Here is a 1,153,433-nt window from a genome sequence, read left to right as displayed (position 1 = left end):
TGCTGTTTTGGAGATGCTCTCTTTAGTCAGGTAATGGAAATAAATTTACTCTTTGTGCTCTACTCACAATCTTATGGTTGTTTTGGCTGCTTGCCTGCATTGACTTGCACACTTGACAAACCTGACTGCTTTCTGTGAGGAAACAACTATCTCGATGGATGATGACAAGACAACACAGGGTATTTTCTACCTCAACTTCAAGCAAGGCTTTCAACACTGTCTCTCACAACACCCAAACTCAGGAAGTGTGGACAGGATGAGTGGACAATGAGGTGGATTGAGAACTGGCTGAACAGAGGATTCCAGAGGATCTTAATCAGTGGCATAGGGTCCAGTTGGAGACGTGTCTACAGTGGTGCCTCCCAAGTTCCAGTAGTGGGCTGAGGTGTGTTCAACTTATCCATCAATGACTTGGATGAAGGGGCAGAGGTCTCCTCCACAATTTCACTGACAATACCAAGCTGGGAACAGTGGCTGATACCCCAGAGGGTGTGCAGCCCTTCAGAAGGACCTCAGCAGGCTGGAGAGATGGGCAAAGAGGAACCTTCTGGAATTCAGCAAAGGCAAATGCAGGGTGCTGCACCTGGGGAGGAACAACCCCAGGTACCAGCACAGGCTGGGGGTGACCTGCTGGAAAGTGGCTCTGTGAAGAAGAAGCTGGGGGTCAAGGTGGACAACAAGCTGCCCCTGAACCAACAGTGTGTCCTGGGGACCAAGAGACTGATTGGATCCTGGGTGCATTAGGAAAAGCATCGCCTTAGTTGCATTAGGAAGACATTGAAGTTTGAGGGAGGTGATTCTGCCCCTCTGGTCAGCCACAGAGAGGCAAATCTGGAGCACTGTGTTCAATTTTGGGGTCCTCAACACAAGATACACATGGATCTACTGGACCAATCCCAGTAGAGGTTAACATAGGTTAGGGTACAAGTACACCTCACTTACGAGGAATGGCTGAGGGAGCTGAAACTGTGCAGCTCTGAGAAGAGATGACTCAGAGGGGACGTTATCATTGTCTCTAAGTATCTGAAGGAAGGTGCTAAAGACCCAGGCTCTTCTCCGTGGTGCTGAGCAATAGGACTAGAGGCAATGGGCAGAAACTGATGCACAGGAAGTTCCACCTGAGCACGAGGAAGAATTTTACAATGTGAATGACTGAGCACTAGAGGGGATGTAGAGTCTTCTTCACTGATATTCAGATATATTCAGGACTGTCTGGATGCAGTCCTGTGCCATATAGTGTAGGATGACCCTGCTTGAACAGGAATGTTGGGCCAGTTAACTCACTGTGGTCCCTTTCAACCCTACCCATTCTGTGAATCTGAGATTCTGTGGATGAAATTCAATTGCTGATTTCATTTTTTTCCTTAGCATTTGCATGTCTTGAATTCTGAGGCTGCACTATTTTTCTAACCCCTCCTGAATGCAGTAAGAAGGGAATACCAAAATCAGTTGCTTCCCAGTTCCCTCTCAATAAAGGTAAAATTACATAAAGACTCTGTCAGTGTCATAGGAAATGTTAAATGGGAAAGACAAACTTCCACAAATATGGAGACGAACATGAGTTCCTTAATGGTTAATGTCAGTGAGTGGCACAAATTACTCATATTAAAAGTGAAGACGTCACATTAGTTCTTTTATAATTCAAAGTTTCACTATTAATTAAAATTTTACAAAACTCATCTATTTTATGCTTGGGTTTGTGCTCAAAGGAGAAAATGGCTCATGCACTAGAGGGTGACAATATCTAATTGTGTTCCTTCTACAGCTGACATACCAAGTTTAATTGCAATGGAGCAGTAGTGAAGTTAATACTGTGCTATTGGCACTAGCAGTTCAAGGCATGGTACAAATCCAGATGTCTGTTTTGCCCCTTTTGTCTGATATATTTAATGGAAATTGTGCCAAGAAGTTTCTCTTTTTTAGATAACTGTCTCTTACCCATGGAGGAAAGTTTTAATTTTTTCTTGAAACTTATGCTTGAATATGGTTTTCACAAATGAATAAAATGAATCTTGTAAAATGGTACTAAGGAACAAGAATTTAACTTAATTTTACTGATGCATATGACTATAAGCAGTTAATATCCTTATATATTTTACAACTATATAAAAATATTACTTAGCATTTTTGAAACCTTAGATCAGCAAGTATTCCTATAAACACTGTGGGTGATGTAGGCTTGGTCAGGACTGTTCATGTGATGAGATTTAAAAACTTCAGAGAACAAGTGTGGCAAATTACAGAAAATCTTTATTTTTCTCAACTCATTGTCTCTGCACCTAGAGATGCATCAATGTAAGATCCTGTACTGATGTGGAAGAGGAGGATATGAAGTAGCTATGAAGGACCTGGGAAAAAGATCACTGAGAAAAATTAACAGGGAGCCATGTACAGGCACAGTTTGCCAGGCTCTGTCAGCTTCTCATCCCACAGGGGCTAGAGAGAGAAGCAGTGTGAGGAGGCACGTGAGCAGTTTGTAATGAGATTGCAGCCAGAGCTTGTGGTAAAGCAGCAAAGGCTGATCAAGAGCCCTGTGCCCAGGGGCACAAGTAACAGAAAAGGGGAAGAGTACTGTCAGGATATCTTCACTGCAGAATGAGCTTTCACTACACTAATTCTGGTCTGCCTCCAGAGGGCTGAGCTCAATTTGCCTAGCTTGAACAAATAACACAGTGTACTTGTAGGGATTAATTTTATCTATTGCATGCATTGTAATAAAAGCCCCACTGGGCAGTTACATATCAAATTACAAAACGTGTATGCAGTCTTATTCCTTTTTCCCCAACTTTCCTGCTTCTTGTAAAGCTAAAGATTAATTGCTATTTGAACTGCCTTGGAGGATGGGAAAGGAATTAAATGGGGAAAAAAATTATACACTAAAATGAAACCCATGATATATCCTCTTTTTTTAAAAAAAATAAACGTGTGCATTGAGAGTTTCAATTGATTTTGCTTAAAAAAGAAAACACAAAAGTCTGTCACATTTCCTGTAGAGGATATTGTGATAACTCTTTCTACATGTATCTTCTGTACCATTAGTTACATCTCAAGAGTCAATCTTAAGTTGCTTAAATTTTAGTGTAATTAAGTTTTAATCACACACAAAAAAAAGGTTCTTAATTTTTTTTAACTTTGAAATAGCTATTCATCTTGGGAGATGGTGAGTGAGAACCATAGTGATTTCTGCTAATTTTTAATAGGCTGTTTGTTTTCTTTATTTTCTTTTTTTTCCAGTTCTCACAAAGGGTTTTTACCTTCAGTGACTTGCCTGTTTTCACAGGAGCTATTTATGACTACTGTACATTTAATTTTCTTCTCCTAAATCTCTGAAACTTTTTCAGTATTTATTTTTCTCACATTAATGCATTAAGGAGAGCTTCAGGGGGTTTTGTTTTTTTTCCCCTTAGAGTGTACTTTGTTGTTTCATGTTCTATGATTCACTCTTATTCTCATCTAAAATGTCAGGTGATATATTGCTCTTGTTTTGTCACTACCAGGGATTTTGTTTTACTGAAGGTTTGCTTTGCTGCCTACAGATCAGTAAATATGACTGGAACAGTACTCCTCCAGATTCTAGTTTGTTTTCACCTCAACTGAAGGCTAATGCACCAAATTTTTTTTTACTTTTTTTTTTCCTCTGAGTCCACTCCAATCCCTGTTTCTTAGAATCACAGGTTTCAAGGAAGACTTCAATGACATGACGAGGTCACTATTCTATTTTTAGAGTTGGCTTTTCATTATGCTATAAAAAGAATTTCTGTAACTTCCAAACATTTTTTCTACCCAATTGTCTATTAGAATTGATATTATTGTTCAAGAAAAAGATTATACTGACATTACTCATCAGGCTGGAAAATACAGTAAAGTACTAGCTTGTCAGCTATCTTTCAGAGATCTTAAAATCCTGTGGTTTTTATATCCAAGATGAAATAACTAGTAAGCTTTTTTATTTTACAGAAATGTGTATATATTTTCTTTATCATTATCTAGAATTATTTCAGCAAGCTTCTGTATTGGTCAATATCATTTGGTACTTAGTTTTGCATTTTTTCTCAGCCTTTCTCTGGTAGCTTCCCTGGCACTTGCCTAACTACCTGTGGTCAAATTGAGTTTATATGTCCGGTAGCCATCACTACCTCTCTCCAGCTAGTGCCACTGTACTGAAATTTGGGCTAGCCAAAATGTATGGTATTATCTCTAATGGCCCTTCAGCTAACTTTCCTAGAAGTTACTTCCAGTAAAGGTTTGCTCTGAACTTCAGTAATCACATCTGCGTGTGCTCAGGGAAAATGTTTATTGGGATCAGCAGGAGCAACCCTAGCTTGCATGTGTTCTTTGAATAGATACTGACTGTGACAAATGGCTTTTGTATCAAACTGCTTCTTGTATGGGTGTTTACTTCTTGTATCCTGGGTGTAGCTTTGCTACTAAAAATCAGATGATTTGACAGTTGCCCTTGTTCCTTACATGCTCTAGTTTGAGTGTTTTGCCATCTCTCTTGGTCCATCAGCCCTCCATCTATTGTGGGACTAGACTTATTTAGTTCACTATGTTCTCCCTGACTCCATGGAAACAATTATAGTTTTTGCTTGCTTATTTATTTCTAGTGTCTGTGTAATTTATTCCTTCCTATCTGGTCTTATTTTGGAGCAATGACAGGAACAGTATTGCATTTTACAGATGGAGCAATTAACGGGCATTTTCACCCAGGCCTGGTTAAACAAACCACCTTTCCCCACCTGAAGTATACACATCCCTAAAGAAAATCCATTCTCTCTGTCAGTTATGTGGAAAATGATGCAACCCACTAACTTAATGTGCCAAGTTGTGTTACAAGTGGATGAGTCACTGCACTATAGTGGAAAGAACTGGGCTGTACAGCTTCACACAAAAAAAAATTCAGTAGTGTTTTCCAAAAGAGCTAGAAGATTATAAACTCCAGATAAGTGGTAAAGTCAATATGAGAAACTTTGTGCATCAAGCTGATGAACTTCAAAGTTTTTTCCACAGTGTTTGTAGAAAAAGCACAGATTCTGTGTTCTGTCCAGGAATGTGTAAAAAGCCCATCAGCCAAAAAATGCTACAGCTTTATTCAAAGCTGTGTATGGTAGATAAATTAGGTCAATAGGTGTGTGCAGAACATTCTTGAAAATCACAGAATTAATCCAGCTGGGGATTTTTGTGGATTTGAGTCTAAACAGAAAAAAGCCTTACTTTTTGCTTTTTAAGACATATTCTCTCAGAATAATGAAAGGGATTTTCTCCCTTTCTAAAATTGATCTACTAAACTCACTTGTGGTGTAAAGTTTTGTATTTTATTTCTAACTCATTAAAGAAAACAAATAAATAAACAAACAAACAAAGAAAAAACAGGACAGTTTCAGTGTCTGAGTCAGTAGCTTGTAATGCTCGGTCACTGGAACAGCAGTAAGCTGGACGTGTCTGTCTGCAGTGAAGGAGCATTTTTTCTGCTGCCATTAAAAATGGTATTAAGTAATAAATGCTTTCTATGATAACAAATACTTTTTGTTAGGACAAAAAGAGTTTTTGTCCTAACAACAATGCAAGTATCCAGACATGGGCAGAGGTTTATCTTCTCTTGACTCTGATTTCTTGTAGACCCACTATTGCGCAAACCAGTCTTCTAGTGCTTTTGACTGGTGGTAAAGGATAGCCCCTGGCAGGAAAAACAGGTAGAGGCCACTGGCTGCATAAGGAAGCCCTGTAAAGAAAAATTATCTCATAATATTCTTTCTCTCAACCTAGGTATCTTTGGGTAGCTGTAGAAATGGGCCTCAACAGCAAAAGTGTTAAAGGAATTCACTGAATGCTTCTAATATCAGCAATAAAGCTAGAGAAGAGATAACTGGTGGACAGCTGATATAAGTGGAAGAATTGACAGATAAAAGATTTCAATGCAAAAATGTCAAATTCTAGTTTTAAATCTTGCCTACATTAAAGTAAAATACATAATCCTGAGAGATCTCATTGTCCAAGCAGAACTAGACAACACATTTAATATTTACAGAATTTCAGTTTTTTATTCTCTGAAAAGTTCCAGTGTCAGAGTCATTAGCAGAAATTATTTAGTGAAGAATTTTGCATAATGAACATTTACAGTAGTGGTTAATATGGAAAGCAAAATTTTGGAATGACTGAGGAGAGTTGTAGATATAGCACTCTTCCCATTTCTTTCTCTCTACCTGGCTGTAAACTGCTTAGTTGCAACTTGGCACATTTTAATTTACTCAGAGACCAATAAAACTTGCACCAAGTGCAAATGCCATTTGCACAAAATATACAAAAAAGTTATCTATAGACATTTTGGGCATGTAGTTCCTGAGTGAAAATGAGGACTCAGGTTGTAGTCTAACACACTATTCTGCATGTTTTTAAAAAATGTAGGTGGAATTTCCATATAAAGAGGAAAATAGTATTTGTCAACATTTCAAGTACTGAAATGTGACATTAAAGTAAATGTACATATATATATTTGTCATACATGCGTGCAAAAATTCCTAATCTTTTTAGTATTAAATTATTTTCCAAAAAGTTAAGACAAAAACTTGCAAATTTCTGAACCACCTTGGAGAGAGATTTTTCATCCATTCATAGGACAGAAGATAAATTAATAGGCTGAATGACATCTGAATTTCAAATACACAAGTGAAATGTAAAAGGGTCTTAGAAAGCAAAGTCTCTGTTCTTTCTATAACTTGGATAGATTTGTGCCTCTTTCCTATATTATCTGAGTAGATTTTCCATCTGGTGGAATTAAGAACTTATGAGTTTTACTGAAAATGCTCCTTGATCTCTAGATGTAGGGTGTTTCAGGCGGTCTGTGACAGACAAGTTACAAGACCTGAGAGATAATGAGTAAGAATGTATTGGCAGGAGAAAAATGAATATAACTTTTTTATTTTGAATTCTTCTGAAAAATGAGTCAAATTCCTTCTGTGAAGGGATGGCCTAAAGGGCAAAGACAAATGCATACCTGTCACAGAAATAACTACAGTAATTTCACGAATACAAGCCGCAGCAATTTGACAAAAATTTTGGTGGAAACCCGGAAGTGCGGCTAATAGTCGGGTGCGGCTAATATGTTAATAATTTTCTGACATTTACAACCCCAGACGTGCCAGCTAGAGTGCCGAGCCAAGCACCGGCCAGTAAAAGCCGGCATTTAGCGATTGTTACAGTGTTACCGTGTTGCCCTGGCTCCCTGCAGGCAGCACGGGGGGCGGGGAGAGAGGCGGGAGAGTTCTCTTCTTCCCTCCTCTGCTGCAGCCCAAGGGAGGAGGGGAGGAGGGGGGGGGGGGGGGTGCCGCCATTGCCACGGCCCAGGGAGGACGGGGAGGACGGGGGGGGGCGGGGGGCGCCGCCATTGCCGTGGTCTGGGGAGGAGGGGGGGGGCCGCGCCACCATTGCCGTGGCCCGGGGAGCCGACGGGGAGGGGGGGCGCCGCCATTGTCGCAGCTCCGGGAGCCGACGGGAGCCCTGCGCAGCCATTGCCGCGGCCCGGGGAGCCAACGGGGGGGGGGTGCCGCCATTGTCGCGGCTCCGGGAGCCGGCGGGAGCCCCACACAGCCATTGCTGTGGCCCGGGGAGGGGGGGGGGAAGTGCGCACCGCCATTGCCGCGGCCCGGGGAGGAGGCGGGGTGCTTTGTCCGTGCCCGCCACCGGCGCCACGGGCGTGGGAAATCTCCGTCTCCGCCCGCCGCCACTGCCGTAGGAGCGGGGGAAGCTCCGTCCCTGCCTGCCACCTCGGGGCAGCGCCGACCCGGGGTGACCGAGCCCAGTGGCAGAGGGGGGTGGCCCCGAGCGGCAGCACCGGGCTGGGCCACCTGGCCCCGTCAGCGGCCCCTAGCGGGCCGAGCCTGCACAGCCTTAGCTCAGCCAGTAAACCCCGCCCTCCCGCAGTTCTGTTACTAATTGCACGTGGGTCCTCGCTGCGAACGACAGAGCGGCTTATATTCCGGTGCGGCTTATCTATGGACAAAAACCGAAATATTTGCCAACACCCAGAGATGCGGCTTATACTCAGTGCGGCTTGTATTCGTGAATTTACTGTAGTCTGCGGCAAATTGCCAATAGAGTTTACTTAATTAAAGATTACATCATATCAGTTAGCTTTTCAAATCAATATTAGTTCTCATCTAGAAAAAGACAAGTAAAAGACAATATTGAAAACAATTTTTTGTTTTTTCAAAAAACTTCCTGAAACTCAAAGCTGCAGGAGCATAAAACAAGCAAGAAAACCTTATGCAGTACAAAAAAAAAATCCCAAAACAACAAAGCAAAGCTACATAGTCTTCTGTCATTACTGAGCAGCAAATGGGAAAAGACAGTATTCAGTATTTAATGAATTCTCCTAAAAGAGATAAAAATATCACATACCTGCAAGTTTTTGTTTCCCTAGTGCTATGACCTATGTGTGATGTCAGGACATTTCTTTCAATTATATTCTAATTCAAATACACACACCTATACTTGTTTTTCAAAATAGGGAAGATATCACTATCAACCTGAAAATCATAAAGGAAGGATGATAAAAGGAAAATCCTGATTCTGCTCACATATTATCAATTTAGACATTTAATCAAGAAAAGCTCAGATTGGAACTCCCAATATCAGAAAATATTCTTCACAGTGTTATTGCATGCACTAAATAGCAATTCCATATTTTACACAGGTTTGCAGAACTGTTTATCACCAATTTCTCACCTATCGCCTATTTCCCTCCAAGCTGCAAAGGTGCAGACAAGGTTAGTGCTCTTGATTTGCTATAGGATATCTGGAAGCTGGCACTCTTATGTAGATTGCAGTGGGTTTTGAACCAACTCAGATTCCAGACTACTGATGTGAAGTCTTAGTAAGTATTGTCAGAAGAAATAGCTGAAGCACTCAGAACCTCTCTTTTTTACCCTTTTCTTCTTTTTGAAAAAATTATTTTATATTTACTACTTGAATTGCTCTAAAGTGTTCTACTGGATGCAAAATACTAATTGATTCTAAACCAGGCATTTGTGAAGACTTATGTTTTCAAGATTAGGTTGGGAAGATCAAGATCATTCTACTATGACAAACTAGGAACCTGAAGAACATACTCTACTGTTTTTCAGAGTATACAACCAAAGGAACTTCCTGAAGCGAAGTGTAAGTGAGATAAATAAAACTGATATCAAATTAAAGGCCAGAGATCAATTATTGATTTTATATTGTCCTTGTCTGTGAATTTAAAAAAATCTGGATTTTTTTTTACCCCACGTATTGAATACTTAGAAGTTACCTAGATCCTTTAAGTTTTACACTAAGTATTTCAGAGAGAGAAAGAGGATTTTTCTGAACAACTTGCTGCTTGCTGGTTAACTTAGCTGAGTGTGGAGTTTTCTTTGTGTCTGTGGAACTTGTACATGGCTTTCTGAGTAAAAAGAGGAAGAAGAGGATGAACTGTAATTCAGGAATTTGCATCTGACAGCAGTGCCAGTGATCCTGAGCTGAGAAAGAGTTTTATTCAGGTGACAATTAAGATTGCTTTTTTTCCAGACCTATAGGCACAGCCACATATACAGCTTTTCCTAAGTCCAGGCAGCCTCAATCAGTCTGGCAGAAATAAACCAGTGAGGATTGTAGTGGTTGAGATGGTAGAGCAATGATGGGAGAATTCTTGTTCAAGGGATTGTGGTCTTCCAACTGAGCTATCATTAGAACAATACATACTCTTGTGGCCTGGCCTACAGTCTCTCTTGGAATGTGCACCCTTTCTGTTCTCTCTTCAAAAGCAAGACTAAGTGATAGTCTGCTTCAGAGGCAGTAAGAGCTATCTGATCTTTCTTTGCTGTGTGGAGCACTAAGATGGAAGCTTAGGGGTAGCAGAGGAGGAACATATCTCTCATTGCTGTCCTTCCTTCTGTTTCATCTCTTCCTCAGTTTCCCTTAAATACTCTTTTTGCCTTTGTTTGAAAGAAGTAAATTAAAGGAAGGCATTGCAAGCATCTTTCCTCTTGCTTGCCCTTATGATTTTGACCATCTATCTAAGTAGCTTGTTAGGCTTCAGGCAGTGTGAAATTGTATCCTCTAACAGGTGCAATAAAGTAGTGTAGTTCTTCTTTCATTTTTTTTCCCCAGATACCTGCTTTTATTTTGGTCTAATGGAGAAAAAGGTGATTTTCCTGTAAGCTTGTAATTTGTTACTAGTCAACTTCTAATGCACACCTTGGAAGGCTTTTAGAAAGTTAATATAAGTACTCTGTAACATAGTATCCACAATGTCCTTGTTCTTCTGGTGAGTGCTCCATTAATCAGTTGTAATGGGTTGATGACCCCAAGTTGATAAAATTTTGACCCTTGCATCTCAGGAAAGACAAACTTTAAGGCAGGCACATGCACCTGTCATTATCTATTTTCACATAAGAAGGAAAATGCACCAATGTCGTTATTATTATTTCTTCAGTCACACAGTTGATGCCTCTGTTGGGGTGATAAAGCCACAGAGAAAAAGAAAATTGAGATTCAAAAAATAACCAGGCAAGATGAAGAGAAACTAACAAACAAAATACAAGGAAGAAAAAGGGGAATGAAAGACAAAAAGGAAGAGAGAGAAAAATAAAAAAGACAGGAAGAGAGGAGAGGAGAGGAGAGGAGAGGAGAGGAGAGGAGAGGAGAGGAGAGGAGAGGAGAGGAGAGGAGAGGAGAGGAGAGGAGAGGAGAGGAGAGGAGAGGAGAGGAGAGGAGAGGAGAGGAGAGGAGAGGAGAGGAGAGGAGAGGAGAGGAGAGGAGAGGAGAGGAGAGGAGAGGAGAGGAGAGGAGAGGAGAGGAGAGGAGAGGAGAGGAGAGGAGAGGAGAGGAGAGGAGAGGAGAGGAGAGGAGAGGAGAGGAGAGGAGAGGAGAGGAGAGGAGAGGAGAGGAGAGGAGAGGAGAGGAGAGGAGAGGAGAGGAGAGGAGAGGAGAGAAGAGAAGAGAAGAGAAGAGAAGAGAAGAGAAGAGAAGAGAAGAGAAGAGAAGAGAAGAGAAGAGAAGAGAAGAGAAGAGAAGAGAAGAGAAGAGAAGAGAAGAGAAGAGAAGAGAAGAGAAGAGAAGAGAAGAGAAGAGAAGAGAAGAGAAGAGAGAAGAGAAGAGAAGAGAAGAGAAGAGAAGAGAAGAGAAGAGAAGAGAAGAGAAGAGAAGAGAAGAGAAGAGAAGAGAAGAGAAGAGAAGAGAAGAGAAGAGAAGAGAAGAGAAGAGAAGAGAAGAGAAGAGAAGAGAAGAGAAGAGAAGAAGAGAATTTTGCAGATCACAGAATCGCTAGGCTGGAAGAGACATCCAAAGTCATCGAGTCAACCCATGCCCTATCACCCCAATTAACCATGGCAACAAGTGCCACATCCAATCTTTTTTTGAAACACATCTAGGGTTGGTGACTCCACCACCTCCCTGGGCAGACAATTCCAGTATTGATCACTATTTCCGTAAAAGCCTTTTTCCTAATATCCAACCTTTGAGACTGCGTCCTCTGGTTCTGTCAGCTGCTGCCTGGTGAAAGAGACCAACCCCCACTTGACTAAAACCACCTTTCAAGGAGTTGTAGAGAGTGATAAGGTCATCCCTGAGTCTCCTTTTCTCCAGGCTGAGCAACCCCAGCTCCCTCAGTTGTTCCTCACAGGGGTTGTGTTCCAAGCCCCTCACCAGCCTTGTTGGCTCCTCTGGATGCGCTCAAGCATCTCAACATCCTTCTTAAACTGAAGGGCCAGAACTGGACACAACACTCAAGGTGTGGCCTCACCAGTGCTGAGCAGAGAGGAAGAATGACCTCCCTGTTCCTGCTGGCCACACTGTTCCTGATACAGGCCAGGGGCCATTTGCCTTCTTGGCCACCAGAGCACACTGCTGGCTCATGTTCAGCTGGCCATTAACCAGTACCCCCAGATCCCTTCTTGCCTGAGCGCTGTCCAGCCATACCTTCCATAGCCTGCAGGGGGTTATTGTGGACAAAATGCAGGACTCAATATTTGGACTTACTAAACTTCATCTTTTTGGACTCTGCCATCCATCCAACCATTCCAGGTCTCTCTGCAGACCCCTCCTACCTTCCAACAGATTGACACATGCTCCCAGTTTAGTGTCATCTGCAGATTTACTAATGAAAGACTCAGTACCCTCATCCATGTCATCAATACAAATATTGAACAGAACAGGCCCCAGCACAAACCCCTGGGGGACACCACTGGTGACTGATCCCCAGCTGGATGCAGCACCGTTCACCTCCACTCTCTGGGTCTGGCCATCCAGCCAGTTCCTAACCCAGAACAGAGTGCTCCTGTCCAAGCCGTGGGCTGCCAGCTTTTCCAGGAGTGTGCTGTGGGAGAGAGGCAGTGCCAAAGGCCTTGCTGAAGTCCAGGTACACAGCATCCAGAGCCTTTCCTGCATCCACCGGGCAGGTCACCTTGTCATAAAAGGAGATCAGGTTGGTCAAACATGACCCACCCTTCCTAAACCCATGCTGGCTGGGTCTGATACCCTGGTCATCCTCTAAGTGCTGTGTGATGCCACTCACTGTAAACTGTTCTATTACCTTACTGTGTACTAAGGTCAGGCTAACTGACCTATAGTTACCAGGATCCTCCTTCCACCCTTTTTGTGAGTAGGAGTCACACTGGCCAGCTTCCAGTTATCTGGAGCCTCTCCAGTGAGCCAGGACTATTGGTAAATGATGGAAAGTGGCTTCACAAGCTCATCTGCCATTTCCCTCATCACCCTGGTACGAATCCCATCTTGTCCCATAGATTTATGCACATCTAAGGCACTCAACAGTTCTCTGACTGCCTCCACCTGGATAATAGAGGGACCATTCTGCTCCCTGACACCATCCACCAGCCCAGGAGGACAGCTGTCCTGAGGACAAGCCACCTTCCCACTAAACACTGAGGTAAAGAAGGGGTTAAGCACTTCTGCCTTCTCCTTATCTGCAGTTACTGAGTTCCCTTCCTCATCCAGTAGAGAACAAAGGTTGGTCTTGCCCTTCCTTTTGTCATTAATATATTTGTAAAAACATTTTTTATTGTTCTTTACAAAAGTTGCCAAATTAAGTTTGAACTGAACTTTTTTTCCTACATGCCCTAGCAGCCCCCTTAAACATGTCCTGAGAGACCCGATCCTCCTTCCAAAGATGATACATCCTCTTATTTCTAAGTTCCTTCAAAACCTCATTGTCCATCCAGGCTGGACTTTTGACTCATGTTTTGGCACACAGGGACAGACTACTACTGTGTCCTCAATATCTCTGTTTTGAAGCATACCCACCTTTCCTGGACTCCTTTGTTTTCAAGGGCTGCTTCCCAAGGAACTCTCTGAATAAGTCCCCTGAACAGGCCAAAGTCTGCCCTCCAGAAGTCAAATCTAAAAGTCTTATTGATGTGGCCTCCAGATTTTGCCAAATATTGAGAACTCTATAATTTCATGCTCACTATGCCCCAAGTGACCTCCAACCACCACATCTCCCACCAGCCCATCTCTATTTGCAAACAACAGATCTAACACAGTCCTTCCCCTGGTGGGCTCACCCACCAGGTGCGACAAAATATTATCCTCCACACACTCTAAAAACTTCCTGGACTGTCTCTTTTCTGCTGTATTAAATTCCCAGCAGATGTCTGGTAGGTTAAAATCACCTATGAGAACAAGGGCTGGTGATCCTGAAACATTCTCCAGCTGCTTATAGAATAAATTGTGCACCTCTTCTTCCTGATCGGGTGAACAATGACAGTCTCCCAGTAGGATGTTAGCCTTGTTGACCTTCCCCTTAATTCTTACCCATAGAGACTCGACTTTATAATTAGTTTCAATACCTGTGGTATCACAAGCCTCCCTCATATAGATGCCACCCCTCCATGTGTTCTCCCTTTCCTGTCTCTTCTGAAGAGCAGCACCCCAGCTGTGTGAGTCATCTCACCACATTTCTGTGATGGTGACTACATCACAGGTCTGCTGTTGCACCACGGCCTCCAGGTCCTCCTGTTTGTTACCCGTGCTGCGTGTATTGGTATACATGGACCTCAGTTGGGTTACTGATTTCACCCCCAGCTCAGGCTCACCACCCCTGGGCCTGCTTCCAGACAGCCCAGCTGCATCCCCTACCCCTTCAAATCTAGTTTAAAGCCCTCTCAATGAGTTCTGCCATTTCATGAGCTAAAATCCTTCTGCCCTTAAAAGAGGTACAGCCATCCAGTTCCGGCAGGGCAGGTGCCATAGAAGTTGCCTCATGATCAAAGAACTCAAAATTCTGCTGATGACACCAAACTTTGAGCTACTTGTTGACAATGTGGTCTCTCCTATTCCTTTCACCATTTTTCTCTGCCACCAAAAGGACTAAGCAGAACACTTTTAATAGCCTTGATGTGTTACTTTCTAATCTTATCACTGCCAGCCTGGTTACCAGCAGTGGGTAATAACGAGAGCGCTGGACCAGTCCAGCAAGTCTCTCAGTGATATCCCGTACCCAGGCCTCCTGTGGGAGTAAACCTCTCTGTGGGATGGGTCTGGTCAACATATGGGGCCTTCTGTTCTCCTCAGAAGGGAGTCAACCACCATGACTACCCTTCTCTTCATTTTGATGTCAGAAGTAGTTATCCATCTAACAGGTGAAGTGTAATTGGGCCCACCGGGCAGATCATTTTCTTCTAAATCATCTGTCTCACCCTCTAGATCCAGGGCTTCATACTTCCAGAGTGGCACTTCAGTAGGTGATGTGGGTTGGGAGGAATATTTTTTACCTCCCTGAGTAGGGACCCATTTCCACTCTCCTTCATCTAGCAGGTGTTCTGCTATTGCCTGACAATGGGAGGCATGGTAGTCCTCTGACTCCTGATGGGCCTCCCTCAAAGACAGAAGGATGAAACTGTAGCAGTGGGGAAAAAATCGACAGAGACCCCCTCATGCACCCGAAGGAGATAACTTTATTGTAAAAATCTTGATTTTTTATACGTTTAATCCCTGCTTGACATAATTGAAACCACATTGAGGCCTCAAGGAACTTAACAGAAAGAGGCCACCCATTGGCTGGTACAGCTGCAGTGCTGCTGTCCATGTGTTGTACCATCCAATCAGCTTCCTGCTCATACCCTGTCCTCATGTTCTTCCATCCAATCAGTTTCCTGCTCATACACTGTCCCCGTGTTCCACCATCCAATCAGCTTCCTGCTCATTCTCTGTCCGCTCTCTCCTCCAGCCAATCACAACCTCATTCCCAGCTGTCACTCACTGACTCTCCCCTCACTCACAGCTGCCTCTCACCCCTCGGCGGATTTCCAACCTCCAGTCTGTGGCTGCGCCTTCCCACAGGGCCTTTTGGTGAGCACAAGCCTTAACCAACGTAACAATTATCACCCCATATCCTACACAGAGCTCCACCGATCTATTTCCCTGGACAGATGCATCCTTTTTGGATGGTTCTATTTGGTTGTATACACTTGTACTAACTGCAGATTTTGATTGCATAAAAAACATTACTATAAAATAGAAAAACTCAAAACCAACCAACCAACCAACAAAAAAACCAAGAAGCTAAAAACCCCATTAGCAGGAGGAAAACTGTAACTCTACCTTCTTGTCCTGCACACCTGAACTGCTGCGCAAACTGCTGTGCCATGCCCTCAGGGACGTACCGTGCCCCTGTTTGCCTGCTCCTGCTCACCACACTCCCTGGAGGCCTCTTTTAATTACCCCACTGCTCACTGGAGGAAAACATTGCCCTGCGCTGGCATGGGTAACTAAGAACCAGCAAACAAATTCCATCTTCTGGAATTACAGGTTAACAACCACAATACAAAAGCACCCAAGAACTAATGAACCCTGAGGATAGGAGTATTTCAAACCCATATTTGGAACAACATCATACACCTCAAGAGGTATTCCAAGAGCCAGCAACATGCATTGTTCACTGGAGGCAATTAAAGTATTGCTTCTAGGAAGATGCAGTCTTTTTTCTTTGTTTCAGTAGCTCCTGGGAAGACAAGGTAAGGAGAAGGAAACTGTTTTCTGTCTCTGTTTCACCCTCTTTTTTGACACTGTAGGAACTGTAAAATTGGTGCAAATGGACATATACAGTAGTTTCACGAATACAAGCCGCACGGATTATAAGCCGCACTTCCAGTGCCTCGACAATGTTGCTGTCTTTGTCAATAGATAAGCCGCACCCCGAATATTAGCCGCACTTTCGTTCGTCGCGAGAATCCGTGCGCAGCTTTCACAAATTGGCCAATTAGTAACAGGATCGCGGCATAGCGGGCTTTACTGGCTCGGGGCGGGGCCAGGCAGGCTCGGTCCGCTCATGGTTGCTGACGGGGCCGGCCGGGTGGTGCTGCAGCCGCCGCCGGGCTCACTGGCCCCCCTCTCCCGTCAGCACCGCCCCGCCGCTGCGTTTACGTACTCGCCCTGCCGGCGGGCCAGCCGCTGCCGCCGCCTGGCTCGCCGGCCGCGCCGCGTTCCCTAGCCCTGCCGGTGGGCTGCCGCCGCCGCCGCCCGGCTCGCCGGCCACGCGGCGTTCCCTAGCCCTGCCGGTGGGCTGCCGCCACCCGGTTCGCCGGCCGCGCCGCGTTCCCTAGCCCTGCCGGCGGGCTGCCGCCGCCCGGCTCACCGGCCGCACCGCGCCGCGTTCCCTAGCCCTGCCGGGTGGTGCTGCCGCCACCCGGCTCGCCGGCCACGCCGCGCCGCATTCCCTAGCCCTGCCCGCCGCCGCCTGGCTCGCCGGCCGCGCCACGCCGCGTTCCCTAGCCCTGCCCGCCACCGCCCGGCTCGCCGGCCGCTCTGCGCCGCGTTCCCTAGCCCTGCCGGCTGGCTGCCGCCGCCGCCGCCGGGCTCGCCGGCCACCCCCTCCCGTCTGCACCGCCGCCGCGTTTCCTCGCCCTGGCCGGCACTGCAGGCCCCCGCACCGCCGGGCTCCCCCATGCTGCTGGCCCCGATTCTGCTGGGCTTCCCCCGCTGCCAGGCAGCCCCACCCGCCGGCCTTCCTGCTTCTGCCATGCTCCCCTGCACTGCTAGCCCCAGCTCTCCCGGGCTCCCCCGCCCTGCTGACCCGGCTCTGCCGCCCCCCTGCCCCGCCCTGCTGGCTCAGGCTCTGCTGCCCGCCCCCACACTGCTGGCCCCACCTCTGCCGGGGCCAGCCGGGCTCCAGCTTGGCTTGGGGCTGCCGCGGGCTCTCACTTCCGTGTTGGCAGCTTTTAGAATTTTGTTAATGTATTAGCCGCCCCGGAATATTAGCCGCACTTCCGGGTTTCCACCAAAATTTTGGTCAAATTGGTGCGGCTTGTATTCGTGAAATTACTGTACACAAGTGACAAAATCTACAAAAACCTTTGAGATACCACTATAAGCCTTCTGTAGTTCAAGTATCTCAAATTTCATTTGTGTCCTGAAGGCCTTTAGCTGTTTTACTGAAGGTACAGTAATTTCACGAATACAAGCTGCACCATTTTGACTTAGATTTTGCTCTCAAACCGGAAATGCGGCCAATATTCAGGAGCGGCTAATACGTGAATAATTTTCTGACATTTACAACCCCAGAAGTGCCAGCCAGGGTGCCAAGCCAAGCACCTGCCAGTAATACCCAGGATTTCGTGATTGTTACAAATTGGATACTGTGTTGCGCGGCAGGTTGGGTCAGCACAGCGCCGGCAGCGTGGGGGGAGGGAGGGAGGCAGGGGAGTTCCCTACTTCAGGCTGGGGAGAGGCTGTGCTGACATCCCCACAGCTCAGGGAGGAGGTGGGGGGCTCCACCCCCGCTCTCCGCCACTGCGGCAAGAGTAGGGGGCGCTCCGCGCTCGCCTGCCGCCAGCGCGGCGGGAGCAGGCCGGGGCGAGCGACCCCAGAGGCGGCGGCCAGCCCCAAGAGGCCCCGCCGAGCAGCACCACCGAGCTGGGCCACCTGGCCCCATCAGCAGCCCCTAGCGGGCCGAGCCTGCACAGCCCGAGCCAAGTCAGTAAACCCCGCCCCTCTGCGGTTCCGTTACTATTTGGGCAACTTTGTTGCACACGGGTCCTCGCTGCGAACGACAGAGGGGCTTATATTCAGGTGCGGCTTATTTATGGACAAAAAACGAAATATTTGCCAACACCCAGAGATGCAGCTTATACTCAGTGTGGCTTGTATTCTTGAAATCACTGTATATTTTCTTCCTCTAGCTGACATTTAGGTGGGCCAGGAATTTTGCCTACTATGAATGTAGTGGAGGTGAATTACATTATGAGTACTCTACTGAAAATGAATTCACGTAAATGTTGGTTTTAACTAAAAATTATGTTAGGGTGACTTATTCTACTGTACTAGCATTTAGTGGTTGTTTTTATTAACACAGTCCCTCCAGCTTATTTTTTTTACAATCATAGGTTTTTTAAATGATTTTATGTTACAGAGATAATACTTTTTTTTTGTAGTTAGCACTAGGTGAATAACTTGTAATGTTTATCTCTTCTCCCTCTTTTCTTGTATCTCCTTTGTTTCACCTCTTGCTTCTATTTTTTGCTCCTTTTCCTATCTTAGCTGAAGTCCTTCTTTTCATCCTATCTAAGCAGCTGTTTTATATTGTTTAAATATTCATTTTTTCTATTTCTGTCTCTCTTCTTAACCTTCTATACAGACTACTTACTGTCTAGATACTTTCTGTGTAATTTCTCACAAAATGCTAGTAGTGAGAGAAATGAAAAAAACAAGTAGAGATCTGCCTTTTAATTCTTCCAATTACTCAGAGAAGATTTAGAAACCGTGTATTTTAAGGTCAGATTTACCTTCACTTTTTGAGGTAGAAAGAAATTGTATGTATGTACGGGAATAAATTAAATATGGGAATGAAACATAAAACAGTTTAGAAACAGGATTGTTAATGATTTGTAGACTTCAAATCAGAGACCAGACAAAAATATATAGTTTTGGCATTTCCAAATCCATGGTATGGGGCAATTTCAAAGGTCATTCCTTCTCCCAAGAATGGTTAACAGTTCGAGGCACTGTATTAATAGGTGGGCAGTCTCATTCATTGGCTTCTGTTGATGTCTAAAGAGACTGACCTGGAACAGAGGCTAGACAGTGTTGGAGGAACAAAGTAGGTGTTTATTTAAAGGCCTTCAAAGGATACAGCTTGGGCAGTTCAAGAGCCTAGCCATGGCTCTACTGAAGATGGACCCAAGATGAACTGCATGTCACGAATTTTCACCCTTTTATAAGCTTTGGTCCATTTACATGTGGGGGCAAATTGTCCAATTACAGCTTCAGGTTATGAAGTCTCATTCTCCTAGATTGCTCTCCTCACCTTGCTGCTGTTTGTACTTTTTGTGTTCTCAGGCTGGAAAATGATTATTTTGTCTAACTAAACTCTGAAGAGAACTTGTTAACACTTTATATGGAGTTTAGAGCTGCACACTAAGACGGTACAGAATCTGAAAAATATGAATGCTAAAACTTAAGGCATCACTATGTCTGGAGATCTTTTGTCAAGCAAGCCGCATATGCAAGTTAGAAGATCGTTGCCTAAAAAGTGAAGATGAAAAGCTCACTTCTTGCTTTGACTTCTCCAGGAAAAACATTGCCTAACAGAATTTCACTCTCAGATACACAGCAATGAAATGTCTGGTTTGCAAAATATTAGGAGAGTAAATGCTATTTTGCTGACAAGGCACTGAAACAGATAATTTGGTTAGACTTTTGGTCTAGAAATTCAGACTACACAACTGGGATTGATATGCCTTTATTCCAAGAGCAACATTCTACTTTTTCACTTAAATTTTTTTAAGGACTTGTCAGATATTATCTGCCATTTATAGGGAACCAAGAAATTTATCAGATTTTTTTTCTTACTCTTTTTAAGGTTGAAAAAAGCAAAGGAAAAATTTCAGTATTGATTCAGATACTGTGAATTTGGAGCCATGTAACTTGGGGATTTGGTAGATCTCTGAGTTACAAAATTATCTTGGTGAAATTAATATGCTTTTCTGTGATGAATTTGTTCATTGAAATCAGAAAAAAATATTAATGCTTGAAATAACTGAATTCAAGATTAAATAAAGGTTGATTTTACTAACTAATGCTATTGAGCAAAGACTGCAGGAAATTAGGTTGGCCTTCCATTGACCTCTTATTAAAACTGTAAGGAAGTAACCTTCATCTTATTGTTCATTTGATTTCTAGCTAATGAGATTGGCCTTGGAGCTGGAGCTGCCCTTTTGAGTAGCTATATTTGAAAAAAATAATTTTTGTTATTTCTGAAATCTAAAATGATACATTCCCATCATTTACATTTTTAGGAGCTATTATAGTGTTATCTTCAACAATAAGCTCATCAGCTACATCAGAGAAATTCTCATTGACTATAGGCTTTTTTATCTATCACAGGTTTAATTTTCTATCCATGTACGAGTTTGAAGTTGAGTTTGAAGGTTTATAGCTAAAAGCTAGAATGTCATAGTGTCTTACTATCAGAGATGTTATTATTAATTCACCTTGGAAATTTCTACTACTGACAGATCTGAAACCCCTTACATTTTTCACTTCCACAAACTAGCAAGATATTTAGGGTAAGAAGAGAGGAACGTGAGACAAGACAGAGAGATTCATCTTGTTTGGGAATCTCTTTGATAGGACCCTCTGGAAACTGTCATGGAAGGAAGAAGATGCCAACCATCACAGCCCATGAACAATCCACAATCAGTGGGCGGAAAAATCAATAAAAATTGGGATTACCATGGGCTCAGACAAAACAAATGCATTCATAGGTGGAACTGGAGATGAGAAACATCTCAACAGTTCTATGAGTGGCCCAAGAAAGCAATGTTTTGAGCATCTCCCCCTGTCAAAATAGTCCAAAACTCAACTGAAGCTTAAATAAGCAAAGAATGTCAACCAGGTGGATTTTCATTAGTAGCAAAGATGAGGCTGAGGAAAAGGTGAACTTGTGACACACTGGAACAGGGGCCTACTAACAAGGAACTTACAGAATACTCAGTGCCTTTTAACTGCCAAGAGCTGCCCTCCACCACCCCAGTCTCTGAGCCTCCAGTTGAAGGCAGTGTTTATATGAAAGGGAAGTCAAGGCAGAGAGCACTAAGGTCACTAAGACACACATAGATCCATGGGACCACAGAGGATACACCCTAGGATGATGAAAGAGGTGTCTGACGTCATTGTGAGAATGCTTTCTAAAAGGTTGTGGCAACACAATTGGAAAAAGATAACTTCATATTCAAAAAGGGCAAGAGCCAAAAGTTTATCAACCTCTTCTCAACCCCATCCAGGGAAGAAATGAAAAAAAAAAAAAATCCTCCTAAAGGCAACTTCCAAACCCAGGAATACACTGTTAGGAACAACCACTGATTTTATCAAACCTGAATCTTGCCTGACCAACTTGATTAGTCACAGAGCTGAGATGACTGATTGTATTGATATAGGGGAACTGTTGATGTCATATATCCTTCACAAGGCCTCCAGCATGGTCTGTTTACAGTTGGTAGTCTTTTAGGAGGACTGTGTCAGATGGATCTCCTCTAAGTAGCACAAAGATGGAAAAAAATGTTCCAAAAATTGTGGGATCTGATGAGGAAGGAGGTACAGCATGAGATCAGAGCATGAATAACATCCAAGAGTGCACTAGTAATGATGGAGTGGCTGACCAGGTTCAAAGAAGACTGAGCCACTTCCTGAAAACTGCAGAACTGTAGTGTTTTGTGGGAGCATGTATTTTAGATTATAGATTCTGAATATATTATACAGCATATATATACGATATATTTGAAGAGAATATATACTCTTAGCATCACATAATTAGGTAATTTCTATGACATGGAAATTGAGGAAGTTTTTGAAGTCGTCCTTGGTTTCTTCTTGTGGGTCACCATACAGAAATGCTCAACGCAGGGCAGGGAGATTCTTCCTTACTTCTAATATCATATCCTGGTTCTGAAAAGCCCAGTTTTAAAATCAGCAGAATCACTTTACTCTCTGTAACCAAACGTCTTCAGAGGGAATCCGAAAGGCCTTTGAAATCATTAGAATTTCATTTGAATTGTGAAAATAAGAAAACTGTGTTAGTTGTAACAGACTAGGTTTAGCTTTAGTATTCTGGAGAATTTCTGCTGTCCTGATCTAGTTCATGTGGGACTGCTGCAGTTTCCTATCCCCAGTGAGGTAAAAGTGAGACTGGCTCCAAACAGCAGACTCACACCTACAAAAAAATACACAATGTCAGCCACAAAATGGATAGGTGTAGTTTTATCAGTGTCCATGTAAACATGAACTGTATGGATGACATTGGCCATGATTCTTGTCTAATCATTGGTAAGAATTCTCAACTGCTTTTTTCGAAGACATAAAAATATAATTTTCCCAGTCAAAACAAATCCAAAAACCTAAAACCAAAACAAGCCAACGAAACAACAAAAACCATTTATAAATTGAACATAACTAATTTAAACAGCAAGAATCATCTTTGATTTAATATTTCCGTTCCTGGTTTTTATTTGCCACTCAAAGCAGACAATGAACTGGCATAAAGAATTCCACTTTATATTTACTAGTCAAATGAGTGATCTCTTTAATTTTATAGTGTAAAGTATTCCTGGAATATATCAACAGATGGGAAATGAGACAGAAAACAGCATCTAGAAATTGTATTTTTCCAAAAAAAAGGGAACACAGCTTTACTTCAATACACTTTTTGGAACAGAATAAAGGTATTGCTTTTGTTTTCCTTGGTCTTTCCTGATAAGAATGTCTATAAGACAACGTTTAACAAAGCCAGGACCCTGAGACTGGAGGGGAAATCTGGAACAGGGAAGAGCTTTGTAGAGGAAATATAAAAATGTCAGATATGTTTAGGTAAATGAGAGGGTCACAAATGTGGGCTTTCTTGGTCTGAGAAAGAGATTGCTTAGAGGAATTTTATGGTGGAAGTCAAGAAAGTGGAGTCAGGCTCCTCTCAGTGAGGCCCAGTGATAAGACAAGAGGTAATGTGTACAACCTGAAAAGGAGAAAATCTTTTTAAAGTGATAAAACACTCACAATTTGCCAAGATGAGTTCTAGAGTCTCCACACCTGGAAATGCTCAGATTCAGATTGGACATTGGCCTGGGCAACCTGCTCATGGGGACCCTCTTCTAGGCATGGAGGACTGGACCAGATGAATTTGAAAGGTATCTTCCAGTCTTGACCATTCCATGGCAGAATAACTGTTTCATATTATAATGACTTTTAAACGTCTGTTGCATTGCGGAAACATTTTCTTTGCAGATATATGGCTAAAAATCACATCATAGTGAACAGTTATAGTTGTTTGGAATTTCTACCCTTACTCACATGAAGCAGAATCTCAAATGAATTAAATTTGTACTTCTAATGGTATTTTTGTAATAGAAGTAGAAATGGGAAAATATCCATGGTAGATCCAGTTTTATTTCAGTTCCTATCATTATGTTTTCTGCTCAAAATGCAAGTTCAGTTCATTCCATAAATCAGTAGCAGCTCTCAATTTATCCCTTCTTGAATTCGACCTGCACAGGTAATCTACAAGTTGTATGTACCTTTACTGGTACAATATTAAATATAAGAGGAAATATTAAAAATAAGAAGAAAAACTAGATTGATAATTATTTTGTTTGTCATATTAAAAAATGACTTCCAAAAACTGCAGATGTGTAATCAGTCGAACATTTTATATGTGTGGAACTACAATATTTTAATGGAGACATGTATCTATGCAATTAGTCTTGCATGCATTATTTCCCTTTTGTTTTGTTTGCTTTTCAGAAATATTTCTTCAGATGAAAGATTACTCTTTTGGAATGGTTTATTCAAATAGAAGAATACTTACAACAAACGTTTTGGGAGAAAATGAAGTTTAATCTGTTCACTGAGTCTCTGAGTCTCACTGGTACAGGTTTCTCAGAGATCTGGAATCTCCTTTCTTGGAGATGTTAAAAAGCCATCTGAACACAGTGCTTGAGCAGGGGAATTACACAAGATGACCTTTAGAGCTGACTTCCAAATTCAAGCATTCCATAAACAGGGAATAAATTGAACATGATAAATTCCCATCTTATTATATATTTACAGATCTACTTTCCACATAGTCTTTGGTTCCACCGAATATAGTGAAAAATAATTTGTGATATATCATAATTTCTGATAGAAATTACAAGACCACTAGTAACTAAGAAATGTGTATATATATATATACGCCATGTATATGTACACACACACACACACATACATATAACTGTGTATATACATATTTACAGACATGTGGATATTACATACGTATACATACATATATATCTCTATTATAATGTCTATATATAGATATTTTATAAATGTCTATATATATGCCAATTAAAACCATGATGTTCTTGGCAATATCTAAGACAACCAATTCTAACTATCATGGTTATTGACTATGGATGTGTTCCATGACACATGTGATTTTCTGTTCACTTGTTTCCTGTCTTTTGGCTTACCAAGTCCTTCTAGGTGTATGGACATGGAAATTTACTGTGCAGAGGCACTAATTTTTCTTTACAGTACCATCTCAATGAAATCCAAATACTAGTTGAGAGTCTCTATTAAAAAAAAAAACAAACAAAACTAACTACAAGAACAATCATCCTTCTGCAGTAATGGATGTGGTTTTTTTCTAATGTAATTTCAGTAGCCAGAGGAAACTTGACCTGCTGGTCAGTAGAAGGAAAGTGAAGTTGTTAAAAAGAAATTTGTTAAGTGTACAAATCTGGAGAAGTTTACAAGAAAGCACTAAGAAAGCAATTTTTTTTTATACAAAACTTTTTCTTATTTATTTTCAATAACTTTTAATCTTTTTGTGCCTTTTTTTTTTCTTTTTTTTTCTTTCTGGCTAGGACTAGTAGGTTTTTTTTGATTAACACATTATTAATGTTAAGAAATTTGAACATCTGTCTGGCAACTGTAAAACTTTTCTTCTGTCTGTGTTATTATAAAGAAAAGAGATACTTCCTTCTCTTTAAGAAACCCTAAAATGTGCAGAAGACTCTTCTATATACTAAATCCAAACAAAGGTAATTTGGTATCTAGACTCTCATATGACTCTCCTTAAAATCTGGAGAACAAGAATTTCATCTGTAAAATAAATCTACCTTTTTTAACAAATGCTGGCCCAAATCAGAAATACAGCAGTGCCCATAAGTACATTGGTGCAAAAATTTGAAGATAACTATATGCTTTAGGCTTATTCTGAGTTAGGAATAAGAAAATGCTTTGTGTGGAAGTTCTGAGTCTCTGAATTTCGTAAGTCAAAGTGCAGTGGAAAAATCATGACCTTTCATAGAGTCTTAGACTGCTCAGAGCTGGAAAGGACCCACAACGGTCATTGAAGTCCAGCTCCTGACCCTGCACATGATTCCCAAGACCCATTCATTGTGCCATGTGAGAGTATTGTCCAGATGCTACTTGAACTCTTTCAAGTTGGTTTCATGACCACTTCCTTGGGAAGCCTGTTCCAGTGCCCAATGCACTCTCTGGTAAAGAACTTTACCCTAATATCCAACCTAAGCCTCTCCTGACAGATATTTATGCCATTTCCTTAAGTTCTGTCACTGGTCACAAGAGTGGAGAGAACAGTGCCTGCCCCTCCTCTTACCCTCACAAGGAAGTTGCAACTTGCAATGAGGTCTCTTCAGTTTCCTTGTCTCCAGACTGAACAGACCAAGTGATCTCAGCTGCTTGTCGAAGATACTTCCCATAGATGTTTACCATCTAGACCTTTCAACATTTTCCTAGCCCTCCTTTGGACACTCTCTAATAATTTTATATCTTCCTTATACTGTGACACCCAAAACTTTCCCCAGCACTTGAGGTGATGCTGCCCCAGTGCATAGCAGAGTGGGACAATCTCTCCCTTGCCTGACTGATGATGCCTGATGCACCCTCCTGGTCAATTAGGACAGAATCAGAACAATACCCCCGAGGAAAAAAAGTTAATAATTTATTAAAATAATTAATTAATTCAATTAATGAATGTCCATATTGCTTTGAAGACATTGTTAACACTTAGAGGGAAAAAAAAAAAAGATCATATTTAATACTGTTGATGCCTTGGAGTGGCTACCTAGAACAGAATAAAAAGAGTAAAGTAAGTATTTATTAAAAGCCTTCAATAGATACCTTCGGCAGTGCAAGAGCCAAGATGGATGATAGTCATGAATTTCTCAGACAAATTAAGGTTTGGTCTATTTGCATATCAGAGGTTCATTGTCCAGATATAGCTTCAGGTAATGAACTAATAGTCTCCTGGTTTACTTCTTCCCCTCGATTCATTTTGTTGATACTTTTCATGGGAACTGAGGCAGATGGTGTCCTTGGTTCTGAGGCCTGGGAGGATTATTTTGTTTAACCAAAATGTGGAATAAGCTTACTGACACTCTATATGGAGTTCAGAGTTGTACAATAATACAGTACAGGATCTGAAAAATACAAAAGCCGAAAATTAAGGTATCACTATTTACTTAAAAACAGGTAACAAAGGTAACTTGGAAAGATTTCCAAAACAAGGATATTTAGGAAAAGAAATGTGTAGTCGGACTTTTTTAAAAGTGTTGTTTTTTTTTTTATCTTGACAATTTTAACTTTCCTAGTTTTTATTGACCACAAATGAATATGGAATTTTTAGTATTGAGCTGTCTTCTTTTTTTTTTTTTTTTTTTTTAATTTCTGCCCTAGTTTGGCAAATATTTGTTTGCAATCTCTATAAAGATATCTCTTCCCCAATAATATACAGATTATGTTAATTCATTCCTTGTTAATAAGAACGTCGCTGTAATGAGACTCAAGTGAAAATTCATTGTGCCTGCAGTAGTTAGCACATAAAATATTGTGAAGTTGTGAAGTTTTTATTTCTTCAGGCCAGGATGAACAAAAGTTCATTTCTCCATTGCCTTTACCACTAGCAGAATGTCCTTTTCTGGGTCTGTACAGTTTTTTGGTTTTTGAGTTATAAGTAAATTTCTTGGTTATTTTATCTATGTAATACTTTTTCCTTACTTTGTTCCTTGTGTTGCACATTATAAATTGTAGATCAGCAGTAAAACACTTTCAAAAGTCTAGCAGCATTGCATTTACCGGATTGGCCAAATCAGTGAAAGGTTTAGGCCAAGATGAAAAAGCGGAGTTGTACCTCAGTTTAGTGTGGGTACCTCCTTCAATTTAAACTGCTAGCTAGACCTACTTACAAGTAAACTATTATTTCAACAGGGTTTCCTCTCCTACATGTGCAAAATCCATGCCTTAAACTTGCCTAAATATGTTTTCCTCCCAAGTGTAAGTGTTTGGAGAAGATAATTAGCTGAGAAATATTTACAGTGGAAGGAAAAGTTTAGTATACAGTGACAAGAAAATATTGAATTTTTATACTCATTAACTCAGATTGCTAAACAATTATGTCTTTGCGGCATACTGTGCCAAGCAACATAAATTTGTAGCAATAATTATTAATTATACATAGGAATGGATAATAAACTCTTCAATCTAGATCTACTTCTATTGTGTCACATATCATCCAGTGGACTGTATTGAAGAACTAGACAAGTGATTACATTTAAAAAATTGCTTTGTGTGTGTCTGTTACTTGTTTTTGTAAATATTGCAAAGAGTGATACTGCACAATTCTATGTATTGATCAAGATTTCTAGAGGAAATGGATTTTGAGACGAATACTTTTCTAGTCCATTAAAGGCAATTATAATAAAAGAAAAATTGAGAAAAAGCAGCAAAAAACCCATCAAGATACTGCAGTTTCATACCAACTTTTTTACGGACATAGTATTTCTTAACTGCATTTTACCAACTGAAAATAGAAGGACTGAATGTATGGAAAGGTTGCCTCTGCTACTGTATTTTGTTAATTGTATTATTCAAGATCAGTGAATAGCATTAATTCTGCTTGGGGATAGTATAATATATAATTTGGAACATTAGATAGGGTAATATAAAATATTATATGATATTTTAAATCAAAACAAAAAACTAATTTCTTTTAAGGAAGTTTATATCTTTGAGTGCCTCTAACTGAACAACAAATAACAATCATGTGAAGTGGAAATAACAGAGAATTTTACCTTACAGTCCATAAAAAGTCCATAATTCCCTATAATATCAATAATTTTAAAGCTTTTAAATATGTTTCAGCCATACCTTTAAAATAACACACATATTAGCAATGAATCCAATTATCTATTAAATACTAAAAAAATATTGACTTTCTGTGGATTATTTCTTAGATTTTTTCCCATTGTAAGCCAAGCTTCAATTTTCTTTATTTTCCCCCTCTTATTTGCTGCTGTTTGATATTCCACAGTTGGGGATCACAATCCTACTGGGTGACAGAGTGTAAAATGTACTGATTCATAAATAATAGACTAGAATTAATAATCAGATGAGACCAGGGAAGAAAATTACTTATATACTTTGAAACTGTAGGTTAGGAAAATACTGCTGTACTCGTCTTCTGCCTAGAGACTTTGATCATTATCTTTCTGCATCTGCTAAGATAAATTTCCCATTGAATAAATGGAACAATTGTTTTAATTAAGGGTACAAAATTTGGTTGTTTCAGTGCAAATCAAAATGTTTCAAAGTTTGGGTTTGGATCCCATTTCTGAAAATTTTAGGTGTAGATGAACAGAAATATTGACAATATTTGGATGATTTATGTAAATGTATAATAAGATAGAAATTGCATCATGTTCACTCACATGAAGGGTATTTAGTGACATAAGATAGTAGATAACGTTTCAGCTATGCATTTTAAATCACGAAGGGGCCATTGTCTTTGAAGGGAAAATAAACTGATAGGTAAGGATATTGAGGTCATAAGTTTGCATTGTTGAAATCAAGCTATCAGTGGTCAAAGTTTAAAAGGTTTTTTTAGGAAGCTGGAATTTAGGTGACTTCTCCTTTTTACATATTGACCTTCACTGGAAGGCAAGCAGCAGTTTGTTGAATGAGATTTTTTTCAAGTCTCCTTTATCTTTGTGAAACTAAATCCCATTTAAATTCTTGGCTATGTATCTGTATCATTCAGCTGTTTTGTTTAGAACCAGAAGTAGACACAGATGTGCATTGCTTTAATGAGATTGCAACCAGATCTGCCATTATATTCTGTTTCATCCTTTTATGGTAATTTCTTTATCAAACTTATAGCATAGATTTAAAACAGATTATTTGCTTGCATAACTCCAATGAAGTAGTTAAAATTTTAAATGGAATTTAGAGCTTCATAGTTGATATCACCAAACATCAAATAAACAAAATTTGCATTACAAAAAAAATAATACATCTGGTGCAGTGAAAGAATTGGAAGAGGATAGAGTGAAGAGAATTACTAAATAGGTGGGGTCTAAATAGGTGTTTGCTGTGCTGATTCAAAGTGACTTCTCTGTCCTTGCTGATTTGGCCTTTTCTTGTGATAGAAAAGCACTCATTGAAATCCAGTCGGCTGTTATCATCCCACTTTTTCTTTTCCTATGCAACATATGAAGTTGGTGAAGAGATAGTTTTAGCAGGACTCTGCCAGCATCATTGTAGAGGCTGTGGCCTATAGAATGCCATCTACTTTGCTTAGCTTATGGTGAGAACTATCTAGTAAGGCTGACATAAATCAGCTTTTACTCTTGTCATACAGCATTTTCTTTGTTATATTTATTCATATGAGCTGAGCTTTGAAGAGGACACAAAGATCTTTGTGCCAACTTCAGGAAGAAGTCTTCACCACAAAGAATAAAAATCTATTTTTTGCAGCTCTGGGTGTAGTGTTTCTGTTGTGACTCCATAAATTTTAGAAAAGGAAATGTGTTACACTTAGGAAGAGATAGGAACCAAAAACCAAAAGCTGGAATGAGTTGTGAGAAGTACATCAGGTTATACTAAGTGAAATATGAAAAAAATTTTCCATGTCATAAATTGTTGCAAAAGAAACAATGTCAGCTGGAGTTTTGTAACTATATATTTATGCTTTATCATTCCAGCAAACTCCTCCAAAATATCTGAAACTGTTTAGGATAAAATTCATGCAAGTACTCTAGCTGCAAGTTTGCATTTAAACTGCAAGCACCTTTATTTTTGTTAAATCTCCCCTTTATTTCAACCACAATGTTAACCAGAGTATATTCTTCTGTATTAGACCCTCAGGAAATAATGGACAGGATAGAGTGAATGACACTCTAACTTCATTCAGGTTTTATGAAATAGAGCACGTTCTGTAACCTTCTATTGGAGAGAATTATGTTCTGAATTTGATGATATCAAATATTTACAAAACCTGAAAGAGGCAAAAAAAAAATCCTTATTCTATCTGCAGTATTGATTACAAAATATAATTTTCAGCAATGATTATGTCATTTTATTGTTTTTGGTTGCCCATTTGGGATCTTAGCATAAGCAGTTGTATGGAACTCTGCAGTTTTTCCATGTAGTAGTAGAAGAAAATTTTGAGGAAACTTTGTGTAGATTAACTTCTTTGTCACATAATACTGTTCTTCAGCTCTGAGAAGATCATCTCTGTGTTATTTTCTGCCACACTTAGCCAGCTTTGTGCATGGCTCATATGGCCAAAAGAAATGGCAAGGTGAGAAAAAAAAAAATCCCTATTTACCAAGACCTAAAGACAGCTCCTCAACCCTTTTCCTCGTTCTCAGTGTCTTCCTCTCCTGTCAGTCTCTGAAGGGAAGAAGGTGCACCTTTCATTGACTTATGCAAAGGAAGAGGAAAATGTGAAGATGAACCAGAGTAATTAAGACAAATACCTTAGCTCTGATGTTAAGGAAGTGTTTTCAGTTAGGAGTAGGTGGGACATGATCTGTCTCTTAGCTGTTTGGCTTTTTTCTCTCTCATGTGCAGTTGCTTTACTGTAGGGCTTTATTGGTTTATTTCATTCCCTAAGAGAATAAAGGGACATAAAATTTAAGTAGTAACTAAGACACAGATATGTAAACCACAATGAAGATAAAGCCAGCTGTGAAAGATGAAGTTCTAGGACAACTTGTGGAATAAAAGTCTCAGGCTATAGTGTGATACACTTGTTTTTTCCCCAATATAGTATTTTATATAAATATTTTTTTGTCTACTTCACAAAAAGTTATGTAGAGAAAAGCAGAAGTATATACTGTTAAGTCAATTTGCTTGCCATTAGTATTTCCATGCTTTTTTTCTCTTCTCACTCAATTTTGTGCGTTGCTTTTTCTCCTGCAGTTACTAGCATTATGTTGAGTGACTTACATTAAGGGTACTACTGCTTATTCCTAGAATAAGTTCCAAGAACCTGATGCACAGTTCTGGAAAATGCTAATATACTTCAATAAAAATAATTTTAAGAACATAGAGGTAGGTATATTGTCTATTTAATGATGAGTGATGGGGTTTTTTAAGGAACAGAACAAATAGCATACATTGCAGGCTCTTATGGAGAAACTACAGTAATTGCACGATTACAAGCCGCACCTGATTATAAGCCGCACGTCCGGGTGTCGGCAACGTTTAGGTCTTCATCCATATATAAGCTGCACCTGATTATAAACCGCGCTTTCATTTGCACCGAGCATGCTTGCACAGCTTTTAGAAAGTTGCCAATTAGTAACAGAATCATGGGAGCTCAAGCTGTCTGCTTGTCTGTATTCCAGAGAGCAGCAAACTAGTACCCACTACCAAATTCTACACATAAGTCTGCGTGTTCTGTAGCCCTGCTAATACCCCACCAATGCATTTTATGATCTGCGATAAAAATTGCATCTGCACCACAGGCAGAGTTAGTGTGGAGCTGGTGGGGGAGCCTAAATAGTCCTATTCCCAGCTGCTGTCAGGCATCACAGGAGCTGTCAGCCTAACAAACACTCTCCACAAGCATTAATGGGCCCACGGGTCACTACCCATGGCAAGAAGAGGTACCCCAATAGTTTAACCAAGGGAATGAGCTTCTGTCTCTGTCTCCCCAGGCTTTCCTAGGATTGCTCCAGACCCATGTGAAGGGCACAATTATTCCAGGTCAATCACGAGCAGTAACATTGTCAGGTGACATCCAGAGTGTCACAGGGTCAGGGGCAGGAGATCATGTTGTGAAATACAGGGGAAGACTATTTCAGAATTGAACAGGGTTGATTATAGGACAGTTTCAGGAAGAACCAAAGCAGGGTACAGAGAAGTATCTATATTGCCTGTGGAGAAACAAACATGGGAAAATAGAAAGGGGAAAGAGTTAAAATGGTCAGGCTGTATGTGGACAGTATTTGCCAGTGTTTATATGTATATACATATATGTGTTCATGTTCACTTAACAGATCTCCATCCTCCTCAAAAAGAGAGAAATAGGATGAGGTCACTTGTGTTGTGTGTCTTCATGTAAGCATTACATCAGTGTCAGCTTGTGCTGAATTGTCTGGTCAGCAATACATACATGTGCATATGTGGTATAAACAGAAGTGCATGTGTCTACTGATAAATGTGTGGTAAGGCTTGCCACTAGCTGGACCTGTACTCGGGGCCGTCTCAGCCTCATCTCTGGTGGGCTGCTAGATTTGGTCTCCTCCTACTGCTGTCTTTTGATACCACTGAAGACAACAGCTTAGACAAAATTGAAGAGTTTTCCCTTTGCCAAATGGCATGCTTCTGTATTTGAAGTGTAAAGAGTTTGATGTCTGTCTCAAACAGTAGGCGAAATAATTTGGTGAACGTCTATAGTCAAAGAAGCCCTCTGTTTTATGCATCTGGGACAGATTACATATCAGGTTTCACAGATAAGAAGTATTACCAGAAGCATTCATACTATAAAAATATTTAATGATTGTGGGAGTCATTGTGCTTTATTGTGACACCCCATTTACCTCCCAAGTTTTGTTTTAAATCATTTTAATAATAGCTAGGAAATGTTAGGAAAAAAGTTGCCTCTCCCATTGTTTCACCAATAGCAATAACTCCACTCTAGGCATGCTAGAAATATTTTTCTGTTTGTCAATTGTGTTCCAAAGCCCTCAGATTGCTATTACAAGTGCAAGACTCAGTGACTCGGTACCAGGTTCCAAGCAACTGAGTCTCTGAAAAGCAAATACTGCTTCAGAATTTAATGCTTTAATTTCAGACCTTTTTCACACATCTTTTCTGACTACATTGTGCTGTAGTTTAACTCCAGTGAGCTGTACACACTCAGTGGAATGGGGACAATATCAGAAGGGGGAAAGTCCAAAACCCCCCGAGCTGGCAAAAAGGCAGTGTCGCAGGTGAAGCCAAGCTGAAACACAAGGAAAATTAATCTAAGAATTCCACTGCTTCCCAGGAGCAGGCAGGCTCATTGCACCAAACAATTACTTGGAAAGACAAACATCATTATCTCTGCAAACATACCCCCTTTCTCCTTCTATCCCTGGGTTCCTATGCAAAGCATGGCCCCATGTATGGGATATCCCTTGGGCCAGTTGAGGTCAGCTGTCCTACCTCTGCCCCCTCTCAACTCCTTGTTGGTGCAGTGGGGTAGGGAGTAGCAAAGGCCTTGGCTCTGTGTAATCAATCCCTGTGTTACCAGCCCTGTTTCCAGCACAAATCCAAAACACAGCCTCATAATAGCTGCTATGAAGAACCCAGCCACAGCCAGTACATCACTCTAGGTCTTTTTTTGCCAACTATCAGATGTTTCCTTAAAGATTTGCCCTGAAACGGAAGTTTTGTAGGAAGAGCAGTGACCTGTAATAAACCAAGATCTATATGCACTTTGATTTTAGTGTAAAGTTATTGTCAGGCAAGTTAGCATTGCATTAAATTGGCTGAAATGTCTATTTGTTAGCTCAAGATGTCAAGTAAGTGTTCATATTTATTTTTAATTGATTTTTTGAAAAGTACTGAGATAGCAATTTCTGAGTAGAGTTAACATTCATTAACATTTTCTTTCAGAGGAAAAAATGGGGAGGACGCCATTTCACAATCATCTTGTCGTCAGTGATGACTACTTTCTTCATCTGAAACAGCCACAACAGCTACTCATCCAAATCTATGTTCAGAGCATGGTGTTTGCACAAACCTGTTTACAGACGGTAAAGAAATATCTTGTAAACCAGTAAAGTTAACAAATATTAAATGAATGACTAGCTTTCATGTCACTAAAGGTGCTAATACAATTAATTGTTTTCTCCAATTTTTGTAAAGTGTTTGAACTTAAAAATTATTAGGAAAGGCAAATAGAACAAACAAATTGATATATTTCCTCAGCTATATCTAAAAATACGCCTTTGCTAGTCCAGGAATACAAGCAAAACCCTTTGAAAGCTGTATTCATTTTGTGCGTATTTGACAGCAAAAGCTTTAAAACTGAATTTTATTGTCTAAAAGGCAGGAAAGCAAACAAAAAATATTATCATTTTCTGCCAAGAAATAAGTGCAGTGGTCTCCAGTGAAGTAGAACTTGATATAAAAATTCAGGAAGAAGAGAGAATAATATGTACAGTAAATAAACGAATACAAGCCGCACTGAGTATAAGCCGCATCTCTGGGTGTGGGCAAATATTTTGTTTTTTGTCCATGAATAAGCCACACCTGAGTATAAGCCGCTCTGTCGTTCGCAGCGAGGACCCGCGTGCAACAAAGTTGCCAATTAGTAACAGAACCGTGGCAGGGCGGGGTTTGCTGGCTCAGCTAAGGCTGTGGAGGCTCAGCCCGCTAGGGACTGCTGACTGGGCCAGGTAGCCCAGCCCGGCGCTGCCGCTCGGCGGGGCCACTGGGGGCCAGCCGCCGCTGCCACTGGGCTCGGTCACCATGGCCCAGCGCCGCCCTGTGGTGGCAGGCAGGGACGGAGCCCCCCTCGCTCCCATGGTGGAGGTGGCGGGCAGGGACGGAGCCCCCCGCCGCCTCCCAGATCCGCGGTGGTGGCGGCCTGGGTCCCCCGCCGCCTCCCAGAGCCGCGGCGGTGGCGGCCCGGGTCCCCCGCCGCCTCCCAGAGCCGCGGCAATGGCGGCGCGGGGCCCCCCGATCTTTCCCCCGGGCTGTAGTAGAGAGCTCTCCCGCCTCTCTCCCCGCCCCCCATGCTGCCTGCAGGGAGCCAGGCTGCACCCGTGGTGCAACAGAGTAGCAATTTGTAACAATTGCAAAATGACGACTTTGCAGCAGCTCGGCTCGGCACTCTGGCTGGCACTTCTGAGGTTGTAAATGTCAGAAAATTATTCACATATTAGCCGCTCCTGAATATTAGCCGCATTTCCTGTTTAGGAGCAAAATCTTAGTCAAATTGGTGTGGCTTGTATTCGTGAAATTACTGTATCTGCATTTGGTTTTATCAGATCAGGTGATGTGCAACACAGCTTGTTGAATAATTGTGGCTGTTTACTACAGGAGGGAAAAGAACAACAACTAGAAGAAGATTGATTTTTAACTTTTATTTTATTCAGAATTACAGAAATTATAAATTTTTTGAGCATAGGTGTACATGATATAGGATGAAGTATTTCTTAATTTAATGTGTATATGAGTACACTTACTAGCATATACTTGTCTCCCTCTTGAAAGTTTTCATGAGAGATTATAGAAAAATACAGGTAGGAAAGCATGAAGTAAATCAGGATAAAGTTTAGATTACATAGGTGCAATAACAGATTAAAGATATTAGTACTGGATATGCCCACTGTATATACTGTGTGAGAAGATCTGAAGGTTTATTTGTTCTTCAATGCCTTAAATTACTTTTTGTTAGGTTTCAGAGTGTGGAGGGTAGTTTTCTTCAGAAAGAATATTCCAATTGGCACACACCCAATTTATTTGTGTAATATCATTGATTTTCTAACTGAATAGCTTTTAGGGATTTGGGATTTTTTTTCTCTCTCTAGTTTGCACTTCACATGCAGACAGAAGTCTGAGTCAATCATTGCTTTGGATAACTGATAAAGACCACCCCAGACTTAGGCCTGCCCCCATTTTTAAATGGTTTTGAATTAAACTAAACCAAACGACTCCTTTATTTGAGTTAAATGAAATTGTTTAAACATTTTGAACAGAGAAAGAATAAAATGAGGGAAAAAACCTAACCATAAATAGATGTTTATTTACCTCTCTCCATCTTTGCATGGTAGTTCTTACATCCAGTCTTCATTTTAGTCAAATCAATTATTCTTTTCTGAAGCTCAAAAACCTCTGTATTCTACTATGTTCCTTCCACAGCATTTTGTTTTTCTTCCTTTGAGGTAGAGTTGTCATTTCCAGTGTGAGTTGTAGCCTCTGGAACTGCACTCTCTCTTGCCCACAGTATGCAGTGGGTTTTGTGATCCTTGTTCCCAAAGCCAGTTGAGTTGCTCACCATACCTGCCTTTAGTCTTCTCCCTTCATGCCATTTGGCCATTCTAGTGACTGTCAGGAAACACAGCACAGTGGGGAATATTTTGTTTTTTAAAAGGAAATACTGTTGTTAAGTAAGTCACTTACTAAAAAAGTGAACTTTAATTTTAAGACACTTCATTTTATTTCACATTTATTGTTCCAATCTCCCATATTTTTTATTGGATTGCTGATACATTTCAGCCTTGTAAGATGAGAACATGTCACTAATTGGCACTATGGGTAGAAATGTAAATGCTGAACAGACACATCTCAACTAATTTTTGAGGCAATTGACCTGTAACCTCCCACTAATTTGGTACTACTGTTTTTATTGCTGTCTATTCTTAGGTTCCTTTAGCTACCTCCTAGCCTATGTATTTGCTAATACTAGGATTCATCCAACATTTCCCATTATGTTTTGTATCATTTACAACATTGTTCATAAAACTTTACCAATGTCCTGAATTTAGACTAGGCCTTTTTTGCCCAAGTTAAATATCATTTCACCAAAGATAGCACTTTTGTTTTGTTTGGTTTAGATAATCTCATGATTTTTTTTTTTTTTCTCCCTCAGGGCATGTTTTCTGCCATTATCATGGAGCTGGAGTGTGGAGAAGTAGAGTGGAAAAAGAGACATGAAGGAATCTAAATGAAATTATATCACAAAAGAGTATTTCCTTTAAGAAAGCACTTAGCTTCAACATGATAAACAATGAGTTTCAGCAGAAGATCTAAGAAAACAGTTCTTCCATTATAACCAAGGAAAATGAAAATTACAAATTCAGTGCTTCATTCATTTTTTTCTAGATAATCCAGTTTCAAACAGAGATTTGGGACTTTTTATATAAGATATCAGGATTTTGTGGGGTTTTTTTGCTATATTTGAATTTCTACTACTCTGACAATTATGACAGAGCAAAAGTCATATATCTCTGTAAATAAAGAGTGACAATGTAATTTTTAGAAAGAAATACATACTTGCTTTATATAAAAGGATTCCCAAGATCCAATTAAATTATGTTAAATTATTCATTGTAATTATGCTTCATTTCAGGACCTACAATTGCAGGAGGTAATACTGATAAGGTTTCATTTATACAATTTAGAAAATATATCAGCAGTTTTGATATAACTGTGCAACCTCTCTACATGACATTCCAGTGCTGAGAAAAAAATTTAATCCTCAGAGACAGGAAATTACTCAGCAGTGGTTACAGGTATTGATTGCTTATAATTGCAAAATGCATATAGAGTCTTATGCTATGACAAGTAAAGCTTCAAATTCCCTTTGTAACATTTAAATAACTCTAACAAGAAACTAGCTTGATTTGGTTTTGGTTTTTTGTTTTGTTGTTGTTGTTTTGATGGTGCAAGAATATCCCTAATTTTTGTTTGCAAAATCATTTTCTGTCTAGAAGTCTGAAGTTTATCTGCAATGAAATCTTTCTTCCTCAGTTTTTTTAAAAAGAAATGTCATAAAATTATTTATGAACACCATCTGAAGTTATCTATGGAGCAGCATCCGTTTTTACCTAACAATGAGACTGGAACATGAGTTGTCTGATGTGTGGAAAGAAGCTGAGGACTTTAGGCAGGTTGGTGTATTGCAAACTGCAGGTTATTGTAACCACATCCCACTACATTTTAAATGTGATTGTGTTAATAATTAGCTGTACCACTACTCTGCATTTCATTCGAGAGCAACAATAATGTAACTGTGGATCTTGAATAAAATTTTACTACAGTAGCTTCAATCTGTTCAAAGATAGCTGGAAATGCACTGCTGCTAAAGATAATATTAATAATGTAATTTCTTTTCCAGGAGCTCTTTTCTCACGATGTAACATGTAGATTACACTATTCTACTATAGTTAAATGGCTAAAATTAATTAATAGGCTTGAAATATGTGAAAGAGTAGAAGGAAGAATAAACTAAGTGAAGTATGGGCTTTGGGGTGATTATCTGAATATCATTATCAGTTATATTCCTACGTGTCTTATAAATTATGGGGTGTAGTAAGGGAACAGAATGGAGCTACCAAGGCCTCCTCAGTTACCTTGTGGCTCCTCGAACCCCTGTCTTGGGTTACAATACAAGGTGTGATAAAAGGTATGTATTCTATCACCATCTGTTGAGGGTGGGGGCAGTGATCCTTATCTCCATGAGAGATGTTCTGCCAATGGGTCGTCCATTGAAGCCAGGTGAGGCATTGTTCTTTATCTTTTCACAACTCATCCTTCCTCCAGCGAGTCATTTTCTGCTAATGGCCCATTGAGTCCCACTGTGTGACTGATAAAATTACTTCATCTCATTGGAAGTTGCTCCAGCCAGGGGGAACAGCCCAACATTTCTTACCAAGATCAAACAGAGGTTTTGGGACGCTGAGGGAGCCTCTTTCTCCACTGGACTCCAGAAGGAAGCTGGATTTCTCCACATCACCACTGGACCTCCGGAGGGAAACTGTACCTTCTACAGGACCACTGCTTCAACTGAATCACATCTGTCACTGCAGGAGGATGCAGCCACCATTTAATGGGACTGCTACCAGCACCCTGCCTGACAGGGTGTCAGGTTGTACTCTGACTTTGTAAGGGCTTGGGGTCTGTTTCTTTGTAGTATTGTATTTTTATTTTGATTTCCCTAGTAAAGAACTGTTATTCCTAATTCCCATATCTTTGCCTGAAAACCGTTTGATTTCAAAATTATAATAATTTAGAAGGAGGGGTTTTACATTCACCATTTCAAAGAGAAGCTCCTGCCTTTCTTAGAAGACACCTGTCCTCCAAACTAGGACAACTCCTTTCATCAAACAACTATAGCCACCCAATATAGCTAAGGGAAAAATTTACTGCCTCAGCATAACATGCCTGGTGTCTTGCCCTATGCTCTTACATCAACCTCAAAACAAAAATTGTTAAATTATTTATGTATCAATAAATTACAACTGTGACAGTTGTAATTTATTGATACATTGATGTATATGGTTCTTAAGCTGCATGATGCAAAGCATAGGTTGATTGAAACAACTTGGGTGGGTCAGCTTTTTACTGGCAGGACTAATTCACTGCAGCTGACACGAACCCAGTATCAATTCAGTTATGTGTTTTAACTTTAGAAGTACTAATAAAACCAGGGAGTTGATGTATGCAGTAGGGTATAATTCCTGTGTTTATAGATAGCAGTCAGGAGGTCTGATAAAGGCAACAGTGTTAGGATTACCAAACTTAGACTAAGTGTTAAAGTACTTTGAGAAATACACCCGAACAGATGAAGTTATAACTGAGACACCTTCTACCCATAGAAAAAGTATAAAAACTAGAGAAGCTGGAGACAATGAAAAGTTTTTCTTTTGCTAGAATAGCTGGGGAGCATGACAGGGGCCCATGGCAATGGTGTCATCTCCTTGGAGAGTTTCCTGACCTGCAGGATGGAGCCCTAAGCAGTCTGAGCTGAGTCCACAGCTGAGCCTTCTCTAGGCAAGAGATTGAACTGGTCAGTAGAGTTTCTTGGTTCTTGAACTCTGTGGTGAAAGGTATCTTGTGTTTAGATGTGTCCAAGCACTGCTAAATAAGAGGTTGGTGGAGGTAAAGGGTCCCTCAGAAGCCCTAGCTTAGCTGTAGGGAAAACTTACATAAACTACTTTTGTTCAGGGCTATTATAGTCTCTTCAACTTAGTTATTTGAAGATATCAATTATGGACCAAAAAAAAGCCCTTTTTTCAGCTGTTTTAGTTGTTTCTCAATTTTCATGCTAGTATAGAAATTGTGTTTTCCCATACAAATTTCTGAGACTATACCTATTGTCACAGTATCCAGTAGCTTCTAGTTCCTTTCTCAGGATCTTTTCTCAAAGTTTGGAGTCTCCAACTCCTTTAATATTTGATCCACAGTTCCTATTTTATATATATGTAATGTGTCTTCTATTTTGCAATTTGAAATAGACTGAAATGAGATCTACAGTTTTCATCACTTCTGCTTTTTAGACTCTCTCCTTTTTTTGAATTTTTTTCTCCCTTTCACATGCTGTTGTGTGCTCTCAGTGGCAGCCATTGAAAGCAGAGGTGACTAGCTGATTGTAGAAACAGGTTATCTGGGAGAGCTCACTGAATTACTGCACTGCTTGGAGACTGTAACTGTAGCATATAAAAGAATTTGCATGTTAGCTTTACCCTTTACATAAATTTTTAACAAAGGTTTTTTATAGTGTAAAGTTATTTGAGACTACCAGAATTCATGTACATCTTAAAGTATACAATTATTTATCAAATATCTCTCCATTTTTTGTGAAAAGAATCAAAGAAATCTTCTAATAAGAAACAAGTGAAGCTTTTTTATTTTCTTTTTTTTTAAATGCAAGTTCTTAAGTTAAAGTTGTTTGATGTAGCTAGAAACGGTAGTGTTCTTTTACCAAATAAACACTTTGTTTTGCTATGAATTTTTTTCTTGCAATTCGTTTTCCTTTTGTTTTGGTATTGCTCTACACATATGACCTGCAATATAAACTGAAAATAAAATTTCTATCAAAAGCTACCAACTATGTTTTCCTTATATCTTCTACTTCTAGAGTGTTACATTTAAATTGTGAAGAATTTCTAGTGTTGCTGAAGAAGTGCTCAGGTGTCAGTGCTACATGTATGTGATTCCAGGACACAGTTTCTTAGCCCCAATCTACTTTTGGGATATGGCATTAAACTTTGCTCTGCATTTAGGTTCTTTAGCATACTAAGAGAAGAGTGTTGGGGTTTAGGAACAGTACTCCCCAGTTCTGTGCCCCCACTGAGACTTTCCCTCACCTTTCCCTCACCCTTCCCTCACCTTTCCCTCACCTTCCTACTGCAGCAGGATGAAGTTGAGAACTGGAGGCACAAAAGGCAAAGATCACAGGTTGAGATAAGAGCAATTTACTGGAAACAGCAGTGTGAGAAGGAAATTAACAGTAACAGCAACATTATTAATAACAAAAATATACAAAAGTGTAAAAAAAATACAAAATAGAAAAAAAAGTACCAACAGCAGCATTAATAATAAAATTATACAAAAGACCAGGTGATTCACATACAAAAATAGACCGGAGACAATGAAAAATGGCTTTGTCCCCCTCCCACTGCATTTTTACAACTGGAAACCACACCTTTTGTCTCCAAAGTGAGTGTCCCTTACTCCTGCCCCTGGCAATGCCTTGAGGTGGTATAGAATAATGTACAATAATGTCCTAGCCATGCCTGCTTAGCAACATCCTCCTTCCAGCTACTGCAAAAACTTAACTCTGTCCTGGTCAGAACCAGGACATAGAAATAGTAATTTGGAGGCTCTGTTGTTTTAAAAGATATTTTTCCTTTTATTGTACAATACTGCAACAAATTTAAGGCAAGACTGTGAAAAGAAACTATTTATTATTTGATAATTTTTTTTCAATAACTAAAACAACGTGAAAAATGTAAAAAACCCCACAAAAATACAAAACCATTTTATACTAAACATAGTATTGTTTTTGTTTCTTAGACAGCTAGTTCACCTGCTTCTTAGAGTTCTGACTATAAGCACTATATTTATTTCTTACTTCCCGATATGAATAAAAAATGTACAATTGCTATCTTGTAGAAGGAAATCAGTAAAACTGAAGCTTTGTTGATTTCTCTCAGAATTGAAATCACATTTCTAAATCAAGACCTCACTCCTCAGCTCCTAGCCCCACTTGAAGGGCAAAGCGAGAGTCAGACAGGCCAAATACTTTGCTTCATGCTCTCGCTTTCTTTTTCTTACCCCTGCTTTATTAACGACTGTGATTACATCTCTTAAATAAGTGTACTTTTATTGTCACATAGAAGTGTAAATAAGAGTAACATGTCATATCTTTTCAGGGACAGTATTATCTGAGAATGTAGCTGATTTTCTAAATTATTCCTGAAAATTCTGTCAGACGTGTTTGGTAGTAGGACTATATAACACCTCTGCTACTGAATGTAATGTGAGAAAATCAATTTATTGTGTTATAGCTTTTGTTTCCACTACTTTTGATTAATAGTGAAGCAACAAACAAATAAAATATTATTTGACAGTTTCACTGCATTGAAAATAAACAGCGGAAGTAATTATGGTCCTGATTTCTACCTACCTAGAGATGTATTCACTGCTTGTCTGCTATTTAATATGGTCAACCTCCAGCTCACTTTCCATCTATCCTGCAGAATGGCCCACTGAGGTCAAACCAGGGAAGAAACAGTCACTGCAAGAGTTGCACTATATATTTAAAGAGCTTGGTAAAGGAAAACTTTTAATAGAGAGGATGCAGAGAACTATCTCCCTTTTGAGGTTTCCAAGAGTTTGCACTCTGCCTAAAGATGCTTGAACCTTGGTGGTATTGGTACATATGAAGCCTGAATAATCAAAAGGCTGCTCATATGCCCATCTGCACAGTATGGCTAAGTGTGGTAGAGGCACAATTGCTAAGTTTTTGACAACCCAGCTCAATATTGGTATATTTATCTTTTTAACATGATCAGAAGGTAAAGTTTCATTGAGCAGGGCACAGGTAGTGCAAGCTACAAAAGCTGAAAAAGGAGTAAAAGGCATTATGGTGCAAATTTGTAAGAATGACTGCACATCTTTCCCCCCACTGCTGTTTGTCTCCACATGAAGTTATGAAATTGTCAGTTATGAAACTGAAAAACAGTTTCCACACAAGTCTGACTGCTCTACTGATTGTTAAATCCTGGTAATTGGAGACATTTAATTATTCCTAAAGAGTGAAGTCTATTTCAGGCACTGTTCACCACCAAAGCTGAATCACTTGTGCACTAAATTTTACCTCAAAATGTGTTTTCACTCTGAGACCACCAAGCATATCTTATCGATTCTGAATGTGTTGCTCTTCTTTCCCCTCCCTGTCTCTTTGTTCCATCTTTAAAGGGTTTATTTGCATCATGTCTTGTTTCTAACATGCAGTGCCAGCAAAACAGGAGTCAGACCTGCATTTTGCCCTATCTGCCTGAACAAGTATCACCCTCTCTTCGAGTAGCATTTTACTTTTGAGAAATGCTGGGAAAGAAGGGAAGTATGAGTCTTCATACTATAAGATGCTGCACATGAGCAGAGTATGGGAAGTACTTATTTCAAGTCTGTCATAAACCTTTTTTCTATTTCTGTTAAGTGGGAGCAGAAGCTTTCTGTACTTTTGAGAATAAAACTCACACACACAATAGGTGTGATTTTCAAAAGAAGGACAGGGAGAGAAGAAAGGAAAAAGTAATTCATGCTAGGCACAAAGTGCTCCCTTTTACTTGAGCTGAAATTTACTCACTTTTTACTGCTACATAGAAAACATATTGAAATCTTGTTCCATTACCTTTCTAAACCTCAAGAATATTTTTCCTGAAGCTTGTTCCAGCTCTCAACATATAAACTCATGCCTTTCTGGTTTTGACTTTGAGTTCCAAATTACTTCTGAAAAATGCAGTTCATGACATGTCTTACACTGCCAGAGACCCTCAAAATAACCATTCATCTGTTTCTATTGCAATGACCAAGCAATGAATGCTGAAAAAATTTTATGAAACAAAAATGTGATACAACATAACAATCAACTGTGTGCTTCTATGGTTGCTGAAGGCTTTCACTTTTCTCTGTAAATAATCTATCTTAAATGTACATGGATTTCCATCAATTTTCCTATTATGCCATTTATTGCAGTCATATTTTACGTATGAAAAGATGTATAGCTGGAGAAATACCTTTTTCAATTTTTCCCTGATCTTTCACAGAAGAAAATTGAATATTTATTTTACCCAAAGTTTTCTGAAGTTATGTACTAAAGACAGACTTATCGAATCATACTCTGCATTCATGCTGCTATGATTTTATTTTGAAAACATACTAAAAGTAGCTATTAGTAGTTTAAGCAGGCAAAGTACTGTCCTAATGGTTTGAGCTTGTATTGATTTTCCTTTGAAAACTCATGTAAGATTAATATTGCCATTGTTCTCTTAATTCAGTTTGTCTGACCTATACTGAGGAAATAACTTAGACTAAACAATGAAAAAACATCTATAGAACACAGATTGCATAGGCTAAAGATTCTTTTTTACTATAGTGGACTGAAAACTGCCCGAACAGCAGATCCCAGAGTCATAATTAGTGGCACATGCTCTAGTTGGAGGCCTGTCTGTGGTGTTTCCTCCCAAGGTCCAATCGTGGGCCCAGAACTGTTTAACTTATCCATGAGTGACTTGGATGAAGGGGCAGAGGCCTCCTCAACGATTTCACTGGCAGGACAAAGCTGGGAGGAGTGACTGAGACCCCAGAGGGTGTGCAGCCCTTCAGAAGGACCTTGAAATAATGATGTGCTTTTGTCATGGGGGAACAGACTGTGAAATGAACAGTATAAACTTATGTGGCTTATGCTAAATCACAGGAAATGTTATTATTCAAGTGAACTGCAGAAGCAATGAGTGCTGTTGGCCCAGCAAAAAAGTCATGTAGGAGTCCTGCTTATGAAAATTTGAGGTCCTGAAAAACGATTTTCAAATTTTTATTTATTATCTGCTCAGATACACAGAATGATTTATACCAACCTTCTTCTGAAGCTGTGGAGTGAGAAATACAATTGAAATTGGTGCAGACAATACTCTACTTGATCCCAGGAACTGACAGAGCAGAGAAGTCTTCCCTGTCAAGAAAGATGGAAAAAAGGTGCTGTAGAAATAATGGCATTTTCTGGAGCACAATAAACAGAGCATTAATGTTGGCTTTTTTTTAGCAAGCAACCCTTGGGGTTAGCAAAAAGGGAATCAAGACTAGAATTCATGAGCCATGAAGAATGAAAACCTATTTTAAACAGAAAAGGTTGGAATATTAGAGTTAAAAGCAAAACTGTTGGAAAAGGACAAGAAACATTTAATAGATTGTATTAAACACAATATTTTTGTCCCTATAATGTTACAGAAATTATTTACTTTAGCCAGATTTGTTTCCCCATGTATTTATTTTTCCTCTCTTCAGTTTCATAGGAAATCACACAGGATCAGGTAAGAACCTATTTCACATCATTCATCTGTGCTTTGAACTCTGTTAAATTTGTTTCTTGCAAATGAATTCAATTATTACTTAGGGTGTTCTTTTTCACTAAAATAATACACTTTCTTTGACATTTTAATAATTTTCACCAAACTTACAAAATCTGGTCGGTGTTTATTGGCTCATAGATCTGTTAACCCAACAATACATAGAGTGATGCAATACAATCAACCCAATGTTAATGATTTAACTGGAAGCACTTTGTGAAATGAGTTGTGGCAATTTTTAAGACTTGAAATTTATGACAACACATGGAGGAAATTTAACCTGTGTCACTCTATTACAAGCAGAATTTATTCATTGGCCTGTACCCCCTGTTTTGCATTCTGGACAGTTAAGAAAATATTGTGAATTAGGGAAAGATCTGATGTGGAACTATGCTGAGATGACGGTAGAAATATTTTATTCTTCTAGTAGACAAAGAGAAAGTTCTTCCCTTGACGGTTCTACCCACATCCCTTATCCCCTCACCACACCTCCTCTAGAGACAACTTGATTTTCTTCACATTACCTGTTTAGTTACATGAAAAGTGAATGATGACTTTTGAGGAATTCTTCACACTTTCAACAATATCTTTTGGACTTTTAGGATACAGCCTTGTGACAAGAAAAAAAGAAAAAACTTCATTTGAATTCAAGATGTCTGAGGAGACAAAATGATTATTTCCTCCATCCTATGTTCATCCCTGATCACGTTATCCTACCTAGTTTATATTAAATAAACTGAAAGAGGAAGGATGAAGAGTTCAATCATTTTTTTGTGCTTTTTTAAAACATAGCTATTCTTTGGGTTTGTGAAATAAAGGATGCTTTCCTGTGAAAAAATAATGTCAGACTGTTGCTGTTGGTATCTCCTCACACAGGGCATCAATTGACAGTGGACACATAACTGACACTAGAAATGGTGGCAAATATCATCACTTTATTATGCCCCAGCAGAACTTTTATACCCTTTTCCCTTACGTGCAAAACAACTGCATGCCCTTTTACTCTTTTGTGGTTGGTCAATACATATCAGCATTCCACACTTCTTCGCTTCAATGCTGTTCACCTGTCTTGTAGAGTTGCACCCCGTTGGGGATGAGGTTCATCTGCAGCCCCATACCTAATTTCCCACAATCTATTATTTCTCCAGGGAAAAGTAAATCGTGATCTAAGAAAAAAAAAATACTTTGAACATTTGAATGCTTTAAACAGTTTTCTACACTAAAGAATGTATTTAACATTCGTTGTAACAGAACAGATGATTTTTTTTATCCATCAGTCTTATTTCCTGATTATTTAGGGGTTGCTTTGTAAAATAAAGTTCCAAATTTAGTTTCACTTTCCCTCAGCTGTGAGGTTTCTTGAAATGAAAAATAGTTTAAAGAAAACTGGAATTTGGAAAATTTTTAAATTATAGAAGCAGAACTTTTAAAAAAGAAAGCAAGGACAAAAATTAACCCTTTCTGCAGCATTGTAAAATTCTGACTAGGCGTAATCAGTGTGTCATTTAAAATAAGAATACTGTAATGAACTGTGGCTGATTTTCATGAAGACATAGGGGTACACAGGTTGCAATCAGGAGCTGACAGTTGACTTTGATTTAAGCAAATATATATGCACAATAAAGAAGAGAATCATCTATCTATGAGCAAAAATGGATGCTAAGATTTGATTTTTTTAAGTTATTTGTTTCTCTAATTATACCCTGACTTCTGTCAAAAAAAAATGTTAGAGGATAAAACTGTATCTTTCCACTGACTCTTATGATGTCTTTGCTTGTCAAATCATTATTTATGTTAAATAAGCTTCAATGAGAAATGTAGAGATATAATTTAAATAAAACCTTAGGTATTTAACCTTAAGAAAATATTTTGTCCAAGTAAAAAAAATATCTAATGTCTAAGTAATAAAAGCTTTTTTGTTATTTTGGTTACTAAAGCCTTTTTAAAAACGTTTATTCTTCAAATTACCTTTGGGCTAAAAAATAAATGTACCTTATGAGATAACATGTTATTTAAACCTTTCCTCAGAGTCGATGGATATAATAAGAGAAATCCTTTATCCGTGATACTTCATAAGAGTGACTGATAAATCTAATTTTTGCCATTTGAAAATGACTTAAAAAGCAAGCAGTGATTTAAGGATATTTTTATTTTTATTTTTAAAAACTACCTGTAAGAGATAATTTCCTCTATGTTCTTGCATCTGTTTGATTTTGTGCACTTTTGGAATACTACTGGTAAGACAAATATTGTGGACTAAATTGTAACTGAATTGAATAAAATTTTTAAAGAAGAATTTGGGTGTGTGGGATTGTTTTCTAAGACCGTAGTATTCTAGATGCATTGACACACTGTAGTGTAATTTCCTGACAATCGTTTTAACCAATTCAATTTTGAAGGACATATATGAAAAAAGGTAAATATCATGGGTTTATTACATTTCTTTAATATTCTGTGCACAAAATGACAGAAGTAGACACAACAATAGGAAGTGGTGTTCATACTGAAATGCAAAGAGGTCCAGCTGATTATGGAGATGTTCTAATTAAATACATACAGTGAGAACAATCAATTTTCTGATAATCATTTCAAGCACACTACAAGATGATTTTCTTGTACACTTCTCGTTGTTTGGGGTTTGGTTGTTCTGGTTCTGCTTTTTGTAGGAGCAGATTATGTTCTCCCTGCCATCAGACCACAAAAGAAGGGCTATTAACATCAGTCCAGAAGGTCTGTCAGCGAAACATTTGCAGGTGGAAACCAAACGGGCCAGAACAAATACTCTGAAAGAAGAGAGGATGATCCCCTTTACAGCAGGTGTGCTGCAAAGGGCAAAAATAATCATGGCCACCATGATCCTGTGGGGTTCCTGCAGGACACGTGCACTTCCCTTCCAAAGTACAGTCACGCCAGCTAACTAACTAACCATGTGTTATTGAGACTAAAGGCTGTTTTGCAGCTCATCACTGCATCATTTTGTAAATCTACATGGTGCTCTGTGAAGCAGAAGCACACTGCAGTGGCGCACTAGTGGTTTATGAATCTACAGACTGGGAAAATGAAAACGAGGAGAGGGTGGCAGGTACATGATGATGCAGAGGTGGGGCCACACAGGCTGGCCATGCAATGAAGCTGTGTGGAAACAGATTTATTTTACAGGAAGACAGTGACTAGGATGCAGGACAAAAACACAGATGTTATACAATAATAGACACTCTCCTTTTTGAGTAGGAGGAACCTACTATAAATCTCAACCCACAATCTACTGCAGTTTTGAAAACCAGATGCATAGAAAGCCAGAAGGGCATTTCTATGCAATGTGCTGAATTGTGCTGCACACGAGACACTTCATTAAGAGCCAAATGAGAATGACTCAGGGAAGATAATGTTTCTAAATGGTTAAACTGATTTCTGAATGTTTAGCTAGCCAGTCACATATCCCCAGGTGACACCCCTGTACATAAATAACTGGTAATCCGAATACCTAAACTTGAAAGCATTCAAGATTAAAATCTAGCAAGAAAGCCAAACAGAAAAAAGATAATATTCTTTTCCAAGGTCCCTGGTCAGAAATTAAAGTGATACAGACCTGACTGCTAGAATACATCACACATATTGTACTTCTCCTTATTGGACAGCAAAGATTAGAATTGGCTAAAGTACTCCCTTTAGTTTATAGTTTCTTTTTTTCCTAAGTGGGATTTTTCTGTTGCTAGAAAACATATATCATACTAAAAACACGCATCCAGTGAGTGTGTTAATGTCCACAGTAAAACATCATTAGTATTCTGGCCTTGTAAACATTGATGGTTGATGACAGCAATCCCTTAGTGTAAGCTGGTTTATAGAGTTGTATAATATTATTGATGTTAGTAAGGGAACAAGAAGCAGGTGGATATACCATCTGTCATTGCTACCTAATTGATAATTTACAGAAAAAAAATTAGAACAGTTTGGTTCAGTACAAAAGAAAGAAACTGTAAATTTGGGAGGAAAAAATGTTAATATGCAACAGTTCTTTCTCTGTTGGTTTGTCTTTGTGCTAGTTTGTATGCTTGATGAATATGAAGGAAGAACGATGAAAAATATATAGACTCTTTATGTATTATTTCAGGATTTAGGGTCCAATCCTAGTGTTTCTTCTTGCAGTAATATTAATATCTGTACAGTACAAATTTGGAGAAAACAACTGATTGCACAGTGAAGGAGAACAGGATTGACGCAGGGATGTATACATACTGACTTCCTGTACAGAGATTTTCTTGTGAAGGAAAGTAAGGAAGGGTGATGGAGCAGAAAATGTGTTGTCTAAAAAGTCTTTAGCTTTGGTATCTTGGGAAACAGAACCATAGGGAGAAGTATAAGGCATAGCTACCATGTTTTCATAGACACATACTGACAAAATATAAACTTACTTATTATAGCTCTCATTCGACATTTAAAGACATTGAGTCAAATTTACGATAGATACATATCAACATTATGATATCCATTATGCAAGTTACAGGTCTGGCTCCTTCTATGCAATATACCTCCCTGTAAAATCAGTGATAAATGCTTTTTACTCTTAAATGCTGATTATTGTTCCCAAAACCAAATTAAAACTTAAATTTTGCTATATTCATGCTTGTTCCAAATCTGTGTTCTTAAAAGCAAGAGCCCTTTGCTCTTTTGTGACATTCATTAATATTCAATTAAAAAAAAGAAAAAGATTAAAAGAGCTGAAAGCAAAGAAATGTAATAGTGTGTCAGTAACAATAAAAAGACACAATAAAAACAATAAAATGAAGACACAACATAAGTAAATGGAAGATAAGGGGGAATCTAATATTATTTAAATCCTGAATATGTTTGGCTTTAAGGAAAAACTTTAAAAGCTTTCATTTTAATGTGCTCCCTTTCTTTTTTGACCTGTGATTTTGCACAAGCAGGTTGTGAAATCTTTGAATATTTTGTGTGTATAATGACCACATTAGTAGAGTCCAGTTTGAAATCTGGTGACAGTTGTTAATTGCAACAACTGCAGTTGCCAGTGAGAAAAAACTAGTAAGTTATTGACCATAAAATTTTCGTAAGACTGTTTGTATAAGAAACCCATGCACTGTATCATTTATGAGATTACCAATTCTTTTAATTCTACACATAGTCTAATTATACTTTTTCCCTGATAATTCAAAATTCGGCCAAACTTCCAGGAGGAGCAATGAAACTCTAGTTGTCTGTTACTATTTATTGGCATAAACAAATATTTTCCTTTTCACCTACCATTTCTGCACTTTTTGGAGTGAAGATTAAAGCTCATATACAGGTTAAAGCAAATGATTAAAAACAAAGTGAGAGAAAGTAGTAGAATTTCTGAGCAATTCCTTTAATGAAGATGCTGAATTCTGCACTGTCAGAGTGAACCTTGGAAAGATTCTCACAGAGCATGCAGAATTCACTGGGTTGTTCTCTTCAGTTAAGATTTTTCCGCTAGCGAAGAGATTTTTCCGCTGTACTGGTCATTGACTAGCAAGTTCCTGCAGGATGCCATTTGTCTTTCCTACCATTCTTGAGGTCTTGGCAGACTGCTTATTGGGATTCATAATCAAAACCAGGTGCATTTCTGAAATACAGAAACTAATTTTTCAAGAGCTGAACTTTGAAAAAATATGAAGAGGCAGTTTTCTTGTTTCAAATTATTACTCTGAATTGTTATAAGCATGCAATTGGTTCTTTAAAAAATAATAAATAAAATATGTCAGGTATTTCCTAAAATACAAGCGTGTTATAATCTTGAACCAATTTTCTGTGCCACATGTCTTGTGCCTAACTCTATAGGAAGCAAGGCTTTCAACATTTCTCAATATAGAGGTTTTTGTCTTACCAATCAAAGTTTGTGTCAAATAGCTTTTGGTTTATTTGCATGGCAGTCTTAAAAACAAAACGAAATAAAAGGAAACCTGTTCCCACAGAGTATGTGTTTTCCTAAAAAAATTAACAATATTTCCTAGAAGAATATCCCTTCCAGTTACTTCCTCATCTATAAAAAGATCGTGACACAACCAAAAGAGATGTTGTGCTTATCTTTCCTTATCATGCTAGGGATTTAAGTGGTGTAAATGAGCAGGGAAAATAAAGATTAAAATGAATTTTGGAAATAAATATGTCATATGTGAAACTTTCCCTGCCATCCTCAGATTTTTAATGAAAACCTGGAAAAGTATATTCTGAATAGTGGATTTGTACTCAAAAATTGTCATATATCTCCAGAATACAAATTATATTGTCAAAATATGCAGTAACCTATAGTACAAAGGAGCCTACAAATAGATGAAAACTACTGAGATAGTGCCAAGTTGAAATAATATATGCAAAGTAAATTTTCATGTGTTGTAAAAAAATCAGAGCCCTCTCATAGGACAAGGGCTGCCCTTGAAGATGGTCGAGCAGGGAAGAAAAGATCAGTCTTTTTTTGTTTTTATGACATGGTGAAAGTTGTATTTGTTTAATAATAGGAAGAGCTGTGTAGGAAATACGGTTAATTTATAAGGAAAAGGATGTTCTAATTTTGCATGATTTGAAGCAATTATTAACTCTGACTGTCTATCGAGAGGGAATTTTCTGGTGTATATCATGCAATTTCCATTTTGTCATAAAGACTAAAGTGCTAATTAAGAATAAACTGCTGCTTAGTCAAATGAGTAGAGAAGGAATATAGAGCAATAGTCAGTGTCCATATAAAGCTCAACACGGAAAGTGCTGGTTTATGCAGCTTGGGACAGGTCAACCCCAGATGTACATACTAGTCTGGGGACAAAGCAGCTGGAGAGCAGCACCACTGGAAGCAGGCTGGGGTCCTTGTCTGTGGCAATTTGAACATGAGCCAGCAGTGCCAGGAGAGCCCACCCTGTCCTGGGAGCATCAGGCATAACATCACAGCAAGGGAGGGTATTGTCCTGCTCTGCTCTGAGGTGGAGTGGCCCCATGACCTCACCTGGAGTGCTGGGGGCAGGTCTGGGTGACACAGAATAAGAAGGACTTAGAACCATTAGAGAGTGTCCATAAAGGGGATCATGAAGATGGTGAAGAGCCTTGAGGGAAATTCATATAAGGAGCAGTTGAAGTCACTTGGTCTGTTCAGCCTGGAGTAGACTGAGGGGAGACCTCACTGCAGATACAGTTTCCTGTGAGGGGAACAGGAGGGGCAGGCACTGATCCCTGCTCTGTGGTGACAGTGACAGGACCCAAGGGAATGGCGTGGAGTTGTGTCAGCGGAGGTTTAGGCTGGATATCAGGAAAAGGTTCTTCACCCAAAGTGGGGCTGGGCACTGGAACAGGCTCCCCAGGGAAGTGGTAGCAGCACCAAGCCTGGAAAAGGGTTTGGAAAAAGCTCTCAGGTATGTGCCGTGACTCTTGGGGAAGACTTGTGAAGGGCAGTGAGTTCTTCTCGAATCTTGTGAGTCCCTTTCAACTCAGGGTATTCTGGTTCTATGAGTCTAGAGTCCTGCCTTAAGGCAGAGCAGAAATTTTGTGGTCCTTCAGGAAGGGCCTGTACTGAGCTACAATCACAACAAGCCTCTGAAACAGCGTGCCCCCAGCCTGTCACATAATCTGTTTTCTAGAAAAGCTTGTACCTGGGAATGTGGACTCCCTCATTCTCGGTGTGCTTCTAGAGGATACTTGCACTAAGTCAGTGCATTTTCTGAAGGAAAATACGGGTTTAGCAAGCAGATGAGCTGCAGAGCCCTGGTATCTGAGTCATGTCAGGCGTGTTGGGCAGCCTGCAGACCAAGCTGGCAGTGAGGCAGGGAACTGAGATGTGCTGCAGCCTCCAGAAAGCTGACCTGTGTGTGTGAGGCAAAATTGTGTGCCTGGCTACACATCTGCACCGCAGGGGCAATGGGAGAGCTCTTCTGCTCTACTCGTATTTGTCACCTGCAGGTCTGGGAAGAGACTCAACTTAAAATCCTAGAAAAAATTAGTGAAAGCTTGGCATTTGAGGTAGTAGATTTAAGCCCTCAAGTGTAAAGAGTTGTTTATATTGACCAGTTTTCTCCTCCGCTCATACTGAAGTGGGATTTTTTTTATTAAACTGGGAAAAATCCAAACTCACCAAAGCAAAAGTGTTACTGGTAATTATGTTGATTTTGACAGGTCCGTCTTGGAATTCTAATTATACTGTTATCATTGCACAACAGTAAAAATAGAATTAAGCAGTTTGGAAATCACAAGGGATTTGTAGATACTTTATGAATTAATTAAGGAAAAAAAATGAAGAAAATCAGTGGCAATGGCTAAACCAAGAAAATTTTTGCTTTTTACAGCTCATTAATTGACAGTGATAATAAGACCCAGAGGTGATCCTTACTGGTGTCAACAGTGATAATAGAAACTTTACTTAAGCATGAGTATGCATGTTCTGCTCTAAACCCTGTGTACTTCTTGCACTCTCATCTTTTTCTGGTAAAGACAATTAAAAAAATCTAATGGAAAATATTTTATAACTTTTTTTTTTCCAATAGGACATGTTAATATTTGTAAGGATGCCTTGGATGTGTGCAACAATTGCCTGAGAGCTGCTGGGCTAGTAACTGAAAAAATTAGTTAGGATTTTTCATGGTCAGCAATGATTTTCTATTCTTTCATCTAACTTTTCAGTATTTGCAGATGGTTGTTATTCTATTATCTGTTACAACTTTTACAGGCTTTGTTTTTATTGGGTTTTGCTCAGAAGCTTTCATCCTGCTACTTTTTCATTTTACACTTTCATCACATTTTCTTGCATAACAGGGTTTCTCCTTCTGTGGAATAAAAGCCTTTCTGAGAATACACATCTTAAATAAGATCATTAGTAAATCTTCAGTATTAGAGACTGTTATAATCAATAATATTCAATGCCTAATTATCCGCTGGAAAAATTCTTTTGCTAACTAGGCCTTAGTTTCACTCATTAATTGTACATTTAAAATAATTTTGGTTCAACTACGTGCTTGAAGTGAATACCCATAATTAAAATGTTACTGAACCACATTGTTGGAACTGTCTAGATCTGTCAAAAATGTTGACTTTTTTTCTTAGAAAATTTCCTATGTACTCTACTGCTGAGAGCCTGCAAATTGTACTTCTGGATTAGGACAAAATGGAATGAAATGTAGAAAATGCAAGTCTACCAAAAGAGGAGAAAACCCAATATTTTTTCAATTTTAATTGGAAAATTGCACTAGGGAAATACACTGAGAATAAAGCTCTCCTATACGTTGGTGGAACCTTTCACGTCATGTTTTCACATGTATATATAGACAAGCATAATTTAAGCTAATACAATAAATATCTACTTAAAGCAGTCAACATCATATTGTCATATACATTTTAGTGTGTTTTGCCAGTGGATAATATCCAGTTTTGCCATCATAATATAAAGATAATTAATGGGGAGGACTTCACTTAACAATAAGCACTTACCTTTCATCTTCTGCTGTTGATATTATCTGCGTACCAAGTATTTTTCGGTTCAGTTCCTTGATAAGTGCAGGAAAAAAGACTGAATGAAATGAAATATTTTTACTTACTCATGATACTGTATAGTTGAAAAATCATTTACAATTCATAGTTAATATTATAACGTATTTTTAGTGAAAACTAAAAATTTAAGATATAGCCTCCATCCTTCTCTTTCCTCCCCACAAGTTCAGCTCGTATACCTCTAATACCCATGCAGAAAATTGTGCACAATAGAGCAACTAGTGACCAAGCACTTACTGTAATTTCATGCCTATAAGGTGGACCGGATTATAAGGTGCACTTCCGGGTATTGGCAAATTTCTGAACTTTGTCCATATATAAAGTGCACCGGATTATAAGGCGCACTTTTTTTTTTGCAACGAGGAACCATGCACAACAAAGTAACAAATTAGTAATAAAATCTTGTGATAGTGAGGTTTACTGGCAGGTGCTCAATTTGCAAATATTTTTCATGGATTGGTGTAGCCTTTAAACGCAGCCCCAGGCACCCTCCCCGTGCCGCATGTCCTGGCACCCCCGCCCACCCCCGGCGCTGGCTGGTGCAGCTTTCGCAGCTGGTGCAGGTCTCACAGCGCGTGGCTCTGTACGGATCAGAGTGGCGCATGGCTCGGCGCAGCTCTGCACAGTTCGGCTCAGCGCAGCAGGCAGGTCTGCACGGCTCATAGCTCCCAGCTCCCGGCTCCCGGTTCCTGGCTCACACTTCTGGGTTGTTGGCAAATTTCCCAACTTTGTCCATATATAAGGCGCACCGGATTATAAAGTGCACCTCCAGGTTTCAATCAAAATTTTAGTCAAAAGGGTACGCCTTATAGTCGTCAAATTACTGTAATTTGGAAATTTAATTAAATTGAGAAATGTTTTTTTCCCCATAAATATTCTAATCACTCGTTACATACAATTATTCAGAATTACTGTGGACATTAACAAGCTGCTTTTTACAACCTCTTAGAACCTTGAAGATGATGCTTTAAAATTAAAGTCTGTCTGAAAAAGGCCAGACTATTTGAGTTAGCATTTTTATCTGTATAAAAAAATGCCCTATTTACATTTTTTTCCCCTTGCAGTTAACATAAATTAACAAAAAAACAAGTGAAAAATTGCTTTCTAGGAGCTAGCTACCTTCTATTCACATCTTCCATCTATTTATTCACATCTTCCATCTTCTCTAGGACTGCCCAAGCAAACCAGAAATGCAACGTTGCTTGTCTGCACGAATAATACAGAGCAGTAATAGCAGAATTTTTTGAGTTATTCCTTTTTGCCAATACTATTTGCAGGAAATGTCTGTTCTGTGCCTGTAGCTGATAACAGATGAACCATGGAAAGCCTTGTACAGCATTGAAGACCAGTCTATTCCATTTAAAGACAGAAAGAGGGGTTTAATATGCTGAAGGTAGGCTATTAAGAAGTGATAGTGATCTTGATGAAAATTCTGATATGCAGTCTCCTAAACCTGCTAAAACTGGGGTTATTATCTGTTCTATAAGCAAAAAAAGAGGTGTAAAAATGTCAGTACAGTGTGAAAATCTGAAGAATCATTTTAACATGTCTTTTAGTAGGAACATCCACCAGTGCAAAAAGGTTTTTCCAGTATGAAATAACTGATTTAATACTCCTGATTTCATACCCTGTTCCAAATTGAATGGAGGGAATACTGTTAGCATCATATTCAGAATGCTCCAACATTTTTTGATCTAAAAAATACTATAGTCCAAATTCTTCCCTGGCAAAATTATCTTAAATTTAGTGAAGGTGCTGTTTGTTAGCAGAGCTGTGATTTGTACGTTAGGAAAAAAAACAAAAAGGAGGAAAAGGGCGAACTCTCCAATTCTTTTGTGTTAGGGTAGCTCAAAGATGTCCCTTTCCTTTCTATATTAGCACAAGTGTCTTTCTCCAAAAAAAGATAGAACAGGCTGTGTCTTGGGTACATGCAGCTTGACCAGCAACAATCTACATTCTCTGGCAAGTACTACATGAAACAGAGGAGTGTTGGTGTGAATTTTCCTATGGACACCAAGCACAAAATGTCAAAGATTGTCCATTGAGAGCAATTTCAAGATTGCTCCATTTCTGGAAATAAAGTTTAAAAGTAATTATTCAGAAGTGATTGTTTCCAACACAAAAAAAAAAAAAAAATAAAAACAGCCCTATTGATTCTAAGGTGGAGTACAAGGGCAAAATATATATTTTCTAAGACAGTTTAATTCTGTTGTATCTTCAGGTCTTCCATCCAGTTTGCTCTGGCATTTTCAGATATTTGGTGTCAGTGAATTAGCTGACATATGAGTCAAACTCCTGTACAGATAATAGGCAATCTGACACCCAGGGAAATGAAACTCATTATCTGATTCTGTATCAGAGCTATATGACACAAGAGAATTGTGATTTTCAAAATATTCCCTACTGAAAAAAAATGTACTGCTCAAAATTTCAGTGGCCTGTTTGGACTTGAGGTTAGCAGTAAAACAACAAAAGAGAAAAAGTCACTTATTTCCTCATTCTTTTGCAAATGGTAGAGTTTGTAGCATTAACATACTTAATTAAAATCAGATTTCCTTTTTTAGTTCCATATTTTTGACAGAAACATGAAAAAACAAGCTATTTTTCTTCAGCTTGTAAATGTCTGCAACTGCAGATGTTTCGCAGATGGCTCTTGCACAGATGCTCTGGGAACACCTATTTAGGCAGCTGATAGGCAGCAATGCAGCAAATAAAGGCAACTTATAGAGATTTTGGCAGTTAGCAAGGACACCTGTTTGCTTTCATGGTGTTCCTTCTTCACACGTTTTTTTTTTTTTTTTTTTTTTCTGGCTGACATTTTGTATCATGATAGCTATTTTGCCAAATGACTGGATAGGTCCCTCTTTTTTCACTATTTCTTTTGGAGGTGTCTTTTTCTATTCAACTTCCAGTGTTTTCTTACGGTTTCTTTTTATCTTTTACTCTCTGTTTCATGGTAGTTTGTCTTTTTTTGCAAGTTTTTGCTATTTGTCACATATTTTTATTGATGATGATCTGTGGGGTTTTCTTCCCTCTAGTTGGTCTTAGAAAGAATTGTTTGTGAGTTTGGGAACTTTCTGTTGGTGATATATCAGTTTTGCTGTATCTTTCATGGTGGAGGGGTGATACCAGGAACAGACTAAAAAATACAAAACAAGAAATAAGAAACATTTTTTAATGAGCTCTGATTGCACATACAAATGATTTCTACCGTGTCCTGGTTCAAGCCAGAGGGTTAATTTTTGCATTGACCAGGAGGGGTTAAGACCATGTCACAGAGGCTATTCTATAGTACCTCACATCACTATCTGGCATTGGGGGAAGGACTGTCTTTCAGGGAACATAGGGTGACAGAGGGAGACATCAGGTATTATTGTTTCTGTGTGAATCATTTGCATCTTTCTTGTACCTTCTGTCATTAGCATTGTTGTTGCTTCTGTTCATTTTCTCATTGCTGTTTCCAGTAAATTGTTCTTACCTTGGCTCAGAATCTTCACCTTTTGTACCTCCAATTCTCCTCTCCATCCTGCTGCAGAGAAAGGGTGTGTGGGGGACAGAATGAGCAGCAGTGTGGTTTGAAGAGTCTCAGTGGCTGAACCAAATTGGGGAGTAACACTCCTATGCCATGACATAACATTAATGGATTCTGAACATTATGCAGCTGCCTTTGCAATCTGGAAGATTTTAAAAGCTACTCTAATCTGACATGCTTAGTTTACTTACTGCTGGCTTATTTTTTTTTTGCTATTATTGTTTAACCTTAAAATCAATAATGTTAGGGATCTGTCGTTTTAATAAAATATATTTTGAGGTTTATATATTTTAAGGAGGAACTACTTTGTGGTGAGCAATAACTGTAACAATGTCATTTTAGGACTCTGCAGTTAGTTTTTAGCCAATATCCTTATCAGATTTGAATTTCACTAACAAAATAATTATTTTACTCTGTCTCCTGATCTCTTCAACAATCAATCCTGTAAGTCAACTTGAGATTAAGAAATTCCGTGAGGAAATGCATTTACTTCTTTTGCTTTCTTCTTCATCACCTGAAAGACAAAGCTAAATTCTCCTGAATGCATTACTTTAATCCTCTGAAGATGTAAACATCACTGCCGTTATGTTTTCATGGTGTTGTTATCCATAATCCATTATATTCATTGGTCCTGTTATATTTATTGTTTTGGCGAGATCAGATATGAAGCAGGTCTCTTCTTGTCTCAAACACTTCCTGAACTTATCAGAAGTTTTCATAGGCAGATGGTAAATGCAGATGGTGCTGTTCATTATGTCTAGCAACATAGACATAGAGGCTGTAATCTTCTGGCAGCCACAGTTCATAATGAGACACAGTCTGAGAAAATCATGGAATCCTGCTCCTGCAATACTGAAAACTCTGTACTCAGTTAAGCAGAAAGAAAGTGGATGTAAAATTCTGTTGTCCTAGAACCTTTTGAGCGCAGAAATGAGCTATGTTTAAGGTGTCTGTACAGAGAAAATACTACCTGTGATACTATTATTTAAAAAAATTTTAAAAAGCATTTGTATCTGAGGCCAAATTGGCTTAGATTGTTGAAGCTAATTGGTAATTGCAAGATTGCAGGGTAAAGGTCAAAACCTGAAATTTGGCCTTTCAAGCAGAAGATAACGGCCAAAGAAGTAGGGGTTGGTTGTAAATTTTTATGATGCCCAAATTAATCTAAAATATCCATATTGGGTTTTCATGGCAAGATTTTGGTGGCAGGGTGGATGCAGTAGTGAATTATGCCAGAAGAAGCCAGAAATTGCCCGCGTGTCTGAGGGAGTCAATGCCAGCTGACTGCAAGACAACATTGCTGCAGGGCAAGGGCAAGCTACTCGGCAATAGTGGTAGCGCATGTGGGATGACAGATTTAAGAAGACAAGGACAAAACTGCTCTACAAAAACTGCTGGAGGAAAGAGGAGTAGCTCTGCAGACACCAAGGTTAGTGGAGAAGGAGGGTCAGGAGGTGCTTCAGTAGCTGAGTCAGATTCCTCTGCAGTCTGTAGTGCAGACCATGGTGAAGCATCTGTGTCCCCACAGCCCCTGGTGAAGCATGGGGCAGCAGAGATATGCCTGCAGCTGGTGAATGACCCCACATTAGAACCAGTGGATGTCCAAGGGAGTCTGAGATTTTATGCAAGCCTTCATTGGAGCAGTCTGTTCCTGAGGGACTACACCCCATGAAATAGAGCCATGCTGAGGCAGTTGTAAAGAAATGCAACCATTGGGAAGGACTCACATTGGAGAAGTTAATAGAGGACCGTATCCTGCGGAAGGAATCCACATGGGAACAGAGGGAAAACGTGAATAGTCCTTCCCCTAGGGAGGAAGAATCAGCATGGTTGAACTGACCACAGTGCTCATTCTCCATCCCTTGTACTGCTGCAGGGTTAGGTAGAAAAGCAAGGAGTGAAGTTTAAGAAAAGAAGAAGGGAGGAGTGGAGGGAAGGTGATTTTATGGTTTGGCTTTATTTTTCATTACCTTACACTGATTTTCTTGACAGTAAATTGAATTGGTTTCACAAAATTGAGTCTCTTTTGCCCATAATAGTAACTAGTGAGTGATTCCTCCCTGTCCCTATCTCCACCCATGAGACAAGCCTTTCATTATATTTTCTTTCCTCTGTTCCACTGAGAAGAGGAATGAATAAGATCTATATATTTGTCTTTCAGCTGTACTTTACCTGTTCAAGACCAAGGAAAAATAAGTGAGAGAGTCTCTATAAGATGGTGAAATGTGTGTCCATTGCTTGAAAACAAGGTTTACAAACAAAACCATGTGCTATTATATTACAGACACCATTTTGACAAGGCAGGACAGTTAAAACTGAACTCTGCAGCTGAAAAGATTGTAAATCAGAGAGAGATCACGACCTTTTATAAATCAATTCAAAATCTGAAGTTTTGGAACTCTGACACTACATCACTAGCTTAATGATTTAAAAGTTGTAGCTGGTCTTTTTTAAGTGTTATCTCACTATGCTTTTTATGTTCCATGCAACATTAACCACATTAGTGTGTTTCTAAAAGTAATTCACATACACTTCAGGTATCAGGATATCTGGAAAATATGCTTTTTGTTTGGAAAGACAAAGTAAATAAAAAGAGGTTTTGAACTGAGAAATTATTCAAAGTATTTTCTTTTTACTTTAAAACAATTTATTTTTTTCACCATCACTATTGTATTTCAAGGATATTGAAGCAAATGAAGTAAAGTTCTACCAATGCCTCCCGCAAAATAGAAAATTAATTAAGAGAAAATAAGCTGTATCTAAAATTCCCATATGTACTAAAATGTCAGATGTTTGATTTCTGCTTTAATGATTTACACTATTATATTTTGATTTCAATTAATTCAACTAAAATAAAATAAAATAAAATCCTAATTGAGACTATTTTTTACAATTTAAAAAAACATACATCTTTTTTAAGTCATAGATGAAAGTTCACTTTTCGTTGAATTTAAATTACTTCTAAACATTTTAATTTGTATTAGAATTCAAAAGTTCACAAGAAAGAGTAATAATTTGGAAGTCCATGATTGCATGGTAATTCACAGAGTTTCCATGTACTTTTCACAGTTCTGACTTCAACATATTATGACAGAATTTGGACCTTAAAATACTTCAGTTTCATTTTGCTTTAAAAATTATAATGGACAACTGGTACTTAGCACTTACTGAAACACCAGTTCAATTTAATTCTTTTTAGTTTAATACAATGAAACCATGTCAGTCTGGAAAAAAATCATTAAGGAAAAAAAGAAATTAAGGGTACAATCTTGTTTTTAAAATTTCTTCACAGAAGTAGGCTTCATGAAAGTGGGAATTTTATTTATTATGTTCTCATTTGCAATAACATATTTTTAATATGTCATCAGTGGTAGGCCTTTAGTAATGCCAAAGTATATAGAGCCTTCTACATTTGAAATATTAGCCAAAAAATTATGAAATAAATTTTAATAGTATTTACAAATTTAAGGAAATGAAATGAAAGGAAATAAATAAAATAAAATAAAATAAAATAAAATAAAATAAAATAAAATAAAATAAAATAAAATAAAATAAAATAAAATAAAATAAAATAAAATAAAATAATAAAATAAAGGAGTTTGAGGAATGGCTTAAGAAAATGTGAGAGACTGAAATGTTATGTTTAATGGAGAAGATCTCATGCGACATTACTGGCTCAACTTCACTGAATGTTAGAATTAACTGTCATGTCTTAGAAGGTGTCATAAAAATTGAAAACCTCCATAGTTCCCCTGGACCCATTGCTGAGGCCTTGAACCAGAGAACTCCACCTAGTCCAAAAACATTACAACAGATCAAGAGTGTCTTCCAAGGGACAGAGTAAAACTTCCTCTCACACAGAGGAGGTGCCTGTGTCTTCCTGCTGAACTTCAGTGTATTTTAAACCTTTGGACTTCCTATTTCTTGCCTATTTCTTTCCCCAATGGATCAAGAACATCAAGGACAGAAAGCTAAATTGTGACTATCTAGTCATGTTGAAAGGTTTCTCTTCTCTTTCTTACTTTTCCCTAATACCATATCTTATGCAATATTTTAACTGTGCATATATATATTTTATGTATGTGTTTATATTTATAAACAGTAGTCATTCAGTGTCGTTCCGCTCGAATTTGCCCTATGGTATAGATTAACAAGAACCTTCAGTGGGAAGGAAGGAAGGAAGGAAGGAAGGAAGGAAGGAAGGAAGGAAGGAAGGAAGGAAGGAAGGAAGGAAGGAAGGAAGGAAGGAAGGAAGGAAGGAAGGAAGGAAGGAAGGAAGGAAGGAAGGAAGGAAGGAAGGAAGGAAGGAAGGAAGGAAGGAAGGAAGGAAGGAAGGAAGGAAGGAAGGAAGGAAGGAAGGAAGGAAGGAAGGAAGGAAGGAAGGAAGGAAGGAAGGAAGGAAGGAAGGAAGGAAGGAAGGAAGGAATTCTAATTAATTATCTGTGAAAATTAGCTATTTTAAGAATTGCTCTAATTTTCATTTGATGGTTATAATCTGTAATTTTAATAATATTTGATACATTCAATTTTAAATGCAAGGCCAAATTATTAAAGTGCTAACTATTTTTTTTTCCAAAAGAAGTAGTGTCTGGAAAAGTAAAAAGCAAAAAAAGGTTGATTAATTGACTCCTCTAAAAACTTGGTCAATTTATTTCTTACTTGGTCCAAATGTAAACATTCATTAAAAATCAGCATAAAGATTACTGTAATTCAAAAAAAACACTCTTCTGTTTTAGTTTTCACCTTCATTACATACTATGAAGTTCAGCTTCCAACTGGTTCAATTTAATTTCAGGGAGAAAGCAAGTATACTTTGACTCTTTTGCTGTGGTAATGAGAGTATATACTCCATAATGTGAGCTCATAATTGCACAATTTGAAAAATGCCTTCCAGCTCCTGTGCATGTGTGATACTGTGCTTTGTATCAAAATGACACATTATGGTCACCTGTCACCTAAGAAAAGGGACACCTGAGTAATTCCTGCCTTTTTTCTTCCTTTTTGTTATATTTTTTAATTTCCATAGTTTCTTGTTGTGGGTTGGTTTTTTTGTTTATTTTTTTTTTCTTAGAATGTAATGTAGATCTGTTTGAAATAAGTTGCATATTTCCAAGCTTAATTGGAAACATACATCAAAGGAGGAATTGTTTGAACTTTCTCAGAAACTGTATAATAATTGTATACATGTGTTTTTAATTCTGGAAAGCTTTTTTAAAATTTTAGCTGCAGAACTACTAGATGGAAGAAATATTACTCAATTAAATATAAAAACATAAGAAAAAAAAATTGTTGACCTAGTATAATTTTTTTAAATATTTATTTTCATTTTTGCTAAGTTTTGATGAAAAATAACTTCTTATTTCTGGTAGATCATGCACTAGATATACGGAGGGCTAAAATCCAGAGTTGCACAGAGGAAGATCAGTGTCTGCTACTTGCCAATACCCTGACAATAGTAATTAGCTTTTTAACCTGTAAGATCAGAGGGATAATATAGTTCCTTGAAAAATGCTGTTAAGGATTTGGAGACAAAAGTATATATTCTTTTGAAATATGTCCTTAAAGACTCATTTTAATGAAAGCATTCAATAAAATTAGGTTTAGTAGGAAATAGCTCATTTTAGTATGTTTACCAAGAAAATGAAATATATTGGAGGCTTGGTTTAGAAATAACTCAGTTCTAATATCAGTAACTACTCAGTTCGCTACTAACATGTAAGAAGCAAACAAGGTTAGTGTGATTTTTTTTTTTTCCTGGAAACATCTCTTTGTCTCTGAGATGAGCAATGTATAACACCCAGGCTCATGACTCTGCATTCTTGTCTCCTGAAAATTTCTCCCAAAGACATCTGTGTTAAAAATTAAGAAGTAACAGGTGAATGCAAGACTAAGATTCAGAATTTAATTTAAAGTCTTCATAAATAAGTCTAGGAAACACAGATAAAAACATAATAAAATAAGCCTGGCTTTTAATTTGAGAAATTATAAATATCCTATAAATATGATGGGCAATTAAGCCTCAGTTTGTGCTTGAAAAAGTGGCAGGGAACATAAAATTATTAAAATTTTCTCACCACATTTTCAGAAGCAATCCCAAAATAAGTGTTTTGCTGCTTTCTGATGTGCCAGTTTGACATTCTGTTAAACCCAGCAGATGCCATATATTGGTTCTCTCTTCAAAAAATATTTCAGCACTGGTCATAAAAATTATGACTCCTGGAATGTAATAGAAAGAGTCTAACATAACAGCTTTGTGATATAAAAATATTGCTTTGTGTGCCACTCTAGTTTTCAGGGTGTCTGCAGTCTGATTGCATAAGCAGAAGCAATTTTGCCAGACAGCAGAGTCTGTTACAGAAACATTTCTTTCCACTGTCCCTTTCAAGGGAGACTATTCTTCCAATTCCTTTTTGCTTCATTCCTGCAGGTGAAAATGCATCTATCACATCTGATTGCTCTTTATGACTTGAAAACTCATGAACAGTTCAGAAGGGCACAAATGCCATGACGAACCAGAAAATTAGTCATGATTCCACAATTAATTGAGTCCAGAATGACTTTTCTACAGGCTCTTACAAATATGTAACTCAGTTTTTCTGTTTTAAAGTGATAGCTTGAAAAACTTATTGTGGAATAATAGACTGGTCTGAATTTGAAAGAAATTATAAAGGCTGTGTAGTTGTGACTCCCCTACTGCGGGCAGGATCACCTTCCACTAATCCAAGTTGCTCAAAACCCTTGAACTCTTGGTCTTGAATTCTTCCAGGGATGGGACATTCGCAACTTCTCTGGAAAATTTCTTCCAGTGTTTTAGGGTTTCTTAATATCTGATATAAACCTACCCTTTGTCGGTTTATAAAACCATTCCCACCTTCATGCCCTTTAAAAAACTTCCTCTCCAACTTTCCTGTAGGCCCTGTTAAGGTATTGGAAGATGCTGTAAAGGTCTCCCTGGAACCTTCGCTACTCCAGGCTAAATCAGTTTGTTTCATTGTTGTGCTCCAGCCCCCAGGAAAGCACCCGTAACATGAGCATTTGTTCCTTCTTTCTTGTTTTAACTTAGTATGTTCATCAACAACTTTTTGTCTCTTCTATCAATAATAATCTCTGTTTTACTACTAGGACTGTTTGACAATAAAAGAGTAATGCATGGAAAAACTTCTTTCACCACAATTAACTGACAGCCACCCAAGCCACTGAACATTTAACTGTTTTCTATAAAATAGAACAAATTTGAGAGAAAGTGGATCTCAGTCATCTCCTTTTCATTTCTCAGAGAAAGACACAAGACACTGATCAGAAATGGTGAAATAAGGAACTTGATTTGCTATAAAGTGTGCATGTTTGAAGCTAGTATAATTTCTTACTTGAAAAAAGGTACTGAATTTATAATAATACAACTCTAGACCTGAAGCAACTGCAGTAAATCACTGTGTCTACATTTGCTGTGATAGAGTTACAATCACTTGAACATCCATCTCTGAAAACTCCAGTACCATGAGCATTTGACTGATACAAAAGAAAATTTCTAAAGCTGAAGTTCATGCATATACATAGTGCTAATATCTGCACGTTGTTGATCAGGATTACTAAGAGAGGAAATGTAGAAGCTTAATATAAAAACGTTAAATGGTTGAAGTACTGAAGTTGTGGTTTGAAATAAATGATTTTTATCATGTGAATCAATCCATGGATTTAAACTGCTAGATGTGAAGCTGGAAATATTTTAGGTAGAGATAATTGATCATTTAGAAACCATCTGAGAGTTACTTTTCAAATTAATATGTCTCTATCTGTTGACATCTCTATTTTACGGAATCACAGAATATACTGAGCTGGAAGGGACCCATCGAGTCATAGAGCTCAGGTCTTGCCATGGAACACTGTCATCCCCAAGAGTCATACCATGTGCCTGAGAGTATTGTTCAAAAGCTTCTCAAGCTCTGTCAGGCTTGGTGCTGTGAGCACTTCCCTGGGGAGCCTGTTCCAGAGCCCAAACACCCTCCAGGTAAAGAATCTTTTCCTGACATCCAACCTAAACCTCCTCTGACACAACTTCATGCTGTTCCCTCAGGTCCTGTCAGCAGAAAGAAAGAGATCAGTGCCTGCCCCTCCTGTTCCCCTCACAGGAAGCTGTAACAGCAGTGACGTCTCCCCTCAGTCTCCTCCAGGCTGAGCAACCAAGTGACCTCAGCCACTCCTCTTACAGCTTCATCTCAAGGCCAGCTAAGGCCCTGTTTGTGTAGGCAGAGGAGGGACAGTACTGATGCCTGTGAGCATGTTGATTCTTCTTTAAAATAAAAGAGAGAGTTGCAAGAACTGCATGATTTGAGTATTATAAACTTTAGACGCTGAGTGCCTTCCTGTGAAATAGGATGGTGAATAACATTTTGTGATGGGGCAAGGCAGGGTCTAGAACGGAGCATGAAATAAAAACTAAATACTTGTCAGGAGTCTGGGTTCCTGAACAGTTAGTAGGCAAATTTATGTACAAAAAATTGAAATAAGAGAATATTGGCTGGTGTTTCAGGTCACCTAAGTAATGTTGTTCTTGTTCCATTACTTTAAATAAATACTGAAGAATGGCCATTATTCAATATGGTTTTGTGCAGTACCACTGAAGATTCTTTTCCCCATCCGTAAAAGACACACTTCCAGTGGATAAGCTGACAACCTTTGGCATACCAGATATTTGAAGCAGATCAGTTATTGCCAGCTTGTGCATACCTTTTCCCTAACAAGCACTGACGCTGCCCTGTCTGCTAATGAGAGCGCCCTGGGACCAGGAAACAAATTCATTGAATCCATTTTGTCTCACTCTCCTTCAGGAGAAATATTATTTTCACTGAACACTTGCACCTCAGTTTTGACCTTATATTTTAGTTTATTTCCACAATATTTATATGTACTGTGACGTTGTACACTTAGAATATTTTTAAAAAGGTGTGTGCATGCAAATTTAAATGCTATTTGTGGCTTTTAGGGATTTGATAGGAAATATTGGAAATAACATTTGATTTATGCAAGACAAAAGACTCTGGTGTTCTGCAGAAGATGAAGCAACAGCAGAACCAATAAAATAATTAATTGGTCTTTCATTTATTTATGTTATAATGTGAGAGATTTGTAAGCTCAGGAAAATTAGATTAAAATTAATGAAGAAATATTAGAAAGTAAAATAATATGCAGGTCATAAGAAGAGTAGAGTCCACTCAATACATTCTCCGGGTTTTGGTTCAGATAACATTTTTGAAAGAAATTTCCTTTTTTTTTCTTCACTCTGTTAGTTGAGTTGATTAATTGTCCATTGGTATTAGAACAACCCTAAGGATAATCATATTTCTTATTTTGCAAACTTTTTTAAAAATAGGGATGACACAGAATGGAAAGAAGATAATCACCTAATCTTGTAATTTATTGTCATTTCCTTGTTCTAGGCTATGCAAGAGAAGCAGAAAATGTGATGGTAAGTAAAAGTACATTTCTAAAAGTTTCCTTGTCATTCTGATTACATTGTCATTGATGTTAGATGTGTCATAGATTTCAGGAGAAACGTTAAAATAGCATTAAAAAATTTTGTAATTCTATCAATAAGATTTCTTATTTCTGAGAGACACTTTTCATTCATCAATGATGAGGTTACATGTGAGTAATGCTACCTGTATGCTAACAGAAGAGTACAAATATGGGTTTTTATGCAATTTTCTCTATCCTAAGGATTTGTATACCTGGATTTGACAGATTTGACCTATTTTAAAAGCACCCCACAACCAAAGTATTGTTTGAAAGATTTAAAGTATACTAACATTATTTATTCTAATTTGAATTTTTGCCTCTTCTTGTAAAGTTCAGTGCCTCCACAGACAATATTAAGAAAATCAAAGTCCATCTGCTGCTTCAGTTGAGGAAGAAGATCAAGTTAAGGAGTGCATGAGCAAACTGGAGATATACAAGCCCATGAGAGTGGGCAAGTTGCACTCCCAAGTGCTGAAGGACCTGGTTTATATCATCGCAATTACTGGTGAAAAGTCATGGATATGGGGAGCTTTCCCAAGATTGAAACATGGTAAATGTCACCTTTATGTTTAAAAAGGTTAACAAGCAACTGGAGAATTGTAAATTCATCAGCCTGCATTGGTTTAATCCTACCTGGCTGCTAGAGTGTCATGCGGCCACTCACTCACTCCACAAGTCTCCATCAGTGGGATGGGGAAGAGAATAGGAAAAACAAAACTTTTGGCTGAGATAAAAACAGTTTAATAATTTAAATTATTAATTCAATGCATCAGTATTAATAATTAATAATATATTAATTTAACAATGGCAGTAATAGCTGTTGTTGTTATTGCTATTATTTTAAAAAGGAAAAAGAGGGAATGTAATAAAAGTTGAGAGAATATAGATGATGCACTATATAATATACCATCGACTGACCCATGTCCTGGCCACCTCCCTCCAGTCTAGATGTTGGACATGACTTTCTGTGCTGTGGAATAATCCTTTGGTCTTTTGAGTCCGTCATCCTGGCCGTGCTCTGTCTTGGTTTTATGTGCACCTGCTCACTGGCAGAGCATGGGAGACTGAAGAGTCATTGACTCGGAATAACCACTCCTGAGCAACAGCCAAAACATCAGTGTGCTACAAACATTACTCTCACACTGAATCCAAAACACAGCACTATACCTGCTGCAGAGAAGAATATTATCTATATCCCAGCCAAAACCAGGACACAGACTCGCTTCAGCTGTGATGTGGGTAATGGAGCAAATAAATCTGTATGCCATTTGCAAGCACATTAAGGACATGAAGGTGATTGGAAGTAGTCAACACAGATTTGTGAAGATGAGAACCTGGTAGCTGTCTGTGATGAGATACGGTTCATGCATGAGTGGGGAATAGCGGATATTATTTACCTTGTCTTTTCAAAGGTTTTGAGACTGTACATCCTGAACATCCCCAAGGACATAGCATTTGAGTATGTGAAATATGGGTAGACAGTGGTGTGGCCTGGAAACTTACAGAACTATAAGACATGTTTTCAAATACTAATGGGCTGAAATGGTTGTGATGAGTGGCATGAAGTTCATTCAGACCATTCACCAGTATTGTGCCCTAGGGATAGATACAGTCTCCACTATATTTTAAATATTTGTTAATGATCTGAATGATGAGACAGAGTGCGCCCACAGCAAGTTTATGTGTGACACAAAATTGAAATGTTTCGTTGACATAGCAGATGTTTTTCCTGCCATTCAGAGAAACCTCACAGAGTGAAGTAGAAACAGTCAGAAAGCTCATAATACAGGGAAATGCCAATTCCTGGCATAGATGTTGAAAGGTTCTAGGGGCATGCTGGGGGCTAATCAATGGGAAAGTAGCTCTGCAAAGAAAGATCTGGGTGTTGTATCTCTTCCTCCTGAGCACAGTACTCCTACTGTAAAAACAACGGCCGTTTGGTCTGTAGAAGAAGGATTCTTACCACCAAATTAAAGGAGCAAGTCCTTCCTTATTTAATTCTGGTGAGACACATCTGTAATTCTGGACCCAGTTGTGCACTCCTGGCAAGGAAGACATGAACTTACAGCAGAGGGTTCAGTGAAGGGCCTTAAAGTTGGTGAAGTGACCTCTCTTATGAAGAAAGTCTGAGAGCTGACATTGTTCATATTACAGAAGAGAATGCTCCAGAAGATTTTGCCATTTATATAAATACTTTATAGGAGAGTGAAAAGAACATGTAGACAAGCTCTTCTCAGTCATGGCCAGTGACAGGACAATAAGTAAGTAATTTCACGATTATAAGCTGCACCATTTTGACTAAAATTTTGCTCAAAACCCGGAAGTGCAGCCGATATATTGATGAGGTTCAGAAATTTGCCAACCTGGAAGTGCGAGCCCGCACGGCTCCGAGCTGAGCCGGACCCCGCCCAGCTCCAGTGGGGGAAAAGAGGGGCCGATCCCATCCCACACAACCCCAGCCTGCCCGACCCCAGCAGGGGAAATGCGGGGCCAATCTGAGCCTGCATGACCCCCTGCAGGGGAAAAGCGGGACAAATCCGAGCCCGCACGGCCCCAGTGGAGTGGGCAACGGGGCCAATCCAAGCCCACCCGGCTCCAGCAGGGGAAAAGCAGGGCTGATCCGAGCCTGCACAGCACGAACCGAGCCAGTAAACTCCGCAATCCCGCGATTCTGTTACTAATTGGGAACTTTGTGAAAGTTGTGCAAGCATCCTCGCTGCGAACGAAAGTGCGGCTTATAATCAGGTGCGGTTTATATATTTATGAAGACCTATACTTTGCCAATACCCAGATGTGCAGCTTATAATCAGGTGCAGTTTATAATCATGAAATTACTGTAAATGGAAGAAATACTACTCAGGTGTTGCTGTGATTTGTTTGGCCACTGGAAGACATTTCACAGAGAGTTTGTGAAGCTTTCTTGTTCAAGATGTTAAAATACTGACTAGATACACACCTGAGCAATGTAGTCTAGGAGCTCTTGAGGGTTGTAAGACTTGATGACCCGACCAAGGTCCTATAAATGTCCCTTCCACCCTCATCAATTTTGTGATTTTAGGAATAATTTATGGGCATTTATTTTTATCATTAGGATTATTTTCAAATAAATGAATTGTCTGAAGCTACTGAGTTTTAACTCTTAAAAGGTATTCTTAATGTGACAGTTACAAAATATAGTCAAACCTTGCTGTGCATCTTTCCTCCAAGCCTCACGCCTACATCCCATAGGCAATATGATTTGTCCTATGACAAGTACACCAGGTGGAAATTGTTCTGAGTTAAGAAAAGAAGTTGGGAATTGCAGAAGGAATTTTCTTAATGCTTGCATAATTGATGCATCCCAGAGGTGGAGAAGTTGTGATGATTACAGTTGGGTCTGGTACACATTGGCCTGAAAAATGGTATTTAATGCTGCTGGAAACTGGGACAGTCGGACAAACTGGTCTCCCAAGATTGCAGGCAGCTTCCAAGTAAATCTCCACTCCCACTCCAACAGACACATCTTCAGGGGTGGATCATGGATCCCAAGACAGGAACTCTCACTTTTGAATAGGTGAATAAAAGCAGTAAGGTCTGGTCACACATGGAGACAAAATACTAAAGTAGTTCCATAGGTGGTTTACTGTTTGCAATTGTGTGTTCTGGAAGGTCAAGGACTCTAAACTGGTATGTTTCTAGCTAAACTTGCTTATACCATGACCCTTTAGACCTATTTATGTTTTACATCTCATTGATTCATTGGTACATACTTAATTAATATTTGATAATATATTGGCAACAAATCTAATCAGAGTTATCCACATCATAAATATCATATTTCTCTCACTTGGCCAAAAGTCTTCTCTCTACAACTCTTCTGCACACAATTTGGTTACCTCACCTGCTCTCTTTCAGTTAGAAGTGCATGGTAGGCTAATTTAGCACATATATTTTCAAAACAAGATCATGTTAAACTGTACAACAAGCTGCTGATATCACAATCATACAACGCATACCTTTTACATAATTTTCATAAGAAATTCTGACTTTTAGTTCAGGAAAAGGCCTCAGAAGTCAGAATCCCAAGTCTGGGTATACTGTAAGGCATCTTTTCCTTGAAGGAAACTCTTGTGAAAAAGTAAATTTAAGTGAAAAATGTTTATTTAAACCACTTCAACTATATTTACATTTGAACCAACAGTTTATGTCTTTCAATTTTATGTTTATGCCTTGTCTGCAAGAGACAGCTATTTTTGTCTCATGAAGAATTGTACATGCATTAAGTACTGAACTGATAAGGTAAAAAACACTTGGAGAAATGGCACATGTGATCCTGAATGGTGTTGATTAGAAGGGATGACTCAGCTCAGATCTCTCTGTTTTCTACCCTATATTGACAGAGTGCCTATGGGGATGTACATTTTTGCATTGTTTTCAAATGACTAGAATACATAATAACTTTGTTAGGTGTTCTTGAGTCTTTCCAAGTCTCTAATTTTGTTGCATAAAGGAGTCCCACAGGATGCTTCATTTTGACTTAGCAGTTTCATTTGCATAACAATCCCTTGCCTTGAATATGAGAATATCCTCCACATATGCTGTAGGTTATCCCTGACTGTACACCGATTTTAAAATTCATCTTCCAGTGGGGGGTTGACCCAGTCTAGACATCTCTTGGATACATGTAAATTGCTGTTTTTCTATTTCTATATAAGCCTCACTATTGAAGAAACCACAATTACCATGTAGAAAGTTCTTTATTCCCAAATCTGAGCTCATATGTTCATGCCTGGATGATATTCTATCCTATGGGTTTTTTATACTGAAAAATGGAGACTGAAACATGTTATGTTCCAAAAGATATGTGTTTCTAACTACTGAAAATTACATCACAAACCAAAATATTTGCATAACATTTCTTTGGTATTGAAATATGGCTTGTATGTATACACAGACAGCAGGTCTTCAGAAATGTGCCAATTAAGTGCTGTATTTATGTCATGCATTAACCAAGATCTACCCCAAAAATGCAACAATTGACCTATAAAGGTAACAAGATTAAAACATTTTAGATTTAATTAAGAATATTGAAAAGATTTAGAATAATGGGCCTGATAATTTTTGGGTTTCTCCATTGTTATGAAAATACTTCAGATTTTTTAACCATCACTACTTCATGTTCAGTACCTCACATTCAATATCATTTCAACTAGACCATTTAATCCATTTTCTAGAACTGACCTAGGCCACAAGTTCTTTCTTATCTTTTTCATTCACTCATATTAATTTTTTTATTAAATGTTTTTATTCTAATACAAACCTTTAACCAACTTTCTTTGAAAGAAAATATTTACCAATAATGATTTTAGCAATTACTTATTACAGTTAAAAATTGTGAAAACCTTACTAGGCCTGTAGTTTATTCCACCTTTGGGATAAACCTAGACAAGAGGTAAACAATTCAGCCTCTCATGAATCCTATCCTAACTACTGCATCATTTGGATTATGCTACTAGCTCAGTGCAGTGATCACCTTTGAAAATTCCAGGACCATAGATAAATTTCTTTGCAGTCAGCTTCCTTAAGGGACTGCTGAACGGCACAGAAATACCATTGTCACAGGTCAGTTATAGTAACATTTCTTTTCTTTGGTGTTCATTGTGTGAGTTCTACGCATAACTTCTGATTTAACTGTTCTTTTCAACGGGGTGCTATGGAGAGTTTTCTTCTTACACCTGCCTACATGTCTTCTCATGCTTTTCTTTTACCAGTATCATTCTCTTAGATCCACAGTAAATTATCAATTTTACTTCAGAATTCTGACAGATTCAAGATAATTTGTGGGCTTCCTGACCATGTCCCGTTTTCTGTTCTTTCCTGTCTTCTCTTCATCTTTCTTCCAGAAGGAACAGAAGTTATAAATAAAATCACACACCCCTTTGCTGGAAGTTAATTTCCTTAACTTTTAGCAATTTTGTATATATATTAAAAAACCTGGATTCTTTAAAACAAGTATTTTCTGTAAGCATTTTTTTCTTGTGTTTTTTTATTTTGTGTTCTTTTTTTTAATTAGTTCTTGCCAAATGAGTTGAGGTCTAAGAACTGAGCTCAATAGCAGACTGTTAACAGCTCTATTCAGAGTATCCCTTTACTGTACAATTTCAAATACAGACTAGGAGCTCTGGTGGGCATGTACCTGACAGCATGACTATTTCTCTGTTCCTTTTTAAATGTGATACTTGCTTTCTTTTTATACACATCAAGAAATTAACCTGAAAACTACCCATCCATTGCTATAAGACACATCTCTGTCTTATAAGAGAGTTTCATATTAGTTTTCTGCTCAATTGTCTCAGGAATTATTTATGTGGATACCATGCATTAAGGCATTCTTCTCTTTCCTGACTTTTTTTTTGTTTTGTTTGTTTTAGTGTTTTTCAGATTGGTACTCAGGTTTGAGATCCAGAATTTTAAAACTCAGTAAGTTCTATTAATCCCGAGAAACACTAATATTTGCACTACTTTAAAACAAAACAAAAACAAAACCAAACAAAAATAAAAGAAAAAAACAAAACCAAACAAAAATAAAACAAACAAAAAAACCAAAAAAACCCACTACAAAACTAAACTAAACCGAAAAATCCCCAAACATTTCTCTCTAACCATTTTTTAAATTATATAATATTCATTTAGCATAATGATATTAAAATACTATATAATAATATAGTTTTAATTTCAGCTAAGAGAATTATGATAGAGCTAACATTTATCTTTTTTTTTTTTTTTTTTCTTACAGGTATGTCTTACATTCTTTATACTGGCCTGAAGGCTAGTGCTACATATTTCATGCCCAGCTCTGAACCTTGAAGCTGTATCCCCTATCTTACAAGAGACTTTTTAGAAAGCCATTGTCTTTAGAAATCTCTTTAACTTAAACATTTGAATTTAGAACAGTGTCTCAATCTAAATGTGGAAACTCTGAAAGGTATCCAGGTATATGACACAGGATCTGAGGAACTAGATGACAAAGAGGTCAAGAATAAGTCTATGTGTTTAGACATAAAAAATTTGGTGTGGCTTAAAAAGATTTAATCAAAACATGCCAGGAAAGATACAAAACTGAATTAAATACAAGAGTAATATAGTGCATTAACAAGATTCCAGGCAGTCTTCAAAATGTACTTTAATCTTACAAGAAGACACAAAACAAACAGATAAGGAAACCTTCTGTGAATGATGATTGTTTTGTCTTTAAGAAAAAAAAAACAAAAAACAAAACCAGCAAGGGCTAAACTATTGCTTTTTCCATACACTAGGACATTATGTTGCAATATTTGTATATTTTTGTTTACAAATATTTAATATATGCATAAAAGATGCTTCAGCAGTTTTTCTTGTTTTGCTTCACTTTTAGTCAAAATAAACAAATTTACAATGACTTGAATTCAGAATACTGTTTTTTTCCCCCAAAAGATTTAAAAACCAACATAACATTTTTCTACAGTGCATGCTTTCTCACCTGTTTCTAGGTTTTATGTCTGATAGTCAAAAGTAAACTCCTCTTCTGGAAAAAGAATGTTTTTACTTATTTATTGGCTGTAGATTTTCAGAGAACAACTGAATTTTTCTTTTTTTTTTTTTTAATGTTCGATTTATTTAACTAGACCACAATATTTATCCACTTTTTTTGCTGTGATACGTATTTGTCATTTCAAAATGTTAGAAATACCACTTGATTAGACCTAATCAGAACCACTTGTTCTGATATGACCTTCTTTCTAAAGATAATGTATCTGTTCAGAGGTGAAGAGGAATCTAATTAAATCCTTTTGAACTGTTTCCTCTCTTTTTAGATGAAAATAATACAAAGAAAAAAATGTTAATGCATACTACCTAGAAAAAAACCCAAAAACCACCCTAAACTTGACCACTTTCAAAATACTGATGATCTAGATTTAACATACTGTACTCTTATTGAATATCTAAGCTACAATTATAACCCAGTGAAGTGATTTAAATGATTTTACTTTTAATTCAGTACCTGTTAGAAAAAAACAAAAATATTTTGTTTTTCAAATTTTCTACTGCATCTTTACTTGTCAGTATTTGCCATAACAATGCTTAAAAGTAATCTCAGCTTTTTGGTAGATTTAATTATAAAAAACTTTTTAAAACCCAAACTTTTACTGGAGGAAACAACTAAAATACCCTGTGAACATAACTAGCAAAATAAAATTCCTGTCCATATCACTGAAGTACTAAGTAAACACCATTTATGAGCAGAAGAGAATCTTTTCATCTCTGTAAGTTGTAGTAATTTTAACTGTGCATTTGACTCCTTCAAGAGAAGGCAAGTGCTTGTATACCTGAGAATAACATGTGGTCAATCTCTAATGCAGACTTTTTGTTGGAATGTTCTCTCAAACTGTTTCCAGAAATAAGGAAAAGGACCATGGATAGTATCATTGCATTGTATCTGTCTAATACCATTTAAGTTTGCTGCCTAGTCAGAAAAGCACTTACAGTAATTTCACAATTATAAGCCACACCTGATTATAAGCCACATGTCTGGGTGTCGGCAACTTTTCTTTCTTTGTCCATATATAAACCACACCGGATTATAAACTGCACTTTCATTCACAGTGAGGATCTGCATGCAATCTTCACAAAATTGCCAGTTAGTAACAGAATCACGGGATCGAGGGGTTTACTGGCTCAGCACTACCCTGCCGCAGGGGCTGGGCAGGCTCAGGCTTGGCTCGGGGCTGCTGCAGGCTCGCACTTCTGGGTTGGGAATTTGTGAACTTCATTCATATATTGGCCACACCTGATTATAAGCCACTTTTCCAGGTTCAGACCAAAAGTTTAGCCAAAATGATGCGGCTTATAATCATAAAATTACTGTAATTGGCTGCTTTTTTCAAAATGCAATTTTTGGTCAACAAAGTGATAAACTGAAGAAGTGAAAGCCTATGTCTTTAAAACAGGGAAAAGAAATAGCTTTCTACACATGTATGAAATCAACTTGTGAAACTAATTTGTTTGCACTAGTGATCACTGTTGTTGACAGCGTATTGGGATCAAAATCAAAGACTGTAAATCCTTTTAGAGATGAAAACATCAACAGTTGCACTAATTTGAATGGGTTAGGGAGATCAGAGAAATTCAGAACTGTTTTACTTGAGGGTGATGAATTCCAGCAGTGCTGAGGTATCCATGCAGCTGTAACCAGTATTTCCATAAGCACTGCCCTGTACTTCTTCAATCCCATCCAAAACACTGCTCTCAGAGGTATCATACTCGTTTATCTTTATCTTGAATATTATCTGAAGAAGCAATTTCTATTTTTCTATTTTCACAAGTTCTTCCTTTGTAGTTATGCTAATTAATTTCTTGTTATATAAAACTTGCAGGATTTCAAATTACTAATTCAACTCCATGTTTCAGAAATACAACATACCTCTTGTTCTTTATAGGAAAGTTAAACATATCTCCTAGAATTTTCTTCTTATTCTCAGTGATAAGTGAAAATGTAAGATTAATATAGACCCTCAAAGTAAGGAGAATTAAATTTTGGAGCTGTGTCCATAGTTTGTCTCTGAAAATTACCCTTTGAAAACCTTTCAATCTTGCTTGCTCTGTTTAACACAATTAGCACACTGTAATTAGGTTTTTTAGTTCAATAGAATGAGGCTAATGGACCACCTCTAACATTTTCTCCCCTTTTGTTCTCCTTTTATGACATACCACAAGTTACTTGAAATAGAAACTTACCTGTACTTTTTTAACCAAGTTGTCAAACAGGGGATATTCACTTATTATGAAAAGCATTCTGAATTTCCTTTATTGAGATATCTATATTTGAAATGCAGTGTTTTTAATGATTAAGTTTTTTTCTGACTGTAACATACAGCTGAACTCTAACTCTGAGCTTTTACAAGGACTTTATGGCTAATTTTATGATTTTGTGACTCAAAAACACTAGTAAAAAAATCTTGGATCCATGTTAAGTTCTTTCGGAATTTCATTTGTATAACCCTGAAACTATCTATGCTAGTCACTTTTGTGCTAAATTTCTAATCTTTAAAGTATTAATATACATGGTTTCATTAGCCCATGCATGCTAAATTTCCATACATTAGTGCTGCACTACAAAGCATGAAGTCTTTAATTTTATCATACCAATGAGTATGACACCAAGTCAAATATTAGTAACAGCAAATTAGAATATTCTAGAAAATAGTTATGTGTTAATTAGGTTAATATGGTACTAATGTGCTTACAGGTGTTAATAATACCTGCAATTTAAATACAGTAATTTCACAATTATAAGCCGCACCATTTTAACTAAAATTTTGGTCCAAACCTGGAAGTGCGGCTTATAATCAGGTGCGGCTTATATATGGACGAAGAATGAAAAGTTGCTGTTTTAGTTTGGAGGACAGGTGTCTGTTGAGAAACGCAGGAGTTTCTCTTTGTAACAGAGAATGTAAACCCCCTCCCTCCAAATTATTATAAATTTGAAATCAAGGGGGTCTCAGACAAAGATATGGGAATTAAGAATAACAGTTCTTTACTAGGGAAATTAAAATAGAAATACAGTACTACACAGAAATCCCAAACCCTGACAAAATCAGAGTACAACCTGACATCCCGTCAGGCAGGGTGTTGGTAACAGTTTGATTAAATGATGGTTGCAGTCCTCTTGCAGTGACAGATGTGATTCAGCTGGAGCAGTGTTCCTGCAGAAGGTGCAGTTTCCCTCTGGAGGTCCAGTGGTGATGTGGAGAAATCCAGTTTTCCTCTGGAGTCCAGTGGAGAAAGGGGCTCCCTTAGTGTCCCAAAACCTCTGTTTGATCTTGGTAAGAAATGTTGGGCTCTTCCCCCTGGCTGGAGCAACTTCCAATGGGATGAAGTAATTTTATCAGTGACACAGTGGGACTCAATGGGCCATTAGCAGAAAATGACTCCCTGGAGGAAGGATGAGTTGTGAAAAGATAAAGAACAATTCCCTGCCTGGTTTCAATGGATGGCCCATTGGCAGAATATCTCCTGCATAGATAAGGATCACTGCCCCCACCCTCAACAGATGGTGATAGAATAGATACCTTTTATCACACTCTGTATTGTAACCCAAGACAGTTGCTGACACCCGGACGTGAGGTCTATAATCAGGTGTGGCTTATATATGGACAAAGAATGAAAAGTTGCTGACACCTGGAAGTGCGGTTTATAATGAGGTGTGGCTTATAATCGTGAAATTACTGTATAATAAAAGCAATATAAATATGAAAATACAAATGTCAAAATTTTGGTTCTATATGTTGTATCTGCTGATTGACAAAATATATTTTAAAATTTCTTTCTAATTCTAGGGGAGAAAAATGATGACATAGATAACAGCATAATAATATGCTTTTGATGTTTTTTGTTCCTACTTTGATAGAAAAAAATTAAAGATCCATTACATTGGTCATGTTTGGAATGATTAACTTGTATTTATAGATAAGTAAAAATTTAATTTTATCTTCAAATCCGGGATTTGGAAATTTTTTTTTTCTTACTCAGTGCTAATATATTATAAGGCATACTTATACCAGAAATATGAAGATTTGTATAGCTGTTAAATATTTCTGATAAATGTTTCCATTTTTAATTTTTGAGTACCGAGTTCCAGATTGATGTGAAAGCCTTTTATGTGCAGCTTTGTGACATTATTTTGTTAAACTACTTTTGTTAATTGTTTTAACAGGGGTTTTTTTAATGCTAAATGTTCCAATTTGATCAGTTCCAAGTACTATCAAAAATTTAACAAAAATATAAAAATCTCTAATGGTTAACCTTCATACACTGAATAGTTCCTATGGTTTTGCTATACAAGTTTCAAACCAGCCAAGTACAGCACTGCTTGCAGGTTCCTTAGAAGTAATAGTCTACTTTTTCATCAAAGCTTGGTTTTCCTCTTTTCTCCTCATCCGTTTCATGATACTATTTCTTCCAGGCATCTTATTCTCTCTGTAGTTGTTGCCTGTGTGGAGCTGCAGTGATGTATCTATGTTTATGGTAAATAGTGCCTGTTTCAGCTACTTCATTACATAGACAGTGCACACATATTTCCTGGGGAAGAGTCTCACTCATACCAGTTTGGGTCCATGTTACAGCTCTCACTTGGATTTGACATGCTCCTACCACTGTTAAGGAAATCATTAACTTGCCTTCTCTGCGCCTGCCTCCAATGCTCAATAAAAAAAACCTTTGAGTAATACAAGTTCTTATGATGTGTTAGAGATTCATATTTTCAATACCTTACTGAAAAATCGTCATATTTGCACATATGCTGATCCCGTTTTAAACTCATCACAGCAAATGCCAAACACTTATGGTTTCCCTGTTTTCTATTGAAAAATACTGCAATATTCTTTCTAATTCCAAACAGCAATTGAGCACCCTCTGAGATGGTATAACAAGATGCACAATTCATCAGAAGAAAATAATGGAAGTGCATCAATATGAGTAGATTTTTTTTCAGTACAAATCCTCCAAAGTACATTTTTTTAATGATTTTTACAATTCTGTAATTTTACAATTGTCTAATTCATTGATTTAAAATCATGCTTTTCTTCTGTAGAGAAAATCATCTCCCATTGCAGTACATCAAAAACATTATGACTCATCCGTGCTCCCCAAATTATCCCTTACAGTATTTTACAGAGCCACAGGAAGACTCACATTTACAGCTTCTAAAAACCTAATAGATGAGTCTAATATGCCTTTGTCCTGGCTATTTAAAAAGTAAACTACAACTGTAAATTGTGTAAATTGTAAAAGCCCTCTGTCATAGGGCTTTTTTTCCTTTGTGTCATTTTTCAGGAAGACAGTTTCACTCTAGAAAGCTCATAATGCCTAACTTGTTCATTACTTGAATTTTCCCTAATAATAGTTGTGGAGTTTAAATCTAGTCATCACTCTATGAAGAAAATTCAGTTATAATATCATCAAGCAAAGACACTGCAGGTAAAGAACATGTTATTTGTTTTGTCACTGGGAAAAGTCCCTCTAAAACTACTGGTAGTTTTCCATCTCCTTCCATGTTCAGAGAATTTTTTGTGCCAAGAAAAGCAATTTCACAGAGCTTTCCATTTTCTACCTGTCCTTTGTATGCCTTTCTCTAAATCTAATCTTCTAATTAGGCTCTGTATGACAATAAGATAGCTTTTGAAGACTGTGACTACTGCTTTTTTATGTAGTCTCTGATACAGTCTTGTCTGGAATTCTCAGCTTTCAAACATTTTGGCATTAATCACGAAGGTTAAATGTTTAAAATGTATTGCTGTGAGATAGAGGAATTACAGGTCACTATATTTCTTTTCGTTTTGAGACAGCATCTCTGAGACACCATAAATAAACAGACGTGTAAACTCTAGAGAGTTTTATTCAAGCATCGAACATATGCAATAATCTACCTCTTCCTGTTTAGCAAATGCATTTCTTTTTCCAGTCATTCTAAACTCCAGAACATTTCTTCAGTTCTAAAATACTCTGACATTTCCATCTGGTTCACTGAAAAATTAATGCATCTCCTAATGATTTTTGGTTTCATATTCTGCAACACAATGAAAGTTAACATGAAAACACAGTTGTATTTCAGAATTATAGCATGATTCTTTCTACTTTCTCATTCTCATTTAGAATTATTTAAAGGAAAAAAATTAACATAGGTTTAGAAAAGCTTTTCTGGTCTTTTGTGTATTCTAAGCATGTTGAAACGTGGGTTAATGTAGACATATGGCTCAAAGCTGGTCAAGCATTTTTGTAGACACACAACCCAGGTAAAAACCCTCAAATCTCTTAATATTCAAGATTTTGCAGTTTAGACCACAACAGAATTGAGACGGGAAAGGAAAAGGGCAAAAAAAACTAGAAGAGGAAAGAGAAAAGCAGGGAAAGAGGAGCAGGTAGGGGAGAAAAGGGGCTAGTAATACATGAAGCATAAATTATTTGTAAGGATTATTAAGACTATTTTTGAACATGTCTTTTAATGGTACCTAAATTGATAAAATCATATGTGAGACCTCACAGTTTTCCCACTAGGTGCAGTAATTTCATGACTATTAGACGCATTGGATTATAAGGCGTATCTCCCGGAGTCAGTAAATTTTGCAACTTTGTATATTATATAAGGCGCACCAGACTATAAGGTGCACTTTTTTTTTTTGCAGTGAAGATTCCATGCTAGGCTCAACAAAGTAATGAATTAGTAATGGAATCCCGCGGTCATGGAGTTTACTGGCAGGTGCTCAATTTGCAAACATTTTTCACAGATTGCTGTAGCTTTTAAACGCAGCACCAAGCGTCCTCCCTGTGCATGGGCCCTGGCTCGGCTGGCAAGGCGGGGCTCGGGACTGTCGCGCCTTGGGGCGGCCATGGCTCACACCTTGGAGTTGCTGCAGTTCAGGGTGGCTCAGGCCTGCCACAGCACACGGCAGCTTGGGGCTGCCCGTGTTTTGGGATGACGCAGGGCAGCCCGTGGCTCGGGGTGGTGTGGGACCACCCAAGATTCAGGGCCACCCACTGCTCGGGGTGGCACGGGGCTGCCCATGGTGTGGGGCAGTGTAGGGCTGCCTGTGTCACGGGGCTGCCCATGACTTGGGGTGGTGGGGGGCTACCCATGGCTTGGGGCGTTGGGGGACCGCCTGCGGCTCAGGGCCACCCGCGGTTTGGGGCTGCCTGTGTTTCAGGGCGGCGTGGGTCCGCCCACTCCCTCCCTTCCTGTGTGGTTCCTGCTGGTTGGGGGCTGCCTGCGGCTGCCTGGTCCCACCCACCCTGCATGGCTCCTACCGGCCGTGGCTGCCCGCTCCTGCCCCACCTCATGGCTCGCCTCGCAGCTCGCACTTCCAGGTTGACAATTTTCCCAACTTTGCATATTATATAAGGCGCACCGGACTATAAGGTGCATTTCTGGTTTCGGACCAAAATTTTAGTCAAAAGGGTGCGCCTTATAGTCATGAAATTACTGTATATCTTTGCTTAACATTCCTATGTTTCTACAGTAATTAAGACAGGTGTCAAAGCTTAAAAGAATCTGAAGAGATATATTCTTTTTGCATCTTTTGCAAATGATTCTGGCATAGGTGGGTGAGGAAGGAGTGAAGACTGGAGGATAAAGGAAGTTGAAACAAAAGGAGTTTTTGTTTTCCTTTTAAATGTCAGTGAAGTGCTATTAAAGACTGAATAAATATGGCACTGGAATTCTTAGATAACATGTACCATTTAGGCTACCTGCTTCTACAAGTTTTCAGCTATAATTCCACTTCCTATTCATTCAACCATATAAATCAAGTCTCCCCAAAAGAGTTGTGTATAAATATCAATTGAATTTGTTGATTTTTTGGCAGTAGAATTACTTCAGATCTTCTGGAAGTTCCAGCCTAAATTTCAAATTGGTTTGTTTGTTTGGGGGATTTTTTTGTTTTGTTTTTGGATTTTTGGTTGTTGTTGGTTTTTTTATTTTAGTTTTCATTTTTTTTTTTGTAACTTTTAGAATATTTTGTTTATTGAACCATACAAGAAGTGGACCCAGAGCTGTCATCTTCTCTGAGTGTTTAAATGGATTGTTGTTCACTTCGTGAACAGACCATAGAGGATACTTATTACAAAAGAAGATTCTAGCAAAAAGAACAGTTCAATTTTTCCACACTGATATTATTGTATGGTACTCCAGGTCAAAACTGCCTTGGGAGTGGTGTGGACTGTTCATTATATCCGTGTTGGGTAAGTCAGAAAAGGAAGAAAGGGTTTACTGAAACCAACAATGTGGGATTGGATATATTGACAATAAATCAGTAGCTTTTTCAGACATAAATTTGGCAGTAAAATGAAACATAAATGCTATAGTTCCTTTACAAAAATCATTCAGATACGTACAAATTAATTTTGTTAAAAAGAGCCAAGTAGGTTGAAGTTTGGCATAGCATTATTTTATGAGTGTTGGACTGAAAGATAACAGGTGTCATGAATGGTATAATTGGGTATTTTCTGACACCTGCCAGATGAACAACAGGTGAAAAAAAGAGCACAGAAGACAAAACCCACAAATTATTATTATTATTATTATTATTATTATTATTACTACTATTACTGTTACTGCTACTATTACTGTTTACTGTTGTTTCTACTGTTACTACCGTTACTACTGTTACTATTATTAATATAATGTTGTGTTTTAATTATTGTTATTATTCGCTGATGATGATGATGATGAAGATGGTGGTGATGTTGTCAATTATGTTGGAATTTCTTCTGTTATTTGAAACCAAAAAACTCTAGTATGCTTCACTAACCATAGACAGAAGTGAAATTTGAATCATCCTTTCTGGTCTGAAGTCTTCACAGCAAACAGCCTGAAGTTGAATATCTAAAGAGGTGTTCTAATCGCATCACTATTTATGTACAGATGTTTTGAGAAGGAAAGTCTGCAAGTAAATCCTGATTAAGGAAAGATATTTATGAAAGATATTGCTTTAGAACTCCAAAATCTATAAAAGGACATAACTTTGCAAACAAATAAGGAGTAATTATATTTTTCAGCTGTCTTATTACCCGATTTTTACAAAACATCAAAAAATGTAATGAATGCAAGGAAAATAGTAGTTTCTGTATTATTTCTATTAATGACTGTATTACTCAACTCCAATAACAGCATTTGCCTGAGAAGCAGTTGTTTTTGCCTCAGAGTTATTAAGTAGTCTTCACACATTAGGTGAGGACAGGTATATTTAATTTACTGTATTTTAGGGAACCAACTCACCAAGATTCAAAACGCACCACAATGTTCCACTATTATAAATATTTTTGCAGCAGCACATTTTGCCAAGATTTTTCTGCTTTTCTGGTGAACATGTTATTAGCCATGCCCTACATTTATTGTAGCCAAAAAAACAACTAATTCAAATAATGTATTATAAACGAAACTAAAAAATTCTTTTAAATATTTTTTCTTGCATGAAGTATACTGCCACCTCTCTTTTTAATACTCTTTCATTAGTCTCTAATTGCTTCCATAACATGCATGTCTTTTCCTGCTCTAGAGATTACAGCCATGAGCAAATTAGAAAATGTCTGTGGTTTATTACAGTACGAGGGTTATTGTAACTAAGTTATGTGTTAAAAGTACAGTAGTTTCACGAATACAAGCCGCACGGATTACAAGCCGCACTTCCGGTGCCTCGACAATGTTGCTGTCTTTGTCAATAGATAAGCCGCACCCCGAATATTAGCCGCACTTTCGTTCATCGCGAGAATCCGTGCGCAGCTTTCACAAATTGGCCAATTAGTAACAGGATCGCGGCATAGCGGGCTTTACTGGCTCGGGGCGGGGCCAGGAAGTCTCGGCCCGCTCATGGTTGCCGACGGGGAGGGTGGCCCAGCTCAGCGCCACGGCTCGGCGGGGCTGGCCGGGTGGTGTTGCCGCCGCCGCCGGGCTCGCTGGCCCCCCTCTCCCGTCAGCACCACCCCGCTGCCGCGTTCGCTCGCCCGGCCGGCGGGCTGCCGCCGCCGCCGCCGGGCTCGCCGGCCACCCCGCGCCGCGTTTGCTAGCCCTGCCGGCAGGGCTGCCGCCGCCGCCGCTGGGCTCGCCGGCTGCCCCCTCCCGTCTGCACCGCCGCCGCGTTTCCTCGCCCTGGCCCGCACTGCAGGCCCCCGCACCGCCGGGCTCCCCCACGCTGCTGGCCCCGATTCTGCTGGGCTTCCCCCGCTGCCAGGCAGCCCCACCCGCAGGCCTTCCTGCTTCTGCCATGCTCCCCTGCACTGCTAGCCCCAGTTCTCCCAGGCTCCCCCGCCCTGCTGGCCCGGGCTCTGCCACCCCCCTGCCCCGCCCTGCTGGCTCAGGCTCTGCCGCCCGCCCCCCACACTGCTGGCCCCGCCTCTGCCAGGCTTTCCCACCTCTGCCGGGGCCGGCCGGGCTCCAGCTTGGCTTGGGGCTACCGCGGGCTCTCACTTCCGTGTTGGCAGCTTTTAGAATTTTGTTAATGTATTAGCCACCCCGGAATATTGGCCGCACTTCCGGGTTTCCACCAAAATTTTGGTCAAATTGGTGCGGCTTGTATTCGTGAAATTACTGTACAAAATATTTTCTATGCTACAGAAAAAGTATGAAAATTCCCTTAATTTATCCTAAGGCGGACAAAGATTCTCTTAAGTACAAAAACTTAAGATTTATTGGTGTACTAAAAAATTACAACTTGACTGAGTTTACTGAAACAAGTACAGTAATTTCATAACTATAAGGCACACTGGATTATAAGGTGCACTTAGTGGTGTCGGCAAATTTCTAAACTTTTTTCATATATAAGGTGCACCGGATTATAAGGTGCACTTCCGGGTGTCGGCGAATTTTCAAACTTTCTTCATATATAAGGCACACTGGACTATAAGGAGCACTTTTTTTTTTGCAGCGAGGATCTGTGCGCAACAAAGTAACGAACTATTAATGGAAGGGAGCTATCATGAGATTTAGTGGCTGGTGCTCAATTTGCAAATATTTTTCATGGATCAGCGTAGCCTTTAAACACAGCCTATAAAGAATCAAAACACTAAAAAAACCCAGAGAAAAATCACTCACTTTTATTAAACCTACCGGCTCTGGTCTCGCACAGGTGAGGGGAGGGCACAGCCCAGTGGGGCGAGGGCGGATGGAAAGTTTCCTGACGAGTGGCGGAGCCCCCCGAGTGCCGCACTGGCTCACCCTGGTAATGGGGTGGCCCAGGTGCCCAGGGCTGCAGGATGCTTGGTGCTGCTGCCCCTCACCCCAGGTAACATTCCTGGGTGCCATGGGCCCGGCACCATTCAGTAGCTGTTCTCCTGCACCCTGCAGTCACCCCCGGCACCTAGCGTACCCCGCTGCTGTAGCAGTGCTGGGGTGCAGGGCAGATCCGACCGCAGAGAAAAAAGGAAGGAAAAAAAAGGAAACGATGACCATCCACCCCGACCACCCAAACTCCCCCGCAGCGATTGAGACATCGAAAGCACCCACCCATCTCTTTTGTCTAGAGCAATTAAAGCTAAGGGACTGCCCTGCCCTGTTAGCATGATAATGGGAAAAATTTCTCCACAGAGGAAAAAAGTAAAAACCCTCCAATCCCCAACACATGTGCTCCGCCTTCTCATGGTCATCTGATTGTGAGCTTCATGTTTGTTGCTGCACAATGTGAAACAGAAATTGTTTTGAGATCCCTTCAATACTCAAACTTTTTCCATATATAAGGTGCACCGGATTTTAAGGTGCACTTCCGGGTTTAGATCAACATTTTAGGCTTTAAGGTGCGCCTTATAGTCATGAAATTACTGCACTTTTATTATCTTTATGCCAGTGTTAACTTATTTATGCAATCTTTCACAACAAAGGTTCTGTTACTTGTGAAATTCTTGTCTACTTTTAATTTCCTTTTAACCTTCATACTCTACTACAGGGCTCTGTAACAGCAGAAAACCTGATAATAAATGCTTTCATGAGCAAAAGTAGTTATATGCTCTCTTTCATGTAGAAAGCCAACATGCAGGACCACCCCAAGTTTGCATGTACGAGATGTATGAAAGGGTTGAAAAGAAGGAGTGCTTTAAGGCATAAGTGAACTGAGCTACTTTGTGTTCAATGTATTATCAGGATCTAATTGTGTCCTAATTTACTAACTTTTTCTGCTTCCTGACTCTGATTGCTAAAACTGAAGAACATCTGGAAGTACACAGGTGTTTGTGAAGCCTCATTGCCCAAACTAGGGTTTGCCAAGGCTCAGCTAGTGGACAGGAAAAAAGAAGAAAAGCAATGTGTGAGGGTTATCTTCAAGCCTTCACCATGTTCTGGCAAAGGCTCTTGTCACCTGGGTTTCTCTGCTAACAGGAGTTTTTCTCCAAAGTATGTGTACTAGCTATGATGTAATGGAGGCATGGACTCATGCCTTCTTGCCTCTGCCTGCTGGAACTGAGACAAGAGTGAGTACTTTCCATGCTCAGGGAATTCTTTACTGATCTCCCTAAATATCAGTGTGTTGTAGAGATACTCAGAGAAGGGAACTTAAACAGAGATAGTTTTTCATTATATTTTAATTTGTATCAGCAAGAAACTGATGGGTAAGAGGATTAAGAGGTTTAGGATTCAGTAGATAGATGGATATCTTATGATTATACAGGAACTTTAAAAGTATGCTTGTTGTTAGAGATCTGATCAATTATCTCATCATGATAGAAAACTTCTACATCAAAAACAGTCAAGGAAGAATATAGTGGTTTTTACAGAAGCACAGAATGGATCATGGTGGAAGGGGCCCAGTGGGTCACCTGCTCCAACCTCCCTGCTCAAGCAGCGTCATCCCAGAGCACTTGACACAGGATTTCAGACAGACTTCTTAAATGCCTCCAGCAGGGAGGTGCAACAATCTCTCTGGGTAGCCTGTTTAAATGCATGGTCACCTTCGCATGAAAAAGTCCTTCCTCATGTTCAGGTGGAGCTTCCTGCACAGGTGTTTGCTCATTGCCTCTTGTCCTGTTGCTTAGCCCCCAGAGCCTGGCTCCACCCTCTTGGCACTTCTCTTTGAGATATCTGTGGACATTGATGAGGTCCCTTTTCAGTTGTCTCTTTTTTTAAAGAACCAGTCCTGATACTTTGGTAATTTTTGGTTAATTGTCAGCATTAGCTAAAGGAAAATGGGACTGGAATGATGTCCCTGTCACCTTTTGCACTTTGCTGGAAGTCTGTAGAAATATCTACTAATGCCAATTCTATGAAAATTTTCTTATGCTTCAGGAGCCTGACTTTGTAAAAAACATTGATGTATACATATACGTTGTTTAAAGAATAATTATCTGTAAATGTATTGAGGTAATTTTTTACTCCATCAGATATTTTTGATGCAGTATTTTTAGGATAACCGCTCACATCATTGTAGCAACATCTGTTTCTCTCTGTTCAATACAGGTCTAGTCCAGCCCAAGCTTTCCAAAGTGAAAGTAAAAGGTCTTACTCATAGAAAAGGAATCAATGAATACAGTAATTTCACGACTGTAAGGCACACCCTTTTGACTAAAATTTTGGTCCGAACCCGGAAGTGCGCTGTTGTAACCCAATACCTTACTGTTTTGGGAATGGTATATCCCTTTAGCCCTGTGACCCCTGCAGGACCGGTGGACTGGCCCCTGTGGTGGGATTGGCCTGAGGCCGGGGCTGACCCCTCCCCTTTCCTGACCCTTAAAAACCTGTGCCCCGGTTTGGAACTTCCTCTTTTTATCCTACTCTCCCGCTCTGACCACATGGAAGCCTAAGAATAAAACAGGATACCAACCCTGGGATAAAGAGCCTCTAATATCCTTCTGTTCTACATGAAACAGCATCCCAGGCCAGCTCTGCAAGGTATTTGGGGAGCAGGGCAGGCCCATAGGGTGCAGTTTCAGTGCACCTTATAGTCTGGTGTGCCTTATATGATGTACAAAGTTGCGACATTTACCACCCCGGAAGTATGAGCCGCAAGAGGGGTGCTGGAGCGCCAAGTCGCGAGGAGGGGCGGGAGCAGGCAGCCATAGCTGGCAAGAGAAGTGCAGGGAGGGAGGGAGCCAGTGCTGACCCCGGCCCCGGCATGGGGGAGCGAAGAGCCACCAGCTGTGGGAGGAGCGAACAGCTGCTGGGCGTCGTCAGCCACGAGGGGAGTGAAGAGCCGCCAACCGCAGGGGAACGAGGAGCCGCCGGCCACGGGGGGAGCAAAGCGCCGCCAGGTGCCGCCAGCTGCAGGGGGAGTGAAGCACAGCCGGGCATGGGGGGAGTGAAGTGCCGCCAGCCGCAGGAAAGTGGTGAGAATCGGTGGTGCCGCTGAGCTGAGCAAGGGACGGGCAGCAGGGCAGCTGTGCTGCTGAGCTGAGCAAGGGAGCAGCACGGCAGGAGCGCCGAGCCAAGCGAGGGAATGGCACGGTGGCTCCACAGAGCCGCAAGGGAGAATAGTATTGCAGCAGCACGGAGCCACAAGGGGGAGGCAGCCCCGTGGCCTCCCCGAGCCATACCTGCTGGCACTGGGGCGGGGCGGGATTGCCAGGGCCCACTGCTCAGGGAGGGTGCCTGGGGCTGCCTTTGAAAGCCTACGCCCATCTGTGAAAATGTTTTCAAATTGTGCACCTGCCAGTAAACTCCAGGATCGTGGATTTCTGTTACTAATTTGTTACTTTGTTGCGCGTGGCACGGATCTTGGTGGCAAATAAAAAGTGTGTCTTATAGTGTGGTGTGCCTTATATGATCTACAAAGTTGCAAATTTTGCCCACTCATGGGGGGTGTGCCTTATAGTCTGGTGCGCCTTATGGTCATGAAATTACTGTACTTTATATATTTTTCAATACTGGTTATATTATCTTTTCTGTCATAATACAAGGATTTGTTTACCTTTTTAAAAAAGTCCATGACCAGCTCAGGAGACCAGATACTTCCTTTACATATTATTCTAACATTAGGTTTTTTGACAAAAATTTATTTCTACTGCTTTTCAACAGTTTTTTTTTACAAGATGACAGAAATAGTACCATAAAACAACATTTATAAAGGGAGAGAAATATAGAATAAGATGATATTTAAAGGCAAAACTAATTTCATAAACATTTTTTTCTAATACAAAGAGATCCTGACACATAGTTTCACATCTGATGTAGGTTTTTTTTATACACTCTTGCATTTGATTTAATACATAACAATTAGTGATTTTACTGTGAGTGTTAGTATAAGTTTAGGTAGAATTAAAAGCAGTTATTCCATGCTGTATTATAAGTAGAGTTACCTGAAGTTGACTGGTTCTGTTCTAAAGCTTCAGTTATTAAGGTATATTCTTCTCATGCTCTGCTGTATCGACTACACAGCGTGAGAAAAAAGGGAAATCCTATTCATTCCATTGCTATTTCACAGTAACATTTTATTTTTTATATATTGCATGTGCATGTACAGGGAGGATTTATCTTCTTTTCCTGACGTGTATCTGAAGCTGGAAGACTTCAGTATTGTTTCAGAGTCTCCTGCAGGCTTGCAGTAAGGCTTGAAGTAAGGTTCTCCGTAAAAGTTACATTTCTGATACTGTAGCCCAGGGACAACTGGTGCTGTTAAATGGCTTCTAGTGTTAATTCCTTTTCTTTACGTTAATACTTGAAGCTCTTCATATAGAAGACACTATATATTTTCAAAAGTAAACATCAAAGTATCTGGGAAAGATAGGAATAACTTTTTCTATCTCTATCTTACAGAAAAAAAAAAAAAAGAATAGTAATTTATGATGCTATAAAAGAACACCAAACAATGGAAAAAGTTGCAAATAACTTACAATTAATGGCTGTAATAGTTACAGAGAGCAGATATTAGTGAAAGAAGTTGTTCCTGACCCCATTTTAGATGTTTCATTGCTTTGAAACAAAGACCTTATGTTCAGAAAGTCCAGGTTCACTGTTTTGTCTAATGTCCTTTTTTATATACTTGTGTGCTTACCTACAATCTTTCATTTTTACATTCCTGTGCTTGGAATAATAGTGTGCAGAATAGGACCTCTGAGGGAATTCAGACCAAGCATCTCTGTTGTCCTGTGTCCTGCTCTGAAGGGATACTTCAGGATTGCAATTTTCCCTGGTAAAATTCAATCCTCACTTTTAAATATTCCTCTGAAATTTCCTTAAGTGCAGAAATCTTGGTTATATCATCTGCACAAGACTTCTTTGGCATGGTTTTCACATGTCCTGTATCAAAAATAAGAGGCCATCCCTACTCTTCCAACTTGAGTCCAAATCGTGCTTTGAAATGACAGACCTATTTCACAAGAAATGGTTGGGTATGGGGAGGGAGATACTCCATGTCTGTGAAGAAAGTTTTGCCAGGTTTGATCTCAGCTGCTGGATTTTTGGAAGGAGGAAATATTTCAGCTTCTGGGAATTGTTGATGGAAGATGTAAAACAGTACATATAATCAGATACCTACAGCTGTGTAAAAACATTAAAAGCATATTATTCTAACTCCTATAATTTGTAGCTCAGTTTACCAACTTAATATGTTAACAGTAATTACTAAGTAACTTTTGTTCTATTTTCTTTTGAATGCACAAATGTTTTGCATCCTAAACATACTCAAATGAAGAGATGTAAGCATCAATTGTCACCGGAAGAGAATAAAATTTTTGTCTTTATTTAATAATGATGTACTAAGTTTGGGATTTTTCATGGGTTAGTGCTAAAGTAGTTTGAAAATTACATTTCTTTCTTGCTGGCTGCTACTTATTATTTACTTATCATTATTTCAGGCTGTCCCTGAAAGCCATTACCTGTTAAGGCTCTCCATTTCTGATATTGTTTCTGCAGAATATGCTTAGTTGTCAGTACACCGAGTCAGTAGCAGCAACACAGAACTGATTACAAAATGTTGGCAATGTGATTATTTAATTTCATCACTCTATCTGATTTTTAAATCACAAGATCTGAGTTTCTTGATCAGAGGTGTGACCTACTTTTCAGAATCATCCTGTTCATTTTGACAAAAAAGTGTGCTTTTTGTGTATTTTCAATTTTTTAAAAATAAGAATATCCTTTGCAGGATAACTTCCTACCGAACTGCAATCAAAATAAAGTCAAACTTCAATCTGTATATCAACACAACTGACAAATATAATATTCAGTCTTACTGGCACAGCAGCTTTAAGTAGATGGTACATTTAATAAGACCATTGTGCAAAAGTTAAACCTTGTATAAATCCTGCCATTTTATGAAGATAGCATAAGCACAGCTTCTTAAATTATCATACTGGGATCTAAAAAGTACTTTCTTTTATGCTTTTCTTTGTTTGTATTTCATTTGTCTATAAAAAGTCGACAGGAATGGTTTTTGCAGCTAAGAGGGGATTTCTGTTGTACTTCTGTAGCAATTTGCCCCCTGTGGGACAATGTGCTTTATTCTCACTATGGATCCTCCTCTTGAACCAAAGCCCTAGAGGAAAACTGGCAGACAAGGAGTGAGATCAGAAACATTCCTGAGTGTAAATGATACACTTTTGTGAACTCTTAATCCATTCACAAACATTATTCCCTTTTACCTAGAAGGGCTGACTGGGAAAAAAAACCAAAAACCTGCATGCACCATTGCTGAAGCTGCTTTTCTGACAGTAGTCTGAGTCTCATTCTGGTTTCACTTAGAGCATTGGTAGCCAGCAGTTTTGCTGCAACAGCTGTAGATAAGTCCATTTATAGTTTCTTTTTGCAAGCTGGTTTGTTTAGCTTAACTTCTCCCTTTGACTATTCCTTTTTGCAAACTGTAATAATGTTAATCTATACTTTTTTAAAGAGTCTTTCTTGTAACACCCCAAAAACCTTGCAATTATTGCTTTCTTTACTTATTATTAGATACAGAGTCAGCTGTCCTTTTCTGCCTTGCTTAATTAAGCAGGGGAAGGAAATAGATGTTCTTGCAAATGGAAGGAAAAGATAAAAAATAAAAAAGATATAAAAGTGAGGAAGAAATTTCATCTCCAAATGTCTCTTGCAGAGAAAATTTTAATAGACTTCCTCATGATTTTTCCTCTACAACTGTTTAAATGGATGTTTTATCTTTAAGGTTCAGAGGTGCAGGAGCAACTTTTTAGTTGTTAGCTAAATGCAGAAGGTTTTTAAGTTTTTTGTAAATTGTCACATTAACAATAATTAAATATTGTGCATATTCCTATTTTTACATTCTCATGTAATTAACATTTGCTATTGTTTGTAAATAAAGTCAATGAAGGCAGCCGTGCAACTTAAGTTCACTAAGTTCAGATCTACTAGTCAAACTGTTATTTAGTACAAAAGCACTTCCACAATCAAATAACTGAAGAAGCCTTAAATGTGGAACAGTGATTTTATGACTGTTAATTCCTCTCTGGTGCAGATAAGAAAGTATTTGGAGAGTAGCTGGAAGACAGAGGGTGCTTAACCAACAATACCACTGCTCTTAAAAATTAATATACTTTATATCTACTACATAGGACTGATGGAGGGGAACACTTACCCTAGGATATCTTGTTGAGGAAAGCATTCAGTGCAGGAAACTCAGGTGCAGCAGTGCTGGGAGCTGCAGGTTCAGTTCTGGGTGGAGCCCGAGGAAAGAGGCGAGGAGCTACCAACCCTTGGCACAGGAAAGGGCACAGGGACCAGCCTGGGGACCAGACACTGAGAGACAGCAGGAGCTGATGGCTCAGGAGGAGCAGCAATAGTTTTGCCCTTAGACTGTGAGGGTGTAAAAGCCCAGGGGTTCCTTTGTTGGGGGTCCCTCCTTGCAGGCACCAGCTCGAGCTGTTTCTGTGACACTGCACCCTGAATAAATTGCTTTATAGAATAAGACATCTGAGGCTCTTCTAAGGGAAACCTGGTGCCAAGATGGTAAGGAAACCTTGTCTGACCACGTGAGGGGGGGGTGTGAGGGAGTCAAAGGAAGTGCCCTTTGGCTCATCAGAGTTGTCCACTATGAAAGGGCTTCAGTGCCAACTGTGACAGTCTCTGGTGTTGGGACTATGGCTGCTAGGAAGTCCTGTCAGTGGTCAAACAGAAATTTTCTTAACAGCTTTCTTTGAGGACCATGCTCTGTGCCAGGTCTCATGGTTGAAATCTGTGAAGCTTAGCAACATCTGTATTATCTTGAAATCTCCTTTCTTTCAAAGATATTTTAGAGTAATTAGGGAATTTACTTCTGAGACCTATAATAGAATGCTTACTATGTATATTCCTTTTAAATTCTCACCTAAATTATCCTGCTGTTCTTGAGACTATGAAATGTTTGCTTGCTTATTACTGTCTCTGTCTCTCACAGACTACACGTATGATGTACTTCAAGCTAACCTTACCACTTTTTCTTTCTCTGTTCACTTTCTTTCACACAGCTCAAGACCAGGTGCTCTTTGTTAGCATGAATTAACCATCATACTACTACTACTACTAGTAGTAGTAGTCATAGTAACAGTAATAATAATAGCAATAATAATAATAATAATAATAATAATAATAATAATAATAATAATAATAGTGTTTACAGCTAGTTTGAAGAGCTAGATATCTTTGCCTGAGGCTGTAGGCTAGTCATGATCTTTTTTTAATGTTTCTTTGCAAGAGTTTTAACATAGTACAAAAACTCAAAAAAAACCATAGCTATATTTTTTTTTGTGGTGCCATAGTATTTCAGCCTAAGTGTCTTTGTTCCTCTTACTCCCTTTTTTGCTATAGTCCTACAAAAGCCCATTGTGTCTTCTGAATATCTGTTTCTGTAGGACCCTTCATAAGACTCATTTCAACTTCGAGTTATTTAGATAGGTCACTTTTTGTAAACCTTTTACCCCCCCAAGGGCTGATTTATTTGAATAAGGGACATCTAGATATATTATTTCAAATATTTGTATATTTCATTTATCACACAACGAGTGATAAATGAAAAAAATTTTGTACTTCATTCTGTCTCCTGGATTTGTTTCTACGAAATTTTGCAATCATATGCCCCAGAATTAATGTCATAAAAGGTTTAGTTGTTTCAGCATTATTTACAAGCTATTTTACATTTATTGAACTTTAGTTTTAATATTGCAAAGCTTATCTAATTGTAGACAAAGTTATCTTCTGAGAGTTAAAAATCGTCTATCAATTCTAACAGTTGCTATGCTCTCTTAGGCTCACACTATGAATTGGAAATCATTACCATTAATGCACTTTTAGTTGCAGTATCTTCTGAAACTAGGCTGGATATTAAATATGAATCATAACAAATGTTTTCTGTAAGTGTTCTTTATTGAAAAGGAATTTTTAGGGTTTTTATTTAACTATAATTTCCTGTCAAGATTTTTTTTTCTTTTGCTAACTACTCAACAACAGTGAGAAGGAAAAAAGAATAGGGTTCTTGCTACTCAGAGATAATTCACTGGAGCTGCTCGAGACATTTCCTTTTTAACTCCCTTTTCAGAAATTTAAAATCGCTTTTTTCATTCTAAGAGATAGAATGATTTTGTAATGTGTGTGGATTATATGAAGCAACACATAGAAAATCATTGGACTTCTACCTTTTTTCAACCATTTTACCATATTTTTTTTATCATTCTGAGCAATATTTTCAGAAAATATTGTTATATAAATTCTCAGTAGGTTTGTAGTGAAAATGTCTGAAACAATTTTAGGCTTTTTTCTAATTATTGCTGGGATGGCAGCTCATCTACAGTGCTGGCCTGAATTTGGTAAGAAGAAGAAGAAACAGTTATACAGCTGCAAAAATTTCTGTCTTTTTCCTCATCACAGAAAAGTCTATATTTTGATTGCATAACTCACACATAGCCAGCTAAACCTAAGATCTAAACCATCAGTGATCACTGTTGAATCACTTTTAGAGGAGCACACATCAACAGAAGTGAATGATAAAGGTATGTCTGCAAATGAACAAATGGGAAACTAAACCTGTGTTCTTCATCAGTTCCCAGAATCATGCTGGAATTTATTTACCAATATCAACAAACAGAAACATGCTGAAATGCATCTAAAAAGTGTGAGAAAACAAAAAGTGGCAAGTAACACAGTGTTGCAAAGAGCATAAAGGTGAATCTGATTTTTTTTTCTGTGACAAAATAACATATTTCATGCATAGGGGAGAATCAGAAGAAGTAATATCTTCACTCATGTAAGGATTTTACCAGTCACTTATGTAAGGGTTTTACCAGTTTCAGATTTTACATTTTGACAGATCACCTTGGCGAACACAGTAGAAAATACATTATGGATTACACTGGCTATAATCTCTTCGCAGAGACTAATTATCAGTGGTTCATAATCAAAACAGAAGTGTGTAGTGGGTACTGATATTCGATATTTTTCATTAGTACTCTGAAAGATAAAATGCAGGCTGTTCATTACATTCACAGATCAAGCTATACTGTGGAAGATAACCAGCTCAGGTAATGTTTCAGGCTCTGTAACCAATTACAAAGTGTTGCTTAGTTAAGGAAACACAAACATGGGAGGGGGAGCCAGACAGTAATAGCCATTTTACAGAGGATACCTAAGTGATTTAAACAAAACAGAACACCAACATGAACCAGAGGTGATGTGCTGTTGCAGAGCACCTGGCTGCACTTAGAAATTCATATATAGTGTCTCTAAAACAGAGCAAGCTATTTTTTCATCTTTTACTTTGATGTGGTGCAAGCTGAAGTACTATGTGAAGTTTCAGGTTTTACAGTTTAAGAAGGATGCTAAATAAAGGTGGAGAATCTGAAAAAGATACTGAAAATTAATTAAACACTAAGGAAGTCCAGTGATAACACAACAATTTTCAAAAATATCATGGATGGCTGCAAAAAAAATCCCAAAAAACCATGATAATTAGGCATCTCACTCTTAAAAGTACAGGTACCTTTCTACCAGCTTATGTGGATGATGCAAGAACTAAAGTACAGTAATTTCACGATTATAAGACACACCATTTTGACTAAAATTTTGGTCTCAACCTGGAAGTGTGGCTTGTGCTCTGGAGCAGCCAATATATGCACGAAGTTCTGAGATTTCCCAACCCAAAAGTGTGAACCGTGGTGCCAACCCGAGCTCGCGAATTGAGCACCTGCCAGTAAAACCTGCAATTGTGTGATTGTTACAAATTGGTTTCTCTGTTGTGCAGTGGGGGGAGGCGGGCTCCTGCTGGTGATGCAGCAGCAAGCCAGGGATCCCACTGGCACCATGGCAAGCCGGGGATCCCACTGGCACGGCGGGGGAAGTTGAGCTCGCGAACTGAGCACCTGCTAGTAAAACCCACGATCGCATGATTGTTAAAAATTGGTTACTTTGTTGCACGAGCATCCTCACTGTGAACGAAAGTGCGGCTAATAATACAGTGTGGCTTATATATGGACGAAGACCTAAACGTTGCCGACACTCGGACGTGCAACTTGCAATCAGGTGCAGCTTATAATCGTGAAATTGCTGTACTAAAGCAAGATGTAAACCTTTAGCTAACTCACTCACCTTCCTTAAACATGAGTTATTTTAGAACTGTGTAGATTTTTACTTGGGAAGAGAAATATATATTGCTAAATTAAATAACATGAAATTACACTGTTTTTAAAAAATATTTTTGTAAAAGAAAAGAGAACTATTTTTCTCATTTTGGTCAATGGAAGCTCTTGTCTGACTTTTAGTTTGGCAACATTGCAGAGAGCACAGCCTATGCTTGATTTCACAGAAGTATAGTGTATCTTTATAGATGTTTAGTGTTGTTAACTGTTGTAACCCACTACCCAAGATGTATTAAGAATGGTATGTCTCTTGAATCCTGTGACCCCTGTAATACCTGTGGACTGACCCTATCTCCTATGCTTTACCCTATTGGCAGGATGTCACTTCTCCCTCCCCTTTCCTGACTGTAGAAAAGATCACTGTTCTTGGGAAACTTCCTCTTTGCCCCCTGGAAGCCATGAAGAAATAAACCAAGGAACGCCTGGGAGAAAAGAGCCTCTTTGTATCTTTTACCTCTGTTCATGCTATTAGTCCCAGGCTTGCCCTGCTACAGAATTGCCAGGGTGCAGGGTGAGCCTTGGATAGAAGTAACAGTTAACCACGTGCAGATTGGATCCATTCATGTTCATTTTATAGCAGGAAAAGTGCGTATTCCAGCCATTCTGAATGATAAGGATCCTAACCAATGTGCATGAAATAAAGGTGTGTGTGATGGAAATTTTAATCCCCAGAGTGACATGGAATAAATGTGTGTGGCCCTTTGGGGGACATCATACAGACTAAAAATCTAAAGAGCAGTTGGTAGTTATGGTTACATGGGAGATGAAAATAATCTGCCTAAAACTTGCCACCACTTTTCCATTTTTTTGCCATTGCAAATATATGAGACAAAACTATGCTTTCCTTTACAGCGATGTGTTAAAAGTTCCTTCATAATTTGTGTGATTTAGCTTAAAATGTACTTTACTAGTGATTGGATGAGGAAGTGCAAATAAGTTTCAGGGAGAAGGTTTTTATATTTTACCTCATTTTTGTGTGAGAATTGCACCTGAACTCAGATTGTAATCTACTGTAAATTTTGTAAGTATAAAAGAAGATTTTTTTTTCCCCCTGCAATAGAAATATCCTCTGTTGTTGAAGTTTCGTTTATAATTTTCTTCTAACCATAAAAACAACAACAACAAAAAAGGATTTGTGATAAGAATATGAGGCTATTTTAAATAACTAAATAAATATGTAGACAGATTGTGAAATCAAATAATTATTTTTGGTTCTGATTTTGGTTTCTGTTCAGTTTGGACATGGTTTATATTTTCTACACTAATGGAGTTAGTCGATAGAGGTGTCTTCATTACCATGCCAAATTCCACTGTGTATATCACTGATGAAGACTTTAAACTGTCCTGGTCTCAATGTGCTCCCTGAGGAGCACCATTCGTCACTGAATTCCATGCACACATTAAACCACTTGGTCAAAACTGTCTGGATGAGACCACCCCAACAACTCCACATCCATCAAATATTCTGTTCACCAAATCCATCTCTCTCCAACTTAGAGGAGAGGGATCATGTCAAAGACCATCTATCTTACAGATGTTGATATAGATGACATCCCTTCCCTTGCCCACTGATAGAGTCACTCCTTTACAGAAGACCACTAAGTCGGTTAGGCAGGACACGACCTTGGTGAAACCATGCTTGCTGTCTCCCTTTCCATCACATGCCTAAGCAGAGCTTCTAAGTTCTTTTCAATGGTCTTTGAAGACACAGAAGGAAGATTGACAGGGTCCTTCTTTCTACCCCTTTCAAAAATGGAGACAATTTTTCCCTTTTTCCAGTCGTCTGGGACTTGATCTGACAGCTATGACTATTCAAATCGCAGGGAGAGTTGCTTGGCAACTATATCAGCCAAACCTTCCAGACTCTGAGATGCATTTCATTAGGTCCCACAGGCTTGTGTAAATTCAGGTTCCTCAGGTGTTCTTAATCCTGATCTTCTACAGTGGAAAGGACTTTGCTCCTCCAGTCCATCCACTCAGGAGGTGGGGGGAAAGAAAGAGTTTGACAGCGTTTTGTAAATTTGTTGTTACCATTTTGCTGGTTCACCTCTTCAGTGAGGGAATATGATTTCTTTGACCTCTTTCTGGCTAAAGAAACCTTTTACCTAAAGAACCCTATCTTCCTGTGTCTCTTGCCAAGTTCCTCTCCAGGCAGATCACATCCCTACCCAATTGGGCAGTGTCCCTATATTCTTGCCTGGAAATCTGTCCCCCAGGCTATTGGAATGCTATAGATACCATCCTGTATGTCTCATTAAAGTCAAAGGAAGCAATTTCCACTTCTTTCCCCATATACTGAGCGGGACATCTCATCTTGAAACTATATCAGCTTCCTCAGGTACAATTACCTCTATAAAATCACAGTGGCTGTTCTGTAACATTTCCTAGTCCTTAAGAAGCCTAGATGTGGATTTTAGGTGGATTTCCTCAGTGGTCATCCCAGACTCTAAGACAAAGTAGTACTGACTGGCCAATAGCTCCCCGGTTATGCCTTCTTGAAGTTGAGTTGCTGTTTTCTGGTCATTGGGATCATCTTTCAGTTGCCATTATATTAAAAAAAGTAATAGTTTGGCTTTGCAGTGTCATCAGTTGTTTCCTTTGGCACTTTTTCAGCCTCGTTGCTTATGCATGTCCAATTTAATTATGTAGTCACAATGTCAACATTTCTGCAACCTGGATAATGCTTTCCTAGCTGTCAAAGCTGTGATATAGTCTGAAACAGTGAACTCTGAGAGGTGGCAGACAGTCAAGGGTGAGGAGAATGAAAGGCAATGAATATCTGTGATGTATATTTTGAACTCTCCAAACACAAACCTTGCTAGCTAAAACCAGCATAGAATGCTGGTAAATTTTGAAAACTGGAATAACGAAAAGTGGCACATCCAGATTAAGAGACATGAAACAGAACTGTAGTTGGGAGATTGACCTTGAGCTGTACTTCAGCACAATGAGTGTTTAGATCGAGAAACCCAGGGGCTACAAATAAGAATTTCCAGAAAATAAGTGAAGATTGGAAGGAGAAAGTGGTCTTAGAAAGAGGGAATCTCAGGCAGAGATGGGTAAACACCCTGTCTGGAGAAAAGGTGTTGGCAGGGGTAATGATCCTAGAAAAGAGTGAGCTATGTGAGGGCAAGATCCACGAATGGCCAGAGACAATAAACAGTTTCACTTGAATTGATGCCTGTGGGCAGCTGTACAGTAAAAGTCCCGTGTCTTTCTACCAAAACTCCTTGTGCCAGCAGTGATTTCTCTTAGGGAATGGGCATTAAGAATCTTGATGCAAAAATGATTTTTGCTTTCATACATTCTTCATATATATTTGTAGCTCTGTAGGCTAGTACTGTATAGTTGTACAGTTTTCTAACTCCAGCACTGTTATGGATCAAGCAAGCATTAGACAAGCTCTGCTTTAGATTCAGACTTCTAGTTGCAGCTTAAATTCACCTGACCTGCACCTAAACTGCCCTGGGTCACAAGTTGTTAAAAATGGCAAATCTGGTCTGTTATAAAATGAGTTATTGAATAGACAGAAGATTAACAGACTAAAGATCTTAAACATTGTTATTTACTACAACAGGTTAAAATAATCCTACTTGTACGTTTGCATAAAACAGTGCATGATATAGATGTACCTACATTATAGCTAACAAATAAATAGTATAGATTAGAATTTACCACTGAATTGATGATGGGGTACACATAGAGTTCTTTCACTCAACATCCAGAAGAGTAATCACCAAGCAGGAGTCCCAACTTAAGGGAAGAGCTCTATACATTTCCAGGGAATGTGCAGAAGACATCTTGTGAAAGTTTTGTTCAGCTTTTAGTCTGTAGAATGAAATAGTCTATACAGAGAAATATCTGTCAGTCAGAAACTCAAGGCTTCTCTTCAATTTGTTCCTGAGGCATAGTGTATATTGTCATCTGGGAATGCCAGCTCCACGGTGCCAGAAATGACACTCTACCATACTGTCTGGCTTGGGTTATCTCACTGATTCATATAAGGGAGGAGATGGAACAGATAAGTTCTTCTGTGGCAGAGGAGAATGTCCTGTCACAAGTGCTTTTCCTGTTTGCAAAACAAAATTTCTGAAGGCCTAATCTAATCTTTTTATGGAAATCAAGGACAAGACACCTTCCCAAGACACTTTCCCATAACTACAGTAATTTCACGAATACAAGCCGCACCAATTTGACCAAAAGTTTGGTGGAAACCCGGAAATGCGGCTAATATTTGAGGGCGGCTAATACATTAACAAAATTCTAAAAGCTGCCAACATGGAAGTGAGAGCCCGCGGCAACCCCAAGCCAAGCTGGAGCCCGACCGGCCCCGGCTGAGGTGGGAAAGCCTGACAGAGGCGAGGCCAGCAGTGTGGGGTGCGGGCGGTAGAGCCCAGGCCAGCAGGGCGGGGGAGCCTGGGAGAACTGGGGCTAGCAGTGCAGGGGAGCATGGCAGAAGCAGGAAGCCTGGCAGCGGCGGCGGCGGCGGCGGCTGGCCTGCCGGCAGGGTGAGTAAACACAGCAGCGGGGTGACCGGCGTGCCTGGCAGCGGCGGTGGCTGGCCCGCCGGCAGGACGAGCAAACGCGGCAGCGAGGCGGTGCTGATGGGAGAGGGGGGCCAGTGAGCCCGGCAGCGGCTGCCGCACCACCCGACCAGCCCCGTCGGCAACCATGAGCGGGCCGAGCCTTCCTGGCCCCGCCCCAAGCCAGTAAACCCCGCTATGCCGCGATCCTGTTACTAATTGGCCAATTTGTGAAAGCTGCGCATGGATTCTCGCTACGAACGAAAGTGCGGCTAATATTCGGGGTGCAACTTATCTATTGACAAAGACAGCAACATTGTCGAGGCACCGGAAGTGCGGCTTATACTCCGTGCGGCTTGTATTCGTGAAACTACTGTACTAGCAAGATGGGGGGCTTCAGAAGGGGTTCAACCAAAAGGAAGAATTTCTTCATTATCTGTGTTTCTAATTAGGTGATCTTATCATTTATGCTAATTTTCTAAACTTATAAAACTGGATATGCCCTGTGTCACAAGTGTATCTTTCTAGCATTTTCAGCTTGCATGTCAGCGTGTCGCGCACCCTTCATTAAATGGTGACCACATTTTATCACCTAACCTTGTTTGGGTCATGATTTTAGGGCTCAAAAGGTAACAGCATGGCTAATTGAGGCTGCTGGAGACAGGGAGCAAGTGGAAAACTGGAAGGTGAAGTGCAAGTTTTATTCTTGTTGGATTTAAATGGTCCCAAATCCACTACAGGTTGGGCTGTGCTCAGTCTCCTCTGTGATGTTACCACTGGCTGCAGGAACCTGGGGATCCTAGAGGCAGTCTTCTACAAAAGAAACTGGAATACAACCACAAGTTAATTTTAGAACTTCCCAGATTGGTCATAGTTTCCTGTCCCACTAAATAGTGTTTTTCCATTTACTTCAGAGTTTCTTTTGCAGACAATGTACTTACATGCATCCTTGTCTTTGTCCTTCACATCCCTCGCTAGTTTCAGCTCCAACTGTGCTTTGGTTTTCCTAATTCCAGCCTTGAAAACACAAATAATGTGTGTTCCCTGGGTCAACTCTTTCTTTGTATCTCATCGTAGATCTTGAAATACAGTTTATCTAGACAGCTACTTGCTGTGATTGCTCATCTTTCCATATCTGTGGTTGGAGGAGCCTCTCTGTAAAAATGACCAGCTATCCTGTGCTTTTTTGTCATCCAGGACCATCTTCCTTGAGAAAGTGCAAACTATGCTGCTCAGCAAGAAATATGCTCTGGCATTCTCTACAGAGATTTTAATATTTGCTTTGTTCATTTCCTGTGAGATCTTATACTCTGTTGTCTCATGGTCACTACTGCCAAGGCTACCCTACATATTCCCTTTGTTAATCACTTCTTCTTCTATAAAGGAGCAAGCCAGTTGGCTCTTTGATCACTTATTTGAAGAAATTTTCTTCAACACATCTACAAACTTCTGTACTGCCTGCAGTTATCCCTCTGTTATCCCAAGATATTTCAAGAGGTTAAAATTCCCATAACTACCAGAGAAGACATGAGACATGGGGTTTATTTCAGCTGACTAGACAAAACCTAATTTATTTGCCTTTGGGGTGAACTGATGTGTAAAAAATACTTACCTTGTGATCTTTTTCCCTTGGTTCTTGACTTACTTGCCATACCTGTAAGTCACATGTCTCCTTTCTTTCCTGGTCTTTCTCTTCTAAAAAACCTTTGTGCATAACTCACAGCTTCAGAACTTCAGTCATATGGACAGTACTGCTGAATCTCTGCAATTCCAATGAGACTGTACCTGTGCAAATACGTCAGCAAACTCATTCTTCCAGAGTGTTTTCCATGTTATGTGAACTCATACCTAAGCACTGGAGGCGAACGCCCCTCACCACAATGTGGTATCACTTTCACAAAAAAAAAGTACAAGAGCTTTCTCAGTCGGGACACTTCATTGATGTCCTCAGTGCCTCAATTTTTCCTCTGAATTCTACTACTGTCTCTTGAGAATTAGTTTGGAGGCCTCAGCAGGTTGGTAATACTGTTCTTGCCCTGCTTTAGTATATGGATTAAAGAATTAATGCTTACAATAATTCAGATGAAGTAATCTGAAGTAACTGTCTGTGCTGAAAACTGATTTGATTTCATCTGATGTTTTAAAACGGTAGGTAATGTATTAGATCAGAATTTGGTATCATACGTGTCAGTGAATGGATGTCTGAAGGTCTGTAGTCAGACAGACTAATAGTCTGTAGTTAAAATATCTCTTTTAGCATCTACACATTTGCTCACTGGGATTGCATAGAAAGCTTGGTGCTCTCATGCATCTGAGAAATGTTCCATGAAAACAGATATGTGTTTTCTGAAAACTTATAGCATATCTTTACTCTGTACTTCATGAAATTAACTTGAATTACTTTGATCACATTAGTATTTCAATCTTTAGCAGGATGCCACTGTAGAAAAAAAAGTCAACAATTAATATGAGAAAATATTTTTCCTCCACTATTTCTATTCTTTACAGTGAAATCTCTTTGGAGCATTTATATTTTAAATCTCACGTGTTCAGACAAAATTACATTTGACCCACTGCAGAAAAGACTTTTTAGCGACCAGATATTGCGCTGAATTTCTTTTTTTCAGAAACTGGACTTAAATATAATGTCTTTTGCCTTGCTGGAAAAAAATAAGGAGAGCAAAGAGCTTTTATAAGAGCTTTTATATAGTATTTCTTGATATCATGAATCATGTCCTGTTACAACCAGCATTTAGAATGCATAGTTCTAATGGAAGAATAAGGGAATTCTACATATGCTAAAAAAATTAGTCTCAATTACCTTGAGACAACTGTGTGTAAATATATTAGTAAACTCTCCGGCTAGCACATTGCTGAGGGGTATAGTTAACATGATATGAAAGATTAAGGCTTTTATCTTATTCAAACAAAAATGTCTACGTATTTCAGAATCAGAACACTGTGAATTGAGTGTAGTTTTAATACATTTTAGTACATACTAAACATTTTTAGTCATCCCAAAAGAGCTTTCAGGTGAATTCAAAGGGAATGTTGAACATAAATATGGAAAATTAAGAACCTCAAAATATCTGTTTCATGTTTTACAGAACATAATGATTTTGTGCATATGTCTGTGCCTGTGTATGTTTAAAAATTAGGGGTTAAGGGATGTTCCACTCATTTGAACTTCTTTTTACTTATTTTCCAGACTGCTTCTTGTCAGTGACTTAATGGTTTCTTTTTCTATTTTTCAAAACTTTTATGAGCACCTTCAATTGAAATTATTTGAAATCTTTCCCTAGTGCTTGCTAATATGAAGTCAGAACAGGAAATCAGAGAACTGTGAAGGAAAATTTATGTCTCTTGGAAGGTAATTCCTCTTAAGGAGGTTTTTGTAATATAAAGGCACTATTAAATGTCTACAGTACATTTTGAAATGACTTACAGACATGGGAGATGTTGGTCTGTAACTGAACCAATTTACAGCAGAAATGATAGCAGATACCAGATACCAAAGATCATATTTTCAAAAGTCAGTATACCATCCTTCATGCAAAATTTTAGCATTTCACTCTAGATTAATATTGTTGTGGGTTAAAATACATTAATACAGTAATTCATGATTACATAATACAGTGTGTAAGACTGAGGACATTCTTGAATGGCATTTTTAGTTTTATGGGTACTAGCATTGTACTGAAATTATTAACAATTTCTGATAAAAATGTATTTTAATATGAATAATGGTCAGTGTCTCAGCAAGACGTAGCAGGAGAGAATGCATAGCACAGACTCTGTGCGAAAAGATACTTTTTAGAATGAAAAAACCCAGAGTGCCAGGTGAAAATAAGTTTTTTCTTTAGTTAATAAATTTTAGAAATCTTTACCTTGATAAAATTAGTCTGTGTGATGCAGCCATGTGAAACTTTTAAAAAATGTTACATCAGTCTGTCTGTGTTATAGCCTAGGACAATTCCCTTTGTCTCTAATATCTGATAATTTTTTTGATATTTTTTGACCATATAAACTAAGTTTTTCTCTTGAATATAATTATATTAAAATGTAATTGACTGAAAAATAAGATATTTTCATGGTTTGACTTTTACTTTCCCCCTTCCTGCTCTACTGATGGTGCTGTGCCTTCATCAAGCAAATCTAGAGCCAAGTACAGAGAAGTTGGATTATCCTTGGAACAAATGTGGAGGTTCTCTATTCAGTGAACTCACTCTTTTCTTTGTATTACACTTACCAACAAAATTACTCAGTGCATACTCGGATGTGAGCCTGCAAATATTTATTGCCTTTGGAGAGTAAGTCTACAGTCCACATGTTCACATACTATCCCATATAAAAAATGGACTTGAGCTGCAGCCTGTTTTCTAGAGGAGTGCCTGTTAAGTATCTGATTCCTACATGTCACAAGGGGTAGAAGTGAGAAAGGATAAAATAAGATACAAACTATGTATTTTCCAACAATGAAGATTAGAGAAAAGTGTCACGAGTCTATTTGCATTGTTCTGAACATCTTTGCAGAAATTATTTCCATAAATAATTTTCATCTAAGTCACTTACTTCTACTGGAAATTCCAGTGGTATTTTGCCTTTTTCCCTGTAAATCCATTTGATAGCGGTTAAATTAGATTTTGAAGACAAAACACTAGCATGAGAAAAATTATGAATTTAGCAATGTAAAAGTCCCCTCATAGCCGTGTCAGGTGCACTGGGCTTTTGATCTGGTTCACAACCTGTCAGACAAATAATTATGTGCAAATACAGTTAACTGGGAATAATTCTAATTATAGAAGTTATAATTGGTAGCGACAGCTATAGTAAGTTAGGACCCTTATTCTAATATATTCCAATCAACATAATAATACCTATGGGGGTAACTGACCACATATTAAAGGATAATTATGATCCTTTAAAGTCTTTGTTAGAGATGTACATTATGTCCTTTCACATTCATTTGGTTTTGTAATTTTCCTTCTGTGTTTGTCTCATGCTATTTTTACATGCATATTTAGCACATTCTGAAGACGAACAAAAACCACTTTCTATACTCTAGTCGTAATGACTAGAAGATCAAACAAAAGCTTTTCAAAGATTAAAAACATAAACTCTTCTGAGTGAATAAGGAGGCCTGGGGTATGTTTTCAAACATGGGCTACTCACATCTCATTATAAAAAAAATTAAAATTTAAAAATTATTTGAGAAATTTTATAATAATACAAATTCTAAAGTCTGTTTAAATCATTAAACCCTTTCAAATATATTACTCACTAAGATTTTATTTTGCTTTCACTCTCAAATTTTCTTGAACATTGAAGTATTTTCTTCAGGATGACTTCACAGAAATCTTGTCAGTTACTTTTCGATCTGCTATCTTTAATTCTGTAGAAAGTAAGGAAACTTTGGGACACTTACATGCTAAAGGTCACTGGATCACTGTAAGCTCATATTCAGGTGACTCTAAGTTTGTAACCACAAAAAAAATCACACATTTCAGTCTGAACTTTTCACTTCACTGAGTAGCTTCTTTATTCTTTAACAAATTCAGGTAAACAATCCTCCCCACCCTCCCTTCCACCCAAGAACTGAGGCTTTTCACCAGGTAGTAGCTGTGTTTCTCTTTCCCCGTTTTAAATATCATCCATGGTCCCATTTTTCAAACCTCATTACCAAATTTTCTTTCAGGAAATTTAGAGAATTCATATTTTTTGTTTCATTCTTTCAGAGGCTGCTAGAGAGGGCTTGTATGCGCACAGAAAACATAAATATCGTTCTGAAAGGTACAAATCATGTTATTCTATTTTATTTAAGATTGTTCACTGTAAGTTTCCACTGAGATTAGTTTTGAATAATGAAAGAACTAAAGCGTCATTTTGAAATAACTTATGTTTAAATCATGCTGAGAGTTAGCTGAAGGGACTTACGGAGCAAACAGAAGTTTCTGTTAGAAAGGTCCAGGGAGCAGCAGGGGAGAGCAACAAAAAACCCAAACATGGTAAAGGGTAGCAACATAATTAAGCTTCAGACTGCAAGATTTGTTCAGTGAAGTTCTTTGCTCGTGTATAAGCTATCTCCATATCAGTCAAACCCTTTTATATGGAGACTGTGCAAAGTTTTAAAAAACTGAAGAAATTTAAATACTATTTTTAACTTGGAGATCAGAAGGGAAATTACTAAACGATTCAGTAAATAGGCATAAATTCTAGTAATTTAGAAAAAAATGTCATGTAGGAAAATAAAAGAAAAAAACAGAAACAAAACAACCTAGACTCTTGATGACGTGAAGATGAGTTTATTTTGACCTTTTTTAATAATGAATTTATTACTATTATTATGTAGGAATTCTGTGATAGTTCTATCTTCTGAGGATGTGAGAGTGATTTCTGTCTCTCATCTTCTAAACAGAGCAAAGAGTTCTGGTCTTTGATATAGTACCCTTTATATTACAATCCTTAACATTTATGTTAAATCATTATATGTATAATTTAAAAATTCAATTGTTTTCAGTTCCAGAGAAGGAACTCCACAGATTCTATCAGCAGACCTTTCCAGGACTTGCTTCTGTAAAGAATTTTTTCCTCATAGTCAACTGGACCTTCCCATGTTTCAGGTGTGGCCATTGTCCCTTGTACTGTCACTGGGCACCAATGAAAAGAACCCGACTCAAACACCTTGACACCTATCCTTAAGCTTTAGGCATTTATAACATGCTGTCTCATTCTCCTCTTTTCCAGGCTGCTCATTCATTCTTATCCCATAGGAGAAATGCTTTAGTCTTCTTCTCCTTTACACAGCCCTTCAGGAGTCTACACCTGGACACAGTGCTCCACATGCAGCCTCATCAGGGATGAGTAGGAGGGAGGATCATCTTCCTTTACCTCCTGTCCCCATTCTTTTTAATGCATCCAGGACACCATTTGTCTTTTTGGCCTCAAGGAGACACTGGTTGTGGACTGCTCATGGTCCACCAGGACCCCCTGGCCCTTCTCCGCCGAGTTGCTTTCCAGCAGGTTGGTGAGAGAGGCTGAAAGGGTAATGGTTAATGACTCAAACCATTGGCCACTTATCAAAGAAGTGGGTGCTTTGCTGAGGCCAAGCTTGCACCCGTCAACTTAAAGGGAAGAGGACAGGTTTTGGGTGTGTGATAGGGAAGCCTCTGATCTGAGTGAGAACAGTTCAGGTGCAGAGGGTTGCACACCCACCACTGGAGGATGACCATGCAAACTGATCATTGTTTTAAGCATGACCTGGAGTTTGAGCCAGATAAAGGAAAAGGCTCATAAGAAGCAGAACCTGAACACTAGGGTAATGCTTTTTATCATGCCAATTTACTCATTTGAGAAACTGTAATGTAAAAATCCTCCAGACACACGGACACACATCACACACACCCCCACCCCCCTCTCCTTAAAAACATCAAGTGCATGGTGTTATACTTTCCCAGGTGTAGCATCCTGCATATGCCTGTGTTGAACTTAATTATATTCCTCCCTGTACAGCTCTTCAGCATCTCCAGTTCTCACCAAATGGCAGCACATGGAATTATCTTTCCTGACATTCAACCTGAGTTTCCTGAGATTAAGCTTTTTGATATTGTTTCATGTCACACTGGCTGGAACTAGCAAGAACATTTTACCTCCATTGTCTTTATAGCTGGTTTATGGACAGAGATGTAGAGTCAAGGGATGTGGAGATAAACCTGTGTACTTAGCTGTATTGCAGGTAGTCTCTAACTTGGGACTAAGTAGGTCTAAGGACAATACCCTGAAGCAGAGCTCAAATTTGGGTTTTCAAGCTAATGTCATTTACAAAAGGTGAAATACTGTGTTCAAGTAACGTGTACTTATTTTCATTCTTTTTTTTAAACAATAAGGAATGTACTTTCAATTTGAGACTATTTTTCACTATTATCCTTAAAACACTTGCTGAACAAGTGTTATTGTAGAAGTCTTAATTGCACATGACAAATTTACTTCAGACTCTATATCAAATCACTATAAAAGAACAAGTGAAGTAAACAAATCTTGAGAGTGGTGTGTGTACTGTGCTTTTTTCCCCACCAACCTAGCATTTTTAACACTGAGTGATTACTCTGTTGTCAAGGCAGACCAAATTGATTAATCTCCTTGGGATCTGAGGCTAAAAGCTGTGAAAACTTTCACCTAATATTACTCTTCCTTAGTTTCTCATTCATTTCCTTCAACTGACTATTTCTGGCTATCCAGTGTTCTATTAAAAAAGTGTTAGTCTCAGTACAACAATAAAAGCAATGCAAAGCAAACACAGTTTAATGACCAGCCTACTTTGACATGACTTCATTTCCCTGACCTTTTTCGTCTCTCTTGTGAGTCATTATGCCTGGAGGTGTTTGAAGCATGTGTAGATGTGGCACTTAAGAACATGGTTTAGTGGTGGACTTGGCTGTGCTGGGTCAAGAGTGGAACTCAATGATTTTGTTGTTCTATTATTCAGTCAATTAAATACTTAGTGAAGGTGAAAAAAACTATCTTGGAGCATGAACAAGCAACCGTGAGGGAAAAAATGGCAGTACCTCATGATGGATTGGTGGATTTAGAAAATCATGAGTTCATTTCAGTCTGTTTTATTTGTTACAAATATGTTCCTGGAAGGGGTAAAGTTCAAGAATACTACTGAATATAGAATATAAAGTTGTTTTCTCCCACCTCTCGGAAGTTAAAGCTATATTCATAAGACATTTACAAGACATTAAAAAAATCCAAAAAACAAAAAACAAAAACAAACAACAGGTGTGAAGCATTTTGACTTATCCCTATTCCTATGACAAATAATTAATCTGAGTTTCATAAATGTAATTTGTCAACACAAGTAATTCTTACAAATTTTTTATATGTGTGTGTTCATATTTCAAGAAAATCGAAAATTCAGTTAAACAATTTTTGCTTTTATTTATGGTTTTGATGAGTTTAATAAAATATCTTGAAAATATTTCATGTTTTAAGGGTCTCTCACTTCCCTTTCTAACATATGGTTTCACTATTCATGCTTTTCTACATTCTCCTGTGTAAATACCAAACACGTGTGTAAACACTAGAAACACCACACCTGTGTTTCTAGTTTATATGAAAACAAAATAAATTGAAAATAAATTAGTTGAATTATGTCAGATATATTTATTTCCTAAATCTCTTCTGTTAATTTACGTCTGATTCTCGAAAGAGGTTCTGTGGAGAAGAGTTAAAGCTTTGATCATGCCTACCACCATCTTTTTTTTTTTTCTGTTGCTTATCTAGAAGAGCATCAACACTTTTTTCCTATAGGAATCAGTCAACTTTATCTTTCCAGGGGAAAAAAAATCAGCAAAAGCTGCTATTTTCCAAAGCAGATAAACAGTTCTTCTGTGAGCAAAAAGAGTATGATAATAGAAGAATTTCCAAACCTCTTTGGGCTTTGGTCAGTATTCTGAGCTTTTTAAGAAACATGCTTGCAAATCCTTGAAATACCTGGCTTTGCAAAGCCAAATGAGAAAACTAGTACAAGGGTCTATGCCTCATGCATCAAATATTACTGGCTACATCTGTTTAAATCCAGGGTTACAACAGAAACAAAATTGTTAAATATTTGCCTGACGTGTACTCTTTTTTTTTTTTCTGCAGGTCATGAAATTTTATGTCAACAGGCTTGTTTTAAAGATCAGGTAAGATTTAGAAACTATTTAGGACAATACAATAAGAGTTTGCTTGAACATCCTGGAACAGAAAGAGCAATTCTGCCTCAGATAAAATAAAACAGGGTAAAAATGTATGGTTACATTTGGGAATAACTTGCAGATTAACTCTAAAGAAATTTGAAAAATTGTATTTACCCATTAAATATTAAAAAAGGAAATAATTTCTGACTTCTGACTTCACCTTAATTACGCAACTAATATCTCTGCTTTCAAGAATGGTCTATTACTGGTTAATTTGTCACCATCCATATGAGTGTGACTTGAACTTTTAACAGTTCTACTGTTTTTCATGGTCAGTATCAGTAAGATCATCCTTTTGATCTTAACTGATACTCTAAACATTAGCCTTTCTTTCTGGTAGCACTGTAAAAAGAAAATTATACTCATCAACACTGTATAAATGTAAGGAATAATGATCCAGTTTTTTAGTGTAATTTTGTTGCTATAATCTGTTGTTTATCTCAGTGAGAGAAATCAGTGTAATCGTCCCTATAGAGATAACAGGCTTTCTGTTTGGCAAAAGCAAAAAGCATTTCTGTAGAAAGATGCCTGGAAAGGTTAACAGGAAAGGCTCTTTTGTCAGGAGTGTCTGCAGAAGGGGACCATCAGTGAGCTGTCATATGCTAGGATTATTACTCCCGTGAAAAAGTCTAAGAGTGTAAATCTAACTCATATGAATGAGATCAAATGTTCTATTTCTGCTAGTGGATTGTAGTGAATATTTAAAGAAAAATTATAAAAGTCATGAGGTGTATAGAGTGATTTTGTTTTTGCCATTCTCTGCCAGTTTTTGGATACATAAGGTTTACTGACTCACTCTTTCTGACTCCCTCCAGACTATTTTACCTAATTATTCTATCTTCTGTGAGCTTGCCTAAGCTGTTTTCTGAAATCCTTATATATTCTTTTGGTTTCCATGGCATTGTAGGAAAAATAGTTTTGGAGTCTATTATACAGTATGGGAAAACATACACCTCAGTGTTTTCTCTAATTGGTGGTTTCACACACTGTCTCCTATTTCTTCTTTTGACTTCTGAAGGAGAGGAGTACAAGCATTTTTTATCAGGATGGTAGTCATCAGCAAATAAAACAAACTAGTAAGGGCGGTCTTTTATATGCAGGTTCTAAAAACAGAGCACACAAATATTGGTATTGTAAAAATGGACTAGCAGAAGTGACATAGGAGTTTGTCATGGAATGGGTTTTTTTAAACCATTCATTCTACAACATTCTGCACTCTAAGTAAGCCCTGCGGAAGTTGCGGGCAACATCCACTTAATAAGGTTGAAAGCATGAATATGAAGTATCTCTCAATGTAGTTCAACACTTTTACCTCTTTTAATTCACCGAATATATAAAAAACACTATTCAAAAATACTTGATGCACAACCATGTGTTTGTCTTTGCTGTAAATTAGTGATTGTGTGATCAAGGAGGGATCTTGTCCCACCTATATGCAGTGTCTAAGGATAAATCTACCCATTTCTGATGTCTATGGGCATTCTGGCAGCAGAACCAGTGGTACATCTTCAATCAATCCAAGAAGACCAGTTATTTCACTACAGAAAATAGTCTGATGTCTAGTGTAATGTCAGCTAAAAATGATGTTTGGTCTACTTGGACTACTTTTTAATGGGTGCCAGAGTTAACAACAGCACACTTATCTTCAGGAAAACTAGAACGCCTAAGTTTTTGTTAACACAACTCATAAATATGGAAGACAATTTAGCACAACTTAACATGCAATACTTATGATTCATGATAAAACAATTGTTGAGCTAATCTGTAGCCATTTCAGCTGAAATTTGGGGTTCAGTGAATTATGCCTACTTGGGGCTTTTTCTCATTAATTGGCACTGTCAAGCATCATAGCAAAAAGGTTGCACTGGCCAGGCTGCTACTAGGTAGAAGAACCACTGACACAAATTTCTCTTTCTCATCTCTGTTTCCATCTACACAAACATTTAATTTCATGGAACATGATAAAGAAATTCCCAGCCCTATGAATCAGTTGGTGAAATTAATCAGTGGAGTTTTTCACATTTATTTTTTTACTTATATGTACCTGTTCTTGTTTTCCACAAAAAAAAAAAAAAAAGAAAAAAAGAAAAAAAGAAAAAAGAATATTTGTTGAACTGTAAAATAAATTTTAAAGTTCTATTTTACAATTTATTCAATTTAGTAATAAGTAAATCATTACAGCATGGTAATTGATGTTTGTTATAAAAATATATACATGAAAAGCTTTAAACAACAAATATTTATCTATAACTGTGAAAACTGCAATAAAACCATTTGAAGTATGCTTAGTCATCCATTTAGCAGGGTTAGCCTTCTCTTTCCTCTAATCCTCAAGACTTTTTAAAGGAACATAGAAATCAATTCCATCTGTGGCTTTGTGGGAAGTAAAAAAGATGTTTATTTTCATCTATCTGAACATGACTTGTATTTCTTGTCACATATGAAAGAAACCTTTATACTTGTGAATTGGACAGTACAAAGTTATTGGGAGATGTATGGTGAGTGCCAATTTCTTTCTGTATCCACTTGTGTTAATTGAAAGTGATGCCTTGGGAATTGAAACAATAGAGGTTGTAAACAGCTGCTTGTTTCAAATGTATATTTTAATGAACCAATGTAATTAGAAACACTAAATCATTGTTACTTGAAAAAGGTGTTAAAGGATCATGGGCAGTGAGGCTTGCTTAAACAAATACATATGATTAGAAAGTGGAACAAATACATAGGTTTCAGACTGGATCTTGACACCTTTTATCGTGTTTTTCAGATTTACCTTGTTGTATGACTACCCGCAGTTTCCAGAAGAGGCTGTGGTTGCAAATTAATTTCTAAATCCTCCTCTTTCTTTATTTACCCTTATACTCTATTGCACAACATTTCACTTAGTCATTTATGTACTAATGTTTTCTTTGTGTTAACATACAGAAATTTTCTGGACATCACATGGTACTTAGTTTGCTAGTTTTTTATTAAAACTGCAATTAATTAGAGAAATATTTATTGTAATTTTTGATGCAGTTTCACTGAGCTGTGGCTCATTTATTTTTGATGGTGAAGCCATGCGAATCATTGTCATGTCTCAAAACATCAGTGCTCAAGCACATTATTCAGAAAGCCCTACATACATCTGCCATTCCAAAACTTAATATGTGTTCACATAAGCTTGATATATACATTGTTATGAGGTCCTTATGAAATTTGGGAATAGATTTTTACAGCAGATAAATGGAATTATTACTTTCTCAGCAGCATAATCTCATTTTTATTTGAATATAAAAAACCACTTACATTTTGAATTGGATTTCTTGGCAGCACTCTTTTCAATTTTTAACAAAATATATGTGTTTTCATGAATTAAGGTGAGATTTCAATGTCACCGTTTTACAGTTATGGAACAGTGTCTGAGAGGACAAGCTGTAGAGATTTTCATAGATTGTGCTCAATGAAAGCAGTAAGTATCACTCAGAATATTAGTTTTACCATCTATTTGTTTAAAAAGAAAGCTAATAGGTAATTTAAAATATCAGAGTAATAATGAGATGGTGAGGAAAGAAACTGCAGTTAATGAGAAAAAAAGAAGAAAAATACCCATGGTCATTTTTTCTATTAAAAAATATTTATAGTTGAATAATAAAGAATTTCACTGTGCCTTTCACTGTACATTAAAGAATACCACACATTTATCATAGACCAGCCAACAGAGAAATATCACAGCTTTCTTTTGTCACCAGTTGTATAATTACAAAATAATTCACAATACTTTTCTCTGAATATTTAATATAGACTTTTAAACCTTGTTACAAATTAGGTCAATGTTGTCTCTGCACCGAACTGTTGTTGGTGATCCCTATTCCAAAGAAATGAACCAGATCATATAGAAAATTGTAAGTAGTAGAAGAGAAGATGGAATGAAATAGTACTGCACATACTGTGATCCTTGAAGACTTTAATCTTCCATAATATCATCAAATATAAGGATTCAGGCTTTCTGGGGGAAAAACAGATAAATTGGGTCTAGAATAGAAACAAAGGCTTGACAGCTTCAAACTTAGAGTTGAAATTAAATAAAAGTCAATAACTATAATAAATAAAAGACATTTTTCATGAAAAGTGACATTTGGGTACACAAACAATGGTATTCCTATAGTTATATCATTGGCTAGTTTGTTTTTCTGGTTTTTTTTTATTTCTCTGCATAAAATGCCTTCCAAGAAAAAGTAATGTGCCTTGTGACTGTTTAGCATTAATCTACTCAAAGTCACTTGGTTTTCAGCATGTGATGTGAGTAATCTTACATTGTGCCAAAATACGCTGGGAATGGATGAAAAATTTAATGACAGTTGACAACAAAGTCTACAATTATGTTTTGGATATACAAACTGGAAGATTATATTCCCTTTACTTGTGGGCATAGCATCTGATAATGTAACCTATCACCATTCCAGCCCTACTTTAGATGTATATCTGACTTCTTAATGTGGCATTTAAGGTCTCACACTGAGTACTCCACACAAAAACAAAATAATTTGTATCTTAAATTTATAAAAATGAGGATGCAATCATTATTCTGCTGAAGCATCACCTGAAAACTGACAACATCCTTCACATAATCTAAACATGAGCTTAAAAATCAGGTTGGATCAGGAATGTTTTTCTATGTGAGCCTCTTGGTCATCCCACCTACTCTGGTGTGGGCCATGTCATAGAGTGATGCTGGTATGTAGACACTGGAGGAGTTCAACTAAACTCGAGGACATAATTTTGTTCACTCCAGTTGCTATTGGATATTCAATACAGATGATCAGTTCTGAAGCCTGAAGTCTGGCTTACTGCTTACAAATGTAAAATTAGCCTTGGTTTGGTTTTATTGTTTGTTTTCAAATAAAGTGCAATGCATGTTAAAGAAGAGTGAATCTCCGTGGCTCTACTGGAATGTTTTTCTTGAGAACTTAAAAAAAATAATATGCTAAAGGCAGTGTGATTACTGTCTCCATCCTGAGTGATAATTAGGAATTATACAGTTATTCCTCATTAAGCTTTCTCTTTTTTTTGTTTGATGTCCTTTTTTGTACAACCTGAATGTTACCTCAGAACCATACTTAATATAACTTAATCTCAGTGAGAGAATATTATACTTGGAAAACTCTTGAAATCTCTTTCTTTTGTTTTTTTTACTTCCTTCCCCATTTCCTTCCCCCCCCCATCTCTACTTCTTCATATTTAGTTACTCTATCAGTGAAAAAAAGTCAATTGCTTATATAAAATATAAATATTTCTGAAGAACTCTGGAAAACATGCAAACAAAAGCTGACCAGTTCATTCTGGAAATGAACAATTTATATCTTTTTATGCATAAAGGTTAATTTGTATAGTGGAGGATTTTCTCCATTTAGAAAACACTGATGAAAGTTGGCTAGAAAATGAAAGTAATGAAAGATTGTGTTATGCATTAATGTACCAGTAAAGCCATTGTCATTATGTTCACTCAATAATGGTTTACATATAAATAAACAATTAAGACTGAAAAAATACAATCTTTTGGGCTTCATCTAAGTAAGGAACATTCTGTGAAGTCAAACATCAAAAATGAAAAAATGGTATTTGAAGCAGAAAAAAGCAACTGTGGGAATGTTTTCAAAGATGTTGCTAAATCTTAACAGTTCAGAGGTCTGAAATATGAATCAAGATGGTTAAAACACTGAAAATGCTAGTGAACTACCAATAGCAATTGTTTCTCTTTTCTCACTCCTTAACTATTGATTTCCAATAGCAATAGGATATTTTGCTAAGAAGTCAAAATTTTTGGAAACTGATATTCCTGAGTTTTCTGCTTTGTATTAGTGTCATAGCCTTATATGATACGTACTCTAAGTTTATTGTGAGATACAGTTAATATCTGTGCAACATTTCAAGTACTTCTGAGCTGGTAATTAAGACTGCTTATATAGGACCAGACAATAGTATACAAACGGCCTTAGAGACTGTCATTCTGAGCACGTGTGCTTTTGCTCTCTAGAAAACTCCAGGAACACCAAAATTGCAGTCATCAGGTAATTACCAAGCCAATATTTAGTCTGTTTCCGGTTGAAACATGAATGAATAACATTTTAGTGAATTAATCATGTTTCGGTAAAAGTGCTCTTGGTTGGCATAATCCATGTGCCCCTGTGGTGACTGCTAATATATTATTCCTTATTTATGCTATATGTCTCAGCTTGCATCTTGTTACATTCTAAATTGTAATATTTCCTTTTGCTTTGATGTTTTCAAGTGTAAAGGAGAATTTTGCACTCCCTTGAGTGTTGCTCAGCTGCCAATAAAGAATTTCACAGCTACTGGTAGTGTCAATTTGAGCAAATTATGAGATCATTGACCTGCCTTGGCACTAATTTACCTCACATAATTTCAATCATGAAAACTAGCTCTACTGAACATCTCATTTAGGAATGTCATTCTTGAATAAATCTTCATACAGCAGTGGATCAGTTTTGATGATTCACCAAGAAGCATGAAGAAAAAGTACTTTTTCTAATAATTGTAATATAATCTCATTATGCTATTTTGTTTTATTTTCTGAGAAAGAGGAATCAAATGCAACACCAAGAATATTTAATATTGAAAGCAGAAAATTATAAATGAAAAATTTAAAATGTAAGATTGTCATGCCCTGCCCCTGTTTTGATAGAACAAGCATTTTCTGATGCCTGTATGCATGACTGACAAATATAGCAAAATACAATAGAGAGGAAAGACCAGGAGAAAATGGGAAGGTGAGTCAGAACAAAGACTTTGGTTTTACTGTTCCTATAACACATGCTTGGGAGTGGAGGGGTTATTGTCAGAAAGGATAAAAAATCTTAGTGTGTAAATCATTGCTATTCTCTTTATGCCCATTTAATAGGATCCTGCACACATATGAATCAACTCTAAGACTTTAGAAGACCTGCTGATCAGGATGACTCAGTCTGAACTGCATAAAATATTAGTTCTCCTTCAGACCAGGTTCTTTATTTACTGTTTACTTACTCAAGAGCTTATATTCTGTATATTATTTTTTTCCTGAAATATGCTACATAGAACCATCCTATTGTGATCATGTAAGAAATACTGTCCTGAAGAAAGAGTGAAATAAAGATTTTCTTTAACAACATTTGGTTTTATTTAGTATAAAAAATAATGTAATATGTATCCAGATTAAATATTAGGATTATTTTAAGAATACAAGTAGAAGAGGTTTGTTTAGATTTAATGAAAGGCTTTGAAGTGGAGATTTATTTAAGTGGAGATTTAAAATATCCTTTATACTGAAGGATAGTATTCTTTGTAGAATACCTTGAAATTTCAGACTATGAAATGTTTCACTTAACGCACATACTTCAAATTTGTTTGGATATGAGTTAATTTCTTTTTACAGATTTGTGTTCCTGTTTTTCTTTCCACAGTTGAAGTTTCCCAATTCATAAAGCATTTATTTCTTTGACTCCTTTTTCTATGTTTTCCCTGGGAATATGAAAATAAAACCTGCAGTTTTCAAATGAGTTTACTTTTACTTCAAACTCTGCACATGGACATAAGGAGTTCTCGTGTTCAGTTTCAAAAAACAAACAGCTAAAGACTGTATATCTTTAAAAAGAACACTTATATGACAGAGTATTATTTTCCAGATTGCACAACATACAACCTTCCTAGTGGGTTAAATGACAAAATGGCTCTAGAGAATGCTGTAGAGAAAAACCTGTACCTCGAGTGTATTTCATTAAGGATTCATGCTCAGGTATGCTTCCAGTGGGAAACTCAGAAACTCAAAGCATTACTGAAATATTCTGTCCATGAATTTTATACCATTTTTCCTGGGATTTAACAGCAAAGATTTCTTCTTACTCAGAACTCACAATTTTGACAGGACAGAAGACAGAAAATGCTTTCTGAATTTTAAAGACCATCTCCTTCATTTCTAGTGCTGGGACTGTGGTTCTTTGAAAAACTTGGTGCAAAAACAGATGAAAAACCCTTTAAATTATAATTTTACCTTCTGTTTTAAAATTTTTATGAGTTCAGATGACTATTAAACTTATTTCTCACCTGATTTAAGAAATGAAAGACAAAGGTGCAAAAAATAATCTGTCAAAATAACCATTAAGAAAAACCCCGACTTCATTGTCTCAGATATATCAAGGAAATAACCTGCACCCTGAATTAACTTAGAGGTATTTAAACTAATATAAAGCAAAGAAGAGAAGCACCTTTTTTTTTTTTTTTAATTATAAAAGAGAGAGAGAGAGAGTGCTAGGTTATTGTTACAGTTTCAAAAATGCATGCTTCCTTACCTTTCAGAATCTGAGAAGATTTTTCAGAACTGCTTAGAGCATATCTTTGAAGTACAAAACTTAACATTCATCATGTTATGATGGAGAGTTAGTTGTTACTCTGCCACTAAAAATGGTTCACAACCCACAAAAAATCTGAAAGGGTAAATAGTGTTGTGAAAAAGGAAAACTTAAATATGGATGCACAAATAAGGTGAAGAGTCTAGGTCTGAAGGGTAGCAAGTAGGGCTTATTTAAGTATGCCAATAACATATGAAGGAAAACAGGGACCTGCTGCTGACTAGTTTGGGGGTGACCCTCAAAAAGGACACAAAAGAGTCCTTGACTGGTCTGTCCTGGTAAAGCCGTTCCTCAGGAAACTCCACTTCCACAGGACAGATCTGGAGTGAAAAAGGTTTATCTTTGGTGGAGGAGGATCAAATTGGTAAAATCTCATTGAAGGGACAAAGCCAGATCCATCTGAAGTGGTAGACTAGTCACCTCAAGGCCTCTCAATTATTTATGAGAGGTTGTAGCTGCTGGTGAAAGTTCTTGAACACTGGAAGAACGAGTTATCTCTAGAGTCTTCAAGAAGGACAAGGAGGCAGGATCCCTGGCATGAAAGGTATATCAGATTTACTTACAATTACTTTACATGAATTTTGAAGAATTCTCTAAACCATTTCTGGTTTTAACTCTTACATTTGTTTATCAGGGAAGGGAAGGGGAAAGAGAAGGTGACGTTAAATCCCAAGACTTTAACAGTTCAATAGAATTACAGACCCAACAGATTTTAAAAAATAAGATTTGAATGATAATTAATTATGTATTTGTTACATAACTGAAGACTTTCAATTGCATACAGAGTTGATTATCTTAAGTTAATTATTAAAAAAAATAAAAAACAGAGTCCTCCCCTTTTAGTTGTCTTTTTATCTACAATCTCATATTCACTTGGGCTTTCACATTGCCATCAAAATGAATTTTGTCACCTTTTAAATATTCTTGTTACTACTTGCTACCTCTGAGTTTTGCATTACTGTAGAAGTCCCAGATTTACTCGGCCATAATCCCTGGCAGCCTGAACAAATCTAAGTGTCCCAGCTTGGAGGACAGGTGTCTGCTAAGAAGGGAAGGAGCTTCTCTTTGAAATGGAGAATGTAACTCCCACTCCCTCCAAATTATTATAAATTTGAAATCAAATGGCTCTCAGGCAAAGTTATGGGAATTAGGAATAACAGTTCTTTCCCAGGGAAATTAAAATAGAAATACAATACTACAAAGAAACAAACCCCAAACCCTGACAAAGTCAGAGTACAACCTGACACCCTGTCAGGCAGGGTGTTGGTAGCAGTCCCATTAAATGGTGGCTGCATCCTCCTGCAGTGACAGATGTGATTCAGTTGAAGCAGTGTTCCTGCAGAAGGTGCAGTTTCCCTCCAGAGGTCCAGTGGTGATGTGTAGAAATCTGGTTTTCCTCTGGAGTCCAGTGGAGAAAGGGGTTCCCTTAGTGTCCCAAAACCTCTGTTTTTATCTTGGTAAGAAATGGGCTGTTCCCCCTGGCTGGAGCAACTTCCAATGGGATGCAGTAATTTTATCAGTCACACAGTGGGACTCAATGGGCCATTAGCAGAAAATGCCTCACTGGAGTAAGGATGGGTTGTGAAAAGATAAAGAACAATGCCGTACCTGGTTTCAATTGATGGCCCATTAGCAGAATATCTCCCACAGAGATAAGGATCACTGCCCCCACCCTCAAGAGATGGTGATAGAATCGATACCTTTTTTCACATCCTTTATTGTAACCCAAGACACTAAGTAAGGTATTTCCTCCTAATTTTTAAAGTACATACAAGTTTTACTCCTTCTACTTTACAGGACTCCACAAATTAAAACTTTGCATTTAACTATATTACCATTTTTTTCCATCTTGCTAGCCTATAATGATTTCTCACATCCTAATTTGACTAAATTATTTTAAACTTGTTTCTTCTACATTTATTTCCTCTGCCTTAAAATATTTGTTCATAATGTTGGCCTTAAGATGACCTTTTCCCCCTCCTCCATTCACTTCATTTATATGATGAATCAAACATTTGTTTCTTGATTTACAGCATCAAACTGCTTATTTTGATCTCAGAGTTCTATATGTTTCCTATGACAGATATCACAGATCTTCTTTTATCCCTCTTCCCTTCATTCTCATTTTTCATATATTTTTTATCTAGCTTTCCCCATCTGTTTGCTTTTTTTTTTCTGTTTTCAGTTTGACTGGTGTGCATTATTTTTGCCTTTGAACATTGTCTGCATATAGAGTTGTTTTGTTTGCAATAATGTTAATTTCCATTTCAAAATAAGGTTTTTTCATAATCCGACAAGCAGTTTATTCATCCTTTGCATTTGAGGTGTCTGCAACCTAAGGATGTAGGAAGTGAATTAGATTTTACGTGTCTAAAAAGATATAAATTTACCACTCTATGGTAAACCAAGTGTATGTTCCCTTGATGAGGTTGCTTTCAAAAATACAATATTAACATACCCCGTTTACATGTCCTCCCATGTAGCTTTCAGCTTATTTGTGAAAAGAGATTTTTTAATGTTTGCTACATAAATGGCTGCTACCATTTTAGGAATCCTTGAATTTTATTTTGGTCTTTAATAACCCACAAACCCATCAACTTCCTTTAACAGATGGATGATCTAATCTAGTATTTTACTTTTGCAATGGTTCTTAGAAGCAAGTGAATCTTTTAAATATGTGGAAATGTAATTTTGATTCAGACAGCAACACTTTTCTATCCAAAAATACATTAAAAAGCTTTTTGCAAACAGAAAGGTGGAATAAAAATTGGTGTAAAAGGTTCCATGAAATTGGAAAAAGATTCTATAGTTAAAGCATTATGAAAAGATGAAGAATTGCTGTTAACATCTGGGGGTACATCACGACTGTCAACCAAACCAAATCACATTAGGTAGCATCAGTAGTAACATCAAGAGATCTTTCTGAGCATAAAGAGTTGGTCTGCCAAAAAGAGCCTTTGATGGTGACATCTTTTTAATATCTGAATGAATATTTATTTTTTCTCAGAGCACTTTGGATTTTTAAAAAGTATTTTAATTCCAAATCAGAAGAGAAATTCAAAGCCTGCTTTATGTTGTGAGGAAAACTGGAAAAGAAAACAGCACCATTTTTATTCCACTTACAGATCTCCTAACAGTCCATACTGAATTTTAGGGCTCATATTTTCTCCTCTGAGCAGAGTTCCTGAAGTACTGTAATAGTTTTAAGTTGTGTATCCTTGTTTCACATGAATCAACTTAAATTCTAGTTGAATCTTTTCTCATATCTATATTTCTCTTACTCTGCCGTATGTGCCTGTATCATATAATCCACATAAACATTTAACACATAGACATAAACATCCTTAGACATATAGCAATCCTGTAAATGAGAAGTCTTCATTCTAACATAATTGGATGAGTTTATGTTTATGTATTATATATATTGTATATTATATATAAACATTTAAGCATCTTTGTACAGAAGTTATATTTAGCTATTATTATTTAGTTAATATGTCATCTGTATTTCGGTCAATACTGTAAAGCATCCCTTAGTGTCTGGGGAATGAGGACTCTAGATTTTCCATCCTGAGACCAAAACAACTTGCCTATGCAATATGTTTCATTGTGATGATGTTGTGGGAAAAACCAGCTGCCTTTGAGACCTATAGTTGTTTAACTTCTGTCTAAATTTCTTCCCAGGACTTCTATTATATATATGTTTACAAGAGAACCTGTTAAGCATGATTTCAGAGCTGGAGAAATATAATACGTTAAAGAAAGTAATTAGTAGTTGCATTATTTCTGAAAATTATCTCCTTCTGCAGGGTCTTGGAGAGCACCTGAATTTAGCAGAACGCTGATCCAAGCTTCCCAACTTTTATTATAAAATCCAAGCCCACATCATAGCTGCACATCTTATTAAAAAGATGAAAAGTCTTCAAAAATGGCTTGCAAATTTGGCACTTCATCCATACCAAATATTTCTAAAGTTTTAAAGAAAGAAAGACTTTAGTTTTTCTGTAAGATCATAATTTCTACTGGCTTATGCATAAGTGTACCTTCTCCTTCCAACTCAAAAGTCATAATTTTTAAAAGTGAAAGAGAAAAAAATTATTAAATTGTATACACTATCTCTTATATTTAAACTATCTTATAGTATTTTTTTAAAAAGTGAAAGTGGTCAATATGTTTTGGCAGAATTTTGAATCTGTGACCTTAACTGGTTTAACATTTTAGTGATTTTTGGATGAGACATTTTGATCACGGAGAGGTTTGTAGAATGACAAGACCCTAGAATAATTCCAGATTTTTGGATATTCATCCAGTGCCTCCTCTTGCCCAAAGCAGGATCAGCTATGAAGTCACACCAGGTAGCTTAGTCTGGTATTCACTGATTGCTCACTTTATGTTTTCACCTATGTTCTCTGAATCCACTGCAGTAGATATCTCTAAGTGTGACACTTGCTTAATTTGGGTGATTTTGTGTTGTCATGAAGATGATCTTCTCACATAAGCAGCCATATGTACCTCCAAACCTTTCCTGTTTTGGAGTTACTGCCTGATTCTTTGAAATTAGTCCTGTATTAATAATAAAAAATAATACTGTAAGTACTGTTTGGGGTTTTTTGGTTTGTTTTGGAGTTTGTTTTGTTTTGTTCTGTTTTGTTTTGCAGGATTTTTGGTGGAGTTTTTTTGGGGTTTTTTGTTGTTGTTGTTGTCATTTTTATTGTTGTTGTTTTGGTTTGTTTGGGGGGCAGGTTGGGGGGTTTTTTTGATTGTTTTTGTTTTCAGGAAGAGCCTTGGTATTTAACATCTGACCTGGAGTCCCAAGTGGAGAGAAAGGAATTAATAATTGATGAGAATTTGAATAAAGGGATTAAGAACTAAGAAGGACCAGATTGGGAGAAGTGATGAAGCATGTGGTGAGGATGAAGATGAGGACAAACAGGTGTTCCAGTGTCAGTACTGACAAGTATGTGTGTGGGAACAGGATTGAAAGAAATTGTTTTAGCTACAACTTCTGCGGTTTCCTAAAGGAGGAAGACAAGAATGGCACATGGAGTGGGATAAAAAAGATCCTGTTGGACAAAACTGTGTTTGAAACAAGTTTGATGTGCATAATTGCAAATGTTGGGACACCATGCATTGTTGTTAATTGGTGTTGACATGAAGATGAGAAGTACTGAAAATTCAAATGGCAACCCACCCCTGTCATACATTTTCAAGAACTTACACATAAAAAAAAACTAACAAAATCAGGTGAGAAGTGCTAAAATAGGATAGAAGGTGACAAGAATAGTGGTTGAAAAAGAGTCTGGTTACTAAGGAACAATTTATGTTTTATCATATGTTGTAGTATATTGCATTATATTATATTACATTACTACATTACATTGATAACTAGAAGGTAAGTATTAGTAAATTAAAGACTTTCAAAGCTGAAATTGTTTGTGCATTAGCAGAAAAAAAATAACAACATCTTTATTCCATAGCCTGGAATAAATGGAGGTTTGATGTTTCCAAATAAATAGTAGGAAATAATGTTTAAGTATCTTTGGATACTTATGTGTAGCTAGTACATAAAAAACACAACTAAATGACAGTTTCAGGCAGTTGAACTCTTGGGCACATCAGTATGATGTGTTTCTATACTGGCTTAACTTGGATATTGGTCCTCTATGTCATTTCGAACACCTTTTCTACCACCCTAATGAGTTTTGCCAATGCTTTGAATCGATGTGATCAATTAGCTATTTTATAAAGTAACTTTATATGATGTGCATCTATTGTATGGGTACACAGGTTTTTTTTTAAGGCATCTGCATTTATGATATCCTATTTTCCACTAAAGTGTTTCATTATGGTGCATGACCTAAACCCCATAGCACTATGAAAGAAAAAAACTGGCATAATGTTTTTGGAAAAAAAAGAAAAAATAAACAGGTGAATCTTTAAAATTATTTATTTTGTCCATTAAACTTTACAAAGATTTATTTGAACCTGTAGAAAAGGGTTTTTTTTTTTCTCTTTCCCAAAGCAATATGATCTTAGTGAGACCATATTTAATGTTCTTATAAAAATATAATGCAATAGCCTTCCTTTGCTATTTATACGAAACTGAAAAAAAAATTGTTTCCAGCTAGCTGGGTTATCTTAAATACAAATGAAATTTGGACAGCTGACAAAATATCCTTGGAGAGCTCAGACACTTGCCAATAGGATTAAAGAAAATCTGTTTTTCTCAGAAACATAGTGAAGAAGATAGTAGGAAACTAGAAGTCTGAAAATCAAAAATGGACTCCGTTGGGGAAAAAAAAGTCTGTTAGCTTCTATTATTTCACCCACATATTACATTAATAGGGACTTATTTCAGGAAAATCTTTAATCAAATATTTTAATATTGTGGAAGACATAAGTATGAGAAGCATCATGGGTCCAAGAGAAAAAGGCTCAGACTACACTTTATAACCTAACCATCTTCATCTAAAGGCAGTTTGCTTTGAAGTCTAGATCCTGACTACTCATATATTGAGTTATTAAAGGATGACTTTTTCCCTTCTGTCTGTGGTATGTGAAATAACTGGTTGAACTACACATATTTTTCCTTTTAGTACAATTAATTGCCAGAGTTAATCAGGAAATTATTCAATTTGAATGATACTATTTCCGAATTCTGTTACTTTGATTAGGTAGATTAACCTTAATAATGTCACTGTTTCCAGCATTACTTGAGAATCAAAAGCAATGACAGCCATCTCAGTCACATATTGTGAATAGACAGATCTCTTTCAGTGTCTGTGAAGAACATTGTCCTCTGTTTTCACTTTGTTGTATTACTGTTAGGAACACCATATGCTTGAAAGCCTGAATGAAATATCAAGAGAAAAAAAACATCTACTCTATAGAACCATCCTCTGTTTTGTCTCCATTTGTTTCATCTTCCTGAGGACAAGTGATAAATCCACTTTTTTGATGGATGCACTGGATGATTCAAACAGCACTATGAAACAAGGAGAACTTGAGTGCTATAGGAGACCAGATCGATTTCTTCAGGTTTTGCAGATTGCACAGTGAGCACTTCAAAATGTAGGTGGAAAAACATGCTTTTGCTTTACACAGGATGAAGAAACAGGTGAATCCTCCTTTCATCATTCTGGTCTGATGATTGCCTATAAAGGGAGAGCTGCATAGCTTTTTCTCCAGTGGCATGTGACTTCTATATTGACTCAGAACACACAATGCAGTTTAAAGTATATTTAGGATTTGGAGAAATGCTACATCAGTAAAAGGTGTATATAGTCTTGTCTTTTCTTGACGAGAAATAGGGAAAAGTTATGATTTCTATGAGATTTAGCTCTTCTTTGATCCTTTTTGTAAATGGTACAAAGGTTAACAACCAGGAAAAACAAGTAAGAAATTTTTTTTTAAGAAGAATGCAAATAGTCATAAATATGCTATTGCCCCAGAATTCATCGACAAAATAATAGGCTTAGGTTTTTATAAAACATTTCATTTATTTGAGTAGAATATTGTGTTTACAAATACTTAGATTTTACAGGATAAATATATTAAAGCAGAAAATGTACTTCAGTATTGTACTTCCTTGTAGTACTTCAATATAGTGTAATTACTGCAGAGATCAGTGCTAAATCTTGGTTTAGTTTAGTTTCCCTATCAGTGGTCTAAGAGTAAATGTGAGTCTAAAAACAGTTACAATGATGCAAATTTTTGACAGGTAAATAAACATTTTTTTCTCAATCACATAATGCAGTCAATATAGCAAAAGAACAACAGGGAAGATGTCCTGATTTCAGCTGGGATAGGGTTCATTTTTCTCTCAGTGGTAGGCACAGCTTTGTGTTTTGAGTATAACATGAGACTAATGTTGATAAGACACTGATGTTTTTGCTGCTGCTGACCAGGGCTTACCCAGAATCAAAGACTGTCCAGGGTCTCAAGTTTTACCAGTGAGCAGGTGCAAAAGAATCTGCTAAGGAGCACAGCCAAGACATCTGATATGAGCTGGTCAAGGGGTATTCCACACCATGGAACACCATGTGCAGCATGTAAACTGGGGGGATTTGGCCAGGACAGATGGATCACTGCTAAAGGATGAGCTGGGCACCAGTCGGCAGGGGCATGAACATCACTTGTCTTTCTTGCGCTTGATCTCTTTCTCATTCTCTAATATTACTATTACTATTACTACTAGTATTAATAGGTAGTAGTAGTCGTAGTAGTAGCTATAGCAGTAGCTATGGTAGTAGTGGTGGTATTACTACTGCTATTATTATTACTATTACTATTATTGTCTTTAACTTCTCTTACCTAATAAACTGTTTTTAGCTAGACCCAGGAGTTTAACTTTTTTTTCCTTTACTCTTCTCCCCTTCCCAGCAGAGGTGAGAGAAGAGAAAAAATGACTGTGTGGTACTTAGTTGCCAGCTGGTGTTAAGCCACAATAGAGGACCAAGAAGTCCTTTGCAATCTGATTAGAGGTACTGGAAATATGGAAGAAACTGTAACTGTCTAACAGTATAAAGTGTACTCACCTCTGGCACGTACTGCTTGAGAAGCACACTGGAAAATTAAGGTGACTCTAATTAACAGTTGCGAAATCACTTGAAAGCTAGAAAAACTATAATTTAAAGCAAGATGTTTGATGTTTGACTGCAGTGTGTCTCTGTCCTCACTTTAGAAGGGCAGAGATTTATTTGTTTAGTTAGTATTCCAAACGCAGTAGCAGCAGGTGGCCTGATGATTAGCCAAGATAAAAAGCGCTGCTGAGTAAAACAAAATATAGCCTAACACTGAGCATCATATTAATGCAACCGTATATTCATGAGTGTTAAATTTTATTTCCCTATCTTTTATTTACAGTACTATAAATAGTTAGGTGAAAGAGTATCTCAGAAATCAGATGGTCTGAACATGTCTCAACGTGTGCATCCAGGGTTCTGCTTGCTTTCTGAAATCTTGCTGTAAAGGATGATAGCCAGCTCGATCTACAAATAGGTAGCTCATGAGAACTTCAAAGAAAATGTTTTCATTTAAATGTGACAGTCAACATTTGCTGAAGAATTACATAAGTAACTTAGAGAATGACATATCACTTTTCTGAAGAATCCTGCTTTTTAGGATGAGTCAGTTGATGAGGTACATAGTAATAGCAGTAATAGCAGTGACAACCACAGTAAATTATGGGACAGAACACCTGAAGAAACTAGGCAGGGAATCTCTGGAGTCAGTGATGTCCAAGACAGACCTGTCAGGATCCAGCAGCTCTAATGGGCAAGGCTAACATGATCACAGTCTTGCCAGAGAAACTGGGGGACATAGTACAAGAAGATTTCCTAGGCTTATTTCAGCCCTCTGTTTATTGTCCATGCAGGTCAGCAGAGATGAGGCTGAGGACAGAAGTTCCAGGGCAAGGAAAAAGGACCCAGGATACTAGGAAGATTGGTTGAAGGGGAGCACAGGTGGTGTTTTCCTCAATCCCTTTGATAAGAGGGAAGAATGCTAAAAGAAACAGGAGAACTCACCTGATCAACCCACGGTTTAAAAACTGTTGTCATAATTGAAATCTTGGGTTTTCAGTTATGAGGTGATTTACATGATAGCAGGCCTGCTTGAGACCGGTTGGGTTTGCCTGTCTAAAAGGGATAAAAGGATTCCAGGCATGAGAAGACAGATCTGATTGAGAGTTCCTTAAAATGAATTAGAAGGGGGAAGTGGATAAGGCCAGGTTCAATAGAGATGAGTCTGGGGGTGACATGGTAGATTTGGGGGTGCAATAGACAGCCCAGCTGAAGTGCACCTACACCAATGCACACAGTATGGATAACAAACAGGAGCTGGAAACCAACCACTGTGCAGCAGGAAAACTACAAAGTATTTACAATTACAGAAATGTGGTGGGATGACTGCCATGTCTGGAGTGCTGCAGGGATGGTTAGAAGCTCTTCCTGTACATTAGGGAGGATTTTGACTGTGCAGAGCTCAAGGGCAGTGATTATAAGGTTGGGTGCCTGTGGGTAAGGATCAGGGAAAGGCAACAAGGCAGGCATCCCATGGGGAGTCTGTCACAGACCACCCAGACAGGATAAAGGGACAGCCTCTCTATAAGAGGTTGGCTGACTTTTCACTATTGCTAGTCCTTGTTCTTTTAGGAAGTTTTGACTTGCAGGATATCTGCTGGAAACTCAAAAATATGGAAAGAAAACAGTTTAGGAGGTTCCGGGAGTTTGTGGAAAAGGGCCTCCTGACATGGCAGGTAGGACCAGTGCCCTTCTAGATTTGCTGTATACAAACAGAGAAGGGCTGGTGGGAGATGTGGTAGTCATCCTCTTGGCAGAGTGACAATGAAATGACAGAGCTTTCAATCCTTGGTAAAGTAAGGAAGGGGATCAACCAAATCGTATCTAGGATTTCAAGAGGGTGATGTTTGGCATGTTCAGGATACTGGTTCAAACAATCTCTTGGGAAACAGTCCTTAATAAAAAAGGTGTTGAGAAAAGCTAAGAAGGAAATTTAAAGGCACAGGAGCAGGCTGTCCCTATGTGCTGAAAGGCAAATCATAGAAGACCAGCCTGGCTGAACAAGGAGTTTTCACTGAGAGTTCACAATACTTGGAATAAGGGCACAAATCTCAGGGAGAGTACAAAAATGTTGTAGGCTATGTAGAGAGAAAATTAGAAAGGCTGCAGCTCAGCTAAAAGTCAATCTGGCCACTGCTATAAATAAAATTTTAAAGAATATTTTCAATAAATACATTAACAACAAAAGGCAGTCCAAAGAAAAACTTCATTCCTTTATTGGATGGATATAGAGGTGTTGGGGGTAGGGTTTCTTTCTTTTTACTACAGCTTTTTTTTTCCCATAAGTTGCTAGTAAACTAAATACTGGTACTTCCAGGTACTTAAGAAAAACAAAAGAGTGGCTAAGGTGGAGGAGAGGAATGTAGCATATGAATGCATTTCTTTTTTCTCTGGGAGTTTCTCTCCCAGAGACAGAGATACCAGGAGGCGGGGTTAGCTGCTCGCTCTCTTGCTTTGGGCTTGGAAGGATGACGGTCGGGCTGTTGCCTGGGGAGAGGAGTTTGCTGTCACCACCACCCCAGCCAGAGCTGCTTTTCTTCTGCTGCTGGGCCTCACACTCCCTGTCCGACCGGGCTGTCCTGCAGTTCCAACTACTGCTGTGGAGCTTCTGACACATCCATCCACTGCCCTGGGATTTCTGCTCATTCCTGCTGTCCCAACTTGGTGCTCTTCAGAGTCTTGCTGGAGCACCAGGACCAACACTGCCCCAGGGTTTATGAACCAAAACCTCTCCTCCATCCCCTCCCGTCCGGGCCCAGCCACCATTCCCGTGCGCTCCCCGAGCCCGCCCCACAGCGCCCCCTGCAGCCGCACGGGATCATCGCACCGGCCCTGCCTGCCGGGAGCCACCAGCGCCCCTGCTGGCTGTGACGGGAACTGTAACAAGGGAAAAGTGCCCGCGGCCGAGAGGGCTGAACTGGGTTCCTGTTCTGGGTGGGGTTAGTGCTGCAGTTGTTGTTTTGCTTGTGTTATTACACACAGTAGTAAAGAACTGTTATTGCTATCCTCATATTTTTGTCTGAGAATCCCTTTATTTCAAAATTATTATAATTTGGAGGGAGGAGATTTATATTTTCCATTCCAAGGGAGGCTCCTCCCTTCCTTAGAAAAGACCTGTGTTTCAAACCAAGACAGGAAGGGAACATTATCAACAAGGATGAAGAAAGTGCTGAACATCTTTACTCAGTCTTTAACAGAAAGACCAGTTATCCTTGGGGAAACCAGACCCTGAGCTGGTACACAGGGACAGGGACCAGCACTGACCTCCTATAATTCAGGAGGAAGTAGTGACCTGCTGAGGCGTTAGACTCAAGCCCATGCGACCAGAAGGGATTCACCCAATGGCACTGGGGAAACTGGTGGAAGAATTCAAAAAGCAACTCTCCATCATTTTTCATCAGTCCTGGATAACCAGGAAGGTCTGGGGCAACTGGAGGTTGGCCAAAGTAGTGTCCATCCTCAAGAAGGGTCAAAAGGGGGATCCTGAGAACTACAGGCCTGTCAGCATGATCTGATCTTGATCCATGGAAAGGTTATGGAAAAATTCATCTTGAGTGAGATCACAACATGTACAAGAAAACAAGGGAATCAGGTCCAGCCAACATGCATTTAAGAAAAACAGGTTATGCCTAACCCACATGGTTTCCTTTCATGACCAGGCAACGTGTCTAGTGGATGGATGAAGGAAGAGCTGTGGATGTAATCTACCTAGACTCCATCAAAGCCTTTCATGGAACCCTCCTGGGTGCACTTAACCTGGGTTAAGAACTGGCTGCATGACCAGACCCAGAGAGTGAAGGTGAATGGTACTGCTTCCAGCTGGGGGCTGACCACTAGTGGAGACCCCCAGGGATCAGTGTTGGGGTTGGCCCTGTTCAGTATCTTTATTGGTGATGTGGACAGCCAGGTCAAGTGCACCCTCGGTAGGTTCACAGATGACACTAATTGAATGGATGTGTTGACCTGCTGAAGAGCAGGAAAGCTCTGCAGAGGCATCTAGACAGCCTGGATCAATGGGCTGCATGAGGTTCAATAAGGCCAAGTATCCGATCTTGCACCTGAGTCACAACAACCTTGAGCAGTGCTATAGGCTGAGGGAAGACTGGCAGGAAAACAACCAGGCAGAAAATAACCTGGGTGTGCAGGTTAACAAGAGCTGAACATGAGTCAGAAGTGTGGGGGGCAGAATACCAGTGGTGTCCTGGCCTGCATCAGCAATAGTGGGGTCAGCAGGGCCAGGGCAGGAATTGTCCCCCTGTATTTGGCACTAGTGAGGCCTCACCTAGAGTGCTGTGATCTATTTGAATCCCTCACTGCAAGAAGGACATTGTGGGGCTGGAACATGTCCAGAGAACAATAACAGAGCTGGTGACAGGTGTAGAGGAAAAGTCATACAAGGAGCAACTGAGGGAGCTGGGATATTTATTGTGGAGAAAAAGAGTCTCAGAGAAGACCTTATCACTCTCTGTAATTCCCTGAAAGAGGGTTCTAGTCAGATGATGATGAGGCTCTTCTCCTAGGTGACTACTGATAGGATAAGAGGACATAGCCTCAAGTTGGCTGAGGCCAACCATGGCCTCACAGGAGGCTGAAGTTGAATATCAAGAGGAATTTATTTACTGAAAAGGTAAAAGCCTGGGAATGAACTGCCCAGGGAAGCAGTGGAGTTACCATCCCTGGAGGTGTGTGAGAAAAGACTGGTCATGACACTTAGTTCTATGGTTTAATTACCACTAATGTTGGAATGGTGGTCATCAGTGACTCCATGATTTTGGAGGACTTTTCCACCCTTAGTAATTCTACGATTTTATGATCCAGACTCAGTTGTGCCAACTTCAGATAGATTTGTTTTAAGCTGTGCACAGCTGCTTTTTTTGGATTTCATATCAGGTTTTAAATCAGTCTGTATGTTCTAATAAGTAAATAAAACTCAGAAGAATGTTAGTGATTAAAGGATTATGGTTTCATTGTGCTAATTAATTTGACTCGTAATATATCATTGCGTCCTGAACTCACTTATTCCCTTAATGGCTATGTTCATTTAAAAGATTTATTAATAAAACGATTATCTTCAAATCCTAGCTTATTTTTCTAAAATTCAGAGAAGGTCCCTGAAGGTACATGGATTATAAAACCAGAGAGAAAAATTCTGAAACAAGTTACCCATATGGCACAAACCTTCAGCTGCTCTGAGTCACTAGATGTTTCCTAGACCTCTTCACAGTAATTCTTTAACTGACAGATTAGAGTGATTATTCCATTAATTGTTTTTCAGAAGCTTCCCCAATTCTGAACTTGGAGTAGGTGATCTGCAACAGACATTCTGAGTTTTACATTCTGAATTTATTCTATCAGCCTGGACTTGTTCAAGGGAAGAAAAAAACAGGGTTTTATTGAGAAAACATATCTTTCACATTCATCTACATACTTCAGAGATATGACAACAGGTAAAAATAGAATCCCCTACACGTCTTACTACTGAGACAGAATTTTTTTCTTTTTTCTGGTATTGTAACACGTGCTTCTTCAAATAGCAAGTAGTTGGGACATTTTGCATGAAAGATTTCAGTCCTTTCCCCAGTTAGAGAAGTGAATCTTCTCAGGCAGTGTTCACTTCTTTTGCTACAAAAAGTGGCCTGCCACAGAGATTACAGAAACTTAGAGAGTCTCTGATGGGAGAAGTAGATTTTAAACTCCTTTGGCTGTTCTCAGAAGTCTCTGTAGGAAAGCTTTTAATATAAATGCATCATTACCTGCCTAAATCATGAATTTTTTTCTGTCTTTGTCCATTATTGAGACAGATGTCTGTGCACAGAATAGATTTTATTGACATTTCACTTCCATTCTCCCATTTGCCAGTGGGAAATTTTAATTGAAGAACTTTTTGCTGTATCCCCAGACATCTTTATCTTCTTGTGGTGATGAGTTCATCCCAACACATCCTCAGGAGCAGTAATAATATCAGGTAAGTAAATTATTCTGCCTTTACAGAACTCTCTAAAACACCTCAGTTTGTGAAGCTGTGGAAAGAAATAAAAACAAGAAAAAGTAAGTATCCTAGTATGTGCTAGTATATTACAAAAAGAAAGTAGACAGAGTAGCTCAGAGAGGGAGGGGATGAAATCCATATGAAGACAGCTCCCATTGAAAGATATATTCAAATCCTGGTGTGGGACTAGGTATTGAATAAAATGACCTGATATAGAGTAGGACAAAAGAAAGCATCAAAAAAAGCAATGAATTTGCAGTCTCAATCTGAAAGTAATTGTATTAGTTGTGGGAGCTTATGCAAAACTATCTGAAGCATATGAAAAATAAAAGTTTACCTCATATCACTTCATATTTCTCACTAATATCCTTAATACAAATATAATTAGTATATGTTCATTTATTTGCCTGGATCTGGACATGCAGCTCACATCTGTGAAGTCAGTTATTTCTTTTAAAACCTGGAACTGTAAAGCAAATATCTTATGGTTTCTGGGGGGCTGGTTTTTTTTTTTTTTTTCATGTGTGCTGTATAATCATAAATTCTTTATATCTATGCAGGATAAGAGTCTTTGAGCAGGCAGGCAAGATGTTCTGTCATGGAATTTTGCTACAGTACACAATTTACACATTCTGATAAATTTTAACTTCAGAATGTGTTACAAACTCAGTCAAATTATGTTTAGGAACAGTTTCAGATGTCTTTGACTTTTAAACATCCTGACGATGTTGAAAATAATTATTTTTGTACAGTCTTCTGCTTTACTGGTGTTGGGGGTTGGGGGAGTTTTAGAAATTTTTCCCATTATTATGTTAAGCTGGCTGGGGAGGCTCCCCTTTAGCTGTTAAGTGCTCAAGACAAAGGGATGGTGGAGTGCTACTTTGTCCGTCTTGGCAGGGGGACACTCACTCTCTCCAACCCAAACTTGGGGAGAGAGGTTGCTTTTCTTCGTGGTGGGACCAGGCCCCTGCACTCCGACTGCTAAAGCTTCCTGCTTCTGAGAACACGCCGAGAAACCACGGGACGCCCATGGTGAGCAGAGCTCTTTCCTCACCCTTCTCCTACCTGGGACGGCGCTGCCACCTCACACCCCTGCTCCCACAGCAGCCACATCTGAGAGGCTGCCCTGCCCTGCTCCATCGGGACTGTGCGGAGGAGAAGGGTATCTGTGACTGGAGAAAGGGACTGAGACTGAGTTTTGTTCTGTTCTGTCACTGTTTTTATTTTTCTCATAACTGATGTTGGTTTTGTTTGTCTTGTAGATATATCAGTAAGGAACTGTTATTCCAAACTCATACCTTTTGCCTGAGAGTTCCTGAATTTCCAAATTATAGTAAACTGGGAGGGAGGGGATTTTCACTATCCATTTCTTGAAAAAAACTCATGCCTTTCCCTTTTCCTGGTAATACTGTCCCTTTAAACCAGGACAGATCTTGACGGCCAACGTGGGGCTCGAGGTTAAGGAATAACAGTTCTTCAGTTGCCTGGGATTGTCTTTTTGTGTGCTAGCAACATGTGGTCCAGTTTAATCTGGTTTGGGCTGCATGTGTTCATACATGTATCTCTCCCGTTTGCAAACCCCTATCTAAACATGGGCCCTATAACTAAGGCTACTGTGACTGTTATCCAGTTTGCTTTATGGGTTGATAAGGTGAGGAATTCATGGATTTTTAACATCCTTTGGAAAGCGGGTACATAGATTCAGAGATACCACACACTAACTGTATGTTTTTGGGGTTACCTTAATAATGGCACCTACTGTGAGGGAATAACACCAGGGGAAATTTTCTCCCAACCCTTCACCCAGATTTTTGGGTCTACCCCACCAGTTTTTGAAGGGTTCAGATTTCCTCTGAATGCTAATGATATTATACAGTGGCTGATGTTACTGATAGTCTTGTTCTATTTAACATTAAGAGATAACGGGGGATTGAGCTGGATAACAACTCTGATACCTACTCCAGGAAATAGGGGTGCTGCCACAGAGCCTGACCCTGCCCCAGAGACTAGGGATGCGGCCACAGAGACTGACCCTGCCCCAGAGACTAGGGACGCGGCCACAGAGACTGACCCTGCCCCAGAGACTAGGGATGCTGCCACAGAGCCTGACCCTGCCCCAGAGACTAGGGATGCTGCCCCAGAGCCTGACCCTGCCCCACAGCCCATCTCAGAAAGAAACCACCTGGAGTGGATGGGGGTTCAAGTTTTCAATTGTGTTTCCATTGTGTTTCTCATACTGGTTTTATACTGACCCTAAACGACCACACAAATGCAAACAAATCTCTGATAAATCATAGCTTTGTGCCCAATATTTACTCAAGCCAAAATGTGTGTAATCTTAAAATCCAGTTTTACCACAGGAAACATCTTCTCCTTTTGTCATCTTGCATATCTGTACTAGTTTTGAGTTAATTTCTCCTGAGTTAATTTCTGTTGAGGTAATATTAGATTTTATTGGGCTGTGTTTCTGATTTGTGCTGGAAGCAGGATTGATAACACAGGGATGTTTTAGTTCTGCTGAGCAGGGCTTACACAGAGCCGAGGTCTTTGCTGCTCCTCACCCACCCCACCGGTGAGGAGACTGGGGGTGTGCAGGAAGCTGGGAGGGGACATAGCTGGGACAGCTGATCCCAGCTGACCCAGGAGATTTCACACACTGGGGCATCACACTCAGTATATAAAAGTGAAAGAAGGGAGTGACAGAGAGATGGTTCTTGTCTGCCCAAATCACTAGTAGACGTGGAGTCCTGCTTTCCTGGGGGTGGCTGAAAACCTGATGCCTGCCCATGTTTGCTTTGCTTGGGTCTGTAAAGTTTATTGTGCCTGTTAAACTATCCTTGCCTCAACCCATGAGTTTTCTCGCTTTTATTCTTCTGATTCTCTCCCTCATGTCAGTGGGGGAGACTGAGACAGTGGGGTGCTTAGTTGTTGTCTAGGGTTAAATCACAACTAAATCTTATCTGTTCTTATTTCAGTTTTATCTTTAAGAGGTACTGAAATATAATTTGACTGTTATTTTTTAAAAAGCAATATCTTTCTTGTTTATTGTGTGTAACTCAATATAACAACCTCAAAGGTAAGATTTTGAAGTGGTTCGTTGAGCTGAGCTTTTGTGTTCGTACAGACACAACATGTAAACAAGAACCTCATGTAAAATGTACCAGAGGCCTTCCACTCCATACAAGCTAGCAATGGTTGCTTTTTTTTTGTTTTGTTTTTTTGTTTGTTTGTTTTGTTTTGTTTTGTTTTGTTTTTGTTGAGCATCTAAGAAAATTACTGAAGGTCTTTAAATGCAAATTTCCTATCTTTAGAGAAAACATTGTGTATTGTGTATTTATTAGTGATGGTAACATATTCTAAAGTTCAACTACTTTCAGAAACTTTTCCCTAAAGATTATTTTAGCATAGTCAGGTCCATGTGCATTACCTCTTTTTTTTTCCATTAGTGACATCTAGGAAATGAAGTCATAGATGAGTATTCTTTCCAATTAGTAGCCCATCAAGTTTAACCTCTGAACTGAAAATTAAACTGTTGTCCTCTGCATCTCAGGTAATCACTTGTGAGGAAAATCCGGGATTCCAAAAAGGCAGAAATACAATTTTATTTAAAAACATTTTTTTTTACTAGTGATTAAATTTAGTTAGTTATTAGAATTACTGTATTCCAAATTGGTTCCAAAATTAAAACCTGGGTTTGCTTTCATTATTCCCATTGTGACCTTTTCAGAGAATCATACAATGCAATGTATTATGAGACATGGAGGTCATCTTACTACCAGCTTATCAACTGAAAGATTACAAAAGGGGAACTCTGCATGTCATGAATTAGATTTATAAAGGGATTTTAGGCTCTGAAAATAATCCAGGAATAAGTAGGTTTTATCCTCAGCACTCAAGTCATTTGGTTATTTGCAGGAAGGATTCATTCTTGGTAAAAATATGTGTGTGGAAGCACAAACATTCTATTAGGAGTGAGAAGATGGCTTACAATGCCAGCATCGTGATTTATGTCTCCCGTCTTACTAACATGCAGTTTTTTCTCACTGAAATGGATACTGAAAAAGGATGGGATACATCTGACAATATTGTGCAAGGATATATTCACAATCAAACACAAAAACGGAAGTGTGGGAGGGGCTTCTCTCCTCAGAGGAGAAGCAAGAACTCAAGGATGTGTCCAGGAGACAGCATGATCAGAGCGGGTGTCATACACCAACTGCGAAGGCTACAGGACCATCTCAAGTGTTTACACACAATAGAGGAGGCTCTGGGAAGGAGAGGAAGCCTTCACAGTGTGTGCAGAAGTGAGTGAGCTGTGAGTTCAGAGGGATAAGAGTGACACAATGGCAGCACTCTCAACACCTGCAGACATATGGTGCAGAGGTGCTCCAGGAATAGCAGGGTTTTCAAGGGGTAATCTATGCAAAGGGGTAGCTAAGAAGCATGGAACTTACTACCTGGGAAAGGTTAGCCTGGGGTAAGGGTCACGGGACAGAACTGAATCAGTGATGCAGAGACAGACAAATGCAAGCAACTCAAGGGTAAATTCTTGACCCAGACGGCTGACAGATTAGACAGGAAGATGTTGAAGCTGGTCCTCACAATGCATCAGTGTTGAATGTATCAAGATTGAAGGCAGCCTTTAATGTGGCAACCGTAAGGCTCTGGAGCAATATAACCTGAGAGAAGTGACCAAAACGAACAGCAGAATTTCACAAAGGCAAACACTCTGATTTTGAGACAGGCAGTCTTTTGACCTGCTCAAATACTTGCTTGGAAACTGCCCTTAGAGGAAAATTGCCTTAGAGGCAAAGGCACTGAAGAGAACTGAACTCATGCCTGATACAAGACAGACTGAGGCTGATTATTGAGTTCTGCAGAAAAGGTCTGGGGACCATGGGACCAGCAATTTATCAGGACACAGCAGTGAACCCAGATGGTTAAACAGCCTTTGAACTTGGGACTGCACACCCAGGGGAAGGCTCTTGACCCATTGTTAGGCATTGGTAAGATAGTCCAGGCTTGAGTTCCTGCCACAGGATGGACCCTGACATAAGGGAGTGAGTGTCCAGTGAAGAGTTCTCATGGCAGTGCAATAGAACAAATGTCAACATGCATAAGCTGGAATTTAAGAAAATGTGAGGAGATATGGTTTGGATTTGTTTGGGGTTTTTTTTGTTTTTCTTTTTTAGCAGAAGAGTGATCAAGTACTGGAATGGATCACTGGAGGAACTGTGGCATCTCTGCAGTTTAAGGTGGACACGCCACTGAGCAATCTGGTCTAATCATACATGCTTCGAGCAGACAAGATGTTCAAGATGTTTAGCAGTCCTTTGCATGCTAAATTACACAACCATGTGGTACTCTGGTGGTACTGAAAAGACCAGCTAACAAGTTGAACAATTCATACAAAAGTTATTTGAAAGGGAGTTGTATTTCATAGCTGCCAATTATGTATACTTCATATTATGCTTTGGTTAATAATAGTACTGTGCATTGTACTCAAGTGACAAAGTCTTTAAAAAAAAATCTACTTTAGATAAATGAAATTACAAGATATATTAAGAGTACATAAAAATAATTATTTCTACCTTGTTCAATCTTTTGAACATAAATGAGCTTACTGTATGTTTTCAGTTAACAATGTGGCTCTCTTCAGTAAGAAACTAAAGGTATTGTTAGTTACTAAAGGCATTTCAGAGCTACAGTCACATTGCTAATATCACAAAAAGCAGTGAAATCCTGGGCAACATGAAGTTAGTAATGGCTATTTGGTTTCCCTTATGACACATCTAAAACTACCATGGTCTTGGGTGTTCAGAAAAGGAAGCTTGCAAGACTGATTTCCCTCTGTATACATCACCACAAAACTCTGCTGGCCCAGAAGACCTTATGCCCTTGCTTTGATATTAAATTTTTTTCAGTCAGGAACAGTCTGATGCTCCATTATCAGTCTGATATAAAGGATAAGGCCTGATAAATAAGAAGCATCCTTTGAACAAAATGTTAGGAGCATTGTTTACGCCTTCTCCTCACCTGTCTCTTCTTTTATATGAAATAGAAGTTTCCTTGATTTCCCAGCTGGCAAATGCTCTGTCACAGTGCTCATCTTAACAAATGCCCTGCTCCAGTCCTGTGTGTGCACGTGCTCTGAGCCCACATTCTCCCCTTTCCATACTCTGAATGTCTGGTTGGGCTGTCAGGATGCAACAAATTGCCAGAGCAACTTGTGCTCCTTGTAAGCTGCCTGTGTAGATGCTCTGGAGGGAACAGGCAGAAGACAGACTGGTTACTCTCTATGTTGTTAACACCATAACTGGTTGTGCAGTTCCATGACAGTTTGCATTAACACCTCGATAGTGTTATAACAAGGAATCCACCTCTGGGAGAGCTGTTACAGTATTTAAATGTGGTCAAACAGTCAGACTTCATCATTATATTGCAATGCCAGAGTGCCTTCTTTTAGAGTATATTACAAGCATGGGTTGCAACATTGCCAGGTTTGCAGCACATGTGTCTGCCTCACCATAGTTCTAGCTAAAAATTGTAAACCACCTATCAAAAGATATATAAAAGTGGTCTCTCATTATGAGATATTGCTGCCTGCAACCTGGAGTTTGTAAAACACTTCCTTAATTTTAATTTTTGCTCTTGGTTGGGGAGGTGTGTTGGTTTTGACCATTTTATTGGGATTTTTTATACCAGAATGTTGTGATATGAAAGGACAAGCAGATCAGACAGAAGATGCTTGCATTCTGACTAGTGCTAAAAATTAGACAAATAACAGGATGGGATGATTTCCTGTATCAACTGGAGTTGATAATTTAATACTTTCAATTTGGAAGATGACAGTCTCAATCTTCTTGTCAGTATTGTCCCAATGTTCACTATTACAGTTCTCGTGATCAAGTAAACTTAGACGAAAAGTTGCATTGGGGAACTGCAGAAATGTTTCCACCGAAAAATCAGTAGCAGAAGCAATTACACTTTATCAAAACAGTGAATACTGAAGGAAATATGCTATGCTCAGTCAAGTCTCACAGACATTTATTAAAATCAGAACGTGAATCTTTTTCAGTGCAAACCCTAGGTTCTGAAAAAACAGTTTCAGTTTGTAATGTTTTGTTAAAAACAAAAAAGGATAATAGAATTTCTTTTTTTTTTAAATGCTACAATTTTAGCAGAAGAGATTCTGCCGATTTTTCTCCAGAGGGAAGGAGAATATATCTTATAAAGGACAGAATATATCTTATAAAGGACATGCTAAGTAAAAAATATGCAGCTGAAAAAAATAAAAAGGTGAGGAATCATTGAATTTTTGTCCTTTCATTTAGAAGTTGCTTAATAACCAGTGCAATATAGCATCAATGGCACCCTTATCAATGTGTCAGCATGGCATTCCAGGAAATAAAATTAAACCTACCTTCCCCTTTCCTGACTTGATGCAACTCTTAGGAGTTATCTACATGTTTTCCTCTTCAAGGACAAAAGCAGAGCCATTATATGGAAAGACATATACTACTTATTTAGCTGGTGTTACTGTTAATTCTACTAAGTATGCTAGGAATTTTCTGTCCTATACTATCTTACTAGAAATTTTGAAGTACACACACACACACACACCTACCTCAATCAATGTATCGTAATGTTTGAAAATTCCTTTTATTTTTTCCATAAGGTGATGGGAAGATCATGTGAAAATGTTTCAAATGTTGAATTAAATTTACTTAAGTATATCCTAAATTATTCTGGGTTCTTCTCCAGGTGACAGCTCATTTTTCATATGGTACAAACACATAGATACTTGCAACTCCTTAAAACTGTATCAACATCAGCACTAAAATGAAAATGATAGCATCAAAAGGATTACTTTGAAGCCAAGTTCTCTCTCAAAAGCTTATTTTTACATGTCTCCAATGGTTTTTATTGATTTAGGTGGGGGGGTTGTGTTTTCTTTTTTTTGTTGTTGCTTTTTTTGTTGTTGTTGTTTGATTTGTTTTGTTTTTATTTTGTTGAGGTTCTTTTTTCTGTGGAGAGAGACTTTTACATTCAATATTTTCATAAAATAATTTACATACCATTTAATGAAATGTTTTCTAATTTTTTGAGCCCATTCTTAATTCTGAAATAGTTTTCATTTTTAAAAATATTGCAAAATATTAAAAAAGGAAACATTATGTTTGCATTCTGACTTCCTATTTGAGAACTATTTCTCTGCTAATTAATTTGAGCAAAATAATTATATCACAAGTATATTTATATCTCTTTTCTGGAAATTTTATAATGGACCATATAAGTTTACAGGCAAAATCAAAATCTCATGCCATCAGTGGGTTCTTAATAGAACTATCTGAATTATCACAGTTCCCAAAATGTACTATACCCTAATATTATCTTCTTACAACTTAAATAACTAAGAGATGGATGTCAGAGTGTTTCCTAGTCTATGAAATCTCTGTTTACAAATACTTGGCTTAAGAAGTCACAATTGTAATCCTATTCTGCTTTTACAGGTAGTTTTCCAGTAACATTCAGAATTTAAATGTCTCACTGGAAAAAAAATCTTTCAGATAATTAAACTCATTTCTTCTTTTCATTTCTTTTACTTTTTTACTGATGTTTATCATTCATATTTTTTAAATGAGCTGCAGGATACCAACTATTCTGAAGTTTTATATGATTTTTCTCCAGTGTGCTTTTCCTTCGAATAAGAAGGTACTCAAGCATAGAAAGAAAGATGCAAAGTGCCTGGAAACATTTCTACTGATTTTTAAATGTTTTAATCATTTCATCTTTTTTTAGGATGAGGGAAATATTAAAAAAAATATATGTATATATAATAAAAGATTAAAATATTAGTTTCCCCTGTAACAAGAAGAGTTTCATTGTCTGTCCAGGTCACATCTGAAAAACCCTTATAATGCATTTTCCAGTCGTGTTGTCCACTCAGACATTTAGGAAAGTGCTGGCAAGGAAGCTCTTCCAGAAATCTGCAATGTAGGGAAGTCTCCCATTTCATGCTGACAGGCAGGGAAATGTCAGAGCAGCAAGTTATTGAGTGGAATATACATCTGACTCTTGGAACAACAGGCCAGATACATCTGGGGTCTCTTGCAGGTCTCAGATAAACTGGTAGGGAGCCTCTAGAGCCCTGGGTAGTGTTTTCCCATTAGCCCACTCTCTGCTGAGATACTTTCTTTACAACAAATAATTTCCAAAGGGAAATGCTTTGGCCAAGCTGCAGCAACCAAAAGTAAGTTCCTGACTTGAAGTCTCAGTTCACATCCTGGGTTGACCACTTCACTAAACTCAAGAGGACTGGTAGAGCCAAACTGCTGCTTCTTGACATCCCCTGACAAGAACAAAGCCACACAGTGGAAAGAACAAAATTATTAAAGCAGAGCTATGCACAGACCCTCTTTTCTTCTGGAAATAAAACCCCAAACCTGCATGGACATTAAATCTCTGAAGATGCTTTAAGTGTTCAATCACATGCAATATCACGTCATAGAATCCAATCCTCAGAACAAATCCTCTGCATAAACATGTCAACTGGGTCATGGGTAGAAATTAATTTGATTTGAATAGTTCTATAATAAAAAAAGGCCCACCATTTTTCATAATGTGTTGTCTCAATGATTAGACTTTCTCAATATGAAAAGTATTGCCTTCCTTTTATGCAGTTCAACTGACTGTAAAACTTCTTGCCTTGATCCTTGAAGTTTAGATTTTTAGTTCGAATTTTTTTTGAAGTATCTTTTCTTCAGTATTACTATCTTTAAATATTTTAATGTTCCTACCAGTTGGCAAAAACAATGGAAAAAATAGTATTTTGTATTGAAACTGGAGGAAGTAAAAACACAAATGTGAAGGAAAGGGGGGAAAAATATTTCACATCTTTGAATTTCTTCATAATTTAACACATATGTGACACCACATGAAAAGAAATAATTAACATTCTATAGCAAAATTTAGTTTTTTCCTCTTGGAAAATATGAATAATATTTTAAAGGTTGATGCTTCTTCAACCTGTTTCTCATTAAAATCTTCTCTATAAAATATTGTTTACACTTCCAAGAATAAACATACTTTTTTATTCTCCACTAGTTGTGTTATCTTTTAGTTCCACATATCTTTTTTTGATAAGAAGGCAGAGAAGAAAAGCTGATAAAAATTTGATCCCTTATTTCAAAGAGGACAGATTTTACCTTCTATGGGATATTATTTTTTATTTATATTGTTAGGGTTTTTTTTTAATAAATGAATCTTGGGAAAGAAGCTGTAATAGGAAATTAACTTTTATCCTCTTTTTAAATTCTTGAGAAATTGCGGTATTTGCTATTTGAAACTAGTTTTAGGACTGAAAGCCTAATGTTTTGACATCCTCAAACTGATGCTTGTCATAACAATTCATCTTTCGACAAACTTCTAGAAAAAGTTATTATGGGTAAGTTTAATAAATTATTTGTTTGATCTCAATTATGCTGCTTAAGATATTTTAGCTCTGTATTATAAGGGCTAACATATCTAAAGAGAGTTCAATACATGGATTATATGACTCATTCATAGAAACACTGAAATCACTATTGTGCTAATGTTGCTACTGAATGAGTATGCAAATATAATTTATATCTATATGTACAAATAAATATGAATACTGAGAAGTTTGTTCATAACATATCAGAGGATCAGGGCATAATGTGATGGGAGTGTTTAGGAGAATAACAAATCTGTCCAATTTTAAGCTTTGAAACTGCTTAATTCACAGAGCAGTTTATTGCTGTCTTACACAGTAAGGGCTGTTGATTGAGTGAGAGGTGGAGCACATCTGTCCTCGCTTTCTCTGCCATCCTGCACTGAGCTCTGATGGGGTCATGCCATTGCTCCCCCCAGCAAGAGGGCATCCTTGGTTAATATTTATTTTGTTATCTTTCATCTTGACCTGAAGTCACTCTTCCAGTGCGTTCAGTAGGATGTTCCATCTGTTTTGGAATCTCCTCTGTGTATCTGGGAACTTTTTAGCTTGGTTATATTTTAAATGCAATTACATCAGTCTTTGTTTGTCCCTTTGGTGACTTCACTGTGTGCAAATTTATGTGAAATGCTTGTGCGTGGTGTCTGACTATACTGTCATAGTGATAAAATGGGTTTTTTTTAGCCACATTATTTGAATAGGTTTGTGTTCATTTTCAAGGCAAAGTAATATTAGTTATAGGCATATATACAAGCTATGCTCTCAGAGTTTCCTAATGTCACGAGCCTCTGCTTTGGTGCAATATTTCTGAACCTCAGTTACCTATGGTAGTGAGCATTTTTTATACTTAGAAATTCTAAGACAAAGAAGTCCTCAGTGCTCTTAAGTGAGATTAAGCTCTGAAACTTTGATAGCTCCTAGAACTCTGAGCAAGACAATTTCTGTGTGTAAGCAATAGACAACTTCTACACTCAGGTACTTAGTTGCTCTTTATAGAATTATAGAAAATGTTTGAAAATGCTTATTTATCAACTACCTACCAGGTTTGTAGCAGCTGTCTGTGATACAACAACCCTCTCTATGTCACATTCACTGAGATCCTGGCTGCCAAAGCATTATAAACATTCAACTAGAAACTGGGTTTCTATGCCAGAATGGAAAATAAGCACTAATCATTTTGAATTAAATGAGTTTGGTATTGAACTCTCCACTGCGGGTGTAGGTACTTAGGATGGGTTAAGATTTACCATAAACTGTATTTGACACACAAATCAAGGAAGAAATGAAGGGATATAGCTTAAGTTTTATTTATTCTCAGAACTTCACACATAGCCTCCACCCTACCTCTGCTGCTGAGGTCAAAAGCAGAGATGGCTCATGTGAAAAGCTGCTGAAAACAGGTCTGGTAGAACCAGTTCCTGGGAGCACAGAGACGGTTGTGCCACCGGTTAAGACTAGGCCAATTAGAAATGGCAGCAATGCCTCTGTGAAAACATATTTAAAAAGAAGAAAAAATAAAGTTATTGTGCATTTGTGCTTGCATCCAGAGAAGAGCAGGGTGAGCCATGTGAGAGGACCAAAGTTGCAGACACCAAAGTCTGCCGAGAAGGAGGGGCAGGAACTGCTGCAGGCACTGGAGCTGAGATTCCCCTGCAGCCCATGGTACAGACAGAACACAGTGAGGCAACTGTGCCCCTGCAGCCCATGGGGATCCATGGGGGATGCAGAGAAACACCAACAGCCAATACAGGAGCCCCACAGGAGAGCAGATGGACCCCTGAGAGGAGGCTGTGACACAATGGGAGCCTCATGCTAGACCAGGCTCCTGGTAGGGACCTGCAGATCCATGGAGACATGAGTTCATTCTGGAGCAGGTTTCCTTGTAGGACCGGTGATCCTGTGGGCGGCTCTCATTGATGCATCTGGTCCTTGAAGGATTGTTAGGTCACAGACTGGACTCGATTATTTCCATCTAGTTAATTCTGGAAACTCTGTGACTGCAGTCCACGGAAGAATGATCCAAGCTGCAGTGGCTTGCGGAGAACTGTAGCTCATGAAATGAACTCACATTGGTGAACTTATTGGAAAATTGTCTCATGTGGGAGTGACCACATGCTGGTGTAGAGGAAAGAGTCCTCTTCATAAAAAGCAGGAGAAATAGCATATGAAGAACTGACCATAATCTCCATTTCCTCTCTCCCTGCACTGCTAGGGGAGGAGGTAGAGATGGGAAGCAGGAAGAGGTGGGGGGAGAGTATTTTTAAGATCTGTTTTTACTTCAGATTATCCTCCTCTGATTTTGTTAGTAATAAATTCAATTAATACCTCTAATTTCTTCTTTCCCTGTGGTGATATTTGGTGAGTGATCTTTCCCCATCCTTATTTCAGCTTTCAAAACATTTTTATAATTTTCCCTCCCCTGTACAGCTGGGGAGGGAGTGAGAGAGAGGCTTTGTTGGGTGCCTGACATCTAACCAGGGCCAACCCATTACAGTATTTTATATAAAACCTCACAGATACAATGTAAAATTATGAAGTATTATTTTCTTGAGGTGTTTCTAAAGACTTTGTTTTATACCAAACTGTTAGAGAGATCAAATTTTGGTACAATATACCACTACATATCATTCATAAATGTGAGTGAAATTGAACATCCTAGCTTTATTTTCATATTGAGTTATTTCCTGGAAGTTTTCTGAGGAATTTCTCTTTCCAAATCAAGAAATCTGAAAACATAAGTATTCTTACTTTTTGCTACTGAATTAGGTGTGAAGAACTAAACAGGTAGCTTTCAGAACCCTGAGTTCCACTGATATGAAGTAAACTTATATACAAACAATAACACACAGTAAAAACTTATACATGCCTGTAAAACTGAGGTAATCCAACACAAAGAACCAGCAACTCACACTAACAAGTGTTTAAAATCACAGAATTAAAGAATGGTAAAGGTTACAAGAGAGTACTGAAGGCTATTTAATCCAACCTTCCTGCTCAAGTAGACTCTTTTAAAGAATATGAATCAAGTTTGTGTCCAGATGGTTCTTGAACATCTTCAGTGAAGGAGACTCCACAGCCTCTCTAGGCAGCCTGCTCCAGTGCTCAGTCACCAACACTGACTGTAAGGAAGTTCTTTCTCATACTCAGATGGAACTTTCTCTGCATCATTTTCTTCCCATTGCCTCTTGTCTTGCAATGTGGCATCACTGAGAAAAGCCTGATCCATCCTCTCAACATCAATACAAATTATTTCCACAAAATTATTTTTTATGGCTTAATGGTATGCAATGGCTAAATAATGCTTTTACTCAATTTATAGTATGGTACACTTGGATCCTGGAAGTTTTCCAAAGATGAAGCATTTCAGTTTCTCATAAAAACAAAAAATTTGATTAGAATAGGTCTGTCATTATGACACGTCCTTTCATTGCAATTTTTTACTCTTCAGGGTAATAATTAAAAACTATTCTGATGCTCACACTCTGTTTTCCAAATGTTACATTGTTACTCTGTGTAGTTCTGCATCTTTTAAGGAAATGGCAGACATGAAGATTATTTACACCTTTTTAGATTCTTTACATTCTTTAGAAAAAATATTCCATGAAATTATGTCACCTACTTCTTTACTTGTATGATATAGTTACTTCAGCACAAGTAGCCAATTTCTGTGATTATTTTAATAAATTATATGAAACAAAGAAGAGATACTTCCAATAAATTTCTTTTTATAGACTTCTTTATTTTTTCTAAGAAAAAAATCTATAAAGTAAGACTGAATATATAAAGCAGAGCTGAATGAAACGAAGTTGCTAATTAAAGCACTTCACTTTTGTCAACAGTAAGAAAATAATAGGAGGAATTATGGTACTTTAACAACATTTAACTGAAGTCCACATTTTGTGTCTCACTAAAAAAGTACCAGAATACAACCTGGAAAATATGCCCATTTAGTGAAGTTCACAGACATAGTTCGTTTACCAAACTAGCTTTATTTGCACGTCATCTGACGTACACTCCTACAATAATTTATTATTGCATAGATCTCTTTATTTATACATATATATGTATGTATGTATATACATCTGTATGCCTATTTTTAAAAACTGTTTAGTGCACAATCTTTATAAAATGCCTCTTCTTTTTCCTGCTCGAATGCGAAGAGTCTTTGTGATCAGCCCCACAATGGGTGAAGGTCAGAAGTCAACCATGCACAAATTCCTGTACTTGGAGCAGCTGCAATAGGTGCAGGCTTCACCTTTGGATAACATCCTTTCCCACCTGCTTTTCAGAGTGCCCTCCACACACTTCTTCCAACTGTATGGGGCGACATCTGCCTTGGTGCCCTCTGGCTTTGGGTGTCTGACACATTGCTTCAGATGATATCAGTGAGGAGAACATCTGGCCTCTCACCTTTCTGGGATTATAGCTCAGAGCACTCTCCAACCTTTCAGATGCCATTTGTTGACAGATTATTTCTATGTTTCAGGTGATTGCAAACTTGAAAACCTGCCAAGTGCAGAGAATGAGTTCAAACTTTTTTTTCAGCCTTAAGTGCAAATGTTATGACATTTCTCATCTTCAAACAAAATTTTAATAAAGCTATTGTGTGTTAAAGTTGGATATCCTTTATTTTTCTTTCACTTTGAGGGAGATGGAGGAGCACACAAATTGTTTTGCCCAACTCAAGAAACCCCTCCAAAATTTACAAAATTCATTACAAGAGCCACTTATTCATCTTTGCCTGTTTGCCTTGTGCCTTTGCACTTGCATATGTCTTGAGTATGCCTGGGCAGAAATTTGCCTGCTGGATGGCTTCCTGAGTGATTTAATTGAAGAAGAATATACACCATTTGTCTATATTTTATCTTGTTTAAGGCGTTTGCATCTTTTGCCATAGGTCAGGCATGAAATGGAAAAAGTAAGAAATAGAAAATAATATAAATTTTAGTTTTGGTGGTAACAGAAAAATGATATGATGGAAATTATTTTGAGTTTATTATTGTAGTGGGGTCACAGGGTGTGGGAAAATTTATTGTAGAATATAAACTAGGGTTTCTTATTTAGGCATAGGATACATTTTCTTCTTTGTTCAGTTAACTTGAAGTAATTCCAAGTATTTTCTCTATGTGATTCCAATCACTCTTGAATCACACACACAACAAATATTTATCTCCACTGACTTGGAATTATAAAACACCTTATCTTTTTTTGTGGACACCTGGAGACTAATGCTGAACATCCCCACTTCTGACCCTCAAATCTGAGATACCTTTTTTGCTGCCTCATTGTTGGATATATAGAAGTTTGGATAAGTCAGATATAAAATGGTCTTGTATGGATCAAGTATAAAGACTACTTATCTACATTGATTTCTTATGTAATTACTAAGACTAAACTTAAAAATGTGAGTCATGATCCAGACTAATAGTGTCATAGAGAGAAAAGAGATCATTCTGTCCAGAAATCTTTATGAATGAACAAGATATTTTGGCAGAATAGATCAAGATTGGTAATAATTATTTTTTCGTATGGTATGATGCAGTATTGCTATAATAAGTCTAGCTGTGAAAATTTTGGGAAAAAATGAGTCTAATATGCTGAAGTAAGAATTTCATGCAAACAAAAATCTTCCATCTCTTTGACTTCTGGAATTACAGTCTAACAACAGTATTTCATGAAATTCAGTTAGTTAAACCTCATCTCTATCCTATAAAATATTGAATTAACTTTTCAGGTAAGCTACAACATTTATCTTTTTATATTCAAGAATTTCAGTATAATTAATGCACTCTAGGGTTTGTTTCTTCCATCGATGGTTTTGGGGTTGCATTTTTATTTTTCAGAAACTAATGGTTTTCAAATGTTCAGTGTCTACTTATTGAATAAGGAAATTGAAAATTGGCAAATGCCTCCCTGAAGATATTTTGGGCTGTAGATTACATTAATACAGTATAGCATGGTGATGTATTATGTTACAGAATTTTGCAGAGACTGGTGCAGAGTATGCCTGTAAAACAACTTCTACAGACATGACAGCTTAGTGTATCTTCTCTGAGTTTACATAAAAGACCAATAGTATATAAATGTTTAAATTCATAATCAGAGATGAAAAAAATTGTTGGCATTCCCAGAAGCTGTGAGAATTCTCTGAATTACGTTATATGATTAACAAATCTTATTTGTTGAGGTTTTTTGCTTTTCATTAGTTTTTGTGACAAGAAAATAACATAGGATGACTGCATTTTGGGGCATGCTTTTGGGTAATTGTATTATTATAAACACTGATGCCTGGAGCCACTGGAGTCTTCTTATACTTGGGTACAACAGCTTTGAGAGTAAAAAATATTGAACAGCTTGAAGACACTATCTAAATTACACATATATGTAAAAACAATTACATTGTCCCAGCTCCAAATTGCACAGCTTATAGTCTTCTGTCTATAGTCTGGAACCTGGTGTGCTGTCTTTGGAAGGTGTTGTTTGAGCTTATTAAAGAAAAATCAAGAAAATTTGAAGTATTCCAAGTCAACCTGAGAGGTTTTCTTAGGGTTTATTTTCTTTTGGTTTTATTTCTCTGTAGAAAAGAAACTTTTCATTGAGTTCTTTTTACATTATTATTTGCAGAACTTTTTTTCATTATTTTTATGAATCTCAACTAGATTCCAGCTGATTTTGGAGGGCCTTTTTTTGTTTGTTTGGTTGGTTTTTGTGGGTTTTTAAAATTTTTTAAATTATTATTCAGAGGTAATAATTAAATCTTTTTATTTTGAAAGCAATAGTGAAAATAAATTATCTGATTTTTCGCTCATTTTCAGCAACAAAGACAACAAGTCCTGAGAAAAAATTATTTTCTCAAAACCAGTCTGTTCTAGCATTTATAAAAGTCAATAAAAGTAGTTCCCTTTGGATTCAGACCAGGATTTTGTGTTGCAGATTCCAGTTTAATAATTCTAGCATCTTTCAAAGTCCCTTATGGTTTAAACTATCTGCAACTTATTATTAGTCTATTCTTTCTCTACTGGATTCTCCTATAGCAAAACATGTATCTCCCATTGATTACTATCCAGAGCACAAGCACAGTAAATATGAGAATATATTTATCCAATTGTAATTAAACATCATGGTAAGACCAGATATCATTGAAGACCAGAAAGTTCGAAAAACAGCTTCACTAGCTTGTATTCTGAACACCAAATCCAGATCCCTTTTTTCTCCTAGATGGAACATGAAGGACGGGATTCAGAATCTTCATTTCTCCATGGAAGCATACATAGGCTTAGATGAACACTCTATTAAAAAACATCAGCTAATAGCTGGTACAAATTGCTGCCAGTCTTGAAAGCTAGATTTTCAAAGGATATGTTATCTATTTTTCATAATTTTTACTGTTTTCTTACATTTTTTTCTTTAAAATAATAAGTAATTCAGAAATGCAGCAGTTTGTGTTGTTTCCTAATATTTGATTTTGGTTGCAAATCTCCTATTTGTACTTCATAAAGACATCTTTTTGCCTAAGTTTTTTGGTCTTCTATAATTTTAAAATTGCAGAAATTCTTTTTATAGATATTGAACCATGGCATCCACAATTAATAACAATGTCATCTCTTTGGTATGTGTTTATGAGTTTAATATATTTGGCAATACCAATGATACCTATTGGGGAAAAGAGGTATCTTTTGCCAAGACATTGCATAAAAAGATTTCTGCGACAAGAGCCCAACACTTTGAGACGGAGCTACTTCAGTGTTTCTTTCAAGCAAGAACATCAACATATTAAAAAGTTTTCAGTTTTTAGAGCTATATTTCATTAGAGAAACAAAGTAATATTAGATAAGGAAAATTGTAACACAGAATTTAGTCTTTAGGATGAGTCAAAGCAAATTCATGCCTCAGAACAAAATCATATTTTGTCTTCACTCTAACTGTGCAGAGGAAAAGGAGAAACAAAAGTTTGACTTCTCTCCATTCTGGCTTCACAGTTGAGCAGCACTCTACAACTCCTGAATCATCCCCCTGTGGACAGCAGAAAAGTTGACTTTTGACACGCACCTCTGGGACATAATTGAGCTTGGTCTCAGCTGCAGGTAGATTTTTCGGAGCTTCCTGCTTTCCTTCCTCATTGCAAATGGATTTGCTTGGTTTCTGATCTCTTACTCACTCATTCAAATTATGGGAGGTTCTCCAATCTGATTATTTTGGTTAATCTGGAAGAATTAATTAATTTCTACCTTCCAGATAGTCCAGTCTGACTCTGTGTTATGTGCAAAGTCAGTACACATTTATATTCTTCTTTACCAAAGCATCACTGGATACTTACAGAAGGTGGAGAGCTAGAAACCTTAGGATTAGAAAAGCCAAAGAGTTATTGTCTGTTAGACTGTGCAGTTGCATGACAGAGTAACATAGCACCCTAAGCTTTTATAAGAAATTACTATTGCTCTACTGCTACTGTAGCAACAGATTGTAAAAACCTTTCAGTTAAAACGATAAATCCAGAACAATAGAAATGGAAGCCCATGTGCCACCTGAAACCTGAAATTTACTAGACTGCTAACTAAAACACTTCTCATTCCTTCTAGTCTGTAACAGATCATTTAAATACAATCCTCAGTGTGCAGGTTCACTTGATCAAGCCATCACAGAATTTGGCACCAGTTCATGTGTGTGCAAAGTGAACACTGAAGAAGAGAAGCAATTTCATCATATTAAAACATTAACTACAAGTATCAGATGTCTCAAAGCAAAATCACTGTATTTAATCAGTAGCTCTGCCTTGATCTATTGCTAAATATTTTCTCTTTGGTCATTTCTGCAGAATTTGGTGACCAAGAAGATACCCCTCAAGTATTTTTTTAAACTTACAGAGACGACTTGCAACCTCAAACCTTGTACATTTCAAAGGACAGTTTTAAACTACAGATTCTGACATCTGAGAGGTTTGAAGTACAACGCTCCACACTGCATTTTGAAAAATGGACGACAAATCTGCCATAGACAGATTGCTATGTTGAAGTAATGTTTTTACAGAAGTGGAGACCTTAGTTCTGGTTCATAGGATAAAGGATGATAGTTATTCACAGAAGAGACCATGTGTTTCACAGTTTTTCTGGAGATTTTCACTCATCACTCCAGAAATCACAATCTAAAGGGTAGGTACTCTCTCACTCTTGCTTAAGCAAGACATCCCAGGTGAAGTTACAGCAATCCAAACCACATTGCAAGGGATCACACCCGAGCATAAACAGATAGGCAGGTGCAGGTTCTGGAGGTTTTAGCTGTGTCATCCTGCTGCACTGAAGGTCAGGGCAGCCCAGATGGGCTGAGGAAAACACTTAACTGTGCTTGCTATTCAAGAGGGATTTAACTGAAAATACTCCTTACATGAAATGACAACTAAAAATAAGTCTTGCAAGCAAAATTGGATCTAGTGCCCTGGAGATAACTTCAAAACAGAAAGTGACGGTTTTAGGTTGCATTTAGAGTTTTAGAGACATAAGGTACCAGCAATTTCCTCTCCTGATTGCTCCTGAGAACTGCAGGTATTTGAAAGCACATGTAACTCAGTGTGTTGAGAACAGCTCAGGTGATGTTAGTAGGGCTTCCTTGCAGTGTGTGGAGGTATCAGGTGCATAGTTCTGACCCTCCAAAAGGTCAGAGAGAGCGTTTCCTGCTCTCTCTACAAACCCAAAGAGAGCTAATCCGTGTCCTGAGTGCCAAAAAGTATTACCTAAGTAGTGTTAGGCAGTAAATGGTGATAATTTTATAAAAAGAATCCTAAAGGAAAACAGTTTACTTGAAATTGATATACTCAGGGAAATTCAGGATTACTGTAAAATAGTGTTAATACTGGAAAACTACACTACTTTTAATTGTGCAATTTGAAATCTGTATTTCATTAACATTCATGATCTCAGATGAGGCTGAAAGTTTTTTGGATGGGTTTTCTTCTCTCACATATTCTGAATATGTGTGATAGTCAGAAATTTAAGAACACATTTAAGGCAGCTGTCTACACAGGATACAGTAAAAATTGCAAGGAGAAGGAAAAAAAAAATCAAATTGGTATGGCTTCCCCCCACTCCCCACCCCAAATCTAGTGCATTTATTTTTTCTCTTCAGTTGTTTTTGTACCTCTGGCTATAGCTATTTTTACTTTAAGCATGAACTTTTCAGTCCAAAATAACTCATAATGTCATCTTATAATTTCAGGTCATGACCCAGGACTAATTTGAATATCTATAGCAGGCAGTAAGTATCAATGAAATATTTTTTATTTGCTTTTTCTCTTTTTGGGCATAGAGTGTGCACTTAGAAATCTATATACTGAACTGTATAAAAGATGCATTTCATTTAAGGTTCTGACTGCATCATTGACAAATATTTCTGAAAAGAAAAACAATACAGCAATATTTTTGTATTAATTAACTTTGAGACATGCAATTAATCTGTCATTTTATTTCTTTTTCGCTTATAATCCTTCCACTGTTAGAGTAAGGTAATGTTTTTACTGACTTGAAATTAGTTTCTGCCCACTATTGACTGCTTTGCACTCTTCAGCACTGTGAAACAGCTGTGAAATCAAAGCAGACCAAATACAGAATGGCAAGGTCCTCGAGAGACCTAAATGCATCACAGCTTCTTTGTTTCTCTCCTTCCACTGACTTGTGCAATCACAAAGGTGGAAATTTCCCAACCCATGAAAATGCTTTTTTTTGAGCAGCCTCTGACTGTTGGCCTTCACGGAGATGGGAGAGGAAGAAAATTAGCAGGATTTCAAGGCCAGTAAAATTAAAGGATTTTCCTTTTTTTCCTCTTTTTGTTTTTGTTTGTTTGTTTGTTTGTTTATTGGGTTTTTTTGTTGCTTTTTTTTTGTTTGTTTGGTTTTGCTTCGTTTAGTTTTTGTTATTTTTCTACTTTGATGAGAATATTGGAACTGCAGCAAATTATGGATCTTTGATTAATTAAATCAGAAGTAGAATACTATGCATTCCTTTCAAAATAGGACACAATTTTATTTACTTCAGCTGAAGTTCTGGCCTTGTATATTTACAGATTCCTTCTTGGTAATGTAATTTCTGTGACTAACAACCTGCTTTCAAAATAATTTTAATTGTGTATTCACACATATATAATATTCCCTTGCTAATGAGGAAACACTATATCAAATATAAGTGTCCTTTGGTATGTGCTTTTTTCTCCCATCAAAGTACAAGACTGATACAATAGGACAAATTGTTTACTGCTCTACATGTGCGTATTATGGAAGTATTACTTGTGATCAAGCTCAATGGATGCAGAACAATTGTTTGAACTTGCCTTAGATGAAAATTAAGTTTTAGCACATACCATTGTGCTGAAACTGTTCTGCTTTTGCTGTATATGATCCTATTACTGTAAGAGCTAAATGTTCTGAATTAGAATTTTAAATTCTGATTGAATTTGCTTATTTGTTTCAAGGTAAGTTCTGTCCCAAGTGCAGTAACTTTTTGCACATTAAAAAATACAATGTCAGTGGTTGTGTTAACTTCTTTCTCTGATATTTCATCACATTAAGTATTTATTCCTAAATTTATTAATGTGTACAGAAGTACTGTAACAACTTTATTTTCAGTAACAAAGTATGAATGTAAAGTGATGTAAAGTAACATTCTTGCTGAGCTTTCTTTCTTTGTACTTAAAGATATTGAATAAAATCTTCCTGCTGAATGTATTAAATGGTGCGCTATTTCTATGTATGAACCTGCACAATGTTACTGTGTATGAATGGCATTACCAGATGAACATGAAATGCATGAATTATGAACCTATGGATACAAATCCCCATAAAAATAACAATCAGTATTTTAGGTTGCATCTCAGAAACTCTGATATCAAACTGTGTAATTTCGTATTGTTATCATAATAATATATGCATTCAGGAAACTGTTCCAATTAGAGTAACTGCTTATAAAATGCAATGTCTTTTGTGATGAAAATCTCCATGATCAACAAAGACCATTTTCTCAAAGATTAAATCATACATAGAGTTAAAAAAATTTGCAAGAATGTTGATAATTGCACCATCTGGTGACTGGCAAGAGATTTCATTTCCCATTCATTTACTAATCCATCCAAGAGAAAGTGTTACTTTCACTTAGTCTTTCTTTCTGCGTTGCATAAATGGCTAAAAGCCACAGTTAACATTATTGCTTTATTTTTACTCCTAATGCTAGGTTAAGCATCCTTAGAAAAAGAAAGCTTGGTTAGAAAAGAGTTAAGAACAAGCACAAAAATGACCTAACACTTATGATTGATTTTTTTTAGATAAAAGATTTTCTTTTGTCATGCATGAGTTAGTTTAAATAAGTAATACCTGAGCTTTAACCTCAATGTCAGATCACATAATATCTGAATTCCTCTGCTTTGTATGTACTGTTAGTGTAGGTCAGAGTCAGCTGTACTGGGAGCTGTACATGCTGTGTGGAGGCTCAGCTTTTGCCTGGAGGGATTTCCCATTTTAGTATTCAAAAGACTTTTACAGATAGTGCTGGAAAGAAATTCCAGTTTGCATGTGTGAAGCACAGAAAGGATAAGAATTGTCTTAGTTATACTGTAAGGAGTCTGGCACAAAGAGAGTATTCCCCATGAAACTCACTTAATACGATAATCGTGGAATAAACCTTAATGTTTACTTTCTCTTGGGTTTCTTCCAGAGACACTCAGGGCTCTCCACCCTCACTATCTTGGTATGGTGAGGAAAAATCCACTAGCCTCCCCTACTCACTAAGATACTTCAAATAGATATTCCTGACTTCTAGCCAACCACTTCCAAATTATTGTTTGGATAGAGGACAGAGTCCTCTGAGCCAAATCATACAGCTTTGGAGATTCATCTACCACTATTTCTTGTTAATTTTTGTTCAATAGCTGGAGTAATCAAGAATTAAGGTATTTTGTCTGAAAAAAATATCTGTGATGAGAGAGAAAATCTTGAAAAAACGTGTTTAGGTAGTAAAACAACTGATATGAATTTATGGTGGTTTAAACCACTATGCGTGGAACAAGTGTAGAATGAAGAATAACAGAACTGGGACCATTCATTTTAGATAATTTGAATGCAAGTGGGTTGGACTTGTTCAGTCATGTGCAACGTTATTCTCCTAACTGGCAGTCCATTTTATAATGGTGTCTCAGCTGTAAATGCATTTACTAGCATACAAACTAGAGATCTCCCTCCTGTGTGAAATTTTCAGCCAAGAAATTAAATGCTTGCTTATGGATGATAGGGTTTTTTCCCTGCTGTTTGCAATCTGGCCATGTACGGGAACAGACGCAGTTGAAGACACCAAACAGTTTACACTGAAATATAAATCAGTTAAACAAAATGATGAGCACATTCCAGAGCTGTGACAGATGACTCTATTGTTGCTGATACTGTAAGCAAGAATATGATGATTTGTGGCCCCTGTGGTGACATCTCTGATACCAAGTGAAACAGTGCTAGGGAGTGCTTGCTGACACTGAGCCCAGCTGGTGCCAAAAGGCTGGAATCTGAATCAACCCCGAGTCATCAAACCCTTCTAGAACTGCAAAAGAGGGCCTGACACAGTCAGGATGGGTCTCAAGTGCTATAATGGTGTCAAGGGATTGCTGGAGAGACTGATGGCTGACCCAGGCTGACTACCTGCCAGCATTCTACCAAATGAAAAATACGTGTAAACATGATACTTGGAAAATATTTCCTATCAACGGTTAATTTACTAGTGCAGCTTAAGTCAGCTTTTTTTTTTGGTCTGGACTTTCAAGCAACCATTTTGATGAGGGACTGAAACCTGCTTCTGATATTCACATAGAAATTAAGTATCAGCCAATTATGAGTTTGGAGCATCTTTCCTGAATGGTATTGCCCAAACAAATTTTGATAACTGGGCATTTGTTTTACAGGACAATTCTGATGGCCCAGGAAGGTCAAGGCTTTGTTTTCCTCAGAGCTGTGCAAATACATAATAAGGAACAGCTTCTCTATTGAATATGTTGTAGTTTTATTCTATTATGTGAAAACCATCAGGTTTAACTCTGAGATGATGTGATAATGGTTGTCATTTACTATAGGAAATTCTGAACTTTCAAGCCCCAAATCCTGAGTGCACCATCTCAGCAATGTACCATCCAACTGTGGCTTTTCATACATAAGAAAACAAAAATTCATCAGATAATGAAACTCCATTTGGAAATGTATTAGTAAGAGTCATATAAATGCACTAGATGAATAGGTGTGCTAGATCTAATGCAAGTTGCTATAATGTCAATCAGATATTTTATAAACCTAAAACAAAAAAACAAAAAACAAATAAACAAAAAAAGAAAGACAAGTATTTTTAGCCTATCTTCTGGCCAACATGTATTTTCATTAAAAGCTTTTCTAAGATTTGGGTCTCTATTATGCTAATACGAATGTCACAGGAAAGGCAATTCTCAAGAATGACATCTTTACTTTTCCCACATGTCACTGAATATTCCGCACATGGAAGGACAGGGATTTGAGATTTGTGTCTTTTCTCAAAGTGAACTTCCAAATTCAGATATTCAGTCATAAAGGAATAAACCCCTCTATACAATGTGAGACGGTAATTGCATTTTTAAACCCTCTGCAAGCAGGAAAAGTAAATTATGTCTTTGCTGGCACTGGCTTTGAGCATGTTACTGTCTGCCTGTGTAATATGGAGAACAGACTGTTTAAGTTCTTTAAGCTTTTTTGTGGTAGTTTAATGTTTGATTTCCCCTCCCCACCACTCCCCATTTTGACTTACAGGTCAAGCCTGTCCAGCAGAAGAGAAGGCCTTGATGTGAGAGTGTGGATTATTGGGAATTACTGGACTAGGCAGGGATGTCTTCATCCTGGGGACACACAGACTGCCTGTTTTGAGCCACATGCTGACGGTGCTCCCGCGTAAGCTCCACTGCTTTATGCACAGCAGCTGCCAGCAGCTGCACCAGATTTTATGTGCCTTCATCTGTCTTTGGCAGAAATTTGCCAAGGATATATGAACCATTGGGGGAGTAAATAAAGATAATTTTGTCTCATAACAGATGCTTCATAGAACAATAAAAAGGAGAGATGTTGCCAATTATAAACAGAAAATTTCAGGTGTGAGCGGTTTAGGACACATCATTTCCTTTCATGCAGTTTTGAATGAAGAGGAAAAAATAGTAATGTAATTCTGTAAAAAAACTAATTAACTAGATGGGAAGACCATCATTTTAAATAAGTCATGAGACTACACAGTATTTTGTTTGAGAAGTAGATATAAGGTTTTATAAATGCAAGCTGAGATTCCATAATGGAAATTTACGAAAGGATTCAGTCATAACAAAAAAACAGAAAAAAAACATGGCACAGTATCTGGTCAAGGAAGAAAAATGAGTAGTTTGTTAATTCTCTAAATCTCTGAATCCTTTAGAACTAATATAAATTTCTTGTTGTCAATCATCGAAGGGACTTGATAGGAAATATTTTCTCATTGATGACAAAATGTGACCTAACTTCACTGTGATTGACAGTAGTACCATTTTATCACTTTCCCACCTGTTGAATGTTAATATACTGATATCTTTTCCCACAGTAATGACAGGGAGAAAAACAGTGTGTCAGAAGTGGAAATGAACACACAGAAAGTAGTCTTGTCCCTCTTTTCCCTTTCAGGATCAGCTGTTTCAGATTGCTCAAGTTCTCTAGAGGAAGCTTGAGAATCTCTTCTCATCTTATTCCTTAGCATTCTCCACTGCAAATGAAAGTGTCATTTTTCATAATATTTGTAATTTTCTGCAGTTATGTTGCCTGAAAATACAATATTAAAAAAAGTAAAAATTGTGTGTCAATACAGTATGGCTTGGTTTTAAATGACTCAGCAAAGAACACATGACACCACATTAAAGAAAAAGCTATTTCATAGTATTTGATGATTTTTATAATGTGATGAAAGAAGATAGTAGATTAAAAAACCTCTTGCTAAATCAGACTGCTCTATTTGCGGATAGAAATTACCAGAAAGTTTTTGTCCCCAAAAGGATTATGAAGTAATTTTAAAAATATTTGGCAATTGGTTTTGTTTCTTATCAGTTGGGTGACAATTTGGATTCTCTAAAGGAGAAAAAAAAATCAAAAAGGGGAAGAAACATTCTATATTATTGTTAGTGTGTGCATTCTTATATGTCACGTTGTATGATACAAAGTAAGGAAAGGCACATCTGGATCTATATTAACTATTTGGATTTTATCAAATTCTTGGTTTAAAGATCTGTATGTGAAACAAACTTCCATGTACTGTGAAGCTGAATTGCATATTTGTGTAAAATATAATTTATTAAATTAATGAAATCAATTGAATTTGGGCTTACAAAATCTGGTAATAATGATATCCTGTAATCATTATTTTTTGTAATTTTATTTTTCTTCAGATTTCAATGTTTTTAAAGATTTTTTACCCAGCTGGGGGTTGTAAAGTAATACGAGGTCGTATGGAAGGCAAATACTATTTGCAAGGAGTGAATATGAAGTCCTAAAAATTATCTCTTCTCATTCTGTTTCTTGCTAGAAAATGAAACTACATGACATCTACTACTACCTATGAAGATAAAGGGTGATTTCAAGGTGTTACATCAGACAAAAATGTCTATAATGCCCTGGATCTTCTTAGAGTCAAATTATACCTTTACATTTTTAAGACATTTTTTGAGGCAACTGATCTCACAGTTCCTGAAATAGTTAGAATTAAATGTGTTGCGCTGTCAGACTGCTACAGCTTGGCAATAAAGGTACGTGCTGCATATTCTTGCATGGCATTGGCACATGCTGAAGCAATCTTTGAAGGACTGTTACAGGTAGCTAGAATCAAGATGTTCTGATCAAGTTTTAAACTGAGTTGTCTCACAGGACTTGAATTTGTACTTGCAGGGAGTTAGATGGCACAACTGATGCTGTGTGAGAGTTGAAGGGAAGGAGATTTGTCTTTATGAAACCAAAAGGGTTATCTATGTCATATTTTAGGGTTTTTTTTCCTGTAAACTAGTCGTATAGTGGTCTTAAAAACACCCCCAAAGAAAAGAAAAGTAAAACAAAGCAAAACACCCCTACAGATCTTTTGTATGAAGCAAAACTAGGGAGTCTGGTCCTTAAAACACTATATTTTTCAATATTGCGTTTGAGTTACAATTTACCAGAATAAAATGCTCCTATAGACTTTGTGATGACCAAACCTCCCTGTGCAAAGAAATTAATGAGTTAAGTTGTAGTCTATAAAAACATGTAATTGTGTGTAATTTTGCAGTCATTTCATCACAGTTTTCTCTAGATGTAATGCATTTTTGCTTTGCCTTTGAACAGGGAAAAACAGTAGCATTTATCACTCTATTTAAAATAGACAGTTATATACATAACAGTTAATCATATTCCAGTGCTGCCCTAGTTGTTTTTGTTCAGTCAGTAATTAAGCAATTGCTCATATGATTAGTAGACAGATTATTTCTTCAGATGTCATTTTCTAAATACCACTATGCTGCAATAGCAGTCAGTTACCACAGGTTTCTTCAGCTTTACAGAGTTACTTTTTCCACGTCTGTGATAGCAGTTAAAAATAATGGTGTTTAGAGACTTGTGGATATAATTAATTAATTATTTCTGCAATTTGGTTTCTTTTGTGTAGTTAAATAAAAGCTTGAGGCCTGAAAACATACACAAAATTTTCAGATTTTTTTCATTTCCAAGAATAATGAAGCTTTCAAATCCCTTATTGAAATCAAATACATGTTGATCAAACTAAAAAAATCCCCTTCTTATTTATTAAATTCATTAAAAATTTCTTCTTATAGTCCAAACACTGTTAAACTATATATTTTATGTAGAGTTGTACACTGAAAGAATTATAATTGCATGATAGTCTGTGGTGGAAGTTCCTAGAACTACTTTTCTCATGATACAATTATTAACATCCAATTTTCTTTGCAAATCCATTAGGTTAAAGTTATGTTTCATGATGTGAAATTATGTGTAATTGGAGATTAGCTGACATTTGAAGAAAATGAGTATCTGAATACCTGCTTCCAGGAAGGAATGGATCATATTAGGGGAATTCAGCTGAATTTTAGCTGAACTGAAATTCAGCATTTTCGCCTTGTTCCAATACAGAAATATTACAGCTTTCTGATAGCTTGTCAATTTCCTAACATACTAAATACATAAATAAAAGTTTTTTTAAATTTGCCTACAAACCTCCTAGTAATTAATATTTAAAAGGAGAACAGAGTTAGATAAATCGTAAATATTATAAAAATATTGCTAGTCAGGTTACACATGCTATGGTTGCAGCTGAGCACTTGGAAGGTCAAAATCCATCTTCCACACAGTGGATGCTTTTCAAGTAAAACTAGATTTATTACAAGTCAAATATTACATTAAGAAAATAATTGAGCTCTTGGATTTTCTGTTGGTTAATATTTATTCATGAAATTTAATTAGTCTTGCCACAAGGCCAGTGACTACCTTTAAATCTACACTAATTTTACTTTAACAAGACCTTACTGATATATATTCATTTGATACTGATCTTAATATCTCATTTGAATTACTGTAACCTAAGTTTGAGTTTTTAACTTTGTGTTAAGAAAAACTGCCATTATCTGCAATGTAGACTTCTTTCTTTTTCTATAAAGCAGTGGGAGCAGCATGTTTGGGTGAGCAACATACTACCTGTCTGGGAACATTAGAGATATTATTGAAAAGCAATTTCTATATGCTTCTGTACATGAAAATGCAGATAAAACAATTTTTGGTGAAATGAAAGATCTAACTCATCACATCTGTAAATGGCCAGCAGAGAATGGTTAAAGAAAAGAATGAGCAACAGCAAAACTGGAGGTAATAAGAAAACAAAAGTTATGATCAATGCAGAATTAATGTACTTTCCAAAACGGAAGAACTGTCATTTCAGTAAAGAAAAAAGGAACATTTGATTTTAGAATGTCACTGTATTCATTGCAATTGAATTTCTGAAGTATTTTGAAGTCCCACATTTGGGAGATTCCTGGTATTCAAATAACTTGGAAATTCATCTGTTTTAATTCCTTGTTCAGAAATCACAGCCTAAAAGTTCCAAGGCCACTCAGTTCCAGTAAATAACTGTATAGGTGAAGGCATCATCTGCTTTACACAATTACCTGTTATTTTATGTTATCTACCATATCTCTCAATCTATGAAATTATATTTGAAGAAGTTTTCTGAAAGAAAAATATTCAGCTGCTTTTGTCTTTCTTTCTGTCTGAAATTTGAAAATGGAAAGAAACACGAAATTTCAAGTGCAGCAGTGATGGATTCCACTACGTTGTTGCACGGCATACAAATCAATGAGGTGTTAATTTCTAGGTTTCCTAAATTACAAGCTATAGGAGATTTGAAAGATGAGTAGAGGGCTTTTGATGAGGTAAATATTACTGGCTCCATGAGAGGCTTTGAAATGGTAATTCCAGCTTGTTTGTTCCCTTGGGCAACATTTACTGCAAAGGGACAGCCTAGAATAAAGGGAAAACCATCCTAGCCCTCGTTAGCCTTGTGTTTATGATCAGTGGTCATCAACATCAACACCATGCAGAAAACCATGCCTTTAACTGACCATGCATCCACTACACCCTGGTTGGCTACAATAGGCTGACTTTAGGCTTCTGAGTATTTCTAGCTGGCATGGTAGACTTCCAATGGTTGTGAAAGACAAGCAAAGAGTTTACAGCACACATTACTGTCACCCACACTGCCGTCTTGGTAGGTGCTGTTGGAAATATGCATGGTTACAGAGGGAAAGAGGATCTTGACTCTAAATATCACAGTTCTCTGACAATTTTTCATTATGGCATTTGAGCTGTCAAAGCTTTGTTTGAGGGCTCAGAAACCTCCATTCAAGTATGGGTAGTTGAAAGCTTACTAAATTCCAATTGTGATAGCATACAACTGTAAACTTATTTAGCATGCATGATGCTAACACAGCTGCTTTTAAGTGAAGAACTATGATAAATTCCTCTATGCACTGTCCAAGAAAAAAATCACTTAGTGATTATTTTCATTCTGCTTGGGAGAGGGAAAAAAAACCAAAACAAACAACTGAGAATTGCCATTGATCTCAAAATACATCTGTTACATACCATGATGGTTACAAATCCTTTTGGTTCAGATATTCCTTTGCCTAACAAAAACATTTCTAAAACAAAAATTAAATATTGTTCATATTTTAAAAAAAAGTACAAAAGGAAGTGATACTACTTATACATATTACATACAAATAATAGTCAAATTACACAAAATCACATTATTTAACACTCAGATATTTCATCAACAGAGAATAATCAAAATCCTTTTGGAGTAATTTTGTATTTGTCTATGATCCCAGATTTTGTGAAAATAGCACAAACAATGGTCTGCTGGTAGAGGAGACGACAGGATGAAAGACACATTTTATAATTTAATTAGATGAATCTTGAATGATGATTTAATAACCTTTGAACTAGTTTGGATCTGCTTCCAACATCAAATTGATGAGGACAAATAAGCATGACACATTCTTATTTGATATTTGCAGATAGCCAGATAGGATCAAAACACGGCCTAGTATTTATGCCAATGAAGAGGAAAGACTGCCTGCTTCTATCTTGCTTCTGTATTTAATCCAAGGACAGCTATTTTGCAGCTATTTCTTCTCTACAGTAATTGCTTTATTACTATTATTGGACATAATCCAAGCTTAAAGATCTCAAAAGACAATATTTCGTGGTCTCTGTACTCTGCACATGTGCTTATGCTCATGCTGTTGTGTCCAGAAAATTCCATTGTCTCTTGCCGCATATCAATGGAAATCACTGTCTGACCTAAGGTTTTTTGAGGCTTTTTGTTTTAATTTTGTTTTAGGGTATTTTTGGAAATACATGTGGTTTCACTATTCCTTAACAGATGTGTATGCAACATCCAGCTGCATTTAATCTTGGCTGCACTCAGTGTTTCAAAGAAAAATTTCTATATCCAATATGCATGGCAGTGTACCTCAGAATTTCTGTCTTAGATAATATTTTATAGGAAATGGTGTGCCGCAGCCATTTTTGTTTGAGTTTAATCTTAGTGCTTGTAACACTTCCCATTAGAACATGAAATGTGGATTTAAAGAATAAAAACAACATACCCCTAGAAATATGGAACATTTTTTAACATAGAAAAAAACTCCAAACCAGCAATATACAAGGTAAAATAGAAGTTGAATTTGGAATTGTTCTGATAATATTTATCATCAAAGTGGTTTGGGTTAATTTTTCTTCTGCCTGTATTTCTTAAAATTATATTATTGTTCTTAAACATAAGATACTGCCTTTGCTCATTGACTTTGTCACAGTTACAAGCGACAACAGTAATACTGTAACATAAGCAGAAGAAATCTGAATTACAGACCAGTTTTGGCTCTATCGCAACAAGTGTATCACAGTTACATTAAAGCTCATTACTGATACCGGTGCATATGGAACTTCAAGTTGGTTGGTTTCAATTCAAGCTCTGGTTCTGTCACTGGAAGGCTCACACAGCCCACCCCAGGACACGGAAGCCAGATCCCCATGCTGGGGTACCCCTTGACATGCACCTACACAGTATCATAGGCCAGAGAGGAATCGGCTCCCAACTCCCACCAGGAAGTCAAATTCCCTCAGTAACCCATCAGATGCAAAAAGACCCTGGGATCTTACTTTCTTTGCTTTTTTTTTTTTTTTTTTTTTTTTTTCATATAAAATCTACCAGCAGCTGCTCACTCTTGAATTGATGACATTTTATTTTTCCCTGTCTATTAGAGCAGCTTGTTTACTGTATTGCCAAAATGGGATGGATGAGATAGCATAGAAGAAAATTATCACATTAGAATCATTTAACATTATTATCTACACATCATTTCTCCCCTGTAGATTATAACCTTCCAGTTATTGAACTTTATTTAACATGTTTAGTAATAAATTTTAGAATGTGAACAGTTTGCTGGGGTTATCATAAAAATAACAGAAAACATCAATTTTAAGTGATTCCTAAGTGGGGAACAATGGCAATAAAAAAATAAAGCTTGCAATATGTGCATTTAATAATGTGTACAGGGGATTGTAAGGTCTTACATACCTGCACTGAAGTTTTCCCAGTCCCCTTTAATTTTTAAACAAATGTGTAACAGATTTCATTGCATGTGAGGAGAGGGAACAGAGAGGAAAAGAAGACAAGGAAAGGCAAGGCAAAGCAAAGCAAGATGAGGAAATTTCTTGACCAAAAGAAACAGTCAGCCAAAAAACATCAGAAAAAACATGTACATGATCTTCAGAATTTAAGAATTTGAAGCAATAAGACTTAACAAATATTGTCGTAATACTTTTTTTTTTTTTTAATAGTTATTAAGAATGCTAAGGACCTTATGTCTAAGTACTCAGAAAGTGGTAAATGTGTTCATGACTTTGCAAATTAAATTGTATTTACCTGTGCCAATTTCATATCTATCTCAAGACCTTGTACAATTTTTATTGAGTTTTTGATAGAATCCATTTATCTCCATGGAAACAATCAAATTTGTTGATAGTATGTTATCTTCCAGTGATGAAATTAGCTGATGTTTATAAGTCACTTTTGCTTATAGGTGATCTCTATAGTAACAGCAGTAACCCTCAGGATATCAGATTTCACACCTTGTTGGTAGTGCTGGTAAGTGAAGAACATCTAGGATGATATCTGTTCAGAAATACACAGTTATGGTTGTCTGTATTAGTTTCTTCAGTTGCAATTTGAATTCACAAGTTGCCAAATTTGACAAATGGCAAGGCCTGACCCACTTCTTATATATGTCTGTTGCCTTCACAGGGTCCAGGCTAAAGCTGGACTCAGAGAATTGCAGAGAATGGAGTTATATGAGGCTGATGGCCTGGGTCCTTCAGGGCTTGAATTTAGGGCCAGTACTCTTCAGTGTGTTTATAAATTATCAGGTCACAGGAATCAAATACACTGTGAAGGAGTTTGTTGATGATACTAGGACAAGCTGTGGACTCCTTGGGGTCAAGAGCCTTACAGAAACATCTGGATAGACTAGAAAGCTGGATGATCACCAATTGAAAGTCACGTATGAATTACATGAAATTTAATGAGACCAAATGCTGGGTTCTCCGAGATGAAATAAAATTGGTAATGCTTACAAACTGAGGGTATGAGGCTAGAGAGAAACCCTGCGGAAAGAGGTCTCACAGATAATTTCAATAGCCAGCAGTGCCCTGGTAGCCAGGATGGCCACCTGTGTCCTGGGGTGCATCAGGCACAGCATCACAGCCAGGCAAGGGAGGGGATTGTCCTGCTCTGCTCTGAGCTGGGCCAACCTCAGCTCCAGTGCTGTTTTATCATCAGGACGACAAACTATAAGAGTGTGTCCAGAGGAGGGCACCAAGATGGTGAAAGGCAAGAGTTAGGAGGAATGGTAGAGGTCTCTGGGTTGTTCAGCCTGGGGAAGAGAAGTCTGAGGAGTGACCTCACTGCCGTCTTCACCTTCCTCAAGGGAGGTAGCAGAGGGGGAGGTGGTGATCTTATTCTCTCTGGTGATTAGCCACAGGAGAAAACAAACAGGCAAAAGGAGAACAAAGAAAATTCAAATTAGACATTTGGAAAAGGCTTTTCAGTAAAAGGCTGGGTGGTTGCTGGAACTGAATACAGAGGGAAGTGCGCAAGACACCAAACTTGTCGAAGTTCAAGGACCCTCTGGATGGTTGTCTTAGTTATATAGATTATTTTTAGGCAGTCCTGTGTGCAGCAGGAAATTGGAATCAATGTCCCCAATGGGCCCCTTGCAACTTCAGATATTCTGTGATTCTAGGATTCTAAAGCTAAAATTAAAAAAAAATTAATCTGAAGACAAGCAAATTACCTGACTCTTACTAACTTACGTAAAAAAAAATTGATATTGTGAACGTTGAAAAGGAGGATATTGTCTCAGCTTCTTTTGTCTTTAAGGAAATATATGAGAGAAAGATAGAGATCCTGCTTTTTCGCAGAAAAAGGGGATTTATTTTCTTCTCAATATTTGCATTACTAGCTCTGTTTCCCATGTAAGGATGTTTTGCAGATTTTTTAGTATGACATGTAAACACTGATTCTGTTTCACATGGATCTGTTTAGAAAAGACAATAATTGCACAAATGCATTTGCGAAAAGATTTCCTCCAAACTACTTGCTAATAACAATAATAACAACAAAAGTAGCAGCTAAAAGCCCTTTGAAAAGCAGAAAAGTTTCAAGTGTTTTTGAGACTGGTAGACAAATATGTTTGTTTTCTTATCTGTTCTTGTAATTTTAAACCGCACTGCGAAATATTCATTAAAGGAACCTTTTCTTCACATATTCTTTAAAACTGATAAAAGCTCTTTCTACTACTTGGTGCTCTAGTTTTCTGTGATATCAAGTCAAAAGAATGACCAATTTTTAAAACACATATATTTTAAAGAAATACAATTAAATATTGAAAAATACCAATAATCTGCTTTAATGAAGCCTATGCTTTCCGAAGCTAAAAATTCTGCCATAGTGAGGACAATATTTTGCATCTTTTGAATTTTGATTTTTTATTACCCTTTCAAAGCTGCACATGAAAAAGTAATTTTATAAAAGAATAGTTTGAGATCTGGTTATGCATTACACTTTAGCTTTTAAAAATACTTTTTACAAAACATTCTCCTATGCGTGTATTATTATTACTAATATATGATATATATATCATGTTATAAAATAGAAAAAAAGATTACGTAGTTTGAGAGTATCAAAAGCAATTGGGTGTGAAATAATATTTTTGTCACTATCTATTCCATATTTCTAATGAGGAACTTCCTTGTAAGTTTCCTTCACAAATGAACACTGAGAACCTAATAATCTTTCCCCCAAATTAAAAAGTTCCATTTTATTCTTTAAGCTATTTGTAGCTTTAAAGTCGGAGGTTCTTATTCACACCACAGTTTTCTTCCTTTCCTACTGCATAACTAAGTTAATTTAGCAACGATAATTTCTAGAGATAAGGATAGAAATGGATAAGTAAATATAGATATGCCTATAGATAGCTATTTATATAAATGGCATAGATAGATTATATAGACTGTATAGGTAGATGTAGAAAACAGATTATTTCAGCTGGAAGGGACCTATCCACATTGATCCACTCCAAATGCCTGGCCTATTTAGGTCTGACCAGGATTTACAGTAATTTCATGACTATAAGGCGCACCCTTTTGACTAAAATTTTCCCCTGAACCCGGAAGTGCGTTTTATAGTCCGGTGTGCCTTATATAATGGACAAAGATGCAAAAAATGCCAACCCGGAAGTGTGAGCCGCAATGGTGGGGCAGTGAAGCAGGAGCGTTGAGTCGCGAGATGGGGTGGGAGAGACCAACCCCCGACCAGTAGCAGTCGCACAGGGAGAGAGGGAGAGGGCAGCACTGCGCCGCCTCAAGCCGCAAATGGTCCCGAGCCGTGGCAGCCCCGAGCCGCCCTGAACCGCAGCAACCCCGAGGTGTGAGCCGTGGCCGCCCCGAACTGCGACACCCATGAGCTGCGGCCACCCCGAGCCCAGTTTTGCCAGCCAGGGGTGGGCGGGAGTGCTGGGCCCCGCGCACGGGGAGGGTACTTGGGGCTGTGTTTAAAGGCTACACCAATCTGTGAAAAATGTTTGCAAATTGAGCACCTACCAGTAAACTCCAAGATCACGGGACTCCGTTACTAATTCGTTACTTTGTTACGTGTGGCACGGATCTTCACATCAAAAAAAAAGTGCGTCTTACAGTTCGGTGCGCCTTATATAATGTACAAAGTTGCGAAATTTGCCGACTCCGGGAGGTGTGCGTTATAGTCCGGTACATCTTATGGTCGTGAAATTACTGTAATGCTATTATAGAGGAATATTTCTTGATGTCAGGTCAAACCTTGCCAGATGCAGCTTTGATCCATTCCCTTGCACCCTGTGCTCTGCTCCCAGGCTGGAACAACCTGTCCTTGGAGGACTGTACGCTATGGAAGAGTAATCCACACCACAGCAGTTTTGGAATGTTGCAGTAGTTATGTAGTTGTCGAGACTGACACAACTGGTACCACCACCAGTCCCTTACTAAAAACTTTTCATGCCTTCTCTCAGGCAACTCCACACAGCTCTGACTCCTTCCCTCCTTCTCTTCTCTCTACAAGTTTTCTTCTGCCTTCTGCATGGCTGCCTAAATCCAAAGCTGCCCCTTGCCTGGCCACCTAACCCTGTCTGTCCCTCACACAGCACCTTCTTACCTTATCTGTCCCTTGCACAACCACATGTCCCTTACCTTCTCACAGCACAGCCAGCAGCCTCCATCTCAAGCTACAGCAGACTCTCAGTCTCAAGCTCCACCTCCAACTGACCCTCAAGTAGCTGCAGCACTCTTTTATAACACCCATCTCATTGGGCAGGCAAGGCTGCCTCCACTTCTCGGCAATCAGTACAGGTGTAATTCAAGGAAAACTGCCTTCTTCACTATTCTTACAAACTATCTTCCCACAAATTCCCCCTTTTTAATTTAATTTAATTGACATTATGACATGCTTACATACTTAACTTCAGACTAACAGTTAAACAATGGTTTGGGTAACACATCATAATAAGGACATATGCTTCAAATGCTAGTTCTCAAATAGCCCAAGCAGTTTACCTAACTTTTCTTTATGATAGTTTCTTTCAACAAGCTCTTATATAAGAGGTAATTGTCCTCATGCTGAAGATTATCATAGAGTTCTTTTAAATTGATTAGATATTTACTTTTCCTCAGAGCCAAGAGTCTTATTAATTAAGGTTCTCCTCGCATATAACCAATTTATTCCAATTTCATTATTTAAAGTGAACGTTTACAGTAGCATGACAACCACATCCAATTTGTTACAATTAATTCTTCTTCATTCTTCTCTCATTGATTGTTAACTTTCTCTTTCTGTCTGCTTTGGTTTAGTTTGGCTTTTATCATTACAGAACATCAACCTAAGAATTCTTTCTTAGCTCTGAAAGGCATTTGTGAATTAAGTTTGATACATTACCCAGATTCACACAATACGTACCATTAGAGCTCAAGAATCAGAAAACTACAATTAATAAATACGATATATATGTTTCAGTATTAAATAGGCACATTACTTTGAGCAATAGAACCACTGTCTCCAGCTTCTCCTGTATCTTGTGGCTTTAATTACTTCAGTTGTTCCTTCTGCAGCTTTGTTGCTTTTGTAAAGTTATTTCAGCCAACTACTGTGCAGGAGTAGCATATTTTGACTTGGCACTTAAATCAGGTAGCTGCTGCACAGAGGAGGGATATACAGGATTAAGTTAGTCTTTTGGGGATGTAGAAGCAGCTCCACCAGGCTCTACTTCAGGGACAGGTATATCCTCAAGTTCAACCTCATTTTTCTGTTGTTTCCCGTTGGCTTCAATTCCTTACTTTGATTCTTCTACCACTTCCTGCTCGCTCTCATCCTGCTATGTTTTCTATTTTTTAAAGTCTCAGAGCAATCTCCAGGAGGCAGTCAAATTTGCAGCTGCCTTGTTCCCTTTGAACATCATGTCCCATAGTCTTTCTCCAGCTTCTTTCCATAGGCTAACATTAAAGTACTTGCATTAGTCTCAGGATCTTGTGACTTAGCCCATAATAACACATTATGAAGGGCATAATTAGAGGCCTTAATGACCTTTTCTTTTTCCAAAGTTTTTTATATAGATAAAACAGTCTGTACCCAGTGGTTCACCTGGATAACCATTCCTCCTGGTGTCAAAATAAGCTTGGTTCAGACCTAGCAGCTTCCCCGTTGCTCTCAGCTTCACTGGGCTTCGTCTCTGGCTGTACCTCACCCTACAGCCCAAATCCCAATCATGCCAGGCTCACCATTTTGTTGCAGTAATTATGTAGTTGTTGAGACAGACATGACTGGTACCATCACCAGTCTCTTATTAAAAACTTCTTATGCCTTCTTTCAGGCAGCTCCACGCAGCTCTGACTCCTTCCTTCCTTCTTCCCTCCCTACAAGTTTTCTTCTTCCTTCTGCATGACTGGCTAAACCAAATCTGTCCCTTACCCGGCTACCTAACCCTGTCTGTCCCTCGCACAGTATCTTCTCACCTTATCTGTCCCTTGCATGACTGTACGTCCCTTACGTCCTCACAGCACAGCCAGTAGACTCTGGTCCTCAAGATGCAACTCTATCTAACTCTCGATCAGCTAACGCAATCTTTTATAACACCCATCCTCAATGGGCAGGCAAGCCTGTCTTCACTTCCAGCAATCAGTACCTAATTCATTGAGGAAAATTGCCTTCTGCACTATCCTTACAAACTATCTTCCCATGCTGGGAGGACTGTCTGCCCGTGTGAGGGATTCATATTGCAGCAATTTTGGGAAGACTGCTGCTCCTGAGATTTGGACCGACTCTAAAGAAGTTCATGGAGAGTTGTCTTCTGAGGGAGGGACCCCAGGGCCTCAAAGGGAAGGTTTCCTCTCCATGAGCAGTGGAAGAAAACCTCAGGTGATGAATTGACGAAACTCCCAGGGTCCTGTCTCCCTGAACCGTCAGTGGGAAGGAGGGAGGGGTTGAGGGGGAAAATGGTGTTTTAAGGGCTTATTTTATTTCTCATTATTCTCTTCTTATTCTGTTAGTCATAAATTCACTTTGCAACCTTAAAGTTAAACCTGTTTTACCCTTGAAATGTTTCCCTCCATCCTTATCTCACTCATTAAGTTTTCCTTATTTTTTTCCCTCTCTGTTGCCCAACTGTGGCAGGGGAGGGCAAGCAACTCATGGGTGCCTGGTGTTGGACCAGTATCAAATCATGACATACCTCTCCCTTATTTTTTTGGGACTCATTTTAATGGTATTGTTTAAATTTCATAAATATGAGCTTTTCAGAGTCGTCAAGTCAAAGGAAATAATAATGCATGGGTTAACTTGTAATGACCACAGTCTGTGTGACATGGTCTGGAAATGATTACTTCTCCAAACTTTAGAAAGCAGAAGAAATAAAACATTAAGACTGCAAATATTCTTTATCAGTTTTCCATTTTCTTTTCCTCAACACATGTATTTATTCTTGTCTACAAAACAAGAATTTTCTAAAGTTGGCAATTGCATGACTTTATATCAAAATAGTAGTTCAGCAAATTGCAAATGAATTTTGAAAAAGTAATACCAAGTTAATGTTAGATTTTATACATGCTAATCCTATAATCATTACAATGAGGATCTCCAAAACGTCTCACTGGAATCAATAGAATTCCTTTAGACTATTCACCATCTCAGGACTCCTTTGTCCTTTTACCCCTCTTAGAATGTTTTGTTCTCATTCTTCACTACAGAAGTGTAAGGTCTGAATTTCTCAGGAAGTCTTGGAAAATCTTGAAATACAATGCTGTGGTTTCTTCCCCAACATTACTGAGAACTCTGATACTAAGTTGTTTTTTTATTTATTTTTTTTAATATTAATCTGTAATATAATACTTCTCTTTTTGCTAGCAGTATACTCCATCCAAAGTGTGTAATAAATTATCCATCTCTACTGTGATATCTTCTTGGAAGTATGTCTGAAGCATTTCGTCGTTATGTAAACTAGTAATCTGAAAAATTGTCATTATTTTAGAGAAGAGCAATTTTAAAAAATTATGTAGGGATTGCATGTTCTTATTGGTTCTTTTAAAATTATGACTTTTCAAAAGAAGTCTTAAAAGCATTTACAGGAGTAGAGAATGAATGGGGGGGAGTGTGTGGAATGCTTTCAGTAAGGAAAAGTTCCCTTAGTTTGATAGTATTAACTAGATCCAACAATTTCTGGCTTTACAGCTTCTCTCTGGCAACTTTCATCATTTCTTGATCATTTTCATTCCCATTCTTGTAACTGCCCCTCTTAAGATTATTATATAGAATGTAATACAGCTTTATCAAATGGCTTGTCATGCAAGTCAAACATAAAAAGAACAGAATAAAGAACAAAAAGAGAAAAGAATATGTGAGAATATATGGCAGCATGAAAGAGATTTGGATTGAAAGCTGGCTTTGACAATTTGCTGTGATCAAAATATTGCAACTGTATCATCCATGAAAGCACCTATAAAAATATGAGAGTAAAATAACTACATTGCAATGAACTAATTGCTGAAGCCTTACTTCAGACCAGGAAATCAGAACAACACAGCCATAAACAAGAAATGTTGTTTTGCAAAACTAAAAATTAAGTATTTGTGCAAGTTTCTGTGAATCCTATAGTATGATTGTACCAAATGCTGCAAGAGATGAAACATGTCTAAATTCTTTTCAATATCGTATTGATTATTATGACTCAGCTCCCAGCACTGGACTTATAAGTTGTTGCTTTTTACTTCTGAGACCCTGTTGACTTAGAGCAGATGGTAAGCTCTACTAGTAAAAAAATTAAATGTTCATTTATTTGATTTAAAAATATCCAAGGGATATTTCAGAAACACTTTGTCCACTATCTTTATTGTAATGCCTTTGTTGCACAATTTTCATGTATTGCTCCTTATGATAGCAATTTAGTTCAGTGTTGAAAGGAAGTAAAACTATTATTAACCTATTTATTAAATGGAAAAATATATTTCCATATCCACAGGGTAAATAGAAAAGTAACCCTTAATAGAAAAGGGCTTCGGATAAGTTGTTTTCATCTCAGTTCAGTATTTTACAAATTGGAGAAGTCTGCCACTATAAACGCTTAAGCAGAAATCACTAATGTATTTTGAGATGAGGATATAAGAGCTTCATATCATTTTAGGTAATGTCTTCAAATGAGTGTCTGACATAAAATGATGAGCCCTGAGTACTTTTAAATTACTATTAAAATTGCCTGTGGGCTGATCATATGTGGTTTGTGCCAGGAAAGCTATGCCATCCAACCCAGGTAATCAGTTTTTTTTTCAAAGTGTGTTGATTCCATCATAAATATTTAATTCAGTCTTACTAAGTGCATATATCATGTGAGCTTTTGTTATTTTTGTTTTATCACAGAAAATTACTTCCTCTCTTCTCTCCCTCATTGTTTTGTTTTTTGTTTCTTTGCTTTTTGGGGATCTTTGGGGTAATTTTGGAGGGTGAGATTTTTATTGATTTGGTTTGGTTTGTGTTGTTCTGATTTTTTTTTTTTCACATATTCTGTGCATAGGCTGCATAATTTATTCATAGGTTGTGTAGTTATTTTCCCAGAGTAAATAAGCAAATATACCAATTGTATTTGGGATAGAGTTCATAGAAGTCTGTGAGAAATTACTGGAATCTGGTGGTATCCTCTCAAGTAGATTTAACAATTTAACGAAACCACCTTTAAGTCCCTTAAACTTGTTTGAAAATCCTAGGCATAAGATCAAATATAATTTTTTAAAAAATTTAATAAAACAATGTCATTTTCAGGTTTCAGCAGGCAACATTTGTAGCGCAGTATTGTCTACAGCTATGACTATTGAGCAACAGTAACATGCAGTAAGCAGCCCAGAACAGTGCCCTAAAATGGATGGAAATGAAAATGTTTTCTGAATGACCCAGATGAAGAAGCAACATTTTAGGGTGCATATACACAGGCTAATATTCTTATACTAATAACTTAAAGAAAAATTATTTGGAACATTTCTGGAGCATAATAAATTTTAGATCTCGTTAAAGAGGTTCATACCAATGTTTTCTTGACTGTCCCGTTCTTTATGCTATCTTGATCATTAGAACTGCCTTAGAATTGAATTGTAAAATAAATTCATTACCTATGACAGTTGTAGATTTAATGATCACATAATGCATCACTGAATTTTTATAGATCCAGAAGGTATTCTCACTTAGCAATGAAAGTTATTTATGTGATTAGTATTTGACCCTTTTTATGTCATGGAATGATAATACATCATATCCAAATATTCAGACTTATAAAAAATGAGCATCAAATTTTCAAAGGAAATTCAAGGATTAACATGCAAGAGGAAATCAGAGAATGAAATTATAAAATACAAAAATGTAAAATTTGAAAGCATGCTTAGCTATGTGGCATTGGATGTGATAAAACAAATTTCTGGGAGACAAAGAATAACCTCAATAACAAATAAACCACAACATGGATGCAGAGGTTCTAGTTGTCCCTGGATCTCAGTACTTAACTTTTAAACTAGCTCATTTTATCTCTTTATTCCTCTACTTTTCTGTACCTGTTTCTCCCTAAATGGTCTAGATTCCTCTCTTCGCCACCTTTGTCTGATCCACAAATCATCCCATCATCCCTGTACAATCAAAAAATCCCTTATCTTCTGCATCCCAAAGTGCATCTCCAACCTCTTGTAGTACTATCCCGTGTATGAGAAGCACATGCACAACCCAGTGAAGCTCTTGAGAACTTTTCTCCCATCTTGAATGGGCCTTTAAGCAACGATTTTAAAATGTAAGGAAGAAAACGCTTCATATTCTGAGACTATAGAGTATGGCAAGTTACAACCTAAAGGGAAATTTTGCATTCAGATAAGTTTGTAATAGAAACCCCAGCTAGGCAAAATGTCATATATTTTATTATAATGCTGGAGGGCCACTAACTGTGAGTGGCATGGCTCTAATGTTATACTACTTATTGGTGTGCTGGAGTGGGAATATAAAAATACACTAAAGTAATTGAATAAACTGAATGTAATCAAATCACTGAGTTACAATTACAGGTTTCTACAATATGTGTGCTGTGTTTCAAAATATGATGCTTTGAATTTTTATTTTCCTCAGTCCCCTAGCAAAGTAGAATAAAACCAGTAAAAACACAAAATTTATTTAGTTGTGAGCATTTGTTTTATATTTTTAAAAAAGAAAAATACTTTAAAATTTAAAAATTGTCTAGAAAAAACAGTTAACATGACAAAAGCAGATAACATGACATTTCTTTAAACTTCCAATAGGATTATTTAACAAAATTTTTATAGTCTAGAAATTATTTTTATATTTTTGGATGTGGGGTTTTGGGGAGTAACTTAAGCAAATTCACTTTGAAAATTCACTATCAATCTTGCATACCAAAAAGGAAAAAAATGGAAATGTGGATGCAAAAAAGGCTGTCTTGAAATATATCTGTCTAGCAATGAAAAAAATTATTAATGATTAAATTCACATACATTACTTTACTATGGCAACTCAGGCAGGATGACAGAACAGGATTTATGCCTTGCATGACTAGGTGTAAACTAAGCAGTTGATGTTGACCAACCTACCATTACTCAGCAATGCTTATATTTTTTAAAATGCTATTCAGGTGTTACGTAAAAAAAATTCTGCTTGTTTCAAGTTATGTAGCAAAAATTCTTTGATTCTTTCACCTTTTAATGATGTAGTCTGTCATTTCTTAAGAATAGAAACAAAACAACAAACACAAACATAAGGTTTTCTTAAAGCTGTTGTCTTCTCTTTTTGCAGTCTTTCAATAATGAACATCTTTGTACATAGATGGTGGTAAATTTAGTTCATAAAATATGGCAGGATTTTTTTCCAGATATTTTTTCTGTATGTGCTTCAAAGTGCAAAGTGTTAATGTAGACTTCTGGTAGAAATAGGAGTACCAAGAATTTTTAAAAAACTTTTTGTGTAATGAGACATTAATTTCGGTTTGGGCTAAAAAATTCAGTAATGATAAACTATTTGAAATCTCTGTTCCAAGATTATTTATACTCAGCTTAGCATTTAGCTTAGCTGACTACCACTCTACCTCAAAAAGCTAAAATCCCTACACTTTTCATTCCTTGACTGAATGATATTCTCTTTTACAATTTCATGTGTGAAAGCATTTTTACTAAGAAGAGAAAAAACTGTCATCTTCTTCCTTGAATCTTGATATGATTATTTGTTCACAGTGACAGTTTTGGTTTGTTTGGTTTTTGGTTTTTTGGGGTTTCTCATTTCTCTTTTTAACTGTCAGCATAAAAAAAAATGAAGTATATGCTTCCTTCTCTAAGTGGATTTGAAGTTGGATCTTGTATGTTGTTTTAGAAGGAAATAATTCTTAAGATTATTAATAAATCTCATGATGTTTGTTGAAAAGTGAAACTTTTGTAAATTAAATAATGCAGGGGAAGAATTTCCTCATAAATATCTTACAAAGTACCATTTAAGTTCATATTCACTGATCTTCAACTCTTTCTCCTGGCAGACAGGAAAAAAAAGAAGAAGGGTGTGAGTGATTGATAACAACTCTCCTCTCAAAATCTTTCACTATGCCATCAATACTCAAGTACATGTATGCTTGTTCTGTGCCTGTTGGTTTTGCATTATTGAGTACCGCTGTCAGTGGAGTTAAATTGACTAGAACTTCAGAAATTTCAACTCAAGCCACAACAAAAATCAAGCTCTATGCTACACTAACAATCCTTGAAAGAGGGATGGCAGGCACTGAGGAGAGTAAGAACACAGCTGACTCTGGTTTTATTTTGGGGTTTGGGTTAATATTCGAACAAAAGGATTTCACTGCCACATAGCAGGCATCAGGTTCAATAGTTCAGATCATCGAAAGCCAAAATATTTTCATTACAATCTTTAATTGCAAGGTGAGTAACTGATATTTGCTTCCCTCCCAGGAGCCATAAATTAACCTTGGAAGCTTCACACATGACACTTGCTCAGTTTACTCCAGTGATTTTAACTCTTTACCATCTGAGTCATACACTCAGCTTCTTTGTGTCCTGACATGTTAATATTGAGTGCTGCGCTCCCCTTTCTATTAGGAATGTTTATTGTTGATGAGAACCTACTGAAATCCAAATTTTTGGGCCATTATTACGTCTGCATTGGTCTGTAGGACCATTATTATGTCTTAGATTATGTCTGCAGGATTCCACTTGCTGGATTTCAATATCACTTGATTTATGGCCGTAATGTTTTTGCAAATCAGCCACATGAATTGGAATCTGTGCAATGCTGGGTGAATTGTCAGCTTGTTTAAACATTATCTCTACCTTTTCTTTCATTTTTTTCTCCTTTTCTTCTATAACTGCTTTCCCAGCTGCTCAATATTCAATAACAGTAATAATTCAGCTATTTTTTTCAGACTTTATCCTTTTGATCCCTGAGAAAACATTAAAAAGTAGCGAAAGGCTTGTGTTAACATAAATCATGGTCTTTGACATTTGACTTCCTGTCAGATGTTGCAGTAAAGAAAAATCCTTCAACTTACAAAGATCTCCCCACATTATTTTGCAAAATTTTGACAGCATGATCACATTAATAGTCAAGTATTCTGGACTCTGTACCCTCCAACATCTACAGTGCATTTTCCAGAGAAATGTTAAAGTTTAACCTTTTGCATCTGATTTTTCTTTTATGTGTGTAGCATTTTTCACTTGTCTTTGCTATTTCGTATTAGTGATTTCAAAGAGTTTTGGAAATTTATTGAGATCAGTTTCAACTGCAATATTTCTTTCTAAATCTTTGCAAACAATTCTAATGCAAATTACCTAGATAGATAGATAGATTAGATAGATAGATAGATAGATAGATAGATAGATAGATAGATAGATAGATAGATAGATAGATAGACAGAGATAGATGATAGAAAGATAGATAGATAGATAGATAGATAGATAGATAGATAGATAGATAGATAGACAGATAGAGTTGATGAGTTGATATAGATGTAGATATAGATATAGACGTTATAGATATAAATATAGGTAGAATTGCAGGTGTAGATAGAGATAGAAATGTAGATAGAAATGTAGTAGATATATATATATATAATAGACACACTATTTTCTGTCATCCAAACCACTAACTACAAACTGCGTGCATTTGTATGAGACTAATCAATGTTACTCAGATGTTCATTGAACTGGGTTCAGTAATATGGATTGTACAATAGGTACTTTTGTTCCATATTTCCCAAATTCACTTCACACAAAGATTAATGTTTCTTTGTTTGTATAGAGACATGAAACAGTTCAAAAAGTTTAACTTTTTCTGTGCCACCTTCTTCCCTTCAGAAAAGCCTCAACCAAACAAAAAACAAAAAAACCCCACGAAACCAGACAGAGCTACCTGGTGGTACCAGATGATTAGTAGGTAAGCTACTATAGATTCTCAGGCGGAAAAATTGAGGCAGGAAGAGGTTTAGGTCAGGGAAGGCAAACAAAGTGGACATATCTAAGCCTATAGGCTGTTACAGAACTCTCCCACAGGTCGTATGAGAGCTGGAATGTGCCACTCACTGCAAGGTCTCACTTGGGAGTATTTAGCTGATCATGGTGACTATTAAAATGCTCAAAGACCGGAGGGAGCAAAACATGAGCTCCCTTCAAGAAGGTTGAGGCAGGACCCAAGGTGCAAAAGGCCAATCAGCCTCACCTTGGACTCTGTGAAGCTGAGTAAAGCCACTTTTAAGGACATACAGGAGTTAAGATGCAGTAACCAAGGAGAAGTCATGCTTGATCTACTTGACAAATTCCTTGGTGGAAGTCACTGTCTGTTGCTGTAACTCTGTCTGCTACTGTCTGCTTGGACTTGGCTGAGGTTTGTGAAACTGTCTCCCATAGTATCATCACAGAGAAGCTGTTGATGTACAGGATGGATAAATGAGGGAAAACTGATGAATGAGCAGGCCCGAATGACCTGAATAACTGATCACTGGCAAAGAGTCTTGTTGGAGAGTGGAGACTAGCTGTATGCCTTAGTGGACAAGTAGAATCCAGTCCTGTTAAATATATTTACAAGCAACCTGGATGATAGGGTAGGGTGTACTCCCAGCAGGCAACACCAAGCTGGGAGGAGTAGAGGGCTGATAGACCCAGGAGTTGTACCCCTGCCATACAGAGACACATTCACAGACTGGAGAAATTGACTGACATGACAGGATGCCATGAAGTTCAGCAAATGGAAGTGGGGAGGATGAGCCCTATGTACCACCATGTGCTGCAGGCAGGCCAGGTGGAAAGAAACTGCAAAGAAAAGTATCTGGGATTCTGGAGATTATCAGGTTGAACATGATCTGGACATGTGCCCTTGTCACAAAAAAAGAAAAATTATATTCTCAGCTACAGTAGAAGAAGTATTTTCAATCGGTCTGAGGAAGGTCTGGTACTTTCCCTTTCTTCAGCACCTGGAGTGCTGCATCCAGCAGGTCTGGACTCTTCCTGCTGGACATATGAAAGTTAAATGAAGAACCACAAGGATAAATAAGGGGCTGTAAGACCTCTCCTATGAGGAAAGACTGAAAGAGCTCTAATATTTAGTCTAGGGAACAGAAGCCTCAAGGGTTGTATTGTTATTGTTTCTAAATACCTGGTAGGGGATGTGTGAAGAAAAAAAAGGCCAGACTTTTTGCAGGGGTGCTCAGGGATAAGAAAAGAGATGATGGGAATACACGGGAACAAAATATTCTATCTGACCATTAGGAAACTCTTGTTTGCTGTGAGGGTGTCTGAAGTAGAATCTTCTAGGTTGCAGAAGTTGCAGAGTCTCCATCTTCAGCCATACTAAAAAGTTACCTACACATGATTCTGGGCACCAGGATCCAGGTGTCCCTGTTTAACAAGATGAACACACTTCCCAAGATCCCCTCCAACATTAACATTAATAATAACCTTTCCGTATAATTCTGGCACATAGTTGCAGAGAAACAACTTTTGTTGAATTAGAAAAACAGATTTTGCCAGGAAATTTTTTAATTCTCTGTCATGGATAATTGTGTGTATGTAAGCATCTTAGGATACAAAGAGTAATCCTGTCTCTAGAAGCTGGGATGAACTTGTTTCCTATTTTCTACATATAGGTGAAATACATGAATTCTCCAATTCCCTTTGCTACATCAAGACTGTAAACTGACTTTGAAGGTTTTGATGTAACTGGCTGGTTTCCCTGCAGAAAAAGTTACATGATCAAAACAGAAAATCCCTAAACACCTTCCCACCAAGACCGACCAACCAAACAACCAGGATAAAACCAAATTAAAAAACCAAACACACAACAACTGACAAAAACCCCAACAACAAAGACCCCAAATAAACAAACAAAACCCAACCAACCAAACAAAAAAAACCAATAAAAAAACCACAAACACATACACAAACCTATTAAATATGTATAGGATTATAATAAATAATATTTATAAGTGGTGGGGAAAGTGCTACTTAGTGACATCACTGCTGTGCATTTATATACCTATTGCTTTTGTTCTGTTTCATTTTGTGCCTTGGGATAAGATTTAAAGTTGCAGAGACCTATAGCTGTACTCATGCAAAAATTGCATCATAAACTCCGTCTGACTATTGTATATATTTTTTTAAAGTATATTGTCAAGTTCTGAGTTTTTCTCCTGGCCCTTTCTTCTTGTTATTTACAGTCTCAAGAGTGCTGATGTGCCTTTTTGCAATGCAAAATGCTACGTGAAGTCTTGAATAGGCTTCTGTTAACAGTCAGACCTAGTTTATTGTTTTGGAACTAGATTAAATTTAGCTATGCAAAGTTACTAAAAAAATGTCTACATATAAAGTATGTATGTTCAAATATAACATGCATGCATACCAATCATTTTTCCTCTTTTTTCTCTTCTACATTCTGCCATCCTGAAGCTTTGTAATGCTGTCAAATTTCATATAGTCTAAATGTGAAATATTCCCAGAAGTAGATTATAGTGGTAAATTGTGTCAGTTTAATAAGATGAAGTTCAACTCAAGGGAGGAAAAATATAGGATAAAATTGTTTCACTTGTTTGAAAGCCAAACTCAAACTGCATATGTCATATTGGCATATTTTTAAATAGAAGATGAGTGAAAAATATATATATATGGCACAATAAATTTACATCCTTCTTTATAGTGAATAAAAATAAGTATTTACTACCCTTGACAGTTTGCCCTGTCAAACCTGTATTTGAGATACACCAAAGGATTATAGATATCAGAGGAGAGACTTATAAGTACTGTGCAGTATACATGACTATGCTGGTGGACCTAAATCTATTTCTAATGACAAATGTTACCTACTCACTGAGTGCCACTTACTGAATGCTATTAATAAATTCCTCAGTTATTTCTCAGGATGAATGAGACTTTCAAAATCAAGGGTGCAGAGTCTCAGACTCCATGCTAGTTATTCATTTACATAATGCACACATTTTAGTGAGCCACTGTGGGCACTTACTACTGTTAAAGAGAAAAATATTAAACCACAAAACAAAGATATTGGATACAACATGAAGCATACAAAACCAGGTATTAAACAAACAAGACAGTTTCAGTAGTACAATGTGGTAGTCAAATACAATTAAAAAAAATCTCATAATCTTGAAGACATACCCATAACCTTTGAAATAATGAGTAATACAAGATTTTGGGAACTTCCAAACTATACTGAAGATTTCTACAGGACTTGACTGATTTTTTTTTTTTCCCTGGCAAAAGTTGCCATGAAGAAAAGTCCTAGACAGGACCTACTTTCAAGTATGCTTAACCTATGTCCTCATATTTTCTCAATTTATCATGTGTCATCACCTGTGAAGCTACATGACACCTTATTATTAGACACTGACAAGAAATTCAACTAACAAAGTGGATAAGTTTTCTTCTATTTGGAGTTTCTTTACTGACCACAACACTCAGGAGAAATGCAGCACCTGTAATGCAAACAGCAACTCCATTAAGAGTCTGAGAGAAGTAAAGGGTCACTGTAGGGCTTGCTTAATGGGGAAACTTTTAAAACTATGTTGCCGCAGCATGGCTGTTACTTGTCCTACATACCTCAGGTCTCCAAAAGGCACTGAATCTACATGGGTTTCCTGCTGGTACAGGCTGCTGTCACTCTTCACCTGCTTGGCTACAGAGCTGTAAGTCTGAACAGCAAGGATTAATAACAGAAAAAGGTGCTGTCCGAGAAATCATTGTATATAATTCAAGGAATATAAAATTCTATGGAAAATGATGGTGAGCAAACAACAAAAAGAAAAGTGGGGATTGACTCTTATGCTAATAGGAAGAAATGCAATGCTCTTTTGAAGACAGTCCTTATCACCTCTCCATCTAACTGAGTTTCAGTTTTTACCTGCCATTCCCACATTGATTCTATCCTTACAGCTTAATGTAGGTATACCTGCTACTGTTAGAAACAGCCTTTGGAAACCAGATCAGTACAGAAATTGTTGTCTCATGTTTACTTCATGGTATCCTTGTTTTAAGTCTTTGAAAGTCTGTTTAGTCACTGTGCATCTATGATTGCTGAGGTCATTCTCACAAATACCAGCAATTACTGTTTTTAAAGGATGTGAGTATTTTTCCCTGAATTCTGGACAACAACATCCAACCAACCAACCAAACAAACAAATGCAAAATGGAAAACTGGGAATTATATCAACTAATTATAATAGTTTTAGTATTTTGAATCAGGTTCCTGAATGACCTAAATGCATTAAAGTTGTCTTTTTCTACAATATGACATTCCAGAGATTTCACTTTTAACTTGCAGTAGATTCACAAGGACATTTGCAAGATATTTTATCTCTCTTCAATGTCTGTTTTATTGCAGCAATACTTTGATACATTTGCTTAGGGCTGAAATTTTCCCATGGATCTCTACTGCTGTATTCTACTAACAGCCCAGAGGTGCACAAAGGAAGCAGAGTTTCATTTAGCTTTCAGAGTGTCTCTGTCTATAACTTCATGCAAAATCCCTCTACTTTTTAATTAGGACTTCCAATCCCAGCACTATTGTGTAGCTTTGTCTGGATTAGATCTCATTTCAAATCAGAAGATGACATATTTCTCTGTGCTATGGGATTGTAGTATACATCTATTTGTTGTTAAAAATTCATTTTTTGGTACTATTCAACTACCAGATGCAGTGCTGATGGGCAGTTCACTTTGAACTTAGTCTAATGAACTTGGTGAAAAACCTTAAATTTTTCCAGGCTGCTTTTTCTCTCTGTTTCAGTGACTGTGAACATGAGACAGCACAGAAACCAGGAATCCAAAACACATCTAAGTTGCTTACTTAATTAACAGCATCTAATTTCTCTGATTCTGCTACTATTTCATCGCAGCCTTGGGACTGTATCTTTGTTCCAAAACACTGTGAATTCAGGGTAGACGCTGCAGAATGAGCTATCATATAATACTATATCACTTCCCTCAAAGTGAACAGAAAAAAACATTATCTACCAGGAAGATAATTCAGGGACCTTATGCTACTTCCCATGTTAGTTCTGCTAAGCCTTGTACAATCCTTGTACAAGAAATGCAGAAGAATTCACTGTGAAGTGCAAAAGCTGACTGTAATAGCAGAATGAGTCCTGGATTGATCTCTTTAAAAAAATTTTTCTTAATATACTTTTAAGGATCTGTTTTGATATGCTGATGATAACAATTAGTCAGAGTAGCTTTGTAAGAACTGTTTATTTGATACTGAAATGCAGCATTTAGATTTCTCATATAGGCAGAAAAATTGTCAAAGTCTGACAATAATTTCTTAGTGGCTCCAGCCATATATTGGATAGTTAAATATCTGTTGTGGAAAGAGGTTATTTAAAAAGCTACATGTTTTAGGAGCATCTTATAGAAAAACACGGCTTCCTTTATCATGGATCGAATGGCCTGTGTGGCAAATTATGCAAACGTGTTCAGTGTTTAATGCAAACTGTGACACTGGGTTGATTTGCAATAACAGTAGGTACAAGATGAAGTGTGCACATGATTTCTCTGCTAAAAGTTTATGCATCAGTTTTCCCACAGAGTCGAAGAGTAAGAAGTAGTCAAAGACAGTCCTATTTAATTTCTAAAAAAAACATATTATTCAATTCATAGATTTTTTTTCTCTGCTATAGCTACAGGCCACACTTCAGTTTGATTTTAAGATCAAAGGTTAGGCTAGTGATTGATAGGCTACTAGAAATTATTGTCTTTCCCAGAAATGCAGGAACTTAATAGCCCTGACCTTTTGACTCAAACAGCTGAATTCAGATGAGAAGTCATTGATGTGACACAAGTACATTCTTGCTGCATTTATTCTCCTCCTCTTCTCAAAACTTCCTAAGGGGTCACAATCCCTGAATGCTGCAAAAGTGAGTAAAGATGATGAAAATCTCTTCTCCAGAAATACTGGTTTCCTTTTCAGGGTGATTTAAGCCCAGGAAGAGTTTACTTCTTATTTCTAGTCCAGATTTTTCTTTTGTCTAGTTTGGAGAGCAGGAGGTTGGAGGGTGACCTCATTACTCTCTGCAGGTTTCTGAGGAGGACATGGAGAGGGAGCTTCCAAGCTCCTTTCCCTAAGATTCAGTGATAAGATGCATGGGAATGAGCCAAGGCTGCATCCAGGGAGGTTCTTAGCATTAGGAAGCACGTTTATTTTAACAACAGTGTTATCAGATGCTGGAACAAGGCTCCTAGAGAGGTAGTTGATGCCCCAAATCAGTCAGTGTTTAGTGGGCATTTGGACAATGTTTTTAATAACATGCCTTACCTTTTGGTCAGCCCTGAAGTGGTCAGGTAGTTAGATTGGATGATGGTTGAAACATCCTTTCCAATGGAAGTATTCTGTTTTTATGTATTCTGTTCTAATATGCTCTATTCTATTCTAATATGCTCTATTCTATTCTTTTCAGAATTGTACTGAAAATTTCTGTTAATGCCTTTCTGCCATAAATATATGTTGAGAGAAGTTGCAAGATCTTAAAACACGATTGGTTTGTTCCTTGGCATAAACTCCATATTCTAGTAATCTGTAGCACCAATATTTAAGTCTATCCAAAACGTACAGATTTGGCAGTAAAATTAATTTGATTGGGTTGCCTTACAGTAGCAATATGCATTCTGTGCATTTTAGGAGGAAAAAGACCTCTTCCAAATACTTTTTAAAAGCATTTTGTAAGTTTAGCTGCTAATGTCAAATTCAGGCTGTTTAACTTGCAAATTTGAATGTACCTATACATTCAGTAAAAAATTCCTTGCAATTTCAAGCTTGAAATAATTTAGATGTATAAGATTGTCTATTCTGTATATACCTGCCCCCCTAAAAATATTTATACATTTGTGTGTATACACAAGAAAAGATGAAACAATGTATAGAAATAAATGTGCATATGTATATTATTAGTCAGGTCATCAGTATTTCACCAATTGACTGAGTTTATTTACTTCTTAAACTTTAATAAAGTAAAAATTTAATCTGACATAATTTAATCTGTAGAAGGTAATGAAAGAGCTATGGCAATATGCTGAAGGAGACACCAAGATTAAGTACATATTTCAGAATTTATTACGCTCAAAAATATTAGCTGTATTCTGTAATTTTGTAGGCAGGATTTATTTAGACCAACAACCAGGCTCAGACTGAGAACCTCTCTGCCATGAGTTACATTTTGTGATCCTGTTCTATGGTGTTTAAATCATCTTAAACCAGTGCACAGCTCAGGTATGGCTGATCACATTGGAAATCATCCTTGTTGAGGGAAAATCCAATTCTGGTGGCCAAGCTTGGATCTTCAAATGCTTGCAGAAATTTCTGGCTGATTTGACTGTCTATAACTTCACCTCAGGGATAAACTGAGGTGGAAAGGCTTTCTAGGGCAACATGAAAAATCACATTAGATCTGGCGAACTTTATCCCACAAAAGGTGTCATGGGACAGTCACTACTGTAGTTTTTTTGGCTTTTTGGTCAGTCCTGGAGCTCATGAAAGGATTTTGTTTTCCAACGCAGTTGCATGAAGCAGTGTCTTTTAATGCTAAATTATTGGTTAAATAACTCAGTCTTTTAGGCTGTCAGGTATACCTATTCTGGTGGTATTCACAGTCAGCATGAAATCAGAAAGATCTGAAATATGAAAGACCTTGATGTCCTGGGGTTTCCAGAACATAGTCATATAACCTTCAGGTCAGACCTCCATGATGCCCACCTGCATGCAGAACTGACCATTCTAGGATAAGTACTGATAAATCCTCATAGATCTTGAAAGTTTCATGGTTATTTTAGAATTCAATTGTGCTTCAATTCAAATTTAGGCCAGTATCTGTTGTTTCAGTATAGTACCACTTAATGCATATACAGTATTGGAGACCAGAAAGATTGTAATTTTGTCAGTCTTTTCACATGGAAACTACAGCGAGTGTTATCCTCAAGATTTTCTTTGTAATGTCCAGTGTTTCAACAATCAAAAAAAAATTTAGGAATTCTGACATGAAGCTTACATTTTCTTAACACCATCTGTTGGAACCACATGATCATGGATGAATGTAAATAGACAAAAACCCCAAGGTATTTTCAGGTATTACAGTATTTTCAGAGACCTTACTGCTTACATACATACATGTATTAAAGTATTAGCATTCTGAATTAAACAAAATGCTTTCACATCCAGGACTCTTTCGCTGAGGTATAGCAAAATATATACATTCTTTGGTTGAATTCAGTCTAAATAAGAGCAAATCTTGTTCTCATATCTTAAACAAATAATAAATTAAAAAAGAAAATAAACAAACAAGAATCCAAAGAACCAAAGAACCCAGAAAAACCCCGAACACTGTTGTAAAGACAACAATCTTTGAAAGGAAAATATTTAAGTTGCATAAACAGATAATCAGATTAAATGTTTAGGATAATAACTTTCAGGTTCAGTCTCAGCCAATTTAGAAACCAAAAATTTGTTAGCAACTCTCCCTCTTGCAAAGGCATTATCATAATCTGTTCTATAACAACACTGTTAGCAGTGTAATTATTTTGTTTCTACTAACGTATCTGCCTCCTTTGTTGAATGCTGGAAACCATCATCAGTTACTTGTGGGATATCCTGTTTTAAATTGTACTTTTGGATTAGGAGTCCAAAAGGAGTCTTTTGGATTAGAATTACAGCAAAAATAATTAATTGATTGTCAAAAGGTTTTCTAACTGGAGCAAAAATACTAAAGAGAACTTTAATTTGTAATGCAAGAGATGAAATTATTTTCCTGATGTTTTAAATGGTGGTTTAGAAGGCAATTGAATCTATTTCTGTTCCACATCTCTGAGACTTTCAACAGTGATTGTTACTACAGAGACTACAGATGTGATATGATATAGGTATGCCATAATCTTAATAGAAGAGGTTTCCTGCTAAGTAAGGGAGGCAATTGGATCTTGTAGAAACAATAATATTTCAGAAGAGAATAGTCAGTCTGTATAGACACCCTCACTTTCTTAGTGTACTGTGGGTAGTATGCTATCCTGAAGCCTCTACTAATTACGGAGATATTTAAGGCCAAATTGCCATACAATATCCCTTGTGTAACAGCCAAATATCTTATGTTGATGTTGGTATTCTGAGTAGTGCTGGAAGAGGAGAAGCAGGGGTGTTCAGGCTCAAGTGGGAGAACTATACTGTCTTTGCAAAATGCAGGTTGGAGTTCACTGTCACAACCAGGCTGGTCAGGGTCACAGAGAGGCAGGTCAGGGACACAGGGAGCAGGGTAGATGCAAGGGTGAGCAAGAGCCAGCAAGACAGGAGAGCCAAAAGGCAGGCCCGAAAAGAGTCAAAATGGAAGGGACAGAAGAGCTGCCCAGAGCTTCTGGCTCAGGTACTTTTTGTGCCCCCAGCTCCTCCCAAAGTGTGCCTGCTGACAGGAGACCACTGGCCCAGTCCAATGCCCTACTGCAGTCCAGTGGCAGAGAAGAGACCTTTTGCCATCTGACTGCAGAGTGTCTCTGGGGTACAGTGTCTACAGTGTTCCCCTGCTGACTACCTGTCCCATGTGAAACATGAACTGGTGGCCAGGCAAGGTGACCTTACAGACAAGGCTTTCCATCTTCTCCTGGTTGCCTCCTGGATGTGGCACATTCCCCCACATGCCTCTGACTACCATTGTTGAGGCATAACAAAACTGAATGGGCTCCTCACATGAAAGATAAAGCTGTGTAAACAATCATCTCAGTGAGACTTGGTATTCCATCTCAAATGAGAGTGGACCCTGTTCATGTGGTCATGCTTGGTGTTCCTTGATTATTTCAATTCATCCACCAGGTTCAATATCAAATTGAACACTTTAAACTTTGTGCTCCTTCTGATCTCTCAGTGCCATTGCTACTGGAAATTTTAGTTTTTCAATAGAAAACTTCATTCATGCTTTTGAACATTGACATTTGCACATTTGCTTTCTGGGAGCTTAGTGAATGAGGAGTTTGGCTGCTTAAAGAAACTCCATCAGAGATTTGGCAAAAACGGGTTTTGGTAGAAAATTGTGAAAATATGATGTAACAGAGGTGGATGGCAAGGTTCTCTCTATTACTTACTACAAATGTTAGAGCGTACAATGGAATATCAAGCTGGAAGAAATTGGAAATATGTTACAGAGAAGTTGGGAATGAGAAAGGAATTAAGAGTGCAAAGGATATAAATGCAAAGACAAGGATGCGAAAGAGTTTAGCAGTACTTAATAATTGAGTACTTTAACACTTACAAAGCAATTTGACAGGGCTCACTACAATTATAACAATGACTTACTAATGTGGGCTGGGGGTTTATGCACAGAAGCACAAACAGGGAGGGGCTGCTGTGGAATGCATCTCAAGCTGCTTTATTACAGTAATTTCATGATTATAAGCTGCACCATTTTGACTAAAAATTTGCTCCCAACCTGGAAGTGCGGCTTACACTCAGGAGCAGCCAATATATGAACAAATTTTGGAAATTTCCCAACCCAGAAGTCTGAGCCCTCAGCAGCCCCAAGCCGAGCTGGAGCTCGCCCGGCCCCAGGCAGTGTGGCAGCAGTGGTGCAGAGGCAGCGCTGCCTGGCCCCAGGAGGTGGGGTGGCAGCGGCACTGCCCGGCCCTGGGAAGTGAAGCAGCAGCAGTGTTACCCGGCCCTGGGAAACGTGGCAGTGGCAGCGTTACACGGCCCCGGGAAGTGTGGTGGCAGCTGTGGCCAGGGACGCCGCTCCCCCGCTTCCCAGAGGCACTGGCCAGGCATGCTGCACCCCCACTTCCTAGCAGCAGAGGCTGGGAACACTGCTCCCCCTTCCCAAAGGCAGCAGCGAGCAGGGCTGGAGGCCACTCCCTGGTGGCTGCCCCAAGCGGGGCCGAGCCAGTAAACCCTGTGATCACACTATTCTGCTACTAATTGGCAACTTTATGAAAGTTGCACACGGATCATTGCTGTGAACGAAAGTGTGGCTAATAATCAGGTGCGGTTTATATATGGACAAAGACCTAAATGTTGCCGACACCCGGAACTGCAGCTTATAATCAGGTACGACTCGTAACCATGAAATTACTATATATTCTTTCCTCCAAGCATCAGAACGGGAAGATGCCAGCAGCTCATGTCCTTAGCAGCAGTCTGAGAATGTGAGGTTTCAATACACTTTGAAATGTTTTGGCCAATCACAAGAAGCAAAAGCATATTGACAGTAGTTCTATGCAACCACTATAAGTACATGTACCTTTTGTTAAAACAACACTTGCTTATTTCTAATACGATACCTACTTGTAAACCTTAAAATATAATGTGCAGAACTCCATTATTAAACGTAGACCTTCCTAATATCTTGCTAGATGTACTTTTCTGAAGCTTAGAGAGTTATTTTAGCCAAGTGTTAATACACAGACTATTGTTCTATTTGTCCTTGCTTTCTACATGTCATATAACTTTTCTGTTGACTACTGCTTAGCTCTAATTGCAGTTCTGCTGTCTCTGAGGCCTGCTTTTTTGCAGGTTTCCAAAAACCCTCTGATTTTAAGGATTCCCACTAGAAGGGATCTCTGAAAGTCATCTTGCCCAAGCATTCATCACAAGCAGGATCTCCTAGATCAGGTCTCCCAGGATCACGTGCAGTAATTTTTAAAAGTATCTTTAGGGATAGAGACTTCAAAAAAATTCTGGGAAACTTGTTGCTGTCCTCAGTCTACTTCACAGCAAAAAGTTTTTTAGGATAGTATCAGAGACAGTGTTGAAAGTCAAGATGTGAATTATCCTATTCTCCTCTCAGATACCAAGACAGTCACCTTACTGTAGGAGGTTATCAGTTTGATTGATATCACATCCCCTTGGTGAAGCCATGCTGACTACTGCTGGCCACCTTCTCATCCTTCATGTGCATAGAAATGGTTTCAAGAATTAGTGGAATCCTAACCTTCCCACAAATGGAGATGAAGCAGACACCTGCAGTTCCTTGGGTAGCACCCTGGTCCTACCCTTCTAGAAGTCAAGAGTGACATTTTTTTTCCTCCAATTCTCAAAATTTCCATGATTTGGATTGCATTTTACATGAAAGTTTATTGAGAGTGGGCTTGAAATTATTTAAGCCGATTCCTTTGGCACTTATGGCTGCATCAAAATTTGCAAATGTCCAATTTGTTTCAGTATCCCCTAATCTGGTTCTCCACACCAAGCATAAGCTTCCTTGCTCCAGTATTTTGTGCTGGCCCAACCTGACTTGAACACTTCCAGGGATACGGCAACCACAACTTCTCTGGAAAATCTGTCTGACTACCATCATGTTTTTAAAAAAATCTTCCTTATACCTAATCAAAATTGACCGTCCTTCTGTTTAAAACCTTTATGATAGCACAACAGGCCCTGCTAAAATGCTTGTTCTCATCTTTCTTATGAGCCCCCTTCAAATATCAGAAAGCCACATTAAGGTGTCCCCAGAACCTTCTCTTCACCAGACAGAATAAACCCACTTTCTCAGACTTTCCTCATGGAAGAGGTGGAGTAGAGGAGCAGAACTATCTCCCTGGACCTTCTGGCCATGCTTTTTTTTGATGCAGCCTAGGATTTAGCTGACTGTCTGGGCTGCAAGAGCATATTGGAGGTTCATGTCCAGCGTCTCATCCACCAGCACTCTCAAGTCATTCTCAGCTCTCAATCCATTCATCCCCCAACCTGTTTTCCTACTAGGGGTTGCTATGATCCAGATGCACTACCTTATACTTGACTGTGTTGCACCACACAAGGTTCCCATGGACCCACTCCTTGAAGATTTTGAGGTCACTGTGGGTGGGATCTCACCCTTCATCACACAGCTTTGTTTTGTCTGCAAACTTGCTGAGGGTGCACTCAATCCCACTGTCTACATCACTGATGAAGTCATTAAACAGCACTTGTCCCAATAAGGACCTCTGAGGAACACCACAGCAACATAAGTGCAGACATATGCAGTCTACTTAAAAATTTAACACTCAAGAGGCAGTGCTTTCACAGAGAAAGATTTCTACTCCTGGGACAGAAAACTGTTATTGGAAGTTATTATAATTAAGCCTTGCAAAGTCCTGGCCTTTTTTTTTTTCTCCCAGACCTACTTTCTATGTTCCTTCTTAAACACTTTATTTGTTCTATCCTTTGCAATAAGAAAGCTAAGATAAGAGAAGGATATTTTTGGTTTCTCTATCAGAAGCTTTATATAAGAAGACTAGTGGTTTGCCTAGAAATACAATAAGTGATTTGTTGTGACTTTTAAAACCTGTTCCTGAAGTGGATTAAACAGACCCAATGGGAGGTGGATGGTGTGGAAAGCTGGATCTTTGCTGACAACCTGTGGAACATTTTTACTATAATAATGTAATGAATAAATAATAAGAAATGTGACACTCGGTTGCCAAGGTTTATTGCGACATACTATTCATGCAGTTAGAAAAAGGTAACCTCTAGTACAAGCATTCGTTCTATCACCAGGGTACTTCTTCCATTCCAGAGGTCCTGACCTTATATTCAAAAGTAGATAAAAGCACGGGAAAGGTAACATTATGTGAGACCTATTTTTCAAGTAACAGAATTTAACAGAATTCATTTCTTTGGGCAGAGAGTAAGGCAGGGGAGAGGAGGAAAGGGGGGAAAAAAAGAGAAATAGGATTCTCAGATGATGCAATGGGTGCAGTATATTATGGGTGCATATGGGTACTACTAAGGACCTTTCAGGGCAGCACAGGGAAAGCGAAACTTGATAATTTTTTCTTATAGGAAGATTAATTGAGCTATTTGATACTGTTTGATTTAAATCAGTGTTCATTCATCTTTTCTGATTTCTTTTTGGTGACTGTTTAGTTGCTTAGTTTCCATGAACACGGCTACAGTGCTGGGGTTTGCCCTTTTGGCCAGGTGTCTCCTGTCAGTTTGGGCTTGTTTTTTTACTGACAGAAGATACAATTTATTTTACTGCCTCCCACTTTTGCTCAATGTAATTTTCCTTTGAAAATTATTTGTTATCCACGACTCATTACTTCATCAGTAATTTTATTTACCTTCCCTAAAGCTGCAATTTTGCACTGTATACAACTGTATACAATATGGTTTTGTCCATGAAACCCACTGAAAAAATCAGCCTATGCTTTCATATATTGGATATATCTTCCCTGTTCATGTCCTTTAGCAGCTGTTCATTAATGTCTGGGAGCTGGTAATGACCAAAGGAGAGAGGAAATTACTCAATTTATGCCTCTCATACAGTGAAAAGTAAAATGCACTGCAATCATTTTACTAGCAGAATGAACCTGAAACTTTCAGTGTTTTCCAAAAACTTTTTAACTTCTCATATAAATCTTCATTGGTAGTAGGCAGAATTGAGATAGTAGTGCCTTCTGCTAGTCACTAATATTGGAAAAAAAATATACATGACAGCACCATTATTAGATGTTAAAAAAGAGTCAGTTATATTCATATGTATATATTTAGGTGCTTATTTTTACCATTGTCAGTTCCTGGACAGTTTCTGTTAAATTAAAATTTGTTAACAGACACACAGTCTTCTTAATTCTGTTCATTTAGAAAAACATAGGTAGCAAATAAATCATACTTAGTATAGAATATTTAAGAAAGTCAGAGTTAGGTTTTGATCTTGGTGTATACAATACAGTAACAGGATGGGTTTGCCAAGAGTCTTATCAGCTGAGTAATAAGGCATAGCCATCCCTCAGATTTGGTAATGTGGAGGGATTACCCTAAGAACTGTCTTATTCCTGAGGTCCTATTTCTCTTTTGCACTCCAGAGTCTCATCAGAACATTAAATCTTGATAGTTTTTGGACATTGCAAATTAAACCACCTGTTAATTAAGGTGAGGTTTTTTTCTCTTTTCACTTACAATAAATTTCACTCCTATGAGCAGAAAACAGAATAACATCTAATAATGTGAAATGTGAGACGAAGGCATCCGGAGTTGTACAGCATTTTTTATAACAGAGTGAGAACAAAGGCTTCATTTAAAACAATTTTTATGGGTTTGAACATTCAGATTTCAAAGCAATTTTACAATATCAGAGTTGGTTATTTTCTTTATTTGCTTTTGTGATTTACAAAGTTTTAAGTAGCACTGGGATGTTCTATGTGTTAGAGTATTATTTTATTTTTGTCTAAATATCCCCTTTTCTATAAGTGATTTTCACAACTGGACAGTTGCTTGCAGAAAATATTGCATTAGATAAAATTATGTCATTTCTTAATATTCCACATATCTGTGGGGGAAAATATTGATACCTCTAAATGAGATTTGTTCTCTATGCATGCAAGCATTCCACGGTATTAATGAAATTTGGATATAAGTTAAAAAATAAAACAAAAATAAAATGGCTGTTTCAAAGACAAAATGTTTTCAGGATGCGTTTTGTGAAAAACAGGTGCTTCTTAAGGAATGGAAAGGAAACAATCAACAGTTAAATCTTGGTTATGTGTTGATTTTATTTTGGTCAAAACTTACTAACATATCTTTTTCTTAATATGTTAACACAGATTTCTACCAGATGCTTGTGGGTCCTATCCAGACATTCTCCTCCTTGGTATGAATAGTAACTAACAGAACAAAGGCTCACTTTAAAAAAAGATTTGAAAAGAAGTTAAACTATAGAGCCAGGGAAAAAGTAATCACAATACAGCTATACCTTTTCTTAAGAAGGAATTCAGAAAAAATAATAGTGCTTTCTCAGGTTTTGTCAGTTTAACAAACACACTTGAGGACATCTTGTGCAAACCGTAGAAACATTTTAGTTTTCTAAACCTGGATTAGTGGATTTTCTAAAGCAAAATATATTGATAAATGCAGATGAAAATTTAGGTGGAAGTGTGAATGGGAGCATTTACAATGCTCAGAGGAGCACTGAGGTTTTAGGAACAGATCTGAATTTTGCACACAGTTTACACGCATCTGTACACTGCTATATGTAGTATGAGAAAGAAACAGGATGAGCTGGGAGCATCAAAGAGTTCTCAGTGCTATGATATCTTTGCCGTTAGGAAGACTTTATGGTATAAATCCCATGACTGGAGTGCTGGCATGGAGGGCTACCAGCTATTTTGGAGTGATAGATAAGGAAGCCAAGGTGAAGGAGTTTCATTGAATGAAAAGGAGAGATTTGACGTTGCAGCCTCATGATTAGTGATGATATGGCTGAGAGAGTCAGGGTTAGAGGGATAGTAAAAAGAGGAGCTATTGTAGTGGTTGTCTCATACCAATTGGATAGGTTATTTTTCAGGCAGAAATCTCTGAATCAGTAGTCCTTGTCTTGAGATTTCAACTTCCAAGACATCAACTTGGAATATGATACAGTTGTGACAAGTTGTGAAAAACCTGAACTCTGTCAAGATGATTTCTGGTCAATATTACTCAATGAGCCAATTAGAGAATATTGTCTTCTAGAGTTATTAATGTGGAAACAGAAGCATTTGTGACTCAATCCAAACTGTCTTCCCTAAAATGTATTGTATATGCACCGAGGCAATTTTATCCCCTTCTACAATATGTGAAGAATTTGATTGGACAGGGACAGTTTGATGGGTACATGTCTTAGGCTGCAATACAGGATGTAACCAAAAGTATCTATTCTATCACCATCTTTTGAGACCAGGTGGGGCAGTGATCTTTATCTCTGCAGGAGATATTCTGCTAATGGGCCATCCATTAAAACCAGGTGGGGCATTGTTCTTTATCTTTTCACAGCCCATCCTTCCTCCCGGGAGGTATCTTCTGCTAATGACTCATTGAATCCCACTGTGTGACTGATAAAATTACTTTATTCCATTGGAAGATGCTCCAGCCAGGCGGAAGAACCAAGCCTTTCCTACCAAGATAAAAACTGAGATTTGGGACACCAAGGGAGCCCTTTTTCCACTGGATTCCAGAAGAAAACTGGGCTTCTTCTGCATCATCACTGGACTTTCAGAAGGAAACTGCACCTTCTACAAGACCACTGCTTCAACTGAACCACATCTGTCACTGCAAGGGGGCTGTAGCCACCATCTAATGGAACTGCTACCAACACCCTGCCTGACAGGGTGTCAGGCTGTATTCTGACTTTGTCAGTATTTGGGGTTTGTTCTTTGTAGCACTGTATTTCTATTTCAATTTTCCTAGTAAAGGACTGTTATTCCTAATTCCCATATCTTTGCCTGAGAGTCCCTTAATTTCAAAATTATAATAATTTGGAGGGAGGGGGCTTACATTCTCCATTTCAAAGAGAGGGTCCTGCCTTTCTTAGCGCACACTTGTCCTACAAACCAGGACTGTATGGCATCTGGTAACTCTGGACACCAATACGAACTGGGAGAGTGGTGGTTGAAGATCAACCTTGCAGAACAGGATCTGGGGTTTCTGGTTGGCAGCAGGCTCACAATGAGCCAGCAGTATTCCTGGGCAGCCAAGAGGACAAAGAGCAGTAGAACTAGGCAGCCAAGAGCAGAGATTATCTTTCAAGCAATTCCCCTTTCAACAAATTCATGGGGAATCTGATTCAAGAAAACAAATACTGTATGCTGTTTAGATGTAGATACTCATGATGAATGGTGGCAAACCATTTGTTTAAAAGGACAATATAGAAGTAAATATAAATTGTGTCAGAAACGACAATGTGTATACAGAACCAAAATATTTAATTCTTGTAACTGTCTATAAGTTATTGGATTTCCTGGAAATAGCCTTGTGGAAGACAAAAACCTTTTAGTCACAAGACTGTGTTCCTACTATTCTTCTACTGTTGTTTATTTAGTGCCAATGTATTAGAAATCAATAGTAAGACATTGTGATATTTTGTTGACACTTGGTGAAATCTTTCAAAGTACATCGAGTAAGATGTTTTCTTTTATGAATAATATGATAAGAAATTCTGATCTCACTTATTGTAATTTTGCTTTACTGTAAACAATAATGGACACTGAGAAGAAGATACTCAAGATGATACGGTAAAAAAAAAGTGAAATTATTATTTTATGATCTATGAAGTGGATCATTGGTTACTATTGAAATATGTTTTTATAAAGAAATTTTACTCATGGAGAATGAATACTGGTAAAGGAGAGAATAATTTGCTTATAGAACAGATTGGTTCTAAAATTCATAAGGCTATTAATTGACAAGAGATTGTAAGAGGTTTTTTCCAATCAGTTTTTTTAACTATGTTTTGCCATGCGTATGGAATACTGACTCCAAATTGTGGCTGTGCTAGAAAGATAACAGCATGAAAAATTAAAAGGTATAACAGAGAGCAAAGAGAGGTACAAGATATACAACTTAAAACAACGTTGCTTAGCAGTTGGACTAACATAGAAACATGGCAAATAACAGAAACAAGCAAGAGTGTAATAGAAGTAGAAATTAACATGAATTTCTGGTCAAGACAAGAATTACAAGGGCAGTAATTAGGGGTACAAACTAGCAAAATTAGGATCTATAAGGAAAGAAAAAATGTATTAAACCTGTCTCAAAGAAACAGTTGTAGAGATTGAAGAAAACTTGAAACATGAAAAAAGGGACTGTAGAAATGGCAAAGTTTGGGTTTCCCCTGAAGTTGTGTTATTTCTGATCTGTGCTTCAGAAGAGAAGAATAATCCTGTCCCTGTGACTATGCTTCAGTTTGAATCACTTCTGCAGTCAGGAAACTCCTGGAGGTTATGAAGTACTTGGAAATGTTTTGAAGGCAGTGATGGAGCATCCTGACTGTTTAGGATCACATATATTCTCTGTATTTGTCTTTGTATAGGGCAAATTTGGGAGGAATCTTTCAAAAGGGTCCCTCTAGAAAGCGGACTGAAGTGGCACCTCCTCCAACTGGTTTGGGAAAATATTTGCTTGGAGAAAAGTGGAAAAAACCTGTTTATTTAAGAAGTAAAATATTCACAAGCTTAAAAAATGAATAATATTAAACTATAAAGCCTCTTGCTGTTCTGAAGAGATGGCAGATTCAGAAAGTCCTTCCTGAGGTGTGTAGCTCAGTTCACTCAGTCTCTTATCTGTCCCTCCAGCACTGGAAAATATCACGTCCTGGGCCCTGGTGGGTCACAGGTGTGAGCCCCCAGTGTTTCTGGGTTTTCTGTCCAGAGTAGGTATGAACAGTTTCTAGAAAAAGAAAAGCCAGTCTGAGGAACTTCTCTGCCTCAGTTAGATAAAAAAAAACTAACAAAAAACAAAGGAGGGCTCTCTCATGATGTCTGTCCATGCTGCAGACAACGCAGTCAGTGAGAAAGAAAGCTGAAGCTCTTATCTATATATTTTGAAAATAACCGCTTCAGACATTCCACCACTTCTCCTTCTCCCCTGCTTCACTCTCAGATCTAGTTTTAAAGGTGCATAATTTATTTCTGGGCTAAACAGATGAATGGGGATGCAATTCAGCATCATAAAGTCATCCCAAGACAGCATTCTACAAGCATTATTGTACCTTACTAGAACCATCTACATTTTTAAACAGCGTGAAGATTTTCAGCCTCCATCTTCTTCCTATGGCATGAATGTCTTTAACATATAGGGTTTTGTCTCCCCAGCACTTTTATGGGAATGGTAGCAAGATTTACCCAAACAAGTGGAAATATCAATATTTTACTGTTATAATTTAACTGTGTTGCAGAGGAATATCTATACCTTCAGATTTTGAACTAAAGCTTCAAATTATTTGAGAATGCAATAATTTTTGTAAGAATTATACAGTTCATGGAAAGAAAGTAACAGCAGCAAAAACCACCAAACAACCCACAGTTTTTCTGCAAAACATACTCACAGCACTGAATTTGACAGATATTTACACCAGACTAGACTTGTCTTTTACTTTGATAAAGCATCTGATACCATCTCAGTATCAAAAAATCACAGAGGCATGATAATTTAGATGCAACAAAGTGTTTAATTATGGTCTTAGTTTAATTTGTCTTCTGGACAATTTAATTCAGAATACAACTAATTAGGTTACCTTTGGAAATTTCTCAGCTAAAAAGTTATTTGAAAATAGTTTTTACCCTCTGGAGGGCATTACAGCAGTTCATGTGAGCAAGTGTCAACCTGTTTCTCGCAATAAATGTTGCTCTCTTAGAAAGAATATCTCTATCATAATTTTAACCAAAAGGAAATGGATAGTGCTGTATTCTGTATTTTCATTCTGTTGTGGTTTTTTTATTCCCTCCCTGCAAGGTACAGTGAAAAAAAGAAAGTGGTAAAACCTTATACATGCCATTTCTACTGTCTTCTGGGGATGGGGTGGAAATGAAATGGTGTAGCTTAAAGTTGTGTAGTTTTGGTTCCATTCCTTTGTTCTTAATATTTGACCATGTCTTTACCAGCCTGTGGTTTGAGGACATGCACATAGAACTCCTAACTCTACCTAGTAATTCCAGTCCTACTGAGCAGACTAGGTATAATTCTAGTCAGTTGCATTTGCTGAATGAACATTGTTAAGTTGTTTCAGGATGCAAAGTTGCCACCTCCATCCTTTTCTGAGGCTTCCTTTGCATTTTAAAGTAGTGAGGAATAAGCAATCTTTCTCTGCTTCAGTTTCTTTCCTATGAACTCTTCTTAAATTTCTGTCTCTTTGTTTTCAGACATTGTTTCAGAAAGCGGATGACTTTGTTTCTTGTATTTTTTCAGAAGCAAGTTTTTAGTGGGTTTCTTCTAGACTTGAAATAGTACCTGGATTGTATCTCTAATAATGAAAAGTGTCTTCAATGTGTACCCCTCATCGAACTATTACTTTGGTCATGATGCATTCTAATTAAGGGTCTCAGACCTTTTATCTGTGATTTTTTTTTTTTTTTTTTAATTTGCAGATAATTATATATGAGGAAAGCATGTTTGGATGGGAAAATTATGAACGATTTTCAGGCAGATCATGGGCAGTCCTCAGCACATCTCTGAATAACCTACCAGCTTACTTTTGTTCAAAATTGCATCAATCCTTTACAATTGGATCATTTTGGCACCAATCTGTCTATTCTCTAAGAGAACAGATAATTTTTGACTATCATACCTTTCATTCATACTTCCTAAGGTATATTGACTGAATTGAGAAAGAAATACTTTGCGCTCCAGCCTTATCAGATTAAACAGTTTATGCTTTGAAAGAAAGAAACTTTCAGTAAATGCTACTTTTCCAAAATCGATAGCAACAACAGTGGTAGCAAACAGAGTAATTGGAAATAAGGTCCTAATTTGGTAGTAAACTAATAGTCTTTTGGACAGGGATGTGTCCATTTTTGTAATTAAAAAAAAAAAAAAAGAGAAAATTACAAATCCCAAGTGTGAACTGCTCATGAGTTGTTTGTATTTCTCAGTACACATTATGTTTATGCTACAAAGACTGATGAATGATAACACAGATGTACCAGAATAAAGGAAAAAAATGTTTTTCCTTGTCACATAGTTCAATTAAGTTGAAGATTATGGTATATTTTACACCATTACTGTGACTGAGGATTATAAAAGAGGGAAATTTTGCCTTATTGTTTAATCTCTAAACAACTCATAGCATGAATCCCCAGTGCAAACCTGGATTGAAAGGCTAAAGTTTTCATACGATGTCTGCACTGTTTGATTCTGATGGATTTTTTCCTAATTGAGAGAGTAGAAAACAGAATTGATTTTTCAATTGCTGCCTAATTCAAATCAGAAACAAGCATCAACTTCCATTTCTTTTTCACTAGAGCAACTATATAATGGCTCCTGCTTGTAGAACAAAGGTACCACAATCTTTCCTCAATATAATAGGTTGCTGTGCACATTGCAACATAGAGTTATTGCTTATTTATTTTGTCTCAAGACAGAAATAATATTAGATTAAAAATATATTTTACGTGCTTTCCTTCTCCAATGACCCTCTCAACTTTATGTTAAGAAACAGTAATTTTTGACTTATAAAAAAATATAACAATGAAAAAAATGTAAGCTCTTATTTTTCCTTTTTTTTCTTTGCATTTTTTCCCGTTATCTCTAGACCTTACCTGTCTATGTAGCACCAACAAGTATCTGCACCCTGTAACTGCTGGGCATTTAATTGGCGTCTTCATCTAATTAATAGCTTTAAATCCATGCAAATTTTACATTAGGAAGCTTTTTCAACTACCTTTGGGCATAACCTATGTATGAACGTGCTGTGAAAAATTATCTCTAAATTATCACTAGATATTAAAATTTCATATTTGAGAAATATATGGAAAAGACTAAATTTTCAATACAAGAATAACTAATAAACATTAATCAAATTAGTCACTCGGTGACTAACCTGAGCTTGAAGAAATTAACTCTTCTTAAGAATATTCCAGCAATAAAATCGTCAACATTATTTCTTCTCAAATTACCTGTGAAACACTAGTATTTTCCAAATGAATTATTTAATTTGTGAATCAATTTGAGCAGCTGTGATTATAAGTGGATAAGGAAGTTGGGTTTTTTTCTGCTTGCAGTCAAAAAAGTATGTTGTAGTGCTCTACACATGATCATAAGAAGTTACAACAGGAGATGAACTGTTTTATTAAGAAGAATGACCTTATATGCCCTACTATACAAATCAAATGTATCCTTATTTCTTCAATTAAATTTCTTCTTAGAGAATTGTCATAATTTTTTTTTTTTAATTTCAATGAAAATGGGTACAGTAATTTCACGACCAGCGCACCGGACTATAAGGCGCACTTCCGGGTTCAAGGGAAAGTTTTAGTCAAAAGGGTGCACCTTATAGTCGTGAAATCACTGTAGTTATCTCCAGGTAATTATCTTTTTGCTTCAAAGAATACATTTGTATCCCTGAGTGTCTGTGTTGCTGAAGTTTCCATTTTTATTTGTATAAAAATTGGAAGCACAGCTAGCCGAGGGAGCCAGGAGAAACAGGGCTTTGTGCAGCAGTTTCTATGCCCTGCGTTGGGATCTTTTAGATGAGCTGTTAATGGGCCAGGAGACAGCTGAGGACATATGGCTCAGGGCTAAGAAGGCAGATGAACATGGTTGGTGTTGTTAATGTCTGCCATGACCTCCTAATCTAGAAGCAGGTGAAGCTTTCTTGATATAACTAGAAGACACAGTCACTTCTCAGGACCTAGTCCTCACTGATGGGGTGAAGGACTTAACAAGAACAGTCGCCTGTCTCAAACACTGCTAAAGCAACAGAGGGACTCTGACAGGAAACAAGCACAGAAGGATGGTGTTAACTCCAGTCCTGGCAGAGATGAAGTCTGGTTAACGCATCCTTCCAGGTAATACTTCCAGATAATTCCCACTCTGGTAAACTGTGTAAAGAAGAAACTGCTCACAGTAATATCACTGATTAAAGATCACCTCAAGTGAAGGTAGAGATGGCATTTGTGACAGCCAACCACTGAAGCCCTCCTCTTCCCCCACACCAAACATGCCTCCATGGTTACCTGGAAAATTACATCCTACAGTGGGATCTTGAGGTAAGAAAGAAGTGGTATTGTTGTCCAGGTGTTATGCGTGGGGGTAGGATGACCAATATGGAAAGGACAACGCATAACTGATAATAGACACAAAGATTACAGAATTTACAGGCTTTTACAAAGAAAACTAACTCATTAAATGTTTTGAAATCAAAGCACAGGTACTGTGTCCATGTGGATAAAAGCTAATTCCAGTGGAAGAGATTGTGGTGCAAAGCCCACCCACCCAAGAAACTCCCCAAATCAAAAGTAGAGATAGACTGAGCATGTGAACTAATTACATTAGAAGCAAGGAGATTCTTCAGCTGTGCTAATCATGAGCTGGTGGAGTGCAACTTTCTGAAAGGAAGAGAGGCAGGGTAAAATGCAAGATCACAATCCCAGGCTGCAGAGAACCAGACTTAGGCAGGGAATCACTTAGAAGAATCCAGTGGGAAACGTGAGTGGAGTGTTTCAGGAGAAATTGTTTGAATTCCAATGAGCATGTCCTTCAAAATTAATATTACAGTAATTTCACGAATACAAGCCGCAGCAATTTGACAAAAATTTTGGTGGAAATCCGTAAGTGCGGCTAATACTCGGGGGCGGCTAATATGTGAATAATTTTCTGACATTTACAGCCCCAGACATACCAGCCAGGGCGCCGAGCCAAGCACCTGCCAGTAAAACCCGGCATTTCACGATTGTTACAAAGTGTTACTCCGTTGCCCTGGCTCCCTGCAGGCAGCAAGGGGGGCGGGGAGAGAGGCAGGAGGGCTCTCTTCTTCCCTCCTCTGCCACAGCCCGGGGAAGAGACAGGGGGACCCCGCGCTGCCATTGCCGTGGCTCAGGGAGGAGGCGGGGAGCCCGCACCGCCATTGCCGTGGCTTGGGGAGGAGGGGGGGAGCCCGCGCTGCCATTGCCACGGCTCGGGGAGGGGGGGGGGGGGCTCTGCCGCCGTGGCGGGAGCAGGGGGTACTCTGTACCTGGCCGGTGCCACAGCGTGAGCGGGGCGCGTTCTCCATGCCCGGCCGGCACCGCGGCGGGAGCGGGGCCGGGGCGAGCGAACCCAGAGGCGGCGGCCAGCCCCGAGCGGTAGAGCCGGGCTGGGCCACCTGGCCCCGTTAGCAGCCCCTAGCGGGTCGAACCTGCACAGCCTTAGTTGAGCCAGTAAACACCCCGCCATGCTGCGGTTCTCTTAGTATTTGGCAACTTTGTTGCATGTGGGTCCTCGCTGCGAACGACAGAGTGGCTTATATTCAGGTGCTGCTTATTTATGGACAAAGAACAAAATATTTACCAACACCCAGAGATGCGGCTTATACTCAGTGTGGCTTGTATTCGTGAATTTACTGTAATCTACTCTATTCTTGAGCTTGAATGGGAAAATTCAGTAGATTAAAAAAGGTAGCAGGAGGTCTGTGTGGATGACCAAGAATCTGCTGACAAAATTCTGACAAAAAAATGAGTCATATGAGATTAAGAAGCAGGATAAGATGACCCAGGAGAAATACAGGTATTGCTCAAAGATGCAGAGAGGGACATAAGAAAGACAAATGTCATCCAATTTAGATTGGGTGAGGAAAATAAGGCAACAAGAGAGGCTTCTGTAAGTACATCAGCAACCAAAGAAAGATGAATTCTCAAGAAAATGTTGAAGGTCAGTTGAACAGAAAGGAGTTCTTCAGAAAAGGACTGGAGGTTTATTTTAAGGGCAGGAACAAGTAAGGTGCCCTTGCAGCAAAGACAGCCTCCTGTTCTTCATTAGAACCACCACTATCAGCAGGTAGACATCATCCTTCCCTTCTGTCCAGCACTGGTGAGGCCACTCCTGCAGCGCTGTGTCCAGTTCCAGGCTTCCCAGTAGAGGAGACATGAACGTACTGAAATAAATCCACCAGTCACAAAGATGACGAAGGGAATGGAACGTCTCTGTTATGAGCTCAGACTGAGAGGTCTGGGTCTGTTTGGCTTGGAGAAGAGAAGGTTCAGAGGGAGAACTTATCCATTTGTGTAAGTACTTGAAGGATGGGCATATATAAGGCAATGCCAGGCTTTCCTCAAGGGTTAAGGATTAGAGGTATTAGATAAATATTGAAATATAAGTAATTGTACTTAAATATGAAAATGTTTTTCCTCTGGAGCTGTTTCAGCACTAGTGAAGTTTACCTAGAGAGGTTGTGGAGTCTCCATCTCTAGACATATTCAAAATGCTGTTCAAGACAACTTAGTACAGCGACCTTTCTTGACTAGATGATCTCCATGGTGTGCCATCCTCAGAGATGGAAGCTCTGTGATACATCTCAGTTCTGCGAGAAGGAAATAGATTGGTTGACAATATTGGAAGGCTATGAGGAGACAGAAGTTTGCTTTAAATGCTTAAATTATACATTTAAATGCTTTAAATTTGCTTTAAAAACTATTTCAGTATAGCTCAGATTAATTCAGTGAAATGACACTGATTTACTCCTGGAAGAGTTTGACCCTAAACATTGAAGTGCTTGGGAATTTTGAAATTGTATCCATCTCTATAAATTCTGCAAAATGTCAATATTCCTTTTATCTCCTGTTGAACATTCTCTTCTTGGTTGCAGCTTGATTCCTGCACCTTTCTTAAACTCTCAGTACTTCTGAAGCTAGCCTAATTTCCTCTATCTTTAACCAGACTTTTTAAAAGGTAAAATTTTTATTGTCTACTAAAGACAAACTATGCATACTCACTTCTCTATCTGATATTTTCTACACCTATTTGTATTATTTTATAGGACATGATCTCAACCCATCAAGTATTTTGAGATAATAATGTGAGTAATTTATAGATTTTTTAACAAATGTGCAAATATTTGCACAGCACAACTTTCCAATGATATTTAAAGTAATATACCACTGTAAGAAATTTCTATAAGATACTCTATAATTTATGATATTACATATGGCCAGGCAAAATTAAATTTAAAAATTATAAGATAAATAATTTGGAATGCTGACTTAAATTCTACTATAAAGGAAAAAAAGATACCTAATGCTAAAACTCTTAAAACGACATGGATACACTCTCATCCACTTGAGGAAACAACTGTAGATAAAATAAAGAATATGAGATATAATAAACTTGTGTCAGACTCTGGTAGCAACATAATAGGCACATAATTTTTTCCCAAACTTTTTTGATAAAATGTAAATTTATATAAATTTTCTAATCTATTAAATAACAAAGATTCCTTTTCATTTTATTAAGAGTCTTATAAATGGCTCTCCTTTAAAAACAGAGACAATAACTAGGAAAATAGGATTTGTTGATTATGAAACTGATTATTACAGTGCATGAACTAATGATGATTGACTAGTGAATTAATTAATACAGCTTTTGATAAAGTTTTGCATCATATTATTATATTACTATCTCTCAAAAATGGTGTTGTGTTTTTTTTCCCCAAAGCACTATTGCAAAGAAAATTCTCTACCCATATAAATCACCTTAACCTCTATGGGGTTAGTTTATAAATAATAGTTGACATTATAAAACCCTCTTTTGTATATTAATTGTGTGTAGACTAGTTGCAAAAGGCCAGTCTTTTCTAAACAGGTAGATATTATTTTTACTTCTACAAACTATAGACCAGAATTATGATTTTCCAAATCACTGGGAAATATTTCTAGTCATACCACCTGGTATAAATTAACTGGATTGGTTTGCTTGCTCCTGTGTAATGTTACTAGGATATGCATTTCTTGCTCATTCTAATGTGGATTTGATAATTTCTGACTATTAATTCACAGAGCCACCCTTTAGAAAATATTGAACAATATTTTTTCAACTACCTAAATGCATAAAATTCACACACTGATGTTTATGTCAGACTCCTAATGTGTACTATCCCTTCAGAGATCCATAGAACATGAATATTTTAAAGGTCTGTAAACATGGGTGATTTGAAGCAACTGAGCATGAAAAACCTTGAAACTGCAACCTCTTAAAACTCTAATGAGCAGCATATCCTTTCTTATAATTTTGTAGACTGTTTCCTTTCCAAATAAGTCTACTCTGAATTTTTAAGTCTCAAACCGCTATTCTCAGGTGCCACAATCTGCATCAGAGAACAACCTTGAAAATCTTGTAAATTATTTGTGCACCTCATATGACTTTTTATTTCTCAAGATAAAGGGCAAAAGTTCCAAGTGTTGCTGGATAACATAGAATAGTAATAGTTGCAATTTTTATTTATTTATTTAATCTGTGGTTTTAAAGCAGCATGAGATAACACCTAATTTATAAAAAGATGGAGGAGGTATCTGTGAGCTGCAATGATATCTCACTGTGCTGTGTAACTTCTCCAAGAAAACATGTAGGAGACTGAAACTTTAATGAAATTTAATAAGAGATTTTAGCAGACTGCTGTGATTGTTTTTATTATATTGTTCCTATGTGACCAGACACTTTTGCTTATTGGACAATTACAAGGGAAAAACACTAGAACAAGAACAAGCCTCAAGGTATTGCTTAGGAACTCAGGATTTAGAAGTAATTAAACCACCCCCCTTTTTTTGTGTGTGGGTTTGGTTTTTTTGGGTTTTTTTTTTGTTGTTGTTGTTTATGCCTTTGGATTTCTTTTGATTTTGGTTTTTGTTGTTGTCATTGTTGTTTTGTTTTTGTGCTTTTTAAATTCTAAATGAAAGGGAATTAACTGATTGAAATTTTAATGATGTCAAAAAAGACCTCCAAAGAGCTCAGGTAAAGCCAAGCTGGCTTTGTTGTTCTAGACAAGTTAAATAAATGCAACCTTTTTTGTGTTAAGGCCCTACATCATTCTTAAATTGGTTAAAAGACTTCCTCACACCATCAGCCAAATAACATGTGTTTATCAATTACTTCAAGATTAATATGAATTATGTTTGACTTGCTTACTGTGTTCATGGTAGCATTTGGGTTTGCAGCGGTCAAACAGAGTAGTCCCCGTCCACGTGTGGCTTAGGTCTGGCACTTCGCATGTCCATGGGATCAAGAAACAGAATGGCTGCTCGTTTGTTTGTCAGAAGGTAGCAGCAGTGCCCTCCTCTCCCTCATCTCCACAGACGTACTTTTTCTTTTTTTTTCAATCACTGACTTTTAGGTTAGGGGAGGAGGAGGAATACTGAGGGACATACCTCTTCATAGCTGTGATATGTTTTGTGTCTGCTCTGTTTAGTATAAATTTTGTTGCCTCTGTTTTCCTTTATTTCATTGCATTGATGATCTCTGATAATTATAATTTCCAGGTTTGAAATTGTTGAAAGAAAAAAGAGCAGTGAGATGAGATTAATAATTGCTCAGGTGGGTTGGAAAGATTCTCTGGATGTTTTATGGCAGTTAAAAAGATTTAAATATATCTGTGTAAGTATTTCACTATTGTCTTCAATAACCTTGTTTGCATTGTAAAGGAAAGAAACTAGGCGTATCTTTTATGAAAGAGGCACAAATTTTATAAGTAATGAGACTGGAAAGTGAATAAATCCTCCAATTTTAAGTGACATTACCAAATACGTTATACTGATGTTTTGGTAATCACCAAAGAGAGAGAAATACTTTAAATTATGAATGTGCTCTTAGATCTGTTGAAGACCACTGTAAGGATCTGCAAGGTTGTTGGGCCACAGTTCTCCTGCACAATCAATCAACCAAGTAACAACTTTATCCTTGTGCAAATTTTTGTATACTCCGTATATTACTGCAACATGTTGCTATTCTGTTTGGAGATTCTGTTGCTCAAAAGAGTTATACAAACATAAGAGACAGGGTAACTCAAAGACTGTTTTCTCACTGAAAATTTTGTCTCCTTCTTAGACAGGCTATCCATTCTAATAATGAGCTGTTTACACTGTATTTCATACTCCAAACCCTTCCCACAACCCCTTTTTTTCTTTTACAGGGCCAGAAGGCCACCAGTATCACTGAGATTAAACCCATCTTTCCTCAACTGTAACTGGGAAATAGAAATACCCAGCTGAAGTAATATCAGAGCTGCTCCAGTTTCACCAGTCAGATATTTCTTATTGACAAAGTACGTCTTCACAGAGACATCTTCAAATAGACTATAAAACTCTGCAGCCTTTAGATACATATTTTGTCATAGACTTTGGTAAGTGAAATTCTTTCAAAAGCAAAATATGTATTATCTAAAAACGTGCATCTAACAATATTTCCATCAGCATAACTTTCGCTGGAAACACATATTGAAACACATAAGGATGGAAAAAATACGAATTTCATCTAGCAGTACAGCAGGGTCTTGATAATCTGAGATCTGTCACCAGTCCCAAAATAATTTGACAAGTGACACAGAGGCTGCTGATGTTGTTATTTACTAACTTATGTAATGTAAATTATAAGGGAAATAAACTCTCTACTATTTTAGAACTGCATTGTAGAACTCATATTTTACTGGCAGAATTTCTCTAATTTTGATTTGGTGGGGAAGCAAGAGAATCCAGAGTGATCTAGAGGGCATGATAACATTGGAAATTGAGTTTTTTGGCTTTCAACTCAGTTTTTTTGAAGATGAGTGAAAGCAAAAAACCCTTGGTTTGATAAGGTCTGAATATTGCAGTTTGAAATCCTGCAAGATGCATTTTCAGGCTACCCTTGCTTTTTGCATTCTGGACAGCTCAAACCATTTGCATTTATTTCCCATCACAATTTACAAATAACAGATTGTAGAAGGGAAAAAGTTATTGTACTATAGTATCTGTAGACACAGGGAAGAGAAATGAAACATAAAATGACCATGTGCTTTAACAATCATTCCTCATATGAGTTTTTTACTCTTAAATTTTCTAGATTTTCCTTTTACAATGAATTGGATATATAAATACAGCAGTGTGTTCATTCTCTGTGAGCTGACAGGAGATTTACAAGTTTTTTGCTAAAGCAAATGTAAACATCATGGCCTGGGGAAGGAAAATAAAAAATGACAGAGTGAAACACTCAATATGAAAAGTTTTTTACTAATTTGTTTTTGAACTTGAACTTGTAAGATAGTTTTTTTATTGAATATATTTTTTCCTGTAATCACTACCCATTTATGTGTACATAAAAGTTTTTGGTTTTTTTTTCTTGTAAAAGCATAAAATGTCAAAAGAAAAATCTGCTATTGTTTTAAAGAAAACAATAGTTTGAAGCAGAATGTTTTAGTGTTCAAGTAGTATATTACTGTAGAAATATGAATTTAATGGGTTTTTTTACTATTCTCTTTGAATTAATAGTATGATTTGGTGTTTGGGTTTGGTTTTTTTTTTCTTTTTCTTTCCAATTATGTTCAGTAAGAAATTAATTGAAATTTTAACTGTAAAAACATTATTTTATAGTTGTCTTTGAGTTTAGAGCATACTTGCAGGTCTATGAAGATAAAAACCCCAATATTGTTAGAAATCCTACAATGTTAGAAAGACTGCACTACTAGTTTTTCAAACACTTAGAATAAACACAACTCCTTTCCCCTATCACTTTTGTACATTCTCCAGCTAAATCATAACAACTAAGTTACTATTACTGATTTATTATCTTATACAACAATATGAGCATGAAGACAAACCACAATAGAAACCATATGTTTTCTTAAACCATTTGTTTGTCCTGTTGGTTTCAACAGTAAATTACAGAAACTTTCAGACTTATCTACTGCTTAAGTACAGGTGGCTGAAGAGCTATCTATGCTCACTAAAAATCATTGTTATTTAATCTTATGTTTCAGAAAAGCTGACAATTACCTTCCACATCTCCAGAAGTCCAGAAATGCATTTTCAAAATAAGTCTCTTATTCACAGGCAAGCTCTGACAGTTCTCTGAAGATGACAAAGAATCTGATCACCTCAAAAATGAAGTTGGTAGGCTTACGTATGCTGAAATGTAGACTGTCTTTTAAGTACATCCTTCAAAAGTATTTTTCCAGACATGCATACTGTCATGTATCTTTTTCATTCCACTAGAGATTGACACTTCTGAGCCTTCTCTTTAGGAGGATAATGCCCTCACTACAATTCTCTTCACCCATCTCATAAGAGCTGTGCCCTTCATCAGCTTCATTGCTCTTCTTTGGATATACATCAGCAACCCAATGTGTTTTTATTGCAACAGTTCACTGCTTCTTGTATGTCCCTGGACAGATGGAGTTTTGATCTATCTCAAAAACTCAATTAACTAAGATACCTTCTTCAATCCAGTTGGAAGAAATGAAAGGAGAAACACTGCTTTAAGTATTAATTAAATATATAATTTTCTGTACAAAAAATATGTAAGTAGGCTGTATGCAGGTCTTCTCAGACTGAGTTTGCTAACAGCATTGAGCAACACTTATTGTAATTACCTGTGTTTTGGTTAATGATACTTTATTTTCAGTGAGTAGTGTTAATGATCTTTATTTCACTTGGAACACAGCAAAACAATGTTCCTGAACAGATCTCAGGCCTATGAAGGGAGTAAATTGCAATATAAACAAAGAGAGCAGGCGTGGTACCCATCTTATTTTTTCTGTTCTTTGAGAAAGAAAAAGAAGGAAGGAAAGGAAGAAAGGAAGAAAGAAAGAAAAAGTTTAAAACAAGAAAATTCCTTCGACAAAAATGAAATGTGGAAATGCTTACACAGTCTATACTCATTAGTACTGTTTTAATTTCAGCCTTTTTTTTTTCTGGTTAACTTATGAAGAGATGCTTTAGCTCTACTTCAGGGCATCTCAATGATGAAAATTTGCAAACTTAAGTAGGCCAGAAGAGATGCAAAATTTATGTTAAAAAATATCAATGTTTAGAAATGTCCTGCATTTCTCATGGAACAGATCATATCTAATATTCACTGAAGGGCTAAATGCAACTACAAACTTGTAGGCTCTCACTTGCACAATTCCAGGATTCTGGGAAATTCCAGAATTCAATAAAATGGGAATGTTGAAAATTAATCATAAAAGAAAAATGTTCTTAATTTTTCCAGTGTATAGTCAGTCTAATGAAATGCAAAATTATGCAATGCTGATGATCTACTGTTGAAGGAAATCTATTCCAGTTATATGATTTACTTTAACACAGCTCATGCCCTTTTTATTCCTAAACAATCTGGAAACTTTGGATAATACCTTCAGGTATTGCAGAAGACATCTAGAGCTTTTTAACAGCATATCTTAACTGGATTAAAATAAAATAACAGAAGCACAACTCACACAAAACAGAAAAGAAACTTCTTACTCTTAATGTAACAATTGCTGCTCTTTTCTGAGTATTTTGTTGGAGGTCAGCATAGATGAAGGTCACTGATACCTCTGCCCTTACATCTGAGTCATGAAAATTTACACAGAGTTGCACCAGTCACTGTAGATCACTTACATTTAATCTTGAAATTGGAAGCTAAATACAAAAGCATATTTCTGTTTTCTCACGTTTGAATCTTTAAAAAAAAGATGGGTGTTCCTGTAGCACAGACAGGGAAAAATATTGTTACTACAAAGCTTACTCTTCTGTGTTTTATGTTTTACATAAGGTTAGCCTAGATCAGGATAACTGTTTATTCTTCCCTTAGAATCTATTAGTCTTTTAATTTTCCCTAAAGTGCATATATATGACAGACATTATTGATTATTAATATTTTACTCTTGATAACAGAAAAAAAAAAGTGGAAAACTAAAAAAATCTGGAAAGTAGCCTGCTTTGTGAAAAGCTTTACCTTTTTTCAAGTGATTCAGAAAAGATTCACCATTCTGATAATAAAACTGAAGACCTGGAAAACAGGTCACTATGTTCACATCTGAAGAATTACAGCTATTACAGAAGAAAACAAAAGTGAAGAATGATTGGATTTATAACCACTCTCATAATCAGAGTAATCAGGGGATGCATTTTCCCACACAAATTGGAAATTACATCACCACATGGATTCATTAATCTGAAACACAGGGAACAGGGCAAACTATGTGTTACTTTTATTAAAATGATGTCACTTGAAAGAAAATATTAAAAATTTTCTTGTGCATCAAGGAAAATGTAGAATTAATCTCAACATTTTTATTGTGGTTTCATAAACAAAAACTTAGAGAAGAGTGAAAACAAAGGAAATCTCCTGGAGAGAGCACATACTGCTTCTTAAATTACAGAAAAAAAAGAGATGGATTCAGTGTGAAGAAGAATCTGCACATAGCACATACATGTAAATTCTAGGTGAAGAGCAAGAGAGGAAAACCAAACATTTTGCTCAGTGTAGATACCTTTCTAAATTCCTTGACATAAATAGACTTGCAGTATGTTTGTAGCTGTTTGACAGAACTGGTTCCAGGGTGTGTGGTAAAATGGTCTAATTTGTACCTGGATTTCTAAGACAGTTGTTTTTGACAAGGAAGTAAAACATGACACAACAACTTCACAAAACAAACAAACAAACAAACAAACAAAAAACAACCTCACAGAATCCTAGAATATGCTGACCCCTCAGGATCATTGACTCTGAGACAATTTCATTGTCTTCTGTCTGATAATCTTTGAAATGAAATTTGAGATTATTTTCAAGTGTTTAGAATGTGACTTCTGCCTTGTAAGCAACAATAATAAAAACAATGTCAAATCATTATTTTCTGAGCATTTCTCTGAGAATTAAATCAAGTGACTGCAATTATTTTATTCCTTCTAAAATTAAAATATCTTCCTTAACATTCCTTCTTATTTGCTAAAAGAACTTTAGAAACAACAAAAAAAAATTATCTTTATTGTTCATAATTAAAACAAACACAAAAGTACTTGGTCCACTATTATCATATAAATTCATATTAATAAAATTATATTGTCAGTTTATAACCTATCAATTCGGTAACAAAAACATTAGATGATCCATGTTGATTAAAAAACTTAAAACACCAGGGAAACTACATTATATCCTTAAATTTTCCTGACTTCTGCATTGTTGATAGAGTGATTTGTTCCATTGTTTTTTGGTTTTTTTTTATTTCACGTTTTAAGGATATTCCCAAAGTAGTGAGAAAAAAACACGACAAATGGTACCATGAATTTTGATGAAGCCTTTGTGTGCAGCCATCAATGACAGACTGTCACTAGGTTTTTCATAGAGTTGCTATGGGATGTACAACAGCTGTAATTAATTTTCTAAGATAATGATGTAACTTAGGTTTCAAAATATTGTATTTTTTAAAAAATAACGCATCAATTTTTTTTTTTTTAAAACCTTCAGTTTTCCCCTGTGACAACTTTGTCTTGAAGTTTTTTTTTAAGTTAATATAAGATGGACTTAATTACTCCTTGCATGAAACTTCCTTTCTAATTTGTAAGAGAATAACAAAAGTGATTAATTTGTGCTTTCTAACATAAGTATGAAATGATGAAAAGCTGTTTGTTTCATATGCAAAACAAAGATTGTTGTATTCAATAGTCTCATGGATCTTACAAATATGATAATGAAAAGCTTTGCTTAGTAGAGGGTTGGAAAAGACAAAGCGCTGCCAAGCGGTGGCTCAGTTTTCCAAGTTCAAAGAAATTTAGACATAATTCAAAGTCCCTTCCACAATAAAATAAAATTACCATGAGAAAATTCTCTCTGTACAATCTGCTAATATTGTACTTATCTCTCTTTTGAGAGATGGAATTGACAGATATTTTCTTCATTTGTGAAGCATTTATTTTATATATATACATGTGATGGTACATGTGTTCCCCATGGTTAAGTCATAACTACCAGTGGGGGTTGTGATGGCCCTGTCCAGGTTACTCTAGACTTTGAGGGATGGAAGGCAATGTGGTAGTCAAGCACTGACTCCAAGTGTGCCTCACATTTCTTGTTAATAAGCACTTAAGGCTCTAAGTGAATCATCTCACTTCGTAAATAGTGGAATTCCCAGGCCCCATTGTTCTCACTTTATGGTAGTTGGCTCCCTTGAGTGGGGTCAAAGTTACTTCTCAAGGTTATATATCAATGTTGAAAGATTGCTTTCCACAACATATTCTTGGTCAGTGATGATTAACATGCTTGACTTCCAAATCTTAGGTGACTGATAAAAAGGATTGATTGCACATACATAATTCTTGATATATAAATATATAATATAAATCATTGACCAAGTCTGGGATTAGGCATGGAACCAACCACTCCTAGACCCATATGTGAGAAAGAGTTTAGAAAGTAAACCTTTCAAAAAGCAGTCCTTTCTGAAGCTCATGTCTCTGGGTGGGGGGGCCTCCCTGGCAGTTTGCCTGTCTCTGTCTTCTGTGCAGTAACTGAATGAAGTGTACCTTGACATTGAATCTTGTTAGAACACTGTGGCATTTACCGTTGTGTTTTTTAAATTCAATAGATCTTTAAAAGTTGCTTCTATCTTACAAATGGAGCACATAACTCCATCCTTTACAGTATATCATCATTTTTTTCTTTGCAATACACATAAATTTTATAATTTTCCAATAGGTGACAAAACTGACAGCACATGGATCTTTAAAATACATCGAAGGTCCTCTTCTGGTCAAGTGTCTGTTATGAAAATAACCTTCATGAATGCCTTGGGCCATGCTTGAGAGGTGGTCAGTGCAGACTATAAATGAAGTTTCAGGTTAGTTATTGTGATGCCAGAGGAAAAACATCCAATTTTATCTCTGCCAATATTGTTTCATTGCATAAATTGCACACATTGCAGGATTTGACATGTGAATGTATATTTACAAAGGTAATGACAGAACTATCTGTGTTAGCAGCAGAGATGGCAGTGGTGACCATTTCCATTGACAGTGCAGAATCCTCCAACATGGGACTTCTCTACAGTAGCAAACACTAGGAAACATCTGTACAACCCATAAAAGAACAGAGGAAAAATCAACATGAGAATATCCTGTCTTCTCATCCATTTCTGTGCAACTGGATTTGATATCTTTCAGAGTTCATTTTTCTCTCCTGCAGACAGAATCTGTTTGCATTTCTATGAAAGAAAATATGACTCCATAGCCAATTTTTCCCTCTAAGTTTTATCATCCTATGGATACCACCTTATGTCAGAAAAGAGCCTGAGCCTATCAAAGACGGGTGCTACTGTTTCCTCGATCTCAAATATAGAAGTAAAACTTCAATTGTTTTGAAGAAAGCTGAAAGTGAGTATATAGGACTTTATTCCACATTACCACGTTACTCCAGATAAGCTAGGTGTGCAGTTAACTGACATTTTAAGAATAAATAAAACTAAATAAATACAATAATTTTTTAAAAGTCAAAACAATATTTTAAAACCCCATCATTAATGCAACAAAGCAACTACCAGTTTTACTCTGCTTATGTGAAGGAATAGAATGCCAGCACCTTGCCTGGAAGCCATAGAGAGGTATCCAAGGCATCATGTACCTTCCTGACCCGCAACACCTACCTTAGGGTGATGCAAGTATTTATTATTCTGCAATATTCTGAATAACAGTGATTGATTAGGATATACAAATAACCTTTAAGTACTTCTGGAGGAGAACAAGGAATAGGGTCACACAGCAGGCTTATTTGTTTCTTTTTCATCCACAGAGAATTATTCCAAATAAGCCAGCCTCACATGGTTCCTGAATATCCAACCACTAGACAGGGACTTAGGGAAACTTCCTAGTTTTCAAAAAAACAACACTAGGGCAGTTGGATTAGATGATCAGTTTATGTATCTTCAAATGGAATTATTCTTTAATATTTTTTCTATACTATGAGAAAGGAGAGTGGAATTTCCTAGGGACAAACTGGGAAATGTCCTCTGAAAATATATCACTTGCTTTGGTAAAACCTTGTGAAGCAAAGTGATGTCAATGAAAACTCTTTAATAAAAGGGACTTTTGTCCAGCCTTGGAGAGTTGAGGGATGCATTCACAAACACTGGAATGGCCCAAGGCACAGAGTATAAAAACAGCAATGTACAGAGAAGTGAATAATCAGGAAAATGGACTAATTTGGACAAAGTATTTTTTCTGTGAGGCAAAAATCTAAAGTTTCACCTTCCATATTTCTATAACGCCCTTTTGAAATATTACTTTTAAGGTATATTTTGGGGTCCAAGGAATTGCATGCAGTCTGTAACAACTAGCAGAATGTCTCTGAAATTACTCCCTCACACACCTCAGCCATTTATTCTGAGCCACCAGACTGAAGTTCATCAACAATTTATACACAAATGCTAGCATGTTATTGCCTATGCATGTTGCTTTTATCTTTTCTGCTGTTGTTGTTTTAAAAGTCTCCTAGAGAGCGTTCAACTGCAGTCCTTTTTGGACAATTTAATTTCTGTTCTGCTAAATTCTTGATATTTCAGCTGATGTTTCATGTTGTTGTGCACTTTGCTGGCTATCAAGACCCTATCAGTGCATTACTGCATTGTTTGTGCTAACTAATATGCTTTCCCAAGGTCTGCATTATCTTCTCAAAGTACCCTACATTACTTGATTTGGAGAATTCCTGTATCTCTAAATGGCCCTTTGTCAAATTTATTGGTCCTTCATTATATAGAATCACAGATTTTTCTATCAGATTTACATAAAGCACTATGCAAAATTTGTTTCAAAATTTAAAAGCTGTTCCAACCTGCAAAAAATTATTGCCAGCAGCAAACTAAATCCACTTGGTTACTCTCAGTTTGAAACCAGATGTTTACCCACTTGTATTTTTTTCATTTTTGTGTTTCATTTTGTATTTCGTTGAGTTACACCATTGTTATATCACACCAAAAGAAGCTAGAACATGTTTAAAGCTCAGCTGCCACAATTGCCCCTTGTCAAATTACAGCTAATGCAGCAGGCCTAAATAAGTAATTCTGAATCAAGATTAGGTCCATGAAATGCCTTTAGGCAGACCAGTCTTCAGAAAGACGAATCACTGTCTCAGACTTAAAGTTCAAAAATGCTGTGACAGTCAGAGCAGATTGAAATAGAAGAAGCTTAAACTGGAGCATAGAAAATCCATGGGATGAAATCAAATAGATGATGCTGGGATCTGGCTGTCAAGTATTTCAAAAGAAATGTTTCATAAGGACTATTTGGTGACATTAAAAATATTTTATGGTTTATTCTTAAGGAAATATTACTTGCAAAGAGAAGGGGAAGGAGCTGTAGCTCCCTAAAATATCTTGAAGACCAGCCATCAATTTGCATTAAATATCTGAAAATCTAAAATATCATGAGTATGAGACATGGTTTTGTAATGCTGTGTTTTTTTCAAAATTGTTTTCAAGATTTAACATTACTTTATGTCTTTAAAGTGTTCTTTATGAATGCACTTCATCTGGCACAACACAACTTATGAATATTTTGTTATTATATTCTTAATGCTAATATATTATTATACATGGGATAAGAGAAAGTGTTTAACACACAGACAGGGAAGTCAAAAATTTCCTGATTCTTACTGCACTTACCTATGCTGGACAACGTCTCTGAGGCTGTAACTGCATGGAAAGGCAGTCCTTCACCTGGACTTGGGAAAAAGACAGATAATGCATTAAAGCCTTGTAACATATGTTTTTCATAGGTACTTTTCTCTTAAAGAACCTTCTGCATGGACTTCTAAAAGATTCCTATTGTATTTGTTTTCTCCTTTCTAATAAACATTTTCTTAACACAGAAAAAATAGTAACTCTCTTTCTCAAGAGCTTAAACTTTCCCCAAAGCTTAAATTTTCTACTCTCCTTACTCATCTACTCCTTTGTATATTTTTCCCAAGAAAAATATAAAAGATGACTAAGGCAGCAGTGTATAACCATATGTCAATCAGACTTCAGGACAAATCTGCAACCTGAATGCATGACAGGGAAATTTCTTCAGAAAGCATTGAAGCTTTCTCACTGAAGTTGCCTGTTGCATTGCAGTGACTTGCATCACTGAGTGAGTGAAAGCTCCCACCTCCTTTACTTGTTTATCCATCTTAAGGCTGCCCAGCACACAAGTAACTGTCTACTGCCTGAATGGTAGGGATCTTCAAAAAGAAATAAATGAAAATGCAGATGTTGATTTCAGTATACAGAAGGATCCACAGAAAGTAGAATTGTCTGTGTCTGTAGTGAATGCTAAATCACAGACTTCAAAACAAAATAAAACAAGAACATAAACAACTTAATACAGCAAGTAGCCTTTGGGCAAGGCAAAGCAAGAAGTTTTCTGCTACAGCTCTGCTGAGACAAGTGATTTGTACAAAATCAAATGGAATTCTGGATTCTAGTGTAGAAATTGGGCCTTCTCCTGCTTCCTTTGCATCAAGTGAGGTACATATACCCTCTATAAAAGGTAGGAGTTTCTCCTGCATATCTATTCACAAGTTTCAGCAGGGCATCTGCTTGTCCAGAGTTAGCAAAGAGTTCAAAGAACAATGGTGTCACATTCTAATTACATTTTACTCTCTAGAATCAAACACTGAAAATAAATTATCAGAACCACATCATAATGAAGGTTACATTAACATAATTTTTGCCATTTCAGCGCAACACATATTATGTTAATCCTTGATCTTCTTAAACAGAAAAAGAGTGGAAGCAATTTCTGTATATTCTGTGCTTCCAGAAGCGAGACACTGTTATTTGTAGATTGCCTGGAACATCTCTATAGGCAAGGTGATGTACAGTGATATCAGAACTGGATTTTAAATAATCTCCACAATATGAAATTATGCTCTGTAATAGCAACCCAATTTCACCTGAGAATAGATGCTGAGCACAACTGTGAAGCAAAATCTGAGATAAATCCTCAGAGTGGGAATTAGCAATAAGATATAACACAGCTCAGGTAATTCTAAGTGAGCTTGTAATATTCACTCTTTTCTTTGTTTACTTGTCTGAAAGTTGGTTTTAAGAGGTAAAACTTGACACAAAATTAATGTCAATCTTGGAAGTGATTTGTTTAGGAAATCTCATAGAATATCTGTAGGAAATAGACAGCTACCATATTGCAACACAGCAGAAAGTGAAATTTTAGTATCATATGAGAGCTTAATATAACACTTATTTGCTAATATCTATCAAAGACATTTGACATGTATGTATATAACACTCATGTTCTGTACTGTCACATTAATTATAACAATCCTCTAAGTAAATTTCTAATGTACTTGCCATTGCTACCTACCAGCTAACCTTCAGAAACCTTTGTATAGAAAAGAACTTCCTTTATTATCACTTTCTGAATCATAGACAAGATCAAAAATTTACTTTGAACCACAACTTCTCTTTACTTTCTGGTCTCTTAGAAAGTGTCTTGCCTCTCACTTGCCAACTGCTTGAGATACTGTCAAACCAAAAGTAAAGACAAAAGAGTCCCAAACAAGCTAATTTAAAACCAAACACCTCTGGCACATTCAAGTTTTCTAAAAAAGCTTACTGCTATGTTAAGTTCTGTATTGCACCTCCAGAACATTATATTCTGAGCTACCACCACATTAATGATTGAATATCCAGTGTTATGCAATTTATTGTGCTACAAATCCAAGAGTTAATATAGGCACATAGCAGAGTGGTGAAAAACTGGTAAAAATGCTAGAGAGTTGGCTGTGGCAAACCAGAATAAACATATTGAGCTGGGAAAAACTCCTTTCTTTTAAAATCAACTTTTATTTTCAATAACACACCAAGACCTACTTTCACTGCCAGGAGTGACTGACATGTTTTGCTAGGATTTGCAAACACAGCTGTTCTTGCAAAACTTCCCAACAGAATTTATGTGCCAGATAAGTACCTTTACTTTGCCTACATCATTCACATCAAGTACCCAAAAGAAATAATATGTGGAGTGATTTTTCTTTGTACCATTAATCAAAATACCAGTGCTGTTAGAACTTCAAGACACAAAACTTGAAGCATTTCTGCTTGGATTCCCAAGCTGAGTATTTATGAATTGTCATCCATAGTTGAGATTTTTCCAGGCCACAGCACAGCCTGAAACCTACACTTTAAACTGAGGTAAGATTTGTAAGACATCTTTTAGTCTTTTGCCCAAGATTTGGCAATCATAAAGCTCTTTGCTCTACCACAGATTTCCTATCAGCCTACCAACACATCTTTTTTTTTTAATTTCTTTAACATAGGAAGAGTAAGTTCAAAGAACAACTTTATCAGTAGTTTTCTAATTCCAATATACTTTTAAACATATACTTTTTGGCAAGGTTTGGCCAACTTCATGTTCACAGGCACATGCTAGTGACTATTAATAATAAACTGAAAAGATGAGTCAAAATTCATTTAAACCTTTACCATCCTGCACAGTCCTGCAAAAAGACTTTGTGTTCCTCTTCATGCCCTGATGAATGCAATACCTACTCATTTTACACTGCTCTCAAGGACTGCTGTGCAGCCTTGCAGTCTTTCAGACACTTTGAAAAAACACACAAAACCAATCATTAAATCTGATGCACATAAAGTCATCAAGGCCTGTAAGACACAAAAGACTAAATTCACTATCATGCTGACATGGTTTTCCCACAGTTCAGTTTCACAGACAAAAAAGTACTAGATACTGTCCTACTTAGAGATGTAGATTTAACTAATCTGTTCCACTTTCCTATGTGTAACAAGGGGATAAAGCTTTCTAACCTCAGAGTCTTTATGCGAAGATATGTCAATTTTAGGTCTTCAAATGTTTCAATAACATACAAGTGTCCTTTCTGTAAGAATTTGTAATTCTCAAATTTAATGCATGTCTTCTATAAAATCACCCATTTAGAAAATGTTCCCTTGCTAATTTATTTAACAAGAATACTTGTGCATGATAAGTAGAAGCACAACATCAACTAATTTATGCAAATTCATTCAAGTGATCAGGTGAATATTTACAACATTGAAAAATACTGTTCTGAACCACTGACTGTGCTATAACACACTTATATAATCAAAGCTTTTTCTTCCAGAATAAGTAGGTTTCTGTAAATGTTAAAAGAATGAGTACAAGAACAACGAAGACTATGTGGGAAGCTGTTTTAAACAGGTTTGGACTAGGAAGAAAACGTGAAATTAAAAGAAGGTTTGCGCAGACAGAGAGTAAAGGATAAGCATCAAAATCAAGATAGCATGTTGCTATGGAGAGCTTGGATTTAAAGCAAAAACATAAATTACGTAGTATACAGATTTAAGAGTAAAGAGAAAGGAAAAAAATATGAACCAATGATCTGAATAAAATAAAAAGAGGTATAGCAATAAATATATTATTAATCCAGAGGAAAATTATATTAAAATGTGGATTGGAATTTCTGTTATTTTTATAATTCAATTTTCCTTAGCATGATCAAATTTAAATTCTATACCTACATGTAGAATATATTTTGCATATAAAAATTATTATCTTATAAGAACAGCTCAAAGAAGATATTTGAGGAAACAGCTGAGGAAGTAGTAGGTTCTTATTCCTTGGACAAATTCAATACCCATCTGGATACCTCTCTTAGCAATCTGCCAAAGGGGACCCCTCTTGAATATGGGTTTGGCTGCCAGTCTTGTTGATTTTGTGATTTTATCAACTGTAGAAAACAGAATAAACATATTTTATCAGATAGTCCCAACTACTATGTTTCATATGTATCTTTTTTTAAATAAGTTTAATGTAAACAATGGATGAGATCCATTTTAAGATTAAAACAAATATTGAGGATTTGAACAGTTTGAGATTTGAAAGGTACAGATTCTTCTCAAAATAGCCCATTATTTCCTGCTTTACTTCTGAAAATTACTTCCTGCACTTCTGCACACCAGAAAAGAAAAAAAAAACCAAAACACCAGAAATCCCAAAGAAGAAAAAATCATCAATCTACAAAATTATGGTAATTCAAGCAAAGACCAGTGAAGTTTCTTTTTATCCAATTGTAGTATGACTTTTTAGGTTATTTCAAATAGATGACATTTTTTACATGTGTATAATAATTTAACAGTTAAAATAATGAAATAAGAACAAAGTCAGACCAACCTCTATTTGAAGTGAAAAGTAAGCAGCATATTCATATTCATATCAGTAAATTCTCACAAAACAGAAATTTCTCTATTTTTGACAGTACTAAAAATATTAAAAATAAATTTATCTACAGATGATAAGATTTTGAGAGTGAAAATCAAAAAGTATAAATCATTTCCAATGACAGAAAGATGCTATTTGCAAGTGGTACAGATTGATTTTTTTAATGATATGGTCATGTGGTAAAAGGCACCACAGACATGAGTTACCATGTATTTCAGAAAAAAATAAAATTGTAAATTTTGTAAAATTACTGTAAATTAAATTTGAGTCTACCTTATCATTCCAAAATTATGGTTTGGTTTCATTCTCAGAAGGTGTATTGTATACATCAATATGACAAGACCTGTTGTTACTAAGTAGTTGCTGTTTTTAAGATCTGGAAGGAGACTTTCTCCTATCTTTAGATAATAAGAAGATCATAACTCATATCTTCTCCAAAGAAGAATGTAGTCAACTGTGGTCATTGCCAAATTACTTTTGGAAAAAAAAGATGCCATATGAAATATAATTTACTACAAGTGGAGACAGGTTCAGGAATTCAGGTTCTAATGCAATGTTTTTATTTCCCTTTGGCTTATTCTGGCTTTCTTATAATTTGATTCCCTATTTTTGGTGAGTACTTTTCCTTAGAGTTTAGGTGTAGCGTACAAGATTGAAACCAGAATTTCCTTTGAATGTCTTCAGTGTGAGAAGTTCAGGATCTGGGTTCTTCACACAAAACAATTATCTATTTCAACATTACAACTGCAAAACTGGAGTTCAGTTTTCTGGAAATTCCAGAATAGAATAAAACAAAGCTTGATCCATGTAGTCCTCAAAAAAACCTTTATTTCAAGAGTGAATTTTGATTGATGTACAGTAATTTCATGAATACAAGCCGCACAGACTATAAGCCGCATCTCCGGGTGTTGGCAAACATTTCGTTCTTTGTCCATAAATAAACCGTACCCAATTATAAGCCGCTCTGTCATTCGCAGCGAGGACCCGTGTGCAACAAAGTTGCCAAATAGTAACAGAATCACGGTATGGCGGGGTTTACTGGCTCAGCTCGGGCTGTGCAGGCTCGGCCCGCTCGGGGCTGCTGATGGGGCCAGGTGGCCCAGCTCGGCAGGGCCACTCAGGGCCAGTTGCCACTGCCACTGGGCTCGCTCACCCTGGCCTGGCACTGCCCCGTGGTGGCAGGAAGGGACGGAGCCCGCCGGCATCGGCGGTGGCGGCGGTGGCGGGCGGGGACAGAGCCCCCCCGCTCCCGCAGCGGCGAAGGCAGGAGGGGAAGGAGCACCCCTGCTCCCGCCGTGGTGGCAGCAGGCGGAGGCGGAGCCTGCCTGCTCCTGCCACAGCAGGCGGGGGCAGGAGCCCCCCACTTACCCCACAGGCTACGGGAATGGCAGCACGGAGCCCCCACCTCCTCCCTGAGCCGTGGGGATGTCAGCACAGAGACCCGCGCCTCTCGCCTGCCTGAAGAAGGGAGTTCCACTGCCTCCCTCCCCACCCCCGCGCTACCGGCACTGAGCTGGCCCCACCCGCCATGCAACACAGTAACCAATTTGTAACAATCGCGAAATCCTGGATTTTACTAGCAGGTGCGTGGCTTGGCACCTGGCTGGCGCTTCCAGGGTTGTAAATGTCAGAAAATTATTCGCATATTAGCCGCTTCTGAGTGTAAGCCACATTTCCGGTGTGGGAGCAAAATTTTAGTCAAAATGGTACAGCTTGTATTCGTGAAATTACTGTATTTTCCTTTCCATGGACACTGCAATTTACTCGGAAACACTCATTTTTATGATTTTGACAAGTGAAACCCTTATTTTTTAAAATACCAGCATTTGAAAACAGTGTCTAAACAAGATCATACAAGATTGGATGAGGACAATATTTGAAGTCAGACATAGGGGACTACTTCAGAAAGAGAGAAAGCTCAAGGAAAACTAAGCATGATGGAGAAAGGTAGAAAAGAGCACTCATTTGTGATGCTGTGTTCTCTGTGTAATATGGACTACTGAATAAAACACCAATACTCATTTTCACACTATTCATAAAAGTACAGGAACCCTTGCTGTTGCACAAGTTAATGTCACAGACCACTTGTTCTTTTACAGATGGCACTGTTTTCCTGTTGCAGTGCTGCTTAAAGTAGAGATATTAAAGATATTTCATGATATTTTTGGCGTTACTAGTTCTAAGCAACAGCTCTGACATACTTGAATAAATATTACATTATGTGGCCTCTTCTTGGAATGGTTTTGGAAACCAAATCCCTTTTGTACTAATGTTCAGAGGAAACACAGACTGTGAAGGAGAAAGAAAACCCATACATTTTATTTTAGTGAACACGGTAAAAAAAGTTCTTTTTCCCATTAAATTAAATTATTTTAAAGGGAATTAAAGATTGTGGATAAAACTCTATTATATGGAGACAAAAAGATTGTTTGTGCCTGTGTTTTCCTAAGTTCTTCCTTGGTACCAGAAAAAACCTGTTGCTTACAAAGACCAATTTTCAAGTCCATACTTGAGAACCTATTTTCTCAACAAAGCTGAAAGCTGCAGTTGATACCTTCTTCATGTATTTTTGTTTTGTTTGAACACTGTTGGATTTTAATGAAGTTAGGATCTTGATGACAGGAAAGAATAAACCACAACTTTAAGTAAACTATGATATCTAGCTATGAATTCAATGTATTCATATGAATGGATGTGAACTAAAGTGAAAGAATGACAGTAGCTGAAGCCTTGAAAGGATAGAAACCCTGTCAAGGGTAGAAACCCTTCATGGTAGAAACCCTGTCAAAGGAGCAAAGACCTATTGTGAAACAAGCTAGGAGAAACAAGCTAGAGATTCAGCTGCAAGCATCAGACTAACAAACAAAAACAGTATTGAACTAGAGTAAGTTAGTTCAGAGGATGAGAAAAAAGAGGAGAAAAAATTGTCATGCAATAGGAAGTTTCTTTGTTTAGTCTGTATTTCGAAAGACAAAAGTAAAAAGAGACCACAAGGACTACTCCTAGTAAAATATTACTGTAGAAATAGTTAGGAAAAAGACAGGAATATTTATATCCAGGAAAGTTTTAAAAAAATTAAGCTTTGGGAAAACTCACCAACAGGAATAGCAGAACACTTTTTTTTAAACCAGATGTGAAATTAGGTGAGTTAACCATGGTTTTGAAATTTCTCAGTTGAGTTTTGTACTGCTTTATCTCAAATGTCCTTCAGCAGATAAAGAACAGTGATAACAATAATGGTGCTGTCATTTCAAATCCCAGACCTGCAAGTGTGATAACAGAACTTCGGTTTAAACAGGAATTCACCTTATAGTCTGTAGAATTTCTATAAGGATTCAAATATAAAGATTCAGCCTTTAATATTGATTAATATAATTAAATACAGAAAGGGAGGATTGAGGAAGTTCTGATTTTCATATAATCAGTTTTTCTTTTCTATGTACTGTAGATCAAGTCTGATAGCTGGAAAGAAACAAGATTTGTAAGCATTGTAAATAGTTGTCACAGGCCATGTGTAGGACCCTGCCAAATAGTAATTTCTTCCCCTTTATACCTGTGCCATGTTACATTTAGCTTGCAATCTGTACAATATCATGCAGCATCATATTAAAACCTTCTCTTTATAGAGAAGAGTGGACCCTGGCTTGACCTGCTTGATATCTCTGGATACCTTTGGTCACCTCCAACCACTGCAATGTTTTAGTAGCTTTCAGTTTTCTCTGATGCAGCTAGCACACCTTGCTATGGTAATAACTGCACCCGCTAAAGAAATTATCATATTCAATTAAACCTATTACTGTGTATCTGCAGAGACTCTTCATGCTAACTTCTAGAACTTGTAAATTTCTGAGATTTTCATGCAATTCTAAACTACCTAGTTTTCATTAAGGCTAACTGGGAAGCATACATCAACCCTGAGGTTTTGGTATTTGCCATAAAATGAAAAAAACATAAAACTGTTAAGGTTGTTACTATTGACAGGAAGCATAGCCAGAGTAGAAAAATTACATCTGCTGCAATGATTGCAAAGCAATTATTCAGAAAGATTTATTGTGTTTTCAAATGGGTGGAATTATTATTGATCACTTAATCTACATATAAACATGAAATTTAATAATATTGCATATTTAATTAACAATAAGAAAAATACGTCTATTTTAACTAATATAACTGCAAGTATTCTTAAGTGAAGATAATGTGTTGATTAGAGGAATAACAGATTTATTTTAAAAATTTTATATGAGTTGAGAGAGAAATTAAACTGTCGTCCTTCCTCTACCTCTCTATATCCCTGTTCCACAGAAATATCTGTGATTTATTCAAAGTAATAAAGTTATCCTATAGATATTGAATGTTAACACCTTAGATTTGGGTCCTGTACCACTATCACCAACCATTATTTCCATTTTTCACTCAATTGAAATACCTGTTAACAAACTTAAGAGGTAAAAATAAGGAAAAATGTCTTTCATTGGACCTTACAAAATTTCAGTTAGGTTTCTTGTTGAAACATCCACTCCAAGATGTAGTGATTTTGGCAATATCAGCAAATTATATGAGTCATAGCTCTTGATTTGAAGGAGTTCGTACTGGACCTAAAACAGGATGGTCTCTTATGTAGTCATGTGCCATTTTGGAAGCTAGGTATTCTCTAATTAGGAAAAGGAAGTAAAGATTCAGACAATAAAAGGCCTTTCCAGAGATTTATTTCATTGCAAACATGACATAAAAGTCACTCCTTGAAACTTAGGTACCATTCCTATGGGATTTTCTAGGTTTGCTAAGGAGAAGACACACCATTCTTCGTTACCTTCTTGGTTTTCCTTCCCTTAACAGCCTCAAAAGGCCAAAAAAATCAGAGATTGAATGGTCTCACCCCTTGAAAACATTTCAATTGCGAACACACAGGAATAGATTTATTCTCTCTTTGTGGACACCTGCTGATATTTACCCTGTGCTCAACAAAGGTGGTAGTCCCTGGCAGAGAATGGAGCTGGTACATAAGTGATCGTTAAAAAAAGAGATATCCAAATCATCTGTGTGGATCTTCTACATGAGAAGAGAAAGTTTTGACATGCATAAAATCATGTAGTGGAAATCACAGGGGAAGGGAATAGTTTTCTTCCCTTCAGCTCTGATTAGTTAAAAGCTCAGATAGTTAGGATAAGTTTGTATGCTTGGGCAAATTACACCTTCTTTAGAGTTTATTCACAATTAATTTTACATTTCAAAACTTTCTCAACACTTTAATGAGCATAATAATTGATAGTAGCACAGACTGATGACATAAGCTCAATCTTTTTATTATTTTTCAGGGAAGAACTAAGCAGATAGGTGGTTTGTGAGGTTTCACGTGTCTAACTTTTTTTTGTTTAAGTTTTGTCATCATTATGGCTTGTGTAAATCCCTTATTTTAGTATGTCCCACTGAAAAAATTAAAATAATGAAGAAAAAATGAGATCTTATGAATGTATTACCTTTTCCTCTGTATTAAATATGCAATGTTCCATTTCATGTCACGCTAATGTCATAAAATACAGTTTTTATATACATAACCATTTGAAGATCGGTTATTTTGGCAGTAAGAGTGGTTAAAATTAATGTAAGAGGGCCACATGTTTTTTTGGTGTTTGTTTTTTAAAAATTACTAAATATTTTATAGACTTTTCCATTTTCCAGGGGAAGGAATAAATAAAACAGTGTTTTGAATCATCTTCTAAGAACTGATGTCATCATGTCACAATTATTTTCATGTCAACAGAACTAATTGTATATCTTGAGATTTAAACAACCAAAAAATACCCCAAACCAGGGATCACAGACTTGATTATTTCTTTTCTGTAAAATTAATCTTCTGAAAGTTGCTTGTTTCTTGTGAACAGATCAAAGGGAGTGGTAAGAAGAATTACAGAATCATAGAACATTCTGAGTTGGAAGGCACCCATGAAGATCACCAAGTCTGAATCCTGTCAGTTCACAGGACATCCCCAAGATCTACATCAGGTGCCTGAGATATCATGAGTTTCTTGAACTTTGTCAGGCTTGGTACTGTGATCTCTTCCTTGGGAACCCTGTCCCAGTGCCCCTGATATCCAGCCTAAACCTCCTCTGACTCAGCTTCAGCCCTTTCCTTGAGCCCTGTCTCTGGTCACAAGAGTCTAGAGGACAGTGCCTGCTCCTCCTGTTCCCCTCACAGGAAGCTGTAACTGCGGTGAGGTCTCCCCTCAGGCTGAACAGACCAAAGGACCTGCTGCTCCTCATATGGTTTCTCCTCAGGAACCTTTCTGTGGAGCTGCTCTCCACTCTCTCATTCCCCAGTCTATACACACATCCAGGGTTGCCCCATCCCAGGTGCAGAATTCAGCATTTTCCTTTATTGGGCTTCATATTGTTGGTGATTGCCCAACCCTCTAATTTGCTGAGTTGCCTCCCCACCCCTGAGAGAGTCAAAAGCTCCTACCACCTTTTGGTAACATTCCTCTGAGTCTAGCATCATCTGGTTAATGAAGATGCTGAAGAGCACAGGGCTGAGGCTGCAGCCCTGCGGAACCCCACCAGTGACAGGTCACCAGTCTGATGTCACCCATTCACTGTAACCTTTATGCCTGATCCTGAGCCAACTGCTCACACGAGTCCAGCTGTGAGCTGGATATTTTGTCCAGAAGGATACTGTGAGACACAGTATCAAAAGCTTCGGTGAAGTTCAAAAAGATAACATCAACTGGGTTTCCTTGGTCAGCTAGGCTGGCTATCCTGACAAAGAAGTGAAGCAAGTTTGATAAGCAGGGCTTTGCCCTCATGAAGCCATGCTGACTGTGACCAAAGACTGTGCTGTCTTGCAAATGATTTTTCAGATGATTTTCAATACCTCACAGGTAATCTTTTCTGTTATTTTACCAGGCACTGACAGGTCTGCAGTTTGCATGATCCTCCTTCTTTGCATGCTCAGAAAATGGCGACAACATTTACCAACTTCCAGTCAGTTAGGACCTCTCTGGGCTCCCTAGTCCACTCAAAAATCATCTTGTGATGACATCAGCCAGTTCTCTAAGGATTCTCTGATGAACCAGGCCCCTTAGATTTTTATGGCCACAGAAGGAACAGGAGATCCTGTGCCTGTTCAGGGTCAGCTGTGAGTTTATAATTCTTGGCAGTCATAGTCCTTCAGCTGAGACCACGACCCTCCTCAGTATTGCCACATGTTTTACTAATAGCTGAAACAGCTCCAATACTGTGTGGGGAAAGGGCATAAATTCACATGTGTTTTGACTGTAATTTTTGATTTGCTTTTCTGTCTCTCTATATGACTCCTACTTATTAAGTCCCCACAAAAAATGCACCAGTAGAATCTATGATACAGACAGCTAATCAGAGTTAAAATATAAAACTCACAATGATGAGAACTTTGCTGCCTTTCATTTTTGTTTGGTAGTTTCACTTAAAAAGTAAAATGAGTGTGTTTCTGAGCACTTTAGGAAAGTATGCATGGATATTAAGAAAACATGAATGGATTTTTTCAGAGTGTGGGAAATGTAAATTGCATGAAAGCTATTCAAAGGTGGGAACAAAGATAACTTTCTAAGCAGCCCTGAACTATTTATCTTCTCACATAAAAGGTTACATCCTAATCCCAAGGTAAATGGTCTGACTATTGCATTTTGGGCAGATTTGCACCAGTCTAACTGAGATAAGATCTGTATATATGTGTTTATCCTAGAAAAAAAATTGTCCTTTTTTTTCTATTCATCCATCAAAAGATCAATCTTCAAGAAAGATTGTTCTATAAAGTGAAGTAAGCAAATCTGAACTTCTCTATCAGTCTTATTGCATATCACAGCAATTACTCTTGCTGTCATGAGAAATAAAGTCTGATATCCTTTGAGTTTACATGTGTCAAATGTAGACCTCCAAATGTAATACAACTTCAGACTCTTGAAAGTAGAATTCAGGTTGAAATTTTCAGCTGCCGCTGGGATGTGTAGTCATCTGGCTTTCAGCTTCCACAGGAAGTGGGGAAGTGCTATAAATACGCCACACATCACTGCAGAAAGAGGAAAGTCAAGCTAGGCATGAGAGAGAGAATATTATCTTGTATGTCCTGGCCACATGCACAAAACAAGAAGACATACCCACCTGTTTGATATTTTCCACTGTCAGGACTTGCATAGCTGTTTATTAAAGGTGTCTTCTCTCCACAGTTAACTCCTTCAGTGGTTTAGTTGCCTTCACCTAAGTCTTCTGTGTTTATATTTTCAGAAAGGTTTTATGAATCTGACTTGAACAGCTTATGCCATTGGAAAACTGCAAATGTTTCCTCATCTAGTCTCTCTTAATTTGGGGCTGCCCCCTTCCTCCAAGAAGCACAATGTGAAAGACAACAAATGTCAGATAAAACAGTAAAAATGCAGTCTCTTCAGCACTTGCTTTTATTTATACTGATTTTCATTTTTTCTTATTTTTTTTTTAAATTCCAACACAAGAAAAGATAAGTGCTAAATTTTAAGATGGTGCTTAAAGTGCTAAATATAGAGGTGGTTTTCAAAGCATATTGAAAGAAAAAGTGAACATCTCTGGCCATATAAAGGAAGTTTTAGGTTTTCTGTTTCCTTCTCTACAGTTGTAGGTTCATTAAAGATCTATTTTCTAGTTCACAAGTCAGTGGCCTACTTTAGTGCAGATAAACAGATCAAGCATAGAAGTTTTATCACACTTTCAGTAGTGTGTAGTGGCATGACTATTCTGCTTTCCAGTTCTACAAAGACCAAAGCAGAATGATAGCCTCTAAATAAAAATCATAGATTTCATCACAGATGCTTACATTATGTTGAATAAACAGACCTTACAAAAAGAAAAGAAATAAAGACAGCAAAGCAATGGGCAAGTCCAATATCTGTTTAAATCACTAAAGTATTTTTCAGACACTGATGAGCTCAAAAATACAATCTGTCTCTAGTTAGATGAAATGAAAAATAATTACATGTTTAGGTTTTGAAGAGTATAACCTTTTCCTTTTAAACTATAGTGTTAGCTGTATTACAGTAGAAAAATAGTTTTCATAAGTTACCTGTTAAAATCAAATTAAAGCAGCAAGATTGTAGGCGTTCAACAATGAAAAAAAATGTTTAGAGACATCAATTTAATATGAAGTTAATATTTCTGATTTTCCAAAATGTTTTGTAATAATGATCACTGAAGTATTCATTAAATTATAAAAGCTTCTGATCACTTATTATTTTTCTGAGAAGAAATGTCTAAAGAATACTGCGTGGGCTATTTTGAAGAAACTAAAAGAAGGAACAAACTATTATTGCTGTTCAAATTCTAGTCTCCCACATGCTTTATGACTGTCTTAATGTTGTTTCACTTATGGTCAAATTGGCTCAAATTTGCAGTAAATATGCCTAGCATCTTGGTAAGCATGGTGATTTCGATCATCATTTCGGTGTACATATATAGATATATATACATGTATGCTGTACAGATATATATACTTATATGCTGTATCAAAATGGTATAATTAGATCAAGACCTGTTGGATTCAGTGAGACAAGAGTCTGGCTGAATCTTTCAGGCCGAAGCCGGAGTGCAGGAATTGAATTAAAGCCCTTGGATAGATTGAAACATGTTAAGCCACCCACACATAGGAAGGGAGTTTAAGTTAAAGAATAAGATGGAGTATAAGTTTAGATGTAAGTTTGAGTTTTAGGATAAATAAGTAAGTCAGTAAGTAGGTCTCAGTGAGAGCTGCAGTGTTTTTTAGTAAGTAAAAGGCGCAGATACAAGAATAGAAGAACAAGTTCTAGTGAAGGTTATTAAACACACAAATGTTTTCTGTAGAGGCTCCAGAAGCTCCTTCTTGGACACTACTTAGATAAAATAGAACTTCAGTGAGAATATTGCTTACATTTTTTAGATAGAACAAGATAGATGGTATACATAGTTTGTACGCATCCTAGTGTGCTAAGAAATTAGAATTTTCATAGGTTGAGAAGCAGTGGTTTGAATTTGCATGTTAGCTTGTTGGGAAAACCCTATATATGATTATGTATTGGGGAGAGTTAGTGCTACTGCTTTTGCTATTGCCTTTGCTTTTTGCCTTTTGCCATCACTTTGCCCTGCCTATCAGCATCTCCAACATCCAAAAAGAAGATCGGGGCTCCGGCAGCAACACCAGCCCTCTCCAAGAACCATAGGGACGGCTCCCGCTTTTGTTCGGGACTTTATGCTAAAACTTAGCATGGACTTCACTGTCTATGACTGTGCCTTTGAAAACTGATGCGTTTTTACAGTAAATAACCCTTTTAGCAACTACTATCTGCTTCAATCCTTTAGAGCTAACCCGGCACGAAGGGTGCATCAAGAGCACTGAGGGGGAGGGATAACCCCACAGGTACCCTTAATTATTAGATGGGTTTCAGATTTTTTGGAATATAAATAGTATCATTAAAAATAAAACAAAAATCTCTGAAACAGAGACCAAACTGGTGTGCAAACATCTCAATTAACATTTTTTATTACTTGCATGTATTATTTTTCTTGATAACATTATTTTATGTGTAGCAGTCAAACCTTTCTTTGTTCCCAGGAGCAAAACTGGGCAGACAACTGGGAGAGCAGAGCAGGGCATATATATCTGAATAGCAGAGAAAGCAAGTGGAACAACAATTTCAGCTCCCAAGATCAAGAATTAGACAAAGTGTTAAAAATCAGTTTACCTTTGTGGAGAAAAAAAAAAATAATTATATCCCATTTATACTCCTGCATTGGTTTTGTCTGGGATAGAGTTCTTTTTACTTCATGATAGCTTATATGGTTCTATGCTTTAGATTTCTGATTCTCCACAGAGAGTGGACAATTGATGTTCTGGGATTTGACTGCCTACAAACTTTCAACCACAACAACTCCCTAAATAACACAGTAAATTCTTAAAAAGTTCTTTTTTTCTTCTTCTTCTTTTTTTTTTTTTCTTTTTTTTTTTAACCTTTCCTGTTTTGTTTAGGTTTTGGTTTGGGGGTGGTGGTGGTGAGGTTGTTTGTTTGGGTTATTGGAGTGTTTTTTTAATGTTTGTTTAGGGTCTTTGTTCAAGTTTTTATTTGGTTTTGATTTTGTTTAGATATTGCTTCTTTGTTTTCTTTCTTGGGTTTTGGTTTTTTTTTGAGTTTTGTTGTTTTTTTACTCTGTAAAGGAGAGCATATCTTGCTCAAAATCTTTTTGCAGCTAGTTGTTTCTGTTTTAAGTCTCAAATTAGAAAAATAAACTTTGTGTCTTGTCTAAGGGTAATTTACCGTCTGCTAGGCATAGAGAATTTAAAATGATTGCTAGACTCATCTTCAGTCAACACAACCAAACCCTGGTATATTAAACCTAGGGTACTGGATTTTAGGGTTCACCTTCTGTCGTTGATCTCTGCACTCAGACCAAGCAAGCAGTATTCAAATCAGTGCATAAGTGGCTACTGACCAGATACACATCTATGCTCCAAATTTTTCAGGTAACTGGGACACAGAGACACAGAACATGCTTAACAAACTCACAGTGATATTTCTTGGTCTTTCTGATGTAAAGTTTGGGAACAGTGATCTGAGGAAGAAGGCTAGTGGTTAGGGTAACAGAGCTTAGAATTGCTTTATTCCCTCTGACAGATGCAGAGTTTGCCTCCTGTCCAATTTTTTCATATGGTTAAATGAACACTTTGTTGTCACAAGTGCAGAGAGTCATGGTAAATTTGAGAAGGAAAAGAGAACTGAACTGAATTGCATTCTCCTCAAAATCCTGGTCCTCCACAAGTTACACTTCTCTTATAAACCCTTACCAGCTTCTAATGCTAGATGTGACTACACTCACACAGTTTGTCATAGCATACCTTTCTTCTCAGAAAAACATACTGCCTTGAGCTTGCTGGAGCTTTATCTCCAGTAAATCAGCCCAATTTTTTCATTACAGTGTCTTTTATAGGTTTTCAAAGTTATTCAAATGGCTGATATTGATCATCTCATTTTAAAGCAGCACAGTTTGTGAAATTATACTATTGTGTTTTTATTTTTAATAGAAAATTTTAAAACTAACTTTCTACAGAAAACACTTGAAAATTTTCAGCTAACAATATTTAATGAAAAGATGATTTTTCAAATTTGAAATATAAATTCTGGAAGACTTCATTTGACATTTAACAAAAACCTTAGCAGAACTAAAACATATTGTTTTATTCCAATCTAACTCTTATGTTGCTAGGATATCAGAGTTTAAACATTCTGACTAACTTGATTCAACAGAAGTACAAGTTTTAATCACAGACACACTTTAAACTTAATATATATATATACAGCAGCTTACTGGATTTATTCCTAAATACTTAAGGACATCTTAAGCTTTAAACATGGTTAGAAAAATGTTGTCATATTTATCTGTGTATTAACTCTTTCAATAAAGCTACTTGACAGAAGTTTTTGAACGATGTAGGTCTTAGTTAATTATTAATGTTTAAGAGTCTGTAGATTGGTAATGATTTTTCTAGATCTGGCTTTAACCATCATGCTAGTCTTGTGTTTGTGAACTATTCTAAATCACCAAAATACACCTAGATTATATCATGGTGTAATTAAAATTTAGATATGAGAATGTCTTATAATCTTCCTTTGTAAAAGCACACAGTGTAGCACTTCTTAATATTGATATTCTCTGAATAAATAGGAATAATGAGCAAATTAGTTTTATCATCCCTCTCCTTCCTATTTCAATTACTGTATCTATTTTGCTATTCTGTCCTGAGAGAAGGAGTAATCACTTTCATTTTATGTACCTCTCTGCTCCTTTCTTCTGCAGTATTTGTGATCAACCATAACTCCCTCATCATTTACCAGAAGCCTGTGCTGCTAAAAAAGGGTTCAATCCCCTAAGAGGGGAAATGGAGGCAGTCAAAAGTTTCAAGGAAACTGCTTGCTCTGCTATTTTCCTGTCTGTATCTTATGGCCATTTTTCAGGAATATTTTTGGTTTTGTTGTGTTGGTATTGTGTATTGTGACAGGAAGCAAGCATTTGGATCACACATGGAAATAGTCTGTCACATGAAAGAGTACCCCACTTAGACCTTGGACCCTTTCAAAAAGCAATCTGTCCGTTAATGTGACAAAACTGCAACTTTGCAGCAGGAAAATAAATACACTCCCAAGAATGAATCAAACAAAGCCTGTGGTACCTAGGAAAGAACAGGCTTTAAATGGTCAGACTGTGCCCTTGTCACTTTCCATCTATTGATGTTCCTTGAGTGCTCAAAAGCTTCAATGCCGGTCATTCTAATCCTTCCACCTCTGAAAATAGAGCAGTAGCAAGAAACACTTTGGAATATAACTGCAGAGACAGAGGACATCAATTAAAAAATTATCTGTGAATTATTTTCTCATCTGCAGCCCAAAACAATCTGTTCCTGCTGATAGTCCTGATGCTACCACATCTGTTAATCCAAGAATGGTTTCTTTGACATCTATATATCAGTGTCATTTATTAATGATGGATTCTATTACATTTCCATAAAGACCCTTATTTATCATTTTTCTCTGATACCAAGGACAATAATTGGAACAGAAACTGAACTAATTTGGTACTATACTAGGGGTTGGGCCTCTAAGCACTGAAAATCTTTTGCTACTGATAAAATGAAATATTAAGCAGGTATTTGGTAGGCCTCAGTAAAGACTAGAAAAATAATAATTTCTATTGTAAGTTAGATGTCTCATTTTCAAATTGATATTTTTAAATATAATTTCATGTATGACATTGGAGTTAAAATAGATTCAGTAAACCTAAAATTTTTAGGGCAAGGTTCCCACAGATTTAGTCAAAAAGAGAATCCCCATGGAAAACGTCCCCAAACCTTTGCTGAAAATCTTCCTTCAAGAATTCATTTCACTAAGGACAAATATTATCAGGATAAAATATATTGATTTATGAAATCTTTTTGGTTCAAAGGTTCCTAGGAGTTCATAATCTTATGGTTTAATTATCTCTACTTTGAGAATTTTCAACTGAGTGACAGCTTTTTTGGATGTTCTACATGCACTGAGATTCATTTACCTCAGAGAAATGTTAAGAGAATTACAAGAAAATCCTGGTGTATGGCAATACTTGTGCACAGCACACCTGCAATTTCGTATTCATTTGAATCACAAAGCTTAATGAACCTGTGCAGGTTTGAGAAAATCAAACATGGCTTCTATTAAGTTGAAGGGTTTGCTGTAAATAATATCATATATTTAACATTATATTGCCAATATACATTTTGCTAACAAGGAATTGCAAATTCCATTTTAAGGATGTGACCACATTAAAGGAAACTGCCATGAAAGGATTTCTTCAGCTGGTCAGAATCTTACACTAACATATTTCTCCAATAGGACAACATAAGAGGATATGAAAGGTAAAGGAGCAAATTTTATTATGGATTTTTCTTCAGAGTCATGTCTGTGTTAATTACCATCCTGCTTCTTCCATGTTGACTTGTAATAAATAATGAATCTTCATTTTAGCAAAGTTATTACTTTTGACGCTGTCTTTCAACTAAGACAGTCTGAAATTCCATATGTTTCATAACGACCAATTGGAAGGGAAAAAAGCCTCAAATATCAGAAATCTTATTTCGATATTCAGTGGAGCAGTAACTACAGTGATGAAGAAATTTCCATTGACTTTGATCATTCATACCCTGAACAAATACATCAAATGTTTCAAAACTAATAAAGCTTTGGTTTTTTATTTTTAAAGTCATGTTTACGAAATTTGGTTTTATTTTGGTTTTTGAATTTTATGTTTTCAAAATAGCCATATTAAAAATTAAAACAAAGCTCTACTGGTCTGTGATGTTCATAAAGTAGCATCAAAGACTTCCAAAGTTCTAACTAGAACTACAATTAAGTAATTTCTTTCAGGAACAAAAGCTCAATGCATTTCTTAAGGATGATAAATTTACTGCTACAAAGACTAAAGGGAAAAGTACCTCTGTTGTTCCCAGGTATTCCACTTTTTTCAAGTTAGTTTCATACTCCTTGGACATCTCAAGTATGTATGCGGCAGCAATAATAATGCTATTTCACTGTATGAGAAGTGACCATAAGCAAGCACAAAATTACCTTGGCCCACTTCATGTCACTGATGAGACCATTCCCACAGTTTTGTCTCAAGACTTCTTTTTCTCTGTGCACTCAAGAAACAAACATAGCTTAATTTTTGCTTTTACAAAGTTTAAAATATTATACCAACTACAAAAAGAATTCTTATCTACCTACCCATGCATCTACCAGCCTGACTCTTTGCACCAGAAATGCTGTCTGATTTGAAGTACTCATCTGACTGTGAATGCACACTGAATCTTTCTATGGAATAATGAAGTCCGTAGTGTAACGCTTCAAAGAGGTGCTAAAAACTTATTTGGAAGATCAAGACTATCTTATATATACTTTTCTGTATTATGTCAGATAGTCAAACAGGTTAATACCTTCTTCAGCTCTCCTTTTTGCACTCAAAACTGCTTTTTCAGACATCAGTGTTGCCAATGTTCTTTGTTAAACATTAGGAGTTTACCAAATAACACACCACAGTGGTTTTTCAGAACCTTTCTCTAGTGGAATGGTGTGATCACACTGAAAATACATATTCCTAGAATAAAGAAAGTATTTGATTGAATACTGAACATACTTTGAATCTACCTACCTGAAATATTCCTGCTTTTAAGCATTTTCTTTAAAACAAACTCCCATTTTGAACTATTTTGTTTTTCCTATACATCATATTTTGAGTTTCTGAGTTTTTCCTATGGTGTTTTTCAAACTTAACGTCTTAAAAAGACATGTGTTTGGGTTATAAAGGACTTCCTTAGTTGTCTCCCTAGGTACTGTTTTATCTCTGATGAAGTCAACGGGGAAAAGAATTTTCTGAAATGGTTGTACACAGCTCCTTTGAAACTAAGTGTGTGTCAAATCATAAATCCAGAAACTGAATTTCTTATTGTAAGGTTCAAAACCTTCCTTTTCAGACCTTTTATTTTTCTGGCTGAAAACAAGGAGCCAAGAGACAAATTCTAAACCCCCAAAACCTGTGACTTCTGGTTTAAAGACATATGGCTTTAACTTGACCATTATCTTTCTTTCTCTCTTATCAATATAAAGCTAGATCAAATGTCAGTCCAAGAAAAAGTGCTAAACATCTCTTATCCATATCAATATAAAGAGGGAGATCCACTTATGTTGGCTGTAAGAGTGCACAGCTCCTCTGGGATTTGAACTGATATATGTGTGCCAGCAATACCTTCTTATGCTGATGTAGATACATACATACAAGTCTGATAAATGCTAGGAATAGGTGGATTGCAAATCACCTGATGCCTACATTTTTTCATATTTAACTGACTCAAATGTTTCTGAGATTTCTCTCAAAAATCTAATGGCATTTATTCAAGTTAACATTTTTCATGCTCGAAAATGTCTGTAATAGGTGATGTGTTTATTAAAAAATCCTGTTTTGAAGACCTTTGCATAACAGAAGGTTAAGGTCAACGAGACTCCAAAAACAAGGTCTCTGAATGCAAATAGACTTTCTATACGTCTAACCTTAAGCAATAAGTCTAAATGCAGTTTAGAATTATCCCTTTTTCATAAAACTTCATCTTGAATCTGTGTATTGGCTTAAATGAAAATATGAGATTATATATAAGATTATTTATTTATATAATTGCATAGATAAATAAGAAAATACAAATTACATATCATATATATGTACGTATACATCATGTAAGAATTGTTTGTGTTTAAACCTCATCTAGTACAATCCCCAAATCTCTATAATCTCATGAGAAAATATTTTTTATAATTTTATTATTTTTTTATTATTCTCTTAGAATAATTTCCTTTAAAAAATAAACACAATCTATAGCAGACCCAGTGCTAACTTCATTACCTCATATCACTTATATTATCTTAAAATCTGGAGGAGCAATATGTCCTGTATAGAAGATGTTTCTGCTAGAAGGAGTTACTTCAGGACAAACTATTTACTTTGAAGTAATGACAAAAGAGTCATTCACTGTCACAGTTGAGAAGTTCTTGGACTTCATATGAATTAAGTTCAGTAGCGCATTTTTGTCAAGGTTTTTTGAAGGCAAGATGAAATAAGCCAAGATGGGAATATACTTGATGGTTTGCCATGTTTTTGCAATTATTCTATATTTTGCTGATTTCATAGAGATCTTGAGAAAAAAATCTGCATGCTCAAGTTATTCTGCCAAAATTACAACTGTAATTTCTGATTTTTTGTTTGCTTGGTTCGGTTTGGTTCAGTTTGGTTTTTGGCACCTGTCTTTGTACCTCACTTCAGGGAACATACAGATATACTACATTTCACTTTTTGATAAACCAAGTTAGCTGGTAGGAATCTGCTTTTTGAACTAGAAAAGTACTCTGAAATGATAAAATAAAAACTATTTGCGAGTTAACCTTTTGGCAGGATGCAAAGAGTGTTCACGCCTATAGCTGTGACAGGTAATATTTTAAAACATATTTTAAATCTGTTTATATTTTTAAACAACCTTTCCTTTCCTTTCCTTTCCTTTCCTTTCCTTTCCTTTCCTTTCCTTTCCTTTCCTTTCCTTTCCTTTCCTTTCCTTTCCTTTCCTTTCCTTTCCTTTCCTTTCCTTTCCTTTCCTTTCCTTTCCTTTCCTTTCCTTTCCTTTCCTTTCCTTTCCTTTCCTTTCCTTTCCTTTCCTTTCCTTTCCTTTCCTTTCCTTTCCTTTCCTTTCCTTTCCTTTCCTTTCCTTTCCTTTCCTTTCCTTTCCTTTCCTTTCCTTTCCTTTCCTTTCCTTTCCTTTCCTTTCCTTTCCCTTCCCTTCCCTTCCCTTCCCTTCCCTTCCCTTCCCTTCCCTTCCCTTCCCTTCCCTTCCCTTCCCTTCCCTTCCCTTCCCTTCCCTTCCCTTCCCTTCCCTTCCCTTCCCTTCCCTTCCCTTCCCTTCCCTTCCCTTCCCTTCCCTTCCCTTCCCTTCCCTTCCCTTCCCTTCCCTTCCCTTCCCTTCCCTTCCCTCTCCCTCTCCCTCTCCCTCTCCCATTACTTTCCTGAACTTTCCTTTCCTGAACTTTCCTGAACTTTCCTGAACTTTCCTGAACTTTCCTCTCTTTCTGTTGTAAACCTGAAACACTTCTGGCTGGGCTATCTGAGACCTTGTGGAAGAGGTATTTCTCTCTTCAGGATTAAAACTGAGTGTATGCACGGAAAGAAAGTTTTAAAGAATCTTTAAGACAACGAGATCGACACATTTACCGCTGACCAAAGAAACTTCTGTCCAAAGGTAAGTAGAGAAATTATATAGATGAGCAGACCAGCTATAGACTTTGTGGAGAACATCAGTCAGCATTTACAACAAGCCAGATGCAGAGATATAATCAAACCTGGTAGAAGTACAAGAACATAGTGGATGAAGAATTAATTTTGTTGTTGTTGTTGTTGTTGTTGTAAAATACTTTTATCTTCTCTGAGGACATCACTACCACCACATGAGAAGAAAATCTAGACAGCTCTTAAATGTCTTGTTTATGACATGTCCAATCACAGTATCTTGTGAATTTTCTATGAGTTTCATTGTTGATTCAAGCATGTTTCATTCCGCATTATTAAAACAAAAACTGAGATATTAGAAACATTTGTGAAAGACAGATCTTTAGTATTCTATTAAAGTATGGGAAAACTCTACTTGAAGGCATATCTCAAAGCTGGTTTATACATCAGATATGGTTATCGTGATGACAAATGCAAATGAGGTCATCTAGGAAAACCATAGGAGACAGCAGTCTGATTTCATACTGTGCTCACTACATAAAGGAAGAGTTCATTATTTCTCCTTAAAGAGAACTTCAAAGGGAGGTTAGGTCACTGCCAGATAAAAAAAGAGCTCTACTCACTAAATATGATTTGATTGAAGAAGAGGTTAAAACAACATGTACTACTGTGTATTGAAGAATGCTATGCTTAATTCCCTTATGACTGAAAAGGTGCTTGTGAGTATACTTCCTGCCAGCAGGTGAATTAGCATTGCTTAATAATTTTATTGTGATACAGTCGTGAAAGAATAAGCTGAAACCACAACTAACATTTGCATCCTGTAGATCTAATAAATACTTAATTATTTCTGCAAACCTAGGCTTATGTGCCATAAATAAACATTTTTAATGATCAATTTTCTTCCTGGAAATTAAAAAAAAAAAAAGACAATTTAAAAAACCATAAACCTGCTTAGAAAAATTTCAAATTGCTTAATTTTATGATGAGGATCCCTGTGCCTGACCCTAAGAGAAGACTCTCTACAGCAATTCACTATAGCCCTTCACAGTCATTCCACCCTTCCCTCCAGCCGTTTTCGTTTTAAATTTAAAACACACCTTACATTTTTTTCCCAAAAAAGTGTTTAACAAGTGGTGTCTCATCAATATCTTTTAACTATTTGCTAATAGCAAGTATTATGAAAAATATCAATATGCCTTGAAGATAGGAACACAGTACACAGTGGATTGACTTTTGGGTCGCAGCTAAGTTTGTGCTGTGGTGAAACACTTGTGAGGTTTTAACACTCGTCAGGAATGATGGCCCTCATTGTGTCATCCAGCTTTTAGAGGTACTTCCACAATAATCTCACACTCTGCCACTGTATATTTTTCATATGATAATTTCATGTTAGACTTAATTTAACTATTTCATTTGGCTGGTTGGTTGGGGGTGTTTTTAAGTTTGGAATGCATGTTAAGTTAAAAGTGTTGTAACTTTGTGAGTTATGTATTAGGTAATTATTCTGCCAGATGGGAATTCACTTGTTTCCCATTCTTCTTTGGCTAACCTTGTTTTTCTATTTATATTTAGTGGTCTATAGCATAGTAGTAGTCTATACTGCATTTATATATAGTAGTTTATAGTATAGTAGTCATAGTACAGTAAATTCACGAATACAAGCCGCACTGAGTATAAGCCGCATCTCTGGATGTTGGCAAATATTTCGGTTTTTGTCCATAAATAAGCCACACCCAAATATAAGCTGCTCTGTCGTTCGCAGCGAGGACCCACGTGCAATTAGTAACAGAACCTCAGGAGGGCGGGGTTTACTGGCTGAGCTAAGGCTGTGCAGGGTCGGCCCGCTAGGGGCTGCTGACGGGGCCAGGTGGCCCAGCCCGGTGCTGCCACTCGGGGCCGGCTGCCGCTGCCACTGGGCTCAGTCACCCCGGGTCAGCGCTGCCCCGCGGTGGCAGGCAGGGACGGAGCTTCCCCCGCTCCTACGGCAGTGGCGGCGGGCGCGGATGGAGCTTTCCCGTGCCAGTGGTGCCGGCGGCGGGCGCGGACAGAGCACCCCACCTCCTCCCCGAGCCGCGGCAATGGCGGTGCGCACTTCCCCCCACCTCCCCGGGACGTGGCAATGGCGGTGTGCACTTCCTCCCCCCTCCCCGGGACGCGGCAATGGCTGCGCGGGGCTCCCGTCGGCTCCCGGAGCCGCGGCAATGGCGGCGCCCCCCCCCATCCTCCCCGGGCTGCGACAGAGGAGGGAAGAAGAGAGCTCTCCCGCCTCTCTCCCCGCCCCCCGTGCTGCCTGCAGGGAGCCAGGGCAACACAGTAACACTGTAACAATCACAGAATACCGGCTTTTACTGGCAGGTGCTTGGCTCGGCGCCCTGGCTGGCACGTCTGGGGTTGTAAATGTCAGAAAATTATTCACATATTAGCCGCCCCCGAGTATTAGCCGCACTTCCGGGTTTCCACCAAAATTTTTGTCAAATTGCTGCGGCTTATATTCGTGAAATTACTGTATATATGTAGTATACAATATACTGTATATAATACTATTTATGTAGTATTGTTATCTAGACCCAAACTCTCAAGTAGGCCTGAGGCTAGACTGTTTACAATGTGCAGGAAATATGTTCATTGAATAAAAGGGAATCTGTAGTAATCTACTTAATTTATTTATTCATTCTTAACATTTCATTATTCTTATCACTAAATATTTTTTGCATTATCAGAGTGACAAAGTAATAATTTTGGATATATATACTTTTCCCACTTGTGCACATTTTTAGCAGGAGAATGAAGAATTTAAGCCCCCTTGTCATCAAAATATCCATGGTAAATATATGGGATTATTTTTTAAAGTGTGAATGGAAGTGAGGAGGGAGGGTAGTGAGGTTTTAGCACTAGTTATTACAGAGCAGAGGGAACATGAGCACAGAAGAGCAGATGCCTTCTAAAACAGTGTAAATTACTGACCCAAATTTTCTCATAAGCAGGCATATTAATATGTATTGATATGCTTACCATCCAAATGCAGCTTTTCTGCTATGTACAACTGACCAGTAATACAGTATATTGGTAGCAGATGTAAACATATAAGAAGTGGGAGACTGAAATGGTTTTCTTTTCTAAATCAAGGGTAATATATTCACAACCCTGGCCTCCATCAGTCATATATATTGCTTTCATCAACTTCCTTCCTCAGGGTCTCCTGCAGTGCTTGAGGAGTCTGGCCAGCTGCTTTGGGATTCACCACAGAATGTGGTCAAAACAAGACTTTCCAAATAATAAGCAAAAGTTCACCAAAAACCATATTTCCAAAGCAGTTTTGCACCAACTACACTTCTAGCTATAGGTAGCAGAAATAATTTCCTTGTGCAAAATGCTCACAGTGGTAGCAATAAAGCAACATTTTTATGGAAAGTAATGTGGGCTTTTACAGCAAGCTGAGCAATTTACCAGCCAAAAACCAAAAGGTTTAATAATCCTGTATTCTAAATGGCATTTGTAGCATCTGTGATTATTTTTATAAAGGTTCCAAAGTAATTTAGAACATAAAGATTAAAGATTCTTCCATCTGTGAGCAAGAAAAGATTGGGGAAAAAAAAAAGGAGCTATTTCTCCTGTATTTCAGCAGCAGCTAAAGTACTAAGGTTCTAATTGTTAGCTCACAGTCATTTATTTTGCAGAATACTTTCCAAAGTTCCTTTTATCTTCCTACAGTTTCATTAAGTTAATTCCACACATTGTCATGGATTAGTTTATTCTTCAGCTGGAAATAGGACTTTTCTGAGAGGGGTCAAAAGCCACCAGATGTAGTGTCAAAGAGAGAATGATAAAGACTGCTCTAACAGAGCATTTGGTCTGAAATCTTATCATCAATTTTGAATGACATTTCTACTAGGAACACTGCAAATCACATTGACTCCTTCACTGAGTGTCCTATTGACTTAGTTTGTTGTAGTGTGCTCTGGTTGGTGTGCATTGATGCATATTTGAAAGCCTCTTCATCTCAGCTACAATATATTATTTAAAAATGTCAAACTTATTTTGCTGTTCCTGGAAAATAAATGATTCTCTCTTAGCTCCTAACAAGTGCACAGAATCTTCTCTCACTAATTTTCTTAAATTATGTATTTCATTGCTGTCTGCTGCAGATATAGGGTGACTGTGTAATTTTCTTCTAGCCCACTATTTCCATATCCACATTTCCTCATTTAACTTTTTGGTAGGGGTATATGTATATATATGGGTTATATTTGGATGTACATACATATATCTATGTATCTATATCTATATCTATATAATCTAATCTATACATCTATATATAGATACAGCTTTTAAACTATACATCAATTATCTATAGATATAGATACAGATATAGATATAGATATAGATGATATAGATATAGATAGATAGATAGATATAGATAGATATAGATATAGATATATTTGGGAGATATATATGAATCCACACACACACACCGTTTGATGCTGGCATCCTTACGATGGTATTTTCGAACCTAGGACTCCCTGGTATTTTTTGGTGTAGTTCAGGATCCTGAATGTATTTCTTTCCAAAAAAGTTGGACTGTAAGCTTCAAACTTTGGCAATTAGTTTTCATTGTTACTAGTTCAGAATGAAAAATCTTCTGTCTTGTGTTTGGTTCCTGACACCTTTAATTCATGACTCACTGTACTAAAATTGACAGTGAACAGCTGATTTCTCCCCAGGCATTCTACCTTTCTGTAGAAATCTGATATGTCTCCCTACTTATCAACAAGTTACCCCATTTTCCTGTCTGGAGAGTTCTAGCTTATTTGTTCATTACTCATGCATAAGCAGTTCTGAACTTTTTCATCATACACTGTTAGTAGATATTTTACTGCTCTGAACTCCTACAGACCTCTAGTCTTGCTATTGTCTGGATCTGCCAAAAATTTTGGCTATTCCGTTTGTCATATATTGCTTAACGTGTGCTGTCATTTCATTCACAGATATGTTCTTTGACAAACTCCAATGGAAAACTGTTTCTTGATTGTGAGATTTTATTTGCACACAGGACTTTAATGTGAAAAATACATTAAGTTTCACTGCAAAGTTCTTATCTTCTCTAAATGTTTCCTTTACATCCAGATAGTCAATTGGGTCTGCAGACTCTCTGACAGGCTTCCATGTTTTTGGGGATGGATTTAATATTACCTTTATTTTGTTAGTTCTTAATTTTCTAAATTTATTTTTACTTAATTTGAAAGATTTTATTACCCTTTTTATTTCTTCTTTTTTTTTAGTAAATATGTTCAGTCTTTTGAAGGGTGTCTTCTTGCTTCATATTAGCTCCCTTTACCTTGCATTGGAAGCCATGTGATCTTCAGTGTGTCTTGTCTCAAACCTTTATTATAAGCTGATATTTATTAGACCAAGACCTTCTATAGGGATTGCTATGAGGTGTTTTTAAATATTCTAGAAATTTTCTTAAAGATTTTGACTTATTGAATTCTTTTAACAAGCTTCCTGCTTTTATTGTTAATTTTCCTTGAGTTTTATTGTTTGTTTTTGTTTTTGTTTTTCTTTTTTGTTTAGTTTTGGAGTTTTGGGTTTTGTTCATTTGTTTGGGTTTGGGGTTTTGTTGGTGATTTTTGGTTGTTTTTTTGTTGTTTTGGGGTTTTTTTGTTTGGTTTGGGTTTTTTGTTTTGTTTTCTTTTGTGTGTTCGGGGTTTTTTTTGTTTTTTGGGTTTTTTTGTCAACATTTTTAATGATCCAGTCTGTGATGGTTTTTAAACAGTACATCAGTTAGTATTTCCAGCCTAATCAGCAGATAAGTATGAAAGGTGAATGCTCTTTTTTTCTCCCAGGTCCTTTACTATCCAGGAATTATCTGTGATTTACTGATGCAGTCTCTTTGGTCTTGATCTAAAGATTGCATGAATACAGAAAATTACTAAAAAAACCGTAGCATGATCTATTTTGAAGATTCTTATATTTTTTAGCGCTTTACTGAAGTAGCACAACAATTACAGTAATTTCACGATTACAAGCCGCACCTGATTATAAGCCGCACTTCCGGGTGTCGGCAACATTTCGTTCTTTGTCCATATATAAGCCGCACCAGATTATTAGCCCCACTTTCATTCGCAGTGAGGATCCATGCACAACTTTCACAAAGTTGCCAATTAGTAAAAGAATGGCGGGATCGCAGGGTTTACTGGCTCGGCTTGGTGGTACTGCCGTACAGCTGGGGCCGGGCGGACTCCGGCTCGGCTTGGAGCTGCTGTGGGCTCACACAGCAAATTTGGGTTGGCAAATTTGTGAACTTCATCCATATATTGGCCCCTCCAGACTATAAGTCGCACTTCGGGGTTCGCACCAAAATTTTAGTCAAAAGGGTGTGGCTTATACTTGTGAAATTACTGTACTTTCCTTCCATCATTTTTTAGTGTGCCTAATGTGTTTAATTCAGGATGATTAATGCTCCTGTACATTATTTTGACATGATGCAGTACATCTGTAGAACCAAAAGTACCACCAATTTGGTTTCCATGTAAATGTAATAGACCTTTTCTCTTTTCTTACATTTCTCATCAGCTTCTGTTGTTTATGCTATCCATTATCTGAGGTCAAAACAAAATGAAACTAAAATCTCAAAGAAAAACAAACAACACCCTCCAACTTCTATTTTTGCCTACATTGGAAGCATCATCCCAAACCAAGTCACATTCTTCAAAGTTGTCCATCCTGTACTTCTGCCTCTGTAATTGCACCACTGATCTTGGAAAACATATGAAACATGAAAGCAGAGAAAGCACCATCTTTACATTGCATCAGCCAATAGTTTTGAGACCTCTTTCAAAATGTAGAGAGGAGGCAATGCAATTATGGAGTCATGCTGGAAACACAAGGCTGAAGAGTACAGTAATTTCATGACCATAAGGCGCACTGGACTATAAGGCGCATCCCCTGGGAGTCGGCAAAATTCGCAACTTTGTAGATCATATAAGGTTCACCGGACTATAGGGAGCACGTGTTTTTTTGCAGCGAGGCTCCTCCCCCAGCTCCCCCCCGCACGGTTGCTGGCTGAGGCCCCGCCTCAACCTGGCAGCCATTGACTCCTGGGCCCATCTCCACCCAGCAGGGGCAGCACCGTGGGCCCCCTGGCCCGCCTCAACCCAGTAGCCATGGGACCCCAGGATTACCTGGACCCGGGAGGGGGGGGTGCTGTGGGCCCCCTGGACCATCTGGACCTGGGAGGGGCGGTGCCGCGGGCCCCCTGGCCCACATTCACCGGGCAACCATGGGCCCCCAGGCCCTCCTCCACCCGGTAGGGGCAGTGCTGCGGGCCTCCGGGCCCACCTCCACCCGGCTGCCGTGGCACTGCTGGCTTCCCCCACGGCTCACGCTCACACTTCCGGTTTGGCAAATTTCGCAACTTTGTACATCGTATAAGGCGCACCGTACTATAAGGCGCACTTCCGGGTTCGAGGGAAAATTTAATCACAAGGGTGCGCCTTATAGTCGTGAAATTACTGTAATTTCAGAAAAGTAGAATTTCTAAAGTACATGAAATGCTTTAGGAAAGAAAATATGAAAAAATGAAGAATTGATCAGGTCACTAGAGATCTGGTAGCTCAAATCCAGGTGAAAGGAATTGTAGGAGAGACCATCAATATAAAAGGCAGTGGAAGACCTTGTGTGAAGTGAGGGAGAAGTTAGGATATCATCCAAATATTTTCTACAGCTGTAGCTGCTATTCTCTCCTTCCATCTGGTAGGTTTCCTTGGCCATAGAGACTTTGAGGTCTTTCTCTGTCTCCAGATCTGTCAGAGATCTGCAATATTACTGAGGAAAGGAGAATGCTATATGCAAATTATGTTATATAAATTACATTGCTAAACTTCTCTTGCCCTATTTGTTTTAATTAATTTCACAATTTTAGAGGTCTGTGAAGGCACATCTCTCTTACAGTTCAGTGAGAAAGTTCATTTGCCATCTACTCACCCCCACAAGGACACTTTTCAGTACATTTTATATTTCCTAATATGTCTTGAATTTCTCCTATTTCTTAGCTTCTGTCGGTCATCCTGTGCTTTAAAATTCAAAACATGGAAAAACTTTTGCAATGTGCCAGATTTCTCATAATCTTGTAAATAAAGACATATGGTAGTTGCAGAAAAGATTTTTTACCTGCCACTGTTTTTTAAACTGTCAAATAGGACACAATTGAAGCAGAACATTCTGATATAAGTACAAGATTTCACAAATTCTGAAGTCTTAAATACATTATTTTGCAACAAAAGTCCTTGGAAAAGTACTCTTTTGGTCTAAGCACACTTATCTGTTAAATGATTTTTTTAGAAGAATGTTTGAAACAATTAAATAAATAGGAGTTATCACATTTTATTTTCCTGCATATCTCTTCCTGGAAGCATTCTGTGAGGACATGAAAAATTGGGTAAATATGACTCTACATATTCTCATGATCATGTCTTCTACCACTTCTCAGGAAAATACAAAATTTCACAGGTTTATATTGCAATTTAAAAATTGGATGATTTAATTTGAAGTTGACTTCCTGAGTCACGTACAGGTATGTATTTCAGTGGGCTCAGAAAGCCACAATCACTAATTCCTCTGTCCTCAACACTCTTCCTCTTCATGAGTTTTCCTTCTCTTACCTTGTACAGGGTACTTAACTGGAGCCAAGGTAACTCAATGTCAAAAAAATTCTTGATACAAGCTTATTCTCCAGCCTCATTTATTAAAATATTTTTAATCCACTTCTATATGATTGTTACAGGGATACTGAGGATAAAATTATGTTCAGACAAAAGATTTGAGATACATAAATATATTTTAAAAATTGAAAGGGCCCAACTGTAAGCACCACATTTTATTTCCTTCATGATATAAAAAACAATTTTCTATAGCAGATCCAAAATTTCTTATTGAAATTGAGATCTAGTTAAATAAAACTGTCCACTCAGGTCATCCTTGTGAAAAGACAGAGTTCCCTGGATCCATTTCTGAATCCGGAGTATAAAAATTTTGATTCTTTAACTTGTGTCATGAATACATTTATCAAAATCGTTTAGCATTGAGATGAAGTAAATATTTTAATGGCATTCTGGCAGTTTTCATGCATGCAGTCTTCACAAATTTCAAGCCAAAATTGTTTCATTTGTGCTTTCTTGAATTATTAGCTTAGGTTGGTTTTTTTTAGATTTATTTGCATGAAGCTAGTCAACAACTTAAATGAAATTTTCAATTACTGTCAAGTAATTTAGTGCTCTAGGTACTTTCTCACCAGTGGGTGAATTAAATTATGAATAAATGTAACTACTCACTGTTTGTTTTGACTATATAGACTTTAAATATTAGTATCACAGTTTTAAAACTTCAGACATGGATAAAAATATTTGACATCTGAAGAGCTGTCTTCTCCTCAGAGGAAAACAGATCACTGGTCTCATGAATCACCATACAGTTGCTTATTATCTGTATCCTCTCTTACAAATAGTGAAACTAAGTTAAACTTCTCTGATAAACAGCAAAATTGAAGTCCTGTTGCATGCATAATTTCAAGAGTTGAAAATGTATATGCATATTTTATTTTCGTTGATCTAATTTTTTTATATTTCCATTACTCCAGATCTTATTCTACATAAATTCCTCCAAATGCTTAGTCAAAGGTAAAGATTGGAAATTTTCACCTGTGAATTTATTTCAGTATCAATTGCCATATCTCAGTTGAACATATATTTTGTTGTTAGAAGCTTTCTTCATGCTACTATTGAAGAAAAATAAAGTTAATCACAGAAAATAAAATGCTACCATGGAAAAGTAAATTTTTATTAAATAGCAGAAAGGCTGAAATTTTGCAAATGCTATAGACAAAAATGAATTGGCATGGAGATTCAGCTGCATCTGTCCACTGGACTTCAGAGGTTAAATAAAACTGCTTGATTTAATCCATCTGCTCCCTAGAATGATTGCAGTGTTAGTAGCACTGTTGTCATCCTACACCACTGCATATTTTCAGAGAGTTTCTGTTTTAAATTTTTTCTACTAATAATATTTTTCAAAACTATCTTTTCAAAAGGCAGATATAATTAATTTTATTATTTTAAAATAATTCTGGGAGAAGACTTGCACGACTTGCACAATAAGTCCATTGTATTAGCATCGTATTTTTAATGTCAATTTGCTATTATAAATTACATATTATAAAAAGGTGGAACAAATGTCCTTGCTTGATATAACACAATATATGTTTAGTATTAAGGATTATGAAATCTGGACTATTTTGACAATGCAGAATTTAACTAATAAAGTATATTCATTCATTCAAAGCTAAAATATTTTCTTCTACATTATTTTTAAGCCAGACATATATTATATTAAGGATTTTTCTGTAAGCATACAGAATTGCAGAGGAATAATACTAGAGAACAGAGTCAATAATTCAAGCTTTATTCCAGTTTCGGACCAATATATACTCCCAATTCACCCAGAGGTAAAGATAGGTTTATTCATTTTATGCTAAAATAAAACATATTTTTATACCAATTTCTCCTCCTACAATTTCTCAGATAATTAATTATAACCAACGTTTACAGTCAGTGAGTTACACGCACTGTGTGCTTCAAGTCTGGCCAGAGGCGATTTGAAGAAATTTCAGAAAAATCAGGGTAAACTATTAGTATTCTAGGCCAAAAGGTAACAAACCATTAACAAGTGATAATTTAACAAGTAATGATTTTACTTCAACTTTTCCTGATCAGATTTAAGAAAACTAAAAAACAAATAAGCAAAAAACCCCTCAAAATGCAAACCAAAAAATCTCAAGATAAAACCAACCCACCAACCAACCAACCAACCAGTCAACCAACCAAGCCTAAAAAACCCCACCCCAAAAAAAACCAACCAATGAACCAACACCCCAACCAAAGGCAGCAAATGAAAAATTATCTGGTATATTTTTTGAAAGTTGAAAGCAACATAAACCCATGGGAAATGGAAACTACTATGCATCCATAATTACAGACACATCTCTTACTGTATAGAAATATTTCATTTAAAAAACAAGTTAAAATATTATTGAGGTGGCAGACAGAAGTACTCAGAAATAAGAAGGTTTTAAGTTTAACTTTTGTCATTATAACTTCAGCTTCATATCTTCTTGATTTATTTGAAAATGATTTAAAATTGAATCAGCCGTTTACATAGAAAGTATCTTTAAATACACAATTTTAATCCCATCATCTTGTGCACAAGAATGATTCCTTGACCACCTTACTTCTGAACACAGGTACTCTATAACACATATCATATGATACATCTTCCCTTATATTAAATGCAAGCTCTTTTTTGTTCAGGAAGGTACTTCAGAACTTTGTATAAGCTTCAATATGTTGTGAGATTTTTAATTAAAAGAAGAATCTGAAATTTGAAAATAATTTTTGTTATGATAAAAAAAAAAAGAATGCACATAGCACATTTGCCAACCTTTCAAGATATAAAAGACTCTTTAGAATCAAAACTAAAACATTTTCAGAGAAAGTACTTATAAGTATAACTCTTTAAGGTTGATTTTCTTGTACTTGCTACAAAATCCATCCTTGTAATTTTATTTTCCTGGATGTCGGAGTGGATGTTGATTTGTGTTTTTGGAGAAGAAATAACTTTTTGATCTTTTCTTTAGCTGGCAAAGTTTCTTAAGAGACAGTTATTTCAGAGAAGTGATTTGGTAGCACTTGATCACATTTTTCATTTATGTCATGCATTTGGTTCCAGGAATAAAATTACTCGGAAATTTGAAGAATACAGGTAATTTGTATTATATTGCTCTGTATGTCTCTGAGTACATGCATCCTTATATTTTCAAGTCTGAAATTTAAATTCTATGACAATGCTATTTTGCAAAGTGGAGAAGTTAATTTCACAGGAACATAATTTCATTATATTTCTTTTGTGCAGGAAGACCTTTACGTAAAGGTTCTTTTTTCCCTAAGAAAACCATTAAGCAGCAGCAACTGTTTAGGATAAATTTGTTAAGTACTGTCATTTTACCTCTTCAAATGCTTCCATATGATTAACTCAACTCTGACATAATTTCTTTTGTCTGCCTACTAAAGGTAATGTGTTACTGAGTCTCAGGGTGCATATATATTAGTGGCTGATATGGATCCAGTCTTCCAGTCTTTATGTCATTAGACTTACTTTGCATATCCTGGTTACTTTTTGGGTGCTCTTCATGCATGTCTTATCTCTGGGTTTTTTCATGTGCTTGTTTATAGCTCTTTCATATTCTCTCCTACTTTTGATTACTTAAAATTCAAGAAACAGTGCAGTTTCCGAATATTAATCTGTATAGATTTTAACCCACAAGAGGTTAGTTCTCTTTTTCATTAATTTTACAATACTTTTAGAACATAAAACTAATATTTAGATATTTTACAGATAATGCAATATCTCCAGATCACTGTAAAATTTTTTGTGTATTTGTTGGCTACGGTTTCCTAAAACTTATTAAATTAAGGAATTCATGTTGACTTTTCTAAAAAAACTGAAAAATATCATTAGAACTAGGTTTTAAATGCAGTCTCTACTTATTTAAAGGTTTGAGTCTTTTTTTCCCATGGGTTTTTTGATTTTACTAGTTTTTCCAAAGGTAGTTCTGGTCTTATTGGCTTTCTGAGTCCTGATTCCAGAAGTTAAGACATGCATTGCCTAAAAAAACCCCAAAAAAACAACAAAACAAAACAAAACAAAAAAAACAGAGAGAAAAAATTATCAATTATCAATTATGACTAGATGCAAATATATGATTTAGATAAGAAAAATAAAATATAATCATTATTGGGCTTTTGATTTTTACAAACTCATTAATTTTTTATATACTTCATCAGAACACAATTTATTTGGATCTACATAACAATAAGAAAAGCATGCACACTGCAATCATCCGAAATAAAGGCATCAACAAATACACAAAACCCCATCCATTTCAGTTTGGCATGTAGCAGTTTTCAGTGCGGTGGGAGATGCCTACATACCACTGCCATGAACTGCAGTCCTTCCTTGTGTGCTCATGCAATATTTGGTGAATGTAACCTCTGTCTCCTTATGCATGCCGCAGTTTCATGACAGCCCGTTGTCGTGGTACCTCCAGGACAGAAACTGAATGATTATGAACCTTTGGTAAATCTCCTCCCACAGGTAGGTGGTAGAATCTTGCAGCTTACAATGTTCACCCCTAACTGAGTGTGCACAACAATTATGGAAAAAAAAGGTTAATGTAATGAGAAGTTAGTCAGAAAAAAGAACCTGAAGAAATGAAGTCAACACAAGTTGATTACCTGTCTTCAGATCAAGAAAGGGACAGAAAAAAAGGTGAAGGAAGTTACTCTGTGAGTATTTTCCATGGTATTTTAAAGACCAGGGTTAAGGCCAGGCCTTGTAAGTATACTGATTTCTTGATTTGCATTATATGAACTAAAACTTTAAAAACAAACTACACAGATCTGCTGCTGAAACTGAAGATCATATGCAGCCTCCTAGCCACCATTTAATGAATTGTTTGATTCTGTCAGCTTATAGATTTTGTATGACAGCAACCCAGGTTTTTAAAAGGAGAATTGTGCCAGGAACAATGCTACCAAAAATCCAAACAAGCAAACCCCCACCTCCCACTATGTATTTTCCCAAAGAATTAATCAAGGATTGTATTTTGTTTTTCTCTAACTATTTCTCCAACAAAATAGGCAATCAAACAGCAGTATGTAGTAAATTAAGACTGATACCATGCTGAGAAAGAATATAGAATATATTTAATAAAATTATATAATGTGTATATTGTTGTTACTGAAAAATATTAGAACAATAAAACATACAAAAAAAGCTTATGAAAGAGTCAACCCACATAAAAATGGCTAACAGAGAAAACTCTTTTAAATCATTTCTCTGAGGCAGTGCTGAAAGATAAGTTCGGACATCAAAAGAAGGGATAGGGATAAAAAAGAAACATTCTTTGGCAAGATGAGATGAAAGATATTGACTGAGAAAGACAAAAGTAGCAATGGTCTAAAAGCCTGTAGCACTTTAGCACCGTGTGTTTTGGCCAAAGCAGAGATAAAGCATGACAAACCAACTTCTGAGGCCTGTTCCAAAGATTGCAACATTTGACTTTGTGTAGACAAAGGGTCTGAACCATTCGTCACTGCACAATGCTTCAACCACATAACTTGGACATTTCTGGAGTATTCCTTGTGTGCTTGAGCAAAAACGTCAATTCATACTGTCTCTGTCTTGGGTGACATTGAATTAACTTTGGCAATGACATCAGCAAGCACCATGTGAGAGGCTAAAATGTGATAGTTAACAGCCTAAACATTGTTAAGAAGGACTTTTTGCCCATTATGGCAAAACTCTGTGAGGAAGCTGCATCCACCAAAGGCCACCCCTCCCTGAATATGCCTCCTGAGGGGAACTTTGGAAGTTAAGCCACCTAAGGAAACTTGAGATAAGATAAAGGTGATGCTATTGTCCAATTATCTCAGGTCTAAGGACAAGTGAACAAGCCTGAGGGAGAATAATATATCTGTAAGAAAGACAAATCCAGTAGCAGTGCTGAAAATTAGCTCTGACTGTGTTCAGAGTGCCAACACAGGCCCACAGGCTCATAAAATACACAGAGCAGAGATCTAAAAAGGTGAGCTGTTTATCACCATAATATATTTGCAAAAACATTACTGTGAAATTATATTTTAGTAACTGTGGCCAGGCTTTATTTCATCTTTAAGCCTGTAAATTGGAGAAACTCGTATTTTCTATACAATCAAACTTATTAAAGAGAAAAACAAAGAGTTTAATGAGTAGGGACTAGGTGAAATTTTTCACTGAGCAAATAGCTGATATTTTTTTCCTTTCTCCATTTTTCTTTTGTTTAACCACACCTGGGCTATGGGTTCCAACTTGGACTACTTGACATGCCAAAGAGAGTTCAGTCTATATATTTCAAGGGTTTTTTTCACTTACCTTAGGCACGTACGTTCTCGGGTGAAAACTGAGTTTTAGGAAAATTTTCTATTTTTCATGATACACAGACCTTTTTCTTAAAACAAAAAATGAAGTGGTTGTGGATTTCTGTTTTTATTTAGATTTAATCACCAATGAAGAACAACTTATAATTAAAGTATTTTTAAAACATACAAAAAGTTGAATGTGTTACACATCTTGAACCTAAATTGGCTAGTGACATTAGGAAGCTGCTTGTTCATTGTAATGGAAAGAAAAGTAGACTTGTGAGGGGTTTTGAGATGCTTTTCACATTTTTTGCTGCTTTTTTTTTACCAAGTAGACACTGTTGATTAAACTGTGTTCAAAATTCCTGTCTTGTCTTATAACTATTACTGGAAATAGCCATTTTCATTCACAAACCAGTCAAACAGCCAAAAAAATAAACAAATAAAAGTGAAAAAACCCTAGTTACAACTCTTTCGTAGATGTCTATCCTGGACTCCCTGAATACATATCTGTAGAAAGTTCTAAATAGTGGAATAGCTAAGAACAGGTATGTGTTCCAAATATTATTGCCAGACACTATTGTAAAATTTATAGGGAAAGTTTCTACAATTAATCAACTCTGAATTTTGAAGCTGTCTCTTGAAATGTAAAAGGGAGGATCAGTTGTCAAAGTGCCCTTAGTCTACGACTGTCAGGAGTCACTGTCCTTTAAATGACAAAATAGCTTTGGAGTTATAAAGAGCAAAAGCCTTATTAGGGTTATATTTTGATTGATGAGTTACATTATGACTGTTATTATAGTAGAGACCTGGAAAACTATAGTAATTAGCCTGTCAGTTCAATTGTTACTCTTCATTAAAAATGAATGTGAGGGAGCAATTAATCTCACGTCTTTAGCATCATTACACTGTTCTGTTACTGCAGTTGTGTGCAGTTCAATATGTCAATTAATCTTCAGAACAATATTATTTTCTAATTTAAGTCTTTCCTTATTTTGATGTTGCACTCACAGAGCAACATTAAAGTTTGAACATCCTAGAAAAATAAAATTGTTGAAACGGAACCAGAGTTGAAAATTCCACTTCAAAGTGTAAAATTAAAAATGGATGTCACTATTAGCCCTCAAACCAGGCCTTGCACAGCTTATTACTTCTCTGCAAGCACTAAAAAGCCAGAAGATAATTGGTGATGCAGAAGGAGCCTAGGTTTACGCCAGCAAAGGAGCAACTGGGCTACTGTGTATCTTTCTCTGCCTTCCTTATATTTAACTTCATAATTGAGCCAAGTGGCAATGGAAGAAGTTTTGCAAACCCAGAAAACTCAAACCTAAATTTGAATACATAAAACCATGCCGAGTTGTGGTCATGAGATACTGGAACTCAGGAGCCTGCATGGATAAAGCAAAGTAGCAAGCAGGACCAGAACCCTGATTTTCCTGAGAGTTGTTTTCGGCCTCTTCAGAGACTTCCTTGGAGGTATCCCAAGGGACAGGACTCTGAAAGTTCTGGTCCATATTCAAACATCCTTTCCTCCAAGCTCAAGACCAGACTACCCCCATGATGAAAAATTGGACAAAGGGGGCTGAAAATCTGCATGGATGAGCAAGGAGCTTCTAGGAAATCCCAGCTGGAAGGAAGATATTTATGGGATGTGAAAAGTGGACAGGACACATGGAAGAACTTTAATATACTATGATCACAATATGCAGAGATGTGACAAAGGCCAAGACCTACTTGGAATTGGGTCTGACAAGGGACATCAAGGACAAGAAGAAGAGCTGTTACAAGTACATCAGCAGCTAAAGGAATACCAGGGAAAAGATGGAACCACTGCTGAATTTAGTGTGTGTCCTGGTAATGGAAGGCACAGAGAAGCTATTGATTAAATATTTAATACTCCTCTTTGTATATAGTACACACTGACCAAAGCACATTTCAGAAGTATGTCAATGGGGAATCACTAACACCAAACTAAAATTTTAGTAAATAATTTTTGAAATGTCAAAAGACATGAAGTTCAACTGACATGTTAAACTTTGATATTCGTTCAACTCAGAAGTGCATTCTGATTTTAGTTCATGAGGAAGAGAAGAAATCAATTCATCTTTTCTATCAGATAAGAAATATCTGTAAAGAAACTAACAGGTATTGTTTCTAGTGCTCAACAGGAGACACTTTCCATATGCGTAATATTATAAATATCTGAAGAGTTGTTGAAGAACATAGAAGATTTTACTGTGACTGTATACACTAATCTTTTGCTCCCATGTCTACTTGCAAAGTGAGCTGATTAAAACAGAGCCAAACTTCCTTGGCAGAACTGTGAAACACTTCATTTTCATCCAGATGAGACACCAGATAGATTTAAACTATCAAATTCAAGACTTTTCAAGTCTGTTGCTCTTTCAAATACTTTAACATACATATGTGTATATATATATATACATATATGTGTGTATATATATATAAGAAAACTTGTTTCAGATGTGTATGCAATTTTTTTTCATAAAAAACCCTCATCTGTGCAGTACAGATGCTAGCATTTTTTGCCCTAAAGTTTTCAAATATGCTATGTTTATTAACAGATACAGATGTTCCAAATTAGATCCCTTGAATAAAGAATTCGAAGTTGTCTGCTGAAAGGAGATGCAAAACAAAATTAATTTTTCAATTAAGTTCAGGTGGAATGGCATTTATTAGTTCATGTAGATGATTAAATTTAATAAGATAGCCCTTCTTTTAGGAACTTTATTCTGGTAGACCCCAAATGGAGCATGAAAGCAGCAGATCAAAATTGCCTGATGGGCTTACCTTTGTAGGGCACTTTTGAATCTGTGTGGAATATGGAGTAGATCTCTGAGAGGGCTTTCATTCGATAAAATCAATGGAGTGAAGAAAATATTAACAATATATGAAGCAAAATTCCCAAAACCATAGGTGATGATACAGTAAACCAGACTTGGTGAACACTTCCACCAGTAGTATATTGAAAACATTGTTGCTTCATGCTTATTATAAAAAAAGGAAGGTAATGACCTTGCAGAGAATAAGTTAAATTTGTAAAATTGACAACATATTCAACATGTTTCTCAGCTGTGAATTAGTGGAATCACACCACAATATTTGGAGATACAAGATAGCAGTACCAGTATCAAAGGACATATGGGGGCATGATAATGCAGATTAGGAGAGGTAGCACAGAAAAGTTATTTCATTTCTGCATGTAGGACCTGAGAGAAAATAAGGTAACACAGGATACTACGTAATTCAAAATACTTGGGTCACAATTGTTGAATCTAAAACTAAATAAGTGAGTCTGTGCTCTTGATACCAGAGCCTGAAAAAATATTAATGTAGGAAAAGAACCAATAATAAACTGAAAATCATATTCTTATCTTTTTCTTATCTTTTTCTTTCTCTCATGAGGCAACCAATAGGTCTACAAAGCTGGGTTTGAAATGGCTTTTTATCTGGGTAAAAATCAAAAACTTTTCTGGTATCAGATAACAATTTTTAAAAACAAAGTAATCAAAATGGAAAGACAAAAATACTTTTTGCTTAAGTAAAAATAGAAATGTAAATTGCAAATCTCCACCTCATAGTTAATGACTATGCAGGATTATACATTTTGTGCTGCTTATTTAGGAACAAACTAGTAGGAGGCTGATTTTTCAGAAAGGAATCACAGATTATTTTCTTTGACAAGTATTTTTAGCCTGGATAACATACATATTTATTGAATGTACATTGTTTGTCTGTGAATCATAAAATATACTCACTTTGAAGTAGTTTTTCTTAATAGTAAGGAAATATTTTCTGTTAATGCAATTTTAACAGGGACACAGTAAATATTTTGCTAAACTGTATTTTCTTTATGACACAGATCTTACAGTTTTGCCCTTTTGTTTTTTAAGTCATAGACATAGCAATTCAAATAATTAAAAATAATCCTAACTAAGCACATAAGCCCAGTGTTCAATTTATTGTTTGGGAAATAATTTTTAAAGCAGTTGAAATTTGAATTAATTTTGTGTTATGTCTTCATATTTCAATAAATTTGGAGTGTTTATATTCGTTCATGTGGTTCAGACTTTCTCTAACTTGCCTTCCACAGGTGTCCTGGGGCTGGGGGAAGTTTTAAGGACATAAACTACTACCCTTACTTTCTGAGAGCCGGTAAAGACAAAAATTATTAATGTATCCACTTTTTATTCCTAATATTTTACAGATCTGTTGAAGAGGTTGCGAGGATTTTATGTGAAGAAATATGTAATTATTTCTTTTGTCTTAATTTGCCTTTCATCCACCTTCTGTCTTTTTAAAGAGGTGTGCAAAATGACAATGAATTCCACATGAAAGGCTTGGCAGCCAGTGAAATTGATTTGCATGCACTGTCAAGTGAGTATGAAAAATGAAAGTTGAAAATGAAAGTGGTGATACATCAGCAACAAGTTCACTGAGAGTTAAATCTTTCATAATGCTATAGTGATGCAGACAGATGACTATATAAGAGTTAAAAACAGGCTATTCTTTGCTTTCTCATTTATTTCTAATTCCTAGCACAGTAAGAAATACAGTATCGAGGTTAGATGTGTATAGGAGCTATATTCTTAAATACTTACTTCTAAGTAATGCTCACGACTAATTCATAATTTAACCATACTCTGATTTCTTGAACATTTTGTCTGTTTTCTTGTTGAACCACTGAGATAAACATGATAATAAAATTATTTTATGTACTTTTATGCTTGTTAAATGTGAGAGACAAACGAATAAATGTTGGTTTCTCTATAATAATAAATACTACAATGCTATTTGTGAACTATAAGAGATTGGATTAGTGTCAGTCTTATTAGAGCATCACTATTCAAGCTTTAAAATGTATTGTTATGGGATTTGTCCATTTGACATCAAATACACAACCTGTGTCAACAGTGCACGGTAAAGGAGATTTTAAAATAAAGCAGGAATTAAGAATGCATTTTCACCTAATCTACAAACATGTCTTTACACCTATATGTACTGCTTCATTAAAAAGTGAGAAGATTTGGGTTACTCTGGGAGTTTTTCTCTCGATTTAGCAATTCATATCTAGGTTCATATTAATTCTGACAGTCTCTTGATGGCAGAGTGATGCTGAAAGTGTCACTGCTGAAGTCAACCTTTTAAATGAAAAGAAAATCAGATTTGCTCCTCAGAAAACAGACTGGGTTTTTTTAGCTATATGTTTTCAGCTTTTGGAGTTGTTGTTTGTTTGTTTGTTTGTTTGGGTTTTTAAAAATATTACTACACTAGCTAATCATAATCTCTTTCTGACATCAAGGTACTTTTTCAGAGTGATTAAGCACAGTTTTTTAATGTTTCATTTTCCTCACTCACAAACAAGATTGTGTGTATCCTCTGAAGCAATTGAAGCAATTGTTCAGAAAAGGTACCGGAGGGTAGAAGTAAACTTGCAAATGGGGAAAACAGGCTTTAGGCATAATAGGTGAAGGGACATGTACAGAGCAAAAATAAAAATAATGGGAACTAAAATGAGGTAAAAGGAAATTAAAGAGACACAAAGATTGGGCTGTATTAAAAGTTATTTACTTCTGCAAAGAATATAATACTAATTTTCAATTTTATTTTTTTCCAAGAAACAGACAACCCAAAAGTACATAAACACAGTGTATTTAACAGCTAGTGAAAGACTGTTGAGGTGTTCAGCCAAATCCAGCTTCCCTTGTGCACAGGACGGCTCCAGAGAATAATAAAATACATTTAGTAATAAGATGTATTTATGAATGCGATCCATTAAGATTAATCCAAATAATCTATCTGAAGAATCTAATAATACTCTATTAAATTAGAAAAACCTTAGTCTTTTATATTTGTAGCAATGTTTTTTAAAAAGCTTATTTAAAAAGCCTTGTTTAAGTCTTTTGTTCCATTCAAAAAGGAAACAGCTCTTTTCATGCAGAAGGAAAGCTACTAAAGCATCTGCTTTTACATAATTAAGACATGGGTGCAAAACTATGGATAAGGGAGAAAAATAAAATTAGTTCCCATATTAATAAACTACTTTTTAAAAATTATTTATTGGTAAATGCATGCAGAATTAAACTCAATTTAGAAATGTTATATGGGATGTCAACAATATTTGTGTATTTTTGTTCCAGTTTTTACTCCAAAAATTTTCTCAAATCTAAACTCTTGTATCTCCCTCTAATTTATCACCCTTAGGAATCAGAATTGTAGATTAGGATGCTAAAGTATTTCTTCTTTCCTCTTATCCCAGTTATAAATGAAAGCAAAATAAGAAATACTGGGTGGTCACCCTTTTAGTTCCTAAAAGTCTGCTTTTGACTGCTGAACTCACAGGCTAGTCACACACAGCGAGCTGCCATGGATTTTCCTCTCTAAACAACATATAAGGAGTGTGACACCTAGTACAATTGTTTTTAGCTTGATTTTGGAGTTTTTTTGAGTAAAGAGGATATAAAGAAAATTACAAAACATACATGTATCACTCTTTTGCAAACTAAAAGGATAATTTGTCACCTGCATGGTGAAAAGAACATTAATAGTTTAAATGTAACCTGAACACACACCTTAAAAGTCAAAGACAATTGGGTCTTGTTTAAGCCCTGAATATGATTCCAGTCCTCTGGGGAGCAGGTGTAGCTTCAAGAGACTGCAGAGTTGGCATTCAAATAGCTCACTGAATCATGGTATGATGGGTGATGGTCACACTACAATCTAAAGGTCCATTACATAAAGATATTTCCTTGTGGACATACTTTATGAGTGCCGTCATTCTAGTATGTTGAAAATGTACTTGAGTCATTAAAAGTCACTTTCACCTTCAGATTTGTCTTGCTAAAATGTAATATCTTGTTGTCAACAGTCGCTTGTTAAAGAACAGTTAAAGACTGTAAAAAATGAACTTCTGACAAGTGCATTTGCAAGCAATCTGCATCTTTGCAGTAGAACCCTGCCTTTAACGTCAATCTACATTTTGGTTGATTCCTATGCACTTTTCAAGACACTTAGGCAATATTCCTCTTGGCAATTTTAAAATATGTTTCTCAAAACCAAAGGAAAAAAAAACCTAATAAATACTAATTGCTAGATTCTTTGTGTCATCATTGAATCACAGAAGGGATCTGTCGCTTATGAAATGGAGAAACTTCAGTTATTAGGGGACTTTCTTTTTAGGTATAGATGGGCCAGTTTATGACAATTCAAGATTGCAACTTAGATGAGGCTCTGATGTAGTGATGTAGGCAGAGAAGTCTACTGAGCTCTCTGCCTGTTTTGACATAACCCAGGGGCAGGCACAAATTGATGACTGGACTTGCCAAAGTGAGGGGAAGGTCTGATGCTGGCACCTGGGAGGGCAGTTATGTGAGCACAGAAAAGCTGTGGTTTTAACTCTTCTCACTGCAATGTGTCAGAATTCTTGGCTAGTGGCATAAAAAAAAGTATTTACTTGGTTATGGTCGGGGTAAGATTTATTTCCTGCATTGATAATTACTGTAGATAAAAGTTTCCTTTTGAGGCTGACCAAAAGCATAATTCATCCCTGAGCTGGGGAGGAGAAATATACTGAACAAGAATAAACTTCATTTCTGAGATCTGAAAGCAGAGTCTGCTGCATACCTTCTTTTTTAATTGTTTCCTGCACACAAAGTTCCCTAAAACTGAGAAACAAGATTCTTAAATGTTGTTTCACTCTTTTCCATTTCCTAATTTTCCTTAATATTTTCTACTTTGTCACGTGAATGCTGTCTGATCCATCTTCTCTTACAATTTGCTAGTTATGGCTGTGTCCAACTTTATGGAACATTTCATCTGTGCAACTTTGTTGTATTGTGAAGAGCTTATGCTCCTGATTTGAATGTAGAATACAGTATTAACAATAAAATCTCTCTGAGCACCTTGAAAAAGAAAAGAAACAAGGAGTGAAAGAACCAAATTTCAAAACCAAAGTTATGTTGGTTTGGTAACATGCTATAAATATAGTGGTTGTTTACTAGGACCCTCAGGAAGGAAAGAATTGCTTTTTACTCTGAGAGATTTTACCCTGAGACTTTTTTATCCCCTTAAAGTGTCTGTGTAAAAAGTAATATAAAACTAAAATGCAGTCTGAAAATATCACAGGACATAATGAAAGACTCACAAAAACCTGTTGGCATAAAAGTTTATTGCAAAACTTTGGAAGGCTATTTTCTTTCAAATGTATATATTGTATATCATGTATATATCAATTGAGTTAATAACAATTAAAAAGTTGTTATATGTTTCATTATTTGCTGTTGCAGTCTGGGTCCCTGAAACCTGGAGCGCAGTGTGACCTCCTGTGAGAGAGAGGTATCAAACAGCAGAATAGATCTTTATACTTGATGTGAGAAGGGGAAACAGAAATGCAGGGTAAAGTCCCTGCATGCATTAAGTTAGCCCATATTCACTTTACCACTACCCCTTTTAATAAGTGCATCTTCCTTAAATATATTAGTGATATTTAATCTGTGATATCACTCAGGAATGAAGGATTTAATTTCTTTCTCAGCATTTCTTAGATAGTTGACTTCTCAGATGAATAGTAGGCAACTACAGGATGACCATTTAGGACTGTATCTGAAGATGTCTGTTGCATACTTTTGTTTTGTGGAAATTGCATTCCCATTACATTTTTGTGTTTCTTCCTTTGCTATCTTGACCGTGGAATCTGGCAGCCGAAATTACGTTTCCTTCAGTAATAGTGATCTGCATTCAACTGGAAGTACCAAAACTCCCCAAAAATGTGCTTGTTTATTTTTTGAGATTTTGGACTATTTCTTCCTGAAGCATCCAAACCATTAGATTTTAGTTTACTGCAACTCTGTTAAAGTTTTTAGATCAGTTAACTAGTAATTTTCATTTTCCTTTGCTGCATGAGTTTCTTCTTTGTAAAATGAATTTGAAGTTGCCAGCAACTTCACTATCTTCACCATGTGGTTTGGCGCCTAGATACTGACAATAAGATTAACTTCTGTGTATCTCTGCTTGCTAAGGAGGTCTGTTCTGTGCAGTGGTAGTATTCTGAGAAAATACTATCATATAACTTTCATTTGCTTAGCAGTCATTGCTTCACAAACCCTTCTGAAATCTGTTGCTAAATCTTTGCACTATGAAAGTAGCACTGTGGATTTGCGTGTTCTATGGACATAATCATATTGGTACAACAAAAACAAACGGGAAAAAGTTGGATCTTATTTAGAGTTTGTGAAACTTCCTAGATTTAGGATAGAGAGTGAGGGATCATTTTATATGCAGAGAACAAGCCACTGCTGCAGAATGTATGTTCTTTGAACTTACCATTCTACTTTGTCTATTTCAGCACAGCTTTTGCTCTACAATTGGCATTTAATGACTAGAAGTATAAATAAAAAAATCCATATGTTCTTCTACTTTTAAATCAGAAAAATACCCGTGTTCGGTACAAAACCAGTACAACATAATTTAGAAATATTAATTTCATAAAGGAATTTTGTATGGAGTAAACTAGCGGTAATTTCTTAAATATCAATTCATAGAAATCTTAGCAGAGAAAGTGCTTACATACTATCAGGAAAAAAAAAGAAGAAATGAGAAAATTAAAAAAAAATATATATGGAGGATGAAAGTGAGACAATGGATAAATGGAGCAAATTCGCTTTTGTCTTATGTCTCTGCATCTTGAAGCAACTGTATTGGAGAGTGCTCTGTTGATGAGCCAAGCTACCATTATTCTTGAGCAGGTGCACAGCAGAACTAAATGCTTGTGAGAGTAGTTTCTCTGCCTAGGAAATCCTTCTGGTAGCTTGAATCGCCATAGCAAGTCTATGGTTTTCCTCCAAGACCTGCAAAATGCATAGTCCTAGAACTATGTTTACACATGAGAATAAAATGTTTGTATTTTAAAAATTGTAAAATAGAAAAAAAAATGTATAAAAATGTGCAAAAGTCAGTGTTTCTTCCACAGGATCTATTAACTAAAATCCAATTATAAGAATTGAGTTTTATATTTAAGCAATTAATAGACTATTTGTCCTTTCATTCACTCACAGCATTAAATCAGCATATCAACTTGTTTATCTCCACCATTTTTCTTTGCACTTTTCTCCTCCTAACCTTCACAAATAAGGATCATTAGGTGGGGAAAAAAGACTGAGAGGAAAATTAAAGGAAAATGGAACATTGCATTTTAACAGAAAAAAATTTTGGTCAGCATACCCCCACAGAATGAATGCTAAGGGGGGATGAAACTGAGTGGAAATTTATGGACGCAATATGAAGATTTATAATTATAACATTATGGAAATTAGGGAGAAATGTGGTTGCTACTCCTGGGATGAAATCCAGCCAGCATGCCCAGTTGGTAAGGTGGGATGGAAACAAACTGGATGGAAGGCTCTGTGTCCAGGCTCTCTTCAAATCCTTGGAGAGGAGGGAGTTTGTTGGTGCCTTGTAGCTGATTAACTGCATAGCAGCTGTCAAACAAGGGATGTCAATGTCTTCATGTTGAACCAGCAACTGTGGTGAAATCACTCTCCTCAGAGGAAATTCTGATCCATCCCAAATCTACCTGCCCCAAGGTACAGTTAGGTCTCATGGAATAACCTTAATTGGATGTCTAAGTAAGAAGTTCATTACAGTACTTAAACACATTAGTAAAAAATTACTCTGAAGAAAATGTTCCTATATTTTTCAATAACAATTTGAAACTAATTTTATAACTTTTTAAAAATTAATTTTATAAATAATTTTTAGAAAACTAGGAATTGCCAAACTAAATGTTAAGCCATTTTTATGGTTTAATATTAACACTGTAAACAAATGCCTCTTGACAAGACAAGGAAGAGTATACTTTTTTGTAATTCTATTCTAAATTTAACATTATATCTGAGATATTCTTCATAATATACTGTCTATTGACATTAAAAGAAGATGATTTGCTGGTATCATGTAGCACTGAGCAAAATGTAAACACGATGGCAGATTGTTTATTTGCAAAACTGTCTTCCAGAAAAAAAAAAATTTGAAAAATTGTATAGCATTTTAATGACTTCCCCGATCAGTATTCACTTTGTTAACAGCAAAAACGTTTTCAAAATTATGTCAGTTCTCTTGCACCTGCTACTATATGTAACACATATACATTTTCTGCTTTCACTTTCAATGTATTAGGCAAAAATGCATTCAGTAAAGAATATATATTTTCCTGAAGACAATATGAATTCATGTCAAAATTTATCTTACAATAATAAGTTCTGCTTTGGTTCACAGATCAAGGCATAACTCTGGGGATGAAATTGCCATTTTAAAGTATTTCAGAAGGACATGCATCTTTTTTTCAGTGATATGTTTAGTATATTAATGTAGATGTTCACAGTTTTACACTAAATTTCTTCATTTTTCATTGGTTTTGACTCCACTGTTGGAAGTCTTTGTGACCCGACTCATTGTATGCTTCTACAAAACTGAAATTCCCATATTAAATGCTTTTATTATTTTGTTTATGATATGTAAAAATCTTTGATGCTTCAAAATTTTACTGTTTCTTCTGACTGCAACTTCTTAATGATGTCAGTTATTATCTTTTACAACTTGAAAGAAGGGGAGTGGTTCATGAAAGTGTATTTTACACCTTTTTGAAATATTTGCAAAAACAATTATTCAAGAAAAAGCAGGCTAAAGAGAACAGAATATAGGTCTTCACAGTAGTGACTTCAGCCAAAAGACTAAAATAGTTGTCTTCAAGCAATTTAATCTTGTATTAATTTCTTTTTCTGGGTTTAACTTGGTTTACAGCTTTGAAAAGCACATTATTACCCATTTAATTTTAATACAAAATATTTCATTACATGACTTAACAAAAAACCTTCAAAAAACCTGAAAATTTATTATGCATGGTTTTACAATTTAGTCTCCTCTTGACTGGTGTTAATTTAAGTATACAAAAGATCTAAGTAAATATGTACAGATGCTTACAGTTAGAAAACTAACATCAGTTTTTAATGCAGAGTAATGGAATGAAATTACAGTAATTCAAGCTATTTGAACTGTTATTGCGTTTTTACAGAGGACAGTGTCCTGTCACAATATACCCAGCCAAGGTACCTGGTATGTTAATTTCCTTTCAAAAAAAAACCCCATGAACCATTAAATACATTAAAGAAGTAGTACAAATTGAACCATTATTACACCATAGGTCTTCGGCATCCCAGTGAAATGCCTCATTTTATCAGCCACACATAGCTGTGACTTCCACACTAACCAGTAACAATCATACCTGGAAATAAACCAAGTGAAGACAATGTGAAATTTAGTCTGAATAAAGGTACACAGGCAACTAAAACTTAGGTTTTGACTTGTGATGAAGCTTCATAATGATGAACGCATAAAACATTACAAAGTTGTTTCTGGATTACATGTGTATTTAGCATCCCCATCATTAATAAAATTTGCATAAGTGTCAAATACACCATCACACTTAAACAAAGAAACAAACAAGAAAATATCCCCAAGCTCCAAACCTATCTCACCTTTCAAGGTCTTTCCACAGGTTTTATAACAAATGACAAAGGAGATAGAATCAGACAACTGCTGCAACAGATAGGAAACTCACAAATGTTCTCATCATTTTTTAAATTCATTTTAACCATAAGCTGTATGATCTGTTTCAGAGAAACGAAATAGTAAATATCTTTTGTTTGGCAAATATTTAAAAAAACCCCAAAACCTCCATAAACCCATTTGTAACTCCTATGTGGCAACCATAAAATTATCTGTAGAAGGAAAACAGACTATGGAGCAATGAATGAACATGATACAGGAATACGTTTGGTCAAGTATTATATCTGCATCAATGCTCTTCTGACAATGACAACCCTGAAGACAGAATTTGATCTTAGATCAGCTTAGACACCTGACCTGTGATTTCTGTGACATATGACCCAGTATGTTTGCCCCTCTGATATCGTTCCAGTGCAGAAATCTGTTAAACAAAGGCAGTTCAAGGCAAACCTCTAATGGAAAAGCCTGGTTTCTTCATCATGTTTACTTTTGTAAATTTTCTCTACCTCTGGTGAAGCATAGAGATACCCAGGCAAGCTATATAAAGGGTAGCTCAAACAGCCTAGCTAAAGCAGCATTGTCTTCCAGAGGAAGCATGGGTCCCATGCTAGCTGGATTTCCCCTAAGCCTTCGGCAACCACAAAATAAACCCAGCCCAAACATTTCTACTTGAGCATTGACAGGTACAAATGGGGGAGCAGAATATGCAGGAATGCACTGTGTCCTCCTCCACAGTGTCTTTGACAGCAGCAGTGGCAGTAAGGGGTGGCAGCAATGTGTGGTTGTACCATGGTCAGCAAGGTAGCTCCACCTCAACACCAAAAATGAGGAAGCTCTGCAGCCTCTGGATACAATGCAGTGGTACATACAGGGAATAGCCATGCTTTACAGCCAACAGTAATGCAGTAAGACTTAAAAAAGATGGCAAAATATTTGGTTACTTAACATCTGAGCAACTTGCTTTATTGAATTTAAGTATGTTTCTACATGTAAAATTACATGACAATAAAACTTGTTTAAAAAAAATAAAATTTGCGATTGAAATAATTATTTTTCTAAAAATGGTTAGTGTTAACTTCTACTGTATTTCTGTGCAATGTTTCCCTTATTAATCTTTCTGTAAGTAGGGGACCTTTTTCTCAGAAAGTCATGCTTTAAAGTACCCAAACTATAAGAGCAGGCATAAATATCTCAAACTTCTTTGCACTTCAGAGAAAAGACTCCTCCTCCTCCATCAGACTAACCCTAATGAGAAATATTTTAGGAGGCTAGTAAACCATTGAAGAAGATATGACTTCTTTTCTCCGCCACTTCTTTACACATAAAAAGGCCTTGCTTTTGAACTGGATTTCTAGAGAAGAATTTATATTTTTAATCTTAGCATTAATTACTTTAATACCTTTTATTACCAACACTAACAACAAAAACATTAAAAATGTGTTGAATTTTCCAAGTTCTTCGTTATATTAAAATAGGCATTCAAGTGTGGTTACATCTGTAAAAATTTTCAGTTGGATTTCTGTCTGTGATAACTTGGTCTGATTTTCTTCTCTAGAACGGTTGATATCAAAATATTTTACTGTTAAATTTGTAAATGAAAAAATCCAACTAAACAATTCTTTATTCAAATACATAATGCAAATACTAGCATGTATATTTTTATACCTTCAGAACTTTCCCTCCAAAAAGTAAGCTAAAAATTTGAGGTGAATATGCTTTATATGGTACCTTAGTTTAGGTGTATTTACACAAATAATTATTATAAATTTATGTAAATGCAGTAACCCTTCCCTGTATCCCATAATTTACAAATACACATTAGAAATTTCGTTTGTAACCATATTTTAAAATAAAAAGCATTTTTAGAGCCATTTTCTGTGAATGTTATTAAGTAGAAAGCGAAGACAGAATTTCATCTTCAGATGCATTATATTACAGATACTTAAAAAAAATATTGGAAAACGGTGAGAGAGGAAGGAGAAGTTATGATATTATTTTGTGAAACAACTTTGTGCAACTTGTAAACAGTATAATCTCCCAGAATTCTTGTCTAACCATATTTATGGATTGCAGTATCAGTTATAGATTTTAAAATTTTTGGTTATTACTGAACAATACTGGAAGTTACTTGTTCTTATTTCCTGACAAATAATGAGAATGGTTTTTCATATGGCATCGGCTACTTCATAACTTCTAAGATACGAAGTACTTTTAATTTTCAACCAGTCACAATGAGACCCTTTCAGTGCCAATATGACATCATTTTGTTATGCTGTGAAAATATTTTATTTTTATGTTCTTCCATGTTCACCACATTGTAAGAAGGGGGAGTTTGACATTTAAAAAGACTCTGTTTTCCCATTGCATGTATCTCATTTTGTCTCTTTCTTAGTCAATGCATAAGGGAGAATTGTAGGTGATCAGACATTTAATATTTGACTAGTTCGATCATTCACTGCAAAATTTCCATGAAAATGAGTCCTTTGTTACAGAAAAAAATAATTTCTCTTTCTATGTTTGGCCACATATACTATATTTTCCTTGTGTCCGTTTCAGCATTAAAAGAGAAACAAAATTGCTTGAGAAAGATTCTTTACTTAGGAGATGATCTGAGAAGTTGAGGGGCAAGTTCTTGATCATTACCTACAGAAGAAAGAGTGAATTAAAATGCCATTCTGTGATACTGCCTCTTCTCTGGCACTGAAAATGAGGTGCTTTCCTCTCTGACTAAAGTGGCACCGGGAGCAAAAAACTTTCACCTGAATGCACTGAAATCATGGGTCTTTAATTTAGTTTTGCTACTGTTGAGATATATATTTTCTCATCAAGTTGAAAAATCCAGAAAAAAATATTCTGCAAAAACTAAAAGGTCAATGCAAGAGGCCAGGACTCAAAAAAGGAAAAAGAAAAAAACCAACCAACCAACCAATAAACAAACAAACACACACAAAAAAAAATAACCCAAAAAACAAAAAAACAAGCTTTCCTTGTAGATATCATAATTTATTTGGCATACAACTACTACAACTGTGTTACAGTGTATAAAAATAGAGATGAGGACAGAGTTTTGCCAAAACAGAGGTCACAGACTCTTGACTGGAGACATTGGCTTGGTTTTAAATTCTAGTATCATTTAACTTGTAAAAGTCAGTAGTGTCTATCCTAGAAATCACTCCCTGTTATTCCTGAAAATGAACAATCCAATCTTCTCATTCAGAAGAAGATATCAATAGTTTTAGGGTTTTTTGGTTTTGTTTCTTAAGCAATAATGTTATGGGGAAAACAAATACCTTTACACACTGCTCCTAATTCAGTAACTTACTGCTTCTGTTGATCAGTAGCTTACTGGAGTAAAGTAGAAGTCAGAGCAAAAAAGTATGAAATCACTGCTATCACTTACATCTGACTTACCTCACTAGAAAGGACATGATATGTGAACTAACTCTTGGGAAATAACAGTAGTTCATAATAATGCCAAGATGTGGGTTGTTTTGAAAGAGTGGTGAAAGTTTTATAGAGCACTAGAACAGTTACATTGGTTAGGTTCTTGGTTCATAGCTCAGGATATTTGTCTATAAAAAGCTCAGGTGCCTACAGAGGGTAACAAAAAGAAAGCCAGCACTATATCAGATTTCACTTGAACTCTCTCCTGACAATTATGTGATGGGAACTACCTGGTTCTGGGGTGATTTCCATGGGATCCATTCTTCCATGCATGGTCTTTCTTCTGTAATAAATTTTCTAGTATTTTATTATGAATACCAGAATTTGTCAAAATTCAAGATTAATCTTCCATGTCAATGTCTGTTCTAGTTTTAAGACATTTTTGTTAAATCAGAGTGGAAGGGGTAAGTTCCCTGATGCTGATGTCAAAGATGAAAATGATTGTTAAAATCTAATAATCATTATACAAAAAATGAAGATTATATGAGTTTAGAACATTTGAAAAACACATCTAGTTTTGAGGTGGTATAATGATTACTATTACTACTGCTAATAATAAAATTTTTCTTCATCGTCATTATTATTATTATTGATTGTAGAAGTAGCAGCAGCAGCATTTTTAATCATCGCCAGCTTCTCCAATTTTGCTCTCCCAGAAGATTTGATTTGGAAATTTCAATAATTTCTAGTAAAAAAATTGCAAAAAGGACATTTTTTTCTTTCCAGTACCATAGTACATTGCCTCAGCTTTAAGAACATGAATGTTCTTGTACACATTTATTCTGCCTTTAGGCAAGCACTATTTCAAATGAGTGTAATTTAGTCTCAGCTTGAATGAGGGCTAGAGATCTCAAAGGTGGTGCCATTTCAATGAGTCATTTTCCCCTCCAGGAGAGGGGAAACAACACATTGTCCAGTAAAGAAGAGAGTGACACGTGATGTCAATCATGCTATGAGGTAGCAGAGACTCCTCCTGAGGAAGAAAGAAAGAAAGAGAATCCAAGTCTTTACCTGCCAATAACAGCAAAAGACTCTATTCTGTTCCAATTGAAGTTTCAACACTCGATCTTCATTTTCTAGTTAAGGTGACTGGCACTTTATGCCTCACCAATACCTATTTAAATCAGATTTTCTCTATCAAAAGTAAACCAAATACCCTTGTGTTTTGCAGTTCTAGTGAGCCTTTCATCAGTTTAAGGTAACAGCAAGAAAAATATTTTAATTTCTTGTGTTCTCATGTTAGATATTTGTTCATAATTTTCAGGGCATCACCACTATTAAATATGATTTCTTTTAAAATCCAGGTTATTGAATAAGCAAGGCCACTATGCAAAAGCTGTATAACTCAAATATTATTTTATATGCAGATAAATTTATTAGCTATTCTTGATTTTCATTTTTCCCTACAGTGCTTACACTAACAATACAACTGCTAGTACTGTAAATTCTTGATAAAACAATGGCAAAATGAAATTTCAAACACAAAAGCAGGAATGTAAGAAAAAAATTACCAGCAGTTAATAGCTAGAGAAAACCCCACCATCAGAAAACTTATTTGCAATTCAAATTTGGGCAGCTTTATTTTAAATGAATATTTTTTGGACAGTATCTAAACAAAGGCTTAAAGGTTTATGATAACAATAGTATTTTGTCTAATCATTCCACATCTAGGATTATTAGATTATTAAAAACATAAATAAACTTGTGGTGTCATAATTAGAGGTAAAATAAAATAAGCAAAAAACATACAGTAAATTCACTAATACAAACCGCACTGAGTATAAGCCGCATCTCTGGGTATTGGCAAATATTTAGTTCTTTGTCCATAAATAAGCCACACCTGAATATAAGCTGCTCTGTGGTTTGCAGTGAGGACCCGTGTGCAACAAAGTTGCCAAATACTAACAGAACCGCGGCATGGCGGGGGGTTTACTGGTTCAACTAAGGCTGTGCAGGCTCAGCCCGCTAGGGGCTGCTGACAGAGCCAGGTGGCCCAGCCCGGCGGTGCCACTCGGGGCTGGCCGCCGCCTCTGGGCTCGCTCACCCCAGCCCCGCTCCCGCTGTGGCGCCGGCCGGGCACGGAGAGAGTGCCCCGCTCGTGGTGCGGCGCCGGCCGGGCACGGAGCACCCCCTGCTCCCCGCCATTGCCGCGGGGCCCCACCTCCTCCCCGAGCCGCAGCAATGGCAGCACGGGCTCCCCCCCCTCCCCGGGCCGCGGCAATGACGGCGCGGGGTCCCCCGTCTCTTCCCTGGGTTGCGGCAGAGGAGGGAAGAGAGCTCTCCCACCTCTCTCCCTGCCCCCCGTGCTGCCTGTAGGGAGCCAGGGCAACAGAGTAACACTGTAACAATCGCGGAATGCCGGCTTTTACTGGCAGGTGCTTGGCTCGGCGCCCTGGCTGGCATGTTTGGGGTTGTAAACGTCAGAAAATTATTCACATATTAGCCACCCCCGAGTATTAACCGCACTTACGGATTTCCACCAAAATTTTTGTCAAATTACTGCGGCTTGTATTCATGAAATTACTGTACTCCTTATTCTCAGGGAAAAAAAAAAATACAAACCTCACCAAAACATTCCTAGAGAGGAATCATTCCTTAGATTACTTAACTCGTTTATAGTAGGTAGTAATATATTCCTGGTACAATGCCTTGAGGGCAAACTCAGGGATAATTGGAGGAGTATAATGTGCAAGAGCTGAGGTTTCAGACCACACAGCCATGAGGTGAAACTGATCACCTACTCCTGGCATTTCTCTACTTAAGACTTCTTTGGTGCTGCAGACCCAAACTTGCAAATTTGGTAAAATTAACCAACTTCCCAAAATGTCCACTTCAAAATGTATGTTGACTAAAAATATTAGCAATGTCCAGTCAAAACTGTTTTCTGCTTAAGTGCAATAATGAAGAAGTCATTTTTTGAGGCTGGTGTCTGCTGAAACTGCATAATCTGCAGTTATTAAATCTGCAAGAAAACTGTAGCACCAAGTCTACCTTGGGTGACTTTAAAATTTCATGCTTGTGCTGTCACATTTGTGTTGTCATGGTATGTAGGACCTAAGTCAATTTTAAGGTCTTCTGCAAGATAATGTGTCTAGCCTAAGTAGGCATATTCTGTAAAACAATTTTTAACCACAGCAGTGTCAGCTGAGGTTACCTACACTACAGTTAGGAAAAGAACACCCTCCCAGCTTCAGTTTCAGTTTACCAGATGCCTCTATAAACAGTGTAAGAGTCTTCTGTGTACATGTGAAATCTCTTAAGCTTGCTTTTGACAAACCAGTAGCTTTTACAGTACTCAATGATTAGTTTAGGAAAGTTTTAGGACAATGGCTGTCACTGCTCACAAGCATTGTTAAGGAGGTAATATTTGCAACTGTCATGAGACACAACTTTCAAAAATTTATAATTCTCTACAGGATGACAGTGATAACATATCTCAAATATCTAAAAAAATCATGTTAGGGACAGCATTTTGTATTGTTATAGCTCAAGTAAATACTGTTGGTCAAAAGAGAGGTTTGTATTATTTTGGGGTTTTTTTGTGAAAATCTTCATACATTTCATAAGTAACATGACTCAAATATATGTCTTACTCTACCCATTACTTTAAGGGAAAGGGGGATAATTTTCAGATGAAAAACTTTCCCTATTTTAAAGTTGCTGCTGAATGATATTCAAACCTTACCCACTGTACACCCTGAAGGTACAATAAAATTCGTCATTCTTCTTACACCCCAGGAAAAGCAACAAGGTAACTGACTGTCTGCTACAGATTTCAGATGTTATCCAGTCATTAAGTTTAGCCTCATAATGCAATTGCATTACATTTAAAGCCAAATTAAAATAACACACCATAAACAGGGCTAGATGGAATCTGATGGAACAAATCATTTCCTAAATAAGAGAGAGAGCCAAAAACAGTGCTTTGGTTTTTAACCTTTTTCACATCATAAAGAAACAAAGTAAACCACTCAGTCAAAACTGTCATTTGGAGTTTGAAAGTACATTTCCTCTAGCCCCCATCCTATGCAGAAATACATGCAACAGTAAGAATGCCACTGGATGTGATAAACAATTAAATTCTTAAATTGCAGCTATGAGCATACTAGGCCCCAAGAGTAACTTTGTCACATGTGTGTGAGTTTATTGCATTGTTACTCCCCCTTGTTTGAAGGATTACATCTGTGAGAGGTTAAAGCCTGCATTGCCCTCCATCCTACACTATGGTCCATGAAGTCAACATGCACACCCCAGTGTAATGTTATTTCTCTCAAAACCAAGCAGATGAGTTCTTGAAAGCTTCAAATATGCACTAAACAGTGCTCTGCAGCAGGAGAATGCTTGATTTTTTTTTTTTTCCCCTGCAGGTGGGAGAATGAGTTTACACATAGATCATCTTTTTCTCATTCACATGTGAGTGATAGTTTCACAAATCAGATTTAGGATTTCCCAGTCACAGTGAAGCCTGGAGTGCAGACAACGTCTCAGTTGCAATGGTCTAACAGGCTAACATGTTTGAATGCAAAGAACAGAGTCAGATCAGTCAGCCTGGATTCCCAGAAACTTCTTTATTTCAGCAAATTGGTGTAGAAATTAATGTTAAACTGGGTAGATTGTTTGAAGATCTTAATCTGGGTCTGTTGTCCAGTCTGACCTCTCCTTAAAAATCTCAAGTCATTTGGAAATGAAGCTCAGACTCCAGTAGGAAGGTGAGAAAAAAAATTAACTATCTCTTTCTTTCTGAGATGCAACAAATCACAAGCTTTGATTACCAAGAAAGACATGATGATTTTGAAACTTCCTGCATTAACATTATTTAAAATTGTCACCCATTGCCATGACATGTCTGAATTTTCTGCCAAAAATTGGTACAGAGCAGAAGCTCTTTCTATACTGATTTAGACATTTAATATTTCTCAACTACTGAGTCATAGACCTGCATCTTCCACAATTCAGTGGGGAAAAAAAAGTATAAGTGTTCAGAAAAAGGTAAAAATGAAACTGCCTTATTACAAAATGCTGATAAACAATGGTCTAAAATAAGATATTTGATCATAGCCATTGTAAGAAACATTATAAATAAACCATGAAGAGTGGAAACAGCAGGTAGAAATTAAGTGAGTTAGTTACTGGTGGAGGGAAAGGAAGGTGGGTAGAATTAGTGAAGAAGGGACAATGAGTGGAAGTGTGTCTCACCTGAAAGATGCCACATTTAGTGATTGAACACAGGCAGTAATAGATCAGAAGAAAAAAAGTGCAGAATGCTAAAGTAGCACAGTGAGAAACGGGAACACAGACACAATTTTCATCACGGTTCAGAAAACATCACTCAGAGCAGTTGTTCCCTTCTACAATGTCAGGAAGGTGGCAGATGGCAAAGCTCTAACTGTAGCAGAAGGCTTTAAGAAACACTAGGGAGAAAGGAAAATAAGTTATAAACATTTGGTGACAATCCAGGATCGAGGCTAATGTGTTAATGCTGGGAGAAGAGAGGCCTTCAACTCTTGTGGTGAAGAAATTAGAAATACAATGGGGGGGGGGGGGGGGAAATTTAAGCTACAAGATGCTCTTAATGAAGGTAGTATTGTGGCTGTGTTCATAAAGTAGACTGACAACTGTGCAGTTAGAATGTTTTCAAAAAACTTATCCATGCGAAAGAAAGAGGATGTCGGCCTCTGAAGACTAACAAATCAATCCAAACTGAAGGAAACCTCAAGTCAGAGTGTGAGATCTGAAACACAGACCCAATTTCTTCATCATATCTTTTGCTTCTGCAATTAGTGTATGTCACCTTAAACTACACCTTATTCTGGATGAAGTTCTCTCCAGCTTATTTGTGGCAACATCGTAAGACCAATAGAAGAAATCGGGATTGGGGGACACCACTCAATGCTATACCCTCCTGGAGAATATTTCTGAGTAGAAGGCCAAAAAGCAATTCAACCATGCTCCCTGTGCATCACTGATTTTCAGATGCATTTCCTATTTCTTTAGGTAAAGTTTGCAAGTGGTGAAGTGGCTGATGATACTTTCTGAGGTGTTTCCTTACCCCCTTTGTCTCTCTGGTTTTAATGAATCACAATCTTCTAAATTTGCAGCCTGAATTCCCTCCTCATGTATTTTAACTACTTGGGACTGCAGCCCCAAGCTAGCAGGGGAACAACATGCAGATACTCAGATCAGAAAGCTGAATCCCCTGACCACTCAGCATTGTATCTCAGCCTGTGAAATTTCCTTTCAGTACTCCTTCACAGGTTTGTTTCAACTTGTGTCAATATGTCCACACATATCTACTGTTAGCTTAACAAAAAAAAAGTTTAGTTATGAAAGTGCGAGTTGTTACACAAAGGATGAGCACAGCTTATCAGTGAAGTTCTAGCTAACTTCAACCTTGTGATGGCACAACATTTAATGAAAGTAGTGTGAAGAAAATTAGCTGAAAACACTAGGAATTAGGGGACTGCTTTATGGATGTTTTTCCTGAGCAATTCTGCCGATCTGGCAGCATGCTATCTGCACAAATACTGATGGAGGGTTCATCTTTCAGTAGTATAAAGACCCACAGTTTTGGCAGATGCACTCAGTAATGTACAGAAGCTAGCTATGGTCATGAGAGCAGCAGAGATACCATAGAATGAACCTTATGACAGACCACACACCCACATAATCTCAGATTTATTTTGCAAATTATTTCATCACCGCTACAGGGCTATTATCAGAGGCAGAACAGGTTAATATGAAAGATGAAAAAGGTTTCCACAAGACAGAGAGATTCTTCTAAATTGTAGGAAAAGAAATATTTTGGATGGGTACCAAAATTTGCTTGCAATAGCTTTTGATAACTTTTTCAGTTTTTAGCAGAACATTTAGAGACGCCATAATTATTGCCACAAGGGAAAGGACAGTGTGCCTGGAGAACTGGACAATGTAGAAGAGAGATTTGAATCAGGCAGGCAGTGTGAAGAAATCTTTATTTCTGCTTCTGCTCTTACTAGCAAAGACCATTAGCATACGCTGGCAATTTCTGCTAGCTAGGAATTAACCCTTTTCACAGTTGTGCTCCTTCCTCCATTTCCTCTCAGTGTTTGATTACCAATAAAAGAAAAAAAGAAAAATCAGAAATTACAAAGAGGTTTAGCAGCAGCATTATCTTATTAAAAAAAAATAATAATTTGGAATAGGAAAATTTAAAGAGAAATGCATGAACTGATTGACTTGTTCTAAAAGATGCAGGATGAGAGGATGAGATTGGAGGAAGAATGGGAATGGCTGCTTCATAACTCCCTTTAGAAAGAAGTTAGGTCACATTTAAAATCATAGTAACACAAGGCTGTTTAAAACAGTAATTTAACATAAAATAATAGAATTTTATTGAAATGTTTGTTGGATGAAATGGATAAGGTTTTTAAATATTACAAATATTTCACACAAATAATTTTCCATTGTAGCCTTTTTTGACAAATCTTAGCTTTACAAACAGATGATTTTTTTATTTTGGTGGATTTATATTTCCTATGGATGTATATCTCCTGTGATAAACATTTTTGTCTTCCCCTTTATTCTGCCTATTGCCTTAATCTGTCTTTAACAAAAAACACAATTCCACATACTTTATGAATTTTCTTGTATTTCTGATTTACTAAATCCCATGCTAAAGGAAAAGTAGTCATCAGATTTGATTACGCCAACATTTCAGCTGTTTTGTGCAGATTTTCTCAATAGAGGTCTTTATACGCCACTTTAGTTAACCTAGGTAATGCAGGCACTTCTGTATCTTCAAAAACTTTGGGTCTGGAGAGCTTCAAACTCTCATATTTGCATAGAAATTAATTTTGATATTAAGACCATAATTGGGACCTGTGTAGAAAATCAGGACCTACTATGAATTCCCTTCAGTTAATTTTTTTTACTTATAAAATATGATGGAAAATATAAGACTTAATTTTCCATAAAGGGATGCATTAAATAGTTGCTACCTTTAATTATATCATTGGTTTTGGAGATTCAATCTTTTTTCAAAAATTAGTAGCAATCATAGACAAAATTCTTTTAGAGTCACAAAAACTTGTGAAGAAATTCAAATACACAAATTAAATATATGGCTTGAAAGTCAGTCTTTATTGGGTTGTGTAAAACATGACTATATTATAACCATTGGTGCCTTCATTTTGAGTTATGTGTCTAGTTTGACATTTATGCTACCTGTGGTCATCAAAAACAGATTTTGCACAAACTTTATTAGAGTAGTATGTTAAATATTTGCAGGTAAAGTACACTTAACACCAACACACTTCAAGAAATATCGGATTTATGTGCCTTTTAATAACACTAGGAATTTCTTTGAATGGAATATAACCTTCGAGTTTCTGTGTTCGCAAGTGGTATGTTCACTTCTGCAGATTTTGAATATTTATTGCACTGCTTTTCTGCCAATGGCCAAAATGAGGTCTTTTCCTTTACTGAAGAAGCTGAGAACTTCTTAAGCCTTACCCTTCCAAATGTTTTCTTTGCTTTTTATTTGACTTTTCAAAATAAATTGGTGATGAAACCTAGAGACAGCACTAATATGTTAACAAAATGAATACAATTCTAATTTCTCTTGCAAAGTGTATTTTTTAAAATGTATTATCAAGATCAAACATTTTAAGTATGATCAACGTACCTTTATTGCAATTTACAGTGAATCTAAGAAACAGGTGCAAAAGCTTTGATGAATAATGGAAATGCACCCCAGAGACTCCTACGTACTCTGTGTTGGGTCATGGCAGTGCAATTTGTCATGCTGTTCATTTTCAGGAGTGAATCAGAAGTAAAGGTAATGTTTTAAAATGTGATATTATGTAATTGTCACATTTTATTGGTTTGTCAGCATAAAGATATTTTCCAATAAGTAACTTCAATACAAGAAATGCTTTGTAAAACTGCAAAGACTGAAAGATTACCATGAAAATCTATATCATTCTTACACAGTTGACTGAGGACATTTCCAGTAGTTTACAAGTATTCTAAGAGAATCTTGAGGTTTTAGAGGGGCTGTTCATTTTTAGAGGCGTTGTTCATTTTAGAGGAGTTTTTCATATTTCTTTGCTGTATGCTACAGGAAAATTTTTGTGTTATTAAAAAAATGGTTTGGTAGTTATTCCACTTTTATGGAAAATTTTACATATGTATATTGCATATCAAAAACGGAGGTGCTGACCTCTGCTTTGCTTGTAGCTGTGGGAACTGACACTGTGCCTAGCACCAAAAGTATTAACTGCTTAATCTAATATGCATATTAGATGTCAACAAATAGCAAAGCAAGCCTTGTTTATTTCTGTAAGTTTATTTTTATTATATTACAGAGAGAAGCAGACAATGATTTATCCTACATCAAAAAACATCAATGAATTATCAACATAATTGCAACAAGCGAATCCAAGCTTCCTGTATCGTTACTAAAAACAGAATTCTGATGTGGTAAAGTAAGAACTCTGAATACGAGTTTATAATTACAATGAGATGGGTTAAAAAGAAGTATTTGAGGAAAATTAATATGAGGAAGAGAGAAGGATCTGTGTGTCATTTCTGGGGTGTTAACCAGCTAGTAAAAAAGCTGATCATAATCAATGGGTTCCAAGACTTGATGTTTCAACCTAATCCCCTACACATCTCTTAAAGAAAAATTTCTTAAACAATTACAGTCATGTGTTTAATAATATCAATCCATTTTTCAAGTACCGCATTTATAGGAATAATTTCAGTGAAATCTACAGAAATATCTAAAAATAATTAAAGTATTTGTGATTATTTATGAGTCACAAGATCTCTTGACTAGATCACAAACTTTCATTTTTCCTTTAGGACATTTTGAAACAGCAGAGTGCTTTTTATTTTTTTTTTTTTTTTCTTTTTAAGACCATTACCACAAATTCCTGACTCTAGTGCGAACCAATTCATTCAAAGGGTAGAATTTATCAAAAGGCCAGTTTTCTACTCTAATCTTCACAATGCATGCTTGCTGATAAATTTGAAAGTCTTCACGATATGCATTGCTATTAGTAAGTTCAGTCAGAAATTCTTAATCGGACAGTAAATATAACTGTTTCCACTATAAACAGAACAACATCCAAGGCTCTCCTACAACTCATGGTTACATTTCTTAAATTGCCAAAAGAAGAAATGAACCTTTGGAAAGTCCTCTATTTTAAGTGCTCCTGAAGCTACCACAGTAAACAAAGCAGTATTTTCATATTGTTGTGAACCATAAGCATTATCTGTTGAAGTGCTGTCTGCATGTGTTTGGATCCCTGCTAAGACATGCAGATTATCTCCTAATACCCTGGAAAAAGTACTGGTGAACAATCAGACATGCACTTGAGATCATGGGATAACTCTTTTCAGTTTCAAACAGCAATTTCTTGTCCTTTTTTTTTGTGAGGGAAAGAAAAGAGTGAAGTAGTTAACGCTCTTGGACAAAGCATGTTTTAACTACTTCTTTTACGAAGAGCAGTTACTCAATAGGATGGACACCTTAACTCAGAGGAGACCTCTAGGACAAGATGTAAACCTGCTTTAGGAGAGAGGCACTAATGTTGGTCCTCCTGTTTCTAGCCAAAGGATGTGCTTGAGAAAAATGTCTTGATTTGACTGTCCCAGTGTTTACCACAACCTGATTTATTAAGATAGAAACCTATAGCAGCATTTGCTCACCAGACTTTTTACAACTAGAGAAGTGAAAAAGCTTTAGCAGCTAAGAACCTGCACATCACGCAGAGGCACAAGGTCTAATTAGAGTGTTAATCATCCAGCAGGATGCTCCTCTGATTTCTCCCCCAAACATCTGCATTTGTGCTCCAGCAGCTGAGTACCCCCACCAGTAGTGAGTGTGTTTTGGTTGTAATTATAATAAGAAGCTGTAATATAGTATAAACAAAAGCATAACAATAAACACTAATTCCACTATATAATGTGACATAAAAGATTCAGATGAGAAGCTTCTCAACATAAATGTAATATTTATTTTTCTGATTATCACTCAGTACTGGAGGCCTTTTTACAGATCATATTTTACAGATCATTTTTAAAGATCATCTTTTTTGCCTTGTAGTGGGATCTGTAACATACAGTATGAAAAATCCAAAGTTTCTGAAAAAAATATGAAGTGGAAGTAATGAAACAATGGTTATATTATCCTTTATTACATACTAGGCCTATTTGCAGTTTAAAGCCTATGGGTTTAAGATTCCAAAGTTAAAGTAAAATCTAATTAGATATTTTTGCTTTTGTTTAACTCACTAACCCTTAAAGCATGTTTCCTTTCACAAACTAAGCAACAGTTTCAGGATTCCTAAAAATATCATTACTTCTACTATTTTTTTTTCTGCCATGCATTTTCTAGGACTACTGTATATTGAATTTTTTTTCAAAAGTCACAATACCAATATGCACCTTTCTGTAAAGATTTCGACATTTGTTACTCCTTGACAACAACTGAGCTAAAATTATACAAAAAGGGCATTATAAAAATCAATTTAATATTTATAAAACTCCTATTAAATCTCTCTCCAAACTTTGTTTCACAAGTTTATTCTATACAATTTTTTTTCTAAACTAGAGAGGGAAAATGGAAGTTAAATACAATAAATAAAATTCATTATTTTATGTGAAAAAATAGTAAATTTTTGCAAATTAAGTCTACTGCTATGGTCCACACTGCTTTTTTTCTAGAAGATTTTTAAAATAATATAAACTTATATATAATAAAGGGTTGGAGACCCTTTTCTGTGTAGACAGGCTGAGAAAGTTGGGGCTGTTCAGCCTGGGGTGGAGAAGGCTGCACTGTTAGTTTAAGGCAGCTTTCTGTACCCAAAGGAGCCACAAAAGAGCTGCAGAGAGGCTTTTGACAAGGTCACGTAGTGGTATAACATCATGGAATGGCTTTAAGATGAAGGAGGGTAGGATAGAATTAGATACCATTCTAAATGCTGGTGAGGTTCTGGAACAGGTTTCCTAGAGAAACTATGGGTGTTCCATACCTAGAAGTGTTCAAGGCCAGGTTGGATGCAGCTCTGAGTAACCTGGACTGGCGGAAGGTGTCCCTGCCCATGGCAAGGGATTTGGAAAAAGATATTTTTTAAGGTCTCTTCAAAACTAAACCATTATATTACTCTACGTAAATGATGAAAATAAAACATAGAAATAATATTTATATTATAAAGGGAAAACATAACCCCTAATCCTGAAAACACATCAAAATGGATTTAAACTTCATAAAATATGAGCCAGAGTACTTTGGTACTTACTTGCTATCACAGTTATTGAAACGGGTAATATTTAAGTCCACAGTTAAAATATAACCTTATATATATGTGAGGTAATTGCCTGTTCCCAAAACCATTTTTATATATCACAGTACTCCGATAAGAGGAAAAGCTGCTTCCCTACCCTGCTCATGATTGTTATTGAAAAAATAGGTCTCTTTTATGATCCAAATAATTGCTCTGTCAGCTATTGGGGGGGTTGTCCATGGGTAGATTATTATCTCTGCCTTCCCAAGACTTTCCTTATAACTTAATTTTTTACTTAAAATATGTCCTTTTGCATGGATAGATAAAAGGATGTTTTCAACAAATACTTGTTAGAAAAGGCTAGATGCTGTAATTATTATTAATTGTATACATATAATATAATATAATATAATATAATATAATATAATATAATATAATATAATATAATATAATATAATATAATATAGTATAGTATAGTATAGTATAGTATAATATAATATAATATAATATAATATAATATAATATAATATAATATAATATAATATAATATAATATAATATAATATAATATCCAACGGTGATAATGAAAGGGTTTTTGTATAACAATGCAGCATAAAACTGTTGAAATGCTATTGTTCAGCTTTGCCTTTGAAGAACTACATAGGCTCCACCTCTGCCAACATTAGATGACTCTTATTTGATAAACTTTTTTTGGCATGATACTGTGATAGGAAAGTATTTTGTATCCCATGTTCTATTTTAAATAAAATTTGCATAAAAAATGAACACTTGCTAATCGTTGATGAGTATGATTTGATACCTGAGTCTAATTCTGTTCAAATGTGTGTTATTTCATACCAGGTGAAATGCAGCCACAGTTTAATATACTATGAGACTGCAGAAACAACAAAAAAACATACAATTATTTACCGTTACAATTTTATGAGATCTTAATCTGTCAATATTTTTTATAAAATTTACTTTAAAGCTTCTGTTAATTATGCTTTACTTTTGCAAATTGGTCCAGTGTTGACAACAAAAAAAACCTCAACATTCTCTCTTTGATAAAATGAAGGGAACAAAATCATTGGACTCCAAATATATATCAACTTTAAAATGAGTATAAAATTATTTAAAGTAAAAGTACAATGGGAGAAGTATACCTATCAGCAGTCTATCATGAAGCCATCTCTAATAATTTAGGATGATTACTTACAACGAGTAAATAAGTGGCCTAGTATGATAGCTCGTCATGCAGTTGCACTTCTGCAGCATGAACTGCTAACAAAAATATTGCAATTTTAATTGTTATCTTTCATTAAATGCAGTTCAGAAAATTCACAGCTTGTGTGTACATTTTCAGCATCAGGAGGAGATACCAACAAGGTCCTACCTCATTGCCTCCATCAGCTCAAATAATTTTGCAGGATCAGTGTTACCACCTCCATAATGTCGTTTCTGACCAGAGAAAATTTGCCACTGACAATAATTTAACTATTGGGTAATTCACATGACTGTTTGGGACCTGAGGAAGCTTATTTACTTCAGGACTTCCCACATTCCTATATTTTTCAAAAAGAAGCCAACAATCCCTGATCTTATTCAACTGGTAGCTTCAGAGAGAAGTCAAAAGACCTTCTCAGCTGGTTTGTGGTGATAATGGTTTCTCATTATGGGAAATAACCATTAGAAAAATGTGTGTCTCGGTTGCTTCTCTCTTTGAATTTCTGGCAAGAAAAATTGTATAGAGCTTTATATGGCTTTTAATAGATTGTAGGATTTATTTATGGAAATTTTCAGAGGAGTTTTCAGTTGGCTGGCCACATTTGATGGACTTCGCTAGCACAACTAATCTGTGATTCCTCAGTGAGTACAAAAGTTTAGTTAAGTATTAATGTCCTTTGGTTTTGAAGTATTTTCCACATTCTTTTTCATTAAATTATTACAAAAGCATTCCCAGTAACCATGTAATTTGGGTATCATACATATATATAACAATCCCATTTTAGCTGACACAATTTTATTTTTCCCTTTTGTTTATGGATTAGTACATTTCTTGTTTTAAATTACTTTCCTAGAAACTTATCAAAGAGGACAAAGCTGTATCCCTTGTCTGCCTCTGATATATGTTGTAGAAATTAACATTACATTTCACAGGAATTTGAATTTGTTGAATTTGTTTATGAAGATAATTATGAACATGAATCTGAGTTTTAAAGGTAGATAATAGGCAGATAGTATCCACTGACACAAGGAAAAACATACATACACATTCCATTCTATGGAATGCTTTGAATGGCTCAACAATAATCATTTCTTAAGTAGACCAGTATCAGTGAGAAAATAGGTGTCTTTTGTTCATGGGTCATAGTCAACATGGGATATACATGGGATACAAAAGCCGGGTTTCACCCATAAGGTGAATTTTTCGAAGAACTTGGCTTCATATGGTAGCACCAGAAGGCATGGGTGGGTATTTCATTATTGCTTCTCTAGTTGTATCTGTGGTATGACAAGCTGGTGCTCTGAGCTAGACCAAAGGAATAGGAAGTGCCCATGCCAATCTGAACTTGTTTAGTATTGCTTTGAAGAAGGAGCAATATCAGGTCCTGTTGCTGCATTAGGACTGCTATTTTCTTTTTAGTTTGCTTGCAAAAGAAAAATGGCAGCAATTGTATTTTTCTCTGAAGGCAAATATCACAAGGTTTTTACAGTAATACAGGCAGGCTGAGTATTCTCAAAGGTCTGTGAAGGAAGAAAGGGATTTTACTATTCAATTAACAGTTTGGATTTTTTTTTTAAGCCTAATTACCTGCAGAACCACAAACCCACAAAACTAGCACAGGCTCAGAGACTGACTAATGACTATGAGCTCACATAAAGAATGACCTCAACACACGGACCTTTTTGAAGTACATTAAAGAAATAATAAGAGAGGAGTACAGCCTCTCCTCCATCAGTGTGCAGAACTCACTGAGAACTGGATGATAGCAGCTGACCAGTGGGATGTAAACCCCCGGTAACAGTAAAAGAAGATGAGATTTCCAGGCTCCATCATTATAGCATGGGTGGAATTAGCTGAGCATTCCACTGATTTCAGCCACCTTTTTTCAACAATGGTGTGCTGGTGCAGGCCAGGGGTAGAGTTCATTTTCTTCATGATGACTGGTATGGTACTGTGTTTTGCATTTTGGCTAAAACAATAATGATAATACAGAGATGTTTTTGCAACTGGTAATCCGGTTTTACAGACTGGCAAGGCCTTTTCTGCTCTCCATCCCACCAGTCAGGAGACTGGGAGTTCACAGGGATTTGAAGGAATGCAGTCAGGAAAGCTGATCCCACATGACTGAAAGGGACATCCCATATCATATGATGTCATGGTTAACATATAAAATGCGGGGGGTGGGAAAGGAGGAAGTTATTGAACTTTGTAGGAACAGTGTTTGTCTTCCCAAGTCATCATTATGCATGATGGCACCCTGGTGTCCCAAAGACAGCTGAACCCCTCTTCATAACGGGAAATAGCGGATAACTGGATTGTATTGTTTTGCTAGAATGCATGGCTTTTCCTTTAACTCTTAAAATATTTTTCTCAGTCCTGAAAGTGTTTTTTTCATTTTTGCTTTTCCAACCCTCTCTCTGATCCCTCAGTGGCGGGGAGAAGTAAGACATTGCATGATATTTAGTTGTTGTCTGGGATTAAACTGCAACAATCATTTTTGGCACCCAGTGTGGGGCTTAAGGCTCCAAGATAATGACAGGTTTGGTTGAGGTGTTCTACGTTGAATTTATGTCTGTTATTCAGTTTAGCAGTAAATCAGCAAGCTCCTGTCCTTGCTATGGGGTTCACTTACCTGGCTGCACACTGGACTCTAGTACTTGTTAGCTGCTTTCTGCTTTCTGCAGTCACTGCGGGCCGTGCTGCTGATCACCTCCCTGTGCTGAGCCTGGGAATGCTCTGATAACAGCCACGGCAACGAGCCTGGGCTGGCAGGTGGCCAGAGCATGGCTGCTGTCCCTGTGCTGCTGTACTGAACAGCCTGCAATTCCAGTGTGAATTTGAGTTGGTGTCCCCTGGATAAGCCCACGGTGGAGCACACATCCACCTACAGCCCAAGGAGGATCCATGCTGGAGCAGGTGGATACAGCTGAGGGGGGCTGTGAACTGGGGACCCTGCAGTGGAGCAAGTTGCTGGCAGGGCCTGTAGACCTCTGGGGAAGGAAGTCCTGCTGGAACAGGTTTGTGACCCCATGGGGATCCCATGCTGGAGCAGTCTGTTCCTGAGGGACTTGGCCCCAAGGAAGGGACTCACACCAGGGTAGTTAGTGAATAGCTGCAGCCTATGAAAAAATTCAAGAAGGACTGTCTTCTGTGGGGCAGACCCCACAGTGGAGCAGGGAAAGAAGAGATTCTCCTGCAGCCCATGATGAATACCCTGGTGAGACAGGCTGTCCCTCTGAAGACCATGGAAGTTTGTGGTGGACTGTAGCAGGAACCCTTTGATGGTAACCAAGGTAGGGACAAGGGGAGGAGTTCACTGCATTGTCAAACATGATGGTCTGGCCCAAAGGGACCAGAGGTGCAAATTATAATAAATATGTCTTTAAATCAGTGTTTAAGGCCAGGTTGGACAAGACCTTGACCAGTCTGGTCAAGTGAGAAGTATCCCTTCCTGTGACAAGAAGGGTTGAAGCTAGATGATCTTTAAGGTGTCTTCCAACACATCATAATTCTGTGGTTCTGTGATTCTAGTTGTTGTCACCCATGACTTGAGCTGCAAATTATAGGAACTTTTTTATAGGAACTGCTTTAATGGGAACCACCTGATCCAAGGATTGGGGGAGACTTACACAAAGCCGTGCAACAGTGAACTAACCTGAGATGGCACTGGTGCCCAGTAACTCCACACAACGCATCAACTCTCCTGTCCCGAGTGACTGCACTACCTGACATCCCAGAGGCAAATCCATGCACTAGGGTATCACAAAGTTGAATACTAAACTGTCCACAACCTCCTTGTTTGAACTACTTTCACTTTGATACTTGCAGCGATCATTTATTTTGAAAATACAACAAAAAATCCCAACTGCTGCAACAGACACTGAGACGCACAAAGCCTGATTTCTTGTATTCCACTGATGGGCATGTTCTGCAAGCTAGAATGAATTTTTGTCCCACAGGAATTAGAGCATTTTCAGGATTTTAAGCAACGTGAAAACTGAAATACTATACATTTCCGTATGAATTATTACTGATCTTTTCTTCTTTGCTAATAAGGCTGTGCTACAGCTTATGTAACTCAAACCAAATGTTACAAACCAAAACTGAAGGAAAATTTTAGTCTTTTAGAATACATAGTAAGCACTGAAATGCAGAGAAGTAAAGTATATGGGAAAATTTCTGCTTTGCATGCAGTTATATAGAAGAATAACATGTTAAACCATCCTTTCCTTGTAAATTCCCTGAAAAGGACAAGCGCTGCTATGATCACTGATAATGTATTCTTCTGTACTGTCATCCCACACTGGCACCCATTCAGCTTTCCCAGTGAAACAGTATAGTATTACAGCTCCATTTTCTTTGTAATTAAGACAGTAGTCAGGATGTCACTCATACAACATCATTACCTCCTTCGGGCGAAAAGACAAGCCTTACAATGCTATATTCAGAAATGTCAGAATCAAGTTATTAGCCATAAAAATTAACTATGGTAACCTGTCTTAATCTTTGCACACATATGCACACACTTTTTACACAGCTACATAATGGCAGAGGAAATATACAGAAGACTAGCAAAGCTTCATTCTATGCTACCTTGAATCACAGCACAGAGCAAACCTTGCAAATTTAACTGATGCAGACCTGCTTCTGCTGGAGGTAGGACTTTTTAAACTGACGTAGTATTGGATACTCCTACTAGAGAGAATAGAAGCCCCTTAAAGATGGCTCATGTTATAATATTATAAAGCTGAGGAAGAATGGCAGTGTGATGAGAATGTATAATTACACCCATTTCCTCCTTGACCATTGACCATCCTGTCTCCAACAGTTTAATTCAACTCTGTATCTTGCTCAGTGCTGGATGAGAGGGGAAGCATGGCAGGTGGTAGCAACAGTTAAAAAATCCAATACTGACAATTACAGCTCTTCTGTAGGACAAAACTAGCGTAGATGTTTCCAAAATTTACATTCTATACAGTGTAATTCTTTAAAAGACAAACCCCAGAGAGAACCATCTTGCCGTAATCCACTAAAGGTAGGGGACACAGTCATTTCTCATGGCTATTATGAAAACCAGCAAAAGTTACAGGAAAAATATTTCACTGATACTCTTGACTGTCAGTAATTTTTATGGACTGCATTTGTTCCAACGACTTCAACATAAAAAACTCATTGCTCCAGTACTTCCTTGGCATTATACTGAACAATTCAGGACATATTTTGTCTCAAGATATTCTTTAGAGGATGTTTCTGGATCAACAACTTGATTCTACATCCTGTTGCAGAAAAAAACAAGCTCTTAAATCACCTGTGAGAAACACATGGTAGTTCTAGTCCATCTCTATTCATTTACCACCCTTTCAGTAGCCTTGTAATTAAGTGCTACCCTGAAGAGATTTCCTTTTCATGAAGTAAAGCTGTTAAGAACAATATGAGAACTTTTGATATGGATTAAGTGTTTCTTGCGAAACTCATGTTGCTTTAATTTTAAATTCTACCATTTGATCACTTAATCAGACACTAGCAGATTAAAAAAAAATCAAATAATTTCCTTTTCACTTCTCCTCTCTTGTTTTATCTTTAATCAAATGTGAACAATAGTAATAATTTTCTGCATATTTTTTTCATTTTTTCATCTAAGAGTGTTAAGTCACATTGTTTAGGAAAGACACGAAATTTCACTCTGAAGTTTGCTAGTCAGATTGTGATTAATTCCATAGCTTGTCAAATATCCACTTGAAATGAAATTGTGTGATATTACAAATGTGGGCTGATTGCACCATCATCTACACATCCTCTAGACACTTGATCTTGATTCTCCATCACTTTGTACCTTGAGTCATCACCCCTTGACATTGAAAGCCAAAAGTGTATAAATACACTGCTCTGGAGGACACCCAGAATTTCCATCATTCCCTCCTCTGAGGTGTATAAAGAAATCAGAAAAAGTGGTCTGCCAGTCATAATTATCTGGAAAAGAGCAGAGGGGATTGAAAGAGAAAGCATATAGGGGTTTCCAACGGAAACCTTTCACAGAATGTGTCTGTGTAGCCTGCTTCTCACCCTTATGACAAAGATATGAAGATTCTGGTTTGGAATGAATAGTAGCATGCTTACACAAAATCATCATGAATATTGATTAACCTTTGAAAAGTTTTTCATTACTTTTTTCTCTGGTTTTGATGGAAACTTCACAAGTTCTCTATCCCATATCAACTATGACAATATAAATTATACTTCTTTGTATTAGAAAAAAAAGAGTATAGATCAGAATGATCAAATGATGTACTCTGTATGTAGTGACTAAGGTACAAGGTTTGGGAGCAATTATATGTCTGTATGATTTTATTTCATATTTCTGTATATATAAACTACAGTGAAAAAATTCAGTAAAAAATATTATTCACTTCCTTCAGCCCTAAGAATTTTCAAATCAGTATGCATAAGTGTTTGCATTTATGTGTCTAAATGGAGTTTGATGTATTTGATTTGTTGATATGCAGCTATATATTGTGTTGTATATATAGTTCATATTATGATATTATTATATATCTACATATTCTATAATGATAATAGTTAACAGACAATAGATAATAGACAATAGCTAATAGATAATAGATATTAGTGCAAATATTATTTGTGTATATAGTGCTTCTTAAAGCGAACAAATATTTTCTCTATGTCTCATTGTTTTTTTAAAGTTTTATTTTTATTTTTAATCAGAGAAAGTAGAAATTCCTCATTAGGCCCATAAGATGCACAAAATTTATAGATTAATTTAACTCTTTTCATGACTCTATAAATAGACTCTGCCAGAAAGGTAAAAGAAATCAAATAGAAGGAATCACGGCAGAGTGCTGTCCTTTTTCCAAGAGGCTGTCACACTGGAAGTGGATTTGCCTGCACCTCTTCCCTGTGCTTATGATGAGCCAACTTTATGTCAAATCTCTTCATGTACCTGTAGACCTGCAGGCCAAGACGTACATCACCAATTTCTGTGTGGCGGCAGTATTCTGATAATTTCACCCCTATGGATTTCTGAGAACAAGTTAAGTTGGTCCAAACATAAAATATCAGAAAATGAACGTCTAGTTCTCTTCCAATATTGCAACAAGTCTGCTGTTAACAAGAAGGAGGAATGAACTATTTCATACTAGTTAATAGGATGGATTATTCAATCATTAAATATTTCTAGGTTTCTTCTCACATAACCTCAGAAAAAAACCCAAAACACATTTCTTTCATGGTTTCCTTAGCTTTGTGACTTGTTTTGTACCAGGAAAGCATTCAGCAATCCAAAGCCTGAACACTGAAAAATTACATGTCAGGGAAATATTGCTGCTGCTTTAAGCTCACAGAATTGAGGTAAACATTGATTTGAGAGAATACCTTCAGTCAGGTCATCATGGTATATTCTTACAAGCCCAGATTTTAACAATCTTTATTTTAATTTCAACTAACTGCATTTACATATTGAGTATATATTTGTATAGCATAGTGTGAGGATAGAGTACATGGTGAGGGGTGTTTCTTATATCAAAGTAGATACAAATTTCATTTGAAACACAGTAAAATTTGAAACAAAATCTATTGATCCAGGGTCTGTTAATTTTATAAGATAAGAAGGATAACTTTTAGGATTTCCTTATGAAATTTTAGACTTTAATATTGAACAGAGGAAAAAATGAATAAAGGATAATGCAGCAGAATTTGTAACAAAACAAGGAAGAAAGATGATTATACAAGCCTGGTGAAGAGCACAGATTGTGCTGGAATTTAGATCACATTGCTCTGACTTGATGCATATATACTTTTATAGTTGCTTGGCTATTATACGGTCTTATTCAAACACTGTATAAGCAGAGGCTGGGATGTTTTTCTTTTCTTTTCTTGGTTGTGGACTTCATATCTTTAATCACTATCCTACTAGGAAGTACATACTTCAACTCCGAGGTAGCAACAGCTTACTCAGATGGTTTGCTGACAAAAATGCCTGTCTAATATTTACACTTTCTTTAAATGAGTAAACATTTGCAGCAAGTATATTGCTAGAGTAAATCAGGGAAAGCAAATCTGATCATAGTAGTTTTAAAATTTTAACCTTCTCAAGAGGGTAAACCTGAATCTAATATCAGTGACACACACCTACTGTGAGTTTTTTATAATATTTGGGTATAAATTTGAAATGCTGGACTCAGTCATTTTGATGTCAATTTGAACTATAGGAGCAGGTTTCTCGCATAAGATTAGAACAATATATGGTGCAACTTGAATCTGAAGCTCAGGGCCCTCTCTTCCTTATTCAAGATGCCTTAGCATTTTGCCTTGTACTTCCAATGACATTTCTTGAAAAGGCACACAAATAACTTGTCTCATAGGACTTGAAGGTAGCTTCAATATTTGGTTCTAAAGCACCACTGTTTACATTTCTTCAGCACCTTCAAAGCCATTCACAGAGTTCAGACTGAAGTCAAAGTCTGGTTCATCACTGTCATAACAATTTTCTAGAACTTCGAAAAACATGGACTTCTAAGGACTGTACCATGACTCCTGTCATTCTGACAACAGATTAATTAAAATTCCAGGTATGTTGCTGGACTAAGCATTTGCAGATTAGTGCTTCTACTGAAATAAGGTATTTACTGGTACAACCATGAAAAGGAAAGGCTGCTTGAAGCATTACTTGCAATACACTGTCACAGCACCAGTGAAGTGGACCAAAAATGCCATATATTTGGCATCTGACCTCTGAGAATTTTACTGTACTAGAAGCTGTAGATGGACAGGCACTTAAGTACTTATATCATGACAAATACCAGTGGTACTATACAATCAAGGAAATTTTTCTTGAGCTGAGCTTTTCCCTCTTTGTATCCCAAATGGATTTCAAAAAAAGTCCCAAGAATTCTATTTTCTTCATTTCTATTTGTAGTATAAGCTCATGCAGGTGCACTACAGAAAGGTCACAGAAATATAGGTTTGGAAGATATTTTCTTTTGCAATGCATGCTGCAAGCAAATTGCTTTCTCTTAATTAATACTTATACAATATTACACACCACTGTCATATGAGCAACTCATCATCTCCCCCAAGTGGATCACTACATAATATCACTCATAGAATGTTCTAGGCCCAGTACAATTTTTATTATTTATTCTATGTTATGATCTAATACGAAACTTGCATTGATGAAATTGCTACATGTCAAACACAAATAATCAAAAAATGAAAATGAATTTATCACTAAAGTGAAAGTGCTTCATCTGCAGCTTTTTTCCATACAGCAAACTTTACCTATAGTCATTCCATATTTGATAGAAATTAAAAGGTTGCAAGGGAACGAGCAAGGTTAATTCTACATCTGAAATTTTACTTTATAAAATTCCTTTGCTTTTGATGTGATCAAACACAAGAAGAGGCATAATGCTCCTGAAACACAGGAGACTACTTCAGAATACGAAGCAGAACTTCATACTTTCAGGGTGACTGAGTACTGGCACAGTTTTTGACACAGAGGTTATGGCGTCTCCACCCCTGAAGATATTCAAAGGTTGTCTGGATATGGCTCTGGGTGGCCCTGCTTGAGCAGGGACCCTGGATCAGATGGCCTCCAGTGGTCTCTTCCATCCTTGATCATTCTCTTATCCTTTGATTCTATGAATGCTCATCCCAGTTTTTTCAGCTTATAATATATATAGTTGATAACAAAAGGATACATCACTGTTAATAAAAACCAGCATAGTCTTAACTGTATCACATTAACACATCATTCCTCTGTCTTTCTCTAAGAGCTACCAAAACAACTTTTCCAGCATACCCTTTCTGATATTTCTTTCTTCACGTCAGAATTTTTGGGTTGGAAAGTGTTAGCAGGAGCTGCTGTAATATATTCTCTTCGTTATTCTTCAGAATATTTTTCTGGATGTTCTCAGAGGAAATCAATATGTATATCTTTTTCATTGCATGAGAATGAGACTGGGAAGGCAGAAGAAGAATACAGGTAAGATGGCAATTGAGACATAAAATAGAAATTAACCATGTAGAACCCCTCTGTAATTAGCCGGCATATGGACATAACTTTCAGGTGTAAGGATTAAACAGTTACAACACCAGGCCTTTTCTTTCAAGTAATGATATTGCAGTGATTAAGAACCTTCTAAAGAGATCTTATATGTATAGGCAAACCTGTTCTTTGTGTAAGTTTAAAATTGTGTTTAACTGTAAGTATTATTGTCATGTGACAATGACACAGGAAAATATTAGCTTGAAATTTAGTGGAACTTTTGAAATATTAATCCTGTAAAATGGTGGCAAAGAGGAAGCAAAATATTGGAGCAGATGTTAACTATTTTAGCAATAGACAAAAATCTATAGGTAGTACACAGAAACTATGAGTGTTGCAGCTAAATCCTGTTCAAGTGCTTGAAGAAAAAAGAATTCTACTTCAGTTTTAGATCAGATTAGATTAGATTAGATCAGATTAGATTAGATTAGATTAGATTAGATTAGATTAGATTAGATTAGATTGTTGTATGTATGTTCTGGAGAAAAATTCAATGTCCTAAAATTGAAGCACCTCTCACACACTTACAAGTGGACCTTAAAGGCATAAACTGAAAGTGGGTCTTAAACACTGTGGAAAATCTTGTGCTACTTCACTCTATGTATTACATTTTTTTCCAAAGTGGCAATCTAGTTCTTTTTCCATGGTTTCATATTCATATGTAATTTTCTTTTGAAGAGGGGACTTGGAATAGAAAATAACAATTTGGAGCAGCAGAGCTCACTTGTGCTTTGCTCAGCTGTAAATGATCATGTGAGGCAGCAAAAACTTAAAAGATTGAATACTACTGAAAAAAGGAAAGGAATATAGTCCTGATTTTTGCGTATGACTAGTGGAAATGAATTATTATGTAAATTAAACCTTGCTTCCCTAGCCTATAAAAAGCAAGCAAATTACATTTGCTTCTTTAAGTTACTAAAAAGCTTTTTCATCTCTGTCAGACAAGGAATTCCCAGTTCAGTTTCTTAAAAGCTTTTTGTTTCACTGCAGTTAGGAAATGTGAGTGATCAGGTGAAAGCTTTCCTTTTGCTCTTTCTTGAGCAAAAGGCACTATTGTCTCAGTGGGTTCAACAGGATACAGAGAGAGAAAAGAGGTTTAGTGGATTTCTATCTCATGTGAAAGCACCCTTGTTCATCTCCTAGTACTGAGCATTATCATCAGTTTCACAGGAATATTAGATACAGCAGACTGAGAGCCGGAAAGAATAAATCTATGCCAGTGTTTCAATTTGGGTATCTGGCTTAATTAAGTAGCTCATGGAAATGGATATCTCTAGATGACATTACAGATATGGCAGGAGATGGAAAATTGACAAAGGCTCTATATTCCTTACAGCAAGTCCAGGAGTCTCTCATGTTCATATTTATTCTATTATTAGTTATACAATGATCAATTCATTCACTAAGAAAAAGTATCAAAATTAGCGATTTGCATTCACACTGCAGTGCATTATGGTGGCTGTGGTTCATTTTCCTGAAGCCCCACCCTTACAGTCTCCAAATTCTGTTTACCAGAGCATAAGGATTTCTTCCTTCTCAGCATAGCAAGGTATGTTTGCTCAGTTAAAATAAATAGTTCCAGAGACAGCCAAAAATGAGCAAATTTTTGGACAACTGCTTTGAAGTAAAATACATGGATTTCTGGGTACAACAGTTATTCAGTGATATACTAGAAAACACTCATACAATACAGATATATAGTAGAAAGATTACTAGAGTAGATTATTTTTTTAAAAAACTTGTTTTTCATCCAAGTACTGCTGATTAAGAAGAGAAAAAAAACCAACCTAACCTAGTATCACATATTTAAGACCACTTTTAAAAAGCACTGTTCAAGCATTAAATGTTAAAAACTAATATTTCATTTTTTTAAGGTTAAAAAGACGGCCAGCACATTATTTGCTTTTAAACAGAGCCAAAAGTATTATCCTATCTGTATTCACGACCAAATGAAGATAAAAGTCAAACTCATAGTTTTGGGGACTTTTTTCTTTTCCACTTATAATGTCATTCCATCTGTCAGACATATAAAATGGAATATTTTCATGAGCTCTTTACTTCCATAAAGGATAGCTTTCATAGCATTCAGAATTTTTTAAAGGTCAGAATGACATGGTTGCTGTGGTCAGAAAAGAAACAATGACACTTCTGTGTGGAACAGATTGACTCTTCATGTTAAATCTTCCTTCAGGGAAAATTTATGTAGTTGACTTATATCAGGTTATATTGGTTTACATCACTGTTAGGCTCTCTCCATATTCAAACTATATAAATCTCTTTTACTGATAAAATCAAATGTACTTTGTAGACTACAAAATAAAGCTGGACTTAAAATTATGCATGTGATGCTGAAAATCATTACAAATTTTGTAATTAACCTACTTTTCCTAACAAGATAAGGCTGAAAGACCTTGAATTTATTTTCTGAGCAGAGAGAAAGGAGAAATGGGCCAGGCTTTCCTACAGCTGAAACAATAGTTCATGCATCAACAGAATTGCACAGGGATTTCTGAATGAGGTTTAAATTTCTTTGTTTTTTGAACAATGTTGCAGTTATTTTAAAACTATGACAGGTGTTCCTGCTACAGAAGACAGGTTTTCACTAATTTGACAATATGCACATACATACATAGAAATATATGAATAAGCTACAGTATCACCTGTACTGCAAAAAACACAGAGGAGAAATGTACAACTGGAAATAATCAAGTAAGATGCTGAGAAATTTATCTGGCATCAGTATTAACAGTATTTTTTAAAATTCCGTATCTATAAAATATTTGTGTATGAAAAGTAAATGAAATATTATGTAAAAGCTAAAAAAATTGTTTGGTTTTTTTCTGGAATCAATATGCAATCATAACAACATTATCATGAAAACATGTATCAATATATTTCTAACTTCATTTGGTATTCAAAGTTATTTCCTTACTTTCATATTAGGAAACTTCTTTCCATCATCTAAAATAAAATGCAGGAAAACAAAGACTACTTTTCACTGTGAAAATCAAATTAATCTTCTATTCTTTAATTTTAAATCAGTAGCAACAATACAGCAGACAACAGAGTTGTGTCATGATAAACCAAATGTTGCACAGACTATCTTACAGTAGTGAAAAGTTAAATGCCAATATAGAAGCAGTTTTGATAAAAGATGCATCTTAATGCAAGTAGAAGCTTGCACTGTTCTCTCATGTTGCGCATGGTCTGTTTTGGGAGGAAATATAGTTTTATGCAATTTTTCAAGAATTTCTGCCACAGTGGAATTGATCGCAATATATGAACCCCTCAAGATTTGAGTCAAAGTTAGAAATTGGTGTTTTTATCATTGTTAATCAGTAATTGTAGCTGGACAATTACAATTAAGCAATTGTAGTGTGAATGCTATATTCTTGGCTAACATTTTTTTCAAGGGCAAGGGAAGATTCTCAAGATGAATGGGCTGTCTGGATGAGAGCCACCACGAGTGAAGTCAGGACTGAGCAGTAACTGGGGAAGAGGTAATTCCATCAGTGGGAGATCACAACCACCAACTCAGTGACCACCTACTCCAGACAGACCTCAGAGTCAGAGGGAGGGAAGAACTACACCTGAGGACTAATTAGCACGAGAAGTGAAATATAATGAGTAAACAGGGGATTTGAGTACTAACTGATGAAAAAGCTGTGGAAACAGTGACCAATGTTGATGCCTTTGTTTGTTAAAATATATAAACAGTATAAAGCTTAGATGATCAGGGAGCCAGGCTTTTATGTGCTACCACCCAGCTGCCTCCTTTGTGCACTCTAGGACAAAACACAGAAATATTTCACCTGGGTGTGTGGGTTGCTACTGCACCAGGTAATAGACCTGCGCTCAGCATAACAATGGGGCTCCTTTGAATTATGGTGAAATGCATGTTCACACTTCCAAAGGAATTTGATCCAAACTTTGAAACAAGGTATGTTCTAGGTGGCAAAAATAGTCTGAAAGATTTCCATGAATGCCGCTCATATTGTTTGCCTCCAAGAAAACTCAGAAGACTTATTTTGCTAAGCTGCTTGACAGTAGCTTTGGAGAAAACACTTCTCTGTTCCATTGCAATTCTTCTTGAAATATTTTTAGTTCATTTCCTTTTTCCCCACCCAAGTCCTATGCAGGATGGTCATAAAAGCCTCCTTTTTCCACTGCTTATTTTGTGGAAATAGAAAAGGCTTTGTGTATAAGAAATACATATTGAAATAGCTTTTCTTTAGGGAGTACGTAATATAATGACTTATTGCAATAGGCTCCAGTGGTCTGGAAGCAGTATGACACAAGTATCCAAATTGTTTCCTAAAATATTTCATTCAGTGATAGACAGAGAAGTAAAGAGTAGAAGCATAATAGATTCCAGGAATAGATTTAAAATCTCAAATTTTGAAAGAGCAAATACATATTTTTCTTTTTCACTCTTTCTGTTTTACAAACAGTTGTGGTTTGACTGGCCCAACACCAAGCAGCCACAGAAATCTCTCACTCACTCTCTCCTGCCGCAGCTGGGCAGAGAAGAAAAGAAAAATTAAAAGAAGGCTGCACAGGTTGAGATAAGGACTAAGAGAAAAGACTCCAATGAAAAAACAGGCTCACTTAGACATACAAAATGAGTTTATTACTAACAAAATCAGAGTGGGATAATGAGAAGTAAAATAAGCCCTTAAAAACAACTTTTATTTTGCCGACCCCTGCCCCCTTTCCCCCAACAGGGAAGGGAGTGGACGGAGATAGGGAATGGGTCTTTGATCAGTTCATCACCCGAGATCTCCCACTGCTCTTAATATCTGATTATAGCAACCAGTTTTTACACTGTCATGGAAATTCATCACAAAGTATGCTTCCTTATGAAGTTGCTATGTGTAATGTGGTATCTGCTATTCCAAGCATGGTTTTTATTGACTGTTGAAGCAAATATATTTGAAACATAAAACACACATAAAATGCACATAAAATGACTGTGTGTGCACTCCCATTGGGTTTTTTCACTTTTTTTTTTTTTTTTTTTTTAACATGTACTCATTCACAAACTGGTTTACTTGACATAATATTGGTAATTTTAAAGTTCATTTTCTTGAAATTCTACATATCCTTTTTTTTTCCTAATCTATCAGGAGTTTTTATTGTATCATTCTGGGATGTCCTGAGAAGATTTTGTTCTCTTGCTGATTTTATTTTTAATCTGTAAGTCCTACGTCCAGATAAAGTTCCTTTAGGACTTCAGAAATTAAATAGTTCTGTTTTGTGAAATAAAGAGCAATCAGGTGTTGGTGAGGCCAAAAGTAAAGGATTATACAATGAATTGTTAACATATGCAGTGCTGATAAATTTGAAATTGCCTAGTAGGAAGTTTCAAGAGCTGAGTAAGTGTACTTTTCTCAGAACACTGTTGCAGAAGGACAGAACTTTTAAACATTACTGCATTGGACACTGAACAGGTTTAGTGATTAGAAAAGTGAGTGGTAAAGGAAAGCTAGATTTTAAGTAAAAGTTTCAAAGTTAAAGTTTCAAGCAGAAGGTTCATATTGAGGTCCTTCATTGCTTCTTCTGACAACCTACGTGAAAATATGACAAGTTTGTTCTCCTTTCATTAGAAACAATGCAAAAATATTAGGTATATTTATAATATGGTACAACCAGAAGATTACATTAGACCAAGGCGCAAAACAAAGAGAATAAGCTACAAGAACTCGGAGGTAAAAAATAATGTTACAACCGGGCACAGACCTAACATTTAAATAAATAAATGGGAAAATCAAGAAAATAACAAGATACAACTAGAAGACTAGAAAAGACTAGAGCTACCAAGAAAGGCATACCTATGAATTATGCTGGTTTTGAAATTTTGTTATATAGTGTTGATAAATCTAGTCTGAAAATTTTATGTTACATTTTGGTAAATGAATGTTTTAAAACTTTCTAATGCTGTTTTGCAGCTCAGGGAGATGTCTTCCAGATGATTCTTGGTTTAACAACAAATGGGGACTTTAAATATATTAACCTAGTTTACTTACAAAATATTTGATAAAACTGCTTTTTGAAAATTTATTTCACTCTCAGCTACTTAGCCTTTAAATATTTCCATTTCTAGGGTAAGATAACAGAGTATGAATGGTTTGTGGTAGAAATTCAACTGCTAATAATTTTTTTTTTTTTAATTTTTTTTTTCTGTCTTCAATTGGTTTTCTGAGGGAAAATTAATCTCGTGCTGTATGGTTAGGTGTACCACAAAGAGTAAGAAGCAATCATGGTACCAAAGTTAGCTTTCAAGGTCCTAGTTCCTCAGAAGTGCCTGCCTTGGCCCACTTGCTTTACAATTCTTGACCATTAATATCTCAATGGATGCTAGAGGGCCTCCAGTGCCTTTTCCCATCCAGCTTGTGACAGCAATGAAAATAGTCGTGTCTTTAGCCACACATATATGCTCTCTCCCTTGCAATTTTCTCTGATGGGCAATATGATTGGCCAGATAAATGCTGACAATGTCATGTGGGTCTTGTCCAAAGGTAAGATAACTGGCCTCCCATTACAATTAGATTTATTGCCAATGCAGTATCTAAAGTCTGCCAAAGCAGTATATAATACAAGCAGTTCTAAATGATGCCGTACGGTACAATGTGATATGATTGATATGAGGCAGGTTCCTCTCCTACATACCACTTTACAGTCTTTGGCCTTGCAGAATGCACAACTGCAAAGCAACAGAGGACCCACGGAGCTAGTTTAGGATTTTCTCTCTCAGTATGACCAGATCTGCTGGGCCCTCCGTCTAGAAGCTGCTTACCTTTTGCCCAGTCAACCCAGTCTCCAGCAGCATTTTCTATCCTTTTGCAAGCTGATGTAACAAAGTCAACGTCAATCATCAAGGCTACCATAGCTCTTCCTGCAATTCCTTGTGTTCTTATCTTAGGGCAAATTGTGCTGCCCATCAGTTGAACTTAAAGGGTGTGCACTGGAGGGGAGAATGAATGTGAAGACCTGCGGCATTTGCATTATCAAATTTGTAATCTGTAGTCACTCTCAAGACCTTTGATAGACATTTCTACTTTAGTGATTGATTGCCGACAGAAGGCAAAAAATGAGCAAATATTGCACTTCAGAATCATCAAACATCATATGCAACAGTGCAGCTTTTAAGACAGTGATACATACATGCTTCTGACCACGGTGTGGATTATTCTAATTGAAATTACCTGGCTTGTGACCAAGGAGGAGAAATCATTCTCCAGAGATTATATACTACTAGCTTTTTGCTGCCTAATTTTATCAAAGTTTTGCTTACAAGATCGAATTTTTTGTTAATGTATGAATGAAGCTCTCCTCAGCAATGGATAGAAGTATACACATGAGTACAAGGCACTTAACAGAGAGAATATTTTCATTTGATTGATAATTTGTTTGTTTATTTTTGTAAAGTGAGATATAATTTGAATGAAAATACTTTAGGGAAAACACTAAACATATTTATAAAGAATAAAATAAAATCAATAAATTTATAAATAATAAAATAACTTCAAGCCTGAACTATTAGAGTAACTTTCATTGAAATTGCAGATTTTTCTCTTTTCCGTATGAGGAAACATGCATCAAGGCAGAGATTTTGATTCATAATATGTAGGTGTGTGCATGTGCAGGAAAGGGGAAAGCAATTGATGATCAACTTTTGACTCTTGGTTGTTCAGCAATAATTGATAATTCCTGGCATGGTTTCCAAAAACAAGTCTTACCATTAAGGCTTATTTTTTATTGGCCAGCTAAATAAATTGGAACACATTTCACATATTTTTTCTATGGATAATTCATTCATTCATACAATACCCATTTATTCCTACTCTTCAGAGTTTTAATCACAGCACTACAGTGACATAGACAAAAACAGAAAACCCTCTCAATGTGAAATTACGTGTCTGAACAAAACAAGGAAGGCAGGCTAATAAACAAAACATCACATAATAATTAAAAATATTTTGATTGTAGCTGAAAAAATGACACAAGACATGACAATTTTAATTTCTTATAAAAATAATTTAAGATGGTGGTTCACCTATATTTATGGTCTTTGTGTCAAAGACCCAGAATAATATTTAAAATAAAAAAGTAATATTAATTAATCAGATATTGATAAAATTTCCTGAGTGTGAATGCCATATATTAAGATAAAAATTTTAAAATAGATGACTTTGTGAGCTTCTTAATTTTTGTATTTGTACCAAAACTTGAGTTTCAAGTATGTCTTTTATGCAACTTACATGACAGTAGCTTCTTACCTTCTTTGCATAATAAAATATATGATTGATTCTTCAACTTGATCTTCAACCCTCTCTATGTTATGTGCCCTCTATAATTTATAATTTTGGATAGAAGTTACTAGAGGTACATTATTGTCTATTCTTTTTGGTATTTGCATTTCAATCCTACCAATTTGTCTAATCTTTTCCAAAGCTTTTGACATTGAGCTTTCTCCCTTCACAGAATCCAGTCCAAAAGTTTACAAGTTCATTTTTCACCATAAAAACAAAACTGTTATTTTCTCTTTAATGCAATTCCATATTTCAGTAAGTGCTACATCATTCTAACTTTGTGGAATTTGGTGAATAACAATGATGCCTTCAGCTGTATCACAGCTTTTGTGATTTTATTTTTTTTTTTAATGGTTCCTCAGTGAGATTGCACTTGTTTGCAAGTAGACTGATGAATTACTGAGAAGCTCATTAGTGATAAACTGAAGAACATTATTGTCAACTAGTGAGATTTCCTTTACTTATGTAACTGTAATTACTACAATTAATAGGTATTTTCTCCCTCAACAAAGTCAAAGGGGAAATTTACAGTCATTATTGCTAAAGGTGACAAAGAATCATAGAATCTCAGAGTATCCTCAGGTGGAAGGCTCACAAGGTTCACAGAAATTCAACTTCTGTCCCTGCACAGGACAGCATCATGTGCCCAAGAGTGTGTCCAAATGCACAAAGATGTTAGTTGACACTCACTTTAAAGCAGAGCAGGAGACACTGATGAGAAGTTAGGCCCTGTCTGCTTCTCTGTTGTGTTTGATTTCAAACCTCCATGCAGAAAGGACACGAAAGAGGATAGTCACATTTAGCAGCCTAAAAGAGAACAGGTGACTGTTCCATGTTCTGCAGAATTATTATGGCTACTAGCAAGTCTTCCATTGTTAACAACATGCTTTTTTTATATATACGTTTGTCATACTGTGGTGCTGAGTCGATTCAATTCTGAAAAAATTTCATACTGCAAACCTGTTTATATTTCTGTAGGCATCAGTTATGTTCATTGTTTCAATTCTTTAGTATGAGTAGAATTTCTGCTGCAAATGTCCTTGCAGTTTTTTTAAAATAATGCCACCAAAATAACATGGAAACCTATCTTTGGTTCTGGTACCCTCCACTACAAAACTATTGGACTATCGGTGAAAATGTTTCCTTCACAGTTACTTCTATTAAGAAATCATCATATAGGAAGTTTTGTGAGAGTGGTGATAGAAAAGGTAAAGATGTAAAAGCTAAACAATCTGTGGGTATCTTGCCTCCTTGCTGTCAACCAGCAGACATTTCAAATTCAGAGTCTACCCAGTGACTGAAGATTAGTCAATACCTAAAAAGAAAAATTAATGCCTGAGAAATGCTGTGTTTTGTATCTTTTCCAATCTTTTAATCAAATTATTATTATTACTTCTCAGTTTTCACTTCCTTTCACATAGTATTTTGTATATATACCCCAAAACAGTTGGTTTGGTTGTGAAAATGAGTTTGTCATCTCACACATATGGTTGTTAATAGGCAAAAGACAGAGGAGATGATGGGTACTATGATTGTAAGAATGATATTCAAACACACGCATGCTTGAATTTTTATTGTAACCTCTATGAAAAGCACAGGTACTCATGCTGTAAATCTTTGCCCAATTTTGCCAGCATCTTGGACAAACACAGACAGGGAAGTAATTTTTATAATTATTGGTGGAACTCTGTACCCCAGATTGCGGTACATAATTTAGGGGATAAAAGTACATAACAATCACCAGATTTTTAGTATACAGTAATTTGCTTTGGCTCTTCATAAAAGCTTGACTCATAGAACCATAATCACTCATCCATAAGGCATCATATTCTGTTACTCCTGAGGTTTGTGAATTTAAGTACTTTCTAAAAATGGAAATATGTTGCTCACAGAGTTCAAGCTCTGTGCCCTCTGTATGTGAATTAAGTCCCCATGTAAAACATATGCAATATGAAAACTCTAGTGATTAAATTGCAATATAAATTGCAAGAAAACAGTTTCAAATTGAATCATCTTGCTTTTTGATTGCTTAGAGTCAGCTACAGCAGGATATCTGACAAGATAATCTCTTTCTCTTCTTTGGATCATGCAAAATGTATTTTTGCTGCCTGAATTTAGATATTTTGTCATTTTACCTGGAGAAATTTTTCTTTCTCAAATGACCAAAAATTCTTCAGTGTTGGAGTGTCTAGGTAATACTTCTTTGAAATAAAAAACCTTTAAAAAGTAGATATTTGTTTATGCTTGAGAGACTCCAAAACTAAACTCTTGCTAGGTCATTATTTCCCACTGAGTATACTAAGAAGACCTTTTTATTTTAAAGGATCTTTCATCAAATTGAATTGCATCCCAAGTGTAAAGTGCACTTGCATAACTGAAGTACTAGACTCACAGTTTATAAAAAATGCTTCATTGGTTTTTCTTAATTTATAACATGTGTACTTTATCATTTCCTAAACAGAGCTAAGCAATATTCTGTTGACACTGTATTTGTTCTGCCAGTAAGCTTCTGTCAAACATTTGTAAAGAGACACTCGCAAGTAATGAGATTTCATTATTAAAGCTCTATTTTATTTTTTTTTTGGTTGGGTGTTTGTTTGGGGTTTTTTTGGGTTTTGTTTTGTTTTGTACTGTTTTTTGTGCTGAGAGGTATCATCTATGGAAACCTGAAAATGTTTATTTATGTATGAGGTAATTATATTCATGTCAGCAGTCCCATTGAGTTAATGAGATTATTAACAGAAGAAAAGTTGCTCCTATTTTGGTGTTTTCAGAATTAGACCATGTGTTCTGTTTCTATGTTTTCAAAATGTTAGAAGCTGTTTAAGCATCTCTTTCCCCGCTAGATTTGTTCAATCCTAATTGTCAAACTTATATGCTACAGAGCAATGATACCCAAGTCCTTTAAGCAGCTTTAAAGATCTAAGCCTAATATATTTGTTAGGTGCCTATGCTAATGTCATCACTTTTCCCAGTCTCTGTGCTGATTTTCATAAGCATTGCTAATCAGTATGACAGAACAATATGATTTCTTTTCTTAATCTCAGTTCTTAGCCTGTCTTATATGTGGTCCCACATTGTAAAACATAAAAACCCCACACGATTATCTTCCTTCTTTCACAAAGGGTGTTTTCTGTATGTGAATGATTTTTCTTAGGCTGCTGCTGACAGAAGTGGGATTGTGTGGATCCTGCTGTGATACAATACAAATTCTTTTATTCTCATACTTTTTAAGGAGATCTTCAATTTCCAAACTAGTCTGAAATGTGTTCCTTTTGTGGTCTGGATACACAACCAGCAAAATACACCTTAATTATGAATTCAAAGTGAAATTACATCAAAATGGATTTGCAAATTGGAAATAATAACCAACAGTCTTCTCTTACTGCACTGAGGAACATCTAGGTTTCAAAGACCCACAGGAATCCTGAAAATTATGCTTTTATTATTGGTAATAAATTAGTGGGCTTTTTTCCCAAGCAGAAAATTTGCACATGATTGCAAGCTTATACAACCAATAAGAGAATGATGTTTCACAATGATAGATTAGCTTTTGTCCCTCCATGCTTTAAAGATCAATATTGGCTGTTCTCTTATTTACTACTTACATATAGACACTTTGGTATTTTATGCTGTCTTGCCCTCTGACAGCACAGAACTCCTTTCCCATTTTCTCTTCACCAGCAAAGCTTCCCAAGCCTTTTTTCTAAAGGCAGGTTTCAAAAACAACAATCAGTGCTGGACAAGATGCTGTTTATAACTCATCTGAAGAAACTCAATCCATAAAGTTTCATGGGACCTGGTGGGCTATGTCTAAAGATGCACAGATAATGTCTTTGAAAGGCTGCACTGATTTGTCTTTGAAAGGCCATGGAGATTCTAGGCAATCTGTAACAACTGAAGAAAGGGAAATGTCACATCCATATTCAAAAAAAGTCCAAAAGGATCATACTGGAAAGTGCAGACCAGTCAGCTTCACTTGGATGCAAAATGGAGTAAGTTCTCTAGGAGCACATTCCTGGAAACATGGAGTCAGAATTTGATGAGAGAGTCAGTGTGGGCTACTGAGGGTGTATCTTGCAATAAAATGGCAGAATCTGGGAATGAAACAGGTAGATATCCGGGATATCCTAGGATCCTAGATATCCTCTATCAGCTTGGGATGTCATGTTGTAGGTGTGTGGACGAAAAGAAGACACAAAATTAGCTAGGCCATTGTAGTAGTTACTAGTTAATTTTCATGTAGGGGGTGGTTACAGGTGATATTCCTCAAGGGTCTGTCCTGAAATATATGCTGTTTAAAGCACTGTGAATAAGCTGAAAGAGTACACACTCACCAAGTTAATTTATAACTTCAACCCAGGAGCACAAGTTAACACACACTGGAGGGCAAGATGGTCATTCAGAGGAACCTGACAGAAAACAGTGAACAGACCAACAGGAAGCCTGTGAAATTCAACAAGGACAAATGCATAATCATGCACTTAAGATGGAATAATCATGCCTTCTGGTATGATACAGACATGGGGCTCATCAGCCAGGGAGCAGCTCTGCAACTCTGCAGTAAGGAAATATCAGCTAGCAGTGTTTCTGGGAAACAGCTAATTCTTGGTCTGTATGAACAACACACTTGGGAAAATAATTATACCCCTTTGCTCAAGATTTGTTAGTCTCTATGCAGTTACCAAACTCAGTTTACAGTCTCCCAGCATGACAATGATGCTTGCAATTTAGAGGAGCTCAGGGATGGTCACTGGACAGTGGGAGCACTCACCCTATGAGGAGGTGCTAGGGGCCAGGACTTGGAGCAGAGACAGCTTCAGGGCACCTGACAGTAATCCGATGCCTCTGGGGAAAGCATCAAGGGGATGGAATCTTCACAAAGGTGCCTGCAGACATGAAGAGCAGCAATAGATATAAATAAAAATGAGGAAGATCCCAAGTAAACACATGGAAAAATTAACTTTAAATATAATGAAGTTAGAAGGAGGTTTCCAAGAGAGATGACAGACTGTTTTTTAAGATTGCCAGGAATGGATGCACCCGGAATCCTGAGTGCCTTGGTCTGAATTTTCACTGCTGACTTTTATTTAAGCAAGAGACTTTCCCAACGACAGATTCTGATTCTCTGATTAAATAAACTTGTGGGGTGAAGAGGGGAGAAAATAGATTACTCTTAGTGGAAAAATCATATGACAGAACATAACATTCTGCGTTATTGTTGGCTGATTTATTGATATACAATCAGCATACCATAAAATAGAATAGTGTACATTGGGAGAGATTTCTGGAGTTCAAAGTTCAAACCTTAGTTCAAAGTACAACTAGATTAAGTTGCTCAGGATATTTTTGAGCAATAAAATTGACTGAGACAAGATGTCAAATACGTATTTTAAACTATGAAAACTCTACCCCTACCTACCTATGCTAAAAATTAAATAAAATTTTTGACTGCAGATTATAACAGTGAGTTATCATGGCTCATTTTTTATTTTGAGAACCATCATTTGAGTCATAATGAGTCTGCATAGAATGCACCAAAATCAGCTCATCAGTCATAACTTGGCCTTTGCCACCTATTAGACATAGCCATTAAAATGGCCAACCACATACAGGGCTAAAGTAAAACTCAGCTTGGAAGCATACCTCTCCTTTCTGCTCAGGAAAGAAATGACCTTTATGAGACTGTGGGAAAGATCTAGTCCAGGTGTCATGGAAAAGCCAGACAAAGGATCTTACTTTAAAAGCAACATTAAAAAAGCAAATGCTTCCTAAAGAAATGTTCAAGAAATCAAGTTGCCTTGCATCACCTGCACAAGAAAATGTTTTCAAAGATCAGTATTTCTTCCACAGTATTCAATGCACGTTTACACTGCATAGTAAGAAATTTGAACTTTTCATGGATATAAACTAGTGTCTTTATGATGTATAACATGCTTTCTGAGCTAGTTTCTATGTATTTAACTCTATGCTGCATTGCATATTTTAAATTTAGCCTCACTTATAATTGGTCTACTGAGATCAGACTACTGCTACTGCCTGGCTACCTTCCATCACTGCTTTTTAGTTTTCTGTTATCCTCAAATATCTACAAGGGGTTACTCAAGACAGCATTGTGCAACACTACAGGAACTGATTGCTTGGGCTGCTTTAGAAACAATGTGTGAAAGATTTCCCCAAAGCCTGTGGTTTTTCAGTTTGAAGCCTGGAAGAACAGAACCACTGCTGTGAAGTGATGAGGACTGAATGAAAAGACACTCTAGAAGTGCCAGTCTCTCTTGAAGCAACTTCTGATTCCCACTCAGCAATTAAATTTTTCAGCTGCATGTGTCTGGAAATTGTAGCATTATCCTACTGTCTGATTTATCAATTATGAGAGAAAAAAAGAAATTAGGATAATTATCAAAGTTGAGCTGTTGGGTTGTGTTGCCGTTTTTTTTAATTTTGTGGTATGAAGCTCACTACCAGTATTTAAATCCTTTTCTGTTACCTAGTTTTGTATGTAGTTTTAGGAAAATAAGCAAACAAACAAAAAAACTCACTAAAAAAACCTCTAAACCAAAATGAATCAGAAATGGGTCTTTAGAAAAGGTACTTGAAAAATAAAACTCCTAAGTGTTCTGTGTGATTCACTATCCAAAAATCAAACATTCCTGCAATTTATTCCTTCAACTTCATGCCTGTTTCTGTTGAGGGCCTTCTCTAAATATTGCAGACCTTGGATGCCCACCAAGTCAACTTTTCCCTAGGAAGCATCAATTTCTAAATGGTTATTTGCATCTTTGCCAGATATTAATAATTATGTGTTAAAAAATAGGGCAGGTTACTTCACTCTAGAAATCTCTAATGAAAAAAATTTTTTCTAATCCTCCCACTACAAAAGAGATTCTGACAAGCAATTTAAAAAATCATCTGCTCCTGAAGATTGATGTACAGTCCAAATTGATTATTTTGCCTTTCCCTAACATCTCTCCAAGCAAGCCCAGCTAAACAGCAAAGTAGGGAATTGAAGTCCAAGTTGAATGTAAACAGTATCTTCTCTTACACTTCTCTAAAGAGTGAGTAACCTTGCCAGTGATTTATGCCAAATTTATTGGTGGGGTATGGTGATAGGCCCAAACCAATAGTGATTATCAGCCTGGTTTACTCTGATGATAACATGAAGGATGAGGAGAACAAGAAGGTCACAGCACAAGTATGAAAAGATGAAAAGAAATAGCAGTAGAGGGCTAGGGATTAAGCTTTCCTGAAAAGGAAGGTATAAAAGAAAAAGTGCAAATTTATGACAATAAATCACTAATTGCAGAAGTCTGCCAAGTCTGTAGGATGTTTGAGGTCCATTAATTTAACAGAACTTCAAGATGTGTTTGAAGAGGTTTTGTCATTTCTTATGACTGCAAGACTTGCAGGTCTCGTTTGTGTGCTTAGGTTAGTATGCTTTTTGTAGCTACATCTGTAGGTCTGACAGTAGATTATCAGGTCTTAAAATCTGCTACAAATGCTTCAAGGCCTACAGATATCATGATTTTGCCTTTTTTTTCAGGAGTGACAAAAGAGTCATGGCTCGCATTTTTTTCACGACAAAAAATTCTGTGGAATTTCAAAATTATGTCTTAAATACTGGAGTGAAAATGTTACAGTGAACATATTTAGTTTTATCGGGCCTTTCTTTAAGGAAAGAAAAAAAAGTTTGCGCAGAGTTCTACTTTCTCCATCCTAAGTCTTGTGGACCACCACAAAAACCTGAAATTTACCCTTCGTGTTTTCATTGACAAGAAATTTGCAATAAGTTATCTATTTTTTAAAGTTTCGGGGAGAAGTAGTTGTGCATTCAACCTCCAAAATTAGTATCTCTATTGTTACTAGCAGTAAGGTAGGAGGTGCTTAGCAAAAAACAAGGGACAAAAATTAAAACCATATCTTCTTCGTGACCTGGTAAGGGCAGGTCTGACACGAAGGAAAAGATGCTATCAGTCCAATTTATTACCTCTGGTGTACTTGGTAAGATTTCCCTCCTTTCCCTTTTGGAGCAGTGTGTCACCAGCCACAGGTAGAAGTGTACACAAACACACACACACACACACACACACACAGAAACATGGGAACCTCCAACAACATGTGATATGAGTAACAGGCTCCTGTTTCTTCAGCCTTTCCTCTATATTCACTAATAATGCTGCTGAGCTGTGTAGTCTGCTCTCCTGTTGCCACTTATTTCCAGCACTCTGCTCACCACTGCTGCAGCAATTTCAAGTCTGTGATGTTTCTACTGTGTTTTTCTTTGCTTCCTGAACAGGACAGAGAGAGAAGTTCATTGAAGATTGTCATACAACACATCAGAAGGCAAAAGCATTTACCCGTATCTCTTTTTACTTTGCAAGGGACAATAACTCCTAGAGGTGAAGAATCTAAATAAAATTTATATTGCTGCAAAAATGCAGTCCAGCTTTCTCTTCCTTCTTCTTCCCCCACTGTCAGATTAGGTGAGCTTCTCCACTTTCATACATGCAGTATGTTGAATGTAGAAAGAAAGTCGTCCTATTTAAAAGAATTAGAATTCGAATGAAAATAAGTCTGCCATCGTGTCATCCATCATCTATGTGCCCTTGGCAATTTTGTTTAGTCATATGTCAAAACCAAGTGAACCAGAAGCAAACTGAGCTGAACAAATAATAAACGGGAATGAGAATGAAAAAACAAAATAAAGAAAAAAACCCAAATGAACAATCCAACCTAAAAGCTCAGTAAAACATGTGTCAGTCTTCTTTTTCCTCAATAAATTGTTCTAGTGTCACTCTACTGTTTCTAATATGACTATTTCTCTATTCACTTCTTTTAGGTCTGCTTGTTGTTGAAATATTCTGAAAATGTCTAGATCACAGCACCAGCCCTAGTTTCACTTTAGTAGTTGTAAACATAGGAGATTGTAGATACAGTGAAATTGCCCACAACAAGAACCAGTATCAAAGCTGAGTTTTCAGGAACTCATCATGCGTAATTAAAGGTTAGATCAACTAAAATGCTGCTTCTCCTTCATTTTGCATGAGTACATGGAGAGGTTTGAGAGTACAAAAGGCAAAAGATACAGCTGTCCTAGGCACTTTTTTTTCCCCCCAGAATTTCTCTACTTCTTGTGGAGAAAAAACAGAAAAGGAAAATCTCTGAATCACTCATCATTTTGTCTAATAGCTCTAGATTTCCAGAGCATCTTTCTTCTTCTTGCTTTGATCTTGAAAGATGAATTTGGGAATCAGATCACCAGAGCTGTCTAATCACACAGGATCTCAAGGATAATCACCTCTTCATTGAAAGATTCATGCACTCTTACTATTCCCTCTTTACTGCTGCCTACAGATGTTTATATCAATTCTGTTTTGTTGAAGAATACAATCTCTTCTGGTACTGATGTCAGACTCTCACAGTTGTGTCTAATCCCAGATTGGTCCTTGTTTAGGAGTAAGAGCCTTTAGGGTCTCTCATAGTGCAAGAGAAAATCCTCCTTGAGAGAGAAAAATACTTGTCCTATTCTTTCCTGATGTCCTGATGGAGAGTCACTTATTAGCCAGGGTACAGCCTAACCCCCCTCCACTACAGAAATCAGGTAGGGCTGCCACCCTGTCTTGCAATGACCTCAAAAGAGGAGTAGTCTTCCAAATCTGGAAACTTCATGGCTCTGATTAACTACTGTGTGTGGTTCTTGAGCTGTCTTCTCTTTCTGGTCCTTAATTAGTAAGTAGGGTATCTTGATGATTAAGACCCTTCTGAGAAGGCTTAAATTTGGGAAATGCAGACATTTCACTCTGGCTTTCCTGTGGCAGCTGGTGTTTGTTACTGAAATAGTGGATTAGACCAGTGATGATGGCAGGAGGTGGGAATCCAGTCATCAGACCGAAAGGTAGTCCTGTTGAAGTCTCTCACTAACTCCTCACACCTTCAGTGTAACATCTAATTTTGTGTGTGTGTTTCTCTTCTGAGGATGTTCAGATGGCTAATCAGAGGTCTTTTTCCATGTGATTATTGGAATCCTACTTCACTGATACCTGATGTATTCTTTCCTTAATGAATGAACTAATAAATAAAAATAAATATCTGAGTTAAAAAGAGTCCTTAAAAGCAGTAACTGAGGAATTCAAGAATTGGCATAAAAGGTATTAGAAGTGCAACAGGTATGAAATCTCTTCCAGTCGAAGCTATGGAGAACTGAGAATCTTGTTTTAGCCTGTACTCTGACAGAGAACCCGTAACAATCTGAATATACCAAGGATTTTCCTAGGACCAAGGAAAAAGATGTTATGTAGCTCTCCACCTGTACTACTCTTATTTCAAATTATTTGGAAAAGGTCTGACCACATGTCTGCATGCTGCTCAGAACAATTGGATACTGGTCTATATTTGCCTGCAGACATTACCAACATTTCAAGTATTTCTATTTTTTTATTATTATCTTAAAGCTATGAATTCACTTAAGGGAATTGATATTGTTCTAGTGTTTCTCTTTCCTATTATGGCTCATTCTTAATTCCCTTGAGTTTCACTCCCATAAGTATCACATTTAAAGCCACAAATAATTACACCTAATAATTATGTCCTCTTTTGCCCATTGTTTTCCTGTTTATTTATTTATTTATTTATTTAAAGACTCTGTGCTTGTGTCAAAGAAACTATTAACTAGAAGTCCATGGCTGTTAGCAGGAGATATGAACCTACCCTTCTCTGCAATAAGGGAAAACAATTTATCTGTGTTAACTGTTGCCTAGTGACTTTTATGTTTGTAGCTCACAGCACTCTGGAGCCTGTAAGTAAATAGATTTACATATTGTTGTGTCAGGTTATGGGATTCTTAGTTTTCTCTGCCTGAAGATGGAAAATAGAAAATAGGAAATGATAATTTGGCCAATGAGCCCCAAAACATATGTGATCTTTGCACAGAAATTATCTTTCTCTCCATATATACAAAGAAAGTATAGTCATAATAATAACAACGCATTTTATGTGAAGTGATATGTGGTTTTCATGGAGACCTGTAAGCAGCAGCACACCTGCTTTGCCTCTGGAGCACCAGATGGGACTGAGCTCAGGATCGGTAGCTGACTCAAGAGTTTCTGGTGTGGTACTTCCAGTTGCTAGGTTAACACAAACCTCGAGTAAGGGGGTATATGCTCACTGAGATTAGTCCCTTGCAACAGATCATACAAGGTAAGCCGCCCACACAAGGTCTGGCATGTTTTTAAGGTTTAGACAGTGAATATGTAGAATTCAGAGCAGCCTAGGAGCAAAATAGAAGAGAATCATACCTGAAATCCAAGAGCTGAAATCTCTTCCTGAGGTGTTAGGAGGGTTTCTGTAGTCTACAGATGCCATGTTTCAGATGAATAAACACAAATGCTGTCAACAGGGCCTTAGAGATGGAGCTTTCACTTCCAGTCATTCTGGTTTTAACTGAGCACCTGATGTGAGACAGTCTGATCCATGCAGGAGACACAGGACCTCATGTGCATCCACTTGCACTGGCAAGGCAGGGCTGCTTCTGCACCCAGCAGGATGCAAAGGGTACCTGGGGTACATTTCTTCAGACCCTTGCTTAGCTGCTAAAACTAATTCCTAATGTTCAGAAATGGGACACACTCTGCAAGTCTCTCTTCCCTGAACAAATACAGAAGTTCTCTTGGGATTTGACTAAGACAAAAGTTTCCAGAGTTTGTCTTGTGAGAGCAGAAGCTGGTAGTGGTGATGGGGACCACCTTCTGCAATGTTTGGTTTCCTCGCTGTATTATATACCTTTTCAGTCATTCAGAATGTTCTTGTACATAATTTTAAATGCTTGCCAGATACAGAGAGAAACTATTGCTTAAAAGTATTACAAGACACAAGTGGTGGTTATTTCTCACCCTGCTTATCTATAATTTTCACAGGTTATCACAAGCCACCAGGTAATTCAAACTCCATGGCACTTATGAGGAGATTAATATCCCACTTTCATTACGTATGTGCAATTACTTCTTTAGCAGGATTGTGTGTATTATTTCTTATACATCTATACTTCCTATTAGCATGCTTACTCCAAATTAAAAGCCATCACTTACCAGATTAATAATGTGGGTACTGAAGTATAATTTGTAATATATTGATGATTACTTTGTTTGGGGAGGTAGGACAAACTAGCCAAAGGGATGAACAATAAGGATAAGTTACAGCCTGTTAAGGTTTCATGTGAATTCCCTCATTCAGAAGCAAAGCAACCATCTCCAGCCTATTCTCTAAGAAATTTCATTCAGCTCTACTGGACTGAAGCCATGTGACATATAAATTATAGTATCCACATAGGGATTCAATAAATGCCTGCAGTGCAATTAACCTCTGGTGAAATAAAGCATTAACTTCACTTTTTCTGGAGGATCTCTATGTAGAAAACCTTTCTTATAATTGTAAATGAAACCAAATACAAAAGCAGAATTAGAGTTTCAAATAACTGCTTACATAAATGTGGTCAGACCCTGTCAGTTAGCAAAATGACAAGGTATCCTAGTTCTCCATTTCTAATTTTTCTAAAGTTTGTGTTTCTACAGAAAATGTAACTCAGAAAAGAGGGCTTTACATTCTTAAAATGACTAAGTTAAATTAAACTGAAACCATTTGAAAATTATTTTGGCAGTTTTTGTGTATCTATGTGGAATGAAGCCACAAATATGGCAGAGGTCTGATCTCTTGAACATGTAAGAGAAAGAAGATAAAAATCTCAAAACCATAGGAGCAGAGACAAAAATGTACAAACTCCATGATTTATAAAAGCGCTTGTGCATAGGTGTAATATTGCAAGTATTTGCATCACAATTTAAAATATAAACTAGAAGCAATGCAAGTAGAAAATAGAATAAATACCAGTAACTGACTCGGTGACTGAAGTATGAAGCTGCTGAAAATTATGTAGATTGTTGCAGCTTCTAATTGATAAAAAATCTGCACATTCCAAAATAAAGTATACTAGGAATTTATTAGGTGCAAATTTATTAACAGGAGTTGGTTTTGAAAGTGAAATAACTACAGTCCAGACTGAATAAAAAATAAGTACACTTTCTAACGAGATGCAGTGTAGTCACTCCTCAGACCCATTGTCAATGTGTGGTCTTCAGGTATTTGTTTAGAGAAGATGATTTTTGTTCTTCATGAGTGCAAATTAAAAAGGTGTTTATCCATATATTTATACATATAAATAAAGTATCTGAAATTAAAACTCTTTAAAACAACAGAAGCTTTCTTTTGTCATCCAGATGCATGGTATAGCAAAAATAAAAACGTTAAAAAACAACTCCAAACAAAAACCTGTGCAAAGCAACATATTTTATACAGTCTTTCTATTAACACATAAAATCAAGCCAAAAGATTCTGCAAACTACCAAAAGAGAATTACTTTTGCCTCATTTGCTTAGTAATGTATAATATTGGGATATCCCAGGGTGCTTTTTCCATTGTAAGAAACTTTGGAAATAGGTATGCTTTCAGACTGATTTAGCTATGAAATGTAAGCAGCAACATGTCTCACAAAGCGATCAGGTAACACGAAGGATCATTTTAAGAACAGCTTGTTTTATTACGGTTGTTAATGTTAATGTCATTGAGTTTATATGTGCAGTACTTCAACTTTGTTTAGGTAAATCAAAATATATTTCAGGCAGGTCATCTCCTAAATATACAAGACAAATATTTTGTTTGATTTTGTGGGTTTTCTGGTTTGGGGTGGTTATTTTTCAATTTAAAACTATTGAATTTGAACGCGAACTTTCTCATAAAATTGTGAATGTACTAGTTTCATTTAGAGCATCTGCAACCCAAAATATGGATTTTTTTGACTACTCAAACAAAAATACAGTTGATATATCAAAAGCCCTTTACGATGACACATCCATAAATTACTAACTATGGGAGTCCAAGCAGGAATCTGCAATGATTTGCATACAACTCTGCTATCCTAGCCTGTTCAGAAAGCCAGGGAAAATAATGAGCCATTGGCAAGACCATAAAACCTGGTGGTCTGTGACAGAGATGCCAGTACATCCATTTCACACACCTGTGTGTTGAAACTGCAGAATGCCAGGAGGAGAGAGAATGGCCCCAGCTATGAAATCACTCACCACGCATTGCATGTCTCCCTACAGATGCTTCAAGAAGCCTGCAGTTCATTTTGGCACAAACAAATTTATGTCATCAGCTAACCGTATGGAACTTGAGTACAGTCAGTTATTTTTGCACTGCCCGGCACCACTCCAAACGGAGATTCTCTGCCCATCTGGGGCCAATCTGGTGGCAGAAAGCAAGAAGTTAGAGCCCCAAAACATCATTCACATGATAAACAGTGCTTGGATGTCCCACCAGCACAGCTGCTCTGCTTTCACAGAACTGGGGAAGGATTTCCGTGCAGCACCTACCAGCCACATCCAGAATCATCTTGTCTTCAGTTAGCTGGGTGATTTCTGTGTCAAATCCCATCTTTCAGGAGTCACCTGTGACAGCACTTCCCAGAGCCTTATAGTTCATGCAGTCATGAATGACACCAGACAGGTTGATAGCCCAAAATCTGCCCTCTATCCCTGAAGCTAGGCTCAGTAAGAAGCGTAGGAGACCTGCAGTACCATCAATTGACCTCTGGGTTGTTGTTGGGACAGGTATCATGTACTTCCTGGTGCTTCTGCTTTGCTCTTTGTCCTGCTAGTTTGTAACTTTTCAAGTAATGAGCTTTAGAAACAGTTACTTTTACACACAGCAAGCTCCACCTTTTTCTGACAGTAATGTTTTCCTGCACAGTTAATAGAAAAGGTAAGAAGTGGGAAATTATGAGCTAAAATATGTGAAAATACAGATTGTTGCAGTCAAGAGGAAGAGATGAATGTGATTTGATTCAAATGCATATGTATACTAATTTTCAGTCAATTTACTTTGTTGTACAGAGATCAACATATGGGAAATTTAGCTACAACTCAGCAGCTCAGATTGTATGGCCAGTTGTCAAGTCAGTGTTACCAATCCTATCAGTATATCTATTCAAATGCTTCCTTTAATTATAAGTGTATTTACATTCCGGAACTATCCAAGATTTTAGTGATTGTTCTGATAACTTAGGCCTGCATCGTACTTAAAACTCATAAATCTGAATGGTAATTGGACAAAGTAAGAAAGAATGAACATCCAGGTCAAGCTTTCAAAAGAAAAAGCTTGTAATTTTAAAAGTACGTTGGTGGGCCCTCTTTATTTATCCAACAAGAAGGCTGAGCAGGTAAGGCAGGACCATATATCAAAATAAGACCTAGCTGGATTTTTAAAACCTAATTAAAACCTAATGCTCTACACCTCATAACACTCTAATATTGTTAGAAGTTAATATTGAAATGTGTAAAAGAATGTGTTTCCCTTAAACCTGTCAGTCAAAAATCATAAAAAAGATGTGCTACTATTGTTTCAACTGCTAAAGTTCTCCAAATTTTCTTTGTTTAATTTTTGGATGATTAGTTGAGTCCCTTGAAGTTTGGACATTTTTACTACTGATCCTATTGTAACCCGTAGGTTTATTTTTGTAAGGGTTGGACTTGCTTCCTGTAGAGTATGGTAAATAAAAATTCTAATGCAATGCTGTAACTTTGGCTCTTACAGTAAAGTATTTGCAGATTTTTCTTGTCTACGGAAATTTGAGCACAACTTAAGCTAAGAAATTTATACTTTTTATATGTGTCTCAGTGAGGAATCTCCTCCCTCCTTTGTAAAACCTTGAAAATAATAAAAACAAAACAAAACAAAAGGCTTCCTGTTTTCCAATCAAATCCCAGAATTTAGACAATTAAGCTGTGTGTGACTGTACTGTATTGTGCTCATTATTAAAACAACCTGAAGAATAAAGTACAATTTAGATGATGTGTACAGAGAAGTCACGTTCTTCAAAAAAGAAGGTATCCATAGTAGTATTTTGGCCATCAACAACATAAAAGCCAGTCTAATAAAAAAGAATCCAATAAATATCTTCTTTTTATGTTCAAAGAGGATCAAATCCTAAAATGAATGAAGCTTGTGTCCTTTATATTGTCACCTTCATGTATTGAAGACTTCACCAGGAAGAGCCATATCACACTAATGTTCATTGAATAACCTCTATGAAGCTTAGTATGAAAAGAATTTTCATCATCAGACCTGATTGTTTGCCGCCTGAGCACAGAATTATGTGTCTTAGCATTTCATGGAATAAATACAATGAACCTTGAATCTTGAGGACAGTACTAGAAATAAACTGCTTTAGACACAGTTTCACTGACAAAATGAGGCTAAACTGGGTCTGTTGGAGGAGCAACCAAGATACAAGGAGATGAATCATCTATTAACAGTCTTACAAGAAAAACTGCTTGGGGCAGAAAATTAACTACAGTGTAATATATGATATGACAACAATTCATAAGAGAAACTGAAAGGCCGATAAGTATTGTTGCATTGGCATTTAGCACTTTCCATGAGATAAATACTATTAATTGATTTGGCTTTTATATGGTCATTAACATGTAGCCTAATTCTACTTTTACATCACTACTAATCAGGATTAAATCTAGTCAAGTTTGTAGCTCCACTTGGCATTTTCAGGTTCCCAAATATCAAATTAAAAAGGTGGAAAAATTAATGTGAAAAAAAGAGGTAAACTTCATTTCTACTGTTGGAGCCTCTGTCCAGAATAACATGAAATGTGTGAAACACCTCTTGCATATGGATGCTTCAAATGAAGGGATAGGCACTTGTTATTGAAAATAGAAGAAGTGAAAGCTTCTGCAGAAGCTGCCATGGACTACACTTTAGTTCTGCAGCCAAGAATGCAATTTTAATACCACATTTTTCTTTAGAGGGATGGAGTACCTCTCTATGAGGATTGAGAATGAGAATTGGGGCTGTCCACTCTGGATAAGAGAATGATTTTGGCTGACCTTACTGCACTCTTCTAGCACCTGAAGAGAGCCTACAAACAGGTGAAGAGAGACTATTTACAAGAGTATGCAATGACAGAACAAGGGGAAAACTCCAAACTGAAAGACAACTGGTTTAGATCAGATATTACAAAGAAATTCTTTATTGTGAGGCTGGAGAGGAAGTGGAATGCATTCCCCAGGGAAGTTGTGGCTGCTCCATCCCTGGGACTGTGTGCAGATGAGGTTTGAATGAGGCTCTGATAAACCTGCTCTAGTGGAAGGAGTCCTGATCATGGTAGGGAGCTTGGAACTAGATGGTCTTTAAGAAACCTTCCAATCCAAAGCATTCTATGACTCCGTGATTCTATATGCCACATAAAATCACAGTGGAAAAATGCATGAATTTGATATGTTGTGGTTTAAGGCATAGTCAGTATCAAATTGATATAAATTATCTTCAAGTTTTTCTCATTTGGGATTACTCTAGATTTTGCTTTTCAAAATGTATAATTGTTTTTCTAAGTTAGGAGAGTGGGGAATATATATGAAGGGTACGATTTGATTTCCATTTGACTAATGAAGCTGGCTGCTATTTTAAGCAGAAACTTTTTAGATTGATATTACATGAGGCTGAGGGAGGTTGTGAAAATTAAGAAAAATATGAGAAATAATTATCATGAGATGTCAGACTTAACAAATCATTTGGACAGATAAAATGGGCGAATTTCGTGAACCTTTAGGCCATTTGACATACAGGCTTTGAAGTCTGATTATGTGCATTCTGCATTTTTCTGGGTTGGGGAGAAGCACTTGTAAAACAAACCAGTTTTTACTGGAATATTTTTTGCTATAAAACCAAACTAATGCCTCCCAAGAAGGGAATGATAGAAGAGATAGATATGACTATAGATGTCTCTTTCCCATTGTTACAGACCCAGTTATCATCTCTCAACATGTAGGGTTTTACATGAGGAATTCTGCTGATGCTCATTGTTACCGAGGATCAGTAGCAGAATTCAGATGAGATTAACACATGAGGCAAAATCCAGGGGAGAGGAGGTTATGGGAAAACTTAGTAAATTCATAAAGTGCATAACATTAAACACATACATGGTTTAGGAATTTTAGAAATATTGATTTCACCAGCATGGTAAAGAGTGCTGTATTCTCCAAGTTGCACATTCTGACCTTACTCTAATAGTCAGAAAGCAAATATACCAGAAATATTTATGAATAATACTACAAAAACAAGTATATCATGATAATCTAATACAACTGTTTTTAAACTTTCTGCTCCCTTTTTTCTCCTCTAAGTTTCACCTTTTCAGCAAGAATTCACAAAAAGACATATCACTGCAGTATATCTGTGTTTTCTATACCACATAATTTCAAAGCCACTAAATACGGCCATACTTAGGGAAAATGCCTGTGATTTGGTGGTTTGTGGGGGGTTTTATTATTTTATATAATCTTCCAACAGATTTTTACTATATTTGACATATTGATGCAAGCAGTTTTGGTTTTCTACTTCAAGCAACAAGCTGTTCAATTTCTCGCTGTTAAGCATATTGTTTATATTTCAGCAGTTGCCTGATAGGAGGGTAGCCAGAGATATATTTTGGTTCTAGTTCTATAAGTGTGTTTTACTACCTTTTAGTAGAGAACACTGGATATCTGTAAATTTCCCGTGGGACAGCTTGCTTGCATAGTCTGGAATTGCATTAACATTCAGCATTCCTGGCCAGCTTGCAGCTTATCAACTGCGTGTTTAGTTATACCTTGAGTCCCTGTAGGACTGCTTGTCTCTGGTCTTGTGAAACAAAGTAGTGATGGCTGATGTCTGCAGCAGATTTCAATGTATCTGAATGAGTCTCGTGAATGGGGTAGTTTGAGAAAAGCAGCAATGTGGAAGCATGATCCACTTGTCTCTCTCTCCTGCCTAAGTTTCTTTGTATTACAGAGACAATAAATGCTTTGGTTCTGAGCAGCCCATTTTCACTGGTGTTTGTGAGTTGCTTGTCATGTTGTGGGGTGGTTGTGAATCATGTTTTCATAATCACCCGTGCTGCCTTCACCTTTATTCCTAGAGACACTGTGAAACTCTCAGCAAGAGACTGGGGAATGCATCAGGACTTTCTAATATCTGGGCATGAGTAACTCTGGGCTCCCCACATGGCTCCACGGGACTTTTCCAGCACACTGCTGCACACTGCTGCTGTCACCTACAGCCACCAGCGAGTAACCCTTCTGCCTCATACTCTTCAGCCTAAGCACCATTACCAGACCTGAGGGGTTAAGTGAACTACTCCTGTGGCACAATGCCCATTTCCGACTGGACATCTCTAGGCCTACAAAGGGATCTTCTAAAGACATTGATTATGCAGAAGTTCATAATTGAACCTGGTGCTGTCTCATATCCATTTAGCCTTGAGCTTGGATGTGCATCTCTTTCATGTTTTCTCACCTACCAGACCTACCAACCCTTTCCTCCTTCTACACTGCTATTACTACTGACTACTAGGAATAAATCTGTAAGCTGATGATGTAGGTGCCTGGCCAGACATGGTTTCAGAGCACTTGGATGTTTTATATCATACACAGAAGCAATTAATCATCACCCTCATCTAGTGGTGTGTACTTTGCTTTTCTGGATCCAACAGTCTGTTACCTTTGCAGTCACTGTTTTTCCTAATGAGCAAAAGAACCTACGGTCTGAACGTGCAGATACAAAGGTGCATATAGAAAGGAGGAGAGTTAAACAGAAGGATTTTCATTTTAGTGAACTGTGTAGTCTGCAATGCACAATGATGTGTTACCACATGTGTTCCTTAAAGATCTTTTCAAGCAATGCCATGTTGGGACTCAGCAGTGTCTGGGTAGTTAGGGGTGACTTGGCTGATTGCTGGAAACAAAAAGCAGCAAAAGACATGGGTCAAGCTTTGCCCCATGGATGACCCTTATATTACTAATCTATTTTATTGCTCTTTTACTAGTGTAAGTGTTGTGTTGCCTGTATTTTACCTTCTTGTTGTTTAGTTTGGCTTTTGTATTTTCAGTTGAAAAACAGCATCTTGAAGTAGGGGATCTGTTCAGGAAGAAATCTCAATTTCCAGTGTGTTTACACAGTAAACTTGTAAGAGCAATTTGCAAAGGTGAGCCAAGGATAAATTAGAAAAGGGAATATACTTGGGCCCTACTTTACTCTCTGAGTGACTGTTACTGTCACTCATGAAGATCAATACACTTGGATTGGTAGTGCTCTTGCTGTTGGCTCTTCAGAGAGTAGTTCTGCTGCAAAAGATGTTTCCTTCTGTTGTGAGTGTTGCCAGTCCTGGGTCCACAGCCTCCTTGTCCCAGCTTTGACAATTTGGGGGAACAGAGGGTATCATTGATGCATGATGAGAGGGCTGCATGGCTGAATGCAAGAAATCAACTGCTGCTCGTTTGTAAGAGTTGTTAAAAAAATGTCCTACAACTGAAGGAAAGGTCAACAGATGTCTCCTGATGCTTGCTTTTACAGCCTATCTCTCACAAACGACTACTTTCTCTCAATCAAATAACAAAGTTTTGCTTTGGAATCTGAAATGTCAGATCATTGTAGAGATGTGTCTTCCTCTGTGTGAGATAAGATGTTAGTGGCCAAATTCAATAATTTCAGAAAATGTGTGCTTTGAACATAAAAGAATTGTCTGCACTATTAAGTAAACAGAGGGTACTCTCTCTTAAGTGTTGAATAGCTTTTTTTTGGTCTGGATTTCAATGAATGATTTAAGTTTCATCCTGTCACCACACTGTTCTACTTTCATTTGTTAGTGGATATGATTCAATTGCCAGTTCACCAATGACAGGCACTCCTGTTAGGTCTTTCCATGGTTTGTGTAGTACCAAGAGACGTAAAGTTTTGAGTCTGATCAGGTATTAGGCTAATTCTCTGGTAAAATTCTGAATAAAATAATGTCAAAGGCTCTACTAGTAAAGTCCAGGTAAAGAACATCCACACAGCTTTTCCCTCATCCACTAAACAGGTCAACTTGTTGTGGAAGCAGATCAAGTTGGTCAAGCTGTACCTAGCCTTTCCTAAACCTCTGCTTACTGGACTTGATACCATGATTGACCATGATTGTATGTGCTGCATGCACACCCTGTAAATGAAATCATCCAGCTCATTTGTTTTCAACCAAGTCATTCATACATCAAACCCATTCCTCTTCATTTTAGAGGCAAGAACATTGTGCACAACAGTATCAAATGCACTGAACAAGTATAGGAAGATGTCATCAGTCACTCTTTCCTTTTCCACAAATGCTGTAATACAACACTGAATGATAATAAATTTGTGAGGCATGATTTGTCCTAAGTGAACCCACACTGGTCGTCACTAATCACCTTCCTATTTTCCATGTCCCTTAGCATAGGCACCAGAAAGATCTGCAATCAGCCCCATTTTTGACACAAGGGGCACCTCTCTGTCTGTCCCTTCAGAATATTTTGTAGTTGTCAGACAAAGCATGGAGTCTTGATTCTCCTTCCTGTGTCTCTCTTCCAGCTCAGGCAACTGAGTGCCCCCAGAACACTAGGTCTTATTATTAAAGATTGAAGCAAAGAAGGACTTAAGTACTCTTAATTTTCTTATTCCTTGTCACTATGTTTCCTTCTGCATCCAATACTGGATGGAGGTTCTCCTAACTCTCCTTTTATATAAACATGTCTTATTTCCTTTTAGGGCCTTAGTGAGATTGAGTTCTAGTTGGGCTTCAGGACAGACTGTCAGACAACTCTTTTAACCAGGTTCCTAAAGACGCCAAATTTGATCTTCAGAAGTCCATAAAACTTTAATAAAACCATCACAGGTACAGAAATTGTTTTGTCAGCTGTTCTGTGAAGGATCATGGTTAAAGGGAGCAATGGGTACAAATCCATAATTCTGTCTGCTGGTCTTAACTTCATTTTTTTAATGCTTTCTTCTTCATTGCCTATATTATGTGCATTTCACTTAGGCTTTAATACAGTCTATTTTAGAAAAAAGAGCTGAAGAAATACTGTTGCCAATGGTTTTCTCTTACCTGGTACAAGTTTCATGATTATGAACTACAGAAGAAATTTTTGTTTTCTATAGAAGCACTATTTTTATGCATAGTTATAACAACAGTAATTATAAAGGAAAACAGAACTCTTAATTTCAACAGTCAAGAGAGTGCCTCACTGAAGTCTTGAAGAAATACTTAATGAAATTGCAGAAGAAAAAAATCACATCATTCAAGTGCTTCAAGTAGGAAGTTTTTACAGTAAACCAGGTAAACGTCTATGATATAGTATTCAAGTTTGCACATCATTCTTTTCTTAATTAGAAAAAGGTACATATTTGATCCTCATGTAAGGAAACTATTTTCTGAAACAGAGAGTGAAGTACAGTTACATAATCTATTAGTTCTGTGAATCTCTTCTTTTAAACCAAAGCTTTTGGTCTTCATTCTGTAGAAAGTAGCTTTCCAGAATTCAAAAGTACATATATAGGTTTCAATTTCCAAGATATACACATTTTAATAAGAACAAGTCTTGAGCTTGAGTAGGTATCATGAACCAAAAATGGAAGAATGAAATTAGAACTTTTTTTACACTGCTATGTTAATCCACATATGGGTATACAGTACTTCTCTTCAAATATGCTTTAATGAACTTTAAACTGCAAGATGAAAAGCTATAAAATACAAGAAGTACACATTTCTATTTAGATTCAATAATGTAAAAGCTAAAATACTCTTTTAAAAAATATCCTAAAAATGTTTCAATCACCATTTAAGTAAAGTTTCAATGTTTTAAATTGCCATTTAAAATACATCATCTTTCAAATCTCTGTGTGTACACCAATATCATGACAGGTGTTCCACCTGTTAAAATGTTGTCTCAGACGCAATACCACTGATAAGAGATAATATTTGAATTAAAGTACTGCATAATGATGTCTTCCTTTGCTACTCTTGTACAAACTGAAAATATTTTTTGCAAAATATTTGCTACAGAACTGACAACCATGAAAATCATCTATTAATACCCTAGTATTGTGCTTGGTAGGTGTAGGTATTGGGTTATTATGCATCATCCATGTGGTGATCAGTGACAAATCTCCATTGACTCCAGTAATTAGGGTGACTCTCTGCAGAAGCTACAGGGCACAACTAATTCCTCTGACCTAATCTCATATAGAGTCATATTCTCTGAGCAGTCCTACCAGCATAACCAGATTCTGCATCACTACATGGCATACAGATTTATCACTTACAGTGTTCTTCTACAGTAACTGGAGACTGGAAAGCATCTGCTAAAATCTTGCTGTAGCTACAAAATACTTGGTGATAATCACAGTAGCATGGTGTGCAGTATTGTCTAGTTTAGGGCTTTTGCCTTGAGAAAACTCTAAAAGTGCCATATCTTTGCAAGTTCTAATTTAATTACACTTTGCATAAAGAAGTCCTTTCTGGAGTATTTATATGATAATCACTTCCTCAATGCTAATAACAATATTGTTTTTTAACTAACTGTTCTATATAAAATTTCGTATTTTCTAGTATATCTTTTTGGGTTTAGTTTCCTCTGTATCTGATAAGCAGGTCATGTCTTTTTGCTTTTTAACTTATTTTTTAAGTAAATTTTGCTCTTTTAAGCTTCATTTCTTCTTCATATGTCATGAAATTACACAAAAAGCATATATGTATTTGTGTATTGTATTTGCTAAAAGTTTAAATTTTAATATTAAATTCTAATTGAAATCTAGAGTACTACTGAAAACCTAAAGGATAAACATCCAGTGCTAACATATTGTCCAATTAAAACATATCTCAGCTGCATTACCAGCTCAAACACAGACAGTGTAATTCATTAAATGAAGTGAATCTCATCCCTAATTGAGAAAACTGGAAAACCCAAAACTTACATGGGTGTTCCTGTTAACAGTTTTATAGCTGTCAGGCACTATCATAGAATAGCAGTGTGAGGCAGCTGACAAGATCATGTGTAAATTTAGTTACCATTTCACTGAATGTTTGTGTTGAAGGAAAATTGTAAATGGAAGAGCAAAATGACAAACTTTTCAGAATGATGCAAGCATTGGAAGGAAAGCTTTATCTATGGGAGTTGCCATATAGAAAAAGATCATATTTTCAATAAGCTTATATATTTACATAGCCTTTCTCTTTTTCCTTTGGATACCTCTTCTCTCTGATTCTTTAGTTCTAGCTAAATCATGCTGTACTTTAACAGGATTTTGCATCTGTCTATTGCAGTGGTTGCTCCTGAAAGAGAATTAGTGCAGTAAGGCCCACACAATCTAACTGGCATTGATGATGAAATACAGCCTCTGGCAATCTGAATGGATCAAAAGTACAATTAGCCCAGGGACTCTGATATGTGCACTTCCATAATTGCAGCTTGTGGAGAAAAGAAGAAATTAACATCTCCACTTTCTCGTCTGCAAAAGAAAGATAGCAGTGTTATACACCTGTTTCTCTAGGGATATTGCTGATGGAATATGATAATCTAATTAATTTGCAGTAGTGTATATTGTGAGGTATAGCTTTTTTCAAAGCTTTCTATAAAATATCAGTCTGCCTCTTCATTCAAAAAACCTGTAGTTAATAATACTGTATTACAGGAATTTTCATATGAACAGTCGACTGAAGCTGCAGGCTTGCACAAAAAATACTACTAGAAGATTCAAGTCTATTTTTCATAGCCTTGAGAGTCATGAGTCTCCTCCATGCTTTAAAGAGAGGGGAAAATGATTTTATCTTTAAAAAGTACATTTGATATCATGTGATTATCTTAGAAAGTGGTACACAAATATTTTTCCATTAGAGGTTTTTTTTATCTCTAGAGAATCACTTGTATTACCCTTAATCATTATTTATTAATTAATTAATCATTAATGACAAGGCAAAAGTGCTGTTTACTGCATTTAAAAGCCTCATTCAGTAACCATCTTCCAGAGATGTTCTATGCCTGTACTACTTCATGAATATTTTATATTTGAAGGTGTATTGAAGAATTAAAACAGAACTAAAATTGGCCTCAGTTAAGAACATAGAATATATTATAAAATCTTGTAAAGAGACAGAAGTAAGAATTAGTATCTCTGCTTGGTAGAAACTTGAAAAAATGAAACATGACCAAATTACCCCAAGAAAAAGGGGGATTTGGAATCCTGACACATAGAAATTAGTTTTGCAAAGCTATTGTTCAAAAACAAGACTACTGCATCCTTATGCATTAAAGGGAATGCATAGTGAATCAAGAATGATGGATTACCATGACATGGATGTTCTCAGAGTTGTGGAGTTAATGATTGCTATTTTTTTCCCTAGTACTTGCCTGTAATTTCATGTAGACTTTCTATCCTTGCTTTGATTAAGTCTATTATTTCTATGAGGTTGAAAACTTTTGCTGTGACCAAAATCTTTAAGACATTTTTAATGGAATATAAGCATGTGAGAGTGCCAAAATGCCTGGATCACACTAGTCTCCTGTGGCTGTTATGAAAGACTCAGTCTGAATTTACAGTAATTTCACAAATACAAGCCGCACTGACTATAAGCCACACCTCTGGGTTTTGGCAAATATTTCGTTCTTTGTCCATAAATAAGCCGTACCTGAGTATAAGCCACTCTGTCATTCGCAGCGAGGACCCGCATGCAACACAGTCGCCAAATAGTAACAGAACCGCGGCATGGTGGGGTTTACCGGCTCAACTAAGGCTGTGCAGGCTCGGCCTGCTCGGGGCTGCTGACGGGGCCAGGTGGCCCAGCTCAGTGGGGTCGCTCAGCGGGGCCACTTGGGGTTGGCCGCCGCCTCTGGGCTTGCTCGCCCCGGCCCCGCTCCCACCGCGGTGGCGGCAGGCGGGCACAGAGCACACGCCCCGCTCTCGCTGCGGCAGTGTCGGGTAGGCACGGAGCACCCCCTGCTCCCGCCGCGGCGGCAGAGGGTGGGGGCGGAGCCCTCTGCCTCCTCCCCAAGCCGTGGGGATATCAGCACAGAGCCCCCTGCCTCTCCCCCGCCTGAAGTAGGGAACTCCCCTGCCTCCCTCCCTCCCCCCGTGCTGCCGGCCCCACTCGCCGTGCAACACAGTAACCAATTTGTAACAATACTGAAATCCTGGGTTTTACTGGCAAGTGCTCGGCTCGGCACCCTGGCTGGCACTTCTGGGGTTGTAAATGTCAGAAAATTATTCACATATTAGCCGCTCCTGAGTATAAGCCGCATTTCCGGTTTGGGAGCAAAATCTTAGTCAAAATGGTGCGGCTTGTATTCGTGAAATTACTTATTTCTACCACAGTGTTATTTAGCTGGACCACTTCTTATCCTACACCTGGCAGTAAAATCTCAGCATCTATAGAATGCTGATATAACTGTATCTATAGATGTTTCCAAATTAACAATACTTTACTTTAGGTAAGGAAGAAGGCAAGAAGTCATATGTAAAAATTGCTAGAATGTAGTCCATGGACTCAAATGTTGCTGACAAGACAGTCACAACTGCAGCCTTGTGCCCATGTGTGGCTTTTCCTTTTTTGGTCCCTGGTGGTATTTGCCAGAGAATGCTAACATGTAGCTATAACTCAGAAAAGCTCACATTTAGCCAGCAGAGAAAAACCAGAGGCCTTACTTGACGAGTTCCACAAGAATCATTACTTCATGCGAAGGGTGGTCAAGCAGGGATCTCTCAGAACAAAGGGCAGACAGCCATATTTATAGGTTCAGGGAGGATTCAAACTACAACCAATAAAAGTTTATACAAGGAACAGCATCCAATCTACATGAGAAGTTCTAAAGGTAAACTGACCAATTACACAGACTAATTTCTAACCAACTATCTTCCAAAGTGTTAGGAGAGTGACCAAATTCTTAAGGAATTTGGCTCAACCTTGGTATCTAGGATACCTTATCTATTATAGCAAGTTCCAGGGACCAGGGGAAGATGACTTTGGAGGAATTGTATCATCCACACCCATGCTTATATGCTATTTACATTTCAGAAATCTTGCATTACCTTGAAGATGTCTATCTGGTTTTGCTTGGGTATTGTTGTCTTGTGAAAACTTAATCTTGTGATCAATTTGTGACCATTTGTCTGCAGAATATGCAAATTGAACACTCAAGGAAACAGAACAGTTTTAGGGTTCCCAAGCCTGAATTTTACTACAGTAATTTCACGATTACAAGCTGCACCTGATTATATGCCGCACGTCCGGGTGTCGGCAACGTTTATGTCTTTGTCCATACATAACCCGCACCTGAGTATAAGTCGCACTTTCATTCACGGCGAGGACCAGCGTGCAACAAAGTAACAAATTAGTAATGAAATCGCGGGATCGCAGGGTTTACTGGCCCAGCTCGGTGTTGCCGCTTGGTGGGGCTGTTTGGGCCTGGTCGCTGCTGCTGCCGCCGCCGGGCTCGCTCGCCCCTGCCCACTTCCTGCACTGCCGCTGCCGGACTCCTTTGTCCCGGTACGGCGCTGCCCCGCAGTGCCAGCAGAACCCCACCCGCACCTGCAGTGGGAGGTGGGGACAGAGTCCACCCGCACCCGCGGTGTTGACGGGAGGCGGGGACAGAGTCCATTTGCACCCGCGGCAGCGGTGGAAGGGAGGCACGGAGTCCCCTGCCTCCCCCTACTGCCACTGGGCCAGCAGGAGGGAGCCCCCCGCCTCCCCCCGGGCCATGGGGTTGGCAGGAGGGAGCCCCCTACCTCCCCCCACCCCCTGCGCTGGAACCCACCTCCACCCGCCTCACAACTAATTTGTGAGTAACCAATTTGTAAAAATCATGCAATCCCAGGTTTTACTGGCAGGTGCTTGGCTCAGCACCTCAGCTGGCCCTTCCGGGTTGGGAAATTTCTGAACTTTTTTCATATATTGGCCACTCCTGAGTGTAAGCCGCATTTCCGGGTTGGGATAAAAATTTTAGTCAAAATGGTGCGGCTTATAATCGTGAAATTACTGTACATTTATGAAGAAACATTGAAACTTAGTTCACCAGTATGCAGCCCAGAGACAAGTGGTTTCCTAAATCCAAAACATAACTTATGAAATATTGTTCTGTATTTTCTACAAATCAATCTTTAATTCACAAGTGTGTTTGTACAGCTAAAGCACAGATGGAAATTATGAACTAGTAAATTTAGGGCATGATTCAGGAGGCTGGAGAAAACATTTTAAAAAACTAATCTGCAGTTCATGTGTTGGCTTAACTATCATGATTATTTCCTCGATGTCACTATATCCATGTATAAAATATTTCTATCCCTGTTCAGAGGGAGACTACATTGAATTCATTACATGAGTCATTTAACTGGAACACCTGTAAGTGCATCCTTTAATGAAATAAAAACTGAATAAAATCTGCTTAGAGTTCTGCAGGGGGTAAGGAAATGCCCTCTGCACCTTTGGCTACTTATCCTAAGCTGAAAGTAAAATGGTCCAAAAATTCCTGGTCCCATTCAAAACTCCATCCTGTAATTTCATAATAATCAGTTATTGTGGCTGAAATTAAATCCAGGCTGATCCAGCTAGACAACCTCCTCTCTATATGTATACGAGCATGTCTTATAAACCTTCAACTGCAAAGGATGAATGATGCTCTCCAATTCTGTAGTGATCAAATTTGTAAATGGAGATGGTGGCGTAACTCGCCCTTCAGTGTCCATATACTCAGGCTAGACCTCAAAATTTTAAAGGAATAAAAATGCCAGTTTTAAACACATACCAAAAAAATAATATAGAATCCCCCCAAAACACTGGAAGTCTGTGATTTCTACATTTTAGATGGTTTCTTTTTGCATTTGTGTTTGTTCAATGGATAGGTAAGTGATCATCTGAGGTTGTTGAAATGTAGCCTCTAAAATACAATTTACTATACAATGACATGCTGGTTCACTTCTACTGCGCTTTGAAATACAAGTTAAAGGCACAGAAAATTTTCACAGTGGCACTAAAATTATGATTTCTTTAGCTACCAACATTGCAATGTCAGGACAATTAATTCTACTTCAAACATCATCATCCACAGCATGGATTTTTGTGGCTGTTACTAAGGTAACATAATTGTTGATGTGTATCCACAGCGGAGTCCAATATGTATCCCATGCCTCTGCTCTTAAAATCTTCCACAGAAATAGTTTGAATTTGCTTATGTCAGGGAAATAAGTATTACTAAATGCAAAGTATTGCTGTGCTGCCTTACTTCTTAGACATCTAGGGCCTCCTGTGTGTAATGTTGCATGTAACAGATTCAAAATGAAGGTTGCATACAAAACTTCAGCACACTTGAGATCTGTCTCTTCTGTAGAAAACTTAGTTTATGATATGCTTCTCTATACTGAAGTTCTGACATAAAACTCAATATGCTTCTATTTCTTTCACTATTATTAACTCTTATTTCTCCAAAGTTTTGCTTTCCCTCATACAAGGAAAAGCCAACTAAAGAGTATATAAAAATATTTAAATTATTTTAAAATTCAAGTAACTGTTCTTTCTAGCTTCAAAAATCTATTTTAACTCAGACTTTTCTCTTATAGTTATTTTTTTTAATAACACAACTTTTTAAAATTTCATTAACCTGATGCCTCACTGAAACAAGTAGCGAAGTAAAACTGAAAAATGTACAATATTTTTTCCCCATGCTATGTTGTTGTAAGACATAACCTGCACAGTATTAGAGCTCTTAGAGAAAATATAAAAGTCATTATTCTAGACGGTCTCCTATGAGACCAGTCTCCTCTTTAAGTCAAAGAACTGAAATTAAAAAAGTGTTTGAGTGATTTCTATGCTTTTGCTGTGATAGATACTTTTCACTGATAAGTCAGTCAGGTTCCTCAAAAGAAACTTTTGATAATATGTCGTTTGTGATTTTGGTGTTTTGGTTTGGTGGCTTGGGTATGTTTTTTGAGTAAGTGGCATCTCAAATACTGTCTGTTTTATTCAAAACTTTTCCAGATGCAGGACTTGGCCCCACAACCATTCCTTCTCATCTTGTGAAGTTTTCTTTTACGCAGTGCAGTCTGATATTAGTTTATTCAGTCTTCCTGTTAAGCATAGAGATTGCAAATTTCTGTCAAAAGCTGTTAGAAGCTAACTTGCCAAGCAGGATTGCTTACTGCCTTGATTATGATTTCAGTGATATTTACCACACATTTTACTTAACGGAATTTCCTTGTTCTCATCTTTTAAAAGTAATTCTGTATTCAGCTGAGATCCTTTGAGGTTGTCAGAAGACCTACGATTTGACAACTTCTTGATCAAATGCTCATCCATATACCCAGTGCCCAGTGTTCCCATTCATGCTGTGAACACTTGTGTGCTAAAAGTCTGTTGCTGCCTGACTGTTTTGCAGTGAATGTGAGCAATAAAAATAGTATGGTAATTTAAACTCATGGTTATAAATTACCATTAAAAATGGTCTCTTGGCAAATGAGCAGGAACACATCGCACCTCTGTAAAGAAAAGTATGCATAATAATGAGTGCACACCTATTTAAATTGCTTGGTTATCCTTTGACTGAGCGGAATCATTTCAGTTACAGCAGAAAAAACTGAAGCAGAAGGTTTTTTTGATAAAATATGGAAAAAGCAAAGAAAATTTATGAAATTATATCTAGTGACATTCAAAGGCAGTATCAGTAATTAACATCTTTTTGTAAACTTAACCAAAAAAATCATATTTGAGGAAAAAAGGAGTCTAAATACTGAAATTTTATATTATGGATTTTCTTTTGTTAAAAGTGTCCCTTAATTACAAAATAATGCAAGTTAATAAAAAAGATTTCAGAATTGGAACACTTTGAGAAAATATAAGGTTTTTTCCCAGTGGAAAAGATGTTAACATCTCCTAGAAGTGCCGCATCCTTCTAAAGAAAACATAATAACATCTTAGAGTAACCAGATTTTGAAAGTTTAAAATTACAGTAATTTCACGATTATAAGCCACACCATTTTGACTAAAATTTTGGTCCCAACCTGGAAGTGCGGCTTACACTCAGGAGTGGCCAATATATGAACAAAGTTCAGAAATTTCCCAACCCGGAAGTGCAAGCCATGGGCCAATCTGAGTTCGTGAATTGAGCACCTGCCAGTAAAACCTGCGATCATCTGATTGTTACAAATTGGTTACTCTGTTGCATGGTGGGGGGAGGCGGACTCCTGCCAGCAGCACAAGGGAAGGTGGGGGCTCCATCCTGCCAGTACTGTGGTGTGGGGAAAAGTGGGGTCTCACTCCTGCCAGCACCTCAGGGCAGCGCCGACCCGGGGCAAGCGAGCCGAATGGCAGTGGTGCAGGCAGCGGGCCGGGGCACCACTCTCCCGCTCCCCGGTGGCAGCAGGCAGTGGCGCTGCTCTCCCGCTCCCCAGTGGTAGTGGATAGCGGTTCTGATCTCCTGCTTCCCAGTGGCAGTGGCGAGTGGGGCCGGGGCCACTCCTTGACAGCCGCCTCAAGCGGGGCGGAGCCACTAAACCCCGCTATGGCGCGATTGTTACAAATTGGTTACTTTATTGTGCACGGATCCTCACTGGGAATGAAAGTGCGGCTTATAATCAGATGCAGCTTATAATCGTGAAATTACTGTACTTGAAAATATTGGTCCGGAAACTTAGTTTGATCTTACATTTACATGATCTTTGCAGCAAGTTCCATATTAAAATAAATTGCATTAGTTAATAATACTGCTCTAATGCAGGTAAAAATCTTTCTCAAGAACTCAGTGTCTACCTCTACACAAATGTCCTAACTTGTCTTTTTTCCCTGAATGCCAGCGAAAAAAGCAGTTTTCGCAATATTAAAATTCCCTTGCAGCCAGAGAGTAGATTGTCTAGTCCCTACATTTTCCTCTCTTATGTCTTTTTACTATGATGAAAATTCCCAAAAACAATATCTCACCCTGTATTTAAAAAATATGCAAGCATATAGCCAAACTGCTGTTGTGTAGCAAAAAGCTCTGGTCTGTCTATCAGGATAGGGAGAAGTCCACAAGCATCTGATGGATACATTTATCAATGTAAACCTGTTTAGCTCTACTGTTTCCAGAACTTCCTGTAGATATATTTGAAGAACAGATGGTATCCCAAACTAATTCTTTATTAACCTAGATGCAGCTAGGAATAAACAAAACTCATATTCTCTCAACTACTTAGTGCAGCAGAAGTGCCAGGTAGAGTATGGGAATACATTCCAAGTTAGTTTTCCATGGACTGACCATCCACTCTGCCTGGTATGTATTAGTATGATACGAAATAAAATGGGATTTTGAACACAAATATCCTACCAAAAGATCAACAGTAAACAGAATGACCGTTTCCCAGATTATTGTAATATTTGTGCCTATTGAGAGAGATTAGTGCAAGTCCTGGTGTTCATCTCTCCAGTCAAAAAGAGGAGGTGTACACACTAGTTACTGAACTCACAGGCAGAAAAAAGCCAGTTCTACTAAAGTAGATTGTTTTGTAGTGGTCAAATGGATGATCAAGATGTCAATACTCTTCTATATATTGAGTCCTTGCAACCTCTGATGATTACAGGCAAAATATTAATGTTAAAATGCCAATCTAAAACACTTCAAATTTTTTTAGTATTTCAGGAAAACTAAACTTATGCTCTCTTCTCCCAAGTATTATTTTTTAATTTGTTTTTTAAGCTCTCAAATCCTACTGAAAGGAGTTTCAAAACACCTGGTATGATAGTCAATTATTTTTCCATAAATCTCAGGTCTTGGCAACTTGAAGAAGTCAATGTGTGATAACGCTCTGAATTTACAGTCTTGCACCACACTAAAGCACTTAAAGCAACCTTAATTTGCAGGAAGAATGTGACTAAGAAGAAAGTATATGAACTTGGAGCTGGGAGTCCAAGAAGAACAAGCTCATGGACCTCATGTAGAGCACTGAAAATTCATGTATCATCAATCTCCCTGGCAAGTAACATCATTTAGGAGACAGTGACTGCTGAAGCTAGGATTCTATACTGTTTATGTTCTTTCTTTCCTGTCTTTCCAAATGTTTGTCAAAATTATCCTTTTTATTTCACTTTCGTCTTGACCCCATTTTTGTCGTCTCAAAAATTCAAGTCTGTTTTTGCTGTTTTGCAAAGATGCTCTAGGTGTTTCTACATGGACTAAGACTATGGAGCCGCACTGTGGCGGTATTCTCTACAAGCTAATCAGTTCTGTTAAAAAGCTGATTGCTTTAACTCTGCCTGTGCTAACGTGGGTGTCCTTGTTGTGAGACCACAGATATTTATTGGTTCATTAGAGATTTGCACTGAAGCCTCACACACATGCAACAAAGCATAGACATATCTTGAGTGCCTGTCACAGAACAGAAGCTCTAAAATGCTGTAAGGAAATACTGGGAAAGCCCACCTTTTTTTCCCCAATAGCTTTCCATTTGGTCTGACAATGCTGAAGTGGTGTGAAGAATTTTAACTGCAGTCTTTCTTTGTTTTCAGGTTCTTTAGAAAATGCAGTCTTACTACAAAGAGCTGTCACATTGATTTTGATATTAAATTCAGTAGACATAGATAAAACGTGCTTTTCTACCAGGCTTTCTTTACTGCCACCTTTTTCAAGAGCTTTTATGCAATAGTCTGTTTCTCAGTGAACAGAAGGCTATGTTGATCTCCTAATGCCTTTTAACATGTGCCTGCCTGCAAATGTCTGAAGTATTTGCAAGTAGCTCATTGCTACAGACTACGGCAAGAGGTAAAATATCCTCATACTACTTGTCCAGGAATTTCTTTCAAAGTTGATGCTGACTGGTTCCATATGTGATTTATCCTTGCCTTTTGCAAATCTGCTACTTCAGGAAATTAAGAAGTATCATGTAAGTAATGTTGAAGAGAAGTCACACAAATAGCACCAAATAAGAACTAGCATCTTTATCTAATAGGAAATACTAGATAATAGTGGTCTCTAAAATGCCCCTGTGTGAAGCAAATAATTCTCTTCCATTCCCCAGAAAATTTTAGCTAAGAAAACAGAGAAAGAAATGGAAAGTTAACAAAAAATGCATCAGACACTGGTTTTTTAGCTCTTCAGAGCCTATGATATCGTATGTTTTGCTGTGGTGGCATAACTTTTACTATAAAATATTAAAAAAAAAAAAAAATTACTAGGCTAAAGCGTGCTAAAGTAGAAAACCCCACAGTCAAACCCAGAAAGAGCCACTACATCCTTAATTTCTGCCTAACTTACAGCATTATATAAAATATTCTGGTTTTAATATTGTGTATGCCAATATCAATATTATTTTTTTTCCTAGATTTTAGCTTCTAGTACCAGATTCTAAATAATGTCTATCTTTCTTTCCTTTTTGTATCTGTATTCTCAAATTCTTTTAGAATTTGAATCTTGGACAACAATTGGGAGGAAATATTCTACTACTCACACTTTTCCACTTGACACTCCTTTAAGAAAAGAAAATACAGATTAAATTTTTTCCCAGTAACACAGGTATTGCTTTTGACGAGAGTAAAAATGCCTAGAAGGTGCTAAGAAGAGTCTTGATTTTAGATGCTAATTATTAGCCCTTTACCTCTATTAGTAAATTATAATGACAAGCCGAAATTAGTTGATCCTAGTTATCACTCATGTGAATGATGTGACCCTAAAACTACAATACTGTGAGTCTTGGTGTTTTGATGTTGCTTATAGGAATTATTGACACAGGAAAAATCTCTCTACTAGGAATATACACCAGCACACATATAGATGTGAGAAGAGAGAGAAAAAAATGCTTGTGTATTGAGATCAATAATCTGAATTATAAATATGATGGACACTGCAATTTTTAAAGAATTACACAATATGTACACCAAAGACCTAATTTAAATAATCTAAGAATTCAGTCATTCAGATAATCTTCTCAACTACAAAAAAAAATAGGTTTAACTTTGGTCTAGAACTCCAGATGTTTCTAAGAAGATCATCTGTCTTTCTCAGAACCTTCAGGTACAGCTTCTGCTGGGATAGCATGCAGGTGATTTGAAGAATTTTTGTCATATTTTGCAGAACAAAAGGTGATAACTATTTCATACACTGAATGATCATAATGGGATTTAGTTGGTTTATAAATTTAAAAAATATAGTCCTTTAAGTTCTTTTGGGCTATTCACATGTGAAATCTTAGTTCAAGATTAAGTTGCAAATTCTGTAACTTTGAAGTTACATTTTCTTTCTGATTATAACTCATTTCAGTTTCTGGATCAGTTATGGATCAGTGTATGACTTGTCCTGCCGTATACTTCACACAAAAAAAAAAAATGAACAGGTAGGTAAATTTTATATGTGGCACATACATATTCTCATTATGAAAACCAAAGTTTAATACTATTAGGCCTTGAACTGGGATAAGACTAAAATAATCCCTTCTCAAATCAGTATATATTCTCCTTAAGCTCCCCTTGCCTTTACTCTGGTTCTGACACAGAAGTATTCGAATTTGCCCTGACTACAAAGCAACAATTACCAGGAAAGTAAGGAAAGATTTCCTCAGCATGTACTTGTATCAGTCAGACAATGAATGCTTGACCTACCAGGTTATTTGTTCGGGTTAAACTCTTGGGGGAGGAGGTCAAGGACACTCTCTGGCCAGAGTGCTCTCTTTGCCGTGAGTCTGCCCAGCAGACAAATTTGTGGCCCACAGAGCTGGATCCAGCAAACAAAAGAGCTCTTTTTGAAAACAAACTCTGAGAAACCCTGGCAGCCAGAAGCCAGTCAGGTTTTGAAAACTATGAAAAAATCTTTTGGATTACCAGAAAAGACTGGCCAGAGGTTGTTCCCACTTAGGAAGGTGGGTCATATTGAATCAACCTTGAAAGAATAAATCTGCAAGGGAGGGCTAAGGGGATAGGAGGAAGATTATGAATAAATATTTTCCTTTTGACCAAGTCAACGTGTCTTTTGTCTGTGTAAGGGCTGTGTCAAAAAATGGCCTTCAGACTTAAAAAGCCTTTCAATCTGCTCTGGAAAATTCACCACAGAAAACATGAGCTCACCTGTGGGTTTCGGATAATTTGAACATTATTTTTTTCATAGTATTTTATTAACCTATTCACAAAACCACTCCCAAATCTGCATCAGCTGCATGTCCTGTGCGTAGCACTCTAGCACTTTGAAGCAGGAAAGTCTTTGAGCCAAAGGTCATCATTTTTTGTTTTCATAATTTATTCTTCGCTGACAGAAAGTCTCTGAGAATACATGTGGCACTGCATAAGTAACAACAAAATTTTCATACCTTTCCATAAATTTGTCTGACCTCTTGTTCAAACGTTCTCTGCGGCTCTGTTGAATGTGAATGTATGTCTGTAAGGAACAATACAGCAAGAGCCTCATATAAGTGGAATATCTGCACTTTCATTTGTTTGCAAAGCATCATGAATCACCTGCTATTATAAATTAAGGTACTATAGCTGGCTCTGGAACAACTGCAGCAAAATTCCTTGGTGGAAAGTCATGTTCTTAATATTTAAAGAAAGAAGATGCTGTTCTTAAGCATTCTTGGAGGATTTTAAAAATTACTTTTTCCTTCCTTTGTAAAATCCAACAAAATTCAATGTTTAACACTACTGGTTATCTGAATAAAACAAGAATAGAAATTTACATTGCTTTACTCCTTCTCCATATAACAAGAGTTTACGGTCATTCTCCAAAATATAACAACCTGTTATCCCCATCTACATGCAGAAGTAATCCCACGTGTCCACGTGTGTCATGGTGAGAGTCTATATACGCACACAAAACGTCAATAATTGTGGTACATCTAATTGTTATCTGATAACTTGGCATTTTGATGCTCCATTAAGACAGCTGTGCTTCTTCAGGCATGGAGAGCCAGGACCTATGGCAGTCACAGTGGCCACTGTGTCCCCCCCAGCATGCAGTTCTGAGGGTGAGAAATGGGGTTGCTGAGACCAGGTTGGTGGCAGGTTCCATGGGAGGCTGGCAAAATTCACGAAGGCTTGTGTGCGCTTACCCTGAGAAGATGACCTTCTTTTGATACCTCTGAAATAACGGAACCATAATAGCAATTAGGTAATGGTGCTCTTTCTGCTCAAGGAAAAATTTTAGATTAAGTTAACAATGCACTATTTTGCCATGTTCGTTCTTATTGTGAGGTTGATGGTGTGATAGCTGGGACATGTGGACTCACAAGTGAGGGGAAAACTGGAAATATATACAATTTCAGGTTTGTTTTCTTTAATTACACACCACACAGCTAAATTTCTGTTCAGATGGAGAGGGTCAGGACTTAAAGGGATGGATTTAGGTTTTGTAGCTATTAAATGACAAAGAAAATCTTCCACCAAGATAAGAGAAGACTGCATATTTTTAGCCAGAGGTTGAGCAGTAGAGTTATGACAAAAGAGGACAAAGGAATTTGAAGTGCCCAGGTCCACAGCTTAGGTGACCAGTAATCTGGCAGATCACTGAAGTCTTGAGAATATTGGGCAAGGGTACATGGTTCTGACAATACTGATAATACTGATTCTTCTGTATACAAAGCTTCATGTCTGAGTTTGAAGCTCTACCTTTAGAATTTCCTATGATGTTGTGGTTGTAAAACAGTATTATCCAGTTTCCACTAACACAAGTGAAGATGTACCAGGGCTATTGTGGCACAGGAATAGAACTACTTAAGTATTTAGGCAGAGTTGTATATCTGGTGTTTAGCTACTGCGCACTCTCTTGAAAAATTAACAGTATAAGATTTTTTAAAATCATGGCTAGCTGTGAAAGTACATTTTTTCTCTTGTTTTTATTGGAGGACACAACAGTTATTTTTATCTGGAAAAATACTTGCCTCAAACTCTAGGTTCAGTTGTCTACATTTTGTTTAGCTTATTTGACATTTCTGAGAGTGACCCATCTCCAAAGGGTGAATTCAGCAGACCACAGAAGCAAGCACTAATAATGGATATGACATGGAAATGATTTAAGATGAAAGGTGTTCTTGAATTTGTAGGAAACCAGAATAACCTAAGAATCAGAATTTGCTCATGCTTTACTTATAGAAAAGCCCATGGTTACCACTGAAGACAAGATTTTCCAGAGACTGAAGAGGTTTCTTTTTCCTGGCGCTCAATTAATTTTACTTCTTCAGTCTTTCCTTTCAAAAACAACAACAAAAAATTCAGCTTCAATTTGTCCTGTAGATCAAACACACAGAGTTTAATTTTTTTGACTATAGCATGCTGGGTTTTTATAATTTTATGAATGAGGGTGCCATTATTTTTATGTCTAAAACAAGAAATTTACCGTTTTGGAAGCCTGACTGCCACTGTAACTGCTCAGCTCTTCAGCAATTCTTACTCTGTGGGAATAACCTGAATATTCTCAGCTCTGGAAAAAGCCCCAAAAATAATAATGCCTACAGAGACCATTTACAGAATTGCTCTTACACACTTTTTCCCCCTTTTGTATGTGTTCCCAGAGATCTGGGAGCTCTTCAAATTCCAGAAAGCTAAACATTTCCAGGTACATTTTTTGTATTAGCATAGCTCTCAGGGGAAAAAAAAAAAAAAAAAAAAAAAAAAGCGAAAAGGAAGAAAAAAAGAAAAATAAGAGAAAAAAAATCTCTTAATATTTCCTATGACAAATGCACAAAAAATCTAAGGCCAACAGAGGAAAAGCTGGGGTTCAAGGCATCTGTTAAAGCCTGGACTGCTTCAGGCATGACAGTGCACTCTTGCTGGATCAATTAACTGGACTAGCCATGTGAAAATAGTTGGTAGGATGTACACAGATGAATAAGTTCTTTAATTTTTCATACAGCTACAAGCAGAAAAATAGTCATAAGAGACAGAGTATACAGTCAAGCTTGGCTACATAGCAGACGTTAAGAAGAACAAAAGTTTCTGCCAAACCAAGTAGAGATGCTACAGAAAAGAGAAAATCTGCAGACACTACTCCAGTTTTGTTCTGCTTCACTTCACCAAAATGATTCATCCTTGAGTTTACTCCATGTTCTGCACAAGGGCCCGTAGACCAGAAGAAGCTGGATCAACCAATCTTGGACAGGCAAAGATTCATTTACTCTGAAGATGTCTGGGTCCTTTCCCTCAAAGTCAGCTTTTCTACGTAAGCTGGCAGAAGGCACACATATTTCATCAGAAATTTATTTAAATAGTAAGACAGGGGAGTGATTTTAATAAACCTGCTTGTATAGAATGCTTCAGATTATTTGGGTGTGTTTCTTGTTTTTTTGCCTGTTTCCATTGCTGGTGTAAGAAACAAAACTCTTGTTACCATCTCACACCTAAGACCTTTTGAATGTGGTTACAGATCTCTGGTGCTTCAAATGCTTACTATACGATCCACAGATATCAAAGGCCTGTTTTTAAAGTGTTTTTTTTTTTTTTTTTTTTGTGAAGCTTTTTTTCTTTGCTTAGCATTCTCATATTGTGAATGCTCTGCATCTCGATAAGTCAGACCACGGATAATCCTATGCAAAATCTGAAGTACCAAGAGTCAATTGACTTTCTTAAACACTGTCTGTGAAGGCAATGCACAGGATTGTACAGCGAGTTAGGGCCAACAGGTTTTTGAGAAACTGGGAGAGCCTTCAGAGTTTCCTTTGGAAGAGGGAATTGGATATATGGCTGCTTGGCTAAAGGGATAACACGTACATGGAAAGGCATATTTAATGTCACAGCCTATACATATGTGATGCCAAAGCAGCAGTAGCTTTTTCACTCCTACTGCAAAGATAAAACAATTATATTACTGGATTTTTAATGCTCATTGTATACAAAAGATGCTGACACCATACATGCTACTCTGATTCATCTTCTGAACATGAGATGTTCATCAACAAAAATAAGTTCTGACCAACACAGTTCTGGGTATATTGTTAATTAATGTACAAACACCATGACAGAACTACTTTGAGGGTAGTTTTTCAAAAATGTTTTCAGGTGCTATACAATTTCATTTTCAGCATGACATTAATTTCTATGATTCTGAGTCTTGCAGATAGAAAAACATTTTAATAATGTGAATTTCAGAATTTCAAGGGTGGAATAGCACTTGGCATTTATTTATTCTTATCTAGCACCATAATTCTCAAAAACAAAATGCAGGGGGAACAGGGAACTGTATATAAAAAGAAAAGGAGCCTGCTCTGAAAGAAGCAGAAAGAAGCAACAAAGGCTGTTTCATGGGAGTCTGGGGAACTTTTCATTGCATGATGGAAAACTGGTGGCATAGCTAATGAAAAGGAAAAAGGTGAACCCACATTCTATTGCAATGGTTTGAGTGTTAGATTGGGTCTAGATATCTGAGCCATTGCTTGAATGACTGACGTGGAACTGTTCTGATCCTGTGTTACTTTGTTGTAAAGGTGACCCTACCATTAGCATGTCCCAGACTGAGGAAAGACATTTGGAGTTCAGCCACATCCCCACACCTAGATACATCTGAATTTTTGAATTTTAATTAAAACCAATATAAAGCTAATACAAGTTCAGTGGATGTCTGAGGGGGTGAAAACAACAGTCATAAGATTTTTGCATTTGAAACTGAACACTGAAATTTATATTATTTAATTTAATGTAAATCAGCTTTGCAAATCAGTTTTGTTTAACTGATGTAGTTGCATCAAGAGGGAAGCATGAGATTTATACAGTATTTGTATAAATGTTCAAAGCTTTTATTTGAATGCTATATGTACAGACATAAATATTTAAAGAGTAAAAATGTTTTACCTCTTAAAGAAAAAAACAATACATAAGCCAAATTTAACTCAAAGAAAAATGAGATTTAAGTTCCATGCAAATATATGAATTGTTACACAAAAGACTTTTATGCCTATTAAATGTTTGATGGTATATTTTCAGATGTATTATTTTGAGGGAACATATCATGCACTCAGCTATTAATATCAGCTTGAAAGGTTGCACTTTCTACTTGAATACACTTTTATGTTATGCTTACAGGAATTCTGTAGATTGTAGAATTTCTTAATAAGAGAGATCCTTACCTGTTACAAATTAAAAAATACCATCTGTTTCTTTGGAAGTCTGCTGTGACTCAGGCCTCACCTACAGTGCAATGAAATTAGATTACTGTTCACCCTTCCTTCCCTCCTACTTCAAACTATGAATCAAAAGGGTTTTTGAGTGAGTTCTGATACAAGAAGGATGCACACAAATCAGAAGGTTTGTAAGTCTTCCCATGGAGGGTAACAGTGGCCTTCAAATTGTACTGATTCCTCAAATTTAGGCATTTTGCTGGAGACATGTGGCTTAGATGAAACATCACTGTTGACTGAATAGGACTTGCAACTTAATGTTGACCCAAAGGAAGAGAAACAGAGGAATGTCCCACAGGTATAGAATCAGAAATGGGACCTGTAGGTTTGGTGGTGAGATCTGATCATGTAGATGAAAATTTATTGCAGTGGTGCCACCTCCTGAAGCTATGAGGTCTCACAAGAGGTTGAAAACATAGATAATGAGACAGAAAAGTGACTAGGATTCTTTGAAAGGAGGATGGGCTCCAGCAGTAATAGAAACACAGAGATGGAGCCAGGGCTCACCACTGGAACCAGTACGATGTTGTCAGCACTCTCCAGTGACTGTCACAGTTGAATTTTGGTGTTATATTCCAGAAAAGCAAATAAGTTGAGCCTGCAGAAAGCTGAGGATGCAAGTCATACTAAGTAACAGCTCAAGAAAAAGGGCCAAACAGTCCTGTTCATTGTCCTGAGAAAAATCCAGTAAGAGAATGAAGGGGCAGAAGGAGCAGGGAAATTGAGACTGCGACACTCATGCCTACAGTGATGGAGATAACTGCCCCTTCAGTTCAGTTCAGTTGCCATTGCAAGTGGTGTCCAGTCATTTCAGCATGTGCTACACTTCCCTAAATGTTGCAATAAATCAGAAATATTGTGTACAGGTTCTGCAGTATTTTCTCTTAGAAATTCTGCAGTGTATATCCAGAAAAAAAGGGTACAAATATTGTACTGAGGACAATCCATGCACTCAGTAATACTATGGCATCACTATTTGCAGACTCATGAAACTTTCGTGAAAACCACATTACGATAGGTAACTGGAGAAAGATACTTTGGATTATTAACCTTTTAAACAGGCATGTGCCCAAATTTTATTCCTAGAAAAAATCTGAACTCCTGAGAAAAATATTAACTAAGATGTTAGATTATTTGACATTCTCCATCTGTTAACTTTACAATACTGTGATATTCCACAAGTGGTAATTACACAAAACATTTGAGGATTTAAAGCCTAGTCTAAATAAGCCTTATTAAATATGATGTCCAAAATGGAACAGATTGTCCATGTAGATACAACAAGTAGTTTGGATATATTTGGCCAGATGGAGTTTGCTTGAGTGTGGGGTGTGATCATTACTGTAATGGAGGGGAGGGACTCATTCATCCCCAGATACTAATGGCTGATCACAAATCAAACAAATTATTTGAGTAGTGACTGTGTTGTGTTTTAGATCTTGAATCTCAAGATTCTGCATGCTAAATTTCTGGATTTATGTTTGTTTTTTGTTCTTTTAAAGCAAGTTTTATAAAGAAAGTTTTACAAAGTTTACCTAGGAATCTTTCAGTTCTATATAAGGAATCCATTCCTGAATGCTCTGTGGTTTATATTTTTATTTAAATTTTAGTTTTTCAGTCCATATATAATGAAGCTCTGAGATCTGATATTTGCTCACAGTATTCTTTTATGCGCCTTTAGCATGAAATTCACCCTTACAGTTCTCACAGAGGCAGTAACAGTTTGACATCATCCTTCCATGACGAATTAACCTTACGCTTTTCTCTGTAAAGTTTCCATTTCAAATATGCAAAACAGCAAGTAGTAACAGATATGTTAAACTTGGAATTATTTTTGGAACAAATGAAACCATCTAGCACAGAAAAGTATAAAAAATGTTTTGCAAACTGTGTTGCTTGTGGAAGTCTGTAATTACTCTGTTAACATGATGTGTTTATAAGTCAGTTGCAGCACAAGCACATCATTCTGTCTGTGTGGAAATCCGCCAACTGAAATACAGACTACTGTTGGCAGCAAAACTACTGCACTCTAAAGACAGAAATTTGTCAACTTAAACACGTGCTGTAGCCTGTGACCTTGACATCTAGTTTATACTCTGTCAGGTGTATTAGATTTCGTGGGCAAAGTGTGTATATAGACCAGCTGGCTTCTTATAACACCCTAAATGAGCTCCAGCTCTTAAAAGGCAGGTATTTTGTTCTTAAACACAAACAAATAAAATTGCACCTATTGTCTCTATTATCTTTTTGTATGTGTAAACTCCTTTTTTTTATTTCTGAGTAGACTGAAAAAAGGACATTTCTGAAACGCATTGATTATAGGGACACTTTCCACTTAAGGATACACCACAGCTGCTGCAAGAAGAGTACACAGAAGGCCTTCATGTTCCTCTATACCACATACTGAAATCACATGTGATTATCACTATTACTTTTCTTGCATCTGGATTCCTGAGAAGAGATTAAATTAACTCTGTCCTGTTTTTTGGGACAATAGACTGATAATCATACAGACAGAAAAGCTGCCAATCTGCCAAACTATTTTCATGATGCTGAATTCCTAACTGATTTGGTTGAACTCTTTAAATGTAGTCAGTCTTTCTAAGCTGAGAGTGCTATCAGTAACCTCTAAGTTAGTAGATTTGGATGCTGCCATGACTGGGAATGAGTGGCTGGACAGAAAGAAACCTCCCATGCTATTTTTTTTTCCTCCTTCAAGCAGTTCATTAGCTAATAAGTGAGATATTGAGACAATAAAGCAGTAATCAATGCAGGTAATTTTTACTAAATAGTGAGACTATAGCAAAGAATCAAGCCAACAAAATAAGATCCTCAAGTTCCTCTTTTAAGAATTTTAAATCTAGATGTGGAATGTAGACATGAAGAAATGACGGAAAAGGGACATTTTCCTGTCGACTAAGATGATCGAGTGTCTTGCCTGCGAATACATTCATTCACGTCTTTCCTCACAAATTGTTAATCCTTCAAGGAATTATTAAAAAAAAACCCCTCAAACATATTCAATAACATCATTGATGTTTTACATATGCATTTACATCCAAAACATAAATTATAGTTTTCTGGATATTTTATGTGGACATGCTGCACACTGATTCCAGGACTGCTGAAAAGACCACATACCGCCAGTTTTACATGAATAGCCTCCTTTTACACTAAAAATAATATATGAGAAATGCAATAACAAGAAAACTGCAATTTGTGATAAAAGAAGAAATTCAGCAGTGAGATGCCAATGGTTTGTCATTTAATCTAACCTTCACACTACAGTTACTTTGTTTTTCATGACTCAGTTGCTGTTTAAGTCATAATGGCTGGCTAAAAGCTATTTAAGTGGGACAGAAAAGCCGACCATTAAAATAGCATTTTGAGGAATATACTGGGAGAGTGGCTGATGACCTGTGTCAAAATCTGCTGTGTGGAAGGAATCTTTCATGACAAAAGAAGTGTGGATATTTGCTGAATATTAATTTGCTCTGTGCCTAACAGCTAAGCAAAACTAGCTGCGACTTTTAATCATTCCTTTGATTGAAAAAATTAAAGATTAATTATGCCTCTTCCTGAAATCTCCCTCAATCTATTTGCCACATGATCTATTCACCATACAAATATAGGGTTCAATATTTTAACATTTTCATATTATATGAAGGATAAAGTCTAGGATGCTGAGATTGTTTATGCTGAGAGTTGGACTTACACCATAGTTTTTCAGTCCTTCTCTCATTTAGGATCTGTCACTCAAGCAAAGAATTGACAAAATTGTTGCTCTTCTTACAGTCCCAGGTGCCAAATGAAACAGTATTTGTGCGTTGGCAGGTAACTGCTCCCTAGGTTTATCCCATGCCTGCACCCATTTGCCATAGGATTAATGATCTGGGGCTTTTTAACACGCAAGTAGCTCTTTCCAAGTGCTTAACATTATTGCAGAGATGTTGAGTAAACATCATTCCACATCTACATTGAACTGATGAAAAGCACACTGTTTTTACCAGTTTAAGTGGGAACCTCATTCTTTTTTCTCACCAGAGCTGAAAAATCTTTCACATGTAAACCATGGCAGGAACCATTCTTCTGTGTAGCACCCCAACAGAATGAATCTTCACAAAATTATTTTATGAAGGTCAGTCTTTAAGAACAGAAACATTCACTCTCAAATTTAGTGTGTACTTTACAGTGGCTTAAATCCTTTGCAGACCCCACTAGTCAAGAAATATAAATCAGCACAAACTAACGGAGTCAGCACAAATTAATTAACAAAGCAGTAAAGCAGTATTTGTGAAAATATGCTACTTCCTAGGGGCTACTTCCTACTGATTCTTCTTTATTTGAATGCCTGGAGTCTTGAGAACTAAACCACATGCCACTCCTTTTTATCGCAATGTACTATAGTCCTCCTTATCTGACAGGGTATGGTGAAGAACAGACTGTACATCCAAGGGGTACGTAAACCCTGCAACTCTACAATAGCTATAGTAATAAACTGCTCCTGCTCTGACCTCAGCTAAATTGAATTCCCATTATTTCTGTGTCTGTATGATGATAGAAAATTCTCTCTTTGAAACTTAAAATCAATCCATATTTTATAAATGGCAGGTTTTACTGTTTTCCTCAGGTAAATCTCCTGAAACAAGTTTAATGAACATTTAGCCCGAAGACTATGTACCCTAAGACTCCAGCAAGTTTCTTATAATGATGCTAGTTTTGTTAGAATAAATTAATGGCTGTGTAAGGATCTGAATGATAGATGTAAAATATCAATTTATCTGTCTTCAGTTCCCAAAGAGTTATGTCATGATTCAAAACAATTCCAGTTTCAGAAAATTCAAGTTTTTTACAGAAAATATGGATACTGTCTTACTTGTCTCTTACCGGCATTGTGTGATGAAAAACTGTGACACTTCAATTCCATGTTATTTTACTTTTTGTGATCAATTTTCTGTAAATAGTCATTTATTTAAAAGAAAACAAAGACACTTCACACCGTCATAGTCTCATTAATCTTCCCTATTTACCTAAAGTTAAGTTTTGGATAGTTAAGGATACTTAGAGGTTGCAGTTCTGCTTCTTTCCTTTCTTCTAACTTTTCTATTTTTAGTAAGAGAGAGAAGGAGGTTAAATCTATCCCAGTGTTTGTGAAACACTCATACAGCCCAATGGGAATTACATATATCCAGATAAGCATCTGTGGCACAGTAATAACTGGGATTGTCTTCTAACATGCAGCGTGCTTCCTTCCTGAGTGAATCCGTAAGCCAAAGTTGTCAGTCAGAATATTTCAGTCCCTGTGGGAAAACCTGATTTCCCACCACTAATGCAGTACTACCCAGCAACTCTAAAAATTTCCATTCACTAAACAGTAGCAAAGATCCATTATTTTCCTCTTTGTTCTCATTATAAAAATGTAGCTCACATATGGTGTGGGAGGGAAATGCTACAGAGTGCACTTAGAGGACATATATTGTTGAATTAGAATTGCCACTAAAATTACATTTTAAAAGTCACTGAAAACAGAATAAACCTCTATCAACTATGCATTAGATAGTGATCTAGTCTGATTCACACACACAAATCTAAGTCACAAGTACAGATAAAATATTCTTGGTGTATCTTAATTTTTTTTCTTTGTAAACACAGTTGTGAATGTATTTTTTCTGATTATCTGTAGTAACACCAGAATCCAGCCTCTACTGTTGAATATCAAGATTTTCCAAGTGCTATGAGAGGTAGTTTTCTAAGGTTTATTTTGCCAGTTTCCTCTTCCTGTGTGGACTGCCATTTGATGCACACCACCAGGCAACTTGAATTTCAATCAGAGATTGTTGTAGTCCCTCCTTGTCCTTCTTGCTACACAGTTATAAATTCATAACTGTTGAGAAGACCAGCATTTGAACTCTTTATTTTTTTAATGCAAAATTTTAGGTATGATTTTTAAAAATTTATTTGCATGTAAGATAAACTCATAATACTTTCCAGGATATGTCATAGGATTTCTATTTCTGTGGATAAGAAATTCATAGGGTATCCCTCTGGAGAGTAAAGTAGAATAACAAAATTGCACTGCTTAAAATGTAAAGTCCTTTAAATAAACATACATGTAAACTGTATTTCTAGACACTGTGTTCTGAAGATTTTTCAACATAAAAAAGCTATCCTTGACTCAAGGGTTGTCTTTGAATATGAAAGAGATGTGGTTTTGCATTTGACATTGACCTGCTGTACCTGAAAAATATGTTGTAATCAGCATAAAAAAGTGTTGATTTCGGTCAGAGATTACAGATAGAAAATTTCTCTTTGCACAGTTTTATTTCATATACTGCTCTTTGATTTTTTTAAATGATCTCTTAGTAATGCTTAGAGTGATGGAATCTTTACTTCATTTGAGCAAATGCCTTAACTATCTGCTTTTCTCTCTTCTCCTCACTAAGTTTCAGAGGAATGGCAGGTATTTATCAAGTCTCTGTGTGAAGGCCAAATAGTTCTTGGTCACTTAAAAATCACTCTTCCCCTGTGTGGTGTATCGCTCCCAGTTATTCCAAACACTGAATTCTGGCAACAGAAAAAGTCATCCTGCCCTATCAAGTGTTACTTGAAGTGATGGCTTACTTGTATCCTTTTACCCTTAAAATCAACTGTGGAGTCAGAAACCATCCCTAGTGATGGGACAGTTGCTTTCTGAAAGACAGGATTCATATGTTCAGATACGAATGTTTGTCCATAGTGCGTACCTGGTCACATATATATCTGTGTGCGTGTGTGTGTTCTGTACATGTGCTCTCTATGTGTGTGCCTAATGTGAATGCATCTTGAGCCAAGCTGCTCACTGGACCAGGAGGAACAGATGCATCTCACCACACCCACTATACGCCATTAAAATATGGCTGTTTAAAATGTTCTTTCGAGTTCTTTGTGCATTTGCATTAGTATGGAGATAATAAAGGCCAGTTCAGTTTACCAAATATAGTTCATCTTCACTTTTTCATAAGTGGTTACCCTGATACAGAGTCAAAATGTACATAACTCTTACCTATAAGAAATTCTGTGGAAGATAAACCTAGTACTTATGAGCAGTATTTCAACAGTAATTACTGCTATATGGGTCACCACTGTTCCAACTCCATCCAGGCAGCAAAACTCAAAATAAGGAGTATTTATTTTTCACTGTCTTTAAGGAGTTTTAGGAAGAATATGATTTATCATGTATTAAGGCTGAAAAACAAAAAAAAAGGGCAAACCATGCCCCAACAACAACATCAACAACAAACAAAAAACTCCAAACAACCAGGTTTTGCCTTACTTAAACTTTTAGCAGGAAGAGACAGATATTTGATCATAAGTTCATGAACTTGTCTCTAAATGTGCATTTCAACTACATAAGTCACATCTGAATACATTAAAGTTGCAGATTTAGCATTGGCCAAATCATCACCCACTAGAATTATTTACTCATTCGCTGCTGTGAGATGGGATTAGGACAAAGGTAAAGTAGGCTCAAACTCTAAAGACTGCAAAGAAAAACTTTATTACGAGAAATTATTGAAAAAAATAATAACAATCTGAATAAAACTTTAAGAACACCTCTCCTTCCTTCATGTCCTACTTTGGAGGACAGGTTTCTGCTAAGAAAGGCAGGAGCCTCTCTTTGAAAGGGAGAATGTAAACCCCCTCCTTCCAAATTATTATAATTTTGAAATCAAGGGGCTTTCAGGCAAAGATATGGGAATTAGGAATAACAGTTCTTTTCCAGGGAAATTAAAATAGAAATACAGTACTACAAAGAAACAAACCCCAAACCCTGACAAAGTCAGAGTAAAACCTGACACCCCGTCAGGCAGGGTGTTGGTAGCAGTCCCATTAAATGGTGGCTGCTGTCCTCTTGCAGTAACAGATGTGGTTCAGTTGAAGCCGTGCTCCTGTAGAAGGTGCAGTTTCTCTCCGGAGGTTCAGTGGTAATGTGGAAGAATCCCATTTCCCTCTGGACCCCAGCAGAGAAAGGGCTACCTTAGTGCCCTAAAACCTCTGTTTTTATCTTAGTAAAAAATGTTGGGCTCTTCCCCCTGCCTGGAGCAACTTCCAATGGGTAGATGTAATTTTATTAGTCATACAGTGGGACTCAGTGGGCCATTAGCAGAAAATAACTCCCTGAAGGAAGGATGGGTTGTGAAAAGATAAAGAACAATGCCCTGCCTGGTTTCAATGGATGGCCCATTAGCAGAATATCTCCCACAGAGATAAGGATCGCTGCCCTCACCCTCAAGAGAAGGTGATAGAATAGATGCCTTTTATCACATCCCAAGATATTGTAACCCAAGACACTTCACAACTTCTTTTCTTTCGCACTGACAATGCACAGAAAAAAATCAGTCAGTTTACCATTTCTAAAAATAGTCTTTCAACAATTTGCTTGAGAGAGGAGACTTCTCTTCAGTCTATGGAAATAGTTTTCCACAAGAAACAGTTTTCTTGTGGCTTAGATGTCACAGTGAATCAGCTGCCCAGGAGAATGGAAAACTAATCACTGGTTAAAATTCCTTCCTTGACTTACAGTCTTCCCACTGCTATTATTGAGAACTACTGAGGGCTTCTTCCTTTTGTCTGACCTCAGTGTTTTCATGGTGTTTCTGTATGTATCTTCACCTTTTCTTTCACTTAGGAGAGAGAACAAAGTGTCTGCAAATCTCATTCTGGGCCATGAAACAGTGAATATCTTGCCTAGGCAGCAGTTGGAGCAGTTGATGTCGAGTATTTCAGACTGTGCAGGAGGCTGGGACAAGATAGCTGGAGCCCAGCAAGAAACTGTGGTGGCTGGTTTGGCTGCATGACTATTGTTATATATGTTATAAAGTAACTCGGGTTTTATGAAAGACAAATCATGTTTGTATAAATAAAGAAATTAATGAAGTAACTTTAGGAACAGCAAGAGGGAAAGATTGCTTCATATAATTCCAGCACTGTAGCCGCTGACAAAGCCACAATTAGCAAGTTAATAGAACCAGCCACAACGTAGGTGACTCCTTTTAAGCCAGTCCAGGAAACTCCCCGGCCATGACTACCGTCAATCAAGATAACCAGGGTCTTCATGAAAACCTACATTTCAATACCCAGTTCCCATAAACCAAAATCTCCACACATCAAAATTCATCGCTGCCCAGAAACTGTTTTGGCCAGTTCACTGTGGAGAAAGGAGATTACATGAATATGGGAATCCACGACAGGAAAAGAAGACTTTGTGAACACAGGGGGATCTGATGCAATAGAGGTCAGATCAGCGTGTGTATTCACTCAGCACCGAACCCGGGCTCACTGTTGTCCTTTTTGATTGTGGCTATTGAGGACCGTGTTTCAGTCACAAAAAAATAAAAATTGCTTCCTGAATCTTTTCAATTTTACTTGATTTGTTTATTATCTATAACAGCTATTTTCTGGCATTTGCTACATTCAATTCCAGCCACAGGCTGATGGTCCTCCCTCCCCCTGCCCGGCAGGCAAGGGTTGTGGGGCCTTGCCAAAGGAGGGCCCAGCTGTCTCTCCCCAGGCCGTGAGGGCACCATGGCGGGCCGGCCCAGCCGCACAAAGCTGCTCTCCCAGGGCCCCACGGACCCCCTGGCTCAGCCCGGGCTGACGGCAGGGCAGGGTTTTAATGTCAGCTAGATGTTCAGCTGAGCCGCAGGCTCCCACGCTAGGGTGGGGAAGAGGAGGGGCAGCTAGGATCTTAGCAGCCGAGCGGGCCTCCTCTCCTTCTTCCTATCGGGACCCTGGCCGAAAATGGAGCCCAGGGAACTTCCCAAGCCCCGTGTCAGGGCCTTCCCGGTTGTGCCCGGCCCGGCCCGGGCTGCACAGAGGGGCCTAGTCGGTGTTACCTTCCAAGGGTCCTGAATCGGGATTCCCAGGTTTTTTTCGTCTTTACATGTGTATTTCACAAAGGCGCATAAACTTTCTCATTGGTGTAATAATGTATCAGTATTAAAAATCAGACACGAATGGGTCCTTGCCAGGTCCAAAGGAGTCTACCCAGGTCCTGACAGGAACTATTTCAGAAAATTTATGCAAACCACCACAGTAGCTGATGAAGATCAGTCTTTGTATGTGCAGATTGCCTGACAGTTTATGCAACCTCAAGTTCTCATCATGGCCTATTCTCTTCATAAGTTACTTGTAGGTAAGTTAGGAGTGAATGGGAATTCACACATGTCCCTCTTTTCCGCACCTCCCAATTGAATCAGAAGACTTCTGCTTGGGGAAGGCTTGTAGAGAAACACTATACCCTTTCACTGGATTCAGTCTTGGTGGTTTCGTGTGACTTTTTTTCACGTGTCTTTGCCAATCATCATCTGCGTGCCCAAGTCAATGTTGCTTTGATACATCCCTAAATTTTGAATCAGGTATGCTTCTTTTGCTAAGGGCAGGTCTACTCACCTTATTCATGAATTACACAACTTTCTCTTTCAAATTTAGACCATGAACTAATATATTTGAATAACTAAATATTGTACATTATTATTTATTGAAATTGAAAGTGGATGCACATCAAAAATATTTCTCATCCTCATCAAACAGTTTACTTTTAAAATGTTCTCTTTTTTTTGTTCTAAATGCTTTGCATGCTGAGCACATCATGTGACTTCAGCAATTTAAGTTAAGGTTACTCAAATAACTGAAGGAGCTCTTTTGAGGTAGGAATATTCTTTGTGTCTTCACTTAAAACATTAGCTAGCACAGCCCCTCTGCAACACAGAAACAATGAAATCTAGCAACTAGTTCTTGCCCAAGTGAGGGTGAATTTCATCCCAGGTCCTGGAATGCACAGGATTGCAACAAGTCAGACACCAGAGCTTTAATTTTAGTTTTTTTAACAGTACAAAATAAAATTAAAATTAAATCATAGGGCACAGTTTTTAGTGCATTTGTAGCATTTTGTAAATAGCTAGATTTGTAGATAAATGTATGTAATGTTGATACCCTTTCAGTGAATAGGAACAACATTGATCATTTCACAAAAGCAGTTAATTATCTGTATGTCCTTAAGTTGCAATTTTATTTATGGAAATTAACATAATTCTAATTAATAAACAAAACTTTTTTCTATTTTTGTTTCTTTTGTCTCACTACCTGCCTGCCAATTTCAACTTTTGTTTAACATCTACAGTCATTGTATTACTTTGGTGAAGTAATCACATACGACTGGTGAAAATGTCCTTGTGCAAAAGGAACTGAATCAGTAAACTCAAATAAGTTTTCATAGGAGAGTTTCTTACAATAATTGTCAAAGCAATTTCTGTTAAATCTGGCAGCTATGTACATTATGTTCTAAAATTACTCTCAAAATTGTTTAGCAAATAATTGTCATTCACGTATGTTGGCCTGTTTACAGGTATTTAGAGATAAAATTTCAGTTTTCATTACATTAAAAGTGAAAGTACATTTCTCCTTGGGGACCAGTTATTTCTCGGCTTAAATCCATTTAATTCAAGTAATATCGAGGATTTTTGTCCCCATGTAAAATACAAACTTGTTTTTAGTTGAAGAGATTCAGATATATATATTCTGACAAAAACTGTATTTAAAATTGCACCTTAATTATTGTTGTACTATACTTTAAAAGTAAAATGTTTGCTAGTGTTTGCACCTGTTGCAGTTTCAGAAATTTTTGTTCCAAAAATGCATGACAAAATATGAGTAATGTCTGAACAGATGCATTTTCAGTTAGATAGCAATAGCTGGAAATCTGAGGCGGAGCAGGGCAGTGATGTATTATTGTTTTTTCTCTATCAGCCTTAGTATCACCATCTGGCTTTCGATTATGGAACTGCAACAAAGTCTATTTTTTCTTTATCACCATCTGGTACCACAGTCAAGTGACAGAGTCACAGAACAAATTTAACCAAAGGTTTTAAGAATTTCAGCCATTCAGCTTGTAAGGTAAACAGAAGCTGAAGTGCTGCATATGAAGTACTAAAATAAGCAGGCTAAGGATACAGGCAGTGAACTTGGTCAGCTTAACCTCCAGAGAGAAGAGACTGCAAAATGGCCTGGTTTTGGGCTGCGTCAACCAGCAACATTCTGAATGGTTTCTGGGACCACACAGAGATTTTGATAGTAGGAGTGTGGACAGGCCATTTATTTGCCATGTAATCCACAGAACAACCCACAGGACTATTTAATACATTAGAACAAGAGTCCTGCTGTTTAGAAAAAGTGATGCTATTGTTTGTACCCATCCAAAATGTGAGGAGGACTGAAACCAGATTGTGCTTTTGTTTACCAAGTGACTGGAGTCTTGCAGTTGCTAGCATGGGATTACTATGTAATACACGGATGGTTTTGAAATATTTCTATCTCTGTGTGGAGAATCTTGATGATGGCAGAAATGGCTCCGTGTTAAACTGTTTTGAATGCATGACAGTTTAGTTAAAATTAATATCTTCAATACTACTGAGTGAATACTGCCAAAAAATGGCTGTTTAGTTAAATATGAATTATTTCAGGTATAACTACATGATGGTTTGGCTGGGATAGAGTTAATTTTCTTCAGAGTAGCTGCTATGAGGTTATGTTTATGTTTGTGAACAGTGTTGATAACACTGGGAATTTATGTTATTGCTGAGCAGGGCTTAGACAGAACTAAGGCCTTTGTTGCTCCTCACCCACCCCGCCGGCGAGGAGGCTGGGGGTGTGCAGGGAGCTGGGAGGGGACACAGCTGGGACAGCTGACTCCAACTGGGATATCCCACAGCATATGGCATTGTGTTCAGCATATGAAGATGGGGGAAGAAGGAGGAAGTGGTGGATGTTCATAGTGAAGATATTTGTCACCAGTCACCAGTACCTGAGGTGGAGCCCAACTATCCTAGAGGTGGTGAACACCTACCCAAGGATGGGAAGCAGTGAATAAATGCCTTGTTTTGCCTTGCTTGTGTGCATGGCTTTTGTTTACCCTCCAAACAGTCCTTATCTCAACCCACAATTTTTCTCAACATCTACTCTTACAATTCTCTCCCAAAATTACTCTGGGGGAGTGAATAAGTAGCTGTGTGGTACTTACTTGCTGGCTTGGCTTAAATCACAGCACACTCAAAATAAATTGTGTTTATTCATTACAGCATCTGTAAATTCTTGGCACGAGCCCTTGTTTCTATGATATTAGAAACAGACCTAGTTATTTATCAACTACCGTCATACTTAGGACTTTCATGCAGGCACAAGGCACATTCGATTAGCTTTTGTTCACAACATGCTTTCTTGCATGTACGTCGTGTTCAAATTGTATACATGCATGCATATATTGATAGGATAACTGATAGCTATGTCAATATTTAAAAAATAAGTTATCATAAGATGTTAAATGCTGGAAGTAATGATATATAAAATTGGCGTTAGACTGGCACTTAAATTGCCTTTCTTCAAGACACGACAAGCAAAGTCAAATTTTTTTTTATCATCTGTCAACAAAACTATTGCTCCTCCTGCTTTACATGTATGACAAGTACTAGAACTTTGGTCAATTAGCCCTAAATAACATTTTATGATTTAGAGCAGCTTTTGAACAGCAACAATAGCTACATCCTGTTCTTTAGAAGAGTATGAATGTTCTATAGCTGAGAGAAATTGCTGAGAGAAAATGTTAATTTTGAAAATTCAGGTTGGCTTCACCTGTGAGATACTCCTATTTTATGCTGGTAAATTACATCCTCTTAATGCTATTGACATCATACTTATCATAGAAATTGGAGCAAAGTAACAGTGAATAAGATCCAAGAAAACAATTTAAGAAAATGATAAGCTAGTTTTCTTTAAGCTAGATTTCATATGATTGTGATTTAAGAACAGTTCAGTGCATTTCTTGAAGTCTTTCTACCACCAACACTCATGCAATCCTCAAATGGAAGTACATAATGCCTCTCCATGTCCATATTCTATAATATTGGTGAATAAGAATGCATCATATCTTTACTTTTGTGAGAGTTTATGTTTACTACAGACCTGCTTCTGACCAAAGAAAGAAAAGGAAGATAATTAATCACAAAAGACAATGTATCATTTTCTGCTCAAAGATGTATCTAATTCTGGCCGTTTCAACTTTTAAGACAGGAAAAAATGCGTATCTTCCATCTGTTGAGAGCTGAATGTGTAGCAGTTGTGCACTAGAGTTAAACTGCAATCTTTCTACTGGTATTTAAAAAGGATTGTTTCTTTTTCAGAATTATGTGGTGTCCTCTAAAAATTAATTTTCTGATTTGTAGTTTCTAAAGACACAATTCATATTTGCAGAATACTTTTTAACATAATGGAGGCACTTTATAGGTGATTAGAATAAATATTAATAAATATAATTAATATTTAAATTAAATATTGAATAATTAGGTATTATTTATTGCATCTGAACTTAGTAACAATAAGTGTGATATATACATATGTATTTTATGAAACCTCTTTCCCAGTGAGTGATGCTTGGGGCAAGTGGGTGGTCTACTGCAGCAAAAACCTGTATGGTTAGGAAGAACTCAGGGATTCCCACTGAGGAGCTACTGCAACATTTACAAAAGCTATGCAGAGCTGCAGGATAGTAATATTTTTGTAAATATCATGATTTGAACTCAGAGATATGTGATCTTGATGATTCTCCCACAGCACATCTCATGCCACTAAATTCTAAATTGCGTCTATTTTGGCACAAAAACGGGGTTACCCTTCATGCAGCAACTGTACTTCCAGCACAGGTCCCTTTCTCAGCCAGCAAACTAAGAATATCACCTTTGGCATGGATGGTAACAGTCCCACCTCCACCACCTGCTAGGCAACACACCTTGTCCACAGTTAGAAGAGCGACACAAAACATGGTTCCCACCCCTTGACTCTGGATATTTATCCACTGTTTGCAGGTTTCACCCTACAGCCAGAGACACTGCAAGTACAGGCTTTAAAGGAATGAAGCAGGATCTCTTTATAATCCACTGACTATATTTAATGTAGCAGAAGATTTGTTGATTCCACCAGGTGAGCTACGAAGGTATTAGATCTTGAATGAAACTGGTGGCAGTGTAAGAAGTAGACATGGGAAAAGAATCTTTATTTTTTTGAGTTCTCTTTCAGGGTCAGGAATAATTTCATATTTTAAAAGGAATATTAATTTTTCAAAATATCATTTTTTCACAAGCAGTTGTAAAGTAGTATGTAAGCAGCATTTAAAAAATACATACATTTTGAAAATGCTTAAAATTTGAATTTTTAAGTTCATTTATCATTGAACACACTTTCAGGAAACTTTAAACCATATACTGATATGTGTATGTGTATGTTAAATAATTTCTTCTTCTTTTTATTTTTCTATAACGTATTTATTTCTCTTTATAGATTGAGATACAAATAATGATAAGGTCCAAACCATGATTCAACCTATGATTTCATCTTAGCTAGATGCCAAATAACATGCTAGATACTGGGGTAAAAACACCCGTGAGAACATCATTGTGAGCCTAGCTCTTCAGAGATTCATAAGGCTAAGCATTGCCAAAAATCTGAAAAAAAACTTATTGTAGATACCAAACCCAAAAAGAACAACACTGTTTGAATTCTTTCTACAGAAATCTCTGAGGGCCAGAACAGTGACTGAAGGAAATCTTTACGAGACAACTAAAAATAGCTGAAGCATTTTGATACATTTGATATTTCATGTAAAATTTTCAGTGATTCAAAGATTATTTAATTTCATTTGAAGGGGTACTGTAATCTTTACTTACAATACAGTTGCAGGTAAAGGCATAATCATTCTTGTATCTATAGGAACTACTTTTTCAGAGTTAATTACAAAGAAAGTGTGGTTATGATCTTATTTTTCCTTCCTTTTCCAGACCTTATGGCAAAATAGAAGTACAACATCCCTTCAAAGTCCCTTTCCAATTAAGAGCTAATGGCCACTTTTGAAAATGCTTTTAGGTTGGGTTACGCACATGCCTCATGAGAGGAAAGAAAAAGTCTCATCAGCTTTGTTTTTTATGTGGAGGCCTGACTGAATGGCCAACAGAAACATTTGATTTTTTGCTCTGCAGTGTTGTTTCATCTCTTCTGAAAGCCACATACCTACAAGTGAAAGAAAATGGCAGGCTTCTCAAGCTTCACTAAGGTTGGGCATTTTATTGCAAAAGTTCATTTTGCGATTTATAAAAATATGCACAATACCTTGAACTGCGCATCACAACTGAGATTTGAAGGGAGGCACAGGAGTGGTGTTAAAGCTTTCTATTGCTATATTGTTTAATCAAGTTCCCTTTGGTTATCCCTTCTGCTTAAGTTTCAGTCTTTAATTTTTTGCAGATCTCACCTGTAGCATCTCCTTTCTTCAAGAGCAACTCCAAGGGCCTCAGTAATAACCTTAGCATTTTCCTGTTTCTATTTTGAGTTTGTAGTAATTCAGTCTTTGTGTACAGATATCCTGCTTTGTTTTCCACTTAGAGCAACACTGTAAAGGTGGCAGTACTTAGAAGAGACTCTCATTTCTTATTGTCAGTACACTTCTTGGAGTAGATATAGTACTTTATCTTGCTGTTTATGTATCTTTAGAAAAAAAAGTCACTGAACTAGCAAATTTTAGAAACTTTTATATGCAATATAAAAATTCTACTGGGTATCAATGAATTTTCCTCAGAATAGCTGTGTTACTAGTACTCAAATCACAGCAATTTTTTTTTTAACTAACTGCTGTTCAACAGCTGGGACTCAGCCTTCATTAATGTCTTTGGGAACTCAATTTGAGCACAGTTCAAGGAACGTTGCATTATGCTGTCAGTGCTTTATAAAAATGGGTTAATTCAAAGAAATCTGTGAGTTAATCACTTTTGAATCCAGATAACAGGATGTTTATTTTATGAAAAATAAAACCAGGTAACATTTTACTGTGTTCTGCCAACTTTGTAGGAACTCTCAATCATTTCATTATGGATCATTCATTCTTGCTGTTTCTATCACACAGTGCAAACTATAGTTCTCCTGTGCAGATGTTTAGCATGATTCTGGATTAACAGTGCTTAATTTTATCGATGAGTGCATTATGCGTATTGTACATGTTGGACCAACGTCAACATACTGCTCTTTAACTTCATATTTATCAATGTAAATGGCTGGCCCTTGGTTTGTCTCCCTATTTGGATGGTTTATGCCTCAGAAGGAGCCAAGAGGAAACAGAAAGTCTTGATAAGACTGAAATTAACCCTGAAGCTGACTTAAGAAGCTAAATGGAAAAGCTTCTGGTGTAAAGACAACAATTTTCTGAAGGATGGCTAGCTACCAGGGCTAGTGCTTGGGGATCCTGGTTGGAAAAAAAACAAACAAGCAAAAAGCCCAAACATATAACCTTGGACATTGGTGGCAAAATAATAAAGGACAATGTTACATTTGTGTTAGTTTCCTTTATTCTAAGTCTTCCAACACTGCATGTCTCGTTTGTCTATGTTTTCATCTACCTCACACCCTGTTATGTCAGCAAAAAGCTGTGCAAACAGTGTATGTGCACACACTCAAACATTTATGAAACTAAATGAATGAAACTGAAGGAAGAATGCAAAATACTGCACAACTCACAGTCACTATTTGATTCTTTGTAACTTTCATGTCACTGCTCCTACTGGTAAGTGAAATTCCTCAATTGTATCAATTTTTCATCCGTTTTAGAACATGCTGTTTTCTGAGGATTGCAGTGTCCAGACAGCTTTCCATGGACAGGAGTGTGACAGTGATACGATTTGCTGCCAGTTAAAAAAAAACGAAAAACCAAAAAGACAAAACCAAACCAAAACAACAACAAGAAGAAAAAATTAAAAACCAAAAGCCAAATAAAAAAACCAAAAACAAACAAAAAAACACCACCAAAAAAACGAACAGATCATTCTTAGGATCATCTTAGGGATCTGGTATTGCTGTTCCTGAATTGCTCAATGTAAACCCGACACTCCACGTACTCCACTAGAAAATGTGTTAAATCCAAACTATTTCAAAGTGTACAGAGAACGCAGAGTGAGGTACGGATCTGCAAACCCCATGCAGCACTAACTTCTTCAAGTGCAGGGAGGAACTGGGCCAGCAACAGCTCTTCCATCAACAAGCGCAAGCCAAGCAAGCGAGGAGGAGGCTGGAGACGCCCTCACACCGCCGACGCGGCCCAGCGTCCTCTCCGCAGCACGATCTCGGGGATGCCTCGGACGCGGCCGCCTGCAGAACACAAGCCCGACGGCGACGGTCGTCGCTCCGCAGCCGCACCGCCGTCCTACCATGCCCGTCGCCGCGCCAGAACCCAACCAGTCCTCGCCCGCGGGCCCTCCCCACGGCCCCCTTCACCCCGCCGGACCGTGCTCTCCTCTTTCCCGGAGCAGCCCCGAGCGGTGCCGTCGGGCGCGCAGCGGGATGGTCCCAGCGCGAGCCGCGGGTCCCGCAGCCGCCAGCCCGCGCCCCCTCACCGCGCCGCCCTTGAAATGGCCGCCCGGCAGCGCGGGTCTCCCCTCCTCCGCGCACCCCCCCGCTCCCGGGGGAGACACACCCCCGAACCGCAGCACCCTGCGGAGCTCGGGACGCTCCGACCTCCGCGCCGCGGAGCCGCCTTGTTCTCCTCGGAGCGCGGCGGGGCGGGAGCAAGGGTGGAAGAGGGGGGATCAGCCGCGCCGCCGCCCGCGTCGGGGAGGCGGGGGCACCGCGCCTTGCGGGGCTGCGGGGGAGCCGCACGCGCTCCGTCCTCACGGCGGGGAGGGCTAATAAAGGCCGGCGGCCGCTTGCCCGCGGCGCGGCCACGGCCGGGGGCGCCTCTCCGCGGCCCGGCGGTCACCGGGATAGCGGCGGCTCGCCGCCCGCCCGCTCGCCACTCCGCGAACCGCTCTGCCTCCCCGAGGTGCCGCCGCTGCCTCGGCGGGACTCGCCGGCGTGTGAGCCGCCGCGCGGAAGGAGCCGCTCCGCCTCCGACAGAGACGCGCCCCCTCCTCCCCTCGCCACCGCCCGCCCGCCCTCACCTCGAGCTGGCGCTACCTCCCCGCTCTGCCGCCGCCGCCTCGCCCGCTCGCCACTGCGCCCCGCTGCTGTCCCCCTGGCGCCTGGCCCCGCCGAGGGGCAGGTGGCCAGCCCAGCCCTCTCCCCCGCTGCCCTGCTGCGGCTGCAGCGTCGCTCCATCCCCGCTGCAGGGAAGTCGCAGCGGCGATTGCCAAGCGGGAGGAGAGGACACGAGAGGAGTGGAGCCGCCGGCGGCTCGGGCAGCGCGCTGCGTCTGGGTCTCCGGGGATGGACTGGGCTTCGTCCTGCGCCTCAGCCTGCGCGCGGAGAGGAGAGCGGTGATCGTCCGCCCAGCCCAACAGGCAGGAGAGGCACCCCGGTTAAATGTCACGGCTCCCCGTCCGCTCCCCGCCGCCACCCCGCGCATCGCTCACCTCGGGAGGGGGCTGTGAAGGTGGCGGCAGAGGCAGTCCGGGCTGCGGCGCGCCCCGCCGCCGCTCGCCGTGAGGGAGCGCCCCGGCAGCCGCCAGGTAAGCGACCGGCACCCTCCGGTGCCGTCGGGGGTGGCGGCCGCGGGGAGCCTGCCCGTGAAGGCAGAATAAGTTTCGCGTGGGGCGGGGGTCTGGAGGGGAAGATGATCCCCGCGTCGCGGGGTTCTGCGCCTCCCGGTGTGGGGGCTGCGGGGGGCGACAGTCGGCGGGACGCTGCGCAGAAGAGCCCTCCACTGCCGCCCGCCCGGGCTGGCCTCGTCCCTGGCCCCCCCGAGGGCTCTTAGAAGAGCGCGGACGGCGCTGCCCGCCCGGCAGCGGGGGGTGGTGAAGGAGGGATGTCGGGCTGCCCCTGTGGCGGGCTGGGGGGGCGGGACGCCGTGCCCAGCATCACACCTTCCCTGGGGAAGAGCTTTTCCCACCGGGCGGGGAGCCGTGCGATGGGAACAGGAGTCCTCCGGGGCTCCGAGCGACGTGCCACAAACACAATAGTCCTTTGTCACCAGCGAAGAGATGCTTCTACACCTGCGTCCGCTGCTGTGGTGGATGTGCTCGCTGGAGTACGTGCATCAGTAAAGTGGGTCTTGGGGAGTGATGGTGGTGGTGCACTGTGAAGGCACTGTTTTACCTTCTGCACAGCAAATCCAGAATAGCCCCCCCTTTTAGGGAGCAGCTCGAAGTACATGCAGGTGCTTCTGAACATACCTGGAAGAAAAATAACGGCAGGAAAAATCTTCTACTGATTCATCATTTGTCCAGTCTCTTGAGCCTAAAACATAAGGTTTTGCAAGTCCTGTTCTATAGTTGCTGGAGTAAACAGCAATGCTTCGAATGTTCTTAAGCATATTCCCCTCTAGCTTTCATTGCCAAGCAAAGAACCGCAGTGTGTTTTTATTACACGCTGCTATTCTAAAATACCGTTCTTTCAAAAGATTTTCCCATTTAAAAAGAAAAACCTCTTATATAGAAAGGAAAACACCAAACACTGAATGCTTCAAAAATAAATCAGACCTGAACTTGCATTGCTTGCCAAGTGCTGGGTGGTGGTAGTGGGGGCAGAAAGAAGCACACAGCTTTTCTGTGCCTTTGTCATGAAAATGAGCCATGCAGTCTTTATTTCAGTCAAAACTACAGCACTAAGGTAATGGAAGTGAAAATTAGTTTGCGTAGTGTTCATGGAGGTAAGCCATAACCTGTAAAGCATGAACACAGTAATTCTGAAACCTTACTCCACTTTTTACACATCTGGAATCGACAGATCTGCAATGTAAAGTATGTGGAAGATTTCACCTCAAACTAATGTATATACCCTATAATAATTTTATAGCGTTTAACTTATTCCTCAGAACTACAACAGCTGCCTCCACATGGGAAAAAAAAAAAAAAAAAAAAAAAAAAGGAGGTAGAATAAAAGGATATGCTTTCCTGAGCTTCTACCTTCCAGTGAAAAACCCACAATTAAAAGACATGGTCTCTGCTCCTTCTGTATGCTATCAAGGCACCAGCAGTTCCTTTGGAGGCTACACCCTTTCCAGGAAGTGTTTCATTGTAGAGTTGGAGCTGCTGTGTGATCTACTTCGCTACATAATGGGGCACACAGATGAGTGCACTAACATATTCCTTCTCCTACTATGTATATATACATGTAAATATCCCAGTCAAAATGGGATTTGGGATTTTTTTCTTCAGATCAGCACTAAAAATGATTGACTCCTCAGCTACTGTGCCACCTCCTTATTTTTCTTGAAAAGTAGTGATTTTGACAGTAGCTAATATATGTGCATCAGAACAGCGATACTATTCCTTTTAGGTAAACAGAATATCCCTGGGAGCAGTTTTTATTCCTCTGAATTCCCTCTTCAGAGAGTAGGAATAACACCTACATAGACTGAACAACACAAGGTGTGATCAGCTACATAGGAACAACGTGGTTTGGTACTATAACAGGTATCAGATCTTTTGTTACAGTTCTAGAATCCAGACATTCTGTGAAAGGGCTCTAGGAAGAAATGTTATCCTGTGTAGTAGCAGCAAGAGGGGAAAAAATACAAAGTATTGGAGAAGCTTGTTAGCTTAAGCAACTGTCCACAAGTACTGTGATTAATACTCTGTTGGCATGCTACTGTGAACTAATACCAGGATTTGGGTATCCAGCAGTTAAGAAAAAAGACCAAAGTAACTTGCCTTTTGTAGTTCTGAAGCTGTATTGCTTTTCTCCAACACAGACAGTTAAAGAGGTCTGAAGATTGGAATATTAGCGGCCCTGTGCCAAGTTTAACAATGTAAGCCTATGCTAGTGCCTTTTTCCATATATTGTATTAAGACTCAATAACGTAAACACACAGTGGGTGTGGTTATTGGAGAGGGAGGGTATTGATAAGGATTCTAGGATTTTTTTAAAGTCATGCTGATATGACTGTTGCTAGTTTATAGAGATTTTATTTTTTTGTTTGTATACCTTTTGGCTGTCCAAACCTTAGTGAATAAAGAGTGGGGGAAAGGTTAAGGAGTTCTGAAGGCTCTGTATGTAGCTGTCTGCTGGTTCATTGGCTTGTCCTTTGTGAGAAGGTGGATTTGCTTATAGCTTTTGCTGGTAATTAAAAATCCAGATGATGGACAAGTGGAGAGATAAGTGGATCAATTTCAGTAAATTTATATGATACTAGGAATGTGTATTGCTGCATTCTCCTACTGCAAAGGAGCTTATTTGACTATGAGTGGTATGGTACATTATGCTGAGTACATTCTAATTCTCTGTGCTTTCTCTCCGTTTTTTGTACAGATACTCAGGAAATTTAAGAAAATTCTGTTTCTAATTCATCACTGATTGACATGCCTGTGTCATAAGGCTGATTTGGCTGTGTCTGATTATGAATCTTTATAAATTATTGCTCATTTCTAATTAGTAGTGACTAGTTTAACTGTTGATTTTCCAAAATGTTTTAATCTCATGTATTTTCAGCCACATTAATTTTTCACCTAATTTGAAAGCATGAAATTAAGATTTTTCTTCTTTTCTGGAGAGTGTGGCCTTTCTGTTACCTTAGAAAAACATTAAAATAGATGAGATAACTCTGTAAAGAATGGGATTGGAATATTTGAAATTTATAGTCATTGGTCCTCAAGATATGCAATATACCAATCAATGCTTCTGTGCTGAAATATCGATATTATTCCCATGAGATATGCTGAGTAGAATTCATATTTGTACTGCTTCCCATCTCATAAGCCTTTTGATTCCTGGGGACAATTACATTTCTTAATGATGAAAATGTATGGAGGGAGGAAACAGAGAAGATAAACTGCCATCAGTGTTGTATAATGACATTTTGGTGGCCCATTTTCTGTTGATAAAATGCAAATCATGATTTTTTTTTTCCCCTCAACAACTATTCTATGAAGCAGTGGTTCACGAGAGTATTTATAAATCTACCGATCAAAATTGTTATTTGATTAAAGTCTAATTTCTCATTCCCCTTGAAACTGGAAGTAGATATTTGTATCAGTATGTTGTAGGCAAGTCTTGTTGTATATTGATCTATTGTTAATGTTGTCATTGTTGTATATGATATATGTTATATAATTATGATATATTATTAGAATATATAACTCTGATATATTGTAAATGTTTCAGATTGATTGTTATTATAAAAGTCCTGTTAAGTCAGTGTGGATATTTAGTGAACATTTCTTCTCCGTGGTGGAATTAGTGGACCATTTAAATCAACCTTCAGAAATACTCCTAATTACATGCAAATAGAAATAAGAGTGAATTGCAATTAATATTTTATTGAAGGCGGAAATATTTTAAACTGTTTCTTACTATTGATTTACACTTCTGCTAGTAGTTTTCTTATTCCTTTCATAGTAGGCAAGGGTTGCAAGGAAATGCCAAAATCCTACCTGAGTTGGTGTATTTTAAATGGCATAGTCAAAGTAGGTGATTCTTAAAAAAAAAAAAAATTCAGAAGAATATATTTGTCTGAAGGAAACGGATATCTGGATTTTCATCTAATGGTCCTATTACATTTCCTAAAAACAAAGAAAACTGAGATTTGGTTTTAGTTGGACAAATAAAGTGATATACCTTATTAGCTGTCAATCTCAAAATTCAAGTTGCAATGGAAGGAAAAAAAATAGATTATTTGCAAACTTTTGTCATATTTGGAAATAAAACTATAATGTATTTGAATGGAGTAAATAGAATCATCTTCAGCAGAAATATTTGTCTCTATAAAAATATTTCTCTATTGTGGGTTTTGTTTGATTTACTGCAAAATGCCTGTCCTTTGGTCAGATTAAGGAAGAATATATATTCTACAGTCTTATTTCTTTTTGTTTAGCTAGTATTTATACAACAGTACTATGAATAATATTTCATAATTTTTAATAAACACATGGTCTAGTTCTGCTTTTTTAAAATAAAATTTGTATGGCTTCTTAAAAGCATTATTCTTTTTGTGAAGACAGATTACTTTAAGTGGTAAAAACCCCAGCTATATCCCTAAAAACTATAGGTAAGAAATCTTAACCCTTACTTTTTTTTTTTTAATATTTGAGCTTATACTTTAGAAAATTGTTTTTGTTCTGACATTCATGCTTAATGCCCACGACTGACCAGTGGTCACTAGTTAAGATTATAGGAATTCAAGAGCACTCTACACTCCTTACTTCTCCCTATTCTTCAGCCCCCAGTAATTTTAAGTACACCAGTCTTCAGTGTTGAATATTTATAAGAGCTGTGGTGTGGCATATAATGAGGCAGGCCAAACACTATCACTGAGCTGTACAAATGCAGATCCCCTCTCTGGCATTTTTTGTGTAGCTAAGAGTGTAATATGGGGAATCATATCACTAGAGAAACCAAATAGGTTGGTCTTAGAACAGGACAACTACTTAGACTGTCATCCTCTCTTTACTTTCCAACTTGCAGGTTACCCTTTCATTCCATTATTTCCTTCACTTTATCTTGTTTCTGAGAAAACACAAACTTTTCTTCAAGTGGTATTAATTTCTCAATTGTTGAAACTCATAAACTGCATTTCAGCTCATGTTTTGGTGAAGTATTTGCGGAATAGCAGCAGATGCTGGCTGGGAAGTTTCATAAGAGAGGATTTCTTGAAGAAAAGTTCAGTTTAGCATCTTCAGGATTCTGCTTCCTTTAATGCAGAAAGGTTTGTGTTTCTCTGCAACAAGTCATCAAGTAGATTCCCATTCACTGCAATGAGCCTCAGCACTGATATTTTCTCATGGCTGCCCTACACCTTTTGCAGATCAACACGTACCAAAGTCAATTAAAATCATTACAACTCCACCATATCTGGAATGCATCAGTTATATAGGAAGGTACCATGTGGGGAGAACACATACAAACACCCAAGAGAGCCATACTCCTTGGGAAGAAGAAATTGTGCTTCCCTTTAGGCCCTGGAGAATAAAAAGGAGGCAGAGATTTCAAGATTGTGAGATTTTACAATTTTGCAGATGTTTAGTTAGAATAGATAACACCTTTCACCCTAGTAAAGAAGAAGAGTTTGTGGCTGTTTGTGACAAAATCTCATGCTTCAGAAGTGGAAAGGACTAGGGAAGACTGAAGCTGGGACAGTGTGGTTCGACTGGGTGTGAGAGAGCCGGACAAGCCTGAGGTCTTTCAGCATTGCCTGGCTGTTCTCAGAAGTAACCAACTACACTTATGCTTATACACTGTGATTCAATTTTCCAGGCATAGCAATAATTGTCCTGAAAGAAGAGACTGTACTGCTATTTCTTTAATGGGTGCTAGAAAGTCCTGGCATTCTGAAAACCACTCATCTTCAATGGCCCCATGTGAGTACAAGACTTGCTTTAGATGTACCTCTGAATGGCCCCAGTGTTGTAACTATCACAGCCAGAAAAAAAAATATACAGAAGAAAAAAAGAGATTTACCATTATATTAAATAGAAGGTATTACTTTGACCAGTAGTAACTGGAATAGATTTTTGATTTGAAAGCTAGGAAAAATATAAGGTTAATAATGTATATGAGAGAAAGCATTGTGGAAATGGGTTGCTTATGGCAGTACATGAGGTAGTCTGCAAGAACATGCAGAATTCTACATTAGCCAATGACTTTATGGTTCTTTTGAATGTCCTTTGTTTGTTTGTTTTAGTTTGGTTTTGGGTGTCATTTTTGTTTTTATTTTAACTACTGAACGGGACCAACCAAACCTATTGAAAAAATAGCTGTCTCGTGCCAGCTTTTGACTGCTCCATTCCCAGTGTAAACTGACACATACTGCAATGAAAAAGAAGCACTATAGGAAACTTGAAAACAGACTATATTCCCTTATTGCAGTCTGGGTAGCAAAAGCCTTCAAAGAGTGAGTGGACCAGTTTAATTTGAGATAAAATTTCTCTGTGCTCACAACGTAAACAAGCCCTAGTGCAAAGAAGAATTCATTTCAGTTGGGAATGGATTGAGTTTGTTGAAATAGGTTATAAAGTAGGTAAGTAGATTCACATAAGCTTAAACCCCAAGAAATTCTTGTTTCTGTTGTCTCCACAGACAATGAAGAGGAAGTAATTAGAGTTATTACCAAGGTAGTGAAAAGACATATCAAGATAAAGGCAGTGGAACAATTGTAGAAATTAAACTGCAGTAAATCATAAGGTTGCAATAACTGGCTTCCTAGATTTCTGAAGGAAATGTATAACTGAGCAACTGAGTGATTTGTGAATCTATAATTTATTTTTAAATGCTATGATCTGGAGGATAGCCACTTATTAGGAAGAAAAAATATGACAGGAATTACTAAGTAGTAGTCAAACCCGAAGGAAGTAATTGAGAAAAATAAATGAAGTCAACATCTCAAAACATCTAGATGAACATATCAGGACGATATGATTACTGCCCACTTTAAGGAGACAAGTATACTAATCTGCTAGGATAGCAGTCCTGTCCAACTTCATTCTCTCTGCCAGGGTGCCTTAAAGTGAGTGTACAATTGTATTCTTATTATAAAACACTTTTGTTACTGATAACATGTTTCCTTAAGCTGTTCATATACTCTTATAAAAAGCTGGATTGAAGGAACAAAGTTGCATGTGTGTTCTTAAGAAAGGAAAAAGACTGTAAATAGGTTTTTTATTATTCTTTGCAACAAATGCTTCTCTGTTTTTCTCAGATGCTATTCTGAAAATGGAAGTTGCGTTGAGCCATTAGGTCTTTCCTGTTCTTTTAGGGATAGAGTTTTCAGAACAGGAGTCATTTAGGGCTTTGAAAAAACTAGCTAATGTAAGAAATATATATAATTTCTACTTTGACATAGAAGTAATTAAGTAGTGGGCACTGTTATGCATTGGGGACTGCAAAATAAGACAGAAATCTTGCTTAGATCTATTCAGTAATTATTATTATTAATAATAATAATAATTTATAATAATAATTTGTAATAATAATTGGTACTTTTCCTTTGTGAACTGTTTTTTGTACTTTTGATAACAGACAAATGTAAAGAAGAAAAAAATCACTATGATGTGTTGATAATTAACATATGTGTACTTTAAGATAAACATGCTAAATCTTCCAAATGGAAAAAATAGACATATAGGTATATAATAAGAAATATTCTAGTTTATATGATGTTTTTTCCACTTTAGACAAACAAAAATTTATGTGATGGATAAAGAAATTTGAATTACTATGTTAAAATTACAGTAATTTCACAATTATAAGCCACACCATTTTGACTAAAATTTTGGTCCGAACCCAAAGTGCGGCTTATAATCAGGTGTGGCTTATATATGGACAAAGAATGAAAAGTTGCTGTTTTAGTTTGGAAGACAGATGTCTGCTGAGAAAGGCAGGAGCTTCTCTTTGAAATGGAGAATGTAAACCCCCTCTCTCCAAATTATTATAATTTTGAAATCAAGGGGCTTTCAGGCAAAAATATGGAAATTAGGAATAACAGTTCTTTTCTAGGGAAATCAAAATAGAAATACAGTACTACAAAGAACCAAACTCCAAACCCTGACAAAGTCAGAGTACAACCTGACACCCCGTCAGGCAGGGTGTTGGTAGCAGTCCCATTAAATGGTGGCTGCATCCTCCTGCAGTGACAGATGTGGTTCAGTTGGAGCAGTGCTCCTGTAGAAGGTGCAGTTTCCCTCTGGAGGTCCAGTGGTGATGTGGAGAAATCCGGTTTTCCTCTGGAGTCCAGTGGAGAAAGGGGCTACCTTATTGTCCCAAAACCTCTGTTTTTATCTTGGTGAGAAATGTTGGGTTCTTCCCCCTGGCTGGAGCAACTTCCAATGGGATGCAGTAATTTTATCAGTCACACAGTGGGACTCAATGGGCCATTAGCAGAGAATTACTCCCTGGAGGAAGGATGGCTTGTGAAAAGATAAAGAACAATGCCCTGCCTGGTTTCAATGGATGGCCCATTAGCAGATTATCTGCCATTGAGATAAGGATCACTGTCCCCACCCTCAACAGATGGTGATAGAACAGATACCTTTTATCACACTCTGTATTGTAACATGTGGCTTATAATCAGGTGCGGCTTATATATGGACAAAAAACCAAAAAGTTGCTGAAACCCAGAAGTGCGGCTTATACTCAGTGCGGCTTATATTCGTGAAATTACTGTAATAGTCCATTAACCAAATAGTATTGAGTAAGAATTTCAGGATTTGTTTTCCCCCAAAACTACAGAGGTGTTACAGCCAAGCAAAATTTTTTTAAACAGCAATACAAGAACAAAACAAGATTCAAAAAAATTTAAAAGACTGCATGCTCTGAATATCATAAAAAAATCTTTTGCACTATGCCATGTTGCATGATTGCTTCCCTGGATTTGGAAGGCTTATCTTTTCCTGTGGGGCTTTGACTGTTCAGCTGAAGCTATGTACATTGCTCAAAAGGAAGGGTACCAGGGAGTAGGAGCCATCAATTTAATTGTTGGTCCACTGGTTACTGCACCACTAACCAACTTAATTTACATGGCTGTTTGAGTCTTGCTTAAAAACAGATCAGTTTGCAGTGTGGGTAGATAGTAGCCTTCAAATAGTTACGTGAACATCTTGTTGCAATCATGTAGTGTGTTACAGCAATACACCATCTTGATATTAGATTGTTAGATTAGATTATTAGACAACAACCACATTTGAGTTTTTACTTCTACTTATTATTGATTGATTTTACTTTGAAGCAGCTTGTTATAAGTATTTGAGGTTTTCTCTTTTGTTTAAATATACATCAGGTGAGAGTTGTGAAAAAGTGAATATGGTTAGATTTAACAGCCAGCAGGCTCAAATAGTTCGTTACTCGCTCATTCAGTTAGGGTAACAGTCCTGAATATTTGGTGCATCTAAAGATAATGGCCTTTTTTCACTATTGCCTTTTATAAAGCAATGAAGCTACTGCTTAGTCTGCAGTTCAGAGACACTTGTTTAGATAGAAAATGGAGTTTTACTGGAAGTAAGGAAGTGTTTCATATAGAGGAACCAATCTTCATCATTGTAGATGTTCTGTATGAGGAATCTGTATCATGCTTGATTATACACTGGAATTTACACTTAAATATGTAATCAAGGTCACAGTTATATTTTATTTCCATTCTAGCACAGTTTTATTGGTATATGGAAGGATAATAAATGGGTGCCTGTAATATATCAAGAGACTAAATTTCTGCTTTAATTACATCCATCCTAACTGTATGGTGCTTCTGTTGGTACTGGTCACGGGTCATATTTTTTTATGCTTTCTGGACACATGAAAAAAACCAGTGGGCCAGAATGGTAGAGAAGAGGACATGCATTTTTAAAATTTTCCAATTTTGATTAAAAGAGACATCATTATTGCTGTCTTCAAGTTCTTTCACTCCAGACATCTCCTTGGGTCAGCGCAGAGATAAAAAAAGAGAACAGATACTGAAAGCTGACATAGCTAGAAATTCCTAAAACGCCTTCAAATGTGGATGCAGACATCCAAAGTCAGTTTGGAGTATATAATAGATATGCTTTCTTCAGCAACTGTCAAAATATAATGTGTTCTGCTGTTACATTTTATTTCAAGGCAATATGATCATATCTCTGATTTGAAATTTTGAATACCTCTGAAAATTAGGTAATGGCTTTGGGTCCATTACAAGTTACCAGTACATTCTGTTTCATATAGGCTTTGCATCTAACAAAACTTTATAATTTACTGTTTGTTCAGTATTTCTGAAGCAAAAAGAAAACTGCAGAAAGTAATCTTGTGATATATATATAATAGTGTGGTCCTCTCTGTTGATCTACACTAACGCAATTATATTTTAAACTCATCAGAAGGATTTACGCTCACTGAAATTTAGAGTAAGCAGCATAACTTCAAGTTCTTTTGAAACTTCTGCTCTATGTTCACATATACAGAAATGATTTGTAACTCTTCTCACAACACAGACTGATGTCTATATAAAAGTTTGGTACATGTTTTTTTCATACAGTTTTATGCAAACTTGAAATCTGAGTGAGTTCCAAAATAATATTTCAATGACTTTTAGTTGTTAGGTAGATACCCTATGAGAAACATACTAAACATATGGTCAGGGTGTTCACTTAGGGTACAATAAGACCATTTTCTGCAACTGTCAGGAAAATAATTTAGACCTGTGTATGAACTACGTAGCTTTCTCTTTTTCCTGCAGTTTAATTCCAGTTAATATTTACCAGTACGTCCTTCAAAGGTAGCAACAGAACTACTGCTCACTAATACTTATTCTGTGCTATTTGTAAGCACTGAAAATATTTAATCCTTCTCTAATACTGTATTGTGATGGTGGATTCTTCCTTTGAATCTGCTACCAGTAGCATTTTTACTTTGAAATGCAAATGCTGAGCTCTCTTGAAGTGGTAAGTGCATGACCTCTAATATACCTCATTATTACCCTTACAGCTTGTTCCACAAAGGTTTGCCTGAGAAAAGAATCAAGCTCAGTTACTGATAATACTCACTCTGTTTGCATCACATATTAATGCAAACTTTTTTTTTATTTATGGTGGCAATCACTAGATGGCACTGCTCTATGTTCTTTTTAAGATGTTTCGTTTTCTTTTTCTTAAAATAATCATCTTCTTCTCTGATATATGGCATAATGAATTTTTACTGGTTTTGTGGTGTTATTTACCTGGAATTTGTGACAAATGGCAAAAAATTTGAATAAATATTTTTTTCGGGAAGGTTAAATCCCTGAACATGATGTTTTGTTTAGGTGTTTGGTATGAGGAGAAACATGCTGCTTGCTAATCTCTGTTCCACGACTAGTAAAAATAGAAAATGTTAGGAAAAAAGCAACAATGAGAACACTCTTCAATTTCTGTGTTTGTTATTATCTTCGCCAGTTGTAAATCAGCATGTTAAGTGTATCTTTTACTTCTTGGCAGGAGGGTGATTGTATAATCCTGAGCTTACTAGTTGGCAATTCTAGCTTTTTCAATCTTCAATTGCTCAGTTTTCAATGCAGTCAATGCAGTATTTAGCCAAATGCATAAGTAGCAACAAGGTAGGAGACAAGGTAATCCCTTCTGTCACTGGAGTGTTAGCACAGTGTATGGCTGATGCTTTTAGTTCAACACACTTCTGTGAATAGATTACTCTATCTGTGACCCCTAGGTCACAAATGTACTTAGGACATCAGCACTACAGCAACACTGTTACTTGACAGCAGCTACAAAATTAAAGGGTCTCATAGACCTAAAACCATTAGCAGCAACACCCTGTCAAGAAAAGGAAGTAGGAGCAGTTGTTTGTGTGTGGCATCTTTTCGAAGTTCAGGGTATCATTGCTGACTCTGCTACTAAAGTTAAATATGAAGTGGTAACAAGTTGTTTAGGACTTCTGTAGAGGGGAGTGCCTTAAAAGTCCTTATGTATTCTATGTATTCATCTGTTTACTCCTGTTTTTTGTTTTTTGGGTTTTTTTTTTTTTTTTTTTTTTTTTTTTTTTTTTGAAATTATGGCACTGAGGCACACTGTGGCTCCAGGCTTGTGTGGTTCCTTAATTATTTGAAGAACAGTATAAAAGAGTACATGTGTCTAATGGCTGCATATGAATGGAACTTCTTTTGATCTCCAGTAAATCTGTCTCAGGAGTGTTTTCAGTTCTGGCTGGAAGAACTGCAACAAATTTTTTAACCAGAAAGTGACTGAGATTCTCCTAATATCAAACTCACTGTGGGATTCTTTCAAGAGTAGGTGCCAATACTGTCAGTAATGACAGCCAGTAGGCATTCTCTGTTGTCTAATTTTGAATGATTAAAGAGTCAGACACTAATTTTTGAGTTTGACATTTGCAGAGAATTCTACCCTTTGGAATTAGGATGGTTGTTGTACCTGTGCACGTGATTTTAGGGGTCTATTTCCAGAGACAGGATTTACCAGTCCAGCTTTTGATGAAAATTAAATTTATACCCCATGTGTTCATACTGAATAACATAATGAAGGAGAAGCTTTAAATGAAAGGCTTTTTATAGCTTGCTAATTTTAGATGCTTAAAATGTAGTGACTATCCTTTCAAAAATGCATTCCCAAAAAGGCAACAGTAGTTACCTTGAGACTTTCAGAAAATATTTTTCAAAGACAAGACTATAGATACTTTGACAGAACATGTTGAAGTTCTTACATGGATTGCTTTTCAACAATTGACTTTTTTAATATCAAAAATAAAATTAAATTATTTTTCTTAAATTACTTCCAAAAATGGAAATGTAAATTTCATTGTCATTGATGATGGTCATTTGCCTTAGAGAGGGCTAGATGAAAATAAAGTTTGCAGGAGTTATCTGTTAAAAATTTTGGAATTTCATGAAGAAAAAGTGGCAAAAAGACAAAGAAATCAATAAAATCTTTTTTCATAATTTTTTTTCATGATCAATTGTTTTTGATGTGAAGGTTCTGGGGACCTGAGTTTGGTGTTGGCGTGGTAATGCCCCACTCAAGAGGGTGTCAGTTTACATATGAATTTAATTAGCATTTTTGGGTTAAAGTGGAATGCAGGATGAGGCAGTGATGATGCTAGCTCTGTATTGGAAGAATCTAGGCTGAAGAATTATTTGTCCCAGTTAATGAGACTGTTGTTGATATCTCCATGCTGCAACCAAGTGTTTGATAAAGGCGTATTAGTACAAAAATACTCACTGACTTTTATCACTTGCTGGTTTTTATAACAATATGCTTGTATCTGATTTCCAAGTTTGCTGTTTCATTTTAAATAATGACATTTGTGGACTTCGTCAATGTTGCAGTGGGGAAACCATCTCTTCACCAGGATCCAAGTAAGCAGCCCTGTTTATGAGTATTTTTCACCAGTGGCTGGAATCTGAACTTCATTCTGTATTAATTTCAGAGTACAGTTCACTGAATTGGTGAGTATCTTAAGAAAGACTGGATGAAGTGTGACTGAATTATACAAGAAATATCATATAGACTGCACTGTAACAAGAGAAATGTCTTAAAATGAGTCACTTTCTTATGCTGCTAGGAAAGTGATTTTAGTAACACAGGATAGCATTGCTATGCCTAAGGCTGTTCTGTCTTACTTGAGTCAAACTAAAATCTTCTTCTCCTACTCTTCTCACTGCCTTGCTTTCAGTTCAAGCCATAAAGAAGCAGACACACATTTTTGTACTCTGCTTGGCAGGAGGATGGGGCTGCTGTATTTCTTTCTTTGTTTCCTTGTAGAAAATTTAATGATAAGGATCCTCTTTTAGTAAAAGTTGGAGGGAAAAATCCTCTATTATAAAAGTATAAACTTTTTTTTTCCTTGGGAAATGACCTTTTCGTTGTTCTTTGATTAAGTAGTAATCCAGATACTTAGAAAACATTCAATAGTGGTTTATTCACAACATCTAAGAAAACTGTGAAAGTTTCAGATATTTCTTCATTTTTATTTCAAAGTTACTGAAAATAGGCCACTTTGTTTCATAATTGGTATTAGGATTTAAAAACAGGGAAAAAAAGTCTGATTCACTTCTGAACATATGCACAGTTATGAAACTATTACTTTGCATGAAAGTAGCAAACAATTTATTCGTGAGGGTAGCAAATGTTTTTATACATAAAATTCTGATTTTTTAAAAATATTTTATATATATAAAATCAGATTCTTTATAAGTGTTGTGAGCAGAAAGGGAGCCTCAGAGAGACCCTACCATTGAGGCATAAGGTTCAGAATGAACCACTTTTCTTTCTTAACACCTTCTCAGAAAGATGTCTAAGTGCATCTGGGGCCAATCCCAGTGAGACTTGGTCAATGGTTTAGGTCTAAAGGCAACCCTAATATATTTATAAGCATAAAATAAATAATTTATTTCAATAGATGATGATCATGGTAATTATTAGACTAAAAGAATTCAGAATTTTTAACTACAGAATATAGGTAGTTATAACTATTATAGTGCAATATTTTCAAAACTATATTGAAGTAATTATATTAAAAACTAGCAAAATAATCATGTGCAGATTGACATTACTCACCCATATCAATGAGTACACTCCAAAATGGGGGTGTGTATTAGAAGACCCTGCCATTAAAAAGTCTTATGGAGCTTTTCCAGTATAAAATAGTTGACTATCAGTCATACCTCCTGGCTGTCTCAACTCATCAGCTTTACGTAAAGTCATAACTGCTATCACTTCTTTGTTCTCTTACCAAAAAAATTGCCACACATTGACTGGTGCCAGTTTTCTTCAAGAAAGACATTGTTCTTACTGTCCTCAGAATATGTGGCTTTGAGATTGAGGAGTCACTGTGCTCTCAGCCTTCTTCAATACCAAAAGCAGTACAACTCTCCTTCCTCTGTCCACCACGGATAATTTTTGCAAAATAGGGTAAAGTGCAAACTGTTTTATCTTTTACCCTTATGGAGGCAGAGCATTCTGCTACACTGCATCCAATGACTACAGTCAATCTAAAAATATTTACAGTTTTATATTACTGTGGTTACAGCTAGATAGCTTAACAAAAGCGCATTTATCAAATCTTTTGAGTTATCATGGACAGTTACTGCTTTATAGAATGTAACATATTAAGAAACTATAGAAAACACTGAAGCTTTGTTATAAATGCAAAATATAAATGCTTCTAATGGTGAACTATATGAAAAGCAAGAGCATTGAAAAAAAGTCTTAGAGATGTCTGACTAGCTTTCCTGTAGGCTGTATTTGTTAGTACATTGCACAATAAGTTAAAATTTCAAACATGGTTAATTTATGCTTACAATATCACATGAGTTAGTCCAGCTAATGAAGCTGTGTTTTGTATAAGTCTCAGGGGCTTAACTGAATTGTCTCAAATGAGTAGTCCAAATTGTACTGAATAAGCACATTGGTTTTGTATTGTACAATATGGTGGCTTTTTTGTTGTAGTAATAATTTATGGAATATCTCAACAGATGCTTTGTCAATACTGAATCTTTGACAGTAAAATCAGTAAAATCTGTTGACAGTACCTTTTAAAGGGGGAGTATTTACTGTATTCATTTTTGAAAAGGCATGTGCTACAGGCTGCACATCTAGCTTTTGTTGCTTTGTCAGAGTATTTTTTAAACAGCAAGGGGTAACATTACACCTCTTTCGCAGGATGATCTCAAAGACCTCAGAAACGAGGTAAAAATTAGACCAAAGACTTCTCTCCATAGATATTTTAGGAAAAGGATATTCTTCCAGTGGAACAGCCAGACTTCATGAGATTGTCCATCAGTGGGTCTTCTCTTAAGTAGTATGTGTAAAAAACTGTGGAATAGTGGGTATGTAAACTCAACACTTACAGGTTGTATTAGAAGGAAACAAATACAGAACGTCCTAAGTGGGATTGTCTTCCTCTTTCAGATTAAAATAAGACACTGTTATCTTAATTATACTTGAATAATCTATCTATCCTTTCTTTAAGTTATGGTACAACAGTTTATAGTTTTTAGCAAGCACATGTATACATATTCATAGAGAACATTCTCTCATTTTTGTTAAGAAATTGAATATTTCTTGGAAAAGTTTGATTTTTATTTTAAGAACATGAAAAAATTTTTACTGCTGTCATAACAAGTTTTTTGTGGCTTCTGTGGCTAAGAAAGAAAAATGGATATTTCTTTCATATAAATAACAACTCTTATTGAACAATGACTATAACAATGGTTGTCTTTTAGTTATTTGACTTTTAACAATGAGCATCACAATCATGTATTGGACTGAAAAATATTTATGCAAGTTTTCTAATTAGGCACAATGCAAAGAATTCCACAAACTACTCCTAGCTGAAAGATATCTATTGCCTAATGATTGCTGAAGGAAGTCCTCTGAAGGAGGTCGGCCCATATTTAAGATTGGTAGATAAATACACAGAGTGTAAGTAGTAGGAACTTTCCAAGTGGTGGCTGAATTAATTCTCCTCTCTTCCCCTCCTATCCTCCCTTCCTCTCCTGTCCCCTCTCCTCCCCTACCGTCTCATCAAAAAGTTTTAAAAAGGACTTTGTAATGCTGCCATGTCTTTTTTTAATTTTACTACATAGACCAACTATGTATTAAAATGCCACTGTAATTCAGTTGGACTTTCACGGCCATTCAAGTGGTACAAACTATTGTATCTTGTAAACCACTTCAAGATTTACTCAATTGTTTGATAGCAATCTTGCTTTAATTTAACGTGAGAACTTGTTCATATTGTTACTGGAAAAGCCATGAAACAACTTAAGAAAATATGCAATCATTTTAAAAAAGCATTGCACATGATTTTTAGCTCTTTTTTGAACTTTAAATCACTGATGAATTTTTTTGTCTTTTGCTTCCCTTTAAGCCTCCCTGTTTTATCTTCGAGTTACTTCCTTTTGTTCTGATGTTACCCAAATTATGTAAAGGTTACAAATTTTCTGGGGTGAATTTTCATATTCTTTTTCAGGAAAAATGTAGGTATTCATACACGAAGCAAGGCTAACACAAACCAAAATTTTAAAATTGGTTCTTCTTACTAGTAAACATAATGAAAGTATGACTGCTTAGCCTCTTATTTCGCAACATTTTTTAACCAATACGTTCTTTGAACTACTTCACATTTTTGTTTTTCAGTAGAGTTATTAAGCAGGAGGCTCTGTAACTTTTTCTTACCACAAAAGGCTGATTTGGAAAGACATGTCTTTCCTTTCTCTAGATCTCTGCAAGAGGGACTGGTTTGAAAACTGTCATGCCAGTAAAATTATGCTCTTTATTCAGTGCAGTTTTCAATTCAGTAAGAAGCATGCCATCTGGTGAAAGTGACTGAGTCACTGTTACTTCTGCCCAAGGGAGCAAAATGTGTATCAGGTTAAAACAAACAAACAAAAAAAATAGGTGTAGGTCTAGAAGTTTGCCATAAGTGACGATGATGTGATTCCTCTGAGGAAAAAAAAAAAATAAAGTGAAATTCTTTGTAGGGTATTATGAACATTTGATCAATGTTCATTTCCACTATGTAAGAATCATATAAAATTGTGTTTCTTTGTCACATTACATGACACTGCTTTTTATCTTATATTTGAATAAAATTTCTCAGAAAAAATAATTTATTTACCCCAAATACAGATTGTGTTGAGTTCAGCTAATGGTTTTGAATTTGTGTCCAAAAGAGCTCCAGCATTTTGTCTGAATACTATTCAAATAAAACACTGTCTTTTGTCTTCAAAAAGAGATTTTGAAATCAATTTTTTTCATTTAATGTAGATTTTAATAAGGTGATCAGGAAAAAAATATAAATTTGCTCAAAGATCTTTGTAAATGGAGCTTATCAGTGGTTAGTGTTAGTCACAAAAGTCATTCAAGGCTGTTCCAGAATTGATCATTATTTTCTCTTGGAAATTAAAGGAACTAAAATACAAAAGGCAATTTCAACATAGCATTCAAGTGAAGGAATAAGTCTTTATCTCCTCCTTGCCATTAAGAGAACGTGTCTGTGATGCTGGTGATTGCTCAAATATCTTAAGAGATTCTGAGTAATAGTGTTATCATTAGATTCTGGGTACTGAGGAAGATGTGTGGCTTCCAGATAAGTGCAGTTGAAATCAATAATGGATGTAGTTGAATTTATGAAAAGCCAGTAAACATGGACATATTTTGACAAATTGGACTTCTTAGGTTGATACAGTGACTCTTGTGTGTAAATAATTTTGTTCTTAAGCTCTTCCTTGGCATGACAGATTTAACAGGCTTGTATCAGAATGACAGATATTTGAAGGCAATTTCCTGTGGGTTTCTTTCACAGTATTCTTGATACAAAAGCTTACTTTCAGCAGTCTTTTTCTCACAGTTACCTTCTTTGCTCCTGTTTAAATATAATCTGATATTTCAACTTGTTTCCAGCTTCTTTTACATGGATAGGTCAAGAAGTGGTCACGAAGACCGTCAGTATTTGAGCGTTGAGGTTTCTGAGCTACGGATCATGAGTCTAAGTTATACAGAAGGCAGATAAATACCTGGTTTATAGGTATTTGGGTCTTGAAGACTGCCATGAACTACTCTAAGAAGAAACTAAATAATACTGTTGTCATATCAGAGATGGATACCAGGACTTTTCAGTGTTGGATGTTTAAACTACAAACAGCATGTTACTTCGATATGTCACTGTAGAAGAAACAGTGAATATTTTACTGGGGAAAGCCCTCCTAAGATCATTGAGTCCAGCCATTAACTGAGCACTGCTATGTCTCAAAGTGCTGCATCTACACTGGTTTTAAATACCTCCAGGGATGGTGAATCAACCACTTTCATGAGCACCCTGGTCCAGAAAATCCTTTCAGTGAACAAATTTTCCTAATAACCTATCTAAACCTTACCTGAGGCATCTTGAGGCCATCTCCTCCAAGAGAGATATTTGACCAGTAACTACCCTTTTATTGACAAAAGGGCCAAAAATGTTTTCCTTCTTTGAAGCTGAAATGTTTAAAGTACAGTAATTCACGATTATAAGCCGCACTTTCGTTCGCAGTGAGGATTTGCGTGCAACTTTCACGAAGTTGCCAATTAGTAACAGAATCGTGGGATTGCGGGGTTTACTGACTCAGCTTGGGGCCAGGTGGGCTTGGCTCGGTGCTGCCCCGCTGCCGCTGGGGCTGGGAGGCTCCGGCTCAGCTCAGGGCTACTGCAGGCTCACATTTCTGGGTTGGCAAATTTCTGAACTTTGTTCATATAATGGCCACTCTGGAGTATAAGCTGCACTTCTGGGTTCGGACCAAAATTTTAGTCAAAATGGTGCAGCTTATAATAGTGAAATTACTGTACTCTTCTTTGTTTGACTTTGATTCCTGAAATTTCTGACCTGTCACTTCATATGGTACCTACTTCCCTTTTTCATTAATTTGTGTAGTGTGTAGTGTCAGAAATGAGATTCCCTATTCCAAAGATCAGAAAGGAAATTAAGATTTTTACACATCATATAAGAGGATTTTCCTGAGAGATTTAGTACCAGTCCCACTTCTCAAAGACTTTACTAACTGTCAAAACTGCAGTGATTTGGATTAAGCATCCATTTCCTTAGATTTACCATGCTACTTCCAGCAACTAAATAGCTTTGTTTTTTCAAAGTGCAGAAAATCAGAAGAGAAAGTCTAAAAGTAACAGATAAATGCACTCATATCATATTCACCTTGAGTGAATTGACCTAATGTAAAATAAATATTCTAATTCACATCTCCTGTAATTAGTCCTCACGGGCATACTTTTCTGATCAATCAAAGCTCGATTGATCTGAATGAAAAAGATAAATGTTTTTGTTTAAATTTATTTCATTTTCAAGTCGGCCAAGTGTTTGGTATTGTTGATCATGAGGCTGTTTAAGCATTATTGTAGATGCAAATGAGGTAATGCATCATTCATGTAACATTACAGAGTTGGAATGACTTAAACGAAACTGGGACAGATGATTCTTGGAACCATGAGTGCGGTGGGCAAGGACTTAGCATTCAGAACTGATATTTGCTAATGGTGTTCTATGTGTCTAGAGCCATATGCTTTTTCTTTGTAAAGGTTTGTTGGTTCGTTTTGTTGTTGTTTTTTGGTTGGTTGGTTGGTGTGTTTTTTTCTTTTCTTTTCTATTTTCTGTTTCTTCTTCCCATAATTCAAGTAAGTGATATTGATAAGTGATATTGACAATATTCCTGTTCTGGATCACCCAGTACAGATAGCAAATCTTGACTTGACCTGGACAGTATGAAAATAAATTGCAGTAAATTCACGAATACAAGCCGCACTGAGTATAAGCCGCATCGCCGGGTGTTGGCAAACATTTTGTTTTTTGTCCATAAATAAGCCACACCTGAGTATAAGCTGCTCTGTCGTTCGCAGAGAGGACCCGTGTGCAACAAAGTTGCCAAATAGTAGCAGAACCACGGCAGGGCGGGGTTTACTGGCTCGGCTCGGGCCATGAGGGCTGGGTGGCCGCTTGATGGGGCCACTCGGGGCGGGCCGCTGCTGCCACTGGGCTCGGTCACCCCGACCCGGCACTACCCCGTGGCGGCAGGGGGAGCACAGAGCCCGCTGGCACCTGCGGCAGCGATGGGAGGCGGGGATGGAGCCTGCCTGCTCCTGCGGCGGCGGCACGCGGGGACGGGAGCCCCCCGGGCTGCGGGGCCAAGCAGGAGAGAGCCCCTGCTTCCCCCTAGCTGCAGGGCTAAGCAGGAGAGAACTACTCCTGCCTTCCCCACCCCCTGTGCTGCCTGCACTGAGCAGCTCCACCCGCCGTGCAACAGAGTAACCAATTTGTAACAACCGCATAAATGCAGGGTTTTACTGGCAGGAGCTCGACTTTGCAATTTGCACTGACTCGGTTTGCACTCCCGGGGTTGAAAACGTCAGAAAATTATTCGCATATTGGCCACTCCTGAGTATTAGCCGCATTTCCGGTATGGGAGCAAAATTTTGGTCAAAACAGTGCGGCTTGTATTAGTGAAATTATTGTACACAAAAATTCATCAAAATCAAAATACCAAAACCCCCGTCACCTGAAATATTATATGTATTTGTTATCACTTAGAATTCAATAGCTGCAAGTCAAAATTCTGAATATAGATAATCAATTATATTTTAGAATATTTTAAATTCTTTTTTACCATCTATGATGGAGCAACCAGACTTGGAAAGCCTAAAATATTTAGCAAAGAATGTCAAAGTTTAAAATGTGGAAAAGATAGGCTGAGCAGAATGAAGAGCCTTTGGAGAGAAGAGAAGTAAAGATGTAAACATAGATTTTGCTTAGATTTGTGGCAGATCAGACAATTGGTTGTTACCAAGCTAGTACTAAGATTTATTTGCGCAATTAAAGTTGAACAAATCATTATAAAACTATGCCCTCAAGCTTTTTTGCAGGGGAAGCAAATGAGAATGGAGTGATTATTCCACTATGTGCAAGGTGGGAGACATTGACAGTTGATCATGAGTGTACATTATCTGCTGAGAAAGGAGACCATCTCAGATTCTTGAAGGCAAATGGAGTGTAAATACATTTGTAACTGGCTGCAAGATATGCCACTTCCAAGAATTTGTTGAAGTTGTATCTTAATTTTGAAATTTAGTTTCTTTTGCATAGTACTATGCATATAAGTGTTTAGTTTCAGTTTTAACTTTTCAGTTTTAATTTCTTCTGAAAATTTCAACTGTATTATTGAAATGGAAACACAAAATCCATGATTAATGAACATAATGTTTTCTCTACATGCCCTGTTATTAAAAAAAAAAAAAGAAATCAGAACCAGAGGAAACCTGACTTAGAAAGTAAAACAATTAGAAAATAATTTGTAACTGTTTAAAAACCAAATGTGTGAGAATTTGACTTGAGAGTTAAAATAAATTTGCATCTTTACCAATGTTTGTTGTCCATATCCACAGACAAAGGAATAGATAATAATAATATATAGAGGAGAAGAGGAGATACGCTGTGATGGCTGGAATAAGCTGTCACATCTTTGTTGTTTGATAATGGAAAATAGACAGTCATTCCGTTTTGCAATTAGAGTCACTTAGGTTATTTTGTAATCCATGTTAGGAATATGAAGCTGAAGACCAGATTCTGAATTATGATTTGCAGCAATGTGAATGCAGTGGAAGAGGAAGACATTGGGGTTTGGTTTTAAGACTTCTAGTCTTAAGCAATAATATTTCATGGCTCCTTTCCTTAAGAAAAAGACATCAAAACAAATTCAAAGATGTAATTCCTAGTTTGCATAGACATTTGGAAAGTAAGATCTGCTTCTGCTTCTTGCTAGACATGGGTTTCTTGGTACTAAGTGAAAGAGTGTGCTCTAGGAGACATAATGCTCACTCTTTGCTTTTACATTCAGCTTTACCATCCAGTAATGCTTCAAGACTATATTTCTATTGCATGGTTTTAAATTTAGAGAACTGATTTCCTTCCAGATAAATCCATGTTTTCTCAATTTGTTATTTTTCAGAGGACAACTAAAAATGAAGCAATAGCAGTTGATCTGAAATATTTTGTGTTTTGTTTCTATTTCATCTTCCTGTTTTCATGTGTCATTTAAATATATATTAATATAAACAGATTTTGAAAGGAGACGTAATCTGGAAGCAGAATAATTTTGACATTGTCAGAACATATTTTCTTTTTATCTCCAAAGTAAACCTCCCAATTGAAAACTAGATTCTAACAAATGTATCTTGTGATGGAATATATATGATGGAATATAGTTGTAGTTCAGTATTTTTTTCTAGTTTGCTTTATTTTTTGCTTCAATTCTGTCATGTTTTATGTCAGGACTATGTAAAAATGTCCAGACTATGTGAAAAGAAGAACAATACAATAGATTGGGCTGGGGGCATAGGCAGGAGAGGGGTGAGGAGGGGAGTTTTGAAAAAATGGTTTAATAGTAAATGAGAAAAAAGTAAAAGCTCCCTGAGATTCAACATTTAACAAGAATGTACTGTCATGTACATCCGTACATCATTGCCTACTGCATAAATGAAGCTTCAGTTAATCTGAAACCTCAGTGTTTTTGTACAGTATTTTGCAGCGGAAGATTTTGATGTACATAAAAATGTGTAATGGTAGTGATACCTGTCAGGAAATCTCCTTTGTGATCACTTTATATAGTATTTATTTTAGTTGAATCAGAGCGTTTTTTTGGTTTTGTTTGTTTGGTTGTTTTTTTAATTTGTTCGATTGTTTTAAGAATTATCTTTGTGTATATGCTGTTCCTTAAAGAATGCTTGAGATTCATCCTTTGTGTTGAAAATTTTTAGACTGCTGTAATATGGTGTTCCTTTGATAGAGAAAAATACATTAACTAATTTGAAACATTTCCTACGGTTATTTGTCCATTGTCTATGTGAGCAGATTTCGTTCTCAGGTTTTAAAAGTAAGAATAGCTGCTTTGAATTCTTTGAAGTTTGCACAGTTATGTGGCTCACCTGTTTGAAGAGAGGCAATGACATCAGTGCTGCATGTTATGACCATAACATCTTATGATTATACCTGTTCTTGTGTCACTGAATATTATGGGATGGTCTGAACCACTTAAAAGCAGATAAATTGTATATGTTGCATGACTAATTTGATACACAGACTGATTTTGAAGGATAAATCCAGACACGTTAATGTGCAGATCCTCTTTATCAGAAGATCTATTACTATTCTTGAGATTTCTGCAGATGAGCATGGCTTATGATACGGAGAAAACACATAATTTGTACAGCAGAAAAGGGACATCTTAAAATGAGCGTTCGTTTTTCTATTGTATTAAATTCACACCTCTGAACATTTTACTATTCATGGGTGAAGTACATTATTTCAGCTATAATAATTAGTCCTGAAATGAGTTCAGAAAACCAAGAATTGTTTATTAGGCACATATGTGACAAAAAATAATGATTTGACTTACAACAATTAAAACTAAATGGTGGAAAAAGCAGGGCAAATTAAGATACAAAATCTGAAAGGATTTTTTTCTCCTTTGTGTTGCGCATTAATTTCTTAAAAGGTCTGATCAAAAATTTCATTGAGTGGGATAAATATGAAGACATTAAAGGAAACTTGTGTTAGCTACTCTACTATTTCATTATTGCCTTAAATTATAAATGAGATTCACCTTTGGATGTGTGGAGCTGCACTAGGCAGCTCCAATTTCTGCTCAATATGTGGTAATTCTCTTTTCATTATTGTGCTATTAGCAGTAGTTTTAGTAGAATCTCTAAATTGGCAATTAAGGATGTTTTTAGGGACCTTACTTTGTAGTAGTTGTTTTAATTTTTACAAGATTCCTTTATTTTGTTGGCAGGGAAATAAAATGTTCAGTATTTTCTTTTAGAAGTAGTTGCCTTAGAGGTAACAACAACACAAAATTGGGAAATTGGCCATCCTTCTTTATCCTGGCATTAATATAAAATCAGTACTCTCATAGTAGACCATCACCTCTTTACTAGTCTTTACCCATTGTTAAAATTATCCGCTCGTTTCTGGGCACAGGCTTTTCAAAAATATACTGAAGAACTTACTTCTCTACCTGACTGTACTGTTTCTGTGAAAGCTATAAGGAAAGTGATATTTTGAAATGTTAAGTATTCATTGTTTGAAGTGAAATTGTGGCTTATTACTACTGATTTACTGTACATAGCTCCATAAATACTCCCATCTAGTTCTAACTAAAATAGATTAATTATTTTATGTACCTTTATCTTCACTAATTCTGAATCACAGTGCCTTCATGCAGACGTCGGCTGCTTTGCCAGTTCTTAAACAATTACTGTGATAAAACAATTTCATGTCTTTGTTTTATATAGAACCATTGATTAATTTCTTCCTTTAAAAATTTGCTTAGGTAGAGTTTATTTAGATTCTGAACATGGATTACTAGCCATGACTCCATATACAGTCAGTCCAAATCCACTTCCCTCCATAAACCTATGATCCAGGAGTATTTTTTTTTTTAAAGATTGATGCACCCATAATTTTGTCCTTGTTACAATTCCTTTAATGTGTATGTTCTTGATGGTTGGTTCTACTTTAGAATGTCTTGAGTTGGAAGATACCTGTGCCTGTCTAATTCACTACTTGGCCTGTCTTCATTCCAAGGTTTCCTTAGAAAAGGTTCCTAGTTACTTGCCATCTGCTGGCATGATCCTGCACTTCCAGTTTCTCTACCAGGCTCACAGTGTTCTCTAACAGTCATAGATGGCAAAGTACAGTAGGTTGATTTTATATCTTCTCTGTTAGTAATATCACTCCATTGTCTATAAAATTGCGACCCATCAAGATTATTTCTCACCTGAATTTTTTTTTTTTTTTAATGTTAGTTCCTTTTCATTTGGTCACTAGGAGAGCCATTATCCCTGTCTGGTCTGTAGTAATCACTAGTTAGATATCAAAGTTCCGTTTCTGTTGAGACTACAAAATGTTTTTTTTCTATTTAAAATAAAAGGCTTGTTCTCTGATTCAGTTAGGATAAGTTGTTTCTCATTACACCTTTTTATCATGAATTTATGTAATTTGATTTGCTAAAAGAATCTTCTTTCCTATTGTTGTTTAACTCCAGATAGCAATGCTGACTCACTTCCTCCTACTAGAATGGGGGAGAGAACCAGGAGGGAAAAAATGGAAAAAACTTGTATTTTAAGATCAGGACAGATTCTAGGTAAAGCAAAGCCATACCCACAAGCAAAGCAAAACAAAGAATTCATTTACTGGTTTCATGAACAGACAGGAGTTCACTTTCTATGGAAAAGCTGGGCTTTGCCATGTGTACTGTTTATTTGTGAAGAAAAATACCGGAAATCCAAATGTTCCTTCTTTCTCCTTCTTCCTATCTTTTCATTGACCATGGTGCTGTGCGGTAATGGGATACTTTGGGGGTCAGTTGAGGTCAGGTATGTCTTCTCCCAGCTTGTGTTTTGCATCCTCAACCCTACTTGCTTTCAGGACAGTGTGAGAAACAGAAATGTCTATGATGTTGTGCAGACATTGTATATTTTTCAGCAATAACTGCAACATGGGTCTGTACCAGCACTGCTTTTGGCACATATCCAAAACATGACACCCTGAAGCTACCGTGGAGAAAACTACAGTAATTTCACGATTATAAGCCGCACTGAGTATAAGCCGCACTTCTGGGTTTCAGCAGCTTTTTGGTTTTTAGTCCATATATAAGCCGCACCTGATTATAAGCCGCATGTTACAATACAGAGTGTGATAAAAGACATCTATTCTATCACCATCTGTTGAGGGTGGGGACAGTGATCCTTATCTCAATGGCAGATAATCTGCTAATGGGCCATCCATTGAAACCAGGCAGGGCATTGTTCTTTATCTTTTCACACCCCATCCTTCCTCCAGGGAGTAATTGTCTGCTAATATGGCCCATTGAGTCCCACTGTGTGACTGATAAAATTACTGTATCCCATTGGAAGTTGCTCCAGCCAGGGGGAAGAGCCCAACATTTCTTACCAAGATAAAAACAGAGGTTTTGGGACACTAAGGTAGCCACTTTCTCCACTGGACTCCAGAGGAAAACCGGATTTTTCCACATCACCACTGGACCTCCAGAGGGAAAGTGCACCTTGTACAGGAGCACTGCTCCAACTGAGCCACATCTGTCACTGCAGGAGGATGCAGCCACCATTTAATGGGGCTGCTACCAACACCCTGCCTGACGGGGTGTCAGGTTGTACTCTGACTTTGTCAGGGTTTGGAGTTTGGTTCTTTGTAGTACTCTATTTCTATTTTGATTTCCCTAGAAAAGAACTGTTATTCCTAATTTCCATATTTTTGCCTGAAAGCCCCTTGATTTCCAAATTATAATAATTTGGAGAGAGGGGGTTTACATTCTCCATTTCAAAGAGAAGTTCCTGCCTTTCTCAGCAGACACCTGTCCTCCAAACTAAAACAGCAACTTTTTGTTCTTTGTCTGTATATAAGCCACACCTGATTATAAGCTGCACTTTGGGTTCGGATCAAAATTTTAGTCAAAATGGTGCGGCTTATAATCGTGAAATTACTGTAATTGTACTGCAGGCAAAACCAGTATACCTACACCTGACAAAGGATAACTGGTTATTCTCTGTTTAAATTTCTCCTTTTAAAGTCTATAACTTAGACTTCTTTTGGGGAGAATTTTTTCTTTTGAGATTTGGGACACAGATGTTTCTGAAATTTTACTGTTTTCTACAAACTGGTTGGTTGGCTTCTGTGTTGCTTGGTCATCATTGTCTCACTGAGCTCACCCACTTCAGACACTGTATCTGAATCTTTATAAAGAACATAGGAGCATTGATAAAATAAATGAGGTGAATAAGATGTAAACTATCTGCTCCATCCTTAAAGAAAAAGAGTAAATCACATGAATAAAATTAACCCTTTTGTGCAAAGGTTTTACTTCACAAGTCCTATAAGTTCCTACAAGTAAACAAAACAAAATATTATATTAATTCCTAAAATTTGTTTCTATACTACCTATTCTGAGCATTGGAAAATTTTTATTATTTAAGAAAACAAAAAATAAACCTTCCATCATGATTAATAACTAGATTTTTACCATTTTGTATTTAATCTAAGAACCAATGTGTGAGTATTTTCTGGATCATGCACTGCAAAAAGCAGTTATGTATATGTGGCCTGTTTGCAGGCACAGACTCCACTTCTACAGCAGTTTGAAAAATTACAGGAAGTTTAGTGAAAGAGGAACTGTGGGGGATTTTTTCTTCCAAGATCTATGATTAACCCTGTGTGCTAATACTGTTAGAGCTCTCAACTGAATAATGGCATATCAGTATCTCACAAAATTTAGCACAGAAGTTGAAAGTCTCTGAACTGTCCAGAAAAAAAGTGAAAAGGAAGATGAACACAGAAGGGAAGAACTGTGTCCGAAGTTCTGCAGAGCAAAAAATGACACTTGTTGATTTTGGATTATCGTTTCATATCACTTGAACAGATACTAGGTAATAGAAAAGTTTATCCCATAGGCTGAAAGTTTACAATGTTCAAGCATTAGAATAGTTTTTACATATTCTAATCAAATGTTTTACTGATCATACTAGATTTTTTTTTTTTTTAAGTAATGACATGCAGTATGAATTCTCCTTTCCATTTCTTTGGTCTCCACTTTATACTAAATATCTGTGCCAAAAAGTGACCTAGTGATTCTAGTGAGACAGTATTTTAGATAATCACATGGAAACTATACAGGGCTTTCTTGTTAGTTTGCAGTTACTTTTTTCCTAAATCACTTTTTCGTATCTTGTCAGATGAATTACTGGTGTCAACATCTTGTGTTGTATTCCTACTGTTACTCTTCATAGTCCTTCTGTTTCTCAGTGCCATGGTCTGCAGAGCACAGCAAGAAATGAAGGAGGTAGAAAACAGCACAACTTAAAAAGAGCAGAAGTTTCAGCAGTCATTGTCCCTGTATTTGGATCGTTGTTTGGGAGAGCTCTAGGGTATAAATTCACTGCCTTTGCTGATTGAAACATCATGCATCTTGCTTCCCTGAAAGTGATGCTACCAACTGAATAGTTAAGAATTAATTTGTCAAGTTTTATTAGCTAAGAATAAAGTGATACCTGGTGTAGTCTTAGACTTGCTGCACTGCACAGCAGAGTAGCCATCCCTGTGGCAATGTGCTTAATGTTGTCCTGCTCCATTAATACCTACTAATGAGTAGACTACTGGTTCAGTGTATGCAAGTCATTCATTCAGTACTCAGTCCAGGAGTTCTCTTAATTTCAGTGTTTTCTCTATTATAAGTACTATTGCTACTGCTAATTGATAAGTTCAAGCCTATGCATTAGGTAGGTCTGGAAGAAAGACAGCAGGTCAAAAGACGATTGAAAATTAAATTATGCCTCAAAGGGCAATGTTAGGGCCCATTTATTGGCACATCACCACAGTAAACTGTGATTTCCAAATCACATAACCTCAGATATTTGAAGAGACAGAATTAAATCTACATGCATTAATGGATGACTTACTAGAGGGAAACAGAACTGAATAGCTTTCAAATCATTTCAGGATAACTGGAAGTCTAGTTTACATCAAACAGCAATGGTGTTTCATTTGTGTTCTGTTGTTCTTTCCATTCTTTTTTTTCTGTAGATTCGGAAAAAATAATGAAAAACTTCTAGTTTTAACTAAAGGACCACCATAAATATGCAAAATATTCTGAAATTTTCTGTGTATTCTAATCTGACAGGATATGAAATCAGTCATGGATTCACTTTAACAAAAGGCTTGCATTAAACACAAATATTTAGTGAAAGAGAGGAAATAACAAACATGCACAAAAAGTTATGGTTCTATTATATCATCTGCTGGAGATCTTAATTTCCAAGAACAGTGCCCAGATACACAAAAGATTTCAGTACCTTTCTTTGGGTTCCTTTTTGCCAAATAAATTAGTTAAACCTTCATTTTGTTAGCAGTACAAGGAAGTTTAAACAGGTAATGTGTTTAATAAGGGTATACTGTTTTAGAAAAGATATTTTTTTCTATGAGAACTCACAGATGATTCTTCTAATTTATGAAGGTGTGGCTCTCATTTCAGAGACGTTGTAGATAATGTCTTTTGTTTCACTGGGATATACCAAATGGCATATCCCCTCTCTTAAAAAATAGAAGAGGCATGCCCCATTTTGTATTATAAATTGCAGCTGTTTACTCTCTACTTTGCAGTATTAATTCAGCTCTACAGTTGAATTTTATTCAATTATTGCCTGATCAGAATCTATGTTTTGCCTGGAGACCTTGTCAAATAAATTGTCGTTTCTCAGCATCATCAGATAATTTCTACAGGGAGGGCAGTAAGTCCTTTGGGCCGGACTTCCAAAAAGAGAAAGAAAAAATAAAAAGAGGGGGAAAGGGAAAGAAAAGAAAGTTCAGGAAAGGAAAGGTCAGGAAAGGAAAGGAAAGTTCAGGAAAGAAAAGTTCAGGAAAGGAAAGTTCGGGAAAGGAAAGGAAAGCTCAGGAAAGGAAAGTTCAGGAAAGTACAGGAAAGGAAAGTTCAGGAAAGTTCAGGAAAGGAAAGTTCAGGAAAGTTCAGGAAAGGAAAGTTCAGGAAAGGAAAGTTCAGGAAAGTTCAGGAAAGTTCAGGAAAGGAAAGTTCAGGAAAGTTCAGGAAAGTTCAGGAAAGTTCAGGAAAGGAAAGGCAAGTGCAGGAAAGGCAAGTGCAGGAAAGGCAAGTGCAGGAAAGGCAAGTGCAGGAAAGGAAAGGCAAGTGCAGGAAAGGAAAGGCAAGTGCAGGAAAGGCAAGTGCAGGAAAGGCAAGTGCAGGAAAGGAAAGGAAAGGCAAGTGCAGGAAAGGAAAGGCAAGTGCAGGAAAGGCAAGTGCAGGAAAGGCAAGTGCAGGAAAGGCAAGGAAAGGCAAGTGCAGGAAAGGAAAGGCAAGTGCAGGAAAGGCAAGTGCAGGAAAGGCAAGTGCAGGAAAGGAAAGGCAAGTGCAGGAAAGGCAAGTGCAGGAAAGGCAAGGAAAGGCAAGGAAAGGCAAGGAAAGGCAAGGAAAGGCAAGGAAAGGCAAGGAAAGGCAAGGAAAGGCAAGGAAAGGCAAGGAAAGGCAAGGAAAGGCAAGGAAAGGCAAGGAAAGGCAAGGAAAGGAAAGGAAAGGAAAGGAAAGGAAAGGAAAGGAAAGGAAAGGAAAGGAAAGGAAAGGAAAGGAAAGGAAAGGAAAGGAAAGGAAAGGAAAGGAAAGGAAAGGAAAGGAAAGGAAAGGAAAGGAAAGGAAAGGAAAGGAAAGGAAAGGAAAGGAAAGTTCAGGAAAGTTCAGGAAAGTTCAGGAAAGGAAAGTTCAGGAAAGTTCAGGAAAGTTCAGGAAAGTTCAGGAAAGTTCAGGAAAGGAAAGGCAAGTGCAGGAAAGGCAAGTGCAGGAAAGGCAAGTGCAGGAAAGGAAAGGCAAGTGCAGGAAAGGAAAGGCAATGCAGGAAAGGAAAGGCAAGTGCAGGAAAGGCAAGTGCAGGAAAGGCAAGTGCAGGAAAGGAAAGGAAAGGCAAGTGCAGGAAAGGAAAGGCAAGTGCAGGAAAGGCAAGTGCAGGAAAGGCAAGTGCAGGAAAGGCAAGGAAAGGCAAGTGCAGGAAAGGCAAGGAAAGGCAAGTGCAGGAAAGGAAAGGCAAGTGCAGGAAAGGAAAGGAAAGGAAAGGCAAGTGCAGGAAAGGCAAGTGCAGGAAAGGCAAGTGCAGGAAAGGCAAGGAAAGGCAAGGAAAGGCAAGGAAAGGCAAGGAAAGGCAAGGAAAGGCAAGGAAAGGCAAGGAAAGGCAAGGAAAGGCAAGGAAAGGCAAGGAAAGGCAAGGAAAGGCAAGGAAAGGCAAGGCAAGGCAAGGCAAGGCAAGGCAAGGCAAGGCAAGGAAAGGAAAGGAAAGGAAAGGAAAGGAAAGGAAAGGAAAGGAAAGGAAAGGAAAGGAAAGGAAAGGAAAGGAAAGGAAAGGAAAGGAAAGGAAAGGAAAGGAAAGGAAAGGAAAGGAAAGGAAAGGAAAGGAAAGGAAAGGAAAGGAAAGGAAAGGAAAGGAAAGGAAAGTGCAGGAAAGGAAAGGCAAGTGCAGGAAAGGAAAGGAAAGGAAAGGCAAGTGCAGGAAAGGCAAGTGCAGGAAAGGCAAGGAAAGGCAAGGAAAGGCAAGGAAAGGCAAGGAAAGGCAAGTGCAGGAAAGGCAAGTGCAGGAAAGGCAAGGAAAGGCAAGGAAAGGCAAGGCAAGGCAAGGCAAGGCAAGGCAAGGCAAGGCAAGGCAAGGCAAGGGAAAGGAAAGGAAAGGAAAGGAAAGGAAAGGAAAGGAAAGGAAAGGAAAGGAAAGGAAAGGAAAGGAAAGGAAAGGAAAGGAAAGGAAAGGAAAGGAAAGGAAAGGAAAGGAAAGGAAAGGAAAGGAAAGGAAAGGAAAGGAAAGGAAAGGAAAGGAAAGGAAAGGAAAGGGAAAGGAAAGGAAAGGAAAGGAAAGGAAAGGAAAGGAAAGGAAAGGAAAGGAAAGGAAAGGAAAGGAAAGGAAAGGAAAGGAAAGGAAAGGAAAGGAAAGGAAAGGAAAGGAAAGGAAAGGAAAGGAAAGGAAAGGAAAGGAAAGGAAAGGAAAGGAAAGGAAAGGAAAGGAAAGGAAAGGAAAGGAAAGGAAAGGAAAGGAAAGGAAAGGAAAGGAAAGGGGAAAGGTCAAAACAAATGTTTTACTTGTACAGTTGGAACACCATCATCTTTTTATGGAGGCAATTTCTAATCAATATATCAATGAATTCGGTGCTGAGCTTTGCTTCTCCCTCATATTCTGTATTTGTATTTCCCCCCGTTTTTTTTTTTTTAAAAAACCAGCTGTCTTAGCTTCCTCTTTCCCACAAACCAAACCCACCTCTACCTCTAGCCCCCAGATTTTGCATGTATTTCTACAGTTATAATGGAAGTCTCTATCAGTTCTCCATTAAAATTCAATTATAATTTTAACTTAATCTAAATTTATTAGATTCTACTATTTGCATTTATTGTAGTACCAAGCCATTACCAAACTCCATAGGAATTTCCTGGATTTATAGAATTCAAACCAATTCATTGAAACCTTTTTTCAATGCTGATTTTTTTTAAAATCAATTTTGTTAAAAATGTTTTAGAAATTTATAGGTTTAGGGTGTAATATTAACACTCTCAGTTCCAACTCTGAGTGTGAATGCTGAGCAATTGGGCAGTAAAACTGATAAAAATATTAAGTATAAGTGATAACCATGAAGACCATGATTTCCTTTCAGACCGATTCTGTATACATTACTAATATATGCAGTCCTAGTACTGTGAACTTTGAAGCTATTTTTAACTTCCAAAATATACAGAGAAATTTGATTTAAAAATTTAAATTATTTATGATGTTCAATAGGCATAAAACACTGTAGATACTATAGAAATAGTTTTGGGGTTTTTTACCATTCAAAAAGATAAACACCATTGGGGAATATATACAGCTAAAACTGCAGTATTTTTATTTTGCAAATTAATTTCTGTGCCTGCTGTGTTGAAATGTGTTGCCATAAAATGTACATAGACATAATCATAATCTGACTGTACAGATTTGGCGTAAATGAATATAAAATACATGATCAAAAACAGGAATGTACTTTTGGACAGAAATTTACCGGTTTAAAATGTGTACAAAGGCAGTGATGACAAACAAATTCAAACCTTTATTGCTTTCAGAATACGTACAAAATATCTTAATACAACAGCATACTGTTCAGCCAGCAAAAGCTGAATTGAAATATATTTCTAAATTTTATATGTGGGTATTTTGGTACAAGGATAAATCTTCTCTGCAATTAATACACAATTTAAAAAAATAATGAATGTAATATAGTGAATTCTGCTTTCCCATTCCCTACACAAAACAGGGATAAATTTTTACTACCTTATGTATAAGCTCTTTGGAAATAAATTAAATAGGTCCAAAAGGGATGACTTGGGAACTGTAGATTGCAACCCCATCACTGGATGTGGCACAACAGTCCACTGTCCACAGTCTATAAACCTGCACAGTTTTTGTTTAGATGTGTTATAATAATTTTATGTTTTTTTATGATGAGAAAATTTTTATTTTAGCTTACATACTCTGACTTCTCCTTTTCAGTGTTGCACAAAAATTAAGGAGGAGTCAGTAGGTAGGTTACCCACCCAAAAGGCTCATTTAAAAGCTAAACTAACCATAGCTGTGTATTTAAGTGTCTGAGTCACTAAAATGTGAATGATGAAAAAAGGCAGCGAACATCTGGGTATGCTAGTTATGTCACGTAGTTTAATCTTTCTCTAGAATATGCCAGTTTGGTGCAAAACTTCTAGTCTGATTTCCATTATTATGAGGATTCTTCTGCCTTTCATATTGTCTTTAAATGTGGGACTGGCAAGAGATGCTTGTTTTCCTTTTCATAATATAAAATGTACTCCAATAAACCAATGGAATAAAGCAAGTAGGGTGTCCAACCCCTTGCATTTTTGTTTGGTTGATTTTTTTTTTTTTCTCTTTTTCTATGTTTGAAATTCTACTGTTTTGGAAAAAATCATATGCAAAAAGCTGGAATATTTTTCTTATTATTAATTTGAGACTTGGTAAATATGGATACTATTCTGCACACAGTTGTTATTTTCTTTAGCATTTTTCTTTCCCGCAGAAGAAATAGTACATTTCTTGACTGTTCTAATGTTGATCTCTGTATAAAAAAATTGTATTTTAAAATGTTTTAGGGACAATTTGCATGCAATAGCAACTTGAAGGACTATTATGAAAGCAGTGCCAAACCCTGCTGAGCATTTCTTTTAGATGTAGTCTCACTGATAATTTTAGACACAACACATAAAAGTGGTAACTTTTCACTGTTATTGGAGTGGCATCTGGTGAAAGATTTCTGTAACAAAACATTAACTTTTAGTGTAATTTCATTACTCTAAACTAAATTCAGGTACATAAAATAACTGGCCTGCATGTCAAAAGGAGGGCATACTGAAGGAGTAGGTTGCAATGACTGGCCGTGGTCCTTCAGAAGAGATCACATTATTTTTTTCTGATCTATCATTTAACTCTTTCTTAGAAAAAGACATTATCTTGGAATGATAAAAGCATCAGTAGGTATTAAAAGATTATATTGGTAGTTTTGACTTAAAACCAACTTAGAGCTGCTTCAATATGTACACTCACCTGTTGTGATACAGGTGATTAGTCAGCATCATTGTACTTGATCTGAATATGAAATTAGAGCTAAATCAGAATAAAGTAAAATATGTGGTCTTGCTATGATAATGTATCCTTTTCTTCAACTTCCTGCAATGAAGAAATAGTCATTCTACTGCATATTTAGTACAAGAAGAAAAATTGTTCTTGTTCCTCAATGGTTTCTTCACATGTAAGGTAGACTGATCTAGTGATTTTACATGAAACCTTGAAATGCAGAAAAAGAGATTTGGTTTAAATATATTTTTAGACTTATTCAAGGTCTTTATCTGCCAGTTTTTGAGTTAATAATAATCTCTTGAGCCTAGTTGCAAATACTTGGGTGTAGAGAACAAGCACTTCCTTTCCTTTCATCATTAAAATAGATTTTCTCATTTTACTTTGATGATACAATACTTCCTTAGTTTGCTTTCATAAAACATTTTGTTGTTTTTGGTTATTTCCAGTTTCTCTGATTTTCTTTGTTTCCATTAGATTAAAATTACAGATAAAGAAAGCCATTTTTATAAAGTTATTTTTTAAGTTAAGATAATGCAAATACCTTGAAAAATTTAAGTTTAATGTATCTTTCTATTATCTACCTGCTTTCGATGCAGGATTGCGATAAAAAATATGTCAGGTACTGCTCAGGCATATATGTATATGCTTCATCAAAATGATCTTTAAAGTAGGAATACTCTGTTTTTGCTGTCAGGTGCGTATGAGTTCTTACACAATGCAAACCATCTGTAGAATTTTGTTATTCTACATTTCCAGCATTGTAAAAAGTATGTGGTTTTTTTAGAAAATACAAAAAGAGAAATAAAATTAAACAAAATTTAAATAATGCTGTTTGATTATCAAGTGCTTCTAGCCTCCCACAGAGTAATAATTTTCTAAATATTTATTATAGAATTCTTACTAAAGTGGTTTAGTTAAAATCTAGGATGTCAATGTGTCTGTTATAAGTGGTACTGTTTTTGTCTGATTTATACTTTGACACAAAGGCTTTTATGGGAAACCAATACATTCTGTTGCTATACTGTGTGACAGAATGCATATAAACACACATTGCCTGTTTGCAGTTTATATGGAAAATCCGTGCCTAGCTTTTCTTAAAACAGTGAATAACGTTTCTTCTACAAATCATTCAAAAAGAACTAGAATGGAGTTCAAATTTCATGAATGTTGTATTTTTACCTGCCACTGATTCTGAACAAATGTAGTTCTCTGTCTAATGTAGATGCTACACAGAAACAGCTTTTTTCCTCTTCTTGAGGAATATGATCTTTAAATGAGCTCCCCATTTGGGAGAAGCTTTTATAGGTTGTTGCATCACACCTCAGTATTTCATAAACTCTGGATAAATTTGGTCTATGTAATAGCTTGTTTTCAGGAGCAGAATACTGTATTTTTCAGTGATGTGTTTGCTGCCAGTGTTCTGAAAACCATGTGACAGTTCGTAAACACATTTGCGCTGGATACTAGTTTCTATGGACAGTGTGTCTTCATGCTCCTACTCATAGCGGGGAGAGCAGAGCTAGATGGTCTTAAGGTCCCTTCCAACACAAACCATTCTATGATTATTGCATAGTATTTGACCTTGGAATACTTTACATTTCTTTATATCAGAATTTTTCTTTGGACTAGGATCAGTACTTAGTTTTGCCTTCTGTCACCATGGGGTGCTTCTGTCCTGATTCAACTGTTTGGATTTGAAGTGTGATTGTTTTTTTTGAAGCAAATCTCATGGCTGTTTCCAGTTACCATTCTTTGCTTCATTGTTTGTTGTACACAAGACTCTCAGGAGAGATGGACGACTGTTTTAGGACTTCTACATAGTCTGATTCTTGGGTCAAGTGAACCCCACGTCTGAAGTGCAGTTTCCTGAAATATAGGACATGTGGATTGTCCTGCACAACTACTATTCAACTACTTGTTAAAGTAGAACAGGCAGTGTGTACAAGTCACAGATAGCTTGTTAATGCCCCTGACATTGATGATCTCTGGAGATTTTTATAGCATATTTGATTCAAAAGATAAACTCATAAAGATAGGTTCTATGAAGTTCTATGAAGTAGCATTGTGTTTTGGTTAAACATACCAAGTGTCAGTAACTATTGTGTTGCTATTCAGTTCTTCTGTGTTCAAAGAATTGACTAATTCATCCTTAACTCATTTTTACTTTCAAGATTACCTGAAAATTTACGTTTTTGTAAACTCCTTGAAAATCATGATTACAGTAATTTCATGACCATAAGGCGCACCGGACTATAAGGTGCACTTTTTTTTTTGCAGCGAGGAGCCGCGCGGCATGAAACAAAGTAACGAATTGCTCGCAGGTACTCAATTTGCAAACATTTTTCAAAGATCGGTGTAGCCTTTAAATGCAACCCCAGGCGCCCTCCCCATGCAGCGGGCCCCAGCACTCCCACCCGCCCCCGGCGCCGGCTGGCATGGCTCACGGCACCCAGCTCCCACCGCGCGACGGTGCTGCGTCCCGGCTTCCCTGCGGCCGGCAGCGGCGGTGCTTCCCGTTGCTTCCCCGCGGCTGCGCCGCTTCTCTCCACTTCCCCGGGGCTGCGCCACTTGTCGCCGCTTCTCGGCGGCCGCGGGGGCTTCCCTGCCGCCACTTCTCGGCGCCTAGAGGGGTTTCCCCACCGCCGCTTCTCGGCGCCCGCACGGGCTTTCCCACCACCGCTTCTCGGCGTCCACAGGGGCTCAGCTAGCGCTGGGATGCGGTGGCCGCGGGGGCTTCCCCACCGCTGCTTCGCCGCTGCCACTTTTCGGCGGCCACAGGGGCTTCGCCGCCGCCGCTTTTTGGCGGCTGTAGCGGCTCGGCCGGCACCGCCTTTTGGCAGCCACAGGGGCTTTGCTGCTCCTGCTTCAATGCCGCCTCCAGGCGGGTTCTGCTCGGGGCTGTTGTGGGCTCGCACTTCTCGTTCCCTCTGCGCCCGGGTCAGGGCCGCCCGGGTTCTCGTTTCCCCCTTGCCCAGGCCAGGGCCAGCACTGCCTGGCTTCTTGTTCCCCCAGGCCCAGGGCCGGTGCTGGCTCCCTCCCTCCCCTCTTGGCTCCTGCTGGCTGTGGCCATCCGCTCCCGCCCCCTCCTCGTGACTCGACACTCCCGCGGCACCGCCCCCCCATTGCGGCTCGCACTTCCAGTTTGGCAAATTTTGCAACTTTGTCCATCAGATAAGGTGCACCGGACTATAAGGCGCACTTCCGGTTTCGGGGGAAAAATTTAGTCAAAAGGGTGGGCCTTATAGTCGTGAAATTACTGTAGTTGTTTTTTGTTTTGGTTTGTTTGTTTGATTTTTACCTCTTTTTTTAAAAATATGGAATGTGGAATTTGGTAAAACTGATGCCAAAAAAGGTGTTTTAAGACTGGAAGTACAACAGAATTACTTTTCTTGTCATCTCATTTATTGTACCATGGCAAGCAGTACCTAATAGATAAGGGTTAAAGTGTGTTGAGGAAACAAGAAAGGTATATCACTGAAATAACGCTTCCTCTTATGGAGACCTTTCTCTAAGTTAGACAGATGGGCTCTACCCACCTTCAGCTGAAAGTCATGATTCATCTGTGAACAGCAAAGCTCATCCTACACAGAATCTCATAAATATATAAAACAACTGTTAAAGACTACATGATTCAGCACTCTTTTAGATGAAAAATTGTCAAGGACAGTAATAAGCCTGTGGAAGTGTTCATTATAGAGGATGTATCAAAATCTGCAAATACAATTTAAAAAGCCCATAAATTTAATAAACCTTTCCATTAATTCCTCTGTTTCATTGGCCAATGATACAAATCAAATGTTTTAAACCCATTTCATGTGGCTAAACTGACTTGGCTAAACATGCAAGTAATAAAGGATGTCTGAAATAATTTTGAGGATTCATGTTTACTCCAAGGCCTTGGATCAATACCTAGTAGCTGGTAAAATGGAAATTAGGTCTAGTAAAACAGATATTAGTTCTAGTAAAAAAAAAAATACACTCTTATAATCCAACAACTTTAGTATTTTCTCTTTAAGGAATATTATTGGCAAGCTGCCAACAAATAGAAAAATTAGGATAATTCTTAATTAGTTTCCAATTTGTTGTAGATATACTACTTAGCCAAGGATACAAATGAGTGTAGAAATACATTATCATGGATAAGTTCAGTGTTCAATCTACTTTTACCACTTACTTCAAATGGAGGAAGGTGCAAGCTTAAATTAAAGCCATTTGTTTTATCTCCTGTTTGCCTAAATTTAAGACTGACAGTTATATGAAACAGAGGATATGTAAAAATGCTTTTTAATTAGTGCATTCTGATGTATATAAATCTTATTTTGTCTTACCAGTCCACCAAGGACACCTGACTAATTCTTAATCTCTTTGACAGTTTTGATAATTAACCTGTCATGGGGAGGTCTAGCATTGTGGAGCTGTATTTCAAGATTGGTTCATGACATAATATGTTATTATATTGTGTGTTTACAAAAACAATTTACAGACATACTAAACTGGTGAAACTGCATTTAAAAATGTGGTTTCTAAGCCACGATATTCAATCAAGATTTTTAAAAGAAGCATCAAAATATGTGTTGGATAAATTAGCCCTTAAGATTATATTTGTGCCTCACTGCCCACTTACTGTGCTCTTAATTAGGCATTGACTGTGTATTTGGTAAGATAGTAATGAAATAAACAATGAAAAAGTTATTTATACTATTTTACATCCTTGAGATGACAGTGCAAACAATCAGTGATTCCTTCTCAAGTGGGAGAGGGTTCACTGATATAAGGGGTTTGTTGCAGTGTTGAGAACCTGGGTCTTTTGAGATTTAGGCATTGCTTGAAACAAGTGGGTTTAAATTATTTCTTTCAATAGTGGTTGAACAATGTGAATGAAGAAATAAAAGAGGAAAAGCATTTCTTTTTCCTTGCATCACCTTTCCATGAAAATGAACAATTATGGTTCCAGCCATATCTGAAAACCTTAATTTCTATTGGATTCTGTTTTTTATGTTATCATTTTTATGTTATCATCTTCTATTCTTTCTCAGTTTTGGCACCTTAGTACAAGACAACAAGACTCATCTTTATAATTTTTTTTCCAGAATCCCATTAAAGAAAACAACTGCCAAAAAGATGTCAACGTAGAATACAAAAAGCATTCTAAAATAACGTATCCAAATAATTTATGTTGTAAAATTATAAAACTGTCTATCTCCCTTATTTATTTCCATCTTCTAATAGGCTTTGAGAATTGATGAAATTGAAGAGGTGCAAATGAAATCTAAAGATATCATTTAGTTAGTAGGTGTGGTGAGACTATATGGGAAAAGGCAAGGAGGACTGAAAGCATGTTTTCTAAATCAACATCAGATTCAGTTTCCTGATTGAAATCTTTCATGGGAAAATAATCTGGGTTAAATTTAAAAACTCTGCTGGAAGAGTAGTACAAATAGAAGAAGACTGGAGTAGTCTTGGATTTTTATTACACCTCCAATGATGCTATGAAGAACTACACAGGAACTGTATAGTGCCTTAGTGTCAAAATGGAATCTGAATAGTCAAAAAAAACCCCTTTCAAAGCTTGGAATTTGTGTCTACTCTGTGTCCTAAAAACATTATTTATAAATAAAAGATTAAGGTACAGTTTACCAACAGTAGCTTGTAGTTTTGGTGGATTTAAAAAAAAATTTGGTATTGTATTATGTAACTAACTGATTGTTCATTTTTTAGTACTTTTGACTGTTCTAGGAATATAATCTGATTCAATTAATAAATCTGATAACTAGAAAACTAGACCAGTCATTGATTACCTTGTTTAAAAAGTAATCCAGAAAATCATAGAATTAATAAAGTGTACAATATGAAATCTGTGAGACACAAGATAAAATTTTAATAGTTTCTTACCATTTTGCACTTTTTATTCCCAAATGAATTTGCATAGAAATACTTCAAATATATTAAAGTGAATAATAGAAATTGAATCACAATAATTCTTGGAATTTAATTCTGGAGAAATGCACAGGATTCAATATCATTATTCTGTTTTCTAGCACAAGAAGAAGGCCATTCTGTCAATTTTTTTCTTAAACATTTTTGTTTAGTTGGTAAGGTTTTTTTGTTGTTTGTTTTGGGATTTTTTGTTATTTGTTTGGGGTCTTTTTTGCCTGTTGTAGTGAGGGTAGAAAGTTAAGAAATTATCCTTTTTGTGAGTGCTGGAATCACAGTTAAGGGTTTGATATTCTTACCCCATATACTGATATTTAATCTGCACTTGTTTGAAGTTTTGGGCTGGAATTACAGATCTTATTAATAACCAAATTTTTCAGGGCAAAAAAAAAACCAAACCAAAACAAACCAAAACAACAAAACGGAAAAATGTACGAAGAAAAACCAACATACAAACAAACAAACAAAAAAAAAAAAAAACAAAAGAAATTGACATATAAAAATGAAACAAAACAAAACAAAAAAAAAAAACCCAAAAAAAAACCCCACCCCAACCAACCCCCCCAAAAGCACCTCTAAACATAAGTTATCTTTCCTTTAATGCACATACAGAAGTTCTGGTCTTTGAAATGTAACCTGATTTTCCTTGTCCTAAACTATCAGTTCCATTTTACAGTGAATGAGACACAATTATTTAATTTTGAAACATAGCTTGTGATGTTTTTTTAAGTAGCTTTTAGTATTTCTAACTTTGATAAACCTTATTAAAGGTTAAGAGCAATTTTATAAAGCTTTCTTATGACACAAAACATAAAAATTACATAAATCTTTCATTTTACCCTAGATTTCTGCTGAACTATTTCAGAATGCATTTTTGATTCTACCTTTAAATTTTGGACAATTGTACTGTATGCCACGGAATGCTGAAAGAAAAGTCTTAAAATCATCTTTCATTTTTATTTCATATGTCTTTTACTTGTCCTGTGTAAAGAAGGAGAAGGAGGATAGAGAATTTTTATGTGTCTGATAACACAGCTTAGAAACTTCGATGGCATTGCAGTATATCTAAGCCATCTATAAAATCTTGCAGACATTTAAACCTTTCATGATATTTCTTCTTTTTCCCCTGAAGGTGTAACATTTGAAATATTGATCCAAATTTTGAGAAAAGAAGAACATCACAGTTTCATTCTTCTTTGCAATACCAAGTAGATGCCAAGATTAATATGTACTGATTTGTCATCTCCATTGAACACGAAAAGTTCAGGGAAAGTTATCTTGTACTTTTCTGCTAAGATTCTTTATTGAACTGAGAGGAAATACCATGAGACTATGCTATTGAAAATACCAACTATGCATCAAAAATAGATATGAATTTCAAGAAAAATATATATCGGCTTCTGGTAGTAGCAATCATTTCCATCACAGAAGATATTAAAACCCCATTGTGCCCCAGAGAAAAAGAAAAAATGCTTGAATTGTCTTTAAACAGAGCTTTTTTGAATAAATAGTGCTATCAAAATTGTATCTATCAATGTCCTTTTTATATGGCTTCTTTTGGAATCTCTTGTTTTTTACTGATAGTCACAGTATTAACATTCACAGGCAACTCATTTGTAGAGATGCAAGATATAAAAATGCAGATTTAAAAATGAGTACAGTAATTTCACGAATACAAGCCGCAGCAATTTGACAAAAATTTTGGTGGAAACCCGGAAGTGCGGCTAATAGTCGGGTGCGGCTAATATATTAATAATTTTCTGACATTTACAACCCCAGACGTACCAGCCAGAGTGCTGAGCCAAGCATCGGCCAGTAAAAGCCGGCATTTCGCAATTGTTACAGTGTTACCGTGTTGCCCTGGCTCCCTGCAGGCAGCACGGGGGGCGGGGAGAGAGGCGGGAGAGCTCTCTTTCCTCCTCTGCTGCAGCCCAGGGGAGGAGGGGGGGGGCGCCGCCATTGCCGCGGCCCGGGGAGGAGAGGTGGGGGGGGGGGGGGGGCGGGGGGCGCCGCCATTGCCGCGACCCGGGGAGCCGACGGGGGGGGGGCGGGCGCCGCCATTGCCGCGGCTCCGGGAGCCGACGGGAGCCCTGCGCAGCCATTGCCGCGGCCCAGGGAGGGGGGGGGAAGTGCGCGCTGCCATTGCCGCGTCTCGGGGAGCCGGCGGGAGCCCCGCGCCGCCATTGCCGCGGCCCGGGGGGGGGGCGGGAAGTGCGCGCCGCCATTGCCGCGGCTCGGGGAGGAGGCGGGGTGCTTTGTCCGCGCCCGCCGCCGGCGCCACGGGCGTGGGAAAGCTCCGTCCCTGCCCGCCGCCACTGCCGTAGGAGCGGGGGAAGCTCCGTCCCTGCCTGCCACCGCGGGGCAGCGCCGACCCGGGGTGACCGAGCCCAGGGGCAGCGGCGGCCGGCCCCGAGCTGCAGCACCGGGCTGGGCCACCTGGCCCTGTCAGTGGCCCCTAGCGGGCCGAGCCTGCACAGCCTTAGCTCAGCCAGTAAACCCCGCCCTCCCGCGGTTCTGTTGCTAATTGCACGCCGGTCCTCGCTGCGAACGACAGAGCGGCTTATATTCGTGTGTGGCTTATCTATGGACAAAAACCGAAATATTTGCCAACACCCAGAGATGCGGCTTATACTCAGTGCGGCTTGTATTCGTGAATTTACTGTACTATGCTTTGCAAGAATCTTTTAAATCTTTTAAATCTTTGAATCTTTTAAATTCTATGTTAATTTTATTGGACTATTTATTCTTAGTGTTTCTGTCTTCTCACAGTTTATGATTTTTAAAAAGACTGTTTAAGGAAACTAGTGAAAAGAAATACAGTTTTTTTGAGCTCAAAAATGAAGTGCTGGTATTGCCTTTTTTTTGAGGTACTTATGGATCTATTTTCTTGGATTTGAAGGGAATTAATGAGTGAGGTTCTCCACAAAGATATTAAGAAATGTCTCTTTTGGTGTCTGCATAATTTATTCTCTGGGTAGAATTAAAAAGACAGAATAAAATTGAAGATTACAACCAAGAATTTTTATTCAGAAGAGTTTGTAATTTTTACAAAATAATTATGAGCACTTTCCTTGTGTTTTAGGAATATGACAAATAACTGTAAAGACTAAAATTATAATGCAGTTGATCTAACCTCATGCAACCTTGATGCATTTTCTTAATCCAGTTTCCAGCGGTACTAACTAGTACAAAAGATAAGAAGTTTTTTTTTTTCCCTCAAACTTTGCTCATGTCGAAGTTGTGATATAAAATTGAATACCACAATAAGTAAAATAATTCTGGGTATGAACTCAGATAAATGAACATGTGTCATAATTTTGAGGAATGTTTTATTAGGGCAACATGAACTCTTTAACAGTATTGTGCATAAGATGGCCCAGTCAGCAGGGAAGATATATTTCAAATCAGTCACAATCAATCAAATTTTTTTTGTGAAAATACAGTTGATTTTTGAGGCAGGAGCAAGAAGCACAACTGATTAATGTTCCATTTTCTCTTTCTTTGGGTTCCTGACCCCAGGTTTCAGTTTAAGAGGGGAAAAAAAAAGAAGAAAAAATAAAAGAAAAAAAAGAAAAAAAAGAAAAAAGAAAAGAAAAAAAAAAAAAAAGAGAAGCTCTGGATATTTCAAGTGTTTCAGGTTTTATTTAGCTAGTTTTCATTCCTATAAGGCAAGAGTGAAATGTATTTTTCTCTTTAGACCTTTCACTTGCTTATTCCTCAAAATTATTTTACTTTATTCTCTGAACTTTATTGTTCCTCTTCTCTGTCCAAAGTATTTCTTACACCAAGTAGCATACAACTCATTGTCAGCTTTCACTAGGTTTGCCCAGCTCAGCAGTGAAGGAATTAGGTATGGTTAAAAAGTAGGAATTTAAGAATTTAATTTTTTTTTTCCTGTAGATAATCCTGCACATAAGAAATCTATGAAAAATCATCAAAGGATCTGGATGACAATTTGAGTCTTTTACCTAGATATAAAAATGACCTTGTGTTACTGTATGTTAAATGTAAATAGCTATTCCCATCTAAATTTAAGGCAACATTATCACAACCTTTCTCAAGTGCGATTTTTTAATGTGTTCACCATCTGAAATTGGCACTTTCTGAATCTGTAGATGGCAAGAAGATGGGAAATACTGCAGGTGTGCTGGGATTAGATTTCCACCTGTTTTCAAGAAGTTGCTAGAAAAGGAAAATTTTGACAGAGATGACTACAATATACTGCACTTAGTCAAGAAGAACCAGCTATACAAACAAAACAAGGGCCAATGCTTTAGAAAAGAGCCATAGTGAATCACAAACTTGAACAAAATTAATTAAGAAATTCTAATTCTGCTTATTCTGATCAATAAGCAGAAAAGTAACCTACTAGTTATATAAGTAATCTTTCTTTCCTCAACCTACATAACCATTTCAGGATGTGATGTGCTGGTTTTGGGAGAAACACATTAAAGAACAGAGATTTAAGGAAGCGCTGTAATAGTTTGCCAGGGGAGGCCATAGTATTCTTGATAATAGGTGTGATCATAAGTGATCTGCCTTATAGGGAGGAGAAGGGGACATGCCTCCTTGAAAGGTTTTTTCCAGTCTAAAATTTTTAAGTGTCAATCATATCATCCTTAGTAACAAGTTTTCTGTAATCTTGGAATCTGTTCTCCCAGGATCCTTTCACAGAGCTTCTTTTTTTCTTTACTTCATCTTTTTGTAAAGTAAAAAAATCTTCTTTTCCCCTAATGTTATGTTTGTGCTAAAGTTGTTTTAAAGACTGCATTTGCACTGGAGGTGTTAAGCACATTTGGTTGCATGACTGAGAGGGTTTTGCAAGTCCCACACAGAATAGTATAAAAGTTCAAAAAAGTAGATAAAAGTAGCACTTTGTAATATTGAGAGGTCTTTTGCTTAAATGCAGAATGGATGACTCTACCCTACTTCTACAGGGGACATTCTGACTTATAGAACAATGGGTCACAGGAAGAATAAGATTAGGAGACTTGCAGATGGTGGAGTATCTGCTTTGTGGATGGAGATGTAATTAAGTACTCCTCTATTGTGGAATAAAAACCAAATATGTTCCTGAAGTGAAAATAGAACATAACATGAACAAAGCATAAACTTGCAGAGTTTCAGATAATTTTATTTTCCTAATGATTTATTCCAATAATTTTTTTTGTAGAAGCAAAATAGTATGTTAGCTTTTTAAAGAAGAAGATTCATCAGTAAAAAAGGCTAAGATAGAGTGAATGGACTGCCTGGAATTTAGATTCTTTTTCAAGGTCGTTATGGTGTCCAAAGACCTTGGTTTAAAAATGAAAGGCTAGAGTAAGGTAAGGGACTTCACAAATTTAAAAGGAGGCTTGTGGTCTTATTAAGATCAGGGGTGTGCTATATGGGCAGAGCAATGGCAGCTAGTCCATAACTGTGTGACTTTTAAGATATGCATGTATTTAGATGAAGTATGGGTGCTTTTATATGAGTGGTAGTGGTAATTTGTCATCTAAATACTGAGATGGGAAAAGTACTAGAGCAAGAGCCAATTTTAGTTACTGTAATCATACCTTCCTCTGGGCACTTAATTTACACAACTGATAGGAAAGTTTCAAATGATGTTTCAGATGTGCATGAAGATTTACACTGTGCCAGGTTCAATGCCTGTCTATTGTCTGTTGAGACAAATGCTGTATGTGTTTTCTGTCTCAATACCTTTTTTGTTTGGAAATGCTTGTGGGCATACACTCAAATTATTTCAAATCCTTGGCTAAAACTCTTTTTTGACATACACTTGTATGTCAAAAAGTAATCTGGTAGGACCTAAAGCTGAAGTTATCTTGGCTGACATTGTTTTTCATTGCAATTGTCAATTGTAACTTTTAACCTTTTTCCTACAGAATCCTGTATCCAGAGGGTAAGAAAAATAATGTAGGTTTTTTTTCTAAAATCTTTAAAGATATCTTTAGACCCCTCTATAGTTGTCAACTCTGATCAGTAATACTGATTCCTTCCCATTCTCTTTTATATCTAGATTTATATTTCAAGCCTAAATCTTGTATAATTGCTTTCATGATAGTATTGCTTGAATCACACAGGGGCTTTCTTTATTTTACCTCATGGATTATTATTTAGTTTATCCTAATATTTTTGTTTCTATTTTTCACCCTCTGCACTACTGTTGTGTGAATTACTGCCTCTTCTGTTACTGCCTCTTTCTCTCTTGCCTCTACTATAATAAAGAAAATAATTGCCTAGAGCCTTTCTGTACAATATAGTTGTACTGGAGAGCTCTTTGTTTTCATTTGAAGAGTGCTTTATTTTTAAACCATTTGCAGTTTCACTTCAGTTGTTGAAATCTGTTCAATCAAGCCTCAAAACAGTTTAAAAAGTAAATCTATGAATAAGATATAGCTGATACAATCTACCTGGACATCAGAAAAATGTTATACTTAATACATATGTTGCTTTATATGTGATTTGTCAAAACAAGTTTTTCTTTTCTTTTTTAAACATCAAAAATACATGTTTATAGTGAAACTATAAGAGCTACTTGTTGCCAGTTTAAATACCAGATTTACCCAAAAAACAAATAATGTTTGTTGTAATTATTAAAAAAAAAGGAAGTAATTGTTTCTGCTCAAAAATGAAACATCTTCTTTCTGAGACTTTTTTGTTACTGTATATCTCCATATCTAAAATTAGTTTTGATACCCTCTATCTACACTATCTTCCATCTTCCATTGTAGAAGTCTATTGTAGAAGTGATGCATGGATTAGACTAAATTCAGTTTTTTTTTTTTTTTAGAGGATTCAGCTTTTGATATTGATACCACAGAAAGGAAAATATGCATCTATTCTTGAATAACTTCCACTTAAAAATTGAAACTGAGCCCCAAGATCTACTTAAAAATTGAAACTGAACCCCAAGATCTATGATGATGTAAAGGAACACCCAAAGAGTTTAGCTGTCTATCTAATGCTAACAGCTCCAATTTTAATAATGAACACATAAAGCAGGCAGAAATTACTTAAACACACTTATAAGGGCTTTGAATTGTTTGTATTCAATAGCAATTTTTTGCCCCTGGAAATGTGGATGGAGACTTCTCAAGATCAACACAATCAAATTTTCTGGAACTCTGAAAGGAAATTTCTTGTAAAGACATTTTCAAAGAATATTGATATTAGTAAGCATAACAAGGAAAAAAGTTTCATTTTGTGTATTAGATATACACCAAAATATACTGCTGGACAGGTGTAATGAATTAGAAGTCAAAGCTGTAAAGCTGTGCTGGTGTTTGATAGTCAAAATGTTTCTTTTAAAGGCGTCAGACTTCGCAGTGCAGACCTCCTATGTAGCTTTCATGGGAATAGTTAAGTGTAAAGTTTGAGTTTGAGCTTGAAAAATCTCTTCTGCCCCTTCAGCTGACATGCTGCTGGGAGGCTTTCTGTACTTGCAGGCCCCAGGGTGTCAGATATTACCCATTCTCAGTGGACCATTTTTAGCTTTTATCTCCAGTCTTCCTTTGAGACCTCTAGATGCTCTGGAATGTGTGTTTTTCTCTGAAGCAAATTTACCTTTCTGATCTTGGAGACAGTCTGGCCATTCAGCACAATAAGTATTACTGCACTTTCTTGGAAGTGCAAAATTCCCTTTATTTGACCAAGTCTCATTTAGGTGCTTTTCTGTTCACTCATTTATTCCTTTGCTTACTGTCCTTCTTCATCTCAGCAGATGTGGATGTGGTTGGGTAACATACCTCAGCAATTTACAGGGTAGTGGCCCTGAAAGCCTTAGCTTTGAGTAGCAGGGTGAGATGAATCAGGGCAGTGAATTAGGCAAAGATTGACCCGGTTCTTTCTGCAGTTAAGATGAGCAGCACTCTGGTAAGTTAGCTTTGTAAAATTGTTTGCTCTGGGTTCTAACATAAAGTGGTAAAGCAGAACAGTAGGATGTAAAGGACAAGAAGGCAGAAATCAGAAAGATACTTATTGCCGCAAATATATAGGGTGTCTGTTTCTCTCTTACCACTTAAGGCAAACGCTTAGCATGTTTGTTGCAGTGTATCTCTTGAGACCAATCTCATATTTTGCTTTGACAGTCACGCTAAAATCTAAATAAAACAAGCATGTATAGAGTATACCTGTTCTGAAGGTAAGGCGGCACATGATGGTTTAAAGATGGGTAATAAGGAAGAATTTTTTGTTGTTTAAAGAGACTATACTGCTACATTCCTCTATATACATTTTTTATTGTGAAATTACTTAACTCCTGATAATCTGCAAATTTGAAAGTTATTCACGGAAGTTTGAAAAAAAAAAATTCCTAGTTCATCAAAATGTAGTGTTGATTTTGTACTGTACAGGCCACATTTTACCCAGAGTGTATATTGCTCTTAATTTACTGTTACCAAGGGAATGGTAAAATGTGTGTAGGTGTTAGACACCTTCTGCAGTAAAGCACAATGTTACAGTAGTAATTTATATCCTCCCTAGAATTATAATCAGTGCCATTATGAGTGCAAAAAACCTAAAATTTATGTAGCTGTGTTGTACTTCATGGATGTCAGTCTTGAAATGTTGCCTGCCCTGGGCTTGGTAAGCAGTCATTTCAACTTGTGATGTATTAAGTTTAACATACTCGTTTCTAAACATGACCTTCATTGCATTGAGTAAGAGGAATGTTATCTACAGGATTTAAATTTCTGTTTACAATGGTTTTTAATCAATATATGACACAGCCATATTATGTATGACAGACTACTGATTCTTAGATTAGAAAGAAGAAAAAAAGAGGGGGAATGTTGCTGAAAGATTCAACATTAGATGAGCACTGTTCGTTGTTTGTTAAAATGTTAATCTTCCCAGTCTCTATACTTTGTCTACAGTTTAAAGGAAAATTTGAAACATTATTCTTCAGCAAATCCTGGAGACAGGGAACCCTGGAATTCTCCTTTTTGTTTAGAACCACCATTTAATGCATGAGGGAATTGGGCTTCCTTTCGGATGGGACACTTCCAAAAGTAGCTGTAGCTTATCCTGAATTGTAGTTCCCTCTTGGGAGAAAAGTCTCCCCTTTTTCCTCTCAAAGGGGTTTCCTGCATCTGAACAATGCACAGAATTAATTTCTGATGACTGCACCACAATGCCTAAAATTGTCATTTTCATCATAGTCAACTGACTTAACTTGATTTTGCTGATAGCACATGTTAGGACCATATGTGCCATACTTAAACTTTAAAAATCTTGTCCCCGTGACAGTAGCAAGGAAAGATCTGTTAGCCAGGACTGTCCAATCACCTCATCAGGGAGTAGGACAGCTCAAGCCCTGGGCAGTGGGTATTTTCTGAGGGATGGAAACAAGTAGCCACATCCTGACTGTAAGTCATAATCTCAGTCTTTACACAATTTTTCTTATCCCTCCTGAAAGGAAATAAAGTATACATCTAAAATGTATATATATCTAAAATAAGAGATAGCTGTAAAATACATAAGAGATTTTGAATCTTATTAGAATATTTTAGACTATGGTAGCAAAGGAAACACCTCCTCTGAGAGCTCTTATTCATGTTTTGACAGATGACGAAGCATTTGAATAAGAAGAAAGTTGCGAAATCCTTATATGTATTTTGCCAGTCTGTTTTACATGCTGCCATGTCAGTGATTGCTGAATCACATTTCTAAATGGGAGACATGATGTCAGGGAGTGTTAATAAGAGGATCCCAAGGTACAAGAGAAAACTCGTGTGTGTGTGTGTGTAAGATAAGTCATGTCCACATGCACAGATTTGTTTAACCTGGCATAATTTATTGCTTAAGAAGTTGTGATATTCAGTTGCCTCTATACAGGTAGAAAAAACTCAGAATTTGTCAATTCTGTATTTTGAACCAAGCTAACATGCTAGTCTGCAGCTAACATGTGGCCTACACCTACTCTGGACATGATCAGAAGTCCTTTCTTTGCTTTGGAAATCCAGCCAATAACTGGAATATAAAATTGTAGTTTAATAGAGTTTTTCTACTATTATCAGATTCTAGGTAGTAACTTTTTAAAGTAACATTCAGCACTAATTTCTGTCTGAATTATATACACACACAAACTAGGAACATAGGTACATTATAATGATGAAAAGATTTTATTTCTTCAGAAATTGGGAAAATATTTCTAATGACGATATTTATATAGCTATCAGGAAGTAAACTGTATGTTTCGAAGTTTGAAAGAGTTTGAAAGAGTTTGAAAGAACGAATTACACTTAGTTGAGGTCTATTACTTGAATATACCAAGGAGCACAGCTTAAATATTGAGTCTCATAAGAGACTTTGACATACTGAAACCATTGTCTGACAAGCATAAGGTGGAGAAGAATTTAGCCACATGTGAATGTCACTTATTTAATTAATCAGACTAATTAAAAATCTGATTAAATATCAATCAATATTACAACTTCATAAAGAGACTAATAATTCAGAAACAGTGTAAAATTACAGTAATCTCATGAGTATAAGCTGCATCCTTTTGACTAAAATTTTGGTCTCAACCTGGAAGTGTGGCCTATACTCCGGAGTGGCCAATATATGGGTGAAGTTCTGAAATTTGCCAACCCGGAAGTGCGAGCCACGAGAGCTGCAGAGCCCCAGCAGCCACGGAGCCCCACTGACCCTGACATCCCTTGCACCACCCACTGTGTCGCCTCCCAGCCTGCACTTGGGGTCATGCGGCGCTGTGGGCATGCCGAGGCCCCTGACCCTGCTCTCAGCCCCCGGCGTGGCGCTGTGCTCACCACGGCTGTGGACACCGGCGGTCCCGGGCTCCGTGCTCCCGCCCGCTACCAAGCAGCACCTGGGGTAGGGCACCGACCTGACCAGTGAGCAGCGGGGCCCGCCCAGCACCAGGGTCACCCTGGCACCAGGGCAGGCGAGCACGTCGCTTGGGGAGGCTCCACTGCTCACCAGGAAACTTTCCCACCTGTGGCCCCTGCCACCTCCAACAGCTCGGGGCAGCAGGTCCCCAGCCTGCCCGACCCCGCTGCCCTCAACCCCTGGGCCGTGCCCTCCCCTCACCTGGGCGAGAGCAGAGCCAGCAGGTTTAATAAAAGTGAGTGATTTTTCTCTGTATTTTTTTTAGTTTTTACGCTGCATTTAAAAGCTACCCCAATCCATGAAAAATGTTTGCAAATTGAGCACCTGCCAGTAAACCCTGCGATCATGCAGTTGTTACAAATTGGTAACTTTGTTGCGTGAGCATCCTCGCTGCAAACAAAAATGTGGTTTATAATCATGTGCGGCTTATATATGACCAAAGAACAAAATGTTGCCGACACCCGGAAGTACGGCTTATAATCAGGTGTGGCTTATATTCGTGAACTTGCTGTACTAATTTCTTTTAAGTTGATCAAAATATTTTCTGATGTTCTTCAACAGCCTGTATACAATAAGTGGAAGCATAATTGTTTGATTAAAGTCTCATTTCTGCTCTCTGGTAATGTTATGAAAACATACATGTTTGGACTACTAAATAAATAATAAGTTTCAATTTTTGCCTCCTTGAAACTGAATAGCAGGTTGGAAATCCTTGTGTTTACAGTTGCAATTTGGAAGGTATTCCAGAATGTATGTGCTTTCTCTCTTTATCTCTCTTTCTTACTTCCCCTGCAATACATTGCTTGTGTGGCATTTAAACCGTGACTAATTTCACTTCAGGTACTGGTGGGCATGAGACAACTGCAGAAACAAAACAGTGGTGGGAATTGCCATGTATAAGGGAAGCAGCATATACATAAAGCCAAGGGAATTTTGGAATGGTTTCTTGAGCAGTGTCTCCAAAACAACTGATTCTTGAACTGCTGTTTCTCAGTTCTCCCTCTTGAATATATGAGAGTATACAGGTACACAACACAATATATCTTAAAATATAGGTGTTGTCTGTCACTGTAAGAAGGGACTCAAAATATAATTTTTGGTCAGGACTTCAAAAGATAGCTACATTTTTTCCTTGAAGTTACTGCCATTTCTTTAATTGTTTATTTAGGTAATAACAACAGTGGCAGGTGAAAGCGTGGTGGCTTCACCCCATGCATTTTTAATGATGAAAATGTTATGTATGATGTTAACTTCTGCAAAATTTGTAACTATAATTCTGGCCCTTAAACAGAGAAAGTTGTTTAGCTCTCATGGTAAATATGCCATATACAACTGGTTGGCTTCTTCAGTACTCAATTGAAAATCATGATATGATAGCTTTAAATTAATTTATATGGGTTATTATGAGTAATGATGTAATGTGTAATGCCTGACCTAGGCTGGCCACTAGACCCCCACCCAGCAGAGGGAAGGGGAGAAAATAAATTTCAAAACTTGTAGGTTGAAATAAGGAGAGGAAGATCCCTAAATTATTACAGTCATGGACAAAGCAGACTCATCTTAAGGAAAATTAATATAGTTTATTGCCAGTTAAAATATGTTTGAATATTGAAAAGCAAAGACAAGATTTAAAACCCACCTCCTACCACTTCTCCACTCCTTTTACCCAAGATCCCCTTTACTCCCTCATTCCCAAATCATCTCTCTGCTCCTCAGCAATGTCCTGAGCAGGAGACAGGGACAGGTAATCCATGCTGTGGTCAGTATGTATCCTCTCTGCTGCTCCCTCCTTCTCACCCTGATACCCTGCTCCAGTGGGACTAATGTGTTCTTCCCACAAACTTCAGGAAGTATTCCATGCTCTTCACCTGGCTGTTGTATGGCCTGTAGGTAATTTCCACTCTGGTAACCTAGAGAGACAGAGGAGGTAGGACCATGGTTAGAGGGACCACACAAAAAAGGGGAAACACAGCACTTTTGTAAACTATTAAAAATACAAGAGACATTTAGGCACTGAAAAACCAAATACATTTTAATAAACACTTTGTCTTTAATAACCAGAGAAATGTAAGCTAATTGATATTTCTTTTGTCAATCCAGATGGTGAATTAAATGTTTCAAAACATTTTGCTTTTATTAGGCTTTTGTTATTTCATTACTGCTCAGATGAAAAAGAGAGGGAATTACTTGAAACAAATCAATGACTAAAATGTTGAGTTTGAAATGTAGTGTTACATTCTCAGATTTAGTAAATTCACATTCACTTGCTGAGAAAAGTTTTGTAGTTGATTTCTGTACTTGAGCTGATGCTTTTAAAAGATCAACTTTTGTCCAGAGTGAAAGAGTGACACTATGGACTCAACTGAAGTTGTATCAGTGAAAAGATAAAAAGTATTTGCTAAAACTCTGCAGAGTAACCTTCTTGTCTTCTGCTGTGGTTGATAAATTCAACATCTTCTCTGATTTCTCAGCTCCCTAATTATTTTCTATGGAAATTCAACACTATTCAGGTATCTGTTTTGAGACCTAGGAATATTCCTACTTCTTTGTTTGAAGAACCATGTTCAATTGAGATCATATTTAACTTTATGCTTGTATAAACATAGTTTTTCTTCAACTTAAAAAACATTTACGTGTACACTACTTTAGCAATTTTTATTATATTTGCCCGGACACATGCACAGGTAACAGAAATTATTTTAAAAGAAACAGACAGAAAAGAAGAAAAGATTGTGAAATTTAATTTTCAATCTACTTTCCCTCTGCTTCCTTGCCTTTTTTTCCCCCCCTTCTTTACAAAAAGCAGACAAGTTGCACTAATGTGGGAGATGAACCAGTTGATTCTTGGCAAATATTACTGACATTATGCTACTGAAATTTCCCTAGGAGATGCAAAATTTTTTCAAATCATCACTTGTAATGATCATAACTTTAGTTTAAACAGGATACTATCTGCCAAAATATCCTTGAAATAGTTATTTGGGTGTTTTGTTGTTTTGTTTTGTTTTATTTTGTTTAGTTTTGGGTTTTTTGTTTGGTTGGGGTTTTTTTGTGGTTTTTTGTTTGTTTTGAGGTTTTTTTGTTTGGTTGGTTTTTTAGGTGGTGGTGGGTTTTTTTCTTTTGATTTTTACTGAGGAAATGTCACCTTTAAACTTACTGCTGATCATACAGGATTTCATTTCATTTTTAATTTGGTATGAACACTATCTCAAAGAGCTGCTAATAGACAGGCTTCTCAGATGGAAAAATTGTGGAGGTTTTGTTAGGACACAATGTTTTATCTTTTTAGAATCATAGACTTGCTTTCAGATATTTAAGGTGAATTTTGAATTTTGAGTGCAAATAGAATGCCATATTAGTAGTAATGCCACATCAATAGTTATATCATCTTCATTAGTAACTGGAGATACCTGAAAAGGTCTGATTAATTTTTTGTTTATGATGGCAATATTAACTCTTCATTTACTGCTAAAATCATCCTCAAAACCATCCTAAAACGACAATCAAAACCATCATATATATTTAAAATTAAACTTGGAATGAAAATGGGAATCTCAAAACTTTGAATTTAAACAGTAGGAATATAGTAATTAAATACTTAAGGAAAAATGGAAAATTAAAATATGAAATTACCATTAGATATTTCTCTGTATATTGATATTCGTGCATTCATTTCCTTAAATGAGTGAGATACTGCATATCAATAAATTGAGGAGAGTCAGTTCTAGGATATAAACACCACTGACTGAAATAATCAAAGAAACAATCAAAAAAAGGATAGATTTTATGTTAACTTCTTTATCAGTTTATTCAAGAGAAAATGTGATTTTTAATCTGTAATGTCATTTTCATTGGAGTGCTTTTCCTAAGCTCCTGCTCTAAGCTATATATTGGAAAATATATTCATTTGCTAGGGCTGACTGAATATTGCTTACAGAGGTTGAGATTGGTCCATCACTGCAGTTTGTAAGAACAGGCACAACAAATATCTTGTGATGGATTCTGAATTACATACATAGCTGATTTTGCCCTGAGCTAAAGGTGGGGTGTCTTACTGAAGTACATTCTGAGTTTCTGTGGTTATATTATGTTCATGAGCTACTTACAAATTACAACAAAAAAAGGTGGTGCGCGTGGGAGAATAGGGAGAATGAAATACCTGAATTATTGTATTGTGAAAGAGTGAATGTGGCGTATCTGTCTTCAGATATGTTTGATTATGTCAGATAAGGTTGTTTCAACTCTTCCTTTCCTTTTCATGGCAAAGCAAATATGCTTATCTTGTTTTTGTTGGTTTTTTTTTTCTTACTGCATTTTTACTAAATAGATATGCACTGTGTTTTCTAATTCAATATAGCATTTAAGAAACAAAGAAATAAGTCTCCAGTGATTTTAAGGAATTACGTAATTTCCAAGTTAAAAATTCTGGTTAAAGTTGTTTCTCAACTAAACTAAGGCTTTAATTAAAGGAAAATGTGGGAGTGTTTGTTTAAAGGATTCTCTTCAATGTGCCAAAAGAGCAAAAGATGCTGCCTTCTAGCAGCTGAATTTTTGTGTTCACAGAATAGGGCAACCAGAAGCAGGCAGAACATTAGTGCTGCATCACCCTTCTCTGCACACTTTGCAGATGACATGGCAAATCATACAGCATAAGAACACAATCGTTTTCTATTAGAGAGAAATTACAAATTTTCAGGTGCAAATCACAGTGAATGGATTTGAAGATATGCAGCACTACCAATTTAATTTTATGTGATGGCTTTTCATAGGTACATCCTGAATATAGTACAGAAAAAAATCTTAGTTTCTTTCTGCTGTTAGGATTTGCTAGAGTGAATTGGACACCTCCTATTATTCAGTGCATAACTGAGTGATTATGCAAAGAAAATTCATTGACTGTAAAAGATCAAGGATGTCTTTCTGCCTAATGAATAATTTGTTCTTGGTAGTGAAGGACACAATGTATTTTGTGTTTGGCACAAAAGTACATTGGAGTTTCTGTCTTTACTAGACAGAATTGCACAGGGCGGAATGCAAAATAAAGATGAGAGAAAAAATGCAACGATATTTAGGATATGACTGGAATAGCCATTGTAGCCCTCACATACAGTAATTTCATGACTATAAGGCGCACCCTTTTGACTAAAATTTTCCCCCGAACCCGGAAGTGCACCTTATAGTTCGGTACGCCTTATATGATGGACAAAGTTGCAAAATTTGCAAACCCGGAAGTGTGAGCCGCAATGGGGGGCGGTGCCGCGGGAGCACTGAGTCACGAGGTGGGGCAGGAGCGGACGGCCACGGCCAGCAGGAGCTGTGCGGGGAGGGAGGGAACTGCCCCCCGCCCCTGCAGCGGTGCGAGGAGGGCACCTGGGGCTGCATTTAAAGGCTACGCCAGTCTGTGAAAAATGTTTGCAAACTGCCAGTACCTCGTTACTTTATTGCAAGTGGCTCATCTCCTTGCTGCAAAAAAAAGTGCGAGCTGCTGCCAGTAATTCGTTAGTTTGTTGCATGCGGCTCGGCTCCTCACTGCAAAAAAAAGAAGGGCAAGCTGTGAGCCCAACCATGAGGTGGGGCAGGAGCGGCCAGCCCGCGGCCAGCAGCGGCCACGCGGGCTGGGCAACATTGGTCAGCCCCCACTCCCAGCCCCCACCGGCCACATGGACTGAGAGGCACCGCCCAGCCCCCCGTCCCAGCTCCTGCCGGCCGCGCAGGCTGAGAGGCCCCGCCCAGCACCCGGCCAGCGGCAACTGCACAGGGAGAGAGGGAGCAGGCAGTACCACTCTGCCCCGAGCCACGGACGGTCCCAAGCCGCCCTGAACTACAGGAATTCTGAGGTGTGAGCGTGGCCGCCCTGAACCGCGGCAACTACGAGCCCCCCTTGCCAGCCGGGGATAGGCGGGAGTGCCGGGCCCCGCGCACGGGGAGGGCGCTTGGGGCTGCATTTAAAGGCTACACCAATCTGTTAAAATGTTTCCAATTTGAGCACATGCCAGTAAACTCGATGATTGCGTTACTAATTCGTTACTTTGTTGCGTGCGGCAGGGATCTTCTCGGCAAAAAAAAAAAGTGCACCTTATAGTCCTGTGTGTCTTATACGATCTACAAAGTTGCGAAATTTGCCAATTCCTGGAGGATGCACCTTATAGTCCTGTGCGCGTTATGGTCGTGAAATTACTGTACATATGTTTTCTGAGTATTTGTGAATGAAACGGAAGTTGGAGACACATAACATAGTTCTTCTAATTATTTTCCTTCCTACCATGACTATTGATTGTTTCAAGTTCCCTGGCCCTAAGTTAGTAAAGCATAATCTGAAGTTTGAATTTAGGAGTAAGCTTATTTTTTTTTAAGTGATCTACTTCTGGAACAGAAGCACAGAAATAAAATAATTTTTGCAGCACACTTATTGACACTCTCACAGCTGTGAAAAGACTCTCATAAATGCTGCATAGAATTGGAAGCAGAGGCATAAGAAAGGGAAAGATTAACCATTTCTTGTACAATAAAACCTGATGATAGGCTGCTAATAATTTTGCAGTATCTAGTTTAACTTTGCTGGTAGAATTTATATATTTGTAGCTGTATAACAATTTTCTTAATAACTGTATTGGTATTGCAATTTATAGTTCTGAGCAACTTAAATTTGCTCTATTTCTGGCTCTCCACAAAAGGAACTCTTTATTGTAGAACTCTTTTTTTAAATAACAATAAATTATATTTCTCAAATTATTTTGTTAATTTTGAGTATTTTTTAAAATTATTAAATATATTAGCTAAAAACAAAAATTTAGAAATATTTAGTATTATTAGAAGACTATGTGTATTTTCCTTTGGACCATTTCTACAGAAGAATTTCCAGAACTTTACTGCTCTTTTAGCATTGTTTTCTTTACATTGTACAGATTTAATACCCAGGACATATATTTGAAGGAGGTAAAGGAAAATATTTTTTGTAAATTATAATAATGCCAGCCTATTCTGTCTGCAGTGAATAAAGTTTCATGGTATAAGGTGCCTGTCTGCTAAAGGAAAAAGCAATAGTTTTCCATCTCTAGAACTCCCTCTTTTTCTTTGAAAGCAGCGTGAACTTAGCAATGGGACAAACATCTACACTTGTGATTATGCAGGTGTACTGTTTCCAAATTATGAGGTTTAAGAAAAGATAGCAACTTCTTTAATAGTCTCTTGTTATTCAGCAGGTCAAGGGCTTCTGTTTATTGTTAAGGTCTCCCTTTTATAGATATGAAAGAGACTACATTCCAAAGCACACCTTGTGTTCAGTACATCCTTGGCATATGTTGACTTATATAGCAGTTAATAAACTAATTATATTGTTTAATATTTTCTGAAACTGTTTTACATTAAACTCTCAAAGTTCACAGTACATTGAACTGTGAGAGGATAGAGAGGTTTTGATGACAGAAATTATATTTAGACACCTAAATGGTGTAAGACAGAAAGTTTACCTCTGATTGGATGTCATTCACCTCTGTTAACATGTTAGTGCTGAAGTCTGTTAAGGTTTACACGGTGGCATTATAGAATCCCAGAAAGGCTGATGTCAGACTCCTCTGAAAGTCAGCTGTTTCAAGTTCCTGGATCAGAGCATACTAAATAAGAGTAAGTTGTCCAGGCTGTGTGCAGTTCAATATTGTCTGTCTCAAAGGGTGGGGAGTCCACAGACTCTGAGCAATTAGTTCAGTGTCCAACCACGCTTATGCTAAAAAGTATTTTTGCTTTTTTTGTATCAAATTTCTGCAACAGTCTGTGCCTGTTGCTTTCTGTCCTGTCACTGGATTTGCTAGCTGTCTGGGGATCTTAGTTCTGTCTTCTTATCATTTTTCCATGCAGCTGAGATTGCTGAGTTCTCTAGTATGAACAGTCCCAGCTTTTTTAGTTTCTCCTCCTTGGTTTTTGTTGTCTTTGTAACTCTTCACTGCACTCATTTCAGAATGTCCATGTGTCTCCTGCAGTGCCAACACTCCAGCAGTGCCTCACTAGGGCTGGTTAGAGGGGAAGGATTAAATCCTTCTACCTGCTGACGGCACTTCTAATGGAGCACAGGAGACTGAAGGCACACTGCTGGTTAATATTCAATTTGTGATTAGCTTTCAACTGTTTCTGGGTGTCATTCTCCTCCAGGCAGATCTTCGCAATTCCCACTCTTAATGTCATAACCTGTTTCAGTTTCCCACTGACACTCACCCGAAGTGTGGTGTAACCAATCTGACCTATCAATCACTCCTGTGTATTTTCTATTTCTTAGCAGATGTGCTGAGAGTGCACTTTGCCCATCATCTACGCTAATAATGAAAATATTGAACAGTATTCTCCTCAACATGCACTCCTGGAGTTCAGCAGTAAAGAATGACCTACAGCTAGACTTTCTGCAACTGATTGCCTGTTTCTTTTAATTGCACTCCAAAATTTCTTCATTTACCCTTGGTTTCACTCAAAAAACACAGCTTGGGATAACACTAATATTGGGAGTTAACAAAATTGCTCATATTTAAACAACATTTGAGTTACCCCATGAAAAGTTTATATTTGGAAGGCCGGATATGATGGAAAAGTGATAGTAACAAAAATTGATAATAGCAAACCAATTAGAATTAGAAATTAAATATTACCATATACAGGGAAATAGTTTCTTTATAAGAACATTGTTGGAAAAAATCACCTATGAAAGGGCAAGGTGCAGTAAGGGTTATGTTTTGACACTGAGAAGGGCTTCTCTTGCTCTCTTTAAAATAGCAAGATTCATTTCATTCCCCAAGCTGAGTCAAATTGACTTTGACACATAGTTCAAAGAAGGTTAAAACATTTTTACATTCCATTAAATTTTGGTATAATAGGTGTTCAAGGTGAGCTTTTCATATTGGTCTGTTGCAATTCAACTAGACACAGAACTGAGCAGTTAAAGAGTGATTATAATTACTGGAAATACAAAAGTTTTATCCATGTACTATTCCCAAAATGAAAGCCTTTCTTTTTAAGGGAGCACCTTTGATGAATAAATCTGCTTTATTTAAGACTGCTTTGCTTTCTGAAATGTGAGAGTACTGAAAATGAATACCATAAGCATTGTGATAAAATATCTCTTTATTCTCTTTTGCAATTGAAATTCTATAAGATAAGTGAAAAAAAACCTATAGTCATTACATTTTCATGCTCCAAGATATTAATCAGACTTCATGTTTACCAAATGCCTATGGAAAATTCTTCCATTTTTTGTAGAAAACAAGTCTTGAGTATTTACAAAAGTACTTTGGTCCTTTCCTAATGTCCACAGTTTACTGTCTGAATATGGCGAACAGAATTTTCTTGACTGCAACTCCATTTGTGACCATAGACTATGGAAGTCAACACCCCAGATCTGATCTTGGTTATTTCTTTCTACAGAATATATATACATAATTTTCTTTCATCATTCTACCTCTACTATTCACATATATAATGATTTTTATTATGCATTTTATTTATTAGAATAAATTTGACTTTTCCATTATAGGCAATGTATAAAATTAATTTTGAGAAATATTTCACAGAGATGAACAGAATTGTATTCTCTGTAATTTTGTAACAGAAAACCTTTATAATTGGAGACAAAAAGCTAGGTGATCTCTTACAACATATAAAGCCTGAAATCATATTTTTGGGAAATAACAGAGAACCAAAACCTGTCCTGAACTATTTATTTGTTGCTTAATATTTAAGGATCTTCTGTGGGGTTTTTTTGGGATTTGGTGATTTTGGGGGAGGTTTGTTGTTTTTTCTTGATTTGTTGCTTTTGGTTTGGTTTGGGTGTTTTTTTTGGTTTTTTTTCCTCCTTTCTTTTAATAACCTATATTATAACACTGATTAGATGACAAATATTTTCTTATCTACAAATAGGTTGTGGAAGACTAAGGAAATAAAATGGTGACATTTGTTTTAATCACCCAATCGACCCAATATTTTCATCAATTTAATATACCTTTAAAAACAATTGTCAAAACTCCCAAATAAGCTTTTAAAGATAATTGTCAAACTATCATTAAACTATCATTAATATTATGAAGGTTTTCATTCACATCAATTTTTAGATAAAGTTGTTTAAAAAGGAAACATTATATTTTTATACACTCCGAAGTTAATGACCTAACCTGTATGTAAAAATATACACTGAATTTAGTTATTTGGTTCCTCAGTGTTCATTATGCCTAATTGTTTTTTGGGTTTTTTTTTCTGGATTTTGACTGTTTATTTTTACAAAGCATACAGGCAAATAAAAGTTATGAAGAAAAATATATTTAAATTAAAGCCTAAAATGTTTTTTCTTCACTTTCAGATTTCCATACAAATGATTAATTTTTTTTTCTGTAAAAATGTCACTTCAAGCCTTAAAATATCTGCAGGTCTTTGATGCTTACATATGATTCTCAGTGTGGTTTTTTGCTATATTTTTCTCCATTTCTTCTTTTCTAAAAATTTTTGTGGTATATTTTTTACTGAGATAGTGTCAGAGTAGTCTTTCCAACCATATGATGATGCTATGAATTTGCAGTGGCAGCAGCAGACTACAGAATCTCTGATTCATTCTAGAAAATGGTGCTAATTAGTGGTCCTGATTCTGTAAAGTGCTGAATACTTGCTCAACTTGCTGTCAGAATAGTTATATTTATCATTTCTTTGTTCAATTCCAGTCACTCCTTCTCTCACTCCCAAAATGCTCTTAAAATGAGACTGCTATGAAATTAACCAAGTAAATGTTTTAGGACTGGTTGTTTCTGCCTAAGTCTTATGTCATTGGAGCCTTGAGGGCCAGGACATGACCAGAAGCAACAGCTGACAGCCAGCTGTTCCGTGTAGTTGCATCTGGTGATATCAACTCCAGAAAGACACTGAAAAAGGTGAAGGAAGGTAATTGCTAACGTGAACATACAGATTCTGGTTTTATCTTTACACTTTTGATCTGTAAAGACCGTATCCCACTGCTGAGAAAATAGGCATAATGTTAGGTCAGGGGCTTGTATGCAATTCAGTTCTTACAGAAAACTAAAGTTTCCTTTTTAGGAAGATAAAAATTGACCATTCATTATAAGTTTTGGAAACAGATTTGGGAATAGATGGTTTTAGCAAAAAGATTGCTTGTGAAGATTTGAACAGATTGTTTTGAGATAGACTCATAGAACAGAATAATAGAATGATTAGATTAGATTAGATTAGATTAGATTAGATTAGATTAGATTAGATTAGATTAGATTAGATTAGATTAGATTAGAAAACCTCCAAGATCATCAAGTCCAACCTTTGGTCAAACACCACCATACCAATTGAACCATAGCACTAGGTGCCTCATCCAATCATTTCTTGAACACTTTCAGGGATAGTGACTCCATCACTTTCCTGGACATCCTGTTTCAATGCTTGACAGCCCCTTCAGTGAAGAAATCTTTCCTGATATCCAACCTGAAGTGTCCCTGCTGCTGCTTGAGGCCATTTCTTTTATCCTGTCTCTGGTTTTCTGGGAGGAGGCCAGCCCTCACCTCGTACAATCTCCTCTGAGGTGGCTGCAGAGAGCAGTAAAGCCCTCCAAGTCTCCTTTTCCCCAGGCTAAAGAACCCCAACTCCCTTAGTTGTACCTCATATGATTTATTCTCTGGACCCTTCATCATCTCCATCACCTTTCTCTGGGCATGCTCCAGCACCTCAATGCCCTTCCTGTCACGAGGGCCCAGAACTGGACACAGAACTTGAGGTTCTGTCTCACCAGTGCTGAATACAGAGGGGAAATCATTGCCCTGGTCCAGCCGGCCACACTACTGCTTATATAGGCCAGGATGCCAAGGACCTTCTTGGCCACCTGGGAATACACTGCCTCGTGTTCAGCCATATGTCAACCAGCATTCCCTAGTTCTTTTCTGCTGTTCTGCTTTCCAGCCGCTCTTCCTCCAGTGATGCATGGGGTTGAAAACATTGAATCCTAGGAAAATTTGAATCAACTTTGGTAAAACACTAGGAAAACTGAACTAAATAGTTATGAATACGAGGAAATTCAGAGAATTTTTCTTGTTTTCATTATGAATGCCAAAAAATCTCTGCATGATCCATTTGAGTATTATGAACATGTTAAATGTAGCCAAACCTATTGAGTCTGCTGAGACACACACAGATTACTGGATTTTGAGTCGGACACAGGTGGGTTCTTATATTTATTGAATGATGAATCATACTCTTATTTCTTTTCTGACCAAAATTAGGACTATGCAGACTGATTATAGGTTGCTCTGTACACCTGCTACTCTTTCCAAAGTGAATTTTCAGTGAGGTTGTTAAGAATTGTTGGTAATTGACATGGCTTGTGTTGAGGCTGAAAGGTACATTTTCTTTCTTTCCTCCACTGAAAAGGAAAAACTTAATAGAAATTTGCTGTCCATATAATTTGACTACTTATTTTTTAAAATATTTTAGAGGATAACAATTGTTTCTGTGATATTACAAGGCTTTTTTTTTTTAGTTAAAATAAAGACATTATGACATTTGAAGGTCTGAATTGAAATACAGTGCAATTTCTGAAAAAAAAAAAACCAAAACACTCAAATATTCTCCAACACAGTCTAAGCCACCAACAGTGACCCGAAGCATTTTTTCCCCTTTCTCTGGTTGAATTTTAATTACAAAATGGACTGAGAAGAGCACATAAATTACTAGTTAAAAACTTTGCTGCACAGTGAAGCATATTCCCATTCTTTTATTCCAAAGCACAAATCCTTATGACCATATTTTCAGGAAGACACTAACCTAACTAGAAGGCTGAGGTTCTCTTGCAGTTTCTACTGATTGATTTGTACAGTACCTTTATCTTCAGTTATATTATTGATCATATTTTTAACAGTCTATTGTGATGCATTTTTTCTTCTTCTTTTTCAGTAATTATTAAAGGATACAGAAGTACCCAGAATAAATAAAATTAATGATTATAGGGCAATGTAGCAATTGTCATTTCTTTGTAGAGTTTTCTTTGCTGCCTGTTCTTAAGGGGGTTTTTTTTCGTTTTTTTTGTTTGTTTGTTTGTTTGTTTTTTTGGTTTGTTTTTTTAAGTGGCTTACTGACGGAGCATCAAATTCGGATGCTAAGGCTGAGGAAATGAGAAAATTATCTTTATTACATTATCCTGTATGATTAATGTCCAGCACATAGATGGTCATGTCATTAGAAAATGGACAAGTGAAGACACTTGTACCCTGTAGTGCACTGTAGTGCATTAGGATGAATTACTCTCCTGCTTTAGAAATCTAAGGTGCTTTGCTCCTCCACTTATTTTGCTATGAATTTTTTCTTTTCAAATATTAAAGCTGGCCTTTTGCATGGGGATTGTACTTACTTAAGTTTTGTTATTTTCACTATTGCATAACATTACTTTTCAGTGACTTACTCTCACTTTAAAAATTCACCTTGTCACTTACCAGCCTATATTTTGTTAATATAAGTGTCAAATGCTGCCAGGTCTTTTATTTTCACTACATACCTCTACCACTTTAGAAACCTTTGAAATCTGAGTCATCTCAGTCATTCTGGCCTGATCTGATTATACATTTAGGATATTTTAGGATTTTATTGAATGTAGAGGTTTTCATAAGTAAATCAGGAGTATACTAATTAAAAGTGAATAATTCTCAAACTAATCTGAGAAAGTGGTGAAAACATTCATGCTTATAGATTTAATTTAGGTGTTTTTTATGTTTCACTTATGTTCTGTTTGTTTTAATTTCCTTAATTTCATGAAATAGACAAAAGAAATAATTAATTTGAAGATTTAGGCTGCTTTTCAAATTTGAGGATTTAATATAGTTTTTTAGTTGTAAAATTCTATGAATATAAAAGTATATGAATGTGTTAAAAAAAAAAAGAGAGAAAAAGTAATATCATATAAGGGGGTTGATCTAATATATTTTTCCTAAAACAGTAGTTTAATCTTACGCATTTTCAATTATACATTTATTTCTGTATTTGGTTGTAATGCAGAAATTTATTTCCTTCAATCATAAGGAACCAAATTCCAGAATATATCACTGCCCTGTAATTTCCAAATGTGTTTGTAGGAAATGCTTGATGCTGGACTGAACTCCCTTTCCTTTCATATTAAAATTTAAAAGAAAGAATATAATTTCTAAATTCATTATTTTTGTATTTGTCAAAGAATTCTGAGTTCTTAGGTGGTATCAACTGAATCTTGTGGGTAATGACTGATAGAGTGTCATTGGATGAAATTTGTGCGTCTATCTTGGTTTGGTCCTAAGTCCTTGTGTTAATAGACTGTGAAAAAATAATGTTTCTACTTTTTTTGCCATCTGTTAAATGTGATGCATTGTCAGGTACAACATAAAGAACATTATGCATTAGTGTTTTTCTTTCCTAGTCACCTAATTTTCTAATGCTAATTACTAGTTATCATCATCATCAGCTTTTGTTTGTACAATTACAAATACAATGATTTTTGTTGAGTGGCAGTCAGCATATCTGTTACAGCAACTTGTTTCTGTTAATCTAAGAATATACCGCGGTGGAAGAAATAAGCAAATTTTAAAACCTAAGTGAAAGGTTAGTCTGGCTACAGAGCTGAGATTTATATTCAATTCAGTGTGTTTGTAAAAGGTCTGTTCGCATGTGGAGCTGAATGAGCAGCTCTGTTCATTCAGGAAATGTCTTCATTCAATGTAAGGAAAGCTTAGTGAAAATCAAACCCTCTGTGTTTATACAAAATTCACTGTCTTAGATTCAAGCCTTCTCATAAATGTCTCTAAGCAAACAAATTGAAGGCAAATTAAAATCAGACCCACCGCTTGCTTGCACTGTTTAGTTCTGTGTGACTAACAAAGCAGAATAGACTGAATTTAGAATGATCCTTTATGATTTTAGCATTTTTCCATTAATGTGCTTCCTATATGTGAGGAAATACATAGTTTGTTTCAGTGCGTCTTCTATCTTTCTTACAGTGAATAATTTGGGCATATTATTATCCCTATTTCCTGTAGACTAGAATTTCATGACTAATGTTTTAGAGCTAAACCCCTCAGTTTCCCCATTCTAGAACTTAAATGGACAAAACAATCCAGATTAGCTCTGTGCTTAAAATATGTTGTGGATAGTATGGATAACTCTAGCCTTTTGTGCTGATACCATAAATATTTTAACATTCTGCTTTCACTGTGGATAATTTATAATTTAAAAAAACCTATTTAACAGATATTTGTCTAGCATAGAGTGTGTTTGCGTAAAAGTTTTTTGCAACAGAGATCTTTGTGTTTTGTTGTCTTCTTTTTGTTGCTGAAAATACTTTTTGATGCAGTTTACTAGGAAAACAGTTTCCTATTGATCTTTAATCAGAGTTAATCAATCCACAGAAAATACATTACTAAAAAATTAATTTTAAAATCCAAAATTAAATCCCACTAAGAATTGTTAATCTATAAAGTGCTTATATTGTGTATTCTGTAACCAATAAGAGATTTTGATTAAATGCTTCTTGAATAGAATCATGCACATTTGACATATACAAGACATATTTATTTTGTTTTCTGACTACCTTTACCTGTGCCTATACTTGAATAGTTCATATATGTTATGTGCACTCTACATAGTGTGGTTACATAGTACAGGCTTGACCTAAATATGTTTGAAACCTTTCTACCCTTTAGGTCATTTCAGAGAATGAATGAGGAATATGAAGAAAAAGATGGTGTGCACCCTAATGAACTATTAAAACTGTCATGATGAATACAGGGGATACATTATTTGGAATGTAGTAAACTAATAAATGTTCTCCTATATTTATTTCGTCCCCTGATTTCAAGCAGGCAGCATAGAATGGCATGGACTTTGTGGTGAGGGAAAAAAACAAACAAAATAAACAAAAACCAGATATTACTGAAACCTGAAGCCATCAAAATGCAGGTGGGAACTTCTGGAAGAAAACTCCGATCCTCCAGAATACTACACAGCAAAACGATCTAGAATCCAAATGGTAATTTAAAGTGAGAGAAAAAACAAATTTATTTCATAGCAATAGTTAGAAGCTCCATACTTGATGTGAAATTTGATTGCATGACCATAAGACAATTATACCAGTATGAGCAAAAGACAGGACTCCTATGTAAAAGCAACTTGTGGTAGTTTCAGCTTTCCACTTAATTTTTCTGAAGTTCAAGTGTGTTATTGCTATAATCTAGTCAACATGCGGGTGATGTCTTAACCTAATCTTGCAGTAATTGAACTGGGAAATCCTTTGTTCCTCAATCCACTTAGCTTTGCAGGTACAAATTTTGAAGCTTAATTGAGACGGTTTAAATGCAAGTGCATTTAAAGGTGTCATTAGGGTAAGACATTATATTTTTCCTCTTTTTTTAAAGAAATGGGAAAGATTTTTTCTGAAGAAACAGTTCAACATAGCGTTTGATTTCAAAATGAACACACCAAAATGAACCTAACATAACAACTAAATAAATGTAAATTTCAAAGTGAAAAACACTACATTAAGGAAAAATTATATAAATGTATGATGCAGACACAGCTTTACAAGAAAGACACTATAATTGTATAGTGTTAAGATAATTAGTTTAACAGATTTGAATTCCATTAGAAATGGGAACATTTACTCTCAAAAAAAAAATACTATGGGGTTAGGAACTTTTTTTTCAGAAAAAATAATTAAATATTAAATAATAAATATTAATTTAAAAATTCATTAATATGAATAGTGACTGAAAAATTACCAGGTTTTGATACTGCTTTTATGGTGTATCCCTTAGATGTAGGTTTTGATATCTGCAATAGTTGTGAGTAACTGTTGTCAAGATGTATTTTGCTGACTGTGATGAAGATAATGCACTGTAATGAACTACCACAGACTTTTGGTCTTAATCTCTAGGTATGAACTCCTGGTCTTCTCAGGAAACTTGCTGACATGAAGTTGTACATGAAACTGCAGGTTGACCCACCTGGATCAGAAGAGACTTGAATCATTACCTAAGGACTTATTTTAGATCAACTGCTGACCCTTTGCCCTCCAATCAAAGTGAATTCACATCAGCACAGTTCAATCCCAGTACAGAGATTGCTGGAAGTAGATGTAAAATTTCTACTACAGTAATTTCATGACTATAAGGTGCACCCTTTTGACTAAAATTCTGACCCGAACCCAGAAGTGCGCCTTATATAATGGACAAAGTCAGGAAATTTTCTAACCCAGAAGGGGGAGCTGCGACAGGGGGTGGCGTCGCAGGAGTGCCGAACCATGAAGAGGGGGCGGGAGCGGGCAGCCCCGGCCCGGCAGGAGCCACGAGGTGGGGCAGGGAGCTGGCTGCCCCGGCCTGGCAGGAACCGCATGGGGGGCAGGGAATGGGGGCCACAGAAGCTGCGAGCCGTGGCCACCCCAAGCCAACCTGGAAGTGCAAGCTGCGGCCATGCCATGGCAGCCCTGGGCTGCCCCGAACTGCTGTGAACTGTGGCCAGCCTGAACTGTGCTTCGCCAGCTGGTGCCAGGTTCGGGCAGGAGTGCTGAGGCCTGCAGCACGGGGAGTACTGTTTAAAGGTTACACCAGTCTATGAAAAATGTTTGCAAATTGAGTGCCTGCCAGTAAACCCTGCGATCGCTCGATTCCGTTACTAATTTGTTACTTTGTTGTGCGCAGCGCAGCTCCTCGCTGCAAAAAAAGAAGTGCACCTTATAGTCCGGTGCACCTTATATAATGTACAAAATTACAAAATTTGCCGACGCCCAGAGGTGCGCCTCATAATCTGGTGCACTTTATAGCCATGAAATTACTGTAATTTTATTTACTCACTTAAAAAAATACGACATTCCTATCGAATTTTGATTGAAAGTCCTGAAGATCTGTGATTGGTTTGGCATTGTGCAGCTCTAAACCAGAAAGACCTGTCTTGTGATTATATTAATGACTCAAACATTGGATTGCCAGCATCTTTGATTAAAAAAATAGCTTTTTCTCTTACATGAAAGAACTCTTGCACTAATCCAGATATGTGTATACACATAATATGCACAGATTTGTTGTTTCATTAGTTCTATGCTTACATCACTATTTCAGTTTGACCCTGCAAAAGAAAGTCTAGAAAGGAAAAGCTTACATTTAATGTATTGAAGTGAGGGCAGAAAAAATTGAGCCTTTTAGCAGAACGTATGGAATCTCGTTTGAAAATATATATGGAATAACAGAAAGGTATTACAGAGGAAATGTATTTATTGCAATGGTTATCCAAGTATCACTATGCAAGAGAAGGCTGGCTAATATGTCATAAAAGAAGGCAGTCTTCACTGATTGTTGGTGATATTTGAAGTGAACTTGGAACAAATAAAACTAAAATTATTGAGGACAGGTGCCATGCTGAAAGACAGTGCTAGTTTTGGTGTGGAGAAAGTAAAATATTTCTGACCAAAGTGTTAATTTGGACAGTTCGTATCTTTGAAGGCTTTTTGACACTGCAAAACTACTGTTGAAAATTTAACATAAGCATTTATTTCTAAATGCTCTTCTAAATATGAAGATATTTTGAAATGTACATTTTCAGAAATAATTAGAGTACAGTAAATTCACGAATACAAGCCGCACTGAATATAAACCTCATCTCTGGGTGTTGGCAAATATTTCGTTTTTTGTCCATAAATAAGCCACACCCGAGTATAAGCCGCTCTGTTGTTCGCAGCGAGGACCCGCATGCAACAAAGTTGCCAAATAGTAACAGAATGGCGGCAGGGCAGGGTTTACTGGCCCGGCTTGGGCTGTGCAGGCTCGACCCGCTCGGGGCTGCCGACGGGGCCAGGTAACCCAGCCCGGCTCTGCCCTGTGGTGGCAGGCAGGGACGGAGCCCCCCACCGCCTCCCCGAGCCGCGGCAGTGGTCCCCCGCCGCCCCCTAGAGCCGCGGTAGTGGCGGTCCAGGTCCCCCCCTCCTCCCCGAGCCGTGGCAATGGTGGCGCGGGTCCCCCCCCTTCTCCCCTGGGCTGTGGCAGAGGAGGGAAGGAGAGAGCTCTCCCTCCTCTCTCCCCGCCCCCTGTGCTGCCTGCAGGCAGCCTGGCTCCACTCGTGGTGCAACAGAGTAACAATTTGTAACAATTGCGAAATGCCAACTTTGCAGCTGCTCAGCTCGGCACTCTGGCTGGCACTTCTGAGGTTTTAAATGTCAGAAAATTATTCACATATTAGCCGCTCCTGAGTATTAGCCGCATTTCCGGTGTGGGAACAAAATCTTACTCAGATTGATGCGGCTTGTATTCGTGAAATTACTGTATTTGGGAAGTCAGTGAGATTTTGAAGAATGTTCCATCAGTCCTATTATGTTTGCAGTAGGCATTGCAGAGCAGAATAAAACCAAAATAACCCATTTCAGATATTATTTGAGAAATATTTGTTATTATTTTTCATCAAAGCACTGACTTTTAAAAGATGCTATGAATGAAGAGGTGTTTATGTTTTAAAAACTTTCTGGTACTAATGCATTCAGACAGAGGAACACAAAAATCTGATTTGCATAATGTAGATCAATGTAGTCTCTTTTTTTCAGTTTAACTTGCAGTCCTCTGCCATGTCTTATTAATGCTTATCAGAGAGCTAAACTTTATCAATATGTTATGAATGATTGACATTTCAAACCACCTAAAGTGATAAATTGGCAACTCTGTCATCCAGAGATAAAGCTCAGAAATGTGGGAAATGTTTTGGTAGTGGTGCCTTTTTGTGCTTTTTTCCCAGTACTGACATGTGGATTCTCATCTGGCTTTCTGGCACATCTCCTGTTGTTTCTGCTGGTCTGATTGCACTGCTACCTGAAACACTCTCTATAAAGCTGCCTGTGAGGCTGGCATATATCTGTTGCTAACCATCTTTGCATGCCATCGGTTTTCGGTTCCCTTGCAGCAGGAAGGAACTCTGCCAAACTGCAATGCCTAGCGCAATGCTAGGAGAGCATTCCACAAAGAGCTTTCCAAGAGGATAGGAAGAACATGAACTCCTCAATGTAGTTGATTTCATTTCCCCTATAGTAGAAAAGAATGTCAGATGCTGTGAGCAGCATGGTAGTACCACAGTAATGGAGAAGATAAGCTTCTAGTATAGTTAAGGAATGTTCTATAGTAGGACAAGAAAAATCAAACAAACAAAAAAATCCTACATAGGGACAGTGCACCTGGAGCTTAATTCAAACCTGGAATGGTTTTATCTAGAGCTATTAGTCCACATTTGTCAATAATTTCATGGAATGCTTTTGAAGTAAAACGTGATAGGTAATAAATAAAATAGAGTAGGAGTTTGATCTCTTTTGCTTAGTTGGTTGATTACTTGGGGGTTTTTGTGGTTTTTACACTGGTTTTTTTTAGGTTTCTTGGTGGGTTTGGGTTTTGGTCAAGTTTTGGATTTGTTTGAGGGATTTTTTGTTTGGTTGGTTTTTTGTTTTCTTTTATTTGGTTTTGGGTTTTGCTGGTTTGTTTTGTTTTGTTTTGTTGTTTTGTTTTATTTTTTTTCAAGACCTTTATAAAAAGAATAATCTAATATATTAATATATTATCTAACGAAGTTGCTCAAAGCGCCTGCCAGCTTTCCACTTATCAAGTAATACCACTTGCTCTGTTACAGATTTCTAGTATTAAAATGAGCTGTCGGTAGTATACATTCTGTCAAGAAACAATTCATTTATATGTGAGCTTGTAATTATTATACTTTTGCACTTTTCTCATTTTAAAAGCAATTTGGCTATAAATAAATCTTCACAAAAAATGTTTTTCATTTTCATCACCTGGTAGCTTCCCACACATCCTGTGAAATATCTCCGCCTCTCACTGTAAGAGAATTTCACAGAATTTACAAATACACCTTTATAATAATTTCTTTTCAGTTACTAGAAACAAAGTGTTAGAATAAATAATTTGCACATTTGCAGCTTAAGTACCAGCAAAATCTCCAAAGTAATGCATAACTTAATACAATAAATTATGTGTTAACAAGAACCTGCTAGCTGCTGCTGATAATGCAGGAAAATCAAATTTAGTTCTGGTAATTTTTGGTTTCAGGTGATATTTTGTCATTCCCGTGAGTAGTAGAAGTGTTTTTTTAGAATAAATATTAGGTATGGCAGAAGCAGTATTCTAGCAAGAATATTAAAAAAATTTTCTTCCCACTTTCCTGAAAAGTTCCTTTTCAGAATCATTTAAATCATGTAATGCAGATGAGTTCTCTCATACTACCTTTAACATTTGCTGACAAATCTAATATGATCACATGCTTGTCTACACACCAAGAGTCATAGGGCATTAATGACAGGAAAAGACTTTACTACATTTTAATTTCAGAACAGTATTAAATTTTTTGTTATTTTTTGACAGTATAACCAATGTTGACAATTAGAAGCATTAATTGTGTAATAGTTGGCATGGTATTCAGAGAATCATAGAGTGGACATTGTTGGAAGGTATCTAGTATCTAGTTCCAATCAACCTGCCTTGTACAGAGGCATCCTTCACCAGAGCAGGCTGGTCAGGCTTCATTCAGCCTGGTCTGGAGCATTCACAGCACTGGGGCATCCACTGCTTTGGGGTCTTTTTCAAGAGCATGTAAAAAGTCCTCCTCCTCTCTTTTGGGGTCCCTTCATGTACTAGAAGGCTGCAATTAGACCACCCTGAAGTCTTCTGTTTTCCAGACTGAACAATCCCAATTGTCTTAGCCTCTCATAGGAGAGATGCTCCATACCTCTAATCCTATTTTATCCATTTGGAGGACCCTCTCCTTAGGCTCAATTTTGTGGAGATTTACATTCCGTCATCAGTCTCAGACTTCTAATTCCTGTTACTGATTTCTGCATTCATCTTGTGACCTCTTATATTTTGCCATAACCCTCTTGAACATGTCATATCTGGAAAAAGTAATATTAGTCCTTGCAGATATTTTGTCATAAGGGACAGAAAAGTGTTTTTCACTACCTGACAAATACCTCATGTTCTTAGCTGGTATCAGCAACAGAAACCCTCCTCCACGAAAGCTGACAATAGCCAAGCAAGAAAAAATTTGTGTGAACTCGTGTCTGTTCATAGCCATCCATCTCAGGATCCAGACTCAACTGAAAAAATAGAATAATCCAGTGTAGCTTTTATATTTGAGAAAAAACTGAATGCAAATACTTTGCCTGAATCTTCAATGGCAACCTATCTTCCCTCATGCCTCAAGTGGATGGAGTGGGAGATGAGGGCAAGGCTAGGAAAGTCCCGTCCACTGTGTATCCTGCTGCACCCAAAGCAGCATGGCCAGCAGGGTGATGGAGGGGATTCTGCCCATCTGCTCTCCCCGCTCTGGGATCCTCAGCACAAGAAGGACATGAACCTGTTAGAGTGAGTCCAGAGAAGGTCCACCAAGAGTATTAGTTTACCAAACAATATGCTGCTCAGGAAATTTGAGAATTAATGAGAAAATAGCTTACACAAAGTTCCACAAGAAAAGTATAAATCAATATAAATAACTGTATATGTGCTTGAAATATACAGACGCATAAATTTATTCAGAAACACTGGATGATGATCCAGTGTAAGGAATTTTGTCCCTGTACCGGAAGCATATGTTACATGAATTCTCATCACCAAAGGACTAGGGAAAGAAACTATGGGAGAAGGGTGTTGAAACAAAACCGTATGAGGAATGGCTGAGGCCATTTGGTCTGTTCAGCCTGGAGGAGACTGAGGACAGACCTCACTGCAGTTACAGCTTCCTTGTGAGGGGAACAGGAGGGACAGGCACTGATCCCTGCTCTGTGATGACAGTGACAGGACCCAAGGGAAGCTGTGTTCAGGGGAAGTTTTGGTTGGATATCAGGAGAAGGTTCTTCACCCAGAGGGTGGCTGGGCACTGGAAGAGGCTCCCTAGGGAAGTGGTCACAGCACCAAGCCTGACAGAGCTCAGGAAGTGTTAGGACAAAACTCTCAGGCACATGGTGTCACTCTTGGGGGCATCCTGGGCAGGGCTAAGAGCTGGACTTGATGATCCTAATGCATTCCTTCCAACTAAGATATCCTGTGACTCTGTGTTTTTATTTTATGTGCCTGAATTTGTCAATGAGATGAATTGGCTTGAGAACAAGGCCAGTCCAATTCAGATTATGCAGAGTTAGTTTGTTTGGGAATATCAAACCTATAGCATTTTCGATCAATTTTAAAGGTACAAGCAGTATTCAAAGTATCTCAGTCTTACTAGTCATCTAAATGTGGTTCAAGAAACAACTTTATTTTGTAGATTAAACTTCATGGACCATTTCTCCATCCGGTTTTATCTTATATTTGTCCTCAAAATTTTAATTATATTTATACTGTACATATCCATTGTGTAAATAATTTAGTAGCATTAGATGTTGTATCTCTTATATTTTTGACATTACATGTTCTTGGTTTAGCACAGGCTTATTAATTTGCTAAGGCTTGCTTTGCAGATGGGTAACCGATATTTTAAACAATAACTGAAAATTGACTGTTTGGTTTTTGAAGAAGAAATTGAGATGAGTTTAACACTGCAAGGTTATAAAGGACATAACTGAATTGTTTGTATATTTAAATGGATTCTTTTGAAAGAGGTACAGTGAATGCTGCATTTGACACTGTCTGGGGAATCTGTCTTCCCTTATACTCAGGGCTATGTTTATGGGTGAGGTGTTTAACCTTGCCAAATAGATTTCATATTTTGAGGGACAAATTAAAGTGAATAGCAGTACATTCATGTAGAATGATTTAATGACAAGTGTTCATCCCTGGCAAACTGGGCTAAATTCTGGTCTTCAGTGTGCTAAGATAACAAAATAATTCCTGTCAAAATAATGCTGCTACATCTGTGCCTTAACAGTGACAGAGACCAGATGTCATTCTTCTCTAGTTACATGGGGTCTTTTGCATGGATGCCATGAGAATCCATAGTGCTTACTATGGATTACATAGTGTAAGTCTGATTGCTGTCAGTTCCACAATCAGGGAAGTAATGCCCCTGATTAGAAAGATAAGTCAGATCTATGATCACTTTGGAGAAATCTCTTTTTGTGTATTATCCATTTGAAAGATTTTTAGTGTTTCCTTGAATAATTAAAGGTAGGCATCATGAAAAAAATAGTTGTTTTTCAAGAGAAAAACCTGTCATTTGTGCATTATTTCGTTAAAATGGGTCATTAGAGTGACAAATAGAAGAGCAAAACCCTTTTGAGAATGGTATTGATAGTCTTATGTTGTTGGAAATACTTTATTGAATATAATTTTGATGCACCAGAGACTAATGACATGGCTGCAGATATTTATTTTTTCCTAATGTTTGAGGTTTTTTCATTACTTTCTTGTCACAAAAAAATGCTTGTTGGTATGCTAAGACAATTTCTGCCATCCAGACAATCAAAATATGCAAGTAGTAGCTTAAAATTTAAACAGAAATCAACAAAAATACGGCTAAGCTATCACATTTTTTGAAAGAAGTTATTGATCTCTATGGACTCCACTGTGCTAAATTACTTTTCATAAGTATGGCACTTAGGTACTTGACTTGTATGTAAAATTATGTAAATTGACATCATTACCTTTTGTAAGTTTTGGATTTTAAAACTTAGGATGATCAACAGATCTAATTATTTCAAGAGGAAATTATAGACTTATAAATGCAAATTTTTTAATGTTTCTTTCCCAATTTTTGAAATTCAAATATGAGTTTTTAACTTAGTTCCTAGAACAACAACTGATAAATTCAGTGTCTGATTCATTGCCTGCAGTATATTCTAGGCATTCATTATACAGCAACAAATTGCCACCAGATTGCTGCTATCACACCTAGCACGAGCTGTTGCATTACTTAGCTCTTTTTATCTTCAGAGGACTTCTTCCTCAGTTTTCTCAGTGGACAGCTGGTACAGTCGTGCAGCTTGCACGCTAATGTTCTTTCCAGAGAGATTACTCTTTTTTCTTCAGGTGAGGGTGGGAGCTTGGATTAAACAAATTTCAGAAGTTGTGTTGAACAAGACCAATCAGTGGTACTTCAGTGGTGGCACTATGGACCCCGAAAGCTTCTTATGCCAAATGAACTGGAATTTTGAATAATCTGTGTGAAATTAGTTGAAGACTCAGGTTTACCTTTCCGGGAGTTGAAATTTTCTGAGCCCTTTACACTTCATAAAAATGTAAAGGATTAGTTGTGCCTTCCATACTGCTACCAGTGTTATCCATTCTGTGACTGAATTACTCCTCTTTCTTACCATTATTTACTCATTATTTACTCCTTCTTTGCTTATAAGTCTTTGAATTTTTCATTGACATGTAGCATGGAAGTCAGATATTTTCTGTACCCACATTGTTCATTTAGGAAAAATTATGTGGTAGTTTATAAGAGATTATAACACTTCTCTAAAAATTCGGGAAAACAACCATTCTATATGTTTTATTTTTTGGAAATAGATAAGTTATTTTTCATGCCAAGATTGCCAATTGCTGTCATTGCAAAATAACACAGCAAACATTGTGTATGTTTTATCAAAGTTCACTCATGATTTTTTATGTTAAATTTTCAGTGGGAATGGGTTGGAAGACAGGGTCTCCACTGTCTACTGGAACCTGAAAGCGTTGGGAATATGCTGTGGTCCAAGTATGACAAACTTCTCACACCATTGTTCTGGGGAGTATCTAGGGTGTGCAGTGGTTTTTTGGTTTGGTTTTGGGTTTTTTGCTTGTTTAGGGTTTTTCTTGGCTTTTTATTTGGTTTGCTTTTACTTAATGTAGACTGGGACGCACAGTTCCTTGGGAATGCAGTGTTTACCCGAGTCATTTTACAGAAACTGCTCTTTAAGCTGTTACACTAGCTTGCAGCTCATTGTCTCTTACTTGAAAACACTAGTGAACTTCAGGTTTAAAATAACATCATTTTTCTTGCTTATTTCATCTACATCTTAGTCTTTTAGAGTTATCACCATTTCTTCACCCAGAATAAATGACTTTGGGAGAAAAACCAAAATGCACATCAGGAGAGGTCTCTGAATGCTAGTTTTTACATGGTTATCTGAGCCCTCTGGAGTATGATGGGACTATAAACCTGTATTGGTATAACATTTTGAAGCCTTTCAGCAATTTCGTCATTCTAGTAGATGTTGCTATTTGGTTTTGTTTTCCTTGTTTCTGAAAATTGTCAGAGTTTAAAAACTCTTTGCAGAAGAAAGAATAGAAAGAGGAGAGACAACTTTGGGATATCATATGTGGTGAACTGATCACTGTTTGAGAGCATTGGGATGCATTTTCTAGAGAAATGCATTGTATCTACTCAAGAAGAGAAGCAGAGAATCAAATAAGCTTCCTCCCATCTGTAGCATTAAACAGGGCAACAACATCCTACAGTCTACAGTATTTAATTTAATATATAGTCCAGTATTTAACTGAGTCACTCTCTCCTAGCCATTTTAATTTCAGTTTTCTGGATCATTACAGTACTTTTTACATAATAACTTTATATAATAATGAACAATTACCTCGTGTTTTCTGTGATGTTATCCTCATGTCTACTTAGTATCTGGTAACTGACAGATGGTGGAACATGTCCCAACACTACCAGGTGTTTGCAGCTGTTCTGTGGTCATTGTCACGGGTAATGCACTATTTGGCACTAATGCAAATAAATTATTTGTATGTCATAAGCCTGGAGTTCTTAGGTAGACATTTTCTGTTTAAAAAAAAAAACACAACCAAAAACCTACAAAAACCCAAACACTTTTTTATTGTTCCATTGCCTGTTACCCTATTATTTAGCAGCACTGAGAAGAACCCGGAGCCAAAGTGAAGATGTTTCATTCTGCTTTTCTCCTTTGATCTCTGAATCTATAGTACATCAACCATAATGCAGACCTTTGTAATTACCACATTTAAACCTGAAGCCACTTTTCTGAGGCTTGATTTAATTTAATTTTTCCTATAGCTATGAAGTCTTATTATTTAATTTCCAGATCTAATCACCCCTTTTTTTTAGTGTAAAAAATGAATGCAATAGAGATGAGTCATAACATTGTTATTAAACTAAAAATTTATAGTTATGAGGTGTTCTCTTTAATTTGTTGTGAGTTCCATCAATGCACATGTAGTCCCCACATATGCTGTATTATGCTTCCACTGTAAACCAGTAGTCATCCCCATTCTTGTCTCTGCTGAGGAGATGGAGGTCTCTGTTGTACAATAGAATTGGATCAATTATTAGAGGCAGTGGGATTCTGTGATTAGACAATGATTTTTCTCAACTTTTCTTTTTGCTTTGTCCTCAGTTTGCTTTTTAATAAAAGATTTATAACTGTGGTAATCATTAAGGTACTGGATATTTTATATTCAAAACTGAGGTGTATCAAGTAATTCTGACTGATCATAAAAATCATTTAATGTTTTCAAGTCATTAAAAGTCAGGCTCTGTAGTCTCTATGTCATCATTCTAAATAATGAATTCCCTCCAGTGTTGCTTTTATAGATGATAAACAAAGATAAATTGTGGCGGCCGTTGGTGCAGTCATATATGGTAGGGTACAACACAGGCCTCCTGCTGTGTTGTTGCCATATGGCCACATGAATTTAGATAGCCTTTGTCCCACCTACCAGAGCCCGACTGCAGAGCTAGTGGATGGATGGATACTAACGAAACTGAAGGAGGAGATTTCAACTTGGGTAAAATTAGAACACCAGGGAATCCGTTGTGGCTGTGAATCTCTGGTGGGAAATGGCACTTTGAAAGATGGCTAATATATGATAATATTTAAAAAACAGTTTAAAATTATTTGTTTCCTGCTTGTGCACCATATGTTATGCTCCAACCCCTTGCCATAATCCAAGGGTGAGACTAAGATTACCAGTGCCCTGAGAGTCAAAAAATCTGGCTGCTGCTACAACTTCAAGGCATATAAATAAAATGTATATAAGTATATATAAATATATTTATTAATTTATTTATTTTCAGGGGCTAGTCAGCATCTGAGTAAAAAGTTGGAATTTAGAATTCATCCTGACCCACTGTGCATGTTCATCTCTTTAACCCTGTGGATTCTGTGATCTAATCCTTGTCAGACACTCTGAGCTCCCTGCATGTAGTATCTCTAACAAGAATCTCATCCATTGCACACAATTACATTCTTAGTATAATTATACACTCTACTGCCAGTTCATCAATAAAACTTCTACTTGCTGAAAAGCAGTATGAAAGAGACCAGCTTCTTAAATCAGTCCACTAACTATTTGTGACCTCTTTTTTGTTACCTCACTGCTGGTTTGAAACCTGTTTTAATTTTTAGAGGGGGTGGAGAGGGAAGGGAGGGAGGGAGGGTGTTTCATACATAATGAAGGAAATTATCTAGCTGTTTTTATGTTTTAACATTGAAAAACATTTACAGAAGTTGTTGCTTCTGACTGGTTTATTGTGGTCATGGAATGAAAGCCTGACCACAGTAGATTTGATATGTAGTTTGTGTACTTCTCATCAGATTTCATTATTTCAGTTTCATTATTGCTTGGTATTTATTCTTTAATGTAAAGTGAGATAGAGCAAAAAAGTGTTTTAATCTCCAATTCAACTTTTTGATCTCCTTTGAAATTCAGTTTGCTTTGTGGCACAGTCCTATAGTAGTGCTGGACAGGAAACCTGCAAGTTGCTTTGTCTTTCATATGCTGCTCTTTACATCAAATGATTTCCTTGACTGCACCAGCATTTTGAAACCTGCACATTTGTACATATTCCTTCCAAAGACAGCATAGATGCCCGTAGGTAACAAACAGAATCCAAAAGCAAACAAAAGAGCTCAAACCTGCAAAGCTACTCTTGGGATTGAAAGTATGAACACATGCACAAAAAAGTACCTCATAGCAAAAAAAACCCCAAAAAAACCACAGAGGGCAGAATGAACAAATGGGAAGACTGAGTTATCGTGCCTGAGGCACCAGTGTTAGTGGAGTGGTTTTTGTGTGTGAAAGGACATAATTTCAGAGGTCATTCCACATCAACCATGGATCATTTAAGCATTATTGCTACTGTTGAATTTTTGCAATCAAAAGAAAGTGTATAAAGAGGATCTTCTGCGAGATGCAAGCCGTGTATTTTTTGATGTGGATGGCAGATGATGGTTTAACAGTACATGCAGCATTTTTTTTTTTTCCAAATGTCACAATTCACATAGCTTTGCATCTTCACAGGGTGGCACAGTGACCTACTGCTCATGCTAGTCATGAAGCCAGAGCAGATGTGTCCACCTAAGTATCACTATCACCAGTGTTTTTCAAGTTTCTGTGAACCACAGAACTCTGCTGAAAAAATAAAAATAACAATACAATGCCCTCCCTCAAAATATTAATGTTAAGTTCATTTGAGCAGGTTCTATTTGACACTGTGATGTGTAAGCAAAGCTGTCTTGCTTAACTAGCAGGGTTCAAAGCTATTTATTTGCTAGAGACTGTTTAAGAATGCCTAAAGTTGATTGGAATCAAGAATTGAAAAGAAATGTGACTTGCTATTAGATGTCAATGACAGTAAAATATGTTAATGATGGAAAAAGCAGTTTGTTGCTTTGCTTTTTCAATAAAGCTAGAATCCTTGAATCATCAAAATGTGACCAAAATTGTAGAACATAAGAGTATTTAACTGTGAGAATTACAGCAATGACAGATGGTGTGGCATTCTTTCAATTATGCCTGGAGTTTTTAAAATATGCTGGGTAATGTGGCTGTACTGATTAGTGCAATGGTTTAATATATTCATATAAAGTTCATTACTTTGGTAATATGTGTAAATAACTTGGACTGATAGGAATAGCTCCTCAAGAGGTAATTTAATGTAAATGTTTGTGATTGAAAATGTAGCAATCACTTTTTGTTGTAGTAAAAAAGTACTAATTTTTGCAATATTTTTCCAGGCAGATTCTGCTCAGATTTCAGAAAGACATCTTTATTTCAATTATGTATCCAGAAATATTGAAAAAGAAGAATGCCGACCTAGACCCACTGAAACCTAAAGTAAGATTTTATAAGATGAGTTAAATTGCAATTTGGGCTGAGGCTAGTCAATAAGGCTCCATTATGAAAAGAACTATAGCTGCTATTCCAGAGGCATCCTGAGGAACTCAAGGCTTTATTGTTGGAAAAGAAATTAATATGGAGGAAGGTTTATCCAAGATAAATAGTTGAAAAAAATCCCAGTATATTATTAAATCCCATTATATTATTAAAATCTTCGACTACAGTGTTTTTGAGAATAGGTATACTTTTATTTATATGGATATTTTTTCTCCTAGGGACATACAGATATATACCTATATACATACATATCTTCCATGTACAGAGTCTACAGGTATTTATTTATATATACGTGTATATATATATACATGAAAGTATATATTTTCACATAAAAACTGCCAAACTTTTGGAGAATTGACTCAGAGCAACTCTGCTGAAACCATACTAAGCTCTGCTGCTTCTCTTCGATGTTGTGGGAGACACATATGCATATATTTGTTTAATTTGTGGAATTATATGTGCATTTAATTTTTAATTGTGTAACCGTGTGATATGTTTTGAATTTGCTTTTAAATTTTGAGAATGAAAGTGAAGAAAAAACCAAAAGAGAACACCATATTTCATAGGAGAGATTTTAACTTTGTAAGTTTCTGTTAGGTTTTCTCAGTTTTGCCATAGTGACAGACAAGGGGTCCTAGACTAAGGCTCCCTCTGTTGAGACATAAAACACAACAGCAATGATGTTCCATCCCATCAAAAATTCACTTAAACAAAATGTTATTTTCTCCTGGAAACAGTGATTTGACTAAAACAATTTCTAAATGCCCTACACATCATAAAACTGTTTGAAATTTCTCTAGTATGTCTTTACAATTTAATAAACAATCATCATGTATCTGTTAATTCTATGTCCCCTTACTCCTGAGTCTGAGGAAATTTGTCTTTTGTCTGCTTCATTATCAGGAAAAGAAATCACTTATTTTCATAAATGGCAATGTAGCTGTAGTTTTGAATACTGATATTGAATATTTTAATATTTTGCAAATTCAATGAAGCTTTGACTTTCTTTTATCACTATGCGTGATACAAGGAGGTGTCGTCAGAATTTATGCGTTGTAGCTACAGAACTATGTAAATATAACATTCAGTGACTCAAAAAGTTATATTTATTTATTAATCAAGAAGAATATGATTACTATTTTAAAAGTTTTAAGATTTCTATCCAAAATAAATATATCCACTGGGCATACTCACAAAAGACAGGATTCCCTAGCTCCTCCGCAGAGGAGGATGTCCACTCTGACTACCTTTGTATTATCAGTAGATCAGTATCTGTTGAAAAGCAAGTTGCATGGTTGCAGTTAGGGTGATGTTAATGCAGCAGAGGTAACACAGAATCACACAGAGTCGCTGGGTTTTATGTTCTGTACTACTCTTCTGTAGTACAGAACACACAGCCCAACCCCCCCAGTATAGCAGGTTTAACTACAGCAGGTTCCACAGTATTGTGTCCAGGCAAGTATAGAACATTTCCAGAGAAGAAGATTTTACAGCCTCTCCGTGCACCCTGTTCCAGGGTTCTGTTACCCTCAAAGAAGCTTATTCTCCTATTTAAATAGAACCATGTGTTTCAGTGTGTTCCTATTGTCCTTTGTACCATCATTGTGCATCACACTGGGCATCTGAAAAGAGGCTGGCACCACTCTCTTGACACCCACCCTTAAGATATCTCTTGGCTTTTCCAAGATCTCTTCTCCAGAGTAAACAGGCCGAGGTCCAAAGCTTTCCTCATAAGAGACAATCTGGTCTGCTCATCATCCTTGTAGTACTTCTTTCTGTTAGTTTCTTATCTTTCCTGAACTGTGGAGCCCAGAACTGGACACAGCAATCCAGGTGCAACCTCACTAGGGTTGACCAGATACCTCTTGTAACTTGCTGGCAGTGCTTTTCCTAATATCCCCCTGGATACCATTGGCCTGCCTTGCCCCTAGAGCACACTACTGGCTCACAGCTTGTTGTCCACCAGCCCCCCTAGGCTGGTTCTCCACAGACCTGCTTCCCAGCAGGTCAGCCCCCAGTCTGTACTGGTGCGTGGCAATATTCCAGCCCAGGTGCAGAATGCTGCTTTGCCTTTGTTGAACTTCCTTAGGTTCTTCTCCACCCAGCTCTAAGAGTGTTTATCAATAGCACAGTGTAAAGCAGTCCGCAAGTTTTTCAGGCTAATAACAGAAATTAGCAAAACCTATACTTTCTGCCTATAAAGCACTCATTACATTGCAGAGAGCTATTATCCTATCTGTTCTATTTGGAGAAAGAACCAGGGAATCATTAAGGTTGGAAAAGATCTCCATAATCAGTGAGTCCAGCCATTAACCTAAACCTCCCATATCCATCACTAAAGTTTGTCTCTAAGCATCACATCTACACACTTTGAACATTTTCAGGAATTGTGATTCCACTACCATGAGAAGGCACTTCCAAAAGGGTATTTGTTTTTAATTTGGTTCTTTGAAAGAATGAGGTAAATAAATCCCCTGTCAAGTTGGTACTTTTTCCTGAAACATTTGTCATCTTTTAAGTTCAAACTAGCTACATTACCTTAGCAAACTTATGATTTCAGAACTTTATAAAGTACTTCATATAACTGCATCTCTTTCAATGTACTAGGTTGAAGAGGTTTAAAGGCCATGATTATTGTTCAGTGTTAAGATGCAAGCCTGAAAGTTTCTTATGGAAAATATAATATGGTTTGGATGAGCAGGTGGTTCCCATGCCAATCTCTTTTACAGGATATGGACTGCTACCATTTAGCACATATATATATCTGCAAGCTGAGAATACATTTTTTTCATTTTAATTGCTACCATATGGAAGTTGCACAGTCAAATAATTCATCTCCATCATCAATTTTTCTAGCAAAGAAAAGTCTAGGAAAATAGAGGAAAGAAAGAGGTCATCATATAAAACAAATGAATGCATTGTATAAAGTGTAAGAGGGGTTTAAAAGAGGAAAGTGGATTGAAATTGAAGTTTGTAAGTCTCATTCTATTTTCATAATCAGAAATTCTAATTTCCTCTTGAATTTTTGATCTATTAAGTAATCAATATAATTTTTTTATGGTACTGTTTTGTAGCATCCTGGATCTGGAAAATTTTCTTTTTCTTTATTCTGAAGGCATCATTGTCATATTAAGTTATGTGATGGAATATAAAACAAATATGCAGTATAAAATATGTGAAATATGAGAAGTTGATAATCATTTTATCATTCGTTGTTTAACAGAGTTCCTGCAAGCTTAAGTAAAGGTCAGAAGACACAGTGGTGCATTTAAATTTAGAAATGTAAGCATACGCTTTCTTTCTTCACAATTCTACATGGAGAGATGTTATTTTACTACTGCAAGCACAAAGTTCAAAATTCAAAAATTAAGCTAAAATACTGATGGGTTTGCAATCTTAAAGCACTAAAATGTTATTTCCTCATGTCAGTTCTTTCTTCTACTGCATCAGCTTATAAAAATTGCCTGTGCAAAATGAAGGTCTTTATGTATGTGGTATCATTCCTTGCTCATTGGAAAATGTTTTTTTCTTTTTTTTTAAAAAACTCTTGGATATTTTTACTCTTTTTGTCCCTTTACTGTTTTTTCAACCAAAGATAAGGTAAAAATGTTGTACAATAAAGATGCTTTTGAGATAATTACGTTGTTTTAGAGCATTACATAAATATTATTTCTAAATTTAGAATCAATTAAACATTGCACCAAAAGAAAATAAAAATGTGTTACTTGCTTATGCCAAGCTCTGAACATATTTTCTAACATTCTGTCTGAATAATCTATGTTTAAAATAAAATCCTTAGATTTTATGCAGTTGCTGAAGTGCATTTTTTGAGAAGGGAAGTTGGACAGTGTTAGAGCTGAGATTACGTTTGTAGTCTTTAAATGGTGTCAGGCACTTTCCTATTTTGTGACCTAATAATTATCAGCTGTATTGCATGTTGACAGTGCATCAGTAAGATTTCTGTCACTATAAAGGCGTTTTGACTGCCCAAGCCCAGATTTTTCTATTCCCAAGACAGACACATGCTAATGGCCTTTGCATGCCACCCTCGAATTCCCAAAAAACCCCACCTGCATGTTCTTGTGCCACCTGAAGAAGGGGACCATAAACTGAAGTTCTTCACCCCCATCTGTTAAGTGACAAGGTCCCAGGTAAATTTAAAGCTGTAAGATCATCTTTCTGTGCAATGATCAGCTGATAACTATAAGCATTTTGGAAGGCGTTTCTCTGCACTTAGAAATTAGGAATTTAACAGAGTTATGGGACAATTATCTCACAAGTATTTGCTATAACAACTTTGGAGCATGTAAATGAAGCGATGATTTTTAAAAATGTTTTGTAGAATTTGTTATTTGCGTTAATTAGTACATATAATATGTGAAGAAATACATTCTAAGAAGACTTTTTAAAAACAGAGAAGACAAAGAGTAGAACGTTTTTTTTAAATCTTGTTCCTGAACTGTGTTTTAGTAGGCATGCTTGCACTAGCTGTCTTACTCACGTGAGTAACATTTTTAATTATCCAAGCAATACTCAGTTAATTCTGTAGTAAAGGTAGATCACACAAGGACTTCTTTAGATTAAATGTTTGTTTGTTCAGATTAAAATAGTAATTTCCCTTAATTAGTAACTGCATGATGCATACACACTGAAATTTAATGGGAATGCATTTAGACACAATTCACTGATATGACTGATTATTAATTATTGCTTAGCAAACCCAAATGTCATGTTTTATAAAATGTTCTGCTTTAATTGAGCAATCCATAAATATGTTGCAAAGCAGAAAAATATTAATGCAATGCTTAATGAAAAGTATTTTTTTCTGGGATAGTGCACATAACATAGAGACAGAATTAATCTGTGACACCAAGCCTGAGTTTTCTGTGGGGCTCTTGTCACTGAGAAAGACAAAGGTGGCAGAAACGGGGTTTTTTCCCGCTTCCATTTGATAGTCAATCAGCCTGATTATTTCTTCTATAAATGTTTATTATAGTGTAATTCTGGATTCAAACATCTGTCAGCAGTGCTTCCTGTTTCGTCTCAGACTACATTTCAAGGCAAGCCATTAGAAGGATATTTTCCTCTTTCGAGCACTCCTTGGCTGCATTGTTGCGCTGTGGTCAGAACATTACTGGAAAATGTGTCTGTTTTGTGCTAGATGACAGTTTTTGCATCAAACTTTTGTAGACAAGTAATTCAAACTCTTCCCATGTAGGTGTGGTGTACCTATTTTTGAATCCATCTTCCCAAGATTGTGCTGTTGATCTAAACCAAATTTTGGTTTTAGAAAAGAAGGAGGCATGTTAGATGCTGTAACTTGTGTGGGGGAAGAAAGTGAATGGCTGGAAAGAGACGGGATTGCAGGATTTGGTATGCCTTTGAAACAAGTTCAAGTACAAAATTATTGAAAAAAGGTACTGCTGTTGAGCTCATAGGAAGGTAGAATGATAAGTGTAGGTTCTCTTCCATTATACACATCCAGACTTAATAAGCTGTAAATACCAGTTCTTCTTAAGTTGGCATTCTGGTTAGAAGTGGGTTTTGTGTGTCAATGCATATAAAAGGCTACAGTATTTTATTATAATGGTGTTCTTTTCCTTTAGAGGTACAGAGCTGTAAAGAGGGTCTCAGGCATAAAAGGACCTTTTCTAACCATTTGGTATTTGAAAACTTGTCAGCAGCTGCTTTGTTGTGGGGCCTGTAAAGTGTTACTGGATTTCAAGGTAGTAACCTTGCTACTTAGTTCTAAATATTTGCTATTATTGTTTAAAATTGTTTAAAACAAGAAGGAAATTCTGTCAATTTTTTAATCTCCTTTTCAGTTTGTTGTTCCCAATCACAATTTATAGACAGATTTTATACTTTTCCTTGATCCTAGGATCTGAATCGTGATTAGTCATAGCCTTTTATTGGGGAAGGAAAAGAAAGGAAGGATTGTTTGGTGGAAAGGGACCTGTAACGATCATCCCATCCCTGCCTGAGCTCTTCAAGGCTGAGCAAACATGAAAACCTCAAAATAGGGTCATTGTCCAAATGCCTCTCAAACACTGACAGATACAGATCATTGAGCATGTAGGAAGTCTGTTTCGATGTTTGAACGTAACCTCTGTATAGAAATGTCTCCTACTGTCAATCTGAATCTCCCCTGATGCAGCACTGAGCCATTTCTATGTCTCCTGTCACTGAATTTCAGGGAAAAGAGGTCAACACCTCCCTCTCCACTTCTCCTCAGAAAGCTGTTGAGAGAAATGAGCTGATATCCCCCATCTCCTCTTTTCCAAACTGGACAAACCCAGGTTTATCAGGCGTTCGTCACAGAAGCAGCAGATTTGTTGTCCTTCTTTAGACACATTTGAGAACCTCCACGTCCTCTTATAGATTGTGCAGCCCAGCACTGCACATAGGACTCAGACCACACCAGTGCTGAATACATCAGAATCATCACCTCTCTTCACCATGTGGCTGTGCTGTGTTTGATGTCTCCAGGATGCAGTTTACCCTCTTGGCTATCCAGGCACACTGCTGGCTCACTGTGATCCTGATGCCAGCCAGATTCCCAGATCCCCACTGCAGGATGAATTTCCAGCCACTCTTCTGGTTCATAACTGTGTTGAGTTACTCCATCAGAGGTGCAGAATTCAGTGTTAAATTTCATGCCACTGATGATTGCCCAGTGTTCAGTCTATCTAAATAGCTCTGCAAGGCCTTTTTTGCTTCAACACCACATCCCAGAGTGGCATTATCAGCATAATTGCTAATGGGATATTCAACTCCTGAATCTTGATCATTGATAGAAATCTTGACCAGAATTTGCCCTAGAACTGAGCTCTGAAGAACATCAGTTGGTGACAATTACCAACCTCTTTCACTACAACCCTTTGTGTCTATCCTTCAACCAGTTCTTAACCCATCATCATAAACCTACTGCGCAGCAGGTGGATAACCTGTTCAGAAAGTTGATAATGGGGGCAGTGTCAAAAACCTTACTAAAATCCAGCCTTACTGCATTCATCACCTTCCCTTCATCCACGAGGCAGGTATGTAGAAGGAGATAAATTAGTTAAACCTTTCCGTGTGTGAGCCCATGTTGACTCTGCCTGATGATTGCATTGTCATTTTGATGCCTTTCAACAGGATTCAGTATCATCTTCTCCATTATTTTTCCAGGTGCTGAGATTCAACTCACCAGTCTGTAGTTTCCTAGATCTTCATTCTCACTCTTCATTTAAATTGAAATAACATTGGTTAGCTTCCAGGTATCAAGGACCTTCCCAGAGTCATTCTTCTCACAAAGAAACCAAAAAAGGGTAATTGAAAAGTCATTGTACACAAACAATTTTAAGTGTTGTGTACATTTTTATAAAACTTAGTAACTGGGAAATAAAGAAACTATACTTGCTTATAAATTATTTGCAGGGGGAAAGGTAACTGAACCATGATTTTCAATTATTAGGAGCTTAAGGTACTGTGTAAATAGCAGCAGTAGGAGGAAGGGAATGAAAAAAAAAACCTAGCTTTGATTGTTTGCTTGTTTGATTGCTTCTCATTTGGTTTTCATTTTAACCAATCATGCTAAGTCTATGCATAAATAATGTTCCATATTCATTTTAGATTAAAAAATACATAGAAATGACTGCATAGGAAAGAGCACAGTAATACTTTCAGCATTGTGATGGAGATTAAGAAACAAGAAAAAACTTTTCTTGAAGTCTGAATTAAGAAGTATCTAGGCTAATCAGCAATTTCAGATTTTATTTTCAGTCAGTATGGATTTAGTGGGAGGACACAAAGGGATAGATTAAAATAGAGAAATGGAAAGAAAATCAATTTCTGGACAATGTGTAAATTGGCTAGCATTTGCATTGAAGTTTATGTCTTTCATGCCATTGGTTCCTGGGTCTCTTGCAATTGTTATGATTTTATGCTTTGAGTTCTCTGAAAGTTTAATACTTTTCTTCATCTCAGAGAGCTTTTGGTCCAATGCTAAGTTCTGTTTCTCAGACTGGGATGCATACGAGCATCTTTCAAAATGAGAAAACCACAAGGAGAGGTATCTAGTAGCTTTTCAGCCATAAGGACTCTCAAAGAAACATGAGACCTTTCTACCATGAGACCTTTCTACCATGAGTACAGGCTGATGCGAGTTGTGAAACTTACACCATGACCATGGCCATGTATTAATTACTTCTTTTAGAGACAAGATCTCAAGGTAGTGTAGATTAAGCAGGATCCTAAATCCAATCTTCTCTTTCTTCAAAACTGTTACACTCTTCCCAGCAGGCGTTTTTTAGTCAGCTGAGTTGCTATCCTTGATTCTATTTTGCAATTTATCCTGTGGAAATGTCACATAGTGGGATTTGCAATTACTTGTGGTATTTTCCAGCTCTGTATCTACTCGCAGATTATCCTTTGAAGCTTTCCCCACTGAATACTGTGACTAGATTCTCTGATTAAACATATTTTTACCTGTCCAGAATTAGTTTAGCTTTTGATTTTTTCTTATAAAATAGGAAAAGCTTTGCCAAGTAGTCCTTCTATTAAGCAGAGGATTTGATGATGAAAACGCACAAGGTTTCAAAATTGAATTTGTGGTATCATACAATCGCTGATGGCTTTTTGAGTCCAGTGCAGGAAAAAGTTAATGAGCAGTGCTTGATTTCTTATTTTTCTGTCTCTTGGAGAAGCCAAACTGCTCCAGGCTTACTGAAATGTTAAAAGATGACAAAAGACTGTACAGCAGCCATGCAGGGAGGGGACAAGCAGAGGCAGCTATGTTGCACAGTTTAAGTAAAAGTATGTCAGGTTAGCAGCCACTACAGAAATGCCCCCTTGAATTCCCAGGACCAGCACAAGATAATATGTTTGTTCTGATGTCTGTGAAAGATGTACACAGAAGATTCCAGAGTCTTAAACTTATTTTGAGTTTGGCAGCTGGATTTTGCAGCAGAGTCCCACTGACTCTAATAGGCCTTCCATTTGGATAATGCAGACAAAAAATCCTGACTACCTTTAAGGAGGAACTTGATCCTCATGAAAAGAGATATATTAGAGATAAGTGTGCCTCAACAAAGGATAGACACTGGGTCAGAAGATCCCATAGAGTCCAGTTTCCTAATATAAAGGGAAAATGGAATTGAGCTGCCTTCTCTGCTGCAGTTGGAGTTGGTGCATGGTATCTTTTGAGTAGGCTTTGCCAGTGGTATTGCCTTAGCTGAACTTCACTGGTTCTAAAGGACTTTCTTTAATATGCTTTTGTCTGTGCAATTTAACTTTTTATAACATTTCTAATGAATTTTTTTTGCCCTTAGCTTTATGGAGAATCTGAAATGCCAGAGGAAAAAAAGTAATTAAGTAGAGTAATGGTCTTAAATGCAGTTCATAGTTCTTTGTCGATACATTTTACAGAATGCTTTCTGCAGAGCAAAATCTCACAGGATAATTAATGTGCTCCAAAGAATAATACCTATACTATTTTATTACTTTAGAAGAAATCAAAAAGAGGGAAATTTGGGGATGTTGGTCATATAACAAGGCTGAAGGAAGTATTAGATTTATCTTTGCCATCTCTTTGCTGTCTCTTTTACAGCGATATTTTCTTAAAAACCAACAGTTTTGTCTTGAGTCTAAAGAGAAATTTGTGTGAAGAGAAAATATATGTGCATTTCAGTCACTTCATTCTCAAACTGCAGTCCCCAAATTTCATGTCCAACGGCCACCTAGTTATGGGCATGACTTATATTTGTGGACACCTCAGCTTCTCAGGGTGAAGTTTCCTTATGGTCTCAGATTTTATGGGCATCCACCAGTGCTTCAGGTTCCGATTTCACCGTGGAGCCTACAAAAACAATATAAAGCAACACATGACGATTTTCTGAAGTCAATGCATCTAAAATCATCTGCACCTTTTCCTTTACTCGGAACTGGAACTAGGATATGTATTCTTGTTCTGCATGTTTCTGTTTTCCAGTCTGGTTCTTCAGCCATCCTTCTTTCTGGGTGAAGAAGTTAGAGGCTAAAAGAGTATCGCAAAAATGCCCAAAACGTGTCACAGCTCGAACATATATTAGAGAGAGGATTGACACAATTACTGGAGCACAAATAGGAAATCATCCTTCTTTCTTCATTACTGGTTTTGGCTGGTATTATTGTATTTGCTTGGACTGTCTGCAGTGCATTCAGTTTCCTTTTTTTTTGCAGAATGAAACAGTTTTAGCAGGAAATGGCACCTGTGCTCCTGCTGAGAAGCAGAGAGCAGAAATTGACTCCCATGAGGTTACTGAACTATGTGTTCCTTGTTCATGCACGTGAAAACAAGGAAGGTGACAATGAAGGTCCATGAAAATACAAAGTACATCTTTGTAATTTTACAGGTAGAAGGGTATTTGCATATAAACACAGTAACAGATTGTCTTACCTTTTTCTGCAATACTGTGACTCCCAAATGCAGATTAATTTTAAACATTTTAAAACTGCATTTTATGCAAGAATGAATCCATACACAGAAGTCTTCTATGGAAACATATGTAAAATATGTGCTTTTAGACATTTAGAAAATAGGCAAAGATTCAAAATCTTCATATTTTTCATTTCATGATTAGAACTTTTGCCAAAGAACCCTATCTACTCTGCGTGAAAACACAACATTTCTTAAAATACAAGCAAACACAGGGAATTGTTTTCTGCTGGTAACTTTTGTGTCATACAATTATGTTTCCAGGATACAAAAGACAAGTCTGCAACTGTGCTTTCTAACTTAAGCACTAACCATCACCTAACTAGCCATAGAGACTGTTGGTTATAACCAAGACAGAGAATAGTATACCTTAAAGGGTCCTTCAGAAATCTCCATGAATTTCCAATGACATTAAAAGTCTGATTTACACAACTGGACGATGATTTTTCTAGGTCTGTTCAGATATGGCTGATTTTCAAAGAAAAAAAAGGTTGAAGAAATATGATAAGAAATGGAAAGTGTTGGGAGAAATGCCTAGTTATGTCTTAAGAAATACATCATGTAAGACAGTTATACAATAAAAAAAATAGTTATCAAAGCAAAAATAAGTCATGCACTTTTTTTTTTCAAGTACATTGAAAAGGTATTGTGTAGCCTACATACTCTTAATAATATTTTATTATTACTTATTGTTAATTTATTACTATTATTAATTATTATTAACTTCTTTATATAAAATGCACAAAAATATTGTGTGATCTGTCATATGGTTGCTTATGAAGCAAATTAAGTTTCAGAATAAGGATTTGTACATTCTCACAAATAAACTCATATATTTGCCAACTGAACTACTTCATTAACAGACATGTCTCCCTTATGACCATCAGGTTGCAAGTTCACTTCATAGGGGAATGCAGTCATGCCTTTTTTCCTTATCTAGTCTAAATTTTTTAATAGGCAATATGATAACTGCTGCCTCTCTATTGAATTTTTTTTAATGGCTAAAATTTTATTTACATAAATCCATTTATATAATTGATTATTGTTTTGTCTAATGCTCGTGATGAACTAGAACCATACTATTTCAGTCTTCTGTTGCTTTGAAATTTTAATATACACATAAATTTAACATTGCATTACTAATCATAACTATTTATTTTTCCTCCATTTAAATTATAGAAGAACATTTCAGCTTTTAATTATTTAATTTTCTAATAATTTAGAGTTTCATTGACAATTCTCTCATTTGATGATGGGAAAAGTATGCGGTTCTCCTTTTCCATGCAAGTTCATGCATCATGGCAATGCTGACACAACTGAGAAGCCAGGTTGAAAATATTTTGTTCTCCTACTTCCCTACATGCAAATGAGAGTAGAATGCAGAATTTGTGGGTCATTGCAAATAGAGTACTATGAGATCCCTCTGTATAAAACACCTCCCAGCCATCCCTTAAATAGTCCACCCACCAAAGTTCCTGTAAGCCTTCCAAATGGAAGAGGTTTGATCAGGAATTTATGTTTCACAAATCTTGACAACTGGCTTAGTGACAAGTTTTGTTTGTCAAAAACTGGGAGCTTCTGAATCCAAAATCACACCTCTTATGTTGTGCGTAGTTTAGCGGGAGTTCTGGATCTTTCCTCAGCAGATTGGGGACCCAATCCTATCTCCAGCAGAGGCAAGATTTATTTCCAACCAGACCAGATATTTCTGATATCCAGTTCCCAGTGAGTTGGGAAGTTAGAGGAAGTATCTGTTCATAGCCCAGCTCAACTTTTGAGCTCAGCTTTTGAATATTTGTTCCTGCTGTGTATTAAATTAAAGTTTAACCCTTGAGTTTGATCATGTTCTCTGTTTTGGTCGATAGCAGTGATCAACATGTTTTTTCTTCCTTTATTAGTCAAATGGCTTTAATTTTTTTTTTTTTTGGGTAAAAACTTCATCTCTTGGCAAGCCCATGTTGTTATCTATTATATTTGCTCTGTTTTCTCAGTCATGTCATGTGGAATATTGCTGAGAAACTTGGACAAATCTATAATAAGAGAATTACACATTTTGCTTTTTAAAAATGTAACTATACACAATAGTTTCACAGATAAAATTTTGTACTGGTATAGTTGCTTTGGTATTCAGGTTTCTCTGCATAGGAAAATTCCAGAAGTTTTCACCATAAACTGGCTAGAATATTTTCCCATATAGACACAATTTTAGGCTTTTATTTTTAGTTTGGAACAGATTTTGGAGTGATTGTCAAGGCTTCTGTGAAGTTCTCATAGAAAGGCGATGATCAAGATCAACAACAAGACTGACTGAAAGCAACACAAGGTTTAGTAAGTGAAAGGCAGCCTTGGTGCATTTGGTTTCATCGGAAAAATGTTGATTTAAAAGTCATTCCTTGTATAATGATGGGTACAAACACAGTTATTTCACACCACCATCATCAAAATCCCTGTGGGGCAGCATGGGGAGTTTCAATAAATTGGGAAGGGTTTCAGAATCTTCCTTAACTGAACAGTACAGACTTCAGATATAATCATGACCAAAAAGGTGTAAACATAGTTTTTTGTTTTGTAGAATTACCCATCAACATTTGATGATAATTCAGTATTTATTGAAACACTGCTAGGAATACACTTATTTATAGAAAGCATTTTATACATTCATTCATTGAAGAAAGACTGTAAAAAATATAGTGTTCAACAGCAAGTAGAGAAGTTCCTCCTAAGAAGTTATAAGAGTAAAGAAAAAAGTGAAATGATAATGGAGATACTTGGTAGTCACCTCTGTAATAGCAGTTGTGCCAGGAAGTGCAGTGAGCATTTACTTTGCATTATTTTTTATTTCTCTAACCTAGTATATATATTATTGGTTTATTGTTAGTTAGCGATGAAAAATTTATTCCACACCATGTGTTATAGGCAAACTTCTGGCATCATTACTTTGTTCTTTATTTAAGTGCAGTATGTTTCTTATAACAAGACACTGAGTTCGAGGAATAATAAGATATCCTAAAAATGTGGAAAAGAGGAAAAAGTGTGCATTTTTTGAGCCATTTTCTTTTTCTTTCCTGCTTTTGAATACAAAAAGTTCAACAAAAGATTACTATAATTCGCAGTAAATTGCATAAAATTACTTGTTGTTAACTATCAGCATGTTTATTTACATAGCTTGCATAGAAACACTTTATGAAAAAGTGGAAATAAAGTTGATACATTTGAAATAGACTCAACATGCAAGCAGAAATTGTCTTTGAAATCATTTTATGGCATATTAGTTCTCTTCATTTAAGAAGTACTTAACCTATAGGTAATTACTCTTTTGTAACCTCGAACAAAAATATTTTATGGCTCTGGGAAGGGTATTTAGAGAGCTGTGTGAAATTTCAGAGGGAGTACTTTGTCATATAATTTTGAACAAATGTTTTTACTATTAATTCTCTTCCTCTTTGTTAAAAGATGAATGTTCTATTTGACTTTCTTTTCTACAAGTATTTAATCTTCCAACTGAAACAAACAATCTTCTGTATAAATCTACTGAGATATTTTGTACATATACTTGATTTTTTTGTGTTGCAATATTTGCACTGACATTATTTAATTTTAAAGATGAAAAGCGTAAGCATGGCTTCCAAGTTGCTTCTCCCAAAATCAGTCTCTCATTATGTGATTCAAGCCATCTCCATGGTTTTCTGAGTTGCATATCAAAGTCCTAGACTTCTTCATTCAATTAGAATTGCGAATCTATCTCCTTAGCCCAAAGAAAGTAATGGATTTTTTCAGAATTAATAAGTAATGATGCCATGATTTCAGTGAGAATTAGATGATACCAGAAACCTTCTTGACACAACTTGAGATATTATAATTTATCTGTCCAAAACTCTGATTAGAGTTACAATATATTTTCATCCCTATTTACGCAGTGGACAACTTGGTCCAGTTTCAGCAAACCATTTGAGAAAAAGTTTTCAAGTAGGTGGGTCTTTGGCTCTTGCTGAATTCCTCCTTCTCAGCTCTCAAGCTATTTATCTCTGTTGTGAATTTGGTGAATTTGGTTTTTGTTACCAGGATGGTGTGCCTGTTCTCAGTCACCAGTGCTTCAGTAATGTATACCTCTAACGTGTAAGAACCGTATTACCTGAGAAAATTTCATGGACAAGAAAGCAATCTTATTGGAGACAGAGTATAAGTGAAACTCACAGTACCTTCCATGTAACATTTATTTAAATAAGTCTGCATAATTTTCTTGTCATATAACCATAGATTTTCCTGAGTTAAAAGGGCTTCAAAGCCCAACTCCTGGGAATTGATGATGATTAACAAAATTCTCTCTGAAATAAATTTAGAGCCAGAGTATCACTTTCAGTCCTTCAATAAATCTATTTTATGGAAAATGGTTTTCTTCATGTTTTAGCATTTCTCCAGTTTTTCTCAGTTGTTTGTACAAGTTGTCTTTTAGGAAGTCTTCCTCCTAGCCAGCTGTGACTGCATTCCCAATTCCATGTTCCATTCATGCAATGACACAAAGGGGAAGGCCCATTAACATTAATGCTGATGTAATGATTTACTGCCAATCAAGTCGTGTGATCGTCTGCAAATGGACTGAACAGCAGTTGATTCCTCTGTTAATTTCTCCACCATTGTCCATTTTCTGTTTGCTTTTTTGTACATTGTTAGCTGACAACTGTCTTTGTGGCAAACCTAGAAGAGACAGCAGACTGCTTAAATACTTTAAGGAAGCCTCACTTTCATTTTTTTTAATATGCACTCCTAAGTTAATCCTTTCGGTTGTGTTCTACCTTGTCTTATTTTGTTTCTCACCATTTTAACTTTTTACTCTTTTCCTACGAGTCATGCCTATGACATATCAATCCCAATATTTCTCGTGCTTCCTTCCCTTCTTTTCACAGATTTGGTCATTAACACTTCCTATGGTTCTTGGTGCTTGTCTTCTTTTCCATGTTTATCCCTCTCACCTGTTTCAGTGTTGTGTTTACTTCTTTTGAGTAGCCTTCCAGACAGTTTCCAAGCAGACATTCTTCCTTCATGATCTCTCTCCTATCGTCTTGTCTCTTCTAGAAATTTAGGCCAACAGCTGCTGCCTAGCATTTCTCAGACCTATTTTAACCAAGCTGTCTCAGTCACATACATTTACAATGCTCTGTCTTGCACAAGAAATGAGGACTGAATCTTCTTCCAAGTCAGGGTGATGTGTCTACAGTCCTTACCTTCATAGCAAACATAGTGCCTTCATGGCCTCTCTTTTTCTGGCCATGTTACCTGTTATGTCCCCAAGGCTTGTCTTTACTCCTCCTGGATCTTTCATTCCATATGTTTTAGAATGTTTTATCTCATTTTCACTTGTTCTGCCCTTCTTGTATGTATATGCTGCCACCTTCTTCAGTCATTGTCTCTGGTAGAAACTGTGTTCAATCTTTTTGCAATTTCCCTATCCTCCTGCCCTCAAATGCAGATTTTACCCTATCCCATCACTGGAAGCTTCTACAGTCTTATTAAGTAACCTCTTTGCAGGTAGTTTGCAGGATATCTGCAAAAAATCCTTGACAAGTTTCTTCCGTCTCAAAATCTTGTTTCCAGAATGTTTTCTCTCAGTAGTTTCTCTCAGAGTGTTTCTCTCAGTAGTTACTGCCATGGCTCATATACAGTAATTTCACGAATACAAGCCGCAGCAAGAAGACTAAAATTTTGGTGGAAACCCGGAAATGCGGCCAATATTCCGGTGCGGCTAATCTATGGACAAAAATGTGATATCTGCCCTTACCTAGTATCATGCTGGTCCAGTCCCGAGCCAAAACAGTCTGAAATCCATGGTTTCCCGTTGTTCCGACGATGAACCAATCAGAGAACAGCTTATTGCCTGCCTGTGGATGGTGGCGTTACTGAGGGGCGGGGGTTGTTATCGGGGTGAGTTACCTCGGCAGTTCGATAAAAGTGTGTGATATTTCTCTGTACTTTTTAAAGTGTTTTCAGTCTTGTGCGGCTACGGGGCTGACTGGGCTCGCAGGGAGAGGGCTGGGGGAGCCTCTCTCCCCTCAGGGAGAGGGGTAGAACGACCACTCGGCTCGCAGGGAGAGGGCTACAATGGCCACTTCCCCCCACGGGCTGCGAGGGCTAAAACGGCCGCTCCCCCCGTGGACTGCGAGGGCTAAAACGGCCGCTCCCCCCGCCCGGCTGCGAGGGCTAAAACGGCCACTCCCCCCATGGGCTGCGAGGGCTACAACGGCCGCTCCCCCCGCCCGGCTGCGAGGGCTACAATGGCCGCTCGCCCCGCGGGCTGCGAGGGCTAAAACGGCCACTCCCCCCGCCCGGCTGCGAGGGCTACAACGGCCGCTTCCCCCCGCCCGGCTGCGGGGGCTACAACGGCCCCTCCCCCCGCGGGCTGCGAGGGCTACAACAGCCGCTCCCCCCGCCCGGCTGCGAGGGCTACAACGGCCGCTTCCCCCCGCCCGGCTGCGAGGGCTACAACGGCCGCTCCCCCCGTGGACTGCGAGAGCTAAAACGGCCGCTCCCCCCACCCGGCTGCGAGGGCTAAAACGGCCGCTCCCCCCGCCCGGCTGCGAGGGCTACAATGGCCGCTCGCCCCGCGGGCTGCGAGGGCCACAACGGCCGCTTCCCCCGCCCGACTGCGAGGGCTAAAACGGCCGCTTCCCCCCGCCCGGCTGCGAGGGCCACAACGGCCGCTTCCCCCGCCCGGCTGCGGGGGCTAAAACGGCCGCTTCCCCCCGCCCGGCTGCGGGGGCTACAACGGCCGCTCCCCCCGCGGGCTGCAAGGGCTACAACGGCCACTCCCCCCGTGGACTGCGAGGGCTACAACGGCCGCTCCTGTGCCAGCACGGAGATGTGGCTCCGCTCGGAGCTCAGCTGCCTGCCTGCGTGGCTAAGTGGCTGTTTAAAGGCAACACGGATCCATTGGGAATGCTCGCAAAATGACCACACTATTGTTCCTGTCTTTTTCGGCTTGTAAATAAAGGGTGTGTCTTTTTTCACTTGGAAACAATGTTTCCAAGGTCGGCAGTAAGCCAGTAAGTCCCGGCAATCCCGCGATTGTGTTACTAAATGACGACTTTGTGAAAGTTCGCTGCAAACTAAAGTGCGGCTAATATTCCGGGTGCGGCTTATCTATTAACAAAGGCAACAATGTTGCCAACACACCAGCAGTGCGGCTTATATTCCGTGCGGCTTGTATTCGTGAATTTACTGTAAGTTTTGTTTTGTTTTGTTTTGTTTTCCTATTTCTCATCATCTCTGTGGGATGTTATTACCATATCCATTTGTGGAACTCTAAACTGGATTCAGGCAAATGCTGTAGAACGGCATCACTTCTCCCCATTATGACTTCCAGCAGATCATTCAATTTTTTACTTTTACAGGGAAGCAAGAATGAGATCATTCTTAGAGCTCACAAAGGAGGGAAAGATGCCTTCACTTTTGGGCAGTGACATAGAATGCGAAGTATTCACGATTTCAAGCCGCACCCTTTTGACTAAAATTTTGGTCCCAACCCAGAAGTGCGGCTTACACTCAGGAGCAGCCATTATGTGGATGAAGTTACGAATTTTGCTAACCCGGAAGTGTGAGCCCGCAGCAGCCCCGAGCCGATCCGGAACCCGCCTGGCCCTGGTGGCAGAACAGTGGGGCCGATCCAAGCCCACACGGCCCGAGCCGAGCCAGTAAACCCTGCAATCCAGTGATTCTGTAACTAATTGGCAAGTTTGTGAAAGTTGCACGAACATCCTCACTGTGAACAAAAGTGCGGCTTATAATCCAGTGTGGTTTATATATGGGTCTGGTTTATGTATGGACAAAGAAGGAAATGTTGCCGACAGCCAGAAGTGTGGCTTGTAATCAGGTGTGGTTTATAATCATGAAATTACTGTACTTTTCTTCTCAGTGGACACGTTGTTGAACAGATCTTCTAAAAGGAGGAGTATTTTCTTATAGTCTTGTACTGTATATTTTACCAAATCAGCAGAGGAAAACTGAAAGTGGACCTTGTTACCTAATGTGAGGAGAAATAGCTTACTCAAAAGTGTGTACTTCACATGCCTGCTATCTTACATACTTCATAGTTTACTGAAGCTTTGTAGTCTGGCAAAATAATTTAATGAAGCCTCAGGCTCTGGAAAAGAAAAGTGCTTAGCTCAGGTGCCATGTCACAGGCAATTATTTGGGATAGGAACTAGAACAAAGGTGTAGGCATGCAGAGGCAAATGGCATGTCTGAAGCTAAAATTCTGTTTCTCTGTGTGCTCATTCATCAGTGGCATTGCAGTTTAGCGGGTTGTCTAATCAGGTGTAATCAGCAGCCTGTTGATGAGCATAGCACTCAGTTTAGATTTATTGCAGCACTAATGAATGAACATTCTCATGCTTACACTGACCATAAGATCATAGTAATTATATGTTATTTCACATGCAGCCATTATTATGTTATAAGGTTCCTGCCTGAGGTTTTAAATAAATTTAGTCTGCACAAACCTGAAATGCCTGCCTTGGACTGTGGTTGAAGTACATCAGATGTGCTATTCTTAATGCTAGCACAAAAACTAAACACAAAAATGTCAAGTGAAGCTAATTTGTTTTTCTTAAAATTTAGTAAGAATCTGAAAAAAGTCAGCTATCCTGAATTCAGGATATCTGAAAAAATAATTTAACTGCCACTTGAGTGGCTTAATTCTCACATTTCTAACCCTAACACATTTCTAATCTAGTTGCAGTTCTGCCATTTCTTTATAGCTGACTCCCTAAAAATGGTGAACAGGAAGTGGAAGAACATGTGTTCTTTTACACAAGCTTTTCTGTGATGCCAGAATGCATGTTGGCATCCTAAAGAAAAGTGATAATACAAACTCCTTGTAGCACAGCTATATTTTCTGCAGTGAAGAGGGTAAAGCATCAAAGGTAAACATGATGTAAGTGGAGACAGTTTTCACAGAAGGAAGTAGTGAAAGACTGTCAGCATGTGATACATACTGACTTTGGCCTGTGGGTTTTAGCTGTGGTTGGCAACGATCTGTGGTATTGCTGGCATCAGTTATCATCATTTATCTCAGTGGGAGGCGCTTTTGAGGTAAGCCAAAGCTGCAATGCAGCTACTATGTCAGGACTAGCAGCTGTGTCCTGAGATCATCTCTGCAGCTCAGCTGTTCAGAAAAATGTTTTAATATCCCTGAAGGTTTGAATCTTCCTGTTTGTTACCAGGTAAAGATATTTTCCTTGTGAGTAAGGTAAGAACACAGGGCTTCATCTGTGATGCTATTGTTTTCTGCACAGATTACATTGACTTGTTTTTAAACTTGGACAACAGTCGAAATCATCATCAGAACCCTGATAGTTATCTATGCGAATAAAGGGTTTATAAGCACATCATTTTAGAAGAGCAGTGTCTTTTAGATTTCTATGTGGCATCTTTCCAATTGTCATACATTTCTAAGGAACCATGCATTTGGCAGCTCTGTTCCCACAGGCCATTTTTAGACAATGGCAGTTATACCATATTGCATAACTGCATCCCAAGATGCACCCAAGCTGCTTCCCCTTTGATGAAGGAGAATGATGATATATATGTATATGTATATGTATATGTATATGTATATGTATATGTATCTATATCATCTATATCTATCTATATCTAAGTCTATATCTATATCTATATCTATATCTATATCTATATCTATATCTATATCTATCTATATCTATATCTATATCTATATCTATATCTATATCATCTATATCTATATCTATATCGTCTATATCATCTATATCTATCTATCTATATCTATATCTATCTATATAATCTATATCTATATCTATATCATCTATATCTATCTATCTATCTATCTATATCCATATCTATCTATATTTATATCATCTATATCTATATCTATCTATCTATATAATTTATATCTATCTCTATCTCTATCTCTATCTCTATCATCTATATCTATCTATATCTATATCTATATCTATATCTATATCTATATCTATATCTATATCTATATCTATCTATCTATATCTATATATCTATAGCTATATCTAATCTATATCGATATCTATATAATCAATATCTATCTGTATATATGTGCGTGGGTTTATAGATATATGTATAATACATATGTATATATGCATGTGTATATATATATGTATGTATGCGTATATATATATATATATATTTACTAGGTAGGGTTTGTGTCTTCATATCACATCTCAAGAGCTAATTAGTTTCCCAAGTTTGGGAATATCAGGAAATACAGCATATCACAGATTGTCATTGCAAGTATTTTTCTAGAAGTCCTTATGAAGCACGTGGGTTTGGATATAGATGAGGATGTTAAAAATTGCAGGCCAGATGATTACTGCTACTGTGACTTGAAGAGTTTCAGAGTCTTCCGTGAACTTCATTAGGGCTGTTTTCCTTTCGGGAATGGTTCAGAATAGGCTGACACACAAACACTTTATCTTTGGCCTATTTTCATGGGAATTTCATATTGCATATTGAGACCAAATGCACAGAAACTCGTGCTGTTTTTCATATGCTAGAGACCCATATTCCCTTAGCCCATAATCTCCCAGAAAGAGACTCAAAATCCATGTGTTGGACTTTCCTCTGTTACCTACTATCATTACAGATGCCATCAAAGAAAAAAAGAAGAAAATATGATGCTCAGCATTTTTCAACTGTCCCAAATATTTGCCTAGCCACTAGAAAGGTTGTTTGGAGGTGGAAGATAATATCCTTATTCCAATGTTGTATCATCTTTTAGAGCTTTTGTTCTTAAAAATCTCAGATGGTCTTCTTCTCCTCCTCTTTATTTTCCAAACATAATTTGTTAACAGAGCGAAAAAAAGAAGAGGTAAAAATATCTAGGGGAAGAATAGCAAGGCAGTTGATTGCTCCAGAACAGTAAAAAAAAAGTGTAAATATTGCAGATGTTATTCTTCCTTACTAGTTTCCCAAAACAACCTTTTTTAAAAGTCACTTTATTTTGTTGAAAGCATTTTTGTTTAAAACAATAACTTTTCTTTGTGGCTTCTCTGTTTTTTACTGTCACAAGCTGGTACAAGGATTAATCCCTATAGCAGCACAAAAAAATTGAAATTGATTGTTATCACAGCAGTCAAGTATTCTTAGTAGGATAGGTTTGCAAGATGACTTCCTAAAATTGTAAATGAACAGAATAAAACCTTATGCTTCAGCTCTTGAAATTCTTAATTATGGGCGTTCCATCTTATTTAAATAGCAGTAAGAAAATAATTTTGCAAGAATGTCTTGCAACTAAGCAGAACTGCTGGTTTCTATAAAGGCATAGAGCAGCTATAGTTTCCTGGCGGAGTGTTACCATTCTGAAGTCTTGATAGAAATTTTCAGTGTATTTTCTTAGAAAATATCAGCAGGATGATAAGTTAGTTTGCATATTAATGAGTAAATTGGGAAGCATTATTTCTAGAGATGATTAAGCATTAATAATCCCTTTGAGAAATTATTGTTTGGAGATGCCTCTAGTGGAGAAAATTTCAGCTTTGACATTTGATTTCAAGCTTCACATACTTTATTGGACTGAGGGTATAAACTATTTCCAACCTTGCCAGCTATTACTTTGGCTTCTTTGGAAAGTGAAGTATATTGTGATTGTAATAAATAAATGCTAAATATAATTTGATTTCTTTTCGAGTAATTTGGCGTTACCTTACTTCTAATTACATTACCAGGTAATTAGGGAAATAGAAAATGAAATTATGGAAGCTGACCTGAGACATTGTTAGCATCAGTATTTTAATATTGACTACATTATAGCATGCTTGATAAAATTATATGTTCAAACAGCATTTGTAGATAGAAGTATGGAAAGGTCTTCTGTCTTGAAAAACATTTTGCACATACTATTCTGAGAGTTTTCTGAAGAGATAACAGAAAAAATACATTTTGGTTTTATGCTTTGTACTATCTTGTGGCATCCATTTTTAGTAAACTGGTAAAAACAAATGAGAAGACTGAGGTACTGAATAACTTTTATGCCCCTATCTTTGGTGGCCACCTTGCTTCCCACACCCTTCGAGTGGATGGACAACAGGATGGGGAAGGGAAACAAAGTCCTTCCCATTGTACGGAAAAATGAAGTTCATGGCAGGAGGAAATTGAATGTACATTAGTCTATGGGCCCTGATGAGATGAATCCCATAGTTATGGGGGAACTGGCTGGTATTGTTGCCAAACCACTCTCCATAACATTTGAAAAGTCATGGCAGTCAAGTAAAATCCCAGGTGACTGGAATAGGAATAACATTGTACCCATATTTAAAAAGGGTAGAAAGGTGAATTCTGGTAACGACTGACCTGTGAGCATCACCTCTGTGGCTGGGAAGATCAAAGAACAGATCCTGCTGGAAGCTCTGCTGAGGCATATGGAGGACAGAGCTGTGATTTGGGACAGCCAGCATGGCTTTATCAAGGGCACGCCCTGTCTGATCAGCCTAGTGTCAGACAGGAGTACCAGTGACTTTCTGTGTTGTAGTGACTACATCTCTGGGCATGAGAAGGTCTACAGTTGTCACTTATCTGGGCTATTAAGTTGATAAGAGAGTGGTTGGACAATCACATCCACAGGATAGTGGGCAACAGTGGTGGACTGATGGACATCAGCGACAAGTGGTGACCCTCAGGGCTCTGTGTTGGAACACATGTTATTTAATGTCTTCATTGATGAGGTACACAAGGCCAGATGCAAAGTGTTGTACCTGTGACGGGGCAATCCCTGGTGTCAGCACAGGTTGGGGGATGAAGAGATTAAGAACAGCCTCATGACAAGGGTGACAAGAAGCTGGACATGACCCAGCCATGAGCACTCCCATCCCAGAAAGCCCAGCATGTCCTGTGCTGCATCCAAAGCAGCGTGGGCAGCAGGGGAGGGAGGGGATTCTGCCCCTCTGCTCTGGTGAGACCCACCAGGAACCCTACACCCAGCGCTGGGGTCCTCAGTTCTCAGCATGGGGAGGATATGGATCTGTTTGAGCAAGTCCAAAGGAGGCCGTTAAGATAATTAAAGGGATGGAGCTCTTCTGGGAGGAAAGACTAAGACAACTGGGACTATTCAGCCTGGAGAAGACAAGGCTCCCAGTTTGCCTAGTTGTGGCCTTCAGTATTTGAAGGCAACCACTGAGAAAGATGAAAAGCAACATTTTATGGGGGCATGTGATGGTACAAGGGGGAACAGATTCAAACTGAAAGAAGCCAGGTTTAGATTAGATATTCCTTAGTGTGATGGTGGTGAGACACTGGAAGACCTTGACCAGAAAAACTGTGGATACCTCATCCCTGGGAATATTCTGGGCCAGGCTGGGTGGGATTCTGAGCAAGTTGGTTTAATGAAAGGTATCCCTGGCAAGAGGAATTGGAACTACATGGACTTTAAAAGTCCCTTCCAAACCAATTTTATGACTCTATGATAATCCTGGTCTACAAGGAGGCAGAAATTGGAGTATATAAGTCACAAAGTACATTGGGTCTGTATGAGATAGAATTCAATATCCCATAGCAACCTTTGCAGTACTTTGCTCTCCATTGCTAGTTGAAAAGGTATTGATAGCACACCATTATTTTGGGTAATACTGAGCAGCACTGGTGCAGTGTCAGCACTGCAGCACTGTTTCTATCATCCTGCATCACATCAGTAAGCTGGGAGCTGGCAAGATCATGGGAGGTGACAAAACTAGGTCAGCTTATCCATATTGACTAAAGGGATGTTCCATACTGTATGACATCAGCTCAGATACAAAAACTAAGAAAAGAAGGAAAGAGGGAGGCATTCATTATTTATAGCATTTGCCTTCCAGAATAACCACTATGTGGTTGAAGCCTTGCTTTCTGGGAAGTAGCCAGATGTTGCTTCCTGATGGGAAGCATAGAACAAAATATTTTTTTTCTTTTTGCAGGCACAACTTACTGTTTTTGCTTTCATAAACTGTCTTATTTAAATTTAGTTAAAAACAAGTTGTTTTCCATCTAATTTTCTATTCTCTATCCAGATCGGGAGGAGTGATACAGGGGCTTGGTGGACACCTTAATCCAGCTGTGGTTAACACACCACTCAATGTTGTGTTATGCTATATGCTACACTATGGTTACACTGTGTTATTTTTGCCGCTTTTCCATCCAGACGCTTAATATTTACATATAGATAGGCCATAGTTTAACCCCAGCCAGCAGATAAGTAACTCACAGCTACTCACTTAAATTACTCTGTTGGGTGCAGGGGAAATTCAGAATAGTTAAAGTGAGAAAACACAAAGGTTGAGCTAAAGGCAGTTTAACAGGTAAAGCAGAAGAAGAAATTATTTGCCATTTCTCATCTACAAGCAGATGTTTAGGTGTCCAGGAAAGCAGAACTCCACCATGCACAACTGGTAATCAGGAAGACAAACATCATAATTTTGAATGACCCCTCCTTTCTTCTCCTCCCGGCTTTACACGTGGAGCACAACATCATATGTTGTGGGATATCCCTTGGGTCAGGTGGGGTCAGCTGTCCCAGCTGTGTCCCCTCCCAGCTCCCTGCACACCTCACTGGTAGGCTGGGTGAGGAGCAGCAAAGGTCTTGGCTCTGTGTAAGCCCTGCTCAACAGGAACTAAAACATCCCTGTGTAATCAATACAATAGAATTCCATACTAGAATGAAGAAAAGTAACTCTATCCCAGCCAAAATCACCGTGGATAACTATTGACTTCTTGTCACTATGGAAGCGGGACAGAATTGTTGACATTCAGCTTGGCTTGCAATGTGACTGGTGCATTACGTGCAGACCCAGTGTGCCCAGTCAGTGGTTTCTCACAGTGCTGAAAACCCAGAGAAGGTGTTGTTGTCCTGCTATCTTCACAGTGCTTGATGTCCTCTGCTTTTAGAACAGCCCAGTCCAGGAGACCCAAAACCATTTTATTGGATCAGATGTTGACTTGAAACATGAAAATTTCCAGGCACGTTTCTATGTTGCATCTTACACACCAGATGCCAAAGATAGCTCTGGGTGCTTCAGTACACTCGAGTGGCACCTGGTTTCTGGCACACCAGGGGCTTTGCTCACTGACAGCTACTGGTTTTTTCATTGCCTAACAAGAACATGATTAATTCAGGCAATGCGTTTATTACTGGCAAGTTGAGGAGGAGTAAAATCCTGCTGTATTCATCAGCATATGTTTTGTTGCAAGTCTGAAAATGACTGCATATAATTAATAGTGATTAGAGACAGTGATGGTTATTATGTATTGCCCTGCCACAGAGGTGTCATTCCCTTGTCATGCTAGATTCCAACCAGTGAACTATTTAGGAACCAGAATGTGAGGTTTGTCTGAATAATTTCTCAGTAATTGTTATATTTTTGGAGGAAAAAAGAGAATAAGCATAGATGGAAACTTCAAATGTGTACTTTGCCCTTCTCCTGAAGACAGCTAAAAGTCCATCTTTGGCTGGTACTGAAATTGCTGTCATTGGTCATCCTACATTAGAGCATCACCATGTTAGATTTTTTGCTGTCTTGGTGGATGATAGCTGTTAGAAGGAGCAAGTGCCAGCAAAGTGTGCAGTGAGCACTGCTCAGCCGTTGCACTTGTGACATCTTCCATCTCCCGAGAGACCAAGAGGGCAGACTAAAGCACAGGTAAACTGGCTGTGGAGAATATCAGCCATCTTAAACATAGCCAGCAAAACAACAGCATGTACAGGCAGTTTCAGCCAGGTCCATCTTGGATCCCTGGGAATGACCTAGTTTTGGTGGTGTGATTTGGAGTTTTTTTATGTTTTTGTAGTTTTTCCCCTAAATAAACTGGTACCAGTAGATGGAAAGGACTATTTAACACAGCTTTGTACCTTTCTATCATTTTTTCATTATATAGTACACAGTCTGAGAGAGAAATGTCAGGTTCTGTAAGGGGAGAAAATCTTTCTTGGTGCAAGAACTACAGTACCCCATTAAAAGTGAGCAAAGTTGTAATGAGATCAGTAGGAAGCAGATACATTATCGAGAAAACAGCTTTTCCCGTGTGTCATATCTAGTGAGCCAGAATTTTGCAAAACACGTCTTAACTTATACCATCAGGGTACCAAAAGCTTTTATGTCTTCTCCAAACTATAAACATACTCTGAACAGCTGAAATATGAAAAAAAAACAACCCTAAAAGAGATTTTAAACTGTTTCAAAATATTAACTAAAAATTAGTTAAAGAAAGAACACATTGCATAAAGACTTTTTTTCCTCTAGAAAGTAGCAAAACAACCTTCTTCCACTTAGAAAAATCTTTTTCTTCTGCTTCCCTAATGAAGCTGCTAAAAAAAAAAAAACCCGACCTTGTGTCATACTCCTGGTGTCTTTTCAAGAACATGGGTTTTTATTACTCACTTTTCATTTTATCTAGTTCCAATAAAGGGCAAAATCACTTGTCAGTGCAGAATGGCACTGGCCACAGGGAAGAAATGTGGAGCAGGCATTAACTTTGTATGAGTGTGCATTCATGCTTCAAAGCAGAATGAGGAACCGTCGACCCATGCTAGAATTCAGTTCATTAAGATTGTTTCGGGTAATTGATTGATTACATAATTGCATGGGGCAAGTTTTATATGTTCCCAAAGCTAAATTTGATGAGAAACTGCAATGTCAGTCAAAAAAGGGAAAAAAAAACTTTGTCTGCTGCAGTATTTAATCAGAGCATGGAACAGAGGCAACTATGGTGTATGTATTTATTATGTAAAATGAAGATGAGAATAAAGAAGGTTTTAAAATTAGAAAAATCTGTTGAGTATGAGAAAACCCCTTAAATACAAGATTAAAATAGAGGGGAGAAGTAAAAGGACAATTTGAAACTGAAAATAAGATGAAGACTTGTGATCTTGGAAGTGAAAAGACATTTGTACTATTCGACTGGATACAATCTTCTTCAATTTGAAGGGGGAGTTTTTAAAAATTAATTTATGTAATTTAGATTTCTACAAAGATACATCTGTGAATTACTGACTATTTACAGAGCAGTTCACTTTTACCATCCTGTATAGCCTTTGAGCCATCAAGTAGTTTGAAATTCCTGCCCACCTTGGTGTCATCAACAACCTGACTGAGCCTGCACTCAATCCCCTCATACAGTTTGTTGATGAAGACATTAAACAGAACCAATCCATTAGTGTGCATTACAGGGGGGAACCTACTATATTTACGTTAATAATAATTAAAAACCCGTCAGGTATTTAATCTTGCTGTCACTGATTTATAAGAGAACTTCCTGTGTGCTTGAGCACACAAATGTCAAGGTTTTCTTAATAATGAAGAGAGTTCCTTAAAGTATTCAGTAACACAAAGTCTAAAATAACAAGGAAACGATAACTTTGGAAAAAAAATCTGTGTTCTCCTGAGATCTACCTCCTTAACATGCCTTCTACCATTCAAAATTACACTAAATCATGTCCAGAGCAACAAACTTACTTTCAAAGATGCAACTCAGCAGTAGAACTGGAGTTTGTGTAGCTGGATGGTGGCCCATGTGTGAGGTGCTGCCTGGGGAATGGTGCAGGCTCCACAATGGTTTTTACACAACTTCGTTGAGGATACTCCCCTCAGTAAACTTGTAACCCTTCCTCAGGCTTTGCTTTTTCTAGCACACTGAATGCTGTGTGTTGTTATTCGCATCTCTAAAAGAGTAGGGAAATGCCTACCAGAGAGGGAGGTCTGTGCAATGACAATTCTCATAAAAATGTACAGAGACAGAGGAGCCTGAGTATGTGCATGCCTTTGTATGCAAAATGAGCAAATTCATTTTGCTGCAATTGTCAATGTGAGACCTAGACCAAGAGTCTGTGTGACAGCCTGTGAAGTGTAAGTTATAAGTGGATGATAAAATATTTCACTGGAAATATTTATGCAACTTCAATTGAGTAGTCATGCCTAATATTTTATACGCTCTATATTGAATTATGCATCAAATATCTATCTGCCAAAGCTAATATATTCAGAATTGTAAAGGCTAGTGAATCATCTGGAACTATCAATACCCCTGTTGTGGTAGAGAGACAAGTGAGATAGCAGGTGACATTGATGTGTAAGAAGTTAGAGAGCTAGTACCTAGCTTCAGTTCTCGAAGAAAAAAAAAGTGTCCCTTATTAGGAAACTTTCTGTACATGATTTTGTTGATACTAGATGTGTACCTCTACTTGAAGGGGTTGATTTGCTTGAAGAGAAAAATCCACTTTGCATTATGGTAAGGGCAAGAAGATTTTCCTGGATTTCTAGATCAATGGTAAGTGTCAGTCGAATACATAAAAATATTTGCTTTTATTTGTGCGTAGCATTACTCTTGTACAAGGTTGGTTTAGTCAAGCAGTAGTTGAATTCAAGGCTTGATCTTCAACCAGTTTTACCTGCAGTGAAACTCTGCAGCTCTAGAAAACGATAAGACTCTTCACATAAGTTCTGAGAAATCATGTTTCTTTCTAAGCAGCCCTGTAGGGTAGCATATAAGCATTTTGTATCTTTAAGTATCTTTTCACTCTTGGGATATAGTTTGCACTGATGTTTCTTCAAATGGTGACTATCTTGCATCATTTAGAAAAGAAAATGGCAAAATTAACTGTGCTGTGCAACAGTTAGATAGACCACCTTCATACTGCATTCAGAATATGTGCCTACAGTGCCCAAATAAGAAGTTCCTCTGTTCTGGTGGCAGGGAAGAAGAATTTGTTACTGTATCCCCTAGTAAGGTTTATAGTATAAATATTTGTTTATAAGCAGAGACATATGTGTGATGGATGTATAACTTATTCTCTTTAACAAAATGTTTACATGTAGCTGGCCTAAAATATCGACTAAGTTATTGTTTACCCTGTATGATTAATATTTTGGTAAAAACCATTTTGTGGTTAAAACTTGGCTTGAGTATTCAGTTATTGCAGAGAAAGCAGTTACACAGCTTATCGTGGTGCAGACTGGGGCGCTAGGCTGCTGAGTAGGTTTTTTGTGGATGTTGTAAAGCCAGTGAGTATTTGAGGATGAGGAAGTTGAGGTCCTGGACAGATAAGGTTCAGAGCAGCCTTTCTGCATCAAGCCATGCACACACATGTGTTCACATCCACACAGACAGAGCAAATAGTCTCAGCAGATGGTTGTAAACCTCTTACTGTGAATCTTTTAGTGAAAAACATTGATGCTGTAGAAATGCCAAACTCAAACTAGAATGTAATAATGTAAAAATAGATGGAGAAAGATAGTGACTGGATCATCTAAAGTGGGACCATATGCAGGTCACACTGCATAGACACAAAGAAATGTTTTGTTTTCTGTTAGACAGGATGATGGATTTATTTTTCTATCTGTTTGGGGCCTTATTTTAAAGCCTCAATTGCAGAATTAATATTCTATACAATACAATATTCTATACAATGTTCTACCTATAGGATGACTTTGTAAGATCATGCTGCTGATTTAGCAGCTTAAATCAAAATTTTTAATTTTAAATGGTAGTTATGTGAACTTCAGATTTAAGTTAACGATAAAATGTGGCATTGCTCCACCATTCTAATGTTTCATTCGTGACCTTCAAATATGTTAAAGGTGTGTAAAGAAATAATGTCAAAAAACCTGAATAGCTAAGAAATTTGTGGCATCCTGTGGAAAATATGGGCACTGTGCCTTGTTCATTCATGTGCATTTTTTCTGTGACTTAATAATGACTAGAGTATTTCTAAGCCTAGTGTGAAATATTATTGAAGAATAATTACTTTTTCTTGCTCAAATGCACAACCATTTAAAATAGTTATTATAGTTTGGGAATGTGTTTATTACAGAGAATTTGCTGATGAAAAAAAATAATTACTTGGCTCTGTGATGTTTTCAATTCAAGAAAAGCAGTAACAGCCTACTGTTGGATTTATTGTAATTTTCATTAAAGCAGCTGGTATTGGCGATTCTCAGAGTGAGGATATGAACCATTGTTCTGATGCAATAATTACTGCTTTCATATGAAACCATCTGGTTTTATCTCTGTTCTCAGAATTTTAACATTGGTAAGAAATAGTGAATATTCATAAAAGCTGATTTTTTAATGTAATTTTCAAATAATTAGATTTATTTGTTTTGTTTCAATTAATTTAATACAGGAGACTAGACTTAACTTTTAGCCTATTCTTCAACAAAAAATTAAGATTTTTTTAGGGACAGGCCCTGAATACAGCTGGATGGTCTAGCAGAAACACAATGCAAATTGTACAATTTTTGTGGGTCAGGATATTTTTGTTTGATTTCTTCTGGTTTTGGTTTGGTTTACTTTGAATTGAAGCATCATGTAAAGATTTTACATTAGCACCACATTTGGTAGAGTCCCCAGTGCTTTACGTCAAATGGACTGCTTAGTCATGGAGTGCTTTTTCACAGGGTTGCCAGAAAGAGGAACACAGTTGAGGTAATTGAGTGTTAGGTGACTGGGTGTCCTCTTTAAGATGGATTTAGATCTGTCTTAGATTAAAAGATATAAAAATGTAGTTTCAGTATTCATAACTTCATGAGAGCTACCAAACTTTTGATTACAAGATTCTGATAAGAGTTAAATTCCTAATCCAAATTCAGCCCATAATCCTACAGGTTTGGAAGAATGAGGAATATATCAAGGCTATTTGCTTTTTCCTACACCTGTCACAAATCTTTGAAATGGTTGTGGTTAAAGTACTGCTAATGACTAGCTCAATTATCTTCAAAGGGATTTTGCGTCTTAACAGTTTAACATTTTAAGACAGCCCTGGTTATCAAATGAGCTCCTCTTCCTTGTCTTTCAGTGGTTTTCTTCTTCCCAGATACAGCAGGGAACATTTCAGAGTTTCAAGGGCATTCCTGGCGGAAAGTACATAATAATATTAATTGCAAAACTCTCCAGGTACTTGTCATAGTCCTGAAGAGATCAGCCTGCACGGCATTGTGTATTTAGGTAAAGCTCTGCAAGCAGCGGGATGCTTGGACTTATTACTGCTACCAGAAAGTAGAGGCACAGTTTGCTGGCAGTGGTTTGTCAACAGCACTGTACAGTTCTGATGGCAATTTTATTTTATATTTTGGACAGGTCCTAGTGTCACTTGGTAAAGTATCATGATAGCTGTAAGATAGAATCAGTCTCCTGACTTCAGAGCACTAAGATGGCAAAAAAATTATTAAGACTTAAAACAACTCAACATTGAGAGCTCACATGCATAGGAGTTTTAAGCTGGAAGTTGTACTCCAACATGAAAGCTAGAGTTTTGCATAGATCTAAAATGTACAGGTCTGTTCTGCAATCCTGATTGTTATTGAAGTAACTGAATAATCCTCTCCAAAGAGTAATTCAGACACAAGGTTTTACTGAAGATGGGAGGATCTCAAGTGAATAAATTTAACCAAATTTTCAAATGAAGAAAGCTTAGTCATGCTGATCTCTAGATGTTTACAGCTCTAAAAATATTCACCATTAAAGTTGAGGCTGTCATGTCCTTTTGATGTGTGAAAGTTACGCTAACAGAAAACTAGGGTGGAAGACTCCCAAAGGTGCTTCCTCTCAATGGTGCCTGAAGCTTCATGTCTTGAAGCTTGTTCAGCCTAGGTATAAATGGCTAGCCAGTTGGAGCTGAAAGATGCTGGTGTTATTAGGTTACTGAGTTCTGGAAGTCTGAAAAATCTTATGAGGAACTCCTCTGTAGTTATCTTTCATATTTTAATATATGATGTACGTCTTACATTGTTTTGTGAAATATTAACCTCTTCTGATTTAGTTGTGCATGAAACATAAAAACTGCCATCTTTGATGCATCCTTGAGAAAAAGAATCAGTCTACAAATAGTTTTCTAAGTTGTGTGAGAATTTTCAGAGTTCACAGTAAACTTTAATGGTATCTTAATGATTTCAAAACAGACATAACTTGTTACTGTTTTCTGAACTTTCTGAATGGCTCCATATGACTGGGAATATATACTTACTAATATTTCCATATTCTCACCTTATTTCCTAACTCTTGCTGTAAAATAAATTTGGCTCACCTATTACTGGTGTTTAAGTGTGTTTAACTTTCTAGTGTCATTTGTTGTTCCTTATGAGAGTTCTAGTTTCAGTGAAAAAAAAATCCTATCAAAGTCCTAACTTATTTTCCTCCCTATCCAACCTGTTTCTTTTTTAGCACAGGTAAAACAACCTTCACTTTGTTTCAGATTGGCTTCAGCAGTCATAGGGCAAATTATTTTCTATTATATGAACAATTCCACCAAGTTTCTTCTAATGAAATTGCTAGTGATGGCAAAATCAAAAGAATGTGAAAAGGCAAGCCTGCTTTTATGGACAGAAGTTCATTTAGGGGCTTATTTTTGAAAGCAGGCACACATAAGTTTATTCAAGAACTTAAAAAACATAAAACCAGAGCTCATTCAAGGCACTGTTAAAATCTCTCTTGCGTTCTTTTTGGTCAACATACAACAATTACAGTTTAGATAAAATAATTATACTACTACTACTGCTACTACTACTACTACTACTACTACTACTACTACTACTACTACTACTACTACTACTAAAAAAAATAAATTCACTAATCATTCAAACAAAATATGCAAGGAAAATTGCACATGGGATGCTGTAATATGGCTGAGCACAGTTACAGTAAATTCACGAATACAAGCCGCACTGAGTATAAGCTGCATCTCTGGGTGTTGGCAAATATTTCGGTTTTTGTCCATAAATAAGCCGCACCCGAATATAAGCCGCTCTGTCATTCGCAGTGAGGACCTGCGTGCAATTAGTAACAGAACCGCGGGAGGGTGGGGTTTACTGGCTGAGCTAAGGCTGTGCAGGCTCGGCCCGCTAGGGGCTGCTGACAGGGCCAGGTGGCCCAGCCTGGTGCTGCCGCTCGGGGCCGGCCGCCACTGCCACTGGGCTCGGTCACCCCGGGTCGGCGCTGCCCCGCGGTGGCAGGCAGGGACGGAGCTTCCTCGGCTCCTACGGCAGCGGCGGCGGGCGGGGACGGAGCTTTCCCGTGCCCGTGGCGCCTGCGGCAGGCAGGGACGGAGCTTTCCCGCGCCCATGGCGCCGGCAGTGGGTGCACCCCGCCTCCTCCCCGAGCCGCGGCAATGGCGGTGCGCGCTTCCACCTGCCTCCCCGGGCCACAGCAATGGCTGCACGGGGCTCCCGTCGGCTCCCGGAGCCGCGGCAATGGTGGCGTCCCCCCCACCCGTCCTCCCCGAACCGCGGCAATGGTGGCACAGGGCCCCCGTCAGCTCCCCGTGCCGCGGCAATGGCGGCGCCCCCCCCTCCGTCCTCCCTGGGCTGCAGCAATGGCGGCGCGCCCCCCAACCCGTCCTCCCCTGGGCTGCCGCAGAGGAGGGAAGAAGAGAGCTCTCCCACCTCTCTCCCCGCCCCCCGTGCTACCTGCAGGGAGCCAGGGCAACACAGTAACACTGTAACAACAGCAGAATGCCGGCTTTTACTGACAGGTGCTTGGCTCGGCGCCCTGGCTGGCACGTCTGGGGTTGTAAATGTCAGAAAATTATTCACATATTAACCACCCCCGAGTATTAGCCGCGCTTCCGGGTTTCCACCAAAATTTTTGTCAAATTGCTACGGCTTGTATTCGTGAAATTACTGTACTTGGACAATAGTTATCATAAGGAAACACCACAGCATTTTCTGAGTACATATTACGACAAATTGACAGTGTCATTTTTGTCTCTGCATACAACTATTGCTGATCTTTTGGAAAATTAAAGTAACATGATAATTGAGGCTGATATTTGCTTGAAGTGTGTGCACAGATTTAGTGGCTGTACTGAATTGCTGTGTCACAAGGAAGCTTAAGAACTTACTAGAAACCATTTTTTTATACAAATACTTGAGAGAGGTAGTCAATCCTAATCCAGGGGGAAAAAAAACAAAAAAACAAAATAAACCCCAAAAAACGCTAAATATAAACAGGAAAAGTGTCAGTGAGAAATAATTGGATTTTTTACATCTTTTCCACAGAAACCAAAATGAGAGCATGATCTGTTGGTCACTCCTCTAGCTTTCTGTGCTGAGCTATATACACTTTTACATAGGATTTTGTTTCCTAGAACCAGAATTTCTGTATTATATGTATTAAAGAATATATATTTTTCAAGGATGTTCTGAAGTCTTTGCAGAGACTCTGCATAAACGTTTTATACCAGACTATAAAAGTGAAAATTAGAATAGCAGCATGATACTGCAGCAAGAGCAATTACAATAAAATCTCTAAAGAGCTTAAAATATTGAGCACATTCATTTCATAAAAAAATAAAACATGCTAGAAAAAGGAAACTTTTTACCGTATCATAGAGGACTTAATGCCTGCATTAAAATTAGATTAATTTTCACCCAGATACTCCTGGAATATGAAGGATTTTAGATTACAGGAAAAAAAATTATAAAATTGCACACAAGTACATTGGACATATTTTTACCGTTATCAGTTGCTTTCAATATTTTTAAATTATACTGTATGTTACTGTGAGATCAGAGTATAAGTAATGATCATCTTCTAGTCAGGATGAAAATATCAAAATGGAATATTCAGAACTGTGTTCTTTTTCAGGTCTTTTTTCCTAATGTCTAGGAAGGAAAAAGTTTATGATATTTCTTCTTTCTAGATAAATAAAATATCTAGAAAAATTAATAAATATTTTGCATTTCATATTCAGGGTTGCTTGAGAAAGAAAGTTCCTGTGACTAGCAGTTGAGAAGAGCAAGCTTTCTGTGCTGGATTGCAAAAATGACTACGTAAGGTGATAAGGAGAAATAACATAATTAGTTGTCCGGCAAGACCTTTGTCAAAAACCTATAAATTGATGCAATTTCTCATAATTTTGATGAATTTTGGGTCCTGAATGAACTAGTAACTATTTTAGTATAGTCATAATATCAAAATTATTATCTATGTACCATTTCAAGCCATACCATGTTTCAAATTAAAGGGAATGAAAAACTTTAATTTCTATATAGAGTTAAAGGTTGCATGTAAACACATTTTATGTATTTACTATTTACTTTTTTTATTAGTCCAATTAGTGTATCAGCACATACTAGAATGGTAATAGAAGGTCAACTCAGGTCATGGATCATGTGATCAAAGTTTTGGCTAAAACCAGGCAGTCAAGATGAAGCCGTATGCCCAGTACACAATCATTTGGTGTTTTAGAGACAGAGATTGCTACTTAGTGAACAGAATACTTGTACCTCTTCATAGTACAAGATAATGAGATTTATCACAGAATCTTTCACAGCCCATCTTGGGACGTTTGTATACTTTACAGAAATACACCTTGTCAATACTGCAAGGCAAACTCTCTGGAATATCTACATATCTTGTAGGTATTCCTGTAGTATTTTCCACATCTCTTTAAAATAAAAGATACCTTAACCTAATGAAAAAAAAAAATCAAAATTTTGCAGCAACTCTTGGGAAGATTTCTGATTTCAGTCACAAGTCCCTGAAGTATACGTATAGATCCTTTCATACCCGACACTGAGGAGAAGGAATTTTCTTTCCAAGACTCCTAAATGTAAATTGTTGCAGCAGTGACACTTTCATCATTTAACCATAGAGGAGTTTCAGCCTTCTCAGTTAGCCAGGTTACAGGAATATGATCTGCCAGCTGAATGAAGCATCTGTGAAAGCAGTGTTATAAAGCTCCACAGAAAGCACCTCTTGTACAACATGTCATCATTATAGCTGCACATTCATGACCTCTAGGCAGCAATGATTTTTGTGCAGTACTGGAGTTTCTTCATACTGGCATGTTCAGTCAATAGAGAAATCAAGGACCGCATTCCTTGGTTTGGGTAAGAAGCAGAAAGTGTAATACTAACGTATAGGCAGAATCCAGCACATTGTCAATAGAGGTTTTAATTACTGTTTGTGTGAAACTGTATATCCTTCTGGAAAGAATTATGTTTGATGACCACTGTGATTTTTTCCTGGTTCTGTGAGTACATGCATTTAGATTTTTTTTCATTTCCTGTACAGTTCGAAAGTGTTTGTAGTGACCTTAGTACAAGTAGGCCTACAAAAATGAAAACAGTCAAGTGAGAACTGCCCACAATGTTATTTACAAAAATACTATATGACTTAAGTAAATTATTTTACAAGATAATAATGAGTTTTGCTAAGTTTCTACACAAACTTGTTGGACTAGATAAGAGTTTAAAAGCTGGAAAGCATAGATGGATATTTTCTTCTTTCTTAGATACTTCCTCAAAACATTTTGGATAAATCTAATCCATTATTTTAAGGAACATCTCTGAAAATTACGTTCATCTGGATTCAGAAACATGTGGTGTTGAGCTTTTAAATCATCATGACCCTATGGACATGACCAGATTAATTAAAGCGTAGAAAAATGTCCTGAATGAGAGTGTAGTGGCATTAAACCTGACTTCCCATAAAAATAGAATGGAATACATTTAATTTATCACTATTTTCTTAAGTTGATACATTAAAAATGTATGAAGACATTCATTTTTCTTTTCAAATGTGGGAAAGTGCAAGTGAGTGAAGTCATAGTGCTGCATTACAGACAGAGTAGTCCAGTTGGAGAAGATACAAAGGCAATGAACAAGAATGACGGGGGTTATAGGAGGTATTTCTTCGTACAAAAAGTCCTTTCTTTAAGCACAGCTATGTTATTCATGACAGATTTTTGCCTTGATTAAAATACTCCTTCAGATGTAAACATAATTAATCTCTTAATAGAAGTGATGACAAAGAGATAATAAAGAAAACTTTTTTGTACATTGTTGTCACTAGAGATGGGTGTGCAAACACTTCTATGCAATACTCTCGTTCCTCCTCTTCCTTGCGAACTCAAGCATTTGTCTTGACCAGAAGTGCCCTGGACTGGAAAATGGTATTTGGACTGATGTCTGGTTTTGAAGGCAGAGTTCAGCTTTTGTTTCAGCTTTTGCAATGAGTAATTCTTTTGTTGCCTTTTTAATTTCATTTTTCTTTTTCTTTTTTCCTTTTTTTTTTTTTTTTTTTTTAACTTATGCAAAGAGGAAATTTTTCTTTCATCTTGACAAATGGTGCTGAAACAGAAAATAGTCAGGAAAACAGAATACCCCTTGGCCACTGATGCTACATTGTGTTCTGCATCATATCTATTCTCAGCTAAGTAATTTTACTCCTCAGATTCTGTATACAGATACTGTATGCAGGCAGTCCATCTAATGATGAATACAGTAATAAAATCCCCAATGGAAATTATTCAAAAGTGAAAATGTGAGAATATAATTTGTAATGTTTTTTCTACATGACTCAGTTTTGTAGCTGTTGCCTTCAATTCTCTGATTAAAGCCTTGTAATTAGCAGTAGATCTTGCAAAGATAGAACTGTACCCCTACTTGTTAGAAGAAAAGAGAATTTTTAGATATTTATAGACTTTCATACTGGAATGAATATATTATGTCAAAAAATCTCATTTTTGGAAAACTTACTTTCCTGTACTTACTGGAGACAGTGGGAGGTAAACCCAGGAGAATATAATGCCACACAATACTTATTGAATTTGGGAAACATCAGGGTCTTCTTTTTCTTCCCTCTTTTGTGCTTAGTAAGGAAGGCTGATAGGATTGTCTTCTAGTTACAGAATGTGCACAAGATTTATTTGATCTATTTCTCCATAGCCTTTGTCAAACTATATAGACATCGCAATACTTTTTGTCTGTGTTTTAATACTGGGAATATGCCTTTATCTGGCTTTATATAAGTTCTCCGAAATAATGCTTTTTCATTGATGATTTGCATTCAGGCACCAAATGGAGTGACTAGCATTATTCAGAAATACATGGATAAAAGAGAAAAATGGTGACATTAACTTACAAATATCTTTTGCTATTTTGAAAATGTTATATCTGAAGAGAAAATTATTTGGATAAATTATTTATAATCAAATGTAATAAGAAAAACAACATAAGTTTCAATGAAAATTTGCATTATAATTGGAAGAGGAAAAGTGGGAGGAATAAGCATTTTTCATAATGTTTTATTCATAGGCAGCATGACAAGACAGATACTTGAATTCAGTTCCATTTGTCTATCATAAACAGAAATGTTAGTACCTGGGCAAATTTTTTATCATAATTTGGATATCTGATTATTATAAAGACTGGAAAGTAGAACAGACATCATACCTGTAGGTAAACAGTTTTTAATTCAAATATATGTTTGAGAAGCTACATTTTGTATTTTGTGTAATTAACACAATTTTTATGACAAAAATTATCAGAATTTAACAGAAAAATTGTGTGCCAGAAATGTCAGTGGAACGTACACTTTTTCTCAGAGTTTATGAGAAAACTACTGTATAGAGATCCAAACTTTTTTTTTTTTTTAATTAATGTGACTTTTAAACAAGGAAAAAAAAAACCTTAATAGTTTTTCAACCTTCATCAATGACCATGTGGATTCACTATGGAAATGACCATGTGGATTCACTATGGAAATAACCATGTACTTCCATTGAAAGATAGAGTTATTTTAAAAATTACTGGATTTGAAACCCTCCCAATACATCTGGTTTATTAATGAGACAAATTCCTGTCTCAACTATGCTTTCTATTTTCTTGGTCAGGACTAACTTATTATTTGACATAAGTTAAATTATAGCCTATTAACCATTTTTGCTGTGTCTCTTTCTCCTATCATTGTTTCAGATGGTGAAGTAACTAAAGGGAAATGGCCAAGCATGCAGAAAATGTTGAACAGTTCACTTGCATTAAAACAAGTCCCAAGAGATGTTGGTAACCTTTACAGAAAAGATAGTAAAGGGCAAGATGTTGACTGTAGCTCTTAGGTTGGCAGTCTTCTTATCAAGAGCTGCAGTAATGTCTAGGTTTATGCACTCCATTTGCTCTCATTGAAAATGCAGACCAGGCATATCACATACTTAACATTCAGTAAGAGTGTAATCACTGCGTCTTAGAAGAAGTTACTCTGTCTTACAAGAAAATGTCTGTTAACAATGTGTTAAGCTGAACTTGAGAGGCGAAAAGGACATCTGAATTATGAAAATCTAGTTTTTCCATAATATTACAACAGTAATACTCATAAGTGAGTCAATCTTCTTCCAGCAAGGCCAAGTTCTTGTCTTTACACAGCTGATAACTTCCATATCTGGTTTATATTGACAGCTATATTATAAATTTTTAATTTTTTTTAATACATGCTCCATTTTCATCTTGTCCTCTGAGAAGATGGTACAGCTTTTTATAGTAGCTAAGGAATGAGAGCAGCAACCCCTATTTCTCTTAACTACTATGTTTTTCAACTTTAAATTCCTTCTAGGCCAAATATCAAAGAATGCAAGCTCACTAACAAGACCAATCTGGTTGTGATGAGGGAAAACCTTGATTAATAATTAAAGGTATATTTTAGGCAGTGCTGAGACCTAATGTTGTAGATTGTGAAAATGGTTTTCCTAACACATAATATTGTGATATGAGATAGACTCAATAGTTTTGAATTCTGCTCTTTGGAATTTATGGTTATATTGGGTGGTAAATTCATAAACTATACACTGACATTTGATTTGTTTTTATGTGTGAGATATTCAGATATCCACAACTGAAACCAAACAGGTTTCTGAGACACCCAGAGAGAATACAGAGTGTTTGAAATTTTTTCCCCTTATCTCCCAGAAGGCTCCAAACTACCTTATATATTGCACCTGCACCATCCTTCTAAGATCTAGTAAATTTACAGGAAGCCTGAAGTTTCATATAGATTTCTTTATGTTTTCACTTTTCTCTTATATAATGAAATTGCTGTAATCATTTGTTTGTTTTCCAGAGGCTAACTTTAAAGTTTGTTTTCCAAAAGAATGACTCTTTATCCCTTTTTAAAATGATAAATGCACCTCCAGAGTCACACCATGACTTTTTAGTACCTTGTAAGCATTTTTGCAGCAAGGTGATGGCATGATGAGTATACAGAAAAAGGTGCAGATAATATTTCTTGGATTTTCTATTTCTGTTGCATCTGCATTTCCTTAGATAAGGTAATTTGGTGGAATATATATAAAAGAAGAATTATGAATCTGCAGCCCACAGAAGGAGAAATGCTGGATTATTAGAGATCAAGGAACATAATTTTTTATTGATCTTGTATGTCCTGTAAAAACCTGAGACAAAGAGGGTTTTTTTCCAGAATTAATGTAACTGTATATTTTCTAAATAACTGGGGAAACTTCTACCCTCCCACAGTGAAACTGGGTTTAATTTTGTTGTCCTATAGTAAGCAAAAGAAATTAGGAGTATGAAGATTTTCCCTTGCTGATCACACCTAGGTTTCCTCAGGACACCAGCTTTCATGTATGGAAAATTATTATTCCTGTCACACCAGTTGCACTTAGTTTAATCAGAAATACTGAATTATCAAAAGTAGAAGTCATCTTTTCAATTTATTCTACCTTATAATTGCTTCTGTATTGAAGTGTTCATATTTGCATAAAGTGTTTAAAGTTTATTATAATTCTACTTTTTCTTTTTTCTCTCTTATGCAAGAAAATGGCAATCACTTCAGTAATAATTTGTCAGTTATATGAAGATATTTGAGATCACGTTCTAATGTGTTCTAGCTTTACAGTGATTAAGATGAAGTAGAATTTCACATTCTCCATTTTCTGTACAGTAGAAATTGCATCAGTGATTTAAATAAATTACCATCACTGTTATAGGGAAAAACAGAAATTCAAACAACTGGTGATTAAGTAATTGGTGATGCCTGTGTTTAGTCTTCACCAGTATGGACAATTTCTGACATGGTGATCCTCTGTTCTGAATCATATGTCAAGAAGAAAAATGAAACAAAATAGCAGCAACCAAAATAATGCACTTCTGAACATAGCATAAAGGCAAATCTGCATATCGGCAGTGTGCATAGGAAAAATTTGTAAGAAATAAAGGGGAAGGTAAGCATATTTTAATTTAAAAATCCGTAACATTAAAAAAAAAAAAAAAAAGCTTTTTCTTTCTTTCTTTCAATTTTTTAGGACAAAGTTTCTCTTTGGAACACAGAATATGGCTAAACAGGTTTTTTTTTTATCATGTGATATTTCAGAACCAGTGTAGAAAGCCATAATTTTCCTGTGCGAAACCATCTAGTAGGGTTCTGATATAGGCCCTACTCCAGATCAGCAGAGTAAATGGTTCTTGTGAGTGCACTGGTTTTTGGCCAGTAATCAACCTGCTACTGGTATCAAACTTCAATTCAATCATTTTGTGCCTCCCTAAAAGGTCCTGGATTTTATTTCAGGACAGAATTTTATTTTAATCCCAAAACTTTTGAAAACATACTGTGATCTCTAGTTCTACTCTAAAAGTCACCTTAAATATGTTTAACAGTACTAGTTGCTTGTGTATGGAATAAATAGAATATCTTTTAAGGTATCTAAACCTGTGTTGCTTGAACACAACAGTCAACAATCTTATATGAAAAGTCATAGTCTAGTGTTTTTGATGTTAGCCTTGGGATGCCATATATTGACTTGAGAAATTGATTTGTGAAATGCCATAATGTCTCTCTTCAACTCATTCACAATTATATGAAAAAGAAATCCTTTACATTATCATATTGAAGATTTCTATTTTGATTTAGATAGGATAGGATAGGATAGGATAGGATAGGATAGGATAGGATAGGATAGGATAGGATAGGATAGGATAGGATAGGATAGGATAGGATAGGATAGGATAGGATAGGATAGGATAGGATAGGATAGGATAGGATAGGATAGGATAGGATAGGATAGGATAGGATAGGATAGGATAGGATAGGATAGGATAGGATAGGATAGGATAGGATAGGATAGGATAGGATAGGATAGGATAGGATAGGATAGGATAGGATAGGATAGGATAGGATAGGATAGGATAGGATAGGATAGGATAGGATAGGATAGGAGAGAGAATAATTCAGCTGGAAGGGACGTACAGTGCTGGTTCAGTCTAGCTCCGGTCAATGAGTATAGAGATCTGCCAAAACCCTTGTCCTGTAAGAATTGGTTCAGAACCTGCATTGCTACTAGAAAGACAGTAATCCAAATTTTGATAGACAATGATGACCTAGATTTTGTTAGGCTGCAACAGCACCTATGCATCAAGCAAGGCGGTTGCCTTAAACTCTGGGTTAGGACTGACTCTTGGTGCTCGTGGTCTGTGGTCTTCCCTGTGTAATTTATTGTCACTAAGAAGTCTCAGAAGAACTCGCACAGGTCTCTTCTTCCACGCTCTTTCACTTCTAAGACAAAAAATAATGGAGCCACTTTAAAAATTTCCATTAGTACTCTCGGTCTCCTACCTATGAAACAAGGAGCAGCCTGCTTTGGTTATGACCAGTTTATTTAAAAGTCAAGCTAATGCTGTAGAATGGAGAGATCTACAAATTCTTCAAGCATCAGTGAGAGTTACAGATACTTTATTCTGGGGACACAGTGTTAATGGTATCAAATCGCAAATATTATGGTTTAAATTCTAAAATTAATCACATAATTTTCTGATTTCTGTTAGTGCAGGTATCTGCCATCTCCTCTTTCGTTGTGTCATAAATATGTGTTTAGAAAGGTTTATTTTTAAGGTGGGGTAAAAAAATGAGATTTATAATTTTCAGGTAAGAAGAAACTAACTATAAAATAAAGAGGAGATAAACCCCTTTGTTTGAGTCAGTTCTGTCTATTTTCTCTCTGAGATAAATATTGAGTAATCTGCAGCACTGTGACAGCAGTCGCCCAGAATCTAGGCATCCTCAGCTGAAAAACAGAATGTCTTTGTCTGAATCATTGGGAGGTTGTGATATGTTACTTTTAAACTAAAGCTTCAAGCATAACCAAGTTGATGTTTTAAATCAGCAGAATAGAGAGGATAGTATGAGAATTAACAGTAGAATGGTGAATTATGATGGACTTTTAGATCATGGTTCTCTATGCATATCAACATGTGGTCCTGGAAAAATTGTTTGATTTCCTTCTGGTTAATTTTTTAATTTGAAAAATCTAAACTAATCTTTCAGTTCAAGGAGTACACCCCCAAGAACAGGAATCTTCTTTGTATGGTATCAAGACCTAATGGTAACAAATCCTGTTTCCTACTCCCTTTCTGTTCTTCTGCAATAATGACTTCAAAAACTAGATTGACTTCCAAACAGCTTTGAAAAACTACAGGTATTTGCACAGAAATTCCTGCAATATTTAAGTAAAAAGACAAATTACTATTCATATATCAGGTTTATTTGCTTCTATAAGAAAAATGAAAAGCAATGTGACTGCATAAATAGATTTATTCCCATGTAGGCATTTTATAATAGTTCTGTACAAAGGTGCTTCATGTTAAATATAGGTTGTCTGGAATTAACTTGGTTAAATAAGTACCTAAGCTTTCACTGTACTGTGTAGTTGTTTCATAATACATCTTAGTAGGAGTTTTGCTTCTCTGTTCAAATATGAAAAAATCAATACCTTGTTTAACACTTTTTAGGGGCATGCATCATGGCTTAATATTTTCTAGACTCTCTATTTCCTCTGATTTCCTAGACTAATTTCCTTTTTTTCCTACTGAAAAACTGGAAAATATAAACAGTATTCAAGTACATTTTTTTTCCTTTAAGTGTTAGGCCTCAGAAAATTTTAAAAATACATTATATATTTTAAAATCTATAAATAGATGTGAAAATTAATTAATTTTATCAGAGTAGATAATAATACGTAAAACTGAAGAGGTCTAAAATTTAAGAGTTCAATCTTACTACAAAATCTGGAATAATTTGAAATTCCAGCCTTTATTTCAGTAATGTCAAGGTTAGATCTCAAAAATTATTCAGCGCGTGCAGTTTAGAAACCAGAAAATCTCTGAGGGATTTAGGTCTGAGGATTTTCTGAAGACTGCAGATTCCTATTTGCTTTTAACTTCTGTTGAATTTTTATAGAAGTTGACAGATCTCAGCTGAGATCTGAGAAGAAATTAACTCCGGGGAGCTTCTGGAGTTATCAGTCTAGGCTATTGCTTCACAAATATTTTCACCTGTATTTCTTGATGCTTTGATTTAGTAATATTTATTCAGGTGTTTAAAATTGAAGTAGTTTATATATTTTTAGGTAAAAATTTAAGTCCAGACCAGATATGTCCTTAGTCTACATCATGAGAATGTAATGATTCCTCAATCAAAGATATATTATGTAAATCTATCATCAGATGACAACTCATTTTACTACTAAAAAATAAATAACTATTTTTTTTAAATATGGAAAGCAATTTGCTGTCCAGAAATAGCAGATGAAGAAGTTGGATTCTCTGTACTGTACTTCTGGAATTTTAGATTTACGGTCTTAAACGACCAGATGTACTTTCACCTTTCTAGGAAATAAGCACTGCTACAGCCACGAAGATTTTCCAAAGATCACAAAAAAAAAAATTATCAAGTATTTCTATTGTTGTTTTCAGTTCAGTCTATGAAAATCAACTGGAAATTTTTCCTGCCTTTTTTCAATCTGCTTTGGATTTGCTATTTTTTAAAAAAAAGACCCTCTGAAAATGCATTATCATTGTCTTCAAAATCAGGAAATGCTGAAAACCAGACTTGTTTTGTCAGAATTTTTGCAAAAATGTCTATTTGAAGAAACAATTTATTGCAACAACAGACCTTGCAGACAGTTTGTGTCTAAAAATTCTACTACATGAAGTCCTTTTCTGTTGATAATTAACACTGCGCCCAGAATGTTTCCTTTAAAAACAAGGGAAATGCTTATATGCAGAACTTAACCTAATTTTCTCAGCCTTTCTTCATAGGATGGTGTTTCATTTTTGTGCCTTCCTGTGGACTCAGTTAAACAAATCCAAATCCTCCTAGGGGCCCCAGAGCTGAATGCATTGCAGAGGGGCAGGATCACCTCCCTCTCCTACTGGCCACACTGCTTTGGAGGCAGCCCAGGGCACGTTTGGCTTTCTGACCTGTGAGCACACTTTACAGGGTTGCATTCAGATTTTCATCCACCAACACCTCTAAGTCCTCCTCCTCAGGACTTCTTTCAATCTGCTCACGACCCAGACAGTGTCCATGTTTGGAAATGTTCGAATGTCCTCATACCGGCACGGGAGCTGACACTCAGACTTGCTGAACTTTGTAAGGTTGTGCAGACCCACCTGTCAACCCTGTCAAGGTCCCTCTGGATTTGCAGCTCTTCCCTCTAGAATATCAGCCACATAACATAGCACAGACTCAGACTTAAGAATCCATCATGGCGATTAACTATGCTGTTTGTCCTGTCTCAGGTTCCTGGACTTTCTCCATAAATACTCAGGTAAGGAAAAGTATAAGAAAATGGAAATTTATAGGTTCTGGCAATTCATGTTCTAGGGACATTCTGGGCTGCAGATTCTCTCAAATCTTCCGTATCTAAGTAAAAACAGGTTATATGAGCTTTCAATTTATTTCTAGTATTCTAGATTCCACAATATCTGAGACATGTATCCCTTTGTATCTAGTTCCTATCTTATTGGTTTTCTTCTAAAATGGCTTGCTTAGTTCCTCCCTTTAAAATTAAGGTTTTTCTCTAGTGCTAGTATTATAAAAAGTAATATTATATATATATTATATGTATAGTAATATATGATAATATAGTAGTTTATTATATTCTATTATAATCTGGTCTAGTCCAGTCTAGTCTAATCTATTTTATAAAATTGCTAAGGTTGCTGTTTGTTTGTTTCTGAAATCTTGGTTTCCATGGAAAAAGGTTTACATGGTTATACTCTTTGTCAGAAACTAAGCCTATTTCCTCCCTCTGATATCTTTATGTTAACTGTGACACCTTTTGCTGCTTCTAACAGCAAGTAATATGTCTATCTTTGCCTATCAGATAGAAAATCCATTGATAGGGAACCACAGAAATCTGAATTTGGGTAGAGCATTAGGAGTTCCTTAGAGGGGAAAGTACAACACAGAGAAGCTCTGTCTTGAGTATCTGCTTGATTGAAAGACTGTAAGTAAAACACACATTAGGCTGTATAGGTTCTAACATTGAATTTGGATACAGTATTTCAGGCTAATAAAAGGAAGAAGTGCAAGGAAAGTATGTGAGATGTCCATTGGATATTAGTAAGAGTCAAGAGGAGAAAGGGGATTATTTTGTTTGTTTGTTTTTTATCATTTTGTGGCTAAAACAGAGATTAAGGTCTCCAGGAAATGTTGGGATTCTGCATCCATCCAACATATAGAATATTTCAATTTACATGCTTTTTATGGAAACTAGCCAAATATACTGAAGACGATATAAGAAGGTGAAATAGACACATACCTGAAACAGCTAGAGATTAGAGATTTAGTTTAGATAAGACTGAAACCAAAACTCTGGGGCATTTTTGTTCTCAGGATTTTCTCTTATGATATGTTAAAGATGGTGGTTAATTTCTTGGTTTTGTAGCAAATAAAAGTTATTGTGTGCCTCTCTTGTTGCCACATAACACCAAAAGTCTAACATTCTTTTGCAGAAAGCATCTATTAAGCATGATTACTTCAGTATGATATTTAGAGTTGCAAACTTATAAGAGCTAAATAATTATCTCTTCAGACACAACATTCCAATGTGTTGACTTGGAAGCAATGAGCGATGATCAGTCTCAACAATTTTTGTACATTGTTGTTTTGTTATTTTTTCCCCCTAAATTTTTATTATAAACATTAATTTTATTTTATGATTGGATTTGAGTTGTATACTATATTATTTTAGGTAAGGTAGGAAGATTCTTGAATTTCTTTTTTTTTTTTCCACGAAACTTGCAATTTTCTGTTCTCTTCATGTCATCTGTAGTTGTTCAAATGGACTGTTCACTAGGCAATCAGCCAGCTATTTGAAACACCTGAAGTATCTGCACTGAAAAGACAGACAGTTCATTGAAAGAAGTCTGTCGTTTTCTGAAAAGTAGGATAAGTTATGGAATCTTCTTGCATGTTAGGTAATTACCTGACTGACTAGGTTTGCATTCTTAATACTGGCAGAAACCCTTGTTTGCTATGCATCTTAGACCTAATATTAGCAGCATTTTGCTGAACATTCAGCTGACTCTTTCACATAATTGTCATAGTGATTGTTAGACTATTAAGTTGATTTAATCACTAAGGTGATTAAACTTTTTTTATTTCATACTAGTTCGATTGTATTGTTCTGGTTAATTTACTTGGTTACAGAAAGTGAGATGCAGTCTGCAAATGCAAGCACTCAAAAATGTGAAACCATACGAACTATATTTTGATTCTTAAAACATGCATTTTTCTGGATTGTTCAATTCAAACACAGAATGCATCAGCCATGAATTTCAGAAGCAGCAGATACTATTTTTCACTGGTATTTGCATTCTGATGCACTCCTTTTTCACTTTCTCAAATCAACAGATTTGATATGACTTTTGTCAGCAAGGACTGTATAGAAAAAGGACAATCCTTTAGCTAAGACATGATTCTGAGTCCTCATTGTGAAAAGACAACTTGACTCTTCCAGGCCTGTATATAAATTTAGACTTTATTTGTCTGTGTTATAAAAAAATTGCAGGGAAACAACCATTGTTTAAACAATGTCATTGCACAAAAAAGCTTTCAGGAAAGTACTTTTTTTGTGTACAGAAAAGAATCTGAGTATAATTTCAGTGCTATGAAATCTGCTTTAAAATGAGAGTATTCATTAGGACAACCAGGAACTTTATTTTATTTCACTGGTGCCACACTATCCTCCTAACATATATAATGAATTTTCTCATTTCATTTGGAATATCAAGAAAATGTACACATTAGGGTGGTGGTCAGAATCCCTAGATAACTTGGTCTTGTGAATTTTCTTGCCCATAGACAAACAGATTTCTAATATACAAAACTGAAAATCTAAGATTCAGGATCAGACCTTTTTCACCCAGGCAATTTTTGCATGGCATCTAAAAGAGGGGCAAAAATGTTTCACTGAATCACAGAATCACAAAACACCCTGAATTGGAAGGAACTCACAAAGGTCACTGAGTCCAGCTTCTGTTCCTCAATGGCACCATCCCCAAATGTGCATGTTGTGCTACAAGGCTTACCTGAGAGCACTCACCAAATGCTTTTTGAGCTGTGTTAGGCTGGTTCTGGGACCACTTCCCTGGGGAGGCCATTCCAGTGCCCAGCCACCCTCTGGGTGAAGAACCTTCTCCTGATACCAAACCTAAACCTCCCCTGGCACAACTCCAGGCCTTTCCCTTGGGTCTTGTCACTGTCACCACAAAGCAGAGATCAGTGCCTGCCCCTCCTGTTCCCCTCACAAGAAGCTGTAACTGCAGTGAGGTCTGTCCTCAGTCTCCTCCAGGCTGAACAGACCCAGTGCCCTCAATCATTCCTCACCAGACTTCCCCTCAAGGTCCTTCATCCTCTTTGTTGTGCTCATTGGGACTTTCTATAAAAGTTTCATATCTTTCTTATACCATGTCACCCAGACCTCCCCCAGCACCTGAGGTGAGGCTGCCCCAACTCAAAGAAGAGCAGGACAATCCCCTCCCTTGCCCAGCTGTGATACTGTGCCTGGTGCTCCCCAGGACATGTTTGGTCCTACCTGGCTGCCAGAGGTCACTGCTGGCTAGTGTTCAACTTGCCACAGATCAGGACTACCAGACCTCTTTTTGCACAGCTGGTTTCCAGCCTCACATTCCCCAGTCTGTACATCCGGAGCTGCCTCATCCCATTCGTGCTTGTTAAACTTGATATGTTTGGTAATTGCCCAGTCCTCTGATTTGTTCAGGTCTCTCTTCAGGGCTTTCCTGCCTTGGGGAGAGTCAGGAATACCTCCTAATTTTGTATCTTCTGTAAATTTACTTAGTGTCCCTTTCAGTCCTTCCCCCCAAGTCATTTATGAAGATCTGGAACAGCACAGGGCCAGGCACTCACTCATCAAGTGATGTGTGAGACAGACAGGCCTCCAGTTTCTGTGGTTCTCCTTCATTTCAGTTTTGAAAATTAGGGCAATATTTGCGAGATTCTAGTCATCTGGGACCTCTCTGGATTCCCATTTACCTTGGTTTCTAGTAAACATAAACCACTGCCATTTTCTCAAGTGCGGAGGTCAAACCATATTTCCACTGGTTTAGCCTGTTTTTTACTACAAAGAAGCCTCCTGCCAGCAAGTCTGTGTGCATTAGTGTAGCCAGCAAGACCAAGGCAATGAGTACCCACCTGTTATTGGGCACAGGTGGGGCCTCGCCTTGAGCCCTGTCTTCAGTTTCGAATCTCACACTAAAATAAAAACATTGAGGTGCTGCAACATGTCTAGAGAAGCGTGATAAAGTTAGAAAAAGGTCTTGAGCCCAAGTCTTCTAAAGAGTGGTTGAGGGAGCTGAGAGTGTTTAGTCTGGTGAAAAGGAGACACAGGGAAGATCTTATTGCTCTCTACAGCTACCTGAAAGGAGGCTGTAGTGAGGTGCATGTCAGTCTCTTCTGGATAACAAGTCACAGGGCGAAAAGAAATGGCTTTAGCCGATCCAAAAAAGTATCTTTGTAGAAAGTGTTGTCAAGCACTGAAACTGGCTTCCCAGGGAAGGGGTTGAGTCACAACCCCAGTTAGATGTAGCATTTGGGGATGTGATTTGTGGTGGACTTGAGCAGTCATGGGTTAATGACTGAATTTGATGTTCTTATGGAATGCAATACATTCTCTTTTTTTCTTTTTTTTTTCCCCCACACTATTAGATTATAGTAATTTTTACTCATAAAGGAAGGAAAAACAGGGAAAAAAAAGAGCTAATAAGAGTGGTTATGATGATGTTCATTATTATTTCAAAGTATCTTCTTTTGATCATGATTGAACTTTTTTAGCTGCTGCCAGTCAATATTTTTTGAAGAAAACTGCCTACGAGCAAAGAAGGGAGCTATGTCAGAAAATCACTGCGAAATTAGGGTGACAGAAATAGAAATATGAGCCTGAAAGAGAAACAGGACAGAGTAATGGTGTTTTTTTTTTTTTTTATTATTATTCCATTTAATTCCATTCCCTTTTTCCTGTGTATTCCAGTATAAATATTTATGACTTTCCCTTTAACTGAGATCAGCTCAGCAGTTTTTTTCTAGGGGCCAATAGTTTCTGTGGCTTTTTTGTTTTGGCTTTTTTTTTTTGTTCGGGGGGGTGCAGGGTCGGGGCGGGGGGGGGAATGTGTTTGTTTTTTGGTTTTTTTGTGATTTTTTGTTTGTTTGTTTGTTTGTTTGGGGTTTTTTGGTTGGTTGGTTGGTTGGTTTGGGGTTTTTCTTTGTTGTTTTGTTTTTGTTTTTGTTTGTTTTGTTTGTTTGGTTTTTTTTCCCGGGATCTAGTACTAAATCTAAAAATCTGTCTGTCCACAACTGAGGGGTAGTTTCAAAGATATTACTGTTATATTACTCTTAATCACACTTGTGTTTTTAGCAGGATAAGCAGCACTGAAAATTGAACATAAAGCATATTGTCTTCATTACCTTCTGAAGTACTCTATGGTATGTGCTCTATGCCAGGGTTAATGTAGGCTTGTAAAAGACCACAATGTAAAGCTGTGAAGAATTGGTATCATCTCAGAGTTTTCTGTTTTGTCATTACATGGACAAAATGATTCTGCTCTAAGGACAGAAAATAAATTTATAAATAATTTGTCAGCTATGTCTCTGCTTTCCAAATTGTGTAAGTTTGCCAGATCATTCCATTATTTTCTTAGATGACAGCATGAAATACATGATCATAAAAATACTGGGAATATTTACTCCTTGAAGTTTCAGTGGTGGGTTGGGGTTTTTTTTGTTTGTTTCTTTGGGGTTTTTTTAGCATTTGTATGTACAGTAATTTCACGATTATAAGCCACACCATTTTGACTAAAATTCTGGTCCGAACCCAGAAGTGTGGCTTATAATCAGGTGCTGCTTATATATGGACAAAGAACAAAAAGTTGCTGTTTTAGTTTGGAGAACAGGTGTCTGCTGAGAAAAGCAGGAACTTCTCTTTGAAATGGAGAATGGAAATCCCCTCCCTCCAAATTATTATAATTTTGAAATCAAGGGGCTTTCAGGCAAAGATATAGGAATTAGGAATAACAGTTCTTTTCTAGGGAAATTAAAATAGAAATACAGTACTTCAAAGAAACAAACTCCAAACCCTGACAAAGTCAGAGTACAACCCGACACCCCGTCAGGCAGGGTGTTAGTAGCAGTCCCATTAAATGGTGGCTGCATCCTCCTGCAGTGACAGATGTGATTCAGTTGAAGCAGTGCTCCTGTAGAAGGTGCAGTTTCCCTCCATAGGCCCAGTGGTGATGTGGAGAAATCTGGTTTTCCTTTGGAGTCCAGTGGAGAAAGGGGCTCCCTTAGTGTCCCAAAACCTCTGTTTTTATCTTGGTAAGAAATGTTGGGCTCTTCCCCCTGGCTGGAGCAACTTCCAGTGGGATGAAGTAATTTTATCAGTCACACAGTGGGACTTAATGGGCCATTAGCAGAAAATGACTGGCTGGAGGAAGGATGAGTTGTGAAAAGATAAAGAACAATGCCCCACCTGGTTTCAATGGATGGCTCATTAGCAGAACATCTCCTGCGGAGATAAGGATCACTGCCCCCATCCTCAACAGATGGTGATAGAATAGATACCTTTTATCACACTTGTATTGTGCGGCTTATATATGGACAAAGGAGGAAAAGTTGCCGACACCTGGAAGTGCGACTTATAATCAGGTTTGGCTTACAATCATGAAATTACTGTATTTCTAAGATGAGAAGATACCTGGAATAAAGCCCAAGAGGAAGACAGACAACTAGAGAGAAAAGCACAAATCGTGACTTATGATCTTTCAGAGAAATCACAACTTGCTGTCAATGGATTAAAACCAGATACTCTTCAACAGACACACTTAAACAGTGGGTTTTTTTTCAAAATATTCACTGTGAAGTTTGAAAGCATCTTTAATTCCACCAAAACCCATTTCTGTGCAGTCAATGCTAGAGGCATTATTTTAGGAATGTTGGCTGATCGCTTCTCGATAAAAATGTAAGACTCTGGCAATCAGTTATGGTGGAGAGCTAGCATGATTCCACATACATAAATTAGGAATGTGAAGAGTAGACATTATCCATACATGACAACAAAGAGTATTGTGGCATATTACATGGTTTGTGTATATAGGAACAATTTGAGAATTAGTTTTAAAGAAAGCTGGTATTCAGAAAGGAAAAACATTATGGATAAAGATTCCTCTCTATATATATGCTGTTTTAGTAATCTCATCTAGAATTTGCAGTTTGGATTACATATTTTAAATTTTTCATAACTGAACCCTTGGGTGTGACTGTAAGTACAGAGAGATTTCTTGGAAATGATACAGACAAGAATTATCTCTAGAAGATGAGGAGCACCTGTGACAGCTAATTCCTAAGGGTTATTCCTAGATCTTAAGTACAGTAATTTCATGAATACAAGCCACACCATTTTGACTAAAATTTTGCTCCCACACCAGAAATGTGGCTTATACTCTGGAGTGGCTAATATGTGAAAAATTTTCTGACATTTACAACCCCAGAAGTGCCAGCCAGGGTGCCGAGCCGAGTGCCTGCTAGTAAAAGCTGGCATTTCGCGATTGTTACAAATTGTTACTCTGTTGCGCCGTGGGTGGAGCCTGGCTCCCTGCAGGCAGCACGGGGGGCGGGGAGAGAGGCGGGAGAGCTCTCTTCTTCCCTCCTCTAATGCAGCCTTGGGGAGAGACGGGGGGGCCCCGTGCCACCATGGCCGCAGCTCAGGGAGGAGGCGGGGGGCTCCGTCCCTGCCTGCCACCACAGGGCAGCGCCGGGCCAGGGTGAGTGATCCCAGAGGCGGCAGCTGGCCCCGAGCGGCCCCGCCGAGCAGCAGCCCCAGGCTGGGCCACCTGGCCCCATCGGCAGCCTCGAGCAGGCCGAACCTGCACAGCCCGAGCCAAGCCAGTAAACCCCGCCATGCTGCGGTTCTGTTATTAATTGGCAACTTTGTTGCACACGGGTCCTCGCTGCGAACGAAAGAGTGGCTTATACTCAGGTGCGGCTTATTTATGGACAAAGAATGAAATGTTTGCCAACACCCAGAGATGCAGCTTATAGTCCGTGCGGCTTGTATTCGTGAAATTACTGTAAACAGAATTTGGCTGATTGCTCAAAAATTTCAAACAGAGGGAAATTTTTTTGCCATAATTTTAATTCCTTATAGAATACATCAGTAGGTGTTTTTTGATTTTTTTCTCAGTAAAGTATTAGGAGTAGTTTGGGGTTACCCAAATAATTTTTTGTTTCTTCTGTGTGTCATAGCTGCATTAGTTTTCTTTAAATCTCATGCTAGACAATTGATGTTTTGTGAGGTGTCATAAACAATTGCACTAGAATAAAGATACAAGTAAAATTAAATTTTGGGACTTTTTTTGAGCTTGAAAAGTAATACAGATTCACATGTGGACTCAGCAAGCAGGTCCATGTCTGGGGAAGTCATTTTAGTAAGATTTTCATTAAAAACTACTGTGGGGAACCAGAGAAAGAAAACACAACATTTCAACCCTTTCTCTCAAGTCACATGCCCTAGAAAATCTCAGAATTAAAAAAAAAAAAAAAAAAAAAACTCCATGCAAAGCCACTATGATTTTTAGTAAGGGCCAGATATTTAAGTACATCTTTTCGATGAAGTAAAATTTTCACATACAAAATACTTTATGGTACCATTTGCTAAGTGCAGAAGGCCTACAATGCACTGACATTAGTTTCACCCTTATTTATTAATCTGAATAAGAAGGAGGAAGATGAAGATGATCCATACTCTTGACTTCTGCAGAAAATAAATCTGTCAGCCAAGTGAACAAATCACACTGAATTTCCATATAGGGTTGATGGAAAATAAAAACTACTTCAGATATCATTTATCTCTCCATGAATTTTAAAACTTTCATTTTAAAAAGGGTTCACAACTTTTGACAGCATAGTTTACTTCCATGCTCTTGCTAGTTTACAAACTGAAAGATGTAGCTCATGACAAATGTTACTGAAATAACCCTTAGTTTATAATTCATCCAAGTGGATGAGGATATTGCAGCATTTAAGGAGACAATATTTTTATATAAATGCTGTAACATTGTGTAGACATTGACTTAGATGGAAGTGCTAGTTGTATTGCTGAGCTGTATTGTGCAGTAACCAATCATAATTTTTTTAGTTCTCAGTGTTCATATTCTGCCAAGATAATTAAACTGACCTATCAGTCTTAAATCCTAATTTAAAATTATGAAAACAAATTTTAAGAGTAAAATCTGATAAATGTGATTGAAAACATTGTCAGTGGCATAAAATCAGTAAAGCAAAGGTAACCAGAATTTAGATATTGGTTTAGCTGCAAAATTCTCTCTAATGTACAGTAATTTCATGATTATAAGGTGTACCCTTTTGACTAAAATTTTGATTGAAACCCAGAAGTACACCTTATATATGGACAAAGTTCAGAAATTTACCGACCCGGAAGTGCGAGCCACGGCGGCCGAGCTGCGAGGGGGTAGTGGTGGCCACCGCGGCTGAGTCGCGCCATCTGGTGCCGCGGATGGGCAGGAGTGCTGGGGCCCGTGGCACAGGGAGGGTGCCAGGGGCTGCGTTTAGAGGCTATACCAATTTGTTAAAAAATGCTGCCAAAAAATAGTGCGCCTTATAGTCTGGTACATCTTATATATGGACAAAGTTCGGAAAATTGCTGACAACCAGAAGTGCACCTTATAATCCGGTGTGCCTTATAGTCGTAAAATTACTGTAAATGCAATATCTTCCCAAAAATGGCATCCTTTACAGTACATGAGGTAGGGCCTTTGAACTCTCAAACAGATTGTCACATCCATACAACATGGTCTCATCTGTAAACTGACTGAGGGTACACTCATCCAGGTCATTGATAAAGATGTTAAACAGAACTCACCCTGGCGCTGAGCCCTGAAGAGCAGCATTTGTGACTACTGGCCCACTGGATTTGGCTTCATCCATCTTCTCTCCGGGGTCTGGGCCAAAGAGCCATTTTTTAGCCTAGCAAAGAGTTTACTCATCCAGACTCTGAGCAGGTACAGCAATGAACTGGATTTCAGTGCAAATCATAATACAAAATATCTCTGCATGTTTTGCCAGACACCTACTTCTCAGGCTACAGACAACTTGTGAACTCTCTTTTTTTTCTGCAAATAAACCCCTTTTTCTCCTAAAAGAAAGTCATATCATATTTGTAGGACTTTTCTAGTTCTGTTCTTCTGTGAATAAGCATTCTGTGTGGAATATATTGTGGTTTCAAAAAATTCCACTGTGACGTTCATATACAAAGAACCATTCAAAATGTTTAATTACTATTGGAGTAAAATCATTAATATTTTGACAAATTATATTACATTACTTAATGAAAAGAAGGCAATATCTGTCAGATATCAACTAGGAAATTGATACAGTGATGAGTGCCAACTCTAGTTTAAATATTTTTAATCAGAATTTATTTTTAAATGTTATTTAATCAGATGTTTCCAGTTGATTGTTAGTACTGAAATAGTATCATTGAAAGACAAAAAACTTTTTTTATACTCTCTCTGTATGTTTTTTGGAGGCTATGGTTTTATGTCTTCATAACAGATTCTAGTCTGGATGGAATATTTATCTATTTCTCTTAAATGAGTATTCACAATGGCTGCTTCTGCACTAAATTATTCAAATGTTTCAAATGTTATTTGCCTCTGGAAGACACCATCTCAGATGTCCCTTTTACATATATAATAGAGATGGGATTCAGAGATATACTTGATTAGCAAAATATTTGGTCTTTTAGAGAGCAGAACTTCTGAGACCACAGTGGCATTACTAATAAATCAGCATGCTATCACAGATACACACACTGCTGGGTTTAGTTCAAGTAAAATCCAGCTTCGAAACAGAAGGAAAATAATTGCAGAATAAAATACTGGTCTAGCATGTGCTGTGGTTGTTATCCACATTATTGCTATTGATAACAGTAAAACTCTTACATCCCCTACATAAGAGATGTAGATTGTTTCCTATAACTTTGAAATTTTACTTTCTACACTAATAAATTCTGAGTACAATAAAGACATGTTTATGCATTTGCCATAAACTCTAAATTTTACTTTCTTTTCGTCCTGATCACAAATTCAAGTTATTTTGTATAAGTGAACAAATCTGAATATGTTTATGTATAAAAGCTACTAAATCTTAATCACTTTTCATAACTTGAATATATTAACTCCACAATCAATTTTAATATATTTAATTAAGCTCAAAGAATAGGGTAGTGAATCTTTAAATGCTCCAGTTAACTAGAAAATGGCATCATCTTCCTTTCCCTTTCTGACACCACTTTTAATTATTCCCATTGAATTACTATTGACTGTAATTAATTTTTTTTTCTTGCAGAGGTACCACTGTATAAAGTAGGGGGAAATGCTTGACTACTACACATGAAGACAGTTTATCTCATAAGTAATTTCTGAAGGCATATGACTGAGCGTAATATAAAAGTGTTGCTTACAATAGACCTCTTTTAACCCCAGGAGAGGTGAAGCTTATTGAAGTTCATGGTATGCTCATTATAAGAGGTAAATAAGGACTTAAATTTTCTTTCCCTTCATTACACTCCCATTTCCAAATTCCAAAATATTCTGTTAAATTATTACTTAAAAAATCAAAGTGACAAAGCTTAACGCAGTACATTAGGCTTTTATTATTATAGCTCTTAGTTTTTAAGTTAAAATTAATTATTTTTCACAATCATTGTTCTGTACTGAAATTTAGCATCTAAACTTAGGGTCCAGGGGTCCAGTCTTCCACACAAAATGGATAAGGACAAAGATACAGTAAATTCACGAATACAAACTGCACTGAGTATAAGCAGCATCTCTAGGTGTTGGCAAACATTTTGTTTTTTGTCCATAAATAAGCCGCACCTGAATATAAGCTGCTCTGTCGCTCACAGCGAGGACCTGCATGCAACAAAGTTGCCAATAAGTAACAGAATGGCAGCAGGGCAGGGTTTACTGGCTCAGCTAAGGCTGTGCAGGCTCGGCCTGCTTGGGGCTGCCGACAGGGCCAGGTGGCCCAACTCGGTGGGGCCACTCGGCGGGGCCACTGGGGGCCAGCCGCTGCTGCCACTGGGCTCGGTCACCATGGCCCGGCGCTGCCCTGTGGTGGCAGGGGTGGCCCAGGTCCCCCACCGCCTCCCAGAGCCACGGCAGGGACGGCCCGGGTCCTCCGCTGCCTCCCAGAGCTGCGGCAGGGGCTGCCCAGGTCCCCCGCCGCCTCCCAGAGCCACAGCAGGGGTGGCCCGGGTCCCCCCTCTCCTCCCCGAGCAGCGGCAATGGCGGAGTGGGGCCCCCCCATCTCTCCCCCGGACTGTGGTAGAGGAGGGAAGGAGGGAAGTCTCCCGCCTCTCTCCCCGCCCCCCGTGCTGCCTGCAGGGAGCCAGGCTCCACCCACGGCGCAACAGAGTAGCAATTTGTAACAATCGCAAAACGCCGACTGCAGCAGCTCGGCTCGGCACTCTGGCTGGCACTTCTGAGGTTGTAAATGTCAGAAAATTATTCACATATTAGCCGCTCCTGAGTATCAGCCGCATTTCTGGTTTAGGAGTAAAATCTTAGTCAAATTGGTGCGGCTTGTATTCATGAAATTACTGTACCCAACGTGTACTGTATAAATTGTGGGAGTTGAATAAATTCTATTTTTTTCAATAATTTGTGAGAGACAGACATGCAGAAAATCATCTCTTTTTTCTTTTTTTCTTTTTTTCTTTTTTTTTTTTTCTTTTTTTGCTACTAAGGTATATTGTTCATTTAGCAGAATTTCGGCTCCCATAAATACAGGGCTTTAGTTATGGCTTTTGTTAGAGCTTTTGTTAGAAAATTTATATCATATAATTTGCCGTGATGTACCTGCTATGATTTAGCATGATAATGTATAAAGGGATTTTTGATCCCCAATTTGATATTCACTTCATATGCCTCTAGGGTACTAAATCACCCTAATTTCCTTATTGGAAAATAATAACAGAAGTGCCAAAGTGTCCAGGACTGGACTCTGGCAAATGGATGGTTGACATCCTAGGACTAAGGGTAGAAATCGTGTGAACCACTTACAGTAATTTCACGATTACAAGCCACACCTGATTATAAGCTGCACTTCTGGGTGTCGGCAACTTTTCTTTCTTTACCATATATAAACCGCACCAGATCATAAACCACACTTTCATTTGCAGCGAGGACCTGCGTGCAACAAAGTAACAAATTAGTAACAATCGTGCAATCATGGGTTTTACTGGCAGATGCTCAATTCGCAAACATTTTTCACAGATCGGGGTAGCCTTTAAACACAGCCTAAAACCTATAAAAAAATATAGAGAAAAATCACTCACTTTTATTAAACCTGCCGGCTCCGCTCTCACCCAGGCATAGGGAGGGCACATCCCAGGCGGGCGAGGGCAATGGGACCGGGTGGGCTGGGGAGCTGCTACCCTGGGCTATCAGAGTTGGTGGGGGCCGCAGGCAGGAAGGATTCCTGGTGAGGGGCGAAGCCTCCCACAAGCGCCGCGCCTGCCCGCCCTGGTGCTGGGCTGACCCCGGTGCCAGGTTGGTCCCAGTGCTGGGCTGACCCTGGTACTCGGCAGGCCCCGTTGCTCGCCTGCCGGGCCGGTGCCCTGCCTTGAGCACTGCGTGGCAGCAGGCGGGAGCATGGATCCTGGGCCCACCGGTGTCAGGGGCTGGGAGCCCAGCAGAGCCACTTGCAGGGGCCCTGTGGGGCCCCGAAGTGCCGCTGTTGCCCTACCGCCGGGGGTGGGGAGCGCCTCTGCTGCCCCGCTGCTGGGCCGGGCAAGCTCCGGCTGCTGCAGGCTTGTACTTCTGGGTGGGCAAAATTCATAACTTCATCCATATATTGACCCCTCCTGAGTGTAAGCCGCCCTTCCGGGTTTGGACCAAAATTTTAGTCAAAATGATGCGGCTTATAATCGTGAAATTACTTTCTGAGAAGATATATTTGTTTTCTAGAATAAAAGACGATTGGTGTAAATGGCAATATAATCCCAACTCTACTGCAAAAGAACATGGAGTTTTGTAATTACCAGTAATGATGGTGAGATTATTCCAAGAAACATGGTGAAATTAAAATAATTATTTGGTAATTAGTGGTTATTAACAGAAAATTACTCCCCTATTAGAACTAGTTGAGTCATTTCACTACTGGTGGTAGTATTATCAAAAGATTTTTGTTTTTTAAACATTTTTTCATATATTCATAGCTCTGCAGACTATTATTGTGTATTTATATAGTTTCTTACCTAACTTCAGTACTTTGTTATTCAAACACATTCCTGGAATCCTATTCTAGTCATGCTTCTTCAGTGAACGAGACTAATGTCACTTTTTATGTAATTTAGACAATAAAACTATGGATCTAGAAGCAAGGGGGAGGTTTCAGTAAGGAGCCAAGCCAAGAAGGGAATTACTTCATTAACTTACTTCTAAGTGGGGATTCTTGTCAATTACGAACATTTTCTAAATTTCTGAAAGTGTCAGAGTGCTATATCATGTGTGCATTCTGTCCTAAGAGCACCTGGAGGACCTTCAATAAATGGCAACTACTTTTTGTGACTTTAATTTTGTTGGGCTCATAATTTTAGGGCTGAAATGTCATTATTATCAATGACTAAGTCATGATCATGAAGCAGCTTTTTTAAACTCTGTGTGTATGTTGAATCCCAGAGGTGTCTTAAAATATTAAGCATAAAAATAATGAGTAGAGTATGTACCACTGCAGTTTTGTTAGTAGCACAAGTTATTTCACGTTTCGATTTTCTTATCCTAATGGGAAACCTATGAAATCTTGTTAAAATGAAATGACATGTCAAATACTTGATCATCAGTAGTTTTCAAGTGTTTGACTGAAAGGGGAGATTTTCTGCTGGAAAATTATATGATGTAGCTGATTATTTTGTCTGTGGTAATGTAAGAAAAATCATTTAAATTTGAAGGCAAAAAAAAAGGTTGAAAATTTAGCAAGTATATTAAAAAGTAGAGGGTGAGGTGTATTTAATGATAACATGCACTTAGTTTATTTATTTATTTATTTAATGACAGTAGTAGGATGATAATACAGAAGATGATTAAAGAAAAAAGACAAAAAAACACATAAAGAGTTGGTTACATTTCTAGCAGTGATTATAATTCATGCTGTACAGGAACATAGTTTATAGCTATTCAGATCATCTGGAAGGTGAGAGAGAAGTACACAATTCTTGTTGGTAACTTCAGCAATCTAAATTTCTGGATGGCAAGACGTAGTCCTGCTACAGAGCTCACAGTGGTAGCTTTGCATGTTATAATTGCGTATCTCTGCTTTCTCTTTTTAAATAATATAATTCAAGTGTCTATATTTTGGGAGTTCATAAAAATCAATATGATTCTGTTGCAGAATTTTTGAATACAAGAGATTTTTCATGGTGCCCACAGATGCATTTTGTTATATTTTAGATGGTTTGTTGGTTTGTTTTTTTTTACTCCACAGACTAATCATGTTATTATAGTTAAAATCTGGTGAGAAGTCTAATGCACACTGCATCAAAGTTTTACATATTTTGCTATTTACGTAAATATTTTTGCCTGATTTTTATGAAGGAATTTTTATCAAATAAGGTGGTAATTTCAACTTGTAAAAAAATGCATTGCCAAATGGTTTAGAAAGTAAATTGACAAAGACTTTTAGATGTCTAAGGTATTAATTAAAATGGTTGCTGGTGTAAATGTACAGTAATTTCACGAATACAAGCCACACTGTTTTGACCAAAATTTTGCTCCCATACCGGGAATGCGGCTAATATTCAGGTGCGGCCAATATGTGAATAATTTTCTGACATTTTCAACCCTGGGAGTGCAAACCAAATCAGTGCAAACTGCAAAGCTGAGCTCCTGCTAGTAAAACCCTGCATTTACGCCGTTGTTGCAAATTGTTACTCTGTTGCGCGGCGGGTGGAGCTGCTATGTGCAGGTAGCACAGGGGGTGGGGAAGGCGGGGTAGCTCTCTCCTGCTGACCCCGCGGCTCGGGGGAAGGCGAGCAGTTCTCTCCTGCTGACCCCGCACCTCGGGGGAAGGCGGGCAGCTCTCTCCTGCTTGGCCCCGCGGCTCGGGGGGCTCCCGTCCCCGCGTGCCGCCACCGCAGAAGCAGGCGGGCTACATCCCCAGCTCCCATTGCCACCGCAGGTGCCGGCGGGCCCTGTGCCCCCCCCGCCACCGCGGGGCAGCGCCAGGCCGGGGTGACCGAGCCCAACAGTGTCAGTGGCCGTCCCCGAGCGACCCCGCTGAGCGGCAGCTTCGAGCTGGGCCACCCAGCCCTGTCGGCAGCCCCGAGCCCTCATGGCCCAAGCGGAGCCAGTAAACCCCGCCATGCCTCGGTTCTGTTACTATTTGGCAACTTTGGTGCATGCGGGTCCTCACTGTGAACACAGAGCGGCTTATACTCGGGTGCGGCTTATTTATGGACAAAAAACAAAATGTTTGCCAACACCCAGCGATGTGGCTTATACTCAGTGCGGTTTGTATTCGTGAATTCACTGTACATTACTAGAGAGCCATGCAATTTGTTAATGATTTGGATAAAATTGCTTCTTTTCTTTTAAGCAATCATAAAATTACTGAATGCAAAATTAGGTAATGGTAATAAGGTACTTCACTAATGTGATTCCTGCTTACTTAAAAGTTTTCTTCAGCTACTAGAAGAAACCAATGTTTGAGGTTACTTAGGAATACCTTTCATTCATGTAGTAAATCTAACTTTATAGATGTACATTTCTATTGGATATAGAGTAGATCTGCTCAATTATTATAACAGAAAGAAAAAAAAAGTGTTTGTCTTGAAAGTAATTTTTTGAAGTGTTACTGCAAATTATAGACAAATGAAAAACATGGTTCGTTTTCAGTATATTAATTTGGTTAATTTGATCTAATGTACATTAGCAGAGCAATTCAGGTGGCTTTAGTTCTGACTAACAAGAAGTGAACAGCTTTAGTTGTAGAAAACCTTTCCCTTCTCTGAAAGAAGCTTTGAGTGATTTTAGCTCCACCTAGATCCCTGTGTTTCCCAACCAGACTCCAATTTGCCAAATTAAGCTCCAGTCTTTGGTATTGCAGGTGACATCAAGAGAAGCAGCAAGTATCAAAGTGCAGCACTAGATCTGCCTTTGCTTTTGTACCTATCATTCCCTGTACCTACCCTCTGATGCTGTTTTATCTTACTATGACTTATCCAACTGCTTTTATGGACAGCTTCTCTTAGCCATGGGTCAGCTACTGATGCTCCTGTCCCTCAAATGTAGAAGTCCTTATAATGAGAACGAATCACTGTTATCTTCTACTGAACTAATAGCAGAAGTATAGGAGTGATCTTTAAACTTTGGACAGCATTTTTTCATTATTTTTGATCTTTGTGGTAAGTGTTAAGGATACTGCTTTTAAAATGTTTTCAGAAGACTGATCAACTCTAAGTCACTTTGAATTAATGGAGACTAATTTAAAAGTTAAAATATTTTCATAAATCCAGATTAAGGTATTTCAAAATCACTCTGACTGAGGTTATTTGAATTTTTTAATTGCTTGTGCACTCTGTTACCTAATTATGTTGTGTTTGATAATTTGTGATTTCCTTCTTCTGCCTAAATACATCAAAAGATGAATTATTGGAGAATGTTACCACATGAGAACTGTGAGTGGTTAATAACTTTACAAATCTGAGAAAACTAGAATTTATCTCAACACCTCATTGGCTATCCTTGCTAAGCCAGCAGTTCCCATACCTTTTTTTCCTTCTGTCAACTAAACTAATGAGCACAGTACTTGCCTTCTTCATGTATTAAAATATGGGGTTCTATGGGTTTACTTATTGCCATAATTTAAATAATAGGATCATGGCTTGGGTTGAAAGGTACCTTAAAGATCATCTAGTTCCAACCCACTTGACATGGACAGGGACACATTTCACTAGACCATGTTGCTCAGGGTACCACCCAACCTGGCCTTAAACCTTCAGGATGGGGCATCCACAACTTCTCTGGACAACACATTCCAGTGCCTCACCACCCTCACAGCAAAGAACTTCTTCTAAGTAGAGGCTTGATGCATACAAGGGGATTGCATCCTTCATGCTTTTATATTATATCATATTATCCTTTTGTATTTGAAAAATTGCTGGGAATCTTACAGAAACTTACACATGCTTTTTTGTGAAATGAGGCACAGAAAGGGAAGGGAAATATTATGATGGATGGCATTGATTTAATGGATCTAATGACTGAAAGAAATGCAACCAAATGGACTTTCTGAGAAACATCAGCACAGCTTTACCCACGTGAGTAAGCACTGCTGTGAGTGCTGCTGTGTCGGTGCTCAGCAGCACTTCATTTCTATCTGGGTGTAGTGTGAGGTGTGCACTGATGTTGTTAGTTAATTAAAACCTAGTGTGAATAGACTCACAGAAGGATGTCCTAGGAAGAGCAAAAATGCTTTAAATGTATCCTGAAATACTTGTGCTTGTGACTAGGGCGAAACAGCTTGAAACAGCTCAATTGTCAGAGAGAAACTGTGATTTCTAGTAATTGCTCATTAAAAAAAAGTATTCTGGATGTTACAAAGAAAAATACAACACTAATTATCAAAATTTCTTTTAAGAAAACAACTTTGTATGTTGTCTCATTATCTTATTAGTATGGAGATTTAGAGAAATATTTTGTGATTTTGTCTTAATGGTTCACTCAGTTCAAGAAAATTAAAGTTAATTGGTCAGTTACTGGTAAAAAGGAATAGTTTGTTGGAAAAGTGGTATTTTAGGAAAAAAAAAACAAAACCCCAAACCAAACCAACAAAAATAAACAAACAAAAAACGTCCAAAGCAGCAAAATAAACATACATACATTTTCTCTAAAGAAAAAATATTCATGTTTCAGTGTTATCGTCCTTAAAAGTGTTCATAGAAATTTCTCTTGACTCTGGGAAGTATTGGGAGAAGTTATGAAGTGGACATTCTCTTTTCAATGAAATTCTCTTTATTTATCTAGGCAGAGCTTTTCTTTCAGTTATTGATTTTAAAATGAATATTTATTTACATTTGAGAGGATGAGTACTTCATCGTTAACATAGTACTAAATACAGGACACAGACAATGAGTTGAGATAGGTAGAGAGATTCACTGTTCTGAAAATACGCTTGACTCTGGAGGAACAAATGAGCAAATACTACTCATTCCAGTTTCCCATTCATTTGGATGGATACTTGTGTGGCTTGGATATTTTTTTCAAAGGGATGTGCTAAATCCAGTCCCAGGGCACACTCATTTGGAATGACTGAAAAATGGATGGTTACAAACATACTCCATCATTAAGCAGTCATTAAATCTCCATCATAATCTCTTTTCATCCATGATTTTGAATCGACTGGAATACTTTTCTCACCCTTGGACTGTTTAATTAGTATTGGGGTTGTGGAGTTTTTTATTTGTTTTCTGAGTTGTTTTACAGTAAAAAGTTAACTTTCTTCTATGCAAGTTCTAGATTGTGTATTCATGGACCCATGAGCAAATGCTGAATATTTTTAAGCATGTGATTTAAATTCAAACAACTCCTAGGCTTTAAATGAATCATGTGCTTCATTAATATGAACCAAAATAGTGAGCAGGGTCATGACAGTTGGGAGGAAGATGTTCTGTTAGACACATATGTTGGCTCTGTCCTCTTTCCATGGTCTCAGGATTGATTAACAAGGTGGGCAACACTGAGAAATAATAAAAGTTAATTGTTTTGTTTACAGCATAGTGGGTTTGTTAATTAGGCATAATTTATGCAAAACTGTTGCATGAGGTACAAGGATGTGGACAGCGGGTAGACTAGATAGATTGTGTTACTGAATCTAGAAAGCAGCAATCAATTAAATTGAATAAAGAAATACAATTATTGGTTATAGAAATGTGATTAACTCATTACTTGTAATACCTACCATTGGGAGAAAACTCTGATAATACAATTACAGCAAATGAAACCAAATTATTGTGTATTTAAAGGGTTAGAAGCATCGTGTGTCTTGCTAATTAGCCAGGGATTTTTAAATGAATTCACTCCTAATATGTTGTATAAAGATAGAAAGCTGTACTTTACAAAGAAAACCCAAAATTTTCTGACTGTGGGTATATTTTAAAAATAAAATATTAGTAAAATTCTAGGAGGATTTTGATATTGAAAGACAATAAAATTATTTTGTGAAAGACAAGTAATAATTAGATTTTTTAATAATCTCATACTGAGAAACAATTATTGTCTCAGATCAAGATTAAAAATATGTCAAATATTGGTCATTAAAAAAAATCATTCTTAAAATAGAATTTATTATTTAGCTGTGTGAATATGTTTACAAATGCTGGAAAATGGACTGTCCCAATTTGCTTTGCACCTTGAAGGCAGCAATGCATGGCTGCAGTCAGAGATCTTCAGTCAGATCTTGTAGATGAACAATTCCAGTTCATGCAAAAGACAAGAGTTGCCATAAAAATTTTAAAATGTACTTCTTAGTTAGTAGTCCATTAAACAATTGCATACTCAACCAGTCCAAATTAGTCTTTCCTAATTTTCTGGCTAAAGAGCACTGTTATAAATACTCAAGAAAATCAGGAGATCATGGATGGCCTCTAGCAACTCTGTGGTACTCTGTAGTAACAACACGTAGAACTAGCCTATGCAGTTCTTTCAGAAGGATGCTAAATCCTGGAGGTGAACCAGAGGGATAATAAGGTAGGTTAGCTGTACAAATATCTGTTACAACCCTGCATTTTGGGGACAAATGAAGGCACCACAGCATGAAAAGGAGTGGTGGGAAGTGAAAGGCTTAAATATAAGGAATTTGAAGCACAAAAGGTGACCCAGCATGTAGAGAATATATAGGAAGAAGGTCATGAATTTGGGTTCCCATTGATAAATATAGGTGACAAAAAAATACAAAGTAGTAGTTAATTTTTGGGTTGTTTGCTACTAATCTGAAAGCAAATGGAGAACTAAAAAGGGAAGAAGAGAGGTGCCTAAAGCCTTTCATTATGAAAAGAATGCCTACAAGAGGAAGAAGTAACCTTTTCAGAAGCTCTATGAAACTCAATTTCTTTTCAGCTTTCTCTGAGAAGAGAAGAAAATCTCCCTCAGATAATTTGGCTGTAGTTAGGACCAAAAGGGTTAAAACATACTACTCAATTACCAGGCTCAAACAGACTCCAGCATTGTGTCAGTGGAGACTGCACCAAAGCCAGCTGCTAATGAGAACTACTTTTGTTTCAAACAAACTTTTTTTGGATCTAGCTGATTTTCAGGTTACTACAATGGGGGAGGGACGATTGAGGGTGGGGGGGCTAATATTCTTTCCTACCCATTCTCTTCATGATGTGAGCTCTTAAAGTTCATCTGATAGCATAGAAAGCAAATTTTAAATACTACCCCAGTATAAGGTTTCTTTCGTCTTCCTATCTGCCACCCCTCACCAAGCAAGAATAAAACAGGTTAGTTTAGTCCTGTTATGGTGCGAAGGATCAGCTTTCTGTTTGACAAAAATGCTCCAAAGTGAGAAAGTTAAAGAAAGCACCTGGACTTTCTGCATTTTGGTTGGCAATGATACACTGATCCTTCTGAAATTTTCTCATTACATTGTTCATGCAAATTAAGCCTATCCGTAGGCAAATGAAAAAGGAGGTTCTGTACCAGACAACAATCTCTAAATGCTATGAACACCTCTCTTTGCTTCCTACTTGGTGCAGAGAAGGGCATATTAATGACATGAGTCATTCACTTTTGACCTTGACAATAGTAGTTTTTACCAGTTTCCACGTATATTTATAAAACAAATTCATTTGTTTCATTGTTTCTAACTGATTTGTAATCAATCCATCTCAAAGGTATGATGAATACTTTCAGTTTTTCCAGTAGTGTTGTTTCTTTCTATTTCAATATAATAAACACCATTTTTATTTTTTAAATTAATAATGCATTTGAAACCTGCAGGTGTCTTTCCTGCAGAAAATTCCTTCTTGGAATTTTCCATGTTTTAATATCTTTTCTGAAAAGGGATAATGGTAAAAAAGTTAGCTTAGCACTTATAATATAATTAATTTGCCAATGCTGTAGTTGCTCACTCACAGCTGTATGATAGTTAAAGTTTTTTTTTTTTAATATACATGATTTTATCAACCATTTTACTGATTAAATTTTTTTTTGCAACAAAAAAGCATGAAGATATACTGAATTTAATTTTCTGTAGAGAAACAATTTTCGTTTATTTGTTTGTTTGTTTGGGTTTTGAGGGGTTTGGGGGATTTTTTGTTGATTTTAGCGGTTTTTTGGTTCGTTTGTTTTTAATTCTTTTCTTGAAGATCTGGTCTTTGAAGAAAGAATGGAAAGTAATCAAAGCATTTTTAAAAAAAGAATATAATAATAATAAAGTGACAGAAAAAAATGAATGAGGGAAGCTTCCACTAAGCAATGCATAGAGTTTTGGTAACATGTAATAGAACCCATCTGTTCCAGAATTCAGCTTGATTTTAGATCAAAAATTTTGTCGTGGTTTGTCTCCAAAATATTAACATTACAGAAAAACAACAAAAAAATTAAAATAACTGTCTTCCTTGACATCTATTGAAGGTTTTTTTCAGATCTTGAAAACAGTTAGGAGTTGTAAAATCTGATAAATATAACCTGGGAAAGTTCCACATATTACATGTGGGATGGAGTAACCCTGGATGTATGAATAGACAGGGGAAGACCAGACACAGAAAATGATTGCCCCACTCTGCTCTGCATAAAGTGTTATGTCACCTTGAAAATTGCATACAATTTTGGCCATTACAGTATAAGAAAGATAAGGAGCTATTTGGAAGTTCAAAGGAGGGCAACAAAGATGAAGGTGAAGGGCCTTGTGAGGAGCAGCTGTGGTCACTTGGTCTGTTCAGCCTGGAGGAGACTGAGGTGAGATCCTGTTGCAGTCTATACCTCATTAGGAGAAATGAAGGGGCAGACAATTTCCTTCTCTCTTTTTTTCCCAGAGGATGGCTCAGTAATGGAACAGGTTGCTTAGGGAAGAGCCACCATTCTGATAGAATTCAAGAAGGTTTAGACAATCCTCTTGTGCACATGGTGTGACTCTTGAGGACATCCTGTGCAAGGACAGGACATCAATAAACCTTGTAGGTCCCTTGCAGTTCAGGATATTCACTGATTCTATAAAATGGTAACAGCTATCAAAATTCTTCTTATTTGAAGATCTGGATTGTGAAGTTTCAGTAATTCCTACATAAAAAACACATGCCATCAGGAATAAGCATATTCAATTTGCCAAGTAAAGTAAGAAAATGGTTTTATGGTTTCATCATCTGTGCTGTCCTGCTTAATGTTTTGCTAGCTAGGATTTATCTGACCTTAAACTGCATCACTAGTTTAGACTTGGTTAGTATTTAGATTCATATAAGTTGCGATTGCCCACAGTTTATAAAGCAGTCGTATCACCACTGCAGACATAGAGGAAATAGACGAAAATCCAAAAAAAAAAAAAAAAACAAAAAACCAAAAAACTCTAGTTTCACTAACCCTACAAAGAAGCAGTTGAAGAAACTTCAATTTTCTTTTGGAGCAGGATTTTGTCAGGATCTTCATTTGCTGGCACTGCTCAGACCTGCGATCCATAGGGGAGATTGCTTCCTGTCCTACCCACAGCATATTCCATCGCTGCAGGCAACCAGGGAGCAGCATGCAGATGAACCTGAGAATGAGGCAGGCAGGGAAATAAACAAAGGAAAAAGAGGGCTGCTAACATTTTTTCAAATCAGGATTTCTGCTTATAGTTTTTCTATTTAAATATGTCAGATTTTATTGTCACATTAACTTCGGAAATACCTTTTGTTTTACATCTAGAAACAACTTTTATTTCACTTTGAAGAACTAAATACAATTGGACACATTCGTCTTCCAGGAATGTAATCTTTTCTCAGTGAAGATGACACATAATTTGAAATTGTAAGGTGACCTCTGGAAAGATGAAAGGCTATGCCTCTCTATTTAATGCAATTTTTGTTGTTCTAATTAGTGGTGAGGCTTCACAAGATGGAAGATATGATCTAACAAATAACAACTGTCAAAGGCTTCCCCTTTCTCTTTCATGTACTCTACCAACTGCTTTCTGACACCGAGCTCCATGCTGGTTTTTTACCTTGCAGTGATGTCAGTGCTTATTTGTCTACTCTATGAACCAATTCATCCTGCTAAATTGTCAGAATGTTAACCTGACAAGAAGGAAAATTGTTTTATTTGATGTTTGTCAGTCCATTTGGCTTACCTGAGAGTTGGGGGAGGTGCCAGAGCTGGTTCGTGTGGCATCACAGGAGTCTAGGATGTATCTGCGAGAGTCAGTGAACAATTAGAACAATTAAACCAATGTACTTATGGCAGGGAAACTTCTCTTGCATGTTTTCGGGGTTTTTTGTTTGATTTGTTGTTGTTGTACAGTAAATTACATATGATGTTTCTAACTATCTCTTTTGGCTGATGTCTAGAGCAGAGCTGCTAACAATGTGCTGTGCACACATCTAATTCTTTATGAGAGATGAATCAAGCCAGGCAGATCATCTGTTAGAATAACATGAAAAAGAATCAATATAAGGTTACATATAAGCAGAAGAAAAATGATAGATTTTTTTCTAACTGTTAACATAATACAGCAAAGATGTCTACTTATCTTGCTGTGTATTAATTGATTATTAGTATTTTGTATGGGATAGCTTTATTCTCAATATAAATCAATTTTGACTGCAAGGACCACTTGCTGTTCAGTACTTCCTTGCCATGAGTCTTTAGTGTGTTACTTTATCATTAGATTGCAGGGCAAGGATTTTTTGTTTTGACATGTTTCTCCTATTATTCAGTGCTGTTTACGGTAAGATTTTTCTGACTGTATAAATAGTAGTTGACTCAGTGTGTGCACAGGAGCATGAGAGATGTGGAAAGAGGGAGAAAGATGGAGAAGGAAGGGGAAAGGGAGTATACAGAAAGGACAGAGGGAGAAAAACATTACATCCAGGTAGCAGCTAAAAAGCAGCAGGGTTCCCACAACCAGTGTGCTAATTGTTCTACTACCTGGCTTGGCCATGAGGAAATTGGACATGATATTTGAACATAATCTGCTGGAGATTAATTTTTCATTTGGAAAGGAAACTGCAGATTTGGAGCTACCTAAGAGCTGAATGTTTCATAGTGCAGTGTACTGAGAAGGAATGAGGAGAAATTTAAATATCAAAAATGCACTAACAACCCTGATTTTACCTGCCAAGACTGGCATGTTGTTAGCTCTGTGGAGAGAGAATATTCAAATCTACCTGCTGCTTTTAATGAGTCCTGAGATATTTGCTGCAAACCTGGATATCAGCTCAAGTGCTGACTAAACGAGTACTGACCATCACAGAGCTGCTGATTAAAGGCCTTTTTACTCATACTAGGTTGGTCTAAATTAGTACTGCATTTTGGAGACACTTTTCTCTGGCAGCAGTATACTGAATATAAATAGCTAATTTTAGGTTTGTGGCTGGACTGTAAAGTTGCCGTATTCTGGCAGTCACTTAAATAATGTATGAATACAAGAGCAAGACCAAGAAAATCGTGGTATTTTCCCTCTCTATCAACTTTCAGAGAAAGGACATTCTCACCTAGTAACATTCAGTTACTCATATTTCTAGTTTTGATGCTGAAATTTTTGATAATAAAATAAAAACCTTCTGTCTCTCATTGTCTGTATGATTTGGAATGTTGTAGTAAGAGACAGATGATACCTGTTAGGAAGAACCACGTACGTGAATTGTTGGAACAAAATTATAATGCAATTGGGTTTTTTTATTATTTCTGTAGTATTTACATGCATATTACATGGCCTTGTACCTCAGACCATTGACATATAAGAATTGCTTACATATTGACATAGTATTGGTTTAATAGTGTAATTCATATATTGTATAAGGAAAATAGTATGGCATCAATTTAAAACCATTCATCAACATCCTTGTAATAATATATCCAGGGGCAACCTTAAAAAAGTAGTAAAAAGCAGAATCAAAATTAAATAAAAGAGGGTTTTGTACATGAAAGAAGCTGCTGCTAGTGGAAATATCCTCTCAGTGTAGGGTTACTCATTTATGAAGTTTGGTGGTTTTTTCTTTTCAATTTTTCTAGGTACAAGAATGAATTTTGCCTACCAAGATGTAGAAATTGATTTGGGATTTGTTCCAGCCCAGTTGTTGCCATAGAGTTGTGCTGGATCACACACAACTGTGACCATTTTTTGCAGTGATCAGCAGACAGGGTGGATGAGTTGGTACGTTTCACTGCTTCTCCAATTTCAGACTACCTATAAAGAATATAGTAGTAAGTGCATATAAGTGAAAAAGAAAAGACATGAGGGAAGAACATGGGAACAGGTAGAAATGTCACCCCTTATTCACACCCTGACATGCAGGCTCCGAGATGAAGGGTGAACAATCTGCCCATTTTGTAGCTGACAGAGCTGATATTCTTGTCCTTGAAAGAAATGCCACCAAGCACTGTCAGCTGTCTTTCTTCTTCTAATCAATTCCCAAACTCTTCTCAGACTTGAAGTCCCAGGGGAATTTTTCGTCTTTTCACTTTTTTTTTCTATGGGCTTCCTCTTGTCAACTCCTTCATGGACTTCTGCCATTTGCTTCAACTGTGTTCCATGGAAAGCACTGAGTACACTTTAACGTGACAATGAATCATCATATTAAAATATCTGTCATGCTGTTAGATTGCTGTAAAAAAAATCAAAGATTAATAACATATTTTCAGTGTTGTGCATTTCCAGTAAACTGGTTCTACTTCCAGAATTGCATTTTTAGTCATAATTTGACAAAATTTATGGCAATTTTTATATACAGATAATTTTTATAGACATAATATAGATAGTTTTAATAGCTGTAATAAAAGGATAGCTTTTGTTTTAATTTTAAGAAGCAACAGATTTCATTAAAGGAATCAGAAATGGTCTTTACAGCTGGAATAGATCTCAATTAGAGATTGTTAGACTATGAACAAGAAGAGCATGAAATGCTGTTTTTTGGTTTTTAATTGATGCCTCCAGAACAACCATCACATTGGAAACAGTGGGATTCAGCCTTAAAATCGCATTGTGCATTGATACATCAGTTACATAAATCCTGCCCTGCCTTCTCCTTCCATCTCCTTTCCCTTTCTTTTTGGCTTATATGAGACCTGACATAAAACAGAAAGGTTACTGACTTTGCTGCAGTAATAAAGGTCTCACAGAGAATCTCAGATACTCTGGTTTTTAATCTAAGGGTGGTTGATATATCTCATCCCCATCTCTCGTTCTGCTTGGGGTAAAAAAGTTCAGCCCCAGTTCATGTAGGAAGAACTGAAATCTGTACATTTCTGTTATAGGTTTCCCAAATGCAGGAGGAACAATTACAGGAAATTGCTCACTTTACAACCTTCTGCACAAACTTTGCTAACTCCTTTGCAAAGTTATAGCTATATGTTCATTTAGGAGGACTATTGCTAGATCAACACAAGGCAAAATGCTTCTTAGCCTTCTGTGTTTATTTCACTCTTCACCATGCTGTATCATGTATATTCATAAAACAAAGAAGCTGATAATGGATTGGTAGTTAGGCAGTCGGTACACAACAGAACTTAAAAAACCAAATTTTATCCTTGTATCTAACTGTGAATTTTTTGTAGTTCTTTTAAGCTACTGGAAGTTTGGTAGAATAGCAACCTCCAAATCCAAGAATAATATAGATTATTTATTATCAAGTTTAAATGTTTAATTCTTACACATTGGAAAGCATTCTCATTTGCCCTCTTTTTTTTTGGCCTGTAGTGACTATTACTGTGATAGACAGTAAAGTCTTCACTGAGGGTTACTATGTAGATAAATAAAAGTGTAAGAACTTTATGATCTGTTTATGTACCTTTTAAAATACTTGTATCTATGGAAGCTTGCTAGAACAACAGACAAGAAGTTGTTCTAAGATGGGAGGTGAGATAAAGCCCCTTCAGGCAAAAGCCTCCTGTTGCTTAGATGTGCATCAGACTGCACTAAAAGTAGTATTTGGTTGGGTTTGGCTTTTTTTTTTTTTCTTTTTTAAATAGTCATAGTATTTGTCTACTAAGGATCAGCTTTGTTGCAGTCCTATGCAACAGAGTGACTAATGTTTCTTACCTGATTTCCTCTTTCTCTGTTTAATGACGATGGAGAACCAGTGCCATGAAATTTGTAGGGTAATATATCTGGTGTTTGAAAGAATGGAGTCAAATGAAGCATTACCCTCTGGTCTTGGCTTCCTATTTGACTCACATTTTAACTTTTCTTACAACAGCCAAATTGGGAAAAAAAAACCAAAACAATCCTCAAATCAAACCAAAAACAAAAAATAATCAGTACACTTAGCTGTAAATTATATTCTCGTGCTCCATTTTACACTAAATATTCATCAGTTTACCTGATTATCACATAATCTGGTTTTGTAACTGTTTTCCAATTAAGTGTTTTAGGCTACAGGGTAAGAAGCAAGTAAAATGCAGACAGTATTTGCATTCCATTCCCTCATTAACATTAACATTTTTTAAAATATTTCCTATGATGTCCAATGTTCAGGCAGAGTGTTTCTTTCATTTTTATTATAGTCAGTAGTGCACACAATATCTGTGGGAATAGTGTCATAAAATTAGAGCAACAACTGGAATAACTGCTGTGTAATATGGCTACCACAGTAATTAATTGCATTCTACAGCCAAGGTTGGCTTCCTTTTAATTGCCATTTGGAGTAATTTTCATCCCACATTAAAGGCAATTGTTTATCCATAATAATATCTGTAAATCTTGTTGTGAACACACTGCAGCAGCTTTACTTAATCTGTAATACCCCATTGTAGCAAACCTTTGCTCATGATAGTAGATTTGTTATGGCCTAAGCTAGACAGGCAGTAGTATATTTAAGAGTAAGCACTGTAATTTTAGGGCTTATCTTTCCAAATGACGTAATACTTTTTCTGACAAGAAGATCAGGAAGGTATTCTGCTGTCTTCAGAACAAATTCAGATATACCACTTTCTTTGTCAAGGTACTGAAGAATCAATATTAAGCCAGGTCTGGGCTGATATAGTTTGGTTTACAATCTTGCAGGAAGATTTACTAGCTGTCTGTACTATGGTATTTATCCAGATATTTTAAGGTTGTCTGTGTTTTAGTGAATTTGAAATCCTACTTTTTGCCTGTGTTTTCAGTAGTCCTGCCCTCTGTTGCTCTCTTTAGTTAATTTAGATAGACTTATCAGGTTATTCACTTGGAATTTAAGAAGCAGGAGTTGTCTCTACTGTTGGGTCATTCTTCTCCTTTGTTTGATGAATGTTTGCTGTCATGGCTCAATAAGGTATGAGCTGTATCTTTTAATTTTGGCAGTTTGTATTTGCTGAGGAAGCTTGGCTTGCCGTTCCAAACATCCACCTGATTCCACTTAATTTATTTACTTTCATTAATTTCTTGCATAATTCTGTGATCAGCCATGTGGCCATTATTAACACTGATTGGACACAAAGCTGAACGTAAATTTTTTTATTAAGTTGAAGAGAGGAAAACTTGATTTAGGCTTTTTTCAATTAACTTGACAGATGCATAAATGACACTAAATGGAGAGATTCAAATTTTGAAAAATTGCTTGCATAGACATATTGTCATTATATTTTGAAGTTTGCACCTGATGAGGTTTCTTCACATAAACGGACCAAATTATTCTCAGTTTGATGTAGGGACATTTGCATCTGAGATTTCAGTTTTTAAAAAGTACATGAAACAAACTGAAGAAACATGAAACGACTCATTAATAGAGATATAGTAGTTGGACAAAGTCCATTATTAATAATAGTTCCCCTTAAAAAGGGGAATTGAGGTCTACCTGCTTTCCTTTGTCACTTTTAGTTGTATATATATATATATATATATATATATATATATATATATATAAAACTCTGGAAGACTAAGTACATTTAAGTTCAGAATCCTTGCCAATAATGATATCTGTTTTTTGAGAGAGGGAAATGTATCAGGTAGCACTATTACCTGTTCTGTCCTGTGTGTTTAATTTCTGTGTTTAGGCAATCAAATACCTTGCTCCTTTTTGCTGCAGGTGTGCACAGAAACATGTGCTCTCAATGACCTTTGAACAGTAACCAGTAGCAATATCTCTTTACAGTTTTATTAATTGACTGTTTAATTCAGCACATCATTCTTAGACTGACTTTTTATTAATAGACTATGTGAGCAAAAATAAAGGGAGATTTTATTATTGAAGGTTTTTACTTGATAGTCATAGTCTGTTTTTTAAAATGCCATGCCACACAACTTGAAACTTTCGACATTTGCTGCGGTTCATTCCAGAGAATAGGTCATACAGCTAAAACGGTTGGACAAAATGGGATTATGTCCAAAGTTAGGATAGAAACAAGGAGAATTAAAATCTGAATCCTCTGAAATTAATTTTTATGAGGGTTTAGTGAAGTTACCCTTTTTTTCTATTAAGCGTAGTTTTATGGGATGGGCAGAAAAAGGTGGTTGTCTACTCAGTATGTTACCATGATAACCTTCCAGAAATTCTTGGCCCAGCCACCGTTAAACTTTTAGCATTTGGCACAAGCTAATACATCCAGCCAAACACTACAAGTTTCTGCAACCAAAACAGTGCATCATGTACAGTAAAGGGAAATGAATGTCTAAAAAAGTGACAAAACTATCCTCTGCAGCTGTAGGACAATGATAAGCTTATTCTGCTCAGAAAATAAAGATTTCTTATTTCAAATTCAATACTGTTTAATATTTTGGATCAAACCAAGGATTAGCAGCCAAGTGATGAGAGGAGTTCTGTTTGGACACACGACTAGAAATTATTTTGAAACTTTAGGTTTAATGTACTGAAATATAATACTGGCAGTGAAGCTCTGCATTTCTTACACTCTATCAGTGATCATAAACTAGGGATGGGAAGAAAGGGCATAGAGAGAGGCAAAAAAACCATTTAGTCTTGATGAACATCAAAAAATTCTAATTTGGCAGATACATTTTAAGACAAAATAAGGAAGAAACACTAATTTTTTTTCATGCCTCAAAGGTTCAGCAAGGTACTTTGCACTAGCTTATGCCTTATCAATGAAAGATAAGAGGAAAGACAACAAACCAAGAATCCACATTACTGTAGAGGAAGCTGATTGACACTATGAAGAATTAGCAGATTTTGTTGCTAAAGATAGATGTTCATCTTACTCATCTGTATCAAACTTTTGATTCATGGGGAGTTTCACCTTCTACTTTTGATGGTTTTGATATTATTCTTGCAGAATAACTCTTTAAAAAGAAGAATCTAGGCTCTGTGCTTCATTGTACGATACAGTAGTCCAAACTTGAGCTTTCTAGTAATAGAGTTAAAATAGGACAAAAGTAGAATTTGTTCATGTAACAGATAATATGTACTCTGTCTATAGCACATCTGTATAGCTGTCTTTGGAAGCAAAAAAAACCTTTTTCATTGAGGTACATCTTGTTGCCATGGTCAGTCAGAAAAAGCATAAGTAACTCAAACTACAATGTGATTTAATAATATATTAAAAATTAAAGTGTTACTGTACATATAAGGAACTAATTGAACAGATGATCTGGGTGAAGTAGCTTAGTCAAGTAAGGCGTAAGTGCAGCTAATTTGCACTGAGGTGATGAGATTGATGGATGACTCTGAAGTCTCTTTCGAGCGTACTTTTCTCTGAGTCATCCCAAATGGAAAAAAAAAAAATTCTCCCTTTCAAGAAGATAGTCTCAACTGGAGAAGTATTGGAATAATATAGGAAATGTAAGAAGGAATTTTAATTGAAGAATTTATTCTGATACACTTATCTCTCAAAGGTGAGGGTGAGAATGTGAGAGTTGTCATAGTCCTTACATTTTCCAGGTACTAAAATTGTGATTCTGCTTGTATATACATAGCTATAACAAGGAGAGTAATCTAAATGGAGAAACCTTTCAAATCTAGTCAGTGGAGTTTGGATTGTCTCAGTTTTTTCTCTTGCTTGAAATTCTTGTGCAAATGAAGCATTTGCATTAGAAAACACCTTTAGTACTATTGGCAAAACTTGCAAATAAGCATTAAAGAAATAATAGAAATAACTTCTTTGAAACAAGAGTACTAATAATATAAAGAGACAAGACAATCCTTTAAATTATTTAACATTAATCTTATTTTGTGCAATGAACTAGAGAGTATTTTGTGCATTTTGTGCATGTGATGTTAAGATAGTATTTATGCATGCTGAGAGGTTTCAGCAGAACTCTTCATTGTCCTCATTTTCTAAAATTCCACTCAGATTGAATTTTCTTAGTAATCATCCTTTGCGTGCAATATATACCAATTCAAATCAAGACTGGGTAAGATCTGCCTTTCTATCAGGCATTCTGATGACACCGGCTTTATTAGACCAGCATGAGTAGAAAGAGTTGGGCATGAGGTTTCCTGGTGGTTTCAGAGCCACATACAGCTGTGATACTGTTCTGCCAAAATATCATGTAAATATAAAGGTAAATCTTGTAATGATTTGATGAGACAAAGTAGGAGTATTTTCTGCATATTTTAAGTGGAAGAAGAGAGAATCTGGAGATACAGAAACCCGATTCACTGAGTTTTGGTTGGTTTTCTGTCATTAGCAATTTCCTTGATACTCCATTTGCTTGTAAAACTTTTCTCTGTAAAAATGAGCCCAGTTGCCCAGCCTTCCAGCATTAATAGGGAATAGTATCTACTCTGTCCAGTGAAGACATGCCAGACATTGGAGATTGTCACTGGATTGCAGAGAGGCATGCCTTTCCAGGATAGATTTGCTGTGTTATTTTCAGTGACAGCTCAGCCACTTGGGGAATTTTAAATGAAGAAAGAATCGAGAATAATAGAAGTCTTCTTCTTTTGGATCCATCACCTATTTGCTTGCTCCCAAGCATCACAAATTTTGAGATCTGCTAGTGCAAACCAACAATACACAGCAATGTCACCATAGATGGGACTGTCTCTCTACCTCACCTTACAAATAACCCTTAGGAACCCTGCAGATACACTGAGTTAATCTGCTGGCCACTCTAAATTCTACACGGTTTGCATGAACTGGAACAACTAAGTCCAGTCAGATCTTAGCTTTTCTCAATAAACAAGGTTGGGCATAAGCTGATTCAGGTTTGTCTGCATTTTTGTGAAGTACTGAATGTCCTTACACCAAAAACCACAGTGTATTCTCTAGGAGTCTGGTTAGTCTGTGGTTTCAGTTGCTACCTTATGATCCTAGCTAATAGAATTGTCTGCAGTGTGCTAGAGACACTGACACTGGAGAATCACAGAGTCTGCTGGGGAAGAGACCAGAACAAACTAAAGGGTGAATATAAATTCACCCTTTGAGTACTAAGTATCATCTGCACTGTTCTTTCCAAGAGGTACACCACAGACATAAAAAAGAGTACAGAGAAGGGCAAAAATGTGGAACATCTTTTGTGCAAAGAGATAGTAGTTCATGAACCTGAAAAAAAGTGAGTGGATGGGATATGATCTAGATATCCTGTAAAACTGAATGCGTGAAAGCGAGGAGAGTATTATTATTTTCTGTTTCCCATACCACAAAGCCACAAAAACATCAGAGAGTATTGTTTGCACAGTTGTCAGAATGAAAGAAAGGTTCTTATTTCTATAGTGTATTACATACCTTATTCTAATGTAGGTATTGGCTTTATGTTAAAAATAATCATAGTCATCATGTCCAGTTCAGACAGACAAAACTACTGCTGTTTCAAGGTAATTCTTTTATCCTCACCAGTTTTCCAAAGTTTGTGTATTTTAGTCTTTATGTCCATGGAGTGGAAATAATGTATATCCTTTGTCTGCCTTCCTTCTTGCCCCAAGTTATATGTTGAGGTGCTTTTTAAGTTTCCAGTTAATTTCAAATGTAACTATAAAATATCAAGAGCACTGGGAAATGGGGCTCTTAGAGTGAGGTTTCATTTATAATTTTTATTGCTCCTACTGAACTGCTTTAGTGACGCATGATTTGATATGACAAGCACTAGGTGGTTGACAGTCTTCCAGAAAACATATTCCACTTCAGCCAGCAATTCTTGGATATGTGGTGAGAATTTTTTTGTGTATCTACCTATCTTCTGATAGGTAAGAATTGGATTAGAATACAATGCATTTATTAAGATGGTCATACTAGTCCATATGACTTAGTTTTCTGTATTGTATGCAGTCAGAATCTCATAAGAACAGATTGACATTTCAGAGGTGTAGTGTTTTCACCTGGATTTAACACATTCCTCAACCATGAATCCATCATCAAGTGGCATCTGACTCTTTAAGAGACTTATAGTTTTTAGGTTAAGTAATTCTTAAATGTCACTCTGATATGTCTTACCAGTTTTCTCTTTTCAATGAGGCACCTTGTGTAAAACTTCAGTTGCTATTAAAAAAAAAAAAAAAAAAAAAATATATATTTTCCTGTGATACAAACATATAAAATCCTTTAGAATGTCCTTAACCATAAGAGTAGCATTATCCTGACTGTTTTAATATGGTCAGCCTTTTCCACTCAGCACGGTTCTCTCCTGGTAAGAAATTTAATCTAATTTTTCACATCAGTACATCTTTACAAAGTTCTTTCTGTTGCATCACATCCATGTATTGCCGTATAGGTATTCATGTGAGTGTGTAAATATACATAAATATAGATAGATAGATAAATAGATATAGATAGATATAGATAGATAGATAGATAGATAGATAGATAGATAGATAGATAGATATGCATGAAAGTACTACATATATGTTTATCATGTATGTAGTAATCTGTATGTGTATTTAGTTCAAGCCCAGTTTACACAGCTTCATAAAGGTCTACATATCACTAATATAAGCTATAATATTAATTGCAACTAGTAAGACTGGAGTGATGTCATGGCACTTGCATTTTCTTTTGGCCACTAATTCACATATGTGTTCATACAATGATAATTTTGATAAAGAATGTATTTTTTATCTTTACTTTTTATGACGTCTGCACAGATGTTTCTTGAAGTTGTTATTCTTGTGCAACATTAACCCTTTTTTTAAAAAAATAGGCAAATGTGACCTTTTTAAAGGAATACCATTCTGGAATTATTTTTGATCATTAGCAGAGTTTTCTGGATTTGGAACACAGTCCCTCTATGTACTCTATCAGTATAATAGTTGCTGTGGATCAATTCATGTATTACTAAGGTGTTGGTAAACCTTCTGTATATATATATGAATCTTATTTGACACTGATGTCATAATACAGGTCACTTGTTTTAGCACAGAAATCCTAAAAATCCCACAAGCACTGATGAGAGCTCGTTATTTGCAACACCTTTGCAGATGAGGGATGGAAAAAGGAAATACAGAAATTATTGCACCATGTTTACGTAAATGGGTTGATTTGTGCTACAGGTTACTAAAAGTAAAAAAGATTCCATAGAAGTTTGTGAATGTGTATGTATCTGTTTTCTAAATTTATATTCTAAAAACAGGTAACCTTGACCCCATAACCATTTTGATTTGGATCTTTCATTTTTATTTGCATCTGTTGTGAATAAAGAACAAAATGCAGTAATAGGTACTGATTTTCTAAAACAGAACATTAAATTTGCATCTTTTACCTTCCTACTTTGAAAAGAGAAATTGTAACCCGAGTATCATCAAGAATTAGATTCAATTTTTCCTTTTTCTTGGTCTTGTTTGGAGATTCCATGTAATTCTCAGGTATTGATCAGTCTTCATGTCTTTAGAAGTTCGAAAAATATAGCATTAGTATCTCATTTTAGTAGCTTAGAATGGAAATCATGAAGACATATGTTTGAAAATTTTTTCAGTACTGAATCAGATACTGGACCAAGGATAGAATTAAATTTTTGATCCAGTTTATATGAGAAATTATCCTGTTTCTTAGTACCTTAGTGTGTTTTTCTTGAGAGTGGGGAAGCTGTTTGATTTTCTTGTTTGTTTGCTTTTGTAAATATAACAGTAGAACTGGGAAGTGTCAGGAGTGTTACACAAATGTACACATTTATATTAAAAATGTTTATACTTTGTTATAAACTAGCAGTAATTTGTCTTTGAGCAACCTGGTCTTTCCTGACCATACACTGATTGAACCTCTGTAAGCGTGAAAATTGGCTGCATTTCTATAATTCTTTCACCTCTGTTTGGATGTCCTGTGAGCATCTTTCAAACCTCAATCCTTCATCTAGCCTGTCAGCCCAAACCAAAATTAACTGTGTAAAGCATTTTGGAAAGCAGTGAGGAGTTATTATTTTGTGGACAAACAAATAGCAAAGCTGCTTTACTACTTTTTAGTATCTAGCTAAGCACGTTCAACACATATGTTTACAGTAGTTTAGTCCCTCAATAACTTCATGCATTTCCATAACACATAAGAGAATCTATAGGTCTTTTTCATTGCATTCAGGGCATTGTCATTGCAGTAGAGACAGCTGGGATAAGAAGAAATTTATTAGTATTTAATTAGGGAATGCTGGAAAGCACAAAATGCCTCACTACTGGTTGGAACTGACTACCACTCTTAAGTCAGAGTGAAAATGTTTATGAAACATTATCCTTGAGGTTTACATTTGAATTTGGGTTATAGTTTAGGGTCTTCTTTTTTAATAGGCTTCCTCTGCTTCTATATAATATTTTTTCGCTAAAGATCTTCAAGTGCTCAGTATTCCTGAGCCTGCATTTAACCTTACTTCTTATTTCTCCTTTTTTTTTTCTTGTTTGTTTGTTTGTTTGTTTGCTTGTTTGTTTGTTTTTAAAACTCCTTTGTCACCTTTGCAATCTTTCTTAGTCTTCAGGTATACCTTTTAACTTTCTTTGCTCTACCTACTCTTTGCTTCTGTGTATGAAAGACACATAATTCTTTTCCTTGTATACTCATTCCTTATGCTTCTATGACACAGAATTACAAGTTCCCTTCTTCTAGTTTTCTGATTTAAACTGACACTCAGTTTACTGATTCCTTAATTAGCAGACTCAAGATCATCTTCTCATGTTATTTTCCCACATGCAATTTCTTAGAGAGGCAGGATCTCAGACAGGTTTCCTGTAAAATTCTTCCTGTGGTCCCATAAAACACATGCTTTTCACTTCCTTGTAGATACAGGGACATGCTTATGACTAGCAAATATTTATTAAGCTTGCTCCATTTCAAAGATTGGGATCATTGTTTTGTGCGGTTTCCAAAGTCATCCATGTTTAAAATTTATTGGTCCGGAAATGAAATAAACAGTATTTTTTGTGGAAAGCAAATTAACTATAAGTTGGTTTACTATAAAACATGAAAGTTTAAACAACAACAACAAAAATGTAGTATTGAGTGAGATAAACAATATGTAGAATCATATTTTGTTTTTGAAAATGACACTATGATGTTGTAAAAGGTGTGTGGATGCAGCCTGTTAACTTTGTGAATACAGTTTTTTCTTTAGTTATGGCTCTTTTTCTTCAGATCTTGTGCCTAGTAGTAAACCAGATATATGTCCAGATAGCATTCTTTCTCTTTCTTTTTCTGGTTGGATTTCCAGTGGAATGAGTGGACCGTCCTTAGCTTTGTGGTAACTGTGGGTTACTAACTACAGCCAGTAGTTAGAACAGCACGTAGTCACATAAGCCTGGAGTCCCAAACCAGAACACTCTGATCTTTGCAGTTTCAAGCACCAGCCCCAAAGAACGGTTCCCGACATCTCAGCACATTAACTCATTCTTTTGGGACTCCCAATACCTTTATTTCTGTAGTACTAAACACATTGTTTTGACTTTGAGTCAGGTGCACACTGTGCTGTAAGGCACAAGGCTTTGTCTGGAATTCAATTTCTGCACAAAACCCCCAAACAATGACACTCTGCTGTTTCTGCCAAAAGGTTACTAATCTCCTGAGAAACGGATACTTTATGGATTGTAGTACTGCAGGACAATTCAGGATGATGGAGACTTCAGAGGCTTCTAGTCTGACACAATGCCCCTAGCCCCAAGTCAAATGTGGATCAGGCCAAATTGCTCATGACTTCATTCTGTGGCAGTTAGAAGCCCTCTCCCTGCCTAGGACAGGGCTGCCCTTTGTCTCTTGTACCCCAGTCACCTGAGGGTCCCCACTGGCCTCCTCATCCCAACACTGTACAGAAGGCCTGGCCTCACACACATGGACCTGTCTGCTGCCTCAGGTTGGTGCCCCCAGCAAACCTGACAGGGTGTACTTGGTCACCTTTCCAGGTCACAGATAGATATGTGACCAGCCCCAGAGCAGCCCCTGTGGGATCCCAGGAGGATATCCTGCAGGAGAGTATGACCCACAGGCCATCCCTTCTGAGCCAAAACACTCAATCCATATTTACCCCCCCCGGGGCACACACCTCACATCCAACTTGGCTACAGGGGTGTTGTGGGAAAGGGTTGGGAACCTTGCTGAAGTCAACGTAAATGATAGCTCCTGCCTTCTTCATGTCCATAAATTCAGTCATTTTATAACAGGAGGTATCCAGATGGTTTGCACATGAGTCATTTTTGGTCAAACTACCACAACAATTCCCCATCACCTTTTCCTCCTTCATATTCCAAAATGTGCTTCTAAAGGACCAGCTCCATTGACTGTCCCAGTGATCAAAGTAAAGCTTGTACTTACCCAGGTTAGTTTCTCCCTACAGACAGAGATCTCCCACAGTCTCCAAGACTTATCTTGAAGAATGGTCTTACAAGAACATCAGCCAACTTCCTTAGCACAGATGAGTGCAACCCATGAGTTTGTTTAGAGTTCACAGTCATCGTGGATTCATGCTCCTCTGGTCATTTTCCTTGTTCTTAAATCCTATCCTCAAGTGCAGTGAAAGCCCTCATTAGTCAATATTGAGACAAAAGTAATTCCTGGTTTAAATCAAGCTCATCTGCCTCTGTATGAAAGCCCTATGTGTTTGTGCCATCGCAATGAGAACCATCTTTATCTCATTCTCTTCTCTGTCTGCCTTTACTGTAAGTTTTTACTCATCCACTTCTTACTTAGCTTTCCCTCCATACTTTAGTCACTTTTTAGTGTTTTTTTTTTACATCCATGTGCAGTTGTTTGCCTACCTTGGGGTGGGAGCCTGATATCCTGAAGCTGGTCCTGTGGTCTCTTTTGCTCACATTTCCTAGCAGTCTTTTATTTTTTATTCTAAGTATCATTTTTTACTAGTCTCTAGGTTGTCATCTCTCTTCCCTATTACTTCTTTTTAAAAGACTTCTCAGTGCAATTTAACCTTTTCACAAAAATCTCACTTTCCACATTATTAATACCAAGGAGAGATTTGGGTTTTATATTGTTACTTCCCTCCTATCAAGTGATACTGTTCCCCACCTGAAGTCATTCATTTGAAGTCATGATACCACCCTGTGTACACCAGCATTATTTAGATTTTAGAGCAGATGTACACTTAGGAGAGGAAGAAGGACTGTGACTAGTAGTTTATAGCTGATAAAGTCTGACAATAATTTCCTGAAAACATTCTGATTTTGTCATATTTTTCTGATTATAATCTTGAAACTCTTAACCTATCATTGCTGTATGAATTTCTAATACATTCTGTAGGTGTTTTTATTTATAATCTCCTGTCTGGAAATTTGCTTTCATAGCTTAATGGTTTTATTTCTATATTTTTTCTTCATGAAATAAAATATTTATATGTGTAAATTCTTCTTAAGAAATGGTATGTATAAATTTAAGCTCGTATGAATAATTTTAAGGCTTTTGTGGTTTAAATTGGGTTCATTGCCATGATATTCTCTTTTTTTTCACGTATATATTCATGCACAGAGCTTCCTTTCATGCACAGAAAATGTCATGAATATAATTATTTAATTCTCAGTATACAGCCAAACCGGGGACTAAAATTTTAATTTTGCAACTATATTTACAGAAATCCAGTTCCAAGTATTATGATTAAAAATTTTCAATACCTTGGTATGTCAGACAATTAGATAGCTAAATGTCCTGCCTTGCTCAAGGACTGTCAGTAGAAATCATTTTAGTTTCCTATCTGTCCCTATAAAATTAACAGGTTCTGCACACTTATGTTTTAGGTCAGCAGTTTCAGAACATCTTGAACATTTCAGATTTCAGTCATGTGGCCATTCTTACGGGCATGTCAAAATGACTGTATCATAACCTGTGGAACTTCAGCAGGTTTTGGCTTTAATGAAGTGCTTTTAGTGAAAATTTGAGTTGTTTTAATGGCAATCCTGCTGGGTTTTTGTATTTTTCTTTCCCACTTTGGCATTAAAGTTGCAGTAAAGGACCAGAAGGAAAGATTTTCAGCTACCATTTTAGATTTTAATTGCAATGTCCTCAGCTAAGTCAGGAAGATCTCTGAGTTAAATCCCTGACTGTGAAGATTATACCCATAATGCTAGAATCAATTCCAGTTGAAGTAGTCACACAAGCTGATATTGGCAAAGAGCATGTTTTTGTGAGTTCATGTGTTTGAGCTCAGCTTCCACACTGTCTTACTGACTTGCAAAACTTTTCACCTGCATTCATGCACACACACTCTCAGACAAGACCTGTTGAAAAGCCATTTGTACCCTGAAAATTTAATAGCCATAATATGATATAGAAGGATGTGTTCCTCCTCATAAGAAGAAGATAAACATTCACTGTTGGAAGACTGCTGAGCTGAAGATGTCTGAAATATACATATACATACATACACACACACACACACACACACACACACACACACACACACACACACACACACAAACACATATATAAAAATGTAAATAGTTTGTTAACAGGTGAAAAATACCCAGAATTATTGCCAGTTCTAATAGTGTGCTGTTTGTCATCCTTTTTTTCATGAATGGAGTAGCTTATTTCAGGCAATAAATTGCTCCCACGCTCTGTTGTAAGTATTCCTTCAGGTGTCCTGTACTCAAACACGTTTTTATGGCCCCATAGGAATTATGATATATTTCTGTTACTTGGCTGAATGCAGAGAGCAGCTCCTTGAATCATGCTCCCTGTGTGAATTATGAATTGAGAACTTCCCTTCTGCTGTACTTGCGAAAAAAAGGAAGCCATTTCTTTATATAATCATTCCTGTGAGGCAGCAGAAATCTGCAGAAAGTGATTACAGAATGAAAACAATGGGACTTGATTAAAAAAGGACTGAATAATATAGTAATAACTTGCCCTATAACCACTAACTGTTGTCATTAGGTGTTAGATGTGTTAGCCACGTTTTTCCTTCTGCAAGATATTGTAAGTTTCAGCACAGTCATCTTCCATCCGTTTTGCCCTCTGTATTATTAGATAGTCTACAGTACTTACATGAAAACCTACACCCACGCTAAGTGTGTAGCTCAAAGGTGTGTTGGATCATAACACTGCAGTTACATGAAATGGAGCAAGGGATTTCAGTAACCTGGAGCTACAGAAAGGGGCAATCCCCTTTGCAGGCTTCCCCTACACTAACCCTACCTTTCCAAAGCTATCTACTCTGGAGGATTGCTTTCTATATCTTCCTATTTCCACCAGTTTTCTGGCTCTGATTCTCACCAGACCGCTCTGCAGGCTGACACAGTTTGCTAATCTTTCAGAAAACTAACCCAGCTGGACTTCTCAGTAGATTTTATTCACCAAAGTTGCTAACAGGCTGTTCAACTGGAGGAAGTGGTGCCCAGCAGGGACCTTTGGGGAGCAGGAAAGCAAGAAAAGGGTAGAAGTGCAAATTGATCCTTCCTCATGCAGGTAGCTGTGAGCTGATAACCATCTCCGAAGGGACACAGAGGGTTGGCTGGTACATGTGGTAGATCACAGCCTGCCCATACCTCCCCCAGTGAAAGAGGAAAAAAGCAAAGTGTCTTCGCATGGCAATAGGCAAATCAGTATTTAAACTGTATGTCATGCTGAGATGCAATACCTATGCTTTGATCTAGTACTATGGCAGCCAGACTAGAATAACATGATGCCCTCTTAAGACCTGTGTATGTTATGTACATCAAGTGCCAGGCAAAATTGCCAATTGTGTGTGCTTATTCTTTCCTGGGGTGAACTGAGGTTGTAAACCCTCCTGCAAAATAATCCTGCAGTGAGGGCTGAGGCAAAAAAAAAAAAAAAAAATCTCTTATGTTGTGATTTATGTCTCTGTCAGCCCAGTCTTTGTTTATCTGATGGAAACAGTAGTCACAAAAGGCACATCTTTCAAATGCTACAATAAATATTTAGGACTGACATCATGTTGCCTTTACTTTCCTAGGTAATTCTTTCTGAGAGGTCATTCTCCTGTGCATTGTTTCTTCTTTCTTTCTATGACCCATTTGTGTGTGTTGTTTTGCAGAGTGAGGAAACACCATGGCTCTTTTTATTCCACAGTGAATATACAGAAGCATTATATTTCCTTTTTTTCCTGTAAATGCCTTTTCTTACTCAAAATAACTACCTTTCATTATTTATAATCTGTGGTAAATGCATAAAACACTTCACAAAACAAAGAAGGCAAAATCTTTGCACTTCGAAGAACATTATTCTATGACCTCCAGCAAACTATAGAAAAGAAACAAAGGCATTGTTAGCAGTTTAACGCTGTAATCCTACAACAGTTAGTGTGAACTATATAATTCATTTAAGTGAACCAACAATTAGCTCCTGAAGGCTTTGTAGGGGGAAACTCAGAGGAGAACAAGTAAAGTAAGTTTTGTTTCTTGTGGTTTTCTTAGGAACTGCATAATGGGTTTGTTTGAGAGCTAAAAAAAATTATGGATATTAGCATTTTGGCTGACTAGGCTGGCTTCGTCAAAAGTTGTCTGTATAGGTACAGGTGAATTAAAGTCTGCAGACAGTCCTTTATAATTACCTTGATGCTCTGTTTCTGCTATTCATAAATTCTTAGAACTTTTGTGAACCAATCCTAAAGGCTGGTTTTCCATTCCATTTTCCATCTTAATCTTGCTAAGAGACCTAGTGAAGCCATTTAGTTTCTGAGAACTCAGAGATTTAAGAGGATTTTAAGCAGTACTGCAAACATGGAATGTGTATGGGTACATACATACAGAAACCAGAAATTAAATGGTTTATTAACCATTTATTATTTAAATTAGTTAAATCCTCCTGGAAATTATGCTGAAGAATGTGATCAGACACAGCCAACATATTTTCAGCAAGAGCATATTGTGCCTGACCAGCCAAGTGGCCTTTAGTAATGGAATGACTACATCAGTGGGCAAAAGAAGAGCTACAGCTATAATCTGCCTTGTTTCTGTAAGGTCTTTCTTATGAGTTAGTCCTCCATAACATTCTTGCCACTAAATTGCAGAAACATGATTTTGGTTAATAGAGTGTTAACTGGATGAGAAATTAGCTGAATGGCCATGTCCAAAGAGTTACAGACAATGCCTCAGTGTCCAAGTGGAAACTAGTAATGCGTGATGTCTCTCAAGGGTCCATAGAAGGACGTATACCATCAACGTGTTCTTCAAGGATATAGTGGGATTGAATGTTTCCCCCTCAAGTTTGCAGAAGGCACCAAGATGTGTGGTATGGTCAACACTCTGGAGGGAAATGATGTACTATCCAGAAGACACTTACAGGTTTGAGAGGGGGTTTGTGCAATTTCTTGAAGTTCAAAAGGGCAAGTGAGAAGTACTGCCCCTGGGTCAGGGTAATCCCCAGTATCAGTACGGGTTGGGGGATGAAGGGACTGGCAAAGGTCCTGCCAAGAACAACTTGGGGCTACTGGTGAGTGAGAGGCGGCCATGAGCACTCCTAGCCCATAGAGCCAAACGTGTCCTGGGCTGCATCCAAAGCAGTGTGGGCAGCAGGGGAGGAAGGGGATTCTACCGCTCTGCTCTGTTCAGGTGAAACCCACCTGGAACCCTGCACCCAGCTCTGGGGTCCCAGCACAGGAAGGACATGGACCTGATAAAGCAGGTCAGGCAGAGGGCCACAGAATTAATGATCAGAGGGCCGAAGCAACTCTTCTATGAGAACAATTTGTGAGTTGTATGATTAACCATGGAGAGGAGGAGGCTCCAGGGAAACCTGATTCCAGCCTTTTGGTAGTTAAAGGGGATTTATAGGAATAATGAAAGTCACAAAACAGCCACGCATAAGGACCGCCTGTTGGTTTTCATTTTTCTTCCTTTTTTTCTGTAATATGTTAACAGAGTAACCGTACTTGTTTGAGCTTTTCCCTCCTTAGCAGGAGATGTAAAAATCCTGGGAAGGAGACTGAATGCAAAGGAGGGAATGTGTATCTTGTGCTGTGGGTGTGTGTTGGCTTTCTCGTTTGGCCTCAGTAACTTCTTAAATCTTCCCAAACTAACAGTTTTTGGAAGGTGCAAATGGCACTCTTTCCTGGAAAGGAACTATGAATAAAAGCTGAATCAGGTACTCTCACTGTTTTTTATGGAGAAAGGAATATCTTATGGATTTCATGTATTTTTTTAGCTACAAAAATCTTCTTTGTAAGTTTACTTGAGCATCTTTTGAATACATTTATTTTTTCTCTGAAATAGATAGCACAGTTCTGGTACAAAGTATCCTATGTACCTAGCAATCATTTTATATAGACCTACATGTTTGTAGAGAATTATCTCAGGTATTATTCTGTTACCTAGTATGATGCCAAAGAAGCTTATTCTTAAAACTGTGGAAACTGATTCTCTAAGTTCTTTTGCAAGCGCACAGAATTTGAAGTTATAAAAACTCTTTTTTTGCTTCCCACTACATTTTTTTTAGAAAAGTTTCTTTATTTTGGCATATCAGGGGGTTTTAAAGCATGATTGGAATTCTACTAGGCATCACAGTTCTGATTTGCATGTCCTCTTAGAGACACTATTCAACTGTAAATTAATTATGGAAAATGATGGGACTCTATAATTAAGATTTGGCAAAATTCAGTAAGATTATTTTCTATTGTATTTTAAACATTTTTGATATTGAATGAATATGCTTGAGAAAAGGGGTTGTTTTTTTCTGTGCCTAGATTTCTGTGTCATTCATAAACTGCTAATAAGCTACTGAAGTGTTTAGTTACATTGTGGTTCTGAAAAATATAACTCTGAAAATTAGCAATTCCTTACCTAATTGTTCTTCTTCATATAATAGTTGATATGAATCAGCAACAGCACTGTTTGTTAGGTTTTATTAAGATGGAAAGATAGTCTTGACTGTCGATTGTCAATCACCGAGTTTCAGTTAATTTCTCTTCCTTCTGTGCAGTGTGGGGACGTCAATCAGAGTTTTTAGCCTTACTAACAAGTAAAGAAAATATCAAAAAGAGAATGCCTGTGTTTTGCCTAAATCATTTCATGTTGATGTAACTATGTTTATTAATAACAGGAAAATAATGCACAATATTATTTTGTAAAATCAATTATTATTTTGTTTTGAACACAGACGTCTGAGAGATACTGGAAGTATTATTAGCTTTTCAGACAGTAATAGAAAACACAGCAGCAGCATAAAATCACTTATTTTTACTTATGCAAATGTTGAGCAGATGGCTTAGCTTCTTCTCTTTGATGGCTACATGCTTTCTAGATTTGACACTGTTCAGGTATAAAAACTACAGCATACACAGCACACAGATGTACCATCCTGCATTTTCAGTCCATGCATGACAAGAAACTTATACATAAATAATATTAGTAAATCATTCTTAATAAACTAGGTATTTATTGGTCTTTAGTCTCAAAACCACAAATGCATTATTAAAAATCACTTGTACTCTCTTTTTTTTACAGGAGACTAAGCAAATAAAATTACAGTAATTTCACGATTACAAGCCACACTGACTATAAGCCGCATCGCCGGGTGTTGGCAAACATTTTGTTCTTTGTCTATATACAAGCTGCACCTGAGTATAAGCCGCTCTGTTGTTCGCAGCGAGTACCCGCGTGCAACAAAGTTGCCAAATAGTAACAGAATCGCAGCATGGTGGGGTTTACTGGCTCAGCTTGGGCTGTGAGGGCTCAGGGCTGCCGACGAGGCCAAGTGGCCCAGCTCGGTGCTGCCACTCGGCAGGGCCGCTCAGGGCTGGCCGCCGCTGGGCTCGCTCGCCCTGGCCCGGCGCTGCCCCGTGGTCGCTGGGGGGACACGGAGCCTGCTGGCACCCACAGCGGTGGTGGGACGCGGGGATGGAACCCCCCTGTTCCTGCGGGGGCAGCATGCGGGGACGGCAGCCCCCCGCCTCCCACTGAGCTGCGGGGTCAGCAGGAGGGAGCCCCCGTCTTCCCCCCAGGCCACAGAGATGACAGCACAGAGGCCCCCGCCTCCTACCTGAGCCGGAGGCCAGCAGGAGAGAGCCCCTGCCTTCCCCCCACCCTCTGTGCTGCCTGCTTGGAGTGGCTCCACCTACCATGCAACAGAGTAACCAATGTGTAACAATCGCGTAAATGCCGGGTTTTACTGGCAGGTGCTTCACTTGGCAGTTTGCACTGACTTAGTTTACACTTCCAGGGTTGAAAATGTCAGAAAATTATTCACATATTAGCCGCTCCTGAGTGTAAGCCACATTTCCGGTGTGGGAGCAAAATTTTGGTCAAAACGGTGCGGCTTGTAATCGTGAAATTACTCTAATATTTTTATAGAAAAGTAGTAAGCCAACTAACTTTACTAGTAATATTTGCATTAAAGAATGCCAGTTAGCAATTCTTTACTCAGAATTTTAGTTGTGATTCAAGTTTATCATGGACACTAAATGGTGTCCTTAAGTAGGCAGATATGAAAGATGTAGAGATTACTCGCCTATGCCCCCGATGTTCCAAGTATCCAAAGACCCTATTGACTCTCAAACAAAGGGTGCAGAAAGTAGTTTTGCAAAGTTTCTTGAAATAGCTGTTATAGGTTATCTCTTCCAGGGATACAACTGCATGTTTTGTTACAACAATGAAGCTAATAGGCTTTTTTTTTTTTTTTTAAGGAAATCACTACTTTTCTGTGTCCTGACTGCAGCCACCAAATTCTTCCTTACACATTGTTTCTTTCTCCCCTGTTCAGTCAGTACTTAGACACCTACAATATCCAGATTCTTTTAAAATAAAAAACTGGTTTACACACCCGTTGCTGCTTTCAGTTGTTATTCTTCTGAGGCACGAATATTCTTCAAAATCCATCTATTTTCATAGGAAAGAAATCAAATTGCTAAGTTAAAAGACAACATTAACTGGGAATATCATCTCCTATACCTTATATCAAGATGCCTTATTCTGTGCCTAGTGTTGAAAACTCTTATTTTAGACTGCTGACTTAATTCCAGGAAATAAAAAATGTAATAAAGATGAAAATAAATGGAAGGGAATATTCACATGATTTGGAGAAGTTTAGCAAAGCTAAATGGTGTGGCAAAAATTTTAATTTACAAATCAAGGAAATTATATCACTTAAGGAGGAATAGTTCTTAATTTATTTAACTTAATATTATAGAACCTTTTTTTAATTTTAAAATTTTAACAGTGATTGTGGTATAAACTTCTAACAAATATTATCACACCTCAAATATTCCTTAAAAATCCAGTGCTTTATGTTTTGTATTGTAAAGTGTGCATTTCTCTCGTGTAGATAAACCTTTCTCAAATTACATGAGTAATTCTTTCTTGAAGAAAATTAAATATGTCAATTCATTATTATGCTGAGCTTTCCATGGTAAATTTTAAATTGGATACTTATTCATTTTAATTGGAATCAAAAGTCTTTAATTCACTGAGTTAAAATCAGTTTTTCTTTTGGCTTACCTAGAGGTTAATTTTTATTTCCCTCCATGGAAGCAATGGCTCATAAGAGATGCAAATCCAGTTCTCATCTGGTAACACTCCAGAAGGGATCAGATTGATCTTTGGATAAATTTATTTAATTGTAGGAGAGAAAGAGTATTTATAACCTACATGAGGACAGTCAAATGTTTTGCCATCTGAAATGGACAGGAAACAAGATCAATGCATATAACACTAAGAATATAGTAGAGTTTTTAAAGAAAAACAATAATATTACAGTAATTTCACGATTACAAGCCGCACCTGATTATAAGCCTCACTTCCAGGGTGTCGGCAACATTTTGTTCTTCCTCCACCACACTTTCGCTCACAGTGAGGATCCGTGTGCAACTTTCACAGAGTTGCCAATTAGTGACAGAATTGTGGGAACAGGGGGTTTACTGGCTCAGCTTGGGGCCCTGCGGGACTGGCACGGCTTCCCCCTCCCCTGCTGCTGCCAGCCCCAGCCCTGCTGCCCCGTGGCCACTGGGGGCGGCCCTGGCCATGCTCGGGGCAGGGCGGGATCGGTTCAGCTTGGGGCTGCTTCGTACTTACATTTCCGGTTGGCAAATTTCTGAACTTTTTTTTGTATATTGGCCACTCTTGAATACAAGCCGCACTTCTGTATTTGGACCAAAACTTTAGTCAAAATGGTGCAACTTATAATCATGAAATTACTGTAATTTGTCAGCTGATTTTGATGACCTAAAAGTAAGCATACTTTTATTTGGTAAAATTTCAATCTTTTTCTAAAAAAAAAAAAAAAGTAATCAAATTCCCTAATAGACTTCTAATACCGTATTTATTTGTTTATTTATTTAGTTAGTTAGTTAGCTAGAGAGGCCATTTGAGATTAAAAAACAAATTTTTCAGTTCTTCTGCAAACTACCATAGAGTTAATTCAGTTCCACTTAATTCCTGACAAATTTGGATAAGTCTATTAAAGCTCACTATCACTTTTTCAATAGGTCATGCTCATCCTCAGCATTTATCTTGTCTCCCCTAAGTTTGGAAAATGAGACTTTTTAACTATAAGGAGTTGCAGCTGATTAAACTTCATACTGTAACAATCAGCTCAAAATTTATGGTGGATATTTCCACTGCATCACAAAGTCTGTAACATGCAAACTTTTTTCCATACCAGGCAGTATCATCAGAAGGTCAGGGAAAGAAGTTCTGCATTAGGTGTAGTGATCCTAGTTTCACTAGGCTTGAAACCTTATAGCCTTTTCCAGACCTGTTCTAGATCTATCTAATCTGTAAGTTCAAAGAGACTTCAAAGTTCAAAGGGAGAGAAAATTCTCAAGTATATAACCCCTAATATAAATTACGTTAATATTTAAAAAGAATGGAGATGTCTCAGATTACTATGGAATAGAAACTCCAGTCTTTCATTTTAGTAGCTGAGTTCAGCAGAATTAGATCCATGTTCATGCTGGTTTATACTAAAGGTGAAGGACAAGCAAAAGAAGTCATAGTAGGCACTGCAGAGATGGCCAAAATTGACCTGAACCTGTGTCAGTGTTCTGAAGGAATGTGAAGTGATCACACCATAAACACCACGGAATTTTCAGGAATTATATACTTATAAACACAGAGATCTCACATGATTAGGAACTCTATATTTCCAAGATGGAAAACACATCTAATACAGCATCTGTAACATTGGTAAGTGGTAAAGATTCCAGAGGAATTAACTCAAAGTCCGTGTACCTTGAGTAACAAATCAGTAAACATATGAATTGACTTCTCCTGAAGCCTTTCCATCCTTTTGCCACAATTCCAATATCTTCTTTATTTGGCAAGGTAGTGGTGAACATCTACATCGAAACTGACTGCTATGAGTTTTTGATTACAGGAATAAAAGTTTCTACCTTGTTTCCCAAACAGAGTTCACTACTCAGACAATATTTGCTGCTGGCTTTGCCCTGTTTTGCAGAAAATAAGAATGTCCATAGTACAAAAGTAAGGCTTCCTTTTTGCATTATTACCCACATTTCAGATTATTGGCTGCTATAAAATGTCTTTCTGTAGAAAAAGAGAGTGGAAGTGGAAGTTCTTCTATGTGGTTTTTATTGTATAGAAAATTTCATATTACATATTATAAACCTTATGAAAATCATTTAGTTTGTCAAGAAGGGTGACATGCATATACGTAGAAGTCATGAGGGAAGATTTTATGATCTGTATTGTAAGTGTTTGTACTGTGAACTTTTAACCTGTATGAGGATAAGAAGAGTATTTGTGAAAGCCACTTGGGGAAATTAGTTCAATTTTCTTGGGCAGTTACAGTCCTTTCTTTGAAATAATATGCTATAAGTAGCCTCAATATGTTTTCTGAATGTTTGAAATTAATGGGAAAAATAAATCGCTATTCCAGATTTTATCAATGATGTTGGGTTTTTCTTTTATTTTATTTTATTGGAGTATTTATCAGTTGAATTAAGTCATATGGCAGTACATCTTAAATATCAACTCAGCATTTCAGTAGTATCTCAAATACCATTTAAGTGGAACACATTTCTAATTCATAGTATGTTAGATCATGCTACACACACTGTACTCTCCAACACAGGCTGCTTTAAGCGTATATTTTATTTTTCTCTTTCATATGCCCAGATGGCAATCTGTTTGCTTTAGGGTGAAGTCATGATATGAAGCATCTGGAGTTTAGAGTGTTTTGATTTGCTTCACTAGTTTCACCAAGTTCTTACTATATTACAAAATATTTATTGCTAGAGCTCTTACCCTGAAAATAATGTTGCCAGGGGGTAAGGAAACCATAAAAGTTGGTATAAAAGTGTTGGTACCCTTCTCCAGATTGCAATTCTGCTAAAACTACTGCAAAACCTCAAGTGCACGGGCTCAGCTTCCCGATCTGAAGATGAATGTCATATGTTTTATAAACAGAGTCCTCTGAAATGAACCAGGTCTGCACTTGAATCACCCATCAAGCTACAAGTGCAAGGTCAAACAACACTTGGCTTAGTGTAAGAGCATTCACATAAAGTTGATTTAGTTACAGTGACAGTTCCATATTCTCTTTTATATTGCAAAAGGATATCAATTACATTACAGCAAGATTAAAACTGTAAAACATAATAACTCTTATGCATGCATGCTGAAGATTTATATAACATTTTTAATTCAGGCTCTTGTTTCTGTATATGACTGTGAATAAGGATAAATCTGGGTGTGGAAGAGAAAGGCAATCTCTGAGGCAATTTGATTTTATTTCAGAGTAAGGTAGAGAAGCTGTAAGCAAAGCAATTCCTTCATTGGTTCTTCGTCTTCGGTAACATCCATGGATCTTAGTAGCTCTTAGTCAAACCATATCAGTGGCACTGAAATTACTCTGTGTATCCATGGCTAAACAAAATAGTATATTTTTTTACCTTTATCAGTTGTAGAAATGATGTAGGGCAACTTTGAGTAACAAACAAAAGATGAAACATGCTTATCCACCAAAGTTAACCAGCTGTGCCCTCATGTTGATTATTGTAACTGTGTCCTTTAAGTGGAGTTGAAATTAAACTATTTTTTTTCTTAATGAACTTCTCCCTAATATCTTGAAGCAAATTGTCCTTGGTTTTTAATGGAAAAAAACCCTCTAAATACTCATTGTTCTGCAAGAAATAAGCGTTATGTCATGTGAAGCAATATTGCTTTTGTAAATAATAGAGTGGTGTGAGGCACATGAAAAACACAGATTATAGTCACATAGAATATACAAGAGAGCTGTTGGACTTATTCACATGTGAATTAAAGGTTTTCTAATACCTGTTTTAATTTCTCATGTCTTCCTATCTCAACAACTATCTGGTTGAAAAGGGAAATACTCTTGAAAAAAGGGCTTATTACTTCATTTTATCTTGTGACAAATCCTGTTTACTGAACCAGAAAGGAAAAAATTATAATGCAGGCTCCCGCAACAGTTTAATATACATCATATAATTTCATTGACTCCTATTTTCTATCAAAGAGCAGTTTCTTTGAACTAGTTATCATGCAACAAAATAAAACAGTCTTTGAAACTCTGTACGTTTGAAACTTACAGTTTAAAACAATGATTCAATATTAAATGGTGTGAGTACTGAGTCTTTTAGATATTTGTGTTGTCTTTGTCCTGTTCAGTGTGACATATTTAAACTTTGTTTTTAATTCTGCGAGTTTTGAATTGTTATGTGATGTAATTTTATCAAGTCTTTGGTTCATGTAAGATTGCATGTCTTCCCACTATCCATGGTGAAAAGAGATGATTTCTCCTGAGACTGATGTAATAATTCCTGCTATTCTAACTAATTACTCCTAAATGTCTCCAAAATTAAAGAAAATTATAGGAGTGGTTTACAGAACATTGGTCCATCATGAGGTAGAACAATATATCTGACAAGTGGTAGTGTAACAGGTTGGAAGGTAGTCAATGATGATATCTCATTGCAAGAAATATTCAGAATATTTGTCTGTCCTTAGGGAATTCTTAATAGCTGCAATTTTGTCAATGAGTAACACACCGAGCAGTGTATTATCCACCTTGCAAGGAAGTGGGATGGGTTGGTGAGAGATTTGAGTAGGAGGCATATATCTATATTAGTTACTTTAATGTTTGGAATAGCACAGATAAAAATAAAAACCTAAAGATAGCACATATATATCGATGAGACATTAACGAAACTGCCTTCTGGTTTTCCAGATACATTTAAGTTGATTTTGACAGGTGGCTGTAAACATGAGGAGGACTTTAGAGCTAGGAACAGGAATCAAACTAACACTTGTGTTGTCTTTATGAAGGAATGCTCAAATAAAAAGGAGAACAAGTGGTGAAAGTCAGACGATTACAATTTTTTCAGGTGACACTGACATTTATCCTGTAGTGAAGGTTTTTTCTTTTATTTCTTGATAATTTTGAATTTTGTGTGCAACATTTTAATAGTGACTGAACACTGGAACTTTCATTGGAATATTAGTAAATTTCTAAAGTCACAAAAACTACATAACGATCTTACAAACACCATAAGCTTCTTCACATCACTTTTGTCTGCAATAGTTCTTAAACATTAGACTTAGTAAACATTCATTCTTCTGGTTATATGATTCTCTTAAAATGAAGAGAATGACAGAATTTAATTATTTTATTGCAGAATGCCTCCATGTTTTGACTTTGAACAAAAATATCAATACATTTGTATGGGCTTTGTGAAAAGGAGATTAAGTAATATTTTGACTTCAAAAATCTAAAATAGATTAGTTTTCAAAAATCTCATGCATAATCATTCAAATAGGAACTGTAGTAACTGATGATGATATAAATCTTGAGGATATTTCAAAAGAGAAATATTGACTTTTTTACAGCTTCATCATGATTTTAAATATAAAAATATAAATATAAAAATATATAAATATAAATCTAAAAATATTGTTCACTTTTTATCACTTCTGATACCTGAAACAAAGTAATGGAGATGTATATTTTAGATCAGATGACTGAATAACAAAAAATTTGAGTACCCAAGAGCATATCCAATTTGTATTGTTTAAATCTTTGAAATTACTAAAAATATCATCGAAGGTGAGTTGGATGGGTCCTCAAACATTACCCACTGCCCTCCCCCAGTGATGCCTGCGGGCAGTATATATGTGTTTTCTGATAGATATGTACCCATGTTTCACAATGACATAAATATTGGAATTTCTACAGCTCCAGTAGACATTTTATATCAGTGCTAAAGCATCCTTATGATTTTTCCATTGAAATTTGATCTATTTTTCTGCAGTTTGAACTCAATACTTCCAACTGTGCCAACTTTAAGATCTGATTTTATTATTGCCAGTGTTTTCTTGTTTAGGATCTGAAATGCAAAAGTGCAACTACATCTCTGCAGAGGATAGTATACCCCTTAACTCCTAACAGGAAGCACTGGATATTTCAATGTAATGCCTATCCCCACAAAGCTACACTTCCTTTGTGTCTCTCTGAAACTCCTCTTAATTGGTGAGAGTGGAATGAAGTCAAGAGAATAAACAAGGGTCTGTGTGTTATACTGGTCTGACAAAACTTAACAACCGTACTAAAAGCAGGAAAGTTTTGAAAAAAATTGCTACCTATTCCTAATGCTGACTCTCAAAGGTCTTGTTTGAAGACCTCGGTGTGCAGCAGATATTTTTTAATTAATTTCTTCAATACCAAGTCTCTGAGATTTGCTTTCAGAGAATGTGTGATATTTGTGTCCCACATGGTTTGCATGTTTTTATTAGCTCATTTGTTTAGGTTTTTAAAAAACTGTCTCTAAGCTTAATATGTATGTATGTAAGAAATGTAAAATGTGTTGAATTAAAAAAAAAAAGTCAAACCAAACCAAAGCAAACCATAAACTCACTCCTTCCTGAAAAAAAGAAAAAAAAAAAGGGAAAAAAAACCATTGCTGCCTTAAGCTTATATGAAAATTTTTATCTTCAAATCATTAATTTTTGACAGGAAACATACATTACAAGATAACATTTTGAACTATGACAGATTTTAAAAACAGTTATTTCTCTCCTCCATGTCGTTTGGGTAACAGCTCTTTGGAATTCTGTAAAAAGTCCTGAACTGTGATTTAATCTACAGAAAAATATTGCCACTATCCTTACAAAATTCTATTGTATAAAGAATTTCTTTTTTTTATGCTTGAAAACCTACTCCAATTTGTATACAAAATTAGTTAATTATATTTTCAAGATACAGATCTGAAAGATCTTCTTTCTTTAGACGTAAATCATCCTTCTATAAATCTGACATTTCTTTTTCTGCAGTTTAAGCATTCATTTTTTTGGTTGTGTTTCATCATTTAACTCTGTGGCATTTTATTTTTTCAATGTAGGTCAATGTAGATCACATGACTTCTTTTCACTATGCTCACATTTATTGTCTGATCTTAGGACAAGACTGCCTTACTACATTTCACAGATTTGGCTCAAAAAGTCCAATGAAATTGTTAATATTCCCAGGCTGTCCCTACATAGTATGCATGAATGACTTCTAATCTTAATAACTGCTGATTTTGATATTTTTATATTCTCACTGTGATTTTAGTGACAGTTTTTCTGTTCCTTAAAGCAACAGCTTAATGAAGGCTGCACATGAGCTGTTGCAATAGACAAATTCAGAGGGGAATGCCTGTGCATAATTTTTCCTTCAAAAATCTAGAATTATCAGAATCTGGGGCAAGACATTTTGTGTTTTCCATGCACATTCCATGAGTGAAATTAATATTTTACTTAATTTTGCACTTTTATTCTGATAGGTATTATAAAACAGCATCTGACCTTTAGTGGACTAAAGATTATGCAGGAAATGGTACCCCGTCTCTTATTTGTCTACCAGTATTTTCTATTTTTTATCTGTTCCATTCACAATAATTCTTATCCTTAAGATTTTTTTTTTGAGAACTAAGTTGATGCCCTCATAAACCAACTCTCTAGGACTCCCAGATCTTATCTCTGAGGGGTACACAATACTTTTTTATCCAATGTGATTGCCTTTCTTCCCCATGTGTACATGCACTGGCACTGACTATCCTCTTCAATTTCCACATCTGGTTAATAAACTTGTGTGTTTCCCTACCATCAGCTCTGAGCCACCTAAAGAACAGCCTGGGGCCAAGGGCAGTTTGTTTTAAGGTGACATACTAGTGATAGCCTGTGTCTCAACTATTAGGCAATCACTTATCTTTGAAGGAACTATTCCTGACACAGAAAAATTTAGCTTCTCTAATACCTCTTCTATGCCCTAGTTGAATTCCAACTGGGGTCTTAACAACATCAACCCCCTAGTCCTCTCCTACAACCCGAGTTTTACCCCCGTAAATAATGTGGTAATGAGGTGGAGATGTTATCAACATTTGGCAATTTGACCCTTGACCCTCTCTAATGGAGGAGATTTTGATGTTGATACTTCATTTTGCTGCTACATTTTGGTGAGGAGAGAAATCACAGAATCCCAGAATGGTTCAGGGTGGAAGGGCCCTCAGTGGGTCATTTGGACCAAAGTCCCTGCTCGAGCAGAGTCATCCCAGAGCACATGGCACAGCATTTCATCTAGCATGTTTTGAATATCACATACACATATCCTCAAATTCAGGTGGAACTTCCTGAGCATCCATTTCTTCCTGTTTAGATCTGATATTTAAATATCCTTTGTAGGTTAGCCAGAATATATACCAAGGTTCAGAATTTCATTAACTCAGCCTTCAATGGCTCATACTCACCCTTATTTTAGGTTTGTTGTGTGTCCAACCAAAAGTGAAGGGAAACAACTGCAGAACATAAAACATTTCGCTTTGGCTTCAGCATAAACAAAATGAAAAAAATTAGAGACATGATCAATTGGCTTATTTGTGGAGTTATTTGTTTGTGGGGATTTTTTTTTCCTTTAATTAGTTTGGTTTCCTGGTTGTTCTTGTTTTTTATTCCAATTACATTTCATTGTGTGTTAATTCTGAGAAGGATTCAAGAGAAAAAAAATTGCAAAATCAATAAATGGTTACAATTCTCTAGGAAGGGAAAAATATTGCTGTGAGTTTAAATAAATTTGCCAATTTCTCTGAAATTATCTCCTACGGAGATAATAGAGAATTGATGTAAATGTCATGCCAAAACTACAGCTTTGGTGAATATGCAACCCAACTTCTTCTCTAGGGAAATATTTGTGTTTAGTGGAGGCAGTGCCACACCCTGGAATGCTGACAGCTCATTGTTGCCTTTCAAGACTGCATCTGCAAATTGCATAAATTCCTTATGTTACAGATTTGCTCTGCAGTTCAGCTATTAGTCCATTTACTGTGTCCATTATAAACCATAAAGTATAATATGAAGTTACTGAATTAACTCACATATTTGTATACCACATAAAAAGCTGTTTGAATGAGAGTTGATGAAATGTTATATTTTATCATGAAGTTTGCATTTACTTGAGATATATAATCTTTCCTGTAACTGTTGTATATTTTTATTATAGCCAAAGAATATTTTAAATAATATTATTATTTCTTTTATTATATTTTGTTTTTCAGTTTACAGAATAATCTCAGTCAGATCACGATGTGTTTTACATAAACATGCAGGATCATGTTTTTAGGAATTGGGAAAGGTTTTGGAGAATTTGTATATGGCAGGAAGGAGCAAATTTTTTTATTTTGGTTGATGTTCTCTGAAAAGCTTGTGTGGGACATGTTGATCTAAAAAGTTTATGCCATTTTTCTCATTAATTTTGAAATAACACAGTCATTATTAGTCTTTGGTATCAGTGCAGTTCTGGTTTATCAAACATATCAGGCATGTTCTGATCCTGACATACATTTGATTCAGAACTTTTCTTAATTCCTCAACCTTCACTGTATAAGACAGGTATTTATTCATCTTTCCTGTTAAAATAAATGGAAAGTTCAGATTTTAATTCAATATGGCAGGACATTCTAAACCCTTCCTTTCTTACTACAGAGTTGGAGATATGGATGGAGAAATCTGTGGAGGTGCCAAGTACTATCACCAGCAGAGAAAAACAGTTAATCCTACTGTTGCAGTGATTTTTTTCCTCTGTCTCCATTCAGGCTTTATGCTTTGTCAGTTTCACCTTCACATCCTCCACTAAATGTCTCTCTATCCTACCTGAGGCAACAGTTGCCTGCTCCCCTTGTGTGCCAGTGAGCGCACGCTGTTTTTTGGGGTTATTAGGAAGTTTCAATTTCCTCTAACCCTGTTTACCTCAGCAGACACATTTGTGGCTCTGGCAATCTTTTCTATTCCTTTTTGGACAGGAGCTAAATATTAGAAAATGTCTCAAGGCATTTTCATTGAAAGAATCACCATTTCAAAAGGTTCTATACAACTGACGACTAAATAAATTTTCTTCTTTTTTTTTTTTCAGTAAGTAAGCAGTGGAGCTGGAAAACCTGGTAGAAAACTCTTTTGTCTTTCCTGCTTGTATCTATGGAACCTGGTTTGCAAGGTAAATGTTCCATTTTAATTGACTGTAATTGTATGCTATTAAAATTTTAAATGTCTAAAATGACCTTATGTTACCTCTAGATTTTAAAGAAAATACCTTTGCTTAGTGTTTAATCTACACTTTTAGCAGTGAATTGTGTTAGAAAACTCTTAAAACTTAAAATAAATGCAATTAGTTCCTTTGGATTTATTAAAAAATAATTCTCACTCTCAGGGCGAAAGTAAAAATATGGTAAGATCTTAGTTATTTTTGAGTTTCCAGGTTATTTCTACTATATTTACATCAAGCAGTAAAAAAAGAAAACAATCCAGATGAATGTGAAGGCATTTATTATGTCAACACATATTCTCTGTGATTCTGTGTTTACTGGTGATGCTGTGCTTATTTGTGATTTTATTGGAAGGAAGACTGAAGGTGACACTTGAGACCCCTGGCTTATATTTGCAATTTTCATTGTTATGTAGTTTTTAAAATAAGAGATTCCTCTTCCTGCTCTTAAACATAGCTTATAATAATGATATCTAAAGCTGATCATGTTCTACATTTGGAACATTTAGTTTTCCTGAGATCAGAATACCTCAAGGAAACTGGCTTGCTTTGTTATCATGATTTTATTTTAATTAATTACTGTGAAGGCTGCTGGTTCTATCAGAAAAATTATATTACCAAGAAAATATTAACCTGAATACCTTCTTCAGCTTTTTTTAAGGGTCGAGGCATAATAACACTACTTCCCTTGGCACTTTTCTTGTCCCAACCTGAATTTTATCTTTGATATTTTCTTAATTTTCTTTAGGAAAGAACATTCTTCTCTAGTCTTTTTGCCATTGAAATGGTCGGTTTTTTTCTCTTTTAGATGTGGTGAAAGAAAATTTCCAAAAGATGTCCTCTTATATGTGATAAAGAATTCAACAGCAAGCTATGCAATAGCCACTCCAAATTTGTGCTGGGGAAAAGAATTGTCCCCTATTGAAAGAAGTGCCACTAGGAGCACTTGTATGTTCAAGGTGTAAAATTGGGCTTCTTGAAAAACAAAATCAGCAGCTTTCCCAGCACCTGGAATGAGGGAGTGAATATTCTACTCTTCAGCATTTGGTTAAAAAGCTGATCTCCAAGGGTCATCATGTTAGTATGTTGTATTCCTTAAGAGGGGAGGAGGAAGAAAGGTGACTCACCTTTTGGTTGAGTGAACTCCTGCTATGAGATGGTGGGTGGTGATTACAGAAAGAAAAGTAGTAGCATTTCTTTCAGGGTTCCTTCTTAGGATGGAAGATATTTGTAAAACAAAAAAAAAAGGAAAAAAAGTCACTGTCCAGTTTCACCTCTCTTTTAACTACTAGAAATGCAGAAATTTTCTAGTTTTTAAGAAGAGCCCAAACACAACGATTTTACATGCAGATAGTTAGGCATTTTGCAATCAGATTTGTCAGAAAAGTGTGGGTGATACTGCATTGAAAAGTGGTGCTGGTGCAATTCCCCAGACATCATGTTGTGGTACATAGCTTTCTTCTATCTTGAGTTTGCAAAGCCAGCAGAAGTGGGAAAAACACTAGCAGTTTGATGGCTAAAGCTATCATTTTACAAGGGTTTAACCACAATTTCCATGATTATGTTACATTGTGCTTAATGGAAAGTTAAGGATGTACTTAAACACTTGCAGAACTGAGATATATTTGGATGAATGACAGGGGAAGAAATTAATGTGAATACGACGAGTAGAATTTCCAAAGCATCTACAGATGACATAGCAGCAGGCATAAAATCCTCTTTCTGCCTCACATATGCTAATTTTGTGACTAGACAATGTCTAGATAGAAATCACAAAAAATAATATAATACTTTATAAATAATTGACAAAGAGCATTTATTTTTTTTCCAAAATACTATTACAATTTTTTTTATGCAAAATAACCACTTCTGACTTCCTTTGACTGTATGTGTAATTAAATCTGAAGGTGTCATTGGTGCTAATGACTTAGGAGCAATTTTTGGTATTGGCATTTCAATAGCAGAACACCAATATTCAATTTGGAGATAGCAATAAGTCACTACCAGTAAAAATAGATTAATATATTTTTATGATGATGAGCTTGTATGAGGTAATGAGATGTTTTTAATCAAACAAAAGGGTACGTTCAGAGCTGCTATTTGAAATTCTATTTTTAAAAAGGTTTGAGGAACTATTGAAAATAAATTGTCTTTCATTCTGTTTTTTGTTTTCATCCTTCTGAAAAGATTCATTACTGCCTATTCAACTTGTTTTCCTAACATTCTTGTAGTGAATTTGGGAGGTACAGTGCATAACATCTGTGAATTTTCATAAAATGAGGCTGTGAAAGTCTTCTCTATACTTTTCATTTGATATTAAAAACCTCCCTGGGTAGGTTTTAGGCATCTCAAGAATGTTTCTGTCTTTACTGATCTAAATTGTACTAAGTGCTGCTGTAAAGCATTATATACCTGTAGATGCAATGACTCTTTATATTTCAGAAACAAAAGAAGGGAAAAAAAAAAGGTATTTCATGCATGCATGTCAATACACATGAATGTCTCTTCAAAAAGAGAACACTATCTGATAAACTGAAATTTTTCATGTGAGTAAATATCATACATTTTTGTGCCTGGAACATTTCAAATACAGTAAAATTAGGTGAGAGGTGGTGTTATCTAAACATGGCTCTTGTGGATGGCATGTTTTTGCAGGCATATTAACTTAATTTCCTTTTCTAGGCGGCCAACACTACTGTAAGAACTGATTTTTCCTTCCAACCCTCAATTTCAGCCTACGAAGATAATTTTTGTATTACCAGATGTAGCTAAATTTTGAATCAGTGCAGTGCTTGTATAGAAATAATTTACTGTCTATGCCAAAATCTTCCATATTGACTCATTTTTCTAATATTTAAATTTCTACATTTCTTGAGTAAATGCCCTGAATTTGATGGATTAGTGCCTATATATTAAGGAAAGTATGTGTGTCTTGCACACTTCTAGAAGAGAACAAAAGAAGTTCTGGATTATTTTAATTTTTTCCTGTTATTTAACCTAAATATCTGGGTTATTAAAAGTACTTATCCAGTGATTGAGTAATAAAATTAGTTAAGGTTTCACATCGTTCTCAGTGTTACCATATCTTCATGACTGAAAATAAGCAAAGGCTATCATGATGCTTTGCTTTTGAGACCAGAAGTTGCTATTCTTCAACTGGAAAGAAAAATTTGAATAGCTGTGCTGAAATTACTAGAAATACATACATGCTGTTATGTAAATAAAAAAGAGTAAATCCCCTCAGGATTATACAGCTAGAAAGGGTTGGATATTCTCTAAGTTCTTACCATTTATTTTATGAAATTCAGGCCTCTTCTAAATTCAAAATGAACACCCAAAAAATCACTTAGAGACATCTTTGCTTACACTGGAGATGCCAGACCTGTTGATTCTCAAAACTGCTAGAATAAATTAAGACAATACATTTCAGTTTTTTCTGGTGTTATCTTGTACTGTTATGTATGTAGTCATCTGCATACTTTGAGTTATACACAGAGTTATACTCCAAGCCACACTCGGACTTTAGATGAGTGTTAGGACTTATTTGGGAGTCCTTAAGCTTACTAAGTCTTGTTATTTGAGATGAAATTCATGCTTTAGACCATGGACTTTAAGCATCCACATTCCAATAGAATCAATAAATGTTTATAACTGATATACAACAAACAAGGTCTTTCTTTGGAGAGACTTATGGTTCATCCAGTGAAGATGTTCTGGTTTCTTCCCTGGTCTCTCCAAACTTTAAGTGATGTCTACATTTGCAGGGTAGCAGAACTTCTGCTTAAACAAACAATGAAACAATCTGCTTAGAGAAGCAATTTGCTGGGAAAAGTAAAGTTACAATCCACAAATAAAAAAGATGGATTTTTTATGCCTGGAAATGTAGTGAAGCTTTGCTATTCAGCGACTCTGAAGATATTTTCTAAGTTTTGCAGAAGACAAGGACGCCTTAAGAAAAGCTAGAAGATCTGTTGTCACCTTTTTAGTAGCAATGTCAATATGCTTCCATTTTCTCTTCGATTGTGTTTCTTGGTTGAAACAATAAATTCTGTCCTTCCTGACTTTCCTTCAGGCCTGGCAAATAATCCTAATATGTATCCTTGAACCTTTCTGGTATGCATTTTTATCATTGCTATCTTTGGTATGGAATTTTGAAATGAGAACTCATCATAGTAAAATATTGTGCTGCATTTCATTAATCAGAGAGTATATGAGCAAGGAAGAAGAGCAACAACTTTGTGAACTATTACTGCAAACAAAAGGGCTAAACCAGAGCTAAAGTAAAAGGTAAAAAACTTTAGCAGGATGATACATGCAACTCTCCAAAACGGAACTGAGTGGGTTGGTTGGATGCTGAAAGAAGAATTTGCATGCCCAAAAGTGATCTTCAGTTCCTGACTGACAAAAACCAAACCAAACCAAACCAAACCATAACCTTGACAGTCTTAATGTTCCTTCCAACCTAAGCCATTCTATGATTAAAAAAAAAAAATCTGTTATAGAACAGGAGCCTGTTGATATACAGATTTTTAATAACTATGTAGCTGACCATGGTATGACACCTTATATTCTTTTAGATAATCTCTATTTTTAACGTGACTGTGATTTCTGGTATAATATTTTCAGTACCATTAGGGATTTCACAGAAGCTTTTTGGCATGAGCATTAAGTCTCAATATTGAAAAGCAAGTTTCAGAGCTTTATTTCATCCTTGTTTACTGCATCACTATGAAATAAATCATCCTTAGACTATAAAATCAGACTCACTACACCTTTTTGTCTAATCATGAAAGCCACTGCCTTCTGCCTCATTTTATTTGTGTGCAGTGGACTTTTTGACAGGGAATATATAATAACGTGAGATCTCAGGCCTGAAAGTCCAGGAACAACAGGATGCTAAAAAGCTACAGTCAAGTGAGAGACAGGAGGAGCTCTGCCATCTCCCTGGGAAAACCTTGACCTGAATCTATTAAAAAGCTCTTGAGTGTCCAAGGAAGAGAAGGTGACCCAGTCGTGTGAATGAGAACAGCTGTAGGTCAATAGAACTTTCAAGTAAGGCAATGCGACGTGTCTTGAGAAAGTACTTAAGGAGAGAGGCCACACAGCACAGTTCTTGGCCTCTCTGGAGCATCCAAAAGGAGCTAAGGATATTAAAAACAGAGAAAATGGTGTTTTCTGCAATAGTTCTTTGGAAGTGTTGTCACTATAAATATTAGAACAGAAAATTCTGGTGTCATCACAGTCTTATGCATAAAAGCATGAAGGATGAAGAGTGAATATAGAATAATAAAAAATAAGTATTTTAATGGAAAATTGGAGCTGAAGGAGCATCATCTTTGTGTCTTCATATATAAATGGAAGGCTAAGAAAAAGAGTATCTCCAAATTTCTGAGACGATCATCAAGATTTTGTCAAGATACTTGCATTTCTTAGTTTGTTTAGGTAGGGTTCCTGTGCTGAATCATGTGTTCTGTCTCTGAAGCATGCTGTCACTGCTTGAGAGACATTATTTTGCAGAACAAATCAGTGCAAAATTCTTTTTTTCATACATAAAGCTGTTTGTGCCTGTGCAAATATAAGTATATATTTGAAAGCTGTCTGTAATAATTTCTCCACAAAATTTGACACTTTAATAGAAAAAAAAGATTTTGGAAACAATTGGACAAAACCAGAATAGATTTAATTTAAAGATTCCAAGGAAAGGAGAGATCCCATACAATTTATTTAAATGTATTCACTCTAAAATGGTCATTTACATTAAGCAGAAAGCAGTCACCATTTATTTTCCTTGTTGTCTTGTTGGCCAAGAAGATCCGTGCCTCTTCTGGATATAAAGGTTCATCTGGAAAATGGGTTAAATAGAGGAAAGGGAGTAAACCAAGAACTGTGTTATTTTAGTTTTCCTGTGGTTTTGGATTGGGATGATCTTTAAGAACCCTTCCAACTGAAGTCTTTCTATGATTCTATGATTAAAACAATAGTGCTGCTTTTCAGAATCAGAGGTTTGCCATTATGGGACTAGGTAGACTATTTCTGCAGTATTCACATGTATACAAAAATTTGCCATTTTCATAAACGTCAAATTTGCCATGAAAATTAAAGGTCATATCCTAAACTAATCTAAATCGTGTTATCTCTGAAGTTATATTAGTTTACAAAAAATTATGATGACCCTTAGATCTGTTTTGGAAATTCTGCTGACTCTAATGAAGCTCGTGGAAGAAATGTTTTGAAATATTTTTTATTAAAATCATTATAAATGTTGCACTTTTATTAATTTGAACATTTTTAGAGTGAAGATCTTTATGATTTTTTGTTAGTATAACATATTCTTTATCTGCCTAAAAAACAATACCAGATATCAAAATTCAGGAGAAGCTTGTTGCATGCAGTACCATCCTTCACATGGTATCCAGCAACCAAAAATACATCTATTGATTTCAGTCACGAAATATTAGGATCTGTGCTATCAAATCAGAAATCTTGTGAAGAGAGAGGGAAAAAACATAACAACTGTATTGTCCCTACTTTAAAACTCAGTATTTACAATATCCATAGAAAGCTAACGTCTACCTAAATCTTATAAAAGTTATATAAAAAACAACCCAAACAAAAAAATCCCCCACAAAACAACAAAAAAAACCCCACAACACAAAACAAAAACCCTGCAAACAAACAAGCAAAAAATCTCCCGAAACAAATAAAACCCCACCAAAAACAAAATCAAATTTAAACTAAATACAACAAACCCATTTATTTTCATGAAAAAAGTCCTAGTAGATCTAAAAATGGTGTATAGTGAAGGAAATTGAGGACACACATCCTAAAATTATGCAAACATCTTATCCTATGCGTTTCCTTACAGCTCACAACATACTTTCCAAATATTCAGTGCTAAGTTTTTATTAATTATGGCATTTGTACTGAATGTTTTCTTTCAGAATCATAATTTAAGAAAATCAGATGACTCAATCCTGTCACCACAAGACTTCCTGGGTAGGAAGTAGGTAGACATACTAAGCCACTGAAGTTACTGGTATGGATAGGTACTTTTAAAACTCTGCTTATCTTATGCACTGCCTCATTTTTCTTTTTCTTCTTTTGGTCCCTTTAGTTTGAAAACCACTCTTACTTTTATGAGGGATTTTTTTAAATGGTGGACTTTCCTCATTGCATCTCAGAATATCTTGATCACATCCAGATTTATCTGTCTAACTACTTTGTGCTATTTACAGTTTCCCACTTTTTCATGAACCACCCTTTAAAGGAAAGGAGTTCTTCACAATTGGACAATTGACTCCTTGCGAAGCAGGGTTGTGTTTGATAAAAACAGATCTGTGGCATTTATAACTTTAATAAAAAATTTTCAAGGAATCTGTGGTGTTTGAAATAGCAGCTGGACCCATAACATACACTGTTATCAGAGAATCAGCGTTGAATCATAAAATGGTTTTAGTTGGAAAGTACTTTAAAGACACTAGAGTTCCAATCCCAAAAGCAGGGATGCCACTTACTATATCAGGTTGCTCAATGCCCCATCCAATCTGACTTCGGACAATACCAGGCATGAGGCACCCACAGTTTCTCAGGACAACCTTTTCCACTGTTTACCACCCTCACAGTAAAGCATTTCTTCTTAAAATTAAATCTAAACGTTCCTTCTTTCAGATTAAAGACATTAGGCCTTGTCCTATCACTATGTGCCCTTGTGAAAAATCCTGCATTTGTGCAATGCGATAATAACATGATGCAGAACAGGGGGAAAAAAATCAAAGAATTAAAACCCCAGAGGGGAGTGAGATGATGCCTGGATAACCCTGGGGAAAAAGTACTTTCAACACATCTATGTGCAGGGGCTAAAAAAGCTGCATAGCATCTTAAAATTATGTCAGTGATGGTGAAAGTGATCAGAATTTTTAAATGGGAGTAATAGACAGAAGACAGGATATAGAGGAAATGTGGAATTAAGTTGTAGTATAAAAGACATGCCAGTGCAGTTCCAGTGATAGTCAATTTTTGCAAAGTTGACCAAGATGATAGGTTGATAAACATGAAGAGAAAATTAAATCTATCAGAGGAAAAAGCAAGTTTTGAACTTGGAGTGTAAACGATTCTGATTAATGCACCTGATCCATTTGCATTAAGATTCTGATTTTAACTATTCAAAATTCCTTCACATTATTTAAACTGTGCAGCTGTGAAGGCAACTCCATACCTTGAGTGTGGCAAGCTTACACATTTTAAGCTGTAAATTATACAGTGTGATAATATTCTAGCTTCATTTAACCATATTATAGAGCTACTCAACTCTGCTGAGCATGTTTATGGGAATTCATTTTACAAAGATGATATGCAATGTGCAGAAACAAAATGAAATAGTTATTGTTGCTGCTGTTAGCAAAATGTATATTTTGTGTATAGAAGCAGGTAGATGGATAATTGCTAGCAGAACTGCATCCTGTGGAGAAAGACATATTTTCTGGGTCACTGAATATGCAGCTCACTCAGTTTAGGTAAAAGAGAAATTGAAGGGTAGAAGATTTTTGGTAGCAGGGGACTGGAGATCCTAGTTCACTAAATATAACATGGTTTGTGGTAGTCAGAAAAGGTTTGGGTTTTTTTTCATTTTTTAACTGACCAGGTTCTGCAATGTTCGCCTCTTGCTTGTATTCCAGTTTTTGCCTTAAGTTCATTTTTCCCTCAGTGCACAGACAATTTCAGATAGTAGTCTGTATGTCTGTAATACATCTCAGATAGTGAGATGCTGTGAAGGCTGTCACATTCCATGTCTCGTTTCTTTCCTTTCAGTTACATAAATAACAATAATTTAAACACTGTCACTCCAGGATTATGTGAACCCTTGAACATAACCAAGATTTCTTTGAGAGCAGCTGAGACCAGCATTGGGTACTGCATGCTCTAAGTCACTGGTTTTTTCTGTATTCAGCAATGAATGTAGCTTAATTTCAAAGCAGCTATGAATACAATTGAGGTTGTCTGAAGGACTCCATCATAGAGCTTTGTGTGCCCCTTTGGGGTCTGACTGGAGGGATTTCACTGCCTTTGCACTTGTGCTCCTGTCCAGCTCACCTTGGAGATAAACACAGAGGATTGGGTTTGCATGAGTGATAGCCAAATGCGAGCATAGGTTCCAAAAGCAACTGCCTGTAGAGACTGGTGTGAGTCTTACCTAAAAACTGAAAAGGAAAATCCTAAGTGCAATTTCACTGACCAGAAGAATAATTTTTCGTTTTCAACCAGATGAGGGTTTTGTTTCCAAAATTCTGTCTTTTTCTGGAGGCTGCTGCATAAAGGAAAAAGCTAAATACTTCAGAGGAAAATCCACATGAAGCTGACATTATTATAAGTTCTCTCTTTACTACAATGCCTAGTGTTCTCCTTCAATTAATGTACCATGCTTATCTTACATAATCTTCTATGATATCTTTCCAGTTAAAATGCTGGGGTTTTTATCTCCACTCTCAAATTAGCATTGCGATATACTCAGTATCTCAACAAGAAAAAAGCTACTGCAATAATAAGGAAAATTTTCTGTTTTCTGAAATATGTATTTAGCAGAGCAATCAATTTTGAATTAATGTCTGTTGGAAAGTAGTTAGATAATTTTACCTTTGAAGAGGTTTTTCAGTGAGATCTTTCAAAGTAAACACATTGTACGTTTGAATATATTTATTGTTTTAAAATCATTTATCCTTGCTTTTGAGATGATTCTCAGATCTCAAGTGCATACAAAAATAACGTTTTTAAAAAAAAAAAAAAAAAAAAAAAAAAGACCACAGAAGATATACAGTAATTTCATGACTATAAGGCGCACCCTTTTGACTAAAATTTTCCCTCGAACCTGGAAGTACGCCTCATAGTCTGGTGCACTTTATATTATCTACAAAGTTGCGAAATTTGCCAAACCGGAAGTGTGAGCTGTGAGCCGTGGGGGGAGCCAGCAGTGCCACGGTAGCCGGCTGGAGGCGGGCACAGGGGCCCGCGGCACCACACCTACTGGGTGGAGGCGGGCCTAGGGGCCCGCGGCACTGCCCCTCCCAGGTTCAGATGGTCCTGGGGGCCCATGGCTGCCAGGTTGAGGCGGGTCCTCGACCAGCAACCGCATGGCGGGAGCTGGGGGCGGAGCCTCACTGCAAAAAAAAAAGTGCACCCTATAGTCCAATGCACCTTATATGATCTACAAAGTTGCGAATTTTGCCGATTCCTGGCATGTGCGCCTTATAGTCCGGTACGTCTTATGGTCGTGAAATTACTGTACTGTTCTACAGAGTTTTTGTCCTTATACTCCTGTGTAAGCTATAATTGTTGCATACATGAAATGTGATAAGAAGCTTGTTAAGTTTTGAAATTACAGTCCTCAGGGGGAACATACTCTACCGCTTGTTTTGTACGTTTTACAACTATTCTTCTGTCCCTGATACACACTTTTAAAAGAACATTTGCTATAATAGAATCTTATGGCATTTATCTAAACGGTAAAAGAAAGTATTCAAAAGACATCTTTCAAAAATTCAGGAAAATCTGAAAGTATTTTAATGTAAGTCTTTAGCTAGGTATCACTGATATTTCTGTCGAACCAGAGAACCTCTGATGAAATCCATAAGGCAGTTTTGCACAGTTCTGTAAGTGGTAAAAAGGACTAACTGTTCTCTTTGTAGTGATTTTTTTTCCCCTTCTCCTCCCAGGTAATAATAGAAGATGTTACTTCTTTAGTCTTCAACTTTTATTAGTGCATTGTTTTGTTTAAGTATTCAGGTATACCAGATTATGTGATCCCTTTTTTTATGTTCAGGAAGTGTCACAAAATCTGTACATAGGAAGACAGGATCAATTATGTCAATAGACCTTAAACATTGGGGTTTTTTGGCTTTTTTGGGGGGGTTTTTTGTTTGTTTGTTTTGTTGGTTTGGTTTCTTTGTTTTTTGTTTGGTTTTTTTTTTTGTGATTGCTGTCTTTAGTGCTGTGTGGACAGACAGAGCATGAGTACAGACAGAGATTTATGAAGAATTCTGAAACACTGATTTTGGAGAAAAGTTCTCTTTTATTACAACAGGAATTCATTCTTTTGTGACTAGTATTAGTTAAATTATTATGCAATCATTGACACACCATAAAACCATCCTGGTAGCACAAAAATGAATTATTTTTCATTCTCCAAATGGAAACTTTTAAAACTTTCAGAAAGAAAGAAAGAATTGTTCAACAAGTACAGTAGTTTCACGAATACAAGCCGTACGGAGTATAAGCTGCACTTCCGGTGCCTCGACAATGTTGCTGTCTTTGTCAATAGATAAGCCGCACCCCGAATATTAGCCGCACTTTTGTTCGTAGCGAGAATCCGTGCGCAGCTTTCACAAATTGGCCGATTGGTAACAGGATCGCGGCATAGCGAGGTTTACTGGCTCGGGGCGGGGCCAGGAAGGCTCGGCCCGCTCATAGTTGCCGACAGGGCCGGCCGGGTGGTGCTGCAGCTGCCACCGGGCTCACTGGCCCCCCTCTCCCATCAGCACCCCCTCGCTGCCGCGTTTGTTCGTCCTGCCGGTGGGCCAGCCGCCGCCGCCACTGCGAGGCACGCCGGCCGCCCCGCTGCTGCGTTTACTCACCCTGCCGGCGGGCCAGCCGCCGCCGCCGCTGGTAGGCACACCGGCCGCCCCGCACCGTGTTAGCTCGCCCGGCCGGCAGGGCTGCCGCCGCTGCCAGGCTCTGCCGGCGGGGAGGCCGCCGCCAGGCTCGCTGGCCGCCCCCTCCTGTCTGCACCACCGCCGCGTTTCCTCGCCCTGGCCGGCACTGCAGGCCCCCGCACCGCCGGGCTCCCCCAGCTGCTGGCCCCGATTCTGCTGGGCTTTCCCCGCTGCCAGGCAGCCCCACCCGCCGGCCTTCCTGCTTCTACCATGCTCCCCTGCACTGCTAGCCCCAGTTCTCCCGGGCTCCCCCGCCCTGCTGGCCCGGGCTCTGCCGCCCCCCCTGCCCCGCCCTGCTGGCTCAGGCTCAGCCGCCCACCCCCACACTGCAGGCCCCGCCTCTGCCAGGCTTTCCCACCTCAGCCGGGGCCGGCTGGGCTCCAGCTTGGCTTGGGGCTGCTGCGGGCTCTCACTTCCGTGTTGGCAGCTTTTAGAATATTGTTCATGTATTAGCCGCCCTCGAATATTAGCCGCACTTCCGGGTTTCCACCAAAATTTTGGTCAAATTGGTGCAGCTTGTATTCGTGAAATTACTGTACTTGGTGTAAGCCAAACTAAATAGATCGTAGAGTAAAGAATTAATTTCTAGAAAATCGCTTTGGTTTTAGCATATTTAGTTGTGAAAATAAAACTGCAGGAGCATGTAAACACAGGGAAAAAATTATAGTTGAAAAGAGGATTCATATTACAATTTCTTTGCCATCATTTAATTTGTACCTGACAGAACCATTTGGTGAAACCAGAAAAGAGTTAATAAAATATCTGTATCACTGATTTTTTTTTTATTAGAAATTAGAAATACGACCAAAATTCCCAACTACTGATCCTTTGTGTGAGCAGATTTTTATCACAGTCAGATGAAATACGCTTTCTCCTGTTTTTTTGTTTGCTTTCTTTTTTATTTCAAGTAATCAAGACATATTATTTAACCTGGATAAAAACACGTCTTAGTTCCTATCAGAGTGTTTCAAAGGAAAAATTGTTATGTTCCCTTTCTCAAGTTTTCTTTATGGTTATTAATATATGTAACAAATAGTAGAAAAAAAAATATGATACTCCAAAATGTGAATATGCATTAAATTCTGGCTACTAATCTTAAAAAGGAAGTAGTTACTATATATTCATCAGATATACTGGGTTTCCATATGAAAACTGCATCTCTTGACAAAAAGATAGTTGTGGTAATGTGGGATACTTTGACTTGTAAAGACAATGTCTATGAGAATAAATAAACACTTCCTCTCAGAAAAACTGGGGCAACCAAAGAAATGTCCTGGAAGAAATATGGGAGCTCCAAAGGGAATATTTTCTCAAAAGGGAAAATTTCTGGAACTGGTTATTCCCAAAATTTAGTAAGTACAGTTTGTATCTAGGTTGAAGAACTTATCAGGAAAGAGAAATGGAGCAGGATCTTTGCTTCAACCAGCATACAATCTCTCAGGCAAGGAGGTCTGAATAAGTGGGTTGGCAATATTGAAATATTTAGCTGTTTCAGCAGTCTTATAGGGTGCACAGTAGCTCTGTTCAAAAACTGAGCAGCTCAATAAGGAGGAGCACCTTGTGAGAGCCAGGGCAGAGGTGTAGAAGGGTGTTTTGGCCTGAGGATCTCATGTCTGTCCATGCAAGCACAAGTGATTTTTTTGCAGCACTGCTGTGCAATGCCAGTAATTCTGTATGGCAGCCAAGGTGGCTGTTTCCCTAAGGGGGTCAGAGGAGGGATGATTTCAGCCATTTCCTGTCACTTTGCAAAGCATCATTTTAGACTGTCTTGTTAATAAATGAAGTGTAGCTTAGGGCACAGAGACTTACCTTTCAGATACAATTTCAGTCTGAAAATTTTGGGTATCTGATTTTACTTGTATATTCAGTTTCGTAATGTGATTATTGGTATTCAGTGGTATTTGGCCATGAAATAGTTCTAGTTGTTATAAAGAGGCTGGTAGAATTGACTTTTACATTCAAGACTATTTTTATCCTTTTTGCTCTCTAATGATAAGAAATTTACCAGACCATAATAGTAAAGACAGAATGGATTTTTAAATTTTTAGGGTTTTTTAATGAGATTAAATGAAACACTTTTTCTGAGATTACACATTAAACTGCTAAAAAAAGTACTTACAACCTCTAATCCAGCTGTCTTTTTATATAACTGAAGAAGGTAATTGTCTTCTGAGCAGAAAGTTGAACCAAAGATTGTTTTGTGTTGGAAGGGATCCAATTTCCAAGATCATATGGTCCAACTCATCCTTCACTAGATCAAATTACCATCCAGTTTGGCTTTGAACACTTCCATGGATGGGGTATCCACCACTCCTCTGGTCAATGTTTACCATTCTCACGTAAAAAATACATTATGCTTATATATGTTCCTTATACTCAAATACTCTCAAATCTCTTTCAGTTTAAAACTCTTACTGCTTTTGCTGTCCCTAAGGAACTTAGAAAAATGTCTATGTCTTTCATGCAGACTCCTTTCTAAATACTAGAAGTGTGCAATGAGGTCTCCTGTAGTGCCTTCTTCTCTAGGCAAAAATTTAGTTTTCTCAACCTTCCTTCATAGGGAAGATGTTTCAACCTTCTGGCCATTCATTGATCATGGAAAATCATTTACATGATCATCTTCTGGGCCTGCACTAGCTGTTATGTGTCCTTCCTGTGCTGGGACCCCAGAGCTGGATGCGGGGTTCCAGGTGGAGCAGAATCCCCTCCCTCCGCTGCTGCCCACGCTGCTTTGGATGCAGTCCAGGACATGTTTGGTTTTCTGGGCTGGGAGTGCTCATGACTGGTTCATGTCCACGTTTTCAACCATGACCACCCCCGAGTTGTTCTTGGCAGGGTCTCTGCCAGTCCCTTCATTGCCCAATCCGTATTGATTCTGAGGGTTACCCTGACCCAGGTGCAGGACTTTGCACTTGCCGTTTTGAACTTTGCACAGACCCCGCGGTCAAACCTGTCATGGTCCCTCTGAATGGCATCCCTTTGCTCCATCAAATAAAATTTCTGTAGTCTGCAAAATTGCTGAGAGTGTGCTTAATCCCACCATGTCATGGAGGAAGATATTTATGGCATAGTTGCCAGTATAGACCCTTGAGGGTCATCACTCATCTCTGGTTTCCACTTGGACATTGAGACACTGACTGCAAAAAGATTTGGGTATGGTCATCCAGACAATTTCTCATCCAATTAAACATCCGTCCATCCATCCACCCATCCATCCATCCATCCATCCATCCATCCATCCATCCATCCATCCATCCATCCATCCCACATCTGTCCTATTTAGTGGTAGGAATGTTTTGGAGGACCATATTGAAGGCCTTATAGGTAAATGACACCTGTAGTTCTTTCCTTGTCCCCTGTTAGTTATTCCATCGCAGAAAACCACTGTATGAATTAGTGAGGTATGACTTGGTCTCTGAAGTCACATTGGTGGAGTCAACTCCCAGTATTCCCTAAGCTTCAATGTACGGAGATTATAGTTACTTCCAGGAGAAACTGCACCTTACAAGGCACAGGGATGAGTCTGACTGGTCAGTCCCCAAGATTCTTCTTTTTATCCTCTCATTAATTACTCTTTATTATGTCAGAATTAATTTTAGGTTTACTTCTTTTATGAGAGGGTTGATTTTTTTAATATTCTTTATTCATAAATTTAAATGTGATTTGCATAATAAGGGAATATAAAATTATATGGCTTGTCTTAATTAATTCTGAAATTTCTTAGGTCTAAAATACTAGCTTGTTTTCAATTATTTTGTGAAAATGAATGTGAAAAAAAAAAACTAAGGAAAACCCCTGACAGAGGTCAGAATTTTCAGACAAGAATATTGCAGTTACAAAATACATATCCAGCCAACTCTTCATTTAAGACAATATCTCATTTATAGTGTTCTTTCCTATTAAGTTGCTCCATGGATCTTGATTTTCTTTTCAAGTTCCAAAATTACAGTAGAAAACACCTGCAGCCTTTAGCTCCACTGAATAGTGCACAGTGTACTATGTCTTCACACGTGCAGACAAAGCTGACCTAAGTTGCCATTGTCATATACCACAATGCTTGATTTAAGCCAGTGAGTATTTCCCTGGAAATGTATTCCTGTAGAGACAGAATGTTAAGTGTTGGTAGCTGTGCTACCACCTTGCAAATACAGTGATTTTAGGGTTGCAAGTTACTGCTTTATTAATGAGTTGGTACAAGACCTCTAATTAAAGGAAGACCTACATCTGCTTTTGTGTACAACTAGAATCATTAATAACGGCAAAAAATATTTCTGCCTTGCAAGCATTGCAGGTTATTCTACTTCTGTTTATTAAGAGCAAATTTCTAGGAAAAAAATTGTATTCTACCTCTATACTCAGTGCTACTCTTAATGTAAATTGCTAGAGATGTGTCAAGATATATTCTTTTTGATACTCTGTATTCTCTTTCATAATTTCTTTCAAATGAAGACAGGATGAATACTACCTTTAAGAAGGAAAAAAGGACAAATTTGTTTTATATGCATTTTTGAACAGAGATCTAATGTTTTATGAGATGTTTTTATTCTGACAGAAGCAATTGTGAATTAATTCAGATCAATTCTCCTTTTTTAAAGTACAATAAAATAAATTACATTATTCATTTCTTATGAAGCCCCCTTCCCCGCAAAAAGATGTCAAGACCTTTGAGAAAATAGACATTGCCTGCATTTTCAATGAATGGGTATTTTCTTGTAAAAGCACTTGTGAAATGTCTTGCTGGCTTTGGTTGTACAGATTCGTGACACTCAGACACAGACTATGTAAAACACATAAACCTTTCTTAATAAGTAGTTAATAACTATAAAATAACAACAGTAAACTCAAATTTTGGTTTTTTGGTTGTTGTTTTTTTCTTTTAAATCCCCTAAATGAATCTTACTGTTAGAAGTCATCCGTAATTGTTGGCAATGTATGTGATAATTGAACACAAATGATCCACTCAATTCTAATGGTTGCAAACAGATGCTATGGGAAAAGCATTTTTGGAAAAGCAGTATAAAAACTGTAAAAAAATCAGAAAGGTAAAATTTACCTAGAATGAGTTCAAAGACTTAATTCTCATATTTGTAAGTCTCTTGAGGTTAAGACAGGGAAAATAGAATCAATTATACACTTCAGCCTAAAGAAGTTTTTATGGAATATTTTTATTTAATTAACTACCAGATTCCCACAAGGCAGTAAAACTCATTGATATTTAGATATAAATGACGTAAAACTGGTTCTCTGGCTCTTCTTTTGCTAGTACTCCTACTGTATAAATAACTTTAATAGGATTTTGCACACTAAAAATAAATTTTCATATTAAACAAAGACAATTTTCTTATCTTTCTATAGCCTCCTAGGGGGAAGCAGATATATGAATAAGATAATCCATCATTAGTAGCAATGGTGTGAATAAAACACACTATTTAAATACAGCCTGAGAAAGGGTACTTTAGCTGGTTAAATTTTGCAAGGCTGCCTAATGCTTTAAGCTAAACTTGCTGACGATGTGAGTTGGGGTCATCAATCCGTTTGATGCTCTTGTGAGCTTAAATAAAAAAAATGTGAGAAAGTTCACAGGTGGAAAATAGTAGATAAAGGCTATCATTGTTACAAAACACAAAGCACAACTCAGTGTTAGACCTTGCACTCCCAAGTAAAAGGCAATGCAATAGTAAACAAGAAACTGTAGTGTTATCCCATTTTAGTCCCGCGTTAGAGTATTTCTTAAGACTGTTACATGCCAGAACAAGATACATTGAAAAAAAAAGTTGGTTTTGGGGTTTTTTTTGATTGGTTGATTGGTTGGGTTTGTGTTATGTTTTACTTTTTTTTTTTATTTTGGCTTGTTTTGTTTTGTGTTGTTTTATCAAAAAATGTCTCCCCCAAACATATTCAGAAGTAATTGTAGAAATTCTTTACTGAAAAAGTGACATTTCTCATGTAAAAGGTTTTCAAGTGTTTGATATATTTTCTTGTTTCACCATTCCTTTTTATGTATGTACAACATCTCTGTATGTAAAATAGAAAATTAGGATTTATATCACTTCCCTAAAGGATCATAAAAATAAACAGAAGAAGCAGATTTTCAGTTGCAGCAGACATTCAGAAGAAACCATAATTTTACTCCAGACAGCAATTAACCACCTCAGAGTCAATTTCTCACTTCGCTCCATTTGGACGGGGGAGAGAATTGAAAGGGTAAAAGTGAGAAAATTCCTGGACTGAAAATGAAACAAGTTAATAAATGAAATAATAATTACAGTAATTTCATGACTACAAGCCACATCATTTTGACTAAAATTTTGCTTCCACCCCGGAAACGCGACTTACACTCAGGAGAGGCTAATATGTGAAAAAATTTCAGAAAATTTCCAACCCCAGAAGTGCCAACCAGAGTGCCGAGCCACGCACCTGCCAGAAAACCCGGGATTGCATGATTGTTACAAATTGGTTACTCTGTTGAGCGGTGGGTGGAGGCGGGCTCTATGCCGGCTGTGCGGGGGGCAGGCAGGGGGCTTCCTCCTGCCAGCCCTGCAGTCCGGGGGGAGGCAGGGGGCCTCCGTGCCCACCTCCCACCGGTGCCACGGGAGCAGGAGCGGGCGGGGGGGCTCCGTGCCCGCCTCCCACCAGCACTGCAGGAGCAGGAGCAGGCGGGAGGGCTCTGTTCCCGCTTCCCACTGATGCTGCGGGAGCAGGCGGGGGGCCTCCATGCCCGCCTCCCACCAGCACTGCAGGAGCAGGAGCAGGCGGGAGGGCTCCATTTATGCTTCCCACTGACGCTGCAGGAGCGGGCGGGGGGGGCTCCGTGCCCACCTCCCATTGGTGCTGCGGGAGTAGGTGGAGGGCTCCATGTCTGCCTGCCGCGGCAGCGGGTGGGGGGCTCATTGTCTGCCTGCCGCCGCGGGGCAGCACCAGGCCAGGGTGAGCGAGCCTGGTGGTAGCGGCGGCTGACCCCGCGTGACCCCACTGAGCAGCAGCACAAAGCTGGGCCACCTGGCCCCGTCGGCAGCCCCAAGTGGGCCAAGCCCGCACGACCTAAGCCGAGCCAGTAAACCCCGCGATCCCATGATTCTGTTACTAATTAGCAACTTTGTTGCACACAGGTCCTCACTGCAAACGACAGAGCGGCTTATAATCAGGTGTGGTTTATGTATGGACAAAGAGCTAAAGGTTGCCAACATCCGGAGATGCGGTTTATGATCAGGTGCAGCTTGTAATCGTGAAATTACTGTACATAATCAATAATTGAAAATGTAGTGAAAGGGAAAGTAACAAAAAGAGTGAAAAATAAAGCCTGAGGAAAACAAGGGACACAAGTTAAAAACAACTGCTCACCACCAACCCACAGGTGGCCAGGCACTTCCCAAATGTTGCTGGCAAGCCGCTGGCCAGTTTTCCCTGTAGTTAAGTTGCTGAGCATGATGCCATGTGGCCAGCTGGACTCAGCTGTCCTGGTGTGCTCCCTCCCAGATTCTTGAGCACTACTGACCCCATTTTCAGCACAAGAAGCTGAAAAGTCCTTGACTGAGTTTAAGCACTGCTCAGTAACTGAACCAACAGTGTGTTTTCGACATTATTGTCATCCTAAATCCAAAACACAGCACTGTAGCTGCCGTGCAGGGGAAGTAACTTTGTACCACCTGAAATGGGATGGAAGGAGCATTGAGTTGTTTCATTTATTTTCCATTTTCTTATCCATTCTCTTTCAACGCTCTGCAGCAAACAGCTCCTCCTTAATCTCACAGTCTGACCATGATAGGGACGTAAATAGAAAGCACGAATTTACTCTAATTAGTCAGAATGGAAGATGATGTTCCTTCATTAAAACAGACTCACCAGTCTGACCGCTGTATATTGCTGAATTTACTGTCAGAAAAAAATGCATAAAATACTAAATACAATGCAAAACAATAATGGCTGTTAGACTGGCAGAACGTTTATACCTTTGTTTAATATCTCTTCCATAATTGTGTTCTTCAGCTGTCGCTAAATATGAACCAAATAACTCCCTAGTCTTTTCACATTTAAAGAAAAAAATCTCTTGACACTAATAGGTTTTTGCTCTATAGAGTGGAGTAGAATGAGCTATTAAGGTAGTATAATAATTGAACACAATCTAATAGATTTAACATCATGATACTAATTATTTACTATCTGAGAACAAAAGAAAGTTTTGCTGTTACTTCCTTAAAACCTTGCTTTTTCCTTTCGGTGGGATAATCTCAGATGTGGAAGTTAGCGGGGTGTAGTGGGAGAAGCCAGCTCGGATTAAAAGGAAAGATTGTATGGATTAACTGACAGAATGGATTCTATTCAAGGTTCATGTCAAAAACCATAGGTGGTTTTCAGCTACTACACTTTAAGCATTATATATAACATTATTGTTAACTCAAGTACCAATCCACTGTGATGTTCCTTCTTGGTTTTTGTGTGTTCTTAATTGAACATGGTTAAGATCCTATTAAAGGAATTGTCTCTTTCTATTTTTTTTTCTCATGGTATAGTCTGGGTAATTTGTTAATTCAAAATAAATGAAAGAGAAAGAAATTTAATTGCACTGCTGAGCAAGACCAAAATTTTACATGGCAGTTTTTTCTAAATTCAATGGACTTAAATGTGTTGGTTGGTAGAGAGCTCACATAGTTTCTGGGATTAATTCCAAATTAAATGTTTTAGCAATTGAGGAAAGCAATAGTGAACTGGGACAGGCAGGGATTATGTTTTATTTTGTTTTGCAGCTTTTAAGGCCAGTACATAACAGGCCTGACTCAGACAGAAGAAAAAAAAAATCTTCATTTATATTTAAATAAAATTTTACCTCTAGTATTGTACTTCTTTTACTCTTTTTACCTCTAATATTGTACCTCTTTTACCCTTTTCACCTCTAGTATTGCAAAGAAACCTATGGACACTTAAATTGAAATAATGTAATCATTAAAATAATCCTTTATGTAAACACCTGTTACTTAATATATTGAATATAATTTTCATTACAGGATTAGCTCAACAAAGGTAAAACAGACAGTTTCACGTGCTTTCTACAAATATTCTTACTTTATATACATGTTCTAGTAGTCAGATTTTGCTGGATTTGTTTTCAATCTTTAATGTTATACAAGTATCCAGTGCTTTGTTGTCTCCCTCTCAAATAGATGTTGGGCCAGATGAAATGAAGAGTGAAAGTATTTCCACTGATTTGGATTGCATCAATCTCTAATTCTCAAATTTTTCTTTTCTCACTAAATTTTAGTTTCTATATTTGTAGTCTTTCATTCTTTTAATTTGTTCTGTTTTCCTTCATACATAATTCAGAGATTTTCTTTAGTATTGTTCCTTCTTTTTTGGACTTTCAATTTAGGGCAGCAAGTGATTTTTCCACAGAGTGTTTTAAGGCAAACAAATGTAAAATTTTCTTCAAAACCCAAGCAATGGCAATATCGAGGTATTCATTATGAATAGGAGTGGGTCTTTATGCACTGGAAGCAGATGTCTGTCTCTGAATTTCTGTGTCTGAATGGCACTGAAGTTCCTAAAATGAGCGTCTAGGATTAGGACAAATTTTCTTAATTTTCTTATACTTTCACCCATACCACTAGTCCAAAGGGAAATTCCTCTGACTCACCTCAGCTGTTGAGGCCAGTTTCCATCCTTTCTGTAACACAAGTTTAGACTCAGCAATATTGCAACTGGAAGAAAACATAAGAGGTTTTCTTCCCTGAACATCGTAGTATGCAGAGTTTGGATTATTATTTTCACACAGGAGGCAAGTATTTATGGGGCAGAGCCATTAACACAAAAATGCTGGAAATAGGCAAACCTTCATAAAACACAAACAGTTAGGAACAGCTAATCCTCCATCTTTACTTGCCAGGTTGAGTCTGAGATTCATTAGAAAGCTTTAGACAGTAAATTTGTAAGAAAATTTACTTAAAATATATCAATATTATGAAGTTGTGAGTTGTAAAATTTGACTCCTTACTGGACATGAAGCAAAACAACAGCTTGTAAAGGCCTAGTTGTATTAAAATTATGTGCATAAATAAAACATAGTAGGTTTTGGTGACATAGAACTCTCTTTTTTGTGCCTGGGTTGGCAGATGTTCTTGTGCTGCATCTAGGCTGTAGTAACACCTTGTCACCTCACTTATTCTGTTTGTGTCATAAAACAAGTATGTGGCAGAGACTATCCAAACTAACCCTCAGCAACGTATTTCACTTATGGTATAAAATGTGAATGAGAAGCATGGAGAAATGGCTCATTTTTACTTCCCAAAGTCTCTTATGTGCCCTTTTTCTACTTAATAAATATTATTTGAATTTTTTAGGGCTAAAAGGAATACACTTTTTTTTTGCTGGGTTTTTTTTTTTTTTGGCTGTTAACATCCAAAATACACATTTTAATCAGAGATATGCAAAGTCAGTGAAACCACTTCATATTTTAAAATTATGAATAGACAAAAACTTACTGCAGTTTTGGAGTCACATTAAAGTTGCAACATACTTCTCCTCACAAGCACCAAAGGATTTTTACACCTCAGTCCAAATATTTATTATGAGGTTAAATTACCACCTGGGGCTTTTCACCCTTTCTTCCTTTCTTTTGTCCCCTGAGCAGGTCCGTAGAGAAAGAATGCTCTGCCATTTTATTGTAACTTATTGTCAGTAATTTTGTGAGTTGCACTGTTTGAAATGCAGAGTGAAAACATTTTAGCTTCCTTCTTAATATAGATCTTAAGAGAACAATTCAAAAGTCCCAGAAAGACATGAAATACAAATGAAATGGCTGGAGACCTATTCCTTTGGGAATTGCAGTATGCAGAATGCAAGAATATGCAGTGACATCAAAAACATGCCTTCTAAAATCTGTGTGGTTTGGGTGGTGGGAGGGAGGGAGGGAAGAAAATTAAATATCAAAAATTCCAGGTATTTTGTCTGACTTGGCAGCACCCTAGGTTAAAGACAAAAAGGACAAGACAGGAATCAAAATATTTTAGTAAATTGCTAATTCACTTTTGTGATGGGGAAAAGTTGTATCTAAATGACCATCAACTTAAAACCTAGGAGTGCAGGGATGTCTTTGCTGCGCTATTCCTCCCCATTAATTCACACGTCGTTGGGAACCTGTGAGTAGACATTAGTCAGACATTTTGAAAAGCAGCAGTGTGCTTCCCCATTGAGTAGACTACTTAATGAACTCCCACTACTTCTTCCCAGACATAAATAGAGGTACCATCTACCACCACTGTCTCACCAGTGAAAATAAATAAAGTGCTGTGTGAATCCTTCAAAATCTTTGTATTCCCTGTTCTCTAAACCAGAATACAAAATGTCCTATGAAAACTGTATACTACTTTTATCTCTACATGGAAGATATAGGGAACACCTAATCTGCTGCTTACAGATGATTATAATTTTTCTGTGCTTTTGGATTATGCAGACAGTCCTTGATAGTACCCATAAAATGGTAAAAGCCTCATTTAAGAGTTTGAAATAAATATCCTTGCAGTTAATAAATTATTTCATAAATGTTAGCTGGCTTTATTAATCAAATTGTACCACACACAGGTGCCATACTGGGTTCAATCACATTGCTTGCATGGTTAAAGTTTAGTTGTGGGATCTGTAAATACCACTGTTAAAGTCAGTTTTGTATATGCAGATACATGCAGGTTTTCTTGCACAATATAAATAGACTTGAACTATCTATCTAGCATGAATATCCTTGATGAGAATGGGCAATTCACATTCTTTTTTCTGAGCATGATAGCTCGGACATCCCTTATTTACATTCAGTGTCTTTACTTGCAAAGCTCTGTGAAGTTTTGTTGAAGTTCCCAAAGGGGTTAATTAAAATATTTGGTCTATTTAATTTCATGTAAATTTCATCATCTCAAGTTTTAGATTTAAGTGAAACCAGAAAAAGCTCTGTTTGTTCATGACTATGATCTGAGACCATCAGGGTCTGTGAGGGTTTCTTCAGATTTGGCTAAGGGTCAGCTCTATGTTGACTCAGTCAATCTGAAGATCAGTGAACTTGGGTAAAGAGGGGCATAGTGCTGCTTATACACAAATGAGAATTGCAAGGAGAGCTATCAATGCTGCTGCTGAATAAAACGAAATTATTTTTTCCCACCATCCTGACACATATATACCCAGTTCCCTAAAATACTGTAGCCAGTGTATTAAAACTGGTATCTTGTTCTTAAGATTTGAACCACTGCTGTTCACACTTTACAACTACTCATCACCACTAGAGCACAGTTACATCTATGCAGTTACATCTATGTGGCCATGAGTCTTTTCATGGCTGAATTGCTTTTGGTTTGAAACCTGAAAAGGAAGAAACAGCTATCAGGAAATTTTTTCATAACTATTTGTTATGTAAAGCCTGCTAGCAGAACCAAAATATTCAGCAATTTTGTTTAAAAGCCTCATATTCTTTAGGCAACATGTTTTCTTTGTTTACCTCTTAGTTGTCATCATACAATGCAGAGAAACACTGCATTATTACTTCTTGAGATCTCTTGTAACTAAAGCAGATATAAATATAGACCTGAAATATATCTGAAAGACAAAGGCAAAGAAAAAAAAAAGAAAAAGTAAAAAAAAAGTTGATTCAATTTATCTTCTGTCTCAAAAACGAGTATACAGTTTATTCACAATAAAAACATCTGGTGTGTTTATCCTTGTTTGTCTAGCTTTTGTTAGTTACTGATGGAAACTTGCTGTGATTAACAGGTACACTAAAATTAGATGATGTATAAATTATATAATATGAGAATAAACTTTAATAATGACATATTCTGTCCACACAACTTTTGCTATTTAAATTTATTGTAAATAATACCACAAACTAGGACACCATTGAAAATAGAAAGAAAAAAAGTACACTTCATGATCTCAGGGCTGCACTCTTCCTGTAGAATCTTATACTGGTCTAAAGAAAAACACATGTATTTGTGAGTTTTGCTTTACAAGAAATTCCCAAGGTGTTTCCTCTCAGTTCATATTAAGAGTATGACTGGGAGAATCTGCTTGATGGATTCTTAATAATGAGAGAGCATAAATCTTCATATATAGTTTTGGGAAAAAATTAAATTTACCAATAAAGTAAACAGGGTAAGACTGGTTGTTTCCCATTTACATATAAACTTAGGTGTCCTGCTTCACAGGTTGGTGAACACAGGAGATGTGGAAAACATACATGAAGTGCACTTCTCAGAAGATCAATTACAGCTGCATGTAAATAAAAAGATAGATACATTTTTTCATGCCTTTTCTTCTTTTTCCTCATTTGTTTTGGTTTTGGTTTATGTTTGCTTGGTTTTGGATTTTTGGTTTGGTTAAGTTTGTTGTTGTTGTTGTTATTGTTTGTTTGTGGGTTTTTTGGAATTTTTTGTTCTTTTGGTCGTTTGGTCTTCTAGCCTCCAAAGTCCTAGGAACAATAGCCAATCACCTTTGAGGAGTTTTTCCCAGCACCCTGGGCTAGAAGTTCTCACCTGTGTTGTAGCATAGCACTGAGTCTGAGGAAAATGCAGAAAGAATGAGCCCCAGGGGATTTGTGTGAGCCATGTTTCCCTGTCCTCATGGGAGTGTCATGTAAGAACATGCTGAGTCTGACCTACTCAGTCCCTGTGGTTGGTCCAGAAACCTCCAGAGTTGCCTTTCAGAGTAGTTCTTTCTCTGTGATGCTGCTTGTAGAAGAGTATCACAGGAAACTGAATCAGAAGGAGGAATGGAAAGACCACCTCAAAAGGAATTGCATCAATATGCTACCAGCGGAATGCTCTAGGCAGCATGATGCAACCCTGCATTGAAGGCTGACTGCAGAAACCCAAGTCTGTCCCTAATTAATAACATAATAAATATGTTTCATGCTAGCTACCAAAACCACTTCCAATAGAATGAAAAAATATCTCACAGTCCCTGCATTTTATTTCCCAACAAATCTTTCTGATAACTTTGAAGGAACTGCACATTGTTTTCTGATTATTACATTCATAATTAACTTAGTGTGACAGGAAACGAAAGAGTTATCTTTCCAATGTTTTCTTGTGCCTCCAGGAATGTGGCTGAGTAGCACAAGAGATAATAAACATGGTGGCAGATGGATTTAAATGTGCCAGTAGAGATTTGTCCTTTTGGATGAAAGGTCCCTGAGTCAACAGCTCTTGCTAGAATCCAGCCCATGAAATAAACTTTATCCTCACTAAATTGCTGTTCATCTGGCAGGGAAGAACACACTGTATATGAGTGCAAACCTGTAGAAGTCAGACGATAATATATATCAGATCGTTCGTCTATAAAAATGGCATAAAGTATCCAAAGGAAGGTACTGTTATCTGACACTCAAGATGATGTTACTAAGCCTGGTAGGATTGGGTCTTTTGCATTATTGACTTTGATTATGCCTTACTAATGACTGGTTCCTTTTCCATCTCCTTGGCAATAGTTTTATTCCCTTTCTTATACCTTTTTGTAGGGTCATTCAGAAAAATTCATATTCCGGAGCTGAGAAATGGAAATTACTCTGCCTATCTTAGGGAATCATAAGTGTCATAGCCTCAAAAGGGATGCTCAGAAAATCAAGAATTATTTTATCCTTCTGCACTTGCTGAGAGGAGTCATGTACAGTAATTTCATGATTATAAGCCTCACCATTTTGACTAAAATTTTGGTCCAAACCCAAAGTGCGGCTTATAATCAGGTGCGGCTTATCTATGGACGAAGAACAGAAAGTTACTGTTTTAGTTTGCAGGACAGGTGTCTGCTGAGAAAGGCAGGAGCTTCTCTATGAAATGGAGAATGTAAACCCCTTCCCTCCAAATTATTATAATTTTGAAATCAAGGGGCTTTCAGGCAAAGATATGGGAATTAGGAATAAGAGTTCTTTACTAGGGAAATTAAAATAGAAATACAGTAGTACAAAGAAACAAACTCCAAACCCTAACAAAGTCAGAGTAAAACCTGACACCCTGTCAGGCAGGGTGTTGGTAGCAGTCTCATTAAACGGTGGCTGCATCCTCCTGCAGTGACAGATGTGATTCAGTTGGAGCAGTGCTCCTGCAGAAGGTGCAGTTTCCCTCCATAGGCCCAGTGGTGATGTGGAGAAATCCGGTTTTCCTCTGGAGTCCAGTGGAAAGGGGCTCCCTTAGTGTCCCAAAACCTCTGTTTTTATCTTGGTAAAAAATGTTGGGCTCTTCCCCCTGGCTGGAGCAACTTCCAATGGGATGCAGTAATTTTATCACTCACACAGTGGGACTCAATGGGCCATTAGCAGAAAATGACTCCCTGGAGTAAGGATGGGTTGTGAAAAGATAAAGAACAATGCCCTTCCTGGTTTCAATGGATGGCCCATTAGCAGAATATCTCCCACGGAGATAAGGATCACTACCCCCACCCTCAACAGATGGTGATAGAATAGATACCTTTTATCACACTCTATATTGTAATGTGTGGCTTATACTCAGTGTGGCTTATAATCGTGAAATTACTGTAATTCTGTTCTCTGAGACCACAGACAGGTTCATCTACTCTGCTGTCTCAGACACACAGGAGTGAAGTGAAACAGGTAAGAATCTGAAAAAATCTACAGCTACCTAGGACCACTTTTTCATTACTTCTCTTCTGCAATCAAAGATTGGGATCCCTTGTTTTTTGTGAAATTGAATTATTGCATCATAGAATCATAGAATGATTTGGATTGGAAGAGATCTTAAAGGCCATCCAGTTCCAACTCCCCTACCATATGAAAGGATTGACCAGATTGCTCAAAGCCTCAGTCAGCCTGGCCTTGAATACTTCTGGGGATGGGGCATCCACAGCTTCTCTGGGCAACAGTACAGAAGAGGAATGAAGCCACCCCTCAGCTGCTTCTCACAGGATGTCCCATTCAGTTCTTTCTTCAGCCTAGTTTCTGTCCCCCAAATGCACTTGAGTGCCTCCACTCCATTGTGGATCCCAGAACTGCACACAGTTTCACTCAAGGTGAAATAATATTAATAATAATTAATAATTAATAAGGTTAATTCTATTCACAAAAAAGCTGAAAAAATTGCTACCACTGAGGTTATACCCCACGGGTTTTTTTGGCAACATAACATTACCATCTGCACACTTCTACTGATCTTGGGGAGAGTTTACAGTGGATAATGCAAATTTTAGAAAGAAAAAGAAAATTAGGATTAGATGACAAAGGCATTTTATCATAGGAGGACAGAGTCGGCAGAGAACCATCAGGATCATACAGTATGACTCTTGGCCCTGCACACTCATCCCCAAGAACCATAGCATCAGCCTGAGAGTGTTGTCCAAAGGCTTCCTGAACTCTGTCAGGTTGGTGCAGTGACCACTTCCTTGCAGACCCTGTTCCAGTGTTCAACCACCTGCTGGGTGAAGTCTTTCCCTGATATCTAATTTAAACCTCCCCTGACTCAGTTTCAGACCATTTCTTCAAGTCCTATCACAGGTCACCAGAAAGAAGGGATCAGTGCCTGCCCTTCCTGTTTCCCTCACAAGGAATCTGTAACTGCATGTCTCCCTTCAGTCTCCTCCTGCCTGAACAGACCAAGTGACCTCAGACACTCCTTATACAGCTTCACCTCAAGGCCCTTTAGCATCTTTATTGCGCTCCTCTGAATGGTCTCTTCATAGCTCAATATCTTTCTTATTCTGTGTCACCCAGACCTGCCCCCAGTACTGGAGTGAGGCTGCTCCAGCTCAGAGCAGAGCAGGACAATCCCCTCCCTTGCCCAGCTGTGTCTGATGCTGTGCCAGGATATGGGTGGCCCTCCTGGCTGCCAGGGCACTACTGGCTCATGTTTGAGTTTTCACAGCCCAGGAACTCAGGTCACCCTCTGCAGGACTGCCTACGAATATGAAACTGGTTGTAATGGGTTAGAATACAGTTCCTCCTAGCTCAAGATCCATCTCTGTCAATGCACAAAACCAGATACTTAAGATATGGTTCTGACATACACAGCTCAATATTACTGGAAACACAGCTGAGAAAAACAACACAGCCCTGCTGAAATGCTGCTAGGAGAACAATGTCATTCATCCTAAACAGGAAACAAAATAACAGTGTTCACCTCTGCAGTTTAGGACAGTATTGTGGAATCACCACACCAAGAAACATGGGAGGGGAGTAGGAGAAAGATCAATTAAAAATGAATGGTTTGCACGATTCAAATTATTCTGGGAACACGTAGAGCATAAAGGCAATAACGATCTTGTAAACAGAATGGAAGCTAAGGTGCATACAGATTTTATATTCTAGGGTAGTGGGCTCTCCTAGGTAGTGCAGTAATGTGAAGGTGACTGAGGACTAAAGCCTTGTAATTCAAAGAAGATTTCCTGAAGCGTGGCTTTGACAGATTTTAAGACTCTCAGTGTGCACATAGCACATGAAGACAGCAGCCAAATTTGCCACTGTGTTGTTAAATCAACAGTTGAATCACAGCAAGATCAGGACTGCATCTGTAATGCAGTACTGGTAGCATAAAGGTGCAGAAATGGGCTGGAAGAATCTAACTTTGTGCTTCGCGCGTCAAGGTCTGTTCATACAAAAAACAACCTTGACCCAAAGAAGGCAATGTTGCTTAGACTTTACAGGAGTTGAAATACAGGTGCATGCACCATTGCAAGACAATATTTCCATATTCCATTCAACAATGGTTCTTTTTGAAAGTACCCGGTACTCTGTGAGGACATAATAATAAAGTGAAAAAATAGTTGTTTTGGACCTTTATCAGCAATATAAGGAAATATGTTTGTGAAATGGACACATAAATAGCACCTGCAAATTCTAAGCACAGTCCACAACACAGCATGTGGGACTGCAAAAATGGATTCAGCTCAGCCTTGCTGCTGTTGTGAAAGAAAAGTGTTCACAAAGATAGGAAGGAAGCTCAGTATTTTCACCCATCACTATCTTCATTAGTTGTGTTTGGTGAGCAAGCAATGGCAGAAATGAAATTATGCAGTAATCATACCTTTTTTTATGGAAATACACACATTAGATTAATATATGTTTTATTAGGAAATAAAGCAAAATAAAAAGAATAAATTTGTCAGGCAATAACAGATCTCTAAGAGTGTATCAGATTTTAGTTCTGCAGATTGCACACTATTTTGTCTTGAATTTATTTTTTGCAAAATGTACACATTCCTGGTGAAGTGGATATTTAATTGCCTTCTTAAAATGGAGTAACACTAACAGGAAAAACTGAAAAACAATGTATATAGCAATGTGGTTATTCTAATATATTAGTATCAAAATATTATCCCAATCTTGGTCATGTTGGCTCTTCTGAAGATAGAATTTTACCTTGTTTTCTTCATGAATGAATATCCTAACAGCTTTATTTCATTTCAGAGGATGAATAAAGTGCTTCAACTTAGAGCTTTTTGTAAAATCATATTATTGAGAACTAACTATTTTTTCTAAGGCTTTGCATTGATTCAAAGTTGCTGAATAGCACCTGCGAAAGAAATTGCTACTTATTACCAACAATTGACAATGTACTACTTGATTTATCCAGGGAGCTGTAGTGACAGAAAAGTGGCAATCTACTCCATTTGATGAAAGGTCCACTAAAGAATCAGTAAGAGAGTGTGAATATACTTAAAAGGAATATTCTTTTCTCTGTGGAATAAAATCATCACATCAAGTAGGTTCGATCATGAGTTTCAGAAAGCATCATGAGAAAGTCATTGCTGAAAGTATCCCGCTGACCAAAATGCCTGCTACTCAACTATCAGAGCTGTCAGGTGAAAATGAGGCCTTGTGCATCAAATCACCTGGAAAGTCTAAATTTGATGACCAATATCACATTCTGGTTTACTGTAGAAATACCACTCCCTTCCAAAAACACAAGATAGACTTTCATGAGAAACCGTAGATAATCCAAAAAACCCTGAGATATTAGATAAAGGCAGTGCAAATGAAGGAGGTATCCCATATATCAGAAAGCATTTCAGTAGTTCTAATGCCCTGACAGTATCTTAGATAACAGAATAGACCATAAAAGTTAGATTCTGTCTTGTGTACCTAAAGAAGAGACAAAATTATACTAAAATGAAGACATAATAAAATTAAGATTAGCAAAGAAATCTAGCTACCCAGGACAAAAGAGGAGAAAAAGCTCTGAATCCATGATAACAAATAAGTTTGGCTTGCCATCTGAAAAACTGTCCTGGGCTAACTGGGGTTTCCTCCCAAATTTGCCCTAATCCAGTACAAATACAGGATGTGGCAAAAAAATGAAAGTGTACTAAAACACAGAATGCATTCTACCACCATCTGGATTAAGAACATTAAAACAAAAGTGTTGTAGCCAGACAGTTTTAGACACTCTGAGAACAGCATCTAGTAGTCTTTCTTCTGAGAGCTAGAAGAAAACTAGCAGTGTAGAAAGTATAACACTGCAAAGAATAGAACTTAAACAAAAAAAAAAAAAATCAAATTTCTTGGGAATCGCAGTTACATAAATAGAGGTAAATTTTTTAAAGATCACGTGCTGGAGAATGACCAGAAATTACAAACTTCAGCAGAAAGACAAAAACAATTATGTCCCTGAGCGTGAAAGCAAATTTCAAACGAAAGACTGGAGTAGCAATACAGAAAGCAGAAATAAAATATTCATCAGTCTATCAGGAATTTGAGATGGCATCCAGCAACTAATCATTCAAACCATAAAATGTGGCAAACAGCTTCTCTCAGTACAACATTGAACCAGGACAAAAGCTCTTCATTTCCTCGTATGTGGTATGCAAAATGAAGTAACTGTCAACCACGTAGAAACCATGCAATAAACTGACAATTCTAATAATGTGCATTTATCCTCCAAAAATAATTCCACTGTATCCATAGCTGGACTTCTACCTACAACATTGGGTATAGGTAGGAGTTTTTTGAAATATTCCCTAGGTCTGCTTTTTGTCACTATTGAAATTTTAAAGTTATTTTACTTCTCAGTAAACCATCATAATACAATGTCTTACTGACACTATTATATTGCCCAAATTGTATTTGGAGAAAATATTATCCAAACTTAATCACAAGGTGAATAGATAATATGAAAGTTAAACAAGTCCCAGTAAATGATGTGGGTATTTGAGAGATACAGAACTTATGTTGAAAAAATCTACAAGTATGCTTCCTTCCATTGTATGCCTGAGACTTTCCAGGGACTACTTCTCATAACTAATCATTTTTTATAAATAACTGATCTTATATATAAAAGGAGGTAGGAAAAAAGTTTGTTCAGAACATCACAAGCACAAGGTAACTGAAGGTGATCCTAATTCACAACATGGGTTCTATCTATTCAGGGTTGTTCCAGTGTCATTTTGCTGTACAATAAAGAAACCACTTTGCATTGACTCTGGCCATATATCCACAGGAAGAGTAAAATGTTTTCTTTTTAGTCCTGGAAGTGACTGAGCTCCACCATCCCCATCATGTCAGGAAACAGTGTGTGAGACAACCTTGCAAAGAATTTCTAGCTGGCAGCAGAGGAGATGCTGTCAGGAGAAGCTGGATGCCACAGAGGAGAAGATCAAAGAATCACAGAATCACAGAATGAATTAGATTGGAAAAGTCCTTTGAGATCATCAAGTTCAACTTATGACCTAACACCTTCTCATGATCTAAACCATGACACTGAGTGCCACATCCAGTCTTTTTTTAAACAAGTCTAGGGATGGGGAATCCACCACCTCCCTGGTAAATCAGGGAGAGGAAGACAAGGGTCTTAATGTCCTTCATCGGTAGAGCAGTTCAGCCACCTGGGTGCATGCAAGACTGAGAAATGGCACTCCTGGTCCTACAACCCTTGATGTAGCACACAGAACAGTCACAGGGTGTCTCTTTGTGTTAGTAGCCTGAAAATGTGGTTTCCCTGTCTTCATAGAGAGTTCTGGCAGCTACTTTGCTTCTTTGCAAAGATTCTGATGTATCCTCTGGAAGACTGTAGCTAGCTGCATACTTTTAGAAACATCTTGAGATGGCTAGTATTATTACTGTAAACAGTTCTCCTCACTTTTTGAGTTTGGTAAAAAAACATTTTTTTCTGATATTAGTTCTATAGACCCTGCTGGATATACGAGCACTCTCACAGGTTGTACTCCTCTTACCTAAAGCCTTGTGAAGGTGCAGAAGTACAACAAGAATTAGAAAAAGAAGATTCTGCCTTTTTTTTTTTTTTTTGGTAAGGTTCCAAAAGGTGTCTTTAGAAAGGCAACTATACAGAAATCACCTGAAAATGAACACGTGAAACTCCCTAGCTGCGAAAAAATCTATAACCAGACTCTGAAAGTTGCTCTGAAGTAAAGGAGGGGCCAGTTGAACCATTGTGGCCAGAGAATTTCATATTGCAGGACCATTAAGGCCATTTAATAATAAAAGAATTTTTGCACAATAACATTCAGCTGGAAAATTGTGCTCTGGAGAGTGAGCTGGTATTCACCACTACACTAGAACTCTTCTGTTGAAAGGCAACTTGCAGATGTCATGCTGTGAGTAACCAATATTTTGAAACTGTAGTTTCTATATCAGCTTGCAACATTTTAACAAAATGGCCCTCAGGAACAACATGGATATGGATATCCTGTGTTATTTTATGAAATGGATTACTCTTACTGGCATTTTTTGTAATCATTAGAAATACTAAAAATAACTCCTTTGAATGTGTTTATCAGATATTTGAATGAAGACTTAGACATGCCAATGCTCAGTGGTTTTCTCCATATTCTGAATATCAATTTTTCCTCAAATCCTAATGCTAATAATTTTTCAATTACTTGGGGATAGATTACCATTTAAGGAAACAACAAAAACAAACTTCCCAGAAGCAATATAAGTCAGCATCTTTCTGAATTGGGTAATATAATAAACACTGAGTCAGCACACCACTTTAAAAAATTCATCTAAATTTAGGTATTATTTGAAATAGTAGTGTTGGAAATTCAGAGAAAGCCAAAATAAAGGTGAAAGTAGGTAATGGCCAGACACATAAATTCTAAGAGTAGTGTTTCTTTTCCTAAAAGGATGGATTGTTATTTAGATTACAAAAATATTGTGGTTTTCTACCAGAACAGGTTGTTTAGGAAGACTAAATGAGAATGAATAAGACTATTTCTAATTGAATGGGACTCTTCATGCCATTAATTATTGTATAGGCATGAATTAAATACAGATTTCTGTATGTATATGTGTCTGATGACTTGATAGTGAATTGAGAAACTGCTTCCAGAGTAATTCTGGCCTAGGAAGAATAAAACACTGTGAACCAATGGTTCAGTCTTCATTCTTGCCCAGCAGTTTCTTAACTGTGTAAAAATTCCTAATTTCCCTTTTTGAACAGAGCATATTTACCTGGGCAAAAGCTATCATGCTCTATATATGTAAAATTTTCCCACTGAAGCGAATGTGAGATTAAATCTTGCCTTACACCAGCAAAGTCACTAATCAGATAAGTACATTTCTTGAAAGCAGTGAAGTTAAAGGTCACCATTATCACAGAAATATTCCCTGCAGTTTTCCATCAGTTTTGAGAGAGTTTTGATGGATTTTACTTGGTTTGCTCTTTGAAATCTCTTTATGTTAGCTTCTGACAGCTTCTGTTACTTCATTGAAGAATATTTCGGCCTTAGTTGCTGCATTATAGTCAAACGTAGCATGTACAATTTTCCTGTATAGTACTGAGTAGCTTCATGTTTTTTATTAAATTCTGCAGTTCATTTCAGTCCCTTTTCCCAACTATGCATTATTTGTCATGTCAGTAAGGAAAGTTTTCATTTTCGTTATCTCTTCTCTTTCAGAAATCACCATGGACTTAGTAAAATAAGAAATGACTAGTGGAGTTAACTGTTATCACTGAATATTCACTGAAGGATGGACCTAAAAGACAAAGTTTCAGACACACAATGTTCCATCTGTAAGAGTCAAATCTTGTTCCCATTTAAACCTGTAGAAATGTTGCCATTGATAGAGCTGGAAAAAAAATAACACTCAAGAAGTAATCTGATTTGTTAGAACCCTTATTTTTCTACATGCAGAGATTTTAAATTGTTACCCCTTCCTAAATTAAACCATTGTCATTTTTGAGGGGTGGGGGGTGGTTTATTCATTTTTATGTTACCTTTTTACCTAAGCTAAAATCTGGCCCAAGGTTGTTTAGGGTTATTGTGAGGGTTGAATATTTAATCTTATTGCTAAAATAGCTGTAGAAGTGAAACTAGATGGGGAATGTGAAGTTATGTAACTAATCTAATATAGGCATTTAATGTATATTTTGGTTCCTGGAATTTTTAATAAGGTTTCAATTAGGTCTTTGTTTCTTGTTACCATGATTTGCACTGAGTCTGTCCCATTGATTGCTTCTAGATCAGAATTAAGTGCTTTGAAATTAATATATTTCAATAAGTCTTCTTGGAAATTGTTACATGCCTTTTCCCCAGAAAAAGCAAATATAATTCTGAAAATCAAAACTTTCTTATTTTTCATTTTGTAATAAATTTCCTTCTGTTTGAAAATGAAAGCATAATGATAAAATTAAGCAAGTCTGTGGAGAGGCAAAATGAGTTTCTAGGGCCAGAATACTTGCTGATCCTGAAATTATTTTTTATACTTGTCATTTTTTATCCAAAAAAGTCACCCATCATGGTACAAATTTAAATTTTATTTGTATGGATTTATATTTGTTTTTTATTAGTTTGAAATACATTTGGAAATCCATTATTCAAGCAAACCCATCTGAAATTGCTGCTTTTTGATTTATTTTTTGATGGATATACAGTAAAAGGTGTTCTGTTCCTTTATAAGAGAGAATTTTAAAACATAAATCAATTTTCTAGTCAATGTCATAAGCAATGGTTAGTGTGATTTTTTGGACACACGAAGAGTAGGTTTTTGCTGTTCTTTTAAGAAGCTGTCAGACTATCAAGAGAATTGGATTGCATACAGATACCTTTGTCATAGTCACCTCTCTTTTGCCAAAAATGAGTGGAAATCGGAATTATGCATTCATTATATTAATTGAGAATTCGACTTTCTGTTCTCCTCAGTGTTCCAGCTCTTCCAAGTATAATGGTCAAAAATAAGGACAAACAAAATCCTTGAGAAATATTCTAATGCAAAAATTATTTGAGTAAAGTTGAAAATTTCCAAATATTCCAGTTACTCCTATAAAAACTGAGGTAAAAATTATACAAAATGAAGAGAGAATATTTCCACCAGATTCAAATGCATCCACTGAGTTATTAACTGCAAATTACTACCCCACTAGTGGCAATAATATTTTTCTGCCTTCTCTGCAGGGGTTATTATTTCTTCTGTGTCAATAGCAATTTTTGCATAGAATATCACTAAGCAGGATCTGGTGAAGCAAATGAGGGAGGAATTGTGTACATTCACAAAGGGCAGACAAGTACTAAGTAGAGCACCAGGGATGGAATATTTCCTTTAAACTTAACCACGAGAACTGCTCAGACAGAACAATTTCACAAGAAAGGTCTCAGCTTTTCCTCCTGATAGGCTCCCTTGCCATCTACAGACGAGCTACTTTGAAGATTTAGATGGAAAGGTACTGCTGTTTACAAAGTGTTAGGAAATGCTGCAGCACATAAAAGGACTAACATTTTCTGAGGAAGTGACTGAGATGTGGGTGAAAACAGTCAAATATCATGCAAAATGTGGTTAATATGTACAAAGTTTAAAATATATGAAAGGATTTTTAAGCATAAAGAATCAATGAGAAAAATCAGAAATAAGGCTGGAGATGCTTTCTTAGCAGTGCTTTTGTCATTCCAACTCTAAATTATCAATTCTTCTACTCATAATCCTTTTATGAAGAAAGTGTGAAATACACCCTTGCAGAAGTAATCTATAGAAAGGAAGCCTTGAAAGTACACTTACTACATCATATGACATTCAAATTACTGTATTTTCTTCACTCAGGTATTTTAAGCCTGTAGGGATGACAGAAAGATGTAACAAAGCTAAAAGATGAATAAGTGATCTGAAGGTAGTTATTTTGGGAGATATTTAATATCGTCTGCTCTCACATCTGTAAACAGAAGTGAGTTATTGGTTGCATTTTACCACAGTGTTAGAAAAGTTTTCTACACACACTACCTTGTTGGATACGGACGAGCTTTAGAAAGCTGACAAGGTGTTGCTGCATCTCTTATATTTTGCATTTGTTTTTTTTTATGTTTAAAGTATGGGAGGTCACCAGCTTATAAGCATCCTACCAATAGGGTCTGCAGCTGCAGTGAGGGTGGGACAAAAAACAATTAACACAGAAGAAAAAAGTGTTTCTAGAGAACAGGTTGGAGTCTGAAAATTTCGTCAAGATTAACTGGACAAATCTGGAGTGTTCGTTTATATATTTGCTTACCTTATTGTTTTTCAAAGATTCAAGATGCTGGGGGACGTTTTTATGCTAGAGGAAAACCTCTGGCTTTCTGTTATCCTACAGGATGTGTTTAGACCACGGGTCAGAATGCCATTGTTTAATGTTATTGGGTTTGTTGTTTTGTTTTACTGGTTTTTTTTTTCTCTTACTCATTGATATTGCATGTTTAACTCTGGTCTTGTAAGCACACTGACATTTTTCAGACAAGAATGAACAAGAAAAAGTGAATTTTACACTTTTTTTGTGGGTGTGTCAGGAAAAATGCAAAGATAACACCACAGACTTTTTACTGTATCAGTCTTCTTGACAGTCTAATTCAATGATGAAGCTATTGTTGTCTGTATGTCCAGTTTGTTTGAAGTTATCCCCTTATTCCATATTAACACCTGTCCATGTAAGGACAAGGCTGCTAATACAACAAACAGGTGTATGCAGCCACCCCTTGTACTTTAGCTTGACAGCAGAGTCCAGATTGCTCAGAGCAACCTGATCTAGTTGGAGGTATGCCTGCCCACGAGGGACTGGGTGCCCGTTGAAATCCCCTCTGACACAGACCATTCTGTGATTCTCTCCTTTTCATTTGGGCACTGACCAAAATCACTCTTCTCAAAGCTGATTCACTTCACCTGGAATGAATATCGTACTGCCTCCTCAACAGAGGATGAGGATTGTAACAGCAGTGTGCTGACCTTCAGCTCCAATAAAGTGAAAAGCCAAGGCTTGCTGGGTAAGAAACAGACTAAGTCTAGCTACTCCCTTTCAGAGGAGAGTTTAAACTCAAATAGCGGATAACACAGAATGTGTTTGAATTAAAAGGAAGGATGGGAAAAGGGATATTTTGTGTGTCCTTGAGGACATGAAGGATTTAGCAGATCTTTTCTTTGTCTATCCAATAGATAGACAAAAGCCTTAATCCTTTCTGCAGTCCTGAAAGGTAACTCTCTTACCTTTCTTCAAGTCTTAACTAGCTCTCCTGCATATGACCCACTATCAGCTCACCCATTGATTTTTAGATGATTTTTTATGTTTATATAAACATGGTATAGTATCATGCCAGAGAAGCAATTAGCCTTCAGCAAGAAGGTTATTTGCTTTAATATTTGAGTGGATAGTCTTCTAATACAACTAAACCTATTTACTCTCAGTCACTCAGCTTCAGTTCCATTAATTTCAGTTTACTGTGACACTCTACAATTTATTCTTCCCAAGATTTACATGCATCTGCACTACCATTAGTTGTACTTGTTGTGTTATTAGCTTTAAACTTTTATAAATACCACAGAGATAGCAAATAAAGTGTCAAGGAAAGTGGATGATGTATGAAAGAGTATTAATATCTGTCTGAAAAGATGCACCAAATTTCTTCAGGGAATATATCATCTCCCATAAGATAACTATTAAGGTTACCTTGAGTTTTGAGGCTTATTTCTGAACTGTATTGATTCTTTATAATGTTGTAGTTCTTTAGGTATAAAATTGATGTTACCATGAGAGCTGTAACTCACGTGTCTCTCTCTGGTGCTTCCATCTAAATTCTGTGTAAATTAAAGACACCAGAATACCTAGCTATCACTCTCTGAGACTTTCAGTGAAGCTTCTCTGTGACAAAGAAATGGCTTTTCTTCCCTAGGAGTGGGACCATCCTTTATGTTGTGGCTCTCAAAATACAGAAAATGATATCTGGGTTACCTTGCATGAAAGTGTGAAACAACATGAAAGGTGATATCTCCCAGCACTGTGTAATTTTTGCAATTCTGTTTTGAGTATTTTCAGGGGATGGGAGGCAGGTAGGACCACCAGGGTGAGAGCAGATGATAGTCCAAAATTTTCTAAACTACCAGTACATGTCAGAACAGTTGCTATGTAATTCACATCCCTAAAAAAAGGAAGTAAGATCATGCAACCTTTTATCCCTCTGTTTCTTTTATTTTTTTTGTGTGTGTGTGTGTGTTGCTAGAACACGAGTGTGAAAAGGGAAAAAATAAGATAAAATGAGATGAAGAAATCTCTGATATGAATAATAACATACTTAAGAATGATTAGGAAATTTGTGTAGCTATTAGCTAGTTTTCTTGCACAGACTAGAAATTCAATTAGAATCTGGGTCCAGCATTTCTTTTGCAAAAAACATAGTTATGATTCTGCTAGCCCCAGAAAAAAGTGTAATCGTTTCTTTTTTATTTTACTATGCACACCTGACTTGCTCTTTTGAAATTTGATTGGCTTCATACTGAAATCCCAATGAAGCAAGAAAAGCAGAGGGATAAAATGAAAGTAATGTCTTATCAACACATTTTTGAATATTTGAAAAAAGGATGACCTTTCAAACTGTCCATGTAGGTACATAATCTTCTTTCATACAAAAGGACTCATGTTGAGTGTTTCAAATCTCAAGTTCTTGCTCGCAGTTAGTTGTGTAGCGTTTTTGGATTTCTGCAAAGCTTTTGATACTATCTCTCCCAGGACACTTCTGGGCAAAATGTTCAGCCCACAGTTGAGCAAACACATCGTGTCATGGCAGAGAACAAGGCACAAGGGGTACAGCGAATGGGCTGACAATAGGCTTGAGACCTGTCACTAGTGGGTTCTGCCATCCTTGGCCCTGTGCTCCTCAACATATTCATAAAAGACTGGGATGCAGGGCTAGAAGGGAAACTAAGCAAATTGGTGATGACACTACACTAGGAGGAGTTTTCCAACCCTTTGAAGGAAGGGACCACCTGCAGGAAGACCTTGACGAATTAGAGACTTGGGCAATCATCAATCATGTGAAGTTCAACAAAGGGAAAATGATGGATTCTGCATCTGGAATAGGGTAATCCTGAATGTATGGACAGAGTAGGGAATGAGATCCTGGAAAGCAGTGCCATGGAAAGGGACCTGAGGGTCCAAGCTGAACATGAGCCAGCAGTGCCCTGGCAATCAGGAGGGCCAACCCTGTCCTGGGGGCATCAGGCCCTGCACTGCCAGCAAGTGAAGGATGACGATTGTCCTACTCTACTCACCTCAAGTGCTGGGAGCAGTTTTGAGTACCACAATAGAAAAAAAACCACTAAACTATGAAGAGAATATTTATAAGAGGGAAACGAAAATGTTAAAGAGCCTTAAGGTGAAGCTGTGTGAGGAGCGTCTGAGGGCACTGGGTCTGCTCAGCCTGGAGTAAACTGAGGACAGACCTCACTGCAGTTACAGCTTCCTTGTGAGGGGAACAGAAGGGGCAGGCACTGATCTCTGCTCTGTGGTGACAGTGACAGGACCCAAGGGAATGGCCTGAGGTTGCATCGGGGGAAGTTTAGGTTGGGTATCAGGAAAAGATTCTTCACCCAGAGGGTGGTTGGGCATTGGAACAGCCTCCGCAGGGAAGTGATCACAGCATCAGCCTGACAGAGCTCAAGAAGCACTTGGACAATGCCCTCGGACACATGGTGCAGGGCCAGGATTCTATGATCTGTGTGGGTCCTTTCTGCAGCTTTGTTACTGTGTTTCTGTGTCTCCAGGTAAAAATTAAACCACAATCTGTTCTATGTATAATTAAAATAATGAAAAAAAAAATTTTTCTTTCTTCTCTTAAAAAACCTCATATGCTTAGCTGCCTTCTCATGCCATTTAACACAAACTTTGGAAGGATACTTTTTTTAGCATTGTAACCTAAAAGATTGGCATCTGTGACCCGAAACAAAACTGATGTCATAACAAAGGTTTGGAAAAACATGGACAACTGCAAATTAAGGTCTGGATCTTCTCAAGCATGTTAAATGATAGTGTAATTATTTGATAGTGCTGGCAATTGTTGTTCAGGCTTAATACTCCTTCCTAACAGACTGTGTCAGTGGGATTCTTTCCATTGAGGGGAATAATATCAAGTTCTGGTCCTGTTTCTTCTGCAAAGCAACAATAATGTGCTTGATTTTGGTGCTTAAAGGAGTATAATATATTTTTAGATTCTGATAAGTTTCTTATTTCTTAACAATTTAGATGAAATTATAAATTTTTCTGACTTTGGTAACTAGTTATCATTTTTAAAAGAGAGTTAATTCCATTCCTCAAGCATGACTGCAAAATATTGGCCCCTATATTAATAGTGCGAACAGAAGATTCTGTTTGGTTCTTTGAAGCTGCACTTGTAGGCAAGTTTGAACATAGTTTTCCACACAGTACAGCAAAAATCTGAAATAAAGAATCATAGACAGTGAAATAGTGTCAATGCAGATAATTCATGCTTTGAGAATTCATCAAGACAATGGTAATTTGATCTCACAGTAAATTTTCTCATTGAATCTCTTCATTTGGTGAAATTAAATAACCCTAAAGATAACAAATTGTTATTTAAAACACCTCAGGTTTTGATAGATTATAACCTTTTGCCTGACTGTGGATATGTTAAACTTTATGAAGCTCACAGCTGTGCTTGGAGAGGGTCCCCAAAATGAGGGTCAGACTCTGTTACATATCTGATAGACTGTGATATCTTTGGGTCCTTACATTTATTGACACATGGAAAAGGGAAAGTGAGAAAAAGAGAGGAGCTGTGATTAATGCATAGTATTGTTTCTTGGTTTTCAAAAGGCACTCATGTCTCTGAGCTTACTGGACTTAAAAATTCAGCATGTAAGTGAAATTTAAACCTGTTTTAGGGGTTTATTATCTTTTACTAAAGGTTAAAACAAAACTCTGGGATTTTTTATTTTCCATTTCAATTAATAATTAATATATTTGATGCTAACTTTGCTTTTTAGCATTGTGGAATACCTGTGGTACCAGCAGGAATATCACTACACAGCATCGATGTACATGACCTCTACTACTTATCACTTAGTATTCTATTCTTGCCAATGGAGTGATTTTTTTCAAATAATTTTTTCTGTCACAGAAATCATGTGGTTATAATTAAGGCTTCAACTGTGACCTAACAGAGAATAACAACTCCGAGAAAAAGTGGGCAAACACACATATGAATGACACCATCTTCTGCTCTACTTTCATATCTCTGTTAATAGTTACATAACAATGAAACTAGAAGGGTGACTGTAGTCAGTTGTCTACAGCTATCACTTCTTTTGGCAAACAAGACGATTTCAGGCTTTATGTAATGTCCAAAAACATCCTTCAATGAAATACCACCAGCGTCACAAACTGTCAATTTATACATTCTCCTTCCTTGGCTTCCTTCCAGCCAAACTCATTTAAGATATACTGACTGGAGCCAAAATGCATCATGCAATTTTCTCATATGTATTTCCTCATGAAAGACAAAGCAGTACATCATCTCTAATACAACTTAAAGTTAGGTTAAAGTTAAACAAGGTTTGTATTGCTATGAAATTCTGTGGGATTGAAAACAGTGGGAGAATGAAATTCTGATGTGATGTGGGTTAATGTAGTTGCACAGTGCATGAAGACAAGAAAGGATTAATTACTAAAAACAAAAACAAAGATGCCGTTCTCTGAAAACTGGAAGTAGTATAGAGCTGAATATCTTCATTGCAGTACAACGGATGTGTTCTGGAGTTGCACGTTTAAGGACACTCTTAGTTGCCATCAGAGTCCCTTCAGCAAAAACATTCCTAGTTGAGCATTCTGCTGATAAGAAAACCTGACCCCTTTGTTTCTTTTTGCTGAGAGCACAGGTCAGAGGATTTTCTCTTCTGAAAGCTGCCTTGTGACCATAGTTGTGACTCAGGTACTGTAATGTCTTGACCTCTGTCAGAAAGATTTGAGGCTGAACCTGTGCTTAGGATTCATGGATGCCTTGAGAAATTCTGAGAAGCAGTTGGGCTATGGGCAGCCAAGTCCTTTGGGCATGTGAATCTGTACATTCAACAGATGAAAATATAACCTGCTAAACAAGGCACGTTCTATTAATGAGTTCATATGAAGTTAGCAAACGCCTTCACATATAGAAAAATGTGAATTATTTAAAATAATAATAATAATTAATAATAATAATTATTCTTGTTTTCATTCCTCTAAGAAAAACCTTAACATAGTGGCATTGTTTTTAGTCTTAATGTTACTCATTTGTTTGATGAAAGTGAGGTAATTTTCACAGTTGTAGAGCAGTCATTGATGCACATTTGATAGTTGTGTCAAATATAAATTACTAATTTTTCTACTCAATACTCTTCTTTCGTTACATGCTGAACATAATATTATCTTGTTTAACAACTAGTCCAGTGATTAAATTCACCTGAGTTTTCACAAGTAGAAGAAATTATACAAGGGCTACAGGAAGCTGTGCTCATTCATTCTGTAATTCATTCACCCATTCATGCTTATTTTGCATTCGGTAGTACCTCTGAGGTTTTTTTTCCCACCTGTGACTTGTTAAGCATTGTAGTAAATCATCTTTAAAACAATATTTAAAACAAATAACATTTGTTGCTTTCTTTTTATGCGGACCTTATGCAAAAGTGTATTTTTGCCCTACTTATCACATTTAAGAGCTGCAAAACTTGAAATGATTGGGTAAACAAGAATGACTATGGGGCTGCTCAAACCTGAACATTCAAAACCTAAGATACCTTCTAGTAGATAATTTTAAAAAAAATTTATTTACAGTCTTATTTACTCTTGCAGTGAGGCTGCATTAGGGTCACATAAATGCATACATGTATACTGTGCTGCTATATGAATAAAAAACTCTGTTCCTTTTTATAGAGATACTAAAATTCTCAAGCAAGAAAAAATTACCACAGTTGAGACTTTTAAAATACACTAACCTGTGAGCTGTGAGAGCTGACAACGCTGCAGATATCTTACAGTAGGAAAACAAGATCCAGTGTTTTAAAGGACTAAGGCATTAGACCTAAAAAAATTATGTACATATATACTTTCACAAAGCCTTGAATATAAGCTCCCCTTCAGGGAGAGGGGTAAAGAGATGCTGCTCATGCTGGTTTATATTAAATGGGAGTATTGCTGGTCATAGGAGTTTTACATTGTGTTATGTTCTTCATTGAATTTCTAAAGCAGGGAGTGCAATTGCAGCAGTACCATGATCTCTGCTACCATATTGCAAATGTTTCTTACACAAATTATGTCTTTCACAATTTCATATATGTCCATGCTCCTGCTCACAGACCCCTTGTTAATGATAATATAGAACCAAAAATCTAACTGCTGTAATAACTTCTTGTTATCTGCCCACCACATCAGTGTACCCTTTCACATGTGAAACAGCTGAGTTCTCATAGGCAAAAGAAGGCCTGTGTATTTATACTGTGAAAGCCAGTTTTTTTGGGATGTATATTGTTTTTGGTATTGTCTACAAATTACTGGTTGGGAGAGACATTGGCAAATAGATACTTAATAGGAAATGTCAAGTTTTGGTAATATATATATATATATGTATAGGTGGTATATAAGTATAATATATAGGTGGCAGCGTCCTGGCATCTTGGTATATTGAAGGTTCTCCTCTGCTTATTCCAGCGCTGCCCTGGGCAAACCCAGTGAAGTGGACAGGAGTTTGCTTTCTCAAATATTTCATGCTTCTCTCATTGCCAGGAAAAGCAAACACATAACACATGGCTGTGATTTGAATCCTTGATGAGAGAGTACTGGGACTGAACACACAGGAACAGCTGAAATGGACAGCTATCACAGCTATTGAGGCTTCCTGGTGGAGCAGCAGACTATTACATTATTCCATGAGATCACTTCCAAGCATAAGATACACAGGGGTGAGTTAAAGGATATGGAGGCGTAACCACAGGTTTCCTAGGAAAAGAGTACCTTTGTAATGGTTCAGAGGGAGTTTTAGAGTAATGTTTGGGTAACATTATGTCAATAACCCTTTGAAAAACATAAATAAACCGTCAGAGGCAAAGACTCCATACTGCCTCCTTTCCACTCTTGTTCCCTTAATTCCCTGTATGAGAAGACAGCAGAGAGAAATAGGCTGCCTTACTAGAGGCAAACATTCCACCTAGACCATTCCTGTGCAACTGTCTTGAAACTGCTGCATTACTTTCACTGCCCTGGGCAAGCAGCAGCAAACAGCAGAAATGAGCATCTCAATCAACACCATTTGCTCAGGGGCCACAAATGCCACGTGGTGGCATGGCGTTCAGAAAATACATCAAATGTGCTGTTTCCCAGACTGAGTCCTGGCAGCCCTGAGGTCTGGCAAACTCACATTTCTTTAAGTACTGCACTTGAATTAAATATGCAGACAAGATTTTTTATTTGTATAAAATATAGGTTTTTGTTCTGACTTGTAAAATCACCATCCTTACTTCCTGTTTGAAACCTCTGGAGGGAAAATCAGCATCTCAGATACTGGTCTGGTAATTTTGTAGTTGCTGGTTTTCTTGCTGTGATCACTTCTATGACACCACAAGATGCCTTTTGTAATTAATGATAGTTTGCTTTATGTTTGTTGTCAGCAAGTCAAAGTTCAATTTTTACATTAAATTATTTATAGAAGATAAATATTTATATATAATTTTATATATTTATAAAGAAATATATAAAATTATTTTAAATAAAATATATTTATATTTTATTAAGTTATTTATCCACACTGTTGATTGAAATTAATTATGAAGATTATCAAGTTATCTACTGTCATGATTGCCAAGTTTTTTCTAAACTCGTATGTGGCTGGGTTAATGAATGGTTTAGGATGAGTCTACAGATGCACTGAAAACTTTTTTTTCTGATCCCTCCAAGTATGTTACAAAATTCCATGTCATAGATCTAAGTGACTCTTATTATTAAGGAAACAAAGAAAAGCCCTCAAAAATCTATGTTTAGGAGAAAGACAGTAATCTGTTTCCTTTTTGCCATTCCTTCAGATGAGTTTCAATTGGAGATGTCATTTAAAAATATGAGCCACAGTTTCCAAGGAAGGGGCAGTGGCAGTTCTCAGTAAAGCTAACCCAAATTTCACTCACAATTCAGTTAATCAGTAGCCCAGTGACTCTATGTGGCTGCCTCTTGTATCCTGTCTACCCTACAGGCCTCTCAGTCCTTTCCGCCTAAAGCAATGCTTCTGAATAACCTTTTAAGTTTTCCTTAGCTGTCATTTCTAGGAAAAGACAGTAGTCACTTATTCTTTTGAGATTGGGCTGATTTGAGGTCTGACTGAGAAAGCAATGACCTACTTAGTCTTGCATTTCAGTGGGACATCAGTTTTCAAGGATGGGAACACTTGAAGGAGAATCTTTCTTGGCTCTTACTAAGGCTTGTGTTGCATGTTGGAAATTCATCTCATTATGGTTACCTTTAGTTTAACCACTCTTGTTTCCCCCTTCAGCTCTAAAGCTTTTGACATAATTATAGAAGAACAGAAAAATATTTGGATAAATTTATTCTGGCAGCAGGGAGTGATAGGTGAAGGCTCTAAAGTACACTTTCATACTTTGTTGTTCTAAACATCAGCTCTTTATTCTAGCTACTTTTCACATTTATTGCTAGTTCATAACATACTGGTCATTGCATCTTTTCAACAATTTTATGTAAGGAAAGAAAAATATTATCCATAAAAAAAGAGTCTTGTGTATGATAGACTTGATAATGGCTATATTAAAGTGAAATAGCAGAACATAAAAATGTGTTGTGTGTGCAAAGAGGAGAAATCAATAGAAAAAACCCCTACATAGTGCTTGTAAATGACCACTGAATACCAAAGAATTGTAGTCAATTTTGATTAGAACAGCTATGTATATTACGCTTACTTCAGGATAACCTCCAGGTGTTCTTGAAGCAGAAGGAAAAGGAAGCAACTGCAGGACTTAGCAAACTGAATATTATTTAACTTAATTACAGCAGATACTAAAATTGAAACATCTATAAAACAGATAGCCAGATTTTTAGAATGTATGATTATGACTGTTAAAGACATTAATCAAATGTCCTGGACATTTTTCGATTTACATATTTATAAAATAACGTCTCATTAGAGTCTTACTGCTAATAATGCTATGTTTGTAATAAATGCCATTTGAATGAGGAAGGTGGAGAGGTGGGATAATACAATGAATTACAAGAAGCTTGCTTTGAAAGAAAACTGACCATTTTCTCTATTGATGTTAGAGTTCTGCAGGTAGTAATATAAAGTTCTCTGCCCATTTATTTTTATAAATAGAATGCTTTCTGAAGTAATGTTTTTGAAATAAATAGATAATACAATGCAAAATGTAAAAGATACTGTCAAAAAATGAAGATTCCTGTTTCTGATCTGTCAATTGAAGAGAAGATTAGGAAAAAAAGGAACAAAAACAGCACATATTTTTGAAGTGGCTGTTCTAGAAATTACAGTCTGAATAGAACAAACATTTGTGCAATAATAAGGAGTAGAAACAAGGTAATATCCATGTTGCTTATAGATATGGAAGAATCCTTGCCTGAAAAGAGAATCTTCCCTTTAAACAGATATTCCTGGGATCTGGCTATCCTGGTCTCAATAACTCAGTAACTGAATCATTGAAAAAAAATTATTTCCCTATTTTCTCACTCTGTACTGTTTATCTTTAATAATTGCATTAGTGGAAGTTAAGTAACTCTCTGGCCATGTTTACTGTCTTTTATCTGATCCTTGCTCTGCATGATTTCTCCTATCCAATTTTTGTTTCTTGGGTCTGTATGGTTAATTATGCACCAGTGAGAAAGATCTTGCAAACAGATTTGGTTGTATTTGCTTAAAATACCAAAAGTTGCATGAAAAAGGGGAGGACACAAAGACTGGCTAGCTTATACCACTTCAGTAATATGAAATTTTTGTTCCCATAACTTCCAGCTAAGATGTCCTCTTGCCATAACTTTCTGCAAAGTTTTCTTAAGAGGCATAGCCACAAGGCAAGTATTTTGTCAAAAGTGACAGAAACATACAGACTGAATAATTATTTAAAAAAAAAGTCTAAAATTCCCAAAATCCTGAAAAAAATTATTATTTTGTTAATAATAATAAAAAAATGAAAAGCAACACCAAAGCCAGTGTAAATCTGTTGTGTTTCCTTTAATTGGTGTATCTGAATCCCTACTGTGGGGTTTTTTTGCAGTATTTATTAGAGAAAAATACCTTCAAAAGTTTCACCAAAGTTTTATTTTAAGAATGTTTAAATCCATTGTTACCAAGGAGAAATTTAAGGTGTCTTTTAAAAATATTGGGCAAGGATTTTGTTTTAGAAGCACACATCTTGAATGATAATTGACACCTTAAGTTTCTGTAGCAGGGGCATAAGATAAACAAGACACATTCAGAAATAAAATATTGACTTTTCCTACAAGCTTTTTATCATTGCACCTTTTTTAAGAAAGAAAAAAAGCTATAGTACTTCTTTATGCAATTGCACACCTTATGACTAATCACTTAGGATAATTTTTGGGGACATTATTCATGAAGAAAGGAGAAAAAGAACAAAAATTCAGTATAAAATTAGGAATGGCTTGAATGGTCTTAGAATACTGAAAAAGACTTATCTGTATTTAAATGGAATGGTAAGATTTCTATGATAATTTGGTCAGTTGGTGCATTCATGCTATGAAATTTAGCAAATATAGAGCTCTCTTAACTAGGTGCAACTAAACTAGTTTAGAAATTTGGAACAGGTGTCATAGGTTACACAGGGCAGTGCCTGCCAGGAAGTGTTTAGTGTTTCTGCTTGGCAGAGTCTCAGATGCTATATATCCTGCTTGGTAGGGATGACGACAGCATTTCCAGTAATGCCTTGAAAACATGATTTACCTACAGTTCTATGGAGATTATGAATGTCCATATATGTGTGTGCATAAAAGTATGCCCCACAAAGAGAAACTTTTTTATCAAATACAAGTATTCTAGATGTTCCTTGTAGTATTTCTCCTTCATGCTATCTTTTTGTTAACCACTTCAGCACAGTGAGAAGAATTAACTTGCAAATGTCAGTCAGATTTTTCAGAATCACAGAAGCATTTTCAGGCATTTTGGGACTTCTCTGAACTGGATAGTTGAAGCTGCAAAGCTCATTGACAGCCAAGTATCTGATTCCCTCTCACACCATTGTCTCAGCTAGATCTAGGGATATTGCAGCAAAATGTTTGTTAAAACCAGCCACCTGATATTCAACAATGCTTATATTGACATTAAAAACTGCTTGAGTGCGTTTCCATCTAAACATATTCGTGGGATGCAATTTCTAATTCATTATAGCTAAAAGCATTCATACGCAGTGATACAAACAGCTTTAATTATGATCCTAGCATAACTTAAAAGTTAAAAATCTTTTCAATTAAAATATTGTCAAATACATATCTTTGAAGAATAAGGAAACAATAAGAATAAAATAATCAGTAAATATAAAGCTTTTTTATTCTAAACTTTGAAGGGAGATATTTCTACAATGGTCTGAAGACAGGATAGCATGAAGAATTGTTTAGTGTAAAATTGTGATAACTGCATATTATTTTAAATTAATCTAGTTTTATTAGTTTCCTCTTTCTGTGGGGAATATAAGCTAAAATGCACATTTCTGATACCTAAAAACAATTATTTGTTATCTTATTGTGCTTCTTCACAATATTATTAAAGTGTCTTATTGTGCTTTGCCTCTTGAGAGAGGTAAACTATGAAAATCCTGCTTAATCATGTTCTCTGATGTCTGACTTCTTAACTAGAGTAAGAGTCACCTAGTCTTTTAGATAGTATCACAGCTTCTGAATTACTTTCTTATTAAAATTATTTTCAAATGGAAAAAAATAAGTTTTACTTTGCTGTTTTTATATAAACCAGTGAATGATCTTGTTGATTATTGTGAAAAAAAACAAACTCTTGCACTTCTTCCCTGCAGTCACCACATATTGTCTTCCATAGCACTAATTTTTTTTCTTCTGATTGTTTTTTTAACCAGATGAAAATTTTGTTAAATAATATCTATTAGTTTATAGAAAAATATGATAATGGTTCCTTTGAGACCTACTGAGCATATACAGTCCTGTTCCTACACAGCACAATCCCCCAACAGTCACACCATGTGCCTGAGAGCATTGTCCAAAGGCTTCTTGAGCTCTGTATGATCTGCAAGTGAGGGCAACTATATAAGTCCTTAAGCCAAAGATGCTCCTAATATAGAGTATGTATCCCTGGGTTTCCATCCTGTCTGACTGACCTGAATATGACAAACCTTTAAAAGTCTATTGAGCTTTGCAGAGTGATGTATCGAGAATTTATTTCCTGAGTTTGCAAACTGGTTTTTAAAGGTTTTTTGGGACTTATTGCATGGAAGTTATGATATAAATGCAAATTACTCTCATTAGAAAAACTGAAAGATTAATATACCTAAGAAAGAACATTAGAAATGGCTAAATCTATCTGAAGGCTAAACTGGCATTTATTAATAGACCTTATACCATTCCAAACTCCAATATTCATAACCCAAAATTAGATTACAGTAATTTCACGAACATAAAGCGCACCAGACTATAAGGTGCACCCCCCGGGAGTTGGCAAATTTCGCAACTTTGCAGATCAGATAAGGCACACCGGACTATAAGGTGCACTTTTTTTTTGCAGCGAGGCTCCGCCCCCAGCTCCCCCCACTCGGTTGCTGGCCGAGGTCCCGCCTCAACCCGGTAGCCATTGGCCCCCGGGCCCGCCTGTACCTGGCAGGGTCGGGCTATGACGGCCACCGCTGCATGCAGCGTCCCCAGGGCTGGGCTATGACCGCCGCTGCTCTGTGCAGCATCCCCGGGGTCCCGCTGCTCCGGGAGTTCCCTGGTGCTCCGGGTGTACGCGCCCCCCTGGTGGACTGGGAACCCTGCGCTGCCGGTGTGCTCCGGGTGACCCGATGCCGGCAGGCTCGCCCCGCGCCCCTGCTACCCTGATGCCAGTGGACTCACCCCGTACTGCCGCTGCCCCGATTCCGGTAGCTTTCCCTCCCCGCATGGGGGCCATCCTGATGCCGGCAGGTCCGCCTCGCACGGGGGCCACCCTGATGCCAGTGGCTTTGCCCCCCCACCCAGGCTGCACTGTCATGCCTCCCCGCTCTCCACGCAGCCACCACCCCGATGCCGCTGGGCTTGCCCCGGCCCGGTGCTGGCCTGATGCTGCCGCCGGCAGGCTCTGCTTGGCTGGGGACTGTTGCGGGCTCACACTTCCAGGGTGGCAAATGTCGCAACTTTGTACATCAGATAAGGCGCACCGGACCATAAGGTGCACTTCTGGGTTCAAGGGAAAATTTTAGTCAAAAGGGTGTGCCTTATAGTCGTGAAATTACTGTATGTTAGAATAATGTCTAAATCAGATGAGGTGGGAGACCATTACTAATTTTAGAGTGTGTTTTTTTAAGAAAAGACTAATGTTGTCTGATGCATAAATAGATTCAAGGATATCTCAGAGCTTTCTTTCCCATACATTTAGCTCATTAACTGAAAATAACTTTATGAAGAACACAGAAAAACTTTTTACGTGTCATTGTGCTATGAATATAAATTGCAATATCAAATCATTCTGGCGGCCTGCTGAGTTTTTGTGGGGTTTTTTTTTAAAGATACATTCAAGATAGTATGATGTTAATCCATCTGAGTACAGGACAAAAAAAGAAAGTCAATAACGATATTGCAGAAAGGTGGAAATTGCACCTTCCTGTGTTAGCAACAACTTACCCCCTACAAAGAGCTTATTTTCAGCAATTTTTGCTAGGAACTTTTGCAATAATGGAGGGACCCAATTACAATCACCAGAGGACATCTGCTAGTTAGTTTTGCAGCAGACAGATGCAGAATTTCTGCATGCTTCAAGGTGCCTTCAATTGCACTTTTATACTTCTTACCCATTTCACAAGTAGAATTGCAGCTGTTGAATACACTTGCAGTGTGTCTGGCATCCTGTGGTGGATGAGGAGCACAAATGGTTTTCTGTTAGCACATACAAACTCTGTTACATGTTCATCAGAGAGAGCTCATGGAGAAAGTCTGAACTAGAGTTTTGTACCACAAATAATTTACCAGACAAACGGAATGATTCAAATATTTTCTAGTAAAAATTAACTTAAAAGTTTTCACACTGAAGAAAAAAATGGAAGCATATGACAATGCTCTGTGACTGTATAAATTGTATTTTCTCTTTCCTCCCTCCTTCTTTAAAAAGAAACTCAGGTCATCCAGTTTTTTTAATAAATATATGTTTTGTACCAGAATTGTCAAATGTCAATGTTAACCAGATGGCTGGTCCTTGATCTTAGATGGTACAATAGCTACAGTCACTGGGAACCTACACAGATTTTCAGAGAAAATTGATTTGCACTCTTATGTGAACAGTTACAAAAGAGAAAAGGAACAAATATGTCTTCAAAGTTTATTTCCAATACCTCTCGCTCATTAATTGGGAAGGAGAAGAACACAAACAAGCAGTTTTCACAGGTTTTTGTGCTGTGTTTGGGATTTTCAGAAAAGCATAAAACACAGACAATGTCTCCACATGGTAGGAAGGTACGACCCCTGACTTTGGGGGAAATCTCATCTTCTGTCTCTATGTAGCTTACCATTCTACACAGGTTTCAGAACATGCACGTGTATAACCATCCTCTTCAGCTCTCCTCACATAGGGAAGGACTGACATTCAAATACTGCAACAGGACTTAAGGCTAGTTTATCTTCTCTTTACAAATAACCTGCAATTAAGCAAGGATTGCTACCACTCTAGTAAACAAACACTTTTATCTGTATCAATAACCAATTATTGAAAAGGATATTTTATAAGGATCTTCTGTACAAAAAAGTTTCTTCTAATTCCTTTATGAAAGTTATTGGGGTTTGGTCGGATGGTTAGTTTTGGGTATTTTCTTTCTCAAATATTAGCTACTTTATTCTAACAAATTTTGGAATCTTTGAAATACTAGTATTTCTGGGTTTCCATTTTAATCTCCTCATGCAAACAAACCATAACAGTGTTAATTTCTGCCTGTTAGCCATTCACTAAACCTATGAAATGAATTATTCTCTACTCAGGAATACCTTGACATTAGTACTTTAGATGCTGTAAAGTAAAACTGCAGTTTCAGATTGGAAGGGTCACCATCACTAATAGAGGTCTCCAGCCTTTAGATTTATGAGTTACTTTGTGGAAAGGAAAATCCTTTACAGGTTTTCAGTTTAAAAACTGAAATGGCTTAATAGAACCTCCAAGAATCACAGTAATTTATCACTGCCTCAAAAATCTGGTTAATGTAATAAAGTTTGGAAGGAGCTGATAAGATGTTCAACTTATTCTCACAGAGAGAGGGAGAGAGAAGAAACAACTAAGCTGAAAATAAAGGTCATTTTTTTATACTAAATGCAGTAAATAAACCCCGACTGGTTTCATTGTGTATTTATTTAACATTAAATATCTTCAGGTAATGGTGTATCCAAATATTTCATAGCAGAACAATGCAGCATGCACACTGCACTGATTTCCTACACATTAATGCAGTGTACATGCTGTATCTCCCTATCTTCTCCCAAACCTAATACTGCAAGACCTTATTGCAAGAACTTATTGCCTGTTGTGGCTGTTTAGTCTTGGCTATTGCCAAATTCCCAACATGCTGCTCTCTCATCACCTTCCTCCACTCTTTTTCCCTCCATCTGTTTGCTCATAGTGAAAGTTTCCCAATTCTGGACTTGGTTATTTGCAAATGGTACCTCTTATTTACAAGCATTTCCTAAGTCCATCCGTTGGATGTTCTGTGGAATATAAAGACATATTTTCTGTAGAAATTTTTTTTCTGTAGAAAAATTATGTACGCCTTTCTGCAAGTCAGAAAATCTGTTTTAATTTAAGCTACTGGCCCAGGCATTCCATACTGTTGTTTTTATGTTTGGACAGTGTAACACAGGGAACGATGCAAAGGGCAAGAATGGATTTTACAAAGAGTCCATCCCATATAGATAAAGCTCAGATCTGAATATCAAATGTTGTTGGTTTTGAGGCTTTTTTGTCCTTCTGCCAGAGCTACACTGTGTAGCATTTTTAAGTCAACTGACCACAAAGGCAGCTTAAGAGGATCAGTTACCCAAGTTTTTGATTCTCTAATTCTCATGGGTGTTATGGCACTAGGACATTCTTTTCAGGAGAAAGGGAATCTAAGAAAAAAAAAAACAAACAAACAAACAAAAAAAAAACCAGTGTTGATCCCATTAGGATGAAGAGAGAAGTGGTTTTGTTTTGGTTTGGTTTTGGGTTTGTTTTATTTTTTGTAGTTGTTGGTTTTTCTGTTTTTTTTTTGTTGTTATTGTTGGTTTTGGTCGAACCCCTATGGAATAGCTATTAAATAGATAAACACAATGTTTGTTTATTGTGCAGGATCTGTGGTTGCCTATCTAAGACTGACTGCCAGTGAAAACTGAACTGTGACTTAGCAGATACATAGAGTATTTAATTTATGTTATTTGGGTTTAATGCATTTCTTTTGCTGCTGCTAGAATAGCCACAGGAACTGCTGTCATAAGCATAGAAGACAGGGATACAATCCAGTCATCCAGAATCCAGTCAAATAACAAAACTGAAATAATCTACCATAAATTTTACTAGAAAATTTTTTCACAGGTACTACTGAGATTTCAACTACTGCAATAATTTTCACTGTTATTTTGATTCAACTACTGTAATTTTTTTCCTGATTCTTTCTATCCTGCAAAACTTTACCCTTCAGTGTAATTTTATAGTGGATGATTTCCCCTGGCATTAGATCATGGCTATTCCTAAAATATTTGCCTTAGAGCTTTTCCTTCTCCATTGGGAAGAGACATCAAAGAGTTATCATCTAATTGATTTTGTGTTTTGTCTTCTTCTTCCGAGAAAATTTAGGTCAGCATAATACATGATAAGGAATAAAAAAAGAAAAAAAAAATTTAAATTAAGACATAGCCTATAGCTTAACTAAGACCTATTCATGTCCACTGTAAACATTTTATTAGGTTTTTTTTTCTGAAGAGATATTTACTTAATAGGAATCTTAAGGGTTCAGTTATTGGGGTCTTTAACCTAAAGTGTCAAGAGATTTGAACATTGAAATACAGTGGCATAGATCACTAGAATATAGAGATTGAATAAATTGTCCAACTGAAACGGGAGCCTTGAAATTCCCTCAAGACTTATAGTCAGGCAGACTCCATTCTTTCTAAGTCTGTAAAACTAGCAATTTAACTGCAAGCATATGGACTCCCTGTGCTGCCATTAGTCAATCTCTGAAAACTGAAATGGGAAGAACTTCAGCTATCTTAATTCTTTTATTACATGTGTATCTCTATGATATTATATTTTTATACAAATAAAAGAAAGGTCAGTGTTCTGGTAATTTTATAAATCTGTCAGTTACAACTCCCAGTGAAACCAATTGAATTTTCACATAGAAAGGTGAATAGGAAATAGATAGCTACATGTCAGCAGTGCATTTCAAATTCAGAATTTTAGGATTTTTTTTTTTTCAGTTGTCACAATGTGCTTATGTTAACAGAAAAACCACTGAGATGTAGGGCTGTGCAGTGAAAAAAGAAGAGCAATAAATAGATCTTTGCAATGAGTAATGGTATTTCAACTGCAAGACAGAATGGTTAAGATAGCATTTCTACTGGAAGGGTCCACACGAGTTTTAGAAGGGATATAATTTCGTTAAGAATTCTTGTAGAATGAAATTATGAAATCTTCTGTAGGGTTTTTGCAGTAAAAGTTAAGCCCTTTTATATTCATTTAGTGGTACTTTTTTGTATTTCCAATGATGCCTCATCCCTGGAAATTTTCAAGCCAGGCTGGATGTAGCTTCAAGCAGTCTGGTCTCATTGAAGGTATCCCTATACATGGCAAATCATCTGGCAGGAACAGACAATCTTTAAGCTCTCTTTCATTGAATTAAACTTCATAGATTCTATGAAGGAAGAACTTTGACTAATTAAAATTTTACTTGAAGTTTCACAAATCTACTTGCAAACTGTAATAAATTGGTTGGCAGACTAAAAGTCAAATTAATATTTCCAATTCTGTATCTTTAGTTGCTGTATATACATTGTGTAGATCAAAAATGTAAGACTTCATGAATAAGAGGAAACTAATTCCTGAGTTAGAATGAAAACTAATTTAAATGCTGAGGCTGGCACAACTTGGTATTACATCTTTCTCAGTAACCAAGTAGTTCAGTAATGTTTTCAGGGTGAATTAAAATGTCCTGCTTCTTTGCACAGCATTTCTAAACCCAAGGTACCCAGTCTCTGCTGTCATAATTTCTATGCAGTCAGGATGATAGAATACACCAAAATTCATGCCAATCTCAAGAATATTTTTATATATCTTCACATTCCTGTAACTCACTTATCCAGATTTCAGAGTGCAAAAGATAGATCTGAGTATTGCATTTCGCCTTATATTTTTTCACATTGCAATTTTTAAAGTAGATTTATTGAGTCTAGCTGTTCCTGAGCTTATATCACAGTGCAAACGGATATGGATATAAATATAATAGATGTAATTCATTGCTCTGTTTATTTCTAAGTAGCAGTATCTGATTTCTTCTGGAATATGACAGTGCAGAATCAATTGTAGTGAAAAGTGCTTTACATTAATTCATGCAGTAAAATTATTTTTTTGTGTGAAGTTGGGCTACCTTTATGTATATTATGTGGTAGTTGACAACCCATGAGCTGAATTCACTTCACAGGATGTTTCTATTTGACTTGCCAGTTTTTCAGGTGAAAGAAACAAAATGTTTGTACCATCACACAGACTCAACTCAGAAAAAGCTGAAAAATTTATCTTCCATTGTTAAGTGGTTGGAAAGGGGCAGCAGCACCACTTGTAGCTGGGAAATAGAAAGGTCCCAAAGCTTTTGCTGCTTTCACATTGGCTGCACCGTGAACCCAGTGTTAAGACAGCCAGGTATCCTCATCCTCCCTGCTTCCTTCCCCAACTCTTCAGAATTCAGCTTTGCAAAAAAAGTGCACCTCAAGGTTTTGAGATAGGGAAGTCATGGGAAGTATATAAGGCTTGCATGAGAATCATCCAATGCTGTCACCAGAGGAAATATAAGTCTTTTGGGAAAGCCACTGCTACTTAGCTGTGGGAAGGACAAGGATAGACCTGAGTTAAATATCTCTACAGAAAGGGAAAATATCTGACAAAACAGGATCTCATTTCCACACAGTCAAAGAAAAGCCTTGGCTACATGGTAAGGATCTGTGTGTAGTTCTACAAATACATCAAATATTTATTCTTTCAGTGAGTTCTAGGTGACACTCTTAGTGATGTCTGCAGAAAGTCTTGCCTCACTCTGTCGTACTTGACTATCTTGTAGTGTGCCTGACCAATCTGTTAAGCTTCTATGATGAAATTACTGCTGTGGTAGACAAGGGGAGTGCAGTGGGTGTTGTCTACCTGGATGTCAGTAAGGCCTTTGGCACTGCTTCCATAAGGTCCTCAGAGAGATGTCGATGTGTAGGCTGGATGATCAGACTATCTGAATGATCAGCTCAGATGACAATGATCAGCTACACGAAATCTAATTGGTGGCCAGTAACTGGTGGTAACTCCAGTTGTTAGTACTGGGTCTAATCTTGTTTATGACATCTTCGTTAATGATCTGGACAATGGGCCACAGCATATCCTCAGCAAGCTTCCTGATGACACAAAGCTGGGACAAATAGCTTACATATCAGAGAATTGTGCTGCCATCCAGTCAGACTTCAGCAGGCTGGAGAAATGGTCTGATAGAAGCCTCATGAAGTTCAGCAGGGAAGGTGAAACTTTCTTCATGTGGGGAGGAACACGTCAAGCACCAGTGTATTCTGGGGGCCCCCCAGATGGACTAGCTCTGTGGAGAAGGGCCAAGGCATCCTGGTGGACTTCAAGTTGAGCATAAACCAGCAGTGCCCCTTTGGCAAAAAACGCCAGTGTTATCCTGGGCTGCATTCGGAGTAGTGTTGCCAACCAGTCCAAGGGAGGTGATCCTCCCCCTCTCCTCATCCCTGGTGAAGTCACAACCAGAGTACTGTGTCATTTGTGACCTCAGTACAAGGGACACACAGACACATAAAGTGCAGCAGAGGGTTACAAAGATGATGAAGGGACTGGAGCATTTCTCATAAGAGGGACATCTAAGTGAGCTGTGACAGTTTAGCCTGGAAAAGAGCAGGGTCAGGAGGGTTTAACCACTGCATAAAGTGCATATTGTGGAGCAGGTTGCTAATGGTGCCTAATGACAGAGCAAGAGGCAATGGCCAAAAAATGAAATGCAGGAAGTTTCTTGTAGACACGAAGAAGTTCTCTGTGTGTGTGAGGATGATGGTGTAGATTGCCTGGGAGATGCTGGGACTCATCCTTGAAGATTTCAAAGACCATCTGCATATGGTACTGGAACAGCCTCTGGTTAGGCTTGTTTTCTTACAGAGCTGTCTTTCAACCTCAACCATTCACTGATTCTGTGAAGAGAGAAAGGTTAGTTGACAATCCAGTTTCTAAGCTCTGCTTTCTGTTTTGACGTATCTCAATTGTTTACAATGGGAGCTTTGACACCTACATATAGGTACTTAAATATATAGTCATGAACTGAAAGAAACTGGTTTGTCTTGTACTAACATAAACAGCAACACTTGTTTTTATTTGTTACGGGGTGTTACTTGAGCCACTTAGCTTTTCTCTAGTTCTTAAGTAATTTTATTGGTTTATATTTGTGGTTTTCTTTTCTTTTTTAAAATTTCTACTTTTCTGCTAAAATTTTATTTCAAAATCAAAACTTCAATTTAAAAACGTTTTGAGCCCAGGTGATTCAGAATAAGTTAAATGCCTGAATGATTTAGTACTGAGGAATTAACAACAACAGTAAAAAACTCTTAAAAGGTCAGTATGAAAACATTTTAGTGACATGACTCACTGCAGCATGATTTATGTCATTGAATGTTTGGGATTTATGTTGTTACCTCTGCAGATTTGCAGGGGTCCATTCTCAAAATGATGTGTATAAAATAATCTCTGAATAAAAATATTGATTGGTAGAGGGGAGAGATGGTGTTACTTGTGAGGCAATGGTACTTTTAATGCCCTGCTTAAGATGCACTTACATTAAGTAGTTCTGCCGGCAGGAATTTCCCATGGGACAAGGGAAATGTTTGAGGTACTCACAGTTTATAAGCTGTATGCAATTGTTAACCACCATCAGAAATACATGAGATAGCATTAGTGGAAGTACTCCAGAGATGCTGAAGAGGTAGATAATAACTTTTCCTGACATATTGTTTTTTCTGTTTCACTTATATTTTTCATAAATCATTCAAGTCCTGATAGATTTAAAATTAGCTGTGTGGTGGTTTTACTTCCTATTTGTCTGTTTTTTTACAATTCATTAATGTATAAAATTTCCAATAGGGAAAGCACATCATGTTTTCTGCTGCTATGATGATTTGCATATTTGGTGACTTCTTCATCAGCTCATACTGTGCATGTCTTTTTCTTAAATGGAGGGAATGGAAATTACCTAGTTTCTAATGCAAGGTAAAATATTACAGGAAATATTCTGACGAAGAAATAAAATTTGTGGCATTCTTAGTACTATATATATGCCTCCTTTCAAAGAGGAAAACACCAGCAGTAACTGACTTACTTTCCCAAAACTCTGGCCCAAAAAGTATGTATACCTCTATCCAGGTCCAAGTACACTGTTCTACTGTGGATCAAAGCTAAAAACCTGTCACAAACAACTCAACAGCAAAACAAAGGTACAAAATAAAGAATAATAGCTGTAAGAAAATATTAATGTCATCAGAGTAACCTGTATGTATGGAGAGTAATTTTTTATTTGTTTTGTTTGTTATCCAGCAGCATTAGCTGTTTTAAAGCAAGCACATATTTCTTGAGATGACCTTGCTTCATTAATATCTATGGTCCAAAACGAGGTACAGTATTACTCCTGTAGGTATGGCTTTCTCTTTTGATTTTAACCTATTAAGAAAGTATTTCAATGCCTCATAAGAACTGTCAGGATTGGTAGGCTGGTTCAAACTAAGAGATGTGTCATATTAGAAATATTTCAGGTAAACCTGACCAAGTCTGAGCCAATGTCAGATTTATAAGCAGTCTTGTCATAAACATAAAGTTAACAAGCTGGTGAAAAAGGAAAAAAAAAACCCTTCTGGGCTGCATAATCTTAATTGTTATTTATAGCTGCAACATATTAGAAAAAAATGCCTGAATTAAAAGGTGTTCTTTTAATGCATACTGTCTCTTTAATAATGAAATCCAGCAGACAGAAAAGCTGGATCCCTTCTTTCTTGTAGTCAAGTAAGCTTTCATCACTTTTCCCTTGATGTTGGATTACAGAGCAAAGTTAAAAAGGAAAAGTGAACCTCAAGCCAGGTTTTTAAATCCAGAGATAGGCAACAAATTTAAGTGCCCTGATTCTGAAATGCTGAGCCTCTGGCAACTTCCACTTACTTTAAAGGGAGATGCCAGGGGCTCAGCACCTGAAAATAAGGTCAGTTAGTGAGGCACTTCACTGAAGATTGATAATTCAGAGAAGGGAGATCCACAACCGGAGCACAGAACGATTGTACCCCTTCGGGAGAAGAAAAAGTTGTGAAGTGGAAAACAGAGGCTTGTCATGGCAACACTCCTTACTGTTACTAAGCAGGAAGTGCAGTATCCACAGAAGAAATAAAAATTAATTTTATAAAATATGAATATTAACATATTTGAACCTTAAAAAAAGGAAAAATAAAATAATAAGAAGAAAGTATAACAAACACAAAACAAAGAACAAAATACTCAAACAAAGAAGGAGGGAGAGTTTTAGGGGACAGTATGATTTGAAAAGTCAAACTTCAGACCAATGAGTTGTGGCTTTGCCTTCTATTGGGCTAGTCCGCCTCTGAAGGGTTTCATCTCAAAATTGCATTTGTTCACCCACTGTGTGGTAGAAACCTATCCACACATAGAGCAGAAATACTTATTTACTCCTTCTGCCCAAGTAGGGACCTAGGTGGCAAATGCACAGAGGCACACAGAAGATGTGTTTATGATCTCAGGCTATTAGCAGGTCTCACTTAAGTCATGACTTGACTAAGTTGTTATAGGCTTCTTTCTGCCTTTAGAGGCACATGTATCCCAAGAGCTAATAGGACAAGCTCTGTGTGTAGTGATTTTGTGGGTAGGGGCCATCTGAGTTGGGGTGTACTTTTACTATTATAGTGAGTAAAGGCCATTGTTTGAACAAATTCTCACTGCAAAACTGGTCAAAACCGGAGATGTAGCTGGCTTACCATGCAACATCCTTGTTAAAAAGAATGTCATCTTTTCAGTTCCCAGCACTTCAAGGACTTAGATCATCAGTTTTCTATTTTTACATTCCCGTGGTTGTTTCTTTCATTGCTTGACAGCTTTGTTCTTTAGCTTGTTACTTGGAAATTCTCCCACATTATTAATCAATATAACCCCTTTTTTGTTTTTCTTTTCTTTTTTTCCCCCATACATTCAGAAAGAAATTCTGCATGTCAGTCTGATCCCATCAAAAGCATGAATCTGGGATGAGGAGGTTCCATTAAACTAATTTTACCTCTTAGTTGTTTCCTCTAGCTAATTATAGTAGTACCTTGATGTGTTTTGTTTGGAAAGTAATAATGTTGAAAGAAAGGAAATAAAAAAGACTTTTCAACAGTTCTGTCAAGTTACATTGCTCTAACCCTCCATTTCCTTTTGGGCTCCAACAAATATTTTTTATCAGATTTTTCCTCTTAATTTTGAGTCTTTTGCATTTCCTCAGTACTAAGGTAACTCATGGTATGTGCTGTGCTAGCAGTCACATTAGAAGTACTAATTTTCAAGGGTTCTTTACTGAGCTGTGAAAATTTGCTCTAGGCAGACACTTGCCTTGAGGCTGTGATGCAGAAGGAGGTTTGTGCAATCTCCAAGGCCATTTTATGACATTGTTTCTTTCCCGCAAGTGTTCAGCCTGAAAGTTCCAGAAATTTAATTTTTGCATCCTGATCTGCTGACACACTGCTGAGTTCTGTCTAGGGATTCGGAGGAGTTTTCTGTCAAGGAGCACCAGCCAGCTCAGAGAATCCAAACTGGGCCTTTCTCCCTGCAAAAAAATACTGGTGTACATTACACATTTCAAATCAACTTGCCTCACACTGCTTTGAGCGTAGCCCAGATGTCCACAGTGATCTGCCTTAAAAAGGCCCTGATTTGCATAATTGAGCCTTCCAGCAAGTACACTTTTCCTCTCTGAAACAGATTCATAAACTTGCTGGATTCTGGACAAACTTTGCTTGCAGACAGAGGTTACATTTGTGTATTTGTAAAAAGCTAACAGTCTGGGAAATGTAAAATCCTCCAGACAAATGTAAAAGAACAGAAACCACTAGAAAAATGAGCATGAAAAAAAGTAATGAGAAATTCTTGATTTAATATCTCTTTGTTGTGCTTTGTTTTAATTATCTAAGGCTATGTTTTAATGCTCTTGGACTGAGTAGTCTCAAATGTAGAACAGCACTGAGCAGGAGCTTCTATATAATCTTATGGGGATCTGCAGAGCTGGGGACCATAGCAGCCATTACCTTATAAAAATTAGACTAGGTCCAGGGTTAATCACGATAGGAACTTTGTGAAAAGGTTATATGTGAGTGCCCTCTTCTTGGCTAGGGCAGAGTTACAGTAATTTCACGATTTTATGTCGTACCATTTTGACTAAAATTTTGCTCCCAAACCGGAAGTGCGTCTTACACTCAGGAGCGGCCAATATATGAACAAATTTTGGAAATTTCCCAACCCAGAAATCTGAACCCATAGCAGACCTGAGCCGAGCCGGAGACCACCCAGCCCCGGGCGGTGGGGCAGCGGTGGCGCAGCAGCAGTGCTGCCCGGGTCTCAGGGGCGCAGTTGTGCTGCCCGGCCCCAAGAATCGCGGCGGCACTCTGCGGTCCTGAGAAGCGCCGCAGCAGCCAGGTATGCCGAAACCCACTTCCCGGTGGCAGCAGCCAGGCACACCGCTCTTCCTCTTCCCAGCAGCAGCGGCTGGGCACGCCACACCCCTGCTTCCCGGTGGTAGCAGCCGGGCACAAGCTCTCCTGCTTCCCAGTGGCAGCAGCTGGGCATGCCACACCCCCGCTTTCTGGTGTCCGCAGCAAGTGGGGCCGGGGCTGCTCCCTGGCGGGCGCCCCAACCAGAGCCAAGCCAGTAAGCCCCGTGATCCCACAATTCTGTTACTAATTGGCAACTTTGTGAAAGTTGATCGTCAATCCTCGCTGCAAATGAAAGTGTGGCTAATAATCCAATGCGGCTTATATATGGACAAAGACCTAAATGTTACTGACACCCGGAGCTGTGGCTTATAATCAGGTGCAACTTGTAATCATGAAATTACTGTAATTTTCTCCTTGTAGCTGATATAGTGCTGTGCTTTGGTTTCAACGTAACAACTATGTTCTTTATTGATTCTTGCACTGATATGATAGCGTGAGGTATAGTGAGACTATCTGTGATATCACAACTCACAGTTATACTGCGGAAGGAAGGAAGGAAGGAAGGAAGGAAGGAAGGAAGGAAGGAAGGAAGGAAGGAAGGAAGGAAGGAAGGAAGGAAGGAAGGAAGGAAGGAAGGAAGGAAGGAAGGAAGGAAGGAAGGAAGGAAGGAAGGAAGGAAGGAAGGAAGGAAGGTGGTGGTTCCTGTAGAAGTGACATGGTGTGGCAAGGTTCCTGTTTGAAATCAAGTGAACCAACACAAAAATTAAGGCTGTGATTGTGATATTCAGTTTTTTTCAGAGCAGGGTAAAATACTTGAGTTCGGACTCTGGAGAAGGAAGAAGAAGGTGTGGGAGAACCTGGGAGTTTCACTTACGTAGCATACAAATGCAAGGATAGAAGGTCCTAAGGGTACATACAAACACTAGAGAGTTGAGAACTAAGGAAGCTAGTCAAATATGTTTGTTTACTTCAGCTGCCTTACATCAGACAGTGGCCTCTGAGTATGGCCCGGATGTTAAATGAGGCAGCATTATGACTTGAAGTGCTGGTTAACACTCCATTCTTTTGGCCAGTAGTGAGATCAGTTTTCCTCCTCACAAATTACATCATAGAATCATATGCAAATAAGTGTTTCTTAGATTCTTCTGACCACCTTTGCAAAGCACAGCACTGGTATACAGTGAAAGCATAGAAAATTGTGTTGTAAAGCATTGCTACACGTATGTAGCCCAACATTTTTCTCAAAGTAGGGCTTACTTCAAAGTTATGCCCGATTACTAATGGCTTTTATTCAGTAGTTTTGGAAATTTCAAGGGATGGTACTATAACAGTCTGTGTGTACCTACTGCAATTTTTAAGCACTCTTACTGTGAACCAGTCTTATTTTTTCATTATGTCTATTTAAAATTCCATTGCTTCTTCCCCAAAGCTAGGAGTACCTCAGAAATAGAGTGTTCCTAGTCCCAAGCCATCTCTGATCTTCTTTCATATAAGTGGAGTTCATATTTCTGACACAATTTGCAGTATGACCACACATTTTTGTAGCTTTCCAAATGCAATCTGAACAAGATTTTTTTCTGTAAATAAAAATTCTGTCAATCATTTTATAAAATAGTCATATTATCTTTAATGTTAAAACCTTGATATTAGCCTACCAAATCGAGGGATGGGGTTTGATGGATTTATTCTGGTTTTTTTTACAACGTGTGGTCATTGAAAACTACAACCTTGTTTAGTAGTTAAAAATCAAATTACCATGCTTTAAGAGCAATTTTGTATAACTTGTTTTTTGGAAAGCATTCAAGGTGTACTGGTATTGTTATTCTTTTACATTTATTGACAGTCAACTACAAAAACATGGCTACGAACAATATGTTATTTTCAAGGTTACTTCAACAAATATTAGTTAAGTCTGCAGCTAAAAACTATAGTTGTATGTATGCTTACGTCAACCCTACAACTTCCATTTCTACTGACCTTGTACTATTTGTGAAAAACTAGCTTTGAATAAAATTTTAGATGGATAAAAATATGCATTAAAGAATTTTTAATATAAAAATTCTTGTTTGTTGGTATAATTTGAAATGTGTTTTTAAAAATCTCTTTAAAGGCACATTTGTGTAAATTGTGAAAATATGAAGTACATAGAAATTATATACCTATTATATAAGAATTTAGCAAAATCTGTTATATGCTGCTAACTTGTTGTAGCATAGGCTACGGATGTTGAGTCTTGATATAATAATACACTGTACAGGAAAAATCTTCAGAAAAACAGGCAGTCTTTCCTGTCAGTAACCTTGTATAAAGTAAAATAACTTAGTCATAAGATTTTAATTGTAATAAGTTAACCATAGTTTTCTAAAATTTCCCCAAAATTGCCACAATATTTTGAAAATGTTGGGCTAAATCTCTTCATCCTAAAGATTGAAGACAGTGGTCAATTGATAATGGCTGAAAAAATATCGTTTTGGAGCTCTAGATATCCCTGGGAGGTTTGTATAATTAATGAAGGAGTATATTACATTTTGAACATGTTGGCATACAATCAGGTTTTCCAAGCAGAAGCATAATCTTGTTTATTATACCAAACTAACACCAGAATATATCTGTTTTTTACAAATATTTCCTAAAGTGCCTTCAGAAGCAGTGAAAGAATGTGTTCCTTTCACAACGCTTATATTTTAAGTATGTATATGTTTCTGTAGGATAACAAGACTATTTAGTCGGGAGGCACTTAGAAGAAAAATCCTTACAAGGCTGTTAAACCTGAAGAGAATACCTTTGCTTAAGCTGTCTATGAACAGTACATTACTAGAAACTTGGCTAGAGCATGAGTCTAATCGCAAAAATACGTTTGCATCATCCTTATACTCTTCCCTAAGCACCTGTCTTTGGCTCCAGTCGGATTTTTGCTCTGCTCTGGTTCAGACACTCTCATATCCATTGGCAGAAAAGCAGTTGATTATTGTCTCCATTCTTATTATGAATGAATATTGTAAATCTGATCCCTAGTCTAATGTAATGAAAGAACAATGGGTCTACACTTTGCTATCTATGATCAAAGCTTGGTATTTATCAAAAACAGTCTCACAAGTTCAACTACCTAAAATTTATTTACAGCACAAGGGCAAACAAGCAAATCTCTTGATAAAAAAATGTTTCTTTGCTAAGTAATTTTCTTTTGGTTTGTTTATTTTTGTACTTTCAGCTACATAAAATACAAAGCACAAGTGCTCAGTTGCTGAAGATGTCAGATGGAAAACATATAAGTTTATGTTTAAATGAACCTGAATCTGTGTTCTAGACCTCAGCTGGAAATGGATTTGAAATTGACAAGCAAAACAGCTGAACATTATGTGCACTTCTTTGAAATGACCAACTTCAGACCTCAACATACTCTAAACTCTTAAAGATAATAGACGGGATAAAAACAGAGATTCCAAATTGTGCAGAACTTTATGCTGTAGGTTGTCATATAGCAATTTTAAAATCAATTTGGTGTTGAACAGTAAGCCTATATAATTCTCTCCAAATTCACATTTCCTACTGTGGCTTCCTAGTGCATGCTAAGTCACAGTATCTGTATTTTGTATGCTTGGGAAGACATTGCATCTAGGGGAAATATTCAGAAAGTCATGCAGCAACCTAATTCTATATGCTAAGATATTTAGACAACATATGGCAGCATACACAGTAATGGCATTTTGTAAACTGCAGCTCAGTAAACTAAATCTGGACTAAGGTCATGTTCTTAACTCTGTCGCTTATATAGTGTTCCCATTTAAACTAATATTTCCTATTTGAAAATTGTAACTAATTATCCTTGTTTTCTCTGTATATTTTTGTCTATCAGAAGTAAACAAACAAAGGGAGTGGTAGGTGATAAAAAACCTGTCACCAATCCCTAAAGGATCTAAAGTGCATAGTTCTCAGTATCCTTTTATTTCCTTACTTCCTTATCTTATTCTCTAAAAAACTATCCCAACATTTGATGAACTGTGGTTTAGATGCTAAATAAAGTGAATATTTTCAGAAACTCTGTATACACTGTTGATTTCAAGGGAATTGTGTATCACTGTATTTAAAGCAGTATTTTCTGTTTGAAGGTTTAAACTTTCTTTTATTTGTTTCCATATATAATATATAATTTTATTTTCAACAATAAGAGAGAACTTATCATACATAATTAAGAGCTTGCGTTTCCTTAAAATTAAATGCAAACCTCCGAAACCTATTTATAGATTGTTAAATTTAGTAGAATCTGTAAATTCTCTTGTGTTTAAAAATAAGCTTTATATTTTAAGCATATGTAGATGTTAAACTTGCAGTTTAGATCCTAATTTCAAAGGAAATGAGGATTTAGGACAATATTTTTAAAAAATTACAAAAAGAAAAAAATTGCAGTTTCATTTCATTAGTAACTGTTCTACTTGACTGAAACAGTTTCTGTAATTTAACACTATTTTGGTGAAATTAATTTTATCTCATTTTTACATACTTTTTTCCCCACTCCATTCAGGATGTACAGTTTCAACAAAGTAAATGTGAAATACAGTAAATTCACAAATACAAGCCGCACTGAGTATAAGCCGAAACTCTGGGTGTTGGCAAATATTTTGTTCTTTGTCCATAAATAAGCCACACCTGAATATAAGCCACTCTGTGATTCGCAGCGAGGACGCGCATGCAACAAAGTTGCCAAATACTAACAGAACCGTGGCATGGCGGGGGGTTTACTGGCTCAACTAAGGCTGTGCAGGCTCGGCCCGCTAGGGGCTGCTGACGGGGCCAGGAGGCCCAGCTGGGCGCTGCTGCTCGGGGCTGGCGGCCGCCTCTGGGTTAGCTCGCCCCAGCCCCGCTCCCACCGCGGTGCCGGCCGGGCACGGAGAGGGCGCCCCGCTCCCGCCGTGGCACTGGCCGGGCACGGAGCACCCCCTGCTCCCGCCACGGCGGCGGAGGGCGGGGCAGAGCCCCCCCCTCCTCCCTGAGCCACGGCAATGGCGGCGCAGGGTCCCCCCGTCTCTCCCCCGGCTGCGGCAGAGGAGGGAAGAAGAGAGCTCTCCCACCTCTCTCCCCGCCCCCCGTGCTGCCTGCAGGGAGCCAGGGCAACACAGTAACACTTTGAAACAATCGCGAAATGCTGGCTTTTACGGGCAAGTGCTTGGCTCGGCACCCTGGCTGGCAAGTCTGGGGTTGTAAATGACAGAAAATTATTCACATATTAGCCGCCCCCGAGTATTAGCCGCACTTCTGGGTTTCCACCAAAATTTTTGTCAAATTGCTGCGGCTTGTATTCGTGAAATTACTGTACATACCACCGCCAAGCATCTCAGCTTTGGTTAAATTACTGGTGGAAAAAAAAAAAGCAACAACAAAAAAAATACCTCCCAAACATCACTGTGTTACTAATTAAGATTTTGTTTGTTTGTTTGTTTTAGTCCTATGGCCCTTTTTCTGCAAAACCTGCTTTAATAGGTTCCTCAGCAAATTATGAAGGCACCTTCCACCTAATTTTTGGAACAAACTATTTTGTTTGCTTGTTTGAAAAATGGATGCTACTTTTAATAAAATTTCTTTGTGCTTGAATATCAATGCATTTTTTGCAGTATTCTTAAATACTACAGAATTACACTCAAAAAGTTGAAGCATTTGTCCTTCTAAATTTCTTTAGAACATTTAGTGTGATGCTGGGCTCTTATATGCTTCTCTTTTTTCTAGCTGAGGACTGCATCACCCTTCAGAATCACTGCAGCAATCCTCTCAATGTGTTTCAGAAGGCATGCATATTTTTAGATGAATGACATATAGTGCATCAAAGACATGGTATTCTTCAATGTTTTCTCTAGTCTTAGATTAAAGGGTTCAAGTAACAATCAAAAGTAACAAACATTCATGGACTTTAAAGCCAGTATTGTTTCCTTTCATAATCAGGCAATATCAGTGAATTGTTTAGATTCCTCCCTTCAGTTTTGCTCATTATTCACTGGAAGTCCGATTGATTTATGTTGTTTAAATCTGCTTTGAGGAGTAAGTAAAGGTTTGAGCTTCTTTTCTTAACAACTCACATAATACTAGATTACAAAGAATTTTGTTTGGCATTTAAAAAATTGAATTTTTCTAATAATATTGAAGTTTTTATGGCAGTTGTGGAGGAGGAGAGGGCAAGGAGATTGCTTTAGCACCTTTTAATTTTAGCTGTTTCCTTAAATGCTAACTGGTAAAGGAATCTAGAGCAGAACTCAAAGAATTAAAATGAAAATGCCCATATTGTCATTTTTTTAAAAGTCGCAAAAAAAAAAAGTTTCAGAGAAAAATGTGTGCTAAACAGGTATCACTCAGTCAGTACATTGCAGTATGTGGTTTAAAAAAGCACAAATCACAGATGAGCAATTCAGCAGTACCACAGTCTGGGTCAGCAGAAAATGAAAATAATTAATTTATATCTTGCTGATTCTTAGGCTGTGTAAGTTGAATTTTCTAACCTGTATGATCAAAGGTAGTAGAAAAAACTGAAGACTGTAGGTGTCTGGTCCTTTTTAAAAGATATCAATAAACAGTGAAGCTAATACTAAGTATGAGATGACTTGTGAAAATTCAGCTTTTGTGTGGTGCACATTTTGTTTTCAATATTTTTTTTCTGAAAGGCGTTATTTTTATGTTATTGGTTGTGGTGATTGCTAAGGATTTCAATCAGTAATTTCTTTAGGAAGAGGATTACAGTACTTCTTTCAATTGACCCATCCACACAAAGCACAGTCTTAATGTCTTTTCCAAAAAGAAATAGCATGTCCTTGTTAATGTTTTGTGTAGGTGGGGGTGCTGCTCTCCAGTTTTTGATTTGAAGGTCTAGCAATGCATAGACCTTGGTGAACTCATCCACTTGGAAAAAAGTAGTGGTGATTTCATCTGGAATAAGTATTTCACCACATGGACCAATTTATTTTGTTTAAATTAAAGTCCTTTTATCTATACTCACATCTAGAGTAGTTCTATTTTGAAAAAAAAAGAAATAAAAAGTCCTCCAAACACCTGAAAGAAAAGTTGCTTTGTTCCACTGCTATTAATTAAATGCAAAAACTTACATCCTTTTCTTTATGAAGAGAGTTAAATTAATGATGAAAACTAAAATTCTCCTCTTAGTTTCCTATTTGCTACTTATTCATGCAGTTCATTAAATCCCGTGGGTTCCATCAAATTTCAGGCTCTGCTAAGCATGTGTTTAGAAGAACTGTAAAATGTAATTATAGGGAAAGACTTTAAACAATAGCTAAAATAACTAAGATGTACAGACAGACCACATGTCCTTCCATAATTTCTTTCGTAGTAAATTTGATGGCTGATTTTACCTCAAGGCAATATTTCAACCAGAGATAATGGCTTATAGCAAAGAGTTATGCTGTGTTAATAGAGTTGCAGAGACTGTTGATCATTCCATAAAGGAATGACAATATCTTGTGTCTGATCCTGTCAGCCCTCTTGGTAAAACCTCACCGTGCAACGCCAGAATTCTGATCCAACTCTGATTTTGAACTTGTTTTGTTCTTGTTCTTTTTCTTTATACCTGGGTATGATAGCAAAAATTAATAGCAGTGATTAATATACTTAAGGACACACTCTTAACAAGCCTTGAAAACCTCATGGAAATTATCTCTATCTTAGCTTTTCTGCTAATCTGGATGAACAAATTTAAAAATAAACTGTTTAAGCACATGTCACAAGTTATTAAATATTTTTTAAAGTTTTAAAATCTTTTTATACCTATATTTATAACACATTATTACCTGTATCTGTAGCTCTTGAAAATAATTCCCGGTACATTAGAGTAATTATATAAAGGTGTATCAGGAATCCTTGTGATGGCCAGATAAATAATTATTTTGTCATTCCATCATACCTACACTTCCAACTGAAATAACACCTTTGTAAATTAATCAACAGGAAAATTTGAGTTGAGTTGAATTTTCAACTTGAGTTGAAAATTTTAAAATAGTTTTAAAAGGAACAAAAGACATTTAACTGACATTTGGTAAAAATTTTCTTTCCAGTTTTGTTTGCAAAGGCATTTACTAAGAATCAAATAACAGAATATGCTAAGTTGGAAGGGACCCAGTAGGATCATAGAGTCCAGCTACTGGACAGGATGTGCCCAAGAGTCACACCATGTGCCTGAGACTATTGTCCAAATACTCCTTGAGCTCTCTCAGGCTTGGTGCTGTGACCATTTCCCTGCGGAGCCTGTTCCAGTGCCCAACCACCCTGTGAGTGAAGAACCTTTCCTTGATATCCAACCTAAACCTCTCCTAGCTCCTCTTGAAACCATTCCCTTGGGTCCTGTTGCTGGTCACAAGAGAGCAGAGATCAGTGCCTGCCCCTCCTGTTCCCCTCACAAGGAAACTGTAACTGCACTGAGGTCTGTCCTCAGTCTACTCCAGGCTGAGCAGGCCAAGTGCCCTCAGCCACTCCTCATATGGCTTCACCTCAAGGCCCTTCACCATCCTAACATCTCTCCTTTGGACACTCTCTAATAGCTTTATATATTCCTTTGTATATTCCTTGGGGCATCCAAAATTGCCACCAGCACTCAAGGTGAGGCTGCCCCAGGTCAGAGGAGAGCAGAGGGTTCAACCCCCTCTCTTCCCTGGCTGTAATGCTGTGCCTGATGTCCTCCAGGACATGGGTGGCCCTCCTGGCTGTCAGGGCACTGCTGGCTCATGTTCAACTTGTCATCAATAAGGACTCCCAGGTTCCTTTCCACAGTGCTGCTTTCCATCATCCTATTCCCCAGGCTGTGCACACGAGTCTGTTCTGGGATTTGTACGTATTTAATACTCACAGGCCGGTCTAGGGGATGGAGCTATCTGCATAAAGGATAGAGTTAAATATTTGAATAACTTTAGAGATCCTGTTTCACTTCTTCATGCAAACATATTACAAAAGGCTGGATTGGTTCCAAGTGAATACCCCAGAGCTGTAGACAGGAAGACAAAGCCATGCAGATCTTAGCATTATAACAGAAATACTTTCCAGTTTCTTTCAAACTTGCTAAACTGGAAACATCAAACCTAGAAAGCAATTTTTAATTAAAAATGATAAGACAGATTTTATTGTTAAAATTGTTAGAGATGCAAAAATAACCAACCCAAACAGCTTTTATTCTGATTGTGACTATTATTTAAGTATTTTTAAAGATTTCCTGATAGCATTTGCTCCTCCATCTTTTATCACCTCATCACATCACCAAGGTCAAAACCCTATCCTTTAATTTTGTGAATCTCTTATTAGTGAGAATTAATAAAAAAGGATTATCTGAATAATGGAAACTGAATATTTTATTTAAATTTCTACCTTACTTTCAAGGTTTTCTTTTCTTTCCAAATATATCCCTTGCCAGTAATAAGATTTTTATTATTAAAGCAGTTTAGGATTTTTCCTGGTTTTGGACAAATTATTATTTGTCTGCAAATAATTTTTTATTAGTTACAGTAATTTCACGAATACAAACCGCACCAATTTGACTAAGATTTTGCTCCTAAACCGGAAATGCGGCTAATAATCAGGTGCGGCTAACACAACCTCAGAAGTGCCTGCCAGAGTGCTGAGCCGAGCAGCTGCAAAGTCGGCATTTTGCGATTGTTACAAATCGCTACTCTGTTGCACCGCGGGTGGAGCCTGGCTCCCTGTAGGCAGCACGGGGGGCGGGGAGAGAGGCGGGAGAGCTCTCTTTCCTCCTCTGCCACAGCCCAGGGGAGAGACGGGGGGGCCCGGCGCCACCATTGCCGCGGCCCGGGGAGGAGAGGGGGGACCCGGGCCGCCCCTACCGCGGCCCGGGGAGGTGGGGGGGAAGCCTGCGCCACCATTACTGCGGCTCAGGGAGCCGACGGCAGCCCCGCGCTGCCATTGCCGCGGCCCAGGGAGGGGGGGGGGAAGCGCGCGCCGCCATTGCTGTGGCCCGGGGAGCCGACGGGAGCCCCACGCAGCCATTGCCGCGGCTCGGGGAGCCGACGGGGTGCTTTGTCCCCGCCCGCCGCCGCCGCGGCAGGAGCGGGGAAACTCCGTCCCTGCCCGCCGCCGGCGCCACGGGCGTGGGAAAGCTCCGTCCCCGCCCGCCGCCTCTGCCGTAGGAGCAGGGGAAGCTCCGTCCCTTCCTGCCACGGCGGGGCAGCGCTGACCTGGGGTGACCGAGCCCAGTGGCAGCAGCGGCCGGCCCCGAGCTGCAGCACCGTGCTGGGCCACCTGGCCCCGTCAGTGGCCCCTAGCGGGCCGAGCCTGCACAGCCTTAGCTCAGCCAGTAAACCCCGCCCTCCCACGGTTCTGTTACTAATTCCACGCGGGTCCTCGCTGCGAGCGACAAAGCGGCTTATATTCGGGTGCGGCTTATCTATGGACAAAAACCGAAATGTTTGCCAACACTCAGAGATGCGGCTTATACTCAGTGCGGCTTGTATTCATGAATTTACTGTATTTTTTAAAGTAGCCAGCGGGGGCATAACCCAAATCCAGAAGTTACCCTGTACCACCTCACACCATCCACGGGGTGGGTGGGCAGAAGAGTGTCCTTTCCAGTCAGGGTAACATCAGCGTTCACAGGGTGGGCATTTCTCTGTGAATTGATCATCTTTCTTGCACACCATATTACTGTCAATGTTAATATTGATGCTGTTAATTTCTTATCTCATTGCTTTTTCCAGTAAATTGTTCTTACATCAACCCTTGACCTTTAGCTGTGTCTCCAATTCTCCTCCCCATCCTGTTGCAGAGGGAGGAGATGTGGGGAGGCAGAATGATCCAGGGATATGTTGTTTAGTAGGAGCACTAAATTGGAGAATATCATCCTTAAAATCACAACAGTGTGGTAGTGATAAATTCTTTCCTCACACATAAAAACATATTAGATTTGGACTTTGTGGTAAACACCCTTTTAATATCAAATATTATGAGGCACTGCATTGGTGGCAGATAAAATACTTCAGTTTATTATAATTACAAAACTTTTTAATAGATTAGCATTGAAGTGTTATTTTTTTTGCCTCTAAAAATTTTGTGCGTCCCTAAGGTTTAAATTACAATATTTGTGACAATAGGTCCACCCATGACTTATCATTCATGACCACCACCTGTTGGTGTGACTGGAAAAGGTTTCTGTGTTTAATGTGTCAAAGGGGAAGACATTGCCCAATTCACCTTTTCTGTAAAAATAAATCAGGGAGAATTCCAGACGTTAATGGGTTTCCTTTGGGTAGAAAGTAGTTTTAGAAAGTCTGAAAAATGAGTCATTTTCTTCAAGTTTTGCATCTCTGCTCTGGGAGATAGATGACAAAAATTTCACCCATAAAATCTGTTGAACAGAATACTGCTGGTCCTAGAACAGCAGGCACTAGTTGTGGTGGTCAGTGCTGCCCTGTGCACATGCTTGGAGGTGTTTTTCAGCACAGCCTCTTAACCATTTCTGTCAGTGCTCTACTTGGTACAAACTCTCTATTCTGTGAGCATAATTTGCCTTGCTGTGAAGTTGCAACTTTCCTTTGTTGGTTTATCTCTGCTCATAAAAAAGATTAAGTACAAGTGAAACACAGTTTAATTTTAATTATAACACATACTAATTTCCTTCAGAAGCTTAAAAAAATCACTAACATTACATTATTAGTATTATATACATGAGCAAATACATTAATTATGTGGTCTGGCTATTAAACATTAGTGAAACCTATTGTAAACAAGAGGTCAAATCTTAACCATATGCGTGATTACTGGAATGTTCATATGTAGAGACTGTTTTCCTTGGAGAGTGATAAAAATAGGGGCACTGCCAAGCAGGTTGAAGGATTGAAGTCAGTCAGCTAAAAAATATTAATGTGGAGGCTTATAGAATGTGTCTTGTTTCCAGTTTCTCAGACTGTTAAATATATAGGAAAACTGCAGGTAGAAGTTTGCGGAAGTCCAAGATATTTCTTACTTCTCTTGAGTATTAGAAAAAACCTCAGTGTTTCATTTAGGCTATTATTATTAGCTAAAACTGTTTTATAGAAGGACTAACCAGTTTCTATCTTGACCATGCTGTATATTTTCAATATGATAAAATTGCTCCACTCTGTACCTAAAAGAATATGATGAAATACTATATTTTTCCAGCACACCCTTTTCTTAAATTTTCTTTCACAAGTTGGCTCTTCTTGCTTTGCTTCTAATACAGCATATTTGTTTCCAAGAACTGCATGTAATCAACGTTGTAAGGGTTTTAAACATGTTAGTATGACTGTCACACAAAGTCATATTTAAACACCTCAAAAATAATTGTTCAAATACCACCAAAAAAGACACTGGAAAACATTTATGCTTTAGTCTCATTTTTCAGTCAGGAGTAGATGCACAGATTGTAAAGCTTAGTCTTATTTGTTAAGGTATTTAATGTAGTGTTTGGCATTTTCTAAATTTTCTAAAATTATTGGCTTATATTGTATGCGATTTTACACTGTGTTTATGGTCCTTTGGATTGTTTGTTTAGTTCATTTTGATGACTATCCCAAGCAGCAGGCCAATGTCTTTTTTAGGTAATCCAGACTAATGAAGTAGGTGTTACCTTTAAAACTGGGGAATAATAACCACCTGCCACTAGAATACAAATTCATATAAATCACATCTCAATATGCAAATCTGTTTTGTGATTACTGCTGCAAGTCTGTGAAGCCCAACAAACAGAAAACACTAACATTTTTTCTTTCAATGTTCAAAACCTTAAAATAAATGAAGCATGTGTATTGAGTATCTTTGCCCAATGTTATCTACACAGGGGCTATTAAGAAGGTTTTTTATCTTTTCTTCATGTCTATTTTCTCATGTCTAATGAGGAACTTCACTTAAAATGAAGTTCCACGGGCTTGAAAATATATTTCTAAATATATTTCTTTTTTGTATCATATTTCTATGATACTAAAAAGCTATTATTATGCATTAAAAGCTTTTAATGCTGTGTTTATTGATGTGCTGCACTGTATAGAATAAAATTTTGTAGTGTGGGAATTACTTGTTTAATTAATTTTTACTTTTAAATTATGTTTTGGCTTCACTAAAAATAACCTAGAATCCTGATTAAAAAAAAAACAAAAAACCGATATCTCTGAATTTCAGATTATCATGCTGATAAGACTACTTACCAATAATTTAGAATTGTGGAATTGCCATATATTTTTCCTCTTTTAAAAGTTCCTAAAGTTTCAATACACAGATTTTTGGACTACCAATTACAGTGTTTCTTCTACCCTGATGAAACTAGACCTTCGTGCTTCTTTGTTGAAATTCAGGTAGTCTGGTGAATGAAAATTATTTCTGTGGCAGCAGTCATGTGTCAAAGAAAAGGGAAAAAACAAACAAATAATGGGAAAAAAACACAACTGAAAATTAGTTTAGGCTGGTTAGCAGTTATGTTAACATATGCTGGAATATTTGGTGAAAACTTACATCTTGCAATACTCTAACCACAGGACATGATAGAATTAATCTTTGTAGATTACTTTGAAGTAAACTACAGACTAAACTCTTGCTGTAGGTTCTGTAGTTTTTTGTCTACTTTAAGCACTTATCTGAAATGCCCTTCAGTACTGGATTCTAAAATGCTATCACAAGACTTTTCGGAATGTAATCTGAAGGACTCATGATTTTGGAGCAATCTTCCTCTAGACGAAAATCCTATAAATGGATCAAAAAAAAAGAAAAATGAGAGGTATTTTATTTTATAATTTAAATCACTTTCCCCTGTTTACCATTCTTCCTCCTCCCCTCAGAGCACAGTAGGTCTTCTACATAACTTAAAATACCCAAACTCTTTAGTTACAAAGGAGAATCTCAGGGCAGCCCAGCAAAGATTGACTTCAGAACTTGAGCTGTGAGATTTTCAGGCACTTTCGTCTCGTGGGCATTATAACATGTCTGTCTGTGCACCTTCCTGAGAGGATGATGAGTAAATGTTTGGTATTTCTCAGTCATTCTTGGAGTAATGTGATTTAACTTGGATAAATTTTATGTGTGAGGTTTTTAGTCTGTTGGTGTCAGAGTATGAGTCAGGGTATCAGAAGTTCAAGTGACTTAGTTATCCAGGTCCTGACAGAGGAAGTCTCAAATGCCTTTAAGGTTAAAAAAAAAAAGACAAAAACCAAAAAACAACAAAAACAGAGAAAAGATTTTGTTGAAAATAAGATTTCTAAGTTTAACAAATGTGAGGTTAACATGTCTTTTTTGCCAGATTTTCTTTCCAATAATTGAATGCTTTAGTTTGCAATGTCATTGTTGAATTTCTCCAGGTACCTAATATGTCCACATATGCATCATGGCTACATTTTTTGAGTATAAATTCAAAGTTTTTGTTGCCATAAAAGAGTTTCAAATCTCTGTATCTGTAGAAAGCAAGCTTTATGCATGATCAGGTATCATATAATAATAAACTTAAATTTTAGTCTCACAGATTCTGACGGTATTGAAACTGTATTTAGTTTCTCAGGTAGATATTTGTTCCTAAGAAAATGGGTAGATGCAAGTGTCCAAGATCTTGAGGTAGACCTCATTATAGCCGGGTAATTCCTGACATATTTATGTCCAAGTTGCAAGATTTATTCAAAACAGAAGTCTTCTACGTTATTTAACTGCCCAAAGAGTTTGTTTTCTCAAGTCGCATCAATATTTCCTGTCCAACCTGCAGTGGAACTTGAAAACAGTTAATAATCATTAGCCCCCTTATGTCAAGTGATGTACTACCTCAGTCATCTCTCATGTTGAACAAACTGATTTACTTGTCAGAGTCCTTATCTCTAAACTGCATTTTCTAGCTCTTTAATGATTGTTGGTTCTCTCCTGGATTCTTCCATTCTTGTGTAAATTTTCTTGAGAATTTTGCATTTCTTAATTAATATCAGCAATGTCTAAAAATATTTGGAAATCACTGCAAATATAAAGGTAATAACTACATAGAAACAATTAGTTTATGGTATTTTATAAATGTATAAAAATTCAGTATGCCGAAATATTGTAGTTCTTTTTATTAAAGAATTTTAGGCAGATAAAGAACAGAAGTAACTGAACTATAGATGAAAACTTTTAAAATATAATAAATACACATACTAAGAATATAGCTTAACTGAATGAGTATGTAATGTATATAGCAACTTGAAGAAAGACCTGTTAAACTGTAAAGTTAATAACTAGAGCTGCAAAGTGGTATTTTGGTATTTACCAGTAAAATTAAGGCATCTTTGAAAACAAGGGGTCCTATGAAACAGACAAAAGAATAATCATTGAGCCACAGCTTAAGCTACCTGGGTGAAAATTTCTCCTTTGTTAAGAAAAATATCAAGTATAAAATTTTTTTGTTGTTGTTATTAAATTACCATTAAAAACTCCAATAATAAGAATGTTTTAAACTGTGTTGAACTTACCAAAGTTTTGTTGTTGATTTTGTTGTTGTTGTTGTTGTTTTTGTTTGTTTGTTTTAAGACAAAGAATTTAAAAAAAAATAAGTAATATTATAGTTTGGAAACACATATTCTCAGCACCCTAAATGTAAGAACAATGAGGAGTTCAATATTTTTTCCACTTTGTAAAAAAATATTTAGATATGGAGAAAGAAAAACCTGCATTTTTACACAGGCATGCTGGGATCAGGCTTGTATGTAACAAAGTTTTATTCTCTATGTGATGGTGAGAACGACAGGATCTCCTAGACTATGCATATTGTATTTAATTCACTATGCAATATGTCTGAAACTTGGTGCTGGACAGGGTCTTTGTTGCAACTAGTAGTGCATTTGTGTGCAGGAGTTATATATGTATACCTGTGTACAAGACTGATTTGCTGGGAGTCTCCAATACAGACCAAGTGTCAGCTCCACTGTATGTCACTCAGTCTCTTCTTAGGATGAAACTCCTCCCTGTGAGGGTGGTGAGGCACAGGAACAGGCTGCCCAAAGAAGTTGTGGATGCCCAGTCCGTAGAAGGGGCTTTGAGTTTCCTGGTCTAGTGGAAGGTATCCCTGCTCATGGCAGTGGGATTGGAACTAGATGGTCTTTAGGGTGTCTTCCAAACCTAGCCATTCTGTGATGCCATTCACCTCTACTATTCAATCTCATTAGTGAAATTTCAAATCAATTTATTCATAAATTCACACACTAGCAGTATACTGCATGATTAGTACTAATGATTTTTTCTACACATTATTCCATGCTACCACGTAGTTGTGCGTGCAGCGTCACAGAGTGATGCAACTCTGTTTAGAGCTGATGGCTGGGTGCTTCTAAATCATAGAGCTTGAGTTGATCATGGGCACTAGTCCAGATGAACCTGGAAACTCTCATAAATTGCTTCCTTTGCTCAAAGAATTGTAAGCAGGATTTATGGATTCTTGAATTACCATGTTGATATGCCTTCAGCAAGCTGCCAAAAAGCTATAAAATAGCACAACACACCCTACAACAGCCTTAGGGGTTGAAATTTCAAGCATGAACTTCTAATTGGGGGAGTTCAAATACTGTTGTGCATTTGGTGGTGAAATTCTCCCTTTTTAATATTTGCATTTAAACTGATGAGATTTATAGGAAATATTAACCTCCAAAATTATTAAAATAACTTTCTACTAACCAGTTATACTTTTTTTCTTTTTTTTTAATAAGGGAGACCCAAAAAGCTCAACATTGTACATTCCATTGTAATAATTTGCCAGCAGCAAATTATTGCAGCATAAATACTCTTGTATTTATGTGCAGGCTAAAATTCTGATTTTCCTTCCAGTTATGCCATTGTTGAGTTGATGAGAGAAAGACAGCATTAGGCAAAGAGTTGGAAACAAGATAGGGGTGGAAAGGGTGAGTGGAAAGAAGAAAAAAATGTTATTTTCAGCTATGATCATAGACAAAAGACAAAATCTGCCATGTTAAGAGGATAAAGGAGATTCCGAAGGACAAGGAAGCATAAAATCCTGAGCACTCCAAGCAGGTGAAGGTTGGATTTTGAACTTGACTAACATGATAGGAGAGTACAAGGTATTGGAGTGAAGAAAGGAAGTGATAAATACAAGTATATGATTCTGCATTGAGGTAGATTTGAGCACCCTTCAGAGTACTAATGGAGGAAGCTAAAATAATCTGTGCTTGAAGGATAATTTTTAGTTACTGAAGTAGCTGATATGAAAGATCAAGGTAGTATTCTCAATACTGTCATATTCTCAATACTGTAGTATATGGCATTATCATAATTAAAATGAAATCTCTGCCTGAAATAACATTAACTCTTCTAGCTTAAGGTGACTTACAGTATTTCTCTGTATGTGACGTGTAGGCACAACCACTGGCCTGACTGCAGGAACTAATATAAACTAAGAAGTCTTCTCAGAAAATCATTGTGGAACAGCTTAAACTCGTTGAAATCTAAGAAATCCCTGAGGAAGGGCTCTTTCAGAAATGTTCTGGTATCTTTCAGAGTTGTCATTGTGGGAGATATCAAAGAGGCAAACATGAAAAATGCAAGCTGTAAATGTGAGGGAAGAGTATTTTGTGCAATGACCTATTTGGCAGTGCGAGCTGTGAATGAGTAGAAATCTCTGAGTCTGCCCCATCTACCATTTCCCAAGGGACAGAGCAGTCACTACTCATGACTGCCTCCAGTGAACACCCCACACTTCACCATGTCAGAGAATTTTACAGCATTTGCACTTTCCCTTAGTGTATTTATAAGTAAAATGTGTGTATCTCTTGGGATAAAAATAATGCCCTTTGGTAAATGAGGAGTATAGATGAGAAATAATAACGAGAAGGAAGAATAGGGTCTGAAATTTTAAAAGAACTTAGGATAAGACGTGGTTTAATATTTTGTGAAATTATAGAAAGATATAACTCAAGTAAAATAAAAGTACATTTTTATGTCTAATACTAAACCAGCTAGAAAAGACTGATTTAACATGGTTGTTTTTATTTTTGGCATTATTTAGAATAATGCTTGGTGTAATTTTTATTTGTTCTCTGTCTCTCATCCCAGTGCCAGAAGCAGAAAAATTTTATTGTTGAGGATTATACCACTGCATTTCAGAGTAAACTCCATAATACAACTGTCTTAGATCTTTTACTTAAAACATTAATTCCATTGCACCAATGCTGGTATCTGTCTGTATCTGCCACAAGAATATCTTGCTGAGTGCTCCCTAAATTTTTACACACTTACCTTTCTTTATTTATATTGAAACTCATTTAATTTCACCCAAAAGCTATTTCCAAAATGCTTGTATTACACAAAAAAGCACTTTATCAATGGATACTCTATTGACTTGCAAATAGATAAACCATCCTTAGCGTGTAAGAGTAATAAAGGTTTCAATGTAAAACAATCCAAAGAAAAACATTTTTATTAAGTGTATCTACCATTTAAAGATCCACTACCAGGAGTCCCTTTCAAACACTATCAATAAATGGTCTATTTTTTCAGAATTACTTCACTGCTCTTGTTTTCCACTCTCCAGAAACAGGAATCCAAATTACTCATGCATTAATTCTATAGACAAATTTCCTAAAACCTTTTTGTTTCTAACAAGATTATGGTCATGTGGAAGAACAACTGACTTTTTACAATAAGAAATTACAGTCAGAGAGTCATTGTATTTCTGAATTGAGAAATATTTTGCAGGCAATGATCAAAAAAACTAATTTACTGCTTGTAGGAAATCTTGTTTTCACTGTTTTTTAACAATAAGTTGAATCCTTCTCTCATGCTCAAACAAGTCATGAGTCATTTGATTCTTCTGTTAAAAAATTAGTGGGTTCCTACCTGTGATCAATTTAACAAAGTATTTAGTTTTCAAGTCCACTGCTCTTAGGCTTTTTATTGCATCTTGTTCAAGTTGTAAATTAGGGCTGCATATCAGTTGTGGGTAGAGATGGGATTTTGCAGATGTCTTACTGCTGAAATGTATATATTTATATACCATCCTTCTAGAAACTATGTCATTCAATTTTAATGTAATGAGTGGGATATTTTCTGTTAGATGGAAAAACACTCAATTTAATGCAGCCATTTGACAAATCAATTATGACATTTATTTTCATCTGTTGGTAAAGCTGAGTATGTCAGACTGTAGACACATGCTGATCTGTTAACTGGTTAATAGCTTAATAGTAGATTTCCTGGTGAAAACTGCTGTTTCTGCAGGTGCCATCTCATTTTCTTTGTGGCACAAAATAAAAATCAAGCCTCAACATTCTTTGTTTACACTGAGAAAGTATGTGTATAAGTAGTCCCTTTGAAATTAATAGGTCCTGTTTAGTAAGATAACAGCCCCTCAATATACCTGTTTGTAATATGTAAAAAATAAAACACAACACAAAAAATAAATCTTCAAAATTTCAAATAATGGCTCCTAATTCAAATGCTTATCATGTCCTCAGTCATTTTTCACATTGCTCTATGGTAAGATATTTCTGATTTCTCAGCTGGGAAGATACTTACACATCTTAGCAGAATGTGATTTCTTCACCCTGAGAATTTCTTTATTTACTCATACCAGATGTTAAGCTCAGCAGCAGTCTGTTTCCAGTACTGCTAAGGGAAAGTGAGGATTCTTGAATAAAATGAGCAACCTTTTGGTAAATGGTCTTGGATTCTAGTACTGGCAGTTTAAAGATCAGAGCTGAATGTCACCTGTACATTTAATAAACTTCTAAAAAAAAAAAAAAGTCATAAGCATAGTCAAAATAATAAGATGTCTGTGTTTCCCCATAATTCATAAGCAGTTATTTTATTATTTAAACAGTCAAATCCTTACACCTTTGTGGAAAATCTGAATGTGATTTTCTGTTGAGGTTATCTGTAGCTCTTTTACTTTTTTTTTTCCTCCAAAGAGGGAAAGAGAGAGACAAAGAGAGAGAAAGAAGGAAAGAAAAAAGGAAAGAAAGAAAGAAAGAAAGAAAGAAAGAAAGAAAGAAAGAAACAGAAAGAAAGAAAGAAAGAAAGAAAGAAAAAGAAAGAAAGAAAGAAAGAAAGAAAGAAAAAGAAAGTTGGTTTTTTAAAATTTTTTTATTTTTATTTACTTTCTCATCATAGAGTAACTCTTCTTTCAGTGTCGAAAATTCCAGTCATATATTAGGAAAAAAAATTGGATCTCTTTATATTTGCAAGTCTTGTAGTAAATTTATCCAAGACCAAATTAGTATTAATTGACCCCAGACAGATGCAAACTGAAAATTTGATATCTAATAGGATAAAAACAGGGATCTGGAACAGTGTTTTCATTAGTTCTATTAGTCTCAAGACACTAATATCTATATAGATCATGTAACATTTTTGCCTTGATGTGATGACTGGAGGAAATTCATTCTGGCTAGTCCATTATGGAAAGTATTATACTAGGTAAGTCGTATTTTTGTGAGATACAACGATTATAATGAGAAATCTGTGAGAAGTTTCTACACTGAACTCTTCTTTAGAGGAAACAAATTTTGCGAAAATGCCAATTGGCCATTTGGACTAGATGACTTTTAAACAACCCTTTCAAATCAAAGAGTTCTATGATTCTGTGAAACTGCTTAAGATATGTGAAATAGGGTTATAATTGTCAACTAAAATGTATTTGGAGAAACATGGTTCTATGAAAGGAAATTAGATTTTACTCTCTTTACAAACATAGAACTCTCACATGATTGCTCTGAATGTTGGCAATCAGTGTTTCTGCTTTTCTTATGGTTCTTTTTTCATTTTTCTCCTATAATTTGACTGCTTCATTCATGTGGCCTCACTGTACATTTAATTTTCATTAGCAAGACATTTAGAGGAGGGAATAAGGCATGTGATTTTAGTAAGAATATGCCTTCATGGAAATGTTAGGACTCTTCAGGACGCGGTGGGGTGTGTCAGAGAAGGGCAGAGGGAGATTCTGTTTTCTTTTTAGTGCCAAGTACACACCAAAATCATGACATGAAGATTGTAAAAATTGAATTACATTTTTACATTGAATTACATTATTCTGATAGCCAAGATTCCAGAGCAGATCTTAATATTTTTAACTATTCTATACTTGGTGAATAGCTGTTTTTGCTCAGATACTGGCCCAAAGCTAGGGAACATAGTTCACAGGGAAAACAAGTTCTACTAAAGCAATGAGTAGATTATCCCCAGTAAAGAACTATAACTCAAAGTCTCAGTTTTCTCTGTTTCTCCTCTTTTCCCAATGAGATAATAATTTAGATTGATCTTACCATAATGACAAAAAATGTAGAATAAAGTAAGGACTAATTCTTGCCCCTGACTTTTCAGCACAAAAAAGTACAGGATGCTAAGTAGACATCTATGTTCAGCCTATCAAGTTTAAATATTTTACCATAAGCTACCCTTTATGCATAATCCAGAAGTTCATTGTTGAATCTTTTGAATGGCATAAATATTTTAAGAAGAAAAATCAAAGGTCTTGTCTGCTTCAATCCCAAGTCCTTGAGAATAAGAGGTTTGTGCTTATTTCTATCTTGTTTTCCTCTTGACTGCCTCTTCATCTTCAATAACAACTGAATTTGGCTTATGCTACTTATTTTTTTGTCAAGAATTGTACAAAATGCCTCACAAGTCAAGTGGATATTTTTACAGCCTTCCTCAATTCCTGTGTATAACATGGGTCAGTATTAGAGCACCACTTAGCAGTGCATATCACAAAACATAATTACTCCTAATACATTAGCAGGAAAATTATTTTAACAGTGCATTCTGAAAGTCAAACAGTTATTTGAACAGTGAGGAAATTTTCTAGTATTCCTGATTTATAACAGTAAAAAAAACATTCTCCAAAACTAGACATGAAAAAACACAGAAATCATTCTGATAGCTTTTATACCATCTCAGTAGATTATTAAAAAATAGTTACTCTTAGAAAACATATTGTTCATTATAAAAAGAATGAAGTAAATATTTTTGCCATCTTTAAAGGTTGTTTGAAGGAAAAACTTTTCTGTCACATAAATTTTGGCCTTGGACAAATTTTAATGGAATCATTGATCCAGATATAGAAGTAAGAATATCTAAAAATGGACAGATAGAAAAGACATTTCATGTACAGTAATTTCACAATTATAAGCCTCACCACTTTGGCTAAAATTTTGGTCCAAATCCAAAGTGCGGCTTATAATCAGGTGCGGCTTATATATGGAAAAAAAAACCAAAAAGTTGCTGTTTTACGAGGACAGGTGTCTGCTGAGAAAGGCAGAACGTTCTCTTTGAAAGGGAGAATGTAAACCCCCTCCCTCCAAATTATTATAATTTTGAAATCAAGGGGCATTCAGGCAAAGATATGGGAATTAGGAATAACAGTTCTTTTCTAGGGAAATTAAAAAGGAATACAGTACTACAAAGAACCAAACTCCAAACCCTGACAAAGTCAGAGTACAACCTGACACCCCGTCAGGCAAGGTGTTGGTAGCAGTCCCATTAAATGGTGGTTGCAGTCCCCTTGCAGTAACAGATGTGGTTCAGTTGAAGCAGTGGTCCTGTAGAAGGTGCAGTTTTCCTCCGGAGGTCCAGTGGTGATGTGGAGAAATCCGGTTTTCCTCCAGAGCCCAGTGGAGAAAGGGGCTCCCTTAGTGTCCCAAAACCTCTGTTTTTATCTTGGTAAGAAATGTTGGGCTCCTCTCCCTGGCTGGAGCAACTTCCAATGGGATGCAGTAATTTTATCAGTCACACAGTGGGACTCAACGGCCATTAGCAGAAAATGACTGGCTGGAGGAAGGATGGGTTGTGAAAGGATAAAGAACACTGCCCCACCTGGTTTCAATGGATGGCCCATTAGCAGAATGTCTCCCACAGAGATAAGGATCACTGCCCCCATCCTCACCAGATGGTGATAGAATAGATACCTTTTATCACACTCTGTATTGTAACCCAAGACAGTTGCTGACGCTCAGATATGTGACTTATAATCAGGTGTGGCTTATATATGGACAAAGAATGAAAAGTTGCCGACACCCAGAAGTATGGCTTATAATGAGGTGCGGCTTATAACCGTGAAATCACTTACTCAAATTAGGGATAGCAGTAAGGGAAAAGAAAATTGTATAAAACAATTAATTTTTAAATAGTAGTCAAAAACAACTAAATTATGTTCAGTAGCCCTTATAAATTTGTAAAAACTACATGGAATTGCTAAAATTATAGCTCTTTATTAACTTTTTAGATTAAATGTGTCATGGAAATATATTTTTCAGTGCTTAGCTTAACTAATCTTTGTTCTGTATTCAGTTCTGATCTAGCATATAAATTGGGATGTTGATCAAGAGACCTCCAGAGCTCCTTTCCAGACAGTTAGTCGGTAATTTTATGTTACTTTGCAGAAAAATTCAAAAAGCCTGATGCATTGGGTCCAGTTCTCAACATGAATTACAATACTGTGGCTGTAAAAGCTGCAAGGCAACAGAATTTAAGATGCAGAGACTACTCTAATACAAACAGTTGTCTTGACTTGAGATCTTAACAAGAGGAAGTTGAGAGATTTAGTGTTAGCTGTAGAAATAAACTTTGGAAGCATACATGTGAGTTTTGTGATAGCTAAATCAAGTCTCTCCTTTTTCTACAAATCTGTCATTTAGAAGACCATACCTAAGAATTCACCTGCAGAAAAATAAGCATTACCTGTTCTGTATTTGTCCATCTTATTTCATGTCTAGACCTCAGTTTATACAGTTTTCCTGGGATATGCAAAAAGGCATTTATGAAGCAAAGAAACTTTCCTCCCTGAGTTCTCTGGCACCTCAAAATGAAAATAATCTTAACTAGTCTAAGCCTGTCCAGTCAATATGATAAACCAATAGCTGATTATTTCAGGAAAAAAATAACAACATGTCACCTGAGATCTTCTTAAATTACTTGTTAGGCTGGTCCTAGTTTTTCATTATATCTTCTAGCTTTGTACAGCCAAGTGCTTCTTGAAACCAAAATGGTAGGTTGTTTGAAGTCCTGAATCCAAAATGCCACCTTTATTTAAAAGAAATATCATGAAAATGAGTCAATATTTTCAAGTCAAACCATGTGACAGGTAGAAATATGGAAGATTATTTTAATTTTATGAACTAAATATCTGAACTATCAGTTTATTTCTTTTAAGGATGATAATACAACTGTCATATACCAGAAGGGGGAAGATTTTTACTGAAGAACAACCATTTTGTAGATTTCAGCTCCCCAGTGTTTCTTTTCTTTCACCCCTGCCCTACCCTTGCCCTCCTCCCCTCACAAGAAAATTCCTATGATTTAATTTTTAAAAATCTGTTACTGAGTGTTAACAGTGTTTTATAAACTATTCCCTAAGTAATATAAACCTGGAATAGCAACAGGAACACTTTGAAAAAACTGAGACATAAAAGACTGCTTCTAGTCCTAGATGTCAATGTGCAACCAGTTTTATCTCCTGCCATGTACAACTTCATAAATTACATTTCTAAAGACTCCATTATAATTTATTAAATTTCAAAAATATTCAGAAACTGAGGAGATATATTATGCAACTTACACTGTTTACACTGAGGTGTTTTTCTTTTTTATGAGTGCTTAATGTCAATGATGTGCTATGTACTCTCTCTTGAAATGTAAAAACAATGAAAGGAAAAAGATGATCTCTCACATTGATCTAGTCAAGAATTTCAGTTACTCAATTTTTTTGTCCAAAATATTATTTTGTTTTACATGTTTTTGGTTATGGGAGTTGAGTTTTTTGCTTTATATTTTCTTATCAGGTTGATATTAAGTCTGAAGGAGGAAAGTAGTGGAAGACTTTCACCACAATTGTGAAAAATGAGCAGTGTCAACCTGGTAAGTTTATCTTTTTGTTGTTTTATTGATGATGATTTTCCCATTGATTTCCCATTTCTCATTTATGTTTGTAGCAAAATCTCAGTTACTGCTGGTTTTATTCATGATATAATATTTCTGTTAATGTCTTAAAATTTGCTTTAAATAAAAGACAAATGCTCAGTATCTCATTAACTCTTTGAGATGCAGCTTTGTCATGGATCTATGTAGTAGTTTCAGTTCCAGCCAGAATAGTTAGCACATAAAATTATTTTTTTAATCCCTAAAGTGTATATCCCATACTTTCATATTTTTCCCACCCTTGCTAGTTCTGTATTCTGCAATTTGAGAAAAACTATGAACTGAAGGGTCTGGGTTCAAAATATTATTTTTCTGGTTTATTTATTTAATTAATGTCATTATTTAAGAATGCACTTCAAATCATCTGTCGCTCCTCACACTACCACTCTTGTGGGAGATGAAAGGGAAAGCTCATGGGTTGAGATATAAATAATTTACTGGAAACTGTAATGAAATAAGAAAAATATCAAACACAAAAATTTTAAAAACTAAAGTGTATGAAAGAGGGTGTTTTACATGGAAAAATGCTCACAAAGCCTGGGACAATAAGAAACAATGGCAGATAGACCCTCCTTGCTTTTTTCCCTGACTGCAAATTTTCCTTCTCAGACAAGAACCCCTTACTCCTGCCATCAAGCAGGATCTGAGCCAAAAAACCGGACAAGTAATTAAAATAAAACAAAAAAAACAAAAACAAACAAACAAACCAAAAAAAAACTTTTCTAGAGTTTTAAATTGTAATTTTAAAGCAGTTATTTATTCCAGGCTTATTCAAACAAATGTTTGCTTCAGGTGAATTTTCCTCTTATGAAAATTTTTTCTGTGAATTTTATTTCTTCCCTAGAAGAAAGTCAGTGCAATTAAAGTAGTGCTATCTCTTTCTGGAGGATGAGTAGTTTTAAATGTTTAAGGATAATAGTATCTAACTCCCCAGTGTAAGTGCAACAAACCCTTCTAGTTTCTTTACAGACACACAGTCTTTGGCTAATGGTGTGCTGGGAAGTGCTGGGAAATGGAAAGACCGTTTTAGAAATTCAGAAATAATTGCAGCACTTAAAAGAATAACATATTCAAGTTTACAATCTGAAAATATGAAAAATGGTGATATCGCATATCTGACACAATATAAGACCATATTTATAAATGCATTAAATGTATCACCAAAAATACCTAATAAGAAGTTGCAGATTTCTATCAAGATTGGTCTTATATGATCTCTAATTTCATATATGTGTGTAAGTGTAGCCACTTATGTATGTTTCTAGCTATCTAGCTAACTATCTAGCTAGCTGACTATCTAGCTATCTATCTATCTAGCTATCTCTATCCATCTATCTTCTGTGGATGATGTATAGCCTTTATTTAAAGGAAATGCAATAATCTCTGTGTTTGACTACCAGTGCTGACAACTAATCAGTAATGCTTTACCACTGCACTGACTTTGACAGCATAACACATAATAGTGACAAAGCCATAAACCCCTCTGTTGTGATTTAGGAGTGGTGTTTCCAATTTAATGTCCCCACTGAAACACCCAAGATCACACCCTGATTGCAAACTCTTCCTTCTCTCCTGGCTATGGCAGGTTGAAGAGGAGAAGGGAGGCACTAAAAGGTAAAGATCCTATATTGAGAAAAAAACAGTTAACTAGAAACAGCAATGAAATAAGAAGAGCAAAATAATAATAATAATACTGATAACAGAGTGTGCAAAATAGTGCAAGAATATGCAAATGATTCACAGGTCATTTCTCATCATGTGGATACCAGAGTCACTCAACCCCACACTCTGGCAAAACCCTCCATCCCTGCTGCACAGAGTGTGACATGGTATGGAATAAACCCACCGTGCTGACCGTGCTCCTCCTGGATGCTGCAAAAATTCACCCTTTCCTGCCCAGAACCTGAGCATTTCCACCCCTTATTCTATATCATGGACATCGGACATCATGCCCAGACCCTACACCTTCAAACTATATACATACATACACATCTACACACACACACACAAATATATATATATTTATCTAAATGTATGTTTGTATACAAACAAAGGCACAGGCATCATTCCCATGGTCAATAGCTCTCCCTCCAAAATGTCTTTTAAGTTAATTTAGTCCGTAACTAAATGTTTTAAACCTTGAGTGTGCGTTCTATCCATTCCAACTCTATTCAGGGCAGGAGGACTGGTGTGGTTTTGGGAGGTTGCAGGATTGATTATGTCACCTTTTTCTCCTCCTCTGATGATAGTCTGAAATATTTGTCTTAGGCCAGTTTGTGGAGAATTCCCCAGGCAATTGAGTTTTCTGTTTGAGCTCATTGTGTGATTCACATAGCATCAGTGACATGATGTGTTGCACCCTTTGAACATCCAGCCCAGCACTGGAAGTCAGGGTGCCAGGAGGGCATTTGGTGCCAATTCTGAAGCCGCAAAAACCCGTTCATAAGCTGCTAGCATCTCTGCATATAGCAGTATTATCAGAATGTATGTAGCAGGTCTCATCTTTTGTATCCCCTATCTCAGAATCCCAGGGGTTATCTTTAAGTCTACCTGGGTACTTTTGCAGTGGCTCCAGGAAGGACTATTCTCTCTGGCTGCAGTGTAAAGCATGTTTTTCACATCTTTTTCTATTCTGACTGTCCCAAGGGGTGCTGCATGAGCAATCTCCTATTCAATTTGTTCAAAATCTTGTTGTTACTCAGGATCCCACTGGAAATCATTCTTCTTTTTAGTCATTTGATAGAGAGCATTTACAATCTGACTCTACTCTGGAACCCACAGTTCCAAAGAAAGCTTGTGTTTCCTCTTGCTGGTTGGTGAGGATGTAACTGCTATTTTGTTGAAAAAATCCATCAGAATCTAGCAATGTTGAATTTGCCATTTTTTTCCTAAAAAATTAATTTCCTGGCCAGGTTCCTTGATCTTCTTAAAAATCTCTCTAACTCCAAACCTGATGCAGACTACAGTGAGGAGACATGACAAGCATAACAGCGTGCTTTCTTTAACATCTAAAAGAAATTCAAAATTCTGAAAAGCTCTCATAACAAGACTGAAGGAGAAAAAGGGGGTGAAAATCTGAGGAAAATTATCCTCACCCGTTCTCCGTACAGACTTTGTACAATTATTTTGAATTCTCAGAGGTAATACCTGAGGTAAAGGCAGGAGTGCAGCACTGAATACATATCCCAAATTACCCTCATTATCCTTGATGTTATCTTGTTGATACCAAACAGTACAACAATAAAGGAATCCTCATCCCTCTTGCTGTTCTGAAAAAGAGAATCAGGGAGAGTACATAGTGCTCATATGGGAGAATAATATGGTGTCAAGCACCACAACTATGTGAATAGACAAAGCAACATTGTGGCTGGTGGCTCTGTACCCAATAAAACAAATATGTATACCAAATTTGTTTCCAAGCCACTCTGGGCATATCTGTTGTTATCTCAACACTTCAAGCCTCACATTGGGTGCCAGAGAAGGCTATTGTGGTTTAAGAATAAGAAAACTAGCAGTAAGAACACCAACATTTGTAGCAGTGTAGGATAGGTGAATGATTCATATGATATTACTCACCATGTGGAACCAACCCAGCACCACCTGACTGCACATCTTGCACACCCCAACCAAACTAGACATGGATCCAGGCCCCTTCTTATATCTTGCACATGATATGAGATGGTACTGAGGAACAGGACTGCTTTAATTTGCTCCAGAACACTTGGGACATTCATGATTTAACATCACCACCTCTTACTCATTTTTCAGGTAGCACAAAAATAAACTGTTTCTTAAAGATGCTTAAAATGCATTTTAATTTGTTTGAAATGTAGCAGTTGTTCAGTCCTCCTTGAAAATTCTTTCCATTCAGAAAGTGAAAATACATCTATAGGATATCTTTGGAGGAGGAAAAACTTGTAACTCCATTATGCAGAACAGATACAGTAATTTCACGAATACAAGCCGCAGCAATTTGACAAAAATTTTGGTGGAAACCCGGAAGTGCGGCTAATACTCGGGGGCGGCTAATATGTGAATGATTTTCTGACATTTACAACCCCAGACATGCCAGCCAGGGCGCCGAGCCAAGCACCTGCCAGTAAAAGCCGGCATTCCGCGATTGTTACAGTGTTACTGTGTTGCCCTGGCTCCCTGCAGGCAGCACAGGGGGCGGGGAGAGAGGCGGGAGAGCTCTCTTTCCTCCTCTGCCGCAGCCCAGGGGAAGACGGGTGGGGGGGCGTGCCGCCATTACCGTAGTTCAGGGAGGACGGGGGGGGGGGGGGGGGGGCGCTGCCATTGCCGCGGTTCGGGGAGCCGACGGGGGCCCTGCGCCGCCATTGCCGAGCCCCGGGGAGGGGGGGGGAAGTGCGCGCCGCCATTGCTGCGGCTCAGGGAGCTGACGGGAACCCCGCGCAGCCATTGCTGTGGCCCAGGGAGGCGGGTGGAAGCTCGCGCCACCATTGCCGCGGCTCGGGGAGCCGACGGGAGTCCCGCGCAGCCATTGCCGTGGCTCGGGGAGGAGGCGGGGTGCTTTGTCTGCGCCCACTGCCGGTGCCACGGGCGCGGGAAAGCTCTGTCCCTGCCTACCGCTGCTGCCGTAGGAGCGGGGAAAGCTCCGTCCCTGCCTGCCACCGCGGGGCAGTGCCGACCCAGGGTGACCGAGCCCAGTGGCAGCGGCGGCCAGCCCCGAGCGGCAGCACCAGGCTGGGCCACCTGGCCCTGTCAGCAGCCCCTAGCGGGCCGAGCCTGCACAGCCTTAGCTCAGCCAGTAAACCTCGCCCTCCTGCGGTTCTGTTACTAATTGCACCCGGGTCCTCGCTGCGAACAACAGAGCGGCTTATATTGGGGTGCGGCTTATTTATGGACAAAAAACCGAAATATTTGCCAACACCCAGAGATGCAGCTTATACTCAGTGCGGCTTGTATTTGTGAATTTACTGTAATTTTGTATAAACTTACCTTCATGCCTCACTTTAGGTATGTCAGGGATGTATGTACATTTTAGAATTACAGTAATTTCACGACTATAAGGCGTATCTGATTACAAGGCGCACTTCCGAGTGTCGGCAAATTTCTGAACTTTGTCCATATACAAGGTGCACTGGACTATAAGGTGCACTTTTTTTTTTGCAGCGAGGATCCACGCACAACAAAGTAACGAATTAGCAATGGGATCGCAATTGCGGGGTTTACTGGTGGGTGCTCAATTTGCAAACATTTTTCACAGATCGGCATAACCTTTAAACGCAACCCCAGGAACCCTCCCCATGCCGCGGGCCCCAGCACTCCTGCCCGCCTCTGGCGCCGGCTGGTGCAGCTCTCACAGCTGGTGCGGCTCTTGCGGTTCTCACAGCTGATGCGGCTCTCACAGCTCGCAGCTCGGCTTGTGGTTCCCACTTCTGAGTAGGCAAATTTCTGAACTTTGTCCATATATAAAGCGCACTGGATTAAAAGGCGCACTTCAGGGTTTCGATCAAAATTTTAGTCAAAAGAGTGTGCCTTATAGTCGTGAAATTACTGTATTTTCAAAATTGTAGCTTGCTTTGATTCCCATTAGGTATAAGAAGATTTTTGGTTGTTTGGTTGTTTGGTTGGTTGGTTGGTTGGTTGGTTGGTTGGTTTTTTAGTTTCTACTTGACTGTTTTTCATCCATGAGGGGGTTTAGATACTGAAGACTATTTCTTAGAGCGATTATGAGATATCTGCCCTTGAAGTTGTTCAAAAATAAACTGGGCATGGTCCTCAGCGTCTTGACCTCAGTAGTCCTGTTTTAAGAAGCGAGTGGGACTAGATGACCTCCAAAGTGTGCCTCCTTTCAAAATCATTCTGTAGATTTGCAGATTTCTGATTCTATGGTTATTTCTAAGTTATTTCCAAGAAGGAGGAGGAAAGTCTTATCAGTGTTTTTTTCTTAATTTCACTAACCACTTCAAGGAATTAGTTATGAAATTTAAATTAAACTGGCATGAAATGTCAGTATGTTCAGCTTAAAGGAATTATCAAAGGACTTCAGCTGTGAGAAAAAGTACTTCAGCTTTGATAATATCACATGCTCTTAGCTACAAAGATGTTTTGCATGTGTTGTTAAAATGGGAGAAATTGGTAAACAACTGGAAATGTAACAAGATTTTGCATATAGCTATTTGAAAATCTGTTAATGCACTTTCCTTTGGGAAATCTGAAGTTCAACTGCAAAATTCTGAGATTCCCCATAATTTTTGTTTTAGTCTAGTACTTGTTGTCATTGTTTCCAAATAATCTTATAGAAACAGACGTGTAACTTTAAAAGTTACTAGTATGGTTATTTTAGTGTACAACTGTACTTGTATGTTGTTTTAACTAATGAAAACCAATAAAAAAGGCTTTATGGATGCAATTTCTTCATTTTTTAACTGCAGAAGAATAGAGTGCTGTATTAATGTCATAAGTACAATGATCAATGTATAGTTTACTACAAGTCAAAGGAATTGCATCAGAGATAAAACTGGACAAATACTGTTTAAAGGAAGCAGAGAGTAATTTGACTGAAAAACTACCCCCCCACCAAAAAAGTTAGTCAATACTGGAAAAGCACTAATCTTAAAAGTAGCATTGCTGAAAAGTCATGCAACACGTAAAAATTATTACTGTCGACTATTTAAGCCCTTATTTTTAGCTACTTCAAAATGCCATCTAATTCCTGTCACTTTTTTCAATTCCCACCTGTATTAATAACTCTTGACCTCTTTTCTACCTTGATCTTATTTTGGCATTTCTATAACATCTTAATTTAATAAGGAATTAATTTGCAGCTATAAAAGTGATTTATAGTTCTTGGTTTTTTTGCTGTTGATATGTTTTTTAAGCATATTAATTAGAATGACAAAGAAAAGATGATTTGGGGAACTGCATCAGTAAACACTATAATTAAGTGTAGCATACTGATTTGTTTTTTTTGGTTAGTGTTCTGTTGTCATTGTCATTGTTGCTGTTTTTGCTATTGTGTAAAAAATTACTATCAGTTTTTTGAGCAATATTTCAGACATATTGCAATATTAAAAACTCTTAAGAGAAATTAGAAGATTTCATCTAAATATAATTATGGTCTTTGACATACAAAAAAATTATATGGCATTACTGCAGCACAGAATATCATAAAACAGTATCATCCTTTAATCTTGTCTGTTAATTCTACATTCTTATTTTGAAAAAATAGAACTAGTGAAGTTAGGTGTCTCTCCACAGGTATGGGAATATTTCATAAATAGATTTTATACAGGGAATGTGCTGCCTGCTTGCTACTCTCACACAGTTTATTAGTTTTACCTTGGCTCTCTTGTGTTGTTCTGTTCTGGAAAATATTCCATTTAGTGTAGACAGTTTTCCCCAAATATTACTGTGATTCTTTTGTGCAATACAGAATTGTGCCCTGACATCAATTGAGGCAAAGTATAAATATGCTTGAAGCAAACGTTACAGGAGCTATCCTTTCTACTTCCCTTAGCTGAAAAGAGTGGGTGAGTTTACTTGACTATGACTGTACTAACTATATAAATACATTTCTTCAAAATCAGTTTCACAGGTTTAGAATCACACACCTACATTAGTGTTCAAGATTATCTTCTATTCCCATATTTGATCGAACTCTGGAATAAAGATGCATGTCATGTTCTTGTCACTGTGTTATTTCAATATAGAAGCTACAAGATGCTTCTGTTAAGTTATTACTTCTTCTAGAAGATTCTTCTGGGCATGCCCAGTTAGTATGGGTTATCAGATTCAATTTGATCAAATAAACTAAGCCCCTCTGGGTTAGCAGTTCCCTGTTCTCATGTTTTATTGAAAATTTCTAGGGTTTTTCCTGTATTTTCAGATGCATTAAGAACAGAGATGAAGATTTCCCTAATTTCTCATCTTCTTTATTATTTTGGGTTTCTTTCTTGGTTTTCTTCATGCTCCTTGGCTTTCTCTTGCTGTGTACAAGAGATCTGTGCCAGTGAAAGTGTTACAAAATCATTGTGGAAAGGTTGGTCTTTGATCTGCTAATTTAGTAGAGGTATGAAATGATATTTTTTATATGCTTCACAAACGGTAGGTGTGGGTGGGTGGAAGGGTCATAAATAACAGGGGGAGAAGATCAGCTCAGAAAGTAGGACAGGAGTTGTAGCAAGAGGAAGTAAAACAAGAGACCTGGAAAGAGAATGAAGACTAGACTGATAAAATATTACAAAGGTAGTGAAAAAGGGAGAGAGAAAACTCTGAAGTTAAACAGTGTGTAGTGTATTTTCAATATGTGGTTATTTCTGCAAGGCACTGACATTTTTCTGTGCATTATCATAAATTGGAACATTTTATAAGCAAGTAAATGAAAAATTCTGTTTGTTTAACAGCATTTTTCCATTCCCCTCTCCTTAAAAATACCCTCAGAACCATGACCACAGTCCAACATCGGCTGAAGATCTAAGTTTCCTAAACAAGGAATATCAGGAATATCTGATGTCATAAGAAATGTATGATTCTCTTCCCTTTATAACATTTTCTTTAGTTTTGCGATGTCATGTGGATATTTTGCAAGTAAATATTATCCAATTTACTTCTTGACCTCTTTGTTCAGCAGATGCCCTTTTTTTAAGTTGGACTTAATGATCCTTCTGGGTCCCTTTCAATTCAGAATATTCTGTAATTTGGTCTGGAGGGAAATTTTGTGATTTTCATGAGATAGGACAATAAACCAGTTCTTCTGGACTTTCATCAGACCATGGAATAGTGGAGGAGGTAATGTCAAGCATTAACATTTCAGAAATATAAAGATCATATTTATTTTCTAAACCTCCCTTAGTTTAGTTCATGCATTGTTCTTACACAGCTTTACCATTCATTTTGGTTCCATCTTCAGGCACAAGAGATAAGTAAATTCTCTGAACTCTTCTTGTTGAACTCTCTTTCCTAATAACACCCTAATTAAAGCTCTGTGAAAACAAGTCAGATTCAAGGAAACTCTTGTGTTTTACTTTTAAGAATTTCTGTGTATTTTGCATGGTTTGTTTTAAACCTTAGATTATCCACGTTTCACCATGAAGGACATCCAATCTTCTACTGGTTTCGAGAATTTATAACCCTTTGATTAAGTTCTGGTGAGCATTTTCTTATGATGAAAGCAGAGAAAAAAAAAGGCTCATTAAGAGAACAGAGTATCCAATCTTTAACAATGCTTTTTAGTTTTTGAAATAGCAGAAAACATTCTATTATGTGAAATTGCAAAACCTCATTTCTCTTTTTTGATATTTGTGTTACAAAGTATGCTTTATAATAAGAATGAGATGGTGTAAGATTCACTTTGAAAACTAGCTATGCAAGGCTGGTAAAGAAAACATGTTCTGACCTATGCAGCAGTGAGTTAGGGTCCACAGTCTTATGTTTGGACTTCGTACAAGTATAAACATATGTCTTGTGTGAGTTCTGGTTTATTATTGTTTAATTTTTACTTTACAATTATTGGTGCTGAAATTACACTTCCATAATTTCCTTATGCTTTCAAGACTTTCAAACATTGATAGCAAATAAAAATTTAAATGTATGCCAGCCCATATAGATTTTATTTAATTGTGGGACAGTACCTCTCATGTTAGAAGAAATTGCTTGTCTGAAAAAAGTCCTCAGAGACCTTTATATTGCAAAGCATTTTTACATTTGAGACCTCAGATATTTGCTACTTGGTCAATGAACTGAGTCTAAGGATGATTTAATGTTCTTCTAAAAGAGTAGGTTGATCAGTTCATAAATATGTGCTACAACAACTTTCCCAAAAGACTTCTCCCTATCTGGAAGAAATCCTGAAAGACACTGCACAAAATTGGTAATTATGATCCTCTTTGTAATTTATAAAATATTCTTGTTGAAATTTGCTTTGTTGTACCTTACCTAGATAGTTAAGAAATGCTTAGCTATCAAAGAAAATTCTTAGCTGTGTTATGTTTTTTATCAAAATTCACGCTTTTAGCAACTTCTCCTAGAGTAAAATAAAACAAAATGCAGGAGTAAAAAGAAAAACAAAGCTGTAATACCAAAAGTGTACACAATATTGTTTTTTTCTTATTTTAACTGTCAGAAAAGTTTTTTATTTTCATCACTGGTGCATAAATTAGCTCTTAAGATGGCAAGATAGCAATATTGAAGGCAGCTGGTAACAAGAGTGAGTTTTCACTTCATAATTTACTGTGCTTAATTTATCAGTAAATTAAGTTTATTCAATAGTCCTATATGTTAAAACGCTTTAATTGAAGCAACTTTTCAATTTGCTACTTTATGGCTTTGTGCTAGAGTTGATTTATTCTTTGTAGAGGAGACATGAACCACTTCTCACCTTATAATATATTAATAGAGAGAAAAAGAATATATTACAATCTTTATGATAAATAACTAATCTCATTATTAATGGCTAAAGTTACTTCATAAACCAATGTCTTCCAATGATATTACATGAAAAACCCCAAGCTAAATGTAACCAAAGAAGAAAATGGAAAAAAAATGGCAATGCATGCAGCAGGATTGAGAAGAGATGTGGCTTTGATGAAGCTCTCTCAAATGCTAAATTAAGTATTGGCTTAATGAGGAATTTCTGTGAGTTTGTTTTCATTTGTTTGTTTTATGAGCTGCAAGAAATAGCACAAATTTTTTTCTGTGATGATATATAACAGAAAAAATGTTCTAGCATTTCTGGAAATACTTTCAGTAGCACAAATATATTTCTCCTGGCCCTTGCCCACTCTTCTAAAGAAACACCCACAGTGCTTTGTTTTTATCAGGATAGCCTCATGCCATTTTACTGCAAGGATTAGAGAAAAAGAAGACAGACATGTTGGCAATCCATGTGGAATAGCCAGCATGAAAATCATTGAATTAGAGAGTTGCTGTGTAAATGGAAACAAGAATGAACGATGAGGAGAGAGAACCCATGAAGGTGTGGAGCCCATATATCTATGTGCCCAGGACAATCCTCCAAGAAGGGAAAGGGAACATACACTCAGATATCCCTTCACATATTGGGGTAAAGGACTTAGATCACAGGACACTTCTTCTTGATTAAATAAATTGTGTCCTCTACAAGGCTAGTCTGAGAAAATGCAGGTAGATGTGAAAACTGTTTCCAGCAAATTTCAGGAACTTGAAGTCTCTTACAGATTATACAATAATTGATTTAGAACCACTACCCTTTATCCTGTCACAAGAGGTCATGCTAGGAGTTTTGTCCCATTTTTCTTACAAGCCCCCTTTATGTACTGAAAGGCCACAGTTAAATCTTCATGGAGTCTTCTCCTGACTAAACAACTTCAGCTCTTTCAGTCTTTCTTTGTAGGAGAGGTGTTCCATCCCTGTGCTATTTTAAACATTTCCAACTAACCATAGTCAGGCTCCAGATTGTTGGTTCTTTTTCCTCTTGTTTCACTTTTTCTCATCCCCTAATCTTCCCTCCCTACCTCTATGGGTCTATATTGAAAAAATTGTGCATGACTCCTGCTGCTTCTTTTTAAAGGACATCCCAGAATACTCCAAGTTGCATTTTTGCATTCACTAGGGTTTTTTTAATAAATCTAATGCACTGCCTTTCCAGAAGCTCTTTCCTTTCTAATGGAGCATATCATAATCAAAATTACAAATCTGCCTCACTGAAAAGTAAAAGAATAAATTTGATTAATACAGAACTGGGCTGGTAATGTGTGTAATAATTATGGCTAATGTGTCACGAGAGGCAATAAATACGGATAGTAAGACATACAACAGACATTTTCAGGAATGTGAAAGCCACAGAATATACTCCTTCTATCTCTTCTAGTTTGTTTCAGTATGTAAATTTATCCTTTTAAGTCTATGCAGCTGTTGTCAAATTAAAAATTTATCTGCAGCCTACCAAGATACAGTAGAATTTCCCAGCAGTAAACTTTGCGGAGAGGAAACAAATAAAAATAATAAAATCAGAATATTCACTGAAAATAATACATCAATCCTCATGAAACTGCAGATGTCTAAAGGATATGCAAGCATACCTACATTCATGGATGCAAGCATTTTTGCTTTGTAAAGGACCAACTGCTCTCTAGGGTGGTGATGTGCCTTTAGGAAGCTGATCAGGATCCATTGCTTCTCTGCTCATTGATTTCCCACACAGTGAGAAAAGTGTCAAACAAAGAAAGGGGTGTTTCTTCTCGTCATGCATTATTATGAACTTCAAATCCAAAGTTAGAATTGTATCTGAAGTAAATGGGTGAAATCCTTTGAGGCTTTTTCACCAGCATGTAATTTCATTAGAATTCATTAAGTCACTGTAGAGAAAAAGAATAGGGGGGGAGGGGGGAAAGCAATCCCAGGGAGGGTTGTTCCTTTCAGCTTTCGTTTTTCTCCTTTGAGTTACATACTAGCAAAATTTTTTGAAGATTCCGTCTTGTTTTTTATGATGGTTTGCATTGCCATCTTCAATGTACTGCCAGTGAGGCAATATGGCTGGGTCTAAAATTTCCATCAATATATTCTCAAGTTCTGAGCAGATGTAAGTGTAGCTTTGTATCTTATCTCCATACAGTACTGAATGTGTTTTATTTCTGTTTAAAATTATGTAACTTGGAAGGAGTTTCACATATTAAATTTTGGTACAGTATCAAAATTAAATCCTCTGGATCTTGGTATGCTAAGGTACTAACATTTAGCTGCAAAATTCAGTAGCTTGATTATTTCAAAGTTTTGGAGTGTGTGATTTTTTTTTTTCTTATTATTATTACATTGCTGTTATGCTCCTACAATGTTGAAATTTGAAGAAGCTCTGTATTATCTCAACATCAATATTTTCTGTTCTATTATTCTATTTTTCGCTTATGTGTTGAATTTCAATTTCCCTGGAACCCTAGACTGCTCACTGAGTCACAATATTAATAGTGATTAACACTTGGACTGCATCATATGTAAGGAGCTCAAACCTTCTGTAATACTGCATCTTCTAGAAAGAGGAAAATTTGGAAATCAGTGAGTCTTCTGACAGTCTTTTTTGGCTCTAGATTCAAGGAAATTTTTCATGTGCTACCATAAATGATTTTTTTGAATGGTGTGTTAATTGAAATTCAGGGTGTTAAGGGGCAAGAGACTAGATTTAATAAGACTAGCAAGGTACTAATTCCTCTGTATTTTTGTTTAACTTCCATGAATTTCTTAAAAAAACGCAGCAAGTTACCTGACAGAGTTAAAAAGCTTACCGAGGAAAAAGAGTGAATTTGATTGTCTGTCTGGTTTAAGAAGAAATTTTAGTTTGGTAAATACTTTACTCAGTTCTCATACACCTCAGCATGCCTCTTCCTTAAATCAAAGTCATATTTTTTATCGTGGAATGTAAGAGCTCCAGAAAATGTTGCTTCATTCATGGACTCAAGAAATGAAATTGTGCAAATTTCTGCAATGGGGCATCTAGAGACAGACATAGATTTTGTTTCATAGTTCTGCAAATATTGGACTATCCATGATCAAGACGTTTTTTCGTGTAAACTGTAGAAAATGTAAATTGTCCTATTGTTAACCAGACACACCAGAAAAAAAAAAAAAAAAAAGGCAAAAAACCCCAAACAAAACACAAGAAACCAAACAAACAACAAAAAAACCCAAACCGCCAACTTTTTGAAACTATGAACCTTTAAGAAACATTTATTTGGAAGCTACCTGTTCCTGTTATTCCTTCAGGAAGTATAAAGGCTCTGATGTGCATCTAGCATGAACCATCATGATGTTTGACTTAGCCAGTATTCTAGAACTGATTAAAAGTTATTAGATATTGGCAGAAGGTAACAGACTGATGCTGTAAAATTTAGGTCAGGTAGAAGATTCGACAGCTTTTTCCTTCTCCTCCTTAAAGAAAAATGGAATATTTTTCACAAAAATATTTTAAAGTATTATTTTTAATCAGAAAGCCATTTCAGGGATTATTTTCTGATTAGCATTATCTCCAACATCATCCTACATGAGAAGGTAGTTGTTAGACGCCCTTGTCTTTTATTTTTATGTAGGTGATGTCTATAAACTATTGAGACTATCCCCTCTTCTGAAAGTACAGGAAGTATTATTGCCTTTAACATCCCAAATTGTATAAAATCGAGTGTGAAGTCCAGGCACAGTGTCTGCCACATGTGTGGAAATTTATTGCAAAACAGGAAGAATATTTTGACAAAGTTCTCTATGCCTCTGCTGATTTCACATCTTCATTGTGCCTCACAGAATCACAATAAAATATAGAAATATTTTGTCATTGCCATGTAAGATTTGAAATGAGAGACTACAGAGAATGGCATTTGTTATTAATTACAGGTCTAGGTCTCCTTTGGCATTCTCAACAGCTTATTTTTCAGACTTTAAGGAGGATAGCAATTAACTTTTCAAATAGGGCCACTCATGAGGATCTCAAGATCTAAAATTAGACCTCTAAGTTAAAAAAGCTTGTCTAAAAACCTGACTTTCCTTTGTTGCTACTAATGTTAATAATAAACCTCAGGGCCTTAAGATCTCGTCTCATTTACACTTTCTCTTCTCCTCTGTGGATAGTTTGTTCTGGATAAATCCTCTTGCATATCAAGGCTATATCTTCTGCATTCCTTTACTACAACAGACTGCTGTGCCACTTCAGTAATTGCCAGAGACAGCTAGGCAGCAGCATTTAAAATGCTGTGTGTGGAAGCAAAGCCACCTGACAATGTCTATTGTTACACCCTTATGGCTAAAGTTGTTTTGAAATTAGGGACATATTTCTTGGAGAAGTTGCTTCTTAATGTTTCTTTGGTTTGTGTTGGGTTTTTTTCTTGTGATGCTTTTTAGCATTTGATTAATACTGTTATCATATGCTGCCCTAATGAAATTTCTGTAGGAAATGAGTATTTGAGTTGGGTCAGAGGTAAAAAGTCAATTTGCAGGTATTCTTTTGTTTTATAGTTTGTTTGCTTTCAGATTTAGAATTTTTTGTATCCTTATCTAAGCAGTCCATCAGGTTTTAGTCTGAGAGCCATTTGCCCTTAAGGGATTTTTGTTTTAAAGTTAAAAAAATCCCCACAAACTAAAAACAACCCTCTTTTAAATGTGAAGAATGTGTAGTTAAACTGTGATCAAATGTGCAACCTCTCTGTCTGTGAACTAATTTTTTTTTTTTTAATTTTAAATAGAAAAGAAATTTTAGCTTAGTACTATAGGTGTTTTTATGTATAAAAATATGATTGCTCTAAAGGATTTTCATCTTATAAATAGCAGAAATCATCAAAGTTAACTACTTATACACAGTATTGCTGTCAGTTGGGGAAGTGTAAATGAAATAAATTAAAACAATAGAATCTCCTTTTCTTAAAAATGCAAACATTATGCTTAAAATCTGTCCTGGTTTGGAGAACAGCAACCTAAGATAAATGTATCTCAGAATTGTTTTATTTTATGTCTATGATACGCGTAACAGTAAATGTAATGAAAATTATGATAGGCTCAAGTTCTGAAAGGGCTTAAACTCTTCTTCATTACTTCTAAACCTATAACTCCAATAGGTTATAGGTTATGTGAGTTCATTTATTGTGTATGGATTTGGGCACTCATGGAATCAATCACAGTTAGCCTAAGCTGGAATAGTTTAAAGGTGCCACTCTTGAGCAATGACAGCATAAGATTCAATACATAGGTTTCTAAATTGACAAGTTCCCTTTTCTAAACACAAACAGAAGCCTGGGATTAGAGTAGAAATATGACATATGAAAAGTATTGAATGCCTTGAAAAATGCTGAATTTTTCTAAGAATAAATATTTTTTACTCTTTTTCTCTGTTATAATTAATTTAAAAAAAAATTAGCACAGTCATTAGGATTGCCACATAATGAATTTGAATTACTTGTAGATGCATTTTTTTTTTTTAGTTGTAAGAGAATACTCATGGACTATGGATTTGACTCTTTGACTTGGTTCTTCACTGTTTAGACAACATATCATTGAGAATATGGGTGAACAGGCTTCATTTTGAGAAGAATCGGGTTTTACGTTCTATTAAGTCTTCTGAAATTGAATAGCTGTTGAAGTTGGTTTTTAAAATCTCCCCTCTTTTCCTTTTTTTCCAAGCTTGAATTAGATGTGTTTAACTGGGTACACTGCAGAGGTTAGGTGGATTGCAAGACACCCCCTCACAGTCTGGTTGCTTACTGCTGCACAGCTCTTCTTTCAGATGGCTCTGCTTATAGTACCCTAGTAGTTTTCCCCATAGGGATTTTTTCTGCCTCTCAAGCGTCAAAAGTATCCAAAGGAAAATAAAAAATCCTTGAGAATTACCTTGTTCAGGTTATGTTCAACTCTTGCAAAAGTATGGCTTTTTCTTGTGCTTCTTCACCAAAAGTTTGAGACCATTATTTATTTAGTATTAAATTCTGATAGATATCAACTACCCTGATTGAGACATTAAAATCCATTTTCCCAAGTGATCACTGAAGTCAGATGGATCATCTATACATCTGAACTTTAGTATTTTGAAGAACTCCCTGTATTTTTCTCCAGATACGAACACTCTGAGGTATCATTTTTATCAGTGAATAACTATATGAATTTCAGCCTTTCCTATACAGTCAACCTATTGCTATTTATTATGTGTATTAATTTTCAAAGATTTCATTAAAATATATATAGTGGTGAAATTCTGTTTCCTTAATAAAAGAGAACACAGTAATTTTGAATGTTATTTAAAATACTACATATAATAAGGTTCTTTCTTACTAAAGAAAAATTTACCACAAAATCCTGAGATAAATTATTTGCCGCTTTTTTCTTTTGTTTGTTTTTGGGTTTTTTTTTTAGTTCTGGGGTTTTTTTGTTTTGTTTTTGTTTTTTGTTTTTTTTTTCTCTATGTTTTCTTAAATATGAATAAAATTTCCAGTTATGATTCATAAAAATGTCTTTCATGGATATCTCATATATTTGAGTTATTTCTAATCAATAGATGGAAAGATGGAGAAATTCCAGATGTGCTGCAATGATATTTGGTATTTTGAAGCAAACTTTAGTCTAAGAATTATTGCATTCCTGTGTTGGTTCACAAAAATGAAATTTTACGGTTTATATATAGACTTGTTCAGCTCTTTCTGCTACAGCAGCATTCTTGGTGGGCCAGAAAAAAAAGATTTGTAATAAAAGTATAATTATTTTGGGTTTATAGACAAATATAGATGAATGACATGATCAGGCCACTATAAGATTCGCACAGTCAAACCAATTTCAGAAATAGATTGTTTCAGGATACCTTCTGCTCTTCTGCTCCATGAAAGCCTCAATAATAAAACATTTTCCCTATGATGCTTGCATGCTGCGTGGCTGCTACCTTTAAACTCAATGAGCTTTGCTGTTGATTTCTTGAGTCTGGGACCTAGAGATGATACATGATCAGTGTCATTTTATGGACAGAAGAAATTTAATTTCTGAAAAGTGTAAATCCAGCATTTTGCAGATCTAGTCAGCTTTTCTTCTTGGTGGAATAGTGCAAGCAGATTAGTTTTTAATTCCAAAGATACATGAAAAAAGACTTTCAGTTTACACCATTATTCTATGTCAGCACCAGGTAACCTTATTCACTGCATGAAGAAGGATATGGCTTTATGGAAGTTGGTTTGTCAAGGTTTGGGCTTGCTGCTGTTCCACATTTATATTGGATATTGTTGTGGTTTATGACCAAATATAATAAGTAGATTATTTATTCAGTTCTATCGCTTTCCATTTCAGCTTTTGTATTTAATTCATATTTTTTTCGTAAAAGGTTCCATTTAATTATTTTTGGAGACAGATGAATGGTCTTATGAACCATCAAGCAAAAGTTTAATTTAATTCAATAGAATATATATAATGTTACCTGTCTGAGATGAAATTTCAAATAACATAGAGAACAAAGAAACGAGACCTTGGTAGAAAAAGATACTTGCAAACTAATTAATAAAGAACAAAAATTAATTCTAATTAATTTTGAGGGAAAAAAATTGAAGAGATCACTGTTTTTCTGCCTGAAGATGACTGGGTTTGGATGACATGGTAAAACTGGCAGAGAACTAAGTGAGAAAACACAAGTCAAAGCAAGTATCACCAGAAATAGCAACAAAAAGGACAGTGCAAAAACATATTTTTATTAAATGGCCAGGTGGTGACTGTCTGTCTCTGTTGTGACTGTACTTCTATTAAGTCTCTTTTAGCCTATCTTCCCTTGCTTATTGCTTGCTATTATCAGTCAGTCTGAAAAAGTTATAATTTCTTTAATGGCCACTTCCATTTCTGATGCTTCAGGCAAGCCCAGACCTTGTTAATACAGGAAAGGGTAGTCAGCCAAGTTCCGTACTCAGCCTTGTAAACAATCCAGGGACCAAAGGAAGAGTTAGTTCATTAGAAGACAATAAAATTATAAACATGTCCAATCTGCGCACTGTTTTGCGGGAGTCAAAATAAAGCATGAAGGTGAAGGCAGTTTTCTTTTTAACTAATGAGTAATGTCTATGTTTCATCAGAGTTGCAGAAGAAGCAGAAGCCAATTGGGAAACCTATCAATAAATTAGAAATACAGTAACAAAATAGTGATAAGAGCATCATTTCAACAAGGCACAGAGAATAAAGTCCCAGTGAAGCCAAAGTAAATGAGGTAAAACTAAAAGAATTAGTTTCACTTTTGTTCTCTTCTTTGTTCTCTTTTGCTGGTAATTTAACGATGGACTGATTAAACCTAACTAGTGAAACAATCCACTTCTTTGTCTTATATTATGAAATATAGTGAGAGATAGATGGAGGGCAGGCATCAGGAATTCTCAATGTAGTCCTTGAATGACAGCATGGGCCATGACAGCAGCGTCTTTTAAGAAAGGGCACCTTTAACTTGAAGGCTTCTTAGTTCAGGCATCTTGTTTTCATATGGACTTGTCTCTGAATTCCAACAAGTTAGTGAAACAAGTTAACATTTGGTTAGCATATTGATTCTACATATGTTTTTGTATGAAAAATAAAGCACAGTGGTGCCTAGTAACATCCATTTCCAAAAACATTAGTAGTATTCTTCACTGTCATTGTGTTTCAATTAAATTACAACATTACATTCAAGGAGATAAATGCAAACATGGTCATAGTCACCTCACGATATTTTAACATGCATGCACATATTTATTTTCTGCTTGTTGTCTCTTCATATCTTTAGTTTATAATTTAAATTTTGAGACAGAACTCCATAAACAATACAACATTTCAGATGCATATTTTATAAACATATATATGTTTATAAAAACATTTCATGTAAGCATGCGATGTGAAAGGCTACAACTGTCAAATATCTCTCATGCAACTTGTAAATATTTAAGGACTCCTTATTTTGTGTCAGCAAACTCCTGACACTGAAACTAGAAAGTTGGAAATCTCCCTTTAATCACTATTTGTTCCATTCCTTCATTCAGCCTAGATTTAATTTTTGAACATAACTTACTTTGCACTTCAGCCTAACGGGACTGCTTGGGGTTTTTTTTACAGTTATTGTTAGGTTGTTTTGCTTTATGCGACTTTATATGTGCAGCAAGCAGGATGCTTTAATTATCTTTTTTTGATATGCTGCTGTAGTAAAGGTTTTCTGTTAGGGTTAACCAAAACATTCACAAAACTCATGCTTGCACAAGGTCTTCATTTGGATGATTATTCCTATGTAACTTAGGGCCTAAATAAATTAAGTCTATAAAAAAAAAAAAAAAAAAAGAGCTATACTCTTCCAACATGTAACATGTTTTGATTACTTTCAGTAAAAACTTGGTGCAGTGGATTTAGCAGCAGTAGATTAACAGGTGGACTTGATGATCTTGGAGATCATTTGCAACATGAATGATGCTATGATTCTACGTTTTTTACATGAAACATTTTATTTTATTTTATTTCATTTCATCAATGTTGTTATTAATCTTGGGTTCTTCCTTCAAACACTATAATATCATTAGATTTTCAAAGATTACTGTAATCTGAAAATTTATGATCCTTCAAACCAGACCAGAATTTCAGAAAAAGACCCATATCAGGACATTATCAAAATGAGTAAAATCTATGCTAAAATGTTGCAGGAATTGTAAGGCATTCTTGTAGAAGAAAATAATAGTGCAAGTTTTCCTGATTATTTTTTTTTTTTGTCTCTAAATCTGTAAATTTCACAGTGGTTAAATGGCAACTGTGTAGGGTTTTGCTTGGTTTTGGATGTAGTCTTCTGGTTCTCCTGCACTTTAGAGCCCTCCCACTGTATCAGAAACACAGATGCAAAATTGCATGTTTGACAATTCTGTTATAATTTTTTCTCCTGAAACATGGAATGACTTAAAAGAAAAGAATAACTGGAAAAAAGTCTGGTTTTGTTCATGACTTTGAAACTGTTACATTAAGATGTTACAAAGTTGAAAAGCGCTGTCTGTCAGCACTGGTACATATTTTCCAGCGATGTATACCAGCTTATGGAAAGTGTAGGTTGTGACAAGTCAGTGTTGTTTTTCATGTCTGTGGAAAATACCAACTTCTAAATTAAAACATCAAGGTGGGATTTGGGGGGGGGGGGTTTGGTTTGCTTGGTTTTTGGGGTTTTTGGGGGTTTTTTTTGGTTACTTGGTTGCTTGGTTGGTTTGGGTTTCTTTAGCAGGTGGGAAAAGAGGGCGTGAAAGTTAGACTTCCAAAATTTGAAAGAAGATATATATCTTGAGAATAAGTTATGCAATAATGTTTTCGTCATTTATTTACAATGAAGAAATATTCTTTCATCTTTCTGTTATGTCCTTGACTAATGTGCCTTTCTGAGGTATATAATATTATCATGTCCTATCATACCATATCATATTGTACCATATCATATATCATATCATATAATCATATCATATCATGTCATATCATATAATACAATACAATATAATCTCATATCAATATATATATCTACATATGCATATTTAATATAAATGCAACATACACACACATTTATAATCCATATGTATAAAATAATCCATATGTATAAAATACGTATGCATGTATATATGTATATGTAGTGTGAATTACCTATATTCCATGGCACTTTAACTATATCAGTAAGATATCTAATCACTGATATTGAGCAATTACAGCTTTCAAGCATTACAGATAGATAAGAATTACACAGAACAGACACAATTTGGATTAAATAGTAGAATCATATTTTCCTGTACATGTACGTGTTATTCCTTTCAGTATGAATATAATTTCTTTTTTTTTGCTGCAAAGCTAAACCAAATCAAGCCAAAATAAAACAAAATGAAAAAGCAGTAAAAAGGGAGCTAAGACTTGACCTCACTCAGTTTAAATGACGATTTAACAGACTAATACACTTTGCAAAAAGGAAAAAGGAAATATCAGAAAACTTTAGGGAAATAATAAGTTATAATGCGTATATTGGAGTTAATTGAGTTAATCCAGATTTATCTCTGGATGCTACATGCTACTGATTTGAAGCTTTGAATTTAATAGTAACTTGGAAACTTGAACGATTAGTGTATCTTTTTAAAATTTTCTCTGGTGATCAACTTGGTAGGTAGAAGGATTCCTTTGCCAGCAGATGGAATGTAACTGCAAACTTGCCTTTTGTTTTTATTTCTATTGTTTTCTTTTTTACTTCATATAATGTGATATTTAACAGTGTGAAAAAATAGGAAGAGTGAGCAATGAAAATACGATCTTTAAAACTCTGTCTATAGGACAAAAACCTGGATTTTAGTATTTGACATTTCTCTTGTTTTCCTTTTCAAATCACTTGTTGCCTCACAGGTTTTTGTATAGGCAAGATTAATTTCAGGGTCTTTGAACAGTACGTGGAAGTATTCCTTGGACAGCAAAGATGATTTTATCAGTTAGATTGAAGAAGGTTATGCAATTCTGAATATTAACTGAAGGAAGAAAAAATTACAATTAATTTAGGAATTTCCAGAAGTGACATGTAAAAATTACAAAAGAAAAAAAAAGGTAGAAATAGACCTGACTATACTAATAGATCTGAAGATACTAGCATAGAGAACACTTCAAAACTTTAGCTGAAAAAAAAATGAAAAGGATTTTGTCACAAAGACTATTTCTCCTAACTTTCAGGATAGTCTTTCTTTCCAAATCTTACCATGCCTCATTTGATTTAAATATCAACCAGAAATCATAGAATTATGGGTTATCCTGAGTTGGGAGGTACATCCATATGCACATGGATCATCAGAATCCAACGCTCAGCTTTTCACAGGAGTCACCTCATGTGCCTCGGAGTGCTTCTTGAGCTCCATCAAGTCTGGTGCTGCGACCCTGGGGAGCCCCAGTGGAAGCCAAAGGCTAAACTGTCAGTAACTTATGTGAGACCAGGATTTTAACCATAATCCTTGTCCACATCCTGCAAATTTCCTCTGCATGTTTTGGTCATTATTTCATTATTCATGCTTTCGTAATTAATTTTACTTGGTCAGTAATTTTCAATTTGCAACAGGGCTGAGATATCCCTGAAGAGCTTTAGACACTATTAGAAAGCTTTGTAGGATCATAATTCTCTTAAATAAAAAAAAAAAAAATTGATCTATGTTTATTAGATTATTAATGAAGTCATCATCATCCATAACAAAAGCCACTCTTATAAATAGTCTTTCTCATTCCTAAGTGTCCTCATGTTCATTACAATATTGTAGAAGGATTGTATCCGTGTAATACACTGTTCTGAAGACAAGTAGGTTTAGACATGCTTCTGAAGTGTTGCAAAATCTTCGCTTTAATAAAATAGAAGTAACAGTTCAGCTTTTCACTTTACTAGTACATTTTTTTGTTCACATAAATTGATTTGAAACATTAAAGTAAATTATATATTAGAGCTGAACTTTGGCAGAAAAGTTTCTTGACAAGTCATTCAAACTTTCTGAAAATTCTAGGAAACTGCATTAGTGATCAGATTTAGCCAAAGGTAGGATAATGTAGTTCTACCATAAAAATTTTAACTATTTCTATGATTATATTGGACTCAATGTCATTACTAGCATTAAATCAATGCTTCCATTTATCAAAATGGTTTCTTTCTAAACCACTATGAAATACACATGCATCTCTAACCCTTTATAAACCATCAGAATATATTTTTTTTTAATTCAATAACTGTGATCATGTGCAGCAGACAAAAATATTCTTAATATTGTATGTGTCTTCTCATTAAGGAACAATAAATCTTACCTCTCATGTATTATTCATTACTAGTGGGCCAAGAGAAAAGGAGCATTTTTATTTCCAACAAAAATGATATGTTTTTTGAATTTTAGAACATCCTTAAAATTAATGCTACTAATTTTGGCTTTCTTTGTCTCTGTTTGGGAGAAAGCGGGCCAAGCTCTTTCTAGCTTTGTAACACAGATTTACAGTGTATTCAGTTTATATACTAGAAAAAAGATTTTTTCACCATCAGGGTGGTCAGGCACTGGAAAATATTACCCAGGGAGGTGGTGAAGTCCCCATACCTGAATGTGTTTGAGGTGTCTGGATCTGGTGCTGCATGATGTGGTACAGTGGCAGTGCCAAGGTGGATGGTTGAACTGGATGACTTCAGAGGTTTCTTCCAAGCTTGACAGATCTGGGATTCTACAATTTGCTTGGCAACACAATGTATGTTAGTAAAAGTATATCCAGATGACTTAGAGGGAATCAAAATGAGACATAGAAACTTCAGTAATCCAAATGAGGAGTTCATATTTTATCTTTGAGGGGAGTAAACAAAAGTCAGCAATAGTGGTGGGACATTTGGTACCCCACCCATAAAGTTTGCAAGCTAAAGAAAATTGTTGTAACAGTTATCAGCATCACTCAGTATTTCCTGCTGTCTGTGGCGAGACACAAACTGAAAAGCTGTAGGGATGCAGGTTTTCTTTCTCCTAGTTAAGTTATGAAGAAATAGTGGAAACCTGGCAAACTCACTGGTATGAAAACATCTGGAAATTATGGCATCACATCAGATGACCCTGATTATATTTATATTTAAAATTTTATGTGCAGAGTGCCTATACTTTTTCCTAATTTTGTTCTTAAATTCAATTTGTCTGCTTCTATTGTCACCTGCATATAAATTGGAAAAATATATGGATTCAGGGAATTTTCTGTGCAACATTCTGTCTTGATGACTTTCTCATTCAAGCAGGTTGAGGCCTGTAAAGACGCCTGATTCCATGAAGAAAGCACACAGTAGCCAGTGCAAGCTGGTTTGGTGCTTTAAACCTTAAATGTCATGGCTTGTTATGAACAAAAAACTTTAGTCATGTCCTTTGTCTAAAAAACAAAGGAAAACAAATTTTAAGTGTGGTATTATCACCGTCAAATGGAATTCCCATACTCCTTCCAGAGTATGCATGGTATATTCTGAATCTGGATTATCATGACATTATGCAGGTTTTCTGGCAGGTGTGGAGTAGGCAGATCATTCCTAGATGCTTAAAGATGCTCAGAAAACAGATGTTTTTCCACACACCAGCTGTGTTGACATATTTCAGTCACCTTGAATGCTGGTATCTCTTTAAGTGTCACTTACAATATATACCAGTAGATACTTGATCCAGGAGTGTTTCTGATCACTTTCTGAGAGAGTTGCATGAAAAAAACGTACTTTAGCTATCCTGAATATATGAAATAAGCCTTAAATTTTTTTCAGGCTGTGAATCAAAGTGGAATTTCAGCACTAAATGCTGACTCAAGTAGCTAATTTAGCAGCAGATTAGCTTTCTGCATGCAAATGTTCCCATTAACATCTGCAGGCTTGATTGCAGGTTTACATTTAAACAAATATGAGCACTTTTATGCATCAGAGACCAATAGACATTATTTATGTCTGCAACTTTGAAATTAGTAGTAGCTATTATTTCAGTGCATTCTTGCTGCGCTCCAGGTATAGCCTGGAGAGATATATTTGAAAGTTGATGTATTTCTAAAATATTCCATAAATTTGTAGATATGACACACTTTCCTCCTCTCTGTACACTGAACTTGATAGCCTGTTGAAAATTACAATATAAAAATAAATTTTTAAATAGTATTATTGCTCAACATTGAAGCATTTCAAAAACAAAAAGAGTCATAATAATAGATGAAATATCAAATTTTGCTTTCATTTTACCAAAATAAGAGTCATGTACTTCTTCAAATGCAGCCTCTACATATGCAGGTTCTGTGAGCAGATGTACATAAATTTCCTTTATCCTAGCTTCCTTTCAGCCTCCTCTGAAAGAGACTTAAGAAATCTGAGATTGATAAACTAACTTAGAAGGTAGACGGCTTGTGTGCTAGTACTGAAAATGCATATATATTATTTAAGGAATTATATTATTTAAGGAATTGAAATAAACTTCATTATTTTGCATACAAATTACCTCCAGTTTCCACCAACAGTAATCACTGGAATCCTTTGAATCCTGCAGGTCATATTTAAAGTACAACCTGGACTCAGACTACTTTACCACAATTTTTGTCTCTCACCTTTTCCACAGAATGAGTTACATGTCTAAGTCACATATAGAAGCAGAGATGCTAGCAAGAGGAGTTAAAATACTCAACCAAAACCAATCAGCCAATCAAAAAAAAGCAAAAAAAACCTTACCAAAAGAAAAAAAAACATTGCAAGAATCTCCTGGATTTAAGATATCTAAAACAAGTGCCCTAAACTTTCCAATTCTTCAAGTGTCTTTTGCCAATTAAGGATCAACTTTTCATATTCCAACATCTCCATATCAGAAAAATTGATGCAAAATCTGCAAAATGTTTGCTATATTCGTATCTGCTTCCTAAGCAACACTGGTTAATGTGTAGCCCACACTTCCATTTTTGCTTCTTCATTTTCTTTTCTATCAGTCTTTTCTGTGCTTAGGTATGTCTATTGATTTGTCCCTCCTTCCACGGCTACTTTCTTTTTATGATATGCTTGGGACAACCCTAATTTGTTATCCTGCTAGAGCAGGATTTAATCAGCACTATAAAAAGGGGAGCTGCTTTCATGCAGGCGAGCAGTTTCCTGAAGTCAACCATTTCAGGCCACTCTTTTCAGCCTTCTTTACCCCTAAGAGTCTAGAAGTTGTTCTTGCCTTTAGTGCCACGTAGAAAATTAGGCATAAACGTGTTTATTGCAATGTGTTTGTTTTGGAAACAAACAAACATTGTTTTCACTTTTTTCCACTGAATTGCATAAATCATAGACTTGTTACACTTATGATCTGTAATAGACTGAAATATTATTACAAAAATGTTTCTTCTCTTTAAAAAAACCAGCAAAAATCTTAAGGAATCGTGGTTTTTTCCAGTAGATTTCAGAATCAGGGAAATTTACTATTTATTATTTACTTTAAAACAGCAAGGAAAGATTCATTTCCACAAGCAGATCTAGTTCATAGTTAGGATTCAGTCCACACTCATTTTGAACACATTTGTCGTTAAACTCATTTTCTCATATAATATATCCTCTATTACAAAGAATATTAGAATATTTTCAGTATAATAAAGATAAATTATCCACTGGTAAATTTTGAAATTGTGGTGTTTTGGTACTCTTTGTGTCTGGCTTGAGAAATCTTCTATGGACTAAATAGGAATACCCAGTCCCAGCCAGCAGAGGTTCATGATGGGAATGGCCAGAATAACAAACTTAATTTCTTTTTATGGCAAGGTCACCCATTTAGTTGACTAAGGGAAGCCAGTTGATCAGGTGGTTTTTGACTTTAGCAAATACTTTTACACTCTTTACCACAGTATCCTTCTGGTCAAAATGTCCATCATTCAGCTGGAGAAGTCCATGCTACATTGGGTCAGGCTCCAAGAGGTACAGCAAACTGAGTTACATCAGGCTGGTGGTCAATCACTCGTGGGGTTCCCCAGCGATAAATTTCAGAACCACTGCTTTTTAACTCTATTATAAATGCTGTGGATGCAGGAGTTCACACCAACAAATTCTATTGTAAAGTCTCGACTACGGAAGTAATATAACCTCAAAAGCAATATACAAAGTTGAAACCATATATTCTCAAATCAAATGAGAGACCATGACTAGTAAGGTTAACCTCCTTCACATGCATTTAGTCCAACTTCAGTTAGGCTACCTTTAGCCATGATAAAAAGAATGGCAGAATGCACTGTTTCTAGGGAATCTCTCAGGAAGTAGTAATATACACTAAGGGTGTTTGGGTATGGTAGATATTGAAGCTTTGACAATGTAATGGCAGACAGAAAGCAAGTGTTGGTTTGATTTCTGTGGTCATTGTTATCACGCAGCAGATAAATGTCTAGAATGCAAAATACCATCAAAATAAAATAAACTTTTTTGGCATAATTCATAGGTGCATCAATAAATACAATTTCTGGAAATTGGAAGGGGAAATGGCATAATTTCTGAACCCTTTCCAATCAAGCTAAAAAGTTTAAATTAATTCTTACATTATTCAATTAAAAATCTGTCTTAAAAATTTCTGGCAAATTTGTACACAAATTATTTGCTACATTCTGATAACAAGAAGTAACTTCTTTTATTGAGTTGAGAAAATAGCAGTATACTGTATACCTTTTTATGGTGTCCTTTAATATTACAAACATTATCTGAACTGAGGTTTGTTCCACTATAGAACTCATTATTAAAGCATAAAAATGTAGTTTTCTATAAATAATATAGATATTTTAACTGATACATCCACATTTCTGACTGTTTAAAAAAATTGATACAGTTTTAAAGTTCTCTGTTTTGATCTTTCAGCTGTACTACAACTACAAATGTAAAGTTCAGAATTAGCTAAATGAAAAAATATTACTAAGGCCTTCTTTTTGAAGGCAGTATTTCATCATCTTTTTAGATATGTTATATTAACAAACTTCTAAAGTGCTTTTGTGATACAAGGAACCAAATATGGGTGTATCTAGAATAACGCATGTATGTGTCATTTTGATCAAAAGGTAATGCAGAAAGCTATTCAGTAATATTTCTTCACACTGTAAAATTATCTAATTAAATATTTTTCATTTATTTTCCGTATAAGGATTTTGGTGATAAAGGAAAATAGTGCTGTCTAGAGGAATATATTTGTGATACTTCAGTGTTTCAACAAACCAAAAAAAGACTAATTTGCAGATCCTGCAAGAGAAAATTATAGTCTGTGATTAAAAAGGCAAATGGTTGCCCATTTTTTGTCCAAATAAAATTCATTACTGAGTTTAGAACTTAGTGATAGAGATAAATTTGATATATCTTCCTTGCTTGCCAGGCAAGGCTGTGAAACTCATACCCCTGAAGGTCTTCAAAATCTATATGGACAAGGTTTTGAGCAAGCTGATCTGATATGAAATTTTTACAAATTATATTGTAATAATTACATCCCAAAATCTCCTCAGCATAAATTTCTCTGTGAAAGTATCATCATATTTTCTCTGTTTTCCTTGTAAATCCCTGATAGACATCTACATAGCACTGGTAAATTCTGTCACAATTAAATGTGTAAACAAATACAAGGTTTGTCCCCTACAATAATGTGTAGAAAGTATGGCTTACTGGATAATGTAATTCAGAAAATAATGGAATACATCTGAGAGAAGGTATAAAAGATAATCTGGAAACAGTGTCTAGATTTACCTGAAGGCCAAAATTTACTTCTTTTTGAAATTCCAGTTGGATGTAAATCAATACCTGTGAAGTGAAATATTGGAACGGTATGGATTTAAGACGATGGCCACACTTATGAAGTGAAAATGAAAGAGATGTTTCATGTCTCTGAATGTGCTAATATCTCCTTCAAAAATATAATGGAAGAAAATAATGTTACCTACCCTGTTAATATATTGCACACAGGGATGGAGATTATGCTTTCACAAAATCACATAACAGAGTTTGGTGACACCTCTTGACATTATCTAGTCCAAACCGTCTGCTCAAAGCATAGCTGGCTGGAGCAAGTTTCTCAGTAGGGTATTCTGCCAATATTTGCATATCTCCAGAGGTGGAGACAACACAACCTTCCTGGGAAGTTGTTTTCAGTTTCCAAACACCCTCACAGCAGAAAAATTTTTTTTGTCTTTTAGAGATTAATACTTAATGAGTTTTTAGGTGTACCTATTTCCATTTGTGCCATCAATGCACACCACTCTGGGAGTCTGGTTTGCCTTTCAGTTCCCCTATCGGGTATTTACACTCAGATAAGATGCTGCTGATACTTCTCATCTACAGGATGAACCTTTGCAGGTCTCAGTCTCTTCGTATTTGAGAAATGCTCCAGCATTTTCATTGTTTTTGTGGGCTACCACTGGACTCATTCCAGTAAATCCACTTTTTTCTTTTACTGGGAAGTCCAGAGTTGGGCTCAGGACTTAGCAGAGAGAAAGACTCACCTCCCTCAACCTGCTGGCAAGATCAACGTGCCCACCAGCAGGATATCTTCTGTACTGATGCATAGGATTATTCTTCCCTAGGTGCAGTATTTTTAATGTCCTTGTATTGGACTTGTTTCCTTGTTTGAACTTATAATATTTTCTTTATAAATAATTTCTTCTTCCTTTGTATGACTGTGTAGTGTCATCTTCATTTGAAGAATGAATATGTCTAATTTGGGGAATGCATGACTTCTAAAAATGTAGTGTTTGGCTATACTCTTCTGTGAAGTATTTTAGAACTATATTTTAGATGCGGGAAATCATGCATGTACAAAAGAATGAGAATTTATAAAGTAGAAACCCTTTAAAATTTAAAGGGTAATTTAAAATCTATCATTTAGTCTGTGTTCATCACATCACAATTTCAGTACTTTATGAAAGTGTTGTTTATTCTCTAAACAATGCTTACAAGTGGTTTAGTGCTGGGAAATACCATCAAAGTTAGTGAAATGGTAGAAACTTCAATCTATAAATGTTAAAATTTGCACTGAAGTCACAGAAACACAATACTTGCACCTAAAGAAGCTCTGAATGATGAATTTTTTTGCTTTGTTGGATTTTTTCTTTCTTTCCCAATTAGAATGAACAAGAATAAAAATACCCTGTATCTTATTTGGAGGATTTTCTAAGAGGAATATTTTATAGTTTAATGAAGAAAGTTTAGCATTTATCACTTCCCTGAGTAAACTTTGCTACTTCTGGGTTTTTTTTCCCCTTGTTTTTATTTTTAACATGCATTCTTCATTTTAATATCCATCTCAGAGACAATTTTTGTAGACTCCCTTTCATGATCAGACCACTAGAGGCAGGAAGGGACTTGGTTCTCAAAGGAAAGAATAGAGAAAAAGACTGAGAGTTTTGTTACCTTCCATAAATAATTTTAGGAAACAAATAATACATTCTCTATTTGATTTTTTCCCAGGAGAGGTAGACTTTTTTCCACTAGATAGCTATTTTAGGTAAGAGAAAGTTTGCACTATTGAGCAAGTAAAGAAGTTAAATATTGGAATGTGGGCAAAACTTGAAATTTACAACTGCATTACCAGTTGATGAAGTCTTGAAAATATTTGGGGTGCAAAAATAGTGGCACAGAGAGCAGATCAAATTGCAAAACTCTTTCCAAAAAAGCAGATGTCCTGAGCTGAACTCTGTAGCAATGGCTACTGTTAGAGATCAGGCCACTGTGGTTCTGTGAGTGAGCATTCTTTCATCTCACTCCCTACAATGTCTTCATTGCAGTGAAGTGATTCTGGAAGCAGGGCTTTCTCTTATATCTTAGAGCGTTAATTCCAAAAAAAGAAGTTAACTCATAGACATCTCTTTGTATATTACTGTGCTTTTTTTTTCTCAAGAAGGCTGCAAGAAGAGTTTTGATAGATGGTTGAATTCTGTTTCCTCTTGTGAGACAATTAAAAATATTAATGTAAATCTTTTCAGATGTCTAAGAGACTAAGTCAGAAAAGTGGAAGGGTGATACAGCGGTAAGAGAGAGGAGGAAAAGGTTAAACAACTTCGTGAAATGACAAATTGTGAGCAGTATGCTTTTGCTCAACAGATATAATGTACAATCTGTCATTTGGCACATGTGGAATAGGAACAGAAGAACAAAGGCCTCCAGATTTACAGTTGTGCTTATCTATAAGAGAGTATCTTTTCTTGCTCTACAGAGTCTTCAAGATGTAACAGATGCAACCAATGCATTCTGCTGCTCTCTTCCCCTACTCCTTTTTTTCAGAAATACGTTTGAGTATTGAAACAGTGCAGACCTTAATGAAAGTATAACTTAGCTGAAACCCGTAGAAAAAAAATGTAACCACAAACCCATCACAGATGCTACATTGTGTTATGATAAAACCATGAAAAGAAGGATTTGGTTGAGAGATTGCTGTACTGGCGATTATGTCAATTTGCATTATTTGACTTTGTATTCCACTAATATCAAGCTGTTTTCTACTTTGGAACTACTAGAAAGAGAAATTGCACTGGACCAGAAGCTTTTTCATGACTCACTCCTTTCCTTCTTCCTTCCCTTCAAATGACTCATTGTGCTGAGGTGCAAAAGAGAATTTTTGCAATACTGTGTAGTGTTAGTTCTGAGTTGATAGGATATGCACCCTGACTTCTTTTCTTTATCACAACAAGTGCATTAGTGAATTGATGAAGGAGATCTGGTAATGGTATCTTCCATCTACACCTGCTGAAGTAGAAACTAGAGTATATACTGATAAAATAACCATAGGTCAAACTCATCTTTAACAGCCCCTTGTCTTTAAGTTTTGTTTCAGTTTTTTTTCCCTTTGAGAACACAGTCAACAGAACACAGTGATTCTACTGAATGGGTTTTATGAAGTATAGCGTGTACTATGACTGCTATACAAGCATATAATATCAAAGTCATTTTTTGCTTCAGAAAAGTAATTTAGGAGCTGGAATTAAAAAAACTGTTCTATTAATTGCTATTGAAGTACCAAATAAAAAGAAAAGCAGACAGCTGATAATTTTCAAGTTATTTTTTCGTGTCTGTCCTACCTTTGATGCACTACATTTTAAAGCCATAATACTCTGACAAGGACCACAAGCACATTTACTGGTATGTGTCATGCAAAGGGCAATTACAACAAGTGGTAGTAGGCACAACTCAAATATACTGAAGAACATCACACAAAACTGAATGGTGAGGAGGACTGCAAGACTGTTACATCTATATTGGTTTGACTGCATCCTCAAGCAAAGGGCTAGCACAGCCCCTGCAGATATTTGTTCCACTGTTTGAAAACCCTTATAAATGTCAAATAAATTTTCTTTACAGTGAACTTGAATTTCCCGTGTTCCAAGGTGGGGTTTTTTTGCCTCACATAATAAGAAACTGGCTTTATCTTCCTTATGCTTCCTCATTCCTTGGCAACAGAAGAATCTCACTTTGTAAAGGTTGAAGAAACCCAGATCTGTCATCCACATGCTCCAGCTTTGGCCATCATGGTTAACTCCACTGAAATCTCTTTCATGTCTTGTTTGTATAAGTGAACAAATATTCTTATAAACCACAGATACTTTTCTCAGGTATAGTATTTTGAAAGCTAGTTACTGAATATTAAACTGGAACAAATTCTGCTCTCTCAAGTTTCTGGAAATGATTCTGCATTAGAAAAGTTCATATGCCCCATAGATAGCTATTAGGTTAGACTCTGACAGGTCTCAGCTGATTTCTCCCAAAGTCTATTAAACTGTCTCATGCTTCTGCTGATTTTAGAAATAATGTCAGTTTTAAGTCACCTTAAATGTGGGGCTTTCTTTCTGTTCTGTAATTGGATTATACATGACATGAAAAAAATGTGTTCATTGTTAAAGTACATTGTGTTCTCTGTTAAAGTACATCTTTCTTTTTTATTACTTTGTTTATCAATTAAAGAACATTAAGTTTCACCTCAATTTGGTTTTGGTTATGAGGATTTTGTCCTTGCCCGCCCATATGCATATCAACGCATAGAGGTTCAGCATAAGTATTGGTTGTTGTGATTACCTCTGAATTATGTTTCTGTCATAAATATATAGACAATGGAAGAATAAGAAATACACGATAATATCTTTGGTGACGAGTAACTGACAAGGTTGCCAGTTAAAAATAGGGACACAGTGCCTGTGTTTCGTTCTGTCCTTATTCTGCTGCAACCCAATACATTTGGAGGAAAAGATTCTGCAGCTTCTCTAAGCTACTTGTGTTCCTCCTGAAGTAATTAACTACTGCTGTCACATTTGAGTTCCCAGAAGGGCTGGTGCAGTGGTATTTTATTAATGATACTCTGCAGTAAATTTGTAATGAACTGTGCTCTTTCATTACCAGAAAATCCTCTTGGTTGCTAGGGGGGCATATTTCTCTAGTAAGCTCATACTGAGGTTAGCTACTTCACTAAATGTCTCTCTGCAAGCAATGTGAATCTATTTATTTATTTATTTATTTATTTATCTATTTATTTATTTATTTATCTATCTATCTATTTATTTATTTGTTTGTTTGTTTGTTTGTTTATAAATGCAAATGTAACTTACTTTAGTTGCTTACAGCTTCTTGGATTAGTAAATACTCATCTTATGTATAGCATAATCAGGCACTGAACTTTGCATAAATGTACATGTAGTGTGTTTTTTATATCAAGTTGGTCCTTTTTTCAGTTACTTAATATCTCTCTTCTAAACGGAATTCAGGTTCCTGAACCTCTTCTTCCCTACTACTCAAAACCTGACCATATAAGGCCTCCATATTCTAGAAAGAAGTGGTAGGTTTTACTTCTGTCCATTGCTTGGATCCAGTAGGAAATATAAAGTGAAGAAGAGTGATTCCTACACCATTGAGAAATCTGACGGCTACAGCTAACCACCAAGTTGCTATTTTCTGTTTCAGTATCCAATTAATATTTGTTGTGATTAGGTTAAACACACCATGTTTATATATGCACATCAAAGAATCACCCTCTAGTTTTGGGCCAAAACCTGGGCATGATATCTATACCTTGGTTTTGACATAAATAATATAAGGCATTTCTGAATCAGAATAGGGTTTATATGGTCTAGTCACTCAACCATAAATTCCTTTGCTGCTGAGTCCATGTGCTGGGACACTGTTTAAGTGCCACTGTTCTGAATTAGAGAAGACAAGATTTGGGTAGACAGTGAGGTCCAAATCTCTGAATGCACCAACCTGCTTAGTTGCACTGGACTTTTCAAGATGCAATTTTAAAGGCTGCTAGACAATCTCACCCAGGCTGCCTTTCCCATGAAGACTGGACCAGATAATTTTTCAAAGTCCCTGGGTCTGGTCTTTGTCTTTATGATTCTCTGACTTGGGGCCAGGTGCTGATTATGTGGATTGGAAGTAAGAGGAAAGAAAAATAACTCAGCCATTTGAGAAATACATACGAGAGCATCGACACAGGTAGATGCAGACAACCTCAGACTTACCATTTTTTCTTCCATCTCTAAAGCTCAGTAAGTGAATTATGATGAAGTCCATTTTATACACTACTCTAAAAATTACACTGGAAGATCACAGTAGCTGTGACTTAGAGTGTATAAATTCTGATTTAGTAATATAAAAGAGGGTTTTGTCACCAGTTTGTTGTTTTTCTTCCTGTTTGAGTAGTTATGGCTTCTAATTTTCCCTTGAAAACTGGAGAGATCTCCACACATTGATTTGTATAGAAAAGTGTGCTAGATAATAACAATATATGTATGATTTACCAGCTTTTAATAATGTTTTTGGCAAAAATAATGGAAGAGCCTTTTTTTTTTAATTTTGGTTTTTCTTCCAAGTACGCAATTTAGTAGTCCCATTGAATTCATGAATGCAGATCTCTTTTATCAAATATTTTGCATCAGAATGAGGTATTTTTAGCACTGTAGGATCAAGTCTGTCATTTTTGATGCACAGTTTCCAAGCATTAACTGCAAGGAAAGTGTTTTGCAGCAAACACTGGATTCAGTCTGCAGTCAGTGAAGATGAACACTTTACCATGTAAACTTTGGTAGTGTTATTTAGTTGATATTTCCAAACTGTGTTACAAATGGTCAAATGTTTACAGAACTTTTCAGTGAATATATCAGTGCCAACTTGGAATGGTCATGTATTATAAAGTGTAGACTGCAAATCTAGCTTTATAATAATTCTTTCACCAGTTTTTTCTGCTGGAACAGTTTTGAATATCATTCTGTGCATGCAGCAGAATTAGTGTAAATTACAAAAATTGCTGAAGTTTCTCCATAATTTTTAAAACCTCGGTCTTCTTTTTTTTCCTTCATTATTGACCAAAGGCTGCATATCCATCTGTGTTTTACAATCACCAGTCTTCTGAACGTCTTAGAAACAACAGAGGTTACAGTATAGTTTAAAAGGAACCTTAGTGCACAGGGGTAGTGGGATGCACTTTATTAAAGTCTCCAGAAAGAGAACACAAGAACAATATAAGAAATGTACTGGGGATGCAGCACATTTGGGAAAGGTCTAATTTTCAAATTGAATATGTTTGAGGTGGTAACTGTTTGTTCAGCAAGTTCCCTTTACAGTAGGGACATTACATCAGAAGTACAATTGGAAAATGAAAGCTCCCTTGAAAACTGCTCAGGTCATTTGCAAATTCCACGTCAAATCTTTCTTGCTAGTTTTTGTTTGGGAAGTGTCTTTTTTTCTTTCTCTTTTTCTTTCTTTCTTTCTTTCTTTCTTTCTTTCTTTCTTTCTTTCTTTCTTTCTTTCTTTCTTTCTTTCTTTCTTTCTTTCTCTCTCTTTCTCTCTTTACATAATTAAATATTTGTTTTTCTTTCTTCTAATATGAGAGTTTTATGAGTAGAGTCATAGAAACTGGTAACTGTTAAGATCAGTCTATGATACAGGACTTTATCTCATGCTTTACTGGGAAACTACTATTTTACTATCAACCACTATAATTGTATCAATTTTTTCAAGCATTTTCTTGTTTCTTGAAAGACTGGAAAAGACAGGATGCCATCATAATTCAATAATATGATATGTAAAACATCAGGTGATAAATTTATCTTTGTATCTTGTCAGTTGTAATCTATAGCTTGTCATGTTGAATTATTCCTGAGATGATGTTGGTTTAAGCATGGGTTCATAATTTTATGACAGAATCTATTTAGGATTAGGAATCTGTCAAGGTAAACAATTTGATAGTAAGACTTTCCATTAGAAAAATTAGTTTATATTACACTACTAATCATCATGATTATGACCTCAGTAACACAGTGTGGATTTTACTGTCATTTGTATACTATACCTTAGAGGATCCAGCTATATCTGCAGTGTATTATTGACACCTAAGTTCCACACTGATTATAAATCCCTTGTTATTACAAAAGACAACCCCCCTACAATACGACACTTAAGAATTTTTTTAATTTTTAATTTATTATTTTTTCATTACTTCATTTCATTTCAATTTGTCATTCTTTAATCACAAATTCATTGTTCTTCCCTTTACAAAACACATTTGAGGAACTCTGAGTTTAAATCTATCAGGGTCAAGGGTGGTCCTCGACAATACTTTTTAGGGTTCTCAGATATCAAGGCAAAAAAAGTGAAAAATAAATAAAGAGTGGGTCCAATGACCATGACTTAGCAACATAAAACACTTCAATAATAATGAAAGTAAATGTGGGATGAAGCCCAAAAATCAGAATACAATTACTTCAGGAGCAAGGTCTCTTTAGGAGCCAGTGGTCGAAGATACAGGGAGGTCCAGGGTATAAATATGGGTAAGAGAGGGGTGGAGTTGAGGTTAGGATCCAAAGGGAATAGGGGAAAGCGGTGCAGAGGCGGAGTAAGGGAAGGCAGGGTCCAGTGGGGTAGGCTGGGTGGAACACTGCATCAGCTGAGGGCCAATGGGGATACAAGGAAGGGAGAACATTCTAGGAAGTGGGAGTGGTGATAACTAATTGGGAAATGGTGGTTAGGAATATGTATGAGGTATTGACATAGACAATCCCATAACTATTTGTAAGTTTTTTTTCTGGGGTCACCACGACTTAGACAAATGCCTCCCAAGGTGGAAAGCTGGGGTATAACTCATTGCTGGTGGTTGCCTGCCCTGGAATACTGGTCAGGCTGACTCCCACATAAATCCTTGTGCTTTCAGTAGTGTCTAGAGTACAAAGACACACCTGATGGCTTATTTAGCATGACCATTTGTACAGGATAATACCAGATGTAGCCATTGAGGTGAGAAACTGTTCGGAAATTCCATGGGCTGCTGGGCAGTCAAAGAAACAATCACTTGTTTCAAAAATTTTCTGATTGTGTTAATTCATGTGAGAATTACTGGGATTTGCCTGTGACATAAACTGATTTTTTAAATTTTCCTGAATAATAATTTTAAAAGCTAGTAAAATTATATTATTTGTGGCTTTAAGAATAGCTTCAACTTGCACTTGTCTGTGTTCTTTGTAAAAGACATTATGATATAGAATTTCACTTTTTTTGATAGAGTAAGAAAATATTATAATATTTTTTTATGCAGGAAAGAGGGAAGGCTAGAGGTATAAGCAATGTCAAAGAAAAACTTAACTTGCAGCTATGTATAGACTGATAATCACAAAGTAGTTGACCTAAATAAACCTTGTTTTGTGTGAGTATTTTCTTTTCCTGGATATTGAAGGATAATCACATATACTTGTTTAACTTATGTATGTATACATGTGACAAAGTAAAGTTGATTTTGTGTAAAGGTGATATTTCATGTGCTTTTAGTATACCTCTTCTGGAAAGTGATATCACCTTATTTCCTTTCACTGTAGAGGAATACAATTAGAAAATTAGGCTTCCAACAAATCTACAGATGTAAAGGGAGTCAATAGTGAATATGACTTGAGAATTACACAGTAGTCGTTAAAATTCAAAGCTACAAAGTCTGAAGAAATTGTGGATGGGAGTACCAGAACATGGCAAGGGAGCATGGCCAGGGGTATATTACTGTGTTAGGTTCAGGCTCATTTCCAAGTACAAAGGACAGAGCTGATGTCTGAGATTAGTAATTCAAAGAAAGCTGGTGGAGGCAATATGCAATGGACATTCTATTACTGTTGTGTAATATCAATCTTTGTGAATAAAAATACATTTGCAATTACAGACCAGATGCAAAACAGTTCACCTGTCTAGTGAAAACTCAACTGGACAATAAGAGTCCAAATGCAAAAAAGTAACCAAATGCAAATTAATTGATTTAAATATCATATCAGTTATAAAAATAATGGCCAACTGACAGTTTCAATTGCTTGAACTAGTCTTGGGACTAGTTTTAAAAAGTGTAGGTAGAAAATCTGGTGAAAATTGTAATAAAAGTTCAGGGACTGCATATCAGATCATGAAGATAGCAAAAAAAAAAATCAATTGGAAAGTCCATCCAAAAACAGTCATAAATTAATGATTAATCTGATTATTTCAAGGCATTAAAACAATGTCTTGCTGTGATGTTTGTTATGGAGTTGAATTTTCATAAATAGTTTTAATAATTCCAATATGTAGCATTTATTTAAAGACACATGAAAGTGTAAATGATAAAACTTCAGAGTGATGAATCTATACTTTTATGATTTAGGAGCATCTGTTTGTATAGAATTACATCTGTCCAGCAATACAGTATTAATTAGCAAATTATACTAACTTTTTTGAACTCTGTATTTTGAATGTAGTAGAAAAATTCCCTGAATTAAGTACTGTTACTTTGTGCAGATTTTATTCACATTAAATATTCATTTCAAATGGATCTCTAAAAATTAAAAATTAACTTCTAGCACTTACAAGCTTATGAATAAAGTCTTTCAAAGAAAAGGTGGATTTAAATTATTTTTTAAATTTTTTTTTTCCTTTTATTGCTTCCAAGTGGTAATCTTGTGATAAAAGCATTCTGGAAAATATCTCCGAAAAAAATATGATAGAGCAAAAAGATGAGAAATATTGAAATGTCAAAACAAGATTTTAATTCTGAAATTATTTTCCCTATAGTAATGTGTATTTTTAATGTGGGTATTTATGAGTGAAAGTACCTGCTAATCTCATTGTATCTGATAAAGGACACTTTTAAATGTAATAGACTGTATTACATTAATTAAAAAATCTTCAATCTTGGTGTTATTTTGTATATGTTCATTAGCCATAACAAAGTTGCTGTAAAATCTGCTTTGTCTCCTGTTCCACTTCTAGGAGAAATTAAGTATATGGTATGTGATGCATGTCCTATCAAAAGTGCATTTCCATACTCTATTATCGTATAATTTTCTTGCTTTGGCTTTAAAAGAGTTAACACTTATGTGATTAGCCATCCTTAATCCTGTCATTGCATTTGCTCTTGCAACTGGCTAACCAGGGTATTTCTGGATGTTGCTTTTCATCTGTGGCTGTCTCATTAGGTAACAGGATCAATTTGATGCAACACACATATTGTTATATCATTTTGCAGATCAGTGAACTGAACCACAAAAAAAAAATGACATAATGTACCAAAATTCAGGTGTGAGTGGCAAAGGCAGAACTGAAAATAAAATTCCAGATTTCAGCACTAAAACCTGAATCACTGCGAGAAAGATTTTTCCAGTGGAGGAGAGTGTAATAACTTACACGGAATTTATGAAATTACAAAAAAAAAAAAGAAGTGAAAGATGTTGACTGTCTCAAATCATTCATACTTCAGATCTGTGACATGTGGTGAAGCTATTTTATGCTACTTTAAAGTGGACCAAAAGAGATACAGATATAAATTATATAGATAGATATAGATATAAATGTTATAGATATAGATATAGATAGATATATAGATATATAGATATAGATAATGTAGATATAGATAGATATAGATATATAGATATAGATAGGTATAGATTAGATATCGATATAGATGATATAGATTAGATATAGATATAGATATATAGATCTAGTTATAGATAAAGATATATATAGATATAGATATAGATAGATACAGATACATATTTATGTACGTATCTAAAGTCTGTTCAAAATAAGATGTTACGTGTGCACGGAGTGTGTGTGCATTTGCTTTTATGTGTATTACATCATAGGACAACAGAGTGTATTGCATGTCTGTTTGTCATGGATACGTGGCTTGGAAGTTACTCAGATTAGAAATGTGGTGTGAGTGCCAGATCACAAATAAAAAGAGATGTGGTCATTTGAGTGGGGAAGGCACCTTATTTGCTGTAACCGAATTGTAGTTCAGGTACAATGAAAAGAAATTTACAGAAGAAAGTTTTAGTGCAAGTAGAAAGAATTATCTAAGTATTCAGTCTTGATACAAAGGGTCATGAAAGCTTGGAACAGATATGGTACAGACAATGTCAATATCTATTTTTGCACTCATGATGCTATAAGATGAGAAGGTAGTGGCATGGACAGCAGCCTCAAGACAGTTATATGAAGGCTTTGCCTGGTAATAGATTATCTACTGACATTCTGATACTGATATATATGGATACCGTGCTCTATTTTATTTAATCTGTTTCAAGTGTTTGAAGCAGGTAGGTGACATTCATTTTTGAGACTGTCCTTGTAGTTCATTGATACTTATTTTAATACAGTTTGAAAAAGTAATACAGTATAAATTCTCTCGAGAAGTTCAAAGACCCACAAAGGTGATGTACACGAGCTTTTCTTATTTTTTTTTCCAATTTTCAGAACAATAGTAATTTGATGATGGCCCTAGTCTATTTTAGCAGAGAACATTACAGGATGAATCTTTATGGGCTAATATTTGTCTTCTTGTCAAGTTTTGAAAAGGGTTCACAGACCCTGCTTTTCTGTTCATGTATGGTCTGTGTAGCTTGCTGGACAATTATCTTCTGTCACTGTGCAGATTGAAATACATCTCTAAGTGTACTTGTCTCACTCTGCAGTGTGTACTTTAAGACAGATTACCCATACTCCAAGCTCCTTTACTTTGACCCTGTTCATCTTTTGCTTGGTATAATTATAGTTGGGCATGGAAAAAAGTATTATATTAGATATTAGCAGGTTGTAAATTTTCTTAGTTTCTGAAATTGGTTTTCACTCTCTAAGGAAGGAAAGATTACTCAGGATTTTTTTTTTTCTGAGACTTTTTATGTTTGTTCTCAGCATCCCTTCTAATCTAAGATATCACCAATGCTTACATGCTTGTATCTCGCACACACCTCAGCCTTGCTTGAAGCCCCTTTCTCCAAAGACATTGCTTATCCATCATCTTCTCTCCTTGATTTCTTCAGTTCATCTGTATTTCTCTTTCACTTTTATATCCCTCTTCCTAACATACATTCCTATTTGTCTTTTTTTACAACAAACTTCTCGCTCGTGCCTCATTTGATTGACTGACAGCAGGGACTGTGCTTTGTTTCCTGCAATCAATTGTCCTGGAGAAGATGGCTCAGATGGCCCCTTTCACTGTATTTTTTATGTGTTCAACTTTTTCTAGGCCTCTATAAAGCTTTTTTTTTTTTTCTAGAAAGTCACTCTTTCTGTGCATCTTTCACAAAATTGATTCCAGGTCCCTACAACTTTTCATTATCACTGTCTGGAGATTTAATTTCAGTTTTAAATGGGAGACAGAAAGAGATTCACAGCTTTAACTGTAAATAATTGCAGTTCCAGTACATTACAAGGTTAAATAACTATAAATTAATGGATTAGTGGTGATCTAGACCAGACAGGACTCTGGCCCCTGCAAGATGAAATGAAGCTTTAAATGAAGAGTGCTTAGAAATGTGTAGCTGTAGCAATGTCCTTTTGCTGATATTATTTCTCAAATCTCACAATCTGTTCTGATTCTGAGTAAAATACCCCATCATGAGTAAAATTTTCTAGTAGATCACATGTTCTGAATGGATTTAGAAAGAAGGACTTGTGCCAATAAGAATTTTAAAGTGGTTGAATTGTTAGAATTTCTGTAGATCCTGCTAATGTTATCTGTAATTTCCAAGTCTCTTTCAAAGCTAATATATTCTCCAAAATTCTGAACATGACCAAGTGCCTAACTAAAGATTATAAATGGCAGTGTTATTTCCATGCACCTTGATCACTATTCATATGGTAATCATCTGTTTGCTTTTTATCACTTCTTGCAAACCCTAGTTTCCAAGGCTGTGTAGATTTATTTTTTTCACTAGTACGTACAAGTTGCAAGAACTTGTATGCCCCTTAATGAAAACATGGATAATGGATTTTCTCACTCAATGCCATACTCAATGGGAATGAAATCTCTACAGGTCCATATCCTTTGAATACCATCTTCAACTTACCCCTTTCCAAAATCAATGTTCCTGCCATTCTTCAATCTGTACTACATTCAATGAAAGAGAGAGCACATCCTCTATTGTGTTTCTCCAGTCTAAATTGTAACTTTGCAATAGTCTTCTTTGGGACTTTGCTGCTATAGAACTTGGAGCAAATAATGGAATCCATGATTAAGCCGCTTCTTTCAAAACTGGTCTGCTGCAAAACCTTTCTCAGACCATCAAGAAGTTCATTGAGGAAGTTCACAGTTGGAAGTCAGTGTGCACCTGGGATTAGTGTTCATCAGGGTGATGAACAGGACAGGTGAACTAGATCAAGAAAAGTCATTGAAAGCACTGGCATCCTTCCAGGACATCCTAGACAGCTTCATACTTGATTTCTACTTCCTTACTTTTTTCACTCCTTGTTCTGAAAATATTGAAACATCTTCAGTGTTTTGTATCCACAAGTGCTGCACACTTTTCACAGCCTTGCTAAATGGGAACATATATATTACTATACATTTGTTCAAAATGTTTGAATGAGATTTACGTTCAAAAAGAACTTTTCAAGGAAGTCAGTGCAGTTGAAGCACCGTAACATCAACTGGAAGCTGTCTTCTGGAGAAAACAGCAGCACAAATTCCGTTTTTGTTAAGTCTATTCTCGTTTATATTCTCTTTTACACTATTACCTGCTCTTTACCTGCTCTTTCTTTTTTGATTCTGTATAGGGAGACCTTTTAATTTCCTGTTCTAGGAAACACCATTTCCAGGTACTTTAACATAGAACTTTTTCTTTCATATTGTGTAGCAATAAAAAGATTTTATAGTAAAAGTAAAAGATTTCATATAGCATTTTAAATTGGCTTCACCTGAAAACATTGGTATTTCAAGTGTTTTTTGTTTCAGTTTTGTTTGTTTATTTATTTGAGTTTTTTTAATGTGTAGTTGATCAACTCAGGCTTACAAGACCTTACTTTATTTATATGTACTGTGTTCTATTTAAATTTCAGTGGGAACTTTGTGATTTATACCTGAATTTGGAAGCAAGCATCTATCCTGAACCTAAATGGGATTTATCCTTCAGGAAAGAAAACATTGAAAAATTAATGCAAATAAGATAAATAAATTTTAAACAAAAAAGATAAACATTATCTTTTCATTCTTTTGAATCCAGTTTGAATCAATTGAACTTATAACCTTATAGTGTAGATAACATCACATCTTGCTGTTTGTTATTTTTTTTTTGTTCTTCAATAGACGTGACATTTTTCTGTAGTTCATTGCTGGTAGTGAAGACACATTCCGGGACTTCTAGATACATCCTCCTTGTAATGTGACTCATGATGATTTATCCCTTGAAATTTTAGGAAATTTAAACATGCAGAAAATGTAGATGAAGATAAATAAACTGAACATAGGCATCCAGATCTTTGATACTGGTCCAAATTAAGTATTTCATCCTTTAAAAGCTTGATTACTGATTATTTCAGTATTTTATAGTCTTTCTTTCACCCACAGTTTCAAACATTCCCTACTTATTTTGAAAATGAAAATAATAGAAAGAAAATATGCCTACCACTGGCAACCCTCTCTGTTTCTGTGTATCTTACTAAAGTTGCCTTTGGTACAAGGAGATTGCCGACAACTAATTTGATAATGAAATAAAATATTGATTCATAGATGGCTATTAACCCAAATTATTAATCAGAAAATAATTGATGTGTTGAAGAAGAAGTGTATCTATTATGACTAGTTTCCTACTTTAGAGCAAACTAATAAATCATGCAGCTTTACAGTTTTGCTGATCCCCTTTACCTCTTTAGATGATAGAAGGGGCTAAGGGCTCTGAACAACTTGACCTAGTGGAAGGTGTCTGCCCATGGTAGGGGTTTGGAACTGATGATCTTCAAGGTCCCTTCCAACCCAAACCATTCTGTGATTCTGTAATAATCTGCAAAGAGTTATAGCCCTTTCTTATGCAGTGATATTATCCCTTTCTTAGTAACATTTTCCCATGATTCTGTTTAACAGTCTATTACTCTGCTCTTCATTAATTTTCTGAAAATAAATATGAAGAAATCTTTCCTATATCCTTAGGCAAGTAGCTTCAGATTATATGTCTAACTGAAGCTGGCACATAGCATTTACTGTTGACATGAATTACTGCTAAAGAGTGCCAGTGAAATAAATGGCAAAATCCAGTATTTTAAATGTGTTATTGGCATAATGAAAATAGTTGGACCTCTTGAAGCTACAGTAGAGACAGCAACATGTGCTTACAGCACAGAAAGTCAACCATATCCTGGGCTGCACAAAAAGAAGTGCTACCCACCAGTCAGAAAAGTTGGATGACCCCTCTACCCTGCTTTGGAGAGATCCCACCTGAATGCATTCTGGACCCCCAGTGCAAGAAAGATACAAATGTGTTAGACTGGGTCCAGAAGAGGGATGCAACAATGGTCAGAGTTCTGAAGCATCTCTCCTATGAAGAAATCTGAGAGGAATGAGTTTATTCGGATGGAGAAGAGAAGGTCTCAGGGAGACCTTATGGCAGTTTTTCAATATATAAAGAAGACATCAGAGAAAGGAAACTAAACCAAACCAAACAAACAAACAAAAAAAAAACAACCCCAAACAAACAATCCAAAAAACCCAGACTTTTTACCAATACCTCTAGTGGCAGGACAAGAGGCAACAGTTTTAAACTGAAAGAGGGCAAATTTAGATTGGACATTAAAAAAAAAAAAATCAGAGCCATTGCTATTGCCACATCATTGCAACTAGCACGGTCGGGTTAGATGGAACACTGAGCAACATGATCTAGTGAAACATATTCCTCCCACGGTGAGAGTGTTCAGCTAGATGATCTTCAAGTGTCTCCTCCAACCCAAACATTTTATGATTCTATAAGAAGAATGCTTCCCAAGAGGTCATGTTTTTGTTTTGTAGATTGAAATATCTATTTTTAGTTACCTTGCCTAGTATGTTCTGAAAAGTGACCAAAATATTTGCTTATCTATTCACTGTATTTTATTAAAAATATTGTCTTCAAAAAAATCGAAACTAAAATTCTGAAAAAGCCCTTCATTAGGGCCTTTATTGACCTAGGAAATACCTCTTTTACTCTGGAAATGAAAATCCCTGAAATTAAAGGGAACTTAGACTAATCTACAGTTTGTTGCATCTCTTTCTAATAGCTGGGTCTAGTCATCGATTCCTTTTATCTTTAGTGAAGCTTCTCTCAACCACACTAAAATTAATGGAGATAGAGCTGGCTTTCTCTGAACTGCAATGTTATGATGCCTTTATATCATTGAGAAATATTACCTTAAAATACTTGTCATTTCATAATCCTTGTGTGCAACGCTGGGAAGGTAATTCTAGATTGTCCCTTCAGCTTTGGGTCTGATAGCAATTAACACAGTTATGTGCAGAGCATGAAGACAGGCATATCACCCATAATTGCAGTGTTATTATAATTCAGTTCTCCAGGGACTGCTTCCACACTCCTCACACAACTATGAAAGTAGTCTGGAAAATAATCCTCTACTTTACTGCTTGTCAAGAATTAAAAATTGGCCCCTGACTAAAAATAGTCTTACTTCTTACCTTCTTTTTATGTAAGACACACAGTTAGGTCAAAATGTATGCAAAGATCCTTCTTCCTCACCAGGCAGACGCAATAATGTGTTGTATTTCCTTTTGGCAAACATAGCAAAGTAAATCCTCAGCTGCGAGGGATGGGGGTATAGGAAATTCACTGATTTATTCTGTTTATTGTACTGACCAAGGCACAACACATTCCTGTAATCCAAGTTTTCTTGCCTCTTCCTGCAGTGTAATGGAAGCTCTGTGGACCATATTGCTAAAGGCTCTCTTTGTGACAGATAGGGGAAAGCCTCAAAACAGAGGGTGAATAGAGAAGGTATTTATTTTCATAACCAATTATTTGTGTCTTTTGAAAGAAAATGAGAGCAGGTACTTAAGGGGTTTTCTTTTAATTTGGTTTGTTTTTTTTAAATCTATGTATAAAGTGTTTTTCTGAATCTCTAGGTTTCCAAAAACTGTAATATCATAGCATCACTGAATCAATGAACAGCATGGGTTGGAACGGACCTTCAAGATCATCTAGTATACCTGGACTGTAAGTGCCCCACAGGCATGTAAATGTCATTAGCTTGCAAATGCCACTAGTTTATGAGCCTGGACTTTTTTATCACTTTTTCTTTCCTCATGAAAGTATTCCCATTTCAAATGTTCAGGAGTCTGTAGGCTCCCTTGCACTTTTTTATGCAGATTTAATCAAAGCCAAAATTTATAACCACAATCCAGTGCTTTTATCCAAGTGAGAATTATTATTGCAATCACCACTCCATTCGCCATGTACAGATATCATAACTTTAATCCAAGTTAATAAAACTTCTCATCTGTAGAATGAGGATAGTTGACTACTTTCCCATAATATTAGAGGATTTAAAACAAATGAGAAAATATGCAGAACTGAATCCTCCTGGCAATTTAATCCAACAGAAAGCACTTACCTGAGTTTTCTTGATGTTCTTCTCAAACCCTGCATTTAGCTATAAATATCACTTTGCAGTTTAACAGAACTTCAAAAGCAAATATGAGCAACACAGTCAAAGAAGAGATTCAGGATCAAGTAAATTATTGGATCTTTCTTTTTCTTTGTTAAATAATTTTATAAGAGGGTTTTTTAAGTCAAATACTATTTCATTACCATATGTGTGACATGCTAATAATCAACCAGTTTCTTTTCTGCATAATTTCTGTGGGCCTTCTGTAATTTTGTCAGGCCATGGAGATTTTATTTCTAGAGCAAGACAGAGTTACTGTATTTTGAATGGAAGCACACTGGAAAAATACTGGTGGGGTAAACATTGAACAGTACTGAATACTATTACCCTATCTAGAGAGTGGAAAAATATTCTAATCTTTTCAAGAAACACAAGTGTGGTGCTTCTAGAATAAGACTAACATATTGTGTTGGGCTTGCATGGCCTGGTTTTCTCACAGAAGTGGCTTCTGCAAGAAGCTGCTGGAAGCTTCCGCCATGTCCAGCAGAACCAATCCTTGATGGCTCTGAGAATGGACATGCTGCTGGCCAATTACCTTGGTAACGCCTCTGTGATAACAGATTTAAGGAGAAAATCAAAACAAAAGCATGGCACAGTTTTAATTCTGGCCAGAGAAGAGGAGGGCATGAGAACATGTGAGGGAAACAACATGGAGACGCCATGATCACTGGAGAAGGAGGGGCACTGGAGCTGAGATTCCACTGCAGCCCATGGTACAGACAGACCATGGTGAGGCAGCTGTGCCCGTGCAGCCCATGGGGATCCACAGGGATGCAGAGATCCACCTGCACCCCATGGAGCAGCCCCATGCTGGAGCAGGTGGGTGCCTGGAGGAGGCTGTGACCCTATGGGCGACCTGGGGAGAGAGGGGCCCTGCTGCCAGGCTGGAGCAGCCTGTCCTTGGAGGACTGCACCCCATGGAAGAGTGACCCACACCACAGCAGTTTTGGGACAACTGCTGCTTGTGGGATTAGAACCACATTGGAGAGGTTCACAGAGAACTGTCTCCCATGGGAAGGGACCCCATAGTGCAACAAGGGAAGGTCTCCTCTCCCTGAGCAGTGGAAGAAAACCTCCGCTGATGAACTGACCAACCCCCCACCTCCTGTTTTCCCTGTGCTGTCTGTGGGAAGGAGGGAGGGGCTGGAGAAAAAAGGTGCTTTTTAAGGCCTTGTTTTTCCTCTCATTATTCCTCTCTGATTTTGTTAATAACAAACTCACATTGTATCTCTGAGCCTGTTTTGCCCTTGGAGTTTTTTTTTCCTCAGTCCTTATCTCAACTCATGAACCCATTATTAAAATTTTCTCTCCTCTGCCCAGCTGTAGCAAGGAGGGTAAGTGAGTGGTTTTCAGGAGTGCTTGGTATTTGGCCAGCATTGGTACCAGATTTGGTAGTAAATCTGCTTGAAATGATTTCTTCCTTATGGCTTATAATTCTTGTATGAGCAAATGAAACATGCAAAATATAGCTGTAGTGTTCCTGATAGAGAAACCACAGACCTCGCTCTTATTCCCCAACTGTGCTGCTAGCCACAGGCTGAAGGCCCTTCTTCTTTTCCTTGATTTCTTCACAGTCATCTGCTGTGCCTATTCCAAATATTATGCCTTGATAAAATATTGTCTTGGGTTTTGTGTCCCTCTGGAACAAATAGTGTAAGAACAGCTGTGTAAGAGTGGTTAGCAGGAGCAAGTTTTTGAAATACATCTGGATGAAAAGGTTGATACTAGGTAGTATCCAGGTAGTGCCCTTGAAGTGTGTTGATAATAAACCACCTTGGGCATTTTTTTTTGTTTTAATCATACTAGACTATGTCTTATTGCTGGCTTTAGTTCTTCCATTCAGTATTTCTGTGTTGTTTTCTCATCTTTTATAGCTGTCAGACATTTGTTACCATGAGTTCTCACCTATCTCTGTTTACTTCCCCTCTTAGTAGTCATGTCATGTCATTACCTGTACTGAACACTAACTTTCCTCTGTAACGTTGCAGATACGGTTGATGTTGAAGTCGGAACTGAAGCTTATGCTCACACATTCTTCACTGTGCATTATTAACTTCATATCTTTATATATAGATAGGCAGCCACTGCTTACCTAGCACACTTTGGAGTGACAGGGGAAGTCACTGGCCTGTTCATTCTTGGACAATAGACCCCTCTGAAAACAATCCAGTCTATATAAAAGATGTTTCTTCTTCACCCCTGCACTCTCCTTGAGGGGCTGAATGTGGTGGTATTTCATAGCATGGTTCCTGAAAAACAGTGTAAATAAAATGTTCGCATTAGCTTTTCAGTAGCATAAAAATTCTCCCCAATTATTTTGGAGAATGAAAGTAATTGCATATGAAATGGGAACTGGAAATTCAATAAAGTTTGACTTTCTTTGCCATCTTTAATAATCTACAAATATTGTGTCATAAATTACCTAACAACAAGGTTTTTTTGTGCTTTTACACTCATTAGCAGTGTCAATGCTGTGCTGCTTCTGGACTTCAGTTCAGCAAATCACTCCCGCTTTAGGATACTTGTGAATGCACATTATAGCAAGTCAATTGGAACCAAACAAGTACTTAACTGTTTATTCAAAAATAAGACTGTAATTTATCCTTACAATTGGTGTACTCTTCCCTTTGAGTTGAAGAAATGGAATACAGTGTCTCAGTTTCAGCCTCTGTGACTATTGGTGTCTACAGATACAGCTAAGCAGTATCAGCTTTGAGAGATTCAGCCAACATATTTCAAAGATAGAATTTGGTTGCAAATTCAAGAACAGAATTAAAATAAAAAATTAAAGGAGAAAGAAATTGTTTTCTTTGAACCATCACATTTCATTTAAATAATAATTCTCTTCTTCCCTAGTGTCTTACAAGCCTTATTAACATGCAATTTTTTTTGCTTCTGTTTTATTTCTCCTTGCAGTGTATAGAAGTTTTCTATGAGTTAAACAGAAGCCAATGTTGAACAAATCCTTAAAAAAGTGTTGAGATCTAAGAAAGAGATATAAGGGTGAAAAATTGCAAGATTTGAAGGAAAAAAATGAGGACTCTAGGAGTGAAAAGCAACAGTGATTACCAGGGGAATTAGTTTAATTAGGGTAAATAGGAAAAAAACCAAGTTCTGTTTCCTGCCCACCCTCTTTTCTTTAATAAATATTTATACATTTTTTTCTCTATTTCCATAGAGATCACATCCAAACATCCAGATGTAACAGTTGACATTTAGGAGTTGTTACTATCCTTCTACTTCTTAGTTTATCAGAATTGGCATCCTTGAGATATTCCAGTGTCCAACAGTAATTTTAAGATACATGATCATCTTGATTTTTTTTATGTGTTTTGAAGATTATTACTAAAATAAATAGTGATGATCTGTAAAGTTATCTCACTACAGCATTTATGTTGAACATTTGAAGCAAACATATAAAAAACATCTCTCTATAATTATTTTTTTTCTTTAAATTAGGAATTAAATACTACAACCTTGATTTCATTTTCTCAGTCATTTCATCACTCAGTTTGTTCCCTGTGTAATAAATAGAGCACCTTCAGAGCTCTTGGGGTGTACATCAGACTAGTTAATCCCTGAACCACCTAGTGTTGACCCATTTACTAGTCTTGTGTGGATTTATTTATTAATCTGCAATAGTTCTTATGCTGTAATAGTTTATATGAATTAATTATATTAAAATAAACTCATTCCTAGTGATATAAGCCTTTCATACTACAGATGACACTGATTTAACTGTGTTTTGATTTTCAATATATCTGTGTTGAGAAATCCTATGTAATCACAATACCTTATAAACTATAAAGGTCTTTTCAAGAAAGTAGACTCTGTATGTTTGTAGGCTTCAGACACATCCTTTCATTTTCATTTAAAATAAAAATTTAACAATATGAGTCAATAAGAAATTAAATAATTCAGTACCATTTACCCTTTTATCTAAGAGCATTCTATAAACTTTCTTTTGGTTTTAAGAAACAAGTTCAATTTTCACTATGAAGTGCAGATGGTTGGCTGAAAAATTGTGAGATTTATCTCCAGTGTAAACCAAAGGATTTTTATATTTAAGAACATCTAAAATCCTCAAAGCATAGTATATTTACTCTATGAAACCATGTCAATTTCTTTTGTAACATCTGAGGAAATTGACATATTGTGCCCTTCTATTTTCTTCTGTATTATTCCTACTGCATTATTCTACTTAGCATTATTCTCCAACGTATCTTCTACCTGTTTTCCACTTAACTGAGTTTCTAAAACCCACTTGTCTTTATTAATTTTCCAGAGAACTGCATTCTGCTGTGTATGTGATATAAGCTGCCTTCCTGCTTCCTTTAAAAGACTGACTTGTAACTGGGTGCTTCCACCTTTGCTGATGCCATCTTCTTGTTAAAGTCTTTTCTCATACTCAATGCTCCCAAATAATTTTCTTTCCTCTTCCTGTTGCTGGTTCTGGTTATCAGAATGTAGTGCTTCGTCATTTCTACTATAGTGCTTCTCACTAATTAGTAATATCATAGGCAAATGGTAGCCAGTATGAATTCACTTAAAAGAATACTAAGCACAGTATGCAACAACTGTAAGTTTTTTTCTTGATAAGCAGAATTGTTTGATTGTTTTTATATGTATGCCATATACAACTAAAAAAGGACAATAGAAAAGAAACAAATCTCTCTCTGTAACTACATAGAATATTTTATTTAAAGTTATTAAAGAAATTAATTTTCTATTCATAATTTTAATTATTCATCTGCAGGCTCACTTCATTTAGGTATTATGAGAAAATAAAATTTTAGTGAGTGTGTATATAGACGCCACCTATAAATATATGCAGGATCTAAACAGAATGACAAAAAGCTTATTTAGCTGTATTATTCTTTTAAAGGCTTTTATCTGTGTAACAGCTGCACACCATTCAGTCGCTGATGGAATATGTACTTGATCTTCAATCATGTGAAACATTACCATTACACTCAGATTCCAAAGGACAAAGTGTCTGTCTCTGAAATTACATAGCAGTTCTGTCTGTTGGGGAGCAAACTGTATGTTCACTTGTTGTATTGAAGGTGTTAAGACAGTGTGTTTATTTATAGTGTGGGCTTTTTGTTTCAAGTTATTCTAGTAAAAGAAACACATTATAGCACATTGTAGAAAAAATTGTTCTGCTGAAGTGGCTTAAATCAAATCACTATCAAGATTGTTTGTGTTAACAGCAGAGAATTAAGTTGAAGTCAGTGAATTATATATTTGGTACCAGTAGCAACAACAAAGACATACATCCCACAATACAGAAAATTTACAAAAGCTGAGTAAACACCTGCAAATTTCCATCACCCTTCTGTAGCAGACCTTGAGACAATGCAATTCCCATCTGCGCACACACACACATGTAAAGACTGTGCTGTGCATGCCCCCATAGCTGCACACACAGTGCCTTGCAGGCTTTGAGCATCACAAACCTCCTCCCCGGCTGTTGGGGTCCTGCACACACTGAATCCTCCACCCTCCTGCTGCAGAACAGGCACTGCAGCCCCACTTGCACCTGTGCTCCCCTGCAGCCCACTGACCCATGCAGCACCTGGGAGTGGGGTCCCTCCTCTGTGTCCTTCACTGAAATGGTCCACAGTGGGTGCACATTCCTCACAGCAAGACTGTCCTCCTCTGGGCTGTTCTTAGCCTTACACACCAGCTGTATTGGAACAGCCATGTGTTCTTGGACATGAGGCATAAATATAGAGTTAGTAACTCTTATTTGGCTTTTTAGTTGGAGAGTTACCACATGCAATATGGAAGAGTGCAGTGTGGTGGGCGAATCTGTATATATGTGTGTGTGTATGTATATATATATATATATATATATATATGTATGTATATATCTCTATATCTATATCATATATCTATCTATATCTATATCTATATCTATATCTATATCTATATCTATATCTATCTATATCTATATACCTATATATATATACACACATATACAGTAATTTCACGAATACAAGCCGCAGCAATTTGACAAAAATTTTGGTGGAAACCCGGAAGTGCGGCTAACACTTGGGGGCGGCTAATATGTGAATAATTTTCTGACATTTACAACCCCAGAAGTGCTAGCCAGGGCGTCGAGCCAAGCACCTCCCAGTAAAAGCCGGCATTTCGCGATTGTTACAAATTGTTACTCTGTTGCACCGCAGGTGGAGCCTGGCTCCCTGCTGGCAGTACGGGGGGTGGGGAGAGAGGCAGGGGAGCTCTCTCCTTCCCTCCTCTGCCACAGCCCGGGGGAGAGACGGGGGGGCCCCGTGCCGCCATTGCCACGGCTTGGGGAGGAGGGGAGGGGCCCGCGCCGCCATTGCTGCGGCTCGGGGAGGAGGGGGGGGCTCTGCCCCCGCCCTCCACCGCCGTGGCGGGAGCAGGGGGTGCTCCCCGTGCCCGGCCGGCGCCGCGGCATGAGTGGGGCGCGCTCCCTGTGCCCGGCCGGCGCCGTGGCAGGAGCGGGGTGCGCTCTCCGTGCCCAGCCAGCGCCACGGCTTGAGCGGGGCCGGGGCGAGCGAGCCCAGAGGTGGCGGCCAGCTCCGAGCAGCCCCACCGAGCTGGGCTACGTGGCCCCGTCAGCAGCCCCTAGCGGGCCGAGCCTGCACAGCCTTAGCTGAGCCAGTAAACCCCCCACCATGCCGCGGTTCTGTTACTATTTGGCAACTTTGTTGCACGCTGGTCCTCGCTGCGAACGACGGAGTGGCTTATACTCAGGGTGCGACTTATTTATGGACAAAGAACGAAATATTTGCCGACACCCAGAGATGCGGCTTATACTCAGTGCGGCTTGTATTCGTGAATTTACTGTACTTGAAAAACATATACCTTCCTTGGAAATCCCACTACCTTCAGTTATTTTCTAAATAAATATTTATGCAGAAACATCACCCTTAAAAGGGAAACGAACATTCCAGGGAGACAATAATAGCAATTATAATCTTGCTTACCAATTTTATTTAGGAGGCTATCTTTAAATTAGTTATTATTGTTTTTTTAATTATGCCAGTTAATAATAGAAACTCCTATTCACTGATATGGTCTTTTTCAACTCCTATTTTTAATGTTCTTTACAATGTGAAGGTTCTTTACAACGGCTCTTCAGGAGCAGGTAGCAATGGACTTGGATTAGAGACTCACAGAATCACAGAGTCACTAGGCTGGGAGACCTTCAAGATCATCAAGTACAACCTACTCCCTAAAATCTCAACTAAACCATGATAAGTGCCATATCCAGCCTTTTTTGAACACATTCAGGAATGGTGACTCCACCACCTCCCCAGGCAGACAATTCTAGTACTTTATTACTTATTAATTATTGCTTTCAACACATTAACATTCCCATTCTTCTTTGAGAGCTCATTTGTTTAAAATTGAAATCTTGGGTTGTTTACGATACATTTGTTTCACTTGTTTTCTTTTATTAACCATTTTTGTTTGTCTCCCTTCTTCATGTTCTTGGGTTTTTGTCCATTATTTGCTCTCTTCATTACAGGAAAAGATACAGTTATAGCTATAGTTTTGATTGCCATTTGAAGTTAATCTCACCCTTTTTTTGATTTGTTGAGAATTCATTTTTATAAACAAGCAATTAATTTAAAAGTCCAAATAAAAGTCCATTCAGGAGGATTGAGTGTTTTTGCACGTTCAGCTTTTAATTTCAAATCTTATAAAGTCAGTATGTGTCTGTGTGGGCAAGTTTTAACATGATAGTCTGTGATTTTAAGTTGTCCTGGTTATTTTAAACTGTCACTCTTCTCAAGTTCCATGCTGTCAAAGCCAGACACCTTCAGTTTGATTAGTGAAGTATATTGTCAGCATGTTACAGGCATAGGGTGGGTTTGGGTTTTTTACAGAAGTGGGGTTTTTTTGTGGGGCTTTTTTTGTTTGTTTGGTGGGGGTTTTTTTTGGTTTTTGGTTTTTTTTTTTTTTGTTTTTTTTTTTTGTGTTCTAGGAGCCTTTTCTAGTAATACAGTTGATGTTAAGTTCTGTAAGGTAGTTTCAAATAGCACTTTTCATTTGTATGACATCATATGAATTTGAAGCATTGTAATTCTCATCCTGAGATGTGTAATCATTTTCCTTCATTTGGAGTTGGGCAGTGAGGGCACACATACCTAGATTAAAATTACCCTAGACTCAAATTAATGACATGATGGCACCTTTTGAGGATCTCCTCTAAAAACCAATGAGTTAGGGGATTATCTGACCTGCCCCTTTTCATAAACTGGACAAGGTGCATTTAGAACAACAGCTTATCTGCCTAATTCATTCCTTTTTCAATACCTCTGTCCCAAGTCACCCTCAAGAGAGGAACATCTGGGAATTAAGTGGGATTTCCTCTCCCCATGGGCACTAGCACCTGATGTTCTATCACAAAGGAGGCTTTCAGAGCTTGGTAAAGCAAACTCTATTGTCAGTATAATGATGGAGGACCAAAAAATACATTTTAGTCAAAATTATGTGAGAAGCAACAGAGCTAAGATTCATATGTAGCAATTCTCTGTTCTTCATTGTGTGCTAAATGAAACACCTTGAGTATAAAACAGCTTATTTCCTGAAAGGGTACTGTAACAATTGGCATGAAATAAGGGGAGCAAGTAAAAACAAACTACTTAATCTGGTGCCTGATTTCAGCTCAGTTTTGCCTACTGCAGCCTTTTCTACCATTGTAATTTCATATTGTCTGTCTCCTCCTAGGACAAAAATCTTATATGTTTATTGAATGTTGTATGCAGCTTTGGTCACTGGAGTACAAAAAAGATATAAAGTCATTAGAGAGTGGCCAAAGGATGGCAGTGAAGATGTTGAAGGACCTTGAGGGGAAGCCATGTGAGGAACGGCTGAGGTCTCTTAGTCTGTTCAGGCTGGAGGAGACTGAGGGGAGACCTCAGTACAGTTACAGCTTCCTTGTGAGGGGAACAGGAGGGGCAGGCACTGATCTCTGCTCTGTGGTGACAGTGACAGGACCCAAGGGAATGGCCTGAAGCTGTGTCAGGGGAGGTTTAGGCTGGGTATCAGGAGAAGGTTCTTCACCCAAAGGGTGGCTGGACATTGGAACAGGCTCCCCAGGGGAGTGATAGCAGCATCAGCCTGACAGAGTCAAGAAGTGTTTGAGCAACGCTCTCAGACACTTGGTGTGACTCCTGGGGGTGCCATGTGCAGGGCCAGAAGCTGGACTTGTTGGTCCCTTCCCACTTGATAGATATGAAACATTTTTTAAAAAGGAAATAGGTATGCATTTATAATTGTGTATGAAATTGAAAAGATGTCAGGACAGGAAATACTTTTCTTCTGCACTCTAGGTTAGTTCACATTGGATGCATCCTCAGCTAACCTGAACTGCTTGTAGTAGAGGTATTCTTATTTATATCTTCTGAAGCAAAATGCTGTTAGGACTGTTATTCATGTGTTTTCAACAGTTATATTAGGATTAATCCAACTGCACTAAGCTCTTCCAAAAAGGAAACAGAATTAAAATTACTGAGGTGTGAGTTGATGTTGATTTAGATAGATAAGAGTTGGAGAGACTGATCTGAGTCAGCAAAATTCTTTATAGTCAGACTGCTGTAAACTAGTAGTATTAAGGCTATTGGCCAGCCATCTATCTGTTGATTCACACATATGAGCAATTACAGCTAACCAAAATTTCAGCTTACATTTAGTACAGACCTCATTGCTGAGGTCAGTGTTGGAAAAAGAAAGAACATTTATACAGCTTTAGTTTTTGTTCTAAAATCAAAATAAAAAGCATACTTTGGAACCTCAGTAATGTTTCTTGATTGCCATCATTATTCCCTGCTAGTGCTTGCTAATGGCATTCCTAATATTTGTTCACAACCAGTCTAAAGGAACACACAGGTAGGATGTTGATAATCCTTTTAACCAGTAGTTGAACTCTTTACTGTGAAAAGGATTTGAAACATAGCTCTTTCCAAGCTGTCTTTGGACACTAGGGTTACCAGAAAACCTGTGAGTGGCAGAATTATTTTTAGTATAATTGCTGTATGTGTACTTAGGGAGGTACAATTGAGATATTAGACCTGCTGATACACACTGCTGAAAGAGTTATTCTCATAACCAGCAGGTGGAGGGCAATGTTTTTAACCTGCTTTACTCTCAAGCCAGCCAGCACCTTAATCCATCAATTTACATGTTGTGGTTTTAAACATAGTGTGAGAAGATTCATACCACCAACAAAGTAAGTATTTAATGGTTCAAAAGTTTAGTAGTTCTTACAGTCTCAAAGTATGCGTTGGTGCATGTCAGGCTCTGGTTCAACTGAGCAGGATGTGTTTCTGACAACACTTGTTGAGACAAAATCACAAGATACCCCAGAAACAGCTGCTCTTCAAGGTTTTACTGATCTCTTAAATGATGTAAACTGTTAAGTAACGGGAATATCTCCATTTGAGAACTTTACTATGGCTATGGAAGTCTTTTAGATTGCAACATAAATGGCAGATATTATTTCCCATCACGGTGGCCAGCACATAATCCAAACAGATTACTTGAATTCTGGGATGATTTTAAAGGAGGCAAGAAAGATACAGTGGATTCCTTTTGAATAATTTAAACTGGCCTAGTATGAGGTATTAGCAGAATGTGTAAATGAAAGTTCACAAGGGAATTGAAACAACTTGCCACTTCAAATAAACTTTTTTTTAACTGCATTTTTGGCATGCTTATTTTCTGCTTATTTTTACTTGCCCCATTTTATGATGTGCAGAATACTACAGATTATGGAAGTTTATTTGTCACCCTCCTCCAAATTCCTGGTTCAATGACGTGTTTTCAATTACAGTTAAATTATTCTGGTAAAAACATTCTCAAAAATAGATTGGCTGAAAAGTACAGTAATTTCACAATTATAAGCCGCACCTGATTGTAAGCCGCATGTCCGGGTGTCAGCAACTTTTCTTTCTTTGTCCATATATAAGCCACACCTGATTATAAACTGCACTTTTTTTCGCAGCAAGGATCTGCATGCAACTTTCACAAAGTTGCCAATTAGTAACAGAATTGTGGGACCGTGGGATTGACTGGATCGGTTCAGTGCTGCCCCACCCTCGCTAGGGAGCGGCCCCGGGTCCCCGCCCCCACCCCCGCCAGGGAGCAGCCCTGCTCCCCCATGGCTGTATATTGGCCACTTTGGAGCACAAGCTGCACTTCTGGGTTGGGACCAAAAATTTAGTCAAAAGGGTGTGGCTTATAATCGTGAAATTACTGGTATTATGAAAAAGCTTTGTAGTGGATGCCATTTATTATGGCCTTATTTTGTCCATAATACCAGAGGAGGAAAAGGTTTTAGAAATTGGTGTGGATTTTATTTTATCTTATTTAAAAGAGAAAATGTAAGAAAAGAACAGGTGACATAAGAAACAGTTACCACTACAGAGCATTGTTCAAGTCTGACTACCAATGAGACCTTGGCTTGGCTGTGAGTATCTTCTGCCTAGTGCAGGTCCTTCACATAAACACAGGCCTTGCCTCTCACACTTTACTGCAAGATCCTGGTGTCTTTCCATGAAGAGCTAAATCTTATTATCTGTAAGGGACACCTGCATGCATAAAAGGCCTTTATCCTTCCTGAATGTATTGCTGTCCAGTTGCTGAAATGCACTGCTATGCCTGCACTGGCAAGCGTGGGAGGTAGATGATTTTATTAAAGGCATAATAAACCTATGCACAGTATAGACAGCACAACAAAAAATGGTCTGCTCCTCCTTTGGTCCTCAGGTATTTTTTGTGGCTATGACCCACAAAAAATATTAATTTTTTATTAATATTAATTTGTCCTAATATTAATTTAGGACAAATTAATTAAAATTTCAGTCACTGTCCTCTCAAAATTTTCCATAGAACCGTAATTTTTCACAATGTACTGATAAAACCATGGATTTCAAAAGTTCTACTGTAGCTCTCACGGACTTGACTTTGCTTCATTTTCTGCTACTATTGTGGATGCTTTTTTCAGTTTCATGAGGTTCATTACTCTTATTTTCCATAGCCTTGATTTAAATATAAAGTTGACAGCACTAAGGTAAGCCTTGGCTTTTCAGTATTAATGCTATGATTAACTCAGCAGAAATCCATCTAGGACTAAGCAGACTCAATTTTCTTGGTGAAAGATAAAATCTTTTAGGTGTAGTGCAGGTAGATGAACATAGCATTTTTTGTTCCATTTAGTAGCAATATGTTAGTTACATTGTTCTCAACCTCATGTCACGAAATTTACACGTTCATATGACAATCAGAGTGTCACTTGAAAGGTCTTTTAAAATATGAGAAGCAGCTGTCAGTGAAAAATATGACTATGCCACTAAGAATGAAGAAATGATGAAGGCTTTTGTATGGGTAAAGAACATTGAGGAGCTAATGCTATCTAAGGCAGGACAGTATGAACAGGAATGTGATGTGACCAGCATGGGAATCTGCTGGTTATGTACCTTCCTAAAGCACTCTGCCATCAGTGCATTCCTTCTGTGCTTGTGATGTTAATTCCTGTCAGAGGGTCTTGGTAATACATGCTTAACTTTGTGCAAAATTTTCTTGTGGATGTAGATGAGTTCCATTGGGGCTGAATAATTTTCATCTTCCTGTAGCTGCAAGACAGTACCAGTCTTTGTGTGTTCCAAGTGAATATCCACTGTCATTCCTTAAAATAAACACACAAGTTTCTGTTTTTCCTGTTTTTACAGTCTGCATGATAGACATTATTTTAGGTATAAAGTGAGGATAAAAATTCATTCTTCTCTAATTATATGATCTCATTTGGCAACTAGCTCTGGGATAAGAAATCAGTGATTTAATTTCCTTTCAAAGTCTTTGTCTATCAGATACAGAACAAGCTTAGTAATTACCTCTCAGTTATTGTGAGAACTGTGCCTTCCATATAACATTCCTAATTGTTTTTAGTTAGTGAAATTTATTTTTATAGTTCATTCAGCTGACTATTGCGAGCTGGGTGATTCTCCATTGTTTTCAGTTTAGATAGCAAAGTCTATAGATTATGTTAAGAGAAATTCATATTGTCCTTCTGGTACATACAATAGGATGCATAAAAATCACTTACCTGAGTACATAATATATCTTCATTTTATATGAGAAAATTTTATCCAAAATAAACGTCTGATAAATATTCAGAGAACACTCCAGTAGAGATCTGTAGTGTCCTTGAAACATCCAAGAGCTTAATCATCAAATTAAAATTAGTTTTGTATTATAACTGTGGGTGAGATAAACCCATCCTTTGTGTGGAAATATCATGTTCATAGTCCAGTCAATTGTGCAGGCACACTCTTTATATTTTCAACCACTAATTCACAAGTCTCTTTTTGCGGAAATTTTATTGCATGCCTTGAGCTGAGTTCAATACAGACTTCTGGTTGAATACAGAAGATATAGTGTACAGTGAACTGGACAGTCTTATCACCATAGGCTGTTCTACCTGGAGCATGCAGACACAGCAGGAGTTGATTCCTTACATATACATTCAGTAGTACCAATCCCAGGAACATTAGCCCCATATTGGATCCATTCTCCATCCCAGTTCTGCTGCCCAAGCATGGCTCTGGCCTCTGAGTGCTCCTGTCCATGAGTGGTGGACTGTTGCAAGACAACTGTGCAATGTGCTTCACTCTCAAGGGAAACGTCACTCCCTTCAGGGAGTTCTTCTGTCCTGTCATTCGTATTCTGCAGTGGGACCTTCTTTTCCTCCACGCCAGGTCATTTCTTGGTCACAAATTACCAATTCTGAGAAACTACAGTTTGATTGTCCCCTTCACTCTACTGTGTATGCACACAAGCCCACTTACTTGATAACTTTTGCCAGATTTTCAGAGGATCAGCAAAATGGCAACTTTGTGCAAAAGGCTGCTCTTTCAGTGGGTAATGAGGGCTTCTTTGAAATGTAGGGACACTAGAACTAAGGACAGCCCTTGACAGAAATTTCTATCTAACAACACAGGCTGTATATCCTTCACCAACTCAGCAGTCATACTTTGGATACTTTATGATTCATCATAGTGCATCTTATTCTGTCATTGACACAAAGCTGTCTCAACTCCATCACTGGCATCGTTTTGTTTCAAAGAGTTATTTGATCATAACTAGCAGACAAAAGAAAACCCAGTCCATAGCCCATTACTTCTTGGAGTAAACTAATCCCACCACCTGATGTGTTCATATACGTTTGTGTCTTTTTGTTTTACAGATCAGGATTTCTATTTTTGCACTTGAAAAAACTGTGCCAGAACGTGAATTAATTAGTTCTTGAGATGAAATAAATTGACTAGGTACATGAAGTTTGTTGGTCTCTTGTGAGATTGTTCTAAGTTGTGGGAGTTTTTTAATCAAATAACTGTTTCAGAATATATGTAAATTTCAACAAGTGATGTTCCTTAATGAAATGTAGTGTAGTCATCACTGAAGGATGTCAGCTACCTTCTCATCAGTGATTAATGAAGGTGATAGTTTTGGCTTCAATGCCATTGTGTCTACAATCCAAGAAATACGTCATTGTCAAAAATACAGTATTTGGAGGATCAGGATTTGTGAGGTCACTGGTAATCTTTTTTCTCTCTTGACTTCAGCTAAGTACAAAGCAAGTTGGAGATTTTTCTTGCATTAGTTGTTACATCAGCTGAAGTCTAAACCACCATTTCAATCTGAATGATTGAAGAGTATTTTGTTGATAGTATCAAGAAATGAGAGTTGTGGAATTCTTGAAAAGACCATTAGCAATAGATCTGTTTTGGAATCCTGACTTAAAATCAGAAGCCTGGAATATGTACAGCAGAAAGAAAGCTTTACAAGAAGAAACCTGATAACACACTAAGTTCTCTGTTTATGAGGCAATAGAGACACATGCATTTTATTAAGTACAAATTACAGCTAAAATATTATATTCTTCAAATGTTTTCCTATTTTCATAGCTGGAGGGAACTTTTTCATACTGTTGCAAAAACTGCCAGTGTGTTTATCTGAATCATTCCAGTTAGAAGGAAGATTTGATTCCTTGAAATAATGAATTTGTTTCAGGTTTGTTTTCAAGATGATGAATTCAAATAAGCAAATGTTAGCTTTGGGTAGGATTTTTTGTTTAGTTATTTGGGGGGTTTATTTATTTATTTTTCTGCAACAATACTCATCTAAATTTACTTTTTTTGTATTCAGGTTAATGCAATTGAAAATATTTGTCAAAAGTTTCACTGTCTTTAAAATTAAATAAATTGCCAGCATGTACACACAAATATATACACAATGCGAAAACTATACATTTGGTACAGCAAAAAATCAGAACTTATCTCAAATAAGACACAAGCCAGGTTGTTAAAGGTGAGGAAATACACTTGTTCTTGTGCTATTCAAAAAAACAACTGCTGTAGAGACAAGGTTACTCTGATTCTTATACCATTGTGACAGCTTTTACAGAGACCATGTTGTGATATGAACATAAAGGAAATATCTTGGATCATCCCCATAAAACTGTGTATTTTGTTATAAGATATACTACCCTGTGAAATTAAGGTGAATAGGGTGGTTCTACTATCTATATTATAATAAGGCAAGCTGTGTAGTAGAGTAACAGTAGAGTACTTGGACTATAGCTTTATCATATTTCAAAAAGGTAAATTCACACAGAAAATTGGATGTGGTAAGTCTGATATTTTATGAATTAAGACATTTTCAAAGGGATGAGGAAAAAACAAATATTTTCAGACAGTATTTAAAAAAACGTGCTAATATTATAACCCTAATATACATATACAAGTCTGTATAGATTTACAGTGATGTAAGTATATATTTATAAATATATATCTAGGGTAGAACAAGGGATGGCAAGGACACACTGCCATAGGAATATTTTTCTCTCAGAAAAAATATGCTGGCATTGTCTGTTTGTCAATGGGACTTTAATGTCTTGAGCTCAAGGGGTAAGTTACTTAAATACTGTACATTTTTATTAAATTTCTGAAATTGTTAACCAAATAGTGGAGCAAAGGATATGTCCCAATGATTCTTCCACATTGAGTATGAGAGAGTGCAATGTCATTCACATAACATGTGCAAAACAAAAGCTGGGGTGAGAAAAGGGTTATCGAGATGTTGAATAAAATAAACTGTTCCCAGTGCTCTGCCTATAAGCGTCCAATGTGCTGATACTGGTAAACCAAAAGTCCAGTCATTACACTCTCCTTCATTCCAAAAAAGCTGAGTAAAAAGTTGGTGCTAAGTATTTTTTTCCTGTCATCTGTGAGATTAGTATTTGCTGTTGAACAGTTTGTCGGTTAACTGCTGCTGCAGTAAACAGAGCTGCAGAGGGACTACAAAATATAGTTCATACCCACTTCATAAAATAGTTGCTTTAGAAAGGCTTCTTGCTGGGTTTCATGATACAAAGTGAATGGAGGAAATCCACGAAGGGAAGCTGGGCTGGGGAGGACTGGACTGTTCAGCGAACCTTCTTCTTGGAAAACTCAAAAAAAGGAACTGATGGACTGAAGAAATTGCACTCATCTCTTGAAGGTAGCTGAAATCAGACAGGAGCATGCTGTTAGGCATGCTTGAAAATGGTACTAAATAAAAGCTTTCAGAGGACAGGGATTTTTTATCCTAAACTTAACTAGTTGCAATAGCTTTAATGGATGAATTTTATTTTCAAAGGTGCAGTGATTGTCTCCAGGACTAGAACCCACTAAATCTTAAGGTATGTTTTTTATAATTTCCATAGTAAAAAAACTCAATCTGAGTATCCTTTCTATTTACTGTTTGTGTATATGTTGCAAGACAGTTAAAAATGAAATTGTTTTTTGGTCTTATGTTTGCAAAGGTTAAGATTTTTTTTTTTCTCTATATGGAGAAGGTGGGATGTATGTATATTTGTTCTGGTTGGCAGTGGGTCACAGGTCATATATGTCATCATTCTTAAATGGATGAAATAGCTTCCAAAAAATTATGGACTGATTAGTTTTGTCCTGTTTTGTGATTTACGTTTGCAAATCATGAAATTTGGAAAAGAAAGAAACAATGCAACCTCTGCATGAATATATTAAATTTTTCTTTACTGAGCCTTCATTTTGATCAATTGTATATCAAAGGTCATGTTCCTGTAACACATTATTTGAGAACCTCATCTTTCCATTTTTCATAAAATAAGGTGCAAGATCCCACACTGTGGATAAGAGGAGAGGAGAGGAGAGGAGAGGAGAGGAGAGGAGAGGAGAGGAGAGGAGAGGAGAGGAGAGGAGAGGAGAGGAGAGGAGAGGAGAGGAGAGGAGAGGAGAGGAGAGGAGAGGAGAGGAGAGGAGAGGAGAGGAGAGGAGAGGAGAGGAGAGGAGAGGAGAGGAGAGGAGAGGAGAGGAGAGGAGAGGAGAGGAGAGGAGAGGAGAGGAGAGGAGAGGAGAGGAGAGGAGAGGAGAGGAGAGGAGAGGAGAGGAGAGGAGAGGAGAGGAGAGGAGAGGAGAGGAGAAAGAAAAATTTGCACAATTAGTTAAAAATTGAAATTGACGCTATGTAGTGTTTAGCTGCCAACTGGGGTAAAAACACAACAGTGGTTCAGTGCCCTTCCTTCCTTCCTTCCTTCCTTCCTTCCTTCCTTCCTTCCTTCCTTCCTTCCTTCCTTCCTTCCTTCCTTCCTTCCTTCCTTCCTTCCTTCCTTAATTCCCTCCCTCATTTTTCTTCTTCTCCAGGCTGATTACAGAAGTTTTAGAAAACAGTGAAGATTTTTAATAACCTCTGAATGTCCTTGAAAACAAACTGGTCCTTTCTCTGGGATCTAGGATGCTGCTTAATTATAGTTGAATTGTTTTTTACATTGACTGCTTAATTATGGTTGAGGGTTTTTTTACACTGACTTTTGTTTTACTGTACATTATAGCTCCAAAAACAGTTCCAAACCTGTAAGAAGAGATTGTGGTGGTACCATCACAATACTTTCTATTCTGAAAGTTCCCACTCTTTGTTCCAAGCACCTTTTAACTTTCTTCTTTGTTTTGTTGCTATGCTACCTCTTAAATCACTCTGTCACAAACCCACTGAAAGGTCTGAAAATTCAGAACAAGCATTTAAAACAAGTCTTCAGAATAGGTAATACATTGCAGCCATGTTCTTTTGTCTCTTTTGAATATTAAACCCTTGGGTCAGTAAATGGTCCATATCATTTATACTGTAAGATACAGCTTGAAACTACTGTTACCGTGCCCTCTTTTTCCATTAGCACCATTAAAAATTGTGATAAAAAATAGAGTGAGAGATGAATATCTCCCCAGAGCTTATACAGAATGAGTCAAAGAGCAGTTCTCCACATCTCTCATTTCTTTCTTCTTTGAGACCTAAGCATAGTCATGAAATTGCTAAGCAAGACTAGCAAAATGCTAATACTGCAATTAGCAGTGTAATTCTCAAACCTGAGTGGAATTTCTGGTCATAACAGAGTGTAAGCTCCCAAGGTGTAAAGAAATAGCAGAATGCTGTCACCAGTAATACGAAGTCTCTCATATACAGAAATTGGATTCTGCTTCAATGAAACATCCCTGAAAAAAGAAAGAGCAAAATGTACCCACTTTATTTATTTTGTTTTCACAAGGGTGGAAAGGCAGCAGAATATGTAGGCTTATTTTGCATGCCTTGCTTGTTTGATTTTGCTATCCCCTACTAAGCAGCCAATTCTTAGGTGTTTGTCCTATGAGATTATGCTTTTAAAAGTATTCTACAGAATTTACTGTCTCTCCAGTATTACCTCAATTCACTTTCAAAAATGGACTGCAGTAATGGTAAAAATGAACAAGTAGAGAATTAAATTGATGTCAAATATTAAATCTGTCTACTTAAATAGGGTTCTAGGAGGTTGTAGTGGCATGTGGCATGTCCTGCTTGTGCAGATTCTTAATTTAAATGCCAGTTTTGTTGAATATCCATGATTTGAAAAGTCACAGCTAATACTCTTGCACTAAACTCACTCTCTTCAGCAGAGACAAAATAAACTTTATTTTTTATTTCAGCTATAAAATAATTTGTTATTTTAACAGAGTTTATGCTGATGCATCTCAAAGTAAAAAGAAGTCGATGACTTTTTCATTCTTTCAACCATTTTATAGGACTTCATGGGATCACAGAATGAATGAGGGTGACAGACATCTCTGGAGATAGTGTAGTTCAGTGCCCCTCCTCAAAGCAGAATCAGCCAAAGTAGATAACTTAGGACAATGATACAGTCAGATTTTGAGTATCTCCAAGGATGACAAGCTCATAGACTCTTGGAGAACCTGCACTAATGTTCAAACAATATGACAGTGGAAATTATTTCCTTATGTTTAGACAGAACTTCACTTATTTCAGTTTGCGGTTGCCAATTGTCTTGCCACTTGGCACTAGCGCAAAGAGTTTAACTTCATCGTCTTCAGTTGCTCCTGATATATGTATTTATACACATTGATAAGATTCTCCCAAGCCCTTTTTCTCCCTGCCGGAGAGTCCCAGCCACTGTCAGCCTGTCCCCACGTAAGACAAGCTCTAGTCCATTATCTTTATGGCCCTGTGCCGAAGTTGCTCTAGTGTGTCCATGTCATTTGTTCCAGAGAGGAGAGAGCTGTGCACAGGCCCCAGTGTCTCACCAGGTGAGAGCTGTAACACTTCTGCTAATGCAGACCCTCTTTGCTGCAATGATAGCATGCTGGAGTATGGTCAGCTTGTCTCCCACAAACTCCAGGCTCTTCCCTGCAGGTCTGACTTCCAGTCCATCAACCCCCACCATGCACTTCTGCTAGAAGTATCATTCCCCCCCAGATATAGGGGGTCTGCATTCCCCTTACTGAACTGCATGAATTTCCTGTTGATGCATTACTCCAGCCTGTTAATGCCCCACAAGTGGCAGTGGATCGATCAGATATATCAACCACTCCTTCCTGTTTTGTATCATATTCAAATTACTGAAAATGAACTCTTCTTAACTTCTGTATGTGATGGAACACCCCTGAAACTGGCAGAGGTGATCCTTGAAAATCAATCATTTTTTCCCCCAAAAAAGTAAGGAAAAAAGTGACAGTAAACACAAGTGCTAAGAGAACTCTTTAGAAAATGGCAAGAAAAGTAATTGCTAAAAAATTTTTTGCTTTTACTGTTCACAGTGATCTAAATTTCATTTTATAAACTCTCCTGATCTAAATCTCTGCCATGGATTCTGAGTCAAAAATTGCTGGCAAACAGTGGATGTTATCAATATTCAACCTTTCCTTTGCTGAAAAATTACAACTTATTGAGTAATCAAGGTATAATCAATTTTCAGCACCAGGGATATGAGCACAAAATTTGAGTGCTGTGTTAGGTAAGTTGTATATTCTAGAAATGCCAGCCACTACACACACCAGTGCAATCACAGACAGTTTATTCTTTTGTTTCCCTGTTTCCCCACTTTGTGTTGATTCTTAATTAATCCATATAAATCCTGCTAAATTGTCATGACATTGTTTCTCTTTATTGCTCAATATTTCTTCCTTGGGATTTCTCTACAGACCTCAGTTCCTCATTTATTCCGGTTGGATTTTGTGTTGGTATTTTCTTGCTCCATTAATTTTTATGGTGGATCTGCTCTATGAAACATAATTGTCACATATCATAGTTAACCCTGGCTGCCAGCGAAGCCCCAGATAACCACTCCTTCACTCCCTCCTGAAGGGTAAAACTGAGCAAACTTTTGTGGATTAAGGTAAAGACAGTTTGATAGGTAAAGGAAAGGAAAACAAGGAAATAATTCACTACTTCCCATCCACAGGTACAGTTGTTCAGCCATCTCCAGGAAAGCAGGGCTACATCACACTTAAGTAGAATTGGGTAGACAAATGCCACCACTCCAAATGTCCCTTCCCCTTCATTTTTCCCTCCAATTTTATATGCTGAGCCTGATGCCATGTGGCATTATTTGGGGTCAGCTCTCTCAGCTGTGTCACCTCCCAGCTTTCTGTGCAGCCCTCAACCTCCTCTCTGGTGGCATAGGTGAGGAACAACAAAGACCTTGTGTCTGTCACAGAATTGCTCAGCAGTAGCAAAAATATGCCTGCATCAGCAATACTGTTTCCAGAACAAGTACAAACAAAATCCCATACTAGTTACTATGGAGAAAACACATCCCAGCCAAAACTAGCAAAACAGGGGATCAAACACCTTTTCTTTCACTTTTCTTTATATTTTCATACATATGCATGGAACTAACACCTCTGTGCACATGTTTTCCTGCTCTCTATCAAAAACCATATGCAACACTTGTGGAAGGGGAACTTTTTGAGAATTTTTGAGATGTTTAGCAACCATGTAAATTTCAGCAGGAACTGAAATAACAACTTTGGGCTCCTAAGTAAATGTAGATCAGTATATCTACCGAACTAACTTACCATTATCTAAGTGCTATTTGGTATTCTCCATATCTGTTAATAGGGCTAAACATTTCAGTGTCAGAGAACAGACGGTACAATAGCTTTATTAAGTAAACTCATCTCCTCTAAATTATTCATCATTTTTGTGAAAGAGGTAGGTGCAATGTAGTTTAAACTCTGAAAAATCCAAACAGCTATAATGTAGCAGAAATATCCACTTGGATTCTAAGCAATATGAGAAATGAGTGAGAGAGTAGAGGTTGTTTACCCTGGAGAAATGAAAGCTCTGGCGAGACCTTATTATTCTCTACAAGCACATGAAAGGAGATACAGGAAAGACAGTGCTTGGCCTCTTATCCCAGGAAACCAGTGACAGGAAAAGAGACTATAGCTTTGAATAGCTCCATGTAAGGTTCGGGTTGGATGTCATGGAAAGGGTTGGTAAGCATTGGAACTGTATGCCCAGGGTGGTGGTGGAGCCACCATCCCTGCAGGTATTCTAGAAATGACTGGACAAGGCACTCAGTGGTATGATCTAGAGCTGTCAGAAGTTGGGCTCAATGATCTCAGAGGTCTTTTCTAACACAAATCCAAAAATAACAGAATATGCCAAGTTGGAAAGGACCCGAGAATTGGGTCAAAGTCCAACTCCTGGGCCTGCACAGGACATCCCCAAGAGTCACACCATGTGCCTTAGAGCATTGTCCAAAAGCATTTGAATTCTGTCAGGCTGGTACTGTGACCACTTCCCTGGGGAGCCTTTTCCAGTGCCTGAATATCCTCTGAGTGAAGAACTTTTTCCTGATATCCTCCCCTGACTCAGTTCAGGCCACTCCCTCAGTCCTGTCACCGTCACCACAGAGCAGAGATCAGTGCCTGCCCCTCCTGTTCCCCTCACAAGGAAGCTGTATCTGCACTGAGGTCTCCCCTCAGTCTCCTCCAGCCTGAACAGACCAAGCGACCTCAGCCGTTCCTCACATGGCTTGATCTCAGGGCCCTTTAGCATCTTTGTTGCCCTTTGGACACTCTCTAACAGCTCAATGTCTTTTTTGTGTCGTGGCACTCAGACCTGCCCCCAGCGCTGGAGCTGAGGCTACCCCAGCTCAGAGCAGAGCATGACAATCCCCTCCCTCGCCCAGCTGTGATGCTGTGCCTGATGCCCCCCAGGACACAGCTTGTTCCTCCTGACTGCCAGGGCCCTGCAGACTCATGTTCAACTTACCAGAGACCAGGACTCCCAGGTCCCTTGCCACAGCACTGCTTTCCAGCATCTCATTCCCCAGTGTGTACATATACCCATGATTGCCCTGTTCCTCCCACAGAATCTGTCACTTGCCCTTGTGAAACTTCTTATTGTTGATGATTGTCTAGCCCTCTTATTTTTCCAGGTCTCTGCAGGGTCTCCCTGCCTTAGAAAGAGTCAGCAGTCTCTCCCAATTTTGTACCAATTGCACACTTACTTAGTATCCCTTCTGTTCCTATGTCCATGCAGCTGGTGAAGATGCTGAAGAGCACAGGGCTGAGGTTGGAGCCCTGTGGAACCCCACCAGTGACAGGTCACCAGTCTGATGTCACCCCATTCACCATTACCCTTTATGCCTGACCTTCAAGCAAGACACACAGGCCTGTGATTTCTCTCTCATCTCATGATATGTTTATCCAGCTGTGTGCTGGGTTTCTGTGAGGCACAGTATCAAAAGCTTTACTGAAATGCAATGAGATTATATCATCTGGCTTCTCTTGATCAACTAGATGAGTTACCTTGTCATAAAAAGAATAAAGCAGGACTTTCCCCTCAAGAAACCATGCCGATGACTGAGTTCTTGTTCAGACATCATTCAGTTTTCAATATCTCCCAGAATAATCTTCTCTATAATCTTACCAGGCAGTGAAGTGAGATTGACAGGCCTCTATTTCCCAGGCTCATTCTCTCACCCTTTTTAAAGAACAGAACAATATTCCTCAGCTTCCTGTCATCTGGGACCTCTCCAGATTCCCAAAAACCATTCAAAAAATCATCAATGGAATCAGCCAGGTCTATATTTATTTTTTAATTCATTTTCTCCCTACAGTGGTATGCAACATTTCTCAATTCCTCCAGTATCACGTGATGTTGTTCCAGAAAACACCTTACTTTTTTTCCTTATTTCCAAAAGAAGATCCCTGTCAGGCAGACTGGTCTTTTGTCTAGCTTGACTTCTGACATTTTGGAATAGCCTGTTACTGTGCCCTTAGGAGGTAGTGCTTAAAAAGTGTCCAGTATACTCACTGACTCCAGCGAGTTCAATGTTTCAAAAGCATTTTTCCAGGGGGCATTCTTCATTAGTTCCTTGAGGAGAAGTGTTCCTGTGGATTACTGGCAGGTACTTTTAAATGGTAGGAAATTTTTTCAAAAAATTTTTCAATTATGCAGAAGCAGAGTTTGAGATCCATGTTACAACCATTTTCAATATGCCACCTGAATTCTTTACTTACTTTACTTAGTAAAGAGAAGAGTGTGCTATTGATATGAACTTGCATTGCATTATCCAGTTGGATGTTACAATTTTCCATTTAAGATACTGAAGAAAATGATAGTCAGTAAAACTTTCATGTAAAAAGTAACTATAAATATACTGAAATCTTCCCATGATCTCTCTCAGATAAGATTCTGTTTGGTCAGAAGAAAGTATCAATTCTTAAATTCAAACAAAAAAACAACACTACGTTTGAAAATCTGCAATTTTTTATTTTTTAAGATAAATACTGTTTCTTATTCCTGACAGTTTCTAATGGGTCAATAAATGCAATAGAATTGCAAAAACTCAGCTAAAATAAGTTTTCTGGAACATGAGCTTCTCAGTCCTCATCTCGTTTACCAAGTGATATTTATGGTATTATATTTACTTCTTACTATATTTACTATTTTATATTTACTCCTTTATAATGTCATCATTGATTAAGTGCTTGTATTTCCTTATACTAAGATATGGTTGAGTATATTTCTATAAAAATGTAAGAATATCTGTGTTTTCCAGGTCTGTTTCAAGCATTCTGAGTGTGGTGCGATGAGAGATGCTGTTGTCCATGAGAGGCTGGGATTATTATGATCAAGTGCTGTATTTTGACTTCATCCAGTGGCTAAAATATTTGTGGGGTAGAGAGGAAGTGTTGGACTTTTAAAAGAGTTAAACAGGTAAGTCTATTGAAATAGTTTTTTTTTTTCTTGACGGTTTGTATGTTTTTTTCAATTGCAAGTTCTCACTGCTCCCTCCATCACAAAAAAAAAAAAATCTGTTTCTTAGTAGCTCTTTATTTTGTGCAGAAAATTGTTTTCTTTAGAGAAAACACTTTCTTGACGAAAGAAGGCTGAGTTATTTTCTTACTATTTCTTACAATTTTGATAGCAAGAAAAATCTCTAAACCTAAACACACTGACAGCAATGAAAAAAATCTAAATAATTAGGTTAATAGAGATTAGTGACATATATATAAGTTATTTTATTTAAAGGTTGCTAGGTGTATGAATTTTAGGGCTGATTGTCTGTTTATTTTACCAAAGTATTTATTATTTGATATTGAGAATTCTCTTTCATCTCTAAGACTCCTGTTTAAATAATGCATCTCATTCCTTAGAACATCCTGCAGAAACCAATTGGCCTAACATAAGTCAATGTGGTAAGGAGACATTAAAATATTATCAAAAGTCAGTCTGGCTTACCTGATTTTGATGGCTGTTTCACAAACGAGGGAGCAGATCATGAGCAGTTTTGTGTCTTTTTTTCTGTATGTTGCTGCAGCTTTTATCTCTTCAAGTCAAAATCTTGAAAACTATACAGGAACATGGCACTCTGGTAGAAACTAAATCTGAGAATCAAGACAATGTGCTAAGTTGAGACTCTACCAGCTTATGGGTGATTTTCTCCTTGATAAAGAATAAGAAGTGATATTTTATTTACCAAATCTATTCAAAACTGTCCTGAAGTATGTCTAGGGCAGCAGTAGATACTGCTGAACAAATTCCAAGCTTATGCCAATGCGAATTGTACCATACAATTACACAGTTTGGCTCAGGAAATTTTAGAGCAGCGTTCAGGTGACACGGTACCTTGTGATCTGGACTGTACAACCTCTAGACTTGATTTCATGGGTAAAGATTTGACATCATGGGTAAAAGACAGACCAAACAGAAGTACAGGAAAACTAACTTCACATTAATTAATCGAGATTCCCATGTTTGGAGTATACTAGCTATATCTGTATCTATTTCATAGCTGAACTACCATTGTATTCAGCCTGTTTTCAGAAAAAGTTTTTGCAACAGAATTATTTTTGTAACTCTCAGAAGCACACATTAGCCACTTACTGCTGCAACTTAATTATTCTCTGAAGTCAAAGCTAGTAATTTAATTTATAGATTTTTAATATATTGTGGCTTTTAACATTGAAAATTTAAAAAAAAAAGTGGACAAGTGACTGAAATATGACTAATAATTTAATAAACAAAATGTTGTAATTCATCATCCCCATCTTTATTGTGGAATTTTCGGTCTTATATATAGTGAGAAGAAGAGTGTTTAAAATAGTATTATATATTGGATTGTGTTTCTAGTTTTCCCGTAGAAATCTATCGCCTTGTAAAATGTTCCTCTCATGTGTCTGTATTTCTCATCGTACCTTTAATCTGATGATATTAATGGGAAGTTGGAATCACTGTTGCATCAGGATTGTTTATGCTTCACTTTTATCTCCTTAAGACTCAGATTGTTATCAATCTTTAAAAGAAACTATTTTTAACATTTAATTGAAAGGTTAGCTATCAAATGGAAGCCAACAGTGATAGAAGTCAAAGCTTTCAAACTATGTAGTACGTGGAACACAAGAAGCAAAAAGAACATGAAATTGTTACGTTGCCTTTCAAACAATATAAATTTTTCTCTTTCCTTTGTAGTAGTCTTTTGTGGTGTCTACTGTAAAAACTAAGTATATTTATACTGTTGTTGTGTTTGTTGTTTCAAAAAGGGTTCAAACTTTTCACCATTTACATCAAAGGATAAACTGTTTCAAACTTTCCACTATATTCTTCTGACTGAAAAAAATGGGACAAAAATTAGGAGCTCTACAAACAGCTGGTCGGCAAAATCCTTTCTCATAAATTTAAATTGCTTAAATAGACAATAAACTTAGAAAAAAACTCCAAAAAGCAGCGGCAAAATTAACTGCCAAATCAAGATCTTCCTGTTTTTCCCCCAAATTTTGCATGGTGGTACTATGGCATAGGGCAATTGGTATCCATCAAGGCCCAGTCCTCTTTTAGGGACTGGAGGGAGAGCAAGGGTAACCTTGGTCATCTAATGAAGAGCTCAAATACTTTTGTAAGAGGCTCTTCTCAGTACATGGAAACTGAAAGCAATACTTCAAGCAGAAAAAATAAGGCACTGTGTTTTACAAGTTTACTTTTTGTAGGATTTTTTGCAGGGAAAACTTGTTTTCTGGTTTGGTTTGTTTTTTACTTTGATTTGATGGCAGTGTTGTTAATATATGAGAAGTAATATTACATTATTATTATATTATTATAATTATATTACTTAATTTCATTAATTATGTCAGGATATTTCAATGCTGTTTTTAGCGTCTTATGAGATGGTTATAAAATGATTCCACCAAGTTTATACCAGTCCATCTTATTCTGTTTCTGCACAACAGAAATTTAAATATAATACAAATACACATAGCAAACTCAGCATATTTCCATGAGTGTTAACAAAAAATGAAAGCATTCCAAAACTTGGTGAGTTCATATCGTGAAAGCTTTACATTTGGCATTCACAACAAAAGCTGAATATACTATGTAAACTAGCTAACTGTACTGTACCTTCTGAAAAGACCTGGGGGCAATTTGTTTTAGATCTGGAGGCTGTGAATGACTGATAATAATATCACATCTTTCCTTCAGGACTATTATGCATATGAAATAGACTGATAGCACCAAGTTAATCTCTGTTTACAGTAAGTTAAAAAGTGTTTACAGTAGTCTACTTACAAAATGAAGGAAGAGGATGAGCTGCTCAAGTTTTTGACTACTGCAGTGATTTATGTAGGATATTCTGAACTTGAAAGACTTGGAATTGATATTACAACTTTGTTTCTCTTTGATTTTCCTTAATCCATTTTTTTTTTTAAATCTGGTATTTTTATAATTATCTTAAGTTACTTGTGATTTCTTGAATTTAATTTAGAAGGTGTTGTCTTCTTGGAATAAAATGCTCCTAAGCCATGTAAATACTTGAAAAGATAGTGTTCGTTTCTATCCAAGGTATTCTGTGATTTTCAGTGCTAGAAAAAGGTACTTAAGAGATTGTGTCCTTTGCAAATCAGAAAACATGAAAATGAAACTTTAATCCTTTGCATTTTTAATTTTGTCTTTTTACTGTTAGTCACATCTTTATATTTTTGAAGCTATAATGATAAACACTTCCTGAAAGAAGTTCTATATAGTTTCTATAGTTTCTATATATTTTTTCCCTTTCCATTTGAGGACAGGCGATTAATTTTACTACAGTTATCATAATTTTTTTCAATTCTTCTAGATAAAATCTGTTTGCATAGTTAAATCAGGGAAAATCTAGTCAGCAGACCTCTGAGAAAAAGTCTTACATTTCCTGTGTAAACATTGCAGGAATGTTTACAATGACAGTGTACTGATCCTTTCATTAGTATACTGTCTCACTGGGAAATCAAGGATGAATTCTTCCTATTCTCTTTTTTCTTTTCTACTTCTTTCTTTTCTACACTTCTATCCCATTTCAGTTTTTTAACAGATTTTTTTACATCTAGTAACTTATGCTGTAAGCAAATTGTGTTGTCAGTGGTGCATATTGGAACTGTCCATTTCTCTGTTTGCACTATAGGTGCTCCTCCCCATTGAGTCTTTACTGCCCTTAGATCACCTAAATGCAACTTTACACCGTGGGCCATATGAGGCCAGGATGGGTCAATACAGAGAGCTTTTGCCTCTTCAAACTTATCCCCATAAGCATTTGTAGAAATGAAATCTCATAATCCTGTTTCTCAAATTTATGTTTCAATTAAAATCAAAGTTACTTCTTCTGAACTTTATTTCTCTAACTCAGCTTCTATCTCCCAGGTTTTATCCTTCTATTCATCATTTACCATCTCATCAATCAATAAATTTCAATTGTCTAGCAATTTCAGCAGGCCAACAAAGGAAATCAAATGTATCAAACACCACCATGTTCCCTAATAGGAAAAATGAGTTCCTAGGGAAAGTTACAAAAATTGCTTCATTACAGAGGATCTTACAAAAAGATGAGGCAGAGACTAGTGTAGAGAAAGGCCTGGCGACATCTTGAGTGTGTCAACACAGGTATCCTGTTGCTGACAGGAGAAGCTAAATCCACATAACACTGTAACTTCTTCAATAAAGTCTTTCCTGTCACAAATCAGTGTGCAGCTGAAAAGCAGAATACATCCAATCTAGATCAGGCTAGCAATCAAGGCCCTGAATCTTATAATTTTAAAAATATTTTTCAAGTATTTTTAAAATCTGTAAATTCTTTTGAATGTTCATCACTCCACAGAAATAGATAAATTGGAAAGAAGATTAAAAAAATAAAAGAAGGAACAAATAGATGGATCACTGTGTCAAAGGAAATGCCAAGTTATCTCAGTCATTCCTTCTAGTTCCTAAGCTTTTGTTATGCAAAGTGTGATTGCATAAAAACTGATATAAAGGTCTCTTCTTATTCTTCCTTTTTCTCAGAGTGTCCTATTGCGTTCTATTTCTATCCCACCATAGGCACAGTTAAAATGTTCCACTATTTTTCACAGACATTTCTGTAAGTAACATTGGTTCAGGTTGTAGTTTAATTGTCTGAATTTGTCATGTCAAATTCAAATGGTACTTTGAATTTCTTTCTTTATAATTCCATTATTTCATAGTTCAAGTTTTATGAGAGTTTGATTTTCTATTTTTATTGGTTGATCTGTTTTGGCACTGTGAAAAAAACCCTGAGACTACAAAAGCATCATCCTCATCCATTCATGAGATGGGAATGAGCAAACGACTGACTCAGTGTGATGCAGCTTGATGGTGCTGTTCTACCTGGGGACAGCTCAATACAGATTGACAAAACAAACATACTCAGCAGCCAGTATACATTGAGATATAAAGCTCCTAGACAGGATCTGAGCTATATCTCATGGTCTGTCAAATAAACAGTATGCATTTTAAGAATTCTCTAAATGAACATTGGGAATTCCACCTTTTAGAAGCTTCAGATGAGCTGTCCAAGTCAGTTGAATAATACCCCATCCTTTCTTCAAAAAGGCAGGATGTAGAATGGAAATCTTCTAATATATGGTGATGCAATAAAATCACCTTTAAAATGTCCTTTGCAATCTCTGCATTTCAATCTCTATATATCAATCTCTGAAATTGAAATCGCACGTCTCATAGCAGATTCAGTGTTCTAAAGTTTTATGAGTGAAATTAACTTCCTGAAAGAACTGAAAAATAATTACTTATTATTATTATTGTTATTATTATTATTATTATTATTATTATTATTATTATTATTATTATTATTATTATTATTATTATTATTATTATTATTATTATTATTATTATTATTAATAATAATAATAAAACTCAATTTTTTCAGAAACTTGAGGGTGGAATCTGACACTGTTAGTATCCTTGAAAATTACTTCATGGGTTGCTACAATTAAATTGTAAGAGCTGATCAGGCATAGACTGCAATAAGATAATGCAAGTCATAATATCAAATAGCCATCCATCATTTACATGTGTTTAGTACTAATAGAGTTCAGTATTGTACTTCAGTTTGTTCAAGGAATGAAAGATCAAAAAGGTATTTTTGAGAATAACATACTCCTCTATCACTGCAGAGCTAGCTTAAAACATAAGTGAAACTAAATGTACAAATGGTAGATGCAAATGGTAAAATTGTATGTATGTGTATTTCATATATTTGTATGGGTATCTTTATATATAATTCCTGTATGGACAAAACCACATTCAAAGGTATATATGACAATGTTAGAAATTCTGCCTACAGACTATGTATATGTGTATATATTAATAGAGGATAGATTTCATCAAGTGATGACATGAACTGTAGACTTCCTCTGTCAACTTTTCTGAGTTGCAACTATGACAGTAATAACTGTGTTTGTAGTTAAAAGGCAAAGTTATGATTAATTGTAACAAATTCTGTCAAATTATAACATTAGAATTCCTCTTACTTTCCTGGGTAGTTTTTTCTTTAGTAAGGTGGTGAACATGTTGGATTTTTCTTTGCATTTGGGAATGTATTCTGCTCTCTGACTGTTAGTTCCACTACGACTTTGTATAGTGGAGAGAAGCAACTGTGGAGTTTCTCCGAAGGTGGAAGTTTCTTCCAAGTTACTCTACAGCATTCTGTGGGTTGATCTGGTATGGATGGCTGATTTCCACCCAGGTACCCCCGACTCCCTCTCCTCAAGGGGACAGAGCAAAAAATAAAATATAAAAGCTCATAGGTTGATAGAAATACAAGGAGTTTACTGACCAGTTACAAACATGGGCAAAACAGATTCATCTTGGAAATGACTGATTTTATATATGGAAAATTTAAAATGGAGTAGAATAGTGATGAACAAAGATGAAACTACACAAACCTATCCCTTCCTCTGCATTCCCCTGCATCCCCCCTTCTTCCCAGGCTCAGCTTCACTCCTTCATTCCCAATCCTTCTACCTCCTCTCTGAGTGATGCAACCAGATGGGGAATGGAGATTAATTCATGACTCTTTATCTCTGTCACTCCTCCTTCTTTGCATTTTTCATGGGCTTCAGCATGGTGTGTCGTTACCAGAGAATACCATTCTTTCTGTTCCAGTGTGAATTCTCTCCACAGAGAAGAGTCCTTCAGAAATGCACTGTTCCCAAAAGGATCCCACACCTTCTGTCAGAAGCCCTACTTCTGTATGGACTCTTCTCCACAGGCTGAAGCTCCTGCCAGGACTGTGGTCAAGCATGAGCTTTCTACATAGCCTCCTTCAGGCACACCCCTGCAGTGGAATGGAGTCCTTCATGGGCTGAAGGTTGATATCTACTCCACTGTGGACCTCCATTTTCTGCAGGGGAACAACTTGCATCACCATGGGCTTTTCTAGGGACTGCCAGGAATTCCTTCTCTGGCACCTGCAGTATGTCCTCCTCTCCCTCATTTTCATTGCAGAGTACAGGGCTAGTTCGTATTTTCTCACTCCACTTTTTTACAATTTGTCTGCCAGATTTCTTTTTACTCTTTCTTAGAAGAGCTATCACAGAAGCACCACCATCATCATGGCCAATGGGCTTAGCAAGGAACAGGGACTGGTCTGCTCCTCAGTCTACTGAAATAGACAGTGTTCTGCATTGGCAGCCTTGGTTTCTATTCACAGAGGCTACCCCTGTAGCTCCACAACCATCAAAACCTTTCCACTTAAATGGAATGAAAATTGGCATCGTAATACGACCGTAATCATCCTTGAATATTTAAAGCTTTAGGAAGAAAGAGGAAAACAGCAAGGTGACAAGTTTTTAATTCATTAAAAACACTGGAGAAGAAATTGAATTTCTGAAGCTGATAAGACATGCCCCTGAAGGCAAAGGTAACTCAGGTTTTTGTTAGTAGTTCTCTTGAAGCAGATTAGAACGCCTCAGTACCTCTCCAGGGAGTTTTACACCTGATCCAGTAATGTAAGGGGGGGACATTGGCATTATTAAAAGCACTGTGATGCCTCAGCAGGGACTGTTTCTTATTTGCCTCCTCCCTCATCTGGATCAAAACCCAGTTTATGTCCTCCTCTGGTAGGTGTTCAACTGCTCTATCTGATGTGGATCAGAGGTTTCACCACCACACAAAAATAGCTCCTCCTCCCCTTCTTTTGCTGGCAGGGGGTGCAAACCTGACCTCAGCAAAACAACCACTGTATTTTCACATTGACGATTTTCCTAGTCATTAACCATTAATGTTTCAGTATCTCACAGAAACATATGTAGGATAAATATTATGCAATTTTTATAATTTTGTGCACAATTCCACTTTTTGAAACTGTAGATAATACATTTATTAGCTTTCAGGTATCTTAGTAGTGCAGTTTACTGAAGTTGCTAAGTCCTTAAATGAAAATACATTGTAGAAATAGCCACTCAGAGAAAAGAGAAACAGTGGAGTTAGCATTCCTTAACTATAAAAAGTTTAAAAAAAAAAAAAAAAAAAAAGACCAAAAAAGACCACCCTGGGCTCAAAAACCATTGTAGTCATACAGATTTTTTGCTAATTGGGTATTTGTTATTAAGTCTGTAACAACTTTCTTTTTGCATATTTATAAATGTGCATTACTATGTGTAAGTAGTATATTTTTATATCAAGCATGATATGATTCCTTCTTCTATGCCATCTTTTAATGAGACTGTCATGATATCATGATGACTAAGTCTTGAGATTTTTACCCTGTATTTTTTTAGAATGACACTTTAAAATAGAAACTTAAGTATTTGTCCTCTGGGGTTTTTTGTTCATGTGATATACTCATGCTATTAATCCATTTGGATTTGTGCAATGACCAACAGGATTTGCTACTTCTTTTATAGTCAGTGAAAAATAATTCCAACTATTCAAGACTCCTCCATTTGCCACACAAATTGTGACATCTTGATCCTCTGTTAAAATAAAATCCTCTGTACAGGGTGTGACAGCACAACCATCGTAAGAGAGGGATTGGAATGTTCATGTTTTTACATCTTAACAATGTTAAATGTTAATGATATGATCACAAGTCATTCTATTAGCATGATATCTAAGGCCTTCTCCATTAATTTTGTATTTAGTTAAAGAGTAATACCTTTCTTGAGGTCAGAATTATATAAAATATGAAGCAATTTAGGCCAATCTATATACATTCCAACTGAAAAACAGGTTAAGAATATTCACATGCCACATTTTCACATCAGCTGAGAAGTGGTTATATCTCAAGTTGAACTAAGCACATTGTCTATAGTTACGTGAATGTAGTGCAGAAAGAGAGTTCCAGCTCATAACTTCTTCAAAAAAAGAATGATTTGTGAACAACAGTTCAATGTCAGTCTCTTCTCCCAAGTAACAATTGATAAGACTAGGAGAAACAGCTTCAAATTGTGCCAGGGAGTTTAGATGGGATATTAGAAGAAAAAAAAAAAAAAAACAAAAAAACCACCACCTCTTCTCAAAAATGGTTGCCAAACATTGGAACGGGCTGTCCAGGAAAGTGGTTGTCACCACACCTGGAAGTATCTAGAAATCATATTGCATGGCACTTAGACACGTGATTTAATCATAGACTTGGCAGCGCTGGGTAAACAGTTGGACTCAACCTTAAAGGACTTTTCCAATCTAAACCTTAAATTGTTGTCTAGATTTCTGTAAGGCCTTTGACATAGTCTTTGTCTCCAAACTGGAGAGGCATAGATTTGAAGGGTGCACTATTCTGTGGATTAGGAGTTGGATGGATGGACACAGACAGAGAGTTGTGGTTAGTGGCTCTATGTCCAGCTGGAGGCTAGTGACAAGTGCTGTCCCTCAGGGCTCAGTCCTGGCACGAGTGCCCTTCAGTATTGTCATCAATGACATGGTGGTATTGAGCACACCCTCAGCAAGCTTACAGAGGTCATGAAGCTGGGTGGTGCAGTAGGAACAAGAGAAGGAAGGGATACTATCCAGGGCAGCCTGGACAAGCTCAAGAAGTGAATCCACAAGAACCTCATGATGTTGAGCAAGTCCAGATGCAAGGTGGTGGGCTGGGGCAATCCCAAAGATGGACACGCACTGGGAGATGAACTTATTGAGATCAGTCCTGTGGAGGGTGACTTGGGAGTTCTGATGAATACAAAGCTGTACAGAAAGTCAAACATGTCCTGGGCTGCATCCAAAGCAGTGTGGGCAGCAGGGGAGGGCGGGGATTCTGCCCCTCTGCACTGCTCTGGTGAGACCCATGTGGAACCCTGCACCCAGCTCTGGAGTCCCAGCACAGGAAGGACATGGACCTGTTAGAATTGTCCCAGAGGAGGGCCATAAAGATGACCAAAGTGCTGCAACACCTCTCCTGCAAAGACAGGCTGAGAATACTGTGAGAGGTTTGAGACATTGGAACAGGTTGCTCAGAGAAGCTGTGGGTGTCCCACCCCTGGAAGTGTTCAAAAACCGATTTGGATGGGGCCCTGAGCAATATGATCTAGTGGGTGGAATTCCTGCCCATGGTGGAGTGGTTGAAATTATAAGTCCTTTAAAGTTCTTACCAAAAGAAACAATTCTATGATTCTTAGTGATTTTTTGATTGTATGTCTTTTCCATTTGTTCAGTGGGACAACTGATAGAGAAATATATTGTTTATAACCTACCAAAATGTAAGACCAGTGAAAGACATTTGTTGTCGTTAGAGGAAAAGGCAGATGGGTTATATAAGTTTCAGTTAGAGGTTGCTTATTATGCCTCATCTGAGCATTAGCATAATTTCCTCTAGGTTTCTTTGATCTTTCTGTGTTTGCCTCAGGTAATTTCAAGAGTTATGCTTGAAATACTTCAGTCTACTGGAAAAGCACTGTTGTGAATTTTTGCTGCTGCACAGATTTTCTTAGAGCTGAAACTGTACTGCAGTGTCTAAGACAAGCAGACACAGCCCATGCTGTGTGAAGACAGAAGAAGGTGAGGAGGCTGAATTCTGTCCAGCCAAGGACAGCTGCCAACATGGAGTCATACACTTCTGCAGACATCTACTGTGGTTTTTTTCAATCCCCACTCCTTCAGAAGAATCACATTTTAACTATGTGTTGTGTAGGATCACTCTAAATTCTAGTTTCTTTTTTTTTTCTTTTTAATTTATATTTTTATTAGCCTGACATTTTAAAATGCTAATCAATGTGTGTGTTTACCACTATTCATATTTTACATAGCCAGTGCAAACTGACCTTTATGCTGATCAGTTGGGAAGAGGAGTTTTGAGATGTCTGCCAGCACATGAAAACTTTTATAAGATTCAAGAACAGCCCCTCAAGTAAAATCCTCTGATCTAGTTGTGTCTAGGATAGGATTTAACCATACTTCAAGCATTGGGCAGGAAACTGAATTTTTTCTTACATCTAAATGTAGTCTAAACCCCTTCCTTATTTCCACTGTATGTCAGTAATGCTAGATTGGCATCAAACACATTGGACACTCACACACAGTTCCCCTTCTGTGATGCCATAAGTAAAAGGTATAAAGTATGGCCCAGACTTTGTGACTCTGTATGACCCAGAACCATTTGCCTTTAACTCATTTTTATAACCCAGACCCAATCCTCTGTTTGGGCTCATTTTTCTCCCGCACATAAAGTGTTTGATCTTAGATTTATTACCTTGTCTCACTGAGCCTCGTGCACTGTCTGTCAAGCTCTGGTAATGGTGCTTCTTGGCTCCCACATCTGTCCTATTTATTTTGATGGCAAGCAATTCAGAGAGTGGACTGTTGAACACAGCACCCGCCCAGCACTTGGCACCACACCACCACAGCATCTGAAGTCTTACATACTTGAGTGAAATCCATAAAGAGTTATATGTAATAAATCTTCCTAAACTTTCACAAAAGACTTGCATTTTCTGTTCCATCTTAAGCAGAAGGCACTGACAGTAGGAGAGGTAAAGTTTCTGTCAGTAGAGTGAGCAAAAAGAGAGACATTTTTTCTCAGTCTAGTGTGTGCCTCACCTCTGGCTCAGAGGATTGACTTTTCTGGGTTGAAGGGCAGTTTATTTTCAAGGCTCATTCAGTCTTGGCCTCTGAGCCATGGTTGCAATCAAAGATGTCAATCAGCATTAGCTGTAATTGTTTTATGATAGAGAACTGGAACGAGGCCACCAATTCATTTCCTATAGGCCACAAAGAAGCCATCTAATTGTCACAATTTTCAGTCATTGCTGACCTCAGGCAATTTCATGCCATTATCTGGAGGTTAAAAGCTCCCAATATCATTACCTGACAATAAAGCCATCTATGCCTTTGAATTCTCATTTCTGAAAAGATTTTTGGTCTGCCTACACTTCCTTATGTGCTCACAGCAGCTGTTGGTACCAGAACAGAGAAGTGATTGGTGGTGATTGCACTTAGTGGAATTGGACTTAGCCAGTCCAGATGCCCCCTGCCTCTGTGCACAGTTGTTTTTTGCTGAGTGGCCCAAGGAACCACAGCAGCTTTAAACCATCTGAATCTCATGCAAAGAGAGAATCAATATTTACAAAAACATTTCAACAAGTAACTGCAGGGGTTTTTATTGCTGTTCTGGGTATTTCAGAAGTATGGAGAGCATTAGTAGACCTCTTTCCATTAACTTGATAGCAACTCGATATTGGCTTGATACTGCATTTGAAAGCATTTACTCTTTTGGGAGTGAGGTTCAGACCATTATTTTTGTATGGGTGGTTTTTGGTTCTTTTTTCCTCACAGTGAAATGTTTAATGAATGGCTGCCTTTGCACTTAGTTTTCCATTTTACTTAGAAAGCTGTTTGAAAGACCCACAGAACATTTCACTCTGAGAGACAGTCTTGAAGATGGTTCAAGATATTATGTTCTTTACAGTTCCTCTACTGCATTTATAGGATACAGCTATTTAGATTTCCTAAACTAAATTTAACTGGTTTTAAAAAAAGAAATGCTGATATCTCTGGCTATATTTACTAGTATTTTATTTCAAAAACAGATCCCAGAAAATGGAATGGGTTCACAAGAAAGAAATGTTTCTGTAGAAGTAAAAACTGATGGATTTGAGCTTCAGATTATTTTGGCTGCAGCTGATATTCTTTTTTCATCTTTTGTGTAATGAGGGGGGGAAAAAATTCCAATGTAATCATAGAACCATAGGATGGTTTGGATTGAAAGGGACCTTAAAAATTATATGGTTCTAACTGCTATGGTTTATTTATTTATTTATTTATTTACTTATTTACTTATTTACTTATTTACTTATTTACTTATTTACTTATTTACTTGCGTATTTTAAAACTTTAACTTACACCTTTTTTTTTATGTGTGAGTGGCTTAATATACTTCAATCTATAAAGGTTTTAATTCAATCTTTGTACTCTGATTTCTCTCAGAAGAATTCAGAGGGACTCTTGACTTACAGAATTCAACTGAACATCTTCTACCAGACCAGGTTGCTCAGAGCTCCATCCAGCCTGCTCTCTGGAACACTTCCTGGGATGGGGCATTCACAACTTCTCTGGGCAACCTGTTCTATGCCTCATCACCCTCACAGCGTAGGACTTCCTCCTGATTTCAAATCTAAACCTACCCTCTTTTACTTCATGTTTTTAATAAGCCCTTAGAAGACAATTTCATATGTGTGTGTGTATATAGACTAGATATAGATATAGATATAAATATAGAAATAGATTATATATAGACATAGATACAGATATAAATACAGATACAGATATATATAGATATAGATATAGATATATAGATGATATAGATATAGATGATATAGATATAGATGATAGATAGATGATATAGATATAGATATAGATATAGATATAGATATAGATATAGATATAGATGATATAGATATAGATATAGATATAGATAGATGATATAGATATAGATGATATAGATATAGATATAGATATAGATATAGATATAGATATAGATATAGATATAGATATAGATATAGATAGATAGATTATATAGATTAGATATAGATAGATAGATATAGATAGATATAGATATAGATATAGATATAGATATAGATATAGATATAGATATAGATATAGATATAGATAGATATAGATATAGATATAGATATAGATATAGATATAGATGATATAGATATAGATATAGATATAGATAGATATAGATAGATATAGATAGATATAGATAGATATAGATGATATAGATATAGATAGGTATAGATGATATAGATATAGACTGATATATCTATTCAAGCCTGACATTTTTAGGTCCATTTCTTTTTCTCCCTTTTCAGTAATACAAGTAAGAGTAAAATAGCTTAAAAAAAATAAAGAATATCATAGTAATCTTCTCTGCTTTGTTAATTAAGCATTTACTTAAATATCAGAGTTAGCATCATGCTCTTCCTCTACCTTTTTCTATACTACATAATGCACGAAACAGATGACACTAAGATATCACTAAAATAAAATTTAGAAGAAAACACACATCCCACCCCCAGAAAACAGTTCTAAATAAAAATCTCTGTTTTGCAACACTAAAAATTGCTGAAATATTATTTAAAAGTTTTAAGTTACATTGGTCTCAGCAAACGTTTAAATAACTGGAAGTCAGAAAGAAGGTATGAATCCACTTGTTAAGGATGCTAGGAGAACACAGGCGCATACAGTATCCTTTACTTGATAATTCTTCCTGCAGCCACTTCCAGAAGGGTAATAGTAATGGGTGCAATACTGTCATAACCTAGTAGGAAACTTTCAGACTATAAGTAATAGAACGTTTTGAAAACTTCACATTAATTTCTAAAATAAATTACACACTTAATTTATTTTACTGTATTTTATTAGGTAGAAACATTATATTTATCTCTAGAACTTTGTCTTTTCTCCTGTCCACAGGGATGACATCTACTTCTTTTATGTATTGTCTAGAATGTCATATTTTCTTTGCTTTTAAACACCAATTCCTGCTTTAAAACAAAATTCTTAGACTTTTTGAAATATAAATAGACATAAGTTTTATGTCCAATACCTCTGCCCACTAAAACTGAAGTTTAGAAGCAGATATGTCATGGTCCAGCATTCAGAATACTAGAAGCACGTATCATTGGATTACTAAATTATGTATTTATTTTTAAAACATTTACTCTCTTATCCCAGAATAAATTCTTTAAATTTTTTTATGGAAAAACACTATCTCATTTCTCCTTTATTTTGTGAAGTGCTGAAAGATTTATGATTTTGGGGGATAGTTGAGGAGTCACAAATCAGATTAAACAGTATTTTTAGTGTCTCAAATCACTCCTAGTCTAATCTTTTTCTCTCTTGTGCTCTCTCTCTACTTTGTTCTCTGCGAGATGCATGGAAACTGAAATTTGGATGCATTTTTTCGAATCAAATCTTTTAAAAATTATAAACAGCTTTAAGTGTCACTGTATTATGAGTGGATAGACAGTGAGAAAAGGAAAGAGTGGAAATTCAGCTTTTCAGTCATTTTTAAGAGAGTAAAAAGGATTCCTATTGATTTTGTCAGCAAGATGTTCAGATGTCTCTGATATAGTTGCACAGTACAACCACAAATGGGAAAAAGAAATGCTCATTTTACTCCCTCAAGCCTTATCTTTTGAAAGTTCTTCCAATTTCCAACTTGAGCAGTACTTTTAAGAATAAACTTCTGGAATGGGACTGAACTCTAGCTCAGAAAACCGTTCTGGTTTAGATTAAGGATAAACTAATGAGGATCTTAATTAATAATCTTAAAATGACAGAGATAAGAAGGAGTGGTAAAGACATCTAAGGGGACAATCTTCACTAAGCCAGCTGGATCTCAGGAATTCATGTGTAGTCTTGACAGTGACCTGAGCAAAAATGGTAGTGTACTATGTAGTCCCGGCCTAAGTTGTGGTCATTTTAACTTTCCATCCTATCTCTTTTTTGCCCTGCTAGCTTTGTCTGTTGCATCACTTATTTAATAAAGATGCTCTGGAGCTGCAAGTAGGTAAGATTTTGAGCCTGTAAATCATCATTAACTTTCCTGATTTTCACCCATACAGGCAAAAGCTGTCACTCCCAAGTTGAAAGTCTTTTTCCATGACTTCAGCATTTGGTTAAGCTCCATAGCAAAAAAGTACCTGTGTAAAAAAAAAAGGTGACTGAACCAGGAACAATGTTTTACATTAGGAGGGTCACCACTTTCCTTATGAGAACCAAAAGGAAATGTTCTTGTTTCCCTTGTCTTTATCTTACCTTCTACAAACACAGAAATTCCACCAGTGATCAGTGCAAAAAGGGATCTCCTCTCAGTGCAGTGGTGATTACACTTCCTCTCTGACAGCATGGACTGAGCTTCAGAAAAAGATTCTTCTGCTACTCATTTAAGAAAACGGGCCTGATGCTTCACATATTGCTATTTATGCAGTCCTTTATACCCAGATAAAAGCAGGTATGAAATGCAATCAGTTCAGTCTTGTTCTTTTACATCTGCTATATACAGACATAAATCATGCATGAGCTGCTTAGTAGGGAAGAATCAAGTTTGAAATATCTATGTTTTATGAACTTCGATAGTTTCATGTGATTCAAAACTAGGCTTGGGGAAAAAAAAAAAAAAAAAAAAAAACTTCAAGGAACTTCAAGCAAGTAATTGTTCCAGTCTGTTATCTCCTGAGCTGTGTCAGCAGAGATCTGAAACTTTACCTGCCCAAGTTTTCAGTCCATTGGCATTAATCCTCTCTACTCTAGCAAAATGTTAACACCCCACCTTCTTTGGTGTCCCCAGTGACAAAACAGATTAGGAGCACATGAATTTGCTGAAAACCTTTTTTCTTTTATGTAGCATAGACAAATGTAAGAGACACAGTACAAGTTATTGCCGTACAAGTCACAGATTTCCTGGGGTATGTATGACCACGGTCTGTTCTATTTCCCATACGTGTGAAAGTTAATTTGGAAGAGTGAGAGGTGAACTAGAGGAGAGGAAATGGGAGGGCAGACACTCAGCCTTTCTTTGGTGTCTGTTGCATGGAAGTGACTGAGCTTCACACCTCATAAAATATTCATAACATTATTTGAAGAATAAAAAAAATGTGTGTGTCTGCTCTCAGATTTTAGGAGAGAGAAATTCCTCATGGATATGTTTTATATTCATTGTGTAATCTTTTGTGGGGTTGGTAAGTCAGTGAGAATAAAGATTGTGAGGAAAAATGGTTTGAAAAAGATGTTCTGTGTTGTAGCTTACAGCTCTTATTGTGCTGCAGAAATATGATTTATTTTCATACTTCATTAACAAGACTCTCTGGTGAGATGGATGTTAATCTCCACAGACTGCTCTTCCTCTAGAAAAAAAAAACATTCCTAGAAGACATTTTTTAATGAGCTATAGGAAGTGAATATCCATATCTGTGCCTCATATTAAAATGAAGGGATCCAAATTCTGAAGATTATTTTACTCCATTTTAAAGAGTAACAAGTATTTAGAAACAAGGAGTGCTTGTAGAAATACCCTAATGTATTACTACCTTTTAATTCCAAAATGTTCCTTCTGATTCCCCTTCTTTCCCCTGCCAGTCTCAGAAATAATGCTGACTGAAAGAATGGTACCTTACCACAGTATCCCTGCCTTTTGTGCAGTCCTTCCCACATAGTCTTCAGTAGCTCCAAAGCTTTCGTAATTCCTTTACCAACATACTCTTGCTCAATTTTCTCTGGTGTTCTGTTAAATTTCCTTCATATGAAAATAAATGAATTTTTTAATTTTTAAAATTTTTTTGAATCAGTAATTTTCACAAATAATGCCAAATAGTTTGTTAATATTTCTTTGTTGATTATTTGTTACAAGGCTATAATTAGGTCTTCTCTCCTAGCTAGAAAGCATTTTCAAATGACAAAGATACTGTGCATCTCCTCACACAATCTCCAATATTCTGTCATGGGTGTATAAGTAAATTACATATATAATAATATATATAATATATTATATATATGGTACCATATAATAAACTATATCTTTGGTGATATACAATCCCATGTCTTTTGTCTTGATACCAATCATCATAATGACTATGTGACAGAAGTTGTCTCATGTCACAGAAACAATGACATAATGTGGGAATGAGATTTCTGGGGAGGACTGCTTTTTCTATCAGTTTACCGTGGTCATCATGGCTGAAAACCTAAATAATGTTTTGGGAGATTTTACAGGTGGTGAGATGGCCCCAAATTATATCTGTCTTGTAGTAAAGGAAGCATCAAATTCTTCTGTACTTATTTCCACTATCATCCAGATGCCATCCTAGTTTTATTCTTCCATTGCAATTGGAACTACAGAGCAGCTTGCTTTGGGAAAACTAATTCAGTGCTGACGTGAATTCTCAGTAATAATTATTAGGTGATAATAATTCTAACAGAAAGGCCATCTTGGGGAGAAGATATACTGCTTGTATGATCTGAAAGAATCACAGTCTAACCAGTTTCTGGGCTTTAAAAATACGACCCAAATAGTGACCTGCTTCAGAAACATTTTGCTTTGTGGTATGCCCTCATGCTTTTTTCCTGTAATATGCTGGTATTTCCACTGTCACCAGACCTTGGTCATGACCCAGGGCTCACTTTTACTAGGTAGTGTCTGGCAGAATAAGAAGAACTCTCTTTCCCATGGTGTTTACAATGTACGTTTAAGGTGAGACAGCAGCTGGAAACAGACATGCCAGGGGAGTACAAGACTGAGGCAATACTGATCAATATGCTGGGCAGTGATCTCAACCATACCTAATTGATGTGGTTTTTTATGCAAACAGCAGCCACATAGTTTTGAGGAGACTCTGGGAGAACTTAAAAGGAGTTCTACAGTTTTGAGAAAAAGTATAGAAACACATGAACATATATTTCTTGGATGCACATCTATTTCTTCATTATATAGTGTCAAATCCATAAATGGGGAGATGACAATTATGTTGTATTTGAAAAAATTTTGTTGATGTTGAGGCAATGCAACAGGCAATCTGAACTGAAATATTCTCCATCTAGCACTTAACCATAGAGGGCTTTGGCATAAAGAGTTTTTTAAGCTTTCAAAATTTTTTTTAGGGCATCAAAGTTTATTTCAGGTTCATTTCAGTTGTCCCTTTTTGTAGAAAGCCCTGTCAGCTGCAGAATACCTGAAAGGCTCTGCTAGATATTCTGCCCGAAGACAGAATGACATTATGCTCTTTATTCTAGAATTTCACTGAAGTTGTATGCCCATGAGTCAACTTTGTTACGTATAACCACAAAATTGGAGAAATGTTCCATTTTCAGTCCAAGGGGCAGATCCCTAGTTTCAGAATAACAGTTTTAGTGACAGTACTTGATTGTAGAAAATAAGTTAAATATTTATATAAAACAAAAATACAGCAGAAAGAAGTCTGGATGCCCACAGGTTCATTAAGCAACCTGTTCCAGTCTCACCACCCTCATAACTAAAAATGTCTTCCTTATATGCCACCTTGATCCACCCTCTTTCCCTTTGAAACCAGTGCCAGTTGTTGTCTTTCTCTGTCTTTCATATAAACATCCTTTAAATTTTGAAAGGCCACAAGGTTATATCTTTTTTTGCTGAGCAAAATACTACATACTATAATTTTACGCAAATTGTCAATGGTAATTTTATTTTCTTAGCACTTATCTGGTTTATAGCTGCATCTCAGTATAACTGCAGGCTTTGGAAAGCTTTGATTCTTAGACAAAAAGAAGAGTCTTCACAGATTTATTGGGCCCTCTGTATGCAACCTATATGCTTCCATTCCTATAGCATCTGAAATAGAAATTGAAAGGCATCAAGATCAACAAAATAGGATGTACTAGTCACTTAATGTCAAAAATTCAAATATTTGTTCACTAATTTTTACTCGACACCAAGATTTAGCTCATTCAATATCAGCGCTATTTTTTCACCCTGAAAATTGTTTAAAAGCGTGTTGAGATTTCTGCCCTCCAACACTAAATATTAGAGTTGCTGGAAGCACAACTCTTATCATAAAAAAAAACCTGAAAACCATTTTTCAACTGATGCCTGAAAATAATTCAGCTACACTTCCAGGAGTGGTGAGTATTCTGTGGCATGTGCTAAGGTGAAAATTTTTCTACTAAACCCATTAAAGAGTATAAAAATAATTAAAAGAGTTATATAGACAAGAGAAGGAAAACAATTCATTTAATTAAAGACAGATGTTTTATTCTTCCTGTATTAAGTTCAACTTAAATGTGCTACTTTCTTTGAATCAAAATAAAAAGCCAATTTAATGCTATTGATAGGGAAAATTATGCCCAAGATTTAGAGTTTTTTATATTTTTCATATACTGATAACTTTATAGATGGCTAAAGCATGGCTGCAACTTCTAGAACTTCCCAACATTTAGGAACAATTACACAATAAACACATTTCTGAATATTATTTTTTGTCTTATTCCAAGAAGAGAACCAACTCTATGTTCTGTTTCCCAATCAGAATCTGGACCAGGTATAACATAAATGGGGAAAAAGAAAGCTCTGGACTTCTTCCAGTGGGGCAGGACCCCAGAAATTATTATCCAACCAACTAGCCTTTTAACTGGATTGCATATAAGTGTACTAATTGACTAACCTTATAAAAATTGTAGAATTATTATACCGCATGGTATTTTCACAATATTATGTACCTGAAAGCTTTCAAGTAAAGGTTTGTTTTCATAGTCACTCTAACATCATTGGAAAGATCTATTCTGTTTCCTAGGTATCAGAAGAATTTTTATTTCTGACTGAAAGGATTGTAGTTTATCTTTGCTTTAATAAGAACAGTAAGTAAATGTGATTACTCATGCGTGTTTGCCATCCCATTAGGCATTTGATATAAAATAGTATCCAATAAAAACTCTAAGTAGGTTGTGGGATTTTTTTATTTTTATTTTTGAAAGGTTGGACAGAACAAGGTTTATTATTTCCATTAGGCTTGAGAATTTGATTATTCAATCAACCTGCTTCAATTCAGGAAGTCACTTGTGGTCCATCAGTTTAGTGATGCTCTTTGGTTTCTGACATGACTGTTTAAAGAAAAAAATGTTATAAATAATAAATAAGATTGCTAGTTTCTTTCAGCTGTGCTTTTTTCTCTAGCTTGTGTCACTCTTGCAGCAAAATTCACATACAGAGAATGTGGAGAATACTAAAGAAAATAATTGGATTGAGCCAAGATATATTGGTAGTTTTCCTATAGTAACTACCAGTCCTGTCAAGGGTAAATTAGCAATTTTTTTCTTTTCAAGGCACCTTTTTAGTGATTTCTGGAGTATTGAAGAATTATTCTGAAAAGAGACTTATTCCTCTGCTCATAGACTAAAGAAGAGCATACAATAGGATTGTAGGCATATCAGAAGACCTCTTACCACAAATTCCTAAAATATTTTTGATTGACTCCTATGGGCCTAAAAATCATTATGAGGGAATACATACAAGCTTTTTTTTATGTAGCTGAATTACAGGAGACAGTTGCTCTCCTGCAGACTTTATGACTTTTATTTTTAAACATTCTTGAAATGGCTTAAATGTTGCTACAAAAAAAAAAAATTTAAGTACCTAAATAATCTTGTAGTATTGTCCCAATAAGGCTCTGAAATACATAATCATGGATTATATGACGTAACCTCAGTAGGCAATTGTACATTAATAAAAAACTCTTGCAATATCCATTTACAGGTAGCATTTATGGCTCCTTAATGTAGATTTGTTATAGGAAAATAATTAGCACAGTGCTGAAAGCAACATAAATTTTGGGAGTCTACACTGTGGTTACAACAGGAGACCTGAGAGGGAACCCTAATCTGCTTTTTTGTCTTGAGCTAAGCCCCTCCACCATGGGAAGTAGATCTCTTAAATCTGCAAGTCACTTTCGTTGATTCTGAAGTCAGAATGGGGATGTACTGAATGCCAGAGCTGAAAAATTCAATGGTCTAAGGTCAAAACACTAAAAAGTATTAAGGTCGCATAAACACCATATAAGATGCTGAGACTGGAAAGAGTTCATCCATTATATTTTGCCATGTTGGATTGGTAAGTGAACTAACTAGCTGAAAAAAGCGTAAGTGATAGTAATTAATACTTTATAGAGTAAACAGCTTTAACCAAATTAGTGTTTTGTTCCTTATCCTGTTGTTAGGAACATGTTCAAATTTAGCTTATGGATCCTGGTTTCTTCAAGGACCTGCTTGGTCCTGGAGGAAGGGTAGCTTCATCCAAGCACAAGAATGGTCCATTTCACTGTGTGGAAATCGAGCAAATGTCTCAGAAAATGGTAGTGTGAATGAACATGGAGCCTCTGACCTCAGACACATAAAAGACTGTAGGTGGAGGTGGGCTTCTTATTAACAGGAAAGCTAACAAAAGTGTGTGTCTGTTACTACAAGGGAAGTGACCAAAGACCTGGAGATGGCAGAGGTACATTTTTGTCTCAGTTTTTACTGGTAAAATCTGCCCTTAAGTCATCCAAGGCTATACAGGCAGGTTAGCCTCCCCTCAGTCCCTGGGAAGGGTCTGGATGTACCCTGTACCTTTAGCAAGGCTTTTGTCACAGCATCCCAGAGCTTCCTTTGCTGTAGCTTCAGAGAACTCCCCCAGTCCCAGGCTAGCTCAGATCCCAGGAAGAGGTCTCAGACCCAGCATAGACAGAGTAAAAGATAAGGAAAGAGGCTCTTTTCTGCCCTGGGGGAATTCCGAGGTTTATTTATTGATGGTTTCCAGGAGGCCAAAAGAGAGTGAGGTTAGAGGACAGAGGTATTTTTAGGGTCAGGAAGGGAGCGGGGAAATTGGATCTGTGCCAGCTAAGCATGGCCAGAGGGGAAAGGGGTCAGACCACAGGATATTACAGGGGTCGAGGAATCTACCATTTCCAATACATCTGGGACATGAATTAAAACATTCCTTATCACTGAATTAGTGAGATCCAGTTTAGATAGTTGAATGACATGGTGGCTAGATGCATAGGCCCAAAGGGTTTTGATTGGTAATGCAAATTTCAGCTGGCAGGCATTAACTAGTGTTGTCTGGCGGCTGAATTGACGTTGTGTTCATCCAGTTTACTGCCTTTATTAGAGCCTAAATGCTGGGAAAGCACTGCTAGATTGTTTGTGGATGACAGCAGCCTGGGAAAAACAGTTAGTGATCTGGAGGGTAGGGAGAAGGATCTGGAAAAATAGCTTGATGAGAATTCTGTGGGGGTTCCTGAAGGCCAGGGAAAGTCTGGCTTCAGAGGTGACATTCAGCTATGAAGAGCTCTGTAGAAAGGGGCATGGGAGGCAGTGAGTTTCCAGGAGTCATGAGTGCATCCAAGTGTAGGTGTAGAAGAGACTACAGGAGACCTTGCCCCTGATAGTCACAGTTGTACTAATTACCAAAGACTAGCCTTGCCCTTAATGGGTCACAGCTGTGAATAATAAAAATAAGAGTGATAAAAGGGGTGGATTGAGAGGTCAAGGGAGCTTGGCAAAAGAGGAGCCAGAGGAGGTAGAGGAGCCCTAAGGAAGAGGGAACAGAAGATACTGAAGGATTACTTCAAAAGGACTGGAGAAGTGACTGTATTGGAGAGAGACTTGCTGTGGTAGGGAGTCTGCTGAGAGATCATTCTGGGTCTGTAGTTAGACCCTGCAGTGGGTGTGTGCATTCTAAGTCTGTGATTAGTTGGAGTCAAGATGGCTAATCTGTAAAAAGAACAAACCAGGACCCTTTTCATGTTGTTAAATGAGAGTCTGTATCTTGGCTAATTTCTGCACCTAATGAGATGTCTGCTGCACCATCCAGGCATCAGAGCAGCTCCTGCTCCAGGGATTCGACCAGAGGGGAGTGGGGAGGCTGGTGGAACTCTGTAAAGTAATTTCAAACTGCAGAGAAGAAGTTAAGAATTATCTTGATTGAAGAAAAAAAACCTATTTTGATTTCTTTGGTTTTAAATCCTACATTGCTCACTTTAGTTTTTATTCATATACTAGTAAATTTGAGAGCCAGATTTTATTGCCTCCATTTTAGCTATAGTTAACTATCAGTTCTTTAGAAAATAGCTCCCCACCCATGCACGTGATATGTCAATTTTTTATTTTCATTAGCCTGGAGAAAACTATATGGATAAAAAAAAAAAACTGTCAGACTTCCTATGTAGATTTTTGGTTATTAAGCAGTCGTTGACAATGTGACCAGCCTTTTTTTAGAATAATGAGATAATAATAATAATAATAAAGCTGTTTGTGCTTTTTTAAATATTGGTGTCTTTCTGCAGTTACAACTAAAGAGTTTTCTGTTTCAATGGATCACAATTGACATAAACAGCAAGACTGAAGCAGTCTTCATTATGTTTATTCAATACATCTCAGATGTGGTCTTAACTACTGCTTCTAGGAGAAACAAAGGATTGAATCTAAAGCAGCAGGTGGAAGTTTGTCTTCTTCCACCTCAACATCAGTACTTGGGGAATTTTGTTGGTGTAGAGAATTTCTTAACATAATATATTTCTTATATATATATATAATAAAAGCCTTGTACTCCATCAATACTCATGCCAGTCTTAATTATTTTTTGTACAGTGAGTTTATGATCAGTGCAAAGGCAGTTGGGTAGCCCATATCTGAGTTAGTATGAGCACACAGTAGAAAAATTCATGCCAGAGCTACATAAAAATAGTAGGCTCCTAGCCAAATCCAATTGACATGTATTTTGCAGGCTTCACAAAGCTCCTGGGTGCCCTGTTTCCTCTGTTCATTTTCAGGAGTCTGTTTTACATGGATTGATGCTGCATTTAGAGATACAGGTTTTGTCCAGTGTTTGGGCTTCATATCAGAATAGGAGCTGGTGTATTGCTTCTAAAAAGGCGTCTTATTTAAATTGCCTGTCTGACTATAAGTAGGCATAATCCAGCATTCATTTGTTCTTCCACCCGTAATCTTTTTAATTAGAAAAACACTGTGCCTCACTTGATCCTCATTTCTTGATGTTGTAGTACTTCTTACTTCATCAGCAACCTGCTAGACCAGGCAAGGAAGCTGCTCTTTAAAGTTGCTCTTCCAGCATAGCTTGTAGCTGCTGATGGCTTATCACACAATAGAACCAGAAAAAAGTGCTTTCATTTCAGCTTATTTGAAAAACTGTCCAAAAAACAGAGTAGAATTTGTGAAACCACAGAGGTGAGTGACTGCAGATGTGATTTCAAAAGCACTGCGGGAAACATGATTGTACTACTCATGTACAAAATACGGGAGTTTAACCAACAGTGGTGGGTTGACCCTGATATGCCAGATGGCTACCAAAGTCATTGCGCTTCTCAGACAGCTAAGGAAGAAAAATTATTACAAACATCTCATAAACAGATAGGGAAGAGATCATTCACCTGTTACTGTCGTGGGCAAAACAAACTTGATTTGAAATTAGTTTAATTATTGTTAATCAAGTCAAAGTAGGGTAATAAGAAATAACCCCAAATCTAAAAACCCCTTTCTCCAACTCCTCACTTTATCCTTGGCACAACTTCTCTCCTGAACTCTCTCCCTCCTCCCACCACAGCAGCACAAGTGGATTTGCTGTGATCAGTTCATCTTATGTTGTCACTGCTGCTCTTTCCTTTGTGGCTTTTCTGCGACTGAAACCTTGTCATGCAACCCCAATACACAAATCAAAGTAATAGGACTGCAAGTGACCATTCCTGCTGTAATCATTTGTTAGGTGTGCAAAAAGTGATTTTATTCTTACTTTCTGATTAGATGTTCTATTTAGGCAATGCTCTGAGGAATTTCAATTCAGGCCAACAGCTTGTCTACTGTGCAGTAATTGTATTTCTTTTGCATGAACCATTTTTTTTGTTGTCTTAAATTGCAGGACAACAAGGGTTTTTCTTGCTTCTACACAACATGTGAGCACATAGCAATTGCTGAGGATAATGACTGATGACATACTGTTTTAACAGAAATTATTGGAGACAAATCTGTCTGTGAAGCAGTGCATGAGGACAGTGTACATTTCTTGAAGGTTTTAAATTAAGCCATGTGTAATGCATGTTTCATGGGAGCAGCGCTTATCAAAAAAAAAAAACATTCACTCCCCAGAAAAGCATAAACAATTCATCTACAGGATTGCAATGTTTTACCTGTTGTTCCTTTTTAGACAGAAGATCAATAAATACAAGTAACTTGAAAAACTAACAACCTTTTGATGTTCACTGTTGAAGAAAGCCAGATAATTGACTTTGCATTGAGAGAATCACAAGAGAAGTTGGTAGCTGCCTTCATTCATTACTGGTGTCAGTGGGCAGCAACTGGGGCAGACATACTTGGAAAGTAGTGATGCTTTATATAACCATTCCTACCTTCAGTGTCCCTAGACTTTATGTAGCTCTTTTATGTCTGATAAGGTAGATAAGTTGTCCCAAATTGCTTCTCTGTTATGAGTAAACAACTAGAATGCCTTTTGGGGATCAATACCTTTCCTCAACACCAGATGAGAGACAAAATAGAACCTATTAAGGATGCATGAAAATAAATTGATAGCACATCTCTATACTTGTAAAGCTGACCTTTCTAATAGCACATCATTCCAGGGAAGCATCCATTTGTGTCATGGTGTCGTAAATTGATCTGCCTCTGGCATATTTGTATGATGAACTGTACTTTCAGAAGTATTATTTGGGATTATTGTTACTGCACTCATTAGGATATGCCTAATGTTATGTTTAACAGTTTTGAAAATTTTGGTCTACAAAAGGAGTACTTCAGTGTTATGCTGGAGTTATGTTGGTAGATCTTACAACTACCTTTCTAAGATACTGTGCAGCATAACAATAGAAAATTAACTTTTAAAAAGTCTGCTATCTTAGTATTTTATTTTCTCTGTCTTTTTATAATACTCATTATCATGGTATGATAGGGATTGATTCAAGTAAAATATAATCAATTAGTCAATCAAAAGATATCATATTCATTCTGACCTTTTGAAGGAAAAGGAACAATATTTGGGATATTATATTGTGCTGTAATTTTTTTTTAATATTCATTGAACTACTAATTCTTGATTGAAATGAAGGACACACTAAAGAAAACAACAGAGTTCTAAACTAAAACTTAGATGAAAACTAAAAAAAAAAGATGGATTTCTATTGTATTTCAGCCTCACTGGCAACTGTCCTAATTCAGCAGGATTCCTAAGAATAGACTAAAGCTACTTGTTCAATTACAAGCCTTTGAAAATAAAAGACACTCATTTATAATTATGTGAACAGTCAATTATTATTTCTTTGTTGTGTATTTCCTCAGTGTGCTCCCAGGTGCAGTTTAGAAGTGAATAAGGAATCCTTGCTTGACTTCATTCCACTGTAATTTTGCCACTGGCTTCACTGAGGAACTGTGTCACTGGTTTTCCCAGAAAAGCACAACTGTCAAATCTGATTAGTTAGATTTTAATTTGATTTTTGCTAGGATGCACACATCCCAGTGTGTATAAAGATCATGAAACTGGGCCTGGATTTTTACCTGAAATATAGTAATAGTGGTAATCTACCTGACAGAAATGTACAATAACCAAAGTGATAATATTGCTGAAATTAAAGTGTGACACTTATAAATCAAACATACAATCTGAAAACCATGAAGTACAGGCAGAAAACATTATTCTCTAAAAATATAATGCAAATTAGGTTATTATTGGTATTCATAGTTCAAAAAAGTTGCAAGAAACAATGAAAAATATTCAGAAAAAGCCTATGAAAGTGACAGAATTAATAGCTTACTTTTTCTTTCTTCCAGATGTAGTATTAGAAATAAAATTACAGTAGTTTCACGAATACAAGCCACACCATTTTGACTAAAATTTTGCTCCCACACTGGAAATGCGGCTTATACCCAGGAACGGCTAATATGTGAATAACTTTCTGACATTTACAACCTCAGAAGTACCAGCCAGAGTGCTGAGCCGAGCACCTGCCAGTAAAAGCCGGCATTTCGCGATTGTTACAAATTGTTACTCTGTTGCACCACGGGTGGAGCCTGGCTCCCTGCAGGCAGCACGGGGGGCGGGGAGAGAGGCAGGAGAGCTCTCTCCTTCCCTCCTCTGCCGCAGCCCGGGGGAGAGATGGGAGGGCCCCGTGCCGCCATCGCCACGGCTCGGGGAGGCGGTGGGGGCCCCGTGCCGCCATCGCCACAGCTCGGGGAGGCGGCGGGGGGCTCCGTCCCCGCCCGCCTCCGCAGGAGCAGGGGGCACTCCGTCCCTGCCTGCCACCACGGACCAGTGCCGGGCTAGGGCGAGCGAGCCCAGAGACGGCGGCCGGCCACGAGCGGCCCCACCAAGTGGCAGTGCTGGGCTGGGCCACCTGGCCCTGTCGGCAGCCCCGAGCAGGCCGAGCCTGCATAGCCCGTGCCGAGCCAGTAAACCCCGCCCTGCCACGGTTCTGTTACTATTTGGCAACTTTGTTGCACGCAGGTCCTCGCTGCGAATGACAGAGCGGCTTATACTCAGGTGCAGCTTATACTCAGGTGCGGCTTATTTATGGACAAAAAACAAAATGTTTGCCAACACCCAGCAACGCGGCTTCAACTCAGTGTGGCTTGTATTCATGAATTTACTGTATGTATGCCTACATGAATAGTAAAATAATTTGTAATCGATAACTTTTAATAGACAAAAAAAAAGTAGAAAACAGCACATTTAGAATAGAAACCACTTTAAATGATAATGATAGTCAACAACAATTAATATCAGTGACATCATAATTGCTTAATAAGGAATGATGCCGTCCTGGTTTACATTGAATTTTGGTTTGGAAGTGTTTATATAAAAATTCGGCTGTAGTTAAATGATGAGTCTAGTAAGGGAATTGCTAGAAAGCTTTTTGGTATGCTGTGGGGAAATACTCTATGCAGTCTACTGTATGGCCTGTTAAGGGGTTGGTGTTTTTTGTGTAACACTTCCTACTGTGAAAATATGGAATTGTTCAAATAATTTCTTACCAAAGAAATTGCACTCTATTTCAGTTAGTTCTTCCATATTCCAAATTATCTATACTTGTTGCATGTGGTATCATAACTAATACAAATTATTGAAGTAATTACTTTTATAATATTAATACATTTGAGTCTTCCATTGATAGTTTAAAATTATTTTAATATTGCTTTAAGCTGATGAAAACAGCTTCAATTTTAAAATGGTGTAAATAAAATCTATAAAAACTTCATAGAAAAATATTTTTGAAGAGCTACATCATTTGCCCATGAAACTAGTTTTTGAAAGTAAAAATAGTCACCAGTGGATTGCTGGGTGACATTTGCATATTCTGGGTTGCATTTAGATGAAAAGGAGGAATTATGTCAACTTAAAGGATATATGGGATTTTATTTGGTAGAAAGAAAGAATTTCAGCTTTTTAACATGTGTAAATTTGACACATTCCACTTTTAGAAAAGAAAAACATAAACAAAACCCAACACAATTCAAAAATCTAAATCAAACATAGTATACATTAGTATAGGATCTATTGTTCATCAACTCATTTTCAAGTAGACCTGTACATTTTTCAGGAGCTGTGCATATTATAAAGAAAATTAATAGTCATGCCAAAGCTTCAGGTAGTACTGAGTCCATCTAAGCGACATGTCAGGATCAATTTTTTTTAAATCTAATACAAATACTTATAGCACATTTCCTGCTAAAAAAAAAATGAAATATGTCTAAAGCCTTAGAAAATGAGAGACTATAAAATTGTGGAGGATGCTTGCAATTTTAGAATGGTTGTATTTTTTACATTCCAAAATTTTATTTATTTTTTTTATTATTATGATTCTAGTTAAGCTTATTAAAATATTGTAGTCCTTTGGGGAAATTTCTCTCAAAGACATCTATAGTAAAAGAAAGTAGTATTACATACTCATTTCTACAGATGAGCACATTGAAATACAGTAAGAAGGAAAGAAAAAGAAACATATTAAGGAGTCCAACTTTTCTTACACTTAATTTCCACAGTGATTGTTCTTTATCACCAAGCGCTGGAAGAGGAAAAAACTAGGAAATTTTGCTGAGCGTCTGAGGAGCAACAGCTAAAGAAGGAGTAAGCCTACAAGCAACTAAATAGGTTGCGTATAGTAATGCTAGCCATGGTGAAGGAGTGGATTAAAAAGAAATAAAAGAGGGATAAGAGCAGTAAATTCTCAGGTCTACATGATATTCATCTAAAAAAAATTACAGGAAAATAAGTAATGTCTTATCAGGAGAATATATAATTTACTCTAAAAACTATCTCCTGTCTTGTATGACTTTCCCCGAGGAGGTTTGTTAAACCCCCTGACTTTTAACAGCATACTCTAATGGACAGAGAAAACCACCTTTATTTTTCCTGAAAATTTTGCACCCTGAAAGAGTAAAATGTAAGCGTTTGACCTGCTTAGGGCAAACCAAATCCTTTTAGGTTTTTTTTTCCCTAGGAGAAAGATATTTCTTCATGCAAGAGAAAAAGTAAAAGTAGTTAATAAGATTGCAGAGGAACTAAATAAATTTAATGGTCACCAAAACACTGTTCTGCAGAGCTCAGCAGAATCATTAAATCATCCTTGAATTAGCCTAATCATATTTAATGTGAAGTGTTATTTGTTGAAGTCACTTTCAAACAATGCACCCTACATATAATTACTCTGACCTTATTTTTTATTTATTTAGCTTGAGTTTTATTTGAAGAGTAGTGAAAGTAGTGCTAAAATTTAAAAAACCTATTTTCCTTGTTGCATATGAAGAGCTTACTTTGTTAAATCCCTGCATACTGAGGTAGAAAACATTTTTTGATGTGCATGGGACCCCAAGTGGGGTCTCATCGCAGTTCAGTCCAGAGAAGGATAGCCCACACTGAAATCCTTCTGATGCTGACTGATCATCTTGTGCATTCTTGTGTAGTGCACCTCAATGACGAGTGAGAAATCTTAAGCCATGCTGATCTCATGAAGAATTTCTGAAAATAGCCATGGTTTGATTCTGCTCTGCTGTTTCCAATAATGACTTTAATTTTTTATTTATAAATGCATTAATTTATTTTGTATGTCTTCTCTTCCACCCAAGTGGCTTTTTGTTTCTCTTCCTGAAAAGTTAATTTTCCCAATTTATTCTCTGGTGAAAGCTGCCTGTCTCCTTCCTCCAGACTAAAAGCTTTTCAATCTGCTTTGGAGCAATCACTTTGCAGAATATATTATATGAAAATTACATTCAGTATGGACATTGTCTCCCTCTTAGGGTAAAAATACTGTTCTTTCACTGCTACAGCTATTTTTCAGGTTTCACTGATCATTCACTGTAATAGGTGATAAATTATTTTAACCAAATTAAACTGGTTTGGGTCTTTTCTGATAACTTTTTCAAAAAAGCTTGTGGATATTATAAAATGAACCCTATATAAAGTAAGTCTGTATGAAATTTCTGTGGTTTTTTATTACTGAGTAGATTAATTGAACAAATATGGTTTAATAGGTAGACATGGAAGGCTGAGGCCTGAAGAAATGAACTCACTCTGAAGAAAGATACAGGCTGTTCCCTAGACTTCATCTTTGAATTAGCACTGCGCTAGAAGGAAAAAAACAAACCAAAACCAAACCAAAACCAGAAAAAAAACCTTGGATAAACGTGTCCAACTCTGTTTTTGCATTAAAAGCTTACTTTCATTAAAAATTCATCAATTGATTGAGATGTTTGATTTGACAAATATTTGAGATGCAGCATTCAATCTTGCGTATATATCATAGCCATGTGATGATTGTTTGGAATGTGCCATGAGTTGTCAGTGTCAGTATGGCAGATAATTTCACTCAGTGAAATCACAGAAGAATCCCTACAAGGCAATTACAAGTTAATATAATTTTTTTCTATTTGCATTTTCAAAGAGATAAATAGATGTTAATAAGCAGAAATACTCTGTGATAACTTTATGAAGTTTTTGTGCATTTTCCTGCTCCTCTCAGCCTACAGCCATGTTCCTCACAGTTCATACAAGATTTACTTTCTTATCAATCTAATCAATAGATTGTATTTCTTTCATTGGCATCAGTGCATCTAAAAAAAAAGAAAAAAATCACACAGTGCATATTAAAATCCATGAAAATGAGACTCCCATATTGCCAAAATTGAAACTCATATTTTGTTTGCACTTATTAAGCAACTTGTGAGGAAAAAAGAAAAAAAGTAGATCAGCCCTATGTTTATGTTACAAAGCATGGAAGTTTTCTGATTTCTGTTATAAAGCATGGAAGAAAAAAGCAACACAAGGTATCTACATAAACACTACCAGATCCCACAAACATTTAATTTTCTAAATGCAGAGTAAATTCACGAATACAAGCCGCACTGAGTATAAGCCGCATCTCTGGGTGTTGGCAAATATTTCGTTCTTTGTCCATAAATAGGCCACACCTGAATATAAGCCACTCTGTCGTTCGCAGCGAGGACCCGCGTGCAGCAAAGTTGCCAAATACTAACAGAACCGCGGCATGGCGGGGGGTTTACTGGCTCAACTAAGGCTGTGCAGGCTCGGCCTGCTAGGGGCTACTGATGGGGCCAGGTGACCCAGTTCGGTGGTGCCACTCAGGTCTGGCCGCCGCCTCTGGGTTCGCTCGCCCTGGCCCCGCTCCCAACCGGGCACGGAGAGAGCGCCCCGCTCACGCCACGGCGCCGGCTGGGCATGGAGCACCCCCTGCTCCCGCCACGGCGGTGGAGGGTGGGGGCAGAGCCCCCCCCGCCTCCTCCCCAAGCCGTGGCAATGGCGGCGCGGGGTCCCCCCGTCTCTCCCCTGGGCTGCGGCAGAGGAGGGAAAAAGAGAGCTCTCCTGCCTCTCTCCCCGCCCCCCGTGCTGCCAGCAGGGAGCCAGGGCAACAGAGTAACAATTTGTAACAATCGCGAAATGCCGGCTTTTACTGGCAGGTGCTTGGCTCTGCACCCTGGCTGGTACGTCTGGGGCTGTAAATGTCAGAAAATTATTCACACATTAGCCGCCCCCAAGTATTAGCCGCACTTCCGGGTTTCCACTAAAATTTTGGTCAAATTGCTGCGGCTTGTATTCGTGAAATTACTGTATTATTTTGAGATCCAGGACTGAGGAAAAAAAAATCAAATATTAACTAGAATTATTAATTAAAATTCCTGCAGGGTAAGTTCCTCTATACAAGTTGAAACACTTCGGTTGACCATGCAAAAATATGTAGATTAACTAGAAATGGATTATCTGACTTAAAAGATATCATGACGTCTGCAATTTTTCAAACAATTCCTAACATTTAATTCAATAGGAAATGCCTTCACAGTGATTGTATAAGAGCTTCTGATACTGCAGATTCCTTACCTGAAGCAAGTCATGTCGTATATTATAGCCTCTACTGAAGATGTATATTTAAGGATAAATACTGTCAGTAATATCCAGAACTCAAATATTATGGCAAAACCATAAAATGTTATAGAGAATATTGCTGTAAAATTCTGAACTGAAGAGTATCATGCAAGAAAGTCTCCAAATATATAATGTTTTAGTAGCTCTCTGTCTGTTCCATCCCCTTTCTGCTCTAATCATAAACACTTTTCTTCCTTCTCTCTGCTAATGTTTCAAAGCCTATGCAAACAATAGTGGTTACATAGCCACTAAAAGGAAATGAAGCTCTGTGTTGCCACTTACAGTGTAGTTTACTTCATCTGTTGAAAGGCCTATAATATTATCACTGATACAGTGCAATGATGCAGTACCTCAGACATAAACTGGTCCATTAACTTTCAAATGTTCTAAAATAGAAGGGCTAGGCATGGTATCTCATTTTATTCTTGGCAAATTTTGAAATGTTCCTGTCTATCTGTGGGATGTAAAGAGTTGAATATAGGACTTTTGCCTGTGACTAAAAACTGCCTCTACACTCAGAAAAAGTGAAAACTGAAACCAATTCGGGAAAATTAGGTCAGCAGGTGCCAATACACCGGACGTCTAGGTATTGACCTCCAGGACTGAAAGCAGAAATCACATAGGCTAAAGTCCAAGATCACAGTGAGTCACACACAGGCATTGTAACACTCTTAAATTCAGAATCCAATTTGACAGAAAATAAAACACAGGAACATGAAATAATTTCTCGTGGAGTAGCTAAAAACCAGTTGTTGTTAAAATAGGATTTTTATTATAAATGGAGAACCATACTTTTGTCATTTGCTTATTCAGCAACCCGCTTTTTCATCAAATGAGGCTGCGTTAATCAAGAATTAGGTGACAAAGTACACACAGACCTCAACCTCAGATCTGAAAAATTATCAAATTTTAATTTAAATAATTTAAAGAAGAATGACTAAGGATAAATGTCTCTGACAGTGTTAGGAAAAGAGGTGTGTGAAATAGTATGCAAGTGTGTGTGAGAGATCATTTCACTTTCTCATGCAAGTGAAATGAAGAGGATTGGGTCTGTCTCTAAGTTCAGTGATGAGCAAAATTCTGGTGTTGGGTTTGGACCTGCTTGCTTTCCTTCCTTTCCTCTTTTCCTCCACTTCTCTCCGCTGTTGTTGGATACAGACCTATACTTACATTTTAAAGCTTACACTGATTCTTGTGGGAGGTTTTAAGATCTACATGTGTTAACAAAAAGAAGCTCTTAACCCAGAAGTCCTATTTGGAGCGGTATCAGCAAAGGCTAAAGGGTTGCTGTTAGTCCTGGCCTGTTGAGGAAAGATGGGAGGCTTTTACTGCTGGGAATAAAAAGAAAGTGGTTCCGGAGAGCCATTAGCTTGGAAATCCCACCCAGACTAGCACCATCAAGTACAGGAAGCTGTCCATAGTAGGTGATGGAATTATCATGTCTGGAAGGAGATTGCAGAATCATACATCACCACCACATCAAAGTGTTTGATCCCTGAGTTGTCATGAGAATATCCATTTAACATAGAAGAATTTGAGATTGATGATCATGTCCATCTGGTCTTCCAACAAAATTGTAAAAGCATAAAATATCCTGAGTTGTAAGGGACCCACAGGGATAGCCAAGTCCAGCTCTTAGCCCTGCATAGGACAACTACAAGAGTCGTACTGTGCCGCCTTGTGTGATAACATTATCCAAATGCTTTTTGAACCCTGTCTACTCATGCTGTGACCACTTCCCTTGGGAGCCTCTTTCAGTCCCCAAGAGCCTCTGGGTGAAGAACCTTTTTTTAGTATCCAGCCTAAACCTCCCAGCACAGCTTCAGGCCATTCTCTTGGGTGCTGTCACTGGTCACCACAGAGAAGAGAACAATACCTGCCCCACCATTTCCCCTTGTGAGGATGTTGAAGACCATGATGAGGTCAGCGTCCTCTTCTCCAGGCTGAACAAATGAAGTGATCTCAGACACACGTCATACAGCTTCACTTCAAGGCTCTTCACCATCTTTGTTGCCCCTCTTTGGATGGTCTATAAGATCTTCATATCTTTCTTATATTGTGGCACACAGACCTGCCCCCATCACTGGAGGTGAGGCTGCCCCAGCTCAGAGCAAAGCAAGACATTCCCCTCCCTTGCCTGGCTGTGACGCTGTGCCTGATGCCCCCCAGGACACTCTTGGCCCTCCAGGTTGCCAGAGCACTGCTGGCTCATGTTCAACTTGCCAAAGACCAGGAACCTCAGGCCCCTTTCCACAGGGCTGCTTTCCAGTCTTGTTCCACTGTCTGAACACACAACCACGATTGCCTATCACAGATGTAGAATCCATCAATTGTCTTTTTTAAACATCGTATGGTTGGTGATTGTGCAGCATTCTAATTTTTCCACAAGGCTACTGTAATAGATGGCATCAAAAGCTTAACTACACTCCAAAAAGGTTTACACTAACTTCTCTTGTTTATCTAGCTGGGCTACCTCGTCATAGAAGAAAATTGATCTTCACAAGCTGCACTTTCCCCTCATGAAGTCAAACTGGCAGTGATCACTTGCTGTTAGCAATCTTTTTTTGCTAACAAATCCTACCAAACTAACACTTAGGCATGGCTGGGCAGGCCTTCCTGTTTAATTCTTGTGTCTTTGAATGCACTTCGGGCACAAGCGATGGCCTTTGCATTGTAAAAGACTATATGGCCTTTTCTGAACTATCTTGTCTTTACTGGAATTTATTGTGTTTAAAATAATTAACAGTAATGATTCCTTGCTTAGGTATTGCTGTTAGCCTGTCCTGCTTTTTCTGGGTTACATAATGATGTATAATTGGGTACAATATTGGAAACACATCTCTATAACTACTGCAAGGTGGTAACTTTGAGAATACCAAAGGTCGGACTTCAAAACAAGTATTGTGGGTTTTCCACCATGTTATATTTTTACTTTTATGCTTGTAAACTGTATGTTGCAGCATCTTACAACCACAGCAGTTGCTTAGGGAAATTCAAGGGGGAAGAGACATAATAGTGATTAGTAAAAGAATTTCTTCTCAGGGGACATAATTAAAAACCCATTGAACTTTCTGGACTCTAAAATGTGGCATCCCTCATACTAAAGCTGTAACAAAAGGCTGTTTGTATATTTCTGCAACATAGCAATATTATTACTTTGTGTGAATGTCAGTAGCTTGTTTAACCTGACCTCTTTCAATCTTTATAGCTCCAGTAGAATGGAACCATACTAATTTGCACAATTTGATGGCAATTCTCTATAGATTTACATCCAATAAAAAGCTTGAGGAAAAGGAGGTGGCTAGGTCTCTTTCCTTTCATTTTGAAAAGTTGTCTTCTGAGAAAAAATTGACATGCAGTAGTCCAGATTAGGACTGGTTGTAGTATAGGAAAAGCATTACAAATATCTCAGTACACACAATCATAATTCAAATGGACTAAAAAGAAAACTATAGCAAAAGTTACACATATTTTCATGTGTGCATATGAGTCTATATGCATCTTTATATATATGTAGACAAAATACTAAATCTTCCAAAAGATCATTAGGTTGTATAATGTTTTCTATAAGCTAGTCACAAGCAGTCAATTATTTCTTATAAGCTAGACAAGTGCAGCTACACCAGCACTTTGAGATTCCTTATATTTGTGTCACTGGGAAGTGAAAAAGAAATCTTCCTTTTTCCGTCTTCCACATTTTCAGAAGTTATTCATTAGGCAACTGAATTTTTAAAATGAGCCATCATTTTGCTATGGGATGTTCACTGAGCATTTCTGCTGTCATGCAGAATCACATCTATACAGGGTGAAGTAAGAGTAGAAATTATATTTTCGTCCCATAGAGTGCTTTTCATTCAGCAACACATAAGTCATGAATGGTGCTTTAAGGGAGTTAAAGAAATAGGTGCTGTAAAGATCAGTGAAGTGTTGAATGCCACATGCTTGAAAAGAGTTCAATGTCATTTAGTGTTCTGTCACACAAATGAAACAAGAAAGAGGGGGGAAAAGAGGTTATTTAAATAGCCTCTAAGCTTATTTATATCTGTTTCACTGAACCTCTGGGCTCCTGATGCACTACATCCAGCTGATATGCAATGAAAAACATTAAGGTTAACTTCACAGATTCAGTCTGAGTACTAATGGCTTCAAGTGTTTAAATTTTCACCAACTTGTTCTCCTTTTTTGTATGACTTTTCAAATAGTAGAATAACTGTTCTCAATGTGCAGCACATTTATTCAGCAGCTGCTTATAAAAACATTTTTGTGTTTATTATATCTAGATTTGACTGTTCCTTGCTTACAGCATGTCTCCTTTCTTCATGACCGGAGAAATGTTCTAAGATTGGGATGTATATTCTTTTTAGTGTCTCTTATTTTTCTTTTTTGGCTTTATTTTTCATGTTCTGTGTGGCCTGAATTAAAAGAATCTTTATGGTAATATGAAAAATGAAGGAAAAATCATATTATGGTATTGAAATGTCATCTCTGTCTGGAGCTTCATTTTTTTCAACACTTTCACAATACACTTAGGAGATTGAGAAATGCTATTGCGCTCATTGGATACATAGGAAGCTGAAAAAAAATAGACAGAAGACCAAATCCAGAATGCTAATTAAGGTGACATGATCTCCACTGATTTTTGTTAAAATTAGGAAAAAAAAAACAACCTAGTATTTGATCACCCAGTGACTGGGCTTGACCAGGGAAAACAAGATGCATGAAGCTGCTATGGATTAGCCTACCCATTTAAAAAAAGGACACATTTGTCTTTTGAAAGTGAACCAAATGCTTTTTCATTATTACTGGGCTGAATGTAAAGAATAATTTAAAACTGAAACACAAAATCGTTTTTAGGAAAATTTCTAGCTAGGAACTATTTCTAAATACAAAAATGTATGTACAGGACACTTCATAATAATGGAAAAGAAATAACTTCTGTAAATTTGAGATAGAAAAATTTCAGAAAATTTCAGTAATTAAGGTGATTGGAAAACATTGCTAAGAGTTCTGCACCTGCATTTTAACACAAGACAAACTGAAATTGTAAAGTTGCTTCAGAATCTAACTTTCCTGCTGAAGGATATTTCTTCAAATTACTTGATTTTGTGCACTGGATAACAAGCACACCTTTGTGTCTCCATGCTGTAATTCAAATGACTGTGACTTAAATTAGGTAACCATATATATAGCACATTTTGTGAAGGAAAAATAAACAAATGAACTCTTACCAAGCCTTATATCTAAAATCAATGTTCTCAATTTAAGTAACATTGAAAGAAGAATTGATTTTGCAAATTTCTCCCTGAAGCATAATGGCATCCTGCATGTGTATTCTACTAATAGAACTGTGTCTAGGTGTCAGAAGGAAGGTGGTTCTATTTCAGACATAATACCTCTAACTAATGTAGCTTTTACTGGGCTCAAATTCATGAAAAAAGACTTGGAATTAAGAATTCCAAGAGAATTTTTTGCTGTATAAGAGAATATTTTGTTATAATACCATTGCTCATTCCCTTTTGCATTTGCTCTGGTTTGTGTCCAAGTATTAATTTAACCTTTAACCTGATGATAACCAGTGAGTTGGCTCATAAGCAAATTCTGGCAATTTGGCTTCTCATCCTTGAAATCTCCTTGTCCCACATGGAAAGAACAAGTCTGGGGGAAGAATACTGATTAATAATGAGCATTGGATTGGCTTCCACTAGGTGGCTCAGCTGGTAAATCTAGAAGGTAATGACAGAGCTAGGAGAGGCATAACTGCTCTGGCTTCATAGCCAAGAAGCCAAGGGATAGTTGGTCTGGAGAGACGTAGCTTGGACCACCCTGAGGTGATGTTGTAGATGTCCCCAGAGGGCTGACCGAGCCTTTGGAGCAGATAGCACCTTGCCACTGTGACAGGCTGAGTATGGTCGCTTCACGCACAGAGGTGGGAGGCTTTTCTAGCCAGCTTGTGTTGTCACTAGGAAGGCAGCTGGGCTACTGTCTGAACTGAGCTTTTGTGGTGCGTGTTCATAGAAGGCTGAACTTGTAAACTGGGAGAGTAGTTAAAAATTGAGACAGGATTATTGCAGAGCACAAGGAGATGGCCTTGTCATATCAAGCACAAGATTTGGGTAAAGCTGCTGGTAGCATTTCTTCACCATGAGGCTGAAAAAGTATCCCTGTGACATGACCCAGCTTTATCAGGTAAGACATACAGGAAGGGAAAGGATGAGTTTGCTCCTAAGGTGAGCGATGTATGCCAACATATGCAATCTGTGAATGCCTTTGTGCTCCCCAATGAGGCCATTCAGCATGTCTAGACTTTACAGACATGGAAAGTCCTGCAGGTCATCAGCTTGACTGGGGATGAAGTCTTGACTTTCTCAGGTCATCTTAGAATACTTAAAAGGGTGTGGAATACCCAGTTTCCTTCCCTACTTTCCCCAGATAATGAACAGAAGAGTTGAGAGTCCACAGATCCTTGCCTTTCAATCTCCTCTCAACCTAGTGGCTTCCAGAAAAACTCGTTTGATTTCTAAAACTCTTCTATTGATCTCGTTTTATAATCACTTGATCTACCTCACTTGACACTCAACTCAAGACTCATCAGAGAATCAGAGACCTTGTGACAGTCTCCATCAAAATAAGAATTCTTTTAAATTCTAATCAAAGCTGAGACAGATTGAACCTTCCCCCACTTATAACTCCTAAGAAAAAGGGATTAGCAGCATTTAGTCTCCAGGGTGACTGAACCATCATTTTTTCACAAGCTATGAACTCTTATGAAAGGAAGACAAAACTAAAAGGATTTTGACTGCAATAGGCAATTTAAAAAGTGGGAACAAAAAAAATTATGAGTTTCTATTTGTAAATCAGGGAATTTTAAACACCAGGATTAAAAACTGAAAAGAAATTGTTAAAAGGCCTAATCAATTATTTTCAAAAAAAAATTACAGTTGATAGGAGTTGAATATTTAGGGTTTTTAAATTAATAACTTCTCAGGTTTGATTTGCTTAGGATTGTATTTATTATTTAAAATACGTTTTTCCACTTATAGGAACAATTTACATGATGAATTCTGAATCTATGCAAATGTTTTGTTTTATATAACCTGCTAGATAATTTCTAACCTAACTAGAGATTTCAAAATTGCTTTCAGCATATTTCAAATGCAACTTCTAAACTAAAATTTTGAAAAATTTTCTGTACAACTGGTGAAAAGATATGAGATGAATTCCTGAGTTTTATTTAGACTTAATTCACACCATCCACCACTTACTTCAAGAGTGATTTTTATTCAACTACATTCATTGAAGTGTGTAGGTTCAGTCTGTATTTGCAGTTATTTCAGAGTGATAGGAATCTGTCTTAGTAAGCGAGCTGTAAGTGGATAGCAGTCTATTCCAACTTCTACTTTTCTGCTATAGAAAACATGAGTTCACTTTAAAGAGGATACTGAGATGCTGAAGCATGTCGAGTTGGCGTGGATTGACCCTGGCCAGATGCCAGGTACCCATCAAAGCCATTCACTCACTCCCTTCAGCAGTTGGACAGAGAAGAAAAAATTCAGGGTCCCTGAATGGAGATAAGGACCAGGAAAGAGATCAATTACCAAATAGCATTATGGGTAAAACAGGCTCAACTTAGAGATATGGAGTGAATAATTTATTGATAAAATCAGAGCAGGATAATGAGAAGCAAAATGAGCCTTTAACACCTTCTGCCCATCCCTCTCTTTCCAGCTCTACCTCTTACCGTGGCGGCACAGAGAGACATGGCATGGGGGTAATGGTCAGTTCATCACCTGAGCCTTCTCCTGCTCAGGGAGAGGAGTCATTGCCCTGCTGCACCCTGGGGTCCCTCACGTAGGGGACAGCTTTCCATGAACTTCTCTGATGCAGCTCCATCTCATGGGCACCAGTGACCTCCCTGTGACCTGCTGCACCTGAATCCCTCCCACGGGCACCAGCCCCCTCAAACTGCTGTGGTGTGGGTCACTCTTCCATGGAGTGCAGTCCTCCAAGGACAGGCTGCTCCAGCCTGGCAGCAGGGCCCCTCTCTCCACAGGTCTCCCACAGGGTCACAGCCTCCTCCAGGCACCCACCCACTCCAGCATGGGGCTGCTCCATGGACTGCAGGTGGATCTCTGCATCCCCATGGATCCCCATGGGCTGTGGATGGATCTCTGCATCCCCATGGATCCCCATGGGCTGTGGGTGGATCCCCATGGGCTGTGTGTGAATCTCTGCATCCCCCATGTATCCCCACAGGCTGTGGGTGGATCTCTGCATCCCCATGGATCCTCATGGGCTGAAGGGGCACAACTGTTTCACCATGGTCTGTCTGCGCCATAGGCTGCAGGAGAATCTTAGCTCCAGTACCTGGAACACCTCCTGCCCCTCCACTGACCTTGGTGTCTGCAGAGTTGTTTCCCTCACATGTTGTTACTCCACTCTTCTTTTATCCAAGTTAAAACTGCCCACAACCTTTGATTTCTTCTTAAATATGTTTTCACAGAAGCGCTACCGTCATCTCTTATTGGCCCAGCCTTGGCCAGCAGCATGTTCATCTTCAGATCCATCATGGATCGGTTCTGCCAGACGTGGAGGAAGCTTCCAGCAGCTTCTCACAGAAGCGACCTCTATGCCCCCCCCACACCAAAATCAGGCAATGCAATTCCAACACAACCCTGAAAGGCAACAAGGCTCATGAGGGGACTAGAATACATATTTAATGAGAACTGTCTAAGGGACTTGGGGTTGTTTAGTCTCCAAAAGAGGAAGGTCAGGGGTGATCCTGTCACCCTCCACAGCTCCTGAAAGGAGGGTGTAGTGAGGTGGGGGTGGGGCTCTCCCACCATGCCTGCAGTGAGAGGACAAAAGGAATTGCCTATAAGCTATTGGCTCTGACACAGGAGACTCAAATTGGATATTAGAAAATAATTTTTTCACTGTCAAGGTGCTCAACTTCCCTGGGAAGTGGTGGAGTCCTTATCCCTGAAGGTGCTTGAGCGTGTGGATCTGGCACTGGTTTAGGGGTTGCATTGGCAGTGCCAGGTGGATGGATGTACTGGACGACTTTAAAGGTATCTTCCAACCTTGGTGAATCTATGAGTCAATGTAGCAAAATGTTTGCTATCCTTGAACACATGCCTTCCAGCCCTTCCAGTGACAAACTTTTTTTGCTGGTTGTCCCTTTTTTTATTGTCCATTCTAAAATTTGAGCTGTATGAATTATCTTAGAGAGTGAATGATACCAAGGAGATAAAAAAGAAGGAAATATAAGCTACACTGTGGTTGGATAACAGGTGCCACTCCTTCACTCTCCTTCTCAGTAAGATGAGAAGGTGACAAAATAATATTGGAAAAAAAAAAAGTCACTTAATCCTGGGATAGGCTCATGTGAACCAGTAAATTATAGGCATTTAAGCTAAGTGTGGGTTTTTCCCTTTCAAACATAAACTCACCTAAATTGAAGAATAAAACTTTATTTCTAAGCTCCTTAATCACTTCTTAAATACCTTCAGTAACAGCTATAAAAATGTATAGTAGGATTCAGAATTAAAGGCTGTTCATAAACATGGCCCAAGAACTACATATGTAATTAACAAACTGTCAGACAAAAAGTGTAGATTTTTATTTTAACTATCAGGGAAATAATAAATGATTCTGAATAAGGTTGGCATTCTTGTGTTCAACATTTTGCAATATATAATGCCTTCTGAACTGGGTATTTGCTGTAGTATGAACAGGAATTCTTGTTTCAGTAAGTGCTGGATGGGGTACTGAGGGGAAGCCAGGAACTTTTCTATGCAGTAATTTTTGTAATTTTCTTGCACTCAGGCATTACAAGGATTTCTGAAGGGTAGATAGCCAGACCAACCCCAGAAAATCAAAATGTTTTCCCTTTAATGAAATAAACCAAATTGAATTTTCCCTTTAATGAAATAAAATAACATTTTTGGCAGTAAGGAAACCTGCTTGTTACTGACTTACTACAAAATCTTGGGGAGGTGTCAATCAATTAGCATAATCACTTAGTTTACCCACTAATATTCAGTGTTCTTTACCCTTATCCATAAATCATCCAGCAAGGTAATGATTGTTATTCAGGTGGTTTTTTTTCCATAGTATAACATAAATGGAATTCTCTCAGATGCACATAAACATTCTGAATTATATCTTTAGGAGTTTTTCCAAGTGTGGTTCATGTTAGACATATTTAAGGGTTCCCAGATTTTTCATTTTTCCTGTAAATTCTAATTACATAGCAAAGGTGAAAAACATATACACATACACGTTCCACAGTCATTATATATCTAAGTACAGTGATTTCACGAATACAAGCCACCCCGTTTTGACCAAAATTTTGCTCCCACACCGGAAATGCAGCTTATACTCAGGAACGGCCAATATGTGAATAATTTTCTGACATTTTCAACCCCGGGAGTGCAAACCGAGTCAGTGCAAACTGCAAAGTCGAGCACCTGCAAGTAAAACCCGGCATTTACACGGTTGTTACAAATTGGTTACTCTGTTGCACGGCGGGTGGAGCTGCTCCATGCAGGCAGCACAGGGGGTGGGGAAGGCGGGGCAGCTCCCTTCTGCTGGCACTGCGGCCCAGGGGGAGGCAGGGGGCTCCGTGCTGCTGGCCCCGCAGCCTGGGGGGAGGCAGGGGGCTCCGTGCTACTGGCCCCGCGGCCTGGGGGGCTCCCATCCCCACGTGACACCGCTGCAGGAGTGGGGTGGCTCCATCCCCGCCTCCCACTGCCGCCACGGGTGCCAGCGGGTTCTGTGCCCCCCCCCGCCACCACGAGGCAGTGCCGGGCCGGGCTGAGCGAGCCCAGCGGCAGCGGTGGCCAGCCCCGATCAGCCCCACCGAGCAGCAGCGCTGAGCTGGGCCACCCAGCCCTGTCGGCAGCCCCAAGCCCGCACGGCTGAGCTGAGACAGTAAACCCTGCCCTGCCACGACTCTGTTACTATTTGGCAACTTTGTTGTACGCGGGTCCTCCCTGCGAATGACAGAGTGGCTTATAATTGGGTGTGGCTTAGTATGGACAAAGAACGAAATGTTTGCCAACACCCGGTGATGCGGCTTATACTCAGTGCGGCTTGTATTCGTGAATTTACTGTACTCATTATCATAGTTATTATTGTGCAATAATTTTATATGTTTGAATTTTCCTATTTTCAATTTACAAAACTCTGCAGGATTCATTAAGATACAATTTATGGAATAATGTTAATTTGTTGCTCCTATTTGTCTGCAAGAGAAAGGATTATGTTCTCTCAAAATTATTTGGATAACTAGGTAGTTTTGCAGGAATTTGCAGCATTTGGGTGAAAGACTTGAAAACGAAGTATAGTAGCAGAAACAGTTGAAAGATATGCAGAAGTTTTAGTCACTTAAAAAGTGATTCAACTTTCCTTTCTGTAGGGGAAGTGAATCAAGATAAAATCTATGCCTACTTTTCAAGCAGAAACTGTACTTCTGTGTATCTGCTGTCAGGTATAAAGCCCATGGGGATGATCACAATATGAAACCCAGATTTTGTTCCTTTCTTTGCTAAATTTGCAAAAGTGTTGATGTGTACGTGTCTGACTCTAGTTTTGTTTGAGCTTCTTTTGGGTCTACACTGTAGAGCTATACAGGATTTCAAGTTAATTTTCAAATGTGAAAAAACCCAAAATTCTAAGGTAATATGACAGTTACATTTGTTATATTTTCCTGGAAACAAATGGGACATAACAGTGGAGACCCACGCACAACTTGACTTATTTACCGCTCTTTCACTTGAATTGTTTTGAGTTTTTGATAGTTTCCTCTAAGTAACTGGATTTCCTGGATATCTTATGCTACTATTGTACATTGTACTTTAATGTGTAGTAACAATATTTGTAATGAGACCTTGTAATTTGTTGTGAAATATATTTTGCATGTTGATTTCAAAAGTCTTCTATTGCCTTTGCTTTATAGCTAGATTTTATCCTTGATTACAGCATATCTTGTCTATATTTGTTCTGTGCCCCTCTAGCTACATTTTTCCTTTTTAGTAATGCTTCCCTCTAAGTACAGTGTTTGAAAACAAACTGGAAATGTTATGAGGAAGAAAGTCATACATGACAAAGATATGTAAGATTGTAAGACTATTTTCAGAATACTGCATGAACTCACACTACTCTGTGGGGTAAACTTGCATAGTTTGTCTTTTAAAGTACCGATTTTGACTTTTTTTCTTTACTGTTAAATTTAGTTATGTTAATTTTCTTACACGAATTTCAATTGCATAGATTGAAAACTTAGTTAAGATTTCATCTTTTTCCTTTTTTTCAAGACCCAAAATTGTCTCTCAGGATAACATCGTCAGAGTAGGTGGTCATTCTGACATATTGCCAGTCCCACCTCCTTAGTGCTCCAAATGGATTTGAAAGCAGTAGATTATTGATCTGTTGTCCTACAGCTCTTGAAAACCTTTAAAAAGCACTGTGGTACACATCTTTTCTATGGATAAGGCACATCTGTCACTTACTGTCCTTATTTTTTCAGTTATTAATTCATGAGCATCAGCCCCTTGAATCATATAAAATCCCATATCTTGTACACAGCATTCTTGATTTTTGCTGTCAGATATTGCATAACTAAGTACTGACAGAGAGAAAGATTAGTGAGTTCACCAAGAATAGTCATTCTTCTTCCTTAGGCAAGTTCCAGAAAATCTCTCACTGGTTTCAGTTGCTGGAAAATGGAAAGTTCAAATCCTTATGAAAATTAGATTCTGATGGAAAATACAATGAAAGTGATATTGTGTGGGTTTTGTTGTTCCTTGATGTGCTTTTCTTTCAAATCTCAACTCTAGAAACTTTGATAGGCTTGGAAGTGGAGTGTAGCCGAACAGGTCTTATGACTGACATTTAATTAACAGATTTGTCAATATGGATTTCAGAGTAAATTTCTACATTCTGTTCCCTATACAGAAAGTTTGTTAAAGGTGTGAACAAATTAACAGACCCCTAGGAACTGATTTTGCTGACAAGAATGAGACCCAGGCAGAAGATTTTAACACTTTAACAGCTCAGACAAGTATTTGATTATTGACTCGCTTACAGGGCTGTTTCAAAATAGATGAGCACAATACGGTACCCTTAGTGGAGCAGGCCAAGTAACTGCTGCTAGAAAACAGAGATGTTAGAGGATTTGGTTTTCAGGACATTTCATTTGTTTGCTGTTCTTGTTGCTAAAGTCATATTGGATTGGGTATTTTATTTGGTAGGAAAAAATATGTATGTGTCGAGTTTGTAGCATTCATTTTCTGGACTAGTAGGAAGCAGACATGGTCACAAACTCTTTAGCTTTTAGATTAAGCCTATACAATTCAGAGTTATGGCAATTGCAGCTGTGTTTATTTAGCCTTTAAAGCCTGTGGGACTAATACAGCCTAGGAGAAGCATCAGCTGTATTTTCTCCCTTTTACAGAAAGTACATTATAGCATCTAAATGTTATTACTTTCACTTGGAGCCAAACCTTAACACCTATATCCTTGTGAAAGGGTGGGTTGGTAGGCATCTTCCTTGAATTAATTTTTTTCAATATGAAGCAATTTCCTGAAGTGTCATCTGCCTTCTGTGTTGGGTTTCTTTCCATATTTTTCAAAATTATATCTGTAATTTTCTCATTTAGCTCAGCCATCATCTTTTATTTCTGTGTCATCTACCAAATGCTTTTGGTACAGGCATCTTTGTCTTTGCATTGACAAAACAACTATCGTCAAACGAGGCACGTGCTTTCAAAAGGAAATTAAGTACGTCACCTAGTTTGAAATGTGAAAGCCATGTTGAGCTGGTTCTTCTCTGTCATTATGTAAAGATGCAGCATCTGGGGCATAAGAAAAAGTCAGGAGAGATACCTCAACAGAAAGTGTCAGAACAAGTCAGTCCTTGTTCTCTCGCTTTGCCTGGCAAATTTGTATAAAGTAGAGGTTTAAATAGAAAAAGCTTTAAATTGTGGAACTCTTGAAGTGATACATTGTATTTCTCTTGAAAGCTTTTACATGTACAAGCAATTGGAAATGACTCCCTCAAACATGAGAACAACTTTAATAACTGTCAAGTGTCAGTGAAGTAGACACATAAACAGAAGGAATGTCACAGTCCATCAGCTTTTCTTTACTTCTCCTATTCTCTTCCCTTTGCTTAGTGACCTAGGCATATATAAAGACTTTGTGCGTCAGTTCTGTACTTTATCTGCTGCAGAAAAATGTTGGTACATCTGCTTTGCACTTTTCCTTCTGCACAGCTTCTGCCTAGAATTCAAATTGGATTTTCATTTTAAAATTTAAGAATAATCTGTCCTTGAGAAATGATTATGGTAAAAAAAAATGATGGCATGGTATTTTAGATTTATTCTCCTTCAGTGACTTCTATAGTGAATCTGCTCGCTGCACATCCAAATCCAAAACCTTTTTAGCTGTTGTGCAGGCAAACTCAATTTGGTACCTGAAAGTAATGCCAGGGGCTTGATTACCCGTCTCAACCAATTTAATCAATGGAAAATGTGATTTTTGGTGACAGTTTAACACTGTAACACTAGAGGGAGATCAGAGGCACACTTGCCTTTCAAACTTCCAAGAACAACAGAAAAGTAAGTCACACCAGAAACAGAGGCCGTATATACCCAGCCTAGATTTATGGGGACAATGGATTAATTTACTTCATATGACAGCAAGGACTGCAGAACTGTATTTTTAGCATAGGAAAATTACTAAAGGGGAGTTAAGTCAAAGTTATTTATCAAGAATAGAGTTCAGCTTAAAAAACAAAGGTGATAGAAATATAACTACATTATTCCAATCAATAAGTAAACTGAGAAAGTTTCTCTCAGAAAGTGAAAAGAGTTAATCCCATGTTTTCTAGAGATTAAAAGAAAAAAAAATATTTCCAGTGTATGTTTAGTGCTTATTTCCATTAAAAATAATGAAAGAGAATTTCCTCTCTTCTGCGGAAGATACTGATAGTATCCCACTGCTATTCCAGCAGTGTCTGAACTCCTGGCTCAGCATTTTAGATTCCTGGAGAGCCCATTTGTTTCAATTCCAATTTCTGACAGTCTATTAGAGACAGTAAGGTGTTTCTCTTCTTCTAGGGGTGAAGAAAAGGAAGAGTTTAATCCGCGAACTAAGCAAATATAAATTTTCTTATTATATATAGAATGTATATACTGAATGTCTATAAATCATGGAGCAGTTTGTCAGCGACTAGGGAGAGGATAATCTCCTTCAAAAATAAAGGAGGACAGGCCCTTAAGAGAAATATGATAGTGCTTCCTTTTAAAACATAGCAAGCTCTTTTGGTACTTCAGAGTTGTAGGAAGAGAGGAAAATAAGTTGCAATTGCTTTTCATATGATTATTATTGCAGGGCTGTGGATTTTCTGTATTCCTCTTTGCAAATACTACGCAATAGCCTGGTCTAGACAAGAGAGAAGACAGACTTTCTCACAATTTAAAGTTTAATTCTTGGAGTAAAAGATAGTATTATTTCAATTTTCTTGTTCTGTTCATAGATCAGATAGTGTGAGAAAATGTCTGATGACAAGGATAACTCATCAATTTAGATATACTTACCTGTGGGTCAGGAATAAGGTGGTAGAAGAAGAAAGGAAATTTTTTCACTTATTTGAAGCCAGTTATAAGGAATCACAGAAACATGAGGGAAGATGACAACATATTAAATAAAAACCCAAATATGAAGTACAAGGTAGACCAATGTTATACTAATCTTTTCAGAATCAAATAAATTCAATTTTTCTAGTGTAATAAATATTATGTGTATCTTTAGGCCACCACTCTATATTTTTCCACCCAGGGAGGAGACCATGAGTTTAAAAAAGAGTGTGAGGGTGACCAGGTTTGGTTATAGTTTCTTCTAAATAAAATTCAGTGTATATTATGATGGAAATAACTTTCCTCAGAAAAAAATAATAATAAAAAATACTGTGTTGGGAATGCAAATTGTGTAGAAAGAATTATTGGGAAAGAACTGTTGAGACTTTTGGCTGCTAAACACTCTAATGAAGGAGAGGCCTTTAAATTAAGGAAAAACTTGTTTCATTACTATATCAGCAGGGTAAATGACATAAGGGATGCTTAAAAATACTGGTTCAGACAAAACAGGTTTATACAATACATATATATAAGCTGTTCCCCTACTTACTATGTATTTGTCAAGGTGGATCCTTGTTTTTTGGTTTTTTGTGACTTTACAAATTGTTAGGCATTTTATCCTTAGACACAATTATTCCAATCTGTTGGAGGCTTAATTTTTCTTCCTTAGTTTAGTTTGTCTGTCCTTGAATAAGCTGTATTTTCCCAGCTGGAATTTTCTCTTTTCTGCTCTCTGAAATCTCAACACCATTCTCTAAAAGTAGTTTCACAAATATTTCATCCTTCCAAAGATTTGATTTGGATTACTCTTCCCAAAGAAGAGGCCACACAAATAAAACACTCTGTAATCCATAATGGTGCATCTCTTATCTCAAAGTGGACAATTAAACCCCTGTATTAAACAAAGTCACTGTGAAGCCACATTGCTCTTCAAAGTCTGAGAAACTGTGTAAGTAATGCCAAGAATTATATGAAATCATATTGAGGAGCTTCTATGTAATTAGAGAAAAAATTCATTTACTGAGTTCTAATTTTTAAATTTGGAAGACAGAAGAAACCCAATTCCATCAAAATTACTCTTGAAAACTAGGAATAAGATTTATCTCCTTGTAAAGTTTTTCAGCCCTTGACTGAAGAACCCGTTCTCTTTAGTAGTACCTTTAGGTATGCTAAGAAATCAGGTAGTGTGAAATATGCTTAGATGTATTATTAACATGTCTGTTTATTTCCTAGAAATTGTTTAACTGTTACGGCTTATTGATTCAATTTCATTTCATAGTAAAAACATCTCTTGTGGATATGAAGCGGAACATTCTCACATCTTATTAATTTCAGCTAGAATATTATGTGCAGGTAGTAAAATATTTTCTTCCCTCTCTTCCCCATGTTGTGCTTTCCCTGGAAAAATCCAGTCTACAGGGTATTTAAACAGTAAGGAAGACACAGAGGTGGCCCCAAGAGTATCACGTAGCAGATTGTCTGAGTATTAGATTAGGGTGACCTCTGAGCATGAAAACCTGCTGATATTTTCAGCATGACAAAAAGATTCTTCAAGAAGTGCTTGCTTCAAGTTGCCTTTCTATTTTACAGTTACCTCTATAGAGCAGTCAAAACTGGGCAGAATTTTGAATTTTATTCAGTTCAGCTTAAATTCTCTGTGTCTGTCTCATACCATTTCAAATTCATTTTGTGAAGAAATGCAGTTTGTTACTCTTCTTTAAAACAGTCTTGAAGTTAAATGAAGCTTGCTTAGCTGCTCTTGGAAAATTGTTGGTTTCCTCCCTGCACTGCTGAAACTGTCTTCTGGGTCTTCAGAAGGTTTTAATAATAATACTATGCTGACCTTACAAGGTGAAAATGAGAATTCACTCTTCTGCTCTCAAAAGCTCTAAGTCTGTACATAACCCCCACAACAGCAAAATTTTATAAAATATGGCATCAATAATTAAACATGTCAGCACATACTGATGCCTAATTTTGAAGAAATAACATAAGTCTGGTCATAATTATTCTTCTTTTATGCTGAAAAGAGAGAGGAGAAATCAGTTTGACTGCAGTAGACCAATCTATTCCCATTATGGAGAACTTCTGTACAAATGGATGGTCCATCAGCATTAATTATATCTCTAGAATATATTTTAAATCTATTTGAATGATCCTATATTACAAAACCTTCTGTTGTCAAAAGACAACAGGTCCATGCTGGATCTGTGGACCAGGGACCTTCCTGTATTTACACTTAACTTCAGATCATCATATATGGATATAAATCTCATTCAATCTGAGTAATTGAAAAGACAGATTTTAATAGATTCTTAGTGGCCTACAGCAAGAGTGGGGAGAAGGAGATTGTTCTATGACCAGCACTAGAGGAATACAACAGCATTCTGCTCTGCTTTTTCTATATAATGATTTATTGTTTGTCACAAAAATGTCATAGAATATCATTTAATGGATAATTTTGGGGAAAAATGTTCAGCGTACATTTCTCTGTCTCTGTGTTTTACATTAAGAGACATTAAAGAAGTGCCTGAACACATTTAAATATTTCATGAGATAGTTCCTTATGACCCAGCGCTGTATGTGCTGTCATCACTCTCCCTGGCATTGTGTGTGTCTAAGGAAACAATCATACAGAATTAGTTGCTCTTTCTCATCTTTATTCAGAAGAATTGCTTTAGCTGCTTTATGATCGTCTAGTTTCATCTACATGCATTCAAGTTTCCCTTAATTTCCCTTTTCATCCAGCTACCAATGCTTTTGGATATTTGTTTCTAGCCCTATGTCTTCACTTGTAGTCTGTCTTGTGAGAACTAGCTAAAAATCTAAAAATCTGAAATCAGTCGGCAGATATGTTGGAGAAAATAGATAATTCACTTCTGGAATTGACATAGCATCATACTGAATATATTGCTGGGGGCCAGGGGGAAAGTCTGGCTCTTATGGGAAGAGAAAACCATCTAGTTTCCTTTCTATTTCCTTTCAGTAATGGTAAGCTAGCACTACCTATTTTTTTAGTTACAGTAATTTCACAATTATAAGCCGCACCATTTTGACTAAAATTTTGGTCCAAACCCAGAAGTGCGGCTTATAATCAGGTGCGGCTTATATGTGGACAAAGAACGAAAAGTTGCTGTTTTAATTTGGAGGACAGGGGTCTGCTGAGAAAGGCAGGAGCTTCTCTTTGAAATGGAGAATGTAAACCTCCTCTCTCCAAATTATTATAATTTTGACATCAAGGGGCTTTCAGGCAGATACGGGAATTGGGAATAACCGTTCTTTTCTAGGGAAATTAAAATAGAAATACAGTACTACAAAGGAGCAAACCCCAAACCCTGACACAGTCAGAGTACAACCTGACACCCCGTCAGGCAGGGTGTTGGTAGCAGTTCGATTATATGGTGGCTGCAGTCATCCTGCAGTGACAGATGTGATTCAGTTGAAGCAGTGGTCCTGTAGAAGGTGCAGTTTCCCTCTGGAGGTCCAGTGGTGATGTGGAGAAATCCTGTTTTGCTCTGGAGTCCAGTGGAGAAAGGGGCTCCCTTAGTGTCCCAAACCCTCTGTTTTTATTTTGGTAAGAAATGTTGGGCTCTTCCCCCTGGCTGGAGCAACTTCCAATGGGATGAAGTAATTTTATCAGTCACACAGTGGGGCTCAATGGGCCATTAGCAGAAAATTACTCACTGGAGGAAGGATGGGTTGTGAAAAGATAAAGAACAGTGCCCCACCTGGTTTCAACGGATGGCCCATTAGCAGAATATCTGCCGTTGAGATAAGGATCACTGCCCCTACCCTCAAGAGATGGTGATAGAATGGATACCTTTTATCACACTCTGTATTGTAACGTGTGGCTTATAATCAGGTGCTGCTTATACATGGACAAAGAACGAAAAGTTGCCGACATCTAGAAATGCGACTTATAATCAGGTGTGGCTTATAATCGTGAAATTACTGTACCTCATGGGAATAATCCGCAAGATTATGATTTATCTCTAGACGTACACAGAGCACACTGGATGAGAAGCAGCAGCATTTTTTCATGTAGATATTCTTATTTCATATAGATATTTTCTCCTGTGCCTTTGGACCTTCTGTGAAATGCAAGATAGATTTATGTGCAAATTTTTGTTTGTCATCTTGGGTTTGACTTGCACATGCAGAAATAGTGGGACATAAGATCATGAAGTCATGTGTCCTGAAACTTGTGTGATTTACACAAATGTGCATGAGAAATTCTCTCAGATAGGAATTTAAATTATTTCAGTATTTCTATGGCAGTTGATTACTGAATGTTTTTGTAGGCTAGTAAGAGGAGGATAAGTGCCTGTTGCCACATAAATTGACAGGTACAAGGTGGTCCTACACATCAGCAGGTAAAGTCTTCTCTGTAAGATAACTCTTAATGTTTGGTTTCCTGTGATATAAAACAAACCTCTTAGACTACCTGAACTCTTTCCCAGGTCCTGAGAATATCAGCATGCCATCGTGGTGAATCCAACGCTGGCAACGGGTTTTACAGACTACTCCTAAGCCAGGATACTGAGCAGACTCTTCACATGCTAAAATAGTTCTGCTGATCACCTGTCCACTTTTAGGTCTTTTATTCACAGCTGTGCCTCATTTGAATAATTAATAAAATCAAACCAGAATTACCTCTTTCTGAGAAGGTTAATTGTTTCATACAAAGAAGATATATGAAAAGCCAAAACTATACAAGCTCAACATACTCTAATTATCTATTTTAATATATGCAGATATGAAGCATTCCATGTGGAAAATACTCAGAGATGTGAAATTTTGTGCCTCTTTCACTGTGTAATAAACCAGGTCAGTGAGGAGTAATGCTGTTCTTTTTTCTATGGTAGTCAAAAGAACTACATCCAAGGAATAGAATATTAGACAGTGATTTGTTTTAGTGAAATCTACAATAACTTTAGCTGCCTAGATATTGAAATAACTTTTCAAGTTCATCTGTCTTCAATGTCTGCCCTTCATTTTCTTTTCATGTAGTGTTTACTGCATTAAAAACTGAAAGACAAGTTTTTTCTTTACATATAGCCATTTTCCAAGAGAAAATTTATTCTCTTGGAATAAATTGACACACCCATACGTTGTTAAAAATCCTTTTTCAGTAGCTGTTCTTCAAGCAGTTATATCTTTTATTTATTAATGTAAAGTTTCATAGTTTGAAAATTTGAAGGGGCCAGTTATTTAATATTATCTTTCTTATGACTGGCTTACATGCTTGTCAACTTCCATATCAATTCAAGATCGGTTTGATTTTTAAATTTTTATTACATTCATAGGAAAACCAAAACAAAAGATGAGAATAAAATAATTGATTTGACCACAATTTAGAATCTAACTCTTTATCAGAAAGAGATTTTAAAAAAAATCTAAAAATTGAAAATGCAAATATGTTGTGTGAATGCAATTTTTTACTAGTGTCTGTGCCTGTGTTTTGTGCAAGTGGTGTAGGAGGAACAAGGAAAACTCCTTTCTCCTATGGGACAATATTCTCAATAATAATGAGAAAACGTCATGTCATTTTCGGGTTTTATGCTTACCTCATGATGCAGGAAGAAGTAAATTAGATATTAGCAATCATTTCAACAGAAAAGATTTGAAGAAGTATAAGTCAAAATACACAGACAACTGTATGTGTAGATATTTGAACTGCCAGATGAAATTGCAAATTTTTTGAGAATTCTACATGTGGGTCTGCATGTGCAGGTTACCTTCCATTATTTCAAACTTTTCTAAGGATTGGTATTGAGCTGTTGGAAAGAAATTCATTGTTCATAATACACTATCTTGAGAAATAAAACAGCATGTGCAATATACTTGCACAATTTGCAAAAAAACAAAAAATTTCTTGAGAGAAACCTAATTGCTAGTGAAGCACATAGGTTGTGATAGCAGTTGTTGTTGCGTTCCAGGGACAAGGTATGATTACCTTGTCAACTTCGTGGCAACAATAAGATCATTTCCACATGATAGGGCAGGACTCAGATTCCTCCACACAACACGTCATCCAGAACAGGCAATGTCTCTATGTCATACAAGCAAACTTTTATGCACCCTGTAGTTTTCATTTCAAATAAAGGACAACAGCAGTGGCATATGGTGTGCCTCTGATCACTAGGTCAATCTTGTGATAAAGGAAGAATGGAATTTCAATGCTGAAAAAGCCAGGAAACTGAAGCAAATGTGAGACTGTAAGAACAGATATACAAAGTCAAAGTGAAGACTCCCCTGTCCCAGCATTCTATTCCTAGTGATGAGTAAAAATAATTTTTCAAGAAGAATATAGAGTCTAAGCAATTATAAACAATACTTCCCTGATATATTTGCCCAGTCTCTATGAAGCTGCAATTAAGGAAGACTATGAGATGGAGATATTCCTTATTTTTGAGTAACCCATAGTAGATTTCTTTTCAATAACTCTTTTCAGTCTTGCTTTGCAGTAGGGTAAACCTGTGATTAGCCACAACATCTATTGAGAAGGCCTTCATCATTTATGTTGTTCTCATATTCTGGAAACAATCACTTCCTTTGTTTGCTTTGTAGTTCTAAGTATAAATTGTGTATATTGGCACCCAGTTATGCTTCATGAAGTGACACCAGTATTTTGACTAGATGAGTATACTGAGATTTCAGAAAATAAGGCATATTCATTATTAACTTTTGTTATGCATTAAAATAATTCAGACGTTAAAAACCACATGTGATGTGGTAATCTTTGCCATTATCAACACTACTTTCCAAATCTGTCCATCCCACATTTTTCAGACTTTGTTTCTTTCAGAAGTCTGATTTACCAAAATAAGAATATTGGTCTAATACTGATACTCAACTGTGACGAACAAAAGACTCTCTAACCATTTAAAGTTAGAAAGGGTATGTTTATTCCGCACTGGGCAGCAACATGGGGTAGCTCCCTAATACGCACTGCAAAATTACAGGTGGTCACAGAGTCTATTTATTGACAAAAGGGTCAAACAAATACATATTCATAATACCGGCCCCTCCCATCCCCTGCTTCCTATGGTAATTAGCTTGAATAGCTATTAAGCATGCGTGGTTGGCGTCTTGAATTAAGTCTGGGGTCGTTTTTGTGGGGAGTGGTCTTAAGAGGAGGAAGTAAGGTGAGTCTTCCTCACTCTGACCTTTTCTGTTAATGAAAATACAAATGGCTTTTGGGGCAACTCCAGTTTTGTAAAGAATGAGTTCCTGGTTGCAATTGTTCTTGTTCTTTGGATCTAACTACTAGTTTCATCCTTTCCCATTGCAAACACAGCTAAGCAAACATAAATTGACAGGCAATCAGTTATTTAAGTTTCAAGTAACTATCTCAAGCCCAGTTTCTTCTAACTTTTAACTAAAATCCTAATTTCTTTAAGATTAGTGTTTCAAGTCAGATGAAAGACTTGAAGCAAATTTGTTTGCTTGCAGCATGCTTCTGTAGACAAAATCATTATTCACTACTTGTAAGAGATGAAATTATTTTTTTTTTATTTACAGAATACTTATAAAAACTACAAAGGCAGTTTGAAAAGTCCACCTGATTGCAATAATTCAAACCCAAACCAACTACATACCTGACAGTTTTCTTCAATGCTAAATAACTTAAATTTAATTGGTTTGTTTGCTAACTGCTGCGGATTAAAAAAGGTACTTCAAATGCTAAGACATTGCTCCAGAATACGTATGCCGTTAATGAGAAAAATTTGTTATCTTCCTGTAGAGACATATACAGTAAATGTAGAGAGACGAAATACACGAAAAGCTAAACTCTGAGTATGAAGCAAGATGTTGCTGTTCTCCAGCAACAAACCTTAATTGTTGTTCTCCTTTTTATTGTTCTTTCAATAATTCTTTATAACTCCTGTTTCCCAGACTTCTTGACGATTCTTGTTGTTTATCATCTTCATTTGCCTGCTTCAGCTTTCTCTTAATCCTGCATCAGTGGTCGATCACTGGTTGTAAAAGTGGTAAATCAACTCATTCAGAAAGATAAAGACATTTCCCAAGCTGAGTAAGTGGCAAGATGGGTGACCTCCCACTGGTCACATAAAACACATTGTTTTACTAACTTAGTAACTAAATTAAAGAAGCAAACTTCCAAACCCCACCTCTATGCTGCTCCCATCTTTGCCTGATATTGAACACCCACCTCTTCATTACTTATCTTTTTGCTCTCACAGCACTGATATTCAGACGGTGGGAAAAAAGAAGTATACTTAGAACTATGTAGTGTTTTTCTGTTTCCTATTACTCTGTGTTAAATTTATATTAAATAATTGTGCATCATCAAATTATTTATTTATAGATTTAATATTTTAATAAAATGCAGTAATAAGTAATACAGCAAATTACAAGTTCTAGCACAAGGGCATTATAAAATAAGAAAATACTTTGAATCTATTAAAACATAACCCAGAATTATATGCTAAAGTCAAAGCTTAATCTTTATTAAGGTATAGAGATCCAGTCAGACAGTGTGTTGTAGAAAGAGCCCCACCCCGAATGCCAGTTCATTCCAGGAACTGCATGGTTTTGTACAGTCTTTGAGATGAAGACTATGTTGAAATCATGCTTTTGTGAAATGCCGTGACAAACTTCCTTTGAAAATATATATAGCATTAATATTGTTTGAGTCCCCACTGAATAAAAAATTAACTTCAGCAATATCATCCTTGTTCTATAAACCTTAGAGTCTGGTTAATTAAAAACTCATTAAATTCACTGTCTATTTGTCAGTGAACTGCTTTTGCTTGTTTGTCAAAATCCCAGTCTCACAAATCTGTATCATTTTCTGCTAAGCTAGGACTATTCAGGTTAGTGTTTTTAATGATGGCTATACTGAGATAACTTCCTGTGAAATTCTCCAAATGTCAGAATTAATTTATCTTATCAGTATATAAAATAAAAATCCAAAAGTAATTAAGATGTACAGAAGATTTCTTTTTCACCACTCTAAGAAATCTCATGTAGAAAATAACTACTTCTGCTGATCTATTGCTTCCTAGCAGAGAATAATGGGATGTATATATAGGATAGCCAGCAGTGAGCTCATTTATCAGAGAAGAAAAGTGCCAGTTTAGTTAATACTGCTGAGCTTTGTCTACAATGAAAACTTAACCAGTGGTGACAGTGTTTGTGAGAAGCGTATGTAATAGAAATGGTGCTAAAAATAGTACAGCTGCAAGAAAATATGGGGTAATATACACTGCACATATAAAAAAAATTCCTTCTTGATTTCCAAAATAAGTAAATTTTGGTTCACAGGTTCAATATATGAAGATGTGGTCCACATAATGAAGATTTTTTGAAGATTTACTGTTATTTTTAAAATACTGTATAATATTTGGCAAAGCAATTGCTCTTACAGCTTTCTTGATCACTAAATAAGGTCTTATGAAAAATTATACTCTGCCTGTTTTTTGAAAAAAAATGGGGACAAATCTTCCTTTTATCTGTTTCATTTTACAGATTCAGAGTGAATTTTCTTACAAAATAATCTCTTATTTTTAAGAAGTTTTTTAAAACAGAAGAATGACTCTTTGCTTTCACATTTGGTCTTCTAATGGTCTTATACAGTAAAACCTCTGAAGAATAAACTCTATCCCATGTAATTGGTGTTTACTTTCTTGTTTCTGAAAATGAGAAACTCTTGAGACATTGAAGAAGTAATACTGTAATATTTGCCTTATATTCACTGAATAAAAGGATTTTAACTTTCTTTTCTCTCCAGGTATATAAGTGCAAGGGATTTTTGATTCATTTACATCTTGCTTACATTCACTCTTAGGAAAAACAAAACCCGCAAAAACCCCAAACCAAACCCAAAAAAGCCATGTTCAAATGGCTAAAAATCTGGGTTCAGTAAGGCTGAATACTCCAAATCTGAAGGGCATACCTGTGATGCATGGTCACAGCAGTCTTGAGAAGGCAAGTATTGCAGCCTTAACCCCTGATCATACAGACTGTATAGCCTTTGTCATCTTCTGCATGCGAAAGGGATGAAGGTGAAAACATTACCACTCCTGACATCAAGAACTGAATCCATTTAACAAGCATTTTTACTCAAATCACTATTTCAAAATTAATTTTTTGCTGGCTGCTAAAAAACTTGGATTTTTTCCTATCAGTCCTGTACTTTCAGTTGTCTACTCTGAAATACATGTGCAGGCTGAGTATGTACAATTCTCTTGTAATCTTGGGTCTTAATCTGTCATTATTCATCTCGAAAACTGAATTCACTGAAAATAATTTGGTAAACCCATGACTTGTGTACTATTTAGAATTCAAATGGTAAAAATCTGATCCTATATGTAATGCAAGCTATATTAAAGTGCTTCTAAAAAGCTTTTGTCATTTTCCTGTATCTGTGCATAACTCTGCTTGCTTGCTTTTTGCAATTCAACTTGTTTGTTAGGCTTCCTGTGGGTTCACACATTTTCAGTAATGCTGCTAACATCACATTTACCAGATCAGGAGTTTTTGTTGTTGTTGGGTTTTGGTTATTGTTGGGTTTTTTGCTATTCCAGCTCTAGTAAAACGACTTCTGTATGATTATGTATGCCAGGTTTGAAACAAATATCAGGTGCTTTACACACCAGTACTTCAGAAGAACTTCGCTTTATGGAGACTCTCTCCTCTCAGTATTTTGAAGTCATTAGATTTAAGACCCCTTTTGAGAATCAGTGGCGCAATCTGGAGAAAAAACAGGAATGTAAAAGCAGGGCGGGGGGAACACTTTTCTTTTGCAGGGGGTGAGACCATGGCATTGGTTAGTCTAGTGCTAAGAGCTTATTGATATAGAAGTGGTGTTAGAGGCGTGAGATACCAATCACAAAGTGAGTGAACTTCAGAAGAATATGGAACAGATAACAGGCAAAAACAGCCTTTCAAGAGGGTGACTACACAGTGATCAGAATCACAGCTAAGAATACAGGGAGAGCTTCCCAAATGAGGGATGATGTTTGACTGCTTAGCAAAGGCCTGAGGCAGCCAGCCCCAGGTGCCTAATGGAAACATTCTTTCTATGTACAGTTATGCCTTTCACAGTGTTTTTAACAGAAGTCTGCTGTGCCTTTCAATCCATGAAACAAAAGTTTTTCACTTATTGATTATTTTCCTAGGCTTTCCATCCTTGCAGTAGTGCATCTAACAGGAGGAAGTATATGTCTTGACTGTAAGACGAAAGAAATAAAATCTTGTAGGCTTGAAATTCACTATTCAGTCAATAATTGATCGATTGACTGATCAATATTCTCATCACATAAAAGGAAGATGCACGGTTTTAAAAGTAGCAAGTTAGAAGAGGAATCCAATTTCAATCAGTTCAGTCCAGTCAGCTCGTTGAAGGGGACTTTACCTTAAAAAAGGGACAAGGGATAGACAAAGAATTAAATATTTTCAAGTAGGAGGACATGCTCTAGAAAAGAGAAAACAGTATAATGGCTCAAAATTGAAATTAGGAGTCTCAATTTCATTCCCAACCTCAAGTTAAGAGGATGAAAACTGTTACTATATTGCCTTATAAATCTGAATGTTAAGAAATAAAGGGGGGTTGGAACAAAATGGGAAGTAAACCACTAAGTTGGGGTAGATCACAGCTACATTCACCTCCACTCCATTTCTCTATGTAATGTCTTTTTAATTTGAAATTCAGCCAGGTAATGATCAGAATTGTTTCAATTTTTATTCTCTAATTTTATTTAGTGGTGAGTAATGAGGTGGACTGTCAAATACTGTTGCATGTCTATGATATCTGTTTGTGTTGTTGGAAAGGGATGAGAAGTTAATCAAATAAGAAATGCACATTTACTTAGGTTCCCCAATTACTCTTTCATTTTATTTGCCAGAAACACTACCATCGTCTATAGGTATTAAATTCAAATTCCACTTTCCACTTCATCTTACTTATATATAATGTATTTTAAGGACAGCATATTTATATTAAGGGAGTGGTTAATCATTAAGTAGAGTAGGAAAAGCTATGTATTGACATGTCATCATTTTGTGTGGAATTCATAAACTAAATTGAAGTTCTTCAATTTGCAGGTTGGAGATTTTTATCTTATTTCTAGTATATTGAGCAAACAGTTCATTGATTTATTTTATTCAGCCCATAAAACAAACATCATTGCCTTTGGTCCCTGTCTACATTCCTCTTACTTTCCTTTGTCTACATTCTTTTACTTCTTAATCTAAGTGCCTAATGAATGTATTGTGAGAAAGGTGATAAACAGCAGGCACTCAGCTGCTTATGACCAAAATGTAGTGCCTCTGAAATTTTCATCCTTTGCACTCTTATACATAGGACTCATACTTAATTTGTGTAGTGATTTTAATTTTATGAGGAAGAGATAGAAAGTATTTATGCATTTCCTGCCATGCTCCAGGTAGACACATGATTAAAACCTTATAATCAAGAAACAATTTTTCACATTCATAGAGTGCCTGACCTGCTACTCAGGACCTATATTTAATTAAAAATCTGAGCTCTGGTATATATGCAAATATCATTATGTTAACAATAATAGCCATGAAAATATAAAAGACTCATTCACTGTCTCGATAGAGCAATGGAAAAGGAAAGCAGTGGGATATCTTACACCTTAGTTTCACAAAATGAATTGTAATGGACAGAGTATAACATGAGGTTTTCACAAGGTTGGCCCTCCCTGGGTGATTTGCTGTCTGAACATGATATGGTGCTTCATTAAGAGCAGTTCAAAACTAAAAATACAGAATTTTTACCACATTTGAAAAGTGGTAAAAATATGGACAAAAAATGAAATATGAGTAAGCATAAAAAAATTCTCCATAAGCTCTGCTCTGCCTCATACTGGAACCTTTTGTTTCAGCCATGGACAGTGAGTAAGAAGTTCTTTCTAATTTCTATTAGAAATTAGAAATTGATCTAGAAGGATTAATATAAGAAAGCCAAGCTTATGTTGCTTATTTATATGAAGAATCAAGAACAAGGTCTCCACAACTTGGACTTTTCTGATGATCAGAACTCACTATGCTAACATTCTGGTATCTGCAGACCTTGCTAAACCACTCTGTAAAGAATCCCTGCATAATCTTGACAAACCACTAGCTTAGGGAAGCTTGGCTTTATATTGGTCCAGGCACAATTTTTTGATGATTCATCCTTTATTTATACATATGATTATTTATTTATATTCCTTCATATGTTTATCTTGTTCTATTATACCTTGTTAATATTCTGCAGCCTGTAATTTTACAAAACACATTGTTGTGTGTCCAGCCATTACATAGGGAGAATATACTTGACTTGCACGGGCGTCTTGTGACTGTATGGTTGTTCAGCTTAAGAGGGAAGCTAAGTAGTGGTGAAGTCAGTCCTAGCTGTACTGCATGCCAATCCTTCTCACTCCAAAGTAAGTGCCAGTTGAATCTTTTTGGGATCCATTGCAGCCACACACTACATACAAATGCAGAATGTCTGCCTGAAACCTTTGTCTTTGCCTGTCTCTGAATGATGAAATAATTACATGATTGAACAAATGAGCAAATATGGATTACCAGAAAAATATTAGAAAGAAGTAGAGATGACCACAGCATAGGAAAAAATCTCTTAGTTTTTATTTCTATAGATTATAACAGCATGGTGAATATTTGTACTTATAAATGTATGGGTTGGTCCATGCAGCCCAGAAAACATGCAGTTTTCCGTATGGTTATTTTCTTGAACCAGATCATGTTAGCAGATGTTGGTACTTAACTGCTCTGTCTTAAGTCCTTCCTTCTTTTCTTTCCACGTGCAAAGATGAGGTCTCTTGCTCATTCTCATTTCAAAAATGCTCTCCATTTAGCAAAACAGATGTTCTCTTCAAATAGGCTTCAGGTAATATGGATATCTCTGCCTTTTCTTAATGAATCCATCGTAACCAAATTATATATGCATAAATGCATCCTAAGTCCTTCAAGGACATACTCATTAGCTGTGTCATTTTGGATCCACTCTTTGGAATAAATATGCCCCTGTGGCTGTTAGAAGTATTTAGATTCACAGATTCTATTTGAAAATCATTATTTGATATGTATTAACTGTACATTGTCATGTACACAGAAAGAAAAAGGGACAAGAAGATAGTTATTCACTAAGGTGTAAAATAAGTTGACCTATTGCACAACTATGTAGCCTTTTTACATACATAAAAGATGAAACTGGTCAATCATCTCTGCTACTCCTAATTTATTCACAGGGACATAGCTTAGCTAACTGGATTTACCTTTTTTATAACGAAGTGACAGAAAATATTTTTAGTTACAGTAATTCACTCATTCACAAATACATCATAGGTTATGTGAGATTTTGATTTCTGTCTATGTAGGTAGATGAAATATATCTAAAATACAATAATACAGCATACAGTAACATAACTTGAACTAAAATATATTCAATGGAATGTCTGCTATACAGAAAATCTATAGGGAGATCCATCAACATCAGAAAAACTTTAAAGAGTTGAAGCATTTTTATTAAGTGATCCTAAACTTCAATCAAAGTGATCTTTGGTTGAGACAGGCAAACTATGTAGTATGAGATTGGATGACTAGATACAGTAAAGAGATACTAGGTTATTCTTAGATGCTCAAACTTTAGGGAAATGTCTAATTAATCATCTTGCCACTTTAAGTTCCAATTTTTGTGCTGTTTTATGGCATGTAAAAATAAGGAAATTGTAGTCACAAACTTGTCCCTGAGATCTGATATTAGTAGTGGTACTGCCAAAATCAGTGAGAAGCTCTCCCTTGGTGTGGGAGCAGAGCAGTAGAAACCTACATGGATCAAACCAAAACATGGTAGTACTAGCAATTATTGCAGAGTACATTTGGAATAATCTTGCAATCACTATTTATTTCCTTTTCTCCCTTATCTATCAGGCAACATTCAACCTTGCCTAGCTAGAGGTTTGGGTCCTATTATTTTAATATAAGGAACTTTAGAAAAAAACACCCACACTTCCATCAGATTCTAAGGAAGATGAGACTGACAATTAAAAGTACTTCAAATCTATGAAATCAGCAGTAGGCTGGAGTGACAGATCCACCAGAAATAAAGTTGTGTGTTGGAAGTTGGTATGTGTGAACAGGGAATGTAGCAACTGCAGAGTCATAATGTTTGATTATAAATTTCATTGGAGGGCTCATTAAGGCACAAAAGCATGCATTTCAGTACAAAAACACATGGATTTAATACAGGTAAAAAGTCATTATGGCACTCAAGGGCAAAATAAACTGCAAGCAATGTAGCATTCCTTCATAACAGTAAAGTAATATATATTCTGCTTTAAGCCTTATCCTAATAAATAGGCCCTAATTCCAGACAACACTCCAAATAACTGAGAAATAGAAACACAGTATTAAAGATTGGCATTTCTCCCATCTGTTGCTTGTCTTGTCTTCAAGTTTTATTTAAGTATCTTTTTCTATTGAAATTGGTCTGAGAAGAATTTGACAATACTGGTAATAGTGGTTTTATAAAACTCACATAAATACCAAAAATGTGGCTGAAGAACTGCCCTGTTCCACCTAGTTCATCATATCACTGTTACAAAGCAGATTATATTGCAAATGCATATCTAAGCAGTACTTTGGCCTTTTGTTCCTTTTGTACAGTGCAAGTGTTAAAAAAATCTTTTAAGAACAAACACGTCTGTCTGTCCACTTCCAACAAAGTCACTTACCACATTTCTGTCATGTTCTCTGGGAAATCATTACGCTGATAATCCCATTATGCAGATCTTTCTTAGCCTGAAAACCTGCATAGTTGTGGCACTGCGGTGCTCTGTGGTACTTTTCTAAAAGGCTAATTATCCGCTGTCAAGCACATTGCTAGTGGAGTGGTGCTAATTACCTTTTTTTCCCTCTTTGTTCAACTAATGAACTTAATTAGGTTAAACTTAGGCCCATTGCTTTTCACCTGTTCTTAACTTGAAATTTGCTGCTGCTTTGTCAGTTCTAATGAAGAAACTTACCTCTTTTCCCAATCATATTAGTTGTGTCATTTAAACCTTAAATGTTAGACGTGTGAGAGACGGCAGGGGCACCAAAAACTAAGTGAGCAACACAGCCTCACTACAGCTGCAAGAATATTCATAGACCAGGTGCTCTTGATGCACATTTGTGGGCATGTGAGAGAGAAGGGTCTAATGGGGAACTTTTAACATGCCTTGGCTAAGGGTAAAATATCGCCCAGTTTGGGCCAGAGAGCAGAAGAAATATCAACACATTGGAGTTTCTCACAGAAACAGTGTTGGAACACTCACCCTGCAAAAGGAGGTTGTGGGAATGGTTCAGTGGGAGCAGATTTGGCTTCACAGCACCTGACTGCACCCCAGTAGACAGAAATGTGGATCGTGGGGGTGGGGATGCACTCTTCACAGAGATTTCTGGTAGGAAAATGAGAGACATTGGTCAAAACAGGAGAAGTTTTAAGGTTTAAGGCAAGATTTTCCTCTTCAAGGACAAACAGGCATCACTGCAGGGCACAGGGAGGTGTTGGTGCATTTCTCCTTGATTTCCAAACTCCTTGCAGTAAACTCCTGAGAAACCCAATCAGACCCTGTGGCTGAGTCTGTTCTTTGCAGGGATTAGGACTAGAACTTGCTGAGGTCTCTGCTGGCTTGATGCCTTATGTAAATTCTTTGATCCACTCATACCATCATAGTGATGATGGTATTTTATCACTATGTTCATCTGGCTTATTCATTTTACCCAAAGATCAGCCACTGTAAATCACAATTTGTAAATACAATTTGAAGACCTGCCTTCAGCAAATCAAAGCAATAGGAATACTGCTAATAGAAATAATACTAAGATGATAGTCCTAGCAGCAGATTTCCACAGATTTTCATGGACTTTCATTTTCGTTAAAATCTAAACGCCTTGAACAGAGAAGTCCTATGCAAATGCAAAAGAGCTTTTATTTTTATTGTAGTATAGAAAAGTCTTAGTAAGTGTAGAGGTTGCAAGCTTTGTGCTTTAAATTCTTTACCCTCTATTTAGATTCAATTTTTGGCTCTTGTGAATGATTCTTCCAGTATCATGGGATACCTCTGTCATCACAATGTTTTCAGTAACTTCCACAAAACCTCTGAAAGTCAAACCTCTACAAAGTATTAAGAACGAGTCTGCAGGGAAAACATCAATTCCACCATATTTCAACTATAAAATATGATACTTGCAAGCAAATACAATCCTTGAATCTATTGTAATTTAAAAACTGAGTGATATATCACCTTGAGCATGGCAATAGTTCTAGGAGTAACATGACTGTGATCACTTCCCACTATTAAGAAATGAACATTCCCTCCTATGTGAAGTAGGAAAACATTAATTTTTAAAGGGTATGTGCCCACATCAGCCACTGACAGATAATCTTTTGCGATAGTAGACGAAGAGGGTGCACCAGACTAAATATATCCTCACTTTTATATTTGAAATTTGGCCACTTTCAAGAGTTCTACATAGATATAATTTTCCATGGTTAAACAGAAATTTCCAAGCATAATAATCATAGAATTAACTCTATTTTTGAGATTTACACTGTCTTTTCATGGGGATTTGAAAAGGTTAGAAATATTGTTTAAATAAGTAAATCAAATGTGATGAAATCTACAGGACAGAATTATGCTGCACTGAATAGATGCCATTCCTAGTCAAGCCCACACACTCAACACAGTTATTATACATGGTGAATAGTGTGTGTGAGCAAACAAGAAGGAATATGGAACTCGATATATTATCTGTAATAGTCAATAGTCTTTTGAGCAACTGAATAGTATCACAGATGTATTTAAGATCCTGACATGAACTTATTAGATAGAATTCAGTTATCTTTGAAGTTGTTTTTTTTTCAATGCTTCTACAATTTCAAAGACAGGTTCTTCTCCAGCTGCATGGTGAAGTTTTAGATAAGCCAGTTCTAAACCACTCTTCTAATTGATCTAGAATGGATAAAGTTGTACAGTTTTTATATGTTGCACATTTAGGCTGACCAGTATGCAAATCTTGTAAATGGAAAATATTAGGACCTCCAAACTAAACATTTTGTGTGTTACCATTATTGTAGATTTTACTGTTTCTGCACCAATATCTTCCTTACCAGTTGTCATAACTTTGCATCATTTTCTCTTTTCAAATTTTAGTTTGGGTTCATATTTTTGCTATCTCTGTAATCTCATTAGCATACACTAAAGATGCATAAGAAGGTTGTTAACATTTATCTCCTTAAAACAGAGTATCTTTGCTTCCATTTTTGAAAGGCACTGTTGATCCTATGTAAGAGAAGTGTATCTGGACCATAAATTAGAATTCTTTGATTGGAAACACGGCTACAAAAGCCATCACTTGATCACTAGTTTTCCTTATGTCTTTATGTCTGCTCTATTCTCTGACCCTGCCATTGTCCTGTTATTTCCTGCTGAACACAAATAATCTCATTTCCTAGAATTGACCTGTAGAGAACTGTCACAACACAAATCACTTGATCACTGGCTCAACAACCTGAGTCATGTCAGAAAGTCACTGCCCTGCCAAATCTGTTTTAGAAACCCCTGAAGAGCTGACATAACGAATCAGTTCTCCCTGGTGAGGTTTGCTGAGGGTTTTTTTTAAGGTTTTTGTTTCTTGGTTTGTTTTTCAGTGGTTTGGTTTTTTGGTTTCTTTTGGTTGATTTGGTTTATTTGGTTCGATTGATTGGTTTCTTGGCGAGTTTTTATTTTCCGGTTTTATTTGGTTTCGCATAAATGTTGAGAATCTGTTTTTTGCTTTCCTCTTTTTTTGTGGCAGTGTTTTAAAAACAAAAGGGATGTGCACATAAAGCATGCACAGCACTACTAGCTCACTTCAGGAACTCCAAAGTTGCCACTTGACCAACAGAAATGTCAACATGAATGAACATAATGTCACATAGTGATTACAGTTAGCCTATCTGCACTTAATTTGCTTTGCCTATTCCTTTGGGTTTTTCCTACTTGACATGAAAGCTTTTTTAACTCATAAGAAGAGAAGTTTCAAATAAATAGATTTTATAAATCTATCAAAAATTTGACAAAATACTCGAAGAAAATAGAAAAAGAAAAGAATTTTTGTCTTGTTGATATATCACTGTTTTACATTATTATGTCTTCGGAGATATAGATCATCATCAGTTGTTAGGGTGACATCTGTCATCGGAATTCTCAGACTCCAGTTTCTGTATGCTTTTGCTTTTCCTAAAGTGAATTGACGCGGCAGGGTCAATATGACGACTTACATGTCATTAGTCTTGTACAGGAAATTTGGGAAGGATTATCTGTAAGGAAATATGTAAGAGATTAAGCCACTGCAGTTTTGAAGCTAAAAGACAGTTACATAGATATATTAAAACATTTTTGATTATTATATCCATTTAGAAGTACATCACAGCAAATACAGGAGGAATTTCCTTGTTGAGCTTGGGGTTAAACCAGACTTCCAAGGTTACTAAAAAAATGTAAAGGCACTAATCTAGGATAACCCATATGTATGATTCCATTTATTCTTTGATGAAAATGCCCTGTTTAAAATCCCTTCTTATGATACTTTCACAAAACAGCTGCCATTGTTTTGTAAGGAAGTCTTTTGTCCCTTATTGAATTGTCAACCTCTGTATTAATAATTAAGTAACTGTTAGAAGGAAACTCATGAGGCAAGTTTCTTGAATCATGTTAATAACATTCTTGATGTCTGTTGGACTTCTTGCCTGCTAAATGAGTTCTGTGCTAGAACAATAACTTCTTAAATTGAAATTCCATATTCTCTTTGATATCTTCCAATTTGAGGAGTGCATTTGGTTTTGACTATAAATTTTTGGGTTAAAAAAAAACCCCTGACCACTCCTATGCGAAGCATCTCTCTATCCCTAATAGGCCTAGAAACATGATGGGTATATTTAAAAGTGTAAACAATACAGCTAAGTACATGTGTTTCTGAAACGTCTTTCTTCTGTCTCCCAATCCCATTAAATTGCTTTAGGACTCTAGGCTATAATAATTTGTTACCTTCCTTCAGTTTGAGATCTAGACGTGCCCATTCACCTCTACAGTAATTTCATAACTATAAGGCACACCCTTTTGACTAAAATTTTCCCCCAAACTTGGAAGTGCACCTTATAGCCTTATAGTCCGGTGCGCCTTATGTAATGGACAAAGCTGCGAAATTTGCCAAATCAGAAGTGTGAGCCGCAATGGGGGGGCGGTGCCACGGGAGCGCTGAGTCACGAGGGGGGCCGGGAATGGGCGGCCGCAGCTGGCAGGAGCTGCGCAGGGAGGGAGGGAGCTGCCGCCGGTCCCGGCCCGGGCGCGGGTGGCACAAGAAGCAGGGCGGCACTGCCCCTGGCCTGGGCATGGGGGGAACGAAAAGCCGGGCAGTGCCAGCCCCAGGCCAGGCATGAAGGAAACAAGAAGTGCGAGCCTGCAACAGGGCTGAGCCAAGCAGAGCCCGCCCAGCGGCAGCATCAGGGCAGCGGTGGTGTGGCGTGAGCCCGCCAGCATCGGGGCAATGGTGGCGCGGCCCAGGTGGCTGGGCGAAAGCACGGTGGTGGCGCCACCCGGACAGCTGGGCGAAAGTGCAGTGGTACAGCCTGGGTGGTGGGGGAAAGCTGTCGGCATCGGGGCAGTGGTGGCGTGGGGGAAAAGCCCGGGGGCGTGGGCCTTCCAGAGCGGCACATGGCTCCCAGAGCACTGGGAGAGCACGGGGTTCCTGGAGCTGCATGGGGCTGCCGGGGTGGCACGAGGAGGGAGGGAGTGGGCTGCCACGAAAGCCGCGAGCCGCAGCAGCCCTGAGCCCCGCCTCGCCAGCCGGCGCCGGAGGCGGGCGGGAGTGCTGGGCCCTGTGCACGGGGAGGGTGCTTGGGGCTGTGTTTAAAGGTTACACCAATCTGTGAAAAATGTTTGCAAATTGAGTACCTGCCAGTAAATGCCACGATCACGGGATTCCGTTACTAATTAGTTACTTTGCTGCACGCAGCATGGACCTTCGCGGCAAAAAAAAAAAGTGTGCCTTATAGTCTGGTGCGCCTCATATAATGTACAAAGTTGCAAAATTTGCCGACTCCCGAAGGTGCGCCTTATAGTCTGGTGCACCTTATGGTTGTGAAATTACTGTAAATTTGTAATTTTAGTGAAAATTAAGTTTTACTGGTACTTACACGAAAATTATGCAGCTTTAATTGCAATTTGCCATCTGCAATTAGATTAACCTTCTGATTAACTAATGAAGTGTAATTTGTAAATGAACTGTTTGTTTTTCTGAAAGGATCACTCTAGTCATCTCTCAGGCCTCTGCCAAATGGATGCTTTGTTAATCACGACTGTCAGAGTCTAACCTTTTTGAATTAGATAGACTTTCTGGAGTTGTCACTTCATTTGACTCTTTGACAAAGACTGGGTAGGGCAGGAAAGACTTCGCTCTCTGATTTTCTTCAAAGCCACAGAAAAGCAGAGGTTGAGGTTACTTTATGTCTTCTGTCTTTCTTTTGACAGTATTAAAAAGATCTTTGAGAACAGACCTTCTTACACAACGTTTTCCTGTTATCTATTCAAAATGATGTGACATGACAGAAGTGAAAGCTAAGAATAATTTCTTTATGATTATAATAAAGATCAAACATGAAAATGACACAGTATACTTTACACAGCAACAATAACATGATATAGAACCCTAGGACTAATTAGCCTTGAAGAACTTTAAATTATCCTGTCTCTAGTCATTTATTTCTAATGTTTCACCTGATAGTTCCTTCTGATTCCAGAAATGCCAGCTTTCAATAGTTCTTTCAACTTTCAGGTAATATACCTTCATTCTTCTCAGAATATATTCTTCTCACAGACTGATACATCTGCGTGTTTGTGTGTGTGTGTATGTGTGTGTGTGTCATTTTGGAGTTTGGGTTTGCTGGGTTTGCAGAAAGGAAGAGCTGTTGGGGTTTTTTTACTCAACAGAAGCAGTAGCATCTAATCTTGTTCCAAGGCCCTTTCTGGTCCTGATAATAAACTTCAGCAGCTTTATATTGTTTCACGAGCATTTATCTAAAGGGTTGAGCTGAACTAAGAGTTGAGCTTTGTGAAATTTCAGATGCATGTGGAATGCATATTTCAGGATGGCAAAACTAATGTTCAGATGACACTACTTATATCAGTTCCTTATATCTTATTTTTCTCATGCTTCTAAACCTTGACAATGAACTGCTTTACTGCAAGCTATTATTTGCATCTGATTTGTTACTGTGTGTACCAGCTCCAGAGCAGCATTGCATATGCTTTTGAATTTGAGTGAATAAACAAGTTTGTCAAATGAGATTCAGGATTTGTAATGATTTATAAGAATTACAAGCAGTTTTTTATTATTTCCAATTCCAGAATTATGGGATAGGCCATTTTACTCACAGAGAATTGTATCTTTGAAGACAGACATAGAAAGTCAATAAGGAAAAATAATGCAGAGACAGCTGAGATGCCAGTATTTGAAATTTTAGCCCTATATACCTTCAATATTTATGTGATAATGCTAGCCAAAAGTCATAAAAGAGGCCAGAAAGTGGTGTGTAAGAAGAAAAAATCTTACTAATATATTTTCTCTCTTCTCCTTTAGTAAACTGAAATGATACTTGTTTTCTCCTGTATTTTGAAAGAATTTAAATTAATTAAGCCTACAGTTCACTTATTTTTTTGCTAAAGTGTTTGAGAGCTCAGAACTCAGTAGAAAGCAAAGAGAAGGCACCACAAGCATGGCAAAATGAAATTAGCTTTGCATTTGAACATTAATGAAAAATGCTCTAATACCATTCCCATTGCTTTGCAGTCAGTGGCAGTTTCCCTCCCTTTCGTCTACAATGGCAAATATGGACTTCATGTTCCAGAGCCAAACCATATTTCCTGATGGTCATCACACTTTAGGCTCACCTCTGTTCTGCCTGCCTCACATCTCCCCCCTAAAGTTCTGCTAGTGTCAAGGTAGCTTAAGAATCACCTTTGTATTGATAGACCGTACAATAACTTTACTGATAGACATACAATCACTTCTTCAAGAGCAGGCAGTTTCTCTGTTGGCCCAGGATCAGATAAAGTGACAGTGGGTTTTTCCTTCCGCTTACCTCCAGTTCAGTCTGGTGCACAAGGGAATGGTGTAAGTTATCTTGCTTGTCCTCCTTAACTTACCATGGCACAGCTTATTTCCTTCTTATCCTCAAGGGCAGCTACTCTTGAGAAACAAGGCTTCCATCTTTATCCACTTCTGAGTTTGGGCCGTCTTCAGCCACCTTCATCTGTCACAGGACATTAATCAGGCATTCCTTCTGTTCCATCATGTCCAAAAGTTAAGTAGCATTTGTAAACAAAGTTTAAAATATTTGGAACTGAGATGGGTAAAAGGTTTTAAATAAGAGCTGTTTAATTAAACAAGAACTGTGATACTAGCCTGGATGGCTAAGATTTATGAAAATCTCAATTCAGCACTATTTTGCTAGACTAAGATCACATCTAGGGGCCGGTTGATGAGTACAAGGTTTTCCACAAGAGAACATTTATTACAAATGAAGGAATCAGTGCAATGGCAATTAGAGACTTTGGGGGAATATAAAAGATCAGCCCCTGAAATTGAATTTAGATGTGACTGCTCTATTTTCTGTGATTGATCAGTCTTGTGCAATGCCTCAGCTTTTCATTAATGTCAATGACTAGACTCATGGGCTCTGCCACTTCAGCAGAGGGAAGGCCACTTGAATTCTGCTTTCATTCTCCTTTTCTTATTTCCCTGGAGTTCAAGGGTCAGCAATCAAAGTGCACATCAACCAGCCGAAACTGAAACTTTTCCTGCCTCACTGAACAGACTCTGAAAAACCCTCAGACCCTGGCTGTATGGATCATTTGTATTGCTATTTGCCATTGCTATTTATCTTACAAAAAGAAGAAAAAAACATCACCTGCAATAGTCCTGGCATCCTGTATGAAATTATTTCTCATGTCTCTGCAGACAAGTATCTGTATTTTATGTTTATCCTATAAGAAGTTATGATTTCCATACTGCATATGTCATTCAATTACATATAAGTACAGAATAAATGAAATAGCTAGCTTCGGTCAAGGGTCGTCTTCATTTATGGAATAAGACTGTGAGTAATTTGTTTTGCCATAAGCAAAAGGTTTATTATGCTTACTGGACCATTGAAGACCCCTCAGAGTTTATTGCTAGAACTTCTCTTGGATTTTATGAAATCTTTAATCATGACAGCAGCTTAAAAACAAAACAAGACAAAACAAAACAAAACAAAAAATACCCTCAACCAAACAAAATAAAAACTAAACAACAGTAACAAAAATAACAATGAAAAAGCAGACCTTGACAGATAAGTGCGGAAATATTATTGTTGAAGTTTATGGAAGTCGATTTTTTTTCCTCATCTAAGGCACTTGAAATGTAAATAATAATATGACTATCTTCAAGGTCCTGTCCAATCCAAACCATTCTATGATTATATGACTTTTTCCGACACAACATGGCATCATCTTCTAAGGAAGTTTGTCTTACAAAATCACTGTTAAGAAAAGAACAACTTATTTAGAGACCACATGATACGTGGTTCAGTGAAAATGAACAAAAGGAAATGACATATTATGTGCACCAGAAAGGAAACATAAATAAGTGATCCATCCACTTGTCCTTTCTCTTGTTTTTTTTCTAGACCATGTCTCACCAGCAAATGCTTCTTGTTCTGTGTTGTTCTTCAAGCTCCTAATGAAAGCTGGCAGCTGTCCAGTTAGCTACCTGAGTCTTTGGTTAACCAGTCGGACAGTGTTGATGAAACCAGCAGCTATTAACACAGAGGCATACATTTTCACCTTCATGGGCTGTGCCTGCCAACAATTTTTAAAAAATAATCCCCAACTCCAATTACCAGCTGAGTGTTTTAGTTTATTTATACACATACACACACAGGCACACAAGCTTGACAGACATTTTTTTCCTAATTTTCATTTTTACTTAGCCAAAAAAAAAAAAAAGTGGATGGTTTAGCATGTACTTGTATCAAAGTTGTAATTTGTACAAGGTTGGGCTAAACTTGTCTTAAAAGGGAGACCACCTACAAACTGTGTGCACATGGAGTAGTTTCTTTTTGCTCTCCTGGCTGTGGTTGATGTTTTATTCAGATGATCTCTAAAGATGCTTAGTTAATTAACTCAAGGAAGCAACACAAAAATTTAAGTTAGATCAGGTAATGAGTTCTGCAGTTTCAGTTGGCTTCCCTGGGTGATTTAGAAGAACAACATTATGTTTTCTCTTGGCCTTGGAAATCCTCAGGCTTAACTCCCTAACTTTCACTTGAGCACTCACAATATCTGCTATCTAACTGATAAATTAAAAATGACAGAAGATGAGAAATGGAGAATAAATTGCCTGTTCCGAGTTCAGCACTAAAGGACAGAAGCTCGGATGATTCACCTTCAAGGACCAAAGGCAGAAATAGCCTTTGAAAACTGAGTGCTCTCCCTGAAGGTATCTACCAGCCAGTGTGAATTTAGGGGATATACCATCCCAGGCTTGATTTCCACTGAACCATGAGGGTCAGTGCCAAGCAGCTGGAAAGTGACTCCTGCCAGCAGGAGTCCATCAGTCAGCTGGCAGAGGTGGAGAAGCGCAGGCAAAAGCACTGCTGGGGTCATTATGGACACACAGCATGCAGACATATGTTAGGGCTGTCAATTACACCATGGATGTTACACTGTACCTAAACATAAACTAACTGTACTTTCAGCAATAAGGCAACAAATATTTCCTTAGTTTCTTTTTTCAGTGCATACCATGTACAAAAAATGCAAAAAAAAAGGGAAATATGGTCAGCTTATGTTCATACCGTTAACCCAGTTTGTTACAGAGTTTTAATTGCTGAAGAAATTTTATATATTCTCTCCTTCTGTTGATCAGTAGAAAATCACATATACACTACTACTGTGGCTGTTTCTGCTGCTATTTATTTTTACTTTTTTCTGGACTTCAGGGCTTGTCTCATTTTTCCAATATTGAAAGTTCCTTAGTATCTCAGCTTGAATATGACATAATTTCCCATCTCTCTAGAGACTCTGAAAGCAAAAGTATTGAAACAAAGCAATATCTTCATCAATTTGTTGGGGAAAATGCAGGAATACAATAGTTTCTTTTTCTTGTAAGTATGAATAGAGAAAAGAAAAAAAAAAGAAATGTTCAGAGAGAGGCTATATTTTGCAGTGATAATATATATTGCAGAGTGGAACTTTGATATTGGTCTCTAGTCAGGACTTGCATTATTTATTTAGTCAAATGAAATTTATCTCAGAGAAAAAAAGTTGGAAATTGGATTTCCCAGACAACAGACAGCATCATTATCATAACTTGCATTAGTTTCACTGTGGTCATTTCAAATTTTTCTTTTTTCCTCTTTTTTTTTTTTTGAAGGTTTTTGGAGGGGTTTCTTTGTGTGAAACAAAAGAGAAATGTATTTCCTATGTGTTGGATGTGTAATTGTTGCCAATCAGGGCAGTATGAGAGGTTATAAATACCTTAAGAATTCCAGACTACTGAGTCAGCTATGTTGATCAGGTGCAAGATGCAGTCTAGCAGTAAAGGTATGATGCTCAACACATATTCATTTATTCACATCTAGCTGCATACAACTGTATCCTGCAACACAACATCACTTGGAGTATTAAAGGTGGGTACAGTAATTTCACGAATACAAGCCGCACCAATTTGACCAAAATTTTGGTGGAAACCCGGAAGTGCGGCTAATATTCCGGGGCGGCTAATTTATTAACAAAATTCTAAAAGCTGCCAACACGGAAGTGAGAGCCCGCGGCAGCCCCAAGCCAAGCTGGAGCCCGGCCGGCCCCGGCAGAGGTGGGAAAGCCTGGCAGAGGCGGGGCCAGCAGTGTGGGGGGCGGGCGGCAGAGCCTGAGCCAGCAGGGCGGGGCAGGGAGGGCGGCAGAGCCTGAGCCAGCATGGCGGGGGAGCCCGGGAGAACTGGGGCTAGCAGTGGGGGAGCATGGCAGAAGCAGGAAGGCCGGTGGGTGGGGCTGCCTGGCAGCGGGGGAAGCCCAGCAGAATCGGGGCCAGCAGCGTGGGGGAGCCCGGCGGTGCGGGGGCCTGCAGTGCCGGCCAGGGCGAGGAAACGTGGCGGCGGTGCAGACGGGAGGGGGCGGCCGGCGAGCCTGGTGGCGGCGGCGGCAGCCCTGCCGGCGGGGCGAGCGAAAGCGCCGCTCGCGAAAGCGCCGCCGCTCGCGGCTCGCGAAAGCGCCGCCGCGAGCCACCGCTCGCAAAAGCGCCGCCGCGAGCCGCCGCCGCGAGCCGCCGCCGCGAGCCGCCGCCGCTCGCGAAAGCGCCGCCGCGAGCCGCCGCCGCGAGCCGCCGCCGCGAGCCGCCGCCGCTCGCGAAAGTGCCGCCGCTCGCGAAAGCGCCGCGGGGCGGGCGCGGCGCTCGCGAGGCGTGGCGCAGGGCGAGCGAAAGCGGCAGCGGGGCGAGCGAAAGCGGCAGCGGGGCGGGCGGCGAGCCCGGCGGCGGCAGCCCTGCCAGCCGGGCGAGCGAACGCGGCAGCGGGGCGGTGCTGACGGGAGAGGGGGGCCAGCGAGCCCGGCGGCGGCGGCGGCAGCACCACCCGGCCAGCCCCGCCGAGCCGTGGCGCTGAGCTGGGCCACCCGGCCCCGTCAGCAACCATGAGCGGGCCGAGCCTTCCTGGCCCCGCCCCGAGCCAGTAAAGCCCGCTATGCCGCGATCCTGTTACTAATTGGCCAATTTGTGAAAGCTGCGCACGGATTCTCGCGACGAACGAAAGTGCGGCTAATATTCGGGGTGCGGCTTATCTATTGACAAAGACAGCAACATTGTCGAGGCACCGGGGGTGCGGCTTATAATCCGTGCGGCTTGTATTCGTGAAACTACTGTATTTTTGTTATGTTAGGTAGCTCTGTACGACACAGGAAAGGTAGTACTTCAGGTGTCTGCTGGATTTTTAATAATCAGAATTTCTTTGGCTTTTCCCAGCTCATAAGAACTCTCACACTAAGTCAGCAGTGTGCCCTGGCAACCAGAAATGCTATCCCTGTCTTGAGGTGCATCAAAACTGGGTGAGGCATGAGATTGTCCTGCTCTGCTCTGCTCTGCACTGGGACAACCTCACCTTGAGTCATCTGAACAGTTTTGGGCTCCACAACATAAGGCTATAAAGCTGTTAGGGAGTGCTCAAAGGAGGACAATCAAGACGGTGAAGGGCCTTGAAGTGAAGCCATAAGAGGAGCAGCTGAAGTCACTTGGTCTGTTCAGCCTGGAGTAGACTGAGGGGAGACCTCACTGCAGTGACAGCTTCCTCATGAGGGGAACAGGAGGGGCAGGCACTGATCTCTACTCTTTGGTAACAGTGACAGGACCCAAGGGAAAGGCCTGGAGTTGTGTCAGGGGAGGTTTAGGTTGGGTGTCAGGAGAAGGTTCTTCACCCAGAGGGTGGTTGGGCACTGGAATGACCTCCCCAGGGAAGTGATCACAACATCAGCCTGACAGAGCTCAAGAAGTATTTGGGCAATATTCTCAGACACATGGTGTGATTCTTCAGGCTGTCCTGTTCAGGAACACAAACTGGACTTTGATGATTCTGATGGGTCCTTTCCAACTCAGGATATTCTACTTCTTATGATTCCATAGAAGCACTGTGGAAATGTCTGTTAATGAAAAGCTATGGTTAGGACTGACACTGATAAATGATTATTCTGCATGTGTCACTTTTTTCCATTTAAAAATATTTATTAGCATAGAATCTATAAGGTTGTAAAATATTTCTAAGATCAAATCCAACTACCGGTCAGAAAAGCATGTATGTGTTTGTATGTATACACACACACACACACACACACACACACACATAGATAGATAGATAGATAGATAGATAGATAGATAGATAGATAGATAGATAGATAGATAGATAGTCAGCATAGAAAAATATATTTAGAGTATAAGTACCTGCATGCATTATAATACTTATTTATAAAATAAATATCATGTTAGCAGCAACCATTCTGCTATGACCTTTTTCCAAGGTTTTGTATAAAGCCTTGTCTTGAGGTCATCTGGAGGGGAAAGGAGATGGGGTTTTTTTTGTTTTTGCTTTTGCCTTGAGTGGCTGACTACACATTAATTTCAAATGGCATTCCACCAAATTTAATTCATAACCAAAATATTGCAGAATACTCCACTTGAGTAATAAATATAGAAGTGCTAGTTAAGTGTGCATGAAATCTTTTGTCAAGTGATTCATTATATTTGGGTTGCAGGCCTAGGTTTTGGTAAGGAGGAGACTACAGGGGTGGCTTCTGTGAGAAGCTGCCAGAAACTTTGTCCATTCCCTACAGACACAAACTAGGTTGAATCCAAGGCCAAGGCCTTGCCAATCAGAGATGGTAGTAACGCCTCTGTGGTAGCGTATTTAGGAAGGGGTAAAAAAACATTAGTGCTGATGTAATTGGCGCCAGCGAAGAGCAGGGTAAAATCCTGTGAGAGGTGCAGCTCTGTAGATACCCAGGTCAGTGCAGAAGGAGGGGCAGGAGGTGCTCCAGGCTCCGGAGCGGAGATTCCCTGCAGCCCATGTTCCAGACCGTGACGAGGCAGGCTGTGCCTCTGCAGCCCATGGAGGCTCCTGGTGGAGCAGAGATCCACCCGCAGCCCGTGCAGGAGACCCAGGCTGGAGCAGGGGGATACCTGAGAGGAGATCGTGACCCGTGAGAGGCCTGTGCTGGAGCAGGGTCCTGGAAGGGATCTGCGGTCCCACAGTGAGAGAGGCCTGCACTGGAGCAGGGTTCCTGCTAGAGCTTGTGACTCCTTGTGGGATTCTCTCTGAAGCAGCCTGTCCTTGAAGGACTGCACTCCATGGAAGAGTGACCCATTTGGAGCAGTTCATGGAGAACTCTCCATGAGTGGAGAAACCCCACACTGGAACGGGGGAAGTACTTCTCTCCCTGAGCAGTGCCAGAAACTTTTGTGTGATGAATTGACCCTAATGCCCATCGTCTTACCCACTGGAGCACGAAGTAGAGACTGAGAAGGAGTAAGGGGTAGGGGAAAGTGGTTTTAAGATTAATTTTATTTCTCATTATACTGCTCTGATTTTGTTGGTAATAAATTTGGTTAATACTCTCAAGCTGAGTCTGTTCTGCTTGTGATGGTAATTGGTGAGTGATCTCTCTTGGTCCTTATCTCAAACCATGACTATTTTGCTCTATTCTCTGTCTCCTATCCAGTTGTGGAAGGGAGTGATAGCAGATACCTGGCATCCACCTATGCTGAAATCACCACAATATCAACAACTGTGAAAACTGGAATAGTATGGCACTGGAATGTGTCGTATTAGATAGACATCTCTGTTCTTTTAGCACCAAATTTGAGAACTGGTCATATGAGGTGTTTTGAAAAATGAGATGTGGTAGAAATTCATCCAAAACAATTTCTTTTTCTTCAAAACAGACCAGTTACATGTCTCTTAAGAAGTGATTTATAACTATATCAGCAATAATAACACTTTCTGCATTTAAAAATATACTACAGTGATATAAAATGGAGGTATGGTTTCTTCAAGTTGTGCTGAACTATTTTGTTCAACCACTGAAATCTGGGAACCATTAGTACATAATATCTGGAATACAGAAGAAGATAAAATTCCAGAAACATTCATGTGGTTCCTGCTTTAGCTAAGACACCCTTGTCTCAAGGGACAGGCTCATTTGATTTGTGCAAGGCTCTTCCTTTAAAACCTGTTCAAAAAGAAAACAACAATGTCACTTGAATTTCTTTTATCACCCACCTAAAATTTTCTTTAGGAAATTTTCATTATTCTTCTAATCCAGATTGGAAATAGAAGCCCAGAGAAGGGGAGAATAATTGGGCATAATTAATCAGCAGAGGCGGTAATGCAAGGCAGTGTGCGTGGTCTGCAGGCTTGAACTCAGCCACACTATGCTTCAGCATATTGACTAAACCTCTTCAGTAATGTTTCACATCCTAAGTGTACACCCCATTTGGGCAGCCTTCCTTCTGCCTGTGCATTGGAGGACAAAGGCCATGAGGGACAAGGCTGTTGTTTACTCTTTTGGGTGGAAACCGCCTACTTCTTTGATTTCATATGGAGCAAAAATTAGTTCTGCTAGTCAAGGAGGATGGATATGGCTAAAGTAATTAATAATAAGTAATAAATATTTATAGATATAATGAATTATGTGATGTATAATTGATTGTGTACTGTATAATACATAATGCAACTGTATTGTATCTATCTACAATATATAATTTATATTATACAATTATAATTATACTTAATTATAGTAATTCTGTTAATAGCTCCCCCTCAGTCTATGTACTTTGACTACTTCAGTTTATTATTCAGACATCTAATCATTGCTGTGTACTCAATATATTTTTAACACATTTTAAAGGCAATCAAATTTGTGATTTTGCACTTGAGAGTCACTTCTCAAGGACCAAAAGTTTCACTCCTTTTATCTTCTGTGGAACTGTTCTGATGGAAAGAAGTATCTGTGGATTTGAAGACCTCCTGACAACCAATACTTTATCTTCCCTTGTTATTCCCTCTAATGCCAATGGCTCAGCAGCTTCTATACAATTCTTGGAGCAAGAAGTCCAGGGACCTTGCAGCCTTTCCAAATTTAGCAAATTTCCAGGAAAGAGATGATGGCATGTAAGTTTCCAAACATAAATAATTTTAAACTAATTCAACAGGTTTAAAATGAGATTAAATTATGCACTATTCAGGTTCCAAGAAACTATGAGAAAGTGCACGCTGTTTTGCTTGATTTTCTGGAAATGTCCTCTGTGTCTAAGATGTTCTGCTTTCCAATTTATAATTATTTTCAAAAGAACAGGTGGAAGTATCTGCCTTTAAACTGTTGTCATATATTTTAATTGTCTACAAAAAACAGCTCAGGATTTTTCAGACTCTCGTGCTTAGTGTGGAGATGAAAAAATACTTAGGCAAAACTAGCGAGCTCAGGGAAGAAGTCATCAGTCCCAGCACACTGATATTTGAAGACTCTCTTGGCACCAAGAGAAAACATACTGAAGTCAAATACTGCTTTTATGAGTAGAATTTCAGCTCCCTGAGACCAACATAGATGATTTTTTGCTGTGCTTTCCAATTTTAGCAGATAAAGACTTTCTGATTGACAGGACTTCATTCACTAGAGGACTTAATAGGGCTGTTGCTTGGCTAGGGATAAATTAAGTGGTTATTGATCATTATTTTTTGTCATGTCCTAGAGAGTGCAGATGAAAATCAGTATATACGAAAAACTAGTTTCCCTTTCCTTCAATTATATTACTTTATAGCACAGTGTTACCTCCAGTGTTGTTTTGAAATAGTCTTCTCTCTGATAAAAGCTGCTCTAAACCTAACTGAAAATAGAAACACAAAAACAGGGTGGGATGAATTGCAATCATTAGGGTTTCTCTTGACATCTTCGGAAGAATAGCCATTCCTTATTCTTTCTTTTTTTTTTCTCTTGCATTTTTATACAAGAATTACCTTTCTCATTGTACCAGTGTTATCCTGTGAAAAGCTGAACTACCTTCCTACTTGCTTTCTGACATTTTATTTACAGTAATTTCATGATTAGAAGCCGCACTGAGTATAAGCCGCACTTCTGGCTGCCAGCAACTTTTCATTCTTTGTCCATATATAAGCCACACCTGATTATAAGCCGCACTTTACAATACAGAGTGTGATAAAAGGTATCTATTCTATCACCATCTGTTGAGGGTGGGGGCAGTGATCCTTATCTCCATGGCAGATATTCTGCTAATGGATCATCCATTGAAACCAGGAAGGGCATTGTTCTTTATCTTTTCACAACCCATCCTTCCTCCAGCAAGCCATTTTCTCCTAATGGCCCGTTGAGTCCCACTGTGTGACTGATAAAATTACTGCATCCCATTGGAAGTTGCTCCAGCCAGGGGAAAGAGCCCAACATTTCTTACCAAGATAAAAACAGAGGTTTTGGGACATTAAGGTAGCCCCTTTCTCCACTGGACTCCAGAGGAAAACCGGATTTCTCCAAATCACCAGTGGACCTCCAGAGGGAGACTGCACCTTCTGCAGGAGCACTGCTCCAACTGAATCACATCTGTCACTGCAGGAGGATGCAGCCACCATTTAATGGGACTGCTACCAACACCCTGCCTAACGGGGTGTCAGGTTGTACTCTGACTTTGTCAGGGTTTGGAGTTTGTTCCTTTGTAGTACTGCATTTCTATTTTAATTTTCCTAGTAAAGAACTGTTATTCCTAATTCCCATATCTTTGCCTGAAAGCCCCTTGATTTCAAAATTATAATAATTTGGAGGGAGGGGGTTTACATTCTCCATTTCAAAGAGAAGCTCCTGCCTTTCTCAGCAGACACCTGTTCTCCAAACTAAAACAGCAATTTTTCATTCTTTGTCCATAGATAAGCCGCACCTGATTATAAGCCGCACTTTGGGTTCGGACCAAAATTTTAGTCAAAATGGTGCGGCTTATAATCGTGAAATTACTGTACACTGATATCAATGGGAATTATGGATGATTAGTACAATTCAGAATAAGTTTCTTCATCCCTGTGATGAAAGGATGTTCTGCTGACTTCTGCACTTTCTATGCTGCATGCTGTTTCTGTGGGAAAAACACCGTTGGAAATTAATTTGTTGTGGGTTTTTCTCACAGCAGTCTGTGTCTGATATTTATGAGTTTCTTTCTGTTTCTCTGTTCCCAGTTTTCTATGGTACTGGTTCATGATGTAGAGATCAAGTACCAGTTTCCCTGGAAACAATAATCATATGAGATATCACATAACTTCAGAAGTTGGGGGATGTAGAAGGGATGGCTTCTATCCTTTCTAAGCTTCGAAATGGAAGCTGGGGATGGAGTAGCCATGGCAGATATCAGTACAACTGGAGTACATACAGACAGGTATGACAGACACTGTGACTTCTTCCTATGAACCACTTCCAGACAGCTGGACTCACAAGCCCTTCATCAGCCTGGCAGTGCTTTGGTTTCAGCTAACAGAGTAGAAACTGCCACATCCTTTCTCTTTAAAGAGAGTTAAAGCACATCCTGGTTTTTGTTGTGTTTTGTGATTTTTTTTAATAGACAATAAAAATATTTGTTCTGACACCCTAAAAGGACAGAAACTTCGGTTTAGTCCTTTTTTGAATGATTGTTTGTTCCTTCTTTTTCTTCATGCATCTTAGAAATCAAATGTTTCAGCACTTCTGCTATAAGAAAGCTCCTAAGTAAATAAAACAAAGACAATATTTTCCTGTACACAGTAATATCTTGTGCAGTTGGACAGTGTCTGTAATAGAAAAGATAAGCGGTGGAGAAGAGAGTACTCCCGTAGTAATGAAAGATTCAGAGGCTTCCTGGGCCAATTTGCAAGCAATCTGCATCTGAGATATTGTATTGTATCTCATTATCACAAGGATGGTGGATAGAGTCCATAGCACAGTAAGAATCCTTATGCTTCTGCACTCAGTAAAGCATGGAGAAGAACTAATCAGATGTGCAGAATGTTATTTACATTTGTCACAGGATGGAGAAGGGCAGGTTATCAAAAGGCAGCACTGACAATGATTTTGAACAAGGCTGCATGGCAGAAGGGATGGAGAGGCTCTGTCAGGCACTCGCAACCCTGCTTGTTTAATCTGAAGACAGAGTAACATTGGAACCAAATCTCCCAAATCAGCTGCCGCTTTACAAACAATTTTTTCCACTGTGCTTTCTAGAAGATAAATGGTACAAGAGAAGACTAGTGAACTTTTGTGTGAACTACACACTGCTGCAGCAATTGTATATTGTTTAGTTCTAAGTTCTCATCAATTTATTAGATGTTCTTAACTAACCTGAGAGTAATTTTGACCACCTCACACTCAGAATAACACTTTAATCCCATTTTTGTAACACTACTGCATTTGGTTTTGCCCTCTCAGATAGTTTTAAGTTTCTTTGTAAGTACACAAGTCATTGTTATGATTCAAATATATAGAGCAAATAACAACGTGACTCAGATCTGAATTGTCTAGGTCCATCTCAAACAGATTCTGAATGTGCCTCTGGCTCTTCATAGTCTCTCTGTTACCAAATGACAGTGAAATCTTGCCTGCATTAGCTCATAGAGGCAATCCCTGCAGTGACACATAAGGGAGAGTACAACAGAACCAGATTCATTGTTAAGACATCAGTGCCCAAAATAGTAATTGAGTATCCGTAATTGTTTGTTTCCTGTTATATAAGAAGAATGCAAACCAAATGTAACTTCTTGAAAAAGCATGTAATGACTTGGGATTGGGAAAAAGTAATTGTTCCTATAAGTTATACCTGAAGATATGAGAGGATATTATACTGCATATGTATGAACAAATACATATATCCCATATAAACTTCCCATATAAATACATGTTCAGATTTTGTTGATCTTTATTATTATCCTTATTTAAAAGCAATTTGCTATGAAAACTGATTGATGATGTTCCAGAATTGCATCATTCCTCTGAGTTACAGAGTTGGATGTGTAAATCACTCTTAGTTTTGGTGATAAACAATTTTAATTCTGGCACCCTTCTCCTAAAATATATTGACTGAAGTACCTTTGGCTTAGATTCTGTAATTGAGTTATTAGAAGACCCTCTGTCTCAAATTGAAACACATGAACAAAAGGGAAAACCTTAAAACAGGAGTCTAAGAAGTTATATGAAGGAAATTAAAACTTGTACATGAGATGAGGTAAAAAACAAACAGATGAGTGGTGACTTGACTTTTTCTGCTATAAATAATATGAAAAATGTTGTTCTGGAAAAATCCTTTGTTCTGGAAGGATTTTGCTACTTTGTCTGGTTTTGCTGCTGTGTCAGAATAGGTAGTATAGACAAACTCTCACTCATCCTTTCAGAAATGACACACCACTCTACTTGCAGTGTCTGTTTAGGCCAGGGTTCATCATGATGACAAGTTTTATCAACTAGTGATGATCTTTCAGACAGAAGACAGACAAGGCATAGACTGTTGTTTATGGACTTTTAGGGTTTTTTTAGAAAAGTATCATGTAAAAATATTGGGCCTTAGATAAATAAACATAATCTTAATACCTAGCATTTGTTTCTGGATGTTTTACATGGCTATGCCTAGCTTCTTTCAAGTCTATAATTTAAAAGAATTTTTTCTTTTTTTTTAATTTAAAACTTTAATATTTTTTGCCAATTTTACTGGAGCGTGAATGATTTGAGTGCCATTCTCTCATCAGATTTTACCATTACTCACAGCAAGCTCTTTTTTTTGTTTTTTTTAATATTTGGTTTCCTTTAACCAAGATGGTTTCCACTTTCCTTAACAATGAAAATAGCTGAAATGAAAGAGCTGCATAAAAATTACTTGTCTATATGCATCATTTTGAATAGTGACACCATTTAAATGTGGCAATTGCAAGATGCTTGAATGTAAAATACAAATCTTCCCTTAAAAATCGTTTTGATATTTTGACAGTTGAATTTAAATGAGATAGGGAATGTGTGTACTCCCTTGTTTTCCTTATCACTTTACCATGGTGGGAGAACGGAATTTTAAAGAGATAAAATACCAAAACTTCTGCTTTTAAGCTTCTAATATTTTAAAATACCAGAGCTTCTGCAGTAGGATTAAAGGAAATTAATTAGTGAATTATTTCTCACTATTTCATGTATTTTCTTGATGTCAATAACTGAAGTGCTGTACACTTAGTTTCTATTTCATGGTGAAATGGTATATTCCTATTTCTTTCTGGTTTGTGTACTTGGAGGTTCGGGTACAAAACCAAAAGCAGTTATGTGAAAAAATCTAACATTAAACCACCATTTTCTTATTCCTCATATTTTTTCTTTTGCATGGCATTTAGTTAATTCCTCAATTAGACAGCCATTAATAGGTTGATGACATGTATATCTAGTATTCTGATTTCTCCAGAATTATTATCAGATTTATATCTGTGTCAAAAGCAGACTAACTGAAGGAAATATATTCGTCTGGGCAGCTGAATTAAAGCTAATTTGTTTCTTTTTTCTTACTGCTTTTGGAAGTGTAAGAATAATGGGAAGAATGGTCTTTTTTTTCCATCCATGAAAGTAACAAAAGAAATTATTAAGGATTCTACCTGTGACTCAAGTGGGCAGCTTCTACTTTTCAGCTTTATTTTTGCTTATCATATGCAGATTCTTTGCATGAATTGACACCACATCATCTGTTTTCAAGATCCTTGAGCAGTTCAAGTCTAAAACATGGTTCTGAAACATTTTTCTAGCTGTTGTCTGTAAGTCTTGAGGCATTTGTAATGTCCCTGGGGAAAATAAAAATAAATTAAACCATTAACCTCAGTCTAATTTCTGTTCAGGTGTTAAAAAAGTGTTCTTTCCTAGCTTCTTCTCATGAACGCCTGGAACAGACAGGGAATCTCATCTACACAGTAGTTTCTGAAGGTAGGAATAGTCCTCTCTATTTCTTCCTCTTCTTTCCTTTGTCACTTAAAGATCAGCCAAACCATGACAGACAACACCACAATCCCTGGTCTTCTTCAAATGCAACTTGTGGCACAAAACAAAAAGCCTAGTCATCCTCTTTAGGAGAAACATGAGGAGGAAGCATCAATAGGCTTCTCTCCAACACATCAGTAGAGATAATGAGCATTTGAAAAGACCCCGGGTGAACACAAAGCACCTCCATGACTAAACTCCCCACATTAGTCAGAGAAATGTATGGCTAATTCCCTCTGTCTCATGGAAGTTCTAAATCTCCTGCTCTTGGCAGTACCTAAAAACAAATGTATAGATTTGACTAAGTTCATTGAGGGCTGCATACAGAGAATTACACAACAGGATGGGTAGTTTTCTGAATCTGGGACATGTCTTCCTCTCTCTTGCTGTAGGCAAAATATGTTTTGTAGAGAAGTTATTCTAAACACTCAAAGAAAGAGGTTGCTTCCCCTCTAGCCTTCTATTTATTTGATTTTTCCTCCTGACTGTGATTGCCATAGGACAGACTGCTGTACCTGTCCCAGTGAGAAGTTACTATCTCCAGGAAGCAAACTACTGAGTGACTCAGCAGGCAATACTTTCTGCTCTACCTAAAACTTGTCTTTACAGTGCGTAGAGTGTGTCATTCTCCCCAAGCAAGAGAAGCAATAATTTACATTTTTATCAATCTCTCCAAGAGGTTCTGAAACTATCACAGCAATACCCTGGGCAGTATATCAATAAAGAGTCTGGCATCTCTTTAATAATAAAACTGTGTCTGTGTCTATTTCTGAACTTCATTTCACAAATAAAAGTTGGGGTTTTATAGCACCAATTATGCATATCTGTCTATCTATCTGTATCTATTCAAACTTCATTCTAATGACTCAGACATCATTAAATAAGGATTAACTTATATTACATACATGATTAATTGATAGGGATAAAAAATGTTTCACCTTTAATCATGACCAATTCATCTTCAGCATGTTTCGATCTGATGACAAGAGAGTTTTAAATTTGATTCTGCACTTTTGTTCTTGTTTTCTCTTATATGACTTTTAAACGCGCATAGTGGCAATAGAGAACACACTTTTTTCAAAGCACTGAAATTACCTCTTTTAAATTCACGTGTCTACACAGAAGGCTAACAAGGCTACAGAAAGGATGATTGCAAAATGAAAGAATCTTGCAGTCCTCAACAATTTTGTCTGTTTCTTATACAGGGCTAGTTTCAGATTTCCATTATTGCATTAAATGACTTTAAGAATTGCATATAATTGCATTACAGTCTGCAGTGAAGGCTTTCAAATAAGCTTCTAAGAATTCAAGTAGAAAATCTATTAGTCCAAAATAAATACATAATATTCATGCTGGACATTGGGACTTTGGTTTGTAAACCAGATTGGCCTTAAGGGCGCTAATGTTCACTTTTTGAACACCTGTAGTAATTTAAGAATTATACCTCTCTTGAAACCGTTTTATCCCTCAAGTTTTTAAACAGCACAAAGTTAGTGAACTAGTGAAATGGACTGGTTTTTTTTTTACTTTGTTCTTTAATGTCTGTAAAATCCTTACTCAGCTATGTCCTGAGGAATGATAGGAAGGCTAAAAATGCTTCCTTTTGTCTCTTAAACATAGTTATTAGGAAGACAGTTTTGAGCTAACTTTTGGTATGCTAGATCTCACCAGTCTTTTCAGGCCAAAGCTTCTACTTACTTTAAAAAATGTTTGTGTCGGTTTTGATGTCCTTTTGAGTGATTTCTGCTCTGATACTGGATCAAAGACAGGTTTTTCGGGGAAAAGCACAATATAAAGAAATTCTCTTATACATTTGACTCTTAAACTGCAGAATTTAATTTCTGGGTTTTTTCTTGCACTCATACGTGTACATATATTTCAATTAAAGTAATAGGGATTTTTCTTTTACCTATTTTGTTATGTTTTAATGCAAGAATATTTTGTTAAGATGGCTTATTTTTTTTTAAATTTCATTATTTCTGGTACTGATGTGATGACAAAATTCTTCTCTACTCATTTTTTTTTCTTCCTCCTGGCTGTAGAATTCTAGTCAATAATTTCCAGAAATAATGGCAATAATAAGTAGGAACCTAAATAAATTTTTGCTATTATTTGAATACCATTTAATTCAGAGTCGTGCTAAGGACTTATTTTGCCTGGACTGAATAAAAATGGTATATTCAAAATCAAGTTAATCCTAAATAGTATAAATGAGAATGAATGGGCTTGAGTTCATTTTAAGGACACAGTACTTGTTAACAAATGAGATAAATCTGTGGGAGGAAAGAGGGGTTGTCAAATGCCATCTCATGGACAATAGAATAGAACATAATCATTTTAGTTGGATGATATCTATATTGATCCTCTAGTCCAACTGCCTAGACAATTCTGGGATGAGAAATTATTAAAACAGACAGGCGTGGTTGTTGTAGTTTAACCCCATCCAGTAACTAAGCATCCAAGCACACACAGTGATTCTCCCACCGTGGGATGGGGGACAGAATCAGAAGAGTTAAAATGAGAAAACTCATGACCTGAGTTAAAGATGGTTTAATAGGTAAAACACGACCCACACTTGCAAACAAAGCAAAACAAGGAATTCATGCACCACATCCCATGGGCAGGCAGGTATTCAGCTGTCTCCAGGAGCATGGAGCACTCTGGATGTCTCCTCCATCCTCCTTCTTCTCCCTGTTTATATGCTGAGCATGTTATTGAGGATGTAGGATATACCTTGGGTCAGCTGGAGTCAGCTGCCACAACTGGGTACCCTCCCAGCTCCCTGCACACCCCCAGCCTCCTCACTGGTGGGGTGGGTGAGGAGCTGCAAAGGCCTTGGCTCTGCGTAAGACCTGCTCAGCAAAATCATCTCTGTTTTATCAACATTATTTTCAGCATGAATCCAAAGCACAACCCCATGATAGCTACTATGGAGAAAATTAACAATATCCCAGCCAAAACAAGCACAATGGAGCATGAAACACCACTCTAGTAAGCCTGTTCCATGGTTTGATCACCCTCTTAGCAAAAGATTGTTTCCTTTTGTCAAGTCTGCTGAACCTCCTCTAATGCAACTTTGAACCATCTCCACATCTGCTAACAATGAATCCTAGAGAGAAGAGCTCAGCACCCCCCTCTCCACTCCTCTTCCTCAGGAATCTGTAGAGAGTGATGAGGGCAACCTCAGCCTCCTTTTCTGCAAATGAGGCCAGTCCAGAGACCTCAGCCACTCCTTACAGGTCACGCTACAGCCCTTCCATCAGCCTTGTGGTCTCCTCTGGACACAATCAAGGACCAGCACATCCTTCTCAAAGCGAGTGGCACAGCTCAGGCCACACCAATGCTCAGTACAGCAGGAAAATCTCTCTCACCTGGCTGTGCTGTGTTTGATGTCCCCAGGATGCAGATTGCCCTCTTGGCTGCCCAGGCATACTGCTGGGTCTCTGTGAGCCTGCTGCCAACCAGCAACCCCAGATGCTGTTCTGCAGGGCTGATCTCCAACCACTCCTCTCCCAGTTCACACTGAGAGCTCAGAAAGAGTGGACATTAGCCACCGCACTTTCCTGATTTGCGTTCACACAGCATATTACTCCTTTCACCCTCTTGTTTTTTTCTTTTCACACATAACTCCAAAGTACAATGCATATCCATATTCACATGAAGCTTTTATCCTTTTACTTTTCTTCATCTACTTATCCATTTTGTCAAATAACCTTCTACTCTCAAATTCTTCTGCAAACTTATCATAGCTGTTAATTAATGCCACAGTCCTTTAATTTTCTGAGTAAGAGTAAGAGTAAGAGTAAGAGTAAGAGTAAAAGAGTAAGAGTAATAATACTAATGGAAGAAGAAGATGAAGAAGAAGAAGAAGAAGAAGAAGAAGAAGAAGAAGAAGAAGAAGAAGAAGAAGAAGAAGAAGAAACATATTGGAAAAACATCTGTCCTCTTAAAATTGTTTTTGTTTGCATCATCTACTTTTTTCCTTTTCTTTGTATCTTCTATCTCTCAACACAGCAGATGCATCCTGTAAAGTTCCATTTATTCTGTAAATATTTATAATCAGAACCAAAGAATAGCTAAAGCATGGAGATAAAACAAGTTGATAAAATTAAATTTAGTCCACTCCAAAGTTATTTACTTTTGCTGCCCCATTTGCTTTCAACATTTTCTTATCTCTGATTTCATTCTCTGTATCTTGACATTTTTTGACCACTGTGCCTTGTTCTAGCCTTTTTATCCTTTTCTCTTTCTGTTATTTCCCTTCATTTTTCTGCTCTTTCTTCCACCCCACCCAGTTTAAAAAGCTTGTATTTTTTCTCTTCTTTTCTGAATGCTTTTCCCATATTTTTTCCTTCTTTTCTGAATGCAGTCTTCCTTTTGTGGATTTTGCCTTTATTTCCCCTTTACCGCAAGTCATTCCATTTGTCCTCCCTCCTGCTTTGTTTCATTTTGGGTTTGTCTGTTTGGTTGGTTAGTTGGTGGGTTGGTTGGTTGGTTGGTTGGTTGGTTGGTTGGTTGGTTGGTTGGCTTTTTGGTGTTTGCTTTTGTTTGTTTGTTTGTTTGCAAAACTACTCTAGATCATTCTTATTTACACAGCATTACCTCTTTGTGTCACCTCTTTTTCCCCACCTGTACTTTTCCTGCATCCCATAAATGTGGAATTAGTGGAAAGGATTGATGCTGGGATTCTTCAGAGGAGGACTTTGGGCATCATGTCAGACATCAGTAGAGGATGGTGTAGGGATTGCAGGTATCTGTATCAATAAAAATTGCAATTTTCATTTGCAGCTTTGTATATAACCCTCTCTGTATGTCATTTCTAGTTGGCTGAATGACATTAGTTCAGCACTGGAAGTGGGTTGAAGGTATGGCTGTGTCCCACCTTCCAGTGCTCAGGCATTGCTCTTTGGCTGCAAGCAGCAGGAGGGAAGGAAGATAGATTGTGATTGACTCTGTCCATTGTTTGTCAGGATCAGGACATTCTGGAGAGCCCCTCAGGGGTGGAAAAAATCCTGGTTGTGCTGTTCTTTATGTCTCCACACCTACAGAGTGAATTGGAGTATGGTCTCACAGGGTAATCAGCAGGGGAAGATGATGGTATGAATTCATAACACCCACAGTGACTTGTTCGCTAGAGTTTGAATTGTGTGTGAGCAGCTCTCAACAGCTCTCATTTAAGCCATAAAAATGTCAAAATATTTTACTGAGTGAAAAACATACGTGAGTTACCAGGGCTGACTCTTTCTGGGTTCATGCCTCTTAGCAAACAAGTCCTCAAATTAGTTTTCTCTCCTCCCCCTAGCTAGCAGTAACCAATTCATACGTTTTGAGATGTGAAGGGATTTTTTAAATTTATTTTTTTTAAACTCTACTTTAAAATTAAGACCTTCTCATATGGAGGGATTCATTCTTTTCCTAGTGTAATGAATGGTAAGACTACTGTGGACTATGAAAAGGCAGTATAGTAGTCTCTGTCCTCAGCTGTGTAAAATGTCTGGAATTCATCCGTTCTACTACTGGAAAATGAAAGATTTGAAAACATTAAGTCTTCAAGGAAAAAATGCATGTGGGAATGAAGAGAAAGTATTGCGATTAAGACAAAATCATCTATTGCCATATGCTTTCCCTACTGAGAGAACAGTTTAGATGCACGTCTCATGAAAGAGCTCAGCTAAGCCTTTCCCTGGAAATAGTCTACTTATGTAGTAGCTAGGTAAAATAACGTTTATAATTTATCAGCCATTCTTCTGTCCTTTAATTTCATTTAATTCATCAAAGACTTTTCAGAACTTTAAGCAGAAATGCAAGATTATAATAGTGAAAAAATATATATTACATTTTTTCTTATGCTTATTCTTACTCTTTTTTTTTTCCTTCTTATGCACATTATTAGTTTTTGTTCTGGATCCTATCCTTGCCCTTATTGAACTCTGTTTGTCCCAGTGTCCAAGGCTGTAATCTCTCACTAAATTATCTGGGGATTGTTAAAAGACATAAATGCTTAAGATTTTTCAGAATCATGTAATCCAAACATCTTTTATTTTAAGATTAGGTGTTGAACATTGTAGAAAATACTGTCCATGCTTTTAGCTACCTGTGCTGGTTTTGAAGTACTTTTTAATGCAAATATGAAAAGGATTTTTGCATATCTGCTGCAGGTATGTAGTGGCTGAAAGCAAAGTACGTGTTCAGAAAGGCCTGTGTGTTTTTATATTTCACACTGGAATCACCGAAATTACTCCTTTTTAATTAATTTTTTTAAAATAATAACTGATACATCTGAGAACAATGGCTGTTATTAATTTAAAAACAGAAGTAAATAATTTTTTAGCAGTAGTACTTGTTTGTCATGTTACATTCAATGTGAATTGAAAAATACCTGAAATACCTAAACTTTAAAGTCTACTGGAGTAGACAAGTTTGTTTTACATTTGAGGAGAAGTCATTTTGTGTCATGCCCATTATAGCCTTCATTTAGTTTGTCCCTGTATTAAAACTAGAATCAACCTACAGACACCTGTGAACCTCATACCTCCCTTCAAATGCCTCCATAATTCTCATGACAGTTTCTAGCAAAGGCAATACTCAAAATACTTGCAATGCACTTCTAATTCTCTGATGAGCTCTTTAGAGCTATCTTTTGGAGCTCCCTCACCTGCCAAAGATCATTTCTGTCTTCTGTCACTTTTTCTAGTACACCATTTGCAAGAGTGCATATAAAATGAAGGAGGCCATGGCAACTGTGCTCTCTGGCTCTGGATTGACATCCAAGCTATAAAGTTTGAACCCTGCAGGCAGAGGATTGTATCTCAAAAACTAGCAATTTCCAATTAATTTTGTGACAACAAGCCTACAAGAAGAGAAGGATCTTAATGAAGCCTTCAGTAAAACAGTCTTTTTCCAGTCATCAAACAATGCACAAACCAAAATATTGAAAGAATACACTGTTGGTTAAATAACAGGTCTTCATTAATTCTGAAGGTTGAGGAATTCTTGTTCTGTATTCCAGAAGATCCTGGTTTATCTCTCTAATACATAGTAGTCTGCTACTGTTCATGGCCAGGTCCTAAAAGGGGCATGTTTTGTACAAAACATTGTTGCTTTCACATCTTTATCATCCGTAAGTCCCTTAAGCACAGTATTTCATCTCATTGGAAAGGTCTTGTGCAGTAGAATTGAAACCAACTCTGGATATTGTTAAAATTTCACAATAACCTTTTTCCACTCATATTTTGCCAAAATGAAAATTCTTATTTTTCATCACACTTCAGTCAAAATAAAATTCTGTTATTTAACTCAGGAGGAAAATGCTGTTAGGGAAGGTCTACCTGACATACAACATAAAAAAGGGGATAGTTCAAGTGTGTTTATAATCCCATAAGAAATTCAGTCTGACCAAAACCAAACCTCACTGTTCTTCTTTCTTTCCGTAGGATGCCTGTCAATTATGTTAAACTGAATTAATTTTTATCCTGCAACTTGAATAAAAATAGCTAGTACCATACCATGTTACTCATGTAAAGTGGAGAAAAGCACTCTTGTTTTTCAAGAAGCAATGATTACCCTACCAGTTGTATCTCATTGAATCTGAAAGCGCTTTTATTATTGTAATTATATTCTGATTGAATTTTTCAAGCATCTATGATTATAGTAATGCAGCTTTTATTTTCTTTTAAGCCATAAATTTCATAAAGGCATACACAATGGTTGACACCAAAAAAAACAATAACCAAAAAGTGTTTGGGTTTTGGGGTATTTTTTACTCTCTCTTTGAAGGGAAAACATATTTGTTAATCAGAAAACAGCAAAGCATAATACATTGTCTTGAAATCTTGCATTGTGGTTTGAAAACTGAAGCCAGTTTGGGAAAGTGGATTTCATAATAGAAATATCGCTGTACCTTGGCTTGCTTTTTTTCCCCTGCTCTACCAAGCCAAAGTCAAAGGTCTTGTAATATTTGTTTCATGGTCTGGAGTATAGTTAGTTAACGGTGTCCCTTTCCTGATTAAAAAAAAAAAAAGATCACTGTGGTCTAGTTCTGGGTAACTGTGCTTCCATAGTCCTTGTCAGGAATCAAAGTGATAATGGCAATTATCTGAAGTAAAAATATGTGAAACAAAAACCAAAAACAAAAAACAATGAATTGACAATTAAAATATAAAATATAAAAATAAAAAATAAAAAATAAAAAATAAAAAATAAAATATAAAATATAAAATATAAAATATAAAATATAAAATATAAAATATAAAATATTAAATACTAAATATTAAATACTAAATATTAAATATTAAATATTAAATACTAAATATTGAATATAATGGACTTGACTATACAAGTTTAGTTTGCACTAAACTAGACTAGTTTGATTGGAAGAACCTACAATGGTCATTCAGTCCAACTGCCTGACCACTTCATGGCTGACAACAAGTTAAATATGCTTTTAAGACATTGCTCAAATGCCTCTTAAACGCCAACAGCCTTGGGATATTGTCTACTTATTAAGGAATATTTTTGCAGCATCTGACCATGCTCTCAGTAAAGAAGTGCTTCCTGATGTCATGTCCAAACCTCCAAACTTGCCCTCACACAATTCTGAGCAATTCCCAGCCTGTTATTACTGGATCCCAGAGCAAAGAGCTCAGCATCTCCCCACCACTCCCCCTTCTCAGGAGGCTGTAGAGAGCTATGAGCTTTCCTGTCAGCCTTCTTTTCTTTACATCAGACAAACCAGAGTACTCAGCTGCATCTCACAGGACATAACTTCCAGCCCTGTCATCAGCTTTGTTGTTTTCCTCATGACATAACAAACACAATCTTATTTTGTTGAAACTCTTTACTCATCATGTGATCCTGTCTGCATCCAAAAAAATTAATGAAAATCACTTTAATATCAGATTTGACTTTCCTTTTTTTGATAGCTTAGCAAAGTCTATATATACTTCTCTGCAAGTAGCATTTATGTATGATTTTACTCAGTCCACAGGAGATTTGTTCCAGTGATATGAAATACAACATAGAATGTTTAGAGAAGAATACAATGACATACAAAAATACAGTGGCAGGTATTGATACAAATTCTTTTTGGTATTAAGTAAATGATAGAAACATCTGGATCCAAACATCTGAATTTTAAATGTGGATGCTTTTTTATATCCACAGCCTAATTTTTTCATGAAAATCTGTATTTATATCTCTGCCCATTTGTTAAATCTTACGAGTTTGCTTTCTTTTTTTGCTTCATATTTGAAATATTGATGATTTTCTTTCTCAAAGTAATTCTTGAAGGAATAATCCATATAGCCATTGGAGCAACTGCAGCACCATGTTATTTGTATATTATCATTTTTATATTATTTGAATATTTACAGATATCTTTCTAGGTAAAATGTTTCTCTATAAAGACATTCTTCAGCTTGGATGGACCTAGAGGATACCCTTCAGAAATCCTCTGCTGCTTGTGGTGTAAACATCTTGTATACAGAGGTTCATAATGGAATTATATATGGATCTAGACAGTCAGACCTTGAAAACTAGAGAAAATGGTAGGAACAGAGATAACAGAACATGTCTGTGTATTGGTCTTTTCTGTGGGATTTCACCCTCAAATAAAATTTCAGAGAGGACTTTTGCAGTTTTCAAATTAAGCATACTCTGTCTGCCACACTCCTGTGAAACTAGCCTGGAAGGCAAGGATTATCACATTCTCAAATATCCCAAGATAAATATTTCTGATGGCTAGACTTGAAAAACTGAAACCTCATTTCACTACTCTAGTTTATTTTCAAATGTTAGCACTTCACATCAGCAGTGTTAAACCTCTTTCTTTTGTACATATTTTAAATGCAAGTTAAGGTTAGCGCTTGCACTAGATTTTTGACATTGTGGAACTGGCTTGAAAATGCAAACCTGTGAAAGCTTCTCTGGCCTCATGAAGCACAGCAATATCATGAGAAATTGTGAGTGTAACATTGAATTTGGGCTCATTTTATTAAAATTTTGGTCAAGTGTCATCTGCAACCTAGTGTATTTGATCAGAAAATATGCTTAAAGTACAAAAATAATATTGATATAATGCAGACGATTCTCTTTCCATATCTGGTGTATCCTAGATGTTTCCTCCATGAAGCTGATGTCAGAGGAACCACAACTTTTAAGAACAAGAGATATGTAGGAGCAAGGAAAATGTCAGCCACCTGATTTTGCAACAAGCATTCTTCCCATTAGACAACATAAACAATGGAATTGTAGCATAGCAAACCTAGGAAGTTGTTAACCAAGAACCTAAAAATCATATCTACCTATGTTCATCAGTGTAATGATTTGGAGGATGGCATAGAGAAGAGATCAAACTCTAATGCTTCTTTAGACTCTGAATTGTGTCAAGGAACAGTAGCTGAGATGTTAATGCAGAACCTTGTTGTAATCCAACTAGTGAGAGAGGCCTGTGCCCAAATAAGGTGCAAACAATAATATGGACCCTCTTTAACAGTAAATGGGAAGTAGAGATAGAAACAAAAAAGGAGATGGGGAGAGAGGGAGAGGAGGAAGAGAGAGAAAAAGAAGGGAAGGAGAGAAAAAGAAAGAGAGGGCAGTGAAGGGGAAGAGACACATGGATCCAGCATCATCCCACCGATCCTTCTTCACCCCAGGATTCTGGGTGTGGGGCTCCCAGAGTCATTCCTCTGGGGGCACCACCTTTATATAGTCCAAGTTCTGCATCTGCGGGGTGATCATGGACATTGGAGTGTAACTTGGAGTGGCATACATTTGAGCAGTTATTTCCCACAGTCTGTCACATTAAAATGTGCATTATAATGCATTAACTGAGATGTGGCAACCAGATTTCACCTCAGCAGGCCTGGAATTAATACCTTCCTGACGCAAATTTCTCCCTTCTGTGCTTACCTCAAATTTCTACTGTGGTAGCTTGTCTTACAGCAAATTCCGTGACCTTGACAGTGTTTTGAGAAGACAACCGTGCTCTTTTAAGTCCTAACAGACCTGTGTACAATAAGTAGTTCCTCTGTGCTGCTATCCTGTGTGTAACATATGAAAAATTGAGAAAATTAACACATAAATCCAATGCACTCTTTGCATCAAATCAATGTAAACAGAGAAAATATTGCATTTACTATGAAATAAAGTAATCATAGTGTGGTTTTAGTCATTTTGCTAGGCAGTTATGTTCTTAAAATCTCTGAATGGAAATGTTAAGTTAAAGATATATTTTTCCCCCTCAAAAATGTATTTTTGATCTCTAAGTTCTCAAATTAAAATAAGAAGAATTTATTTTGTATATTTAAAGGCATAGTTAAAGAACATGGAACATTTAGTATCATGGATAGTTCAGATATAAAAGTGTTAATGTAGTTGTTTTAAATAATTCGTTTGTTTCCTGCCACATTAGCTGTAAAAATGAAAGTATCTCTAAATAATGTATTTTGATGCACATTTTTTGGTACTTGAGATACTGTATAGCAGAAGGTGAAGGCTGAAGAGCTTGCAATGTACTATTTTGTATTCTGTTCATGCCTTGCAATACTTGATCTCATATATGCATAAGAGGACGAATGCAGGTCTGCACACTGTGCTGAACAGACAATAGAGCAGGAGGAAATTCATTGCTTCTGTGCATTGAAATCAGGCACAATGGGAGCATTTGGTTTGGGTTCTGCTGAGGCACCCTGCCCTGGAAAACACTTCATTATAATTCTTTAATACTTTAAATTTACTATCTTGTCTGAGAAAAACCAGTCCTGTGTAGAACTATAGCAGTGTATAAGCAGGCATCACTATGATATTATCAAGGTATAAATAAAAGCAACTTTTCATATCATACAAAAGGGGCTAGTTTGTCTGTCTTCTTTCTTATTCCATGGTGACTCTGTTGACATTTGAGGCATTATTCCATATCTGTACAAGTGAGACATGATCACAAGTGAGTCCCCTCGGGAGTTAAAGCCAAAGTATGGAGGGAAAAGTGGTCCTTTGAAGGGAGCATGTAAGCAATTCTACATTAAAACGTATTACCTAAAAAACAGTTAAGTGAGTACAGTTAGACAGAATGTTATTGTGCTTTAAATCTCTAGAGGAAAGGTGATTAGATTCAGCTGCTATTTTTTCTATAATAAATTTGAATAGAATATTTTACTTGCACACGCTGCAAAAGCTGAGCACAAATTGCTTCACTAAGCTCTATTATTCTGGAGAACACCAAGAATAACAAACTGAGACACTGATGAACTCAGAGAAATATGAATAACACATTAACACTCAGGAAGTATCAATAGCATGTAGTCTGGCACTGGGGACAAACACTTTGAGGATACAGGGAATTGCAAGCAAAAACGCAGGTCTGAAGACAGGAGATTTTCAAGACCACTTCTCTAGGGAGGTCAGATGCATCTACAGAGGGAAAGGAATCTTGTCAATGAAAAATGAAGAAATTTTGTCTCTCAGATATTGCTAATCTCTGTGTAATAATTGGGGGAAGGCTAAGAAGGATGAGTGACTTCTATTTTTGCAAACAAAGAACATGGTTATATATGGGGATATTTATGAGACTCACATGGTTATGTATGGGGATATTTATGAGACTCAGATGGTTATATCTCAAGCTTACTGCTCTCCCAAACTTATTTCCTGCTTAAAGCTCAGGAGAGTTCAATGCATGAGAAAACTTCAGGGAAGGAGGGTGAAATACTGCCAGGAAATGTTCTCTGGCTGGCCTTGTTATATCACAGCACAATATAGTCAATGCTGTTGCAAAGAGTTCCAGACATACACAGAGGAAAAAAATACATTCTTTATTGAGTAGTGTTAAGAGTGCACAAAGAGGATTTTTTTTTTCTTTCAAGAGATTCTTTTTGTCTGCATTTGGTGCAGTCTGCTGGATTAACAACACTTACACTAAAAGTCCTCTTACCAGAGAACAAGCAGCTTGCTCTTTTTCTTGAATGATAGGCCCTTAAGCTGTTGGGGCTTAGCTCTATCTGTCAAGTTTCAGTCCTTTCTTCTGAAATTGCCCAGTGGGATTCAGCTGGACTGAGCACACCAGCTTAAATCATATACCTTACAAAATTGCTGCGCTAATGATAGCTTTGTCACTTTCATGCCAACATTAGTAGCTTGCTCTGATTAAGGAGGAATTTGCAAAATTAAAGAACTGAATATGTATGTCAATGAGAATTTAAGATGCTGTATGCTGTAATTTGCAATTGATTGTAATCAATCAGAGAAAATTTAGTTTTAATCTTGATCCCTTTTGAAAGCTGAGGTATACAGGCTAATCTAAGGTACTGCTGAAGGAGAGCAGCAGGAAATTTTATTGTACTTTACTGGCACAGCCAACTGATTTAAGGAATCCAGTAGAAGCCAGTAAATGTGTAAATATGATATCATTATTAGCCTGGATGCAGTCTGAGAATTTCTGGGATTATAAACAGCCCATCAAACATCATAGATTGAATAGCGCTTTAAAAATTTTCAGCTCCTCCCCTCAACTCTGCTCTTGTGAAACCCCACCTGGAATACTGCATCCATGTCTGAGATTTGCAGCACAAGGGTGTGGACCTTTTGGAACTGGATCAGAGGAGAGCTATGAAGATGATCAGAGTACTGGAATGTGTCTTTAGTGAATACTGCCTAAGAGTGCTGGAATTGTTCAGTCTGGAGAAGACAAGGAGCCAAGGAGACTTCCTTGCATCCTTTCAGTACTTAAACTGAGCTTATAAAAGAAGAGTCAGAGTGCTTTTTACAAGGTCTTGTAGAGATAAGACAAAGGATAGTGGTTTTAAACCGAAAGAGGAGAGATTTATATTAGATGTTAGGAAGAAATTCTTTACCCAGAGGATGGTGGGATAGCTTGCCCTGAGAAGCAGTAGATATCTCAGCCCTGTCAGTGTTAAGGCCAGGTTGGATGTGGCCCTAAGCAGCTTGATCTAGTGGGTGGCATTCCTGTCCATGGTAGAGGGAAATAGATTGGAAATAAATGATCTTTACAACCCTTTTTGTGATTAAGTCATTCTATTATTTAGGTAGAAAACAATAGCTCCTATGCCCTAAATTATTGTTTCTGGGGCAGAAAGAAAACTATAAAACTATTTTATAGCTTCAGAATCTTCTTCTGAAGATTCAGAAACTTCCTAACTCGGCAACTTCTCTCCCCAGAGGGTGGTTGAGCAGTGGAACAGGCTCCACTGGAAAGTGGTCACAGCACTAGACTGACAGAGTTTCAGGAGTATTTGGACAATGCTGTCAGGCACACGGTGTGACTCCTGGGATGTCCTGGAGCAGAACTTGACCCCTTCTAAATCAGAATGCCCTGTATTTTATCTGTGACATTAGAAGCAGTGCCTGCACAAGGAGGAGTATGTGAGATGTTGGGGCATCCTATGCGTAGGATCCAGCCTTGACAAGACAGAAGTGCAAAGTGAAGTCACTTTTCATGTCAAGAGCGTAAGTTAAGTGAACCAAGACCTAGACAAAACCTTCCCTTTCTTTTCCCTCATTGTGTCAGCCTATCCATAAAAATGTCTTGTAACACTCAATAACTCGGATGTATACTCAGTCTACTCAGATGCATAATATCCATTTAGAAGGCAGCAGAAATGCAGGCACACTTGACACTGAACAAGAAGAAGTTAATAGTGTGATGAGCTTGTTCTCACCAGATGGTCGTGGGCCTCAAGTTCTTCTGTACACACACACACCCCCACCAGAAAACACCACTTCAGTACAAAAACAAACAGTTAGAGAAACATACACTTTCTTGCTTTGTAAATGAGGAGAGTAGCACCATTTATGTCTAGTTCTTGCGGAAAGGAGTCATGATTTGCTTTTCCGTTTATCTGAAACTGACCTGCTCTGGATGTTTTATAGACGTGTCTCTACTACTTACACTTGCACTTGTAGAAAACTGGAATTAAAAATTGCTTATTTTTTATTAAATCTTTGGATTAAAATGATTGAAATGTTCAGTGACAACTGAAGAGGAAGAATGAAAATAGGAACAGAAGGCACCAGCTACCAATTATTAGGCATGGTGATCTTAGAGGTCTTTTGCAGCTTTAACAATTCTATTATTCTCATTTTTTTACTCGTGTAGAACCACCAAAATTTTCCTCTTCCAGTGAGGTTGATCTGGTTGTGAGTTGTATATGATTCTTCCACTACATATTCTATATTCAAGTACGCTTTTCCTCTCACCGCAGGGCTAAATGCCATTAACATAACTAGTTAGCTCCTTTTTGTTGCTCAAAAGTTAAGGTCGGCATCTAAATATTTATATTTAGTTATTAATCTGTTTGAAAATCTGAATTTCCAAGGAAAGAGAAATTCTTTTCTTTTTAGGTACCTGCTATTACCAAAGAATCAGAGAACTTGAATGTAATCTGCTGTCACCAACCCTTCCCAGTGGAGTAGCCAGGCAACCCTTCCTGTAAATTCTCTTGTCACCAAAGACATGATTTATGGGACATTATGTCACTGTGAGCACTTCCTTCTCCCTGGTGCTATTACACCATGTCACACATGGCACCTCTGGGAGTGATGTAATGACACAGCAGTTTGGCATGCCATGGGGAGCAGCATTTCTAAGAGGGTGCTGTGGCAGTAGAATGGATACCTATATGAAAACCTGCCTTGAATTACCAGCAAGTCTTGAAGCACAAGCAAAACACTCTCACACATTAGGAAATGCCTTGTTGAGGAAAAGCTAATACTTCAGTTCTCTGTGGATTAATTAGGAAAGGAGCCCCATCCAGGACCCACGATTGTTTACTTGAATAGTTTTCAAGCAAACTACAGTGTTCAGCTGAGGTCTAATTGTGCCTGATAGACCCATTACTTTATAATTTGAGCAGTGGTGTAGAATTTTCCCCAGTGATTAATTAAACCAAAGATAGTGCCCAAATCTTGATAGAAAGCAAGACCACTTAAATTTTTCACAATCTATGCCAGAGTTGATGGATGTATATTGTTCAAAGCCAGTGGGGTCTTCTAGCCCTCACTCCCTAGTGTGCCATACTGAGAATAACCCAGGCTGCTGTATGTCTTTGTTCCCCATCATGCCTCTGCCCTGCAGATGCCCATAGGGGATCTCATAAGTCCCAGGAAATCTCAACTGCTTTTCACTTAGGCTTATTTCCTACAAATGTATTTTCTGAATAAGGTTAAATGTGCAGCACTTGTGAAAATGCCTGTGACTGTAGCCAAAGGCACTTAGAAGACAGGAAAGCTGTCACTTAACTGCTGTCCACTTCAGAAACCACTGAGGGCAGCAGGAAGCAAAAAGAATGGTAAGATGATTGCATCTTTTACAATTTCTTTTCATTGCTTCTACTGCTACTGCCCTCTCAGTGATCTGACTTTTATTATTTGATCTCTTCTTTCTTTCTTTTAATGCTGAGTGTTTTTCTAAGAAAGGATCACCCCAGAACATTTGCCATGTGTAAGTGCCGTAAATGTAGGGGGAAGACAGGAATGGAGAAAAAGAGCTTTTTAAAACGTTGCATGAAGGCTCACAGATAGTACAAGAAAAATAGAGAAAAGTAATGGTTTAAAGACTGATCTGTGAGGTTTAATACATTTCTGAGATGAAAGCGTGAGTATTCGGACTCTGTGGGTTCTGGGGGAGATGCTAATATACCTGTAGTCTTTAAATAAAATTGTTTCAATATTTAAACTGAATTAATGTGTTTACAATCTGATATGTATAGAACTCTCTTTCTAAGAGACCTCTTCCCATTCTTGAAATAGCTTGAGTTACAAATGTATTTATTTTTGAGGGGTAAAGGAGCTATTTTTACTGTAGATCCATTAAGAAGTTTGTGTGAGGTCTGATGTGCTTTGGCACATTATTGTTGGTAAACACAGACAACTCTAATCAGTAAAGCATTAAATGAAGCCTTCACCCACTGAGAAGTTCATGAAGACAAGAAGCCGTCTAGGCAATTGATCAATGCATCTCAGTTTGTTGAGTCAAGGCTGGTGGTGCTACAACTCGTGTGTTACGAACTTCTTGTGGAACAGATGTTCTTGTCCCCACTCAATTTGTCTTTCTGTGTGATTTTTGCACTAACCCCAAAACACCAGGCAGAGTCCAAAATTACACACAGAGTGAATCCTACAGTGCATTATAGGCATTACAGGTAAGCAAAGGTTGTTTAGTCCATACCAAGCTCTGCACTCCTGTGCCTGCAGCACGTGCAGGATTGAAACTACACGCAGACTCATCTTCCAGCTTCACTCTGATATGGGATATGGAACACCAATACGGTGTTCATATGTGTTTATGTTTTTAGTAGGCATCTCTCCCATCTGGGAAATATTTTCTGTCTTCTTTGCATTGCCCATTGTAGACATAAAAACTATTGGTGAGAAAAAAGGTCCATGAATCATTAGGGCTTTTGCTATCATCCAAAAGGTGGTGGAAACACTTTAAATTGCTTTGAAAATTTTGACAGAAGGTTTTTTTATTCAAAGAGATTTTTACAATGGCTACATTTTACACAGAACTGTGATACCAGGGATAAAATTTGTTAGGAATATCAATGGTTTAATTGAAGATCCAGCTGAAAGACACTCTGTTGTTAAATTAATCTAAAAGACAAACAGTCTATTGAGAAAACCTTAAAAAAGAGAAAGCTGCAAATGATGGCACAGTGTAAGGAGTCTGGGTGAGCTGGAGTTCCTGTCCTCACAGCAGCCCTCAGAGTGTTGCTATGCTGTTTGTTGGTGGCTACAAAGGCACTGATAACGCATCAGTGTTTTGGCTACTGCTGAACAGTGCTGGAACTGCACCAGCGTTGACCCTCCAACATTCCACCCCCATCCGTAAGCTGGGGGTGGACAAGATCCTGGGAGAGGGCACAGTTAGGCCAGCCGGCTGAAGGGATGTTCCATGTCAGCCCAGATATAAAAGCTAAGAAAAGGAGGAGTAAAGGATGACATTCATTACTTACAACGTTTGCCTTCCAGAAAGACAGCGTTGTGTGCTTGCCAATGGGAAGTAGAGAATAAAATCTTTTATTCTCCTTTTTGCTTTACATATATAGCCTTTCATTTTGCTTTAGTAAACTTCCTTATATCAACCTAGAAATTGTTTTCTATCTTATTCTTTCTACCCTGTGCAGCTGAGAAGAGCAGTAATAGAGAGGCTTGGTGGGCACCTGACATCCAGATAAGGTGAACCCAGCACTCATGTAAAATAAAAAACAAACCAGATTTTACAATTCTATTTTATTATTTGAAAATACTTGTTTTGGTCAGTGTTTAATTATAACACTCATTAAAATATTTATTTAGAAAAGAGTGCTTATGAATAATACTCACAGATGATGATCCTTTAGAATGTTACAATGTTAAGATTATGGAGAATTAATCTTTTGCGACAACCTAAAATTCCTTGGGAAACTCAAGGAGTTTGTGATTTCAGTTACACTCTTTACCTAATAAAGATTAAATGATCTGCAAAAAGTTAGAACAAGAAATAAAATTTTTTTTAAAAATACAATTTAAATTCAGAATCTGCACTTTGATTTGGTTTATTCAGGTTTTGTAGCTTCTGAAATTGAAACCAGTAGATATAGTCTTTCTACCCTTAGAAGAGTATAAAATTTCTAGAAAAGCTTGGTCATTCTAGAAATTTTTAGTGCAGTAAAAAGAGGAATATGATGAGAAACCATTTAAAATAACAAGTAAAAAGTATTTTGTAAGTAACATAATCAACTTGTGTCAGGCTGACCTTTTTAGGCATTGATTTTTTTCTGTGGTAGGTTGCTCTCTTTCACTTAGAGGGGAAAAAAAGACTGGATTCAAACAAGACCATAATTTTTTAATGTACCCCAAAGGTGAATTGCAGGAAATAAACATGTACTTTCAAACCACTAATACTTCTGAAACCTCAAAAGCCATTAAACCTTTCCCTCTATAATATAAAAATAAACTAATCAGACAAGTTGTATATAATTTATTCATTAAAATATTATTATTTGTAATCCATCACCAGGTATAGTCCCCAATCCAAATTACTTGTCTCCAGTACTGCACAGTAACATGCAACTCCTCCAGAGAACTTGCCCTCCAACATACAGTATATACATTGAAGGTTATAGGTAAAAACTGCTGGAGAGCTGAAGAAGAAAGGACAGTGAATTCCTTTGAGGTCTACTAGAAAGTACTGAATGAAAATGCCTCTGAAAATCTCTGTATTTTGAACCACAAATGTATCTGACCTGAATATTTAGAGTACCATAGGAACCATTTCCATTTAGACGATTTCTGTACTGCAGAACTAGCAGTTTCTGCCTTGCTCTCTTGCTCACCACAAAGCTGGTCACCTGTACCAAGGGGAGTGAGTGGGAAGTAGAGGTAGGCAAGCCCAAGTGGTGATTTGTTTGTCACTGTCTTCCTTCATGACCAGCTTGGGTGTTACAGGATGCTGGTTTTGGTTTGGTTTTTTTCCAAATTTGTGAATGGATGCTACCTCCATCTCTAAGACAAATACAGCATTATTGTCTAGGCAGTATTGTCAGGCTCAGCAGAACAGTCTTAGACCTGATGGTTAGTGCACTTATGTTGAGATCAGATTATTGCAGCTTATTGTCAGCAATGCCCTATTTTGTTATCTCAAGGATGCAGATTCATTTGAGTATTCAGCTACTCCTGTTTGCAGTCATTTTATGTAGCTACTCCATTTCATAGTCAGGTTGTACTGATTTCCTTCTTGCAAGACTTTGATGTGCATTGTTATGATAGTTTGCATCCTTAGAGAGAGGAAATGTGAGGAATGACAGCCAAGGTCACCTTTTTATGGAAACCAAGAAGCTGTGAGAGCTGTGCCCTCTCCCGCAGCATGAATCAAATTGGGGATGTTTTGTGACAGGACTCTCATGAGGAGGAAAGCAGAAACAGCATCGTGGGTGTGTATTTGGGGAAGCCTTTTCCCAGGCTTGGGGAACTGAGCCTTACAAATCTTGCCAGCAGACAGGGCTTAGCTAGTGAACTACCAGCTGCCTGTCCTATACATAGTAAGGGAGCAGCTGTTTAAGTGATCTCATGCAATTGATTTGCTGCTGTTTCCTGACAAATGAGTTTGCTCTTTATTAGCCCTGTTCACAGTCTCAAAAGGCAAAGTACTGCTCATGTAATTCTTCCCTGCACTTGCAAAGTGCACTTGTTATCATTCAAAGTGTTCTGTTCATTTCCAGCTTTTAAAAATTAATGATTTAATTTTTTCTCTTTCCTCCCATTTGGAAAAAAAAAAAGAAAAGAAAAAAACAAAACAACAACAAAAACCCACAAACCAACTCTTTTTAAGTTTGATTCACTTTTACAATTAAGATGTCCATAGTCACAGTGGAAATATGCATGGACCTGTAAAAAATTTCAGTCTGTCATAGGATCTCCTCATTTAGTGCGATTTTTCTGTGCTTTAGGAAACACATTATCTGTGCCATAGAAATCTGAAAAAGCAGTTTTGGTAGGGTGCCATTTTACCCCTGGTGTCACTCCACTCCTGAACCACCTACCAGGCAGATGGAGAAATAAGCCTGAAGAGACAAAAATTCCATTTTGATGGCTACTTGTGTCTTTTGATCTCATCCTCTGATTTTAGTTTAAATTCTCTTGAAGGATTGTAATACTGCTAAAGTCTTATAGCTGAATACTACTTTGGAGGTTAAAAAAACATAAACAACCAAACATTAATTAGTCTCTAGTCTCTTCAGAATCAATTATTACCACTCAGGAGAAAAAAGTGCTGTAGAAAGATTACAATCCACAGTAAGACCCAGAATCAAATAACCAAGTGCACCTGGGAAAAAGAAGCAGACATTTTCCTTTTTTTCTTCTGAACTATCTCAGGTCAGTTCAAATTAGTTACAGAAAAGGAGAGAAAAATAAATGGTACAGTCTTGATGTGAGAAGATGAAGAAGATGAACTTCCTATAAGCTGTTTGCTGGTTTAAAAAAAACATTGTGATGAAAAGTTCTGACATCTGAAAGTTATTGGAAATTATAAATTAATCATGTTAACTAGCTGGATTTGATAACAGTAATTAATCTTGAGATACATTAATTAAGACCCTCAGATAGGTTATACAAGAATGCTTGAGCCTTGATTTGGCATCTGCTCCCAGATTAGTCTCATGCTCGGCACAGAACTGGAAAACAGATCTGCTTTAAATTCTATGGTTATATAAGAAATATTTTCATTTGCTATGAGCTTAAGCCTCTGAATTCTTTCACGTCTTCACAAACTACTTCCTCCACCCCTCTCCAAACCCCTCCCAAATCTATCAGAAACCATAATTTGTAACAACAGTTTCCAGACAGAAATTTTGAGTTAATTTAGAGCACCAGATCAGGGCAAGAGATTCATAATTATTTATACTGTGTCCATCCATATGCCTTTCTGTGGCATAAAGAAACCTTCAAGGTTATGCTAAAGGCAAAATAAAAATGTCTTGATGTTTTAAATAAGCTATGAGAGAACTGTGTAAATATGCAAAGCAAAATTCATATCAGAAGCCAGTTCTAACATTTTTAGGGATTATAATGGAAGCAATATTTGGATGTAGGCAAAACCAAGAATGCAATGCAGTTAAAATCAAAGCACAATATACAATAGATGACCTCAAAGGAAGAATAGATGATCTTAAAGGGAGAATTTTCTTTTAGTTTGCTGAGTGGTCAACATCCTTTGTGGTAAAAAAAAATTATGTATTTAAAGGCTATCATAACACATACACCTAGAATGGAGGACGTAATCTGGCAAACTTGTATCTGGTTTTTCCCAGCTTTTCACTGTTTGTTCTTTGCAATCTTGATTTCTTCTTCAGTTATATGAGAATCTGAGTGTTAAAATGCATGTATATTTCCCCTTCAAAATGTTCCAGGTTGGATTTGGTTTTTATATGATGTTCAATGTAAAGTAGACTTGTATGTGTCTATAATTACCTTGGGTCTAATGTATGTATTAGATTAGGAATCAAATTACCTTTAAGGACTTACAAAGCAAGTCATTTTCCCTACTAAGAAATATCTCTTGCATATGGTAATGGCACCTTAGAGTTTGAAACAAATTAATTCAGAAGTAACCTGGCATCATAAAAGCATGAATGGGAAAAATATTATTAGATTAAACATGACAGCAAGTTCAGAACAAGAGTATCTTTGTTTTTGTCCTGGTGTTTTTAAGGAATAATGCATTCACAGCATGGAGAATTTTTCTGAACTTTTAGCACATGAGACCTAAGGGACTATATGTCAGAGAGGTTCAATTAACCAAAACATTAGTGCTTGGAGATGTTTGATTTTAAAGACCATATCCTTGAAATTTTAAAATGGGTAAAATGTATTTCATTACTTCTAGTATGTAAGCTACAATGCCTTGGAGAGAAGGATGACATGAAGAACTGTAGCATAAGAATCTGACTGTTTTTTTAAGAAGCATTAAAGAGCAGCAGTCTGAATGCCTACATGTTTGCACAACAACACTTGCATCTGGAGACAACTTGATTCTTCTGTTATTCAGAAGGTGTGCTTTCAACATTAAGTAGGAGAAGATGCCCCACCATTTTAGCTCAGTCAGGAAGAGTCAAGGTTTATGAGATTCTACCACTTTTCAAAGACTTAAACTGTGTCTGCCAGGTCCTGTGACTCAGGAGAGGCCCATGTGAAGATAGACTTCCACAGCAGCTATGATAAAGTGTCCCCTGGAGAACCTTGCAGAATAGCTATATAAGCACTGAAAAAGAAGGAAAACAGTGAAAGGAAGAGATAAATAAATAAGGCATAAATTAGAAAAGAAGTTTTGGCTGTCTGCTAGGCATCTGCATCTTGTTAGTAGAGCTGCAGTTACAGTATAATTGCAGGGCTCTTCTTTAGTGTAACTTTAAGTGGCCTCTGCTCCTTTCAACTATTTTCAGCACCGGCACTCACTGATTTTGATGTATATGACATTGTTTTGTGAACAGCTGAGGAGCATGGCTGAGAGGAGGTGGCTGTAATCTGAATTGTCCTCAGGATGCTATATAAACATCAGTACCTCTGTTTTTACTACCCAGCCCCATTAAATCAAAAGTGAATCCTGCTTGTAGTCACCCCATATCCATCTGACCTAACAACTATCCATTCTAGTTGATATATACTGTATTTGGCTCAGTTGTACCAGTAATCTTGTCTCAGCATCAACTCACAGAAAAAGAGAACATGGATGGCAAATAACAAATGAAGTGGGCTAATAGGATTCATAAATATAATAAAAATAGCAACAATATTCCTGATAGGCATGCGATTTGTCTTTTGGAGAAGGTTGAATAATAGTTGCCTAGTATTGAAGAGAGGCCAGATTACCAACTCCATTCTGTAGCAGGAGCAGCTATAGAAGTGGAGGCTGGTTCATAGAGACTAAGCCTCTGACCCAGAGTTGCTTTCACACACTGACAATAACCTGCTGGAACAGCAACCGCAGCATATGGCTCCTCAAAGGGATTTTGCAGACTACAAAGTGAAAGAGTGGGTTGCTTTTGATGGGATTCGATGTCATGTGGTGGAGCTTTATTAGTACAGTAAAACCAGCTCTTTAGCTCAAAGTTCGACACTGATACGCTGTGCTGCCCTTTGGATTTCCAGTGCTATTATTTGATCTTTATGAAGTTCTTTCCTAATGAGCAGCAAATTGTTCCTGGACTTCTCGATCATCTTTTCAACCAGACATATCTCTCTGAGCTGTTGATTGTTTTGGGGTTTTCAACATTTCATAGCTAAGTTAAAATAATGAGAAGGTTGAAAAGCATAAAAACAAAGAAAAAAAATGTGCATCCTCCCTATGCCCTCCATGGACAATAAGTTTTAAATCTGCAACCCCAAAGTTGTATGTCATTAGAAATTATAACTTGTCTATTTTCTTATCTAAAAATTCGATTTTTTAAAATTAGGTTTTAGTGGTCACCAAGGTCTTTGAAGCTAAGAGAACTTCAAATGAAAGAATAACCAGCACTGATTCCCCAGTGCTCTTTTTCTATGATATCTTTTTGGGACTTTTTGGAGTCCTTTTTCTTTCTGGCACTATTGATTTATAAAGCTAAGCTTAAACTCCCTTCCTCTTATATTCTCTGGTATGTTTCACAACCTCCCCTTAGATAATATATTTAATACTAATTTTCTTACCAGATGGGAGACCATGACTTTTCATGTTATGTTATTCTGATGAGTTCAGTGAATGTTTACATTAAACGTGCAAATATTTACGCCTGTGTGTACCACTGCACTATATAACTTTGCCAATTGGTACCTGATTTTATTCGTGGTGATTACTAGGTGCGGCTGGAAGCCATCCATTGATCCTCCCATAGGACAAAAACAAAATCATGAAAGTTTTCCATACTCCGTACCTGTGTTACACATCAAATATTTGTTAAGTGGAGAAGATAGAACAGTGTGTGATACCCTGCTCACTCTACAAATGTCATGAGAGACTGTGAAAATAAGGTTTGCATATGCTAGTCTCTTAGTAGCCCAGGCAATCTCTGAAATTTCATCATAAGGAGACAAAAATCACGAGTTTTTGTTATATTTTTCTGGCTGGATACACACTTGCCCCCAAAGATACAAACAGAGGTACATTCCTGTTTTTTTCTTGTTTCCTTATTTTTTAACTCCATGGTACAGATCCATGTAATTAGTTAACCTGTACTTACTAGGATGATGGACAATTATATTTCCTTGATTAGAACCATTTTTACAACTGTATTCAAAGTACTAACGATCCCCTAATTATTGATATATCTTAAGAGAAGGAGAGATGGAAAGGATGAGAGATGCTCTTTCCTGTTCTTTTTGTGGTGAATGCAGAGAATGTGTTGTGGTGTTACAAGACACTGTCACTGTGGCAGTACTGACTGTGAGTGGAGTTGTAAGCAGATCACAGGAGGAGAAATGCTGCAAAATATAAAACAACTCTTGAGGTTTTGAGGAATAACTGCATTCTAAAAATGATAGAAGGTTGAAATATATGTGTTCTGCTTCCTGGCCTCAACTTTTGTGTTTGCCTTATTTAGCAGAGATGGAGGCCACTGGGAAGAGCCATCCATTCATTCCCAAGCAAAGTATTTGTGTAGATCTCAGATTGTACCTTCTGTGTGACCTGGGATTGTACCAGTGTGACCAGCTGCTCTGTTCAGGTTACTAAGAACTATGGGTGATGATTTTTCCTAGAGGTGAAAATACAGTTATATGCATATTTCATCAGAGAAGGAGGTACAGTAGAGAATAAAAATTGTAGCTTTTGGGGAAACTTTATTTCACTATCTGTGAGTAAACACTTCAGTCTGGTACCTTCTGAGTAACAATGCAAACCAACATTATAGGCAATGTCAAATACTGATTTCCACCATTGTCCAAATTTTTATGTATTTCACAGCAGTAAAATGTTACAGCTCTTCTTGGTTGCAGGAGATACATGTGTAGACTTAGGCTTCTCAATTTCCACAATTATTTTTAACAAGTTATGCTTCTTATCATGCAATTCAGTGAAGTGCTGCAAAATGGTCAGTGAAATTGAGAAATTAAGAAATAAATGAATAAAAAAGAAAATTAGCAATAAAGTATAACCTATGATTCACAGTATAGTAAAACCTACAATTTTTTCCACATGTTATTTGTCATTGTACATCTTAGCCATTACTCATTCATCTTTACTTTAAAATATATCCTCACACACTCTAAATAACATTTGTCTTCTTGGTTCTGCAGTATCTGGTATAAATATTTTCACTGTTATGAAATTAAAGGTTTATTTTTAAAACATATAACTAAAAAAAAAAAGTGCAATTTTAATACCTCAAGTACAATTATTTGCAAAGTTTAAGGAAATATTAATTTTTCACCTCATACTAATCTATTACATGCACCATGATTTTATTTTAGAGGAAGAGTGAATTACAAAGCAGCTAATACACATGCAAGTTTAACATGTATGCAAACATGAAACTAAAGTTAGTTAAACAAGACTAGTTGGAACGCATTGTAATAGAAAGGGAAAGAAGTGACTCACAATACAGATAGATACGTTAGAAATTCATTTACATGATCAAAAAGCTACAAACAGTTCTTCTTATTTTGTATGACATCATGAAATCTTACCTGTGCCTTTTTATATAAGAACACACATGTCTTCTTTGGATGTGTACTTAGCCTTTTGCAGCTGCTAGGCAATTTCCAGATAAATATTTCAATCTTTAAGATAGTACCAAAAAGCCAAAATTGGGAAATTACTTAAGAAATAACTTGAGAGATTTCCTGAGATTATTTTTTTTATATATTAGCTGCTGTTATCTACTAGTTTTTCCTATCTTCTGCCTTTCTGAGCACTTTAACAGCTTGCTTATGGGACCTCCAGCTCTAAACCAAAACCTAGAAGTACCTAGCTTTTAGTGAAAAGATGCATGAAACACCAGGTGCATGCTTAGCTTACTGTAGACCCGTTGCAGATGTGCAGCTCTGAGGGTAGTGTATATATGCACACAGATCTGAATATATATCATTCCATGTATCCTTACTTTCAAGCTTTAGAATGGAAGTGTTTTTTTCCAAATGTATAATGTAGGACATATGTCAGAGTTAGCTTACAAATTTTCTATAAGTCTCCAGCTAACTCAAAAAGAAGTTATTTTTAAAGTGAAAAATAACCATTAAATGGGCTAAATAATGGTTATTTAGTAGTGGTTTAGAGTTGTATTTCATATTAGCCCCTTTAAATGAAGTTATATTAGTTAATAAAGCTAAACTACTTAATAAAGCTCTATTCTCTGCCAATAAACATAATACGGATATATAGGTTATTATTTATTGGGTTACAAAATACGACTGGATTTTATTTTTCCCCAGGAATTGATAGCAAAAGTAGAACATGAAGAAGCATATTTCCAGTGTATTGTAAAAGCCTTACTTTTCTGTAATAATTTTGCTCTGAGTGGAATATGAATCTTACCAGAACAGCTGCCTGAAACCTTGCTATGAAGATGAGATGATACATTTTTGGGGTTCTTTTTTCATTTGTTCAGGTTTTTTAAGGAAGACTCACAAGACAGTTTTGCTTAATGTATCAAGTACTGCCTAAAAGAAAAAGATAAATCCTTACTATTAATGACTGCATTAATAAGTCTTGTCAGACAACTGAATTAGTAAAAATGCTTGAAGCAATAAATGGAATTGAATGCTGTGTCCGGTTCTGGGCTCTTCAATACAAGAGGGATTGGGAGATCCTGGAGTCATGGATCCAGCAGAGGGCAACAAAGGTTAAAAGGAGATTGGGGCATCTGTCTCATAGGGAAAGGTTAAGGGATCTGGATCTGTTCTACCTGGAGAAGAGAAGGCTGGGAGGGGACATTATCCAGGTATACAAGTGTCTGAAGGGAGGATATCAAGAGGATGGACGCAGGCTCTTCTTGATGGTGCCAAGCAATAGGACAAGAGGCACCAAGCAGAAAGCAATGCACAGGAAGTCCTATCCAAATATGAAAAAGACTTTCTTTACTGTGCAGGTGACCATGCACTAGACCAGATTGCCTAGAGAGCTTGTAGAGTTTCCTTCTTTGGAGATATCCAGAAAGTGTCTAGACACAATCCCAAGTAATGCACTCTAGGGGATTCTGCTTGAGTGGGAAGGTTGGCCTAGGTGAGCTCCAGTGGACTGTTCAAATCTTACCCATTCTAGGATTCTGTAAAAAATTATTTTTTTTTTTCCCTAGGAAATACATTCTACCACTAGTATTTCTGTCCTACAGCCATAGAACCCTGCCTCCCATTTTCTATACAACACAATTAAATATCATCATTGGAGGTATAAACTGTCCAATTAAAGATTTGCAGAAATCTATCTAACTTTTAAAGAATCAGTCTGCCTTGTCAATAAGAAAACTACAACATAATTGAGAAAGCACTATTATAAGCCTTTAAGGAAGTAAGAGTTCCATTAGAATAAAGGGCAAAATCTGATCAAACCTGAATCCTCTCTAGCCACAATTCCACTGCATTGTTGGATGGAAACATAGTATAGACTCTTTAGCTTTGCCCAAGATACATATTTGGTTCTGGTTGCTTGTCCATTGAGAAACTGAGGAGAATTTACCAGCAGTATTACAATGTATGTTATGGAACACTTAAAATAACCGTGCATTTTGCAACTGTATTCCACAGACATATAATTCCAAGGTATTTGAGAAAAGTCCTAGTTTTAAAGTTCAGAACACACAAAGGTCTGTTAACGTAAAAATACAAAAAATTTTCACTAAATTGGCAAATAGCATGAACAGCACTTTGTAATTATCAGAAGTACTCGTGAATAGCTGTAATGGTAAATGAAACATTGAGATCTTTTTAGTTTTAATCTATTGTAATATTTGAACACACTGTTGTGTATGGTCTGAACAACAGACTACAAAACATTCTGTCGTCAGCATGGGCCAACAGGCAATGACAATACTCTGCAATCAGTGAAAAATGGAGAAGTGCTCTCTGTCAGAGTGGTCAGAAGAACCATTTACACAGCAGTCTTGTCATTAATGAACATGGTAAGTTTCAACAATGAGTTTAAATTGTTTCAAGGACTATCCAAGTTAATAAGTCAATAAACAAATAAATAAACAAATAGGAAAGCACTTTGTGTTTTCCCAGTTGATTCATCTAGGAGCTTTGGAGACTCACAACTAATTTGGTTTATGTCCAGTTTAGAATATTTATTGGATTCAATTTGAACTTCTAGATTTTTGCAATGAAATTCACAAGTTCAAAGCCCGTGTTACAAAGAACTCACATAAAGTTCTTTCGGGCCAGCTACACAAATCTCTACATAGTTCATTAATATCTTGCTTTTGTTGTTTTTCTTTTCCAAATGGAGTAAAGCAAAAGATGAGTTCTTGGTTTAGAGATGCCACTTTTAATACACTAAGGCTGTTTAACCTGTCTTTTATATTGAAAACCAAAGGAGTAATGATGGTAAGAGCAGAACACCACTCAGTGATAAAAATGAGTTCTTGGTAATTATCACACTGTATCGAAATTTCAAAAAAACAGTTTTTTGACTCAAAGGCAGGCTTCCTTCAGGTCCTTGGAAGAACCATTTTTTTACCTTGGTGTCCATTCTAACGCCTGTAAAGCAAAGATAAGAGAAACATGTTTCATACACGATTTGTTTCAGTTTTGTGAAAGAAGAGTGTGTAGCCTGAGGGGTATAGAACATGAATATCAATGGAGCAAGAATTTTAATGGAAGGGTTCATGGTCAAACATTTTAGTGCTGTGATTGTTTTGTTTTGTTTTGTTTTGAATTAAAATGGTGAACACTGATATACGAGTGCATACCACTAGTTCACAAAAGAAGCCTCTGCTTTTCATTTCTGTGATTACCTTCTTACACTCTACCTCACTTTCCTTTATTAAACCACAACAAGTTATTTATTGCATTAATTAAAGAATTAATGTAGCAGTGTTGCTAAAGTATTTCATTACTTCACAGCATTTCTTCAGTGTTAGCACTTGAGTTTTCAGCTATTTTCAGCTGAGAAACTGTAGAAAAGAAGAAAAAAACTGCCTCATTTAATGCAGCATGGGCTGTGATCACTATAGTGTCAAAGAAACCTTCTGTCAGACTTTCCTTAAAGTACGATGTTTTCAGAAGGATTGTTTTTAGGTTTGGGTTGGGTTTTCTTTCATACTTAAGATGTCAATTGGATATTTATACTACTTGCATGCTTTAGTAAAAAAACAGTTTAAATTTTCTACTGTCTTTGTAGCATCTCCACTCTTTCTTTTTTCTAAGATTAACTTGCTTTCCACCTTTACTCTGCTCAGAAGCAGTATTCTGCTGCCCTCTGGCCCAACAGAGCTTTAGCACCTTCTCTATTCCCTCTCTGTGATTCACAGTCTTTGTAGGAACAGGAGACTGCTGGGAGCAAGTGGATCACAATAAGATATGGTCTTGCTCAGTCTTATTGCCAAATTGCTTTAGAACAGCTAATATCAACTTTATATGGATTTTCTGTGATGGATGATTATTGTTCCTATGCAATGGTAATAGCCTAGCATTGCAGAAGACTGGATTTATTTCTCTGATTCAATAGGACTAATCAGGTGTGACAGAAAAGAGTATAAAAACACCCTGAGTGTCTCAAAAGAACATTTGAGCTACCTGAAATCTGAAAAAATATGATGTCATCAAACAGGTGCCATGAATGCAGTGTTAGGGTCAGACTCACTAGGAGATACTTGTAATTTCATGGTTGTATAGATAATAAGTCCACTACTCTTCAGTCTGAATAGGGTTGCTAGATTTTCACTTTGTACCCTTCCTGTGATTATAGATTTCTCTCTCTCTCAATCTCACTGCTGCTAATAAATATTATCTACTCAGCACAGTACTTGAAGTTCAAAATATTGTCCTCTGAACAGCTGAACATTTCGTCTCTTTGAACAGATAATAAAACCAGGAAGATTTGACTTGACTTAATCATCTTTGAGAGTTTAGAAAAAGTGGATGCAGACATGAAGGATTTGCATCCATTGGGTTTTTAATGCTTCACAATATCTTTCGTATATAAGTAACTGGCAGGGGAACTCACACAGACCCTAACCATGAGAGCTGTAGCCAGCATAAGGCCAGGAAGAATCAGAAACAAAGACCATCTTGGGTAGCAATGGGCTAGTGATCATACGCAAAAGGTTTGATATACAAAATTCCCGTTTTTTTCACAGTAGCACAGAGAGATTGCTCATATATGTAGCCTAATAAAAAGAAGTTTTCAGTATGCCACAGTTAAAGAAAGTAATTTGTATTGCACTATTGTCACTTTGTATAGTTTCCTGTAGCTATGTATCTCTTTGTGATGAGCAAATTATCTTGGTTACAGATGTTCTAATGCCATCACTATAGAAAAGACCTGACTGGATACCTTTAATACATGTTCTCAGCTGTTCCCATATAGTCAAGGCAGCCTGAGCCCTTCTTCTTTTACCCATAAATAAAATACCTATCTTCTTATCTTTCTCCATTAAGTGGCTTTTCTGTCACCATCAAGTGGCCTGCGCACCAGTCTTCTCCTGAGCTTCTCGGAGGTTCCTTTCCCACATGTTCAAAATATTGCCGCTGTAGAAAGATTCCTACATACATTCCACTCTTCTATTTTTTCCATTTTGTAAGGCTCTTGATCAAATTTTCAAGTCCATATATTGTCTACGTTGTACCTGTGCTTCCAGTTTCATTTTCTTTTATGTGCTTCTATTTTGTGACAAATTAAATTTTGGCTTTAGTTTTCTGGTTTTTTCTGTATCTCCTTCCATGATGACCTATTACCTATAAATATTAATTCCTGAACTTCTTTGTCATGAAATCATATTTACTTTGTATTAAAATCTAGAGATGAAAAGATCTCTTCTTTCTTTGCACTCATTTGAGAGAAATCATGAAAAGGGGTAAAGTGAACAAAATATACTTAAATTATTAAATTTTTGAGCACCCTGTGAAATCCTTTGCTACCTTATTCCAAGTGTCTGCCTTCATGGATCCTAACTATCTTATAACTTTGAATTCTTAGAGTGAATTGAATCAATGGATTTGATTTGGAGCCTAGCCTGGAATTTTCTTCTCCAGAATGAAATTGCTTCTGTGTACGTTTGCCTCTTTATGAAGTTAAATTATGATAAATTTGACCCCCTTACTCTCAAAACATCATTTCAGTTAAGTACTTCTCAACCTCATGCATGTTTTGCCTCCATTGCTAGAGTAAAAAATTGCTTACAGTATCAGTTACAAGTTTGTGTAGCATTATTTTTAATGTTGAATTGGACATGAGGTGCAAACCTTTTGAGATGCAATGTGTATTTATGATCAGCTGTTACTAGCAGACCAAAAGATTAGTGCATGGAATAATATAGTGTTTAACATACATATTTTCTTAAAATATTGCTGGAGTATTTTCAGCTACCTATAATTAAAATGAGTAGATCTTGAATTATTCATAAATAAATCCTCAAACCTAGTCAGTGCCCAATGGATGTAGATATTTCATTTCTAAACATGTTGGTAAGTCAAAGTTGCATAGCTAATCCTTCACCTCATCTTTAGCTTCTGAAAACTTTCACAGAACTGAAGATGTCTTGCTACTGGACACTGTCAGTCTTTTGAATTTAATAAGAGTTCTCAACACAGTGGAAAAGGCAGCAGTGATCCAGATTTCTCTTAAAAGGTGCAAAAGTATAACATGTACCCCACTAAAAATGTATATACTGCGTATTCAGTGACCTGAACTCTTGAGCATCATCTGTAGAGGGGCAAGTAATTGTTGCACAATGATTATTTTCATTGGCCTAAAGCATGAAAGCAATTGAGTGAAAAAATCCTCATGTTACATAAAATGATTACTGCCTGTGAGCCATAATAAACAATGTCGTTCTCACAGTGGTGATGTTAAGCAGCAGAACAAATGAGTACAGCCTGTTGATTGTGCAATGTCTTGATCATTACCAATTGATGTAACTCCCAGTAAGTAAATGATTTAATTATTGGGGTGTCTGCATAATCGTTTCTAAAAGGAGCAAATGATAATGGCAAGAGTGTACCACAGCCACTTTTGACTGCAAGTGACTTAAATACCTACAGCTCTTAGCGTTTCTCATTGTTGGGCTTTGCTTCTGCTCTGCTGGCTGTCCAGGAGGTGTGTTAAAATGCAACCACAAAGGAATGCAGAGCCAATTTATATTCAGGAGGTAAGAAATAATGAGCAGAATAAAAAAATCTTCAGGAGAGCAGAAGGGAAAAGGTAGGAGGGAAGGCTGGGAGATTTATGCCTACAGTATACAACAGTAGCATCACCATAACTTCATAAGGTTTGTTGCTTTACCATTCCTACAAACTTGGGCTTCATCCAGAAACTCATCAAACTAACCGTGTTATTACTGTATTTAGAATTTGAACCAAGTGCTGATTGGAGAGCAAAACTGCTGTAAATTGATGAGTCTATGCAGAAAAGAGGCTTCCCCTGTATTCCATGAGAATCTTCCTTTATGCAAAATGGGTGAGAAAGCATGATTTTCAAGTTCAATAGCAAGTTTGTACCTACAGTGATTCAGATTGTCAGCTGTCAGCATTGAAAAATGAGTCCTGAAATTGAGCAAAAATTATTAACTAAAGCAAATTTGTACTTAGGAGCTGCAGTATAGCCCTTAGTTTTAATTGAGCTTCAGCCAGGTGAGAGCCAGATAAACTATCTCAATACTGCATTTTAGCTGGCAGTGTGCATACACACCAAATGGCTTACAAACAATAACCCTATCTCCAACAGGATGTTCAGCACTTATGAACTGAAGACTTCCTGGAAGTCAGGCAACCCTCCTTGTTTCATTTTTTCCTATCTGGTCAATGTGAGATCATGTCCTAAGTTTAGAGTCCATCCTTGCAAATATAAGGCATGAAAACACAAGGTTTTTTTAAAAACTGAAAACCTTATTACTCTACCGACCCTGTGGATTTAAATAATATAAAAGGGGAACATGCAAAAGTAAATTACTTTTTTTAGACACATCATAGATTCTCTGCACCAGTGTTTTAGTTTTTAAGGACAGCTCTTTGAAACAGGAGCTATCTGTCTCCCTGTGTATGGAAAATGCTTAGTGACTGATACTTTTAGCTGCCAAATGCATTAGATTTCTTGTTTTCTTTCCAGGTTGGTAACATGCATGTAAGGTGGCTTTATCAGTCCCGAGGAATACTACTTTCTCTCTCTTACTCATTTTGAGTAGATTGCACCATTCTTCCTCATTAGACTGTAATTGCTCTGTAATTATTTCAGCTACAGCTGGGACAATAAGTCTTGATGGAACAATACCATAAAAGGAGCACTGAGGATTCAAAAACCACCCTCTCACTTGATTTTCATTACTTCTCACCTCTCCCTGCTGCAAGTACCACAAAAGGTCATGATAGCAGAATGGAAAAGGAAAGATTAAATAATTTGATTCAGGATGATCACCTAGATACCCCTCTAGTAATATATCATTTCCAGAAAAGTTATGTTTGCTAGATACATTCTTGGGAGAGGACTGGGGGGAAAAGTAGACTTTGTACTTGTATATGTACCCATGAGCTATCGTGTACTAAAGTATGTATCCAAGGACTAAGGACAGAAATAGAAAAAAATATTACAAGGCCTTCACAAGGCCAGTTTCAGTTTTCTTTGCTATTATTTTCTGCTTCCATCTGCATTTGCAGGATTTCCTAATTCATCTCCAGATCTGTTTGTTAGATAGGAAAAAAGCTCTTTTATCCTTACTCCTTCTTACACACAAGATGTATGTTTCAGGATATGCCCAGACAGGCCCAGAAACACTTCACAGAATACTGATTTCCACACAGAAAATAAGGTTTTCTTTCTGTGACCTAGTTCAGAACCCCTGCCTATTGGGTCAGTTTTCTGAGAACCAGTTATCTTAGCCATCCATTTCAGAAGAATTTCTCTGTTTCTGCAGAAAAATCTGCCAAATATATTTCAAGATATTTTTGTAAACACACGATATAAAAAACCAGTTGAAATTACTAGGTTACATTACATTGCACTACATTAATGCTAAGGTCCTTACACTTTGGAAGGACAGTGCTTCATGTCTTTTAAAAGAAATTGTAGATTATTCTAATTTTGTCCAAATTAACACTAACCAATCCAGTACTTTTCACTTGCCACTCATTGTTTTTTCTTACCTGTTTTATCCAATTCTGTCTGCATCCAATGTGCTGTTCCAGATTTTTCCATTATTGGAAAATAGATAGTATTGGGGAAAAAAAAATAAAAAAGAAAAACTGCTAGAAATCAGCAATGGTTTTTTTTTGAAGTCTGCAAGCTAAAATTAATACAAAAACCTTACCATCTATCCGTCTGTGTCAGCTATTTTCTGCATTTGACTAAAAAGCTAGGAATTCCCCACCATTTCTTTAGCTTTATCCATTTTATTGCCACATTTCAACTTTTCTTAGAGAGTTGTCTGAATTGGGAAGGCATGGAAAGGTCTTGGTAACAGGAGGTTACAGAAGTGCCTTGTGTGAGAACTGCTGGGAGCCACAGGACAGGGCTGTTGGCAGCCAAGGCCGAGTCCCCATCACCAAATATTGAAGGAGGGAAAAGTTACTGTGCAACAACAATTGCTGTCAGACAAGAGAGGGGTGAGAATAAGACAGGAACAGCCCTGCAGACACCAAGGCTAGTGCAGAAGTAGGGGCAGGAGGTGCTCCAGGCACTGGAGCTGGGATTTTCCTGCAGCCCATGTGCAGACCATGGTGAGGGAGCTGCACCCTGCAGCCCATGGGGATCCATTGGAGGACTCCCATGCTGCAGCAGGTGGATGCCTGAAGGACTGTGACCCCATAGGAAGCCAACACTGGAGCAGGCTTCTGGCAGGACCTGCAGCCCCATAGAGAGCAGAGCCTATGCTGGAGCAGGTCTGCAGTCTAGACTTGTGACCCCACAAGGAACTCACGCAGTCTGCTCCTGAGTGCTGCACCATGGCAGGGATCCATGCTGGAGCAGCTAATGAAGAACTTCAGCCCATGGAAGGAACCAGCCCTGGAGCAGTTTGGGAAGGACTACTGTGGCAAGGACCCCACACTGGAGCAGGAGAGGAATGCGATGAGTGAGGAATGTGTGAGGGGATAGAAGCTTCAGAGATAACAGATGATGCCACAGACCCCAGACCTTGTCATCCTGTACCACTGTTTGGAAACATGTGGAGACAATCAGGAGTAAAGTTGAGCCCAGGAAGAAGGAGGAGGAGGGGAGAAGTATGGTGCTTTTAAGATTTGGTTTTATTCCTCATTGTCCCACTCTGACTTGATTGGGAATAAATGAAACTATTTTCCTGGAGTTGTGTCTGCTGTGCTCATGATTGTAACTGGTGAGCAGTCTCTGCCTATCCTTAGCCCAGCCCATGAGTGCTTGGTTTTATTTCTCTCCCTGGGAGAGAACCAGCCTTAACACACTGGGACCAGAAAATTGTAAGTTTTTAACTGTGTACAGCAGCTAACAGAAACTTATACACATACTTCTCTTTAATTTTCATAAAGTAATAATTTGCATTCATGCTTTATGTATTTTATTTTGTTTATAATAAGCACAAACAAGTCCTCTCTTCTACTCACCTGTCATATTTTAAAATTCTGGTTTTGCAGAATAACTGTCTAATGGGTGCCCCAATTTCTCCCCTTTTATTCCCACTTCATTCATTAAATGCAGGGCAATACCATGCTTGAACTGAATTCCTAATTTAATGAGTCTCCCTTCCTACACATCAGGAGCACATATTTGTATGAAGTTTTTAGGTAACCTTGCTTTCTGAATGTCTTAGTAGCAGACTTCTTGGAAGTGATTTGCTTTAGAAAGTAGTATGTTTGCAACTCATTATTTAATTACTTGAATAAATCTTTCCTTTATGACTAATTTCAGGCACAAGATTAATTTTTGGCATAACTCCACAGGTATCAGTGATGGATTGGCCTAGAGAGCTTGTAATAATCCTATTCAACTTTACTTCCTTAGTAAAATGGAAGATGATGTTCAGAAAGCTGTGGTAAAATAAGCTTAAACATGATAATACAATTGCAATTACTTCAGACATCTTTTCTTCTGTGCTGATATCACAAAAGGGACAACTGTGTAAGAGTAATGGATATCAGTAGAAAAGGTCTCTCTAATTGCTGTTCCTTTGTTGTGATGCAAACATGCCTTTAAATAGCTGCTGAGCTGAGCCTGCTGGGGAATTCCACCTGCTAATTCATCGGATCTTCTGCCTTGGAAAAAAACCAACTACTGCACTCACCAGATTTCTGCTTACATTGCTTTGCTGGGTTTGCATGGCAAGGTTTGGGTGGTGATGTGGACTATGGGAGTGGGGTGACAGCTTCTTTGAGAAGCTGCTAGAAGTTTCTCTTGTGTCTAATGGAGCCATTGCTAGATGGCTCCAAGACAGAACAGCTGTTGGCTGTAACCGAGCCCATCAGTAATGATGGTATCACTGCAGGGATAATAGGGAAGAGGGAAAATATGCAGCAGCTCCATTCAGAAGAGTGAGAACGTGTGAGAGGAACAGTTCCGCAGATACCAAGGGCAGTGAAGGAGGAAGGGGAGAAGGTTTCACAGGTACCAGAGCTGTTGCCCTGCAGCCCCTGCTGCAGACCATGGTGAGTCACGCTGTTCCCCTGCAGCCCATGCACAGCCCAGGATGAGTAGCCATCCACATGAAGCCCATGGAGGATTCCCAGGGACTAGGCAGATGCCCAAACTAGACTGTGACCCTATGGGAAACCTGAACTGGAGCAGGCTCCTGGCAGGACCATTGGCCCCATGGAGAGGGAAACCTACAACGGAACCAGTTTTCAGGCAGGATTTGGGATCCTGCAGGGGAGCCACACTAGAACAGTCTGTGCATGAAGGGCTGCACCATAAGACAGACACATGCTCAACCTGTTCATAAAGAATGACAGCCTAAGGAAGGACTTGCTTTGAAGAAGTTAGTCAATAACTCTGTCCTGTGAGACAGAGTCCCTTTGTTGGAGCAGGAGAGCATTGTGAGGAGCCCTTTGTTTTCCAAGAAACTTAGGGGAATTCTGAGTGCTTATTTTACCAAGACTAAATGCTCAAGATTTTTAATAACTGAATTCGCTTAGTTAATTTTGCTTTTTTTGTTTCCCCCTTCCTCCAAATGATTCGTATTTGTGTGTGATATGTAGTCACTACATGCTCAGCAGTCTATACAATGTTAACTTTCATACAGGATGTGTTTTTCCTTTCCTGTTGAGCCAAAAGATGGTTTCACAGTTTCCTGGTCTACTACATTGTGATGGATGTTTCACTGCCTCTAGGTATATGCAAATTAAGAGTACACTGAGCCCCAGATTATGTCCTCAACCTGCCCACCACCCTAACTGAAGAGGAGTAACTGCAAAACCATTGTGCACTCAAAAGGGAGCAAATTTTTGTCACTTTCTCTGTGTGCCAAGTCTTGCAGAGAATTCTTATGGGCTGATAAATTTCCTCCCATAATGGCAGCTCTATCAGCTGGGAAAATAAGTATCTGTAGAGACTCTTCTTCCCCAAACGGATTGTTGAAGATTTGTAAGTAACATCCATAGCAGTCCTTTGGCGGTGTCAGTTATTAGGGAGGAGTTTTTATGGGTAACAGGAAACAGGACAGAAAGATAGGGATAATTAATAGCAAGAGTCTACTGCTGATTCTCGCCTTGTATTAGAGGAAAAGGTTGCCCATTACCTGCATTTATTGCTAGGCAGTGGTAAGCTCTTTTAAATGTGTATGATTATGCCTCACAGACAGAATGCGGTCTATAAACACTGGACATGAAGAGGCTTAGTGTAGTCCTTGATCCAAAGCCAATTAAAATCAATGTGGAGCTTCAGGAAAATCAAAGTGCTGAATCTTGCTTACAGTTTATGATTGAAATGAAGCTCTACTGTGGCTGAATTATTCCTATCCCTTTCTCTTTGTGAGGAAGTACTGGTAAGTTCTTAGAGCATTAATGAACTAATTCTCTTTCCAATTATTCAGTCCTCTAGAGCCAACATAGGACCTGAGCATTTACACCCAATTACCTTGCATTAAATCTGGAGGAAAAAAAGGCTGTACTAGCCAAACCGCTTGATGTTTTTCCAGGCTAAGGAACAGCTCTATTTCTATATATCTAATTTTTAGCAAAGCTAAAGGAGTTGATTTTTTTTAAAAACTAAATATTGTTCACAAAAGATGAAAAAAAAGCCAGCGTGTCTTCCCAGAGTTGCATTACAGATTGCAGTGAAATTCCTACTTGAGAGAAAACTCCTGCCTTTGTAAAGCAAAGAAGCAGACTGGTTTGTGCTGATGAAATCCCTCCAGGATTCTGAAGGGCACCACCTCATTTTTTGCATGCATATTATGTCCTCCTACTGATTCCATTAGTGATTCATGGAAATTATACCTATTAAATACAAAAATATTCATGGATCTGATTGCTGACATGAATATACTGGTTACAAAGGCACTAAGATACCAGCTGTAAATTGAGTGATACTTTATTTTGTGAAGTTAAAACATGGTAATAGAAGGGTATTTCCTTTAGACTTTTGAATCCCTGCAAGGTAAAATAATTTCCTTTATAAAACAGAACATATTGATTTAATATGTTTTGTTGTAATTGCAAGTGATAGAGAAGCAGACTTCCTAGCTAGGAAATACAGCAAAGATCTGTAGGATGAGACGTGCTTCCTTCTTTCCACATGAGCTGGGGATATGTTCCTTTTTATCCGCAATCATTGTATGCAAATTTTTGCAACGTGGCATCTGCAGTCTGTGTTCTGAGCACTGCACAGAAGCATCTCTTATTTTAGAGTAGCATAAAGGGCATGTAGAGTGTGAAAGAAGGAATGGGAAGAAACACTGAAGTATTAATACAGTATGGTCGTGTCAGATCTAGTCAAAATTTGCAGAAGGTCGGTGAGTCTGAGTAAGCAGCATTATGCATTTAATCTGCTAAGAAACATCTATGTAGTAGGAACTATGATTGATACTTCCTTATCACATGTTCTGTTTCATTTTGCCACTCTTGCCTTGATATTAATGCTATCAGGGCTGGTAAGGTGACTTTGGCTTCCAGATTGGCTGGGTGTCTACACCTGGGATTTTAAAAACTTCAGCAAAGCACTTTCCTCATATTACATTTTGGGGGATTAAAGTTCATTGCAGAGATTCTCATATTATCTCAGTTCTCTTCTAGGTAATTACAGCTCCATGATCTTCTCTAATTTGAAGATGACATAGGAAAAATTGTTCTAGCACAAGAGGTTGGTCTTGTGGTCTCATAAAATTAGACTAAAATTACCTAACCGAATTGAAATGGTGCATTTTGAAATTTTCAAGACAGTCATTCAGAGAATTATTTAATAGAGGAAACCTTCAGGCTGATAAACAAGGTGTTGCTTTACATGTCTATCTTATATATCTATATCTATATCTATATCTAATGCCTTCTCTGAACTTATTTCTATTATTCTTGGCTTACCAAACTAAAGAAACTAAAGCAATGAAAGTGACAGAGAAACAGGTTTGAATCCAAAGGCATGCTACTAAGGCTGTATGTGACAGCCCCGGTGATACTGGGATGATAGCTCACCTTGCTCATTTGTCTTCACATGTCTGTAGTTGTTCAGTTCTGCTGACCTTGCTTGTGAGAAACTGCTACCTGACCTGCAGATTTTCTGGCAGTTCATTTTGAAAAGAAACATTTAGCTAATGGCACCAAATAATCATTTGCAATCAAAGGTGTAATCAGTTTTCTGAACTAAGAATAATATTCTTACTGAAGGGGCTCTTTCAAGGAAGTAGGTGACTGGAGAGAAGTTCTGCATGTCTGCACCACTCCTATACATGGTAATAGCGATGAGGACTTTTCATATCTTGATCACTCTTAATGCTGGGAGACTGGATTCACCTATCAGCCCAGATAGCTAGGAGTAATTGTTGATACCTCAACTGTGATGACGTTTAATGTTTTCACTCATCAGGAGCGTGATATTCTAGCAGGACAAATTTTTAAAATTTCCTTAGCTTTGAAGTTAAATGTTGGAAAACTGTTAGTGGGGCTTTTTTTTGGTTGTTTTCTCTTTTTTACCTCATTTATTTGCTGCAAGAGGCAGGTGTTTATAATTCAGCATAGGTGTTTTCATTCTGAAGAGAGTAGAGGTTATCACATGTAGAAATACAGTGACTTCTTACTGTGGGCCTCACTGAAACGTACACAAGAAAGCAAAATATTTTAAACAACAAGCAAGCCTACATAGGCCAGTATCCATGCAACAACTTCTCCTACATTGACTACACATTTTAATTTCATCTTGAAGATCTTCCTGCACTGTATTGTTTGACATGGCTTTGATAAAATCCAAATCTCCAAATACAATTCTATAAATTTTCTAGCTTGCTGACTTTTTTTAGTTATTAGCTGTATAAAATATTTTAATTTGTGTGACTTTTTTTCCTCATGCACAGGGATTCCTTTTCCTTTTTCCTTTTTCTCTTATCCATCCCTTTATTAGTCTTCTGTTCCATGTAGTCAGACTGCTGCTACTTCAGTCCCATTTTAAAATCTACCACTTGACACTGTTTTCAGAAAACCAGAGGAACTTTATCATTAAGGCTCATGAAAATGTGCTTAAGACTTAATTTATTTGTTTACATGTTTAATTTGCATTCAGACTTCTTATTATGTCAGATAAATACATTCAAGAAATCTAGCTTCCTATGTGTTTCCCCTCAGAAGTAACTACCCTTAAATAATTGATAACACTGAGGTGAATGGCATTGTCCTTCTGTCTTATAGACCAATGCTTTACCTTGACTCCTTTCATCTCAGTGATACTTGCTGATCAACAGGAGCAGGCTTCTTGGTGTGACTCTGAGGCCACCAAGTTCATGATTTGCAGCTAAGGCGTAATAGGAGCTGAGTCCAGTACAAGTTGTAGTGGTTATAACAGGCAGTGATTGAATGATGACAACATACTGTGTGTGGCTGATTATGGTCCCCAAGGGTGATAAACCTTTTCCACGGGCTTATTTCAGTTATGCTGAAGCCAGCTTGGGTAGAAACAATGCAAAATATTTTTAATCTAAACAACAAATATAGACTGCACTCCTCATTTTTCCTTTAAGAATGCTTCTAAGTGCATGACAGGTTTAACCCCCTTGCATGATCAAACGTGCAAAGATAATAAACATCAGATTACATGTGGTAATCTCACAGAATCTCATAGAATTGCATGCTGCAAATGCAAGAGCAACACTAGCTTTGGAGCAACTAAACAACAAACTCAGAAAAACTGTGAAAAAATCTGATTGTCCTTTTCTGCTCTGCACTGGTGCAACCTCGCCTCAAGTGCTGGGGGCACTCTTGGGTACCACAATATAAGAAAGGCATCAAGCTCTTAGGGTGCATCCAAAAGAGAGTTATGAAGGTGTTGTAGGGCCTTGGAGTCGTGTGAGGAGCAGCTGAGGTCACTTGTTCTGCTCAGCCTGGAGAAGAGAAGCCTGAGGGGAAACCTCACTGTAATTACAGCTTGCTTGTGAGGGGAAGAGGAGAAGAGACACTGATCTCTTCTCTGTGATGACTAGTGACAAAATGTTAGGGAATGGCCTGAAGTTGCATCAGAGGAGGTTTAGGCAGGATATTAGAAAAATGTTTTTCACCCAGTGGTCAGGCACTGAAAAAGGATTCTTAAAGATGTGGTCATAGCACCAAGGGCTCAAAAAGCATTTGGACAATGGTCTCAGGCACATGGGGTGACCCTTTGGAGTGTTCTGTGTAGGGCCAGGAGTTGGACAAAATAATCCTGATGGCTCCCTTCCAACTCAGGATGTTTAATGATTCTATGATTTAGGTTTTGTTTTGTAAATGCCAACACCACTTGTTTTTTATGGTACTAATATCAAAGTTGTGGTGTAAGTAAAGGAAGTGGAATGCCTATTGGAAGGTAAATATCTAGGGATAAGAATTTCTTAGTTAACCAGTAACCATGAATCCTTACAAGGGAGAGAAACCATGGGGAAATTTCCTGTACAAGAGGGAACTGTGTCTTCTAGTGCAGTCAGGCATCCCTTCCCAAGTCTCAGGTGGCTTCAGACAGTCAGTTCTGACCACACCACATGAAGGAGGGGAGATACAGGACTTCTGGAACCAATAAGGGAGGAGATGCTGGAAGTGTCTGGCAGCACACAGAACAACATGATGCCATTTGCACAGAGGCAGTGGGTGACGGCAGTGCAGATGGTATTGCACATACACACAGTGGACCATGGCACCAGTCTACAGTCCACTGCCAGGTGCAAGGTGCAACATGCTGAGCAGAGAGAAAATCAAAAGTGCTTTTTATGTGAGTTACAGGTTTGTGAAGAGGCAGCAGTTAACACTTGACTGAGAGCTAAAAGGCTGTCAGCAGTTCATGCTCTTATGGCAAGAGGCTGTCAGTTCCCAAATGGCTTACAGATCAATTACACAAATGAGGAAAGCGGTGAGAGGAAGGCAGTGTTGAAGAACTGAGAGCAACTGCAGACCAGGAACTGACTCTGACCCGAGCTGAGCCTCACTGACAGAGGCCAGGTATGTGCCTGTACTTCCTGAATCCCACTCTGAGCCTCACAAATTTTCTGCATATCGCAGTGGCCTTGCTATGAGACTCCATCTTTTTGTCTCAATCACAAATCTGATTTTAAGAGGGTTTTTTTCCCCTTTTTTGTTCGATTTAGCTAAGGTGATAAGTCCTGCTTTATTTGTGGATTATTAGCAAGTTATATAGAACAGCAATAGCTTGTCTAACAGAGTAATAAATGAAGTCTTGAACCTGTAAAAATGCAGGCTCTTTCATCTTTTATACCTTCCCTTCTCTTCTTATCTTTTTGTGTTTTAGGAGAACAGGCATCCTTTCCTCCAGCTCTCTTTGCCCCCCCCCTTCTCTTCTATTATTGTAATCTGTTCTCTGTTACTATGTTTTTGCTTCTATTTTATTCCCCCCCTTCATCTTCACTCTTTACTACTTTATTCTCCTGTTGCATCCTGTTGCTACTTATTTTACAGCTTTATTCTTGCAGAAGGATTGCCTCCTGCAGACGCTGGCCTGCCCTTCTCTGTATCTTGGTCTGTTCCCACAGAGCTGGGCCAGTGAGGACCCTGGAAATCTGACTGATCTTTGAAACACAGCATCACTGAGGAGTTGTCAATCATGTCTTACTGTAGTTGACTGGAATGGCAAAACAAAAGGAAATAAAAGGAGAAGTAAAAGAAAAAGAAAATAAAAGGCTTCTGAGCCTGATGTTTACAAAACAATTCCTTTGTGTCAAGGCTAAGAATTTTCTTCGCAATGTTAGAATTGATTCCCAGAAGGACTTCTTTTTGTTTTGTTGAAGCATGCTATACTGATGACATGTGAGCCTTGTTAGGTCTTGTGCTCACCCACCTGTTGAGATTTCTTTATTGGTTTATATTATTCATACTAAGTGTTCTGACCTGAACTTTGCTTGTATTTGATAGTATTGCAGCTAAAATATTCTTTTTAAAGGTCCAAGGTTAGCAATGCGTGAATGTCAGCAATGAAGTGAGAGCACAGCCCTGGCCAGCAGTGGGGCAGGCTGCACTAGGGTGCTTCCTTCTAGCGTAAATATATCGTGTGCAGTGCCTTAAAGAGAAAAGTGCCACGACTGCATACTGTGTTGTAAATATCCTTCAGGGTCAGAACAATACAACCAGCCTCAGCTCTAAATTAATCACCATCAGCATAAGTACGTAATGGTCGACATTTTTCATAAATTATAGTGATTTCTTAAATATTGCAGTGGTCTTATTTTGCCTAAGTACCATCTGTTGCTTAAAGTCAATACTGGAAACCTGATAGCATTCATTAAGCATTTATCTATATTGCTCTTAATGCTTGTCCATACATTGGAGAAGGTCAAGAGGGTAACCAACAGTAGTGAGTAAAAACCTAATGTGTTTTTTGCTTTTATAGCCACAGCTTTAAGCTGTACTGCCTTGGAGATTTAAAGGGCTCTTATGTTTTAGAAGTCAGTCATTGCATCTTGTAAAAGTCACACTGAATTTCTTCAGAATTTCCACATCAAACTGCCTGTAAAAACTTTTTGCTAGTGAAAATGGGAAGGTTTTCTAGTAATGAATTGCAGTATTAAAGTAAGAATCATCACTAGAGAGGAAAAATGAGCAGATTATCTTCTGAGACCTGGTATCAAACGCCTAAACCTTTAAAACCGAATGACCCTATAATGTGGGACCAAGGAAAAAACCGACAAAAAAATGTACAATGGAAGTAATTTTAGTAAAAAAAAATCTCAACAACATAATATGCATTGTAAATAGAATATTTAAATTTTAAAATAATATCTATCTAAAATATTATCTGCAATAATATTTTCAGCAAAGTACTGAATATTACTTTTTCTTTTTTCTTTTTTTTGTGAGGTGTGGACCATCATTTTGCCAGTTATACTGCAAGGGTTTTCTGCAGCTTCATCTTTGTGACAGAACTATTCTTATTACAGTGTAACATAATTTTTCTATTTTTAAAATAAAGAATAACCTGTCTTTTTAGGAAAAAATCATGATGCATCACAGAAGGAAGAACTCCAGCTTGCAGAAATCCCAGCTCACATAAGTAGGATACAGTCAGAATGTAATTTCAGTGAGGTACCATCACACCTAGGCATTTTGGACATCAAAGAAAATACAGAAGATTTTAGGAAAAGAGAGTGTTTGGGGTTTTTTTCTGTTTGAGTCAGGCAAGAGAAAGGGTTGGTTTTTGGTGGGTTTTTTCCTCTTTCCTAGAGAAGAAAAGAATCTTTTCCTAGGGAAAAAAAAAGAAAAAAAACCAAGTGAAAACTCTGAATAAAATATTTGGGTTTGTAAAGCTCTAATTTGTAAAAAGCCAGTTAGTTATCTGCTACTGCATGGAATTACACTACATTCAAAATGTATTCTTTTTGTTTCATTATCAGAAGAAGCATAGAATAATTAAGGTTGGAAGTGCAACATTGGGTGAGCACTGTTCCCAGTAATGTTAATAATAAACATCTTATTTATTTGAGTGTGAAATAACTCTTTTAAAATAACATACTGCAATATCTTATACTTGCATGAAGGGTCCCTAAATCTCCATATGATATACTGCAAAAAGTATCCCTTCCCAGAAATGAGATTTTTAAAGCAAATCACATGCTTTCAAATAAGAAAGGGTAAAAATAGAACAATAAACAAACAAACAAACAAACAAATAAATAAATATAGGCTCCTTAATATATTTGTCTTAGTCAGTACTAGAAGAATAGCATCTTTTTCAGTAATGCTACATTACTCATTTTGATGCACCCAGTCCAATGGACACCACCGACAACTTCTTGGCTTTGATTGAGAACTGTGTGGTCTCAGAAACTTCCAATCTCAAAACACACGTGCCAAGGACATACCTGGTTTATTTAATGCACAGGAAACAGTGCAATTGACTAGTACTGACTGACCTTGCCTGCAAGTATTGCATCCCTGAAAGCCTTCAAGGTAAAAGTAATGGACAATACAATGAAGTGATGCACAGCTGGGCAGATGATGCTGCCTGATTTGGTAGTGCGGTATTTTTTTTGGACAGGTTTATGATGTGTGTTTGTATCTTCCAGCAGGACTTGATACTGCAGCCGCTGCTGCTGCAGGTTAGCAGGGACACCTAGTGGCTTTGATAAAAGGAACTTCTCCTTCTTACTGATAGACTGTCAAGGTTTTTCAGAATAGGCTCCCAGTGCCTCCCTGCTTCTGTGTTGTCTCAAAGCATTTTGCAACACAGTTCCTCTCTGTGCTCTTCTCTGCATTCAATGAAACAGGGAGGAAAAAAACTGCATGTTCTGAGTACTGTGGCCGACTTTCAGAAGAAAGAGGGTCGGTGCTTACCACATGACTGCTGTACTCAGGGTTTTCAGAACAAAGCAGGAAATCACTTAAAATCACAAATTCCACATATCAATTTTATTATTTTGTTGCCATTAAGGGAACAAAATTTGTTGCCAGGGAAGTTGTTTTCATGATGGTGAGGTTTTTAAAGCTAACCATTTTAAATGTAATGCATATAGAGGTTTTCTTTTGTCATATAGGTATTAAGCCTTGCCTCATTTTTATTTCTTCTGGGACTAAGTAATTCCCACTAAATCAATAATTCTTATGAAAGTAAGGCACTTAAATGACACTTGAGGAATCTGTGCATGTGAAATGCTTTTCTTATAAAGCCACAGGTCAACCTCTCAGTGAAATTTAAACCAGTACACACTGAGTGTACAAGGTCACCTTGCAGTGCAGCTGATAAAAGCAGCCACATCAGGTTAGGCAGGATCTCTCTAGCCCAGTATTATGTCTCATTTGCTGCTGGCAGCAGCATCAGAAGTGTACCTGTGATTAACATGTGTGAGCTGTAGCTTTCCAGGGTCTTGAACACTTCCTTAAGAAACTAGAAAAATTCTAAAAGCATCGGAAGGTTAGAGGAGTTCACCAAGAATTGTGCTGAGCAGCTGCTCTGCACTGGGGTTACATCCTGCCCTAATAAGCTTCACAGACACCACAAGCCATTGCAGCTGCCAGCATGGAGCAGAATTTTACAACCAGTTTGTCAAAGACTCCTCAAGCTTTGCCAAGACAGTATCAAGACAATAAAGTGACAAGAGAATAGGCAGTCCAGCAGGTGAAAAGCTTAGGATCCAATTGCAGGGAACTTGGTCCCTTCAGTCAAGAACTCTAAAGTGAATGGCTTTACGTAGTAGATAAAAACACAACTGACAGGTTTTTAAATCAAAAAAATCCCATACAACTGGAACAGGACTTAATTGTGGCCCACTTAGGTAGTACACAATGAATTTCAAGCAAACTTTCCCAGCAGGTAGAGAAAACCAATGTTTTAGGGATTTGCTCTTATGTCAAATTCAGTAATGATACAAAGTCATCAACAAGTTGCTAGAGAAGTTTTAGGCCATCCCTTTCCCAGACAAAATACCTTTATTGAAATAGACGTAATCTACATAAATTATCTTCCCATAATTTCATTGCTTATAAAAACTAAATATGACAAAATTCATAGCTGGTAGCAAGCCTTGTTCCAACATCTATTTCCAGAGATGACAATGAAGCCATTAGCTGGGATTTTCCCTGTCTGACTTCATCAGATGATGTAAAACAGACCCTCTGAATTCTATTCTTTAGTATATGTTTATTAATAGACTGACTAAATTACAATAATTCTCTACTTTCAAACAGATGACTCTGAGCAGACATGACTTTGACAGATTTCAAGATTGTTGACTTTTGATAGTCCTCATAAACCCATTATTTCCTTTCATAGTATTTCAGTATCATGGTTATACATCTTTGTAGAGATATACAAGTTCCATGTAAGGGACAGAGGTTTTTCTCCCAGCTTTGATCTAAAATTTCCACATGTCCCTTGAATACTTGTGATTGATATCAATGATCATAGAATAATTAAGGTTGGAAAAGACTTCCAAGGTCATTGGGTTCAACCTTTGATTACACATCATCATGCCAACTAAACCATGACACTAAGTGCAACACCCAGGCATTTCTTGAACACTCCCAGGGATGGTAGCTTCACTACTTTTCTTTGCAGTCTATTCCAATGCTTTATCACTCTTTCAGTGAAAAAATTCTTCCCGATGTCCAACCTGAACTGCCCCTGGCCCAGCTGGAGGCCATTTCCTCTTATTTTGTTACTAGCTACCTGGTGGAAGCCAGCCCCATCTTCCTACAATCTCTTTTCAGAAAGCAATGAGGTTACCCATGAACCTCCTTTTCTCCAGGCTGAACACTCCCAGTTCCCTCAGCTGCTCCTTCTAGCACTTGCCTCTAGACCTTACATCAGCTCCTTCACCCTTCTCTGGACCTGCTCCAGCACCTCAATTTCCTTCTTGCATCGAGGGGCTCGGAACTGGACACAGCACTCAAGGTGTGACCTCACCAGTGCCAAGTACAGGGGGCAACCCCTGCCCTGCTCCTGCTGGCCACACTATTGCTGGTAAAGGCCAGGATGCCACTGGCCTTCTTAGCCACCTGGGCACAGGCTGGGTCATGGTCAGCTGCTGTCAGCCAGCACCACCAGCACTTTTTCTTTCCTGCTGTGCAGCTTTCCAGACACTCTGTCCCAGCCTGTATCTCTGCTCAGGGTTATTGTGACCCAAGGGCAGGACCTGATGCTGGACTTTGTTGAACCTTGTACATCTGGCCTCAGCCCATTGATTCAGACTGTCCAGATCTCTTTGCAAAGCCATCTTGTCCTCCAGCAAATCAATACTGCCACACAGCTTCATGTCATTGAGCTTAGCGTTTTCAAACCTCTGTCTTTACTTCCTTTGCCAGTTATTGTCCCAAACCAGTTTTACTGTGTATGGGCTGATGAAGGGCTCCACACATGATTAATACTGATGATTAAAATTTAGGAAGCACTTCTTCAAAGTGCTACTATTGAAATATTTTTCTACCTGTCTCCTGAATGATGGCTTTTTGTTCCTTGCCTTTCCCACAAGGTGCTCTGAGAAAAGGCCTCTGAGTAAATACTTGGGAAAGAGATTTTTAAAATTCTCTCTTCTCATTTCTTGGTTTGCCTACATCCAGGAGCATTGTAAAAGTTGGCTTTTTTTCAAATTGCAGTGCATACACTTCCTCATGACATATTCTTAACACCACTTTGCTTCTTTACTTTTTTATTTTAAATATGAAAAAGCTTCCATGTGCTACTGCACCCCTACTACACACTAATACATAGCTCATAAAAAGTATGAATACTTTTGAATATTACTTTAAGGATTTTTATATTTATTAAGACAATAAAGAGTTTTAGAAAAGGAAATCTATTCAGTTCTTGTCAGTGATCCTGGATCATACACCAGCAATACCTACCTCCTGCTGAAGTCACGTCATTCTTAATGTGGCTTGATTCTGGTATTACTGCACTGTCTGAGAGACAAAAACTACTGTCGACATCATTACCAAGTAATAAATTACTTCTTTGCATTAGATATTTAATTTCCTAGACTCGAACTAGGCAAAAAAAGCTTAATAACATAGTAGGTTCTTTATTCTTCATAGTTTGAATTTACTAGCTATCTTCATGCCTTTTTTATTTTTTTATTTGCCTTAAAACATTCCAGTTTCACCAGGGGTGTAAAGAGATTTTGAAGTCACATGAGAACTATGTTGAATACAGGTATGGAAATACTTATTCATCAGTGTCTTGCTAACTTAATGATAAAGGTATTTCAAGTACTATAGCATGTGTTCAGAGAAATAGGGTCTGAAGCAGAGCTGAAAATGATGAATTCAGCATTTTCATAAATGGCACATATAATTTCATGCAAATAGAGGTGTACATTTCCAGACAATTTTTCATATAGTAGTTACTGAAATGTGTATGAGATTTTATTGCATTTCTTCTGGAATTTTTAGTAGGGAACAGATATTCCTGTTGGTATATTTATAGTATGATTCAAGTAGAATATGATAGAAGGAAAAGTTTCTAGACTATGTACCAATATTACCTGGAAGAGGAGTGGAATGATGCAAAAGCCAATGGAATGGAAATGTGAAGGGCTGACGTTCAATGCTAGCTTAATTAAAACTGTCTTTGTTAAGAACTGACTGCCATGCATCATATTTTGTGATGAAGTGACTTTATACTTCATATTGTGCAAGAGTAATTAAAAATGTGAGACAAAGAAACAAAGTTATCACTTCCTAATTGGAAAAACTATGAATCACACGTAGGAACAAAGTCAAATAAAGATGGTAGATTGGATTTTTGGGTCTCTGTTATTTTCATTCATTATACTCAAGCTAGCAAATGCACATACTTACATTCATCTAAAAACAGTTTCTGAATGCTTGGCAAATGCCCTGACTGAACATCCACCTAGCACCAGATGGCATGGCAGGACACTATCTAAAAGTTTTGTGAACTAAAAATTCAAAAATTTGCTTTCCTGCAAAGAAGGATTACCTAAAACGCCTCAAAAAAATCCTACAAATACCTATAAGATACTCCTTAGAAATAGAAGTTTTGTTTGAACTGTGTCTTACTAATTTTTGCCCATTTCCACTTAGGTTTGAGTATTATTGAAATAGCAACCTCAATGTTAACCCACTTACCCAGTTTTGAGACTCTGTGAATTTGAAATGTATGTCCCAAAATAGGTTGAGGGTTTCTGGAACAATTATATAAGCTTCAGTTATTTGTGTTACAGGTTTTGTTATTTTATTCAGAAAGAACACATTTTCTGTTTATATTCGTTCCAGTATTTTTCACATATAAAGGGCCTCTCGAGGAATGAAAAGGAAGAATAAAGCTAACTTTTCTTTCCCAAGATATTGGGGAAGTTTCATGGCTCCTGTTGAGTCATCCTTTTGAGATATGATAGAGGTGGGTTTTACAAGTTAGATACTGCTGTGTACATACAACGGATGTGCCAGGCTGGACTTGGTCCTTAAATTGTAAGTGCTAAAAGCCTGAAATGTCACATAGAACATTTGCTGCTTAAGTTTGTTGCGTCAGGTGGTATTGTGATTTATTTCCATAACAACAACAACAACAAAAAAAAAAAAAAAAAAAAAAAACCACTTTTGCATTGTTAAAAAAGTTAATAATACAGAGAGTCATTAAAAGGGAGAGTAATTAAAAGGAAGGAAGAACTCTTGCTTGAAATGATGACTCAGTTAAGAAGACAGATTCAGGAAAGCTGCTCCATATAGCAGTTCTCAAACAGAAGGTCCTCCCACCAGCCCCACCAGATTGTGTGAAGAGATGCAGAGGACATGCTTGCTAGCCAGGAATTGGGATGTGGATTAGAGACTGATACGCCTAATCTACTCTGCATCCACCTCCCCTGTGCTTTTTTAAGGATACATAGCCATTCCAAACCACAGCCATTAGCCAAACTGCTGTTTGGAGTTGTTTGGAAGGATTTCTGGCCTGCATTCAAAATGCCATTCCTCTCTCCTCTGTGCCTTTTTTCCCTTCATCCTACCCCATGTGAAGTCAGTGATTCATTCTCTTTTGTTTCCTCCATATGGCAGGATGTATTAGAAAAGAAGGATAAATGCTCAAACAGAACATAGCCTTTCAGTCCCATGGGAGGCAGAGGGAAACAAACAGCATTTGCTCCTTATTTTCTTTCCTTTATATTTGTGAATACGTTAGAAGCTTTGGGCTGTTTCTTTTCCCTTACAGTGAGAAGTTCTGATCACTGAGTCCTGACGGTACACTTATTTGTGTGCTAAGCAGATAGCAACACTTTGTGACTACCTAAAATCCTATTTTGTGCAACTGATATTTCAGAAATCACTAAAGTTCCAAGTTCCAAACTCCAAGTTCAGCTTTCTAAACATCTGCCTGATGCTAACTTAATCTCATATACATTTGTTTGTGAGATTTTTACAGCCAGTTACACATCAGTATCCGGAAGAACTGACCGTGCAGAAAATAAGATAAATTAGTTACAATTAATATTTCTTAAAGGAAAATGTATCCATGTGTATCAGTCAGTACAAGGAAAGGTAGATGCAACATTGTTATGAAAAGAGAGAAACACCCATTTCTGCTGACAGTAAATACATACCAATCAACAGCTATAATGAAAAGTTACCAGCATAATTTCTATTCTCAAAAACAGCAAGGCAAATATTGATCAACTGTCTTAACTGAGTCAGGCATTTAGTTTCCTGATTGCGAACAAAACTGGCAGCCAAGCAACACATTTGAAATGTGTACATGTTAAAAAGGAAATACAGATGCTGGTATGGAAGAAACAACTATGCTTAGTGCTCTTTAGATAGATATAACACATTTTCTTCATTAATGGTAAGTTTTAATCCACAAGAATTTGAGTCAAAGCTAAGCAGAAAAAACAATTGTTCCCTATTCTCATTTTTACATTATGTTTTTATAGTTCTGTCTCAGATATTGTAGTAGTCATCTAAAATTTTCATTTCATTAAGATGAAAGTGACCTTTATTCTCTAGCTGACCTTGGGTAGGACATCTTTGAAACAGGAGTGCCAGAATCTGCTAGGTTTCATAAGTTTATTTTGCGTTTAAGAGTTGGTGAATAGTGTGAATCAACAAATATTCTGTTGTAAAATCTCAGCTGTCAAGATATTGCCTTTTCAGACACAAAACTGAACATCAGTTGATAATGCACCTTTATGGGTAGACTCTTCCAAGCCTTTGTTGAATTTGGGTGGAAGACTGGACTTCAAAGTCACTTAAGCATGATGGTCTCCAATTTTACATACTTATTCTGTCTTTCCTTAAACAAAAACTGAAATATTGTTTAACAAATCAGTCATTTTAGTTTCCAAATTATTAGTGAGTTACTCAAAAGTTATAAATATATATGCACTAAAATAATCCATATAAAAATGGGTCAGATTCCTTCCAAATGACTATGTGATTCTGCAAAAATCTGTTCTCACAGTAGTAGTCAAGAACACTATTTGCTTAAGTATATGGCTTAAATTTGTTTGTAAATGAAATAAATATAGAGCTTTAGTTCAGAAAATTCAAACAACACTATCTGGTAAAGGTGTTCTACATCAATGCTCAAAATCCCAGTTCATTACTTTATACAAAAGTTATTACAGAACATGACCTAATTCACATAGGAATTGCCAGCACCAAGCATGTCTGGAGTACAATAGGATGCTACTTGCTCAGCTACATTACTCAAAGGCTTTACAACTCACATGGAGATTCTTTTGTAATTATTATTTGCAATGCTATATAGTCTGTGTAGCCTGGAGTTAATTTATCCTTTCCCTGTAAGAATACTATATTTATTTTATTTCATTTTATTTTAATTAAAGATGCCCACAGAGTGGCTAACTCTCTATCAATTCTTGATTTTATACAGTACTTTTCTTAAGTCTTTTTGAGAACACTCGATTCATGGAGAACTTCAATCAGAATGCAGAATGAGGCACTCTGAATCATTGACTCAAAAAAACAGTTATGATGTCCATTATTAACTCTGCATTCTTCTCTGTCAGTTATTGGATGATAATTAAAACATGCAGCTTTCCTTACCCAGGTGACTGTCAGAGCCCCCAAACACCAAAAATGAAATACAGGCAGAAAAGTTCTAAAACACAGCACTGAGACTTAGCCGGTATCATTCTCATCTATCAGCTTTCTGCAGAAAAATTTTTATTTTATACATGTACAGACAGCACAACAATTTTCTATTTACTCTTCACCACATCCCATTACCAGTTATCAACACGTCCCAAACTGCCACTGCATAAGAAATAGCTGATACTCAGGCCTCAGTAATTAGAGCGAAAAATCACAAATTTAACATTAATTAATCTCAAAATTTCATAAAAATAATATTACTTTTTTTTTCTTTTATAATTTAAATCTTTTTTGTTTTGTCTTTGTTTCTATGTTTTAGAGCTCAGAGTTCCTAAACAAAAAATTTTGAACTTATACCTATAAAGGAGGGCTTGGTTTCTCTGACTAGATTCCAGAAGTCTAGGTAAAAATCTGAAGGCTCAAAATTTATCAAAATTGTCATTATCACTGCACCACAGTGCATCTATGCACTTAGACATGTGTGCTGTTTTCTTCTGTTTCTACCTCTGAAATGTATGCTTTATATGATACTGACTGATTAACATTTTCTAATTTATTTTTTTTCCCTTCTAGCACAAAGCATTATGTTTAAATGTCCCTATTACAAATAAAGATTTTCTGTGATGGGGCAAAAAATATAAACTTCAGGCACTTCTGGGAATGTTAGAGTGACAGAAATGGAAAAAGTAACACAATCTATTGAGCAAACACTTATCCTTAACCTGACTGACTTCATGTACATGAGCCATCCTGTCACATTAAATATTTCATGTTCCTTATGTATTGTGTAATATTGCTTCCTTTGAGAGTACAGTAGTACACCTGAGTGCAAGTGAAAGGGCTTTTTATTTGAACTCTGTTTATATAGTAAAGCAGGATGGAAAATCCAGGGTTCTAATCTGAGATACCCACTGTTGGTAATCTGAAAAAAAAAAAGGTGGTTTTTGTACCTAAAGCTACTGAGGAAATCCTATCTGTCTGCAAGAGACTATACCAGCTGCATCAAAGCTGATGGAAAACTCATAAACTTAAGGAAATCTTGACAGTGAGTAAAGTATTGCTACTATTTAGTATGAGTCTGATCATACATTTTGTTCACAAGTACACAGATATTGGCAAAGTGCCTTGCTTGAGGAAATTAATTGAAGTTTGATACACAGCACTGCTGCTTCCAGCAATACCACTGGCAAGCTGCTTTGACTTCAGTGGAACAAGCTCCTTTTCATCTTCTTACCTAGCAGAAGATTTAGTTGGAAGTGAAACCAGTCTGCTAGACCCCCTCAATTGTCTTCAAAAACCACAGTGTCATTTTAGGAAGCTGTGATATCTGACAACATGCCCACTCAGAAATGAGCCCAACAGAAGTGGTTCCCATATCCACAATTAGTCCAGGTTTCAGATGTCCACTTGCAAGAGGCACAGGAGTCTCCAGGGATCTGAGTACAAGGCACAGGCCCACATTTTGCCGCGCTGAAATCATACACACTTTCATACACTTCAACCCAAACTTGCTCACTCTGAGCTCTCTCTGAAACAGAAGAGACACAAAAGAATGCACATTTGCACCAACGACAAGGATGATTCTCTCTGTTTGCTTGAAATATTTTTTGAGACATCAGACTTTGGCCAGGCTCTTTTTCAAATAAAACAAGATACTAGAGATATATATCCTTACACTCTAGAGTAAACTAGACATTTACTGATATAATCTATGAAACCTTGTTTTGACAAGTCTGGGTTCAGCAATGAAAGCAACCAAAGTCAAATCATAATGATATAATTAATGTAAGATCAGACACTTAAAACTTAAGAATAAAAAATAAAAGAGGTACATGAAAAAACAAATCTGACCACAGGTGAAATAAGAGGTGGGGTAGTCTTCTCAGCAAATCTGCTCTCAGTCTTAAACTGAAGTATTCAGTTCTTCCATCACAGCATAAGGGCATAAAGTAACAATAAAGAAGGGTCTAAAATTGCTGAGCTGAGCTCAGACAGTTTTACACGGGAAAGAGGATAGCTAGAATTTATGATGATGCTACTGAATTAGCTATTCTTTTAATATTCACTAATAAAGTGCTCCTTTAATAACTGCAGCTACAGTTTGTGTTTTTCCTGTTTTTAAGGAGACTGAAAATGGAGTTTTGGGTGATTGTTGTTTTATTCTAGTACTCATTCAATTATGGTATATAACTACTTATAATCATGAAGTTATGATAACCTCAGGAAAGGAGGAAAACAGCAAATCATTTTTATTTTTTGCTTAGCCAGAAAAAACAATATTATGTAAAAACTGAACACTTTTCACAACATTGTATTATCTGCTAGGGTGAGATATTGATTTCCTTTAAATTTACAACTCAGTTCTCTGTATTTATAATGATATGGAGTAAGGAAACCTACATTTATTACTCTTTTCCCTTTCCAAATAAACCCTTAGAAAACATGAATTTTAACCTTTATGAATCTTATGTCAATAGTAGCTACTTCATAAAAGACAGCGGATGGGTCATTGCTGCCTTCTTTTCTTCCCCAGGTTTCATTTACAAAACTAGTGGAATTGCTGAGCCATATTATTACAATGTTTTTGAACCAGTTAGATGTGAAATCAGGAAATCAAATGGAAAAACATAGAAAGCTTTGGAAAAAATTAGCTTGGGGAAGAAAGGGAGCTGGGTTTGTATTTCTATTATACACAAGAACAATGATTATTGTTTTACAGAAGATTTTCTAGGCTGTGAATTACATAAAAGATGTTGAATTAAAATCCATGTCTCCAAGAAAAAACAAGATCAGTGTAGCCCAGTTGTTCCTTTTTCAGTATCATTCTTCTGTATTCTGAAATACAAAAGCCAAATTGGGCTGAGATGCAAGACTGAGTGTATCTCAAAAGGCCCTGTGTGAGGCCCTGAACACCAATAGGACATCATGGATCCTAAGAGTTTTTTGAGGACTCAGTTTGGCCAGTCAAAATGTTCCTCTGAGGTTTATGGTTTCTCCTTACAACATGTGTACAGTTAGATATCATGAGTAATTGTGTGAGGTATTCAAAAATTGCTAGCTCAGATAGCGATTTCTCGCAGACTTACACGAGTGAAGATTGTTGGTTTTGCAGGTCTTACTGTCTTTCTGTGTTAGCCATCCCACTTACCAGCTCCTGAACTTAGAACAGTTGCACATCTGGCAATTTCATGCCATATGGAAAGTTAGCTATTGTTAATTCCTATGACGTTTATGGCAGCATGCAGCAAAATTGAATGGATTTCAGTCTGTTGAGCAGTAGAAATCTCCATCCCAGTGTGTCATTTCAAGAATAAAATTCTATTTAGCAACTGTCCAGAGTGAAATTTTGATCCATTAAGTTGAGGCTGACAAAGTAGCTAAAGCTACCCAAAGAAACTTCTAAATAACTACAGTAATTTCACGAATACAAGCCGCACCAATTTGACCAAAATTTTGGTGGAAACCCGGAAGTGCGGCCAATATTCCGGGGCGGCTAATACATTAACAAAATTCTAAAAGCTGCCAACACGGAAGTGAGAGCTCGCGGCAGCCCCAAGCCAAGCTGGAGCCCGGCCGGCCCCGGCAGAGGTAGGAAAGCCTGGCAGAGGCGGGGCCAGCAGTGCGGGGGGCGGGCGGCTGAGCCTGAGCCAGCAGGGCGGGGCAGGGAGGGCGGCAGAACCTGGGCCAGCATGGCGGGGGAGTCGGCAGAAGCGGGGCTGGCAGTGCACGGGAGCCCGACTGCATAGGAGAGGACAGTTGAAGCAGGAAGCCTGGCGGCGCGGGGCTGCCCGGCGGCGGAGAAAAGCCCCGTAGAAGCAGGGCTGGCAGTGCACGGGAGCCACACTGCATAGGAGAGGACAGTTGAAGCAGGAAGCCTGGCGGCGCGGGGCTGCCCGGCGGCGGAGAAAAGCCCCGTAGAAGCAGGGCTGGCAGTGCACGGGAGCCCAGGGGAACCGGGGCTAGCAGCGTGGGGGAGCCCGGCAGTGCGGCGGCCAGCAGTGCCGGCCAGGGCGAACCAACATGGCAGCGGCGGTGCAGACGGGAGCAGGGAGCCAGGGAGTCTGGCAGCGGCGGCGGTAGCAGCACCGCCCGCAGGGCAAGCAAACGCAACAGTGGCAGTGCAGACGGGAGCAGGGAGCCTGGCGGCGGCGGCGGCAGCAACACCGCCCGGCCGGCCCAGCCAAGCCGTAGCGCCGAGCCGGGCCATCCACCCCTATCGGCAACCATGAGCGGGCCGAGCCTGCCTGGCCCCGCCCCAAGCCAGTAAACCCCGCTATGCCATGATCCTGTTACTAATTGGCCAATTTGTGAAAGCTGCGCACGGATTCTCGCTACGAACGAAAGTGCGGCTAATATTCGGGGTGCGGCTTATCTATTGACAAAGACAGCAACATTGTCGAGGCACCGGGGGTGCGGCTTATAATCCGTGTGGCTTGTATTCGTGAAACTACTGTACATGTATTTTTGCTACCTAGACCTCCCACTTGAAAATGATCATCACATACTACGTGTGTGTCTTGGCCTGTAGCTGATTTTCCAGTTAATTATTTCTGAAGACAAAGTAATTTCAATAAATGTCCCATAGGAAAAAAGGTTTTCATTTCAATCTCATTGCTAGATTTACTGAACTGAGTCTTAGTGCCCATGGATGAAGTACTAGTTTATATCAGACTTTTGAATTTTAGCAAACCTTTTGACACTCTCCCACACAGTATCATTGTGGACAAAATGTCCATCCCACTGCTAGACAAGTCCATAATATTTTGGGCAAGAAGTTGGGTGTTAGGTTGGGTTTAAAGCGTTATAGTGGCTATACACGTGGGATTTCCCTGTGTTCAACTTTAGGGCCAGTGCTCTTTAATGCTTTCATAAAGTTTCTGGATGCAAGAATCAAGTGTACCTTAAATGAGTTTGCCAGTAGCGCCAAGCTACTAGTGGAGGGAGTTGTGGACTCGCTCAAGAGTAGAGAGGCATTACAGAGAAATCTGGATAGACTAGAGATCTGGGCCATCACCAATCATGAGAAATTTAACAGCAAGTGCCAGAATCTCCACCTGGGACAGGGTAATCCTGATTCTACATTTAAACTGGAGGAGAAGAAGATGGAAAGCAGCCCTGTAGGAAGAGATCTGAGTATCTGGGTTGATGACAAGTTGAACACGAGCCAGCAGTGCCCTGGCAGCCAGGAGGGCAAAGAGTGTCCTAGGGTGCATCAGGCAGAGCATCACAGCCAGGCAAGGGAGGGGATTGTCCTGCTCTGCTCTGAGTTGGGGCAGCCTCACCTCCAGTGGTGGGGGTAGCTCTGGGTGCCACAATACAAGGAGGAAAACAAACTATCGGTGTGTGTCTGGAGGAGGGTGATTGATATGGTGAAAGGTCTCGAGGGTTAAAATTTAGGAGGAATGGTTGAGGTCACCTGTCTTGTTCTACCTGAGGAAGAGACTGAGGAGTGACCCCACCAAAGTCTACATCTTCCTCATGAGAGGTAGCAGAGGTGAAGTGGTCAACTCCTGTCTTTGGTGATCAGTGAAAGGACACAAGAAAATTGATTGAAGCTATCCGAGGGGAAGTTCAGATTGGAGATTAGGAAATAGTTATTCACTGAGAAGGCAGCTGATCGCTGGAACAGGGAAGGCCACAGGGCACCAGTCCTGTCAGAGTTCAACAAGTATCAGGATGATGCTCATACTCTTGTGATTTACTTGTAGTTGGTTCTGTGAGGAACAAAGAGATGGACTCAATGATCCTTCAAGTTGAGTTTCATTCAACTTGAGAGATTGCTATGATTTTAAAAATGATTATAGTGATCATAGCCCTTTCTCAGGAACAGTCTGAAAAAATAACTCATTTTCTCTCTAATTGATATCGCCCTTGTACCTGTACATTCAAATAAACACTGTTCTTACAATTATTCTTGAATTCTAAATAATTTTAGCAATATTTGTCATTGTGATAAATAATAAAGCTTAGGACTGCTGTGAATTTTTTTAATTAATTAATTTTACTTGCAAGGAGTTTAGAGAAAGTCATATTATATATTTCAGAACAAAGGGACATCGCCAGCATCCTTTGCTTTGTGGATATCCTTTCACATCCAGATTCAAAGAGCATAATATTCCCCTCAGCATACAAGGTAAATAAATGTCTCTTTTCTTTTTCCTTAACCACTACAGAAATTTTGCACTTATATAGACCCTGCTCAAAAATTACAAAGATGTAAAAGATATCTTCTGGAGGAGATGATGAAGGATCTGACAGCTCCAATACTATCCTTCCTGTTCATGTATCCTTCTTTTTTTGCATACCCCTTCCTACTCTTATGCACCAGTAATGCTGAAAATGTGCAGTGATTTTGAGAATGAATCAATTACTCTCTTTCGGTTCCTCTCTTCTTTGATGTTTCCAGTCATTCTGTGTTCTAAGTTATTTTTCAGAGCTAGAAACTAACTAAAAGGATGAAAAATCACATACAGCTTTCACAAAGAGGTATATCAATGCTTGCTGTAGTATAATACTTTGTTTCACACAACACCTACAGTAGTTTTTTTGAATAACTGATTTTGAGTCTATAGTGTGAGTGCCTTCAGTCTTAAAATCCCAAATGATATGGTCTCATCTGGGTTTCTTAGAATTGTCTTTGATATTAATGAGCTTTTAATTAGGAATAAAATGGAGACATCATTGTGGATGGATGTATTCATGTAGATTCAACTTTTTTTTTTATTTAGGCCATCTGAAAGTGCTCTGCCAATAGAAATCTATTCTAGCATTAAATTTATTTAGGACAAGGACAACTACTTTAGTCTTGGAGAGTATTAATACAGATAGTATAAATAGTGTTCTCCTTTAAGGACGTCTAAGCATATGTGCTTTTTTTGAGTCCTAGTATGCATGAACTGGATGAAAAATATACACTGAAACTATTTCTAGATAGAATATTATGGTTTTAATGAAATATAATAGTGTAGGAAATGTTTTGAGGGAAAAAATCACTGGAAAAAATAATTCACCAGGAAAAAGTTTTAACAAATGTTAAAACTATTTCAAGAGAAAAAGATTTTTGGTTTTGGTAGCCTTGCACTGTATATCTGTAGAGTCAGGTAGAAAATATAACCTAGATCACCATGTTTGAGCTGAAGTCTGTAGATCTAAACCAAGAAGAAAACTCCTCCAAATATGATATGGGTGTAGTTTAGGTTTACTCCCCACTTTGTGGTGAGAAATACAGCAGTGCTATGAAGAACTGTTACAGGTCTTCCAAGAGACTGTAAGTCTGTAGATGAGCTTGTAATAGGTACTGAACAATGCAGCAGCCACAGTGCTTGTCGCTTTGCACCAGCTCTTTGCAACTCAAGTGTCTCCTGACTGGCATCAGCCTCTGGATATCACACATAGATCAGGACAACTGCAGGACACAGCATCATCCACTGTTAATGTCATATGTCAGTTTCTTGAGGAAGCAGCAGGGTTACAAAGATGCACACTGTCTTCTTATGAAAAAGTAAGAAAGAAAAAAAATTGCTTACTAGCTTGAAAACTATTACACAAATATCTTTTTAACTAGTGCTAGAACATTCAGGGGGCAGAGCAAATTCAATATGGAAAGCTCTGCTTTCTAATCTCTTTATCATGATTAACCAGGAAAATAAATGTATTTGGCATATTGTTTAAGAATACTAATAAGTTGTCTTCTGCTAGTAATTAAAGAAAATATTTACCAAATACATATTAATTCAAATAGCAGAGGATCTGTCTTGTACAAAAATTCTTTTCATTAGGTCTGATACTAACTGAATGAGGTGCAATTTCATAGGAAGTGTTTCTTTTTTCTAAATAAATGTATAAATGCAGAGTCAAAAAAAACATTGAGATCACAGGTCTCCATTGCCAGGATTTGGGAAGTTGCTTCAGATACCATAGCAAATATGGGTACAGATTTCATGCAAATGGATGACCGTAAATTCTCAGAAGAATAGGTGTCATCTGTGATGAGTAGTTTGATTGTGAAGCATAGAAGAGTCTGTATCACTTGGAAGCTGCCTACAGCACTACTGTGACACTAAGAGCTCTGCAATGGGCCAGGTTCAAGCCAAGGGCTTAATTATGACTGATTCAGCAGAAAAAAAATGTGACTTCCAATTTCATGTGTGTGGTGTCTTCCACATTGTATCTCTTTCTGCTTCTTTTTTGCTCAACATAGAGGCTTAGTTCAGGTCATGCTGACACTAGTAGATATCTGGAGTAACATTCATGGAGTATGGATATGAATAAAGCAGAGATTAATGGTTGTGTCTTGTCCACCTGCAAACATACCAGGTCTCATTTCCAAATGCCCTATCTTAATCCATCTGCAAGCTGATATTGAGTCTAAGAATACTTTAAGAATACCTATAGCAAACAGGAAATCCCTATGGTAGGTTGCTATTCTCTTCTTCTCTCAATTGTATACATTATAATCTACTCTATTTTAATTCAAAGTGCAGTCATTTTGTGCAGCTGTCCCAAAGGTATCTTCCTTATCTGAGCTGTTAAGTGACTACAGTTAGGTCTATCATGAAATTTCTTCACACGTGACCAGTTACTGTAGACCAATGTGTTGAAATATATCCCTTCTTTCCTTTGTGCCACCCTCAAATGCTCAATTTTCCGCTAGGATAGCCACTCTGAATTCAAAACCATAATATGAAATGAGGGCCTTCTGGCAAGGACTAAGAATTGTCCTCATTTCCTTTAGTTTATTTTTAATGTTCCAGATACAATGTTGTAGCCCTTGTACTGTCTTTCCAGACTTTGATTACTCGTGCAGTCAGAAAGAGCTGCAGCAGACGTGTCAGCAGCTTGCTGCAAACTTGTACTGTGAAGGCCTTGTGTGTGATGGTATGAGAGAGTCGAGAGTCCCCAGAGAATACAATCCCTGCTTTGTCAGAGAGGGTTTCAGTGAAAGATACAAATATAACTGCTACAAACATGCTTATCAAGATTGAGAAAATTACACAGGATGGGATTAATTTTATTCCTCTGTTAGTCGCAAATAGTACTGAAATTATTTGTTGCAGTTTTGCTTTTTTGTCTCCTCACTACCATACGAGCTATACTCAAATATTTTTGAGATTCTTGTCTTAGTACAAAAGAAAATATATTGGTTTCAATTTCCTCAGCTTTCCCATTTAATTCAATTTTCAGCTATTTTCAAACAACTTTAAACTCTATCCACCTTTAGGTAAGACAGATTAATGTTACCCTTGTAAAATGTATTTGCTTTTTTCAGATGTACTTAACAAAAAATGTTCCTTAAAAATACAGGTGTAAGTATTCAGAACCTTTTGGTTAAAGATCCTTTGAATTGTGTTATGAAGAAACAACAGCCCTTGTAGAACTAATTAAATGATCTCTTATCTTTCCTGGGCACATTCTCTGTACACTTTAACCTCTGCATACCATGATTTGTCACCAGGTTCTGTGCTGCTTCCCTTTAAAAAAAAAAAAATAATTAAAAAAAGAACCACACAAAAGCGCAGGCACTCACATCAGCAGGCACACCATGTCAAAATAGTTTGAAACCTTTTGGTAACAACACTAGAATTAACTCTACCAGACCCATACCCTCTGAAGTACTTTTGGTTTAACTTTTGTCTCATTCAAACGTAAAGCTGTTAGGGGAAAAGTTCTCAACTGCTCATGGCACATTAATCTGTCTCCCTCTCTTTATAGGAAATAAGGTCATTGTCACCTAGCTTTCACGTGTGGGCAAGATAACAAATAAGAATTTTTGGTTTTAAAGCTAACAAAAATTAAATTATGCTAATGGATAGAAGCTGGCAAAACATATCATTAAGGTTACCAACAACTGCCTCTGTTTCAAAAGGTGGAAGTCAGCACATTGCTGGGACAGCAAAGCTCTCTGGACTTAAGTGGTCACTTATTTGAAGGAAACATCCATCTATAGCAGGCTATGTCAAGAATGCTTCTTATGAGGATCTAGATACAGTGCAGATTGCTTGTGGCTTCCTAATTGGTTTATTGAAGTGAAATACAAATATGCTGGAATGTATTAGCCCTCAAAAGTCTGCTACCAATCCAGATTTAAAAGGCAGCTTCCTTTTTTTTTCCACTAACTTTCCACTACTGACATCTTCACTCATTAAAGATGAGAAGTAGCTGGCTTTTAGAATTAAAACAGAGGAAATTCCATCCCTATTTTTCTTCATAGATACTGTGCAGGCTGGAGTGGTATCATCTGTTCTGTTACACCCAGAGTGTTTTAGAAGAAAGACTGTTTCTTTCAAAAGGAAGAAAAACTTTTAATATATAGGTGTTGTTGAAAAAACTTCCTAATTTTTAACCAATGCAGTTGGCTTTCATACTGTTTTCGTTTTCAATTAATTTATTCAGACTTCATTAGCTATAGCAGATATGAAAAGCACTTTCATATCTTTATATTTATATATATATATATATATTTAGCACTTTCTCATTCTCTTACCGTGTCCCGTTCATGGTAGCATAGAATTTTAAGATTCATCTGCTTAGACACACTGTGAAACATAAAGTCCACTTAGAAGTAATGAATCCTAACTTGCAAGAGATTTTTGATCTTTCCCAAAATCTTTGAATTTTTGCTCTGCTGCATTCTCCAAGAGTAACAACTTCAGCTCTGTGTTGTCATATGATTTTCCCTCCTGTACTACAACACTTTCATCTTTCTTCCCCTGTGATAACTTGTTCTCGGTATTCGGAACATTAAAATCTTGCAAGAATCATCAGTGAAAGACAGTGCAGTGGAATTCTTCTGTGCAGCACTTAAGATAAATCAACTTCATAAAATGTGGGCTCATGCATTGTTTTTGAAGCCACATCGCTCAGAAGGGCTACCATGCACATATACTTAACACCAGGTCTAGGAATGGAGTTTAGCTACAACAGGTGGGTGGTCTTCCAATACTGAGCAGCCCTAACAAAATACAGTGCAAACTACTGAGGAGCTGTACTGTTTTCAGACATATAAGTTCTCTTTTTCTATTGCATTATCATATCAACACATCTATTGTCGTGGTAATTTTGTTGTTCTGTTCCTTGCCACTGACTAATTATCTCTTAGTGACATCAATTTTTACCAGTAAAATAGGAATATGATTTAATAGAGCTAAGTGAACTATGCAAAATAAATTTAGTACAATTCTACCTTCCAAAAATCTTTCTGCATTCAGAAGGAATAGATGGTAGAAAAGATCTGTTATTCACAGAATTCTTTTTCAGAAAGTGCTTCTATGCAAATATTTCCAGTTTCTTTAAGGTTATTAATTGTGGGGGTATGGTGGTATCCTCCCTGAATGGTTGATTTATATCATTAACCTATACCAAAACAGTCCGAATTTTATTTTACATCCAAGCATCTTTTATAGCCCTTCACATAATTGTTCATATCAGCTTTTCATAAATCTCTTCCCCTCCAACTTGTCAGCAAGGTCAGTGGAAATGTCAGTGGAAGCATTTATAACTCACCCAAACATTTCCACTTTCCTTTCCTGTTACTTATGCATGGAATGTCTCCTGCAAGACAATCCTTAAGATTTTTCATTTTTCCCTTTCAATTTCTTCCTCAGGTTCATTTTCTCAGTGAAAACTGAAAGAAATTAGTAAATCAATTTTAGAAACATTACTTTAAAAACAGAAAGTGTAGTCAAGGCTTCATTTCTTTGCTTAATTTGGAGAATCTTAACTTCAAAGTCTTGTACAGATAATTTGTATCATTACATGAGTTTGTCACTGTGATTTTCATACCTTTTGTGTTTTGGCACACATGCTTCTTTCACGTTGATTCAGACAAAAATATAATTATTTGGGGTAAAAAATATACCCACTTGTTTAGTTTTAAAACACCTAGTACAAAGATTTTAAGCAATCTTAAAATAAGTCTGCTGGATAAGCCAATAAAAATGTTGGTCTAGTTGCCTTTTTTGCTTGTTTCCTATTTCTGTATTAGAACTTTTTTAATTACCTTGATCTCAGTCTTTCCTTCTGAAAAAAAATGCAATTTGACTGTAACTTCTGAGTTAGCCCATTAAGTTTTTATTGATAACTTAGCAGACAAGAATGATCCTAGGACTGCAGAATAATTGAATCAAAACTTTGCTTCCAATTCAATGAATTTCAATGAATTGTTAGACTAGTGGTTTTTGTTGTTGCTGCTGCTATTCAAGAAGTCTTAAATCTATTTATTATTGGTATGCAGACAGCTACTTAATGTTTTGCCGTTTATCTAAATGCTGAAATATTTAAGAGATCAATAAAGGGAGGAAGAAAAAAATCCCAGCATAAGCATAAAGGCTTGATCAAAGAGAAATGGAAGGTAGAACACCTTGGTTAATTTGAACAATTTCTGAGTTCTGATTTAAAGAAAAATCATCATTTTTAGAGTGTATAGGCAGTCTTGACTTAGCCTGTGATAAAACCTGTGATAGAATTTGGGAAAAATACCCTAACTTTAGACAAATTTCAGGCACAAGACCAGATGAGGCAAAGCCTTTGCTTTTGCAAACTGGTTTGTACACTAAAAGAACATATGATAGGAATGTCTAAATTACACAGTCAAGACAGAAAATGCTACAGTCAGGATTTCATCCATTCTCTTAGTGGCATTGTGTCCCACTATAAGAACATATCTAAATTTTTATATTTTCATGTGTCTTTTGGTTATCCCTCAAACCATCCCAGTTTGTTGCTCATCTTCCCTTCATCTCCTGAGCTACTCTTCCCACTATTGCCACCTTTGACACAAAGGTTAACTTACCCTTCCTGCCCTTTCCTGGTCAGGTCCAGCACTAAAACAGAGTTCAAGAAAGCCAGACCAGCTGCTCTTCCAACTGCAATAGGTACTTGACAAATAAACCTGTGAATAAAAAACTTCCCAAACCACACTGAGCTGGGCAAAATTTTGCACCACAGTTCAGTAGTTTAGCTGCACATATTCAGTATCTGTCTGCTCTGCGCATGAGCAAAAGTATTTTACTGCAGACTTGAACAATGACTTTGGCTTACTGCTTGCTGAAGTGTGACAGAAACATTTTTACTCCTCAGTATCTGCTCCTTGCTTTAAATACAGCAAGGCTAAAATTTGGCATTCAGAGGAAAAACAATCTTATATAGGCAGAACAATTTACTATCCTTAAAAACAGTCTCAAAAAATATCCATCTTGAAGGACTGCACACCATGAAAGAAATCCACATTGGGGCAGTTCATGAAGAACTGCAGGCCATGGGAGGGACCCACAGTGGAGAAATTTATCAAGGACTGTCTCCTGTGGGAAAGACTCCATGCTGGAGCAGGGGAAGAGTATGAGGAGTGACAGAGGCAACATGATGACCTGATCACAGTACCCATTTCCCAAAACCTTGCATTGCCATAAAGGAAAGGGAGAAAAGATGCAGAGTGAAGTCGAGCCCAGGAAAAAAGAAGATCTTGGGCAAGTGTTTTACAATTTGAGGGTTTTATTCTCACTGTCTTATTCTGATTTAATTGGTAATAAAACTAATTTCCCTTGGCTAAGTCTGTTTTGCTTGTAAAGGTAACTGATGAGTATTCTCGCCTGCTTTATCTCAATGTGTGAACCTTTTTTTATATTTTTTCCACCCTGTCCAGTTCAGGAGGGCAGTGACAGAACAGATTCAGTGGGCACCCAGTGTCCAGTCAGGGTCAAGCCAGCACACATTTTTAAAGCAGGTAGTTCACCTGGTTTCCAGGATTACCTGGTAGCATTTAAGTGAATAATCAGTACAAGTTTGTATTGTCACACAACATTTAATTCTAGAACATTTATTGAATACAGTATATTTTTGTAAAGGGACTTTTAGAATGCAAATTATTAAGTGACCATCAGGCAAAATTGTTATCTCTGATATGGTCCACTGAATTTTTTTTATTTTTGACTGAAAGGCTGAGAAAAGGGATGGGAAAGGTGAAATCAAACTACCAAGTCAGAGCATCAAGTGATGCTAATGCAGCTAATGACAAAAACAGATCTTGTGACTCTCACCTTTTCTGGCTAAAGCTATGTCCCATACAATACTGGAGCATCAGATGGGACATGGAAAGGACTATGGTCAAGTGCACTCTAGCTTTCAGCTCTAAAGGCTTCAAAATTAGTCTGAGGGAGAAGTGAAAAAAGTATGTTATACATGCATGATTTGGCACATTCCTATATATGATATTTAGAATTGCATTGCATTCTAGGAGAACATTGGGTTGCGTTTTTTTGGTTTTTTTTAATTATAGTTTTTCAATTTAAAAGCTACAGGACACTGTACATTTTTGTAAAGCACTTGTGGGAAGATTCAAAGCTGCAGAACTTTGGACAAACTTATTTGCATTTCAAAATAGTAGTGGCTGTTTTGGGTGAGATCATACGGAACTATTAACTAATAACTTTAATGAGCCTTCATAATTGCATAGCTGAACTTTGAATAGGGTCCTCTTTTGAAAAAGAGTATCAGCCAACAGTAATTTGACTCTTGACTTTAGAGTTAAAGAAAAGAGCCAGAGAAAAACAAAAAGAAGATAATTAGTTTATTTTTATTTTTTAATAAAAAACTCCTTCATATATTTCAATTCTCAGAGTCTATCAAGGCATGACAAATCTCCCAGAAAGGTCAGGAAAACAATTTTACAGATTGTCATTCACATTCAAACAGAAAAAACTCTTAGTTCATAATCATTAATGGTTTTTTAATTTTCATCTATCAAGCTAAAATTTTAGAGGACTACTGTGTAGTGCAAGGCACGGTACAACCACAGACAAGTACAACTGTACTTCTAGATTACATTTTCGTGTGTGTGTTTGTGGAGTGTGTGTGTGTGTATATGTGTATACATACTTGTATGCATACACCTTACTTTCTTGTATGTATCACAATGAAGAGAGGGAAGCAAAAAATGACAATGCTGCAGATGTTTAGAGGGAATACCTACACAGGTAAAGATAAAGTATGTAGTGCTGTTTGTTTAAGCAGGAATGAAAGGCATCATGTTGAACACTGATGCTAACAGTTCAGCACTGTGCCAGTGAAGTAGCTGATTAATTAGCATTCCACAAGTGTAGAAATGCATAAAATAATTTTTCACTGCAAGACATCAACTTGCAGTGAAGAATATATTTTAATGGCATAATTTGTCTCTTTTAAAAGTAGCATTGTTAATTAACAGATGTATAGTAATAAATAAATGTGATCACACTGATATGGAATGTACTTTACAGATGAAAAGGTAAGCTTTCAAAATGTTCTTAGACTGAAGGCACAAGGTAGGCCTAGCTAGTAATGTTACTGGACATATTCTGAAAATACAACTTTGCATTCATTAAATTCAAATGGAGCCATATCCAACAGATTGCCAAAGTTCACTCTAGGCTTCTCCCAAATTTCACCTTGACCCACACACTTCACTTGCTAGACCTTTCAACCCTAGCTGAAGATAAGGTTACATTTTTTGCATAATGAAGATGAAGTCAACTTTCCATAAAGAATGTAGTCACAGATTTGGTTAGCAGAAAGAATGGTTGTATCATCAGGTTCAATGTAAATTGTAATAATAAATTCAATTTCTGCTTTCTTCTAGCCTGTACTCATTGATCCATGTATTCTTTGTTTTTCTGAGTTAATATTTAATATAATTTATTATTGTCCTTATTGAAATGTATTCATTCTAGGTTATATCTCAGTCCTGAATCTTGCTTCCTTGCAAGTGGGTACACACACATGTACACACCCTTGCAGATAAATATATATCTATCTCATTATCTGTGCAAGTACCTTTGCAGAAGACTGCTCTTAATGTTTGAATTGCTTTTTCTGTATTCCAGCCAAAGTCAAAAAAACCTTTCATCATCTTTTATACTGTCTACCTTCTACTTTGTACTCCTCAGAAGTTTTAGTTACCAGGTGGATTGGATAGCTGCAAAAAGCATTTCATATTTTTACTATCTGAACCAAACACTCCAGGAGTGCTCATCTTTCACTGAACCTGTTTACTTTGTGTTTCATACATTATTAGATGGATACAGCAGGAAACGAAATTCCTGTGTGGTAGAAGTATCAGTATGAAAGCACTAACCTCACAGACTGAGCTCTGAAAGTAATGATCAGAGCACCCAGAAGCCTCTCTGATCTAAATTCACTGCAAACACCTAACTCAGAGTCCCCTATTGGTTTCCAGTTTTAAGTTAGTGCCTAATGAAGTGGAGTTTATCTCTAAAAACCTTTGTCACAGCTGGAGATAACTAGCAATAGTTACTTGCAAGACTACAATTTAAGGGGGAAACTGAATCTCAGTAGGTTGTCCTCCTAGAACAAAGTGAAAATGTGCTTTTATAGGTAATATTATACAGAATAATTTTCATCCAGTCTCCAGTCTATATGTCAAAACCAGCATGCAGTGTGCCTCACATTAATAGTCTCTGCATAGAAGTGTAAAAATAGAAATAAAAAGTCACATCAGTCAAGAGTAAAATTCTTCCACAGAGCTGTAAGAGGAATAATATGTGCATGGTCAGTCAAAGAACACAATTTATATGGAGCTACAAGATAAATACTTTATTACTCAGTTTGGTTTTTAACAGTCAGAGCACAACAGCTGTTTATTTCTCAATCCAGTTACAATAGTACTAATGCGTACAGTCCAAACCTCCCAGTTCCTGTTTAGAATTTTTTTTAAGATCCAAAAAGATCAATAGACCCAAATATCTGCTCTTTTTCTTGCATCTGGAATCTCCACTGCTCTGATCTTCCACAGTCTGAGAGTGCCATCTCTGTCAGGCAGGGTGATTTGGTGAGTTATCACATTTCAAGTTGTGTGCTGGCAGAGTGCAGTGTTGCTGTACTGGTGGGACTTTCTTTTTCATCACTCTGTGATTTACTCAGTATTATTTTGATGCACTTCAAACAGCTTATTTGCTCAAATAGCTGTCTGATTGCCTCATCGATTTAGCTACACTGTATTTGTATAAATGTATTTATCCTCTGTGTATGGGAGGATTTCAATTACGTTGCAATCCACGTGACAGTACATAGACCAAAAAAAATTGACTCAAATGTAAGTTTCACATTTCTTATGCAGTGGTCAGATTATCATTAAAGCCCAAAGATAAGGTGGTGGATTCTTGGTTATTCAGTAATTTTGACATAGTGGATAGAACCAGATGGGCTATAGTCATCTGTGTAGATCCAAGAGATAGTTACTGGTGGGAGTTATGCAAGTATTTTTAAAAATACAATTAAAATGAAGCCCAGAGTAAACAATCCAGAAAAGGTATCACAAAGTCTGAGGTCCATTATAAGGCTTATTAATGTTATGAAGCCTGAATTCCAGCACCATACCTTAGCCTCATCAAGTAGTCCGTACCATAGGAATTAAAGCATTTCTATGGTCCTTGCTTGCAGTTTGCTTTACTCTGAACATCTCAAACACACCTTCCTTTGATGAACACATTATATCTTCTTCTTCTTCTTCTGAAATGTGTTATTGTTTGCCTTCATTTAGTAGCTTCTCAGAAGGCTTAGAAAAAAATCTCTTGCCTCTGGTGACTAAACCTGAAAAGTACATGGTTTGGAGAAGAGTAGCTAATTTAGTAGAGGTTATCTCATCTTCTTCTATTCTTGTTTTTTAGCCTGGAGGCAGGAATGAATAAATCCCTTACAAACTGTGATTTTCATTAAATCTGCTGTGCTTCTTTGGACACTGCACTGCTTAAACACAGACAGCTCACCTTACCTTGTTTTTGTCTTCCTAAAACTAGTTTATACGTCTTGGAAGTACAAAGATGTATTCTGTAAACCCTTCTCAGATCTTGGTTCTAAAGAGTCAGACAAAATATCTCTGTGAAGAAAAAGCAAAGAATCAATTTGACCTATTACAAATTCTAATCATAGATGCACTAGTTCTTCCCTCCTCATCTGAGCCATTGTGTATGTGTATGCGTGAACAAAATTCATCTCTTTATGGCTGTCATATATGCAACAAATACTAAAAGCAATCTTTTCATTGTCAAAGAGTTCCTTGTCTTGATTCTAGTAAGTCATTAAGGTTTGCCTTTAAACACTAATGGGAGGTAAAAGCTTAATTTCATATCACCTCACGGAAATCCAATGCTGTAAACTTATCACAAATCCTATTAGCCCTTTTTGCACATTGCATGGTATTTATCTCTGTGTTAATTATAGCACTGTCTTGAAAAACCTACTGAGATTGAGAAAAGACTGAAAGGTACTTTGCTGTTTGGAGTATGAAAAGCTGTTTTGTCTTCTCCAACATTGGAGGAAAATTCCAGATAAACAAATTCTTTTACTAGCCTCATGATATTGAAGTAAAATCTTCTTTTATTTTATACTGGTCTTTCCATTCACAATAGTTTTTATTGATTTGTTCAATATCAAAACACATGCGTTTGCTTTGCAATGGTGTTGTTCTTTTTCTGCAGACTTAACTTCTCCCCTTTCCCATCCTCACCCCACAGGCCCGTGACGGAGGGTTAGCCCAGATCAGTGGAGTCATGCGTCACACAGCTCTATCATGCTGGCAGCCGTTCCTGGGTCTGGCTGTGCTACTTGTCTTCACAAGCCCCACTGCGGGCTGCCCGGCCCGCTGTGAATGCTCAGCACAGAACAAGTCTGTCAGCTGTCACCGAAGACGTCTGATGTCCATTCCAGAAGGCATTCCCATTGAGACCAAAATCTTGGACCTCAGCAAGAACCGACTGAAAAGCGTTAACCCTGAGGAATTCACATCATACCCATTGCTGGAGGAGATTGACCTCAGCGACAATATTGTCTCCAATGTTGAGCCTGGAGCTTTTAACAATCTCTTCAACTTGCGCTCCTTGAGGCTGAAAGGAAACCGTCTGAAGCTGGTCCCCCTTGGGGTGTTCACTGGGTTGTCAAACTTAACAAAGCTTGATATAAGTGAAAACAAGATTGTCATTCTGCTGGACTACATGTTTCAAGATCTGCATAACCTAAAATCCCTGGAGGTTGGGGACAATGATTTGGTGTATATATCACACAGAGCCTTCAGTGGGCTGCTTAGCCTGGAGCAGCTCACCCTGGAGAGATGCAACCTCACAGCTGTACCAACAGAAGCTCTTTCTCACCTCCACAACCTCATCAGTCTGCATTTGAAACAGCTCAACATTAATGCTTTGCCGGCGTACGCCTTTAAGAGACTGTTTCGCCTGAAGGACCTGCAGATAGAGGCCTGGCCCCTCCTGGACATGCTACCTGCCAACAGTCTGTACGGTCTCAACCTGACTTCTCTCTCCATCACAAACACCAACCTATCCGCAGTACCTTACTCTGCTTTTAAACATCTGGTCTACCTGACACACCTCAACCTCTCTTACAACCCCATCAGCACCATCGAGGCAGGCATGCTGTCAGATTTAGTGCGCCTGCAGGAGTTCCACATGGTGGGGGCACAGCTGCGCACCATCGAACCACATGCTTTCCAAGGGCTCCGATTCTTACGCGTGCTTAACGTGTCCCAAAACCTGTTAGAAACCCTAGAAGAGAATGTATTCCATTCCTCCAAAAGCCTTGAGGTCCTCTGCATCAACAACAACCCTCTGGCCTGTGACTGCCGTCTCCTCTGGATTTTGCAGCGGCAGCCCACCTTGCAGTTTGGCGGCGAGCCACCAATGTGTGCTGGCCCAGACAGTGTCAGAGAGAGATCATTCAGAGAATTTCACAGCACAGCTCTCTCCTTTTACTTCACCTGTAAGAAGCCCAAGATACAAGATAAGAAGTTGCAGTACCTGGTAGTGGAGGAAGGACAGACCGTGCAGCTGATGTGCAATGCTGATGGGGACCCGCAGCCTACCATCTCCTGGGTTACCCCACGCCGGAGGCTGATCACAACTAAATCAAATGGTAGAGCCACTGTGCTGGGAGATGGCACCCTGGAGATCCGATTTGCCCAAGACCAGGACACTGGGATCTATGTCTGTATTGCAAGTAATGCAGCTGGGAATGACACCTACTCGGCCTCCCTGACAGTAAAGGGGTTTACTTCAGACCGTTTCCTTTATGCCAACAGGACCCCTATGTATATGACAGACTCCAACGACACAAGTTCTAATGGAACTAATGCAAACAGCTACTCTCTGGACCTTAAGACAATATTGGTGTCCACAGCTATGGGCTGTTTCACATTCCTTGGAGTGGTTTTATTTTGTTTCCTTCTTCTTTTTGTGTGGAGCCGAGGGAAAGGCAAACACAAAACCAGCATTGACCTTGAATATGTCCCTCGCAAAAACAATGGTGCTGTGGTTGAAGGGGAGGTTTCTGGACCACGGAGGTTCAATATGAAAATGATTTGATGGTATTCTGCTATCAGTGCTTTTTCTGTGGCATTAAAACCAATTAAAACAGCCTGGCATGTGGAATTGCTAGGCAGAAGCAGCTTAATGCAGCTGTCAGTGTATCAAAAGGTTATATGAAAATGGAAAGACTATTTGTGGTTATACAACAGAGCCTCCAGACCTTGAGGCAGATGTGTCAGGGCCTTTCATAGAACTGGGAAATTGTACTAACTGTTTGCATTGCAAATATTGGCATTCTGGGGATATCAGCAATGAACCACTGGCTCATGCTCATGGACAATTGTTCAACATTTTCTACTGCTACAAAAGGAAAAAGAAAAAAACCTACAGTGTAGGATTTACATACTTAAAGAAAAAGACACATTTGTCTAAACCACACTCTACAGTGAAATTTGTATCCATATATCTCATTTGGTAAAACTTTGCATCCTCCCTTCTAGTTGGTTCAACACGACAAAAAAATTGGTAGTTTTTTTTTCTTTTTTTTAAATCTACATCTATACTGTGTACATTTTGAAGCAATACAAATGAGAGGTTGTGCTTTTAGAAATCCACCAGTACTGACCCAAGTGTGATGTCACCCATCTTTTAACTATCATCAAACCCAAATTAGATTCTTGTAGTTACTAATTAGAAATAATATGATATTTTTCTCCTCATGTAGAAGGCCAGAGCTGAATAGTTGAGAGCAAAACCGCTCAACTCTGTCTACTCTGTCTACTCTTCATATAAATATAAGGCATGTGCCTAGTTTTGATACAGAATGGAATATTTTTTATATCTGTGATATCACACTGGACCAGTTTACTGTAATACAGCCCTGGTTCTCACACAGGGAAGGCAACCCACTAGTCAATGCTGGCATGGAGGAGTTGAGTTCTACCTTGAAGAGAGAGAATCAGTTTTGTTAGCCCTGATTTTCATTTCAAAGCTACTGTTAAAATATTAATGTGTACTGGGCCAAATAAAGAGCATAATACATTCTGCAGACTCCTTGGGAAATATGGTCATCTTACTCTTTACACGAGTGAATTAAAACATACAGACATTTTGTTACTAGGAATGAACTCTTCTCCAATGCCAAGTAAACCACAGTTGTTCATGCATAATATGGGGATTTATAATACGAAAATAATGTTTAAAACATGACAGCCTCAAAAAGGCTAACATACTGCCAGATATAATGAACCTCTAGCCACTGTCATTCTCATCTTGTATATTTGTAGATAACACAAAGACGCAAAGCTAATTTCCAAGAACAGATTACTTAGCTATTCTTGATGCCATTTTAATAACAATGTGGTTATGTTTCTTTCAGGGGCAGTATCTTAGAGCAAGAGGGGCAAGTTTTTCCAGATTTTAAGAATCTCTTTTAATGGAGAGAAGACAGAAGTGGAATATTAGTTCAGTACAAGTAATCTTTTGCTTGTTTGTTTTATGCTTCCAAAGAAATCCTCAGAAGACTGAGAAATGAAATTTTATTCTTTATCATTAATACCATGATTTTTATTTTTAAATCCTCAGCCATTGCAAGATGCAAAGTTGTTCAGCCACCTCTCAAGTTTTCCACCAGTTATGAGCCATAGGTTTGTCATACATGATTGATAGAAAATATATTTAAATGATTAGCATAAACTGGAGTAAAGAAGACAATAAGTATATATATGTTTAACCAGGATGAATATTAAAGCATTAAAAGACAGTACATTGAGATTATTGTGATTTAAAAGCCTGTATTCAATCTTAGTATTAGATTTCAGCATTTTGAAACCAAAGTCAGGCTGACCTATAATAGGATGCAGGTGCTTCTAAAATTAGTAAGCACATTCTTTGGCAGAGATTTTAATAGTAGGATAAAAAATCTCCCACTTCTATCAAGGGAAATGTGCCAAAAATTGTAAAATCCAGCTGTGCTCCCCAGATGTACTCATGAATTAGCTGCAGGACCCAAGGCTAGGCAGTTTTGAGAATCTATTTTTTAGTGGTTTATTATTGGTTGCATCATTGTTTCATTCTTGGTTGCCAAACTGAGGAGGTTATTTGTGAAAATTCTTAGAATTTTCTTCACTTGGCTTTAAGTTTAGAGTTGGGTTTTCTTGCTTCCTTTTTTTTCTATGCTCTGAACTAGATAGTTGGAGATTTATGGACATGCTTGATAAGATTACTCTTTGTTCTATGACATCTGTAGAACAGTAACACAAATGGAATAACCCCTGACTAAATTCTAACACCAGGGAAATTATTTTTGTTGATGTAATAACCACTGCACTGAAGTCCAAAACTCTACTGTACCTTAATGTGGGCAGGTAAAGAAACAAATGGGGATAAAACAAAATGTTTCTGAACTGTCCCTTGAAGACATTTGCATGTGCCTTTCCCTTGTAATTGTCATTTTTTTCAACTAGTAATCTATTACCCCTGCTGTCATTTCATGTTAAATGTTAAAATCAGTGTTAGAAACAAAAATTCACCTAAGTTCAAAACATTTGCAGCTGATTTCTTCATATTAAATGACACAATAAAAAAAAAAATCTCAAAAAACACCACCCTAGAAAACATGTACTTTTAGGATTAATTATGAGTTGCTGTATTCCCCTATTCCCTTAGAATGACTCTAAGAAGTGATTGCAGTTAGAGCACTGCAAGGATTTCTGAGCAGAAATGTGCTTAGTTATGTATGTGAAATGTGTGCTGGTGATGGAAATCACCACTTACTGTTGCTGAGCACCACCTTGCAGAGCTGTCAGCGTTCTGTGTATTGCCTTGAGTTCAGTCAGTATTCAATTTTTCAGAATCAGTGTTTGTTCCCTGCCTCTAGCAATGTTCTACTTTTTGCAGCCTACTTATTTCAGCATGGACTTAACAAGGCATATGGCACCTCTTAACAGAAGTGAGGACAGCAAGACACAGAGACACTTTTTGTCTTGCTCCACATAGTCTCCTTCTTATGTATTTGTGGGACATATACTAACTATGGCTCCTTTGGGTGAATAAGGAATACAGTGTCAATGTCAGACCTAGACAAGCACCTTTTTGGCAATTATTTTAAGAACAGTGGCTGAATGCTTACTCTGTCTCTTGAAGGAGTCACTTCTCTACTAGAGATCAAGGAGACACACCACAGATTATTTTACTGCAGGGGAGAAAAGGACTGGGCTGTGAGAAGGCATCTGACCCACATGGCTCCCCGATCATATATTCAGAAACAGGTTGATAGTGCATACCTGGCACTAAAAGAGGAATCAAGGGTTTTAACCTACCTCTGACTCATATACTGGCTGGTCTCCATGCTGACACTAGCCTGAATTTACCTGGCAGACAGTGCAACGAAACTCTGAGGAGCAGCAATAGTTCTGCAGAAAAGGAGAAAACTGAGAATGTCAGAACAAGCAAAGCAACTTGAGAAAACAGGTACCAAAATATCCTTGTCAATAACTCCTGTAAGAGCAGTGCCTGGGCCTCTTGCAAATATGTTTTGAAGTCCACTTGCACAGATCAGTACGAAGATAAGAACAGATGAATGTACAAGTGTTTACAGAATCATAGTGAATCATTTAGGTTGGAAAAGACCTTTAAGATCGTCAAGTCCCAGCTTTGACTGATCACCACTTTGACAACTAGACCATAATGCTAAGTGCCACACTCAGTCATTTATTGCACACCCCCATGGATAGTGACTCCACCATTCCCCATTGACATTCCATTCCAATGCTTAACCACCATTTTGGTGAAGAAATTCTCCCTGATGTCCAGCCTGAACCTCTCCTGGTGCAGCTTGGGGCTATGTCCTCTCCTCCTGTCAGTGGCTGACTGGTAGAAGAGGCCAACCCTCACCTGGCTACTCCGAAGGACTGGTAGAGAGTGATGAGGTTCCCCTGAGCCTCCTTTTTTCCAGACTGAACACCTCCAGTTTCCTCAGCTACTCCTCATAGGGCTTACACTGTACACCCTCCCCTAGCTCTTTTTCCCTTCTCTGGACGGCTCCAGCACCTCAATTTCCTTCTTGTAGTGAGGGGCCCAAAACTGGACACAGCACTCAAGGTGTGACCTCACCAGTGCCAAGTACAGGGAGCAATCCCTGCCCTGCTCCTACTGGCCACACTATTGCTGGTACAGGCCAGGAAGCCACTGGCCTTCTTGGACACCTGGGCACTGCTGTTTCATGCTCAGCTGCTGTCAGCCAGCACTCCCTGGTTCTCTTCTGCTGGGCCACTTTCCAGCCATTCTGTCCACAGCCTGTAGCACTGCACGGAGTTGTTGTGACTCAAGGGTAGGAGCCCACGCTTGAACCTCATACCACTGGCCTTGAGCCATTGATCCAGCCTGTCCAGATCCCTCTGCAGAGCTGCCTGACCTCCAGCAGATCAACACTCCCATCCAACCTGGTGTCACCTGAAAACTGACTGAGGGAGCGCTCCAGGTCATTGATAAAGATATTAAACAGCATCGGGTCACATCCTGAGCCCTGGGAACACTGCCCATGACCAGAAAACAGCTGGCTGTGGCACCATTCACCTCTCTCTGGTCTGGCCATTCAAAAAGTTTTTAACCCAGAACTTTTTCCAACCCAGCTGAAGTTTCCATAAGCGAGTTAAAGAGAACATTGAAACAATGTACAGAGAAAAGTGTTTTTTGCAATGATTTAACAATGGCAAAAGACTAAGCAGCCCTCCATCTCAGCCTTATTTTAAGCTGGTCATTTGGTTTTTGTCCCTTCTTCTTTCTTTTTAATTTTGCAACTTTCTTTTCAGAAAGGCTCTCGCCACAAAAATGTAACTTGTTAGAATCAGACTGGGAAGCTGCTTTTACCCTCTGTACCCACCTCATTGTGCATTCACGCATGCTTCTATTTGCCAGCAGAGGCAGCCGCTCCAGATACAGATGATGAGGAGACACCACGGCCCCTAGAGAACTGCTGATGTCACCAGACATTTTTTAACTACACTTTTTTTAAGTTGGCTTCATTGTTAAACTGCCATTTAAGGTTTCCTTTATTTACATGAATAGTAGCTATCTTTCCTTCCTTATTTTTTTAGTCTTGATTTTGCATCACCTATGACAACAACAATTATAACACCATGAAGAAAATTAAGAAATATTATACATTACATCCTCAGCATGGCAAATTCTAACTTAGGCAGATGAGGCACCCTAAGAAGTCAGCGTTAATATTTAATAGAAAGTCATATCTAAAACTTGTAACAGAACAAAAATACTGGCAAGGAGATTACTGAGGTATGTAGGCCATGTTGCAACTGAGTCACATCAAAGATGTGAAACACTTTCTACACCATGCCTGGATATCTGTTTTTGACATTAGATTTTCCCAGAAAGACTCTCAGGATGTGTGAATGCCAGAAATCCACATTTAACTCATGAAAAGACAAAGCATTGGCTGGAAATCCAGGTGAGCAAGCAGTTTCTGGCTGCCCAAGGACAACAGCAGCTTCCAGCAAGGATAGACAAGAAACTATAGTCGTGCAGTTATTTTGCCTAATTCACTACTGCATCCGATGAAAATACAGTCCAATAGCCACCAGTAAAATGCACAGTCCTTGCCCATTTTTATTCACAGAAGGCAACATTTGCATAATAAGCTACTATCTGTTCTACCTCCACTCACAGCAAGAAGTGAGGAAGAGGAAGCCTATTCTGACCAGTTTGCTAATAATCTTTTTCCATTTAATAGTCCTAGTCTACCTGGGGCTAGCATGATGACTGCTTTGTCCATTCCCAGCCTCACAGCTCACCATGTGGCTTGACATGGAATAGCAGGGAAAAAAAGTATGGTCAAGTTGACCCTCTTCACTGAACTGTAACTGATAAACAGTACAGCAGTAGTGTCTTAGAAATCTGTCTGCTGCAGTTGATCCATGGTTTTGCCATAAAAGAAACATGTCGGAAAACACTGGATACATGTTTTCTCATCTTCTTTCAGTATCCTATATGATTGATTGCTCTTTGTGCTAAAAAGAACCAGGAAAGAAGAACTAAAATGCTCTCATCCAGCAATTTAAAATTTAATTGTACCTGAAGGAAACAAAGGAACATTTTTGGAAAAGTCAAAGGGCCTGATTGCTGGAGAATGTTTCAAGAAATGAATTATATTTTTCAAGTTAGCCAAGCATTTTGGATACCCTGTTCTTACTATCTAAAATAAGAATTAAAACATTGCTTTTCCTGGCAGCTTAGAAGAATCAGTTAGTTCAGTGACACATGCTCCTTTTGCCTGCCTCCTAGCTCTGCTCAATTCCCTTCTCAATTTCAAATGACTGTGATGCCAAAGGAAGATCTCTGGATTTGGTTAAGTTTCTTTGAATGTTCACATGGCTTGTGGAATCTAGATTGCAAAGCATGATCTAAAACCTTCTTCAAGCCAAAAATAAAAGCAAAAAAGGAAGAAGAAGTTTGTGTAAACCTCCTCCTGCAAATGAAATAAATCAACTTTTGTGAGAATCTTGCTACTGAGATAGCTACATGTGAAAAGCAATCTCCAGGCATTTTGGGGGGGTGGGGGGGTTTGTTTTGTTTTTATTTGTTTTATCTTTTTCACTAGAAGCAGGTGGTTGGGTATAAGGCCAGCTGGAAATAAAAATCTGTATTTATAGCATCAGAAGAATGAGGAAAGATGGCATCATCAATAAAATGCTCTATGTTATTTCAGCTTAAATGGAAGGATTTTTTATCTTTCATATTAAAATAGGTTATAGAAATGTTAATTTGATTATCTGCATTTATTCAACTGTACCAAAATCATGAAGTAGAAGTGTTGCAGTAAGAGACTGAAAACAGATCTTCTACTGTAGTCAGGCAATATAAATCAGGAGAAATCCTCTTGACACCATTCTGTTGCTCCTGGTTACACTAGAAATTTGATAAATTAATCTAGGATTTTTGCTTTCTACTAAGCAGGCTGTAGTGGAAAACAAGCAGAACTCATGTTTTAATTATTTCTCATCCTGTATCATCTTGTGCCTTTTATTCTGGATTGCTTTAATATTTACACTGCTAACTGACCTGCAGGACATGATAATATACATTCTGGGAAGGAAAGGATAAAAGGCAAATGAAAATCTGTGACCTTAAAGAAGTCTGCCTATTTCTACTCATGGCATTTGCAAGTCAGAAGCATCACCTCCTCACACTTAAAGCCAAAAACAATGGCTTTAAAGCATTGTGCATAAGCGGCTGCAAAGGCATCTATGAAGATGGTGATCAACTTGTACACATATTAGTAATTTTGGTCTTTCAGAAAACAAACTATTATTGCTTCTTAAAGAATTCATCCATGTCATATTGATACTAAAAGCAAACACTTTGGCTTCATTACACTGGGCACTGTATAAGTAGGAAGTAAATTATAACACTGATCTGTTGAGCTTACAGCCATATAGTAGGAAGTTGGCTTCTGAGTAAGTACACATGATAACAAGTCTCTCATTGTTTGTGGAGGGAATGCCATAGTGCAGATATATTAAAATATCATCACACTTACTGAAATCTGTTTGCAAGCACATGTAGTTCATATGTACATGTTTGTGTGTGAAAAAAATAGTAATATTTGTTTTGTTCCTTTCTTATTTCAAGTATTAAATGTATATTGTTTTTAAAAAGTGACAAGGTTAACATGAAAAATTGTGCTGTAATTTATTTTGATATATATGATCATGAGTATGGATGGGAAATGAAACAGCCTTGCTGTCATGACCATGAAGCACGTGACAATTCAGGTTTGTCCATAAAGTTTGCTTCATGTTTGAGCAAAATATGCAAATATAATGAAAAAAAAAAAAAAAAGCTTTGTTGTCAAGACAGTTGTCCGAATGTCATTTTAAAAGTTACTTTAGGGCTTATGTCATGATGTGTGTCAAACTTATCCACAATGAAACCCAAATAAATAATTCCATGGAGTGGCAAAATTTACTTGAAAAAGTGAAGAAAATTTACCTTGTTTCCCCTAATTTAGCTGATCACGTTTTTCCCCAAGGTGTAGTGCAGAAAGTTAAGACAACAACAATGCAGTTTCCTTAACACCAGACCCAAGGTCCTTAAGGACATCTTCACAACAAGTTAACTTTTCAGGCCCACCCCTCTTGAACTGAGAATCTGAAGAAACACAGTGAGAAAGGGAAAACTCTGGCAGGTATTTTTCACCTACTCACTCTCCTCAATGAAGAAGCCCTCAAATGCAGAGAATCTAGGTCTCATTCAGATATATGTTTTGGGGTTTATTTTCCATACAAATTATCAATCAGAAATTGTTTCCTCACTTTCACATGTGCAGTGTATTCAGGTAACTGATGGGTATACAACCAGGTAAATGCTGGAAGAAGAAAAGCATGCCACTTAACAGCACCCCAGAGAGAACACCAGAAAGATAAATTTCACCACCTGTGTCACTTGGAAGGCAACAAATACTGAAAATCTGCATCTGAAACATGGCTACTGAGGAAATCAACAGTACTCAAACATCTCTGCAATTACAAAAAATTAAGTGATGGAAAGTAGATTCTGCTGAGGTTGAAATCTATTTCAATCCCCTGAGACTTGCCCAAATCTACTGAGTGTAGATCAGAGATCAGCTTTGAAGAAGGACATAGGCTGTAATATAAACTATTGCTACTCCCATTTTTCCACAGCTAGGTACTTTCACCAACAGATAATTTTTTAATTATTTTTCTGGGATAATCTGAATTAGGATTTATCACCCGTGTACCTATTATGCTCTAAACTAGGGTCCTGGTCTCTGGAAGGGAAAACAGTTACTACCTCAGAAAAAGAAGAAGGAGCTTGAAATCCTGGTAGATTGCTAGGAGTAGAGACAGACAGTGCCTGAATCTGAGCTCTCCTATGCCCCTGAAATGTGTCTTATCCTCCTGCATTTGCATTTGACACCTCCAAAAGATTTTGACTGGCTTGCACCATGTACCCTCCTGTGGAGCAGAATGTCAAATGCAAATACAAATTGTCAGTGAAATTTTACTGTTGATTTTATTATAGAAATCCACTTTATTAATAATACTTTTAATCTAATTTACTGGAATATTGCCTTCACTACGACATGAAAAAAAGAGCCATTGCACCTAGCACTGCACGAAAAACAGAGGATTTTCCTCAAAAGATTCCTCCACAGTAAGATCACACTATATCAAGAGGTAGAACCTGTTCCTATATCACAAGATCCATTGAGCAATTTTCAGTTCTTACAGTAGAAGAAGCTACTAGTTTTCTCCATGATGACCAGGTAGAGAAAAACACCATGACATCAGGCAATCACTGACATATTCACTAAAATTAAAAATATATATATAAAAATTTTAAGATTTATTAATAACTCTGAAGAGACAAACACACTTTAGATTTTTAAGAGCACACAAAATTTTCTACAGTACAGTCACTTTCAAAAATTTTTAAGAATATTTATGCTATTGCAGATCCACTATAGAGGATTTGCCACACAGCCAGTAGCACTGTATTATATAATACAGATATCTCTAAGTAAAAAAAAAAATCTTGTCAACCAAAGTTTGCTTTATGAAATGTCTGGGTTTAATATTTTTGAAATTGAAATTGAAATTGAAAACCCCACTACTTACCAAGTAAACTCAATTCACAGAGACTGAGTTACTCTCACATGAAGGAATGGTCACAATGAATTTTCTGCATCATAAAACCTTCCCACATACAGCTGTGGATGACATGTTATTAAAAAAAGGGCTTTTTTAATCTCTAGTACTAGCTGGAACTGGGGAGAGACTGGTAATTCATGCTGGGGAAAAACAAATAAAGTATGGAAGTGGTGGATTAAGAAACATGGAATTATTGCAAAGGAATTGGCCTTTCTGTCCACAGGCTCAGTAGCTGTCTGGGAAAGTTAGTCTTAAATTCCTTCTTTCCTAGATGCAGGAAATTCCTCATGGAAGCCTAATTTTCCCTCTCTTCTTGGAAGGATAAATTTCAACCTTAGTAATCAATGGGAAATAAAATACAGTAAGAAGTTAGTAAAATGCAGGACTGGATAGTAAAGATGAACAGCAATTAAAACTTACCTAAAAATTATATTACATTGGTACTTAGCACATTGTGTAAGTAATTATGGAATTATTTTGGTTTACAGGATCTGGTTTATTAATTAATAGCTAGGGGATTCATTCAGCTAGTTAATGCTGTAATCACCAGCTGGAATATCTTATTTACCTCATCAGTCCCTAAGTGGAAGTTATATTTTTCTGAGCTATTTTCCAATAACTTTCCTATTTATATAACTCAAAAGCACAAGTGATGGAGAGCACACTTATTTTATTATAGGAAGACAATGATAATAAATTTAATCTATTACCTTTGCTAAGAGAGCTCTTTGCTGTTTTTACAAAGATTATTAGATTATATCCCTATCAAAATTATTGCTACCACTGAAACCAAACATCTCACCTCAAGAAGCTATTGACTTTTTATGCATCTGTGCAGTGCACCAGTTCTAACGCACTGCAAATAACATTTTACTTTCACATTGAACAGGCATGCCATGCAAAGGGAGGGGTTAGAGGCAATGCAGCCTTTCGAGCTGCAAAAACATTTGCATTTTAATGGGCCTTATTGAATTTTTTGTTGGTTTTTACGGGTTTGGCAGGCTGTCACATTTTGTTAAGGGATATCAGATCATCCTTGCCTGGCTTGGAGAAAGCATAGCTGTCAGTTTGTAACACAAACAGAAGGTTGCAACTCAGGATTTCTTAGCTGTAATCAAAACCCTGGGCCTTTAACTCTTTGGAGAGTACAATAATATTTACATTTCAAAAGGCAGATTCTGCCATTTCCCTAAGGGTTATAAAGCCAAGGCATTATAGCTCACCCATACCTGTGTGAGGAAGGATAATTTTGTGGAGGTTGGTATCAAAGAAAGAAAATATTTTTTTAAGAAATGTGGGCCCTGCTGCTCAAAGTGCTCCAGAGGAGTACTCCGCTTGGCAAGGTGATGACAGCAGTGGCCTGCCCTGTGGTCAGCCTGTCCAACAGTTCTAAATTAAAGGATCTTGCAAAGCAGTGGCAGTATATGAAAGAAAATTGTCATGAGAGATGCACACCAACTAGATGCTGTCTTTTATGTAGTTCAGTGGTATATTGGATGAAAGGACCTCTTAATGCCTCACTTAATTAATGTCTTTGCAATGCTTGAAAAACATTACTATCTCCCAAAGCATCTAGGAATTTGTGTCTTTGCCTTTGATTATAGATGAGAAATGCTGAAATGAATGCAGAACATGCATCAATTGTCAAGCATCACACTAAGCACTCAGACTATTACTACTACAAAAACATTTGTTTGGTCTTCATACAAGACTACCAAAACTAAGTCCCATAATTTCTCCACTCTCTAATCCAAGTTTCTTGACAGAAAACTAGTATTTTCACATTTCCCAACTCTTAAATAGATAAAGTAACAAGCATACACTTTTCAAATTACCGCTGCCAGTGTTTGTCATAGGGAATTTGTCCTGACACAACTCTATTTGCCACAACATTGAGTTGTGGCCAACCCCATCTTCATCTTTTAATCAAGATTGTTTTGCTTATACATGAGCCAAACACGTGGAACTTTCCCATTTCCAGCTTCTGCTTTAGGACTGAAGCCAGAAGATTTTGCTGTGAATGTCAGTGAAGTACATTTGATAGTTAATGAATCATTACAGCCTTGAATCCAGCAGTCACTGGGAAATATTTCTGAGATATGGGACTATCTGGCATGATTAAAAGTAACAACTGCTTCTTGGGAACAAGATTAACCAGTACTTCCATTTTGTCTTTCAAGACCTCCATCAACTTTCAAGATACTGGAAGGTGTGTGTCCAAGTCATTTACAACTGCAGGAAATATTGGATGGATGTGCCTGCCATCTCAGAGAACTGCACACAAAAAGGCATGTGAGAAATCAATTTGTCCTTTAAGGGTTAAATTACTGAAGCAGAAACCTAAAACACTAAAAAGGAGGTAGGCATTAAAAAATGCTCTGGTGGGTTTTACACTGTAAGAATCAAAGTCAGAAACATGACTAAGAGGTGAACTTGTTGATTAGAAAATTATTTTCTCAATAAATAATAAAATGCTCCCTTCACATCATAAAATATCCTCCCTCCAGTATATAAACACAAGGATTCTCCTCTCTCCTCATTCAAAGAGGAGATCGACAAACCACCTGATTTCAGTACAAATACTTTCTTAAAATGTATTTTGTTATGTTCAAAACATCAACCCTACCTGGATTTTCAACAGCTGTCGTAATTGTTTTTCACAGAAATCAATTTTAATTGTAACATTGTTCTGCTACAGGCCTACTGTCTGTGTCCTTCTGAATTGTCAATTACTTAAATGAAGAAATAAAGGCTTGAAAGCGCATTGTTGTAATTGATTTCTCTGTTTCAATTATCTTATCACAAACGAAGTTATGAATTTCATCTGTTGAGGCACAAAGAATACTTTCTTTGGAGAAAAAAAAAGGAAAAATAAACTTAAAAATCCATTACTGTTTCACTTGTGTTTTTTTAAGACAAAAGTTTGAGACTGTCCTTCCAGTCCTCTGCTATAGTTTTGGAAATATGCATAGCATTTTAGTGAGTATATTGCTTTAAAAGAGAAAATATTTTTCTTAAATACTCTAATAAAGTTGCTTTTCTGCATATACTGTCTAGTTTCCCCCAGTTAGGATAGTATGCACCATTAAGTATCATCTCTCAGACTGTCCTTTCCACACATTTTCTAATCAGGGTATGATTGGTAAATTCCGCATGTGATGCTCCCGTTGATCCCAGGACCATTAAATGTTTGTATTTGTCCCAGCACCTTTTTCCCAGTCAAGTGTGGGTAAGATGGGTCTGAGTGCTGAGGAGCTGCTGGTCCAGAATATTTTAAATGGTCAATTCCACACTTCAAGCCCTTTTTCTGGTATCCACTTCTACTTCTGTGCTCATCATTGCCAAAGAACAGACACATCTGCCCCCCAGGCGGAAATAACTTTGCTGTGGAGACAGACGTGACCTCAGCCATCAGCTAGTCCTGTGTTCTATTAAGGTGCTTACACCTCTGGGCTCAAGTTTTGTGCTGAAGTTTGGCTTCCAATGGCAATCAGCCTATGGGGAGGGATGCTAGAGTGGCCTGATAGCAGACAGGATCACCTGAGGAAGAGACCAGCCTTGGGAAATGTGTATTTGTGAGCTACTGAGTCGCTTCTAAGAGCAAAACTGCTTACCAAGAGGAAGTAAATGCCAGAGGGCATTTAACACCTAAAAGGGTTCTGGGACCACACAGCCAAGTCCTTGGTGACAAGTGTAAAACACCAATTCTGAGCAGTAGACTAAAAAATTAGGGGAGAAGTGTCATGCAGGAAACCCCAGCAGAGTGAGCATTGCTGCCATGGTCCATTGCAATAGACTGAAATAATGAACTGAGCCACAATCAGCACTCATGCCAAGGCACTGGCAAAGTGTGTCCAGTCTGGTTCAGCCTGAAATCTGCTAAGTATTTGTATAAGCCCTGGAGAGTCAAGTCTGCCTTTGGCAGGTGCTGATTCCTGCTTCAGAGGCTGCTGGTAGCAACTCTTTGTGTTCCCCCTGAGAGCTGTTCCCTGGGTTTGCCTGGCCCTAGCTGGTGCAGGCAGCAGGCACTGCAGAACACTGGCAGCAGGGTGATATGGTGGCCAGTATCAAGCCAGACTGTTCTCTGTGAGAGCCTGCCTAACCCATTAGGTTCTTAGTGCAAGCACAAGCTGACTTCAGAGCATAACACAATACCTGCCACAGAGCCAATAAGCAAGACTTCCCAGGCACCCAAAACCCCACAGCTTTCACTATCCCATCCTCTGACATCCTCTACACAGTGTACACCATTCCCAGTGAGCAGGGGACTGCAGGGACCTGGCCCAGAGCTGAAACAGGCAGCCTCCAGCATGACAGCTGGATAGTCCTTTTCCACAGCCATTCTGATATTCTCAGTTGGATGATTCAGCTGGAGTTCAAAGAGGTCTGTGAAGCCAAATAACAATTCACCCTTTGTATCTCAGATCTTCCAGACAGTTAAGGCTGGTGCTCTTTAAAAAGCTCTGTTTCCATTGAAGAGATAAATATTATCTCAATAATCCCTGTAGAGATTCATTGCTAAGAAGTGATACCTTTTCACCAAGAAAAAGAAATTGTGGCTTTGGAGTACCATAAAGGTAAAGGACAAAGATGTACTCATGCAGGCCTCTGAAAGAAATAATTTTATAGCACAAAGGCCCAGAGCAAGTTGGAACACAAAGGTCAACTGGAGTGAGAACAATCAAAGCTAAGTATTCTGTGCCCCAGAACAAGGGATTGTAAAAGATATATCCTGTTGCTGTTGTGAGAGTGCTGGAGGTTGCCAAATAACTGCAGATTTCTGGTGTATATGTATCACAACATTTTTTAAGTTGGTGGAGCTTTATGCCAGTCACATAAACAGAATTACCTGATTTCACAAAAACAAGAGATACAACACAGGCCTTGCATCCAGCGTGCAACTAACACAGTTAAAGCCCTTTTCACCCACAAATATTCACCCCACAACTCTGCTTGAGGTTATGCACAATTTTCTTCCAGAAAAAGATAATGTGTTCTTTAGAAGATCAAGACCTTATGGATACATTTTTAATATCAGGAATGGTACTGAGTGCTATTGCAATACTGCCACAGTTTTCTGTTACAAATTAAATCCAGGTTAAGAAGGCAGTATATTGGATTCTTTAATTATATTTTTTAGTGACGGTTTGCATTCTTATGGGAACATTTCAGAAATCGGTTTCTTATCCACGACTGAAACACAGTGGTGGAAGATTGTTAATGCTTTGTCTTGTAACTCATGTATCTTCCTGTATATGATAGGTTTCATTGTTGCTGCGTCCTCCCTTTGAGGAAAGAAATATGATGAGGAAATATTCATTTTGTTTGTAAATTTTTAGATACGAGCATACTCTATATCAAATAAAGGCAGTGACAGTCTTTATCAGCACGAGCTCTTTATAGGCCTTCTGTAGGTGTGTGGTTGGCTTTCATCATGATAGGTCTAGACAGAGCTCCTCTTCTAGAAAGGTCTTATGAATACCACTCAAAGTAGTCCTTACTTTTATTCAGGAATGACATGCCTTAATTTAATTTTTATAGTTCTTTGGCTTTCAGCAGCCAGAATCAGGAAAACAGCCTCCCTTCTGAAAGATCACTAGGTGTATTTTGCTTTTTTTAATGAGAAAGTACTCACTTTTGATGAGAAGAGCACCACATTGCACTCTGCACACATCACACCATCTCAGCATATAGAGAAGAAACTTTAGCCCTTCTCACAATGCTCTAACACATGGCAAGGAAATTAACCATGCCTGCATCCCAGTCACCTCAATATGATTTAGGAGAGAAGCAGTTATGCACCACTTGTCAGCACTATGTGAGTTTCATCTCCAATGTTTACTTGTTTCATAGCCAAGTCTCCCACCACTATCCTTCCTCAATCCCAAATACTCATTTCTATAATACTCATTTGTCCAAGCCAATAATTTTCTGTTGCCTGCTGGTACTTTGGTACACTCCCATCACTGAGTGCAAATGATCTTTTTCTGATAGCAGCCTCATTTCCCATCATGCTGATCCCTTGCCACAATTTTTTGCATTTTTATCCTTGGTATTATTGTGTCTATGTTGTGTTCCAAAAGAATGTGATTCTTATATTTAGAAATTCATTAATATTCAGAGTTTGTGCACTGTACAATGTGCTTATTAAATAATGAGCACATAGCATGCTGAACTCCCACTTTCTCTCTTGCATTAGTTAGAGGTGGTTGTGGCAATCATTAGCAAATTAAATAAAATTTTTATTACATATTCACCACATATGCCTTTGAAGCCTGTACATGTTGTGCCATGAATGCATAACTAGCGCAGGGAGCACAGACCAGAATTCCACATGTCTCTCTTTGGGACTTTATGACACCTTTGACTATAAGAAAAAGCTCACTTATCTCCAGTCAGCAAGAAATTAAATTGAATTTGAAATGTCAAATGTAAGTACTTACAGGATGCAAGGCTTGAGTATAATTGTAACTGTAATATTTAGTTGTTCCCTATAACAAATATTTGTATACATCAATTTAAATTGTAGCAGAAAATACAAAATTCTGAAATTTAATTCAAGTACTTATGAGCATTGTGTCTGCTATAAATTGAGTCTGGGAACATTTTTGTGTATGGGTCCCACTTATAAAAAGGGATAGACACAATTTTCAGCTAAAGTTTTGCTAAAGTTTTGACTCTGTATAACATCCAGTCTGTGACTGTTATCTCTATCAGCAGAAGAATTATTAAGTCCCGGTCATTTGGTATAAATTCCAGTAGATTTTAGAAAGGATTGGATATGGATAGCCTATTGGGTTTTCATGGCAAGGTTCTGATGGCAAGATAGCACTGAGGACTACAGTGATGTTGATTTCTTTGAGAAGCTGCTAGAAGCTACCCCTGTATCCAGCGGAGCCAATGTGAGCCTGCTCCAAGACAGACTTGCTGCTGGCCAAGGTCGAGCCCATCAGCAACAGTGGTACCACATCTGGGGTAGAATAGAAGGGTAAAAAAACCCATCAACTTCAGCCAGAAGTGGAGAGAGAATGTCTGACAGGAACAGCCCTTTTGACACCAAGGTCACTGCAAGGATGGAGAGGAAGTGCTGCAGGTGCCAGTATCGAGATTCCCTGTCAGCCCATGGTGAATGCCAAGTTGAGACAGCTCTACCCCTGCAGCCCATGGAGATGCACAGGGATGAAGAGATCCACCTGTAGCCCATGGAGAGCCAGGTGGGTGCCTGAAGGAAGCTGTGATAAACCTTCATAGGAGCAGGGTCCAATGGCTTGTGACCTTGGGGAGAGATGAGGCCACACTGAGGCAGGTTTGCAGACAGGATTTGTGACTTCACAAAGGACCCCACAATGAACTGCTACAGTAGTTCATGAAGGACTGTGGAAACGACTCACATAGGAAAACTTCTTGTAGGACTGTGTCCTGTGAGAGGGATCCCATGCTGGCAGAGGGGAAGGGTGTGAGGATTCCTCGCAGTGAGGAGGAAGGCCTATCAGAGATACGATGTGAACTGATCACAGTCCCCATTCCCTATCTCATTGCCCTGCTGGGAGGGCAATTACAAATTATCTTGTAATGTATTATGACTGAATCAGTGCAGTATCACTTTTGTTTACCTGAACAACCCTTAGGAGATTCACTCATTACTGGTTTCTCTTCTCATTGCTCAACACTCCTCGATTTCGTTACACAGAATTATAGTCACAAGTGGTATTTTACTTCTCTATCAATTTAGAATAATTCTTTGGTTTTAATGTAGTGAATGCACATACCTTAAGGTTCAGCAGTCACACTTTTCTGGCTGAAAGCACACCACTTTCTCAGCTTTCCCCACCAGGCAGTTACCCCTTATTTCATGCATAAAAACAGCACTGCCTGGTTGTATATGTACCATTAAACATGTTTTTAAATTTGGATAGTTTTCAACAAACAGCATTTTCACAGCTTCAGCTACTGAAATATCTACTGCTGTTTGATCATTTCCCCTGAAAACAGTGATGCAGTCAGGCTGGTACTTCTGCTTGGTATCCAATGAGTCTGGCTTCTTAAAAAGTTGCAGGGGATTTTAGATTTTCTGGACTGTGAAGGAAGGCTCCAGGCTACAACTACAGCAGGGCTTCTTCAATCTGCATATCTGCACCATTCACCAGCCCCCCAGGCTCTGCTACTGTGAGTCTGTAAAGCACAGCATCCTTCTAAACACTTCCTGGCCTCATTGCTTTCGGCAGAAGTCTGTCATGGGCTTGTGAACACTCAGATCATCATGTATGTAAATTTCAAATGGATCACGCCCCTGATTTTTTGAAGTATTGCTGGCTGGTTTGGTTTTTTTGTTTGGTTTTTTTTTTTGTCAGTTTGATTTCTAGAGGTTGTTTTAATGGCAGAAGGAATTAAGAAGGTGCTGCTTTTAACAGACTCACATTCAGAATAAATTTGTAGTGGACACTGGAGAAGAATAAATCACAGTGTCACAGAATCATCAAGGTTGGAAGAAATCTTCAAGATTATCTAGTCAACCATCAACCTAGCACCACTAAAATTTGCCACATGTACCACATTCAAACATCTCCAGAGATGGTGACTCCACTACCTCCCAGGGCAACTGATAACTATATCTAACTACCCTTCAGTGAAAAAAATTAATTTCAAATATCTAAACTGAAATTTCCATCTCACTACAACTCCATTCAGGTAGGTGTGGGGGCAATAAGGTTCCTTCCATAAGTCTCCTTTTTTCCAGACTAAACAATTGTAGTTCTCTCAGCTGCTTCTCATAACACTTGTGCTTCAAACTCTTCAACAGCTTTTTTGCCTTTCTCTGGAAACACTCCAGCCCCTCTAGGCCGTTTTTTAATTGAGGGGCTGGGAACTGGACACAGGACTCAAGGTGCTGTTTCACCAGTGCCAACACAGAAGGACAACCACTTCCCTGGCCCTGCTGGTCTCAGTATTGTTGACACAAGCAAGGGTGCCACTGGCCTCAGCCACAGCCACCTGGGCACTCTCCTGGCTTGCCTGACATTCCACCTTTCTTTCCATGTCATATGCAGTAAGTGTGGAACATGGTCTTTGCACAGAGCATGGGAGTAACTAATTGAGCTGTGTTTTTGTCTTCTCTCTGCAAGGACTTTGAGAACTTTTGCTGGTTTTCTTTCATTTGAGACCCTTATTTTCGTGTAAACAAACAAACAGTAGATAGAGAGGCAGAATAATAGTAGACATATGCCCTACATAAGCATGGTAATTTCTGAAATATATAATCTGATTTTTCCAGATCAGCCTGAAAATTAAAATTGAATCCAGAAGGAAAATAAACCAGTAGCAACAAAACCATCTTCCATACTCCTGTACCTTTTGCAGATTACACAATAGGGTAGTGTGTTATCTGTTTATTACAATACCCAGATTAGAAGAACAAGTGGATTAGCTCCAAGAGAGGAAAAAAAGACTTGAGAATAATTCTGAATTTATCTCAGAGGCTTAAACTAATGATCTATCTCTCTTTAGCTGTGTAATGTTTAAAAAGAATTCAACTGCTTGGGCAGATTTAATTGCAATACCCACAGAAATGAGTTGCAAAAATCTAATCAGGTATCCAAGAAATGACTTCTACTAATAGCTTAATTTTCATAATAGTTACATTATTATGATTATCTGGCATTTCTGCATGTGTCCTTTCCCAAGTAAGAGGATGATTTTTTTCAAAGAAATTCCACTGTGATGTAATTTCACTGTAAATAGACTGAATCATCTCCCTTTTATTTCTCAGTTTGTGAATTTTATAAATAAACGAAACTGTCATTTGTAACTGTGGTTTCTTTTGGATGTCATGAATCAATGCTTGCACTTTTATTTTTGCTTTAATCCATTTTGTGCTGGATGTGATTTAAGGTTTCTGGACAGCAGCCCATCTACTTGGCACACAATACTGCGAACCTGCCATCTGGGTTTCCCAGCACAGCACTCATCAAAGGACAGAGAGATAAGCTTGGTGGTAGGAAATGCCTGCACCCATGAGCAGAAGTGATGACTGCCATGACTACTGGGGATGCTGAAGACTCACTGCCATGCAGTAAGGTACCAGGCTGCTGGGCTGATGCGAGAGGATTACTGCAAGATTATCAAAACCCTCTCCTTATAGTTACTCATTTAGCTTATCATAGCTCTGTAGGCCCAAAGAGAAACTTCACTGAAAGAAGGCACTGCTGCCACAGATCATCTGAACATGTTAGGTATTATTGGAATGCAAGGCATTGATGGAAATGAAGAGTGGTAAGATGCCTCTGCCTACACAGTTCTGTTCTAGCATGTTGTGACATGCTATCTTCTATTTACAGTCTCTCTGATACCCACAGTTTGATTTTGGCAAGATCAAGCTGCAGGATGGGATTAGGATGGTTGAGACAAATTTTACAGAGTGTAAACCACACAGAGCATTTTCCACTTCAGCTTGTTTCTTTGGCCAATGGCCATTTTCACCTTGAAAGAACATCAGTAGGAAATCCAAGTCCCATCTGACTGATTGGGCTGAAAAAGAGTGTAACACCTGCCAAGAAATATTTTGCTGCTTACCCCTGTGAGTTCTCACTCTTGTACTCTCACATGAATAAGTACAGTGTTTAATACATACATGCATGCCGTTTTCTCCCGCTTGACTTTACATTTATACATAGCCTACATATTGGACAACATTTTAGAGAGGACTCTACAGTTGTGGAATTGAGATAATCCAGAGATTCCTACTTTTTTGTACTCATTTTTTTCAAGTTATAGTGATATAAACTAGAACTGAGTAATGTTGTATTCTAAACCTTTGAGGACCATTTTGTACTCTTCTCTCAGCAAAGAAATTCACTTCATATTCATTCAGCAAAATAGTAATTCCATATTCGTTATTTGTCTAATTATAGTTCAATATAATAGCATTTCCCAATGCAAAATCACATCAATACATTTGCTATGACGATTAATCTAATGTACCTTCTGAAAAAAAATTTGATTTTGCCAGCCTACTGCAGAAGTTTTCTGGGTGAAAAATTTAGTGACTGAGCCACTGATTTTCCCACTTCACCTCACATACAATATTTTCATGAACTCCAGCGCAGATAGAAAATTATACAGAGATTTTTTAATGCAGTCTCATTAAAAATAGCATCATAAGACGAAGACTACCTAAAAATGGAGGAAAAAATTTATGAAAAAGCTTTTTAATATCAAGTAAAAATATTGGAATTTTTCCTGATAATTCAAAAATTTAGTGACTATGAAAGGAGAAATCTTAATATTATATATATCTCTTAGAATACATCTCCTTTGTTCAGTGAAAAATCAGACAAGTATTTTTCTGAAAATAAAAGCTCTTTGAAAGCACAACAGTCATTTCATGGTCTAAAGCCACTGTAGAACAGACAGAAATATGTTTTGCAGAATGCCAAACAACTATTCCATTAAAATAAAACACATCCTAGGGTGCATGCATGATTACTTGCATTCTGGATAGCCCACCTGGAAAACTGCATCACACTTCTTAAGTTTCAACCCTGACTTACTTTCTTAAAAGTCAAGTTTCTATTGCCTCTCATTTATCAATTACACAAGATTAACATTTTTAAATATCTTGGTATAAAGTGTAATTTTTTTTTAATTACAAAATTCAAAATGGACAAACTACTTTTCCCTAAATCCTCAAAAAAAACCCCCCAAAAATAGAATAATTCCCTTAAACCACTTAACGGCTATGGTGAACTATGAGGCCAAAACATTTTTATATCTGAGATCCTAATTAGAAATGTCAAAAGAGGGTTGTACTTGTAACTGAAATCTTAGCTCTGTTTTAGCATCTGGATACAGCTGGATAAACACTTTGTGTGATGGGTGAGCAACAGCCTCAGGATCAGGCACAAGGGGTTACAGTGAACGGGGTGACACCAGACTGGTGACCTGTCACTGGGAGGGTTCCACAGGGCTCCATCCTCAGCCCTGTGCTCTTCCGCATCTTCATAAATGGCTTGGACAGTAGACTGTAAGGAATACTAAGCAATTCTGAACATTATAGCAAATTGGGAGGATCTGTTGACTGCCTCAAAGGCAGAGAGGGCCTGCAGAGACACTGGGACAAATTAGAGAGATGTGCAATTACCACTTATATGAAGTTTAACAAGGGCAAGTGCCTGGGTGGCGCAACCCTGGTTGTAAGGAATTGTACAGACAGACTGGGGAATGAGACATTGGAAAGCAACGCCATGGGAAGAGACCTGGGGATCCAAGTTGAACATGACCCAGGAGTGCCCTGGCAGCCAGGAGAGCCAGCCCTGTTCTGGGGTTCATCAGGCACAGCATCACAGCCAGGCAAGGGAGGGGATTGTCCTGCTCTGCTCTGAGCTGGGTCAGCCTCCTCTCCAGGTCTGGGGACAGGTCTAGGTGCCACAACACAAAGGAAGGCCACAAAACTGGAGAAGGGTCTAGAGGACTCGACACAATGGTATGAAGTCGTCTCGGGGCAGTTTTAGGTTGGCTATCAGGAGAAGGTTCTTCACTCAGAGGGTGGTCAGACACTGGAACAGGGTCTGCAGGGAAGTGGTCACAGCACAAGCCTGACAGAGCTCAAGAGTTTTGATAGTGGTCCCAAGGTGTGATTTTTAGGGACTGTGCCGTGCGGGCCAAGAGCTTGACTCAATGATCCCTTCCAACACAGGATATTCTGTAATTCTATGACTCTGATCTGCAAGCTCAGGCTTCCAAATCTATAGGCATAGATACAGTAGTCAGTATCTTTCTGCATGAAATAATTTGAATATCACCAAGATATTTTCCTGGGATTGAATAATGTGTACCACTTGTTCTTCTCCTGCAGTCTGATGATATCTCTTTTATTGTATTTTTCAAGCATAGAAACAAAAACAAAAACAAAAAAATAGCATTACTTAGTTAAGTAGTTCATGTTCATCTCCCAGGAACTGATAGGAAATTTTTACGTTTACTTTACAAGTAGTCCAGCTGTGTTGATTTCTGTATAAAGTGTGTCTGCCCCACCTCCAAGTTAATCCCACCACCATGAAAGAGTAAAAAAATCAAATTGAACCACCCTGAAATGTTAAAATCTGTAGTACTGCAATAATCCAGAGACAAAAATAAAACATAAACCTTAATTCTTAAGACCCCAGCAGTAGAGGGTCAGAGAGCCATAACCCCTCAGCCCTGGAGGTGAGGAGAAGCACTCCCCAAGATCATGGTGAGAAGTGCCTCCCCCATAGGATTTTGCAGGCACATGTTAAGGACTTAAATTCTATTGGCTATTATAGTCGATGTGACCCTTGCTCATCCCAGTTCAGCCCCCATTTACCAAATATGTACCTTCCCTGGAATGTTCTTTCCTCTCCCCATCCCCACTGGTCCCAGTTTGCTACAGTGCTCCACACCTGTTACCCCACTGGTTCTCCTGGTTGGGTGCCCCTCCTCTGCACCACTTTCCCCTGTTCCCATTGGCCTTTGACCCTTAGATCCACCCCTTCTTCCTCTATTTAACTCCGTGCCCTCAGCCCAGTTTTGTCTTTGTTCCCAGACTGTGTTTGAGGTGTGATAAGCCTTCCTTGGGTTTCCATACAAAGACCTGTCTTTCGCCTTCTTTGTTAGCAGGTCACTCTCACTGAGACTCATTGAAGCACACTGCTTCACCCACCCTGGAGTTTCGCTCTTGAAGTAAGTATGTGTTGGCACCTGTCTCTACAATCACCAATATCAGCAGTATAGGCAGAATGCTGCCCACCTTCCATGTACAGTAGGATTCTCTCAAAGCACACTGCAATCAGTGCAGCCAAGGGATGCCAGGACATTCAGCTGCCTTCAAGAAGTATTTGCGTGGTTGGCTGTTGCTTGCAGACCACCTGAACACCAAGTGTCACTAGCAGCGATGGTATCACTTATGCTCCTGTTTTGCAGACAGTGAGTTGCTGTATGGATGCTGCCTCATAAAAGCTTTGCTCAGTAGCTCTACTAGTCTTCGTAGCACAAGCATGTAATAAATAAATTGGCTACAATGGAGGTATCACTCTCTTAGGCCAGTGGTCAGCACAGACATGTTTGTCATCAGTTTGACCCATAATAATCAGGATACAGTGGGGTGGGCAATTAGATTGGGAAAACCTTTCCTTTGTCTGTATAATTTAATGGTTCCTTCTATGATCAGTTGTTTCTTAAGCCTCCAGCATGGACACCACCACCCTCCCTAGGGATCCAAGCTGAGCTTTTATCTGAGCCTTGCTCAATCATCTGGAGCCTAAAAAAGAAGAAAGCATGGTTGTCCTTAAATAGTCTGAACCGAAAACTACAAAAGCAACTAATTGACTGGACACAATATTCATAGCAAAGGAAGTAAAATGTTCAAAGAGAGGGAGACAAGGGTAGTGTTGATCAGCAACTGTTTTCCATAAAATTGTCTAAGAATGTCCTGGCATAGAGTCCTGATTGAAGTTTCCCAGTTTCAGGGCCAACACACCATATTTTCAACGGCAAGTACTGAGTTCTCTATCACATAACAGGGACACAAGATGTAAAAATGGATGTCCATGTTCCCATCAAGTGAGGGTTCTGAGTCCCAGACTTTTACTTTCTGAATTTCATCTCGATGCTGCTTTTTAAGTTTGACAAAAACCAACACTTTCCAAGTGAGTTCTGCCCAAATAGTCTGTTTAGGTATCAACAAGGGAAAGCAGAAAACTCAGTCACAGGGCATGACATTAGCCATGTGGGGAAAGGAAAAGTCATAGCTGTTTTTCTCTGGAAGAAATGGTTTAGACTCTCATAAGTGTAGCAAAATCTGGATGACACCTGTCTTTGTTGCAAGTTCTAGCTCTAAATGTACCACTGGTTTTCCATCTTACCCTTTCACTTAAAATGGAGAATTTAAAAATATCCAGAAACACAGTGACACTATTTCTAATAATTTAAATTATAATTGGGATGATGATTGAGGTACACATCAGCTGCATTCACCCAGAACAGGACAGACAGTGTTCACCTGTCTGGGCCCCATCACACATGTGCCACAGAGCAGCTGGTAACTTCTTATCTGTTCTTCATCTTCTGAAGTGACTGCAGTGACAGAGAAGGAGCATCTTGAGGATTACATCCCCTGAAAATGCCTTCCAGAAACATGCTGATTTTTTTTGTCTGGTGCAGCTGAACAGTAGTTTGAGTGATGTTGCTTCACTGAAAGAGCCCAATCTGAGAGGCAGACGTTGGAGGGTAATCACTGTAAATTAGCAATCTTTCAAAACCTCAGACACAATTTCTTCAAGCAGCAACTGAAGGCCTCATTCTGGTTGCAAGTAAGAGTATTTGGTTGGTGGGACTTCTTTCAATGTAACAGAGTAAGCCTAGGAAAGAATCAACTGCATGTCTGCTAAGACAAGTGATAGGACTTGGTGGACCATCTGCAGGGAGACTACTCTATACAGCTCCAGAGTGGCAAAAATGTAGAATGCTAATTTGTCCCCAAATGCAGACTGACAAAATGTAAGTCAATGAAAGGAATTCAGTGAAGAATAAGCACAACGTATTTCATAAATTCCAGACTACTGTCCAGCTTTCTCACAGCATGTCACAGAAGAGGTGCAGAATTGTAGTTGATATAAATTCACAGAACTTCATCAAAAACAGTAGGGTTCCTCTAATTTAAATCAGCTGAGGATTGTGTCTCAAATCTTAGTCATAACAGCATGTTGTAAGCCAAGAGAAAATTGGTAGAGAAAATAACATTAAAAAATTGGTGCTGTGATGGTTTTCAGTGATAAACAACTTATCATAAATATTTAAAATCCATTTTAACTTTTTATTTATTTTTAAATACAGTATGCTAATTTTGTAATGCTAAAATCAGTAAGTCCACTTATTTGCATAATTGCTGCACTGCAGTTTGGTAAAAGTTTCTTTCAACATACTAGGATAGCTTGATTGAATGTTCAGTTGAATTAAAAAAACCCTACACAATAAAGAAACCTTTTAATGCAAAAATGCATTATAATAACTAATATAGATAAGAGGAAGGAAAAATTGCAATCTGGTTGAAGGCAGAGAAAAGCTTTCCACAAATTAAAAGTGTCTGCTAGGTGCTATGTAAATAGTCTGAGCTAACTTGAGTGAGATGGTCTTGAGTAGAATGAATAGTGTTGCAGTGATTAAAATATTAACTGGTGGTAACTGAATCTGGCAGCATTTCACTAAAAGTGATCCTAGAGATGGGAATAATGGCATCAACTAGCAAGAAAGATGAAGAAAAGAAGAAATAATATAATTAATATAATAATATAATATAATATAATATAATATAATATAATATAATATAATATAATATAATATAATATAATATAATATAATATAATATAATATAATATAATATAATATAATATAATATAATATAATATAATATAATATAATATAACTGAGTCCTTGTCTTGGGTTACAATACAGTATGTGACCAGAAGTATGTATTTTATCACCATCTGTTAAAACCAGGTGGGGCAGTGTTCTTTATCTTTTCACAACCCATCCTTCCTCCAGGGAGGTATCTTCTGCTAATGGCCCATTGAGTCCCACTGTGTGACTGATAAAATTACATCAACCCATTGGGAGATGCTCAAGCCAGGGGCAGGAGCCAAAGCCTTTCCTACCAGGATAAAAAACTGAGATGTGAAACAGCAGGGTAGCCTTTCTTTCCACTGGATCCCATAGGAAAACCAGACTTTTCCACATCATCACTGGACCTTCAGAGGAAAACTGCACCCTTCTACAGAATCACTGCTGCAACTGTACCACATCTGTCACTGCAGGAGAACTGCAACCAGCATTTAATCAGACTACTACCAACACCCTGACTGACCAGGTGTCAGATTGTATTCCAACTCTGTCAGTGTTTTGGGTTTGTTCTTTGTAGTACTGTATTTCTATTTTAATTTTCTTAGTAAAGAGCTGTTATTCCTAATTCCCATATCTTTGCCTGAAAGCCCCTTAATTTCAAAATTATAATAATTTTGAGGGAGAGGGTTTACATTCTCCATTTCAAATAGAGGCTCCTGCTTTTCTTAGCAGACACCTCTCCTTCAAACCAGGACAGTCCCACAGATTTTCTTTCTGATTTATTTGCTAATTGTATACTCCTACACAGTTACACCCTGTCCCAGGTCTGTGCACATAAGGATTTTTCTGGAACTTTGGTGAGAGAAAGATGGAAACACAAGTACCTAACAGCCAGCTGGGCAGAATTTGATTAAGCACTGATAGGTAACAGGAGCTTCATTGGTCCACAATCTCACACATACAAAAGAACTTCAAACCCAAGGGGGGAATTGAGAGGAGAAATGAGTCTCACTCTGGTTCTCACTCTGGTCACAGAGTCCCTAGTCCCATCTTTCCAAGAGCTCTTCCCTGGAGAAGCACAGGTACCAGGCCCTCCATGCCAATGGAAACATTATGTGCAAGACTACCAGAACCTAACATTTCCAGGCTTCCATTTCAGCCCTGCTGAACATGTATGGCACAGAATATAGCTGAGAAGAAGTAGAAGCCATTATTTCAATTGTTTATTCCAAAAGACTTGTTTTTTAAATCTCTCTGAACACCTTTCCAGCTGTACCATATATCAGATAACAGCAACTTGAAGAATTAGTTCAGAGTGGAAATGCTAGTGCTCATCACATTAAAGGAGGAGTAGAATATGAAAGAGAATTACACAAAGTTATCCTTCAGAGGGATTCTGTAGAAATTTTTTCATGAAAAGAGAAGAAGCCTGCTAGACTGGAAGTCCTTGGCTGAAGCATGAGACTTCATTGAATAAACATGTAAAAATCTAAACTGCATTTCTCCACACATTTTGGGGGAAAGTATTGTTTCTGCAGAGAGCTTGAAAAAGATCAACATCTTTTTGCATAGAATCTATCAGGATAAGATAACTTTAACATTCTGCTATATCTAAGGTAAATATAGATGGGAAGCACCAAGCTAAATAATAAAGGCTCCCAGCATTTAATCATGGGCACCGCTTAAATATTCAGTTGGGTGTTGCAGAAGACAACACAAGGTGAGGAAGGAGACACAGGAAAGGGAAGCCTTCATGGTGAATGCCTTCCAGGGAGGAAGAGCATTTCTTGCTAAAAATGAAGGATTTTGAAATAATTTCAGAGGTTTTCACAAGCAGCAATGACACAGGATATCTGCTAAAGGAAGGTATCAGGCAGTATCTAACAGAACATGCATCATCTAATTCACAAGGAGCAGATTCTGATAGGACTGTAATGGTCTGGACAGTCATGGTGGTGTTGGAGATGTGCAGGCATCACTTCCCAGTGTGCTGCCTGCTAGTCAAGTCCATGACGCATCCAGTACCAGCAGGCATAACCATAGTTGCAAAGATTTATAGCATAGAGGTAGTTGAAGAGCTTTAAGAGATACAGTGCTTGTTCTATAGTATAGAACTTTAAGAGCATGACTAATTCCAAGCACAAATGAAATTCATAATTTCAAGAGCTCATTACTCTTACCATAGTTCAGTCTGAAATAGGATCAAAAAAATCAAAGGTGCATATCTGCTGGGAGGCACTTCACACTTGAGAGGTAAAAAGGAGTCTCTGTGCTCTCCTATTTTCACTGGCATATTACCTTAGAGTTCACCCTACATATATTTGTACAGCACTTGATGCAATTGCATTGACCTGGTATGGAGCAAGGAAATGCAGCTTTTTAGAAACCTTAATTAGTATGTGTCTGACCTATTTCTAGTGCTGAAAATTAACTACATTTTTGTGTTTATTTTTAAACTACATCCAGAGCAGGTGGGATTCAGCACCTAACTGAGTTACTAAAGCTTCATACCTAAAACGTCGTGCAATAAAGCTGGCTTCCCAGATCAAGAGCAGTCACAAAATACCTCTCCCATTCTGTTGACTTCTTCACTGCAGGAAAAGGAAAGCTCTAGAACAGGTGCATTACCTAAGTGAAGTAATAACAGCCCTGTACTTTGTATTAACTGAGATTTGGTGGCAACTACAAACCCAGTGGCTACCAATGTTTTCTTCTCTCATAAGAGGATCAAGGAAGCCTTCCGTTTCCAAGCCTCTCAGCTGAGTGCTTTCTCTCATCTCTTACTTCTTCCTTTTTTAAAAAGGATACTTGGAGTTTACATAGAAACTGATGGCAATATAGGGGTGTCATGTTTTGACAACGGCCCAACACCAGGCACCCACAAAAGCTGCTCGCACACCCTCCCCTGCCACAGCCTAGGCAGAGGAAAGAAAAATTAATGAAGGGTTCATGAGTTGAGATAAGGATGAGAAAACTCCAAAAGCAAAACAGCCTCAGCTTAGCTGTACAAAGTAAATTTAATATTAATGGAGTCAGAGGAGGATAATAAGAAGTAAAATAAACACCTTTTTTTCCCCAACTCCTCCCTCCTTCCCACCGACAGTGCAGGGAGACAGGGGCACGGGGGTTTGGTCAGTTTATCACCTAAGGTTTTCTTCCACTGCTCAGGGAGAGGAGACCTTGCTTGCACCATGGGGTCCATCCAATGGGGTACAGTTGTCCATGAACTTCTCCAACCTGGCTTCAAATCTCAGGAGCAGCAGTCCCCTCAAAACTGCTCCAGTGTGAGTCCCTCCCACTGGCAATCCTCCCAAAACTGCTGTGGTGTGGGTCACTCTTCCATGGGGTGCAGTCCTCCAAGGACAGGCTGCTCCAGCCTGGCAGCAGGGTCCCTCTCTCCACGGGTCTACCACAGGATCACAGCCTCCTCCAGGCATCCACCCACTCCAGCATGGGGCTGCTCCATGGACTGCAGGTGGATCTCTGCATCCCCATGGATCCCCATGGGCTGTGGGTGGATCTCTGCATCCCCCATGGATCCCCATGGGCTGTGGGTGGATCTCTGCATCCCCCATGCATCCCCATGGGCTGTGGGTGGATCTCTGCATCCCCCATGGATCCCCATGGGCTGCAGGGGCACAGCTGCCTCACCATGGTCTGTCTGTACCATGGGCTGCAGGGGAATCTCAACTGCAGTGCCTGGAGCAGCTCCTGCCCCTCCTTCTCCACTGACCTTGGTGTCTCCGTGTTGTTTCCCTCACATGTTCTCATCTCTTCCTCTTCTCTGGATAGGAAAAATAGCTCTGTGTGCCCCACTTTGTGTTGATTTTCTCCTTAAATCTGTTATCACAGAGGCATTGCCATCCTCTCTCACTGGCCCAGTTTTGGCCAGCAGCATGTCCATCTTCAGAGCCATCAGCCATTGGCTGTGCCAGACATGGTGGAAGCTTCCAGCAGCTTCTTGCAGAAGCCACATCTGTGTCCACCCTTCTACCAAAAACCAGGTCGAGCAAAATGAATACAGGGTCTAGAAAGTAAGCCAGATGTTCCAGGGCTTTATTAGTTTTTCAAACATTGAATTCCTGAGTGCCAAAACTACAGATTTTAATATTCTTCTTTTACCATCAGCAGACACATTGCTTTTGGCATAGGACTTGCAATGCTTGCTTGAATGCTTGCCTGGTGTATTCATTGGAAGCTGCTGCAGCCTCACTTTGCATAGTTGCACCTGGCAGATGTCTCCATTTCTTAGTGAAAGGAAAACTCCTGGCTCTTCACAGTTGTCTTCTCACTGAACTTAACTCAATTATCCTCATTTGTTTTCAACAAGAACAGCAACATTCCTTGTCAAAATGCATGGCTCCTGAATTTCAATCTGAATTTATTTCTTGGAATGATTATCAGTGTTGTCTATTAATCCATTCCTGTCAGCGACAATTATAAACAACTTACTCTAAATTTGAAAGCTTTTTGTTCAAATGAAGAGATGTAATTCTACATCAAGAAAAATATATTCTAAATCCAAACAAATGGTGCTTTGTGGATGTTTCACACAGCAGTTAAGGTATAGAGTCTCAGAGTTGAGACTACCTCCTTCTTCCCTGGAAAAAAACCCCAAATCTCAAACAAGTAGCAACTATTCACTATCTGATCCATCAGTTTAATAGTGATTTGGACATTACAGTTAGACACTGTAGAACTTAATTCTTACCCTTGGCTCTGTTCTCAGGAAGCCCCACCTGGAATACTGCATGCAGTTCTGGTGCCCCTAACAAAAGAAGGACATGAAGCTGTTGGAGCAATTACAGAGGCAGGCACAAAGTTGACTAGGGGACTAGGGTATCTCCACTATGGAGAAAGGGGGAGAAAGTTGGGACTGTTTGGCTGGAGAAGGTTGTGGACAGACTTCATAGCAACCTTCCAGTATCTGAAGGGTCCTGCAGGGAAGCTGAAGAGGGACTTTTTGTCAGGAGCTGTAGCGGTAGGACAAGGATTATTGCTACTCACTGAAAAAGGGGACATTTAGGCTAGAGACACAGATAAAATTCTTTGCTGTGAGCAGTAGGTGCTGGAACAGGTTGCCCAGAGAAGCTGCAGATGGCCCATCTGTAGAAATGTACAAACCAGGTTGGGTGAGGGCCTGAGCAATCTAGTCTAGTGGGAGATGTCCCTGCTCGTGGCCAGGCAGTTGGGACCAGGTAGTCTTTAAGGTCCCTTCTAAACCAAACCACTCAATGATTCTATGATAATATATATGGCAGATGTAAAAGCCAGCTGAAATGCTCACTGCACAGCAATGCAGAGACTTTTATTTACCCCCCATGAATTCTATTTGATAAAGGGCACCATGAGGAGAACAGCATTCTTGAATGCCTACATTAAAGAATATTTCTAACTCTTCATTTGAAGTCAGATCTCATTCCTCTTCATCTGTCAGTCAGGGAAGTGCATTGTTAAAACTAATGCACTACCTACAGCAACACTCTTTTGGACAAGGAATTAAATGGAGCAAGGATAGTGGATTTCCTTTTCCTCCACCTGAAGAGGAAGGACAGGAGAAACAGTGGAACAATATCTGCTTTTAAAAGGAAAACTGCTAAATAAATAAAGTTACATCTGACTTTCAACATTGAAAAAGGCTACAACATAAAAAAGGAGGGATTTGGTTGAGGTTTTTTAAGTGCTTCGTTCTCCTTCATTGCTTCCACACAGTGTGGGAGTACCCTGGAGAGGAAACAAATCTGCTTGTGAGAAAGAAGCATGAAACAGGATAAAACATGGAGAAGATCTGCTGCTTGCTGTTGAGGGGTTGTGGTGCATGCAGAGGAACTGGTGAGAGCAGGATGAACTAGGCAGGTCTCAGAGGAGAAGGTAAAGGCACTTTCTAGCCTTTGGAATTGGCTAAGCACTTTTCTGAAAGACAGCCTCTGAGCTGTCAGGAGCCATGACTAAATGCAAGATGTTTCTTCTAAAGAGACACAGTGAATTCAAAACAGTACATGAGAACCCCTTCTATTTCTAGTCCATCACAGCACATGAGCTAGACTTTCGTACATTTACTGAGAATCCTGCCTTACATTGCAATAATACTGCTTCTACACAATAATAGTTTCATTTAAAATCCTTTTGATTTCCATCGGGTTGCTCCATACAGGAGATGGTTTGGGCAGAGCTGACCGGGACTCACAGCAGACATGGATAGCCACGACAATACATGGGAAGACAGGGGTGAATGTAATTGCAAGGGTTCAATTTATGTAAGGGCATATGTCGTGTTGAAAATGGGCCATGGCTTCAGGAGAAAGGGCTGGAGTAGTTCCAGTACATGTCTGCAGTCACTAGAATGGAGTCCAGTACAACTCCATGGAGGCTATCTGACAAGGTTCACCAAATCAAACTCTCAGCCTTGCACAGGACACTCCAAAGAATCACACCATGTGCCCGAAAGTATTGTCCTAATTTGCTTGGGAACCTGTTCCAGTTTCTCAGAGTTGGAAGAATCTCCGAGTTGTAAAAAAACTGTTTTTTTCACTCAGGTTTAAAAGATCCAAACCATTTCTGCAAGGCTTTTGGAAAAAAACCTTTGCAGGCTAAGTTTTTCACTGCATTTGCAATGATCATTGGCCTTGCAGGCACTTCTGGAATACTGCAAAGCACCACAGATATTAACCTGCTCATTAATTACACCAGCTTTAATCATCTGAGTTACAAGAATGTGCTTTTCCTGAAAAATACGTGTACTCTACTTTTGTGGCATGCTAAAGCCTAGTCATGTCATCACTCAATTGTGCTCTTCTTAAGATAGTCAGTAATCCCTTCTTCTCAGATCTTTTCCCCTAATGGCTTGTTCACTCATAAACACGTGTATTCTGCTCCTAACTTACGTAATTATGAGGTGGGAACATCATCTGATCTAAGTCAGGGCCATGGTTTCTTCACATGGTATCTGATGAACTGATGCTTGAAGGCCAGAGAAAACTTCTTTAATCAATTTCTTTGACCTTAAGAGTAGCAAAGGCTGTAAGATTATCACAGCTTCTTGTATTACAAGAGAAAGAAATATGTCTAGTAGCTAGCTTAATTTCAAGCCACTTAGGTAAAAAAGAGAATGGGTAAGGTCTTGCTAGATGTAGGGGATATTAACATGGTAATTAAGAGTTTGTACAGTGCATCTCCTTCTAAGAAAAATAAATGTCATCTAAATTATCACATATGCCCAAGCCCATTATTTCCCCTTATAAACACAGACGCATTTGCATGCCAAAACTAGTTTTGTCATGGTGCAACCAAAGTTGCAATTTTGCCATTTTAATATGGTGTCATTTTGTTTCCAAGGAACATTTACCACTTTTATCTCCAGATTTTCAATTTCCACCTTCTGACTGGAAACTAATTACTTTTGGTTACATGGAAATACATTACAGAGAAAATAAAATTGAACATAATTTAGATTTTTATTTTTCTAGGGACATTCTCAATGGCTGTGTGCAGCTTGAATATACTTATTAAGGAGGTTAAAAAAAATTTTTTTGAAAACTGTTCCCTTGTGACATGCTTTTCCTCCAGCAAATTCAGATTTACGGAGGAGTCAATGAACAGTTTCTAGTATAGCAGGAATATCAGATTTATGTTCCTGGCCATTTTCATTTGAAAACTGCTCCATTTTTTGACATGAATGCAGCTGAGAAAACTGTGTGGTTTTCAGGTGTGAGCTGACTGCAATTCACTAGACTTTAAAAGATGTAGATGGTAAAACAAGGACACATTCAAAAGCCTCTGTCTCAAGACACAACTTGGAAAACAATTCAAAGGAGCCAAACCAATTTTCTCCTTCGTATCTCCTTCACTTCTTCTGAGCACTGCTTCTGCATGGAACTTGTGTTGGAAGTCTTTTATATGCTGGACTTCTCCCCAAGGAAAAAACTTTGCTTGTGTGATGACAGAAAAAGAATTAGTAAGTCAGGTAGAACAACTCTAACAGTCTATATGGCAACTCCCAGTATACAGCTACATGAGCAAGGCACTCATCATATAAAATCTGTAATAGGTGTATGCAAAATGATAGTTTAGCAGCTCCTGAAAGCAGTCCATTTTGAAAATAGGGTAAATAATATAAAATATTAATCAGACTCGTCAAAATGTACCCTGACAAGCAGTGTCTAACACTCTTCAAAATTGTATATCTTAAATTATTCTTTTTTTACTGGAAATTTAAGCTATACATGAATAACATGCTGAAGTATCCCAGTAAATTTTGTTCTCAAATAATCAGAGATTACTACTGGAGATGAGAATCCCCATGAAAAAAACAAAAGGATCAACATGTATCCACAAGTTAGTCAATCTGCGTGTCAGAAGAAGCCACAAAAATTTATTCAGGCTCCTGCTTTAGTTCAGAGAACCTGTGTGAATTATACCAGAAAGCAAAATTCAGCCTGAATAAAGAATATTGGCAGCTGTCTCAGATAACAATAGATAGATTTAAGCATTTTGAGAAACAGTCTCTGGAAGACGAGTATATAGATGCTATTTCCACATTTCAGCAGGTTTTTTGGGTTTGTTTTTTTTTGTTGGTTTTTTTTTTTTTGTTTTGGGGTGGTTGTTTTGTTTGTTTGGTTTTTTGGGTTTTTTTTTGTTGTTGTTGTTGGTTGTTTTTTCTTTTTTGCTTGGTTTTATTTTAATTTAGGCATATCTCTTGATATTTTTTTTTTGCAAGCAAAACTATACCTTTCTTAAAATAATCTCTTTCAGGGGTATGATCAGAAACATTGTCATTTGAAGGTATATCCTAGCCAAATCCTCAACTTTTTGCCTTTTTCTCCTCACCTAGCAACTGGATACTTCAGTTATATTTCTCTTGACCCCAGAGAACAGTTGTCATGTTACAGAACACAGAAAATACTGAGTTTCAAAGGACTGGGGAAAAAAAGGTTTCAGGAAAGAATTAGGACCATTTGAAGATGAGGTAAAGTTACAGAGGAAAGAATCAAGTATTCAAGGTTATAAACTGAGGGAATTCCCAAATCACCCACATTTGCTGGAGAATGATATTCAAGATGCCACTTTGCAAAGCAGTGAGTGGTGATGCTGAGATAATATCTCTGCATTGGGCCTCATGCAGAGTTTTCTGGTTTATTTTTCTTCCCACAGTAATGGATCAATAATGAAGATGGCAATGAAGAACTCTCCAAATGTAGGCTCTGGACAGAAAATTTGCAATCTAGTCAACATAAAAATCAATATATAAACAATATGTTACTGAAGTAGTTTAAGGCCTAAAGATAAGGGCCTGAGGCTACTACTGTCAAAATATTAAATGGATCATTTCACCTGTAAATTAACATTTTTTTTTCTTTGACAGATACCCACAAAAATCCTTGTGAGGAAAAAATTCTATATTTTTCTATATTCTAAATTTCAAAAATAAATATAATTGATGATTGTAATTTGAAAGAGGTACTTTATTTAAAATATGACATTATCCTCTGGGTATTTAGAGAAATATGTAAGTCTATGCTGAAGAAGTAGTCCCTCCTTCATTTAAACCTATTAACCTTAGGTCATATTTACTAGTCAACAAGGATATGGAAATACTTAAGAATATAAAGGGGACATACTTCATAAATTCGTTAGTCCTAGATAGTGTGCAGTCAAAATCTGTCCATCTTGAATGCACACTTTGATTATTTGAGAAGCTGAGTTATCAAATCAATGCAAAGTAATAATATTATCAGTATACATGCAAATAGCTGGCACTTCTGTAGTGGCTTGCTAATGCTCAGAATATTTAGTAATTTCACATTCCAGTTCTTTAAAACAAGTTAGGATAGAAAGGCAATAATTCAATCTTATCTAAAAGGAAAGTTAGATAGACTGTTTATTGAGGCCTCATCGTGGCAGAGTTTCTATCCTGTACTACTTCTAAAATTTGCAGTCCAGTTAATGTAACATGATGGGAAGTGGCCACAGCACAGTAAGAGGAAAAGTTTATACAAGAAATGCTGTATTTTCTAGTGCACAAGACAGTTCCTATGACCTGAAATATATCATTGCTAGAGCATCAGCTCAAACCTGATAAACATGTATAAATTTTGTTTACTGGCCTTGAATATTAGCGCACGCTAATCCATTCTTCCAAATTTAGCAATTTTCAAGTCTAAATGCTTTACTAAGTGAAAACCAAGAATAAAATACATCAGCAACTATTTGACTAATCTTGCCTGCTGCTCCTGATCAGAGCTTCATTATCAATGTTTAAACATTCAGATAATGATACTATTATGTTTTTCACTGATATGGAAAGGATGATAAAGAACTCAGAGTAGTCAAATAGTCACGGTTTACAAAGGACAAAGCAGGTAAGAGGTAGAGCACACAGTGAAGTCAAATTGCAATGATCCAAAATGTCTCTTTAGTGCATCTATATAAATGGCTATGCTTGCAAACAGAGGAGTTGTATAAATACAACACTTTAACAGGAGGGTGAAAAGATGGTTGGTCTTGAAAAACACAGTCATACATAACAGAGATTTGGGAAAGTATCCCCAGACTGATCTCTTGTCTTTTCCAGACATCTCTGGTTTAAAGTGCTGAAAATGTAGTCCTCAGCTTCAGTAATAGAATACTGTTGGCCTCTTTTCTGGAAAGCAAATAATCCCCATAATGTAATCTTTAGATCTAGCAAACATGCATGCAGTGAAGTTTGAAAATGTCATATGAATTATATAGCAGTCGGTCTCCTAAAATGTATACATGTCTACTCTAAAAACCACAGCAGCTGTTCTGAAACCCTCTTTTCCAAAACTGCATATTAGTTTGGTGTGGCCTAAATTATTTCTTTAGAGCTCATTGCTAATTACATGAATAATTTGTGATTCCGAGTGAGGAGTTCCCCTATGGAAAATAAAACCTTATATTTGAGCAACTAATATCACTGGAAAAAAGGGGGCGGGGGGCAAACTTTCATATGTTCTAGTCCTTTAAGATTTTAATTTGGTAGTGTTCATATCAGTGTAAGGTCTAAATAGAATTCCAAAACCAAATGAATATACTTTCTTAACAGAACTGATAAATTGAATCTTTATTGTTTTTACTAGGCTAATATATACACAGAAACCTTAAGTTAAAATATCATCCTGCAAACATCACAATTCTTGTTTTTAAGTTGGAAAGTTTGGACATATTACATCACATCATCCCTTCCTTTCCTCTTTTGCAGTCAGATCTAAATTGCATCAGCTGAGCCTACAGAAGATCAGGGTGAATTTGTGTTCACATTCCATAATGCTAGAACATTTATTACATGAAATACTAATATTCGTAACTTAATCAATTAGAATAATGTCTGCTCCAGAGATAAAACAGTTCATTCAACTACAAGATGGTTGGATTAAACTTTTAACCTTAGTAATATTCAATACATCATGTCTATTAATGAATTACATTATTAAGAGCAGTAAATTTCATTACTTATATCAGCACTTGGGACTCTATTTCACTTGCTTGCTAGCAGATACTGCAAAGCACATGGCTCATCACCTGGACAAATCTAAGCATAGCATCTTTCTATATTACTCATCTGTTTGTGAGCAGTCAAAAAGTTCTCAGACAGAAGCACAAACTAAATTTTTGGTATGTCTTCTTTCCCTTCAACTCTCTTTCGGCCCCATTACTATTTTTACTATTCATTCTTTTTTTTCCTCTACATTAAAAGGAACTGAGGTAATTTTGAAAGAGTTGTCAGTGAGGACTCTGCTGACCTTACTGACGGATTTGTCCCAGTACTGCTTGCATGTGGTAGTTCCCTTAGAATTGCATTGCTCAGCAGAAACAAAGACCATAACAACTTGCATATGATGACTTGGCTGTGTATTGGGAAAATACAATTGGTATTCTGTAAGATGTGTTCTTACTTGTGTTGATTTTCTTTTCAGGTGTAAGTGTACACAGAACACTCTTATGCCAGCAAATAAGGATTTATAATGAGTGCAAATCAAATAATCCTGAAGGTTTTGCTGGGGCTGCAAGTACTAGTGGTGTAGCTCTTCCATTAATCTGGCCAAAGCAAAGAGCTCATAATTTTCAAATTAACAAGCCCTATTAATGATAGTTTTCATTACAGTGTATTGTAAACTGAGTATGCATCATATAGCCAGCTGAGACAAAGTTATCTTCTGTCTCCCCAAACCCCCTACACTCCACCACGCCCTCCAAAAAAAGGCACATTTTTTTAACATATCTGAACTCAAATTATTAAATTGTTCACACTCAACATTTCGCCTCCTGTGCTTAAGCTTTTCACTCTAGTATTAGACTTCTAGTCCCAGATTTTTAAAATAATATAATGGGGGCCCTGGACAAGGACTGAAATGACAATCTGTGGAGGAATCTCTAGTGCTTTCAAACTGGAAGAGAGCTCTCTACACAATTGCATTGTTTAAAGACCACTATACATGTGCTTAGGAAAATTCTGGTTTTTTACACAATTGGAACAAGCCATTGAAGAAGTAGAAAATTCAGCAAACAGTCCAAAGGTAGACAAAGAGGATGTAATGATATTATTCTGTCTTTGGAAGCACATCGTCTGCATGCGTGGGAGTTTATATGAAGTGTTTCTCAATTCCAGTTTAAATTCAGCAGCTTGGTGTCTTATATTTTGTTCGTTCTTTTCTAGATTAAGAAAGCTTTTATAGTTGGAAATACAGCATCAGTCAGTTAATTCCTGAAAAACAGAATGAAGTGCTAGCTATCAAAAAATTTCTGTTAGCGGCAGTCATGATGGCTACCTCCAAAGGATACCTGTATTTCTCAGCTTAGAAAGAGTAAAATTTTAAGCCCCAGTGAAGACAGGATAAATATTAACCAGAGCAAGGGAAATTTAACATACAGGCCTAAAGTTCAGAGGTAGAAGGAAGAATTAGACAAGTGGGAGTCAGTGAAATGAGTAATGAGACTTTTCACTGTTTTAATCATTCTATAATTTCTCAAGTATTTGAGATAATGATCAGGGCTATACTATAAATGATTGCCTGTTATCTGCAAGACACTTATAAGCTGTCCAGGGACAGCTGCCTGACAGATCTGAAGGTCTTCCTTTTGCACAGTTGGTCTGATTAATAGTATTCTGAAGGTCATAGATTATCAGAGATTAAATGCTGATAGCATTCCCTCTTCTGTTTATATAATTTACAATTTGATTAGTTGCTTCCCTTTCTCAGTGAGTTGCATCTAACATTATCTTTTAGAATGAAAACATTGAGGTAGTTCTAAATCCATATCTCTCTTCTAGGTGCTGTCTTTCTTCTCTGATAAAGTAGGAAAACCTGCAAACCTCAATATAAATTCAGTTCTGGATTTGCCCATTAGGATCTGGAGAATGTCTTTACCAGAAATTTCGAACAGGGACTTATAACTTGAATTTTTGCTCTTTGTAACTGTAATGGTGGCAGTAGTAAACAAGGCAACAAATACTATTTACACTCTGTGAATTTGTGTTTGTGCAAGTTTATCTGAGCTCAGGGCATGTGATACAAGGATGAAAAGCATTGTGGAGGGAATTAGCGAGTATGACCTGTGAATCTTTGCATGGGTCCAGGGTTGGTGCGCTTTACTAGGCTGCACTGCTTAATTCACTACCTGTTAACTGTGAAAACATATGCCTTTTCATCTAGGCAAAGTATTTTTGACATAGAGGTGTCTTTGTCAGTGTTCATGCTACAAAATGAGAACTGTTTTCACTGAGTTTAAGTGAAGTCCATGGAGCATAAATTGTGTCCCTAGGTCTGGTATACTGAAATTGCCCTGAAACATTGTAAAAGAGTGCCTATATTGCAGTAAGAATACTGAAAGAGGGAGCCCTGTTTCTTTCAAGATACCTGAAATCTTTTGAGAAAGATACTACAAATAGTAGTATCAATCTTATGTTCATAAATGTAAACAATACAAAGGTTTCTGTAGGTTCTGGAGTATGTATTAAGAACTTTCTGCAACCCTACAGAAGAGGAACAGCAAATATTCCCAGAGGAAGTGAAAGTAGTGAATACTTAACAGGGTTACATTAGTTTGACCAAAGACTGTATTCAAACCCCAGACACATGTTAATTTAATAAAACACACTACTCTCAGAATTAGATGAAGTAAAAAGTCCTAAGAAAATTTCTAAAGAAGAAAAGAGTCATATTATGTCCTTTATCAAAAATATGAAGATGGGGTTCTTTACTCAGCCCAGAGTTGACTTTTAAAATTATTTAGAAAGAGTATCATGGTATCACAGTCTATTTTATGCACACTCACCTTGATTCTCCTCTGGCCAGCTAGGAGTGTTGCTAGCCCCATATCTCACCTACATGAATTTTGTTGACTGCTTCAGCAGTGGCATATGTGGGGATGACATTTCCTTCCCTCTGCCACAATTTCTTTAAACTAAGAGAAGATAGTATTTAGTACTCATGACAATGGTAGGTTTTTTTCCTACTCTTCTGAGTGCAAGCACCCCAATGCAACTTAATAAACCCATGAGTTACACATATGGCTATTCAATGTAACTAAAGGCCACATTACACTCAGAGAAAGGGCAAAACAGAAACTCATTTGGGGAAATTAGATCAAAAACTGCCTATACTTTGGGATCTCTAGGATTGAGGGTAACAATTGCATAGGCTAATGGTCATATTCCCAATCAGAAAAGCACAAGGATCATAATATTTATGAATTCAGAATCTAACTTGACAGAAAATAAAACATGGGAACATGAGTGTACAGGTAGAAATTTGTTATAGGGCTACCCAAAGCCATCTTTTGGTAAAAAGGGATTTTTATTATAAATGAAGAAGCGTGTCTTTGTCACTTGCTAATTCAGCGACTCCCTTTTCCATCAAATGAGGCTAGCTGGCAATTAATCTGACAAAGTGCACATACACACTAATTTCCAAATCTGAAAAATGTCCAAATTTAAAGAGTTTAAAGAGGGATGACTAAGGATAAATGTCTCTGACAGTGTTAGGAAAAGAGGAGTGTGAAAGAGTGTGCAAGTGTGTGTGAGAGATCATTTCACTTTCTCATACAAGTGAAATGAAAAGGATTGGGTCTGTCCTTAAGTTTAATGATGAGCAAAATCCTGATGTTGGGTTTGGACCTGCTTGTTTTCCTTCCTTTCCTCTTTTCCTCCACTTCTCTCCACTGTTGCTGGGTAAAGACCCCATACTTATATTTTAAAGCTTACACTGATTCTTGTGGGAGGTTTAAGATCTACATGTGTTAACAAAAAGAAGCTCTTAACCCAGAAACCCTATTTGGAGTAGTATCAGCAAAGGCTAAAGGGTTGCTGTTAGTCCTGGCTTGTTGGATGGGAGATGGGAGGCTTTTTCTGCTGGAAATTAAAAAAAAAAGAGGTGCTGGACAGCCATTAGCTTGGAAATCCCACCCAGAGCAGGATTATCCAAAAATGAGATGTTTATGGTAGGAGGTGGAAATACCATGTCTGGAAGGAGATTGCAGGATCATACATTGCCAACCTGCAGTCATCAAAGCATTGTGATCCCTGATTTATCATGGGAGGGTCCATTTAGCACAGACACATTTGAGATTGATAATCATGTATATCTGATCATTATTGCTAACAGCTCCTGCCCACGTCACCTCAGGTGTGGCTGGGCAAACCCTCCTTTTAGCCCGTGTAGTTTTAGACCCACCTCTGCCAGCAAAGCTTTGAGTTGGTGTATGGTTGGACACAAGTGGGAAATTCTGCCTTTTAGGCACAAAGACTCAACTATGTTCTTATCAAGTCAAACTGATATCCTTTACAAGGCTTTGATTATCCCTACAACTTTTTGGTTACAAATTCAATCACAGTTGTGTAAAAAGAATTTTTTGTTCACTCTTTGGTGACTGACCGCTGATTCAAGCTCTTTTAAAAATCACTACATGAGGAAAAAAAAAATCCTTTTGGAAAACCGCCCATCTTTCTCTTGGACTATTTCTTTGGACTATTCCAAAACAGCATACCATATAGGGATGAGGGGAGATGATGAATCTAAGGGCAAAAAATGGTGTCTGGAAGAACTTCAAGAAGTGGTTCTTTGACTGTCAGTAGGTGCAGAAATAACATTAATAATACTTCTGTAATATTAGAAGTTGGCAAGGGGTAGTTCAACTCTGTAACCTTTGTTTCACCCATCTCTCCAGTAAAAGGAATGACTGCTACATGGGCAGTCATTCTGAACTGTGATGTCTGTGCCTAGAAATTAATGTTGCTTGGAGTTCAGCATTTCTGGGCTTGATGGATCTTTCTTAATATATTTTCAGTCTTGAGCACTGAAGTAAACATTAAAGTTGAAATTTGCTGGAGAAGTCATCAGCAATTCCCAAGGAAATTCAGACTCTCTCTGGGTAAGAGTAAGCAGGGCACAACAAGTAAATTTTAAACTCTAGTCTCTGATCATTCCTTCTTTATGGGTCTAATCTAGCAGCTCTGCCAGCTGATGAAGTTGGTTTGCTCTATGTTCATGGAATGACACTGTCCTTAATGTACTAGTCCTTAATGTAAGGACTATATCAGTGATGGCTTTCCTTTAAAGTCAAAGGATCTCTACATTACAAAGCATAAATTCTATCAAATCTTCTCCTGCAATCTCATTCACAGGTGATGCTGAATGTGCTTTTAAGTACAAATGAAAGAGAGGAAAATTCCAGCAGATGGAATGGAATGTTAAAGATATTATACCAAATCACACCTAGAAAGTGGTATCTAATTCAAATTATTTGCATTCACAAAAGACCTGAAAAAAATCAGAAATATGCAGAAAATTACTATTAGACTAATCAGAGGTCTGAGAGGAAAATTGCATAAAGTTAAAGGAACAATTGTAATAAATAGCAGGAGGCTACTCAGAACTGGGATCCCCCAATATACCTCCTGATTCAATCATTATAGTTTCTGATCCTTTAATTCTTACCTTTTTTCCAGCCTACAGAGACAAAGAAGATATGTTTAGTTTGGTCTGCCAGGTGGCTGGTCTTTTTAGAGCAACTCAAGTGAATGACTGAGAAGAAGGAAGCATTATAAGGCATATTTTGTACATGAGGTCTGCCCAAATATATCAAACATAAAGTGTTTTCAAATTTTTTAATCTTGGTATGCTCTGATGTTTAATAACTTATTGGACAATGATTTCCACAGTCTGACAGCCTGGTAAATGAAAAAGAGCTCTTTGGATATTATTTAGCAATTTGTCACAGCTAAATATCTTCAAAGATTCTCTTTGTGTTACAAGGACACGGGAATACCAACTCAAACCATCTTCCTATTCAAACCATCTTCTCCATACTCCAAACCATATTCTCCATACACTGCTTTCCTCAACTCCCTTCATTCCACTGTTTTACTAGAGCAAAATATTGAACAAGCAAGCCAGTCTATGGATGAAAACATCTCCAGGCCCACATTGAGTTGTTCACTGACCAAAACTGCTCAATTCTTTCACCTCTGCATGCATTATTACCTCATGTTTGCTAAGTGTTCCATCTGATTTATTCGATCAATCATTGATTATTTCATTACAAAATGGAAAAATCTTGAGTTTGTCGAAAGTGTATGAAATACAAGACATAGAACATTTTATGAAACATTCTTTATTAAGGAAAAGCATAGTTTCTCATGCATTGAATCATGTAAGCCTCCATCTTGTGTCTATATTCATGTCTTCAGCTACGGCTTTGGAATCTCTAGAAGTGCCTCTTGTAGAAATTCTTGTTGAAAAGGCTTAATTTTTGGTTCAAAAACATACAGTTGCATGTTTATTTCCTTTCAGTTCAGCTTTTGGTTTACCCTAAAAAAAACATATTGCAAAATTTAACTGAAAAGAAAAAAATAAGCATGTAATTCTGAATAACAGATATTCCCTGAACACCTACATAACTAATAAGTAAATAAGAATGACTGCTTTTAAACAGTAAGAATGGTTTGCTTATTTCACACTTCCTTTAATTGCTTTGATATTTTTAATGTTTCTTCAGGAGAAATAGTTTGTAATGACTCTTCGTTGCTGAAGTAATTAAGGCAAAGAACTGTTGATTTCCAAATCAGACATGCCAGATTTGCAGGGTGCTTTGAATTCAAAATATATTACAGAGGTCTGTCATTTAAGCTCCTGGATGTCATTTTACGTCTGGTCAGTACTACACTATCCTGTAGACTTTTTGCCCCAAGAGCAGCTGATTTTCTGATTCTGGAATAGTCAAACAGGTAGTACTCAAATGTTTCGATAGCCTGGGGAAATCCACTAGTCAGAGGCTACTGAAATCGCCACTCCTCAAATTCAGTTCTCACCCATTCTTTCATATAGTTATCAGTTCTTCATTTTGATCCACATTCATTTTTGCAGCAAGAAATCTGATGTGGAAACAAACTGATGCTTTCATTGTTTGCTATATACTTGAGGTTTGTTTCATTTAGAACCATTATTTGGGATAAAAGTCCTTCCTGAATTGAGGGGCCCAGAACTGGATACCGAACTCAAGCTGTGGCTCACCAGTGCCATGTACAACAGAAGAATCCTCTCCCTGGTCCTGCTGGCCACACAATTTCAGACACAGGCCAGGACACCACTCGCCTTTTGGTTACCTGGGCATAGACAGGCTCATGGTCAGCTGTTGCTGACCAGCACCCCAGTCTCCACTTTTCTGCTGGTCCACTTTCCAGACACTCTTCCCCCAGCCCGCATCTCTGCATGTTGTTTTTGTGACTCAAGGACAGGAACCAGCTCCTGGCCTTGTTGAACCTCACACCTTTGGCCTTGGCCCATGATCCAGTCCCACGTCCAGATTCCTCTGCAGAGCCTTCCTGCCCTTCGGCAGATCTGTACTCTCCCCTGGTTTGGTGCCATCCACAGATTTCCTAATGATAGTCTCAATCCCCTCACTCAGACCATGAATAAAGATTCACTTCACTGGCCCAAAAACTGATCCCTGAGGAACACCACTAGTGACCAGCCACCATGGATGCAGAACCATCCACCTCCACTCCCTGAACCAAGCTGTGCAGCCATTTCTTAACCCAATGAAGAGTGCACCTGTTCAAGCCATGGGCTGCCAGCTTGTCCAGGGGAATGCTATCAGAAGACAGTGTCAAAGGCTTAGCTGAAGTTAAGGCAGACAACATCCACAGCCTTTCCCACATTCACTAGGTGGGTGTCACGGTCCGCACAACCTGAGCAGGGGTCGTGATGGTTCGTTTGACCGCGAGGTGCAAAAGACAACAGCAAGAGACTACAGTTTTGTTCAGCAACAAGCAGCAAAGCAATTTATTGAGGGTCAACAATTCAGTTTTTGGGGTAATGGTGAGGAGGAGAGGGAAAAGGGATGATAGAGTAGGAAGAGAGAGAAAGACAGGGAGACAGAGAGAGAGAGAGAGAGAGGGAGAGAGGGAGAGAGAGAGAAGGAGAGAGAGATAATTAGAGACAGAAACAGAGACAGAGGAGAGACCGAGAGGCAGAGACAGAGAAAGAGACAGACAGAGGGACAGAGGGACAGAGACAGAGAGAGACAGACAGAAAGACAGAGGGACAGAGAGACAGAGAGACTGAAGGACAGAGAGAGAGAGAGAGAATAGGGGGGAATAGCTACCAACAGATGAGAAGTCCTCAGGTCATCCAGCGATGTCTTCCATCCATGGGGAGAAAGAAGTCTCCAAAGGTCTCTTCTGAGGGTGATAACTTTATAGTCCATTCCGAGGTGAGGGGCTGCTGGCCAAAAGTGGGGAGAGTTATGGACTATTGTGAGTGAGGCCTGTTGATTCAGCTGCAGAAAGTATGGTCCAACCTGTACCTGCTAGTGCACACAACCAGACTCAGTCCAATAGAACATCTACCTTGGCACGGCTCAGCGACTCCGGCCCAGAGCAAGTGGTGGTGGTTTCAGGGTCTCAGTCTCTGACGATGATTGTGAGGCAGAATCAGGCAAACTTCAGACCGGCTCTTACAGTGGCTCACTGTCTTGGGTTACAATACAGGATGTGATCAAAGGTATCTATTCTATCACCATCTGTTGAGACCAGGTGGGGCAGTGATCCTTATTTCCATGGGAGATTGTTCTTTGTAGCACTATATTTCTATTTTAATTTCCCTAGTAAAGAACTGTTATTCCTGATTCCCATATCTTTGCCTGAGAACCTCTTAATTTCAAAATTACAATAATTTGGAGGGACGATGTTTACATTCTACATTTCAAAGACAGGCTTTGCTTTTCTTAGCAGACATCTGTCCTCCAAACCAGGACAGTCACCTAGTTGTAAAAAGAGTTGGACTCAATGATACTTGTGGGTCCCTTCCAACTCAAAATGTTCTGTAAAATAATAATTTTTTTAAGGTTAAAGAGAATTCAGGGAGTTAGGCAGGCAGGACCTGCTCTTCCTAAACCTGTTGGCTGGCCTTGATCTGCTGGTTGTCATGTGCCACGTAATCACACATGAACTTCTCCAAAATTTTGTGAGGCACCGAGGTCAAGCTGAGATGCCTGTAGTTCCCTGGATTCTCCTTGTGGCCCTTCTTGTGGATTCGTGTCACATTCACCAACCAACTGTATTATCATCTGAGACCTTCCCAGTTATCCAAGGATGTGATGGAGAGTGGTTTAGTGAACCACAAATCTTGCACTGTATTGCACCTTAGAGGTAATGTTACTAGGTAAGCATTGCTTCCATTACTTCTCTTTGATCTCACAACTGAGTCCTTTTCATATAGTCATGTTAGTTTGCTTTTACTCTCAATTATGAGTTAAAGCAGGCACAACACAGAAATAAACTACAGATGGTCTCCTGTATAAAGTAAATCACTGAGGGCAAATTATGTGCCAAAATCCCACAGAGTGGGAATAATAAATAGCAGAGTAAAATGCACTATGCTAAATTTAAACCCTAATACTATAAACATCATACCCACATCAGAATGGTTTAGTTTTATTTTTACAGCAATGCCACTTATTTTTCTGTATCATGGAAAAACTGAATTCTGTATTAAATGTACATTCACAGGGAATTTAGCAAATAGTACATTCACAGGGAATTTGCATCACCAGAATGAATCTCCCAGAGAGTAATTTGGAAAATATCCATGAAGAATTTTCTCTCTTGCATTTCTGTCACTGCTTAAATATTCTTTTTCTGTTTAATTCCATTATGGATGTTTTCCAGATTCAAAGGACTGGCAATGGGACTTGTATATAATCCTTCTAATCTGAACCGCAGTACACATGGTTTTTGATATTTAGAGACAGCAAAGATGGAAAACCTAAGTAGAAAAAAAAAAGAAGTCAGTACAGGTTTGGCAATCACAAACTGGGCCTTAAACTCAAGAGGAGTTTTACCTAGTCCTAATCCCTTGGGCTAAGAGGCACAGCCATCAGGCTAATGTCACAGGTTATTTCCCATCCTTCGCTAGTTTTTTTCTGGCCAGCTGACATCACAGTCATGCACTGAAAGAGTTGTGAGGTATAAGGTCCAAGTTCGCCAAGAACAGTGCCATGTTTTTGCAGGAGCTACAGCATCAGTATCAACAACTTCCCTAACACAGTAGCAACACCAAAGTTCTTACCTGATTCACTTGGTCCCCTTCACAAAACAACCCTTTTAAAACATTTACCCAAAGCTGCCCTTACCGGATTTTCTGTGCCTATGCTGCAGGGTGCATTTTCACACTGACCCCTGGGATGTTGTGCACACTTTTACACCTCTTGCACAAGGCACAGAAAATTGCAGTTCATCCACCATTCACAGCATAAGATTCACTCAATGAGTGTATAACAGAAACAGCTCTTATCATTCACCTCTGATTTTCAGAGGTTCTTTTATAAAGTGATACATTGATTAGATGGAAAAAGGTAGATTCATCTGCATGGCAAAAACCCTCCAAGAAACCGTTCACTCTTTGGAAAATAATGCCTACTGTTTTCTTATTGCCTTTGCCATTAATTGCTGGAAAACTTAAAGAAGTTTAACTTATGCTAAGCTTTTCTCACTCTCAACAGTGTGAAACTGTGCTCGCCTGCAATATACAGCATGTCACAAGGCAGGTTTCTGCTCACCAGAGTTCAGCCCAGTCCCTTGCTTTCATTGATCCAGACTAAGAAGTAAAGGACATTCATTTATCCATCACCTGAAATACAACCATCATGAGCTTGCCAATTCATTTACATTTAATTTTAGAGTTTTATCAGCAAACCTAAGTTCTCTCTGCAGTGGTATTCCTGACTGCATTAGCGCCCTTGCTGCAAAGAGATTTTTCAATGGAGTCAGATTTGCTGACCTTGTATGATGAAATTGTTAGTGGGAATGACACACAAAATTGTATAGGATACATTTGAAAACTTAGGTCTGAACCCATGGACTATTGTATGCATTTTCATGGGGCAAAATGGCCTGGAAACCTTTCTATTACACAATAACTTTTTGAGCATTTATCTTAATTGCATAGCTTCTGCTTAGACTGGGATTTGTTTGGTTTGGTTTGTTTGTTTTGGTTTGTGTGTTTGGGTTTGTTTGAGTTTGTTTGTTTGGTTTTTTTGTCAAAAATATTGGTGCACACAATATTATTGGCTGCTACCTGAAATTAGAGGGCTAGCGTACCCAGTCATTGTTGCTCACTCGTGCTCACTGTGATGCCTTTCCTTACAGTCACTGATGAGTGTGAAGTGTGGAGGAACACACAGGTAAATCAGGTAACCTGAGAGCGCAAGAAATACCTGGAAAACACTGTCCATACAGCTTCATAAGGCACCATATTCCTGTAGGAGGTGGCAGACCAGATGTGTTTGTCTGTTCAGTCACAACTGACTGGTGGTAATCCTCCAAGTGGCCAGGCCAGGGAGGAAGGCTGCTGTTTTCCTGCCTGGTTGCAGTGTCCTTGGGTGGATGAAAGGTTTGGCAGGGGTTATATTGTGCATTGCCTGAGTGTAAGTGCAGGGACTACTAACTGTAACTAATAGGTCTGGGAGCTCAGTGAGAGCCTTTCCCCTTTGCAGCTCTGCTTTGTATGAGTCCAGCCACAGTTGCACATAGCATGTTTTTTCCTCAGTAAACCAGATGGGAGGATATTATCCTTTATCAGTCCATCAAACAGTGCAGGACTACAAAAAACCTGTGATTTAAGGGTCAATGTCTTTTCCTTCAATTTGACTTCATTTACAGGCTAGTCTGGCATTTCCTAACCTGTTTGGTCTCAAATCACTCCATAGAGATCTAATACAGACATATCAGAGACCCCTAAAGAGTTTTGCTTGTGCTCTCCAGGCACAAGGTTTGCCAGTACAGCAATCTGAGTGTATGGGAAGTTGTGGAAGATGATGTCACTGCTTCCTTTTTCCTCTGCTATTCAGAGATGATTTTTTCTTTCACTTCTCGATCTTGCCTTGCTTGGAAGGGAAATCCCAGTTTTGGATGGAGCTGGCTTACTCTTCATTATCACTCTTTTAATGCTTGCACTTTTCATAGCAGAACTGCAAGCCTAACTGGTGTAGCTGGATTGCAACAAACCTAGTTTTTCAAGAGATTCACATGAATGTCACATTTTTCTGAGCTTTTTGTCCCACCCTGGACTTCAGCAGTTTGATGGCTATCTTATCCTTTTCCCAACCCAAAACAGCTGCAGCTTACATGAAGCTATTCCATTGCTGAGTAATGAAAAAAGGCATCGAGATCAGAAATGGTATTCAAACTTCTGCTATTCATGTCATGCTGGGGCAGCTGTAAAGATTCATTAGCAGCTACCCAGATCTGCTTTCACAGAAGCAGATGCTTTGGTTTCTTTCCTCCTTGCATAAGTATGGACGCCTCTTTATTCTCTTTCTGGTGTGATCAAGGGCTCTGAATGGGTCTACATAGAGCTGTTGTAAGGCATTGAGAGAGAGTTTTTAGGCTGATAGCCTAGACTGGCTGGCAAACACAGACAAAAACCCATCCCTCTGTATGGCAGTCAGCTGCCAGTCTTCAAGGGGCTTTCATGGTGTTCTTTCAACTACGTGTAAATTATCTGTTCTGCAAAATGGACTGTTCTCCTGAAGGATTAGGCAGTTTATCATTACCACATAATTTCCTCAAAGAGCTGGCTCGCTGTTCCTTTTCATGTCATTAATGAGTTACTTGAGCCAAAAAGCACAGCTTGTAACTATGATTGCATGAAAAAGGCTTTGTGAAGATTCCCCTGATCTTCTCTAAAGAAAATAGACTGGACTAAAAATGAACTTTGACCTCGAAGGACATCTTCAGCATCTTCCACAACTGCATTTCAGGCAGATTTCTGTGACATGGTATTTATTGGGCAAGACATGTCCAATCATGTCTCTTGATGCCCACAAAAGCCTAATTGCTGATTTATATTGAAGGGCAAACCATGCCTATCACTTTATTCTCAGCATATTGTCATTTACCTTTCTGAGGTGAGACTACACAGTCTGTTTTCATTTCCAGAGATTAACTCAGAAAAACAAAAATCCACTGGAGTTCTATAACGATTATCCCAGGTGAATAATACCAAAATAATGTAGCAGAACTTATTGATATTTGTGAACGAGTTACAATTGATTTATATGCTTTTTCTGGGAACATATTTGTGTAACTACATTTAGTTGTTATGAAGATTTTGAGAGGAGAAATTTGAAGGTTTGTAGGTTTGTTTCACTTAAGCCTCCATACATATCACTATCGTGTCATTCTTCTCCATAAAAGGCATACAGATACATGTATTATGGAGGAAAAATCTGAAAGATGGTCTTAGACAATCACTTTTACCTGGAATACCTTAGATTAATTTGAAAGCAAAACACAACAGCATTTGAACAGCAGAATTAGAGAAAAAACTTAAGACATTACTTGCAATGCATGGAAATTCTAGATATTAATGAAATTTAGTCCTGACAGGATCTTAAGTTTCAGACATGGCCTAAACTGCAAAATTACCAAATTTTTGTGAAACAACTTTTATATTATTTTCATTACTCCACCTGATCCGCATCGATAGTCTGTTTCTGCAGCTTTGGTACAGTAGCCACTTTTCTAACTGACTATTTTAAGCCTGTATCATCTATTTAACCAGAGATGGAGTACATAATAATTCTGTCTTTTCCTTCTTCATCACAAGAGTACAAAGCAAAAACAGGTGCAGTTGTGCCAGTATTAGGCTGAGTTGAAATATTTTTTTTAGCTAAGAGTCTGATTTTGAAGGGACATATTGCTAAAAATCAGTACAAATTAATTGCTATTCCATAGCATGCATGAGAAGATCCCTTCATATTTAAGTACCCTTTGACTGCTAAAAGATCAAAATAGAGTGGCGATGAGAAGTGGTCATGGGGATCATTGTATTTAAACCTACATGGACAAACATCTGGGATATTTGATGTAGACAAAGTAAGAACAGAGGTCCTTTGGCATTTTAAAGATGATCAAAATTCTTAAAGTACTTCTTGTATAAATACAGGTTGACTTATCTGTTGTCACTGAAGTGTTTTTCTGAACCACCTTGCCATTTCTCTCTCAAGAGCATGCATGGGAAAGTGATACAAGAGTGTGAGCCCTGCTCTTGCTTTCTTTTTGAATGCATTTTCATGAAAACAATTTCATATTTGGCCAAGAAACTGATCTTCTCCTGCCATTCAATGCCTTTTCTAGAGCCAGAATGTCTCTAACATCACAAATACTTTGAGTGGATGAGTATATATTTGGAGTTAAATGAATGAAAGGTGTTTATAGCAACAACCTTAGCCTTGTACAGCTGTGTTGTAATTAGAAATTATTCCATATAGTTTATTGACAAATGACTGAACTTGAATCCAGAAAGAAAAAAACCTGGTAGAGGTGATAGCTTCTGTTAGTCTCGTCCATATTTTGAGTTTAATCATCTAGGTGAAATGGCACTACTTTTTCCTCTGTTTGTTATTTAACAGTCCCCCATATTTCCTTCTACATTTCCCTTCTCTCCCTGCAATTACCACAAAATGGGACAAGCCTCTCTCCTCTGAACACGACAGTGGTCAAGCCCACTCCTGATGATGTAAGAATCTCATTCTGGCAGTTTCATTCAGTTGCACAGAAATCAAGATACTAACCCCAAGCCTTGGTATTTGAACAAATTCTGACATTTCTACCTCTGGAGTTCCTAAATTCTTTGATATTCAATTTATGTAACTTTAGTGGGCGGAAAAAAGGACAGAGCTAATCATGTTCCAAATGGTTCCTATTGCTGCCTCCACTAAATTTTCCAAGATTCAAAGATCATCTCTCCTGAGCAGCCGTCCGCTGCAGAGAAAAGCAGCCACAACACAGACTTGGATACTTCGATGGCATACTGCTGGTGCACAAGGACACATTGCATTTGAGACTGTTTACCAGCCTACTGAAGATCAAGTCATACTAAAAATATAATGAGAGGAATGCTGGATTTGTCTTTACGAACAAGCTGTGGGTCTGCTGATAGACAAGGCTAGCGCTGAGAGATAGAAGAAACAATGGGATTGATTGCACTGATTGATGAATGGAAAAAGACATTTACCTTTACAAACAAACTGTAGAAATGAAACTTGGTATTGGAAGATGAAAGAAACAATGGAGAGGAAAACTGTGAATTCTGTAAAAATTAAAAATTAAAAGGGATGGTTATACATTAGAGGGATGTTGGGGGTTGGGGGAGTTTTTTACTCTTTCCCTCAGTGGAGAAATTTTTCCCACTAGGGTGGGGATAAATGGCTGGGAGTTGCCTTGTCCTTGCAAGGGGACACTCGCTCTGGCTTGCCGGCCCAAACGCGAAGAAGTCCTTCTTTCTCTGTGGTGGGATCAGGCCCTGCACTCCAACTGCTAAAGCTTCCTGCTTCTGAGAACAGCGCTGAGAACCGGGATGCCCATGGTGAGCAGAGTGTTTTCTCACCCTTCTCCCACCTGGGATGGAGCTGCTGCCTCGGTCCCCTGCTTCTGCAGCAGCCGCGACTGCAAGGCTGCCCTGCCCTGCTCCATCGGGACTGTGCGGACGAGGAGGGGCATTGGTGACTGGAAAAAGGGACTGAGAATGAGTTTCGTTCTGTTCTGTTGCTGACTTTTTCATAGCTGATGTTGTTCTTGTTTGTCTTGTAGATATATCAGCAAAGAACTGTTATTCCTAAACCTCCACCTTTGCCTGAAAAGCCCTTAATTTCCAAATTATAGTAAAGGGGAGGGAGGGGATTTTCACTCTCCATTTTTGGGAAAAGGGTTTTTTTTCTCTGGCAACACTGTCTTTTAAACCAGGAGAAGGGGAATCTCAGGTATCAGGCGTTCAGTCTGTGTCTCTCAAGTACCTCAGCCAATGGGGAAATAGAGAGGGAAATGCGGCCGGGAAAATAGGATAAAAAGGAGGCTGCATCCTCAAAAAATCTGAGAGACCCCAGGGGAATGCCCCACAACCTCTTCCTTTATTTGAATGAAGCAAAAGGGACTCCTCTGTCTCCATTTTGGACATATGGATTAATTTTCCTGGCAATTCGAATCGCTTGGACAGTAAATATTTGCAATGTCACAGAAGGACTTCTTTGATTTTGTTAACTCTGCGGTACTTACAATGCTTACACTTACAATTCCTTTTGTTTCTTTATTTTTATACCTTTTTGCTAGACTCAACACAGCAAGAGGAGCTCTGTTTTTCTGATTTTGAAGTTTTTCAGTGTTATGCCCTGGTCTGCTCCTGGTTTTGAGGAAGGTTGTTTGATTCACTCTGGACAGTGCACAGAAGAAACAACAAAATTCTCAGAATGTTCAGTGGCAAATGTTATTTGCAAACTTTAGAACATTAAGGTAGAAAAAGGTACTTGGCAAATTTAAAACAGCGTGCAGACATAGTAAGGCATTTCACAAACTTTAACTTAGCAGACTTAAACTTTGCCAACTTTAACTCACCCATGGCACTAACTAACGTATTGACTGGGATTTTTTAGTCTGGCCTGCAATATATTTTGCAAAGAAGTTAGGAGAAGAAAGAGAGAAAGAAAGAGAGAAAGAAAGAGTAGAAAGATGTCACCACCCATGGGTCAGCGATGAGACCTGATGGTTGCAATTTCAGTGTTTGCTGGTTGAAGTGGTAGTCAAAGTCTGGATCTGTCAGGGGCCTGGGGAGCCCAGGACACAGAGTTCAGTGGGTTAACACACCTTCAGGTTTATGGGAACACCTTCTAAGACGTGACAGCTGGCCTCTTTCATCAGCATAGCTGAGGCAGTTATGCCCCATCAGAAGGACCAGATACCTTCATATTCACAAATAACTGGGCGGGAGGCTGGAGTTTCACACCTGATCAGGTTTTCCCAGGGATGACATTGGCATGATAAAAAGCCCTGTCCCACTACCTGCTTCTTATCAGCCTTCTCCCTTATCTGGCTTAAAGCTGGCTCCTTGATAAAAAAAGCTTGATTTGTGATGGTCATCCTCTGGTGCTCAGCCCTTCCGCCCCTGGGCTGTTACCTTACACATCATGAGCAAAGCAGCCTCTGCCTTTTCAAAAGGCCAATTGTTTGAATCATTGGCCATTTAACATTTCGGTCTCTCGGTGGTCTCTCGAACCCAACTCAGAAGTAATATTTGAAAAATGCATGGAATTCTATCCTGTGGACTCAAACGCACCCCTCCCCCCCACCCCAAATCAAAGACAAGGAGGTTCCAGTTGAAATCTGAAAAGAATTTCAGTCAATTTACCGTGTTGTTTCTTTCAATAATTTACATGTTAATTGTTGATTTTGAACTCTTTACGATTCTCTTTTTACACAGATCTTAGAGCTAACTATACATTTCCAAAACTGAGTAAAATAACATTATTTTTATATAATTCACTGTTAAACTTCCACCTGGAAAGTGTCAAAAAAATGCTGGAAGGCCACAAAAGGCTCTGCTGCAGGGAACTGAGAAACATCATTCACTGTCCACTGAAGTCTTTTGGTTTATAGGGAGTTAGCCCTGATTTTTAGCCATCTCAGCAGTCCATATGCTGACAATATTTTCTAGGTTGCATTTTAAGCATTCTAATGTTTCCTGCTAATGTCTCTGTACTCGGTAGAAATACTAACTATTGCTTCGGAGGACCAGAACTAAAATGATGCAGGGAATATTTAATAACAGCCTCTTAATTCTTCAAAGCCAGGACTTTTGCAGACTTCAATGAAACAGAAGTGTCTTGTAAACATTTTCACAGTCTTGATTTAAATAGATGTTTGTTGCATGAATTATGTTCTTTACACAATGACGCTGTCCATCTTTGATATATATTTATTTTGTCTGGTACTCCTGTGCATTCTGGAAAGCAATTTACACCTATACAACAAAGAGGAAAAGCAAAGCACACTGTCTTAGGTGGATTATGTGGCTACATAATATGCTAAACTCAGCAAGTGAAGGGCTTGCTACTTGCATCAGTAAGAAGGCTGATATCAGATGAACTGAGTGACAGTTAAAGCTGTCCGGTCTGGCTGAAATGCAAGGCAAATTCCTAATTTCCTTACCAGAAAAAGCACAAACCTTTAAGTAAGAGAGAGAAATAATATAGCATGGATCTTGCCATGTTACCCCAAAGTGTTTTATTCTCTGTCCTCACAAATTTTGTCTGAAACTGTACTGTGGATTTAAAGCCTTTAGCCTAGAGAGGGAGTAATACTTCCCTGTAGGGAAAGAGGGTAAGAATACGTAATTGTATCCCTAGAACTCTGACAAAGAACACCTTGGAACAACAGTATAAGCTGTTCAAGCACAATAGCCATTTTTAAAATTTGGGGTGTTTCTGAGACCTTTTTATTGATTTACTATTTTGCTTAGTATTGAAATCTATCACTGTTCAATAAACTACAACCCCATCTATTCCTGCACAAGATATTCTAAAAGCAGATCAGTCCTAGTTCAAGTTTAATTTTATCTTGCAAATATCTTTTATTCCTCACCATATTATGTTTCTGTAAAATATGTTTTGGGTTTTGGGTTTTTAAATTAATATTGTATATCTGCTTGCTTTTTCTCTTGTCTTGTGAATAAAATGAAAAAGTAGGAAATTTCTACATTTGCATTAATTTTACAATTATTTGATAACATATTTTTTCTGGAGCAGTGGTTGTAAATAACTGGGACTTGCTAAAATGTGTGAGAGTAGCAAACACTGAAATTAATTTGTGAAATTTTGCATTCAATTATCTCAACTCACAACTTTCTTTTAAATCTCTGAGATAACCAGATTGTACTTTATGCTTACTAGGGAAAGGGATGATAGAAAGAATAGAATTATGCTTTAGAAAATGTAATTTGTCCAATTATGTCCAATTTATCCCTCATAGCCAACAGAAATATAAAAAAGCAATAAAAGATGCACCTAGATGCTATTGTTGGAATTGCATTTCTTTATAGAAATAAGAAGAAAATAAACCTGTATGAAAAGTCCAATAATGTTATTTTTAAGTCTCATCAAAAATAAAGTTGTTACTGTCACATGGAAAGTTAGAATAATAAAACAATTTGAGATACAAATTTGACAGAATTAGACAAACTACTACTTTTACAAAACATGTTGCATGCCACAGAAGAAAATGGCCTTCAGCAAGGTCTTCAAAATGCTCTCTGATTGAGACTCTCTTCAAAGTTGCAGTGCCTATTTCTGTCCAGAAAAACTGGAATTACAGACCTTTTATCTGTTTCCATATCTTGGTTGAACAAACACTCTGTGTACTCCCAGTCCCATTTGTGATTTTTAAAAGAGTGACCGTGCATCTACTCTGGGAGAAGCATGTCCATCTGCAGTTGGGCCTCAGCTGGGCAAAGGGCTCCAGTTCCAGTTTTAACAAGATTTTACTCTCTCATTCACAGACAGGTCCTATATGTGGCTCTCCAACTTTTTGCTGTCATTCAGTCACTGTCATTAAGAGGATGTTTCCAAATGTACCAAGGTATCCTATATAGAATTGCAAGTTATTGTTCACTGGAGTGCCTGCAGCTGAGGCACTCTCCTCAAAATCTTCAGTCACCAGTTCTTCAAGATGATGCTTTTTTCCACTGCATTAAAATGATAGATCAGCATGTGAGCAATTGTCTCTTGATATAGGAGTGCAGCAAGAATGAAAACTCTGCTATAAATCGAACTAAGGAATACATACAGCCATTACACATGAAGAAGACATATTTTGATCAAGAAAACAATGCCTATTAAATGAAGCATTTGCTTATGTTTACTTAGCAACCATGATATTATATAAATCGTTTGTTCTGCGTTGTTCTTCCTTAGATAATCTTCTTTCCCTGTCCCTCTCCTTCCTCCATAGCAACATAAGTTTTACTGTCATATATGAACTCCTCTGATAACCAGCTGAAGCAACTGAGTGGACAGATGATGAACTGAGGGCCTATCTTGATAAAATTTTAAAATGTCAAGCATCTATAACACAACTACAGACTTAGATATAGCTGTGCGTTTATGTGCAACTGCACTTTAACAGTAGGATAAGAATCATCACAGAATTGCTTTCTGAACAACTGTATTTGCAAATTGCATGCATTGTGTACTGTAAGTGCAAAACACCCAAACAGCAATCATAGGTACTTGTATTGGAAAAACTGTTGGTTCTAGAACTATACAGAAAAACAAGTCATAAAAAGACTAAGGTACTGTTTTAAATGCAATATGTTTTAGGGTAATTTTAAACAACTTCATGGAGTTTGTATTGATTTTAGTATGAACTACAACCTCTGAGGGAAGAGGCAAAGCTCACCAAGATGACTTTCAAGTGAGCAGGTGAGCTAGTAATGTCTGTATACAAGAATCAGTCATTTCCACACAGATCTTACTTCATGGCAAGCAAGGTATCTAAGTGAATTTACAACACACTCGTGAACTGAAACCTGTCATTCAGTTATCCACAAGTTTCATGCATTGATGTTCACACTGTATCTTTTTTTTTTATGGGATCAGTTATTTTTCTATCTAAAAAGTACAAATGCAGAGATGGACAGTTTTTCAAAACCTTGAAAAGTCTTTATCTGTTTGCAGCTTTATTTCCACATAAGCTTATGCATTTGGGGTTTGCTGACTTGGGTACAGTTCTGCAGCAGAACAATGAGCCTGAAATAAATTAATTAGCCATTATCTACATTCTTTTTCCTTACAACGTTTCTAATCAGAAGTCCTGTATTCTTCATTTATTTATTAAGTCAATGGATTTCAACCAATATATCTCTGATGTTAAGAATTAAACGGACACAGAGATTCTTAAAAAGATAACAGGAAATACAGCCTGTTGCCAATCTGCCTGTTCACTACAGAGGGATGCACGTCACTACCAGAAAGGAGAAAAAGACTTTGAAAACTACCTATCTAAGTTAATAAAATTTTGTTATTGTGAATAAAGTGTGGCTTCCTTTAAGCATGGTTAATGGCACTCAGTATGAACCCTCACAGTCTTCACTTAGTGACACTGTGTTAGGTATGTCTCAGCGAGTTCATTGCTGAAATTCTGATAACACCTGGAAAAGGTGAGTACATTTAAATGAAGATTGGTCTCAACAGCAAGAGGTTGCTGAACTTTGAACAGATAGGATTTGGAGGAGATGCAATTAAGAAACCAATTGCATGTAATGAATGATAGCACAGGATTAATAACTTAAATCTAAATCGTGGCTCTTTATGACTGGCAAAGTTCCTATCTCCTTCATTTCTCAAAGATGAACTTGGCTTAGACAGCATATGGTTACAAGTACTCATTACAATTTTTGATGAATTTGAAAAGCATCAGCTGAAGGTCCTCCACTGTCACTCTCCAGTATTAACTGGATTCAAGTGAAAGCTTCAGAATAGATAATACTAAACTATTTGAAAAGTGTTCCTTCTAAGGGACTTACTATTGCATTTGTCTTAATTATTAATATGAAAACTCTACAGAAGTAGAATACATCTTTTATTAAGACTAACTGTGAGAAATCTGAGAATTCTCCAGCAGCTTCATATGATCTTGAGAAAATAATTAATGAAATGAAAAATAATTTTTCATAAAATGCACATGTCTCTGCCACCAGAACTGATCATGTCTTTTCTGGGTAATGCAAAGAGGTTTCTAATAAAAAGACAGATGTACATGGGTTGTAGATGAAAAATAAGCTGTACCCAACCCAGTGCTGAGTATAAGCATTCTTGACTGTAACAGTTCAATATTTCCCATAAACACACAACTATCTTTTCTTGCTATATTTGGAGAGAGAAGATAGTTTTAACGCAATGGAAAGCAAAAAACATTTTCCAGCTCACTGCTGGAAGATTCCATAAGTCTGCTCATAAGACTCCAGTGTATTCTCATGTGTTTTGAATTTCTTCAGAGTTTTAATGCTAGAGAACAAAACTTTACTTTAACCCTTAAGTGTCCTTAGTGTTAAGACAGACAATTCATCTTCCTGTTGTGCAGGTAGAAAATCAGACTTTTACGAAATCAGCTTTTGGAAAGAATGGTTTAAATGAAGCAGGGGCAAAAGCCCATGCAAAGCAAGTATGAGATAAGAAGAGACAGAACTCATCCCTGCATAGTGACACATTATTATTTGAGACAGCATCTAGTTCCTCAGAAAGGGTTTTGCATATTCATATGCTGAAATCCTTTGTAAGTTGTAAACGAAAAGAATAATGGATAAGCTGAAAGTTTTCCAATTCATAGCATAAGTTTAAACCACCTAAATATTTTACTATTCTGTTAGAAGAGAAGCCTTAAGAACCCTGAATTAAGAAAATAGTACAGTAATAGCTGGTTTTCCTTAACAACATTTCTATCACCTCTTGGAGCTAGTACTATTTCAGTCTTTTAGTGAAAGGGGAGCAAGTGTTTAGAAAAGGTGTCTAACCTGGCTAGCATTTTTCTTGGTTATTTCATCTGATTTATTGTATAAGATTAATTTCTTGCAAAAGTTATTCTAGGTAATTATTACCATACACCAATTTGTGTATCTGTTTCTCTAACAAGAAGAGGTCTTAAGACAAGACGCTGAAAAAACAGAGAAAATAGCAAAGTCAATACAGGCCCACTGGATTTTGTAACCATGTATTTTCAGCCTTCTAAGAAGCTGCTCATCTTGTGCTCTTCTAGCCTAAGGCACAAATTCACAGGCCCAGCTGCATAAGGTTAAGCTGCCAATTCTGCACAAAAGCAGCTTCATTTTCACCCCTACCTTCCAGCTTTAAAAGGCTATTTTCTGCCTTCTTCAGCTCAGATTTTCAGTGTGGATTCACAGTTGATATTACTTAGCATATCCTCATTAATGCAAGTGAGGTTAAGCCAAATTTCAGTACTTAGAAAATATTGTTAAATATCCAGTTAAGGGTGGATTTAGGCCATCAAAATACATCTTAGCCTCACGAAACACTGGTATTTTCACTTTTATGCTTTTTGTGCACTTGTTTTTAATGTAATGTGTTTTTCGGTCAGATGTAGCTCATCTTTCAATGCAAACATACATTTGCTCAAACGAACAGCAGCTAGTTTGCAAATTGTGCATGAATCTCTACTTCTACAAAAGCAGTCACTTCATGAATATGTGATAGGCAAGCACACCAGAAAAGGATGAGGGTGTACATTGATTTTACAGTTCTATCATATATGCTATACTAATACTAATACTGATAAAAATTTCATCCTTTTCACCAAAAACACAAAAGTAAAATTTACATCTAGGTCAGCCTGAAAATCTGGAATTCACATCAGAATTTAATCTGTGCTATACAAAATTTAGAGAAATCTACATTGTTACAGCATTACATGTAAAAGGGAATTGTTTGTTGATACAGAATTAACATAGTTTCATCATGCTAAACACTTCACATCAGTTCTGTGACTACACATAGGTTGCTCATGTCAATTTTCAGATATAAACCCCACATCTCAAAAGCAGACCTTTTCTGATATAAATAGATTTCAGGTAAAACCTCATTTAGCATCCTGACCCCTTTGTATTGAAGTCACTTAGAGCAACTTTGAAGGTCTTTGGAGAGAGGCACTACACGTCAGCAATACACAGGGGTGTTTGACCTGTGTATTGCTCCAAGAATAGTCGTGGTTATGGGATGAGTTATTAATTTCCTAAGGTCCCTGGGAGTGAAAGTGCCTTTTTACTTGGATGGTATCTTGATTGCTTCAGAGTTGTAAGTGTATCCAAAGCTGCTTATTTCTGCCACAGTCCAAGTGTTTAGAATCCTAAAGACTTTATTAAGTATAGAAAAATCTATATGACCCCTTCTTCTAGCTCTGGCCTGCTGGGATTCACAGCAGATGTGTGAATGCTCACTTCTCAGAGAGGGAAGCTATTAGCAGTGCAAGCTGTTCTGCTCTTTTCTCATCAAGGTGGTTTCTATATTTAGGAGAGTTCGTGGGGTTGCTTGAAGCCCTGCTCCCTTCTGCTGTTATGACCCTACTTGTTTTAACAGTTGAAAGACAAGAGGAGATCAGTGAGAAAGAAACTCTGCTCTCTTGTCACAGACATCTTTAGCAGAAGAGAGAAATCCATCACTGTCCTGCATGCCCCAGTGATCCCAAGTTCAAGGCTAAGGTGGAAAAATTGCCCTGACTCAGGAGAAAGGTGGTGATTTACCAGGAGGGATCAGTATATACTACCAATAAATAAATACAAATTAATATGCATGCTAGTTATACTAACTAAAGGTTTAGCTAATCCCTGTTTAAGCACTGTCCCTTTCCTCCATTCCTGTAATGTGTGAGCTGAGATTTGCTTTACTGAGGGAGGCACCAGCAAATACTGCTGAGTGATAGAGAGTGTCTGAACATTAAGAAACCAAATACTTCAAACAGCAGGGCAGGGAACATATCTTTGTGGATTAAAGGCTAATCTCTTCCTGCAGCTAAGGCTAAAATTGACACTGTGCTCATTTCTCCCTCTATCTTCTGTTCATTGGAAAATTATGATGACATTACTGCTAAGACTGGACACAGTCTAGTGTACAAACAAGTTAATGGGGAGCATAGCCTTTGTAATTACATTTTCCTTATTTCCAAGTATTATTAAACCAAAAGCATGTATTAGCTTCTAAATAACAAAAGCTATTAATTTGCAATAAGGAATGAAATTATGAATGTTGCATAATGGAGAAAGGCAGTGTTATGTGTAATACACAGACTCTTGATTTTGATGTACAATAATCATGATATTAAACCCGAATAAAACTCTTACCTGAAACCTTAATGAAAAATGAAAAAAATAAAAAACCCAACACCGCTCAGAGCTTTATTAGAGGCAGGAGTCACTGCAAGGCTAAACAGACCACAAAACATATTAAACGTAATACCATTGAATGCAACTGGAGAGATTAAAGTTGTTGAAAGTGCAAAATGTCTGTATAATTTGCATTTCTGGAGGCCTTATTTTTGAGTGAAGGCAAGAGCATGTAAGAGCATTGAAGTCAAAGTGATGCAGGACTGCAGGCTACTGATGCTGGGTTACTGGAGGGTTTGCTAGCCAGTATGCTCTCAGACTGGTGTTTCCTGCTGCCTCATTGCCACTACTGTCAGCTTTATGGCCAGGTTGACTCTAGCTTGAATATGTCCACATACTTATGTTAACTTATTTCCAAGACTCAGGCTGTTTACGAGGATTTAGCCTATTGGCACAGCATCCAGCAACTCATCACTCTGCTCAAAATACAGTATTTCAGCAGAGCAAGATAATCAATCTTCTTGTTTTCAGTGCGTGGAAAACTTGAGATTAAAAACTACAATATGAACCCCAAGTGGCTTTTATTAAAGAAGGTCTTTATTTCTTGGCAGTTTAACAGCTGTGGTAAATGCCTGAATGCACGTTTAATGGATACCTAGAAATGTACCAAGAAATATAGCACCTCTGACACTATTCTTACACAATTTCCTGTGAATGTAGAAAGTTTTTCCATGTTTCTGTACTCCTATATTGCAGTACTGTGTTCTGAAGTATTGGTGATACAAAAGTATCCCATTGGTCCTGGCATATTTTTGAAGATTGAATGAGTTAATGGGGTCTGAAGTTCTGGTCAACAGCATGCTTGTTATGATTAAAACAAAAAAGAGACTAATTTTCTGGTGATGCTTAAATGTTGTAAATTGGTAGAAATCCATTTCATGAGCAATTTAAGCAAATTTAAGAAATTAAATAAATGAGGATAATTTCCAGGGGGAAAAAAAATCTATAGGGCCCCACCTGAATATAATGATTTAGACCATTAACTTAAGTGTCAGAGAGGGAGTAAACTTCATAAACTGGTACAATAACACTTCTTCAGTAGATAATGTTCCCCATTCATAGGTAACTGCATGTAGCATATAAAAGGAGGTTCCTGACCTGTTGAACAGAAGCCAGCAATCAAGAAGTTAATCTGGAGAGCGCTGTGTGAACCACAGCGCCTTTCCTTCTGTTCCCATTAATCTGAAGAGCCATAGCTGTGACAGATCTCTGAGAAGAATTGGGCTGTGCTTCTATTTTTCTAACACAGCATATTGTAACCTTTTCCAAACAAATGGAGTTATCCAGTGGGGAGGGTGTTTTCCTCTCTATTTTCTGTCATGAGATGTGGTATAATCTGGTGTAATAACCATATGAGGAGAACTGAAACTTATTAATATCTGCCAATACCTTTTCTCCTGCATCTCCTTTTCAGGATTCTTATCTCCACAAAGGTTTCAGTTGTAGAATTGCTATGGTTTGTTATACTTCAGAGTTGCAGAATTTTTCTTGAGACATTGTCTTAAGCAAGACTTTTTGATGCTTATCTGAGCATGACAGAGGGAGAAGACTGTCTTCCAAAACTGAATTTCTTGTGTGCTAATTGCCTTGGACCGCAACAGGAATTTTTTCACGCATCAATCACGATATAAACAACTCACTTCTTTCAAAGGACACCAGGCCAGCAAAGTCTTCTTCTTTTCTGTCTTTCTTAATTGTCCCAGTTAAAAAAAAACACAACATGAAAGTGATTTATGAGATTTGTTTACCATAAAGCAAATCATGTAAGTGCTTCCTCAGGACTGGGATATAGGTGGTTTTATTTGGTGTGTGTACCCAGCAAACTATCAATGCCTGATCACACCAAAATAACTTAAATAATGTAAATAAATTTGAAATGGGTTCTTAGATCTAAGTTTGGTCATAAGGTAGTTTAAGTGAAGGATGTGGCACTAGTATCCTGTGCTGGATGATGCGTAATCCAAAAAAACTTCAGATATAAGCATGTGCCTAATTGCAGGCCATAGTCAGGAGGGTATATATGTGCGTATGTTTGTTTAAATTAAAACAAAAATGGAGAAATGTAGAGGCTTGTCTTCTGTAGATAGGAAAAGAAAGTCATCCACTCCTTTATTGCCCACTGATTCAACGCTGGGCAACAACAAGTATGAAACTAAATCCCCGTGCGGGACATTGGCTTTTGAAAGAAGTTGTGAAGACAGTTCTGGAGAAAAGAGACATTTGCAGCAGATCCTGAAGCAAGCGATGGCAGACCAGCTCCTGCCATTCTTTAGAAGAAGCCCCTTAGGAGGCAATGAAGGTGCTGTTTGGCCTGGACATATAACTTGGGTTTACTACGGCAAAGAAAGAATCCCAGAAGAAACTTGGATCTGCAGATTAAGATCAGTGCAGGAAAGTACTAGCCACCTTCTGTGCAAGCAGAGGCAGGTGAATCTAATCATGTTTTTAAAACTTCTGACATCTAGAGAATCTATCATCACTTCACAAGATGGGTCAGCACTTCAGCAAAAGCTCCCTCCCTCAGTTTTTACTGGCATGCAAATAAGAAAAAATGCAGCAGCTGACAGCAGATGCAAATCCAACCTGTGGCCCTTGCTTGAGGATTTTCTTGGGATTGGGCCTGTCAAATGTTATATTTCATCCTGGGGAATCCTTGTTACTATGCTGCTAGTGCACAAGCAAAAAATGAGACAGCATAGAGCCAGGCTTCTCTCAATCTTCATGACCCTACAATAGGGTTTTTCTTTCACCTCTGACTGTTCAAGTTCAAGGATCAGGAGGGGGCCAAAGCCTGTGTCATAAGGGCCTGATCACATTCAGGAAACTCTGACAAGTTCAATATTAATGATCACTCCAGCATTACACAACCAGATGAACAGAAATATGAAGAAGAAGTAAACTGCTTCTCTGACCCATAGCCAAGCAAACATATTGGTTAAAAAGGACTTAGTAAGTCTTTGATGAAAGAGCTTTCTGTCATAAGGCTTTCCTTCAGTGGATGAAATACACACTCTGGGCTCAATAAGAGCTATCTGTGCACTCCCTTAGTCCAATAACCACACAGTATCATTAAACAAGGCACTCCAAAGTTTTATGGTCTTTTGATTTTGAAAGAATTATTGAACATATGTTCAGTTTGTGCATCTTTGAAAACATTAGTATTGTAGTAATTTTTCTGGAAAATGGGGATACATGAGTTGTCTTTATCTGTTACTTTTATAAAAATGAAACAAAAGAGCTTTCAATAATAACTGAGAGGAGACAATAAAGTAAAGTGACCTCTTGGTCTCATGGCATGGTCCTGTAGGTCATGTTACAGTGAATTTTTATGGCTGTGTCAGTCTCATAAATTCTGTGTGAATAGAAATGTGTAAAAGAAATGCTGATACCATCTTAACCCTAATGGCAGTAACATGAGGGTGTAATTTTCTCTACTATTTAATCTGGTACAATAACCTGTGCTGCCCTGGGAAATTTTAAATCTCATGGGGAAAGGGGAGGGAAGAGGAAGGGAAGATGTTTTTTCTCCTGTGCATAAAAAAGAACACAGTAAACTGAATTAATGTTCATAGTGATTTCACAAGCTTCTTAGAGCATATTAAACCAATTATTTTCATGTGCTAAAATATGTGGCTGTAGTATGCTTTTACTCTCTGCCTTCAATCCCTGCATTTTGTTCAGTTATTTCACTATGCAAACAGCTGCAAACCCAGCTTTTTCACTCTCCTCTGTCTAATTTCTTTTCTTGTCATGTATGTCTTAGATGTCAAGGTCACCCAAGTTAAGTTTTTGCCATGTAATGCGAGTTTCTGACTGACACTGTGCCTTGTTCTTTCTCTCAAGTTATCGACATGCATCTATATTTCTCTTTATTGTGTGTTTGAAATGCAGATTTCTCCTCTCTGCTGCTGCACAAAGAGCTGGTGCCTCCCAGCAGAGCATCACCAGCACTGTCCAAATTTCCTTGGAGAGTGCCTCCTGCAGCTACGGTGCCTCAACATGGGAGTAGCACATCCTTGACCCATAAAAAAAAGCTTTTCACCTAGACTTTGACACTCCTACACCCTTCAGATTTGAGGCAAGCCCTGCCCATTGATGCACATGTGAACTGTGGCCATTGTGCTGCAGGCTGAGATTTGCACGGCTGAAGGAATAGGTAAGCATTTAGGGGTAGATATGGCTTAGCTTCCCACATAAAATGATTAGGAGAGTTTTTGGAGAAGGGATGAAGGTTTGCCTCCGCTCCTTTTTCATGTGCATGCCTACCTACGGCATCCCTTTAGAACAACCAGGTCACTTGGTCTTACTATTTCCTCTCTTTACGTGTTTTTTCTTTTCCCCATCTTCCCTTTTGCAGTCTTGGATGGTTATAAGCTTTTGCATACTCTGGACCCATTTATTTCATACTTCCCCCATGACCATCTCCTGCCACACTCTTTTCATTTTTTCCTTTTCCACTCTTCAGAGCTCTCCTCCAGAGTGCTTCAAAGGCAGACTAGGGGCAGATCTACACCTTCACTCCAGGTGTCTGTATTTTGGTTCCATTATTTTCTCAGTGAGCCAGTGAGCTGTGCATTGCACTATGCAAAGAGATAAGGATGTATGGAGACAGGATTGCACTTTGTAAAATCAAAGTATTTTTTCAGGTTTAGTCTGCTTTTATAGACTGATGTGTGACTTGTGGGTAGAAAGTGGCTTTATTTGCATTCTGGAGATCGTCCCTGGGCTCCAAAGCATATGGCTATGGCTGGCTTTTGTGTATACTATGTGGCTTGGAAAATTCATCCAGCATGTGGAGACTTGTCCTGCATTCAGACAAGTGATTCATTTCTGCAATACATTGTAGAAAAACATTAGCATGGACACATGGTCATCCTGAAGGAGGTCACAAAGCTGAAAGGTATACTTTGGCTGGCCTATGAACCAGTCCTTATTAGTGAGGGATCACTGAGGAAAACAGTTCAAAACTCATACAGAGAGTCCCTGCAGAATGCTTATCTGGAGCTGGTAGAATTTAGTTTAAACAATATTGGCATTCTGCTTCAGCAGAGAAGTTCAGGGTTTGGGGTTATTATGATAGTTTTTTCCTGCATTGTTCCACAAATCATAAATCTATTCAACTTCCTTCTTTCTTCATTACGAGAAAGCCCCAGGCTTTCTTGAGCAAGAGGTCAGTGAGGCTGTTTCTCATTTAAGAAAGAAGAACTCAAGGCTTTCATATTTACTTCCCTAAGGTAAATAGCTCCATGATGGTTTCAAGTGAGGGAACTAGTCACAGTGGTGGTTGTGCATTGGGCTTTCTTCCCACTGATGGTCCATTTTAAAATAGAATCATTCTTTTGCAGAAGGAAATCTACCCTGTGCTCACATACGAAGAAAGACTTGTTCTTCCCAGCTGTTTACTGCCATAATCTGATGCAAAGTGGCAGAATCACGCTCAGTCTGTCAGTAATTCTCTCTCTCACTAGCCCCACCTGGATTAAGGGAGAAGGGGGAAGGGGAAAATTTGAATTTGCCTTGAAATTCTGCACCATTTACATGAGTGCCAACCCAGTCAAACTGAGAACCCATCCTCCACACTGCATTTGTAACAACTCTACAACATGAAGTGCGTGACACCAAAGCCCCACATGAAAAGATTTTCAACTATATGATACCTTCTAGGACACGTCCATTGGTACACTATATGTACACTCAGGTTTTCCATCTTGATCTTGCTCCTGACCTTGAGCAATTAGCAAATTTTGTTCTGTAGCTTCAGGGCTTTGCGATGAAGGATCCTTTGATATTAGCCAGTAGTCAAATCACTGCAAACTCTTTTTTCAACTAAAAGAATAGATTGGAAATAAAATCTGCTCCCACACTACAAAAACAAATTATTCTTTTCAATCTCTTAATGAATCCTGGGGTTAATTACTCATTGAAAAAGAGCTGTCCAAGACTTCAAATATTGTTTATGTTCATGAAAATATTGTGTAAGAACCTTACTCTTTAAGACTCAGGTGTCAACTGACAGTTAAAAATTTTGTTGGTGATGAGTAGAATTCCTCCTCATCAAAATGCAGTTGGTGTTTGTAAAGTTTTGGAAGGAAGATACTTCAATTTATCACTAGAAATAATCTAGGTCAATTGTCTCCCTCAATAGTTGTCTGTCTTCCTTTTCCCTAGCTACTGTTCCTAAGGTACAGAGAAAGCTGGTCTCCTTTTTTAAATGTGTATTTCTGCTTGCTGGCTTCCCAAGTGAGAAAGATAAATGAGATTTATTCACAGTACTGAAAATCAGAGGCCCAATCCCTGCTACAAACTGTTGACTTTTTCTCATTGCAATTCAAGAGTGGGGAGACACCCTATAGGACACAGCCTTGTTTTCATTAAATGCAGAAGAAATGTATGTTGTTTCAGCAGTTGCAGGAGATAGGTTGTGCTTGTAAGTAGGAAGACCTAGCGTGATTAAAAGGAGAAAAGCAGTTTTACAGGGAGTTGCTGTACTGAGCTGTATTTCCCCTGGAAATCCCTTCAGTACTGAGGTGGAGCCACATGTTTGCAGCAGGAGCTGAGGAGTGGCCGTGGCAGTGGCTGCCCTCGTCTGGAGCAGGGTGATAGCCAGGGACACAGGGAAGACAACGGAGCCTCAAAAGCAGTGGAGCTGGCCACACATAAGGAGATTTATGGGAAAGGCATGTGTGCTGTCCTGTTATTTGTAACTCATCAGCAGACACCTCCAAACCAGCTCGCAGGCAATAGGTACAACTTCGTGGCAAGTTACGTCAGTGTTTTGCTACCTTTGCATGGCCTAGCTCTAGGAGTGGTTAAAATTATTTAGGCTTAGACTGAAGAGAGTTTAGCCATGAACCTTGTTGTGTCTGGTGGATACTGGACCATGAACAGCATGGGAACAGAGGATTTTTTCACATCACAGTAGCATTTCCACAATTAATTCTCCATACCAACACATTTGTTCATCCTCCTGTTAAGGCTGTCTTTTGGAATCTAGCCAGTACACCCCTCAGCATGTGACCAGCTCAGGAAAACAGAAAGCGGCCTCAACAGTAAACTAAGCATTTCTACAGTAAATCACAGAGCTGGAGCAAACTGAAATAAATCTATTAGAAATTGGAAGATGGGGATGGAGAGGGTTGGGAATCCTTCTGTCAACTCTGTTTGTTTGCCAGATGCTTACTCAAGTGGCCAGATTCATGCAGAAAATTTCCTAGAATGCTTTATTGTCTTATGTTTTTCAAGAAGCATGGCAGAACATGATGTAACAGGCACTATCCAGAAAAGGCATATTAGTTTGCAAAGCCCTACCTTGCACTGCAATCTCAAAAGAAAACATCTTTTCTCTGCCACCTGTAGAATAAGAAAAGCAAACCCTAGGAATCTGCTCTTTCAGTATTGTTTTGGCCAACAAACCTTTTGTAGCACAAGAACACACTATTCTTCATCTCCTTTGACTCAGGTGTTTATTATTTACTGGATTAATGTTTTATTGAGGTGGGTAAAGGATAAGTGCATTAATTTTTAATTTCTTTATCTGGCTTTTTGATCCTTTGTGGACTGAAAGAGCTCTTTCTTAGATATCTTTTCTTTTGCCTTCAGTGTCTTCCCTCCCACCTGGGCTTTCTGAGCCCCTAAGGTGCCAAAGACCACAGATGATCATTGTATTCTGAAATGGGTATATTAAAAAAAAAATCCAGTATGTTTTTCTGAAGAAGTATTTTCGCTTCTATACGTACATACTATTCACAAATATATTGTGCAATATCAGATGGGAATATGGATATAGACAGGTCCAATCTGGGCTCACTTGTAACAGGGGTGGAATAAAAGCTTCAACATTGCCACGAACTCTTATCTGTGGTTCAGAAGGAAAAGCTAGGAAAAAATACCCCACAGGTGTGGCAAGGATTATAAGAGCACAGAACAGGGTAGTGAGAGTACTTTTAATAGCTGGTATGACAGAACTGAATTGTGAAATACACTGTTGTGCATCTATAGCAAAATATGTGATAGGATTAAATCCTAAAGAAATACCACAATTCACTAACCACAGGTCTCTTATTTAGCCGTAGCATGCTATAATCTGCATATCACATTCTTTCTGATGAAAATATTTGGATTTAATATTGTGTATTGTGCTGACCAAACTACTAGCACAAGCACTTGCAAGTTGGGGCTGAGCACCGGGAGAAGAAAAAAAAGAAACTTTGTACTTCACAAAGTGTGTGTTCAACTGACCCAGTCTCACTATCAGTGTTAATCTGTAGTCTGGACAAATATCCCTCCATAAACAGACTGGGCAAAAGAAAATGCATAAGTAAAATCTGTGACAAAGAAAGCGACAAAGTAAAAAGCAAGAACGGATAAAACAAAAGCATTAGAAGGTAACGGTGAAAGGGGAACCTAGGATACTCAAGTCATATTACAAATGAGTTTGGGAATAATTCCAAAGTGGAAGTGTAAATATTGCCTTCTTGTCTGCAGTCTGAATGGTACCCTGTTTGTTCACATGTGTTGAAGATCCTGGCATGATAAATTTTGTGCAACTCCTCTGATGTCTTTAAAAAGCTTAGAATTTTATTTATTTGCCTAAAATGAATATCCATTATGAAATTATTGTTGTGCACTTGGCATTTTAAACATATTATAGCCAATTAATAATGGGCAACATCTGCTACCCTGCACTAAACTTCCTGTAACTAAAGATGTGCAAGCTCTGGAGATTCATCATTACGTGAATTTGTTTATTTTACATAGATTTATTTGCTTATTTATTTATTTAAAATACATAGATTTGTTTAATATAATTGAACATAATTGTGCATGTAACATTTTAGCATAATACTACTCAGCAGATGTGCAAATAATGGTTTAATTTCCACCAGCCATATGGTGGTGATGAATTGTAACACTTGGCAAGACAAGTTCTTTAGTCTGACTGAGTGGACCAGTACACTGAAACACAGGTTTGGTGGTGACATCGGATGGTGATGTGTGCCTTGAAAAAACACCAATGTCTTAGTCTGGCAAAGAACTTATAATAAGGTTGGTTGCCCTCTGTTGGTAAGAGATCCTGAGCATTACTTTTATATAGCTGGTAATTCAGCTATGTTAAAAAAAAATTCAGATGGAAACAGATGTTTAAGATGAGTCTGTATTGAAACCCAGAATGGTTTTTTGCATAAAACGGGAACTACAATGTGAACATCTCATTGTCTGATGACTTTGGATTATCTCATGAAATTCATCGGAAAAGAGACACCAAATTCAGTTTTCATTTGTACAAATTCTGGTCTGAAACATATTTCAAATGAGTTTTGTTTTAAAGAAACTTCTTATATTTGGGATTATAAAAAAACAGCCATCCTAATTACAAGGGTAATTGCTGAAAAGCTGGGTATGTTTACTGTGTAAAAGGGTGTAAAAAAGATGCCAAACTGTGACATGACCATCTTAGTAATCCAAAACAAGGGAAAATACAGCTAATAGTTGTCTATATTTGATCAATAAATCTTTGATTTCTTATAGTCCTTTTCAGCCATCTATAAAGAAACTAAAATATTCCTATTAATTCTGGTATAATGTCAGCAGAGATTGGGTGTCTTTCTGTTTATCTTTTGTGTTTAAAGACCCTGAAATGTGACCTCCTAATGGTCTAGTGTTTGAACTCCGACCCTGCAATGTTGTTTTGAGTAATTTACTTGCTCTGACTGAGCATGCCTTCGTAAGGATTAGACTTCCTTCCTTTGTCCTGTTTTGGGTACATCCTGGATTTAATAATAACCGACCTAAGGATGTGAAATAAAAATCTGCATTTATGTAGTGGAATGTCTTAAACATTTTGCACCTTAAAAGAGAATATTGCTGCTGTTAGGCTGAGGTTACCCATGGTCTGTGTTTGATCTTTTATATGCCATGGGCAGCAGTTCTCATGGTCACATATCCATGGCTGCTAAGCCTCCCATCAGTGGATTTAAAAGTGGTGTGTGAAACTGACAGTATGGACATGGGACAGCTGCACTATCATATCTTTGCTTTCTTTCATTTTATTATTTTGCGAAGAATAATTCAAATTTTACACAAACTTATGAAGCAAGGAAGTTTTTTGAACCTTATGTTAACATTGGGTTCAAGTGCTAACCAGATTGCAGCAAATAATTTGTGCATGTGCATTGAGTACCTCAGCACTGTAGTCAGAGGAATACTGTATGCTTTTAAAATTAGCTAACACAGCTCAAGACCAGAAAGGTACATTATGGTTGTCTAGTTTAATTTTGTGACTATCATCAGCCATGAAATTATGCCCAGTGATTTTTAGCATCAAGAAGACAAACTAGACTATAGATTCAAGCTAGACTAACAATTCTACCTCCTAAATCATCTGTCATTATTTCAATTGTGGAAAGAAAGGTATTGGTGATCTTCTTTCAGCAGTAAATACTAGACTTTTTCTATCTGTTTTCCATGATGGATATGGTTTCAGATTAATCTGGACCTTTTAAATCTGTTTCTCATTTTGGGGGACAGTATTCAGCTTCACAGGTCATGGGGGTTTGGAACTTGATGATCTTTAAGCTCCTTTCTAACCCAGGCCACTCTGATTTTTTGATTTTGAGGTCATGTCTTCGTCACAGGCTGTGATTCATTTTTCTACAGCTCCAGTGGCACCACATGTCCTAACTCATTCTGCTTTATTTAGACACTACAAAAACAGGACACTATCGAACATGTGCTAGAAAAAAGTAACCTAAACTTCTCACATTATATTCTCTAATAGGCTGAATGAACACTTCCTCACTGTTACAAAGTTTAATAGGCTCACTTTCTCAAAAAACTGGAATTATAGTTGGTCCCTGCAGACTGAAACGTGATCCTTCGTTACTAGAGCTCGGCTTCCTGGGCAAGATCTCTAGTGTAACTCCAAGACAGACTGTCATGCCTGCAGAATACTGTACCTGTCTGGTTCAAGGAAAAGTCCAGCAACATCACCCTGCAATAATCTTCCCTGATAAAATCTTCTTCACCACCAGTCTTGTCTTAACTTCTCAGCTTACTGGTGGTACATGTTTATGATGCCAAACATTCCCCCTTGCATTCAATGGATCGAAGCTATTCTAGGTAGACAGTCTTTAATGTGAGACTTCCTGTCCTTTGGGGTTTTGTAGGAATTGCTTAATTTATCTTAATGGCTTTAAGTCAAATCATGCTTAGAAAAAGTAGTTTATGTATCCGGGCTGTCTGAGTTGGCTCCTTAGAGAGTTCACAGCAGAAGTGTAGATGCTTCTTTGACTCTTAATTCTTCTTCTTTTAGACGGACTTGTTTAAGCCCACTTCACAAGTCTCCCTCACTCAGTTTTTCATCTGGCATTCCATTTGGGCAAGCAAATTACTATTTCTTGTTGAATTTCACCTATCCATAAAATGGTAATAATTTGGATTACAAGTTTTGTTAAGAACATAACCTTAATGAATCAAATACTACTAAAAACAGTATAAAGTTGAAATTAAGAAGCACTCATGAGTAGGAACTCATTGGATGCAATCTTGGTCTCACTGCATATGTAGAGGAGATGGATGTACAGATAAATACACCTGATTTCTTGCTCATTAGGAAGTGTTAAACACTTTTCCTCCCCCACAAAAAAATCCTTATGTAATTCAGTATGTTTTGTTTTATCCTGAAAAGTACCAATGCTGAGGGTTTACTAAAGTAATAGTACTCTCTTCATTCCAGGAAGTGCCTGGGGATTCTTGGGATGAAAGATAAAAATATAAATTTAAGATATTATTAGCATTACTTCTGATAATAATAATAATAATAATTCAACCCCAGAAAAATGTTTATGACTAAGTTATTATAATCCACTAAACAAATGGGTTTATACAGAATCAGAACTGCTGAGACAAGCCTCCTGTAACAATGCCAGCAGGCATTGCCGTAACTCAAGCAAGGGCCAGTCAAAGTGATACAGCCATTGTGTTGATGTGTTGTATATGATTGTGAGTATTGGTGCCAGCTGTGTTATAAACCACTCCCTGGAAATAATAAACCTGACAGATAATAGAAATGAATCAGCATTTTCTCCCTAATCAGAATGTTTTGTAAGCCTGGCCATACAGTCTCAGGATTCAGAAGGGAATATTTTCAGGGATTATTTCCCCCACCCTGAAAAACACCCAGAAGTTTTATGAGGTTATGTCCTTTATTTAATAAAGCTAATGGTTGTTTTCTCACACCTTCTGGAGCTCTGCATGAAATTACACTTTAGGGGAGAGTGACAATTACAGATGGAATAGCAGGATGCTTCGTCATACTAGCTCTGCTTGTTGCATGACACCAGTGCTGGAAAGCTGTTCTGGAGCTGAAACCTCAAGCTGTAAGTTGAGGCAGCATGGACTCAAAGCAGATTCACTTTGGTAGATAATTTGGTGGGGGTAGGGACCAGGGAGTGGTCTTATTGATATACATAGTACGCACTCCCTTTCGCTCACGGGAGAAGAAAGTTGATGGAAGTTTAAACCAGATTAAAAGTCCAACTAAGGAAATGTGTGATCACAGACTGCCTGGTATTCACCTTTTCTGCAAGCCTCCTTCTGACTCTGCTTCCTAATGTACCAAAGTAAAGAAGATGTTTGAATAATATGACATGCAGCTTCTTCTCTCTTAAATCTTCCACACAAAAAACCTACCTGCCCTTACTTTCCAACAAGAATCTGGATTGATTATTCGTGCCTACACATCAATTTTTTCCTCCTACAATGTTTTTTTTTTTATGAAAGGTAGAAAAGCTGCCAGATAAGCTGTATTGTCCTCCCCTAAGTTCTCCATAAATGCAAAGCCATTATAGTTTTCCTGTTATCTCAGCAATATGTTGCCTTTCTGTTCGTTGCAAAAGCTGGGTATTTGACTTGGAAGCATGGAAGAGAAAAAGTAAAAATGGTGCCTTCACAAGGTTTGTTTTTGTATGGGCAGGCCAATTACTGATGTAATGGAAGATGAGCTATCCAAGTGCTCACTTGGTGTTTGCCCATTGCAAAGTGAAACTCTAAATTTCAGTTCTCTCCTGATTCCCTCTGGAAGGTGAAATCCATCTGAAAGATTTGAACACCAGGAGGGTGTGTAAAGCTCACATCAAGTAAAGCGCTGACTTCTTGTTTCAATTAACTTGATGGTTAGACCTGCTGCATTTTTCAGCTTGAGCTTTTGCTTCAGGGAAAATGATTATTTTTAGAATAATTTCTAGGAGCATCTAATATTGATACAGGTGCCTATTTAAACCTTTTTCATCCTTCAAATACCACTGCATTTTAGCCTGGAATCCTGAAAAATAATGGGTAAGGGCTACTCAAAGATGCATAGTGAGAATTCAGGCACTTTGTGTCACAACTCATTTGGTAAAATTAGTGGAAGTGTTGCTCCAGTAGTCATCCCAAGAGTCTAACAACAAATTTTCAGTTATCTTGTTAGCATTGCCAGTGCCTGTGATCCATAGCACAGCCACAGAACTGCAATGTCAGCATTTGATAAAGGACATACCTATTCATAAAATCTCCTGGCACAGACAGCAGTGACATTTCAAGAAATTAAGGCGTGCAGGTGAAGACCAAGTAAGCTGTTCCAAGTCATAATTAGGGCAAGCTTCTTGGCCTCCGAGGAACTTAACTTCACGGTAAGCTTCAGAACCACGGTATCCTTTCCCTTTCTTTCACACTTCAGAACACAGAAGACACCCTCTGCTGTGATTCGGTATAGGCGATGTCACTAGCATTGCCCATTCCCCTCTAACACTGCTTCCTACTACAGATCTGACTGCAAATTCAGTCCTTGTGTAGTAGCCATGTTCATGGATCAGCTGGAAAATCCTGATTTCCTACCTTTTTACTCTGTATAAAGTCCTGTATCAAATAGACTTAGAGTAGATATTAGGAAGAAATTCTTCCATCTTTGAAGAGGGTAGTAAGATGCCAGAACATATTGCCCAGAGAATTTGTGAAAATGCTATCCCTGGAAGTGTTCAAATCCAGGTTGGATGAGGCTCTTAGCAGCCTAGTCTACTGGAAGGCATCCCTTCCCATTGCAAGGAAATTTGATCTAGGTCACCTTTAAGGTCTTGTCCAAGTCAAATCAGTCTGTGATAATATTTTTCCAGAGTTGATTTTCTGCCCTGCCTGCTGACCAGACTTACTGATCTGATGTTTCTGCTCTCTAACTGGCCCAATCCTGTGCTAAGGACTAATTTTTCTTTGGTTTGAAGGAGGAATAAAAGAGGGGAAGGCAGGTAACTGTAGTCAATTAAACTGATTTGTGGCAGAGTGACAGTGAATCTCCTTCTGCACTTTCTGTACATTTAAGGGAGGGTCATTCTATGCTTGAAACAGGACAGACAGATTAGAAGCTTTTAGAAACACAAGCCCTGCCTTTATAAATGCTCACCCCTATAGAAATCTCCTGTGCTTAAACAGTACAACTTGTAGCCAGTGTGAGATTTATAACATCCTCTAGGTCAAACAGTGACCCATGAAGGATGCTCTGTCTTGCTTTAATTTGGCATCCAACCAAGTTGTGTCTGCACTGTTACAGAGAAAGCCGCAACACAGTCTTTATGTGCACACTTGAATGTGTGTGAGCACAAGCTGAGCTAATTGCTAATGCTAAGCATCACTTAGAACTGAAATATCTGTGTCTGTATGATACGTGAGTGCCTGAAAAATTGTCAGATCCCTAATCAAAACTCTTTTGCCTTGGGGGCTGCCAGTAACCTCTCTGCAGTATTCTGGCAGGTAGAATTCCAGAAGCTCACAAATGCAGGATGCCATGAAAAATTAGGGGTTGAAGGAACACCTTTTTTATCCACAGAAAGTGGTATCAGGACTGCCATTGTGCTGGCAAGCTTTGAACAGGCTTTCAGTCCAAGAAGGCTAGAGACTAAGCTGCTAAAAATCAGAAAGGATATCCTTGCCACCATGGTATGATGAAAAACAATGTTTCTTTATGTAGAGGGAGGTCTCGGCTGTCTCAGAAGTAAAATGTGACTTAACACTGCAGACAGATTTTAGGAAGGGAACAAAAAAAAGAGGAAAACCCATAGGTTTTATATATATGCCCTTGAAGAATATTTTTTTAGCCTGTTTTATCATACCATGCTTTTATGCTGTAACTTAATATACACAAGAGAAATTTCGGGACTGTTGAGCATGCAGATTTTCCTAGGGGATGAGTGCAAGGTTATTTAGCACAGGTGTTTCTGTAATTGTACAACACTCCCTATTCATATGCCCACAAGCTTTTATTCCCTTGTGAATGATGCTGTTGTCTAGTATTAGAGCACCAGGTTCTAATAAAAGCTCAGATAATATTGTTTTACAGTGACCTCTTCTGTGAGTCATCTTTCATTTCATGAATGCATGCAACTCAGGGAATAGGTGCTTCTGCACTACATATTATTTATTTAAACTATTGTGAGTGCAGAGTTTTCCCACAGATTTTGTTTTAGATGTTAGCATAGTTCACATTCCAGGTTGTATGTACTGTGCAGAACATCACCAAAAAAACCCAGAGAATCCCCCTCAATTCTTATTATTACTGAAATGGTCAGGTTGCTTCCCACATTAGGCTACATCTGCCATGTCCCAGTGAAATGCATAATATTGTGCTCAAGGTACTTAAGGAAGCTGTGATTATGCTGTTGCCATGCAGATTCCACTCCAGAGGAGCTGCATGCCCTGCTCGCCGCATTCAGCACACACATCTGCCACGTCTGCAGATCTGAAACTCTGTGTGTAAACGAGCCAGCAGGGGATAGTCAGTCTGATTCCTGACACTCCTCTGAAACTCTAAGATACCTTTCTACATTTTCATTCATTCACTTAACTCACTTGACTACTCTAGCCCAGAGATTGTAGCAAGAGGCAAACAAAAATTACTGGGTTATATTTGTCTGGCTTTTATTTTATTTTACAAAATCACATATTTGTAGAGACCATTGCTTTAGGGGCTGTGATTTAAAAAGACAGTATGATTTTTTTTCTATTTAACTTATACTAGGAACATAGAAACTGTGAACCATCAACAGGATCTGGCTGGGACGAGCATCTCTGATTATCATCCCAAGAAGCTGGAGCAACAATTACTGAGCTTTCCTGTGTTCTGGTATTTGCTGCTGCTTGGCACCTGTTTTATAGAATTGTTTCATCTATTATTCATTTTAGACTTAAAAATACAGAAATGCAGCAAAGAACTGTCCTCGTTGCTCTTCAATTCCTTTGTATTTTCCTATTTAACTTGAATTCAGTCACCTGAGTAAATACCAGTTCTCTAAAAAAAGATAATTCCTTCCCTGCTTTGCTACAGAGGGTTCCCCCTGATTATGGATTTAAGCAACCCTACTTAATTACTAATTAGTGTTCTTTCCATTTCTTCCCATGTCTGATAGTGAAAATTGCTTAGCAAGATGATTTAGCATCTTTGCTAATTACTCAGTAATGCTGTGCTTTGATTTATATTTTTGTCAGGGCTTCAGTAACCCTTTCAAATGCATTGCTTCTCTTACTGATAATTTTCCTGTTGCAAAAAAAAAAATAAAATTGAGTTTGTGATCTTTTTTTTGTGGTATAAAGCAAAATATCTATATATATTATTTTTTTTACTGTGCACTAAAGAGGAGTGAGAAACCAGCTGAGGTTGCATTCTGTAAAGGCCAAGTCAAAGATGCAAAGCCACACAAAATGGCAGAGATTGACAGTGGAGGGCAAAAAACAGTCCAGAATGTTACTTGAGGAACCTGAAGGTTAACTGAAGGTTACCTTCCTTTAAGATAGATTTTGCAGTTTGACTCCCTAGATGTACTGGGAAGTTTCCTAATCCAACTGTAGTTTATGGCAGTAGCATTTTAAAAACATATTGTCTGGGTCTCAGTTTCCCAAGGGTCTCCTGATGTATGACTGAGATCTTGCATGTAAAGAGATAAGTCAGGTTTAATGCAGGTTGAGTTGCTAATCATGACATTTCCTATTACCCACCTGGCTGGGTAAATATCACTGGGGAAAAAAACACACCAATAACTGTGTTAGTAAATATTGGAAAGAACAAAAATCTGAAAGCAAACTTAAAAAATTTGATCTGAAAGGGTACAGAAAGGGAATGGGGAAGAACATGATAGAACAATAGAAACTGCCCATTTCAAAACCCTGCTGTTGTTGTGATTACATTATATCATATGCATATGCCTTTCAAGATGCTAGATGCTGCACTTCTGGGGACCACAAACTTCCAGCTGCTGCCAGAGCTGAGAGTCCTCACTCATATTCTACACCTTTTCTTTTCTTCTCTTTCTGAGTTAGCAATAAGAGCTCAGAGGAGCGGAAGATCTGCAGCCATGAATATTGATAATAGAGAAGCAACAATAGAAGAAAAATGTTTCAATTTTTCATTAGTAAAAAAAATCCTGTTTTCCAGATCTTTTTACCCACAAAAGAAGCAGTCGCTGCTAAGCCTCTTCATTTCTTACTCTCCAAGCTTTTGCTGGCCTCCCAGTCCTATCTTTTTACAGGCAGAGAACAAAAGGGGAGAGACCAGCAGGGGCAGATGTTCCTTTCAGGAGCAGCCTGCTGGCTGCCCTCCCTGCAGGAGTAGCACTCCCTGCTGTCTGGACAGGCAGGAGTCAGGCAGACACTGAGCAGGGCAAACCCCCCGCGGGTTGAAGCGGGGAGGGATCACTGATCCCTGATCCCTGCTCAGAGACCCCTGCCCTTCAGGGATGTGAGTGGCCGGCATGGAGAGGGGCTGAGGTGCTGTGCAGCAGCAGCCTCTGAGCTGGATCCTTCTGCACTGAACTCTGCCCAGGCTTTGCACCACACGGGCATGCATTCCTTCTAATCTCTCATGACAGATTTTTGTTATAGCTTTGGGTGAAAGGTAGAGCCTTTCTTTGTGCAAAGCATTGCAGAAAAGGAATTACAAAAGGCTATATCACTCCACAGGTTGAACCGGGGAGGAAGGCAGAAAAGTGTGCTTATAATAATATGAAATTTAGTGAAGCAGTTTGAAAGATGAGGAAAGATGGGTGAAAAATAGGGAAGCTGGATGTTGTTGCTGGAACTCAAAGAAAAGAAATCTCTGTTCAGAAACAAAATGATAGTCTGGAAAATGGAAAAAGTTTTAACAGAAGGCTCTGTAATGTCAGAAAAAGTTACATTTGAAAGCAGTTTTTCTGAACTGATCAGAACTCTTTGAATTTGCAGAGCTGTCACCTTCAAAAAGGCTCAATGCAGTGCAATTAAATGACCTGAAGAATAGAGTAGTACTTAAAGTCAATTGCATTTCTGAAGAGCGATGCTGAAATGAGAAGCCCAGACGGTGTCAGTAAGTATTGAATAAAATGAATGAGACCTGAAGAAGCTGTATGACAAGAAGGTGAATTTGTGAAAGTAACTAAAACAGAAAGCCTCAGCTGAAAAGGCCTGTGTAAGAAAATGCTCTACCTCCTAATCAGAAAAAGAGTCCTTGAAATGGTTATTAAAATCAAAGAGCTCTTCTGTTAAGAATGCCTTTATCAAAATATCCATCAGAAAAAAAATTGTCCTGTAATGTTTAAGCTCTGGGCAAGTGCTGAAATGGTAAGCATAAAAGTACTTCACGGGAACAAAGTTGAGTGCTCCTAGATGCAGGATGACAGCAAGGCATGCTTTTCATGTGCAGTGGAAAGCTCTCCTGCAGCCTGTAGGACTGTCTTTGATAGCCTCCAAGTATAGTCAGAATAGACAGATACCATGTATGGCTGGCTGCCCTGAGTATTTGAATATGAGCACTCTCAGCATACAGGCAGTTTTCTCATACATTGCTTTCTTCTCCAGCCTATAGTTAGGGCTCTGTAGTCCTACAGAGTTCTACAAATCAGGCATTCAAAGCAAATCTGTTTCAAAAATGCACAGTGGTCCCAAGAGATCAGATCAGGCCATTTATCTCTTACTGTGAATATCCTATGGTGTTCCTTTGATAAACTACAGTAATTTCACGAATACAAGCCGCACCAATTTGACTAAGATTTTGCTCCTAAACCGGAAATGCGGCTAATAATCAGGAGCGGCTAATATGTGAATAATTTTCTGACATTTACAACCTCAGAAGTGCCAGCCAGAGTGCCAAGCCGAGCTGCTGCAAAGTCGGCATTTTGTGATTGTTACAAATTGCTACTCTGTTGCAGCATGGGGGGCGCGGAGAGAGGCGGGAGAGCTCCCTCCTTGCCTCCTATACCACAGCCCGAGGGAGAGACAGGGGGGCCCCGCGCCGCCATTGCCACGGCCCAGGGAGGAGTGGGGGGACCCGGGCCGCCCCTGCCGCGGTTCAGGGAGGTAGCAGGGGGCTCCATCCCTGCCTGCCACCACAGGCAGCACTGGGCCGTGGTGACCGAGCCCAGTGGCAGCGGTGGCTGGCTCCCAGTGGCCCCGCCGAGCGGCAGCGCTGGGCTGGGCTACCTGGCCCCGTCAGTAGCCCCTAGCAGGCCAAGCCTGCACAGCCCGAGCCGAGCCAGTAAGCTCCACCCTGCTGCCGTTCTGTTACTATTTGGCAACTTTGTTGCACGCGGGTCCTCGCTGCGAACGACAGAGAGGCTTATATCCATGTGCGGCTTATTTATGGACAAAAAACGAAATATTTGCCAACACCCATAGATGCGGCTTATACTCAGTGTGGCTTGTATTCGTGAATTTACTGTAAATTTTATTAAATTTCACTGAAATCACTTCAGATTCATGACTTTCAGGTGCATGCAGGGTGGCCTGACTCACCTACCTTGTTGTCAAATTTATTTTTTTTTTTCCTGGGGATGGACTGGGAAGGGATTACAGTTTATTAGGCCACAAACTAAGTGGGTAGGAGAAGCCTTGAGCTGTCTTCAACCTGTCCCTTCAGTTGAGAAAGTGCCGTGATGCCCATCTTTGCTGACCTTTCTGTCCCAGGACTCGCTTCTCTAAGGAGCACAGAGAGAGTTCTGGGGCTGGGGCATCCCCAAGCAGGTTGTCAGGCAGATATCCTCAAGAGATAGGACATCGTTATGGGCAAGGAGTAGCACTGTGTGAAGGGGAATGAAGAACCACTGCACCATGGTCTCTGTCTTTTCATTTTGCTAATCTAAAACTACACCCTGTGTTTCCACCACAGAACTTCACTCTGAAGCTGAGATGCTGCACAGCAGTAAGCTCTGCTAATCAGTCAGTGTGTTGTTTGGTTGTGGTGGGTGTGAACATGAAGAGATTTTTGGGTATTTCTGGCTGCATGCTGTGTGTCTGAGAATTAACAGGGAGGGTCCTCTCTGCTTGGAGAAGATTCTTTGGCTTTGTATGTTTATGCAAACTAATATGAACAATGCAAGAAAAATAAGAGATGCCCTTTTGGAACTGTGCCCTCCTAATAGGTTTATGATTCCCCTGTGTTCAACAGTACTGGGGTTATTTTCTTTTTCCATCTCCCCAATAGATTCCACACACATTTTTTCACAATTATGGTGCCACATGAAAATTCTTTATTCTTCCCCAAACATCACCCATTTATTTCCAATTACTTGGACAATAAACAGAATTATACTTCTGGGAAAGTATAATGACTTTTTACCCTTCTGAAACCACCCAAGGTTTGACCTTGGCACCGTTTGGACAATATCTTGTGATCTCAGTGAATTGGCACAGAGTTGTTTTTCTAATAGTCTGTACCAGTCATGTTTATAAATAATACTTCTGCAACCTCTTCCTCAATTTATTGTTCAAGAAGGACATGTTCAAGTGGCAGTGCTACTTTCAAGAGTCTGTCTCATGCTGTTTCTCATATTTGGCACAGATAAGTTCAGACATGCACTTAGAAGAATGTTACTATGAATAAAAACTGAGAGAGTGGGTTCCAAAACCTTAGCATTCCCCAGAAGCGCAACCCATCTGTTGGGTTTTTTTGCAGCTTTTTCTGGTTTTGATCATGAACTTTACACTTGCAGAAGGGATGTGGAGTGACATCAGCCTGAGGTCAAGCAGTGCAACACCACATTTTATGTGTGTTTGTTGCTAAATTTTTTAACAGTCAGGCACTATGATTCCACAAATCTTTATCTGTTATAAATGAGCTGTCTTCCTTGTCTTCCAGCATCAGATTCAATACCTTCCACACCTGCCTCAGTAAGGCACCACCTGCCTAACTTCCTGTCTCATCACTTTAGTCTCCTTTCTGACATTATTAGCCTTATTATATCTCTGAGTTCTAAAGGTGGCCACCTGACGCTTGTTCTCCTTTCAGATGTTATAAAAGCACTTGGAACAGAACCTCTGGGTGCAAGACATCAGGTAAATTAATGCAATTGGTTTGTTGTAGTGGTTAAATAAAAATGCCTGTGCATGCTAGAAAGCTTTTATGATTGTTTCTGAGTTAAATGGAAGCTTGAGTAGACTGCAAGCCAAGAACATTTTATGGGATACTTCTACCCTACTCCCACGTTTTCATTGTTTCTACATGCCAGTGGTTGTCAGAACATCTGAAAAATCAAGTGCAATTTCACACATGTAGGTATGTAATAGTGAGATTTGATGTACCTGTGAGGTGAACAGACTCTAACTCACGGATGAAAATCAAAACATTCTTGAGGTGCAGGCAGCAGCTCTGTTACACTGTGTTAAAGAAGCAATCTTTTGGTCCTGACAGATATGTAAGGGTCTCACGCTCCAGGAAATAATTTGGGTTTCTGGTTACCCTTCCTTTCTGGTTTTATGTTGCATTTTCTTTTTTGCATGACTGAGATGAACACATGGAAGGTATCAAAGAAAACTGACCTTATCTAACTTATAATTTATTTTCACCAAGACATTCTTAGAGCAAATGATGCTTTCCCAGTGTAACAATGAAAAAGCCTTTTTCACTTTAGCACCCTATTGTTTTTCCTTCATAGCTGCTGCTGTTGACATCTGCAAGGAAAGAACAGGAGTAACCCAGTAAAGGTAAGTCATTCTGTCTCTACAGGTGCTTTTTACATTGTCCTTGCCATGAGACTATTAATCTCTTTCTAAAAAATGGCCCTAAAATTTCTTTGGCCTTTTTAGCTATTCCTTCTTGACAATAGTTTGCCTAATTTTGAAAATCATTTCAGGTAGTCTCATTTAATATAAAATTCCCAACTGACTTAATTGTAACATATATTTTCAAATTTGCTTTTTGTTTGTTTGTTTTTAAAATCATATCCAGAAATTTTGTGGGTTTTTCAAAAGTCACATACTCAGTTTTCTCAATTTTATCTGAGAATTGTCTCCTAGTCAGTTCCAGGCCAATTCTAGGATATTGTGATCTATGCCCTGCACCACGGCACAATAACTGCTTCACATCAAACCTGTTATCCCTGTCATTTTGTGTTCACTCTATCCTAAAACACAATATCACAACATTTCCGAGCAGCCAGAGTGAAGTCCGAAGTTACCCTTGCTCTGAGTAAGAGGCTGGGCTCTAATGATCTGCATGGGTCCCTAAAAACCTATGTATGTTGTAATACAGGTAGTCAGACCAAACAGCCTATAACTGGACAGAACATGTGTCTAAAGTATAAACTGACTTTTGGATAAGTCAAATGTATTTGTGCATTGCTTTCACTGTCCCTTTGGGTGAGGAAAGGGGGATGCATTTAAGATATGAAGTTGTGTGGAGCTATTTACAGCATAACAAGCTTGGACGATTTGCTAAATAAAGAAACAGTCACCATACTTCTTTTCAGTTCTGAAGCAGTGCCATGACTATGAGATAGATGAAATACAGTGTTGGGAACTCCTGAAGCCAACTGTGGTATGCATTTGTAGCATCCTCAAATGTGCCTAATTTGCTCTTACTGTTGTAAGTAAGGAGGTATCTAAGAAAATAATGCCTATATGCACATGTGAACCTAAGTCTTTGTTTAGTAGCAATAGCAGAAATTCTGACACTGGCTAATAAAATAAAAGGCAGCACTGATAACAAAATACCATGTGAAGAGCAAAAAACTGTGAAGCACCTCTTTATTAGGCAGTAGGAAGGCTCCAGTAGGAGATAGTGCAAACCTCTGTGCATCAAGGTTTATGTAGTAGAAAGATCTCTGGTAAATATTTGTAATTTGGAGTTCAACATGTACCAGTGTGTTTTCTGGACCAAATGCAACAGTATGGTATGACTGTGTGGAGAGCTACACCTGAACTTTGGACAAGATGCAGTTTCCCAGCCTGAATGAGAGATAGGACAGTCGGTGCAAAATGTGTTGGCACATAGAGCTGAATCAAAATCGCAATACTTAACGTTGGTACTGATGAGTGTTTGGACTATATCCCATCTGCAATATTTTTCAGACTTTAATTTCAAAGCAGAATTTTTGCTCATTTTCTTTTATCCTGTCCTTTCCAGCTCATCTTGTACTGCTGGTATACTACGTGAGGCTTGAAGACAGGAGAGAGCAGGTGTTGCTTATCTTGGAGAAAAGAAAGCTCTGGAGAGTCTTTATTACAGGCTTCTAGTACTTAAAGATGGCTTGCAAAATAGATGGAGGGTGGCTTTTTACACGGGCAGATGGCAATAGGGCAAGGGAGAACCATTTAAAACAAAAAGAGGAGAGATTTAAATTACATTCTAGGAGGAGCTTCTTCTCCAAGATTTTAAGACACTGGCACAGGTGGCCCAAAGAAGCTGTGGATGCCCCATATCTGGTAGGGAACCCAAGGCCAAGTTGAATGGAACTTTGAGCAACTAGATCAAGTGGAAGGTATTCCTGCTTAGGGCAGCAGGCATGGAACTAGATTATGTTTAAGGTCCATTCCAACCCAAACTGTCTGTGATAGCTTGATACTAAGAAGTTACTCTTACTAAGGGATACTCATTCACAGCATGACAGCTCTCTAGAATTGGTATAAGCACTAAAATCCTGACAAGTAACCATTTGATTGCATGTCTTCCTCTGGCCTTTCCTTGGACAATACTTATGTCCTTTTTTTCTTGTCAGCCATATGAACAGTTAGGGTTTGTTTTGAGCTTGCATTCCCAAATAGATCATGTTCTTTTAATCTTGTTAGAAAGGTCTGTTCAGAAGTAGATGTTATCTAAAAGGAAAGAGTTGCATTCTCAGTTTCACATGGCATGTCCTAAAAACTCTAGTTTCCTGCCTTCTATCAACAGGCAGGTAAGAAATGTAAAATCACTGTTGCAGATGAGAGGTTAGTACCCTCAGTGCCCTGCCCTAACCTCTTGTTTTACCTTTGGTGTAAGGAGACCACACCAGAATTTATTTCCATTCTTACATGCTCCCTCTGTTTTTCCTCTGTTCTTTCTACCCACTCGTGCAAAACCACCCTGCACCATACGGATGTCAGCTGAGCTGTCGCTGAACATAACACATCACAGGTTTTATGAGCTGTGCTCCATTTCACACTGGTGAAGAACACAGAAAACCAGGTTTATTTATACTTACTTGTATAGAGAGCCAAGAGACTCACTTTATAAGCAGGTGGGCTTGCTAGGAGGAATAAACTAGGTTTTGACAGCTCTTTGTACAATGAAATCTCTTGTCTGCTGCATACTCCATCCCCTCTGTATGCACAGGTCCAGGTCAAGAGTGTGGATGGTCACTTAAGTGCCTCATAAACCTGCCTAGAACTTCTCATCTTGAGTTTTATATGGGATGTATTAAGAAGAGTTTTGCATGAGTGAGGTCCATATATACAAATCCTCCATGCTTTATTAAAGTGTTTATTTCTTAAAATAATAGAGCACTGTGGAAGAGAAATAAAAGGCCAAACTTACAAAAAAAAAAAAAAAAATAAAAGCAGCTTGCAAAAAAGCCTTTTTTTTTTTAACATAAAGGCCACAGATATCAGGCATTACCTAAAAATACTCATGTACATCTGATGTCTTACATAGATAATTACAAGGTGTTCTGGCAGAACAAGCACTAATTCTTTACCACTTAATTCCTCAACTAGGAATTAACCAGAACAAAAATGAGTTCTTTGTGTAACTTAGGTGAGCAGATGTTTGGCTATTTTTGACATGGAGATCTTGACAGTTTTACGTATAGGGCCAGCTGATACTTAGCTGTCTCATTACCTCCTAAATGAGCTTGATCCTATCTGAATTTCAGATATATAACACAGCATAAACTACAGAAATGGCGGGCTCTGAGCAAAAAGACACCTTTTTTCTCTTGGGAACATCTTGCATTGCCATCTTCATAATAAGCTGGAAGATCCAACCAGAAACACTTAACTAACTGGGGGAAAAAGCAATGCTAATGCTCAAGTTTTAATCCATTTCCGAGGAGTTCCACACTGCAGCTATCTTCAGAAAGCTCAGAAAGTGTCCTGTTTGGAACAAAGGATGCAGCTATGACCCACTGCCATTGAAAATATCGACTCCTGATACTCTCTTATTCAGTAATATACACATATGTATGTTAGAACAGTGACTCACCTTTGAAAATGGATAGAAAGCATAAGCATGACAGAAAAGAGATTTCAAAAAGCAAGTCTGTATGTTTCCTTTAAAGGTAGTCTTTTTTGGTGGTGGAGAAAAAAAGTTATTGCTTGCCTTTACTGACATAAAATCTGCTGTGAAAATGAAAAGTAAATCTTTTTCTGCCCACAGGCAGGAACAGTTGCCCAGTTGGGGGATGTTTTCTTCAGTGATATTGAGTACTTTCTGATGGGATTAATTTTTTTCTACAAAAAAAGAAAAGATCAAAGCTTCATCTTCAATATAGTTAAAGTCTGTCTCAGGGAGAAGATACATAATATACTAATGTGCAGTGTCCCTGACAATGCAGATTTATTCACAACCTGATGCAATCCACTGGTAAATCTGCTTTCACTGGTTGTAGCTAGTTGGACCTGGAGAAATGGCAGGAGTGCTTTCCATCACACAGCTTGTCTCATTGGATGCCTGCCTAAGAAGGCAGGAATACTGAGTGTCTTACATCTGGCCTGGGAGAGAGCTGCAGCTTTTTTTGGGTCGGAGTAGGAAGATGTGTTGGACCATCATCCTCTAACTCTGTTGAAACATCTGATATTGATGCAGAATGAATGCTCAGAAAGAAACTTTCCCTCACCACAGTCACACTAGAGGCTTTGAAGTAAAGTAAAACATTTCTCCAATAGATTTATTTGCTACAGAGCAGTTCGGCAAAGAGGACTGCTAAGGCACATGCTGTGTCCCCCGAGAAAAGTTGTGCCTTTTTTGGACACCTGTCCCTCTGTGATGTCAAGCAAGCACATATCACCCTGCTGTCACAGCACACACTCTATCAGTGTGTGCCAGGATAGGGAAGATGGTGTGTTCCCATGGGTGCCTGTTTCAGGGCATGTCCTGCAATGCCATCACAGAGATGAGCAGTAGGCTGCTCACCAAGCTGACCTCAGGCCAGATCAACTTAACATTCTGACACAGGCACCAACATGTAAAAATGCTTCTAGTGCTCCTAACAACTCCCAGGAAGAGATCAGATGCTAATACCCAGAAATAAATTGAATTATTTCAATTTATGGAAAACCAGTTGCAAAAACTTCTGAATAAGAACTGAAAGAATCTGCAAAGAAATATCCCATTGTTACTCATACAATCAGGCATTTGTTCTACATAAATACTATATGCATCAGCACATGCAACCATACATCATACACAAGCATGATAAGTACAAAAATATTCACTGAACTATAGGTAAACACTGACAAAGAGTTAAGAATGCATTGTAATGGAAGCATGCTTCTAGAAATCCAGATATTTGACTGTACAGTAATTTCACGAATACAAGCCGCACCAATTTGACTAAGATTTTGCTCCTAAACGGGAAATGCGGATAATAATCAGGAGCAGCTAATATGTGAATAATTTTCAGAAGCGCCTGCCAGAGTGCCGACCCGAGCAGCTGCAAAGTCGGCATTTTGCGATTGTTACAAATCGCTACTCCGTTGCACCGTGGGTGGAGCCTGGCTGCCTGCAGGTAGCACGGGGGGCGGGGAGAGAGGAGGGAGAGGTCTTTCCTTCCCTTCTCTGCCACAGCCCGGGCAAGAGACGGGGGGACCCCGCGCTGCCATTGCTGCGGCTCGGGGAGGAGGGGAGGGACCCGGGCCGCCACTGCTGTGGCTCTGGGAGGAGGGGGGGGACCCGGGCCGCCACTGCCGCGGCTCTGGGAGGAGGGGGGGGACCCAGGCCGCCACTGCCGCGGCTCTGGGAGGAGCGGGGGGACCCAGGCTGCCACTGCCGCGGCTCGGGGAGGCAGCGGGGGGCTCCGTCCCCACCGGCTGCTGCGGGAGTGGGGTGGGCTCCGTCCCTGCCTGCCACCACGGGGCAGCAGCAGGCCGTGGTGACCGAGCCCAGTGGCAGCGGCGGCTGGCCCCCAGTGGCCCCACCGAGCAGCAGCGCTGGGCTGGGCTACCTGGCCCCGTCAGCAGCCCCTAGCGGGCCGAGCCTGCACAGCCCGAGCTGAGCCAGTAAACCCCGCCCTGCCGCCGTTCTGTTACTATTTGGTAACTTTGTTGCATGCGGGTCCTCACTGCGAACAACAGAGCGGCTTATACTCGGGTGCGGCTTATTTATGGACAAAAAACGAAATATTTGCCAACATCCAGAGATGCGGCTTATACTCAGTGCGGCTTGTATTCGTGAATTTACTGTATTTAACACTAATGTCAATACACAAAATCTGACAGTCAAGGAAAATTAAATTACACATTCAGCTTCAAAACTGGCCAGCTTTGCAAAAGGCAGCATTGCAAGCACAAATAAATTTTTTAGAAGTATATACAGCAATTATGCAGCAGCCATACTATGTACATATTTTGGAATAAGTAGGGTGTTTTCCCTTAGCAAGACACATAGAATACTAACTTTAATGCTTGTTTCTTGAATACATTTGAAAATGTCTGCTTGTGCTTCTGTAGGCTCATTTCAGAAGCCTCATCTTGGCCTCAGGTTGTAGTCAGGTCATGATGGTCTGAAGATATTTTTATCCCAAAACTGCAATAGCTTGAAGTGCTACTACATCACAGATCTTCTAGTGCTCTACAGATGGACGTATGATCTGCCTCCAGTTTTCCTCCAATATGCAGTTTCTCTTTTGCTATACTTTCAGGGTCTCATGGACGCAATTTTTTACTTATATTTTAAGGCAAGTGCAGGTCTAGATAGTGCGCTTTTCTACCTAACACAGACCACAGCTCTTTACCTAACAGTTTTTGTACCAGACTCATAATCTTTGTGCTGCAGCATCTCTCTGGGAGAAACAATCTTGATTTCAAAATGTCAAATGATATGCAATTATTTCCTAAGCACTATCATGAGTATGATTTAAAATGTGAAATGAACCCTGCTCCTTTACGCAGGCAACTTGGCATATCTCTGGATCAGATGAACATATTATAACCATCTATTTCTGTATCTGAAAAATTGAAGGGAAACAACTGGATTGATCAAGCTAGTGAACAAGAATTGGAGAAACAGACTGTGCACGAGATGCTATTTTTTGCTGTCAGTTCCAGCGGCCTAGAAATGGTTGCGTGTATAAACACGTCTGCTTGTCATAGATCACTCCTGTGTAATGAGGCAAGCAGCACATGGTGCTGTAGAAATTTAAAATGTGCCAAGATGAAGGAACTGGCACCAATACACAAGCACAAAACTAGTCATGCAGAAGATTACCTAACAATGCTAACTGGAAACTTAAATATGAATCCCTTTTATTGAAAAAAAAAAATCTGTTTTCTATTTACTTCATTGAAGCCATTGGTTACTTTATGAACACAAATATATCCCAATTACATTGAGTGCTGTAGACAGAAGTAATTCCTGAGGGCAGGCTCTTTATACAGGGACTAGACTTACGTGCAGAACAAAGCAATTGCTATCAGAGACAGAATTAGAAAAATTGGTAGTATTAAAAATAATAATGCAATAAAAACAGGCATGTTTGGTAACTCTTGTTCTGTATTTGAGATAAAATCCAGGTGATGTCCCCATGTCTGCAGATATGAGTAGTGATTTTCCTGTTCCACAAACAGTTTGTGAGGGTGTTAAACAAGCAAGTAATGTCACTGTAGAAGTTGTAGAATTAGAGAAATAGGCAACATGCACAAAATTTGAGCCCATCTTCTCCAAAAATGAATAAAATGAGGAAAACCACCCTTTCTCCCTCAAAATACCCATGCTGAAGTTCTTCATCCCTCCATATTCATCTGTCTTTCTAAAATCTTGGTTCCCCTGATTTTCCAACTCTATTATTTCAAATTTGAACTCCTTCAGTCCCAGCATCCCATTTCCCTACCTCTAGACAACAAAGTTGCTACTGAGTGTGTTCCTCCTCCAGAGTCCAACACAGACCTTCCTACACATGCAAGTGGGACCGCAGCAAAGGCAACATATTGTCCCAGGCTCTGATGGTCTTGGACTGCTTGCTGCTAACTCCATTCTCACCCTTTTTTTGTTTAAAAGAAGAGAGAAGGTTATTCTGGATACAACTTAAGATCTTTCCCACCACTTGGGGTTAGTAGGGGCTTTAGATTGTTTCAGGGTTTTCATCTCTATGTGATTTACCATGGCGACAGAGGGCATGAGACCACTAATGGCCTTGAGAACCAAGTGACGAAGGATTCCAAATGCCAGTATTACAAGGAAAAGAATAACAAAGAGTAACAAAATAGTTTTGACTATTGAAGTCCACCACCCTGTGAATCCCCAGCCCTTGAACAGTTCGTTGAACCAGTCTTCAGATTCTTGCTTCACTTGTCCGATCAAGGTTTTCATGTCTCGGAGGGCAGCATGGACGTTAGGAGCTTTCGAGGTCAGGTTCATGCAGCAAAGTCCTTCAAATTCCTGGCACTCATGTCCATGTAGCAGCAGGAGAAAATCTATGGCAGCACGATTTTGGAGTGTGGCCTGCCTGGTAATTTGTTCATCTTCTAGGAGGGAGCTGATGGCAGTGGATGTCAAATTTGCCTGTTTGACTACCCAACACTCTAGGTGGCCCAATTCACCCAGAGCCTTGGCTGCTGCTGCCCATGGAAGAAACAGGGATACAGCAACTCTTTTGGATTTGGCCCAATGAAAAATTTCAGAGTCACAATCTTTGTCCACATTGTTCGCACTTCTCTTTTGGATTTTATTTACTGATTTGTTTTTATGAGTCCAATCTTTAATTAAGGTTTCATTGGGTGCCAACAGGGACAACCGCCCAAAGGTACATGGTCCTCCTAAAAGCTTAGAGGGAATTCCTGCCCATGCCCGATCTCCACAAATCAAGAACAACCCCTTAGGGAGGCTCTTGGGACTTGTGAGAGATGGGGAGTTTGCTGCAAGGTGACTTAGAACCCCGCACCACTTTTTGGCCGTGAATTCCTCTCTATATTGTATTACATTGTGGAATTCTTTGGTGTCAGAAGGTTTTGGATAAATTACAAGCTGAATGCAATATTGTGCCGGATAGGAACCTAACAGCTCTAATTCCTGAGGTTCCTGAGCTGCTTTTGGCAAATTGGGCAGCAGTTCCTCCATAGGGTTCTCTTCTGTTTGCTGCCTACGAGTTTTGTATACTGAAATTGTGTGTATCCCGGGAATTTCGTTGTGCATCTCCATTGCAAAGCTGGCTGAATATTCTCCAGCTTTCAAGGGAACTCCTACCAGGCAGGTGGACATAGGATTTTCTGCTGCTGCCGAGGACAGGCATATGTTTTCCTGTTGGAGTGTCTTTGCCAGGGTCACCCAGACGTTTTGACGCGGCTGAGGGACGATCCATGCAGCTGCCTGACTGTTCAGTGTTAACAGGATGACAACTTGGATGGGGTTCATCACGAGTTGAGTGGAAGGGAGGTATTCTCTAAAAAGAAAACAAACATTTTAAAACATGTTAAAAGTCTCTGAGTCTGCCAGGAGGTCATCTTCTGTGTCAGTTCTCTCTCCTCTCCGGCGGCGTCTTCTTTTCGAAGCAACTGCGACTTGCTTCTCTTCCTCTTCAGCTGGAGCTGGTTGTTTGGGGACATAAGGCTTCACCCATTTCTGGGGAATCCACCGAGGGCCTGAGGGAGTGGATACGCACGCATAACCACGTCCCCAGGTAACAAGCTCATAGGGACCTTTGGTTTCCCAGGTTTCTGGATCCCTAATCAAAACTGGTGGATGCTCAGACAGCTTGAACTGTTTGCCACTGTTAAAATGACGAACCACAGGAGGATTCATGTTTTCAAATGAACAGTTCAAGAAATTGATAGTGAACAGGGCTTTGCACAGCTTCTGCTGTGGAGACATCCACACAGTTGAATTACTCTGTCTAGCCAGAACATGCTTGAGCGTCTGATGTGCACGCTCAATCACAGCTTGGCCTGTGGGGGAGTGGGGGATGCCTGTCTTATGTTCCACTCCCCACTGCTGGACAAATTCCAGGAACTCCTTGGACACATACGCTGGGCCATTATCTGTTTTGATTTCCTTAGGGATCCCCAATACTGAAAAAGCTTGCACTAGGTGTTGTTTGGCATGCACAGCTCTTTCTCCTGCGTGGGCAGAGGCATAAACCGCACCTGAATATGTGTCAATGCTTACATGGACATATTTGAGGCGACCAAAACTGGGAATGTGTGTGATGTCTGTCTGCCACACCTCACAGCTGCCAAGGCCTCGGGGGTTAACCCCTGCACCTAGCGATGGCATGGCCTGGAGCTGGCAGCTGGGACAGGTGGCCACAATGGCTCGAGCCTGACTCCGTGTTAGCTTGAACTGACGGATCAGACCTGGCACATTCTGATGGTATTGCTGGTGGCTCAGCTTTGCCTGTTGGAAGATGTCTGGGAGGCGTGCTTGTTCTGCTGGGGTGGCAAGGGAGTCTGCCTGACGATTCCCTTCTGCGATCTCACCTGGCAAATCGGTGTGTGACCTCACATGCATCACATAGAACGGATGTTCTCTATGAGAAATCAGATAGATTAGTTTTGACAGCAACCTGAAAAGCTGCTCATTGTCAACCTCTTTGAGCACTGCCTGCTCCGCCCTGGACACTACTCCCGCTACATAAGCTGAGTCTGTTACCAAGTTGATTGGCTCTGAGAACTTCTCAAAAGCTCTTACCACTGCAGCCAGTTCAGCCACCTGAGGCGAACCCTCCACAAACTCAACATCAGCTTCCCAATGCTGAGTCTGAGGATTTCTCCAAGTCATCACCGACTTGTGGGAAGCCCCAGAAGCGTCTGTGAACACTGTGAGAGCTTTGAGTGGTCTCCGACTCCTTTTCTCACGAGGAATGAGGTGGAATTCCTCATTGAACAGCTTGTGAGACGGGGCATGGACTGATATTTGTCCACTGTAGCTGTCCAGAGACAACTGGAGACTGGCATTGCTCTGGAGCAAGTGCTCGAACATCTCCTTTGTCAGCCTCTCAGGAGAGTTCCTTCCCTCCTCGGAGAGTTTGACTGGAAGGTGAATACATGTGAAGTCACAACCTGCCAGCTCATACAGTCTCATCCTTGCCTTACGAATCAGCTGAGCTATGAGTTCTTGTGGCTTAGTGATGGTTTTGGATCTTTGGTGGGAGAGGAAGACCCACTCTATGATTAAGAGCGAATCTCTCTGCCCCTCGATCCATTGGAATATCAAACCGTGTAAGTGTGGTAGTTTTCCCAGAATTATGAATTTGAAAGGCAGTTCAGGCTTGTAGCGATGAGCCTGCCTCTCTGCCAGAGCTTTCTGTACCTTTTCGATTGCAGCTTTTGCCTCTGGGGTCAGTTCCCTGGGAGAAATCAGCTCTCTCTCCCCCTTCAATAAATTGAAAAGGGGCTCTAGGTCCTCATTAGTGAGGCCTAGCCAGGGCCTAACCCAATTTAAAGACCCACACAAGGAATGGAGATCTGCTAAGGTTTTTGGGTTACAATTAATGTCCAATTTCTGAGGAACAATGGTCCTTGCAGTGATTTCCAGGCCCAGGTACTTCCAAGGTGGCATCCTTTGGACTTTATCCTCCTGCAATTGAAATCCAGCAGAGGTTAAAACCTTAACCACTAGGTCAAGCGTGTGTTGGAGTATAGAGTCATCGGGGGCACACACAAGCAAGTCATCTACATAATGTAGGATGATAGCTTCCTTTCTCTGAGCACGCACTGGAGACAGCAATGAGGCCACATACCACTGGCATATGAAAGGACTACACTTCATCCCTTGAGGGAGCACCTTCCAGTGGTAGCGCTTCATTGGGGCTTCTCTGTTGATAGTGGGAACAGAGAAGGCAAACCGTGGAGCATCTGCTGGGTGTAAAGGGATTTGAAAGAAACAGTCCTTAATATCTAAAACTGCCAATTTCCAATTTTGAGGGAGCATCGTTGGAGAGGGCATCCCTGGTTGAAGTGATCCCATGTCTGCTATAATTTTGTTTATTTCCCGGAGATCATGTAACAATCTCCATTTGTCCTTCCCTGGTTTCTTAATTACAAATACCGGGGAATTCCAAGGACTTGTAGTTTCTTCTATGTGTCCTTTTGCCAATTGTTCTGCTACAAGCTCCTCCAGCGCCTTAAGTTTTTCTTTACTCATCGACCACTGAGCTGTCCAGATTGGAGAATCATCTAACCATGTCAATTTGTGGGCAGGGCGCTCCTCAGTGGCCGCCTTTAAAAATCCTGAGGACTTTTGGGGATTACCATTTTCATTCCCCACTGAGACATGGTATCTCTTCCCCACAGGGGGCACTTATAGTCTGTAACAAACGGACGGACACTAGCTATTTTTCCATCCGGCCCCTCAATTTGCACGATGCTTTTTGATATTTTTGCCAATTTGATTCCCCCTATACCTTGGATTTTGCCTGCCACGGGTTGCAATTCCCATTGTGACGGCCACATCCTTTCGGGTATGATCGTCACATCTGCCCCTGTGTCCAGTACCCCCTCCACATGGAGATGGTCTGAACCATGGGTCAGATTGCATGCCACAGAGGGTTTTTCCTCACCCACCACCTCTGCCCAATAGACTTCAGGTGATTTTCCTTCTGCTGTGATTTCCTTTGGAACAGGGATGGCCTGGGCGAGGATTTGCCCCTCGTTCAGGTAATAAGGTGGTTGTGAGCAGCGTGCTAAGAGAATGAAACCTGAGACATTTTCCTTCTTGGATAATGGAAGTAATTCCATCTCCAAGGGTGTGTGTGCTGTGTCCCCCATAACTAAATACTCACAGTGCAGTTCCAAATGCAACAGGGTCAGGTCCAGTGAAGTGCTAGATAGATCCACTGTAATTGTTGTCCACTCTGTTGACATAAAACAAACACCTTTAGTGGTCTTAAGATTGAGACGACCAAAAGGCGTCCAACCCTTGCCAATTGAATGTTTAACATTAATGCTATCATTAATCCCCACACCATTTGTCCCGTCCTCCCCCTTAGTTTTAAAGAGAGAGGTTTTTTCCCGTGTGGAACCCGCAGTATTTATATCTTTGCGCGTTATGGTATTTATGGCGGGCACGCGCTGTACACCTAGTTTTTTTGTCTGTTGGTTTTCTTCTGTTTCTGGCTGTGTGGGCAATCCCTTGCATAGTGTCCAGTTTTCTTGCACTGGAAGCAGGTGATGTGCTGCAGCTGCTGTGGTGGTACCGGTTGCTTCCTTGGTCCTGGTGTCATCGCTGCTGCAGATCGTGAGTGTGCTGGTCCTGGATTCCTCTCTGGTGCACTGAACAGTTCTGCTTTTCTGGTGCAGGCTTCTATCATCTGTGCTAAGCTAGGTGGTGGGTCGAGGGGAAGACTAAGCATGACCCTGCGACATGATTCATTAGCGTTTTTCTGAGCCATCTCCTTCAATAGCTCTGCCTGCACCTTTGGGTCTGAGACTTGTCTCTCCACCTGTGCACGGAGGCGATCCAGAAACTGCAAGAAACTTTCTGAAGGAAACTGTTTAATATTAACATAACTACCTGTAACTTCAGTAGTAGGTAATTGATGGAAAGCTTTTTCTGCTGCTAGAGAGATCTTATCCAAAACAAATTTAGTTAATAAACGTGCCTGTTTATCAGGGCTTTGGTACTCTCCTTCTCCTGTTAGGTGTTCCTGTGTAATATCATTATTATCCTCATCTTTTGCACTTTCTGGGCTTTGTTGTAGTTCCTGCAAAAGCACTCTTAAAGATCTTTTCCAAATACTTTCCCATAAATCAAATTCCGAAGCTGAAAGTAAACATCTGAATAAATCCTTAATATCATTAGGTACCATCTCATTAGAACTAAATGTTGCTCTTAAAAATCCTTTAAACATTTCACTGTGTCTGCCAAATTCTCTTTGAATCTTACAAATTTCCTTTTTATCTTGGTATGGTAGTGGCTGATATGTTCTCCTGCCATTTCTCCTACCCATATAAATGACAGGAGCCACAGATGGGATGGGCTGTATTCTGGGCTGTGTTATCTGTTGATAATGTGCTTCCACCGGGACAGTGTCCTGAGCGATGGGCGGTGACGAGGCCCTTATCTCAGGAGGAGGTTGTGTAAAACCTGTAGAACCAGTTTTTCCACACCCACCCCCACCCCCATCTGTGCTAGCCTGATAGCTTGGGGGAGGGGATGGCAAAACCTGAATAGAGTGAGAATTGCCCTGAATACTCAGGGGCCAGGATGAGTTTGGAGAGAGGTCTGAGGGTGTTATCAAGGGAGAAGGAGTATTATGGGAAGAAGAAGAGTTGAATGCCATGTGGCTGGAGCCATTTTGGGGTCTGCTTTCAGCCTCAGTAGTAAAAGACACGTGGGTGTCAGCATGAGTTAGAGAGACAGAGGAGTCAGATTTCTTAGGTGAAGAGGGAACACATGCAGAGGGACAGATACAAGAACTGGTTGACTCTGAAGCAGTTTGCTGTGGCTGCCTGTTATTTCCTGTTTGAAGTAACAGTTTTCTAATTTGCAAAAATATTGGGATGAACATTAAGGCTTTTTTATCTCCATGTTCGACTTTTAAAGTTAATAAATCTCCAATTTCATTCCAAAATAAAACCGAATTCATATCTGCCAAATTAAGATCAGATCTCTCTACAGACAGCCACCTAGCAAACCTATGTAGTTCTCTGTTAGTAATAATCACATTTGCAATTTTTAAAAGTTCTCTAATTTGTGAAGCCACGCTCTGTTGCAAAGTAGATTGCTGTGTACCCATATTTTTCACAGCAATTTACTCTAATATCTCACTACAAAGCACAGTTAAAACACAGTAGAGAAGGTTACTAGCTGCCGGCCAAGCTGGCACCCCCCCCACAGAGAATCACAGGCTGCAGCAAAAACGCGCCTCTCTTTGAAATCAGCTGTCTGGCGTGATACTGTACACACGGCAGAAACTGTTTCAAGGCGGCCTTGCTACCCCCACCAGTGTCTCTGGCTGCATACAGCTCCAAAACCCCCAGGGAGGACGCTGTGCAGCCCAGCTCCCGGCACCTCGATTTTATAGAGAAAGCACCTCAAAACCCCCTCCCCACGGAGGAAAATTTATACTTACCACTCTCTGCGAAGTACCGAGGAGCTGAAGAACTGTACTTTGTATTCTGCTCTTGAAATCTGCTCACCCTTGGGCTGGATGAGTTGTAGATTCCCCCCCTGTAAGCTAGACCTGCTAGAAAGCAAGTTTCGCCCGCAGGGTAGTTGACTTCCCGTCGGCTTCCTAACCCTTCTAAGGGTCACAGCCTCTCACGTGGGTTTTAATTTAAAAAGCACCACGTTCCGGGCGGCAACTGAAATAACACCCTAGGCCTCGCCCCCCCAAATACCTTGCAGAGCTGGCCTGGGATGCTGTTTCATGTAGAACAGGAGAGATATAGAGGCTCTTATCCCAGGGTTGGTATTCTGCTTTATTCTTAGGCTTCCATGTGGTCAGAGCGAGAGATGGGGATAAAGAGAGCGAGCCACACGTGGGCTCAGGGTTTTCTATGGGTCAGGAAAGGGGAGGGGTCAGCCTTGGCTTCAGGCCAATCCCACCGCAGGGGCCAGTCCATTGGTCTTGTAGGGGTTACAGGGTTAAAGGGACATACCATTCCTAAAGCATTAGGGTATTGGGTTACAACACTCCATAAGACCAAAAATGTCACAAAACTGTCCTCATTTTTCTTCTCTCTTCCTAGAGAAATGACCTCCTTGACTGTAATTTAAATCATGCAGTATTTTTTCCTCTTCCAATATGCTATGTTCAGAGAAGAGGTAATTCGGGTCTCTGAATATATAATCTGTGAGGAAATTTTCGTACCCTTTTACAGCTTTTTATTTGACCATTGATTTTTAAAGAGCTGGTTATCCTCAACAGATTGTTGCTAAAGCCACGTAAGAGGTCACTTGGTCTGTTCAGCCTGGGGGAGACTGAGGACAGACCTCAGTGCAGTTACAGCTTCCTTGTGAGGGGAACAGGAGGGGCAGGCACTGATCCCTGCTCTGTGGTGACAGTGACAGGACCCAAGGGAACGGCCTGGAGATGTGTCGGGCAAGTTTAGGTTGGATACTAGGAAAAAATTCTTCACTCAGAGGGTGGCTGGACACTGGAACAGGCTCCCCAGGGATGTGGTCACAGCATCAGCCTGACAGAGTTCAGGAAGCGCTTGGACAGTGCTCTTAGGTACATGCTGTGCTTCCTGGGGACATCTTGTGCAGGGCCAGGAGCTGGACTCAGTGATCTGTGTGGCTTCCTTCCAACTCAGAATATTCTATGATACTATGTCAAGTAGCTGTGGTGACTTAAAGAAAACTAAAATCTGCAAAGCACAGCCTTTCTAATGAGTCTCCATTTAATAAGGTTCTTATTAAGGCTCTTTCTCTACACTTCCTTCTAAAGTCTTGCAGAAATATATGTTGTGCGCAGTCAAAAGATGTTTCCCAGAGTTTCACATTTATCTGAGGCTAATGAAAAATCTCCTAAATTTGCCCAACTACTTTGTAGCATGTACGTGTATGCACGTGTACATGTACACGTATGCAAGGCTGCAAAATTGCTGCCTGTGCTTCATGTCTTAGTACTTACCATGTCTGCAGCTTCATAATTTATAAGGTTGTACTAATATTTTCTAACCCCTAAATAATCACACCAGATCGGTGCAGAGATGGGGTGTTTCATTCATCTAGATTCTTTAAACACAGGTTTATTGCCCTTAATATTGGTAGTGTAAGTTTTAGTTAAGCCTGGGCATTTTAGAGCTCTTTCATGACAAGGCATTATACATCAGGAAAATGGAGAAAAGCGGTTACGTGGATTTTTATTGCTCTGTAGGTGCAGGCTCAGGTATTTGTACTTCACTGATGCAGTTTTGGGGAAGATGATTTAGCTTTCAACAGTGACCCCTTCTGGTGCACGCAGGGAGAGTCTCCATGCAGCACACACCGCCCTGACACTATAATTTCTAATATAAAATACTTTGCTTATAAAAATTATTACTTTTCAGTCGTCATTTGAGGAGCATAAGTGGAAAAAAGGATTCTGCCATAAAGGCCTCACTTCCTTCCTGACCTTGTGTTACTAAGACATCTCTGAGCACTCTTGATTTTTTCTTTTTTTTTAACACAGAATGTCATTTAACCAAGATCAATCCCTCTTAGCAGAGCTGCATTACTTAGAGAACAGGAATCAATGTTCAGCTTGGTGCTAAACAGAAAAGATTATAAGTAGGGGTCTCAGGCAATAATACCCGTCAAATAATACCCGTCAAACAACTAATTTTCTTTCTGAGAGTGAAATACTGGAATTTTCATTCCTGCAAATCCATTCCTCCCTTCCTCTCTTTTGCTTCTTTCTTTCTGAAGAGCCCTAATGCCATTTAAGATTCGCCTTTCAAGACCATTTGACTGTAATGATCAGTGTTGTGGAGCTTTTAGTCTCCATTCTGGCTCTGAAGCAGTCTTCATTAATTTATCAGGCAGACGCCTGTACATTTTAAGCAGAACAGTTATAATCCCAGTACTGCAATTGAAGTTTCAAATGCATATAGTATACAACATAGTCAGATATAAAAATCTTGAGCAGATTTATACTTGCTGCAGTCTTCATTTTTGCAGGCTGCTAGCTTGTCTACTAGGCATGCCACCATTTCATTTCACTTGATAAACCTCTAAAATTTGTGCCTTTCTATATGAAAAAGAAATTGTTGTTTCTTCTGGACTGGCACAAGAAATTCTGTCACATTCCTCTGTGAAGTGACAAAATTTCCTCATCAGTACAGCTTTGATTTCTCAGTGCTCTTCTAGAATTTTGTTCCATTTTGTGATAGTTTGAGTGGGGGGTTTTTTTTGGCAAAGGGTGAAGAGGCCTGAACGAATTAGATGTGATTCCACTGAGAACACTTCATAGTCTGTTAAGCTTCCTTTTAGTTCTACATAGTCCAATACACTTGTAAAATCATAAAACCTACCAGGAGCTGCAATTAAATTAGCTATTCCCCTGCCCTGAGCACCATCACAGTCACTACAGCCAGGTAGACATCCAACTTGCTCCCACAGACCTAAAGGGAAGAGCCCACCACCCCAAGGATGGATTCTTTTGGGGCTTGGATAATACCATTAACTACTTCTGACTTCCCAGCAGATTGTCCCTTATTTAACACTGCTACCCTTTGAGTTCGCCCTTCATGAATGCAGAAAAGAGGCATTTACCTTTTAAGTGGCTTGGGTTCACATGTGTCTGATATACAGTAGTTTCACGAATACAAGCCGCACGGATTATAAGCCGCACCCCCGGTGCCTCGACAATGTTGCTGTCTTTGTCAATAGATAAGCCGCACCCCGAATATTAGCCGCACTTTCGTTCGTCGCGAGAATCCGTGCGCAGCTTTCACAAATTGGCCAATTAGTAAGAGGATCGCGGCATAGCGGGCTTTACTGGCTCGGGGCGGGGCCAGGCAGGCTCGGCCCGCTCATGGTTGCCGACGGGGCCGGGTGGCCCAGCTCAGCGCCACGGCTCGGCGGGGCTGGCCGGGTGGTGCTGCCGCCGCCGCCGGGCTCGCTGGCCCCCCTCTCCCGTCAGCACCGCCCCGCTGCCGCGTTCGCTCGCCCGGCTGGCAGGGCTGCCGCCGCCGGGCTCGCCGTCCGCCCCGCTGCTGCTTTCGCTCGCCCCGCGCCGCGCCTCGCGAGCGCCGCGCCCGCCCCGTGCCGCGCCCGCCCCGCGGCGCTTTCCCGGCTCGCGGCGGCGCTTTCGCGGGTCGCGGTTCGCGGCTCGCGGCGGCGCTTTCGCGGCTCGCGGTTCGCGGCTCGCGGCGGCGCTTTCGCGGCTCGCGGTTCGCGGCTCGCGGCGGCGCTTTCGCGGCTCGCGGTTCGCGGCTCGCGGCGGCGCTTTCGCGGCTCGCGGCTCGCGGCGGCGCTTTCGCGGCTCGCGGCTCGCGGCGGCGCTTTCGCGGCTCGCGGCTCGCGGCGGCGCTCTCGCGGCTCGCGGCTCGCGGCGGCGCTTTCGCGGCTCGCGGTTCGCGGTTCGCGGCGTCGCTTTCGCGGCTCGCGGTTCGCGGCTCGCGGCGGCGCTTTCGCGGCTCGCGGTTTGCGGCTCGCGGTTCGCGGCTCGCGGTTCGCGGCGAGCGGCGGCGCTTTCGCGAGCGGCGCTTTCGCGGCTCGCGGCGGCGCTTTCGCGAGCGGCGGCGCTTTCGCTCGCCCCGCCGGCAGGGCTGCCGCCGCCGCCACCACGCTCGCCGGCCGCCCCCTCCCGTCTGCACCGCCGCCGCGTTTCCTCGCCCTGGCTGGCACTGCAGGCCCCCGCACCGTCGGGCTCCCCCACGCTGCTGGCCCCGATTATGCTGGGCTTCCCCCGCTGCCAGGCAGCCCCACCCGCCGGCCTTCCTGCTTCTGCCATGCTCCCCTGCACTGCTAGCCCCAGTTCTCCCGGGCTCCCCCGCCCTGCTGGCTCAGGCTCTGCCGCCCGCCCCCGACACTGCTGGCCCCGCCTCTGCCAGGCTTTCCCACCTCTGCCGGGGCCGGCCGGGCTCCAGCTTGGCTTGGGGCTGCCGCGGGCTCTCACTTCCGTGTTGGCAGCTTTTAGAATTTTGTTAATAGATTAGCCGCCCCGGAATATTAGCCGCACTTCCGGGTTTCCACCAAAATTTTGGTCAAATTGGTGCGGCTTGTATTCGTGAAATTACTGTATGTAGTTACCTCATAGTCATCACTGCATCTCAGGCTTGATCTCTGGGAATTACAACACCTCTGGTCGGGAGACAGAGCCAGCCAGCGAAGCACATAGTAAACAACCCAGTAGAGGGATGGCTGGAATTGCTACCTCCTGTCAGCTGAGGTGAATTGGTCATTACAGAAAGAGCTGTGATAGTCTTTCCCTAGAAAGATTCATGAAGGATTAATGCTTCTCACCCTCCTTGAACTCTGCATCTTTCATCTTTCGGTCTCTGTCTCCCCTAGGTTGCATACTTTTCCACTTACTTCTTTTTCCCCTTTCTTGTTGTGGATGTCAGACTCTATCTCTAAGGTCTACCAGGTTGCTCTTTGCTGACAGCTATGAGCAAAGGCTACAAACCCAGACAAGTGATTTCAGTGGAAGTCAAAAGGTGTTGCAGCTTTTTGGGAGGCCAGGAAAGAATGAGCAATGAGGACAAGCCAGGTGGGATAGATCTTAGAACTGAGGAGAAAGTTGCTAACCAGAAGCACTGCATAAGAAGTTGTTGCCCTGGCTGAGACTAAGATGGGACAGGAAAACTGGGAGAGCTATGACTGGGACAGCCAAACCTGAAATTCTGCTCAAGACAAGTGATAGGGATAGATGGGACAGAAGTGAAAAGCAGCACTGTTGATACTTCTCACTGAAATGCCATCAGACTGGCTTGTTGTAAATTGTTGTAAACTGGCTGTTCATGGCTTACTGACCATGTTGCCTGTGGAAAAGAGAGTATGAAGATGGGGATTATTTGTCCCATGTTTATCAGCTACTGCAGGATTAGCTTTTACCCAGACTCTTCCAGGATATAAATTCTTTGCTGGAAAAGAGGAAGAACAGCATCTCCTGAGGATCCTGTTAAAAACATTCAGTAGTTTCCAAAGACTATTACATGGTTTACTCATGCATGATAGACCCTCACAGCTTCTTTACCATCCACTAAAGTTTATTTCATGACAGAAATCATGTGGGATGAATGGTCTTTACCATATATAATATTATTAAATCCTCTGATGTGTATTCTTTTTAATATCATTAGGCCATGTAACTCTACCACAACTTTCCCAAATGGTGAAGTGTGCTGAGGTTTGGAAAGGATGGCAGTGGTCCTTGTAGCATCACTGATGGCATATAGTACCTCTAGAGCACCGAGAGTTCGTTTTCAAATTGTCTTTTCTTGGTTTTAATGTCCACTGGCTTCTAGAGTTTAGATCTCATTATTTTTCATTGCTTTCTTTCAAAAGGGCAGTAGAAGGGTCGATTAAAAAAATAAATCAATCAATAAGGCAGAAGAACAGCTTGAATAAAATAAAAAAATACAAAATAAATATGATTTTAATACTTTTCCTGTGTTCTGTTGCTAGCTATATGAACATTTTCTTGCTCTACTTCCTTATTAAAGTCACTGCATAAGACCATGGAACATAAAAACTTTTAATGGAAAACCTCTAGAGAACAATGAGTGCAGGAGTATTTCTGGACTGAAGTACATGCACAAGAAAAAATATTAAAATGGGTGAACCTATACATGATGATTTGGATCCAGTTAGCTTTCCAAATGTTTTTCTTCAGGTTCCCTGACAGTGTGTAATTTTTAAGCAAAGATACACAAAAATTTGAAAAGCAGCATTAATACTGTAGAGGTTTTTTTTGTCACTGTTACATTTCAGGGCCCCTGATTCTGCAGGATGACATAGGTACCCAGAGGACTACAACATCTGGGAGGTCAAAGTGATCTGTGGATGTGAAAAAATTGCTTCTTAGAAGTACAGACTTCAAAGCTTCCAGTGCCCAGTTCCACAAACATTCAACTAAATGAGGGCTGAACAGGAGTGACATAATAAAAATGTGTTCACCGGCACCCTAACACTCTTCCCTGTACAGAGTAAGCACTTAGGCAGTGAACAGGTGCAGAGGTGTTTCCACTTACACGAACCCTTCCAAAGAAGCATCATGTTTAATACATTATAAGTTATTTTCTCCCCTTTTTAAAAGTTTTTGCTCTCTTATCAGATGTATTATAGTTCTTGCTCTTTGATTCCTTTTTCTGCATCAGTCTGCTTCAGAACACAAGTGAATCTGTCGAGAATCTTTCTAGTTGACTGACCAGTCAATGGCAGCCAGCAATTTCACAAATGAATCTGTTTAATCAGGGTACTAAGGTGAAGAAGGTACTTACAGAGCTTAGCAGGAGTGGGAGACTGACTTGTCACTGCTGTGTTATTCTTAAATTGATAAGAGTAGGGTAACTTGGGTCAAGGAGGAAAATCATTGAACAATAAGTCACTGAAGTGCTTTGCTGAATCAGGTTTTAAGTGTGTACTCAGACACAGTGGAAATTGTCCATCAACTGAAGTTTGGGCAGAATGAAAAACTTTTCAAAGTTTGTCACATTCTTAACTGACACCCTGAAGGGTCATTTCCTGATTCAATGCTTAAGGCCTGGTCTGCAAGTTGCCATGTTCTCTACACTCGCACATAAGTATCCTTTATCAATGTCTAAAGCATTCGGAGTCAATTTTTTTTCCATCAACAAAAGGTATTTGGCAACATTACTAACATTTTTCCTCCCTCAATAGTGTACTTGCCAGTGTTGTTGCAAAATTGTATGTTTCTTTCTTAAGACCTGTATGCAGTCAGTCTCCTGAATGTTCTGAAGACAGAAAAGCCCTCTCTCCCCACACCTCCAGAGTGCACAGCTGTGGGTCTCTGAGGCACTGCATCTGCACCCCGACACTTCCCCACCAAGACTCCTAAGCTCCACTCCCCTCACCTTGTGCAGCCTGGCAGGAGTCGCAGTACAAACTGACAGCACAGTACCCATAGTACTCCATTCCATGGAGATGATTTCTGATTTAATTGGATGCATATGCAAGACTGAACCCACCTGTCTCCCTACAAGAAACCAAAAAGTCTTAGAACTAAGCCAGAATCTGTAAAGGGAAACCATGCTGCTCTTTGACAAATATTATCTGTCAAATGAAGCCCTTCAGGGGAGGGCTGTTCCTTCCAAAAAGTCTGAAAAACTCTAATCAAATCACTTGAGAAGCCATTGCTTTCTTGCACTATTTGTCCGTATATTTCACATTTACAACTTTCCTTTGCACTTTTATAACTTGTACTAACACATTTTAAGCCTGGTGATGGAGAACTAACTTTACACCACAGAACTAATAAGCTCAGCTTGTCTTAATAACCAAAAAAATGGCTTCAAGAAAAGGATGTGATTTTCTCTGAATATAACACAGAAAACAGTAGGGAAGGATAAGGACTATTTAACTAATGGATGATAATGCAAATTACTATGACAGCCTGTTTGCAGACTTATGGAAAAGCATTCTAATAGATCCTCATAATTCCTTCCCTTTCGGAAGGATTTCTTTGTCAGTATGGTGTTACAAATCATTGCCCCTCCTTTTATTTCTTCTTCTCAAATGGAAGATTTCAGTACTGGATGCAGTTTTGTAGTAGGTCGCCAATGCAGCAAATTGAATACCTGCAGAATTAAGAGAATGATTAATCCAAGTCATCCTGCGTATCAGATGTGTACATCTTTTTAATCTATGAAATTTTGTAACACACTTATGTCACCAGTGCAATCTTCCACTGCTGTGCCTCTGGGAAGCCATACTGGCCTTATGCTTCATACCAAAATTTCGGAATGACAGATAGCTATAGGCCAGATAACCTAGAGGGAAATAAACTCCAGAATAACTCGCTGGTAGAAGACAACAGCTGTTCGTGATGGCTCTCATTGCCCCCCTGCAGTATAGGATAGAGCTGAGTTTGCAGAGAGACTCTAAATCAAGCTGGGTGCTGTCTGCTGTGGCCTTAATTGTCCACCTTTCCCTGGTGGTCAGTGGTGAAGGTTGCTCATCTGTCATTCTGCCAGGCCAGTTCCCCTTTTTCATGTGTTATTCCAGGATGTGTATCACATTCCTCCTCCCAAACTTTACAGAATTTAGAAAATACTGAGTTACTCCTAAGTGTCCATTACCACGTGCCAAAAAGCAAAGACTTCTGAGTACTTTTTAAATCACTCAGTTGCACCAGGATTGAAGACAGAAAGTGCTTCTTTTACACCCGAACTGAGCAGCCACCCTCAAATAAATGGTGCCTTACACAGAACTCCAGTTCTGGCTGACATCTGGTGCCACTGAGACATCCTTTGGGCAGCAGGATGGCTTGGCCAGGACCACAGTGGACCAGAACCAAGGGCAGAGCTGTTCCTACATCTCTGCAGGCCACCATGGCATGTTCACTGATTTCTGTGATTATGGTGAGGGTGGTTCCTGGGCTTATCACCCAGGATGTTATACAACACACCACATTAAGAACATAAACATACATTTACCTACAGGTCTACAATATGTCTCAAAGGAGAGAAATAGCACTCTCCTGTTAAGCAAGAACAGTTAGTGCTGAAAAAACAAATCACTGCTAACTCAGAACAGTCCTTTAAACAAATAAAATCTACCTTCCTCATTAACGTCTAATTGTTGTACAAGAATTTGTCTTATTTTTGTATTGTTTTCCTGAAAAATCTCCTGTCCTTACTTGTTTGCTGCTTTTTGCTACAGATGATAAACTAATACCTAATTTACATATAGATTAAATATTACCTTGAAGCTTATTTACCCCTTTATTAGCAAAAGCAGCAGAACAGCATAGGGACATACAGGTTCTATTAAGACTGTTTGGAGGTTCAGTTTTGCTTGGTCAGTATCACAAACTGGACTTTGGAAAAGGGATGCTTTCATATCTGTTCAGGTACAAAGTAGTATTTCAGATACCAGCCAGCAGTTGTTAGTACTTTAGAGTTTAAAAACTATGAGGCTTGCTGTGGTTAACAAAAATAACTCCGTTTGTTGCTAATTAATGCCTCATTAGCTTCAGCATGTATTATGAAACTTTCCTCTCCTTCTGCCAATCTCAGACATACAATGTGCTTTCAGATCTGGCACCATGAAAACAGCCCACCCTGCCTCTCTCCTTCTCTCCCTTAGCTATGCCTTCCAACATAAAATTTTTAAAAATTCCCTTTTCCATTAGTTTCCTAAGAAATTTATTATTTTACCTGTATTAATTTACAGACATCTTCATATCTTTTACCATATATTAAGCTTCATTCTTACAGAAAAATTACCTATCTTTTATCAACTCTGACTGTTTGTTCTCAGCTTAACAAGAATAATAAAGGGAACATTTACTGAGAATGAGAGGGGAATATAGTGTTCCTAAGACTACTAATTTTCGTTATGCTCCACATATTATTGGAAATGTGTAATCGGCTGAAATGTCTTCACTGATTTTTTTTTCTGTCTTTTCTTAGAAGAGGAAGATGCGTATTTTCCCTTTCTGAAAAATGTTGCAAGCAGAGCATGAACTGTCTTTCTAAATGCATTTCAGGTTGTCAGTGTGCTGTCATACACAGGTCTGATGGAAAAGTGAGTTTGAAGCCCTCAGTGGAGCATGTGGCACCATCCTACCTCTGACAAGGGCCACAGCTGCCATCCCCAAGCCCCCATGCTCTCATCACTTGCTGGCTGGTATTAGTGACATTAAGAGGTTGTGCTCAGTTTTAGTACACAGATGAAGTGCATGCTGGTGGACCTCTAGCTAGCCATTATCATTCCTCTGTAAGTTTAGGTCTAGACTACAATAGAAAGAACAAGAACTCAGGCTGAAGACATTTGTATGTCTGATTGCACAAAACTACAGCCATGGCTGAGCATCCACAGTTCAACAATCCAATATTCATTTTGTAAATTAAGGGATACCTCCTTCACAGATAGATCAGGTATGAGAACACTATGTTAAAAAAAAAATGAATGAGAAAATACATTCTGTCAACTGAAGTACTATTTCTTATTGTGTTAAAGAGGAGATAGAAAAAACAGCTTTAATGATTAGTGCATGTTCCTTGACAGGCATGACTTTAAAGAGGGTTGTGTAATCAGTCCTCCAGCATATGCAAAATCATAGATCGAGAGTATCCTTAAACCCCAAGGCTTTGACCGAGCCTGTAAGCTTGTGCTTGGAGTAGTTCACCTCCACCAGCATCATTTGAAACCATTGGGATAAATCAAACAAGGAGAAAGAAGACATAAACAGGCACATCAGTATCTTAAAATTACTCTGTAGAGGGTTCTCCACACTCCCAGAATGGCAGCACTTAGAGCTTACTTGGTACTAGTGGGATGACTGAAGGAGGATCACTTTTCTGAGAAACAGGGGTAAGGAATGTAGCTGCATCCCTTCCCAGATCTGAAGACATAGGTTCTGAAGACAGAAGCAGCTGACACTGATACTCTTTCTCCCACATCTCAATCAGTAAAAACCTCCTTTCCTGGCTTGTTTTGTGCCCCATCACTGCCTACTTAGGCCTCTTGTGTTGTGGGTTGGCAAGGTTTAGAAATTTTTCCCATTATTATGTTAAGCTAGCCGGGATGGCTCTCCTATTAGCCGTTAAGAGCTGGAGACAAAGGACTAGCTGAAGCAAGCTGATGGCCCCATTAGGGAAAGGTGGAGTCCTGCTTTTGTTTTCGGCAAGTAAGAGGACACTGGGGGTAGGAGAACTCTTACAGCTCGCCGGCCGAACTCGAGGAGAGAGGTTCCTTTTCTTCTGTTGGGATCAGGCTTCTTGGATTTGGACTGCTAAAGCTTCCTGCTTCCTCTGAACAACTGGGAAATGGGATGCCCACGGTGAGCAGAGCTCCTTCCTCACCCTTTTCTTCCACCTGGGGCAGTGAGGCCACCTGGCCCCCTCCCCTGCCCCTGCAGCAGCCGCGACTGAGAAGCTGCCCACCCTGGTCCATCGGAGAGCCATCGGTGACTGAAAAAGGGACTGGGACTGAAATCTGTTCTGTTCTGTCACTGGTTTTTTTCTTTCGTATAGCTGATGCTGTTTTTGTTTGTCTTATAAATATAGCAGTAAGGAACTGTTATTCCCAACCTATACCTTTTTTTTGTGCCTGTGAGTTCCTGAATTTCCTTTTCCTTGTAATACTGTCCCTTTAAACCGGGACACTCTGAAAGATGCTTTCTGTGCTTGCTGCCACAAAACAGGAGGCATCACAGCAGATTAGACAGAAAGGACATTAAACAGCTTTTATTTTAAAATAATGCTGTTGTTTGTTTTTAAGGTCCACAAACATTGCTGGAAAAAAGGCAAATATCTAATGCACACAAAGGAGCGCAGCTAGCTATACCACATTTTTCTTTCTTCACTGCAAGATGTAAGGTATAATACAAAAAATTGTACCCTGCCTTTTCAATACAGTATTGAATCCTCAAGTTGTGTCAAAAAGATGTGTCTGGTTTCATTACTAGTTTCATTTAAAAATTACTGGTTTCATTAAAATCTTTCTACCAAATATCTTAAAAAAATAGATATAACCCCTTCACTGCGATCCTTTCTTTATTCTGTTCAATTTCACACGCCTACATGATATAATTTTTTAACACTATTCACCATGTATCCATTGTGAGAGCAATAAGGGAAACCTTCATTGTAGAAATAACCATTTCTTCCATTTCTTGCTGCAGCAATTTTTCTCAGTTGTCTGATATCTTTGATTTCAAAAGAAAGGCCACCAGCTTCATTCTTAAATGGTTGCCATCATTTATGCCTGAGCACATACTCACCAAATCCAAGAAAAAGGTCAGTTGGGTCAGCAAGCAAATAACTGAGGGAGCTACTAACTCATACCCTGTATGTGCAAGCAGTTAAGGAGTAAGGATCGTAAATAAGGAAGCTGTGATTCCACCAGAACTGCTACTGGATAGAGATAAAGGAAGCACTCCAGTGCTGCTCATTTACAGACAGACAGACAGACTGGCTGACTTGGGTATCTGCAGATGCAGTGAGATAATCCCCTGGGCAGTGACATGCAACTCTCCAGACAGCACCCTCCCTCCCCAAAATTCCACGTGGGATATTATTGCCTCCTTCATCCTTAAACCTCCAGCTGACTGTATCGAGACAATGTTTCACTACTGATGGAGCATATTTTATAGATCAGACAATACTGTAATTTTTTGAGAGTAGTACATCTGTAGCCTTTCCTTAAAGGAGTGAAATTATATATTTTCCCCTGAGTAAATTAGCTACTAGTTTGTGACACAAAAACTCAGCTTTTTAAAAGTTACGGCCCAGAATAATTATTTTATTTCCACCTATTTTTCTCTGCAACTACTAGGGTACTTGTCCTAAAGACCTTTTTTCCCCTTCAAGTGAGGGAACGAGTTACTGTAACAGCTGCAAAAGCCTCTAAAAGGATGACTTTTGGTGTAACTTGTGCACTGAACTGCTACTGTCTTGGAAAATGTCTCCCTTAACAACTTGCTTTGGCATCTGTTTTAATTTTAGTTGTGCTGACAGAGCAGAGAGGATTTTGTTTCCCTTCATTTTTGTTTTCTCTAGGGAGTTTCCACAGTATATATATAACACTCATAACCTTCTTTTACAACACCTGTGAGATGGGTAACAGTAGCAGCTCCTGTATTCTTTCTGTACCTCTAGTCAGGTCTATTAAGAAGACTTTTGTTTAGTCTTTGAAAAAATAAAATATTTCTTTTTTTACTGCCATCCTGAGAAACTAGTTATTTCTCTGCACCATACTGTGCTACTGCCTTCAGTCACATCACTCCGGAAAGAATCCATGTGTTTTTCCCCTATTATGGTATAAGAAGATTAAAGTTATGTATTTCATTTAAAGTGATGTTGTAGTTTCACATGTTGCTCATCCAGAGCATTTATGCCCAATTAGATACTCAGGAGGTCTTATCACATAAATCAATTGGGTTCAGAAGAGTAATGCTCATTCTTTGGAACTAGCTAAAATTAAAACCTAAGTCACAGCAAATCATATGAACTGTGAATCGCAGTCTCCATGACTGGAAGTTTCCAGATGTAGAGGTGCCGAGTTCTCCTTCAGAGTTTTCTGGAGGGAAAGGATGTGCATTTTCTAGCTATATAGGGGTCTGCATTAAAAAGAGAGTACAGTGTAAGAATGGTACTGAATAGCACTCGTATTCAGTGCCATGCCTTTGATATAAAAACACAGAAATAAATAAGCCATGCATCCAGATCTTGCCTGAATAAAGCACATAACTGATGAAACTACAGAATGACAGTGTGACCTCAGATAGCATTTTGTCCACATAAAATAGTATTTCAAAACAATATCTAAGGATGAATCAATGGCATTAAATCTAATACTTTTTGAAAAATACAAAATTTCATCCACATTTTGGGGTTTTTTGGCGTTTTTTTGGGGGGGGTTTTTTTGGGTCTTTTTATTCTTTTAACAGTTAGGGGAATTACTGATCTGATCTTGGGTGAGACATACCTGGCACTGATTTGCATATGTGTATAGCTTTTGTATCCTCTGTCAGATGTCTATCTTCCTTAGATATTTCAGGCACAGCAACAGTTGAACATATGAGAACACGCCATACTTCTAGCTGCCCTCCCCACTTTGCTTCAACAAATCTCAGTACAAACAAAACCACAATCTAGCCTCAAGGTAGGCAAGGACCACCCCTGGATTCCAGAGCACCTTTTCAGGAGCTTTGCTTTTAAAGCCTGTTTTCTCTTGTACGGAATGACAAGCATGAAGTCAAAGCAGCTTTTCTTATGCCAAAATAGACAGGCATGTTGTATTACTCCTGTTGCAGAGAAAGATTAAGTTTGTTGTAAGCTTAAAGCAGAGGTTTGTGAAACCTAGAAACTGAGCATGCACTATTTAAGGTATAACTAACGTCATATTGCCTCGCACCCAATATAAATGTAATTAAAAGTGTAACTGACAGAAGCTTGTAAGTTTCTTACATACATTTTATGTATCTGAGTAATGTGATCACCAGTAGAGGGAACAAGTATGCATACAGCAACACACAGGAAGCACCTATTCAAGAAAAAAATGGATAAATACAAAGGCAGATGCAAAAGAGATAGATACAAAAGGTTGCAGAGGGCAAGACATCTTGATGCATAGAAAGGAAGAATGACTGACCAGAACTCAGGTAAGCAGTAAGAGAAGTAGATGATATCCCTCTTTCAGAAGGCAGGCAAAGAGCATATTAACATCAGGCAGCAAGAGAAAGGACAGCAAAGGGAGAGGACAGGCCCACATATGACCAGACTTTTCTTATGGAAGAACTATCTAGTCTTATCACCTCCACCTCCATAACCAAGACTACCAAGGACATAGCCATCACATACACAGCAGTGATTTGAGACATCCATGTTAAGGAAAAATAATTTTGCGTACATAATGAAGATGACTAATATTGCTTAAGCATTAACCATTAGTACAAAATGAGTTGTTAATGAATGTATTTAATAAAGGCTTTTGAGTTTAAAATTGGCTTGCTTTATCAATCTGCTAAAAATTACAATCATAATGATCTCTACTTCTCTACATGTAAACACATATTTAGTTGTAAGATTACACTCTTTTTACCTTTAATGATCACAAAGTAAGAATATGAACAACTTTTTTTTTTTACATGCTAAGGTACTCCAATTAAATTTAACTCATCATTGCTGTGAGTGTAGTGTGCCTGAATCCTATCAGGACATGCCCCTCTTACTCAGTGAAAATTGTTAAGTAGAGGTAATTCTTATAGCAGCGCAATCATTTTAATGACCAGAAAGTGGAAAGTTGGCCAAGGCTCATGACATTACCACTGCAGTAATCAAATGTATAAATTTTCAATGTAATCAGACCACTGTCATGTTGTTCGCAGGACATGTCCTTCTCTGATGTAAGTGGCCAAGCTCCATGGCAGTCAGTTGGACCCAGCAGAGGTACTGATCCCAGCCATGGAAGTTAATAGTTTGCAATTTGGTCACCTCTCAAATACTTGTGAGCAAAATGTGCTCGCTGAAAATCCTAGCAACTAATTTTTTGTCTGCCATTTTTAAAGTGCCGTGGCTTACATATCCAGTATGGAATATTTTGCTGCTGTCAACATAAGCTCTATTTTTAAGGAGCTCTTATTTTACAAAAGCACACTCTTTTGCATATTAGGAAATGTACGCATCTCACTGTCCTTCAGTAACTAGAATTTCACCTCCTTTTCCCATTCCACTGTGATTTATCTGAAGACATTTTTCTTTAACTTCTGTTCATAAACTTCAAATAGAAATCATAGTGACTGATTACAGGAGCCCTATGTTTAATCAGTAAAACTGCCCATTAGCCCTAAGCATTTGACTTGCATATTCTTTAGTCAGATGCCACATCTTTCTCAGTATGACACCAGAAGGATATAATCCTGTTAGTCTGCATCAAATGCCATTGTAACTACACTTGTGGGCTAACTGAAAGCCTTCTCTGCCTGAATGTTGGGCTTTCCATTTTTGTGTGCTTAGCTGAAAAACTGCTCAAGCATGCCTCTAACTGCACAGAATTAATGGCTTTTGCCATTTTCATTTTAAAAAATCTAAAAATCAAAATTATACTCCACTAGGTATTAGGAATTTGCAATATCTTACTATACTTAATAATGCACTCAAGGTTCAGTTAAAAGTACACCTGTGAATTGGTAGGCTGAAATAGAATGATTTTCTAGAAGATCCCAAAATAAAGTTTCTGTGAAGTGGAGATAAGAACCAGTTATGCAATAGTAGGCAAAAGAGAGATTGTTTGACTTTATAAGCTGATTACACTGCTTCCTTGCTTAGACTAAAAGGTGGTGGTTATCGCATTTCAAACTCCACTGATAGTGCAATGAATTTTCAATTCCTATTATTACGTATTACGTTCCATTAGGAATACACTTAGCATCTCTGACCATGTATAGATCATAATTTCCGCGAGACTTGATAGATGTTTGTGGATCTAAAACTTACGACTTTGAGAGACACTTGACATTTTGTCTGGTCCTTGGTCCCAATGGGAGTTAAGGACTGACTAGGATTCCTGACTACTGTCTTGTTAAAGCCTCCTCTGATTTTTTTTTGACAATCCTGAGTATTGTAACATATAAGAGAAAGCCTAGGCAATAACACTGCATCATTTGAATCCCTGAGGATTCACATACATTCTTCATATCCCATTGCACACCAGGGTAGGCAGCTGAGACCTACTGGGTCTTGGATACCATGCCTACCCTGTTACCTACTGCATTTTCTGGGGCTTCCACACATTACTAAGATGGTTCATTTTTTTAGTTTACAGATTCACCATACTACTCCCCCACATAAAAAATACTTCTCTTTGTATATAGCTGATTTAAAAACAGCCTCCAAACAAGTTTTCAGCAAAAGGCAAAATAACATCATAATTCTAATAGCATCATTACAAAAGTTCTTAATAAAGTTAGCAGGCACTTGGGAAGGAGGAGATTGCTAGAGTGAGTACTGAACACGCCATAATCATCCTTAGATTCCTTATGTTTCAGGATGCACACAGTACAGATATTCTCCTGATGGAAGAGTTTTCTGTTCATAAGCAGATTTTTAATTTCTTTGGGCATAGAAGTGTTCTGTGATTGGATCACAAGACCTCCATTCCATCTGTCTATGCAACTTATGTCATATTAAAGTTCTTCCTACCACCTGGGTGACTAAGGGTGATGCTTTTGCAGAGTGAAGTGTATTCACCTGTTATGCAAAATATTTACAATAGTTTGCACACTGACAAAATGCTCAGCAGAAATACCTGAATGGGAAAATGAAAGTGGCTCATTACCACCCCTTGACTGAAACTAGACATGACCATAATTAAACCACTGCAGGGTGACATAACAATTCATATGGCTGATCTCTTCCACAGTCTTTGACAAAACTTAAGAACCACCAAATGTAGATAACAGCATGGTGTGGCTTCCTCATTTGTCCTCTGCACCTTTAGCATTCTTAACAATTTTATACCATTTATTCTATCAGCAGAAAAAAATTAAATGGCTTTTACATGTGTCCTCTTTGTACAAGTTAGTGTTCTCAGATATTCTTACCAAGATTGGATTCATGCTTTATATGAAAATGCCATGAAAACGCTCATTAGCAAAAACTTACAGAGCAAGGGTTGTCAGAGCAATCTTTAGAACTAAAGCACACAAAACTCATTTGATATCAAGCTCTCCAAGATTTGAGACTCTCAAGACTTGAATCAAATTTTGTAATTTAATTTTTTTAGTTATTTATAAGTAACATAGCTGGACAGTTATGATTAAGCAATTGCACTGTGAATTGGTATTCTTGGCTGACAATTTGTTTCAAGTGAAGACAATTCCAAGATGAATGAGAATTGCCAGGAGTGAAATCAGGACTGAGCAGTAACTGGGAGAAAAGTATGTCCAGCAGATCTTGACCAGCGACTCATTGACCACCTACTCAAAAAGGACTACACACTTAAATGGAGGGAAGAACTACACCTGAGGACTAATTTGCATGAGAAGTGAGAAATATAGAAGCAAATAGGGGGTAAAGTATAGCAACTGATGAAAAAACTCCAGAAACTGTGAGCAATTAATGTTGATGTGTTTGTTTGTTAAAATGTATAAACAGTGTAAAGCTTAGATAATCAGGGAGTCAGGCTTTTATGTTTTACCATCCAGCTGCCTCTAGGATCAAAAAAATAGAGATACCTCATCTTGGTGTGAGAGTTGGGTAATGTGAGAATTGGCACTAGGTAATGAACCCATGTTCAGGGTTACTTCAATTTATGTTTGAAGTTACAAGTGGCAATCAATGAAGTGGTGCATTCATATCATACTCAAAGTCATCTCATCAGACTTCAGCTGTAACAGACTGGAAAACAAGCCAAGAAGGACATACCTCACTGTATTCAACAATATTCTAAATGGTATTGTGTTGCAGCAATTCTTGGATCTTTAGAACACGCTAAAATAACTGGGTTTTTTATTCCCTCTCAGATAAATGAAGCTAGGTAATATAGTTGGGGTTTCTTAGTCTGTATTTTGGATACACATTCTGAAAGGTGCTCTGGAAATTGAACTTTTATCTTCAGAAAAGGTTTAGCAATAAGCATATCTAAACATTGTCGGAAATATAATCTCAGAGTGAAAGCATGCAACTTCGTCACATTTTTAGATGGTCAGCAGTCTTCCCCTAGTGGCCACATTTGACATCTAGACATTGGAAAATCATGCTTTGTCACATGCTAGGCCATGAAAGCTTGTCCCCAAACAGGACCAAAGGAGTAAATGAGAGCAAATGGAACACTCACGGCCTTTTTGCTGATAACCCTGAAGGTCAGCAGTACTCCCCCTGCTCCATTAGAGACTGGAAATTTCTACTTATCAATTACATAAAGGGGATATCAAACGAAACCACTGTGTTTCTTTTGAATTACCTTGTCTTGGGTTACAAATAATGTCTTGGATTACAATATAAGATGTGATAAAAGGTATCTATTCTGTCACCATCTGTTGAGGGTAGGAACAGTGATCCTTATCTCTGCGGGAGATGTTCTGCTAATGAGCCACCCATTGAAACCAGGCAGGGCATTGTTCTTTATCTTTTCACAACTCACCCTTCCTCCAGCAAGTAATTTTCTGCTAATGGTCCATTGAGTCCCACTGTGTGACTGATAAAATTACTTCATCCCATTGGAAGTTGCTCCAGCCAGGGGAAAGTGCCCAATATTTCTTATCAAGATAAAACAGAGGTTTTGGGACACTAAGGTAGCCCTTTCTCCACTGGGCTCCAGAGGAAAACCGGATTTCTCCACTTCACCACTGGACCTCTGGAGGGAAACTGCACCTTCTACAGGACCACTGCTTCTGCTGAATCACATCTGTCACTGCAAGAGGACTGCAACCACCATTTAATCAGATTGATGTCAGCACCCTGCCTGACGAGATGTCAGGTTGTACTCTGACTTTGTCAGGCTTTGGGATTTGTTTCTTTGTAGTACTGTATTTCTATTTTAATTTCCCTAGTAAATAACTCTTATTCCTAATTCCCACATCTTTGCCTGAAAGCCACTTGATTTCAAAATTATAATAATTCAGAGGGAGGGGGTTTACATTCTCCATTTCAAAGAGAGGCTCCTGTCTTTCTTAGCAGACACCTGTCCTCCAAACTAAAACAGACCTTCTTGTCATAGACACTTCAAGCACATGGGAGCTGCTAAACTGCAAGTTCATTTCTTATAATGACATCAGTGTGTAGAAAGTCTGGCTCACATATGAAGTTCTGCGGCAGAGGGGCTAGTTCTCTGAAGTAGTTTCTTATGTATATAAGCTGCCATGGCCTCTGAACAGTACATGACAAGGACAGATTTAAACAACTAACAATGGAAATATTACTGAATATATCTTTCACTAATGAGTATCTTCACTTCTGGAAATTCAAAAAAGGCACTACAATTAAAAAGTGTCTCCTAATTGTAAGGGAATTTGAACACCACAGAAAGAAGGAAGCACTCTAGGGCTTGCTAGTAAAAAAAGAGAATCCAAAAAGATGGTGCTTTTTCCTTCCCTAGGTGAAAAGAACACTGCAAGCAACAGGAGTGCTCCCCTACTCCAGCATAGGGTCCCCCCCACAGGAGTGAAAACCGCATGAACTTCCTTACTGTGAGACCTTCCCACAGGCTGCAACTCTACATAAACTGCTCTCATGGATGCTTTCTATGGGGTGCAGTCCCTCAGGAAGACTGCTCCAGCCTATGTACCACATGGGTTCACAAGTCCTGCTAGCAAACCTGCTCCAGTGTGAGCTCCTCTGTCCATAGGCCACAGGTCCTGCCAGGAGCCTGCTCTAGTATGGGGTCTCCACCAAGTCACAGTCTTTTCTGGAATGCACCTGCTCCAGGCTGGAGGTCTCCATGGGCTGCAGGTGGATCTCTGCTCCACCATAGACCTCCACAGGCTGCAAGCAGCTGCCTCAGCATGGTCGTCATGATGGGCTCCAGAGGAACCTTCTCACAGAAGCCGCGCCCCACCACAGCCCCTGTGGCACCAAATCCTTGCCATGCAAAGCCATCACAAACTGTCCTGAAGAGCTGTCGCTTACCCAGCTCCTTTACATCACAGCAGCTGCTTTGAACTCATTAGTGACAAGCATGTTATATGCAAAGACTGTGACCTCCTGCTACAGGTTTTGATCTCAAATATTTATTTTAGTAAGAGGTGAGCTCATTTCTTGCCACTTTTGGTATGTTTCTTGATAGAACACTGTAAAACATAAGAAAAAGGTGTCTTTCACAAGTATTAGAATAGCATGATTGCAGATTCAGTGCTGCAGTGTGTTAAGTTTCTTGTAAAGCACATTATTATAACAGAACAACAAACACAGACCGATTTTCCTATCCTGCATCAGTAGCCATGATGACTAAGAGATTCCTTGTATCTGCCTGTGAACAAGGAAGCAACTTTGAAGATTTCTAAATTATTTTTTAAACAAAATTTGCAATCTTACATGCCAATTTTGAATAAAAAATGAAAAATTTAATTCTCACTTCAAATATTTGAGTTTACTTCCTCTGCCATTAATAAATCCTGGAAAAAAAATGAACCAGTAGAGGGGAAAATGGGTTGCCTTTTTCTTTCATCAAATTCAATGCTTCTTTCAGCATTTTTAGGTTTTAGTATTAAGAAAATAAAAATTAATCTATTTTCCCTCATTAATTCTCTGGAAAGAGATCATTCTTCAGCACCTGAGCTTTAGTTCTAATATCTCATATTTCTCTTACACATTTCTTCTCCGGAGGCCAGCTGCTTTGTCCTGCATTTTGGAAAGAAAGCAATTATTAACCTCATCAGTGAAGGTGTACAGATCTTACACTTTGCTTGAAGACATGTATGAGACAAATTCCTGTGGAGTTAAGTGTTGCAGAAATGACAAATTCATGTCACTAAGTGCTCTTAGTGCCATATTTCTAGCCGACCAATTTTATTCCTCCCTGGATGCATTACTATTTTTAGCCATTAATCCAAGCTACTCTCTGAGGTAAAACTCCCTCTGGAAGTTTTATAATTCTGCCAAACAGAGAGAAGAGAGTCCCTGGTTTTGAAGTATGTTTCTCTGTTTTTGAAGAGGAAGCAATACTAGATAGTCTTTGGTGTTTCTATCTCAGTATTTACTTATATTTCCTAAATATAAATGTTTCTTATATTTGATGTGATACCTCATTGCTATAAGCAGCCTTTAAAAAAAAAATCAGAGCTTAGTCTGAAACGGTTGATTGCTTTTCAGCATCATCTAAAATTACAACTGCTTTTTGCAACAAGGCAATGACAAGGCCACATCAGTCCCCTTTCAACAGGGTACATAGCAGAGTAGCTTTAAAATGCCTGATAACAATTTATTAATCCAAGCAGAAAATTAATGGCATGATACCAGAAAAATGGAAATGAAGATAAGCATAAGATTCTTCAGTTCAAGACTAGAAAAACTGAAAGCAGACCACAGCATAATTTGTGCTCTTTACACCTTTTAAATGTTGGTATTTTTAACTGTCACGGACAATACCTTAAATTGTTAACATCAACAGGCAAGAGACCACCATAAACATGAGGGGTATATGTCCAAAACTGAGCTTCTGAATTCTCAAGTACAAGCCTGTTATTTGTTGGCTACAACCTGTTGTTGTAAACCTGCTTGTTGTAAAACATAGAAACACTCCAGTTTAAACAAAAGTGACATGACTAAATTCCACAACAAAGAAAGGAATGTGCCATACCATAAGGCTAACCCCTCAATTCTGAGGCAGATCACGTGTTTCTACATATATTTAGAAAAGCAGTCCCATTAAATGGTGGCTGTAGTCCTTTTGTAGTGACAGATGTGATTCAGTTGAAGCAGTGCTCCTGTAGAAGGTGCAGTTTCCCTCCAGAGGTCCAGTGGTGATGTAGAGAAATCCAGTTTCTCTCTGGAGTCCAGTGGATAAAGCGGCTACCTTAGTGTCCCAAAACCTCTGTTTTTATCTTGGTAAGAAATGCTGGGCTCTTCCCCCTGGCTGGAGCAACTTCCAATGGGATGCAGTAATTTTATCAGTCACACAGTGGGACTCAATGGGCCATTAGCAGAAGATACCTCCCTGGAGGAAAGGGTGAGTTGTGAAAAGATAAAGAACACTGCCCCGCCTGGTTTCAGTGGATGGCCCATTAGCAGAATATCTCCCACGGAGATAAGGATCACTGCCCCCACCCTCAACAGATGGTGATAGAATAGATACCTTTTATCACACTCTGTATTGTACCCCAGATACCATGACAGTAAAACATGAAAGTAAAGCAGAAATAAAACATCTAATAAAAATGCCTTACTAGGTTATGTAGACAGAAGCATCTGTAAGGCACAAACATACCATAACCCACTCAAAGTTTAACCAGTCAACCAACAATTAAAACAAATATTTGAGGAATAACATTTTTTCAGAATCACTTAGAAAGACTCTCTAATATTTAAATAAGCCAAGCAAGATAATCAAACCTGAAATATAAGGACAGAGAAAACAAATATTGAAGTCAAGATGGAATGACACAGAAATGTCTGTTACCAAGCTTTGCTTGCAACACTTCAGAGCGTGATGAATTAAACGAGGTGCAGAAAGATTCCCAACCTTTTGCCCAGTGAAAATAATCATACACATTATAAGGACGTGTTGAATTGTATCCACCTTGTTGTTCTAAGATAAAGTTGTTATTGACAGCTGCAGTCAACATCTTGCACTGCCTCAAGGCAAGGTAGTCCTCTCCTACAAATCTAAGGGAAATTTTGCCACTGATCCCAGTGGAAGCAAAAGCAAATGCAGAGAATGAAAAAAGATAGAGCAAAATAAAAACATCTCCAACAATGATATATTTCTGCAGCCTTCAATGATACTCAAGGTCTGTATATTGTGCATATTGTACATATTGTGTCAACATTTGGTTAAACTGTACAAGATGAATGAGTATCTGGACTCATTTAACTATCATGAAATCCTATTTGTATTTCTAAACTCATACCACACACTACTCAGAAGTCTTTACATGTAGATCAGAGGGCTTGCTAAATGCATTTGATGTGATTGCTAGCAAGTTCTTGTGGGTGCTTGAAGTAACTTAGTCACTTTGAACTTTCTTACAATCTATGCAGCCTGCAGACACTTCATCACGTGTGGTTACAAACTTGGCTTGCACTTGCCATCCTGAAAGAGAGATTCTCCTTCCAGCTGACTAGAATAAAGTGCCGGGCTGTATTTCGCTTTTAACTACATTCCCGTATGGAAAGGCTATGTCACTTGGCAACTACTGTGATCCTAAGAAAACATCATGTCTCTTCACTGCTCAGTTCAAGTGTGTGTAGAACTGGCTCCTTGGTCACATGCAGCTCTGGGGAATTCAAATGCAGTATTTGTGCTGGAGTTGCACACAGTGATGGCAGCAAGGTGATAGAACAGGGTTGCTGCATGCTCAAATATGCGATCATGACCAGGGAATGCCAAAGGTGGCTGTTCTTCGCTGCCTTGCTGTCTAGTTGAATACACAATTATCCTTCAGTGAAGAACTGTTGCCATTTTCTGCATACAAATAACTGCCAGACCTCTGATTAAGGGGTAGGTGTTATACGTCCTGTGTATCTAGGAAGACTTGAATACATACTTTCAGTCTGGCTAGTGTAGTGGAATATATTTCTTTAGCCTTGGAGCTGTAGGAAAACAGCTGTAGTAATTTTGTTTTGCTCAAGAGGAGGAACAAAGAAGTTTACGTTCTAAAAGTCTATATAAATCCTCTGCATGAAATCCAGCTGAAGAGTCGTCTGAGACACAGATGGAAAAGCAGCAGAGAGATACAGTAATTTCACGATTATAAGCCGTACCATTTTGACGAAAACTTTGGTCCAAACCTGAAGTGTGGCTTATAATCAGGTGTGGCTTATATATGGACAAAGAATGAAAAGTTGCTGTTTTAGTTTGGAGGACAGGTGTCTGCTGAGAAAGGCAGGAACTTCTCCTTGAAATGGAGAATGTAAACCCCCTCCCTCCAAATTATTATAATTTTGAAATCAAGGGGCTTTCAGGCAAAGATATGGGAATTAGGAATAACAGTTCTTTTCTAAGAAAATTAAAATAGAAATACAGTACTACAAAGAAACAAACTCCAAACCCTGACAAAGTCAGAGTACAACCTGACACCCCGTCAGGCAGGGTGTTGGTAGCAGTCCCATTAAATGGTGGCTGCATCCTCCTGCAGTGACAGATGTGATTCAGTTGAAGCAGCGCTCCTGTAGAAGGTACAGTTTCCCTCCAGAGGTCCAGTGGTGATGTGGAGAAATCCAATTTTCCTCTGGAGTCCAGTGGAGAAAGGGGCTCCCTTAGTGTCCCAAAACCTCTGTTATTATCTTGGTAAGAAATGTTGGGCTCTTCCCCCTGGCTGGAGCAACTTCCAATGGGATGAAGTAATTTTATCAGTCACACAGTGGGGCTCAATGGGCCATTAACAGAAAATGGCTTGTTGGAGGAAGGATGGGTTGTAAAAAGATAAAGAACAATGCCCCGCCTGGTTTCAATGGATGGCCCATTAGCAGAATATCTGCTGTTGAGATAAGGATCACTGCCCCCACCCTCAAGAGGTGGTGATAGAATAGGTACCTTTTATCACACTCTGTATTGTAACGTGTGGCTTATAATCAGGTGCGGCTTATATATGGACAAAGAATGAAAAGTTGCTGAAACCCAGAAGTGCGGCTTATACTCAGTGCTGCTTATAATCGTGAAATTACTGTAAGCATGCTGCTCTAACAACACACAAATTTTGGGTACCATATTTTTGTCGGAATCAAAAATCAGACTCGACAACACCTGTAAAAGTCTCAATAATGACAAAAGAATTCTGGAGATTAAAATGAGCTAGCGGTAAGACAACAAAGGCAAATTAAGGGCTTGACAGACTAGCTCAACACTTACAGTTTCATGAACTTGTGCTCATCCTTCACTTTGTGCCATTTCAGGTGCAGAACACATCAGTCTCACTGAGACTCTTTTAAAGTATTTCAAAGAATATTCAAAGAATTACATGTTCAAAACACTATCAGAGCAACAAAAAGACATTATCTAGCTTGTGGAACATTCTGAACAGGAAGTACTTCTTACAGGTTGTTTTGTTATAGGAGTACTGTAATCAGTAGCAGAGATACAACCTGACTTAGCCATTCAACGTGAGTAGCAGCAAAGCCATCTTCGATCAGTTTTGGGGAGTTTAATACAGAATGTTCTGTCCCACACCTGGAAAGAAGGAATGACTAGAACTGTAAGTATATGTGGAAGTGTTTTCCTTCTGTAAATCAAAGCAACGGTGTATTTTATCCAAAGTGTAAGACTGTCCTGGTTCTAAGGTTACATGCTGTATTTTTACTCTTATAATGCCTTCTGCATTATAAATTTATTGAAATACATTTATGGCAAGTTATAAATATGCAAACAGGGCAGAATTTGGCTCTTCTGGATCCTCATTCTTTCAGCTACAAACCCATCTTTCTAAGGTTAATTCTATTCTCCGAAATCAAAGAGCTGGAGTGTGAGAATGAGTCCTGAAATGCCTGTGAGGGCCCTCTTCTTGTTCCAACAGCCAGATAACAAGAAAGGATCAGATAGTGACATCAGTGTAATGGTGAATGGAATGGGACAACCAAAACTGTCTCAGGAGGTGTTTGTCCAAGACTGATAATGCTAAAGATTAAGATAAGAACCAGATGGATTGAAGATAATCAGGCAATTAACAGAGACTCTAGTGGATAAAAAAATCCCCCTAAAAAGCAGGATAAAAGCAACAACAACATTTTTAGCAGTGGGAATGGCAGGTGCTGATGCTGGGCAGACAGAGCAGCCTCACTGCAGGGCACTGCTGGGCACTTGCACCCCCCTTCTGTGAAGGACACAGGGGAGGGAACACCCACTGGCATGTGCCTGTGGGATCTTGCTTGACTTGGTGGTCTAGGCTACAGGGTAGAAACAAGCGAAAGTGAAACAAGCTGCACCCAGGAGTTCATTACTCCATGAGTGCAGTCATCCTGTGTGAAGCACATGTATGCTATCAAAAGATTGTTATGCCAGGTCTGTACATTGCTTTGATGTGTTGTGACACTAAGAATATATAGGCGTAGCCAAGGTAACAACTGAAAAGCAAAAGGGCTTCTTGTTGTAAAAACACTGAAAAGGGGATGTGTAACAGTTGGCAATTTAATCAAGTTGACTGCCTAGACAAAATTGCAATTACAGAGAATTCAGCAGAATTGTCTTGTGGTGACAGTTGCGACCTTGGCTGACATCAATTTTAGCACTGGGTCTCAAACTAGACTACACTAGGAGAAACCTACTGACTGCTTTGTAGTTTGGTACTGATTTCCGTGACCCCTGAGGAAACCCGACTGTCCTTCCTTGACCTCTAGCTTACATGAAGTCTTACAGAACTTCAGATTTGCAGCGATTTCCTCAGGTGACACCAAGAAGACCTGGCAAAGCTGAACAGGAATAGCAGTGACATCAGAACCCTGCTGCTTTCCCTCAGCACAGATAATACTTTAGAAACTTCCTAAAATTTTCCCTGGAAAAACCTCTGAGCACTAACCAAAGGTACTACTTTGGAAGACCTTTTACCTATGTTGGGCTTGTTACTCAGCCACCAACCAGCTTCTGATGACAAGTGTCTGACACATTCCAAAAATAAAATAGAATCAGGATCTTGCCATGCTATTCAAGAGTGTACTGTAATATATTTTGAAAGAACATGATGGTAATTCTGCAAAACATTACATACTTCCTCCAGAAACAAGAAGTATTCCTTGCATGTAGCATGATACAGTAACATCTCTGGCAGCAGCGAGGGACACGCCGTTGAAAGCAGTGACCTCCTTTCAAGTGGAAATGACACTGGAAATAATGAAGTGGAAAATCAGTGCTTTTAAAAAGTGTGTACTTCAATATTCTGTTGAAAGTGGGAAAAGACCTTCAAATACAGAAATGCCATGTCTCAAAAGTCAAAACAGGCACGAACTGAAGTCTCTATTTTCAGTTTTAGTATGAAAATCTTTGGCCTTCAAAAATGGAAGTATTTACTGGCTTTCCTGACTTCCTCATCAAACAAAGCACTGGTATATGCACAAACAGTGGAACAGAAGAGTGTCCATCAGACATCACAGTTCCTGCAGCCACACCTGATTATGAAAGATACACATTTTTTTTAGCACAGTCTGCTCAGTGATGGCAAGTACTTGGTCTGTTTTGGTAGCCAAAATTCAAGAAGGCCTTTTATGGCAGCTGGAAGGACCACGAGAGTACTTTACATTCCTCTGCTCAATGGTACATAAAGGCTAATGCACTCACGTAGAAGATTTTAAAACTTCTCCCATATATGACTATCCTAACAGAATAGTACTGGGCCATTTTCGTAAGCTTTGGAGAAAAGGACAAGATTCCTCCTTAAAACCTCTTGCTGGTGGCAATCAACATGGCAAACTGCAGAATAAGTAGCAGGGGCTATCTACCATCTTTAAAAACAGTGTGTTCACACAGATTTTCATCAATACATGTCAGAGTATTCCTCAATAAGAGAAGTAAACCTCAAAAGAAGAAGTGAAAATTAAGAGGAAGTGGTTTATGTTGTGGCCCTAGTAAGCAGTGCTGCTAGTTTCTCTGGCCTTCTTCCTTGGTAACATGTATTGAAGAAATTTCCTGTTGAAGTTGTTTTCCCAGCATCTTTAAGACTTGAAAATTTCCCAAAATACACATCTACAATTTTAAAATACGGTCTTGGATTACAACCAATTTTGTTTCATTGTTAGAAGGTCAATAGGATATAATGACATATGCTTGCTTCTGTGCAACATTATTCCCAAGGTTAGGTTTGCCTGCCTACATACCCAAACAAAACAGAAATTGGCTTTTAGACAGGTAAGACGTCACACAAACATTAATACAGCAGAAAAAGGAGAGAGGGAATACTTACCCAGAGTTGGGAAGAAATCAGACCAGATGAGACCACAAGTTTACAATAGGTTTGTGAATATAGAATTTATAGAAGTCTGCTGTGTAACTGCATCTAAACAATGCCTTCATTTGAAAAATACACTCAGCACAGGAGCTTGGTTAATGAAAACTACATTTAGCTAAGACCTTATTGCTACAAGAAACTTGGTTTTACAAACTATATCTGAGAGGTATACATATCACATTGACCTTATCTCTTATTTATCAAAAATATCATGTCTATTTCCACTTTCAGCTAAACTCTTCATGGACAATTGTATGTTTTCTTTGACATAATTTATTATCTTACTGAGACAGCACTCTCGATTGGTAGTGTTAGAATGAAACAACACAGCTGGTTATATCCCAGGGGTAAATTATCCTTTTTTAGAGTTTTGTAATTTATTTATTTATTTCTAGCTGATGACACAGCAACATAGTGTGGAGTGCACATTCCTATTATTTTTGCCAAGTCAAAACTACTCTAAGTGGTTAATACAGCTGATCCTGTCTTGCCATGATTAAAAACAATTCTGGAATCAAGAAAAAACTTGGAACTCACATGACCAGTAATCCATCATAAATAAAACAGTATCACCATTTTTTCTTACATGTTTCTAATTGATGGTAGGCATCTTTTAAGACACAGACTTTGATTTTCAATTTTTTAAATTTCTGGAAGCTGAAGAGGAACTGTCAGTTTGATTTCAGCAGTCAAGAAAGAGTTAACTATGTTTACTGCCTATATCGTATCTGTCTCTCCATACAAAGTTGAATGGCTGCTGTGTAAAAGATAGTGACATCTATTCAGAGGAAGACCAGTGTTCCCTGAGGTCCAACACAGGTATTTGCTACAAGTTCTTTTGTCATATGCATGCTTCCTCCCACTACCCATTTACATAGACGTTTTGTAGCAATTTCATCAGCCATGAAGGCTTGAAGATATAACACTTTTCATCAGGGGATCAAATCAGTCTTTTCATGTGTGTAAGAATCGTTGGAGGCCAGGGGGGTTGAGAGGGAGTTGCCTTAAAATGAAATGCCTCTGCACTGAAAAATTCTGTATCTCTTAATTCTACTTGAAAATTGTTAACTTCAACTGAGTGGCTCTAGAATTTCAAGATGCTTTCTGTAACTAATGCGTTCCTACGCTGTCCCTATGCCTGTGCGTTTAGTGATCGCACTGGAACAGGTTGCCCAGGGGTTGTGGCTTCTTCCCCACTGGAGATATTCAGGAACCATCTGGACACAATCCTTCCTGCACCATGTGCTTCGGGACAACCCTGCTTAAGCAGGGAGGTTGAACTAGATGACCCACTGTGGTCCCTTCCAATCTGACCCATTCTGTGATCAGCAAAGTACCAACATAATGACAGCAGTCCGGGATAGCACCACTCAGATACAAAAAACTGGTGAGGGGTAGCAAGAATCAATACCAGAAGTTATGTGTAATCACTTTATATTAACAGGTCAAGCTTAAATTTGCATGGGCCCTAGTACTATAGCCAGTGTTCCTAAGAACAAGCTGAAACTAGCAAGAGACTCAATGAACATGCAGTGGCAGTATAAGCATGCTTTACTGATTCTAATGTGGAACAGCCTTAAAACCATCAACCAGAAGTACTGAGGAAAGGTCCGTTATTCATTCACCTCTTATAAGAAGAGCTGGTGACAGGGGAGTGCAAGCTTTGTTTTCTCAAAATCTGCCTTCATGTGCATAAAGTATAATCTCAGCACTGATACCTGTACTACCTCTGAGTGCCCCTGTTTCTTGAAACCTCAACCAACCCTTCCCATTTGCTTTCTTTTACTTTGGACATTAATTTTGTGGCAATCTGCTCTGGCCGAAAAAGAATTTCATTACAGTGAAATTAGCTTTCTTCAACATCAGTTTAATGAAGTGATGCAAGCTTGCCCTGAGTGCATGCATGGTTTCACTGAAGCAGGGCAGCTAGGTAACGCCACGTTTGCCTGTCCTTACTCTGCCAAGCTGAGCAACTGAATTTCACTCTATTTCTTTCCTTTTTTGCCTGTGTACTCTCTTATTCTCCCTTTTCTAAAGCATGAAGTCACGACGATGATTCAGGCTGCCATACTAAAAACACAAGTAATGTTGTGATGTGTTGTCACTTGAGCTGGTTTCCACCTTCTCTGTGTTGCATACCCTCTAATTTCTGCGCAGAGGTGCAGCATTAGGTTTCACAGCCAGATATATTCTCCGTCAGGGGAAAAACAATTGCTCGCACTGCAGCCCGCCACTTATCTCATGTGTCCACCAACCAGCCCATTACCAACTTCCCCTTCAGGCCTAAAAGCCCCTCCAGAAATTGTGCCGGATGCCGTTTCGTCTTTTGGGTTCCCCCGCAAACTACACTGGGTTGGGCCTGTTTCCTTCCCCTGTGACCCGCCAGATCCGACCCACCCCTCCACCAGGGAAACACCGGCACGGCTCGGCCCGGGGCGCTCACACGGGCACGGCTCGGCCCGGGGCGGTCACCGCGGCACGGCAAGGCTCAGCCCCAGGCGGTCACCTCAGCACGGTAAGGCTCATTCCCAGGCGCTCACCCTGCCAGCCGCCCGGGCTGGGGCGGTGCCGCGCCTGCGGAGCCCGCGCAGTGCGGCAGGGGCGGGCCGGGGCCGGCGCAGGCGCCGGGCAGCGGCCGGAGCCGAGGTGAGGCGGGTGCGGGGCCAGGGCGGCGGGGCTGTGTTAGTGCCGGGCGGTGTTAGCGGCCCCTCCGCTTGGCGGGGGAAGGAGCGGGGCCCTCCCGCGGCTGCGTCTCCGCCGCCTCCGAGACAGGTTAAAACCAGACCTGGGCGGTGCGACGCGGGCCTGATCCGTGCCGGGAGACGGAGGTGCCGTCGCCGCCGAGGTGGCAGCGGCCGCGCGTTTGGCGAGGGGGTGGTGAAAGCGAGCCTCTGGCCAGCCTGCGGGTGCAAGGAGTCAGTGAGGGTGGCTGGCGGCGTGTCTTCCCTGAAAATCGTAAAGTCACGGTGTCGGATGGCCAAGTCAGATGGCCTTGGCTTCCCGGCTAGCGCTTGGGCGGGGCGCCGGCTGCCTCCCGAGAAGGAACCGGAGCGAAAGAGGTTTTACACTTCTTCCGTGAGGTAATGGAAAGGGAAGAAGTTCAGATACAGAGCTCTGGCGCGTTTAAGCTGTGGTAGTGAGGTGTGTGTTCCTGGTGCTTTGGTCCCCTGTGGGATTCCCTGCTGCTGTCATGTGGAGTGCTGCAGGCAGAAAGGAAAGTTGCCAACTGCTCATGAGAGGTTTTCCTCAATAGCAGTGGGTTCTAGCTGTTACAGTTTTCTGTTCTTGGTTGAATTTTTTTGCAAACCTTTTTTATTTCATATCTTCCTGTGACCCTAGCATAACTTTTAGGGAAGATGGAACTTCCTGTTATCTTCTGCAGCGTCATCAGAATGGGGAAGCTTTAGAGTTGGTGGAAACTGTTGGGAAAATGTTCAGGAACTGTGTCCACACAAGATAAGAAGTTATTAATCAATACATTATATAAAGTGCTGAGCACTTGTCTTGTGTCATAACACTCTGTGTGTGATGTAGAGGATATATTTGTTATGTCAGTTTTCATACACAAGCTGTATGCCATGCAAGTTCAGCATACTTGTCTAGTGAGTAAAGGGCATTTGAGGTCTGACTAATGATTGTAAAGCATGCCACTTTGTTGTATGAAACGTACATATGTATATGTACAAATTTCCTTCCTGAATGAAGTCAGTGATGAAACATCGGGTGAAGGTTGCCTCTTGAAAGTGTCATTTGGAAAGAAATGAGTTGTGGAAAGGTTTTGGTTAGAAGGGACCTTAAAGATTATGTGGTTCCAACGCCCCCTGCTCTGGGCAGGCATACTATCCCATTAAATCAATTTGCGCAGTACTCCATCCAGCCTGGCCTTGAGCATTTTTAGGGACTGGACATCCACTTTTCTGGGCTGCTTGTTCCAGTGCATCACCACTGTCACAGCAAAAAATTTCTTCATAACATCTAATCTAAATATTTCCTGTTATGGTTTAAAACAAGTCCTATCACTACTTGCCCATGTAGAAAGAAGGGACAGTAATTATATGGCTGCTCTAACTTTTTTTTCCTACAAAATTTTTATTTTTAGGTAATGTAAGCATTTCGGTTAGACAAGAGAGAGGAAACAGGCATGTCAGCTCTTTGTCCTCCACCATCTCCTGCAGTTGCTAAGACAGAGATCTCTTTGAATGGCGAATCACCGTTATTAGCTGCCACTTTTGCTTACTGGGACAATATTCTTGGCCCCCGAGTGCGGCATATCTGGGCTCCAAAGACAGAACAGGTACTTCTCAGTGACGGTGAAATAACTTTTCTTGCTAACCACACCCTGAATGGAGAAATACTTCGGAATGCAGAAAGCGGTGCAATAGACGTGAAGTTCTTTGTTTTGGCCGAAAAAAGGGTAATCATTGTGTCATTAATTTTTGATGGAAACTGGAACGGAGACAGAAGCACATACGGACTATCAATTATACTTCCACAAAGTGAACTTGGTTTCTACTTGCCACTTCACAGAGTATGCGTGGATAGGTTAACACATATCATAAGGAAAGGAAGGATATGGATGCATAAGGTAAGTTTATTGTTCATTACTTAAAACGGTTGTTAGATTGTTTTTTGCAGAAGCGAAAATTGAGATACTGTGATGTCTGTTATGTGGAGTCCAGAGACACAAACTCAGAAAAGGCTGGTCTCCATAGAGTTTTGAAGATTAAAGATTATCAGTTTATTATGTCAGCAAATCCAAGCATGGGATTTTTAGCCATGAGATTATCCTGGTAATATTATATGAGACTGTGTCGTTGAAAGAGTTTTCCTGTAAAGTCTTTAATCTCTCTGAATTTCATATAAATTGTTGCTTTTGTGTTAATTTGTGTATTTAAATTCGGTATAATTGTAAGTTTACTGTGTTTCAAATCATTGTTTTCCTTGTTGAAGCCCAGAAAAGGGAACTGATTCAATTAATCTTTTCATTGCTGTTACAGGTTTATTTTTAAAAAAGAGAGTGTTAACAAAGAGTTTGTCAGAACTTAAACTGTGTAGAACTAAAGGGAGATCTACAAAAGTACATCTGCTTTAGTCCAAGTGTTTCTACTCCTGAAACTCAAAAAGGAAAATAGGCTAAATTTTTCTTAAGCATTGGAACTGTGACCTTTGGGTAAATCATGGATATTTCCTTATTGAGTGAAATTTTTTATGTATTTTTCTTGAAACTAAATAATAATCTAATGGTTAAAATTAATTTTTTTGTCATCTTCATGAGGTCCACGCTAGCTTAGAGCAGTAGAGTGCACATCAGCTGTAATGTATATGGTGATACACATTTGTCTGGTATGTTCTGTTGTGAGACCTGTAGTCAACATTCTTTAAACTTATCTTAGCTCTTATCTGAGCTAATTACAGAAATAATAAGCTGATATTATTTTTGTGGTGGTGTTTCCTTTTTGCTGTGTTGCCTGATGATGGCTAGTAGTGCTTTCTGAAACATAGGCTTTTCTTACTTTCTGGGGTTTACTTTTCAGAGGAATGATAGCACATAAAGTTCTTTCTCAATATAGTGGAAACACAAATATTTAATTCCTTATCCAATCTTCTAAAACCCTGCAACGTGTTAGTGGTTTTGATGTAAGTGAATGGTGTCTCGTGTTCCTGATTACATCGCTTTTTTCATTTAGTGTCCTCTGTAGTGACTTCTAATGTGAGTGGTCAGAGAAGAATTATCCACTTTTACAATACGTTTTCTTAATTTTTAATTATTGCTCCATACCAGGATGTTTGCAGAGTAGAAGTAACCTTCACGCAGCATCGACAATAACAAAACAAAAATTTCTTTAAGAACAGGTAGCTCAGTTAAATTAGCTGAGTCAGTGATACATTCTGAATTCTGAAACAGACATTCATTATCTTTTTTTTTCTTTTCTTTTGAGGGAGAGCACAGATCCCTGCATATATCTGCAGTTCCTCAGTCCTATTTAGAAAAGAGAAAACTACTTGGAAAATGTAGATTAAAAGTTAGGTATGAGTTGTAGAATAATCGTAACACTGATAATTAATTAAAACTGCTTCATTCTATAGTTTGCACTTTGAGGCATTTGAGCAACTATGAAAAAATACATACAGCAAATGAAAAAAATTGTCAAGTCCTATCTGAAAGGTGCTGTGTATCTGTTCTGGACATTCTAATAGTTGTGAGTATTAGTTCTCATTAGTTCTTTGTAGAGCCAGACAACATTTCCAGCTAGACTTGAGATGAGAAGAAGCCTTCTGAACTTCAGAATCTGGAGAGTCATGGAGCAGTGTTCTGACTGGCAAAGAAAGACAGGCAACTCTGAGCAAGTCATCGATATGGATTATAACCCCTTTCACCCTCTCCAATTTATGCTCTGTATGTTTGTCTAATAATTTTGAACAGTTACATTTCTGAAAAGAAGTGGCTTACACCATTTGTTCAGCCTTATCTTCTAGAAGATTGAGGTTTTTTAAAATGGTTGTCAAGGATGTCTCCCTTCTCTGACTGAAGGGTGGAGGTGTCCTGAGGGAATCTGCCTTGTTCGAGTATTGTTTTTCATTGATGCTTCTTTTAGATTGTTAGTAAAGTTTTGCTGTTTAAGGGCAAACGACTCCAGCTTACTCCAGCTTCTTCCCTATTCATCTGCTCAAAAAAACATCTTGCAAACTCTTTATGCACTTGAAGTTAGTCAACATCTAGCAAAAGATATCATTAGTTCTCCCAGCGTCTGCTATTTTTTGTGACTGTGTTGATGCTCCAGTGATTAACACCAAATTCCTTTTGTGAATAATAAATTTATTCCATTGTAAGTTCGTTTTAAATGCAGTTTGCTGTTCAACTGCTTATGAGTCTGTTTTCAGAGCTTTGTTCAGCCTCTTGTGCATTGTGTTTTGTGTACTTTGAGGTTTCATGTTTCCTGTACTTGGTTATAAAACAATGATTCGAAGACTTGTGAGTGCCTCAAGAGGTGGGGCGGGGGGGGAAATATTTTGTTTCCTACCCTCCCCAGTCCAGTAATTTTTCTCATTCTGAGATCCTACTTTTCTCTTGTTGCATCAGGAATCCTCAGTCTATACAGTATCCATTTGAAAATAAAAATCCATACATAAAGTGAAATTCTCCACCATAATCTGATCATGTGGCATTTTCATTTGATCTGTAATGAAGAAAATGTTTTGATTTTGTCATCAAACTCTTCCTTTTGTGCCCACACATGGGAGATGTGCAGTGGAGGCGTAGAGCAGGGAGCGTGTATCTGTGTTACATGACATCACTTCCGCCTAACATCGACTCTGTAAAAGAATAATACTTGAACATCAAAATTTGAATCTAAGAAGTGTGACTCTGCAGGGAAGAAGCTGTACTGAGTGGCTGTTGTATGCATAGGTACATGAACAAATGCCAGAGCCTTTATATTTAACTGCTTCTCTTGCTCAGGAGAGGCAAGAACATTTCCAGAAGATTGTCTTGGAAGGCACAGAAAGAATGGAGGATCAGGTAAGGGCCATCTGGTGGATGCATACAGCACACCATTGCAAAACCATTTGACTGCATCAGATGAGTGTAGAAATTGGTGTTGCTTCTTATTTTTGGGGTCCAGGAGGATGCATTGGATTGGCTAATAATGTGATGTGCACAGTAGGCAAAGTTTTTTGAAGATAGGATGATGGAAGCTGTGATCAAATTGAAGGGAAATATATTTCATCACTTCAGGGATAAAGTTGAAATCTGTGAAGAATATTGCCTTTCGGAAAAGGAAACTCATTTACTTGAACTTGAAGTTTTGTAAAGGTAGCAGCTTCCATAGAGTCATGCCAGCCTCCTGTCACGGTTGTTTTTCCATTAGGTTAGGTCACCTTTTAGAATTAGACATACAGAGTCTGTCATGTTGAAATGTGCTTGGATACTTAATGAATGAGCCTGTGAAAAGAATTTGATTTTTGAAACTCTAAATGTGAGATTGTGGCTTCATTTTCTTGTGATAGATAAGTCAGGAAAGTATTGTTGTATGTTAATAAGTAATAAGCCTGGTTTTGGTTTCCAGTCATTGTTAAAACATCAGACTTGATTGTAAAATGCTTAACAGAGATTGCACATTACATAGTATGATCAGATAAACTCACATCGAATGCTTGTTGTCTTGGCCAATCAAAACTGATACTGAAAATTAGCACAAGATCCAGAAATACATTTTAGGCATTATGTTGAGAAGCTAAATATATGTTTCCAGTTTATAATTATTGATGAGCAAAGCCAAAGAAGTCTATGCATCTATTTCTGCTCATTCTGTCCTTCCAAGCAATGGCAAATTAGGATGTTTTGCATGTAATACTGCAACTTCATGTTAGTAGGAATTACTAATACTGCCCAATGTGATTTTACTTCAAACATCTTATTTATTGTGCAGGGTCAGAGCATCATTCCAATGCTGACGGGAGAAGTCATTCCTGTAATGGAACTCCTTTCATCTATGAAATCACACAGTGTTCCAGAAGAAATAGATGTAAGTTCTTGTTTTATTTGTATTCTGAATTTTTAAAAAGTGACTTTCTCCCTCTGGATGAAACATAGCTTTGGGCCTTTACTTTGGTACTCACTTTGCCAGAGAAAATGCCCATTTTCCTGAATTCTTGTATACTTCTGTTGCTTCGCCTCAAGTTCTCCTAAGTGGTGAAAAGAGAGGCAGTAATTTTTTTATAGTCATCACTTAGCAAAATTGTCTGCTTAGGGTGATGTCATTGTACAAGTAGAAAGGTAGTTCAATGTGAACCAAAATGAATAGACAGGTTAATGGATTTGATGTTGATACCTGTTTCACTGTGTTACAGTGTTCTCATGGAAGAATTAAAAGTAATATGACATGCACTAATTAAAAGTATTCTGAAACATTTTTTACAGGGAAAAAAAACCACTAGGAGGAACCTGACTTGTGACTGGTGAAGACTTAATAATAAAGTGACTTTCTCATTTTCAAAATGTTTTGTCTGAAGTCAGGTCTTTTTAAGAGTATGCTTTTCAGGGAAGCCTTACAACTTAGCTTAGTTTCCAAACAGTTCCCATGTATCAACATGAAAATCAATTAATTGGAAAGTGATCAGATTCTTGTCTAACTTTTGTTTATATTTACTTGCATTTCAGATAAGTGACACAGTGCTAAATGATGATGACATTGGGGATAGTTGCCATGAAGGCTTTCTCCTCAAGTATGAAATTAAATTTTGATTTATGCTGTAGTAAAATGATTTAAACTTGTGTATACATCTAAGTTTATCTGTCTGCATGTGCATGTGAACATGGATTGGAATAGATTTCTTTAAAGGAGGGGGAACAATGACATATATTTGACTTTTTGAGATTTTTGTCAATAAAATGTTATAAAAGTTTCTGTCATTTTAGAAGAATGATGCTGGGCTAATAGCTGCATCTCTGTAGACTTTGTTGTCATAGGATCATTTGTTTGAGTATAGAATTCCTATCAAATACATGTTTGTCTTTGATACCTACATTTAACTTTATAAGAGTCTTAAGTCAAAGTCTTGCATTTTTTGAAATAGCAAAAAAACTGGGTTGTGCATAAACTCTAAATCAGAGTCATTAATGGTATGGCATGTAGCATGCTTATTGTTGAGTTGTGTGTTTCTGTTTTTTCCCTGTTTTTAATTTTTAAGTGGAAGTAGCTGAACTTGAGAGCAACTTGGTCTGTTCTTGTGGGAACAGTGTATTTCGTAGGTTTTAATTGATGTTCTGTTACCTTTCATTGTATCTACTGCACAACTGCATTCATATATGTAGTGCTTGGTGACATCTGTACACCATCACATGTGCTTTCAATACTGAAGAAACTTGAACTTTTGGATTTTAGCAGTAAGCTACGCTGCTGTTTAAAGTCCTATGGTTATGCGTGTGTAGGCTATATTTATACTTGAAGCACTTTATTATTCTTGTGAAGGTGATAACTGCATCATTTGAAAAATCTGATTAAATGTATTAACCTTGTCTGTTTTTACTTGCAGTGCAATTAGTTCACACCTTCAGACCTGTGGTTGTTCTGTAGTTGTAGGAAGCAGTGCAGAAAAAGTTAATAAGGTAACATGCTTTCTAATAAACTGAACTTAAATGCTGATTATTAAGAGTGTTACTTGGAACAAAGTTAATCTGTTAACATACTTGAGAAGGAAGGAGTACTGTTGTCTGGCTGTCTTCAGCTGACTGGTTTAGCAGAAGATAATTTTTCCAGAAAATTGCCTTTCAGTTGTATTCTGACAGCTATAAGAAAACCAATGTATTTAACTGATACAGTACATAAATGAGTAGTAAATTAGTCTGAGCTTCTAAAATTAGGTTTTTTAGCTAAAATACAGAAATTGAAGAGACGTGACTGGCTTGCCCATTTCAGCTCTGTCATTGAGTCACAGAATGATTGAAGTTGAAAAGACCTTTAAGGTCATCCAGTCCAGCTATCTGCCTTGGCACTGCCACTGTCACCCCTAAACCATTCAACCATACCAGTCTCCACAAGATCCAGATGCCTTTTAAACACCTCCGTGTGTGGGGACTCAATCACCTCCCTGGGCAGCCTTTTGCAGTGCCTGGCAGCTGACAGTGAAATTTTTTTTATCATAATTCCACTCATTTTGAGACCATTTCCTCTTGTCTTCTCACTGCAGGCACGTCAGGAGTGATCAGTTCTTACCTCACTGCACCCTCCTTTCAGGGAGTTGTAGGGAGTAATGAGGTCACCTGACCTGTCTCTTCTCAAGACTAAGTAGCCATTACTCTTAAGGCATGTTTTCTAGTCCTTTCATGACTCTTGTTGCCCTTCTCTGGACACACTCCAGACTGCAGTGTCCTTTTTGAAGCAAGAGGCCCAGAAGTGAAGATAAGATTTGAGCTGCGGCCTCACAAAAACCAAGTACAGCAGGACAATTGCTGCCCTGGTCCTGCTGGCCACAGTATTGCCAGAATGGCTTTCTTAGTGACCTGGCTACACTGCTGACTCATTTAAAGCTGGCTGTCAACCAGCAGTCCCAGGTCCCATTTCTCCTGAACCACTCTTGAACCACTATGCCCTCAGCCTGTAGTGCTGCATCGGGTTGTTGTAGCCCAAGGGCAGAGCCCAGCACTTCACCTTTTTGCACCTTAGGCAGTTTGTCCTTGGCCCATTGATCAAGTCTGGCCAGGTCTCTGCAGAACCTTCCTACCCTTTAGCGGATCAGCACTTGTGGCCAGCTTGGTGTCGTCTGCAAACTTGACTGAGGGTGCACTCAATCCCCGCATCCAGATCATCAGTAAAGATGTTGAACAGGACCAAGCCCAGAGCTGAGCTCTGAGGAACACTGGTAGTAGTGAACATACAGACAGTACCCATGTGGTTGAGTATTGTCTATATGCTCTTAAACGCTCTTAAAATGCTCTTAGTGTCTCCATAATTTCTTCTGCACTGGACACATACTTCTGTGTCATGAACTGCTTGTGCTTTGTGGAACCTGTATCTTTTTCTTCTATTATTAAACTAAATAATGAAATTTAAAAATGAAAGAAGTGAAATTAAAATATGATGAACAGTGGCCTGCCGAATGTATTATATATTACTTGTAGACTAGACATACTATATATTATAGATCTTATAACATAGAGGGCTTCTTGCCTTAATGAAATACAAAAAGTTTTTTCAAAAAAATGTAAAGGTACCTTTAGTAAACATTTGTTTTGAAATGCAGTTCATTATGCTTTATAAAAATAGGGCAGAGGGAGTGCATTGTTTCATGTGTATTACCAGCAGTTATAAAGGACCTCTGATCAAATCAACAGTAAATGTGGATGCCCACAAGCAGCAGGCAAACCAGAGGAAAGAAAATTCTCAGATCTTAGCTGAAATCACTGCTAACCATAGTTAATATGTATTGTTTCAGAGATTAAAGATTTGCACACAGTTAAGTTATTGGATATGTTGTATGTTTAAGAGAAATGTTATATATATACAGTAATTTCACGATTACAAGCCGCACTGAGTATAAACCACAGTTCTGGGGTGTCGGCAACGTTTCGTTTTTCCCCCATATATAAGCCGCACCGGATTGTAAGCCGCACTTTTGTTCGCAGCAAGGATCCCCATGCAACTTTCACAGAGTTGCCAAATAGTAACAGGATCGCAGGGTTTACTGGCTCGACTTGGGGCCGGGTGGGCTCGGCCTGCTCAGGGCTGCCAACTGGGCCGGGTGGTCCAGCTCGGCGCTGCCACTCGGTGGGGCCGCTTGGGGCTGGTTGCTGCTGCTGGGCTCACTCGCCCCCGCCCGACGCCTGCACTGCCGCCACTGTGTTTGCTCGCCCTGGCTGGCGCTGCTGGCCCCGACTCTGCTGAGCTTCCCCATGCGGTCGGGCTTCCCCGCCTCTGCTGGCCCCTCCAATGCTGCCAGGCCGGCCTGCCTCTCTGCCGGCCTGGCCCGCCTCTGCTGGGCTTCCCCACCTCTGCCGGCTCCACCGCCTCTGCCGGGGCCGGCCGGGCTCCGGCTTGGCTTGGGGCTGCTGCGGGCTCTCTCACGGGTTGGCAACTTTCAGAACATTGTTCATATATAAGCTGCTCCAGATTACAAGCCACACTTCTGGGTTTGGACCAAAATTTTAGTCAAAATGGTGCGGCTTATAATTGTGAAATTACTGTACATACATATACTATATATAATACAAGAGGAAATGTTGGAAGCCTAAGTAGTTACAAAAAACTTACAGATCATTAAATAGTTAATAAAAAGGATTTAATCAGACATCATTTAAATGGTTATGAATATGTAAAATAATATAAGCTAGACAGTATAGGAAAAAACAGTGTAATAGAACGTGAGTCTCAAGATCCATCTAGGGTAAATTACAGAAATTAATTCTGCACATGTTCTTACCAGCAGCATGCTCCTTGTGTCACAGTACAACTCTTCTGAAGTAACTGCCTTTTTAATAGCGTACTTCAGCTTGCCACAAAGTAAAAAAAAAACACTTGTGGCATATTGTGACAAAAAGCATCAGTCAGAAATTATGTTGTTATTGTTTCGGGTACTGCAGAAACACGTTGTGCAAGGACAGAGCCTTTTCAAATGTCTTACAGACAGATAGGACGCCACAGGTTAAGACTGAAAGATGAGCAGAATAGAATGTGTGTTGTATTCGGAGTGATTACTGGTAGCTATTTCAGGCCAGAAGTTTGAAGATGGGTGATGAATTACCTGTGTTCATTATAGTAGAGAGTTCAAAGAAATTACTAAGGAAATAAACGTGGATGCTTATTTACAAAATTGACTGTACCTGATTTGACGCAATAACTGCTATTTCAATATGGAATGAATAAAATAAGAGGCCTAAAAGGCTAGGAAAGTAATCACAGTAATTCATGTTTATTAAAAGAAAGATATGGAAGACAAAAGTGATTTGTTTGTGATCTGTTCTGATCATTGGGTAAGAAACAAACTTGGTTGCAAAAGTGTATTGGATTTTTTCATAATTTGACAAAAAGTTGGAGTAGTATGGCTTACAGTGCCAGTAATTAAAAAATAACCAAAAGTAAGCCTGTCACTGTTCTATGGCATTCTGTAAAGTTTGGCTTTTCTAATAAGGATGGTGAACTCTTTTGTTCATAGTTTGAAATGTCTAGTAAAGTCTAGTCGGACTTCCTTATACTTTCAGTTTTTCAAAACTGTTCTTTTTAATGCAGATTGTGAGGACATTGTGCCTGTTTCTCACACCGTCTGAGCGGAAGTGTTCCAGGCTCTGTAGAAGTGAATCTTCTTTCAAATATGAGTCAGGACTTTTTGTTCAAGGCTTGCTCAAAGTAAGTATGTTTAGGAGAATTCTGTTCTTCTATAGTTTAAGAACATTGTTCAGTGTATGTTTTTGCATATGATATGCAAAGACATACATTCAAAAAATATGTCGTCTTCCCTTTATGTTGTCTCTTCTCACACTGCAACTTTCTTTGTCATTATCTTAATGTTAAAATTCCAAGCCAGTCTTCTCTGTGACACATATTTTTCTTGAGGATTGTTCAGGTTTATTCCTGTACTTTGAAGTATAATAATAATATGCTTTTGTCTGCTTGGGGCTAGAATTCCAAAAGGCATTAAAGTTTTTGTGTTTTAACAAACCAAGAAAGTCACATCAGGCCTGGGGTTTCCAAGTATTTTAAACAGTCTGTTATAATGGGTGAAGATGAAATAGAAAAATAATGCCTCCAGAACTTACCAGATGGCTATAATACTGCAATGCTAATGGCTCACAAACCATGTGATGCAATTCTCTAATACACAGGTCACCTCAGTACCTGTTTTCACCATTTTGTTAAGGAAATCATCCAGTATTGAGGACTTATTACTGCAATACAACCACCAGTTGTCTCAAACAAAATTCATGTAAACAAATGGGTTGCAAAATGTAGGCAGGATATTTTAATGTTCTGTCCCAGTACAGCTTTGTGTTTTTAACTAAAATAGGTTTTTTTTTCTCACTAAAACAGGATGCAACAGGAAGCTTTGTGTTGCCCTTCCGTCAAGTAATGTATGCCCCATACCCTACTACACATATAGATGTGGATGTCAATACAGTGAAGCAGATGCCCCCTTGTCATGAACACATTTATAACCAACGACGATACATGAGATCTGAGCTGACAGCGTTTTGGAGAGCTAATTCAGATGAAGAAATGTCTCAAGATCATATTATCCACACAGATGAGAGTTTCACACCTGATTTGTACGTATTCTTCTCACATCTCACAAAGTTACTTGATTTGGGATAATAGTGTAAAGTACAGAGCTTACTTGTGAATAAAATGCATGGAGCTTCTTAAAATAACTTTTTCTATTCCAGTAGTTACACTTGTTTTGGCAGAATTTGCCAGGTCCTGTAGTTTGATTACATCAAATGTTATTGGAATTATTTTTCAGCGATAATTCTGACCATGTCATGTTAATTTTATTGCCTGTTTTAATTCTGGGTATAATAGAGCTAAGTGTATTTGACAGAGCCCAGTGGCTTTCCTAGATTGAATTCATTTCATCTGAATGCTTTAAAATTCTGTGTTATCTTTAAAAATTATAGTTCACTACAGTTTTAAATTCACTTCTAATTTCAACCAGGCTATCAACAGTAATGCTACTGCTGTGCTCAGCTCCTAGGTTAATTTCCCTTACTGGCATTAACTCACGTGTTTGTTTGTTTTCTTTTCTTTAGAAATGTCTTTCAAGATATTGTGCATAGAGATACATTAGTAAAAGCCTTCCTGGATCAGGTAATTTTTTGCTTTTTTCAAAAAAAAAAAAAAAAAAAAAAAGAAACACAGTCCAGTAGTCCAGTACTTTGACCCCTAGTAGCAGATAGTTTAATACAAATACATAATTTAATGGTTTAGTAGCTTTTATTCATACTGTTGCTATGATTCTTCTCTGCATAAGTAGAAAGAAAAATACTGGTATAAAACAGAAAACCCTGCTTAAGTGTGAAGAACAAGGGACATTTTCTATTGCTGTGCAATAGTGTCTACTATTACAGTATTGAAAAAACTGCCTGACTGGGAGTAATTTCAGGTAGGTATCCAAACAGAATTGTAATACAGCTTCATTTATTGTATCTGGCTATGTACAAATCTGCTGTTACTTGCCTGCTTTTTTATAATTAAGGGTATGTTACATGTGTATGCAATGTTTATTTATTTTCCAGATTCCTGAAATGATTCTTGAATTTCCATGTCTACCTAATATTCTTAATTTTTAACAGATCTTTCACCTGAAGCCTGGCTTGTCTCTAAGGAGTACTTTCCTTGCACAATTTCTGCTTGTCCTTCACAGGAAAGCCTTAACTTTAATAAAGTACATAGAGGATGACACGTAAGTGAACAGATAATGGAAAGCAGATTTAGAGAAACTTCTTTTGTTTTGTTTTTTTAAACACATGTTTTTGTTTCCTTGCAGGCAAAAAGGCAAAAAACCTTTTAAGTCTCTTCGTAGCTTAAAGATAGATCTTGACTTGACAGCAGAGGGCGATCTTAACATAATAATGGCTTTGGCAGAGAAGATTAAACCAGGTCTACACTCCTTTATCTTTGGGAGGCCGTTCTACACTAGTGTACAAGAACGTGACATGCTCATGACATTTTAAAGTCTTCCCTGCATCTGATATTGCAGTCCTGCAGAGCACAAAATCTGTCAGTGTGACCCCCACAATGGTGAGAAGCATTGAGGACTGATGGTGAAGCATCAGGAACACAGTAACATTGAGGTCTCAATGTGTGTCTCAAGCAGTAGGCGTCTTGTTAGAGGGAATTTCAGCTTAGCTAGATAAGCATGATTTTAATTAATTGGTCTCTTCTGTGTGTTTTTTTAATTGTAAATGTTACCAGAGGGTCCTTGGCCATATTGGCTTAGTGGATAAATGTGAATATGTTTTGGTGTATGATAAAAGGAAGCATTTTAATTTTTATTGCCCAGAGACTTCTTCCAGATGTGTGTCACATCTTTCCTGTTCTGGTGTGTCAGTATTTTCAGTGTTTCCACAGAAAATAGCATATATGTCCTCTCTAACCATGGGGGTTGCAGAAAACATGCCTTCCAAGGGTTTCAGAGTTTTTAAAACTGTTCTTATGTATGTGGTGCAAATCTTAAATATGACTTTTACTTATCTGCTTCTTTTAACACTACTGTCCTTCCTTTAGAGCATTTAAACATATTTGGAATTTTTAATGTACTACAAAGTGCTATTTCTGGGTGCAGACCGTTTATTATTTGTAGCTTAAATAGCAGTACATTGCACATGGGAATTAGTTTATTACTCAAGCAGCTTTGTGCATGTAAGTGCCAAGCAGGATACTCTTATATTTCTGGCCTGTCCTCTATGGAGTGGTCAGTGATCAACTAACTGAGGTCTTTCAAAACACAAAACAGAAGACTTATGTCATTCCACAGCAGTTGTCAGTCTTTCTATGTGTAAACTACCACTGGTATTTGCACTTTCAGTTTCAAGGAGGCTCATAGAATAATTTGGAATGGAAAAGACCTTCAAGATCATCAAGTCCAACCATTAATCCAGAACTGCTAGGTCCACCAATAAATCTTGTTCCTAAGTGCCACATCTGCACATATTTTTAACTCTTCCAAGGGACAGTGATTGCACTACTTCCTGGGCAGATTGTTCCAATGCTTGACAAAATACTGATTAAAATATTAGATCCTTCCAAAGAGCGTCAAGGTGATAGACAAGCTAAAAGATAAAGCAGTATTTTTTTTTCATTTGCATCACCATTAACATATTTAGTAATCCTTATTTAAAGATGTGCATGGCTATGAACTAATGTGAATAGCATTTTAGTAAGTTAACTCTAGTGATTAAGCTTACCTATCTTCTTAGTTCAGCTTAGCATATCTCCAATTTAGCTTGAAAATCAAAACATACTTTCTATTGGTATGTCTCTACCTTTCTTTCCTGGTAGCATGTTGAGCAGTGCAGTGTCAGGTGAATCCTGACTTTTTTTAAACCCAAAAATCAGAGATATATCTGTACTGCATGTTGTTGTATCTCTGCTCTTTTTGGACAAGTATAGGAACTTATTTGTGTCATATTTCAGCATAAAGTCATAACTCAATATTCATTGGAAAAGTGAAAGAGCTGCACTGATTGGAGAAGCCATGACTGCTTTGTTGCTTACCTTGTTTATAACTGTCCTTTGTAAATAGGTTTCATTTTTCAAGATAGCTTTTTATTATTATTTTTATGCAACGTGGCAGAAAAGTTGGAAGTTAGTCACAACTTCTCCTGAAATGTCTAATAATCAGATTTTAACAGAAGTACTGTCCTTTATTTAGATGCCCAAAATTTCCTTACATTTCCTGAAAGACAAAGATTGTCAGTCAAATGTTTTGAGGCTGTAAAAGATGTGGAATTGAACCCCATCTGCACACCATTTTTGTGAGTTTGCATCATCAGTGTTACCTGGTTGCAAAAGAACTGACATTTTGTGCAGCCATCTTTTTGCTGTAGATGCATATAGAACTCTTGCAGTAAACTTGTTGATTCATCAAAGGAAGTTGTCAGAATTACATAAGTTACTTGAGCTGCAATTCTATTGGCCATTCTACCTCCACTGCTCCCTTCTGCATTTTCAGTCGAGCCGTTAGAGTGTAAATGTACTTAAGTTGTTACTCTCATGTCTAAATAGTGAAAGAAATGTAATAAACACTGCCAAAACGTCTAATGTAGAAGTTGTATCAAAATATAAGAGCTTTTAATCTGCTGCTGAAATTAATCCTTTCAGCTTGATAAGCATTGGAAACTCAACACTGACACTACTAACAGTGAAGTTTTTGTTTACTGAAGATTCTGTTACTTTTTGAAGTTACTGAAAACTGGAATTGCTACTTTTGTTGCACAGCTGTCACAAATGCAGCATGTATAGTGAAGTACATTGTTAAATGCATCTGCATGTTGTGTTGTAAATCTAGCTCAGGAAACAACATAATAAAAGTCATGCACAATTTTTGGACTTTAATTGTTGCTGATTTTTTTTCACAGAATTTCTTCTTTGTATCTAAAAGCATCATTATCTATTATGCTTTGAATTAAAGAAGAAACCTTGCTTTCTTCTTGTTAAATTAAGTTATACTTGGATCGCTGTCACTGATGAAAGTCACGTATTTAGTTCCTTCATTTCTGTTAAGGCCTTAGTCATGTCAAGCTGAGACCAGTGGGACTTGCTATGCCTCTGATGTACTCAATTATGAATTTTAAAAAGCTTTAATCCCATGGGTGAGAGATTAGGAATGTTTTACCTAGCAATCAGTGAATACCTTTCTTCAGGACCTTATTTCCTTATATTTAAAAGAAAATGGCAAATTTCTTTCAGCTAGATTTGAAAATGGTGTAGTGTTTTCAAGCATTTTTAGTTGAACATTATTCCTGGTCCTTGCACATCTAAAAAGGCAGCACTTTTTAGTAGCATCCACTGGAACATTTTACTAGTTAGGACCACAGACAATATTCCCTGTCTACATGTTGTAATATCAGTTTTATTCTAGAGCAGTTCTTCTCTCTAAGACAGCAGTTTGTTACACCAATATGGAATGCCAGGACTTCTGCACTCAGTTCTGTACTGGCAAAAGATGTTAGAAAGCTTTCTCTTCCTAATCTTAGACCTACAAGCACAAAGGAATGCGATCCAGAACATGAAGACAAACAGGAATGCTACTTGCCTTTATTGTGTAATCAGAGCCTACAAAGCAACTACTTTGTCCTCTTCAGCAGGGAGGAGGCACAGACTGTACTCATTAGTATGCAGAGTAGGCTTTTGCACGAGAGTGGAACGTGGTTGTCTGATTTACCTGTGTCCTGACGTGGAGCTCCTGTTACACTTCCTACTTGGGCAAAACACTAAGCTCCAAGGCGGCATGTCCTTACTTGTAAGATTGTTCATATGATATTTCAATTATAGGAAGTAATTATCTCACTTCTCAAATCCGTGCTGTTCGTATGCATGTCCAAAAGTTTCACACAGAAGACTTTCAGTTAAAGTTCAGAAGTACGAATTAAAGGATGGATTCCTGACAACAGCCATCAAATAAATCTGACTTCAATTCTAAATAAAATAATAGATACCCTGTATTGCTTGATTAGCATTGGGCAGCTTTCAAAAGCAAAATAACAGAGGAATGAGAAAATACTTAACACAGAATGGCAACTGGTAATTGTTCCGTTCTCTTAGATACTTCTATCTTTATTGTCACATAGATGGAGGAGGCCTTTGACCACTGGAAAAGAGCCAAAACACTGAGGAAATGCAGGTTGACTGGTTTTACTCAGGTATCAAATAAAATCATGCCATGTGTCCTCTTAGACCTTTTGGCTTACCACATGAAGGAGGAGAAGGTGATTGGGAGTTACCAGACTGACAAAGTGAATAATGCTTCATGCACGCCAGTGTATTTTGTGATAAAATGACTGGATTTGAGGATGTAGAGAATGAGATGTAACAGGCTGATTTCAGCAAGGCTTTCAGCACCCTCCTACAATCTCCCTGTAGCCAAGCTGGTGTTAGGGTGGGGGTGTGTGGCCCCCAGGTATATTCTTGGGTGTTTAGGTTTAGATGTGATGGCCACTGGGTCATATCTGGCTGGGGGCTGGTGCCCTGTGGCACTAAAGGGTCTCCCCTGGGGGCTTCTCTTATGCAATGTCTCTTATCCATGACCTGAGAAGGTGACCAAGGCCTTCAGGTTTGCAGGTGATGCCAAATCAGGGATCACTGTTCAACATGCACAAGGGCAGGGCAGCTTTCCTTAGTAACCAGGGTGGGTGGGGGGAAAGGATGGGTTCCCCATGTCCTTGGGGCAGCAGAAAAGGGCAACCCTGCCCTGGACAGGCAGACCTCTGGAAGTCATGCCTGTGAGACCATGGGCAGCTCTGGAGAAAAAGCCCTGAGTTCTGGTAGGCTGGGCAGAACAGAGGGGCTGGAGATAAGGAAAGCTTACGGTCCAGGAGGACAGCTGGGCAGTGGGGATGTGCTCAGAGAGGTGATGCTGTTTCTCTACATGGAGGGTTTCCAGGCTCCACAAGATAACATCCCGAGCCCTGGTTTGACTGCAGGGCTGAGCCTGCTCTGAGCAGGAATAGGAATGGAGACCCTCTGAGGTTCTTACCAGCACAAAGTGTCCTGTGGTGCTATGGTCTGGCAGGCAGGCTGCAACCAGTGTTCCTTAGGCCAGAGAAAACAGTGGGCAGTGACCTCTGGAGGGTCAGGGTCCAACACTCTGTTAGGACCAGGCCAACTCCTGTCAACGTTGATCATAGAATTGTCTGGTCTGTTCTGACCAGAACCTCATTCCAAAATGAGGTGTCCCTAGGTTCACCAGTAAAACCAGAGGTATGCTGTTGGGAAGGATGAATCAGGAAAGCCTTACAAATATGATTGTCTGGCAAAAGATTTGGAGAATATGGAAACTATAAGTGAGATTGAAATGAAAGCCATCTTTGAGATACGAAACCTTAGTTACTAAATTACTTGAAAACAATAGAATGGCCGGCTGAAAGTAATCCCCTCTTGATTAAACGAGTCTTTCTGCTTGCAAGCAGGTCCAAAGGTCAGAGAAGACCCTGCTAGCTTGGCAGAAGGGGTCCATAGAGTAGTTTTTAGGGTTTAAAGTGTAACACAGTATGGTAGTGTAATGATTCTTACAGGCTGTGTGAAAATGCTATAGGATTTGTATCTTGTATTAGATTGGTTAGTAGATATTAGAATATTCAACACAGGAGATGATTTATTGTATTGTAACGGGACCCTCACTCTCTTAGTCTCTTAGAACTCTTAGCCCTCTTAGCTCTATCTCTTACTACCCTCTTACCTCTTTCTCTTACCCCCCAGTCTCTTACTGCTGGCAGCTCCAAGCAGGGCCCTTTCACCCCTTTTGCAATAAACCACAAGTTCCAAGACCTGGCTTTAGAAATCGCTCCATCTGCCCTGACCGTCCTGCCCACTATCGCCTCCTACAGCTTCCTACAGTATGCTAGTACCTAAATCCTAAAAAGAAAAGTATAGGTATCTTTATCTGTAGGGTCTAGTGCATATGTCAAAATTAATGGCAGAATGTCCTCTAATTGAAAGACGGGGGTTAATCACAACTTTTTGTAGAAACATCTCTCTATAGCAAGGAAATAAAGACTTAAGATAGAGAAATGTACACATCTAAGCAAGGGTAAGCAAAATTAATTAAATATTTTTGGCGGAATTTCAAAGTAGAAGTGTGATTCTCAAAGGCATACATCTGAAACTTCATCCCTAATCTGTATCTAACAAAAAGCCAAAACGTTTGAAAATGTACAACAGCCAAAAGCTAATGGATGAAGTTTTGCATTCAATGCCATTCTCTTCCATTTATAAAATGGTCTCATTGGTATAATGGTATCATTATAGTACAAGAGACTGTCTCACAACTTCAATTAAATATGATTAGTGGACAGACTTTGTTTTCAGTGGAAGCAGGAATATAAGAAATTAGAGGTCAGGAATACTGAAATTTACTACTATAACCCATACATACAGTAATTCAATATTTTTTGCCAAGGTGTTTAGTAGTGTAGCTGACTGATGTGACTGCAGTTTTGGCCTTCAACATTCATCCACAGAAATGCAAAGCAGTTTGTCCTTGCTGAGATTTCTGTCTGTCTCAGGCTGCCTCTTCAGTGGAGGAAGAGTCACTTCCTTGCATTCTCTGCCTCTGTAACAACAGTTATCAGAAAATAGTTTCTGATAACCGAGCATCTGGAAGAATGACCTTCTGGTATTTAGGGGGTTTTAGTAGCCGAAGGCAGCTCCACAGAAAAAACACAGAGCACAAGGGACTTGGATAATAAGTAATGACTAACTTCATACCAGTTTTTGGCAGAGAACTGGGTGCTGGCAGGCTGAAGAACATTTTGGGTTAAGTCTGATTTTGGCATCATAACTGCCAAATTCTGACACTTTTACTTCAGGTTGGAGACTTGAGAGGTAGCTGATTAAAACATGATCAACATGTTTTTGAATAATGGTCACACTAGAAGGAAATGTGTAGGACAGCAAAGTTCTCATGATCTGGGAAATCAGATATACCAGCTTGTAATTAAATAACAATGCAGGGCATTAGGCTTGACTGTGACACTGTTAATTACAGGTTTGAAGTCCAAGGAACCCATAAAGCATGCAATTGCCATCAAATTACATCTTTGTTAGCATGGAGGTGCAAAGGTTAAGAGTGATTTCCTCCCACACCACATCTAATGAACACCATCCAGATGATGGGTTGTCCAAGGAGGGTCCCTTTAGCTTTCCAGTGGGCAGGGGCATGCAGGTCAGCATCATCTAATCTGCAGACATTCATGCTGCTAGAGATGTTCACCTTCCTTTTATTTGGCTATCTTACTCCATACTTTACTCCTCATTTTTTCTTTAAGCTGACATTTTTGCCATCTTTGCATCTTACTCCACTGAGCTCCTCTCAGCTCCTCTCAGTGCCCCACACCTGATTAGTTTTTGCTGTTGGTCCTAGTTTCACTACACCAACACACAAATGTGGTATTTCTGATACTGTCACTTAGGCAACCCTGGGTATACGTGGCTTTTTGGCCATATTGGACATATGTAACTACCAACAGTAAAGCTCAGTGTGAGTGGCTTTGCACTCAAAGCTCTCCTGCCATTGTTCACTTCAGCCTGGTTGGATTAATTCCTAGACAGAATTGCTTGACTTTATGCTCCATGCCCCTGGAGTTCATACTGAGCATGAGCAAGTTCTCCCTATACACACCAACAGTTTTCATACCAGAAAAGCAGAGCAACTGTTTTTTCATACTTCTGCCGTGGTCTGTCACAGGTCTGCTGTAGGACCTTGGCTGCTGTGGGGACGTATGTCCCACAGGACCTTTGGTATGCCAAGGCCAAGAAGGTTGTGAGCTGCAGAATGTGCAAGAAGCTGAGCTTTCAGTGCCAGGACCTCCAGGATGGGGAAACATAGTCATGAACAAGGTTCCTTATAGGGCATAAGAGCATGAGGTAGCAGCACAGCACTTCACAAAACAAGGTTTCGGTTGTGGTTCAAGGAGCTGCATGATGCCAGCATGTCTTGAATGCAGTGCACTCATGGATGTTTGACTTCTTGTGACTCCATCAAATAAAGCTACTCTTTCATGTCAGCTTATAGTGGCCATGGTAGCTCTATAAATTGTGAGTTGTATTTTAGAGCCTTTCACCTTCTCTCAAGTTCTCCACAAAAAACCAGTTATATTTCTGAGCATTTTTTAGGATAGTTACAGCATGACTAAGCAGTGAGCTGAACTGTATTTATAGCTATCTGTATTTCAGGCAAGATTTTCACATAGATATAAAACACATAAAAATAAAGTGTAAGCTGTGAAGATGGAACAAAAATAAAATTAAACATTTCCGTCACCTCTCTGATAATGCATTTAAGAAAAAAAATACATTAAAAAATATTCTTAGCTAATAGACTCCATTAACTTTCAGGATGTCGCTTTTCAAACTGATGTCTGAATTTTCAATCGCATCTTTCCATGTATCAACAGATTTCTTTGTCCATTAATGAGCAAACCTACCTCTCTGTCATATGTGAAAATAAATGTCTGTTTGGCTGTTCTCGAGGATGTCGTGCCAATGTGATGTCTTTAGTTAATTCCAGAGAAGTGTCAGCTTGTAAATGTGCTTATTACCAATAAAAGGTAGCCAAATCTATGGCATCACACATTAATGTATCTATTTTTTTAAATTATGAAGTTTTCCTAATAGAGTGCATGCATAAATTATAGTGTTTGAGTGGAGAGCTGTGTTGGTGGAGGCTGAATTTAATGTTCCACTTTTTTTAATGTGGGGTTTTTTTGTGGCTTTCTGTGCTGTTAATTTTTTCTGGGAATGCAAATTCACACACTGGATACAAAACTGTTCCTTGGTTTTGTTAATTTCTGATGCTCAGTAATGTCACATACTACAGAAACATCTCATTGAGATAAATGCCAAAAGGTATGTGTTTTGGATTGATACATCCCGTCAATAAAAGCTAATGTTTGGAAACTGCAGCAGCTTTAGTCAGCTAAGAGCTACCGGGGTGACGCTGAAGCCACAGGCTGCAATCACAGAGAAACCTGAGTAACAGCTTTGAAACAGTTTCAGCCCCATTTCTGAAAGCAGCCGGTGCCCTCTGTGGGAGAGGCAGAGAAGGTACTGCCTGTGCCAGTCTCAGCTGTTTGCTGAGCTTCCCAGGCCTGCTCTGATTTTCAGACACTATGAAAGACTATTAAAAAACCTTAAAAAAATAAGAAAAATTAAAAGAAACAAAAACAAAACAAAACAAAATCTGGAGTTTGGTAGAGAGTAAAAGATAAAAGTTATTTTGGAGGAAAATGAAGAGAGAATCCAAGAGGCAACAGTCTGGTGCTCTGAGTCCCAGTCCAAATGTGGCGTACTCAAGGAAAAGGAGCAGAATGACTACTCTGGTCACCTCCCACGAGTCCCTGTTATTCAAATTCTGCCTTTTACTGCTCAGTGAGAGAAAGAGAGGTTTTTATTATAAAGAGAGAAATCTCACCACAGCCTTAAAACAGTTGAAATAGGAAAGAATTAAGAATTTTTCACTTGAGACCATTTGTCTGAGCTCCAAAGAGCCTGATTGTGCTGAGATTGAAAACATTTTTGCTTTTAAACCCAAACAAGACTATATTTTCCTTCAAAACAAACCAGTGTTATTCTGCTGTGCAATGAAAGATTAATTCTTTGGGTTGTGAAAAGAAGGCTTTTAGATAACTTGGGTAGCAGGGTCACCAAGCCGTCCTCTGCCCTTCTCAGTGCACAGAGACCTCCTGTCTATCTGCAGGCAGCTGCTGGAAACAGCTTTGCTGCAGTCAGTGGAGCCTGTGACTGACCCAATCAAGGAGCAGCCAGTAGGATTTCAAATGCTCCCTGTTTGCAAAGAATTCACAGAATATTTTGAGGAAGAAGCTGAGAAGAACAGCCCAATGACACAGCAAAAAACAAATTGTGTGCTTACGACTGTGCTGAAAGGGTATAATTTACTCCAGTGCAAACAAAGGATTTGGATGGAAGGAGGAGGACTTGGAGTGGTTAGGCTCTTGGGAAATTCTTCCCAAGTGGGGAGGAAAAAAATCCATCCATGGAGGTCAGAGAAACTGAGTCAAGTCTTCTTGGAAGGAAAGAAAGGGAAACAAAAGGATGCTGGCAAGAGTAGAGCAGCAGAAGACCATCGGTTGTGTGCTGGGGAGCCCAGTGCACAAGGGGTGCAAAGGGAGACTGTAAAAGCTGTGTATGACAACCACAGAACTGAAATGAAAGCCAGCATAAGTAGTCATAGGACACAGCCTCAGTGTGTGTGTGGTCACTCAAATCCATGTCTTTTGTTTTGTTGCATCATGTTAGCACTTGGTGAAATGCTGTGGGAATGGTTTCACAGCAAAATAATTGGTGCTGAGGACCCGGGATCCATGCGCGTGTTTCAGCAGTACAGTGCCTCAGACAAGTTTTAGTTCCACCCCATATCCTGACTGCCCACTGGCTGGAGTACCTCATTAGGATTAATGGGATGCAATCTAGTTTATGCAGACCATTATTTGACCATTCCTGGTATGAACTGACACAGTACTACAGATGTACTCTCTGGCCAAGCTGCTGATCACAAATAATAGGTAGGAGTGTTTAAATGAAACTAGATGGAAGAAGGATAACAGAAAGGAGAAAATGGGAAAAGAAAAGGAGGGAAACTAAATGGTTAGTTATCTAGAAAGTTCTAAAATAAGAAAAGTATTACCTGTGGATCTTTATCTTCAAAGGTAGCAAGGTGTGGGGCAGAAATTAATCTGCTTCAAGATCAGTTTCTCAGTTAAAAAAATGGTCTGGTTTATGCACAAATGCATTGAATGTTCTGAACTAAAAGAAAGTTGAATGATGGAAACCAGATACATATTAGAATGACCATATTTACATGCTTTTATTTTTTTCACCACATCTGGTCTGAATAACAGTACTTTTCTTTCTTGTAGAAGACTGTTGAAATGCATTTATCCAATTCTTTCCTTCTTTCTTCTCCCTTTCAATCAATCACTAAATGCAGGCAACATTTTTATTATTGGCAGAGAATTCAAGCAGCATGCATCAACAAAAAAAAGCAAGCAGGAACATGCCTCAGCAAATATTTCAGTACTTTCTTTATTATAAGGTGAATTTTTGAAACTATTATAATACATTGCAATACTGGGAAGACATATGACCTCTTCAGAGGGAGTTGAAATCGACTGAGATACATCTATTGACATCAGCTATGGGGATGAGGTTGTGGAAAAACGGAAAATGTTTTAAGTTTTTCACCATTTGTTTGAAAGAGTATATAGAATGAAAATTGTTACTATGTTCATTGCCATAGGTTCCTGTGTTTCCAACTTAATTCCCTTCTACTATTCACAAGGTTCCTTTCCCAGGGTTTTTTGTGTTGCAGCATCTCCAATTATTAGGAGTTTGGCTTCTCATTAAAAAAACTCCTGCAGTACAGAGAAACAAGGCATCTTGGAGCCATCTCACACTTGCTTGTGGGCAGAAATTGCTGAATGCTGACTATTCTGCATGTCAGATCTTGCCAACAGCTGGAGAAAAATAAAGCCATTATTTTAAACAGCATTGTTACTTTTTCCAACAAGAGCAAGATCCATCTGGTTCCTAGAGTGTTTGAGACTGTGTTAAGCCATGTAGATTTTGCTGGCTTAGAATAGACTTCGGAACCAGGAAATTTTTAGTATTTCATGTTTGAATTTTGCTTGACTCTGGGCAGGGGCAGGTTGTAGGTGAGAGAAAGTAAGAAAAGCAAGGGCAAGATCTATGCATTTCTCTGATTTTTGAGGCAGGAGAGAAATAAATGTCATCGACCACAAGCTAGAAGGAGCTAATATAAGCACAAGTTGCTTATATTGTGGCAGCATCTAAGGGCTTTAGCTTCGTCTGCTGAAAATACCTGGAAAAAACAGCTCCAGTCTGTTTGTACAGTCATCTGGATAGTGTGAGGTTTTTACAGCTTTTTGATGCTCTGGGTTATTAACTTCTCTTGTTAAGAGACTGCTCTGATGAGTACAAACTACTCTACTGATAGGCAGCTGCAGAGATAAAAGGTGATGAAGTTTATACCTCATTAATCAGTACTAAGTGATCGGGGTAAGCAACTTGAAGCCAGATAGAAATGGTCCAGAGAAATTATTCAAGGTCTGATAGGTTTTAGTACTGGTTTGCTTTATTAAGCAATTCCATTATATTTGCTGTTAATATTTGGGGGGACTGTATGATAACTGTTCTGGGTTAAAGGGTGGCAGAAAATATTCGTCTAGAAAGGTAGAAAATTTTACTTACCAAAACAGCTCAATTTTGCCCCAAGCAGAAACATGTCTCAAAGTCAATTTTCACCAAGTTATGGCTTGTCAGTAAGAAAGTGAGGCTTTGCTGTGTAATGTATGTCTGCAATATCTCACAGCCTTGGTGATGCAGACATTCGTGATCAGCTTCTGACAGGATTGCTCATTTGGATGCCCCAAATCAGCTATGAATCACAGTGGTGTTTCCACAATGCTGATCTTTAGTCAGTTAGGGAAGGAAAAAAAACCCAGCTCACAGCCTTTCCCTGTTCTTCTGTCTTGCAGTTTAGTCTCTCTGTTATACACAGAACTTTCCTTGCTGGCTGTGCAGCAAAATTGCTCACTCTATCACTCGAATCTTCCTGATGGGAGGTGACCATGTATTTCTGATGGAAAGCTTCTCTACTCCCTTTTCTGGGCCTAGTTGTTTTCAGGAGGAAGGGAAGGGGAAATGGAAGCAGAAGTGGTGGCAGAAAGTAAAGGAAAAGTAAGGAAGGCTTTTACTAATTACCTTCCTGGAAATACACCATATGACTAATTTTCAATAGGTGCTTAGAAAGAATGAGGTATCATTTGTAACACATTTTTGTAAAACAGCTGCAAGCAAAAAAACCCCAAAAAACGAAACAACAAACAAAAAATCATGACAGAAAAAAATAAAAACTCCAAATAATAACCCAAATGTAATAGATTTATAGATTTCTTTTGTGTGATTCAGTTGCATAAATTCTGCCTTATTTGAGATTATTTTGTTTGCCCTTCATTGTCTATGACAGTAAGTGCTGAAATGCGAAAGTTGTAATGGAATTAACTTCTCACAGGGATTTTACTGTTTCATTTCAAAGCTTGCAAGGACATCTTTTACATTTTTGTCATTTGTTATATACAAAAGTGAGTTACATCCCATATAAATGGTAGTCTCACTTTCTAAAGAGACAAACTGGTGAACTAAAATTTCTCTCTTGTTTAATATCAGGCATTCTGAAATCTTGCATATTTTTGCATGCAGTTTATCATACCCTTATACCCCATTCAGAACCAATGGTCACAGAACCAGTTGGAGTGGAACAATTGTGATGGAATAATTTCCTACTTCAAGTAATTCATGTAAGTTATTTAGTGATTATAAAATCTGAAATGCCCCAGAATTACGTAATCCTGGAAAAATATAAAAGGAAAAAATTCTCTCTCATGTAGTTCAAGAGTAATTCCAATATTTTCAGACAAGGATTCAGCTCTTCCTTTGGTTTCTCCTTCCTTGTAGGAGTTGGAGATGGTGTTTTATAGTCTTGATCCTAATTTGTGCATGGACATTATCTTCAGGGTGGGTTGGGTCTCTCTCTTGTCTCTTTACTTTGGAGACACCTGTAAATAATAATTTGTCATGAGTTAGCCTGTGTCAAGATCTTTAGTGGACAACAAGGCCTCATTGAATGCATGGTTTGAGGGGATTAAATAGACACATCTGTTTGAGTGTAGCAGGTTCAGGTAGGCTCAGGGAACCATGCCTAAATCTAAAAATGATGATGGAACAAAACCGTTGGTCCCATACTGAAATCTAAAGTTGTGAGATTATAATCCATGATAAGGAAGAGAAACACCTTGCATTAGTTTACTAAAAACACAATACAAGAATGTGTGATTAAAAATGTATAGGGATTTTAAACACAAGGATGCTTCAGACTGATGTTTTTTTCTCTTTGGTTGCAAATCTTTTTTGCTAGAGTATAATGTCTGACTCAGAGACCACTGAGAACTTCCAGTGACAGAAAGAATTGTCTTTTTGTGTCATCTACCTATGGATAGAAGGAATTAAAGAATTATTGCAACCTCTATCTTACTGTATGGTATTGCACCATCAGTAAGGACAGAATAGTGTGGACAGAGATTTTTCAGGTGAAGTGCAAAAAGGCACTGGAAACTGCAATTTGAGTTTTATTCTTCACTTTCCTTTTACGTTCAGTGTGATTTGAAGTCCTTCCCATTAGACTGTTGTAAAAGGTTTTTCAGCCATCTGGATATCAAACAGTGATTAGTTTATGTAGTCTGGGAATGCATTTACATAAATATTCATGACATAGTCATCCTGAAAACAAATGAAAGTGTCTGGACATGGCTTCATGCTCAGGCTGTAGAATCCCACTGGAGTTATCACCAGGAAGATTTCTGCATGTAGGCAGGACCCACTTATGCACATTTTACTTCATTTATTTGGATCCTCTGCTTTTCAGCAGAGAAATATATTTCCTATGCAAATTTTACCACTGCAGATAATCCACAAAAATGTTTAGACTAGTTCTGTATTTTGAAATACATTCCCCACTCCCTTCCATTATTTTTTTTTGACCGGCCGTAATGTCCAGTTTTATCTTATGATGAATTAGTTCACATTTCCACAGCTTGGGGAGGTGACAAGATTTGCTACTACCTGCTCTTTAATAAGTAAGTACATCATATTTTACCAGTGGTCAAAAAATTGGTGCTCTAAGAGATGGGACTCTTACTAAAGCTAACATAATTTTTAAAAAGGAAGCAATGCTCTAAGGTGAGATTTTAGATTATGAATCTACCTCTATTATCAAGTAAGATTTTAGTGTCATTTGAAGGAGACAGACACCTTGAGAAATGTTAGCTTTGTGGCTTAACTGCATTTTGAAGTTGCATTTACCTTAATCCTTTAGTTTATGAAGAATATCTTGTATACTTTTAAAGGCAGTACTGAGTCCTTCCCTTTCCTTCAATTGTTGTGGTTGTAATGACATTGCAAAACTTGTGAGACCCAGGTGATATTGCTGCATGTAAATGAAGAGTTATTGCATTCATCTGGATGTTCCTATAAATCCACTCAGTGAAACAGAGTGCAGAGAGAAAAAAACTGCTCTGCCCTGGCAGACAATGCATGTAAGGTTAGTCAACACATCCCTGCTGAAAACTGAAGCACACTGAGGCTGCAGCCTCCAGGGCCAAAGAAACAACTGGGCTCCAAGTAAAGAAAGAATTTCAATATTTTCTTCTCCCATTGCAGAATGTACGGGTCTGAGCCCTTCTTGGGTACATCAGACCACTCATCTTGTGGGCTGTACAACTAAGTGCATGTCTTTCACTAAATCGATACTTAGTCCATGCTTTGGTTTGTAACACAACCATCCTTGTACGGAAGACAGTAGGGTTATCTTTAGATAAAAAGAGTGAATTAAATAAATTATGTTGTGCTCCATGCTCTATGTTATTCTGAATCCAAATTTAATTTAGGATTCTGGATTTGTGGAGTCTTCAAAGCATAGCTTCTGAGAGTGTATTTTATTTAGGTATGTTTTACAAGATGTAAACACCAGAAATGCCTGTCCAAGGACTGCATAGTCTTCCTAGTTAATAATAATGTTCAAAATTACAGGATTTCATCATCTATATATTCTTCCAGCTGATGCTATTGCACTGAGCTCCTAAACTAATTATATGCTGCAAAAAGCTTCTGCAAGCCTTCCTTCTCCCAGTCGTCAGACTGGAAAATAGGCTTTAATAACACGTGTGGGAGTTCAATCTGGGGAACAGCAGACCTGAATATTCAAGTGCTCTTGCCATCCACTTCTCTTCTATATCGAGGCTTCTCAATGTTGAGTGCCTCTTCTGGTCATAAAATAACCAGATCCAAAACAATTAGGGCCTTGAAAGCTTTGAATTTTCCTTGGGGACTTCCAGGCAGCCAGTGCAGTTGTCTGAACAGCAGTGTAATGCTCTCCTGTCACAAAGTCCCACTTAAGTGAGCAACCCACTTCCAAATTAATTTTGGTGTTCAAATAATGTCATTAAATAGAAGGAGAGATTAAGGCTAGATAGTGAACAGGCTAGCCAGAATCTGAAACAATATTAATCCACAGCCTCTCCAGTTGCAGCTACATCTTTCTGGAAAGAGTTAATATTCTACATCAGTGCTCATCAGGTAAGGTTAAATGCTAAGCAAAAATATTTATCATTGTGGAGAGGGGTATATTTTAAAGTGTATGATCATACACAAACTTTTCTGATGTGTCATTCACAACACATCATGCAAGAGACACCACGTACTTTTCTGTACCCCCTATATATTGTCAAGTACTTAGTGACAAAGCATGGCAGACATTTGTTCATGGTGGGTCTCCCTTCAAAATGTCGTTGAAATACTTAAAGAGTAGTGAAATTCTGCAGTTTTCATGTTTTTCTTCCTTTCCTATGATATATGCCCCATGATGGCAGGCCAAACTAATATAACATGGACTGAATTGATTTTTTCATGAAAAATAATTCAGAGGGATTCAAAGGGATAGCTTCTCTAATACATAGTGGGATCACTGAGAACTGGGGTGAAGAGAGCAGTTTGCAGTACTCTGCATATGATCTTTTGATGATCTGATGTAAGCACAGATGGAGGAGGGATCGTGGTAACTTTAAACAGGAGTTTAGAAGTTCCATTGAGGGCTTCTAAGAGTGGAGGGAAAATAGATGAAGAGAAAACTCTTAGGCAGATCTAGTAGTAGCCCTGCTTAACAATGTATTTTAAGTAGCTCTTGTACACCAGGAAGGAGCTAGGCTGGATTCTGGGTGATACTCCTCTTGCCTCTCCATAGTATTGTAGCTACATCTTTCTTTCACCTCTGTGTGTCCTATGTTAAACAGAACAATTCTCTCATTCATTTGCTACTGCAAAAAATGCTGCTGAGTAGGCTGGGCCTAGGTGAGAATATAAGCTTGTATGATATTTGATGAAACTTGGAGATCTTTTTGCTTCCTCTCCTGAAAAGGTTGCTGTGCATTAGTGTTCTCTTCCAAAACGCTGGCAGCAGGGGTTGAAGGAGAGAGTTCCACTACACAGGGAATTCGATCATTAGTTCAGCTGATGTTCTCAGGCTAACCAAGCATGCAGACTGTCCTGTCTGGTGCTCTAAAGGCTGTAATGATTTTCACTTGTTGGAGATATAGCCTTCAACTATACAGTACCATTAGGGAAAGCTGGTTTTGGCTGTGCCTTTTCTGTAATGTTCCTTGAGTGGTTGAAAACAAAATCCTTCATCAAATAGCTCTTAGTGGAGCCAAAAACTGAACCAGTGTGCGCTTTGTGGACCTGACAGAGTCCCAGGTCCTTTCATATTACATTAATGTTATAGCAATCCCAGGAGGAGTTTAAATTCTTTATGGCATTAGTTCCAGAAAAGCATTCTTTCTGCTATTGATAGGAGAGAGGAAGCAAAGATTAAGTAAAAAAAACCAAAAGCAAACCACCAAACAAACCCTCACAAAAGCAAACCAAACAGACAAACCCCCCAAAATTATAAGGAGAGGACTTACATTTTGTCAAAGTACACTAAGATTACAGCACTTTCTTAACCACACATTTTTGAAAAAAAAAAAAAAAATAAATTAAAGAGACGTTGTCATTACAAGAGCAGAAGTAAGTCTGGAGAGCATAACCATTGTCCTGAGAGAAACCTTGAGCAGTGTTTGAGTCAGAAGAAACAGTGATTGAATTTTGCTGTTTACTTTGTGCAGGTAGGAATAGCAAACAATTCTCTAATCTCAGAGGGACAAAGGGCACTGAGTTGCACTCTTGGTCACCTTCATATAAAACATATACAGTAAATTCACGAATACAAGCCGCACTGAGTATAAACCGCATCGCTAGGTGTTGGCAAACATTTTGGTTTTTGTCCATAAATAAGCCGCACCCGAGTATAAGCCGCTCTGTGTCCGCAGCGAGGACCCGTGTGCAACAAAGTTGCCAAATAGTAACAGAATCGCAGCAGGGCGGGGTTTACTGGCTCAGCTCGGGCCATGAGGGCTCGGGGCTGCTGACAGGGCTGGGTGGCCCAGCTCGGCGCTGCCACTCGGTGGGGCCGCTCAGGGCCGGCCACCGCCACCGCTGGGCTCAGTCACCCTGGCCCGGCGCTGCCCTGTGGCGGCAGGGGGGGCACAGAGTCCGCCAGCACCTGCGGCGGCCATGGGAGCCGGGGATGGAGCCTGCCTGCTCCTGCGGTGGTGGCACGTGGGGACGGGAGCACCCCGAGCCGCGGGGCCAAGCGGAGAGAGCTGCCCGCCTTCCCCTGAGCCGCGGGCCCAAGCAGGAGAGAGCTGCCCCGCCTTCCCCACCCCCTGTGCTGCCTTCACAGAGCAGCTCCACCCGCTGCACAACAGAGTATCAATTTGTAACAACCGCGTAAATGCAGGGTTTTACTGGCAGGAGCTTGACTTTGCAGTTTGCACTGACTTGGTTTGCACTCCCAGGGTTGAAAATGTCAGAAAATTATTCACATATTGGCCGCACCTGAATATTAGCCGCATTCCCGGTATGGGAGCAAAATTTTGGTCAAAACAGTGCGGCTTGTATTCGTGAAATTACTGTCATCTTTTGATTCTAGAAGCAGAAGATTTTCCTGGTTCATGCTGCTAAAATTGGGTAAAACTTGTTTCCATGTACTTCACAATAAATTCTGGAGGGTGATACTTATTGCCAGCAAAGGAGTTATATTTTTCTTTGGAGAGTTCTAGGAAAGTTATGTTAATGCAAAAGTGAGGCTACTAATTCAGGCACATGTTGTCTTTTCCCTCTAGGTACTCCTAGGTGTCTTCTCCTTAATTTTAGCACCACTCACACTGTTTGGCAAGCAAGAGATTTCATTACTGTAGAAATACACAAGCCTCTGCCTCTCTCCTTCAGTTTTCAGCCCGAGAAAACCATGAGAATATCCCACAGATTGGCAGAAACAGGCAGGTAGCAAGGGAAACAAGATGATTCATGCCAGTCTTTTGACCTCAGCAGAGTTCCTCTTTCACTCATGAAACCACCAGCAAATTCAATTTGCTGGCATTCTCCTGCTTCTCCAGCAAAACATTACTCCTTCCATGAGACACTGCCACAGCAATAACTGCCTCTGACCACCCAACCCATAGGTCAGTGCCAGTGCCAGACCCCAGATAAATGTCTTCCTTCTCTCCTCATCAAATTTTCAGCCCAGACCCATAATGAGCTCTTGAGGCAGTTGTGACAGAGCTGGTATAAAGGCAGGCAACCAACAGCACACATGCAGCAAAACATGCTTAGGCCTCTGGCACTGCAGCAAGGCCACCAAATGTTCTTGCTGATGCCATTCAGTTGCTGGAAATAAATTTTTGTATGGGCAACTATAATTATCAGGACAATCAGCAGAGGGAATAGCTGTCTTTCTGAATCACTGAACCAAATAATAGGCTTTTGACAGGATCATCGTAATCTCTGGCCAATATCAACAAAAAAAGGATTCCAAATCTAATAAAGCTGTTGTAGGGCCATCCAATAACTTTATTCAGAATTCTTCAACCTTCCCTCCTCCTTACCTGCTTCTTGGAAGTTCTGTGAATGATGAAGTCTGGTTGTAAGGAGTAGTCATTATATAGGAGCCATTTGTGGTTCCATAAGTCACTCAAAAGAATGACAAAACCAGTCTTACAGTGCTTTTTATAACATTATATTCACCACTGCTGCTTGCCACCATACTGTGTTTACTGAAACATCTCCAAATTGCAGAACAAATAATCTTAAATTGAAAAAGAAAAGCCAAATCACAAACTAACTAAAACAGAAAAAGGAAGGAAGGAAGGAAGGAAGGAAGGAAGGAAGGAAGGAAGGAAGGAAGGAAGGAAGGAAGGAAGGAAGGAAGGAAGGAAGGAAGGAAGGAAGGAAGGAAGGAAGGAAGGAAGGAAGGAAGGAAGGAAGGAAGGAAGGAAGGAAGGAAGGAAGGAAGGAAGGAAGGAAGGAAGGAAGGAAGGAAGGAAGGAAGGAAGGAAGGAAGGAAGGAAGGAAGGAAGGAAGGAAGGAAGGAAGGAAGGAAGGAAGGAAGGAAGGAAGGAAGGAAGGAAGGAAGGAAGGAAGGAAGGAAGGAAGGAAGGAAATTCTGCATCTTCTTGTTGCAGGACAGAAACAGCCTCTATTTGTAATCACAGGAGTACATGCGTATGGTAGTGAAGGCAAATTGTCTATTTGTCCCACGTGAATGGGAGATAGAGACCATGTGCTCAGGTCCAAGTTGTTCTGGTGGGTGGGGACTAGAAATAAAGGCAGTAATGAATGTGTGGAAGAGACACATTTGTTTTTGCAGCAGGTGCAGTGCCATATCGTGGTGGCACCAGCTCCCAAGAGAACAGTTCTTTCATCATCGTACTTCAGACACTCCCTCAGCAAGACCAGTATCATCCTGCCTTCATCACACATCAGCAGTGCAATCATAGCTGTTCACAGCCCATCTGCCTGCCTGTTGTGGCTTTGCCCGGGCTGGTCAACACTCTGCATGTTTCCAGAACTATCTGAGAAGCAAGTGTGCTAGATCTGTAGCATACATAGAAATTTCAAGCATACGGTATGGTGTGAAGGATCCAGTATAGTGTGAAAGAGCACTCTTGTGTTGAGTACTCTTTGTGACAACTGGCCTTCATTGTGTAGAAAGGTGGAGTTAAGTCAGAATTTAATGCTCAGTATCCTGATGTGAACATTGAAGACCTGTTAAAATTGTGAGTCAACCATGGTGGACACTGATGTGAAGTACCCTCTGGGTTACCAACTGGAAGAGTGTAGGGAGGTAAAATCCCACAGAAAGTATATTTAGCTTTGTGTACATTGTGGCTTGAGCCTATTCAGAATTTCGTTAATTGATTGTCTGCATGTGTTGAATTTTTGTCTGCTTTCAGTTTTTTACATTTATCATTTTTCTACAAATAACACAGGGAAGCTAAGTCATGCCAGTGATGAAAAAGGAAAACTCTCTTCAAGATGGACATAGAAGACCTCCTCTACAGATACAAAGGGTACCTAAAGGGCTGAGGTAGTAAATGCCTTCTAACCATTGCTGTGTGCTTTGTGCTTGTGTATCTGGCCTTGCTTGAGTCCAGGTGGGCATTGTAACAGGCAGAGGCCAGTCTGGTGCCAGCACCTGGGCTGAACAGCTGATTCAGAGCTTTCACACAAAATGAAACCAGTGAGTTTGTTGTAGAATAAAGTAAAAATTCTCTACTTTGAAGTTTGTAGTAAAAATTATCTTTAAGTTTAAATTGGTTTTAACGAAGCCACAGCAATTTCTCGTGGACTCAAATCAAAACCATAAGCTGGCCACTTGAAAAAGGAAGGAGGATGAAGCAGGCTCTAATTTTATCCTGCTTTCCCAAGAAAATAGAGTTTAGGATAGCATCTTGGTTACATACATGTTGGTATTCTTCTCATTGTCCCCAGTTCAACTTTGATTTTGCTAGCCTTTTTCGTAAAATCAGTTAAGGGATAAAAATATAAAAAATGTATGTTCCAGCAAATCCTCTGCTTATTTATGCCAGGGTAGAAAAACAGATGCACGAGAACTTGGTCATCTACCAAGGAGACAATGTGAATTTAGTCCTATCAGGCATGAGACCCCAAAACAATACAAAAAACAGGCAGAGAAGAAACACAGGAAAATAATTTTTGTAAGCTCCACTTACAAAATTTTGGTTCTTTCAGAGCATCCAAGCACACACCTGGCACTAAATAGCAACATCACAAAACGTTGTTCCTGCCAGTTCAAATTGTTTGTACCGATGTGATTTGTATAATCTGTACAATTCTCCATCTTGTATTCCCAACAGTGGCAGAGACTAAGCAGTCTAAGCAGTCCTCAACTACATGAGGGCTGAATTAAATTGCATTTGAGTTTCCTTGTATTGACAACAATTAATCTGAAGACCTACCTTTTTTTTCCTTGAGCTGTGTATTTTGAGTCATAGGAAGAGGAAAGATCCTTGACTTTAACATCTTGCTGCATGAGCTTAGAGTAATAGGGCATAGATGATTGAATTTACTCCTGGTTAAATTCAGCTGAAGTAAATTGACTGGGTTCACAGCCCTGGTTTCTGGCTTCTCTCCCAGGAGCAAAGGAGCAACTTCCATCAAAAATGCTGGTGAATGTAGCCATGGCAATGATCCAGAGTGCAACATGACTACAGAGAATGGAGAGGCAGGCATCTTTCTGTTCAGAAAGTCAGATGTCCTTGACATGCTTTTAAGCACTCTAGCAATTTCTGATGTGGATTGAAGTTCAGGACAAGAATTGTGTCTATAGTTTGTCCTTTCTGGGCTCTTCTTTTGCAACCAAAAATAGGTTCTTCCTAAGCAAAGCTGGCAGGTTCTTGATATGTTTTAATTATTATAAATCACAGAAATGAAAATGCTGTCCTCAAAAGCACTATCTGTCCCTGTTTGAGTGTATATAACCAAATGGATCTTGTCAACTAAGCCTACTGCATTTTTTGAAACATTTTTCCATGCAGCATTTAGAGGGATGCAAACTTTTAACTTTTGGGAATAATGTTTTATAACTTGTTTTAGTTGTCTAGTTGTCCAGGGAACTGGTCTGAAAATTATTTTACTGTGTCACTGTTTTTTAACCTGGCATTGTCCTAGTAATATGTTTAGGTCTTTCGAAATACCTTAGAAAATGTTGGGTTTGATAGTTTCTCTTTTTTAACCTACTGCTTCTTGTGATCCCACAAACTCTCTGTATGCATGTTTTGTTATCTTTAATTTTCTACAGAGAGATATTGAACACAGTAATGTCAGTATCAAACCTGGCTGCAGGGCAGAAAAAAAAACCTGAGTCACTGCCTGAAAGCAGGAAATTGTTAATGATATAAAAAAGTGGTTCTACCAGTGACTTAAACCTGCTTAAACATTTCTGCTACAGAAAAAAGATGATTTCTACTATTTGTTCAGATATCTTTGTGAGAAACATCTAATGGCTGCCTCACAAAAACTAGAAAATTGTTTCAAAAAGGGTCACTTTTCAGGCTTTTATTACAGCATTTGCAAAGGTGCAAAGGTTACTTCTATTATCTTTATTTGATAATGTTTGGAAATAGAAGTTAATCAGTCACAATAGAGTATTTCCTTCCAAGCAAACCAATCTCCTACCCCAGTCATAACATGCTGGCAGATTCTTAGGTAACCATCCACCTTTTCTTCTCTGATTTGGCAGCCAGTAGTTGCTAATCCAAGTTCTCATCTAAGAGACCACAGATCTTTCCCTCAGGGCAGCTGAGGTTCTGCTTTGACTTTGCCACATGGAAGATACTACCTCACTTCGTCTCCAATTTGTGACAGAACAGTTAGGATCCACAGCAGGGCAAGGGGCCATCTTCCTTGTCTTTCACAGCAGGAAAGGAGGCACAGCAGTCTTCAACAAACTTGGTTGATTTCCTGCTATTTTCTGCAAACCTGTAAAGTGGGGAGTTCTTGGTCAATGTTTTCCACATTGCTCTTGTTCACAGAACACCTTCAATTTTGCATGATTATTTCTCTTGCATCTTTGTCAGGAGTATCCTTGTGGGTCTCTGCTGCTTGAAAAGAGGGGAATTTGGTGGGTTTGAATTTTTTCCATTTAAGAACAGAGAGTTTGGCATATAACCACCTTACTTTTAGTTGAGTGTCAGTGAAATGGGTCCCTGCTGTTATTCTCTCTCTTCCCTCCCACCTCCTGCCTCTTTTTTGTCTGTGGAAAAGATGGGTCAGATGGGAAGGTGTAAGAAATCTTTGTAGGCATGAAAAAGAACAAACTTTTTTTCCAGGCTGTGTGTATATATATAGTCAGCTGGGAGAATGTGTGTTATTGTTGGATTTTTTCCCTACTGAAACAATCAGTTCAATTTAACTGTGAAGGTGGGTATTGCTATATATATGGCTGTGTATCAACCTACTCCCATAAATGCCATGGGTTTAATAAGCCAAAAATCTCATTAGCTGATAAAACAGTAACATGAATACTGTTACTTATTCTATCTGGCAAAGAGATAAGGGACTGTGGTCCATGGTCTATGCTGATGACTACCACATCAGCTGGGAAACTCCTATGGAGGGCAAACTCCTCCAGAGTTTCTGTATCTGCAAGGAGCTCTGTGAAAGAGGGTAATGGGGCCAAGGCTTTTCCTGCTATTGCTACAGGTTCAATGATTGGTCAAAATTTCACATTTGTTGCCTAAAGTGAGGTTTTCCCCACTGCTGCACCGGTATGGCATGGGATTAGGCCTCTTCCCAGAAACTGTGGGGAGTAGTTGTCCTGCTCTGCTCTGCACTGGCAGCCTCATCTTGAGTCCAGTGTGCAGTCTTGTGTGCCATAATAGAACGTATAAAGTCATTAGAGAGAGCGTAAAGGTGGATCAAGAAGACGGCGAAGGGCCTTAAGGGGAAGCCATAAGAGGAGTAGCTGAGGTCACTTGGTCTGTTCAGCCTGGAGTAAACTGAGGGGAGACCTCACTGCAGTTACAGCTTCCTTGTGAGGGGAACAGGAGGGGCAGGCACTGATCCCTGCTCTGTGGTGACAGTGACAGGACCCAAGGGAATGGCCTGGAGTTGTGTCAGCAGAGGTTTAGGCTGGGTATCAGGAGAAGGTTCTTCACCCAGAGGGTGTTTGAGCACTGGAATGGCCTCCCCAGGGAGGTCACAGCACCAAGCCTAGCAGAAGGATTTGGACAATGATCTCAGATACATGCTGTGACTTGTGGAGGTGTCCTGTGCAGGACTGGGAGTTGGACTTGATGATCCTGACAGGTCCCTCTCAGCTCAGGAAGTGCTGTCATTCCATGGGACACAGGCTGACCCTCAGGCCGGGCCGTGTGTGTTGGGGCAGGTCAGTGCTGGAGATGGGTCAGTGTGTCCTGGGGATGGGCCGGGACACCCCTCGCACGGGCAGACGCGCAGCTCCCGCCAGGGGGCGCCCTCGGCCGCGGCAGGGCCGCGCGCGGGCCCGGGGCCGGCAGGGGTGGCGCCCGGGGGGGCGGGACGGTGCCGAGCCGAGCCGAGCCGAGCCGAGCCTACTGTACACGAGGGAGCCGAGCCAGGCAGTCGAGCTCTTTTCCCGGGCTTCAGGCGAGGAATGCACCTGGAGGGGCGGCAGGTGAGGCAGGGGCGGTTGTGGTGGGTGAGGGCGGCGCACGCGAGGGTTGGGTCGGTCCCGCCGCCTACAAACTTCCCCGCGTTTGCAGCACGGCAGCCGCTCGCCCTCTCCCCGCCGCGCTCGGTGCAAGCGGAGCTGACAGCCCCGGGGGGAGTGCCCTGTGGGGGGCTTGGCCGGTGCCCGCCCCGCGGGGTGGGGCTCTGCTCCTTCGGAGGGCGCGGGCGGGGGGCGGAACTGCCCCTGGCCCCGGCCGGAACCGCAGGTGGTGGGCGCTGCCGGGCAGGACGGGACGGTGCTGCGGGCGCGCTTCGCTCCGAGCAGCAGCGGGTGGGCTGCCGCCCGCACTAAGGTGCGCTCTCACAAGTGCTTCTCTTTCTTTTTTCTTTTTTTTTTTCCCTTTTTTTTTTTGTTTTTTATTTTTCTTTTTTTTTTGGTTTTTTTTTTTTTTTTGTTTGTTTGCTTATTTGCTCGTTTCGCTTTTCCCCATCCCGTCTCTCAGAGGTAGGTCGCTGCGTGCTTCCTCCAGAGCTGCAGGAGCCGGCTCGGTGCTGCCCGGGAGCCGCGTGCTCCCTGACCTGTTGCACTGGGCGAGTGCCCGAGCGCGGGTGGGCCGGGCCGGGCCGGGGGCAGAGCTCCCGCTGCCTCTCTGCACCGCGCTCTGTCTGGCACAGGGAGGCGAGGTCGGGAGCTCTGCGTGCCGGTCCTGTTTTGACCGTGTTGAGCAAAAGGATGGGAGACGCAGCCAGGAGCTTATCGTCTTCCGTGGCAAACGCTTAGACACAGCCTCTTAAAAATGGCAATTTTGCTGCACTTTCTTTAGCGCTGTGGGCGAAGTTAGTGTCTCAAGAAACGTGCCATGCAGCCAGCTGCTGTGCCAAGTTGTGGAGACACAGGCTCAGGGTGCTGCATTTTGCTTTTAGTTTGCGAGGTTGCTCAAGGATAAATGGTTTGTATTTAACTGCTTGCTCCCTAGTGGAGCACAGCGTTTGAAATCCCTGCAAGTCCTTGCAATCACAGTGTGACAGCCTGACAGCCGGCCTCTCAGAGGCTGACCCAGGGCTTGTTACGGAGAAATGAGTAATTGCAGGTGCAAGGACTTGCACGCCCTAGAGGAACCCGCTGTTGGCTTAAAAGAGAACTGCAGTGCAAGCGCAGGCAGAGGCTCCTGCTTGAAGCTGATCATCTGTCTTCTGGCAAGACTGCTGCCAGCTGGCATTTGAAGATGTAGAAGTCTTCATGCCCCTATTTGATGGTCAAATCAGCCTGTTCTGGGACTGGTTGAGAACAGTTTTAATAAATAAAATATTTTGATTGAATTGCTGTATGATTGTCAAAAGGATAAACGTGTTTGAAGAGCTTTCCGACCCTTGCTTAAATTTCAACAAGTTCTTCAATAGGCATCAAGATGGCTTCTGTTCTCCAGGCCTTTTAGTTGTATTTTACATGAAGATGTAATTTGTGTTAAATGGGGGATACTTGTGAGACAATGTTCTGGACATATCTAACTGGAGAATTTATGGCACTGCAGTAGATAGAGCAGTGCCTGTTTCCCTCTTTTCTACAGCAAAGCATGTTATTAAAAATTTGTAAATTTCTGAGTGGACCGGTAATTGTGACAGTTATGCTTCCCTGCTCCATGGGACACAGAACAGAGCATTTTCTGGAACACAAAAAAAAACCAAAAAACAAAACAAAAACAAAAAAAAACCAGAAGGAGGAAACTGATGTTTTTTAAACAGACAATATGCACATCTGAAAGAGGGCTATAGGATAGAAAGAAAAGGAGCACAAGGTAGGGTACAGTCAAGCAATACTGAATTCCAGAAAGTGCTAAAGAGAAAAGGAGGTGGGTGCAGGATGGCAGGATGTTTCTTGGCATTAAACCTCTTGCAATGGATGATTTTATACAGTTTGCTGTTGTGTTGGTGTAGTAGCTGATGCTGCTTAGAATGCATTAGTGAGTGATGTGAGACTTGGGAATGGACCAGGTCACTTCAGTTTCTTTGCTGGTGTTTCTTTCCTGAAAAGTATTCTTTATTAACTGCCAACAAAGTACTTGGCATTGTTAGGCCCCTGGGGAAGGTACTTGTGTTTTGGAACAGAAACTGAGAGAAGCAAAGAGGTCCTAGTGCCCTGGGAACAAGAACTGCAGTAATTCGTAATAGCAGTTGTTTAAAAATGTTACAGGACAAACATGGTACTTGTCTTTGTTTAATATTTAGTCTTTATCACTAGTTAGGTCAACTGAGATTTCAGATGGAATTTTTTCAGACAAGACACAGTGTTATTTTCATTCTTCTGTTTTAGGGTATTATCTCAGGATTAGATGCTTCAGTGCCTGTGACAGATAGATGAGCCTCTTCTGAGCCAGGGACTTGGGCAAGAACTGTCCAAAAAAGATGGAGAGAGAAAACTAAAATGAGTAAGATAAAACTGGAATTTCAAGATAAGTACTGTAGAAGTAAATTTATTTCCAGAGAAACTATGCTGTATTATTTCACTAAGGTGTTCTGGTGATGGGATATTAGCATATTAGTATATTAAAGGAGAAATACTTATGAAGGAACTGTAGTTATGGCTGAGGATCAGTTATACATGAAGTAACTGAGAGGTTCTTTTAAAGGCATTTGGACCAGACAAGAAAAGCAGAGGAGGTTCTGCTCACTGTTCTTGTTACCCACTCTGGCTGCCACACTACCCTTTCTCTTTTGTGCTAGTTCTTATCTGCAGCAGGTGTTCTTCTCTGATTTTAACTCTTTACCTTTTAATAAAAGTATGGATTTTGTTTGGGTATTTTGGATCATGTTCAACAGCCATTTAAGCAGGACAAGGATGTGAGATTGGAAAGAGGGAAAGGAGGGAAGAAAGGATGTAAAACTGGGTCGTTCTGTCTTGTGAACCATCACTGTTGCTTGATTTACCCTGGTAATAAAAGGGAACTCAGCCTAATCAAATAGGAACAATGGGATCACACTTTTCAAGAGTAGGGGGTTCTTTGACCAGGAGTTTCTAAGAACTGTTTGATCTAGGAAATCTCTCATCAGTTTTAATTTAAGATGTGTGCTGCTTCTGCTGTTGAGGGCATTTACTTACTTCACCAATACATTCAAATAAAAAAATACGTTTTTTTATTTTGTATTTTGAATATTCAGCATACCCTTGTGCTTATAAAAGGTAAAGGTTTTTAATCTTGAAAGACTTTAGTAAATTCTGTGGATAGTAGCATGCAGTATATCCAGGTGGTTGGTAGTAAACGACCACTTCTGCCTTAAAAACAACCTTCTTTCCACTGTAGTGAACATTAGTTTCATATTTTGGATTTTTGTTTTTGCAATTTAGCACTTACTACATTTATGTATAGCAAAAAAAAAAAAAAATCCAAAAAACAAAAAAGGCCACTCTAAAGTTTTAAAGCAAATTCTAGCAGATAGAAGAGTGTAGTCTCTGAATCAGCAACTGGAGAGGGGGCTGCTTCATGAACCCTGATGCCAGGCCTTGACTTGGGTGGTTCTTCCAGTGTGCTGAAACTGGAAAAGTATGACTGGGAACTGATTTCTTGCTCTTTGGTTATTCATTCCTTACTTCAGCTCTTCAGCTTGTCAGAATTGCAGTTTCTCTCTTCCACCTCACAACTGCCTGTATTTCAAAGTACAGTAATTTCACGATTATAAGCCTCACTGTGGAGGCCGATGGCCTACTGGGGACTGAAATTGCCCCACTCTCCTGGAGAGAATGCCCTTAAGCACTCCCTCTTCATAGTGGTTATGGAAAAATTATCCCCAATATGCGCCTCTGTTTTATGTTAATCTGTTGTACTCTATTGGACTCCCCCCTTTGTACCACCCCTGGACCATCAGTTTCATACCCTACATGAACCCTGGTCCCTCAGCCTCCCGGAGGTCGTTTGTCCCTGGACCCCTCTGAGGAAGAAGACCAATAAACTTCACCTTAGAACTTCCAAACGCAACTCCCGTCTCTTTCTCCTACGTTGGTCGAGGCGGAGCCTTACAGAAGGGCTGGTCACTTCCACCCAAGAGCGAGGACGTGCCTGTGATTGACGGATGTCCTTCTAAAGACACTTTACCGAAGAATATTGCGGCACCTCCCCTACAGCTCCTCACTGCAATACCGCACCATTTTGACTAAAATTTTGCTCCCAAATTGGAAGTGCGGCTTACATTCAGGAGCGGCCAATACATGAACAAATTTTGGAAATTTCCCAACCCGGAAGTCCAAGCCCGCAGCAGCCCCAAGCCGAACCAGAGCCCACCTAGCCCCGGGCGACAGGGCAGTGGCGGCGCAGCGCCAGCGCTGCCCAACCCCGGGAGGCACGGCGGCACTGCCCGGCCCAGGGAGGCATGGCAGCAGCTGGGCACGCCACACCCCTGCTTCCCGGTGGCAGCGGCCAGGGATGCCCCTCTCCCTCTTCCCAGCGCCAGCGACCAGGGACGCTGCTCTCCCTCTTGCCGGTGGCAGCGGCTGGGCACGTCGCTCCTGGTGGCAGTGGCAAGCGGGGCTGGGGCCGCTCTCTGGCGACCGCCTGGAGCAGGGCTGGGCCAATAAACCCCGCGATCACACGATTCTGTTACTAATTGGCAACTTTGTGAAAGTTGCACGTGGATCCTCGCTGCGAACAGAAGTGCGGCTTATAATCTGGTGCAGATTCTATATGAACAAAGACCTAAACTTTGCCGACACCTAGAGCTGCGGCTTATAATCAGGTGTGGCTTGTAATTGTGAAATTACTGTAATTCAAACTTTCATTGATCGGTACAATATAGTACAAATGCTAGCAGTAGTCATTTCAGATGATGCTTCTCTGCAGAATATGAACTTTCACTTTCTCTTCTTTTAACCAGGAAAAAGAAAAATCAAGAGGATCTTGAAATGTAGTTGGTTTTTTTTTCCTTAAAAGAAATTTTAAGTGGCTTTGGAATTGTTACTAATTCTAAGAATCATAGAACACTGTTTTCACTTTGCCACTTTAGTGTCTCCCACTCTCTCCTTTGTTCCTGTACCCACTGGCATGATATTAGAGTGCTTGATTAAGATAGACATTGAAGTGGTGTTCACTCACAAATATATCAAAGCCAATACACTAAAAAAACCTGAACAAACAGAAGTGGCTTTCTAACTTTTGGTCTCCAGTTACAGCAGTGATGAAAAGTTACAAAAACTTTATTTTAAGAGTTAAATGTAACAGCAGAAGTCCAGAATGTTTCATTTTCTTTACTCATACAAAGAAAAAAAAATAGTCAAGACTTAGTTATTTGACTTCAAATAGCAGAAGACCATATTCAGTTTCAGAGAATGTAACTTTTTCCACAGGAGTAAAAGGTTGCATATTGTTTCCTCAAAAGGGTTAAGACTGAATTCCAGGTGAATAAATGTAAAAATAGTATTAGTTACAGTTATTTCTTTTTTTTTCTATAAGATACAGTTAATTTTAACTTGTAAAAGCACTGATTTTTACATAGGCAGTTCTTAAACAGCTGTGTCCTGTATAAATGCTTGGCTGATACAAATTAGATAAATTTACCTGGATACCCCAGATTATCATCTAATGAGGTCTCTATTTCCCCCTTTCAAAAAAAACCCAACCAACCTGGAAGTGTGAGCCACAACTGGCAATGAGGAATATATGAGTTAATAGGCATATCTGCTTTATATATTCATGGAAGCATCTCCCCAGAAGAGCAGATGAAAGAAGTGAATGTTTCGACACTGTCCAAGGATAGGCTTTTTTTGGGTCGTGGTACTGTCATTAAGTAAAAAATGTGCCATGATCCCATGAAGAACTGATAGAATTCCATAGGCTATGCAAGGTTATTACCAGTCATACCTGCTGAAGCTTCTGCTGGCTCTTGGCTTTTTAGAGATGGAATCTGAATGCAGAACAGAGCAAAGAAACAACAATATAAAACATTGATACAGCCTTACATTGTCTTGCTAGATACATTAATTTCCCACAGTAACCACACATTACAAGCAGCAAATTTAAAAAAAAAAATCAGAATTAAGTACTTGAATGTATCTTGCAGACATCAAACATCACTTCAGTGTCAATGGGTTTGCAAAGTGTTTAAATTAATAAAGGAGAGACTGACTAATGAAGTTGGGAATGTTACATTATCTATGTGCCAAACTGCTCTTATGTTCCCTATACAACCAGTCAAGAACTGAGTTCTTCTGTAGGTGATGGAAACAGAAGTACATTCAGGAGTCTGAAACCCATTCTTTATTTCCTGAATCTGTAAAGCAGGAGCATGTGAGAGGGGAGTGGGTGGGCCTCATCTCACTAGCCCAGTGTCTAATTTGTATGTCTAAAATTAAGTAGTTGTAAATACCCTATTGTTGCATTCCTGGAATAAGGAATTATACCAATCCATTATAATAGCTGCATGCAGAGTAAGGTTTCCTTTTGTGGTTTTGTTTTTTTTCTTCCTCCTAGAGTGGGGAGGGATTTTTAGATACATATTTTGTTTGAATAAAGGAAAGGAAGGCAACCCAAGTTACAGTCCAGCCTACAAACTTCTTACCAAAATGTTGAGATTCTGTCCTCAGGTAATGGTAACAGTACATTAATTTTTTTGGTCAAAAATAATCTCATTTTCTTACCCAGTTCCTGAAGTCACAGACATGTTTAACTCTTTTCTCCTTACATTCAAATTTGACACATTCCATTTATGATAAAAATACATGAGGAATGAGATACACTGCAATGAAATGTATGAAATCTGAGGTGGGAAAAATCCATATCAGAAGTCATCCAGTTTTCTAATTCATAGGAAGTGATGCAGAGACCACAGGGTATTCAAGGTGTCTTGAGTAACAGTTACAGTAATTTCACTATTATAAGCTGCACCATCTTGACTAAAATTTTGGTCCGAACCCAAAGTGTGATTTATAATCAGGTGCGGCTTATATATGGACAAAGAACAAAAAGTTGCTGTTTTAGTTTGGAGGACAGGTGTCTACTGAGAAAGGCAAGAGCCTCTCTTTGAAATGGAGAATGGAAACCCCTCCCTCCAAATTATTATAATTTTGAAATCAAGGGGCTTTCAGACAAACATAGGGGAATTAGGAATAACAGTTCTTTTCTAAGGAAATTTAAATGGAAATACAGTACTACAAAGAAACAAACTCCAAGCCCTGACAAAGTCAGAGTACAACCTGACACCCTGTCAGGCAGGGTGTCGGTAGCGGTTCTGTTAAATGGTGGTTGCAGTCCTTTTGTAGTAACAGATGTGATTCAGTTGAAGCAGTGTTCCTGCAGAAGGTGCAGTTTCCCTCTGGAGGTCCAGTGGTGATGTGGAGAAATCCGGTTTTCCTCTGGAGTCCAGTGGAGAAAGGGGCTCCCTTAAGTGTCCCAAAACCTCTGTTTTTATTTTGATAAGAAATGTTGGGCTCTTCCCCCTGGCTGGAGCAACTTCCAATGGGATGCAGTAATTTTATCAGCCACACAGTGGGACTCAATGGGCCATTAGCAGAAAATGGCTCGCTGGAGGAAGGATGGGTTGTGAAAAGATAAAGAACAATGCCCTGCCTGGTTTCAATGGATGGCCCATTAGCAGAATGTCTCCCACAGAGATAAGGATCACTGCCCCCATCCTCAACAGATGGTGATAGAATAGATACCTTTTAACACACTCTGTACTGTAACTTGTGGCTTATAATCAGATGCGGCTTATGTATGGACAAAGAATGAAAAGTTGCCAACATCCGGAAGTGCGGCTTATAATCGTGAAATTACTGTAAATTGATGAAGATGATAACTTGAAGTACTGCTTGGTTCCATCTGAATGAAGAAAAGAATGATGGGAGAGAAATGTAAGAAATTTGTTAATATCTGTTTTCATACTGTAATTCTTTTCAGATTAATTTTGTCTGGTTATGAACTTGAATGCATACATATTTTACATAATTTTGCGAATCATCATGTCCTTAAAATCTATACTATAGTTATTCAATATACTGTATAGAAAGCTGTATATAAATCTCTGTGTGTGTGTATATATAGATAAATATCCATAGACTATGGAGACAATTATACTTGCAAAATAAAGATCAAATCTGGTAACTGACTTTTCTTTTCTTGGTTGGGAGGACTACCTGTCATTATTTTTTGAGTTTAAAGATGTCTTGGTCATCTTAAATTCTCATCTGTTTTGTAATTTAAGATCTTCATAATGCATAAGACTACAGGAAGGTTTGTCTCCCCTATGCATGTCTGTATATTGTACTTTTCCCCAAGTTAGTGAAGTAATGCAAAAATAAAATCTTTGCATTCAATAATGTATGTAAATTTTTCAGTTTTTAAAGCAACTGTTATTTTATGTGGAAAAACCACAAAACCTTTTTATAAATAGGTTAGTAGTGCAAAGAGACAATACAGAAGCAATATTGTATTTTTAAAGACCTTCTGCAGAAGCACTAATATCAAGTGCCCTTTCATTTGAGTACTCTACATATTTAACTTACAGCACTGAATGTTTTTTGAAAACAAGCCCCAACTGTCAATTTGAAAATTATTAAAATGTAGAATAAAAAACTTACCAAGAAGGGGGAAAATATTGTATTGTTAAAAAAAAAATAGAAGATTTTACCTCTTTATGTAGTTTTTTTTTTCAAAAGACTGTCAAAAATTATATTACTTGTTCTCAATTCCATTTGAACTGCTTCCCAGGAGCAATGGCTGTATTGCTTATCTTCTAGGAAATTGGTGATTCTTTGAAAGTACTTTTTTATGCTGTATGTTGAGCTTTTTAAGATCCATGTTTGAAAACTGCTTGCTTTTGGTTGTTCTTCTGACAAACATGTTTCCAATTCTTCAATTTGATGATGAATTCCATTTTGGAAGTTCTCAATCTTGCTTGTATTCCAAACATCAAGAGGAAGGTTTTTGCTAAATAGTTGGAAGATCTGTTGAAGAAACTCATAGGTGATCCTTATGATGTTCTTCTGTGTGACCTTGGTAATCTCCATGGGGAATCTGAAATCAGTTGTTTCGCTGAGACATTGTTGAGGAAAATGACCACCCATTTTCCACAGAAAGTTCATGATATGGTAGTTCACTTTGTTTCCTTGGAAAAGACAAACTGAATGTGAGATTTTGATATACAATGCCAATATAATGCAAATTTGCAGTCTCTGAACCATGGTGGCCATGCTGATGAAGCAGTCAGCACTATTTTCCTTTTTGCAGATCTTTAAGCTTGCAGTTTCTTGTTGTCTTGTCTTGCTCACATGCTTCTCTTTCACATCTCTGAATTTGTTTTATCTGTATTACATGCCTGGGTATTACTCACTGTGTGGGAGTTGCTCTTTCTAACAATTATGGTCCTGCCAAAGTTTACTGTTTATTTCGGTTTCACAGTTGCAAAGGTTTTGCTCATTTCTGCTTTGGCTGTATTTAATTGAAAAATGAGTAAATCAGTCAATCTAGTGATTCAGAGGATATTGACAGACTAGCAGATTAGAATGTGGCAAGGGCATTTCAGCTTCTTTCATTCTTATTAGAATATGCAGTCCTGCTTGAGAAATTTTACTTTTAGGCTTAAGTTGGCAAAGACAGTGAAAAATAATCACATCCCTGTAACAGATATGCGATCAAAGCAAGATGTAATTTTATTGATTTGAGAAAAAAAAAATCTTTTTAGTAGGATGAATTGTTTTGTTTGGGCAATGTCTTAAATTTTATTAGCAAAATAACCTTGTTGGTGACAAAAACATTGACTAACTAGGGGCATATGTTGCTATGACTGTGTTGGCAAAAAAAAAGAAGTATATACAGCTCTTAAGATGGGTGCATTTTTCTCCAAAATCTCTGATAGTTTACTGTTCAGAGAAGCTCTGTCCTACTCCATTATTTGATGAATCAGCCTCAGTTTTTAGATCCATTAAGGATAGCATGCTTTTACCAAAAAAAAAAAAAAAAGGAAGAAAAAGGAAGAAAGGAGGAATTAGTTCTATTTCAAAGTAAGAAAACTCTTGTTCTGAAGCCTCCTGCTTTTGTCCCAACCAAAGTGGGTTCTTTCACCTGTTGTGTGAGAGAGTCTGGTTCTGCTCATCCAGTGAAATGCAAAAGAAATCATATTTTAAATCTAAACTAGTCAAATAAGTATTTGTCCACAGTTATTTGGTTTATTGCTCTTAAATCCTTGTCCTTCTGATCCTTGTCCCTCTGTGGTCTGCTTCATTATCAAACAGATTTGAGCCTTCTATGCCTTTTCTTGTGAGATATATAGAGCTCTCTGATTCAAGCATATAACTTGCATAATAAATCTCATCCTGCAAAGGGCAGGGACATTTTGACACACAGAAACTCATTAATCAGTTTAGTATCTCCAGTTGACCACTCCGTGAGTTGCAGGAATGGCCATAAAGCTGCCCTAAAAATCAGTAACTTTACTTAGTTGTTACAGATAGTTTTTACTATCTGTAATATATAAAAAATGCATTAATATAAAAAAATACTGAGTTTATCAAAAATCCATTGCTCTTCTGGTTTTACTGGAACTAGAGAGTCTCCTGGGGATTTCTTGATATTTTCCCCTGGTCCCCTCACTCACTCTAAAAAATTCCCCAGCTTCATAATGTTTCCATCTTTTCAATATCCCTTACTGCCTACAAATATCACATTGATTCAGGCCAAAAGTGTCTGTGTGTGTTTGTGCAGGGGATGTGGGGACCTTTCAGGCCCCAGGCCCTCTGCTTGTTGCTTTCAGCTTTGTAATGCCAGTCTCTATTCTTTCCACAGTAACATGGTAATCAAGCTAGCCTAAGTATGCTCCCAGTTAGGGTAACCTGTTACATTTACAGTTTGCAAAAGCTGATACATTCCTTCAAGATTCTTTCAATACAAACAAAAAGATCGCTTCCAATTAAAAAAAATATGAAATATAAAAAAGGACATCCAGAAAACCTGGCAGACCCCTTTTAGTTGTTTTTTTAGATGCCTGTATCACTGGTTGATTATTTCCCTGAGTCTATGCAGCAACAGGACTAAAATCCTTACTTCCCATATGCCCTTTATTTTGATCCCTATGTTCTACATCTATCCCCACTCCTATGTTATATGGTGTCAAAAGACCATATAACAAACATCTTCTACCTCATCCCCTGTGCAACACATGATCTTTGCCTTTTTCTCTTTCTCCTTAGTATATGACATCAGCATATCTCCTGCCAGCATAGATTTTTTCTGAATACCTGGGTCTCTATCCAATGTCACAGAAGCATCAACATAAACCAAAACTGATCCCATTTACCAAGTCAGCAACAAAACACCAACTCCAAAATTAAACTGAAAAAATCTGTTTTCCCCATTCTCCAAGGTGTCCACTACTGCTTACAGTATTCATTTTATCTTTAATCATTGGATCTTCCCTGGCATACTCCAGCTTTTCAAAATAAAGCCCCAAGAGCTACAGGGTATAATTGCAGGCTAGTTCGCTAGTACTCAGTTGCCCAATTCCTTTATCCTTAAGTCCAGACCTCTAATACAAATTACTTTTTACTCTCTACACCAACTCCTTGTCAGAGAAAGGAAAAGCACTCTCTCCCATCACACAGTTTTGTGTGTAACAATTTTAAAGCCTAGGCATGCATTTATTTCCCAGTTCTGATCCCCTGTTGTTAGTTACACATTGCTCTGACCTTGTGTTGGCAAAGATAGGAGGACACCTCCCCTCTTTCACACACTGATTTTACCCAATTTACACAGAGCTTGAAGTTTTGAACTACCAATCCCCCTGGTCAACCCAGGACTGGTCACATTGATCAGTTACAACAAAATTAAATTTGGTACTCACCAATCCAGAGATTCACAGCACTTTTGCCCTTGCTCAAATACCTCTGGAGTGTTACACCTTTGAGTTGCTCACGCCTCATTGCTGGAGAGGATTTGATAGAGTCTCCAATCAAACTGGTCCAAATGCTATCTGATCTGATTCTCCTTTACCGGCTTTGCTGATTCCTAACCAGGCAAGGTTAGGCTTTATAGTTCCCATTTGGGTCACCAAGATTGTTGTCTCAAAATGGATTCTTTCACCTGTTAATACAAGAGGCTGATCCATGCACTGAGCGGAGGTACTTGATTTATTTACAGTTCTGCACAGAAAGGCAAACCCACAAACCCAGCAGACAGACTATCAAAACTTTTTACTATTTCTGCATTTTAGCAAACAAAGACAGTAATGTTCATTTGTTAAAAGTTACGTTAAGTCTGTTATTAATTAGTATTGTGTCTTCTCTTTGTTAAATTATTCCCTTGCTTCTTAGTCTGCTGTTCAGTCTTTCTCTTCTTCGAGTTAGTGGGTTTCTTGAGTCTGTGGTCATGATTTTCCCTTACCATGATTGCCCTTTACCCAGTTAAAGTGTTGGCTTTTTTGCTTCTTTATCTTGAGAATTCTGCCAGATGACCTTGTTATCTATAAATTCTGCATTCTTTGTGTCCATTCTCAGTGGTGCATCCTTCTCCCCCAGCTCTGCTAACCTCCTGCTAGGTCTGTGATTACTGAAGCGTGACATGTCCTAAACTTTAACAAGACTTCTATGGGCAAGTAATTCATTTTTCTAATACTTGGACATCACTCAAGGACACTGAATACACTTGTGTTGGTAGCAAAATGTCTTATCTTCCGGACTACTCCGGCTGGTGTAATGCTGAAATGTTTCTCCCAGGGTCTGGCTGATGTACTTCTTTGACTATCAGGTCTTTGGGCCAGGTTGTAGTAGGACTGCAGGTAGCCACCACTGGATGAATTGGGTCTGAATCAATCTGAGCCTTTGATAATGACAGTTCTAAGAAAGTGCCGCATAAGCACTGTGGCTTGAAATTGAAGTGCTTGGTTGGTTCCTGAATATGCATTAATAAAGTACCATGTTTCTTACGTATCACTGACTTCCTCTAGTGTGGTGCCAGCCTTTTGAACTGGCTCCTGTAATCTCAATGTAGGAAGTCACTGGTGGTTGAAAAGGAAAACTGAGTTGAACATTAAGATAAGCAAAAATTAGTTAGTATTTAGCAGGCAGATTTGCTTTTCTTCTTGTGGGAATCTTTATGGATTGCAAATTCTAAAAGTGCACCAAAGTGATTTGCCTTTATGTTATTCTGTCAGCAGAATTACAGAAATATTTGAAAAAGAATATGGAAAATGTATGAGCTCAGAAATAATTGATGTTGTCCTGATTTTGTCTGGGATGGGGTTAGTTTTTTCCCAATTGCATGCTGTGTTTTAGATTCAGTAGGAGGGTAGTGTTGATAAAACACTAATCACTTGTCTGTTTCCGTCAGGACTGTTGTTTCCTGTGCTCTGCTAATAAGCAAGTGCGCAAGAAGCTGGAAGGGAGCCCATCCAGGACAGTTGACTGGAACTGGTCAAAGGGGTCTTCCACACCATAGAACATCATGCCCATTATATAAACTGAGGGGAGTTGTGCAGGAGCTGCAGATCTGTCGCTGGCCAGTGGGTGGTAAGCAATTGTATTGTGCATCACTTTTTTTTTTTGGGTTTTAGTCCTCTTTATCACTATTTTTGTGGTGGTTGTTGTTTGTCCTTGTGATGATGATACCACATTTTGCGTCACTTATTAAACTGTTCTTATTTAAACCTATGTGTTTTCTTTCAGATTTTCCTTCTCACTGGGGAAGGGGGAGAAGTGAGTGAGTGGCTGTGTGGTACTTTGTTGCTAGCTGGGGTTAAGCCATGATAGATGTGAGCAGTAAAGGAATTCCACAATGATCTTGAGAAAAGAAAGTATTTTGTTAAAGGAGAAACCTGTTATAGTCTGACAGAGTGAAGGACTGCTATGGATAGGCAGTTTCTTTAGCAAACCACTGAATTACTTCAGTGGTTATACAGTAGTATCCTAGTAATACAGGAATTCTCCCATGCTTAGTCTTTTTTTGCTTCTGCCGGTGCTACGGCTGTAGTTGCATTGTGGTATTGTCACAATATATCTAAACCCAGAGGCCTTTAGAGAGGTTAGTTTATGAATTAAATTTGTGGTAGGGGATGGCTTTGTGTTTGAAAGACTGGACAGACAATCAGGAGGGCTGTGGTAGATTTAGTGCATTGATTTACCACAGATGTAATTTTAATTTTAATTTGGTGTACATGTGTATGGATCTTTTGCATTAAATGGAACATTGATTTAATCAAGTAAACCAGTCCTTTCATCTAGTAAAACAGCAAGAGAAACAGCTTAGTACTGCATGTCAAGGTGGATCTGATTCACTGTTCAGTATTTGTATTCTTTTTATACACTGTCATCCCTCTTTTCCTTCCACTGTCATTTCACAGGAGACCCATGAAATATTTGATTGTTGTGAAAAAAAAAATTGAAATTTCAAGGGGAGACTAAGCAGTGTGAAGTGATTGTAAGTAATGAAGGAGAGAATATACTGTATAAGAGTCTTCAGGTCAGGGTTAGGGATCAGATACCTGTTGGCTTTGTGCAGGTTATCTAGGGACAAGTCAGGACTAATGCCTCTCAGAGTAGCTGAGTTGTGTCTACCTAATATTATGCATAACCCTCCTACTTTGGGGACATCTGAGGACCCCCATAGAGATTACCATCTTCTAAGTCAGAACTCTTCTTCCCTGAGAACAGAGAAGGGAGATATGCACATTCTACCTTGTAGTGCAAACCATCTACTCTGTGACCAAGCACCTTACGCCAGTCCTTTCTTTATCTCTTCCTCTAAATAAGGAAATACTTTTCATTGAGAATAAAAAGAGTGACTTGAATGAGTAAGACAGAAGCTATGCATCTGTACTTTGGTTTCAGTGCTTCAGGATTTTGCATTTCATGGTGTTCCTGCCTCCTAAACACTTCTCTGAAGTTTGGTGGATGAACCAAGAGTTGCTGAAAGAACCAGTTTTTTGTCTAGTGAGATAGAATGTGGCTGTGGGGTTTGGGTTTTTTGGTTGCTTCCTTTTGTGGTTTGTTTTTCTCAAAAACAACAACATAATAACAATTTAAAAAATCTCTTTGTCACAGATTTTGTACGTCTGTAACAAATGTGAGCATCAAAATATATTGTAGTTATGCCCGTCAGGTTTCAGTGAAGGCTAAAGAACTTTTGGACTGAGGATTCCATTTTTTGCCAAAGCAGATGTTGATAGGAACATTTTATGCTCAGGTGGGAGCTGAAAAGAAAACCTGGAGGATAAAGCTGAAGGTGTAGTACAAAGTGTTAAGAGTCAGCTGAATGGAACTGAGATCCCTGATCTGAATTCTCCTAAATGAATTTGCCTAAGTTCAAAGTTTCTTAGTTTTCCTGTATTTTAACTACATCTTTCTTTACAACGTGGATATATCTAGTTACTACATGTCTTGTGAGCATTACACACTGTTACCCAGGCTCTTTGTCAAGATTGTCTAGTGAAAGCATTTTGAAGAATGCCGAAAAAAACAGAGAAAAAAAAAAAAGGCTGAGGCCTGAAAATCAGTTTTGGTTTTGGACGAACCTAAATACTGAGAGAGATGCTCCTTTAGCTTCTGTGTTGTCTTTGTTTCCCTCAGCATTGCCCTCTTTTCTTGCTTAAGAAGTAATAGTGATAAAAACTTGCCTGTGCTCCACAAGATAGTGCAGAGAAACATTGGCAGGTGCGGAGAAGCCTTAGTAACCCTTTCTGCAGCCCCTTTCTGCAGCCCCCCTATCTCCTCAGACTCAGAGGAGCACAAGGGACAGTTGCAGGCAGAGACACAATGTAAGGATTGTGAGGAAGGGCCCCTTCCAGCATTGTCCTGGGGCAGCCTCATCCCCATGGCTAGAAGTGCATCAACATGAGTCAGTCCTGGAGCACCTCACAGACTTCCTGGTTTTGCTGCCCAGAGATTGATGACAAACTGCAGTACAGAGAGAAAGACTGTTTCAGGATTACGTAGGATTTACTGTGGGATTATCAGGGAAGAAACCAAAGGCAGGGAGAGGAATAGAAATGGGTTGTTTGGGAAGGAAAAAGCATGTGAAAATAAAGGGATGAAAAGGACTGATGATGTTTAAACAGCAGCCAGTCAAAACACTTCTCTGTTTTGACCTGCAGATCATTATGCCCTCCCAATAAACTCCATTTCTAAGTATTTTTCTGGGTGAGGGACTGTTTGACTTTCCAAAGGAATTTCCATCTGTCTGCATTTTCTGACTCTTTGGATTAGATTTTTGTGACTAGTGTTCTCATCTGCTTCCAATCAATTGTAATAAACAGTTAGACTAATGTTATTGTTCATCCGTCTGTAAGAAGGTCATCTTGGCAGCTAGTAACAGAGTGGTTATGAAAACAATACCCCAGTAATAGGAGATAGAAAGTTCCTAATACTTTCTCACTTCAGGAGATAGTGCTGGTCTAGTTAAGTTGAGGTGTCTGGTGATTAAATGAGAAACCAAAATGCCTGACTAGATTTGCTTGGTTTTCCTGCTGAACAGTTTTTTTTGTTTCTGGGAAGAGTGCATGCATCACTTTATTCTTCCTCTGGAAAACCCTTACGCCTGAATCACAGAATCCAATCAGCATGGTAGGGAGAGTCCACTGATTAATTTACCCCCAGCTGCAGAGGAAGTGTTTCACACTGAATGTATTTTAAGAGATCTCGATCAGCCAAATTACTCCTGGGAGCAAGCCTCTATCAGGACATGAATGATCCCAAGCTTAAGGTGAAGTTTTACTGCAAACAGTAAAACCCATGATTAACTCCTACCCAAAGAGCTCGTCCTTTTTCTTTCCTGTTTGGCCTTAATATTGTTTCAACTTGGGAAAATAGTGTGACTGGATAGCTAATCACCTTTCCTTTGTCTGGGCAGGAATTATGATAATGACAAAATTTTATTCCTATTTTTCTATGTTGAACTCGCTAATCAGAATAAAGCTCATATGTGGCTCATGGGGATAATCAGAAAAACATGTCTGTTAGTATGGGAGCAGAATCTGTTTTTAAAAGGAGACTTGACACAGGCTAAAAGGCTAGAAACCTGGAATTCTGAGTTGAGGAACCTGGGCTGTATGGGAGGCAACTCAAGGTAGATTGTGATCTTGTCTCATTGTGTCCTCCACAGAGGGAAGTGAAGGCTGTATTGTTAAGTGTCTCAGCTCTTCATCTCTAGCACTTGGATGTGAGACTACTGACAGAATGTAGAACAGATCAAAACCTTTTAAAATCAAGCTAATGAACAGCTAAAAAGCATAACAATTTAACCTGAAATTCCTGGCTACTATGTGTGTACTACAGACCTCTTTCTTAAAGGTTGATGGCAGACACTAGTCAGTTTGTTATATGTTAGCCTATATAACTCTTACAGATTACAAATGTCCATCAATATTATTCCATGATATATTATTCCATATTAGCACCATTAACACAACTTTATTCCACAATACAGTAATTTCACGAATACAAGCCACATGGACTATAAGCCACATCTCTGGGTGTTGGCAGACATTTCGTTCTTTGTCCATAAATAAGCCGCACCTGAGTATAAGCCGCTCTGTCGTTTGCAGTGAGGACCCGCGTGCAATAAAGTTGCCTATTAGTAACAGAACCGCGGCAGGGCAGGGTTTACTGGCTCAGCTAAGGCTGTGCAGGCTCGGCCTGCTCGGGGCTGCCGACAGGACTGGGCGGCCCAGCTTGGCACTGCTGCTCGGCGGGGCCGCTCGGGGCCGGCCTCCGCTGCCACTGGGCTCGGTCACCCTGGCCCGGCGCTGCCCCGCAGTGGCAGGCAGGTATGGAGCCCCCCTGCACCCGTGGCGGCAGGCAGGGACAGAGCCTGCCTGCTCCTGCCGCGGCAGGCGGGGGCAGGAGCCCCCCGCTTACCCCACGGGCCGCGGGGATGGCAGCACAGAGCCCCTGCCTTTCCCCCAGGCTGCAGGGATGGCAGCACAGGGCCCCCCCATCTCTCCCCCGGGCTGCGGTAGAGGAGGGAAGGAAAGAGCTCTCCTGCCTCTCTCCCCGCCCCCCGTGCTGCCTGCAGGGAGCCAGGCTCCACCCGCGGCACAACAGAGTAACAATTTGTAATAATCGTGAAATGCTGGCTTTTACTGGCAAGTTGCTCGACCTGGCACCTCGATTTCCACTTCTGGGGGTGGAAATGTCAGAAAATTATTCACATATTAGCCGCTCCTGAGTATTAGCCGCATTTCCGGTTTGGGAGTAAAATTTTAGTCAAAATGATGTGGCTTGTATTCGTGAAATTACTGTACATTTATGCAATGATTCTGTAGGGTCGTTTTATCATCCTCATAATAAAAATTACCAATCATTTCTGGTCACTCAGGTTGGGTGGATGGCAAATACAGTTCTGATATGACAAGAACATCTTTGTATTGCTGACAAATCTTTTCTATGTCAGCATGACCATTTACTTGTGAGAAATGTTTTAATGCAGCATGACTGTAAGGAGACCGTTAACTAAATACTGATGCAGAATTGCTCTGTCATAGAGTGGTAAAGACTCCATAATATGTGCTAGGCATGTTTATAGATTTAAATTTTTATTTTATGGACTAATGAAGCCTGGTTCCTGTCCCCTTTCATTTTATTCTCCCAACACTTTTTCCTTGTGCCTTGTCAAAGAAGGTAGGGCAGAGTACATAGTGTAACAAATTTCCAACTCCACATCTTCCTGTGGTGTTACATCAGTGATGGATGCAAGAGAAGCAATAGAGATCACCTCCCTGGACTTGTGCAGAGCCTTTTAGAGAAAGGTCATCCTTTTATCTAAACTGGAGAGATATGGATTTGACTCTGAGATTAGTTCAGTTGAGTAGAGCACAGTGCTAAGAACTCCAGGGTCATGATTCAATCCCTGTGGGTCATTCACTTAAGAGCTGGATTTGATGATGCTTGTGGGTCCCTTCCATCTCAAAATATTCTGAGATTCTGTGATTTTATGGGTGGACCACTTGCTGGATAAAAAAAATGGCTGTGTAGGTCCTTTTAAAGAGTTGTGGTCAACAACTCATGGTCCCAAGTGGAAAGTGATGAATGACATTCCTCAGAGGTTGGTATTGGGACAACCACTTAATAATATTTTCGTTGGTTACTCAAGACAATGGGATGTTTACTGACAAGGTGAGTGGTGCAGTTGACACATTGGAGAGAAGGGATATCATCCAGAGGGACCTTGACAAGGGAGCGGTGTGCCTGTTTGAACCTTGTGAAGTTTAACAGGGACAAATACAAGGTCTCCTGCACCTGGATCAGTGCAGTCGCAAGCACAAATAGAAGCTGGATGGAGAATGGATTGAGTCTCTCTAGAGAGAAGGATTAAAGGGTGTTTGTGCCTAAAAAGCTCAACATGACCTGGCAATGTGCACCTACATCCCAGAAAGCCAAATGTGTCCTCTGCTGCATCCAGAGCAGCATAGGGTGAAGGGGTAGATTGTGCCTCTCTGCTCTGTTCTGCTCTGGTGAGACCCCCCCTGAACGCTGCATCCAGCTCTGGGGCCTCAACACAAGAAAGATGTGGACCTGTTGGAGCAAGTCAGGGGAAAAGCCACTAAGTTGATCACACAGCTGGAGCACCTTTCCTATGAAGATGGGCTGAGACAGTTGGGCCTGCTCGTTCTAGAGTGGAGGAGGCTCCAGGGAGACCTTTTAACATCTTCTGGTACCTAGAGGGGCCTTAAAAGAAGGCTGGAGAGGGGCTTTGCACAAAAGCATGTGTTGATAGGACAAGGGGGAATACCCTTAAGCTAAATGAAGGCTGGTTTAGGCTAGATACTAGAAAAAAACCCCTTACTGTGAAGGTAGAACAGGTTGTCCAGAGATGCTGTGGATTCCCCATCCTTAGAGGTGTTCAAGACCAGGCTGGATGGGGCTCTGATGATCTAGTGGAAAGTTTCCTGCCCATAGCAGGAGGATTGGAACCGAATGGTCTGTAAGGTCCCTTCCAATCCAAGCTATTCTATGATTCTGTGCGCTGAGTGATTAGGTTTTTCCTTTGTTGGTCAGTAGGCTTGTTTTCAACCTTAGTCAGCTGCTAATTTTGTGTGTTCCAGAGGACTGAGTTTACTTTGATGGGATTTTTTTTTTAGGTTTTTTTTTGAGGCTCTTTCTAAGAAATCAGTAAAAAATGTAATAGAGAGATAATTAAATATTTTCCCTTAAAAAGTTCTTAAAACTTAATAGCATGCATAGGGAACCAAGCAGGTCTAAGCAATTATTGTCAAGTGTTGTGGCTGTGGACTTTTTGTGAAAAATGTAAAATAAGGTGGGAACCAGGAATATTTACATTGGCTTGGTTTGACAACAAGCACAATAACTGTGCCAAATTCCACTTATTTGTTGGATGTTTTAGTTGTTGTTGTGTTTGTTTGAGGCTTTGTGTTTTGTTGTTTTTTCTTTCTTGTGTACCCATCTCATTGTGTCATTTGTGTCTGTGTCCTGTTCCTCCTTCAAATGTTAGTGTTTCAGATTAGCTTTGTTTTCCCTGGGGAACTGGTCACATATGAAAATAGACATTACCAGCAATTCTAAAAGCCTTCCTTGGTAATGATCTTGGCTAAAGGATGCTAAATGGTTGCAGTAACACTTCTCTCTGTGGTTGATGTATTACCAAGTAAAAAGTTGTTCTGAAGGCTCTCATAAACCTTGCCTGGAATGTGTGATCAGATAGGTCCCTGTAACAGGATGGATTCCAGGCTGGGAATAGCTCATGTAGCCCTATGAAAATATTACTGTGTGTGTTCTCCTGTGTTCATAGAAGTGCCTACACTACCATCCTTTCTCACAGGATCACAGAATAGGTAAGGCTGGAAGGGACCACAGTATGTCCACATCTGGTCCAACTTCCTCTTCACACTATATCAGAAACAGTTCAAATTTCCTGTTTGAAGACCCTCAGTGAATCCAGTGATATTCAGTTCATTTGCTATGTAGATTGTGACTCCAGAGTAAGAACCACTGGTACTGTCCTGTTTGCTACTTAGAATTGTGCAGAAGTCTGTCTGTGGAAAAACTTGCACAGAACCTAGAACTTTGGTGGGTTCCTAAGCCCTTTCTTAGTCTTTGCTCAGTAAGCAGTTGGACTATATGGGAGAAGATCACTTTTGGAATTGGTGAATTGACACGATTCTTTTAATTCTGTGACATTAGTAACTGGTCATTGGCACCCATGCTTATTTTGAAATTGCTTAGCCACACACGGCAGGCAACTGAAGAGGGTTGCACATGACAGATCAATGTTTTGGGCAACTTCTGAACATAGGAACTTTTGGTGCTGAAGCCATGTACCCATTCACAGTAATGCTCATTACAAAGTCAATTTGAAGGACAGCTTTAAAACCTGTGATGAATAAAGAATGTATGTGTAGAAGATGTCAAGTTTATGCTATGTATTTTTCTGACATCCTAAAGTTCAGATATTTCATTTCTACTGTGAACTTATTAGATGCCCAGTACTCCATTATCCAGTGGAAATTGGGGTATTTGCTGTTTTTGTTGGGTAAGTTCAAGCTGAGTTAAACAGAGGAGCCGAATCTGTTTAAAGAATATGTTTGGAGTCTAGCTTTATGAACAGATGGCAACTCCAAAGGAGGCAACTGTGTCTTGGTCTGCTATTGGCCTGGTGTGTAACCTTGGACAAATGACATCCTCTCATATTTCTTGCTTTCATATGATGTTGCCAAAGCACTTGAGGAGAATATTTTTTACATGAGACAGTAGCTTTGATAAGAATTTTGAGGTTATATCTTAGAGCAAAGAGGGCAGTAATTTGAAAACCTGATCTTTTCATTATTAAAATAGCTTTCATAATCTGATTTATTTTGTTTATAGTACTGATAAAGCTACCAAACACAACTTATTTACATTAATGATTTTTATAGGATTATAAAGAAGGAAAATTTCTCTTAGACTCTATATCTCATTATGCTTGCAGGTGTAATTTTTTAACTTCTATGTTTTTCTAGTGCTTTGCATTAGTAATGTATTGGTTTCTGCAGTGTCATCAAATGTGGCAGATTGCAGGGGCAGTGTGCTTCCATTGGGATGCACAGAATGAAGGAATCCAGAAGTGTAACATATAGTATGTAAGATATTGCTGGCAATCCACTGTAATCCCTGAAAAAAATCTTGATTTCACATTACTTTTTAGAGATCTTGTCTTGCAACGAAGTGCTTAGGTTAATACGCCTTCTGCTGAAGCATTTTGTCTCCAGGAATGGAGGAAAAGAATAGGATAAGCTGCTGAAAAAACAGAATCACAGGGTATCCTGAATTGGAAGGGATCCACAAGGATTGTAAAAGTTAACTCCTGGCTCTTCTCTGTAGGGTACAGCACATAGGGTATATGATTTAACTCCCTTAGTGTTCTTCTTTAGTGTTTTTTGCTTGCAAAATCCTTTGAAAGTAAAGGATTTTGCATTCCTTCCTGACTACATATCTAAGCAGTTTCTCTCTTTTTTATGAGGAATCTGAAGGGTGCAGAGCTTTCATTCTTCTTTTTGCTTCAGGAAATCTTGAGTTCTGTTCTGTGCTACTTTACAAAATGCAATCACCCAAATGCAATCCCCATGTCATGTTTTTTTAGGCAGAATTGCAAATTATTCATAATCAATCTCTTAGCAGTACAACTGGAGCACAAGCTGGGAGACACCTGTGGAACCCAGCTCTCACACTCAACCATTTAGGTTTCCTGCAGAATCTCCAGAGTCTTCAAAATTCTCAAGGCTTTTCCATTGAGACAGACTGCAGAATCCAGATGGCATGAGGCATCAGAGTCTGCTCTGTACTGTATTCTGCATCATACTGTAAATAACATTTTAACAAAACAGAACTAAGCAAATAAATAAAGGCCTGAGAGAAAGCTATGCATTACCAATACAGCTTCTGTTTTCCAAAGTCTGTCCTATTTATGTTCTTATCTAGGAACCTAAGTTAGGATTAAAAGATGGTGCCATGGACTGGCCCTGGCCAGATGGTAGGTACATACCGAAGCCACTCACTCACTCGCTTCTGCAGCTGGACAGAGGAGAGGAAATTTAACAAAGGGTTCCGGAATTGAAATAGGACCCAGGAAAGAGATCACTCATCAAATAATGTCATCTGCAAGACAGGCTCAACTTACAGATATGCATTGAATTCATTACTAACAAAATCAGAGCAGGATAATAAGAAGCAAAACGAGCCTTTAAAAACACCTTCTGCCCAGCCCTCTCTTTCCAGCTCTACCTCTTACCCTGGTGGCACAGAGAGACAGGGCATGGGGGTAATGGTCAGTTCATCACCTGAGCCTTCTCCTGCTCAGGGAGAGGAGTCATTGCCCTGCTGCACCCTGGGGTCCCTCGCACAGGAGACAGCTTTCCATGAACTTCTCTGATGCAGCTCCATCTCATGGGCACCAGTGACCTCCCTGTGACCTGCTGCACCTGAATCCCTCCCATGGGCACCAGCCCCCTCAAACTGCTGTGGTGTGGGTCACTCTTCCATGGGGTGCAGTCCTCCAAGGACAGGCTGCTCCAGCCTGGCAGCAGGGCCTCTCTCTCCACGGGTCTCCACAGGGTCACAGCCTCCTCCAGGAACCCACCCACTCCAGCATGGGGCTGCTCCATGGGCTGTGGGTGGATCTCTGCATTCCCCATGCATCTCCATGGGCTGTGGGTGGATCTCTGCATCCCCTGTGGATCCTCATGGGCTGTGGGTGGATCTCCACATCCCCCATGGATCCCCATGTGCTGCAGGGGCACAGCTGCTTCACCATGAGCTGCACCACAGGATGCAGGGGAATCTTGGCTCCAGTGCCTGGAGCAGCTCCTGCCTCTCCTTCTCCACTGACCTTGGTGTCTGCAGCATTGTTCCTCTCATGTTCTCAGTCTGTTCTTCTCTGGTCACAATTACAACTGCGCAACCCCTTTTTGTTTTCCTTTCTTCCTAAATATGTTAACACATACCATTTCTAATTGGTCTAGCCTTGGCCAGAGGCCTATCTGTCTTTGGAGCCACCAGGAACTGGCTCTGTAAGACATGGAAGAAGTGCCCAGCATCTTCTCACAAAAGCCATCCCAGAATCCCTCCCTTTCCCTTCCCCCAGCCCCTGCCATTTTCAAAACCAGGCCATGGAAATCCAATACAGATGGTCATAACTCAATGTCTTCTAAGACAAAATAAGGTAGGTGTAAGAAATTTATTTACACCACAGTAGAAAGCTTCATACCATAATAGGGAGTAAATATGATTTATTAGATAAAGAGTTTATCTTTGAGAGTCTGAATTCAACTGGTTAGAGCCTTTTAATTTAGTGCCTAGTGCCTCATAGCAGTATATTCAATACAGTGAAAATAAGATGTCTGAAAGGAGCCTGTAATGGCACAACTGGAGGCCATGTAAGATCATTTCAAGCTGCTAATTGCCTTGGTTCTGTAATCTCCTTATTTTACCACTATCCAATGCCTTATCCAACAAGAAATAAATACTCCAGGTTTACTATGCTTACTTTGCTATGAAAATAACCCACATAGCTTACACAAAAGCTTTAGCTTTTGCCATGTTCTAGTCATGGCAGTGGCAGCTGCACTTGGTCCTGCTGGGCTACTGCATTTGTGCCAGAGCCACCAGTGTTTTATGTATTAGCACTGATTACCTGGAACATACTGCTGGACCAGTGTGCTCCAAAGGGCCAGAAGGCTTCCCCAGTTTCCATGATTTGAGAGCAAAATGTAGTGACACGTTGAGAACTGGGGTGGGCTGGGCTCGTAACCAGAAAGCCAATACATTTTTGCGTCTTGGGGTTGCAGTGATGAAACATCAGTGCTGGCTAGATCATTCACTTGGGTGACCAGGGTGTGTTCACTGTGGAATTGTCTATCTGGCTGGTAATGTTGTTCCTTCAAATCATACAATCAAAATTTGTTCAGTCCTGTGTCTTTTCAGAATTTAGTCTGTTTCAGACCATGTCAGTCCAAAGGCATAGTTGTCTTACATTCTGTTCTTCATGAGTGGTTTCTTACTAAATTTACATACTGATAATTGAGAGTTTCTGGTGTGGCTTGTTAGGAGCTTGTTCATGCATTTTTTTGTTGCAATATGTGTGATTGTTTATTATGCCATGCAATTTGACAAATAACCTAGAAAAGTGGAGCTGCTGAGTTATTATTTGTAATAATTTCATTTCTAAGGGAGGGCCATTAGCTGCTCATATTATGGACTCATGTTCAGCAATGCAGTAAATTAAGCTGATGGATACTACATTGTTGTGTTGTTCATATTGCCCTTTCATTTGTAAATTGTGGGATTTAATTATGTTCTAATGATTGTTTTTATATAAATGCAGTAATAGTATCAGGCATTTGCCCTACATTTACCACAAACTCAGTTTTTTATTATCCGAGCTAATTTTCTCTTTCCACAGGTCAGAGTAGTTTTTATTAGTTAAACTAGAGAAAGGGACATGCAAAAAGGTCTGGTATATTTCATCTGATGAGAAGTATGTTTTTTAAACATTTCTCAGACTCTTGAACTCTAAGATTTATTTCAAAAGCACTTCACGGGAAACACACAAAAAAATCACATCCCCTAAAACACATTTTTACCATGGTTTATGATATTGGAATCTTTGTTTGCTCTGCAGACTAGTCTCTTACCTCTTATGTTCAGTAGAAAGAAGATGGTAGAATTACCATTAGGTTACTGGTTTAGAATGATATTATAAAAAGAAGCAATTGTGAGCAATTCTGAAATGCTAAATCCTCTTTGAGAACTGTTTCTTAAGCCACCATAGTTGTGAAGTCCTTAATATCCATTACATCTCATGGTTGACAAGTAAAGTTTTTCCAGAGGTTTTTTTTTCCCTTAAACAGTAATAGGTAAAAGGGACTGTTACTACTTACATTCCACAAGGTCATCAAGTTTTCCTCAGGAAATAATGTTCCACTGATAGCAAATGTTTTTTTACAGATCTGTAAACATTACAGGATGTTTTGTGGATGTGATAGCAGAAGAGACTGATACACAGTCTGCAAAAACAGACACAGAAAATTGATTTGAAATTTTACCTGATGTGGGAAAGTTTACCCAAAAAAGACATCTGCTTTACTTTCAGAAGGTGTTAACTGGGGCATAAGTTTAAGTCTTTGTGAGACAGTTTTGTGTTATTCTGTACTTCTCTTCACCTCTGTCTTGGGGGTAAAAAGCTTACCTCAGTTCTTATTCACTACTTAAAGCACTTACAGCCTAAATATGTTGTCTTTTTATTCAAAGGTTATTTCTGAAGGTCTTTCTGTGTGCATGCTAGTGTTTCAACTCAAAAGTTGACAGTAGGATAATAGTAGGGATCATTTTAGTTTTCTGGGTTACTGGGGCCTGGGTTAGAAAGATGATTGCTTGTATTCCCCATAGATATCTTCTTTCCTCGCTCCATTTCATTATACCTTCACACATAAAAAGAAGTGCAGTTGAACCAATCCACTTGTTTGGCTTGCTGCCTGCACTTTGAAATATGTTCCATCAAAGTCTCATCTTTTGATGCTCCTGTGAACAGTAGTACAGTAGTGCACCATCTGCAACCTAGACTAATTCATCTGATAATGTCTTAGAAACCAAAATATTATGAAGTCTTAAGCAGACAAGAAGCATAAAGCTTGACTTGATGTTTCCTGCATTTTTTCAGTGAAGCTGTTCTGTAACATCTGCCTGATGCTGGAGTTAACCATGCAATTAATCTAATAGTTCTAATGACAAAGGGGTGCGAGAGATCAGAAGCAAGCATATAAGGTTACCCCTTACCCTTTGGCAGCTGTATGTTGAAATCTCTTTTGTGAAAGGCACAGTTCAGGCATGGAGTATGCAGTTTCACAGTCTATCTATGGTATCTCTGCCATGGAGCTGAAATATGAGTCAGTTTATCCAAAGACTATCAACAGATATGTGTCCAACCTACCGCAGATGACATCTGTTCTATGGAGTTTTTCAGGGTATCATGTCACTTGGCTTTAGGAGTGTTGGATGGGTACCTGTGATAGGGTTTCCATTCTACTTCCATGGGTGGGTCTCCTCTGGAAAAACTGGAGATTGCATCAAATTTATAAGCTTTGGATGAGATCTATAGAATTGAAAGGCACCTGCCATATCTCTTTAGGACAGAACAGCTACATGCTTCATTGGCATGACTCTCCATAGTCAGAATCTGCTTCACTAAATTACGTTGGAATGATATGGCTTGCATGGGGCCTACACATTTCCAGAAGCACCCTTACTTTACATTTTTATTGATTCAAAAGAGTTATTAGTATGTTTATAATAAAGTAAATCTCATTTAACCCATTAGATAGATCTGGATGGACTTATTTTTGTTGAACTATAGACATGATCATTTTGCTTCTGTGAGCCTTATTTGTCTGCTTCTGTTCAGTACAGTGATTGACATATATTTGAATCTGAATGTATATTTGCATTGCAAGTTAGGTCTTCATTTTTCCATATTTAGGACATTGTAAATTTTGTTTACTGTTTTGCATATGTTTTTTGTTTCAGTAAGCAGTGGGAAGTACAGTGTCAGTACCCATATTTGTTTTATAATAAAGAACTTGGAGCAGAAATAAATGGAAGAATGATGATGCTTAGCAGAATTTGGAAAATCCTGATTTTCTGGCAATAGTAGATTTTTCCATTGGAATTATAACTGGTATATTCAGTATTTGAAGCTTGTCCTGTATTTTATTGTGTTCCTTTATAGTTACCGTGTTCTCTAAATTCACATATCACTTATACCATATTTTTCATGCCCATTTAAGCAGTTATAGTAAAGAATGAATAACAGAATGAATAGTGGTTTTTATCTTGAATTTGCATGTATGCCACATCAGTATGGTTCTGACCTAAATTGAGCTAATGTCCTTTTATTTTAGAGCAAGCAAGGGAAGAATTGCATGATCCTACAGGCTGTCTAACTTGTATGTTGTCCTGTTGTTAAAACAGGAAGTCCACAAGAAGAATCATCCTCTAATTGCATGTACTCCCACATACATGCAATAATTCAATAATTGAACCTGTCTGAACATGATTATCTAAAGGGCAGCAAATGTAGGTGGTTTACGCTGTCTTTGTGTATATGCCTGATTGTTTTCCATAGCTGAACCTAGGGTTAGATACTCAACAGAGGCGAAGTGGGGTGTGGCCAACAACCTTTACTTTAGTGTCTGCCTGTCATTCTTCTGAACTGCCATTTAGCTAACACTTAAACCAAAGCCTGATGAAGTTTCTGGATAAGTAAAGAAGAGAAGATAGGGAAAAAAAGGTATTAAGGCATTGAAGAGGGTGTTTTGAAATGAAGAAAGGAATAGAAAGTGTAGAAGTTCTTTACAAAGAACAATAGAGGAATTTGAGCATTTGGCCTGATCTTACAGCATCAGTGAGGTGTGTGTTTTCTCTGTGTGAAGCAGTGTGTCTCTTCATTACCATCCAATTGGCTGTAATCATGACAACTGCAGAAACACCTCCCATGTTTTGCACCTTGGCACTAGATATTACTGGTGTCTCCTTATTGGTGACAGTCTTGCTGATGCCAGAGTGATAGTCTTCAAGGCAGTGACGGAGGTTCAAAACCTGCATGCTTAGAAACTTGGTTTTGTGGCTTGTTATACTGGATTATCACTCATTTTTCTAAATAGAATTTGGACTTCAGTCCCTGCCATACTGGGATGGAGATTCAGTCTTCTCACTTAGTCAGCTGGGTGGCATTCTTTTCAGAGAAGAGATGTATTATTATTTGGGAGTACTCTTAGGATACATGGTGATTGCTACCTCAAAAATTCTGATGGCATCTGCCTCTCTAATAGCAGATCTTGTGTGTAATACAGCTGGGTATACTCAAATAATTTGGACTGAATCAAAACTATAAACGTTTGGAATGTATGAGTGGCAAAAGATGTAATTGAAATGGGATAAAGAATAGCAAGGTAGGAATGAATTTCCTAACCATTTGTTATGTAAGCAATTAGAATGATGAAAGCATCGTAGAGGGAAGTAGGTCTAAGGTTGTTTTTGGGTTCGTGCCAATTCAGGAATAAATTACAAGTGCTAAAATCTATGTGAATTTAATCAGTATCCTCAGTGTTGTTAAAGATTCCACCAAATTCTAATGGATAAAATAAAATGTTAGAATAAATATAATGCAGCTATGTAACAGAAGTGCTAAATATATAGTGAAAAAAGATCTACCACCATTATTTATAAGTGTTGAAGAATGTATGTTTCTGGCAGGAAGCAGGAGAGGGAAGGAGGTAAACAAACCTGGGCATGGGGACATTCAACAATACAACAAATACTCTTGTTGTTAGAGAGGGCATGGCATCTAGGCCGTGGTCTGGATGAATGGGTGAAAAACCTGTTGCCAATCCAAGTGCTTCCCATTTGGAAGAATGCATAGAAGTGAGGAAAGGACTGCAATAATGTAGAAACCTCAGGCAACACTCAGCAACTTTGTTGTTTTTCTTCAGTTAAAAACAAATAAATTGAATGTATGAATTATTATTTTTTGTAAGGTTCTCCAAATTATCTGCAGCAGTTGTATTTTGAAGCTATCCTGGCTTTTCTTTTAACTCAATGTTCCACCTGTGGAATATTAACTCATAATAAAAGTGCTATATATTCAGATTCTCAGATTGGGGACAACCTGTTGAAAGAATAAAATGGAAGACTCAAGCTGAATTCAGGCAGTGCAAACAGTACAGGGCTGTTTACCCCAATGACTTCTCCACCATTTTGGTGGCTTTTCCTGCTGATCTCACATTTTCTCTCTTCAGGGATTTTCTAGCTTTTGGACTTATGTTGGATTGGGGTTTTTGTTTGGGTTTTTTTTTTTGAGGGGGGGGCAGAGTGGGAAGACAATGTCTTGGATGGGTGGTTTTGTTTGTTGGTTTGGTTTTGGTGCTTTTTGTTGGTTTAGTGGTGGTGGTTTGGGGTTTTGGTTTTTTGCTATGATTATGTTGAACCAGCCTCTGTTTCTGGTGTCTTTAAGTGTCATATGAGTGTGCCAGTCTTACAAAATGTTACTTTGAGAGAATAGGAATCTTACTGGTGAATCGGTGATAGGCATGGCTTAGTGATATACTGAAGATGGAGTGAATTCCTCCACTGCTGTAATCACAGTAATCACCTTTTGGATGTGCCTTTGATAAGACAGCCTGTCCTACAGTATGTTTTCCTAGCATCTACATGTGTCTTAGAAAGTGCCAAGATTTCGATGCTTTTAATAGTTCTCACTAAAATTGTTCCGTGAAGCCATGAGATGAGATACAGTGGAAAGTGGCCTTAAGATTTCAAAGGTTCCTGAAGAAACATCACCACAGAACCCCCAAATGACCTTTTAATTAGAGTGCAAATAAAAGTTTTTAATGGTGTACTCTGATTGGGATCTGAGGCAAACAAAGGCCTTCCTGCTGAGTCATAGCATGTGCTGCACACAAACATACAAGTAGAAACCAGAAGCTACCAGGCTTTTGTTTTTCTTGGTCAGAAAGTGTTGGGGACATAGTGTGGAAAACGTGCTGCATAAATGAGTTCTATAGAAGGAAGCTTAGCCACTGACAGCTCCTGGATTCAAACTGTGAATTGACCTTACAGTCAATTTTTGTTAAAAATTGGCAACTGACTTTTGTTTAGAGCTAAACTGAGTGCTGCCAGGCTGTAGTGCAGGTGACACCTTCCAGAGCTTGTCAGCTGAGCTTTCCCTGAGTGCTGGCAGCAATGGCTACACAGGTGACAAGAAGCACTCATTTATTTTACTTCAGAGTAAACTGCTTCCTATGGTCATAAGAGAAAGTAATCATCTTAACCCTTCTTGCTGGTTATGTTTGTGTGCTGTGTGAATAATGGATTTTGTTCCTTTTGTTGTAGGATTGGGTATTGGCCAAAGTTATGGAACTTGGTTTGAAAAGCAAGATTCTTAACTTGCAATGAAGGTAGTTTTAATCTATTTATAGCTTTTAAGAACTTGGTGCTATAGCTCTGTTACAGTACATTTTTTGTGTGTATGGTTAGAAGGAGAACTCGTACTATGTGAGAGTTGCTCTGACCGCACACTGTGAAGAGTAATCAAATACTGTACTTCTGCCTATAAAGCGCTTTACCCCAGAGACAAATTTATTTATAAAAAACTACTCAAATCATTCTTCCAGATCAGTTTGTGATTAGTTTTGTTTGCTTTGTTAAATTCCCTCTGAAGCACACCATAGTTAAGCAGTATGCAGAAAAGTCTTTCAAAGTATTTTAGTTCACTAGAAAGGTAAAGCAGAGTCATAAACTGGGAAGTTACTTTTCAGTGTGTAGGGAGAACAAGGCAATTCCACAGTTGTTTCTTGGAGCATACTGCTAGGGCATTGCTCCTCTGGTGCTTGTACTTTATGGTCTGTGCAGAGCTATGCAGTCAATACAATGCTGGCTAGTTACTGTCTGCTAAACTGCATTAAAGGGCAGTGCGTTTTTTGTTATCCTAAACTCTCCCCTGCTGAAAAATCCTTGTTGCAGCAACAGTTAGTTGTATTGTCGTTGGAGAGGAGGCTGGCATTGCTCAGAGGGGGTAGTTATAAAGTGTTCTTTCTAATTTTTTTTTTTGATATATGATGTCTCTGACTTCCTTTACTTGCTTTCGTATTTCACATGTCATGGATGGCAAGGAAAACAAGTTTTTTCCTCTAAGTGAGTCCTTCAAGACTGCTGATTTAGAGCTTTGGAGTGTGGATGGTTGCTCAACCCCAGGTATTCTATTTTCACCTAGCAGATTCTCTTTTATTTCCCCTATGGATGATAGCAGGTCTTTTTGGCCAAATGGTAAGTTTGAATGTGCTAAAGGTTACATAGTAGGGATCAGAATTACTCTCCAGGGAAAAATTTCTTCAGCCATCAAGTCAGTTCAGTCCTGCAAGTTAAGACCAATATAGAAATGAACACTGTGGATGATTGATTTCTTAGAATTTTGAAAGCACAAATCCCGCAACTAGACAATTATGACCCCACCATCTCTTGCAGGGGCTATGCCATGTGATTGCATGCTGCTGAAGCTTCGTATCACTTGCCAAATTGCAGGTTATGACTACACCATGCCCTTGACCTATAAAACTGTGAAGTCATAAATATGTGAAGTCTTCTTCAAAGGACACCTGTACAAATACTTTGCCTTCGTCTCTGTGATGTAAGTTTGAAAATGTCCATCCTGCGATGCATTTGGCAGAGAGCATCACAACCGGGCGAGAGAAGGGATTGTTGTGCTCTGCTCCGAGCTGGGGTGGCCTCACTTCGAGACCTGGGGGCAGGTCTAGGGGGCCTTGATACAAAAAAGACATTGAGCTGTTAGAGAGTGCTCAAAGGAGGGCCATGAGGATGGTGAAGGGCTTTTAGGAGAAGCCGTGTGAGGAATGGCTGAGGTCACTTGGTCTATTCAGCCTGGAGTAGACTGAGGACAGACCTCACTGCAGTTACAGCTTCCTTGTGAGGGGAACAGGAGGGGCAGGCACTGATCTCTGCTCTGTGGAGACAATGACAGGACCCAAGGGAAAGGCCTGAAGCTGTGTCAGCAGAGGTTTAGGCTGGGTATCAGGAGAAGGTTCTTCACCCAGAGCACTGGAACAGGCTCCCCAGGGAGGTGGACACAGCACCAAGCCTGACAGAGCTCAAGAAGTGTTTAAACAGTACTTTCAGGATCATGCTGTGACTCCTGGGGGTGTCCTGTGCAGGGTCAGGAACTAGATGATCCTGATGGGTCCCTTCCTACTCAAGTGATTTGTGATAATCAGCTGTAGTTGGCTGCCACTCTGTATTGCCACATTGAGTGCTTTGATCCAAGCCATGAAAGGTAGACTTCTGCTGTTATTTCATGTACTAAGCTATTCTGATAATCATACAGAGCTTTGTTTTAAAGTTAATGGATTAAGTCCTGCAGCCTCTGGAGGTCCATTTTAGGACAAGATTACAGATTTATGGTATAAATAATTTGAAGATATTCACAATTAAATTATCACTTTGAATTATTTGCAGTTTATTTGAGGGGCTGCTCTGATTCCCATATGATTTTAGGTGAGTTTTGTTTCTTAGAAACACAGAGTTAAGAGCAATTTTTTTGTAACTGAAGACAATCATGTTCAGATTTATCAGTGTTTAAGAAAGGGTGCAGTGCTTTAACTAAAGATGTCATAGTCTCCTTGCCGATCTTTGCTTTGGAAAATACCTCTCATATAATGAATTTCTTAAGACACTTGCTGAAGGCACTGTGTCACCAACAGTGTGTCCCTGCTGTCTATCCTGCCACATTAACCTGAGCTTTGGTAGAAAAAGCCAGACTAAGGCTAACGCATCTGAATGGGTGTCAGCTGAACTTTTTACATCTTGTTTTCAGTGTGCTTGCTTGTGGGAAGCGCTGTTTCCACCATAGAGTGTTAGCTATTTATCTCTGCCAGCATAGTGTTTGTAACTCGACTCTGCCATTTTATTCCTGGGTTTTTGCATGCTTGGCTTGGACAAGAAAATGAGTGGCTTTAATTGAAATGTCACTGAGATGGAACATATGATTTAGACATTTTTTCTTAAAGCAGAACACATATGTAGTTTTTTAAAGCTAAGATTTAAACCAAAAATAAAACTTGAGTTTGGCCAGGCTGTGCAGACCAGGGCACTGAAGTTCTAGGGCATATAAACTACTGGCTTCTAGCAGATAGGCCTTGTACAGAAAGGCCCTGATATGAGGTCCCATATCACACTTCTATGTGTGCATATTCTTCTGTTCCCTATAGGCCTTATCAACTGACTAGCATTTTTTCAACAGAATTGAGTGGTCTTGGTTTTAGGCTTTCATATGGGAATTGCGTGGATGATCTGATAGTGTTGGAGAGGGCAGGAAATAATATTTTAACTCTCTCAGAATTTACAGTAAATTCACGAATACAAGCCGCACGGAGTATAAGCAGCATATCCGGTGTGTTGGCAACATTGATGTCTTTGTCAATAAATAAGCCGCACCCGGAATATTAGCCGCACTTTAGTTCGCCGCGAACCTTCACAAAGTCGTCATTTAGTAACACAATCGCGGGATCGCCGGGGCTTACTGGCTTACTGCCGACCTCGGAAACATTGTTTCCAAGTGAAAAAAGACACACCCTTTATTTACAAGCCGAAAAAGACAGGAACAATAGTGTGGTCATTTTGCGAGCATTCCCAATGGATCCGCGTTGCCTTTAAACAGCCGCTCAGCCGCGCGGGCAGGCAGCTGAGCTCCGAGCGGAGCCACATCTCCGTGCTGGCACAGGAGCGGCCGCTGTAGCCCTCGCAGCCCCGCGGGCCGAGCGGCCGCTCTAGCCCTCTCCCTGCAGGCTGAGCAGCTCCCCCAGCCCTCTCCCTGCGAGCCCAGCCAGCCCCGCAGCCACACAAGACTGAAAACACTTTAAAAAGTACAGAGAAATATCACACACTTTTATCGGACTGCCGAGGTAACTCGCCGAGGTAACTCACCCCGATAACAACCCCCGCCCCTCAGTAACGCTGCCATCCACAGGCAGGCAATAAGCTGTTCTCTGATTGGTTCATCGTCAGAACAACGGGAAACCATGGATTTCAAACTGTTTCAGCTCGGGACTGGACTGGTATGATACTAGGTAAGGGCAGATATCACATTTTTTGTTCATAAATTAGCCGCACCCAAATATTAGCCGCACTTCCGGGTTTCCACCAAAATTTTTGTCTAATTGCTGCGGCTTGTATTCGTGAAATTACTGTACTCAGTTGTGCCAGTACTTTTAAAAGCCAGAATGGAGATTTAGGATGGAAGGTGAACAGAACAGAGAGATTTCTCAAGTTACAGTTTGATAAGGACATCTTATTGTTTCGTAAAGGAGAGTTTTCAGAGTATAACAGTAAAATTTTATCTTCTGTTTTTTGAATTAATTATCACAGCTCCCACTGAATGCAGCTTAGTCAGCATTTTATCCCCAGGAATGGCTTGGAATCAGAAATTAAACAAGTTGCAGGAAACAAATGTTATTTTATAATAGAGACTCAAAATGTAATTTAATTTGTGTCCTCTTCTTCTCCTTCAAGGCTATTAAATTACTCTTACTCCTTTCACCTGCTCTTAGTATATTGGTTTTAAAGGAATGAAGGATAACTATTCTCTCTTGCAGCAAATACTGAAACATGCTTACTACAAAAGCCTAAAAACCATCCACTGTGGTTGTGAAGTCTCTGCCCACAGAGACCAAGAAATTTAGGCAGAGCAGGGTTAGTGAGCTGGTTCTGTTGGTCTTCACCCTGCAGTTAGTAAGCTGGCCCACCCAGTCCAACAGTGTGGTCAGCTGTGTACAAGAGCAGTGATTGTAACAGCAGCTGGTGAAACAAGCCACGTGCAGCTGTAAAGGCTTTGCTTTAGTGGTGGTGGAAGGATGTAGCAGGTAAAAGGGGCTTGATAACTGGAAAGCATGGGCTGGTAGAGAATGTGTTCAGTGATTAAGGATTAGTGGCACAGGATTCACTGTGTTTGTACCTGTGCTACCAACAGCTCAGACCAGTAAAAAAGCTTGTGAACCAGAGAAAGAGCTGGAAAAACCTGTGTGCAATAAAAAAACAGCATTAAGAAGGAATGTCACAACTGTGTGTCTGTGTGTTTCACTGTGATCTGTCTCTCTGTCAGTAGTTACCTAAGCTAAAGGGAGTTCCCAATCTGCTTGAAACTTGGGAGGTATGAAATTGTCATGGCAAACACTGTAATTCACTTAAGTGACCGTGGCTAAATAACCACTCCCATGGGGTTTTAGTCCATCTGTCTCATCCTCTGCCTTGCACACACCTTTTCTTACATTGTCCTCTCCCTGTTCTGTGTGACCAAATGGGATCAAAGTTGATTGGGATAAAAAAAATCAGTGTTTTTTCTAAGTATTACTTTTTACTTGTGAGTCTCATGCAGCTCCCTGCAAGGGGATGTAAAAATGCCTGGGCCAAGTATCATACAGGAGATGTCAAGATGGTAGGAACACGAAAGGAGAGAAGAGGAAGCAGGGCTGAGTTTTCAGAAAAATTATGTAGCCATACACACTCCTGCATGACTGTTAGTCTGTAATGGGTCAAGACCTCATATTCCTAGATAACAGGGGAACATAAGCTGAATTTCACTGTAATCTAAGTAATGTATTTTGTGTAGTTTCTTTACTGTAGTTCTGAGAGATACTTATTTCAGTTTACCTTAAATTATATGCTACAGGAAGTCCACATTCCTAACTAGAATGCCATGGATGCTGTAACCAATATAAACTTGTAGTGAATAAGTGTCAGGGTACTTTCAGTACCTTTGTGGTGATCAGTATACTTTTGCAGAACTGCAGATAAGGTATAATAGGATTAAGACTTGTAAAAGGCACTAGAATTATACTAGTTGAGTGGCCAGTCTTCTGTTAAAACATAAACATTTATCCCTATCAAGAAAAAACATGCTTCATTTGCATTATTAAACAGCACTTATTGTCTAAGATTTGAACACTCATACCTGATTCTGCTGCTGTTGAACAGCTGATACATTTCATCATAGAAATGACTGCTGTTTAAGTCAACTAATTGTTTTGTATAGCCAATTTTCCTAAAAGGAAAGATGGGCTTCTCCATTTGTATAGAAGCAAACTTTGTTGAAAGAATTGGAATTAAATATTTGTAAATAAAGTATTGGGATACATAAATGCAAGAGTTCTACCTAAATTCATCTAATATGCTATGGAAAATATGATACTATGTCTAAGGGCATTAATCTAAAAATCACTACAAACGTCATGTATTGTGCCCTGATCTTAGCAAAAGCCATTCCTACTCAATCATATTCTTTAGCCAATTATCATTTTTCAATTTTATCCCTATGAAAACCTCAGTATTTTTGCAGAATCATAAATCATAATTTATTTCAGGCTGATCCAATTAAACCACTGTTTATCTCACGTTACATAGCTGCATTCATTTTTACAGCACACAGTTTTATAGACAGCTATCCATTGCATCTTGGTTTCCTTTTTCAGTCTTTTACCTTAGAAAAGTATCAAAGATTATTTATATTTCCTCCATTGGGCGTTAACACTTTAGTCATGGAAACACTATGCTGATTCCTGTTTGTTTACAGTTGTGGGTTTTGGTACTCTTGCAAAATTACATACTCCGTTTTTTCCCCATGCCCAGACAAAGCAAAGGGTAGTTATTGCATGTCAAATAAATTGATATTGTTATATGTCAGAAGTATTTCTGACTATGAGAAGGCTTCTTTCTAATCCACCTGAGTGTCTTGAGTCTGCAGTGTTGTTATTGCGGTTACTAGCATAAAATAATCCCATCAGCTTTAGAGGAAAGGAAATTGCGACTCAATCAGTATCATTCCTGAAAGAATGAGGAATGGAGACTAAGATTTTAAAAAGAAAAATATAAAAATTTAGAAGTCAGCTGATGCATGTTGTGTATTGCTGGATAGACATCTCTGTGTGTTTTTTGTTAGAGAAACTAACTGTCACTGTTTGGTTTAATAAAACAGGATTTATATCAGCTCCTCTGTGAATATAATGATGAAAGGTATGTGTCTAAACAATGTGCCATTTAACATTCTTGTTACCTGTGATTTAATAGAAAATACTCGGGGAAATGATATAGTATGCTTTTAACTCAGCAGTGACTCTGATATGATGCTGGTCATGATGTGTTGTTTGCTGTGGGTGGTTTTTAATGGTATCTGCATGGATATGACTGGTTTATTATTTCCAGATGTTGGTATACCTGATTTTAGGCCAAGTTTCTGTCTCTGTGCACGAACTGGAAGACAATATTGGACAATATTGGCATCACTGTGATGCTGATGCTGCGGATGAAGCTTATGAAGTCTTGTCCTGAGATCATCTACACATCTGTGGTTGTCATTCTCAGGCATGGCTCTGCCAGCAAGGCAATTCACCCAGCTGCATTATGCATGCTGTGGAATAGTCCATCAGGCAAAGGTGTTGGTGACTGTCCGCGAAGTCCATTGCTCTGAAAAAAACTAAGAGAAACTGAATAATTGGGAGGAATTACCTATCTGAGTGGGAAAGCCATTTAGTTCAGAGGGACGTGCAGGACACTGTCCCAGTATACTGTTAAACCAAATACCATGAGTGATAACATTATTCTTTATTCCTCTATGTGTAGTTAGAAGCCATCATAAAAGATTAGGAGGCAGTTTCTACCACTTTTGACACAAGCATAACCAGGAGCAGTTCTGCTGGAATTACTGTAGCAGTAAACTGCGAAGTATCCCTTATCAAGAGGCAAATTTAGTTTTATGTGGAATGAGGGTGGGTGCTACTGTACTGCAGGTTTCAATCAGTTGGGATTCAGTCTGACCCATCCACGTTGTTCACAGTGTCTCAGCTCTAAAGCAATTCTTCCAATACCAACTGAGATGGTGAAACTGGAAGCATTTTTCATTCTTGTAAGGTGAAAACTGTCATAGAAGTGATTGTGATGACTGGCAAGGCAGGTTATGTTCTTAGTGCTTTAAAAATGGTGAGATTTTGTTTGTTATTTGCTGTTGAAGCTATTTGATGAGGTTTTATGTTGCTAAAGTTATGCAATTTTGAAGCAATAGCTTTGATTTTTTAAGTTCCCCCATGCAACGTCTTAATTGACAGTATGGGATTTGGGATGAAATGAAAAATCTCCTGTCATAACTGTTGATTCAAACACAGTACAGGAAGTGTTGGAAGTCTAAAGGCAGTTGAGATCCTGCAACCGATTAGTGATTCAGGCCTAAGAGAAGGAGTGCCCATCCTATCATTAACACCTGCCACTTTATTGCCTAAGCAGACAAGATTCTTAGAGCCCAACAACTTTGGCTAGAGTTCTACCATTAGCATCAGCCTCTGAAGGATCCAAACCTAAAATTTCTCTGTTTGATCTCTACTGAAAATAAGGTGAGCCTGTTCCTTTGTCTCCTGTGACTAAGGGGAAAGCTTCTTTATTCCAAGAAAGTAGTGGTGATGTTGTTTGTAAATGTTTAAAAAAAACCTAAATTCCTATTTCTTTGTTAATTTCTGTTTCTGTTTTTTGAGTAAAGATAATGGTTAATTAGATAGCAAATACCATCAAGAACCAGGATGCAAAAAGTAGTACTTAATAGGGCTGATTCACTGCAGTATTTTTGTGAAGGTCAGGTCTTACACTTTTCTATTCTGCGTTCTTGAATGTGAGAATACATTTGAAAGCAAGTCTTTTCATCCCCTAGAATTGCACAGCCTTCAGTCACATTTACGAATAGAGAAAGAGGGAAAAAATAAGCTCTTAGCAGGGCTGTATCTCTTAAGAGAAGTTAAGCAGTGAGATACAGGCCAAGTTTGTATTTTTTGTATTTTGTAAAGTTGCAGAAAGATGAAAGAGGAACAGCCATGACTTTTACTGCAGGACACTGAACAGAAGATTCTTCAGACACAAAATGTATAGCAAATTCTTGCTTGTTCTGATTCTGCCCTGGTGAGTTAAAGAACAGTTTCAGTAGAGTAGAGTAGAGTAGAGTAATCTTTTGGATGAGTATTTGAGGTGAATTTGCTGAGAAATTGAGTGTGCTTCAACAGAGACCTTCAGCATTAACATAAGACTTGAGATAATGAGTTGTTTGCTGAATGTTTTGGTTGAATTTTCTCTTAATTGATTTTATGCAGATTTCCTGACTATATGGAGAGGAGTGGGAAACATGATTTAATGTGATTAATTTTGTTTGTGTATTTAATAGAAAACAGTTTATAAAATACAGTGTGTTCTGTTTTTCTTGAAGAAGCTTTAATTGCAGTGAGTACTGTACTTCAAAATGTCTCTTTTGAAGATGAATTGTATCTGGTGCTCAGCTTGTTGTTTTAAATAAAACTCCCTGCATGTTCTGATGAATATTTGCAGATCATGAACGGAGTCAAACCACATAAGAGCACCAGGTGTTTTAAAGTGGGGAAGAAAATTATTACCTGAGCTATAAAATGCTGGACTTAACCTGCTTGTTCTTGCAAACTGGGACATTGGCTCCATGCCATCTCCAAGTGTGTCAGTCACAGGCTCAGTCTATGCAGCAATACTCACCTATATCTTTAAGGACTTTTAAATAAAAAGATGGCTGCCACAGAGTATTTGAGAGCTGAAAGTTTTGGATCTTAGTAGCAAACAACAAATTGTAGGGCAAAGTTGAGTATTTAAAAGTACCTTCATTTCCTGCCAATGGCACTTAACTGTTCCAAGGCTACTTTTTTTACAGTCTTCTTTCCCTGACCTTTGTCAGGGAAAGAATTTCTGGACTGGAGTATTCAGGATCTCAGTCTTTGTCTGTCACTCAAGGGGCATGTCAGATATGACAGTAATCTCCCTGGAGTTAATTCCAAAACTTCTTGGATTTTGCAGATATGGAAAAAAATGACAGTTTATAAGGTCATGATTGGAATATCCCTCCATCATGCCATCAGGAAAAGATAAAGCATGCACTTCTCTACTGATTCTGTGTGACTGCTGCTTGCCAGCAAATTAGCTTGCATACTAGTCTTTCACATATTTGGAAGAGGATTTTTTATGGCACTTACATCCTATTATGCAGACATGGAGTCTAGAACACCAGATTTCCCTTTGCTAAGGTAGGTGTTGCTTTCTCGTGGTTATTAAGAAGAAAGCAGCACCTTTTTCTCTTTGGTTTTGCCCTCAACAAAGCCTCAGGCAACTATCTTCAGAAGAATTTAGTGCTAGGCATATGCTGCCTCGTAAAATTTTCATGGACATGATTTCTGTTAAGGGAAACAGTGGAACACAGATAATCCCATAAGAATTGACCACTGATAGGGGAGGATTTTTGTATTGCTCTGCAGGTTTAACGTATATTGTGTTATTTAAGTATTGCACCGAATGAAATGTTTATTCTCTATATTTATTAATAAAATCTTCAGTACAAAAACAAAACTCTAATTGAAATAACACCTATCTATCCTGTCACTCTTAAGTGTATTCGTTTAGTCACAATACACTCTTTTTTCATGTGTATATATATGAGAGCAAACAAACTGTAATGCTCTAATTTATTTTTTCAGTCGGGCTCACTGTTGAAACCATTCCATTGCCAGCTTAGGTTAGATGGAACAACACTAAGTCCATGCTCTTGCTTTCATAAGAACAATGCCAAGTATTCTCCTGTAAAGAAGATGAATAGAGCTGTAAAAAGTTGCTTTACAATTAATAGTTCTACACAATTGCATAGTAAGTCCACTACTGAATTTCTAAAGGTGGGTCAATAAAAGTAATGATCTCCATACAGTTTTGTGGGAAACAGGAATTATTTCTGTGCAATACTGTAGTTGTCCTTCTTATTAGGTTCTATGTGGTTTGCAAAAGCAAACACCCCATTAATTTAAAACAACAAATATGGATAAGTTTTGCTTACTGATTTCTTTTTCACGCAGAGATGAACACAGAATCTATGGCAAATGCTTAGAGGCCCCATTGGTAGCTCAGTTAGATAAAGATTCTAAATTATCACATAGTATTTATTCTACTGAACTTATATGCACATTTTGAATGCTATGCAGTGACTGTAAAAATGTAGCAAAGTGAAAAAATTGGTTTTAAAATTTGAAAATCATAAAAGATTTATTGAATTCCCATCTTTATAACTTAAGAGCCTATATTTTAAAAGAACAGAGAAGTTAATTCCTTTATACTTATAAAAAATTACAGTAAATTCATGAATACAAGCCGCACTGAGTATAAGCCACATCTCTGGGTGTTGGCAAATATTTCGGTTTTTGTCCATAAATAAGCCACACCCGAATATAAGCCGCTCTGTCGTTCGCAGCGAGGACCCGCGTGCAATTAGTAACAGAACCGCGGGAGGGCGGGGTTTACTGGCTGAGCTAAGACTGTGCAGGCTCGGCCCACTAGGGGCTCCTGACGGGGCCAGGTGGCCCAGCCCGGTGCTGCCGCTCGGGGCCGGCCGCCGCTGCCACTGGTCTCGGTCACCCCGGGTCGGCGCTGCCCCGCGGTGGCAGGCAGGGACGGAGCTTCCCCCGCTTCTACGGCAGCGGCGGCGGGCGGGGACGCAGCTTTCCCGTGCCCGTGGCGCCGGCGGCGGGCGCGGACAAAGCACCCTGCCTCCTCCCTGAGCCACGGCAATGGCTGCGCGGGGCTCCCGTCGGCTCCCCGAGACGTGGCAATGGCGGCGCGCGCTTCCATCCGCCTCCCCGGGCCACAGCAATGGCTGCGCGGGGCTCCCGTCAGCTCCCGGAGCCGCGGCAATGGCGGCGCGCCCCCCCCTCCCCCCGTCCTCCCCGGGCCGCGGCAATGACGGCGCAGGGCCCCCGTCGGCTCCCCGGGCCGCGGCAATGGCGGCGCGGGGCTCCCGTCAGCTCCCCGAACCGTGGTATTGGCGGCGCGCCCCACCCCCCGTCCTCCCCTGGGCTGCGGCAGAGGAGGGAAGAAGAGAGCTCTCCCGCCTCTCTCCCCGCCCCCCGTGCTGCCTGCAGGGAGCCAGGGCAACACAGTAACACTGTAACAATCGTGGAATGCCGGCTTTTACTGGCAGGTGCTTGGCTCGGCGCCCTGGCTGGCACGTCTGGGGTTGTAAATGTCAGAAAATTATTCACTGATTAGCCACCCCCGACTATTAACCGCACTTCTGGGTTTCCACCAAAATTTTTGTCAAATTGCTGCGGCTTGTATTCGTGAAATTACTGTAGGCACTTTAAAAAAAATCTTCAGGGTAAGGGTTGGGCCCTTTTTAAGGCTGATAATTGCTGGAAAATTCTGGTAAAACAGTAGCAAACTGACAGAATCAGACTTGAGCTTGCCATTGATGTGTATTGTTTTTATATCCTTAGGGAAATGACACCTCTCAGGGAGGCTTTCAAGAGGAAGAGCTAATAAATTTCTCTGAAGTTGATACGAGCTTCTCTGGGAAAGAAAGCGGGGCCTGGGAAACCTGCGATAGAGAGCAGCTGTTTTCAGATACTTATATTAAATCTCAGACGTGCTTTCCTGCCAGCTGTTGCAGTGCAGAAGATTAGCAGACATGTCCATAGCACTGAAGCAAGTCTTTAATAAAGATAAGACTTTCCGCCCAAAACGCAAATTTGAACCTGGAACCCAGAGGTTTAAACTTCACAAACGAGCGCAAGCATCTCTCAACTCAGGCGTGGACTTGAAAGCAGCTGTGCAGTTGCCCAGTGGAGAAGATCAGAATGACTGGGTGGCTGTGCATGTTGTTGACTTCTTCAACAGGATCAACCTTATTTATGGAACTATCTGTGAGTTCTGCACAGAGAGGACCTGCCCGGTGATGTCTGGAGGCCCCAAGTATGAGTACTGGTGGCAGGATGACTTAAAGTACAAGAAGCCCACAGCACTGCCAGCGCCCCAATATATGAATCTTCTCATGGACTGGATCGAGGTGCAAATCAACAATGAGGATATATTTCCTACAAGCGTAGGTAAGTCTGAGGAAGAAATCCTAAAGCATAAACTGCCTTTCATTCTTGTACTAAGCATGTTCTCTTCCCACATATGTTGGGACATTAAAGCTGTTGAACAGCAGGTGGGAAGGAGGAGGGATCAGAAAAAGTATGCAGTGTATGAAATGTTAAATGTGGTTGCTAGGTATGATAGTGTTTGTTAACCTTGAATGTTTGTCCGTGATGAGCCTCTCAGGTTCATCACTGAAGGTGAACAACATTGCATTAATACCTTCTTGAAAGCTAATCAAATTTGTATGGCTTTGCACTTTCTCCAGCTACTTAGAGAGATACAGAATGGTTGGAAAGCAAAAGTAGTCAGTGTACTCTTCTAGTGTGTACATCTCTGTACAAGATAGTGGAGAGTCAAGAACTTAACCCTCCCACCCTCTCTTGATTTCTCATCCAAAACTCACAAGCTGTGAAGTGAATTATTGGTCAAAGTATTGTTTTCAGTATTACGTATAACTAATAATCATTGCTATTATTTAAGCAGACAGAACTTTTAACACCTTCTAAAATTTCCTTTTATAATATTCTCTCTGACGAGTGGCACAAGTAAGTTGAAATATCCTTGCTGAACGCGGAAGAGTGCACTGTATAGTGTAGACAGCATAAATATTTAGCTGTGGCTGCATGCAACAACAGCAAAAGAAGTTACACTTTAAAAATGTCATGTACTTGCATGATTTTTAGCAGTTTCAATTAATGGGTCTTGATTTACTGCTTTCAAATGGAAAAGCTGGGAGCTTGCTGTAAGAAATGTAAGTTGTATATTAGTTAGCCCAGATGAGTAACAAACAAGAAGTTTAGATTAGCTTAGCTCAGTATTTTGAAGTTCATAGGCAGCTAAGGCCTGTGACTAATTGGTAGATGATGCATCAAGAGGCTGTGTCTATGAATGTTTCCAGACCTTTGAAAACTCTTGGACTTGATGGCTGTTTATCTGGATAAACCTGTGGTTCATTTCATAGTTTGTATCACTTTTCTGTTCTACTCTAATAGGTAGAAAGGATGCATTAACTACATTTTTAAGCTGGACAACATGGCCAGAATAATAAGGATATCAGAGGAAGCAGTATCATATATTTTGTGTAGTGAAAAAACGATTTGATTCCTCAAGCATTGGTTGCTTTTTGTTTTTTCAGGGGAAATAGTTTTTTGAGTTGAAGATTCGTTGAAGGTGCAGAGAAATAGGTGATTTTGCTTCCACTGGTATTTCTACAGGCTTTTGTTATACCAAGTTTCTATCTTGGAGCATTCCAAAATTGTATTTTCTTGTGGTTTGCATATGTAGAAAGTGTTGTTTGTCAGCAGATGTGGAGCAGGTAGCACAGTGGTGTGTTGATGGGTTTTAGTGAACCAAACAATAATCTCTAACACACAAGCCTTCAATCCTAGATGCACCCCTATTCTATTTGTAATAAGATAGTTCTGAAGGAACTTTTATTCTGATGGTTTTCCTAGTGTAAGCTAAGAATGAAGTCAGTAAATATTCTCAGTCTACTTCTCCTCCCAGCTTCTGCTGTTGTCAATTAAATCAAACATGAAGAAACAGAAAGACTTTTGGTCTCTAACATGATGCTGGACTCTGATAAAGTCCAAACAGGAAAGTTCAGTTTCATGAAAAACTTTTCCCCACTCTGAATTGATTATTGGACTGTGCCATATCCTTATTATGGACTGTGATGATTAGTCAGTCCCATAAAGAGATTCTATAGATACCTTTAGAGCAATATTAGAGCAGCACTTGTGCCCCTATTCCTTTCTCACCTCCTCTTCAAGCCTTTGTTGCAGATACCGTACTGGCCCCCTGCATACTTCTCGTTATCTTTTCAATTTCCCACTTTTCATATGAAACTATTGATAAAATTGTTTGGGAGGCTTGAGATCTTTCAATTCAGGAACAGGTATGTGCTGTGTTGAATTTGGTGTTCTGAATATCTCTTATGTGAGCAAGTCCCTGCTTAGGGGCTCAAAAGAGCCAGAGAGAAGTTTGGATCTATTCCTGGGATAAGTTGCCTTTCATAATAATCTTTTCCATTGATTTTCACATCAGTCCCATATTTAGATGTGATACTACCTGTCAGCCTATCTGAGCACTGCTTATAAAACTTTGAATGAAATGCAGTCACTGAGCAGATGTATTGTTACCCGTTCTGCATTTCACAAATGATCAGAGGGAACCTTTGTTGCTGTGTTAGTTACTGTTTGTTCCTACTGTTCTGCAGCAGATTTTAGTTAGATGTACCATGGACACAGTACTAATTACAATCTCTATTTCCATTCATACAAATTAATGGTGATGAATATGACAATTGTTCATTCCTCAAAGCAGCTGAAATAAATCCTGAAAGATTATATACTTAGTAAACAAAACAGGCTTATGTATGACCTTGCTAATAGGGTAACAGTTTTAAAGTGTTGAGTGGCTGTAACTTAGAAATAGCTTCATTTCTCTGAATCTTTCTAGTCTAAAGACAATTTTTCTGGAAAAGAAAAATACAGTAATTTCACGATTATAAGCTGCACTGAGTATAAGCCGCATTTCTGGGTGCCAGCAACTTTTCGTTCTTTGTCCATATACAAGCCGCACCTGATTATAAGCCGCATGTTACAATACAGAGTGTGATAAAAGGGATCTATTCTATCACCATCTGTTGAGGGTGGGAACAGTGATCCTTATCTCAATGGCAGATACTCTGCTAATGGGCCATCCATTGAAACCAGGTGGGGCATTGTTCTTTATCTTTTCACAACCCATCCTTCCTCCAGGGAGTCATTTTCTGATAATGGACCATTGAGTCCCACTGTGGGACTGATAAAATTACTGCATCCCATTGGAAGTTGCTCCAGCCGGGGGGAAGAGCCCAACATTTCTTATCAAAATAATTACAGAGGTTTTGGGACACTAAGGGAGCCCCTTTCTCCACTGGACTCCAGAGGAAAACTGGATTTCTCCACATCACCACTGGACCTCCAGAGGGAAACTGCACCTTCTACAGAGCCACTGCTTCAACTGAATCACATCTGTCACTGCAAGGGGACTGCAACCACCATTTATTGGGACTGCTACCAACACCCTGCCTGACGGGGTGTCAGGTTGTACTCTGACTTTGTCAGGGTTTGGAGTTTGTTTCTTTGTAGTACTCTATTTCTATTTTAATTTCCTTAGAAAAGAACTGTTATTCCTAATTCCCATATTTTTGTCTGAAAGCCCCTTGATTTCAAAATTATAATAATTTGGAGGGAGGGGTTTCCATTCTCCATTTCAAAGAGAGGCTCCTGCCTTTCTCAGCAGCAACTTCTCGTTCTTTGTCCATATATAAACTGTACCTCATTATAAGCCGCACTTTGGGTTCAGACCAAAGTTTTAGTCAAAATGGTGCGGTTTATAATCGTGAAATTACTGTACATGTGCAGTGTATGGTATTTGGGCTGACTTTTCCATTAGCAAATAACGTTGGTGATGAGACAAATAACATTGGTGGTGACATTGTATTAGTAAGAGCTGTTCACAGAAACCCTGAACATACTTTTCTCAACTTAACCCTATTAAACTTTTCCTCTTTCATTTGGCATATCTCATGCAAACTATCTGAAAAGGGATTTCAAGAACCGTGATTAAGTGCAGCTTTCACTGAGGAGCTAGTTTCAAGGAAAATAATTTCAGAGTAGGGATAGCCAGGTTTGGTGGGATCTTCATTTTGTGATGGTGGTGTTCCTCTGTGATTTAAAAAAGCCAACAAAACAAACCCCACAAATGCAATTGAGTTATAAATTGTTATAAATGTTATATTTAATCTTGTCAGTGTTTATACAGGCACAATGGCCTCTTACCCATCAACCTGTGGTCTGGTATTTCCTCTCTGCTTTCCCCTGTCCTGGTTTATCCATTTTCTGGCAAAGAACCTCTTCCCTTAACTACTCTCACTCTTACAGGAAGTTGATTGTATGGAAACAGAACTAGCAAGAATTGTGTGCAGGTGATAAAAGCAGTTGCTGAATATCAAGATCACTTCTTTGTATAGCAAAACTTGAAGGACTGTTTTTGTAAAATGACCTCATAATCTGTAAAGTATTGCAGACATGATTATGTTCTTGATATTATTTCCATTGTTATCAATTTCTTTATCTATTTAAGTGGGTTAAGAGGCTGATAGCTCTGGAAACAAGCTCTGTAGGTGACCATAAAGAGATCTGTCTCTGTCCTCAGTGGGTGAGAATGCAGTAATAGAACAGAGGAGAGTGTATGCCTGCTCAGCCACTACAGTGAAGCTGTCCATCCCCAGTATAAATTTTTGTGATGTGCTGTGGTTTATTTAGCTTTAGAGTAAATTCTTTGGTGAATACTAGTTGCTCCTTAGGGACTAGTACCTAATCTCACTGTATAACACTTTTCAAGGAATATATTTGTCAGCTTTTGGTAAACAGTCTGAAGAAATAATTTGGAGTGGAAAGCAGTAGATCCTTGGAATATAAGCACTTTTTGTTGAACGGTAATTGTCAGCTTTCACTATATGAGTTTTGGCAATGTCAAAAAAAGGAGCTAAGAAAGAAAGCAGCTCTATTCTTCTGTGCTCCTTTTAAATCATGATTCTCAAACATGATAAATTCACTTACTTTAGGTTCTTTCCTGTACTCATTGCAACCTTAAAATGAGAGTAATTATGTCTTTGGATTTTTGGTGAATGTAACGTTGAGGGGTTTTCTGTTGCAAGAGTTACTGGGAAAGAGAAATTTAAGGCCACAAGGCGTTATGTCAGTTATCCTGATCTGAACTCCAGCACAGCACAGGCCAAATAACATCACCAAATGATTACTTCATCAGGTCCACAGATTGAAATGAAAAGATGGTCAAACAATAGAAAATGTTGCTGAAATTAACAGAAATTTGACTTCTTTTCTGGCTTGACATAATGAATTTTTTCCCCAATGAAGAAAATAAAAGTAATTGAGAGAGAACATGGGTTGTGCCTTCTCCATCCTTCAGGGTTTTCAAGACCAGGCAGAATAAAGCCCTGAGCAATCTGATCTGATGGGATGCAAGGTTCCTAAAATCAGTGCTAGCCTTAATTATTCTGTGATTCTTAATTCCAATTTCAGCACTGCCAGGCTGCCTAAGGAACTAAAAGAGCTAAATTGATTAGAATATGATTATCAGTTTAAGAAACCACAGTTTGACATTTAAAGGAAGTACAAAATCACTTTTAAGCTATGAGAATTTTTGTATAGGAGGATTTAAAAAGTTATTGATGTAATCAAATAGCCTAGTTGTGGCTGATCAAAATAAAAAAAAAACAAACCAAAAACTTAGAAAATATTTAAAGCCTAGGACTTCAGCTGAAAAAGTAAAGTATTTTTATCAATACTTCAGCCATTCCATGTTTGACTAGTAAATTTTGGTAGCTAGCAGCTTCACTTTTTGCACAGAGCATGTGTGTGATGCTGCTTCCAAAGAAAGGAGCCCAGCATGTCACCTCCATTCACCTAAAAAAGCAGACCAAGATTCTGGAGGGCCCTTGTGGACATGATTCAAATTTTTCTGTTTTCTTACCAATGTTGTGGTAGAATTTGTCTGGATCTCTATCCAGTAATAGTGGTTACTGCTCGAGGCACTTTTCTGAAGCAGCAGGAGAGCAGATGATTTGTGGATGTGAATAGACTATGCCCAACTACTTTTTCTGAGCAAAGATCTCTTCACAATACAACCTGTAGAAATGTGGGGAGCATGTTTGACATCACTGACCTTCTCTTAGAGTTATGTCTGTCTTACTCGTCTTCTGAAGTATGACAAAGTGTCCAGAGTGTGGGCAAAATGGTGTTTGCTGGCATTTCCTGCATAAACTTATTCTTCACTTTTTTGCAGTTGTTCCAATTACACTGTCTAGGAACTGCCATTGTTTCATTTCACTCATACTGCAATAAAAAAATCACAATCTCTGTAGCTGGTATGTTTCCTTCTTTTAAAGGCAAAGCTTTGCCAAGGACCAAAGGAAGGGGTAAGATTGCTGGCTGTTAATTGGTAATTCAGCCACCCAGTGCTGGATGCATATAGCTGTAGTCTACCACCTGAAGACTAATGTAAAATCCAAATAGTCTGTCCTAGTTTAGGACAAATTTAAAAAAAAAGCAAACAAACCAACCCCCCAAGACTCCTCCCCCACCACTGGGTTCGGGAAGAACTTCCTCAGAGGAATAAAAGTGGAAAAAAACTGTTTATTAATTAAACAAAACACTCCCAACACGAGAGAGGAAAATTAACAACCCCTGATGACAAACAAAAACTTTTTCACCGGTATAGGAGGGTGACAAACTCAGGAAAAGTCTCTCCTATGGTAGTGTCAGTCTCTGGGCTGCAGATCTCAGTTGCAGGGTCCCGGTGTTCTTCGGTGATCCAAGTCCGGTCCAAACAGGTTTAAAGAGTATACAGAAAAGAAAAAGGGAAAAGAACAAAGAACAGTCCACAGAAAGAGATTGGACTGCCTAACCAATAAGCAAAAACAAACTAAAGCTAGCAGAAGCAAGCGGCAGCAAAGCAGCAAAGCAGCAAGCAGCCAAGCCGAGCCAGCAGAGCTAGCCTCCCAAGCACAGACATGGGGGAGGGGAGCCAACTGATAAGTAGACTAAACAAACCTTTGCTTAAACAGGACACACGATTGGGGATACAGGCCACCATAACGTTACCCCAGGACATAGTCCTTTCTGCTTGATCTTTTCAGCAGTCACACTGTTGATGAATTTGGTCTATAGATGTGTTTCATTTTGTAAAGCTTATCTGCTTGCCTCTGTTGCTGCCCTTTCTCGATCACTCCTTCAACATGGATGTGCCTGCCAAGAGCTTTGAATTAATCTTTGTGTCAATGAAATAAAGAAAATTCTGCAAGACACAGACTGTTCTGTGGCTATAGCTTTTATCCAGTCATTTAACTTTGTGAATTCCATGCTTATATGTATGTTACAGCATCAGCACAGCTATCCTCCTGGAGAGTTTGGTGTCTTGAAATTTTATATGCTTGGAAAATATCAGGTAGATATTTTGCCACTCTATTACACAAATGAGCTTCTTCCTCCTCCCACCTTTTTCCTGTCCCTGTGGTTCAGGATCTAACATGTCATTCTAAGTAACCTAAGCTGGGAGATGAGCCAACCCACAAACCTAGCATGCTTCAAGAGCATCATCACAAAAGGTGAAAGTTGAATTAAGTCCATCTGGATGGTGGGTGATGCATTTTAGAAGCTATCTGTCTGGTCTTAGCATTGCATTACTTTCTTGCTGACTGATTATGTCTTGGAGAAATTTGGTTCCTTATTTGTATCTGATATCTAAAATGTCTTGATTAGTTTAGGTATTCTACTTATACAAGAATAGGGACTGAAGCTTGGGAGTAGTCTAGACAGTCCCCAATCCACATCATTGTTATCCTTTCCACATGCCTTCCTCAGTGTACCCCTTTGGTCTGTTGCTGCGTGCACCGTTTGAGGTAAATAAAGGTCCACTGCCAGCTTATATGAATTAGCCCATTTTTCAGTCTAGTTCTGACAATAGAAGAAAATATATGCAGTAGAAAGTAAGTGCAAATCTATTAGTGTATTGCCTGCTTTTACATGAGAAGGATTTGGCACTGATGGTATGGAGGAATGCTGTCTCACCTGGAGAATGTGTACTGGGAGTCTGATGCCTTGTGTGATGTATTTTCAGTATTATGGTAGTAATTAAGGGCTAAAAAGCACTTTTGCTAACAGTCTAAAAAGCAGGTCTCAGTGGCTTTCTTCTTCCACTCTCCATTTCTCAAACTTGAGGGAAGAAAAAAAAGAAATCAACTGAAATGGTGGCATGAATGGTGGTCGAGAGAAAACTTGAGAGTGATGTGTTAACTGGCTCTGCAAAGGTTTCAGTATCTCTGCTAAGTCTGATGCTGTTTTTGGAGGAAAAAAGAAATACAAAGACTTGCCCAGGGATGGTGTCCCATGGTGGGACATGGGGTGGTCTGTCCAATATCTGCCATCTCCCTTGTTCTTGAGGGATTCAGCTTTCCAGCACATTGTCATTATGTATGTTGTGGGACACTGCTTAAATTAATCTCTCAGAATCAGCAATGCCATGACCACAACTTCTACCCTAACTGAACTTGTGACCTCTTCTCTTTACCCATCTTCACAGCACAGCCAATGTCTACCATGTTTATATAGGCATGCTGGGGTTTAGCTTGTGCCCAGCTCAAAAACTGTGGGAAATGTGATACCTTGAACATGCTTTACCTTGGAAAGTGAGTTTTTGTGAACTGCATTCTGCAGTGGTGTGTGAATTCCTTCCTCTGATAAAAAAAGAATAGCTTCTTATATGAAACCTTACAAAAAAGACTTTGTGTCACAGGCTGCAAGGCAGAATGTGTGTAGGAGAAGAATTTACATATCATAATGACTTCGCTGATTCATTGTTTGGGACACAAAATAAGATTCACAGAAATCAATTTTCTTGGTGATTACTTTTTACTTATGTTTTTTTGCCAAATTGAAGTTGTTGTTTTGTGAAATGTATTTTCATCCATAAGGTCAATCTTCTGCGGACAACACTGCTACTTTGGGGCATGTTTTATGCACAGTTTGGACAAGGGAAGAGAAGAAGGATAGGGCATCATCAGCTGCACCAGATATATGGTAACAATCATCAAGATGAAGTGTGGTCATAGAGGCATCAAAATAAAATAATTTAGTTCTAATTTGTTTAAACTACAATCTCAATTTGACTTTACTGTTGAATGGCTGGAGCACCACTTAGTTGGCTCTTAGGGAACTTTTGGAAGGCCTAAATCCAGGAGATGATCTTTGCTTCAGACAGAAACAAAAATACAGTAATTTCACGAATACAAGCCGCACCAATTTGACCAAAAGTTTGGTGGAAACCCGGAAGTGCGGCTAATATTCGAGGGCGGCTAATACATGAACAATATTCTAAAAGCTGCCAACACGGAAGTGAGAGCCCGCGGCAGCCCCAAGCCAAGCTGGAGCCCGGCCGGCCCCGGCTGAGGTGGGAAAGCCTGGCAGAGGCGGGGCCAGCAGTGTGGGGGGCGGGCGGCTGAGCCTGGGCCAGCAGGGCGGGGCAGGGGGGGCGGCAGAGCCCGGGCCAGCAGGGCGGGGGAGCCTGGGAGAACTGGGGCTAGCAGCGCAGGGGAGCATGGCAGAAGCAGGAAGGCCGGCGGGTGGGGCTGCCTGGCAGCAGGGGAAGCCCAGCAGAATCGGGGCCAGCAGCGTGGGGGAGCCCGGCGGTGCGGGGGCCTACAGTGCTGGCAGGGCGAGCAAACGTGGCGGCGGTGCAGACGGGAGGGGGCGGCCGGCGTGCCTGGCGGCGGCGGCTGGCCCGCCGGCAGGGCGAGTAAACGCAGCAGCGGGGCGGCCGGCGTGCCTGACAGCGGCGGCGGCGGCTGGCCCACCGGCAGGGCAAGTAAACGCAGCAGCGGGGCGGCCGGCGTGCCTGGCAGCGGCGGCTGGCCCGCCGGCAGGGCGAGTAAACGCAGCAGCGGGGCGACCAGCGTGCCTGGCGGCAGCGGCGACAGCTGGCCCGCCGGCAGGACGAGCAAACGCGGCAGCGGGGCGGTGCTGACGGGAGAGGGGGGCCAGCGAGCCTGGCGGCAGCTGCAGCACCACCCGTCCGGCCCCGTCAGCAACCATGAGCGGGCCGAGCCTTCCTAGTCCCGCCCCGAGCCAGTAAACCCCGCTATGCCGCGATCCTGTTACTAATTGGCCAATTTGTGAAAGCTGCGCACGGATTCTCACTACGAACGAAAGTGCGGCTAATATTTGGGGTGCGGCTTATCTATTGACAAAGACAGCAACATTGTCGAGGCACCGGAAGTGCGGCTTATACTCCGTGCGGCTTGTATTCGTGAAACTACTGTACTATTTTAAAGTTTCTTCAGATAGAATTTTTTGCCTTCTAAATTCACTTGCAGTTTGTAAGTGGAGCAAAATCAGAAACTTTAGGAGGGGTAAAGCTTATTAGTTGTTTTTAAATTAGGTTATCATGTCTTTCATAGATTTTTTTTTAAGAAAGTCAATTATGTATGTAGAAATGCATGGATTAAAAAAAAGGCATTGTGTGGCTAAAGGCAATGTGTGAGCCTTTGTATCAAAACTGGTGTGGCTAGCAGGACCAGGGCAGTGATCTTCTCTCTGCACTTGGAACTGGTGAGGCCCACCTGGAGTTCTGTGCCTGGTTCTGTGCCCCTCCCTACAAGAAGCACATTGAGGTGCTGGAGCGATTTCAGAGAAGGGCAACAAGGCTGGTGAAGAGTCTGGAACATAGGCCTTACGTGAAGGGCTGAGGGAGCTGGGAGTGTTTGCTCTGGAGAAAAGGAGTCTGAGGGGCATTGCTCCTTACAACCAACTGACAGGAGATTGTAGCCAAGCAAGGGTCAGCCGCTGCTCCCAGGCAGTCAGCAACCAGACAAGAGGACATAGCCTCATGTTGTGCTAGGAGGAGTTTTGGTTGAATACTGGGAAAAATTTCTCCATGAAAAGTGTTGTTAAGCATTGGCTGCCCAGAGAAGTGGTTGAATCATCTGGAGACATTTAAATGACATGTAGGTGTCATGTAGTCGCTCTGGCCCATCTGAGTGATGGACTTAGCAGTGTAAGGTTTATGATTTGACTTGATCTTAAAGGTCTTTTCAAACCTAAATATTTTCATTAGTCTTTTATGTTTAAACATAAAGCCAAGTATTATATACCCAGATAACCTGAAACACTGTTCATTCTGATAATGCCACAAAGAAAACCACCGAACTTTTAAAACATGATTATTTATAAGTGTGATTAAGTCACTTGTGTGTTTATCATTAAAATACAACTGTATTAGTACCTTTCTGTGCCTAGTTCTGCAGAAGTTCTCTGCCTTGAGAAACTTTACATGCTCACAGAAAAGAAGTCAACGAGACATTATGGGAAGAAAAATAATTTCCAGAGAAAAACGTTTTGGTATGGTTTCTGCTAGGATAGGTTTTTGTTCATCATATTAGTTTGGTCAGTGTTTTCAGCTGAGCACTCGTTGCTAGTGCTGCACATGACATGACATTAGTCCTTGTCTACGTGACTGCATCTTATGTATTTCTTTTCTTCATGAGTGTGTTTGCACGTATTAAGACCATACCAAAAGATGGGGGTCGTTCTGAAAGGGAGTTCATTTCAGAAACTCTGAATGGCTTCTCTTTAGCTCTGTGGTTGTTCTATTCACAATTTTTGTGTTGTAGTCCCTCATGCAGAAGATTGTTAGTACTCTACTTTGAGGTAGACAACTTAAAATCTTGACTATGATGTGATCTTGAAAAATATAGCTGTATTCATTATTAAGGGTTGTGAGAGGCCTGGGACCTTTCCTGATAGCTGTAAGTAGGAAGGACAACAGTTGCCTTTTTGTTTTTGAAAAATGTAAATGCATACAACCCTGAGCAGGAACATATAAGGCTGCTTAGGAGGTAGAGGAGAAGAAAAAGCAGACGTCAGTCTTACACTGTTGTCAGTCTTTGAACTGTTAAGGACAATGTTCATTTTGTTAGAAAACTTTCCTACAGTACACACAAACCTCCTGCTTATTCACTGTCCCTTTGTCGTTAGCAAGGGGGCCCAAGTACATTCCACAAGACTGTGATGGAGTAATTCAGCCATTCCTTAAAATAGAACTGATTTAAGTTTGTGTGCTACATGCAGGAAAAGGTGAATTACTCTTGAAACCAGGTTTGAGTTACTATTGGTTCACTACAGAAGGAGAGCTTGCTCGTGCCTTTGTCGTAGCTGCCAAACTATCAGAACCACAGAGGATTCACAGCTGAAGCTGTGTACACAAATACTAGTGGCTATACTAGTCACTGCTGTAAAACACCTTTCTTAATTTAGTGTTCCAGTAATGAGCAAGTGCGTATTTGTTTTCCTGTCAAAAATGGGGTTTGAGCATAGAGTTATTGATATTAGCTGGTTGTACTGTAATACTCCCAAGACGTGTTTTCTAAAACATCCTAACTAATGGAAACTTTAAAAAGTAAATAGCAGAAAAATTTTTGAAGTATACATAGCTCCACACTGAGTGGTAGAAAATAAAGTAACTGAAAACACTAGAACAACTCAACAAAAATGGATATTGGCCAGTTTATACTCCATGCTTCAATAGGGCACATGTGTGCTCTAGTTCTAGCATGGAAACCTGTTGTGTGCTGGGAGACTGCCTGACTTCAGAAAACCCAAACAAAATGTAGAAGCTTTAGTAGGTGCTTTAGTAGGTTATTCCTCCCTATTTCTGTGGGTCTATCCAAGAAAGCATAAAATGCTCTCTTACACCTTTTCAATGTCCTGGAAAAATCAAAGCGGAAGCCTTGGATTTCCAGACCTGCAGTGCAAACACTTTTATAAATATGACCAATATAAGGTCTGTAGGTTATGAGTGTTAATTGGCATGTTAATTGTAATTGATAATTGTGAGTTGTGTTTCCTCAGTCCACTGGTGAAGGCCTTTATATGTGACTTGCTTGCTTGCTCCTTAAACAACCATGCTGTGGCTGTTCATGGGAGGTGTAAAACTTTACAGGTCATGGTTTTTAAGCCCTGTCATTTACAGGGCTTAAAAACCTGAAGTTCAGTTACAGTCTCCAATCTACCCATAAGTTACCTCCATGCAGAGCTATTACCCCCATGTAAATCTGTTTTCTATTTGACTGGAATTGCACAGATATACAACTGAATCTGGAATTTAATCATTCTCTTTCATTCTCTTCTTAATGCTGTAACTGACTGTAAGCTGAGCAGTTTTGACTGAAACCCATCAACCAACACATTCCAGAAACCGCTTCCAGTGAAACAGGAAACAAAATGTGCATCCTGCATATGCCTTTCGGCATTCAAGGCCAAAAGATGAAGGCCAGTCTTACAGATGTATCTGTGACAGGACAAGTGCTTGGGCTACAAATGTCTGATGAGTAAAAGGAATGCAGTAAAGAGTTGCCTTCTCTGTTAACTTCTGCAAACCATGTGGCTAGGTCTGCGTAAGCTGTATTGAGGTAATAAACTTTATTTCTCCTACCCTAATGTTCCGTGCAGGCTTCATGTGCTTAAGCAGTGACTGAGAGATGCCTGTCAACAGTTGTTAATGCTGTAACTCACATGAATGACAAGCTCCCCAGAGAAAGGCTCTGCAGACTGATAGTCATTTTTGGGCTGAGTTGTAAGCTCTGTGTCACAGGAATAAACAACCCTTACGGTACAAATTCTTCAGTTACAGTGCAACAAAACTTACATGTGCATATGATTGGCTGTGGAAATAAAAAATAATTTTCAGTGCCTGACACTGTTTATATAAAAACCCCAAGTTATTACACATTTTTTGATTACACATTAAACCTAAAAAAATTGTTTCCAAGTAGAATAAAACCACAAAAGCCGCAGCCTAAATTGTTCCCTTTTCCTTGAAGAATCACCCAAGATGCTGTCCAGCAGATGATTTACCATGGCAGTAGGGTCCTTTATGTGCAAATGGATATAGGAATTTCCTAGAAATGCAGATCTCTGTAGTGTTTCATGTGTCTCCCTTTCCAGAAGTCTTCCTCACTTGGAAAATCCTCTGAATCATGCTTAGAAATCCTTGAAATAGGGGATAGATGTGGTACCTGTTCAGTGACTGTTTTGTATGACTGAGCAGAAAATAATATTTGCAGGAAATTTAAAGATTAGAAAAGACCTGACAAATGCTCAGAGTATGGAGTGAAACAGGTTTTACCGACAGTGCTGACACTGGAGATTTTTTATTTCTTTCCATCTCACAGTGAATCATTTCTAGGAATTTCAGGAAGGCAATGCCATTTCATATGCTTGAATATATACAGTGGAAACTTGTATTTTCTTCTCATAATGTGAATCAGTGGCATTTTGGCTCATTTAGAAACAAAAGGATGATTGCTGAGTAATCTGCAGGAATCAGAGATAATCAAGAAGTGAATAATCAAAGTCAAGTAATAGTTGGAGGGGAAAACGGAGGGTAATGAACAGCATATCTTTGATAAACTAACGTTTCATCTGGATATGGAAAGAAGTATCGTTTCTTTTAAAAAGCTGATGTTCAGGTGAACTGAGAAACATTATAGTTTACCAATAAATGTATACTGTCAACATTAGCATAGTGAAATAATAATGATTGTTATTTGTACAGCATTGACTCTAACCAGAATTAACAGAAAAAACTTAGTCCTCTGATAGACAAATCCCTGAAGCTGGCTGTAGCACTCAGTAGCAGAAACATATCCAAACCACATGCAGGATGACATAATATCTTTTATAAAAGTACCAATGAATATTTAGACATTATAAAAATACATCTGGTTAGAATTTATTTTAAATTAGTTGTGTACCATGACTACCTTTCTTCTGGATTTTTAGGGCTTGGTTTTGTTTGACTTTTTTAAGAAGACGTAGTTGTTCGAGAGCACTGTAAGGCATGATAAATGTTACTGTTTCACTTGTCAAATTGAAGGCCAAATCTCAGGTACTCAAAGTAGTCTACATAGCGTATAAGTAGCTGTTCAGGTAGGAAATTCTAAGTAAATATTACTTTTCTTGAATTGCGCAGTGGTTTGATTGTGGATCCAGAAACAGGTCACAAACACATGGTAGCGTCAGTGATGCCAAGTGTACTCTTGATCTGTTCCTAAACTCCTAGTTCTGTATATGCATTTAGAGTAAAGAGAATGAAAACTGAAAGGCTTTAGAAAGACTCCCAGTCTCCTGCATTTCTAGCCTTCCAGGAGAATGCTTTATGCAGTTTCTGGGGGAATTAAAATTGAAGATCAAACAGAATGATTTTACCTAGCTATTTGTTTACTGAGAACCTTCAAGATTATGCTTCTTTGAACATTTGATTCCAGATCCCTGACTTTTAAATACACAATCCACTGAAGAAAGGCTGTAAAGGTCAAAGCAAGGGTCCTCTCAGCCAAACAGGCTATGTTCATTGGAGAAGAATGTAAGAAAAGGGAAAGATGCTATTTCCCAGTTTACAGCAATTCACGTGATAGACATTGTCTCAGAGGTGTCAAAATATTCTCTGGCTTGGAAGATTCTGGTAAGAAAGAAAATCTCACCAGTGATAATCTTACTGTCTTATCTTCATGGTGACTCCTTGTTTTATGCATTTGAATTTTATACTGTTTTGGACTGCATTGAGGATTTCTGCTCATGAATTTTCCTGGCAAAGAAAAGAGAACTTGATAAATTGTCTTCGGACAGGCACATGTTGAAAACATTTTATGTCACAGTAGCAGTTTTATCCAGACCCAAAATTTTTGAGCAAAAAGCAATGCTGGTTTAGTACTCAGGTTGTGTTTTACCAGCGCTGATTAAGTATCAATTAACTAACAAGATATATTTCTGCCACAGAGACTGCAGATATTTGTAAATGTCCCAAGGCATGGCAAAAGGTGTCAAGAAACTAAAAATTTAAAAAAAAGAAGAAGAAGAAGAAAAAAGAAAGATATAGTAATATAATTGTTTTCTGAGAAACCAACAGGAGAAAAAGAGAAAGGAAGGAAAAAACCCAAACACAACTGAAGTTCATTGACTCAAAAAACTAGGGTTATTCACTAATGGGGACATTTACCACCAGCTTTGTGATAAAGTTTTGGTTTTGTGTAGTTTGTGCCTCCGCAGATAGGACAGGACACTGAGGATATCTTTCTAAAGATTCAGCTGCTAGAGTGTGAGCTGAGAAGTTTGACAGTAAAGCAAGCAATGTATATATTCGAGATGCAAAAATTATCACATAGAATATAACCTTAGCTAAAATGAAGGTTTTCCTTGTTCATCTCTCCTGTCATCTGCCTAAGCATGTCTCCTGTTATAAGGCCTCAGCTGTTCAAGCACACAAAACTTCTTTTCATTCCATGTACAATATGTCTTTAGAGTTCCTCTTTAAATAAACTGTAAAAATGTTTTAATTCTCAAAGTGAATGCTGCTAACAACAGAACCTTCCTTGATTTTTTTGAGCAGGCTTTTCTGTATGTGTGTTTTTATAGGACTAATTAACAAAAACTATATGGATTTTATAAGGATCCTGCCTTGTTGGTAGTGCAATTTCCAACATTTTTTGTCATCAGGCTTAGTTTCATAAATATAGGGGAAGCAGAGTCAGGCTCTAAATATCACTGACAGTGGGATTTTTGAATCTAAAACCTGAATATTTTAGAAAACCTTTCTAAGATAGGCTGGTTCTTTATGGCATAACTGGGAGCATTAAAGTAATGATTTCTGTCATTGGAAGTATTTCAGAGTATGTAGGCCAAAACAAAAAATAGATGAAAAAACACATAGCAGTTCTTTGCACAACTTGCAGTTAGTGCCACTTAGCACTTTGACTAAGTAACTGCTTAGCCAAAACTGTCTTAAAGGTCATAGAAAATTTCTTGAACAGGGTGGGATCCTCAGATGTACATCGGTACTACCATAGTGCACTAAAGCCTGTTTATGTGTGGGACAACAAAACTGGATTTCTGCTTTGATGAAAGGTTCCATGTCAGGCAGCTGCAGAGATCATGGAAAAATAATACAGTCATTTTTGAAAGCTATTCCAACTCTTGCTTTATCCTGCAGTTAAACACATAAAAGCTCACTGGAAATAACAGCAGCTAATGAACTGTAGCTCCTTTCAGCATCATGGGGATGTGTAACTATGAAGGACACAAGTGGATTTAAAGGTCTTATTAAAACACTGTTCCTTTAGAGAATTCAGAGTCCCCATTTCTTTTAATAGTTTGTTTTTTGGAATATTGCATTTTTGAACTAAACAAATCCTTTTCAGTCTTAATGCATGTCACATGTTGTAATAATGTAAACTGTCACTTGCTGAACTTCTGGCCCCAGACTACAAGATAGATATTTATAAATGTTTCCAGTGATAATTGACTTTTGCTCTTCCAGCAATGAGAAAACAAACTATCTGGTGTCAGATATATTCTTCTTTCACCAAGGTACCTGGTTGAGCATGTACCTGAGCTGTCTGCATCTCTGAATCTGTTTCCATTCTCTATGCTGTGCTGTTGGATGAAAGTGCAAGTATGTGTCCACTCCTCTCTTGCTGTTGGGGAAGGAATTGCTCTGTGAATCTGTCAAGATAGCTGTAATCACTAGCATTTGGTGTAGGTCTGGTATCTAAGTTACACTATCAAAGTACTCCTATAGCCATAAAAGTCCAGATGGAAGCTCTGCAGTAAAAATCCAGGTGGAAACAGGCCTCCTCACCTCCTAAAGTGATCACCTTTAAATCACACCCTAGCAGCTCTGGTGTGAAGGTGCTCCTTAAAGGCTGTGAATGCAGTGTGGTCAGGCAGTGAGCTCTCTGGCACTGCTCCTCACATTTGGACAAGTTGCCTCTTGTCCTGCCAGCTGGATTATGGAGAAGAATCTGCCCCCTCATCTTCATTCTCTCTCATTAGGTACACATAGATAAGATCCCTGGAGCGTTCTGTTTTCAAAGTGAAGAGTCCTACCTCTGAGCCTCTCTACGTATGAGAGATGTTCTAGTTACTTCATCCATTATCTTTGGGGTCCTGCACTTGACATTGTTCAGTTAAATCCATGCCTTTCTTCTACTGAGGAGCCCAGAATTGGACCAAGCACTCAGGTGCAGCCTCAACAGGGCTGAGTATAGGGAAGGATCACCTCCTTTGACCTGCTGCTAGAGCCCTTCCTAATGCAGCCAAGGAGGGTATTGGACTTTTTCACCCTGAGAGCATAGTGTTCACTTATGGTCAACTTGGTCTGCCACAACCCAGATGTCCTCCTCAGCAAGGCTCTGGCTTTTCTATGTCATTTGTCACTAGTTCTCATTATTCATTAAGCAGCAGACCCTTGTTTTCCTTTGTTTTTCTTTTGCGGTTTGTTTACTTGTAAAATCCTTTATTGTTGCTGTTCACATACCTTCCAAGATTCAGCTTCTGTTAGGAGTGATGTGCTCATTGCACATCCATGCAGGCCTCCTGGAAGATTATCTTGCTTGATTTCATACTTGTCTGGAGAGACCTTTCTTGAGCTCCTGGAGGCGATGCTTTCATATCAGCCAGCCCTACTGGAACCTTCTTCTCCACAGGATTTTATCCCATGGCATTGTTCCAAGTAGACCCCCAAGGAGATGGAAATGGCTTTTTGTGTAATCCAAGGCTGTGGTCTTGATTTTTGCCTTCCTGTTACCTTTTAGGATCTACCTTCCACCACTTTATAGTCTCTACAGCCAAGACAGCCTCTAACTTCTGTGTTTCCCAACAGTTCTTCCATCTTTTTAAATATCAGACTTAAATATCAGACTGAGTACCTTTACTTCTTGGCTCCTCCACTATGTGTTCTCCGAGGTTGCAATGCACTCAAAAAGTATCCTGGATTACTTGAGTCCTGCTGTGCTGTCCTTCCAGTAGATCTTAAGGGTGTTAAGGCTTCCCTTGAGGAGCAGAGGCTGTGACTCTTAAACTTCCACTTGTTTGCTGAAGCATTATCAACATTTTCCTGAGTGGGAAAACATAGCACATTCGCACCATAACAGTGCCCATGTTGGTCTGCCCACTAATCTTGATGCAGGAGCTCTTCACTGAGTCCTGTCCTATCTCAAGGCAGAGCAGTTTGCATTTCAAATGCTCCCATGCAACAGGTTATTACCCACATCACCATACCTGCCTCTCCTTCCTTAAAAGCCTGCATCCCTTCATTGCAATCCTCCAATCATTCCACCAATGTTTATAATATGGTCTTTTAGAACAAGTACTACAATTTCTGATGTTCTACATTTTAACTACATTTTAAATGGCATTTTGTGGTGTAACCCTAGATGGCAAACTAGCCTGAATCTGACCTGCTAAAGTGTTCTCTTCTGTATCTGGTAGATGTCAACCCCCTTCTTCCAAAAGCCCTTGAGGCAGTGTAGCTGACAGCTGCTGGAGGACACAGGCAGGGGGCTCTGGGGAGGGATAACAGAAGTTGTGGCAAACAAAATCCATTACTGTAAAATCTCTCAGAGTATAGCTACTTATACACACTTACTTACTTAGAAAATACATTTTGATCCTGTAAGCAAAGAGAAAAGATAAGATGGAAATATAGATTATGAATCAAACCACAGATAAATTTTAAGTTATTTAAAACTGAAAATTGCCTTCATTGTATTACGGCTGACTACAAAAACTAGAATACTGAAGATCAAGTTTACTAGTTTCAGATTATTTTTGCTTTTGTTTTTCTTCATAATATTTTCTTTTAGAATAGAACAAATTATATCTTTCTCTGGTTTATATTTTCTTTCTCCTTGGCTGCTACATGTTCCCATCATTCTCCTCTATAATATATATATTCATCTGGTCTAGATTTATTCAGCCAGATAGGAATTCAAAGCTGTTATCTTCCACCACCAATTCTGTTACCCAACGACAAAAGTTTTGACTAACAATCTGTTGATCAGAATATGATCCCAAAAAGGCAAGTAGTTTGTCTTCCTGGGGGTACTTCCAATACTCTTTGCAGACTGAAATGGACACTGCTTTCTTTTTTAAACTTCCTATTGTTAACTCTTGTTGACTGAGATAGAAAAAGATACAAGTGTGTGACCCATCAGCTGCAGACCCCAGCCACTAATTCAGCCAGCCAGCCTCTACAGGCATTGGCAGATGGTTCTCAGTACTGCATTTTTAATGGCCCATTTTCTCTTGTTGGCCAGGGACAAGCTGTAAAATTACCTAATGGTGCTTAAAGATAACTATTAAATTTATCATCTGCATACCACATTTGAACTGCACACTAGTTTTTTTTCTAACATGGTTATTCCCAGAGAGATAGCCACAAAGCTTCCAATTTCTATTTCACTTGCTTTTTAGCATCATCAGCATTTTGAATTGGGTTTTTCCTTTTTTTTTTTAAACAGAAGTATGAAACTCTCCTAATGTTTACTTTCAATGTTGGTGGTCTCAAAGGAAAAGGAAAAGCTTGGAGCAGCTTTTAAATTTTCAGAAATTATTAATGATTTGATCATGTGACTATGTGAATGACAAAACCACAAGATTCTCTAGATAAGCCTTTCAGTGCATGCTGGGAATGTATAAGCGGCAGCACATGATTCAGGGCAATGGACAATCTCAACCTAAAGCCATATACAGCATTAATTCCCAGGAGTGTGGTGAAACTTTACTGCCTGAAGGAATAATAAAGGGCAGTAGGGAAGAGTTTTCTGTGATCTTGAAATTGGGAGGAGATATTTACGAAAGTTACACACCAAGGGCACCAGATTATTGTTGGTGCTGCAATACACCTGAGCACTAAGTTGAAGGAGCAGAAAATGGTTTAACTGCCAAATGAATACCTGCAAAAGAAAGTCAAGTAGGCCAGTGTTATGAGTGGGTGAGCTAAAAGAATGAAGAGCAAGGACCCAGAAAAAGATGAAATAGATTGTATTCCAGCTTCAGAGGCCACTGAAATTGATCATCCAAGAAAAATCCAAGCATTCATGTTAATGAGGTGCTACTGCAGGGAATGGAACAATTAACTTTCTTACTGTTGCCTTACTTTAGAATTGCATGGTTGATGCCAACTTAGGGAAGGACTCAGTTTGTATTAACCCTGTAATTAATCCCTAAAAGAGAAAAAAATTACTCCAATGAAATCAGGGTGCCTCCCTTTTTCAGCTGAATTTGATGATAGAACAAATCAACTTATTTTTTGGCTAAAATAACCCTTGTCTTAAAATAACCCTTTTATTTGTTCTCTTCCGAAACTTTTGATCCAATTGTGCATTTGATGTTTTTTACTTATTTTTCTTCAAAATTTTACTTAATATCTTACAAAAGTCATTAGCATAGGACAAATTGTTGCATGTTTTGAAAGTGCTTCTGTAACTAATATACTATTTTAATATACTATTCTATTAATGTTTCTTACATTAATATACTATTATTTTGCTTAGGTTTTTTTCTTTGAAAGAGGTAAGATACTTTTGCTTATGCATTTTCTAGACTCATTTTCAATTAAATGAGGCTAAACTTTCTTTGATTTCTAGGTAACAGATAGGCCCCAGGGCATCTGAAGAGTCAGGTCTTATCTATTAGTGACATAATCTGTTTAAATGATAGTAGCTCCTTTTGCACAGACAATAGTAGGTTTCGAGTGCCTTGTAAATCCAAGCATTGTTGGCCTATATTTTAACAGTAAACATAGGTCTTACGGGACATATGCAGTAAAAATAGTCACATTTTCTTTATATAGTCTTGTTCCTGGCTTAGAATTATGCTGTCAGTCAATGATAACTTTTCTTCAGCCTGCTTGCATGCCTGTGTGTGAATTTGTGTGTGTGTGTGTGCGTGTACATGTGTGTATGCCTCCTGATGTAACCTGAAATTTCTTTGAAAGTGCTGTCACCTCTGAGTGTAAAGTCCTGTGTACTCTGGTTCCTCATACACATACAAGCTTCCTAAGTCATCGCACCTTGCAGGTGCAGGAGACAAGGGCTGTGGTGTGAGGAGTTAAGTTGCCTGACTATTTATTCTAATGGCCCACTGAAAATGAATTTAGCACAGTAATCATAAGAACAAAGTTTTCTTTTGTGATATTAACCTGTCAACTACAACTGCTTGTTGATGTCATGCTGAATTTTGTCATATGTGGGGCCTGTGTTTTTTGGTGAACTGCTGGAACATCTGTGTGCTGCAGACCAGAGGTCTGGTTCTGAGTACATCAGCAAGACTGTGCTGCTTGCTGCTTCTGATAACATTTCTTTTTGCTGCCTCTTGCAGCCCTTCTGGAGAGGGGCCCTTAGAGCAGCATGTGTCTTCCAGTTAATGGGCAACCAGAATGTTTGTAAGACATCAGTAGTTAAGGAAAGTAAAAGCTGTGCTGTGGTACATTCAGCATAGAAAGTCAAAACTACATAATTTCCCAGAGATAGTCGGTTCATGGTGAGCATTATATGAACAAAGCTGTTAGCAAGTAGGGAGGAATGCTTTTCCATTGATAACTTGGCCAGGCTCCAGTGTTCTACAAATGTGTGTACTTTTTCCTTATGTTCATTTAATGAGTTAATATACTCTCTTTTCCTTTTCTAAGTTGTTACACTGCCAAATGGCTGCTATGTTTTTTGTCCCAGAAGAGGCTGTATTTTGTTCACCTGCACTGTGGTTTCTGCTCTCTGAAGTATTCTAATGGTTTTCCAAGCTAATTTAGAATATATGTCTATATATCTATCTATATCTATGTCTATGTCTATATCTATGTCTAATCTATATCTATATATATATTAATGCCATAGAGATCTGCTCAGGTGCAGCAATCCAACAAACCTTATTTTGTTACTATGGTGAAAATGAATCTTCCATGGCAGATTAGTTATACTGACACATAATTATGACTCTGCAGCTCTACCCAGCTGAGAATTTATGGGCAAGAATTGAGGGACAGGCACAATTTGGGCGGCACTCTTGTGGGTGTTCATCGTAGGCTACATGATCAGAAGGAGGAAGTTGATGAGGCTTTCTATGAGCTGTTAGAAATAGCCTTGTGGTCACAGGCCCTGGTTCCCCTGGGGGAGTTCAACCACCCTGGTATTTGCTAAAGGGATGACACAGCCCAGCACAGTCTTTTTTTCCAATAAACTCTAGGAAGTTCCTGCAATTTATTGAAGATAGCTTTTTGATGCAAATTGTTGAGGAACCTGTGAGGAAACGTGTATTGCTCGACCTTGTATTAACAAACAAGGAGGTACCAGTTGAAAACATAGACTGGGGGCAGCCACCTTCTTTGATCTGTCCCCAGAGCACATGGGTGCAGCTTTTCTGCAGGGGTACATCATCCTTAGGTGTAGAAGTGGCATGTATGGCCCACACTGCTGAGAGCTACAGATCTACAGTCACATTCACTGAGTGTGTTACTGGTTAATACCATGCCTATACCAAGCCCCACTGTATTAGTTCCCAATTACATTTGTAATTATGAATTAAAGGAATTTCTGTGGTATGACTGAAACATTTAAAAGCTGTTTGCACATTCTTGGGACATTTGGGGAAGTCTAGGGTTTCAAACGCCAGCTTAACCAAAAGGATCCTTTTGTTACTTTCTTCTATTATGACAGCACTGAATCAAGGCTGCCATTTCACTTGTAGAAATACTTCTTTCCGAAAGAATCAGCTAGCTCAAAATTTTCAGAAACATCTTTGTTTGTCTTTTAATAACCATAACTCAGGCGTCTAGTTTGATGAGTTTATGTTCTGTCTCTTTACTGTATTGTGTTGCAGATAGTAATACAGTCAGTCTTTTCACTGCGTTAGAAAGGGGAAGGGGATAAGGCCAAGCTCTCTAGAGATGAGCCTGAGGGTGACATGCCAGATTTGAGGGTACAATGGACAGCCTAGCTGAAGTGCACCTACACCGATGCATGTGGATAACAAACAGGAAGAGCTGGAAAGCATTTCTGGAGCAGGAAAGCTATGATGTATTTGCCCACCACAGAAACTTGGTAAAATGACTCCCTTGACTGGAGTGCTGCAATGGATGTCTATAAACGCTTCAGAAAGGATGGGCACAGCAGCATAGGAGGTGGAGTTGCACTGTAAATTAGGGAGTGTTTTGATTGTATTGAAGGTAATGATGAAGATGACAAGGTTGAGTGCTTATAGCTGAAGATCAGGGCAAAGATCAGTTGGGCAGGTGATGGCAGTCTGGTAAACCACCCAACCAGGATGAACAGACTGATGAGGCATTCTACAAGCACTGGCAGAAGTCTCTCAGTCTTCAGCCCTAATACCTGTGGGCAACTTAAACTTGCCAAGTGTCTGCGGGAAATACAACACAAGAGAGGAAACAGTCTGGAAGGTTCCTGAAATGTGTGGAAGACAACTTCCTTACATAAATGGTAAATGAGCCTACTAGAGGAGGTGCCCTGCTAGACTGCTTGACTGTGAATGGAGAAGGACTAATGGGTGATATGCTGATCAGTGACTGTCTTGGGCATAGTGACCATGAAATGTTAGTTTTCAATACTGGGTGAAGTAAGGAGGAGCACCAGCAAAACTTTCACCTTGGTCTTCCAGCAGGCAGACTTTGGGATGTCTAGGAGATTTATTGACAAGGGTCTCTTGAGATCAACCCTGAAGAGCAAAGGAGTCCAGGAAGGCTGGATGTATTTTAGAAAGGAATTGTTAAATATTCAGAAGCAGGCTGTCCCCACATATAGAAAGACAAGTTGTCAGGAATAAGATTGACTTGGTTAAACAGAGAACTTCAGCTGGAATTTAAAGAACTATGAGGATGCAGTGAGGCCATGGAAGGAGGAGATAAGAAGGGCCGAAGCTCAGCTAGAACTTGATTTGACCTCCAGTTAAGGACAGTGAAAAAACTTTCTATAAATACATTGGCAGCAAAAGGAGGACCAAGGAAAGTCTCCATCACTTGTTGAGTACAGTTGGTAGTGTAGTGACAGTGGATGAGGAAAAGGCTGATGTACTTAATGCCTTTTTTGTTTCAGTCTTTGTTATCAAGATCAGTTGTCCTCAGGACATGTAGGCCCCACAGCTTGAGGTTAGAGACAGGGAGCTGAGTGAAGTCCAAATAATCCAGGTGGAGGTTAGTGACCTGCTCTGCCAGTTAGAACAAGTCTATGGCACTTGATGGGATCCACCCCATAGTAATGAGGGAACTGGAAGAAGAACTTGCCAAAATCCTCTCAATCATCTATCAGCAATCCTGGTTAACTGGAGAAGTTCCAGATGACTGGAGGTGGGGATTGGTCACTCCTGCTGTGCCTGCAGTGAGAGAACAAAAGGAAATGGCCTTAAACTGAGACAGGGGAAATTCAGATCAGTAATTAGAAAAAAAATCTCACTGCCAGGTGGTCAGGCACTGGAATAGGTTTCCTGGGGTAGGTGGTGGTGTAGCTATCCCTGGAAGTCTTGAAGAGGCACCTGGATCTGGTGCTGGTGATGTGGTTTAGTGTTTTGGGGACTACATAGTTCTGGGTAGTCAATTGGACTGGATGATCTTGTAGGTCTCTTCCAACTTGGATGATTTTAAGGCAAAAACTGCTGTGGCTGAGATGAAGGACAGTGAACAGGCTTCTTAACAAATTAAATGAGCTAAATCTAAGTTAGTCCAGTCCCAAGAGCCACTTGTAATTACTCTGTTCTGTGGCTGATTTATTTATAACTGTAGAGTTACAATGGGAACAAAACATTAGGCCACATTCTGACCTCAGAATATAAATCTAGAATCATTTTGCACTGATTTTTTTCAATTTTGATGGCATTACTTTGAGTTCATTCTATTGTAATTGAGGTCAGAATCTGTTCTCTTTTATCTAATTTTGAGCTCAAAGATCAGCAGGGTATAGCTCAAGATCAGGCTGCAGGCACCTCAATATGTACATTTGTACCTTGAGGCTGACCAGATTTTAAGCCTCTTTCTATGTGCCAGGGACAAAGAGATAGCCTGACAGACTCTTCAAGGCTGAGGAGTGTCGGTAGCTCACTACACAGTTATCAGTTGCTTTCAGTGATACTAGGAGAGGCTTTTTAACTCCTTAGGGACACAGTGTTAGTTTGTAAATCAGTTTTGCTGGAATCAGAAAGAAATCAGAGAGCTGCTACCAATTCTCCTGTGCCCAAATGATATATTTGTGATAGCAGCAGTGCTTTACTGTTTATTTAAGAGTAAATGAATCAGATACGACTCCACAAAATAGGAGAAATTCTGCAACAGCAAGTGAAGCTACACAATTTGTCTGAAATCTTGATTCATGTGAGAAGGAGGGGGAAACACTGCAAATTTATTGAGTCCTAGGCTGTTCTATACCAGCTATCTTTTTTAATATTTTTATATGTTCTCAAATTGACCGTGTAATACATCTAAAAGTCTGTTAGATCGAAGTCCTCTCTTGCAGCAGAAACAGTGCTCTGTGGTTTTTATACTTACTGCCTTACTGTGTAGTGGGAACATAGCCTGAAGAGAAGTTAAAAGATTTTTCACCTTGATTTATTCAGATTGGTTTTGGTTAGTTAATATAGAAGTAGGAAAGTAAAAATATTCTTCAGTAACAATTGTGTGTCATACCCTGGAAGATGAAACAACAGTAATTTCACGATTAGAAGCCACACCATTTTGACTAAAATTTTGCTCCTAACCCAGAAGTGCGGCTTACATTTAGGAGCGGCCAATATGTGAACACATTTTGGAAATTTCCAAACCCGGAGGTCCGAGCCCACAACAGCTCCAAGCTGAGCTGGAGCCCGCCCGGCTCTCCCACTTCCTGGCAGCAGCGACCGGGCACGCCGCTCTCCCACTTCCCAGTGGCAGCGGTGAGTGGGGCCAGGGTCGCTCCCTGGCGGCTGCCCCGAGCAGGGCCGAGCCAGTAAACCCCACGATCCCACGATTCTGTTACTAATTGGCAACTTTGTCAAAGTTGCACACAGATCCTGTGAACGAAAATGCGGTTTATAATCCAGTGCAGCTTATGTATGGACAAAGACCTAAATGTTGCTGACACCTGGAGCTGCGGCTTATAATCAGGTGCGGCATGTAATCGTGAAATTACTGTAATTATTCTCCATTTTGGAACATATCTGTTCTGGATTAGAAAATACAGCACTTTCAAGAATTCATCTCTCAGTTCAGCAAACCAACTTGCAGTGAAAAGTGCCAGTTATTCCCCATCCTCTTTTATTAAGTCTTGACATTTTTTGGGGTATATTTTTAAATTTCTGGTGTGGGTATATTTTACAGAAATGTAAAGCAGGTTGCTACTATAATCATTCCTGAATTAAGCCATGCTCTGATGACTGGAATGTGAATAGATTTCCTCTAGTAAATGAGCAGTTACTTGGGGTTTCTGTTATGTTTTTGATAGATTATGTTTACTTACCCTTGGAAGTAACAACAGTTGTTACAATGCAGGTCCTTGGCCAATTGTGTGGAATTGCAATTTAAACATTGCCAAGACATCTGTACATACTGTCATTTCTGTAATTTAACCATGTCTCAGTTCATGTCTTGAGCATTGAAGCCTTCTCCTCAGTGACCTTCCATAATAGCTTTGGCACTTAAATGAATGGATTTGACAACAGAAAGCATACATTTCTTAAGAAGGTAAAGTAGCTGTGCTTTGATAAATGCAGCAATTTTTCTGATCCTTGGTTTGTACATCAGGAATAAGAAGGGCAGCCCTGCATCTCTACAAGCTACTTAAAATTATTGCAAAAGGATGTTGAAATATTTGGTGAACCCAGTACAGGCCAAAAAACTCAAGACATTTCCCAACTTTATCTGCACCTCAGCAATGGCAAATATCGAAGCAGTTCAGGGATACTTCTGCAGGCTGGTGTGTTTCCCTACTCACATACTGATGTACACACTAGTGTTCATATCCACAGTGGATATATCCTGGTACCTCCTTGGCGAGGGATTCCAAAATAAGATACATATTTATATTAATTAGATGCAGACTGGTTACAACCACAGTTGATAATTTATGTCATCTGTAATCAAAAATCTGGTTTTGATATGGAAATTCTCTCTGTATGTCCTCAAATCACCCTCAGCGAAACTGGGCAATTTGTCCATTAATTCACCACACTTGTGAGTCCTGAGCAATATTTAACAGGACATTAAAATTTGAAAACTAGAAAGCTTGCAAAAGTGTTAATTTCTGACAATAATAAATGTTTTTTCTTGTTCAGAGCATGAACTGGACTTTTAGGCAGTAGGAAATGCTTGGCTGTGAGGTGGCTTTTTTTTTAAGAAGCAATGGCTGTATTTTTGTGGTTCAAATCCAACTAAAACATTAATTAGATAACTGAAAAATCGGGCAACTGTGTAACAAAGCAGAGTAATAGTAAAGTTCTGAGGCTTTAGGCATTATGTCTGAGAGACAATCATAGAAGGAGACAAAACTTCAAGATTTTTGGGGCACATAACTCCATGCAAGATTAGTCTTTAATGGAGAGCAGTTCTGAAGAAATTATTCATGCACCATTATTGATGCCTGACAGTTCATTAGCAAATGGTGCTTTGCAGCTGCCTTGGAGTCTCCAGCCGCAAAGTCATGTAACTTTAAAAGTTTTTTGAAAGAACCATTCCTGTATCTCTTCAAGAGATTTTCTATTAAAGAAGCAATCAGATTGGTACATGTAACTGGGAAGGAGTTGAAAGCAAAGGGATCCTTTATTTCAAATTTATTATTAACTTTGATGCTGTGAAATGCCACTGTTGAGTTATATGAGCATGAATACTGTGTTACTTCTAATAAGTGCTCTGCATGTATCACTTTGAGGAACAGTTATTGCATGATGTCAATCCACTGATGTTAATAGGTTGATTTGCACTGAGGTGAAAATCGACTTTCTGGATGTTACAATACTGCATGTATTCATTAAATTATACACAGGAAGAAAAGAACTTGCTCCTGTCAATCTTGATCCATTAAAGTTGTTTAAGTATTTGGCTATTTTTGGTGCTAGCTGTCAAATAAGTGTGGCTATAAAGTGATCTTCTGTATTGGAAAGGAGGCCTAAGAAGTCATAACCTAGTTTGCAGTTACAGTCTCACAGTTGGCAGTAAAGCTTTTGTCTTGGGAGGATGACAGGGTGGTTATGACAACCTTGTCTTCTCTATTCACAGGTGTTCCCTTTCCAAAGAACTTCCTCCAGATCTGCAAGAAGATACTGTGTCGGCTTTTTCGGGTGTTCGTGCATGTCTACATCCATCACTTTGACCGTATCATCCTTATGGGGGCTGAGGCCCATGTCAACACCTGTTACAAGCATTTTTATTATTTTGTGACAGAGCTCAACCTCATAGACCGCAAAGAACTAGAGCCTTTGGTAAGTATGGGGTCTGGGCAAAAGCTCTAGGAAATTTTCCTCCTCCCTTCACCAAGACTTTCTCTCTGTCTATGTATGTCATTCTACATAAACAATCTAAAGGATGAACTCTGCCTCTCTGCATAGACCCATTCCTTCTCCTGCAGTATTTGTGAAATCTTCAGTGGGGTCTGTAGAAAGAGAAAAGTGCAATGTATGTTGTGTGGTGAAATACAAGGTGGAAAATCCTGGCATTAGAAAAGAGAAGTTTTCTGTTTCTGTCTTCTGTTTCTTCCTGTACTATATATTTAGTATATAATATTATTTTGTCTGTTTTCACTGCTCAGTAACAGCATGGCAGTAACTCATAGCAGTCATTTAAATGCATGTAAAGGGAACAGATATCTGTAGAAAAGTGAATTTTGAGTTTTTTTTAAGTCTTTATGTAGGTATTCTTGAAGGTATTGAGTGTGTTAGATCCAGAGCACACTCTGAATCTACATGAGATAGATGAAGTGAGACTGAGGTTCAGATAATTAGCAGTGTAACAAAACCAGACACTTCCTTGTGGACTGAAATAGATTTGAATTAAAATCATTGTTTCCAGAAGCAAGGCCCCAGAAATGGTTGCAAATACAAATAAAAAAATGTACAAGCAGAGAAGGAAAATTAAGGGACAAGTCAGAAAGCAGTTCAAATCCTCTCTGTGGGTGTTTAGCCGACTTTAAAAAAGATCAGAGAGGCATTTCTCCAAAGCTCAGAGTTTGGAATATACTGTATAATTTAGACAACTAGGAATCACTGGATTTTATTTTTTCTCTTTTGTACACAGAATCACAGAACAGCTAGAGGTATTGACTGGCACATGTGGCTGTCATGTAGTCCAAATCCCTGTTTTACCTAGAAAGGGTATCCAGGACCCCATCATGTTTTAGTTGTTTCACATAAAGGCACATTGCAAGGCCATGTATAGCTTAGAATGATTATGAAACAATTCTGAAAGTGTGGCAAAAGTGATGTCTGCCTGCATTTCTGCAGGAATTGGAGCTGTTGCAGGTGTGGTTCTTGTGTATACTTACACTGATTGGAGGAGAGTCTGTGAAGCAAGACAAAACGTATCATCGTGTTTTCAACAGTTTGCAAGGCCCACTGAAAGACACATCATTTGGTACCTATTGATAAGCTGAAATGTATCTATTTCTTTTTCTGCATAGTAGAATTTAATATGCTGTATAAATATGTCCTAAGAGATAGAAGGCAGCCCTGCTAAAGAGAGTTTTTCTGCCAGACTTGTGATGCTAGGTTAGCCTGTAGCTATTAAATGCTGAAGTTGAATCATAAGCAAGATATAAACCAGAGTATCTCAGACATAGGTGATCTTAAGTCTGTTACAAGAGCTTTAGAATACAGAGTGGATAAAAATGGTTTAATGCTGCAGTTAGTAGGTATCAATACCCTTGCACAAAGCTGGCACATGAAGGTTTGTGGCCAGAGTGGTACAGGAGGTTACTGAAGTTCAGCAGCAGAGCAAGATGGGAATGTGCTGTAATTGTTGTGTGTTTTCCTTTAATATTCCTTCCTTCACAAAATTATTCTTGGGATCATAGTATGTTTATTAACTTTGCTGGGATTCACCATCTCCCAAGTAAATGCTTCACCTGCTTCCCTCTTCCTGTCCTTGGGTGGGTGTCAGCAGTGTGTAAATGCAGGAAAAAAACCCCTGTATTTTTCTCTTCAGTTGAGCAAGGAGAAGGGAGGGAATTGCCAAACAAAGCAGGCATTACTAATTGTCTTGAATTTTATTGTGGTAGTTGAGGACAACCTGTGGGCTGCCATGTTCATCATTGACAGGAAATGAGCCTGCATTATCTCCCTTAATTAGAAAAAGGGCCAAGAGATGATTAAATAAACAGACTCCTTTAATAAATGGGAAGATGACTGATTTATTATCTGAACTTTAAGAAGGGAGAATAATTGGGGAAGTTGGCAGTAGATGAATCATAATATCAGTCTGTAGGACTTATGCTCTATGTTTAAAATAGATTTTATCAGTCTTTTGCAACCCAGTGCAGCAGTTATAAAATCAAAAGAAGCAAATAATTCAAACGGGGTTCTCCCTCCCATCTGTGAGTTGCATAACTTGTCCTTTCTGCAGTCAAAGAGGTGGTTATAGTTTAAAATACTACCTGCCATTTTCCCATACCCATCAGCAGGTTAATTTGACAGATTCTTGAGTCTTCCATAGAGTTGTTTTATATGGGTACAAAAGAGGAAAACAACATGGTCACTGACCCCACAAGGTGTCCTGAGCACAAAACACATGTCCAATTGGTTAATTTAGGGAAAAAGAAGTGTATGATTTCTTTTCTGCAGCCAACAGACAGACAAGGCAGCACCATGAGAGCTCTCAGAAGACCTTTGACCATGCCTCCATGGGGAAGTTATGGGGAAACATACTTAGCTTTTAGATGTGTTACTTGTTTTGTGCCATTTCCCTGTGTGGCCAGCTTTATTACCCACTGTCAGTAGTTCACCTTAATTCACTTCTGAGCCTCTTCCAGTGGCCAAAACACCATAGGCATGGGGGTGCCTATTACCTCCATCCCACTCTCAGCCTTTGTAGGTGACAGCTTGTCAAACTTCAAACATGGCATCTAAATATACTTTTTGGTGAGAATCTTTATGCATCTGCCTCAGCACATCAATTTATTCTTCAAACATTAGCACAGCTATGGCATGTGTAACCCATCTACTTCCTTACAGTGATCCCTTTTCTCTGACAATGAACTCTACAGTATGTAGGACTTAAGAAATATACCATGTAACTTTATAAGCACATCATGAGCAAAACAATCTTGGTTCATGGAATTTACTCAATTTCTTGTCCATTTACAAACTTTTGATTACTGATCGGAGTATTGAGGAGAAAAAAGAAAATTAAACAAAACAGTCGGCAAAGAAACACCTTTCTTCCCTGGGCTCTAATTCAGTAAAAAACTTCTCCCTCCTTGCAGGTCTCCAGTCACCTTGAGTTTGCTAGGTTACATTCAGATACTCTTAATCCCTTTGGTGATTGAGGGGCAGTGCAGGAGACTGGGGTGGTGTCTGTTGCTTCTTGCTTTCTACTTGTGTTCCTCCACCCCAGCGTGGGGTTACTGTGGGACACAGTTCCTCCACAGTGTCCCTGCTCTGGTGTGTATCTGTGACCCACAGTCCCTTCAGGGCTGTGTCTGCTCTGTGTCTGCTCTGTGTCTGCTCTGGCACACTGCCCTTCCTTCCAAGAATTTGTCTCCAACCACATCCCAATAGTGACACTATTTGTCTTCTCCTCTTAACATATGCTGCTTTCTTAAATACCTATGAGCAGATACGTGTTCTGCAGCTTCTGCAGCAGAAATTTTGGCACACGGTGGATTTATTGCAGTGGTGTTGGGGCAGATGGAAGTAGCTGGCTGGCACAGGACAGACATGACCTCCTGCCACCATAACCCACCCTGCTAGCCCCCTGCCACCAAAACCCTTCCAGTAAGGTCCAACAGAAAGCATCCTCTTCTAAGTCTTATGTGATCTGTTGGTTTAAAAACTTACTTTCTCTTTCCAATTTTGTTTTAGGTTTTTCACCTGTCTCTGGGCAATAGGTCTTTTCATCAGTTTTCTTGTGGGAAATATGAAAGTACTTAGCATTTGACAGAAGTCTTGTGAGCCTGAATTTAGCAGTGTTTGCAGAGTACTCTGGTGCCATAAATTAAGGGTTGTACCAAGAGAAGAGCTCCTAGTTCTACCTCCTACCTTCAGCTGCAAACTGGATCCTTGCCACATACAAAAGAAATGGGAAGACCAAAGTTTTCTGTGTTCCTTAACTTGGTGTTTGTTCATTTGCTTTGCTGTTGCTCAAGAAGTTATGCTGGTGGAAATGGGAAGTGAGCAAGCTTTTAGGAGCCTAGTCTGCTGGGGGCTGATGGGTCTGTCAGAGGAGGGGAAGAGCATCTTCAGCCATAGAATTGCCAAGATGATGAAGAGGCCTTTAAACTAAAGGTGCCAGTGGGAGGGAAACCTCAGTCCATCCATATCAGTTTCATAGCAGTGCAAATCAGTTTGTTTCCCAGCAGATTCCTAAATAACTGGAAACTATTGATGGCAGTGAAATTTTCTTCTGAGGTCAGGGATAATAGACAGCAGAATACAGTAATCTGCTTTGCTTATTCTTCTCAATAATTTTTTAATAAATCATATCCTATGAAGACATTGAGCTTTTCTCAAAGTAATTTTTATAAATATTTTTTCATAAGAACAGAAATGTGAATTTAAAAAGTAGAGCAAGATATTGCTTACGTGCACTGTTCTGCTTACTTTTGAAATGGTGATTTCATTTACATGCAAAGACTATCAGCCACATTAGCAGTTGGGACTGGAAGTGATAACTGTCAGTGGAACTGAATGTATAAAAATGATGAAGCTGGTAATTGCCTCCATGAGCATGGACTTCATCTTCAGGATAAACAAGGACATTAGGACAAGGGACATTTCTTGCTTCATTATTCTCAGTGTAAAAACTTCCATTGGCTACATAGCATCATTGCTTTCTGAAAACATTTTCATCTGGTGTTTGGAGCTGCTTAAAAGTCATTATAACATGGAAGTCAAGATACCAAATCAAGAAGTTTCTGTTTTCAAACTAGTTCTGCCAAGTCTCCTGTCTGTTTCAGGATGGGCCAATTAACAGTACTGTAGTCATATAGTGCTCAGGTGAACACTAGAATTTCTCTGCTATGCTTTTTGTTTTTCTAGGGTTATAGACCTCATAAATATCAGTCCCCCAACTCTGTACCTCTTGTTACTCTGTCCATGAGGCTGAACTAACTACTGGTATAGGTCTAATTTATGTCTTTTCACTAAATAATTAGCAGATTTGCTGCATCTTTGTTTATACCACAAAAAAATGTTTGCTCATCAGGCAATTCATTGCCAGAAATACCATGGATGTAATAGAAATACTATGAACGTAACACTTCTGGCACTAGCTTCATACAGTACCCAGAGTTGAAAACTCAGCTGTAGCAGGTTTAGCAAAACATGGCAAAATGCTGGCATTTTGACACAGGTGCTCTCAGATGAAGCACAGCTGAGTGAAACAGGATGATTAATAGAGATTTTTATGAAGCCAAAATTTTCAAGCTTATCTTTTAAAATAAAAATACTCATTTTTTAATTCACTGGTGTTTTTTTCCAAAATATTGCTTTGTCTGCTTAGTTATTTTTCTGTGGTTATGGTGAAAATTAGAATTTGCATTTTTCCATAAACTTTGTATATCCGCTTACAATCTTCAGGAAAACAGTTAAGGTATCCACAAATCTGAAATACAGATTACTTGCCAGCAGAGGACAGTTTGAACTCAAGAGTACACGGGGACTGATTTCATTATCCTTATTATGTTCTTCCTGTCACTCTCCTTTATAGCTATTCAGTTTTACTTTTCTACTGCTGCTCACTGCCATCAATATACAGCCCTTCAGATCTTTTCAAGGTGTCCTCTGTTATCTCACTTAGAAGACGCAAGACAACAGTAATATTAAGACAGACCTCTGGCTGTTTATCCTTCCAGTGTGTTGTGTGTGCTGCCTGGATGGCTTAAGCTTTGGACAGGGAACATGTAATGTTCAGTCTCGTTCAGACTTGTTCAGTCACTGCCACCAACTAGCAAACAGGTGTTTCTTTCTTTCAGAAATGAAAAAAAAACAACCAACCAAAAAAACCAACCAACCTAGCATTTCCTGCCCCCAGTCCAGTTATGGTGTTAATATCCAAAAGGATTTTTTTCACATTGTACAAGCGGTGACAATTTCTCAAGAAATGGATATGATCACTAACTAAAGAAGAAATCAGTTATAGGTAAATACTGTCTTTTTCCACATCTTGCAGGAAATTAGAAGGAAATTGAGAGCTCTAGGATTTATTATTTCTCAAAAATACAATTCTCAACTTTGATGCTCGAAGAAAGTAGAGCCTTAGGGTGCACTGCCATGGTGGATTTTCTGAATATACAATTTCGGGCACACATTTTTAGTGACTATTTCTATGGCATCAGCTGCTTTGCTTGCACTGAACTGAAGATAGAAGGACTTTCCTAGGGAGATTTTGCTTAACTGTTATAAAAATGCCTATGATTTCCTCTCTTTAGCACTTTACAGCTTAACAGCTCCCTTCAGTAGTCTAACTATCATAAGGGAATTGTGAAGATGGTATTAAGAAGAAATTTCAGAAAAACTACAGTAATTTCACGCGTATAATGCGCACCCTTTTGACCAAAATTTTGGTCCAAACTCGGAAGTGTGCCTTATACCCCGGAACACCTTATATATGGACAAAGTTCGGAAATTTGCCAACCCGGAAGTGCGAACCGGCAGCCCGCAGCAGCTGGCACCAGGCGGGAGTGCCGGGGCCCACAGCACAGGGAGGGCGCCGGGGGCTGCGTTTAAAAGGTACGCCAGTCCATGAAAAATGTTTGCAAATTGAGCACCTGCCAGTAAACCCCGCAATCGCACGATTCCGTTAACTAATTCGTTACTTTGTTGCACGTGGATCCTCACTGCAAAAAAACAAAGTGCGCCTTATAGTCCAGTGCGCCGTATATATGGATAAAGTTCAGAAATTTACCGACACCCGGAAGTGCACCTTATAATACAGTGTGCCTTTTAGTCGTGAAATTACTGTACTGTACTTAACTAAAAGTATGTGTTTTCTTAATTTGAACAGTACTTTTTGAGTGACTGTATTAGTTTTATTGAGTGTTGAATTGGACTGTTATTATTCTCTCTAAACCAGAGAGATCCAGAAAACTGAGAAACAGCAAGTCTACTTTTTCTAACTGACAAAGGAAAAAAAAATCTTTTGTCACATGAATTTAGAAGTTCTGCAGAAGAAAAAAGAAAGGAGGAAAGAGGTATTTATTGTCCCATTTAATTAGATCTGTTAGTGTATAAAATAAAATATGCAACAAAATTGTGGTTAATAATATAGAACTAACATGTCTCCTGATAAATATTATGTAAAATTTTATGCTGAATATAGTTGTGGTGTCTGCTTATTTACTCTGGATTATTTTGGTGTGAAAAGCCACACATTTCAAGTCCATTTAATAGGGTAAGGTACACTAAACCAAACTTTATTTTATTGTTACAGAAGACAAAAACATGCAGAAGGTGAAACTATCTCCTTGGAACATTTTAGGTGATTTTAGGCAAGTCAGTCATCCAAATGCATGTTTTCTGTATCTATCTGGATCTAACTCTACTCACAGGTGTATTTGGCAGGGTTATTTTCTGCTCCTGCTTGCGGTCATTTGATAGAATACCTTTGTCATTAGTGATAAGGGTTTATGTTTGCAGACAGGAGTATTATCTGTGTCCCACAAACATCACCAAACAAATTCAGGAAGAACCAAATAGGATTATTGTCAACCCGTCCTTAGCTTCAAAATAACTACCCTCAAACCAAAGAGATTGTCTGAAAGATTAATTTAATGCTGTGCATCATGATAATTGAGACTCATTCAAGTGGAAGACATTGTGAAACCTAACAAAAGAAATACCACAATGATCAATATATCCACTGGACAGTAATTACCATTCTGTTGGGATTTTTTTTTAGTCATGATACAGAGAGAGGGGCAACGGAAGAAGTAGAGGAAGTTTTTTTTTTACTAACTTTGGAGAGAACAATTTCTAAATGAATATTCAGTGCATGTTTCTAATTAAAATATCCATAAATCAAAAAAAGAAAAAATAGTTTTGTAGAATACAGATACGTTGTGCAGCACAGGATCATAGACCACATGATCTATGCTGTTCCATTGTAAACAGCTTCTTTTGTCATCAGGATACAAAGAGCTTTGTCCACGTGTTAATTATTTGTTAATTATTAAGAGGTTTGTGAAGAAAGCACCAAGAAAAAGCTGCAGTTGTCATAGCCATTTGTGCTCTGAAGAACAGATCTTTCTCTTCTTCATCTGCAGTTGTTATTTGAACTACAAAAAGACTGTGAGCTGTCTGCATTGGTGCATCACTGGGCCTCTCTGTGTGCATATAGCATTCCATGTGGCTGTGGCTTGCTTTTCTGTCCATGAAAGGAGAGAGGAGAAAGGTGTGTCCCAGTGATGCTTGTGTTTGTTCTGCAGAGCCTTCTAGTCTTGAACTCAGATCATGAACACTAAACTGGGAGGCCTGGTGTGTGTATTGCCTTTCTGCCCAACACTGTGCATTGTTTCACAGGATGGTTGAATAAATTCTAAGTTCCTTACCTGTGAGAAGAATGTGGTTAATTCTGGGCAATGGTTTGGGGGTTTTTTTGGTTGCAGTGTTTGGAGACATGAATGACTGCCTGTGGAGTCCATAAGCATGGCAAGTGGATTTGGCATGGTGCCCACTGCTGGCATGTCCTTGCTCTTGGCCACTTGGTCAGGTCTTCCAGGCTGATGAGTGCCTCCAGGCAAGGTATCCCTGCCTGTCAGCACACAATGCTGTTTCTCTATCCACTTTTCTGCTGACACACTCGTATATACATTGAAGAATCTTACTACATTTAAAACAGTTGTCAAAGGGCTGAAACAAGATGTTTCCACATCATCCTTAGGCTTGGTAACTGGCAGCAGGGGATGCTGAGGGGAGTGAATGTCAAGCCATGCTTTGCTTCAGTTTGGAGAACTGGAAGTGAGGATGGAACCCAGGCACTGAAGGAAGATTTCAGTCTAAAACAACACTGGTTTTGGTGAAGATCATTATTGCATTTATTCTTTTTTTCTGGTCTTCTTATAGAATACTGGTGTTTATACTGTTTTTTCATTTCATCTACTTTCTTCAGCTTTTGCACAGGAGGGACCTCCAGCTTGTATTATACACAGGAACAATGGTGATGTTTGAAGGGTTTCTGCCTTGTGTTTTGCCAGCTATATATTATACTTGCATAAGCATAGAAACAAAATTTTCTTAGAAGAAAACCATTCTTTATGGGAAATTCATTCTTCTCGTAATCCATTCAGATGCAATCAATATCTTACCACAGGTAAATTTGTCATGTTAAAAAGATATTTCCTCAGCTACTCCTGGCTATGTTGCATTTTTCAATTCTTCTTCTGCTGTATTTAAAGGTGAAATGAAGAGTAAAAATTAAAAGAGTTAGGTGTAGATTTATGTGCTGAATTTATCTGAAATTTATGTTGGAGTATTACGGAGGGGAGAGAACTAGGCATTCTTCAGATACAAATATTGATTACCTTTTAAATATTTCTTTTTTCCCTTCGTCTGTGAAATCAAGTTGGTACTCCCTGAAAAACATTCAGGAATGTGTCCTTCCATGAAATCACAAATACTAGCAAAACAGATAGGTTCCTGATGTTTACAGAGAGGCCTGTTAGCATTAATTCCAGTGGGTAACTAAATCAAGGACTTGATAAAGAATAGCCAGTGTTTCTCTTTGTGTTCCTTAGAAGTGAATTCTATGTTAAATTCTTCTCAGTTACTTGGGCATATTCAGCACATACGATAGGTCTAGGCTTCTGGTTTGGATTTGAAAAACCTTCATTGCCTTCATTTTTTTGAGTTAAATGTGTAATCCAGAATTGAAATCAGGAACACATATTAATGTATCAATGAGAATAATGCTCTGGAGTGTCTTGTAATTAATTTCCAAGAGGAAATGCATCTGCTATCAAAAGCTCTGGTATGGAGAGTTTCTGTTAATGAGCACAGAGGGACTTTGAAAGTTTTCAGTATGTTTTCAAGTGCTTATGTGTGCCTGTCTTGATTATCTGATTCTTTTGTCTGCCTAGCCTTTATATTTCATTCAATATCCAGCTGGGACTGGCTATCACAGTACCTTAAGGCAAAGAGCATTTCCAGCCTTTTCAGAAGAGTCAGTTGATAGCTGGTTGTCATTTGCCATATTTGGGAAATACTCTTATATACTTTTAATCGATAATTGTTAGTCAAGAACATACTTCTACACCTTTCCCAATGTAAAATGAACAGTGAAGCAGAGAAGCAAAAACCCAGGAAGACTCAGGAGACACTGAAGAGCAGTCCACTTTTTGTTAAAGACAGTGCTCATCTCAGGCTGTGCAGCAGCAGAATAACTAAGAATCAGGTATTTGGTGAGATTTGAGCAGGACTCTTTTGCAGAGTTAAGTGGAGGGGGTACTTTGTGCAGAGTTCTCTGTTGCCTGCAGAATCAGTGAGAGTTATGCCAGCAAGCTGTGTGAAGAGTGGGTGGTTAATTTGTAAAGGTAAGCATCTCAGAGGAGGCAGAGTGTGGCAAGTAGGAGCAACTTGTTCAGTAACAGGCTCAGCAGCAGGCTCTGCAGCACATAGTGCGTCTCATGCTGCCACCCAGCCAGGGTTGGACACTGAGGATATGACCCTTCCTCTCTTCATCAGCATTTAGAGTGAAGCTTTTTCTTTGCCAGCATCCAAATTATATCAACCTCTTTGAGATACTGTCTCCTATTGTTTTGTGAATTCCTCTAACAAAATAACAAGTAGAAGTGGGTCACTCCCACAAAGCTAGCACCAATTCACTATCACAGGAATCATGGGCTTTTTTCATTTTTTTAAAGCACATCCAATTCACGGTCATTGGGTGAAATCAGTAAAAGCTTATGCACAAATGTGCAGGAATACGATGTGGCTGTACTTGTGTGTCCTTCTTTTACCAGTAACAATATAGATCAATACAGAGAATGTTTCTATGCATCAGAGATGTCAATGTTTTTTAAGGTTAAATATTTTTCTCACAACTTTGGTGAGATTTCCAAAACTGGAGCCAAGCAACTGTTGAGAAGGCCTTGTAGGGAGAAAGTTATAGTGTTATTTGCAGCAATGTTCTACTGACAGCGTGGGGACATAGGATCTAGGGAGAAGACTGTGGATGTGACTGTATAACCAAAAAAAAAAAAAAAAATAACAGAAATTAAGGGAGAGAGAAGCTTGGGGAGAGATTGTATTACTATAAAAAATCAATTCTGCCTCTAGAGAGAAATTAGAAATGGCATTGATAGGTTCATGCTTCATGACTGTCATGGCAAACTGGTTTAAAGCCCTCTAATTCGCATCATATGCATAGATCATCTAAGTTCCTACTCTGCCCTTTTCCTGGACACATTGATCCGTATCTAGAGTCCCACCTCTGGTGCTATTGCAGTTTGCCTCCCAGTGTGTCTGAAGGAGTGTGGCCCAGTTTACAATGGCTCTGATATGGCCCACATTACCTCCTGGAATGCTTTTATAACAGGGTAAGATGGTACAGTCTCAGTAAAAATCACTGTTCAGCAGCATTTACAGAAGGAAGTTGCAGTGTTTTACCTCACAGATCTGTCAGCTATGATTATAGGAAGTACACTAGGAACATGCAGACACTGAGTATGTGTAAAATTAGGAGCCACTGAAGACAAAAACTGCCTTGAAACACATTAACACCTAATTAATCTTCTGTAGGAAGCTGTCTAACACTGTGCTGAATTTTATTTAGTTCTGCATTTGGTGTTTGTTACTCTAATGAAATAAACCTAATCACAGCTATTTAAGAAAAAAACAACTAAAACAAAACAAAAAACAAACAAACAAAAAAAAGGCCACAAAACATTTCAGGAGAAAAGGAGACAGATTTTTCCATGAACAGTCAGCTTTGCCATCTCTAACAAATTAGAGGGGAAGCCACTGCAAGTTTACTTACTGTATATATCACTGTGGAATAACTTATTACTGTATAAATTCCCTGAACTAATTACCATTGTCTTTATAACAAATGACAACATTCCATTCTGTTACATTCATGCCAACAAAATAACAAGTAATGCAAGATAAATACGCAAGAAAGAAAAATTAGTTAAAGGTTTGGAAAGGGAAGAGAAAGATTATGTGCAGGATTCTAGATGGAAAAGTAATCTGTTAAACACAGAGTAAGACAGAGTTACAAAATTGTCATGAAGCAGTTTATATTGGATCTTAATGACCTTACAGATTATACTAAATTATTCAAGCAAGCTAAGAGATTTTTCAGAGACTTCTGATAACTTGGTAAATCTCAATTGATTTTCCAAGATAAATGCTGTGTGGTCTGGTATATGTGGATGGCTGTTGGTCAGATAATGCCTTTCCAGAAAATCTGCTGGCAAACATGAAGTTTTATAGAATGGGACAGCCAGTTACCAGAGAGTTTGTATCAGAGTGCTTGTAAATCAGATCAAGTAAAATTCTGTATGGATCCCAAACCCCAGTTCCTAATGGAGTCTGTAAATGGTCCAAAACCCCATCCTAGAGATGAATGTCACAGGTCTGGTCAAGTCCTCAGGATTTGTGTTCCTGTGCCCTTTATGCCTGTGGGTAAGCAGAAATAACTAGGCATAGAAGGTGTATCTGGGGCTGCTGTTGGCTGCAGGTTCAATGAGAATTATTTGAATCCTTTTTCTTACATTAAATTAAAAGGTTTCTGGCATTTGTGGTTGATTTATTTCTTTGGGAGGGGGATGTAGCACCATTTACCTGATATGGCTTGGGATTTATTAGGTTATTGAAGCTGTCAAAAGTGACAAAATGCTGTATTTTACTTGCCAGTTATGTTAATTGTCTTTAAAAGTGACAGAGAGGGGCAGAAATTATGGGTGCCATTTAAAACCACATGAATTTGCAGAGTTGCAGAAATATTAAACGCCGTTTGTTTCCCTTTCTTGTTTTACAGAAAGAGATGACAACCAGGATGTGTCACTAAAAACTACCCACTGAAGAAAAGCAAAGTCCCATTTCCTTCCTACTGCAGAGTTCAAGAACATGACAGCTCTCATGGACTGAGCCTGCTTGTTAATCCCTAAAAGCAGGAGAGTTGGGAGCCACAGTTACTGTCACAACTGCTTCTCTCCAGTGTCAAAGTTGTTAACCCTAAATATGCTGCTAGGAACCTCATCTGAGCAACATGGCTTATTGAGAAAAAGAAGAATCATATCAGTTTTAGCTCCTTTATCAGGAATAAGAACCTCTTCAGCCATAACAATAGCAAACAGTGCCCCTGCTGCTAAAGCTTTACTGAAATTCAGGGTTGACCTCCTGACTAGTTGTTTTGAAATGAAATCTGCAACCTTGCTTTCTCTTTCTTTTGTTTCTTGGTATGTATTTTCTTTCCTAACTGCAACAGACTATTAAGAGGTTCTGGAATCAAAGAAGACCTAGCCTTTAATGCCTCCTATCCTGCTCCAGGCCACCCAAGGCTTGGCCACCATTCCTAAATGCCAGCAAGCCTTGTGTTTCTGGGAAGACAACCACGTCCTCCAGCCGAACAGGCAGTTTATTCTTCATTGTGGCTCATAATTTAATGACAATTGGAGTGTTTCTGATCTCAGCTACATTAACAGGGACCCAGATATAGCTCTGCAGTGCTGAAGTATTTTCCTTGAATTCATGCTGTGACTGACAGCAAATGTTCTCAGTATCTCTGTATTACATAAAAAAACCAGCTATAGTCATCATTTTCCTGAAGTATACACTATGAAGTACACCAATCTATCGTGTAATTTCATATCCTTCTATCCCTTTAGAAAAAGGATCACTCTCAAACACTCTAAAATTTCATCTTTTCTGGCAAAATAAATTTAATTTGAGTGACTTTCAGGAAGATACAACAAAGATGAGTAGTAAAAAAGATTAGGTCAGGAGGGACTAATTGGAGGTCTCTGTTGCAGCTAAACAGTGCCCAGCAATGTGACTTGCTTTTTACACTGGGCTAACACAATCTTTTTTTTCCAGAACTTAATCCAAGTTAATTAACACATTTATGAACAATCTGGATGGATCCATTGCAGCAAATCAAGTCTTCTATGCCAAATATGCCCTGAGGAAGCTTTCTTCTGAAAAAAAAAAATAAATTAAAAATGAAAGTGATACTTAACAGAGGTATCAGAAGAGAAATACTTCTGAATAAATGGGAATCAAGTGGAACACATCTATGTATTCTGTGCCTTGTAACAAGTTTTGCACACTTGTGTTATTGTGAAAAGTTACTTTTTCCTGAGTAAGTTCTTAATCCTTTTGCTGCCTTCTCCTCAAATAAGTTTAGTATGTTTATGTCTTCTGAGACAGAAGCAGAAGAAAATCTCATGGAGTATCCAGTGATTGGAATATTTGAAATAGAGGAGTAGCAGACACTAAAGAATAACAGCAAATATTTTCTAGCTCAGCGTTGTAGTACATTTTGATTTACTTGCCTGCTTGCTTAAATCAGGGCTTGTAAAATCTCAGTGATTACATTCTTGTTGGGAAAAAATGTTTTTGCTGGGAAAAAGTGGTTTTTACACATTTGGTGTACCTGTGATGGGGGCTTTTCTGCATCTCTAGAACTACACAAGCAGCATTATCCTTTGCTTTCAAGGGGATGGACCTAAGTGTTCCTACCTTCTTTGGTAGTCTTTGCAATCAGGTTTAATTCTTTGGGGATTGGAATGCATGCACAGATGATTTCTGTTCTGCTGGCACTTCTGCAGGATATAAGTAGCTTCTGGAATTCATTGCCACAACTACTCCTGATCTTGCCTCATTTTAAAGAAGATGAAAAATGTAATTTCTTTGGGGTGGTTCATGTAGCTGGTGACTGCGTGGAATTACAATTTCAATTGCTTATAAAGAGTTTCTTGAATTCCTCCGAAGTGCCTGGGCTGTGGCACTGTTTGAGATGGAGCTGTCGCTGATGCAGTGCACTTGAATTCCACTGCCAGCGTGGACAGTTGCCATGTGGTGTTCTCAGTCTGGACAGCACTGTATTTGAAAGATTAACGTAAAGATGCAAAGGTGTGGAATTTTGTGCATAATGATCAAAGTCACTACACAAATTGAAAAACATGGGGTTTATGCATAATTTAGTCTTCATTTTATTACACTACTTACCATATGCTGTTTTGAGACTATTCACTGCAGCTCAGTCTGAAGATTAGGCAGAATTTTTTCTGTTACCATTTTGTGAATGCAAAACTTATCAATTGGAGTGTCTTCCTTTTCTTTTAAACCATTTTTTCCCCAAACCCGCATATGTTTCATTTTCTAGTATAGCACAATGTATAAGGCAAAAGAGTAAAATGCAGAGTTGAACCCTAGAGGATTTGTGTTTGACCTGGCAAAAATCCCTGTAATGGTAAAAGCTTATTATTACACAGGAGATGAACCATCTGCAAATGAGAGAAGAGTGTACTTGTTTTGTTTACTCATTCTGCTAGGAAGAACATGGAGTTTCCTTCCTCCACATGAAAAGGTGTGGCCTTCTGCTGAGTGTCTCCCAACAGGTACTCTTGCTTCTGCAGCACGTTTCTCCTCTTCCACTCCATGATAGCTGATAAGCAAATCTGAATGTTTGGAATGTGGCATCACTGTAAAAGTATCATTTTACCCCTTCCCATAGAGAGAGGAAGGCAGATTCCTCTTGAATCTGGTGATCAAGGATTCCAGCTTTATCAGTAATTTGCACAAACAGAATAGTGTTTTGCAATGTTTCTTGTACTTGATCTTATTATTGTGTATGTTCCTAATAATACCAGCATTCCATATTGTTCTGGGATTTGGAAAAGTAGAGGGAGGAGAGGGAGAAAAGAGGCTATTTGGATTTTTTTGTTTTGTTGTGGTTTTTTAATCACTTTTCTAGTTCTTCTAGGTTTTGTCTTTCTTACCTAACTTCACCTAACTAAAGATGCTGTTGTGTTAAACTTTGAGGCACTTTATAGTGCCTTTATACAGGAATCATTTCAACTGACTGAAACTCAGCATTACTCTGAAGTAATGAAAAATGTTGTGAAAGGTTCCTATGACACCAAACTTGACTTCAATAGTTAAAGACTTAAGAACTTTCATTGATTTTCTCTGTAATAAGAGATTTTGTAATGAACTTCTGTTTTGTGTGAACATAGATTAGTGACAGCTGTAATATGAAACAAATCTGAACATAATCTCCCTTAGCTTTTATGAACAATGGAGTCCCAAGGTCTTTTGAAGGGTGGAGTTTTTTTACTAATTCACAACAGCAAAACCGATGATTTCTGTCAGATTTGAGAGAAGCTGAGGACTTACGAAACTTACTAGTTTTCTCGAAGAACTCAGACCCTAAAGCAGCAAAACTTACATCATTATTTGATTCTCCTGATGGATTCATTAAGAGCAAGGCAGGGAAAGAGGAGGAAAACAGATAACAATTCTACAGGGTCTACTGACATCAAAAAGATGTGCAGAAACTTAATAGGTGAACATTGTCCTCAGTAATCACAAATTCCTTATCTGTGAAAAGGATACAGAGAATGATACTCTTCATAGTTGGGAAGCCACTCTTGTCTGGTCTCTGTTAACAACAGACTAAAAGGATCTTTGAGCACCCTTGGGTTAAATAAATTACACATTTTGGAGCCTTCTCACAAAAAGCTACTTCTTCCTGTCACTTTTAAGCTTGTCTGCTTCTCATTTTCTGGGTGGGAGCTCTCAGAGACAGCCTTTCAGTGTGCCTTTTGCTTCCCCAAGGACAGTGCTGGTACAAAAAGTAGCTGTCTCACCTCCCTCTGGGCCTGCAGAAGGGCTACCTCTGACTTATGCCCTCTGAAGAGAGACCATCAAGGGCTGGCTGTTTATCATCTCTTCGGAAGAACAGTAGCAAGAGAGCAGGAGGTACCTAGAAGTTCAGCAAAACAGGAGTCACTGCATGTAAAATAAAAATATGGTTTCTGTAGTAAAGCATTCTCTGTGGGCTTTAGAAAGGGGATAACACTGGGGTACCCAGTATAGACAAGTGGTCAGTATTTAGACATTTTTTCCTATATATTGGAAGACATTTTTAATAAAAGACATTTTTAATAATTATGGAGACTATTCCAAAGGCCAAGCAAGCCAAATCAGCACTAAGAACCTGATGATGGTGTAAATTTAAATAAAAAGTTATCAAAGTTGATTTTTTCATGTGTTTTATGCTAAATAGACAGCGATTTCCAAGGTTTAGCTGAATATGTTAGAGCTCTCAAAGTAGTTTCTGTTCCATATTTTAATAAGTTTAAAGACAGATGTAACTAATATAATTAAAAGTTATAATAATTTTCTCCCAGGAAAAAATATATATTACTTGTCCAGTCTAATACATGTGTGTCTGTGTATGTGCACGTGTGCATATATATACATATACATATATATATATGTGTGTGTATATGTTTGGGGATATGGATGTGGAATTGTCACAACATGCACATGTACACTCCCTTCTCTTTCCTATAAAATACATTTTTTAAAAAATTTTGGTAATTTTAAAGGGGAATGCATCTTTCAAAGAAATAAGTGGTTGATTCCTTTTCTTCCTCCATGCATCAGCTCTGTTTGGTGTGTTAATTTTTTTAATGATGTCGTGTTTGTCTCAGACTTTTTTTAGTTCTGTTTGTTATTAAATAATTGTTGAAGTGTAAGAGAAGAGAGACTGATAGTAACTGTTGTAGTCATTAAAAGAAAAGGAAAGTTTACTTTCCAAACCAATCATAATGGATGAAGCAATGAAATACAAATACAAATAAAATTAACATAACAATGCAGAAGTATTGTGAAGTTATTTGGTATCTAACTCTTCAGCAAGAAAAATGCATATGGTTTTCACACTACAGAACAGAATTCCCTGGCAAGCTCCCTGGACTTAGAGGTGAGTGAGATCCATTACTGCCAATTCACCAGCTTCACAGTCCTCCTGTCTCCAGTGTGACTTAGCCTGGAGTGCTAAGTCCACTCCTGGGAGCATCAGTACAAGAGACAGTACAGACTGGAGGAATGCAGAAAAGGGCCACAAGGATGATGAGTGGTCCAGGGCTTCTCTCACACAAACCAGAGTTGAAAGAGTTGGGATTGTTTGTCCTGTAGAATGCCAATGGGGGATATTATCGCTATGTATAAACATTTAATGAGTGAAGAAAACTTGACTTTTCTCAGTGGTATCCAATGACAGAAGCAATTGGACACAATTACAGGAAACTCCTGTAAAAACCTTTTCAAAGTGACTCTTCTCTGAGTGTGGCATTGGACTAGGCACTGACAGCAACACCTCCCGACCAATGCTGTGGTGGGCCTGCGACTACAGCAGCCTATCTATGCTGTCCAGCAGTGATGAGGCTCTTCAGTCTGCTGTTGACAATCCCCTTGTTGAAGCCAGAAGAGACTGTTCTGTCAGGGGAAAGCACTGCAGGAAATGCTCCTACAGAATGTTGTTGCATGCCTCCTTAATTTTCCCTGTCCTGATTCCATACAGCAGTGAAAGCAGAGCAGCAAGAGTAAGTCACCTCCCTGCATCAGCCAAGAAGCGAAGGAGCGGGGCAGAGGTGACACTGGCTATTGCAGCCCACATGCCTTGATGCACGGCACAAGTTGTCTCAGTTGTGTCATCCCACCATAGTTAGGAAGATTTTTTTCCTGCTGCTGCTCAGTATGATGACAAAGCAGGATTTAGCCTCCCTTTTCTACTCTAAACTGCTCTTCACAGTCCTTGAAGACAGCATAAAATAAAAGTGAGGCAAACCCAACCAGTGATGGGATGAAAAATAAGCAGATCTTCTCAATTAACTAAAATATATCTGACACAAAACAGATGGCACTCATGGTTTGAAACCTTAGATTGTGTTTAATATGTCATGGGAATTAGAGCAGTTCAAGTAAATTGACAGGTATTGGAAGGTGTCACCCACCTGGTGCATGCATTTTGGGAAGTGGAGCCATTCTGGCAGAGTAAAAACCACACATTACTCACACCCCTAAAAGAAATACTGTAGTTAATTACTAACCATTCAGTAATAAATATGGCACAAAGGGCAGCAATGGTTAGGAGGGGAGGTGCATAAACAGTAGCGCTCTCTTGGTGCAATTACATTCTATCCATCAAAAAGTAAAAAAAAAAACAAAAAAAAACCCACAAATAAACAAAAAAACAAAACCCACAACAACATAAAACCAAAATCAGACCAGTTACGAAATTTGGCATTTATAATGTATCAACTGTGACAAAGTACTCCTACAGCAACTGTCCTCCTCAAACAGGATGGTATGCAATACCTAAATGGGACCTACAAGAAAACTTTTGACAAGGATTTGTAGTGATAGGACAAGGAATAATAACTTTAAACTGAAAGAAGGCAAGTTCTATGAACTTTCTGAGACACTAGAACAGGTTGCACAGTGAGAGACTGGTTGGAGCTCTGAGCAACCGGCTCTAAATGAAGGCGACCCTGCCCATGGCAGGGGGGTTAGAACTAGGTGACATTTACGGTTCCTTCCAACCCAAACCATTCTATGGTTCTATGATTTTGTCCAAAAATTTCTGAGGGAGTGCATATGCCTGGGAAGGTGTCTTAGGTTGCAATGCAAGATTTAACCAGAAGTGTGCATTCTATCACCATCTGTTGAAACCAGGTGGAGCAGTGTTCCTTATCTTTGTCATGACCCATGCCTCATAAGTCTGGGGGGAATATCTTCTGTTAATGGATCAGCTGTTAAAACCAGGTGGGACTGTGTTCTTTATCTCTTCCACAACCCATCCTCTGTCCAGGAAGACAGTGTCTGTTAATGGCCACTGAGTCCCACTGCATGACTGATAAAATTACATCAACCCGTTGGGAGATGCTCAAAACAGGGGGAAGAGCCAAACATGTCCTACCTAGATAAGATCTGATATTTGGAACATCAGATCAGCCTTTTTCCACTGGATTCTCAGAGGAAGACCAGGCCCATCATAATCACCACAGAACCTTGGGAGGAAATCTGTACCCTTCTACAGGAGCACTGCTTCAGCAGAACCACATCTGTCACTCCAGGGGGAATGCAGCCACTATTTAATCAAACTGCTACCAACACCCTGACTGACAGGGTGTCAGGTTGTACCCTGACTCTGTCAGTGTTTTGTTGTTTTGTATTATTGCATTTTTATTTTTTTTAATTTTTATTCTCCTAGTAAAAAAACTGTTATTCCTACTTCCATATCTTTGCCTGTGAGCTCCTTAATTTCAAAATTAAAATAATTTGGAAGGAGGGGCTTTACATTTTTCATTTCAAGAGAGGCTCCTGCCTTCCTTAGCAGACACCTGCATTTCAAACCAAGACAGAAGGAGAGCTGATTTCCTTAAATAAGCTGGTCTCATTGACAGGACACACTTCATTAAGCATTCCTGTGCTAGATTTTCCTAGCAGAAAAAAATCAGTATGAAAAAAAGAAAATTGCACAAAGAGTACTGTCTTCTTTTAGTAGTGGTGTTTGCAGCACATTGATCAACCAATCTGGTGATAATTTTCTTCTGAGATGGCAATTAAATCAGACTTGCCCACCCAGTTTGTGTTTCTGCCTCAGAGTTACTTGGACATGAAATACAGGTATAAAAATGGGAGGAAGGTTGAACTGAAGGACAAGTGTGAGTAGACTCAAAAAAATCAACTTTTACTATCACTAGTGCATGATCCTGAGTTTTGCAGTGTATATCTGTGGCTCTGGTCCACTCAACTGGTTGTTTTCTGGAGCACTAATGAGGGCAAAGAGAGGAGGAGATAATCCTAAGTAGTATACATGTTTATGTGTGGAACAAAAGGCATTTTCAAAGACCATGGCAGGAAATTAGCAGGATAGATCTCATTAACTTTGTTCCTCTAGCAATGCTTATTCATTAAATGTCAGGCAGTATAATTATATGTTGAAAAATTAAAATGGAAGAAAATCTGCGATCTGTGGTAAAAGGAGAAAAGTAAATAATAAGCCAATTATATATTGTAGATCAATTGCAAGACAGCTAAGAACTAGTAGCCTAAAATTAAACCTTTTATATATTATCTGTATAATACAGATGCACACATATCTCTTAATTTTCACTGTATGGAAGCAAAATATATACATAACCAATCTGGATAATTTCAGTGGCATGAGAGGAGTTTTTTCCACAGCTCTCATTTTCCACATGTTCAGTTCTGCTAACTCAGCCTCTCAGCTCAAAATCACATTTGCTCATGTCTTGTAGTACAAACACCCTGGTATCTCGTAATATTGCTTTATACTCCTATTCATTAATTAGTCAATCAGTAGACTGCTTTGGATATAAATCCAAATCTTTAGAGTTACGCACACTATACTTAATCTTAGCTTGAATTCCTTGAGGACAGGTCTGTGCACTACCTGGAATGACTATGTAGGGGATGACTGCATGCCAGTTGCCTTTGTATCATTCCTCTCCTTTGGAGTGACAGATTTATCACTTGACTTCAGTCTACCTCAGCCAGAGGTTTAACCTTTCTTTTCCTCCAGGGAGACACACACTCATCACTGATGATAAAAAAGGATGTCACATTTTCAACCAGAAAGCGACCAAGTGCTTGTGCCCTAGTGTAAGTTTGGAAAAGTAGTGACTGTTAGATCCAAAAGTGAATACCTCTGGGAACAGAGATGGCTGTCATAGTCCATTTCACTGTGTCAAAAGCCATTTTACTGAATTGCCAAGGGCTGCAGACTGGATCCAGAAGTGCCACACCAGAAATACTCCTCCTTCTCATCTTTGCATTAATCTGTAAACTTGAAAAATCTTGCTTACATGTATAAAGTAAGTCAATAGTAATTCAGCTAATGAAAGTGCTGATTAAATACATATTTACAAATTATGGACTTCTATTGTCCTAATACAATTATGTTGTTTCTCAGTTGCTGGATTTTATTTGTATTTTTGTTCTGCAACTTTCATTTCTCTCATTTTTTTTTTAGTTTAGATTTTAAACATCTTGTCTTTCTGTGGTCAGCAGAGGGAGCCATATCATTTACTTATGTGAGACCTTGCCACTTCAGATCATCTTAATTTGCTGTTTTTCGCTTCAGCTAAACTAGAAATATTCTCTAGCCTAAAAATTTCTTTAAAGTTTTCTGGCACAGGGGCAGTCACATAGTTAGTTTGGCAGACTTTTATGGACTATAAATAGGATATATTTCCCAGGTAATCCATTTAATGTTAACAATGCCAAAAATAACTAAGAATCTACACTCTGCATTATCTTAAAAAAGTAGTGAAATAATTACATTTTAAGCAAAAAACCTTGTAATCACAAAGATATTTGAAAGAGTTGTAGCTTACTTTCAAGCAAAAATAACAGGTGAGGGCTGAAAGTCCACATACGTGAGGATGACCTAGAATTTGAAGATGCTGAAACACATAGTTGCAGGTGATTCCAATCTGCTTAGTTATGCTTTTTCATCTCACTATATTTATGCATACAACTGAGTGTGTCTGCAATGAACATGAAATTCCAAGTATCTCTGTTTCTTTATCCAAGGAACAGGCTGATGGATTTCCCTTTTTTCATCTGGTTACTGTTTTTATGAGGAAGATAAAGATATGAGGAAGATATTTTTGATGAGCTCTGTGCTAAAATATGGAAACTGTACTTCAGGGGCCACTGAACACTGCAGAGATTCATTTTAAATATAAATCCTTGAAAATAGTATAGTAAACAAAACTCAATCTTTAAAATAACTGTAAAACTGGTTTAAATCCTCAAAGAAGAAAAATGTGCTTTTGATGACATAGTTCCTTCTAACTAGGTCAGCCAGTAAAATCAGAAAGGATCCTCTGGATGTTGAATAGCTGCGGCTGCACTGGGATCAGTTTTTGGTGTAGAAAAGTCCCTCTAGGCCTCTGCAAGAGAAGAAACCGACACTGCAGACTGGAGCTTAAATATGGGGTCTAGGTGACCATATATGTATATGAAAAAAACAAGTAGAATCTAAAGTTTCCTTTTTGTCTAGGCACTGAATCTCAAAGCAATGGAAGAAATAGCAAAGATATAGAAGCAACCATTCCTTGTGTTCCACGACTTTCTGAACTGCTGTTTGCTCATGGACAAGGACAGGATAGGGTCTGCCAAGGATCTTCTGGAGGCAAAATGCAAAGTGGCTGCCACTAAAACAACTGCCCAATGTAACAGTTTTCTCATCCACTAAACTCCAAAGCACCAGATGCCCCCCCCCACTCATATTAATCTCCTATCTCAGAGCTTTTCAAATGAAAATTAAGTAGACTGTTACAACAGTTTAGATTAGAAGGTACTTTAAAGGTCACAAACTCCAACCATCCCTGCATTGATCAGGGACATCTTCAAGTAGATCAGGTTGCTCAGAGTCCAATCCAACCTGATCTTGAATGTTTCCGGGGATGGGGCACTTCCCAGCTCTCTGTGCAACCCATGCAGTGTTTCAGTCTTTACTCTCCTCATAAACAATTTCTTCCTCAAACTCAATTTGAAACTACCCTCTTTTTCAACTATTTTTAAAGCCACTTCCTGTCATTGTTTTGCTACTGGTCCTGCTAAAAACATATATCCCAATCTTTCTCATAAGCCTCCTTTAAACTATTGAAAGATGGCAATCAGTTCTCCCTGGGACGTTCTCTTCTCCAAGTTGAACAAACCCAACCCTCTCTGCTGTTCTTCAGAGGAGAGGTGTTCCACCCTCTGATCATTCCTGTGGCTCTGTTTTGTATTTTGGTGATGCGCTGCTCTCTACCTTGTGGCAAAAGAACTGCTGAAGAATGCTGCTGAGTAGGGAGGCCAAAACTGGTGGTGGTGGAAGAACCCAGTGAAACCACATCCAAGCAAGAAGTCTGAGATTTGGCCGTGGGAAGTGAAGGGATGGTGTTGGGCTGACAGTGAGCATCCAAGGGCACCCAGGTTGGCTCTCCTGCCCCACTCTTAGAGGTTTCTGGCAACCAAACAGGGACAAACAGCTGAGCAGGATTGATGCCAGCCCCTGTGCTGCCTGGCCCACTCAAGTAGATGAGAACTGCTGCAGGTTTACTGCAAGGTTTTGTTGCAGACAGGGAGCTGGTGACTGGGCCACTTCCTTGGCTGCCCCTGCTGTGGAGGAAGATGCCAGCAGCACAGAAGAGGAGGGCATGCCAAGGCAGACACTGCTCTTTCTGCAAGCCAGAGCTGAGTCCATCTGCGCTCTGCCGCTTGTTTCTCTGCTCCTGGCTTGATGCAGAAAACCTGCATGTCCAGTAGTCCTGAGAACAATACGTGGGATCAATATTTTTCAGAGCTCTTGGGAGTATCTTGAGGATTGGTTTATCCCCATATCTCTTTTGGACATGCAAATAACCAATGTCTGTAGAAAAGAGGAACTTGACAAAGTCTGTTGAGTTCTATGAAAGGAACAAATGCGTTGGAAAGCAAGCAGCAATCCCACAGAGCTTTCAGGACAAGAATCCCAGCAAGTCATGACACCCTGATGAATGGACTAGTGTGGTAATGGGCCACGTTTGCCACTGATAGCAACGACCTGCTTATGGCGCTCTTTGTCCTATGTCTGTGTGTTTCTGGGTACTAGAGAAATCCAGGTTGACGCCGTTAGGAACTCAGTTTGTAACATTATGCTTCCTTTTTCCTTTGTCTCTTTTAAATTGCTTTCTTTTGTTTCTTTTTCCCTTTGGGCAGCATCCATTTCTCAAATTAGTGGAGCCTCTCTCCAGCCTCTTCTGACAGCCTGATACCTGACATCCCTGCAACAAAGTAATGCAGGAAGAAGAAGAGATGATCAGGAGCACTTCAGAATTAGTTTGAGAACAGAGCTCTGAGAACAGGCAGAAATGCTGAGGAGAGAGGGGTCAGGAAAGAGGCAGCTATCAGGGTGGGAGAGGAAGGTGACATCTCCTTTTCTCCCATCTGCTGATCCTCCTTCTAAATTTCTGGTTAGGACAGCATTGTGAGAGGGCATAAAGCCACTACTAATGTGCACCTTTCAAGTGGGGGGACTGTGAGATGCATGAAGATTCTACTGGTTATTTGGGGAGCTTGACTAGGACTTCATCTGGAAGTGTCTTCCTCCCCTCACCAGGCAATCAAGCAGAACAACAGGGTTTGGAGGCACAGCAGCTGCTGGCATAGTGGGAAAACTTCCTGGCCAAAGTACAGAAGGAAGAAGAGGAGAAAAGGCTGCTTGAGATGAAGCAGGAAGTTGCCACCATGCAAACTGAAAAGAAAAAGGTATGAAGCAGAGCCAGTCAAGAGGCAAAGGGTGTGAAAAGAGAGTTTGTGTGTTGTTTTGCGCTCCTCTGCACTCCTTATGGGCACTGCTTCTCTGGACACTGTCTGTCTGGATATATTTGTCTCTTAACTGGCCCTTGGTAAACTATGCTGGAGAGACCTATGTACCATGAGGGACAGGCCTCTCAGGTGAGGCTACCAGAGAGCAGAGGAAGGTAGGAATGGCATTGAAGAACCAAAGGGAATGAGAAGCCCAGATCTGTCTATCAGAAGGAGGAAGGTCCCACAGGAAGCTACCTGAAGAGCCAGTCTAGAGCTGGCTGGCTATCAGGCTGCTAAGGAGGTGCATGGAGCTGCTGAGTACGTCCTGTCATTTTTTGTGCAATCGAGCAGTGTGCTGTGTGTGTGCCTCAGCATGAGCTGGACCACATGTTCCTCCTCACTTTGGTGTCAGACAAACATTTTGGACTCCCTACAGAATCTATTGCTGTGCCTGAGGGCAGCCAGGGAGTACTTGGGGCTATTCCTCCTGCCTTTGAGGGCAGATGGCACTGGGCAGGCTTTGCCTGTGCTTCCCTGTGCAGCAAATGAAGAAGCTGGTAAAATACTATCAGAGCTCATTCCCTGTCTCTAGAACTCACACTCGAGCAAAGTACTCTGAAGATTTGCATATTTCTTGTGTTTCCAGCATTTGCCTTCAAAGAAAAAGAACGGAAGGCAAACTGTGTGTAGCTAGTGATAGAGTGTATAAAACTTGATGAGTCATAGGAATTAGGGGTGAGATTAATTTGGAATTAAATGTGATGTAGAACTTGTGCAACATGGAAAAGGGGTAGCATCAAAATAAAGGAATTGTTGTATGTGAACAGCTTGGATTGTTTCTTTCCATTATCATTTCAGGTTCGGAAAAGCTATTTCAGTTTTCCAATAATTTTTGCCACAGTCATGTTTGTTCTTTTCAAGCTCTGTTCTTTACTGGAGAGCTAGGTTGAGTTTCTGTCACAAGATGTGCCACCAATTGTAGCTTCTCTTGACTTTCAACACTCTTTGTGCAGCAAGACTCTTGCAGCAAACCAGGACAAATGTTTTGAGAAAATGTTTTACGGCTAGTCCTTTGTTTTCCTTGTGGCCCAGGGAGTGGTGCCATTGGCTAGGTTTTCATTTAGACTACTGTGCCCTAAGAAAACAGGAGGTGGTACCAGAACTTGTTAGGGAATACAACCCTGGGTGAACTCCGAGGAAGCAGCTCCCAAGCCAGAACGGAAGAGTTGTGCGATAATCATCCAAACACCTCAATGTACACCTTGCAAAGGATCTGGAATGTGAAGATGCTCTGACAGAGGTAGTTTGTTTCTGCGTTCAGTTCCGATGATTCTACATCCTGTGCCTTGGTACAAACCAAGAGTGCAGTCGGTTCATTGGAAGCATCAGAAGCAGCATGACCTTACAGGGCACACAACTGAAAGAATTTGAGAAGGAGAAATGACAGGCAGGGAGTGACTTGGTTGTATTTGTCTGTAAGAAGGGTAACTTCTAAGAATTTCTAATACATTCCCTGTGCTTTTGGCTGTTGAAAAATCCCAGCTCTACAGAGAAGGGGCAACTAAGAGGCTTTTTTATAAAAAGATTTTATTCCATTATCAGTCTCATTGAAGGGTGATAGAGAAGAGATTGCAAAACTCTATTGCCATTCTGTCAGAAGCCATCTTATTTCCTGGTTCCAATACCTTATGAATGTTTTTCAGACTATTAGCTTTTTCCACACAATGGTGCTAATATTTCTAACACCAATCACCTCTTATTTTACCCCACAGTGGTCTAGCCACAATGCATCTTTCACAGTTGTAATTCTCCAAAGTAGCTGGTCTTTTTGCAAGGCCATCGTTTGAAACTTGTTTCTAGTTCAAGTCTCTCTCTCAACGAATGTTACGTCTCTATTCCATGGCCTTTCTGAGTAAGCACACCTTATCTCAGTTTGCAAACAGATGTACAAGACTGTGAGTGCTTTCAGTCAGGTATTGAGAATCCTTTACAAATCCATTTCTCATGTCTCCCCCTCTTTCTTGCACTGGAAACACTTCATTGATGGTGTTATTCATCATTCACTGCACACAGTGGAGAACACAGGGACTATCACTAATATTGCTACTGGAACAGTCAGCACATATAAACCTATTTTGCAAATCTCCTTTAGCCAAGGTGCAAAGTCCCATCCTTCTAACAGATCGTTTAACCAGGATCCATGGTTTGCCTGAATTTGATTTGCCAAATTTTTCAGTAGTTGTAGCTGTTTGTGGATGGATTCTGAATGGTCAGACAAATTCATACAGCACAACCCTTCAAATTCTTCACAACCATGTCCATGTGCCAGTAGGGAGAAAATCAATGGCGCCTCTGTTCTGTAAGGTTCCCTGTCTAACAGCACTAACATCTGCCATCATATCACTCACTACAATGGAAGTAGCATTGATGTGTTTGCTCAGCCAACACCCCAAATGATCCAATTGTTTCAATGCTACAGCTGAGGCAAGTTGAGGTAAAAACAAACCTGATGTAGCTGTTAGTTTTGCAGGGCTCCAGGGGTTTAAAATGGCTGGAATTAAACTGGATTCCAGTTTTCTTCATAATGATGGGCAGACCTTATTCCTCTGTGTTTTTCTTGATGGCCTAGATTTAATACCAGGTGCTATCACAGTGAGCTAGTCCCATGCTACACAGGCCACCTTTAATTATTTAGGGAATGCCCTGCCAGGCTCTATCTCCAGAAATGAGCCAACATCCTTTTGGCAGTTGCTAGAATAATTCATCAAGATCAATAGTCTTATTGATCTTGTCTTATTGCCCTTAGGGGCTACAGGAAGTGGTAGAATTGCACCAAAACCTTGAGTTTCTGTACATAGGATGATGGGGATGAACATTTAATTGTGGATATCCCTGGTACTGAAACTCAGCACAAAATTCCATTTTCAAAGAGCTAAGAATTTCCAATTCTTGAGGTTCGAAGGATGCTTTAAGAAGATCCGGGGCCCAATCACACCAGTCAGATACAGGATTTGTTGCATTGGCAACTTCACACCAATAAATGTCACGGTTAGGTATAGGCCACTCTTTGGCGGGTACTTGCACACCAACCAAACAAGTTGCAAATGGTTTGTCTGGGCTCAAATTGTCAAACATATAGGCCCCTGAGCCTGCTGACTTGGCTAAAGCAACCAAACATTTGGTGTTGGTTGATCTACAGGCATAACTGCAGTGCAAAAGCAAGCAAGCAAAACTTAACAAGCACAAAGTATATAATTTGATCTAACTCCATGGTTTTGTTCAGCTTCTCTTGGCAAAAGGCTTTTCCATGTATTTCAATTTCCAAGCAAACCTTTTGGTACCTTCATCTTTGTTTTTTTTCCAAATTTATTCAAGGACTATTGTCCTGTTTACACTCAGACTTTGCAAATGTGCATATATTGGGATGCTTTTTAACACACAAGACACCACACTTTTGCCAAAAGACCCCTACAATACCAACAATTTTTGCAGTTTTGACACCGACATAAACCTCAAGGTGTGCAGTTTTTGTGGTTGGGCAGCGGACATCAGGCATGAACTGTAGTCCGTATGTGTGGCTCATGTGTGCGTGGTCATTTCCGTGCTCATGGAATTGTCAGTGCCCTCCTGTGCAGGATACAGCTTCACATTCTTTGCTGGAATCCACTTCGGTCCCACACCTGTGGAAACACAAGCAAACTTTTTGCCCTGGGTTATTAAAGTAATGGACCTTCAATTTATCCTGTCTCATAGTTTCTAATTAAAACTGGAGGATTTTCTTTCAGTTTTCCCTGTGTGTTATTTGCAAAATGACTAAAAACTGGTGGATTGGGTCCTTCAAATGAGCTATTTAAAAAATTAAAAACATATAAATCTTTATTCAAGCTCACCTGAGGCGTTGCTTGGGCCATTTCCCCCTTTTGCTGGTCTGAAATGCATTTTAGAGTGTGATGTGTCCTTTCAACAATTGCTTGACTTGTGGGAGAGTAGGGAATGCCAGAAGTGTGGACAAGCACCCCAGTCCTTAAAACATGTGACAGATTTTGAGCTGTGGATGCAGGGCCATCATCTGCATTTCTTTCTTGAGGTACACTTAATGAAGCAAAAGCTTGTAGAAAATGTTGACAAGCATGATTGGCTGTTTCTCCTGCATGGACAGAGGCAAAAACTGCACCTGCAAAAGTGTCAACTGACACATGAATATTTTAAATTTCTCCATAGGATGGGTATTTGATGATATCTGTCTGCCATAGCTGAAGGCTTTGCAACCCTGATGGGTTGACAGCTCCTGTAGAAACTGGAAGTTGGACAAGTTGACAATCAGGGCAAGCACCGATAATGGCTTTTGCTTGACCTTCAGAGATGTGAAACATTTGCACAAGTGTATGCACATTTGGATGGAAAAAGGCATGACTCAGTTTTGCTTGTTCAAAAATGTTTAGGCAAATGTTTGCATTTCCTTCTGCCAGGAATGCTAAAAGGGAGGAATGAGGCCTGATATGAGAGACAAAATATTGGTTAGTTCTGTATTGCAAAATTGTATAAAGCCCTGAAAGCCAAGGATACAGGGTATCCTTATATCCTTTCAAACTGATCCTTCCATGCAACATGAGATGAAACTGTAATGAAATGAAAAGACTCTGAAAAGAGCTGGAATGCCCTAACAATGCCTGCAGCTATTTCAACAATCTGAGGAGATTCCTGTAGTGCTTGAACATCTGAACTCCCATGGTTTGGTTGTTTGATTTTGCCATGCTATAACTGATTTGTGTGCTTTCCGTGATCCATCTGTGAAGAGAGTTGTAGCACTTAAAGGTTCTTCATGTAGCATGGATTTTTCTCTAAAACCTAATTTTGCTTGCAATAATTTGTGGCCTGGGTAATGAACAGAACAACTACCTGAATAATTTAACAGTGCAATTTGCAAGTCTTCTGAATTTTGCAAAGCCCAATCAAGGTAATCTCTTTTCACAGGTAAAACACAAATTACAAAATCTTAGCCTGCCATATTTAGCAATCTTGTTCAAGCTCTAATTATAATTTGAGCTGTCATCCCCATGGTTGTACAGAATTGTTTTTGGAGACTGTTGAGGGTTGTTTTTTCTTTCCTCTCTCTCTGTGGAATTTTTTTTCCAAATTGATATGCTAAGAAGCACTAATGGCTAGCTCCTAGCTCTGATGGCTTAGTGACAGGGGGAAGGGGAGCCTCTTTGTCTTTTGAGAGTTTCTCTCATAGGGTGGGTGGTGGTGTGAGGGAAAGGGGGAACATCACGAGATTAGAAGCAGGTAAAGGAGGATGGGGGCAGTTGCTGGCTCTCGTTCACTTTTGGCTCTCGGAGGAGGAAGGCCACTGGAAAACCTCACCCATCAGCCCAACGCTGGGAGCTGCCTCTTGTGGTGTTGCACTCCGCACCCCTGCTAGGACTGCTCTCCAAACATCCTGTTGGAGCACCAGGATCCCCACTGCTCAATGGATTCGTGAGCAGAGTCTCTCCTCCACCCTTCCCATCCTTGACACAACCCCCATCAGCCCCAGCTCCCCGGCAGCTGCGCGGCATCGCCAGCATCTGCCCCTGCCCACCAGGAGCCGGCTGGTGCTCGCGGCCGGTGCAGCTGTGACGGTAACTGCACCACAGGGGAAAAGTGCCCACAGCCAAAAGAACTGTTCCTGGGCTCCTGTTCTGTTTGTTAATTTCACAGTTGTTGTTGTTCTGGTTTGCTTTGTTATATATAGTAGGAAAGAAGTGTCATTCCCATCCCCATGTCTTTGCCTGAGAGCCCCTTAATTTCAAAATCTACTAATTCAGAGGGAGGGATTTTACTTTCTCCATTTCAAGGGAAAGGTCCTGCTTTCCCTAGCGCACACCTGTCCTTGGAAACCAGGACAGACTTTGGTGCCCAAAGTGCGGCCTGAGGGCATTGAGAGGAAAGGGTGAAAAAGGAATAACAGTTCTTGAGTGACCTGATTTTTTGTGTTAGGGGGCACCATGTGGTCTAGCTTATCCTGGTTCGGGTTGCCCACTGGACACAGCTATATCGCTCCTATTTGCAGCCCCTTATGAAAACATGGGTCCTATCCCTACAGCTACTGTAGCTGTTATCCAGTTCATTTTCTGGGTTGATAAGGTGAGGAATTCACAGATTTTTAATTCCCTCTGGGAGGCAGGTACATGGACTCAGAGCTATCGCACTCTAACTGTGAGGTTTTGGGGTTACTTCAATAATGGCACTTACTGTGAGGAGGTGACAGCAGTGGAAGTTTTCTCCTAAACCTTCACGCAGTTTTTTATGGCCACCCTCCCAGTTTTTGAAGAGTTCAAATCTTCTCTAAATGCTCATGATACCATACAGTGTTGCTGATATGCCTGTTCTGTTTAGCATTCAGAGATATGGGGAGATTGACTTGGCTAACCACTTTCCATCCCTTGGAAATAGGGATGCTGCCCCAGAGCCTGACCCTGCCCCACAGCCCACCTCAGAAACTAGGAAGTCTAAGATGAAAACAAAGCACCTAGCTAATAAGGATGAGGAAGAAGGACCCTCAGAACAAGCAGTGGAGTCAGAGGTTGAAATGATCACCGAGTCCCTGTCGTATGAAAGTCTCCATAATCTGAAAAAAGACATTGTGTGACAGGGGCGTGAGGCTTTTACAACCTGGCTACTTTGGGTCTGGGACCTTATGGGTCGAGGTGTGCAGTACTGGATGGTAGTGAGGCAAGGCATTTGGGACCCTTGACCCAGGACTCAGGTCTGAATCAGGTATTTTGAAGGGAGCCTAGAGCCCCATTCTCTCTGGGAGCAGGCTTTTAATGAGTGTAAGAGAGAGGTTTGTGCACAGAGAGAGAATGCAGGAGCATCACCATAGAATGCGCTGGAAAACTTTGAGAGAGGGATCCAAGAGTTGAGAGAAGTGGCACTACTGGAGGTACTCTTTGGGAGGGACGGACAGCATGACAGTGACCCTGACAAGATCAGGTGCACAGGGCAGAGGCTGTGAAATCTGGCACATCTCAAGGGCCATCTCAAGACCTTGTCTCAAAACCTCCTTCATTGCGACAATTAATGCTGATAACAACCCAGAGACCACAGGTTCTGTTCCCAACAAGCTCAGAAATGTTGAGATCCATGCCCTGATGCTGGCCCATGTCTCTGCTGTAATTAAGAGCCTCCAAGAGGAGATGAGGGAGATGAGGGAGGAGGTGAGGAGGACCAGTTCCCATATGGCACCTGTGCAAGTTACAGACCCCAAAGTCAGAGCAGAACGTCCCCCAGCTACAGAGAAGAATGCACCCCATGAGCTGAGCTGTGGTTCTTGCTGTGTGACCATGGGGAAGACATGAGAAGGTGGGATGGGAAACCCACTTCTGTCCTGGCAGCACTGGGTGCGTCAGCTCAGGGAGGGAAGCACCACCTGAGGAAATTCCATGAGAGTGAATGTAGCCTCAATCCTCTCCTCTAATTGTAATTTGAAGCTGTCATCTCCATGGCTGTAAAAATTGGTTTTGGAGACCTATAAGGAATGAAAGCCCACTCTATGATTAAAAAAGGATCTTTTCCAGAAGTGTTCATTGAAAAAGAAGACCATAATGTGGCATATTTCTCCCAACACAGCTAGAAAAAAGGGCTCTTCTGGAGCACAACGGTGGGCTTGTCTGTTTTAAAAAGCTTGAGTGACATTTTCAAGGGCTTTCTGAGTTTCAGTTGTTCACGTTCTAGGAGACCTGCTGTCATAGTCTGCCCTAAATAAGTTAAAAAGCAGGAAAATTTTGTCATTCATGATTCCTACAACAGATCAGATTAAATTAAAACTTTTTTTCTGGTTCAATCTCTCTCAACACTATCTTCTCTATTCCACTGCCTTTCTAATTTAACACACCTTATCTCAAAATTTACATACAACTGTACAAAAATGTAAACATCAATTTAACATTTGAAAATAATTTCAAAATACATTTCTCACATTTGACCTTCTTAACATGGCCCTTTGCATCACAGATGCGTCAAGAAGTGTGACCCTAGAGTTTCTGTAACTACACAAAAGATGACTTGTTCCTCTGCAGTGACACTCAGGTGGAAAGAGGAGCAGGGTGCCCGAGCACTCTCTGCATGTGAAAGTTCAGATCCCATTTCCTACGTGCCCCACATGGCCGGGCTCAAGCGTGAGGTCATGGCAGGACTCCAGCCCTCAGCATCTTCAGCCACAAAGAGCAAGAGCTGCCTGATCAGAAACCTGCAGCTCTGCCCTGCACCAAAGCTTTGCACTGGACCAGCCAAAGCTGCCCCTTACTGCTTCAGGATGCTCAGGCCCTGGACTGACAGCCCGTGGACGTTGTTGTCCTTTGGCCTCCCCTTTATCCTCTGGAGGAAGAGAGCGAGCCAGAGGAGGTTCTGCTGTTGGTGTGGTGCTCTGCAGAGAGACAGCACTGTGAGGGACAGGGAGTGGCCTGTCATTTAGAACCTTATTTCTCCTGAGCCATATCCCCAGGTGCCCTAAGGAGGAATAATAAATTTTGAAGGAAATTGAAATCTAACTCTTTGAAACAACCCTCAGTTGGGTTAATGAGATCCATTAGACACTACTATGTTCTGAATCAGTATGGTTTGGAACGAGAAATTCCACCCTGGCTGCAATAGACAAGCAATCTTTTGCCTGAAGATCTCAACGTTTATCTGATTAAAGCCTCTGAAATGCAAAAATTGAAAATGGAGCATGATCCGTTTTCTCCTACTGATGTGGACACTGAAGTTTTACAGAGGCCTTCTGGCTTCACAGTTGTAGCCAAGGCAAGTGCAGCTGCTGCTCTGGCAGAGAGCCCCGGCTGGGCAGGGATGGCACCCACTGTGCCCTGGGCTGTTCCTGCCACCAGAGCCGGGCGATGCTTTTGAGCCAGCAGTGCCAACTGGCGGGAGAACGAAGGGGCCTTTTCCTGCCACAGCACTTATGGACACAGCAGGGCCGCCTGCAGGACAGAGCTTCGGCCCCCACAAAGGAAAGCAGAGGGACACAGAAGGAAAACAGTTCGTGTGAAGCCTCCTTTGCTGTGGAAAAGAAGGGAGCCAAGTGACGGGATGAGCAGCAGGGCCCGATCCCTGCTCCGTGCCCGCAGTGAGGGGCGGCTGCCGCAGGGGGGCGCCATGGGAAGGGAACGCGCCTGCGCGGGGCGGGCGGGGCGGGGCAGCCGCCAGGGGGCGCCTGGGGCGGGGCGGGGCCCCTCAGTGACGGGGGAGAGGCTCGGGCAGGTGCGAAAGAGCGCGGAGTGAGAGCCGGGTCTGTGAGTGGGCAATGCAGAGCGCCAGGGCATGGACAGAGCCGGGGCATGGACAGAGAGAGGGCATGGACAGAGCCAGGGCATGGACAGAGCCAGGGCATGGACAGAGAGAGGGCATGGACAGAGCCAGGGCATGGACAGAGCCAGGGCATGGACAGAGAGAGGGCATGGACAGAGAGAGGGCATGGACAGAGAGAGGGCATGGACAGAGCCAGGGCATGGACAGAGCCGGGACATGGACAGAGAGAGGGCATGGACAGATCCAGGGTGTGGACAGAGCCACGACATGGACAGCAGCAGGACATGGACAGAGCCAGGACATGGACAGAGCCAGGGCATGGACAGAGAGAGGGCATGGACAGAGCCAGGACATGCACAGAGCCAGGACGTGGACAGCACCAGGACATGGACAGAGCCGGGACATGGATGGCATCAGGGCATGGACAGCTTGAGCACAGGCTGCCCAGGGAAGGGTATCTTCCTATGGAGTGCAGGATTTACAGAGTTTTGGTACCCAGTGCTGCCCTGAGCTGGCAGGGCACAAAGCATCCTCAAGTGCCTCCTCTCCAGGCTTCCTGCAGTGCCTTGCTGACAGGCTCCAATCAGCTGGCTCATGTTACAGAGAGCTGCTGTGCGCAATATAAAACAATAAAACCCAAGTAAGAAGGGAAGTGTTACCTCCCAGGGTGAGATTCTCACAGGTGGGGGTAGGATTCCTCAGCTTCCTAGAAAGATGCAGAAGTAGGAAATGAGGGAAGTCTGTGCCCATTACTTTCATGGGCAGGACCTTGCCTGAGAATACTGCTTGCTGTCACAGGGCTTTGTTCCTTCCAGGAAACTCCAAAGACTCACTTAGGTACCTCCTTTCTGAAACATGGCCGGGGTTAATTGTCCAAAGGATGAGCAGTGTAAGCCTTTTCTCGGCAAATGCCAATCCCTCTAAGAAATGCTGATCCCAGTGGGATTTAGGCCCACATGTTCTCAAGATCACTGAAGCTCAGGGTTTCAGCACCAAGACAAGAGCAGGCACCTTGGCAGGCCTCCACCATCTCAAGCTGTCACGCGCCTTGCAAATTCCTCTGCTTCCTGCAGCCATGGGCTAAACTCCTGTTCTTGACCTGCGGCCTTCTCCTGTTACCCGTGGCACTGGCATGTGCTTGCTCCTTGCTGTGGCACGTTATGAGGAGCTCCAGAGTAAAATGGTGGAGAATTCCACAGAACCTGCACTTTGTATCATTTGCCCTGTGTGGTGCTTGCAGCTCTCCTCAGCCCCCATGGAGTTTGCAGTTCTGTGAGCTCTGCGGTCCATAAGAGACAAAGTTGGCTCAGGAAAACTGCAGAGGGTTTCGGCGAGGGAAGAATGCAATCAATCAATATGATTGGTAAAGCATTGTTCAACTTTATTACTCTTGTCATTCGTTATTATACCCTTGCTAAAAGCGTACAGCACACTTGCTATTATTTCATTGGCTCATTGTGTATTCAGCAGGCACCTGATTGGCTAAGGCACGGCAAGAACAGGGGGTTCCTTTTTAACATGTTTGAGACATTCTCTCAACCACAAGTTGCTCATCTACGTTCTGTGTCTAGCTTTCACCTGTCTCAGGGGCAAGCTGACCTTGCAACATATATATATATATAAATATATATAAACATATAAGTGCTTATAGTCAGCAATTAGCCGCGGCATAGGACACTCCAATGTACGATGGCCTTGTTCTATCAACCATTCCCAACAGAAAACCAGGATCAATCTACTCAGCTCCTGCAGGCCAGAAATGAGAATGCAGCAAAGGATTGAAAAATGGAGTAGTAGGCAGCACGTACCCACTCAGCACCATGGGCAGGATAGAGATATAAGAGCCACATCCATGGAGGAATCTGACCTTGCAGCTTTCCTACAAGCCCAAGAGAGTGGGCTTCTGCAAAGGCTTCAGAAGTGGCTTCAGTGTTGGACAAAAAAGATTTTCAAGAGAAGGAATGGCTTGGGAGCTGGTGGAAGTGGAGAGAATGGGAAATGCGCCCATGGCTGCACCCACACTGTGAGGGCCACTCCAAGGGCACCCCCTGCCATGCACAGGACATGGGCACTGCCCCGTGCAGAGGATGTGTCCCTGCCATATGGATAGCACAAAGGATGTTCCAGTGTCAAGCAAACACACATGGGTTGTTTACTAATCAGCGTTTTTTGTCCACTAAGATATCCTTCTTCCTTCAGCATCCTTCTTCCTTCAGCAAGCCCTACAGTTTGCCGCTTGATGTTAGCCCTGCAGCAAATGGGCAGGAATGGCAGGCATTCCCATGCAGGGAACTGCCTGGGATACTACCACAGCGTGATTTTCTCCACAGTATTTAAGCAAGTGTTCTTAGTTTTAGTCAGAAGCATTGGTGGCCAAAGTCCTGGCTGTGTGTGCTTGGTGTCTGTTTTGCGTTCCTCTTGGATCCTTTGAGCTATGGGTTGTGGACTGCAAGGGGGTTTTGTGGTGCCTTGGCACAGAGGAGAACTTTCTGGGCTTTTCTTTGGCGTTAGCTGTAGTGAACGTTTGGTTGCTATGCATGAATTCGCAGACCAACCTATTGTGATGTCAGTGGAGGGCTGCCACATCACAGAGTGTTCAGCAGCAGGTTGCTCTGATGCACACAAGGCCTCAGCGTTCAGAGCAGCTCTTGGCGTGCTCGTTGCAGGAGGATCCTCTCTTGAGGTGTTCTCAGGCAGCAGTCTGTGCCCTGAAAAGGGAGTCTTTCTCTTTTGCCTGCTGTTGTATGAGTCTGCGGGCTCGCGCAGGCATCCTTTTCTCTTTTTTCCTCTTTTCCTTGCACAGTCTGGGGACTTGTGCAAGGGGGTTCTTTCCCATTTTTTTGTTTTGCTTTCTGGCCCACGGACTTGAGCAGCCCTACTGGAATGATGGAGCAAGTCCGTAGAGCAGTTGGCAGGGCTTTTTCAGCTGTGTCAACCCGCAAAATGTTCAAAGGACTGAGACGTAAGTAGAAGTTTTTTCCTTTGGGCAGCACATTGAAGCAAAATGCCATAAAAATGCTGTAAGTTTGGTAAAGCTCTGGCCAACAACTTCAGCTGAGAAGGGGGTGTCTCCTGCCCAGCAGGGTGTGGACAACTTCCCAAATGCAGACTGGGAGAGCTTTGGAGGGATCCTTCTAAAATGTGTGTGGTTCTCTCCAGAACTGAGGGAAAGCACCTTATTTCTGCTCTGTATCCTTTTAGGAGGTGCCTGTCTCACTGCACCCTCTCTGTGCGCTACAAGAGCCATTGGCTTTGCCCTGAAGGGCAAACTGATCAGCAGTTTGTGTGCACTCCTGAACCCTGGAGCTCGGGCCTGTGCTGTGTCCAAACAGAACCACAAGCACTAACAGGGCTTTGGGGGAGCTTTTCTGGGGAATTGTTTACAGCAACCGCATGGGAAATACTGCCTGTCATTCAGATAAAAGAAAAGAAGTGTCAGGAAAGAGGGGAGAAAAAAGCTGCTTTAGCTGTAGGGTCAATGATCTACAATGTAGACACTGACTGCGAAGGAATAATTTGCATTATCTCAGCCAAGTTTCCTGTTCCTTACTGGCAAAGCTGAGAAACAGGTTGACACAGCCTAGGGTATTGCCCTGTAGCTTTGCTTTCTGTGCTAAAGAAGTGTTGCTCCTAAAGGGATGCTGTGAAAGGAAAATGCTCACTGCTGGTTAGACCTTGTTCTGTGGGATGCCTCAGCACAGACAGCTTCTAACAGCACCTACTTTGTTTCTCTTTTCCCCATGTAGGTCACTTCAAACGTGGAAGGAATAAAGTCCATGATTTGGTGAGTGGGACAGGCACCCTTGACATTCCTGGTGTCTGAGAATTATGGGGCAAGCTGTGGGCTTGGCTTGTTGCAGTTGCGTGACACCCTGACAGGCTGAAAGTCCACATCAATGTCAGCACGAGCACTACCAAAAGTTTACCATCAGTTCTTCCTTTCTTGTTCTAGAGGTTTTAATTGATGAAAGTCAACTTCTGCAGACAGGAAGGTGCATGGTGATTGTAGGCAGGCTGAGATATGTCCTTCAGAAGCATATGCAGTCCCATCAACACAGCCTGATCAGCCCACTTGAACTGAGTGTTAGTGACTGAGCATCCCATTTGTATCCAAATTCATGTCTTCTCCTTAGGACAGCTGGGGAATATGGCTCAGGAGAAATAAGGTTCTAAATGACAGGCCATTCTCCCTGTCCCTCACAGCTGCTGTCTCTCTGCAGAGCACCACACCAGCAGCAGAACCTCCTCTGGCTCGCTCTCTTTCTCCAGAGGATAAAGGGGAGGCAAAGGACAACAAACGTCCACGGGCTGTCAGTCCAGGGCCTGAGCATCCTGAAGCCGTAAGTGGCAGCTTTGCTTGGTCCAGTGCAAAGCTTTGGTGCAGGGCAGAGCTGCAGGTTTCTGATCAGGCAGCTCTTGCTCTTATGTGGCTGAAGATGCTGAGGGCTGGAGTCCTGCCATGACCTAGTGCTTCAGCCCAGCCACTGACATGTGGGAAATGGGATCTGAACTTTCATATACAGGCATCATTTTTCTGGAATTCTGACTGGGACTGTGAACTTCCCTTGGTGTTAGATAAGCAGTAGCATGGTGTCCTTTAATGCTAGTGGTGTCAAAGTGAGCCCCTTTGTGCAGAATGTGCGTGCAGAGTCCCTGTTGTCAGCAGAGACATGCGGTCCCAAGGCACAGTTCACAGCCTTGTGGGGTACAGAGGAGCCACTGCTGCCTGCAGGGAGCTGCCCCTATCCATACACAGTCTGGGTAGCTACAGTCAGTGGTTCAATGACACTCTTAACTCTGTCGTGACCCAAGTTTGCTGAGAAGAATCGTGAGCAGATATACAAGATAGAGGCAATGCACTTCGCAGAGGCTGCTCTCTAAGGCCTGAAATCCTGAGGGGAAGCGAGTTAAGCAGAGCTGAGAAGGGAAATGGTCCCTGCTTCTATACACACACTTCCATAGGCAACTCTAGAGTTAGTTAGTTACTCCCATCAACATCCCCCACACAGCAGCTTTCACCTTCAGGTGAGCTGTGTCTCTGCTTGCTGGCTCCCAGCGCACTGGGGAGTCTACTTTCCTGCTCCTTCTTGCTTGTTTGTGCTTTTTCCCTGCCCATTCCTTGCAGGCCCCAAGAGGAGAGCTTCTTGCCAGTCAGGGCTCCTCGGCCCAGGCAGGAAAGGCAGGTGCGGCAGGAGAGCACGGACAGAGTGTGCTGTGCCCGGGAGTTCAGGTGAGTGCTAAGCTTTCTGGCTTTCTCTGGGCTGGGCTGGGCATTGCTGGGCTTTAGGAGGCCCAGTATCAAACAACAAATTTGGCTTTCTCATCGTTTGACTTGCTCAGCACAGAGAGGGGAAGGCAGCCCCTGGGCAGGTCTGGCTGCCGACCGACCTACAGCAAAGCTGCCTCCTGGGATTCACTCTTCAAACCTTGACAAAAAGCACTCCAAATTGGAGCAGGGTAGGAGGAAGGGAGGTTCAGGCTGGGCCTCAGGAGAAGCATTGAACCACAAAGGCAATGATGCAGGAGAACAAGCTCATCAGAGAGCTTGTGCAGATTCCACCTCAAGAAATTTGGAAGCCTCCACCTGATAGAGCCTTGAGCGGCCTGTTTGGTTGCCATAGCTGACCTGCAAGTACTTGGAGGAGAAGACTGGGCTGGAAGTTTCCTGGGGGCCCTGCAAGCCTAAACCATCGTGGGATCCTTTGATTATTGGATTGGAAATTCACACCCGTCTCCTCTACAAGCTACATCTGGAGGGCTCTTTCCTTTTTCCAATACGGAAAGTGAGACTGATTTTGGCAGTTCTCATCTAGACTTACCAAGGGTGTCTTAGACAAAACAGAACATATACAAGTCTGACATCTGCTGTATCAAAGAGGAATCTAAGACTAAGTAGGAAGGAAGCTGTTAAGCTATGAGAACCTGAGTTTTCGGTAATAATTTTGTGGGTTCTGGAAACTTGTTAGACTTTCTCTCACTGGTGACTGCATGAATGACAAAGAGAGATGCTGGTCTGGGGAGGGAATTCCAGCATTCTCTGGAAGTGAAACTAGAGGGCTGTTGGAAGTCCCTGAGAGTGCCCTATGTGGCATATCGTATGTAGTCCTGCTTTTGCAAGGAGACTGTTGTGGCTATTAATGGTTTTCTCATCTGTCCCCTTGTTGTAGAAGGAAGGAGTTGGCTGCATTTGAGAGGAAGTACCACTCCTCACTAGAGAGGGCATTTGAAGTGGCAGCAAAGCCAGCAGAGGAATGGCAGCCTCCAAGGGATCGGCTGAAGGAAGAGGTTCCTCTGGCAGTGCCAAAGGTATGCTCACCTTATTCCTAGGCAGCACCTGTGGGAGAGGGAGTTGTCCTATCTAAAGCGCCCTGAATGCTGCTCCTGGCAGCAAGCTAAGACCGAGACTGTGTTGTTATTGTTCCTCTACAAAAATGGTGCCCTCCCCGCTTCCAGGTTTGCCGCCTGCAGCAGCCAGCGCCCAGGGTTCTGGAGAAGCTGCTCCAGGACTTCTCTCGCCAAGGGCGCATACTGTCCCAGGTGCGTAGAGACAAGTCAGTGCTGGCTGAAGAGAACGCTGCCCTGAAAGCCCGACTGGCAGCCCAAGAGCGGGACCTACGAGGCCTTTCCGAGCAGCTGGAAGAGGCCAGGTAAAGGCAGGAGGAGACCCTGGGTGGGACATTATTGAAGGTCTGCAATTACACAGCTGGTGAGCATTACGTCAGGATTTCCCGCATCCTTTGTGCTCTCCAAATGTTTCTCAGACAGAGAGGTGGCGAGACATGAGAAAAAACACAAGGTTCCCTGATCTGAATGTTCTTTTCCTGAGTGCTCGAGCTCTCAAAGGTCTTCTGGGTGCTGGCTTGGGACCTTTTGCACATTCCCATTGACAACGCTGAGCAAGCCAACTTGACACTGAATTGAGTACCAGGCAAACTGTGCTGATGTTTGCTGAAAGCAGAAGTTTTCCTCTGCTTTTGGCTTGTCCTTTGGTGCATCTGAGCATCAGTCTTTCCTTGCCAAGTAGTTTTACATGGTATTTTCAAAATTCCAGGCTCTTAGATGTCAATGTTGCGAGTAGGAGGCCAATACTTTCTGTCATGCTGTCATGCAGGTCATGCTGAAAATCTTGAGTCCCTTCTGAGCTAAATCTAGTGAAGTATGGTGAAGGAGCTAGA

General features: G+C 38.2%; 3 protein-coding genes and 1 long non-coding RNA gene across 10 annotated transcripts; 3 read left to right on the top strand and 1 right to left on the bottom strand.

Annotated features, from left to right (window-relative positions):
• Positions 1–342,625: 342,625 nt before the first annotated feature.
• Positions 342,626–365,870, bottom strand: LOC122149482. Its single transcript, XR_006163153.1, has 3 exons — positions 365,507–365,870; positions 344,448–344,526; positions 342,626–343,421 (listed from the first exon to the last, which is right to left on the bottom strand). It is a non-coding gene; the product is annotated as an uncharacterized LOC122149482 (long non-coding RNA).
• A 1,018-nt stretch (positions 365,871–366,888) lies between these two features.
• Positions 366,889–872,497, top strand: LINGO2 (leucine rich repeat and Ig domain containing 2). Of its 4 annotated transcripts, XM_033084761.2 has the most exons (7): positions 366,889–366,959; positions 551,777–551,857; positions 639,671–639,746; positions 703,291–703,333; positions 711,011–711,168; positions 857,189–857,277; positions 869,648–872,497. In XM_033084761.2, exon 7 carries the CDS (start codon positions 869,684–869,686, stop codon positions 871,502–871,504), a length of 1,821 nt encoding a protein of 606 aa, XP_032940652.1. In that variant the 5' UTR covers positions 366,889–366,959; positions 551,777–551,857; positions 639,671–639,746; positions 703,291–703,333; positions 711,011–711,168; positions 857,189–857,277; positions 869,648–869,683; the 3' UTR covers positions 871,505–872,497. The 4 variants fall into 4 exon arrangements, with proteins under 4 accessions (XP_032940652.1, XP_032940649.1, XP_032940653.1 ...); XM_033084758.2 differs by lacking the exon at positions 857,189–857,277; XM_033084760.1 differs by lacking the exons at positions 366,889–366,959; positions 857,189–857,277 and adding an exon at positions 448,346–448,363.
• A 128,717-nt stretch (positions 872,498–1,001,214) lies between these two features.
• On the top strand, positions 1,001,215–1,017,309 carry C9orf72 (C9orf72-SMCR8 complex subunit). 3 transcript variants are annotated; one of them, XM_033084795.2, is made up of 11 exons: positions 1,001,215–1,001,279; positions 1,002,864–1,003,349; positions 1,006,224–1,006,283; positions 1,007,194–1,007,289; positions 1,007,925–1,007,989; positions 1,008,800–1,008,872; positions 1,012,489–1,012,605; positions 1,013,287–1,013,522; positions 1,014,003–1,014,060; positions 1,014,546–1,014,655; positions 1,014,740–1,017,309. In XM_033084795.2, exons 2-11 carry the CDS (start codon positions 1,002,906–1,002,908, stop codon positions 1,014,924–1,014,926), a joined length of 1,446 nt encoding a protein of 481 aa, XP_032940686.1. In that variant the 5' UTR covers positions 1,001,215–1,001,279; positions 1,002,864–1,002,905; the 3' UTR covers positions 1,014,927–1,017,309. The 3 variants fall into 3 exon arrangements, with proteins under 3 accessions (XP_032940686.1, XP_032940684.1, XP_032940685.1); XM_033084793.2 differs by lacking the exon at positions 1,001,215–1,001,279 and adding an exon at positions 1,001,360–1,001,410; XM_033084794.2 differs by lacking the exon at positions 1,001,215–1,001,279 and adding an exon at positions 1,001,572–1,001,844.
• Positions 1,017,310–1,039,516: 22,207 nt separating this feature from the next.
• MOB3B (MOB kinase activator 3B) lies at positions 1,039,517–1,129,444 on the top strand. 2 transcript variants are annotated; one of them, XM_033084982.2, is made up of 5 exons: positions 1,039,517–1,039,615; positions 1,052,913–1,053,091; positions 1,082,428–1,083,036; positions 1,111,718–1,111,920; positions 1,124,627–1,129,444. In XM_033084982.2, the coding sequence occupies exons 3-5, from the start codon at positions 1,082,619–1,082,621 to the stop codon at positions 1,124,654–1,124,656; spliced, it is 651 nt and encodes a 216-aa protein (XP_032940873.1). In that variant the 5' UTR covers positions 1,039,517–1,039,615; positions 1,052,913–1,053,091; positions 1,082,428–1,082,618; the 3' UTR covers positions 1,124,657–1,129,444. The 2 variants fall into 2 exon arrangements, with proteins under 2 accessions (XP_032940873.1, XP_032940872.1); XM_033084981.2 differs by lacking the exon at positions 1,039,517–1,039,615 and adding an exon at positions 1,039,886–1,039,964.
• Positions 1,129,445–1,153,433: the final 23,989 nt, after the last annotated feature.

This window comes from Catharus ustulatus, chromosome Z (genome assembly GCF_009819885.2).
Source record: "Catharus ustulatus isolate bCatUst1 chromosome Z, bCatUst1.pri.v2, whole genome shotgun sequence".
NCBI classification, from domain to species: Eukaryota; Metazoa; Chordata; class Aves; order Passeriformes; family Turdidae; genus Catharus; species Catharus ustulatus.
This window is presented reverse-complemented; position numbering and strand designations above follow the sequence as displayed.

What these genes read in the sequence shown, in the direction of transcription:
- LINGO2 (XM_033084762.2), top strand. Translation starts at nt 869,684, where the DNA reads ATGCGTCACACAGCTCTATCATGCTGGCAGCCGTTCCTGGGTCTGGCT.
- C9orf72 (XM_033084795.2), top strand. Translation starts at nt 1,002,906, where the DNA reads ATGTCAGCTCTTTGTCCTCCACCATCTCCTGCAGTTGCTAAGACAGAG. An exon ending in GAAGGATATGGATGCATAAG is followed by an intron (nt 1,003,350 to 1,006,223) that starts GTAAGTTTATTG and finishes TCTCTTGCTCAG; the next exon opens with GAGAGGCAAGAACATTTCCA. An exon ending in TTGTTCAAGGCTTGCTCAAA is followed by an intron (nt 1,012,606 to 1,013,286) that starts GTAAGTATGTTT and finishes TCACTAAAACAG; the next exon opens with GATGCAACAGGAAGCTTTGT.
- MOB3B (XM_033084982.2), top strand. Translation starts at nt 1,082,619, where the DNA reads ATGTCCATAGCACTGAAGCAAGTCTTTAATAAAGATAAGACTTTCCGC. An exon ending in TATATTTCCTACAAGCGTAG is followed by an intron (nt 1,083,037 to 1,111,717) that starts GTAAGTCTGAGG and finishes CTCTATTCACAG; the next exon opens with GTGTTCCCTTTCCAAAGAAC. An exon ending in GCAAAGAACTAGAGCCTTTG is followed by an intron (nt 1,111,921 to 1,124,626) that starts GTAAGTATGGGG and finishes CTTGTTTTACAG; the next exon opens with AAAGAGATGACAACCAGGAT.